General features: G+C 36.1%; 2 protein-coding genes across 5 annotated transcripts; one reads left to right on the forward strand and one right to left on the reverse strand.

Annotated features, from left to right (window-relative positions):
- Positions 1 to 26574: 26574 nt before the first annotated feature.
- On the reverse strand, positions 26575 to 843898 carry LOC145675782 (protein FAM135A). 4 transcript variants are annotated; one of them, XM_081746480.1, is made up of 17 exons: positions 843237 to 843898; positions 792039 to 792175; positions 595785 to 595864; positions 494507 to 494646; positions 414613 to 414857; positions 366674 to 366703; positions 122549 to 122645; positions 97907 to 98113; positions 81891 to 81986; positions 78089 to 78244; positions 72968 to 73235; positions 64580 to 67451; positions 58273 to 58467; positions 47945 to 48146; positions 44922 to 45171; positions 35398 to 35625; positions 26575 to 33577 (listed from the first exon to the last, which is right to left on the reverse strand). In XM_081746480.1, the coding sequence occupies exons 2-17, from the start codon at positions 792113 to 792115 to the stop codon at positions 33372 to 33374; spliced, it is 5349 nt and encodes a 1782-aa protein (XP_081602606.1). In that variant the 5' UTR covers positions 792116 to 792175; positions 843237 to 843898; the 3' UTR covers positions 26575 to 33371. The 4 variants fall into 4 exon arrangements, with proteins under 4 accessions (XP_081602606.1, XP_081602602.1, XP_081602604.1 ...); XM_081746476.1 differs by having other exon boundaries at positions 64382 to 67451; XM_081746478.1 differs by lacking the exon at positions 366674 to 366703 and having other exon boundaries at positions 64382 to 67451.
- LOC145675783 (uncharacterized) lies at positions 241847 to 286170 on the forward strand. The gene is made up of 2 exons (XM_081746481.1): positions 241847 to 242012; positions 278532 to 286170. Exon 2 carries the CDS (start codon positions 278664 to 278666, stop codon positions 280392 to 280394), a length of 1731 nt encoding a protein of 576 aa, XP_081602607.1. The 5' UTR covers positions 241847 to 242012; positions 278532 to 278663; the 3' UTR covers positions 280395 to 286170.
- Positions 843899 to 852718: the final 8820 nt, after the last annotated feature.

Genomic DNA, 852718 nt, shown 5'->3' on the forward strand with positions numbered 1-852718 from the left:
TACAGCTTTTCCATCCACGTACAATGTAAAGAAATTAATGTTTAGATGTTGAAATTCAAATGGATTGGTGGTAATAGTTCCACTGGATGCTTCATTCGATGTAAATCCTACAATAATACGATTTGGCAATGTTCCCATAAACAGGTTATCAATAGTTTTGGATTGTATATCCTTCGGGATGGTAAATGATTTCATTTGAACCCTTGCCAGAGGATACTTTGCCGGTGTAGATTGTAAAATTTTATTGTGTGCCAATTTGACACTAGGGCTAATGTTGACTTTTTTCACCTGCAACGATGCATCTAGAATATTGATTTTTGCATTGACACCACTTTCACCGGCCATGAGACAAAAGTTTGGCTTTGCAGGAATAAGTTTCACACGTAATTCCACTCCATGAATTAAAAATTTATCTTGATTAAAAATGTCACAATGAAGATGTCCAGTCATATCGAATTTCATACTTTGTTTTGTCAGTTCATAGCGTTGTTGAAATCCTTTGTTCTCCCTGGTGGTTGCGTTCATATGACCAGCCGTATCTTGAAACCACATTGCTGTTTGTAAATGTGTATTTTTAGCTCCATCACTATAATTGAGCAGTTTTTCCAGGTACGAACGATATGGATGATTATGTGACGGAAATGAAATCAGTTTATTGTTCAAGTAGATTTGTACTTCACTAAACATAGCATTTAGAAAATCATTGACAGGTGCAATTATTGCTTTATCCGTTTCGGTGAAGGGGGAACCATCTGGTTTCACAATTTGTGCTTGGATGTATAATAAGGTTTGTGGCAAATCAATATATTCATCACTGCTACCACTCACTACAAATTCTATTGGTGAATTTTCAGCTATTGAACTAATTGGTTTGTAGCCAATAATACGATTGTCCAGAACACTGGTTTGCGTGGGTAATGTTGAAAAAATGTCCAATTCACTTTTTACACATTCACAGGATTGATGATGTAAGAAAGCCATCGTTGAATTAATCAAAAATATCTGGTGACGATGCCAATGATCTCTTCTTCTTCTTATGTGATAATTTACGTCTCTTCGTAGGATTGATGGTGTTGTTGATCGTTGGAAGGTCAACCTCAAACTGAGAGCAGTCATCCCATTTTCGTTTATGATATCCACTTCCCAGCATAGTTTTCAACTTATTTTTAGCTTTTTCTTGTAAATTTGATTTTGCCTCTTGCATCCGTTGATGAAACGATTCTTCCAGCGGTTGATTCGAGATCACAACATCATTAATCATATTGGCACCTGATTTTAATAATTCTTTTCCCACAGTTTTAGCGCCTTGCTTCACAAGTGGTAACACTGAACGAAATAAGCCACCAAGGAAACTTCCAATGCCATGTCCTGCTTGATAGGGACTTCCCACATAGACGTTGCCGATACCGGATAACGCTTGTTTTTGGTAGTATTGCAAATACGGATCAGTCATGACGACGACGACGGAAATGTAGTTTTGTAGACACCGTTCCAAAGGTGAATGGCATAGGATGACCTGTACTGTCCCTTATATCGATTTGTATTTGCTCAAAATTCATTTTTTCCACCGGAACATAATGTGCAGGATTAAAGATTTGTACTGCATGACTTCCAAAAGTATGATTCACAGGATCCATGTTGACAATTCGTAGCAAGGGTACCATTGTATCTCCAACAATGACAGATTCAATAATGTCACAATAGACGTACATTTGTGATGGTAAACCTAATCGTACATCCGGTGTATATTGTCCCTTTTGCATATCTTTTAAATCACTTTTTGGTTCAAATCCAAGCATTAAACTAACACTTGGTGAGATTTGTACAGAAGTATGGATTTCCTTATTGGGATGTCTTATGAGGCATATATTATTAGTTGCATCATGAGATATAAATAAATTGGTTTCTTTATGATGTATATTAATTGCATGAATAAGATCCCGTATATTGTTATAATAGCGAACAGGGATCGTTACAACCTTCCACGGTTCCTGATCATTACTACTTGATGATTTGTAATATATTTTATTGTTTTCACTGTTAATGTTCAGCAAAGAATGTGGATAATGAATCTCTACAATTGCCACATCCCATTTCTGGCGAAACTCTACACGTCGTTGTAATTTCGTAATATATGAAGTCAATGTATTTTCTGGAAAATAATCCATGGAACTATTACTGGGAAGTGTAACGTAAAAATCTTGATCAGGTTCCATTCTTCTTCTTCTTCAATGAAGTTGCAGGGATCCACGAATTGAATGAGAAAGGATATCCTTTCCACTGGACGAGATACTCCTTTCTGCGACCTTTTGTTCTTGTACGTAATATTTTATCGATGAGGAACGTCGAAGGGAGCGGCACTGGTTGTAATTCTTCTCTGTAGAAAACACCATCGATGAGTTGATGATTTAAATCCTCTAGTCGATACACTGGTGGGTTTCTTGGTACAATGGCTTTTACTCTGAATATTTCCCAAGTCCAGTTCTCGAGGTAACCCTTGTCAAAGATACGTTTTGTTTTACTTATACGAACAGTATCACCAACAGATAAATCCGTATCTTGTTTTGAACGTTGTAGCTTTTTGTCGTATAAGTTATGCCACACCTCCAGTAAATTGTCCTGAGAAACGTTTGCAGGTGCCATTTTAATACTGGAATGCCGACTTTCATTGTATGCTTTTACAAGTAAAGGCAATACTTTGATGTAATTGTATGTTTGATATTTGGTAAAGTATTTCCACATACGATGTTTCAATGTCTGATTAAATCTTTCTGCGATGCTGGCTTTAATATCTGGATCCTTTGTTGTAACATGTTGCACGTTGTGTTTCCTGAAAAACTTTTGTACTGTCTTGTTGGTAAATTCAGTTCCTTGATCACTACGTAGCACAATTGGTTTCCTTGACTGGAAAATCATTTCAAATGCATTCACTATATCCTTGGCACTTTTTGATTTTAGTGGTACAGCCCACCCGTACCGACTAAACACATCAATCACTGTAAGAATATAGCGGTAATTGTCATTATAGTTTTGAAGTGATTGTAAATCATTTAAATCACATTCCCATTGATCATCAATATTGTTGACAAGATAAAAATCTCTACGGAAACGACGACGTACAGGACGATGTAACGTGTAGGTAGGTTGTTTGTTTAACCAAAGTTTTATTTTGGCTAGAGGTATAGATTTTCCTGTGGCTTGCCATAATTTCTTTGCAGTAGAAAATGATGCAGGGTGTGCTGGATTGTAATAAATGGATTTCAACTTTTTGTTCATGGTTTGTACGTTGACCATTGTGGAATGATACGTTTTCTTTTTGGTCGGACTTCTAAAACATCATCATCATCATCTTCTTCTTCTTCTTCTTCTCCGGAAGAAAATAATTCAGGTGCCGGTTTTGGTGGTGCAGATCCTTCAGATGCTGTTGTACTATTATGCATGACAATATAGTTTAATCTTCGTGGATTACCAATCAATTCTTGAGGTGTGTTTGACGATGCAAGGTAGTTGCAAAACAATTCCCAGCCTTGAGGATTAGAATGTTTCCTCGGTCGAGTCACATCACACATTAAATCTACAATATTGGATCCATGTAGTTTATTGTCGTTGATGTACACTGTTCCTTTATGATCCCATGTAATTGCGTCATCTTGTTTTAAACGACGGAATAGTAGTTCGGCTTTCTTACGATACATTTGTGGTATTGCGGCTAAAATTTCTTGTTTCGTGCTATCGTCAACATTCGGAACGTCACCATCAGGTTTCATTGATGTAATTGTAAGTGGTATTGGTTCTTCTTGTTTACGTATCACATAAAGATATTTCTGTAATATTCTATTGTACTGATTCCATTTTTCTTCATCACTTGGATACGATGTGTTCAATATAGATTGCATTTCACGATCGAAATTAGATTCTCGATTTTCACTCACACGGGATGATGATGCATGCATTCGTTGAAGCATTTCTGGTGGCACTAAAACCATCTTCTTGCTATGTTCCATGATGTTTATTGTTTAAACAAAATACTGGATAACACACTTCCTACAATAGGTGCAAGTAATGCAGGTAAGAATCCTCCTTGTTGTACGGCTAAATGTTTCTTCTTTTTATCCAATGATTTTGTATTGTCTACGAGATAGCGGAGCGTGTTCTTGTAACGCTTTAATCTTGACTTCTGCGCACTTGTCAGTGGAACATTGCCTTTTAAGACATTATAACAACATTCACAAATACTATGAATTAATGAAGCGTCTGCATTGGCAATAATAGCTTTACGCAATCTTGGTTTAGCTTTGTGCAGAGCACGTAGCAAATCAGCGTGTTTCACTGTAGGAGACATCGTGACAGACTAAGTCATTCTTTTAACATGCACAATAATTTAAACATGTTTTGTTGGTACGTAAACATAATGATGCAGATCGTCGGGAAAAATATTTGTACGAAATCGCATTTCATCGGGTGTATCTTGTTTAAGATCCATCAGTAAATAGCCATGTGGATTTCTTGTTGCGTCTGCATAACTTTCTTGTAGAAACAGTGGATGCTCAGGCATGATTTGATAACTCATATGCTTGATTTGTGACTTGTCACGTGGATTTTTAAACAACACCAAATACGAACAATTTAAACTCATATTTCTATTTGCTTTACTTTGATGAAATACATTTTGTGTTATAAAAATCACACTAATATTTCGATGATGTGATCCTTTTGTGAACATATCAACAGTATCACTATTCACTTCTCGCATATGGTCATCAATAATAATCAAATGTGGTCCATCTTGAGGCTGAAAATCTTTCATTCGTGGAAGTCCTTCGTGAAATTCCACTGGAACCGGCATTGTTGCATACACATCTTGCCATTCTGCATAATACCAGTATATCTTACGAAATTTTGCATTGATCATGGTTGGGAGATGTGACAGTAATCGCTTCACAAAATACGTTTTTCCACACCCACTAGGCCCTGCGAGAATACAGGTAAATGGATGTTTCCACTGTGTATCCATGATGAACACTAACACCTTGTTTCAAAAATGATGCGTATTTAAAGCGAGTACAAATTTTTTTTTGTTTTAGTTTGTAAATTCTTGCACTCACTGGTGTGAAAAGGAAAAATCCGTTCATCTGTTTATTGAATAGTTGAAAACCGTTTATTTGTTAATCGAATAGTTGAAAACCGTTTATTTGTTAATCGAATAGTTAAAACCCGGATAAAGTTTAACGGTTAACCGTGAAAGTTGATCATTGTTTGATTTAAATTCTAATTGAAAATTTTTCGTTTGAAATTTGTTTTGAAATTTTCGTTTCAAAAATTTTGTTTGAAAATTGTTTGTTTCAAAATTTTTTCGTTTCAAAAAAATATTGCTTCAAACTTTTTTTGTTTTCAAAATTCTTTAGTTTGAAAAAAAATTTTTCGTTTCAAAATTTTTGGTTGAAAATTTTTTCGTTTGAAAATTTTTGTTTGAAAACTTTTAGTTTGAAATTTTTTTTTGTTTGAAAATTTTTGAAAATTTTTCGTTTCAAATTTTTGTTTTGAAAATTTTTTAGTTTCAAGATTTTCGTTTAAAAGTTTTCGTTTCAATTTTTGTTTTGAAAAACTTTGGTTTGATTTTTTTTTTAGTTTGAAAGTTGACAAAAAAAATTTAAATGCCATGAATCTTTCCTATCAAAGTTTCCACCTAATTCCTAGAGAACATTGACCAGGGACCTCGTCGCGCATCAAAACCAAATCATCGATTACGTGACTGTACTACACCCGAGGGGTTATACCAAATTGAAAGGGGATACCCGTCCATACCTTATCAAATAGGATACATTGAGTCAATAACCAAACACGTGGTTGTACTAAAAAAAATTTGGCAATAGGACCACCGAAACATATTGAGGTCCTGTACTATGCTTAAATTGGACAATTTCAGTGTACCCCTTGCCAAATTTTAAGAAGGGTGCAACAATATACCCATGTCTTATGATAGGAAATAGATCCCTGTAATCATAGGATCTCATCCAAGGGGATAAAATGGACCAAAAAACCAAACACGTGGTACAACATATTTCTTACATTTATATTTTTGGCAATTTTGTACCCCTAAAAGGGAACGAGGTGAACCATCCAAATTTATCATGATACATATTGAGGTCCTGTACTATAATACCAAATGTTTAAATTGGGCAATTTCCAAAATTTAAGGGGTGGGCCAAGGTACTCCTCCCAAAATTTTAAAGGGGTGCACCAATGTACCCATGTCTTATGATAGGTAATGGACCCCTATACATGACCATATAACTATATAAGGTAATAGGATCTCATCAAAGGGGGATAAAATGGACCAAAAACCAAACACGTGGTACAACGTATTGCTTACGTTTATATTTTTGGCAATTTTGTACCCCTAAAAGGGAACGAGGTGGACCACCCAAATTTATCATAATACATATTAGGGTCCTATACTATAATACCCAATGTTTAAATTGGTCAATTTCCAAAATTTAAGGGGTGGGCCAAGGTACCCCTCCCAAATTTTTCAAGGGGTGCATTAATATACCCATGTCTTATGATAGGTAATGAACCCCTGTATACGCCCATATAATCATATAGGGTAATAACACCTCATCCAAGGGGATAAATTAGGTCAAAAACCCCCCAAATTTGACTTTTTGGCAATTTTTTACCCATGAAAGGGAACGAGGTGGACCACCCAAATTTATCATAATACATATTAGGGTCCTGTACTATAATACCAAATGTTTAAATTGGTCAATTTCCAAAATTTAAGGGGTGGGCCAAGGTACCCCTCCCAAATTTTTCAAGGGTTGCATCAATATACCCATGTCTTATGAAAGGGAATGGACCCTTGTATACGCCCATATAACCATATAGGGTAATAACACCTCATCCAAGGGGATAAATTAGGTCAAAAACCTCCGAAATTTGAATTTTTGGCAATTTTTTACCCATGAAAGGGAACGATATAGACACCCAATACTGATAGAGGTACATACTATGGTCCTAGGCTACCATACCAAATTTTTAGATTTGGCAATTTCCAAAATTTAAGGGGGGTGGTCCTATGTACCCCTGCCAAAATTTAGGGGGTGGGCCAAGGTACCCCTGCCAAAATTTAGAGGGGGTGGTCCTAAGTACCCCTAGGTCATTGACCCCTGGCCTTGGGGCCCCTCATTGAGGATAATCAAAAGTTAGGCAGAGTGGGGCAATTACTACTAATAACCTCTTCAAGCTGTTTGACGAAGCCACGCCTGGGATCCAAAGAATTTCGACAGATGACGCCAGCTTATTAGGAGCAGCATTATCTAATGAGGCAAGACGAACAATATTAAAAGACAAAATTTCTAAATTAGAATTTTTCTTTACACGCCTTTCTTTGATTTCAGCTCACTCTGCCTTTTACCTACTACGTGCCTCATTGTCCATGCCAAGGTTGCTATACTTTCTTCGCTGTGCTCCTTCTTGGCGGGATGCTGATCTTCTGGAATGCTGTGACAACACCTTGAAAACCGGTCTGGAATCTATCCTGAATTGTTCACTCAACAATAACTCTTGGTTGCAGGCGTCCCTCCCTGTTAATCACAGAGGTCTCGACGTTCGCCGCGCCATGGACCTGGCTATTTCATCCTTTCTGCCTTCATTCTATGGCGATAAGCCATTGATCGAGACCATTCTCCAACAAGATCTTAGTCTAGTATCGGATTCGGATGTCAACGATAGCATTGCTAGGTGGTCATCTATAGTGGGATCAGATCCCCCTGATCTTGATAAGAGAGGACTACAATCCTCTTGGGATGATCCTCTTATAAATCATCACTTTTCAGCTCTACTTCAGTCATCCGATAACCCAGAAGATAAGGCCAGACTCCTAGCTACATCATCTCCAGAAGCAGGCGCTTGGCTCCATGCTATCCCGTCAACTTCTTTAGGATTACATCTTCCCAATGACAGTTTTCGAATTGCCAGTGCACTGCGTTTGGGAACAGATGTTTGCGAACAACCACAGATGTCCTGCCTGTAGAAGCGTCGTAAACAAGAAGGGTCTTCATGGAATCTCCTGTGCCAATAGTGCGGGCAGACATTCACGCCACTCCAGCGTCAACGACATTATCATAAGAGCACTAATTTCAGCAAGCATTCCTTCTATACGCGAACCGTTGGGATGCAGTCGTGCAGACGGCAAGAGGCCAGATGGTATGACCCTAATACCGTGAAAGAAAGGAAAAGCACTTTTATGGGATTTTACTTGTTCCGACACCTTCGTCCCTTCAAATCTACATTCTTTCTCAGCACAAGCTGGCAACGTGAAACAGAAAAACGCAAGAAGTACAGCGATTTACTCGACAAATATAATTTTGTCGCTATAGCTATCGAATCAGGTTGTTCATGTGGTCCCGAAGCAGGGGCGTCATTTCAGACTTCGCTTGGGGGGGGGCAAGAGCACCACCGACATAAGACTTTCACGTTTTGTACTAGTATATTAGTAGGCAATCTATTAAAGTATATGTATTCCTCAAACTCTTGAGGGGGCAATTGCCCCCTCCTGCCCCCCTAAATGACGCCCCTGTCCCGAAGGCCTTAACTTTATAAAAGAAGGTCGATCACCGCATTTATTTATCGTCAGGAGACGCTAGAGCAATCTCTTTTCTACTACAACGCATCAGTATGGCAGTACAAAGAGAGAACGTTGCATCAGTTTTGGGAACGGTACCCTCTGGTAAGGAACTGGAGGAGATTTTTTTCTGTAATCATCTCGGCGAAAGTTTGAAAGTGCTGTTGCAAAGCTTATCACTAGAGAGCGGATTTTAAGGTGCAGCACCTTTATTAGAAATGTAGTTGTTATAACAACCAAAGTTTAAAATATGTATTTCCAGGCATAAAACAACTGAAATGAACGCACTTTCTGGTACCTTTTTCGTGAATGTTGCACTTTTTTTTTTTTTTTTTTTTTGTAAATTAATACAATTTCCCCTTTTTTTACTTCTTTTAACCTTCGGCACCTTTAATGTCCCATTTTTCTTTCTTTTTTAAAAACTTGGAAAGAGCGATAGGTTTTATTTTCAATCTGTATTCTATAAATATTATATCAATTTAGACGCAATCTTGGGAGACATGACAACAATGACGGCGCAAATGGTTAATAAATAATGTTCTGTATATACGACAAAGAACGGCAATGTCCTTTCGTCTTTCAAAACTCCGCAATAGAAGAAAAAAAGGCTGTTTTCCCTCCCACCATTGTTGCGCATGCCACTGAGGTTTCGTGTAGAAAGAACGTTTAGAAAAAAGTCTTGAGCTTCATTCGCACTTTGGAGTTTGAAGCCTACGCAATCAGTTTTCGTAAAAATGAAAGAAGTGGTCGGCAAACGTGAAGTGGGTTTCATGTTAAACGAAACAACTGACGAACTGCAAAGGTATGTACTGGATGTATTGGTGTTTCCATTATCTGGTAAGTGGGTGAAACCGATGTTGTTCAAGATGTACCAACTCGAGAAGACAAATGCCTGCACAGTAATGCAAGCGTTCAATAATTCATGCATGAAGCTGTGGCCAGAAGGCATAGAATACGATAAAGTCAGACTGGTTGTAACTGATCAAGCACGTTACATGCTTTCGGCTTCTCCACAACTAAAGGGCATGTACCCCAACCTTAATCATGCTACATGTATTGCACATGGTCTGCATAGTGTTTGTGAAAGTATAAGGGAAGAATACAGCAAGATAAATGACTTCATTGCTGCTCTAAAGATTTTTGTAAAGGCGCCTAGTAGTCAAGCTTTGTACCGAGAAATCACTGTCCCACAATTTCATGTCATCACCATTTGAGGTACATGGATAAGATGTGCAGTTTTCTTGTGTGAAAACTGACAAGTTCAAACAGTTTATATGTCTTAAATGCAACAGATGCAACAGCCATCAAACATGCCCAGCAAATGCTCAACGATCAAGACCGCCAGGTGGAACTTTTCAGTGTGTGGCTACAAATTTTTACCAGATGTGATTCAGAATTTGGAAGAGAAGGTATGGAGAAGGAGAAACAGTGGAATAAATTATCAAGTGTAAGGGTCAACCTCGACGGATTTGCTAGGGACAAATTTGAACTGAATTTGCAAATTTGAACTGCATGACGTAGAAACCTTTGCAACGTCAACTCAACTTCCTTTCCGTGTACTTACAAGATATGAGCCACTGGTTTCCGTTGATGTTGAGCGAAGTTTCTCCGCATACAAGGATATCCTGAGCTCCAAGCGACAGAAACTAACATTCGAAAACATAGAAATCTTGTGCATAATCAAGTATGATCAGTTTCTGAAAACGCAGTAGATGTAGCGGTTTCTCAAGCCACATTATTGCTAAATTAGTGTTTATTTTTTTTAAATACGGACTTGGTTTTAACCACAATTTTATTATAAGAATATTGAATGTTGTACAAATTTATGAGATTAAATAAAACAAATTTTGCAATTTATGTCAAATGTTTAATGCCAAGATTTTAATATTTGCTGGTGTAATGAATAAAGAATGTTCATGCCACTGTATACTATAGCACTTAATAAAGATTAGCACCTTTTTGAATGATTTTTCAGCACCTTTTTTTCCCTTTCTCCTACTACATTTTTTGCAGCTTAAAATCCGGTAACTACTTATCACAATAATGTATATTATTTGATAATTATATTTTTGTTAAAGTGCGTGTGTGTGTGTGTGTGTATGTACAGATACTAACTAGTGTACTGCATGTATGATGCAAAATGTGTGTGACCAGAGGACCAGAGTAAGTTATTATGCATGACATGACGGTACCTAATTAGTGGGATGCAATCTGAGGTATTACATTAATGCAACTAGCTTTCCAAACAAGATACTCTGAAATGGATATATTAATAATATTGAGATGTTCAATATTCTTATTATGTATATGTGGCGATAGACATGTAATGTTACGCCTGTTTGGAATATTACATGATATACGTCTTATATATTTATAATTAATTTCAAAATAAATGGTACTGTTTAGTCGTGCTATAATTATGGAAGTTATGTGTCATAATCATGCAGATTTCTACCATATTTGAAATAAACATTAGTAATTTTTAACAACATTACAATTTAGGAGGGATATAGCCTTTTCTTTCGCATGAAAACCTAAATAGAACAATATAGAATATTGTATAATATGATGGCAATTAAATGTGACGGATGTAAACACTAACATATTAGGCCTAATTCTGATATGTTTAATATGTAAAAATTTTAGTCATTCACGGCGGTAAAGCAGCGATTCTAAGAAATAACGGGCATAATAAAGTTTTATTGTATTTTACATGAATTACAAAAGTAAACTCAATAGGTTTTGTAGTATTTTGAAAGTGTTCTCTTAAAAATCACCCTTTGGTTCATTGTTCATAACCAGTACAACCCCATAAATCATCGTGCCCTCTCGGGAACAGACTAATGTTTACATCTATAAACAAATTTTGGGGTACATTAATCCCATTAACTTTAATACTTAAATTCTTTTCTCATTGAAAGAAAACTACCCTCTATATATTCGTTTCTAATTACACGATTTTCATTTTGTAAAATTAATTATTCTTTACACTCACGTAGTCCATTTTGTTATCTGATTATAAACATGACTTCTTTTATTGAGGTTATGAACTGGGGTTGTACGATCTGAAGATTTGAAGGAATTGGTGTCCTGCAAATAAGTGTCAGGAAAAATAATTGAAATTGTAGCAGAAGAATATATAATTGAATTGTAAAGTGGTAAAAGGTAGTTGCAGAAAATATATATACTGCGTTTTAGATGTACATAATAAGGAGAACACAGGTAACGAGATTGACACTTCAAATAATTATCATCTAAATTCGAACATAATAAAGGAGCCATATAGTAAATCCTGCTTCACCTGGTCGATTATTATTCCTCAATGAACTAAATTAGATTTCTTTATAATTGAATTTCAGTATATCCGTTCTGATTAAATTGATGTTATAATGCATTATCATGAATAAGTAATTTGTCTTCGTCCTGTCACACAAACACAGACAAGCTATGAGAGGGCGTGTCCTAAGTTGTTTTCCTTCAAATGTTAGGTCTATGGATTATTCGAATATGGTAGTTGGTTTAGAATGAATTATTTATTCATTCTATTGCAACTGATTATTTATTGCAAAATAATGATATGAATCTACGGTGAAAATTCTAATATAACATAATAACGTCTGAAAATATTCAAAGAGATATAGTTGGTCTGCATTAGCTACTGAAGACTGATAGCGTTTAAGCAATTAATAAAAACAATTTTAGACAGTTGTAATTAGCTGGAAGCTAATAATAATAATAATACAATCAGTTAAATTAAATACGGAATTGAAAATAATAATAGTTCATTTGCTACCCACGTGGATTCAGTGATATATTCTTTAAGTGGTTCAAGCGGTTACCGTACGCGCCTTTGGCGTGAGAGACCCCGGTTCGATTCCCGGAGGGAGCTCATGTGGTTAATCCACGTTAATCAGTAGGTCCACGTCTCATATAGCCTCGCTACTGAACGGGACGTTAAACTCAAAATCAACTCAACTCTTTAAGTGGTTCCTCCACTTCATGGAAAAAGTAAAATTGTCAACTGAATCGTCTGTTCACTTGGTTCTGGATAGTCATTATAGCTACTCCAAAAATATAGACTTCACTAACCTAGCTCTAGAGAATTATGTGTGCAGTTTGTCCTTCCCTTGTGCCACTCAGCACTCACAACATGCACCATTTGGACAGAAGCTCATGAGTCCACTCGAGTCCTACGCCTACTATAGCGAGGACGTGCAGACATGGCTGAAGCTTGATGCTAGGCCATTGACTATCATGGATATCGCTGCTTGGGTATCATTGGCAAGAGCGCCGATCCTGGGGGGACGGGCGGCCCTGACCCCCCAGAGCTCATGTGGTTCCTCATGTATTTTTATAAATATGTTTTTTTATTGTTATATGTATTGTTATAAATATACAATATTTTGCATGATTTGAATTTAATTAGTCTTAAAATCCTCACATATGTCTTCTTAGTCCCTTGTCTGCAACCAAACACACATCTGGATGCCCCCCAGGTTACAGAGAAATCAACGCCCTGGATCTTTGGTAAGACATTGAGTCGTCCAGTTCCAAAACGGCTCTTGTCAATTTACAGAAAATCCCAGAAAACTTAGAAAACATGTAGAGTAGGATCTGGTTGTTTTGTAGGACTGGAAATACTTCAGCGTGTTCGTATAAAAAACTTCAATATCCTCAAGTATTTCCAGTTCTACAAAACGCATCGATCCTATAGTGTTTTTTTTTCGGATCTCTGGAACTTTTTGGACGAGAGCCATTTTGGAACTGGACGACTCATATCTCAAATTCCAGACTAGTGAGATCGCTGTGTCTGGCTTTCGAATGACAGAACTCTACCCAGTAAATTGGAATGTTTTCACGGATGCAGATTTCACTGCATATAGTACAACAACCAACAACACCAGTAGAGGTGAGCAGAATGAAAGTAGACCTAGTAATGGAAATTGTTCTTCCCTATGTGTGACGATGGAAAACCGTCTATCAGTGGCAAAGTGACCACTCCGTGGGACATATTGCTTGTGGACAATATAGGGAAGACACGGGGAAGCAGGGAACAAAAATCATACACTACCAATATCTTGACTTCATCACTATATATAAGGCGTCCATTGAAATGTTTCTGGCAGCAGAAAATCAGTGTGTCAAAGGAAATAAGCAGACTAAGAAAAAAAATACGACGAACACCAAGAAACTGTAAAACGTCCAACTCTGCGAGTGACAGTGACAGTTCATTTAGTTTGAAATACTTTTCTGATCTCGACATCGGTGAAGGAGGAACACCATGTAGCAACGAAGCTGAATGTATCTTTTGCTCGGATAAATTTTCTTGTGAAAAGGAAGAGGGAGAATAGGTTGTGTGTCAGATGTGCATCATGTGGACTCATACTACTTGTGAAGGTTATGAACATGGTAGTATGTTTGTGGTTTTTGTAAGTCAATTGTTTCCTCCCGCATTCTCATTTCACTAATTCTGTCACCATTCACTTTCTTTAATCATCAGTGTCCCTTAGCTTAAAGGGCATAATCGTAGGACGTTAAACTGAAAGATTTTGTCATATGACTCATAAAAACTTAGATAGACTTCTAGGAAGGATGTCTTCCCTACGTGGAAGTTAACACAGTTTGCTGCTATATCTCTATCTATATTGGTAGGGAGGTGTTCTCTCCCTCAAAATTACCACAGACATTTTCCACTTTCCCGCAGCAGTTCGTTTTATTAACTGGAGAAAAGACTGAGAAGTGAACTTCTCTTTGGTATCCATCAATTGAACTCAGAATACACGTAAATTGTAAAAATAAAACGAAATCTTTAAGATTTACGTCTCATGTTTATGTCCTTCAGGCTGAGAGAGACGATGATTATGGCAGTGAATAATGATGGTAGAATGTGTGGAATGATAATGTGGGGGGAAACCGGAGTACCCCGAGGAAACCCACGAACACGATGTTGTCCATCACAAAGTTACTTTCCCTGGGATCGAAGCAGGGACCCCACGCACCGAAGGTAAACGCTCTACCACTGAGCCATCGTACCCCCGACACGTAAATTGTGATCGGGTAAATCCATGTCAAGTGGTCCAGGAAAAGGAATAAATCGTTGCTTGACATTTTTTTAAAAAAATGAGTTTTTATGTGCAGATACCTTACAATGTTGTTAGTGTAAAACAACCATTAATTTTAGTGACTTTAGATTTCGAGTAGCAGCCATATTTGTTTTCGAAGATGGGCCATTTAGTGGTGTTGTAAGTGGTTGCCGAATCTTAAGTGTCTCAGCCCCTAATTGTTTTATGGATGTGGAACAAAAACCAAAATGGCTAGCAAATTGTAAGCTACAAGAATATGTATTAGCCACTATCGTCTATGAAGTATAGCAGGGTGAAAAGTAGGTTTAAGAAAGTAACTCATTGACGTAAAAAGTTCCAAGTTGAGCAGATGATTTTTGCTAGAAGGCAAATGATCAGGAAAGTGAGCTTTTTTTTAAATAAAAAGATCTCACATAGAAGTGTTCATTCACCAAGTTTCAACATTTAGACGTGTCCACCTTTTTTGATAAAAATTGTTAAATATTCAGAAAAGTGTTTGTGACTTCATAACTCCTGAACCACCCAACCGATCTCCATCAAATTTTCAACATAGATGAGGTTCGGGCCTGGGATGACTTTTATCATTTCACTTTGACGGTAGAACGTAGAGTTGGGAGAGGGAATGGGGAGGGTCTTCCAAAAATCCTGCAAAAAACTAAATAGCTGTAACTTTATAAGCACTTATTGTATTTGTACAAAACTTTTAGTGGACTTGTAAGAAAGTCTGAAATTTTGTTTCCAAGGACTTTTTCAACGCCAAACCTCCAGCTGAGCATCATTTACGTCCAAACATTGCTGAAGTCTTTTCGGGAATCCAAGAACGGCATTTCGACGTGCTTCATCCGTAATACTCCCAATCACATCACGTATCTTCTTCCGGAGGTCCTGAACATCTTTCGGTTTCTGCTTGTCAACAAACGATATTGTGTAGAGTTGTCATTGGCACTCGCAGCTCCAAGGATTTGTGTTTCAACGATTTCTTTGACTTCGCAACACGCTTTCCTGCACGGACTGAATCACATCAACGTTGGTTGTTGGCCTTCCGTTACGAGGTAAGTCCAAGATACTTCCGGCAACTAGGAACTTATCGTACCATCTCTTGATACTTGAACCTGCAGATGGTTGTTTCTGATATTTTTGTCGGAATTTTCTTCTCACCAAAACACTAGATTTTAACTCACAAAACTACGCCACACACTGCGCTTTCTCTTGAGTAGACGGCATCTTTGTCAGGTGATTTGCAGTTATGACGTCAACGTTTACATCCACTCATTGTTGCCAACAAAATGTTAACATTTCCACTAAACATTACAAACAAAATACAAAATTGTAAGTAGTACTTTCAAAGTTACAGCTTTTAACTTTTTTGCAGGACTTTTGGAAGACACTGTATATATAAAATAAGTAAAACTTAATAACTCTTGAGCTGCGTGACCGATCTCGATCAAGTTTACTACATACATGAGGCTCGGGCCTGTGATGGTTTTTATTATTTCACTTTGACGGTGACAACTTACAGGAGAGAAATGCGAAATTCAATTAAAATATATCATTCCAGTGGTAGGTGATCTGTATAATGTACCACAAGCTTTTCGTATGTAAATTAAGAAAGAACTTCACAAATGGGTGGAGTTAAGGATCACGGAGGAACGTGCCTTGCCTTATCGGAATCCTATCCATTGCATACGAAATCACCGGGAGGAGTACGCCTAGTCCTTGACTTACGTCAGACTAATAGTAAGCTTATATCACTAAAGATTCAAGTAAAACCTATTTCTGATATCTTAAATAGAGTCTTTGGATGTAAATATTTTAGCTCGATTGACTGAACAGCCAGCTATCATTTTATTGCCCTACATCTCTCATCCGAATAGCGTACGGCATTTATTTATTTAGGACCTAAGCACGTAATGGAAACGCCTCCCCACGAATTTTTGGAATTTTTGAAAGAGCCATTTTTCTCTAAATTTTTCACAAATGTAATTTTCTCCAAATTGAATTTAAATTCTTGAAACATGTGGTTAGCGGTTCATTTATCAAATCTGATGCTAAAGTTAATGAGGCAATTCGTTGTTTTCCGGTACCAAGAACGAACAAACACCTCTTAGCTTAATTCAATGGTGACATCAAATTTTGGATACTTTTTTCAAAACTCGCTGCTCTTCTTTTCGATCTTCAAACCGGGGCACAAGTTGGTAATGTCATCGGAAGCAGTTGATAATTTTAATCAGTTGAGGATATTAGCAGGTATCCCCCGACATTAACTCAGCCACATTTCTCCTCACAGTTCCACTTCTTCAAAGACGCAATCTATGAAAATTTAGTCGGATATGGGCCCAGTATCATCGAGGAGAAACCACTCCTCATCATCGTGTACACTAATCGACGTATCAAGACTTATGAATTATTTTCGTCAGTTTTTTAAACTTGAATTGATGCCATCCTTCTTCTTCTTTGAATTATTTGCTTGTTATATTCTAAATCATCTTATTGTTGTTCACTGTAATAACACAACTACTCATGCCTTCACTTTAAAAAAATCTAGATCCTCAAACAACGAAAATCCTTCTGAAGCTACAGAAATTCTACTCTATCTTCTAACATGTTGGCCTTGAGAACAAAATTGCTGACACATTTAGTCGATATCCTCCTGAAATGGAAAAAACACCTGAACATCATAAAATAAATTTTCTAACTAGAGAAGATACCCATCTCTTCGATATAGATTCTATTCGTCAAGAGATATTCAAGATTCTTATTGTATTCAGGAACCAAATAAATTAAAATGATTGTTGATCATCCCACAAAAGTTAGTTTTAGAAGTCGTTCAGAAGGTTCACTCGAAAGACAATTTTGGCGTGTAAAATTGCTTGACTTTTGGTCGTTCAACTTTCCATTGGAACAGACCCAAGATTGATACTGCTAAGCATTTTTAAGGATTGTTTACGGCGAGTAGAGACAAAATTCAGCAATAGCAATCTTCACATAAAATCTCCATATTAAGGTCGAACATACACATGACAATTATGGAAAACTTCATTGTAGTGAAAGGTACTATTATAGTGTCTATTACAGATGTCTATTCTCGATTTGTCAGCTATTTTTTCTTGTGTACTGCACACGTTAAGATTATCGTCGTTCTTCAGAAATTATATTTTCATATAATTCCACATCCGCTTGTCATAATGTCAGACAGAGGTACTCAGTTCGTATCTTGATTGTGAGAAGATTTCTGTAAAGCTCATAACATTTATCATATTCTTATTTTTGTTTGTTCATCTCAATCGAATGGCATATGTGAATGTAATCCTATTCCTAAGTTAAACCTATTCATTAGACTTGAATATCAAAGTAACCATGACCAATAGAGAAATCTTCTGAAATCTGCTTAGGACCCACTCAACCATTTGGTATGCAGTGGCATAGGTATCACGCCTTCAGAATTGTTTCAAACTTTTGCAGAAGTACAAAGCTTTAAGTAGAGTTTTCCTTGGCAAAAGGGGCTTAATTCTATCGAAATGGAAGACCGTCATCTTCACTTGAACTCAGAAGTACCTACTAACAAAGAAACGAAAAAGCAGAAAAGACAAGAAATCATTTTTAAATTAGTTGATTGGGTTATGGTTAGAACTCGTCCCCAATCACCATGTCAAAAGCATATTTTCCATGAGCATATAAATTGGTATGTGGTTCTGTATATCACCACTCGCATTCTTCGAAATACTGCTTTGCTACTAAACCTTAAAGGGGAAGCTTTTGGAGCACATACTTTTAGAAATTTAAAATTATTTGCTTTCTCACCTGAGAAACGTGAGGAGCTGTTAGCAAAATGCAAAAGTAACTTTCAGTAAGAGGTATATTGACCGAAGAAGTATTTCCTCAGTATGAGTAAAACTTTGGTGCTTCTAAGTACGTTAGTTTTATTTTTTCTGAGGAGGTGATGGATGTAAACAAGTAATTTGCCTTCCACTCTCTTTCGAGTCTGGAATAACAACTTCCAAGCTGATGTGTCATCTCGTTTGAGAAGCAATAGTCTCATCTTTCCCGAATAATCTTTGTTATCAGCTGTATTCTTTTGTACTTTCATAAATATAGTATTTTGTTATTTTTGTTAATACTGCGTTTTTTTAGCAGGATATTAGCAGGTATCCCCCGACATTAACTCAGCCACATTTCTCCTCACAGTTCCACTTCTTCAATGACGCAATCTATGAAAATTTAGTCGGATATGGGCCCAGTATCATCGAGGAGAAACCACTCCTCATCATCGTGTACACTAATCGACGTATCAAGACTTATGAATTATTTTCGTCAGTTTTTTAAACTTGCATTGATGCCATCCTTCTTCTTCTTTGAATTATTTGCTTGTTATATTCTAAATCATCTTATTGTTGTTCACTGTAATAACACAACTACTCATGCCTTCACTTTAAAAAAATCTAGATCCTCAAACAACGAAAATCCTTCTGAAGCTACAGAAATTCTACTCTATCTTCTAACATGTTGGCCTTGAGAACAAAATTGCTGACACATTTAGTCGATATCCTCCTGAAATGGAAAAAACACCTGAACATCATAAAATAAATTTTCTAACTAGAGAAGATACCCATCTCTTCGATATAGATTCTATTCGTCAAGAGATATTCAAGATTCTTATTGTATTCAGGAACCAAATAAATTAAAATGATTGTTGATCATCCCACAAAAGTTAGTTTTAGAAGTCGTTCAGAAGGTTCACTCGAAAGACAATTTTGGCGTGTAAAATTGCTTGACTTTTGGTCGTTCAACTTTCCATTGGAACAGACCCAAGATTGATACTGCTAAGCATTTTTAAGGATTGTTTACGGCGAGTAGAGACAAAATTCAGCAATAGCAATCTTCACATAAAATCTCCATATTAAGGTCGAACATACACATGACAATTATGGAAAACTTCATTGTAGTGAAAGGTACTATTATAGTGTCTATTACAGATGTCTATTCTCGATTTGTCAGCTATTTTTTCTTGTGTACTGCACACGTTAAGATTATCGTCGTTCTTCAGAAATTATATTTTCATATAATTCCACATCCGCTTGTCATAATGTCAGACAGAGGTACTCAGTTCGTATCTTGATTGTGAGAAGATTTCTGTAAAGCTCATAACATTTATCATATTCTTATTTTTGTTTGTTCATCTCAATCGAATGGCATATGTGAATGTAATCCTATTCCTAAGTTAAACCTATTCATTAGACTTGAATATCAAAGTAACCATGACCAATAGAGAAATCTTCTGAAATCTGCTTAGGACCCACTCAACCATTTGGTATGCAGTGGCATAGGTATCACGCCTTCAGAATTGTTTCAAACTTTTGCAGAAGTACAAAGCTTTAAGTAGAGTTTTCCTTGGCAAAAGGGGCTTAATTCTATCGAAATGGAAGACCGTCATCTTCACTTGAACTCAGAAGTACCTACTAACAAAGAAACGAAAAAGCAGAAAAGACAAGAAATCATTTTTAAATTAGTTGATTGGGTTATGGTTAGAACTCGTCCCCAATCACCATGTCAAAAGCATATTTTCCATGAGCATATAAATTGGTATGTGGTTCTGTATATCACCACTCGCATTCTTCGAAATACTGCTTTGCTACTAAACCTTAAAGGGGAAGCTTTTGGAGCACATACTTTTAGAAATTTAAAATTATTTGCTTTCTCACCTGAGAAACGTGAGGAGCTGTTAGCAAAATGCAAAAGTAACTTTCAGTAAGAGGTATATTGACCGAAGAAGTATTTCCTCAGTATGAGTAAAACTTTGGTGCTTCTAAGTACGTTAGTTTTATTTTTTCTGAGGAGGTGATGGATGTAAACAAGTAATTTGCCTTCCACTCTCTTTCGAGTCTGGAATAACAACTTCCAAGCTGATGTGTCATCTCGTTTGAGAAGCAATAGTCTCATCTTTCCCGAATAATCTTTGTTATCAGCTGTATTCTTTTGTACTTTCATAAATATAGTATTTTGTTATTTTTGTTAATACTGCGTTTTTTTAGCAGGATATTAGCAGGTATCCCCCGACATTAACTCAGCCACATTTCTCCTCACAGTTCCACTTCTTCAATGACGCAATCTATGAAAATTTAGTCGGATATGGGCCCAGTATCATCGAGGAGAAACCACTCCTCATCATCGTGTACACTAATCGACGTATCAAGACTTATGAATTATTTTCGTCAGTTTTTTAAACTTGCATTGATGCCATCCTTCTTCTTCTTTGAATTATTTGCTTGTTATATTCTAAATCATCTTATTGTTGTTCACTGTAATAACACAACTACTCATGCCTTCACTTTAAAAAAATCTAGATCCTCAAACAACGAAAATCCTTCTGAAGCTACAGAAATTCTACTCTATCTTCTAACATGTTGGCCTTGAGAACAAAATTGCTGACACATTTAGTCGATATCCTCCTGAAATGGAAAAAACACCTGAACATCATAAAATAAATTTTCTAACTAGAGAAGATACCCATCTCTTCGATATAGATTCTATTCGTCAAGAGATATTCAAGATTCTTATTGTATTCAGGAACCAAATAAATTAAAATGATTGTTGATCATCCCACAAAAGTTAGTTTTAGAAGTCGTTCAGAAGGTTCACTCGAAAGACAATTTTGGCGTGTAAAATTGCTTGACTTTTGGTCGTTCAACTTTCCATTGGAACAGACCCAAGATTGATACTGCTAAGCATTTTTAAGGATTGTTTACGGCGAGTAGAGACAAAATTCAGCAATAGCAATCTTCACATAAAATCTCCATATTAAGGTCGAACATACACATGACAATTATGGAAAACTTCATTGTAGTGAAAGGTACTATTATAGTGTCTATTACAGATGTCTATTCTCGATTTGTCAGCTATTTTTTCTTGTGTACTGCACACGTTAAGATTATCGTCGTTCTTCAGAAATTATATTTTCATATAATTCCACATCCGCTTGTCATAATGTCAGACAGAGGTACTCAGTTCGTATCTTGATTGTGAGAAGATTTCTGTAAAGCTCATAACATTTATCATATTCTTATTTTTGTTTGTTCATCTCAATCGAATGGCATATGTGAATGTAATCCTATTCCTAAGTTAAACCTATTCATTAGACTTGAATATCAAAGTAACCATGACCAATAGAGAAATCTTCTGAAATCTGCTTAGGACCCACTCAACCATTTGGTATGCAGTGGCATAGGTATCACGCCTTCAGAATTGTTTCAAACTTTTGCAGAAGTACAAAGCTTTAAGTAGAGTTTTCCTTGGCAAAAGGGGCTTAATTCTATCGAAATGGAAGACCGTCATCTTCACTTGAACTCAGAAGTACCTACTAACAAAGAAACGAAAAAGCAGAAAAGACAAGAAATCATTTTTAAATTAGTTGATTGGGTTATGGTTAGAACTCGTCCCCAATCACCATGTCAAAAGCATATTTTCCATGAGCATATAAATTGGTATGTGGTTCTGTATATCACCACTCGCATTCTTCGAAATACTGCTTTGCTACTAAACCTTAAAGGGGAAGCTTTTGGAGCACATACTTTTAGAAATTTAAAATTATTTGCTTTCTCACCTGAGAAACGTGAGGAGCTGTTAGCAAAATGCAAAAGTAACTTTCAGTAAGAGGTATATTGACCGAAGAAGTATTTCCTCAGTATGAGTAAAACTTTGGTGCTTCTAAGTACGTTAGTTTTATTTTTTCTGAGGAGGTGATGGATGTAAACAAGTAATTTGCCTTCCACTCTCTTTCGAGTCTGGAATAACAACTTCCAAGCTGATGTGTGATCTCGTTTGAGAAGCAATAGTCTCATCTTTCCCGAATAATCTTTGTTATCAGCTGTATTCTTTTGTACTTTCATAAATATAGTATTTTGTTATTTTTGTTAATACTGCGTTTTTTCTTTATATTTGATTAGGAATTTTAATTTGTTTGTAGTTATGTTTAGTATATATTTACATCTTAACGGAATTTCTAGAGCGTGAGAATTCTTTAATGCAAGAATAATTCAGATTTGCCCATTGGGTAACTTGTAAACCCTAGTTTTACGTTCTTAACGTGGATTGGCTACGAGAGGCTAGTCGCTGTTTTCTTTGTCAGATTCTCTTTGTCGCTTGCGAATTTCACATCGAATCAGAATCAACAAGATTACAACCATCAACCTACGCCGCACGCACTTCTAGCGCTCACACCACCCAAGACGTCATTCGGAAGCAATTCAACTGGAAGATCTTGCGACAATGAATAAACTTCTTCAGCTTCTAAGGGCTCTACAGCTTTCCAAGATCTTCCACATAATTCCAGCCTACATACGGTAACTAATACCAGCTCCTGATCTCTTCAGTAAATTCACCATCGTCATGGACCTCTTCACGGGAATTTTGCCATCAAGATCAACAGTACGTTCTCAGGTCCTATAGTAGACAAAGACTTCTCCCACTGCATGGCAACTCATGCTTGGTCGTGATCCACAATTTCATCTGCTATCAACAAAACAGCAGCAGCTCAACAAAGAACTCTGTAAACATCTATCGTTACAGCAAGTGACTACATAGAAGGTTGCCTACAACATCATTTATTCGAGAGAGAGGCTGTGACAGTCGCATCTGTCACTTAATATAATCATATTCCTTTCATATGCCACTACATTTTACATGTGAGGCATGGGCTCTAATGTTGAACCCGCTACTGAAATTTCTAAAACTGTCAGATACTGATTGGATTGGTTGGAACATGGCTGAGGAGTGCTCCGTTTTATGAACTATCAGAAAATGGAAGATACAACAATTACTGTTGTAATACTGATTATCAACTAACAGGTCGATAGTTATGTAGCAATGTAGAAAGGCAGAGCAGACATTATTATTTTCGAATTCGCAATAATAGAACAGTTTGTTATATGCGATTTTATGTTTAATGTGATCTCAGTTTAAGATTTAATATCAAGTTCTTCGAACCAAGTAGCTACACTATGAAAAAAATAGTATCCACAATTATTACAACATACATGGAGCCCTTTGTAGTTTAGTTTACAAAATTTTACTTTGGTACTATTACCTTGTTGACAAAATTTTAACCTCAGTTATTTTGGACTTTGTACAATGTCTACGTTTATTCCACTGGAAGTTGGTCCGATGCTTTATGTTGGTGTGCGTTCCTGAACCAAGCCAACTTATATGGACTTTTGAATTACCAAACTTGACAACAAACAAAGGTCGTTAATTTTTCGTGGGAGATGTTAACATTAAAATTTGTAAATTAATATTATGTCCTAATTTCCTCCTGTCCGCTCTTGGTTTGCAATAATATGTTTTAAACTTTGTATTATTTTTGATCCGCAGTTTCCAGGCGACAGTTGCTTTGAAAGATTTGTATTTGTAAATTTCTACTTATGCACAGATATATTTTGGTTACGAAATTGTATATTAGTTCGGTTGCAGTCTAACGCGTGAACGTTTCTCTCGCATTGGTTATTCCTAAAAATAGTGTTCCATGATTGATTAGGATTACCTATTACCAAGTTTTCAGAAGTCGTAATTTACGTGTGTAATAATATTGAGAAATTGCCAGAATATATATACACAGAATGTTCATTTATTATGTAGCCAAAATCTACTGGTGAAATCCTCACACCTAAACAGTTAAAAAAAAAAAAAAAAAAGTCCATATGAACATAGGGCGGAAACCACGTTATTTCAAAGTTATGAGATGCCAAAATCGAGAAAATTGTAATTTTGAAGCTATCTAGCTAGAAAACTATGAGAGATACCAAAGGTAGTTAAAGAAATATTAGAGAAACTAGTACACTATCTATCTAAATAACCATGTTTCAGAGTTGGATAGTACCAGCGCACTTGTTTTTAGAGAGAGATGTGGAAGAGCGAACGCAGCTCCCTCTATAAAATCCGTGGCATCGATATATATATATATAGTGTGTCAGTAAAGTTGCGCAACCCAAAGTTTAATTGTGTATATTTTTTAATCTAAGAATGATAAAGAACTGAGACTTGAAACAAATGTAACAATGTTCTGTGTAGATATTTTCGAGATCATGACCAATGTTGGAATTGGAATGTTTTTGTGTAGTAACGAAATAAATTACCGTAAATGTAAAATAAAAAATCTGTAAAATGAAGAAAATCAATATTCAGTTGTAGAAAACTTATTTCCTGCGGGTGAATTCCTGTGTATATGTGCAGTATGCATCAACATTTATCCATTGGTGCGAAAATGTGACAAGGTTGATGCAGTGTTGCCATACAAAAAAGGCTATTTAATACAAGTCCGTAAAATGGGTATTTTTGGCAGAAACGCGGCCCCTGGCACCACTGTTGTCGTAAAATTACTCCAACAGGTGTGTTTTAAGTTGATTAATGATAAGCAATGAGAATTTGCTCATAATTGATACCGTGAAATTTTATGTAAAAATTTGCGATAAATGAATTACTCACCTACAGTTACCAACCCTGGAATCCTCGTGGAAAGAGAAGGCCATTTTACAGAAAATACTCACAAAGTGGCTGCTGCGTTCATGTAGACACCAATTTCCACGCTTCACCATGCTCTTTGACATCTTTTTCAGAGTGTTCCTGGTGATTGAATTTCTGTTTCAATGTTCGGCTTCAGTTTCTCAATGGTGCTGGGGTTATTTTTGTACACACATATTGTAGGTAACTCCATAAGAAAAAGTCAGGTAATGTTAAGTTTGGAGAACGGGAGGGCCATAAATTTTTGGAAATAATGTGGTCACTAAAAATTCCCCTGACATTTGCTTTAAAGCGCCCTTCTCTTTCTACGAGGATTCCATGGTTGCCAACTGTAGGTGAGTAATTGTTTTATCGCAAATTAGCGAAAAGTCAGAAATGACCAAAAAGTTTACCATCCTTATGTGTGTGTGTGTGATTTTTCGACATGACAATTATTAGCCCACCCTTTAGTGTGTTTCTGTCACACCTCAGGCACTCAGGTACTAATAGGTTTACGCTTTTAATTTTAACAGTATCGGAGATGCAACTCTTTTATTTTGTGTTATAATGCTTTATTACTTTCACTACTTCTAGTTGAGTACAAGATTTGGTGATACTACAGACTCTAATTGTGGGGAAATACCAAAGAAACACTCAACCATTTAAGACAACCATTTTATTATAATAAACAGTAAAAAGTACATTCTATCACAGCACTAAACATACCTCTTTCTTTTAACATGTATTGAGCTGACCTAATGTTTTCTTTTTTAATTCTCCTTCAAACAGTATTAAAATATTACAGGTATACTTTTCGTCCGTTTTGAGCTGTTGACACCAACTTTTTTGTCCTTTTTTTGTTTTCTTGTTTCTTAAAAAAAAGTTTTACATCGAGAAGAAAACAACATTGAAACTCCACAAAAACAAGTTTAAAATTCATTAACAAAAGAAACTGATTAAAAAAGATCAAACAAAGAATTTATGAGGGTTTAGTTTTTAGGATATTTTATTTCTTACAGATGTCTTTGTTATGTATGGATATATATTTATTTATATGTATATATCTATGTGTATTTATAGTAATACGCATATAACGATGTCTTTGTTGCATGAGATGGTGAATTTTTGGAACACAGGAAGGAAAAAGGAATGACTTATTTTTGGAAGTATATGTACTTTCTTGCATTGTTCATTCACTCCAGTTGTAGGATACACACAGGCAGACGAAAAAAAGTTTATTTATTTTTTCACTCGCGAGTAAACAATGATCACATTATGTATATATATATATTTATATAGATACATATATAAAGTTCATGAGCTTCAAGTCACTTAAGCGAGTTTGTCTTTAGTGTTTTTTTTAAATATATATATATATATATATATATATATATATATATATGGAGACAATATTGACAATTATTTATTTCTTGGTGTAATTTCCGAGATCTGCTTGAACCATAGCAGCCTCATGATTAAAAGATTAGTGCATATACATTTTTTATCTTTAAATATTTCTTTATTACTTAGTTTAAAATCTTCCCAACATTTCTTCAATATTATTTTATGTTTTTATATATACGTAAATATATCATATAATATATGTAATACGTATTCTTTTTAAAAAAATAAAAAATACACCTGCAGCTTGGAACAATTCCCTCGTGAGAAAGTTATACATATTCCCTAGCTCCCCCCATTTTTTAAAACTGTTCTTCATTTAACATTGCAAACATTTATTAATAGACAATGAACACAGTTCAACTCTTAATTTTTTTTCTGTCTTTCAACACTCAAATAGTTGAATCTAATACAACAGCAAGGTGCTAAAAATGGACTCCTCAGAAGTATTTGGATGGATGGATTCTTTATAAAAGCTGGTGGTTGGTTAAGAAAGGAGACATAAATATCATTTGTCTCGGAAATGGTGTGTGTGAGCAACAGATAATAGTTTCAAGATATGGAGGGATTGTGCTTAATGCTAGATAAATTTAATTCTTTCTCTTTCATTATTGTTTTCTTGCTTTATTTTCTTGCTCAATTTAATGAAATATTTGTTTTTTTCAGGATCGCCAGATTTCTGAAAAAGTATGGAGTAATTAGTAAGTTCTGGTTAGTATCAAGTCACGATGCAAAATGTCCTTATTTGAGCCAAGAATCGGAAAGTAAGCAACCTCATTGTGTACACTCTGAGTTGAATTGATTTGGAGTTTAACGTCACTTTCAGCAGCGAGGCTATATGAGACGGGACCTACTAATTAACCTGGAATCCGAACCACATGAGCTCCCACCGGGAATCGAATTCGGGTCTCCCACGCCAAAGGCGCGTACGCTAACCGCTTAGTCACGAAGGAGTTATTGCATAAATTTTATTACTGTTCATATTAAATGCATTAGCAAATGGTTTCTTCACTACTGACGGGTGACATAATTTAATAGTGCTACCAAGCGTGTTAAAGTAATAGAACAAGAATTTAAATAAAAAATGGATCAAAAGATTGCGATCTTGGGCAATAATTAGTATTTGGATCAGGGGTCATAAAATTTTTGAACGGCCCCTAAGTTGAGTTTTTGTATTTTCTACGGAATAAGCACATCATACTGAGTTAAGTAATAGTTTGTGTTTGGCTACACTATATGTAGTTCTCCAGATATAAGGCCTACAAGAAAAACTTTGATTGAAATATATTGGATCTTTTGATCCAAAAAAGGAATAAATAAACAAATATTACTTTGCATATACAATTATCACTTTTGTAATGTGTTTCAAATTTGAATTGTGTGATTTTATTTTCAGTGATCTACAATAAATTGTTGCTGTGAGATACAACTATGACTGAAATATCAATCATATAATCGAAAAGTAAAATAGAAATATCTAAAAGAAAGAGCAAATAATCTTTCAGATTCTGTTGAGTTCTATTATTTTTTCTGGAGAATTTTACATTTTTCACCACGAATATCGTCAGAAGAATTAAAGGCAAGGTGTTAAATAGATGAAAATATTACTTAAGGATTTTACTCCTCACATTGCCAAAATTCGGGGATTTAACTTTTTATGATAATTTTGCATACTGTTTAATGTAAAATCTTGTTTTGGTTTGTTAATATATTTTTAAGAGTTCATATTTTTGTGTTAAGATATTCGTTATTATATTCTTTGTTATTGCCTGCATGTAATGGAATACTTTCCTCCCCGAAATTATACTTTTACACAAACAAAAGGGTTCCAACTCACTTTTGAATATTATAGGGTACCTCACTTCTCATGTTGAATGTGTTTTTTATTGTGTGTGTGTTTTTTTTTCTTTTGTAACATAATAAACAAACTAGAGCTTTAGTTTGTCTATTGAGTACTTTAAGAACATGTGAAAATATACTGAATGGAATCATTTATGCACCCCCTACTTTAGTGTGGTTAAGAAATTTGATAAACGCCTTGCAACTGCCAGAAATTTAAGGCCTAGTCTGCCTTAGAAATGTCAAAGGAATTACACATAGTACGAGGGTCATTTAACTCGAAGTGGCAACATAGTGAATTATTCACCTCAAGAAGCTTACAGTCCTTCGATGTACTCTGCCAGCCTGTTGAACCCTTCGCCAGATGTCTGGTAACCGTTGGATACCTGTCAAAGCCCCACTTTGAGAGGGTGTTGACAGTGTGCCCAAAGGCGCGAACAATGCTGGGAATGTCTCTGAAACGTTTGCCCCTCAGAGGTTCTTTCATTTTTGGGAAAAGATCAAAATCGCAGGGGCTCGTATCCGGGGAATATGGCGGGTGCTCCAGTACCTCCGAACCTCATCGTTGTAACAGAGTCTGTGCTTGATTGGCTGTATGGCATCTAGCATTGTCGTTTAAGAGAATTGGTCCAAACTCCAGGAGATGTGGACGTTTGCGCCGCAATGCTGGTCGCAAAAGATGACTGAGGTATGAAGCATAGTATGCAGTATTGACGGTAACGCCCGGTGGAACTTGATTTTACAGGATAACGTTATCACCTTCGTGGTCGTATGACATTATCATCATCACCTTTACGTTTGCTGGCTCTTGCCTAAGCTTTTTCGGTCGTGGAGATTCTCGGTGGCGCCATTCATTCGACTGACGTTTCAATTCAGACTCGTAGGATCTTCCCCACGTTTCGTCACTTACAATAATGCGGTGCAAGAAGTCATCACCTTCCTCATTGTAACGTTGAAGGTGTAGGCGCGCACATTCCCACCTATGCCACATTTGGAGCTCCGTCAGAGCATGGGGTATCCATATGGCTGCAATTTTCCGCATGCCAAGATCTTGTGTTAGAATGCGGAACACTGATGCGAAAGAAATGTTCAGTTCCTACGCCAATTCACTACAAGTCCAGCGCCGATCACTGTCAAGCAGTGTCCGTAGCCTTGCAAAATGAATTTCGTCCGTAGCTGTTCGCGTATGCCCTCCACCGTGCATTTTGTCTGTTTACTGTCGTCCCGCCTGAAATATTTCAACTCATCTCGCCACTGTCCGATCAGTATTTATTTCAGAAATAATGTTCCGGAGGGCACTGCTGATACTATTCTATTTATTATTATATTATAAACGTATTATTTGGGTTTGCTCCGGGTGGCACTCTCAGAGCTCCGGAGGAAGGAGTGCCCCCCAAAAAACAGGTCTGAAAGAAACACTGTGTCCGATATGATAGAGCAGATTCACCACAGGCCTCTACTAATCCTCTGTGAATCGTCCTAGCATTCCGCCCTCGTGCCACCTGGAATTGCATAAACACAAGCTGTTCTGCACGCGTAAACATTGCGTTAGGGCGGTATTTCACACAACAATCACTTTACCAATGTTTACTCGCCACACACACCGCAATATGGGACCGCAGCAGCGTTGAATTGACTCGTACACATCCACGGAACACATTACGTTCGTCATTTGTCTCCTGCCCACACGACACTCTAATCGTAGCAGTGTTGACAGTTAGAGTTAAATGACCCTCGTATGTATGTACGTATATAACTAGTTTGTAGCTTTAAAAAAATCTGAATGGGATCAAGTGAAATACTACTAGTTTTGGATCTGTAAATCCTCTCTAGTAAACTATTTCAATAGCCTCTGATACTTTCTTCAGTAACAACTTCTTGAACTGCTACGAGAGAACAATTGTGGATCCTCTCAACCTAGGATTATATCAGAAGAGGACAAATTATGAAATAACAGAAGTTTTGAAACACTTGTACACATTTCTTGTATTAAAAAAAAAAAAAAAAAAAAGTAATGATTATATATTAAATTACGTAGTACACTCACTATGAACGAAGACAAACATAACAAATACCACACGCTAGAAAAAAAGTAAATCCAACTACAATGCGTCTCATCATTGCTGTGATAGTGATCGTCTTCGTCCATACTAAGAGTACTACTCAATACAATTGTTACTTTTTTTAACAGAAGGTGTGTACAAATGCTTCACACATTTCTGTTATTTCGTAATTTGTTTCCCAAGTGATGAAGTTGTCCTCTTCTGGAATAGTCGTATGATGAGAGGACCCACAATTGTTCTAGTACAGAAGATTAAGAAGTTACTGAAGAAAGTAGAAGAGATCACTGAAATAACTTAATGAAGATTACCGTATTTACGGATACAAGGTTAGTATCCGTAAATACGGATACTACTAAATAAATGTAACGTAAAGAATGGATCCTGAAATGTCACGAGCAGAGTAAAGCGCAAAGAGTGAACGGAATCGAAGGAAGCGTGGTATCTATGTTACGTCACTACTTCCAGATTCGAAATATGCATCAAATCTAGGTACCAAATTCTATTAATACTGCCAATATCCGGATTTAAAGCAGATTTATGTTTATGAATAAAGAACGATAGGCTGGCAACATTGATAGAATTTGGTTACCTACCTTTGATGCATATTTCGAATCTGGAAGTAGTGACGTAACATAGATACCACGCTTCCTTCGATTCCGTTCACTCTGCGCTTTACTCTGCTCGTGACATTTCAGGATCCATTCTTTACGTTACATTTATTTAGTGGTATGTATTCCTTGTTTTACATCTTTTATCTCCTATCCGTTTTTATCCTTGTTACCTTGCCACTGAAGGCGGAACTAGTTTGGCGTTCCGCAACTTATGGAAAATATTCATTGGGAGGATTCATTGGTAAGTAGCCAATTTTTTGTTACTTTGAATCACCCTCTCATGCGCCTGTATAAGTATCATGAGTATGTTATTTTAATTAACAACTGAAAAGTAAACCTGGTTATTTTGTTTTCTTCCTGGTTACTACAAGCACCGTGGCTTTAGTTTTTCACGGTATTACCTTGTTCTTAATTTTGCTGACGATATTAACAGTGAAGTGTAAAATTATTAACAAGAGAAACAAAACTAAAGGAAACTGAATGAACCTGTATATTGGTCCTATTAGCCTCTTCGATCTGATTAATTCTTAAGAGAAATTAATCCATGGCTGCAGAAATCACCAAATTTCAACAATTTAAACACTGATTTTATTGTGTAACTGCATTTGACTATAGTTAGCAATATAGGGTAAAGAATTAGCCCATATAAAATGTTTTCATATTGAGGATATTTAGTTTGTTTCCTGATAAACCAATTGATAAAACATAGTTAGTTTGCTTTCTTATAAAGAAACTGCGTATAATAATTAAAATATGTAAAATACAAGATGAGACTTTCTTCTAGTGAATGACCAATATAAAAACAATAAGTTAGAAAACGATGCCTTGATGAAACTCAAAGTTAGTTGAAGTTTTATAGACTAATTTTATATTTAAGAATGAGGGACTGTTACATTTATGTATGCCAAAACAAATTTGTGCTTCATATTTCCAAACTCAATGCTATATTTTGGCACTGGGATCTGGCAATCCTGATAATTTAGCAAATAAAATATACAGCTCTCATTACAAAACATAGTTAGTACTTTGGTAAATGCATCTTTTTCTTTGCATATATTAATTAAAAACAAACCATTTTTTACACTTTTAGAAATGCTTCATAGAGCACATATACGAATGTCTAAATACAATATATATATACATATTAATTTCTTTTTATATTATGTATATATTTATTTATTTATTTGTGTATAGGTCTACGAATATTTATGTGTATTGTATCATGTGTATGTAATTAAATTTCTTGCTTATGCATAACGTATCTTAAGAACATTCACGTGATATCCTTACAACTCAAGCATTTTTGGACACTAGAAGTGAAATGTTACTTAAGATAATTTTCAGATATATACCTTGTAATAGGTTAATATATATATGTGTGTGTTTGTGTCCGTGTATGTGTATGTATATGTGTGTGTGTATGTGTATGTGTGTGATATACATAAATCTATTTGGTTTTCATTTACATTACCTATAGGCTTTTGAACAATTTGTAGTTATCCCTTAAAGAGAACTGAGGTAATTTTTTTTTCACATAATAATGTCATCCATGTACAGTAAGCGCCTCTTACTTTTCTCATTCTTTTATCTCAAAAAACGTTAACAGTCCAAATATTACTATTTTCATGTTAAAAACACATAATATCTCGCAAGAAAAGGGTGATTTTTTTTAAAGATACGAGAATATATATTACTATGTACTTCTTATATTTCTTTTGTTATTATCATTACCATTATCATCATTATTATTATTTGTTGAAATTGTGCTACTTTTTCATATCCCTGTACAGGTCACAAAAAATATTTTTGATTTTCGACATCATTCTTCTTGTTCTCCTTTCCTTGATTTTTTTCAAATTTCGTGCCACTAAACATTATTACGTCACTGAAAACAGAAAAACGTTTGGAATGATCAGTTGGATTTTCACATTTTCTGTTAATTCTTTTTCTTTAAAAAGGAAATATGTACATTATGTTTACACTCATTTTTTATTTATTTATTTATTTATATATGTATATTTATACAAACAATCGAATAATACATATGGCACTACTTACTGGTTTGTCCGTTTGATATAACGAAGAAGAGTTCTCACGATTTCTTTTTTTTAAACATGAAAATAATCTTGACGTGATCGACCAACTTGCACCGCAAGAAGGAAACAGTTTTTGATTTTGTTGTTTTTTCGAGCTGCCATTAGAAAGAGGATTACGATGCGAAGGGGGTGAGAAGTATTAAAAGGATGACAGTTACGTACGTTCACCTGAAATATTTGAGGCCCGTAACTACAAGGAACTTCTCGATGAAAAGCTCGGAGTCGAGAACAGCGATGTGAGCAGCGCGCCCAATCAGAGAGTTTGCAGTGTTTGGTAGTGCGTGATGAACATCGTAGCGAACAAACGTAATCTCGGGCTTTGTTATGATTGGATGAAGAATGTTGTGTACCATTTCTCGATATGCAGCACCTAGAACATAAAAAAATATAATTGATTTAGATATAAAAGTTTGTAATTGCTTAACGATTTGACAGGATGCATATTAAATAATAACTAAATAATAATAAAACTTACCAAAAGCAACCAAATTACAAATCTTACCATGAAGGTTTCAGCAAAGGCCTTTCTCAGCACTGATCCTTGATAGCAAAACTATATCATTGTTGATTAACCTTTTGTGTAGAGAAAAACTTCTGCATGTTTTAAGAGGTACAAGGAGAATTTCGTTAAAACATTACTATTAGAGTACAAAAGCTTTTGCGTACAGTAAAGGTTAATAATCAGTGATGAAATTGTCTAGCAACCTTAGTTTTCTGAAAGAAACCGTTTTAAGGAAGACAATAACTCCGCTGAAACATTCACGGTGAAAAATTATACTCCAGTGTTTTTGGTAAGATAGTACACCTTCAGTTAGTATAAACGTTTGTACTACTACTACTACTACTACTACTACTACTACTACTACTACTACTACTACTACTACTACTAATAATAATAATAATAATAATAATAATAATAATAATAATAATAAAGTGCTAAACATTCCCGTAAAGCATCCGTTTGAACTTACTATATCTGTGTACAGTTTTGGTTATATTCTTTCGGCTATGCCATTCAGGACTAAGTAGTGCAGTGTTAGTTGTACAGGAGGGAAATATTTTTTGCAACTTTCCCCCCGCAAAATCAAGCCCCAGCTTATGCTTCATGACTTTTTAAATAATTTTGTGACATATTCTATGGGATTGCACGACATACCGATTTGAAAACCACTCATTTATCCAATGTGAAATTTCATAACAGAGAATCGCAATACTGTATAAATCTCCGATCAGTCTAAGACGAAAGATACCTGTTGCTCGCTGGGAAATGGATGTAAAACAGTTAGGAGTTCTAGTTGGGAGACGTGGGAGAAAGACCTTTGGCTAGATCGCACGAAGAAGAGGACAATATATAAATGTATCTTAAGAAGGTGAGTGATTATTACAATCCTGACTGAATTGATTTGGTACAGGATGAGAAAAGTCTTTATTTCTGTGTCGATGAATCTTTGCGTTCTTTAAGCCAAAGACTTAATTTAGTTCATATAAAATTCTTTAGTACAGCGTTTCTCAAATTATTTTCCAAGTGAAGACCACTTCTATTAGACATTGTTCTACAATCACTCCACTTGTCCCCTTCAAAGTAAATTTACCTTTTCTTTATGTTTTGAGCATTGTTACTACCAATTTATTTATATTTCAAAAATAATATTAATTAAAATTTCCTTAATTTTATATTGGTGTTAATAGAAGATAAGACAAATTAGTTTCCTCCTTAATAATTGAAGGTTATCAAGAATATTTTATAATAATACATCTATGTAAGATACTAGAATTTTCATATTTATTTTATTGAATTGAATAATCTATAAATTTTATAATCTACACCTATGTGAGATTTTCAACTATAGATATGCAATTCATTTTTTAAACTAAGTTCAATCTAAGAGGAACAGAAGAGCAGGGCCGGCCCTAGGCAATTTGCTGCCCCGTGCAATGGCACCATTTTTCGCCCCACTTTCTCCAGAAAGAACATATTTTAAAAGCCACGATTTTAAGCATGCTACACCATCATGAACGACGAAGGAGAGGGGAATTTGAATATAATATGAATTATTGTTATTCATACTTGTTGATGAAAATCCTATATCCTAAATGAGTAAAATTCCTATATTCGTTTATATATATATATATATATATATATATATATATATATATATATATATATATATATATATATATTGTGAGTACCTTGAATGGAAGTATCTTTGACAGCAGCCTTACAGAGCTCGATGCGAGCCGAATGCAAAGGGACATAACGATCCTGTGAGGAACCACAGAACAGAAGGTGACGAAAGTGATGAAGATTTGAGCGTTGGCTCAGCCGATAAAGGAATGTCTGACGGACGTCAGGTGCATCTCGCAGAGCCAGCTGCAGGAGGGAACCTGACTTCTTCCACTTCTGCATGAACCACATTCCTATAATACAAAGATAAATATATTTATCACAAATATTGCAATCTATATGTACAAAATCATCACATTTTCCTCGTAAAGAAGACAAAGATATACTTGATACTACAAATGAAATGTATATCTAAACATAACAACTTACACATATACATATATGTTTAAAACTTCGAATTCCGTATATTTTATTTAGGTTTCAGACAGTTGCATAAGTCAGTTCATTTGAATCACCTAACCTGCCTGCAAGAATTGACAGATGATTCATATCAGAACAATTAATTACTATACGAAACAAATGCTTTTAAAAAGCAAATTGGTTAAGAAACGAGGTATGTCTAAAAGATATTCGGATTTGATCTGTTATGTGAACTAAGGGCGAAATAGGAGTAGTTTGATTATTTAATCATGTAATATTATGTCCTGTTAATGTATAGCTGAAATCTCAGCTGTCCACAATCATGCAATGAAATGAAATCTTTCAGTTTAACGTCTCACAATTTTGCACTTTGGGCAAACGGAGACGGATGATTAAGGCAAGTGAACGATGGTGGAAGAATCGGTTGAATGAGAGTGTAAAAGGAAACGAGAGTACTCCGAGAAAATACACAGACACGATGTTATCCACCACAATCTTACTTGGATCTAGATCGAACCAGGGACCCCACGCGTCAGAGATAAGCGTTCTACCATTGAGCCACCGTGCTGCCTGTCTGCAACCATTAGTGTCTTTCTAAACATGCTTTTGTTTAAATTTTGTCTTTTCAGGTTGTTCAGTGTGCTGACCTGAAGAGCAACGAGTCAACCTGAAATTTCTAGTACGGTTGGGTAAAACTATCAAAAGCACTTCAAATGCTTCGTCAAGGGTATGAAAGATCGTCATGTCACACAAATATTTTTGAGTGGCACAAGCGGTTCAAAGAGGGGCGTGTGGAAATAGAAGATGGTTACAGAAGTGGGAGACTTTCAACAGGCAAGACTGACGATAATGTGAAACAAGATGAGAGACAAGACAAGTGGTGGTAAGACAAGTGTTTTGTGGGTGATTATCGTTTGACTGTTCGAATGATCGCTAGTCCGCTGGGCATAAAAAATGGCAGTGTTTTGAGGATCATTACCGAAGACTCAGGTATGTAACAACTAACCAAGTTACAATGTCCCCAGCATTTGGCAGTTCGTGGTAGAGAGAAGCATCACCTTCATGGATTAATCCTCATATTCATCAGATCTTGTCATCTGTGATTTTTTAAAAAAATTCCCAAGCTGAAGGGGATTTATTTCGAAAGCGTAGAGGCCATCAAGAAGACATAATGACGGAGCTTCGAAATATTCGAACAAAAATCTTCCAGCAGTGCATAGAGACGTGACAGTGGGGCCGGAATTAAGTTGATTCCCCGCGTAGAGTTTAATCTCTTGCCTTGTCAAATACACGCAAGAACACACACCAATATACGATTTTCTTGACAATTCCAGTGGCGGCAGCATTTGGAGAAAGGAGTTTTTCCAAGTTAAAACTGATCAAAACTTAGTTGAGATTATCAATTCAGCAAAGAACGTTTCAACAATTTGGCCATTTAGTCCATTGAATCTAAAATTAGCAGGAGTTTGAACTTAGACAAAATTCTAAAACACTTTACAGAGAAAGAAAGCAAGAAAAATAAATTTCTCATAATGAAAAAAATAATAAAATGACTCATTTATAGTTTATGAGTGAACTGAATTTTAGAAGTTTAAAATATATAATTTATTTCTAACAGTGCCCTTAAATTTTATTTTTTTCTGAACAAAAGTAAATATATATATTAAGAAAGGAAATCATTTCAGTCACTAAAACAAGTGGTACAAGACTTTGTAGTTTTCAGAGGCGATATACAAGATTATTACTTGTATGATTATACGTATGCAATTTTATATTAAAATGGAGATTATATAGTTTAGAGTATTAATTTCCATGCATTTTCCAAGCGAACATTTTGGTTGCTTTCCATTCTATCGCAGAGTTATATCTATCTATCTATCTACATACAGGGTGCTTCAAAACAACACTAACAACGTTTGGGAGGTGATTCCTGACACCAAGATAAGACAAAAAGTATAGACCAACCTAGGTGCACAAATGCTTCCTTTCGAAGTTATAGGCTGCAGAAAATATGTCTTATCTTGGTGTCAGGAATCACCTCCCAAGCGTTGTCGGTGTTGTTTCCTAACACCATATATATATAGGGTGTTAATGAACTATACCGACAAACTGTAAGAAGTAATTCCTCACATCAAAATTAGAGAAAAAGTTCATATGGACCTATTGCGGAAAGTGCATAGTTTCAGAGCTAGGGCTGCCCAAAATCGCGAAAAACCTATATTTCAACAGTCCCTATTTCGAATTCCAGAAACTGTGGATGGTGGTCCTTATTAGCGTAAAGGAAGTCACGCATACACAATCCAAAATTCCATATTACCTCAATTTTCAATGGGTTTGCAGGGTATTCTATACAGAATTTAATTCTCAAATATTCCCTCAATAGAGTTTTTAGATATACCCTGATTTCAAGGAGGGCCCAAAGTAGGCAGGAGGTAAGCCTTGACAACAATTGACATCCAGTGCTTCGGAGGGAAGTCGGAAGTGCTGCGACATGCAGCTCACTGTTTCTTTGCGTTCGGAATAACGTGTGATGCGATGTATTTTGTCATGGTGTATTTCACGTTTTCTTCACTTATAAACGTGAGAGAAAACATCGCAGCATACTTTTTCCGGAGTACGAGAGACTGTGCTGTTGGCGATCCTTAACACTTCCGACATCGCGACAAAGGATTTCGTGTTCACTGCTGTCAAGGCTTATCGTTTGCCTACTTTAGATCAATCATAAAGTCAGAGCATATCTCAACATTCGGTTGATGACATGTCTGGAAATTTCACCCTGGAGGGAATACATTGCACACCCATTGAACATTAATGAAATATAAATTTTTGGATTGTGTATACGTGACTTCCTTCACACTGATAAGGACCACCACTCCACGATTTCTCGAATTCGAAATAGGGCCTCTTGAAATTTGACGTTTTCGCGATTTTGGACAGCCCTAACTCTGAAACTATGCACTTTTCCCTACAGGTCAATATGACCTTTTTGACTTATTTTGATGTGAGGAATCACCTCTTACAGTTTGCCAATATAGTTCATTAACACCACGGTTATGTCGGTTAGGCTAAAGGAGACGGTGAGGGTGAGTAATGAATGAAATGGTGGAATGAAGAAAGTGGGAGGAAACGGGAGAACCCCGAGGAAACCCACGCAAACGGTGTTTGTCCACCACAAAATTCACTTGGCGAGGACTGGGATCGAACCCAGGAACCCAAACACCAGAGGCGAACGCTCTACCACTGAGCCACTGTGGCCCCATATTATTTATATATACAGACTGTTCCATAATTGTGTTATTTTGTACAGCGCTGGGAGAAGATGAAGTTTATACACCATTAATGTAAAATTTGGCACTCTTATTGAGAAATATCTGAATTTTTCGAACTTTTAAAGAAAATAAGAGAAAATTGCTGTTTAGCCCCCCTTTTAGGGGTGTAAACACGGAAGTTCATTTTCCTTATGGGAGATTCAATGTTAAATTTTAGAAGCAGTTTTCTGCAATAATTATTCGTGAAGATTTTGGAGCAAATGAGTTGTATTTGTTACAAAATGCAAAAACACTCATTCACAAAGCTAGTAAAGCCGTCTCAAACATTATTTTGCGAAGGTCCCCCTTTTCGGGGGCAAGGGGTGTAAAAAGGTGGTGGGTGATATGTTACCAAAATCCCAAAATTTATTTTCGGAATGCCAGTAAGCGAGAGATTAATCACAAATATCACAGAATTAATACTCCAATGTCCTTACATGTAAGAGTGACTGATAATGGAGCTACAGCCCCCTTTCAAAAATAAAAAAAAAAAAAAAAAATCACCATAAATATCCTTAGTAGTGACATACGAGAAGAAGGTATTTTTGTTAATTAATGTGAAATTTGACGTCATTGTATCAAATGAGTATGCGTTTTTCAAATCTGGAATGTTAGTTTGATAACGCACCGCCTTAGGGGAGCACAGGGGCCGAAGTACTCGATGATGGATCTTTATAAAAATTCAAAATTTTGTTCCGGAAATACCAGTGAGCGTCAGATTTTTCACCACTGTCACAGAATTAATATTCTAATGCTCCTTGCATGTGCTATAGCCCCCTTTCAAAAATAAAAAAATCACCATAAATATCCTTAGTAGGGACATACGAGAAGAAGGTATTTTTTTAATTAACGTAAAATTAGACGTCATTGTATCAAAAGAGTATGCGTTTTTCAAATCTGGAATATTATTTTGATAACGCACCGCCTTGGGGAGGCACAGGGGGCGAAGCACTCGATGATGGATCTTTATAAAAATTCAAAATTTTGTTCCGGAAATGCCGTTTCACAATAAACATATATGCTCATGTTGCTGGTTTTTTGCTGCGTACTGTACCAGTGACTGATATTAGGCTACCATCCCCTTTCATAAAACAATAGAAATTCATGATGAATGTCCTTATACGCAAGGATCTATTGGCAGAAGGTAAATATTTTTCATTATAAAGTGAAATTTGGCATTATTGTCGAAAAATGTTTGTTTAGAAAAAGAGCTAAAGCGACAATATGATAATGGCCATGTGTTGATCTCTTTTAGTGTCAACTCAAAATTTGATTGACCTAACTGGAGTTTCAATGTAAAATGCGAAAAGCAGTTTGCTCTATATTTATACGAATTTTGCTGTAAATTAGCAGTTTTAGGTAGAAAATACGATACCATTCCTCTTCTTCCTCCCCTTTCATCTATGATGATACATGCGTTTCTAGTTTTATTACGCCAAACCTCCAAATTGGGGAAGATAGGCAGTAAGAAAAATTCAAACTTTTCGTTATTTCCCGTGAGCGTCAAAATATTTGAAAATATACCAAAATTAATGCTTAGAAGCTACCTCCATGTGCCACTTTAGTGATTCAATTCCCCCTTTCCGGTCCCAAAATCATTTAAAGAACCACACCACTTTGTTTTATTATCTTCCACGCTTCTCTCTGACCTATTCAGAATGCATGCTAAGAGATGTGTGTTTAAGAAGCACTGGAACACGTCCGAATCATTTGTTGGCGTCCCACTGTAAGCTGATTTTAAGCAATGTCAACAAACTTTTGTTTCTAAAACACCCTCTAATTCCTGACTCAACTTCTTGTTCATGTGTGCTGACAACAGTTTCAGGCCTTTTCTTATCGCAATACACCAACGATTTACGAGTTAACGTGTTGACAGTTCAATAGGATTTCGTGTCTGTAATCAACGCCTGGGTTAGATTGACTTCTTCGGAAATGGACATTACATAGTAGGTGAATCTCGGGGATAGACTGGCTTAATCATTTGATAATTACTTGTCGTTTCCAGTATACTTTAAGAGTGCATTCATACTGTAGTGTCCTTCGATCATGCAGTCTTTAACTCAGGATCAGCATGCTAATGTAATTGAGTGGTACATTTTATCAGAAAAATCTGCAAGAGCAACAAGATCCCGTATAGTTAAAGAACTCGGATTAAAAGTACACGATATGCAAATTCACCGTTTGTACAAACAGTTTCGCAGCAATTCTTTTCACACTGCCCATCTTGCATCTAGAAAAAGTGCAACAAGATCTCCAAGTGTATCTACAGAAGAAACAAAAAGACAGGTGTTGTTATCTGTTACTAGTTCACCGCGGAAATCCCTTGCTCGTCGAAGCTTAGGCTTAAATATTAAGAAAACTACACTACAAAGAATTTTAAGAAACTTGAAGGTAAAACCATACAAGGTCCGAATGGTTTCTGAATTGTGTGCAAGTGATTATGGTGATCGTGTTTATTTCTGTAACTGGTTTATCGAGAAGTTAAATGAAAACCCTATGTTCTTATTTCAAGTGATGTTTTCCGATGAAGCAAAATTCTTCTTAAATGATTCTGTGTCCTCATCACATGCAAGATATTGGTCATCGATACAGCCGAACGTGAGATCAGAAGTGTCAATGGACAAACGAGGAATAATGGTTTGGTGTGGTATAACTGCGACTTAGGTGATAGGACCTTTCTTTTTTGATGAAAATGTAACAACATCATCATACCAAAAGCTACTAAGAGAAAAAGTATTTGCTGAACTTAATCGTTTAAATTTAGGTCAAAGTGATGAATTATGGTTTATGCAAGATGGAGCGCCAGCGTATCGCTCAAATACGACTATAAATCTTTTGAGAGAGAAATTTGGGGAACGAATTATTTCTATGGGGTCAAGTGTCGAATGGCCACCAAGAAGTCCGGATCTTACACGATGCGATTTTTTCTTGTGGGGATTCCTAAAACAAATTGTCTACCAAAAATCATGTAACAGTGTAGAGGACTTGAAACAGAGGATTGTCCACAGTATAGAGATGATCACTCCAGATATGTTGGAGAAGGTGTTCACAGTTTCTTTAGTAAATCGCATTAATTTATGTCTTGCTCGTTCAGGAGGGCATGCCGAATAAAAGTAAGTTGATTTTATGGGTTTTACACTTAAGTTAATGATCTTTTTAAACAATTAGTGATAGTAGAGCCAAAAAGAGTAGTTTTCAACAAAGAATAATTTCCAGCAACTGATTCTTGTTCCTCGGGAAACATTTGTTTCTATTACAACCGTGTGTCCGTGCGTATTACGTCTGCAGTACATACGAGTAAGTTGTTATATGGAAAGTTGGATAATACGGTTATTGTGTAAGAAATAATGAAAATGCATGCTTTTTCTTTTTACGAATAAAGCAAACAATATTGAAACTTAAAGCTCACTTTTAATTTTTAAGATCTTACTTTCCATTAAGATTTTTTTTCCTGCTACATTTTCCATTGTCATTTTGTGTCCTATTTTGAGATGGTTCTGTTTAAATGTGTAGAAAATACGTAGGTGATTTGTGTGTGAGATTTTCTGGTATAAAAAGAGCCCTAATTGATTTTTTAAAAAATAAAATTCTTTGATTATATTCCAGTGACACCATAACAACAAAGCTATATGCATAATCAGTTACACTGACAGAAGTTATTCATTCACAGTAATTTCCAGGTTTATTGTATATTTTTTTTATTTTGCAATAATGACAACTTACATATTAATTATGACATATTTAATGTGAATTTTTGTGATTTTTGGAAGGGAGTTGTAGCCCATATAAGTCACTGGGACATGCAAAGAGCATCTGAATATTAATTCTGTGACATTTGTGAATAATCTCACGCTCATTAGCATTTTCAAACTAAAATTTGGAATTTTCATAAAGTTCCACAATCTTATGCTTCGCCCCCTTTGCCGCTAAAGGTGGCGCGTTATCAAAATTATACCGAATTAAAAAAAAAAAACCCAGCGCCAAATTTCACATTACTTGAATTTAAAAAAATAACTTCTTCCGGTGTGTCCCTGTTAAGGATATTTATAGTGATTTGTGGAAGGGGGCTGTAGCCCCACATCAATCACTGGCACATGCAAGGAGCATCGGAATCTTAATTCTGTGTCATTTGTGATTAATCTGACCCTCACTGGCATTTCCGGAAAAAAATTTGGAATTTTTATAAAGGTCTATCATCTGACGCTTCGCCCCCTGTGCCCCCTAAGGCAGTGGTTACTAAAATAACATTTCAGATGTGAAAACCTCATTCCTTTGTGCTACAACGACGCCAAATTACCCATTAATTGACAAAAAGTGCCTTCTTTTCGTATGTCACTACTAAGGATATTTATGGTGATTTTTGCTTATTTTTGAAAGGGGCCTATAGCCCCATATAAGTCACTGGCACATGCAAGGAGCATTAGAATATTAATTCTGTGACAGTCGTGAACAATCTGACGCTCACTGGAATTTCCAGAACAAAATTTTGAATTTTTATAAAGATCCATCATCGATTGCTTCGCCCCCTGTGCCCCCTAAGGCGGCGCGTTATCAAAATAACATTCCAGATTTGAAAAACGCATACTCTTTTGATACAATGACGCCTAATTTTACATTAATTAAAAAAAATACCTTCTTCTCGTATGTCCCTACTAAGGATATTTATGGTGATTTTTTTATTTTTGAAAGGGGGCTATAGCCCCATATAAATCACTGGCACATGCAAGGAGCATTAGAATATTAATTCTGTGACAGTGGTGAAAAATCTGACGCTCACTGGTATTTCCGGAACAAAATTTTGAATTTTTATAAAGATCCATCATCGAGTACTTCGCCCCCTGTGCCCCCCTAAGGCGGTGTGTTATCAAAATAACATTCCAGATTTGAAAAACGCATACTCATTTGATACAATGAGCCAAATTTCACATTAATTAACAAAAATACCTTCTTCTCGTATGTCACTACTAAGGATATTTATGGTGATTTTTTTTTTATTTTTGATAGGGGGCTGTAGCCCCATTGTCAGTCACTCTTACATGTAAGGACATTGGAGTATTAATTCTGTGATATTCGTGATTAATCTCATGCTTACTGGCATTCCGAAAATAAATTTTGGGATTTTGGTAACATATCACCCACCACCTTTTTACGCCCCTTGCCCCCGAAAAGGGGGACCTTCGCAATATAATGTTTGAGTCGGCTTTACTAGCTTTGTGAATGAGTGTTTTTGCATTTTGTAACAAATACAACTCATTTGCTCCAAAATCTTCACGGATACTTATTGCAGAAAACTGCTTCTAAAATTTAACATTGAATCTGCCATAAGGAAAATGAACTTCCGTGTTTACACTCCTAAAAGGGGGGCTAAACAGCAATTTTCTCTTATTTTCTTTAGAAATTCGAAAAATTCAGATATTTCTCAATAAGAGTGCCAAATTTTACATTAATGGTGTATAAATTTCATCTTCTCCCAGCGCTGTAGAAAATAACACGAATTATGGAACAGGCTGTACATATATATATATATATATATATATATATATATTTATTTATTTATATATATGTGTGTGTGTGTGTGTGTGTGTGTGTGTGTCCACCCCTGTTTGTCAGGGACGGATGTCCTTAGAATGAACGGGCAACTACTACTTTAAAAGGAACACTATACAGTTCGTAGTTTGACATATAAACGAAGTGTCAGTGCCACTAGTACGGTTACTTTTCAGACAGGCTTCGTAAATGTCGCAAATTCGAATATTCGACATAAGTACCAATTAAAAAAAAAATAATTTGATTAAAAAAATAAACATGGATTTCCATAATGTCGTGATAGTATGAACAAATATTGTATAGTCTGTACTTACCCATATTAACTAATCCACTATTATTATAAAGAGTACCCAAATGTGGTCCAGACAAAGAGAGAAATGTATGGAGCTTCGGCAGCAAATGCTTCATCTGCGGGCGAGCAATCGCAGATCGAATGATAATGTTGCCTAACGAGTGTCCTATGAAGCTAATCTTCGCAGGATTTAGGCTGTATGCTTCTACGTGATACAGGATTTCGGCTACTAACTTGTCGGTCATTGTATCGAAGTCTGAAAATGTATCACCCTGCGGAAGGACAGAGAAAAAAAATACAAAATGTTAATTACAGAGTGAAAACACCATCAATATCAAGTGAGTTTCACTTCACATTCTGAAACTACGATAGACTTTCAAACTTATTTCAATCCAATACTAAAACCGGAAGTAATAAGTGAGTGATAGTGGTATAGTGTATGCCTAAGTCATTCGAACATTTTTGATCCATGGAGCTCATTTTGTAATGCTGTGTCGCGGAAATGAAATTAGACAAATCAACGGTGAACGGTGCGTTCATTCGCCATTCCTGGCCAAACGCACGTTAATGCTTTCAGCGGCTTGCAGTGCAAAATGTCCCAGTTTGAATTCGTAAAGAATAACCAGTCTTAATTAGTGTGTTCTCCATGGTGCACTTTCCCCTAACTGGCTGGCTACCGTAGCCTCTTGCTGGACATGTACTGAATTCATGATGTTAGATGCATGACCTTCGTCCGTTCCTGTTTTGTTTTGGTGAAGTGAGTTTCCCAACAGACTTCAAACATGGCATTTCACTCGCACCAACCTAATATTTCAGTAAATACGAGGTGCGTTTGGAAAGTAACATCCGATTGCTCACTGTGCGTGAAATAGAGGAGGCAGCGCTACCATCTTTGCATGCGAGGTGCGAGCTGTTATACGTTTTCTTACGGCAAAACAATATTCAGCAGTAGCTATTCATCGGGAACTTCGTGCCGTGTATGGACCAAGTGTGATGAGTGAAGAAGTTGTTCGTGAATGGGTTCGCTGATTTAAAAGTGAACATTCATGACGAAGAGAGGAGTGGCAGGCCATCAGTGGTCACTGATGAACGCATTCAGAAAATTGATGGAAAAGTTCGTGAAAATCGACATTTCACAATCTCAGATGAATTGAAGAAGTGGCTTGGATCTCAGCGCTTTGGTGATGATGAGGATCTGAAAGATGCAGTTACAGGCTGGTTCATGGTAAAGTAAGGAGATTTTTATACTGATGGAATTTCAGATTGTACACAGATATGATAAGTGCTTCAATGTTTATGGAAACTATGTTGAAAAATAGAGCAAAGAAGTAGTTTTCAGATATATATATATATATAATAAATTATTCTTACTTAATTTGGTGTTTCTTTTTTTAACCCATCGTAGGTTACTTTCCGAATGGCCCTCGTATTTGTTAGAATATGATTCTTATTGCGAAACTCAAGTCGACAACTACCGGTAATATGTATTACAAAATTTCACAAGTTGTAAAGATAAATGACTATTTTTTCATTCTACGTAACCTGATAGGCTATCAAAACAAATTCCCCTACTGTCCCTCACCTTCTGTGACACTTCAAAAGGGGAAAGCAAGTCGATGATCATATCAGCGAGGAAATATTTTATAAGATACAGAATCGTGTCAAATCTAAATTTCCATCTAGCCATTGATCTATCACCTTTCAAAGTCACATCTAAAGTTATATGCTTCTGTCGGGAGCCGAACCTGGAACCTTGAACATCAAAGACATGGGCACTATCTAGAAAGAACACTAAATAAAGATTAAGTCATACTGTTATAAAAGAATCACACCATTTAAAAGACGCTTCTAATAAAACTACTTATATTTGTAACTGGCAAAAGTGCTAGCTACGCACAGGAAGAATAATGTTTGCGCACAATATTTGAAAATACAGAACTACGTATGATAAATAACGACGAGTAACGCCTTCGGCATTGTCCCTGTCAGTTCCCACGCCAGCTGACTTGCAGGTACTTCACTAAATTTGGGCTAAAATATTATCGGGTATGTCATCAATCAGTTTAGCAGCCCGAAAACTATGGATTCGACAGTAATATCGATCGTTTACGATTATTTTTAGAGCCTTTTTGTGCCCTTGCTGGCGCTGCTATCGATATATATTTTCCCGTACCTCCCTCGAAAGAAGAGGGACAAGTTGCTGTAGCCGAGAGCCTTCAATAGTAGGATGCAGACACGGTTGCCACATTGAATTATTTCATGGGTTTCGCTGTGCTCTGTCTTGTTAGCCATTTCTAAGTAGCTTACGATCTTCACTCACCAAGACCAAACGACTAAATGACAAATTGACAACACAGCCGAGGTCATTCACTTCTTTCCCAAAAGCAAAGGAAAGATTTCCTCCGTAAAACGGTAGTGAAGATGAGTCCAAAGTATGTTTCACATATTTTACGAGGGTACACTTGAAATAGGAAGACTCTACTGTCACTCCTTCCCATCCCATCAGTACACTTTCCAGATTGCAAGTCATATGTGAATGTCAACTTAATTTTAAAAATGAGTTTACATACTCAGTGTCATCTCCGTAACATAAGGTACTCGTAAGATGTTTGATTTTTGGCATAAAGTTTAAACCACCTCTTCCCTTTTTTTCCTCTTCTCCCCCATCTTAGAATACGGATAAAAAATAAATAGCCTACGATCTCTCCGACAGGTTACTTAGAAATATGCCAAGCCAACGGTGTGAATTTGTATACCCCAAAATTATACAAACATACATTCATTTTTTACATATAAGATAATCTTTTCTACAAAGATCATATTCTTCATACAAATAAATCAGTAAACAAAGAACACCAGCTGTTTAAACTTTATAGGCCTTATGCAGAGTTTTTCAGACGCGTGATTAGTGTCATAAAAAAGAGTTCGACTAACATATGTTTCCTGCAGTAGTCAGGCCTTTAGTATGACGCTAATCACATGTCAAAACTACTCTGCATAAGGTGGTATGTTTTTAAAGAATGTTTATATTAAAGTTGTACGTACTTGATTCCGTTCAGACATAAGAAACTCCAAGTTTGCGCCAGGCAATCCCATTTCGAGGTACGTTTTGACAAGACGAAGATCAGCGGAATTTCCGTCCAGCCCATGAACACAAATGATAAGGTGAAGCCCCTCTGGAGAGAATATCCGATATTCGTCACTTATATGAAAATATGGCAGTGTGGAGGCAAGCGTCGGAAAATCACTGCAATACAAAGACAAAAATTACTTTCAACAAACAACAAATAGAACTAATCAGCAGTTATGGTTTACAATATATTTTATAGTAAATCTGAGCTATATTTTATATGCATGTATACAGCTACTGTCATTGCATTTCAATTTTGGTATATGATTTATATATAATGTGGGAATACTGTTAGTTAGATATGTTTTCTGCATGTTTTCTTACGAAGCCATGACTGAGAACAAAATTAAGGTTTGTGTAAACGGAGAAGTTTTCTTGATATATGTCACTACAGTCTTTGTACCTCCCTCATGTATTTTTTACCTTTCACGAAAATTTACAATTTCTCTTACAAATTTCAACCTAGAGACTTCATACTTTTAGAGAAGGAAGTTCATAGCCTATCGAAGGCAACAATCCGTGTCCATTTTTTATTATGAATTTTCTTCATTTTTGAAACAGTTCCATTGTTAAAAGTTTGGATATCGATTTCAACAATCAAGCCGTTTCAACAATGAAGAAAATTCTAAATAGAAAATCGACACGGATTGTTGCCTTCAAAAGGTCATGAAGTTCCATCTCTAAAAATTTGAAGTCTCTAAATCGAAATTCGTCAGAGAAATCGTGAATTTTCGTGAAAGGTAAAAAAATACATGAGAGAGATACGAAGACTATAGTAACATCGGCAAAACTTGTCCCTTTAAACCAACCTTAAAGTGAAAATGTCCAGATTAAATATTACGTATAATTATTAATGATTAATAGAGCAACCCACATTATGCTTTATTTTTTCCAAATTATGCTTTATTGTTAATTTCAATCATTGTTTTACATTAATTGTGTATAATGTATAATATTTACTATACATTAAATACGGTATTTTAAATATCTTGATCTCTTTATTAATATTTTATGCAACCAGTTTCTTTTATATTTAAAGAACTTTCTACTTAATGACTGTAAAGAGATACGTTTTACTAGATTCAGTTTTTTTTCCTCTTGTGTGCGCCTTAGAGGTGCACATATACAAAAAGGGAAAGAAAAAGATGCCACTAAAAAGTACAGAAAGTGCTTAAGTTCAAGAGGTAAACATAACAATATAGTGAGGAGTTCTTGTGTACTATTCATTGTTGGCGGAAAGTTTTCTTCTTCTTGTTACGTTATCAATGATTTTGCATTGTAAATATTGGTTTTAAATAATATTAATACATTATGTAATACTTGCAGTTAAACATAATTTTCCAAGAATTGTGCTATATATTTTAAATTATGCTTTGTGCTTTATTTTCTAAGTTTATGCTTTATTATGCTTTTAAAATTAGTTTCTTCTGGACCCTTAAGCAACCACAACCATGTTCAAGGTACCAACCATATGTCTGAATTGCTATTATGCTTTTTATGTTTTGGGGTTGCCCTGATGATTAATATCAATAAATCAACAGAAATGTTTTTTTTTTAAAAAAAACGTTACAGGTAACACAATAACAATTCTTTACTTTCATTGAACTTGAGGGGAAAAAAGATCAAAAAATGCACCTTAAAAATAAAATATTAAATTCCCATAAAAATTTACTCAATCATTTTCAAAATTTAGAAAATCTTTTATTAAATTCTAATAAATGTTCATTCACAAGGATTCATTAAATTTAAAATCAAATTTTATCTTAAATATTGACTAGAAAGAAACTTATTTTATTCAATTCTCGAAGGTATTTAGAGAAAACATATCTGTGTTTAGAAACAGCATTAATTAAAGTTCAATAAATACATGCTTAAAAGATTCTTTAAGTTTAGGAATAACTTTCATTACATTTTCATTAAATTTTGGTCTCTACATTTACTCAAATATTATTAGATTCTCATAGGCATTTACTAGAAACGTTCTTCAAATTTAGAAGTACAATATTAAATCCCTATTATTTTACTTTAACCCGGCGGCACTGGCGCCAAGTCTCACAGACTCGTGTCACCTGTTCTCGTAGCCATATTTTTCAGAACTCTTCAATTTTTCCAAAGATACACTAAAATGTAATATTCGTATTGAAATTCGCAATATACCTGTTTAATATGCGTAGTACAAAACAAAATTATCAACAAAAAATTTAAACTAAAATTACTAGGTAAAGATTTACAATGTAACTAATGGGTCTGTGAGACTAGACGCCAGTGCTCAAGTCACATTAACAGGCGTCAGTACCGTCGGGTTAATTTAAGAAATTTTTATACATATTTATCAAAAATCGATACATTGAGAGGTCGGGTTACACAAATTTAAGAGTACCGGGGAGATTCTTTAAATTTCAGGATACATTTTCTTAAATTTGCACAAACATTTATTGAACAATTACTTACTGATCTGATGAGATGCATATTGAAATATAAAATATTGACCTTCAATTCATTTTAACATCCGTGTTTTTAAACCTGTTTGTGTATGTACATACAAACTCGGGGATGGAGAACTAACTTCTAGAATCTGCGTCCATAAATCAAAAGGCTTACCTGAGCCAGAATTTCGGAAGAATAGTATCGTGAGTCCACAAAGCAACGTAAAAATTCCTTAATGGAGGCATACTACACCTCTACTATGCAGCAAATATAATTTTGATTATTCATGTTTTACAACTTCTTCAAATTACCCAAATCAAAAGGAAGCACCACTTGAAGATCACTCTGGCCCTTTGTTTCAAGCATGATACAATTACTAGAATATTCTATTTCCTACAGAGGATCACGAAATCCAAGAAAACCTATCTCATACCACAAAAACTGAAATGTTTGTAAGTAATTACTTGACTGCTGTTTTTATGTAAAGTTGTAGGATAGATCGTCTCTTTTCAGAGAGTAGGGTTTACTCATGAGTCAACCGAGAAACGGAAAATTGTTAACAAAAGTCCATCAAGTTTGTGTTTGGTAATGATTATTTAAAAAAAAAAAAAAAAAAAAAAAAATCTCCTCTGGTGAGGAGTTGGGGGGGGGGGGGCGTACTTAAATGTACAGGAGATGTAAAGTGTTTACAAAATAGTGGTAATTCATATTGTGCATGATCCCGGGATAAATTCCTTAGCTCCGGTGCAAATTCCCAAGGTCTCCCCTGAAATCATCACTGGTGTTTGGAATGGTTATCGTTGTCATCATTTGGTAACCTATTTGCGTAGAAATAAGATTACGATATCTTGTTCAAGCGAACACGTTAAAGAACTTGATCTTTTACTTAAAAATGTACATATTCTTCACACCACACTAAAGCAACAATTCATTTCATATGAAAAGCGCAACACAAACATAAAATATACAGAACTAATTTATTTATTTATTTATTTATTTATTTTGCGTTCAAGAGACCACAGTATTGTACATTTGTACATGCGGTATAGAACATGTCAAATTCTATTATTGTCTATATAATAAACTACTACTATACTACCTTATACATCACATTAGTCTTACAACATGATACATATATGTACATAGAAATACCATACCTTATCTATTCATCTACCTGATTTTATTCATAGTGCGAGAATCTATAGTTTTTTTTTTCTTTACATTATGCTATCTTCATTTAGTATTTAGGAAACACGTATTCAAGATATTTGACTATAATAATATATAAATAAATATGACTATTCATGTAATAATAAAATAGAATACCTTACTATTGATTCATACAACTACAAGTTTCTAGCTTGAGCATGTTCATAGAATTCCGAGACAGTATAAAAGCAGTGCTCTTGTAGGTACTTTGTTAGTCTTTGTTTAAAGAGGTGATCTGATTCTGAGTTTTTTATGTTGATGGGTAAGCTGTTATAAATTTGTATTCCTGTATATTTTGGACCTTTTTGATAAAGTGCTGTATTATGAATGGGAATTGCAAAATCGCTTTTGTTTCTGGTATTGTATGTATGAATGTCACTGTTGCATTTAAGAGACGGTTTCAGGTATTTTCTTATAAAGATTGCCGTTCGTAATATATAAAGGCAAGGCAGTGGGAGAATTTTAAGCTCACGGAATATTCTTTTGCATGATACTCTTGATTTTGTACCTTTCATTGTTCTCAGTACTCTTTTTTGAATCTTAAAAATTGTCTTACTTTCTGCTGCGTTTCCCCAGTGTACTATTCCATACGTAAGTAGACTCTCAAACTGACTATGATAAATTACTTTTAAGGTTGATATGTTGAATGATGTCTTCACACTTTTTAAGGCATAGTGCACTTTACAAAGTTTCTTTTGGAGTACAGATACGTGCCTATCCCACGTTAGTGTATCACTTACCCAGAGTCCTAGAAATTTCGTTGCTTTAACGTTATCTATATATTTATTTTTAATAGATATGATTGGATTATTTACATGTGTATTTCGAGAGTGATGAAAGTTTATTACTGTAGTTTTATCGGTATTTAATTTTAATTTATTATTTTCAAGCCATGAATTTAATTCTTCTATTGTTTGTTCGATACTAACTTTCATTTTACTGTCAGTGTATTCAGTAATGGCTAGACTTGTATCGTCAGCAAACATGGTTGGTTTGGCTGTTTTTATGTAAGCTGGAAAATCATTGATGAAAATTATAAAGAGAGTAGGACCTAAAATAGAGCCTTGTGGCACCCCACATTTTATTGGTTTGATGTCAGAGGTATATTTGAAACTTGTACCCCGCTGATCCGTGTAATCAATTTCTACGGCTTGATTTCTATCTTCTAAATAGCTTTGGAACCATTTATTTACAACTCCTCTTACACCGATATTGTTTAGTTTTTCGAGGAGTATTTGATGCGAAACAAGGTCGAATGCCTTAGTTAAGTCAAGAAAAATGCCAGTACATTTTTTCCTGTCGTCTAATGCATCCCGAATATAATCGAGATAGTTAAATATCGCCGTCTCAGTTGACTTTTTGCGTTGGAAACCATTTTGAGCAATATCTATTATATTATATTTTTCCAAGAAGCTTACTATACGTTTTTGCATACTTGATTCAATGATTTTTGAGAAGGGCGAAAGTAAGGCAATGGGTCTATAGTTTTCTACCTTATACCTATCATCTTTTTTATGAATTGGTTTAATTCGTGCTAATTTTAATTTTTGAGGAAACTGTCCTGATGAAAAGGAAAAATTTATAAGATATGTCAAAGGTTCCTCTATATAAGCGGAACTTTTCTTCACTATTGTCATTGGAATGTTATCAAAACCTACTGACCATTTGTCTTTTTGCTTTGAAATTATTTGAGCAACTTCGTTAGGTATCACTGGCTGAAGGAACATCGTTTTTTGTAGCCTATCTTCCGTAGATTTTTTTTCGAATTTAGTACCCGTTACACTTTTATTTCCGATTTCAGTAAAATAGTTGTTCATAATATTAGCAACTAATACTGGGTCAGTTATTTTAGTATCTACATGATTCAATTCAATGTTTCCTATCTCCCTAGAAGATGCTTTACTGTTTGTTTCACTCTTTACTATTTTCCAAAGTGTTTTTGATTTATTTTTTGAACGCTCAATTTGTTTGTCATATTCCAGTCTTTTAGCCATTTTTATTACACGTCTATATATGCGCTTGTAATTCGCGTAATATCTATTAAGTTCCGGGTTCGATAACTCTTGTTTGACTCTTTGTGTCAACTCTCTAATTTTTTTGCTGGATTTCTTTATTCCTGAAGTTATCCACGACTTTGTCTTATGTGTGTAAATTTTACGAGTGGTAGTCGGGAATGCTGCATTAAAATAGTTACTATATATGTTAAGGAAATATTCCCAGGCTTTATCTACTGTAGTTTGCTTGTAGATATCCTCCCATGTTTCACCGCTTAAGAGATAGTTGAAGTAGACCACATTGTCTGCGCTAAAATTTCTTTTAGTGATAGTTTTCGATATTCTATTAATATTGCTACTGGTTACATTTAGAATAGTAAAAATTTGAGCTTCATGGTCGGAAAATCCGGTATTGAAAACTTTCACGGAATATTCCAAGACATCTTTGTTTAGGAGCATTTGGTCTATTGCGCTTTTTGTTGTCGGTGTTATTCTGGTGGGTTCCCTAACTACTGGCGTTAAGTTGTATGAATCAATAAGAACCTGTACGTTTTTATCGATTTCGCTTGACAAAAAATTAACATTTAGGTCACCTATTACTACTACTTTATTACCTGGGGTAGTTAATTTTTTCAGTATCTCATCTAAATTGTGTGCTAATACTTTAATATTACTATTTGGGGTTCTGTAAATACAAATGATAAATAGTTTTTGTTTTGGTAACTCCATTATACAGGACTCAAAGTCTTTTTCGGTGTTGAGGTAATTAAAATTTTTACATATATTTGTCTCTAATCCTGTTTTAATATATATCGCAACTCCCCCTCTTTGGGTACCCGTTCTACAGTACCACTCTACTAATGTATAGTTATGGATTTTATAATATTCTATTTCATCTAATTTTAACCAATGTTCCGTTATACAGATTACATGTATATTATCTAATTCAGTGGAAAGTAGTACCTCCAGCATGTTAATTTTTACCTTATTGAGACCTTGAACATTTTGATGATAAATATTAATACTACCTATCGATACATGTGTAGTATTTTGTTTCTTTAAGTTTCTTCTGTCATGCGTAAATTTTGTTTTTGAATTTGTTAGCGTTTCACGAGTGTTTGAACATTTAGTAGTATCGGTATCCCCTACCATAAAAAATCACTGGATAATATTTTTCGCGTTCTCTTCCGTCGTTCTACCTTTTGGCCATTTTCTGTAGTTACATCGTTTACTCGATTGTTTTCTGTGCGTGGATACAATAACTTGTTTTCATAATTAAGATTACTAAAACTACTAACTTTACTCAAGTTACTGCTAATTTGGCCTGACCCTATAACGCCATCATAATCTGCTATCATCTTGCTACTATCTTCTGCTTTCTGGTTTAAATCATTTGACCTCTGTACTAAGCTAATTCTATCCAAATAATCTAAACTTACACCAATAGAGCGTGCATTTTCGTTGAATTGAACAAGGCTCTTGTTTTTGGTATTTCTACTGTCAAGTACTACAGGAGCTACACCTTTCGTATTTTCTACCGAGACTTGCCATGCTAATGGTAATTATACCGCCAACACTTGTCTCCCACGATCAAAGTTGCTAATCAAAAGCAGAAACTTAGTAGAGTAACGTGAGAATATTTGCAATGGAAATTAAAAATTAATTGTGCATTACGATTACAATATAACGCAAATCTCACTGTCATCTCCGTAAGGAACATGCTTCAGAATGGCGCTGAACTGGTCATTTCTGTTTTCTTTCTGTTACTGCTCCTAGGTCTTGTACAGACAACTTCAGTTTAGCTCAAAATACATATAGTAGATAATACTGAAATACGTCAGCTTCTATCGAAGGTAAACCGTGGTTCCACGGGATAAGGAAAGATAGGAAAATAAGTGTTTGAACATGCGCATTCTAATCCTAGCAGAAAACTTTTGCCAGAAATTCTGATGTTTGCAGCAGATCTTGGACACTCAAAGAACCTGACGTACGACTAATGGACAAAAGGAAAACATGTATCTGAGCGATGTGCATGTCCAGTGCTTCCGCTTGTAAAAACGAGGCGAAAGACCCTTGCATATGAAAAAGAAAATTTCTATAGAAATAACTGCAATAACTGTAAATAAACAGTTTATATGGATACACAAAATACGTGTCTTTTTCTTGTGGATAGGGGATGCCAGGTATCCAGGTGTTCCCTAACGCTACGCCACTGATGTATGATACGCAATTCACTTGAATGATTTTTTTCTGTCTTTTTTGAACTAATGTTCAATCTAAGAGGATTACATGGACAGACTTCGAAGGCCACTTGTAGTCCGCAGACTACTCAATACTATTTATTAAATGCATATACTACTTATTCTTTGCATTTTCTTAAAATCCAATGCTTCATAGGAATAACTATACAGATCTCTTCTCTGGAGAAAGGTTTCTATCAATTTCAAAATATTTTGAAATGACAGAAAATAATTAAATCCACGATTAAATCCAAGGTTTACCTCGATACATAGAAGCCCTACCTCGAATGTTACCACGAGAAACGAGAGCAAGTTGTTGAGACTAACATGAACAAACTAAAGAGGCACTAAGTTTTCAAAGGTGAATATACAGAGTAGCCCAAAAGTAGGTATACAACCCTGCGTTGATCAAGTATAACATTCTAGCTTATAGGTTTATTTGCTTCGGCTGTTCCAAGCTTAAGATGTAAGTAAAAAGACATTAAGAGCAAATCATAAAGAAACTAAGTCTCCCTGATGGATAACAATAAGAAATAATATAAAAAGCAATGAGTTGATCAGTAAGGGACCGTATACCTACTTTTGGGTCACCCTGGATCTCACAGAGATAGAAATACAAAGTAGAAGCTGGATCCAATTAGCTACGGATAGAAGTCAGTAGAGAGCTTTTGTGAACGCGGCATTGAACCTCCGGGTTCCATAGGCCATAGAGTTAGTGAGTTTTAGTTATCTATCTATCTATCTATCTATATATATATATATATATATATATATATATATATACATATATATATATATATATCAAGTAGTGGTGTAGCCGAGGAAGGAGGTTGAACTGACTCAAGCTCCTCCTCTTAGTGCAGTGATGTTGAAAATGAATTCTACTTGCAGTATGTTCCATTTGTAATCCCGACGTTGCTACTTTTTTTAATGTATCACAAAAATAAATATTGTACAATCATGTTCAAAAATAAATAAATAAAACATTTACTTTCCAAAAGCTCTATATATAAGATATCTCTGGCTAAATTTCAGCAGATTAGTTACCTGCATATGCATCAAAATTAACTATCTGTAGATGCGAATAGAAAGCATTAAGAAAGGAAGTAGATGTTTTAAGCTTTAAAGCTCTAATAACCTCATGCTTAGTGAAATTGTTAACTTGCGCAACTACAGTGTGCAGAACCCTTTACTCCCGGTAGAAGCTCTAAATTTCTCCGGTGTTCACCCAGCATCATGTGGCAATTAAGAAGCTACTTAGATCTAGAGGTCTTGAACTCCGGCCCAAAAAAAGTCAGAGATAATGAACCACGCATTACCCAGTTGAACGAGCGCCATCTAGTCGGTCATAGCCCTTACTTCTTTCTATCTGTTATCTAATATTACCAGTATTTCAATACCGTGCAACTAAAGAAAACCGAAAAGAATGTGACTTTGGCCTGTCATATGGTGCAGATTACTAACGATGATACGTAGCCAATGATTGGCTTCCAACACTGTATTTCTGACCTTTCCAGACCAGTATATGTAGTGAGTAATTATATACAGGACACGAAGTTTCAAGTCCTGAATCCAGCGATAGTTAGATCAGTGTTTGGTCCCCGCTGGTGCCAGCAATCGTTAGATCAGTGTTTTGTCCCCGCTGGTGACCTGGCGATCTAAAATTACGCGCCAGAATGATATGAGGGTACGATCAAAGACATAATTAGAAACTCGAAAAAAAAGTTTTTTGCTATGGGCAATTGTAATTGATAATTTACTGTAACAGAATGCTAAAATGTATTTTCATAATTTACATTATATTCTTACAAAAGTACCAATAGTTTCTTTTTTCGGGCTGTTATACGCAACACACTGAAAAGCTTTGGATTGCTGTATGAAGTAGTAAGAAGTAGACAACTATTTATTAGATGTGCACGGAACGAATTTTATTCTTCCTGCTTTAAAACTCGTTCTCTACAAACAACGATCAGATATTTCTTGATCCTCTGTACATGGGCGAAGTTAAGAATTGTCTGCTAAGGGAGCAGATCTTTTGGTCGGTCTCGGACCTGGAATATTACCTAGACGAGTGTGGAGTTAATATGAATAATTCATTTTTTGTCAAAAAGTTAGGGGGGTGCTATGTCCCTCATAGTCCCCCCATCATAATTTAATTTCAGTTTTTAGAGTTGTAACTCATTAAATGTTCAGGATTGTTATTTCAAGTTAGATTTTACTACACAGTTACTGAATTGTAAGTGGCTATTTTTCACGTTTATTTTTCCGCCTAAACATACAGTTTCTACATATAATCTACAATGTGTTAATTAAAAATTAACGCTTTAAATAAAAAGCAAACACATGAAATCTGTTTATAAACTATGTATTTACCTGTAAATCATTCCAGTGAAATTCATTTGTCGTTTGAATTCTTCTTTGGCCTTAATGAAGCTTAGAGTATCGTCCCCTATCGCTGACACCAATTTTTGTTTAAGTCTCTCGTCTCCATCTTTGTTAGAGTAACAGTCACACGAACCATCTCTTCCAGGTTGCGAATCACTTGAACAACAACACTTTCGTTCTTCCCTGTTCAAGAAGTACGGATTTTATGTTATAAAAGAAATCTATTGCTTTTATACAGTCATAAATCTTACAAAAGTATGCATAAAAATCTAATTATACGCAAAGATATATATGTGTTACGAAAAGTAGTATTCTATAGTAAGTGGGACCAGAAACTTAGATATCAGTATTCAAAATATCTTGAAAAAAAAGAAAAGAAAAAGAAAAAAAAAGCTAAAAATCATGTGCATTCGCTTAATGGTTTAAGCAAAATTAATGGAATAACATATTTAGATGCTGCTGATTTTAAGGATTTTCTTCATGACAAATCTGGCTTTGAAGATCTTACTTAGTTATACCCAGATTCAACATTAGTATTCAAGGAAAAACAAATCTGCAAGATGCGAATGTAGAAGTGGACTTTGAATACGGAGATGAGTCATAGTGACGATAATTAAAACTATCTGCTTGCTAACATAAATTAATCTACTAATTGAATTTAATAATATGATTTACCAATAGAATTATTGATCATCTAGTGTTATAGTTAATTCTCAGGAGTATTAGTATTAGTCTTATTTAAATCTTTTTCATTATTTCTTTTTTCCATAATAAGCTGAAGCATATTGTTGGAAAAAGGTATCATTTGACTGCACGGACACCAGCAGAAAAGTTTCTAGGAGGGATATCTCCATGGTTGCTATATTACGTCTGGCATTTCTGATATTTAATATATGTAATTTGCTACATTACGTATACATTTTGTGAGTCAGGGGATCCCATCCCCCCTTCTTCGGACGCCCATGTTTACCTTGTATTTACGTACCGTAATTACATTGTAAATGCGTGTTATGCAAACTATCTTACATTTAAGATTACGAGCTACCATTTACATATGGATTTTTTTTTTTAGTTCAACCTCCCACAATTATGCCCTTCAGTCTAAAGCACACGAATAATAAATGAAAAGTGAATGTAAAATTTAATTTTTGTGCTCTCTCACCGCGAACTGAACTCGGAACTACGTGCACAAGTCACACGCGCTTGCTACTAGATTATCGGGGAGGGCCATATGAAAACATATCCTCTCTCTCTCTCTCTACATGGTGTTATAAAAATGTGTCACAATATTTTGGGAACAGACTCCCCACACCAAAATTTTAAAAAATCATGTGGATCTGTGATCAGAAGTGGATAGTTTCGGAGTTATATGGTGCCGAAAACGTGAAACAAGTGTTGTTTAAAAGTTCATAGCTCCACTACTATGGGATCTATTGTAGTCGGGTCAAGACATCACTGAGGAACTTGTATGTGAATTATCCAAATATCCATGTTTAAAAATGCTCCAGTACTTGCACACCAATTTTTGGAGAGGTAGGTGGAAAATGATCAAGCACTCCCAAACAGTCTCTCTAAAAATAATTGGGGAAATACCGGTAGTTCTGAAACACGGATATTTGGATAGTTCACATACTAGTTCCTCAGTGATGTCTTGACCCGACTACGATCGCTCCTATAGTAGTGGAACTATGGGTCTTTGAAGTTTATTTTTTCACGTTTCCTGCACCCTATAACAACGAAACTATGCGCTTCCAATCACAGGTCCATATGAACTTTTTTTTTTAAATTTTGGTGTGAGGAATCTATTCTCAATATATTGTGACAAATTTTTGTAACACCCTATATATACACATCGTTTTGATCTCATCACTCCTCTATCTCCATTTGCCCTCCACTACCCCTCTATCTCTATCTCAAAAGTCATATTTACTATTTAAAAAAATACCCTTGGTTCGAAAACCTTCTATACCTTCATAACTATTGTACTAATTGTATTCCAATGAAACTCGACAAATTAATAACTTAAGACATGTAGAATTTTTAGTAGAATCTTTCGTGCAGGTACACGAGACTGGGACCCCACCAAGAGCACTCAAATTTGAAAAAAAAAAAAAAAAGTACCATTCTAGGTAAAAATTTTAATAGTTTTGGATCTGGGACACATGCGTATGATATCACTCGAACGGCTGATTTATTCTAAAAGTAATAATGTATGAAATCATGAATTTAAAGTAATTAGGTTACGAGCAGCAGCTTTCGAAGTGGAAGTCTCTGGAAGTCTACAATTACCGAAAAAAAAAAATCGTTCATTTTAAGAGATTTAAGAAGTAATTTTCCATATTTGATCCCAATACTTATTTGTTATTGATATGATTATCATAGTAATTACTGTTATTTGATCTGATTACACCCGCTATGCATATATATATATATATATATATATATATATATATATATATATATATATATATATATATATATATATAATCTGAATGTGATAGTTTCTTTTACTTTATCACAAGATTATATCTAGTGGAAACAAACAAAATTGCAAGTAGCAACTAAATATTAATTATTCTATAATTACTTCAGTAAGCAAGTAAGAATAACTTGTTAGAAAACACACTGTATTCCAAAAAGAACTGACCAGATTTTGGATGGTAATAATTACAGAACATGGAACGTGCTGGCAAGGAAATGAGCGTTGTCTGAATGGGCGTAGCGTAGAATTTAAGAAAATCGCCATTAGATGTCACTCAATGCGTCTTCTCAGTTTGCAGTCAAGTCAGAAGTACGATGGCGTCCGCTCAAGAGGAGGCGTTTTGTGTGCTGCAGTTTGCAAAGACTGAATCAGTGATTTCTATACAGCGTGCTTTTCGTCGGCATTTTGGCGTTGATCCGCCTGCACCAAAAAACATTCGTTGTTGGTATCGCCAATTTGAAGAAAGAGGATGCTTGTGCAAAGGTAAGAGTCCACGTCGGATACATTGTGTAAAGTTTATGACGAATTTAGCTATCGTCTAGATGTTGTTCGTGCTGCTGCTGGTGGACACATAAAGCATTTTTAATAGCATAGCTAAAACTTGAAGATTTTGTGAATATTTTGCAATTTATCCCATTTTTGAAGTACGTTTTTTATCAATACATATGGTCTTTTAAAATCAGGTCATTCTTTTTGAAACACCCTGTATTAAGACAAAGGATATGCTATGAAAGTATTATATGTCCTGAGAAATATGGCCTTTATAAATTTAAGCGTTTTTGATATTATTTGTTAGCTTTTTTCTCTATTACATATATTTAATTAGGTAATTTATTATATACCCAGAAAAAATTAAACTATACTTTTATTGAAGTAAAAAAGGTAAACTAGATGTGACCTCTCCACCCAACTAAAACATTAAATGAAAGAAATATAATTGCAAAAATTATCGAAAACTTTTTCAATCGCCAATTCACAGCGGAAAAAAAATAGTTTTATTAATTAGTATTTCTAAATATTGTTCCAATATTCTTATATCAATCTAAATATCTACAGAACATGTGGAAGCAACTGTGATCAGAATTCTGATTTTGTTAAACCCCAAAACTGGTCAATCTACGTTGAAAGACAGTATTAATTCAAAATACGTATTGGAAGAATGACAATTTTTAGATTTTATTAGCTTTTAACTTTTTATGCTCAGTTTTCATGTAAAGAAAGCGTTATACAGTAAGATTTCTTGGTGTGAACTGCTCTTGCAGCATAATCGACAATGCACTAGACTACTATCACATAGTAATATAATTATATAGTAATAATATTAATACTTAATCACCTTACTATGTGTCTACTAGTCATAAAACCTGCTGTTAAATAGTATTTATAAAACAGGCTGTTAAACGATTTGAATTACACAACTGTGTGTATGATATATACACTATTTTTTCTTTATAAAATCAAACGAAGCGCGATAAACAAACATGTAAGAATAAACAGACGTAACGGCACTTAAAATGATAAAAAGGAAAACATGTAACAATAAACAAAATATGTGACATTGAAGAAACATATAACAGTAAACAAAATATGTGACATTAAAGAAACATATAACAATAAACAAAATATGTGACATTAAAGAAACATATAACAATAAACAATATATGTGGCATTAAAGAAACATATAACAATAAACAAAATATGTGACATTAAAGAAACATATAACAATAAACAAGTATAGTTCTATCGTAAAATAACATGAAACAATACACAAGTATGAAACAATAAACAAAGAAAACGACATTGTAAATGATAAAGTAACATGTAACAATAAACACAATGCGGTACAAGCGGTCCCGGGTTCGATTCCCAATGAGGACACTCAGTCGAAAAAGTGTAAAAAAGCTTTTTCAGGCCAGCCATTCTGAATAAGGTTTTCCTGGGTTTTCCTCATTCACACCAGGCAAATGCCGGGGTGATATCTAACTTATAGGTCCCAGGCTGCTTCCTTCCTTCCCTTTCCCCGGATAGTGTGCTCGCCGAGGGACTTCATTCCTCAAACGTGACGGCTAGATGCCGAAAGCGCAGAAATCCTTGAATCCCCTGAATAAACACAATGATATTGCAAAACGATAAAGCAATATGTACAAATTAACACAATGATATTGGAAATGATAAAATAACATGTAACAATAAACATTGCAAATGATAAAATAACATGTTACAATAAACATTGCAAATGATAAAATAACATGTAACAATAAATAAAAATTAATGATATTTCAAATGATAGAGTAACATGTAACAATAAACTAACATGTAACAAACAAACAAACAGAGAAAATGTTTTGATATTCTAAAATTCACGGAAATGGAAATACGAGAAGGCAACGCAAAAGAAAGCAAGGCAATTTTCTCCTTTTAAATAAATAAACAAAAAGGGCCTTCAACTGGATTCGAAAGTTGCCCTTGTAATCAGTAACATAAGACTGAAACTTGTATCACAACTTATGTGTGTATATGTACATATATTTATATGTGTAGATTGACCTTTTCAGGGTTTTGGCAAAATAGGAATCTGATTAATTTTAATCTCCATGAAAGCTATTTCAGCCTAAAGATAGGCCATGTTTCTTTCTTATCATTCGTAATAATTAACTTTATGCAAAAGCTAAATATCAAAATCTAACATTCTCCGTGCCAAAAGTGAAACAACATTCCTTCAGTGTTATAAGTTTAGTAATACATATATATATATATTCCACTTTCCAACACTACAGCTTTAACTGTACTTAAATTCTAAATTGTACGTTAATTCCAAATTAAAGTTCGAAGTCTATATATTAAAAAAACCTTTATTGCTATAAGGGACCGCGGTGGCTTGGTGGTAGAGCGTTCATCTCTGATGCATGGGGATCCTGGTTCGATTCCAGCTCGCGTAAGTCACGAAAGAAAGTATTCTTCAGTTGACAAAATTTCTTTCCCTAATAACTCAACAATAAATTAACCTATTGGAGTACGGATTTTGGCAAGTTATCAAATTATAACTATTCTAAGGATAACAACAAAAAGATCCATATTAATTCATTTGTTCCCGAGTTATTGGCAAAATAAAATTTGTCAACTGTCAAATACTTTCTTTTCCTTGTATATAAACACAGTGTGCGTAGGTTTTCTCGGTATTCTCTCATTTCCTTCCACTTTCTTTTTTGCACCATTTCATTCATTTCACATCATCACCATCTCTTTTAGCCTAGCCGGCATAAATGTGGGACGTAAAACTTAAAAGATTACTATATCTATAAGTTTTTGACTATACTGTACAGTAGAATCTAAATTAAATGCTCTTATGTATGCCTAGTTTGTTCGCATTTCGCTCATGTATACGTATTAAATATGTTACTATACAACGCAATTCTTTTGTACAGAAAAGTACATGATTTGCATGTACAACTACACCCTTAGCAAGAATCGGAAATGTTGTAATGGCATGGAAAATGTTAAACTAAGTAAATACTTATGCGATTCTACCAGAGATAACTACAAGCCAGGCTGATTTTGAGATCGTAGATGCTCTACAAATGCGGGCTAATATTTTGAATTCATGCTACTACTTACTGAGGGGAGGGTGGGGTAGGTGGTGGCGGTATAGAGTGAGATCGTTGATGACTGCTAATTGGTTTCTTATCAACGTGTTTTCCATCTATTTCCCCATCGAGCCCTAGCAGGTCCATTACACTGCACTTTGTGTCCAAGAAGTCAAAACTACATGAATGTTCTGGCGGGCAGCTATCTAAAATTTTTCCCTTCACTGACCTTGCACTCCCACTGTCACTGCCAGCCCCATCTTTGCGGCCCAAGGACGATGTCTCTTTCGTAGCCACTGGTGATTGTTTACTGGAAGTCAGAGGAATCGTGTTACTCCCAACGGTTGTTGTTGTAGTTGTTGAGGTTATTGTGCCGCTGGTAGTAGCATTAGCTGTTGACACGGGAGATGACTGTGAGACTTTTCCGTTGACCATTATAGTTTCCTTGGTTGTTGATTCTTTGTTAAGCACCGGAGACTTCTGCACTTTGGCACCAGTTATCACAACATTAGCACCACTTTTGGAAATGCTATTCTTCACAGTTTCTCGTGGACTTGATTGATGGCGGCCACCACGTCCAGTCTCACCATATCCTGACTTGGTGGATTCCTTTTTGTCACTTTTCTCACTAGAAGATTGTTGTTGCAACTGCGGCTTGTTAGAGACGAAATTTGAGCTACTGCTTCGGGAAACCTTTTCTGCAATTATCTTTGCTGCTTTGGCCGGGAGATCAACATCATTGACGCTTTCATACAAATGATAGATATCTTCTATACTAACATCTTTGCTAGGGTGTTTTTGGCTACCTCGTGAAGACGACCTAACGTCAGCACGTGATCCTTTTGGTGTTCTTTTCCCTTCTCGACTGCTGCCACTACCACTACTACGCACATGGTTCACTGGAGGGTCCCGAAACTGTTCAGGCGGTAATTTAGGACCCTGGGGCAACTGCTGTTGTTCTTTATCTTTTTTGCTTTCTCGAGGAAATAATGGTGGATCACGAAACTGTTTTGGTGGTGGAAGAGGGACTTCTTCGTACGGATGTCTAGATTGAAACTGGAGAGCCTCTTTCTTAAGAAGAGATTTCGGAGCTTGATTTGGAGTAGTTTTGGGCGACTTATTTTTGGGGAAAGTATTGGAAGTACTAGTTGATTTTGGCACTACATTTCCTGGCGGAGACTTCTCTAATTCCTTGTGTGGTTTAGACGGTGATGTAACAGGATAGGGAGGATCTAAAGGTTTTACAGGGAAAGTAGTAATGGTACTACTTGCACTGCTAATGGTAGCGTTCAAAGATGTGTTAGTATTCGTGGCATGCGAAGGTGTTGTGGCTGACGTCGTAGGGGTTGTTGCAGGGTGAGTAGAACATGACAAAGGAGCGACCGGATCAGGGATTTGTGACTTAGCATTTCCTAGTTGTTCTAATTTAGCTATTAACTGTTCTTGGTTCAATTCTTTTCTGTCCACTTTCATGCGCAGTCCGTAGTCACTTTCGGGACTAAGCTGCCCACTAGACATATCACCGGAAGTACGCCGACTAGAATTGGATACCCATCCGCTTTGTTCTGACGTAATGTCACTTGCAGATGAGGACAATGAATGAAGCTTATCTCCTTCCTCTTTACCACTAAGTAACATACTCCCTCTAGAACCATGGGCTGATCCTGCCAATTTGGCCACACCTTCCACTATACTCGATTCCACTGAAAGTAGTGTTGGATCAGAAGCACTATAGATACCCACTTCAATATTGCTTAACACTGGTGGTTCACTTTCTTTTGAATCAGAGTCTTGGTGAGTCATCAGATTAGGCATAGATTCACTATTTAAATCTACCATTTCCGGTTGCATTTCCCAGTACATACTGGGCATGGATAGTGTACTTTGTGAATGTTTCATAACGCCAGACGCACTGTCACTCAAATTAAAGGGGACACTTACACTTTGTTCAAGTTTCTTATAGCCTAAAAGAACAACCGAATCTGAACTTGCATTGCCATTGGATTCTGATGATTTACTTGATTTTAAAGATGACTTGCCACTGCCTCGTTTTCCTGTACTCACAGTTCCGTTGGGTATTTTACTTGGTTTACTTTCAAAATGAGGAGGTTGTTTCATAGTCGCTGGGGCAGATGACGTTGTCCCTGGCGCACTTGGCTCAGCAACTGCAAGCTTTAACTCCAATCTCAAATTGTTTTTCAATTTTTCTTTGAGGTTATTCCGAAGAACTTGGGGCACAGGCGGCTTGATGTTGTCAACACTTTTATCTCGACGAATCTGGTCGAGGAATTTTGCAGACGAGGATCTACCTATTTCGTGTTTCGATGGTGATTCCTTTTTCGACGTCGTCGTTGTAGTGGTGGATACATCGACTTTCGAAGAAGGGTCACTGTGGTTCATTTTGGTGACACCAGAAATAGGACTACCTATCGTGGCGGAGCTTGTAGTTGTAGTGAGAGGCACTACTGGTGTGGGGAGGTCAGGAATGGTTGCTGTTCGCTTAGGGGTCGCAGAATGTCTTCCAGAAGAGTCACCGGACCTTGTCACCGGAGCTAGTACTCCATCTAATTCCGCTTTCAAGTGATCCAGTGATTTACTATGAGAAGGAATTGATTTTCGAAGACCATCTCCCTTGAGCAAATCTGTATGTGGACTTTTTCGTTTCGCTGATTCTTTCGTATGGGCTAATAATGCAGCTCTTGAACTCTGAGGCAATGTAATAGTTAAAGTTGCTTTCAACACTTCTCCGATTTCAATCTTTTCTTCATTTACACTCGCCGAGTGTCCCGAAGACCCTTGAGATCCAGTTGAATCTAGGCCATCAGCTGGGCTGGAACTAGTATTCGTAGAGGGAGCTGATTGTTGCTGTGGCGCTGTCTGCTGTTGAGGAAGTGGAAGAGGCTGCCTGGGGCGATTGGGAATCGGTTGCGCTGCCTTGACTGCTTGAGCCTTTTGAGAGCGAGATTCCAAGATGGCAGCAATCCCACAGCTACAGTCCTCTGCAGTTACAGCAGAGTTGGGAATTGCAGCTATCGTTGTAGCACTTTCACTGTCTTTCTTGTCTAGCACAACATCCAATTCCCCTGTGCTGAGGAATGAATCTATAAAGAAATGGAAAATATAATTAATTAATCATTAAAGATAAGAATTACTTAACTACTTAATACTTTATAAATACTTATTTACCCTTACCTAATACTTAATGAAATATAAAACAAACAAAAATACTGTCATTTAATACCATATAATAAATGGTATTATATGGAGCCTTCGGAGGTTACACAAAATATTTACCAGAATATTTTATAATTTAAAATTATATTATCTCTCTGTTTATTCAGACTCTCTTAAACTGGATAATCTTCGAAATAATATTCATTGTTATAATTAAGCGTTAATAGTGACATGAACAACTTAGTTCGAAGATTAAAATTTGAATATTTGACATTGTGCGATTATCAATGAATCGTGATTCGGCAGCTGCTGCAAGCAGACCACCAAATTATTAAAATCCTAAAAGTTAAGATAAAAGATTTTTAAAAAGAAGAAGAAAACGTAATGTATGTAGAAATATAGGAGATTCATAATTACCGGATGTGTATTTTAATTTTGTATTTGGATGTTACAACATCGCATAAGGCAGAATATAAATATTCGCTAGAAAGTAGTCATTCATGCTGTTTTGTTGAGGAAAAATTTTACGCAAAAAAAAAAAAAAAAAAAAAAATAGCGACTGTTCGAATGAATGTAAACGGAGAAAGTACCAATAATACATTTAGATCATAAAAGAGACTTCTAATATCAATTTTTGACTCTTTATTTACTTTATATAAATTATATTTTTAGTTGCTTTCATAAACTATAACATTGCACAGTTCTGAAATATTACAATTTAGTGTAATTCTTAATTATGAATCTATATATTAAAATGCCACGTTTATGTGTTTGTGGTCAAGAAAAGTTTATTTTTTTGTAGCCAATCCTTTCGACAGTGAGTTCTCGGGAACCAGAAGCTCTAGAAAGATGCCGTTCTCCCTGATCGATTGCAAATTTTGTTCAGTTCTAACTGAATATTTAAAAAAAAAAAAAAGTTATTTCTTTATTATAGTTTTAGGGGCACACTGGAAGCATTCAAATTTTAAAAAAGTAAAGCATCATATCCTAGAAGTTATACATTCCAACATCGCACATTTGTATGCGGGGTTAGTATATCTCTCCAAGGTTTGTTTCATGGCCAAATGATAAGGAAAAAGAAAAATAATGATTTCTCCAGTCTAAGGTGAATCTTTATTGTCTGGAGTGTTTTGTCTAATGAACACCATATATCACTGACATTATAATTAATTGTAAATGTAATGTATTTGTTTATTGCATGCAAGAAGAAAGAAAACATTGATCATACATGAATTAGGAACTTCAATCGGAAGTAGGCTCAAATCTTGCGAACGGTGCGAGATATTAAAAAAATCTCTACTTTATGATACCCCTTGCCAATTTTTATCAAGACTTCTTTAACTTGTGTCTGTAAAGGGACATGTACAGATGTTGTGAGGAATGACAAGGAGATTCATGCTCATATGTGAATGATGTGCTGTATAGAGAGCACAGGATCAGTTAGTAATATATGAAAAATTTTGTTCCCTTAATTAATATTATAGCAGCAAAGGAGAAACACAATACCTGATATTGTTCTCTTCCCAAATAACTCATAATTACAAGATAAGACAGAAGAGTTTGATCTACAGAGCAAAGAATTCGGGTTGAAAATGAACATGGAAAAGACTAAATTGACGCTCAAACACCTAGCCAAAAAGCCGAGGATTGAAGTTAAAAATACGAAATTGAAAGAAGTGAATACTTAGGTCTATCTGGTACAGAAAAGATATTCATGGATGGCAACATTAAAGAATAAACAATAGATATATTAAGGTAGGTTGTAACAGCTCCAAAATGCTTCACATTGAAAAGTAAAATGCCAGTGTATTTAAAGTGTAGAATTTTCAATGAATGTATTCTGCCTATTCAATGAATGAATGTGTTCTGACATATGGATCGGTGACGTGGACCCTAACAAAATCAGACATTTACTGTCTGCAGTCTACATAAGGAAGAATAGAAGATTAAAGATGTATGCTAGGAATCACCAGCAAAAATAGGAAAATAATCCCATGGATTAAAATAAATAAATAAATAAAATAAATAAGAGGAGTGACAGATATTACTATGCAGAAAAGGCATTTTGGAACAGTGCACTGGACTACAAGGAGAAATGACTATCGATAGACAGAAGCAGTTCTTCACTCGCTACCAAGGGATGACCAGAAGAGACACGAGAAATGTCGTTAGGTAGGTAGGAAAATAGTATAAAAGTAATCATAACACAATATGCATACACTATGTACATTTTCACTAAATGCTTCATCAGATTGTGAGGGGGGGGGGGGAGAGGAACAAGACACAGGGAGAAAAGAAAAAATACTTGAAACTACAGACAAGGCTGAGAAGCGTCCACGTGTATGCTTCTCAGTTTTTCTCTTCTTCTGCCTCTTCCTGCGTCTTTTCCTCTCTATCTGATTAAACATATCAGCGAAAATACTCATAGTGTATGCTTTAAAAAAAAAAAAAAAAAAAAAAACTATTTTCCGGGAAATACTTCAAACGTTAACGGGTCTGACAAAATTGGTACCAAAAACATACATTTATAATAACTATATTTAAGAATTAATGTTTATAATTGTGATAACTATCTAGATTCAATTCAACAATTAGAATTTTACAACATAATGAAAGTTATTACGAAGTTAGAGAGTGTAATGTAGTAATCTTTACAATAATCAGAGACACGCATGCATATTGCAAGTAAAGGTGACCGCTTATATAACTGGAAACACGAGGGACCTTACTAAAATAAATTAGGACCAAGTAAATGATTTTTTAAAATTATTTTATGCTATACCATAGTAACATTAAATTTGAAAACAAGCTTTTATCCTAAATCCTTTAATTGTAATTTAATCAAGGAGTATTCTTCTTCCTGATGATGGACAAAGATATATTACCCGAAATACTATATCGACATGCTTATTCATGACATATCTTGTAAAGCTGACAATTATATAATTTAAGGTATTAATTTAGGGAAAATGAGATTCATTCTTTAGCCTTGCAGTGACATATAGCTACAGTACTTGGAAGCATACATGCCGGGTTTATTTTTATTTTATTATTTTTTTTTTTTTTTCACGGTGCTCACGCTTTTGTACATTTAAGACAAGTCAAAATGCCTCATATTCAAAATTTTCTTTAACAGATCCAAAAGATAAGAGTTCCTATGAAAGCCATGAAAAACCGTAGAAAGCGCTCAGGCTACTGAAATAAAATGAATTGTGAAATTATTTCTAAACTGCAAATGCGTCATTTTTGAAAAAAAAAAAATAGTTTTATCTTTGTATTGAACAAAACTTAAACTAAATATGATTTTATATATATTAACAAAAGTAGGAAACAATCGATTTAAACTTATTTTTACACACCAGATCCTCTGTAGGTGCGAATTCAATAACATACAAAAAGTGAAAAAGTGAATGACTGGATCGGGACTGGGAATGGATCCCGGGTTCGAATCTCGGTTCAGTCATTCACTTTTTACTCTTTATGTGTTAAATGTATGATTTTGTTTTTCGTTTTTCCATTAAAAACGTTTAACAATATTGGGCAAAGGAAAGAGACAAATAATAATAATAATTATAATTTAGCCTCTAAAATATTTCAGAATAATTTTAGTGAAATAAAAAAAAGGATTTAACTGTCTTGAAAAATTATATAAACTCAATTTATACAAACATATTTTTTTTACATTTAAAATAAATAAATAACGGCATCAAACTCCAAGTTTTGAAACAAATAATCCTACAAACTTATACTGAATATGGTTTAATATTGAAATAATATTAGCTCTCATTAAATGACTTTTTTTTTTTCACAGCATGATAGTGAAATTTCGAAATTAGCTCAAACGCAAAAATACATTAAAAATCTCCGATACGTGCTTGAGCCCCGGAGCACCCATGTTTAATATGTGGCAAAAAAAAAAAAAAAAAAAAAAAAAAGTACTGAAATTCGCGTATGGATTATGTGAAGATGCAATGTGGTATGATCTGTGAGCGACACATGCATGCTTAGTTGTATGTGGACTAGCGTAGTGTACAGTTGGCGCGAAGATAATGTTGCTCACAACACAGGAGAATGTTTATTGTCGAGCTCTATCTCCGCTCATACGGTATGGGGCAGCATCTCACTCAGGAGATGAGCGCGCACGTTTAATGCATTTCTCTGGAGCTATGACACATGAAAATGAAGATTTCTGCCGCAATATTTGGTTTAGTGATGAAAGCCATTTATATCTTGATCACTATATCAATCGACAGTTGATTATTGACCCATTCTTTCATGATTTCCGCGGTTTTTGTTGCACCAAAAATATGTCATTACAACAACAATGGATGCGACCAGATAGAGCTACTGCCCACACTGCAAGTGAGTCACTTGTCATTTTCCCCACAAGAGTTTGGACCTCGCTTGATTTCCTGTGAAATGGATTTTCCAAATCCTTCCCACTCCCCTGACCTCAAGGTCCCAGATGCCTACATTTGGGATATGCTGAAGGAAGCAATTTTTCGAACAGATAACCTCCTACCACTATACCAGAATTAGGAGAGAAGATTCGGGCGTTTGTTATGTTGTTCCAGCAATCCGTGTTCATTAATATGTTCATCGATCTACAGCATCACTATGAAGAATGTGTGCGGCGTAATGATTAACAGTTTGAACACATGGTGTACAGGCGCGATTCCTCTTAAATTTACAATATGTGTTGAGTGACATTTAGTTGTCATCCATTTGACAACATTTCTTATGTTTCGTTATGTTGTACAACAAATAAATAAATAAATGTCAATGAACGTGATTTCAGTACTGTTTGTTTTGCCGCATACTATATTTGACGCCTGTACTCGCAAGTAAATGTTAAAGATAGTTCAATCCCAAGTAACCAAAATAGTTGGCCCAATTGCGTTGTAGCTTAATATTGATTTTTTGAGGGTAAAACAACTTTGAAACAAGCATTTTATGGCAGTCAAAACCGTTGATTTCAACCAACGAATATTCACTTTTAACTCAATTACAATTTATAGAGGCTAATTTCGTTGAATTCAGCCAACCAACATTCATCGTACTGCTTCTCAATGTGATTACTTTTCCGGTGAAAATTGATTGGTTGAAAACTGTTGGAACAAACCGGACACCATCAACGTTGGAAAAATGGTGATTCTACCAAATATCAATCGTTGGCCAACATTCATTTGGTTACTAGGGATATACTAAACAATGAAAACATTACTGATATAAGTATTCAATAATTGGAACTTATTCGTTGACTGTATTTCACAATGAATAAAAAAGCACAAAGGGATCATGATATATTCACTATCGACTGTTATTTCAACTATAGATTCTTTGCTGTGTGCTATATTATTTTTTAATTAAACTTTTGAAATATGAAATTCTGAAATATTATAGAAACTTATACAATCACTAAAGACCACAGACAGAATATTACCACTTCCTGATTTCCTTCCAGCGACACTCCTTCGTCTAGCAAATTCTACTACATCTTGATACTGGTCCTCGAAAATAATAGGTAAAGTACTGACGTCGCCGTCCAATTCCACACATTCAACAGGCAGAGGAGGTAATGATGCCAGGTAGCGTGATCGTCGAACAGTCTCGGACACAGCCAAGTAGTTCTGGTAGTTAGCATCATAGCAACCGGCAGCTGATTGACGGGGATTATCGATCACGAAAAACGCTTCCGCAAACCGCTTCACCTGATAATTAAAAAACATTTTTTTTAAAAAAAAAAATAATATTTATATGAAATGAAATGAAATTTCTAGTTTAATGTCACCTTTAGACTAAGAAAAAAGGATGATTAACGAAGTGAACGATTATGAAAGAATTGGTGGAATGAGAATCTGGAAAGAAACGAGAGAACTCAAAACACGTCGAATCAGGGACCCGTTACACCAGAATTAAAAGCTCTACTATTGAGTCATCATGTCCAGCGCCGTAACTTAGATTTCTTTCGGGGGGGGGGCAAGCATTAATATTTGGGCCCCCTAGAAAAAGTTGTTTTGGGCCCTCCCGCAAAATTCGAAAATAGGCTCCTCCTTTTCATCTTTCTCTTACTCTTTGTGGGGCCCCGGAGCCTGTTGGCCATCCCGCACGCCCCTGGGCCTGTTTCATATGTGACAAATTAATTAAGGGGACAATATTGACAAATCTCAAAGAAACACGAATAAATATTATTTCTAGGGCCACTAATAGTAGACATATTTTACTGAAATGGGCCCACGACTCGTTTTGTTTATGGAATATAGTGAACCTATTTAATGTTTCATTTATAATTTCATGTTCGTATCGTATATAGAGTAAGACAATTTTGTCTTAAAGTGGGCCCCCCTCGAACGACGAGGAGCTTCCCAGGAGGGACAGTTGCTCCCCCTGCCCCCACAAGTTACGGCCCTGATCATGTCTCCTATAATAATAATAATAATAATAATAATAATAATAATAATAATAATAATAATAATAATAATAATAATAATAATAATAATAATAATAACGCATATATCAGGTATGGACTACCTCGTAGCTATATGGTTAGCGTGCGCGTCTTTGACGCGGGAGACCCGGGTTTGATTCCTCGTTTGGATTCCACGTTAAAACTGTAGGTTCATGTCTCATATAGCCTCGATACTGAAAAGTACTTTAAATTCCAATCATAAAGCGTATTCATTTCAGAAGGGGGAAAAACACCGTATATATAACATTAGGTTACGTTGCCAAATCTGCGATTCGTACTGTGAGTAATCATTAAGAAGAAAACAATTGTTATTTCTATTACTAAACAACTTCTTCAGAACTATTGGAAGATTAAGCGACTTTAGTTTTTCAAACACACTTAAGGAATCGAGAGCAGTTCTACAAAACTGTCTGTTGCTTTCTACAAATTTTTAGGAACTACGTTCTTTTTAGCTATATAATATGCGCCCAATAGTACTTTTTAGACATATCATTTTTTCTTTGTTATTTTTAATAGTCTAGTAATTAATGATAAAGAATGGGAAATTAAACAAGTACAAAGATATAAAACGTACGGAATAAGAATAAATGTTTAAATGTTAAGAAATAAACCAGTGCTGATTGAGACGAAGGCAACTGGGTTATCTACAAAAATTGGCCGTAGAAAAATCGAACAGTTAACTAATGTTATAACCTAGATATTATGTGCGAATCCTTCCATAATAAATCACCTGCATTATCACCTACCATCTTTAGTTTGCAAGTCATAACTACTAGATGTTAACTCAAGGATTATTGTTAAATGCGAACTAGGTACACAAATGAGAACAGAATTGGCGAAAAAAGAAGCAAATTTTATTTTGCCAGTCCCTGAATAGAGTTTAAGAAAAGATCCATGTAAAGCAGTCAAATCCAAAACTGGATGCTCTGTAACGTTACCGTTTCATGCTTCCATTCTCATCAAACCACATAGACAGAACAATTAGTAGAAAGTTAACTTAGGGGTTAAAAATATAATGGTGACAGCCAAACAAAAACTTCGATTGTATAGTCGGTGGTTCAGTAATGCACATGTCAAACGAGTGTTTAACATAATAGAATTTATGGCCAGATGATAGATAGATATTAACACAACTTATGATAGCCGAAATTTGTTTCTATACGAACTTTTAAAATGCCTTGTCAAAATTTCCATAAAACAAATCTAGAAAAAAAATACGTCTCTTTATCTTGCAGCAACGAGCTCCAAAAATATAATACGATAAGTGTATATAATCATTAATAGTTTGTGCTATCTGCATTAATTTGATAAAATATATATTAAGTTAGTAATAGTGATTATAAATGTTAGAAGTAACGATGGCAATAACAAGCCGAAATTCAGTTTCAAATTTGGATCCCCAATTACCAAATTCTGATTTCTCCGAACTTGCCTTCAGTTTAATCTACCGACCTGAAGGCAAGTTCGGAGAAATCAGATAATCTACCTGTCACAAGGGCAAAGCCAAGCGGTAATCTCAGTGGTGCTATTCAGCCGGTTCGAACCGGTTGTTAAAATATTTCGAGTTCGCAGAACCGTTTGTTATACCCAGAAGATAATGTAAATTTTAGTTTAACTTTTTTTTTATTTATTTATTTATTTATTTATTTATTTTTTTAAGAAATTTTTACAGCTACAGGTTAAACATATGATTCCGTAGTACAAAGTATAAGCGGTTTATTTCTTAATCTCAAATGCTCAGATATCAAGAATGAGAACTGGGATCACACGTGTGTAGTGGTGAGGATTATTTATATTTGAAACGGACAAATATCATTATCAATAATTGTTGATCCATTACTGGATTAAGGCCTTTGCAATAGTGTTTTGACAACCATGTATCTTGGATGATTCGTTTCCAAGATATTCGCAGTGCTGCCTAATTTCATCACACCACATTGTAATATTAGGATGTTGTGTAGGTTGCTACTTTGTAATGGACCCGTTTGTTTCCATTACAATTTATTTTAATGTTACCTTTTGTGAGTCTTTATTTTGTGTTTACAGGTAATAATTCTATTATCATATGTTGCTGTTATTTAACTCGTTCATCCACTAACAGTAGGTTACTGTTTAGTTAGAATCGGGACATTCTGAATCTGCGCCCTACAATGTACTGGCGCTAACGGCTCGGAATTTACAGCCTGTTTTCTTCGTTTTCTTCGACATGATAGGTATAACCAGTGTATATACGAACCTTGGGTATAACGATTTTAGATCAAGATAAAAAGTTTCAATATGTAACATCTACAAATATATTCGATATAAATTAGGTAGTCAACATGTAACTTCAATATCATAATTTGGTGAAATATTAGAAGTTCAAATATTGGTTTTGGGTGTGTGAAATGTAATTGTAGATATGATGAACTAATCATTATAATCCAAAATCCATGATAATTCTGCGACTGGATCTATATTCTTTCTTCCTCTAGATCTATAATAGGCATGTCAGGATACGATGGCTTAATATATTAAAAATAATACTCGTTATAAATATTTGCATTTATATGTCCAGACAAATGGTGCATACTTTAATATGCTTTTAACCATATTTGTAATATGATTCTGTACTGCTGACTAATGATATCCCAGCGAAATAGTGTACGACAAAACAGAGAATATATGAAATACTGTTATATAAAAATAATTGAGTTATGAAATTCTAGAATTAGTGTTGTATTAATTATGAGTACTATTATATGCTTGGGAATCGGTGTCTTATGGAAGCAGAGCTCTAGATGATGAATTGGCCTCAGAATGTATATAATGATAATATGTATGTTAATATATGAAGTACGTTACCTAATTGTCTGTGGAGTTGCAGATGTGAACTGACCAATGTCAATATTTGGAATAAATATGTAAAATAGCCACGAATAATAAACGAAAGTGTGAATTAAATTGTTATATTTAATTCTGTTTATAACACATTGTGCTCCATCATTCCTGATGTCATATGGCTATCTTCACTTTTCATTCCTTCGATGGTTTTCTTACGTCATGCACCTTACCAGCAATCTGTAGTCCGATGATCATCCCTCTGCGTAGCATCACGTGTTTGTGTAATACGAGAATGGCAACATGTGATTCAGCGTATGCAAAAGAGGAGCAATACAACTTGTCACTTGTGGTATCCAGTAAAAAATGCTTTTGTCTACCTTGTATGGTTTGCTTTCTAAGAGAGTTATATCTATCTTTCTACCTACCCATATCCATCTACTATCTCCCTATATACAGTATATTAACAATATAGGGATTGAGTATAGCCCGCTCCCCCCAGTGATTTTTACCGAATCATAATGATTCTAACGTTTCATACTAGTTCATAATGAATCGGAACAGCATGTTATAAAGATTTAAGATGTAAATCCTGTGGTAAGGAAGTTTTAGTATAAGTAGTAGTAGTAGTAGTAGTAGTAGTAGTAGTACTAGTAGTAGCGGTAGTAGTAGCAGCAGTAGTAGTAGTAGTAGTAGTAGTAGTAATTAGTAGCAATAGTAGTAGTAGTAGTAGGAACGGGTTAGAAGCCCCGCAGGGGTTGGTTGGGTTCTGTTCTCAATATAAGTAGTAGTAGTGACTCTTCCAGTTCCGGTGACAAAGAACTGGGGGGAGCGGGCTATACACAAGCCCAATATAGAACCGGTTGTTAAAAAATTAGAATAACACCACTGGGTAACTTCAATACAAAATTAGATAATTTTTAAACATGTACAAAGTGAAACAAAAATATTTAGATACTCTTTTATTTTGAGACCTGAAGGGAAAATTGTGAAACCTGTTAATGGAAAATGACAGTAGAGAGGAAGTTCCAACATATAGAGTATATGGCGACTATAGCCACCATTTTGAATGCAAGTTCGAAATTTCAAGTGATAAGGGGACATGCCGGATATCAAGTAACACCGGCATGAACTCATGAAAGCCTATATAAATAATTTTTCGGAATTCCTTTGTGTATATATACTCATGCTTATTTTTAATAAATCAGAAAGATATAGATCATTTATTTAATCCATTTTAAGATAATATTGTAAATGAATGCAAAATATTTTTACCCTTAATTGGTGATGTTGTCGTGCTAGATGCTGGTGAACGGGATCCTTTGATGTAAATGCCTCCAGAAACTGCTGCCATAAAAGGATATTTTCTGCACAAAGTTGAGCAATGTCACTGTTGGCTAATGCCACAAACTCCTCTTCTACTTCAATTAACTACAAAAGAACAATTATACATTACTTAAATTTTCGTTAGATATATATATATATATATATATATATATATATATATATATATATAAATAGCAATTCAACATTGTAGGTATATTTTCTTATAAAGTGCTGTTAATATAATAATACTAGGGTCTTGTATGAAAAGTGAGAGATTTTATGGGACCTTTACTGAGTTTGTAAGATCTTTCCATAAAATTGCAATTATATCGTACAGGTATATGGTCATAAGATGGGAAATAGAAAATTCAAACTGCGTTACTATAACCGCTCACCTTACTGTAACTCTCAGAAGTTTATAGTGAGAAACCCGAAAATAGAAATTAACGAATTGTCCTACTATGGCTACACATACTAAACTAATCTCATACAAATTAACAAAATATTGGTTACTTATCAATATATCCTCCCATGGAAAAACTAGTTATTCTCCAAATGTTTCGGAACAAGCTAGTTCCGTTTTTAGTGCTAATGTAACAAGGATAAAAATGGATGAAAGAAATATGGCATGGGAAAAGGAGTTGATTTTGAGTTTAACGTCCCGTTCAGCAGCGAGGCTATATGAGACGTGGACCTACTGATTAACGTGGAATCCGAACCACATGAGCTCCCGCCGGGAATCGAACCCGGGTCTTCCACGCCAAATGCGCGTACGCTAACCGCTTAGCCACGAGGAGCTCAGGCATGGGAAAAGGAATACATACCACCAAAATAAATATAAAGTAAGAGATGGGTACTAAAAACAACGAGCAAAGCACAGTGGATAGAGAATGATTGTTTAATCTTCCGTTGTTTTCCTTCTTTCTTTTTCCCTGAAACCTATCACATTAACCTGTCTTATATTATGTGTAAGGGTTTGCATGGGAAGTAGTAGGATTGAATTTTTCCTGTGAAAACGTGGTGAAGGAGGGGGATGTTACTGCGCTGGTTGGGTAGTGGTGGATCCTAGCTACCACGCACCAGTCGTCTCCAAGCCTTCATGGAGTGTAGATCGAGTTTAAGTTAAACCCCTTTCAAGGTGCCTTGTCATTTCCATAATGAATCTCCACAATGAGTGGTTCACAGAGACTTTGTACCGCCTGGTCAGAATGTGAATGCTACATTCTACGTGGAAGTACTTGAAAGACTCAGAAAACGAGTCGCCCGCGTTCGTCCAGCAATCGTTGGATCATAGAGGCTTCATCACGACAATGCACCGAGAAACATCACCTTTGCTGTCGTGAACTTCCTGACCAAACATGGCATCACACAGCTTCCTCAGCCACCCTACAGCCCAGGTGTCGCTCATGTAGACTTCCTCTTCCCTCGATTGAAAAGGGTCATGAAAGGACGGCACCACGACTCGGTCCAGGCCATTCAAGAGACCGTAACGAGGGAACTGAAGAGCATTCCAATTTCTGCGTTCCAGGAGCCTTCAGTGATTGGCAGAGTTGCTGATGCAGAAGGAGCATATTTTGAAAACTATTAAGTCGATATGTCAAAATCGTGAATAATTTTTTTTGAAAAAAAAAAAAAAAAATCAGTCCTACTACTTTCCGGATAAACCTTGTATGTTGTTTTAGGTGAAGTGACAATTCACCTAAACAGCATACACTTAATATAAAATAGGTTAATGTGATAGGTTCAGGAAAATAAGAAGAAAAAAAAAAATACAATGGGAAATTATAGAATCATTCTTTATTCATAAATATAAACCGGCTTTAAACCTGGATTCTGGCAACACTGATAAAATCTGGTTCCTAGTTTTGATGTGTACTTTGGATCTGGCAACAGTGACTGAACATAAATACTGTGCTTCTTTCAACTTATTTCTTTCTTTCTTTTGTTCACTATGCTTTGCTCATTGTTTGTAGTACCCATCTGTTACGTTATATTTATTATGGTATAATATATTTCTCTAACCTAATTTTTATCCTTGTTGCTTACCACTGAAAAAGGAACTAGTTTGTTGTTCCGATACGTTTGGAGAATATTTAGTTTTCCCACGGAAGAATATACTGGCAAGTAACCAATTTTTTGTTAATTTGAATCATCCTTTCATGCGCCTACATAATTTTAATCTCATACAAGTTTTGGTGGATAATATGGGAAATAGATTTTACATAAATATTAAAGACATTGCAAAAATTTTACATATCTGATGTTTACTTATAATGGATCGAAATACATGCACAAGGAATTTTACAGAAATTAGCATATATTGACTTTATTTTACACTTGCGTAATATACTTTATGTGATTCGCATTAATTTGTTTCAATTTGTTGAATTTTTATTATTTTAAATCTACAGATAGATTTTATATTAGTAGTTATGGTTTTTGTCAAATTTCGCAAATGTTGTTTGCTTATGGACAGACGCGATTGTCAATTAATCTAAACAATTATAAATCATATATTAACTTGGCCTAACTTTGGTATAACTTATTATTTAATAAATGTTGTTTTTAACGAGTCTTCCTATCTTCCACATTGAAAATTTCGGCAATTCTTAAGTGATTGACATATATGATTGAAGTTAGTTTGTTGACATTTTATTGTTTTAAATCTGGAGATGGATTTTAAATTAATGTAAACAAATTTCGCAATGTTGTTTTCTTATGGACAGATGTAATTGCCAATTAAACTAAACAATTGAAAACATATATTAACTTGGACTAACCATAATTTAGTCAAACATTTAATAATTGTCGAGATTTTTAATGAGTGTTACGATGTTCCGCGGCATTGAACATTTGGGCAATTATTAAATTATTGACATTTATGATTGAAGCTATAGCACGTCAACAAGAGATGGTCTCTGACGTTTCTTATCACATGCGGTGGGACCTTGCAGCCCCTACTTTGATACCAGTGTTACCAATCACGATCACTCTGTCTTATACCATTAATTAAATTGCCAGTACAGTCGCACCGAAAAAAAACCTTGACACGCGAGTAGTGGCAATGTCACTGCGAGCTGTCAGAGACGTTCTCTTACTGGACGCACTATAGTCCAAGTTAAAGTTTGTAATCATGCAGCAGTTTAGTTTCTTAAGTAATTATAAATCATGTTTGTAATAGGATAATTCAATAATGCTTTATCTATAAATATTCAAAGAAGCATCAACCAATAAGATATCTACTCTATTAAGAAACAATCTAAACATTTATATATGATACGCAAGGACCATTTTTTTTAAAGTATAGACCAATACTAATTTCGTTTTGTATTGAATAAATACAACTTACTAACATAGGAACGCAAAACGAAATTAGCATCTGCCTATCTTGATACTTAGTTTATTGCCATTTTCATGTTAAATGTAACACATGCTTGAGCTAAACTAAAATTGTAATTGTAGCTAATTTGCATCTAAAAATATACAGACTTATAACTAACGCTTATCTAGACATGATTTTGTTTTATCTATTATCGTAAATACTAGCAGCTAAAGGTGAAAACATTGAAACTACCAACTACACATGTGCGCAACCAAAAACCTAGATAAATGTATATATTTTTTTAAAAAGAAAATCTAGAATACAATGAAATCTGGCATTAATTAAGCAGTGGATAAAAAAGGAAATAAACGGAAAAGAAATATAGGTAATTCAGCCATCAAAGAAGAGAAATGAAAGCCGTTTTTTTACCCTCAGTTTATCCCAGTGTGAATCTAAGTAGCCAGGCTTTTGGTTGAGGTTAGATGTACGATGATTAACTGTGGCCAACAGGTTTCTGTGACATTCCTTGGGGAATTGAAAGAAAGAAGTAGAATGTAGCATCAGATTCCTTTTGACAGAATATCTTCCTTTGCGTTTACAGATATTACCAGAAATAACAGAGCAGAAATCACAATAAGATACCAGACAAGTTTATTGTGGATCACATTCATTTATGACTGCTGTACAGTTTAAGTATAGAGGAACTGTATATTATTTTAGTATTATTACAGTATATAATTCTTTTTGAAAGATTATAAAGATAGATGGATGACACATAACGTAAGAAATAAAAGAGGTAAAGGGAATCTAGAATGGAAATGTAGAAATCTGTATCCATTACTGAAAAGGAAAACGATATTTATTTATTAAGTTTACCTCTATATACATTAAAAAAAAAAAAAAAGTATTTCCTGTTTACATTTTCTCATAGTTGACTAAATCAGTTACACACTATCAATAAGTTTAGAAGGGATTCACCTTGCTTTTCTTCTATTTTCTGTAGTTAAGTTTATGCAAACAAGTTAAATATAAAATTTTTCACTGATCAGCGGTCAGCAAAAATTCGACCTTTATAACATGATTGTTTAAACTTAAGTACAAGAGTGGTTACTCTTAAGGGAAGTTACTGTTAAGCGCAAGCTTAACAGAGATATTTTTATTTATTTTTATTTTTATTATTCATAAAATTTGCATATGCAATCTAAATTTTAAATTCAGATCTAATCAATATATATATATATATGATTAGTTTAGTTATTTTTCTTATACATTATATTTCAAGCTAATCATTCTGATATTATTTTATTTTATTTTCAATTTCATTAAGTTTAGTTGCAGAACAGAATACTGTTTTTTCTTTTGTATATTTGTCGGAAAGTTCAGTATTATTTTAGAAACTTCAGGGAGACAGAGGATAGTGACCTCTACAGCATCAAAGATTGTCAACTATAGTATCTAGGAAATACTGTAAACAAGATTCTTTTAGTGTATTATAGCTATTGTAGCAATATATTGTAAGAATAAGGAAAAAAATTCTAAGGATGGACAAAACAAAATTGGCGACAGAAAGTCGCTGAGCAATCTTTTGTTTAACACTACACACCTAGATACGAATTTTCAAATACAATACGTAAGAAATTGTTTCACTGACCACGATATTCACACTTTTAATGGAACCGCTACCTCTCTGGTGGGGGTGGTTCAACGGTTCTGGCTGTCCAGTCAGCGAATCTTCACTAATTCAATTTTCATGTTGTTCCAGGGTTACCAGAAGATTGTGGTATATGAAATGTATTTTTAAATGTAAATTCTAACATATAAACAATTCTTGGACATATCCGATATAGTTATATTAGTATATAGAATCGCAATCCTTACCCGTATATTCTTTATAGAATAGCTATTTTGGCAGTTTGCTATTCTTTATTTTAAACTCAGTATGTTGAGTCAGGCGCTCCCGGTATGCCTTGGAGTGCGACAAAGGGTAGCAGAAGACAACTGTCAACCACTAACAAGTTATTTTGTACTTTTTCTTTCTTTTTGACAATGACAACTCCATCCAAGTGTATAAATGTAAAATAGGATATTGAAATATTGGTTTTCAATCTTTGTTACATGTCAATTGTAATTCCTTAATCTGTAATATCATTAATTATAAATGTAAACAGAAAAGGATATCGGTCACTCAGAAAGGTTGTTTACATTCGAGAAAGAAACAGTAACCGCTAGAGGGATACACCAGTCAGGCCTCTCGGAAACAACTCCTATTGTGAAAAGAACAGTACCGCTACCTTCTGACAATGAAAAAAAAAAAAAAAACACTTTTGAAGCCCCGCGAAGGAGGCGAGCTTTGGTAAAACCTAGCGTTAGCGTGTTTAACAAAAGCAAATGATGATAGAACATTCAGTTAGTTAAAGCTTCACTGTTATCAAAAACGACATACCGCCGTGACAAACCATAGCTATAACACCAAGTTCGTTAAGTGATTATAACTATAGTGAGTCTGCAATAGAAGAAGTTACGCTATTATTAAGACTATTATTCTTGATCACTATTAATCTTCACGAACATGTATTGATAAAATCTGATAACTATTGCAGAATCTATAAAATATATTTCACTGAAAAGTTTCAAACTACATTTTTATAGTGCTTTGCATTTTTACATTTAGTAAAATTAAGTGATACCAAAAAACAACTAAAAAAAGTGAAATAATACTAATTTAGTTACCTAAAGTGAAGAAACTATATTTTAATTGGTGCTATTCCAATATAGTGGATCGTCATGTTATGACATGGAAGATGTAGCAGGACTATTATAAATATGCTAAACTATTTATACCAGAAAATTCATCATTAACATTCAAGAAGATATCAACCAACGGCAGAGGGACTATAGGAAGAAGGATCCCTGATTATGCAAGGAAGCTTCAAGTTTGTTGTGATGTGTAATTACAATGTCCGAGAAATGAAATATCTTGTTTAAACGGTTTAGTGACAGTGAACATTCGAATTTGAGAAAGACCTCTATTCTATTTTATTATTATTATTATTATTATTATTTTTACAAAGTTTATTTAAGGCATATTGCCATCATCAAAAAATGCAGCATTCACATCTCGGAACCATTGTCCTACCTCATCAATATGTCCTTTCAGACAGGTATCTTTCCTGAGAAATTAAAATATGCCAAAGTTAAACCGCTATATAAGAAGCGGGGACAATACAAAAATCGAAAATTACACACCAATTTCCTTGTTGTCTTCTTTTTCAAAAATTATAGAGAAAGCATTTCTCAACCAAATTATACCATTCCTATCTAAGCATGTAATTTCACCTTCGCAGTTCGGGTTTCAAAAATGCAAATCAACTCAAATTGCTATCTATATCAATGAGGTTACGGATGCCTTGGACAAAGGCAAAAACTGTGTGGGATTGTTTCTAGATTTATCCAAAGCTTTCGATTCTGTCCCTCATAACATTCTTATCCATAAACTTAACAGTTGCGGCCTAAAAGGAGTCGTTAACTCATGGATTAAATCTTATTTGCAAAATCGCACACAAGCTGTTGAAATATCTTTTTCGTCAGACACAGCCGAATCAGCAACTTATAAATCTCAATTTAGAAGCATCTCTACCGGCGTCCCTCAGGGTTCGATACTAGGACCCATATTATTTTTATGCGTAAATGATTTGCCACATGACGTATCATTAGCAAATACAACTATGTACGCAGATGACACAAGCCTAACAATAACAGATACAAGCTGTGATATTGTCTGCGATAAGATTGACGAGACAACTCGTAGTTTAGAAAACTGGTTTGCCCAAAACAAACTAAAATTAAACACAGACAAATCTAAAAATAAACACACTGCTGAACAAGACTGCACTTATTTAATATAAAAAACACATTTACACGTGACGTTTCGATCTTCTAGCCAAGATCCTCATCAGACGTACACTCTATGTCTGATGAGGATCTTGGCTAGAAGATCGAAACGTCACGTGTAAATGTGTTTTTTATATTAAATAAGTGCAGTCTTGTTCAGCAGTGTGTTTATTTTTCTGATTTTATTCGCAAGACGTTGACTATGAGTGTGTGTCAGAGACAAATCTACAGCTCTAAATTTCCATCACATTCAAAATAAGCAGTGCGTAGAAATTGATATAATGTTAAATAATCATAAAATCATGTATTCAAACTCAACCAAATTTTTGGGACTCTGGCTAAATCACAATCTCTCCTGGGAAACTCACATATTTTCACTGGCCCAAAAACTCAATAAAATGCTCCATGCATTAAAATCAATCAAACATGTTTTACAACTAGACACGATTCGTAACTTATATTTCGGGCTCTTTCAGTCTTTACTTACATATGGCATAATCTTCTGGGGAAATTCTCGAAAAAGTAATATGTTGTTTGTAATTCAAAAAAGTCTTTTAGGAACTACAGCAGGGACTAAAATAAACGACACATGTAGGCCAATATTTAAGGAATTTAAAATTTTGCCTTTACCCTCTCTTTACATATTTCGACTGCTGCTCTTTGTCAAAAACAACATTGACTTATTTAACACACCATCAACATATAAATATGATACCAGGCGTAAGGATAAAATCCCCAGCAAACAGTACTGCACTAAGTTATATGAAAGGAATCCTATGTTTATGGGTACCATATTGTACAATGAACTTCATCAGTATATGCGAAGGGCAGAACAAAACGGAGAGTTCAAGAGGTTAATGAAAACATAGCACTGCTTTTATTCTGTAAATGATTTTTTAGATATGTAAGGGAATTTGTCTATTGATAGTTTTGGAAATATATATTGTTTTGTACTGCTTTTATATCGTAGATGTAGCATAGTAGTTTAATTCAATTGTCTATTGATAATTTTGGAAATATATATTGTTTTGTACTGCTTTTATATCGTAGATGTGGCATAGTAATTTAATTCAATAGGTATGTATTTGTCATTATTACGTATTTTATATATTTGTACCTTTGACGAGTCTTATTCATACGCACGTAATCGTGCAATATGTATGACTAAAAAGACGAAATAAATGAATGAATGAATGAATTAAAAAAATATCTATCGAATATCTAATGTGTGTATATAAATTGCGTGTGGTGTTGTTGTGTTCATTAGTGAGATTAGAAATAAATATGTGTTCATTTTCTAGTAAGTGTGTGGAGTTTTCATTGAATATACTTAGCGGCAGTATAAGTACGAAATAACTTATTATTATTTTATTTTTTATTTATTTTATTTATTTATTTATTTATTTACTTTTCAGGCATTCCAGGACTTGTTGTCTGCCGGATTTACCTAATTCAATTTCATGATAAATTCACATTTTCGTAATACTAACATAATATCTGACAGCAAGTCAGAGCTTCAAGCAGCATTACTGTTCCTAACGGGGCAATGGGACGTTAAAATAGAACCCATGTTGCAGGAATGTAAATTCTAAATTTATTTGTAATTTTGGCTCTACCGACACGAAATTAATTTTTTTTTTATTTTTCTTATTTTGGCTAATCAAAATTTTGTTAATTATTTACATTTACATATGATTTGCATATGTCTTACATTCCTGTAGTGAGAGGGTGAGATGGGTATTTGGAAGACCTCCCACCTATCTCAAGCTCTTCACATGACATGGGTAAAAATTAAGCCTTTATCGCTTCAAATTAAGAGAAGAAAACTCAATAATGTACAAATTATCGTATATAACAATTAGTACATTATGCAACTTTTAATTTTTATCTATTTGACTTCCCTTAAGAGCCACCACTGACTACAGAAACTGAAAAGATCGTTCTTCAGTATTACATTGTAACACTTACGGACTAGATTAAGTTTAATGGTAGGTGTACAGGGTGAGTCGAAAGTCTTATTATTCTCAACGAGTTTGAGGTATAAGTATTCATCCTGTACGTGTTGCACTGCAGACAATGATCTAATTATTGCGTGTTTCATTGCAGGTGACTCTCATTGTATTGTATTGTTTGTGTTTACTGCATTTTATTGTTTCTACAGATAGTGGGAGATTCCTAGTATAGCCGATAAGTCACTTCTTACCGTACAGTAGCGGATTGTACAGAGCACCGGAGCTTATAAGCACCCTCACACAGGTAAATCAATGGCAAACACCCAAACGAGTTTAGCTACAAGGTTAAAATCCTCTCCCACTTAAACAAATGATATTGCGATGTTCTTTTTTTTAAAGTTGCAATGCAGCGAAAAATTTCACATTATACCCGCAAGTGAATCATTCATTCTCTGTTATAAAATGATGGAGTACACACAGACACTCTGGCACAAAATATTGCCTATAGCCTCCTCAGGTATCTATCTATCTATCTATCTATCTATCTATCTATCTATCTATATATATATATATATATATATATATATATATATATATATATATATATATATATATATACAGAGGTGTATATATATATATGTATGTATGTATGTATGTATAGGGTGTTACAAAAAGTATAGACCAACTTGGGTGCACAAACGCTTCCCTTCAGAATTAAAGACTGTCGAAAACATGAAAAAAATGAACTTTAAAGGTCCATAGCTCCAATACTATGGCACGTACGCTAGTCGGGTCAAGACTTGATTTAGGAACTAGTATGTGCTCTATCCAATTATCCATGTTTCAAAATCCTGCAGTGCTTCCGGAACAATTTTTGTAGAGGTAGTTGGTAAGTACATCAAGTTATATGCCCGTAGTCAAACTGCCTCTACAAAAATTATTGTGTGAGTACTTTAGGATTCTGAAACATGTATTTTTTAATAGTGTACATATTAATTCCTAAGTGAAGTTTTGATCCGACTACAGTAAATCCAATAGTTTTGGAGCTATGGACCTTTAAATTTCATTTTTTCATGCTTTTGGCAGCCTTTAACTCCGAAAGGAAGCTTTTGTGCACCCAGGCTGGTCTATACTTTTTATCTTACCTTGGTGTCAGGAGTCACTTCTCAAACGTTGTCGGTATTGTTTTGAAACACCCTATCTATCTATCTATCTATCTATCTATCTATCTATCTATCTATCTATCTATCTATCTATCTATCTATCTATCTATCTATCTATCTATCTATCTATCTATCTATCTATCTATCTATATATATCTATCTATCTATCTATCTATCTATCTATCTATCTATATATATATATATATATATATATATATATATATATATATATATATATATATATAGGGTGTATATATAATTTAAAATACAGTTCTGACCAGAACAAAATGAATTATATTAATAACTATACGTGCAGTTTCAAGGACCTAACGTCCTCTTCATCAGACATTTAGAAAAGACAGATGACAGCCAATCTTATATCTTCCTCAGCCGTTAGTTAGCATATTCACTTATATTGTTGTTTTTATATATAAATTTAAATATATGTATAAGATTGGCTGTCATCTGTCTTTTCTAAATGTCTGATGAAGAGGACGTTAAGTCCTTGAAACTGTACGTATAGTTAGTTATTAATATAATTCATTTTGTTCTGGTCAGAACTGTTTTAAATGTTATTATGATTATCCAGAACCATGGAGCATGTTTAATATATATATGTTCTGTTATCATACTATGGTGACTTTTAGTTCCATCAATATTCATATTCGTTGCATTAACACAAGGATAATGGGACTTTTGGGTCATCCTGTACATAAAATTGTAACTAATTAATTAGTACGAACGCTTGAAACATCAAGCACGGCTATGAATACAAGAATCTCCTTCAGTATAAAGCTACTCTGACTTCTAATATTATAAAATTATTCCCTTCACTATAAAGGTACTGTAACTTCCAAGTCATTATTTCCTTCAGTATAAAGTATAAAAAGCGCTCTTTAATAGCATAAGTGTTTCCTTCAGTATGAAGTATAAAGGCACTCTGACTTCTAACAGCATTAGTGTCTGTTTCCCTCAGTATAAAATCACCATGACGTCTAATAGCATAAGTGGCTATTTCCTTCTGTATAAAGACATTTTGATTTCTAATAACATAAATTACAATTTCCTTCAGTATAATGGAACTCTGACTTCTAATAGTACCAAACATTCACATTCTTGACACCAGATTATGTAACAATGAGGAATGAAAATTGTGTTACATTGGTTGAAGCTTGAAAATAAGTACACAATATGGACCTTCCATTTATCCCTCAGCATGATAACACTTCTGCACATAGGCGGCGCCAGAGTTTTGGTAATGTGGGTGCAGGCTAGGAAGGAACAACACATTGTAGAACGCTCTGTACTATTGAGCCTTAAGATTTCAAAATAACTTTTACTTAAAACAAACAAACAAAAAACAAACAAAAAAAAAAACTAGAAAAAACTGTATGATAGCAAGTATGTTTATGAGAGACTTAAGAAGTCACTCAAATATATCTAAACATAGGAAACAAGAAACATACAAAATAAAAAGGGTTATTGTAGGAAATCTGAAAATCAAAGTTAATGTGGTTGCAGCTGCATCCACTGCACCCACTGTAGCACCGCCTATGCTTCTGCATTCTTGTCGTAATTACCTCTTTTTAACTTGTTCGTTTATAGAAAATCAAAATATACACACGGTGTAGGAATCACATTTTTAATTTTTCCTACAGTTGTTAATTTTTTAATAATATTATCATATTTTGTTCAATTTTGTATATTAATAATATTTATTTAATGTTTCCGAGTCTTCGTTTATGTCAATTAGGTAGTAATGTCTTATTTAACTAGCTTACATGTGGGCGTAGTGATCGTAATGATCACATTTGCTATCCGAAGTGCATATATTTAGGAAAATTCTTCTAAATTCTGTGAATGTATATTATTTTAATATTGTCGTGTTCTAATTATTCGATTTTGTTAATTATGATAATATTTTCAAGACTATTCATTCAAAAACTTCGACGATTATTAAAAATAGGCGGATTATATTCATAGTCTTGTATATGTTTATTTTCCCATTATTGTATTGTAACGTTGAAATAGAAACATGCATGTGAACACCGATTACTCTGATGAACCACTCCCTATATTCCTAATGGAAATTAAAATCGTTCCCACAATGCAACAAAAGTGACTCTGCGACACTACCGGCTTGAGTTGTAACTAACTGCATCGTCTGCTCCTGGCAGTAGCTAAGTGTATCATTGGCTAATTCTACCAGACTCACGCGCTCTGAATGGTTTGATTCGTTCTTGCTTTTAGTAATTCGTAGTACCCAACTTCCTTGAGTGGCGGCGCCACAGTCTCCACAGTTTCAGCGGGAAGAGCAGCTGAAACCTCTATGTGAACCCCTGATTTGCTGAACGTCTAGAGTTGAGACTAGGTACTTGGTGATTTTAAATGGAAATCAGTCGTACGTAATTTTCATCCATGAGGCATTTTTTAATTTTACTAATTCTAGCAGAAGTAAGGTACATTATATACCTGAAGTTTAATTAGTAAAGTCCAAGGAAGCATTCAACCGAAATTGTGGAAGAAAATCCAATAAACAAAACAATTCAAGTACAAAAGTACCTCTAAATTATTGGAAGCAGATAAGATATTGTTTCATCAGTGACTTAACTTGTTTCATCTATTAGCTGATTAGTAAATCTTGGGCAGTAGCGTAAGCTGAAATAGATTTTTGGTTGAGAGTTTTTTTTCAAAATTAAGGTAAAACTATATATATAATGTTTTGTAGGTTTTGATAGTGCAATTCAAATTACTTTTACAAGGCAGAAATTGAATTTTAAGGTCATGGTAAAGGCAACGAACATGATTAGAGACTAGTTTCATTTTAGTTCCTCCTTCCACAGAGTAAAATGGCTGTATTTCCGAGCATTGCACAATATTTTACTACATATCTAAAGTCCAGAATGTATAACGTCGTTGGTTTCCCGCGCTTGGACTTGCTCGTCACTGAGGGTGTGGCAAGAGGGTAGCCAATCACTACCAACCGTCTACTGCGCTCAGCGAGCGACGAGTAACCAAGCTGGTCACTCGCTATAAACGTCACTACAACTTTTCGCGGGAAGACAACGTTATACCTTCCGTAGTATAAATTATTAATATTTTGGCAGAATGGAGAAGTCTTGGTGAATAAAAATGTAATTTTGTTTTTTTAATTCAATGACCTCGAATTTATAAAATAACAAAATTCTTCAAAGCAGTTTTATTCCGTAGAATAATACTTTTATTATACATATCTTCATAACAGATAAACATCAATGGATACTTTTACTTCGAATTGTTCTTTGCTGGTGTTTACAAAAATAATTCCCATAAATATTTAGATTTGATTATTTTCTTATTTTGATTCTGGTACAGATGCATGCTTAGTGACCCAGACACGATGGTTAGCTTGTGGTTATAAGAAATTTCTATTTATGTATGGGCTAATATTAGAGTTAAGCAGTGATGTATGTTATAATATGTGTAGAAAGCACGAAAAGCTATTACCGCATTTTTGATTTGATATGTATATTAACATCGTATGCACCGAAGATAATAATTTAATATTTCAGAAACTATTTCTATAAACACTAAGCACAACTTTGTATGAAAACGTAAAAGGTATTTTATTTAAAATTTGAGAATTCCATATCTATGGAAAACTGATTACAATGACAACTATTAAGAAAATTATGATTTAATTCAGATTAGAAGTCACTAAAAGTTCATTGCCAATTTTCTTTTTTTTTAAAATGTCCATATATAATTTGCTGTAAGTAAAGATTAATCTAATTACTACACAGTTTTATTTATGTATTTAGCTAAACATTTTCTTTTGCATTTTGGTAGTTATTTCGTAAGAATTTTTCATTGTGTTTTCAATTATGAAAATTAGTTTTTACTAGTAACAGCAATAGGATTCTTATGTGTACAAAGACGAACATATCTTCTGAATTATAAGTTGACAGGTTTATAATAAGTAAGATTTGCAGTTGCGAAAGAACAATAAATATTGATTTTTATTTTAAGTAAAATTTTCTATTTTTAGCATTTGTAGGAACATATTTCCTAACAGCTGCTAAAATCGCAGCAGCAAGGTTCTAGATTACTGGTCCCCTTTCCCATTGAGCTGTAATCACAGAAAACAGTATGCCCTGCGGAGCTCTAATTCGACTTCACTTGCTAACGCTCGCTCGGCAATACTGTGTGAATTAAGTATACATAAACTTTAACGCAGAAAGAAACCAAACCAGCTATTAACCTACATGGGGGACCAGTAATCTAGAACCTTCCCATTGGGAGCTCTATATTAAATATACAATTTACATAATTTATTACACATTTATGATTATCAGCACATGTATAATTTAAGTAAGTGCTGGATAAAATGTAATGGCAACATTGTTATAATTCGTACCTAGCTTTATGCACAGAAGAACACATGCTACATTCGTTCAATGTAGTTGCCTTTCATCTCTATCACCTTCTGCCACATGTGTGGGAGTCGTCGTACACCGTCAGGCCCTCAATCTTTGTCGATGTCCCGCACGGATCGCCGTATGGTACGGATGACGGCTTCCTTTGTATCGTAATGCTTCCTGCGTAAAGTGATTCCTTCATTCTGACTCAAAGATCGTCACGAAGACCCTGAAAACCTTGTCGTGCACTGCACGCACGTGCTACTTCAATCTTGATCCACGAAAGTTGCTCGACTTTCCAAAACATATTGTTATTGTGCTTCCACTTTCCTCATCTACTTGACGGCACTGCTCTTTTTGATTGAATAGCACACAGTCATTACTATTCGCCACACATCATTGCCTCACATTCTCTTATTAGATACGAAAATCTTGTAATGTTGAGACACAATTCTCTGACACTACATTTTTATCAAGATATACAGGTTGAAAACTTCGTCTACTGCGCTCAGCGAGCGACGAGTAACCAAGCTGGTCACTCGCTATAAACGTCACTACAACTTTTCGCGGGAAGACAACGTTATACCTTCCGTAGTATAAATTATTAATATTTTGGCAGAATGGAGAAGTCTTGGTGAATAAAAATGTAATTTTGTTTTTTTAATTCAATGACCTCGAATTTATAAAATAACAAAATTCTTCAAAGCAGTTTTATTCCGTAGAATAATACTTTTATTATACATATCTTCATAACAGATAAACATCAATGGATACTTTTACTTCGAATTGTTCTTTGCTGGTGTTTACAAAAATAATTCCCATAAATATTTAGATTTGATTATTTTCTTATTTTGATTCTGGTACAGATGCATGCTTAGTGACCCAGACACGATGGTTAGCTTGTGGTTATAAGAAATTTCTATTTATGTATGGGCTAATATTAGAGTTAAGCAGTGATGTATGTTATAATATGTGTAGAAAGCACGAAAAGCTATTACCGCATTTTTGATTTGATATGTATATTAACATCGTATGCACCGAAGATAATAATTTAATATTTCAGAAACTATTTCTATAAACACTAAGCACAACTTTGTATGAAAACGTAAAAGGTATTTTATTTAAAATTTGAGAATTCCATATCTATGGAAAACTGATTACAATGACAACTATTAAGAAAATTATGATTTAATTCAGATTAGAAGTCACTAAAAGTTCATTGCCAATTTTCTTTTTTTTTAAAATGTCCATATATAATTTGCTGTAAGTAAAGATTAATCTAATTACTACACAGTTTTATTTATGTATTTAGCTAAACATTTTCTTTTGCATTTTGGTAGTTATTTCGTAAGAATTTTTCATTGTGTTTTCAATTATGAAAATTAGTTTTTACTAGTAACAGCAATAGGATTCTTATGTGTACAAAGACGAACATATCTTCTGAATTATAAGTTGACAGGTTTATAATAAGTAAGATTTGCAGTTGCGAAAGAACAATAAATATTGATTTTTATTTTAAGTAAAATTTTCTATTTTTAGCATTTGTAGGAACATATTTCCTAACAGCTGCTAAAATCGCAGCAGCAAGGTTCTAGATTACTGGTCCCCTTTCCCATTGAGCTGTAATCACAGAAAACAGTATGCCCTGCGGAGCTCTAATTCGACTTCACTTGCTAACGCTCGCTCGGCAATACTGTGTGAATTAAGTATACATAAACTTTAACGCAGAAAGAAACCAAACCAGCTATTAACCTACATGGGGGACCAGTAATCTAGAACCTTCCCATTGGGAGCTCTATATTAAATATACAATTTACATAATTTATTACACATTTATGATTATCAGCACATGTATAATTTAAGTAAGTGCTGGATAAAATGTAATGGCAACATTGTTATAATTCGTACCTAGCTTTATGCACAGAAGAACACATGCTACATTCGTTCAATGTAGTTGCCTTTCATCTCTATCACCTTCTGCCACATGTGTGGGAGTCGTCGTACACCGTCAGGCCCTCAATCTTTGTCGATGTCCCGCACGGATCGCCGTATGGTACGGATGACGGCTTCCTTTGTATCGTAATGCTTCCTGCGTAAAGTGATTCCTTCATTCTGACTCAAAGATCGTCACGAAGACCCTGAAAACCTTGTCGTGCACTGCACGCACGTGCTACTTCAATCTTGATCCACGAAAGTTGCTCGACTTTCCAAAACATATTGTTATTGTGCTTCCACTTTCCTCATCTACTTGACGGCACTGCTCTTTTTGATTGAATAGCACACAGTCATTACTATTCGCCACACATCATTGCCTCACATTCTCTTATTAGATACGAAAATCTTGTAATGTTGAGACACAATTCTCTGACACTACATTTTTATCAAGATATACAGGTTGAAAACTTCAGCAATATTTATCATATATCCGGAATGGTTTGAGATATCAAAGTGCTGTAAACAGCAAAATAATTTACACATCCAATACAAATCACACAAGTAACTAGATATGATACTTATCTAAGCATTTTTTTTTCGAAATAAAGCCTTTTTTAAAAAATCAAATTTTCAAGGCCTGATAACTTCGTTCCTATTCATTCGAAACAAATCATACAATGACCATGGTATTCAACGCTACGGTACTTTCGATGTGCATTGTTCTGTGCATCTTCGTTGTGCAATATATGTGTTAGAGGCTTCCAAACTTTGAATGTTTGTGATACTATAACATCCTTAGTTTGCAACACTGAATAATAAATGTGATATTTTAAGTATTCGCTTACCATACCACTTTATACTGTTTTGGCAACAATATTTGTTCGGTGTTTCTGTATAATACATGCAAACATTTCCCGTTTCCTATAGTTGCTTCGTGCAAAGTTTCGCCTTTCTCTCTCTTTTGGTTTCTTCGTTATCGCAGTTGGACAGTACAAATGGTACACCCTGTATATTCTCAATCGAAAGTTGATTGGCAACAGGTTAGCGAAAAAAAAGAAGGTCCTTAATGTAGAAATTATAGTGTAAATATGTATTTTTTCTAAATCTATCTTAAATTATATTAGCAATGTTAGTGGTTCACAAAATCAGCATGTTTTATAGTTAAATCAAGAAGAAATAAAACAGAATAGAATAAAGTAGTGTGTAAAAAAAAATCGTTTTGAAGAATCGGCCCGAAGAAGTTAGAAGTGCTTATTGTCTAACAAAATTATAGCTGAAATAAAACAGGAATCACAGTATTAAGTTATATATATATATATATATATATATATATATATATATATATATATATATATATATATATATATATATATATATATATATATATATATATAACTTATATACAACTTAAATATACCGTATTTTTAAAATTGGAAATGTCTTTCAAGTGGCAAATATCTTGCATTTTACAGACTTACAAAAACCAACTATGACAGAATTTAGCTACAATCAATAGTCTTAAATGCTCAAAAACATGTAAACAAATGCGCGTGAAACACGCCGTGGCAATGTAACTTTATGGTACAGTTTTTCCGGCGATCGTTCCCCACACATAATCGATCACTGATATCCTTGTAATGAATTACCACTATTAGTGTGCAAAATTTGGTGATTACGAATGTAGTCGTTTTTTAGCTATAAGTGGAAAACAAAATGGAAATGAAATTCATAACAGTTCCTCAAATGTTTTCAATAATAATAATAATAATAATAATAATAATAATAATAATAATAATAATAATAATAATAATAATAATAATAATAATAATAATAGCATAGGAGTTCATTCAAAAGAGTGCGGCCAAGTTTAGCCCCAATTTCATCTCACCATGAATCTGCCCGAACGTGATTGGAATCGATAGCTTCCGATACGTAGAACACGTCTGTGAAGGAACCAGAGTAGTCAGATGCACCGTTCCTGAGATATCACATTCCAAAGGTGTGGGATGCCACGAGATGGCGTCAGCATTACGATCGACGTAGTACTTTAGTTTATGAAACTCAATCAGAAACATCCTCATCATTGGAAGTATTTTCAATGTAAAGAGAAACGTTGGTCAGTCGATGACCGAACACAACAAACTCATGGTTGTAGTCGTAAGAGAGGTACCAAATAATGGTGGCCACCTGTGAACAACATCCTACTGTACGTGCTCCAGACTCGCACATACAATAGTAGGCAATGATTGCCGCTCTATCTGCCTTCGTCTTGTCCGACAGCACAAATATGTAGTGCTCGGTTCGATTCCGATATCTCGATTTCATTTTTGCCTTAACCAGAAAGGGCTCCGCAATGTCGAAGTCACTGAAATCAATTTGAACGCCAAACAATGAGCTTGATCAACCATTTTAATACGATATGGAGTTATGTCTGTGGCCACTATAACGTGTTAGCTTTACTCTTTATACAAATACTCTCGGGGCGAGAAGAGGCGATCTCGCAGCTGCACCGCGATACTGGCAACATCTCGTGCATTCCACATCTTTGGAACGCGATATCGAGGGAACGATGCATCTGATCACTCTGGTTCCTTCACAGGCGTGTTCTACACATGGGAATCTATCGCTTGCACTCAAGTTCGGGCAAATTCATGGGGAGATGAAATTGGGGCTCCAGGCTAACGCTTCGTTAGCCGAACACTTTGAAACGTAAAGTAAATCTGTAAGTTCGATCAAAAAATTTACAATATTTGAAGTAAATGATATTATATATATACAAGAATTGAGACATTGGCAAGTTTTCTTTCCTTAGTATGTAGCTATAACATTGTAACATCGATGTCACTTCCCTTAAGAGTCGCCATTGCTATTGTAACCTTTTAAAATATGTTCTTTGTATTATTGTTACGCAAAAAAATAATTCGACTCCATCTTAAAATATGACTCTTTCGTCTGCAAACTTCACTAAGGGAAATACAAATCATCTAAAATTTATCAATCACAATACTTTTATATATTTTATATTTAACCATAACCAAACATATAAGAAAAGTTTTTCAACAAAATCATAATTAAAACATAAGAATGAGATACGCAATGTTACTAACCTTTGCGAGGTCACTGAGATTGTTAAAACGTTGAAAACAATCAGCTGTCTCTATTTTGAGTTGCTGCCATGACGGTAGGAGCTTCATGTACTCGTACAGCCGTGATTGTAGAGATTCGTATGCTGCCAGAAGAATGCTACACACTTCTTGGTGAACGTGTCTCGCGTGAGCCAATCGTGTGCTTGAACTTACGCATTTTGTACTGTTCTAGAAAAAAATATAATTAAAAAAACATGGTAATATACAGCGAACAAATTATCAACATATTTGTATTTCAACTAAATAAACTGTATATGTCAAGAAAATTTAATATTAAATCAAAATTCAATCTACATATTAAAATGCTGGGTTTGTATATATTTTTGGTTCAGAAAAGTTTATATGTTTGTGGCCATCTGGCCAATACTTTTGATAATGATATCTTGGAAACCACAAGCTCTACAAAGATGCCGTTTTCACTAATCGATTGCAAATTTTGTGTAGATTGTTCAGTTCTAATTGAATATTAAAAATGGCCGTTATTTCTTTATTACATTTTTAGGGGTACACTGGAAGTATTGAAATTTTTAAAAGTAAATCACCATATTCTACAAGTTATACATCGCAACACCGCACATTTGTATATAGGGTTAGTATATCTCCCCGGCGTTTGTTTCATGACCAAATGATAATAAAAAATGAAGGGTAACCATTTCTTCAGTCAAAGATGAATCATTATTCTTTGGAGTGGTTTGTCCAATGAATACCATATAATCACTGAAATTATAACATATTGTGTGTGTAATGTATTTCTTATTACCAGGCAACTAAGAAAGTTCGTGCGGTTTTTACACCTGCCGCTATTTTTCGTGGGGTAGTAATCATTTCTGCCACCAGAGGTACCTGCATATGACAGTTTCTAAAAGCTGAGTCATCGGCACGTCGGCTAACGTAGATAACAGGTCGCATTCGACAGTTCGAGTCAAGTATTCGCAGTGAACCATGTCTGTGTCGAACGCAGTAATCAAGGCATGTTTACTGTATGAATTCAAGTTGGGCACAAAAGGTGCGGAAGCAGCAAGAAAAATATGTGCAGCGTTTGGAGAAGGTGCAATTAGTGAACGATACCTCAAAAGTAGTTTCAGACCCTTCCGACCGGCGATGAGACACTTCAAGACAAACCTCGATCGGGCAGACCAAAATTTCTCGATTTGGACCAACCCGAAGCAGCAATTGAAGAGAATTCAAGTCAAATGTGTCAAGAACTCGCTCAACGATTTGGGGTAAGGATGAAACCATTCGTGTGCACTTGCATGAGCTTTGAAAATCGTGGAAACTTAGTAAATGGGTCCCTCACGTGCTGACTGCTCCGAACCGTCTTCAACAACTGAACATGTGCTCTTCCTTGCTGACTAGGAACAACAACTGTCCAATTTTTGACCGCATTTTGACGTGTGATGAAAAGTGGGTAAAAAACGCTCGTACCATTGGCTATCGTCAAATGACTCTATGCCTTTAAGTGCAAAACCTCCTCTTCATCGACGGAAGGTGATGCTGTATGTATGGTGGACTGCTGCTAGGATTGTGCATTTTGAGTTCTTGAAAAGTGGTAAAGCCATAACTAAAGAGTTGTACTCAGCACAATTGCAAAGAGTAGACGAACAGCTTGCAAAAAAACAAACAAAAAAAAAACTGCACTTAGTGAATAGGGTGTTTTTGTCCACCGAGACAACGCTAGACCTCATACAGCAAAGATGACCCTGGAGGTGATTTTTTCTCTCGGCTGGTAACTTCTGCCACATCCAGCGTATTCACCAGGCATTGCTCTATCAGACTACTATCTTTCTTTTTCTATGGATAACCATACCCGGCATTGACAATTCAAAACTCAAGAAGAGGTTGAAAACGCGGTGACGCAGTTTTTTTGTCCCAACACAAAGATTTCTTCAAAAATGGCATCTACAGGCTTGTAAAACGATGGAAGAAGGTTGTAGAAGCGGATGGTGGATATTTTGCGGAATAAACATAAGGTAAACGCATTTTTTGGAACTTCTTTTTTGTACTGAAACCGCACGAACTTTCTTGGTTATCTGGTACATACTGCATGCAAGAAGATTGAAAACACTGATCATACATGAATTAGAAATTCCAACCGGAAGTAGGCTCAAGTCTTGCAAACGTGCGAGATATTGAAAAAATAATCGAAAAAATCTCTCCTTTATGGTACCCCTTGCCGATTTTTATCAAGATGTCCTTCACTTGTGTCTGTAAAGGGGCATGTACATATGTTGTGAGAAATGACAAGGAAATTTATGCTCATATGTAAATGATGCGCTGTGTAGAGAACGCAGGTTCAGCTATTAATACATTAAAAAAAAAAAAAAAAAAAAAAAAAAACAATGTCGTACAAGGAAAATGAAAACTTAAAAAAATAGTTTCTTCCTTTTTAATGCCGAATTCGCAATCTTGTGTAAGTGGCAGTGGCCAAATTTGGCTTGTATGAGCCGATGTGGCATACCGGTAGTGAATGCAGATGTCAAAAAACATACCAACTATAAAATGTTAAATTCTACAACATTATTAGCATTTAACACACACACACACACACACGCAATGTCCAGACATGCGACATATACCAATAGATCCCATTTGGATGAACCAAATGATATGAGTGAGCGTGAGGATAAAAGCACATGCGTAGGATTTTTGAGACAATCAAGAAAAACTAATTTATTTGTAAATCTAAAAATTGATGCTGTACAAGAGCCGCGCCATGTATTAAAATCTAACTTATGCTGTGATATACCATGGTTAAGCTCTTCATTATGACTTCAGTAAGATAACAGTAGACAGTATGGTTAATGAAATATCGTTCAGAATTATCGTTTACTCTTAAACCTTAATTTCTATTTAATTCAAATAATGTTCAAAGCTGATACATGCATGTATCAGTCAATAGATGACATTAAGCTGAGCAAAATTTCTGTTTAACTAATACAATGTTCAAAGCTGATACATATATCAGTCAATAGATGGCATCAACCTGAGCAAAATTTCTGTTTAACTAATATAATGTTCAAAGCTGATACATATATCAGTCAATATATCAAGCTGAGCAAAATTTCTGTTTATCTAATATAATGTTTAAAGCTGATACATATATATATATATATATATATATATATATATATATATATATATATACAGTGGCGTAACAAGACGGGGGGCAAGGGGGCATTGCCCCTCCCAAAGTTCTGGTAAAAGTTATTGGGGGCGCCGAAGACGCCTAATGATTACTTTGCCTTTTTAAAGCCGATTGAAGAATGAAAAGTCTACGTACAAAAGCAGTGTTTTGTATGCACTGCCAAATCTTCGACAAAATATAAAGTGCAGTGCTTTTTATTATTATAACTAATGGACACTTTTTGTGTTCCTTTTGTGATGATTGTCTAGGGCAACTTTGATCCAGTAAAATAAAAAATAAAAAATATCTATATGACAGTCAAGCAGCGATATAAACTTTTTCTTAATCCTTTCTTGTCCCTCATTATGCACGGGCAATTTAACGCTTCAATAGAATAAAAAAGAAAATAATGTTATAATGACGGAGCATTGTAAATATATTAATTATTGCTATCGTCGCCCCTGATTGTATAGTGGTCCTTCGATAGAATAAAAAAGAAATAATATTGCACCAAGGGGCGCTGTAAATATATTAATTATTCCTTTTTTCGCCCCTGATTGTATAGGGGCGCCTTCGATAGAACAAACAAGTTTATAATATTGCACCAAAGGGCGCCGTAGATATATTAATTATTCCTTTTGTCGCCCTTGATTGTACAGGGGCGCCTTCGATAGAACAAAGAAGGATGTAATATTGCACCAAGGGCGCTGTAGATATATTAATTATTCCTTTTGTCGCCCCTGATTGTATAGGGGCACGTTCGATAGAACAAACAAGTTTATAATATTGCACCAAAGGGCGCCGTAGATATATTAATTATTCCTTTTGTCGCCCTTGATTGTAAGGGCGCCTTCGATAGAACATCCAAGGATATAATATTGCACCAAGGGCGCTGTAGATATATTAATTATTCTTTTTGTCGCCCTCATTGTATAGGGGCGTCTTCGATAGAACAAAAAAGGATGTAATATTGCACCAAGGGTGCTATTAATTATTCCTTTTGCCGCCCCTGATTGTATAGGAGCGTCTTCAATAGAACAAAAAAAGATGTAATATTGCGCCACGGGCGCTGTAGATATATTAATTATTCCTTCTGTGGCTCTTGATTGTATAGGGGCGCCTTCGATAGAACAAAGAAGGCTGTAATATTGCACCAAAGGGCGCTGTAGATATATTAATTATTCCTTTTGTCGCCCCTCATTGTATAGGGGCGCCTTCGATAGAACAAAAAAGGATGTAATATTGCACCAAAGGGCGCTGTAGATATATTAATTATTCCTTTTGTCGCCCTTGATTGTAAGGGCGCCTTCGATAGAACAAAAGGGGATATAATATTTTACCAAGGGCGCTGTAGATATATTAATTATTCTTTTTGTCCCCCTGATTGTATAGGGGCGTCTTCAATAGAACAAAAAAGGATGTAATATTGCGCCACGGGCGCCGCAGATATATTAATTATTTCTTTTGTCGCCCCTGATTGTATAGAGGCGCCTTCGATAGAACAAATAAGTTTATAACATTGCACCAAGGGGCGCCGTAGATATATTAATTATTCCTTTTGTCGCCCCTGATTGTATAGGGGCGCCTTCGACAAAACAAAGATGTAATACGGTATTTCACCAAGGGCGTGTAGACATATTAATTATTCCTTTTGCCGCCCCTGATTGTATAGGTGCACCTTCGATAAAACAAAAAAGGATGTAATATTGCGCCAAGGGCGATGTAGATATATTAATTATTTCTTTCTTGGTTCTTGATTGTATAGGGGCGCCTTCGATAGAACAAAGAAGATGTAATATTGCACCAAGGGCGCTGTAGATATATTAATTATTCCTTTTGTCGCCCCTGATTGCATAGGGGCGCCTTCGACAGAACAAACAAGGATGTAATGTTGCACCAAGGGCGCTTTAGATATATTAATTATTTCTTTTGTCTCCCTTGACTGTTCTCGTGGGTTTTCTCGGGGTTCTCCCGTTTCTTCCCACTTTCTTCATTATACCATTTCACTCGTCTCTCATTATCACCGTCTCCTTTAGCCTAACCGGCATAACCGTGGGACGTAAAACTTAAAGATTTCATTTTTTCCCTTGATTGTATAGGGGCGCCTTCGATAGAGCAAACAAGGATGTAATATTGCACCAAGGGGGCTGTAGATGTATTAATTATTCCTTTTTTTGACCCTGCTTGTATAGGGGGGTCTTCGATAGAACAAACAAGGATCTCCTCAGCTACCACGCAGGAAACAGACCCTGAAAAGACTAGAACACTCGTAGACATCCGCGAAAAATTACCAATTCAACACCGCAGAAGAGAAATTACGCGCAACCTATTATGAATGTTTGGACAATATCATTTGCAAAATGTAGTCGATTCCATCAGCCTGAACTGAAGAAATATCGTGCAATAAAGGATGTAGTTTTGGAGGGTAACTTTTCTCAAGACTTTAGTGACATTTTAAAAGAATACCACGTCAATCCGGACCGACTACAACTACAAATGCAACAGTTGCTCACCACTATTCCTACTTCAAAAAATCTGAAATACCTACTTGACAAATTCAAAAAACTCTGTAAACAAACAAGAGAGTTGTTTCCTGAAGTGTTGAAACTCCTTCGTCTCCTGCTTATCATCCCGGCGACATCTGCAACAATCGAGAGAAGTTTCTCAATGTTGCGGCGTCTCAAAACTTATCTGAGATCCACAATGACCCAAGCAAGACTGAACCATTTTACAGTTCTTAATGCATACCCAGACAGGCTTGACTCACTGGACGTGAAGGAACTGTGTAGAGAATTCACAAATAGCTCCTACCATGCAACTGTCTTCCGAAAAGTGTGAATTCTGCTCTTTGAAATATGCAGTTTTTGTGTCGAAATGAGCTATAGGATCACAGCGGGTCGTTATTTTTTACATTGAACATTTAATCAAATTGAAACTATATTATTCCATTCTTGTTAAATATATTGAAAGTTGGATATACGTATGCAAAGGATCAAGAAACGGCTTTTAAAAAAGTTTCTTTATGCTTGTCAAATTTTGAAGTTTATATATATATATATATATATATATATATATATATATATATATATATATATATATATATATATAGAGAGAGAGAGAGAGAGAGAGAGAGAGAGAGAGAGAGAGAGAGATGGTGATTAAAAAAATGGAAACACCTGAACGAAATTGCAACTTACCAGATTAATAAGGTGTCGGGCCAACTTTCGCCTTCAGAACAGCCTTGATGCGACGTGGGATGGAGGCATAGAGATCGTGAATGGTAGCAAGTGGAATTTTACACCATTCCTCGTGCAGGGCATCGACCAGTTCTGTGAGAGAGGATGAAGGTGGAAATCGTCGGCGGAGTCGTGTTTCCAAGACGGACCATAGATGTTCAATTATGTTGAGATCTGGGGATTGGGCGCGCCAGGGGAAGTGTTGAACTTCATCCCGATGTTCCTCAAACCACGCTGGAACAACGCTAGCTGTGTGAATAGGTGCATTATCATCCTGGAAGATGGCGTCATTGTCCGGGAACAACATCCGGACCATAGGATGCAAGTGGTCTCCTAAAATTGCGACATAATCGTTGGCAGTGATTCGTCCGCTAAGTGTGACCACAGGTCCCAATGAAAACCATGGTATGGCGGCCCACAGCATCACCGAGCCGCCGCCATGTTTCACAGTTGGGCGGAAACGCTCCATATCATAAGCTTCTTTGGGCATTCTCCACACATAAACACGGCCCGTGGTTGGGAATAGGGTGAAGGATGACTCATCCAACCATATCGCACGTTTCCAGTCCTCAACGGTCCAAGTTGCATGGTCGCGGTACCATTTGCGGCGTGCGAAAGCGTTATGGTCCGTGATGAGCGGTTTGGCCCGTGCAACACGACCCCGTAAGTTCATGTTATGTAATTCGCGGCGGACTGTAATTGTCGAAACAGGGTGGGGGAAGTGCTGATTGAGTTCCTCCATCACTTGCTCCGCAGTGGCACGACGGTTCTGCGTGACAATGCGCTTTAATACCCGGCGTGACCTGTCACTCATGATTTTTTTTCCGCCCACTGTTCCGCTTTCCCGATGTGGTTTTCCTGTGTGTTGTGTAGGCCGTCATCACCTTCGACACTGTCCCACGCGACACACCTAATACAGTAGCCACTGCCGTCATACTCACTCCACATAACCGCGCACCAACAATTTGCCCTTTTTGAAAATCTGAGAGGTCTCCCATTTTACACCACCACCGTCTGCTGCAGCCACTGGACACTTCTGTTCCACTGCGCCTGACGTAGTATGGAGACCGACCTAACACACCACTACCAGCGGTCCGGCGCTGCAGGCGCCACGACACCACTGCCAACCCATACATCTGACGTGTTGCCAACTACAGGTGTTTCCATTTTTCTGATCACCATATATATATTTCAACTTTAATGAAGAAAGCACTTTCCACCTTTGTTTCCCATTATAAGAAGTAAAAGAGACTTAATTACTGCATTTTGAAGAAAAATAAATATGAGAAGTTCAACAATCAAGAATAATCGATCACTCATAAGAAGAAAAAAAAGAGCAAATATATTAACCCTTTGGGGACTTTTGGTACAGATCTGAACCATGGCGTCGACCTTCGGAATTTGCTTTATAAATCTCTAGTAAAGCTTTACCCCAATATCATGGTTCATACCTCGTTTTGTTTGGAGTGAAGCAAAGTTTTTTTTTTTTTTAACATTCGCATGTCCATGTTGTGTACCGGAGGGAAGAAATTCGCAGGAAATGGGGACTTTTTTTTTAAAAAAAAAATCCTTTTTTCCCCAATTTGGGCAGGAATTTTATTGCTTTAGGTACATATTAGTAAAATTTACAAATTAGGAAAACACTGTTTCATTCCGAATAAAACGGGGTATGAACCATGATTCTACGATAAATAGTCTCGACGTAATAGCTGCTTGACTGAAAGTCTAAAATTCACCTAAAAAAGTGGAAATCTCAAAAGGGTTAATATATAGGGTGTTCTAGTTGGAACGAATTGTTTGTACAGTTCTTCGAATAATGTTTAACGACAAAAAAGTTTTAGTGAAAAGTTAGTGGTGGGAACAATAACTGTTTTAAATAGTGGTTTAAGGTCTCGAAAAAGACTTTTAAAAGAAACGAATATCTTTTCCATGTTTTTTGGCTTGGATTTTTCTTTTAATATTTCATATTTAGTGAAGAAACAACAGTGTGTTCCAGCTTTCTTTTCCCATCATAGTCTAATTTTAAAAAAAATACTGTATTCTGAAGAAAAATAAAAGGTAAGAGCCACCGCAGTAAGCTTTGTTGCTCCAGTTCCTTAAACTAAATCATATTATTAGTGAAACATTTTCTTCTGGAATATGAACAAAATTATGAAGTCTTTTCAGCTCTGATATTAGGTACTGAAGAGTATCTGAAATAATAGTGTTTCTGGAATGGCGGTGATACTTTTTTCTTGTCTGCCAGTTTGACTTTGGGCAACCCAAACAATACGTTTCAAGACGTATAAATTTCAAGAACTTGATATCATGGTTAGACAACCAACATGGGACTTATGAGATGCTAATAGTTGTGTCAAACGAGCGAAAATTTTCGTTTTCTTTCCAAAAGGCGATTTAAAAAAATGAAAATAAAGACCGTCTCAAAAATCCGGTTATTTTGCTTCTCTAGCCCGGTATATCAATACAAAGTGAAGTTCAACCTATGTACTGAAACATTTGAAGATTAATGTGGTGTGAAAGTAAAATAAAAAAAGTGTGCAGATAGGTGTATTGTGAGAATCTGTTGATCACTTTAGAAAGCAAATTTGTGGTTGTGATATGTCTTCAGTCTATGAGTTCTGGAGAGTGAGAATGTGACTTTAGTGCCAAAACGTATACGGAACAATCATGTCGTACTAGTGATTAATTAATAGTAAACTGTACTTTATACGTATCCCGACGCAAATCAAATGAGGTTTACTAGTTTTATTAATGTACGATTCTTGTGTTGAATGAATACATTGGGTAGGTGAAGAAACTGTCTTTACTTCAAGTAAATCTAATATTTTAATTTTTCAAATATATAGCTGTTTTCGTAAATTACAATTTTTTTCCCACACACACGAAAAAAATACATAACAGTAATACTGTAAAGATTAGTGGAAATTACACACTGTGATGGGGAGTGGGGGGCGCTGTTGAGAGAGGGGCGCAACAAAAAGACTTGCCCCCTTCTATATTTGAAACGTTGTTACGCGGATGTATGTATATATATATATATATATATATATATATATATATATATATATATATATATATATATATATATATATATATATATATATATATATATATATATATATATGTATCAGCTTTAAACATTATATGCAGTTCCTCTACATTATATGCATATATATCAGCCAATAGATGGCATCAAGTTGAGCAAAATTTCTGTTTAACTAACATAATGTTCAAAGCTGATACTGTAGCGGTCAATAGATGACATCAAGCTGAGCAAAATTTAACTAATATAATGTTCAAAGCTGATACATGTATCAGTCAATGGATGGCATCAAGCTTAGCAAAATTTCTGTTAAACTAATATAATGTTCAAAGCTGATACATATATCTGTCAATAGATGTCATCAAGCTGAGCAAAATTTTTGTTTAACTAATATAATGTTCAAAGCTGATACATATATCGGTTGATAGCTGGCATCAAGCTGAGCAAAATAACGTATCAGAGGTTCACTCCGCGTACGTAGTTTTCGAGAAAAACTAATTTTTGTGGCGTTAAAATATGTCATTCGTTGCCAATCTTAATTAGATGTTTTTATTCTGCTAAAATATTATTTATTTATTTATTTATGTGCTGCATATGACTGGCTCTGAAAAAATATAATCGAGAAGAATAGAACTGGATGAAGGTGAGGTAGTAATGAAGAGGAAGCTTATTAATCTTAGGATCAATGCTGGAAGAAAATGCAGGAATAGATGAAGAGGAACAGCAGAATTAGCAGACAAAATGGAGGGAAGTGGCAGAAGTATTGTGTGATCGTAGGGTACCCTTCGCCTTAAAGGAAAATTTTTACAAAACAGTAGTGAGATCTGCCACATTATATGGAGAGAAATGTTGGACGACGGAAAAGAGAGAGGTAGGCCTACAAAAGCTGCATATTGTGGAGATGAAGATGCTACAGTGGATGTGTAGAGTGACGCGAAAGAACAAAATTAAGAATGAAGTGATCCGGAGAATAGTAAAGGTGAGAGAAAAAATAGAAAAACTAAGAAAGTAGACTGAGATGGTTTGGGCACGTAAGAAGAAGACCTTTAGAATACGTAGCTCACCGAGTGGATGCTATAGAACTGAATAGGAAACGAGGTCGAGGCCAGTTAAAAGAGAAGTAGGGAGATTGTGTTAAGAACGGAGTGTGGTAGCACAAGATAGGAACAGATGGAGGACAGTGATCCGAAAAACCGATCCCACCAAACTGGGAAAAATGGATTATAAACATTATTAAATATCTTCAGGAACAATAAACAGTGCACAATATATGATGGTTCACGTGCGCTTGTGAACTGCATAAGGGGACGCAACTGTAGACTAAAAACGTATTTTTTTTTCCTGGACATCCACTAAATTCTTTAATGATTTTTAGTTATTGAACTAAACAGAGATGTGAATAAGTTCAAGACAGCAGCAAGAAAACGTTTATTAAACTGTGCATTTTATCTGTCGAAGAGCTTCTTAATGAAGAACATAAATAATAGTTCCAAGACAACAATTGCAATTATTACTTGTTTTACGTAATCTTTCATATAAATAGCATGTTAAACATAATATGTATTAACCGGTTAATGCTTTCCTAAATACATTCTACCAACATGCAATTTGCACACGTATTTGGTACACTCAACGCAATGAATACAATACAACACAAATGCAATTTGACCCATCTCTTGATATTAAGGGGTAAATCATTTGGGATATTTGAAATAATAAAGATTTTGAGAGATGCAATAATTCCCTTGTGAAGTTTTAGCCACCAGAAATATATATTATATGAGTAATAATCTTCTACGGTAATGGTATCTTTTTTTTTTTGAGTCAATTTAAGTGTTTCCTTGATTTTTGCAATATTTACAAAAAACGTTAAAATATGGACTGAGAACTGATGAAACTTCGTTTGATGATTTAAAAAACTGTCGTGGTATTCTATGAACCGTCGTCCAATCATGTAGCAGCACGAGTCTAAAGCAGAAGATTGCGTCAAACAGCGCGCTTGTCGTTGGCTGCTGATTGATGACTTCACGTCCTTGAAAGGACGGCTATTGCCACGTCACGACAATAGGCAAAAATCATACAATTGGGGAAGTTCAGGGGTATGCACAGTGCCGTAACTTAGATTTTTGCTGAGGGGGGGGGGACAAGCATTAATACGCGTATTTTGTCCCCATAGAAAAAGTTCTTTTTCTAATGCTTGAGCCCCTTCTTTTTCTTACTTTTTATGGGCCCCCGGAGCCCTCCCGCACGGTAAGGTCTGCAGGGCCGTTAATTACGCCCCTGGGCCAGTTCCATACATGATTAATTAATTAAGGGAACAATATTGACAAATCTCAAAGCCATACTCATAAATATTATTTCTAGGGCCCGTAATAGTAGACATTTTTTACTGAAATGGGCGCACGACTCATTTTTGTTTTATTTAGCTTTTGTGTGTTTGTTTGTTTATGTAATGTAGTGAACTTGTTTGATCCTTCATTTATAATTTCATGTTCATATCGTCTATGGAGTAAAAAAATTTTGTATTAAAGTGGGTCCTCCTCGAACGGCGCGAAGCTTCCCTGGGGGGAGGGGGAGTTGACCCCCACAAGTCACAGTCCTGGGTTTGCGGTAAATTGCAACACATCATTAACTCCACGTGCTTCAAGGTTTAGCGAGGGCAAAACAAGTGAGTTGAGCTAGGAGGGGAGTAGCAGCGGTGGAAGAATAGTAATACAGTGAAACATGTGAACAACGGATACAGGAGGGATAACATTATTTGCCTGTAAATGAGAAGTGTCAGTTACAAATTTAGAATACTCACACTTCATGCTGTAATTGTATACAGTAAATACAGGGCGATATTTTTTAAAACTCACGGATTTCATTTGGATCTAGAATTTATAAGTGAAGTCCGATTTTCAAGCGGTTTGTGGCTAATAATCAGGGGAAGGGGGGATTTATGGAACTATGTTTACTGGTTTAAATTCATCCGGGATAATATCGACCACACCTCAAGAAAAACAGCAAATATTCCCCAGTGTACCTGAGACCGCATTGCCACGTTACACGACTCTTGTAGCTATCATAAAAAAATCTTGAAACTCTACCATATTTCACCATGTAAACATAGTCTTGAAAGGGATATACAACATTTTTTTCCATCTTGCAAGGAGTTGAACCATGTGCATCTTTCTGGGACGTCTTGCTTGCTACCTGCTATCGCCCTCCCGCTGACATAAAGGTAAAAACCAGTTTCGCCGCTTCCAAAACAACGGATTCTTTTGGACAGGGAGGGGAAGTGCGCCAAAATACACGTTTTTAACGAGGAGGTTCACTGTTTGTCCACTAGAGTGCAGTGCTGCAGGTGTGGAGATACCTTTCTTGCTTTCAAGAAGTTGTAACATCTAAACAGTAAATAGATCGGGTTGCAATTTTATTATTATTATTATTATTATTATTATTATTATTATTATTATTATTATTATTATTATTATTATTATTATTATTATTATGACAGCTACAAGATTCATGTAAAATGGAAACATGGACTAACAACTGGAATAAAGTTTTGGATTTTTGAAGTGAAATTGCAGAATGCAAATTAAGTATTATTAGAATACACGTTAAGTGTTAGTGGTAACACCCATAAATCACATGATGAATAGCTATAGCCGGTTTCTTACGACAAACGACGGATAGATCTCTTTGGCGACCTAAGGAGTCGGTAATTGACATCTCCACAACACTCGCCTGCAGGTCTGATGCTTCCCTGTCTCATTCAGAAGCAATCCTGTTTCTTCCAATTTATTCACTAGCGACCACATTATGTTCCTGTCTGAGGGGAAATGTGAGGCAAATTTGTTTCTAAATGCCCTTTCCGTAGCAACAACAGATTCCGTTCTCCAAAAACTTTTAACGATAAACTCGTGTTGCTCCAAAGAGTACACTATTCTCACTATGTCCTGATAATACTCACACAGTAGCACAGAACTGTACAGGACAATTCTCAATACAACAGCCCAGTTTCCTGTTTCTTATTGACCTTGGCAAGGTTGCCTTCTAATGAACCAATTTCCACATCGCACCGCACCTCATTAAAATTGTAAGGTACATTGGCGAATATTTGCTGTTTTTCTTAAGGCGTGGCCGATATTATCCCGAATGAATTTGAACCAGTAAACATAGTTCCATAAATCTCCCATCCTTACTTGATCATTTTGCCACAAACCGCATGAAAATCGAATTTCATTTAGAAATTCTAGACCTAAATGAAAATGAGCTTTTTTTTTAAAAAAAAAATCACCCTGTACATTAGTTATAAATGTTAATATAGGCTAATACTGAAGTACCGTACGTACTCAGTGCGAAATTACTGGGAGCAATGACGATTTCAGCGTGTGCTCCTGGAGAATTTTCCCGGGGCCACGAAATTCCCCTCCAGCGCCACAATCCTATCATGCTTAATGTAGATTTCCAGTATTTTCATAATTCCCTTTTTCTCTTTTTTTTAAATCATCAATGTATTGAAATTCCCCTCTGAGAAAAACTCTTGAAATCATCACTGACTCTGAAGGGTAAGAGGGAAGCACTCTTAAATAAAGAAACAAAATGTGAGATGCGTTTATATTGAAAGTGTAATGATAAATATATTGCATATGTGGTAATTGTCTTCTCAAGTAGACCCTGTTAATAACCCTTAATTCGTATACTAATTATACTCAAATCAAAGTAACTTATTAAAAATTTCGTAGGATTCCTACCAGAGAGTAGACAGAGAAAAGGGAATTTTCAAGTTCAGCTTGCAACTTTCTCATTGTGATATTTCATCTGACCATTGAATTCTGACAAATACATTTATAGAGAAAGACTCTCTGCCTATTGCACTGTATCGTAGATTTATTTTCAAATTGTAGAAAGGAGGTCATCGGGTTCAGTGGTAGATTACCTCTGGTGTGTCGGGTTCCTGGTTCGATCCCCAGCGAAGTAAATTTGTGCTGGACAACATTGTATCTGTGGGTTTTCTCGGGGTACTCCCGTTTCATTCAACATTCTCATTTCACCAATTTTTCAATAATCATTTATTAATCATTCGTCTCTTTTGGTCTAAAGGGCATAATCGTGGGGCGTTAAACTAAAGGATTTCATTATTATTTTACTAGTAGACAAAGTGATGGTGGCTGTCTGGTGCAGTATGGTCGAATCGACCGTAGTACAGCAGGAGCATGACCCATGTGGTCGATTCGACCACAATAGACCCGAAAGCCTGAAGAATGTAATTCTTACCAACTTCTGCTTCAGTGTGGGAAGAAACTGGCTGCAAACTAGATGTTTGCTGTGTCGAGAGGACCCATATTGAACACTTGCAACTTCTGACAAAAAAGAAACTGAGTTTCTATTGTTAAGCGCCGTTTCTGTATTGTATATGTAACAAAAGATACACTTAATCCTTTTAGGATTTCCACTTTTTGAGGTAAATTTTAGACTTTCACTCAAACAGCTACTGCTTCTTTACTATTTATTGTACGATCATGGTTTATACCTCGTTTTTGATAGATCATACTTTCCAATAGTACCACTCTCTTATCCGTATTATACACCAGAAACAAGAAAATTAAAAAAAAAATCGAAAAAAAAATCGAAAAAAATGAGCCTGAGTTCACATACGGGTCTGATTTTTTTTTAAATATTTTGTTATGTATATAATACGTGTGCAAAATTTCTTTCTTGTATCGAAAACTGAGGTCGGGAGAAATTTTTGAAAGTCTGAAGGTGACCCACTTTTTCATACATGTATATACATAAATAATAAAACTACTTCAAAAATGTACTGTGTCATTCTTATTTAACCTAGAGTCATGGTTCAAACGCCATTTTCTTCAGTATAATAAGCCCTTTGCAACGGTATCACTCACATCTCTGTATCATACACCTGAACCGAAAAATAAGGGAAAAACAAGGATGTATTTTTGAAAATCCAACCAAAACATTTTGCCCCTCTGGCCTAGGTCTGGGTTGACGTAGGGATCTTATTCTTTTTTTCTAAAGATACGCTGTTATGTACATAATACGTGTGCAAAATTTCAATCTTGTATCTTGAAAACAAAGGGCGGAAAAATGATGTTGAAAGTCTGAAATTAGTCTCTCTCTCGCTATATATATCAGAGTGGCCAAAACAATTCAAATTTATCCTACACTCCTGGGCCCCATCTCATTTTTTACTGCAGCTAATAATAGTCAACTGCCAAAATTTCAATGTCCTAGGTGAAATAGAGGGCAGTGCTCAACGTCTTACAAATTTGAAAAATTGCATTATTTTGCTCATTTTTGAAATATAAATTTCTAATTATGTATTTATTTTTCCAGATGCTGGTTTTGTGAAGTAAAAAAATAGAACTGTCAATGTTTGGTCGTGAGGACTGTTGTGTTGCATGTGACTGTTATGGAATATGGTCTGTGTGAAAATATGTCTTTGCCATTAACTTCAACACGTCAAGCGGACAGTGTATTTTTGATAGATATCAGAGGCGTAGAACCAATATCTAGATTTAATCAGTTACCAATTTTAAGGCAAGTTCTTTTCAGATTCCATTTTTTTTCTACATGAAAAAAAATCTGTGAGAAATGCAAGTCACAGCACAATAAACGAATTAATTTCAGTATGGCAAAAGGCCGCTATACCTACTAGACTTACAAAACATTGTGTTGATAAGCTTGTTGAAAAAAAATAAAGGAAGAATGTCTGATACCCAAAAGAAACGTGAAATATCATTTCAAGAGCAGCTTGGTAAGATGTTTCACATTGCTCACAATGAAGCACTTACTATGTGCAAAGTAGATGAAGACAGGATCCTTTAATTGATCAAAGGACAGAATGAAATACGTATGTTTATTTCATGAGAAGACAAGAAATACAGCAACAAACAAATAAGGATTCTTGAAAGAAGATTAAAAGAACAAAAGAGACTTGAAAAAGGTGCAGATCAAAGTTTCTCGTCCCTGGCATCCTCAACTGTGACAATTTCAAATTTAGAAGACGATTCATCAGAAAATTTTGATCCGGTCAAAGATAAATCAGAAGAAGAGCTGTATAGTACATATAGGCCACCATCATCTTTGAAAAAAAAAAAAAAAAAAAAAAAAAAGGAATCACGTACAGATTTGCAGTCTGATCCAATTGCAAAGAAATCTTTATTTTCTACACATGTCACTAGTGCATTAGATCGCAATAAAGCTTCCGATAGGGAAGCCTTAAGATTAATGGTCCCTATTTCAGCAGCACTAGGTCATGATCCAAACTTATTGCCATTATCACGAAGCACTATTCAACGCAAAAGGAAAGCAGCAAGAAAAAATGTGTTTGAAGGAATAAAAGAATCTGTTTCGTTTGACGATCCGGTCATTATTTACTGGAATGAGAAGATTTTTCCTGAAATTTTAGGCACTGATAAAGTATATCATTTACCCGTCTTAGTATCTGTAGATGGTAAAGATAAATTGCTTGGTGTGCCAAAACTTGTAAGTGGTACTGGCGCAAATGCAGTTTATAATAAACTAACTGAATGGGGTTTGCGTAACAAGATAGTAGACATGTGTTTGACACTACATCAGTTAACACAGGATTGAAAAATGAAGCTTGTGTTTTGCTGGAACACAAAGTTGAAAAAGAATTATTATGGCCACCATGCAGACACCACATGTTAGAAATTGTTCCAGTAAAGTATTTACTTTCTGCTTTGGAGCTTTCAGTTCTCCTGATATACCTTTATTCAAAAAATTCAAGGCAGCAAGGCATTATATATACCAAGAAAATCATCAGTCTTTGGGAGATATTCCTGACAGTGATGATTTTAAACTCTCTGCAGTCAGTGTTTTATTAGTTGCCTTAGGAAGCAAGAACCAACCCAGAGATGACTATATGAAGTTAATAGAGCTCTCTTTACTTGCTCTAGGCCATCATCCAGCCAAAGTTCATTGGAGAGCTCCAGGTGCAGTACACCACACGCGTTGGATGGCGAAGTTGTTATACGCTATCAAAATATACTTGTTTCGTGATGAACACTGTTTAAAAACCACACAAAAGAAAAAATCACAGTTAGAACGCTTTGTGAAATTTGGAGCTCTTTTTTGTACGTCAAATACTGGATTGAAGCACCTGTGGCTACAAATGCTCCTTGATCAGATCTTCCCTGTGGAATGACATGTCAAAATACCATGACATTGATCCTGAAAAAAGTGAGGTTGCGAAAAATGCCTTCATACCTAATCTTTTTTTACCTTTCGGATGAACTAGTTGGTTTGAGTTTATTCTCAAATAACGTATTTAGTGAGGACAAGGTGGCAATTGTCAATAAGATGAAATGTGAGATTCCAGACCGAAAGGTAAGAGGAGACTGAGCTCTCTAAACTAACCAAGCTGTTGTGGCTGATTTTGCCTCAAAAAGATTAGTCCAGTTGTTTGATAAGTTAAAAATAAATGCAAGCTTTTTGACCACACACCCGGATAAATGGAGCAGCAATCAACATTACATTAGAGAGGAAAATTAATCAAAAACCTCAAAGTTGTAAATGAGATAGCTGAGCGTGGAGTCAAACTATTTGAAGACTTCAATAAGCTTGTGACAAACAATGAAGAAGAAAAGCAGTTGCTCCTGCAAGTGGTCGAAGCTAACAGACAGTTGGTTCCGACCCAGATAACAAAAGAAGCAGTTGTCGACAGTTTGAAGTCGTCATCTTCAAAGGATAAATCCATGTTTCCTTCTACTACATTCCCATTTAAGATTTTTGTACTTTTGCTTTATTTGTTGATATTCTACTAGGAAATACACGTAATTTATTACTTCCCAGCTGGTTGTACTTCATTGAAACTAACCTAAAAATCCCTATTTTTGGATTTCATTCGTAATGTAATATGCCTTTGAGCACTGTCTTTCAATTGGAATATGGTCTTCTAATTTTGCCAGCAGAGTTGTTTTATTACTAGTAAAAATAACTAGGGGGTGCATATATATATATATATATATATATATATATATATATATATATATATATATATATATATATATATATATATATATATATATATATATATAATTACTGCGTCATTACTATTTGACCTAGAGTCATGGTTCAAACGTTATTTTCTTTAGTATAACAAGCCATTTCCAACGGTATCACTCACATGTATGTATCATATATCTGAACCGAAAAAATCGGAGAAAGCGGAAATTTTTCCTCGGTCCCGGACCCGGTTTCACGTAGGGATCTAAGAAAAAAAAAGAGAAATATCCGATGGTACATACAATCCGTATGCAATGTTCGAATCTGATATCGTGAAAACTAAAGGCGTGAAAAATTTTTGAAATTTCCCTTAAGGGAAAAAAATTAAAAATCACGCCCCTCCGCCCCCACTTGGTGCCGCCAAATTGACCATCCGGTTCCAAAATGCATCTGGGGTGTTCTTTGCTCCATCCTTGACTAATAAGCTTTAATACCTGTTATATAACCTAAATAAGCGGTCAAAGACGATACTACGCCATGGTAAGAAAAGTTACCAAAAATCCTAAAAGGGTTAATTAAAATTCGTTATTCAATTTGGAACACCCTGTACCTATTAACGGGAGCTTCATGGATTAGTTTTAGTACTCGAAGATAAAGGAAAAGAAAAATCTACCTGTTAACACAATTGCGATGTTATCAATGTCAGTCATCCTTTAATGTCACACCAAAGAAGTGAATTAGGTCAAAAAGAACAAAAAGAAAGATTACGGAGTTATGTCAGTTAATGTGTTTTGGAATTCAATTGTAATTCCACACACACATACGCATTCACATCCAGGTGATAAACTCACCATACACCCGACAATTTCCTCCTGACTCTGAAATTATACAAAACATACAAATAAAATACACACAGCAAAAACGCCTTTAAGTTAAACAAAAAAAAAAAAAAAAAAAGTAACATGTTAAACTAAAATTGGTCGTCTAGTCTACAGTGATAGTCTTCTTTAAAGGTATTCAGCGATTTACCAAGGAATTTTAAGACGGGGCTGTAGGACTCATATATTCGGATTCAATCATAGAGTGATCATATGATGCAACTAAATTGCAAGGTCAATAATGCTTTCGGTGGCTTTTTCTCTACGGAAGACTTTTACAATATACGCGCCAAAATCGTAGGATGAAGAGGTTGTACAAACATGGTTGTAAGTAGTACTGGAAAGGACATGTATATATACTGTTATACTTCTACTGGAGGGGTTGCAAATGATCAGTGGTAGAGTGGCGGTGTGTGGGATTTCAGTTCCTGCCAAGTGAGTTTTATCGTGGACAAACACCGCGCGCGCAGATTTTCTCGGGATTCTTTTGTTTCTTCCCACTTTCGTCATTCCATCATTATCATTCATCTCATCATCACCGCTTCCCTTAACTTCGATGCATAACCGTGGAATGTTAATATAAAACTTCTACTGACCTGCCATGTTTGCTTACCCCCGCTATTTATGAAATACACAACGGAAACTAACATTATTAATAAATGAGGTAATGAGTACACATAATATGCATTTAAAATAATAATAATAATAATGTCTTAAAATTACATAACATTTTGCTTGTCGCTTCTCAGCAATATTCAGTGTGTTTACCTGCCAACTTAAGCAAATAACAAGAGTCACAGCTGGCTAGTACCTAGAGGTTGGCCAGAGGGGCTGAGCCAAGGGCGCCGATTTCTCTGTAAATTTGGGGGGGGAGGCACTCAGACGCAGAAGGTAAATATATATGAGGATCTTAAGACAAATTGCACTCAAATTATGCCAAATATTGCATATTTATAAATACACTAGGGAGCCCACATGACCTTTGGGGTCCCGGGCACCCCGGCCCCCAGGATCGGCGCCCTTGGGCTGAGCCCTCCCGGAACCACCTTCAGCTGCCTGCAACTTTCATTTATTTATTTACGAAGTTCTTCGGAAGGTAAGTTCCCTTTGGTAATAAAAAAAAATCGAGTACAGATAAAGAAAGCAATTTATTGCACAAAATTCAATAACACACTACTTTTCCACGTAGCTCCCGTATGTTTTCAGGCATTTTTCATATCATGGTATAAGTTTATGTATTTCTGTGTCATAGAATGTTACCGCCTGTGTTGTCAACCACGTGGTAACATATTCTCTTACCTCTTCATCGTTGTTGAAGCGCTTACCACCAAGGAAAGACTTCAGATGCAGAAACAGATGGAAGTCGCTGGAAGCGAGGTCGGGACTGAACGGAGGATGGCCAAAAATGTCCCAGCCAAATCTTTCAGAGAGTTGTTTGGTCACATTCACAGTGTATGGTCGGACGTTGTCGTGAATGAAAATCTCAAAGCCACGCCTTTTGAGAGCATTTCTCAGCGCTTGTTCTGTGTTGCACGACGCAGTTTCTTAAGCATCTCGCAATAAACATCTTTATTGCTGCACCTCTGGGTAAAAATTCAATCAGTAAAATGGCTTGTCTGTCCCAAAACACTGTGCGCATGACTTTTCGAGGTGTTAAGAATTGCTTTAGTTTAAGTTTTGTTGGAGCGAAGTGTGCCTCCATTCCATGGATTGCCTTTTCGTTTCAGGGGTGTCATAAGCGACCCAAGTTTCATCCCCCGTGACTATCTACGATAAAAAGTTCTCGCCATTTTCATGATAACATGTCAGAAAATCAAGTGCGCTGCCCATCCGTTGTTTTGTGTGTGTGTGTGTATTCTTTAGTAAGAAGTTTAGGCACCCAACGTGTGCAAATTTTACGAAAACCCACTTTTTCAGTAACAATCTCTTAAAGTACTGTTCGTGAAATTTGTGAGAATTCAAGACTATGGGTATTAATCGTAAACTTACGGTTGTTTTTAATCCTTTCTTCGACTGCACCCACCAGTTCATCAGAAACCACAGACGGACGCCACATCGTTCTTTGTCATGCACTTGATCACGCCTTTCCTTAAATTGTCGGACCCTTCTCACCATTGAATTACTCATTACATTTTCCCCGTAAACCTCGCAGATTTGTCGATAAATGTAATTTGGTTTTACGTTCTTCGCATTCAGAAAACGAATCACATATCTAATTTCACAAGCGACGCGATTTTTTATCAACGCTGCCATTATAAAGAATCACTACGAACGACATGCAACACAGAGCGATCTCAAAATGGCGTCATTTCGTTCTGTTTGCAGAGTAACTAGTGTGCATGAACGAAACTGCGATTATAGCGCTGCCGTGAAGAAAAATCGAAACAAAATTTATTTTACGAACTTCCTACTGTATTTATTTAGTTTGTTTGTTTAGATATGTGTTCAAAAAGTAAGCAGTCAAGAGTGTAAGCTGAACTCAAGTAAGCTCCCGCCAAATTATCTCAGCGTCTTTTAGTGTTCTGGCTACGGTCATATAGTTATGTACTTGCTTATTGCTGAATATCAGAATTAATAAAATAAAGGCCAACACTCACCAAAAGAGAGTGACAGAGAATAAATCATTTCTATTAGTCGAGTAACGATGACTAATAAAAGTGAATTTTTAAATATCGTACGAATGATTTTTACTTATGTTTTAGAGAAAAAGTGAAACATTTGGAGAGTTTTGAACTATTTTGCAAATCCGAGACTACTTAGGCTAAACCCGTGGGCGTCTGGGAGTCCTAGTCTAATATCATAACGTGCTTTGATGTATGTGATTTGGAGTTTGGTGTTTACAGAAGGAAATACATTCATTAATAAAGGAAAACAGTAGATTGCAAACTGGGGTGGGCCGGCCCACCTGACAAATGCCTAGTATGCCCTTTCTCTTATGACGCCTCACATTTAAAAAAATAATTTAATAACGAAAACAAAACGAACAAATTTTCCGTAATTATTTATATTATTTTTCTGGAATAATACATAAAATAATTCGGTTGTGTTATAAATTCTTGTTGATACAATTTTTCAAAGACCGTGTAATGTTGGTTAACCTGAAGTTATTTTGTAGACTTCAGGTCTTCTGGGATATTTCTAAGAAAACTTTATTACCGGGACGCCGCTGCTGTCTTCTGTAATCAAACATCAAACGGAAATAGCAGTTTTCTTAGAAATATTTTTTACGATCTCGCATTTCAAACCTGTGTTATGTTATATAAAAAATTAAAATCATATGTGGTTCGAGATATAATACGGGATGTTTATAGCAACAGTCTATAAACGACGTATTATCCTCCCTTCCGTCTCTGACTAATTAATATGACGCCCTGCCAATATGTATAGGGTGGTCCAAAAGTAGGTATACAGTACCGTACTGATCAGCTCACTGTATCCTATATCATTCCTTATTGTTATCAATCAGGTAGGCCTAGTTTCTTTATTATTTGTTCTTAACGTCTTTCTACTTATAACTTAAGCCCGGAACAGTCGAAGCAAATAAATCCATAAACTAGAGTGTTATACTGATCAATGTAGGGGTGTATACCTACTTTTGCGCCACCCTGTATATTACCGCTCTTTTCAAAGCGCCTTGCTAACATTTATAACATCGCCCTTTTCACGAAGCCAGTCCATGGGGTTGTATATCTTCAAAACTCAAGATTTGCTGATTTCCCAATATTTGATGCCTCTTTGGGTACCCATTAATGTGTGTCAATTTACGAATCACTGACTTACAGAGACTGGAAAAATATTTCATGTGGGTATAGATATTTAAGTTGTTGAAGGGTAACGCCTTTCCAAAGATACTAAAGCATGATTGAAATACCGATATTTCACATTTCTCCAAGGTAAACAAAATATATCTTGCCGTTCGCGGTCGTCAGAAACAAACATACAGCGCGTGGTAGTCAGCGTTAGGTATCGTAATCTCCATCAGCATCCAGCACCAGTATTTCTTTCAGAAACAATGTTCCAGGGGGCACACTTAGAATTCCGGGGGGCACTGCTGGTACTATTCTATTCTATTCTATTTATTATTATATTATAGAGGTATTATTTTGGTCTTCTCCGGGTGGGCACTCTCAGAGCTCAGGGGGGCAGTGCCTCCCAAAAGCACTTCTGGAAGAAACACTGTTCAGCACTCTTTTGCTAACTTTCCTAAGTTACATCTCCTCAAGGCTCTGACTATAAAACTTGGGGGTCTTGGTCACAAAGAAGTCCGTGAGTGCGTGTCACAAATCTGCTTCATTGTCGAAAGATTTGCTATGGGTTGATAATCCAGAGAATAGAGCAGACGGCGAATATTGTCGATATCCAGTCAAGTCTCTGAATAGTACTCCTGGTCGTTCTTGCCACGTGTGGTCTCGCATTGCGTTAACCAACGCTCGTTCCTACACCCGTTGCGTGTGCAGGTCAGCAGTGATGGTATCGCCTGGTAGAAGGAGTTCGTAATACACCACTTTGCGATTACCCAGTCCACCAGACACAGAACATGATCTTGCTTGGATGTAGAGACGCTCTTGAGGTATGAGGGGTAGAGTCATATGATGACAACCAATGTTTGGTACCCTAATGTTAAACTGGATCCACTTTTCGTTACTCATGATCACTCGACCAAATATGGGTGTGTTGCACTGTCGGTACAACAACTAAAAACACGCTGTTAGTCGTTGCTCAACTTGTACCCTCATGCAGTGCAGGTGTTTTTTTTTTTTCTCAGAAACCTGGAAGCGGTTAGCAATTTCATCACAAATTTGACTGTTGTCTTCCGTTATGGCTGCCTTCAGGGGCTCATCATCCGACATCTGTGGTCGTCCACTGCGTGGTTCATCACAAAGCTAAGATCTTCGAACCTAAATTTCTGGCGGTGCGTTTGTTCACAACATCCTTTCCAAAACGTCTGACGCATTCAACTACTGATCCGCCTGACAGACAGACCTACCTTGAATTAATGCCGTAAATAATCGCCAGTTGCTTCGATCCTCCATTTCTATTCGATACTGGATGAGCTGTGATTGTTGTGTGTGTGCGCAACATACCTGTCCCTGTATTGGAAGTCAATAGTCAGACTAACCCCCGTCACTTTTCCGGCGCAGAAGTTTCTTACAAGGTCATCAAATGGAACATCAAAAACAGGAGGATTTTTTTTTGGTTACCCTGGATCGCTAATTTGCACATAACTAAACCAGAGGTTACATAATATAGTTTTGTATCTAAAATCTTCTTTTGAGAGTTGCCTATCCATCTTGCTCACTGGAAATACTATAAACTTAGAATATTAATAGAATAGTAACTTACAAGATTTCCAAAGAACACAGTCTCCATAGTTGATTGGGGCTGCCGAGTGTTAAGTCTCTGGGAGCTGCCGATCCACGGCTTTCCACTCCTTGGTGTACTGAAAAGAAAAACAAAAGAATACGAATTAATTTTACTTATAATAAAAGGCATCAATAATAATGCAAATTAATTGTCATACAGGGGTGCCCACAAGGGGGGGCTATGACGCAAACTGCGTCATTGAAATATTAGGGGGGGGTTAAAAATCTATATAAATATGTTTGATGGGGGGGGGTAAAATTAATCGAAAAGAAGATTTTTTCATGGAAGAACACCTACGGATAGACAATTGGGGGGGGTGCGTCATGGACATAAGGGGGGGTGGGCACCACTGACTGTCATATATACTGAAATCGTATCAGAGATCATCAGCTTTGGTATTCCTGACAATTACTAGCGTTAACATCATTAAGTAGTCCTAGGGGACGCGCTTGCTTTTTTATTCTGCTGTTACATCTAAATTATATGTTACCGTTTTGTGAATTTAGAATCTCCTCTTCTTCAAGCTTTGACTTTTTTTTTTTTTTTTTTTTTTTTGCTGAAAGGATCCAATTTTGGAAAACTGTTGTGGTCCTAGATGGTGCTATTGCTAAACTTTTCCCCTATACTTTTTGAGTCACGGGCTATTTGACTATACACTTATACAATAAAAACTCCGCTCTCTTCTGTCATGTTTTTCAATAAAATGTAACATTTTGGGAAATTATGATGATCTGAGGGGTTGCCACTATAATATATAGGGTGTTCTAACAGGGTGTACGCAGAATTTAATCAAAGGGGCGTTTAAAAGCCAAGCACCGAATTTAATTTCTTTTCAGTACTCACAGATTATTTGTATACACGGGGGGCCATTTATCTCAAAACGCCGTTGTGAATTTTAAACTAATAGATAAAATTGAATAAAATTTTGTAACATGCAAATATCGGCAGAGACGTTGTTTGTCATACTCAGCAACAACACTCGATTAGCAGGTTACCAACCCAACATAAAGTTATATATTGTTTAAAGGCATAAATTACGTATTTCAAATATACCTGAAGAAAACTTATAATACCATTTATTATTCAGTCCCACACTGCACAAGACATCTACTAGATATTGGGCTAGATTATGCCTATATCTAATTGTAATATCTTAATAGATATTGAAGGTACAAATTTTTATTCGTTACCGCTGACTCCATGTAGACGGCGATATCTATGGAATATCTAATAGGTACAGACCCTATATTATACATATAAGTCATTCATTTCTAACTACGGTGACTCGAAAAAGTATTCGTATAGTTACTATTTTTTAAGAATGAACGCCTGTTTACGATTGTTTAACTAGTGTATTAACTCGTATCATATCTCAACTTGTATCATTAAGTTGAGATATGTCATATGTATGAACCATATGCATTTACGTCCACGCTATCTTGCACCATTAATTCACCAGCTGCGTCACCTATTCAGTGTAGTTTGCTGGTTTGACGTCTTACTCTATTCGAAAAAGTATTTGTACGCCGTAGTTTTGTTCAAGTTTATACTAAAGATAAATGCCAAGCACTGTTACTGTGAGAAGGTTGCTGACAGAAGTATCAACCTACTTCTCGATCTCCGTTCACCACAAACATTTAGAAAACGGTAAGATGGGGCATAAAGGAAAAGAAACAATGGAGGATGAAAGGAAAATTATTATGAGGGTTCACAATCAGACTAAATCAGTGTCTCAAATATCTAAAATCATAGAACGACTTTCATCAATGGTGCAGTTGATATTAGATTCAGCGTTACGAAGTCAATTGAAAACGAACGTAGAAACGGTCGCTCAGAAGAACCATCAATTAGATACAAAAACATAATAGTGCATACTTTGAAAATTAATCCGAAGATACGTGCTCCTCAGCCTGAAAATAAGCTCCAGAGATGACGATTAAGGGTATGATTGGTACAGTGAGGAATGTGTTGAAAACAGCATTGCCGTATCTCAAGAAACAAAACTTGGGCGACTAACAGTAATCGCAAGAAGCGCCTAGAATTCGCTCTGAACGGCGTAAATAAGCCCTTTGACATTCGAAACAGTTATTTTCATCGACAAGTGGTAAGTACAACTTGTTTGGACCAAATAGTAGAAAAAAACTATGCGAAGAATGAAGAGAATAGAGATCGATCCAAAAATCGTACTCCCAAAGTAAAACATGCTGGTGGAAGATCTATGTTTGATTGGCGGTCAATGAGTGCTGTGGACATGGGCGGCGATTAGGGGGGGCAAAGGGGGGCAGTTGCCCCCCCACTTTTTTGAAATGACCCATTAATGTATATAATTTCATTTGGAAATATAAAGTTTTGTATGTTTTAATGGTTCATAGAATAAAAATGGTGCCATAAAATATTTGCCGTTCCGTGAGTACGTATTGGTTGTCTTCCCGTACAGTGAAGAAAGCTCCATGATTTGCGTTTTAATTGCCACGAAAGATGGCCCAAAAATTAACCTATTGGAGTGCCACAATTCGAGTGTACTTTCATTTCTTCTTACAAGGGCTCGATATGTTAGTCAGTCGCTTTAGAACTAATTGAGATAACATTTCGCAAAAAAAGAAGTTCTTCAATGGCAGTGTTTCTTTCGGAAACAATGTTCCGGGGCACACACTTAGTACTCCGGGGGGAGCACTGCACGTACTATTCTATTTATTATTATATTATAGACGTATTATTTTTGTCTCCTGCGGGGAGTAGGATACTCTCTGAGCTTCGGGAGCTAGTGCCTCCCAAAAGCATGATTAGAAGAAACACTGTTCACAAATTATTCTTTAATTGCACAAAAATCGACAGTTCCTAAAATGTCTTTTCTTCTTTCTAATGGTAAGGAATATTTTGATTTGATTTTTTTGAGTTTAACATCCCGTTCAGCAGTGAGGCTATATGAGATGTGGATCTACTGATTAACGTGGAATACAAACCACATGAGCTCCCCCCAGTAATCGAACCCGGGTCTCCCACGCGCGGCATTGTTTTGCAGTGTAATATATGAATTTAGGGGTATACATACTGTATACAATTTTGTATATACAATTAAATTTAGTGAATTCAACATAATTCTAGGTTTTAGGATTATTTTGCATAACTGGAGTCTGGAGTGATTCTAAGTATTGTTGAGTTTTGATGTACTCCAAGAAAGTAAAAACCGTACCTAATGGCAACGAACATTTTTCGGGACGCTGCAAAAGTATTTCTTTAAATGTCGTAGCATATACTTGTAGTATTTACTGTTTTTCTAAGAGTAATAACATATAATAACATGCATGGAATTAAAGATATAAGTTGTTCATTAATTTCCAGTTTCAATATAACTTGCCTCATTTTTCATTACTATTCGATTAATATTATCCTTTCTGTTTGTTTTGCGAATTTGTTATCAAATAAACTCAACCACACAAATCTGACCACACAATTTTCCAGACAGAATTTTCAGATGTTCATGAGCAAGGAATCGAATCTCTTCTTACACCTTCGTTGTTTAAGAGTAAAAAAGGGCTAGTATCTACTTGCGTTGCTCTTGTCAATTTACTTAGTAAAATATGAAACACGGTATAATATACGGTATTTTAACTGGAAAATACAGTATCCTAATAGTTATAAAACTTTTCGTCAAACAAAAAACTAACATTGATATACAAATATTGAGATCGTGTCTTGCCCCCCCACTTTTGACGCCCAACCGCCGCCACTGGCTGTGGATGTCGGGAATTTGTTTTGTAGAAGTAACGATGAACCAAAGGAATTATATCAATATTTTAAATAGCAACATTCGACAAAGAACTACAAAAATGGGCCCCAATAATGACTTCGGATTTTTGCACGATAAGGGACTAAAACATACCACACATAACACTCGGATGTGGTACTAATAATGTACCCAAACAGGTTCACACACACACATAGTGACATCAATCCCATAGAATATTATGGGATTGGGAAGCTTTATGGGAAGTTTTAGACCAAAAACTAAAATACAGGGTTATTTCTAACAAAGCTGTTCTCCAAAATGGTTTATTGGAAGAATGTGACAATATTTCAACTAAAATACAGCAAACTTAATCGTTCACATTTACAGAAGACTTCAGGCAATTATAACTGCTAAACGGAACCTACAAAGTATTAATCAATCGAAAAGTATTGTTATTATAATACTATTATTTTCTTGAATTGCCAGGTGTACGAATACATTTTCCACGTACAATTTTAGTATAATTTATTTATTTATTTACTACAAAGAGAAAATAGCATTTATTTGAAAGTCGCTTAGTTAATATATTTATAGATGTATACACTAATACACGTAATTTTATCACCCTCTTTACATCTTTGATATGAACAGAACCATTGAACTTGTACGAAACCTGGGACTATACGAATACTTTTTTCGAGTCACTACAAACGGCATTAGTTTTTTGTTCTAGTAAACTGGAGAAATCATCCCACGTCTAGATTCTAAAAATTGGTAAAACTGCGGAACCCAGATGAAGCTTTGACATCAAAGGCAGATCACCAATTACCCTACTGCAGATAATACACTCAGGATCTGAGATGGGCCTACTACGAGACAATATGAGATTGGTTCTGAACTCTAGAGCGGGTTAGAACCACAAAATGAGTTGCGTACTTTTACTCTTAATTCCTGCTGTAAAGACTGACCATGAACAAAATAGTAAAGTGTGCTATTGGAACTTATTTGGAAACAAGGTTTCTTCAGAGGTTATCTCTATTGCCACGTTACTCTGATTTCACGTCATATCTTCATTTAGTTTATTTGTTCCTGATTCCTGGATTAATAAAAATAGCTTGATTATCTAAGAGTAGTGGCAATTTACTACTGAATCAATCCACGTAAATTATCCACGTTGTTTCACGCATTTACGAGAACGTGTGTTGGTAGCCTAGCATGTGCACGCCTTCGGTGCTCGTAGTTCCGGATTTGATTCTTGATAAGAATGACGATTCGGATTCCATCTTATACTCAAAGTCCGCGTCTCATATAACCTCGGTCCTGACAAGGGACGCTTCAACCAACAAGAATGTCTATGTCCTGGTAATATCGAAAATCGCCTGTTAAAATTCATAAGAGGAAAAAAGCAAATATAGGTTAGGTAAATTACTTTCTAATACCACGAAATACCAAATTTACCCTGTTTCAGGAAATCTAAAGGAATAAAACGTTCGTTTCCTTAGCGCACAAGGTTCCAGGTTTGATTCCTGTTCTAAGAGCATCGAATACGCTACATATCTAGGTCTACCTTTACACTGTAGGTCAGTGGCGGATCTAGAAGGTAAAAACTGGGGGAATCAGCTAGAATCCAGACTGTGATAGACATATCATGAAAACAAACTATAAACTTTCAAAAATATATAAATAATGGTTTAAATTATTTTTATCACTGAAAAATTGGTTGCTTAGGACCCTGGTCCCCGGCTAGGTCCGTCACTGCTGTCGGTCTATATAGCCTCAGTGCTGAAAAACAAACTCTGTACATGTCCAGCAAATAGGCTGCGAGATCTAGCCAGGAGCAATGTTGAACGGGGTCGTATGAAAGTGCACAGTGAAGAATACAATTCCGAGTGGTTATCCTTTATGAATTCCAACTGGGATATTCCGTACAGCACGTAAATATATATATATATATATATATATATATATATATATATATATATATATATATATATATATATATATATATATATATATATATATATTACCACAACGCATTTAGGCCAGGAATGGCGAATGAACGCACCATTCTCCGTTGCTCTGTCAAATTTCGTTCTAGTAACACGGCATTGCAAAATAACCCCCGTGGGTACTGACTAACATCATGTTCGGAAGAACTCTTCAGGAACACTGTGGTAGCAGACCCTCAAAAATAATGTTCATGCCGTTGTAGACCAGATAGGCATTAGCAATAACACTGTTGTTTGGCGGCTCCGTGCAGTAGGTAAGCTGAAAAGGTCGAATTCATGGGTGCCACATAGCACCGGCCTTCGGTCTACAAGAATTGTTTCCTGAAGGTATGCAAGTGTAAGGAATAACCGAGAAAATTTCCCGCATCGGAATGTAACTTTTGATGAAAAATATATCTGCAACGACAAACATAAACAGTAAGGATAGGATTGGATCTTAATCGAAGCCCAGGTAAGTTTCCAAAACCTCTAGACGGAGTTGGTGGTATGGTGATATATGGGGAGATAGAGCCATCATGTTTTTCTCTGTCGCGACAGAACCACCATTGCGGATCTTTATAGTGCTGAACTCCGTAAAATCACCTCAACTTTGCCCAGCATTCAGGAACGTTCAACAAACATGGTGTCCTCATGTTACACTACAATGCACCCACAAACGTCTCTGAAAGAACGTTGCACATTCTCTATGCAGAGCCGACTTTGCCATATGTGCAACACGTGCATTTGTACGGGGCGACAAGTTTCGAGGAGCCGTAAAATCTGTCATAACTATACAGTATTATTTAAAATAAATATTTCTTGTTGGAAACAGATTTCATGATGATGGTAGTTAAATTTACTACGTTGATCTTATATTTAAACACTACATTCATAAATGAGTGTTCGTAGCACGTTTAGGTCGTATTAGTTTAAGGTCACATGGACAGTGCTATAGCAAATAGTTAAACAAATCCCAACACGAATTGCTTGATTGTTGTCAAATACAAGAACTCAATTCTCGAACAGTAACGAACACCTGTTCCATTTAGTTAGTTATCACAGTTTTGATACGAAAACTAGTCTTGTCTTAGTCACAAACAAGTTCCTTATCATTGAAGGTGGAAATAAGTTTTTTAATTTTTTTTTTTAATAAATGTAGAAGGAAAATCAAAAAATAAAGAGCTAGTTGCACTGAAATTGCAAACTGATATACTGAGATTGAAGTTCTGTATTGAATTCTATTAAAAGCGTTACTATCTCTTCTCCGCAAATGAGTTTGTTTATCTTTCACTAAAATAATAGATTATTATTTAAAGAAACGAAAACAGACAGAACGAGACTGTATTTGTACGTTTAGGCCTTTCTGAGTGTGAGTGCACTTTCTCTAACCTTCGTTGTTCATGATGGGGTAGCATACTTAAAATCGTAGCTTTTAAGATTTGTTCTTTCTGGAGAAAGGGGGCGGCATACGGTGTATAATGCCGTTGCACGGGGGCGGCAAATTGCCTAAGGCCGGCCCTGTCTCTATGAGTTACGGCATGAAAACCTTTCTCATCCACCGCATTTTCCTGGTGTCTTTGTCACCAAGTGCTATCTTTTCCGTCGTCTCGGTCACTTCTTGTAGGAAGGAGGGACGAGAAAACCTTATATGTTGATCGGGCTTTGCAATGTACGGTTAAGGACTCCTTCGCAACGCATACTCCATACCTGTTTCCCCACGGAACAGGGGCGTCATTTAGGTGGGTCAGGGAGGGACATTTCCTTTTCCGCAGCGTTTGAGATTTATATAGATTTTATCAATAGAATAGTAGTAAGTCAGTAAAAAAACGCGAAATTTTACTTATATCAAGGGGTCTTGCCCCCCTCAAGCCAAATCTGAAATGACGCTACTGCCACGGAACCCCATTGTCTGAGCGATGGTTAAATATTTTTGGTTGCAGACAAAAACAATACTGATTAACCAGCTATTGTAGTTTTTCGTTTCTTTCCCTTTTGGATATGACGGGCTTGTGCCGCAATTTTCATTCGTATCAATACTCATACACTTTGCTTCACCTTCAATGCTGAGTCCACTTGAATGTAAATGTAATAATGAGCATCGGCGTCTCTGGCAAGTTAAAATTGTGGGAGGAGGGGAAAGACTAGAATGCTAACAGACCCCAACTGAATTTACGTCAAAATTATGAGTAAATGGTAATTTACTTGAATTATGAGCTAACTGGATCCTCGTACTTCTTTTATCGATATAATCGATAGGTTCAGCATGATATATTTCCGCCAGTATTTGTTGTTCATTTGGTTCCACGAGCTGCGTATGGAACTTACAATGATTATTATATTTCATATTGACTTATAAATATTGTAATCAAAGAATTATTATTATTATTATTATTATTATTATTATTATTATTATTATTATTATTATTATTATTATTATTATTATTATTACGTTTGTGAAAGAGGGAACTTTGAAATCCAAATAGATCAAAGAGAGAAACATATTTGCATGAAAATAAAGTGAAACATCCACTAGCCTATGCTTTCTGTACGTACAAGACACATTGTTTGGAACCGAAAATGTGAGTTTCTAGATCTTTGCACTTTAGTGCAGTAGTGATGAAATAACTTAACTCACCCATTCACCATAATTTTCTTTCATTACTACTACAAATTTAAGTTTGCATACAATATGGTTTTTAGGTAACACCTTCGCCTTGATATAGGAATTATAGCTACTCTTATTACTATCAATTAATTTATTCTTTCTCTACCTTTCTTGTTTTCCTTCTACCATTCCCCCTACACGTCATTCAGAATATAATTTATTCTCCAACAGTGGCTTAGCATCTTCTTAATTACTTCTATTTGTATTGTTTTTACTCATTATTCCCAATGTATCTCATTGGTTGGTTCATTGTTCCAAATTTTACGTTCACTTATAAGTACATACAGGGTGACCCAAAAGTAGGTATACACCCTACATTGATCAAGTATAACATTCTCGTTTATGGGTTTATTTGTTTCGGCTCTTCCGAGCTTAAGGTGTAAGTAAAAAGACATTAAGAACAAATAATAAAGAAACTAAGTCTACCTGAAGGATAACAATAAGAAATGATAGATAGATAACAGTCTACCTGATAGATAACAATAACAATAAAATGCAATGAGCTGATTAGTACGGTACTGTATACCTACTTTTGGACCACCCTATATTTACAAGACTTGGGTACCTTGTATTGTCTTCTAGTAATGCAATGTTTCTGTTTCTTACAATGCAATACTCTTCACCCCAATCCTTTCTGCAACTGTTCATTTAGTGACTCACACAGTATGCTTTTCATCATAATAATCACAATCTTTTTAAAGAGTTTTTCACCATTTTCTCCGTTGTTTCTATTTAAAGTTTACATTTTATAACTACGTTAATAGTACTATGTAGGTATCTAATCTACTGCCTTGCTCAAATGTCTATCATAGCCTCAATCATCTACCCATTACTGCTTTATTTTTTCATATTTATTTTCATCTTGTATTATTTTCAGAGCCTTTCCTTGTGTTCTCTGGCATCATGTTAATTTTCGATTCACATTCTGTGGTAACGACCTTGTCATCATTAGTCCTTCTACCTCCTTCTATTTCCCAATCAAACTCTTATTCGATACTCTTCTAGACAGAACTCGTAAATGATGTTACTGGAAGATGCAATTTTCATCAAATACCTCTTCCCATTTTGTTATCCTATATCAATTGTATTATTCTAACTTTTAAAAAACTTGGTTCATATGTGTTTCTTTTTTTCGAATCTTTGATCTTTTATCCTGAGCTTCTTTAATACCTGTATTCGAGTCACTTGCTGGAATTCTATGTTCTGGGATATGTCGGAGAGACTGCAGTGGCATGGGAGATGAAATATTATTATATATTTAGTGATGAGGGTAGTTTTTGTTTTGAACACAGTGATGGATCTGTGCTTGTATGTAAACTTGCAGGTGAACGAAAAAATCCAGCGTGTATCCACTTGTCATATAGGATCTACACTAGACTTTCTGATAATATTAGTATCTAAGAGAGGAGATGATAAAGAAGCTACACATCCGCTTTTCTTAAGGGAAATGTCACTAGTATGTTGTGCCTTCGTTCTATTGTCAAACTTATCTGGATACTTGTCTTTATTAGCACAACGCGCTTTCCATGCCGACAAGTGAACCCTTGACCCTCCACCCGGAACACTTCTCCCTTGGCCTGCTAGATATCCGGATTTAAGCCTTATATTGTGGGATATTATGGGATGGCATCTGACCGCCCGTCGAGCTCACAATGACAATTTCCTAGACAGACATACATCATCTGTACGACTAGCTACGCATCTGAGGTGTTCCTTGCGTGGCTGCTCGGTGTAGGCACATGTGGTATTAAGACGACTGCTGTACGTTTCTGAACAGTCTGTACAACATGTTTAGAATGTCTCATTGATGCCTGTTGGGAATAGTATCATCTTCAATCAATTTCTTCTTGTGTACAATTTTGAGCTAGTTTTCTTAAGCGCATTTGCTGCAGTATAGTTCTATAGTCCTCACACAAAATCTTGACTCTCTGAAAGAAGTTTTATGGCGACACTCTTAATTTGATTACACATTTCGAATATTTCTTCTTCCTTCGTCCTTAATTTCAGTATATGTTTTTGAACTTGTCAATTAGCATCCCAATTCCTTTGCCATTCTCATTCTCTTTGTTTTTCGTTTTAATACCTTAGATATACAATTTGTTCTTGCTATTATCCGGTTCCTCAATGTATTTTTTCCATCTTTCTCAAGCTGCAATTCTCTCACTAAAATTAATTTCTATCTTTAGTTTCTATATTATCATAGTAGTTTTCCCTTGATACCTTCTACTTCCATGAAATTTACCTTCATACACATTAATCTATCATTCATATACATTAATCTATCAGACCCAGTCTTTTTAATTTCTTTTGTTACATTTACTTCTATTGTATATTCCTTTGTCTTTGTAGATTTCCTTTTTTAAATTCGTAGATCAACTTTCTATACATTTTTCCCCTTCTCTGGTCTTCATTTGACATGAAATCCAATCGTTGCTAGTTAAGCAACGACAAAACTGTGTGACTGAAGCCGAGATCAGCATTAGACAATTCTGAACAAAATATTGGGGGGGGACACGTTCCCCTGTCGCTCCCGCCAGAGACGCCCGTGATAATGAGTAGAATATAATCATCATATACAAAACAAAATTCATTGGAACAGTTCACTAGTTACTGGATTTCTTTTTTAAAAAAAGGCAACAACTCTTGATATTAGAAGAAACATTAAAAAATCAGACTCTTCACATTTGCTCTAACATGTTCCAGATTTTTTTTTTTTTTTTAACATCTTGGTTTCAAAGACAGGTTATATATTTCTAAGTTCACTCATCCACCTGTTCGGTTTTCTTCCATATTTTAATAAATTCACTTTTCACTTTGAACGTAATACTGACTGTCGGGCAAGTTACCAATTCTGCGTTCAGGAAATTGAGTCTCGGCTTAAGGGGATTTTTTAAAAAAAATGTGAGAAGGTATTTATAGAAAAAGAGAAGTGGTCTATGCCAAAATTTCATTCGGGAATAATCAAGGAAAAGTTGAGGTGCGTTGAATGAACTAGCAGGCACTCCTACACTTATAAGTCCAAGGTCAGTAACGCACGTTCATGTGACGATGGAGCAGAGACAATACGAGAAACAAAGACTATTCGACAACTATGCAGGCACTTTACATGCAAGGCAGATTATCTTTACATTCATATGCTGTATTAAGTGACTATTCTGCTAGTAGGCAGATTCTTGCTAATTTATACAGTAAAACTTGTTAATTTGGCTTCAATGGCAGCTCTTAAGGTAAATATTTCAGTTTAACGTCCCATGATTATGCCCTTTAGGATAAGAGAGACGATGATTAAAGCAAATGAATGATGATGGAAGAATTGGTGGAATAAGAAAGTGGGAGGAAACGGGAGTACCCGGCGAAACCCCACGTACACGATGCTGTCCATCACAAACTAACTTGGCTGGGGATGGAACCAGGGACGCCATGCACCAACGGTAAACGATCTACCACTGAACTACCGCGTCCCTCAGCTGAATATAACTTTAAATTTTTTATTGGTATAAGCTAAGGAAAGAGAAGTTGATACAGCTTCAGAAACCTTTAAACAATTAATACATTAGATAGGTTGTTTTCACTTGTAAGTAGTAGTGACAAAATTTAATGTGTTCCCGACCTAACTTTCCCCAAAAGCCGGCACTGCTTGGCCTAATTTTTAAAGGATTTTGCATTTTCCTATTTGCTTATTATTCAATAAATTGAATGGGGCGGGCCGTCGTGAAGTAATATTATTCCTATATTGTTAATGATAAATATATCTCTGTATCGTTAGACACCTACGTGGTATTAAGTGCTTAGAAATCCTTGCAGAACAAATTTTAGTGTTCGGCAGGTTAATAAACCCAATGAAAAAGGGGACCACTTGTTCACTGAAATTAACTTCTTCAAAAATAAAGAAGGCAGTGGTATTGTTTATTGCTGTTTGTCCATAGTTGATGAGATTAGGCCCATTGTGTATTACAAAGTGTATGACGGTTCAGTTTAGACGGATTTAGGAGATTTTGATGTCCTGTTAATGTAGATGTTAATGAAAAAAGAGACTATATAATGAAGACTGCATTTCGGTAGGAGGTAAATGATTAGGTATACACGGTTTGCACATGATATGGTGCTTGTTGTGGAATCTGCAAGATGTTAGAAACCTTGAGAAAGGACTGTGAAGGTGAAGAATATGAGATACAAATAAGTGTTAGGAATGTTAGAAAGACAAAAGCCATGGCGACTAGACGAAGCGGTCGGAATCAAACACAGAAGTACGAGAGAAAATAGAATAGGTGACTAGTTTTCTATACCTGGGTAGTAGTTATTATTAGTGATGATATGAAGTACGAACGTGAAATAAAAGCAATGATAGGATTGGCGAAAGAATCCTATAAGAAGAAGAAAAGTCTATTTTGTAGGACTTTGAATAAATAGTTTAGAAAAAGATTCATATTGGAGTATTGTACTGTCTTGGGTAGAAATACAGATGGTGATCAGAAAAATGGAAACACCTGAACGAAATTGCAACTTACTAGATTAATATGTTGTCGGGCCACCTTTCGCCTTCAGAACAGCCTTGATGCGACGTGGAATGGAGGCATAGAGGTCGTGAATGGTAGCAAGTGGAATTTTACACCATTCTTCGTGCAGGGCATCGGCGAGTTCTGTGAGAGAGGATGGAGGTGGAAATCGTCGCCGAAGTCGTGTTTCCAAGACGGACCACAGATGTTCAATTATATTTAGATCTTAGGATTGGGCGGGCCAAGGGAGGTGTTGAACTTCATCCCGATGTTCCTCAAACCACGCTGCAACAACGCCAGCTGTGTGAATGGGTGCATTATCATCCTGGAAGATGGCGTCATTGTCCGGGAACAACATCCGGACCATAGGATGCAAGTGGTCTTCTAAAATTGCGACATAATCGTTGGCAGTGATTCGTTCGCTAAGTGTGACCACAGGACCCAATGAAAACCATGATATGGCGGCCCACAGCATCACCGAGCCGCCGCCATGTTTCACGGTTGGGCGGAGACACTGCAGATCAGAAGCTTCTTTGGGCGTTCTCCACACATAAGCACGGCCCGTGGTTGGGAATAGGGTGAAGGATGACTCATCCGACCATATCACACATTTCCAGTCCTCAACGCTCCAAGTTGCATGGTCGCGGCACCATTTGCGGCGTGCGAAAGCGTTATGGTCCCTGATGAGCGGTTTGGCCCGTGCAACACGATCCCGTAAGTTCATGTCATGTAATTCGCGGCGAACTGTGATTGTCGAAACAGGGTGGGGGAGGTGCTGATTGAGTTCCTCCGTCACTTGCTCCGCATTGGCACGACGGTTCTGCGTGACAATGCGCTTTAATACCCGGCGTGACCTGTCACTCATGATTTTCTTCCGCCCACTGTTCCGCTTCCCCGATGTGGTTTTCCCGTGTGTTGTGTAGGCCGTCATCACCTTCGACACTGTCCCACGCGACACACCTAACACAGTAGCCACTGCCGTCACACTCACTCCACATAACCGGGCACCAACAATTTGCCCTCTTTGAAAATCTGAGAGGTCTCCCATTTTACACTACCTCCGCCTGCTGCAGCCACTGGACACTGCTATTCCACTGCGCCTGACGTAGTATGGAGACCGACCTACTCACACCACCACCAGCGGTCCGGCTCTGCGGGCGCCACGACACCACTGCCAACCCATACATCTGACGTGTTGCCAACTACAGGTGTTTCCATTTTTCTGATCACCATCTGTATACACATTATACAAAAGTGATAAGAACTGACTGGAAGCCTTGGAAATGTGGAAGTGGAAAAGAATGGAGAAAATGTACTGGGTCGAGTGGAAAACGAATGAGAGGGTGTTAGAAATGGTGGGTAGAAAAAAAGCGATTTTAGATATTATTGAGAAGAGAAAAAAACTGGTTGGTACATTGGCTAAGAAGGAACTGTATCATGAACTGAAGGAACAGTGTGAGATTATAATGGCAGGAAAGAGAAGGACGGGGTGAATGAAGGAGACTGCAATTGATGGGCGGTATCAGAGAAAAATCGTACGACAAAGAGGTTAGCTGAAAACCGTGGAGCATGGAAGCTTCTCAGTTCAGGCAAGTGACTTGCCAATAATGGCAGAACACCTATGATTATGGCATTGATATTGGAAGTACGTCATGCTAAGAGTTTCTTCCAGACATATTTTCGGGGTTATGTAGGAATCTTATTTTTAATTTTCCTACAGAGTTAATTTTTAAAATAATATTATTACGAGGGTAAGTCGAAAATTATCCGTAATTTTGACATAACTCTTCTTACCTTGTTCATATTGACCTCTGTCCTCGTTCATTTTATTGTTATGTTGTTGTGGTCATGCTATGAAAGTTTGATCCTAATTCTTCTATTTGTCTTCCTTTTGTTGCAGATTGATCATGGCCGCTCCATTAGAAGTTTGCACCAAAGAGGAACAACAAGGAGTTTATCCGGTTCTTGTCCTTCAATATCTATAACTTATCCGCAAAAGGTCCCGTTCGAGTCATTTTTCTTGTTGTAAATAATAAAGTAGCCATTTGTAACTACAAGTAAAATATTTATTCATCATGGGTTTATAATGCATACAACAATAAAAATGTTTAAATCAGTTGTATCCGTAAATATATTGACAGTGGCGTAATTAGATGGGTGGCTATCGGGCTCAAACCCCTACAAATAAATTTCGTAAATACACAATTTCATTAAAATTTGTCGCCACCCAAAAGGAAAAACGTAGGTGCTAATTCACGTGTTGTGCATGGCCCCTCCTTGAAACAAAATCCTAAATAAGCCACTACTACAAGAGGAGCACGACAGCTCAATAGTACACCGTTCACTTCTGATGCATAGGATCTCTGATTCGATCCCATGCAATATGAGTTAATGGTGGACAAAATCGTGTCTGTGGATTTTCTTGCAGTTTTCCCATTTCTTCTTTCCACCAATTCTTTGGCAATTATTCGCTTTCATAATCATCCATCTCCTTTAGCCTAAAGGACATAATTGTGGAACGTTAGTAACACAAACCTTAAAACTACTGCAGTAGTGGCACCTTGTGTTAGAAATCAAATTTTTGTCTCCGTGTAGATTAAAGAGCCAATTTATATATATATATATATATATATATATATATATATATATATATATATATATATATATATATATATTTAAAAAATACTTTTAAAAACAATACCCTAATTCATTTTAGAGTGTTATTTTCTAGACGTAAGCCTCAATATTTGATAGGTTGATAATATGCATGTACACTGATATGCCATAAAAGCAATTATTCATGGCGGGAAACACGCACCAACCTGTACTAACTAGTTGGTACAATCAAGAATTGTATATATTCCGGTTCAGGGCAAGGTGAAGCTGATGGGCACGCGTAGAGTACGTCCATAAGATTTTGTTCTGTTAACCACGATTGATGTGTGCATAAAATAAGATTTTCTTAGTAACTACATTTACTACAGATATTGGGGGACACTCTAAACAAGGTTTTAATGTAATCCTTATGTGCACTGAGAAATAATCATAACATTAAAACAAAATTTGGAAAACAATTCTATCAATAGTTTTTTTCCCGCTCTATACAAGGTAGCTGCAATTTTCGATCAAGCTATTGCTGGAATTTTAATACATTATCAATATCGGTCATATTTTTGTTCTCGTGTTCTTTACACCACAACAAAATATTTTCCAGTGTAAACCCACAAGACACTTTTGGAAATCTTAATTTCAAATGGAATTAACATGGAACTCGGACACTTTGATTCAAGAGGTAAATACAATGATAATTCGTTTGCCAATATAGTTACCTTTGAAAGGAAAATATTACATGTTTTTATTACTTGGATATTTTGGGGCTGTACTTCCTACAAACATTTTAAATATGCCACACAGATATGTTTTGTTATCATAATTAATATATACGAGTATAAGTGCCGATTTCTCTTCGTTATAACACATGGGCTGAAAAGTCCCGGGCCTAACACATAGATGGCGCTAGTTGTATTGCAGTCACCTTGTTTTCAGTGAATACGAACCTTCACAAGACAGCTGTGAGAATTTCATGATATTCTATTCATTCGTCTGTGAGTTATTGTGCTAAGAGTGACCCTACTTGTGTTAGTTTCAAAACAATGGATCAAAAACAATTTCGTGTTTTAATTTTACACTGCTTCTTGATGGGAAAAAATACCGTTCAAGCGAAGCAATGGCTTGAAAAGTGTTATGGGGACTCCGCTCCATCAGAAACAACAATAAAACGTTGGTTTGCTGACTTCAAACGTGGTCGTAGAGACACCGATGATGCAGAACGCAGTGGACGTCCAAATGAGGCAGTAACATCAGAAAACATAAAAAAAATCCACAAACTTGTTTTGAATGATCGAAAAGTGAAGGTGCGTGAGTTAGCTGACATCGTAAAGATATCAAAAGAACGTGTTGGCTTTATATTGCATGAGCATTTGACTATGAGAAAGCTCTGTTCAAAGTGGGTGCCGCGTTTGCTCACTGTTGACCAAAAACAAGAACGTGTTGATGCTTCTGAGCAGTGTTTGGCCATGTTTAAACGTAACAAACCGGAATTTTTGCGTCGATATGTGACAATCGATGAAACATGGATCCATCACTTCACTCCGGAATCAAAACGATCGGCATCTGAGTGGACAGCAACTGGTGAACCGCGTCCAAAGCGCCCGAAAGCACAACAATCGGCTGGCAAGGTTATGGCCTCGGTATTTTGGGATGTGCGTGGTGTAATCTTCATCGACTATCTTGAGAAAGGACATACCATTAACAGTGACTATTATATAGCGTTATTGGAGCGTTTGAAGGCCGAAATTGCAAAGAAACGACCGCATATGGCAAAGAAAAAACTTTTGTATCATCAAGACAACGCACCGTGTCACAAGTCAATCAAAACAATGGCAAAACTACATGAATTGAACTTCGAATTGCTCCCACATCCACCGTATTCGCCAGATTTGGCTCCCAGCGACTACTGGCTGTTCGCAGACCTGAAAAAAAATGCTCGCCGGTAAGAAATTTCGCACGAATGAAGAGGTTATCGCTGCAACTGAGGCCTATTTTGAGGCAAAAGATAAATCGTTCTACAAAAGTGGTATTGAAATGTTAGAGCGGCGCTGGACTGATTGCGTTGCTCTTCATGGAGATTACGTTGATGAATAAAGCTAATTTTGAACCAAAAAAACGGTGTTTTCTTTGTTAGGCCCGGGACTTTTCAGCCCATGTGTTATTACTAAATATACATACATTTATTGTGTTGTTTGCATACGTTATAGTACAATATCATGGTAATCGAATGAAAAGATATAGGTGGTGAAAAGTGCCCTTACACGAATTGCTGTGATGTTTATACCAAAGATACTTCATATCCAAAGATAACTTTGGCCAGGAAATCAACTTCAAATTCCTTCGAATTTCGAAGTTATTGTTGAAAATTCGAAAGTCAAAAATTGTTAATATATCTCGGAAATGACTTAAGTTACCAGGGTGAAACAAAATATGAATATACTGTGTTTGAAGGACCTTACCGTAAACAAGAAACAGTGTATTTCGTTCTTCACATTTCTAACGAAAAGAGAGTCGAAAATATTCGAATTCAAATATTTTTGCTTTTTGTTTGAGTGACCACCTTCCGTTTTCCATCATAGAAGCAGCACCAACCCATCTATATTTAGACCATGGTTTGATATTCACGATGCAATAGTGTAAAATGAGGAAAACCAAAGTCTGACACGCCTGTAAGATCGTTACGCCATAAATGTTTTGGCCGGCACGAATACTATTGGAAGTCAAACATGGTCGAGTTTGAGTTCCTGACTCGTCATGGATGATTCTATCTGGTAATATAACTCTCATTATCATAGCTCTTCGAGGAACCGCGTGAGAGCACTAATGCCATTGATTTTCAGTCTGCCTTAGTAGAATACCAATATTTTAAATCGTGATTAACAGAAAACGTTTTTTGATTATCCCTACATATAATGTATACCCATACGTATATTATGTACAAAATATTATAATGCACAAGATGATGATAGCATAAAAATATTCAAAATGTTTTTGTAATGTCTTCCCTGTATTAGAAAACATTATAAGGAAAATGAAGGACACAGTATGTGGAACATTCAATCTTCATCATTATGTGCGTTTATTACTGGAGTGACAAGACCGGCAACACACAATTTACTTAAAATCTCTGTAGGCCGAACAATCTTAGCAAAGTATCGAGCAAGTGAATGGTAATAAATGTTTGTAGCGACATATGAACAACTTCAAACTGTTGAATTCCCATGTGCACATGCACAATAACACGGCTTTAGTTCCGCATACCGTATCGTATTTAGAACAAAATTAATATATTGGCTGCTGTATGTCTTCCTACTAATATGTCGAGATCGTACCTCGAATTTAATGGTGTGGATATTTTCTTTCAGAAAATCGAGATTAATGCTGTTATCTTCGTTCTTCATCTCATGAGTTGAGTTGATTTTGAGTTTAACGTTCCTTTCAGCAGCGAGGCTATATGAGAAGTGGACCTACTGATTAACGTGGGATCCGAAACACGAGCTAGCGCCGAAAATCGAACCTGTGTCTCCCACGCCAAAGGCGCGTACGCTAACCGCTTAGCCACGAAGAGAGCTCTCGTTAATTATATCATCCAAGTAAGGAACTGTCTGAGACAACTGATAGGAACCTGTAAAAATAATTTTTAGGTCTCTTTCTGTCAACAACTCAGGGAAGTCCAGGATGTTCACAGATATGACTTTTGCGAAAGAGCGTGTACACCTGAACCGTGCTCTTCTACTTCTAATCTTAATGTGTTCTCTGCGATGTGCTGTCATTCCATTTGCTGAACTTCCTTGTCGAGGTTATCGACAGAATTAAGACGATTACCAAAAGCATTATGTAAAAAAGAAAAAGAAAAAAAGAAAAAAAGAAACTTTTCGGCATAACGATCCAACTTGAGGAAGCAACTGTTCAATTGGTGACGTAAAAGACAATACTTGTCCAAGTATACCATGTACGGCCTCAACAACTCAGCGAATTTTTGAAACATTCCTAGGAGTTCGCCTCAGCTGTAGTCAATTTCCTGCGCTTTGATTCAGTATAGGCATTAAAGCTAAATCCTCTTTCTTACAAATATTCAGTTGCATCCCAACAGCTGCGATTCACACAATAAATATCACCTTGTACCATGAGAATCGGTAGCCCGTTTGGATCTTAAAATACACATTTTACTATTGCTGTGTCATTTGTGATTGCAGTTTATGGAACCAGCATATCTACAATATAAACATTCGTAGTATAAATTGAGGGGTAAATTTGGATAAGGGCATAACTAGCAATTCTTCAATTTTTCAGGAGAGCAGAAAAACAAACGCCCTTATCCAATTAACCAACGTATTCACACACTATTTTTGGAGACAGGCGTCCGCTACGGAGCAGAGATATTACCTTAACACCACCTAGACACATGCGGATATACTCAAATTTGTAGAAAATAGGTACATCTCATTTTACCGGAAATAGGTCGATACGCCCTTAACCAAATTACCCTTTGTAAATGGCTTATATAGGGGCAACTTTTCTTCTGTCCAGGGTATGTTTTTCGTTCATACTCATTATTCGACCTCATGTTGAATGTATCTTCCATCAAAGATTAGTACTAAATGGTCAACAGTATTGTGAAGTTTAGTTGCCACGCTTTTTCAATTATTATGAGCACTTCTCACGAACAGGCCGCGACTCTGAACTCAGTTTTTTTTTTTTTTTTTGAAGTACGTCATGATAGATGCACACATATCCGAAACCTCGTTTAGAATTGCAGCACTAACGCTATTCGAATTGCCAGTGTTTAGTTTAAACAAAAACGTAACAGTAGTTAAATGACAGTTCGATTATCAACGGCAGTAGCGCTCTCACGCGGTTTCTCAAAGAGTACGATTATGAGAGTCACACTGTCGTGTAGAGCCATTCATGGCGAGTCAGAAATTAAACGTCGACCATCTTTGACTTCTGACAATATTCGTGCCGGTCAAATCAGTTATGGCGTAACGCGGGTTACATATCTTCCAGGCGCATCCGACTTCGGTTTTCCTCATTTTACAACAAGTTGCACTGTGAGTATCAAACCACGGTCAAAATATATTATAGGCGAGCTGGTGCTGCTTCTATGGTGAAAAACAGAAGGTGGCCACTCAAGCATAAAGCAAAAATATTAGAATTCAAATATTTTCAACGCTCTTTTCGTTAGAAATGTGAAGGACGAAATACATTGTTTCTTATTTTCGGTAAGGCCCTTCAAACAAAGTATATTCATATTTTGTTTCACCTTGATAACTTAAGTCGTTTCCGAAATATGATCAATTTTTGATTTTCGAATTTTCAACAATAACTTCGAAATTCGAAGGAATTTGAAGTTGATTTCCTGGCCAAAGTTATCTTTGCATATGAGGTACCTTTGCTATAAATACCACAGCAATCCGTGTTACGGCATTTTTCACTACCTCATCTGGCTATACCCTTTGCAGCGCAAATTACTTGTGTGTATATATATGAATTCCACATTTTATCTGTAAACTTTCCAAAAATTAGTCTCCATATTCTTAATCTGAAACGAACATCCGTAATCATGAACAATTCCTTTTAGCAACAATTGTATTTACGTCTTAGATCTATAATTTTGGCGCAATTAATGTAAAGAGCATTAATATAAAAGATGTAGGTTTCTAACAATCTAACTCTATGGCCTATGGAACTCGGAGGTTTAATGCTGCGTCAGAAAAGCTCCTCATTGACTGCTGTTCTTAGCCAACTGCATCCAGTTTCTACTTTGTATTCGTACTCAGGCCGGTAGCCAGCCCAAAAATGCAGGGGGGGGGAGCGATCCCAACGTATTATAATTCATCACCATATTATACTTCATTTGCAAGCCTATCGCGAACATTTTAGGGGGGAGGGGAGGTAAAAACAGGGTGGGCCGTTCCCTCTAGACCCTCCTTGGATACGGGCCTGTTCGTACTTCTGAGAAAAAAACATATTAATGTTGTCCTCCCATATACGTCCAAGTCTTCCTAATGGTCTTTTTCCGACTGGGTTTCCAGTTAACCCTTTATTTGGCAGTGTTGTTCTCAAGCAACATCACATTCTATTTCGTTATTCGCATGAATTGTAACTTCAGTGATCATTTAATTGGCATTATTGCTTTCATACAATATTCATGATTTGCGGGTCGCTTCTTTAGATACTTCTAATCTTCGTCAACAGGGGACAGTCAAAGTTAGTATTGTAGAAGCTTTATCTCCTACGTTCCGCGAAAGTTCTTTTTTATTTATTTATTTATTTATTTATTTTATTTGTGGTTTCTTGCTCTGTAGGAAAATATTTCAACGAATTTGCGTTAGTAATTACTGAGAGTATTCGTATGATATTTTACCATAATAGGGCAATGCTGCTTAGTAGCTACCGTAAGATGTATTTTATTGAAATGTTCCTTTGAAATAAACATCCTGTATTTTGTAACCAAAGTACAAAAGTACTTTTTAAAAATTAGGAAATTATGATCAGGAAGAGATGGTTCAACCATAAAAGCAAACTAATATTTTAATGGGTTAAAATTTTGAAAGCGTTCCTACTTTCATTCATTCTGGTTACATGGCCTGCCCGCATTAGCCACTTAACTGACCCTATCTATGTTTGGGAAATGGTATAAATTATACAGTTCTTCGTTATGAAGTTTCCGTCATTCCCCACTTCCGTCTCTCTTGGATCCGAATATTCGCCTCAGGATTCTATTCTCAAATGTTTTCAGTCTGCTCGTAAAAATAAAATAAAATAAAATAAAATAAAATAAAAAGATTGTAAATTTTGAGCCGAACTGGCATAGAATTGGCAAAATGAATAAAATTGCGTACAACAAAATACAATAAACTTCCTTCAAACGTGTGAATGGCTATAAAACAGCTAGTTATTCATTTCTGTTAACGTAAACAACAAAAAAGAAGCGCCTAGCGGGAACTTATTTTAAGAAGCTATAAATTGTGGGAACGGCATAAGAATCAAGTTATCCAATCTGCGACAAACCGTAACCATTTTGTACACTTAATTACCAGCGTAACAATCGTCGTGGTAAGCAAAACATTTTTTGTGTGTTAATACTGTCATTGTTGTTAGGTCAAAGGAAAAAAATCATTTCTTGACTTATTTAGTACAGCACTTTTTGACACGAGTGAAGACCTTAATCGCACACCTACTGGGAAAATAACCCATTAGATTCCCGTGTTGCGGTGCTTTTTTAACCCTTCCTTTGTCAAGAGTGAACTGAGTTATTAAGACAACATTGTTTTCTAGGTTATACATTCATATAGTACGTAGGTCTATTCATCAGAGCATGTCCGTAAAGAATGGCGACTGCTGTAAAAAGATGTTTTATGTACAGACATTTCGGAGATGTCTAAAGACGTTTTTCCCAGGAGCATTTTCGGGAACAGTCGTTCCAGTCCTTTTATCACACTTGTAAGTATTAGAGGTCCACACGTTGTTAAGTATAGTAGTATACAGGCTTTCTTACAGAAAACTTTTTCCGGACAGAATTAAAATGTGAGATCAGTGGTAGAGCGTTCACCTCTGGTGCATGGGGTCCCGGGTTCAAACCCTGCTCCCGCCAAGTGAACTTTGTGGTGGACAAACACCGTGTGCATGGGTTTTCTCGGAGTTCTCCCGTTTCCTCCCACTTTCTTCATTCCACCATTTCACTCATTTCTCATAATCACCGTCTCCTTTAGCCTAACCGGCATACCCGTGGGACGTAAAACTCAAAGATTTTTAAAATGTGAGAGAGGAGTACATTAGAACACTTATTTGGTACAGAACGTGTCCTGCACAAGTTTCTTGTAATCGTAATTTATTTTAGTGCCGGAATGATATTAGTCAGTTTTGTGGGCGGAGGGAGAAGGGAGCGAATTCCCCTAAAATGAACTTGAGTAGAGGTATGCATTTGGATGTGTACCAAGGTTTGAAGTTCGATTCGAACCGTTAATTTGAAATCTTAGGCTTGACTTTTATATATATTAAATGACTAGTATTGATTGCCCAATTATCAACATTTAACACAATCTGTTTTTCCATTAACTCTACATTCCCTCTATTATTACTAACGGAAAGGAACTGGCCAATCTTTCCCCTTAATTCTTGGTTAAGCGCCTCTGACTGCGTTCAAGTAACTTGGACTCCAAGTCCAGGATTCCAATAGGGAACCAAACCAACATTCGAGTTCCTAATAAAGATCATATACAGGGGATACGGACAAAATCTCGCGGCCGAAACATCGCCGCCCAAAATCTCGCCGGCCAAAACCTCGCGGGACAAAATCTCGCCGTGCCAAAACCTCGTGTGGCCAAAACCTCGCCGCCCAAAACCTCGCGTGGCCAAAACCTCGCCGCCCAAAACCTCGCGGGACAAAATCTCGCCGGGCCAAAACCTCGCGTGGCCAAAACCTCGCCGCCCAAAATCCCGCCGGGCCAAAACCTCGCCGCTAATGAAACTTTTCTTTAAAATTTACCCAATGTGTTTCTTAATATGCAATTCAACATTACAAATAAATAATAATAATAATAATAATAATAATAATAATAATAATAATAATAATAATAATAAGCTAAGAAACATCGTGTGCGTGGGCTTTCTCGGGTTATTCCCGTTTCCTCCCACTTTCTTTATTCGATCATTTCCTTCATCCTGGTCATCTACGTCTCCTTTAACCTATAGGACATAATCAAGGGACGTCGTAAAAACTCATATATTATTTCATACTTTCATAAATATTATTAGATCTTTGTTAAAATTTTAAGTTTCTGGATGTTCCAAAGTTCACGAAACTAACCTCGTTAGTTGTCATTACTTTCCTTATGCAGACTTTCTTTCCCTATAACCAGTTTAAAAACATCCTGTCGCCCTACCTTCACATTGAAATCATCTAATACAGAAATAGAATTTTCATATGGTATTGCGGGACTTGGTCAAATACCCGTGATACTTCTTCTGAAACAGCGTCTTTTATACCGTCATCCTTATCATCTGTTGGAACATTTACATTTTGGTCAGGCGAGATTTTGGGTATGGCGATATTTTGGGGCGCGAGGTTTTGGCCCGGCGAGATTTTGGCCCGCGAGGTTTTGGCCCCGCGAGATTTTGGCCCGCGACGTTTTGGGCGGCGAGGTTTTGGCCAGGCGGGATTTTGGCCCGGCGAGATTTTGTCCCGCGAGGTTTTGGGCGGCGAGGTTTTGGCCAGGCGAGGTTTCGGCCTGGCGAGATTTTGGGCCGCGAGGTTTTGGGAGGCGAGGTTTTGGTCCGCGAGGTTGTCGCCGCGAGGTTCTGGCCGCGAGGTTTTGTACCCAGTGTCATTTAGAAGGGCAGAGAACAATCATCGCCCCGAATTTTCGAAATACATACATTTTAATCAATTGCACACTAACATACTCATAAAAAAATGTGATAGTTTTATATGAACATCTAAATCCCCCGCGTTCCCCCTCACTTCTATCCCCGAGTACAGGGTACTATTATCGCCCAACCTTGTTTTAGACGTTGGAACATGCAAAAATATATTATAATAGTTATATGCAATCAATTTGACTGTTTATTTTATACAGAAAAGGTAAATCATTAACATACCTACTTTGCTCTAATGTCAGCATATTCAAGTTGTTTGTTAATTCTAGGTGTGATACGTATGTAATGCACGGTCCAGTTTTTCTATACATGAATAATTTCAAAAACTTGCACTGTACTCTTTCAATCATTTGGACATATTTTGCATTATGAGTAATCCAAATCAGGGGTAAAAGTGAGGGGGAGCGCGAGGGACGCCGTCCTCCCACCTCCAAAAATATGTATGGCGTCCCCCAGTTCCTAAAAAATTACAATGGGCAAAGAGAGCAGGGGGACGTCATGATGTCATGCCGCTACCTACCGTTCCCCTACCTTTTGAGACCCACTTTTACTCCTGGTCCAAATAATACATGCGCATTCCAATTGGAGTCTGATATAGGAATAACATAATTTCAAAGCTGTCGTGTAGTTACAGAAGTCTTTACTTATACGATGAACAAAGTCAAGATTCTTATATACATTGTTTGCAATACTTTCAATGTTATTTCCAAAGATCAGTTTAGAATCGAAGTGACACCAAGGTTTTCGACAGTTTTCGGTCTACAAAGATTTACCCCATCATTAGTGTAGTCATAAGTTATATATATATTTTACTTTTCTAGTAAATATGATAGTTTTGAACTTAGTTATGTTCAGTCTAAATTTGTTCAAGTGACACCAGTGTCCTACATTTTCCAAATTTCCCTGGAGGTTTTTACAGTCTTTAACATTTTAATTTGAGCATATAATTTTAAGTCATCTGCAAAGAGTAAGGTACGCGAATTCTTAATGTGCTTAGTTATGCCATTATACTCATGCAATATAAAAAAGAAAAAAAGTCCAAGGACTGATCCTTGCGGAACTCCCCATGTAGCATTAAAATAGTTGAAAATATGATCTTTGTAAGCTATCTACAGCTTGTTTACGATTGCGTAAGTATGATGTGAAAAGTACTAATACTTGTTTATAGAGGTTCGTAAGGGCTAGGTTTTCAAGTAAGATGTCATGGTTAATTAAATTGAACGCCTTCTGAAAATCAGTGTAGATTACATCCACCTCCCTTCCTTTGTCGAGTTCTGAGGCTATGAAGTTTGTTATAATCACCAAATTAGTTAAGATGGATCCATTCTTGAGATATCCGTGCTGGTATACAGAGTTGCTGGACCTAACGTGATTAAGTCGGCCATTATATATTATGTATTCATAAATTTTTGTGAATGTAGATATAATTGCAATTGGTCTAAAGCTTTCTATATATTCAGCATTGCTTGCTTCTGGAATAGAACATATCAAACTTTCCTTCCACTATCTGGAAAAACATTATATTTTACGGACATATTTAAAAGAATATGAATTGGATGTTTTATGATATCAATAGTTCCCTTTATTATATATAGGGTGGGATACCATCAAGGTCACATGCTACGCGAGATATCAACCTTTTCATGTCATTTTCGTTTTCAGGCATTGTTATTTCAGTAAACTGGAAAGTGTTGATTGATGTACTTGTACATTCGTATGACATTAAATCTTCAGTGTTATAACACGCAGGTTCATAATTGTAAACAGACTTAAAATAATGTGCAAAAGCCTCTACAATATGCCGGTTACGCTGCAGACTTTCGACATTATATGTAAGGGGGGCCACTGGTCAAATGTCTTCTTTTCCAATATAATTCCAAAAGTTTGGGTCATTTGCTATGCAATTCTCTGAGTTAACCCTTTGGGGAACTTTTGGTACAATTTGTACCATATGCGTTTTTCATGGTACATTGCGTTATTTCTCTTCTATTTGAGCTTTTTCGTCCGTTTTTTTTTTTTTTTTTCAAGTCCAGAGGCATTGTAGAAGACATTACGTGTGGTTTTGGACCTTTCTGCGTCGAGACATAGGAGGTGATGACGTCATAAGTCTAAAATTTGTATTTTCGTGTAATACTTTTTTTTGGACGGGGAATATGTAAAGTATTTTTGGCGGGCTTATTTTTGCACGTAGAAGATTGAAATTTTGCACAAACATGCAGTCCACCGAGTAGTATTTACCAGATTTGTTTTTCAGATTTCTGCGTTAAAACAGGGGGGGTATCCAGAGGGTCAAAAACTTGAAAAAAGGGATATTTTTACCCCAAAATCCCGTTTTTCCTCATTTTCCCGCCGTAGATACATGATGGAGACAAGTGAATGGTACCGCCTGAAAAGCAGTTCTATTCTGAAGAGAATGATGTGCGACACATGGCCCTAGGGTAATTAGGGAAGTATTAGGGAATTTTTTATCAAAATATACTTCTGTATAGGGGAATTTTGGACATTTTCGGTATTATTTTTTGCGGGCTTATTTTTGCACCTAGAAGATTGAAATTGTGCACAAACATTCAGTCCACCGAGTAGTATTTACCAGATTTTTTTTAGATTTCTGCGTTAAAACAGAGGGGTACAGAGGAGCTAAACGTTGAAAAAGGGAAATTTTACCAAAAAATCCCTTTTACGGGATTTTCCTGCCTTAGATACAGATGCGGACAAGTGAATGGTACGGCCTGAAAGGCAGTTCTACTCTGAATGATGGGTGAAACATGACCCTAGGGGGATTAGGGATGTCGCAGGAAATGTTTAAAAATTTCCCTCTGTATACGGGAATATGGGACTAACTAACTAACTCTATGGCCTATGGAACCCGGAGGTTCAGTGCCGCGTTCAGAAAAGCTCTCCAATGACTTCTATCCTTAGCTAATTGCATCCAGTTTCTACTTTGTATTCTTATCTCTGCGAGATCCATCTTAATATTGTCCTCCCATCTGCGCCTAGGTCTTCCTAATTGTCGTTTTCCTATGGGTCTACCAGTCAAGACTTTGAAAGCGTTTCTACTTTCTTCCATTCTAGCTACATGACCTGTCCACCTAAGCCTCCTAAACTTGACGACCCTAACAATGTTGGGTAAACCGTATAAACTATGTAGTTCCTCGTTATGAAGCTTCCACCATTCCCCATTCTCGTTCCTCTTGGGTCCGAATATTCTTCTCAGGATCCTGTTCTCAAATACTTTCAGTCTATGTTCTTCCCTCAGAGTAAGCGACCATGTTTCACAACCATACAGAACAACAGGCATGATTATCGTTTTATATATTTTAAGCTTCATAATATGGGACATTGTCGGTATATATATATATATATATATTTTTTTGGCGGGCTTACTTTTGCACCTGGAAAATTGGAATTGTGCATAAACATTCAGCCCACCGAGTAGTATTTACCAGATTTTTTTTTCAGATCTCTGCGTTAAAACAGGGGGGTCCAGGGGGCTAAAAGTTGAAAAAAGGATATTTAGACCCCCCCCAAAAATCCCGTTTTTCATCATTTTCCCGCCTTAGATACATGATGGAGACACGCGAGTCATACCGCCTGAAAGGCAGTTCTATTTTGAAGAGAATGATGGGCGAAAGATGACCCTAGGGTAATTAGGGATGTCTCAGGAAATTTTTTACCTGAGATCATGGTGTTTTACGGTAATTTGGGGCATGGTGGGAATTCCTGATAAAATTTCTCCCGCCCTTGGTATTCAAGATAGAAACTTGAAATTTGGCACATACATTCAGTATACCAAGTACTATTTATCAGGGTTTTTTTAGATGGCTACGTTCACACAGGGCCGCTCCAGATGGGCCCAAAGTGCGAGAAAAAAATTTTCCCTCCGAAAATTTCCCTTTGACATCATTTTTCCCGCTCCTGATATATGGTATGAGCATGCAAGTGGTATCATTTAAAAGCCAGCTCCATTCTGAAGAGAATAAGGTATAAACCATGATCCTAGGATAAATAGTGACGATGCAGTAGCTGCTTGACTGAAAGTCTAAAAAATAGCCCAAAAACCCAAGATCTCTTAAGGGTTAAGTATCAATTCTTTGTATACTTTCGCAACTTGGACTTTACCTTCCTCCTTAAACTGTAGAATTTATCGCGGTAATATGAAGTATTGTCTATTGTCTTTAGTTAGGTGATATGATAAAAACGTGCTTGAAGTAGATACAGGGTGGTCCGAAAGTGAGCGTAGCCCCCTTTAGTTTCAACAGTATAGTGTTAGTTATGGTAGAATGTCTGTACACAGTTACCTTGAAGTCTTAAGAGTCATAAACATCGGTATGATCACCATTCATGTCGTAACACAACTGAATTCTGAACCAACTTATCGCAGATGTTTTGTGAAGATACTCCGGAGTCACGAGGATGAAGGCATGTTCCACAGCTGCTCGTAATTCCTGTGTTGTGTGATATCGAGGTTTTTTTTTTTTTTTTTTTTTTTTTTTTTTTTTTTTTTACTTATTGCTGTATGAAACCCCAGAGAGCATTGTGTGGTGTCGTTAGATCGGGACTTCTTGGAGGCCTGGCAAAGGGAGCTAGTGAAGATGCACAACCTCTTCCAATCCAGCGGCCAGGAAACATCTGATTTAGGTCATTGCGCACGTGAATCGCGAAGTGTGCTGGTGCTCTATCCTGCTGTATCACAACAGTGTCTTTGATACCATTTTCTTCCAGTTGAGGCACCAACTACTCATTAAGCATCTCCAGGTAAGAATGTCCATTAACATTGTCTTCGAAGAAGTAAGGCCCAAAAATGTGTGTTGCACTTATTCCAGCCCACACCATCACACGTGGTGGATTTCTCTCCATTTCTTTGTAAAATCGGGGGTTTTCCTACACCACATTACAACGTTCCGAGAATGCATACTCCGGTAGATAGCATACTCGTCTGTGAAGAGGACTGCACCACAGGATCGTTTGGAAGGAAACGCCTTAAGGAGAGTTCTGCATGCCTCTTTCCGCGCATCCATGTCGGCGTCACTCAGTTCATTCACGTGCACTGGACGGCAAACCAATTTTAGATCTTTTATGTGCCTCATCGTGGTGGTCCGAGGAATACCAAGCTCCGAAGACCTTCTACGTGTTGATTTTGAAGGCGACTGCTGCACTGATACTTCCACTTCATGTCACGTTTCCCTTCGTTTTATAGGTCGATCGCCTCGGAGAAAGTCTTTCACACTGCCCGTAGCAAATGCCCATTTTTCCCACCCCAAAATTGTTGCTTTTCTTGGTAGATTAATACCAAAGCGGTCTGTAAATTTCGCTTTAACACCTTCCATGGTGTCACCTGTGTAACGCCTTTCATGAAGCCAAACAGCAACAACTAATCTTTGTTCAATGCTATATGGACTTTGACCACACATTGTTCATTACTCCAACTTCTGCTTCTTCTTCTTCTGCGGTTGCAACTTGCCTTAGCGAAGATCGCTCTCCCGCAATTATAGACGGTGTTCTCAAAAGAAACAGATGATGACTTGAGATGAATCTTTAAAGATGCTTATAAGATGCTAAATAACGTAGATCTTTGTAAATAAAGATAATAGGCAGTAAGAACAGGTGGTGATAAGGTGAAAATGAGCGAATCTACATTACTCCAACTTCACTGCAAATAACTGTTACCAAGCAGAAAACAAATGAACATGGATAGCAATGTTGCCAGACAATGCCAAGCAATGTTACCAAACAAATGTGGGTAAAACCTAAAACCGTCAGAAAACACCAATTAGGGGTACGCCCACTTCTGGACCATGCTGTACAACTATCCAAAATTCATTTTAAACGGGTAAGCTGGCTTCCGTGATGCGAAAACAAAGAACAGATTGTAGGAATTTCATTTCTTTTTAGTTTTTACTATAGTGTTAAATGTTTTTTTTAATATTATCATATTTTGTTGTAAATTTCGTATATTAATAAAATTTATTTATTTATTTTTTAAATTTTAGTTTACGGCAATTAGTCACGTCGTTATTTATTAATGATAAAGTTCCTTACCCATCAAAGTGCATATATTTAGGAACATTCTAGTAAATTACGTGAATTTATATTATTTTATTATTGTCGTATTCTAAGTGCTTCTGGAACGAAGGTTCCTTCAGGCCACCTAACAGAACGGCAACCGCCAGTGCAACCAGAACTACCATGCGACATTAATATGGCCAAGGATATTTCGAACGTTTTGATCAATGCAGTATTAGATTGCAAACGACATTTCATGAGGAAGCAAAGTTACAGGATGCAAAGTTTACGAAACCATCAGAAATATGGCAGCATCAAGAAATATTTTGGAGCTTTAAGACTTTTGAATACCTATATCTTTTTCATATTTAGCCCATTGGTTTACATGGGCAAGTATTGTCTCTTTTCTATGAAGTGAATTGAGTTTCTAGTGATTTGATTTTATAAATAGTTACTGTATCTCTTCTTCAAATCTGTTTATTTTATTTTATTTTATTTTGAAAACGAAGTTCTGAGGGGAATAATTTTAATATTTTTGAATGAAATCTAATTTAAGTAACATTAAGTGAATGTAAAGATCTAATGTAAAAGCAAGGGACATTTTACTAAAAATTGAAGAAGAAAGCAACAAAATTAAACATTTATTGCAAAGCAAGAAGAAAACTTCTCAATGTAAATCAATAGGCATAAAAACAAAGATGGCACAGATATTCAACATCCTTTCAGTAGGTTAGAAACAAAGATGGCGCATGTATTTAACATCCTTTCAATTGATTAAAAACAAAGATCGCCAGGTATTCTACACCCTTTCAATGGATTAAAAACAAAGATGGCACAGGTACTCAATACCCTATCAATGGATAAAAGAGATAGCGCATTTACTCAACACTCTTTCAATGGATTAAAAACAAAGATGGCGTAGGTATTCAACATCCTTTCAAGGACTTCAAAACAAGATTGCACAAATATTCAACACCCTTTCACTGAATTAAAAACGAAGATGCCGCAGGTATTCAATAAAGATAGCACAGATATTCAACACAAGGATGGCGCAGGTACTCAATACAATTTCAATGGATGAAAAACAAAGATGACACAAGTATGCAATACCCTTTCAATGGATTGTAAACAAAGATGGTGTAGGTATTCAACTTCCTTTCAGTAGGCTAGAAACAAAGATGATGCAGGTACTCTTATGTCCTTTCAATGGATTAAAAACAAAGGTGTCGTAGGTATTCAACATGCTTTCATTGAATTAAAAAAAAAAAAAAAGATAACGCATGTAGTCAATACCCTTTCAATGGATTCTAAACAAAGATGGTGCAAATATTCAATATTCATTCAGTAGGTTAGAATCAAAGATGGCACAGGTATTCTACATCCTTTCAATGGATTCAAAACAAAGATCGTGCAGGTACTCAATACGCTTAAGCACAAATTACATCGTAAAAACACATCGTTTCCATATCATCAAAAAACACACCGTTTCTATATCATCAAACAAGTTCTCATAGTTCCACATGATGAAACACTGTCTAGTTTTAAAGAAATATGTGAACAATATGTACATACTCCATTTTTGAAGGATGCTACTCGTGACAAATTTATTTGTAATGTGCTTAGCGAGGTTGCGCGAAGGATGGATACTCCAAAAGCAGCTGGAATTGTTGAAACGAGAAATTCGTGTATTTTATCAAGATAGTACCATATGTTAAATGAATTACGAACACAATGCAGTTGACAGCAGGAAAAGAACATCGAACTCTTCCAGTAAATAGAAGCATTGTGCTTACAGATATAATAATATTCTAGAGAGCAACAATGATATTAGGCTTATCGTATCTCTGTCGTGGAACCGAGGACCAAGCGTCCTAGTAACACAGACAGTTAGCCCAACAGTGGGAAACAGTAGGCTAACCAACTGTCAACGTTGGGGGTATTTTGCAGCTGTCCGCTTACTGGGTATTTACCAATTAAATCAACTGCCAACGGAAAAGTGACGACCATTTGTTGTTTGGCCAACATCAACTTTAAGCTATGTTGGGCGAATGCATTTTTCAAGTTTATTTTTTCACTTACTAATTTCCAACTATACAACCATTAGGCTATGTATTGCCTATCAAGGGTGCTGCTAGCACCTTAGCCATTTGACTACGAAGGAGCAACATCTTGTACGTAGGTTTTCTCAGGGTTCTCCCGCTTCCTACCACTTTCTTAACCTCATCATTTCACTCATCTTATCATAAGTAGTTCTCAATCTTATTTGACTGACGACACATTTTACTGAACGTTGACTACATCGCCACACATTTGTTTGAGACGTCCCACATTAATCATGCGCTCTCATAGAGAGGACACGAAATGGTGCACGTACCAGCTAAGCGATCGCAAGTGAGTCTGGCCATCGACTTCAGTAATAGAGGCATGTTGCGTACACATAACAATCATAGCTCGTTCAGAGTCGAAGAGTATTGAAGTAGCTTGTTCGCGTGTGTTTGTTTTATGACTTTAAAGTGGACCTGTCAGCTGCCCCATATACCAGGCATTTGGAGAGAATGCCGTGAACGAACACACCGCTAGCCATTGGTTTCAGATGATTCGTTCGGGAGGTATGAGGTTTCCAGATGAACCTTGAAGTGGACGACCAGATGTGTTGAATGACGTGGCCCTAGAAGCAGCCATACGGAGGACAGTGGTCTAACGTGTCATGAATTTGCAGAAAGGTTCCAGGTTTCAGCTGAAACAGTCAGACTGAACCTGGGTGGGATAGGGAAATCATACGTGTTAAGCAAGTAGGTACCCCATACATTGTCGGCAGCCAACAAGGAACAACGAAAGACAGCCTGTTTGTCCTTGCTCATTCGGCACCTGAGCACATCCATCTTTGATCGCTTGCTCACTGGTGACGTAATGTGGGTCCTCTATAACATCCCAAGCGTACCAACATTGGTTGTCGCCACGTGACCCTGTTCCTCATACCTCAAGACCATCTCTGCACCCACGAAATGTTATGCTCCCTGTACGGGTGAATTGTCAGTAAGTGGTACATCACGAGCTCTTTCCACCTGGTCAGACCATCACTGCTGGCTTCTACTCTTAACAGATGCAAAGGGCGCACCATGCATTGAGGCATAAGGAGCCAGCATTGGTCAACCGTTAAGTGTGTGCTTTTCCTGCTTGACAATGCCAAGCCACATGTGGCAAAGATAACACGGTAGATCCTTCAACAAGTTGGCTGAAAGATATTTTGCTAAGCACCATATTCACTGCACCTTCCTCCAACATATTATCTTCGTTCATTCCTCGACAATCACCTCCGTGGGAGATCCTTCGCAAATAAGGAAGACCTGTGTGCATATGTGTGCATATGTGTGTTCTAGCATAACTTTGGAATACATGAAGCAATTTCAGCCAAACTTGGTACACATATGACTTATATTGTCAGGAAAGTATATTGTAGGTAGTAAGACCCTCTAGCATCCTCGCCGGTTTAGGTCTAAGTTTCGCTCCCATCGGCATGGGGTATGAATGGAAAGGAGTGGCAAGTAAAAGCAATAAAGAATGATCGATATTAAAATCCAATCCATAGTTTTCGGGCTCCATTCATTCACCTCAGGAACAATGTCCACTAATTGTAAAATAGCTAAAGTGCTTCGAGTTCATAAAAACGGAAACGTTGAAGAAGTAAATAACTATAGACCTATATCAATTTTGCCTGTGCTCTCAAAAATAATTGAAAAAAGCGTAAAATTTAGATTAGAAAATTACTTAAAATCTGTCAATTTCTTTTACGAACACCAGTATGGGTTTAGGGAATCTTCCTCAACACAATAAGCAGTTTTAGACATAGTGTTAAGATAGAAGAGGCTTTAGATAAAGGACAGGCATCAGCAGGATTGTTTATTGACCTTCGCAAAGCCTTTGATACAGTTAACCATGATATTCCGCTTAACAAACTTAGTAATTTAGGAATTAGAGGACTTGCATTGCAATGGTTTAAAAATTATTTAAATGGACGAAAGCAATATGTTGAGGTAAACAGTTTCACAAGTGAAGAACAGACAATTACATGTGGGGTACCACAAGGTTCCTGTTTGGGGCCTCTCCTATTTTTAATATATATATATATATATATAAATGATATAGCAAATATTGAACTAAATGGTACGTTAGTATTATTCGCTGACGATATGTATGTATCATACACAGCGAAAAATAAAAATACATTAGAAAATAAAATACAGCAGGATCTAAATCTACTACAGGATTTGTTGAATTGCAATAAAGTTTCACTAAATGTAGAAAAAACCGTATATACAAGTTTCCATAATAAAACAGATATCCATGTAGACCATAATATAAATATTTATTTGCAAACTCAACAAATAAGAAGAGTCACTGAAACTAAATACCTAGGAATAATAATTAATCAGCATCTTGAATGGGGACCATACATAGCATTTTTGTGTAAAAAAAAAAAAAAAAAATCTTACCAATAATGGGGGTACTTAATAGATTTAGAAATATATTATCGCCGAACCTTAAAAAAAATATCTACTATGCTTATGTACACTCTCATCTAACTTACATGAACATATTATGGGGACGTTCGAACAAAAGTGCACTGCATCCACTACAAATTTTGAAGAATAGGACATTACGTACCCTCTACAATCTCCACACTTAAACCCAAATGTAAATACCTATAGCACGTCTAAAGTATTACCAATAGGTTATTTAGCTAAAGAATCAGCTATGTATTATATGTTTAATGTTATGAATAATAATATACATCATACTATAATAGTAAATAAAATAGTCTCTTTCATAATTATGAAACAAGACATAAAGAACAAATACATGCGGAATCTTATTCTTCAAAAACATACGGAACAGGAGGGGTTAAAAACTATCTCATAAAATCCTTTAATGAAATTCCAACTAAATACAAACAGTTGAAATCAAAATCTTTATTCACAAAACGGATAAGAAAACCCATGAACACGATGTCCACTACAAAGTCCACTTAGTGCGAGCCTGGATCGAACCGGGAACCCACGCACCAGAGGTGAACGCTCTACCACTGAGCCACCACGTCCCACCTAGAATTGACCCCGGGACCACGCATACCAAAATAACACGCGTTATCCTTTAGACCAGTAGGGAGGACATGTCTGACATTTTGTCTGTCATGGAACGAAGGGAGCGTGAAATATGTAAGATTTACGAAGGAAACGTGGCGCTAGATAAATATTTCTAAGGTTGGAAACCATTGTTCTATAAAATAATATGAATACTTTCCGGACCAAGCGGTGAAGCATTCAATTTTACTGGTTTAGATTTCGGGCATTACTTTGAGTAAAATCAAAACTATTGTTATCCAGCGGCAGTGGCGAAGATATAGTGGCTTTAAGGGGTCGGGAAAGAATATTCTAATAGTTTCCCCCTCTTTTTAGTAGTTATCACGTTTGCTACTAATTAAGACATTGAAAAGCGAAGTATAAGTCGACAAATATTTTTACTTTGTCTAAATGAAGTAAAGACAATAATCGTTTCAGATTTTACATTTTAAGAAAGTAAAATCTGACTATATACTGTTATAATGGAACTCCATCTGAAACCCCTGGGAAAAATGCAATCAGAATGATGGCTGGGTTTCGAACCCAGAATTTCTTCCCTAGTGTCACTACGATGTATTAATGTGAAGTTATTTTCATTTTTGTCAAAGCATAATGGACAAGAATGATCCTACACTGCATTCCCCTAAAACTCATAGCTTCACTATTGACCAGCAGAAAACAAAACTATGGTATTCTGAAGGACGCATCTTATTTCTTATTATTTTTATATTACGGGGTGCCGCGGTGGCTCGTGGTAGAGCGTTCACCTCTGGTGCATGGGAGCCTTGGTTCGATCCAAGCTCGCGCCAAGTAACATTTGCGGTGGACAAACACCGTGAGAGTGGGTTTTCTCGGGGGTTCTCTCGTTTTCTCCCACTTTCTCTATTCCACCATTTCATTCATTTCTCATCATCATCGTCTCCTTTTAGTCTAGCCTGCATAATCGTAGGACATAAAACTTAAAGATTTCATTCTTTTAAAGTTGTGGAACTTAGGGATCCTGAAAGTAGAATTTAGGAAACATCTTTCAGTTTTACGTCCCATGGTTATACCGTATAGGCTAAATGAGACGGTGATGATGAAAATGAATGAAATGGAAGAATGAAGAAAGTGGGAGAAAATGGGAAAACCTCGAGAAAACTTACGCACACGGTATTTGTCCACCACAAAGCCCATTTGGCGAGAGGTTCTCGAACCAGGAACCCTAAGCATGAAAGGCGAAAACTCTACCATTGAGTCACAGAGGTCCCAGTTGAGAAAACGTATTTATAAACTTAAGCTGACATCGATTTGCCATTTAGTTGAAAACCTAAAATGAAAATTGGCCAGCTTTCCTTTTGTCTTTCTTTTTTAGTTTTATTTCATTTCATTTCATTCTTTTTAAAGATGAACTTTTGATCTGGTTAAGGTGTTAGTTGTTACATAACATGTATTACATTTTGTTTCCCATGAATATAAAATTTTGTGAGAAAATTTTCCATGATTTTCGCTCACGTTCTTAACACATTGAAATATTTTCTCCTTCACCCCCTCCACAGTGACATAAGGACAAAGGTTCACTAACTTCTCAGAAACAAAAAGAAAGAGAACAAGTTACATTGTCAACTCGATTTCTCACACTGATTTAACACCATTCATAAAAATCACAAGTGTCATCCGTAATTTCACAGACTTTTCTCACTATAATTGAATATATATATACACTTAATTACCATGTGAGGTTTCTTAAAAATGTATATTGCGTTAAATTCTTAGAATGTTACACCATATGATATTGTAAATCAAGCGCGGAGATAAAGGCAAGAGAATACGTACTGGTACATCAGTCCAAAGGTGGTTAATTGGGGATTTCACAATGTTTACGTGTCTTCCATAAAGCGGGCGCAAGTGAACTGTCAACGTTTTTGATACATAAACGACAGAACGCCATTCAAATTCTGCGACTGTCTTACTCTTATTTATCTTTTAAACACACTAGGCAAACGATGGTATGGTACCTTCAAGTGACTATAAAGGAGTAACAATTGCCTTCAGATGTCAGCGCTTTCCCCTTTGTCTTCTCCCCTTTTTTTGGAGGAAAAACAGAGTCGGTCGTGGTTATAAGGTTAGCATATGCGTTTTCGGCACGGGAGACCTGGGTTCGATTCTTGGCAGGAGCTCATGTGGTTCCTAGTACACATTAAGCTGTAGGTCCAAGTCTCATATAGCTTGGGTGCTGACAGGAACGCTAAACTCTACACTGAGAAAAATGATTGGGTTGAAACGTGACCACGCGGCGTGGTTAAAATTTTGAAACCAAATTGGGTTGTTTGGGAACAATGGGTGGTAACTTGCAATCCAACTGCATTAATCGTTGGGTCCACAAAATGACTATATGTCACTGTAGAATATTTTAAACCAACACTTGGGTCATACTTGGTTAACGGAAAGTGATATGATGCGTGAAATATATAGTCTAAAGGAAATTGATTTACGTGGACAACTTAGTACTACAAAAATTACAACACATGTTTGTTATTTACTGTCTACTTAGTTGAAATTATGCAGAGTTATTTCTTGACAGAGCACAATTACTATAGCAACGACAGAGCCTTTCTATTTGAACTGTGCCCCTTCTGGCGCTACTGTCGATGTGTGTTTTTCCATACCTCTCTCGAAAGAGGAGGGACAAGTTGCTGCGACCGAGATCTTTCAATTGTTTCATGCGGCACCGTTGCCATAATGGATTATTTCTTGGACTTGGCTGTGGTCTGTCTTGTTAATCATTCTAAGTAGCCTACAATCTTCACTCGTCAAGACCAAACGACTGAATGGCAAATTGGCAACACAGCTGAGGTCATTTCACTTCTTTCCCCTAAGCAAAGGGAGGGTTTCTTCCGTAAGAGGGTGGCAGGGGTGGGGCCAAATTATAGTTGGCATATTTTCCGAGGGCACACCTGAGATAGATAGGCTCTAGCTCCGGCTCAAACGGAAGGCTACAGAGGAAGAAAATAGCGCCGAAAAAACATTGTATCGAAGGCACAATGCATGAATAGCCGTGCTGTCATTTTTTACTCATACGTTATTCTTATGTACTAGCACATAAGAACAACAGATGGCACAACTGCTACTGGTGTAACTGCTGTCAGACTATTCACAAGTTAAAAAAAATATTATTGTTAACAATTACAGAAAACATAGAGTGCTATTTGTTAGTTGTCAGAAATACCAAATATATTGCGGAAAGCTTTGAAATAGCTATTACTGGCTGTGAGCAATGCAAATATTCGCAGACAGTAAGTAGTTATTTCTGATATGCTCAGAGGGCGACATTCTTTGGTAGAGAACTGGCCACCTGGAATCTCTAACCAGGTAAAAAAAAATAGGGTATCCGTAGCTGGCGGAGAAAAATAAACAAGTCATTTAGGTTTTCATCCCCCTTGGTTGAATTTTATTCGCGAACATCTTGCATACGGTTGGATTACTTACCTCATCGAGGTAAAGGAAACAACCGTCGAATTGTTTTGTGCCTCTACGGAGGCGGACACACTAAATTGATCATATCTTTAGACGACCTTGCTATTCCTCTTGGCTTAACGATTTATTTTGGTACTCTCCTCTTCGGAGGAAGAGACAAGCGAAATTAGTTGACGACTTAGGCAACTCTACTGGTTACCGACTACTCTTTGTGCTTTCTCTTCGGAGGAAGCAGATTACTAACCTTCAAACTTAGAGCACTACTCTAAGAACAACCCATTTAAGAGGTACATCGCTACCCTCCTTTCTAGTAAGCTGGCGCCATCTCCTACTTTAAGTATAAAGATGGTCTCTCAGAAGACACCCGTCAAATCTGAGAAAAAGGCCCAATCATCCAAAATTCCTAATACCAGGGGCAAAATAATACGATCAACATATAAACCAGAAGACTTCCTTGTGCCTTTAGGTAAACACAAGCAAACGACCGCTCCAGCGAAGACAAAATTGAAAACACCTGCAGTTAAACAGACAAGTACTTCGCAGCCATCAACATCGAATAACACGGAAGACATGGATTTCACAGTAGTGGGAACACTTAAGCGGCGTAGGTCTTCTTTGAAAAATCTCAACAACGCTGAAAAACTATTTAATAGCACTCAAGAATATCCACCTCTTCCCACTAGCAATAAGTTCGCTGTTTTGTCATCCGAACAAACAGACAATACTCGTGCCAGTAACAACACTGCGCCGAATAACAAGCCCTCTAGTTCCAAGCCTCCTCCAATTTTCATATACGGAATTACTAACACCTATACCTTTATTAAGACCTTATCACGAGCACTGAAGGAGCCCCCTCTAGCTCAGCCCAATAAAGAGCGCATCCGTATTCAAGCAGCTAACAGAGATGATTATAATTTAATCAAGGCTTATTGCGAGCAAACAAAAACTGAGTATGCTACAGGCGTGGCGAGAAATGAAAGGCCAATTAAGGTAGTTGTCCGAAAACTGCCTATAGACACTGATATAAACGATCTGAAGGAAGAACTATTGCGTCTCGGTTACAAACCAATAAACGTCCACCAAATGTCTCGCAAAAGCAAGACGGATGACAAGAAAATTATGATGCCACTGTTTTTGGTTGCTTTGGAACGAACTGCAGCAGTTAAAGAAATATATGCTATAAACAACTTGCTTCACTACCGGGTTCAAATTGAACCTTACAAGCCTCCCTCAGTCTTACAATGTTACAGATGTCAACGCTTGGGGCATTCGCAAGACACCTGCCAAGCCCATCCGAGGTGTCTCAAATGTGGGCAATCACATTTCACCCAGTCATGTAACAAACCAGACACATCCACACCCGCCACCTGCGCAAACTGTCAGGGAGATCACCCAGCAAATTACCGTGGCTGTCCAGTATTTAAATCCTACTCAGAAGCTCTCAAACTGCCGGTGCAACAACCGAACAAACACCCAGGTATACCTAAGAAAAATGACCACACACCATCCTCAGAGATAACTTCCATTCCCACTGCTGATAATATACAATCCGTGACTAGGGATACCAATGATGTTGACGCTCCCACTTCTTTTCACACCCAACCAGTTCCTGCCGTCCAACAAGAGAACTCTAACGAAGATGTTGACTTAAAATCAGTTCTTTCATTTCTCAAGGGCTTACATTTCCGTAAAATACTTACACACATTAAACGTGGTATCACACGTTTTCGACAAGCTGCAGACTCAGCTTCCAAGGCTGCAGCAGTAATCGAAACAATAGCGGAAATGGTTGACGATGGCTGTTTCTAAATCCGGCGCCCTACACCACACACTTATACTTGCTACGTGGAATGCAGATGGTCTTGAGGGGCAGAAACAAACGCTTCTTCGCTTTCTAATAAAGCATAGAGTTGATGTCATGTTCATCCAAGAAACACATTTTACTGCTCGCATCACTTCTTGGCGCCTATCTAATTACATTGTATACAGACAGGACAGAGTGGGTAGACAGAAAGGAGGATTGCTGCTCATCATCAAAAAGTCATTACCAGTAAGGTCGCTTACAATACCACCACTACTTACTTTACAGGCACTTGCTGTTGAGCTAATAACTCCAGGAGTTCCCTTAGTACTGGTCACTGGTTATAGGTCTCCGGCCACACACTTAGAATCGACTGACTTCGACATCATCGCAAATTTAGGGCCCAAAGTTATCTTAGCTGGTGACCTTAACGCAAAGCATGGAGAATGGAACTCCATTACTCCAAACACTGCTGGAGACGCTTTACATGACTATCTCCTCACGTCCAACTTTATCATCAGTGCCCCACCAGATCCAACTCATCATCCAAAATTCGGCGGACAACCCGACGTGCTTGACGTTGCTCTTTGCAAAAACGTATCCTTTAGTATTCATCCATATGTCCTCTCGGACCTAGACTCAGATCATGATCCAGTCATTTTTCATGTCTCCCACCGTAGCATCGCCCACACTGCTCATATTCTTAAACACATAGAAACTGATTGGGATTTGTTTAAACAAGAATTAAACACACTAATCGACCTAAGAGATCGGCCCGCAACCATTCAGGATATCGATCAGGCAGTTTCTCATATCACAGTAGCACTTCGCACAGCAGAGGCAGGAAGCTCCACTACTACAATCTCTCCAACGCAAACAGGTCAATGCGACAGTCTACATCTGCAACTCTATGTTCATTTAAAACGTTGGGCTAGACGTCGCTGGCAGCTCACACTTCATCCAGTCTACAAGACACTGTGGAATAAACTACGTGCAAAGATCAAGATGCTGAGTCAGCGACAAAACCAACAGTACTGGGAAGACACTTTTCGTAACCTCACAGTAAATGATCGTAAAATCTGGACATACTCTAAATCCTTCCAACGGGCTACTAATGCTTCCAGAGCTAGAGTCCTCCAAGGACCACAAGGACTGACTCAAGACCCTCAGTTGCAAGCAGCTACTTTCGCTGACTCTCTGCAAGCACAGTTCCAGCCCAATAGAGGTCAACTCGATCCTTATTTCCACCAGCACATTAGAACTACCTTATATAGTATACGAACTCAAAACCCTACACATGGCATCAACCCAGTTACACCTCGGGAAATAGAAAGACACATCAAACGTCTACCAACAAAGACAGCACCTGGGCCTGATGGTATTCGACCTGAGATACTGAAACATCCAACTCGAAAATTACTGGTCTTTTTGGCTTATTTATTTAATGCCATCTTTCAAATATGCTACTTCCCAAAGACCTGGAAGGAAGCTCGTATCATCACCATCCCTAAACCCGGAAAGAATCCGCTGCTTCCGGAAAACTATAGGCCGATAAGTCTTCTGTCACACTTAAGTAAATTATTTGAACGTGTGTTCCTCTGGAGGTTGAAACAACATGTCGCCAATAGTGATCTTCTACCCTTCCATCAGTTTGGGTTTCGTGCTCAACATAGCACTACTACCCAACTCGTACGAGTAGTTGATCACTTAACAGTGGCTTTCAATAGAAAATACCACACCCTTGGAGTATACCTGGATGTGTCAAAAGCATTTGACAAAGTCTGGTTAGCTGGATTATTATATAAGCTATACACCCAAGGTTTTCCGGATCGTTTTCTGCATTTACTACGTTCTTATCTTATTGGCAGAACCTTTCATGTGTCGGTTGATGGTGTCAAATCCTCGACTAGGCCAATTAAAGCAGGTGTCCCACAAGGCGCTGTACTTTCACCGCTTCTATATAATCTCTATACAGCAGATCTACCGACTTTACCAAACTGCTTTCTCGCAACGTATGCCGATGATACCGCCTTTTTCACAACAAGTAGTTCACTTCCACAGTGCTACATCTATATGCAACGACAACTAGACAGTTTTCAGGAATGGGCCAGGCGCTGGAGAATTAAAGTAAATGAAGACAAAAGTTGCGCTGTCATCCACAGTAGAAGACGCATCCGCGCCCCTCGAAATTTAATATATGAGAACGCACACATTCCTCACGCCACGCATGCGAAATATTTGGGTGTGATATTAGATCATGGGCTCACGTTCGCCCCACACATCAAAGATATAAAGCAACGAGCATTACGGAAAATCTCGGCATTGTACCTCATTTTTCGATGCAGTTCTCTCTCTCATGAGGTCCGCGTGCACATATTCAAGATGATAGTCCTGTCCACACTTTCTTATGCATGTCCTGCCTGGCAACATGCTTCTAATAGCCATCTTCAAACACTCGAAAGTGTACAAACGAGAGCCGGTCGCATCATCACTGGTCACGACAGATATACGCGCAACAGACAAATTCTGGAAGATCTAGAGCTGCCTCCTGTTAGAGAAGTTCTACGGCATCTCCATCATAAGTTCTGGCATACTTTACCAAGACATGTTAATCCCGCTATAGCCACCATCGGAACCGAATACGCTCTACGGAATGTTCATCGCACGCCACGCATTTAATATCTTTCCATAGCTTGTAATAACATTATCAGCTACTCTGCGACAGTTGCAGATGTAGACCACCAGACATAATAAAACAATAGTAATACCCAACTAGCCACCTGCACACCTATATATATTCTTTATGTCATCTTATTCATGGAGTCAGGGGCTTCGGCCCGATACTCTTCACAAAACTTCACCATTACCGTGACCGTGACCGTACCGTTTGGTAGACATTTTGTGTTGTGTAGTGTCGGGTCACCTTTGTAACCAACTGACGGTTCAACATTAACCATATGTTGTGCTAAGTCCCGTAACAGTTAACGTGACCTTAGCTTTTTAACTCATTAGTTCATCAGGTTTTAACTCCACCATGGTCAATTTTACCTCATTATTGGGTTATTTGCACTCCCTCCCTTCAATCGATCCCGCAATTTGGTCATCTCTTACCCCACGCTTGTTCACTTTCAGCTATACGTTTGGTCGAACGCATAACCGGGTAAATGAAATTTACACTTTGTTGGGTCATATTGTACACCAAGTTTGGTTAAACGTATTAACCGGTTATGCGATTTCATACCAACTGGGTCGTTGGGTTGGACTCCTGCATTTAAAGACAAGTTGGATTGAACTTGTTTCACTTGGGTCGGAGCAGTTTTAGCCACCAGGTTGGGTTAAAATTTCAACAAAATGATTTTTCTCAGTGTAAATGTCAATCAAACAATAATACTGAACAACAATAAACAATTTTCATGGATAAAAAAGGATGTTCCTAACGGACTTCGACCACTAAAAATAGTTTTAAAAAGAACATGTTTTTCCTCTGTACAATAATAATAATTCTGGGTATTACAAAAACTGACTGCTTCTTAAGAAACAGTAGAATTTATAGCTACAACAGTAGAATCTATCTATAGCATAATCAGGAGCAGCGACTATGGGAGTCCTCAAAAGTTTTTGAGAAAGTGCTCAGTATCCCCACACACATACACATATACACACAAAATAGAAAAAAGAGAAAAAAGAATAAACACGAAGAAGAAAAAGAAAGAAAAATGGAAAAGTCTAATATTTCTCAGTATTCCTTGAAGTATAGTGCATTTGGTGTAAGAAACCCGGGTTCGGTTCCCGGGGGAGCTCATATGGTTCGTATTCTACGCTAAGCTGCAGGTTTACGTCTCAAATATATTCTTGCTGCTGAAAGGAACACAAAACTGGAAATCAAACCAAGTCAAATCTTAAATGAATATAGGGACCGATATTTTCATAGAATGGAGGGGATATAAAGTTTGGGCAGACTTTATCAGGAAGGAAAAGTAAAATTCCGGAATTTTGGCGCTGAGGATTGATTAAAGTAATAAATTGGATATGCGTTTCTCCGTGTTATTCTCAGTTAAAATTTTTCACACTTGTTATATCCAGTGATGTTACTCAAATTTATATATATATATATATATATATATATATATATATATATATATATATATATATATATATATATATATATATATATATATATATATATATATATAGAGAGAGAGAGAGAGAGAGAGAGAGAGAGAGAGAGAGAGAGAGAGAGTATATTGATAGTCACAACTCTTACGAAAAAATGTTCAAGGTAGACAAAAAGCAGATTTTTTTTTTACTGAATAGCACAAGTGACAAGTAGAGACCTACACAACATCCTAATACAAGGCCTTGTGACTAATGATGTCAACCGGCTCGGCTCCAGCTCTGAGCCATCGGCTCAGCTTGAGCTTCGGCTCGGTTCAGCTGAGCCATTGGCTTGAGCCGGCTCGGTTCGGGTCGGCGTAGGTAATCCATCGGCTCGGCTCAAGTGAGTCATCGGCTCTCTCAGGCGAGTCATCGGCTCGGCTCAGGTGAGTCACCGGCTAGGCTCAGGTGAGCCATCGGCTGGAGCTGGCTCGGTTGCGATGAGCCATCGGTTAGATTTGGCTCGGTAGTGACTGAGCCGTGAGTCAAGCCGCTTGAGCTGTTGACATCATATAGATTAAAGTTACTAGCTACGTGCTACGAAATGTTAAAACAAAAGCCCAATTTTCTTAGTTGGATTATTGAAGACAAACAAAATGTTTTATATTTGAGTATGTAGTAACTGATTTGTTAAGCAATCTCTTACATCAGTGGGCACTAGTTGGATCTTTGTTGTAAATATCATTCAAGAACTAATTAAATAATAGTACAAATATGTAAAAGTTCGAGTACGCCTACAATTATTATTGTTAAGGTCGTGTAACAGCACCTATGTAGTTTTTTTTAAAGGCATCCTTTGTGTTTATCTAGACTTGTTTTGTTTTATTACTTCCATCTATTTATCAATAACTGAAAAAAATATTTCTAAGCGAACTTGTATTTTTTTTTTTTTTTTGTTATTAATCAGGACGATGTTGCACCCAACCGACTCGGCTCAGCTCGGTTCACCTGAGTCATCGGCTCGAGCCGGCTCAGTTGCGATGAGCCACCGGCTCGGCTCAGCTCAGTTGAGTCATTGGCTCGAGCCGGCTCAGTTGGGGTGTGACATCGGCTCGGCTCGGTTCGGCCCAAATGAGCCAAGTGCCCGAGCCAGCTGGGTTCGGTGAGCTGTTCGCTCGGCTTACCTCTCGGCTCGGCTCGGTGGTGACTGAGCCGTGAGCCGAGCTGTTGACAACACTAGTTATGACGAAATTCGGTAGCACTGTGAATATCTTGGAAACGAATTGTCCAACATGGATAGTTGTCAAAAATTATCATAAAGACCTTAATCCAGTGGTCGAAGTGAGACGGTATGTGGTGGTATGCCATACCGCCTCTGGTTCTTCAGTAATGAAGGCATACCGCCTCTGGTTTTTTAGTGATCAGGACATACCGTCACAGGAGAGTAGATGCTAAATACCTTTAATAAATCCATTTTTATACACAGCAATTGAAAATAGCTTTGAACGTAAAAATATATTATTTCTTATGTACAAATAACACCGACATATTTATCTTTTTCTTTACTTTTCTTTTTAAAATGAGGTGTCTTCAAAGAAGTTTATCTAACTTTTTTTATGTGCTACATTGAATTGTTTCTTTCGTATGTGTGTGTGTGTGTGTCTTCTTGTCTTAATTCATATAAATGTCGTGTTTTGAGTATGAGCGGAAGGGGTTGCCTGCTGTGGGACGATTCTTTCTGGAGTTTTGGAATACCCCTCAGTCGAGTGGAGCCCGGGAGCTTTCCCGCAGGAAATTGTTATTATAAAAACTAGGTTTTACAACATTTTCGTGTATAACATACGGGGTTGGTTTAATTATCTTTTTCAGAAGGTTGTTGGCGAGGAATTAAAGTCTCTTAATGCCCCCTCCCCGTAACTAAAAAGAAGCTTTCCAGTGGTTTTCAGTCATTATGTAAATAAGAAATGCGATCTTTTACGCAACATACCTTCACTGTATTTCAACATTTAGATAGCGGGTATGTTACTTAAAATCGTAATAAAACATACCGTCTCTGCTTTTTTTCCACTTCGAACACTGCCTTAATCCAGTCATGGATCGATAATTGTTGATAATGGTAAGTATGCGTTTCAAATATAAATAACTCTCACCACTACACTCATGTGATCCCAGTTCTTATTCTTAATATCTGGGCATTTGAGATTCAGAAATAAACTCTTATACCTTGTTTTGAGAGGTCATCTGCCTTATGCAGAGTTGTTTTGACGGATGATTAGCGTCATACTAAAGACCTGACTACTGAAGAAAACATATGTTAGTCGAACTCTTTAGTATGGCACTAATCACGCATCAGAACGACTCTGCATAAGGCCCCATATATTTAACTCTGTAGCAGTAAGAATTTCTAAAAACAACAACAAAATATTTAAGTTAAAATTTATTGTTCCTGGATACAACTGGGTAATATTTACTGTTACGTCGTGATATAACAAACGGTTCTGCGAACTCGAAATATTTTAACAACCGGTTCTGGTAAACCGGTGCGAACAGGCCGAATAGTACCATTGATTATATCACAAATGGTTAGCGTTCAGAATGATTGGTGGTGGAGAATGGATGATATGATTACGCTGCCATACTCTCATTCAAGAATACGTATTTTCCATTGTAGAAAGAAAAAGAGAAAAGAAAAGAAACACGAAAAAATCTATTTTTATTCAAAAATACGTAAAACTGCACTTTCAAGAAGGCCAATTTTCAAAATTTTCCAGGAGAGGCCCCCGGATCCACGTTAATCCTGCATAGTATTCCATACTCCTAGATCCCTCCGATCGTGAACCGTGAGAACACCCACACTGATTTGCAAAATTCAGCACCCTTGGATATAAATATGCTTATTCAGGTCTCCTGTCTTTTGCAATATTTTCTAAGGAGCATGAGAGTGGTAACGCTTGGAGATGAAATGGCAACATCCTTTTGAAGTCCGTGACGTAAATAAAGACTTTGTAAGGTTGCAGAATACAGATTCACATAACCTAATTCATACATATTTAGAGCAAGTTTTATGACTCCGTGTGTATATATAGTATACTGCTCTTAACTTGTAAAAATAGAATACTTACGTATATGAGTTTCGTAAGTACATAAGTTTAAAATACTTAAACACCAGAAATTACCAGATTTGGAATTATAAAATCATGTTTGTGCAAACTGGTGTAACGAAAACTTGTCACTACAAAAGGAAGCCAGATAAATTGGGTTGGTAACGAAAATGATAGAGCATGGACTAGCGCAATAATACACTCTTGGCGTCATTTTAGCACAGTACGTGACTGAAGGAAGAGAATAAAAGTGTGCATATTTTTTATATATGTTCAACGGAGTACGGTAGCTCCGTAGCACTGATAAAAATCTTTCTAGTGTTAAGAGTTCGTGATTTTTTTTTTTTTTTTTTTTTTTTTTTTTTAGTTCAAGGCGGTCCTATGACTTTTCACTCGACATCATATCCCTGAGTTTTCAATTTGTCTCGGGCACGATGGCTCAGCTGAAAAAAAGTCACCTCTGGTGTGAACGGTTGCTAGCTCGATCCCGGGTCTTGTGAGTTTTGATGAACAACATTATGTCCGTGAATTTTCTTGGAACTTTCCCTTTCCTACCACATTCCCATTCCACCAATTCTTTTATAATCATTCAGTTTCATTAACCATTACTGTAGATCAAGGTTTCGGTCACTGTAGGTCAAGGTTTCATACAACCTCGATGCTAAGAGGAACATTATCTGAGCTTCAGCCAAATGGATATTGTGATGGACAAATACCGTTTGCGTGGATTTTCCCGTGGTTTCTTCCAATTCCTGCCACGTTTTCCATTACACCAATTCGTCCCCTTAGCCTTGGGGCAGAGATGGAGTGGGCCTGTGAGTCGCGGGTCAACAGAACGTGATATATGGTGATGGGTTTTAGTGGGTAGTGGTCAGAGTTGTGGTGGATCGGAATGGGTCAGAGTGGGTCACGGTGGATGGTGGGTCATTGTTGGTTTGGATCAGAGTGGGTCACAGTGAATGATGGGTCAGTGAGTCATTGGCCAAGTTTTCATTGACCCACGCTATTTCTGCCTCGGAGTATAAATATGGAACGTTAAACTAAATAAAGAGGACATTGATTTCAGGTCAAGTAAGCGTTCCCCAATGGTTAAGTGGCTAGCGCTCATGTTTTTGGTGAGCGGGGTCCCGGGCTCGACGGGAGAACATTTGAATACATTATGGTGATTCGAACCTGACCTTAAATTGTAGGCCCACGTCTCATGTAGCCTCGGTGTTGCCAAGGGAGGCTAAACTTCAAGAAGAAGAAGATGACACTGATGATAAACAACTACATCAAACCAATCACATTGCAAATTGGAGCTGAGAAATGATGTTAACACGATAGAATCTAGACCGTATCTTTGCATAAACACCTGTTTAATGCGAATTTGGAAATTCCATAGAATTCTATATACAACTATACAGTAAAATATTTTTTTAGAAGTTTAAGTTTTTGTTAATATATGTGTTTTAATATTAAAGAAAAAGCAGTGCTTAGGCATTGGGGGTATGTACAGAAAAAAGTCATATGTGAAGGCCACAGAATGTAGTATACGTGCGTCACACACAAATACAGGGAACTAAGCCCCCGCTGACATTTTAAGCAATTCTTATCTCAAAGTCATCAAGCTCTAAAGGAAGAGGCATCATCTGTATACGCATGTAAATAATCACAGAGAACTTTGTGCACAAGTATTCCCCATGGTTCAGTGTTATACCTATGCAGATGTCGTACAATATAAAACTATAGATAGACATAGATACAAGGTCAAATACTGGGCGTTAGCGACGAAGACAGTGCTTGTGTGACTTAAATATGCGGATGATAATTCTCACATACGCATAAACTTCACGCAATCGGGAAAGATTTCCCGCTGTGAAACCGTAAATAGCCTAGTATTATAATAAATCGCGTTCTCAAAGTTTTATTTCCGACCAATACCGCCCAGTATTTTCATTCATGGCGGCTTTCTTTAGCGCTGCTAAGCCTTCTATAATTGTGGTAGTTCACAACAAATCTTTTCAAGTTCTTATAAAAAATGGAAGAGAGATTAATGGCAAGAGAGCCATGTACGACACTGTTATTTCTGGCTTTTTAGAATTAATTTGTTGCCTCTTAATTCAGATAACCCGCACTGCCTCACTGCCTAAGAGTACACACATGTCGAAGAAAACCTCGCGGTCGAGGTCGAGGTTTCAGTCGCGGTCGCGGTGGATGAAGAGTGCACATAGCGAAGAAAAAGTGTTCTCGCTATAAGGTCTCAGTTTGGGGAGAAACATTGCTGTGACGCGTGTTGTGAGGATTTATTTTTTCGTGTTGATTTTAAAAGTTTTCGTTGACCTATGATATTGCTTCACATCATAAAAATCCTTGCAAAACTACATTTTGAAACTGAAACGAGCAAACATTTTATAAACAGGTATGGATGTGAGACGAGTAATGAGAAATGCCAAAGTTCTCGTCTTGTGTTATGCAAAAATATTTGAGTCTCATCTGGTGTTGATCCCTATCAATAAATCAAAAACTTTTACCTTTTTCTTCTCAATTTTCCGTGAAGAGGTGCCCTCTTTCAGCACCCGAGCGAGAAAATCATTTTCCAATAAAATAAAAAAACAGGTATGGTTTTAGGTTTCGGGATGGAGAGGGTATTTACTTCACAAAGTGAGATTTCGTCACTGCAATTTCATTATTCGACTATGCCTCCCTATGGATACATGCCTGTTTTTACAGCTATTTATTTACTTTATATCAGTAACGATTTTAGAAGGAATTATTTTTTATTAATCTCGGAATTTGCGGAAAAGGACTTGAAGTTTTTAAGCATAGATGTGATTTACAATTGCTTCTTTGTATATCTTATATCTTATATTATAGACTGCCTTAAGCTACAGTATAATTCTTAAATAAATATGAATATCGTACCTCACATTCCTATTTGAATTGCTATTTTCTTCTATTCTCTACTTAAAACGCCTATTAGCTATGATGTTTCTGCTTCTTTTCCCATATTGCTGGAAAATTCCTCATTAGTTCTATCTTTCATAATCAAATTTAATAGTTGAGCAAAACCTCTAGGGCATAGACACACAATCTTCTGCAGACGAAATTCTGAACAAATGAAGATTTTATTCCGTGTAGCGCTTTGAGATCTAGGGAAAACCAATGAGAACACGAGCCACCAGGTCTGTACCATTTTGGCAGATACCTCTATTAAACAAATATTCGTTGGGAGGGTAATATGTGGCTCAATGTATTGCAAAACAAATTAAGTTTAGAAGTATTGCCTTCGGGGAAGCGGTCGCTTCCCTACGTGGACCCGCCACTGTCTTGAACTACCATGCGTTAGAGGTCTGCATGGGTTGGAATTTTTAGCCCGAGCCGGGCCCGGCCCGTGAATTTACAATGTGAAGCCCGACCCGAGTCCAAAGTATGTTTTACATTTAGGTCCGAGCCCGGCGTGACAATCAAATGAGCCCGAAATAAGCCCGAATTACAGAAACTTAATACTCGTAATCAGTGGCGGCGGTTGGACGTTAAAAGTGAGGGGGCAAGACATGATCTGAATATTTGTATATAAATGTTAGTTTTCCTTGTTGTTTCTAACATTTTGTTTAACGAAAGGTTGTATAACTAATAGGATACTATATTTTCAGTTAAAATACCGTATATCGTATATAATAGTTTATTAAGTAAATTGAGAAGAACAACGCAAGTAGATACTAGCCCTTTGTACTCTTAAACAACGAAAGTGTAAGAAGAGATTTGATTCCTTGCTCATGAACATCTTAAAATTCTGTCTGGAAAATTGTGTGATCAGATTATTTAATAAATTTGCAAAACAAATAAATAGAAAGGATAATATTAATCATAGTAATGAATAATGATGCTTGTTTTGCAAAAGTTATATTGAAACTGAGGATTAATGAAAAACTTAATATTTAATTCCACACATGCTATTAATTGTATGTTATTACTTTTAGAAAATGAAAGACAGTAAATACTACAAGCATATGCTACGACATTTAAAGAAATATTTGCTTTTGCAACTTCTTGAAATATGTTCGTTGCCATTAGGTGCAGATTTCACTTTCTTGGAACACATCAAAACACAACAATACTTACAATCCACACTTCAGTTATACAAAATAAACTTAAAACCTAGAATTATGTTCAATTTACTAAATTTTATTGTATATACACTCGTACATCCTTAAACACAACACTTCACTCGTATATTACACTACAAAACAATGGAAAAGGTAGAAGTTGTTTCTTATCACGCTCTTTTTAATCGATATTCCTTACTTTAGAAAGAAGAAAAGACATTTTAGGAACTGTCAATTTTTGTGCAATTAAAGAATAACTTGTGAAATAGGCCCTACTTTTTTGCATAATGTTCTTTCGATTAGCTTCAAAGCGGCTCACTAACATATCGAGCCCTTGTAAGAAGAAATGAAAGTATACTGAAATTGTGCTCCAATAGGTTATTTTTTGGGGTTATTTTCTGTGGCGATTAAAACGCAATTACTGTAGCTTTCTTTACTCCACGGGAAGACAACCAATACGTATTCACGCAACAGCAAATATTATATGGCAGCATTTTTTCCTATTAATCAGTAACACATACAAAATCGTTACATTTCCAAATGAAACTATATACATTAATTGGTTACTTAAAAAAAGTGCGGGGGCAACTGCCCCCCTTTGCCCCCCCTAATCGCCGCCCATGCTCGTAATGAAGGCAAAATTGTATTTTTATTTGACAGCAATTAGAAGTTTAATTTTAAAGTTATGCTTTAAAAGTTCTCCAGAAAGAACGGTGCAATATATATCGTTGTACAGTATATTAACAAAGTGAGGCCCGAAAAGGCCCAAGAAATATGGTTGTATATTAAAAAATTTGCGGCCCGAGCCCATGCAGACCTGTACCATGCGTGTGCAAGGACATTGGGCTGATTCCTCCATGTTTGTTTCCCCGAATACCTCTATGTGTCACAATTTAGGGCTACTTTTAAATATAAGATTGGAAAGATAAAAGTAAACAATTCAACTCCTAATGAGAGAAAATCTTGTATTGCTCTTCAGAACACAATTCCACTTCAGAATCTAATGGCGATTAACAGAACTTAAAAAAAGCAAAGTAAAGATTAAAGAAGCAAGGCATTATTTCACCAAAATGTGATCAGCATAAAATGTGTATAAAAAGAAAGACAAAAAAGAGCGGTTTACGCAAAGATAAAGTAGTTACATTGTATGGTTACTTCAAAACTTTGGAATCTGTTTTAGATCGGACGTCGAGCATATGAGACATTTATTGCTTCAAGCTCATGAAATAAGAGGTTATCTGTGGGACACTTAAAACAAAAGAAAAGGAAAAGTAGGAATAAATGGTAACAAAAAGTGTAACAAAAGTTATGTAGACATGACCATTCTCAACATTAAGTTAGCACGACCTCGAAGTTCAAGGTTAAACGCCCACCTATTTAGAGACAAGATTTTGTGTTTTCTTTCAGCATCGCTGAACAGAAAACGTAGTATGAACAATGTTGCCAACAGATGCCTTCAGAAAGTAGCTTAATGACGTACTGAAACTGGTATAAAATGGCTGAACCTACCTAAAATTTTAAGGTAACACAATTTAACAATAAATGAAGCTAACCATTTCTTCTTTATATTCTCAAATGAAGTATAAGTTTCTTTATATCACTTTCATCCTTAATTCATGCTTAAAATATTATGTTTCACTCCCTCATTAGCGACAGGTATTGACAATGCTTTGATTTAAAAAAAATAATACTATACAGCGCATCATTCACATTATGAATATGAATCTCCTTATCACTCATCACATGTGTACATGTTCCTTTACAGATACACATGAAAGACGGCTTGATAAATATCGGCAAGGGGTACCATAAAGGGAAGAGCTTTTAGATTAGTTTTTCAATATCTCGCACCGTTTGCAAGATTTGAGCCTACTTGCTGTTGGAGTTTCTAATTCATGTATGATCACTGTTTTCTTTCTTCTTGCATGCAGTATGTAATAAGCAAATATAAATAGCCCACATTACACACACAATTAATTATAATGTCAGTGATATATGGTGTTCATTGGGCAAAACACTCCGAACAATAAAGATTCATCTTAGACTGGAGAAATAGTTATTTTTCGTTTCATTATCAATTGGCCATGAAACAAACACCTGAGAGATATGCAACTCTTGCACACAATTGTGTTGTGTTGGAATGTATAACTCATAAGATACGATGCTTTGCCTTTTTTTAAAAAATTATAACACTTCCAGTGTACCCTTAAAAATATAATAAAGAAATAACGGCTATTTTTGTAATATTCAATTAGAACTGCGCAATCTACACAAAATTTGGAATCGATCAGCGAAAACGGTACGTTCCTCGCACTTGTGGTTTTCGAAATCTCATTGTCGAAATGATTGGAGACAAACATATAATCGTCCACAAACATAAACTTTTCTAGCATTTTTTATATAGCTTCTAATTCTTACCATAGTGCTGGCAATGTTTTGGTTTATTTGTTGATAGTAAAACAAATTAAAATACACAACCTCAAGCCGAAAATGGATTCGAAATACATCATATGCAAATTAACTACGCGTTGAACTCATTGCCGTATCTACGATATTTTGCTAGGGGAAGTTATGATCCCTTACTTCAAGGACTTTGAAAGAACCTTTTAATTTGAGCCTGTGGTCCAACAGTATTCTAGAGGAGGACACAGTATTCTAAGGTGGTGTGACTTTAAGGAATCTCGATATGCCGTGAAATATGTAGACAAGGAAAAACATAGTCAAGATACTTATTCTGGTATACCTATATGAGTCTGTTTCACACATACTTACTAAAAGATATCAAGCAATTTTGTTTCGATTCCAAGAAGTTTCTAATTATTTATTTATTTGTTTTTTTTTTTTTATTGGAAAAGAAATTCAACTACTGCCAAAAAGAAATGGTTAGAAACTGACAATTATGAATATAGAATTGACAAGAATTATTGGTAAAGCCATAGTTTTGTTAGTTAATCAGCATATGAAATTATTACTGCTACAACCTAGAGATGTCAAAACAAGAACAAGCAATTGAAACTCTTCTAAGGATACTCATTGGACACAATGGAAGTCACAAATAAAATTAATGTAATACTTTTGAAAAGAGATTAACCTTAATTTCAACTTATAACAAATAAAGGGTAATAGAGGACTTAGCTAATAGGGCTATCTCTTGCCAATAATAATTTTAAAATCCATGTAAGGGTTCAAGATAAAATAAAGATCAAATGACTAGATTTAGCCATAAAATAGCTAAATTAGCAACATTGACATATAAACCAGGCAATGTAAAGACAGTACGGAATTGCTACACAGCAGGAAAACTATAGGAAAAAACGAAAAAAACAGGATAAATAATAAAAAAATAAGCATGAAGGAAAAGAATTATAGGCCAAACGCTGTTGCTTGTCACCTCATATGTACTGTACACTTAAGACAACTGCCCATTTAAGTTTTCTATTACATGGAAAGACAACAGCAAGCGGGTTGAAAATTTTATCGTGACATTGTGGAAACAAGTCGATTTCGTCTGGATAGCGTGTTTTATGTACACGGTCATTTTCGTTTCCATACTGTAAACTAACGCTAATGGATAATTTCAATCCATCAAACATAGAACACACGTTTTCCTACGGTTCTATTCTGGTGTTATATGCGTAATATAGTCAGTGGCAGATTTGAGATTCCGCTCACCTAAAAAAAATTAGCTGCTGTGCTATCACAGTTTGTTCTTGTATGTTGTCCGTGGGATTACCAGTAGACGTATCTTAAATTTGCGTTGTGACGTTAACACCGGTACTTTACCTGATCTTACTAGAGCTACTGATAGCTGTAGGAATCATAAGAGATGGAAACTTCAATCCTGAGTTTGATAAGAAGGCGAAAACAGATCTCGTAAACATCACATAAAGTAACAGTGTTGACTCAAAATTGCAATTTTTTATGTACACTCACGTCCAAAATTATTGTCGCATGTCTATAAATATGTTGTAGGAATATAATTTGGTAACGAATTCGCCCGGTATTTCTTATGTTAGTACGTGTATAATCGGCAAAGATATGTATGTGGAATATTTCATGTCAAAAGAGCAGTAAATAAGAACAATAAAACGAAAATAAAATTTTCTTGTCTATTTAGCAACATATTATTTTACTCATTCTAATTTTCGTATTTATAATTCTTTTCCTATGAAATTTACCGAAAATATACATTTCCCGATTATACACACAGTATCAGTATTAAAAGTACCCAGCAAAATTATTATCAAATTATATTCTTACAAGAAGACAGTTATAGATATGCGACAATAATTTTGGACATGAGTGTACTTTTACTGGTTATTTCAACGATGACATAGACTGTCTAATCAATTATGCCAACCTCTAACATTACCCAATCCCATCCCGAGAGCAAAATTCCATTTTTCCTTTAGATTTCCCACTTAATACTCATCATTATCATAAGTATTCTGCCATTATTGAAACGTCACTTGCTGCAGTTGAGAAGCTTCCATGCTCCACGGTCTTCCGTTAACCTCTTCGCCTTCACGTACGATTTTTTTCTGTTTTGATATCGTCCATCAATTGTAGTCTCCTTCGCTTCCTTCCTCTCTTCCTTGTCACCATATCCTCTAGCACGTCTCTCATGATAAAGTTTCTTTCTTAGGCAATGCCCCAACCAATTTCTCTTCCTCTTCTCAATAATATGTAAAACTGTTCTTTTTTCCTCTGCCATTTCTAACGCCCTCTCATTCGTTTTTCGCTAAACCAAGCTAATTCTCTGTATTCTTCACCACACTCACATTTCGAAAGTTTCCAATCGTTTTTCAGCGTAATGTCCATGTTTCTGATCCATACAGTACAGTATTCCACATGAAGCATTTTATGAGTCCTTTTCTCAACTCTTTATTCAAGGTCCAACAAAACAGACTTTTCTTTCTCCTAAATTCTTCTTTCGTCATTCCTATGCTTGCTTTTATTTCACGTTCGCATCTGTAACAACTCTATGTATGGTCATGGGGAATACACTGTAACAAACATTAAAATCAGTGTTGTTAACCATTGTATTCCCTTAAACTCTTCATGTACGAGTATTATCAGGAAAAATAGGTTATCTTCAGGCTTATCAAAGAGGGTGTTTCGAAAAAAAAAAGTCGCCTCTGAAATTGGTCGTTATCCGAGAGGACTTCCCTAATGCGGATGGTTTTACGTCTTTAAGTTTTACGTTCCACGATTATGCCGGCTAGGCTAAAGGAGACGGTGATGAGAAATGAAGGCAATGATGGAATGATTAAATGGGAAGAAACGGGAAAATCCCCGAGAAAACCCACGCACACGGTGTTTGTCCATCACAAAGCCCACTTGGCGCTAGTTGGGATCAAACCAATGATCTCGCGCACAAGAGATGAACGCTTTACACAGAGCCACTGCGGCCCCTCCTTGGATTTGAGTGCAACGTACTTTTCAGTAACAAGGTTATATTGAGACGTAATCCTAACCCTAGTATTCAGTGTGGGATCCAATCCATATGAGCTCCCACCGGTAATCGAACCCGGATCTCCACTGCCGACGGCACGCACGCTAACCATATAGTCACGAGAGCTTTTAAAAACGTACAGGTGTTTCCCCTTAAAAACTAAGTTACGATCTTCATTTTTTTTGTAAAAGACAGAGTGCAAACAACGAAAAATAATATGTCAACAGCGCAATTCAAATAGTTATGAACATCATACATGTGAAGACATGTGAGGTACATCGGAAAGGGATTCTTTCTTTAAAAAATATATTTATTTTAATTGAAGTTTTTTTGGAAATTCTACACTATTATTGATGCATAACAAAATAAGTATGCAAATATGAATCGAATATTGAGCAATAAATATCATTAACCTGAACAAACTCATATAGGTGAGTGTAGATTTTCATGCGTAGTTTTCGAAAAATATAAAGAAACTTTTTAGACTTCCAAACTATGCTATGCGTAAGTACCGGAAGTCTTATACAGGGTGTTTCAAAACAAAAAATGAAAATGAAATCTTTGAGTTTTACGTCCCACGATTATGCCGGTTAGGCTAAAGGAGACGGTGATGATGAGTGAAATGGTGGAATGAAGAAAGTGGGAGGAAACGGGAGAACCCCGAGAAAACCCACGCACACGGTGTTTGTCCACCACAAACTTCACTTGGCGGGGACTGGGATCGAACCCGTGACCGCAAGCACCAGAGGTGAACGCTCTACCACTGAGCCACCGCGGCTCCCTTGTTTCAATACAACACCGACAACGTTGAGAGGATTTTCTTGACACCAAAGTAAGACAAAAAAAAAAAAAAAAAAAAAAAGTATAGACCAACCTGGGTCCACAGATGCCTTCTTTTGGAGTTATAAACTGCTGAAAACAAACAAACAAACAAACAAAAAAAATAACTTTAAAGGTCGAAAGCTCCAAGAGTATAGGATCTATCGTAGTCGAGTTAGACTTCACTTAGGATATGTGCTCTATCCAAAAATACATGTTTCAGAAACCTAAGGTACTAAGCGACAATTTTTAGAGAGGGAGTTTGGCTACGGGCATATAATTTGAATTGCTCATCAACTACCTCTATAAAAATTGTTGCGGAAGTATCGTAGGATTCTGAATATTTAGTTAAGCCACATACCAGTTCCTAAATGAAGTCTTGACCCGACTACGATAGATTCCATAGTTTTGGAGCTATGGACCTTTAAAGTTCATTTTTTCATATTTTCGGTAGCTTATAACTTCGAAAGGAAGCATTTGTGCACCCATGTTGGTCTATACTTTTTGTCGTGGTGTCAGGAATCACCTCCCAAACGTTGTCGGTATTGTTTTGAAACACCCTGTAGAACGATGACTGTCTATCTGTTGACAGGTATCAGAGCAAACATGGTAACAATTTTCGAGAAGCAATTTTCTGCAAATTGATTCAGCGTCCCAAGAATATATTCCATCTCCTCCGTTAACCTCTTATTCAAACTAGAAGTAGTTGAAATGAACCATTTTTCGGTTTCAATGTTTCTCGCTGTAAAGCAAAAACAGTAAAAGATAGCGATAATCGGTTTAGCGTCTCTAGAGAATATATCATCAGCACCTGCAACACTTTATCGAAAGCGGAATTGGTTGAAATTTATTAATAATTTCGGTTGCAATGTTGATTTTCACAGAGCAACAACGGTAAAAGATATCTCGAGAAGCTGTTTCTTGCAATCGATTCAGGGTTCCCATAATAGATTTCATCTCCTCCGTTAAACTCTTATTCAAGCTGGACGTGGTTGAAATTAGCTATTTTTAGTTTCAATGTTTCTCGCCTTAGAACATAAACGGTAAAAAAAAAAAAAAAAAAAAAAAAAAAAAAAAGCAGTTTTTTGCAAGCGAATCAGCGTCTCAAGATCAGTGCTTAAAGTGAACCCGTATGAGCCGGTGATGCATCCGAAAGTTCGAAAATCGGGCGGTATGGCATACCGGTAAAAAAAAAAAAAACATTAAATTGTAATTTGCACAAAAAAAAAAAAAAAAAGAAAGAAAGAAGAAAGACGTTAGCATTGACTCAACAAATATGTTTGTACTATCAGAGGGTTCGTTGCTTTGGTTTCGAAAGTAAATAACAGTTCCATATCCCCATATTCAATGGCAGAATTTGTGCTCTAGATTTTTTTCAACATTTGTGCAAGCAATTCCATCCCCCCTCAAAAACATTCAAATTACCGTACCGCCCGCCCCGCCTCCTCCGTTAACGCTCTTTTCAAACAGGTAATGGTAGAAATTAACTATGTCCTGTTTGAACGTTTATTGGCATTGATTAAAGACGGTAACAGATAGCCACAAGCGTTTCTTTTTTCTGGCAGTCGATTAAGTTTTTTTTTTAATCAGAATATACCATCACCGCCTGTAACAGTTTACGGAAACCAGGAGTGGTTGAAATTTACTAGTACTTCCGGTTTTAATAGTAATTTTCACAAAGAAAGAACGGTAAGGGAAATCAAAAAATGGTTTTTGACACAGATTTAGCGTCCCGAGATTGGAATTTGTCTCGAAGGGGGTAACATCAATTTTGAGGAATAAACTTGTATTTTTACTTTTGTGAATGTATTCCGGGAACTTTTTGATCAAGGTAGTACTTCTAACGGTGGCACAATACTTTTAGCAGCGACACAACACTTCTAAAAGCCACAATAATTCTAATAGGGACACAATACTTCTAACAGAAAAATGAAAATGAAATCTTTGAGTTTTACGTCCCACGGTTATGCCGGTTAGACTAAAGGAGACGGTGATGATGAGTAATGAGTGAAATGGTGGAATGAAGAAAATTGGAAGAAACGGGAGAACCCCGAGAAAACCCACGCACACGGTGTTTGTCCACCACAAACTTCACTTGGCGGGGACTGGGATCGAACCCGGGACCCCAAGCACCAGAGGTGAACGCTCTACCACTGAGCCACCGCGGCCCCCATACTTCAAACAGAGACACAATACTTTGAACAGACACAATACTTCGAACAGAGACATGCATACTTCTAACAGTGCAGAGTTGTACCCAGCTAATTCTTCCTGGGGTTGAAGCTTAAGACTTTTTTAGGTGGGACAGTTTTTTACGTACTAAAAGCGAATCGAAAGTTCTGTTTCAGAATGTGAAAGGTTAATAATTCATCATATATAGACTACATATATATTACACGTATTATTATTTGCAGTTGAAACATGGGTTTTGACACAGTGCAAAATTAGAATCACAGGTTGTAGGGGAAAATGAAATCTTTGAGTTTAACTCCCCACGATTATGCCCTTTAAGCTAAGGGAAAGGATGATGAAAACAAATGAATGATGATGAAAGAATTGGTGGAATGATAACGTGGGAGGAAACAGGAGTACCCGAGGAGACTCAGGGACACGATGTTGTCCACTATAAACTTACTTGGTCGGGGTTCGAACCAGGGACCCCACGTGTCAGAAACACTTATTCTACCACTAAGCCACCGTGCCCTCAAACAGGTTGTAGAAAATGTGCGAATAAACTAGTTATAGGAAAAGAAGAAAATATTTTAGGAACTCCATTTGTTTCACTTTGCCTTTATCTGTAAATATGAAAAAAAAAAAGACCCTCGCTCTGACTTCTTAAGCGAAATCATTTTATGCTGCAGTTATTACTGAAACATTTATTTACGAACTGAGTACAAAATTGAGTTCGTAAAATTCTATTCGAAGATAACTCAGCCTCAAAAGTAAAATATTAGTTATTTATGAATTTTTTTCTATATTGACAAAGCACATGAATCGTATTTAATGAAGTAGTAAATAATAATAATAATAATAATAATAATAATAATAATAATAATAATAATAATAATAATAATAATAATAATAATAATAATAATAATAATAATAATAATAATAATACTCTTGTAAATACTTTTCGTGACAAGAGCTCCTCCGTGGCTAAGCGGTTAGCGTACGCGCCTTTGGCGTGGGAGACCCGGGTTCGATTCCCGGCGGGAGCTCATGTGGTTCGGATTCCATGTTAATCAGTAGGTCCACGTCTCATATAGCCTCGCTGCTGAAAGGGACGTTAAACTAAAATCAACTCAACTTTTCGTGACAAATGATTTGCGCAACTTTATAGAGTTATTCAGTGGCGTATTTAGGGGGAGAGCCATCGGTCTCAAGCCCCTACCCCCCGAAATAAATTTGTTAGTTTTTCGCATTCCACTTACGACAATAATCCATCTTACCATTTCTAAGAATTTCATTGACTTTCCAGTTTCTTATGCTCTTTGTTCAGAAATAATAGTGTATTTGTCAAATTTCATTCCACGTAAGAACTGTGTTCTTTTTCTCTTTCTTTCGTCCATTCTACTCTTCTGTTTCTTTTTCTTAGTTGTTACTTACTTTCGTTTCTCCTATCATACTTTCGACCCTTGTTAGTTGTGATTCAAGTCGGCCGTCGTCAGTAACACCAAAACTAAGAGAAGCTGATAAGCGAAACCTGGTGTTCCACATCAACTTGCACGGATATCAACATAGCGGTTTTTAGTTATTATAGCAAAGGAATATTTACATCGTTTAGTTATAAAGAAAGGTAAATATTTGAATTAAAGAAAATCAAGAGGGGGGGGGGGTATAAGTAGCCCGGGAAATCAGATAGGACAAGAGGATGCTTCCTTTTTCTTCTATGAATAGAATGAAAGGTTAGATTCATGGCTAAATTTTTGTGTGTATCATATCACATAAGATTCACCAGTCTAAAATTCTTGCCATTAAAACGGCAATCAGTATATTTCAACTTCAACATTTTCTTTCAAGAAGAAACGTACACAGACAAAACTGAATATTTCCATTAAAAAAAATGAAATAGTTAATTTGAAAAGAGATTATAAATATTCAACGTATTTTTGCAGAAGCGTCATTTCAGAGTGCCTGGGGGAGGACTGTAAGATCCTCTACCAAAATACGAGTTTCACATTTTTTTCTAGTATATTGGTAGACAATGGATTAAAATATATTTAATTCTTAAGTTCAGGTGAGCGATTGTCCCTCCTGCTTCCTCGTGTTGTGGACAGTCCCCGAAACAAAATCCTAAATACCCCACTGGAATTTATGAACAAAATCATCTGAGTATTAAAAAAACTTCGAGAATAAACTACGCCTTGTGATTTTTTCAGGGCTAATGAGTTACGCCATATTGTTAGGTTATTAAGTAACATTTATTAGTGAAATCGCCTGAATCGTTTTTGAAAATCGTCTGGGAAAAGGTCACCCCTAAGGATAACTTCCATAACCCTTGTGGATTATTTCGAGAAAAATGAGTTATATTATATTGTCATGTTATTAAAGAAATATTAATTTGCGAAATATGAAGAATTCATCTATGTCGTTTTTGAAAAAAAAAAAAAAAAAAGGTACGGAAAACTCACCCCCCAACAATACATTAGCCCTTCTGAATATTTCCTAGAAAAACGACTTATGTCGCGTTATAGGTTTGTTAGTGGAACATTGTTTTACGAAATATGAACGAAATTGTTAGAGCCGTTTTTGAGAAAGTTGAAAATTTTAACATTCACCCTACCTTTAAATTTTAAATTTGGTCTCAATACGTTGAATGGTATGGTATTTAGACAAGTGAACATCGGGGTGAACGGACATGCGAATGAACAGATAGACGGACAGATATTTAAAAAATCGTTTCTCGGGATGTAAAGGCTACAAAATGTGTAAATCCGCTGAAATCTCGAATTCGTTTTTTTTTTCACGGTCATCATCCAGTGATACCATACTCTTAAGAGTGACACAATGTTTTTAACAGTGATACAGCATTTCTCATAGTGACGCACATCCTGCTTGTATTGAATCTTTTTTTAAACTATCAATAAGAAAACATCCGAAGAAGTGCTAGTAAATAATATTTTTTCTTTCTACCTGATGATTATCTATCCAAAGATAGATTCTCTAACATTTAACATTTTCTACTTTGAAATCAGCGCCTTTCCTGTAACGTAATTACATTTGTGTCTTTATTTTTTGGACAAATGATAAATGTGCTAACACGAGAAAGTGATTTGTTATTGTCAAAAAATTGACACTAAAAGTTAAAACACTTGTGTACATGGATTGGAAACGGATCTTGAATATAAATAGACCACGCTTTTCTATTAAACAATAGAGTCATGAATTCAAATCCCACCATTTTCTTTTTTTTTTAATGATGGGAAAAAAAGAAGTTCATCTTACTAAATTGATTGAAAAAAAACGATAGTATATCAATATCCTTCCTAAAAAAGGAATGACACCAAGATCTGATAAATCCGTGTGTAATATGTTTAAAAGAAATATACATACATATTAGAAAAAAGATACTTGATCAAAACCATATAGAGTAGGAACTAGTCAAGTGTTACATACAAGGAAAGCGTAAGATTTATTATTAGCAATGACACGGTTACTAGGGAGTAGAGTCTGGTATAGATGTTAAAAAAAAAAAAAAAAAAAAAGAATCTTTCTTACGCAATATGACCACCATTCCAGAGTTTTAACACTCATTAGTTCTGGTTTAAGTTTATTTCATGCAATTAATAAAGCACATATTCCCAGTGGTAGCACTAGCGTTCGCTTCCACCTACGAGTATCAAAAATAGGCCTACACTTAAATTAGATTCTTCTTCTTCTTCTTCTTCTTCTTCTTCTTCTTATTTTTAATACAACAAAACACGTACTTATTTCAGTTGGTTTGAGTTTAACATTTCTTTCTAACAGCGAGATACATTACGACCCAAAAGTCTCCAAATTCTAAACAGAAATTCTTCAAAGAATGCAGTGATGCACAACATACATTATATAAAATCAAGATGAAATACAGTACATATTTCCTACGCTTTAACAAGAAAAATCTTATATTATAAATACTTCTACAAAATGTTGAATATTCCCTTCATTAACGTTAAGAGACAAATCGACACGATGACATGTTTTTCAATATGTTACCTAAAATGCCCCTTACGACTCTCATTTTGTTGAACCGTAAATTTTGGACCGTTGAATATTCTGGAACTCCGTGTTCTTCAGATTAGCCCGTGAACAAAAAATCTGAAGGATCCGAATTAGGTGAGCAAGGGGACCACAAATCTTTCCGTATCTTGGAAAATTTAGCGAAGCATCTTGATACTTTTGCCTGATAGGCCTATATGGCTATCCCATCACGTTGGAACCAACAACACCGTTCAAGAATAGTTCATAAATTTAGTGAACTGAACATTCCAAACATAGCCCGGAAATTGCAATAGGTGGCAAGTATTGTCTCGTTTTACTATCCTTCCACCGCTGTTATTTCCACTATTTTACCGTCGCTGACTTGGAAGTATGCGATGTTTAATATTGTGTGTAATTTAGCGCACATCTCTGAACTTCCCAAATCAGTTACGGCTTTTGCTTATTGGTGTGACGTGACGTGGTGTGATTATATCTATTGTTATTCGTCTTCTCCTAACAGTGACACACTAGATCTGCTTCTAAACAGTGATAATTTCTGCGAAGTGGCCGGGAAAAATTCGCTTTTCCTCTGGAACTACAAAATTCCCCAGCGGGGACATTTTTTGGACAGTCCTCAACCTGAATTAATCAGTATTTTACGCAGTATTACGTTTGTTCATCGTTTATTCAAATTCTCCTTCGAAGGAATTTTTTTGAAATTACCACTACACCTAACATTGACACACATACTATTCGTAATATAAAATTTACTAGTGGAGGGCTTAAAACAGGTTTTTCGGTTTCTAAGGGGAGACAAAGAGGAAACTGGCTTTTTTATTTTTTTAAAAAAATTAAAACCGGTTTGATTTTCTATCAAAACGTTTTTGTTTTCTCGTTAACTTGTTTGAGGATGAAGATTACAAGAAGAGGAGCAGATATAGACTTCGGCGAAAATTCCACTAATTTCAGTAAAAATCCAAAATTCTTATGTAGTAAACTGAAAATTTAGCAAGTTTCTGAAAACACTTACGGAAATCGCGGTCAACTGGGGAGACAGACAAGTTATTCGCAACCGGTATATAGGACAACGAGTGAAGTTGCGCTTGAATGAAGGAGAACCAATAGTGTGGAGATTGGAAAAGGAATCATGTAAGGATGTAGTAGGCTATGTCGCTCCAATTACTCAACATTTACGATGAATGTTTAACGACAGAAGCATTAATGCAAACTGGAGATTTCAAGATTACAGGACAGATCATTCACAAGATCAGGTAACCAAAGAATGATTTTAGGAGGTGACTGGCAAAATAGTTGACACTGGGAAATTATATGGAATGGAAATTAACATCGAAAAATCCCATGAAAACGCGCACTTACGGGTAAGAGTACAAGAAAAAGTACTTGAAAAGTTCGATCATTTCATTGCTTGGGAAATATTTTGACGACAAATGCTTATTGCACCAAAGAGATCAGGTCAAAAAATTGCCACAGCCAAAGAATCATTCAACAAGAATAGACCACTTTTAACTAGCAGGCTTAATGTTGGTCGAATCCTATGTATGGAGTATTAGACTGTATGGTTCAGACTTGGACATTACGGAAGTTAGAGAAGAAATATTTAGAGAACTTTGAAATGTGGTGTTGGAGAAAGATGGAGAAGATAAAATGGATACACGGAGAAAAATGCATAATCCAGTCGGCATGTAAATGCTGTTTTTACCAGGTTACGCACGTCACCACATTATAAGTAATGTTGTTTCATCCGTAGTACGATCTACACCACCGTCCAGCGAAAATTTTGTATTGTGAGACCACCATTTCAAATCTAGAATTAACGCCATACCCATTCCGACGGTGGTAACTTAGGTATATAATGTTGTTACTACCTTCCTACGAGCGTCCCCTCTTGGTTCTTTCTAAATCTGTGGCTCCCTACCTTACGAGAGTAATAGTTTTTAATACGAAATCAATCATGTAAATAAAATTATCCAATCACAGCGAGTCTAGTTCGACGCCGAACTCCAGACTTGGCATAGTGTTCCTACCTGTTGTACTTTTATACATGAAATTACATTACTTAAGAAGCGTACCCGCGTAAATACGATGTATCCACAAGGAAATCTTAGTCCTTTTTTTTCTCTCAGTGTAGTGAGAGTGACAAACCAAGATGTTTTAAAACGGATAGGAGAGAAGAAGACTTTTTAAGTCAGCACTCGTTGTAGGAAGGTCAATTAGATTGGACACATCTTGCAAAGAAATTGTCTTCTTCATACCAAAATAGAAGGAAAGACGGAAGGAAAGCGGGAAGTAGGAAGAAAACTGATCAATGATGAAATTCGATCAATGAATGAAAACTGATCAAATAGAAGAAAATAGTGAGAGTTAAAACATGAAGCTGGAGGTCGAGAAACGTAGAAGAAACATTTACAGGCCCAAACGTAAAATAATAATAATAATAAAACTCATTAGTCCCAGGGCATACCAAAAGGCAGAATACATAATAGTGAACTGAAAAAGGTTTTTGTGAGAATTCGAACCGATTTTGGAGAAAATCGAATTGTCAGTTTTTTGGGTTTTATGGAAACCAGTTTCTATTAAAAAAACTAGTTTTGCCCATCCCTATCATTTACATTTAAAAAGAATCATATTAAGAAGCAATGAAGATTTGACGAGGAAATCAATCAAATTAAATAATAAAAATCCTCGGTCATTTCAAAGAAAAACTAGGAATACTGCCCTATATAAATCAACAGGCGTGAGAGAAATTAAGGTGCCAGAGATATTTAACAACTTTTTAAAGTATAACAACAGTTGTATCTGGTAACTTTGTAAGTTGGTATAAGAGTATGTTGAAAGCATTGTAGTGCCACAATACTGAGAAAAGTTGCACGTTAACCAAAGAACAGAATTTAGTTACGAAAAAAGCAAACAAGATGATGTAAATTTTTTTTATCATTATTACCCTTGGTGAAATCAAGTTCAGAAACCTCTTTTCTCTCCTTCCTGATTATTTCAGTTCAAAGAATTGCTATGTCATCTATGTTAGTACATGGGTTCAAAGCGTGACTTCTGCAATGTCAGGGAAGATTACAACTGAAGGCTTTTTATTTTATGAAATGTAATTCCCATGATTTGTGAAGAGAACAAGCACCACGTGGAAATGATTTCATGGATTGTTGCAGCAGAACTTCAGTGGTCTGAAGTCTTTTTCTCCCCTTTTCTTCTTTCTTTCATTCAGTAGTCTATATCAGGGTTTCTCAACCTGGGAGTCGAGAGAGGGTTTCATGGTGGTCGCGAAGATAAGCGGAAGAGATAAACATAATTAGAATCTAATACTGGTATATTTTTAAATATTATTTTGAATTTTGTTTTGATAGGCATATTTTTATTTATACATATTGTTAAGAACCAAGAAATAGGTCTACTAAAGACTTTCAACAGGTGTAGAATTGTTTAAAAATCAATTTAAATGAAAGAGGTACAACATGATATTAATCAATACTGGATATTGAAATACCAGAAAAATATAAATACAACAAAAGCTGTATATTGAAATCAATTAAAATTCAAAGTTAATGAGATACCTGAGCATGGTGATTTCACTAGTGCGGCAACTTCCAGTTCAATTTTCATGATGCACATTATCAAGTCATTTAAAATACTCAATAACTTTTTTAACAACTGTCCAAGTTTTTTTTTAATTAACCAAGATTAGAAATCACTTTTTCTGTCATATGATCTAAAATTAAGAGAGTTATGAAGTTTTAAAATTTTCAAACAGCCTCCATTTTGGAACAGCGTAAGGGATCGGATTCGACATTCTAATATGAATGAACTGACCAAATTTGGTTTTAATCCATTCGCATTTAAGGAAGTTACTGTATCCACTCTATACAAGAACTGGATTCTTCTATTATAGAAATAGATGGATATCGTGAGATTTCCGCAATAGGTATATTAAAAATCCCACACAAGCTTACTACAAATAAGAAATTTTAAGGGGGTTGCTGGCAAGAGGATGTGATAAAATGGGGCCATGATAGGAATTCGGTTGAGAACCACTGGTCTATATCAACGACTGTACTGTGGAGAAATGTAATAGAGCATCGTACCTCATCAGAACGTTTTTTTTCTCCGTGTTGCCTTCTTGAATAAAAATGCAAATAGTTTATATTAAAAATTGCAGTGAATAAACAAGTTTACATTTGTTACTTATTTACAATTTACAAGAAGTAGCAGTGTCACGTGTGCACCACGTGAATAACTTTGGTTCGTATGATGTGATACTTTTATCAATTAATACTGAAACCGGGAGTAATAAATAGATTTCTATTTCTCCCGTATTTAGTAGAGACTTGAGGATGGAGATGAAATATTCTTGAGGCTTTTAATTGATTAGAAAATACAGCTTTTTGCTATCTAGTACCGTCTTTACTCTATAGCGATCCCAATTTGATTTCTGCCAGTTGCAGTTTCCGTTTTATCTGTTATGCGATCAGTATTGTAAACCGGAAATAAAAAATTTCATAACTGTCAGAGAGAACATATGCACAAAAGTCGAGACAAAGCTCGTTCTCGCGTCGCTGGATCTGTGTTAATAAAACTGCTTTTCGACATCTCTTACCGTTTTCGCTCTACGGAAGTAAGTATTGAAACCAAAAATACTGGTAAATTTTAACCACTTCTGATTTTAGTAGAGTGCTGTAGGTGGTGATGTTGAAACCCAAGTCGATTGCCAGAAACCTTTTTATCGCCCTCTCGTATTACCATTTTTGTTCTATGGTGATCGTTCAAAGGGAAATGGTTAATTTCTACCACTTCTGGTTTGAAGAGAGAATTAGCGAAGGAGATCGAACATATTCTTGAAACGCTGAATCGATTGCAAAATTCTGCTTCTCGATGTTTCCTACCGTTTTTGCTCGACGGAAATCAATATTGAAAATCCAAAGTAATAGTAAATTTCAAACACTTCCGTTTTCCTTAGAATATTGCGGGTGGTGAGAAGCATCGAAAGTCCATTGCAGGAAATCGGTTATCGTTACCTGTTAACGTTTTTAATCTATGGCCATAAACGTTGAAATGGCTAACTTATGTCACTCCTGGTTTGAATAGAAGTCAACGGAGGAGCAGAACCCATTTCTGGGACACTGAATCAATTACAAAACAGCTTCTCGATATTTCTATTTTCGTTTTATTAAAATTAGTACTGAAACCGGAAATATTAGTAAATTTGGATCACTTCTGGCTTCGGTAGAGTTTCGCAGGTACTGAGGGTATGTTCTCTTGAGACACTGAATTGATTTAAGAAGAAAAAACACTTGCCGCTCTTACCATTTGTGATCTGTGATCAATGCTGAAACCGGAAATGATTGATTTCTATCACTTCCGAATCGAATAGAGGGTTAGCAGAGGAGATGGAACATTTTCTTCCGATACTGAATCGATTGAACGAAACCGCTCCTTAATATCTCCTACCGTTTTTGCTCTATGAAAATCAAAATTGACACTGGAAGTAGTAGTATATTTCAATCATTTTCAGTTTTAGTAGAGTGTTGTAGAGTGTCTATGACGCGTTCTCTTTAGAAGCTGAATCGATTGTAAAAACAGCTTGTCATTATTTAATACTGTTTTTGTTCTATGGCGATTAACCTTGAAATCGGAAATGATTGATATCTACCACTTCTTCTGGTTTGAATAGGAGTCAACGGAGAAGATGAAACCTATTCTCGGGACATTGAATCGATTGCCGAAAATAGCTTCTTGATATATATATATATATATATTTACCATTTTCGCTCTATAGAAATGAGTATAGAATAGATAGTAGTGAATTTGAACGAAAATACGAAAATACTAGTGAATTTGAACCATTTCCAGTTATTGAACCACCCAATTTCAATAGAGTGTTATGGATAGTGGTGGTATGTTTTCTTGAGACGCTGAATCGATTGCAAAATACCGCTTGCCTCTATCTATTACCGTTTTTGATCTATGGTGATAAATGTTGAAACTAGAATTGGTTGATTATTTCCAGTTTGAATAGGAGGTTAAGGGAGGAACTGGAACCTATTCTTGGGACGCTGAATTGATTTGCAAGAAAACACTTCTCGATCTCTCTTACAGTTTTTACTATATCTCGATATATTTTTTATATCTCTCGTCGACAGATAGATAGACGAACGGACGGACACAGCCCTTCTATAAGACTTGCGAAACTTATTCATAGCATAGTTTGGAAATCTAAAAAGGGGAGAATTTTGAACAAATGTTGTTTGTGACATATTTTTCCTTCAACTTTATTTTCTATCTTAGATATTATGCTACATGTTATGTATTTCCAGTTACACAAACACATCTGTATCAATTTTACAATGCTATTATTATTCAAGCTACTTCTCTCTTCTGTCCACTGAACATTTATGTCAATTCTATAGGTATTTTTGAGCCTGCACTTACCATTCAGATAGGCTATAGTTACAACCAATGCTCGAACATTTTTTTCTCTCACTTAGACACTAGTTCTGAACAGCAACAAGTCATAATAGTATAAATCTAATTTGATATGCTGACCTACATGTTCTGGTCGTAAATTACCAAGGTGGTAGACTCGTATTTCCGATCGCCATGACAGCCTGGCACCCTGAATTTTTCGAGCCGCAGTTATAATCTTCATATGCGAAAACAAACACTAAGAACATTTCGTTAATGCACAAGCGACGACAGTTTATTCTACTCTTACTAAAATATATACTATATTTGTAGTACAAATGTAATGTAGCAGAAGTAGCGACTACAGTCGTATTGCAGAACTGAAGAAACAACAATTTATATCACGCAGTAAATTGCAGATTAAGTAGAATATTCAATCATACTGGGGAGAACACAATAAGCAAAACAACTAGAGGGGGTCTACCTATTTTTTCCTTGGATATTCAATGAGCTTCGAAATAGTAGTAGCATTATCGTGTTGTATCTAGTCCACAGATCAATTTTTTATTTAAAAAATGGACAACATTTTTTGATAATCGTGACCAGACGAGAATTTTTGATGATATTTCTCGTCTCGAATCTCAAAATGCATTTCTCGTTTCGACTCTCGACTGGTGGGTAACACTATCAACATGGGATACAGATCACATGTATCCTACCGCGAATCAAATCGAGCGGCGCAAATTTGTCTTCAACATTAGGCGCAGCGACGTTCAAAATATTTATGAAGTTGAAAAACAATGATGTGGAGGATCAGGGTTGTTTTCAACATTGGGAAGCGGGCAGAATTGAGGCTTATTCTAGGGGAACATCAATTTCATTTCACTTTCCTTTGTGGCAATCGGATACAAATCATCACATTTCTCCCCCCAAAAAACACATTTCAAATCGGATTATTGGGAGGACAGTCCCCCAGTTCGAAGATTGAAGAGGATATGCCCCCTCATCCCCCCAGGATCTGCGCCAGTTATCAAATACGTCTCTCTTCGCCAATTGAAGTAAATACTACAGCTTAACATGGGATACGAACTGCATGTATTCTACTGCGAATCCAATCCGTACCTCTTCGAAAATGGAAGTAAATCGTACAGCTTAATATGGTACACAAATCACATGTATCTTACCGCGAATCAAACCCATCTCTCTTCACCAATGGAAGTAAACCCTACAGCTTAACATGATATCGAATCACATGTATCCTACTACGAATCAAAGCCGTCTCTCTTTATCAATGGAAGCAAATCTTACAGTGTGACATGGAATACGAATCAAATATATATCTTACTGCGAATCAAGTCTGTCTCTCCTCACCAATAGAAGTAAACCTTACAGTTTAACATGGGATACGATTCGCATGTGCCCCACCGTGACACCAAATCCGTCTCTCCTCACCAATGAAAATAAATCCTGACAATTTAGCAACGAGAAAGAACAAGCGATGCTACTTCTGTATAAGGGTTAGTTGCAGAGAAAACAATGAACAAATAACTCTGAGTATTATCTGTTTATTTCAGACAAGAAAAGAAAGCTTGTTTTCTTTCTTTTTTTATTTGGATTAGTTTGGATAGTAAAAGAATACCAAGGGAAAATCACCGAACGCAAGCATAATTTCTAAATTTGGAAGAACAAAGAAAATAAAACACGCAGCTATATTTAGGTATGACTTGAAAGATAAAAGATAGAGTACTTCGAACTAGTACATACTTACTTAGGTATATTTTCTTGTTTTAAAAGCTGAATAAGAAAAGTAAGCTGTGAGTGCCGCCCTGGGTAAGGAAGGAGAAACCAGACGGAATAGCTAAGGATGATGATTTACAGGTGTATTTGTTCTTTCATTATGATAACGCTGCCGAGGCTATGTACACATTGTCGAGTTTGTACTATACAACAGCTTCAACTGGTAACAATAATATTGAAATGCAACACATTGCATGTTGCATTGTGCAAAAGTAGAATCAACAAAAAATTTTGAAATGTCATTGAAGCCTTCTTGTCCTAAAAATTTTCATTATCATAATTCATAAGTTTTCTTCTCCCCAAAAATAATGATTATCATAATTCATAAGTTTTCTTCTCCCCAAAAATGGTCATTATCATAATTCATAAGTTTTCTTCTCCCCAAAAATGGTCATTATCATAATTCATAAGTTTTCTTCTCCCCAAAAATAGTCATTATCATAATTCATAAGTTTTCTTCTCCCCCAAAATAGTCATTATCATAATTCATAAGTTTTCTTCTCCCCAAAAATGGTCATTATCATAATTCATAAGTTTTCTTCTCCCCCAAAATGGTCATTATCATAATTCATAAGTTTTCTTCCCCCCCCAAAATGGTCATTATCACAATTAAAAATTTTATTGTCTCCAAAATTATCTTTAACATAATTCCTAAATTTTTTCGTCTCCAAAATTATTATTATCATAGTTTATGAGCTTTCTTGTTTCTTATCATTATCATAATTCATAAGCTTTCTTGTCCCAAAAATATCATCATCATATCATAAGCTTTATTCTCCCCCAAAATTATCAAAAATCATAAAAACTTTCTTGTGCCAAAAATTAACAATATATCATAATTAATAAGCCTTATTGTTTCCAGAACGGTCATTATCATAATTCATCAACTTTTTCTATTCCCAACCCAAACATTCATTATTACAACTGCTAAGATCTCAAAGTTATCATTATAATAATTCATATGCTTTCTTCTACCTAAAATTTTCACTTTCATATTCAAGGTCCCTTGTCAGAAAATTTTGATCATACGTAATTAATAAGTTTTCTTGCCCCCAAAATTATCAATAACATGTATGTAATTCATACGTTTTTGGCCCCAAAAGTATTATTATCATAATTCATAAGTTTTCGTTCCCAAAATTACCATTATTATAATTTGTAGCCTATCTTGTCTTCAAATAAATATCATTTTCCTAATTCATAAGCTTTCTTGTCCGAAAAATTATCATGATCTTAATTCATAATCATCATGATCTTTATTTCCCCAAAATTTATTATCATAATTCATAAGTTTTCCCCAAAAAATATTATAATCATAATTCGTACATAAGCTTTGTTGTTTTCCAAAATTATTATTATACATAAGCTTTCTTGACTCCAAAATTATCATTACCATTTTTCATAAGCTCTACTGACTCAAAATTATAATAATTCATAAACTTTCTTGTCCCAAAATTGTCATTATCATTATTCACAATTTTCTTACCCCAAATTAATTATCACAATTCATAAGTATTCTGCGATTAATGGAAGGTCACTTGCCGCAAATTATGCGCAATTTTGCTACTCTCTATATTTTGACGCAAGATTTACCTCTTTCATATCGTCCACTAATGAAAATCTACCTCTTTCGCTTCCTATTTCGCATTGTCCACCCCAAAGTCCACTCAAGGCGGAGAGTGGGATATCGAACCAAATATCCCACGCACCAGCAAGCCACCGCGGGTCCCCTCTTGGACTTTTTAGTACATTTCAAGTAATATGTAAATTATTAATAAGTTAGTTTAATAAAATCAGGGAGCGAAATATTGAAATAAAATGTTCTGACGATCGTTTGACATGTGCCGATGAGAATGTCTGAAAGGGGGTATGCCTAATTTTAAGATTGATCACATTACCGATCATGTTTCGTTATTTTTTTTCTAACTTGCCCTCAGAAAAGCATCATACACAACGTTTTATGCATTGAATATGGAAGAATTAAAAATGTAGTCATACATTTGAATTACCTACATCACTTAAAATGTACTTATTGGTAAAAGTATACAACAATTACATCTTTCAGTTTTAGGTCCCACGATTATACCATGTATGCTAAAGGAGGTTGTGATGAAAAGAATGAATGAAATGATGGAATAAAACAAGTCAGAAGAAACAAGAGAGGCCCAAGAAAACCTAGCCATACGGTGTTTGTTTACCATAAAGTTCACTTGGTGTGACCTGGGAGCCAGAGGTGAACTCTCTACCGCTGAGTCACTGCGGTCCCACATATAGCAACTATGGATAGACAAAGGTTCCTTGAGGAGCATAATAGGGAACAAATCACTTGAAGGGGGCCTTAAAGTCGAGGGCTTTGCACTGAAAGCTCTAGGGGTCGTTATCACTGACACTGACGATGACGATGATACTTATATGACAAATAGATTGCAAAAGTGTCATATTTATTTAACAGAAGCTGGTTATACGTCAGAATTGAATCTGAAAGTACTATGACACTACTCAATGTCAAATTGTATTGAAATTGGTAGAGGTTCACATAAGTTCAGCTAAAAGTAAAAATAAGATAGGGCTACCTACTAGGGATGGACATGAGTCGAGCTAAAACTCGACTCGACTCGAAACTCGAAGCGAATTCGAGTCGAATCAAAGGTAATTTTCTCGAGTCGAGTTCCGAGCAGAGTCATTGTTTTCAGGTCGAGTTTCTAGTCGAGTCGAGTTTGAAAAAATGGCTCGCTCGCTTAGCTCGTTTTGAAATCATTGCCTGATTAGACTGGAAAGCGAAAGCTGTGAGGAATGTAAGCAGTAATGTGAAATATTTTTAGTGTTGCTCACGAGATGAGAAACTGCTCGCATCTCGCCTCGCCTCGATTAACAAGACGACAATGGATTTTTATAACGAGACAGCCTCAAATGCCGTGAGCACTAACATAAGTATTTACTGTAGCTCTCACCACCAAGGCTGAGATCTGCACGGTAAAAGTTTTGAGGCGAAGCAGAAGCCCAATCCGTGTGAGGATGTTAACCGGATTAGCTCGGTTCTACTAAGCGAACAGCTCGAGCCGGCTTGGTTGAGATGAGGCACTGACTCAGCTCAGGTGAGCCATCGTCTCGAGCCGGCTCGGTTAGGGTGAGTCATCAGCTCGTTTTCTTTCGGCTCGTGTCGGTTTGGGTGGATGAGCTGTTGGGTCAACTCGATAGGGAATGAGCTGAGCTGTAAGCCAAGCCGCTCGAGCCGTTGAGGACCCTAAACCCGGACCAAGCGGTTTTGAACATGTGTGGCCGGCGCCCTCTTAACTTCTAACGATTTTTGGTTCGAGCCCGGATGCCGGTCCGAGCCCGGTTAAGCTCCTCCGGAACTCAAACCCAGAATCTCGCGAACCCATGTCCTTGCCTCCTAGACTTCACGACTACCGAGGTCACCAGTCAATTAGTTTTTAGTATTCAGATACAAACCCCCTATCTTTCATGTTTATACACGGTGTTATAATAATAATAGGTCTAATAATAATAATAATAATAATAATAATAATAATAATAATAATAATAATAATAATAATAATAAAAATGTTATAGTAGTAGTAGTATCATTGGTAATAATTATATTATCTATGTAGGATACTTGAAGAAAGAACTTGAAACTACACACAGCATTTGGCTCGTTTTGGCTCGACTCGACTCGAAACTCGAGTCAAATTCGAGTCGAGTATCGAGTAGAGTTGGATGAAATTTTTCGAGCCGAGTTCTCGAGTCGAGCTCAAAGATGTCTCTTTCGAGTCGAGTCGAGTCGAGTTTCAATGAAAACTCGCTCGAACTCGCTTGTGCCCGTCCCTACTACCTACATCTTATACTAGGTATCTTGACGTCATGAGCTCTTCGCTTATGACAAATTTCGGATTACCAAATTGGATGCCCAATTTTAGCGAGAAAAATAAAAATAATGATTAAAAAAAAAAAAAAAAACTTGACAACCTTGCGAAGAAACATTGCTCGAGAGTATTTTCAGTGTTCCATTATCAACCTCTCCAACTGGCTCTCTCATGAATGACGTCAACAAGCGTATTATAAACGTCATTGGACATTCATTTGGTTTCGCAGATTCTACTCCAGACAAATGAAACTTCTTTTAGGACAGTCTTCGCTACTAGTTCTTTAAAAAGCAAAGAGATAATTAATCATTGGACACATTAACATGTGAAAAAAAAAAAGGAAAAACTTGTTCGTTTAAAACATTCTGCTAATGACAGTGAATGTTACTGCAATATTTCAGAAATGTCTCCTCTCTAAATATACATGAGTATGAATGAACCTAACACACACACAAACCAGAGTGCGATGGTAATATAGTAACACGTAAGAACAAGTAACTCACGGTCAACAGATTATTAAGGAACTTCTTTGGGATCTTCTTTTCTTAAATAGAGGGAAAAGAGACAACAGAAAATAATAATTGGGAAACGTATTGTCAGTCCCTTGCTGGTGAATTAGGTATGTGTTTAGGAGGAATATAGTTGATATTAAAATATGTAAATGCAGAAATCGCTATTTTAATAACAATCACGATTCTATTAATATTAACCTTGTTCTTTGTTTACAATCACTGTAATTTAACAGTAATTAAATGGGAGTTTGTTCATTATAGTAATTTTACAAGTAATATGTACTCCCATGCGCAAAAAATATTGCGCGTATACTGTAACTCACGATTTTTCGCAATTATTCCATTTTCCTTATGTTTATGGGTAAAATTCAGTTATTAGTATGTGGAGATAATAGAAAGCAATCCATCTAAGGAGATATTTCCAAAAAATATAATAAAATAATAAAAATATAAGCAAAAAACAAAATTATGTTCGGTTTTGTGTATACTGGCAATAATGTTTTCGAGGGATTTTTTGCAGTAGCACAGCACGATTGCAGAGGGAATAACTTTAGTTGAATCAAGGAACTGGAAAGTGGACTAATATATTGCATTTATTGGCTTAAATCTAGGGTGTAAATTGTCTACCAAATATAAATTAGCTTCTGTAACCAAGATGTTATACGGAAGTATAGAAACAAAGAGAAAAACTGTTGTCTTAAGTTTGGAAGTGACATGCTCTATAGCCATGACCATTTATTTGTTAAGAAAAAGACAGGCAACAAAAGGTAGTCTGTGTGGTCAAGTGGGTAGAGTGGCGGACTAGTAATTCTTATATTGTTTTGACACCAGATCGAATCCCATGTGATCCCATCCAATTTTTTCTTTAAAAACATTGTAGAAAGTGTATAATTTTTATGTTAATAAGAACCGAAACAATATAATAATGAAATAACTTTTTGTTTTTTCTGATGACGTATTTATTTAGAATTAGTGTATTATTACTAATAGCGATTGTTTTCAGTTTATGGTATGATATGCTTAATTCATTCCCTCTCCGTCAGCAGAAGTAACTTCAACTCACTGCGAGTGTCTGTGAGTCAGGAACAGTAAAAAAAACAAAACATGCGCGACCTGCTGCCTTACACACAGCGTGGCGAACACAGTCACAGCGATAGCTCGTTGTCATGAAGAAAAAAAAAGCTGATGTTAAATTACTGTTCTAGTGTTTCAGTGTGTGTGTTTCTTTTTAGAGTATTGACTCTCTCTCTCCTTTTGTTTCATATCCACAAGTGCAACAAATGCAATCATAAGTCTGTGTAAGGAAATAAAGGATGCTTTCTTTAAACAAAACTAAATTAACAGCTCTATTTGTGAGGAACACGAATGCTTCCAAAAGATGCCATGGGTATTAATTATAATCATACCGAATTATACAGTAGCGTGAAAAACTGATAATGAAATGATGTAACATGCATAAGCTTTTTTTTTCTAGCGTGACAACACATTAAACATAACAAATTAAATTTTGGGGATTACAAATTATCACCTTACGTGTCGGTATAGGCCTATTCGTTTTCACAGTCGAGCGACGAAAGAAGAAAGTGTGGTGATAGTTATAAAAACCGAATACCAGATTTCAATGAATTCAAGCTACAATGCTCCTACATATCGAAAAAAATATTTTTCGATGTCTGTCCATCTATTCGTCTCTCGGTTCGTCACGCTTTTACATGCACTCAAATAGAGGCCATACTGTTCAACGTATCTGGACCGAATTCTAGACATAACGTTTTAATAACATACTATCTTTCGAATTTTATATCCTTCGACACCTAAAAGTAAGGGTAATTTACTGAAGGATTAAAATTTAAAATAATTCAATTTTCTCAAGAAAAAAAGCTGTGACGATTTTATTTACTTTTTATAAATATATATTTTATTAACAAATATCCACCGTATATGAATATTTTTTCTGAGAAAATATATATGGTGTAATTTACTGTATGGTATGCGTTCTTTTTCCACAATTTTACAACCACATTTCATAAATAAACGTATTATTAATAACCTAACAATATGACAACTCGTTCGAAGGAGTAGTTTACTCTTAGGGTGAGCTTTCCCCCGATGGTTTTCCCATTAATGCCTCAGGCAATTTTGTTCATATCTCGTAAAGAAATGTTTCATTAATAAACTAAGATACAGCATAAATCGTTTATTCCGTTAACATACAGAAGAAGTGGTTTTCTCAAGGGTTGAATTTTTTTTTTGACAATTTTCTCAGTAATAACTGAGACAAATTTCTTCTAATTTCAGTAAAAATATTGTCTGTAACACTCTTACAATATGCATAACTCGCTTGTTCCGAAAAGAAAAATCCAAAAGAGAGAGTTTACTTTGACAATGAAATTTTTCCTGACGGTTTGCTTAAAAATTATTCGATATACTGTCAAAATTACAGATAGAAGAGTTTACCTTTGGGGGTAAGCTTTTAACGATGACCTTCCTAAAAACAACTCAGGAGATGTTTGTTGTTCATATTTTACAAATACATGTTACATAAATAACCTAGCTATATGATATAATTCCCTCATCCGGAAAAATTAAGAAGTGGTATAATACTTTTGACAGTAAGTTTTACCCTGCGATTTTCTCAAGAACGACTCAGGCGATTGTGTTCGTATTTCATAAATAAATGTTTTATGAAAACACTAACAATATAGCATAGCTTGTTTGTCGTGAAAAGATCCACAAAGGATAATTTATTCTTGGGGTGACTTTTTTCATGATTTTCTCAGAAATTACTCAGACGCTTTTGCTTATAGTTCGCATACAATTATATCCTTAATAATTCTAATATATGGATCAAGTTATTTCTAACAAAAATATGACCAATGGGTACTTTACTTTTGGGCCTGAAGTTTCTTTTAGCAAAGTTTTCCAAAATATTATTTTATTCGCAATTTCCCAAATAAATGTTTCAATAATAGTTGCAGCCTAACACGAGTCAGTGTAAGAAATTCAAGCGAGAAAACACAGTGCGTTTGCTCCGTATCCTTTCTTAAATGTATTTTTAATGTTACACCTAATCACAATTTTCCGAACAAAATGTGAAACCTCTTTTTAAATGTGCCTTGTTGTGGTCAAATGGTTCAAGTGCATTGGTTCTGGATTTGATTTCCAGTGAGAGCTAGTGTATTTTCGTCCAAGAGATGTTACACGTCGGTGCAAAGAAAAAAAGTGTTTAAATAAGCCTAACCAAGCTAATCAACAAAGAAATAATACAATGTTACGAAATTATCGTAGAAACATTGTTAATATTAGGTAGGTGCGACTGAAATGTCCAAACGATGATTGTCAATTCCAAAGGTAAAAAAGTGAAAAATACAATGCCAGGTTAATCAGTGGCCTCTAGGTAAAGCTATCCTACTAACATAAGAAGTGATTGAGACGCCAAAAAATGTTGTAATCGCTGGGAGACATGTTAGGAGAATACAGAGGTGAGAGAGAGTTTAATACTGCGAATCATGGATAGTCTTCACTTTCGTTTGAGGGCGAATATTGAAGTCCGTAGGCCTACATAGGTTTGCATTGAAATGAACATTCTTTGTTTTCGGCCGGCGGGAGCTCAGGTGGTTCAGATTCCACTTTAATCAGTAGGTCCACGTCTCATATAGCCTCGCTGCTGAAAGAGACGATAAACTCAAAATCACATCACACATCTTTGTTTTCGCCTTTGTTTTAGCCCATAAATGTCTCTGTTCATGAGCTCCTTAGTGGATATGCGGTTAGCGCATGCGCCTTTGGCGTGGAAGACACGGCTTCGATTCCCGGCGAGAGCTCACGTGGTTTAGAGTCCACGTTAATCAGTAGGCCGAAGTCTCATATAGCTTCGTTGCTGAACGAGACGATAAACTGAAACTCAATGTCTTTGTTCATAAATTTCTTTGTGTATGGTTTTGCATATACGTGGCATGGATATTAAATTTTGATTTCTACGCCATATGTATCTAATTACATACACACCTATAAAACGAACACAACAAACTTGGAATATCTACATTGTTTGCGTATGGAAAATCATCACGTTCTGCTGCACAGGAGAGCCGTGTGTATGGAATTCCATACACGTGGCAATCAACCTATTAAGAAATGTATAATAATAATAATAATAATAATAATAATAATAATAATAATAATAATAATAATAATAATAATAATAATAATAATAATAATAATAAAAACAGAAAACGATATTATCATTTACATAATTTATAAACATAAGTTAACATTTAATAAGCATATAACTGCAATGGAATTAAGTTGTTTCTCTCTCTCCCTTAACGCAACAGCCCTTATTGTGCTAAGGCGTAGAAGAGAACTTGTAGCACTCACGATTTGGGGCGGTGTGCGGTCAGAACATCGGATCCCTTTGTTGTTAGTCCTAGCTTTCTAGACGGATGCAGTTATTCCCGATAGAATATACAAGCAAATAGACTTTTGCATTATCCGTCAATGTGATACTTGTGGTTGCTTAACCGTATACAGACAGCTGTCCATGGAAGAATCGTTGATAATAATAATAATAATAATAATAATAATAATAATAATAATAATAATAATAATAATAATAATAATAATAATAATAATAATAATAATAATAAATAACAGAAACTCGACAAATATTCTTGCAAATAATAGGAAACAGTTTGCGTCACACTGTTCACTTTGCTAGACACACCAGTGTGCCGCGTTATACCAATTGTGCCACACTGGAATATAGGGTATGGCTTTTTAATTTTTTCCAACTATTCCAACTGCTTCAATTGAAATGGATCTATAACAATAAGAGAGTGAATTTAGTCTTCTTACCCTTCGATTTAGAAATAAGGTTCGCGAGAATTTCATAAAAGAATAATATACTCAGAATTGTATATAGTAGTTTGTTTTATTCGAAATTACATACTTCCTACAACTGTTTTTTGATTGAAATGATTTGAAATGAAACCTTTAAGTTTTACGTCCCACGTTATGCCGGCTAGGCTAAAGGAGACAGTGATGATAAGAAATGAATGAAATGGTCGAATGAAGAAAGTGGGATAAGACGGGAGAACCCCGAGAAAACTCACGCACACAGTGTCCAGCACAAGGTTCACTTGGCGCGAGCATAGATCGAACCAAGGACTCCATGCACAAGAGGAGAACGCTCTACCACTGAAACACCGTGGCCTCTGAAATTGCTTAAAGGAGAAAGGGACTACTTTATGAAAACTTGATGACAAACACATTTGTTAAAAAATACATGCTTTTCGTGAAATATTGCTTATAGACATGGGCGGATTAAGGCTTTTGGGGACCTAGAGCCGACTATTTTAAGGGGGCCCTATGTTAAGAATAGTTCCAGTGCATAAATTTTCTTTGCTGCCTTCCACAGCCTCATAGGTTTATGGAACTACCGAGAACTATGCTGTAATATTTGAATGTGCTCCAAGTTTACAATAATTAGTTTAGTTAAATCCATTATTAACAATTAAATAATTGCATTCATTATTAACAGTTAAATGCTGCTGATGGAAAGACTTAAATCTAGCGATACCGCGAGCGTAACGAGCGGAAAAAAATTAGCATCGGTCTGGAGCCTATAATATAAGTTGATTACTATATTTTACTGTTAAACAGAGGGATTTTAAGAGCCCTCTGAGCTTGGGGTCCCGAAGCCTGGGCTCCATTGGCTCCGCCCTTAATCCGCTAATGCCTATAGATTATAAATTAAAGGGGACGGGCAGGGTCCGTTCTAAAAATTCCGGCCCGTGCAGACCGCTAGCCCCTGTGTATATGCTATCTTTGGAAATACAGTAGAGTTTCGTTTATCCGACATAAAACAGACAGGCAGAATGCCGGATAATATGGGTGTGTTAAGGAAAGACCTATTAAAAGTCAAACTATGATATAATTTTACATATTACTCATCTAATAATCATGTTTTGCAAGAAACAAATATAATGCATTGACTCAGGGACGTATCCAGCGTGAGGTCCTGGAAGCTGTCCCTTTCCAAACCTCAAACACTTTTTAATAAACCTACTTTTTTCCTTTTGAGGTTCTTTTATATCAGATTACTTTGAGTCAGTGTTCAAACTGTGGGCAATGCGTTGTTGTTATAATTCTAACAAGTAACACTTCCCCAGTGTAACACTCCGATTTTGATAAAATTTGGCAGGTAGATACTACACATAAAGTAAACAAATAAGTGCTTTTTTATTTTTTGCGGAAAAACGGTTTTAGGGGGCAAAAGCCCTCACCCAAAATTTTGAAAGTTGACGCCCGAAAGGCAAAAACAAGTGGACCAAAGTGAACGAAATTGTGCACAGATATTGCAGACGTAAAATTAGGGAATACGTCTTTTGTATTTTCCTGGAAAAAACGGTTAGGTGGGGCACAGACACCTCCAAACCTTTGATCATGAAATATCAAAAGTGCTAGTAACATGTAAGATGTGTGTAAAGGACATGAAGAATTGCAACGACACTTTGTGTATGAACAATACGCAAAAAATAAACGAATACGGTTTTTGTTTATTTTCTGCGGAAAAACGGTTCTAGGGAAAAAAAAGCCCCCACCCAAAATTTTGAAAGTTGACACCTGAAAGGTAAGAAAAAGTGAACCGAAGTGAATGAAATTGTGCATAGATATTTTAGACGAAAAGTGAGGGAATACGGGTTTCGTATTTTCCTGGAAAAAACGGTTAGGTGGGGCACAGACTCCTCCAAACCTTTGATCATGAAATAACAAAAGTGCTAATAACAGTATGTCAGAAGTGCCCAAATTTACATGAAGAATTGGAACAAAACTTTGTGTTAGGACAATAAGCAAAAAATAAACAAATAAGGCTTTTTTTATTTCCTGTGAAAAAAAACGGTCTTAGGGGGCAAAAGGTCCTACCCAGAATTTTGAAATTTGACGCCCGAAAGGGAAGAAGAAATCGACCGAACTGAATGAAATTGTTCACAAATGTAGAGGTAAGATGAGGGAATACGTGTTTCGTATTTTCCTGAAAAGAAAAATACTGTTGAGTGGACCGTGGTGTTGAGTGTCGGAAGGAGTGGACCGAAGCCAATGAAATTGTCTATAGATATTGGATATGATAAATAAAGCCTCTCCTGTTTCACAAGTGTCTCCATCAGATTTATTCAAATTTGGCAGATCAACAACAATCACAAACAGTATAGCGTATTTTATAGTATTTCACGAGGCAACTTTAACCCTTACAATGATTTTCCGCATAAACAAAAACACGTGCCGATTAATTTCCTGTTTGCTGTTGATGTGCCAAAATTGATAGGGACATCTTAAAAACACGAAAGTCCTTATTTTACATACAGTCTATACAATATCTACACACAATTTCATTTGCTTCTGTCCACTCCTTCCTGCACTTTTACGGTAATTTTTTTTTTTCGGAGTGGCTCTAGGCTCCAACACTGTTTTTCCGTACAAATTAAAACACATTTCATTTATTGTTTTGCAAATTGTCCCTATACGAAGTTTCGTTGCAATTCTCCATACTTTTAGGAACTTCTGACGTATACTTATTTGCACTTTTGATATTTCGTAATAACCAACTAAGAAGATCCGTGCCCCACTCAACCGTTTTTTATTTTTTTTTCAGGAAAACACGAAACACAATTACCTCAATTTACGTCTAGAATATGTGTGCACGATTTCATCCAATTCGGTGCACTTCTTGTTGCCTTTTTGGCCTTAAATTTCAAAATTTTGGGTGGGGAATTCTTCCCTCTAAAACCATTTTTTCGCAGAAAAAAAACCGTATTCGTTTGTTTTTTGTGTATTGTCCCTACACAATGTGTCGTTCCAATTCTTCATGTAAATTTGGGCACTTCTGACATACTGTTATTAGCACTTTTGATATTTCACGATCAAAGTTTTGGAGGGGTCTGTGTCCCACCCAAACGTTTTTCTTTTCTTTTTTCCAGGAAAATACAAAACCCGTATTCCCTCATTTTACGTCTACAATATTTGGGCACAATTTCTTTCATTTAGATTCACTTTTTCTTGCCTTTCGGGCATCAACATTCAAAATTTTGGATGGGGGCTTTTGCCCCCAAAAGCCATTTTTTCGCCAGAAAATAAGAAAAACAGGTATTCGTTTAGTTTTTGCGTATCGTATATACACAAAGTGTCGTTGGAATTCTTCGTCCTTTACACACATCTGACATATTGTTACTAGCACTTTTGATATTTCGTGATCAAAGGTTTGGAGGAGTCTGTGCCCCACCTAACCGTTTTTTCCAGGAAAATACAAAACACGTATTCCTTCATTTTACGTCTGCCATATCTGTGCACAATTTCGTTCACTTTGGTCCACTTGTTTTTGCCTTTCGGGCGTCAATTTTCAAAATTTTGGGTGGGGGCTTTTGCCCCCTAAAATCGTTTTTCCGCAGAAAAAAAGAAACATGTATTCGTTTATTTTATGTGTAGTATCTACCTGCCAAATTTTATCAAAATCGGAGTGTTACTTGTAAGAATATACCGTAATGCCATTGAAACCAGGTGGAATTAAAGCACACTTTTAAATGGGATTATAATTTCGTTTCCGTTTTGTTTATAACATTACTGTATTAGAACGATACACTCATAGCCATTTGCTATTTTTTTATGTGATATACGTAGCAGACAGTTTTCCTTATATGTCTCTAGAAAATATTTTTTGATTTCGTTTGTGTTACAATGCAGTTTGGCCGGTTCATAAATGAAAAGTAAGAAACGTTTAAGAGAAATACAGAACTGTTGCATTATTATTATTATTATTATTATTATTATTATTATTATTATTATTATTATTATTATTACTATTACTATTATTATTATTATTGATATTTTAATTTTTTGAACATTTTTTTGAAACATTAGAATTACATGCTTACGAGAATTCGTGTTGGGCCCCCTCCGAAAAGAAAAGCTGGATACGTGCCTGCACTGAATGATAGACGTATGAGTCATGGTATAGACGGGCGTGCTAGGCGATCGAGTCCGGAGCATCGAAAACAGACCACAACTTGCAGTTCTTCTTGCCAATTGATGCTGCTTTTTACCTGCTATGATATGTCGGATAATAATGTGGAATAAACGAAGGTCGAGACCATGGCGTATTGGTGTTTCATGCACCTAAACCTGTAAAATATTTGTGCCGAAAACATCTTTCACTCACTAGCTAAATTTGTGGGTATGATCGCACATCTTCCCTTATAAAGTATAGTCTTATAAAGAATATATATAGCATGCTAAAAACCTAAAGACCAAATTCAATAATTTTCTATAGTTTTCTTTTTTAACAACGGGAAACTTGTTTAATTCATCACGATTAATCACGTTTGATACTAAGATGTCTGTTTCTGTCTATATATATTTTTCATACTTTATTGGAGACAATTTTTTTCAAGAAAAGAGGATGATAAAAGAAGCTATACAACAGCATACACTAATTCTAAATAAATACGTCATCAGAAAAAACAAAAAGTTATTTCATTATTATATTGTTTCGGTTCTTATTAACATAAAAATTATACACTTTCTACAATGTTTTTTAAAGAAAAAATTGGATGGGATCGCATGGGATTCGATCTGGTGTCAAAACAATGTAAGAATTACTAGTCCGCCACTCTACCCACTTGACCACACAGACTACCTTTTGTTGCCTGTTTTTTTTTCTTAACAAATAAATGGTCATGGCTATAGAGCATGTCACTTCCAAACTTAAGACAACAGTTTTTCTCTTTGTTTCTATACTTCCGTATAACATCTTGGTTACAGAAGCTAATTTATATTTGGTAGACAATTTACACCCTAGATTTAAGCCAATAAATGCAATATATTAGTCCACTTTCCAGTTCCTTGATTCAACTAAAGTTATTCCCTCTGCAATCGTGCTGTGCTACTGCAAAAAATCCCTCGAAAACATTATTGCCAGTATACACAAAACCGAACATAATTTTGTTTTTTGCTTATATTTTTATTATTTTATTATATTTTTTGGAAATATCTCCTTAGATGGATTGCTTTCTATTATCTCCACATACTAATAACTGAATTTTACCCATAAACATAAGGAAAATGGAATAATTGCGAAAAATCGTGAGTTACAGTATACGCGCAATATTTTTTGCGCATGGGAGTACATCACTATAAGGAGTATGTATGTCGCTGTTGACATAACGCAATATATATATAATCTGCTAATTTTTTTTTTACATATACAGTACAGTGCATAAATAAACAAAACATCTGTTCCAGCAGAACAAAAGCTATCAATTACTATTGGCAAGGAATGATATGCATATTAGCGACAACAAAATTCGGTTTTCTCGAAAAGTACGCATGGCACTTTACCCTCGAATATGTTATCTTGGTGGGACTAGCAACCCTGTCAGTAGTATACGTGGAGCAGTGAGGAATACATAGGTGCAGAGCAACCTTGAACCTTCGAGAAGACATACAGGGTCTGTCCTGAATGAAACCAGACTAAGGCTGTGGAACTGGATGTATTGAAAGTAACATAAAATACAACTAATAATCTTCAAAATAACACCCACCGGCATCTACAAGGCGCTTCCAGCGATTCTGCCACTGTAGATAAGCTCCTTGGAACTCCTCTTATGAAATGCTGTTGAGGGTCCTTGTAACGGCAGCTTGAACAGCTTCGATAGACTCGAATCGACGTTCTTTGAGGTCTCGTTTTAGCCGGGGGAAGAGGAAAAAGGCACACGGGGACAGATCAGGGCTGTAGGGAGGTTGTGGAAGCGTAGAAATATTTTTCTTGTTCAAAAACTCCTGCACAATCCTTGCCGTGTGACTGAGCGCGTTGTCGTGGTGCAGGGTCCAGTTGTTGGCGAGGTCTCTTCGAACGCGGGCGACCCGTCTGCGGAGTCTTTCAAGGACCTGGAGGTAGAAAGTTGCGTTCACCGTCGTTCCTTGTGGGACGAATTCCTCGTGGATGACGCCCTGAGCGTCGTGGAAAATGATGGGCACTCGCACAACGTCTCGCTCAACACTCGATTCATACCGAACCACTGCTCACAGCAGACTGAACACTTGTGCGAGGTGTTGCTACGGCCCCCCACTACCTCTCCCGGTAGTTAGTTTCACTGCGCGACGAGAGAGGGCACCACACCAGAGCTAGTTTGGTTTCATGCAGGACTGGACCTGTATATATGAGTTGTAGGTCTCAGTCGGGTTTAATCTCTGAGTAGCGATTGAAGGTGTATAATCGTGTTGCCGGAAAAATTACAAATGTGAAAAGTGAGCAGCACATTAACTTGAAATTCCTTGGAAAATTAAAGAGATCACCGAGTGAGTGTGTGAAACTATTGGAGGATAAATTAAACATAACTTTCTAACAAGGCTGTCTATATTCTTTATTATAAATTAACGAGAAATGTTACAGTTTCGGAAGTATATCACTTCCTTCTTCAGACTACTATTCCAACTGAAATCATAGATAACGTAACATAATTTGTTATCTCTACCAATCAAGAATCATTTTTTTCATTAATATTCAAAATATATGTCCATTGTTGTGACAATTTTAAACTCTTAACAGAAATAATACATTGTTAATTAATCTTTATATTTCTTTTAACATATATTAACTAAATTAAATACTAATTAACTATCTAAATATGATGAAACAGGCCACGAAGTAAACTGGGAAGGAGCGAAAATATTGGAATATGAAGGGAGACAACTGGTTAGGAAGTGGAAAGAAGCGAAGAGGATAAAAGAAGTGTACGTTAAAGCTATGAACTTGAATAGTGGTTTGAGTATTAATGAAGAATGGGAGGACATTTTGAAAAGGGAAGAAAGAAGAAAGAAGAAAAGTAGAATATAAGGACAATATAGGGTTAAAAATTTTATTTATATGTTTTTCAATATTCACGTAGTTAATTAGTAATTAATATTCAGGTAGAAAATTTAGTATTCAATATTAGGTAGAAAATTTCAATATTTAGATAGTTAATTAGTATTTAATTTAGTTAATATTTGTTAAAAGAAATATAAAGATTAATTAACAATGTATTATTTCTGTTAAGAGTTTAAAATTGTCACAACAATGGACATGTATTTTGAATATTAATGAAAAAAATGATTCTTGATTGCTAGAGATAACAAATTATGTTACGTTATCTACGATTTCAGTTGGAATAGTAGTCTGAAGAAGGAAGTGATATACTTCCGAAACTGTAACATTTCTCGTTAATTTATAATAAAGAATATAGACAGCCTTGTTAGAAAGTTATGTTTAATTTATGTTTAAGATGGACACAAGGCCTTTTTATAAAAATATCTATATTGGAGGATATGTATGGTGATAATACGATGTCACGTGCGTGAGTGTTTGAGTGCACAAACGCTTCAGCGAATGACTTCAGAATGTTGATGATTATGTAAGACCGAGTCGTCTTGCCACAGCAACAACGGAGGAAAATGTGGCAAAAGTGATTGGCATTGAACGGAAAGATCGCAAGCTCAGCATTCGAATGATAACAGATGTGGTGGGTGGGCGTCTGTCCGTGCAATTCCGCATGACAATTTCAATAGGTGTACTGTTTGTACTAAAATGGTACCAAAAATCTCACGTAACAGCAGAACTTCCGGAAGCACGTTTGCAGTGACACAATGGAACGCGTGGAAACAAAACTGGACTTATTAACTAGTGATGAGACGTTGATATTTCAGTAGGATCCTGAAATGAAAAGACAATCCATGCACTGGAAAACTCCCTCATCACCGCGAATGAAAAAGACACGCAAGAGCAAATTGAAAATGAACGTCAAGCAAATTGTGTTCTTTGATAGAACGGTTTACTTGCACCTGATTTAATAGGTACAGTGCAGTATTATCAGCAGGTTTTGGTGAAGCTCCGAGAACGCATGAGAAAGGAAAGCTTCCTCTTGTGGAAGAACAATGAATGGATTGTGCATCACGACAATGCTCCTTCGCATACTGCTTTGATTGTGTTAAGCAATTTCTGGCAGCTAAGAAGACTCCAATGTTGGAATATCCAACTTATTCGCTGGATTTGGCAACGTGATATATATATATATATATATATATATATATATATATATATATATATATATATATATATATATATCGGGTGTTGCAAAATAAGTGTTACAACTCTTGGGAGGTGACTCCTGTCACTGAGACAAGAAAAAAAGTTCTCTTCAATTTTCTGCTATCGGACATAGTTTCAGATCTACAAGGTGCCGAAAGCGTGGGAAAATGACTTTCGGACGCCAATAGTTCGGAAACTATCCAACATAAAGAGGGCGGGTAAAAAATTCACTGAAGAAGTCATACCTGCTCTATTAAATTTTGCATGTTTCACAATCCTACCGTGCACGCGCAAGGGATTCCCCAAAGGAACGTAGGGAGTCCCGGATAATCTGCCAAATGAAACTTGGTTAAATGGATATGAATTGATAGGCTTTCTACCAGGTAACAATAATTCGTTTGTCTTAAGTCGTTATCTGGAACGAATACAAAATGGCGGACACCTCTATGCCCGTTGTGTGTGGTTGCATAATCACCAGGAACGGATGCTGGCCAACAGTGACGTTCTGAGTATTAATTGTAGCGAATTTGTACTCAAATGCTCTAGAAAGACAACTGGAGTGTCGGTAGAGCATAAGAGATGAAGCAGGGTGATTCACATGTGTGGAAACACTTAACGAAAAATGCCCAGAAATGCACTCATACTCAATAAACGTGAGTTCAAAGCGTCGGAAATGTAAGGATTAGCGTCAAGAACATGAAAGCCATTGCCAATTCACCAATAATATTCCCTCAAACCGATGCAATATGATGTGCATGGTTGCATACCAATAAGGATGAGGCCAAGTTCAAATTGTGCAATGGACTCACAAAGAAACTGGGTAAACTAAAGGAATGTCACTAGTGGGATCGCATGATCGATATTGAAATGTGGCCAATGTGTGTATTGATATCAACATGTAGCTAATGGACAAATGTCAACATGTCGCACTACTGCTGGGACACCATCTCACATGCGAAAACTAGGAAAATAACGTTGTACATTCTGCTATTACATCTGGTGCACCTTTTGGTAGAACGTAACTAGAACACGATTGTATCAATGTCCCTCTTTGTTTGGGACATTGTCCCATAGTCGACACATATGGAAAGAAATCTCATAATGCATGGTTCAAATTCTGATAGAGCGTGAAAATAACAAACTTGTATCATGTCCCACGTCTTCTGAGACATATGACGTACTCGAAATATAGGAAAATACCTCCAGAAATTCGTATCTTACACACAGTGCACATGCCAAGACAAAGACAAAATGAACCGATTTGGCACATTTAACACTACAGCTGAAACACCATACATATGGAAAATAAAACGACATGAGAAATAGGAAGACACGTTTTAAAGCTCTGATTGTTTACAACTGTGCAGTAGAAGTAACAAAATGGAACACACAAGTATGTCGGGAGGCTGCACAAGAGAGCTTGCCAAACAAAGTGGGTACTCTTCAAAGAAATGAATACAGAGAAAGTGAGGCTCCTTCGAACCTCAGGGCTAGAGCGCTCGCTTTTGCTCGCGTGGTCGCAGTTTCCAATCCTACTGGGAGCCCACGGCCTCAGATTCAAGACCCGAGTAGTTATTTTCCTATTTTTCGCACGTGGGACGATGTCCCGGCAGTAGTGCGACATGTTGGCATTTGTCCATTAGCTACATGTTGATATCAACACACACATTGGTCACATTTCAATATCGATCATGCGATCCCACTAGTGACATTCCTTTAGTTTACCCAGTTTCTTTGTGAGTCCATTGCACAATTTGAACTTGGCATCATCCTTATTGGTATGCAACCATCCACGTCATATTGCATCGGTTTGAGGGAATATTATTGGTGAATTGGCAATGGCTTTCATGTTCTTGACGCTAATCCTTACAATTCCGACGCTTTGAACTCACGTTTATTGAGTATGAGTGCATTTCTGGGCATTTTTCGTTAAGTGTTTCCACACATGTGAATCACCCTGCTTCATCTCTTATGCTCTACCGACACTCCAGTTGTCTTTCTAGAGCATTTGAGTACAAATTCGCTACAATTAATACTCAGAACGTCACTGTTGGCCAGCATCCGTTCCTGGCGATTATGCAACCACACACAACGGGCATAGAGGTGTCCGCCATTTTGTATTCGTTCCAGATAACGACTTAAGACAAACGAATTATTGTTACCTGGTAGAAAGCCTATCAATTCATATCCATTTAACCAAGTTTCATTTGGCAGATTATCCGGGACTCCCTACGTTCCTTTGGGGAATCCCTTGCGCGTGCACGGTAGGATTGTGAAACATGCAAAATTTAATAGAGCAGGTATGACTTCTTCAGTGAATTTTTTACCCGCCCTCTTTATGTTGGATAGTTTCCGAACTATTGGCGTCCGAAAGTCATTTTCCCACGCTTTCGGCACCTTGTAGATCTGAAACTATGTCCGATAGCAGAAAATTGAAGAGAACTTTTTTTCTTGTCTCAGTGACAGGAGTCACCTCCCAAGAGTTGTAACACTTATTTTGCAACACCCGATATATATATATATATATATATATATATATATATATATATATATATATATATATATATATATATATATATATATATATATATATATATATATATATATATATTTCCGAAAATAACAATGTTCTGTACTATCGTCTTGCTCGCGTCATAACCAAAAGCTTGATGAGAGTATACGTCAGTATCAGTTTCATCTTTATAGGTGTCGAAAACTACGCATCGGGATTTTTACACTCGCCCAGATCATTTTATTCACTGAATGAAATCTATCAATTTGTAAATGTGTCATTTTTTGAGGGGTTAAACACTATTGCAGAATTTGAAAGTGTAGTCTTCTGTTGTACCGGTGCACACAAGCTAAGTTAAACTCCAAATCAAGCGATCAATACACTCAGTTTCGGGGCAATTACCTTGAATATATATTTGAAGTCAAAAATTATTTAGTGTGATATCCCGGACATTAATAGGATTATTAATTGAGTTTTAGATCAAATCACAATGGAGAAAGGAATTACGTGTACGTCATGGTGTAATTTAGAAGAAGTTACAGATTCTTTCATGAATAAGATGGCTTCACGAATTTGCAAGAATATCGTAATGGAATTCTCCACGAGAGTGAAGATACTCCAAGAACCAAATAGTGGGACAACACCATTATTCTTTTCTGCAGGATGACGCATTTATGTGTATTTTCACCCGAGAAGAAAGGGCGCGTGGAAAATCTGTTGATTGTTTTGAGAGCGTTGAAGGACAAAACGTATTCCAAGAAAAGAGTAATTCAATTCAAAATAGTTTTCTATTCTTTGGAGTAGAGGGGGGGGGGGGAGCGGGAGGAACGCCTGTTCAAAACTGTAAACAGGTCACTGGAATATGGTACAGAATTAATACTGAAATTAACTCTCCAGTGTTACAGTCACGAAAGACTATAGACTGAAAGTGGAACACAATCAGCAGAATAATGTGTGGTCAGTACACATTACTTCAAGTTTTCTAGATCAATTGTTGCTTCAAATAGCTCTCCATTTACCACACAATAGCTATCAACACAGCACATTATATGCATAGTCGTGACTAATGCGGGGTCACGAAGGACAGGCCTCCCAGAACACAGTTGCCCCCAATCCCAGAATACCTTGGACCACAGTCTGAAACTGTAGTCATTGAAAGGTTCTTTTATTCTCAGAAGTAAAGGTCCATGCTCTCCCTAACAAAATATCCTACTTATGCCAATGATTATTATTGGGAATACCATCGAATACATAACCATACTTGAAGGTGTTTTGCCATTATTGGCAGGTCACTTGCTACAACTGAGAAGCTTCCATACACGTTCCTCAGCTACCCCCTTCAGGTTGACATAGCGTTTTTCAATTTTAATACCTCCATCAATTGTAGCCCCTTTTGTCCCTTCCTCTTCTTTCTTCCACTGTATCTTCCATCACGCTTCTTATAATACAGTTTCTTCTCAGTCAGTTTCTCTTCCTGTCTTTAATTACACCTAAAAGTTTTTTTCTTTCCTACTATTTCTAACATTTTCTTAGTTATTTTCTGTTATATCCAACTAATTACCTCCATTTTTCTCCACACATACATTTCGAAAGTCTCCAGAATTTTAAATCTACTTTGTATCGTTTCCATGGGTATTTTCTTAACTCTTTATCGAAAGATACACTAAATAGACTTTTCTTCTTCCTACACGCTTCTTTCGCCAGACCTATCCTTGCTTTTGTTTCAAGGCAACATTTAAGTATCGTACTTCATGTCTTCACTCATAATAGTACCCACGTAACGAACACTGATCTTTTCTAAGTTATTTCCCCTATTTGCATATTTGATGCCAACCGCTTCGTTCCAAACATCACTGCTTTCGTCTTTCTAATGTTTATTTTTATCTCATATTTTGCATCTTCGCCTTCAGTTTATTAACTTGCAAAAGCACCATATAATCTGCAAATTGTAGATGCAAACTGTATACATCTAATCATTCTGCTTTTTATTGAAATACTGTCTTCATGATGCAAGTCTTTCTTCAATAAATCTTTCATATAGATATTAAATAAGATTGGTGAGAGATATCATCTCTGTGGCACTTCCCTTTCATGCTCTCTTTTTTTCATTTGTTCCCCTATTCTTACTCGCTGGTTCATATATGAGTCTCCAATCTTTTCATTTCAACCCAACTTTCTTTAAAACTATCATCAATAGTTCCCAGTTCAGCCGGTTAAAAGTCTTTTTTGGAAAAGCAAAGAGATAAGCTAAACTATTATCGTTACATCTTAAAGACAAATAAATAAATAAATAAATAAATAAAAGAAAGCTACCGATATTTCGAAGTATGCACGTAATGACCAATTTAACAATATTTATCACACCTTATTTTTTTTAAACAATGAGGTTCTACTTACGTAATTCGAGCTTTGAATTTACATCTATGGACGACAAATACTTACCTGAAAAGAACAAAAAGAAAATAAATTATTTTTCTACACAAAAAAAACTTAATAAAATTTGAACAAACTATGACAATTTGCCTATGTAAAGCAGGCTTTTCCAAACTGTGAGCTGCGGCGCTCTGGTGTGCCTTGACTGACTTGTAGGGGTCAGTCACACTGAAATTACATTTAGCGTAAGCGTCACAAACAATGGCGTCTCTTGAGGGAAGTCACATTGGTAAAAGTTTCACATTTTATCGCTACAAATGGGAAGAAATCTTATCTTTGTTCTAATTGTTAATAAACTTTCTGAAGCTTTCTTCTCTTAGCATATAGCGATGACTTCCCTCAAAAGCCACCTTTGTCGCAAGTATGATGACAATTATTTTGGTTTTGGCTTTACATCAACAGTTGTCAAAGTCTTGACATTGAGAATCGTTTATGAAGTTCAAGTATGTGTTTCCTTTTTATGTATGTGCACACCATTTAAGTATTTGTAAATAAGTTTTAGGTACGCTTATGCTCAGATTTGAAGCGAAGTCAGTCACATTACACTAAAGAGAACATGAATTGAAAAAGTATAGAAAGCACTAACATTCAGAACAGTACACTCATGAGCATTTGAATTCGAGATAGCTGCCGTTCTGGAGACATGGCGCTATGCCCAGCTCGGCGAATATAATAGGAGGGCGTGGCATGTAACAGAGATGAGGTCAGACCTCGTACGGGCTGAATTAATAAAAAATGACTATATGATTGGTAAGACACCAGACCTCATCTCATTTGATGGCGACCAGACTACAGACTACTCTATCTCTGAACACATCGTATCAAGAATGTACTGTGAGTATATGGATTCGGGCAAAACCGCCGCCGCCAAACTCAATTATCATAGTGTACGGCGCGTTTATGACAGGAGTCGCACTCGACTAGCCCGAAGGCAAGAGCAAATAAATTGTCACAGTGTAGTAGATCATTCGTCAATTCATTGCTGTTCAACAACGACCTGCGAGCAACAATACCATCCAGAACTATCTCCTCGCCATGAGGTACAGAAGCAACCGTCCCTCGAGGGTACCTCTGCTTAACACCCGTTACAAGGCACAACCACTGGCATGAGTAAAGGAACACCGCCATTGAACGCTCGAAGCAAAGGAAAAGGTCGCCGGACAGATTAGTCGAGGTACCAGTTGGTACACCTCTAATGGCCGGATACGAGTGCATGGACAATCACATGAGGCAATGGATCCCCTTTGCTAGAAAGGTACAGTTCAGGCCAGTTGTGGTGGTATCTTCGTATGAGTACTGTTCACGTTCGACCAAATGAAACCTCTGGTAAATCTGACAACATCCCTAATCGGCGAACGTTACATGAACGTCCTAGTAGATCTTATTCATCCATTTGTTCGCCTCCAATGTCCTGCAGGCATTGGCAAGATAATGGTACGTACAGCAAGATAATGGTCAAGCCAATCGCTCCCGAATTGTGGCTGACTGTTTCGATTAGCACTGCACGGATGTAAAGATGCTTGCCTGGACTACGAGAAGCCCCGATCTCAATCTCATTGAGCAAATATGGATGCTGTTAAGAGAGATGCACGAGCCTTGCAACCTTCCTTTGTGGAATATGGGAGGCTATGCAGCGATCATGGATCAGTATGGCTCCCCAACGCTTCTGGTGTCTTGTGGAATTCATGCATCACTGCATCAAGACCGTCACCGAGGCAAAACAGGGTGCTATATCACTAATTTAGTTGATCCTGAGTGTATACACCGTACGTGATCCAGGAGTGTATCCAGGACAGACTTCTGGGGAGCGATGGGTTGTAATACTGCTACTTAAAGCTACTTTTAAGAGCTCCAAACTCTGTTATGGGTTTTATTTATATATAAAATAAGAAAGTTTCCTCTTCTGGGGGGGGCAATTGCCCTGATCACCCCCCCCCCTTCCCCCGATGCGCACCTGGCGGATCTACAGAACAGAACTCATCCAATCTTGACTGAACTAGGCATGAAGATTGATCTTGACTAGCTTAGTAAACATGTGAAATACTTCCCAGTGCACACATTTGATCCCGGAATTATTCTATTTAGAACAAGAATTAGAGGAAAATACGTAGAACAAATCTTCTAAATGTTAATCTGAGATTAAATGTTAACCTGTTAAAATACTGCATACATTCAGTATGTTCTTACATACAGTACCTACGTAATGAAAACTTCCTAAAATCAATGAAAGATGACTTCTTTTCACAATGGGGAAACATTACTAGTTTACGTTCTTCAATGTCCTAAAGTTATTCTGTAAAATTTAGAATTAAAAAAGTAGAAGGGAAAGGTTATCGTAGCGAAGATCCTGAAGTTAAGTGAAACAAACAAACGTAGAAGCTCGATAGCCTAAAATTTGTGTTAAGTCGGAAAGAAGTCAGCAAATTATGTATTTTGAACAGAAGAGAAAAAAATCTAATCAAATGCATATGCGACTTTTTTCTACGTTACAAGATAAAAAAAAAATCTAATTTAAATAAAATAAAGAATGTAGCTGGATTTAATACGACAAAAGGTGGTAAAATACCTGTAAATATCTAGTTATTGATAAGAAGACGAAATATTGCAGTATAATTTATAGTAAGAGCTTATATGTAAATAGTGAGGCGATTGTCTATTTCTTTAATTCTGCCACTGAAATGCTAATAGCTTTTCATTTTTATTTCAAGACAGATCTTCTCATTGGTATCGTTTAGATAACATCTAATTGTAGTTAGAAACGCTAGCTTTCATTAGGGCACAAAATTGATTTTTTTCTTCATAATTTTCGTGGCGAGATAGAGCTTTTCGAACTAGAAACAGATACACTTTTGGAGACGAGACATCACTTTCATGATGTCTTTTCGAGACGCAACAGCCTCGACACTTGTTTTATAGGCAACACAAGAGAAAAAAGCAAACAAATATCTTTCAGTTTTACGTCTACGAGTGTGTCCCGTAGGCTAAGGGAGATGAATGATTTATGAAATATTTGGGGGAAATGAGAATTGCGAGGCAAAAGGAAAACTCCGAGAAAAATCATGGACACAATATTGTTCACCACAAACTCATGTCCTGGAACAACCATAGGAATGAAAATAAACACTAGAAAAGCAAAACTAGTGATGATTGGAACGAAGCAGTCAGTATCGAATATAGAAGTAGAATAGGAGCAAGTAGAATAGGGAATCAGCGTTCTGTATTTGGTAAGTGAAGATAAAGTGCGAACGTGACATAAAAGCAAAGATAGGAATGGCGAAAGAAGCATTTAAAAAGATGAAAAGCATTTTGTGAGCCTTTAAATAAATAGATACAGGAAAGACTCGTAAAATGTTCTGTATAGAGTATTTAACCTTATGGAGCAGAAACATGAACACGACCGAAAGCGATGGAAATAAACTGGAGGCTTTCAAAATGTAGATGTGGAGAGGAATGGAGAGAATTAGCTGCTTCGAATGAAAAACTAATAAGAAATGTTAAGAATAGTACGGCAGAAAAGAACTTTAATTAGAAAGAAGAAGAGGAAATGGTTGGGACATTGATTGTGAAGGAACTGATTCATGAAAGATGTACGAGAAGGTACGATGGAACATAAAAAGAAGAGGATTGAAAGAGAGAAAGAGAAATTTGTTATATCATGAGAAAGGATTTAGCCGATGTGCGTAGTGTGTGGAAGCTTTTCAGTTTACGGCAAGTGACCTGCCAATAATGGAAGATACCTTATTATTTTTAACTTTGTCTTGTAGGAAATAACACGTGCTCTTTCTTTCATTGCAAACTTGCACTCAGGAATGCACAATTTTCATTTAAGTTTCCAAGCACCAGCATATTAAAATATTTAAAAAAAAGGAAACATGGAGATCTCCATGACAACAAACACGATGTGACGTCACATTATTCTATGTCAGAAAATTTCATGCACCAAGATTGTATTAACACGCACTCATCCAGCTTGGTTTTTGAAATGTATTTATGTGTAGCTCTGTGTTCAAAATTGGAGAATATTTCCTATGCAGTCGGACCAATATTGCTCTTTATGAGCTCTCAATGTGGTTCATTTTTGTCATGTGACGGCTACTACTGAAATATAGGTTATTATGGTTACTTGAAGTTATAAATCTAACTATTATTATGCTTCCAAACTATGCTATGAATAAGTGTTCTGGAGGCGGGGCCAAGGGGACCAGGCCCCCAAAGCTCATGTGGGCCCCCTCATTGTATTTGAAAATTTACAATATTTGGCATAATTTGAATGCAATTTGTCTTAAAATCCTCATATATGTTTTCTGCATCTGAATGGGCCCCCCGAAATTCTCAGAGAAATCGGCGCCCTTGCTTATAGCACGGCTATCCGTCCGTCCGTCAGTCGACAGTTATCAGCGTAAAAACGGTAAAAGATATCGAGATACGATGTTTTGCAATAGATTCAGCGTCCTAAGAATAGATTCTCATCTCCTCCATTAGCTCTCTATTCAAAAGCGGAAGTGGTTCAAATTATTCATTTCCGGTTTCAACGTTTATCGCTATAGAACGAAAACGGTAATAATTAGGAACAAGCGGTTTTCTGCAATAGATTCATAGTCTCAAGAGTACATATGTATCAACCATCTCCAAGTTCGTTTGTAAACAGTATGTTATAATAAAACATTAAAATACAAATTGTTGCACCTTATTCTCGCTTATTTTACGACCGAAGGAGGATAATAGACTGTAAAAAGAATATAAGGTAAGTAATCTGACATTTTTTAAAAAAAAAAGTATAAAACCGGTCCAGGGTCCTAGAACCTTCCCTGAAAGACATCACAACACATTATTAATAATTTTAACTCACAATAGTACGGTATCTATCATTTATAGCTAGAACGTCCCAGGATGAGGAGTAAAAGTGAGAGGGAACGCGGGGGGATGATGTCCACCCACTTCAATAAAATATCTATTACGTTCCCCCACTTCCTAAAAAAACTTACAATGGGCAAAAATAGGCAAGGGGCGATGTGACTTCACGTGTCCCCCTACCTTTTCAGATCCACTTTTAACTTTGCACAGGATAAATGTTCAACAGCGCTTTTTAAGGGTCCAACACACAGTATGAGTAACATGAGATGTAGAAAAGTGTTACTGACACTTTTGAAAATGTGACAAGTATTTGTTAAGTGGTGCTGAATTGGGTAGAATTGTACCAATTGTTTTTTACAAAAGGAGCTGAAAATGCCAGCGTGGTACCAACGGGCCGATGAATGACAAAAAACGGCTGAATTTGGTACAACTGTACCAAGTGTGGCAATATTGGTGTTATTCTACACGCGAAAGACGATAAGTAGTTGTTAAGTACTGTCACCTATAATCTCAGAAAAAAAAAAAAACAGATGGTACTAGATTGTTTTGATAGGAAAAGAAAGAGATGAACTGTAAGATCAAATCTTTATACTGTATTAATCATTTCCCTGCTAAACAAGTATAGTCCTATTAAGAGGCCCCATCACGGCGAAATTAAAATACCGCTAATTTTACAGTAATTACGTATGTGATATCTTCAAATAGATAAAAAAAATCGAAATGTGGAACAAGAGCGCTCTAGTCAATATTATTTTACATGAAATACCATTTTCACGACTCACTTTTACATGAAATACCATTTTTACATGAAATACCATTTCCAGCCATTTAGAAAATCGGCATTTATTTTCGCGTTTCTAAATGACTGCAAACGGAAAGCTACTAGGTGACTCGTGATAATGGGGCCTCATACAAAATAATATTATCTAGGGCGCTCTTGTTGCACATTTCGATCATCTTTTATCTATTTAAAGATATCACATAATTACTGTAAAATTGGCGGTATTTTAATTTCGCAGTGATTTGGCCTCTTAAGGAAGTGTGTACATGTATGCAGGGGTAGAAGTGAGGGGGAACGCAGTGGGACGCCGTCTCTTCACCTCCAAAAAATACGCACAGAGTCCCCGCTGTTCCTAAAATATTTAATAATGGGCAAAGATAGGCAGGAGGACGGCGTGACGTCATGCCGCTACCTACCGTCCCCCTACCTTTTCAGATCCAATTTTACCCCTGCATATATGTCGAATTATGAAGTTTTGGAAGGGTATCCGGCCCCAGTGAACCCTCCACGTATGTACGCATCTGGCCTTAAGAGGCCTCATCCCGGCGAAATTAAAATACCGCTAATTTTACAGTAATTATATGATATCTTCCAATAGATAAAATATCATCGAAATGTGGAACAAGAGCGCTCTAGACAATATTATTTTGCGTGAGGTACCGTTATCTCAAATCACCTAGTGGCTTTCTGTTTTCAGCTGTTTAGAAACGCGAAAATAAATGCCGATTTTCATAATGGCTCGAAATCGAAAGCAGATAAGTGAGTCGTGATAACGGTATCTCATGTAAAATGATATTGTCTACGGCACTCTTGTTCCACATTTCGATTATCTTTTGTCTATTGGGAGATATCATTTAATTACTGTAAAATTAGCGGTATATTAATTTCGCCGGGATGAGGCCTCTTAACGTCGAGCTTTTACTTGTTTATGACCAGAATAAGTTAGCCAATGCGTCATGCAGTCTGGTTGTTCGTGTTCAATTAACATTCCAGTCCTCCAGTCGCATCCTTAGTATTACTTTTAAAGGGTAAAACAATTGAATGAAGTCACAAGCTTTGATGTATCAGATATAATGGTGGTAATAAATCCGTTAAAATTTGACCACAGTAGCAAATTGCAAACAAATATTATTAGGTCATAATTTATAAAATATATAAATTCATAACTTTCCGTTATCTTCCCTTACAATCCATTTACGTAAGCATTTAATTTAGTTAACCTTATTTCGAAGGTTAAACAGACAACTATCGGCTTTTGGTAATGGAAAGACGTAAAACATCGTTGACAGTATAATAATTGGTACTATCTCTTCTCGAACGGTTAGCTTTTCAATGCTTCCTATTTGCTACCGTTTAACAGATTTATTCTGTTGAATTATCATATTTAGTAGGTTAACAAGCCTCGAAAGGCAGCGGCACTGAAGAACACCTGCGCTCACTACAGCCGTTCATTTTCCTTGTTCTGACATGCACCTATGCACTTTGAAGGCTGCATACACAAAATAACAAAGATGTAAGTTGCAGTTGCATTAAATGTACAAGGTTTACTTAGATAACCTAATAAAGCGATTTAAAAAAAAACAGACTTGGAAGGCGTGTCTCATAAAAGCTGTTCTTATTGGACTATGGCAGTATTATTTCAAACTAGCTAAACTGTATTATCTGAAAGCTATATTACTATTTTATAATTATATCCTGAAAGCTATACCGTCACGCTATAATTTTAACATGCTTTCATGAAGCATTGGGTTAAAAGCGCTGGCTTTTGACGTATGTGTTTGCAGATGATATATGCTGCTGAAAGTATGAACTAGCCTACACCTTAGATGCAAATAGGAGTAGTAGTTTCATCCTGTTTTTGAACATAAGATCCAGTTCTCTATTGCTTCACTATTAAAGAGGACAAACCACAATTACTATAATTTTACCTTTCAAGATATACGACCGTACTATAATTTATTAAGATCTTGCAGTACTATTGTATTTTATTGTATTGAAAAGTCCGTCGTACATATGTTGTACACTATTAGTTAGTTGATTAGAGTTTAGCGTCCAGTTTAGCACCGAGACTATATGAGACATGGGCCTACAGCTTAACGTGGTATCCGAACCACATGAGCTCCCACCGGGAATCGAACCAGAGTCTCCCATGCCATAGACGGATACACTAACCATAAAGTCATGAGGAAACTCTGTACGTTAGTAGTAATCCCTTCATACTGGACATGTTTCATGGTTGGATAGTGAGATGCGCTAGTAAGGATGACTCAAATTCCGTATCGTGCACAAATAACATGGAATTGATGTAACATATAATTGGCTTTAAAATTCTCCTTTGGTCTCCTTAGATGCCTGATCTGAACCCCAATTGCGTGGTATTTTTCTCAAAAAGTTCAATAACTCCTACATTTCGTAGAACTCATGAAATGTTTAGCAGCAGCTAATTTTTACATGCAGGTAATAACAAGTTGATCTCTTATATTCTGCCATTGCAATTCTACACCACGGAAGTTTGCAATGAACAACAAATTTAAATGACACCATACCAGACTCAGCTGCTCTAAACCATCACAGAGAATGACAAATGTCTGCTTGAAAATTTTACTGTGATATGCTTCACCGTATTAAGAATAATTTCGTCACCAATTTATATTTTGTGAGGGATTACAGTACTTTTTAACTGAATTTTGCAGTGCACCGTCACAGGTATACATAGGTGGATTGACAAAGGTGAATGTGGTTTGTCCTTTGTCAATGGAAGAAATGTATGAACACTTCTTTACAAAATCTACTGTCAATAGACAGTGGTTCAGATTTTACTCACGCCACAATCACAAAAGGACAGCAATAATATCAATTATTATCTACACGCTGGTGCACCACTACACTCGCCACGATTTACATACGTCAATCGAAACGGTGCTGGTACAGCGATGGATCAGTCGCGCGTCATCTAGCAATCTGATCACCAGACTTCATCCTGTGATGAATTCCTGTCACTTCAACAAATATATGGTTATTTGGGGCAATACCGACACCCTAAGGACATTTGCACTAGTACAAGATTGTAACGAATTATTAAAGAAACGAATTATAGCCCATGGTTAAGTATACTATTTCAACTACTTGACAGATACAATACATGTTACACAAAGGGAATGTGTGGCTGTAGAGCCACAATTGAAATGAACGATGAAGAAGTGTCGGAATTCCTCAACTCTATGGGGAAGACCAACAGCTTGTTGGGGTAATACCGACATCAACACTAAAACCTTCCGTACTATTGTGGTGGGCTAAAGTGAACGTGTTGGGCATAGCCAGATTTCAAAATTAAAATACTTAAATATTCGCACCACAAAGGTGGAGTGCCCTGAATGGACAGTCCCAAGAAGTATTTAAATTAAGTAATTAACAGAAGTTATGTAAATGAATTATATGAATTACTTGTGATTACTTAAATATTAAAGATATAAATGAAATATTCGGTAGAGCTTTTTTTAAAAAAAATTAAGTGATTTGAAATATACAAAATACTCTTTAACTCAGGTAATCAGTGGCTTTACTTCAGTACAGATGCTCCATTGAAATGGTCAGATAACAACCATACACCCTTCTCTGTTCATGTTCTTGCCATGCTGTAAAAGAAAAACATATGCGAAATTTTCCACATACCTTATTTGATGTCTGGAATCCGTGCAAGAAAGACTTCCGTGTAATTTTGTTGAATATTTAATGGTGATAAAGTAAACACTCCACTCCTCCACAGAAATCATACAGATTTTAAACACTGATATTCACACACACACATAAAAAAAATATTTTATATTCACACGAATATTAAATTGAAGTGACCGGTCGATAAAAAAAATAATGATTATTATTTTTTTTATGAAAATTTGGCCACTATACATTTCTGTTCATAGTTCGTGCACGTATAGTTTTGATGTGTTCTTCATTGTCTTCTTCCTTCTGTCCTCTCTCTTCTCACTGAAGTTCGCTCGGCATCCTGGAACCTCCTAGATGATATCAATTGCTGCTACTGGGCGCTGCTCTGGTTGTTTCTCTGCTGCTCTGGTGTCTCTCTCTTAGTATCTCTGGATCCATTTGAAGACATCTGGTTTATGCAGTGTTACTGGATAATTATCATCTAGATTGCCTCAAAGTCTCTGAAAATGTTCTGATTCTATGATCCAGTTCCAAAGTTCTCACTACATCGGCCACATATGACGCACTTAAAATTTTACTTTTAAGATTTTATACATATATCACACGGCAAACTACATACGAGAGTTATATGCTAGTATTCATTGTCCTAGCTGCAGATTCAAAACTCAGTCTCTGCTTTTTTTAAAAAAAATATTCAAACTCTCCTCTTTATAACATCTCGTCTCGCAACATGTGTTGCCCGTAAAGCATACACCGAGATTACGTTAAGTTCTGAGACAGTCAGATCGAGACGAAAGAAGAAAAAAAAAACTCAATCTCGAGTAACACCGCGATTCTACTATTTAAATGTGCCTATCTCACAAAACAGACCATTGTCACGATGAGTCTTGCACTAACTGTCACAGAGGATGACCTTTGTATATCGCGTCTTAACACCAACTAACTTGCTCCTTCCCTGTCAAACAGTTTTCTTTCAGAGGAAACAACACGATTTTCAAAGGCTCGCTCCTGACCTACCCAAAATTCAATGTATAGTCCCTTTTCGCGGACCCTAATGGTTTTGTCGCCAAAATGTCTGGGTAGTACACTTTCATGTAATCTTTCATTTATTCTTAGATTATTATTGCTTGTCATCTGTATTGAGTTTGACCACTGGATAGAGGAAATACTAAGCTTTAAAACGGTGTATCATACACTTTGTTATTCAAATGTTGAATACTTGTTTTCGTATTGTTTTCCCCGGCGTCACTGTACATTTTCTTTGTAAACAATCTTCCTTGCCGAACCAGTCCATGTGCGTTTGTTTACATCGCCAGAGTACTCTAGCGGTGATCTCTCGCAACCTCCACACACACATTTGTTCATGGTTTTTCACTTTTTTTCACAATAATTATCATGAATCAACAATATATTCTATATTACATTGTACCTAATATTCCTCTGATTATATTTACAAAGGATTCCAGCAGTGACATTCAATTTAGAATTAATAATCAATAAAGATACACATATCGGCTGCTATGACATTCACGGTACTGCGTATCGCTGTCGTCTCAATTACAGCAATGTCAACACCAAGCACAGTAAAGTAATAAGCTTTTGTTTTAAAGTTAAGGTAACAACGAAAAATCTTTTCTGACCAAAATTACATCTTATCTTACATTTCTACAATTCTAAATATGTAATAATGCTAAGATATGACTGCATTCATAATTTTCAATGGGGGGAAAACCCACTCGCAGGAAGAGCAGAAGCTCTTCCTTGTCGAAACCGCGCTTTAAAGAAAAAAAATATAGGATAGTTTTCTGGCGGGATCCAACCCACGCTTTCGAAGTTTCTAGTGTCAAAAATGGTCACTTTACGAAAAAGTAACACCTTATTGTTCCCAAGAATTCAAACCCACTTGCTAAAATATCTGAGCAGAAATATACAAAGGTAATGGGATAGGATCTATGTCGCCAGGCCACTATCTGCAGCAACATTAGCAACTCTGCTCACTTCTACCTAACTAAGTTAGTAGTATGATTTAAATATATGACCTAGATAAAATTTCTCTCATACCACAATTCTTCTTTAACCTTAGATAGCAATCCTGGGTGCATGTACACAGCTTTTAACTGCTACGGAACATTTTCTTCTTTCTTTCTTTCTTTCTTTTTTTTTTTTTAAACTCAGTGGAGCTTTTCCAAGTTAGGTTTTCTTTCCTACATATATTTTTATATTCCAAATAAAAATGTTTAATTCACCTATTTTATATACTAATTAACCTAACTAACATATATTCTTAATTAACCTATAGATATGCAAATTATTCTAATATTATGCAAAAATTTCGGGTGAAATTAACATAAAAATTTTAAATAGAAAATAGCTATATGTGTGCCTCTTATACTATGATAATGTCACTAATAATTCCACAACGCAAATTACTGTTTGTAAAGTTGTTCATGAGTTTTAAACAAACACGGGAATCTTTAAGTTTAGGAGTGTAGAATGTATTTACTTACAGCAACAGAAATTATTTAAAAAATGTCACTGAGTTACAAATGAGGGAAAGAATAATAGCAAATTTTGTTCAGTTACAAGAAATATATGAAACAAGAATTTCTTTTAAAAAATAATATGCTAAATGTGAGCTAGTGCAGAGAGCACAAAAATTCTGTACTTATGAAAAAGTATTTGTTAATTTATGTTAATCATATGTTATTAAAAGTATGGTTATAGATTAAAATATCAGTGTTAGTTTCATATATAGGAAAGAGCAAATATTATGCTCATATATGTCTGAGATTTAACATGACTGACATACAAAGAAGGGATCGTCTGGATGAAGAACACAGTCCTTGTTAAACTGCTGAAAATATTTTGTACATTGAACCCAATCAGCGGAATTGTTTTCGCCGTAAAAAAAAAACAAAAAGAAAAAAAAACTCGACAGATAGCACAATAATTTTCTTTTTGTTTTTTCTCATTTTTGTTACTGTGTTTTGCAACATTTTTATATATCTGTACCTTCTTTTATGTGTCACTACCTTTTGATTTTTCTATTTTATTATTTTTCTGTGCAGATGTTAAAATTTTGACCCTATTATCCTTCGCTTTACATTACCATATCTTATGTTCTTGAGTGAACCCATACGTGTCTAATATAATTAACTTTTCTTCTAGTGTGTGTTCGTCTTCTTCAGCAAATGTTGTATGTTCACCAAATGTTTCTTGCAGTTAACTTTGAATAACCTGTCACTTAACGTATCCGAGGAACTTCGAAAGCTCTTGAAGCAAGTAGCACTGCATTCTTTACGGCCTCTATAGCTACTGACATTTTGTTCAAATTCCAGGAGCATCTCATGCAATGGAAAAAGGATGCAGACATTCTATTATCTGTATGTTAATACTAATGTAGTATTTTTGATATATTATTATTAAAAATCACAACAAAAGGGGAAAAAAAGCATCTGCCGAAAGTGCCCCAAATGTGAGTGTCGGAAGTACCCCGAATGCATATGTTGCACTTAACTATATTTTATGCAAGTTAGAAACACTGCACACTGATGAGCCTACTACCTGTATTGCACAACTTTCAGCTGTAGGCTTTCCATCATTAGTACTGAACAATACAACTTTTACTTCCAAACAAGAGCTTAACAAAATATACTCAAATTTTAAGATGACCCTTCACTTCCCACATATTTCTCACACCTTACCTCATAAACTTAGACCTTTCTCGTCAAATTATCCTACTTATTTTTAAACTTTTACAGATATACATTCCATGCATCCCGGTTTCACTTAGTACTGATTACGCCAACTCCTTCACTTCCAGGAAAAATTGACAGCGCTTTAAGCTTAGAAGTGTCGGTATTCCTCAACTGTCGGTCATCCCCTGAATGACTATATATGCATTGAAAGGATATATCTGGCTACCTGTGGTACAAATTGATGCAGACATGCTCGCGCGAAAGTGACAAGAATGGGATATACGATGGATATTCGTCGGGGGACGTGTAGTTCACACATACAAAGCACTTGTGAAAGTGTCAAATAAAACTAAGTTATTCCTTCATTCCACCTACGCACGTATGTGCAGTATGTCGTTATAAGTTTTCTTCACGACAAGCTTAACATTGTTATTATGGAAGTGTCAGTTTCCTTTTGAACAACCCTAGATTATTTATTCTAGGATCATAACAGGAAGATTACTTTCAAGATAATTGCCAATTTTCATATTTGATCTTAATTGATCTCATTCTAATTTTGCAGGTCAGCTAAATAATCACTAATTAATTACCTTTGAGCTAAATTTGGCCCAAATCGATAAACCTGTTGTTTGAGAAAGACGTGATGTTTTATTTTTCTTCTTGTCTAGAATCATGAACAGAAATGCCGACAGGCGAGTTTTACGACGCAGATTGAGTACATGAATGTTGAGGGACATCATTTCTAATTGAAAACGATCCAATGGAATATTTTTTGGGAGGGGAGAATGGTAAATTTGAGGGACAGAATAGTAATTTAAGGGAAGAACAGTAATTTTCAGAAAAAATGGTGAATTGTTGGGGATAAATGGTAAATTTGAGGGACAGGATGGTAATTTTGGTGAAGAATGGTAATTTTGAGGAAAGAATGGTGAATTGTTGGGGATAAATGGTAAATTTGAGGGATAGAATGGTAATATTGGGGGAGAACGGTAAGTTTGAGGGGGAGAATGGTAAATTGTTGAGGCAAATGGAAATTTTGGTAGTGGAAAACGATAAATTTGGGGGGTTGCGCCAAAGCCTTTGGTGGGGGGACGGGTGCCTTTGATCATATCTGGGCGTTACTTTTAGGAGTTTTTCGCCTTTGGTTTTTAGCCAAGAATCGACCTCAATAAAATTGACAAAGGCCCTTATTGGTGTTCAGTACATCATTTTCTAAAAAAACTATTGATTTGTGTCAGAAATTACTTTTGAGTTTCCTTTGAAATGAAGTGTAATTTTAATGACGTAATTTTATTCAAATTATCTTCTAACTTAGTTAACTGTCTCTTGGCTTTTCGAGCTCCTCCGTGGCTAAGCGGTTAGCGTACGCGCCTTTGGCGTGGGAGACCCGGGTTCGATTCCCGGCGGGAGCTCATGTGGTTCGGATTCCACGTTAATCAGTAGGTCTACGTCTTATATAGCCTCGCTGCTGAAAGGGGCGCTAAGCTAAAATCAACTCAACTCAACTCTCTTGGCTTTTCAAAATAAATTTGCATTATAATACAGTATGTATGAATTCAATAATACTTAGACCGAATTAAATTATTAGGTCTAATAGGTGATTTCTCACATCAAAATAAGAGAAAAAGTTCCTATGGACCTGTCGAAAAAAAGTAAATAATTTCAGAACAAGGGTTGTCTAAAATCGCGAAAAAGCTAAATTTGAATATGCCCTATTTAGAATTCGAGAAACTGTGAATGGTGATCCTTATCAGCTTAAAGGAAGTCATACATACGCATTCAAAAATGGATATTTCATCAATGTGCAATGGGTGTGCAGGAGATTCCCTAAACGGTATAATTCCCAGTTATTTTCTGATTTTAAGGTGGGTCCAAAGTAGTCCAAAACGGCAAGCTTTGACAGCAGTGGACACGGAATACTCCGGCGGGAGATCGGAACTGTTGGGAACCGCCAGCTTCATGGTTTCTTGTGGTTGGAATAACGCGTGCTTTGATGTATTTCGTCACGGTATGTTTAACGTATTTTCACTTATAAGTGTGAAACAAAACATCGCAGCACGCGTTTTCTCAAACACGAGAGACCATGGTGCTAACAGTCCTTAACACTTCCGACATCCCGCAGAAGCATTCCGTGTTCTCTGTTGTCAAGGCTTATCGTTTGCCTACTTCGGACCAATCATAAAGTCAGAGTATATCTGAAAATTCGGTTGAGAGCATGTCTGGGAGTTATACCCTTCACGCCAATTCCTCAATGATGAAAAAGGATTTTTTGGGTTGCGTATGTATGCTTTCCTTTACGCTGATAAGGACCATCCACAGTTTCTCGAATTCAAAATAGGGCGTGTTGAAATTTAGCTTTTTCTCGATTTTGGACAGCCCTAGTTCTGAAAATATACACTTTTTCCCACGGGTTCATAGGAACTTTTCCCTTTATTTTGAAGTGAGGACTCATCTCTTACAGTTTGTCGGTATAGTTTATTAACATTAACACCCTGTATATATAAAACCAAGCCCGTGGCTAGGAGGTGACCAGGGGACCCTCAGCTTCCCAGCGCAACCCCTTGAAACTTTAAGATTGTTTAGATAAATTAAAGTTTTAAAAAATGAGTGTCAAGAATGTGAGCCGAATCCAGATTAACCCCCATAAAATACCTTGGGCTGCCCTATCTTAGTGTTCGGTTACGAGCCTGTATATAATGTAATTTAATTTTTACGAGGTAATGGACATTTAAATGGATTTGACGAAGAAATCAGTAAAACCAAATTAATAATATTCCGTAACATTTCAAAGAAAAGAAGAATATTATAAGGAAAAAGACACACATAGCGTAGATATTTATCACCGTTAAGCAAGCCTCCATGATAAGTTTGGTCGAAGCCAAATCAACCGTACCTAAGAGAAGAGTTCACAGACAATTTCACGAACAAAAAGCTGCTGAATGAATGTTCTGATTATGCTGGAAATGAGGGAATTACCACTATCAATGTATTTCATGTTACAATAGATTAAATCAGGCTTGTAGCCAGCCCAAAAATGTACGGGGAGCCATTAGAAGTTAGGGGGAAGGACGAATCCAACCATATTATAGTTCATTTGCAAGTCTACGGTGAAAATTTTAGGGGGCCAGTAAAAAGTTAGGGAAGCCCGGCCCCCTAGGCTCCCCCGTGGATACGGACCTGGATTGAATGTGGTTTTAATACTAATAATAATTTTAATTACGAATTATATACTAATAATTTGACAGTAGTTCGCTGTAATTTCACTGAAAATTCTTCTTTTAAATAATACACTCAACTGCAATAATTACATCATATTTTGAATAACGGATATTTTTTTTAAAAAATTAAAAAACTCTCTGCTTTTTTTCTTTCTTCTTCACGATAAATGAATGAAAGAAGATACAGGCAAATATTAACTGACGACTGTAACTGGTTTGTAACAAATCAGCTGCATGTGATGTAAAAAGTTAATTAAAAGACTACCTTTTAAAGAAAGTTGTCGCAAGTAGGCTTACGTATGTTGCAAGAAGAAAAAAAAATGCGCTATTGCCTATAGATAAACCCTTCAGCCTTCATCCTAAATTACCACTTTGAATTACTTGTATACATATATACTGTATATGTGTGTCTGTGTTTACAAGGTCTGCGAACTCTGTGAAACTAAAGGTACTGGTGTCTGTATTATTAATGGTGAGAAAGATCTATTACTACATTATTGTTGGACACCTTGAGGTAGTATTTGCCTTCCGACCTTAACTGTACGATACACTTAAAGGAGAAAGTATTCCCAGCACGCGACACTTGATTGATGGAACATAGCTATTTTATACATGTATTTTTCTATGCAAAATAATATCAGGCGACTTTCCCGTCTTCAATGATGTAATATATGTAATTAAAATTAATAATTGTTTCGTTTTTTTTTTTAACTATCACAAGGTTAAATTAATTTCGAAATCTGGTAACGGGTCACTATATGTATCTCCATGTGTAAATGTGCCACACTGTTTAAGAGTACGCGTAATATCTTATCTTAATCTTAATCTTTATATATAAAACTACATGAGCTGACATAAATTATTGAGCACTTCCTGTAGGGCTACAATGATTAAATTTGTCATGATTGTAGTTTTCCGGAACTAACCCACAGGAAAATTGTCAAAAGTGAATAGTAAATATTTTTAATTTTTAGGGGGTCTAAAGAGAAGATGAAAAAATTCCCCATGTTATTTAAATGGGCCTTTTTCTGGACCTATAATCTCATGTTTTAGCTACTTAGAATTGGAATAAAAACTTGAAAATCGGTATACTTGGACGTTTTCATTAGCATTACCTAAGTAAATCAGTAAAAATAAAAAAATCCAACTTTAGAGTAGTTTTATGGGGAACTGAAAAATCTTTTCCATGTTATTTATATGGAACACCTTTTACACCACCAAATTACTGAGCACTTCCTGTAGGGTTACAATGATTAAATTTGTCATGATTGTAGCTTTCCGAGACAAACCAGAGGAAAATTGCCAAAAGTGAAAATTTTTAACTTTGGGGGGGGGGGGGGATCTAAAAAGGGGATGAATAATTTCCTCATGTTATTTAAATGTTCTTTTTTTTTTTACCTATAGTCTCATGTTTTAGGTACTTAGAATTGGAATAAAAACTTGAAATTCGGTATGCTTGTACGTTTTCGTTAGCGTTACCTAAGTGAATCATCAAAAATAAAAATTTCGAACCGTACAGTGGATTTATGAGGAACTAAAAAATCTTTCCCATGTTATTTATATGAGAGGTCTTCTACACCCCAAAATGTTTAGGCATTTCCGGCAGGATTAGAAAAATGAAATTTGGCATGATTGTAGCCTTCCAGGACTAACCGGCAGGAAAATTGCCAAAAATGAATATTTTTAATTTTTTAGAGGTTTAGAGGGGGATGAAGAAATTCCCATGTTATTTGAATGGGCGTTTTCTTGGGATAAAAAATCTTATCTTTTAGATAGTTGAAACAGAAAAAAAACAAACAAAAAAAAAAAAACGATAGACTTGTGGGTTGAAGGGTGCGAGGCCGTAGGCGAGCAAAGACAGTGTGTGGGGCGAAACCTCCGGATGGACAGATTCAGGAAATATGAAGAGCAAATTCACGAAATTCACTGTCTGTTGATCCAAAGGCCGATATATAAGAAATGCGAGGACGTAGGCCGAGTAGGTTCGGGGGTCTGGGGGCGGAGCCCCCAGCTAGCCAGAGGCTAGTCACACTATAAAATTGAAATTATAATCTTGTTCAAAAAGATCCTAGCCATCTACTTCTCTTTAACTGTACGTAGGAGAATATATATAGAGCCGGATTTAGAGGGGGTGCAAAGGTGCACGTGCACCCCCCTTCGTTGTAAATATACACTAAAGTGAGAAGCTAGCAGTGAGTTTTGCAAAATCAATAGTTTTTGTAAGTCCATTTTTTGAAGTTTGAACGAAAAGGATTCATCGAGAGCAGACATTTAGCACTTCCAGGGCAATTCCTCATTCATACCAAAGGCATTCAAAAACCTCTTTAATTCATATGTACTGGCAGTTATTTTAATCAGAAAATCTTGGATCCGGCCCTAATATATATATATATGACGTCCTGAGTGACTGACTGATCAACGCCCAAGCTAAACTGCTTAAGCAACAAATCTGAAATTTGGATAGTTCGTACGATTTGAAATGAAATCTTTCAGTTTTACATCCCACGGTTATGTCGGTTAGGCTAAATTAGACGGCGATGATGAGAAATGAGTGTAATGGTGGAATGAATAAAGTGGGAGAAAACAGGATCCCCGCCCGAGAAAACCCACGAACACTGTGTTTGTCCACCCCAAAGCTCACTTGGCTCGAGCTGGGATCGAACGAGGTACCCCACGCAGCAGAAGTGAACGCTCTACCACTAGCCACCGTTAACCTCAGGTCGTAGCATTTGTGACGTGATATAACACACAGGAAGTTTTGAAAATTCGACGTGGAAAGAGGTGAAATTGGGGTTTGTTATTATTATTTTTTAAAAGAATGCCAATATCTAAAAACACCGTAAGATTAGACATGTTGAATTTTGTATTTGAGAAAGTTTCCTCGTGGCTAAAGGTTAGTGTACCCGCCTTTGGCGTGGAAGACCCGGGTTTGATTCCTGACGGCAGCTCTGTGACTCGGATCAAACGTTAAGCTGTAGGTCAACGTCTTATACAACCTCGATGCTGAAAGGGACGCTAAACTAAAAAATCGCATCATATCTTGGTAATATTTGGACTTTTCATATCAAGTTTCATAGGTGCCTAAGGAACCAGAAATACCTTAGAGTTTGACGTGGGTATGTGGATAGCGTAGCGTTTTCGCTGCGTTTAATTTCTGGTGGGAACTTATGTAGTTCGGATCCTACGTTACGCTGTAGGCCTCGGTTCTAAAAGGGACCCGAAACGACAACTTCAAATAAACATGTATCAATAAAAATTCCTTAGGTTTAGAAAAATGAAATTTGGTATTTAGACTTGTCACTTAAACGTAGTTAAACACATGTTTCTGCGTTTCTTGGTATTTGACCTAAAAAGAGAGGCAGAGAAAGAAAGAAAGAGGAAGAGAGAGAGAGAGAGAGAGAGAGAGAAAGAGAGAGAAAGTGGTGGAGGGCCAATTTCTAGCAGAATACTCGCTCAGCCCTGCAGAATTTTGCCGATAATGCACGAAGTGTGTCACGAATATTCATACACGTGAGGTGAGGGTATAAATGTAGTACTCATTAAATCTTATTTTCTCCATGCGAAGTACGGGGACTTCTGCTATACTCGGATCAAAATAAGAAACGAGTTACCCTGTCTCTGCTCCATGAGAATTCCACTAAGATGTCCATTATACTTCCTCCACTTCCTCCACTACCACCACGACGTTTATGATTAGCGCCTCTCTCGTTGATCTTAATAACCTCGTAACTCAACACATGATTTTTATCTGGTTTCGAATTGTCAATTCGTTTCTAATTTTGATCGGCGTATAGTTTAGCACATTAGCCGTGAAATATGAATTCATATTTGTTTCGTTTACTTGCATTAATAGAGAAGAGTACACCCCTTTTTGAAAAACAGCCAGACGGATAGCCAGAATTTCTAAACAAGGTCTGTTCAATGTACAATATTTTTTAAAAAAATACTGACACTCATCTCCCTTTCAAAGGTCATATTCTTGCAACCATATGGGAAGTTTAAATGCGTTTACAAAACACAGTCATTGAAAGCACATTAACAGTTGATTGATTTCTTTTTTATGTTCTTTTTAAATGAGTTTGGTTTACTAAGCAAAAGTCCTTTATATATTTACATGTCTGTCAGTCCGTCCGGGAGACAAGAAATTTCAAGCATTACTTGATGGATTATCATCAATTTTGTCCTCGATTTAGACGATCAAAAGTTTTGAATCTAGTGTGTTGATGGAGGTGATACATCCAGTTAATCCGAAGATATAACCCCCCCCCCCCCATGGAGTGACGTCTGCAGCATTTTTCCAGGTTGGAATGAGGGACCAAACACCAACATACTAGTACAATGGCGAATACACACATACTTCGATACACCCGTGCACATAATACACATAAATATATTAAGTAAATATATTACATACAGAGTGTCTCGAAAGTCATTAACAGTTACAGCAAAATATAAGAAGGGAAACCGTCTCGAAATATGATGTTTTCAATCTAAAGTGAAGGATTTTTTTTTTTTTTTTTAATCGGACAAGCCGTTTGAGCTGTACACTCTTTATGCGCCCAATGTTAAATGAAAATGCAACGTTGCCATAATAGAAGGGTTGGGGAGGACACGCGCGGCGGGATGTGGATAAATATTTTAAGAGTGTGGTGAATGGAGACATGTTTGAAATGGGAGCTGGCCATCGAGACGTTAGCGTAAAAGACAGTAACTTCATTTACTTATGTTGTGGGTCCAGGTAAATGTCAACATTGCATTTTCATTTAACATTGGGCACATAAAGAAGGTACAGTCCAAACGGCTCATCCGATTAAAAAAAAATCCTCCACTTTAGATTGAAAATATCATATTTGAAGACAGTATCCCCTTTTATAATTTGCTGTAACTCTGATAGTAACAGAGTTACCCTATGTCAAGGAACTTTTGAGAAACCCTGTATATTAATACCCTGTATATGTTTGAGCAAATTAGTATGTAATACCTGATCACCCTTCGAAAATCCTAGGGAACAATTGTGCCCCCTTGCCTCAGGCTGCAGGCGGTCAGATCCCTCGCATTCCCACAGGAGGTTTATTATTAATATTGTCTATGAGACGAGAAGTAGCTTTTATTTTTAAATTCCAGATAGGAGAAGAAATTTCACCAATCTTGTGGGGCAAAACTAATTTATCCAAATATTTGATCTTAAACGCTGTTTTCGTGTTACATAATTCATAGTTATACAAACAATAAATGCTAAAATAATAGTACGAACACAATGAAGGGCATTTATCAACGTTTAAAGATACGCAAGCCATTACATCATCCTACTTCAATAATAAATAGGCCTGTGGCTTGAATGTTGCTATATTACATCCTTTGTGGGGCTCTTGCCACGTGAAGGGATTCTGATAATTTCTAGGTGAAAATTAAGAGAATAAATTAGGACATAAATTTTGTACTACATAAATTTGTAAAAACGAGACGGGACGAGAAATACTTTTCAAGAGTCGAGATGAGACTAGACTTTTACAAAATTTACGACACGAGAAAATTTTATTTTTCGTCGTGCGCAACATTAGTTACACTTACTAATAAAGATGGATTGGTCCTTGGACGTATGCAACCCAACTGTACCCGAAGATCAAGTTGGTTGCATATACCGAGCATTTACTTTCAATATTTCTAGCTAAACTCTTCCACATGGTATACATGTGACCCTGATACTTAAAAAAAAAAAAAAAAAAAGTAATGGGATTTGTGGTTACCGGCAAGACAATAGTTATGACTCGTGCATGTGATGTCTTGTGACGGAAAGTGTCTATTTCTATTGGAAGAGTTCTGTCTCGTCTCGTGTTTTGTAACGGAAAATGTCCTCACGTCACGTTTCGTGGGCAACAATAATTGAATTTTTCCCTTTTAAAAAAAATGGACGAGCATTAGAAAGTTACGAACTTTTTGGAATATGCGATTTATACATATCTAGAATTTTTTTCCTCAAGAATCAATTTGATTAGCTTCCAACAAAATATATCTACGATCCAATAATTCTTTCCACGTAGCGTAGTCGCTAACGTTCTCGCCCTTGGTGCGAGGGGTCCCGGGTTCGATTTACAGTGGGGACACTCGATCGAAAAGGTGTAACAGCTTTTTCAGGCCAGCCATCCTGAGTGAGGTTTTCCCGAGGTTTTTCTCATTAACACCAGGCAAATGGCAAGGTGGTACCTAACCTAATGTTCCCAGGCCGATTCCTTTTTTCCTCTCCAATTCCCTGGGCAGTGTAATCGCTGAGGGACGTCATCCCTCATATATATGTGTGTGAGAGGCTAACATGGTCATAGATGCCGAAAGCCCAGAAAATCTAATCCTTAATCTCCCCATAATAATTATTTTCATTTCTTTCAGTTTTCTGCAGATGGTTATGCTGTCTCTTCTTTGATATTTCTGTATTTGGCTATAATTTTGGATAGTCTATGCCAGTATACAACGCAACAGGGCGCTTTTGCAAGCTGAGAGATCAGAGAGTGGAACACAGTAGGGAAACGAGGGTAGAGACAAAGTGTTGACAGTGTACGTGCAATAAAACCATCTACTACGCTATCGATATTTTTGTTTGCCTGTCAACCCTGTCTTTTATCAACGCCAAGTTACCTGACAGCTCCTTTCTCCCTGTGTGTACTTTACTGACAAGGGGAACAACAAATTGTGATGTCACAGAAAATTCGATTAAAAAAAAAAAAAAAAAAGCGAGTCTAATGTCATGCATATTATCTACTTTTTCATGTGTTTCCGGGTTCAATTTCCAATCGGGAAATATTTTTTGGTATTGACCCAGATCACGAATTAAAAGACAGCGACTTCCAGTTTCAAATACCGCGAGTAAGAGATCAGAAGCTGATGACTTTAATGAGCTACAACGCAATGTCCAGTTAAACACAAGCGATCTGCTTACCTTGCCCTTCTTGGAATGTACGTGGAATGTCCTTCTTGGAATGCAATTGGAAAATTAATATCCACTTATATTATTAAAATACTGATCTACCCTGACTTTTATAATACCCATTATTTGAGAAGAAAAGATCTGAATTCTACATTGACTGGGATTCGAACGCGAAAATCAGTTTTGATTATTACCAGACTACATAAAACGTTTATGCGCGTCTATTGTTTTCATTTGCAAACACGCAGTATAAAGATTGTCAGAAGCAAATGAATTTGATACTCTCTTCAGTGGAGAAAAGGAACTTGCTTGGACCAGCTGTAAAGTGGCGAGAAAAAGAGCGACCTGCATCCCCACGGCATCCGAGTGGAGAATCCAGCCTTCCAGTCTGTGTGGAGCAAGGGGCGTGGAAGCTGACGTTCATTGGCCAGCTCCCAGGATGTTGTTCACTTGAGGAAGAGTTGCTACGAGCAGTTTTTCTCGAACGGTGCGCGCGAAAAGGTTTCCGCCGTGATTCAACCTTCATACACACACACACACATACGGATACGAACTCAAGAGAAAATATCGTAAATTATTATTAATAATAACCAGAGTAATAAGTGTTGTCTTTAGCAAGGAAACAATATATAAATATATTACACAACTTCCAGGTAGGAACAAATATGTTTATTAACAAACTTTTAATTTAATATGTAAATTATTATGTACGATTGTTTTCTTACTTTTTAACATTTTTGTTTAGTTCACGTGCGGTTTTAAGATGCTTTCGTACTCAAGACAAGTTGGATTTACATCTTAATTGCAAACTCAGACATCACCAGGGCGCGAATTACCTAAGGGTAGGAAAAGAGGATTTTGCCTCTCATTCACATTTCGATCCATTTCAAAGAAACTAAGTATTTTTGCCGGGGATGCTAGTCACTCTCTCCGCAGCAATGTTTACTGATAAAAGTTTAGAGTATATTGTGAGATTTCACTGATGTTTTCTCCTTTCAGGTAACTTAATCTGTTAGATGTAGTACGAAATGAAAGATGTAAACTATTTACTTTCGTCGTCTTCTAATTTTAACTCGTAGCTATCCGGCGGCGACTTTAGCAGGTAGGCCGGGTAGGCACGGGCCTACCCAAAAATTTTTGAAAAATATATACACGTTGAAAGATACAATAACGAGTAAATATATTTTCCACTATTTATATTAATGGTAGATAATTATTTAACAAAGAGCATCACCCACTACCGTAAAAGTAATTTCCTACTGTCATTAATCAATCAAATGTATATATGTATCCATAAGCGAGGGAGTGGGCCTACCCAAAATTAAAATCCAAAAGCCGCCCCTGCAGCTATCGCAATATGCTAATTCTTTTTCTTGTTTCCACCGTCACCCAGTTTAAATATTTATAATGTTTATAGCTATTCTTCAGTTTCTCGTCCGAGTTGAATTTAAATGACGAAACTACATATAAAGAAGTGGGGCCTAATGTATGGAATTTGGGAACGTTGATTGATTGATTGATTTTGAGTTTTACGTCCCGTTTAGCAGCGAGGCTATATGAGACGTGGACCTACTGATTAACGTGGAATCCGAACCACATGAGCTCCCGCAGGGAATCGAACCCGGGTCTCCCGCGCCAAAGACGCGTACGCTAACCACTTAGCCACGGAGGAGCTCTACGAATTTGGGAACGTCTTGCATTGTACATATACAGTGTAAGATACTATGAATGGGTACTCAAACAGATTCGGAAAGGTTGCATACAGCAGGAAAAATATACGTAGTTAATTTATTTATTTATTGTTACTATCATTTAATAAAATTTCTTCTTAATTACCTTTGTTAGATAATCATATTTATGTGTTGAGGAGGAGGGGCGTCATTTTAAATTATTATGCCGGTACCTCTGTGTTCTGTTGAGCATCATTTTATTCCTCCAATAACAATAGCCAAATTCACACATTTGATATCACTGTAAGCAATGAAAATACATCTTAAAACCAAAATCCTATATCATTTCTCAAATATAAAGTGTCGTTCCCTTTGCTCCATTTTCGATAACAAGTTCAATATTATGTTCCCGAACATTTTTGAATGTACACCGACCTTCGCAGTTATTATTAGAACAGGATCGATAATATCTGTGTTCACTGTTAAAAGAATTAAATAAAGTTTTGTTTACGGAAGATATATTTTGTTTACTAACATTTATGTGTAGACAACAGACTAGTGCATGCGATTTCGTCTCGTCTCGTCTCAACTCTCGTATCAATTTTTTTTCGTCTCGTTTGCAAATTTAAAGTTTATGCTCTGATTTTCTTCTTAATTTCTCGTAGAAGTTAATATGAATCCTTCCGTGCCATGAAGGGTGTCATATAACAGGATTTAAACCATATTTATTATTGAAATATATATTGTGTAATGACTTCCATATCTTCAAACGTTGAAAAAAAGCTCTTCATTGTGTTCGCATAATCACTTTATCAATTTAGAGTTGTTATACTATCAACCACGTCAGGGATGTACGCAGGGGATGGGTCGTGGGGGTCCGAACCCCCCTCCCCCGAAATTTCTACTTTTGTGTAAATTTAGCCTGATTTTAGGGACAATTTTAAGGAATTTTACTGTAAAACACCCTCATATTGAGTTCGAACCCCCTCCAAAATGAATTCCTGAGTACGTTACTGAATAGAGGTGCGCACGAGACGAGTCGAGACAGGAATTTCCTGACAAAATTCAAGTCGAGACACGGCTCTTCCAATAGAGAAATATACATTTATTGAATCGAGACATCACTTTTACAGCACACTTTCGAGACGAGACAGCCACAAATCTTGTCTCGTGCGCATCCCTATTACTGAATCACGTAACACTAAATCAATGTTTGAGATCTAAAACTAGAGTGAACTAGTGCTGCCCACGAGATTCCAGAAATGTTTCGTCTCGTCTCGTCTCGAAAGGGAAACGAGGACTGTCTCATTTCTCGTCTCACCTCGAACTTAATAATGCACTTGTTGTCTCGTGGTCAACACCATTCCGAAATTAATCGAATTAATAAACAGCGAATTTCGATCTAGAAAGCTGATAATAATTCCGCTAGGAATGGATGTGCTGCCTACGTACCAGTATCATTTAGTTGAACTTGCCGCTTTTCCTACACGATGAAAGCAAATTTTCTTTTGTATTCTATCATGAATAGTATACGAAAGCTGAGTTTGAAAACTTTTGGTTCACTACAAATAATTAAAAAAAAAAACACACCATTGTGCATTCTTCTCAATAGCTACGTAAGATAAATGCAAATTTGTGAGAATACGTCCTTGAAATGCTTCTGTACTTACGAATGTAACTTGGAATTAGCTACTCCACGCGCTCCGCAATCAAGTTTCATCTGCAAAGGTGGAAAAAGTTCCCCAACCTTCCTCTTCTTTTTTTACCAATACGCTATTGGTTGCGAATTTACTATGTATTACCTATTAGCTGTATTATTATTATTATTATTATTATTATTATTATTATTATTATTATTATTACTATTTGTTGCTAGTACTAGCTAAGCATCCCTTATTTCCGTGTCTTTATTCAGTACCTGGATAAAAGACATGAAATCCTTAAGTTTTGTGTCCCACGATTATGTCGACTAGACTAAAGGAGACGGTGATGATGAGAAATAAATGAAATAATGGAATGAAGAAAGTAGGAGGAAACGGGAAAACCCCGAGAAAACCCACGCACACGGTGTTTGACCACCACAAAAGTTCACTTGACGCGAGCTGGAATCTAACCCAGGACCCTATGCACCAAATGTGAACGCTTTACAACTGGGCCACCGCGGCCCCCATCTGGATAAAAAGGAAGAAAGTCCATTTGTTGAGTATATATCTTTTACTGTTAGTAAACTCGCATAACCAAGATGTAATGTTGGTTACACAAGACAAGACGATTTTTAGAAACTGCGAGAAACATGCATACATTTCCACATACATTTTTACACACTCGATAAATAACCTCACGAGCTAAAAATAATAAATTACAAAAAAAAAAAAAAAAAAAAGCTTCACATGAGATTAATCCTACTGTAGGGTGTTTATATGTGACAAAGTCTGATGGTTCTAGGTGTCAACTTTCTATGCGAAATGCCATTGACACACACACACATTATTATTATTATTATTATTATTATTATTATTATTATTATTATTATTATTATTATTATTATTATTATTATTATTATTATTATTATTATTATTAAATCAAAAATTCAGATGTGAATTTTTAAGGAAATCTAATCGGTAAAAAAATAATTTTTATCGCGAGAAGCAAACAGAAGGAAACAAGTTTCATATAGTTTCAGTCAGAAAACTGAATACAAGAATTCATATGTTAGGTAAGCTTTCCTTCCAAAACCTGTAGCGATAAAAGGCATTTTGATATATTGAGAAATATATATAATGTCCCCCATTTATCTCGTTAAAAGCGGAATTTCAGGAAGTACTGTGGCATATTCCTACTTGTTTTGAATATGGAGTTTATATATTAAGTTTCATACCCTTAACATGACTCTAATCTTAAGGGATTTTGAGATATGACCACTTTAATATAACAATTGTAACCCCCGTCCATATATACGCTTAAACACGCCCTTTATATTTTTTTATATGAAGAGTGTAATTACCAAATTTCAGATCTCTAACTTTAAAGGATTTCAAGATATGGACATCCTATTAAAACAATAACCCTACCGCTTTTCCTTTCCGACTTCTAGGGAAAATAATAATAATAAAAAAAAAACAGTGAAACACTTGTGTAATTATTTTAAATAGGAATATATACATCAGATTTAATGTTTCCACCGTACAGAGATTCGGAGATATTGAAATTTCACTATAATAATTGGCACCCCGTTTTTTCCCCATCCCCATCGATTTTTTTAAAAAATCCGTCCTTAGTGGTACCTTACGTCACACATCTTATGCCCTGTTCAAATTTGAAGTTCCTAGCTTAAGCAGTTTGGCCTAGGCATTGGTCAGTCAGTCACTCAAATGTCCGCCATGAATGAATCGGTCTAGAGAAATTTTTATTTGGGTAAGGTGCTCATCATGCGCATCATGTAAGGAGGACAGGGCTTGATTCACGGTAAGGGAACATTTATTTATTTATTTATGACGAAGCTAAGGCCCTGTATCCTTCTCTAAACACTTCTGTTGCTCTTTAAAATACACTTAGTACATACAGAATACAAACAACTACGAACCACATGGATTTTAAGACACAAGAAAAGTAAATAAATACTACGAAAAAAAGATCTGATCGTTGATTAACACGACAATCTTCACTATTGTTTCGACATTGTGAGATAAATAGAAGCTATTCGAATTTAGAGTCAAGGAACTCCGGTGGTCCAGAATTAACCGTTACGGGAGCCAAAGTGCTGACTAGAGGTCACACAAGACTTCTGGTTAGCTATCGTTATTCATGCGCTTAAAGTAGTAAGAGTGACGCCAAAAATTTTACTTCTGCTTTTTCGTTTGATTGGATAAAAGTTTCGAGTCCCTTTGCAGAGCCGAGGCTATTTGAGACGTGTATCTACATACAATGTAATTAAATTGGAATCTGAACTACTGTAATGCGTTCAGATTTTAGTTTCTGCACCGAGAATCGAACCCAGAGCCTGCGCACCAAAGTTGCGTACACTAGACAGTAGACCAGAGGTGAGAGCTACTTTTTTCTGGTTGGTTCATTTAGAGTTTAACGTTCTTTTCAGCACCGAAGGTATATGAGGCATGAACTTATAGCTTAAAGTGGGATCTGAAACAGACGAATTTCCACCGGGTATCCAACCCAGGTCTCCTTCACTAGTCATATAGCCACGAGGGAACTCTTGCTCATTTACGTATAGAGATTATTTCAAACCAGGAAGTAAACCGTATTGATCTACCAATGACGTATTAATTATAATACTAAGCCAAAACGTGGCATCTTCTGAGTGTGTTTTCTTTTCGGACTCCAGAATAAGATGACGAAACAGTATAGGATTATCTTGGACAAAGTAGGACACAGATTCATGATGAATAATCTATACAAAAGCAAATATGCTATCAAGACATATCATCGCAATAGCCTGTTTCATTGAACAAAGGATTACTCGGCCCAATACGCACATGTACGGTACGTATTTGCTGTACAAATTGATACGTCATTTTCGGAAAGTCAGGTCGTTCGGTAGATAATCTACGTTTGTTATATTCATTTCATATCTAGCGCTAATTCTCTTTGTATTGAAAAGATTAATCATTCAAGATCAAGGTTAGGTAGTCGTTAAGACGGTCAAGTATTAGCCACACTGAGTAACTTTATTTTTAAAAAATCCAAGGAGAGTAATAAAGAAATAAGTACGAAGACGGGCATTAATAGTGCAATTACGTTCCTATCTGGTTTAATAATAAATCCTGGACATATTGCAAGACTTTTTTTTTTTCAGTAAAGTTACAATGAATCGCCTACGATTCAATCCTAATTATAAAAGGGGAACATGACATTCTAAACGACACGATATGTTGGAATCGCTTATACAGTAAAACCTGTCTTCAACGGACCCTTTATTAAACGGAAACTTGTGTTAAACGGAAATATTTCACGGTCCCATTAATTTAGTGGCAAAAATCGTGTTGAAATCTCTTCATTAAACGAAAACTGTATTGCGCGGTCAACAGAAATTAAAATAAGTCTCTTAACGGAAAATTTCAAGTTTCGGAGTCCAGCATTTAGAAAGTTTTTCGACGTCCTGTGAGAAGTTAGATATATATTTTTAAGAAAACAGACAGTGACGTTCAAACTGAAGCAAACACGACAGATATACAAACTTCAATTGACAATTATACGGAAAGTCCGAAAGAAGAAGAGGAGGTGGAGAACGAAAAGAAATATGGCGTTGAGTTGGAAGAAGAGTGTAGGCTACAGACTTATCAAGATTCTTTCGAAACTATAACATTTGCTTTATGTCGAAATGACACTGATATGTTTGGTGTGGTTTCTCAGGCCAAAGTCTTTAAAGTTGAGCAGACAAGCAGCGATGTATACAGAAAATCCTCCTTGACTTTTGGAAAAATTAAGTTAATGTGTATACAGTACTTGTAAGTTTTGCGTGTATTAATTCGTAGTAGAAATAAATACTGTAAATTGACTAAGGTACGTACAGCATCATATTATATCTAAGTATATTCATTTCTTTTTGCATAGGTTTACCTTCGCTAGCCGGAACCCAAGCTTTAACGGAAAATTTTGCGACTCCCGTTCGATTCCGCTAAAGACATGTTTTACTGTGTATCCTTGCTCAAGAGATTTATAATGTTGGTTGTCGAATGACACGGGACACAATGAGAGCAAACGTGTTAATGCGTATATCTGTAATTCGTATTATAGTAAACAGTCACGCTACTAGATGTCGCCATCTGCGGCAAAGTCATTGAATAACTGCATAAAATATATAGTATGGTGTTTGGGGTGGTTGGTGGGGAAACTAGAAACAATAAACACGTTCTTCTTTCTCTCCGCCTTTTCTCATATTTAAGCGGGGTCGTCGTTTCTTCTTGAATTATTTTCCCAACCTTTCTTCTATCCTGAGCGTCCTCTAATTTTAGGGTTGCCATATGACCGTATTTTGTACGGACTGTTTGTATTTTTGGGCCCGTGTTCGTGTCCGTATCGTACAAAGCATGAAATAAGAAAATGTCCGTATTTGACAGTTTTTGGAGCTGCCCGAAAATTTCAGAGTAGGGAATCGCTAAAATCTTGGTCGAAAAGAAATGTGTTTTCAGATAACTTATATTTCAGTCACTAATAATAAAGTAGGTTATGTTTTTTTAAAAAGTGTCTCATTTTTCCATTCTAGGCTTCTTTTGGTTAGATTTAATAGGACCTATATGTAATTTAATTGCATGATTTATTATATATGTGTTAATAATAATAAAAAAAGAAACATGTTAGTTTCCAATAGTGTTTTAAGTATTACAGTAAACAATTGTGTGATAACCTATAAAGGTGATTTTTAGGTAAGAAATTTCAAAATATTTATTCTGTGTTTAGGGACCGTATCTTTGATGGGTCGTCATTTTAAGGCTTGTTCGTATTTTGGATCAAAAAATTATGGCAACCCTATCTATTTTCCATTCCCTCTCCCTTAAATTATCTTGTACTTTTGTCCGTCTATTTTATATTGGGTCGTCCTCTGTTTCTTTTACCAGATACGGTATTGCCAGCTTTCCACAAGCACAAACACACATCTGACGTTATTTCTTAACTTATATCAAAACATTTAATATTAATACACTTCATTATATATGTTTATTAACTTGTCTTTCCAAACTAACAAGGTACAGGCCGGTAGCCAGCCCAAAAATGTACGGCGGGGGGGGGGGGGTGGAAGTTAGGGGGGCCCGACTCAACCATAGTTCATCACCATATTATAGTTCATTTGCAAGCCTACCGTGAAAATTTAGGGGGGCTCTAGCCCTCCGTGGATACGGGCCTGACAAGATACGTTTAACTCATGTTGTATATTGTAATTGAATTCAAAACTTGAGATTGCTTAGCCTCAGTATTATTCAATTAGGCTAATATTTCTAATGGGTTACTCTGGAATAATTTAAAAAAAGCATTCCAGGGGATGAGACTTAAAAAAAACATATATATATATATATATATATATATATATATATATATATATATATATATATATAGCGATGGGAGATTTTTATAAAACATTCATAGCTTCGTTTCGGTATAACATTTGATTATGCCTCCTTAGATTTTTCTTACAACTACTTGTTACAGTAAGATTCTAAATTAAGATGCATTAGCACCGTAATTAACACCTTTCTTTTTTTTAAAAAAAAAAAGAAATCAAGGAAAGACGTTATTACCACGTTATCAACTTTTCTATCTACATCTTGATGTGAGCTATATTACATAACAGTAACGGCTCTATCGTTTTAGAGCCTAATTCTTCATTCTCACTTACTTGATTAAAATTAAAAAAAAAAAAAATCTTCAATAACTGTCATTATGTGTTACTGTATGTGCGTATGAGTGTCCGGTCATATCCCACGACGCAATTTAATTGCACATGTAAACATCGGTGTATTATGTACACGACGCGAGACGGTAATTTCAGGAGTGCAAACTGAAGAGGGAGAGGGAGAAGGAGGGAGGAGAGAGACAGGATTACATCTATGGGCATAACCTTTGGCGCGGAAAGCGTTCGTATTCTGTTATTTGCTTAGCAGCAGGAAGCTCCATTAACGTTTTTAAGATAAGGGTGGTGAAGAAAAAAAATATCCATTATATCAAATAGCTATTCTTGTCACACACTGATTCTATTTCAAGCGTACTATTTTGTGTTTTCGAAGGCCACTTGATATAGCACATTTGCAGATTTAAAAAAAAAAAAAACAAGAAGTTATTTGAAATTTAATGCGGTCACTTCTGCAGTAATTTTATTTATTTTTTAATGATAAGTTGTCAAAGGAAGCAGACATGTCCTTAATAAAAGGTTCTATCTCGATATTTACTTCCGCTACTAAAATGAAAAATAGTGTATGCATTTTTAGTGCATGTAAAGGAGCGAATCAGGGACTTCATGAAAATAATGATTTAGGATTTAGGTTTCTGGGCTTTCGACACATATGGCCATTTAGCCCGTAAGGTTATGAGGAATGACGTCCCTCCGCGAGCACACAATCCGAAGAAAGGGAAGGAAAGAAGCGGCGTGGGACCTATACCCGTTAGATACCACCCCGGCATTTGCCTACTGTTAATGAGAGAAATCCAGGAAAACCTCATTCAAGATGGCTGGCCTGGAAAACCTCTTTACACTTTTTCGACCGAGTACCCCCCACCATTGAAATTAGTGAGATGAATCCAGGAGCAAGTGTGCCTTGTGTCTTACAATTTTCAAATTTTCTATGTTATACCTTTATTAAACAAACAAGCCGAAAGAATACATTTTCGGAGCAATTGGCTAAAATTCATTTCGATATTTAATAAATGTAAAAATCTTTAATAATAATAATAATAATAATAATAATAATAATAATAATAATAATAATAATAATAATAATAATAATAATAATAATAATAATAATAATAATAATAATAATAATATTATTATTATTATTATTATTATTATTATTATTATTATTATTATTATTATTATTATTATTATTATTATTATTATTATTATTTGAAAGTGTTTCCTTAATACATTCTGCAAATATTTACCTTGGTTTTTATCTGGACTTTAAGCAGAAGACTCTGTACGAACTGATCTGTATGCAATCTAGAGTACAGTAAAGCCGTTTAGGTTGTCTAACTTGAAGGGGTTCTGATACACACTACATTTTGAACTAAACTTCTCCCGTGGTCTACGCATTTTAAAAACTAAAATAGCTGCGTCTCTTCTCTACAATTACTTAAATGTATGCTAAATTAGAAGTATGTCAAACCAACGATATGGATTCATATAAAGGAGAGACATACATACAAACAAACAAACAAACAAAAACGTTCAGCTAGACGTATAAGAACATTTTTTAAACCTGTGAAAATAAATGTTAAGAATCACTTTTTGTTGACAATGTCTACTGTACGGAGGTGAAACTTTTATTTGACATTAAGATATATCTTTCTACTATGTTGTTCTTTCGAGTGTCAGGAAAAGAATGACGGTTCAAAATCTGTTGAGCTTCATACGGTAGTACATACCAGATTCTCGAGAATTAGGAAATTTTAGTCTTTCATATATCTAAGTCTTAAAAGTAATGAGATCCCTAAAAATATATACTGTTGTTTTACTTTTAAAATAGCAATAGGGTATGATATAAAGATAAGCAAAATTTGGAAACGTTTTCATTTCTTTTCTTTTCATCCTTTTAATACGGCTTCTTCTAAATCTTGATTATACTATTAGTATATTTTAAATAGAACTCTTTCATGACTATCTAACTTCGATGCCATGATGTTAGAATTTCAAATACTTACATGTATTTATAGAAAATTATAAATTAAAGAAATGGCACGGAAGTCGTACCTTTACGAAATATATTTCATTTGTTTAGGTTTCTTTTATGGGAACAATGATTTTCAGTCTTCGGGGACATTGGGAGCCACAGCCCCTTCCAAAATAAAACTGCAATTAAATTCCTAATTTTACGTCTTATGGTAATGTCCTCTGGGGTTGTAAAGGTTAAGATCGAACCAGAGACCCCTCGCACTCTACCACTGAGCCACCGTGTCCCCCCCATAGCCTCCTTCAAGTACAATATAGCATACAGGGAGGTCACCTTTGATAGATTGCTCACTTCTAGATCGACTGAATCTCGCTAGTTCGATCTCAGGGCATGGGAGTTTGAGATAGACAACATCGTGTCCGTAAGTTTTATAGGAGTTTTCCTGTTTTCTTCCAAATTTTTACCCTATCAATTATTTAATAATCATTCAGTTTGAATAATACCGTCCGTTTCCTTTAGCCTAAAGGGCATAAGCGTGGAACGTTAAAGATTTTATTTCATTATTTTCTCTTTAAAACTAAGATCTTAATTCAATTATCTCAAACTTCTACACGGTTGACACGCATATTGCAGCTAAGTGATTTTAGTCAAGTGTTTCCTTATGTAAAAAACGCTTTTTATACACACATTATTAGATAGGTAGAACAAGGAAAAAAACTTGAAAGTAAGTGTAAACTTGTATCATTGTGTAACGTATGAGACAGTAGCACGCTATGTATACGTGAAGAAACAAGAGGGGAGATGAGGGAAAATTCAATAGGTAAATATAACCAAACCACCAGAGACATTAGTGAAACCTGTTCTTATCTTTATGCATGTCAACATACATACTCTCTCTCTTCCCCTGCCTCCGTGAGATATAAAGAAAGAAGAAAAAGACCCATAGCATCGTTTGACGCAAGAGAAGAGAAAACACATTTGAACGATTTTCACATGCAAAAGATGTAGCGCGTCTTATTTCTTCACAGGGCAATAAGCTACAGGTTATATTACTAACTGTTGACTTTCTACAGCTCCCAAAGTCTTTTTTTTTATTTGAGACGAGTGATAAATGTCAGCTGAAATGAAAAGACTTTAAACTATTTATAAACAAATGTTCGTCAGCACTTCGGCAATTATGAGAGAAACAGCTTCTCTTATGCTTTCTTTTTAAGTCGTCTGCTATTTTGCTTCTTGCAAATGCTATGAAAAGAAAGTGACTGTGAAATTGTGTGATATTTTATTTGAAACTTTTTTTTTTTTTAAATGAGCGTTTGTGTACGGTTTTCATTATTCACTGGTTTCATCAAAACGAAAATTGGCCTAGTAACAACTTAACGTAAAGAAGCACTGCACTGCATTCAAGAAAATGTCAGCTTAGCCTCAATAACCTTACAAGATAGAACAAAATAAACTCCGCTACGATAGTAAAGAGTATAACGCATTTCATATCCTTTTTTATTATAGGCAACCATCATTTCTTTGCTACTGTGCAGGTTGCATAGAAATTAGGGATATTTGTGAGTGAATTAGAAAATGTAATGAAATGAAATCTAAGTTTTACGTCCCATGCTTATGTCGACTAGACTAAAGGAGAAGGTGATGATGATAAATGAATGAAATGGTGGAGTGAAGAAAGTGGAAGGAAACGGAAGAACACCTAGGAAACTCACGAACACTCACGAACACTCACGAACACAAAGCCCACTTGGGGCGAGCTGGGATCATACTCAGGATCCCATGCACCAAAGGTGAACGCTTTATCACTGAGCCACCATGCCCTCGTGAGTAGATTAGAATTCAGTGTGCCTTTCAGCAGCGAGGTTATATGAGACGTAGACCTACAGCGTAAAGCGGTAACCGAACTACATGAGGTCCAGTCCGGAATGCTTTAATTTTTAAATGGGATGGACAGCCATTGTTAAAAGTTATCGCTGTTACCCGTGAAGATTTAACGCTGTAACTCCCTTAACGTACTCGGTTGAGATAATCACTCTACCTACCTATTGCAAAAATAAATAAATAAATAAATAAAAATCGTTTTCATATGTACGGACGTACTAAAAGTATAATCTCATACGAGTAAAATCCCACTTTCTGATGCTAATAAGATGTTAGTAAAAAATGTGTATATAGGAAGATCAAATATGAGTATTTTACACTTGTTTTGTACCAACGTGGGCCACCCGCACCCATCACTCTCATTCATTGTGAGTGTAAGTGAGAGTAACTGAATTTTTTTTTACTAAGGTGAGAGCGAGTGGTAATGTGGACGATACTTCTTTTTGATTGTTAAGGGCAAGTGAGCGTAAGGACATCTATATTATTTGAAGGAAAGGGCCAGGTTAAAGTTGAATTACAATGAGATTCTATGAGCATGAGGGCAAATAAGAGCAAGAAAGAAAATTGATTTGAGGGGAATGATAAAAGTGCGGGGGAACTCGGGGTAACATCGTTCCCCCACTTCCAAAAAATATCTATGGCGTCTCCCACTTCCTAAAAAAAATTACAATAGGCAAAGATAGGCACGGGAGATGGCATGACATCATGCGATTCCCTACTTTTTCAGATCCACTTATACCCTGTTTGGGAGTATATATAAATTGCTGTATTTGAGAGGGAGGGACTTGCGTGAGTAGTAGAGGAATGCCTAATTTTATATTTAGAATTTTATTTTGGAGGGGGGAAGATTACTTATTTTCTAACGTATAGTCATAACAAAACAAGTATACAGAAAAAAATTTAGGGATTTCGCTTGCGATTCATAAACAGTGAACACAGTATTGGAGTTGGCGACATCCAATTAGAACATTGGTTCCTAACTTGGGGCCATGCCCTCTGATTAGGTATGAGGACAGAAATAAACTATAAGAGGCGTTAAACTAAATACCACACAAACACAAAGTAAAAAGTCAGTAAGAACTATGGATTCATTAAGAAAGAAGTGATAAAAAATAACACTGTACTACAAGGGTATGCAGAAGTTTTAATGAAAATAAATATAAATTAGAGAGATTATTACTATTATTATTGATGATTAGAGAATTCAATTCTGTTCTGAAATCCCAGAAGAGGTCACACAAAAAGCACGTATGATCAACAAGTGCGAGGGACGGGACGTGAGTTGTACAGGGTTTATGAAAGCAGACGCCAGGTAAACAAGGTTGAGAACCACTGAATTAGAAAGACGGACTCTTACTGCAAAGATATTTCTTTTTAAGCCAAATCACTCATTTAGTCTACGAACATCTTTCAATTGAATCTTCCCTCACAGGTTTTGGCTGACGCTACTGACAAACAGGATTCTGGATCTAAAGTCCACATTTTTCTCTTTGCAATAAATCTTTTCGTCCTCAAGATATAATGGAATACTCCCTCCCCTCAACAAAAATCTGATGACGTCTTATAATAGACAAGTCATGGCGTTTCAATTCAAAGGTACTGATTTTGATGAACTCGAAAGTGTTCGCTTTTATAAACTTGTCGGTGCTAATTTTGATGAATTCGAGGACGACGTTTCCATATATTCGAGTCATGACTTTGAGGTGTTAATTTTGGTGAATTCGAGATTACAGATTTTGATTAATTCGAGGATATTGATTTTGATGAATTTGAGGGAGCTTATATTGATGAATTAGAGGGTATTGATTTTGTTTAATTCGTAGATGTTAATTTTGATGAATTCGAGGTGCTGAAAGTAGGGGAAAGAAAAATGGTAGAAATAATTAAAAAGAAGAAAATAAACTGGTTCCGACATTATTGTAGGAAAGTATTAGAGTAAGTAAAAGGTAAATGAGAAAAAGTACGAAGATCATAATTATTGGACGGCATAGAAGACAATTCCTACGTGAAAACTAAAGTATTAAAAGGATTGTAGTACAGGAAAGCAACTTAACTTGCAAAAGTTGACCTGCAAGTTACTCATTTTTTCTTATCATGTAATTGTAATTCATCTACGTATGAATGAATGCTCTTGTGTACCTCTTAACCCCGATATTGTTTGAATAGCGAGTGAATGTAGCAACCCAACTGCTTAAAATGACGGAGCATTTTTTATCAGCATTTGCTAAGCGATGCCACAGAAGATAATATCTTTAGGTAACATTGTTTTCCAATGTATAGACTAGCAGAAAACTATTGAATCATTTGCACCTATTCTAACCGTGTCTTTACCTATCTAAAAAATACACAATATTGTGTTCACCAACAATTTATTACGCATTACTTTTTGTTCTTTACTACATAATATTTGTAAGACAAGCTTTGTACGCTATTTGCCCAAATTGCCTTAAATAAGATTTCTCAAAGTAGGGGACTTCGTAAATCGCTACTCACACCCCAAAAGAGTACACTCACCATTTTTAATCAAACTTGATACATTCCGTGATTTAATTTTTCTAATGCTAAGACCTAGTTAAGTCTTTTCCTATCTAACAAAAGTAGATTTACTTAGTTTCGTAAAAATCATTAGCCTCCTTAAATGATTTTTTTTTTTTTTTTTTTTAACAAAATTGGCACGAAATGAGTTTTCCCAAAGTTACTTTTTCGCATCCGAAAGCAGTACGATTTCTTCCATTTCATCAAAATCATTATCGACTTCCTAAACAAGTTTCCCAATGTCGCTTTCTCACACCCCAAAACAGTAAGATTTCTTCTATTTTTATCGAAATCGTTACACACTCCCTAAATTGGGATTTCTCAAGTTAATTTCTCACACTTGAAAACAGTTAATTTTCTCCGTTTCATCGAAGTCGTTATAGACTTTCTATTTGGGGTTCTCCAAAATCACTTTCTCAAAACGATATATGTATACAGGGTATTTCAATATAACACCGACAACGTTTGGGAGGTGATTCCTGACACCAAGACAAGACAAAAAGTATAGATCAATCTGGGTGCACAAATACTTCCTTGCGGAGTTATAGGCTGCCGGAAACATGAAAAAAAATGAACTTTAAAGGTCCGTAGCTACAAAACTATGGGGACTACCGTAGTAGGTTCAAGACTACACTTAGGAACTAGTATGTGACCTATCCAAATATCCATATTTCAGAATTCTGCAGTGCTTCCACAACAATTTCTATAGAGGTAGTTGGTGAGCACTTCAAATTATATGCCGCTAACCGAATTCCTTCTATAAAAATTGTTGCGGAAGCATTGCAGGATTCTGAAACATGATATTTGGAAAGAGCACATACTAGTTCCTAAGTAAAATCTTGACCCGACTACGGTTGTACCAATAGTATTGGAGCTGTGGACCTTTAAAGTTCATTTTTTCATGTTTTCGGCAGCCTATAACTCTGAAAGGATGTGTTTGTGCACCCAAGTTGGTCTATACTTTTCGTCTTATCTTGGTGTCAGGAATCACCTCCCAAACATTGTCGGTATTGTTTTGAAACACCCTGTATATAAATTTCATCCACTTCATCAAAAACCTAGATTGAGGTTTTCTAAGTTGCTTCTTCCAAAGTAAGTCCGGAAACAGTAAGATTTTCTCTATTCCATCAAAGTCGTTACAGGCTCCATAAATGGGGGTTTTCCAAGTTGCATCACGAGTATTATTGAAATCTAAATCTGTCTACTAAAACACTTTTTAGATGTCAGAAACAGTAAGTTCACACTCTTTCCATAAAATAATTTATGTCTTATAAGTATAATTCAGAAGAGTATTACTAATTGAATTTTCCTAAAATCGCAACCTAGTTAAATCGCTTTCTCTCACCTAAAAAATGTAAACTTTTACCCCCTTTTAAGAAAATCGTTTGGTACCTTTATAAAAATACAATTCACAACCAAAGAGCTGCTAGGTTTAGCGTAAATATAGATTGTGCGATGTTTAAAGCCACTGATGCCGGGGATATGAAGATGGACAACCGGATAGTGACTACATCTCGAATATAATTTTCAGGATTCTCAGTTTTAAAGTATTGCTCCAAAAATCTAGATTCCCTAGATTTAATGGGAAATTCCACACCCTAATATACACTGAGAAAAATCCATTCTCCGGACAGCGGTATATTGCACAAATATACGGAATCCTCTTGCGTACTACAGAAATCAGTACGAAGCATACGTTATCCGTATGTTACAAAGGCACTGTCCTTAGATGTTATATCATGCCGTTGCAGGATGTCTGATATCTAACAGTCTTCCTTATATTACATACATATATGTATGTTACCTTCGTTAGCTTACATGTTATATACGTCCATTTGTAAGAGATCCTGACCGTCTATATTGTTTCATACGGAAAGTACGTAAAGATGGAACACTTATACAGAAAGTATTATAAGACATGCTTTTTCAGTTATACGTTTCCTGTACGTTAAGTCCAAAAAACTACAGGATTTACAAATGTAACATACGATTTTAAGTACGCCTCATAGAATTTTTTCTCAGTGTAGATGTAGAGTATTAGCTGAATGCCTATTCTTCGCATGGGGAGATATGATTTATGAGAAATATTTCAAAGGTGTATATAAGCCCATCTCCTCCTCCTTAGAATAAAAAAACGCAACATTTCCAGTTCAGTAAACTATTCGAACGAAACGTGAGCGCACGCAAAAATGACACGAGGGCGTACATATTGTTCTGTGAGGGAAGCTCAAACACTTCGAATTTGTATACTGTGAGGGTCGAACGAAATCCGTCCTGAACTGACAACATTGTTTTTTTTTTTTTTTTTTTTCCATTTAACACAGGCTGCCTCATCAGTGTGGAGCTCAAATGACTGGTGCAACCGACAAATCCACCATTTTGGATTGAAAAACAACATATTTCTAACTACCTTTCTCTCTTCCCAAATTTTTCGTAACTTCATTCACATTGGAATTGGTCAATGTCCCCAGACTTTTGATACACTCTGTATATCCCCAGTTTAACTTATCTGTTGAAGTACCATCTATTGTCCCACCTTACAAACAAACACCTCGTTCGGAAACAGAGCAAATAATAAGTTAAGTGTAATGTAATTAGAAGTAAAGAGTATTAACAATAAAAAAAAGACAGAACGTGGTGGTTCGTTGCCCTCTGTGACCGTTGTTTTAGCTGAGTATACTGTAGTCGTTTGCAAGATAGGAAGCGTCGGTGTAAGAATTGGGTCAATAACTCTTAGCTCACACATTTGTCGGAAGTGATGCTGCAGAAAGGACAATCAACGGACGCTTCGGCTTATATATATATATATATATATATATATATATATATATATATATATATATATATATATATATATATATATATATATATATATATATATATATATATATATATTGTATATACACACAAATTCCATACACAGAGAATACAGCTCAGTCTAATCTTCCACAATGCAGCAGCACAGATAGAGCTTACATCTGGTGCTTTTTCTTTTTAACTTCAGGAAGAACGTAGATAAAGGATCGTATTATTTTTCTCCGCTTTATTCTTTTAGAGCAACAAGCAAGTTGAAATAAGAGAAACAATATCGGAAGTCGGAAACTTTTTGTTCTAAGAACCACCAAAAATCATTATAAACAGAACTGTAATATGATATTGACTTTTTTGATTTTGCGCTCCTATCATCACAGGAGTAGGACCTAAAGCTTTTTTTATTTTTATTTATTTATTTATTTATTTATTGTAATTTCTTTCCCCTCTTTCAGACATGCCAGTGGTGTCTCTTGAGGGAAGTCACATCGGTAAAAATAAATAAACTGGTGTACAACACAATTTCATAAAGCGGAGGAGTTCAAGTTTTCATATCATTTCATGATTTATTTAGATTTTTAACTATAGCGTCCCTTTCAGCAGCAAGACCAGTTTGAGACGTGGACTTACAGCTTAATATGGCATCCAATTTCATACGTATTTTAATACGGCAACTGTGTATATTTCATGTAGGAGTTAAAACCCAACCCCTTTTACATACGCCACTGAATTTTGAAGCTATATGAAATTTTCTTTCCCTCTTCGCTTGTAGCAAAAAATTCATATAGTTTTGGAGCTATGAACCTTTTAAGCTCAATTTTTCATGTTTTCGGCAGCCTATAACTCCGAAAGGAAATATTTGTGCACCCAGATTGGTTTATACTTTTTGTCTTATCTTGGTGTCAGGAATCACCTCCCAAACGTTGTCGGTGTTGTTTTGAAATACCCTGTATATTCTGCTTCAGAACAAAATCGGAACTATTTTTCTTTTCTGCTTACAATGAAATAAACCATAATATCTTCTTCACTGCTTATTGTTTTTGACATATATTTACCTAAACAAGTAACTGAAAATTTAAAGGTAGCAAACGAACTGAAGGTGGTTGCAAGAGATCCTGACCAACCCCTAGCTATGGTCCTCCTCTGAATGTACGGACATGGTAAATTCTTAAACTGTCTGCAAATAACAGCTCTTGTGACTTTAATATACTGTATACGAATGAGTACTTTAATAGTCGAGTGCGAACTTCAATAATAACGATTTCATCATCCCGTACGAAATAAAACAAATGAACGTAGACAGAAATAGGAGGCGGCGGGGAAATTAAAAAAAAAAAAACATAGACGTGAATAATGTAAATAAACAAGGAAAAGGACTTGGGGGAACTGACGTCTGCGAAGAAGTGTGAAGAAATAACAAATGCATTGTGTGACGTTTACAGTCCTGGCATCTAATATTCAACGTCATACTCTGTAGAACAATCCTTTACCAGTGCACTCGGGACGCTAAGACAAAATTAGGAACATCATTTCCATTCATGGGTTCCAACGAAATTAAGAACTGAAAAAAAAAAAGAATCGAGATGACGAAACACCACGAGAGTGAAATGGTTTATTTCTTTTCTTTAAAAATAAGTCTCTGAGAAGATTAAAACAATGAAAAGATAACGTTAAATCCGCACTTCTGAAAGCCAGGTCAAGAACTAGCATTAAAGTACCCACATGTCCATTACCGCAGAAATAATAAGTTCGTCAGTAATCTTAATTTATGCCAGGCTAGTATGATCAGTAACTGTTATTACTGATCTAAAAAAAAAAAAAAAAAAAACACCGCATCTTTGATACAGAATTATTTCATTCGATTCCTGGTGCAATATATTTCGTTAACGTAGGCGTAGCTGTGGAGTCAATTCAGTGATTTTTTAAATACACTTAAAACCTAATAAAATAAACTCGTCAGAATGTTATAATGAGAGAGTGGGTAAGCTATAATTACCATCGTGTACACACATACATGAAAAGTTCTGCTTTAATTGTGTATGGAAATTTGTGGCTACGCCTAACCCTATATCTATGAAGTGATTTTTCTTGGGAAAATCCACAAGGATAGTTCACTTTAAGAGGAATGAATTCTTTTCCGAACGATTTTCTCATACAGGCACTTGCGATTTTATTCACATCTCATTACATAAATGTGTCATTAGCAACCCTGCTACACAGCATAAGTAATTTCTCATTTTGAAAAAATCACAAGGGGTAGTTTACTCTTGAGCTCTTCGCTCAATTTTGAAGTTTCTCAAGTTTCTTCGCTCAATTTTCTTAGAAAGCACTCAAGCAGTTTTATTCATATTTCATAAATAAATATTTGAACAACTCTATAGTCTGGCGTAAGTCATTTCTTACTTAATACTCTGCAAAGAGTAGTTATTCTTATAGCCCCTTCTCCCCCCCCCCCACAATGTTTGAACGACCACTTTCATATAAGATTTTGATTGTGCCTCGTAAATAAATATTCTATGAGTCTTACAAATATGGAATATCTAATTTTCCTTGACCTCTTCAAAGGATTCTTTTCAAAGACCCATCAAGAATTATGTATGTAACCTCCGACATAGTGGTAGTTGGTGAGTCCTTCAGATTATATGCCTGTAGCCAAACTCTTCCTATAAAAATGTTGTGTGGGTACCTTAGGATTCTGAAAAAAGTATTTTTGGATAGCGCACATAGAAATCTTGACCCGACAACGGTAGGTCCCATAGTTTTGGAACTTTGGACCTTTAAATATAATTTTTTCATGTTTCCGGCAGACTGTAACTCCGAAAAGAAGCATTTGTGCACCCAGGTTGGTTTATATTTTTTGTTTTTTGTTTTATCTTGGTATCAGGAATCACCTCCCAAACTTTGTCGGTGTTGTTTTGAAACACCCTATATTTTATATATATACAGGGGTAGACAAAAAATCTAAAAACACCTCATACAGGACACGTAAGTTTGGCCCTCCACTGTACAACACGTGTTGCGGTTGCCGATCGTTTTTTTTTCAATGTGCCATGTGGACCTTCCTCTTCCGTCAGCAGTAACCAGTTCACCTGTGAGGTCGTGGTGTGAAAGTGGAGCGGTAAAATGGGCGACCTGACATACTTCCAAAGAGGCATGATCGTTGGTGCCCATCTGGTTAGAGCTTCAGTGGCCACAGTGGCAAACATTGTGGGGATATCGAAAGGCACTGTGTCCAGTGTCACGAGGGCATACACAATTCATGGGCAAACGACGTCTGCAAAGCACAGCAGTGATCGAAAGACAATCCTGTCAGCTAGGGACCGGAGGGCATTAAAACGAATTGTAACAGCTAAAAAGAAGACCACTGCAATGAAAATTACCTCTAAACTCAATTCCGGCCTACAGAACCCGGTTTCATCGAAAGCAGTGCGACGGGAACTTCATAAAATGAAAATTCATCGCAGGGCCGCTATCGCCAAACCCCTCGTCACAGCAGTAAATGCGAAGAGGCGTATCCAGTGGTGCAAGGACCACAAACCGTGGACTCATGAGCAGTGGGAACACGTAATGTGGTCCGATGAATCGGCCTTCACCTTGTTTCCAACAATCGGTCGTGTTTACGTATGGAGAACACCGTCGCAGACCTATGATACAGACTGTCTGCTCCCAACTGTAAAGCATGGGGGTGATTTTGTTACAGTATGGGCAGTGATATCGTGGTTTTTTTGCAGGTCCCATCATAGCCCTGCATAGAATAATGAATGTTAAGGCGTATGAGGCCATTTTTGGGAACCAGGTTCTACACATGGCCTAAATATTGTTCCATGATGGTGATGGCATCTACCAAGATGATTTGGCACCCTGTTACGCTGCAAAACAGTGAAATCATGGTTTGAGGAGCATGACCAGGAGCTATCACACCTTCCGTGACTCCCACAATCACCAGATCTGAACATCATTGAGCCATTGTGGTCTGAGTTAGAAAGGCGTGTTCGGTCTCATTACCGTCCAACAGTATCCCTTACGGAACTGGAGCACGTTTTGGAGGAACAATGGTACAAAATTCCACACACCACGATTCAGGAGCTGTATACGTCCATTCCACATCGGATCCAAGCTGTTTTGGACACATAAGGAGGTTCCACACCATACTAGGTATGATATTCACACTTTTGCAAACGTTTTAGATTTTTTGTTCATCCCCTATATATATATAGTGGTACTGGACCTTTTTTTTACTTCCAAGTTCTCACCCGCTAAAATAGGTTCATATCAGACCAGAAAAAAAAAAAAACTCAATTGTTATATTAAATTGTGTCCCAAGCAATCTCAAGTTTTAAATGCACTTTAGATTATGAGGCAAAAGTATAGATTATGAGGGGAAGAAATATAAAAATAAACTTAATAACTCTTGAAGCACGAGACCGATCTCGATCTAATTTTTCACATTAATGATGATCGCAGCTGGGATATTTTTTGTCATTTCACTTTGACGGTGCAACTTAGGACAGGGGAGGGAGAGATATTTAAAAATTATCGAAAATGACCTATATTAATGCCGAATTCATAATTTTCGGGTCGCTGAGGTGAACAGTGACACTTCCTACACCTTTTAAATACAAGTTCAGCCCCGCCATTTGGGGGAGAGGAAGAGAGAGATATATAAAAATGATTCGAAAATGACCGGTATTAGTGTCGAATCCATGGTTTTCGTGATCGCTGAGACGAACAGTGACATTTTCTATGCCGTTTAAATCCAAATTCACTCCTTTATGTCCAAAATGAAACGTATTCTTCCCGTGCGAAGAACGGGTATTCTGCTAGTATTGAAATAAAAATCTGAACATTAACATGATAAATCAATTAAGTTATTTAAGGAGTCAAGTATTTAGGTTGAAACAAATAGTAATAGTATGTAATGTTTTATATATGATAGAAGTATGGATAACCTTACGTATAAAAGACCTTAAGTGGTTTGTTCATCTTTTATAGCTTGTTGTATCAATATTTTTTTCATTCATCTACTTATTAACATAACCCACATACATGTTGACGCACATTCTGTAAGAAATATTATTCGCTAACGGATAATAAAAGCAAACTTTCCCCACTAGATGTCACTACCTGCATGCGATGTATGACTATGTCAGATCAAGGAACTTTACCGTAAATGTCAAAACAAATACTAAAATTCTGTAATAAATTTATCAACTTTATTACATTGTATACTACTTTTTTTTTTTTTTTTTTTTTTACATGGACGTGAGTAGATTTAAAAATATATTACAAATTCGTAAGAGTGATTAAAGAAAGATATTTTAAAAACTTATATACAAGTATATTAATATTACGTACTTGTAAATTAATAAAATTTAAGGCCTATGTTTAGCAGAAGGGGTCCAGCTCTTTTCTCTAAAAAATGTTCCTATTTTGGTAATTTCTGTTCACATTCGGTTAGTTTAGGGTAGAGTTGGTTAGTTAAGTTAGGTTAGGCTAGTTTAGGTTAAGTTAGGTTAGTTTAGTTTATGTTATATTAGTGTAGGAGTCCCGCATAATTTTCCAAAAAATGATAGAATTTCGCTTATTTCTACTAATATTACGTTAGTTTAGGTTAGTTCAGGTTAGCTTACGTTAGTTTATGTTAGGTTAGCTTAGATTTGGTTACGTTATGTTACGTCTAAGTACTTGCATCACTCATCTCTCCTGTAAATTTTGTGTTTTTTACGTGCTCTTGGACCCCTTGTACTAAACATACCCCAAATTTAACACTTAACTCTTTTCTGCCTGGATTTAAGAAGTTTAAAAATTACTAGTCAAATAAACAGGAAATTTCTGTGTAGCGAATTAACTAGGCTAGTTGTGCCCGGGGCAAGAACTCGCATTAATACCCCCTGACCAACTAAACCAAAACGTTTCCTCAAATATTTGCCCATTTTTGCGCCTTCCCAATCCGGCGCTCGGGACACAAGCCTCGTTTGTCCCACCCTAGTTACGCTACTGCTTCTGTGCTCCCATGCGGAATCGAAGTAGAGACCACTCTGACAGAGGGCGTGCTCCCCCTTTTCCCATCTCGCGATTTTTTTTTTTAAAAAATATATACGTTTCACGATAACTTTCGTTTTAAAAAAATCAACTTTAGTAGAATATGACATAATTTTCTAATGCTTCGCAATCATTCCCACTGCCTTGGTTGAAAGTCAGTCGAGAATGGGAGAGTGAATTTAACAGTTCCCCTTCGCGATTTAGGAAATATATATTCGCGACAGCTATGTGATTATGACAGAATATATAATCTTTATGTTTTTTATGAGGTTATCTCACAATCTCTGTTGAATTCAGTCAATAATTGGGGGAGTGAATTTATTTTCAGTACTCTCAACCCGATACAAAAAATAGTGAAGTTGCTGAAGAGTTAGGCAATGAAAATCTCCAATAATAATAATAATAATAATAATAATAATAATAATAATAATAATAATAATAATAATAATAATAATAATAATAATAATAATAATAATAATAATAACACTCATCCTTAATCTAGTGGTTAGCGCGTGTGCCTTTCGAACATGGCCTCGGGTTCGATTGCTGGTGGAAAAGCACAAAACATTAATTTCACAACCATTCATTTCCATTAATAATTCGTCTCCCTTAGCCTAAAGGACATAACCGTTGGAGTTAAAACTAAAATAAATGATTATATTTCAATAACAATTAAAATAAAACATTTCAATCCCTTTTATAATGCATAACTATTACGTTTGAGATCAAAGCCTCTGCCAAACCAAATTGAGGATATTCATTAAAATGCTAAATGGCTAAAATGTCGTTTCCTAAATGCTATTGTTTTTAGAAATGCTTCTATCACAGTTTGTGAAATCCCTTCTTGTCACCTTAAAGTGAGTTAATACTCAATACTCTTGATAGATTACAGTAAAAATGAAACACAGAACTATGCACACTGAATAAGTATGCATACCCAGGGCTTCAAATTAAATATAGGCCTAGTTATAAAATAGAAACTTTTACGTAACTTTTGGTAAATACTTCTACTTTAATGCAACCATCCGAAAGTGATATTCCTTGTGCGTGTTGTTTCATTATTGTAAATACAGAGAGACGGGAAAATGCAGAGATACTAAAAACACGCAGAGGAAGAAACGTACCCAATGATCCTCATTCAGCAATGGATCTTCTCATTACATTTAACCATGCACTCTCCTCAATGTAAGTCTCCCTACCACTATCACTCTCTGGTGGTCCAATCAAACGTCTCGATTTCTTTTTCTCTCTCTTTGTTCAGAATACGAAAGAAAGAAGAACTAACTCATCCTTCCTGACTTAAAAGAAACTGAATCTCTTTAATATATATATATATATATATATATATATATATATATATATATATATATATACGCGATCACAAGGTTCGACAAAACGACATAACCCTTAAGCTAGTTCACAGGGAGTGAGTCTTCCTGTAATTAAGATGTCTGCACTTCATTCGACGTAAGAAAGACGTCAAGCAAAGTAAGTATACTCAATGAAGGAGATCCTCGCGAAATGAATGAAAAATTGCAACTTGTCTCTCTGTAATTTTATATAAAAAGAATTTTTTTTATTGTTTTGCTACAAAAAAGGCACAAATGTGACGTCACGAAATTATTATATACATGATTCTCCATTCACTTTCTTTTTTGGTTCAAATATAATATCCTGAAAGTATGAAAACTTAATTTCAGATAGTGTTTGCAAATTGCCTGCAATTCAGGATATTGTTTTCCTAGAAATCAAAATGCAAAACAATATTTGGATTAGTTGGGGCTGTTTTATATCATTGAAGTATATAAAGAACTTACATAGCAAAAAACTGTCTGAGTTGGTCACTCTTGATTATACAGATAATAGCTAATTTAAGCACGTATTATGATATAATTTTAAGATACTACATTATATAATGTAAGTTTAAATAAAACAAACTTATTTTAAAAATTGGAACTTCTAGAAGAATCTTTCACAATCTGAAAAGTTCAAAATCATTGGAGCAAATTTCCTTACTTTCGAAAAATTATTTCGAGTTTTTAAAGTATATAACTGTCATAATAAACAACCGGTCAAAAAACTACACCTTACAAATACTGAAATCTAATGGATAAATATCTGAGGGAGAAAATCTTCAGCGATGTTCAAAGAAATTGAACACTTATTAAAATACCTCTGTTTACACCATATGATACATGATACATAGAACTGATTGATTAGTGTTTCATTGCATTTTTGCAGCATCGAAGTTATTAGGAAACAGGACTCACTGTTGACAGATGATGTTCATCTCATCCACATCTATACTATATATATATATATATATATATATATATATATATATATATATATATATATATATATATATATATATATATATATATATATATATATATATATATATATATATATATATATATATATATATGTGTGTGTGTGTGTGTGTGTGTGTGTAGTATATTTTTTTCTCAGAGGAATGCCCCCTCACTATTCTCCTCTAAAAATCTCAGCTACACTACTGAAAAGTAGACACAAATGCCATTCCATTAATTTACCCATTCCGTTTAACAAAAACACTTCTGGAGCAATTTCTTCAATTGATATACAGAAACGAAAAAGGGATTTAATAATTCTTATCTCTAATGGGAATTTAATGTTTCCCTCACATCAACAATCTTGATTTCTCTAAGAATTAGTTTGCTTTTTTATTGAATTCTATTTTAAGGTGATAAATGATATTGTTTGTTATTGCATGTACCACAATAGATTATCATTAAAACAACCACATCAGAAAAGGACCAAACCCAACAATTGTTTTTAAAAGATTAAATTTGAACAGAATAATCAAAGAAGCAGAAAATGTAAGCACAGAAAAGTACTTAAAAGTCTCGATTTCATTTGATAAATGCTTCACAGTTTGTTTAACAGAGTAGTGTGTTAGTTCTAAGTGAGCGTCTGCTGACTCTAGAACACAGCATGGCACCTTTCTTGATTTTTTTCATACCGTTATTTTGATCTCAGTTTCGTTCTTTTTTACAGATTAAAAATAGTTCTCTTTTCTGCTGGTAGCAGTGGCATCTCCACGCAATGTGACTAATACAAAATGACCTTGAGGACTTTCAAGTTCCATTATTATTTTTTTTTTTTAAAAAGAGAGAATCATTGAAAATTATTACCACAAAATAGCTTTATATCCTGTGTTATTACTCACTTATTTTGCCACAAGAGGCGCCAGCGTCGTCGCGCCTGTGACATTTTACACTAATTTTATATGGGCTTTTAAAATTTAAGAGAAGGTATTTGCTGTTTCTTTCACTTTTACGTTAGATGTTTTATTTATTTTGTTGTTTATTTATATATGTTGTTATATATATTACAAAGATTTATTTACAAAATTTAAAATAAGAGGAGGCAAATCTTTCGAAATTGGTTATGTAGACTAAGTGGTTTCCAACTGGTGTGTCGCGCAGTCCCATAGGATGTCTCGGAAATTTTAGAGATTAAAAAATCATGAAGCTTTTCAAGGCCTCTAGTGGCAGCAACAATAGTCAGTATTACCTAGGTACACAATCTCTACTTCATAAAAACTAATGGTCTTACACTGTTATAGTTTATATTGTAATTACTAAAAAAATAAACAAAATAAAAAAACAAATGTGTCGCATTGTCGTGAGTGTTCTGTAAAGTGTGTCGTCAGTCAAAAAAGGTTGGGAACCACTGATGTAGCCAAATAACCGATGTAACCTATGTTGACTAAATTTATTTATTTTAATTTCTTTTCTGATTTTATTGCTTTCTTCATAATGTTATTCAAACATTAACAAACACATTAATCCCGTGCTTTTAAGCTCTCCCTGCTGCTCTAATAGTTATAGTAGGAGACCCTTAGTGCATTGGGTCCTGGGTTCGATATCCAAGTGGGACACCATTGAAATTTGAACGCATTACGGTGCTTCGGATTTCACATACGTCCACGTCTCATATAGTCTCGGTGCCGAAAGAGATACTAAATCTCCAATTCCATCAACCAATTTTGTTTTACTCGTTAGTTATGATAATTGCCACAGAAACCAAAGCCCGCTATCTTGTGTCAAGTCTGGATTGTTTTAATTCATTTAACTAAGATTAGTGGCTAAGGTACAGACATTCACGCCAAAGATCTATAAAAGCAGGGGAAGGGAAAGTGGGATCTGCGAGAATCAATTTGAGAAGTATGGAGCGTAATGAGGTTGTAGAGAGAGACCGGGAAAAGTGAGGCCTTAACTGGATTCTCTTTAAAAAGAAAAATCAAATAATCACATGAAAGAAGAAAATGTAGAAAGTCAGTACGACAGTATTCACAAAATGGTAACATTTGACCTAATAAATCTTTTTAGGTCTTTTCTTGTAGCTCAGATATTCAGAAACGTAGACTAAAAGAGCACAATTGTCAGGCACTCAAATTTCTGCACCATATTAAAGATTTTGAAAACTACTATTAGCTTATTTAATATCACTTTATAACTATTAAATGGCCTATTTTCGAAATTAGCACTTTGTAAGAATTAAATGCTCTACTGTCGAAAATAGCATATTTTAAGTATTAAATATCCAAGTTTCCAAAATAGCATTTAGTAAATATGAAACACCCCATTTCCAAAATAGTATCTTGGAAGTATCAATTAAATGTTGTACTTTTCAAACGTTGTACTCGTAAGTAATAATGTTGTACTCGTAAGTAATAAATACACTACTTTCCAAAATGGAATCTTCTAAGTATTAAATATCCTACATTCCAAAAGAGCATTTAGTAAGTATTATATCTCCTAGTTTCCAATATACTATCTTCTAAGTATTAAACGCCTTTGTTTCCAAAATAGCATCTTGTAATAATAGATAGCCCACTTTCCAAAATTTCATCCTCTAAGTATTAAATGCCTTACTTTTCAAAATAGCATTTTCTAAGTATTAAATTCCCAACTTTCCAAAATAGGATTTTCTAAGTATTAAAAAGCGTACTTTCCATAAAAAGCATGTTCTAGGTATTAATTGCCCTATTTTTTACAATAGCATTTAATAAATATTAAATTATCCATTTTCCAAAATAACATGTTCTAAATATTAAATGTCTTACTTTCCAAAACAACATCTAGTAAGTAATAAATAGTCTACTTTCCCAAATAGCATCTTGTAAGTATTAAATGCTCTACTTTGCAAAATAGCATTTACTGTATAGTAAGTATTCCATTCCAGACCCGAACTTCATCTATGTTGAAAATTTGATTGAGATCGGTCGGTTGGTTCAAGAGTTATTAAGTCACAAACACAGACATTTTCATTTATATATATATATACACACTTACTTACAGTAAATGCTATTTTATGTTGTAATTTTATAAAAACATATAAGATATGTTTTTATACTGTATATATCCGATTGTTAGAAGTTCCTACGAGGACGTCAGAAGTTATCCTACTCACGAGTGTATTGAACTGTAAATGAAAAGTTTGCTTGTGAAGTGTGTGTAACAGGTTTCAGCCATAAAGAAATTAATAATTTGACAGTTGACTCAACAATCCAATCCCAGCTGTAGTGCAAATAAATAACTGTAGATTCGCATAAAGTTTACTCCTAAGAGGAGAGTAGGATGTACTACGCGAATACATTATAAATATACGTGCAGGCATCCACTCCCGTGTCTGTCATAACAGGATGTTATATATTTCGTTTCTAAATGGGTTAGCCATGTGGAAGGAACAGTCGCTCTGTTCTCTCGTAATCTGAAAAAAAAAAAAAAAAAAAAAAAAACACCTGGGTGAAATGGAATGTCGAGAAAATGCGTAAGGTATAGGTTATTTTGCACATCAGCAGTCTTTCTACGTCATGCTGTCTGGATTCAGCCTAGAATGACTTCCTCACCAAATTTTATTTTTCGAAAAAAAAAAAAAAAAAGCGCGCACGGTTTTAGCGTGTTGTTCGATTTGTGACGCCTATACAAAATTTTCTTTATTGCACAAGTGTATAATGAGAATATTAGGGATTTATGTGTGCTAACAAGCGCAATAGGTGAGTTCGCCACGAGAGTCGAACTATTTAGTGTATTCGATAGAGTTAATGAAACTTGTATAATCGGGAGCGCGTTGGCTCAGTGGTAAAGCGTTCACCTCTGGTGCGTGGGGTCCCTGATTTGATTCCAGCTCGCAGCAAGTGAACTTTGTGGTGGACGAACACCGTGTACGTGGGTTTCCTCGGGGGTCTTCCATTTCCTCGCACTTTCTCCATTTCACCACTTCATTTATTTCTCGTCATCACCGTCTCCCTTAGAGACGGGGGCGTTAAACTGAAACTTGTATAACATATTGTAAAAGAAAAACTAATCTCGATTGGGTTTTTGAGAAAAAAAAAACTTTCAAACATTGTTCGTAACTATGAAGGAACACTTGACTATATTCCGTTCGAATCACCTGTTAACTTCACATGTAATTTGGGTATAAAAACCAGGGGTGCCCACAAGGGGGGAGCTATGACGCAAACTGCGTCATTGAAATATTTGGGGGGGATAAAAATCTATATAAATATGTTTGAGAGTTTGTAAAAATTAATCGAAAAGATTTTTTTTCATGGAAGAAAACTTATGGATAGACAATGGGGGGTGCGTCATGGACATAAGGGGGACTGGGCACCACTGTAAAAACTATATTAACTGTAATATCTTTGCGTTCATCAATGTTTTTGGTGCAAAGACAGATCTTGAAACATTTTCCCCATATCTTGAAAACTAAATTTTGAAGACATTTCAAACATTGCATAATTAAACTTTTTGCTGTTGCTAATCACAGCAAATTTCACAAGCAGCTGGCTGACGGTTAATGTAATAAATGGACTTAGGGTGTATGTAGACACTATGCTTTCGCAGTAATGCAAACCGTGCTCTACTGGTTAAAAAAAAAATGGAGGGGAAACTAAACTGATCTTTTTGCACCACGAACTTGAATAAATATCATGGTATTACAGTTATGTACAGTTTTCATAGCCAAAATTAAATCTGAAGTTAACAGATGATTTGAATAAACTATAGCCACGTGCCCTATCACACTTGCGGAGAATGTTTGAGAGGGGCTTTCTTTTTCTTTCTTTTTTTTTTAAGTTATACAGTTTCATTAGCTGTACAGTATTAAACGGATTAATTAATTCGATTCACCAGAGTAAACTCACCTATTGTTCTTCTAAGAAGTTAACTTTGGTAGTTTTTTTTTTTTTGAAAAATTCGAGAAATAAAATTGTGGCACTAAAAATTATGACGTTTGTTGCCAATAATTGATACTTTTTACTTCGCTGCTCCGATTAAATAGCTAGAACCCCTAGGGGGGGGGGTGCAAAGGTGCTCAATTTAATTCAAATGTACTGGCAGTTATTTGGTGCAACCCCCCTCAGAAAATCCTGGATCCGGCCCTGTATGTAGATATGTATATAAGTAAACCAGCTCACTCTTAACTAACATATTTTTATTTATTGTTGATATGCTTCTAACGTTCACACACATACCTCTAACAGTGATACATATGTTTCTAACAATGAAACATAAAACTTACTCCTAAAAGTGTTTCAAGTAATCCTAACAATGATGCCCATACTTCTTGTAATTGTTTTGAAGACATGGCCGGTAGCTGAGCCTGGGGGCAATTGCCTCCTTCTCCCACAGATTTCCCTCTTCCATGTCCGGGTTTCGAAATACATGTCAAAACATGTTAGATTTGCTTATTCACATACACTGACACTATAGTATTTCACCTAGGTTATTTACTGTAGTTAATGTAAGTATGCAATGTGCATTAATGTTCGTTTTACACGAAGTATTTATGTGCATCATGGTGTGTGTATTCACGACTTTGCTTGTATGTAAGTCTTTCCCTCCTTCTCACCCTCTTGGATAAAATTCTGCAGACGTATCTGTTTGAAGATTTTTCATATAGTGTATTACGGATGGCCAAAATTTTCCGGAATCTGAACTTTCATTTATCGGACTTCGGACAAATTCCAGATTTCGGAAGAATCCCAGAATTTTTGTAAATTCCGTAATTTTTCCAAATTCCGATTTTTTTTCCGAATTCCGTATTTTGCGAAAACCGGATATTTTCCGAATTCCGGAATCTTTTGCGATTGTACTTTCTGGATTCCGAAAAGTAAAACTTCCGGAATTGGCCATCCCTATAATGTATATATTTGGAGGACCAAAACTTATGGTGTGTGAAATTGCGCAAGTGTGTCAGGAAAGATTTGGAAGCGGTTTTCAGTTTATTTAATTGCGTTTTGTGGATACAACATGTCTCACTATCTACATCTTTGGTATCTTTAATTGTCTTTTTTTCTTTTTCAATTTAAATTGAGGTGAGAAAAGGGTTGGAGGTTGACTTTAACGAAGAGTTTTAAACAGTGACGAATCTAACACGGGCCCAGGAGGCCTAAGTATACATTTTTTTAATGTAAAAAATACTTTAAGCTATTATTTATATATTTTTTGAAAGTTTATAGTAAAGTTAATGATATATACCTACTCATTATTGTCAGGGTTCTGGTTGCCCTCACCCCTCGGCTTTAAGGTTCTCGATCCGCCACTGGCTTTAAGCAGTAGAGTTAGTAATCATTTTTTTGAAATGACTTTCTGAAAGTTATAATCTTAAAAGGCACATTGTTAAGTATAATATTAATCAAATAGTCCTGAAAAATCATTTCACCGCAGGGGCGTCATTTATCCCCCTCCCTCCCGAGTTTGAGATTTCTATAGATTTTATCAATAAAATAGTAGTAAATCAGTGAAATACGCGAAATTTTACTTATATCAAGGGGTCTTGCCCACAAAAGCAAAATCTGAAATGACGCTCCTGTTTCACTGTCCGCTATTTAAGTACAAAATTCCATGTCCCTTTAAGAAGTTAATTGATAAATAAAATGGTTTTAATATATACAGTAGAACCATTATCATACCCAACGATGAACCTAGGGAAATGAATCACTTTAGCATAATATATTTGTTTGAAAAGGTCCTTCCTTCCGGCTCCACCATCCCCTTCCCTCCCCCACCCCAAAGTCGAGTAATCTAAAACGCTTCTTGGAATGTCATATAGGTTTTTCACACTATTTCACGGCTCAGTTACATCTCACTACGTACAGATAAAAAATAATCATAATTTAAAACCAACTCAGCATAAACATGAGCGGTTTATAGAAAGAAACAAATTAAACTAAAAGTAAATCACCGTATCTCCTAAAGACTTGAAGATCCTACTAAAATAACACAGCCGTCATTTTGAAAGGGGAAAGAAATTAAAAAAATACACAACCTTTTTTTTTTCTAACAAGTTGCCAAAAAAGAAAAGGAAACGTCACACCACACATCAAACACCAGCGCCACTTTTAAAGCAAAGCGACCGCTGAAGAGTTATGCGCGAAATGTCGACAGCTCGAAAGAATCTTTGGATAAGTTACTGACAAACGTCTTAAGCACGATTCTTTTTTTCGCCTTTCTATATTTTTCCTTCTTCTGTTGATTTCTTTGATTGCGAAATTGGTGAGATTACGGTACAATCAGAATTTAAAACCTTTAGTATTCACAAAAATTCTTCTCTGAACTTTTTCACATATTGATTGGTTAAATTTTAATGAGAATGTCAGCACCAAGACTATTTGCTACATATTGATTGGTTAATTTATTATGGTATAACATGGAAATAAGCAACCAGGGGCGTATCCACGACAGACTTCTGAGGGGGCGGGGGGTTGTGATACTGCTACTTAGAACTACTTTTAAGAGCCCTAAAATCTCTGGGATGGGTTTTATTTATATATAAAATAAGAAAATTTCCTTTTCTGAGGGGGGGCAATTGCCCCCTGGATCCGCCCCTGTAAGCAACAGGGCAATTTGTTCCCATCACAATAAAGGCCAATAGTCTGAATATCTCTCGTTAAAACTAACAAGGAGAAGACAGACTTTGGTAAGTGAACTTCAGGGCCATTTTTTGCGAGGCGGTAGCCATTTGTAACTATAAGTAAAATATTAATTCACCATACGTTCATAATGTATTAAAACAATAGAAATTTTCAATCACTTGCAAGATCTTTCAATGTTCCATGTTAACTAGGAACAAAATTTAATCTCTTCCGTACAAATATTATTGTTACCGCAGTCGTTGTGTAAAAATGTTCTTGAAGCTTCGTGTCTACATCTGTTGACAGTGTGCGAATTACAAGGGGGATGAGGGGGAAATCTCCTTTGGTTATAGCAACATCCAGTATTAGCAAAGGGGATTTCCCCTTCAACTCCTTTGTAATTCGCGCACTGTCAACGGATGTGGACATGAAGCGTCAAGAACATTTATTACACAACGACTGTCATAACCATAATATAACTCGTGATATCAGTATATTTAAGGAATAGATTAAATTTTCTTGCTAGTTAACATGTAATATTGAAAGATTTTCCGAGTGATTGAAAATTTCTATTGTTTTAATACATTATAAACATATGGTGTATTAATATTTTACTTATAGTTACAAATGGCTACTTTATTGGTTGAAGCAAAAAAAAACGAAAATAAAAGTTTGACTCAACGGGAATCGAACAATGGACCCTTTGCACTTAAATCTCGGGTTCTTCTCACTCTGCCACGCCGTCACTTCATAAGTTTACGCGTCTTACGATACGATATATGCATCAAGCAGAAAACTTTAAGAAGGTTTTTCTAGGTTATTTTGGGCCATTGCGCCCTCCCAGTTTGTAATATTAACTCTTTAAGTGTGCACTACCACCTCGCAAAAATGGTCCCGAAGTTCACTTACCAAAGTCTGCCTTCTCCTTGTAAGTATAAAACCTAAAAGCATAAACGATATGTTAAAGAAGACGGATGATTAATGACTGAATGATTAGAAATAATTGGTGGAGTAAGAACGTGAAGAAAGAACGGGAGAACCACGAGAAAACCCACTAATACGATGTTATCCACCATACAATTACTTGGTCTGAAATAGAACCATGGATCCCTAGTATTAGAGATCAGCGCTCTACCGCAGAGTCACCGTGCCCACTCTTTAAGAGACCTAATCAATGCGAAATTAAAATACCGCTAATTTTACAGCAATTATGTGATAATCTTCAAATATATAAAAGATAATCGAAATGTGGAACAAGAGCGCCCTAGACAATATTATTTTGCATGAGGTACCGTTATCACGAGTCACCTATTGTGCTGCCAAAATGACTTGAACCGTGGCAAAAATGCGAACTAACGCTCACACCCTCACATACCCACGCGTTGAGCCAATAAGGGTTCAGCTGTTGCTAAGCGAGAGAAAGCGAGTGGATTTCCTTCAGCCGATAGCAGCGCTTGCAACGGAAGACTAGGGATCAAGTCAATGTGGCATATCAATAGTAGCTTTCCGTTTGCAACCAGTTATAAACGCAAAAATAAATGCCGATTTTCTAAATGGCTGGAAATTGAAAGCAGATAAGTGGGTTGTGATAACGACATCTCATGTAAAATAATATTGTCTAGCGAGCTCTTGTTCCATTTTTGAATTATCTTTTATCTATTTTAAGATATCACATAATTACTATAAAATTAGCGGTATTTTAATTTCGCTGTAATGGGTTTCTTATACAATATTACAAAATTGACGAGACAGAGATAGTTGGTTTGTTGAATTTTAGTGTCTCTTTTCAGCACCGAGACTATATAAGACGTAGACCCACAATTTAAGATAGAATCCGAACAATCGTAATGCGTTCAATATACTTTTCCACAAGGATCGAACCCGAGCCTCTTTGAGGATAACTGGTTAGCGTGCGCGCCTTTGGCGTGGGAGATCCGGGTTCGATTCGCGGCGAGAGCTCATATGGTTCGGATTCCATGTTAAGCTGTGGGTCCATGTCTCACATAGCCTCGCTGTTGAAAAGGACGCTAAACCCAAAATGAAATCAAACCAAGATTGAACGCGTGACCACGTGCACCAAGACACCGCGCTAGCCACTAGACCAGCGGGTCTCGTGATAGAACTGCAGTTTGAGCTCCGCACTATTTACTAACAAAATTCTTCTTTGGACTTTCACAGATCGATTAATTGGGATTCAACAGGGACGTCAGAAGCGAGGAAATTTGTTTCTATAACAAGAGAGGCCAATAGCCTAACTTCCTCTTATTTAAGGACTGTCAAGTTAAAACGAATCATAAAACTTAAAACCATAACCAGTAACGGGTAAAAGCATAAGCATAAGAGATAGCAAAGAAAATAAAAAGCTTGATAAAACGTAACGTAACGAAGACTTAGTTGTACAGCGCTCACCTCTAGTGCCATGGTTCAATCCCAGGTCATGCAAGTTTGTGGTAGACAATGTTGTGTCCGTGAGTTTTCTCGGGGTTCTCCCGTTCCCTTCCACGTCCTCATTGTACCAATTCATTTCACTATCATTCACTGTTATTAACCATCCATCTCTTGTAGCCAATAGCGCACAACGGTGAGAAGTAAAAATTTAAAACATTTTATTTCATTTTCAAATTAAAGCGCCTATCAAGAGAACAGGCTGGGGCTTCATCCCTGCTCAACCCAGTAAAATGGTGAGAAATAGACTTTGATCTTCTGGGGTATATTCCCTGATTAAGATATTTGAGTCGTAGTGTGTTACTGTAAGAAAAATCTACAATTACTTTGTACAACCCAAATATAAAATACAGTAAAATATTATTTGGATCTTTTTCGAGAAAGACTCCAAGACTCAACTATTGCTGATGAAGCTCAAAGAAAATTGAAAAACAAATATTTGTAAATTTCTGTGTTACTATTTTAGACGTAAACTACGTAATACTATGTTTCACTGTGTTAGTTCAGGAAAATACTAATTAATTGAATTTTTTCTTTTCGTTTCAGATTCATGAATAATACTTCAGGCATGCAAGTCTCTTTGTGCCACTTTAGCGAACACCATCAACAGTGATGTGATCAGAAGAACAAATTAATGGTACCATAAGAAATAAACCAAGAGACAGGTAATGACGACTCATGGGGATTGACTGGAAGTTTGAAACTGGTAGCACAAGCTTCCAGAAACCATCAATGACTAGCAACGCTTCATTTAAAGGAAACCAACACCACACACAGATATCCAGCGATGACATTAACTCCACTTACATGCTCTTCTATAAGCCAGATTCTTACTCGGACATTGAGGTCATGTGGGGGATGTTTCTGGTGGTGGCTATTTTTCTCCTCAATATTAGTGTCCTAGTGTTAGTGTCGTTATCTCGAGAACTATGGAAGCCTCGGCACCTTTGGATGGCAGCGTTATGCAGCACCGACCTTTTTGTAGGCATTCACAAGATACTTGAACTGATAAACCTCTGGTATCCCCAAAGAGTGTTGTGTATTGTGAACAAATCAACAATGGGAATACCATATGTTATCAACATGACAATTCTTACTTTACTATCTTTAGATCGATTCGTTGCAGTTCGTTATCCCTTTTTCTACTCTAGTACCATTAATAACAAACACGTGTTTTTTGCATTTGCCATTGTTGTGATGTCTGGTATGGCTTTGGGATCTGCATCCATTATCCTTGGCCTGCAAGACGGAAAATGTCGTGCACAACCCATCCAATTAGTGTATCTGACAATTGCGCTGACAGTGTGCTCGTTTCTTAGTCTGTTGTTCAACAGCAGTGTTCTTCGCACAGCTAAAAAGCAACTGAACGCCATTTACGCACAAGAGCAACATGCAAACAAGCGAAGAGTGTCCGTGGTATGCTCTAAGTGTGGATATCGCAACCAAACTTTTGTGAATACTCTGTTGCCATTGCCAGACATAACAGATACGTTAAAAATGACGACCACTTTGCCCAGCAAACTTTGTGACCAGATGGATTCATCCACCGCATCACGACAAGAAATAACACTCTTAGACTCTCGCCACGAGCTCCCCGATTTTGTGACCAATTTCTCATCCATCGACGATAAACCAGGATTAGTCGACGCTTCGACAATATTAACGAAACCTGGTGTAAGTTTTGCTCCACAATCTGCTTCAAGAACTTCCATCTTCAACGACAGCAGCGCCTTTGAACATGGAGGAGTTCTTCCAGTTGTATCAACAGCAATGCCTCCGTTGGTAGAGCTAGACAATTGTGCAGAAGCATTAGCAGCTGTTGAAGCATCAGCCAACAGTACAATTATCCGAACATTTTCGTTACCTCACATTCCAGATCCACTAGAATTCCAGCCATTGAAAGAGGAACAAGAGCTTCAACCAGCCCAAATATTAGACTCTTGTGACAAAGTGCCTAGTGTTAACGACATAAACGTTATTCCAGAAGTTATACCACATGTGGTATCATCTCTTGGGCTCAAGAGGAGCAAGTCAATGATGACGTATCGACCAAAGAAATTTTATCACGGAAACAATTTGTTCCGAAATCTAAACTTTAGCAAAGCCCACATGTTTGTCCACGTCGGACGATTGTTCCCAAGTGTCCGATTTGCTAAAACAGTTCTTGTGATGATGATCCCGATGTGGGTGTTTATTTTACCGATTGTTACAATCATTCCATTGCACCAACAATGCGAGGACATTGACACTAAAATAGACTGTGAACTTGTGAGTACTCTGTGGTCCTATTTGCTTATTCATATGCGCAGTATTTTACCGCTTCAGGCGGTTATTGATACTTTTATCTACGCCTGCGGCAGCAAAGAGTTCAAAATAGCCGTCCGAAGAAAGTTCAAAAAAGCTTGTTAAATTGATTTTTATTATGTGGTGTTAAATGGACGAAATGTTCAAAAAAAATTTTTTTGTACTCTAAATAAGATTAAAACTAGGATATTTACAAATACTGATATGTGGGGGAAAATAAGTTCAAAAAAGATTGACTATTATAAATTGTATTCACTACCTACCTATTATGTATGCACTTCATTTGAGTACAAATACGAGTGCATCCAAAATTCATTGTAATCTTCTAAAATCAGAATATTTTTATAACTATATTATATTAAATTATTCATATTGTAATGATGTATAAATAGGACAAAAACTAACCTTAATTTTCACGGAAATTTTCAGACGTTATCTTTTTCAGAACCTCTGTCATATTATCTCTAGTTAAAATTACAACAAAACAAAGTCATATATTCTATACTCCTTTGAAATTTAACCTACAAGTTGAATAAATCAAAATATTCAACCTTTATTGTAATAATGATCAGTAATATTATAACGAAGGACTGTCAGAGTAATATAATGAATATGGTTGCAGATCAACAATAATTTATCATTATTTGAAATATTAAACCTTTAACGCGCCATTTTTTCGATCAAACTGATTTTGTTTAATTTGAAGTGGTTTTTGTGTAGGAAACACGGGATATTTTTTAAAAAATAAGGCAAATAATATGTGGTCTATGGGATATTTTATGGTGTTTGCATATATGCAAAGTTGCGCGTTGACATCTGCAAAGTCCACTAAAACCAGATAGAACCAATAAAACGTGAGAAATGTCAGCGTACTTGCACTTTTGCACTCATTACACTTCTGTCTAACACACACAAAAAAATCAACAGTTCAAAACGTGTCCACCTAAACGAGCAAAGAAAGCTCAAATATGACAAGATGGCAACTCCGCGTGCAGCAAGTAATACAAAGAGACCAACGCTGGCTTACTATGACATCTAGCGGGAAATTCAGAACTTCATTAGTGAAAGGGCATCTTAGCTGATACGCAGAGCCGAACTAGAAACTACGTGGTCCAATACAATTTCAAAGTAAACTTTGCATATATGCAAAACTGCGCGCTAAAGGGTTAAGCATATTATTTTTGTTACCTGGGAGTGTAATCTAACGGCATTGAGTACCTACATCCATTTCTTTTGGTCCATTTATTATTTATATCGCGAATTACTTTATGTATTCTGTGAAATGAAGTGAATTTTTTTAATGCTTTGTTTTCACTGATTCACAACAAATGTGCATTATATTTTGATATATAAATTTGACGTAACTTATATGAAATTTAATTATTAAATAATAAAACAATATAAGCAAATTTTTTTACGAGGATAATTCAGAAAGTAATGCCACCAAGGTGATACTTTTATTTGTGTTTGAAAGATAGCACCGATACAGATATCAATGGAAAGCTTGCAATGTTGGCTACAAATGGTGGCATCATTTTTTAAACATAGTCCCTATTACGGGCAACACATTTGCGCCAACGCAAAACAAGTTTTGATGCCGTCGACGAAGAATTGTGGTGTCTGCTGGCGATATCATTGCCGATTAGCTGCTTCTACCTCCGCATTACAACTATAGCGTTGACCCTTAAGATGATTCTTAAGTTTGGGGAAAAGTCAAACGTTGCAGGGCGCAAGATTCGGACTATAGGCAGGATGAGGCAGATTGTCAAGAACACTTTCCAGCAGACGGCACAACTTGGACTTTTTGGCTGAGGAGAGAACGTGAGGTGGTACTCCTCCATCGACTGACGCCTCGTTTCCTAGTCGTAATGGTGTATCCACGACTCGTCGCCCGCGATGAATGTTCCTGTGCGCACAACCTTCTGCAGTCAAAAATCCAATGACAGTGCGCTGTTTCAACCGGACGTCACCACTAGAGATGCCATGGATTGCTCCATTACTCTGGAGTGAGAAAAGATAGGAAGGTAAAACAAATAACATTCTATAGCTTAAACATCAGTACACCAATGAAAAACAGTGAGAATATTCGCAGTACTATTGGCCAAATAGTGGGCTTGGAGGCATTACTTTGTGAATCACCTCGTACTTTTCAGGAAGTAAGGGACATCTAAATATAGATATTTGATTATAAAATTCAGTAAAATCAAACAATTAAAATTCAAGCTCATTTCAAAGAACAAAGAAAACTAATTCATTGTGTAATTCAATTGACTTTAAAAAGCAGGCAGATATTCAACACTGTTTACAATAATATTATGTAAGTGTATTTGCCTGTAATTTGTTGTAATTTTACGATGTTCAGTCTTGTTTTAAAAATCATGATTGTTTTTTTTTAAAAATTGTATTCATATTCATAGCCAAAATTGAATCAAGTAAAGGTGTATCTTATTGACTTCATTAAGATTTTTATCGTTTGTCTGTTAAATAATTCTACCATTTATGAAACTAGAATTTGAAAAAGACATATGGGTGGCCATTTTTAAAAACTATATTGTACCCACAAAATTAAAATGTACTCGAGAGGAAGGTGATTGTATTATTATTTTTCTGATCGTAAATGCACAAACACAAATTTCTCATAACAAAACTTAATTTATTATCATTCTTCAAGGTGTTTCATTAAAAGTATCATCATTATTATTAAATGATTATAGTGTATAAGTTTAATAGAAAAACTAATCTGTGTAAATTTCGCACAAATCATGTAATAAGAATTATATCATTTAAAGAAAACACTAAAATGTAAGAACTGTGTTAATAGTGTTCCTTTATATATTTAATAGCATTCGAAAGAAACGGAAACATGAAAATATGTGAAAGGTTGATAAATATGACTGTAGAAGAATAGTAATAGGAGAGAAAAGTTCATTAGAAACATATATAGAAAGTAAGATTATTGTACGCCATGCCGAACAGGTATTTTAAAATCACAATACGACTCCACTGAGTTCTATACTAATACAGTTCCTTTCAAATCGTTCAATTTATTTCTGTACAAGTCAAAGATGGAAGGTTTGAAGTCGTAAAATACAGGATGGCAACGCATTATAATGACTCATCATATTATATATATAACCTTTAAACTGATAGTCGCATGTTGGTTTATAGTAATCAGCAACTCAAATAATTTCTCATAACTTTCTTTCGCGGATGATAGATTAAACTAAGCCTATTCCTTCTTGTGCATTCATTAATTCTCAGTGAAGTGTTTGCAACAGACTTTCTCAAAATTTCAACAAGTATGTACGAGAATGTTTCTGGGTTTATGCATCTTTTAAAAACGCGTTTAAAAATTAAATAAATAAATTAAGGAGGTGCCAGATTAACGCATTCACCACGTGAAAATTCCGCTTACGTTTTTCATGTAAGCAAACACTGTAGCCAAATACTGTTTGAAACTTTTTTATTCAGTTGCTGATCTTTGTAAACCACTTTTTTTTTTAGTCACTACATACTACTACACCAAAGTTTTTTTATTTTTCTTTGGGTCACTACAATGTGTATATACTACGGGATGGCTTGAAGGATAGGTCTCAGTGGGCAATGGTGGTGAAACCTGACGGTATAATTTAAGAATATCTCATTGAATTGTGGCTACATTTCTATGATTATTATACGTTCATATTGTGTCCAATATAATTTATATCAAACTAAATGCATGATGTATTCTGAGGATATTCTACCTAGGTATTATTGAGACAAGTGTTCTATTCTTTTCCTTAAAAAGAAGAAATTGTAATACCCACCGTTGATCGAGGAAGAATGGTAACGATAAATAATATAAGGTGACCTGGTTAAAGAGTTTAAAAACCCACGATATTCATTTTTTTAGTTTAACGTCCCACAGTTATACACTAAAGCCAAGGAAGATGGTGATAATGAAATGGATGATAACAGTGGAATGAAGTAAGTAAGACGAAACGGGAGAACCCCATGAAAACCCAAGCACATGATGTTTGTCTACCACGCAGTTTACTTGCCACGGGCTGGGATTGAACCAAAGAACTCCCGCACCAGAGGCGAACGCTCCAACATTGAGACATTACAGCTCTACACGGTATTCATTTATATAATTCAATTAATATATGCCTTCTTAAACCGTAAGTTATTACTCTAATGGAATTTTAAGATTTTATATCGATGAACAATCTTGCCACCTCCGCCTCCAATCGAAATGACACTACTGGTGAGAACAATCAGTAAATTAGCTTCTTTTTTTTGCATAGTAAAAAATAACTTGGATTAATCCAGTTTTTTGGGAGTTTGTACGGCTTAGATCTTGTTACTGATCATTCTGTCACAACTACAGTGTGGAGTGTTCATTTTCCAAAATTAAAATATTAATAATAATAATAATAACAAAAATTGAGCAGCACCATGGGACATGAAAGACTGAAACCTTGGCGCTTCTTTCCATCGATGAGTACTTGGCTAGAGAGCTGGATTTTGAAGAGGCAATATTAAGAAGGGAGGAATTTTAAGGTATGATAAATGTTATTCAAACTGAGTATTTCTGATATGCAGAGTATAAAGATAAGCCGGTTATTCTAAAATTTATAAGGATGTAAATTCTCAGTTGTAAAAACCAGATGAGATGGGGACAGAGAGGAAAAGGGGAGCAACGGAGAAATGACAGGGATCTGCACGCCTGTACTTACTCCCATGGACCTACGGGGGGAGTCTGGTGCAATCCTTATTTGTCATCCTATGTGCGGTAGAGTACTATAAGTTTTTAAAACTGTCTAAGACGGCGGCTGCTGTTGCTGCTACTACTATTACTACTACTACTACTCAAGGGTATGGCTTCTTGACGCTGTAAGAAGTAAGAATGTTATTATTATATGTCGGAGAAGCATCAATTAATGTATGTATTTGAATATCTGTTATGAGGTCATAGTTAATCAGATCTTCTACAAATAGTACCACTGATTCTTACTTGGGGGCACAGTATAGCAGTAGAGCGCTTACTTCTGGTATGTGGGGTCGCTGGTTCGATCCCCGGCGAAGTAAGTTTGTAGTGGATAACACTGTGTTTGTGAGTTTTCTCGGGGTACTTCCGTTTCCTCCCAATTTCTTGCCTTAATCATCGTCTCTCTTAGCCTAACGGGCATAAACGTGGAACGTTAAACTGATTTTTTTTTTCATTTTTTCTATTCCTCTACTCCAGTTTATTAATTTTCAGTACTCGCCGCTTTGAACTAAAGGGGAAAGAGACTGACTACTCTAATCCTGCTACACTGGCCCAACTACCTATGCTAGGTAAATGGTCTAGAGCCAGATTTCGAATAGAAAACTCAGATAAATTAAGATTCACAGGTACAAATCAATTGACATGAGACTTTAAATTTAAATTAACAAATTCTGAACATCCTCTTTGTAATCCTTGAAAGTTTGTAAGTGACTACGTTTTGAATATTTGATATCTATAATTCCACAGCTTACTACGCTGACTTAACTTGTATAGAAATACAGATCTTATTCGTGAACTCATTACTATTACAGTGAAGAGTGTTAATAATTGTATTTATTTGTTACTAAATATATTGTGAAATACTTGTACTAAACATGTGTTTAGTATTTCCCAAGAATGAACAAAGTATTTTATGAAGAATTTCTAAGAACAAAGAAAGAAAAATAGAAAGGTGTGCGTGTGTGTGTATTTTTTAAATGAGTATTTTATGGTATGTGTATTTTTATTGGAGCGGTATTTTAATAATATAATGTACTGATTTGGATGTGCAGCTCTTTTATGTATTAGATTGTATGAATAAGACTTTCTTTTTCCAAGTTGTTGAAGCAATAAACTATTTATTGACTCAAACTCAGTAACTGGTTTTAATAAATAACACACTTTAAATAGAGAAAATTCACGATTATGCGTGGAACTATGTGATGCAACAACCGCGGATAATCCGCAAAATGAGCGGAAAAGGACACAAACCAATACGAAAACGCGTTTAAACATTTTTTCTTTACACCTGGGAGCCTACAGATTCATTTATGAGTTAATAAACAACAGTTTTCAGTACTTACAGGCACTGGAGGATCTGCGGGGAGAACGGTGGAAGTGATTGGCCCCCAAAGGCTAGGAGTAAACGCCTATATATACATTTTAATCAAATATGTCCTTGTTATAGAAGTATATATATACAAAATATTGCACTACTTTCTTCTGATTTGATGTAAACATCCATATTTCAAGCCTACATTAATCGTCCAGGAGGCGATCCGCCCTCTCCAAACGATGTTTCGATGGGATTCGTGAGATGCACTATTGTTGATGAAAAGAAGAATGAGTTTCCCTTTTACTCCCTTAGCATATATATATATATTTCCAAAAAATATTTCCTTATCATTTGCTATCGTAACTAAAAGAGTATTCCACGGGCAGTGATGAGCTAGTCATTTCTTCTCTTTTATATAATAGCATTGATTAATATATTATATTTGCTCTAAGGAGAGAAAGAAAGTCATACAAGTTAGGACTACATTACTAGTGCAGCATGGAAGACACGTTGTTCTGCGTGTGCGACGACTTCACATAACTCTTCAGTTCTGCAAAGTTCATGGGGTCTGTTTGGGGTCACTAGATCCTCCGGGTCATGAGTCACGAATTTAATGATTCTATCCAACACTTTGAATGGCAATAGTTCTTCTTAAACCTTCAATAATTTATCACTTACTGAGATATTCTTCTAGCTTACGACTTTTAAAATCTATTTACAAAGAACTAAATGATGTTTTGATCTCGTCTTTAAATTTCTTTGTAAGTATTAGATTGTTTCTCTCCTGTGTGTTTGAAATGGAATACCTAACATATGATTATGACTTAGCAATCCGAAACTCAATACCACCCCAATCTCAATACATATTTGTGCTGGGGTGGCACGGTGGGTCAGTGGTAGAGCGCTTACCTTTGGTGTGTGGGATCCCTGCTTCGATCCTCAACCAAGTAAGTTCGTTGTGAACAATATCGTGTACGTGCTCTAGTAGCAGACAACTTGCAAACCGCTTGCTGTAAGCTTGAGTTGCAAGTTGGCCGGGCTTGCAACCAGATTGATTGGAAAACGTGTAAGCATGCCGCAAACTGAATTCCAGTAACGAAATTACATGGGGACAACCTTGCATTCAGTGTTAAATTTAAGCAAGCGTTTTACAAGTCAAGTCAAGTCAATAGCCAATGAATGGCCAGTGGTGCTTTGACGCTCTGCGAAGGATCTAAAGCATCGCTTGCAAGTACAACAAAAGGCAGATTGTATGAAAGCATGAGTTTCAAATGCAAGCGTAGAAAGCCAAAAGCCAAGCATGCGCCAACTGGCAGAAAGCCTTCTTGCTACTAGGGTGTGTTTTCTCGGGGTACTATTGTTTCCTCCCACATTCTCATTCCACCAAGTCTTCCATTATCATTCATCTGCCTTAGCATCATCATCTCCCTTAGCTTAAAGGGCATAATCGTAGGAAGTTTAACTAAAAGATTTTTTCATATTTGTGCAAGCAGTTTACTATACCAGTATACAGGTAATGACATCTACCGGCATTGTTGTAGACGATAGTGCATATAGTGACATCTATTAACGTGACCGTTTATTATTAAAAATTAGTGTGACGTTTACTATGTACTATTAGGATATTATGTAAATCCTATTTGACATATCTTAAGAGGAAATAACTTTAATGTGTTGTAGGTCTAAAGAAGAAGAACAGACTGAAATACAAATTATATTTATATTTTTACATTGTTGCTCATAGCATTTGAGTACGAGTATCATCCAACCACAGTAACTCGAAGAGGCATAAAATAGGCTGTAGCATTGACCTGTGGAACAGAATAAATAAATAAATGAGAGTTTGTATGACAACAGCAAAGCTCTTCTCTATGTACACCGTACGATCGTTCGTGTCACCAATTTTTTTTAGCTCGTTCTTTTTACGGTAGTGATACCGTGCAATGTTTAACTAAGGGCGGAAACCAGCAATGTGTTAGCTTCGCTGTCATGAAAATTTATAAAGGGGAGAGTGATGGAGAACCATTACGCAGGAAAAACGTTTTTTTTTTCTTTTTCACGAATACAGCAAAAAAAAGAAAAGTGATTTTATTTTCATTGTTCTACAAAACTAACGCAAAAAGTTCAAATAATAATAATTTGCTGCATTTTGAATGTGCATTTTTGCAAAAATGCTAAAGGGTTCTTCTGCCTCATTTCCAACTATTATTATTATTATTATTATTATTATTATTATTATTATTATTATTATTATTATTATTATTAATAATAATAATAATAATAATAATAATAATAATAATAATATTATTATTGAAATATTACAGAAACAGAAGACATCTGTAAGATTTCTCGTACTTATGCATAGCACAGTTATTTCTTGACAGTCGGATAGTAGAGTTCTTTAAGACTTCCTATACTTAATGTACTTTCTAAAAATACTGGAGAGGTTTGAGAAAACCCTTCGGGTCTCATCCTAAACGAAGGGAAAATCCCAACCTACACCTTCTCACGGGATATAGCGGGCAACGTCTTTGGCGGCTAACGTAGGTGGGGACCGACCGACTCCCGGGATAAGGAGTCAGCTTCTACCAAGTGCCAACGGCCTTCTCGGAGGGCGGATGAGCGGGTGGAGGTCAGGGCACCTTCTTGTATTTAGGGGGAAACTGTCCTAAAAGCCGGATGAACCACTAGGTGGTCAACGGCATGGAGATGTGAAAAGGAAATGGGAGCACTACCACATTATCTTTTTCCCAGAAGGGACGAAGGAGGAGAATAAATAAATATGATGGTTCTTTCTGAGGTAAAAAATTTCGGAGGTAAAATAGTTTCCCGTTCGGATCTCCGGGTGGGGACTACTCCGGGAAGAATCATCAGAGGAGAAAATAATAACTTTCATTTCAGCATGGGAACCTGGAACGTACGAACTCTACGACGTGAGGGAAAACTTGAAAATTTCAAAGTGGAAATGGACAAATGTGAAGTGGACATAGTGGGTTTGAATGAATGGCCAGGGAAACATGAGGTAGTATTTAGAAATTACAGAATTTACTATTCGGGTGGCGATAAGGCCGAGAATGGTGTCGCGATAGCAATGAAGATCGAAGTAGCAAGAAGTGTAACCAAAGTGGAGTACTGCAGTGACCGCTTGATGTTTGTAAAACTATATGCAAAACCAGTGGATATCGTGATAACACAAGTGTAATGGCCAACAACCGACCATGATGAAGTAGAAGTAATGTATGATCAAATCAGTGACATATTGCATCAGGAAGGAAGAGGTAAGGTCAACGCCATAGTAATGGGAGACTTCAACACCGTAGTAGGAGAAGGAGCTGCGAATAAGGTAGTGGACCATTTGGACTATGTGGAAGAAACGAACGAGGTCAAATGCTTATCGATTTCTGTAGGCAACATGATCTGGTGGTGATGAACACGTGGTTTAAGAAAAGAAAAAACAAGCTGTTTGTGAAGCAACGTTTCAGGAACAGTGTACGAGACGTAAAGACATTGCCAGGAGCAGACATTGATTCGGATCACAATCTACTGGTGGTGGAAGTGCAAACCTGGTTAAAATCGATCAAGAAAAATGGGAGGAGAAATCGAAAATTGAACTTAGAGCGACTAAAAAATATCGACGATAATGTGAAAGAAAAGATTGAAGAAAAATTCTGTGCAATGGGAGATATGGCTGACAATATAAAGAATACTTGGGAAAAGTTAAACAGATTCTACTTGACACACTCCACAATAACATTGGTAGGATGGAAAAAGCACCGAGAAAACCATGGATAACTGAAACAATGCTTAAGAATATGAAGGACGCAGAAGGGCAAAAAACACGGACATCAATGAATACAGAAGGCTGAATAATGAATTGAGAAGAGAAACGGACAAAGCCAAAGAAATGTACATGGAGCAGATATATGAAGAAATAATGAGACTTCAACGGCGCGGCAGATATGATCTGATGTACCAGAAAGCACAAGAATTAGGAGAGAGAGCTAACAAAAGTATATGAACGTTCGACATCGAAGAACAACAAGATAATGTACCACTGACCATCAAAGAATCTTTAGAATTTGGGAGGAATACATAAAAGATCTGTATGATCAGAAGAACCGCCCCAAAGATATTGCGATCGAAGCAGAAGAAGAGGTGGATGATGATGAAAAAGGACCCAGTATATTGAAAAGTGAATTACTGGTAGTACAAGCAATCAAAGACATGCGAAGGAGAAAGGCCACTGGAGACGACGACATACCAGTAAATTTGCTCAAGGGATTAAGAGACAACGCAATGAAAGTACTGACTTCACTTATTAACAAGATCTACCTGAGTGGAGAATGGCCAAAGAATTTTCTTGATGTTACAATGATTGCATTGTTCAAGAAAAACCAAGCAAAGAAGTGCAGCGATCACAGAACCATTAGCCTGATTCCCCACACTGGAAAGATCATTGCCCGCATACTGAATAGGCGGCTGGAAAGTAAGATAGATGAATTGTTAGAATAAGATCGATTTGGATTCCGGAAAGGAAAAAGCACTAGAGATGCTATTGGATTGATGAGAATTACATTAGAAAGAATTCTTGATGTAAAGGAAGAGTTGTGTTTGTGCTTCATCGACTGGCGAAAAGCTTTCGAGCGAGTCAATTGGACGAAACTTCTGAAAATACTTAAAGAAATCGGAGTCAACTGGAGAGATCTACAACTCATTCAAAACCTGTACATAGGACAATGAGTAAAGATGCGCTTAAATGAAGGAGAAACCAATAGTGTGGAGATTGGACGAGGAGTCAGACAAGGATATAGTTTGTCGCCCAAATTATTCAACATTTACAGTGAATGTTTAATGAAGGAAGCATTAATAGGAACTGGAAACTTCAAGATTGGAGGACAGATCATTAACAAGATCAGGTACGCAGATGATATGGTTATAATAGCTAAAACCGAAGGAGGACTATAGGAGATGATAGACAAAATAATTGACACTGGAAAACTGTATGGAATGGAAATTAACATCGAAAAGTCGAAAGTCATGAGAATATCCCGTAGAAACACACCCTTACGAATCAAAGTAGAACAAAGAGAACTTGAAGAGATCGATAATTTCTAGTATCTGGGAAGTATTTTGACGAGAGACGCTTACTGCATCAAAGAGATCAGGTCAAGAATTCCCATAGCTAAAGAAGCATTCAACAAGAAAAGATCACTCTTAACTAGCAGGCTCAATATTGGACTTAAGAAGAAGTTGGTCAAATGGTATATATGGAGTGTTGGACTGTATGGTTCAGAGACGTGGACATTACGCAAGTTAGAGAAGAAATATTTGGAGAGCTTCGAAATGTGGTGTTGGAGGAAGATGGAGAAAATAAAATGGACAGAGAGAGCAACAAACAAAGATGTTTTAAAACGGATAGAAGAAAAAGAGGACACTTCTAGTCACCATCCTTCGTAGAAAGGCCAATTGGATTGGACACATCTTGAGAAGAAATTGTCTTTCTCACACCGCCATAGAAGGAAAGATGGAAGGGAAGCGAGGAATAGGAAGAAGAACACAGCTGATCGATGATTTGAAAGATAGGAGAAAATAATGGGAGTTAAAAGAGGAAACTGAAGATCGACAAAAGTGGAAGAAACATTTCCAGCCCCAAATCTAAAATTGAAAAAAAAAAAAATCCTCATTAGTCCCAGGACCTGTCGAAAGGCAGAATACCTAATAATAATAATAATAATAATAATAATAATAATAATAATAATAATAATAATAATAATAATAATAATAATACTTAATGTGTAAAATAGTTATCTGTTTACAGACGAACAGGAGACTTCTGTAAGATTTCTTGTACTTATGCATAGCACAGTTATCTTTGACAGACGGACAGTAGAGTTCTTTAAGATCCCCATACTTAATATGCAAAAGAGTTATCTGTTCACAGACGAACAGGAGACTTCTGTAAGATTTCTTGTACTTATGCATAGCACAGTTATCTTTGACAGACGGACAGTAGAGTTCTTTAAGATCCCCATACTTAATATGCAAAAGAGTTATCTGTTCACAGACGAACAGAAGACTTCTGTAAGATTTCTTGTACTTATGCATAGCACAGTTATCTTTGACAGACGGACAGTAGAGTTCTTTAAGATCCCCATACTTAATATGCAAAAGAGTTATCTGTTCACAGACGAACAGGAGACTTCTGTAAGATTTCTTGTACTTATGCATAGCACAGTTATCTTTGACAGACGGACAGTAGAGTTCTTTAAGATCCCCATACTTAATATGCAAAAGAGTTATCTGTTCACAGACGAACAGGAGACTTCTGTAAGATTTCTTGTACTTATGCATAGCACAGTTATCTTTGACAGACGGACAGTAGAGTTCTTTAAGATCCCCATACTTAATATGCAAAAGAGTTATCTGTTCACAGACGAACAGGAGACTTCTGTAAGATTTCTTGTACTTATGCATAGCACAGTTATCTTTGACAGACGGACAGTAGAGTTCTTTAAGATCCCCATACTTAATATGCAAAAGAGTTATCTGTTCACAGACGAACAGGAGACTTCTGTAAGATTTCTTGTACTTATGCATAGCACAGTTATCTTTGACAGACGGACAGTAGAGTTCTTTAAGATCCCCATACTTAATATGCAAAAGAGTTATCTGTTCACAGACGAACAGGAGACTTCTGTAAGATTTCTTGTACTTATGCATAGCACAGTTATCTTTGACAGACGGACAGTAGAGTTCTTTAAGATCCCCATACTTAATATGCAAAAGAGTTATCTGTTGACAGACGAACAGAAGACTTCTGTAAGATTTCTCGTACTTATGCATAGCACAGTTATCTCTTGGCAGACGAACAATAGAATTATTTAAGACTTCGCATACTTAATGTGTATCTGTCAAGTTATCTATCCACAGACGTACAGAGGAGTTCCATCAAACTTCTCACAATGACGCATAACATAGTTATCTGTCGACAGACCGACAGAGGAGTTCTAAAAGACTTCCTGTACTTACGCATAGCACAGTTATCTGTCGACAGGTGTGCAGAAGAGTTCTATGAGACTTCTCACACTAACACATGGCATAGTTATCTGTCGACAGACGGACAAAGGAGTTCTATAGGACTTCATCTACTTAAGCATAACATAGTTTGCCAGTCTAAACTTATGTGTATAAGTGAATGCCATTTTATAAAATAAATGAGGCAGCAGGTGCGAAAGCTGAGCATGACAGAATAATTGCTCTTAGTAACATATCGAACATACGAGTAAGTATTCTCTTATGCTTTCACTCTTTAGGATTTGACACATGTACATTTCTCTCTTTCTATATGTGAGTATGTTTACATATGAAAATCAAGTGGCATTAAAACAAACATGTTATACAAAACACAGGAAAAAGGATGTATAATTTTTAAGATTGGCACTTCAGTAAATATTTATTAATTGACATCAAGGTAAGGATTAAGTGAAATTCCGTTGCTGAAAAAAAAAGCATGTCAATCAAATACCGAGGTTGGAAGCTATATATATTGAGAAGAAAGATTAGTTGAACTTTATTATATACCAGCTTTGATAGCAGATCATTGTATGTCAAAGACAAATAAATAATATGAAAGTACTTCAGTCTAGCTAAACTGTGACATTTATTATCGAATTCAATTAGATTGATAATGATTGGCGACTGCTTTCTTTGCTAAATGTTTACAACTTCTGCTTTTGGTATTGAGGATCAAGGTTCAATTTCCGGTGCGAAATTATGTGGTTTAATTCCCACGTTAAGCCGCAGATCCACCTCTCATCTAACCCATTGCTCAAACGAGCAAACTCCTATACTCATTAACTCCTAGAGCAAACTACTACTACATAAACATACAAAATCATAAACAAACAACAAAATCATAATGGTTGGCGTTTAATGTTCCTTTCAACACATGAGAACTTGACTGTAAATTTGTTATTAACTAACCTGCTTATACATGTGTAACAGATTTCGTTAACATTGTGCTCTTCGAGATACGTGTCCTTGACTGGTAGAGTTAGGCATGCGCACGAGACGAGACAGAATTTTGCTGACAAAATTCGAGTCGAGATACAGCTTTTCCAATAGAGAAATATACATTTTTCGAGTCGAGACATCACTTTTGCAGCACATTTTAGAGACGAAACAGCCTCAAATCTTGTCTCGTGCGCATCCCTAGGTAGAGTGGTCTTGAAATTAAGTTTTCTTGCAGGCGAGATAGTGTCGTGGGGTAGGTCTATATTGTAAGGACAAAACCTTGCATGATGGTCTATATATCCATCGAACTACACTGGATTCAAAGTCCGGTTAGTTTCAAAGTCAATGGCGTCATTAAGGGGGAGGGCAGGGGGTAACTACCCCTTGAGTTTGAGAAACACATGTTTTATAATAAATTGTACATTAATATACTAATAAAAAACGCGAAAGTCGTATGTCGGTGGACAAACTTGTCCCCTTCCCCTGACAAAACCTGAAATGATTCTACTGTTCGAAGTCCATGTTAATTGTAGCTCTTGTCCTTCATAACTTCAGCGTTGCAAGGATGTAAAGCACAAACATTTACTCATTCCAAGATACCCAGTGTTTATAATTAGACAAATACATACTGATATATTGTATGGTCAAAAATATCATTCAGATATGAAGTATGAATAAACATTAGATTTTTTTTTTTTTTTTTGGATGATAGAAGAGCAATAGAAAGAAATGCAGAGGTATTATTAAACCTTGCAGCGACATAGGTTCAGAAGTAAATGCAGAGGAAACTAAATACGTGGAAGTTTGTCGGGATCGTAATACTGCAAGTAATGGATGCATTGAAATATCAAATAATACTTTCGACGAAGTGAATACTTTCAAATATCTAGGATCATTAGGGTCTATTAACAGACCAAAATCATATTGAGGAAGAAATTAAATGTAGACTAAAAGCAGGGAATTCGTGTTATTACTAAGTTCAAAATCTTTTGTCGTCGCGAATTCTGTGGAGGAGTTTGAAGCTTAAAATACATAAAACAATGGCCGCTTACTCTGAGGAAAGAACGTAGACTGAAAGTATTTGAGAAAAAGATCCTGAGACGAATATCGGACCAAAAACGGACGGGAATGGGGAATGGCGGAAATTTCATAATGAGGAACTACATAATTTATACGGTTTACCCAACATTGTTAGGGCAATCAAGTCTAAGGAGGCTCAGGTGGGTAGGTCATGTAGCCAGAATGGAAGAAAGTAGCAACCCTTTCAAAGTTTTAATTGGAAATCCAATCGGAAAACGACCATTAGGAAGACTTAGGCGCAGATGGGAGACAACATTAAGAGGACCCATCACAGCGAAATTAAAATACCACTAATTTTATAGTAATTCTGTGATATCTTCAAATAGATAAAAGATAATCAAAAAGTAGTAGAAGACCTCCCTAGTCAATATTATTTTACATGAGATACCGTTATCACCACTTACTTATCTATTTTCGATTTGCAGCCATTTAGAAACCCGGTATTTATTTTCGCGTTTCTAAATGGCTGCAAACGGAAAGCTACTAGGTGACTCGTGATAGCGGTATCTCATGCAAATTAATATTGTCTAGGGCGCTCTTTTATCTATTTGTATTACGGTATCCGGGCTCGATCCGTGTACCTTCCTGATTGAGACTTTTGTCCCTGTGAAGGGCTTAGCCATTCTATTACGGTTCTGGGTTCGAGCAGCATAATGCTGCGTGCTGCACACCGTCCTCAACCGGCCTCCGCAGAGAACTCCCTATTCCTCGCCCTGAAATAATACAGCTTTACACCATTTTATTTGTGGGTTCGGAAAGTTTGTTCACGCGACGACTGTTCGAGGAAGACGCGACACACCTCACCGTTACGGTCCAGATTCGGACGGATCACCTGGGTGAAGACCTAAGGCGTATTACGAAAATAGACGAGAGCATCACCTACTTTCATGTATCGAACACAAGTTATCCAACAACCACGTTCTCGTTACGTCATGCAATCTGTGAAAGAAAAACTGACAAAATTACATTTTATTGTGCCATTTATTGGAGATAAACAAACGTACCTGAGATAAACAAACTTTTCTTACACTTGTCGCCCCATTTGTGTAACGAATTCGTAAGTATACTTTTTACCACTCACTTCGACATTTTCTGTCCACCATGGCTTATAGATTGGTGTGATCACATTTTAGTTGAGACACTATATATCCGTCGAATCCACTCACAAAAATCGTCCTTTCTTTCGATATTGAGAATTTAACAGACAGTCATTCCAAGTGAACGCAGTGACAACATTATGTTCTTATTTCTGATAAAGAATTGATTTATTTTTACCAAATTTTATGTTAGTCGCTGATTGTCTGACCATTGTCTTCGGGTACCACCCGCCAAGTCCTTCTTTTTTTTTACATGTAATCTCGAACACGCCCCCCTTGTTATAAAGTACTACTTGGGGCTGATTTACTTTAATAATGACTTACACAACACCTGCGAAAAACACTAGTATCTGCATTATTATTCTCACATATCATTTATGGAATTTCGAAGACAGTTCTAGTTTTTCTAAAACATAACGTAATTTAAATCATTAAAAAAGCACTTTGGCGTCAAGATAATACTATGATCAGCAAAACTTGCTGAATCATAGTTCACACACACACTTACACTAACATTGGTTTTCAAATCAGCAGTTCTCTCTGTTTTCTTCTTCCTCTTCCTCTACTCCCTTTCCTTCGGTACCACCAGGTGGTAGCACAATCAACGGGGAACATACACCACACAAAGTGTACAAATTCAGATAAACGTCACATAATGCTCTAACGCAGAATTTGCGTTTATACGAAAAATATTTTAAGCAGAATTTTGGTACAGTTACATTGGCGGTCGAAAGGAATGTACGTGCACCATTGGATAATGGTAAACGTTCAAGAACCCTGACTGTAGTTCCACTTCAACAATCATCACTGTTTCAAAGTGAAGACGAGCACTAGTTCACAAGGAAGCTTATAAGAACTTTCGTCGAATTACACCTCATCAGATGAAAAGTTTCATTAAGTTTCATTTAACGTAGAAAAATGACAAACGCATGGGGCATTTATACGCTTACATAAAAGTTTCATGGGGCTTTTACATGTAAAGTCTTTAAAGTTTTTTTTTTTTTTTTTTTTGCATTCGGCACTGTCACTAAGTTAAACATTTATATATGCATGACTCACAATTAATATACAAAAATTCTCATGATATACTTTTGATATTTGAATTACAATGTTGCTATATGCGCTCTTATTGTTAAAATAACTCAAACATTATACGTAATCATGGCATCATTTAGACATAATATATTCACATTACTTACTTTACGATATTATATGAAAAACTATAGAACATGAACAAATCATTATCATGAATAACTCAACTTTTCAACAAATAGATAAAACAAACATTATTTGAATAATATATTTCAATATTCCACAAAAGGAAATGAACAAGCTTATTCTACACACATTATACTTAAATTGCATAAAGGACAAAACATACTCGCACTTCTCACTCTATTCTGACAAAGAAGTTACGAAAACAAAATTGTTATTCACAAACACAAAGATTACACATCACTTAAGCATAATAATTACATGAAATAAGTTTATTACCACTCTTTTGTACTGTTACAATAAGAGTGAGGCCGGATAGAAGTAAGTCTGCCGCACTTTTACGCTAATAAGCGCCTATCCACTTAAATTTTTAAGTCTCCCTTCCCCATTTTACATTTATATTATCATCCCACCCCTTTGGAATGGCAACAAGACCTTCTAGTGAGGCAGGAATATAAAACAACATAGAAAAATGAACCCAAAGGTTAAAAATAAATGAGGGGGGGGGGGGGAGTTGCCATTCATAATTCAATACTCGTGTCACAGTGTTCCACTGACACATAAAAACTTACTCTCACTCTGGTTACATCAGAGCATATCATCGTTTACATTCTTAATAATACATGAATGCTATACAATTCACCTCGTACATTTGGTGGTTTAAGATCTTAGAGTCAGTCTCGATAAGTTATCGCAAAACATCAACAAGACAATACAATAATTCATGTAAACGAGAGTTTTTAACTCATATTTCTTTTACATCTGAATACTAATAAGCAACAGTTTCATATATATTAGCATTTAGAAAACAATCATGTCCGTGACTTTTTTTTTTTTTTTTTTTTACACGTCACGTCTGTTTAGCTTAGGATTCAGCAAATGATTTAAAGCTAACATAAGAGTGCGATACCGACAATCTAGCTTATCGTTTAAATATTGCAAATATGTATCACATTTCAATAGCTCTTTCAACAACAACTGAACATTGAACTTATTACTTTCGCTCTCGTTGAAAACAGACAAACTAACTTTCGTTATATTCAAAGAATTTACATTTACTAAAGTTTCTGGTTCACAAGAATCGGTTTTTTCACTATTTTCTTTTACAGAATCAAATTCTCTTTCATGTATATGTTTCTTAGCTAATTCTAACCAGATGTTCCTAGTTTTTTGAGTGGGTCTCCACACTCTCATACGATCGATAGAGTGTACGCCACAAGATTCTCCAGTTAAAGGATCTACAAGTTCAAAGACTTTATCTGAAATTTTATTTTTACAAAATAGTGGACCTTTGTAAAGCATGAAAAACTTGCGGATTTTTTTGTCTACTGCTGAACTCAAATGCGATTGCAACAGAAATACCAAATCATTTTCTTTTATTTTGTATTTTCTTTCTTGGGATGCATTATATTTCTCGTTTCTTTTTCTAACTTTTTCATTTCTACGGTAGTCAGCCATTATGAGTTTATTTTCCCAATTTACAGGTTCACTTTCATCATAGCTTTCGTTTGTTACAATGCCAAAATGCTTCAACACAGAATAATTTGCTTTTACATTTAAATGAAGACTAGCAGGGCTGACACCTAAACTACTACACACAGAATAATTTAACAAAATGACAATCTGAGGTATGTATCTCTAAACGACGATGATTACAAAAATAATTTTAAATTTTCTACAATTCCAAAATCATCGCAAATATCACATATTCCAAACAATCAATCTAGCGGAAGGTAATAATTTACTTAACCTACGCCTACTTTCGGTTTCTCTAACTCAGGAGTAATTTTGTACGGCTTCATTTGCCAAAACATCATGAACGTAAAATTACAAATGATTAAGTGGTTTCTAATTACAGCTTTACTTTTAGAACACACCACATTTATACATGCACTTTGTTTTTCAACACTGCAGACGGCAACACTGCATAAAATATTGCTCTTTCTTTTACATTTTAACGCACTAAACAGCTTGATTTTCTCTTTATTAGCATGAAATTTCGCATCTTTTAATTTTTTATTCATTATGGCAACACTGCGTCGATACTTGGATCGCATACCAAGTTGTGAAGTAAAACACTGATTCATGCTAGAAGATTGATTCACTAACTTTTGAACTGTACCACAATCTTCACAATTTTTTCTATTTTTTCGAAGACTTTCAACACGCTTCACTAGCATTTTTCGAAATTTTGATCGATCACTAGTTTTGCTTTTCATTTTAGATCGGTTTTTTGACGCACCTGCATGTTTGGGTTTTTTCATTGTACTGACGCGATTAACATACCGTTTTTCATTGACAAGCATTTTTGACGTACATTTCGTTTTGCATTTATTCTTACTTTTGGTTTTTACCAGTGCGTGTGATTTACTGAATAGCCTGATGGACATTTTCTGAAAAACTTTACAATTCTTACCGTTTACAAATGTTCTGCGGTTTGCAACTAATTCAACAGCTGATTCAATACTTAATGATCTACTATGATCGCTAGATCTCAAATTACTGTCATTCGTACCACAACTTTCGGAACACAATTCAGAAACATAAGCAGAATCATTTTTGCGTGTACCATGTTCTATCATTACACTACGATGGTATTCAAATCTACTTTTAAGATTGGAACATAGGACCTTGTTTGAAAATTTATGAAAGTTATGCAATAAGCGGAATAATTTTTTCACTTTCTTACGGACTTTATGCAACTTTCGTTTGTTTTTCTTACTCTTTTTACTGTAAGCTAATAAATGAGTGCGCTTTTCGACAAGTTTACTGCACATATGCTTTACGCTACTGAAAATTTCACAACAAACTAGGCTTTTTTCTTTCCATGAGACAAAATTGTTACTACAATTGGGAAGCTTACTGAACTCAGAACTATTATCTTTGATTTTTGAATGTACAGACATCATGCATACGAGTACAAAGAAAGTTATTCGTTTAAGTGGCTTAACTTGTACTTGACTGACTACTAACTCACAACAGTGCAGATTACTTTCAACATGACCTAGTTTGACCATCGTTACATTAACAAAGTAAAAGCAACTAGTACGGGCGGGGATACATTCTAACTCTTTAAGCGGTACACTACCTAACACACTTTCAAGTGTTTGCGACAACAAGCTACCAACGCGCATTGAGGTTTCTTTGCCTCGAACATTATTACAATAAACGACGGCATTAGTGCTGTTCTTCGCCAAACGGTATGCACACAGCTCGTGAATGTTATTCAACCCTTCACACAATACACAATTTTCTCTTACCTGTCGCTTTTCAACTATTTTCAGACTAGGTGTGTCTGCTACAGCAATCTGACAACAAGAACTTTCGTCAATAGCTAGACTAGGAGTGTTCGCATATTCTTTACCTGTGCAAGTACTAGTAACTTCAACACTATTTACTTGATTACTTTCTTTCTCTTGTGACTCAAACTTATCATTTAACTGCGTCGAGAGTCGTTTTACACTATCAGACCCTGCACGATTAATTTTGTCTACACTTCTTTCTAAGCTCTTTTTCAATTCAACAGAGGATTCCCGTAATGTTGATACTCCAATTGTAATACCGTCAAAACATTTTTCTAACTGTTGGTTAATTTTGTTATGACATTTTTCTACTTGTTGGTGGATTTCACTGTTTGTCTTATTAAGTTGCTGTTTGATATCATTATAAACACCATTAAAAGATTGCATTTGTTCTTTAGTATCGTTCACACTACCATTAAGTGATTGTATTTGTTCTTTAGTATCGTTCACACTACCATTAAGTGATTGTATTTGTTCTTTAGTATCGTTAACAGCAGCGTTAATTTTATTAATAGCTTCAAGCAAAGTTAGCAAACTCAAATTTTCACTTTCTGCCATGATTACTAGTTACAAATATACAAACACAACAAACACCAATAATATCTTCGAGTTAACGTGTAATGCCACTGCTCTTCAGCTTGACCAGAATTCAACTTTCAATTCGGAAAATAGCCTGGGTCGCCACCACGCTGATATAAACGTGGACAAGTTCGAATCTGACTATAGATTACACGATCAGAAGAATCAGATAAGTGCATAGGTAATAAAAGCAAGCACAGCTTGATTACGGTCACATCGCACGGGACATCAGACACCGTGACTTATTAATTTATATGGAACCTCTCATATTGACTGCGTTATTATTATTAATCTGTTTTGTGTACAAATACAAAAGTTTAAAGCAAATAGAAACATATTTATAGAATGTTTTCCCAAATCGTCCAAATTTGTGTTTTAAATACGGTATATTGAAAGTTTACTGTATTTATTATTAGCAGTACAACAAATAATCCTCTCTCTACATTCAGCTAGTTAACAAAATTATACAGTTTGCTAACGATCTTCTATTATGAAGAAAACAGCATATCGACTAGGTACCTAACAGTTAATCATTATTGTTATTTAACTTTCCACAAGGTTCAAAATTCATTTCATATAAATAATTACTCCATTACATTAAAGTTTCATTGTATAACTACATAATCATTTTCATTCAAATTCGTAATATTCATATTCATTAAAAGTAACCATTTTCATTCAAATTCATAATATTCATATTCATTAACATAACCTTGTGTCTTTCATATCATTATTTTAGTATTCAATATTAGGTGTTTGGTACCTTCTTTACAACGTTGAATATGCTGATATCCCAAAATATAACATTGAAAGAAGAATAATATTACGAGAATTATGGTGTGATGTACTTAGCGATTACACAAGATAATCGTTGAATATATGTTGCTACTGCTAAGATACTCAAATATAGAATTTTGTTTATATTCAAAATTTACTAGCACAGGAATTTTGATATTACTTAGGAATCAGATTATATATAGCCTACATTTTAAGCTATTATTCGGTGGCTGACGACAGAAAGAAGGGCTTAAGCCCCTAGAATAAACTTTCTAGCTTGACATATTAATTAGTGTCATTTCAACGTCAAAATTCAACCTTAATTCGTAAAATAGTTATATTATTATTAATAACTACGTGGTACTTCTCAGATTTACTTATTTTTAATATCTTTTCAGATATTTAGAAATTTTGTTAAATATTTTCCTTTTTTAAAAAATTAACTTCAAGTATTACATCTTTCTCGTTTACAATATGTAAATTAAATACTTTCTTCTTTTTATTCGAATTTGTTCTTCTTCTTCTAATAACGTAATTACTTTTCTTTCTAAATCGGAAGTTTAAATAATTAATAAAAAATTAGGTACAGATCAATAATAACCTAACCAGTTAATATAATAAAGTTAGAACTTGAGGAATTAAATAAACATTAAATATAATGAATAATTAAACATATTAACATGTTAAATATCATAAATAAGTAACTACATAATTACAGTTTACAAATTCGAGAGACACTGTTAGACCCAATGCTGGGGCATAACAGCTTTCCCTCCTGCCGCCAAAAAAAATTTTTGGTAAAACAATTTTTTTTACACTTCACGTTCTTTAACTTTCTCTGATTGCTTTGGAGGTGCTAAATAATCCTTGTTGTATTTTCTTAAAAGATTTCTTCTCTCTTCGGAAGAGCAATTGTAATACTTTAAATTACGAATATTGTGCGCACCTATAGCCTTATTATCAAGAGTAGTTAATAATGCACAATTTCGCAATACCTTGGTAACAATGTAAGGTCCTATGTAGCAATGTAAATATTTTGCTGCTTCACTTTTAAAAGCTGACGATAGGTAATGGGTTTTCTTCATCACTAAATCTCCAGCTTTTAAGTCTACTTCTTTAGCTTTATATGTCGTAGAATTGTCCATTGTCAGAACAGGGTTACGCAACATTAGAATTCTATCATGCAAATCAAGAGGATATAGTTCTTCCGGCCAGTTATATCTTCTTTTGTAGTTGTCCACTGCCGAATATCCAAGGAATATTTCCGCTGGTATTTGTCTGGTGGTGGTGTTTATGGAGTGGTTCAAAAGATCTTGGATTAATTTAAGCATCTCACTCCATTTAGTTTGATTTTCAGCGCAATATGTTCGTAATATTCGATTCAAATCTCTATGTTTTCTTTCAATGATACCGTTTCCTCTTGGATTATAAGGTGACGTCTTACAATGTTTAATATTCCGTTCCTGACAGAATCGTTTCCATTGGCTAGAGTTGATCTGTGGTCCTTGATCGCTTACTATGAATATAGGATATGGGAAAACAGAAATAATATCTTTCCAATATTCGTATTATTTCGGCTGTATTAGCTTTTCTCAGTGGATAAAAACAAACAAAGCGAGAATAAACATCAACTATTGACAGAATATATTGAAAACCATGGCTAATCGGAAGCTTCCCTTCTAAGTCCAGACAAATCTTTTCATGTAGGAAATTTGCATTAATGTGATACTTTTCAAGTTTTATACGCTGGTTCGTGGGTTTAGATTTCGCACAAACTAAACAATTTTGAATATAGCTTATCATATCCCTTTTCAATCTTTTCCAGTAGAATAACGATCGACAGAAAGCAAGACATTTCTTTTGTCCAAAATGACCTTTTTGGTGTATTCGTTGAACTATTTTATTGGCCATAACTTGGGGTACCACTAAAAGCCAACTTCCCCTTTTAACATTCTTTACAAATAGTAACGAATTATATAGCTTAATGTATTCAGACGAATTTCCAGCTATTTTCTGTTTCAAATTTTGACAATAACTATCTTGCAATTGTTTTTCCATCATTTCCTTTGGATCGTAAAGGTTAGGATCTTCTTTAAAGATAAAATTACCGTATAGTTGATAAATATCTTTCACCTGTTGTCTCGAACTTGAATCAATACTGTGTGCATGCTTTGCGTTCGGGGATATTTTCCGGTCGCAGGTCCCTACCCTTGATTCCGTATACTGTGGTGTTTCTATTTCACTCGGTTCCCTTGATTCCGTATACTGCGGTGTTTCTATTTCAGGCGGGTATCTACTGAGGACATCCGCTACGAAGTTATCTTTTCCAGAAACATGTTCAAATTTCAAATCATATTTCTGCAGCTTGAGTATTATGCGTGTTGTTCTTGAATCAAGATTTTTTATAGAAAATGCATAAGTAACAGCACGATTGTCGCAATGAACGATGGTCGTTCTTCCTAGTATATAGGCTGAAAATCTCTCACACAAAAATAGAACAGATAAAAGTTCAATTTGGAAAATTGACATAGACATTTCGTGTAATTTTAAACGTCGACTAGCATACGCTATTACATTGATATCGTTTCCTTCCTTTGGGTATTGTCCAAGATATCCAGCTAGATTTTCGGTGCAGGCATCACTGTAAAGATGGAATTGTAATTCGAAATTTGGTTGACTTAATGCGGGAGGTGTACTAGCTAATATTCTCAATTTATTAAATTTCTCCAAAAGATCTTCAGTTAACTTAAACGGTACATCTTTCTTTAACAATTGATAGAAAGGAGCAGTAACTTCCGCATAATTTGGTATATGGCGGTGTATCCATCCTAGGATTCCTAAGAAAGATTTTAGATGCTTTCTATTTCGTGGAATGGGAAAACAACGTATTGCCTCCGTATTCTTAGGATCTACTTTTATTTCGACACCATTTACCACATGACCCAGAAATTTAATTTCTTTTAATATCCAATTACATTTACGGAAGTTTAAAGAAAAATTTCCTGCGTCGAATATTTTCATGATCTTCTCTAGATGATGAAAATGGGTGTCTAAATCTTTCGAAAAACACAAAATGTCGTCGAGGTAGACAGTAACATAGGAGGCAGTGTCCATTCCGAAAAAATTGTTCATCATACTCTGGAAAATAGCTGGCGATGACTTCAAGCCCATGGGAAGAACTTTCATACAATATTGACGCCCAAGATATACAAAACTGGTATATTTGTAGGAATCTTGATGCAAAGGTAAACCATAATAGCCGGAAGCACAATCAAAAGAAGAAAAAAAAGTTGCTCCAGATAACTTGGCTAATATATCAAAGATGGGTTCTAACTGTACTTTCGGAGATATTACTTTTGTATTCAAACCGCGTAGATCCAGCACTGGCCGTACTCCTCCTGACGACTTCCGAACACAGTGCATAGGATTTCGATACGGTGACGGTCTTTCCTCAACGATTTCATGCTTTACCCACTGATTTAATTCCTTTTCAAATTCAGTTCTCATTAAGTGCGGTATACTATATAGTTTTCCCACTACTGGTTCTTCGTCTGTCAATTGAATTTGATAAGGATCTGTTTTAATTTTCCTCGGGTATTCCGTAAACAGGTATCTATAACGTTTTAATAAACTTAATAATTGAGATTTTGTCTCATTATTTAGATCATTTCTAGAATTTACCATCTTCTCAAGTTCTTCCTCTGTTACATTTATATTCGGATTGTTTTCTTTGAATTCAGATTCTTCATTTATTTCATTTATACCCATCATATTTTCAACATCAATCGAATCCACAGACGGAAGAGAGAGTTGTATTACATTTGGTTTTGAGATATCAATTTGTACTCTGATATTATTATCCGTCAACACAATTTTCTGTTTATCATTGTCAATAACACATCGAAATTTTCTTAGAAACGGGGATCCTAACAATAGATCAGGCTTTACATTTTTCACCACAAATAAAGGGGTTTCAAATAGGTTATTCTTTAGTCTGAGATTTATTATTTGGAGTCCTTTCACTTGGAAACGTTCCGAACCAGCAAATGCTCCTAAGGTCATAGAAGAATAAGGGCGTAACTTTGCATTTGGAAACTTTTCTACTATTTGATTCCAGATTCTATCACTCAAAATGTTCACCTCAGCTCCGGAATCAATAACGCATGTAAGAGAAATATCACCAATTTTACCTTGTATCATGGGAGACGGATAACAGTAGGATTCCAGAGGAGGATCAGAATTTTCCACCTCCTCTTCAATAACAAAAGTCACTTGATATTGTAGGCTTTCTGCAGAGGATTGAGATAACTGTGGATTGGTTTCGTACAAAACGTTGTAATTAGATTTTGATGCAGGAGAACATTTTCCATCGCAGTCTTCTACCCCTGATTCTGCAGACTGCGGTATTAGTTTACCGATTCAGGAGTCTGGGTGGAATCTTGCACCACCGTCGCGTTTACTGTAGGACTATTATTCTCCGTTTCAGAGTGTTTCGTTGTTTTATTACTGGATCTGGCAGAGTTGTTTCCACGACCTCGATAATCTTGACGTTTATTCCACCAGGGTGGTGGAGGACCATATGGACGCTGGTACCATCCTCGGTAATTTGTTCCAGTATTATAATATCGGTTATTCCAACTAGGTTTCCTGAATTGATTTCCTCTCGGAAAAGTTTCAGACGGTTGTTCCTTATTCTCATTTTCCTCCGTTTGGGAGGACGAATCTATTTTTATGCGTTTAGCATAATTCACTCTAGGCGGTCTTGGAAATGTACGGCGATGTCCGTAATTCTTCCAATGAGATGAGTCAGTATTGTTCCAAGGCTCATGGAAATCTTGCATATCCGTTATACGAAGCAGAAGATCATCGACATTTCGGCTCGGATTTGCACGGAATATTTTGGCGTCCTCTGTCGGAATGCTATCTAATATTATGTCCATAAGTTCCTGTTCATCGTGTTCCGTTGTTACGGACTGGTACCGTTCCACTAATGCCCATACGAAATCAGTGAGCGATGGATATTTGTCTCTGTCAAATTTCATGAAATGGATACGTCGCTTCTGTGCCCGTTCTAGTCTTTGAGATAGATATTGACGCTTGAAACTCTTAATGAAGTCTTGAAATGTACGTAGCTCAGGTAATACACTTCGAAACCATGCGCCAGCTCCTTTCATCATACATCTTTGGGCGATGACCAGTTTTTCTTTGTCCGTTAAACTAAAGAGATCAATGGTTTGGATAAGTTCTTCAAGAAACGTCTTCGCTGAACCGTTTAACTGTCCATCAAATCTAGGAAAATGACTTAAATCATTTAATGTGATGCGACCTATAGTTCCCAAAGAAGTATTTATCGGCTTTTCGTCAACCGGGCATAGAGATTTATGCACTGGTAGCTCATTAGTGTTTCCCCAATTATTATCATGAGAGATATTTCCATTATGATTCAGGGCAACTTCCACTCCACAGGATGAATCGACACTTGATCTGCTTGTCATTAACGTGTCACTCGTTTGATAGTTTGGACGATTTCTAGTAACGGTTGTTACAGTAGTACTGCACACGGTTGCAGAGCTCAAGGCTATCGGTACTATCGGGGAATTACTCTGTCCGCTTCCTATCCTATTGCCGTCCTTAGGAATAGGATCCGGTACCCAAATTCTTATTTCCTGCTCTAACTTCTTTACTTGATTCTTCAGATCATCTTCCAGATTTTCTATTCTGCGGCTATTCTTTTCTATTTTCTGTTCGTTCTCTTCTTGTTCACTCCGAATAGTGACGATGTTTATATTCATCTCATCACAGGCCTTCACTACAGATTCCACGGAGTTTTCAATTTTGTCCAGTCGATTTTCTGTTTCTTCTTCCCGCTTGTGTATTCTTTCAACTTCTCTTTTCATGTCTTCAGCAAACATATTCAGATCTTGTCTTATTTCCGCCTTAAATTCTTTCGCAAAATTATCCATACGATTTGATAGGGCGTTCATATTATTATTAACCTCTAATTTAAATTGTGACAATTGCTGCATTATCATTATCAGCATTTCTCGGTTGTTTATTTCAATTGGTATATTAGATTCCGTCATGATATTTGTAGCTTCTTCAGAATCCTGGGTTACCACTGATTCCATTAATATACATACGTCTTCTGTTTTTGCCTTATCCGGACTGTTTGGTCTCATAAATAACAGTTCTCCGCGAGTTGCACTTGCTTCTTCTTTTCTCCCACCCTTTTCATCATGGGTTTTTGTTTCCACTGTTTGTTCTTCCTCATCACTTTTGTTACTTTCGTTCTCATTCAGTTCATTTATGGGTTCAATACATTCACCTACTCTTTGTTTGGGCGCTTTCGAGGAACACTCGTCACATGTCCATTTACCATCATCATCACTCATACTTTCACACTGTTCCTCGTCACGGTTCAGGCACCGGTAATGGAAAATATTTTTACATTCATCGCAAATAATTGTCTTGTCGCGAGAGTTCAATTTTCGTTTACCACTTTTCTTCATGGCAACTACTAGTTCATTACAACATTTAAAGAGTTCCTTTTCCTTATTCTCCATTTCTTTTACAGTTTCTAGAGACTTCAGCACCTCTCTTTTCACCATCGCAGCACACCAATATTTTCCCACTAAATTAATAAGGTTTCAATATATAGCTTATTTACACAATTCTTCGTAGTTTTTTAGTATCGATTTAATACACAGAAGAGATTTATATATTTTTCTTCGCTGCACTTACTTCGTATAACCTCATACATAAATCCTGGCTGGGTCGCCAAATTTTGTAATGCCACTGCTCTTCAGCTTGACCAGAATTCAACTTTCAATTCGGAAAATAGCCTGGGTCGCCACCACGCTGATATAAACGTGGACAAGTTCGAATCTGACTATAGATTACACGATCAGAAGAATCAGATAAGTGCATAGGTAATAAAAGCAAGCACAGCTTGATTACGGTCACATCGCACGGGACATCAGACACCGTGACTTATTAATTTATATGGAACCTCTCATATTGACTGCGTTATTATTATTAATCTGTTTTGTGTACAAATACAAAAGTTTAAAGCAAATAGAAACATATTTATAGAATGTTTTCCCAAATCGTCCAAATTTGTGTTTTAAATACGGTATATTGAAAGTTTACTGTATTTATTATTAGCAGTACAACAAATAATCCTCTCTCTACATTCAGCTAGTTAACAAAATTATACAGTTTGCTAACGATCTTCTATTATGAAGAAAACAGCATATCGACTAGGTACCTAACAGTTAATCATTATTGTTATTTAACTTTCCACAAGGTTCAAAATTCATTTCATATAAATAATTACTCCATTACATTAAAGTTTCATTGTATAACTACATAATCATTTTCATTCAAATTCGTAATATTCATATTCATTAAAAGTAACCATTTTCATTCAAATTCATAATATTCATATTCATTAACATAACCTTGTGTCTTTCATATCATTATTTTAGTATTCAATATTAGGTGTTTGGTACCTTCTTTACAACGTTGAATATGCTGATATCCCAAAATATAACATTGAAAGAAGAATAATATTACGAGAATTATGGTGTGATGTATTTAGCGATTACACAAGATAATCGTTGAATATATGTTGCTACTGCTAAGATACTCAAATATAGAATTTTGTTTATATTCAAAATTTACTAGCACAGGAATTTTGATATTACTTAGGAATCAGATTATATATAGCCTACATTTTAAGCTATTATTCGGTGGCTGACGACAGAAAGAAGGGCTTAAGCCCCTAGAATAAACTTTCTAGCTTGACATATTAATTAGTGTCATTTCAACGTCAAAATTCAACCTTAATTCGTAAAATAGTTATATTATTATTAATAACTACGTGGTACTTCTCAGATTTACTTATTTTTAATATCTTTTCAGATATTTAGAAATTTTGTTAAATATTTTCCTTTTTTAAAAAATTAACTTCAAGTATTACATCTTTCTCGTTTACAATATGTAAATTAAATACTTTCTTCTTTTTATTCGAATTTGTTCTTCTTCTTCTAATAACGTAATTACTTTTCTTTCTAAATCGGAAGTTTAAATAATTAATAAAAAATTAGGTACAGATCAATAATAACCTAACCAGTTAATATAATAAAGTTAGAACTTGAGGAATTAAATAAACATTAAATATAATGAATAATTAAACATATTAACATGTTAAATATCATAAATAAGTAACTACATAATTACAGTTTACAAATTCGAGAGACACTGTTAGACCCAATGCTGGGGCATAACAAGCGCATATAGCATATCATGAGAAATGAAACCTATCGAATATTACACCTAGATCTTCTTCCAGATGTCACATCCGTTACGAATCAATTAATAAAAACGTGAATTATTATTAATTGATCCGTCCCTGTTCGGGCGCCATTCTATTACGGTATCCGGGCTCGATCCGTGTACCTTCCTGATTGAGACTTTTGTCCCTGTGAAGGGCTTAGCCATTCTATTACGGTTCTGGGTTCGAGCAGCATAATGCTGCGTGCTGCACACCGTCCTCAACCGGCCTCCCCAGAGAACTCCCTATTCCTCGCCCTGAAATAATACAGCTTTACACCATTTTATTTGTGGGTTCGGAAAGTTTGTTCACGCGACGACTGTTCGAGGAAGACGCGACACACCTCACCGTTACGGTCCAGATTCGGACGAATCACCTGGGTGAAGACCTAAGGCGTATTACGAAAATAGACGAGAGCATCACCTACTTTCATGTATCGAACACAAGTTATCCAACAACCACGTTCTCGTTACGTCATGCAATCTGTGAAAGAAAAACTGACAAAATTACATTTTATTGTGCCATTTATTGGAGATAAACAAACGTACCTGAGATAAACAAACTTTTCTTACACTTGTCGCCCCATTTGTGTAACGAATTCGTAAGTATACTTTTTACCACTCACTTCGACATTTTCTGTCCACCATGGCTTATAGATTGGTGTGATCACATTTTAGTTGAGACACTATATATCCGTCGAATCCACTCACAAAAATCGTCCTTTCTTTCGATATTGAGAATTTAACAGACAGTCATTCCAAGTGAACGCAGTGACAACATTATGTTCTTATTTCTGATAAAGAATTGATTTATTTTTACCAAATTTTATGTTAGTCGCTGATTGTCTGACCATTGTCTTCGGGTACCACCCGCCAAGTCCTTCTTTTTTTTTACATGTAATCTCGAACACGCCCCCCTTGTTATAAAGTACTACTTGGGGCTGATTTACTTTAATAATGACTTACACAACACCTGCGAAAAACACTAGTATCTGCATTATTATTCTCACATATCATTTATGGAATTTCGAAGACAGTTCTAGTTTTTCTAAAACATAACGTAATTTAAATCATTAAAAAACCACTTTGGCGTCAAGATAATACTATGATCAGCAAAACTTGCTGAATCATAGTTCACACACACACTTACACTAACATTGGTTTTCAAATCAGCAGTTCTCTCTGTTTTCTTCTTCCTCTTCCTCTACTCCCTTTCCTTCGGTACCACCAGGTGGTAGCACAATCAACGGGGAACATACACCACACAAAGTGTACAAATTCAGATAAACGTCACATAATGCTCTAACGCAGAATTTGCGTTTATACGAAAAATATTTTAAGCAGAATTTTGGTACAGTTACATTTGAAGGTATCACGGAATTACTGTAAAATTAGCGGTATTTTAATTTCGCAGTGATAAGGCCTCTTAAGATGGAACTCGCAGAAATAGGAATAGAAAGTAGAAACTGGATCCAGTTGCCTAAGGATAGAAATCAATGGAAAGCTTTTGTGAATGCGGCATTGAACCTTTGGGCCTCATAGACCATACAGTCATTTAGTTACATTTTTTATGTAACCACAAATTTTAAGTTTTGGTAAACAGTAAACTATAACCATATTTGAGAGAATAGAAATTTTTAAGCGTATAAATCCCTAAGAAAAAAAAAAGTTGACAATATGGAACATGCCACAGTGAGGTACCATAATGACTTTAGAGACGTTTGGCCTAGGTGAGACATTGTCCAAAAAAATAAGTTTGAAACCAATGATCTAGACAATTGTTTTTACGGTTTTCACAAGCTCTGAAACTCACCAAACACTCCACAGATGCTAATACAATAAGAAAAATTACTTAAAGAGAAGAATAAAATACCCATCTTGAGAGAAAGATGGTCACCAATGTTGAACCTATTTATAGAAACACGTCAATCAGTTTCTGAGAAATTCTAGAATTCTATTTTCATTTCCCCGCTGATACACACTGCATTTCTAACGAAAAGAAGCTTTCCTGTCAAAAGCAGGGTAAGTGGTCTTGAGATGTCACTTAAGAACATTGCATTAAAACTTCCACGCTTGAACGAACGCATGTCTCTTTTCCCAACCCAATGGGATATCAAATATTAAGGAATTTGGTTTACGAAATCTTATATATATATATGTGAAGTATATATATGAAGAGGGTCGTAAGGAATCGCGTTCGTTAATACAAGTAGAGACGTTATTGGAAATGTAAGTGACAGGAATCCCTTCTGGTTTTAACATTGATTGATATTTATAAAATAAAAGCGGTAACAAAGAGTGAGAAGCGATTATCTACAATTAATTATGGGTGGGAATGGTGGCTAAGTAGTAAAGCTCTTACCTCTGGTGCGTGTGGGTCCCTGGTTGATCCCAGCTAAGTAAGTTTTTGGTGGATAACATCGTGTCTTTGGGGTACTCCCAATTCCTCCCATATTTTCATTCCACCATTTTTTCCATCATTAATAACCCCATCTCCCTTATCCTAACGGGCATAATCGTGAGACGTAAACTCAATAATTCGTTTAATTTCATACAATCAATTAGGCCTATACATTCCAAGAATATATTTTCACCTTCACTCTATTCTTTCTAGCCATTCGGTCGGAAATGTGTAAAAAGCTTTTCCAGGTCAGCCATTTTGAAAGAGGTTTTCCTCATTCATACTAGCCAAATGCCAGGGTGGTACCTAACTTATAGGCCCCTTCCTTCCCTTTCCCCGGATAGTGTGCTTGCCGAGGGACTTCATCCCTCATATGTGACGGGCTAAATGGTCATTGATGCCGAAAGCCCAGAAATCTAAATCCTAAATCTATTCTTTCTACTCAAACCGGAAGTGGTAGAAATTTACAACCACTTTCGGTTTCAATATTAATTGAGAAAATACCGCGCCATAACCAAACTCTTTCACTTGATGTACACACTGAGAAAAAATGTAGGTGGCGTACTTAAAAAGGTAGGTTACATGCGTAATTCCTGTAGTTTTTGGACTTAACGTGGAGCAAACGTATAACTGAAAACGCATGTTTTATAATACTTTCCGTATAAGTGTTACATCTATACGTATTTTCCGTATGAAACAATATAGGCGGCCAGGATCTCATATACAAATGGACGTATGTAACATATAGCTGAAGAATGTATCATAAGTATATGGATGTGATATACGGAAGACTGTTAGATGTCAGACAAACTGCAACGGCATGATGCAACATTTAAGGGCAGTGCCTATGTAGCATATGGATAACGTATGCTCCGTACTGTTTCCGTAGTAAGCAAGAGGTGTCCGTATATTTGTACAATATACCGCTGTCCGGAGAACGGATTTTTCTCAGTGCACGTGTCACTGCTACTTGTATTTATATTAAAACCGGAAGTTGTAAAATCCACTACCATGATTTCAACAAAAACGCTAATAGATAGCGAGAATTTCGATCTTTCTTTTCATTTGGTATGAATTCAGCGTCCCTACAGTAGGTTTAATATCGACAATGTTTCTCCATTCAAACCGGAAGTGGTAGTAATTCAATTTTAAGTTTCGATACTAATTGCTATAGAGCAAAAACTCTTGACAGATTACAGGAAAGATTTTTATTATTCAGTGTTCACAAAAAATCCCACTTCCGCCCTTATATCACTACTAAAACCAGAAACAGCATAAATCTGCTATTAGCTCCGTGTTCAATGTTGATTCTGGTATAGCGAAAACGGTAATAAGTAACGAGAAACGGTTTTCTTTATATTTAAATTCGGAATTTTAACAACAGATTCCATCAGCTCTTATTATTTTTTTTATTGAAACCGGGAGTGGTAAATTGGATTGATTCGAGTTTAGCGTCCCCGTCAGCAGCGAAGCTATATGAGACATGCGCCTACAGCTTAACGTGGGATCCGAACCACATGAGCTCCTGCCGGGAAACGAACCCAAGTCTTCCATGACAACGGCGCGTACGCTATCCACATAGGTACAAGTAATAGAAATAGAGTTCCGGACTTGAGTTTGTAGTAATAGAGTTCCGGAAATAATAGAAATAGAGCACAACTTTCAGTTTTACAATTACAATTTTTCACTTTTTAAAAATCCATTTATAAACCTACTTTATTTGGAGGTAAACAGAAAAAATCTGTTTTAGGATTAGGATTAGGAATTAGATTTCTGGGCTTTCGGCATCTATGGACATTTTAGCCCGTCACGTTTGAGGAATAATGTCCCTCGGCGATCACACTATCTGTGGAGAGGGAAGGAAATAAACGGCCTGGGACCTGTGTATTAGGTACCTCCGGCATTTCCTTGGTGTGAATGAGGAAAAGCCAGGAAAACCTCACACAGGATGGCTGGCCTGAAAATGCTTTCACACTTTTCCGACCGAGTATACCCACTGGGGATCGAACCAGGGACCGCTCACACCAAAGATGAAAGCGTTAGCGACTACGCTACGCTAGATCACACAAAAACTCTTTTGAGAAATCGTTTAAGAAGCTTAACTTTAATAAGTACACTACGTGAAGAAGTTTGATTCGTGGTGTAATATGTTCTTAATTAATATTGAAACTGGGACTGAAGTGAAGATGGAACATATTCTTGAGACAGGTAATGGACTGTAGAAAACTACTTCTTGCTACCTATTATCGTTTTTACTCTATAGCGATAAACCTGAAGTAGTTAATTTCTGTATCTTCCAGTGTGAACAGGGGGTTGAGAGAAGATATTAGGTATTCTTAGAGCGCAAAATTAATTTGAAAACCGTTTCTCGCTCTCATTTTTTGTCATTTTGTTGATAAATATTAAATCCTGAGTTTCTCGTGGATTTCTGTCGCTTATGTTTTTAATAGAATAGAGAGTTAGGGATAGAGATGACATGTATTCTTAGAACCAGGGGTAAAAGTGTATCTGAAGAGATAGAGGGATGAATGACGTCACGCTGTCCCCCGTGCCTATCTTGGCTCATTGTAATTTTTTATCTCCCAGAAGATGAAACTTCCTTATTTTATGCATATAAATAAAACCCATCCCAAAGTTTGGAGCCCTTAAAAGTAGCAGTATGACAACCCACCGCCCCCCCCCCAGAAATCGGTCCTGGATCTGCCCCTGGGAAGTGGAGGGACGTCATAGATATTGTTTGGAAGTGGCGCAACGACGTTCTCAAGCGTTCCCCCTCACTTTTACCCCCTGCTTAGGACGCTTAATCGATAGCAGCAAACCGCTTCCCACTATCTATTATCATGTTTTCTATAGTAATCAACTTTAAAACGGGAAATGCTTGATATACTACTTCTGTTTCGAATATCATATCCATTAACGAACTTCATTCCTAATCTTTAACTCGCCATATCCTGAACAAATTTGATGCGATCCATAAATAATTCTTGAGATTTTTTTTTGTCTCAGACAGACGGACTCACAGACACACAGGGTAAAAATATAAAGGAGTTTTTGATTAACCAAATCCCTTAAGAGTCTTCATCCCGGCGAAATTAAAATACCGCTAATTTTACAGTAATTATGTGATATCTTCAAATAGATAAAAGATAATTGAAATATGGAAAAAGAGCGCCCTAGACAATATTATTTTGCGTGAAGTACCGTTATCACAAGTCACCTAGTGGCTTTCCGTTTTCAGGTGTTTAGGAACGCGAAAATAAATGCCGATTTTCAAAGTGGCTCGAAATCGAAAGCAGATAAGTGAGTCGTGAGAACGGTTTCTCATATAAAATAATATTGTCTAGGGCGCTCTTGTTCCACATTTCGATTATCATTTATCTATTTGAAGATATCACATAATTACTGTAAAATTAGCGGTATTTTAATTTCGCCGGGATGAAGACTCTTAACAACTTGCTGGAACTACTAGGCTATTGCACATATATATAACGGATATCTACAAATAACTTTCTCGGCATGTAGGTGGTCATAAACTACACACATATCAATTTCCATTTTTTTTTTTTTTTTTTTTTTGACAATTAGAATATTTTATTTCTGTAGCTGCTTGAAAGTTATACTTACTAACTGGTTTGATTAATAATCTGAAAATGAAAGACGGTAATCAAAGAACTAACTATGCATAACACAAATACGTCCTAACACCCACACAAAATAACACAATTTATCATTGTTTCTACATGTATTGATTTTTCGCCCACATCGTAAGATGACTGCATCGTTTCACACAGTTAAACGCATTGTTCAACACTTCAATTTGTAATATATAAATGTATTATGAACACACCTAAATAAAAAGGAAAAGAAGTGACAAAGTATACAAAAAAGAAGATAAAATTCCTTCGAAAATAATATCACTTCCCTAATGACTTCCTGCTAAACGCCCTAGTGCATGAAAAGTGAAACCACGTGAAACATAGGAAAGAAATTAATTGTTAAGATATTTCATCCGAAGGAAGATATTCCTGCTAAAAAAAATCTATGAAAAATAACAGTTACTGATTTATATATATATATATATATATATATATATATATATATATATATATATATATATATATATATATAACCGACTTCTCAGTAGTGCACTAATGAGCGTCGTATTTATAATGATTTTCTCAGAATCCAGGAGTTTCTAAGCCTACTAAAAATGACATTATGAGAAACTGCAAAGAACATTGAGGTCTGCAAGGAAGTATGTGAATTGTGAAGACAGACAAACATAGGAAAAACAACCTTTGAACTCTATTAAAAGTTTGATACGATAAAGACTAAAAGCACAATCTAAGGTATAAAAGAAGGCTACCTACACATAATGCAACTGAGAAAACAAATTTACATGATAATGTTCCCTAAAATTATAAATCACATGTTTTCAGTGAAATATAGGTTTATTATTATTATTATTATCATTACAAAGAAAAGAAAACCAGACTGCCACAGCTACATTTAATAAAAATTAAAAATCTATTTTTCCTCCAAGAGCACTTTCTTGTATCCAAAGGCAGTAAGTATACTCTAATACTTAGAACTTCCTAATGACTATGTGGTTGGTGTATTCGCCGGTGGGAAATCATGTAATTTGGAATTCTCCTTAAGCTGTACCTTCACGTCTCATCTGGCCTCGAAGCTGAAAGGAACGCTAAATTCCAATCCAAGCAACAAATCTAACATATAGGTTGAAACAAAAACTACAAAGAAATCAGTAATATATGCGGACTTGCCTTATGATTGCTATAATGCAGGAATTTTAAACGGTGTGCTACAACTTCCGGAGATATGCCACGAAAACTCACAATACTTATTTCTACATATATAAAAATTATAATGCATAAGTATGTGTAGCGTATACAAAACAGAAGCACGTACTAGATATTTTGATAATGTTATTAATTTATTGTGCCCATAGAGAATTAAAGTAGTTCAGCAGTACTAAACATTTTGTAATCAGTAGGTGCAACCTTTCTAACAACTCAATGACAAGTAACGCATATGCGATTAGTAAAGCCCGGAATTAATGGTGAAATAAAAGCCCGAAAATGGCTGGCAAAATTGCAAAATAAATACCCAAAAAGTGGCAGGTAAAAATTGCAAAATAAAATAAACAAGCAATCACGAACTTTGGGGGGTGGGGGGTGAAATAGATACTAAAATATGTAAAAGCTACAATAGGCTATAATTCGTTTACTAATCGAATAAAATGTTTCATTTTGCACTTTGTACTTACCACTTAAAATTCTGAAACTTGCGCAACCCTGAAGGGACGACATCTAACAATTAATTCGCCATTCTTCAGTAGTAACAATGAAATAATACCTTAAAAACACTATCACATTTTATTCACATGCGGTTACTTTAGCACAAACATTCAAAGCACAAGAAATACTAAAGTGAAGTCATTTTACATTACACTAACAGTTTATATTCACTTACGAAAGGTTTTTCATATTTTTGTTCTCTGAAATTATTAACAACTTTTTAAGATTTTCAAAGGAGTTACATGTCAATGGGCCCCCCAAATTTTCAGATAAATCGGCGCCCTTGCCCTCTGTTTATACGTGACGGGCAAAATGGCCTTAGATGCCGAAAGCCCAGAAATCTCACATCCTAATCCTAATCCTGAAAGATACAGAAATTAACTACTTCAGGCTTATCGCTATAGAGTAAAAACGATAATAGATAGCGAGAAGCAGTTTTCTACAGTCCATTACCTGTCTCAATAATATGTTCCATCTTCACTTCAGTCCCAGTTTCAATATTAATTAAGAACATATTACACCACGAATCAAACTTCTTCACGTGGTGTACTTATTAAAGTTAGCGTAGCGTTGTCGCTAACGCTCTCATCTTTGGTGTGAGCGGTCCCTGGTTCGATTCCCAGTGGGTATACTTGGTCGGAAAAGTGTGAAAGCTTTTTCAGGCCAGCCCTCCTGTGTGAAGTTTTCCTGGTTTTTCCTCATTCACACCAAGGAAATGCCGGTGGTACCTAATACACAGGTCCCAAGCCGTTTCCTTCCTTCCCTTTCCCCGGATAGTGTGATCGCCGAGGGACGTCATCCCTCAAACATGATGGGCTAAAATGTCCATAGATGCCGAAAGCCCAGAAATCTAATTCCTAATCCTAATCCTAAAACAGATTTTTTCTGTTTACCTCCGAATAAAGTAGGTTTATAGATGGATTTTTTTTTAAGTGAAAAAATGTAATTGTAAAACTGAAAGTTGTGCACTATTTCTATTACTTCCGGAACTCCCTTGTGCCTATGTGGATTTGTATATGAGATCCTGACCGCCTATATTGTTTCATACGGAAAGTACGTATAGATGGAACACTTATACGGAAAGTATTATAAAACAGTTCAGTTATACGTTTGCTCTACGTTAAGTCCAAAAACTACAGGAATTACGCATGTAACCTACCTTTTTAAGTACGCCACCTACATTTTTTCTCAGTGTGTACATCACGTGAAAGAGTTTGATTTGTATGGCGCGGTATTTTCTCAATTAATATTGAAACCGAAAGTGGTTGTAAATTTCTACCACTTCCGGTTTGAGTAGAAAGAATAGATTAAGGATGTAGATTTCTGGGCTTTCGGCATCAATGACCATTTAGCTCGTCACATATATGAGGGATGAAGTCCCTCGGCAAGCACACTATCCAGGGAAAGGGAAGGAAGGGACCTACAAGTTACGTACCACCCCGGCATTTGCCTGGTGTGAATGAGGAAAACCTCTTTCAAAATGGCTGACCTGGAAAAGCTTTTTACACGTTTTCGACCGAATGGCTAGAAAGAATAGAAGTGAAGGTGAAAATATATTCTTGGAATGTATAGGCCTAATTGACTGTATGAAATTAAGCGAATTATTTGAGTTTACGTCTCACGATTATGCCCGTTAGGATAAGGGAGATTGGGTTATTAATGATGGAAAAAATGGTGGAATGAAAATATGGGAGGAATCGGGAGTACCCCAAGGACACGATGTTGCCCACCAAAAACTTACTTGGCTGGGGATCGAACCAGAGACCCCCACGCACCAGAGGTAAGAGCTTTACTACTTAGCCACCATTCCCACCCATAATTAATTGTAGAAAATCGCTTCTCACTCTGTGTTAAACCAAAAGGGATTCCTGCCACTTACATTTCCAATAACGTCTCTACTTGTATTAACGATCGCGATTCCTTACGACCCTCTTCATTTTGGCCAAAATTAATGGTGAACTATTAAATAGTGCGTTTTTTTTTTCTCCCGGAGGAACACACACGGACAGATAGCGCATATATATATAGAAACAGATGGTGATCAGAAAAATGGAACCACCTGTAGTTGGCAACACGTCAGATGTATGAGTGGTGTGTTAGGTCGGTCTCCATACTACATCAGGCGCAGTGGAACAGCAGTGTCCAGTGGCTGCAGCAGACGGAGGTAGTGTAAAATTGGAGACCTCTCAGATTTTCAAAGAGGGCAAATTGTTGGTGCGCGGTTATGTGGAGTGAGTGTGACGGCAGTGGCTACTGTGTTAGGTGTGTCGCGTGGGATAGTGTCGAAGGTGATAACGGCCTACACAACACACGGGAAAACCACATCGGAAGCGGAACAGTGGGCGGAAGAAAATCATGAGTGACAGGTAACGCCGGGTATTAAAGCGCATTGTCACGCAGAACCATCGTGCCACTACGGAGCAAGTGACGGAGGAACTCAATCAGCACTCCCCTTCCCTGCTTCGACAATCACAGTCCGCCGCGAATTACATGACATGAACTTACGGGGTGTTGCACGGGCCAAACCGCTCATCAGGGACCATAACGCTTTCGCACGCCGCAAATGGTGCCGCGACCATGCAACTTGGACCGTTGAGGACTGGAAACGTGTGATATGGTCGGATGAGTCATCCTTCACCCTATTCCCAACCACGGGCCGTGTTTATGTGTGGAGAACGCCCAAAGAAGCTTATGATCTGCAGTGTCTCCGCCCAACTGCGAAACATGGCTGCAAACATGGCTGCGGCTCGGTGATGCTGTGGGCCGCCATATCATGGTTTTCATTGGATCCTGTGGTCACACTTAGCGGACGAATCACTGCCTACGATTATGTCGCAATTTTAGGAGAGCACTTGCATCCTATGGTCCGGATGTAGTTCCCGGACAATGACGCCATCTTCCAGGATGATAATGCACCCATTCACACAGCTGTAGTTGTTGCAGCGTGGTTTGAGGAACATCAGGATGAAGTTCAATACCTCCCCTGGCCCGCCCAATCCCCAGATCTCAACATAATTGAACATCTGTGGTCCGTCTTGGAAACACGACTCCGGCGACGATTTCCACCTCCATCCTCTCTCACAGAACTGGCCGATGTCCTGCACGAGGAATTGTGTAAAATTCCACTTGCTACCATTCACGACCTCTATGTCTCCACCCCACGTCGCATCAAGGCTGTTTTGAAGGCGAAAGGTGGCCCGACACCATATTAATCTGGTAAGTTGCAATTTCGTTCAGGTGTTTCCATTTTTTTGATCACCATCTATATCTATCTATCTATCTATCTATCTATCTATCTATCTATCTATCTATCTATAAGATTTCGTAAACCAAATTCCTTAATATTTGATATCCCATTGGGTTGGGAAAAGAGACATGCGTTCGTTCAAGCGTGGAAGTTTTAATGCAATGTTCTTAAGTGACATCTCAAGACCACTTACCCTGCTTTTGACAGGAAAGCTTCTTTCGTTAGAAATGAAGTGTGTATCAGCGGGAAAATGAAAATAGAATTCTAGAATTTCTCAGAAACTGATTGACGTGTTTCTATAAATAGGTTCAACATTGGTGACCATCTTTCTCTCAAGATGGGTATTTTATTCTTCTCTTTAAGTAATTTTTCTTATTGTAATAGCATCTGTAGAGTGTTTGGTGAGTTTCAGAGCTTGTGAAAACCGTAAAAACAATTGTCTAGATCATTGGTTTCAAACTTATTTTTTTGGACAATGTCTCACCTAGACCAAACGTCTCTAAAATCATGATGGTACCTCACTGTGGCATGTCCCATATTGTCAACTTTTTTTTTTTTTTTTAATGGCTTTATACGCTTAAAAATTTCTATTCTCTCAAATATGGAATATAGTTTACTGTTTACCAAAACTTAAAATGTGTGGTTATTTCAAAAAATGTACCGGTAACTAAATGACTGTATGGTCTATAAGATCCGGAGGTTCAATGCCGCGTTCACAAAAGCTTTCCATTGATTTCTATCCTTAGCCAACTGGATCAAGTTTCTACTTTGTATTCCTATTTCTGCGAGATCCATCTTAATGTCCTCCCATCTGCGTCTAAGTCTTCCTAATGGTCGTTTTCCGATTGGATTTCCAGTTAAAACTTTGAAAGTGTTCCCACTTTCTTCCATTCTGGCTACATAACCTGCCCACCTGAGCCTCCTTGACTTGATGACCTTAACAACGCTTGGTGAGCGGTATAAATTGTGCAGTTCCTCGTATTGAAATTTCCGCCATTCCTCATTCCCGTCCATTTTTGGTCCGATATTCGTCTCAGGATATTTTTCTCAAATACTTTCAGTCTACGTTATTTCCTCAGAGTAAGCGGTCATTGTTTTATGTATTTTAAGCTTCAAATTCCTCCACAGAATTCGCGACGACAAAAGATTTTGAACTGAATAATAACATGAATTCCCTGCTTTTAGTCTGCATTTAATTTCTTCCTCAATATGATTTTGGTCTGTTAATAGACCCTAATGATCCTAGATATTTGAAAGTATTCACTTCGTCGAAAGTATTATTTGATATTTTAATGCATTCATTATTTGCAGTATTACGATCCCGACAAACTTCCACGTATTTAGTTTCCTCTGCATTTACTTCTGAACCTATGTCGCTGCAAGATTTAATAAGACTTCTCCATTTCTTTCTATTGCTCTTCTATCATCCCAAGAAAATATTCTAATGTTTATTCATGCTTCATTCATACTTAATTTCACCTAGAAATTGTCAGAATCTCTCGGCATCATGAGAGATTCACGAAGACTGTGATATAACAACTTTTAAACCATATTTATTATTGGAGTATACTGTGTAATGACTTGCATATCTTTAAACGTTGATACGACATTCTTCATGGTGCTCGTATTATCTCGTTATATGCCTGGTTCCAGTGAATAACCGGCTAAGTCGAGGAAAGTAAGTTTTACAGGAGAACAGTTTAAAGTTAAATTTTACAACAGTTACCATGCTAATTTTGACATAACATATAACTTCCTCAATTTTATGAATTCTCCTTAGCCGCTTCTACACAATGTAGAACTCACCAAAAGAAGCTTATAAATGTAAAATCTCAATTTTCAAAAGAAAAAAAAAGAAAAAAAAGAGAAAAAAGTCGACTTAGCCTGTTATTCACTTGAACAGCCATATATTTTTATACTATGAATCGCCTAACACTGAATCAGTGTTTGAGACTTGAATGAACTAATATTCCGCATGAGGGCAACGTATCGTCTCGTCTCGAAAGAGACCAGAGGAGACGGTGACTCATTCATAGAGCACTTACCTCTGATGTGTGGGAAACCTGGTTCGATCCCTGGTCAGTTAAATTTGTCATGAACAGCATCGTATCCGTGCGTTTCTCGGAGTACTCACTTTTCTTGCACATATTCTTATTCCACTAATTATTCCATCATTCATTAACTTGCGCTAATTATCCATCTCCCTTAGCCTAAGGGGCATAATCATGGAAAGTTAGACTGAAACATTTCATTTCATTTTCTCAAAAACGAGACGGGAATTGTCATGTTGTTAATCTCGTCTCGAATTTAAAGAAATAGTTCAAGTCTCGTTTTTGACACACAATGTGTGGTTGTTTATTTATTTATTTATTTATTTATTATTTTTTGCACAATTTGTCCATCACGAAGAGGAATCGAAGGCAATACACGATCCTAAATGCTGGTCCACATAAAGAAGTCACTCTCGTTTCTTACTACAATAGAGGGACGTTATGAATTTAAAAAGGTGTAAAAAAAACGTATTCCAGTTTTCAACAGGATTACACGTTCTAGAACCTCAATATGCCACAAAAAGTTCTATTTAATTTCTCATATATATATATACACAGGGTGTTAATGAACTATACTGACAAATTATAAGATGTGAGTCCTCACATCAAAATAAGAGAAAAAAGTTCATATGGACCTATGGCGAAAAGTACATAGTTTCAGAGCTAGGGCTATCCAAAATCACGAGAAAGCTAAATGTTAACAGGCCATATTTCGAATTCCAGAAACTGTGGATAGTGGTCCTTATCAGCGTAAAGGAAGCCACGCATACACAATCCAAAAGTGCATATTTCATCAATTTTCAGTAAGTGTACAGGGTATTCCCTACACGGTGTAGTTCTCAGATATGCTCTCAATAGAATTTTCAGATATACTCTAATTTCAAGGATAGTCCAAAGTAGGCAGAAAGTAAGCCTTGACAACATTGGACATCCAGTGCTTCGGAGGGAAGTCGGAAGTATTAGAAACTGGTAGCTCCATGTTTTTTGTGTGTTCGGCATAACGTGTGATGCGATATATTTCGTCATGGTATATTTAACGTTTTCTTCACTTATATGTGAAAAAAACATCGCAGCATGCGTTTTTCCGAGTACGAGAGACCGTGCTGCTGACGATCCTTAACACTTTCGATATTGTACCAAATGATTCCGTGTCCACTGCTATCAAGGCTTATCATTTGCCTACTTTGGGCCAATCATAAATTCAGAGCATATCTCAAAATTCGGTTGATGTCATGTCTTGGAATTACTCCCTGCAGGGAATACTCTGTACACCAATTCAACATTAATGAAATATGCATTTTTGGAATGCGTGTTCGTGACTTCCTTTACGCTGATAAGGACCACCATCCACAGTCTCGCAATTTCGAAATAGGACCTCTTGAAATTTGGCTTTATCGCGATTTTGGACAGCCCTAGCTCTGAAACTATGCATTTTTCCCCACAGGTCCATATGAACTTTTTCTCTTATTTTGATGTAAGGAATCACCTCTTACAGTTTGTCGGTATAGTTCATTAACACCCTATATATATATATATATATATATATATATATATATATATATATATATATATATATATATAGAGAGAGAGAGAGAGAGAGAGAGAGAGAGAGGGTGTTTCAAAACAATACCGACAACGTTTGGGAGGTGATTCCTGATACCAAAATTAAGACAAAAAGTATAGACCAACCTGGGTCATAAATGCTTCCTTTCGGAGTTATAGGCTGCCGAAAACATGCAAAAATTAACTTTAAAGGTCCATAGTTCCAAACTATGGGACGTACCCTAGTCAGGTCAAGATTTCACTTAGGAACTAGTATGTGCGCTATCCAAAAATACATGTTTCAGAAAACTAATATACTTCCGCAACAATTTTCATAGAGGTAGTTGATTAGTACTTCAAATTATGTGTCCGTAGCCATATTCCCTCCATAAAAAATGTTGCGTGAGAACGTTAGAACACTGAAACAGTACTTTTGCATAGGGCACATATTAGTTCCTAAGTGAAGTCTTGACCCCATTACGTTAGGCCTCATAGTTTTGGAACTATGGACCTTCAAAGTTCATTCTTTCATGTTTTCGGCAGCCTATAACTCCGAAAGGAAGCATTTGTGCACCCAGGTTGGTCTACACTTTTTGTCTTATCTTGGTGTCAGGAATCACCTCCAAAACGTTGTCGGTGTTGTTTTGAAACACCCTGTATATATACATGTCTGTGAATTCGTTCATTCGTCTGTATTTGTAAACCCATAAAGACATGCCATTCAATGTATTAAGATGCCTAATCACTGCGAAATTAAAATAAAGCTAATTTTACAGTAATTATGTGATATCTTCAAATAGATAAAAGATCATCGAAATGTGGAACAAGAGCGCGCTAGACATTATTTTCCATGAGGTACCGTTATCACGAGCCACCTTGTAGTTTTCCGTTTGCAGCCATTTGGAAACGCGAAAATAAATTCCGATTTTTTTTAAATAGCTGGAAATCGAAAGCAGATAAGTGAGTTTTTATAACGGTATCTCATGTAAAATAATATTATCTAAAGAGCTCTTGCTCCACTTTTCTATTATCTTTTATCTATTTGAAGATATCACATAATTACTGTAAAATTAGCGGTATTTTAATTTCGCCGTGATGGGACCTCTTAACCCTGAATTTCGAACTGAAGATTTTATTTTCTTGATTTTGCCCTCATTTCATACATAAATAGGTTTGACAAAGAAAGAAACTCAAACAAACATTTCAGGTGTGCTCAATAAGGTTTTTGAAAGATAACATCGTATCTAGACATCTATAAACTAATAATCTGTTCTACTTTCGCCCCTTCAAATGCTATACTAATTTTTACATTTTTCTTCATCCCAATTAATACTACTCTGGCATATATTCATCCTGTAGGATTCACAGTTTCAGCTCAAAAGTTTTCTCATAGTATGTTAATTTTCCATTAAAAAAAAAAAAAAAAAACAATCCTCTAACGACAGATAGAGACAAATCACGTGTTGCTCTCACGTGTGTCAGCGACGAGTAGGTGTGTTTATGACAGAGAAATGAGTAAATGGATATAGCAAAGCATGTAGGTAACACATTTTGTAGGCACGGCGGGCAGTTTGTTTATTGATTGAAATAAAGTTTAGTTAACCGGAGTTAAGTATACTGCTGATATGTTTGCGTTTAACAAAAAAAAAAAAAAAAAAAAAAAAAAAAAAGAATATGCTAGAGAGAATCCTGCAGATGGCAATAATGTTTGTTAAAGATATTTCTGTGGGAGTTTCCGACATGTTCAAAAAGGAGATGTATTCAAAACATGAGTGCATCATCTTTAAGCAGAGATTTCATGAATAACTCTGGTCTTAAAAAAAAGAAAAGAAACTTGGAAACTCATCCAATCTAAAGTGAAATGAAATTTTTGAGTTTTACGTCCCAGGGTTATGCTGGCTAGGCTAAAGGAGACGGTGATGATGAGAAATGAATGAAAATGGTGGAACGAAGAAAGTGGGAGGAAACGAGACAACCCTGAGGAAACCTACGTACATGGTGTTTGTCAACCACAAAGTTCACTTGGTGCGAGCTGGGATCGAACCAGGGACTCCATGCACCAGAAGTGAACGCTCTACCACTGAGCCACTGCGGACCTTCAATCTAAAAAAAAAGCCCAATATCAATAAATGAAATCATTAATTTCACGTCTTATGGTTATGCGCTGTAGGCTAAAGTAGGTTGATGATTAATCAAAGTAAGTGCCTGAAAGAATTGGTAAAATGAAAAAGAGGGAAGAAATGGAAGAAACCCTACAAAATCACGGACACGATCGCTCTGTCCACTACAAACTCACATGCCCCGGGATCGATCATGTTGCAATATTTGATTTCCATAGAGAGAAAATATTAATAACTAACTTACTTACTTTATGGTCTATGGAACCATGGACCGAAATGTTCCATACGAAATGTCTCAAGAATCTATATATTAAAATGCTATAGTGCTGCCAAAATGCCTTGAGCCGTGGCAAAAATGTGAACTAAAGCTCACAACCGCTACACACCCACGAGTTGAGCCAATGAAGGTTCAGCTGTTACTAAGTGAGACAGTCTTAGCGAAAGGGAATGGAATTCCTTCAGCCGATAGCAGTGCTTGGAATGGAAGACTAGGTGTCAAGTCAATGCGGTATATCTATAGATTTTTATATTTGTCTCCAATCCTTCCGACAATGAGATTTCGAAAACCACAAGTGCTAGAAACGTGCTGTTTACACTGATTGATTCCAAATTTTGTGTAGATTGTCCATTTCTCAATCAAATTAAAAAAAAAAAAAAAAACATGCCGTTATTGTTCTATTCAACATTTTAGGGGCCGTTTTGAACCCATAAGATTAACATTGTTGCAGGCCTAAACTACGGTGTTAGGCAATCAGTAGAGAAGTTACGTACGATTTGTTGACGGACATTGCAGGCGTTTTGCCTAAATCTGAATGGCAAAACCTATTGCATGCTGGCAACTTCAAAGGCCTCAAGAGACGCAGAGAAGCGCACTCGGACGGATATGGATTTATAATATATATATTTCCACTTGTTACTTTGACAAATTTGCTACAACCTCACTCCAACATCTATACATGAAAATTCACTTCCTTTGTGAGTCTCCTATCCTTTATTTGTGTGAGTAAGGGGACATGCACAGTGGGAAGGAGATTCATGGTCATAATAGAACGATGCGCTGAGTACACAGCGCAGGTTCAGCTAGTAAAATTTTAATTGTTTTACTACGATCAGTAGAAGATCATGGCACAAAAGCATGATGGAAATATTAAACTCGAAACAAAATGCACTTAGTTTCATCAGCATTTTCAATATTGTCTCTTTCAGTTATAAGCTGCCAGATAAACGTAGACGATCGGAATTTTTAGATCACTCAATCATATATTGAAGACAATGACTGATATACACTAATTTCACTGTTCTAAGTTATTCTAAAAAAAAAAAAAAAAACTGTTATTAGTATAGCATGGGAAATTCAAGACCAACATGGAAATTTCTGCTCTCGAGATGGGATTTTATAACTTTTCAGGTTGGCAACACAGGTCAATACCAAAAATTCAATTTCCCATATTTCACGAAACAATGAATATCAAAGATATCCGCACAAGCGATTTGATTACACGTAAACATAATTATCTTACACAAATTTCCAACCCGAGATTTCAACCATCCAAATTTAATTGTGCAAACCAAAATGTTTGTACAATGGTTGATCCCAGATCTCTGCGTGTGAAGAAGCAATAGTTAAGTCAACTGCGGATAGAGTCTAAAGCTTTTACTAATTGAAAGTGACAGGAACCCGGAAGGTCTTTCATTGGGAAGTGGCGGGGAAAAAAAAGACAGACAATTGATTAACGCACGGAGAATCCCTTAGATTTCGTGCAGGATTACTACAGTATACAGTAGTGAGTAAGAAACCACGGTTGAAAGAATCAGGATTCAACTGGAATTAAACACTGGCCATATCAACTTCGACCACGTGAAAGAATAACTTCTTTACTCCAAAATACCGATGTGACGTTAAGACAAGCGGAGACGAGGTAAAATAAAAAAGTAAAATTGCTTATTTTTTTGTTTCTTTATACAGCACATAAAACACCGGAAGTGCTTTTAGCAGTTTTCCGCAGACAATTTCTTTGTCTTCGAAGCAGGGATTTATACAGCAATCAGGTTTATAGGATGATTGAATAGGCATTCACTAGTGGCGGATCTAGAAGTTGAAAGCTAGGGAGGACCAGAACCCAGGCTATGATAGGTATATCATAGGTTTACTATAAACTTTCAAAAATATATAAATAATAGTTTAAATTAGGGAGCATAGGCCTATGATATAGTTAATTTTTTTTGTATATCATTTACTATATACAAAGATGTACTATATACAAGATTTAAACTATGTACGCATATTTAGACTATGTACGAGAAGCCCCAGGCTAGACCCACTATTGGCATTCTCGTACATAGTCTAAATAGAACAACATGCAAGATGAATTGTACGTGCAACTTTATTGAAATTAAGAATTATTACATTATACAGCAGATGGGGTCAATACGAGTGTACCTAATTACCTATACACTACAGTACCGTTTAATAGTATCACAGAGCATTGGCTTTGCATTCGTGAGGTCTTGGGTTCGATTTTCAGTAACGACCATCCTGATTGGGGTTTTCCAAGATTTTCCTCAGTCTTACCAGGCAAGTGTCGGGATGGTACCTACTAAATAGGCCCTGGCCGATACCTTCCCAAATCCTTTCCATTATTATTGATATTGTTAGCTATCCAATATAAAATGGCCTCTGAACTATATCTGGTGATTGTTAAAGAAATAAATAACCGAATCACGATTAACCGGATTTCCGGGTTAACAGAATCGATAAAAAAACTTTAGCCAAAAGAAAATTGCGCTTAATTATAATACACCCATAGCTTTGGTTTACCAATGTTCAGTTTGAAGGCATCATATGTTGCCAACAGCATCTTTACACGCTGAAAATATATCAAAATATATCAGTACATAGTACTGTAAATCAATAATCCTTTATTCCACTTGAACCAAATTTTCGTTCAACCGAAGCATTATCAGTTCCATCAAATTCCGTTAAATGGGATTCTAATGTATTGCTTTAACCTTTAACCTTTTTCGTCCTACAACACAGGCCCGTATCCACGGGGGGTCTAGGGGGGCCAGGCCCCCTCTAATTTTCACTGGCCCCCCTAAAGTGTTCACAATATGCTTGCAAATGAACTATAATATGGTGATGAACTATAATATAGTTGGATCGCCCCCCCTAACTTCTACCGGCCCCCCCTACATTTTTGGGCTGGCTACCGGCCTGCTACCACAAAGTTGATAACTTCTGGTTTTGTGTATAATCTCCAAGCAGCGAATTACAACTGCGTAGCGTTGCAAAATTTAAACTATCATGAGAATTTAAATTCAGAATTTCAATAATCCATTCTGGTTGCCATATGACATTATGTGACGTTACAACCAAGGACTGTCAAATTATGCACCGATAAAGAGTATTTCAGAGACAGTAACTACTAGACTATCAAGAAGTCCAGATTTTCTCCTATGCTTCTATTTAAAAAAAAAAAAAATCAACAGCTGAGCAGTACTACATGAGCGGTTAGCATTCCCTTCGTAATCAGGTTGTCATTGACACAAATTCCAAATTCGGCCATTTTCACTACGAAGTTTCTAGTTTTATTTTAATTTTTCCAACAGAGACAGGAACTTTTATTTATTTTGCCCACATAAGGGTAATCCTGATCCTCATTTTTCTACAGTCCGCAGAGAAAAAAAAACTCTAACATGAGCTGGTAAGTTTATTGTGAAACGACGAAGTCTTTTGCTACAAAATAAGTGTGCAGGGGAGGACACGGAGGTCTTTCCTGGCGTGATTCGTGCCACTTAGACGTTATGTTGTTAGGCGTAGTTTCACAATAAACTTTTTTTTTTGTTGTTGTTGTTGCTGCGGACTGTACATGATGGTGAAGGCTTTGCTGTTATTTAGGGATAAGGACGAGTAAGTGTGAGGGAGTTGAGTTAGATAAAGCTGAGGTTATCGATATTATTTGGTGATGAGTGTAAGGGAGTTGATTGGTTGATTTGGAGTTCAATTTCTCTTTCAGCATCGAGGCTACATGAGACGTGGACCTACAGCTTAACGTAGACTCTGAACCATATAAGCTCCCATCGGGAATTGAACCCGGTCTTTCGCACCAAAGTCGCGTACGCTAACTATACAGCCATGAGGGAGCTTGTGAGGGAGTTAAGTGAGGTAAGGGTAAGGGCAAAGAAGTGTGCCTGTGCACACTGTAATAAAATGGTTTGATTTTAAAATTGTTATGCATTTTGTTATACGAGGTATGTAATTTTTATGCAGGGCTTATTGAAATAGGCCCTAATATTCCATCTGATGTTTAATACACTGGGATCACGGTGACTCAGTAGTAGAGCATTGTTTGCCCCTGGTGCGTGGGGTCCCTCGTTCTATCCCCAGCCAAGTAACTTTGTGGTGGATAACATGGTGTTCGTGGATTTTGTCAGAGTATTCCCGTTTCCTCCCACTTTATCATTCCATCAATTCATCCATCATCATTCACTTGCTTTAATTCCTTAGTAAGACGTTAAAATAAAAAAGTTCATTTCATTTCATTTAATACGCTTAACCCAACAAAAATAATCATGTAAGAATGTTATAATTAAAAAGGTTTACTTAACTTTGTCTACACGCATACGAAGAGTTCTGCTTTAATTATCTTTGTGCACCCCCATCTGAGAAGTTCTGGCTACATCCATGGTAAAGGTATCAATATTATTTGAGAGTGACAGTGAGTGAGTGAGTGAATATAAGAAATTTGAGTGAAGACGAGTTTGAGTAGGGTGAGGACAGAACATATTATTTGAGGGTGAGAACATCAATATTATTTCTGGGCGAAGACGAGTGAGTATGATGGAGTTAAGTAATGGGAAGAGTAAGTGTCAGTGTTAAGAAAAATATCTATCTTTATTTTTAAATATAGCCATGATCGGGTTCTTTCCAAAACACCTTTTCATCTTTCACAGTTAGTTGTTTCCCACATAAAATGGTTTCAGAAAAGTAGGCAACCTGGATATCTAATTTAATCTAATATAAATAAAATAAAGAGTTTCTTTTGTCTGTGTGCCTGTCTGTGTGCCTGTCTGTCTACCTGTGTGCGGACCAGGCAAGTGGACCGAGAGTTACCAAATTTGGGTCACGGGTATCTTGGTCCAAGCCCTTGACCAAGACGAAGCATTTTTTTCTTTCAAATTTCGAAGCAGGGGGGTCTCAGGGGTGGACATGTAAAAGTAGTAGAAAATGACCGTTATTAGTGTCGAATTCGTAGTTTTCGCGGTCGCTAAGATCAGTGGTGAAACTCCGATCGCATTAATTTCCAAATTTTCCCCATTCGGCTGCGGGTCGGGGGTCACAGTCAATTGATTTGAGTGTGAGGCAAGTAAGTGAAAGTGATTGATGGAGTTATGTGAGGTCAAGAAAGAAAATTGATTTGTAAAAATAATCCAAAATGAGCGATATTAGTGTGAAATCCATTGTTTTCGCGGTCGCTGAGATGAATGGTGTTACTCCTACATGCGTTGACTTCCAAATACAGCCCCCATGCGAAGTATGGGTATTTCAGCTAGTATTAAATAAATGAAATGGTGAATCTACGAAGATTTCGCACTTTTGGAAAACAAATTCCCCCCACACACACACACTCACAAAAATTCACCAGTTTTTTTATTACTGTTGTCACAAGGGGAGAATTACTTCCATTCGTTTCTCTATCTACACTAGCAAGCATCTTAAATGACAGTAGAATAAGAATGAAGAACAAAAGGTAGTTTGTCAATGTAAAGGGTACTTGCAATGTCATAATTTTTATTTGTGAGTGAGGGTGAGTTATATGGAGGACAAGTGATTTGAGTGTGAGTTGAGTAAGTATAAGAAAGAGGAAGTTAAGTGAGGGCAAGGAAGAAATAATAATTTAAGTGTGAGGTAAGTAAATGAAAGTGAGTGATGGAGTTATGTGAGGTCAAGAAAAAAATATTGATCTGAATGTGAGGTAAGTGAAAGTAAGTGATGGAGTTATGTGAGGTCAAGAAAGAAATATTGATTTGAGTATAAGGTAAGTAAGTGAAAGTGAGAATCGGAGTTATGTGAGGGCGAGAAAGAAATATTGATTTGAGTACGAGGTAAGTAAATGAAAGTGAGTGATGGAGTTAAATGAGGTCAAGAAAGAAATGTTGATTTGAGTGTGAGGTAAGTAAATGAAAGTGATCGATGGAGTTATGTGAGGTCAAGAAAAAATTGATTTGAGTGTGAGGTAAGTAAGTAAAAGTGAGTGATGGAGTTACATGAGGACGAGAAATATTGATTTGAGTGTGAGGTAAGTAAGTCAAAGTGAGTGATGGAGTTATGTGAAGACGAGAAAGAAATATTGATTTGAGTGTGAGGTAAGTTAAGTCAAAGTGAGTGATGGAGTTATGTGAGGTCAAGAAATATTGATTTGAGTGTGAGGCAAGTAAGTGAAAGTGATTGATGGAGTTACGTGAGGTCAAGAAAGAAAATTGATTTGAGTGTGAGGTAAGTAAGTGAAAGTAAGTGATGGAGTTATGTTAGCGCGAGAAAGAAATGTTGATTTGAGAGTGAGGTAAGTAAATGAAAGTGAGTGATGGAGTTGTGTGAGGTCAAGAAAAAATTGATTTGAGTGTGAGGTAAGTAAGTGAAAGTGAGTGATGCAGTTATGTGAGGGCGAGAAAGGAATAGATTTGAGTGTGAGGTAAGCGAAAGTGAGTGATGGTGTTATGTGAAGGTGAGAAAGAATTATTGATTTGAGTGTGAGGTAAGTAAGTGCAAGAGTGAGGGAGTATTGATTTAGGCAAGGAGGGCAAGGAAGGAGTATTGATTTAAGTGTGGAGGGTGAGGAGGAAATATTGGTGTGAGTGTGAGTAAGTGGAAGAATAAGGGAGTAATGTGAGGGTGAAGAAGATGTATTGATTTGAGTGTGAGTGTAAGTATAAAAGACAGTGAGGTGAGTGAGGGCGAGGAAGAAATATTAATTTAAGCGTAAGTGTGAGTACATGTGAGTGTAAGGGAGTTAAATGAAATTAGAGCATCGATATAATTTGAAGGTGAGGGGAAACAGAGTGTGAAGGAATTGAATGATTGCATCAATATTATTTGGGATTTAGAGTAAGGGGGAGTGAGTGTAAAGATTATGAAAATGTACATTTCTATTTTTAAAAGTAGATTCTGACCTATTTCTTTCCAAAATTCATTCCAATTTTTACACCATTAACTGTGTCCGACATAAAATGACTTCAGAATAGTAGATTACCTGGAAATTTTAAATAAATGAAACGACGAATCCACAGAGACATTCGCTTTAGAAAGAATACAAAGAAAATCTGAAAAGAAGTTCGTTCACATCACTTACTTAACAGAGATTGACGTGATTAAATCAAAAAGAAAGACAGATGCCTTCGTACTTTTGGAAACAAATCCACAAAAATCCAACCAACTCCTTCATTACTGTTGTCACGAGAAGGGAATTGGTTTGATTCGCTTCTATTCCCTTGTAAGCATTTTAAGTGACAAAAGAAGACTAAGGGATGAAGAACAAAAGGGTGTTTGTCGACGTAGAAGAGGGTTCTTTTACTGTCACTTCCGAAGAACAAGTGTCTCTGCCTTTTAAGTGTGCGCGTATCTGTTACCACGACAACGATCAATACTATACCACAGAAGAGGAGAGAAGAAGAAAAAAAGAACAGTTGCTAAATGATGTTTTTATGCTTACGGAGACAAAACTCTTTCTTAACGTTTAAAGTTCTTTCGTAAACTTGTAGAAACACCTAAAAACGTTTCTTGTATAGAAAATAAAAGTCACTATAGCAACCAATACTATATTGTATACAAGAAATACCTAGTAGTTTCAATAACTATTTGGAAAATTGAAGAATGTTGGAAACACATTTCCAACAAGACATTCAGTCAAACAATTTATATATACAGTGTTTGTCTGTTCAGATGCGGATCTAAAAGGTAAAAACTGGGAGAGCCAGTCAAAACCCAAACTATAATTGTCTTCTTGTAAGAATATAATTTGATAATGATTTTGCAGTGTACATTTAATACTGATACTACGTGTATAATCGAGAAATGTATATTTGTGGTAAATTTTATAGGAAAAGAATTATAAATACGAAAATTAGAATGAGTAAAACAAAGTGTTGCTAAATGGATAAGAAAGATTTATTTTCGTTTTATTGTTCTTATTTACTGCTCTTTTGACATGAAATTTGCCACATACATGTCTTTGCCGATTATACACATACTAACATTATAAAAAATACCGGGAGAATTAGTTATCAACAGGGCCCGGATCTTGTTGACCTAAAAAATTTTAAAAAGTGACCTATAAAATGACACTAAAATTCCTGTAAAATTACCCTAAAATCACAAAAAATTGACCTTAAAACTTACGTTTTCTCAAACTTTTATTTCATTAAACATTGACATTTTTTAATATCCATTGGATTTTTAATTAACATTTCTCACTCATATTCAAAAAGTTTTGTTTCAGTTAGTTGCAGTCCATTTATCACTTATGACCATTGATCAGTCCATTGTACGGCACGCCTTCTAATGAATTTTTAGTTATTCACGTGATAACATTCATTGTGGTCAATAACCCAAAACTATCTGTTTGGCCACCTACCAACCCCCGCCTTTCGTTAACCAGCTACAGTTTAGTTTTAATTAGCTTGTTAAGAATGCAGTTTTTCCACTCCAATAATCAGGAAGTAAGAAAAGAGATTATTCAACTTTGTCTTTTCCACATCCGTAAACCGTGTTCATTTAAAGATTTCCTTATGTAGAAAAAAAGAATAAAAAGACCATAAGTGACCTAAAAGTTACCTTAAAATATTAAAAAAATGACCTGAAATTTCAAAAGAGCAAAAAGAGACCAAAAGTTGATCCTAAAAAACTATATTTTTAGAACCTAGAGTTGATGGATAACGTTTTTACTTGAACTTGCCTTCTCCTATGCGGAACAGAAGAAAGTTGACTTGTCAACAAGATCCGGGCCCTGGTTATCAAATTATATTCCTACAACAACATATTTATAGACATGCGACAATAATTTTGGCCATGAGTTTACTATGAATTTTCAAAAATATATCAATAATAGCTTAAATTATTTTTTTCACTCAGAAAACTGGGAGTGCTAGACCCCGGGTTAGATCCGCTACCGTGTCTGTTGTTTGTAAATAAAGGGTGAATTTGTACCCAAACTGTTTACGGATTCCGAAAATAGCTAGGAATCATGTCACGTTTCCTCACAATTTATGAATATGACCATGGACGCCGATTTCTCTGTAACTTTGACGGCAGGGGCATTCAAATGTGTGTTTGGTTGCAGACAAGAGTCTAAGAAGGCATAAATGAGGATTTTAAAGACATATTGAATTCAAATTGTGACAAATATTGTAAATTGATAAAAAAAAATACATATAAAACTACATATTCACAAAAATACATGGAGGGTCACCATGAGCATTGGGGGGTCTGGGTACCCCCCGGATCGGCGCCCTTGAATATCACAAATGAATGTTAAAATGGTGGCATATATGCCAGGAAAATATAAAATATAGGAATTTAGTAATGATCTCTGATGAGAAGCAAGAACTTGTTATAAAAGACGTAGAGTAACATAACAATTTTGGAAGAAAGTGAAAGTAATCCTACATTATACACATGTTTCCTCGCCTCTTGAAAATTTCTTATTTTTATTGAGTTTCTCTATTGACCAAGCGCGCATTCTCACTTTTTTTTTTTTTTTTGAATTTTAACAAGCAGTAATTTTGTTCAGGTTAATCAGATCTATTGATTTGTATAACCTTATATGATCTTCGAACAATTTATTCTCAGTCACTATTGGAGAAAATATAGTACTCTATTTTCCTTAAAATTAACGGTGATTGTAATGGTTCGATTTTACTGATATATTCCTCAGATCACTGTCATTTCGTTTCTAAATTCTGTATTTAATATTTATATTCATTATTTATGAAATCTAATTTAAATATTAAATTTATTTAAAATACAATAGTGTTTACTCACAAGACGATGCGAGAAATAAAGATGCTCTCGTCTTACCTTGTAGTTTTTTTCGGTCAAATTCTCGTCTCGTCTCGATTTTCAAAGAATTCTTTCTCGTCTCGATTCTCAGAAAGTTTTTTTCTTGTCTCGCTTCGAAATTTTTTCTCATATCGCCTCGTTTTGTAAACTTATGTATGTACAAAATATTTGCGGTGATTTTCTTTTTAATTTCCTCCACAGGTTATCAAAATCCTTCCGCGTCACAAAAGATACACACACGAAAGTTGTATTATAACAACACTTGATTTGATTTTGAGTTTAGCGTCTCTTTCAGCAGCGAGACTATATGAGACGTGGATCTACAGCTTGTTGTGCGAACCAAACTACGTGCACTCCCGCCGGGTATGTAACTCGGGTCTCCCACGCCAAAGACATGTACGCTAACCACTATTGAGTTGATTTGATTTTGAGTTTAACGTCCCTTCCAGCATCGAGGCTATGTGAGACGGAAGCTACTGATTTAACGTGGAATCCGAACCACATGGGCTCCCATCGGGAATCAAACCCGGGTCTCCCACGCCAAAGCCCAACCACTATTACAACATTTGAAAACATGTTTATTATTGAAGTATATTGTGTAGTGACTTGTATATCTTGAAACGTTAATAAATGCCCTTCATTGTGTCCGTACAATCACCTTATACTATGAATCATGTGACGCTACAACAATGTTTGAGATCTGTTTGAATGAATTAGTGTTGGCTACGAGATTCGAGAAATTTCTCGTCTCGTCAAACTTTTCCCTTGAAAATGAGACGAGAACGCTTATGATTCCCGTCTCGTTTCGAATTTTAAAAGCCGCTTCTTTAGGGATGCGCATGAGACAAGGTTTGAGACTATCTCGTGTCGAAAGTGTGCTGTGAAAGTGATGTCTCGACTCGAAAAGTGTATATTTCTCTATTGGAAGAGTTGTGTCTCTATTCGAATTTTGTCAAGAAAAATTCTGTCTCGACTCGTCTCGTGCGCATTAGGGATGGTCAGAACCGGTTCCTGGTGGAACCGGTTTTCGGGTCTGAAGGGATCTGGTTCTAGAAAATCCGGTTCCGGAACCGGTTTTTCGGATCCAGGTTTGAAACCGGTTCTTCGGATACAGTTCTGGAACCGGTTCATTAGATCCAGGTGTGGAACCGGTTCTTCGGATCCAGGTCTGGAACCGGTTCTGCTGGAACCGAAACTTTGTGACCATCCCTACGCTAAATCCGAGCTGCTGGCAAGCTGTGAACAGTACGCTAGATGACATTGTGGAAGCGACAGGCAGTCACCTTAACTTATGGGTCCCAGACTAGGGATGGCCAGAACCGGTTTCTGGTGGAACCGGTTTTCGTGTCTGAAGGGATCCGGTTTTAGAAGATCCGGTTCCGGAACCGGTTTTTCGGATCCAGGTATGGAAAAGGTTCCTAAGATCCGGTTCTGGAACCGGGTTTTCGGATCCAGGTCCGAAACCGGTTCTAGAACAGGTTCTGAAAACCGGATCTCCGAGAACCGGTTCCTCGCGGAACCGGAGCTTTGTGGCCATCCCTAGTGCGCATCCCTACACTTCTTGTCTCGTGAGCAATATAGTAATTGGAGAACAACTCCTCTTTTCTCGACTTAGGCTTTCGTTTATCCGGATACCCATCCGAGATATCTGAATAGTTCTAAAACCAAATTTAACATGGTGATTCGAGAGAGCACTGAGTGTCATAAGGGATCGCATGTCCAAATCGGGCATATCATTCAGGAATAATCACCTAAAAAGGGGATACCCATACAATTAACCTTGGAAAAGTATGGCGCGTGAATTCTCGTTGTAAACAATGGAAAATAGACTTTTCAGCATTAGAAATAGGGCGAAGCCTTTTTCGTTTTGTTCTGCGAACACAATTTTTCAAAGTCATTACGCTTTTCACTGATATGCCAAATTCAACTACAGTGAAACCTGTCTATGTTGGCCACCATCGGTTCCATCAAAAAGTGGCCAACTTAGACAGGTAACCAACTTACAGAAAACAAGTGTGATTGGTGTATTTTTAGAATAGGATTTCTAGTATTACTTGATTGTAAAATTTTAATAAGCAGTGGCACGACAGCTACTTATGAATAACGTATATAGAGTAATCATAAAAATATACAGCACTATAAAATAATACTATAGTATATTTAATATATGTGCATACGTTTCTCTTCCTGAAAACTAGTCTGGTACATTGGATTATTCGGATTGAAAACACAATAACACAAACAACCATGAAATACAAGCATATGTACGCAGTTCATATAAATTGATATTATAGCACACTGAATTATTCAGATTGAAAACAAGAAAAGCTAAGTTATAAATTGAGAAATTCATATGCAATTTATATGACTTCTTTTCAGTTGTTACTGAATGGTGGTTCATTCTAGACGTATTTGTTTTATTCTTTTTGGCAGATATGGACATTCTAATATTGTAGTTAACTACCTCTTGTTAATGAGCTAGAAATGTTTTCCTCGGAGCAAAAGATGTTTTGAGAAAATCTTGAGGGAATTCATATCTCAAAAACTCAGCTATCTTTTGACAAGTCGACATGTGCCAATAGTTGACAATTGAGATGGTCAGTTTTAACCTTGAGAATTTTCCGGAATTACTAAAGCTCCCCACTGATGTGAGGAGCTGATGTAGCTAATGGTTTTACCAAAACAGGGTAAACAAATACGTACAACCACTTCTTAAATTCCTGTACGTGATTTTTCTTATTCATATCTTCCTTTACCACCCCTTTAACAGGGTAGTCTTCTGGCCATTGACCTCCAAGAGCAAATCGCGCGAATCCTTGCTTCTTTTCTCCAGTCACAAATATAGAATATCTGCCTTTCATATGGGAATAAGAAAGAGTTAAGAAAAATAACAAAACGGTATTTTGCTTGGCCAAGATACACAGGTAAATTTATCATTATCATCATAGGATAAACATTGCTTCAGTGTGGCCAACTTCCAAGATAAACAGGTGGTCAACTTATAGAGTAGTAGTAAGTAACGAATGTCTTATGGGAAAATGTAGGTTCAAGACGAACTAGGCCAAGATAAGCAGGTGGCCAACTTAGAGAGGTAGCCAAGTTGACAGGTTTCACTGTATTTCCATATCGTGTTTGTTCATGAAAACAATTGACACACTAAAAAAAAAACTATGAATAATAAAAAAAGGTCGATCGCTTTCGCTTCAAATTTTGCAATTAATGCATACTTAGTAATAAATAATAATTTTAACAAGAAAAAGTAACACTTAAATTCTACAATATTATTAGAGTTTAATGAAAAAAAATGGTCCAAAGATTAGACAGATTAGGCACACACCAATCACCAGATCTTAATGGGCTGGACAAAATGATATTGAAGGGGGGCGCAGTGGCTCAGTGGTAGATCGTTCACCTCCGGTGCTTGGGGATCCTGGTACGATCCCAGCTCGCGCCGTGTGGACCTTATGGTGGACAAACACCGTACTCGTGGGTTTTCTTCCGCTTCCTTCCACTTTCTTCATTCCATAATTTCATTCATCTCTCATCATCAGCGTCTCCTTTAACCTAACCGGCATAACCGTGGGACGTAAAACTTAAAAATTTCATTTCATTTTCAAAATGATATTGGTGAATGCAAAAACTCATGCGTAGTTTCCGAGAAAATGCAAGAAAAGAAAAAACACTTGGTTTGTAAACTTAAAAATTGATGTTATAAGAAAAAAAATACCACTTATTGAGGTCACACTGACTACGAAATATACACCCTCATAGGGTGATACTAGAATGACACCAGCATATAATATAATTAAGGAGATAGAGCCTAAAATCTACATAAATTAAAATAAAAGTGTCTATTCTTGTGACTTAAAGGGTCTGCCTTACTAAAAATAATACAAAATTTACCATTTCTCTTTTGCTTGTTTATTCATAAGTGAAAGGAGATAATGAAATGCAACATACCACAATCATAGATAATGATGTTGTACAACAGAAAATATGAACCTGAATAATTGTCAATGTTGCCATCCATAGAAAGTACAGTGTTGCCAGAATAAGAACACCCCTAAAATCTAAGTTAAGGCAGCGACTAGAGGTATGAACTCAACTGCATTTGATTACGTATCATGTTGTTTTGGTTTCCTGTGAACTACTTTTTAAATAATAGTTATATTTAGTTTGTAATAAACAAAACAGTTTTAACATACAGATATTAAAACTATATAATAATGTTATTTAAAAAATAGTTCACAATAAACCAAAACAGCTTGATACGTAACCAAATGTAGTTGAGATCGTTCCTCTAGTTGCTGCTTTAGCTTAGAGTTCCAGATCATAATAGCATATTCCAGTTTTGATCGGGCATACGAGTGTTTTCTTTTAATCCTTTAGAAAGGGTAGAAGGTAACCCTTGAGTAGAAATAGACAGAGAGAGGGGGAAGTATAATCCAAAAAGGGGCCAAGAAATTATATTTAATTTATTCATTAAAGGACACTCACAGAAAAGAAATGAAGGACACTCACAGCTTAGGATTAACCATTTTATGAATAGAAAATACACTCGCTGAGATTTGCGAACGGTATCATGTTCGCACCCAGTGAAAGAGAGAGAGAGAGAAAAAAAAGTAGATCTAAGGCCTACCGCTCACTGGCAACGTTTTGTCGGGCAACTATCTTGTTGCTCTGGCTAAATGCATTGAGTCTTATGGGAGTCCGCTCACTGAGGCGACGGCGACAGAAAAGTTGCCGAGGTGTCGCCAAGCAGGGCGACAGCAGGGCAACAGCTCGGCGACGGAACAGTTGCGCAACATCTAAAAATGCATTGAGTCTTATGGGAGTCCGCTCACTGAGGCGACGGCGACAGAAAAGTTGCCGAGGTACCGCTAAGTAGAAAGGTAAAAAAAAAAAAAAAAAAAAAAAATGTTTTCTACAAGTTTTTTCACGTAACAGTTCGTTCCGTGTGTAGCGCGTGAAAAAGAAGTGTTCGCAAAGGAAACTAACACATTCTTTGATTAGTAACTACATGTCTTTAATTAGTGATAAAGACTATGAAAAATTAATTGAGGAAATAGAGAAACGCCCAGCGTTAAAGAAGGAATATATATAAATAAGAAATTGTTGAAGGAAGTGTGTTTTACTGTTGTGAGAAACTAGAATGACCTTTCCAGCCAAGAAATAACACAGGTAGGTACATTCATGTCCAAAAATTATTGTCGCATGTCTATAAATATGTTTTTGTGTAGGAATATAATTTGATAACGAATTCGCCCGGTATTTCTTATAATGTTAGTATGTGTATAATCAGCAAAGACATATATGTGCAAAATTTCATGTGAAAAGAGTGAGAACAATAAAACGAAAATAAAACTTTCTTGTCCATTTAGCAGCATTTTGTTTTACTCATTCTAATTTTCGTATTTATTATTCCTTTCCTATGAAATTTACCACAAATATACATTTCCCGATTATACACATAGTATCAGTATTAGAAGTACCTGTAAAATCATTATCAAATTATATTCTTACAAGAAGACAGTTATAGATATGCGACAATCATTTTCGACATGAGTGTACATTATTTGATAATGACATATCGCTGTCATTATCATTACACACTACTACTTCCGTTAATTTCCAACACCTAGAAGAAATAAAGTTAAAATTATTCTCAAGTTTTTTTCCATTTCAAATATGAAAATGTTAAAAAAAAACTGTACAGTATAAAAATGGCCGGTTTGAAAACGTGAAGAATACGCGGGAAGAACAAAGAAAGTAAATTTTTATTTTATGGCTATACGTAGAACATCTGAGAGTACAGTTACGGTACAGTGTTGTCGGATTGCCGCTTTTGTTAGTTTCGTTCTGTTAGTTATTTCCAGTCGTTTTATATTTTCTTTATTATTATTATTATCTTTTGATTCGAATAATTGTTTCCGTTCGTATTAGCTTACATAATGCTGTCATTTTTGTCACTCATTGACGCTCAGGGACTTCATTTAGGGGGGAAGGAGGGGGCAATTTCCCCCAAGAATTATATATATATATATATATATATATATATATATATATATATATATATATATATATATATATATATATATATATATATATATATATATATATATATATATATATATATATATATACATACATACATACTCTAATCTATTGTCTATTAATATACTAGTACAAAACGTGAAAGTCTTATGTCGGTAGTACTCTTGTCCCCCTCAAGCGAAGTTTGAAATGACATCCCTGTTGACGCTACCTTCCAAAATTTGATAGCATTGGTGTAATTAGGACAATTTGCTGGAGAGCCATGGCCCCTTACTTCTAAAAATTGCAAGAACATTTTAGAAGATCTTGTTATAATAATGTTATGTCGTCTGAGTCCATCCCCCGTCCTCATTGTTAATTTTTTCAAATTATTTAGTGCCGCATTGTTAGTTCTACTCATGACTTTTTTGAACTTGTACACCTTTAACACGCCCGAATACCTGTGCACGCTAATTCCGAGTGTGAATTGATTAGAAAAAAAAAAAAAACTCATGTAAATGGTAAGGATGCCCACGATAGGGTACATGTCTAATAGACCTTTCGTACTAATTTAAGGACGCTCAATCCACCCAATTTTGAGATTATTTTTCCCGAGACCCCATAGAGGGACATGTTAAGAATATAGTTCTATTGGATTGAACGTCTTGAAATTAGTAGAAAAGGAAGATTTTGAAATTTATCCAAGCAGGTCTTATTTCATTTGTTTAAATTTGTTTATTTAACCATTCTAATGGGCTGTAGTTTTTCTAAATGCCCGAAAGCAGCGATTATGTGAACTGTTCCGGTTGCCGATTATCTAAATTGTGATACCAAATGCTCGGCAACTTTTCTGTTGCCGTCGCCAGTGAGCGAGGGTATGGCAACAAAACTGTTTTGTCTCCGTAAAGTTGCTCACTGCAGGCGACAGCGACGAGATAGTTGCGCAACTGTTTTGTCGCCAGTGAGCGGTAGGCCTAAATGAAGTACAACAGGTGCTTCTTAGCAGCAAATTCAATATGAAGATCAACAAAAGGAAAACAAAAGTTTGAGATGCGCAAGAAAAACACGAAAGAGGTGAAGAAATTCTCTCTTCTAAGGAGTAAAATAACAAGCAATAATAGGTGCAATCAGATTTAAAAATTCAGAATAGTAGGTGAAGAAGGCATTCGAAGAGAAAAAAGAAAGCTTCTAACCGAAAATATTGAGATAGAACTGAAGGAAGGATTTATGAAAGCATATGTATTGAGTGTGAATACGAATTGTATGAGTATGGGGCATGCTCTGTAGGAGATAAAAGAAAGTGAAGAACGATGCCCTTCGAAATGAGTCGTAGAACAAGTTCAGTATTAGATGTTCAGTATTTGACGATGCATCAAAAGAAACAATATTAGAAATGGTAAAAGAGGAGTATATTACAGTTAAAAAAAAAAAAATAGGACGGGAGAACATTAAGGAAACACGCTAGAACTTATGGAGGTAATGGCAGAATAGCCAGGCCGTGAGAAAAAAAATGTATAGGAAAGGAAAAGTACATGGAAATGAAAACACGGGATCAGGATAGGGAAGAGTAGAAATCAGCGTCAAAGGAATCAAAAGATTGCTGACTCGGAAAGAATGAGTTGAGCTGATTTTGAGTTTAACGTCCCTTTCAGCAGCGAGGCTATATGAGACGGGACCTACTAATTAACATGGAATTCGAACCATATGAGCTCCTGCCGGGAATCGAACCCGGATCTCCCACGCCACAGGCGCGTACGCTAACCGCTTAGCCACGAAGGAGCTTCACTCGGAAAGAACAATACTGTTACTAGCTGTGGTCAGACTTGAACACTATCCTCTTTAAAACGTTTAACAACGTTCAGCAGGAACTAGCATTATGGGAGAGTCCAAGAGTCAAATGTTAGGATAGAAAACTTATTTCAAACATCCTCCACATCCCCATTTTCCGTACTAATAAACTAGACAAAAAAATCTGGCTTTTAAATAAAATTAAAACTAGTATTTTGATATCTTTCAAAGAATATGTAGGTTTCTATGTGCTTGAAACTCAGTTCTTCTACCAAACGACAGGAAATTATTAAATAAAGGAAAATAAAAGAAAAATAAAATGAAAATAACAAAAATGGTAAAGCAAAGGAACCTGCATAAAATAACCAACATTCTTTTTTATTACTGAAATGAAAGCCATTCTCTTCCCTCTCAAGAGAAAGAGAATAGCATAAGTAAATTATTAAACGGAACACGGTCTCTCTTAAAGCTCAGCATCAGGCGGAGTCAGAGAGCAGTGAAGCTGGAGATATCTACAACAAAAATAGAAGTGTAGTAAATTTCACGAAGCGAAGGACACAAGTGGAAAAATGAAGACACAGTCGAAATAGTAGGGAAGATGAAGAAATGAAGATTTTTTTTTTGAATGCATAAAAAGCTCTTTGAAAAGAAGAATCAGAGGAAGAATATATTCATGACGTTATAAGCGGAAACTCGTATAGATTATGTGGTGCTTTACAGAAATTGAACACGAAAAGAAAAAAAAAAATGCTTCTTGGCACGCTGCTCCTGTATATGAATATGTCTCTCTCTTTTTATCTTTATTCGCCAATTTAATCTGAAGCAGGGGCGGCTTTAAAAGTAGATCACTCAGGACATGTGTATCCACGAAAATTACTTGTGTTCCCATTCAGCTCACCTTTACATTAACAAGATATTTAACATCTTAACGTTCCTACCTGTCAAATACAAGTTATTAGAGACTGGTACTGATATCCGGACGCACTACTTTTACCCTCTAAACCTTTTCTTTCTCTATATTTTTTTAAAAATTAAATATAAAACTAATAGAATAGTTTTACGAGGGCGTGCTAAAAAGTAATGCCTAGTATTATTTTATGTGACGATGGTTAAAACTGTCGGCATAAAACAAACGCATGTACACTCATGTCCAAAATTATTGTCGCATGTCTATAAATATGTTTTTCTAGGTATATAATTTGATAACGAATTCGCCCGGTATTTTGTATAATGTTAGTATGTGTATAATCGGCAAAGACATGTATGTGGCAAATTTCATGTCAAAAGAGCAGTAAATAAGAACAAGAAAACGAAAATAAAACTTTCTTGTTTATTTAGCAACATTTTATGTTACTCATTATAATTTTCGTATTTATAATTCTTTTAATATTAAATTTACCACAAATATACATTTCCCGATTATACACATAGTATCAGTGTTAAAAGTACCCAGCAAAATCATTATCAAATTATATTCTTACGAGAAGACAGTTATAGATGTGCGACAATAATTTTGGACATGAGTGTACAGTCAGAAACAATATTAACTGTAGGTTGCAGCTATCATTTCTTATACTTCCAATCTATACTTAATATTGTTTCTGACTGTACAGTACTACGATTTTGATCTACAGAGCACAATAACTACTTTCCCACATAATCGCCTAAGCGAACAACACATTTCTGCCAACATGCGACTGGTTTCATTACTCAGTGTCATTGTACAATTTTCATCTTCATGATGAAACTACAGCCAGACTTCCTGTTTCACTGCATCATCGCAATCAACAGATCTGAACTGTATGGAGGGTGGAATATGACAGTGAAATCAAGACACTGAATCTCCGTTGTAGACGAGCCAACTAGAGAAGTTCTTAGCTCACAGTGACATTGATACTACTCACGTGTGATGGATTTTTTCGGTGCTTCTATAATGACAATTTAATTAATGATGTAAGGCAGAGTGACTATGGTTGGTAACACTAGCAAGAAAGTAGGGCCTGCATTTTCCCTTCGCATGTAGTAAGAAAATTCAGAGACCATCTCTTGTTGATCCTGCTATAATATAAAGACGAACATTGTAGAGCATTTCTATTTCAAGCTTCCCCCGCTGGCGCTGCTGTCAATGTATGTTTTCCCACATTTCCCTTGCAAGAAGAGGGACAAGATGCTTTGTCCGAGATCCTTCAGTAGTTGGATGCGGAGAGGATTGCCACACTGAAATATTCCGAATATGCACTTCGCTGTGCATTGTCTTGTTAACATTTCTAAGTAGCTTACGATCTTCACTCGCTAAAACCAAATGACTGAGCAACAAATTGACAACACAGTCGAGGTCATTCACTTCTTTCCTCAAAACACAGGGAAGGTTTCCTTCGTAGGAGGTTGGCGGGAATGGGGCCTAAGTATGTTTCACACATTTTCCGAGAGAACACTTGAAAAAGAAAGGCTCTGGTAGTAGTACTTGGAGACGTACTGCTGAGTCAAAAAAAAAAAAAAAAAAAGCAACGATGCCGGTTACAGTACCAATCACATCTATCAGTGAGTGCAAATAATAATAGTAATAATAATAATAAACGAAAATGTTCAAACTGAAAATTTAAAACGATTTTTAAAATAAAAATTATCAAATTTAAAATTTTTTTCAAATAAAAAAGTAAAAATTTTGAAACCAAAAAATTGAAAACAAAACTTTCAAACTAAGAAACTTTTAAACAAATCATCGATATCCAATAACAACTTTTTTAAATACTACATTTGAAATCAAGAGTTAGTGTTCATCATGGATACACTGTGAAAACACCCATTTATATGAATTCCCGCTAGACCTAGTGGGTGAAGCAGAACGTATTTTGTGAAATGATTACTGTCTAATCTCTTAAGAATGATAAATACGGAATTCTATAAGATATATTGGTACTATGCAGAATGGCAAAACGTAAATGCCACGATGCTGATTCAAGTACAATTTCACGGACTTCCACGGATGAAAGATTTTCAACCACAAGAGATCCCCCCCACCCATCTGGTTATTATTGATGATCATATGCCAGATGTGAATAATGTTGATTTGTTCGCTAAAGAATTGCATAATCGAAACATTAGTGTGTTTTTCATTACACAAAATGCATTTCATCAAAGTAAAGTAAAGAAAATTAAGGACAAATTCTCACCACACAAGAATAAAGAAATCAATAGGTATAACCAATGAAGATTCATCTCTTTCTATTCTACTATATGAAAAAAAAAAAACAATAGGTAAAACCAATGAAGATCCATCTTACTCAAATCTATTAAAGACATTAATTAATAGGGAAAGTCAATGAAGCTTCATCTCTCTGTATTCTATTTTACTAAATAGAAAAAAAATCATATGTAAAGCTAGTGAAGCTTCATTTGTCTCTTTTTGACTAAATAAATAAAAATTAATAGATAAAGCCAACGAAGCTTCATCTTTCTGTACGCTACTAAATACATTAATTAATAGGGAAAGTAAATGAAGCTTCATCTTTCTCTATTCTACTAAATAAAGAAATTCATATGTAAAGCCAATGAAGCTTCATCTGTCTCTTTTCTATTAAATACATTCTTATTAAATACATTAGGTTGAATCCATATACATATAAATAAATAAGTAGATAAATAAAAGTTAATAGATAAAGCGAATGCAGCTTCATATTTCTTTATTCTATTAAATACATTAATTAATAGGGAAAGTCAATGAAGCTTCATCTCTCTGTATTCTACTAAATTATTAATAGGTGACGACACTAAATGAAGTTTCCTCTCTCTCCACTCTACAAAATAAAGGAATTAATAGGTAAACCCAATACGTTTTGTTTCACATTGAGAAACTACAGTAACTTGCGACGTATATAATTAATTCTGAAACTGGAAGTAGAAAATTCATCCCTTTCGGCTGCAAGAAAGGAACGAAGATGGAACCGATTGAAACGGTTGAATATATATATAAACAGTTTCTCGCTATCAGTTTCTCCTTAGAAATCAGTATTCAAACCACAAGTTGTATTAGGTTTCATTGCTTCCGGTCTCAATGTTTGTCGCCTTCTATTACTGTTTTCATTCTATGAGAACAAATACTGAAACTGGAAATTAGTACATTTCTACCACTTCCGGTTTTGAGAATCTACCGAAAATAAAACTTGAAGATTTACGTCCCACGATTAAGCCAGTAAGGATAAATGAAACCGGGGAGGTGAGAAATAAACAAAATGGTGGAATGAAGAAAGTGGAAGCAAACGGGACAACCCCGACAAACACCCACGCACACGGAGTTCGTCCACCACAAAGCTCACTTTACCCGATTCTGGATCGAACCAAGGATCCCATGCGCCAGAGGTGAATGCTATACTACTGAGCCATCGTGGCCTTAGAACCTATTGTTTAGACACTGAATCTATATATTAAAAACTGTTTCTCGATATCTATTACTGTCTTTTATTCTTAATGGCGAGCTGTATTGAAACCGAAAATCGTAAATTCCACTATTTTCTGTTTGAATGAAAGGGAACTCGGTTTGAAAAAAATCAAAATAGTTTAAATAAAACTCATGCTTGAAATCCGTATCAAAAACTAATTCTATCTGTCTGTTACCGTTTTTTTGTTCTATGCAAATTAATATTTAAACCGGAAATGGTAGTAGATTTGTCATTTCCGGTTTTAGTTAAGAGATAAGGGTGGGAACTAAACCTATTGATCAGACGTTAAATCCATGTCAGGAAAGCGCTTCTCGGTTTCAAAGTTTTTGCTATACGGTGATCAACGTTGAAGTTGGAAATCATATATTCTTACTATTTCCGGTGTGAATAGAGAATTAATGGGAAAGGAGATGAAACCTGTTCTTCTTAGAATGCCAAATCCATACCAAAAAAACTGTTTCTAGTCTATCTCTCACAGATTTTCCTCTGATACTCGTCAACAGACAGACAGACCGACGGAAGGGCATAGACGTTCTATAAGGCTTCATATCTCTTTATTCTACTCAATCAAGAAATAAAGGTTGATGTAAAGGGACAAGCTTTGCCGGTAGATGCCACTAAAGTCTTCGTATCTCTCTTATGTATGTTTTACCTTTCACGAAAATTCACGATTTCTCTTACAAATTTCAGCCTAGAGACTTCAAAGTTTTACAGAAGGAACTTCATAACCTATTGAAGACAACAATCCGAGAATAGAATTTTCTTCATTGTTGAAACAGTTATATTGTTAAAGGTTTGAATATCCATTTCAACAATCAAGCTATTCCAACAATGAAGAAAATCTATATATATAAAAGAGAACGTACAAATCCTTTGTGAACTCATCACGCTAATACGGCTGAACCGATTTCTTTCATTTTTGGGGGGTTGTTAGGATTTGGACCCTAGATGGTTTTTATCATATCACTTTAATTTTTAATTACCAGTGTCTTGAGATAATGGACCATTCAAGTCTCCATAGTTCATCATAGGTAAAAATAAACGTATGTATATGCAACCCGCATGAGCACGTGACTCGGCGGGTTAACATAAATGACAGGCGCTTGCAATTTGAAAGCGAAAAAGTAAAAATTATCTAAGTAACAAAGTTTATTGCGTTCCGGGGTGACCGCAGCGAAGCGGGGTGAACGCTGCTAGTTCTAAATAAAAAATCGGCACGGATTGTTGCCTTCGCTAGGTTATGAAGTTTCTTCTCTAAAAATTTGAAGTCTCTAGCTTGAAATATGTAAGAGAAATCGTGAATTTTCGTGAAAGGTATAAAATACCTGAGATACGAAGACTGTAGTGACATCTAAGGGCAAAACTTGTCCCTTTAAACCAACCTAGGTAAAGACAATGAAGCTTCGTATATCTCTATTCCACTAAATAAATTAATTAATAGAGAAAGCCAATGAAGCTTCATCTCTATTCTATTAAATAACTAAATTAATAGGAATTAATGTTATGCATAGTATAGTGAACTTGAAAACCTTGATGTCTGTTTCTAGCTTGCTGATACTACAAAATATTTTAGTGAAAAAGAAAACAAGCTTCAAGATACCTTAACAACTGCGTAGTTACCTGAAATCACGTGTTATTCGAAATGATCTCCAATTTCTTTCTTCTACTTTGATAGACACATGTGCGATTCTGTGACTACAATTGCTCGGCATTTAATTGGAAGTTCTGCGGGAAGTGGCAGAAAACCGGTGTTATCCGGTTGTCTTTCTCGATTTCCTTATGACCTTCTCTTTTCTCAACTCTCCCATCTTTTCGGTATCCGGTCTGTAGTTCGACCATTAAAAGCGTAATTTTAATGAGATAGTTCCGCGAAAGAACGGTGCTCTCAAAGGAAATAAAAAAGGAGATGACATAAAAATTGTTGCTAGGGAGTCTGATCGCTTTTGTTGATAACGCAATTTCGAAGAGAGAACTGTAAAACGAAAGTTCCTTGCTGCCATTTTGAAGTTTATTGACTTCCACTCTGTATGAAAGACAAGGAAGGAAGGTGAGAGACCTTGACATCTAGAAGTCTTATAATTTGGAAGAAATATTCAAATGTTAAGGAGAGATCATATTACACATAGATGCTATTCTGCTCAGGGTGATGGACGAAAACAATTGTAACCATTGGAAATCATTTCATTTTGAAGTATACATATATACACAAAGCAAAACCTTTCAATGACATTCCCCCTTCCCCCAAGCATTTATGAAATACTTACTTTCCCTTGGATTTTGTTTGTTCCAGAAACTTTCGGAATAGTTTGTTCGATTTAAATTAAGGAGCATTTTTTTTTAAACTATAGTTCAGGAGACACGATGACGCATTCGCAAGGGTGTGGAAGTTCTAACAGTGAACAGTGGAAGGGCGGACGGCAATTTAGGAAGAATTTTCTGCTAATTAGAAGAAATACGGTGCGTATACATCTCCGTGGATTTCGCTATTCGTGGCGTTTCCCCATTCTGAATTTCGTTGCCTTTACCCTCAAGAAGAACGACGTCGTGGCTTTTTCCCATTCAAGATCATGCTCTAACACATAAAATGAATCATATGTGAATGGAATAGGCATATTACCTAATGCAAGACAAAATTAATCTTTTACATTTTCAATATTGAATAAGAGTTAAAAGTTACACTCCTATTCTACAGTATTTGCGTTCAACGAACAAAATAAGTCCAAATGTGAGAGATATGAAGCGATAGAACATATTCAGCTGAACAAAAAGATATGAGTGAGTGTAAAAGTTCATGTGCAGTTTTTGAGAAAACGGAGCGGAACTAATTTCTTTGTAAACTTAAAAAATGGTGCTGTACAAGAACTATGCTGCTTATTAATGTAAAAGTGTGATAATGAAATATGCTCGTATTAAGATTTTCGTTATGGCACTAGCAGAGTAACAGTACATAATATGATAATGAGATTTACCTCAGAAAATTATGTCGTTCCCTGTCAATAATAATTGGTATATTATTTTTTTTATTTTATTTTACTGGAAGACATTTTTGTTTATTTGCGTACTCCACTTGCAGCAAAAAAAAAAAAAAAAAAAAAACTATTAACTAGCAAATTGTATCTATTCTTATTTCTTTTTTCCCCCAACGGTGAAATATACAGGGTGGACAGAAGTTCCTTTAACCCTGTACGTATTTAACTCCTACATTAATAATACTTACACTAAAAATACTACAAATACACTAAAATATGGAAAACTAAGCTACAAATTAAATCTTTTCAATAACCCACCCCACTGTTTTCCACTGGACCAGGGAGGGACATGGATTTGATGTGTTTCGTTTCATTTTTGTCAACTTTTGTTATGATTGGCTAAATCTGTTTTGATCAGCCAATCAGTTCAGAACCATTTTCTGGGATTCTGTTATATTTAGATGCAACTCTCTCTTGTTTTTACAGTGTCTGCTGAAGCCAGTAGCGTAGCCAGGATGTGTGTTTGGGGGGGGGGGGCAAGTGCTGTTACAGGCACATATAGAAAAATTACAAACAAAAAAATATATAAACATGAAAATATATAAAAAATTACAAACATCAAAGTACCAAAGTACATTGTCAGACCTCTTTGGGGGAGGGCGGCCCCTCCGGCCCCCCTTCCCTACGCCACTGGCTGAAACCAATATGTTCAGTTAGTTAGAGAAACTGTTACATGTTTATTATTTTTAAAATAAACGTTGCTTTGCCCAGCGATTTGTACTGTTAGCAGGGTTGGCAAAAACCATGGTTTTATTGAAAAAAAAAAACTTTTTTTTTGTTTAAACCCGGTCTTTTTTGGTTTAAACCAGTTTTTTTAAATTTAAATAATTTACTCTATGTATTTATATTAGATATGAATAAAAATTAGTTTATTTCGCCTTGGTGCACTGAGAAAAAATTTGTAGGTGGCGTACTTAAAAAGATAGGTTACATGCGTAATTCCTGTAGTTTTTGGACTAAACGTACAGCAGACGTATAACTGAAAAAGCATGTTTTATAATATTTTCTGTATAAGTGTTCCATCTATACGTCCTTTCCGTATGAAACAATATAGGCGGTCAGGATCTCACATACAAATGGACGTATATAACATATAGCCGACGAAGGTAACATAAGTATATATATGTGATATACGGAATACTGTTAGATGTCAGACATCCTGCAACGGCAAGATGTAACATCTAAGGGCAGTGCCTATGTAGCATACGGATAACGTATGCTCCGTACTGATTTCTATAGTAAGCAAGAGGATACCGTATATTTGTACAATATACTGCTGTCCGGAGAACGGATTTTTCTCTGTGTGTTATTATGCAACAACAAGGTTATGCTAGAAGGGGTCACATAAGCTTAAAGCGGAATCCAAACCACTTCTCGGCTTACATCCAAGAGAAACTGTCCATTTGGATACGAAACCGGAACTAATTGGTCACAAATGCGATTGCTGACTCACTCACGAAGGACTCCTGATAAAAAGACGTTGTACTGATCGTTACATACGTCTACTTGTTAATATAATTTTCAAGAGTCATTTCAGAAGGACAAAAAGATAAACAGTGACACAAGTAAAAACATTCAATAAAATTAAAACAAAGTCAAATTCAAGCTGATGTTGGAAGCTACGTAGGCAGTTGATAAATTTGGCAATTTCTATCAATATATTTAAGCAACCTTGGCTTCTTTATAAAACAACAGGCATTAATTCAAGTAGAAATATATAATTTGGTTTCATTTCGTATGTTTAGGCTTAACATTCTTATGAAATACCAAGGTTATCACGGAGAAAACTTTCGCTTAAAGGGACATCTCGAATCGCTACTTGGTTTACACTTGAAACATGGGTTGTGGTTCGACCGAGAATTGTACACGGGACCCCATCATTAAAAGGTGAAAAACTGGATGCTTTGGTATGTGGAAACGTCATCATGAAGTTCACACGATTTAAAGCATTTTTCGTTCTTTTTTGGACGGAGGGGGGGGGGAGGGTTAAACCACCTTGGTTTAAACCAGCGAACCCTGATTGTTAGTGTAAGTTATTTTAGATTTAGATCAAACAGTTAGTTAATGATAATGCTTACTAGTCGACTTGCAGGGTGAACGCATCACTGACGCACTAACTTCTGCACGCGTTTCCTTTCGGGTTGATGGACAACCAGAACGAGAGGCATATCAAAACAAATCCCAAGTGAAGAGTTTTCTTCTCGCACGTAATCAAAGTCTGACGAATATTCTCCTTAAGAGTCTTCATCCCGGCGAAATTAAAATACCGCTAATTATACAGTAATTATGTGATATCTTCAAATAGATAAAAGATAATTGAAATATGGAACAAGAGCGCCTTAGACAATATTATTTTGCGTGAGGTACCGTTATCACAAGTCACCTAGCGGCTCTCCGTTTTCAGCCGTTTAGAAAAGCGAAAATAAATGCCGATTTTCAAAATGGTTCTAAATTTGAAAGCAGATAAGTGAGTCGTGATAACGGTTTCTCATGTAAAATAATATTGTCTAGGGCGCTCTTGTTCCACATTTCGATTATCTTTTATCTATTTGAAGATATCACATAATTACTGTAAAATTAGCGGTATTTTAATTTCGCCGGGATGAAGACTCTACCTATCTATCATCACATGCGGCATATTTTCGTTGTTGTGTTTCCGTTCACGGGTTCACACACTTGCCACTAAAGCGCTTCTCCAAAGTGAAGTCACTTGTATCGGCCATTGTTGTTAATCAAATACGGAAAGATGAGACCACGAACTGGTCAACGCATAGACTTTATTCTCCTCCATGTGCGGGCAGTCGCGTGTTAGTTATGCGGCAATTCACGTGAGAAGCACTGCTACCATATCAATGATCAAGATGGAAGGTTCAAATTTTCAATATCTTAACATCTTACATTGTTACACGCATTTAGTTCGGGTGTAAAATGGACTTTGTGGTCATCCCGTATTTAGGGCTTTGAAATTTTCAGACATAAAAACCAGGACACCCTATAAAAATTTAAAGTATATTTATAATTACAAACTTGCTTTTTATTTAAGTATTAGCATTTATTAAATAACCAGGGGCGTCATTTCGGACTTCGCTTGGGGGGGGGGGCAAGAGCACCACCGATGTAAAAGTTTCGTGTTTTGTACTAGTATATTAGTAGACAATCGATTAAAGCATATGTATTCCTCAAACTCTTGGGGGGGAGCAATTGCCCCCTCATGCCCCCCCTAAATGACGCCCCTGATTTTAACACTCAACAAAATTGAGAGAACAAATGTTGAGTATCGATGACGGAATATTTTACATACCGCGGAATGATATTAGTTATGTTTTGGAGAAAAACTGGAAATTTTTGAATTTTGAACATTTTTTGCTACAGGTGGTATGAATCCGAGATTGTTTAAACTAAACCGGCACGTCTGGAAGCCCCATGTATATATTCTTTTAGGCATGTACTACTTGTAAACACGTAAATAAATAAATAAATAAATAAATAAATAAAAATGGAAACTGTGTCGGGGTCATTTTGACCTGGTCTTGATGTTGTAAAGGTTAGGCCAACATAAAAAAAAACAAAAAAAAAAAAAAAAAAAACAAGGTTAGGTGTTTGCTTAGACCATGAAACAAAGAGCACGCACCGATTTTACGACGAGATTTTAAGGTTCTTGACACTCTAGCTTAAGAGAAACGACGCAGAACATGGTGGAAATGAGACAAAAATTCCACTACACAAAAATTTCCACGAATAAGGAAAAAAATTGGATATTATCAGTGTTTTCTGCCTAAGACGAGGGAAATATCTATCATCTCTACATACTTTTTCGTTGGGTCAGCACATCTTCATTTCCCCCCCTCCCCCTCCCTACAGAGCGACGTCTTATCTTTCCCTTCAAATAATGAAATGGCTGTTTCGACATATAGGATTTCGTTAATTTTTTCCCTTCCTTGTTTCCTGCCGCCATCAAACTATTCCGTCTCCGATTCACTCCGTCCGAAGTATTATGTGTCTCCAGATTTCTAAGAATGATCAAACTCGACGCAGAGAAAACGACTGAGCAGGGATTGAATTGGATCTCACAATATTTCAAACTAAAGACGATGTGTCCATCTTTAGTTCTCTCTCATGAAACGGTCCATACAAAACCGAAATTATGAAGGAACAGGCGAATCTTATATCCCGGTCGCTCTGTTTAGAAAGGCCACCGAAAGAAGGAGTGAGATGTATTAAATGGCAAAACATTCACGAAATTTATTATATTGCAAGTATCGAAAATTAATTAAATTAAGTAACTTTATGGCCTATGGAGTCCAGAGGTTCAATGCTGCATTTAGAAAAGCACTTCCTTAGCCAACTGGATCCAATTTCTACTTTGTACTCCTATTTCTATTAGAATTTGTCTATTTATCTATTTATATAGCAATTATATAATTCTAATTCTATATAGCTACGGCCTCTTCCCTACAGTTACCGAGAAGTATGCCAAGTTAACGGTATCTTTATATAAAGGGCAAACAAACAAATTATTCAGCTTTACAAATGAGATTTGCTTCAGCAGGATACGTACACTTCATATTATGATACACAAAACCTCTTATGTCCTCATATTACAACGATTAACTAATCTGAACTTCCTGGCACTGGCACAACTCCCTCAAGGAATGAAGTCGACACGCAAGCGCTTTGAACATGGGGATGTGTATTAGCATACTGCTAAACACCATAGTCATTTTCTCGACCAGGAACCGCCCTGCTATCTGTTCCTTTTAGGAAGCTATCCAATTGTCCTCACGACACTAATTAAAGGCGCAAAGCCAATACTGGATGATGTTCATAAGTTCTAAAAATTGCAGTACAAGTCCCAGATTGTACTTCTGCATTTCGGATCTTAGGCAGTTAGGACTTAAGCATGAGGTTGCAGACTTTTCTTTTCTTTTCCTTTTTTTTTTTTTTTTTTTAGAAATTTCCCTTAAGAGTCTTCATCCCGGCGAAATTAAAATACCGCTAATTTTACAGTAATTATGTGATATCTCCAAATAGATAAAAGATAATTGAAATATTGAACAAGAGTGCCCTAGACAATATTATTTTGTGTGAGGTACCGTTATCACAAGTCACCTAGTGGCTTTCCGTTTTCAGCTGTTTAGAAACGCGAAAATAAATGCCGATTTTCAAAATGGCTCGAAATCGAAAGCAGATAAGTGAGTCGTGATAATGGTTTCTCATGTAAAATAATATTGTCTAGGGCGCTCTTGTTCCATATTTCGATTATCTTTTATCTATTTGAAGATATCACATAATTACTGTAAAATTAGCGGTATTTTAATTTCGCCGGGATGAAGACTCTTAAGCTTTGCATTTTCTCCTGCAACTTCAAAGATAAAGAAACATACATCTGTTTTGAGGACTCCTCTTACCCGATTGTTTCGAAAATTCCCCAAGTAATTCGAACACTGGACACAGTATTTGACGTATAAATTGTGAGAAATCTAAATTTGTACGTATAACCTCTCTGTAGCGATCCTCATTTACGGACAAATAATCATGTTCTATCGGTGTCCGTTATTCAAATTTTACTGTATATTAATCAAGTTCGATAACGAAACAGGTTAATAATAATTTTCAGGCGTTAATAGGTACAGCCATTTTTTATTTCGTCCTGGTGTTACACATACTGCATCTAAAAATTGTGTATTGAGACTGAAATCCATTGTTTGTTGACCTTTCAACAGGACAGGTCACTGTCGACAGGAAATCATTAGACGGAAATGAACATTGCTGGAGGAGGGAACTAAAATCAAGTTTCACGCTAGATGGTTCACCAGGGCATTGAAATGGAATAGAACTCAATTACGTATTAAACGTAAAAGAAGAGCAAAACCCGAATAAACAAAAGGGGAGTAAAAGCACTTAAATTGTTTCCCCCTCTATAGTTAAGAGGAAATTAAATTCTGCTCCGCCAAAAGGGACGAGGATCTCTGTTACATGCATTGTTTTCGAGCTCAATCATATCCACGTTAAATTCCAAGACCGGTGATAATTTAATATTCGATAATTGTTACATCGTCTTCTGTGCCCATAGATGGCATTGTGATCGTTGTTAGAACGAAACAACTCTGCTCTATCGTGTAAGCAGTTTTAGTACGAGGATTGATCAAGGAAGATATACTGGCAGTGTCGTATTTACGATTTTGTTTCGGGAGGGGCTTTGCTATCTTTCGGGGGAGGCTTTGCCTGTAAATGTGAAAATTCTGCAAGATATTTCATTTACTTTACTATACTAAGTAAGATTTCGGGGAGGGCTTAAGTCCGGAAGCCACCCCCCTAAATACGCCACTGTATACTGGAGTTTATTTTCCCAACTGTTTATTATTTTGGTACAATGCTAACATAATATATTTCGAAACGCTATATTTATTACACATTCGACACATCTCAATGCATTTATTAAAATGTTGTGCTCAGCCCTCAAGCACGTGTCATAAGGCATTGTTAGTAATGTCTTTTAGTATTTCATTAACTCTGCCTTGAGATCTCAACATGATGGGGACGCATTTTTTTTTTTTTTTTTCACTGATGGTAGGGGAAAGAAACTTCGGGGGGCTTGATCAGAGCTGTAGAGAGAGATGTGGTGCACAACTTAGGTCACATTCATATCTTTAGTGAAGTACCGGTATTTCGTCGCCAGATAAGGTCTCGCGTTGCCATGTTCAATCATCCATTCATTCCGATGAAGTTCTGACCGTTCCTTGCCAATATGCTTCCTCAGATTCTCCACAACCAACTTGTAATATTGTTCTTTAACTGTAGTATGTGACGGAACTTCATGTTGGTAGATCATCCCTTCGCAGTTAAAGAAAGTAATCATCGATAGCTTCCCAGCTGATCAAACTTTTTTAAAAGAGTGTCAGAAATAATGATTATTGACATACATTATCCTGTTTTCTTCGTCCTCCGGGTCGTAATGGTGTAGGAGTGTTACGTAGTTAAATTACGTTGAAATACAACATATAAATATTGTGGAGGGTTTAGTAACCTATTTTATTTTCTGCTGCTTTCTGTTTCGATTTCCTGGCTATTTAAATATCTTGCGAAATTTGGTTTGTGAGGAGATTAACCGATTCAGAGAATAAGACAAGTGGTGTTTACATGAAAGAGTCAAGAACAGAAATGTGGAGGTAGAGAACATCTTAAACCCGACCAGGAGGCCAGTCTCGGGAGTTAGTACATGTAGAATTCAGTCAAGGGTTTGTACTCTGTAGTAGAGTTTTCTTCGAAAGCCAAAGTGACCACTCCGAGAGTACGATACAACCATCCATCTGTATAAACCGCCTGGCCTACTCGAGCCTATGTGAGATAGGATTGACATTAACTAAAAACTCGAGCGACATTGAACGTCAGGAAGTCAATTCAAAACAATGTAAGGTACTATGCTTAAGTCATCTTAGAAATCCTCAATCTTCTTCTTTCCCTAACTTATCTTCCACTTTTAAGTCTTATCTACTTGAAGACGTTTATTTTACTTCGTACGCTAGTTATAAGTCCTGGCATAAGGAATACCAACTCACCATGCCTATACATCCCATAAGAATTTAATCCAGACCGAGCCAGTATTGCTTCTATGAAAATATTCTAATACAAGTTTTCTCTAATTTGACACTTAAGAATTAAACGGAAAACAACTGAAATTTCAGGAGAGACTAAATTTCTTTCATTTCCTTTCTTTTCTTTTTTATATTTTTAACGCGAAGATTAACCCGTTTCCGCATTTTAGCTTATTGACTGCGTCTATCCAGTCCTAACATCTATATGATCAATAGATTTACCCCCACATATTATGCTTAAGAAACCTTAGAGTAGTTCTTACTTTTCGACTTCCAAGCCATTTTTTTCTTTTGAGCCTCAACCCATAAAAAGGATCCATAACAAACCAAAGTAACCATGAGAAAAATTAGCTCAACTGAATAATATTAAGTGGTAACCCAAGTCATCTCAAGTCTAAATGCCTGTACAGTATACAATATAAGACAAAGGTACCTTGTAAGTTTGGAAAGACAATTGTAAGTTAATAAGCAGATGTTATTAAGCTAATAATTAAGGAAATTAGAGGAGAACCAGGCGAGAGGAGAATATAAAATTGAAGTGTCAAATAAGTTCACGGTTTTATAAGATTCAAAATGTATTGTGTTGAGGATATGTGGATTGAAATTGGGGATAGAATTAAAGTTTCACTAGAAGAAAAATTGGGGTACGCGGAAATACATAAGAACAAACCATAGTTCGATCTGGGATGTACTAAACTAGCAGATAAGAGAAAACTGCGGTGTCTACAAAATTCGCATGATATAACTACAAAAAATATAGTTGATATCATGCGGTAAAGTTCCAACACTTTTAGAACAAAGTAATGCGACTTTTTGAAAGCTAAAATTAAGAAACTTGAAGATAATAGTAAAAACAAAAACATGTGGGACATGTATACGGACATCAAAGAATTTAAGAAAGGGTATCACTCTCGTTATTGCATATTAAAGAAAGCCGACGGAACAATTGTCACTGATACTTATAGCATTTTGAATAGATGGAAATATTTCTTTGACGATTTGCTTAACATGCAGTCGAAAACTAATGTTCGCGGAGAAAGGGAAGTGCGCACAACAGAACCGTGTATTCCAAAGAGATAATAAAACAAAAAAACTACAAATCTCCAGATGAAGACGAAATTCCGGCTCAGCTAATTTTAGCTAAAGGGATAAAATTGTGCAACTACGTAGACAAACTCATTTTCCTTATCTGGAACAAAGAGCAATTGCCACAAGAGTAGGAAGAATCAATCATTGTTCCAATACACAATAAAGGCAATAAAACTAATGTATTATCGAGGCATCTCTACTCTGTCAACATTCTATAAGATCCTCTCAAACATTCTGTTAGCAAGATTGACCCCCTACGCAGATGAAATTACTGAAGATTATTATTGCGGATTTAGGCGAAATCGATCAACTATCGACCAGATATTTAAGATTCGACAAATACTCGAAAACATTCGAAATATAATACTCTTGCACATCAACCGTTTATTAATTTTAGAAGGGCCTACGACTCGGTTAAGAGGGAAACGATTTTACAGAATTTGAAACACCAATAAAGCGAGTTAGATTAGTTTAGGTGTGTGAATTCCAAAACAAAATAAACTCTAACCAACCAAAAACTCACATGGCTTGGGATCGAAACAAGGACGCCATACACGAGATGTGAGCACTCTACCACTAAGTCACCTTGTCCCTCTTCTCTGTATAAAGGGTAGAACGATAGCCCCCTAGAGAGGATGGAAATATTCGTAAAGCAATTTCTGGAACGATGAAAATGTTTTTAAAAGAACTCCTAATGAGAGGGCAGGTTGATAGGTAGCTGTTCTCCAGTAAGACATTGAAACTGGAACATAATCGACGCATTTAATTGTCTATTTCTTTCATAGAGATTGTGTTCACATAAACTTTATGGTTTTACACATGGCAATTACGGTATATTCAGGTTTGCAGGGTTATTCATGGTAAAATAGTTACTTGTCTATTGAATTACTATTGTACTGAAATATACTTGTACGAACGGAAATAATAACAATATAGAATTATGTGCCAGTACATACTAAGCAAACGATGGATAAGGTCCCGAAGACGATTATCCTACTGACAGAACATTACTTTCGTTCAAAGATTACATTAAAAGGGCTTATTACGATGTGTACTTACGATTTTTGCGTTCTCTTTTAACAGTTTGTGCACTTGTTCTCATGGATGCATCGTTAGTTTAGGTTAGATTCAGTTTTATGTCTTTCATGTGATTCTCTGGACAATCAATCGTCTTCTGAACTTAACATTTATTTTTCTTCAGCATTGGCTGAACTGACCATATTTATTTTGTTTTTAATTTTAATTAGAATAAAACGGACTTGAATCATTTTTCGATAACATTTTCTGTTCTTATTCAATTTTAAAGTGTACTAAACATTACAAATTTCAGTTTGACTGAGGGAGGCCATGGGTGTTCAGTGATAGAGCGCTTATCTCTGGTGCGCGGGGTCTCTGGTTAGATCCTCAACCAAGTAAGTTTGTGGTGGAAAACATCGTGTCTGTCGGTTTTCTCGAGAAATTCCGTTTTCTATCACATGCTCATCCTACCGATTCTTCCATTATATATATATATCTTGCTTTAGTCATCCGTCGTCATTGGCCTAAAGAGCATAATCGCTGATGTTAAACTGAAAGGTTCCATTCAATTTGGCTAATGAGCTATAGATATTAGCTGCAGGGACAAATATGGTGGCAATAGGTGACACAAAGTTTTGGCATCAGACTTTAAGATTTCGCTTGATAAGTTCATAAAAATATAGTTTAAGATTCTTGATATAAATGTGATCACATCTATTTGGCGACCGTGACAGGACGATTAGCATATATATTCCTGTCACGGACCAGATATTAACTAGATCGGATATGCATAAGCGATGCTGAAAACAGATGGAAGTATTTCATTATCTTATTCTGGAAAGCTAGACAAAGGTCAATTAGGTATACGTATGTTGTACAGCCTTAATTCAACAAAAATTTGGAACTGCTACATTATTATGTTTAACATGTCAATTAGCAAGGCTATCAAGGGTATATTCTTTAACAGAAGATATGGTTCTGAATAATGTTACTAACCAGTAACGGTGAAAAGAATCACACTTACAGAAAGAACTTGGAACTATTGTTCAACCAACAATCACTTGATCGGCAAATACAGAAAATATTAGATAGAGATGATTTACTCTGGAAAACTGTTGTAAATAGATTTCAGTACAAATGTGCCTTAGCTTATAAATTACAGTTATTTAAGTAAAATCATTGTAGACGGGTATATCCATTCTAATTGTGTTTGAATCTCCAAACTTCAGACATGTACAGAGTCTATCAGTGTTTATCGTTTTGGCTTTCATTTTTTGCTTCAAGAAACTATCACTTTTGGGACTCATAGACAACGCACGTGTTACTGATTTGAGATATTCTTTGTTCGATTCCAGATGAAATGCACTTCATATTCACGAGTTTTAGCAGCATTTCTTTGTTTATTTCTATCGTTTTAACTTTACTAAGTCATCCTCATTCGTTTCCTTTAAGCTACAAGATTTAATCCCTGTACGTTAAATGTTTATGTTGAATAAATGTAATAAATGTTTATTCAAATCACTGCTCTACGTAGTACTTCCTGCTTTTACTTTACTAACCTATACGTATTTCTTGCTACCGCAATATGCTTATTTATTTGATCATTAGTAACAAATGCACATATCTAGGGGTAGGAAAAAATGAAATGAAATCTTTCAGTTTACGTCCCACGATGCCTGTTAGACTAAAGGAGACGGTGATGATGAAAAACGAATGAAATGGTGGAATGAAGGAAGTTGGAGGAAACGGGAGTACCCCGAGAAAACCCACCATCACGGTGTTTGTTCACCACAAAGTCCACACGGCGAGAGCTGGGATCGAACCAGAGACTCCAAGCACCGAAGGTGAACACTCTACCACTGAGCCACCGCACCCCCTTCTAGGGATAGGATTGGGCGGTATGAAGCGGTATGGCATACCGTTAGTAAATTAAGATGCCAAAAAATTATATTAGCTACAAAAAATTGAAATAAGTGTTACTATATTGAAATACTAGCAGCGTTCACCCCGCTTCGCTGCGGTCACCCCGGAACGCAATAAACTTTGTTACTTAGATAATTTTTACTTTTTCGCTTTCAAGTGATATGATAAAAACCATAGAAGATTGCACTAATGTTAACATTATATCGCCTGTCATTTATGTTAACCCGCCCCGCTTCGCTGCGGTCACCCCAACCCGCCCCGCTTCGCTGCGGTCATCCCGGAACGCAATAAACTTTGTTACTTAGATAATTTTTACTTTTTCGCTTTCAAGTGATTTATAGCGCCTGTCAGTTATGTTAACCCGCCGAGTCACAGGGTCATGCGGGTTGCATATAAATACGTTTATTTTTATACCTATGATGAACTAATAACAAAGGATTTGTACGTATGGACACCTGAATGGTCAATTATCTCAAGACACTGGTAATTGAAAATTAAAGTGATATGATAAAAAACATCTAGGGTCCACATCCTAACAACCCCCCAAAAATGAAAGAAATCGGTTCAGCCGTATTAGCGTGATGAGCGGACAAAGGATTTTTTGTACGTATTGACACCTGATTGGTCAATTATCTCAAGACACTGGTAATTGAAAATTAAAGTGATATGATAAAAACCATCTAGGGTCCAAATCCTAACAACCCCCCAAAAATGAAAGAAATCGGTTCAGCCGTATTAGCGTGATGAGCGGACAAAGGATTTTGTGCGTTCTCTTTTATATATATAGATTGCCCAAGTGCACACTCATTTATTTATTATTTCTCTCTTGTAACTTCAATATGTATATATTGAATGCCATTTGTTATTCAACAGCTCGTTTTGTCTGTATCTGTCTGTGATTTTGTCTGTGATTTTATTTCATGTTTTGGTGTTCCCCGAATGCATTTGTGATTCAAATGGTCAAATGGTACAGATTTTGACTAAGTAAATTGTTACGATAAACAGGAAAATGCTGCACTATTACGTATTACACAGTATTGATACAGTGCAAACCAATTTGCCCCACTTTACAAACTAGAGACGTCAACTACGACAATGATTTAACACTCATTATGCGTTAGTGATAAATACTTTTGATTATATCTTTGCAATAGTGGGATTCTAGCTATATTTTGAAATTGACATGTCTTCTGGTGGAATTATTGCGTTTTGTACACAAATCTGGATCTCATTGGTAATATTGCCATAATTTTTTGATCCAAAATACGGACAAGCCTTAAAATGACGACCCATCAAATATACGGTGAACAGACACAGAACAAATACTTTGAAATTTCTTACCTAAAAATCAACTTTATAGGTTATCACACAATTGTTTAGTGTAATACTTAAAACACTATTGGAAACTAACATGTTTTGTAATTTCTTTCATTACTACAAATATAACAAATCATGCCATTAAATTACGTATATTAAATCTAACCAAAAGAACAATGAAATGGAAAAATGATACTTTTTTTAAAAACAAAACCTACTTTACTAATAGTAACGGAAATATAAGTTATATACCCTATGATGAAAAAACAGTTCTTTTCGCCCGAGATTTTAGCGATTCTCGACTAGGAAATTTTCGGGCAGCTCCAAAAACTTTCAAATATACGGACACTTTCCTAATTCATGCCTTGTACGATACAGACACGGACACGGACCCAAAAGTACAAACAGTCCATATAAAATACGGACGTATGGCAACTCTACTCATTGGCAACGCAGCGTCTCAGTAATAATTTACTTGCATTTAAATCAATCTGGTCTAACTTAATTATTTTATTTCAAATGTATCATTACTAAAACTTTCAACTGAGATCAAACTATCTCACAGTTACGTTACGCAGTTGTGAGAATCGTTCATAAACACAAACACCACACATAACTATAACATTTACTAAATAACAATAGGGAAGCGTACTTACAACAAGAATGAATTTTGAACAATGAAGGACAGAAAATAAAGCATATTGAAGCAAATGACAGTTTGGAAACATGTCATGCAAGATTTACAACCACACTAATAAATACCAATCAACTTTAGTAAACATGAAAAAGAATCAATACATTTTGAAAGAGAAACTTAAAAAGCGATAATTGTCCAAAGAGTGACTGAGAAAGCGAAAGGAAGAAATAGAGAGAAAGAGAGAGGGAGAATTAGATATAGAGAATAAGAGAAAGAAAGGATAATAATAATAATAACAATAAAGATAAGTATATGAACTCACCAACTTTGCACATAGTGCAGGATACTTTTCCTGTTGTGCATGCACGGAAGAGAAACAATATTTTATGTGAGTGAATCACAAAATGTTGTAAAAAAAGTACTACACAAAACCACTGCTTCAGTTAACAAAGCCCATTGAAAGTAACAGAGTTACAACAGATTTAGGATTTAAAGGGTTAATTATTTTGTTGTTATATACACACACAAAATTTGTATACACATATATAGGAAGTTGTTTCTTACAATTTGCGGTTTAAATATAAACATACAGGATGAACCAGAAAGCTACTTTTTCTAAACGGTCTACCCAACACAAGAAAACGGAAAATGGGTCAGGACGTAGTCACATAAATACGAATAATTTCTGAGAAATTCTATATAATTCAAAAATCTCTGTTTGGTTTTTTCAATTGAATAAATTAGATTATCAAATAGCGTCACTAAAAATATTCAAGATAAAACTGATCATACGATTTCACCAGAAAATTCACTACAAAATTATTTGAGTACAATAATAATAATAATAATAATAATAATAATAATAATAATAATAATAATAATAATAATAATAATAATAATAATAAGTCCAAAGATAACACATACTTCAATCGATAGATCTCACTGAGCTGAACAAAAAGGGTGAACCCTCAAGCATAGATTTCGACAAAATTGACAAAAAAGAGTACCACGTTTTCCATCAAGGTGAAACTGCCAGTAAAGTATACGGACTTCAATCCTTTCATTATGACACTAAGAAGACGATTGCAAACATTATCGTTACTGAGGTATAACAAAATTATCACTATATGCGTGCAATAATAGTTTCTGAAATTTGTTCAGCACTGAATGTATATTGCACAAGTGTTTCATAACTCTTATTTGTACTTGCCTTATACAAGGTTTAAATTTGAAATGGATGACCAACGAAATCGTTATATATATATATCATTTTGTCAAACGCACATATTCAGAATAATGACATTATATGTTAATTGAGCATCTTTTCCATCACATTGTTTAGATGAAAATGGAAACTTCAAATTTGTCAACTTTACATATTATGATTAGTAACAAACAGAAACGTGAACGTTTTGAAGAAAAGTCCAGAAATTTCGTGGCGATTAAAATTGACTACCGAAATCATGCGAGTGTTACGAGATGTTTTACATTTACGCCTACAAAACAACTTTCTTCAGGTGAAAGAGAATATTGGATTGCGGACTTTGAGCCAACTTCTGCGAAAATATAACCCGAAAACTTCACCAAAACAGCAAGGGTGTGCCAGCACAGAAAGCATGATTATTTATCAAAGACTGTTTCCACACTCAATCATAATGTTTAAAATTAACGCATCAGCACCAAATCTCGTCTTCTCTTTTAAAATACTCAACATATAGATTGCAACTAAGGCTCTTTAAAATTTTGGATCAAATTACTAACATGCGTTGCATAATTGTGGCAGACGAAGAGAGTAGCTAGTATGGATAATAAATAAAGCTTTAAACTACTAACAGGGTTCGAACCTGCAATTAACATATCCACCCTTGTAACATATAGCTTCATTATGCCAAAAATCTTTAATGTTTCTTAGTATACTTTGTATGTACTAGCTCTAAAAATAACAACAATTAGAATATTTCATTAACTTACATGGCAGTTACAAGAACAGATATTGTCAACAGTAGAGAAAAACTTTTTGCTTGTGACAGTACTTGTAATATACATGTGCAATGTCAGTTTCTTTAATTTGTTTAGCAGTGAAGTATTCTGCACAAGCGTTTCAGGCCCTATTTATGGTTACCTTATAGTCTTATTGCTTTATAGTCCTATTTATGGCAGCATGATCTGAAATGCATGCCCAATGAAAACCAAAATTCCCATTCTCATTGTATAGAATACAAAGGTATTTGATAATTTTTCGTTTGAGTTGTGTTTCTAGCGTTTACTTCTTATACAATTGCAATTGGAAATCAATAAAATTTTCCATTTACATTTATATGCATTCTTTACTTTTCCCCTTCTTACAAGTAATCCCATATAATGTTTCGATATAACTCATTTCTCCCCATATTTTCTCACTACCTTTCCATTCCAAGCACATAATTTCCTTTATATTTCTTCATATTCACTTTCCGAACACTTCTGCTAATTTTAATCCAATTTATTTATTTTACGAACCTCCAGCTACAGACTGCGCGAGGCCAGTTTCTTTAGAATTATTAACGATTTATAAATATAACAATGGGAAAGGAAACCAGCTAAGGCCTATATTTCAAGGAATAACCCTTACATTTACTTGGTAGAACTGAGGACAATTCCTGAGAATATCTGTTAGGAAGGTCGACTAACAGTTTAGAACCCGCGGTCTCCGGTTTGAGAGGCAAAAATGCTAATTACTAATCTACTATCACTCAATTTACGGTATGTTCACATACCAGTTCCGTACAGCACAATCTTAAACAGTACGAACATTTAGATCAATAAATGGTGCTAACTGTATTTTACTAGAAAAAATAGTATATGAGGGATAGATCATATAGTCACATAGTTACGTCGCTAACCAATTAAGAAGAAAAAAATAAACGAACAGTTATGGGCATCTATTATTGTATACAAATGAGGAACGACCCAACACAAATTTTGGTTATTCTAATATGGATCATACAATCTTGATTGATGTCCATGAGAGACATGGCAAGATAGCGTAAGTTACAGTGCTTGATATTACTCTTAGTCACGTGTTTTGGTTTGGTTCTTTCTAGCTCCCGCTATTGTCATAGAACAGCTCTTTAAACAGCTGGCCTTAATGTTTAACGTAACCACACGCTTTTCGTGATTGCAAAGTTTTTCGTTTTCTGTGTCCTTGTGGAGAAAGGAGGAAATAGGGCGGAGCCAGCTTGTTAATAGTAGACGTATCTTCTGCATGGGGTACTAGGATTTAATTCCCGGTAGGAACATGTGCGATGCAGATTCTACGTTAAACAGTAGATTTACGTCTTACAAGGTACATTAGCGAAGTGTTTCCTTGGGATTCGTGTAAAATTGATTCAAATGCAACGTACTCCGCGGCCTAACGTGTATTTTATTAATTTTAGCGGCCCATATGGGTAATTTGCATATTTATGGGACTTCATATATATATATATATATATATATATATCTCCAGAAATCAATCATACACTGCTATAACGCTCGGACACAAAATTGCTTTTAGTTTCTTTAGATGTAACTGAACATGAATGCGGGCATATGCAAAACAAATTGGATCAAATACCGCTTCTCTGACACATGTTATCCAGTCCGGCTGCCATCTTGAATCCGCCATATTGGATTTAACTTTCGATTTTGCAAATGGGAGTAGGTGCATGTGATACACCAAATGCATGTACAATTCTCTCAAAAATTCACTGGTGTAGTGAATTTTATCGTACTTTGTACCGTTTGCAAGGTATTGCATGTTAAATGTCAAGCATTTTACGAATAATGAACCAAATACAAAGTTGTTCAGGGTCCCATGTGTATATGTAATCTTTTACGTGATTTATCGTTGACGAAATATTCTCTGAACGTACATACATAACAGATATACAGACGTCAATACGGAAGTCGTAGGTCTTTACCCAAATCTGGTCGTATCTGGATTTGCATTAGACATTTTGAAAGTAATACAATACTTGCTTGTTATAGTATCACATGGAAGTAACAACAATCACTCACAGAAATGTAATAAGATTATGACACGCAATGTTATAACGAGTTTGTTTATACCTACAATATTTTTCCAGTTAGAAACTGTTTTGGTTTGCCAACATCAAAAACGTAAGCATAATTGATATTACTCTGCAATATCTATTCGCAAAGTGCCTGGAGGGATTTAAAATGTAATACCTTCCAAACGGTACAAACTACGGTAAAATTCACTACACCAGTGAATTTCCTAGAAAACTGTACATGAATTTGATGTGTCACATGCACCTACTCCCATTTAAAAAAATCGAAAGTTGAATCTAATATGGAAGATCCAAAATGGCAACCAGGGTGGGTAACATGTGTCAGTGAAGCAGTACTTGATCCAATTTGTTTTGCATATGCTCACATTCATGTCCAGTTACATCTAAAGAGACTAAAAGCAATTTTGTGTCCGAGTGTTATAGTAGTGTATGATTGAATTCCGGATTCCCATAAGTATGCAAATTACCAGTATGGGCCGCTAAAATTAGTACAATACACATTGGGCCACGGAGTACCTCTCATTTGTATTAATTTTACACGAATTCCGAGGGGAAACTTCGCGAATGTACCTTGTTAGTGCAGAAAACGAATAGTCAATAGAAATTTATTGCATACTTGAATTTCAATGCATCATGAAAGTATTATAATGGTCTTACTTTAGAAATTAATAAATATTGTAAGTATACGAGAAACAGAGCTAGTTAAATTTTAACTATTACTTAGTTTTTTGAATCCGTTTCAAATAACACTCCATGTATGTTATTGAGTATGTAACTGTATATTTTTTTCTCTTATAGAACTCTGGAGCCGCCACTGATGTAAATTAACTGTAGAAATGTTTTGACTGGATTCTAAGCCAACTAACCTCGGATGCATTCACCACAAATGACTTTGCTACGAATGTAATAAAAACAAAAACTTTTTCAAACGCCATTGAGTAGCCAATATGAAACGCTGTCAAGTACAGATTCCAAAACAAAGAAGCTTTTCACAACGTCAATTTTATTAAACGGATAAACAATCTCCGTAGCAGACCCTTTAAGCTTTTATATTTTATTTTGTAAAATGGATCACGCACTACGAACGTGAAGAATTGCTGCATATTTTATAAGCACAGAAAATAAATTCAAACAGAAGAAAGAACTAACATTACAAGTTCAATAGGCTTTCTTGTCATCTTTAGGTTCTACTACCACGAGATAGGCGAATGTTCGAGCAAACAATAAGGCTAGAAACTTTTTTATGTTCAATGAGAAAGACAAACAACTCCAACCATTCATAATAGCAAAATGAAAACACAAATTTCTATTGATGTCAATCCTGAACATATGTTCTTTAACCTTTACACCACTAACAAGTATTTTGTAAGAAAATAAATAAACGAATTAATAAAAAATAAAGTAAGGCCTAAGTTTGATTGAAATTGCAATTTCTACCTCTCGTAATAAGTTACACGAACAAACTTTTCTTCAAGGTTATAAATATATATATAGTACTTACATCTGTAGTGCTTTGTGGTCTGTAAAAGCAGCGGTTGCAAAAGCAAAGACAAATATACTTCCTGTTTCCAGATGTTACTTCAAGATTTAGAAAAGTCGAACAGGAAAACATCTTCGTATCTATTTTCATATTTATTATTACGTTTATGTTTGATATTATTACAATCAGTAATATTCGGTTATATTCACTTTCAAACGTAAATGAACAATTATTGTTAAAAAAAAAGTTAAAAGAAATAGTTCTACACAAAAATCTTACACATCGGTCTTCTTAAACACAAATTACATGAAACATATAATACACTGTAAAGTATAAAACATATTTTAATAATTATTTATGTTACATTTCAATTTACGAAATTAAAACAAAAATACAACTAAATTCTACCGATATATTTGTAATAAAATAAGGCAAAACAAATGGAACTTAACATTTTTTTAGAATGAAAAACAGGCTCAGGACATTTTAAACAACGCTTCCTTTACACTCGTGAAAATACACATATTCTCATTTGTGAGGCAGGTTTTTCCTTTTATGAACCATTCCTCTTTCTTTCTTTCCACTCATCACTTACCCACAAACAATAAGAGAAGTTGAATCGAACGTTACTAAAATTTGAGAACTTCGTAATTTTCATGGAGCTACAATGACTGGTGGTTGTCAAATGACTGTAACCATTTGATAGCACTAAAATATAGAAGCGATGCAGAAGCAGTGCTTGCAGTTTGAGGGAAATTTTCCTAATCTAGGAAATTTCGTAGGTAATTTTATCAAAAAGAAAGAAACAGAATTTTTCGATAAAATGTGAAAATGCAGGGAAATTTTCGCGCTGACTAATTGACCAATATAAATGCTTAAATTTTTCTTTGTTCTTCAGAAATAAACCAATACAAATAGCAAGAGTTTTTTTGTGTGTGTGTGTGTTGAAAAAATGAAATCTGTGAGTTTTACGTCCCACGGTTATGCCGGTTAGGCTAAAGGAGACGGTGATGATGAGAGATGAGTGAAATGGTGGAATGAAGAAAGTGGGAGGAAACGGGAGAACCCCGAGAAAACCCACGAGCGCGGTGTTTGTCCACCACAAAGTTCACTTGGCGGGAGCTGGGATCGAACCCGGGACCCCAAGCACCAGAGGTGAACGCTCTACCACTGAGCCACCGCGCCCCCCTTGTATGTGTGTTGAAATTGGCATAATTTGCACCCACTCTTGGCTGTGTATATTTGTATTTTTTTTTTTTGTAAAGAAAAACGCGACGGAAATATAAAGAAAAAAAAATCAAATCAAATCTTTCAGTTTTACGTCCTACGATTATGCCAGCTAGACTAAAGGACACGGTATTGATGAAAAATGAATGAAATGGTGGAATGAAGAAAGTGGGAGAAACGGGAGAACACCGAGAAACCCACGCACATGGTGTCTGTCCACCACAAAGTTCACTGGGCGCGAGCTGGGATCGAACCAGGGATCCCATGCACCAGAGGTGAACGTTCTACCACTGAGTAAACGCGGCCCCAGCAAAAACCAAATGAATAAAACAAATGTGGTTGGTGCTTCCTTTACTATAGCAAAATTAATCTGATAACATAACTTCTCTCAAAGGAATGGGATATTCAAGAAAATAGGAAAAATTTGATGAGGAAAGGGAAAATTTTGAGTCAGTTGAGGGAAATTTTCTTAAGGAAACCTACGAAGAGTGATGAAAATTTTCCGATTCATAAAAACATACTCCACTTATTCCTACATCGCTGTATAGCCGTGATATGAGGTGGAAAATTTTCTTCTATACTTTTCCGGAAAATTTTCCGTTCTTAACAAATATCAGTTATCAAATAACAATTCCTCAGTATTCATAAATTGATTAAATTCATGTATAGAAATGTTAAAAATTGAAAGATTGTTTAAAGAATCTGAAAATTTTCATGGCTCAGACAATTTTCAGCACTATGTGGGAACAAGTGAAACAATATTTCATAAATCGAAATATTTTGTGTCTTGTATGGAAAAATTGAAGAACTTTTTATGTCTGAAAATTTTCATCATTTTGAAGTAAAAAGTAAAACAACTTTTCGTGAATCGGAAAGTTTTATTGCTCTGTAGAAACAAATGTAAGGAATTTTCATGAATCGGAAAATTTTCATCACGATGTAGAAACAAGTGAAAACACTTTTCATAATCCGGACAGTTTTGGATATTATGTATAGTGATGTTAGGTAGAAAATTTTCCACTATATTTAACTGCACATTGAAATATACAATTCCTGTAGAGGAAAATTAGACAGCAGCAAATTATAATTTTTCAATTAGATTTCGGGAACCAAAAAATTTCCTAATATTTCAAGTTAGAAAGTAAAAATTTACTTAGCGTTTCTCTTTTCTCTCTCTCTCCCCCTCTCTCTATCTACTTATTTATAAATGTTGCAGAATGTAAATCTATAAAAGTAGTAAAGCTATGAGAAAGTCTTTTGCGTATTAAACTGATGAAATCTGATATTGTAAGATCAAAGGTGGATTCAGAGAGAAGAACGCATTGCAGTTTTTGAAACATTCTTGAAATGAAGAATCGTTAGATTTTCACTTCATGAAACTTTTTAAGACAATATTTATTACCAATAAATTCTACGGCTAAACAACGATGTAGGTATAAGTGAAGTATGTTTTTATGAATCGGAAAACATTCATGACTTTTAATAAATTAACATTTTAAATAATAGAATTGGATATTTGTACTCTACGAATTCATGTTCTCTGCACTTTGCATACACACACACACACAAACACACACACACACACACACACACACACAAGAGAGAGAGAGAGAGAGAGAGGAGTTGAATGAGTTGATTTTGAGTTTAACGTCCCTTTCAGCAGCGAGACTATATAAGACGGGACCAACTGATTAACGTGAAATCCGAACTACATGAGCTCCCGCTGGGAATCGAAGCCAGGTCTTCCATGCCAAAGGCGCGTATGCTAACCGCTTAGCAACGAAGGAGCTCGCAGTTGAAGAGAGAGAGAGAGAAACACTGTGTAAAAGTTTACTTCCCAACTTGAAATATTAGAAAATTTTCCGGTTTCCGAAAGCTAATTGGAAAATTATAATTTGTTGCTGACTAACTTTCCTCTACCGAAATTCAGTTTTGTAGCTGAATGTGCAGTTAAATATAGTGGAATTTTTTTCACCTACCATCACTATACATAATATCCAAAATTGTCCGGCTTATGAAAAGTTTTTTCCACTTGTTTCTACATCGTGATGAAAATTTTAAGATCTATGGAAATTCCTTTCACTTGTTTCTACAGAGCAATAAAACTTTCTGATTCACAAAAAGTTGTTTTACTTTTTACTTCAAAATGATGAAAATTTTCCGACTCATAAAAAGTTCTTCCGTTTTTCCATACCTATAAGACAGAAAATATTTCGATTCATGAAAAATTGTTTAACTTGTTCCTAACATACTACTGAAAATTGTCTGAGCCATGACAATTTTCAGATTCTTTAAACGAACGATCTTTCACTTTTTTACATTTCTGTACATGAATTCAACCAATTTTATGATTGCTGAGGAATTGTTACTTAACTACTAAGATTTTTTAGAACGGAAAATTTTCCGGAAAAATGTAGCGGAAAATTTTCCACCTCACATCACTACCTACGAACACTGTGCGGAAGTGCCCTTCCATGTTAAAGTGTGAGTGAAGACTCTACAATCGCCAACAGATGGCAGCATGCATACCCTATGTTTTGAGTGTATGTTGTAAGATGTGACAATATTCAAAATAATTGAATCAACTTCAAGATATAAAAATATTTAAACTTTTCCCACTTTCCAATAAAAAAATGAATTAATAAGTGAAAAAATATTCGGTAAGCTTTTATATCTTGATTATTTCGTTGTTGACTGATTTTTATTATTATAAAGCTGTTTTTTGGACATTAAAATTAAGAGGCCTAATCACTGCGAAATTAAAATACCGCTAATTTTACAGTAATATGTGATATCTTCTAATAGATAAAAGATAATCGAAATGTGGAACAAGAGCGCGTTAAACTATATTATTTTGCATGAGGAACCGTTATCACGAGTCACCTAAACCCTGTTCGGCCTAAGCTCCAAACTGCGATAAACAAAGCCACGTGAAACTAAATCTCGCTGATTTGCTGTTGACGTGCCGACGCTTGTACTAATCCGCAAAATAGTTCATATGATTTGATTATTACTTTTACTATGAAGCTCTATATAAAACTGCTACATTATAATAAATGACATAAATATAATACGGATTGTCTAAAAATACTGCAATCAAGTGTGGTTAATGAAACAATAGAAATAAACACTAAGCATGCGCAGTAATTATGGGGCCAATTCAACTGTGGAGGCGTGTTCTGCTTTTTAAGTCTGAAAGATATCTCACATGGATTCCGGTTCCGCAAGTGTTGTGGTGAGACATCATAAGGTAAACCTTTACTCACTAAGCAACAATTGCTTACCAGCGAAATTCAAATATTTTTTTTAATCTTTCGAGCTTTTCTTCTTTCTTTTCTGCTGCTGCTGTAAGTATCTGGACAACACGAGACAGTATTGTCAAAATGCACGTGTATAATTTGCTCCTCCCCGTGGGGAGTGGGAGTGATAAATCACTAGCCAGCCAATCGTATTTGAGACAAGCCGAATGATACAAATACTGTTTATCGGAGTTTAGAGCTTACGCTGAACAGGGAATAGGAGCAATCCATTTGCAGCCATTTAAAAACGCGAAAATAAATGTCCATTTTCTAAATGGCTGGAAATGGAAAGCAGATCAGTGAGTCGTGATAACGGTATCTTATGTAAAACAATATTATCTAGCGAGCTCTTGTTCCACTTTTCGATTATCTTTAACCTATTTGAAGATATGACATAATTAGGTCTACTGTAGAATTAGCGGTATTTTAACTTTGCTGTGGTGGGACCTCTTAAGTACACGTTCATGAGGTGCCTAAAAAGTGATTTTAAATTTTGGATATAGATAAATACCTCTATCTCAATTTTGTGGTAATTTTTTCGTGTCTCCATGGACGGTGTCGTGTCTCTCATTGGATTCAGTATCCTCAAATTTATATAATAAGCGTGATTAGAAATTTATTCTTGCGAGGACACTTTCTACTAATGATATGGTCATTAGTTCTTTCAGAGGTGCATTTTCACTGTGATTAATAGACATCGACATTCATGGCAAAATAAAACTCAGAAAACGGAAGGAAAATATATTTTTTTAAATGGCAGTTTATATTGCAAAAGTGAATATATTCAATGTATTTTTTATGTTATGAATTTGGCAAAGGCTTGCATTAAATGCGTTAATCTACATTAATGAATATCGAAGCATTAATTAATAACCGAATCAGAAACCAAAGGACATCAAGACAGTGAAAAGTAACGAAAATTACAAATAGAAATATTCGCAGCATAAACATAAGACTACAAAGAAAATATGCTAATGAATATTGTAATTAAAAACTACGTAAAAATATTCATATTAGATAAACTCTAGCTTGGCCCTTGAAAAAGTAGTCACGCCATACAGCACATACTATAGTTCACTTTTGATTGTACGCTATCGAGTATTATTTTCAAGTTATCTACACTAGCTATTGTTATTTATCGTTGAGATACGTTGAAGACTTCAAAACGATCAACGCCTACTCCTATGACAGGAGCGTATGAGATATCAAATTGCGGACTTGAGATATCAAATTGCTCTAAACGGCATTATGATCTTTATGTCTACTGGAAACCATGTACGTAATTCGATGTGATACTAATCGAAACACTTTTTCAAAATAAAGTCCTTCGAAAAAAAGTCAAATTTTCAATTCCATGTAACTTTCTGCTTGCTCAAAACATATCACACGATGACCGTAATATTCGATATTAAGGTACTCTGGATGTGTATTATTATTACTGTTCGTGTCACTTGGATTATTACTGTTCTACAAGCCTCCAAAATTTGGTTGTTTTTCGTTGTTTGTGGTACTGTCGCATACATAGTTTGGAGGACTGCATAATAATTGTGATATTATATATTTCCTTTTTATATGTAGATTTGAAATATTCAATAACTTTACGTAGTGCTATTTGTGAGAAAATACAACTTTATGTTGAATTAGCAGGACTGTTAACCTTGTGATTGACAAGATATTTCAAACAATGTCCCCGGCTGATATTTGCATCATGGTTCAAAATTTCAGCATATTTTGTCCATTAGTTTAAAAGTTACAAGAGCGTTTCAATATATATATATATATATATATATCAATGAGCTTAACCAAAATTAAAAGGTGTCCCAGCAAAAGCAACGGATTAAAATGTTTAATACGTAGAATGCCTTACATTATTATGGAACGTGTAAATGTAGGGCTGTGCGATATGTCGATATATCGATATCATCGATATCGATATCATCTTATATCGATAATCGATATCGCAAAAATATCGACGTCGATATATCGATATCCGATATTGTCGATATTCGATATTGTCGATATTCGATATCGTCGATATTCGATATCGATATCCGATATCGTCGATATTCGATATCGATATTCGATATCGATATCCGATATAGTCGATATTCGATATCGATATCCGATATCGTCAATATCGATATTCGATATTGGTGTTTCACACTTCCTCGAAAAAATTGCGGCGGGTTTTGCTTTATATATATATAACCAGGGGCGCCGGAACCGGGGGGCAAGGGGACAGTTGCTTCTCCTGAAATTTTCAAAGGGGGCAAGATACTCGTTTTGCCCCTTCACTTTCAAACTGTAAAAACATCACACAACACTCATTATATGAAGTAAATTTTGCCTTTTATAGTAATGTGAAAAAAAAAATCTCTATTCCAGATTCATCTTTCTCTTTGAAACAAGGGACCGGGTGCTTTTTCTGCCCCCATGTTAAAAAGAATTAGGAAAAAGAATTGAAAATTCTCTTTATTTCCATTGGTGTACATTCTCAAAACACTGTAAATTCTTTCAAAATTGTTGTGTAAGTAATCGTAAGTCTGCAATATGAAACGAGTCATCGAGAGAATTTAAACAGATAGAAAAATATAACAGTTTAAATGAGTAACAGGACATTTAGGGTCTAAATACATTTCCCATAAAGTTAAATTAATGTTCTTACAAACAATATGCAGAGTGCAGTACGTTTTATAGTGAGGAGGAAAAATGTATATGGTAGGATTAATAGTTCAGAGCATATGAAAAATGCGAACTCTATTGTCGTTCCGTTCGTTTAATCGTTTCACCATTTTTTTCGGAGTGAGAAACATTAATATATGGCTATTTTAAGTTGTTTTCAAACGTATAAATATATATTTAAAAAAAAATTCTACCGTTTCGTTTTTCGACGTGGGAAGGGTGGGATATTATGTATCCCTCTGATATTTTTACGTGGGACCTATATGTCCCAGTGGTATTGACATGAATGATCATCTTGTATTTTGTTATGGAACGTATATTGTCAGAAAAACAATTGGATCGTATTTATGATTACAAATATTTTACATTTCGGCATCCTTTTCCAAATTACAGTACATGCAACCACTGCTTTATCACTAGCACATTGTTCCTCACTTTCATCTGTTCCATTATCACTTTCATTGTTTACGTTCACTTCCACTACTGTCTATTTGATAATGTTAATAAGAATTCTGTGAACCATTAGCAGGATTCTCTTTACCAGTGGAACATCGATTTATAGCAATAAAATGTGGTAAATTACCAGGAGTCCTGTGAGAATGTATCGTGGGACACAAATGTCCCAGTGGTAGTGAAAGGATTAAGATGTGTGTGCAGAAATAGAACACCTGTTTCAGCTCTCCTTTCAGACCAAGTTTGTAAACAAGAATAAGGAAGACAGTCACTGCGTATAATAACTAGTAGTGTTAGATATTTAGCTCGCATTGGTCAAGCAATCAGTGGACATTTGCATAGTACGGGTAATTTGATGTCACTCCTGGATAAAAGAAAAATGGATGTGCCTGTTCTCAGCCAATGGATTAATCGACAGGATAACTGGCTTAGTGCTGATTGAAAGAATGAAATTTTAAAGATTATGGGACATGCAATGTAGAGAGACTTGGTAGCAGAAGTTAAAGAGTCTCCATTTTATGCAATCATAGCCGATATTTAAAAGAACAGTTGTCTCTGTGTGCGCTGTATTGACTCTGATTCATTAAACCCAACAAAATATTTATGGAAATGATCACCCCACATGGCACAAAATCGGAAACAGAATTCACAATCAAAGATATTCTAACGAAACCTAACCTAATACAAAAAATATAAACGAGCAGTGTCATGATGATGCAGCTATTATGTCAGGACGAGTGAATGCTGTGCAGAAGATAACTTCGACTCAACATCCGAAAGCTGTATACATTCATTGCAATAATCATGCAGCCGACATTGTTCTTGAACCCTGTAAAACTATCAACGAAAGTAATCCTAAATATTTGCTGCCTGTTTGTCCTACTCGCTGGTGTGTTAGGCGAAAATCTCTGAACACATTTCAATCTACTACAAACGAATTCAAATCACGTTGGAAAAAAAAAATCATCAGTAATACAAGTGGTCCAAATGATGTTCAAAAAGTAATTCTAAAAGGGTATTTGAGAAGAATGAACAAATTCGGAATAATATTTTTTCTGATAGTCAGTATACGTGTTTTTGTACCTTGAGGACAACTGGCGCAAAAGTGCTTCAAAATTCTGAAGCTTCTGCTTCTGGAGCTAAAAGAGCAGCAGCGATTCTATCTAGAGGACACTCTGAGAAACCTACGAACGGACAGTGCATTTGGAAACATCTATAAGGAAGCAAAGGAAGATACAGATAGACTACATTTGAAACTGCCCACTTCATCAAGATCAAAAGAGAACACCAATTAGGTTGGAGGAGACTGATAATCCTTGTATAGCAGCTACCCTAGAACTTGTATCAGATCTTCCAAAATTGTACTTCGAAATCATTGACTATTTGTTGAATGAAGTGCAGCGTCGTTTCAAACCGCCAGGCCTCAAACAACTCATAAAACTCTAGAAGATACTTTCTGATGGAGCTATATGTGCTGGTGGGCCTCTCTCAAGAGAATATTTGAAGCAGGAATTGGGAGTTCACTCGTCGGATTTTAACCTGGATAGATTATAAGGTCAGCTGAGGCTGCTTCCACCTACCTTGATGACGACTGAGTCGCTGACGATCATCAGAATATTAAAAACTATTAGTGATGAAACTTCAATTGTTCGCAGCCTTCTCGACCAAGTTGTTCTTCTAGGGACTTTCGTTCTCACTATACCAACTTCTTGAGCATTTGCGAAAGATCATTCAGCTATTTGCGTCGTCTAAAGACTTATTTGAGGACGTCTATGACGTAGGAAAGATTGGCTCATCTGCTCTTGTTGCATATGTGTAGCGGCCAGACTTAAACATCATTGCAAGAGAATTCATATCAAAGACAAGCGAAAGAAAATATACTATTGGTAAATTTTGAAAAAAATGAATGTAGAATTACGTATGTGAAAATATTATGCGAATTATAATCAGTTAATTAAATTACAAAATAGCACTTAAAATTCAATATAAACTTGAATTATTTCTTATTAATTGTGTCGTACTTTATTAGTGTGAAGTGAAGTGAACATAATGGGATTAGGAGGAGAGGTGACTGTAATAACAAACTGGATATACTGAAGTAAGTGTAGTAAAAAATACAAATAACTCTGGATAATTAGTGTAATTGAATTTTCTATATAAATTTTATGAAGTTTTTAGTGAAAATTCCATTTTTCCATTTCTGGTACGAAATCAAGTAGGTAGAAAAAAATATATTTTCTTATATTTTACTTAATTATGTAGCCTGTTTTATAATGTACAAGTTACTGGCTACTACAAAGTGCTACAAAGTTTGTAGTTCTAAATAGCAATTTCTATTATTACAGTGTACTGGAACACCAGAACTGGATTTTTAAAAATATAATTTTAATTTCCTCTCTTTAATCGTGTCCGTGTGACCATGCTAAATGCAGTTAAAAATATGTACCAGTATATAAAATGGTAAAATTTGTACTTACAGTCATTGTGAGCAGTACAAATTTTACAATTTTATATGTTTTTAATTCTGATTTCAGTGGTTGAGAATTTCTGCACCAGACCAAAATCCAGCACAAAACTGACACGGGATTAATTAATCTAAAGATGTAAACTAAGATGCCTGTAATAGATGGAAATTTCACTCTCACGAAACTGTTTACAGCTTCATTTATTATTATTATTATTATTATTATTATTATTATTAACAAATCAAATCAAATTATTGTTATATTACAAACATATATTCGTATTATCTTACCTATGTTACATTCCTGTGTCTATTTTTAAGACAGCAGTTTGCCCCCCAGCTGAAAAATACTTCCGACGCCACTGTATATAACGCTTTTTGGCTCGCGATAATAGCTGCATTTGCATTTCTTAACCGAATGAAACCAAACTGCACGATACTCGTATGAGGCAGAAAAACGCCCCGTTTCATGAGTCAAATTAATGTAGGGCTTGGGGACTGCTTCCCAACATTCCATGTTAATATTTAATTTTCTTTTTTGACTTCATTTCTTAACAGAATGAAGCCAAATTTACAGAGGATTTGTATGGGTTAAAAATTTGGTTCCTTTTGAAGATAGTCCAAATCGGCGGCGGTGGGGTAGGGATGTTTCTACGTCTACTTAATCCACCTAAATATTGTGTATTTAACTTATATTATCGGCTACACTTCTTCACCGAATCAAACTAAACTTTGTGCAAAAATTGTATTAGGCAGAAATGATGTTCCTTTCGAAGATAAAGCCAAAACCAGTGCAGAGCCGGGGAGCTATGTCCTCCAAAATATTTCTCATCATTAACATGGCTGCATTCCTTAACCGAGTCAACTTGATATCCTCACTACAATTAATGTTTGTGTTGTATTACCATTGCGAGTGAAAAATCAAATGCCTGTGCTAAAATTTGCTTAAATCTAAACACAGGGAAACAAGAATTTACTAGTTTTAAAAATAGCTTATACCTTATTCTGAGAGATCATATATCTAACCCTGTAGCTGTATTTTTTGAAATGATTTTGAGTTTAACGTCCCGTTCAACAGCGAGGCTATATGAGACGTGGTCCTACTGATTAACGTGGAATCCGAACCACATGAGCTCCCGCCGGGAATAGAACCCGGGTCTCCCACGCCAAAGGCGCGTATGCTAACCGCTTAGCCACGGAGGAGATCCCCTGTAGCTGCAAGAATTTCTAAGAACAAAGCTAAACAAACTGAAACTTCCTCGTTCTTGGGTATAACTGAATAAAATTTACTGTTATACCTGGGCATAACAAACGGTTTAGCAAACTCGAAATATATTAACAACCGGCTCTAGCGAAGCGGTGCAAACCGGCTGAATAGCACCACTGTCTGTAGGTGGCACTGAAAGATATGCATCGATTTCCTGTTGCAGTGAGGCATCAAATGATTAGCACAAAAGAGAAACGGGGATTTCCCGATTTTGCTTTTGTTGATCGGGTACGCCATTCGTCCATATCTGAAATGGAATGCAATTTTTGAGTTTTACGTCCCACGGTTATGCCGGTTAGGCTAAAGGAGATGGTGATTATGAGAAATGAATGAAATGGTGGAATGAAAAAATTGGGAGGAAACGGGAGAACCCCGAGAAAACCCACGCACACGGTGTTTGTCCACCACAAAATTCACTTGGCGGGGGCTCGGATCGAACCCGGAACCCCAAGCACCAGAGGTAAACGCTCTACCACCGAGCCACCGCGGCCCCTATCAACATGAATATTCAAGACCAATCAACATGTTGAATATCCATATTTGATGTTGTCGATATCAATATTGGATCTTGTCGATATCGATATTCGATATTATCGATATCAATATTCGATATTATCGATATTCGATATTGTCGATATCGATATTCGATATCCGATATCGATATTGTCGATATCGATATTCGATATCCGATATCATCGATATTCGATATTGTCGATATCGATATCCGATATTGTCGATATCGATATCGATATATCTATTCGATATCGATATCAGAAAAAATATCGAATGTCGATATCGAAATTTCGATATCGCACAGCCCTATGTAAATGTTCCGATTTAAAAGTCATAAGTTTGTTTTACTCAACATGTCTCGTGATTGGTTATTAACACAGTTTTCACAAGTAACAATGCAATGTGAATTCTGGCTTGGTGGAGTAATGAAATCCTGCTTCTTTTCAAGACGAGGATATGACTGTCATTACAATTAATGGAGAATAGTACTTCAATATAATTATCTTTTTGTGGATTTGAACGAAATTGGTATGAAACCCAAACGGTTTCAACAAGATGATGCCACTTTGACTTATTGCGTGAGATTGACGATTGACTTATTGCGTGAGAAATTACCAAGTTCTCTTTAGAAGTAATGACCAGAACTGACCACCTAAGTCATGTGACCTTACACCTTGCTACTACTTTCAGTTGGGGTGTCTGAAATTTCAAAGGTCTACGGAAACCACCCTCGGACAGTGCGAAAAGTTAAGAAGAAAATTGAACGTGTTATCAGTAGGGACGTGAAGTTTTCGTTTTAACGATAACCTCTAAAACCTGAAAAGAGCAAAGTATATAGATATACCTAAATGTATGATAGAAGGCCGTTTTTGGTGCCTTTAAATTGGGAAATAATGCGAATTTGGTACTTTTTTCAAAATAACACCGAAATGCACTGCACAAAGCGATAGATTCGTGAAATCAACATGTTTGGCCGGTAATACTAATAAATAACACAAGTTTCCTTTGCAACAAATTGGGATTCACAGAAGACCATCAGATCTGTTATTTTTAGACCGATTGGTTAGTGAAAGTTTACCTCTGAGCTTTTGCTTCTTATGCTCTTGAAGCAATATCTTTGTCAGTTTCCAACGTCGATCCTGAAAGATAATTTTCGGAACTCCGTAGTTACGGTCAGGAGGCTAAACCTTAAAGAAGAAAATGTGGAAGTATTGACAATTTTGTCCTTTGAAAAATAAGAAACATTGAAGACATTATAAATTCGCCATTATGTGAAAATGTGTGTTGATAATGATATAAATTGCGTTTTAAATACGTATATTGTGAATTGATTTTTTTGAAGTGAAGAGAATGTTAAGAAATGCTGCAGTGTGGCTTCTAGTTGATATGATCAAATCATACATTAAATAAATCCAAGTTTAGGAGGGATATCGAGCCACTTTTTTCTTAGATAGTAAGCTAAAAAATCTAATTTATTCTTTTAAATTTAAGATGTCAAAATTTAAAAATATGCGTTTAATTCTAAAATTATACTGTATTTTCTTTTAATTAGCTTTCACAAATCACTTTCTCTGTTTACGATAGACTTGCTTTTCAAAACTATTACAGAATAAAGCAAATAACCCCTATTTGCTTGTATTAAATCGCAAAAATAACATGGATTTTGAGCACAAGATAACACAAATTTGAAGGATAAAACAAGAATTTTAGGAATGATCCAAAAAATGGATCGAATAGATTGCGATATTGGCCAATAATTAGATGTTGGGTCAAGAGCCACAAAAATTTTGAACGGCCTCTAGATAAATCGAGTTTCCGTATATTTTACGGAATAAGCACATCAAACTGAGTTAAGTGATATTTTTGGTTTGGCTACAGTAGTATATATGTAGTTATCAAAATATAAGGCGTACAAGAAGATTTGTAATTGAATGAAATATATTGGATTTTTTTGATCAGGGACCACAAAAATTTTAAATGGCCCCTAAATCAAGATTTCGTATTTTTTACGGAAAAAGGACATCATACTGAGTTAAGTGATAGTTTTGGTTTGGCTGCACTATATGTAGTTCTCGAGATATAAGGTGTACAAGAAAATGTTTGATTGAATGAAATATATTGGATTTTTTTTGATCATAGACCACAAACTTTTTGAATGGCTTCTAAATCAAGATTTCGTATTTTTTACAGAATAAGGACATCATACTGAGTTACGTGGTAGTTTTGGTTTTGCTACACTACATGTAGTTCTCCAGATATAATGCGTACAAGAAAATATTTGATTGAAATATATTGGATTTTTTGGAAGAGAGACCTCAAAATTTTGAATGGTTTCTAAACCGAGATTTCATATTTTTTACGGAATAAGCACATCATACTGAGTTAAGTGGTAGTTTTGCTTTGGTTACAGTATATGTAGTTATCAAGATATAAGGCGTACAAGAAGATTTGTAATTGAATGAAATATATTGGATTTTTTTGATCAGAGACCACAAAAATTTTAAATGGCCCCTAAATCAAGATTTCGTATTTTTTAAGAAATAAGGACATCATACTGAGTTAAGTGATAGTTTTGGTTTGGCTGCACTATATGTAGTTCTCGAGATAGAAGGCGTACAAGAAAATATTTGATTGAATGAAATATATTGGATTTTTTGGATGAGGGACCACAAAAATTTTGAATGGATCATAAATCGAGATTTTATATTTTTTACGGAATAAGCACATTTACTGAGTTAAGTGGTAGTTTTGGATTGGCTACAGTATAAGTAGTTCTCGAGATATAAGGCCTAAAAGAAAATTTCTGTCTGAAATATATTGAATCGTTTGATCCAATAAAACGAAAACTTCACGTCCCTAGCTATCAGCCACACCGATGAAAAAGAATGTGTAAGCGTAATTATAAATTTAATCGATAGAACAAAGTCCTGGTGAAGAGGGACACATATGCTGGATATCATCTTTCATTCTTAAATGGAAATATTTATTCGTTCTAATTATATAAAATTATTTACTTGCCATTTTGTAAATATATAATGTTTTATTGATCAAAAGACCCAATATATTTCAATCAAAAATTTCCTTGTACACTACATATAGTGTAGCCAAACCCAAACTATCACTTAACTCAGTATGATGTGCTTATTTGGTAAAAAAATAGGAAAACTCGATTTAGTGACCGTTCAAAAATTGTGTGGCCTCTGATCCAAGATCCAATATATTTCAATTTTAAAAAAATCTTGTATGCCTTATATCTGGAGAACTGTATATAGTGTAGCCAAAATCAAACTATCACTTAACTCAGTATGATGTGCTTGTTCCGTAGAAAATAGAAAATTCGATTTGCGGACCGTTCAAAAATTTTATCGCAATTTTTTAATGTATTTTTTGAATCATTCCTAAAATTCTTGTTATGCATATTAAACCCGTTGGTTTTAATGGCACACTCTTTAGTATAATTTACTGAAAAACAAATAAATTAAAAAAGTAGATTCACTATATGGTATATAGAGCAACTACAACAGATCAAAGTGCAAAAGATTGTTACAACGAGGATCCCCCGGTAACAAAGCTGAATGTTTCAAGGCTGAATACACCCTACTCAGGTAACCTAATGTAAACACAGAAAACACATACAAATGATTGTTTATTATTACCTTCCGTTCTGTGATAAAAAGTTTATTTAGCTGTTTGTGAAGTGTTACAATATGCGTTATCGGTTGCTTTAGTTAAATGTTTTGACGTCAATAAAATGCTTTCTCGAGCTTTAATTTATTCTGATTTGTAAGGGTTCCATGAAACCTTGTAAATTCAAATAGTTTAGCTACATTTGTTTCTTTTCTTTTTTTTGTGTTCCAGCTACGTTGTGGTTTTCCCTTCTCTATTGTTTCATCTCTTATATCTCTGTGCGTATTTGTGTGTTTGTTTTTATGTTTCAATAATGCTTTACCACTTCCACGAATAATTTATTTTTCTCTTCTGATATTTCCATCGGCGCAAACCTATCTTCAACATCGGTGGGGATGGGTAAGACTGTTACCATAATCTTTTTTTTTTTTAAATCAATGTCCAAAATATTTATGAAGTTAAAAAAAAAAAAAAAACAATGTTGTGGAGGATCATGGGAGCAAAGTTGTCTTCAATATTGGGAGGCGGGCAGATTTGAGGCTCATTCTGCGGGGAAGGTGAAGATGAGACTCATATTACGGAAGATGAATCTGATTTCTGAGATGAACCTGTTGTATTTATACAGCAAGGGACATCAATTTTATCTCACTTTCCTTTGTAGCAGTGGAACGCAAATCATCACATTTCTCCGCCCCCCCCAAAAAAACACATTTCAAATCGGATTATTGGGGGGACAGTCCCCCAGTTCCAAGATTAGGGGACATGTCCCCTGATGTCCTCCGAGATTTGCGCCAGTGAATATTTCTCTAGAGTTATATGGTCAATTCGTCGACCGTGGTTTACTAGTCGACTGTGTTACAGGGGAAGTTGCTCATTCCAGAGACAGGGTGAATCAGGTAACGTGACACCTACAGCTCTTCTCAATTTCCTAGGCACTTCTTTCTTCCTTCCAGTGAAGGAATTTTTCCAACAGTAATACGTGTACCATGAAATAATTGCATACGGCAACGAAATAAGTTAGCAAGAAGGCCATTTATATTTTTCGTGGATAAAAGTAATTTTTTCATCCACATTAGGAACTATTTTTATTGCTGCATGTAAATGAAGGTAACAAGCAACTACTGCAGTATATTTAAAATGTCTACTAACAAACCAGTTTGGTAATCGTCGTAAGTAGTAGTTTATCTTTGACCAAAAGTTAACATGACATCTCCCATAAATTTTCCATCTTGTTTGTTTAATTTATTGATTTTCTAATTCTGTTAATCTGTGTTATTAATTATTCCTAGCTATTATATTATTGCTTAAGTTACTTTAATATTAATTTATTGTCAATGATTGTAAATATATTACAAATGTGCTATTTAATTAATATAACTTTATTTGCATGCTAAAACTTGTTTTTTGTAATAATAATAATAATAATAATAATAATAATAATAATAATAATAATAATAATAATAATAATAATAATAATAATAAAGCGTGCTTCCAAATATATTCATTTTAAAAGTAGATTACTTCGTAAAATAGTAATTCATATTAGTTATCTAACATAATATACAGCGAAATAAGGCTATAACAATAATTCTGAAAAATATATATCCAATTGAAATCTCAATTTGGAATTTTTGGTGACATGTACACCTTTTCAACTTAACACTCTGTACATACATTGCGCTGCTCTAAACTTGAGCCTGCTTAGGACAAAGAATGATGTTAAAACTATACAATGAATTTTGACACTGTTAAACTAAAAAAAAAAAAAAAAAAAAAAATGATACATTTTTGCAGTAATATTTTGAAATTTTTGTAAACGAAAGGCCTCCTAGTCTCGATCTCGATCCCAATTGGTAATCGAACTTAATCGTGTTGACCTAAAATCATGAAACATTTCAAAAATTATTTGAATAGGGAATTCTGGCCAGGCACGTACGTAGGGGTGGATCCTGAGGGGTCCGGCTCCCCGAAAATTCCGACTTTTCTGTAAATTTAGTCTAATCTTAGGGTTCATTTTACAAATTTTAATATAATTTATCCTCATATTAAATCTGGACCGCTGAAAAACTTCGGAGCCCCCGAAATAAATTTGTGTGTACGTGCCTGATTCTGGAATAGGAAGCAAGAAACAATGGTGAAAGGCAGTGATGATTTTAGGAGGTGGCCCAGCAACGAAATTTCCTCGGGGCAAATCTCTGATCTTGATCAACGCAGGTTACAAGTACTTTTACAGTACTACTTTCCCTCCTTGTATATAGAAAATATCCCTGGCTAAATTTTCTGAAATCATCACTGTGATGGAAATCGATGTGCTGACCACACATCACATCTATGTTGGCTACACTATAACGTTTTCATTCCATTATAATGATAACTTGGAAGTCTAATATTCTCGGACGGGAGACGTGACAAAGACGTTAAGTTCAAAGAATAGCGCAGACTAGGTAAATATTCAATAGGAAAAGAGGATCGCTAACATCAAGAAATGTGTTATTGGACGTTCGAAAACGATTTAATAAGACTCTGATATGGGGCGTGACGCTTTACAGATCAGAGACGTGGACATTGAGATATCTGAAATATCCAAGCTGGAAGCATTTGAAATGTGACGTTAGCGCAGAATGCTGTGTATATCATGGACCGAAAGGAAAAGGAATGAAGTCGTCCTAAAGGAAGCTAATGAAGGACGACAGAGCATGAAGATAATAGGAAAAAGAAGAAAACAGAATGCTTGGTCGTCATATTCGGCAGTCTGATTGGATTACCATGTTGATAGAGGGAAAGGCAGAAGGAAAACCATTAAGAGAATCAAGGATGCAGTTACGAAGAGGAGACCTTATCAAAGTAAAAAACAGCTCTCCCAAGGAGACATAAGTTGTAAAATTTGCATGTTGCTCACTAACCTATGGTTGAGGAGAGAAGGAAAAAGAAGATGAACTTGAGACAAACGCAACATTGTAATATTTATTTTGTACGTTATAATTGGATGTAAGTCCGCTAGACTCGTAAGAGAAATAAACATTCTGAAACGGTTGAAACGGGATTCGAAACTGAGACTATTTTTGTCTTATTAGGAAAGTACCATTAATACTGTTTATACAACACACAGAGAGAAAATAACAACAACATTTTTGTTCTGTTAATTTTCTATTCAACGAAAGATTGTTTCTGCGTGCTGGCAAAATAATAGCTGTTTCCGCGTAATTCCTAATTGGATTTCCAATACAATGAATAAAGCATTGTGTCTTAATTTGTGTCAACACTTTAAGCTAAATTATTCATAGCTAATCTGTCTGTAGCTCAGAGCTATTAATAGAATACAGATCGATCTTGCAGCAACAACAGACTGCTTAAACATGGTCATGCATGGACGCCGTACTCTACTTTCCCTATTGTGGATCCAGCTGGACTAACCTAGTAAGAAGGAAATAGAATCGAGCGCCACATCAATATGGTTGGATTGAAACTGTGATGCATCTCAAAACTGAATTTCCCATCAAAAAGTCTGTTTTCCTTAAGTAAATCTTTAAATTATTGTACACTCACGTATCAAGACTATTGGCGCTTTATTCTATTTTATCATCACTTTCCTAGGTGCCTTAACATGTTTGTTTGTTATACTGAGACAAATCCAACCCAACTAACTGGTGAGATGGACCTTACGTTCAACACCTCTGTGGAAAGTATTAGCATCTTTTATGATGTTTCGAATTACTAACACGTGAGTACACATATTTAAAGAAAAAAGTGTGTTTTGATGATTCTGGTAACTATGAGTCCGCAGAGTCCTAGCTAGGGAGAGGGCGACTGGAAATGTTGCCCCGGGCGCTGATAGCAAGACGGCGACGAACGAGCAAAAAGAAAGAAAATATTGAAAAAGAGTAAACGACGCGGCGTCCTGTAAGTGTATTCGCGCCCTATCAAATGAATATTGTCGATTTGCATAGAAATAGATTTGTTAAAAATTTTCTTGTTCGCTCCGCTCGCAATCCAAATATTTCAATAAGAGTCACAACAAATTTTTACATATTACTTTAAAAAACTATTATATATTACTTTTTATGATGATGTGATATACAAGGTGCCAGGTAATAACTTGTAGTGTACGCAGGAGCGTTTTCAAAATCAGAAAAGGAGCTCATCCGTGGCTAAGCGGTTAGCGTACGCGCCTTTGGCGTGGGAGACCCGGGTTCGAGCTCATGTGGTTCGGATTACACGTTAATCAGTAGGTCCACGTCTCATATAGCCTCGCTGCTGAAAGGGACGCTAAACTAAAATCAACTGAACTCAAAATCAGAAAGGATCAAAGTTTCAAATACGTGTTCGGTGATTTGATGGTGATAAGTTTGGTTAGTTAATCGTGCTTTTCTGCCCAATCGGATTAATCATGAATGTGAGAATGAAGGTTTGAAAAATTAGAGGAATGAAGAGACACATGCAAGCTTCAGTTTGCGCGGGAATATTAAAAATGAAGGCAAACCAAGGAAATACACGCATTTTCGTATTTAAAGCAGATGCAGAGTAGAGGCTTACGGGGTCAAAACGTAACTGAATGAATTTCGTCTTTTTCAAAGACTGATCACTACCAGTGATCTTTTCTTTATTCCATTGACATATGAAACGTTTCCAATCTGATGGATTTTTTTGGGGGGATTATTAGCCCATCAACTACTTGTATCACCAGGATATCTTTTTTGTGCATTCGTATCTAGTTGGGTAATATTTTTATCTATAGGTCTATACGAAGACACACACACACACACACACACTGAAATATTTAATTTTACGTCCTACGACGGTGTTTGTCCACCACAAAGTCCACACGGCGCGAGCTGGGATCGAACCAGGAACCCCAAGTACCAGAGGTAAACGCTATACGCGCCACACGCACGCACACACACACACACACACACACATATATATATATATATATATATATATATATATATATATATATATATATATATATATATATATATATATATAGATAGATAGATAGATAGATAGATAGATAGATAGATATAGATATATAGGGTGTTTCAAAACAACACCGACAACATTTGGGAGGTGATTCCTAACACCAATATAAGACGAAAAGTATAGACCAGCCTCGGCGCATAAATGCTTCCCTTCAGAGTTACAGGCTGCAGAAAACATGAAAAAATGAAGTTTAAAGGTCCATAGCTCCAAAACTATGGGACCTATCGCAGTCGGGTCAAGACTTTACTTAGAAACTAGGATGTGCCCTATCCAAATATCCATGTATCCGAACCCTGTGGTACTTCTGCAACAATTTTTATAGAGGTAGTTGGTGAGTACTTCAAATTATATGCTCGTAGCCAAACTGCCTCCGTAAATATTATTGCGTGAGTACAGCAGAATTCTGAAACATGTATTTTTGGATAGTGTACATATTGGTTCCTAAGTGAAGTCTTGACCCAACTACGGTAAGTTCCATAGTTTTGGAGCTATGGACCTTTAAAGTTCATTTTGTCATGTTTTTGGCAACCTGTAACTCCGAAGGGAAGCATTTGTACACCAAGGTTGGTCTATAATTTTCGTCTTATCTTGGTGTCAGGAATTACCTCCCAAAACGTTGTCGGTGTTGTTTTGAAACACCCTATATATATATATATATATATATATATATATATATATATATATATATATATATATATATATATATATATATATATATATATATGTGTGTGTGTGTGTGTGTGTGTGTGTGTGTTGATTCACAACTTTGATTCATTAAGAAATTTAGTCATTATTGTACTTTCAAAGATATGTAGTAGCCAAACTAAATTTTGGTTTTTAAACACAAACATTAAACATATTCTTCAGCTCCATCGACCAATATTGAGAAATTCTCAAAGAAGGCTTTTTCGAATTTCCGTTACATTTCACAAAATATTTTTTAACAAAAAGAAAATCGAAATTAAAATGCTATTTGCGTGGTCACATACAGAATAAAATTTCAAAAGTTTACAAAACGATATACTCAGTGATGTAAATGCTCGAATTTCCGGTAGGCATACGCTCAATCGTCTTCAGAAGTGTAGCGTATACGCAAGACTGCTCGCCATATACGCACCCCCAATATAGGCTCATTCTTTCATAAATTTAAGGTGAGTATAATACGCTGAAGTATAAAAAAATTTAGGTGGGTATACGGCGTATAGTCTCGTATACGCCCCATTACATCCCTGGATATACTTCAGAATAAATTCGGATGCATAGTTTTTGAGAAAAATCGAGGGAAAATTTCATATTATATCCACACGAAGCATTCAGAGGAAAACAAACTCGTAATCTTATTTAATATTAGTAGGAAATGAATATGGCTCTTACAGTTCACAGCCCTTTTATCTTTTTAGTGGCCTCGTAACAAACAATATCTTCAAAACTCACAATTTTACCGCATATTGGAGACACTAACATTTTACACCAGTTAGTAGAAACGAAATCGAATTAAATATCTTATTTTGATTTTATACGGTTATCTCTGTAGGATATAGGAAACGAATCCTTACATCAAGTGAGTGATGAAGAAAGAATTAGTGGAATAAAGATAGTGGAAGGAAGAGATAATCCAATAACACTCATAGATATGACGTTGTCTACGAGGAGCCTACATGGCTCAGCATCGAACCAGAAGTTTGGGGGGAGCGGCGGGAATTCATTCCTTATCATTATCACTGTCTCTTTTAGCCTCGGTGCACAAAAAAATCGTGGAACCTCAAATTAGAAATTTCATCTCATTATTTGGGGCTGGGCGGCGATTAGGGGGGGCAAAGGGGGGCAGTTGCCCCCGCACTTTTTTGAAGTAACCCATAAATGTATATACTTTCATTTAGAAAAGTAAAGTTTTTGTATGTATTTACTGGTTCATAGAAAAAATGGTGCCATATATTTGCTGTTCCGTGAGTATGTATTGGTTATCTTCCCGTGGAGTAAAGAAAACTACAGGAATTGTGTTTTAATTGCTACAGAAAATAACCCCAAAATTAACCTATAAGAACACAACAATTTCAGCATACTTTTACTTATTACAAGGATTCGATATATTAGGCAGCCGCTTTGAAACTAATTCAGAGAGCATTTCGCGGAAGAAAAAAAGAAGTCTTTCACAAGTTATGTTTTAATTGCACAAAAATTGACAGTTCCTAAAATGTTTTTCTTCTTTCTAAAGTAAGGGAAAAAAGCGTAATAAGAAACAACTTCTATCTTTTCCATTGTTTTGTAGTGTAATATATTAGTGAAGTGTTGTATTAGGAAAGTATGAGTGTATATACAATGAAATTTAGTGAATTCAACATAATTCTAGGTTTTAGTGTTATTTTGTATAACTGGAGTATGGAGTGATTCTAAGTATTGTTGTGTTTTGATGTGCTCCAAGAAAGTGAAAACTGCACCTAATGCCAACGAACATGTTTCGGAAAGTTGCAAAAGCAAATATTTCTTTAAATGTCGTAGCATATGCTTGTAGTATTTGCTGTCTTTCATTTTTTAAGAGTAATAACATACATTTAATAGCATGTGTGGAATTAAAAATTAAGTTGTTCATTAATCCCTGTTTCAATATGACTTTTGCAAAACAAGCATCATTATTTATTACTATGACTAATATTATCCTTTCTATTTATTTGTTTTGCAAATTTGTTATTCAATAATCTTATCACACAGTTTTCCAGACAGAATTTTAAGATGTTCATGAGCAAGGAATCAAATCTCTTCTTACAATTTTGTCGGAAAGTTGCAAAAGCAAATATTTCTTTAAATGTCGTAGCATATGCTTGTAGTATTTGCTGTCTTTCATTTTTTAAGAGTAATAACATACATTTAATAGCATGTGTGGAATTAAAAATTAAGTTGTTCATTAATCCCTGTTTCAATATGACTTTTGCAAAACAAGCATCATTATTTATTACTATGACTAATATTATCCTTTCTATTTATTTGTTTTGCAAATTTGTTATTCAATAATCTTATCACACAGTTTTCCAGACAGAATTTTAAGATGTTCATGAGCAAGGAATCAAATCTCTTCTTACAATTTTGTCTTCTTACAATTTATATATGAAATAGTATATACGGTATTTTAACTGAAAAATATAGTATCCTATTAGTTATACAGCCTTTCGTCAAACAAAATATTAGAAACAAGCAGGAAAACTAACATTTATATGCAAATATTCAAATCATGTCTTGCCCCCCCCACTTTTAACGTCCAACCGCCGTCACTGGTTCAGAGAATAAAGGAATCAACACAACCACGCACACACACACACACACACATAAATAAAAGTTCTATACAGGGAATCCCAGGGCATGAATTCGATGCATTTTGTTACACACAATCTAACTTTCGAAATTTGTTACAATTGACCGTGTCATTTTTTATGGGCAAAAAAAAAATGAGCGATTTTGGATACGGACGACACATGTTTCTCGCCCATGAAACAAAACTGACACCTAGAGTTTCAATCGTCCTAGGGTTTCAAAATTTGGATTCTGTGTAACAAAATACACCCTGGGATCGGGCTATACAGAACTCTTTCATTCTTGTATAGCTGTGTTATGTGTATCCTCCCTATCCAAAAGCGCTTAAGGTTATCGCCCATAACAAAAAATTAACGCGGTCGATCGTCCTGGGGTTTCAAAATTTGGATTCTGTGTAACAAAATACACCCTGGGATCGGGCTTTACAGAACTCTTTCATTCTTGTATAGCTGTGTTATGTGTATCCTCCCTATCCAAAAGCGCTTAAGGTTATCGCCCATAACAAAAAATTAACGTGGTCAATCGTCCTGGGGTTTCAAAATTTGGATTTTGTGTAACAAAATGCATAAATTCCATTCAATAGGGTCCACTACACAGAACTTTTGTGTTTGTGTGGCTGTGTTACCAAAGTTGTGAGAAAAACGAGACATACAATTTATACTGTACGCTGAAGCACATGGTATACATAACATTATTATTTTACATTATAAGATTTATTTACAATATCTGGACATTAATCTTTTAGTTTCTGAAAGCAACTTTACACAGAAATCTTAAAAAGATAAAATATGTCCAAAATACCCCCCTCCCCCCCCAAAAAAAAGAAGTTGATTCTCTTTTGCACTGAACACACCAATTTTAGAAGTGTGTGCTACACCACAGATTAACAGTGTCCTCTACAGAAATGTTCTTTGACATCTTGATGCTTTACTCAGGATAATGAGGGAAGGTTCTGTACACACGGTTCGTCCCTGTCTCGACGGAGTAAGTTGGGTTGCATATATAGTAGGGAAACAACAAATTTCACGTTAATACACACTTGAGGGTCATGGTATGAAGGGTGACAAAAAGTTGTCGTGTTGTGAAATACTGGCTGGGATAATATCACGTTAGAAGTAGTATGGGATAGGTGTTAGGAGAAATCAAACAATAATATATATAGACAATCTACTTCTTTACAGTGTATATTTTTCATATACAATATATAAATTCTACATTAGCGTTTCAAAACACCCATAAATTCTACTATATTATTAGCGTTTTTAAAAAAAAATATATAAATTCTACAGCGTTCTAAAAAAATAATAAATTCTACAATATTTTTAGCGTTTTAAAAATCCATAAATTCTACAATATTATTAGAGTTTTTAAAACTCCATAAATTCTATAATATTATTAGCTGTTTTAAAAAATCCATAAATTCTACAATATTATAGCGTTTAAAAATCCATAAATTCTACAATATTATTAGAGTTTTCAAAACTCCATAAATTCTACAATATTATTAGCGTTTTAAAAACCCATAAATTCTACAATATTATTAGTGTTTTAAAAAATCCATAAATTCTACAATATTATTAGCGTTTTAAAAAACTCATAAACTCTACAATATTATTAGCGTTTTAAAAAATTCATAAACTCTACAATATTATTAGCGTTATAAAAATCCATAAATTCTACAATATTATTAGCGTTTTAAAAGATCCATAAATTCTACAATATTATTAGCGTTTTAAAAGATCCATAAATTCTACAATATTATTAGTTTTAAAAATCCATAAATTCTACAATATTATTAGCGTTTTAAAAATCCATAAATTCTACAATATTATTAGAGTTTTCAAAACTCCATAAATTCTACAATATTATTAGCGTTTTAAAAGATCCATAAATTTTACAATATTATTAGCGTTTTTGAAAGATCCATAAATTCTACAATATTATTAGTTTTAAAAATCCATAAATTCTACAATATTATTAGTGTTTTAAAAAATCCATAAATTCTACAATATTATTAGGTGTTAAAACCCATAAATTCTACAATATTATTAGCATTTTAAAAAATCCATAAATTCTACAATATTATTAGGTTTTAAAAAATCTATAAATTCTACAATATTATTAGCGTTTTAAAAAATCCATAAATTCTACAATATTATTAGTGTTACAAAAATCCATAAATTCTACATTATTAGCGTTTTAAAGATTCAAAAATCAGACACACACAATACATCTGATCACAATTTAAGGTTTTAGAGCTTAGGTTAGATTAGTTAAATTCCGTTCAGTACTTTATGCAGGAAACAACAAAAACAATGGAAAATGGGAGAATAAGACCATATATCACGAAGTATGGATTGGGAGTTAGGATAACAAATTTTGAAATAACTTTTCTATTAAAGACTTACCGAACCACCTCTCAACGATAACAATATATGAAATTACAGAAGTAGTCTACTTATTATTAATAATTCAAACTGTCGGCAAGTTCTTGGGACAAATGTGGTTCTTTTTCTGTTTTAGGATCGGATTTGGAAATGCATCTTAAACGTTTCTCGACTTTTAACTCCCAATATTTTCTTCTATTTTTCAAATAATTGATCAGATGTGTTCCTCCTCTTCCTACTCCTCGATTTCCTTCCATTTCCCTCCTCTGTGGAAGTATAAAGAACATAATTTCTTCGCAAGATGTGTCCAATTTAAGTGGTCTTAATACGAAGAATTCTTGTTAAAAGCGGCTCTTGTCTGCTATCCGTTTAAAAACGTCTTTGTTTGTTACTCTTTCTGTCCATTTTACCTTCGTTAACTTCCTCCAATATCACATTTTTTGGAAAGTCGCTACGTATTTCATCTCTAACTTCCGTAATGTCCAAATCCCCAAACATACAGGTCCAATACTCCATACATAGCACTTGACATAGAGATATTTTAAACTGCTCCCATTTGTAGTGGATATGCGAGACCCATACAATAAAAAACTTGACTGATACTACAGAATCTGTATTGATAAGTTACGTTCCTCCACTAACGACACACAGTTGCCGATATCTCTTCTATGAGTGGACTGTCCCTAAAACGGGTTTATTGGAATCATCTACAGTTGCCTCAACGCATTTTCATATTGTCTGTTGATGCCCATTCCCTTATCAACTTCTTTGAGAGTTAGGCGACGATTTTCACAGACCAGAGCACGATTTGTATGGATTAGCGTCTTGTAAATAGGTTCCATTTCCACCATTATCTCTCTATTGAAACCGGAAGACGATAGATTTAACCACTTCCGGTTTCAATACTGAGCCACGTAGAGATTTAAAAAAATAAGAAATAGCTAAAAAATAGCCTTCTGATATTAATATAGCTATTTTTTATTTTTTGAACACATCTGTATCTATAGTCTGTGACGAAAGATTACAGCATATTTCATAATAATTTATATATAAAATATGTTAGTTTAAATATATTATATGATAACTTCTTTTCCGACGACACTTCATCTAAATATATTTTAGCAAGCAGTAATGTCAAGCGTACACCACGTGTCGGAGTTTGGTTGCTATGGCATGGTATTTTCTCAATATTGAAACTGGAAGTGGTTGTCGATTGCTACCACTTCTGGTTTTAGTACAGAGGCTAGAATGAAGATGAAATATATTCTTGGGGCACTTAACTGATTGCAGAAAACAGTTTCTCACTATCTATGACAATTTTTACTCTATAGAAAATTAACGTTAAAACCGGAAGTGGTTGATGTCTGTCATTTCTGCTTTGAGTAATGGATTGAGAGAGAATGTCGTAATTACTCTTACAATGCTAAATCAATTTAAGAACAGCTTCTCACTTGCTCTTATCGCTTATGCTGTATGTAAATCACTACTGAAACCGGAAGTTGAAGTGGATTTCTATCACTTCCGGTTTTAGTGGAGGGATAAGGGTGGAGGTGAAGTTTATTCTTGGAACGGTTGATCGATTGCAGGAAACATCTTCCCGCTGTCGATTACCAATTTACTCTATATGGTGATTAACGTAAAAACTGGAAATGGTTGATTTGTATAAATACTGGTTTGAATTTCATTTTCACTGACGAAATCGATTCCAAACTTCTGACCCTCTTCATCGTGGCCAAAATTGATAGAAATCCATGAAGTGATTCTTGAGACTTTTGGTCTCCCGGACAAATGGGCGGACATACGGACAAATAGGGTAAATACATAAAAGATTTTTGATAAGCAAACTTCTTTAAAAATGTCCAATGATGTAGTTTTTTTGAAACAGAACTTTTCAGTGACCGAAACCTTTTATAAATCAATACGATAGTGAAATTCAAGTACAAGGCCTGGAAAACGTTATTATATGTAGGTGTATGTGTGTGTGTGTGTGTCGGAACGTGGCGCGGAAAGGACAACAGGGATAGGAGAGTACATGTGTAGCAAACAAATTAGATGTATGGCGGGTGGTTCACGGGCAGGAGTAACATCGATAGGCAGGGAGGGGACAGAGAGAGAGAGAGAGAGAGAAAGAAGAGATGCTGAACCTCTGACTCTTGTGGTTGCAACAAGATGAGCTTGTGGTTTAATTTGCTCCCTTTGACGCAGGACATGACTCCCTGGTAACCAATTTGCATCTGTTTACATCTTTCTCGCGCTCTCTTTTTTTTTATTTTCTGTTTGGCAAAACGAAATTCTTTTTGTCTCTTTGGATGAAGGACTCTCTTCATTACATGCATGTTGACTCTGTCTCTTCATATGAAGTACCTACAACACCCACTACATATCACGCATATTTTTTGCTCTCTCTCTCTCTCTCTCGTCTACTTAAAAAATAGCCAGGAAAGATTTATGGTCATTTCATTTCCACAGGGTATTTTGTTCCTTCATTACACTGCAAATATGTTTGTGAATATTTTCGCCCCATTCACATTTATTAATAGGAATTTAATTGTGAGTTTGGATCTCTTGCTAACTAACCGTAAACAACAACCATCTGACAGCTAGCCCTTTGATGATTAATGGACGAAGTGTTTTGAGTGCATAGGACACAGTAGAAAGTGTTCTACACATTCAGAATCTAATCATAAATCTTACGAGGCAGCTAAACTATTTCTCGAACACGTACATCTATGACGTATGTACGTCACAGGAACTACATATCGTTGGTAAAACGTCGTAGGCCTCATTTCCAACTTTTTTCCAGGAGAGCAAATAAACAACCTCTAACTTCCATTTACATCCTTGCAAGACACAAGTATAAAAAGTGGTTTATTTACCTTAATAATACACACAAGCTTACAATATTTTTCCACCTATGGCCTGACCTATAATGAGCTGAATAAGATAAAAATCCACATTTTCATTTTTTTGAGGGTTACGACCTTTTAACTTAACCTTAGCAAGAAACTTTTTAAACGGATTCAGCGTTCCGGGAATATGTTGTATTTCCATCCTTATCACTCTACTAATACCAAGAGGAGGGAGAGAAATGTACTATTTCCGGTTTCATTATTAGATCTCCATATAGTAAAAGCCGTAAGTGTCCCAAGGATATCTTCTACCACCATCCTTATCGCTGTTTAAACCGGAAGTGGTAGAAATCTGCCATTTCTGGTTTCAATGTTAGTTTTCCATACAACGAAAATATTAAGAGATAGCGAAAAACTGTTTTCTAATTTGAAATCAGCGTCCCAAGAATAAAATAATACTCATATCTATTTTCTTATTACACTCTACTAAAACCGGAAGAGGTAGAAATTTGCCATTTCCAATTTCACTTTTGGATCTCCACACAACAGAAACCGTGAGAAATGGCGAGCAATAGTTTTCTGATATGGATTGAGTTTCTCAAAAAATATCTTCCATTAGTCTCCTGATTACTTTGATTAAACCGGAAGATGTTAAAATCTGCCGTTTCCGGTTTCAATATTGCATCTCCATACAAAAGAAACCGTGAAAATGGCGAGAAAGGTTTTCTTGATATGGATTGAGTTTTCCAAGTAGCCCTGTATCTTCTATTAACGTCTTTTTCACTTTTATTAAACCGGAAGAGATAGGAATATACCATTTCCGGTTTCACTATGGGATCTCTATACAACAGAAATCGTAAAAAAGGGCGAGAAATGATTTTCTAATCAGGCCCGTATGCAAGAAGGGTCTAAGGGGGCCGGTCCCCCTAAAGTTTTACTGGCTCCCTTAAAATTTCCACGGTAGGCTTGCAAAGGAACTATAATATAGTGATGAACTATAATATGGTTGGATCGGGCCCCTCTAACTTCTACCGCCCCCCCCCCTACATTTTTGGGCTGGCTACCGGCCTGTTTCTAATATGGATTGGGCACTCCAAAATTATTTTTCACTACTATTCTTATTGCTTTGATTAAACCGGAAGAGGTAGAAATCAGTCTTTTCCGGTTTCAATATTCGTCTCTAATTTAGAAATTAAAGGAACGAGTAAATCTATAACTCAATATCAAACATATTACAGAGCTCCGAAGATCTATAATGAACTCCCATTCCGAATCAAAGAGGAAAGTAATTTCAAAGTATATAACCCCTTGGGGATCCCATGGTACAATTTATACCATACGGGTGTTTCATGGTACATTGCGTTATAACTCTCCTATTTGAGCTTTTTCGTCCGGTTTTTTTTTTTTTTATTTTTCAAATCCAGAGGCATTGTAGGAGACATTACGTATGGTTTCACACCTTCCTGCGTCGAGACATAGGAGGTGATGACGTCATAAGTCTAAAATTTACATTTTCGTGTAATACCTTTTGGGGGGGTTTATGTAAAGTATTTTTGGCGAGCTTATTTTTGCACGTAGAATATTGAAATTTTGCACAAACATGCAGTCTACCGAGTAGTATTTACCAGATTTTTTTTTCAGATTTCTGCGTTAAAACAGGGGGGGATCCAGAGGGTCAAAAAGTTGAAAAAAGGGATATTTTTACCAAAAAATCCCGTTTTTCCTCATTTTCCCGCCTTAGATACACGATGGAGACAAGTGAATGGTACCGTCTGAAAGACAGTTCTATTCTGAAGAGAATGATGTCCGACACATGGCCCTAGGGTAATTAGGGAAGTGTCAGGGAATTTTTATCAAAATATACGTCTGTATAGGGGAATTTTGGACATTTTCGGTATTATTTTTTTGCTGGGTTATTTTTGCACCTAGAAGATTGAAATTGTGCACAAACATTCAGTCCACCGAGTAGTATTTTCCAGATTTTTTGATCAGACTTCTGTGTTAAAACAGGGGGGTACAAAGGGGCTAAACGTTAAAAAGGGAAATTTTTACCAAAAATTCCTTTGACGGGATTTTCCCACCTTAGATACATGATGGGGGCAAGTGAGTGGTACCGCCTGAAAGGCAGTTCTCTTCTGAAGAGAATGATGGGCGAAACAAGACCCTAGGGTAATTAGGGATGTCTCAGGGAATGTTTAAAAATTTCCCTCTGTATACGGGAATATGGGACATTGTCGGTATTTTTTTTTTTTTTGACGGGCTTACTTTCGCACCTGGAAAATTGGAATTGTGCATAAACATTCAGCCCACCGAGTAGTATTTACCAGATTTTTTTCCAGATCTCTGCGTTAAAACAGGGGGTCTAGGGGGGCTAAAAATTGAAAAAAGGATATTTAGACCCAAAAATCCCGTTTTTCCTCATTTTCCCGCCTTAGATACATGATGGAGAAACGTGAGTCATACCGTCTGAAAGGCAGTTCTATTCTGAAGATAATGATGGGCGAAACATGACCCTAGGGTAATTTCGGATGTCTCAGGAAATTTTTTACCTGAGATCATGGTGTTTTACGGTAATTTGGGGCATGGTGGGAATTCCTGATAAAATTTCTCCCGCCCTTGATGTTCAAGATAGAAACTTGAAATTTGGCACACACATTCAATATACCAAGTACTATTTATCAGATTTTTTTTAGATGGCTACGTTCACACAGGGCCGCTCCAGAGGGGCCCAAATTGCGAGAAAAAAAATTTCCCTCCGAAATTTTCCCTTTGACATCATTTTCTCCGCTCCTGGTATATGGTATGAGCATGCAAGTGGTATCATTTGAAAGCCAGCTCCATTCTGAAGAGAATGAGGTATGAACCATGATCCTAGGATAAATAGTGACGATGCAGTAGCTGCTTGACTGAAAGTCTAAAAAAATAGCCCAAAAACCCCGGATCCGGAAATGGTAGAGGAAAGTAATTTCAAAGTATATAAAAGATTAATTTTACAATGGATAAAAGAATCATTTTTTTTTTGGAAAACTATTGATAACTAAAACTAAGAATTACAAACCTTATATGGTACAGTAAGAAAACAAATACGTAAATAAAATACGAGGATCAGACTCCCACACAAGCATTTGCTTATGTGATCCATTTTCTATCTTTTCTTTATTCTTTGCATAAGAAATACAAAAAACTTCGCAATTTAGGAATAAGTGCATTGAATTAACCTGCCCGACACCGGAAGATAGACATGACTTCCGGAAGTCCGAAGTCCTGTCATTTCTGAATACCGGGTACGTTAAACTCTATTAATATAGGGAATCTAGGAAGTCCGATTTCCTTTGGAGAAGTAATAGCACTTATAGTCTGGAGGATCCGTAACAAAATCTCAAAGAATCGTGCAATTTATGATACAAGCGTCAAATTTTACACACGGTTTATAGACATCATAAGAAACAATTCTAGGGGTGGAGCCAAAAAATATCACGTGATTTCGTCGAGATAGCCGCCATATTAAAAATGGCCGCTCAGTACATATAAAATAACATTTAATTGTATTGTTTAACATGTTAATGCATTTTAATTTTTAAATTATAATCTATTTTTCACTTTTATGCTTTTGGTAAAGGTCATTTGACACTTGGCCTGGTAAAATGTTCAATTTAAATGTTTAATTTTGATTGATTGATTGATTTTTATTAGTTGTTTTACAGTTATTTTGCCTGCTATTTCTTTCGTCTTTCAGTGTAACTCAAATTTTGTTTTCGATTTATTTCCGAACTGAACTGCAGTTAAAATGAAACGAAATTTCAAACTAATAGACAATACTGAGGTTTCCAAACCACGTGATGAAATCACAAACAGGTACCTTTGTCTTTTTTCCCAAGAAGTAACAAAGGAGAGGCTGACCTGCCCTGGTGATTTTGCTGGTAAATCATGAAATGAAGCTGCTGGCTATTCAACTATAACGGAAAATTTAGTAAAATTTTAAGAAATAGAGTCACTACCTTCTGGGTTTAAAATAAGAAGGCTGGATAGACAAGGTATTAAGCAAACATTTATGGATAAAAAAGGCAAAATATCATAAAAGCTGCTCTTTGAAATTCAATAAAACTAAATTGAACAGGGCAATTGAAAGAAAAAAAGAAGAAGAAAAGTGGAAGTCAAGATAAGTCAGACATATCTGCATCAAGTGAGTAAAATACCACATCAAAGGACTCACTTTCAGTCAGTCAAGGTGGGTGTACATTGTGCTTCTTTTGTGACGAAACAGTGGATGAAAAATCACAGTTATTTCGAAAATCACGAACACTTAAAATTGATAAACGTGTGAGATCATGTGCTTTTACTCTTCAAGACCACAAATTAATTGCAAAGCTAAGTGCTGGTGATATGTTTGCTCAAGATGCAGTGTATCATGCAAGATGTCTTGTAGCCCTATATAATCGGGAAGGAGATTTAAAATTAAGATCAGAAGAAGAATACGCTCATACATATGAAAAAAAGCATTAGCAGAACTTTTAATGTACATTGAAAATATTCTTGATGACTACGAAATTTTGCCTGTGCTGCAGTTGAGCCATCTCAAGAAACTCTATTGTCAGAGAATGTAGCAACTGGGTGGTGAGCCAAGTACAGTGCATTCAACGCGGCTAAAAGAGAAAATACTTAGTCATTTTCCAGAACTTGAATCCCATGGCTCTGGTCAATAAGTTTTGCTTGTGAGAAAAAGTGATATAGGAAAAAGCCTCAAGAAAGCCTGTTCTCATGATTCTGAGTTAGATGCCATTCTTTTATCTCATACTGCAAACATAGTAAGACGAGATATTTTTAAACATCTCCAGTTTCAATTTAAAGAGTCATTTGAGGATAAGTGCCAACAAAACAGTGTACCAACGACATTGTTAACTCTTATTGGAATGATATTATATGGTCCTAACATTGAAAACAAAGCGGATTATATGTCCCAAGTTTGTCTCTCTCTTTCACAGCTTTTGTCCTTTGTTTTGAAAAACGTAGAAAAGTTTCACAGCATTTAGTCCATTCTCTAAATAGCGAAATAGGTCTCAGGGCCAGAAATAACAAGGGTAGTGGAGGAATTCTTAAAAATTATTAGCCTGTCAAGTTCCTCAGATTCAACTATTCATCATGAACAAGTGTCATCAAATCAGATTCGATTTATCAAGGATATTAGAAACCTGGCTGAAACAATAAAAGAAATGGGAGATCCTTTTCTGGACAGTCAACAAGATTTAGTTACCTTGGATTCACGTGTGGTTGCTGACGAAAATGTTACAAAATCATATAGAAACATGGAAGCACTTGGAAGAGAACAGAGCACACAATTCTTCATTGATCGTCTATTAAACTGTGAAGTTAAGATAAATGAAACTCTGACAAAGAATAAATTTAAGCTTTTCAGTTCTCAAATTAGGTCGAAAAGTACAACCATCCACCAAATTGTAGCCGTTAAACAAGACCGCAATCTTTTCCTTAGAATGTACATAGGATGTCAAGTGCGAGATAGTGATCTTTATCAGTTTTTCAGTCATGAGCATCAATCATTTCCTCCGTCACTGGCAGAGTGCAATGGAAGCATTCGGTATGGAGGTAAATCAGACATAGTACCCTGCCTGGAAAAATTATTTCTTGCAGTGAAGAAGATAGTGACGAACCTCATCAAGCTGGACCTGATGTTGAAATGATTATTCTTGATAGTGCAGTCATTGTGCACTTTCTGACACCCGAAGCTACAGATTCGTTTGCTGACTATGCCGGAAAGTTCATAAACATGATTAGAAATCGATTTAAAGGACAAGCGAAACGTGTTGACGTAGTGTTTGATATCTATAAACCAGATAGCTTGAAGAGTTGTGTTCGTGAGAAGACAGGAACAGGCATTCGACGAAAAGTTGAAGCGGATAAAAAGATGCCTAAAAACTGGAAGGATTTTCTTAAAGTTGATGAAAACAAAACAGATTTTTTTCTTTTATTGGCAAAATTGGTAAGTTTAGCAGAATATCCAGGAAAAGTTGTTGTCACTCAAGGAAACAGTGCCGTTAGTTCACAGTGCCGTTAGGGTATCGAATTATACAATTTGTACGGTTGACTCGGATGTGGTTGTGTTGGCAGTCAACCATGCAGCTAAGTTGGAATGTGATTGTTTGTGGGTATTATATGGATCAGGAAAACATATGCCTTACATCAATGCTACAGCAATATCAAAGGTACTGGGAAGTGAGAAAAGCTATGCAATACTTGCTTTTCATGCTTTGACGGGAAGTGACACTACATCTAACTTTGAGAGTAAAGGTAAAATATTAGCTTGGACAGCCTGGAAAGCTTATGATGAGGTTACGTCGGCATTTCAAGCATTATCAAGCGCTCCAGATGTAGAAGCCGTGAAGATAGTGTTTCCAATTGTTGAAAAATTTTGTTGTATCGCTATATGACCGTTGCAGCATAGAAAATGACATAAATGTAGTAAGGCAAAAGATGTTTACACGAAACAATCGTGAGCTTGAGCGTATACCTCCAACTCAATATGCTTTGCTACAGCATTTACTTCGAACAGCTTATCAAGCAGGACAGATTTGTGGAACAGCACTTGAAAAAGAACCTGAACTTCCCTCTCCGAGTATTTACGGATGGACACAAACCGAGGAAGAAAGATGGATACCTCGTTGGATAATAACTTCACTAGTCAGTGAGTCTTCAAGAGAGATATTGAAATGTAATTGTTCCAAAGTGTGTTTTGGAAAGTGTAGGTGTTTCAAAGCTGACTTACCATGTACAGCTCTTTGTAGATGTGAACGCTGAATGTAGGTACACGAAGAAAGACTGTAAATTAAAATTTTACTCTCCTTCATGTTTTAACATGAAGTAAAACTCTCAATTTTCTTGCTATGTGATATGTTTTATTGTACAGTTTTGGCATTGCAGAAATCTTATATTCAAACTTCAATTTCCACAAGCTTGACGTGTAAAGTTAGAAAGATAAACTTAAAATACTTAATAGTACTATGAATTCCATTCTCTTAAATCAAGAGCAGACCGTCTGATAGTATTTCTAAGCATATATTTGCAATTAGTGACCTCAAGAACATATATTTTGATACCCATCACTCTATAGTTATGGTATTATGTTAAATCTGGTCACATTGGGCGCCATGTTGAAAAATAGCAAACTAAATAAACTAAATAACAAACTAAAATATACAAATGTGTAAATTGTTCATTATTTGGTCAATAGTTATTAAAATAATATTATCACTTGCACATAAAGAAAAAAGTATAAGCTATTTTCAAGAAAAAACACCTTTACGAGATTAATTTTTCAATATGGCCGCTATTATGAGAAGAGCGTCAATTTCGATTGGCTCCACCCCTAATATTATTGTTTACACATCAATTATTGTGTACTGTAAATTTCATACTTGTATCAAAAAGTGCACGATCATATGACCGATTCTCCAGACTATTACAAGTAGGAAATTTGACTTGTTAATTTCTGTAGCAGTTAATTTTTCCTTATTCGTTTATTTTATTCCATTAATATTTTGTATATTGTTATTTCATAATTTAGTATGTTTACGTATTTTTTTAATGTATATTCTTTAATATATTGGATACACCCAATACATTAAATTTTCTTCTTTCTTTAAATAAATAAATAAATAAATAAATAACAGGAGCAGAAATTATAACAGATAGTGAGTGAGAAACGTTTTTTTTTTTTTTTTTTTTTTTAATAGAAATTCAACGTTCATCGAACTTATTCTAATCTTCGGTCTTATAATCAAGTGTATAGTAGTTCGCAACGTGTCACTTCAAATCACGTAGTTTCAAGGATGTGTTGCAAAATTCAGAATTTGAAAATCATGAACTAGTTTTTAATAATCAGTTAAAAATCAATTTTGAGGCAGACTGTACCATTAAGTGCTTCCAGCGACAGCAACAATGCTCATTATTACATAGAATCAGGCCCGTATCCAGGGGGGTCTAGGGGGGGGGCGGGTCTCCCCTAAATTTTTAATGGCCCCTCCTAAAATTTTCACGGTAGACTTACAAGTGAGCTATTATATGGTGATGAATTATAATGTTGTTGGATCGGGTCTCTCCAAATTTCGACCGGGCCCCCCCTAAATTTTTGGGCTGGCTACGGGCCTGCATAGAATCACTATTTTTTAAAGAAACTTATTGTCTTACATTATTATAATTTACATTATTTAAAAAAAAAAACTCAAGTAAGTGTGTTGCGATGTTTAGGGTGCTCAGTAACGTATGTTATCATTTAAAAAAATATATTGGGAACCATTGATCTATTAAACATAAAATGGAAAAGTTCAACCATTTCCGTTTTCAATAACGGTTCTCCACAGATCAGAAATCCTTTATATCGAGAAACTATTTTAAATAGAGATTCAGCATCCCAATAAAATTTTCTACTCAGATCTTCGTCTTTCTTGCTCTATTAAAACTGGAAGAGGGGGGAAAATCTCACATTTCTGGTTTCACGATTGAATGGCTGTACAACAGAGATCACACGAGGTGGTTAGAAGTGGTTTCCTGGTATGGATTGAGTTCGCAAAAAATATATTCTATCACCATCATTATCACTTATTAAAACCAAAAGAAGTAGAAATCGTCCTTTCCGAGTTTCAATATTTCAAAAATGGTAATAGATAGAAACTGATTTTTAATATTGTAAGGATCCCTACATCACGACAGACGTATGTGTCAACTCAACACGTGCTATTGGTTATAAACAACCTAGCAGACAAGAAGCCGACACGAAAGACACCGAAGAACGCCTAAAGAATACGGACCTCATGGAAGGACCCGAAGAGGACAAATAAAAGGAGGACCACCGAGGGACCCAGCATCAATCGTCCAACTGATCAAATCACCTACACCGCCCTGAGGTCGCACTGGACTACGGGTCCTTTCTACAACCAAGCCTCGCGAAGCTGCCTTGAGCTAAGGGAGCTATCCTTCAAGACTCACCGGAACCGGCAGGTGCCTTGGAGACTGCCTTGAGAGAAGGGGCACCGTGCAAAACACCTATTGTCCTCTTATTTGGACATTATCAAGATAGACACTATTTTGCTTTTTGTAAATCAAAGACGTTTTGTATTTATCAAATTTTATAATAAATTGGTGTAGGGGATAAAATCTCGGACCATTATTGACTCTACCAAAGTCATTACAATATGGATAAAAAAGTGAACTATTTGTTTATTTATTTATTATCAATTGTTTCAATATACTCGAATATATAAGGACAAGGTTTTAATGTATTAACTTGGAAAATTATACAACAAAGTATCTAACCTATATTACTCAGTAATAAACTCCATGTATTGAATTCACTAAACTTCTTAAATATGAAACTAATGCTACTTTCTTCAGCAGTACAACATAATCAGTGTCTATGAACATATGTACTCATCCAAGTTTTGCAGTTCTTTTAATAGCTATAATGTATGCCACAGTTGTGATAGCACGAATTACCATCGCTCGCCCTTAAGTATAAAATAATTAAACTGTGTAAACTATAAATATACATGACCAAATTACAATGCATTTCTTATTTCAGGTATAAACAATGACGTTACTGCACAAATGATTGTATCATTGAAGAACGCATGCTTACAAGGTTTACGAGAGGCCCTGAACAGGGAAAACTTAAGAACAGGTGCATGGATTTCCAGATACGATTCGGACGAGAGCCCCCTCCAAAGAGAACATTTTTTGCATTAGTAACAGAAATGTTTTCTATCGGCAATGTTAAGGATAAACCACAAAATGGTACACCACCAAAGAAAGCAAAATACAAAGAAGTTGCGGAATCAGTGGAAAGATGACCAATGAAGTCAACTCGCAAACAGTCTGCGGAACTTGGTATTACCCAAACACATGAAACATGACTTAAAATTACACCCATATCGACCCGCAATTTGTTCAAGAATTATTTGACAATAATTTAAACCGAAGGAAGGAGGCGTGTAACGCACTTCTTCAGGTGTTTGACACTATTCCGAAACGTGGAAAAGTTCTTTTCCATGATGAATGTGCAATACGAGGGCCACTATTTATATTTTGAGCCTAACAATGAAAAAACAGTAAATTGTCATTGAAAATTGATTTATTGTTTTTCGAAATATTCTCTTTTTATGATCAATACACTTTTGCATTCGTTCGAACCATTTGTCAAAGCATTTTTTCCAATCTTCTTGAGACACCTCCATATTAATATGGTTTTTGAACGCATCAACGGCTTCTTCCGCTGACGAAAATCGTTGTCCACGCAATTTATTCCCGACATTCGGGAAAAAGAAGAAGTCACTGGATGCTAAATCAGGACTGTACGGCGGATGATCCATCAATTCGATTTTCTGAGTGTTCATATAGTCGGTTTGTTAGACGAGATGTGTGAGAGTTCGCATTGTATTGATGAAGAATGATCCGACGGCGCTTGTTTGATTTCCGTATTTGACCGAAGACCTCTGGCAAACAAATTATTGTGTAGCATTCAGAGTTGATCGTTCTACGTTCCTCTAAAGGCACAGTTGCAACATGACCAGTTCTCTCGAAACAACAACCCCCATTTGTTTCGAAATGCTTCGAGTGCGAACAACTTTTGTTGGATTTGGTTCATCTTGAAACACCCATATAGTCGACTGCTGTTTACGTTCCGGCTCGTATGCATATATCCATGATTCGTTACCTCTTACAATCTTATATACGTCTTTTGAAGCACCGCCATTGTGGTCATTTGTGTGCACCAATCGACGCGAGTTTCTTTTTGAATTTTTGTCAAAATGATGTGGGATCCAACGACAAGAAACCTTTCTCACAGCTAAATGATCATGTAATATTTTATATATGCTGGTGGAACTAATGCCTAGGGTTGCCTCAATCTCACAGTATGTCACATGATGATTTGCAGTATTAAGTTTTGCACAGCATCAATGTTTTCTTGAATAACAAACGATTTTGGATGACCTTCGCGAATTTCGCCAGTGAGCGAATGGCGGTCACACCTAAAATTGTTATACCAGCGTTTCACAGTGGCAAATGATAGGGTTTCATCGCCAAATGTGGAAGTAAGTTGATCGATCAGGGACATACACAGGTGGTGGGTCCTGGGGATTTGGACCCCCCGAAATTTCGACTTTTGTGTGAGTTAAGCCTAATTTTAGGAATTTTAATATAAAACACTTTCATATTAAGTTTTGGGCCCATCCCCAAATAAATTCTTGAGTACACTACTGTGATCGATGTACTCTTGTCTTGATAATTCACGTCGAAAAACGTAATAAATCATCGCACGAAAATTTTCACGAGTTGGGGGCGCGGTGGCTCAGTGATAGAGCATTCACCTCCGGTGCTTGGGGTCCCTGGTTCGATCCCAGTTCGCACCGTGTGGACTTTGTGGTGGATAAACACTGTGCTCATTGGTTTTCTTGGGGTTCTCCCGTTTCCTCCCACCTACTTCATTCCACCATTTCACTCATCTCTCATCATCACCGTCTCCTTTGGCCTAACCGGCATTACCTGGGACGTAAAACTTAAAGATTTCATTTAATTTCATTTTCACGAGTTAATTCTATTTTTTCTGTTGTCACGCAATCTTCAAGTCAACGTAAACAACACATATAAAGCTATTGACAAAATATTTGAAGTACGTTACGGTCAACAATGTCAAACGTTTCTATGCAAACAAAAAAAGGCACCTAACTACAATCAGTGTTGCCAAGGCTCAAAATGTAAATAGTGGTCCTCGTATACCGAAGCTTCCGAGCAAGAAATGCTATCTTCTGTCAAAGAAAACCCCTTACTTTTATGAGGAGATTGAGAATAACCTTTCCCCATCTCAGGATATGGGTTGGCATCTACAGTAAACATATTTACGGTCAATATTTTTTTCATGGTCTTGTTAATCAACATCGATATCTTGATATGCTAAGAAACTGGTTCATTTCCCTTTTGGAAACCCGAGAGATCAAGGGGACATGTTAGTTTCAGTCAGATGGAGCGCCTCCTCATTTTCCATTTCGAATCGAGAGTATTTCAATGAAGTGTTTCCAGGAATCAGGATTGGCCGCGGATCGTCTTCATTGTCCGCTCCACTTGACTGGTCACATCAGAGTCCTGACTTAACGATCTATGACAACTCGCTCTGGGAGTTCATCAAGAATATTGTTGCAGCACAACGTTACGTTACGATATATGGGGGAAGCTGTAAGACTTGCTTAGGGACGAGTTACTCCAGCAGTGTTGAGAAGCAGGCCCGTAGCCAGCCCAAAAAATTAGGGGGGCCCGGTAGAAGTTAGGGGGGGGGCGACTGAATCATATTATACTTCATCACCATATTATAGCTCATTTGCAAGCCTACCGTGAAATTTTATGGGGGCCAGCCAAAGTTTAGGGGGGGCCGGCCCCCCTTGCCCCCCCCGTGGATACGGGCCTGTTGAGAAGAACGTCCCACAGAGCCTCGGACGTATTATTTTGTGTTCGAAGCACGATGAAGCTCATACTGATGTGTTAGACATTTAGACATTAAAGCAACAGGTGTCCATTACACACAAAACTCAATCAATAGTGTGTACATCTATAGTTATAATTAAAGTTTGCATACTTTAAATATTTAGTACTTCAAAGAAGAGGTTAACAGCGGGTGCTCACCTTGTCGATCAAGTAAAATAAAATTATTATTTTCAGTATACAAAAAAAAAAGCTGCCCCCCCAAAGCGTCTCTGCTACTCCGTTTGCCGCCCCTCCCTCAAAAAATTAAAGCTAAGTTGTCAATGGTAATTGGTTTAGTGACTGTCGTATCTATCTCTGGTGCACGAGGTCGAGGGTTAAATGTCCTGTGTGTATGCATCAAATGCACTACAGTGGTTCAAATACCACTTTCAAGTGTAGATCTCTCCCTATATAGACCAGCTGTTAGCAAATGAAGTAATCAATCCCGTTGTTCCGATTACTCTAAAGCAGTTGTTCCCACGTAACACGAGCGGTCCCGGATTCGATTCCCAGTGGGGACACTCGGTCCAAAAAATTGGGACAGCCTTTGCAGACCAGCCATCTTGAGTGAGGTATTTTCTACATTTTCTTCATTTACATCAGGCAAATGTCGCGACGGTATGTAACATACAGGTCTCAGAGCGCTACCTTTCTTCCTCCCCTTCCTCGAATAATGTCCTCGCAGAGAGATCATCCCTCATATATGACGGACTTAATTCCATAGATGCTGGTAACGCCTAGAAATATATATAAATAGGCTAAATAAATAAAAGATAAGAAAGAGCAAGGGGGAAAACGCTAATTACTGACGGAGGGCATAAAAAGGCATTCTGTGCCATGATGCTAATAAAAATAAATCAGGAAATTATGCTAAAAATCTTTTAAATAAATATGGTGATGGATATTTTAGGCTTGCAAGAAGAGAAAACAGTACAATCTGGCAATCCTAATTGGTAGTAAAATTCGATTAAAATGAGAATAATTTCATTTTTACGTAGTCCAAGAATACATTCCCAATATTATTCTATAGCTTATTTTAATACTCGTAAAATAAGAATTAGTCAGGTGACTTCATTAACTCTACAGCACTTTTATACTATAATCAACTGTCACATTTCTGTCAGTTGCTAACAATAAATAAAATCGAACTTACTTGATGTAAGGTTGGTGTAGCGCCACTAGGCTGGCGTGGAGAGTTATCGTGACGGCCGCTAGATGGAAGTAGTCGAAGAGGACGGGTAAATGATAGTGCAGCCCTCTTGTGGGAGAAAAGTGAAGCTGTAGCATTCTCGACGAGACGCATATTATGGAGCTATGTTGATCGGGGCCAAACGTTTGATCGGTGAACCAGAGTTCGACTACCAGCTGGAAATCTGCTCGCTCCAGCGTTTCTTCTATCTGTTAAAAAGAAAAGGAAAAGAGTAAAGATCGTGTTAGAATATTTTACCTCAGCATATTTATAAAAATAGGCAATAGGATTTGAAAATTAATTCATATATGTTTAATTTCATATTTATTACTATTATTATTATCCAATTATCAGCTGCAGTTCACTTAGCTCGAACTGATAAGCTTCTACACAGTTCTTTTTTTTATCTTCAGTTCTTCTCTTCATCCTGACGTAGAAGTTACTACATTATTACTATTTATCAATTATAGTAACTTCCTCTCACTGTTTTATCTTCCACCACACTTTCCATCACATCCCTTGGAAGCTACAGTAACCTTTTCCTACTGTCTTAGACAGCATCCCTTCTTTATTTCTTTTCGATTTGACAGTATGATTAGTGCAGAAATTTCTTCACAATAAATAAATAAATAAATTCAACAGTATTATTAGTGTTTAACTAAAAGAAACATATACAAAGATGAAACGTATAACAATTAACAGATACCGTAAGACGGGGTTACTTTGCACAAAATATGAAAACAGTTGCACAATCCTCTGTCGGTAAAACAATGAACTGTAAAGAGAAACTTTGAACTGGGGCCGCGGTGGCTCAGTGGTAGATCGTTCACCTCTGGTGCTTGGGGTCCTGGGTTCGATCCCAGCCACCGCCAAGTGAACTTTGTGGTGGACAAACACCGTGTGCGTGGGTTTTCTCGGGGTTCTCCCGTTTCCTCCCACTTTCTTCATTCCACCATTTCATTCATTAGTCATCATCACCGTCTCCTTTAGTCTAACCGGCATAACCGTGGGACGTAAAACAAAGATTTCATTTCATTTCAAAGTTTGAACTGCCACCGTAAGACAGAACATCTAACTGTATTTTTGGCTATAATATTGACGGTTAACTTCGGTTCTAATTACCGGGAGGATTTGTTGTTTTAGAGGTATGGAAAGCAGTCATTGTAAAGGCAGACAAAATTTGAAATATATCACCTACAAGCAGTGGTGTATTTAGGGGAAGCTTCCGGGCTTAAGCTCCCCCCGAAATCTTACTTACTATAGTAAAGTATATGAAATATCTTGCAGAATTTTCACATTTTCAGGCAAAGTCCTCCCGAAAGTTAGCAAAGCCCCCCCGAAACAAAATCGTAAATACGCCACTGCCTACCAGAATTGCCGTCAAAGTTAAGTCAGTTTCGTAGAATACCTCTATGTATAATGGGATTTTGAATCAATAGTTTAAATTGAAGTGTGAAACGTTTTAAAGTCATAAAAGAAATAAAACTGGGAGAAGGCAGTTTCAGCCTGTAATTGGGTTTACTTTGCACCGGTCCAAAGTAACCCCTTAGAAAGGAAATTACTCTTTCTGGTATCTCCCGCCTTCTAATTTTAGGTAAATTTCCTATTTAGGTAGATGCCGGAATGAATTTCTTGTTGGAAAATAAATTACGAACAGTGGCGGGTCCAGAAAATTAGTTTGACAGGGGCTTCATTCAGAAAAGCTTAGTGTTTTTAGAAATCACTAGACTTTTGGGGGGGGGGGTCTTGATGTTTATAGGCATAGGAATGACTAACATTAGATTTTTTGAAGAAAAAAACTAATCATGTAATTTGGGAGGGCTCCAGCCTGAACGTCCCAAACCCCGTAAAAATATTCTACTGATTACGCTCGGGATGACATTCTCGGACATAGAGAGCAACCAAGGCAAATCAGTTCACGGGTATTTTTTTCTGTTCCTGAGTTGACATTTTTGTGGGGCATATGCTAAACTATCAGAATGTGGTTCCTGTGCCTGTACCAGAAAATACATAAATTTATTCACAAATATCGATAATTCATACTAAGAACTAGTACCAGTACCCTCCTTCGTTGTAAAAATTCGCTATCTAAAATGAGAAGCTAGCAGTGAAAATAGTAACACTTTCCGAAACTTTCTGCCTTCATGTTTCCGTTTACGGCTTAAAAGAAGGCAGAGATTTGCAAAAGCGATTTTCTAAAAATGACGGAAAAGGATTCACCAAACTAAACAGTATAACATTTGTCAAGTAGGGAAGAAAACAGAAGCCAGGAGCAGAGAAGAACATTTTTTCCTGCATAACACTTGCGACCCTCTTTAAAATACTTCCCTCCATTCTATGCAGTGCAATCACGAAGAGTTTCAGTGTGATTGGTTATTTTGGTAGTTATTGGTGTACCCCCCCCCCTCAGACAATCTTGGATCTGGCCCTGTGTATAAATACTCAAGGGAAAACATTGCATGGAAAGATTATGTTCGAATGTTTTAGTTATATATATAGTAAGGTGGGCAGAATTTTTTTTCTTTGTTTGAAACGCTATTCTGCGGAAAACTTGCCTCTGTGGTAGATGAATGAAATACAAAAGAAATATATATATATTTTGTTTACGTCTGGAGGTAGCACAACGACCGTAACTTTGAGAAAATATACGATTTTTATAACTTTTTCAATACATTGAGAAAATTCAAATAATTTCTATAACAAGTAACTATAAGCATATTTCAATAGAAAAAATCATAGAAAAGATAAATAAATGGAAAAGGAATACAATTTACAATACAATAGTAGCGTATTACACTTATAAAACACTTTTAAAAAAAAGACACAAATTTCCATTGAAACAAACATTTTAGTTTGTGATGAAATACAATCTTTTACTTGTCTTTAGGTTATTTTGGTAGTTTGAAAAATGATTTGCTTCAAAAACTTGGCATTGAAGATCTTGACAAAAGTGTAGTTCTTATAAAACAATCCCTGGAATTGAGACAGACGACTTTTTGCGACGCCTCAGTTACCAGCTTCAGGCATTGTTCTAATGCTTGGGTGTGACATGGGAATTTGTCAAAGTTCCACTCAGCCGCTGTTTAACCTGATTGGACCCTAGACCAAATCTCGTGATCGGTAAATCTCCGCAGCAAAGGCTGAGGTGAAACTGTAACAGTGTTTTAGTGGATCATTTTGGGTGTAGTCTGTAGCTGGGAAATTGATCTCAGCTCAGGTCGGAAACTCCTTATTGACTTCCTCTTAGAAGTTAAGTTTCTAGCCTTTATATTTTTTTCTGAATCCTAACTCTCTTATATGATCCCTTGCATCTACCATCGTACTTAAAAGCAAGTTTTCCGAATGAGCAAAATATGCGTTTCTCTCAATTACTGGGCCAATGACATTTAGCAAGTTTTCTGGCAGAAAATCTTGACGATTCTATAACTTCAAATACATGTTTTGGTCCATCTGTGAAGTACTTACTTTTTATACATGAAACCATACTGGCATATAAGACTTTGGGATAAAATAAATTAAGTTCTTGTGTTCATCTGTTGGGTTTACAATTCTTAAATACAATCGGAGAACTCTGTTCGTCGTTGTTAACCACCTTGAATGGGAAAGTGGGCCAGGTTCACGAACAGCTAACTCTTAAGAAGAGCTTCCTGATTTTACAGCGGAACTTATATCCAGCAGGTACTGTTGATCTTTACTTAAATTTTTTCGGTGAATTTCTGGAATATCTCAACGCTGTCAAAATTTAGCATTGGTAGTTTCTAACATTTACTGAGCAGTGTGCTAATCGGCCTAGTTGTTTCAACATCTAAATGTAAAAACAAATGCCGGAATGGCAATTCATTAAAGTGTAAGAGGCACTCACTTCACTGTAGTGGCCTTTTTCGATTTGGCAAATAAGACCCGTTTTCCACCCTGTATTGACAAATGTTCCATCACATTCAATTACGTCGAGTTCATGAAATGAAAATCCAGCTTCAGTCAAAGAAGAAAGAATGCTATTGGCAATGCTTTTAGCAGAACCAGAAGAGGGTGAAACATGACCAACGAACACAGAATTAGGTTCTTGTAAAATTGAGTAATGTTCCTCTTTTATAATTCTTCGAAACTACTTTGAGTTTACTTTCTTAAATCACGAGAGTGTCATCCTTTCTTCCATCAAAATATAGACCTTGAAGTGGGTTATGCTTGTCCTTATTTTGCATTTGGAGTTCTGAGAGGTTAACACTTTTTTCTCTTCTAAGTTAATTTTTGTCAATAACATGGATGTGGTCATCATCAGTATGACACCAAAATCTTGCAACACACTTGAAACGATAGCTGCCGTTGCTTTATCTGATACTAGAAAACAATCACTAGTCAGAGCATTATTTTTCAATTTAATGTGCATCTGCAATGGTAACTTACTCTCAGGCTTAAATTCTTTGAAATCTTCATCGTTGCTATCTTCTATCTCTGCAGACGAATCACTGCCTACCTCATTTGACAGGAGAGTTTCTGTATCTGTATATTTTGAACAAGATGGCTGTGATAATAAATTAACATTGGACTGAGTTCTTTCATGTTCAACCAACTTCCTTTCATGTCTTTGGATAATCTTTTTTGTTTCCTTTACGTCCATAATTCCAATTTTACCTATGCCAAACTTTGGGAGTACAGGAATTTCAGTTCAATGATGGGTATCTTTTTTGATTTTTCACAGTTACAGATAATAGACACATGACACACACAGATCTCACTATCAGTGGCCTTTTGGCAATTGCAGTCTAATGTTATTTTGCACTTACATGCAGAGACATCAAACAGTAACAAAGATTTTCTTTTGAAATCTTCAACTTTATTTTTGATTTTTTTTCCTTTTCCTTATTCTACATAAAGGACTTCGAAAGATTACGATTACCGACATTGTATGCATTTATTAACTGAATAATTCTGTAAGGCGTTACTGTGTATTGAAGCTTTATCAAACACAGATTTAACTTGTCGTGACACAATATTCGAAACTTGAAAAAAAAAATAACTGACCTGTTGTTTGTTTCACTGCTAAGTTGTAATGTTCATATATATATATATATATATATATATATATATATATATATATATATATATATATATATATATATATATATATATATATATATATAGATAGTCTTCATAAGATAGAAGCTTATTCAATGATAACTCTTTTGGGTTGACAAATAACGGGCAATTAAACTGGCTGCGAGCAGGGATTTATTTGTAGCCAGGGAAGCCTGGGAATTTCCCCCTTCTAAATTTTGACTTCCCTGTCTCTAGGTTTAATTCAGCCTTCCCAGCCTGGGAAGACATGTTCTCCGTTTCTTAAGCTATAAACGCTTTTGAAGTACAATGATTCAACTTCATGTTTTAGTAGCGATTCTTTATTTTTTTCTGTATGTTTATTGTCGCGAGCTATGTTGGTCTTGTTTTGCTTTCAGTTTCTTCTGCAGAGTGTAAAAGAGGCTTTTCCAACTTAAACTTACAGCATACTGACGCTAGAAACCATTTATCTGTAAAAACCCTCAAATCTCTTCTTTCCATAAACGTTAATGGACCAGACATTACTTCTTTCAATGCAGAAAAGTATGCCTTCAGCTGGATAAAAAATGGACATCATATTGCTACCGACAAACCAACTGAAAAAGACGGTATCCGATGTAAACCAACCTCCTATTGCTTCACTATTCTAAAGTGAGGTACGCTGTGAAAATATTGTTAAGTTCTAAAGACAGTGTTAGATAACACGCCGTAAGTCATGCTTCAGCTTGACTCAAGGTGAAATCGGCAGTCAATCCTTTCTCGTTATTTTTTGTAAAAACTCTAAATATTGTAGGCTACAATGGCTGTTTCAATTTCGAGAGTAAAAGTGAAAGAAAGGTATGTTTTTTTTTTCCTAGGTAGCATCATATTGGTAATTGTTTAATACATGCTCATGATTCTTCGGAGACCAGATTACCGTCTTCGTTTTGGATTCGTTTTAATACCAGTATGTTTTGTTGACCAGAAGTTTACTTTCAGCAGAACAATGCAATTCACACTCTCCTGAATCTAATTTTATTAAGTAGAAGGAGCAAGTGCAAAAACTCATTTATGATATGACGAATGACATTTAATACTGTCTTTCCCCTTCTATTTAGTAAAATCAGGTTCAAGTGTATGTGCACCTATCACTGTTCTGCCCAAAGTAAACTCTTACCTTTTACCATATTTATTGTTCGGGCGAGGAATTTGGTTTTCAAAGACCAAATTAGAACGGACTAAAGAATTATTTGTCATAACAAAACTGTTTTACGTAGGAGTGTGACACTTTTACGACAAGTTGTGCAGATTGCAATGTAACTATAGGGCTTTTACTGGATGCTGCACACTTGTCTTCAGCAGTAGGACGAAAAGTAGCAAGGTAACACATGTAAACTAATTTACCTTACCAAATCTTATCTAACATACCTACCCGTATTTATCATAAAATTGTTTTTAAAAAGGTGAAAAATAAAGAACATGGGGACCGCCTATCAAACTAGTACCATAATTTTGAAGTAGATACGTTCAAAAATAACGTTGTCCCAACCCGACTGTATAAAGTTGTTCTGTTATACGGGACACAATCTTGCATAAACATTCCCCCCTTCTACAAAATCCATAAATAAATCACTGGCTGCGAGTAATTTTCTTGGAAACAGCCATGACACAGTGGTTAATATAATCAAATCACTAAACAGTTTGTAGGTTTCAATTAGTCATACCTCCCACTTTCTTCATTCCACCATTTCACTCATATCTCATATCACCGTCTCCTTTAGCCTAACCGGCATAACCGTGGGACGCAAAACTTAAATATTTCATTTCATTTTTTTCAATTAGTCATATATTTCCATATATCAATTTTTGTAAAAAAAGAAAGTGTTTTTATAAGTGTAATACGCTACTAATAAATTGTAAAATGTATTCCTTTTCTATTTATTTATCTTTCCTATAATTTTCTCTATTGAAATATGCCTATAGCTACTTCTTATAAAAGTTATTTTAATTTTCTCCATGTATTGTAAAAGTTGTCGTCGCGAATTCTGTCGAGGAATTTGAAGTTTAAAATATACAAAACGGTAATCATGCCTGTTGTTTTGTATGGCTGCGAAACATGGACACTTACTCTGAAGGAAGAGCATAGACTGAAAGTATTTGAGAACAAGATCCTGAGACGAATATTCGGACCCAAGAGGAACGGGAATGGGGAATGGCGGAAACTTCATAACGAGGAACTACATAATTTATATGGTTTACCCAACATTGTCAGGGTCGTGAAGTCTAGGAGGCTTAGGTGGGCGGGTCATGTAGCTAGAATGGAAGAAAGTAGAAACGCTTTCGAAGTCTTGACTGGAAGACCAATCGGAAAACGACCATTAAGAAAACCTAGGCGCAGATGGGAGGACAATATTAAGATAGATCTCGCAGAGATAGGAATACAAAGTAGAAACTGGATGCAGTTAGCTAAGGATAGAAGTCAGTGGAGAGCTTTTGTGAACGCAGCATTGAACCTCCGGGTTCCATAGGCCATAGAGTTAGTTAGTTATTGTAAAAGTTATGAAAATCGTATATTTTCTCAAAGTTTAGGGTCGTTGCGCTACCGCCAGACGTAAACAAAAATATATTTCTTTTGCATTTCACTTATCTACCATAGAGGCAAGTTTTCCGCAGTATAGCGTTTCAATGAAAGAAATCTTTTTTCGGCCCACCCTAATATAGGCCTATAGCTATTAATGTTTAAAATATAGTGTTTTAAATCATTACGTTTGTAAGTTGCATGCGATTTCCTTCAAAATTTATTAATTCTGGTGCAAAGTAACCCTGTCTTACGCTGTCATTAAGTGGAACATGATGATATGGGTCAGTGTAAAAGCTCAGGCATAGTTTCTGAGAAAATGGATTTGAACAGAAAGTGTGTGTGTTTCACTCACTTGTTATTGATAACCATTCTTACGGTTGCTGCTGGTTGTATGTTGGTTGGATTCTATGGCATCTATGCATGTTTGATTTGATTTTGAGTTTAGCGTCCCTTCCAGCAGGAGGCCTATACGAGACGCGTGGACCTGCAGCTTAACAGATTAAATGCCACTTATATCGCAGCAAAAACTTTCCCCTCTAGGGTTGCCAGACGTCCCGGTTTTCAGGAAAAGTCCCGGTTTTCAATGAAAGAATTAACTGTCCCGAAAAAGGCTTTTGGGACACCTGTCCCGGTTTTCGTTCTTCAGGCTGAAAAGAATTCAACCCGCAAGAACTAGTATGTCTCAACTGAAAACGGAAGGCAGTATTTCTGACTCAAATGATGACGCAAAAAAAAAAAAAAAAAAAAAAAAAGTATCTCTTCAATCATAAATGGGAGACTGTGTCGTAATTGACGCAATATCTAGGCCCTGTTAAACACAAAAAATAATCGGAATTTGGAATGAGACAGCAGGCGGCTCTCCTTATGTTATCTTTTCACATTCTTTATACATCCTTTGTGGGACTTCATTTGTGTTAACTACATATAGAATGAACTGGAAAGTTGTCAGTACTAATCTGGAAAAGACAGGTAATTAATTGATTCTGTCCAAATGAGTAGGAACCGTGATCTTATATATAGCCTGAGATTGGTGTCCCGGTTTTTCGTTTACAAAGTCTGACAACCCTACCTATGGCCAAAATGTGTTTTCTTCATTTTTGGTTTCAGTCTGCCCTTCTAAGTAATAACTTACTCAGGTAATTCTGTAGAATCGATACCATGTAGTATTGATACGTTCTTGTGGTGACACGTTGGTCTTACGCGGCCTCAAATAGACAGCCGCCCTGAATAGGCTTCGTGGCCGAGTGAGACCAACATGCCACCACGCAAATTTTAGCCGATTGTGTCCGGAATATTCCGGGAAAACGCGAATGCTTAAGTCAGTAACTAGTTTAGTATAGCGGCAACTTCTGCACACGCTGTTGTACTTTTACTCCACGTTATTATTGTCTCGTCTAAGTTTTGAGTGACTTGAATAATATTTAGGCCTTTGGATAATGTGACTTGTAAAATAATAGTGCAAATAAGCTACTGTGCTATAACTTTTACTTTTCTTTAAAATATTGGATGTTTTTGAAGGAGAAGAAACGTGAATACGTGAACTCTAACAGGAAATGTTATTTGATAAAGATGACAATAATAAAAACAAGTAATTGTACTGTGATGTGTATACTTCCGATGAGTATCATCCTTCAAGAGAGGGTAGTGATAAAGACATACAGCCAGGTAAGAAGAGATCTAACAAGGGACATCACCCAATTGTCCGGCTCCGATTTTAATGAAATTTTTGTTGCTGATAGAGGACATGTATTCATTACTTGTGATGACAGAAATTTTTGCCATCGTGCATGTTTTCTATTTTTTAATAATTTTTAAAAGGTTGTGATGTGGTTAATAGAGATTACTGCAGAAGTCCCTTACTACCCTTTGTAAATGGAGTGTTAATGAAAGAACAACCATGTAGATACGTATAGGGCCTAGGGGGAAGTCGTATGGTACGTATGACCTTGACGGCAGCCATCTTGAAATCCGCCATTTTGAATTAAGGTCGAGTTTTTTAAATGGGAATAAGGTAATATGATACATAATTTCGGGCTAGAATTTAATCAGAAAGACAATGGTGAAGTTGGTTTTAAGATCCGCTCATTTGGTGAAAAGTTACAGGCATATTAATTGTTTATACTTACTATGTGCGTAAGTCCCTTATCTCCGCTTCTAACCCGCGTATTAATGATAATAAGTGGATAAAGGTTTCGGTAATACATATTATGCCTAGAGGAAAGTGGTACCATAAGGGTATCATTGACGGCAGCCATCTTGAAATCCGCAATTTTGAATTAAAGTGAAGTTTTGGAAACTGAAAACCATAGCATGTGGCACCAAATTTTAATAGTTAATTTTCCCCAAAAGCCAATGGTATGCTTATTTTTGTTTTATAGTTAACCAGTATGAATTTATGACTCTTCTAATGTGCACGAAACGTCCATTATTCGATCTTCCAAATTGGCAACACTCCTAATTTTCATTGCATGTTTTAAGATTCGAACTGGCACTTTGCAATTGTTTCCATGTCTCATGTTTTCTAAATTTATTACATTTTTTTAAGAGTTGCGATTTGTCAGTTCATGAATAGTGTTGGGATAAGCATCCAGCAATCTTTCTGAATTTTGAAGACTTGCCATGTAATTATTAATTTCCTAGGCAGTGTAATTATTTATTTTATCCCAGAGTACATGAGGAACCTATGGACCTATGTGATGTGAAGAAATACAAATGAAATTATAAGAAATTTGTGTAACACGAACTCACAATTATCATGAAATATAGCCTACATGTTGCGCAAACGACAAACAGTATTTTTTTAAAAAATAAATACAACTTTACAACTTTAAAGGAACAGCAGCAAAGATAGAAAATATCAAACAGGCATAATATTACTGTTCCCAACATACTGTTTGTACCATGAACAAAATGTGAAAACTGGTAACTTGTTTACAAAAAGGTGTAACTTAATCGAGTTCCCGATCAATACTGATTATAAATCTTACAAACATGAACCATCGACAACAATCACTAGAAAACGAATGACTTTTTTGTCTGACTAGCTAAAATATTGCCATAGAAAATAAATAAATAAATAAATAAATATACAATAAACAAATAAATATAAAACAAAACAAAAGACCATTGATTTACACAACAATCATATTTCGTTTCCTTTTTTGAAGTGAATTTTCAACTTATTTCTCGTCTCATCTACTATCCATTATAAGCTACGTCTCCGGTATTACCTGAATGCAAAGTTGGAGTTCTTTCGTTCTGCGATGATTTATGTCAGTAAACGAGTTTTTGAATTGCAGGTAAAGGAAATAAATAATTACATTGCCTATGAAATTAATAATTACATGGTAAGTCTTCAAAATTCAGAAAGATTGCTGCATGCTTATCCCAACACTATTCATGAGCTGACAAATCGCAACTCTTAAAAAAATGTAATAAATTTAGAAAACATGAGCCATGGAAACAATTGCAAAGTGCCAGTTCGAATCTTAAAACATGCGGTGAAAATTAGGAGTGTTGCCAGTTTGAAAGATTGAATAATGGACGTTTCGTGCACATTAGAAGAGTCATAAATTCATACTGGTTAACTTAGAACAAAAATAAGCATACCATTGGCTTTTGGGGAAAATTTACTATTAAAATTTGGTGCCACATGCTATGGTTTTCAGTTTCCAAAACTTCACTTTAATTCAAAATGGCGGATTTCAAGATGGCTACCGTCAATGATATCCTTATGGTACCACTTTCCTCTAGGCATAATATGTATTACCGAAACCTTTATACACTTATTATCATTAATACGCGGGTTAGAAGCGGAGATAAGGGACTTACGCACATAGTAAGTATAAACAATTAATATGCCTGTAACTTTTCACCAAATGAGCGCATCTTAAAACTAACTTCATCATTGTCTTTCTGATTAAATTCTAGCCCGAAATTATGTATCATATTACCTTATTCCCATTTAAAAAACTTGACCTTAATTCAAAATGGCGGATTTCAAGATGGCTGCCGTCAAGGTCATACGTACCATACGACTTCCCCCTAGGCCCTATACGTATCTACATGGTTGTTCTTTCATTGATAATCCGTTTACAAAGGGTAGTAAGGGACTTCTGCAGTAATCTCTATTAACCACATCACAACCTTTTAAAAATTATTAAAAAATAGAAAACATGCACGATGGCAAAAATTTCTGTTATCACAAGTAATGAATACATGTCCTCTATCAGCAATAAAAATTTCATTGAAATTGGAGCCGGACAATTGGGTGATGTCCCTTGTAAGCACACTACTCGTACTAACAAGGAAAGCTATCCAACCCCTCGACGAGTACCCCATTGAAACTTGCATAAGTGGAAGGACATATTGAAACATGGAAATACGCTTACTCTTACGATTCGCAACCTTCTGGAACAGAAAGTAGAATGATCTACCCACATAGTCCCTGAAAGTTATATACTCTGGTCATACATGCCAGAATGTGATACACTGAAACCTGTTTTCTCACGAAGACAAATATTGCTAACTCAAGATGATAACAGTTGATGGTGATTGGGATCTCTAATACGTCATTAATGTGAATCGATGTCAAATGGAACATGATACGCGATCGTAAGTTTCAATTGAACACGTTTACCCGGTGGAAAAAAGGGACACCATGAAAGCACAACGCAAAAATGGGTTTCTATTATTTTTATTGTTATTAATATGACTATTATTATTATTAGTAGTAGTAGTAGTAGTAATAGTATGATTAGCATTATTAATGTGAGTAAAAATAATAATAATGAGAAGAAGAAGACAACAAATGTATTGTTGGGCCAATGCTATAAAATTTTTAGAATCCACAAACAACCATACCCCAGCCGGGATTCGAAGTCGGGAACTTTGAGTCGCTGGCTTGACGCCTCAGCCAACACGAACATGAGGTCGGCATTAAGACGAAAAGATGACAAAGAAATACTAATACTAATACTACTACTACTACTACTACTACTACTACTACTACTACTACTACTACTACTACTACTACTACTACTAATAATAATAATAATAATAATAATAATAATAATAATAATAATAATAATAAGCTAGTGGGTGGCAATGGGTTTCCAGCCAAATATAAACGGGCCCGGAGAGCTATCTACAACTTCGTTCGATGTAATTGGAATTGATTTCTGAGCAGCAGAAAGAGATCGAAGAGGTGGCCAAATAATATACAGTGGACTCTTTTTAATTGGAAGTCCAAGGGGACACGAAAAAACTTCGAATTATCCAAAATTTGAATTATTCAACCACATTTATTTTCATATATATAACAACAAACAAATCAAAGTGCTGTGTATCAAAAACATATTCAAATGGTGTAGACTTTACCTTTAAAGCAGTTTATTATTTGCGTGATCGAATACCGCAAACTAGCAAACGACATTGACTCCGCATAATTCAAACTACGTGTACAATGGAAAATATATTTACGTACAACACTACAACATACACTGAATAGTCCAAACAATTAAACACCAGTAACAATTTGAATATTCTGTTCTCACTTTTAAGAAGTCGTAAACCTCATTTGCTTAAATTTAATTGTTTTTGTACGGTCAATAAATCGAATTTCATGTATTGCGTGGAATACAATATTAATAACATTTGGTTGACTTTATCAATAATTCATCTTAAATTTTCAACCAATTCTGAAACAAGATGAGATTGGCACAAGTTCTCTATCTTTACTTCTTCCCCAACTCACCTTCATCTTTATCAATACATAGATTATCTATTTATCTTTTGTATTACTCTTCCCTATGACTGCATCTGGATAACTGAAAACACGTTAAAACTGTATTTCTCTGTTTACATCTGTCCAACATTAAAAATTTTCAACTGTATTTACGTCGAATTATCCAAAACATAGGTTCAAAAATTCGATTTATCCACGATATTTTACTATTGTTTTCAATACACTTTTCAAGGGGAATGGACTTCTGTTCGAATTATCCAATATTTCGAATTATCCAAGTTCGAATTAACGAGACTCCACTGTATTCGGAGATGTCAGGCCATTATGAGCACGAATATATGCAGGTTGATTTCACTTCCGGTTGGAAATCTCGGACCGGAAGTGGTCGCAGAGCAGCCGGATTCACATATTCTGGGTCCTCAGGCTGTAAGGAGTAAGAGGATATATAATTTGACCCATCGTCAGAGTGGTCACTTCCAACCGGAAATGGTCAACATATATCCCCTGTTAATCTCCGGAACCTGAAGTAAGATCGGAAAATGGATTCCATATATGAAATCCTGATTGGACAGAGACAACAACGAATATATTTTGACCTCGATTTGAATCAAAATGGGGATGAACGAGGGGGAGAGGTTCTTCCAAATATGCAATCTGTTTAACGAACTCATGTCCGGTTCCAGGGATGAACGAGGGGGAGTGGTTACGCACCAGGTGAATACAATAGCGGACTATTACTCACATTCGTCGAGCCCTTAGCGGTCAAACAGGCCCAAGCTGTATCACGCTACTTCCAACAACAATCACTACCATACATGAACGCCATCTACCAGGTATATGCCCTACCACCCATGAACCTCGTTGCATCAAGAGGCCCGAAACTTGATCACTTCGAATGGAGAGTAGGCTATGGCCTATACAAAATACTGTACTTCGCAGCGAATTACAGTACTACTACTCCTACTCCGACTACTACTACTACTACTACTACTACTACTACTACTACTAATAATAATAATAATAATAATAAAATTCCTATACCAGTGGTCCTCAACTTAATTTCGATCACGACAACCATATTATGACATCCTCTTGCCAGCGACCCCCTTATAATTTCTGGCTTGTTATAAGCTTGTGTGGGATATTTAATACCGATACCTATTGCGGATATCTCACTATATACATCTATTTCTATAATAATAGAATCCATTTCTGGTATATAGTGGATACAGTAACTTTCCTAAAGCGAATGGATTAAAATTAAATTTGGTCAGTTCATTCATATTACAAATATTGAATCCGATCCGACATACTGTTTCAAAATGGAGGCCATTTGAAAATTTTAAAACTTCATAACTCCCTTAATTTTGAGTCATATGAAAAAAAAGTAAGGTGCATTTGCATTCTTCTGGTTTTTCAATATGCAGTTCCCATTAGTTTCATATCGTACATCTTTCATTTAAATTAATTTTAAACCAACTCTGCACTTGTTGAAAATGTTTAGTAGACCAATTTTTTGTTGTTCTTGAGAGTATGTATATATTGTTTTTCAGAACAAAATTCAAAATACTGTAATATTTAAAAAAATATTTTCCAGTATTAGATTCCAATTTTATTTATCTCTTTCGCTTATCTTCGCGACCCCCAGGTTGAGAAACCCTGTGCTATACTATTTCTTCTTCTTGCCGACCTCGTGTTCCTGTGGGTTGAGGCGTCAGGCCAGCGACTCAAGGGTCTCGACTTCGAATTCCGGCTTGGGTATGGTTGTTTGTGGATTCTAAAAACTTTATAGCAGTGCTAGAGGACACTCAAGATGCGCTAAAGTCCTTCATTACTGAACGGGCCCAACAACACATTTGCTGTCTTCTTCTTCTCATTATTATTATTTTTACTCATCACAATGCTCATATTAATAATACTAATCATACAACAACAACAACAACAATAATAATAATAATAACAAAAACAACTACTACTACTATTACCACTAATAATAATAATAATAATAATAATAATAATAATAATAATAATAATAATAATAATAATAATAATAATAATAATAGTTATACTACTACTACTAATAATAATAATAGAAACCAATTTTTGTGTTGTACTTTCAGCGTGTCCCTTCTCTTCACCGGGTAAACGCGTTCGTTTGGAACTTACGATCGCGTATCGTGTTCCATTTGACATCGATTCGCATCAATGACGTATTAGAGATCCCAATCACCACCAACTGTTATCATCTTGAGTTAGCAATATTTGTCTTCGTGAGAAAACAAGTTCCAATGTATCACATATTCTGGCATGTATGACCAGAGTATATAACTTTCAGGGGCTATGGAGGAATATTATTCTACTTCCTCGCCCATCCAAATATCCAAGTATCAGTATCCTGAGATGCTTCCACAACAATTTTACTGAGGTAGTTTGACTACGGACATATAATGTGAAGTACTCTACAACTACTTCCAAAAAATTGTTGCGGAAGTACCGCAGGATTCTGAATCTTCGATATTTGGATAGGGCACATAATAGTTCCTAAGTGAAGTCTTGAACCGACTACGGTACGTCCCATCGTTTTGGAGCTATGGACCTTTAAAATTCATTTTTTTCATGTTTTCGCCAACCTATAACTCCGAAAGGAAGAATTTGTGCACCCAAGATGGTCCGTACTTTTTATCTTATCTTTGTGCCAGGAATCACCTCCCAAACGTTGTCGGTGTTGTTTTGAAACACCCTGTATATTCATTCTTGCTTGCTAAATTAAACAACAGCAACAACAAAATTACTATGTATATATGCACATAATTTCAACTCTAAACAGTGTTAGAAATGCAGCTAAGAAAGTTCTTTAAAATAAATAGATTTGGTAGTTTAAAAAAAAAAACTCAATAAGGAAAATAGAATTCTGACTGTAATTTTAAACATTTGTGTTATTAGCTTGTCGGGCCTACCCTACTTGTGGGATTACGCTTCGCCACTGGTTGTATCAATGTAAAATTCACTTGATACAGTTAAAGGCATGAAGAAATTATTCTAATACTTTTTTTCATACAAGACCAATAATTAATAAACAGTAAAATTAAAATATCATAAAAAATCTTGTCTTCTCTTCTTTACCTTTATTGGTGTTTTGAATATTCTCGCACCACAGACGACTCTGCTATCTTGATCCTCCAGAACATTGTTTTTGAACTTCATAAAAATTTTGAACATCACTTTAAAAAAAAGTGGGAACGGTCTTACCCCCCCCCCCCGTGTTGAAAACAGATTTGCGCCGCTGTTTAAATATCACAAATATAACATGTTGTTTGCTTATTTTATTATTTCTTTTCAAACTTGTACAAATTGAAGAATGAAAAGAAAAAAACTCAGAAGTTATGGTTAGACTGTTTTCGTGCTCTTTCAAGTGCGTCTGAAGGGACATTATACACTAGAAGAGAGATTTTTTAAAAAAAAATATATTATGAGCAATGGCTCTTTCAGGTATACACTAAGAATGGCTTACCTTCCTGCATCTTAAATAAATTACATCGCATAATATTAAAATCACCAAGAGTGTTCCAGATTCCAGTGCAATTTTTGTACACCCCTATTTGAAAACTATTTCATGAATCTGAAAGCTTTTTTTTTTTTTTTTTTTTTTTTTTGGGAACGTTCTATGATTATGCTCTAAAGCTAAGGGAATGGCAATGTTGATATTGAACGAAATGCTGGAGTGAAGAAAGTGGGAGGCAACGGCGCCGACTATCAAAAATTTATGCGGGTGCACATCAATGGTGGGATGCGTTAGCCTATACGTTTTCAGGGAAGTCTCGAAATTTGATTGATTTATTTTTAGTTAAAATCTTTTAGGAACACTGTCATAAAGGACTGTGCCGTGATAAAGTAAAATATACCAGTACTATAAGGATAAATTGAGGCTGCCCTAGCTCAGTCGGTAACACAGCTGACCTAAACGCAAGAGAATCGGGTTCAAACCCGGGTCCAAACTAAAAATTATTATTTGTGTGGGTGCCGGAGCCCCGGAGTACCCACGTAGTCGGCGCGCATGGTGGGAGTAAACAGGAAAACTCCAAGAAAACATACGCACATGGTGTTTGCCCACCACAAAAGGTTACTTGGCGCGAATTGGGATTGATATTTTAGGTCAGGATTGGACCAAAAATAAAACGCGAAAAATTTTAAATTTAAAGAAAAAAGTCATGCATAAGTAGGTCTTAGGAGAGAACTGAGGCAACACGCATACACTAAAAACACATAAAAATTTGAAATTAAAGTAAATGATATGTATAAGTACGTTTTAGGACACACAGTAAGTAATTTATAAGGTGCAATATAAGGTGCATTTTGTTAACCCTCTCCGGGCTAATGATTCCAAATGGCATCATAATTTATTACAATTTTCTGTGGAGATACTGAACGCCCAATGCAAACGCTTGGGATCAGTAATGTTTCTTTAAGCTTTCAATTGTGTGTTGGTAACAATGGTTGGAGCAAACAAAATAATATCGGGCAGCGTTATCTGATTAGTTTATGCAAGACTGCATCGTACACACGTGCCCTCATGCACGGGAGTTTTGTTATTGTTCTTGAAGGTAAGTGTCAGCTTATATTTGTTGTTTTGTACAGTGATATATATTTTAAGATAACGTTTGTTATTTTAATATTAGAAATGAATGATTAAAAACTCATTTATAATATATAATATGAGTGTAAATATTGATGATTCCATTTGGCATCATCGGTCATATTATAGGGATTAAAAAGTCTATAATAAAACAAAAACGATACGTATTTTTTCTGCCAATATTTAGGAAACGAATTCCATAAGAAATGTTTGCTTAGAAACGAGGTGTTAATTTCTCTGTTCACTGTAGTTCCAGGCCCGTATCCACGGGGGGTCTAGGGGGACCGGGCCCCCCTAAATTTTTGCTGGCCCCTTCTTAAAATGTTCGCAGTAGGCTAGCAAATGAACTATAATATGGTGATGGACTATAATATGGTTGGATCGCCCCCCCTAACTTCTACCGCCCCCTCCCCTAAATTTTGGGGCTGGCTACTGGGCTGTAGTTCTATTAAATTTCTCTCACGAAAGATCTAAAACAAAGTCAGTTTGGTCTTCTGTAAGGTATTTTGAAACTTCTTTGAGTACGTTTCGTAAAGTATACTCTTTTGTTCTAATTGAACTGTGAAATTTAGTTGAGTTGATTTTATTTTAGCGTCCCGTTCAGCAGCTAGGCTATATGAGACGTGGACCTACTGATTAACGTGGAATCCGAACCACACGAGCTCCCCCAGGGAATCTGTGAAATTTAGCCTGCAGATACTTAATGCAGAGCCCTATGAAGTAATATATAGATATTTTAGGTTTTGCAATTTCGATTTTCACCCTGTAATTTGGTTGTGAGTAACAGGGGCGTATTTAGTAGGTGACCCTGGTGGTCTGGTCACTTCATAAATTTAGCGTTATGCAAATAAGTATAATGTTATATTTAATTGTAGGTACTTAAGATATAATTCATACTCAAACGCAGCTTGCATGTCCTTTCGCGAAATCCCGTGGGTCTAAGCCAAAGTTGCTAAAGGCTTTAAAATTCAATTTTTAAATAGAAATAGTTATTTGGAATAATGATATTCTTGCAATAGAACAATTGTAAAGTTTGTAGTAGCTCTCATTTGTCACTGGTTTCTGTCACTTTCTTCATGCAAGTTGGCCAAGATATTGATGTAAAACTTGTTACTGCTTTGCATATATTTGTGTGTTCAGTTTTCTGAAACATATTTGCCATATATTTATGACGTTTACTTTTCATTGCAGATGATTCGCGGGCACCAGTTACTGGGAGATAATCAGATAATAGTTCTGTTGGAAGGTGATGTATCTGATGCAGAACTTGAAGACCCATCTGATGAAGAGGCCACCGTAGAGAAAGAAGTACGACAACCTGATTCAAGTTCCTCTTTAGCCATACCAGGAATAGAAGTAAAGATACCAAACATTGAAGAGGATGACGTTGATGACATTCCTTTAGCAACAAGATTGAGATCGGAAGGCAACGGTAGTTCGTCAGAAATATCTCATATTGACGTGCACACTCCAGACACACCAAATGATACCAGAAGATACGTTCGGTAGCGAGTGAAAGACATTGATGAGGTCGACTCACATTGTAATGTAACTTTTTCGGATCCTCCTGAAAATTTAACGCCGTTCGAATATTTCAAGATGATGCTAAGTGACGATATCGTAGAAAATTTTGTAGAACAGTCAAATTTATACTCTACTCAAAAAACTGGTAGCTCATTTAACACAAACACTGCCGAAATGGAGCAGTATTTAGGTATTCACATAATGGCGGGTATTGTGAAGATGCCAAGTTACCGTATGTATTGGGCAGGTGGCACAAGATTTCCTCCTATTGCTAATGTTATGTCGCGAAATAATTTTGACAAACTTCGAAATTATTTATTGACCAAAACTATAAAATATTTACTGACAATTGGTTTACGTCATATGAGTTGATTTCCACTCTAAAGAGTATGGGAATATTAGCTGTGGGAACTGTAGAGTTTCCAGGCTTCCAGGATTCGTGCTGAAAACAGATGCGGAGTTGAAAAGAGTGGGCCGTGGGTCAGATGACTATAGAACTGAAATTGAAAGAAATATAATTGCGCTCAAATGGTACAACAACAAATCTGTTCATCTAGCGTCTTCTTACGTGGGAAGAAATCCATAAGATACTGTGAAACAATGGTCAGTAGCACAAAACCAACACATTCAAGTCTCCAGGCCAGCCATTGTACGAGAATACAACTGTTTCATGGGAGGAGTAGACTTACATGATATGTTGGTTGCGCTTTATCGAAGTAATATAGGTGCGAAGCGATTCTATTGCAAATAGTGTTTCATCTCATTGATATGTGCGTAGTAAACGCTTGGCTACTCTATCGTCGACACTGTAATCAGCAGAAAATTACAAAGTATAATATGTCACTCCTAAAATTTCGTTCAGAAATTGCACATGGTCTCCCTCAAGCAGGCAAGTCAGTGCTGCGTAAAAGAGGTCGACCATCAGAGGACAGCCCAGAGTCAGTTCCAAGAAGGAGAGGGATCACGTCGCCAACGCCCACGGATTGTGTTAGATATGATGAAGTGAGTCACTGGCCAGTTCACAAAGAAAAAGCAGCGATGTAAGCTTTGAATAAAAGCATATTCCAGGATAAAGTGCATGAAGTGTGACAAAGCATTCTGTCACACAAAAGACAAAAACTGCTTTTATAACTACCATGTAAAATAATCTAGGATGCTTTTGTCAAAAGCAGTAACACGCTCACAATAGTCATACTTAGGGATAGCTTTGTCAGTTAAATGTTCAAATATGTTATGGCTTCTAAAATGATTTGATGTACCATGTTACATGCAATAATGTAGTCTCCTATATTTTCTTATTCCACATACAATAATATAGTCTGCTGTGTTTTCTGTAGTTCATTTATGATTTATGATTTTGTTTCTGTAAAGTCAATACTTTCAACTTGTGTTATTGTTCATAATATCTAATTTTAATAACAGTATGATCGTTTACTAATATCATATGTAGTAAAGTAATTAACATCTTTTACATTTCGAATCTAAAAATAAAAAATATCACTTTTCAAAAAGATCTAGATCAGCCCAATGATGCCATATGTTATCATCACGTAGATTGTAAGCGTAACATGAGTTGTGCCCAATGATGCCATATGTACTCACAACGTATTTTGATAGTAAAGTCTGAAAAAAAATTGAAATGGGTATTTTTGTAACCAACAGCCTCATTTTGAACAGAATTGAGATAAAAATATTTTTTCTAGGACATAGATTTAATTTGGGCCGGAAAGGGTTAAAAGGCAAAACTCAAGCTCAAAACGCAAAATAATATTGGATTTCAGGAGAATTGTGCTGCCATCTCGCGAGGCAATAATAAACTACAGTATTCCGACCACATTAGAGAGTGCTTCCATCTCCAGGTTTCAGTGAGAAACATCTCTCCTCCCACAACACGTCCTTTATTCTTAAGCGAAATATGTTACTAAATTCGCGAAATCTAAGTGTAATAGGAAAAGAGTGCAAAAGAGTGCAATAATTGTAGTCTCACAGCTTTATTCAAGGGGTCGGAAATATCGATGCAATAATTAACAGTTCAGAATGTGAATAGAATTCAGAGAGACTAATACGTAAAGAGATGCATTGTACAGCTCCTTTGTACAGAAGAGTTTTATACCGATATCTTTGGTAACATCTGTATGATGTCTATAGTTAAATAAATAAAGGCTGGTAAAATTACAATCCAGTAACAAGAAGGCGTGATTCAAGATCAAAAAAGAAAGAAAACATTTTTAATAAAAAACTACTACTACTACTACTACTACTACTACTACTACTACTACTAGTACTACTACTACTACTACTACTACTACTACTACTACTACTACTACTACTAATAATAATAATAATAATAATAATAATAATAATAATAATAATAATCCAATGTGGTCTCCTCCGCAGATATTTCCGAGAGGAGACCAATGATTTCCTCTACAACATAACTCGAGACTAAATACGAAAGAAAAAGCCGGCCCCGCTAGTGAAGTAGATACCGCGCGCGCCATCTTTGGTGCACGCAGGCCTGAGTCTGATTCCAAATGGAAGAGTACTAAATGCATTGGAGTAGTTCGGATTCCACTTTCAACTTCTAGACCTTTACATAAGAGTGTATTTATGTAGTGTACAAATGTATTTTAACACCTGTTTTACTGTGTTTCATACTCCCAGCGGGAGCTCATGTCTCATATAGCCCCCCTGCTGAACGGGGTACTAACAAGGGCGCCGATTTATCTGTAAATTTGGGGGGGCCTATTCAGATGCAGAAGGCATATATATGAGGATTTTAAGACAAATCGCATTCAAATAAATTCATTAGTGCTGTTGAATTTTTGTGACATTTGCGGTTTTCGGTTTTTGAGAAAACCGGTTTTCTAAAAACCGAAAACAGCAAATTCGGTTTTCGAAACCGAAACCGCAAATGCGGTTTTTCAAACTGAAACCGCAAAAGCTCTTTTCGTAAGCGAAAGCCGCCCGAAACCGTGTTTGCGGTTTTATAAGGGATTGTCCTTTTCAAAGCAGAAACAATGTTTGCTGTTTTTAATTACACCTTTTAAGAATTGTGAAAGCATCTATCGATCGAGACAAATGTATTGATTTATATGTGTTTTAACTTTTTTTTTATTTGCTCCAAGATTATTATGGTAATATGTGCAGCACAGTGCGAAAGGGATAGTTCGATGGTTGTACAAGTCACAGCTAAATTAGGGTTGCCATATTTTAAAATCAGAAAAGTAAGGGGATCTAAACCGTCACTATTGATGTGAACTTCTGTGTTACAAATACTGACCTGCGATTCTTAGCACTTTTTTTTTTTAGTTATTTCTTTGATGACACTTCTAATGTACTTTTCGGCTGCAGGGAAGCAAACTGGACCCCACCTGATTTTCATATATGTTATAAATTAGACGACAAGGAACACGAATCTGAAGGAATTTTGACATTTCGAATGTCGGAACTCGAGATATTCGAACATAAATTGACCATGGAAACAAACTGGACCCCACCTGATTTTTATATATTTTGTAAACTGGACCAAAATGAGCAATAATCTGAAGGAATTTTGACATTCCGAATTTCGGAACTCGAGATGAACATAAACTGACCAGGAAGCAAAAAGGACCCCATTTGATTTTTATATATTTTGTAAACTGGACCAAAATGAGCAATAATCTGAACGAATTTTGACATTCCGACTTCCCGAACTCGAGATACTAGAACTTATACAGTAGTTTTATGTAATATATATAAAAGTAACGAAGAAAGTTCTGTCGCTTTATGACCTATCACTTAGAGCATCGATATGTCACCTAAGACGTACCTGAAAGATAAAAGATAGTATCCAAGAGTATCAAGGACCTTCTGCCAACGTTCGGGATGGGCATGGGTTCCTTCGCGTTAGAACTTGGTTTGACGTGAAGCGAAGAAGGTATCAAGTGCATTTTGCACCTCTACTACGGAGTTGAACTGGAGTTCTCTAAGGTGAGTGTCCAAGGAATGGAACAGGTGATAATCGGAGGTGCAATGTCCGGGGAGTATGCGGATGCAATAGTGTTTCCCATCCAAGGCGTAGGATGGTGTCCCGGCTCATTCTAGCTATGTGGGGCATAGCGTTGTTTCGTAACGGGGGAACCCCTTACTGATTGAGAAGTGTTGGCTCCAGGGTTTTGAGTTTTTCTTGAACACGGCTCAACTGCTGACAGTGGACAGTTGCATTGATGTTCTTCTCTGACCACCCGGTAGCAGTTCCCGATGCACGATGTCGTGAGCAGTCCACCAAACACACAGGAGGACTTTCTGTTGCATTGCTGATTTCAGCTGTTTTGGAACCGGTTCATGGGATTTTAACCAATGACGACGACGCCGTGGAGCTTCGTACAGGACCCACTTCTCATCACATGTCAACATCCTGTCCAGAAATGGCTCCTTCCTCAGACGAGACAGCAAAGAATTACAGGTGTCTGCACGCGTAGCCTTCTGGCCCGGAGACAAATCTGGGATACATAGACCCAACTTGTAGTGCTTCCCAAATTGATGGAGGTGCTGGCGAATGGTTTCTCCACTAACATCGAATATTAGCCCCAGTTCCTCACATGTCTGTCCGCTGTTCGGCTCAATTGCTACCTGAAGATCCTCATTTTGTACATGTGTTGGTCTTCCGGCACGTGTGGTGCGTCTTTCGTGAGTGTTTCGTCACCCTTGCTAAGCCACCCTTGCACTGTCTGCGTAATCATGACACCCTCACGAAAGGCCTGAGGTATTTGCAGCCCTGCTGCAGTGGCGTTTGATCCAAGTTTGAACTCGTACAGCATACACGCCCTTATGACGCTCTGTGGAGGTTCCATATTCACTCCGTCCTTACACAAGTTCACGGTGTAACTGAACTGCCACAACCAGGTAGAATGTTGGATATACCCACACCAACAACTAACCTTCGCCTTATCTCCATTCGCATTCAACTCATGGTATGAGGGTCAATTGAACACAGACCTCCACAGAAAGCAACAGAACTTTCTTGGTTACCTTTATATCTCACAGGACATAATGTTTCGTATAGAGAATATTGTGTTTTTTCATATAGATAGATAACGTCTACATTAAGCTTTAAGTTTTAATATCTCGAGTTCCGGAGGTCGGAATGTCAAAGATTCGTGTTCCTCGTGATCTAGTTTACAAAATATATAAAAATCAGGTCGAGTCCGGTTTACTTCCGTGGTCACTTTATGTTCGAATATCTCGAGTTCCGAAGCTCGGAATGTCAAATTTCCTTCAGATTCGTATTCCTCGTCGTCTAATTTACAAAATATATAAAAATCAGGGGAGGTCCAATTTGCTTCCCTGCATCCTACTTTTCAAACGAAACTGTTTTCCAGAGTGTACATTTTGCTTCAAACTGAGCTCTGCCCTGGCTAAGAAACGTAAATTCGCTTCTATAAGAATCTTTAAAGTTACACTTGAAATTGTCGTTCGGCATTCTTTGTAGCTTGTGAAAGCATGAATAATTCAAGTATGTTTGTTACAACATCTACAAACGAATATTCATTCGTATAGAACCTCCAATACATTACATTAAAAACTTATTAACTACACAAAGGAAACCATTGTGCATTAGAGCAGATCTCTTATTAGCAAATGATTCTGCACACGCGCACTGCTCAGATAGCCCACAGCCTGAGCCTGAGCCTGAGCCTGAGCGCGAGTCCAAATTTAACTCAATCGCGATTGAGATTGTCAGAGGTGTAGCGGTCTACGTTGAATATACCAACACTTTATCAACTAAGACCTCTTAGATTTTTCTCCAATCCCAAAAAGCGGGTGGTTTTTCGTGATTAAGATATGTTTAAGCGGGAGACGAATATAGAACCTGAAAATCGGGTGGTACCCGCTAAAATAGGGTAATAAGCCAACACTAAGCTCAATAGAAATAAGGTATATCCCTATTTAAGATCACTACACATGCAACTCATGAAATTCAGTTTGAAATATCATCCACTTAGTCTGACATCTTTTATATTATTATTGCTCTTTCCCCTTGTTTTTAAAAATAGTACTGCCACTCTTTCTTTTGTTAACAAAAAGGCACCACCTCCCTTTCTTAATAAAAAAGGAAGAGAAAAGAAAGACAATCTCTATCGCAATATACAATTTTATTGTTGATTTGTTGTCACTCCGATAAATGTGAATGTTGTGGTTTTGCATGTGTTGACTGGCTTCTTATCGCAAGTCCCAGACACCTGCAATAGTTTATACGTGAAGGAAACACCGATCATATTTTATTCTGTATCTATTTACTTCCCAATAACGATAGCCGTGCCTCTTTGAGAAATTGCAACTTTTTTTTTATTCTGCCAATTGTAAAAGTATATTCACCAAGAATTTTCCTACACTTTAAGACATTTTAAGAAAAAAAATACCTTCTGCAAATGTTGATAATTTTTTCCCTACGCCGAGGGAAATTTCCCTCCACCTGGCAACTGTGAGCCGGAGTGGGGAAAGATTCTTTGCTGTTTTCTCGTCGTTACTTTATATTAGTGCTGCCGAATTTTTGTGACATTTGCGGTTTTCAAAACCGAAACCACAAAAGCGGTTTTCAAAACCGACATTTCGGTTTTATGAAATTTCACTTTTTTCAAAAACCGGTTTTCGGTTTTTCCAAAAACCGATTTCGACAACACTAATATTCATAAATACAATGAGGGGGCTCATATGAGCTTTGGGGGGCCCGGTCCCCCCAGGATCGATACCCTTGAGTACTAAAATCAAAAACAATAGAATGTAGATGTGTTTGATGTTTTACTGATTCTCACAGTCTCTTCTCCTCTCTGTACGTAGTTACCCTGCAGAGTACTTTTGTAAAACTATAGTTACGTAGTGAGAATCAGATTTTTAAGAAGCTTGGTTTACAAAAATATTTTATATGTTTACTCTCACTGTGTTTGTTCATCTGTCCGCAGGACAAAAAATCTCAATCGAGTTCGTAAATGGATGTGATATTCAACCATTTTTGGTTTTCACGTTGATCACTATGGAATAAAAATGGTAATAGACGACGGGAAGAGGTTTCCTCCACCCGATTAAGTGTCCTAAGAACACATTTCACCTTCATCTTTAACACTATACTAAAATTGGAAGTGATAGACTACAACTTCCGGTTTTAATATTAATCTACATACAGCAAAATCGGTAAGAGACAGGAAAAAGAGTTTGTATATATATGTTATAAATTTGGGACGTGATTCTGCACACCAAAACATGATAAAAATGTTCATACGAACATGTCCTAAATCGGATAGTTTCCATGTGACAGGCTACCGAAAACGGGAGAAAATTAAACATGCTCATCAACTATTGCGCAAAGGATTCTTCCAAAAGATGTAAATGCAACGAATACTGTAGATAGAGTTTATTTATAAGCTACGGTACAATTTCAAGGATTGTTAAGTACTTGTGGCGTATGTCCGTCATATGATGGAGGTTATGACATCACCAAGAAACACACTTCTAAAGTTTTCGTTCTCCCATTTTTGGTACCCTCTCGCTCGGAAACTTTTGAGTTAGGACATACAGGATACACCTATATTTATATGAACTTTTTTTTTTTTTTTTTTTTTTTTGTAGTTTGCTGTGCAAAATCACTTTCCAAATTTATGACACAGAATTCATTAATATCCTATATATTGACATCTTTATCCGTGGTGTATTAGGTACTAGGTAGGTTCCCTCCTTACAGGTTGATGCTTTTATCAATTTATACCTGTTCATGGTTGTTATCCTATAAAGTTCCAATTACTTTTTTCCCTACATAACTCTTCCATGAAGGGTAATGCGATAGATGCAGAAACTCAATGAACTGAAATACATCTGCCAGTTTTGCCAACTACTGGAGAAGGAAAAGCAATAGAAGTCTATCAGCATATCTAATGTAGACACTTGAGCGTTAGGCAGCGTTTCTAATTTTTTTTCTCAAATAATGAACATTTTTTGTTAATCATAATGTTTTATCGACTATCCAACTATTGTCCCCTTCGGAAGCAAATTTATCATTTTGTGTTGTTCATATACCACTATACTTACATTATAAAAACAATATTCATTAAAATTCCCTTAATTAGGATTTAATGTGTTTGGTTTATCAATCAATCGATCAATATATATATATATATATATATAGGGTATCTCCGAAGTCCCTTGACGTAGGGTAAAATGCAATATGATGTTTTCAATCTCAAGTGAAGGTTTTTTTTTAAATCGGACGAGCCATTTGGATTGTACACTCTTTATGCGCCCAATGTTAAATGAAAATGGAACTTTGACTTTTACTGGATAGATAACATAAGTGAATGAAAGTACTGTCTTTTATGCTAACGTGTCGATGGCCAGCCCCCATTTCAAACAGTAACTTCATGGGTCCAGGTAAATGGCAACATTGCATTTCCATTTAACATTGGACGCATAAAGAGTGTATAGCCCAAACGGCTCGTCCATTAAAAAAAAAAAAAAAATCATCACTATATATATATATATATATATATATATATATATATATATACAGTGGCGGATCTAAGGGGGGGGCTATAGGGGCTATAGCCCCCCCCTTGACGCTCGGGTATACACTGGATAAAATGGACTTCAATCCTGCTTTACACTGGATAAAACGGAAAAATATGGTTTAGCCCCTCCCTTGATCATATCCTGGATCCGCCCCTGTATATATATATATATATATAATGTGTGTCCGGGACACACAAAATCCCAAGAACTACTTGATGTATAATTATCAATTTTGGACAGAATTTAGAAGGTCAGGAGTTAGAAATCGAAATCGTTGATGGAGGTGGTAGAGATCGACCTTTTCCGGTTTTAACATTGATCACTATAGAGAAAAATCGATAATAGTGAGAAGCGGTTTCCTGCAATCGATTAATCGTCCCAAGAATACATTTCGTCTCCACTCGTACGTCTCTACTAAACTGGATGTGATAGAAGTTTACTTCCACTTCCGGTTTCAATATTCATTGAGAAATGATCACGCCATACAAACCCAGCTCCTTCACGTGGGATTGCTACTTGTTTTATATTATTACTAGCCTTCGGGTAGCTGAGGACTTCGCCCCCCTACGCGCTTGCACTTCTCATATCCCTAACATAGCTCTACTCTTTGGTATTTCGAGATATGGCTATCATCTATACTGGGTTATTCAAAAAGAAAAAAACAAATTTCAAACATTTATTTCTTCCAAACTACAAAAGATAGAAACATAATTCGAACGTTACTTGGTTAAGAAAGGTTTACAATTTATTGTTAGGAATTATAGCGTGCATTCAATATGAACACCGTGTGTTACACGACAAATGTCAAAACGGTGCTAATGCAAAATTCGTACCTTTTGTTGTGGTTGTCAGGATGCAGTGCTTACAATAACTGCAGTTTGTATGGCTTCATGTGCAGACGATGTTTTAGAACTCGCCATACCGTTGGTTGAGGAATGTTAAGTTCTTTGCTTGCTTGTGGATTTCTTTGGACTCCTTTCGTAAAGTGTACGAATTATGATGCGGCGGTTGTTTATTAAAGTGACGACGAAATGCTCGCTGAACTGCAACAATGGACTCAAGTTTTGCCAATTGTAGCACATAAAAAGACTTCTCCTGTGGTGACGCCGCCATTTCACTAAAGACAAACAAGAACAAACAACAGCGCCAATGCGGCCGTGGTTGGAACTTCTATCCGGGCTGTTTAAATTGTAAACTTTTCTTAATCAAGTAACGTTCGAATCATGTTTCTATCTTTTGTAGTTTGGAAGAAATAAATGTTTGAAATCTGTTCTTTCTTTTTGAATAACCCTGTATTATAACAATTGCAACCTCAACCCTTTTTTCATTCCTTGCAACGAAAATATACAAGAAAAAAATGTTGAAAACATGTCTTCAATTAACATGTCTCTACTCTCGAAGAGTTTCGAGATGTGGCCATGTTATTTTAAGAATTACATGTACAACCCCCTTTTTTAAAATCCGGTTTCTTTTCTCACCTTCAGAGAGTAAAACCTAAAAACGCGGAAACACGGCTTTAATTATTTTAAATCAATAGTTTAAATACCAACTTTCATGCTAGTAACCTTAAGAGATTTCGAGAAATGTCCAGATTATTTTAACAATTGGAACCCTGATTCTTTTTTCTCCTTTGTAAGGGAAATATCAAACTAGTGAGTATCGCTTTACAGTCTAAAACTAAATTACTATGCGCATTCAATATTCAGACTTGAAGTAGTGCATGTAAAAGTACTGATTGCAATAGATGGGAAGCGCAGTGGCTCAGTGGTAGAGCATTCACCTCTGGTGCTTCGGGTCCCGGGTTCGATCCCAGCCCCCGCCAAATGAACTTTATGGTGGACAAACACCGTGTGCGTGGGTTTCCTTGGGGTTCTCCTGTTTCCTACCACTTTCTTCATTCCTCCATTTCATTCATTACTCATCATCACTGTCCCTTTTAGCCTAACTGGCATAACCGTGGGACGTAAAACTCAAAAGATTTCATTTAATTTATTTTTGATTGCAATAGAGTAATAAGATCGAAGATAGAATCTGTGCTTCGCACGCTAAATCCATATGGAAAAGCCATTACTCGCTGCCCTTGCTGTTTTTGTTCAATGGCGATAAAGATTGAAACCAAAAATCATTTATTTCAACCACTTCCGGTTTAAAACGAGGGCTAAGGGGGAGAAGTAGCTTCTTGATATCTTTAACCTTCTTGATATATCTACAAAAATAAATATTAAAACCGGAAATAATATATTTGGACTACTCTTTTGGTAGAGTGTTGTGGATAGCATAATATGCTGTCTTGAGACAGTGAATCGTTTGCATAAGACGCTTATTGCCATCTATTAACGTGTTTGTTATGTGGCGATAAACGTTGAAATTGGAAATGGCTAATTTTAACCACTTCTGGAGTCAATAGAACTTCAACGGAGGAGATGAAACTTATTCTTGGGACATTGAATCAACTTTTTAAAAAACGAATCTTGAGAGCATTTACCGTTTTTGCTCTACGGAAATTAGTATTAAAATCGGAAGTAACAGTGAATTTAAACCAATTTCCGGTTTCAGTATGTTGTGGATAGTCATGATACATTGTCTCGAGACGCTGAATCGTTTGAAAAAAAAAAAAACTTCTCGCTATCTGTTACCATTTCAGTTCTATGGAGATAAATGTTGACAATGGTATTGAAACCGGAAGTAATAGTACATTTGAACCATTTTTGGTATCAGTAGAGTGTTGTGGATAGCTATGGTCCGTTGTCTTGAGACGCTGAATTGTTAAAAAAAAAAACGTTTGTAGCTATTTGCTACTGTTTTCATTCTATGGCGATAAACGTTGAAACCGGAAATGAATACTTCAATCACTTCTAGTTTGAATAGAGAGTTAACGGAGGAGACAAGAATCTATCCTTAGGACGCTGAATGAATTGCAAAGAAATGCATCTCGATATCTCCTACCGTTTTCGCTTTGACAGTGCAACGATATTGCGCAAATTTTTCTAAAGATTAGGTCGTTGCCAATCTCTGTAATCTATGACTTATTAACAAGGAGCAGAAAGTACTGAAATTGCGCAAATTTCCAGCGCAACGTTGCCAGCAACAGGATGCAGCAAATTGTGTGAAATTTTGCACCGAAATAAAATACATAAATTCAATTCTTTTGGAGATATACTTGTATTACATTCTAATATTTACAAAGCAGAATATATATATTTACAGAACATTTCATATTTACAGCTTGAACCCTGGAATTTAAATCCTACAGCTTTTAAAAATATTATATGTGCCTTCTCATGGTTTATGTGTGAATTCCTAAACTCTGCGAACTCGTTCCTTTTGACTTCTGCTGGCTTTTTGGACCCTTGGAATTCCTTTCACTTCGACGTAATTTTCATGGTAGTTTCCATTTGGATCTCTAGCAAAATAGAAATCACCGTATGAACTTCAGGAGCAGGGAAGTGAAATTGACTATTGTAGTGTCTACGAAAATTTTCTGGTCCATTTGTTGTTCGACGCAGCGCAAATGGTGAAAGGACAGTTACTAAGACACATGGTAGACACACCTGTAATATATAAACAAATACTTGTTTGTGATTGGCCAAAATTGAAAACTGTAAACAAATCCTTATCTCTGATTGGTCGAGCGCCTGTCCATGATATTTAAATGAACTTCTAGAAATATATTTTTTGTCTATTTTATATAACTTTGTTTTCCTTACAGTTTTCCAATAACTATTTACTTCTAATAAGAATTTTCTTACAGTTTTAATCTTACAGGCAATCTTACAGTTAGAAATGATACAGAAAAATTATTGACTGGGACATGTTCCCCCTGTCCCCCTCTCTAACGACGCCCGTGCACACATATAATAGCGATAACTGAAAGTGCTATTCTCTTCCATTATTTTGTATTTTTTCCCCTTAAAACGACTTGCGTTTTGGTGCCTGTTTTTATTAGTCGAAATGCTCATGGAATGATGACAATTTTGCACTTTTTTTTGCTCAATTTCCAATTTTGTTGCTTGCTCATTAAGACTTTATTTGTGTCAATAGATAAGGGGGTGAAAGTCTGCGCAATTTCAGTGTACCCTGCTCTGATACGTGTCGACAGACGGACGGACAAAGCCGTTGTATAAGACTTCCGATACTTACACGTATGCATAGCCAACTTTGGAAGTCTAAAAACGCTGAAACATTTATTTAATCTTTCTAAATGCAAAGTGTAAATACCAAATTTCGTCTCTAATCTTAACGAATTTTAAGATACGGCCATCTTATTTTAACAACTGCAACCCCGACTCTTTTTTCCTCCCCGTCTATTTCTTCCTTTCTAGGAAGCATGTATATCTAAACAGTGAAACTCGTCTTAATTACTTAAAGGAAAAGTCTAAATACGAAATTAAATGTCTCTGATTTTAACGAATCTGGCCATGGCCATTCAATTGTATTGTAATCCCTCCTTTGTCCTTCCCGTCTTTTATCCTTTCTTTCTAGGGAAAATATCAAAAGACGGTGAGACACATAGATCTAATTATTTTAAATGAGAAGTCCATATATCACATTTCATATTCTTAACCTTCCAAGATACGGCCATTTTAAGATAATAATTGCCATCTCTCTTTGCCCCTCCTCCGTCGAATTTCCAAAAAAATCCTTCCTTAGAGGGACTTTACAGAACAAATCCCATGCTGTGTCCAAATTTCAAGTTTCTTGCTTAAGTAGTTTGGCCTAGGAGTTGATCAATCAGTCAGTCAGAACTTCTTGTATATAGAGAGATTAATAGAAAAAAAAATACGGTACATTTTAAATTAAAGGTACGAAGAAGATTTTGTAATTTCTATAATATTTACACTGGAAAAAAATTCTGTAGTTTACATTACTAAATATGAATGTAAAATCATTGACCCTTTATTTTGTAAGTTGACATACATTTTTTAAGATTAAATTACAAAACTTGCTTTATCTTGCAAATTTACAATAAATTTATAAAAAAGATATATGTAGTGATAAAAATGTAATTGTACACCATTTCATATTAGTAATTTTACTTTATAGGTGTAAATTAATTTACATAGAGGCTTGGCAAACACATTGCCAACGTTTTTTATAAATTTACCTATGAAATTTTTTACATTGTATCCAGTGATTTATTTACATCCCCCTAACACCCCCCTAAAATTTTCGGACACCCTTCTGGAAATAAATTCCCTACACCCCCCAACTAAGGGGTGCAATATTAAAAAGATTTATTCTTGTTCTGCTTAAAGGCCCTCCAGGACTTTGTAGAAAATATTTTAAATAATCTTATCGTTAGAAAGAAGGGGAATTCCCGATCTGCCTAATCTTTGGAGATAGGGAATTCTATATGAGAAGGAAATTTTTAGGGAAATGCAGCACCGAAAAGCTTGCCTCCTACCGGGTTTGTATGCAGATCGTAACTCATGTATAAAATGGCTGTAGTATCTAGGGCGGGCGCTAAACCCAAGCGGTCAAAATGCAAGGAAAATTCTCACGAGGATAAAATCCAAGGGACAAAATCACAGGCGTATATATTGGATGTACCAGTGCACATCCTATATGATTGATTTTTATCCTTCAATTGTCATCTGTATTTTTTTTTAATTGAAATAACATTTTCTTTCTTTTAAAATGCTGAAACCCCAACAAAACGTAAACATATTATAATAAAAGGGAAAAATAGCTTTAATTACCGTTCTGCCTAAAGATAAGATCATTTAAAATATTTTCTACAAAGTGCTGGAGGACCTTTAAGCAGAACGGGAAGACACCATTAAAAATCTTGCGATTTTGGTTTTTAAAAGATTGTGAATTCTTGTATTTAAGTGCCAATAGAATAAAAACAACTTACTTTCGCCAAGATAAATTTTCAAGCAAAGCATGCAACGCAAGATTGAATGGAAATCAATCTTTAAATGCCTGTGATCGTCACATTTGATCAATCGATTGCCAACGATTTCATCTCGCCGTCACACCAAGCATGAGAAAGTCGACGCTAATTGGCTCTGAGGAAGGAAATCCTAAGCAATAGTTCGTTGCATCCCAGATTTTTTGAATATCGGCACCCTCCTAAGTTCAAGATTCTGTTTAAATCTCTGATTGTATCTTACTAAATAGTATAATCTACATATGTTTGAGATTCTTAACTAGAGTCTGTAATTCGCAAGTTACTTGAGTTTTATTTATTTATTTTCTTTTTCACACTAAAGTTCAATCTAAGACTGCCAGAAGCAGACCTCGCAAATTGGACTACAATTTGAGAAACGCTGCGTTGAGGCAAGCATATATTTCCCTTTTGGTCGCAGATGACGTCTCAACACCTTAAGGTACGTGTCCCACGGTTTAGAGTTCAGTTCAGTCCAGGAAACTTCCTAGTATAGTGCGACACAGATGACAAATTCGACGGAAAATATGCGAACTAAAAACAGTGTTGCAAATTTATGAACTCTAGTAGTTACTGTTGTTATAAGAACTATATTGTGCTATTAATGCAGAAAGAAAAAAAATGTTCAATTTTGTTGTTCATGTTATTCCCTTCCGCTTCATTGTCGAGTCGTACTCGAGAAATATATCCTTTTACTTTTCGGTTGAACGATCTTCAGGCCCATATGTCATATAAGAAGTATAAATAGAGCGAGTTATGAATAAAATTAATTCCTTGTCTATTTAAAATCTCTTGATGTATTAATCGCTTTTTTTTTAAATTTCGCTTAGTACGTTTGAACAAGATTTGATTCGTAACTCAGTTGCTAGAGAGGGGACTGAGCGAGCGTTGGCGACGTAAGGCAGTTTAACTTAGAAGTAGAAAACATAAGCTCCCACTGGAAATCGAACCCAGGCCTCATAAAAAAATGTGAGAAGACAGAACTATATAACCATGATGGAGTATGTTACTTCTCTGAAAGAATTATTTCAGTTACCGCATCTCTCGTATGTGGAGTTCCTAGTTCGATTCCAACTCACACCAAGTATGTTTTGTGTAGGACGCATACAAAACACCGTATGCGGGGTTTCCTCATGGTTCTTCTGCTTCCTCCCGCTTTCTTTATTTGATCGTTTTCTTAATTTTTATCAATGTCTTCCTTAGTCTCAGACCATAACGTGGAACGTTAAACTAAAAAATAAAAAAAATACTTATGCAGCTAAATAGATATAACCTGTTTATTATAATGATTTTTCTGAGTAGAGTAATATATTATTTTTAGCCTTTTGTCAGGAGGGGCACGGTGGATGTGTGGTAGAGCGTTTACCTCTGAATCATGGGGTCCCTTTTCCGATCCCCGGCCAAGTAAGTTTGTGGTGGACAACATCGTGTCCGTGGGTTTTGTCGGAGTACTTCCGTTTCCTCCCAGATTCTCATTCCACCAATTCTTCTATCGTTATTCATTTGCCTAAACCACCGTTTCGTGTATATATATATATATTAGCATTCTTGGTTCTTTATCTGATGATCCCATGTTCAAGTCCGTTTATCGTGTCTGAGGTTTTTCAAGATGTTTTCTTCAAGCTTTATTAGGCGAATGAAACTTTTCAGTAAGTAGTGATGACCAACTTTCTTCCACGTCGTTTTATGCTGTTGATTGTTGCTTTTTTTCCAGCATAAATGACCGTCTCAGAATGTATCAGGAACTTATACCAGTTGTCAATGAGGGACTACGCCCTCTACCGGTAAACTATTACAACAGATGGCACTAGTGGTACTATTTGTTTTCAAAAGTTCGGTTTCTTTTGGAATGGAGGGTGTATAAATAAACATTACTGTCCGATATAAGCTCAATGTATGCAAAAAGATATGTGTTATGGTCAACTCAACAAAAATTTACTTTGGTAAAAGCGTATTTTAAAATGTCTTCGTAAGGGCATATTCAACAAAATGTTCAGCTATCAATTAGTTATTATTATTGGTGGTGATTTGAGTTTAGCATCCTTTTCAGCACCAAAGTTAAGTGAAACGTGAACCTACAATTTAGCATAGGATCAATATTACATGAGCTTACACGGAAATCGAATCCTGATCTACCGCGCCAAATAGCTAATAGTATTGTTTAAGTTCTGTTTTTATTAATTCTTTAAGTAAATAAGAAGGGCACGGTCGCTCAGTGGTAGAGCGCTTACCTATAGTGTGTGAGGTCCCTGGTTCGATGCTCGGGCAAGTAAGCTTGTGGTGAACAACATCGTGCTCTTGGGTTTTCTCGGGTACTCCCGTTTCCTCCTACTTTCTCATTCAACCAATTCTTCCATTATTCATTTCCTTTAATCATAGTCTCCCTTAGCTTAACAGACATAACCGAGGGACGTTAAACTCAAGATTTTATTTCATTTCATTTTGAGTAAATAAAAAAGCAGACCCAATGTTGTTTGCCCTTACTACCCGAAACACATTATAAGTACAAAAGTTGTTTGAAATTAAAATAGGCCTATATTGAAAATAATAGTCCTTTTTCGATTTCATAAAGATTATATGTGTAAATAAGAAGTTTTGTTAAAATACCGATCAATGCTTAAATGTACTATGAAATTCATCGTAAACTTAGCAGCTATGCCAGCATCACTCTATATCGGATCGGAGTAGTGAAATGTTCTCAGTTATTGCAACGCTCTTCTTCAAGACGACAAGAAAGTTTCAACCAATAGGGGTTGTAAACACATTACACACCCCCAGAGCGATTGTCAACAGAGCTGAGTTGCCATACTTAACATATCTGTCACTCGCGCTCTTCTCAACAGATGAAAAGAAAAGAGAGAGAGAGAAAAAAAATGGGCAGAGAGGCGGAAAAGTACTCCGTAACCATAAATACCAGGCCCACAACTAGAGGGGGGCTAAGAAACCTTCCCCCAAACTTTTCGTGGCCCCCCTAGACCTTAACACCAAATGCTATTATTAATACAAAGAACACAATTTAGTTATGTGTAAGAGATTTTTTAATGACTTGGCCCCCCTACCATATTCATGCCCCTACCCCAAACCTCTGAGGCTGCTTGGGGGCCTGTGTTGCGCACGAGACGAGTGCATTTTCAAATTAGAGAGGAGACGAGAAACATACAAGTAATGATCCTTGTATCGTTATCAAGATCTTTCAAATCTAATGGGGAAACTAGTTCACCCAAGGCTTAGATCGCAAAAATCGTTTCAGTGTTGCATGATTTATAGTACAAAAACTATACATTTTTAAAGTGACTAGGGATGCGCTCGAGTCGAGACATGTCTCGAATCTCGACTCGACTCGACTCGAATTCGAGTCGAGATTCGAGTCGAGACACACTTTTTAAAATTCGAGACGAGTCGAGACAGACATATTTCTCGACTCGAATTTTCGAGTCGAGACTCGAGTCGAGTCGAGACGGCTCATAATAATCTCGACTCGACTCGAATGTCTCGAAAATTTTTAACATTATTTTGAAAAAAGTATTCACTCAGAAACAGCCTTGGGTACCATAAACACATATTTCTCAATGGCTTTTATTCCCCTGTTTTCCAAAAGGATAACTTTTGTTGTACTGCAGAAACAAGCGTCTGGGGCGGTTTTCTTTTGGGAGAACCGTTACTGCCAGATGAGATACTGCCTCTCTATGCACCGCAACTGAAATTGAGAAGAAGGGGAACGGTACAAGAGTATTGTATTTTATTCTATTTTCTTCAAGAGTCACTTTATTCATGTATTATAGATGTTAAAAGTACGAATGAAGTGAACACATCATATAAATAGATACAATAGTAATGAGAAGGGAATTTAAAGATTTTTTGTTACAATGTAATTATTGTTGTACCTATAAAGCTATTCAATTTTATGCGTGATAAACGTACCCACACAATGTTTCTTTCCTTTTTTTTTTTTTTTCAAAGTACGTGTTTGTTTGATTGAAGTTTAATATTCTTTTCAGGACAGAGATGTAATGCTACGCTGAGACGAGATTTCGAGCTGTCTCGTCTCGAAAACGTGTACTTAAAGACAGAGACTGCCTTAGATTTTGTGGGTCCCCGAAAAGCTTTTTGCTGGTAGCATGACACAATCTCAAAAATAAAGGTATCGATGACAGAATCAAAATATCGGCAACCTAATATAGTTATTCTCGATAGAATGGTATCTTTGTTCAGAAATCGCAATATTACAGAGAGCTCTTTAACAGAAACTATAGCCTGTGTAAATCAAGAATAGCACTTACAAATAAATAAATAAGTAAAATAATTTTTGCATTTGCTTGCCATGAAAAGTTTAAATTAATTTTGAATACCTTTTCCAAGGTGGCTTCTGAATGATAAATTTTATGAAACTATTTGTTTATTAAGACATATTTCTGGGTATTACCGGCACCTATGGCTCGTCACATATGAGGGATGACATCCCTCGACGAATACATTATCCCGGGAAGCGGCCTGGGGATTGTATGCTAATGGGTGTCATCCCGGCATTTGTCTGCTGTGAATGAGGAGAGACTAGGAGAAACCTCACTAAGAATTGCTGGCTTGAAAAAGCCGTTACACAATTTGGATCGAGTATCTCCAGTGGGAATCGAATCGTGGACCGCTCGTACCTGTTAGCCACCACGCTACACAGGGTAACCTATTTATGATACTAAAAAGTGAATAGTTGCTAATAAATAGCCTCTCTAGAATATATTTCCAACGATTTTGTTCTGCTCAAATTTGAATCTGGGATATCCAATCGGTGTGTTTTCAAGCTTTAGTTTTTTTTTTTTTTTTTTTTTTTTTTTTTTTTTTTTTTTTTAAGATCAAATCAACATTCTTTGTTACACTTGCTGGCTAGCGTTTGCGTCTTTGACCCTAGACACGACTCCCAGTGCGACAATATTACAATTTGAATACATTATGCTGGCTTGAATTCTGGCTGAAACTATAGGTCCACGTCTCACATAGCCTTAGAGCTGAAAAGGGATGCTAAACTTCAACAAACGAACAAACAAAGAAACAACTGACATTCATCGTCCGCAGACTTAGAACGAAGCATGGATAGATGTACGCTGAAAACCACTCACAAATATAGGAAAATAATCTCTTGGATCAGAGAGAGGTGAAGAGAGTGACAGATATTATGATGAAAACAAAGACATTCCAGCGTCAGTGGGTCGATCTTGTGCAAGGAGGAATGTTGATAGGTGGACAAAACTAATTCTTTATTAGACATCAAGGTACTAAAGAAATCTAAGAAACATCTTTATACAGGGTCTGTTCAATTATGTTATATCTGGAGACGGCCCTAAGAATTTACTGCTTTGAATACTGCTTATGTATTTTTTGTCGTATTTTCTATATTTTGAACTAATCAAAATGATCAATATTACGAATGTCCAGCCACCTATTTATGAATTTGATTACTCTTGTAGATTTTTATCCCTGATTTTGTCACTTTGAAAAAGATAAACAGACATTGGTGAAATCGAATTAACAGAATCAAATGTTGCAAAATATTAAAATAGTATGTTTGTAAGTGTTAGAAGTATCTGTGCCACTGATAGGAGTTCTATATCACTACTGTTAGGAAAAGACACCATCTGATATTTAAAAAATATTTAATATACAACATATAAATAAAACTAAATACAATCACATCCAGCAGAACTATGTATTATTATTGGTAAGGAACAATATACATTTTAGTGCCACACAAGTTCGTTTCTGTCAATTTTCTTCAAAATTAAGCATCATAATTTATCCTTAAGGGTCTTCACTACAGCGAAATTAAACTACCGCTAATTTTAGTGTTTTTCTGTAATATCTTCAAAACAAATAAAAATATTCGAAAAGCAGAAACGTAGTGAACTCAACTACACGATTTTGCATGTGATACCACTATCAACTCTTCTATCTGCTTTCGATTTACAACTGTAGATAAATTTAGCTTTTTTTTTTCGGATTCTGTAAATAGCAGCATAGCAAAAGCAGATAGGTGAATTGTGGTAAAGGTATCAAATGCAAAATCGTATTGTCTAGTTCACTACGTTTCTGCTTTTCGAATATTTCTGTTTGTTTTGAAGGTATTGCAGAAAAACGCTAAAATTAGCGGTAGTTTAATTTCGCTTTTGTGAAGATCCTTAAGTATGTCATTTTGTTAAACTCATTGCGATCTATCAACTGATATAGTCTATCTTTGGAGAATTTTTCAGTTAAATTGAAAATAACTTTAAGAGTTCATGATAAGTTTATGCTATATTTAATTAACTATGAATTTTCATCTTTCTAGTGCTCATAATGAAACGCTTGATTGTATACTTCAGCATTAGTTTAATCTTAATAAGTAGCGTGGTTGTCGTCCAGCATCAATTTTTAGCTTACAAAAATAAATAAATAAATAAAGTTTTTCTCACGTTTGTGAAGAACTTGGCCTGAGTTTTTATACTGATGCACGTCACTTTGATCTACTCAGCAAGATATATCGAATGGTTTATGTCTGATCCTTGGGGACATTTTTGTGTTAAAGGTTAGTAATAATAATAATAATAATAATAATAATAATAATAATAATAATAATAATAATAATAATAATAATAATAATAATAATAATAATAATAATAATAGTTCCAGAAAATAAGTAGTTTTCCAACTGATAAATAAACAAGGGGGTATTAATAATTGCTCCATGTGTCACGCTTAATATTTGGAGCGTACCATCCACAGCAGACGACCCATCCATGTGCGAATGTTAACCAGAGCCGTAGCTACGTTGGGCAAGCGGGGCGGTTGTCCCGGGCGCTGATAGCAAGGGGGCGCCGAACGAGCAAGCAGAAAAAAAGGTGTTGGAAAAGAATAAACGACGCGGGGCCGCGTGAAAGCAATGGCGCCCTATTTAATCAATATTGTTGTCAGTTTGCAAAAAAGTACGTTTGTTAAAAAATTTCTTGCTCGCTCCGCTCGCCCAAAATTTTCAGTCACAACAAGTTCTTACTTATTACTTAAAAAAAAAAAAGTTATTATATACGATTTGTTAATGACGATATGACATACAAGGTGTCCAATAATGGCTTACAGTGTACATAGGAGCGTTTTCAAAATTGGACACGGTCAAAGTCTGAAATATGTGTTGAGCGTTGTAATGGTGGTGAATTTACTTAATTAATCACGCTTTTCTACCCAACCGGATTAATCACGATGGTGAGAATGAAGGTATGAAAATGAGAGGAGTTAAGAGACACACTTGAGCTGCTGTTTGCGCATGAATATTAAAATGAAGATAAACAAGGAGAATAATAACATATTCGAAACCGTATAATAGGGGTTAAAAGAATCTGAACTTGACCCAACGAATTTCGTTTTTTTGAAAGACTAATCAACACCTGTGATTTTTTTTATTCTATTGACATATGAAATACTTCCAATTTCAAGAAATTTATTGAGATCATTTCTCCATCAACTACTTTTATCGCCAGAATATGTTTTCTGTGTATACGTATAAGTTGTGCTCTGTTTTATCTCTACATACAGACAAAACATAAACCTTCTGAATTTCCGTTTTATTTCACAAAATATTTTTTACCGTAAAAGTCCTAACTAGCTTTGTGGCCTTTACTTCTGTCCTTACCCAACTGAATCCACTTTCTACTTTGTATTCATATTTCTGCGATATTCATCTTAATATTGTCCTTCCATCTGCGTCTAGGTCTTCCTAACAGACGTTTTCCGATTAGATTTGCAGTCAAAACTTTGAAAGCGTTCCTACCGCTACCTTCTTCCATTCTGGCTACATAACCTGCCCACCTGAGCCTCCTAGATTTGATGATCCAAACAATATTTGGTAAACAGTATAAACTATGTAGTTCCTCCTTCCTCGTTATGAAATTTCCATCATTCCCCATTCCCGTTCCTCTTGGGTCCGAATATTCGCCTCAGGATTTTATTCTCAAATACTTTAAGTCTGCGTTTTTCCCTTAAAATAAGCGACTATGTTTCGCAACAATACAGAACAACAGGTATGATTATCGTTCTATATATTTTGAGCTTCAAATTCCTCGACAGAATCCGCAACGACAAAAGATTTTGAAATGAATAATAACACGAATTCCTTGCTTTCAGTCGACATTTAATTTCTTCTTAGATATGATTTTGGTCTGATAATATTGATCCTAGATACTTGAAAGAATTAATTAGTATTTTGAAGCATCCATAACTTGCAGTACAGTAAAACTTCCCTTAACGGACACCTCTATAATAGAAACAGATTTTTTTTTCGGCAAAAATATGTTCTCTTACGGAACAAACCCTCCCTTTTACAGACACTCTCAGACACGGACGCGAATAGTCCTTTTTTATCCTAAATGTTTCAATAACCTCTTCATAACGGACAGGAGTTATTCTCAGTTCTGCGATACATTACAGTAGACAGAAAAGTCATTTCCCATGAATCTAAACCCTGTGAACCATCAAACAGAACAACTTCAGGCTGAACTTGAATTTTTATTATTATTATTATTATTATTATTATTATTATTATTATTATTATTATTATTATTATTATTATTATTATTATTATTATTATTATTATTATTATTATTATTTCCTGCCCGCAATAAACTGCTTTCTGGTGGAAATCCTAGAAAACCTTCAATAAGCAATAGCACTTATGCAGGGTCAGTCGTATAGTCAAGAATTCTATGCAAACTATCTTCCTTTTTCTAACAAATTTAGTCCTTTTTCCTCTCAGTCTTGCATCTTTCCCGACAATTTCATAGACAACAAAACAAACATTGTTTGTTTTGCAATAACATTTTCAAGGACCAATGTTTCCTTTCTTACTTTTTTGAAAGGAAAAAAAAAATCTTTTATTTATGATACTGGAACAAGTTTGGCTTGGAATTTTCTCGGTTTCCTTTTTCACTTTCTCTGAGAGGATATTCTTTGTGATTGAGACTGGGTCAATAAACATATGCACTCCCAATAACTTGCCTCTTTATCCATTCCTCCAACTAAGAAGATACCGCTCCAATACACAAACACATGCATACACACACACACACACACACACACACACACACACATGTTTCTTCCGCAACCCTTCTGAGGATTCTCAGAGGACACTTGCTAATGACTTTTATTACCCTAGAGGAAAAGCATGCCTTTTTCGCTAAACAAAAGAGCTTAGCCGGTTAGTTGATTCCTAAGAGCATCTTTTGAGAAAATTCTGAGAATTTGAAATAAATAATAATATTGCATACTCTTATTAATATTGTATACTGTTACTAAGCTATTTTTACTATTAGTATAGGCGATATGTGAATTAATGGATTTTTTTTTTTTTTTTTTTACATGCATGACATTTAAGGGTGATGACATGGATAAAAATTACCATACGCGCATTATCTTTTGCAGTATACGAATATATTAACACATCTTCTAGCAATACTAGACTCTAACAGAAATGAATTTCTCCTTTATCCCTCCCAGTAATTCAAATACGTACTAAATAGAGTATTTTCGTGTTGAATTTTACGTATTTACGTTCATGTTTAATGTATTTACTGTATATTACTGCATACAATTCCCGTTGTGAGAAATTAAATGTCTGTAACCTCCCTGTAGCGGACACCTCTCAGTAACGGACAAAAATTCAGGTCCCATTGGTGTCTGTTATTCAGAGGTTTCACTGGATTACGATCCCAGTGAACTTCCATGTATTTAGTTTCTTCTAAACTGCAAAATCTGCAAGCATTTAATAATGTCTCTGCATTTCTTTCTACTGTTCTTCTATCATCTCCTATCAGATTTGCATCATCAGCATATGCCATATCCTGGTAAATACCATTCAGGTCTAGGCCCTGGTTGCTATCTTTGATTTTCCTTATAGCGTACTCCAGAATAAAGTTGAATAATAATGTCGACAAAGCATCTCCTTGTTTCAAACCATTCTCGACGAGGAAGCTCGTGGACGAGTTTTCCTACTCGGACTTTAGTTTGGGATTCGTTTAAACACATCTTAAAGAATCTAACTAGCTTCTTCGTATTCCAAATTCTGCAAGAATGTTGTATAATATTTATCTTCTAATAGAATCATAAGCCTTTCTAAAATCAATAAATAATTTATGAACACTGAGAAAAAAGTGTAGGTGGCGTACTTAAAATGGTACGTTACATGCATAATTCCTGTAGTTTTTGGACTTAACGTACAGCAGACGTATAACTGAAAACGCATGTTTTATAATACTTTCTGTATATGTGTTCCATCTATACGTACTTTCTGTATGAAACAATGTAGGCTTTCAGGATCTCACATGCAAATGGACGTATATAACATATAGCTGAGGAATGTAACATAAGTATATGCATGCGATATACGGAAAACTGTTAGATGTCAGACATCCTGCAACGGCATGATGTAACATCTAAGGGCAGTGTGCATGTAGCATATGGATAACGTATACTCCATACTGATTTCTGTAGTAAACAAGAGGATTCGGTATATTTGTACAATATACCGCTGTCCGGAGAACGGATTTTTCTCAGTGTACCGGGGTATTTTATTACCATTTCTTTTCGAGTATTTGTCGAATGGTAAATATCTGGTCCATAGTTGATTGATTTCGTCTAAATCCACACTGATAATCTAAAATAATTCCATCCGTGTATGGGATCAATCTTGATAATAAAATATTTGAGAGGATTTTATATGATGTTGACACAAGAGAAATGCTTCAATAATTATTACAATTTGCTTTGACGCCTTTTTTGTGAATTGGAACAACGATTCATTCTTTCCACTCTTTTGGTAATTCCTCTTTATTGCAGATAAGGAGAATGAGTTTACGTATCTTGTTCCGTAATTTCCCCCTCTAGCTAAAATTAACTCAGCCGAAATTTCGTCTACACCTGGAGATTTGTGTTTCTTTAATTTCTTTATAGCAATTTCTACTTTTGCTCGGCTAGGCTCTCAAATGTATTGTTCTGTTGTGCATTTCCCTTTCCCCACGAACATTAGCTTCTTTCTGTGTGTTAAGTAAATTACTAAAGAAATCTTTCCGTCTATTCAAGATGTTATCTGTATCAGTAAGAATTGTTCCGTCATCTCTCTTTAATATATACGCGCGAGGTTGATATCCTTCCTTAAATTCGTTGGTGCCCTTGAACATGTATCGATTTTTTTTCTTTTACTATTATCTTCTAGTTCATTAGTTTAAGCTTTCAAAAAATCGCGTTTCTCTCTTCTAAACATTTTGGAAGTTTCCCGTCTGATGTCAGCTAAATTTAGTGTAGTTATATCGTTCGGATTTTGTAGCCAACGTAGTTTCGCCTATTTCCCCATCTCCGTTAGTTTGATGCATTCTTGGTTTGTTTTATGGTTTGTTCCTACATATTTCCGCGTGCCTCAATTTTTCTCCTGCTGAAATTTTAATGCTATCCCAAGTATCCTCAACATTAGTGCTCTCAAAACCTTCCGAAAAAGGAGAATCTATTACACTTTAATCTGGTATTTCCCTCTCACCTGGTTCTCTCTAATTTCTTTAAACTAAACCTCTCCGTTTTCAGATGTTGAATATTCTCTTTATTCAACAAGTCTCTCTTGTTATCTCTCTTATTATCGCTGCTACCAGATAGTGATCAGTGTCACAGTCGGGTCCTCTAAACGTGCGAACATCAATTATGCTACATTTCTTCTATCTACTAAAACGTGATCAATTTGATTGTGTGTTCTTCCATCTGGCGAGGTCCATGTGTATTTATTAACGCCGCGATGTGGGAATTTTGTACGATTCAGGATAAGGTTTTTGGATGTTCGAAAGTTCACGAAACTAACGCCGTTATCATAACTTTGCTTATTCGGACTGAATCCTCTAATAGAATTTTCATATGATATCGCGGAACTTTGTCGAATATCCGTGATACTTCTTAAAAATTGTCTTTTATATCGTCATCCTTCATTTCTGTTGGAGCATGTACATTAAAAATAAATAAATAAATAAATAAATAAAAATAATAATAATAATAATAATATCACACCACCGACCCTTAAGAGTAATAAAAGGAAGTCTATCATTAACAAATTCAACCCGTTTAATTGCTCATATTAAAAGAATCGAAATTAAAATGTTATTTGTGTGATCACATACAGAATAAAATTACAAAAGTTTATTAATTATTACTGAAAATTAATGCTGTCACCCATTTCGAATATTTTAAAAGCACATAGTTTCTAATGTATTGAAATTTCATCGATAGTATCGATAGTATGAAACGTTACAAATAGTTGTACTGTAAATTTCCATAACTGATTTCCAAGTGGATCTGTATACCAACCAAAGGTAGTTTTGTCAAGTTTATCAAAAAGTCCAAAATACGCCTCTTGAAAACAGCTCTTACTTGTAAAAAATAAATAAATAAATAAATAAATAAATAAATAAATAAAATAATACATAATGATCGCTTTTGGCTGTTGCAATGGTCTGTCCAAGCAGCTTGATAAAAAAAAAAAAATCAACATACCTAGGTAGTATAACAAAAAAAAAAAAAGTTGCTTCTCTTTACGCAAGAAACAAAAAGAAAAAAAGAAGGAAAAGTTTGGTGTGATGAGTGTAGGGGGAGCCGCATTCTACTTCGCCCCGGGCGTCGAAATTAGCTACAGCTCTGATGTTAACACTACGACATCAGCAACTACGACTCAAATGAACACGTGACCATCGCCACTGGACCTTTGCGCAGTTGCAGAGCGTTGCATTGTCTGATGAATCCCGATACCTTCTTCATCATGACTATAAAAGGGTGCGATTCGTAGTGTTCCAAGGGAACAGATCCTCGATACCTGTACTGGGGGACGGAGACAAGCTGGCGGCGGATTAATTGTGCTCTGGGTAACAGGTATATCACACACTGCTTGCAGACTACGTACACCCCTTCATGACGATCATGTTTCCCAACGGTAGTGGCATTTTTTGACAAGATAATGCACCATGTCACAAGGCCAGGAGTGTGATTGAGTGGTTCGAGGAACACAGGGCGACTTCCAACTATGTGCTGGCCCCTCAACTCGCCGGATTTGAACCCATTCGAATACATCCGGGATGTGATTGAACGTAACGTCAGAGCGCATCGCCCCCTCCCCGGAATCTACAGGAATTAGGTGACCTGTGTGTGCACATGTGTGCCAACTCTCTCCAGCAACCAACCAAGGATCATTGCGTTCATACCAAGACGCGTCATCGTTGTTATCCGTGCCAAAGGTGGACATACTGACGATTTGGTAGGTAGTCATAATGTTCTGACTGATGTGTGCGTATATTTTAACTCGTATATTTTGTCTCGACTCGAATTCGAGTCGAGTCGAGACAAAGACTGTCGAGTCGAGACACGAGTCGAGACAGAAACATATTTTCGAGTCGAGACACGAGTCGAGACAGCATTTTCTCGAGACGAGTCGAGACAGGCTTAAATCTCGACTCGACTCGACTCGAATGCATCCCTAAAAGTGACTGTGCGAATATAGTGAAGAATATTTACCAACGTTCAAATATATACAAATCATTATATTAAAATAAGAAATGTTGTTATATCACACTCTTTGTTGACCTCTTGTAACGCGCGTATTTTGAAAGTTGAAACTATTTAAGTTTGGACGTCGTTAAAGAAATTCTGTGTACGTCACTGGTCCCACATGATAAGGACCGAATTATGTCTAAAACCAATGATAAAATCATTGAAACATTTTTCCTAGAGCAAGATAAGGTATTTCATGTATGTATGTATTATTTCTTCCGTATTATTAATTCCAGTGTTCAAAATTTAGTCCAGAACTTTGCTTCCACAGAGAAAATTCCTCAGGAGTTCCCCCCTTGAATTTTGATCTAGACAGACCAGTGTGTAAATTGAGGTTAGAAAAGTTAGAAGTGTTTTCGTAATATTTGTTGTTTTCGTGGGGGAGTAATATTATAACATTTGTTTTCCGTATGTAACTACTACTACTTTTTTCGAAAACAAAACTTTTTTTTTTTTACAAAAACATTGGTCCACTTCATTTTTCTTGTAACACGTTAATATTAATAAAAATCAAGGCGTGCGATGATATTATATTATATGAAGCAAATCGACATCCATATTGTGTTGCCCTAAAGTAACCATTTCTCCATTCTTTCCTCAGATCGATTCTTTATCACCACTACATAAACTAAACAAATAGGGCTATGCCTTTTGAAGGTTATTTTGCAAACATAATTCATTTTTCTTTATATCATAAATTATTCTTTCCCGCTGGTCTAGTGGTTAGCGCGTATGGCTTTGGTGTACGTAGCCCCTGGTTCCATTTCCGGTGGGACAGCAAAAAATAATTTGTCAAATATTTATTTTAATCAATCATCTGTTTCTTTTAGCCTAAAGGGCATATGTGTGGGACGTTAAACTAAAAAACTCATCCTTTTTTCGCAATAAATTGTCCACTTTGTCCCTTGGGGGGTTTCTCAACTTGGGATCGCGAAGGGAAATGAAAACGATACCTGTAATTAGGACCTAGTAGCAGAAAAATATGCATTTAAAAAAATATATTTTAAACTTCTTATTTTGATAGACATATTTTTATTTCTATACTTTGTTTACCAAATACAACAAAGAATATTAAACAAATAAAGATTAGTTTTTAAAAAAATATATTTGGAATAAAAGAAGGAGAAACTGGTGAGAAACTGCAAATTGAAACACCAGAAGCAAAAAAAAAAAAAAAAAAAAAAAAAAAATACAACTTACAACTGTAAGCGATTGGCAGCAATAATGAAAAACTTATTGGAAACCGGAAATTAATTATGGGGATTACAGGCAACAGGATGTGATAAAAGGGGTCGTGATATAAAATGAGGTGAGAAAGCCCAGTTTATTGTATCGTTAGTAAGTCTTTCGTAGTATTTTATCTTCAGTGATTATTGTGTTAAGGAATCAAAGTGCACGAGAATTTAAATTAATTATTATAATAAGAGAATAGCAGAATATATACCTAAACGTGCCGGTATATATACTTAACGTGCAAAAAATCTCGTACAGATTCTAAATACTAACAGACACATGTAATTTGCAAACAGTTTTACAAAACAAACTTAAATTAAATTTTGTATCCACTACAAACACAATATCAAATGATCCTGAGTGAACAGAATCTTTCGCCCTTCTAATTTTTGGCGTTTGGGTAAAAGGAAGAGCGAAGGTTGGAGAGGGAGGGTAGGATGAGAACATGGCAACACGGCCTTGTCAGAGAGAAAGTGGAGAGTGTTCAGAGTGCCTAACTGACCCTAGCGCCACGCAGAAATTGGTGTTCAGAGCTAGGGATGGCCAATTCCGGAATTTTTACTTTCCGGAATCCGGAAAGTAAAATCGGAAAATTCCGGAATTCGGAAAAATTCCGGAATTCGGAAAAATTCCGGAATTCGGAAAAATTCCGGATTTCGGAAAAATTCCTGAATTCGGAAAAATTCCGGATTTCGGAAAAATTCCGGAATTCAGAAAAATTCCGGATTTCGGAAAATTTCCGGAATTCAGAAAAAATCCGGAATTCAGAAAAATTCCGGATTTTAGAAAAAATCCGGAATTCGGAAAAATTCCGGAATTCGGAAAAATCCGGATTTCGGAAAAATTCCGGAATTCAGAAAAATTCCGGAATTCGGAAAAATTATTTTTTCTTTTTGTAATCCTAAGAATTTTGTTCAAATGCAAACGAACAAATTTCCTTTTTGTAATCCTAAGAATGTATGATGCAAGTTAAGCTGAAACTTACATCCTAAAGTATACACTACTCAATCTTCCCATGGTTAATGAGATGTAGTCCAAAAGTACGATGCACTCCTAATATTTAATTTTTGTTTTACTGTGATATTGTCCAGAGGTAATACATATATCACACTGAAATAAACAACTTGACAGAATGAAGATATCATACGTAGTTTTCCAGAAAATCGTGAGAAACGAATTTTTATGAAGTTAAAATATGCGTCGCTTGTTGCCAGTGTGATGCAATTGATAACTTTTATGCTGGAATAGTCTTATTATTATTATTATTATTATTATTATTATTATTATTATTATTATTATTATTATTATTATTATTATTATTATTAATCGTTTGTGTACTGTAAAAGAAAAATATGAACCGTTAAGTAGTAGATTTTATCCGTTGTTTTTTGATATCTTCTAACAGTAATAACAAACTGCTTGTAAATACGCAATGATTATCAAGGACAATGGCATATTAATGTAAGGACTACTCTGCAGACTAGCAATAAACAATAAACAATAACAGATAGACAATAAAAAAAAAAAGTAACTAACTTGGGCACGTCAGAATGTTCGCGAGAATATAGGGACCCATTGAGACTATACGTGGTGTAATTATTACTCAAAGGGCCGTACAATAGAGGCATTAACGTTAATGTTAATGGTACTAATGAGCACTTACTTGCTCTAACGGTTAACCTCATTTTTGAGATGATTCTTAGAAGTGGGCGTGTTGGCATGCAGTTAGAAGACATATCCATTATTTAAAAAGCACACGTTATCTGTGGACTGCTAACGATTTGCGTCACTATCGAACACTAACATAGCACTAGCGACGTTTAAAGTCGAAATTGGAGTCTGACATAAGTGGCTTGTCAACTTCACGGACATTATATTTCCCTTGAATGCGAGAATTTTGCGCCCAGGAAATTTGCGCCCTACCACAAAAATAGGAAAAAATGCGCTCGCAATATATTTGCATTGGGATGTTTGCGCCCTACCGCAAAAAGAAGGGAAAATGCGCCGGCTATATATTTGCACTGGGATGTTAGCGCCCTACAATTCAACTTATTTTTGTATTGTGTAAAGTAACTTCCACTCACACTTGAACTAGGCTTGCCTCTCATCGTCTCAGTGAGTTACTCCATCCGTTATAATATTCCGAACAAATGAAAAAAAAAATAAATTTAAGTTCACTAAAGGGCAATCCATACAAATACAATTTTTCATTATACTACAAAATTTACAATAAAAGTATAAATGACTGATATATAATTATTTATTAATATAATCAAAGAGTATAATTTAATCTACAAAAGGCTGTTTGGCTCTACCCAGATATCTCTGTTCACAATCCTTGCGAGTTGTTTGGCTTTTTAGGACACAAAATATAGAAAAGAAAATGTAAAGTGAATGTAAAATCAGTTCAGTAATATTATCAAGAAAACTATGTACAGTGTGTTTACTTGCTGGAATTACACTTTAAACACACAATTGCGTTCAGTCGTTCTTTCAGAAAAAATGTTCCGGGGGGCACACTTAGTATTCCGGAGGGGGTCACTGCTGGTACTATTCTATTTATTATTATATTATAGACGTATTATTTTGGTCTCCTCCGAGGGGGCACTCTGAGAGCTCTGGGGAGGCCAGTGTTCCCCCAAAATCATCTCTGGAAGAAGCAGTGATTGCGTTGATCCGTTGTGTTCTTTTGGCTTATATTGAAGTTTATTCTCCCCTTATATAGCCACAATGAAAATGAATCACAAATTGCATGGTTGTGGGGGGAGAATTGTTTATGCTGTAATGTCAGCCCCTCCGAGCAAATGCGTAAGCTCCAATAGGTTCTTTTATTTCGCAGGGCTCAAACTTCCCGGTGGAGGTACATTGCAGGCGCAATTTTCCCTGTTCTTGAGGTAGGGCGCAAATTTCCCAGACGCAAAATTCTCGACACCGTTCGAATGACCTCGGAAGACTATATCTTTTTCAATACTTTTTTATAATTTTTTACTCGAGATATCTTCATAGCTTCTTATTAAAATACTTACTAATATATCCTCATTTTATTGTCCTAACCAATCAATATGGGTATGTTGTCAGTAAAATATTTAGATTGATCGAGCCTCTGGTGTGTAACCACAGTATTTCATATCATCCCTCCATTAGAAATCTTGGCTAAACGAACCAATATATGTTGCCAATAAAATAGTTTAGAATGATTGAGCCCCTGGTAAATAACCACAGTATTTCGTGACAGACCCCCCCTTCCTATTACCATATTCTAGCTACGTGCCTGACTCAGCTAATTCTCTACATTCTTTACCAAGCACACATTTTCTAAAGCGGAAAATGCTCTCTAAATACCTAAGCTCATTATTTTCAGCAGATGCACAAATTGGGTAACATTCTATCTACATGAATGTTATATATGTCGATTACTGGAAACCGTTTCTCGCTATCTATTACCATATTTACTATATAATGATTAACGTTAAAACCGGAAATGGTTGATTTGTACCGCTTCCGGTTTGAATATTACATTCATCAGGGAACTCGATTCTTAACTATTGACTGTACATCGTGGCCAAAATTGATGGTAATCCATCAGATAGTACTTGAGACTGTTTGTTTCACTGACGGACAGAATGAATATATGGCTATAGAGTTTTGATAAACTAAATTCGTTAATGAGTGATGATGGAACAAATATAAGAAAGGGAACCAAGAGTAGGCCTACCACCGGAAAAATTTTCGAACACAAAATTAGCCATCGAAAACCCACATGTCCTGGGTTAGAATACCATAGATGAAAACTCTACCACTGAGTCATCAATCACCCGCTTATTAGTTTTATTAATTATTATATTAATATAAATTAATGAATGCCTGCTTATGTTAATTATTGAACAATTACATTGTATACTTCGTAAAGTCAAAAATTATAAATTTGTATTTACTGTACATACAGTGAGCGCAGAAAGTGTTCGTACACCTATGCTATTGAAACGAGAATGCCTGCGAAAAAGAAACAGAAAATTTAAGAAGTGTAATAACACACACAATATGAATAATGAAAACTAAGCTTTATGAATATATCAATAAAGAACCACGAAGACAAGTTTAATGGTCAGAAAGTAAATAAATTCCGTAGAAAGTGTATAGAGTAGACGCAAAAAGAGATCGTACACCTGACGTACGAATACGAAACAAAGATACCACAACTGGGGTTCACTAGTATTCACCTGATTATACACCTCTGTTTATAGCATGACGAATAACAGAATGAGTTTAGTTGTGAATAGGAGTGAAAAAACTGCACGGTGGGCTGTAAAAATGGGAAGCAACCGAACAGAAACAAATGAGGAGACAAGAAAAGTAATTATTAAATTGCATAAGAAGGGTAAATCTTTGAGAAAGATAGCAAACCTTGCAGACAGACCTCGTTCAACAGTACAAACAATAATTGCGATGTATAATGTTTCTATCACTGTGCGAAAAAAAAAAAAAAAAAAAAACTGGAAGACCAAGAGTGTTGAGTGAACAAGATAAACATTACATTATTAGGGAAAGAAAAAAGGTTCCGAAAAGTAGTGCTGTGCAATTGGCAACGAATCTGGAAACACGCGGTGTTAAAGTATCAGCCAGTACAGTGCGGAATATTTGCAGGGTATCATGGTCGGATAGCCAGGAAAATGCTATGGGTGAACAAGACAAATCGTATAAAGAGACTAAAGTTTGAAAAAGAGTATAAAGATAAGGGATCAGGATTCTTTCTGGAATAGGGTCATATTTTCGGACGAAAGTAAATTTAATCTTATCGAATCCAATGGAAGCGTATGGTATGACGCAAGGTGAATACAGAGATGAATCCTCAAAATCTCGTCCCTAAAGTAAGACACGGAGGAGGGTCCGTGCTCGTCTGGGGTTGTATGAGTGCCTCAGGAGTGGGTTGTCTCCACTTTATCGATGGAGTGATGATCCACAAAGTGTATATTAACATATTAAAAGAAAATCTCCATACTAGTGCGCAGAAAATAATTTATTGTTCAGCAAGGCAACAACTCCAAACATACAGTGGAAAATACTCGATTGTGGCTACTCTATAATACCTTGAAACAGCTTCGCACACCTCCCCAATCCCCAGACATGAACCCCATAGAACATCTATGGTCTGTTCTGGTGACAAGAATCAGAAGGCACAGCTTCTCTACTAAAGAAGGCCTGAGAAAAGCTATTCAAGAAGAATGGGACATAATCAGTCCCGAAGCTACTAACTAACTAACTAACTCTATGGCCTATGGAACCCGGAGGTTCAATGCCGCGTTCACAAAAGCAACCACTGACTTCTATAGTCCCGAAGCTACAGAACTACGAACTACTACAGGTGAAATCAATGCCACGAAGACTACAGACAATCATTAACGCACAGGGTAATCCCACAAAATATTAAATAACGTAATATACTTTATAAGCATTAATTCAATCATAAGTGTACGGTGACTTTTTGCGTTTACAAAAAAGGAATTCTCTCTTTTCTTCTGAGCAAAACAGTGATTGTCTTTGTTTGGCCTTTCTCTTGTATATAGAAATAAAATGTATGAATGTGTAGTCTTAATTCTGGTTATATATATATTTTCCACCTCCCGTTCTCATGCTAGCTGTTTTCAATATAAAGTATGCATGGTGTACGAGCACTTTCTGCGCTCACTGTAGGTATGTTGACAATAAGCGAATGTTAGAATATTTGTTGAGATTTCTTTTCCTTCATTGCCTTTCGCCTGATTAAAAAGTGGTTTGCAGTGCTCTGGAGCAGCTGCAGGTGGGAACGCGATAATGTTTCAGACATACCGGCGACTTTTTTGTGTGTGAAAATAAGACCTTCTCATAAAGCAGTAAATAACTGCAGTAGCAATTGTCTACGTAAGTGATAAAGACATATCCAACTACAAGAAACTAATACAGTATATATATTCATTATTGTGTTTCTCTTTTAACAGCTACTAGTTAGGGATGGCCAATTCCAGAATTTTTACTTTCCGGAATCCGGAGAGTAAAATCGGAAAAATTCCGAATTTTTTCTAAATTCCGGATTTTTCCCGAATGTCGGAATTTATCTGAATTCTGGATTTTTTCTGAAATCCGGAATTTTTCCGAATTCCGGAATTTTTCCGAATTCCGGATTTTTCTGAATTTCGGAATTTTTCCGAAATCCGGAATTTTTCCGAATTCCGGATTTTTTCCGAAATCCGGAATTTTTCCGAAATCCGGAATTTTTCTGAATTCCGGAATTTTTCCGAATTCCGGATTTTTTCCGAATTCCGGAAAGTAAATTTTCCGATTCCGGAAAACAAAATTTCCGGAATCCGGATTGCGGAAAATTTTGGCCATCCCTAGTTCAGACATAACGTCATTTGTGTCGCACTATATATACTACTGTCTGTTTCCTCTTACTTGTAAACAAGAATAAACAAATCCATTTATATGCTTCCGTTGTTTAATAATTTATTGTTTACTGATAGCGCCGTAACTTAGAATTTTTCTGGAGGGGCAAGCATTAATACGCGTATTTGGGTCAATAGAAAAGTTGTCTTTCTAATTCTTGGGCCCCGTCTTTCCATCTTTCTCTTAATTTTTATGGGCCCCTCGGACCCTGTGGGCCTTTCCGCACGGCAAATTCTGTGGGGCCGTTAGCTACGCCCCCTTCCATACATGACAAATTTATTAAGGGTAGATATTGACAAATCTCAAAGCCATATGAATAAATATTATTTCTAGGGAACCTAATAGTAAACATTTTTGTTAAGAGGGGGTACACGACTCATTTTTGTTTTATTTATCTTTTGTGTGCTGTTTTGTTTATGTAATGTAGTGAACCTGTTTAATACTTCATTTATAATTTCATGTTCGTCTCGTATATGGAGTAAGAAAATTTTGTCTTAAAGTGGGCCCCACTCGAACGACGGGAAGCTTCCCTGGTGGGGGGCAGTTGATCCCTTCCCCCACAAGATACGTCCCTGGATAGTGATACGAAATCTGACTCCTACACTCTCACGAGGAGGAGGAAATAATAGATGTGCTTAGACGCTAGTTTGGGCTATGTAGCATCTACTTTTATTATATCATTAAGTATATTTGATTGTAGTTTATCATCTAATCTCTATGTTGTTTTTGTATCTCATTATAATGTCTTAATTTTACGAAAGATTGTTTTATATTAAAATTATACTTTAGTTGATGAACTAGTTTACGTAACAAGAAATGAGTAAGTATCTCATCATCTAGCTACATGTGGTTTTGTTTATGGCAATGGCAGTTTAGAAGTAAGACAGAACAGATAACACTGTTCAATATTTTTATTTATTTATTTTTACAGAAACGAAAGTAACTGTTCTTTATTGATTTTTGGTTGCTGAACACGAAAATCACACTTAATTCCCTCCTGGCTTAGGTTTCTAAGTATCAGTGTGTAACTGTCGTAGTGTTATATGCAGAATGTAAAACGTTAATTTACTCAGAAATTTGAGCTAGGCGAGAATTTTTGTGTTCAGTGGCCAAAAATCAATAAAGAGTGGCTACTTTCGTTTCTGTAAAAATTTCACTGTTGAACAGTGTAATATGAATGAGTGGGTAGGTGGAATGTCAATACATAACACACAAGCCATGAGATTGAAATTAGAGACAAATAGATAATCGAATTGCTAGCTTAATGTCTTCATTTGACGGGGAAGTGAAATTCATGTAAATCTAAGAATGACAATAAAAAAGTCATTGTATAAGAGAGATAGTAGCCGAGTATGTGATTTTGAAGAGCATAGCTTTACCCACATAGTAATGAATGATTTCCCAGTTGATGTAACGTTAATCCAATCAAAATGTCTATTCAACGGATCGCAGAGATTGCTTGAATGACTGAGGGAAGGAAAGCAGGGAGAATCGAGGGCATTTAACACAAAGCCTAAGTCCTTTGTCACATTTAATTATTGTATGCTCTAGTAAATAATCGATCACTCCAAGATCCTTCATTATTTATGCTCGTTTGCGGGCCTCTCAACGAGTTGGTTGATTTGTCACTTGCCTGCTCGCTTACAAACCACGTGCACTTCAGTCAATGAAACCCACCAGAGGATCGGGTGGCTAATGTATATTAGAAGGTTAATTTCACATAAATATTGGTTATTAAAAAGGAAAAAGATATGTATAAATACTAAGATATTGTATAGCATCTATAATTCTAATAGTACTGTCATGCTCACCAGAAGCAAACCAATTTTATTGATGTTCACTAGCCTTCTGAATTCAGTACTCTACTGTTAAATATTTTATGCAACTTATTTTATAAAATTTTATATACAAAAATATCTTTGCATAACGCAATTTCGAACAATGTTTTTTTTTTATTACACATACTTGTGAATTTTCAAAAACTCTGTAATATCCACCACCACACGCAGTAAATAGCACATATGCACGTATGGCTGGAAAATCGGATCAAATATTGGTTTGCGATATAACAATATTACTATAATTATAATTAAAAAATGAATGTATGTTTAAGATTCGCAGATGTCCCGGATTCACATAATCTTCCTGGGAATTGTTCGAAATTCCAGATGTTCCAGTTTCCCTCCAAACACCCCACTTTTGTAAGTCATCGACACCCAACTAATAGGAATAATCTACCTTTTGACACTCACTTTTGGTGAGCCTCGATCTGTTTTATTTATATTTTCGCCGGTGTTACTCGCATCCTGGCCCAATCTACTTGATTGCCCTTGCTGACGTGCAAGCACGTGGAGTGGTTAATGCCGTTCTGCCAGCATTTTCAGGCCTTCCAGCATTTTATACATTTTCAGTGATCTTGTCTTTAGGCAGAGCGGGATTTCCTTTCTGCCTAAACTTTCGAGACAGGGAATTTTATGTAGGAAGGGATTTTTTAAAGGGAAATGCAGCTCCGAACTGAACTCCTTCTAGCGTGTTTTATTACAGATCGGAACACACACACACACACACACACACACACACACTCACACACACACACACACACACACACACACACACACATATATATATATATATATATATATATATATATATATATATATATATATATATATATATATATCTGTAATAAGCTGTTTAGTAATTCTAAGAGATTCTGTAAGAGAATAACCATTACTTCAAATTTCATAGTAAATTTTGGATGTTGTTCCACTTGTTCTTCCTGGAAAAATGACTAAGATACTGTTCTGTTATTTGCAGTATTTCACATGTAAATTTGTAAAGATTAATGTGATTTTTAAAAATATTTGCATATAAATGAAAGATTGATTGACTCAGTTGCAAGAAACCGACATTTGCAACTTAAACGAACACAAGACAAACTCATTTCGGCCTAATATCAAGTTATTTCACAGCAAAATTTTATTCAGATTTGCAGCAGTTTATTTCCAGCATGTTAAGGCTCGCAATACTTAAAAGTGCCACAGTTCATGTCCTCAAGACATGTTTGGTAATACTTTAAACAAACAATGCAAGGGATGTAATAAAAAAATAACCTTTGTTTTCTACATCAATCTCCTTTCTCGGCATCACCTTATTAAGTGATTTGTCTTCTATGCATGATTCTACGCTGCATGCAATTACTTTCTTATATTGTCTCTATCTTATTGTCTAATGTCTCAATTACTATCTATTTCTCATACATACTTATATTGTCAATGTAGCAATACAAAATATCACATATCTTCAATGTAACTAATCTTCCATAGAGGTAGCTGAATCAGAAGAATAAATTTTAAATAAGTTTACTTTTCTAAAATTGAATTTCTATTTATGACAATTTGATACGAAATGCTTGTATGTTTTTTGTAGAGTTTCAGTTGAATTTAGAGCATGTTGATCAAAACATCAGATCGAAGAGGGAAAGGGATTTTGTAGAATTTTATTTCAGCTTGGTACTTTTGAAGGTGATTTGGATGCTTTGCCAACATTTGGAGAAATTAAACATATTCTGCAAACTCGTCGAAGCACAGAAAGCCTGTACTACTCATGATACAAGAGTCCATTATTTTAGAGGGCTGGTAGAGAAAGATATTAACGCGAGAATGGTTTCTATTAATTTATTATAGTTTAGTTTTGATCGATTGTTGGTAAGTAATTGTCTATTATTACTATTATTTTCATTCTAGTTAGAATAACTTTCGTACCAATACTTAATTTTAGCATCGTTAACTTTTCAGGTTAATAATATCAACTAGTTTGAAATTACTAAGAAGGATCTCCAAAGTTTAGTTTGGGAGCCGGAGATGTAGTAATAAAATTATCTTATTCAAATTAAGGATTTTAGTTGTACTCTATGGGAGATGGGGGTGTATTTGAACAAGAAAGCGGGTTAACGTGAATAAAGTGCGAAATAAAATAGAAATTTCAAGCGTATAAGCTTGAAACAAACTTTAAAATTCAAATCTATAAGCTAGAATCCAGCTAGGATCATGTGTAATTGCCACATGTCAAGCTTGCAGCATGTTTGTAAAGTCAAGATTGAATGTGTATTTTGTTTAAATTTAATCAATTATAAATATATAGAGAAATAAATATACTAATTTTATGTTCTGCAGTACTTTGGAACAATTGGAAACTTACAGAAACTTGTAACCGCGAACACACTTTGGATTAAAAGTACCTTCGAAGTGTAATGGTATTGTGTAATTTTTATATAATAACTTTTATTTACGGGCAAAATGTGCTTTTAAAATATGCACAAGCTGTTCAAAAGGAAGAAGAAGAAAATATAAAGAGAAATAGATATAATTTCTTTTCTGTTATTGATGTTCTGTTGTGATAGTGATATGACATTCTTTGTAAGTCGTCATATAATATATAGATAATCCATCTTGTGATATGTACATGTACAATATTTAAAAGTGTGTAAATGTTTAATTTATTACGTATTACAATAGAAAAAAGGTAATACCTAAATGAAGTGTTTAGATGGATTTTGATAAAACAGTAACCTAGATTATATAAATATACGGACCGAGGGCTATAAGGACATATAAAATATGCAAAACAGCATTAAGCTAATTACAAATTAGTGTTTTTCATTGTAATACACATTTAGTGGTCGTTATAGAAGCAGTTCCCTGTATATTTCAGAAGCTTTGCACTTTACATGGGACTTATTTGGGGCAGACCTTTCCGTTTGTATTTTAGTACAGTCAAATTAGGGTTAACCTTGAAGTTATTTATGTAAAGCTGAAACTTTTTGTGGGTGTTCATTGGTCGATCCTCATCTCTCCCTGAAAAGTCCCTAAAAATCCTATGACAGATTTCGGAGTTATGACATCATCAATACGATCGCCGCCGAAAGTTGCAGCGTTATCTTTAAACATACGTAATTTCTTAAAAAAGAAAAAAAGAAAAGAAAAACAAAAATAGAGATAGACTCTTCGTTTTTGCACTAAAATGTGTAGAATTCATTGTGAAACACATAAAATAAAAGATATTGTATGTACCTCACTGATCATGGGTGAAATTATTGAGTGAAAAATGTGGTTGCGTTATTACACTCATGTGTTAGCACTGATTCCGTTCCGTTAAATTAATAAATCACAGAGGAAAATCATATAAAGTTGAAATTTTGTGATTGTTCAGTGGTTTGTCCTTATCTCTCCACGAAAAGTCTCCACCAATCCGGAGGCAAGTTTGGGCGCCATATTGGAAAATGGCAGCAACCGTAAATATGAAAATAAGGTGTCATTTTGTCCGCAAAGAGATTATCTTTCAAGATTGTAATATTGTGTGGACGCCATCCTAAAAAAAATGGGTGTGGACATGGGAAAGTTAGTATCACTGATTAGATTCTCAAAATTCGAAGTAGGCCACAACAGTTTTGTCATCATTATACTGTATTTTTCATTCCCTTCGCCTCCAGCAATATCTTCAATAGATACTACAATGGCAGTTAGAGGAGATGAAGTGTCAATTAACTCCCAACAGCTATTCTGTAGAAGTTTGTGTATCATAAAGGAAAGGTCAGATTTCTGTAAGTATCTGGAATGTGAACTTGCACCCGAACCACCTTCTCTATTCACTGGATCAACGATAAGTAAAACTCAGAAATCAATGTTCTCTAATCTTCTAGCTACACTAACACCATGAAATAAGGTAATGTTTCTTTCATCAGTGTTCTTATTATACGGTGGATTCCTCTTCCATAAAATTGTTTGGACAAAGCCAGCTACATATATCCAATCATATGTGACATACGTTTTAACTCATTTCCCATCTGAGGTTACTGTGATTTTTGACGGATATCAGCGTCTTACCACGAAGTCAGAAGAGATAAAGCCAAGAAGCAATCTGAAGCGTTCTGCAAATAGATTCAGTTCACACCCATGGTGCATACTACTGTCTCCCAGAAAGCTTTTCTTTACAACGACGCCAACAAATCTCGCATAATAGGTTTTCTTTCCGACCGATTACAGAACGCACGAGTAAAGGTAATTCAAGCTTATGATGATGCAGATGAAGTTATTGTGTCTACAGCGTTATGTACGTGTGAAAATGATGTAAACATAAAAGTGACAGTTGTAACAAATGATACAAATATACTGATCATGCTTATTACTAGATCGTGCCCAGGAGTACCCATAACCATGCTATGCCTGGATATGCATTTAACCAAGATTGTATTATTGATATAGCAAAATTACGACTGACTTTGGGAGAGATGGCTGATGTCTTACTTTTCTATCACGCTGTTTCCGGCTGCGACACCACCTCAGCTATATACAGAAAAGGGAAGAAAACACATTACAGTTTGCTTTAAAAAAAAGTTTGAGACGCAGTGTGAGTGTTTTTTTAGCACACTCATGCAATGGCAGATGAGATTGCTGCAGCTACAGGGTCATTTTTCTTGACACTCTATGGTAGAGGAGAATAACCAAACTTGAATGAATTAAGGTACTGTATTTGTACTAAAGTTGTAGCACATCAGACTCTTGGTGACAAGTTTGAAATTGCTTCTCTTTCGCCAATCAGAGACGCAGCACGCCAGTATGCATTCAGAGCTTATTATCAGGTACAATAATGGCTTGGTAAGAAGTTAAATCTTAGAGACTGGGGATGGGTACATGTTGGGAATACTTTATTGCCAAATACTACGACTGTACCTCTTGCTAAATAGGATTTGCTTAACCTACTCAGTTCCGGTTGTAAAAGTGGTTGTAGTAGATGTGGATGTATGCAGGCAGGTCTCAAACGTTCACTAATGTGTCTTCATTGCAAGGGTACAGCATGCGAGAATATGCTATTCATTCCTGATTATGATGAAGACTAAACTGTAAAATTCATAAGTAAATACAGTGTCTTTGTTTATAAACCTAATTACCATGACCGTAATGGTATCACATTTCGTAAAATATTACATTGACAAACAGTACAGATTTCTGCCAAAATCAGCCTAATGTAATTCGTAACTTGTCAGCTTTTAGCATTAATGATGCATAACTTACTACTTGATTCTACCAGGAATTTGGAATATTATAACCCTACTTCAAATATACACAACTTAGATATACACAGATTCTCATTCATAAGAGCCACAGGACGTAGAAAAACTAAAAAAAAAAAAAAAATACTTAAATCTTTATTATATGTTAAATATTTGTCAACATTTCTTCCGAAATTGTATCACATGAAGTACAATACATATTAATCATGGACGAGAATACGTTTCCAGACAAATTGACACCTTATTTTCATATTTACACCGAATGGTTTACATTTTACTCTGTATATAGGGTAACTAGCATAGAAATAAAGGTTGCTGCCATTTTTCAATATGGCGGCCAAACTTGCCTCCGGATTGTTGTAGACTTTTCGAGGAGAGGTGAGGTCAAACCAATGAACAATGACACAAAGTTTCAACTTTATATGATTTTCTTTTGTGATTTATTAATTTAACGGAACGGAATCAGTGCTAGCACATGAGTGTAATGACACAACCACATTTTTCACTCAATAATTTCACCCATGATCAGTGAGGTACATACAATATCTTTTATTTTATGTGTTTTGCAATCAATTCTCCACATTTTAGTGCAAAGGTGAAGAGTCTATTTATGTTCTTTGTGAAATTACGTATGTTCAAAGATAACGCTGAAATTTCCGGCGGCGTCCATATTGATGACGTCATAGCTCCGAAACCCGTCATCGGATTTTTGGGGACTTCTCAGGGAAAGATGAGGATCGACCAATGAACAACCACACAAAGTTTTAGCTTTATATAAATGACTTCAAGGTTTTGTCAAAATTTGAGCTAATTTGACTGGGCTATTTGGTATGTAGCAAGAAAGAGGACTATTGTAGGATGCTGCTTCTGATTAAAGAGACGCCAATTGCAAATGGTTTCAACCTTAATCCTACTAAAGTAATTGTGGATTTCGAAAGAGCTGCTACCAATGTCGATAGTTACATTCAGTAAGTAATTAAAGTAACCTTGTCAAACTATTAATTGAAAACAATATCTAATTATTGTAGTTAACTAATTTGATAAAGAAAACATACCACTTAACGATAAATTCACTTTATTAAAGTATTAACTAAATTCATGTACGTTATATGACGACCGTTAATTTGATAATACAAACATCGTCAAGTAGATCAAAAAAGGGCGTAGGCCAAACTAGTCTAGGAAACTGTTTTATATTGTCACTTGTTTATGTATTAGAACCGGGGAAAGTAATGTAGACCGACGTCACTGAAAGTAAAATACAAAGGGGAGTAAAATGGGGAACGGAATAGACGTATACAACACCAACACACACAAAGAAAAAATATGTCTGCAGAAACGGTGAAGGTCATGACCTTTCTTTGCTTTTCCCTATCCAAAAAAAAAAAAAAAAAAAAAAAAAAGATCTGTTCAACTTCTATTAAAGCACATTGTCGTCAGAGTATGACGTGAACATACAACGTCAGCTCGTTTTACACACGTATACAGAGATCGAGAGCAGAGCGCAGGAGAAGAGAGAGAGAGGGAAGGAAGACAGGGTTGAAAATTAAAAAAAAAAAAAAAAAAAAGTGCTCCATCAGCGAAAATTGCATTCGCAGTCACAGGACAAAGAATCGTTAAGGTGTTACGGTACACAGTAGTAGGACAGAAACAGTAGAACATATTTTCTCTTCCTCACCTACATGCATATATACATATATAGCCTATATATATAATATGTATTTAAGTATGTGTGTGTGTGTATGTGTGTGCAATTTACTTCAAAAATTAGTGTACTAAAATAGTAATAAAAAGAACTGTCGTTTGTACAAAATACCAGGCAAGGAAGTCACTGTTGTTATCCCTGTGTAGAAAAGATATTATAAAAGAAGTCCTAATTAATCATGGGCGGATCCAGGGGGCGATCGGGGAGATCGCTCCCCCACAGAAGAAGAATATTTCTTATTTTAAATAGAAATAAAACAGAACCCAGAGTTTGGAGCTCTTAAAAGTAGCTCTAAGTAGCAGTATTACAACCCACCGCCCCCCAGAAGTCCGTCCTGGGTCCGCCCCTGTAATTAACTCACTGACTGATCAACGCCCAGGCCAAACCGCTTAAGCCAGGAACTTGAAATTTGAACATGGCATAGAATTTGTAACGTAAAATACCACTCAGGAAGAAATTTTTAGAAATTTGACGAGAAAGGGGTGTGTGTCAATCATTATATTAAAATGTCCATATCTTCGGATCTCTGAAGATTAGAAACATTAAATTTGACGTATGAAGTTATCATTTAAAACAATTAGACATTATTTCAACGTTTTTAAAAAAAAAAATATCTAGAAGGGAAGAAAATGTGTGGGAAGAAAAAGGACTTAAGATTACATTTATTACAATAAAATGTGTACATCTCGGAATCTCTTAAGGTTAGAAACACAAAATTTGGTATTTGGACTCTCACTTAAAATCATTAAAATTGTGTTTCAGCATGTCCTTAACATTCGACCTATAAGAGAAGAAAAGGGGTTGAATAAGAAAAGAAAGGGGATTACAATTATTATAATATAATGTTCATAGGTCAGAATATCTTAAGACTAGTTATATAAATAGTTTAAAAGATTATTCTCTTTCAGTATTCCTTTTTATAAAACATGATTTTATTTAAATACCTTTTCTACATATAAGTTTCATATATAATACATTTTCATACACATAAAGTATTTAAAAAAATATAATTTCTCATTAAGCAAATGTAGCTACAAATATTAACAGAACATAAAGGCATTAAAACGTATTTCCGTCTTTTGTGTAGATACAATGTGATTGAGGGTCTTTTCGTCCAAAGGTAACATCTCAATCTATAGCACCTTGCTATGGCTTCGCTCGTTACTACTTAAAGCAATTAAACATAGAAAGTAGTCAAGTTTGTTGATCCCTGACATAGACAATTCTTTAAGTATGAAGCAGGTGTTCATTGATGTAGATTACGCCATTATGATTTTTTTTCGATATACAACCGATCTTGGGCTTTACAGTTTTGCACGCAGTTTACTATTACGACTATTTTATTAGTAACTGTTTTCTTTCCTTGCTAGTTCATGCAGAAGAATAAAGGACCGGATTGAAATGTGCAATTCGTGTTTTCCTAAAGCTATTTTCAAAGGTTTGCTCCATATATAAGCAAATCCATGTTATTATATTATTACAATACTCCAGATAAATCACTCTTTATGCCAGAAAATAGCAGAATGTTGTATATTATTCTTACTGTTTCCTTGCTGATTTCGATGGTGTTTTCATAAGTCATTCCGTAGTTTTCGTTCCAAGAAGGATAACCGGATAAAAGTATGTTTCGGTGGGAAAAGATTGTTTTTAAATGAAATGAAATCTTTGAGTTTTACGTCCCACGGTTATGCCGGTTAGGTTAAAGGAGACGGTGAGTATGAGAAATGAATGAAATGGTGGAATGAAGAAAGTGGGAGGAAACGGGAGAACCCCGAGAAAACCCACGCACACGGAGTTTGTCCACCACAAAGTTCACTTGGCGGGAGCAGGGTTTAAGATTCAGTTTTCTCTCTCACCAGGCTTGTGACTGTGCCGCTGGGACTCTTCACCACTCCCGGATCCACCTACGTACATTAAAACGCTAGATCAGCGTTTCCCAACCTTTTTCAACTTGCGGCACACTACGGGTGTTACTTGGATTCTCGCGGCACACTTATAAATATTCTTTGTAAATATACAACACAAGTTTTTTCTGTGATTATTGATCTCCTTCTCACAGAGAAGAAAGCTCTATCACTGGGTTTTCCCCGTGGTAAATCATTATGCTTATTTTTCATTCTAATTTAAAAGTAGAAAACAATTGCAATGAAATATTGGACTCAAGTTTTTAAAAATACGCTTTCTTTTTAAAAACTGTATCCAACCTTTTACTAAGAAGGAAGATCACTAAATAACGAATGAACAAACAAATCTCCTTTACTTTTAAAACACAAATGTAGGTAATTTGTCGAAAGGATTGAATGATATTTTAAATTTTCAAGTTGCGAAATAGTCTGCAACAATAAAGAAGCAATAATGGTCATATCAATGACAACAAATACTTTTTTCAACATTAGAAATGTACAGAACAGTAACACGGTATGAAACTTAAAATTGTAGATTCATAGTAGAGGTTGATAGTAATGTGAAATACAAATATGCATTTTTCCCTACGCTTTACAATTTGATTGCTATACAATTAATAACTTTGTTTCGATTCCTCGCGGCACACCGGTTGGGAAACACTGCGCTAGATGTTTGCTTTGGGATATTTCTTTTTTCTTTTTCAAGGACCACCTCGGTTATACTGGAATTCGGTTAGCCGGAGCTTTACTGTATTACTGAAAGCTAAAGTATCACACACAAGTCGAGTCAAAGCGAGTCTGTCCCTGGTCGCCAAATATAGAGATCTTCATTTCTTAAACGACTGACTACTTGCCCATAAACTTTTGTACAGATCCGGCCAGTAGTTATCAAGAAACAAAGGTATCATATAGAAGTCAAGCCAAGCCGAATCGAGCAAAGTCTGTCTCTGACCAAGCCTGTCTCTAATTGTTAAAAATCTCTGTAATAAAATTAGCAACATTTATGTAAAACAATCTACTAGATTTTTAACCCCTTGATAAAAACGCGATATTACCAAGGAGAAGCAATTATTAATCAACAACTTTTTCAAGCACTAAAAACTGTAAATTTTAAATATTTTTTCCCTTAGGCCTATCTTTTTATTTGTGTGTTAACATCTATCAGTGAGCATTAAAATAAGTTTAAACTATTATTTTAAGAATTAGACCTATGTTTCACGCTGTTTGGTTTATTTTAAAATTGTTTGTGTATACAATCTACATCATTTATTGTTCTTTGCAATTAAGTTAGACATCATAAAATTTATCTTAAAATGACTACAATATTTTCAACGAACTTAAAAAGTTCGTTACTGAATTCTGTATGTCTATGTGTCTGTCTGTCTGTCCGTCTGTCTGTTACTTGCATTTTTTTCAATTTTGAACCATCTATTGGATAGAGAATTAAAAATTATCTGAGAATGTGATGGAACTTTTCACGCTACTCTTACCGTTCCCGATATGTTGGCCAAAAATGGCCAATTTCTGGAGATTTAAGGACCCATATCTCTGGAACCATAAGTTATAGAGAGATGATATTGGTGTTGATCAATACCTAAGAGGATGGTGAATATTTTGGTACCAAACAGCAACCGGTGGCCAATGGCCATCAGTTAATATCGGTAACAAAATATTTACCACCCTCTTGGTAATGATCAACACCAACATCATCTCTCTATGACTTACCGTTCCCGACATATTGGCCAAAACATAGTTCCGATTTCGGGAGATTTAAGGAGCCATATCTCGGAACCGTAAGTCAGAGAGATCATATTGGTGTTGATTAACACCTAACAGGATGGTGAACATTTTGGTATCAAATAGTAACCGGTGGCCACTGGACAACTGGCTACTGACCAACTGGCCACCGTTCCATAGATATTGGACAAAAAAGTTCGAATTTCGGGATATTTAAGGAGCCATGTCTCGGGAACCGTAAGTCATAGAGAGATGATATTTTGCGATTTTTTGCGAGAAACAGAAGGAGGTGCGGATAAAAAGATTTACTTTTACATGTAGAAACAATCATAGTTATCCTTCCCTCTCCATTCTTTTTAAGATTCGTTCTGGCAATGCTCTTGGAGCATTCTCAACTGGTTATTCTTGACCTTTCTTTTTTTATAATAAATTTTTAAAACCTACTTGCTGCATATAACCATCATTTATAGACACTGACCTAAGATGTCTGAAAATATGAATATGAGCGGGTTTGGGTTGGTATCAATAGAGTGTTTTTAATGGTATGAGTGGGAAATAAGAACTACAAAACTCCAGCCTATCTGGCTTCGTTCTTGAACTCTTTGAAGGGCAGTGGTCACTTACACCAACAACTTTTTTCATATCTCTCCTACGCTTTGGTGCTGATGGTTAGAAACACAAACCACTTAAGTTTTTTTCCATATTTTCCAACAGATGGTATAAGCATTAACTCGGAATAGCAGATTGTTTTTTGAAAAGCATAATAAATAAACTCAAAATATCGCGCTCAAAATGTCAGTCTTCTTTTTCTACTTCTCAAAGAGTGGCTCAGTGGTAAAGCGTTCACCCATGGTGCATGGGGTCCTTTGTTCGATTTCAGTTCGCACCAAGCGAGCTTTGTGGTGGACAAACACCGTGTACATGGGTTTCCTCGGGGTTCTCCCGCTTTCATCATTCCGCCATTTCATTCATTTCTCAGCATCACTGTCTTCTTTAGCCTAGCCGGCATAACCGTCGGATTTAAAACTTAAAGATTTCATTTTATTTAATTTTTTATTGTTATACAGCCTATCCTTTTGCTACATTAGACCGAAGAAGCGGAAGTCTACTGTATATACACGTGGATATAAACTTAGACGAAAAAACTGCTTTCGAACAGAGGCGTCTGTGGAAAACTAAAGGAAAAAAACCATTATAAATTTGTGTTAGTTTCTGTTAGTTCTAAATGAAAGCCAGTTATATATATATATATATATATATATATATATATATATATATATATATATATATATATATATATATATATATATATATATATACTGAAGATTAATTTTGTATTTACCAGAAAAGTTCTAATTCGTTTTGTAATATCGAAATTGTCAGAAATACAACAGTAGAAATTTATTGAAGAAAAAATAGAAAAATACACAAAGGTTGCTAGTGGAGAAAAACTATATAAGCAGTTCTGTTTCCATAGCAACGGAGCCCTGACATTTCCATAGGCTGTCCTCTCCCCCACCCTCTGGAAAATTCCAACATCGTCTCAGACTTCCCAATCAAGATGAATTGATTTATTTTCTCTCTTTTTCCCTCCGCCTAAACCTCCTCAGGTGATTTCCTTCTTCCTTTCCTGCTGTAATTCAGAATCCTCACCCCCTCCCCAACAATAAAAAAAAAAAACTTTCTTTAGTAGAGAATTCTTGAGGCTCTTCGCCCGCACACTGCTTCAGGAGATGGAATGCATCCTTCCCCTTAATCCCAATTGCCAATTCCTAGGCTTTTGTCTCGTGCGGAAGGAAGTCTTTACCAAACTTCCAACAGATTACGTGAAGTGTACAGTAGTGTTCAAAATAAATTATGGATTTTAGACTTCTAAACTATGCTATGCATAGGTATGAGAAATCTTACAGAACGATTGTATCCGTTCGTTTGTCTGTCGATAAGTATAAAGCAGAACGTTTTTTTCGGAATCGATTTAGTGTCCCAACAATACATCTTATCTCGTCCTTTAATCCTATTCAGAAATCTATCATTGCCGGTTTTAACACTATCACCATAGTGAAGGAACGATAACAGCGAGGAGAGATTTTATGGGATCGATTCAGCATTCGAAGAATATATTCCATCTCTGCCCTTAACCTTCTATTCAGAAATCTACGAATGCCCGTTTCAACACTATCACCATAGTGAAGAAACGATAACAGCGAGAAGCGGTTTTATGGGATCGATTTAGCATTCGAAGAATATATTCCATCTCTACCCTTAACCTTCTATTCAGAAATCTACGAATGCCCGTTTCAAGACTATCACCATAGTGAAGAGACGATAACAGCGAGAAGCGGTTTTATGGGATCGATTCAGCATTCGAAGAATATATTCCATCTCTGCCCTTAATCTTCTATTCAGAAACCAACGAGTGCCCGTTTCAACACTATCACTATAGTGAAGAAACGATAACAGCAAGAAGCGGTTTTATGGAATCGATTCAGTGTTCCAAGAATATATTCCGTCTATACCTTATCTCTCTACTCAAACCGGAAGTGGTAGAAATGTACTACTAAGTCCTGTCTCAATATTGGTAATCACAAAGTAAACCTCTGAGGGACAGCGAGAAAGGGCTTTCTGATATCGATTCAGCGTTCTAAGAATAAGCATCGTATAGACTTTTAACCTTCTAATCAGACCAAAACTGGTGAAAATCCACCGTTTCGGATTTCAGTCTTGATCACTCGTAATAGATGTCGAGAATAGATTGTCTGGTATGGATTCAGTACCCCAAGAATAGGCTCCTTCGACTTTTTCTTACCAATGCAACCGAAAGTGGTAGAAATCTACCACAACTTCCGCTTCTAATATTGATTCTCATACAACGAAAAGAGTAATAGCCAGGGCTCGGATGTTGTTGACCTAAAATTTTCTAAAAAGTGACCTATAAAATGACACTAAAATTTCTGTAAAATGACCGTAAAATTCACAAAAATTGACCTTAAAACTTGCGTTGTTTTAATCGCTTTTTTCGTTTTTTTTTAATATCTATTGGATTTTAATTACCATTTCTGACTCATTTTCAAAATTTTTCATTCAGTTACAGTTCATTGATCATTTGTATGTACTGAAAGCGTCAATTCACTCCCAAGTTTAAACTAGGAAGCACACTTCAAGAATAGAAATTCGCAAGTGTGAATTGTACACACGAGAATAATAGATAAAAACCCTGTTTAAAATCTTTATATGTTTTGTAATCTATTTTTAGTTATACTCACGTGATCACGTCCGTTGTGGTTAACAACCCAAAACCACATGCTTTGGCCACCTACTAACTCCCACCCCTCGTCCACCAGCTACAGCTTAGTGTTCATTAGCTTGTTAGAAATGCAGTTTTTCCACCCCAATAGTCAGAAAGCAGGAAAAGATAATTTAATTTCGTGTTTTTCAAATCCGTAAAAAGTATTCATTTTAAGATTTCCTTATGTAGAAGAAAAAGAATAAAAAGATCATAAGTGACCTAAAAGTTAACTTAAAGTATTAAAAAATGACCTGAAACTTCAAAACGGCAAAAAGTGACCAAAAGTTGACCCTAAGAAAAAATATTTTTAGAACCTAGAGTTGATGGATACCGTTTTTATTTGAACTTGCCTTGTCCTATGCGTAACAGAGAAAAGTTGACTTGTCAACAAGATCCGGGCCCTGGTAATAGCGAGAAACTGTTTTGATATGGATTTCAAGTCTGAAGAACACGTTTTCTTCAGTGACTCTATCCCTTTATTAGAACTGGAACAGATGGATCTACTACTTCCAATTTTAGTATTAAATCCACATAATTTGGAAATCTACCGGCAGTTCATAATGTGAGATAAAATTGATTTGTTTATATTTCAGTATGTTTGGAGCAGTAAAGTTGTCTTTATTTCGATTATTAATGCTATCAGGCATAAATAGTCTGAACTTAAGTTGTGAGCGACGCAGAAACACTTCTTCTTTGCTATCAAGTATAACTGATGAGGGATTCATTCCTTATTACCAAGTTTAACCGGTTAGTTGTTAAAAAAAAAAAACTCATTGTTGTCAAATTTAACCAGTAAGCGATGCGGAAATACTTCGTTACTAAGAGCCTGACACACTAAAAGTAATACAAAATTTAATAATTTTCTTTTGCCTGTTTTTCATAAGTGAAAGGAGATAATGAAGTGCAACTTACCACAATCATAAATAATGTTATTCTACGTCAGAAAATATGAACCTGAAGAATTTTCAGTGTTGTCAACCATAGAAATTACAATGTTGTCAGAATAACATCTCCCCGAAAATCTAAGTTACGGCAGCGACTAGAGGAACGAACTTAACTGCATTTAATTACGTATCATGTTGTCTTGGTATCCTATGAACTGCTTTTTAAGTAATATTTGAGTTTAGTTTGTAATAAACAAAATAGTTTTAACATGCAGTTATAAAAATTAAATAATAATGTAAGTGTAAATGCTAATAATAATAAATAATAATTGAAATTCTTCAGATTCATATTTTCTGTTGTAGAATAACATAATCTATAATTATGGTAAGTTTGCATTTCATTATCTCCTTTCACTTATGAAAAACAAGCAAAAGAAAAATGGCAATTTTTAAAATTTTTTTTACTATGTCAGGCTAAGTTTAACCGGTGAATATTTCATTGTTGCCCGCTTAACCGGTGAGCCATGCAAAAAAATTTCCTTGCTGTCGAGTTTAACCGTGAGCGATGCAAAAATACTTTCATGATGTCAAGTTTAATCAGTAAGTAATGCGAAATATTTCCTTGTTGTTGAGTAATCGGTGGACATTGGAAATGAATCCCTTGTTCTCAAGATTATCGAGCACTCAAATCACCATAGTTGGTAGCTCACTGTAATTTTTAAAAAAATAATGTTTCATCGATATTGAAGTAAATAGAACCTGTACTAGTAGTCACATAGTATGCTTTTCTTTTTCTTTTTCAAAGGAATTTTATTTGCCCTTCCTTGTGGTAGGTTTCCATTTTAAATGAATCTTGTAGCTGCCATATATATAAAAAAATTGCAACCCGATCTTTCTATTTATTGTTTAGATGTTACAACTTCTTGAAAGCAAGAAATGTATCTCCACATATGCAGCACTGCACTCTAGTGGACAAACAGTGAACCTCCTCGTTAAAAACGTGTATATTAGCGCACTTCCCCTTCCTGTCCAAAAGAATCCGTTTCGGAAGCGGCGAAACTGTTTTTTTCCTTTATGTCAGCGGTAGAGCGATACCAGGTAGCAAGCAAGACGTCCCAGAAAGTTGCACATGGTTCAACTCCTTGCAAGATGAAAAAAAATGTTGTATATCCCTTTCAAGACTATGTTTACATGGTGAAATATGGTAGGGTTTCAAAATGACAGCCACAAGATTAATTTAACGTGGCAACCACGCTTTAAACTGAGTAGCCTATAGGTGATTAGATCTCTCTTTAGTCACCAATTTGTTGGTAACAAAAGTCTTCGTTGGATCACTAGATAGTAACGAAGTGAACATTTCTCCTAGAAAAGAGTAAAGTTATTTACACACATTTCATGGTGCCTTCATGCCAAAAGCATGATTTTTGGATATATCTCCTATGTTCATCTCGATGTATAGCCGGCTAGAGGGCATACCATTCAACACATTCTAACCGACTTTTAAACATAAGGATTTTTATAAGATTTTCCAAGGAAGGAAAGTTTATATTTTCTGTCTATCCCCCTCTTCCCAATAAGAATAGTTTACTATTAAGGTGAAAAATCGAAAATTGTAAAATTTCTCGAAAATATGTCTAACAATTTTGAGTATGTTGCATAAATTAACGAGTTCGTTTCCCCCAAGCCTTAGACTCGCCTACAAATTGCCTTCACGCTAGCGATATCTCTTGGCGTCAGGTAGGAGGTAATGCAGCTAGCGACAACTATTAGTCTGATTGTGAACTATTAGGTGCGTGACTGACAGACTAAGACATCTTGGTTTTGTAATCAGGATATTTCATAAGGATACTGCCAACTCTATAATATTTTATAAGCCGTTTCTTCAGAAAAAATCCATATATGGCAGTTTACTCTAGGGGAGATTTTCTAACAGTTTTTTTTTTTCAAATACGAGTCGAGCTTATTCATTTATCATAAATAATATTTCATTGACGACTGTGAGAAGTGTTAAACAATATGCTATGGCATCGAAAATGCTATACCATTTGTTGTTTTACTGGCAGCCAGTGGCGTATTTAGGATTTTGTTTCGGTGGGGCTATGCACAACACGGGGATGCAGGGGGCAATTGCCCACCTGAGTTTGAGAGTTAAGTTTATTTTAATTTATGCATAAATTGAAGTTTCAATGGCAAGAATTGATAACTGATGAATGTTATGTAATATGATACAGACAAAAATTTAGTAGTGAATCTAACCTTTTATTCTATTCATAGAAGAAAAACGAAGCATCCTCTTGGCCTACCTAATTTTTTAGGCTACTTATTCCCCTCTCTTGATTTTCTTTAATTCAAACATTTACCTTTCTTTAATAACTAAACGATGTAAATACTCCTTTGCAGAGTTGGCGTGGGTCAATGAAAACTTGACCCACCACCCACCGTGACCCACGACCGACTGACCCACCACCCACCGTGACCCACTCTGACCCACCACCCACCATGACCCACTGTGACCTACCACCCACGGTGACACACTCTGACCCACAACCCACGGTGGCCCACTCTGACCCACCACCCACCGTGACCCACTCTGACCCACCACACAACATGAACCACTCTCATCCACTTTGACCTACTCTGACTCACCAAAATCCATCGTCATCAACTCTGAACACGATCCACGGCCTGTTCTAAACTGACTAAAGCTTTTACAGTTGTAATAAAACAAGACTGTGAAATTGTCATTAATCGGAGTTTAAATTTCTAGTCAATCGCTCAAGCACCACTGTTACAATAACTGTGGATCTGACCTTTACGATATAAACTGGTAAAGTGTTTGTCAGTGAGGAAATTGAAACAGTTCGAGGAGGGGGGAAATTAGTGTGTGCCTAAAATATACTTGTACTAAGAGAGTATTCTTTCAAGTGTTAATTTCTGAACGCATTCCACAAGAAACTTCTATTCGCAGGAAAATACCCCTGTACAATATGGAAATGGTTATGGTTTCTCAGTTCACAGTATTTTTCTCACAAAAGACTTGAAAAATCAGTTGTTCATAGGGTATAAAGGTGCTCGGGTACCCTCTGTGAGAGTGTCTCCATAAAGTATGCTCATAATTGTAATTTGTATACCACGTTCTGTACCACATTAAATTCAAGTTACAAATATGCATAATTGCAATTATTATGAATATTTATTCAAAGTAGTTTACCTAAAGCAAAGAAGAGACTTACTAAAAATTAGGTATAAAGTTGAATGACACAAATAAGCCATTAGTAATACAAGTAAACATTCTCCGTAACTGGTAATTTTCCACCTTAAAACAAATCTGAAATCGGATTTATTTCCTGTTGGTAACTTTTTGGCGGTAAATCATCCGCAGTGGAATGATGTCCATCCTTCAGCCAAGAAATAACTAGCTCGTCTACCTTGAGCTTGTCTAGCGGTGGGCCATTAACCTTGATGAGCAACAAGTTAGACAATGTTTGAGCACTTAGTCTATTTTTAATATCAGTCATCTGTAAATTCATAAGGGGAAATCCCCGTTCGCACTCTGTCGTGGAAATTGATAATATTTCTACCCGATTTCTGCAACTTCTCATCGACAATCTGCTTGTTAGACTTAAGTCTGATAACGATTTTTCTTGGTCAGGTTTGAAATACTCAGCAAGAAATATCGTCTCTCTATCACCATACAACATCTTTTCCATATCGACCATGTTAGTTGGCAATGTCGACCCATGTAGAACAGAAACTTCATCTACCACGCCTTTGATAGGGAATCTTGTGAATAAATTATCAATTAAAGCCTGGTAAACTGATGATTTCTTATTTGTTCATAAATTTAATTTTTGTAATTACACATGAAGGTTTGATACCATTACCAAGTTCCCTCCCCCGTCTAGAAAACGAAAGGAAACGAGGTTCCTGGAAAGGGTTCAGAGGTGAATTGGAATTTCCCTCCTTCTTCAACTTCAATTATCACACTGCTGTTTGCCATGTGCCAAATTACGATGAATTTCAATTAAATTATCATAGTATGATCATTTCCTTGTTGAATTATCAATACTTTTCAGTGGAAAAAAGGATGAAATTTTAAAGTTCCAAATCAAAGGAAGTAGACCAACGTAAAGGGAACAAAAAATTAAAATTTTCAATACAATTATGCATACAATCCAAACTTCAAATTTCCGTGTAATTAAGCTTACTGTACAAATTTTATGCCTATTTTTCTCACAACTTTATGGGTTGATTGCCCAGTGCTGTAAGCGCTCCATATAATAAACATGAGCTTCAGCAATTATTATAGGGGAAAGCAATGGATATATGAAGCCAAGCATTGTATTTTTTGTTTCTTTTTTTTCCTTAAATAACATCGATCGTTTTCGATCATTTTTACAAACCAACTCACTACCAATTTTCCATATATAGAAAGTGCCCCCCCCCCCCCACATAAAGGAGAATTTTTAAAATGCTAGGACACACACTGTTTATTTTCAATAAAGAGTTAATACACTGAATTTCATCTCCGTAAGTTTAACGGTTTTCGAGATACTCATTTTTTTTTTCGCAAAAATTTGGATCCTCACCACCTCCTTAGGATGTTATGCATTATAATAAAAGCAATATAACATCCCAATTTGGATTAAGGCCTAACTATATACCAAAAGTAATTTCATTTCACTTTGCAATTTGACCGTGATGATCAGGCACACATAGTTACATTCAATTTTTTTTATATAATAATTTATATATTACAGTGATTCAAAAATGTATTTTTTCCAGTACTTAGCTCTAAAAACTCACAGGTCTCGAAAGCCAAGTAGTAGTGTAAGTCCTATTGCTATTATTACTATTAAAAATATCAATATCCAAAAGTGCCTGAAGTTCTTTTTTCACTTGGTTAGATATATTCACCTCAGGTAAGTAGACAGAAACAAGTGAAAAAGAAAGGGAAATGAAGGTCTTGAAAGTAAAACGGAGACAAATTTACCAGTCCTCAGAAGATCTGTCTACAATGCAGTGAGCAGAGAGGGTCGGTGGATCATAATGAGTCGGTGGGTCGCAGTGGGTCACGGTGGGTCACAGTGGGTCATGGTGGGTGGTGGGTCGCAGTGGGTCACGGTGGGTGGTGGGTCACATGCTGCTGACCCACGACCCACTGACCCACCTAGAAAACTTGACCCACTTGCCCCACTGACCCACTCCATCTCTGCTCCTTTGCTATAATAACTACAATTCCGTTATGTTGATATCCGTGCAAGTTGGTATGAAACACCAGTTTCGCTTATCAGCTCCTCTTAGTTTTGGTGTTACTGACGACAGCTGACTTGAATCATAACTAACAACGGTCGAAAGTATGATAGGAGAAACAAAAGAAAGTAACAAGTAAGAAAAAGAAACAGAAGAGTAGAATGGACGAAAAAAGAGAAAAATAATGCAGTTCTTACATGGAATGAAATTTGACAAATACAGTATTTTTTCTGAACAAAGAGCATAAGAAAATGGAAAGTCAATGAAATTCTTAGCAATGATAAGATGGATTATTGTTGTACGTGGAATGCGAAAAACCAACAAAATTTATTTCGGGAAGGGGGAGTTGAGTCCGATAGCCCCCTAAACACGCCACTGCTGGTAGCATAACGATGACAGGATTTTTGCTACGAGAAATCGTACTATAAATTCTTCCGTGCCAAAATTATGATCATCTCGATACGATCGTACGATTGATAAGGAAGTCGTTCGATAAATATTTCTGAAATATTTTGTAATTCATCTCTTCAGAAAGAATAACATTTCTTCCTTTTTTCTCCTCTCGTTCTCATGACTTTCTGTTTTATTGTGTTACTTGTAAATGCATATCCGGTTAATTCTTTGTGACTTTTATGTACAAGGCTACTACATCACATGTGACAGTGGCAACACGCGTGCTTTTTCTTTCATGAATTTACTTTTTTTTTAAGCTACATTTTGCTATTTTTCATTCTTCTAAGTAGCTACATAGATAGAAGAGAAACATAGATGTAAAATTTTGAGAAAAGAAAAGTTCCGACAAGATTTAAAGCATAGAGCAGGAAGCTGTGTACCAAATCATATAGATTCAGAACAATGCCACCAGAAGTAGACGATGACTTTTACCATTGCGTATAATTTATCATCATATAAGTCACTTGAAATAGGAAGATATGTATGTTTCAGTTGTAGAGGTATTATTTATACGCCTAATCTGAAAATTTTGCTTAAAGCAGAGGCACGGAGCTCACGGAGCCGTTGTCACAAAACTTTCGTCCAGCATATACTCGCCACATCCTATCATATTAACGAAGTATACTAGAATTTACACATGGAACGGATTAATTTTTTTTTTTTAGAGGAAAGCGCCGCCTCCCGTGGCGGATATATATTTAAAAAAAATATACATACCACAATGTAAGAGAGGAATGAAAATAATCTTCTAATTGTATTTCTTTTAAAGGAAAACTACACTGTTAAAGATAATTTCTTAAATTTGAGAAACCGCTTCTTATCTGTGCACCGAGACTATATTTTCTTAGAAATGAGATTTGACAATTCTCATTCATAAGGAAAGTAACAATATATTTTCTCGTTTCGCTTTATACAACCTCATCTACTTTTCTTCATTTCTCATTAATGAGAGTTTCAAACTCCTATTTCTAAGAAAAGATATTCTTGGTGCACAGACAAGAAACGGTTTCTCAGATTTAAGGAAGTATTTTTAACAGTGTGACAACCCACACTGTTTGAACCGATGTTGACTAGCTTGAAAAATCCAAAATGCTAGGAAATGGGAGAACAACTCATTTTGTTCTAAATGTACCTTGGATACGTTGTCTATACAAGAAAATTAACAAGAAAATCATTGACTGGAAAGAGACTGGAGGCAAAATTGATGAAATATATTATATTCTCTTCGGAGATACGGACATAATCGAAATGTGAAGAAAATCAGATCGGTAGAAGTGGCAATATAAAATTATTTGCAAACCTTCACCCAAACAGACAAAGAAAATAATGCCTATATAAGAAAACGAAAAAGTAAGCCATTAAGTCGCTGGAAATAGGGTCAAAATTGATGAAACATATATATTCTCATCCGAGATAAGAACACAAACTAAGCGTAAAGAAATTCAAATCAATGGAAGTGGGAAAACATTATTTGGAAAACTTCAACCAAACAGGCAAAGAAAACTGTCTATATAAGAAAACGAAAAAGTAACTAATTAGCTCGCAAGAGACAGGGTCACAAATGATGAAACACATTACTGCCCATCCGAGATAAGAACACAAATTAAGTGCAAAGAAATTCAAATCAATAGAAGTGGCAAAACATTATTTGGAGAACTTCAACCAAACAGGCAAAGAAAATTCTATATAGGAAAACGAAAAAGTAAATCGATAACTCGCAAAAGACAGGGTCACAATTGATGAGATATATATATAAATTCTCATTGGAGGTAAGAGCACAAACTAAGTGTAAAGAACTTTTAAATCGATAGAAGTGGCAAATAGTTATATGTAAATCTTCACTCAAACAGGCAAAGAAGATAAATTGAAAGAACTTTGTAACAGAAATCTCCTTCCTCGTCTATCCTCAAACTGTGTGTAAAAGCACTTACAATTGGCTAATATCGTATTACCAGCACAAGTGTCCGTTCTTCGCACAGGAAAAATACGGTTTAATTCACAAACATATGATATAAACTTCATAAACGTAGTTTATAATTTTAGCTGTCTGTCCTCTTTGAAATAGAAAAGTTCCGTTTCTTTATTATTTTTGTACACTGAGAATTATTTTCTCTTGAACATAATAGAAAAGTGTCATTACAGGCTTAATATTTAAATATGATTATAACTACATGAAAATTTAAACTTTCCCTTTTTCGGAGGGATTAATGAATGTAATTACATAACATTTCTTAGGCTTAGGGCAGTTCGAATCCCATGAACCCTTGGCTAAGGCACTGAATTATCATACTGGAGTCTCAAAGACACTTACTTATATAAAATACTTAACACAGTACAAGAGTGATGATTACTTAGAATGATAGACTACCTACCTTATGGCTATCGACGAGGATATGTGCTCTAAAAATAACGACGTCATCCAGAAGGACTTCTTCATTACGGTAAAGAATCTGGAACGTCTTACTTACGCCTGCCCCGTTCACTACGCACGCAGGGAACACTAATTCGTTTCCTGCAATGAGAGTAACACAAAACAGAAATTAATTGAAGATGCCTACTTAATATAAAAAGTCAAACACACCATTTTACAAATTAGCATGTATATCATTGTTAGGAGTATATATCAGTATTAGTGTTGCCTATAAGACAAAAAATACCTTCTTAAATTCGACACGAGACAATTCTCGGGCTCGTTTTTAGGGATGGTATCGAGACGAGACGAGACGAGACTTTGCACAGTCTCGGTCTCGTCTCGGTTGATAAATAATGGTCTCGGTCTCGGTCTCGTCTCGAGTAAAAAATCACCGTCTCGGTCTCGGTCTCGTCTCGGTCAACAGATGCTTGTCTCGATCTCGGTCTCGGTCTCGAGTACCAAATCTCGGTCTCGTCTCGAAAGTCTCGAAAGTCTCGAAATAAATACTGTGAAATTAAAATACTGAAAGTATTATTTCTCGTACAGTCTGTCGTTTCCGCTTATTTTTTCCTTTCATTTTGACTTAGAATTATGGTATGGTGAACCTCTTCGTAGCTAATTTGCTAATGCTAATGCTTTCCATGCGCGTATTCCAGGTTCAATGATCAGTGGGTATATCAAGCTCAAACCCTAATAGAACCCATATTTCACTTTCAGCAATAGACTTTGTCTCATGTAGCCTCAGAACTGCGTATACAATTAAACTCTATTAAATTAACTCCAGTACTATACAGTAGTTTATTTCCTTCCTTTGAATCAGAATTGTTCAATACCTCCTAACGGATAACCCAACACATAAGCACGAATGTATTTAATCGTAACGAAATTGAAACTTTACAATTTCTCATTTATTATTCAATACATAGTGCTTTGACTATCATTTTAAAAACAAAATATAACGTTCCTTATCTTAACAAATAGGGTAAATTATTACTACAATATACGCATTTTGTTTGAAATTGATGAAATGCTATATTACCGTTTCACATCTCCCTGTTTAATTGACATTTTATAATACGAACGTCCTGAATCTTGTGGTGGGAGCTACTACACTCATCTTTGCTATGTGAGGTCTCGAGTTGGATCACAAAACAAGTTAGATTCAAAGTCCGATGTTTCGCATAGTTCGCGTCTCATTTTAAGTGCATCTTTTTCTTATACAAGTTCATAAGGTCGTAATGCATTACGTAAGCACATATCCAGTGCCGTAACATAGATTAATCTTATTCCTGAGCTCTCAACGGTGCATGCAATCTTTATTCGAGAAAACTAATCTTACGTTCATTACGTTGTAATTTTATATTGACTAAAAATTACTTGCGAAACATGGACATACATATTATATAAGTATAGGTAATTCGAGTTATCTGTATCTATTTTTCTCACTCGCCAAAACAAGTCATTCTTAACTTTCTAGTTTTCTTTTGTATTAATTTTCGTAGTTTTGCTGCAACATGATGGATTGAATAGTCAAAAATATTTTTTTTTCGCTCTGATTTTCATTAAATTTTGGATCAATTTTTACCCTACCTTATCTAGTAAAAGTTATATATTTAGTCTTAGTTGAGGAATCGATTTTTCGCTTCTGTAAAATTACGAAATTATGACTTGGTTTGGTTTACCTCCGAGGTCCAGATATAATAAAATCATCACCATCATCATAATCAATCATTATCAATCCATTGCTAGATGAAGGTATTTCCAAGTCTTCTCCACAACTATCTAACTTGGGCAATCCTTTTCCAGGTTACTCCTCAGTGGTTTTTGATTTCGTCACACCTTCTTGTATGTGGAGGTTTCCTAGGCTGTTTTTGTCTCGTGGTATCCAGTCTACAATTGTTTTCGTCCGTCGATCATAATTTCTTCTTGCAATACGTCCAGCACACTTTTCAGCTCATATTAAATTATTTCATTAGCACCATCAGTTTTCATTTTTATACATTTGGGCTACAAATAGTTCGAATTTGCTACTTTTGGAGTACAGACACACTACTTTTTAATCTTCAGATCTGGCAACAGACTGAATAATTTAAATCAACACAATGTGAGGACCTAGCACTCTTGATTTCGGTTCGCGTGGTCCCGAGTTCGATTTCCGGAAGGGGTAAAGTTGAACGACTGAAGTGGTTCGAATTCCACTATAATCATTAGCTCCATGTCTCCTTTAGCCGCCCTAGCATAACTGTGGGACGTTAAACTAAAACAAATCAAAACGAAAGTGAACACTGTGTATTACTAACTGTAAGTCCTTGAATAATTGCATATAGCTATATGGTATGGATCGAGTTTGAGTTGGTCGGTGGTCAAACTAAAGCAAGTGAAATGTAATCAGGGTGTAATTAGAACTTTTAATTAAGCACGGTCTTAATCTAAAGCGTACACCAGGCCTAAGGCTTAGGGGGAACAACTAGTGTTACTGAAAATGTATGAGATACATTTAATTTCAGTTACAATTTGCATTTACATGTATTGCTGGAACGAAGACTTAAACATTAACATCATAAGTATGAAAAACGTCGTCTCTTGAAAGCATTCTTGCACCATGAAACAAATTACGAGTAATTTTAAAATATTTTGCAGTTTATCTACGTTATTTGCACATACCGGTATTTAGAATAATATTTAGCAATTTATTTAAGTAGGCAGCACTGCTTAAAATAATGTAACTGCGACTTCTTGTAATTAAAACCACCACAAACTATTGTTGTAATGTTATAGAAGCAAAGGAAAGCAATTATCATAAAAATTTAACACAAATACGTCATTTTAAGCAGTATAACAATCACTACCAATGTGTTTGGTATCTCTGAAACGATTTGAAATAACAATTATTGTAAATGGCGTTATAAGCATTTAACTCTTTTGGAAGCATCTGCATGATGAGACGTGATATGTCAGCGCGTTTTCGAAGTAAAGTCTTTAGAAACATTTAAATTTTCCGATTCTTGTAACTTTGTTCCTTCATTCATTCGAAATATATTATACCATGATCACAGTATTTGACGCTAAGGTACAGTTGATGCGCATTGCACCGTCCATGCCATTTGCGTTATTAGAGATTTCCAAGCTACACTAAATAACGTATGGGCTATTGTGGTTTTGTTAAATAACTAAATAGAAATATGTAATACTTTACATAGCGCAATTTGAGAAAATGCAACTTTATTTTGCTTTAGCAACATTGCTTGTTTATCTAGTGATATTGCAGAGTATCAAGAAGAATTTCCCAACTTCGTACAAAATTTCAGCATTTTAAATATATATATATATATATATATATATATATATATATATATATATATATATATATATATATATATATATATATATATATATCGCAGATCCTAGGGGAGGGCTATAGGGACTATAGCCCCCCTGAACGCTCAGGTATGCACTGGATAAAATGGGCTTCAATCCTACTTTCTTTACACTGGATAAAGCGGCAAACCATGGTTTAGCCCCTCCCTTTATCATATACTGGTCCGTGGCTATACAGTATGACGCGTGTTTCAGAATCTGAGGTGCTTCCACAACAATTTTTATAGAGGGAGTTTGACTACGTGCCTATCATATAAAGTACTCTCCAACTATCTCCATAAAAATTGTTGGATGAGTACCTTAGGATTCTAAAACATTTATTTTTGGATAGAGCACATTCTAGTTCCTAAGTGAAGTCTTGACCCGACTACGGTTGGTCCTATAGTTTTGGAGTTATGAACCTTTAAAATTCATTTTTTCCTGTTTTTGGCAGCCTATAACACGTAAACGATGGGGTTTTCGCCCTATGTTTATTGGAACTTTTTTGTTTGTTTTACTCTCAGGAATCACTCCTCTGCTTTTGTACAACGAATTTAGCGCCATACTATACAATATATATATATATATATATATATATATATATATATATATATATATATATATATATATATATATATACAGTATAACCTCGTTAACACGAACTCGCTTAAGCCGAACACTCGGTTAGGACGAACAAAATTTCGGTCCCGGCATCGCTGTACGTTATCTTATAGGAAGTTTTATCGGTTAACACGAATTTCGGTTAGCACGAATTACGAACTAATTTTTAGTCCCTCGAATCAGTAAAGGTTTTCATTTAACACTAACTTTCAATCCTTTTTTTAAGATCATTTTTCTTATTTCAGATTTCACTCCAGATCAGTTTTTGGCATACACTATTTATACAGACGAAAATTGCCTTGTAAATAAGAGAAAAACCAGAAACAGGTATCTTTCCTCTCTTATGAGGTGTTGATTCTGTTTTCCGTCAAGCGCTGAACATGCAGGTGCTTGGCAGACGAGCTGGCGACAGCTCGAGACAAAACTTCTTCTCTCCCCTGTAACTCCAAACTGGTGACAGCAATCATAAATACCTTTCCGTTACTAGCGGTACTCACCCTGCTAGCGGAGTTATCAATTTTATAACTTGACCTGGATTTTCTGCGTGGAAACTTTTCTTTTTAATCTTCGAAGATGGGATAATAAACTTACTGTAGTGTTTTCACTTTTCAGAGGATGGTACCGAGACTGAAACTAGTCTCGATCTCGATCTTAACTCGAATTTGAGACCGAGAAGTGCTTTTCGAAATCGAGACGAGACCGAAACAATTCTTTGGATGGTATCAAGACAGAGAATAGTCTTGGTCTCGTCTCGAATTTGAAACCGAGACGAGACCGAGGCTACTCAGTCTCGTCTCGATACCATCTCTAGTGTTTTCTATGACATACATAATATACTGTAGTGTGAATGTATGGAGAAAATGTATTCGAATAATAAAATTTGGGACCCCGGTTAACACGAATTCTTTTAACACGAACTCCTGATTTTTCAGTCCGTTGGAATTCGTGTTAACGAGGGTTTACTGTATATATATATATATATATATATATATATATATATATATATATATATATATATATATATATATATATATATCCAGGATGACCCATTTTAATCTTTCCACGGAGATATCTCGAAAACGGTTGAACATAAATGAACCGAACAAAAACTCAAATAGGAAATGCCATGGGGCACACTTAATGGTGTTGTCGCGGCGCCTCCCGGGGCCGCCTTTCATGGGGTACCAGGGCCAAACTTTGAAATTTTAAATGGAAACATGGGGCGAGTGATACCTCGTTCCATAGATCTTTAAAAAGTAAAAAGCGTTGTGGCAAAAGATTTTTCATATCGGTCACCGTATTCAAGATGGCCGCCAAGACATGGTGCCTGTATCTGATAAAACGTCCAGTACCACTAATATGAAAACAGTTGGAGATAAACGAACAGTTAGAAAGTGAAACAGGAAAGGCATGGGACGCGTCGAGTAATGTTCTCGCAGTGCTCCCAGGGCTGCCTTTCAAGGGGGCCAAACTTAGAAATTTTAAACCGAAATATGGGTCAAGTGATACGTCGTTGGATAAATCTTGAAACACTAAACAGTGTTGTAGCAAAAGATTTTTCATATGGTCACCGTTTTCAAAATGGCCGCCAAGATAAAACGTCCAGTACAACTAGACTCCTAATATGAAAATAGTTGGAGATAAATGAACAGAATAAAACTCGTATAGGAAAGCACAGAGGGTATTTATCATTCTACAGCTCGAGTATAATGCAACGGAGAAAAAGATTATTAAAGTATAATTGACATGATGCAAAAGAGGAAATGATAGAAAATTATCTTTCCGATCTCTGTCCGTAAGTAGGTGAAGAAGGGATGAATGGTAAAATCTCAAATGAGAACCTCACTTTTATTTGCAAAAGATATGGTTTGTCTGAAACATTTGTGTGTAAAAATGACTGGTACTATAATGAATAAAAATAAGGTGAAATAAGGTGAAATTCAAGTTTAACAACATTTTACCCGCCTCTTCGCCCCTGATAATTTAACGTATTGCGTGCAAGATTTTTGGGACATATCTGCATCAGTATGTACCGTTTCGTTACTAAGGATCACAACAAAATTACCGTTGAAAGTTATTCGGAATGTAACTGTGGACATCTCAGTGAAACTCATATTCTATCACATGCAAGAAGACATAGAAGGAAAAGAAGCGAACCAATATCATGCAGACGACTGTTGAACAAAACCAACGTTTGTAAACATTGTTCTAAAATTGCATTGTTCAACAAATTGGTTTCGCATTTCAGTTGATTCATTTTTGCATCAAACCATTGCCCGCAATCAAAATGGAAGGTACCATTTAACAAGAATCTTACATACTTTATCCCATTACAGAGACATTTATCTCTTATAAAAACACATTTCAAATAACTTTGTTTCGTAGATACAATTTGCAAAAAACTAAGGCTCTCACTTGCAATTTCACCGATCCTTCCCGCTTCACTCACGTACGGAGTGAGGTTGGAGCGATAATTTTCTAGGAGTTAGATTTCTTCCTTTCCATTATGGCACTATTACTCTAATCATCTTTTCGACTCTTGCAACATTCCAAAGCTATAGAATGATAAATACCCTCTGTGATTTCCTATTCGAATATTTGTTCTAGTGTTTTCACATTAGTGATACTGGACGTTTTAACTGATGCAGATACCATGTATTGGTGGTCATTTTGAAAACGGTGACCCATATGAACAATCTTTTGCAACAGCACTCTTTAGTTTTTAAAGATATATCGAACGAGGTATCACTCACCCCATGTTTCCATTTACAATTTTGAAGTTACGCCCTGGACCCCCATGAAGGGTGACCCTGGGAGTCTTCGCGACAATATCAATCGATGTGCCACATGACATTTTCTATTTGAGTTTTTGTTCAGTTCATTTATGTTCAACCGTTTTCATATTAGTGGTGCACGTTTAACTGTATCTGATAGAGGCAACATGTCTTGACGGCCATTTTGAATACAGTGCCTGATATGAAAGATCTTTTGCCACAATACTTTTTAGTTTTTCAAGATATATCGAACGAGGTACCACTCACACCTTGCTTCCATTTAAAATTAAAGTTGGGCCCCGGGAACCCATACAGGGCGGACCTGGGTGGCACCGCGACCATATATATATATATATATATATATATATATATATATATATATATATATAGAGAGAGAGAGAGAGAGAGAGAGAGAGAGAGAGAGAGAATTGTATTTGCATCAGCAGTGGATTTTGTTTCGGGAGAGGCTTGAGGAACGAGTAAGAAACATTTGCGTTGTACGTGCAATGCAAACAATTATCACAAATTTATTTCAGGAGGGCTTTGAGCCCGATAACCACCCCCTAAATACGCCACTGTACATCAGTCAACCGTTCTCATATTATCTAACACAGCAATGATACAAATTTGGAGTGAAGGCAATTTTAGTATCTATCAATATCAATATTCGAGACGAGACCGAGACTTTCGAGACTGACCTCAGTCTCGTCTCGGTCTCGTCTCGATTTATAGAGGTCTGTCTCGGTCTCGGTCTCGTCTCGGTATTTAAAAGTTCGTCTCGGTCTCGTCTCGGTATATAAAAGTCCGTCTCGGTCTCGGTCTCGGTACTATCCCTACTCGTTTTCGAGGCAAGAATTAAGACAAGACGAGAAATTTCTCGAATCTCACGAGGAACCTTAATCCACTTAAATCTTAGATCTCAAGCATTGTTTTAGTGTTAGATAAGCCACGTACAGCAGTCGACTCCCGGTCCATTGAATCCTTTCATCCGCTCCGCCTGACTCGTTAGTGAAAATGTATTTTCTTACGTAATGTCTTAAACTGAATTGAAACATTTTCCTGAATAACTGATGTTCACCTTGAAACTATCCTCCACGTTGGAACATCCAGTGTACCACCGAATATTGAAAGGCTACTCCAAAACGTAAAGGGTCAAGTTTCCCAATAAAATGGTAAATAAATTTTTCTGCTTTTTCTTACGTTAGTAAGTTACCGTTACCGTTATGATAGATTTTGCGTCGCTGTGGTATTAGAGTACGATAAGCAAGTCTCTCCACTGAATACATAAGGCTTTCCATCCCATTAAGTCGTCTGTGATTTGCCTACTCTTTGGTCCAACTTACAGATGCATGTGTTAGATGATTCATAGCATAAAAATTATAAATTAATAAAGTGATTATACGAACACAATGAAGATAATTTATCAACGTTTAAAGATACGAAAGTCGTTACATAATATACGTACTTTAATAATACATATGGTTTAAATGTTGTTTTATCACACATTTTGGGGACCTCCGGTGGCGCGTAACGATTGTGATAACTTCTAGATGAAATTAAGAAACAGAAACAAGACATATGTTTTATATATAGATTTACTAAACGAGACGAGACAAGAAGTACTTTTCGAAAATCGAGACGAGACGAGAAAAACCTTATTTCTCGTCACGTCTCGTAGACAACATTAATCTAAAGAGGATTTGAGTTCGAGATTTAAAAAAATTGAGCAAGAGTTCTTAAGGTTGCGGGGAACTCATTTAGTAACAAATTCGATGCCTTAAGAAATATCGCATTTCATCGTCATACAAATGAACACTTTATTGACAGCCAAAATGCAATTAAATACTCGGAATGCAGATTTAGATAGCCTTTTTCAAGTTGTAACCCATTCGAATGTTGTGGCAACCTGTAATGGACCTGTTTGTTTTCCATTACAATATAAGATTATCTTTTCTTTTTATGCATCCTTATTGTTTAAATTTGCCGATAGTAAATATATATATATATATATATATATATATATATATATATTACTTATTGTCAGTTTTGTATTTATACCATTATTGACGTTAATTAGATGCATAAGTTAACATCGGGCTATAATGTATCTGCGCTATCCTTGTACTGGCGCTAATGACCGGGAAATTATAGACTTTTTTCTGACAGGATCTAGCTTTCTGTTGTTCTACATTAATTATTGAAAACTTCGACATTGTATAATTTTGAAATTAAATACTATTTTGAATAACTGTTTAAATTCAATTCTTATTAAGTTTGTGAAGTATCTTCCGACACTTATACTCTATTCTACAGGGTGGCCCAAAAGTAGGCTCATTGCATTTTATATAATTTCTTATTGTTATCCATCAGCTAGACTCATTTTCTTTATAATTTGTTGTTAATGTTTTTTTTTTTTTTTACTTACATCTTAAGCTCGGAAGGGCCGAAGTAAATAAACCCATAAATTAGAATGTTATACTTGATCAATACAATGGTGTATATCTACTTTTGGGCCACCCTGTATATAAATATTTGTGTTTATGTAGTGTCTTCTACGAGAGGAGAGAACATGAATATGTCGTACTTGACTCAATAGTCCTGGATCTGTGTGGATTACAATAAAATATCTTAACTAAGTTCATCACGAATAACAAATCAGATGCCTATACATATGCGATAAGGCACCCGTTTAAAGCATTATCGTGTTTGTCATGTCAAGTCATCATTTTTGCTTCCTGTGACTAAATGATCATCCTTCTGCTATTACGGGCCTAAGTGCCAGTTTCCGTTTCCCGGTATGGTTTCATATACAATATATAAATAATGAAATACGACGATTTAAAGGATTGGAATATGATGATGATAAATATAAGTTATTTGCATAGATGTATGATTCATATTTAGAACAGGAAAGCTATTAAGTAACTCAGACATTAATGTGAACAGATGTGGAAACAATGTATTAATGTTTACACTATTATAATCGTACTAGCATAACCGTCTTGACTGTAACCTATGTGATAGGACAACTGTTTGTGTGCTATGTGCTATATACAGTAATAATAATAATAACAGCACATCCGCATTCTACAGCTGCATTTGATTTTATTGTCATCTTATGGAACGCATTGCATATTCCTGATGTGCTATACTCAATTCTTGTTTTCTTTCCTTCTTAAGTTGTCCTATGTTGGCAACATACCAACGGTCGGGAGTCCGATGCATTAATTATTAATGTTAACCGAGAAAATCTCGGTGTATTTCTAGCTGATCCTTTACGTAACGTCTATTTGCCGATGTAGGTGGAAAGTAGAGAGGTTAACACAGAGTTGATTTCGCCACATTTCCCTTTTTCCTTTAATATTACTATTAAATACTGAGTAACTTTATTTTTCATGCTAGGAGTTAGATAATCCGACTTTGGACGCTTACAAGCTCAGCTCAACGTGACATGATAAAACAAACCTTACTACAACTTTCATTGTGGAATTACCTGCGCTGTACCAGAACGGCAACACAGGGAGCACCAAGACGTATACCGCCTTATGCAGAGTCGTTCTGACGGGTGATTAGTGCCATACTAGAGAGTTCGACTAACATATGTTTCCTGTAGTAGTCAGACGCTAATCATACGTCAAAATGACTCTTCGTAAGGCCCATTGTCTTTTGAAGTTTTGTTTTCTTTTTCTTCTTCATTTGGCATTTTCCTCACTTGATTATGTCCTTCTTTATATCCATTTGACCCATTGTTCTTTTCCTCTTTTCCGTCATTTCTTGTTTCTGGGTTGCTTTATTTTCTTTTCCCTCGGAATCATTGTCTTCTTCACTGTCTCTTAGTAAATGTAAACTTTTATAGTGGAATCCCAACGGTTTCACTTCCACGTAAGTGCACTTTCACCCGATTCCACTTCATCAGGACGTTTTCATTTCAGTTGCTTGCTTGATGTTTATGTCTTGTTCGCTTTGTTTTGACACATCGTTATCACCCGATTCTTTAGAATCTTTCTACTTTTTAAATTATTCCTTTCTATGTTCAGGGGCGTCTTCTTCCAATTGAGCTTCATTATTTCTTTCAGATTCTTCCACAACATTTACTTCCACAAGTTCATCGGCATCACCAACATTTGAGACAATCCTCGCTGTGCTATCCTTATCATTCTCAACCGTTTGTGTTTCATCCAAAGTACTGGCTTCGTATGGTTCATCATTATCACTCTCCTTTACAGCAGCATATACAGTTTCAAACTTCGATGTGCTTGCATTTTTCTGTGACTCGTTTACTTTATCTACTTCTTGTTCATCTTTATTTTCTATTTGTGTTTCGTCAGTACTTTGTATCTTTGATCCACCAGCACACTTCACCTGTGACTTGTCAACTGTCTATCTTTGATTCGTCATCAACATCTTCATCTTTAGAATCTTCATCCAATTGCAGTTCTTCAGATTCATCTACATTATTTCCCATCAAAGCATCAGCTTGTCTGGACATAATTTTCTCAACAATCGTGTCAAACCATTAGTGTTGCTCCACATCGTTGTCCCACTACTGCTGACAGGACAACTTCGTGTCATAGTGCAACTGGTAACCATTGTGATTTTATAACTGGAACACGTCGCTGAACTAGTAACTGTTGGCACTTGTACAGATTAATCTTCTTGGATGTTATTGTTTTGCTTATATCAGGGATAAAAGTGACGGGGAACGCGGGAGAATGCCGTATCTCCACTTCCAAAAAGTTTCTATGGCGTCCTTCCACTTCCTAAAAAAGTACAATGGGCTTAGATAGACATCGGGGACGGCGTAATATCATCCGTTCCCCTACCTTTTTAAAACCACTTTTACCCCTGGCCTAGATTTCGTTTTACTGAACCCATTCTTCAACCCGAGTCTAAAATTTATTTATTTGCCATCAACACAACAGGCACAAGCCCAATTATAGTGTTGGTGTATTACATAATACATTTACAACAGTTTTCTTAAACATAGAGTTCATGTCTTGCTTCATCTCCTGAAAAGGTGCATTAAATTCAAAATTCAGGTGACTAAAACCTTATATCACCATTAGCATAATATGTTCCAATCGGATTGGTTTCGTCTGCAATTTAATTATAAGATTCATCTTACTATCATAACTTTTCTATATTTGCAGGTTTTTCAGGATCTCTTGACTGGTTTTCGGTCAATTTCTCCATCGAAATTCTCAGCTCCATATCAACTATCACAGACACTGTTTCCTTTCCGTTCTTTCCCTAACATCTTCTTCCGGTACTTTCAGCTATGCATTTATCACATAATCATTTCTACTTTTTTCTACTCTTTCCCTCATAATTTTTCGTCAGAAACCGCCACACACTTAAAAGGTGTCCACAAGTAACAACGGTTACACGCCGTTCACGGGACGGGTTCAATACTTCCGTTTCATCGAAGACAATGACTACATTTTACAATGCTTTGCTCACATTTACGGTTCGATACTTTCAAGCACTTTCGTGGTATCACTTTTAAACAATATTTTATTGGACCCGTCGGCTTCCAATATTCACTTTCACTGATGTCCACATAATGTCTATGCTTATATTGTTGAGTTCCTAAGAATTTCTTCTCTCCAGCTTACAGATTTTAACTCCTTGATTCAGTTAGACGTTGATATGTTCCCATAATCATAATCTTAACTTTTGGGTCAAGCCATATTGAACTAGCCCCTTTTACCTCACCATGGCGACAAGCGAATCTCCTACGATGTCTGCAGTCCGCCGCGATGCGACGTCCGTATACTATAATGGATGGGAAATGATTGCACAACAAGTTATTGTTTATTTCGTGACACTTTGCATAATCGACGTCAAGTAGCAGAGTAGACGCGAGGTGACATTGAATAAAATCAGTTCATTGTTCACCCTTAAAATGGTGAGAAAAGATGTAATAGCTTTAGCAATAACGCACTGCAAGTTTGTTGAATCCAAGAATTGTTACGTACGAGCCAGAAGAACCCTCCCTTACAGAAGTCACGGAAACATCGAGACGTTCTTTCTCCGAAATAAATTTGGATTTCCGTTTACATACACAGAACACTGTTCAAAATACGTATATCAGAAAAACAGAAAACAATAGTCTGCACTAAAGTACTATTAATAAAAATAGTAGATAAAACCGTTACAGTTGCAATAATAATTGATTTTCCTTTATAACAACAACGGGTCCGTATCCAGGGGGTCTAGGGGGGCGGACCCCCTAAATTTTGGCTGCCCCCTAAAATTTTCACGGTAGACTGGCAAATGAACTATAATATGGTTGCATCGGCTCCCCTAGCTTCAGCCGCCCCTCCTACATTTTTGGGCTGGCTACAGGCCTGAACAACAACAATACTAATATTTGTTTCTCTTTTATTTCAGTTACGCATTGACGCCATCTACTCACCAGGATTGCAGAAGAAAGACCTTATCATCAGAATATCAACAAGTAAGCAATTCCATTTGTTTTCTTTTAGGTGTAAGGTTAGGTAAAGTTCTTCTTAGTTATAAACAGAAAATGTCCCACTAGTCTGTATGGCATTAACGTTTATATAATCATACTCAGAATACATATAAGTCCATTTTCTTGAGCGTGAATGTTTCTAGTATAGCATTAATTATTGCTTATTAGCATTGTTTTTTTTAATATATTGCTTTATATTTATTATTTATTTAATCTTTTATTTTATATAATAATTATGTACGTAGTTTACTTTTATCTATTTATTTTTCTTAATAATTTTATTCAATACTTCTTGTAATATTATTTATAATTCATGCAATTTCCTTCTTATAGATTAAGTGTAAGCATTGGCGCAAATCTGTCTTCAACATGGGGGGAGGGCAACGAGTAAGAGCGTTCCCATATTTTTTTAAAGCGATGTTCAAAATTATTATGATATTGAAAAACAATGTCGTAGAGGATCAGGGGAGCAGCTGTCTTCAATATTGGGAGGCGGGCAGATTTGAGACTTATTCTGGGGGTGGGGTGGAGGGGTGGGGTAGAGATGAGACCCATATTACGGTAGACGAAACTGATATCTGAGGTGAACCTATTGTATAGTATTACAGAGCAAGGGACACCAATTTCATCTCACTTTCATTTGTGGCAGCCAGACACAAATCATCACATTTCTCTACCCAAACAAAAAAAAACACATTTCAAATTGGAGGGACAGTCCCCCTCAGTTCCAAGATTGGAGAGACATGTCCCTCTCAACCACCCGAGATTTGCGCCGGTGCGTGTAAGTATACTAAAATTAACTTCTGTTATGTTTTTTCAGAATCAAAGTATATGCATTCTTCTTGTAATGTACTTCTAAATAAATATATACTTTTTAAAATTAAAGCTTTACCGGTATATTATATTTTCAAATTATTTCAATCTTCATTAACAAAGACAAAATTTTTCTTCCGTATATTTCAACCAATATTTTTTCTTCGTTACATATAAAAAATGGCATAAATTGTAAGTAAATTTTCTCCAATTGTTTTCAAAATGCTAACAAAACTATTAACCAACTAGAATAATAAACTGATTGGGTCATTGAAGCAATTAATTAAAATTAAAATTATGAATCTTTTGGAATATCAGCTTGAAATAAACTCTTTGTAACAAAGTGTTATGCGCTTCATTACAAATTAAGTGTGAAGAATCTTGTCCTTCTCCTTCCTAAACACAACCCTCAATGACGCCACTGCTTTCCACGTCTTATACCAGATGTCTTCGGCCATCAAACAAACAGCAACGAGCAAACCCTTTCAGTGACAATATTGTACTATTACGCATTATTATACACACATATTACAAGTTATTGCTAGTTGTTGATTGCTAAGAGATCTCAAAACATTTCCTAAACCAGGATTCTACAAGTTTAACACTCATAGTTTTAGGTAAATAAATCTGGAGTGGTAAGTACCCGTAACAAGTACCACACAGTATTTCCCAAATGTTTAAGCATAGCAAATTGGTACACACAAAATCAGTTCACCGTGAAATATTTTTATTTTCTCTCCGGCATTTGCTCAACATAATTGTGTACAACCCATGAGGCTTCTAACACCTGTATTGAATGGAACACAATTTACTCTCTCGCCCCACTCTCTATATATTTGTGTGTGTGTGTGTGTGTGTGTGTGTGTGTGAATCTAACTAATACATACAACAACACCACCGAACTCAATAATGACTACAACAATGAGTTCCTGGTAATGAATCTAGCAAGGACAACAGACATTTAATTTGCTGTGACGGTTTTAGTGATACACAATCAAAGTTCTCCCTCTCCTTCTGAGCCATTCTCTTCCCATACTTGTCTGCGATGTCCAGTATCACATTTTTTTAAATGTATATCTCGTTTTTGGCTATATCTAAACTAACGATCGATCGTTGTAATTAGTGTACTAGCTAAAGGCACCCTGTAAAATAGCAATCTATAACACTTCCATGCACAGGAGTAAACAAACCATAATACCCTGCCTACCTTCTGCTTGTATGTACCTAAAATATATATAGGTACATACAGACCTCGTATCTGTTTCTGTACTTATTGTTTGTGTGTATATCTCAAGCTGAATTGTCTCCAAGAATAGTTACGAGGTCTTCTGTTATTATAAAGATCTTACTAATGAAAAAATATAAAATATTTACGAAGCAGGAGATGTATAAGAGAGAAGATAAATAAAATGAACAAACGTAAACTGCATATGAACAGAATTTGGGACACGGACGACGTACGGATGGACAATTCTGGAATTTTTACGTTCCGGAATGTGAAAAGTAAAATCGAAAATATTCCGGAACTCGGAAAAATCAGAATTCCGGAAAAAATTTGGAATTTGGAAAAATCCGGATTTCGGAAAAATTCAAGATTTCGGAAAAATATCCGTAAATTTTCCTATTTTTCGATTTTTCAAAATTCAGGAATTTTTCCAACATCGGAATTTTTCCGAAATCCGGAAGGTGAACCCAGATAATTTTGGCCATCCTTAGCACAGTGGAACAGCGGTTATGTCTTGTATGGGGGATTCTTGGTTCAATCCCCGCCCAAGTGAGTTTGTGGTATTCACCAATGTATTTGTCGGTTAAATCAAGGTTCTCTCGTTTCCTCTCACATTATCATTCCACCAGTTCTTTTATAATAATTCGCTTTTAATCAGGTGGGTAATTTAAAGGGTCAGGAGGCAATCTGCCCCAGTTGGAGACACATTTTAGTACTATACTTTTTTTTAAAAAAAAAAGAAAAACTGGAACCACTTATATCGGAGGAGAGTTTTTCCCTCTCCGCAAGTAAAATCTGAAATAGCTTTTCTGCTTTGAATAATTATAGTTTCTTTTAACCAACAGAGCATAGGCTCTACTCGTGGAACGTAAAACCGTGAGATTTAATTTTTTATGAATTGAATATGACGTGGCGTCTGTAAGTAATTATTACAACTATAGTTTGTGGGTTATTTAACAATCCCGGGATTTATGTATTTCATCATCCTATTCAATGGCCATTACGATGGTCATGACCAACTACCTCAACTTGCAGATAGTTGATTTATCAAAATGAAATTTTAAAAGGAAAAACACACACAACACATGTGTATGTCTTTTAGGCGCCCTCCCAGCCACGCACCCGGGGCATGTACCTCGCTTGCTTTCCTAGTTGCAATCCTGTCGATAATTAGTATTAAAATTGTTAAATTTTTCTAATAGAAGTTACTTTTCACCTATATCTCACTTCTAGTCATTACTCGACTTCACTATATTAAAAATACTACACAGAGATAGAGTTTTCAACTCGATTCATGAATTTAAAGCCTGACGACCGCCCGGAGCCTACCTGCGTTAAATCAACGTTCAATTGGCGCAAAATTTCAGAAATGTGATTTAAGTGTCTCTGTCTTCTTCCTTCCTGAAGTGACAAATTTCGTTGTGGTGCAAAAGTCAGCTACAAGGGTATTTCCGAAAATGTCAGGCCTGACATTGAAATATTGCGTCATTGGTAATAATAAACCGTCTATGACATATAGTGCCACCTGTGGAAGAACTAATGCACCAGTTTTAACTGTCTATAGATACGTTAGTTCGTCGGAGGGAGTCATTAGAATCAATTGCTGTGCGCTGAGATCGGATACTGCATGATAACGCTCCGATTCACACGTCTGTGTTGCTGCAAACGATGCAGCAAAAGGCTGTGGACTCATGGAAATTCAGCATTCGCTCTACATTCGACTTGGTACTCTAGACTTGGTGACAATAGCCGTATGGATTGAAGCATTATTACGTATTATATATTATATTGAACATCGTATATACGAGGGCTGTCTAAAAAGTATCCGACCTTTGGCCAGAAAAATAGTTGCGAATACCTGACAGATTTGGGACCCTAATCCCCTTGTGCTTCCACACACTTAGCCCACCGATCCTTCCACTGCTGGAAACACCGCTGGAAGTCTTCTTTAGGAATGTTGTTCAGCTCCGTCGTCGTGTTCCGCATTATGTCTTCTCTACTCTCAAAACGGGATCCCTTCAGAGGCGTCTTCAATTTTGGAAACAATCAGAAGTCACAAGGAGCCAGGTCTGGAGAGTAGGGAGGTTGGCGAACGGTTGTAATTCCATGTTTGGCTAAGAACGTGTGGATCAATTGGGATGAATGTGCTGGGGCGTTGTCATGATGGACGTGCCAGTTCTTCGCTGTCCACATGTCTGGTCTTTTGCGCTGGACTGCGTCACGGAGTCGCCTGAGAACATCTTGATAGTACTCCTTTGTCACTGTTTGTCCTTCCGGTGCGTACTCGTGATGCACAATTCCACGGGCATCGAAGAAAACAGTCAGCAACACCTTGATTTTGCTTCGCACCTGCCGCGCTTTCTTCGGCCTTGGAGAATCGGGATGCTTCCATTGAGACGATTGTTGTTTTGTTTTTGGGTCGTACCCGTACACCCATGACTCATCTCCAGTTATCACGGAATTCAGATACCCAGGATCAGTGTTGGTGGTGTCCAGAAGGTCCTGTGCAACGTCAAAACGGGTGTCTTTTTGTTCCTGAGACAACAACTTGGGTACAAATTTAGCAGCCACTCGTTTCATGTTCAAATCGTCACGCAAAATTGCATGTGCAGAATCTTTACTCACTCCAACATCTTCTGCAATCTCCCGCACTGTCAAACGGCGATCTGCCATCACCAAATTTCGCACCCGCTCAACAACAGCTGCATTCCGAGCAGTTTGAGGCCTGCCGCTACGCTGCTCACTCTCGACTGATGTGCGGCCATCTTTGAATCGGTTGAACCATTGTTTAATTTGTGTTACACCCATCGCATCTTCTCCAAACACCTGCTGAATTTTACGAATTGTTTGGCTTTGAGAATCACCCAGCCTTTGACAGAATTTCATGCAGTATCTTTGCTCAATTCGTTCAGTCATCTTGCGAGAAACACTAAATCCGACGAACACTACCAATAGCACCTCACTTCGCGACCACCAGCTCACGACTGGCACACGCGAACGCGGTGAAAAAATTCAAGCATGCGCATTAAGGTTCCTCCTTCCACCGTGCACGGTGGTGCCACCTGAGAATCACTACTTTGCGTGGAAAAAATTAAGGTCGGATACTTTTTAGACAGGCCTCGTATTCTACTTACGACAAAGTGGAAACTTCCAAATATCTAGGATCAATATTAACAGACCAAATCATATCAACGTAATAAATTAATTATTGACTAAAACCAGGAAATTCATGTTATTATTCAGTTCAGAAATCTTTTGTTATCGCGAGTTCTGTCGAGGAATTTGAAGTTAAAAACATATAAAACGTTAGTCACATCTGTTGTGCTATATCCTATTTCTGTATGTATGGTCGCTTACTCTAAGGAAAGAACGTAGACTGGAAGTATTTGAGAACAAGATCCTGAGACGAATATTCGAACCCAAGAGGAACAGGAATGAGGAATGGTGGAAACTTCATAACGAGGAACTGCATAATTTACCGTTTACCAAACATTGTTAGGATTAAACTTTGGTCATGTAGTCAGAATGGAAGAAAATAGGAACGCTTTAAAAGTTTTTGCTAGAAATGCAATCGGAAAACGTCCATTAGGAAGACCTAGGTGCAGACAGGAGGTAATATTAAGATGGATCTCACAGAAACAGGAATACAAAATAGAAACTCGGTCCAGTTGGCTAAGGACAGAAGTGAATGGAGAGATCTTATGAACGCACATTGAACCTCCGGGTTCCATAGGCCACAGAGTTAGTTAGTTAGTTAGCATCCTTAATTAAATTCATAACATTCTTTTATTTTAAAGATTTAGAAAATAGAAATAGGGTACACAAAACGTTATGAGTTAAATTTAAAAAATTAAAAAAAAATCTTTTCGAACTCCTAAAACCAATTAGTACTTCAAAAGTTAGTACTTCTATCTTAATATAACTTTCAATTTCTTTTCACAATATATAGACAGAATACTACTTTTGTAAACATCTCCGGATATTTACTTTCTTTTTCCTAATTAGAGTTTACCTTGTTCTAAAAGTCTTTTAAGTGCACAAGTCATTCAGATTGTTCTGAAACTTTGCTTAACATTATATAATAGAACTTTGAATAAAGTGTTTAACTGTGATCAATTCGCATATTGTTTACGTATTCCTGGAAATATGTAATTACCTCTGCTCTTTCACTTTCTTTACCTACGCTCTATAATTATATTGACTTTTTTTCTTGAAAAGAAGTCTTCCATTTTGTTTCAACGAAAATAAAAAGATTTCTTAATAAATTTGTCCTGAAGTAAACAATGCAATGATGACTGCTAATGTTCATGAACTAATTATTATATTCGTTAAATCATTCTTCCTGATAAATTATACGACATTATTAGCGTATTAAAAAAATAAAATTAAAAAATAATAAACGTGCTTTCTTTGTTTAAAAAAACTTTTAACAAAAGTAAAAATTCGTACTAGAAATTAGAAAGGGTAATTCTGTTTCCAAGTGGTACAATAAGTGACCATATACGAGTAGTGATATATTATGCCAGCATTATTGACCAAATATTGCAGGAATTCCGTATCATTGAAAGAAACAGAAGCTGAGAAACGAAACACTTGCAAAGCACTATAGAATGATGGCATGAAATGTCAGTAGCATGAATACAGAGAATTTGGAGCAATTCTGTAAGGTATTGCAAATCTGTATGACCTCGGGTACCAATGCATGCTGCGCAAGTTTGCCATGTTGGGCAGGAGACAGTTTATGAATTCCAGTGGTATGTTGTCCCATTTTTCCTTGACGGCATTTTCAGGTCCTGAAGAATCAAAGGTGATGGATTCCACTCGGCAACCAGTCTTCCAAGAGCATTCCAGGCTTGCTCGATGAGATTCATACTGAAGGAAAACGGTGACCAGTCAATGCGGTAAATATTCTCACACTCCAGAGTCTGTTCAAATTGGTCGGTTCTGTGTGGACGTGCATTGTCGTCCATGAACACAAAGTTTGCACCCACTATATCATGGAAAAGACGTATACATCCTGTCAGAATTTCGTGATAATACCGTTCTTTGATTAGTGAGCCGGCTGCGAAGATCTGCAGTGGTGTTTGTCCATTTTTCTTTATTCCCACCCATACCACAACTAGGATGAAGAGAACTGAATCAATCTCGTTTTCATATGAGCCATGGTTCTGTATGTCCAGTGATTTTGGGCATCAGTTGGTGTGACAAGAACGAAGAACACGTTTCCATTCACCAAAAATTCGTGAATGTTACAGGTATGGTGGTCCTTGTGTTACGGATAGAGGAACATAACGAAAAATGGCTGAACACCACTGCATGTATTTGCAGCCAGATTGTCACAGGGGAACGGTATTGTAATGAGATTCTGACAGGATGCGTGCACCGATTCCGCCGTGAAGTGGGTTCAGACTTCACGGGTGGCAATACACGTCTACACAGAACTACCTAACCTGAAGAGACTCTGGAACGAGAGAATATATGTACTAGCCACCATATTCCTTCGACCTGAATCCCATTGAACAAGCCTGGGATGCTGTTGAACGATGGGTTGCATAGCAGAATATCACCTTTGACTCTTCAGGGCCTGAAAACTGCCCTGAGGAAGGAATGAGACAACACATCACTGAAACTCATAAACTGTCTCGTGGTCAACATGCCCCTCGAGGAGGTCACTGACTGATTTGCTCCAAATTCTATGTATTCATGACAATCGACAATTCATGTCATCACTCCATAGTGCTCTTCATGTGTTTGATTCATTTCTCACGCCCTGTTTCTTTCAATTATGGGAAATTCCTGCCAAATTTCATCAATAAAGCTAGCATAATATATCGATACTCATATATTGGTCAGTTACTGTTCCTTGACTGTGTTAAGGTATATATGAGAAACTGGACATTAAAGAGCTATAGTGACAGGTATAAGTTAGAAGTTATGGCAAGGACAGCATGTATGACTATAGTTATGGCTTCATTACAAAGGTAGTTTGCATTTTTCTACTAATATTCGTCCGGTAGAGGGTGCATTGTTTATATATATATATATATATATATATATATATATATATATATATATATATATATATATATATATATATATATATATATATATATCAGGAGGTTCTCTCTTCTGATGGCTCTTATTAAATCTCTCCTACATATGTATTCCTATTCAGGCCAAAAATTAACATTTAGCAATTAGCTTTTTACATTTAATATTCCCCACTAAAATTAAAGATAATATTATTATCATTTAACAGAAAAATGTCTAAAGATGATACGTATACCAATCGATAGACATAATTGATCTAAATAAAATATGGATGAGAATAAATCCTCATGAGCAGTTTTCGAGAAAAACAAGTTTATAAAGGTTAAAATTAATGATGTACGATAACCTGTTAGGTTATGTCAGTTAGTTGGGGCAAGATGTTTGCTATTGAATAATCGGACAAGGTGTTAGGAAATTGTGAAAACAAATGAATGGCGTAACTGGTGTAAATATGTAATATAAATAATGTGTAAATGTGTTTAGGTTGAAATGGAGCCATAAGTGGCTGAAGTTATTTGTAGATTGGATATGAGTCTTAGGTGGCTGAGTTTGTTGTATAATTATCAAAGTTAGTTGAAGTGTAGTTATCTCTGAACCTTAGTGGTTGTAAAGTGTATGTTAATTACCCAGAGATATACAGGTGCATTAAAAAGTTGAAGTAATCAGGAAGTTGCTTTGACATTATTGGGAATTACAGTAGTTTAGAAGGTTAATTAAAAATAAATACCTTACACTAATTTTTTACTATCTAACATAACCATGTAAGGGCCGTAACTTGTGGGGGGCAGGAGGGGCAACGGCCCTCAGGGAAGCTCCCAGCTGTTCGAGGGGGGGCTACTTTAAGACAAAATGTTCTTACTCCATATGCGATACGAACATGAAATTATAAATGAAGCATCAAACAGGTTCACTACATTACATAAACAAAACATCACACAAAAGGTCAATAAAACGAAAATGAGTCGTGGGCCCATTTCACTAAAAAACGTCTTTCATTAGGGGCCCTAGAAATAATACTTGAGATTTGAGATTTGTTAATATTGTCCCCTTAATTAATTTGTCATGTATGGAACGGGCCCAATTTGTCATGTATAGACGTTACTAACGGCCCCGCAGACTTTACCGTACGGAAAGGCCCAGAGGCTCCGGGGGCCCATAAAGAGTCAGAGAAAAATGGAAAGAGGGGCCCAAGAATTAGAAAAACAACTTTTTCTAGGGGCCCAAATACGTGCATTAATGATTGCCCCCAGAAAAAAAATCTAAGTTACGGCGCTAAACACGTCACCTATTATGATGAGAGTGATATTGAAGTATACACTCTTCAATCTCTTCATTACGGTACTAGCAAGGTAACATTATATACAGGGTCAGTGAGAATAATTATAAAACAGATTTCACAACTTTTCCGCCTTACTCAGCTTACATGAGTTTTGAAAGCTCTTAACCTAGGCAGCAGTTTATAGTGCTAATAGAGTAACAATTTGCTGCCAAGTAAGTTGATAAATAAATGTCAAATTTGTCTGTCTCAATTTCCTTCCAAAAGGGTAATTATGAGACACTGGGTGGGTAATTATAAGACACTTGTTGTAATCAGCTTTCTATAATTTTTGTGATAATGAGGTATCAAAGACTCCAATTGTGAGACAAAGAAGCCTTCGTTATTTTGTGTTTATTACATAAAGATATACAAATATTTGACTGAGTTACAAGAAAATAACTAAAGAAAGTGGAAATAGCTATTGATGTTATTCTAATATTTTTGTGAGTTGACTATAATGGGTCTGGTAGCATAATAGGCTATATTAGATAGTTTCAGCTTAAACAGGCTTGTGAAACAAATTTAGACCAAGTTCTACGCTGTTTACTAAAAAAACAACTTAGGCTACTTCTATGTCTTTATGTTCTAGTAGGGTATATTGATATGTAGCCTATGCTATTTTGAACAAAATAATGCAGGTCTACACTTTGAAAGTTAGTAAGAAACAAGATTATAGGACTACCTAAACTACAGAACACAGCTTTTTTGAAACTTAACATAGTAAGATACAGAGACAGATTCCAACATGTGTCTGAAACAAAAGCCCAAGGGACAAATTCAACTTTACCTATAACTGCTGACCTACCAGGCTTCCACCAACACCGATTGGTTTTACAACAGTGATATTACTCCATAATGATAGGATTTCAAATTTCAAAACATATTTTTTTAATGAGTTTGTTTAAAAAGTTGGTACATCCAAAATTTTGTAAACTGAAACTTTAAAATGTACACAGAGCATGGTGCAGGATGTTACTAAACGGCTATACTCTTAATTTGTATTTATCCAACAGAGGTTGAAGATCAGTGAGGGACGTCTCATAATTACCCTCCATAGGCAGTGTCTCATAATTACCCTCACTGACTCTAGTATAAATAATGAGACAAGTCCATTATTATTATTAATTCGTAAACTTTAAGTTTTGTCTAACTGTAATATTATCCAAAGATAAGATTGTGAAGATATCGTGGCACAAAAAATGATGAGAAATAATAATAATAATAATAATAATAATAATAATAATAATAATAATAATAATAATAATAATAATAATAATAATAATAATAAAGTTTTGGATATGCGATTTTGGACTGAAATCTGTTATGATGAGACACATTATTTATTTGAAATCATGGACAGTGAACTTTCATTATGAGATTAATGTTTAAAATTATATTTCTCCCAGTACAACTTACAGTTCAATTACCCATTTTGTGTTGACTCTTTACTTTTATGTGTTTCTTAATGAATAGCGCGGGATACCATTGTACGCCTTGGATGGGAAACACTATTGCAACCGCCACACTCCTCGGGCATTGCACCATCCGATTATCACTTGTTCCATTCCTTGGACAATCACCTTAGAGGAAGCCAGTTCAAATCCCTAGTAGAGGTGCAAAATGCACTTGATACCTTCTTCGCTTCACAGCCCACCAAGTTCTACAGCGATGGAATCGATGGCCTTCCAGAACGTTGGCAGAAGATCATCGATGTTGATGGGAACTATTTTTGATCTTCCAGGTACATCTTAGGTGACATATCGATGTTCAAAGGTGGTGAGTGAAAAAGCGACAGAACTTTCGTGGTTGCCTTTATACATGCCTTGCATTTTATCAGCCTGCTGTTGATTCATTGAATTGGAAATTCAATAACCGACAGCTTTCAACAAAACCGAAAACGACATGGGGTGGAGAGAGTAGATGAAGTTAATCAACAAGGACGGTGTAGCACAGAAATCTCCACAATTGTTAAATTTGGAATCAAAACATTACCCATACTCCTCAGGGTAACGCACGTATTTGCGTATTCTTGTATGAAAGATAGGTATGACTTTATTAATTGGAAGCGTCCGTACTTCGAGACATTCTAAGTTTTCTAATTTCATTGCTTCCCGCGCCGAGCTTTTGTTCGAACCGTCTGGTCGTCCATATCCCAATATCTATGTGCCTGGAGGGAGACAACAACACTTCGAGAGAAAAACCAATGGAAGATCGCTGAATGTTTCAGGTAAGTGTTGTAAAGAATTCTACCTATCCTAAATTCATCACATTTTCTTTCATTGCTTTCCCCCCCCCCCCTCTTACGCCACAAACTGTTCCAATTGAAAAGTATTCAATTTCATTTTGTTACGCAACCCAGGTCCAGAACCCATTACCTCTGCTTTAAAGCTTTTAATTCACAAAATGCTGGGATAGCTTTTCAGTTCTAAATCCCCAACTTCTTAATTGTATTTTTGTTACGTCGAGCTACAAGAGCTGACGAGACCGTACTGCACAAGACAATATTCGAAGTTCTATTACGTATTGTTAAACAAACTTTCAGAACAATCTGAAAAACTTCTATGCTTAAAAGGCTTTTCTCTATTTTCGATTCTTCTTAAATAAATCCTAATTAGAAAAACAAAAGTAAATTAATATCCAAAGGTATTTACAAAAGTATATATATATATATGGCGTTTCAAAACAACACCGACAACGTTTGGGAGGTGATTCCGTACAGAAGTAGCACAGAATTCGGAAACATGGATATTTGGATAGGGTACATCCCAGTTCTTAAACAAAGTCTTGACCCGAGTACGGTAAGTAGCATAGTTTTGGAGCTATGTACTTTTAAAGTTCATATTTTCTCATGTTTTCGGCAGCCTATAAGCCCGAAAGGAAGCATTCCAATTGACCCAGTATGGTCTATACTTTTTGTCTTTTGGTGAAAAGGAAGAGTACATATATAGCCAGTAAGAGTGTAAAGAAAATGTTGGGAATCTGGAGGTTACCGATTTCTCCTTAATTTATCATCAAATAAGGGAAATTTAAATATCCACACTGAGAAAAAAATGTAGGTGGTGTACTTAAAAAGGTAGGTTACATGCGTAATTCCTGCAGTTTTTGGACTTAACATACAGCAAACGTATAACTGAAAACGCATGTTTTATAATAGTTTATGTATAAGTGTTCCATCTGTACTTACTTTCTGTATGAAACAATATAGGCGGTCAGGATCTCACATACAAATGGACGTATATAACATATAGCTGACGAAAGTAACATACATATACGTATGTAATATAAGGAAGACTGTTAGATATCAGACATCCTGCAACGGCATGATGTAACATGTAAAGACAGTGCCTATGTAGCATACGGATAACGTATGCTCCGTTCTGATTTCTGTAGTAAGCAAGAGGATTCTGTATATTTGTACAATATACCGCTGACCGGAGAACGGATTTTTCTCAGTGCAATATGAGCACTTTCGCATCTTTATTTTTTCACTCTTTCTTTTTGACTATTACTTTGTTGTAACTTAAGAACGTATGAAATGTTGTGTTATAATATTTGTGGATTTTCACCGGTTGTTGAATGCATTTTATGCAACTGGAAGGATCGGCGTAAATCTTCAACATTGGAAGGAGGAAGACAAATAAGACCGCTTCCATAATATTATTTTTAAAGCGATGTTCAAAATATTTATGAAGTTGAAATAAATGTGATTTCTGAGGTGAACCTGTTGTATATTATACAGCAGGGAACATAAATTTTATCTCATGTTCCTTTGTGGCAGTCGGACACAAATCATCACATTTCTTCCTAAACAAAAAAAAAAAAAAAAAATCAAATCAGATTATTAGGGGGGACAGTCCCCCTCAGTTCCAAAATTGGGGGGACAAACCCCTCATTCCACGTGATTTGCACCAGTGACTGGAAGTCCAGTATAATAATATAGGTTATCGTATATTCCTTCTTTAATAATAATAATAATAATAATAATAATAATAATAATAATAATAATAATAATAATAATAATGATAATAAATCTGAACTTTGATGGTCCAACGAAGGAACTAGAGGTCTACACAGAAAAATATTTTACTAAACAAGACAAGGTCAATCTCCATACCAAGTTTGATCAAGATCAGAAGAGTTATCTGATCGCGTACGACATATATTGTACTGATACATCGCATATCGACGGCTTAGTGTCAAAGGAACGTATCTACAAAGAAAAATGTTTATTTGAGAAACAGGCATTTCTGACATTATCAGAACTCGAATGTTTCTTTCTGTCAAATGATTATAAGTCAAACTTCCTTGTGAAAAATGGTTCAACAAATAAAAAGCATTTTGGATTATCAAAAACTAAAATCAAATACGAAAAAAAAAACAATTTCTTTTCGTGATTCTGAAAAAAAAAACTTATTTTTTTGTCGATACGTTCCTATGACACTAAGCCGTCGATATATTGTACTTGTCTTTTAATTTTCATTTTTTTTTAAAAAAAAAAAAAGCACATAGCTATCTAATGAAGGACGAAAGCAGTTGGCCTGACATGATAATAAGTTCCGATGCACTACATTAATAATGTGAATGTGTAGAAAAAGAAAGTATCAAATATAAACAATCTTCTATTTAAGCTGCCTAAACATGCTGTCGTTGTTCTTCGCATGGAAGTTAACTCTATACATTGTTCGAAAAGAGAAGAAAGACGGAAAAGTGATATCAAGAATAATAATCAAAGCGGCCAACTGACGTATCAGATAAACTGCTCCAATTGCGTGTAACAAGGGTATAAATGACACAAACAACAGCAGATACAATCAATGGCGGTGCAATGAACTTGAGTTTGCTGTGAACACACATCACAAACAATGTAGAGGTAGCACTAACTCGAAACTGTAGAGTTGTTGTGTGATTATTAGAGACCGGATGTTTAAGCACTAAAAATGTAAAAAATAGGCAGTAAAATGGGCACTAAAATGTAACTCGAAATAATGAAGATAAATACTCAATACCATTAAAAAATAGATTCAAGTCATAGATAATGTTCAAAGAATATAGAAACTTACTTGTTTGTTAATATCTTTTATTGTATATATAAAAACGAAACTTATTATGCATTCCATATAAACTGGGTGAAGCTGAAAGATGTGCACATAACTTACTTCGGGAGGTGATTCGTGACATCAAGAAGAAGACAAAAAGTCCTCTTGCATGTTGTGAAACTCCGCGTCGTGTACGAGTGACAGGAGGCCAACTTGGAATCGAAAATCGAATCCTGACAATTGGAACGAGACATAAAAGTGTGCACATACTTCGGGAGGTGATTCGTGACATTCAAGAGGACTTTTTGTCTTCTTTTGATATCATTAATCACCTCTCAGAGTATGTGCACATCTTTGAAGTTCACCCTATATATATTGTAACGTACCACGTCCTTGTGTTTACAAACACCTAATATGCATATACATATTATATATATATATATATATATATATATATATATATATATATATATACAGGGTGGGTCATTTTAATTAATCCACGGAAATATCTGAAAAATGATAAAACATAGAAGAAATATTTCAAGTACACGTTATATATTGCTAAGGGGGAAACCCAATTCCGCCAAAAGTACCCCTCCCCGCCCCCCTAAATGGGGGTAACGGGGGGTAACTTTGAAATGTCAAATGGGAACATGAGTCGAGTAATACCTCGTTCGAAAGGTCTTGGAAAACTAAGTAACGCTGTACCAAAAGATGTTCCATATTGTGCACCGGTTTCAAAATGGCCGCCATAATATGGTTCGGAAACTCCAGTACCCGTAGTGTGAAAACCATGGAAGGTAAATGAATGGAACAAAATTGAAATACGTAAATATCATAGGGCATATCGAACGGTGTGGTCCCTGTGATCCCAGTGGCCTCCCTAAAGGGGTCTTGGGGGCTAACTTCAAAATTTCAAATAGTAACATGAGTCGAGTGGTACCTCGTTCGATAAATCTTGCAAAATCAAACATCTTGCAGGAGAAAACGATTGATGTGAAATGGCAGTGTTCTCAAAAGGTCGCCGAAACATAGTATCCGTGTCAGAGAAAAGGTTTAGTACCCGTAGTATGAAAGCGATTGGAGATAAATCAACAAAAGAAAAACTGGAGTAGCTAACTGACGTAAGGCACATCGAGAGGTGTTGTCGGGGTGACTCCAAGGGTCAACTGAAAGGTATCCGGGGCCAACTTGAAAATTTCAAATAGCAGCTTGAAGCGAGTAACATCACGTTACATAGACAAATTAATATCAAACAGCTTCTGTAAGAAAATTTTCGACATGAGACACCGTTTTCAGAATGATCGCAAAGACTGTGTCTAAGAAAACGTCTAGTGCCCATAGTATGAATACGGTTAGACATAAATGAAAATAACGAAAATTAAATAGGAAAACCACGGAGGCGTTCCAAGGCTCGAGAATAATACAACAGAGATAAAAATATTGGAGTAAAATTGCCATAGTGTATAGAGAGAAATCCAAGTCCCGCAAAATAATCTCTCCCTGCGCTCTGTACGTGAGTGGGGTGGAAAGTAAAGTGAAAGTTCAAACGAGAACTCTACTTTAATTCGTAAATTAAGGCTAACCTTACAAATAAGTATGGTGTGGTTGAAACATTTGTTTGTAAGGATGACGCTGTAGTGACTAAAAAAGAGAAACTTTTATGCAATGCGTGCTGGTTATTCAGAAAGCATTTCGGGGATATACGTACACACCGTTTCGTCCCTCAAGCTCACAATATGACATAATGCTAATAGTTAATCAAAATGTAACTGTGGCCATCTGCGTTAACTTAGTGCACCAATTCTCTATGCATAAAGTCTGCCTTCCAAACAGCATTGGGTAGGTGAAGCGTGCGCCCGAACCGTTGTCCGGTCAGACATTGAAATTTTGAAGTTAGCCCACAAGACCACTTCAGGGAGGCCACTGGGATCACAGGGATTACATCATTCGATATGCCCTATGATATTTACGTATTTCAATTTTGTTCCATTCATTTACCTTCCATGGTTTTCACACTACGGGTACTGGAGTTTCCGAACCATATCATGGCGGCCATTTTGAAACTGGTGCACAATATGGAACATCTTTTGGTACAGCGTTGCTTAGTTTTTCAAGACCTTTCGAACGAGGTATTACTCGACCCATGTTCCCATTTGACATTTCAAAGTTACCCCCCGTTACCCCCATTTACGGGGGGCGGGGAGGGGTACTTTTGGCGGAATTGGTTTTCCCCCTTAGCAATATATAACGTGTGCTTCAAAAATTTCTTCTAGGTTTTATCATTTTTCAGGTATTTCCGTGGATTAATTAAAATGGCCCACCCTATATATATATATATATATATGTGTGTGTGTGTGTGTTATTTATGTTATATAAATTATATATTTTCCCAATGAAGGCTTATTTTGAAGAAAATGCGTAGAATAGGCAACATTAGGCACTAAAGCAATTATTTAGGCAGTAAAAATCGAAATAGGCAAAATAGGCAAAATAAAATTGGCTTAAATGGAAACTATAACCCCCTATATAAACTTTAAAACGTTCTTTTTGATCATATCTTTAATATTAAAGAATAGGCATTTTGCCTAACATCCGGTCTCTAGTGATTACATGTAGTGAGTGGTTCGTTTCAAAAATATATTTTACCTTTCTTTCTTTCTTTTTGGATCAAAAGATCCATTATATTTCAACCAAAAAATTTCATCCTACAAGCCCTATATCTGGAGAACTACATATAGTGTAGCCAAATCCAAACAATCACTTAACTCAGTACGATCTGCTTATTCCATTAAAAAAAAAAACAACGAAAAAACGCGATTTTGAGGCCGTTCAAAAATTTTGTGGCCCCTGATCCAAAGATGCTTCAGAAGATCTAATATATTTCAATCAAAAATTTTCTTGCAGGCCTTATATCTGGAGAACTACATATAGTGTTGCCAAATCCAAACTATCACTTAACTCAGTGTGATGTGCTTATTCCGTAAAAAATACGAAAACTCGATTTGGGGACGGTTCAAAAATTTTGTGGCCTGTTGATCCGAAAACTAATTATTGGCCACGATCGCAATCTTTTGATGCATTTTTTTTTATCATTCCTAAAAGGTAAAGACACTTCTTCACCGCTTGGAACATAATAACATTTCTTTTCCTACTGGGAATGGATATGTATCAAGTGGAGGCTATTTTTGAATAACTTTCTTTGGAGGGAAGGGAGGTCTATAGGTATGCGTGTTTCGTTATTAGATATCCAAGCAAAGAAACTAGTAGTATATCTAATAAGGCCCAAGCAAACTTTGGAAAATAGGCTCCCTCGCCCCCTGAGGATCAGCGTCCATGTTAATATCTTACCTTAAAAGTTAGCTATTTATCTAAAAAGAAAGTATGGGAACTGAAGAATTTATGAAATGACTGTGTATCGGTTTCCCCATACATTTTTTAGTCATGCGTAAATAGATTTACGCTATTAAATTTAGGCTATTAGGCTATTAAAAGTAAATTTCTTGAAAACATATTATATATATACTTTCAGTATAATTTGTTTTATTTTGCTTGTTAGTTTTTAAAAACTAAACCATACTCTTTTAACAATATTTTTTATTTTATTTTTTCTCCCTTCCCTATTGCTGCTGTATATAAGTGATGTTCAAAACGGGAAGGTATTGGTGGTAAATATTGGAGCATCCACTGATGCAATTAAATACGATTTGCAGTACAATATAAGTAATAAGATAGGAGTAGAAATAATGAATACCTGCACGTTGATTATATTTTAATATTAAATTATACAGAGCTAATCAGGCAATTCTGTCAATTATGGATTCCACTAACGATCATTCAATAACGTTATCCTTCGTGTTATGCTGACCCGGAAGACTTAGCAATTTCCCTGGGTTGCATACCACGCAGGAAATGGAACACACGAAGATCCAACAAATTTTTCTGTGCAATGTACTCGTATTTTCTTTTCATGTATTTATTTATTTATTTATGTATAACGTCCCACGAATATGCTTCGTGGCTAAGGAGAGGGTAACAATGATAATGGATGAAGAAAGTAGGAGAATCCCGAGAAAACTGACGCGCACGAGAGCCTACTTGGCGCGAGTTGGCAACGAACCATGGACATCACGGAATATTTTAATCTATAATTATTATACAATGTATAATATGTAAACTAGCTGTTACCTCCTAAGCCTTAGGCTTGTCTAGAAATCGCATGCACACTAGCGACATTTCTTTGAGCCAGGTAGAAGGTAATAAAGCTAGCGACAACTATAACCCTAACTGTGAACTATTAGTAATTAGTGTTACTGACAGACAGGTGTCTTGGTTTTATAATAAAGATTAAGAAAATTTATCATAGATATGTCTAGTTTTTAATGTAACTCTTAAATGTTTCCAAGAGTGCATATTACTGATACTTAAAGACTAGTATGTCTTTGCTCTGTAATAAGAATTATACTACAAATAAATAGTAGTGTTAGGGTTCTAATTGGTATGATGGCAATATTAAGATCAACTACCTCAAACTCTAATTCTAACATGATTTTTTCGTGTCAATCCCTCTTTTCGCAAGCAAATATTAACCTCCTGCTGGTACAGCAAAATTCTATGCTATCCACTCACCTCATAATCGTCTCATGACACCAACTTTCAAACGTATGGATCAACGTGTGGTCTCCAGTAAGTTACAGTGCATTACGATCTCTCTATGCAAAAGGTATCTGACCTTAAACTCAAATATCTGTATATATTACACTTAAAGCTACTATCACGAATAGTGTAGCAAAAGTACTGAAGAAATCTGATAGCTTGAGTGGTGTAAACTCGAACCGTGATCTCTGCATAACGAACAATAGGTTGCGAAATTGAACTGAAGGCAAACCCAGACATCACTAACATTTTTGTAATGGGTTAGGAACACAAATTTGTAATTGGAGTTTTCTCCATTATAAATTACTAGTGGTGAGCACAAAAACTTTTCCTTTTTTCGGAATTTAGAAAAAATGAAATCTCTTTATGAATTTACTATAAAAAAAAGGGGGGGTTTGCAAAACCGGTTCAATTGTCTATGAAAAACAATTTCAGTTTTCAACTCGGTTCGATTTTTGCAACTTTGTTAACTTGTTTGGAGGTGAATACTACAAGATTAGGAAAGGATACTGACTTCGGTACCAGTAAAACCCCAACAGTGTGGGTTAGAACTAAAAACAGTTTCGGTGAGAAGCCCAGCCAGTTTTCGAAGAAAGCCGAAACCGATTTCGGTGAAAATCCACACAGGTTTTTGAAGGAAACTGAATCAGTTTTCGGTGAAAATCTGGACAGATTTTGGAGAAAACCAAAATATTGGTTTCTCAGTTTTTTAAAAACTGGTTTCTAGTTTTTATAAAAACCGGCTTTTCCCCATCTCTATTTATTACAAAATGAAATCCTTAAGTTTTATGTTCGACAGTTATGCAGGCTAGGCTACAAAAGACGGTGTTGATGAGAAATCAATGAAATGGTGGAATGAAGAAAGTGAGGGATCCCCGAGAAAACCCACGCATATCGTGTTTGTCCACCACAAAGCTCACTTGGCGCGAGCTGGGATACAATCAAGGACCCCATGCACCAGAGGTGAACGCTCTACCACTGAGCCACCGCAGGCCCTTTAGTTACTACAATCGTTACTTCTAACACTTATAATTACCATCACTAATACTACCATTAGTACTAAGCAAACATATCTTGTACCAAACTAAATGAAACTAATACAAAACATTAGTGATTTGAGAAGCCTATCTTATTACTAATGTTTTTTGGATCTCCTTGCTTTTACTTTCCATAACTAGTAGAAATTTTGCCAAGTCATTCTCAAGTTCTTCACAAATTTCGCTCACCACAAGTTCTGTTGATCTTTTATCATCTGACCATTGCTGCTGGAGTGACTCTGTGGTAGAGCATGCACGTCTGATATGTGGGGTGCTTAATTCGATCCCAGCTCCCGCCAAATTAATTTTATGGTGGACAAACACCATGTATGTGTGTGTGAATTTTCTCAGGGTTCTTCCACTTCATCCCACTTCCGTTATTCCACAATTATCATTCATCTAATCATCACTGTGTTCCTCAGCTTTGATGCATAATCGCAGTACGTTAAAATAAAATAAATCATAAAGCTTTCATTACATTAAACACTCGTTCGGCATGTGCATTACTGACTAGAATAACGAGAATATTCTGTATTATTTTGAACAGGTTTAGTGAGTCTGCTTTCTCGGAAAATGCGCTCCACAATTTTACAGCTATTATCATCATCCCTCCCGTCAAGTGTTGATATTGTACATTTTGAAACAGAAAAAAAGTCATTGTAAAGTTCATTTCCAGAGAAATCCATTTCAAGCTACTAATTTTTCGGCAATCAAATCACTAAATTGAAACAGCGTTGATGCCACGCGATTATACAGGCGCAACCATAAAAAGAATTTGAACCTAGTGTTTTATTACAATAAATATTCTTGTAAATAATAATAATAATAATAATAATAATAATAATAATAATAATAATAATAATAATAATAATAATAATAATAATAATAATAATAATAATAATAAGAAGAAGAAGAAGAAGAAGAAGAAGAAGAAACATCAGTTAAATACAACATATATTATAAGGCTTAAATGGCAGAGCTATTTAATTATAGGTAATATAATATGTAAGTCCGTAGGTTTAGTTCATTGTCCCATAGACCTGCAGAATGTATTTACCGGACTTCCCGGGGAAACCCTACCGAGCGGATGCTGTACAGGAGATTAAGTTTCAAATCACCTGGTGTCTAGCGACAAATTGTAGTTTTTTTTCCTTTTTGAGTATTCCAACATTGTTCCATATACACATATATTAATCGCAAACAGTGACGTACGCAAGGGGTGTTTCGAGGTTTTAACTTCTCCAGCGAGCAAGATATTATGGAAAAATAAATATTTACTTTATATATATATATACAGGGGCCGCGGTGGCTCAGTGGTAGAACGTCCATCTCTGGTATATGGGGTCCCTGGTTCGATCCCAGTTCGCGCCAAGTGGACTTTGTGCTCGACAAACACCGTAAGCATGGGTTTTTAGAGGTTTTCCTGTTTCCTCCAACTTTATTCATTCCACCATTTCATTCATTTCTCATCCTCACCGTCTCATTTAGCCTAGCCGACAAAACCGTGGGATAAAATTAATATGATTATATATATATATATATATATATATATATATATATATATATATATATATATATATATATATATATATATATATATATATGCAAAAGGTGATTAACAAAGAACAGGAAATACTTTGGGTGCTGATAGTATGAACGATTCTAAGGGAAAACGTTCTCATGTATTTTTTACTCGGCATGTAATTGCCGTTCTGGGAAGTGCTATAGCGCGTTGGAAAGGTAAGATAGTCATTTTGTGAATGATCTATAGTATGGTACTCCAACGCACATGATACGGGAAATATAAAGAGAAATTTCGAAAATTTTCCCTTTTTTCAAAAAATAATTTGTGGGAATTAGATGGCAACATTGTCGCCGAGGCAGGCAAAAAAAACTTAGCTCAACTTAATCCATTGTATGCCAAAGATCGATGAAAATTGAATGAGATAAAAAAAAAAATATCGTTTATGACTTGTAATAAAACATTGTCCAACAGAAAATCTGGACACCAATTGAAGTACGAGGAACAAATATGGGATTGAATAATCATAATAAAATCGAAGACAGAAGGAAAGCTTATAAAAGAGTAGAAATAAGAAAATGTAATGTAATCCGAACGTAATTAAAATATATAATCGATTACTAACACTAATAATAACTACGACAATTGTTTTTGATTATTCGGAACGACCTAAGTATACTTTACAAACGAAGGAACATCTGTAGTTCACAGTAGAATTAATTTTTACCTAATTCAAATGGCAACGAAATGAACTTTCAGATGCTAATGCTGACGAGAGGAAAGTAGAAGTTTTTTTAAGAATTACTTTTAAAATCTCCCTCTTTTTCCGTGCTGAGTGGTTGAAACACTGGGGCAATACAAAAAGCGGGCAAAGTGTGGCCATAGGTACGAGGATGCAGTATCTCGTTCACGCTGTAGTAGGTTACAACAGGTTCGGATAGCGCTGACTCATACGGTAAGTGGTGACAGAGGGCAGTAGCCATTCTGAGTGTGAAGAAAAGTTGCTGAGTTGTGCGAAGAAAATGTAAGGATAATACCGCACACATTTAACACGAAGAATATGCGGACATGGTTTTCGTGTATGCCCATATAAACACAGCTGCTTAGGAATACAGAAGACGATATCCACAGCACAGATCACCAGGCGGAAAATTTTTTGTAAACGTGTTTCGTAACTGACGTGAAAAAGGTTCATTTCGCAGTGTGATGATGTCATCAGATCACGGTGTGATGCAATCAGTTGAAGTACAAGAGATTATAGTCATGAGTACAAGAGGTTATAGTCATGTAGTGTAGAACGAAATCCGACCTCCACACGTATTCATGTTTCACAAAGTAGTTTCTGGCGAACATTACATTTGGATGGACCACCGTCTACTGTCAACCAGCCCAACATCTTCAACTGGGGGATAAATAACAAAGAATGAAACTTTGTCATTGGTTATTCCATCATAGAGATTTACTGCATTACATTTTGTTTAACGACGAGTTCCTACTCGAGACAGTATCAACAATAGCTGTAACATTCATCATTGGTCAGAGAATAACCTGCATTCTACTGTCGACCATTTTCCAACAACGTTTCACTGTTAAGATGTGTAGTTTGATAAAAAAAAAAAAGTTGTATGTCCCTGGCGATTTCGCAGAACGAATGATAGGCACCCGTTATCTATATTTCTTAGAAAATGACCTATCTGTACAAGTTGAGTACATACAGCATGACAGCGCACCAATCCATACCACTAGGATTGTCACAGACAATCTCAATCACGTCTACCCAACTGGTGGATTGGGCGAAGTCTCGTTCACTGGCCTGCACGTTTCCCTGACCTCACACTTTGGATTTTTGTGTATTGGGACTTTTTAAGTGGGATGTATAAGAAACCAAAGTTAATACAAGGGATAAGATTATCGCTGGTATCAAGAATGCCTGTACCCGCTTGAAGAACAACTGCAAAGAATAAAGACGTTCCAAAGTATCCTGAACAGAGTTGTCAAATGCATTGAGGTTGATGGTGGTATCGTTGAACATTGCGTATGAGATGTGAGATACGTCAAGAAGAAAGAGAAATTTTCGAAATTGTTTATCGTCCTTACGAAACTGAATGGTGTATATTTTGTAGTTACCGTTTAGATGAAACACGTACTTTTTTCAAAGAATTTTCGTTTTTATTAATTTTTTTTCATTAATTTTCATGCCACCTATCATATTTCTTTCATAAAGGTTTCCTTCTGTCTTCGATTTTATTATGATTATTCATATTGCGCACTTGTTCCTCTCATTATCAGTTAGTTTCCAGGATTTCTAGTGGACGATTTTTTTATTACTGCTTATCAATGTTAATATTTTTTCCTTATTCACTCTAAAAGCTAACGATTTGAAACTTTCATCGATGTTTGGCGTACGACGGGTTACACTGTGCGGATCCTTTTTTTTTAGGGGGGGAGGGTTCGGTGATAGTGTTGCCATTCAATTCGCACAAACTATTCGATAAAAGAGGATTTTTCCCCCGAGAGTTTTGAAAATTTTCCTTTATAATTTCCCTATCATGTACAATAGAGCACTATACTATACACCAGTCGAAAAGTCACTCTCTTACCTTGTAACACTTGTCAGTACGGAAATTAAAGAATACTTTCTCTGTAGAGAGGTATCCAAAATGGCTAACAACCTATGACTCGCAAATCGTTGAGAATCGGACCTATGTTCATGGGAGCGTTTTTGCTTAGAATCACTCATACTTCACCACCTAAATGAAAATGAAATCTTTAAGTTTAACGTCCCACTTTTATGCCGGTTAGGCTAAATATCACCACCTAAAGTATTTCCACTTCCTTGTGAATCACCCTGTATATATATATATATATATATATATATATATATATATCACCCTGTATAAATATATATATATATATTTAAAACACGTATGTCCTGAAAAGATATGAGATTGAGTGTTTGAACCTTCCCTTCATGAAATTCTGCGTACGCCACTGATTGCAAATATATTATACAGGAGAAGGTATTCAAGAAATGGCTGTATCCCTAGTTGAGTATCACAGAGAGCAATGTCAGTGTAACTGCTTTTAGTTGTTGTGTTGGTAACTGCTTCCATGGTGACAGACAACATTGTCTGTTAGCTGCTTTCAATCTCTGTCTGGTACCCCCTGCATTCAAGGTTACGTGGACCATTTCAGTTGTAAAGTCATGGCTGATGCGATTGGTTGGAGCTCAGAAGACACGGTTATCCAACATCAGTATCTTCATTGAAATAGTCCGCAGGAAACCCTACCCTTACAACACCAGCAACTCGTTGTGGGGAATAATAAAGCCACACATGTCTCATCATCGGTACAGGACAGGTTGAAGAATTATGCGGAAGAGTGGATGGTATCTTTCAAGGATAACTCCTCAGATTCCGCGACTGCAACATGTCAAGGAGTACATGGAGACATATAAATCAGTGTGTACCGCAAGTTGGAGCACATACAGATCCACTGGATACACAGTTATATATGTAAGTATTCAACTATAATATGAACTATATAAATAAACTACGTACGGAGACTGTTTGGATACTACATTTATCTTTAAACTTTCTGAATTAAAATATCGAGCGTAACAGATTGCATCCACAATATTTCCCTGGTTTCTTAAAATGGTACATATTCCAAGTATAATGCTACATCAGGGAGGAAAATTTCAATCAGATGTACTCGGTAATCCGAAAATGATGGTCGCTAGTATTTGTCACGTACAAATTATAAGAGGTCTTTCTCCCTCCCCCTGACGGCCTTTGGTTTGGCAAAGGAAGAGATTACATCAGGGCATAAAATTTCAAAACCAGACAATTAGATCCAGGACAATCAATTTTGAATTCGATAATTCATATACATGTTTAAAAATATCTTACCTCAAGACTTCACGTTTGTGTAACGCTCTCTCTCTGCATTGAAATATCAGTTGTCGATTGCAGTTTTCGGATCAAAGTCCTAAACTGAGTTTAGGCAGAAACCACTCTGAACACTGGTCGGCAGTTCTAAATTTCTAGTCGCCAATGGCAACCTGGCGACTGTAAATTTTGCGCCCTGTGCTACATTGATATTGTATAAGCCTATCGCTGCAGCTTGTTTTTGCTATTGGTTAGTACACTTTTACCTATTAATATAGTATTTTGTGTTCGATATTTGAGTACAAAACTGATATTTCGTTATGTGGACTTATTCACAATAAACAGTCTTTACATCTTTACGTCAAGTGAAAATGAAAATGATATGAAATCTTTCAGTTTAACGTCGCACCATTATGTCCTTTAGGCTAAAGGAGACGATTATTAAGGCAAGGTAAATGCTCTATTACTGAGCCAACGTGCCCTCTTCTTTACCTCAAGTTTCCCATGTAGTTGACAAACTAAACTAAGTGACCAACCTAAAATATATTTCCATAGTGTTCTAGTACTGGGCAAAAACTCATACACATAGCTATCGTTTCGTTTGTATATAATAGGAGTTGTCGAGGAATTAGTACAATAGACGATAGATCAATACAAGGCGAATGTGAGTGTTCATTTATATTTATAGAATTTATAAGTCAATTGGATGCAACGTAGCAATCGTATATTTTCGTTGCAAATACGTACAGTATATATATAACACCCAGCCCTCACGATACTCAGGACAGGAGCATACAACTCAACAGGGGAAACAGAAAGAGCGATGTGTCCCTTTCAATCGAATTATTGGACGTGCTAACATGTGATAGGAACACAAGAGGACATAAATAATGCTCGCATATATGTAATTCACACATATATTGCATAATAGACGTAGTGACAGGCACCCATACGAATGATAGAAGAGGGAATAAAAAGGAGGGAGAGTGTGAGACTTTTTTTTTTTTTTTACGTTTCACGCCATTTTATTTCCTCAGATCAAAAACGCGGCGAAACGAATAAGTCAATGAAATGAAATTATTACAGATAACTAACTATACGCATGTTCTGTTGATTTACACACATGTATTTAGTACTTTCGGAAGGATTTATTAGACACACTCTCTTTTTTTTCCCTAGCTCCCACCGTAGAATGATAGGTATGATATGTTATCGAATGCTTTTAATAAGGAGAGGGTAAAATTTCCCATTGGGCGAGAGTCGCCTGAATTGAAATTTAAATATTTTATATTTTATATATTTGTTAAATGGAACTGTCTCAATCTAAATGAACATGATCATTTAAATAAATCATAGCAACTATGTTACAGCCGCCAAAGAAAGACGTAGCAAGAGAAATCTATTACACGAGGGCATTCCTAAAACTTTCTTGCCTGATACTGAAATATTGCGCCACTAGTACTAAGCCGTTCATGTAATATATTGCCATCTATGCCAGAAATAATGTATTAATTTCAACTGTCTGACTCCGTCAGCTTGTTGGAGACAATCATTTGATTCAGTATCCACCGTAAAGTCCAAATTTAGCACCTTGACTTTAAAACCGAATTCTCTTCGATGATTAATGAACCTTAGACTACTGGATGACTTTTAAAAGGCCAGATATCGCCACGTAAAAGGGCAATCATCCAATTACACGTCGACCAACTGAATATTCACAATCAGCCTACTGGAAAGTACCCATCCCAGGCTTTTGACACTACACTTTATATCAATCTATAGTAAGTTATAGCTGATATTTCAACGCAGTTTCATGACCTCTTTCTCTACACACCAAATCAATTTAATAAAAGAAATAAATATGTCTTATTATCTCCATTCTGTATGAACTACACTTGACACCAACAACCTTGCTTTGACGGCAACCTAGCCGTATTTACTCTTGAAACACAAACACAGTAATCTTATGGAAAACTTAACAATTCGCATAGAACACACACACACACACACACACACACACACACACACACACACACACACACACACACATCTATATAAGCGGTCAGACAACCATAGATAGAGTGGATGAGAAAGGGTTTATATTAGCTCCAGTTGGGGAAGATTAGGTCTTAATTCCGGGCGAAAGAATGTGGGATTAGTGGCAGTGATATCACAAACGTTACAGGAAATGAAATGATAACAGACAAATAAAGTTGGTTGGAGCTTAACACGTCGCACCAAATGAGGCTTCAAGTGTAATTTTGTCCTCTCTGCTGTAACACAGTCATCAGCAGATAGACATGGTCACGCTTTGTCCGCGTGTGCAAGCTTCAGAGAGAGATTTCGATATTCAAATGAAACTAAGTGTTAGGTGATATTTTTATAGTCTTCTCTGAGTTGCAAATGTACTAGGATGTTGAAATAATTGTGATTTTCCGAAAATGGAAAAATAAATTTCCCTAACACTTGAGATTATTATGTCCGTGTCTTTCATGTTATTACAAAGTTTTTCTGTTTGTTTGCTTGTTAGAGTAGAATCTTATAACTCAAATTTCACTCACTTTCATATTAGCTAGAGCTCTCCGATTTTGTACAGATACATAAACCAAATGACAATACAATATTTTTAAATATAATTTTCGCTCTAACTTATCGTTTCACTTTACATTGCACTTTGTAAAAAGTTCGAACGAACTACTGAGTTGAGTTGATTGAGTGATTTTGAGTTTAACGTTCCGTTTAGCAGCGAGGTTATATGTGATGTGAACGTACTGATTAACGTGGAATCCGAACAACATGAGCTCCCGCCGGAAATCGAACCCGGGTCTTCGAATAAATTATTGTAAATCTTGTAAACTGTTGCTAGAAAAAAAAAACACATAAGCTCACACATTGAAATCATGTTGTATTTTCAAGTCAGAGAAATTAGATATAAAGAACTGATTGCAGGATTTTGAATAAATATTTAAAAATAGATAATAACAGTTTAAAAAATTAAAACGATGATTTTATAAAATACACTAAATTGGTTTGATATGTTATAATGACGAAATTGGGTTAAGACTAAAAGCATTTGAACGGATGTAATGTTTTATCCATAAAAACTTTAGTACTCATCCTTAGGATCAGTGCCCAGTGCAATTAGTCTTAGTCCAATTTCTTCATTTTATTTAGCTCTCAATGTTAGGAAGAAGAGCAATCTATATGCCGTTGTTAACCACCGTGATTGAAAAAGTGGTCCAGGCTTTTTCGTCGCTGGACTTCGTAGACAAACACCGTTCCAAACAGCTGAATACATATCCAAAAGATATTGTTGGTCCGTGCTTAAATCTGTTATAAGAAATCCAGTCGCGGTGGTTACAGGATGCTAAGTTCTGCGGTTGTATGTAAGCACGCCTCGCCCCTCTGAATAACTGCAGCTTATTGCAACGTACATAATGAAGATGTACGCATCGGTGTGGTTTATGATCAAGGAGGACCCATCGATAACTGACGGAGCCTGACACTTCTAGAATATGATCCACTTGTCTCGATTTCATCACACCACTTGAGAGACTAGATTGATAGTGTCATTCAACAAAACACATTCTTCGCCCATCCTAAAACTCTGCTGGCTTTAATCACCGACCAAAACTCAAACGTAAGAAAGGTTGGTCGGCAAGGAATTAAGAAAGCAAGAGGATTGAAAAAAAAAAAAAAAGGAAAAAGACTTCGCACTTTTGTTTTACCAACCATCAATTTTAATGTAGAAATACCATGACCTCCTTCATGCTTCTTTCACGAATCTCCGTTGACCAATAATATTACAAATGAAGAAGTAGATGACTATATGTTTTTTTAAAGCGCAAATTGAAGACTTCCCTTGCCATATCCAAGGCGTAGAACAACTTGTAAAAATCATCACAGAGGCTGTTTCTTCTTTTATGGCGTCAGTGCACATGACGGCTACATCAAAGCGAAATTAGAATGTAGATGAACAACACATTTTGAACAAGAAGTGACTATAAAATCCAAGGAGAAAGCTAGAAGTAGGGATGCGCACGAGACGAGTCGAGACATTACTTTACAACACATTTTCGAGACGAGACAGCCTCAAATCTTGTCTCGTGCGCATCCCTAGCTAGAAGAAAATCTGGACCTGCCCTTTAGTAAAATCATATTTGCCAAATAACTTAGGGTGAATGGATTCATGAACCTCTCAATCCAGCCATCTCCTCGTGGTGGGCTTAGGATTATTTTCAAATCATAATACGTTATGTGAAAATAAGTGAAGCACTGGGCAGTAATTGAGGGCCTGTTAGCAATTAGAAAGCCAAATCTTTCATTTAGTCATTTATATCGGAGCACTTTCGAATAACACTCATAGTCAAAAACAATTGGGAAACATCAATAGAAAAGACGCACTTATGCCTAAAATTGACATTTAAAAAAAAGCATAAGTAAACGGCATAAGAAACGACCCTTGGGGCACGAATTTAACATATTTGTTATAAACAAAACAATAAATAAACATAGTGCAGAAAAATACATAAATGGTCAAATAATGTTTTTGTGAATTTATTGTGTGGGTTGCATATCCAAATCATTATCAAAAATTCAAGGTCGAGGCACGCCACCTAACCGACCTCCAAAAACTATGAAAAAAATCAGGCGTCCTTTTGGTCACAAACGACCACTTTTCCACACTACCCATCTTAATATTTAGGAAAAAATTCGATATACTCTACTGTACGGATTACGGGCCATTCATGCTGAATTTTCCTGGCCTTCCAATCAAAGAATTCCACAAAGCACTTAAGGTGACATTTTTGTTGCTGTACCTCGAACGGGTCCCTTTCTTTGGCCAACGTTTTTGCATGCGCCGCTATTTATGTTATAACCTGGCCACGAAATCTTTAACTAGGCCCGCAATGGTTCAGCGGTAAATCGCTCACCTCTAGTGCGTGATTTCCCTGGCTCGATTACAGAACCCGACAAGTGGGGGGTTTTGGTGCACAAACACTATGAACGTGGGGTGATCCTATTTCTCTCACTTCATACATTTCACCATTATCATCCATCTCATTGTGACGGCTCCCCTTACCCGACGTCCCCCATAATCGTAGGACGTTAAACTGAAAACAAAACATCTTCAGCTGTAGTCACTCCGATAATTAAACATTTTCACGACATTGTTTTACTATCCGATTGTATGGAAAAATGTACATGAAACAGAGCCATAATGTACTCTTCCCAATAATAATTCACTTTCACTACTACCAACACGATACTCCGGCACCTTCAAGATGAGACATCACACTGATAATGATGTCAGTTTTAAGTTTCTGGCGCAACGACAGACGTGACAATAGTGTTGCCAAATCGGTCGGATACAAACCAAAAATCTGAAATGAAATCTTTCAGTTATACGTCTCACGATTATACAGGCTAGGTTAAAGGAAACGGCGATGGCGAGAAATGAATAAAAAATGGTGAAATTAATAAAGTGGGAGGAAACGGGAGAACTCCGAGAAAATCCACGAACACGGCGTTTGTTCACCACAAAGCCGACCTGCTGCGAGCTGGAATCGAACCAAGGACTCCACGCACCACAGGTGAACGCTCTACCACTGAGCCACCGCGCCCCCAGGATATAAATCTATAAACCAATCAAGCTTCTATGTTAACTCACAGAATTAATTTTAATGATTTTTGGAACGGAAGTGTGGATTATACAATCTTAACAGGGTTTTATTATTATTATTATTATTATTATTATTATTATTATTATTATTATTATTATTAAGAAACAGAAAGTGATTTTTTTTTTTCATTTCGAAAAGTCCTCAAGTTAGGATTTCAGCAGGTTTTATTTTATGTATGTGTTGGTCATTGTGATTTTAGTGATGGCCTAGTTTCACCCAGGAATATGTACATTTTTTTTCTTTTTTTAACAAAGATGGTACTATCAAACATGGAATATGAGGGTTAATTCGCAATAAATCCGTATATATAAACCCTAATTACGGATGAAGTTACAGGCACGATATTCACCCCTTTACACACCACACCACAGAGGGGAAAAAGTACCTTTGTTAGCTATTTTATACAGTATTTTTTTATTTTGTAAATTACATTTTTTTCGCCATCATTCTAGTGAGTCGTCCTTCCAATGGTTGAAGCCAACAGCCCTCTGGTGGTAATCGATGAATACAAAAAGCACAAATCTCGTATGTCAAGCAGGAAAAATTATTTGACCCCCTCCCTCAAAAAAGGAGGGGTAACAAGCCCATTTTATCTGTCAATCTATATTTTTTCTCTTTCCTTCAACGGACGCACACATATATCCATCCGCCACACACACACACACACACACACACACACACACACACACACACACACATACGGAGAAAAACAGATAGAGATGCAATATACATCAATACTGAATCAAAGATTTATTTGTGAAGGCGCCATTTATCTTGTGCAGAGACACAACAAAATATTTCGCCCACCGATGTGGTGTTTTCTTTTCAGCAAAGAGAATGTTGCAATTAAGTAATCTGTTTTCAAAATGAATTGAAATAAAATTTTTGAGTTTTACGTCCCACAGTTATGCCGGTTATGCTAAAGGAGACGGTGATGATGAGAGATGAATGAAATGGTGGAATGAAGAAAGTGGGAGGAAACGGGAGAACCCCGAGAAAACCCACGCATACGGTGTTTGTCCACCACAAAGTTTACTTGGCGGGAGCAGGGTTTGAACCCGGAACCCCAAGCACCAGAGGTGAACGCTCTACCACTGAGCCACCGCGGCTCCTACAGTTTTTAAAGGAGTTTGTTCTATTAAAACTCCTTTAAATATTTACTGTCTGCCCGTGTATCTGTTTGTCCGGGAGAAAAACAATGTGTCCGTCCATCCAGGCAAAAAAATCCCAAGAACTACAGTGTGTCCGTAAAGTTGCGCAACCCAAAGTTTGATTGTGTATATGTCTTTCGAACCAAGAACAATAAATACCTGAGGCTTGAAACAAATGTAAGCGTGTTCTATGTAGATATTTTCGAGATCATGACCGATGTTGGAATTTGTAACGTTTTTGTGTAGTAACAAAGGAAAGTACCGAAAGTGTAAAATAAAAAAAATGTACAAGAGAAAATCAGTATTCAGTGTGTGAGAGAAAATCAGTATTCAGTTGCAGAAAACTGTGGGTGAATCTCTGCATATGTGCAGTATGCATCAACGTTTATCCATTGGTGCGAAAATGTGACAAAGTTGATGCAGTGTTGACATGTAAAAAGGCTATTTAATGCAAGTCCGTATTTTTTTTTTTTTTTTTTTTTTTTACAGAAACGCGGTCCCTGCAAACACTGTTGTTGTAAAATTACTGCAACAGGTGTGTTTTAGGTTAATTAATGATAAGCAATGAGAATTTACACATAATTGATAACCTGAGAGTTTATGCAAAAATTTGCGATAAAACAATTACTCATCTACAGCTGGCAACTATGGAATCCTCGTAGAAAGAGAAGGGCGCTTTACAGCAAATGTTAGGGGAATTTTTTAGCGATAGATAACTAATGATATTTGAGAGACAAATGATAGATAACAGTGACATAAATACTTCTAACAGTGACAAACATTCTTACAAGTGAAGCGCGTATTACTTCTACGTATAAATCTGTTTCGTCTTCGCTGGAAAATTAAAAGACAAGAACACTATATTCTTACGAGTTCAACCGAAATCATCCGATGTGAATCAAACTTGGCATTGTGATAGACCCTGACCTGCAATACAGTCAACAACAAAAATTTTCTCCTAACTGTCCATTCCATTCCATTACACCGAGTCAAGTAATTTTGCTGGTATCACAAACACCTAGTCAGATGCAACCCAATTTGCGATTAACATCTCAACTAAGACACGACAGTTGGTGACCCTGTGGAGCACTGAAAAAAGCTTTTGCTATGCAGTTGATGCACGGGTAATATCTCCAATTGAAGATTAATCTCTATTGTTTAGAGTATGCTGTCCACTAACTGCCATATATCAATTACATTATAATTCATTGTATGTATAAAGTATTATTTCACTACATACTACATGTGAGGAAAAAAACACATTATAAATGAGTTAGAAAACGGTTAAAATTCGTTAAAGTTAGTTAAAAGTGACTGACAAGAGAATAGCTAATTCCTATTAGTAGAACATCGAGCGGTATTTTTTAAAATATCATAAGGATGATATTACCTATATTTTATGGGGTGACAGTGACATTTTGAGTTTTTAACAATTTGAGGAAGGGCCAGATTATGTACTTTTGGGACCGTCCCGGCTAAACCAGGAGAGGAGGTCTGGCAGTCCTAGATATATAACGTATATAAGTCTAAACAAGAACTTGTCCAAACACTTAACAAGAATTTCCTGCTTTCGCTCTCTTTTTCTTGAGGTCTATATTGTTTCAGAAGAAGAGGAAGAAACTGTTTTTGATGAAATACTGATTTAATTAAGCAAAAGACAATCGTAATTAAAGTTGGTTGCATAATAAAAAGGGGATTCCTTTATATCTCCTTTCCTCCACTTCTCTGGTTCTTAACGAATAACGATTGCAGCGCCACCGTAATGAAACAATTTTACAAGCACCAAGAGAAAGAGAGAGAGAGAAAAAATGCAGATTCAGTCGAAAAATCGCTGGAAGTTGCACAATTAACGTATGTTTTTAAATATGAATAAAGAAGAAGATAAGACTTTTTTTTTAATGCTTTCTGTTCCTTTTTTAACAAAAAAACTTAATAAACACCTTATTTGCATTTGTATTACGGATTTGATGAGCACTACCTCATTATAATTTATAACTTCTATTAAGAAATATTGAACACTGTTTAGGGAAAATTTTAAGAAATAGAGGCTGATAATGTGCGTAGCATTCAGTAATGAATTTTGAGTAATGAAAGTTCTTGTTTCTTCTTCTTCTTCTTCTTCTTCTTGAAGATAGCTTGAAGGGTGCTTGGGGAAGAAATGTTTGTCAGGAGAATAGAATGAAGTAACGATAATTTCATGTTCTCTCAGTTTTTCCTTGATTGTGGGAGAACGTAGGATTCTCCACCAACACAAGTAGAATTTCATGTTTTTCATTAGAATACTAGTCAGGGGCAGATCTAGAAGGTAAAAACTAGGGGGGGGGGTAGCCAGAACCCAGACTGATAAGTATATTATGAGTTTACTATATACTTTCAAAAATATATACAGTAAATAATGAATTAAATTATTTTTGTCACTTAGAAACTAGGGGCCTAGACCCCCCCAGTCCCGGGCTAGATCTGCCACTAATACTAGTGTACTATTTGTTAGAATACAAGGCACATCCAGAAAGTAAGTTCCGATGAACTGTAAAATGAAAGACGAATATCACAAGAAAATAGTTTTATTACTGTGGAGTTAGTGATACAACTTTCCAACATATGCACCATTCTTGTTGACCGTATTTGTCGTAACGCAGCATGAGCTTCTGTATTTGTCTGTGTGAAAGAATTATTTCGCCAAGGACTGCAGCCACGATATCACTTTCTACAGTTTCGCACTTTCTGCAACTCAGAGCTGTGCTGTCGAAATGTTGCCCGGCCAGAAATAGCTCCAGGCTGAGGAACAAGTGGAAGTGGTTAGGCGCGAGACCGGAATTGTAGAAAAACGGTGAAAAATATTTCAAGTAACTGTGGTTACCTACTGCGATGTTCGCCGTTCACATTGGTGCGGCGTGCTGAGAATTGTATATCTCACTTTCTGATTGTACCTTCGCTTAGGACATTCGTTCTATACACTTTATGGATCCCTAATGCTGACAACATTTTAACAGGGAGAAATCTGATTACCGCTCGTACCTCGCACTAAGTGCACTGAGGAAAATCCGTTCTCCGGACAGCGGTATACTGTACAAATATACGGAATCCTCTTGCTTACTATGGAAATCAGTACGGAGCATAGGTTATCCATATGTTACATACGCACTTCCCTTAGATGTTACATCATGCAATTACAGGATGTCTGACATCTAACAGTTTTCCGTATATCACATGCATATACTTATGTTACATTCCGGAGCTATATTTTATATATGTCCATTGATATGTGAGATCCTGACCGCCTAAATTGTTTCATACGGAAAGTATACAACGGTATATTGTACTAGGGTTGTATTGTTGTATTATTATTTACCTGTACCGGTCTTAGAAAGGTGATCAGAGGTGCGACAACGGAGCATATTTGGTAAAGAAGAAGAAAAATTGTATTAAAAAAGATTATTAGTGCTCCTTAGTTACCAAAAATTAGAAAATATAAAACAAGTAAGATTGCTGAGTAATTGATTGCAGGATTATCAGACGAATTGATATCCAAGAAGTTAATCGTTTGTAATAGGATTATTAAACGAAATTATAAATAAATGATATTTACGTTTCAAAGTTCTGTTTTAGATATTGTGGCTCAAGAAATATTTAATTAAGAACCAGTGGTGTTACATAATTAAATGGTGCCTTCATACCGGGAGTTAGTGTATCGTTCTGAAGTACAGTAACAACGGACACAATTGAGCCTAATATTTATGTTACTATATTAAGAAGCGGTAAACGAATAAACCGAGGTATGTCGGAAACTGAAGGTATACAAGACCGACCTATGCAAAGTGGTAGTCATGCTCCTGATACCGTGACAGACCTTTTAAAACAGATATCATGCCAAATGAACCAACTTCAGCAAAATATGGTTGCTCAACAACAATTTGAGGAGTTCCAACAAAATATGGTTACTCAACAACAATTTGAGGAGTTCCAACAAAATATGGTTACCCAACAACAATTTGAGGAGTTCCAACAAAAAATGGTTACTCAACAACAATTTGAGGAATTCCAGAATGTAACCCATCAACAATTGGAGGGCTCTCTAAAGCAATTACAACTTAAAATTGAGGAACGACTGGAAGATAAAATGGATCAATTACAATGTAAAATAGAAGGTCAATTGGAGGAACAGATTTCCACGAGATGTAAGCAGTATGACCAAAAATGGAACGAATATCCCAAAATTACACTGAGATGCAGGATGTGGTCAAAGCCATGGAATCGGTAATTAACGAACACACCTTTCACATCCGAGAACTCAGGGAGGATATGAATTGTTGCCAAGAGTGGTACCATACTACTAAGGAAGAGCACGACGGTGGACATAGACATCAGTCTCACAGTGGACATAGAAATCAGGCTATGTATAATGGATTAGAACCAGTAATCTCTCATGATGGTGGTTATAGAAATCAGTCTCCTTTTAAGGAACCAGAACCAGCAACACCTCATCGAGTTTTGGAGGATAGTGAGTCTTCGGGATACAGTGAAGGAAGTACCGAACTTGGAAGAAGAAAGAAATATTCATCCCGTAGGAATTCAAAATGTTACGGTAAATATTCAAAATCTCATAATAATGACAAACCTTTGCAATTTAGCGAGGTAAAGTCATTGACCAAATTTAGCGGTGGACCTGATGATATTCCTGCACGGGTATTTATCGAGAAGTTCGAGGACGAATGCGACTTGATAGGAATCAAAGAATCAAAATTCCTGAAGATACTTCCACACGTCCTACAACCTCCATGTTTAACGTGGTTCAAAGCCATTCGAGAAAATCTCCATGCTTACTCAGATTTTAAAGCGGCCCTACTATCCAATTATGAAAACGACTTTATGCTTGCTAACAGGGATGCTTTATTGCGTACCAAAGTTTTCGATCCCCGAAGCCACAAAAATGTTACGGAATTTGTAGTATCGACATACAACGAATTAAAAGCTCTAAATCCTAATCATCCGGAGTCACGTATAATTGCTTCAATTCGCATACTATTGCCGTTTAGATTACAACAAATGTTAATGTCTGCACAATGTGTCAATTTCAGTCATATGGTCATGCTAGTGCAGAACTTCGAGAGTCAATATTTGATGCAGAAAAATAATAAAAATCCCAATAGAGGTCAGGGTAATGTTAGCCGCAATCCTATTAATTATGCTCATGTTCGCAATCTAAGTGTACAAAATGGAAATAACTCACACACACAAGGAAATGGCAATCATCGTTTTAATGATCGAGCGTGTAATCCAAATAATACCGGTAACTCAACTCAACCTAATGGAAGAAATAATAATAGGAATTTCAGAAATAATCACCGAAATTATAATCGAAGTAACAACAATTATCGTGATTATGCACAAAATCGATTCATAGGTGGTAGCAATTATAATAATAGAAATCCAAATTCTGTGTATGCATACAATCGATCCGATTCTACTCAAGAATGCGGAATACAATGTTCCTTAATTGCGCCCTTTGAACGAATAACTTGAACCAGTAAAAAGGCGTCCGACAGATGTGTTTTAGACCGACTTTGCTTATGTCTATGGTTAATGTGTTCTTTATTCAGTTTATTATTTTGGCAACCTACCGAAAATACTAAAAAGAAATGGATGGACTTAGTTAAAAATGTAGTCCCTCCTGAGATCATAAGTAAAATTAATATAAATAATGTATAATAGAGGGAACTCAATCTCAAAAGGAGATAAACGTCGTATTTCATAATTATATAACTTATTTTATTGTATTTTTCTTCATGTTATTTTATCTTCAACTATTTTTCTAGTGTAACAATTATTTTCTTCAATGTTAAAGTATGCTATATTGTTTTATTGTGTTCACAACACTATAATTACTCATTAAGCCCTTTATGCGATCTACATGTATATTCACGTAGAATGTTTATTCCGTGTTTACATCTGGATCAATTCTATTAGAGAGCATATTTATATTTAATTCAGTGCAATTATATTTAACTTGAATTAAACTATGCACATTATGGTAAAAAATATTCTAGTGAATCTAAAAATAATTGTGGACCGTATTATTATAGTTATTTTCTGTTGATGCACCTTGTTATTTATATTATAATGTAAGGCCAAAGAATATGCTTAATTATGTGATTGATTTTATGATACTGATGTAAAATATAATTTTATGTATATACAAGGGCTGATCAAAATGTGTATACTTGTACGGTCCAGGATTCTTTTCATTTATTGTTAATGAATAAATGAAATCCATGTTCGTGACGCCAGATACAACGGTATATTGTACTAGGGTTGTATTGTTGTATTATTATTTACCTGTACCGGTCTTAGAAAGGTGATCAGAGGTGCGACAACGGAGCATATTTGGTAAAGAAGAAGAAAAATTGTATTAAAAAAGATTATTAGTGCTCCTTAGTTACCAAAAATTAGAAAATATAAAACAAGTAAGATTGTTGAATATAGATTGCAGGGTTATCAGGAGAATTGATATCCAAGAAGTTAATCGTTTGTAATAGGATTATTAAACGAAATTATAAATAAATGATATTTACGTTTCAAAGTTCTGTTTTAGATATTGTGGCTCAAGAAATATTTAATTAAGAACCAGTGGTGTTACAAGTACGTACAGATGGAAAACTTATACAGAAAGTATTATAAAACATGCCTTTTCAGTTATACGTTTGCTGTACGTTAAGTCCAAAAACTACAGGAATTACGCATGTAACCTACCTTTTTAAGTACGCTACCTACATTTTTTTTTCTCAGTGTGAGAGAGTGTAGCGCGCAGCCATATTTACCGTACCACATTTCTCTTACTCCTCACTCCACACAACTCTGCTCGTGCTAGGTTATGGCTGCCTGTTTCTTCTCCAATTCTGCACAAGCGCGTAACGCTCTGATCACTCGTGCTGTCTTCGGGCACTTTTGGAATTTACTTTCAGGATGTGCCTCGTACATACATTGTTGAAACATTTTTCTTCCTACTGAATTCAAGCTACTTAAAAAGGACTCAATCGGTAACGAACAGCAATCCATATCCGGTGCGCCTTTAAAGACAGTTACAATGTTGTAAATCCTAACAGCAATGGATAGTTATGTACAGTCACGAACATTAATAAATGAAGGTTGAAGCCATAAGAATTTCAGCCTCCATTTATTAATGTTCGTGACTGTACGTATTATAGTGACTCAAAGACGCTTCATTTTTTTCTGACCGGTCTAGTAAAATTATCAATAATTGTAAGATATCTTCAAAGTACAAACTAACTAACAGTTTTCGTGCTGGCGGTTAGGTTTCTATCTCTGGTACACATTTATCGGACAAGCGGTTCGTGACACGGATTTAAAGTGCATGCATAATTCTGATAGCTCAACTGCTGAATGAAATGTGAAAGAAACACAGTGACTAAATTTTACATAATCATTAACGTTTAGAGATGATATATGAGATGAGATATACAGGGTGTTAATGAACCATACCGACAAACTGTAAGAGATGATTCCTCACATCAAAATAACAGAAAAAGTTCATATGGACCTATGGCGAAAAGTGCATAGTTTCAGAGCTAGGGCTGTCCAAAATCGCGAAAAAGTCAAATTTCAACAGGCCCTATTTCGCATTCGAGAGACTGTGGATGGTGGTCCTTATCAGCGTAAAGGAAGTCACGCATACATAATCCAAAAGTGCATATTTCGTCAATTTTCAATAGGCATACAGGATATTCCCTACAGAGTTTAATTCTCAGATATGTTCTCAATAGAGTTTTCAGATACATTCTGATTTCAAGAAGGGTTCAAACTAGGCAGAAGGCAAACCTTGACCACAATGGACATCCAATCCTTCGGAGGGAAGTCGGAAGTGTTAGCAACCGGCAGCTCCATGTTTTTCTGTGACTAAAACCGTGCTTCTGACGATCCTTAATACTTCCGACATCGCGCCAAAGGATTCTGTGTTCACTGCTATCAAGGCTTATCGTTTGCGCACTTTGGACCAATCATAAAGTTAGAGCATATCTCAAAATTCGGTTGATGGCATGTCAAGGAATTTCACCCTGTATGGAATACTCTGTACACCCACTGAAAATTAATGAAATATGCATTTTTGGATTGCGTATGCGTGACTTCCTTTACGCTGATAAGGACCGCCATCCACAGTCTCTCGAATTCGAAACAGGAAACTATGAACTTTTTTTTTTTTTTTTTGCCATGGATCCATATGAACTTTTTCTCTTATTTTGATGTGAGAATCAGCTCTTACAGTTTGTCGGTATAGTTCATTAATACCCTATATATATATATATATATATATATATATATATATATATATATATATATATATATATATATATATATATATATATATATATATATCATTGAGCTACATAAAATGATATAGGGGTGGGGAGTAAATCCTTATGCGTAGTATTTAAGAAAGTAAAAAGGTATTTCTTTAGTAAACGTGGATTGATGACGTAAGATAACCACGGCATCTATGAACATGAAACGCACACTGAAGCATACAGTAATCAAGCTTTCACTATAACACTAGAAGATGACAGTATATAATATGATTAATGGAATAGCTCAAAACTATGACTAACTTTAAAAATTTAATTTTTGTTTAATTATAATACTGAGTAAAGATGAGACATGTATATCAATCGATACGTCACATTGAGCTGAACAAAATGACATGCATGGGCAGTGACGTATTTACGATTTTGTTTCAGGGGGTTTTGCTAACTTTCGGGGGGGGCTTTGCCTGAAAATGTGAAAATTCTGCAATATATTTCATATACTTTACTATAGTAAGATTTCGGGGGGGCTTAAGTCTGGAAACCCCCCTAAATACGCCACTGCACATGGGGGTAAATTCTAATTCAGTTTTCGAGAAAAACAAAAAAGACGAATTTTTATGGCACTAAAAACATCTCGTTCGTTTCGTTGTTAATTTGATTCAGTTGATATATTTTATTCTGCTGGAATACAGGGGTAAAAGTGAGGGGGAACGCGGGAGGGCTAGGGATGCATTCGAGTCGAGTCGAGTCGAGATTTAAGCCTGTCTCGACTCGTCTCGAGAAAATGTTGTCTCGACTCGTGTCTCGACTCGAAAATATGTTTCTGTCTCGACTCGTGTCTCGACTCGACAGTCTCTGTCTCGACTCGACTCGAATTCGAGTCGAGACGTCTCGAAATTCGAGTCGAGACAAAATGTACGAGTTAAAATATACGCACACATCAGCCAGACCATCATGACTACCTACCTAATTTTCAGTATGTCGACTTTTGGCATGGATAAAAACGGCGACACGTCTTGGCATACACGCAATGATCCTTGATAGGTCGCTGGAGAGAGCTGGCACCACATGTGCTCACTCAGCTCACCTAATTCCCGTGAATTCCGGTAAGGGAGGCGATGTGTTCTGACGTGACGTTCAATCACATCCCGCAAGGGACATCACTCAAATGTCCGCCGGCTCCAATTTCAATGAAACTTTTTTTGCTGATAGAAGGCATGTATGCGTCATTACTTGTGATGAGAAATTTTTGCCATGGTGCACGTTTTCTATTTTTTTAAAAATAACTTTTAAGAGTTGTGATGTGGTTATTAGAGATTACTACAGAAATCCCTTACTACCCTTTGTAAACGGAGCGTTAATGAAGAAAAGTGAAGAAAAACCATGTGGATACATATAAGTCCTGGGGGGAAGTCGTATGGTAGATATGACCTTGATGGCAGCCATCTTGAAATCCGCCATTTTGAATTAAGGTCAAGTTTTCAAAATGGGAACAGGGTAATATGACACATAATTTCAGGCTAGAATTTAATTAGAAAAATAATGGTGAGGTTAGTTTTAAGATACACCCATTTGGGGGAAAGTTACAGGCATATTAATTGTTTTTACTTACTGTGTGCGTAAGTCCCTTCTTACTTTCGTCTCAAGACCTGTAAATCGATCGCAATGGCAAGTCCGGTTTCGCACTAGTGTTTAGAAATCTTTAAACTCACTTGAGGCAATATTTGAGGATTATTGTATTGTATTTTGCTTTTAATTAAATTTGAACGCACTTCATGATCTTGTGTAAAGTATCACTAAAAGAGAATTTCTGTTTTTATGGAGAACGTAAGCATAGCAATTATAAAAGGTGAGTAAGGTGCGTATGTATTTATAAGAAAGTTTATTTTACGAGTCTTTTGTGGTTCCGCCAATCTATTCTTTAGTTGTTGTTTTTTTCAAAATACTCATATCCCATAAATAAAAGAGCTATTATAAAATCACTTACCACTATTCTTTAATACTTATAAAATTTTATTTATTGTAAAAGCACTGGCGAGATATTTCTTATAGCCCACTAAAATTATGGTGGAGCTCCTTCGTGGCTAACGGTTAGCATACTTGCCTTTGGCGTGGGAAACCTGGGCTTGATTCCCGGTGGGAGTTCGTGTGGTTCGGATTCCACGTTAATCAGTAGGTCCACGTCCCACATAGCCTCGCTGCTGAACGGGACGTTAAACTCAGAATCAATTCAACTCAAAATTATGGTTTTGACTTTATTATGATGTCATTAGTTTAAACGCCCAACTGCATTTTTTTCTGATGCAGACAAATGAGAAGGAAATGGTTCTTAAATAAAAGGAAGAAGTATATTGCACTTCAAAACAAATGTAGAAACCTTAAATTATTTTTTCTTTTCCCTCTGACTGAATGAAACCCCTGCTGTGTAACGACTTTAGGTAAACAACGGCTATCTTTGGTCCGCTACCTCCTTTTGTTAGCCGACATGAGATGGGTTACTTTTTTTTTCTGGAAGAAAGTGAAGAAATAATTATCCAGTACTTTTACGTTTTGTCAGGCACAGAGGCGCAGTCTGTACTTGTTTCTCTGCAAGGAAACATGAATACTATCCGCCACTGTTTGTTACATTACACAAAATAGATTTATATATATATATATATTGAGTTTTAGTCAGGGTTTTCATTCTGCAGGAGAGGGGAAGATAGTAATATCTGACGAACATTTTCTATTCTCAGAGTGTTGCAATGATAGCATTTCCTCCATTATAACTTGGCCAAGCTAGTTGCATTATATGTAAGGATTAAGTTAGCCTAAAAAGCTTAAATTTCTTTGGCTGTTTTACTCTGTAGCCATGTTTCTCATTTTCGGTCTACGGGACTCTGTGTCCGGAAATTTTCGATGGCTTCCGAGTCGGAAAATAAGTGTATCAAAGGCATATATATTATATCTATGGTTATATGAGGCATGGATCTACAGTTTACCGGTGACCGTGGGATACCGGTAACAACTTCATGAGCTTCCACCGTAAATCGAACCAGTCTCTCCCCGATCAAGGCGTATGTGTTAACCATACAGCCACGAGGAAATTCACACAAGCACACACACATATATATTGTTGATTTGATTTTGACTTTACCGTCTCTTTCAGCAGCGAGGATATATGAAATGTAGACCTACTGATTAACGTGGAATCCGAACTACATGAGCTCGCGCCGGGAATTGAACCCGAGTCTTCCACGGCAAAGACGCGTACACTAGTCGCGGAGTTCACACACACACACAGAATCAGAGTCTTCACACACCAAGGGTGAGAGCTGTGCCACTGAGTCACAGCGGCCACGGGGCTAGGTCGAGTCCACTTTACGTTCATAGTTTCTTAGTACATAAATGTTACGATTATGAAATAGATTTTCCTTAATGAGCTGCATAAAACAAAAGGTTTCGAAATGCATTAAACAATTAGCTCGATTTGAGTGTGAACTTATATCAGAGTGTAAATACGGATACGCACGAAAGCTCGAAAACTTAATACACTATTTCTCCTATATAGTCAGCATGTATCAAGCAATCGTTCAGCTTTCATTTGAGAGGATGTAAATCCAAGGCCCCTGAACAACTATGTTACTAATGTGCGGAATGTATTTATCTTACAGTGAACTGCTTTGATGCCAAGTGGCCTAACTCCAAAATTGAAATTTTCCAGGAGTGAAAGTTGAAGTTCAATATCTCATGAACAATCCATATTTCTTTTATGTTGGGAACCAAAACCATAACTACTGTATGTAGTTAATTGTTTTATAACTTAGTGTTTACAAAAATCCTTTTAAAAAATACCTATTCATAGAAGTAAATGGTACTTATCTGTACTAGTTCTTGGCATCGAAGCAGTCCATTTATTGTAATACTAGCTTAATATACCCATTCTTCGCATGGGGGCTGTATTTGAAAGTCAACACCTGTGGAAGTATCACCATTCATTTCAGTGACCGCGAAAACTATGGATTTGACACTAGTATCAATCAATTTGGATTACTTTTACTACATGTCTCGCTAAACGCCACCCTGAGACCCCCTGGTTCCAATTTTGACAAAAACGCTTCGCCTTAGACTGGGACCTGGACCAAGGTATCCGTGACCAAAATTTGGTAACTCTCGGTCAACTTGTCTGGTCCCCAGGTCGGTCCCAGTAAACGTCCCCCCGAGACCCCCTGGTTCGAAATTAAAAAAAAAAACGCTTCGTCTTGATCTGGGGCCTGGACTAAGGTACCCGTGACCAAATTTTGGGAACTCTCGGTCCACTCGTCTGGTCTCCAGGTCGCACACAGACAGATAGACAAACACACAAACAAACTCTTTATTTTATTTATATTAGATAAGATATACTATGTAAAATAGTCTCGTATCATAATATGTGATGGGCAACAAATGTTACATTATATATTATCCGTAGCTCGTGATATGCTGCAACATATTAAAGCCTCAGAATAGTTGGGCAAGCGAATAATCCAGAAGTTACGTAACCCTATTGCGTTCATGGGAACGAAAACACAATAATTATAACTATGCTAAATTACTATAGACTACCAACTGCTCATTCAGAGAATTTATGAAGTTCACTTTATCGCAATAGTTTTATACAAACTAGATTTAGACTACGGATAATAGTTTTATACGAACTAGATAATCAATTATTATTATTATTATCATTATATTTGCAGTACAACCAAATACAACGACATTAACTATTAGTTCTAATTAACTGAATTGAGGTGAAAATTAAATCTTGATCTTTAAAGATTAACTATTAATTTTATGCGTTCTGTACCTTTCTGAAGGAATAAAAGCTGGAATTGGTTTCAACGCTGTTTCTGAGTGAATACTTTCTTCAAAATAATATTAAAATTATAGAAAGATTTTCGAGACATTCGAGTCGAGTCGAGATTTTTAAGAGCCGTCTCGACTCGACTCGTGTCTCGACTCGAAAATTCGAGTCGAGAAATACGTTTGTCTCGACTCGTCTCGAATTTTACAAAGTGTGTCTCGACTCGAATTCGAGTCGAGTCGAGTCGAGATTCGAGACATGTCTCGACTCGAGCGCATCCCTAGGGAGGGCGCTGTTCCACCACTTCCAGAATATATCTATGGCGTCCATCCACTTCCTAAAAAAATACAATGAGCAAAGATAGCCACGGGTTGACGTCATACGTTCCCCTACCTTTTCAGATTTACCTTTACCCCTGCTGGAATATACAGTATTATAAATTTATGTAATGTATGCGAAAAATATACACTGTTACGTAGCAGATTGTATGTATTGTTGTTTGATTTCTCCTAACAGTGACATGCTTCTTCTAACAATCACGTATGTAATTTTAACAACAGGGCACATACTGCTTCTAAAACTAAACATTATCCGCTGTTCCTTAAATCATAACATGTTTCAAGGAAGTACAATAATGAAAATTAATGGAAACACTGAAAAAATGAAACTTTCACCCTCGAATCATAGCAGTCATAAACGATAGCAAATGAAATATTACATTATCACTCAGTTCCATAAGAGAGGATAGAGGGGGGGGGGAATCTGCACCGGACAGCATTTGTTCAATTATGTTCAGGTCCGGGGATTTGGTTGGCCAGAGCAGATATTTAACTTCATCCTGACGTTCCTTGAAACACGCCGCAACAGCCCCCAATTCTGTGAATGGGCTCACTATCATCCTACAATATGACGTCGTTGTCAAAAACAATATCTGGGTCATAGAATGAACATGGTCCCCTGAAATGGCAGCATAATCACGAGCTTTGACGCGGCCGGTAAGCATAAGCACAAAAATCACTGAAAGCCAGGATATTACGCCCACAGCATCACAAAGACACCTCTACATTTCACGGTTGGGCGGAGATATTGCGGATCATATGCTTCTTTGTGTGTCCGCCACACATAAACACGGTTCTTGCTTTGAAATTATTGATGACTTGGTGAATGATGGAAATGGTTTGGTGAATGATGACTGATCATATCACACATTTCCAGTCATTAGTAGTCCATGTTGTATGTTTGCGACACTAATGGTGTCGTGCTAAAGCACTAAAATCCGTTATCAGCGGTTTTGACCGTACAACCCGACCCAGTATGTCATTGTCATGTCATTCGTGGTGGGTTGTGAGAAGTGTTGCTTGAGCTCCTCTCTCATCTTTAAAGCAATCGCGCGACGGTTCTCAATGACAATCCGCTTTAATTCTAGGCGAACTCATCACTGAGGTTTTATTGCGACCACTGTTCCTCTTCGCTAATGTGGTTTCATTGTGAGCTTTGTAGACCGTCATCATCTTGGACACTATCCTTCACGACAATACGAACACACTTCCCACTTTCTTCACGCTGGCACTAAATAACCAACAATTTGTTCTCTTTGGAATGAAATGAAATGAAATCTTTCAGTTTAATGCCACACGGTTATGCCTTTAGGTTAAGGAAAACTGATGATTAAGGCAAGTAAGTGATTATGGAAAAATTGATGGAATGAGAATGTGGGAGGAAACGGGAATGCCCCGAGAAAACCAATGGACACGATTTTTATCCACTACAAGCTTACTTGAGCGGGGATCGAACCAGGGACCCTAAATACGAGAGGTACATGCTCTACCACTGAGCCACCGTGCCCCCTTGTCCTCTTTGGAAATAAGAGAGGTTGCCCATTTTACATTATTACCGTATGCTCAATTTACTGTACACTGCCGCTCTACCACTCCTCAGTTAGTATGGAGTTTGGCCTAAGGAATTAGCACCGACAGCTCGCTGCGGCGGTCGTCACCTACCTTCTGCCAGTTCAGGCATCTGATATGTTTCTCACTACAGTCGTTCCCAATTAAATTGATAAGTAATTGTATTTTGACAATACTGCTCATATTACTCTTTGGCACAAGACAAACTCCGCGTGCGTGGATTTTCTCGGGGTTCTTCCGTTTCCTCCCACTTTCTTTGTTCATTCATTTCTCACCATCACTGTCTCCTTTAGTCTAGCCGGCATAACCATGGGACGTTAAACTTAAAGATTTCATTTAATTTTTTTCTTTGACACAAGCCGAACACGTACCAGAGTTGTTTCCATCATAGAACGGTCCTCTTTTTTCTGACTGAGAAAACATTTGCGTTGAGTTGGAGATTACACAAACAAGTCTTCTCCATTTTTAAAATAGTTTCAGAATCTAGGAATATCTTATAGTTTCCGTGTTTGTGAATCTCTTTCTTTTATAGAAGTGGATTCTCATATTTCTACGTCGGCTTTCTGTCTTTTTCAAAAGGTAGGAACAAAACACATTCGGAATCACATGCTGACCATACACTTGTTATACGCTCATCATTCATTCTACAGTCATACTGACACTCACTCACGTAAGTTGTATTCAAGTCACGGAAGCCATTTTTCATCTAGGCAGAGCCAGAATGATAACCATAATTGTAAAGATACATTACTACGTCTTTACTTTACAGTCACTCACAAAGATCTTACAAATTGATTTACATGAATAAATCTTCTATTATGCCTATTAACTTCATTCTTTTAATTAATCACCTACTAACTGTATACTGTATGTCTTACCATAAATTAGCATTGAGTTATGAACCACACATTAAACTTCTAGTTTACAGCATTGTGTGTTAATATACAATACTATATTCTTATTCAACTAAATATGAATATTAAGAAAGTGCTCTTTTATTTTTGCAGGCACGAATACAGAAGATGGAAATTCTGTTCGTGGAAACGTATCTGTCAAAAGGGAAGAGTATGCAAGAACATGTTATTGACTTCAGAAGATCCTTAGTGTCTAACCCTTTGACGTTCCACAAATTCCATAGATATTCTATCCCCCTTACCCCCGCCAAGCCGTCTCCTTTTACGAGCTCTTAAATGCCTCTTAAAACTTAGTTATAGTTCCACACAATGATTTAAGGGGGAGAAAGTATGACTGGAATTGTTAGATTCCAAAAGTGACATTGTTATATTTTTACGCATTGTATATCAATGCAAATATTGAAAGGTTTATTTATGGTCTGCAGGTAAACAACAAATTCTATGACGTAGAGAACCATAACGTTAATCACCACAGAAACAAATTCTCGGTGGTATATTCCATAGTTTTTCTGCGGCACCTAGACTCGGTTTCGATTCCCAATAAGAACTCATATGGATTGAATCCTAAGTTAAACTTGATTTTCACGTCTCATATAGCCTCGCTACTGAAAGGGATTCTAAATTAATATCCAACCAACCAATTTATTTACCTGAACATTGATTACTACATATAGTAAGAGTACGATGGTGTTAATTCAACTCAATTTCAACACAGGCTAGTGAATCCAGCATGACTACCACTTTGGCGTGTTATTTCAACACTAGAGATACGGTGTTGTGGTTAACATAGGGTCGATGTTACCTATTTCATACAGAGCCGGTGTTGAGCGAAGTTAAAAGACTACGTCAATGAAGGAAAAGAGTGTTGAAATTAGAACTGTGTCACGATCTTCTTTCAATATATATAGCCAAGCTCGCTTGGTCAACGCAAGCCATTAACGTACGTACTAATATTGATAATTATAGTATTCATAAATGATGAGTTAATCTTTCATTCGTTAAGAACAATGACTTAGCAAAGGTACCACACCAAACTCAAAATACTGTGCATCGTACACGGAGGAAAATGCATAATCCAGTCGGCATGTAAATGTTGTTTTTACCAGGTTACGCGCGTCACCACATTAAGTAATGTTGTTTCATCCGTAGTACGATCTACACCACCGTCCAGCGAAAATTTTGTATTGTGGGACCACCATTTCAAATCTAGAATTGACGCCATACCCATTCCGACGGTGGTAACTTAGGTATATAATGTTGTTACTACCTTCCTACGAGTGTCCCCTCTTGGTTCTTTCTAAATCTGTGACTCCCTACCTTACGAGAGTAATAGTTTTTAACACGAAATCAATCATGTGAATAAAATTATCCAATCACAGCGAGTCTAGTTCGACGCCGTACTCCAGACTTGGCATGGTGTTCCCACCTGCTGTACTTCTATACATGAAATTACGTTACTTAAGGAGCGCACCCGCGTAAATACGATGTATCCACACTGAAATCCTAGTCCTTTTTTTCTCAGTGTATAGATACAGAAATACTGTAATTTTTAGTGTGCATTTATATTTGTGTGTTTGTTTGTTTTCTTTTCCCTTTCTTTTATTCAATGAAGTACATTCTTTCTTGGGAAAGAAAAATGGATAGAAAAATTGGGACAAAAGAAAAAGTCATTTATGGACTATAGTTTAGTGTGCTTCTTTTCCTCTTAAAATATTAGCCGAAGGCTAGCTCCCTTTGTATACTTACTGAATGTGGATGGGCTAAAAAAACATATTAAAATATTATTTTCATGATTAGCCGAAGTACCTGGATTAGACAATGACATCATTATGCTAACCAGTATGAACAGAACAAACGAAGAAGAATACCACAATACATGCCACTAAATGAATTAAATAAATGAGGTTCACTTTGTGTCCAATAATTCCTATCGACAAGATTGAAATCACTGGAATCCTATACACATAACGGTTACAGTGCGTGAAATGAAGGCGCTATGTAGGTAGGAATCAAACAGAAATGTCCGGTATTAAAAAGGGGTAAATATCGGTGATTTCAGGATGATCGGGTGGAAGAATATAGCGATACAATGTAAAGAGATTCGACGTAGGGTTCTCGAAGTAATGATATGACGTGCACATTGCCTTTCATTAACATCACAAATATCTAAGTAACTGACATTAAGAATTTGTATTAGTCTTTACTTGTAGCTATGTAAAGAGCTTTATGCAGTGTATTTGATATTTATACCACATAACGAAAAATGTATGTATTTTCTGCAATTCAGAAAATAGAATGCGGTGCGCATTGTATTTCCAGTAGATTTAAAAAGAAATTAAATGCACCTAGGGCAACACAGAGACAATGTGTTGTCCTACTATTTTAACAATTTGCTCCAAATCTGATGGAGCTGAAGCAGCATCAGGCATATGCCAAAATTTAATGCAACTAGTGCAGCACACAAACATTGTGCTGTCTTAATTTTTTTTAACAATTTGCTCCAAACTCTGATAACGTTGAAAGAGCACCATGCATATGTCAAAATTTAATGTAACTGGGGCAGTATAGAAACATTGTGTTGTCCAATTGTTTTAACAATTTGCGGCGGTAAAGTAATCGCGAGCACATTAATTTGTGCATTTCCGCAGGCACAAGTACGTGGGAGACAGGACAACAAAGAGAACTCACATTGTATAAGATATTTGTTTTCTAAATTACAAGCAGTGACATACTCAAGAGGGAGTTTCCAAGTTTAATTCCTGTTTGTAAAAGATATTATGAAAAAATCCTTCATGGGACATAAAAGACAACATTATGCTGATAAGGAGGATCCACCAGGAGGGGACTCAAGGGAATTACGGGAGGTAACTCCAAAATTTTAAATAGCAACCTTCATCGTGTAGTACTTTGTTTGAAAGGTAATTATGTGTAGAGACCAGTTCTGGAAACTGCATGTCGCTATCGTGTCCCTAGCCAACATGGCCATCCGTAAAGTACGGTCGAAGTGTGTTCCACCCATAACATTAAGGCCCGTTACCTGAAGAAACCAAGGCAGAGAGAAACATGAAACCTTTTGTAACCTTCAAGGAACATAAAAAACCCAACAGGGATTAAACTCCGAAACTCCTTTGAGTACTGTATATATCCGGCCATCCGCAAAGTACGATCGAAGCAGCGTTGCCATTCCTAGCATAATTATGCCAAACCTAGCATCTTTTCGAACGCTCTAGCACCTAGCATCTTGCTATTAGCATAATTTTAAAATCTAGCATATTTCAGCTACCATTGTTATTTCCTTGCGCTGGAGCGTTGATAGTTGAATGACCGAAGGCGAATTACTCTAGTGTCAAAGCTTCCTACAGTAGAAGAAACTTTAAAAATTATTTTGCGGAAAGGAAGCAATAAAACGATAAAAGAGAACAAACGCATCTTTCTTATTGCAACCAGAAGGGTCCCCACTCTACGAGCTTCTAAGGGCTGCTTGCGAAAAAAAAAAAAAATCTTCCTCATTCTATGTGACGGTCACTTTCTATGAGACTCCCTGACGCCTCCCAAGTCGTGTTGTTTGAGAGGAATCTTGTTAGCTCCTTACTTTTCAATTGGGCCTTTACAGTTAAATGAAAGACATGGTTACAGTCTTATTGAGGCCACATCCTGTTGATGGTTGAAATATCTCCTACCCCAATCCCACTTTTAGTTTTGGGATGCGGTACTCTTTTTAAAATTCCTCTTAACTGAAATGAACAAAGTTGTTGTTTATTTCCATCTTCCTCCTCCCTCCCACTCTTTCTCTTTTATTACTATTGAGGTCTTATATTCAATGTCTTCAATTTCAAAGTTAGTTTGTGTTAGGTTAGTGCTGGCTGAAAGAAGTTGTTCGTGTGCTCTTTGCGGTTGTTATTTCATCGTGTGTTAGTTTTTCGTGTGTTAATTATCATATTCTCACGTTCACAGTTTGTGAGTTAACGTTACGACACAATGAGTGATGAACGGAAAAGGAAAGCGTGTGATGGTACTCCTGAGAAGCGAAAAAAAGCGCGAGGAGATTCAAACCGAAAGTGGGAAACATTCGATTAAAAATATAGATCGGAGTGGGAAAGTGACTTAAAATTTAAGGGGTGGTTACGTCCTGTAAAGGAAAACCCGGGGAAAGCATTCTGTGTTGCCTGTAATGCGGAGTTAGCAGCAAAACGTAGTGTGCTTGAAAAACATTCTGAATCTGCAAAACACACAAATCGTGTTAAAACAGTAGGGCATAAACAGAAATCTATAACCCAATGTTTTGCAAGTGCGGAATCAAATCCCGACGCAAAAGTAAAGAGAGCAGAAATATTGTGGGCAGCTTTCATGGCAGAACACAATATTCCTATGCGGGTTGGAGAGCATCTCGTAAAAGTGGCAGCGGCTGCATGTAAATGTAAGACAGCCGAATCCGTAAAGTTTGGAAGAACAAAAGCCACTAATATAATTAAAAACGTCATTGGGAAATGCCACTTTGATGACATAGCACAACAACTACGGAAATCGAAGTTTAGTGTAATAATTGATGAATCTACGGACATTGGTAGCATTAAAACGTTAGCGGTGTGCGTAAGGTTCTTTGACGAGGAGCTAAAACGGGTGGATACAAAGTTCTGGAAACTTGTCCAGGTTTTCACTGGAAGTGATCCCGCTTCTGCAGTCGTAGGAGCAACGGCTGACCGTCTATTTGAAGAGCTCATGCAAACCTTTATTGATGCTCAGATCCCGGAAGAGAACATAGTTGGATTTGCGAGTGATGGCTGCAACGTAATGTTTGGTAGGGGAAATTCCGTTGCAAGCAAACTCAAAGAACGTCTTCCAGGACTGATCACAATGAAGTGTATTTGCCATTCTTTGCATTTGTGCGCGAACGAAGCTACTAAAAAACTGCCATTTTCTTGTGAACAGTTAGGTCGTGACGTTTACAATTATTTTAAGCATAGTAGTAAACGGCAAGCCCAACTTCAAGAATTTCAAGAATTTTTAAACTTAGACCCGCACAAAATGTTAAGGCCATCTCAAACAAGATGGCTATCTCTGATTCAAGTGATAGAAAGACTTTTGGAGCAGTGGGAAGCACTTCGGTCATTTTTTATTGAACGCTCATTCGAAGGAGATGAAAAGGCGGACTTTATTCTACATCAAATGAACTCTCCTGAAACAAAACTCTTTCTGTTGTTTTTGAAATTTACATTGCCCAAGTTTACAAATGCTAACAAGCTCTTTCAAAGCGAAAAAGTTGTTGTGAGTGCTCTTCACACTAAAATGTCCGATTTATATTTATCGATACTTTCGATGTATATGGATCCCATTAAATTGAAGCGACTTGATCTTCAGCAAATTGATCCTATGGATGAAAGACTTTTTCAACCCTTAATGAACGTTTATGTTGGGGTGGAAGTACACAATCAACTAGGGACAGTGCTCAAAAGCCATGAAAATATTAATGATTTCAAGCGAAGGTGCAGGGATTTCTACATTGCAGCCTGCTTAGAAATTAAAAAGAGATTCGATTTTGGGGACGAAATTCTTTCAAAATTATCATGGCTAACTCCCGGTATCGCGCTGAAGATAGATCAGTCACGACCATTATCTATTACGCCTCTTCTATCTAAACTTCCTCGTATAGTTGATGCTAATGATCTTGATCTGCAGCAAAAACTAGACGATCAATGGCGAAAGCTGCCGTATTCTAATCTTCCCGAAGACATGATTTCTTCTGATGTGGATAATTTTTGGCTAACCATTCGAAATAGTGAGGATTTGCTTGGAGAGCGTGAATTTGAAGAATTAGGAAAATTTGCTCTTGACGTACTTATATTTCCTCATTCCAGTGCTTCATGTGAACGGATTTTTTCGAAAATAAATTTGATGAAGACAAAAACAAGAAACAAACTAATCACGTCGACAATAAACGGTCTTCTTTTGACATCGGAGTGCGTAAAACAAACTGGTTGTAATAAATTCCAACCAACAGAACGAATGCTGGCCTCAATGACAAAAGCTTCATTGTATGCCCCTTCGACTTCATCTGCAATTCCGGAGGAGGAAGTGGAAGATATTGAATTTGAAGTCGAGTTTTGAAAATATGAACAGTTGTGTAAATATTTGTGTAGATATGTGAACGTGTGTGTATATATACTGTATATATATATATGCCTATGTTATGTGTTGTATAGACTATAGACTAAACAAGTTTTCATATTTGGTTTTCATCATATATCGAGGACTCCAATCAAGGTTCTTATTTTTAGGTAAGTAAACTATTTTGTTTAAGTACGTTAAATCAATTTACTTTACAAAATAAATTTTTCACAGTAATAATAATAATAATAATAATAATAATAATAATAATAATAATAATAATAATAATAATAATTATAATTATAATAATAAATTTCACATTATTATTATTATTATTATTATTATTATTATTATTATTATTATTATTATTATTATTATTATTATTATTATTATTATTATTATTATTATTATTTAAAATATTAAGCCTAGCATAATTTTCTAGTAAATAGCATAATTCTGAGCAACAACTAGCATAATATTCCGTGAAATAGTTGGCAACGCTGGATCGAAGTATATTCCACGTATAACAAAGTCAGAGAGAAACCTTTTGTAACCTTCAAGGAACATACAAGACAAGATTATGCTGATAAGGAAATTTCCCCCATGAGGGAGTTCACGGGGTTACGAAGGGTAACTCCAAAATTTTAAATAGCAATCCCCATCGTGTGGTACCTCGTTTGAAAGATAATCACGTGTAGAGGTCAGTTCTGGAAACTGCGTGCCGCTAACATGTATATAGATATATATAAATCACGCTAGTTCTGAAAAGATATGAATTTAAATGGTTGAACCCTCTTGATAAAATTCTGCATATGCCACAAGTTACAAGTACAGTAGCATATGCGTAAAATAGTGTGAGTTACGGTTAGCGAAAAGTTAAAAACAACAGACGCAATTGGCTAGTTAAAAGTTTCTTTCACTATATATACGGTGCATAAATAATAATTTCTTTCAGCAAAAATAAAAGCTGTCAATTTTATCGACAACTAGATTTACCGTCACAAAAATTAGTTTTCTTTTCATTCTTTTCAAAACTCACGCATGAGATTTTTACCCGTATCTTATTTCGATCAGCTCCGCCTGATCTACCGACTGATATATATTACTCATCTTTGGAAAGTATTTCAGTTAAACAGAAATTAAAATCTAACTGTTAATGATAATTTTAGGCTACATCTCATTAACCAAACTAAAAATTGTCGCCTTGCTAACATCAAAATGAAGAGATTAATACGAAGTGCATTCATGTTATAACACCACCTTTTTCTCTCAGGACTAGTAACAGATAGAAATGTTTTGTTTGTTTTAAAATACACGAGCGCTCGTTTCAGTGCGTAACACAAATGACAACACCGTACGGCACACAGAACTCTAGCAACAGCGATGAGAGTGATGACTGTTTATGATACGATACTCCTAAAGTAGCGACGTTTTCACATCAAGAACAATCACATCTTTCGTTTTCTCCATTTGCGTGCCGTGATACTGCTTTGAATTCGTTGCCAGATGAATGAGATATGTGATGATGGTGTAATGGATGTATCTAATGTGCGTTCGTGGGTGCGACACTTCAAAGAAGGCAGAACGTCGTGTGACAACAAACAAAGACAATCTCAGCCTCACACAAGTCGATCTGACGACAGTGTCACAGATCTTACTGAAATGTTAACTTTGGAGGCGAAGCGTTTTACACTCATTCGATGATCCTCCAAAACAACTTTTCCCACTCGTTCGTTCATATCATGTATAAACATACGAGTAGGTTCTAAATCGCTAGTTCGAGCACGAGGCTACCGAAAATAAGAGGACAGCAACTTTAAAGCTGTGATTCTTAGGTATGTCATACCTCTGCATTATGACGGGCACACGATACAAATACCTAACAATCCTTGCAATTGTACCGTGGCACACAAATAGTCTCTATCTGCGAAATTAATTGGATATCTACGATAGCGTGCGACTTCCTGTCCGGGTGTACACGGCGGTAGGACAAAACTGACCAGGGCCTGTACTTAATTGGATATCTACGATAGCGTGCGACTTCCTGTCCGGGTGTACGCGGCGGTAGGACAAAACTGACCAGGGCCTGTACTAAGTGCTTCGAGTGGGCCCTGGACCTCAAGCCGATACATCACGGTCCCATAAATGTGCTTTAAACTCAACCGAGAACACTGATCAATACAGCGACATTAAAAATTACAGTTATAACTACAAACAATAATTAGTGAATGAAGTAATGTGAAGGACACACAGGTGAATTATAGTGAAGTGTTTTGTGTAAGTGTAGTGTTTGGTGTAAATATAGTGAATATAGTAATTATTAACCACACCGGGGAAACCATATCACAGGAGAGAAACATACGCACATATAGGTGAAAAACCAAGAAGATGAAGAAGGATCCAGCTGTAAGGAATCATACTAAGTTGTCAAAATGGAGTTAGAGCTCAACAGTGCAGATATAAATGCAAAGTTATTGATTTCATTTATATAAAATAGGATAATGAGTTTATAGAGTAGGATTAGAAGTAGTTTATGAATTAAAATTACCTAATGAACATGCTTGCTTTAAAAGATATTATTTAGATAACTCAAGTCTGCTGCTCTTTCCTCTTTCTGTTTTATATTGTTTTTGTTTGGTTGGTTTTGTTTCTGCTGTGTTGTGGTTTTATCCCTCCCCTCCTGTGTCCTTGTTCGTTTTTCTTTCTTTTCTTTTCTCAGAAAAAAATAAGAATAATGAAAAAAGGATGAAGAAAATACAATTGCGATGATGATAGCTCGTTTCGGTTAAATTCTTCAGGTGCCGAAACTAAGAAGGCGCGTCTGAGAGCAAAAAAGTCAGCTCTCCCCTGTTGTTATGCGACCACGCACAACATTTAAAACTTCCGCTATGTTGAATCTGATTGCAATATTCCTTGCATCCAAAGAATTCCTGTTTTCTAACAATGACCACTTCCCGCCGTAGTTATTTTGACCCTCTTTACTTCAGAGACTTTTGGGGAACCTTTGCGCAATTTGATTTTCGGAAGCCTTCCATTCAGAAACTATATGATTTAGGACATATGTTTATATGAACATTTTCTTCGTATTATGGTGTACAGAATCATCTCGCATCGTATACACCCTGTATATGTACAAAGACTGGGTGAATCTTTGGACAGCATTGAAACAACGTAGAGCGAGAAAAAAAAATCCTACTTCCACTGGAGAATAAACTCGAACCACACAGCCAGTAGATAGACGCTTTATCGTTTTCACGATCGCAATTCTAATATAATATAATAGTTATGTAAATATGTTAAAATTATAAACAAAGAACCAGCTTAATCTTCTTTAAGCCTTAAGATTTGTCAAGGTGGAGGTAGTTTTTATTTACTTTTCTTTTTTAAACATATTATTTGTTTTAAATTCATTACATTGTATAATGCACAAAAAGGATGTTTCATCTTATATATATATATATATATATATATATATATATATATATATATATATATATATATATATATATATATATATATATATACCTATTTGCATCACCGGATGCTACATTGCTTACGTCATTACAGCATAAATATTTCTGGACTTTATTACGGTATCTTAAAAATAACTAAGATCAATAAGATGACACCATTATAGCTTTCAGTTTTTTCTCTTTCACAGCAATCCATTATTCATAAAATATTACTATTATTGATTTAAAATATACATATCAAAGCCTATATTTCTTCAAGATGTAGAATTTCAAAGCAATAGTGGTCACTATTTTGCAAAAGTAATTTTTCATAACGAAAATATTGGTGCGATTGAAATGTCTATTTGAGATGTGCCAGTGTCAAGGTAAAAAAAAAAAAAAATGAAAACTACAATATATAATTTTGATTTACACTACTCGTTAAGCAAAACAATACGTTTATTGTAAAAATATTAACGTCTAACAGTTTCGCCAGCTATGCACTTTTTCTTCATCAGACACTATCTACTTGAAGCCAAAGTGTATAGTTGGCGAAACTGTTACACGTTGATGTTTTTACAACAAACGTATTATTTTGCTCAGCAAGTACAGTAGGAAGTGGAAAATCCGAACTACTTGGGATCACAGGTGGTTTGCATTTTCGAAAATGACCAAGAAAATGCCACATAGGCTTAAATGTACTGTACGGTGCTCATTTATTGATGCAGTGTTTATACACTAACTAACTAACCAACCAACTAACTCACTCACTCTATGGCCTATGGAGCCCGGAGGTTCAATGCCGCGTTCACAAAAGCTCTCCACTGACTTCTATCCTTAGCTAACTGCATCCAGTTTCTACTTTGTATTCCAATCTCTGCGAGATCCATCTTAATATTGTCCTCCCATCTGCGCCTAGGTCTTCCTAATGGTCGTTTTCCGATTGGTCTTCCAGTCAAGACTTTGAAAGCGTTTCTACTTTCTTCCATTCTAGCTACGTGACCTGCCCACCTAAGCTTCCTAGACTTGACGACCCTAACAATGTTGGGTAAACCGTACACATTATGTAGTTCCTCGTTACAAAGTTTCCGCCATTCCCCATTCTCGTTCCTTTTGGGTCCGAATATTCGTCTCAGGATCTTGTTCTCAAATACTTTCAGTCTATGTTCTTCCCTCAGAGTAAGCGACCATGTTTCGCAGCCATACAGAACAACAGGCATGATTATAGTTTTGTATATTTTAAGCTTCAAATTCCTCGACAGAATTCGCGACGACAAGAGATTTTGAACCGAGTAGTAACACGAATTCCCTGCTTTTATCGACATTTAATTTCTTCGTGAATATGATTTTCCTCTGTTAATATTGATCCTAGATATTTGAAACTATCCACTTTATCAAAAGTATTATTTAATATTTTAACGCATCCATAATTTGCTGTATTACGGTCCCGATGCACTTCCATGTATTTAGTTTTCTCTGTATTTACTTCTAAACTCATGTCCCTGCAAACATTTAATAAGATCTCTGCATTTCGTTCTATTGTTCTCATATCATCCCCTATTAAGTTTACATCATCAGCATATGCCATAACCTGGTGAATACCGTTCAACTCTAGGCCCTGGTTGCTATCTTTGATTTTCCTTATGGCGTATTCCAGAACAAAGTTAAATAATAATGGCGACAGCGCATCTCCTTGTTTCAGGCTATTTTCGACGTGAAAGCTCGTGGACAAAAATTTTCCTACCTGGACTTTACTTTGAGATGCATTTAAACATATCTTAATTAATCTAATTAGCTGTCTCGGTATTCCAAGTTCTGTAAGAACGGTGTATAATGTTTCTCTCCTAACCGATTCGTACGCCTTCCTAAAATCAATAAATAGTTGATGTAGCGGGGTATTGTATTCCCGCTTTTTTCGAGTATTTGGCGAATGGTAAATATTTGATCGATTTCGTTTAAATCCGCACTGATAATCTCCAATAATTTCATCTGCGTATGGGGTCAATCTTGCTAATAAAATATTTGGAAGGATTTTATAGGATGTTGACAGAAGAGAAATGCCTTGATAATTATTACAGTCAGTTTTGTCGCCTTTCTTGTGAATTGGAACAATGATTGATTGTATCCACTCTTGTGGTAATTCTTCCTTGTTCCAGATAAGGAGAATGAGTTTGTGTATCTTGTTCCACAATTTACAGTAATTACAATACCGTACGTAAAGCTACTTACATTTAATGTTTCTGAAGAACCTGTTTGTACACTAAACTTACACTGTTTTTGTAACTCATACTTAAAACTTAATTGTATAGGCCTAAGGGAAAATAAAAATAAGAATATGTATGGCAAACAATTACATATGAATGAGCTTTCGTACAAAAAACAACGCCTATGGACAACCCTATCGTTTGTTTATCGCTAGCGCTAAGACAAAATGTGAAATGCTTCTAGGGACCGCGTTCGGATTTTTGACGTTTGGATTATCGACATCCTACTGTAGTTTCAATCAGATTTAAGTCTGTTAAAAGCAAAGCTTGTACAAAATTAAAATATTTGGTAATTTCTTGCTGCCGCCACACTCTTTTACCATCGCTGCGCCTGCGATGAAAGAAACAGCACGTTCCACCGTATGTGGATCAGAAAAGTTCTTTCCTGTCAGCAAGTGATCAAAATGCCGAAAGATCTGATAGTCAGGAGAACACCGGTAGATAAGGAAGGATTTGATACTGCAACTCAGAACCTCCACCGTCCTTTCACTAACATGCGGGCGTGTAAATTCGTACAACACGAAGACAACATATTCGTTGACGATCGCTGGATGCTTGCTGCAAGTTTGCGATGCATTTCATGAAGTTCAGTGCTGTAACGATTCGCAGTGATGACTTCTCGACGCAGATAGATATGATAAATCACCCTAATCAATTCTACCATATCAGCAACGGGTTTAGGAATGGTTTTGGAAATCATCATTGGTGTTGATCATGATCTAACTATTGTCCTAACCGTCTACGATTCCCGTAGAAGATCCATTTTTAATCAGGCATAACAATTCGACGCAGGAAATGTTTCCGGTTATTTCAAATAACCAAAGAACTGTACATCTCCAGATGGCGACACTAGTCGGTGGTCTCAACTTATGTGATACCGACGTCTTAACTTTTCCACCTTAGCGACTGCGCGGAACTGCCGAACGAAAGTGGTATGTTGTATGCATCACTAGTCTGTACTTGCATAAACACTATTCTTCGTAGATGTATTCATAATCAATTGATTATGCATAGAAACAAAATCACTTCGATCATTTTTGACAAAATCATCCGAAACAAACTGAGCTCCTCAACTTGATCTTAGTAAACTAGCTTTTGTGAATGATTTCATAATGTAGAGTTGTTAATGCAATGTTTATATAGAAATACGAACAAAATAACTTGAGTCGTTTTTCAGTAAATTGTTCAAAGAGAACTCACCTGAAGGGTAGACTACTACTAATAATTTTTTCCCAAGAAAAAAGCCTTATGATATTTTATAGAGTTGTCAATGACATAGTGATTTTATGAAAAACACAAAATTGTCAGAGCGGTTTATATATATATATATATATATATATATATATATATATATATATATATATATATATATATATATATATATATATATATATATATTGTACAAGGGATGGATAAAAATTAATGGCACAATTGTTATAATTTACAAATGACTGTATTAGAAGGGAAAATACGTTCTACATTCCTTCAATGTAATCACCCCCCCCCCATGTCCACAACCTTCTGCCACACGTATGGAAGGCGCCGTACTCCGTCAGCATGTTGTTCTCTGGCTATGTCTCGCAGCGACCGCCCTATGGCATTGAGGATGGCCTGTCTGGTGTTGTATCGTTGTCCGCAAAGTGATTGCTTCATCTTGGAAAACAGGTCATAATCGCACGGATTCATATCCGGCGAATACGGTGGATGTTCCAGAATCTCCCAGTTCCAGGCACGTAAAAGGTCCGTCACGGCGGTAGCTGTGTGACAGCGTGCATTGTCGTGCAAAATGATTGGGGTCCGTGCCAAAAGATCAGGTCGCTTTCTCCGAAGTGCGGGACGGAGATGGTGTTGCAAGATCGCGCAGTAATATGGCGCATTCACAGTCTGCCCTGCTGGTAACCCCTTGGACATCATACACCACTATCAACATCACCTTCACTCCTCCCTGACTAGGGCGCACAGTCTTTGGCCGAGGGGAACCGGGATGCTTCCATTCGTTGGATTGGCGCTTCAAACATGGTTCGTAGGATCGAACCAAGGTTTCATCAATGGTAACGATCCTGCCCAAGAAATTGTCACCCTCCCTCTGGTGGCGGTCCAGCAATTCTTGTGCCAGTGCATATCGGTACCATTTCTGCACCTCGATAATGACATGTGGAACCCAACGTGCTGCAATTTTGCGAAAACCCAGGATGTCGTTCAAAATGTGAAGCACAGTTTTATGGCACACCCCAACCTCTGCCGATAACTCACGCGCAGTCCACCGTCTATCCACGTCCAGCAAGGATGCAAGGAGCTGAATTGTCATGTTGTCCACTGGAGGTCGTCCAGAACGTTGGCGGTCTTCCATGTTCTGTCTGCCTTCACAAAACACTTTAACCCATCGAGCTACGGTGCGGTATGGCAACGCTGCATCACCACAGGCTTCCCGCAGTCCCTGAAAACATTCTCGTGTACTACGACCACGTGCCACTTCAATTTTGATCCACGAACGCTGTTCATGTTTAGTGAACATTGTGTTTAGAGCGCTTCTACTCGCGATACCAATTTGACGCCACTGCTCTCGTTGACTGACTGACTCAACAGCGTTCCCACTCACCTAAGTTCCTCAACTGAGATTGTCTTCTCCGGTGCTGCCACCTCGCGGTTCTCCGTCACTAGACTGGCGCGTGCCGGCAGGGTTGCCAGTACTTTTTATCCAACCTATGTAATATCCCATGTGATGTCGTAAACAAGCAATTCCACGCATCAATGTTTACAAACACCACCACATGGTTCGGCAAAAGGATCTCCCACCAGAGGGACCTATAATCACATGCAGACGACGGTTTCTGGCTCCTCCCACGGAGCAGAAGACGACATCGGAGCAGCAGCGCCACCGCCACCCAAAGGACCCTATAAAATGGATGGACGAAGGCACCTCGATACCAGTTTTCTGGTGACCCTCCTTTAGTCTGCTACGGGACTCTTGGAGTAACCAACCCCAGGCCTCTAGTCTTCTACGGGACTACGCCTATCCTACCTCTTGGCTTAGCCTGCTATGGGGCTCTGTCTGGGAATCCTAACCTCAGCCGCTTAGCCTGCTACGGGGCTCTGTTGGAGATCCTGTCTGCGACCTTACGGTCAAACACCACCTATAACTCACCTCGATTCTAGAGAGATCATTTTGCATAGTATTTTGTGAAAATACTTTTATAGAGGAAACTTTTTATAATAAAACTGGTAGTGGGAGTCGATTCCGGACGCTCTTTTTATTAACTGCTCTATCCAAAGATCCTATATGAGACAAAGTTTACAATATATATATTAAAATTTTCACCTTCCAGTAAATCATTCTTATTTTTGGAAGCAGAAAGAAAATTCGACCCTCCCTACTAGGAAATCTTACAAAATCATAAGTTTAAAATTTGGTCTGGATACATGCAACAGTATGGAACTCTAGGTCAGTGAGTCTCAACCTTTTTCGACTGACAACACATTTTACTGCACGCCCAGGAGAGAACGCGGTGGCTCAGTGGTATAGCGTTCACCTCCGGTGCTTGGGGTCCCTGGTTCGATCCCAGTTCGCGCAGTGTAAACTTTGTGGTGGACAAACACCGTGCTCGTGGGTTTTCTCGGGGTTCTCCCGTTTCCTCCCACTTTCTTCATTCCACCATTTCACTCATTTCTCATTATCACCGTCTCCTTTAGCCTAACCGGCATAACCGTGGGACGTTAAACTTAAAGATTTCATTTCATTTTTTGCACGTTCAGGACATCGCGATACATTGGTTTCATTTTGATTATAAATATTAATAATATCTATTATGATAGTGAAACCTGTTAGTTTTTATAATGACTCTATGCAGCACTAATCATTATTGCTGCCATTGGAGGTGTTGACTTGTACAGTCTGTCTCGATTTTCACTAATTATTATTAGATTCTTCATGATTTTTAAAATTAGCGGACTGCGTGACACATCAGTGTGTCGCGACACATCAGTTGAGAAAAGAACCACTGAGGTAAATATGCGTTCATTCTATTTCGAAACGAACGAATATCCAACAACACCTTTTTCGATTTATTGAGGCCATGAAACATGTAAACCAATTGAAATCTTGAATTCGATTCCCCGCCTCCCCGACGATTATCATACTTTCCTTTTTCCTATCGTCGCTGGAAAGGGAAAAAATAATATACCACCATCTGGTTTAGCCTTCTTATTTAAAAATAGCGCCAAGTAATTAAACTTGTTCACATTGTTCTTGCTATACTGAACCCTTTAATTCTATAGATACGTATTAATTAAGAAGTTATTTTAAATTTGTTTCCAACAGCAAATTATCGTAAATCTAAGTTATCACATTTCAATAATTTACACGTTAATTGGAACATTTTATTCGGATTCCGAGTAAAGTTATCGACTCGTGAATGTTAATTATATCGTACATTGAAATTTGTAATTGAGTAACTTTTCCCAATTGACTCCTGCGTCCAGAGTTATGCCACTTACCACCTAACGTACTAATAGGTAAAGCTGTTTTCAATCTCTATTAGAAACGAAAGATGATGTATATATATACGTAGCTCATTGTTGCAAGGAGTGATGTGCTAATTAAGGATACAATTTTCACCGTTTATGATCTAACAGACATTGAAACTTAGGATAAAAATTAATAAAAAACAAGTTAGTTTACTAGATATGTTAAGACAGAAATTTACATATTTAAAGCTTGCGCTAATATTTAGTGTATCTCTGCGTTATACATTTATTTTAAAACAAAATTCATTTTTCCACCTATGGAAGATGACAAGAAGCCCCCTTAACTGAACATGGAATAACAGATAGATATTCCTTAATCGGAAGACCTTTGAAAGATAAGAAACTATCGGTCAAGATATATATATATATATATATATATATATATATATATATATATGTATGTATGTATGTATGTATATATTAAAGTAACTGTGTTTTATATTAATGTTTGTGACTTACGAATTCTTGAACCACCAAACTGATCTCGATCAAGTTTTCAATATAGATGACGTTCGGGCCTGGGACGGTTTTCAGCATTTCACTTTGACGGTGCAACTTAGGGAAGGGGAAGGGATATTATATATATATATATATATATATATATATATATATATATATAAAGGATCAAAAATGACCGATATTAGTGCCGAATCCATAGTTTTCGGGGTCCCTGAGATGAACAGTGACAATTCCACTGCATTTTAAATCAGAATTCAGCCACGCGACTTGGAGGAGGGGCAGGAAGATATATATACAAAAATGATCGAAAATGACTGAGATTATGCCGAATCCATAGTTTTCGGGGTCGCTGAGATGAATAGTAACAATTCAGATACCGTTTAAATTGAAATTCAGCCAAGCAAATTGGAGTAGGAGTAGATATATACATAAAAATGATCGAAAATTATCGATATCATAAAGTGCTTCAGTAATAGTAAAAAGGGACTGACTAAAAGAACATATTACTAATTTTTCTTATTTATCCCAGCGAAGTGGGCAATTGACACTAGTCTAATATATGAAAGAAAAAGTGGTCTTGTGTATGGGCGAATCACGGAACGGTTTGAAACGATTTTTTGAATATACCATAGTTATCGCCTCAAACTTGATTTTTATCGTTATTTTGATTAAAATTCATATTCTAAGGGGAAGAGTGGGTTCATGATTTATGCAAGAAGTTTGTCAAGTTAAAAAGATGAAACTCCGTAAAAAAAATTCCTTATTAATACAAAGGAGACACATGGCCCAGCATTTCTGAAAATTTCCGTTTTTAGGAGGAAAGAACTAGATTTTTTATATAAATAAAAATGAAAAGTATGAATGTTTGATTGTCAACCCCTTCTAGACGCAGCACCGAAATTGATGACCTTTTTGTAGATAAGTTCACCATATATCGTTAGATTTTTATTACATTATCGGTATGGGTGGTGAAAAGGGCTGAAGCGTAGGGTAGGAAGGGGTGGCATATAAAAGTAACCGAAAACGACGGATACTAGTGTCTAATCCAAAGTTTTCGAGTTCGCTGAGATGAATAGTGGCACTCTCGATGCTCTTAAAGTCGCTCCAAATGGTATTTAAGTCCAAGTACACCGGATGAGGGTGGAAAGGTGTGAAGGTAGGGATTTTTTTTCATTACACTCTTATTAAAATGCGTATCCAGAGGGGAAAAAGAGGATCAAAACTCTCATTAGTCCCACGACATGCAAAAAGGCAGAATACTTAATAATAATAATATATTAATATATTTCGCATAGACACAAAACATCAACAGATTTCGCTTAGACCCACTTATATTATTTCTTCATTTTATTAAGATTAACCGTGCATCTGAAATTAAATCTGAATAGCTTATTTTAATGTGCAGGTAGAACGTGTATCATTAGCATCTGTACCCTGAGTTCATGTGCATAGCTTTATTTACTGTACTTTCAGATAGCTGTCCCGAGTGAATCTTATAAAAACTAGGAAAATATTGCATTATTTCACGCTCCGAAAATATGGTGCTCACTTAATCCATTAGTAATGTGCTTTTAAGTAATTTATATATATATTTAAGTGAGTTCTAGTCAGAAATATTTTTTCGATCTTCACTTGATAACATATCACATACACATTGAAACAAATAGCAGGCGACTGCTTTTTGCCATACAAATGGAAAACAAATTATTGTTCAATTGGCAACGCGCTAGTATAGCTGGCATCCATATATTTTAATCACGTTCGACCCTAGCCATAGGAGATAAATACACGGTTCTGATTGGTTGAAGTTATTCGTTTCTTGCCACGTAGCATACATATAGCACAAATCAATCGCTGACTGTTGTGGGTCTTCATGGCCGATCATGCTAGCACACGGGCTAGTAATGAAAATCGCTTTTGGCGTAAGTTCAAACCCGGCCCAAAGAATATTTTTAAATATATTTTTTAAATTTTAATAACATTTTTATCATTAAAATAAGACAACAATAATAATCATTTGCCATTGTACGTAATATGTAATGCATAATAAGTGATTTACTTATGTTACAAAATAGCTGAGCGAGCGTCAGCGAGCGAAGGGGGATATAAGACCCGCAGGGCCCGTTTTGTTCCACCTTGACCCCCATAATAATACCACGTGACATTACGTCATACTCGGGTGGTGCAAATTCGATGTAAATCTACCCTAACTCGCTTCCTTGTGACCAACTTAAAACAATTGACTAGGGTAAGTTAGAGCGTCAAAAAAACTATATAGTTGGAATCATATAGATAGTGGTGCCGATTGTGCCTCTAGTGGTATGTTTATATGAAAATTTACAATATTCACTTGCTTCTTGCTGAAAGATTAGAATTAACGCTCAGGAATAGTAAGTGACAGAGAGAAGGTATTCCTGTTAATTGAGTGATTATAACTAACAAAAGCAGTATTATTATTATTATTTTTTTTTTTTTACAAAAAATGTCGTACTATGATATTAACTTGGAAACCGGGACATTTGAGAGTTTTGAATTTTCCCTGGAGTATAGATAATGTAAATCCAGGACTATCTCGACTAAACTGGAACATCTGAGAGACCAATATGTGATACATATGAGAGACCAATATGTCTTTGAGCATTAGAATGTTTTCATATGATCCGTTTAAATGATACAATTTTCATGATCTACTTAGCATTTCACATTTCGAATTTCATGGAAACCGTGTCAGTTGGTTTCTTATTCTATATTTCTTACTACTACTACTACTACTACTACTACTATGAGGGATGATCGAAAAAAGGTTACAAAAAAAAAACTATTATGTTATTCAATATAACTTAACGAAAATTTATTTGTAGATTAATAACATGTTTGTCTTAGTGCAGGTTTGAAGACTTCGGATTCTGATTATGTATAACCGAGAAGCGGATATTAAAAATGACGACTCTTCTGGAAAACTGGTCAAAAGAAGAAGTGGTGTTAGTGGTTCGGTTCCTGTGGGCCAAAAATACTACACCTGCTAGCCTTCATAGGAGGTGTAAGGGGAGGGTTAAATTTCAAAGCAACATGTAGGGAAGTAGTGCCGTGCCTTTAAAGAAAGAGGGACCAATATGGTTAGTGGCAATCCTGGACACAGTGGTAGACCCAGTACTTCAACCACTGACGTTACCGTTGAAACGACTAGGCACCTCTTCTATAACCCTAACCTAGCCCCTCTGCCCCTTTCGTTGTTCTAAAGCGAAAAAATGCTTTGTCACCATTCACTGGCATGTGATTATATCAAAACCGCCGCCTCACGGTGGCTACGAGAACTTGACGCGATTTTTATGCAAATGATATCAAAAACTTTATCTGCCGTTGTGATAAGCGGTTGAACAAAAACTGTCACCGAGACACGGTTCGATTCCCCGTGGCAGCTCATGTGGTTCAGATTCCACGTTAGTTCCGTCTCATATAGCCTCGCTGGTAAAAGCGACGTTAAACTCAAAATCAAATCAACTCAAAAACTGTGATTATATTAAGGACTATTGTTGAGTGCCCTCTATCATCAAGTGTGTTGATCTTCCAGATACATCTCACACATAAGTCATATTAAACTTTGTAACACTTTTTCGACCACCCTTCGTACTACTACTTATAGTAGTAGTAGAAATAATTTCCTCTTTATAACTTGTTATGATACTAAAATAACACGGAAAAGCTCAACGAAACAAAATTTTTTTTTTTTTTTTTTTTGCTGTAATACAAGGATGCTGAAAGAGAAAAGGATGTTCAATGCATTACTACTTTGGACACGACTGTACTAACAGTATAGGCCTATTTTTTTAAAAAATGAGTCATGCATTGTTGCTTTCATCTGGTGAAGATTGCCTATGACAAATGCACCTGTCTATGTCACAAGAAAAAAGAAGCAAAAAAAGGGTAAGAAAGAAAAAAAAAAGAGTTATTTTGGAATGGTTTAGCCTTTGGGCGTGACAGCGTGAGCCACCCTGAAAAGCCATCGATCGATCCCAGTCACCTCTTTCCTTTCGTCTCACGTGAATCTAGTTTTGTCAATTTAATTAAAGAGTGATACCAGAAACAGGAAGAGAAAAAAAAGAACCTTCTCTATTTTTTCTTAAAGAAAAAAATACTTTCTCTTTTTTCCCCCTAAGTATTAATAAAAGAGGCTAACAGAAACCAATTTCTCGATTTCTAATATCGGAATTTCGTCTCCGATATATTTAACAAGAACAGGTCCTATGGTCTCTATTATTGAAGGGAGAATGCTCGATACTTTCGAATTATTCTTATGTGATCCAGTTATTCAGCAATATTCGGCAAGAAAATGAAATGTTTAGAGTGTGTTGCATGAGTAGTATTTATGTTACTATAGTACACAATTGTTGTCATTAATTTTGACCGTGTTCTCTGTGTATAAGGAGAACAAAGTCTTCAAAACACACAGTATGAGTAAAATTAGAGTCGTGTTTTATATTTATATGCGGATAGAAAATAAAAGGAATGACATGAAATGTCTAGTTTTACGTCCAACGTTAATGCAATTTAGTCTGAAGAAGAAAAATGATTAATCTAAAGTGAATGGTAACGAAGTAAATTGTGGAAAAGAGAATGCAAGGAGGAAATGGAAGAACCCGGAAAAACCTTCGGACACGATGATACCCACATGACTTGGGATCGAACAAGTGACTCCTCGTGCCAGAGATGAGTAAGCCACCGTGCCCCACAGGAAAATATACGTATGTTCACACTTGGCGGGCGCTTCGATTGCACTCGATAAAATGTTTTTACGTCATCTACTCCATAATGATTGAATGGCAGACTTTGTCTATTTGTGTGGGGTTCACCCTTAGAGGACGCTTCGATTCAACCGATATCTTTTCAAGTCATCTACTCCTCAATCATTGAATGGCAGAGTCTGTCTATTGGTGTAGGGGTTTACACTTGGAGGACGCTTCGATTGCAATCATTATGTTTTCACGCCATCTACTCCATAATGATTGAATGCCAGGGTCTGTCTATTGGTGTGGGGGGGTTCACACTTGGAGGACGCTTCGACTGCACTCGATATGTTTTCACGTCCTCTGCTTCACAGTAATTGAACGACAGAGTCTGTCTATTGGTGTAGGAAATGCTCAACGTCCAATAAACAGTTTAGGTATATCCTCGTTTCGTCATCTCGTGTGGCTCTCCCCTGGTGGTTTAACGGTGGTAGAACAAAATAATCCTTCTATTTTGATTTCTCTTTATCACTCAACCACACTTACCTATAATAAAGATGCGTGTGATTGAAGTTAGAGCCCTATTGTGCACCACTGTTGCATAAATAGCAGCATCGGTGTCTATTTCAAATCAACAATTAAGTATTTTTTAATAATGACCTGGTCTCTACCGCAAAGTCTCCGATAAAAATTCAAGTAATGGTTTTGGCTCCATTTTAAATAGTAGATTCCGTTTCATATAGCCTCAATGCTAGAAAGGAATAATAATCACTTATCAAACAATCAAAAATCTGATACATTTTTTCCATTATGATAAAAAGACCTTGTGTCCATCTTAAACACAAACTTAACACACTTTCTTACAAGGCTGTCTATAATCTTTATTATAAATTAACTAGAAATGTTCAGTTTCGGAAGTATATCACTTCCTTCTTCAGACTACTACTCCCTTAGTCTGAAGTAGTAGTATCTGAAGAAGGAAGTGATATACTTCCGAAACTGAACATTTCTAGTTAATTTATAATAAAGATTATAGACAGCCTTGTAAGAAAGTGTGTTTAGTTTGTATTTTTTCCATAAATAGTTCTAGATCTGCGCATGGATACGACCTCAAAGCCAAAAGGAAAAAAAATCATCTGACAAATAACCAGTCAAGCAAATAATCTACCTTGGTATTCCCTTTTTCAATACGCCACCTATCGACATCATTACTTATAATTGGTTGATTCTAGAGCCTTCTTCTAGAGCCTTCTAACATTATATATATATATATATATATATATATATATATATATATATATATATATATATATATGTGTGTGTGTGTGTGTGTGTGTGCATTTATATCCCATTCACATTCTACCGTATATTTTCCCTAGTTTTGTCACACTGTGCTATTTACAGAATAATGATCAGGAACATACTTTTACAGTCTCAAAATATAGATTTTTAGCTTTAGAATTTTCTCAATTATTTTTATATGCTCTGAAATCGCTTTTGGTTAAATCCCTGGGTCACAGAGCACTATAATTATTGGTAGTTTGCATATATATATATATATATATATATATATATATATATATATATGCATAAGATGAATGGCATCGTGTGCGGCAGTCGAAATGACGTCTAGCATTCACCGTAGCTCTTACTTTTACCAATCTGCTTACACCAACCTTGTTACGTCGTGACAGGGATGTCTAATTCGATTGAAACTACTATGCATAAAACGAAATGCTGATCTAGTCCAGTAACTGAAGTTTGTAGGATCTTCTTTCTAAATATTATGGTAAAAAAAATGTAATTCTAGCTTTATTCGTTCGCATATTACAGACACTTAATTTTATCGTGATATCCAGTTGTGGCTATTACTACATTATGAAAACTGAGAAATGAAATGAAATGAAATCTTTAAGTTTTACGTCCCACGATTATGCCGATTAGGCTAAAGGAGACGGTGATGATGAGAAATATATGAAATGGTGTAATTAAGAAAGTAGGGGGAACGGGAGAATCCGGAAGAAACCCACGCACACGGTTTTTGTCCCTCACAAAGTTCACTTGGTGCCAGCTGGGATCGAATCAGGAACCCGATGCACCAGAGATGAACGCTCTACCACTGAGCCACCGCGGCCCTTATGAAAACAGATGAATCAGTACAAATGTAGGTCTTTCGGGCAAACAGCGAATAAGTACAAATGCACTGAAGAATCACGTGGTGTGTATAGTACGTGTAATTTTTCATTGAATAGTCAAAGGTAATTTCAACTATCGTGATGTGATCGTGTAAATTTCCAGTCAACATCTGGAATCAATCCATCAGGTAAATGTTCATTTTGGTCTATACACAGACTAATCTTTTTTCACATGTTAAGTTTCTTTTTCTTCTTCTTTTAAATACTACCCTTTAAATGGACTGAATGTGTGTTTTTGTTCATTAAACCCAACACTCAACTTGGCACAAAGGACCTCTTGGGTTTATCTATAGTTAAATCTGCGCATTATATGCGTGTGTTTGCAAGAGGTGAGGAAAGGGGAGGGGAAAAGGGGTGTTGCACCTTTTTGTTTTGTTTTCCATATGTATTAATGTCTCCCTTTATCACTGTCGGTGTCCTTCGCGTGTTAAAAATACGAAATCTGATTACAAATGTTCTATTTTATTTTCTTGTGTCATGCAAATCACCTCTGTGTAGAAAGTATTATCAACTAAGGACATTCTCACTATATTACACTTTTTTTTTTAGGATTGAGCAAAAATTAACATAAAATATTTTATAATAATTAAGAACGAAAAATGCTAATATTCGTAATATCTTTTAAGGACAAATATTAGTTTTTCCTTTAATTATCATATCTGCCCTCTCAATATTAATAAAAAGTTTTATTTGGAATGAATTTTTCTCGTCTATCATGAAATGCACTGAAGACAGTCTAACAGCAAATACCCATATCATTACTGCTTTTGATTTTAGAGGAAGGTGGGGTTCTGAAAAATGTATAAAAAATATTAAAAAATTAAAAGTAATAAAAACTATGCAAAAAAAATGATTCAGACATATACTCGTAAACTATAGACAATGGAGAGTAAAATGCTTTATGTTTCATGTATTTATGTTAATTAGGAGTTAAGTTATTTTTTACCTTATGATCAACTATCAGAAAGTTATGTAAATCGCTTCAGGTTAAAAGAGCTGGAATGTTCAAAGGTTCCGCGTCTTTAGGGATTTTTTAATTAACAGGCGACATAGAAAGACTAATTTCCCAAATTTCTGTAACGTTAAACTTGCGTTGTTCGTAATGTACATCAGCACGAAAAAAAAGTTATATTAAAATATCTAGATAAAAGATCCGGAAGTTTTTCAACTATCGCTATATCATGTAATTCTGAAGTCACTGAACACTGCAGACCAAGTCTAATTGCAGCATAGTATTGCAAAGGAGACTAAACTCAAACAAGGGGGAAGCGGCGGCTAAGTGGTACAGTCTTACCTCTGGTGTGTGGGGTTCCTAGTTCGATCCTCGACCAAGTAAGTGCTCACAGGCATGTTTTAAGGAAAGTAAGATAAATTTGAGGGGAAGTAAGATAAATTTGACCTCAGAATGGCAAATTTGGAAGGAAAAAGATAAACTGGAGCCAATATAGTACTTTTTGAGGAACAGAATGGTAGATTTGGGAAGAAAAAGGTAAACTAGGACCAAAATAGTACTTTTGAGGAGCAGAATTGTAAATTTTGAGCTAAAAACTTAAATTTATGACGTTTGCATCCAAGACCTCCCAACTCCCAAGGGGTATCCCTGATTACAGCGCAGATGCAGTTTTATCTTTGGAAACAACACACAGCCAAATATAGTGAACAAATGAAACAATACCTATCGTTTATGCAACCCAATTTACACAGCTGATAAACGGGTTGCATACAGAGAAGAGAAAGTTGGTAAGAAGTTTGACAAAAATGAACAAATGAAATATTTTAGTTTAACGTCCCACCTTTATGCCCTTTAGATGATGGAAGAACTGGTGGAATGAGAATGTATGAGGAAACGGAAGTATCCGAGAAAACCCACAGACACGATGTTGTCTACCACAAACTTACTTGCGAAAGGATTTTGACATTTGAGCACAATTAATTGAAACGAGCGTTACCGAACCTTCTACTATTCGACTCGATTGGCATTTTTGTGTCTGTCCGTCTATTTCATGGTAACTTTCACAATGGCTGAATGGAATCATTATTTATTATTTCAATTGTTAATATCACAATACACAGTATACGGAGCCACTGAGTCGATCCCAGTTTCTCCCAAATGAGCTTTGTAGTGGAGAAACACTACGTATGTTGGTTTCCTCGCGCATTCCCCTTTTCTCTCACTTTCGTAATTCCATCATTATCATCCATTTCATCAACGTCCCCGTTAGCTTCGGTACATAATCGTGGACAGGTTGATATCGAACCATAGACTTCTCGTGCCAAAGATCAATACTCTACTACTGAGCTGTATTATTTTAAAAGTTCTGTTAGTTATTATAATATGTGGTGATTGATTGATATCATTATTTGTTATTTTAATATTTAATAGTTGATATTATAAATATTGTGATTTATCTGTATCATTATATTAATAGTTAATAGTTGATATTGTAACTCAGAGTGATTGTTTGGTATCTTCATTTATTATTTTAGTATGTAATAGTTTATATTCCAATACATAGTGGTTGATCTGTGTCATTATTTATTATTTTAATAAGTAATCATTGATACTATATACATGCAGTGGTTTATCTGCAGTGGATCATTATTTATTATTTTAAAATATATTTTAAAATATACTTTTTTAGTTTAGCGTTCCACTATGCTCAGAGGCTAAGAGAGACGGCAATGATACGATCGATGATAATGGTGGAATGAAGGAAATGGAAGGAAAGGAAAATCCTAAGAAAATTCATGCAAACGGTGGTTTTCCATCGCAATGCCCACTTGGCGCGGGTAAGATCAAACTAAGAACACTATGGATCAGAGGTAAGCACTAATACTGTTAAAATTATGCTAATGATTATTCGAATATTCGAACAATTATTGAAATACCTAAGGGCCACGGTGGCTCAGTGGTAGAGCGTTCACTTTTGGTGCATGGTATCCTTGGTTTGATCCCAGCTGGCGCCACGTAAATTTTGTGGTGGACAAACATCGTGTGAATAGATATTCTTGTTTCCTCCTACTTTTTTCATTAAACTATTTCCTTCAAATTTCATTATGACCGTCTCCTTTAGCCTAGCCGGCATAACTGAGAGACGTAAAACTTAAAGATTTTACTTCATTTTTTCCGAATACTATTCGTTATTTAAATAATTGTTCAAAAGTTATTAATTACCTAATTATTTATTTTAAACAAATATTCGTAAATGAGCATTATTCGAACTGTAACAGCAGCAGCGAGCACTCTACCACTGAAACTTAATATTTTAAAGTCTTATTAGTTGATATAATATGTAGTGGTTGATTGATTATTTATTTATTATTTATTATTAAAATAGTTATCAGTTAATATTATAATACACAGTGGTTGATTAGTATCATTATTTTGTTATTTTAATAGTTAACAGTTAATATGATACTACACAGAGGTTTATGTGTATCATTATTTATTATTTTAGTAGTTAATAGTTGATATTATAATACACAGTGGTTAGTTATATCATTATTTATTATTTCAAAAATTATTAGTTGATATTATAAAACATTAAAGTAGATCTTTATCATTATTTGTCATTTTAATAGTTTATACTTGATATAATACACGATGATTGATTGGTATCATTGTTTATTTTATTAGTTAACAGTTAATATTATAATACACAGAGATTTATGTGTACTACTATCTATTATTTTAGTAGTTAATGGTTGATATCATAATACGCAATGGTTGATTTGTATCATTTTTTATTATTTGAAAAGTTATTAGTTGATATAATAAAACATTGATCTTCATCATTATTTGTCATTTTAATACTTTATAGTTGATATTATAATACACAATGATTGATTGGTATCATTATTTAATATTTTAATAGTTAATATTGTACAAAGTAACTGATTAGTAGCATAGTTTGTTATTTTAATAGTGATGAGCTGGTAGTAAGGTATAGTGCACGGTGGTTAACTTGTATCATTAATAGTTAGTAATACTAAAATCAACAGTATTTCCAGTATTATATTGCTGAAATTAAGCTGCAGTGGCATAACATCATTTGGGAAGTGATTCGCTATAATTTCACTGGAAATATTACAATATACACCACTAAAGTGGTATATGGAGACGTAGCGTCTAAAATACTATTACAAAACACAATACTCCTGTATATTCATTCGTCTATTTGTCCTTATTTTCCGCGAGAAATTTTCCACCTCTACAGGTGATTGAACCCTGGGCTCTTATATATAAGGTAATATAAAATATAAGGCACAAAAGTATACGTACACAGAGTCTCTTAAGGCGTATCTCACTTTTGTGTATGCTGAAATTAATGGTAAAGATGAAGGTATCGTTTACTATTAAATGAATGTCTCAAGGGTTATTGTTTCGTATTCCGGCATCAAGTATTCGTCTCTCGTCTTTGTTCCGTTGAAGATTCTTGATGAGATGCGATTCAAGTAAAAGACCAACTCTTGGCTGTTTCTCTGTGTGTCTGGAGAGGAGCAGAATGTTGCATAAGGTCTCTATTTCTCCAGCCGGTGCACAGAGGTTGGGTCGATTCCCGGCCTGGAGCTTCCAGCTGCCGCCTCCCTGCTGGATGAACTCTTGTTCTTTCTTCTCCGTTCTTTCCTTCTCATTCTCTTCGTCTCCTTCTATATCGATCGTTCTGGAGGAAAAGTCGGTCAGGAAGAGAGAGTGAAAGAAGAGGCCACTAGAAATTGCTGAGCCGGGGCCTCTCCTACTTGTGTTTTTGGTAGGTAGTGGTGGTGGTAGTAGTAATAGTAGCAGCAGTAGTACTAACAGTGGTAGCAGCAGCATAGATGCCTTCGACCTTTTCACATACCTTTCAAACTCTTTTTCTATTGCTTCTTCTTTCCGCTTAGGAAAAGGAAATAGAGAACCCCTTTGGCACATAAAACTGTTTGATGCTGCAAGCGAACGAGAGGAATATGTACGTACGTACTATATACACCGGAGAAGAGAATACTGCTTGTGCAGAATAATTTAGCACTTCAGAATTTTGTCTTTGGGTCTCCGCAAGCAACAAACACACATATACATAGTAAGAAAGTTTATTCATTTATTTCTACATATTTCTGGGCATTATCACTATCCGCAGTAGCAGGGAAGGAAGGAAGCGGCCTTGGATCTTTATGTTAGGTATCATCCCGGCATTTTTCTACTGTGAATGAGAGATAACTTCACTCAAGGTGGCTGGCATGAAAACGCTACTATACCTGTTCGATCGAATGTTCCCACCGAGGATCGAACCTGAGAAAAAAGAAAATACAACGTGGGCTTATCCAAGTAGATTTCCTTTTTAAAAGGTTGTAAAATAAGGACAAACAGACAAATTAATGTAGTATCATTCCTTGTAGTAGTATTTGAGACGCTACTTCCTTATGTGCCATATTCTTGATGTATTCTGTAATATTTAAAGCGGAATTACAATGAGTTTCTGGCAAAATGCTGCTTATCAACCATCCTTAACTGAAAAATAGATTAGATATGATCAATTTCCCTATGCAATTTTCGATTATTAATACAATAGATTTAAACTTTAATATGCACCATGCAGCTTCCATCGTAACAGCTGTGAAAATAATGAAACAATGTCCATGGCCCGTGTTAAATCGAAGCTCTCTTAATCTACAGTAACTGTATCCAGTACGGCTCTTTCTTATGGAATAAATCCGTGTTTTAAATTAACCTTAACAGTTTCCAAAGTAGAATTTATTTATTCTATTTTTTTATATACCTCACCATACGATGGCGAGTCAAAAAACAACGAAGTCGTAACTACATACGCTGAAGGGAAAAATAATATATTAAGCATTCGAGTACGTGAGAACACTGAAAGTTATATCAAACTAATTCCAATTGCAGTATGATGCCTCATCGTCGATGGCGGATCTAGTCCGGGGCCGGGGCCGGAGGGGGGGACCGTGGCTCCGTAGTTTGTTGTGTGACAAAAATAATTTAAGCTATTATTTATATATATATTTTTTTAAAGTTTATAGTAAACTCTTGACATACCTATCATGGTCTGGCTTCTGGCAGGGGCCCCTCAGTTTTTACCTTCTAGATCCGACACTGCTCATTGTGAAACCTAAACATTCAATTTAGAGAATTACTGTAAAGATTCTGAAGCCAATTTTTAATATAATTAAGAAGCTTGGTCTACCAAAACTCTTTATACATTTACTCTGTCCGGAGAAAAATTCAAAAAACTACTTGATGGATCACTATCAATTTTGGCCACGATTAAAGGATCAAAAGTTAGAAATCGAGTTCGTTGATAGAGGTGATATTAAAACCGGAACTGAGGAATAGAGTTCGTTGATAGAGGTGATATTAAAACCGGAACTGAGGAATAGAGTTCGTTGATGGTGGTGATATTCAAATCAGAACTGATGAATTGAGATCGTTGATAGAGATGATACCGGAACTGAGGAATCGAGTTCGCTGATTCAGATGATATTAAAACCGGAACTCAGAAATCGAGTTTGTTGATAGAGGTTATATTAAAACCAGAACTGAGGAACAGAGTTCGTTGATGATGGTGATATTCAGACCAGAACTGATGAATCAAGTTCGTTGATAGAGGTGATACCGGAACTGAGGAATCGAGCTCGTTGATTGAGGTGATATTAAAACCAGAACTGAGGAACAGAGTTCGTTGATGATGGTGATATTCAGACCAGAACTGATGAATCAAGTTCGTTGATAGAGGTGATACCGGAACTGAGGAATCGAGCTCGTTGATTGAGGTGATATTAAAACCAGAACTGAGGAACAGAGTTCGTTGATGATGGTGATATTCAGACCAGAACTGATGAATCAAGTTCGTTGATAGAGGTGATACCGGAACTGAGGAATCGAACTCGTTGATTGAGGTGATATTAAAACCAGAACTGAAGAATAGAGTTCGTTGATAGAGGTGATGTTAAAACCGGAACTGAAGAATAGAGTTCGTTGATAGAGGTGATATTAAAACCGGAACTGAGGAATCGAGCTCGTTGATTGAGGTGATATTAAAACCAGAACTGAGGAATAGAGTTCGTTGATGGTGGTGATATTCAAACCAGAACTGATGAATCAAGTTCGTTGATAAAGGTGATATCGGAACTGAGGAATCGAGTTCGTTGATGGAGGTGATATTCAAATGGAAAGTAGTAGAAATCAATCATTTTTGGTTTTCACGCTGATCATTATAGAGCAAAAATGAAGAATTGGTTTCCTTCTATCGATTAAACTTCCCTCGTTTCATCTCGATCCTTACTAAAATCGGATCCATTACGAATCTCGGCTTCAATATTGATCTACGTAGACCAAAAACTATAAGAGATAGCGATGGGTATAGAATCGATTTAGTATTCTAATAATTGGAGGACCCACTTTCTGTCTTAACCCTCTATTCAAACTGGAAGTGGCAGAAATCAGACTTCGGTTTTAACGTTGATGAATATATAGAAAAAAAACTGTAGTAGATAACAAGAAGGTGTTTTCTGCAATTAATTAAGGGCCCAAAGAATAAATTTCATTTCCACTCAAATATCTCTTATAAAACTGGAAGTGATAGAAAACTACTACCATTTCCAGCTTCAATATTCACAAACTTTTACGCTATGTAAACCAAATTCCTTCATGTGATGTACAAGCAGTGGCGTATTTAAGGGGTGGGCTTCCGGGCTTAAGCCATCCCCGAAGTCTTACTTACTATAGTAAAGTATATGAAATATCTTGCAGAATTTTCACATTTTCAGGCAAAGCCCCTCCCGAAACAAAATCGTAAATACGCCACTGTATACAAGTAACACTACTAACTGTTTGTTTGCTTTTTAATTTGATGGTAAGGCTTGACCAAAGGTTTTATTCTGTTATTGCTATTCATTCGTCCAGTTTTATAACACCCTGTCCATTTACAGAAAATCCCAGAAAACCAAGAAAATCTGTAGGATCGATGCATGTTGTAGAACTGGAAATATTTGACGATGTTCAAGTTTCTCACATGAACACACTGAAGTATTTCCAGTTCTACGAAACATGCAAATCCAACATTTTAAAAAGTTTTCTGGGATTTTCTGTAAATGGGCAAGAGCAGTTTTGGAACAGGACGACTCAATTCTGATTTTAAATGACAGTATTTCCATTTTAAATTCTAATCTAAACTCAAAGAAAGTAAGCATAAGAACACAAGTTGAAAATTTACCCTTTGGCTTTAAGGGGTTACAAGGTTGAAGTAGTAATTTCTCTCCCGAGAGATTCACTTCCCTCACATCATTAAGTGGAATGGCAGGGTGTCGCTTGGTCAATTACGAAATATAATTAACAACATCAATGTTCGTACTCACCCTAATCCTGGTTCTATCCCCCTTGCTAATTTTCATACTCTGTGATTTAGTTTACGGCGTAAGGCTTCATTAAAAAGGAAAAAAAGTTTTTTTTTCCCTGATTGCTTGAATTAGTCTTCCTGTTCATTTGTTTCTCCCCCTCTATATCCTGATTATTGGGGGCGCACATACATGCCGTGTACACAAGCAACAAGAGAAGAGATGTGACCAGAGTTTAAGTTTTAGTTAAGGTAAATGTAAAAAAGTGCTACTTGCCAAGTTATAGCACAGGGTTTTCTTTGTATGTCAAATATATATGTCTCGACAAAATTTTCAACATAGATGAGGTTGGTTGAACGGACGGACAACAACGGACCTAGGATAGTTTTTATAATTTCACTTGGCGGTACAAAGTAGGGAGGGGGAGGAGGAGATAGATACAAAAAAATTAAATTTAGTAACTCTTGAACCACGGGACCGATTTGGATGAGGTTCGGACCTGGGATGATTTTTATCATTTCACTTGACGGTGCAACTTAGGGGAGGAGGTTCAGCCCTACAACTTGTGGGAGGGGAGGGAGAGATAAAAATGATCGAAAATGACCATGATATTAATGTCGAATCTATAGTTCAAGCTCGCTGAGATTAACAGTGACACTTCCGATGCCTTTAAATCAAAATTCAGCCCTTTATGTTCAAAATGAAGCGTATTCTCTCCGTAGGAATACCATAGGTAGGGTTCTGCTGGCACCTATATATAAATATATGTATGTTTCAGTATAACTCTGGAACGCCTACAGTAAATATATGTATGTTTCAGTATAACTCTGGAACGCCTACAGTAACTTCAACTAAACTTAGTACAGATATTACTTACAATCTTAAAAAAATACTGTAAGGGTAAGACACTCCCCGTGACCCTACGGATGAGAATGGGACTGATGTTATGTTTAACAACAGCCCCTAACATATTTGGCAACACTTTGTAACTTAGAACAATGTTGGTTGCCTACATGACAGGGGTAACAATAATTGAAATGAAATTTATACATAGCAGGGAACCTAAAATAATTTACACTGTACATAGAAAATTTTGAAATAAACTCAACATTAAAATGAAACGTAGACCTAATTTTGTAGAAACAAATGATTTAAACTTATTTTATTCTTCATTGATACGTGTTTACACAAACGTGAAAAAGTAGACTTAGAAAAAGAGTATTTACAATTTCTAGTTTTTGAAAAAAAAAATCCTTGCTAGATACTGATTCTAGTTTACAAAGTCGCATTTTAACGAACGTGTAAAAAATTACTCTTCATTTCATTACGGGCATCTTTTCGGAACTAGATCGAATAGCAGAGAGAATGGACAGTCGCGTAAAGGATAGTTGAAAGAGTACTATTCTATATATGGCCAAGCTACTTAGTTTCCCTTTATGCCCTGAGTAACAGAGCAAAGCTTAAATAAAAAAAAAAAACTTATCTCGTATAAGTTAACAAGAAAATTGGTTTGAAAGTTTGGCATACACGTGCAGACATCTAAACCAACTTGCAACACTAATTTATGGATAACAAATTAAACTTGCGTCATGTATGTTGACTGATTATGCTGAATTGGCTCTTAAAGTTAAAAATCCAGCTGTCAGAAGGTTGAAATTCAAAATTGCGTGTCGCTATATTTTGCAATGTCCATAGTCTAACGCCGCTGTCATAAATTCTCACTTACTTTGAATTATAGAAGGGAGGAAGTGTGTTCAGTATTATAGGGAAGTAGCTTGTTTACCAGCGGGGGATGAGGTGGAGGGGGAAAATTTGCAACATTTTTTCTGCTTGACTCTTGCGACACTCCCTTACCCTCCTTCTATATGTCAGCGTTGCCAGGGGTAGAAAACTGTCACGTGAATGTCATTCTGAAGAGTTAGTGTGAGTCGGTTATTTGTTGAGTGCTGTTGTGGTTGCGGTTTTGTTGCTTATTATTCATTTGAGAATGGCTTCATAGCGTAAGAGAGTGCAAACTATACACAGCGAAGCTAGAGAAGTAATGCTAGACTGCTCCGCCACGCGTGTGGTTATAAAATATAGAAGGTCAGTAATATGCAAGATGTACCCAAATACGGTAACTACTTATGGAAATTTGTAAATGAGTTTTTTTTTTAAATCTTTCTAAAGGGATTGCATAATTTGCACAAACTTTTTGAATTAATTGAGTATTAGGTGAATTTTTTGACAACGCATTGGCAACCCTACCCAGGACCGTCGAGTGACCGCTTCTTGGTGACGGAGGTGGGGCACCTGTCAATCAAATCTGAATTCCTCAACCTCGCATTAAAGCCAGCTCTCTATAATATTTCTTACCATATTTAACGCCCATAAAGATAACTTGTGATATTTTCCGATCTTGTGACTGAAGATAAGGGTTGGGTATAGTAGTACAATTCCCAGAATAAAAAACACGAAGTACGGAGGAGCTACATAGAAACACACCTAGGTCCTAAAAGCTTAAAAGTCAGAATCCGCCATTAAGGTCATAATTCTTGTCTTCAGGAATGGCAAAGGAGTTGCCTGCTCGATTTTCTAAAGCAAGACTCAACAGTGAACACTATATTGAATCCTTGAAGAAAATCCAACAAACCATCCGACGAAAATGACCTAGGAAATATGATGATGCCATCAAACTGCATTGTGATAAACCAGACCGTACTCATCTCTCGCCACAAAGTAATATCTTGTCAAAATGTGCTGAACAGTGGAACCCCATTTTACGGGTGCTAATTTCGTACTTCTGATTTCCACCTTTTTGGTGCACTCAAGGATGGTCTTATTGACCGAAGATTCCTTAATATTACATGTGAAAGAGATAGTTAGGAACTGGTAAAAACAGTGTCCCACAGAGATTTTTCAGCCTTGGGTTCAAAAGGTGAACCAAACATGTTCAGTGTAATGGAGATTATTTTGAATAATATCATTCTGTACGCAATGGACCATTGTATATATCTATGTGGTTTGACTGTTCCATTCCTGTTAATAAAAACATTATAAACTAACAGGAATGTCTCTCAGTACAACTCTCGTAGATAGTTGCATTAAAATTTCTTTAGGTTTGAATAATTAGATTTGCATTCACTTCATTACAGAGTTTATCTCTTGTTAGGAGTTTAATTGAGATTCTATGCACATGATGTAATTATCAGACATGGTTTCTTGTGAAGTTAGTTAATCTTTGTTGTTTAGTATATCCATGTTATGTTGGATGGATTACTTGGACTTATTGAAGTTCATGCTTATTTATGAAGATGAATCATTTTCAATAATACGGTTGCTGCACAGAATTTGAAACAATTGTGATTCTTGCATGTGTTGTAAACAAATAGCCAAAGGGTTCTATTATAATTTATGACACACATGGTTCTTTCGTTCGATTTATAGTTCTTTCACAGCCAGCGGCGCAAATCTGTCTTCAACATTGGGGGGACGGGTAAGACTGTTCCCATAATCTTTTTTTATTTTCTTTTTTACGATGTTCAAAATATTTATGAAATTGAAAAACAATGTTGTGGAGGATCAGAGTTGTGGGGGATCGTTTTTGGCAATCGTACAAAAATCATCTAATTTCTTCCCTAAAACACATTTCAAGTCGGATTATTTGGGGAACAGTCTCCCTCAGTTCTAAGATTGGAGGGGACATGCTCCCCTCATCCCCTCGAGATTTGCGCGAGTATTCACAGCTCTTTCTGGGTTCAAACAGTTACGGTTCTAGTTATCATGTAAGATCCTTTATAATTCGTTAATCCGTTCCATTGCTTCTCCTCTATATAATGTAGATATTCCAAGATGATAGGTCTTTAGTAATATTTAATAGTAATCTTTATTAGTGTTTCTATCACAACGAGCGAAATAAATCATCATAATTAAACGTATTGACGTAACATTGTCCCTTAATTGTTTTTCTCGATGTATTCCACGAAGTATATCGACTTATCAAGGAAAATTGATATGATGAAAGTACCTTACGTAGAGGTAACTGCACATTTATTCGTGAAAAAGGAGATCCAAATCATGGATTTTTATAATGTTGTGAAGGAATAGATTTGCATTAGGTTGGTTAGATTTCAGTTTAGCGTCCCTTTCAGCAGCGAGGCTATATCAAACGTGGACCTACAACTTAACATGAAATTGGAACAACATGAGCTCTCGCCGAGAATCGAACCCGGGTCTCTCACATCAAAGGCATGTACCCAATCCACATAGCTACGAGAGAAGTTAGATTTGCAGTAGGCATGATGCTTCCATGTTGGTATTAAAATATATAATAAATAAATGATGGATTAGAATTTTTATTTAAGATATATTCGTTAACTTGTATTATTAATGAGCAAAAAATAATGTACTATAGTTCTCATTACAATAAATGTATTTTTTGTAATCGTTAATTAATAACACTGGTGTACAAAATTTTGCTTATTATTATTTCTTGATGATTTTTTATGTATTTTGACCCCTGGCATTTATTTTTATGTAGTGTCAATATTTTCAGTGATATAAGCATGTTTTATCTTTCTCCTATACTGATTTATGCAGAGCAATTTGCGTGCATTTATTTCGATACTCGCTAGGTGGTATCGCATTTGTTGTTAAAGATAATTGTTCGGAGCAGCAAACAGAGAATATAGATTCTAAAGATTCAGAGCAGAATTGTAAATTGATTAAATAGAGTTATTCAAGTGTGAAGGTGATGTTGGAGAAAATTAAATATGAGGAACATCAATGGGACGTGTGTGGGGATTTCAAAATTATTGGTTTTCTTCTTGGGTTGCAAAGTGGTTGTACTAAATATTCCTGCTTTCTATGTCTGTGGGACAGTCGGGCAACTAACCAGCATTATGATCAAACCGTCTGACCTGAAAGAACGGAGCTTATTCCAGGAACACATAATGTGATAAATGAAGCATTAGTGCTCAGCGAGAAGAGTCTCATGCCAACAGTACATATTAAGTTGGGATTGTAAAACAATTTGTGAAAGCTCGGGATTGCAATTCACCTGCCCTACAATGTATCAAACAAATGTTTCCAGCTTTATCAGAGGCAAAAGTAGAGGAACGCTTGGGAGGCATTTCATAAGTTGGTGACGGAATTTCTTCTGCACAACCGAAGTGAAGCGTTTGATCACCAAGTTATGACCCTCATTGATCAACATCGAACATTGGGATGTAGAATGTCTTTAAAATTGCATATGCTTCATTCACACTTGGATTTCTTTAGGGAGAATTTAGGAGGTTAGCGAAGAGCACGGGGAGCGTTTCCATAAGGATATTCAGGTAATGGAAAGCAGATACCAAGGAAGGTGGGACTATGCAATGGTGGGTGATTATATTTGGGGATTAGTCCGTGACGAAATGAACGTTTCCCACAAAAGAAAAAGAATCACTAACCTTCACTTTTGACTACGGAATTCCAGTACTTGATGAACACTTTTCTCCAATTTCAAGTACTTTTGTATATTTTTTATAAGAAATGTAATATTCATATATTTTAGTATTTATGTATTGTTATGTAGATTTTTGTTACCCAGAAAGTTGATGTCCAAAATGTATGTGTTATGCTTGTAGTTCAATGTTCTTATAAGACACAATTGTATAATATATTACTGTTTGAGTACAATCTAATATGCTTATATCATTACGAATTTTGACATTACGGGAAAATAACTGCCACACTCGTGTTCAGCGGGTGCAAATCATTAAGAAGCCGACGAAAAACTAACATAAGCTCGACCTTGATCAAAATTTGTATACCATTGCAATCGTTAATTAAGTTATTACAATATATGCTCATCCTATGGATATTAGAATGATTTTGGGAACATTAGCTTTCAGTATCAACGTTAAGGATAGGTTTGAATTTGTTTATTTTTGTTTTCCAAAACTATATTCGTCTTCTTACCATTCATTGCTCCGATCACTGTGATTTATTTACGTGATTATTCACGTACTAAAATCACATGTGACCGGAGCAGTGAATCCGTATGAGCAATAAACTGTAATTGTTCCAGCATAAGTTTTAAATGATATAAAATATCGTTGTGATATGGCAATAGTAATGTTTTTCTGTTTTCTATGTTACTATCTCAGCAACTGGTTTGTTGGATCATAATTATGAAACTTAGATAGTTTTTAAAACAAAGCTTAATAATTATATAAGTAATTACTCTGAGACAAGTTTATGACTTTCTTTTTATCACATTTCTTGCTAGCGTCCCCCATAAGCAATTTCAGGTTTGAAACAAGATTTTTGATTATTGATCCAGATCCGTATCCACGGGGGATCTAGGGGGCCGGGCTCCCCCTAAATTTTTACTAGACCCTTAAAATTTTCACGGTAGGCTTGCAAATGAACAATAATATGGTAGTGAATTATAAAATGGTTAGATCGGGCCCCCTAACTTCTACTAGGCCCCCCGTACATTTTGGGGCTGGCTATCGGCCTGTATTGATCTTATCATTTACACTTGTAAATGTGCCTAAGCCTTACAACACATACACAACTCGTAAAGAATAACAAAGGACCCCCCCACGAAACCAATCTCTTTCCATTTTAAACAATTCTTTATATTTGGTTAATATTCCTTGCTGTGTTTAACAATAAGCATGGGAATAAAAATATGTGTACGAAAATTTTTTAAAAAAAGTAAAAATTATCTTTAAAAATATTTTTCCGCTACTAGATTCAAACTATATTTATCTTTTTCACCCCATTTAACGAGCCCCTGTCTATTCTTTTCCTGGGGCACAACTCCCAGGTTGAGAAACCTTGGTCTGAGATATTGCACAAATTAAGAACTAAGATCTGGGACCTCTCTCGCTTGGACCTCTTTAGTAGTAACTAATTAAATGAGGAAATCGGTATTATCGAGATCCTCGACAAAGTTGACACAAGGGGGCTCAGGTGGCTCAGTGGTAGAGTGTTTACTTCTGGTTTGTGGGATCCCTGCTTCGAACCTACCTAGCTCTACGTGGACTTTTGTGATTGACAAATATCCTGTGTATTGGTTTCCTCGGGGTTCTCCTGTTTCCTCCCACTTTCTTCGTTCTACCCCTTGATTCACTCTTATAATCACAGTCTTATTTAGCCTACACAGCATACTGTGGGAGGCAAAACTGAAAGATTTCATTAAATTTCCAAGCTGACACAAGATGATGTCAAATTCATATTATCTCTATTCCTTAGTTATCAGATCTCCGTCATTTATATGATTAGGACTAGAATTAGAAATGAAATTTCTGTTTTCGGCTTCTATGACCATGTTAGACCGTCACGTATGAGGGATGACATCTCTCGGTGATCACACTATCTGGAGAATTGGGGAGGAAGAAATGAATGGGAAGGAAGGAAGCGGCCTGGAACCATTATACTAGGTACTATCCCAGGATTTGCCTGTTGTGAATGAGGAAAATGTCACTCAGGAAAAAAACTTTAACACTTTTTCGAAGCCGAGGCCGTTTGCACGAAAGGCAAAAGCGTTAGCGACTATGCAACGTGAGGCCACTTTTATATGAACATTATGAAATGAATATTAGCAACTGAAGATAGAAAATAAATAAATGTAAATACTTACTTTGATTACGAGGCAGACTAACTTCTATTTTCACGGGAAGTTTAGGCGAAACCCGTAACGCAGTACGCACTTGATAAAACCTGAAATAAACCAAAGAATAAAAAACGCACCATTAATAAATGCAGATTCAGATTTTAAAGAAAAAATATCAAACACCATTATACAATAGAAAATAAACACAGTGTTGCAGTGTCAAAAATAGTAAAGCCTGAATTGTATTACGAATGCGCATTTTCTTAACCGAAATTTAGTCTTTATTTCAATAAATAAATATTTATAAATTTGGGATTATACTTAATATTGTAAAATTTTGTTCCTTACAGTTTATAGGTAGAGCTAGGTAGAAATAATTGAGTGTTTGGAATTGATCCCCACTACCGGTTTATTTACATTTCTTTAAATCGGTTACAACAGTATTTACAAATACTAATATCATATACAGTGGCGTATTTAGGGGGCTTCCGGGCTTAAGCCTACAACGACTCACCAAAGGTAGTCGTTAACCCTGGTTCAGTTATATCTTCAGTGGCAATAATCGTTTTCACCTTAAAATATCTTCTGAAGTTATATTCACTAATACGCTCACCTTTTCTACTGAAATTACAAGTCTATGATGAATGTTAAATAATTTATTCTTTGACTCCTTTTTAATGTATATTCACACAAACCGACTTGCAATCCAACATGTTAACTGAGTATCTATCAACAACGACATAGCAACCAACTAAACGATAATGTATATTTCTTATATATTAAAACATTCTTCTTTTATTATTTTTAATTAACATTATAACAGGTATAGTGCTTGTGTAAAAGCACTTTCTGCCCGAGATATATGTAGTTATGAGCCGATACAAAGTATCTCGTTATATAAAATGTCGCCCGATAAAGGGACTACATATAAAAGTTACAATGGAGCTTGACTTTTATATTTAAGAACCACTGGTCCGTTTATAATAATGACATAAGAATAGTGCTATTCTTTACATTTTGATCGCCCTTCATATATAACTTCATTAAGTTTCCTTCATATAAATACATTTATAATAAAACTTTTATTCCATTATTATTATTTTTATCATTAAAAATGTCGTCGCTTACTAATACGATCAACGAAGGATGCGAAATCAAAAGTGTAAGAGATAATTATATTTTAAAACACAAATTACAATGATCAACGATTTCATTCATCATTAAAAACGGTCATGGGAAAAAAAGATGTTTGCTCCTTCCAGGGCGCATTATATAACAATTACGTAAGATGGTATTTTAAAGTATACATCATATCAACAAGGCGTCATGATACAAAAGAATCTTATCCAAATATCATATAAGGTTACACATGAGTACAGTCGTCGGATACTTAGCTTAATAGAATGAACCTCCTACTGAATATAATCTTTGACAATACAGTTTTAACATAAATCAACATAATATAAATAACCTTTGTTTTTAATCAATAACAACATTAACATCTTCCCGTATGGTAGATATAATAACCTGTGTTCAAGTGAACGAAAAGAAGAAATTAAATTTATTTTCACACATAAATATTCATAAGAATCAATAGCTGACACGGGTCTAACCCCTACCACGTCAACTGCAATCAGTTTAGATTCGTACTTGTATATGGTTCTAATAAAGTACATTGTACCGCACAATCAAGATTATGTCTCGCATTATTATTCTGTACAGGAATTGTGTCATTATTTTGATTTTGATACGAAGTGCCATCTCTTGAACTACGGTTTCGTCTATCAATGTAGTTTACAGTATTTCTAGAATTTCGCCATGTATTTCGTCTGTTTTTGAATCTACTTTGGTTAAATGGTCTGACATAATTATGGTCACGATTAGTTAGGTTAGGTGTGTTCCCATCATATCTTTGCCTACTCTGATTGTTCTGATTGTTTAAATTTACTCGATTTAGGTTATGTTCCGTATCGTCTACATTACGGATATTTAGATTCCTGACTGGTACTGATCTAAAGTTATCTGAATTGTTTTTAATTTTGCCTACTCCCGCTTGATGATTCTGTGCCTGATATTGAGTTTCATAACATTGAACAAGCATCAATAGATGATTAAAACTCATGCATTGCGTAGAAAACAGGATTTGTTGTAATTTAAACGGTAGTAGATTTCGAATAGATGCGATCACTCTAAATTCAGATTGTAGCGGATTTACGGTTTTTAATTCATTATACGTATTCACAACAAAATCAACAACAGATTTATGCAAGCGAGGATTAAAAGGTTGATTTCTAATCGTAGCGTCTCTGTTTGCAAGTAGAAAGTCATTCTCATAATTGGCAATCAGCGCTGCCTTGAATTCCTCATATGTGTTGACGTGTTCACGTACTGCCTTAAACCATAAAGAACACGGTGGAAGTAATAAATGAGGGATTAATTTCATATATTGAGATTTATCTATACACATTATACTGCATTCGTCCTGAAATTTTTCTAGAAAAGAAGTAGCATTTTCATTACATCTACCACTAAACTTACTCATAGCCTGTATTTCGCTCATTTTTACACTTAACTTTACATTTCTTTCACCTTTTCGTGTTCGTGTTGAGTGAAAATTTCTACCTACTGCGTTATGTGTGGTTCCACCATCTCTTTTCCGCCCATCTGTATTTCTTGGTTGAATTCTTTCCAAAATAATATCCTCATCGGATAAATTACTTGAAAAAGAGATAGCGTAAGGTCCTTGTCGATCTGCTTCGGGTGAATGCGAGGTCATCTCTTGTGAATGAGGGAACCCCAAACGATCATTAACCATGTTGTTGTCATATGCATTGTCTTTAATCTGTAACGTCCTAATTTCTTCCTGTAAGGTAGATATCAATTGTGCATTTGCACGTATTTGGTTAGAATTATCTGTCACCTGAATCTTTTGCTGACGAACAGAAGATTCTATTACTTCAAAATCTTTTTTTACAATATTAACTTCTTGGATTACATGATTGTAATTATCCTTGCAATCTTCAGATAGTCTTTTTAACTTCTCGTCGAATTGTAACGTGATGTCTGTCACAGCTTGTATTACAGATTGTTTCGCTTCTTCGGACTTTTGATCGATTTGTTCTAACTGTCTACCCAATTCTTCATGTTGTCTCACTAATCGTCCATTCAATTCTTCATACTGTGTTTCTAATCGTCCATTCAACTCTTCGGATTTTTGCTGTACCAATTGTTTTAATTCTTTGGACATCTGAGTTAAATTTTGTTCCTGTCGCTGTAATGCTATTAGAATTCTGTCCTCTAGTGTCGACATTCCAGGTGTAATGGGAGCTATATCTTGCCCGATGTTAGCATCATCAACAGTTTCATTCTCTACTGTCTCACCAATCATGATTTTTCTTGTAATTACTCTACCACTTCTAAGAATAGTTGAGTTCGTATTCATGAACCTTCTTACTAAGGTAAATTCACCCTTACTTATACTTCGGGATATGAATTTACAAGAATCCCGGGTGAGGTAAACCAAAAATTTTACAACGGCTCACCAAAGGTAGCCGTTAACCCTGGTTCCGTTATAACTTCAGTGGCAATAATCGTTTTCACCTTAAAATATCTTCTGAAGTTATATTCACTAATACGCTCACCTTTTCTACTGAAATTACAAGTCTATGATGAATGTTAAATAATTTATTCTTTGACTCCTTTTTAATGTATATTCACACAAACCGACTTGCAATCCAACATGTTAACTGAGTATCTATCAACAACGACATAGCAACCAACTAAACGATAATGTATATTTCTTATATATTAAAACATTCTTCTTTTATTATTTTTAATTAACATTATAACAGGTATAGTGCTTGTGTAAAAGCACTTTCTGCCCGAGATATATGTAGTTATGAGCCGATACAAAGTATCTCGTTATAAGCCCCCCCGAAATCTTACTATAGTAAAGTATATGAAATATCTTGCACAATTTTCACATTTTCAGGCAAAGCCCCCCCCCGAAAGTTATCAACCCCCCGAAACAAAATCGTAAATACGCCACTGACCATATATAATTTTTAATATAAGGTTTTGGGTAAATAGGGTGTTTTTTGACCTGGCGGCCTCAAGAAGAAGTTCTTAGTAGCAAGCTACGTAAGGGGTTGTAGGACACACTATACTTCACTACATGTAGAGGGTATTAAAGTTTTTGTGAAGGCTCTGCTACAAGTCCAGGCTGGGTTGTAATTAGGATTTTCCCGCTGCTCCACTGCAAGCAGCAAAGAGCTGCAAGCCAAGGCTTTGAGGTAGAGTAGGTGCCTTTCAGACTTCACCGTAAAGAGGAGACAAAAAATTAGTGAAGATTTGCCAGCTGCGTCCCATTATATAGGCATCCTGGCGGCGGTGGCGCTGCTGTTGTTTTCTTGTTGTGTGCTTCGTAGGAGGAGCCAGTGGTTCGACGTTTGCATTTTATAGTAAATTTACGTGGTGCGTACTACTTTGTTGTAAATTCATGTAATGATGTTTAAACAAGAGCGTAAAGTAATGTTTGTATACAGTAGCACGTAGAATATTACAATATACTTTAAACTTGGTAACTAATTGTTGTGAACAGAATGTAATAAAATTACTTCATGAAGCATACACATAAGGCTATGGCGGATCTTGAGTAAAGTCAATTAAAAAAAAAGTAATTAGTATAAGATAAGGAAGAAATTTTGATACAACTTCAGAATGATGTATATAAGCATTAATGTACTAGGGAAACTTTCTTTCCGTTGTTTGTAGCGATAAATTTAAATTATGTACGAATACGACTTCTTTGACGAGTTGCCATTGGTATAAGCAGACTTTTATTTGTGAAAGAGGAAGCCAAGAAATTTCACACACATTTTTTCCTCCGTGTCTTTACGATAAATCCTGTCATTGAAGCCTCGAAAAATCTTTCCCTCTGTCTTATACCATTAATGAAACTACTTTTAACTTTACGTGTCATTTCTTAGGTTTCCTAATTCAAATCGCTAATTAGTATTTTCTCCCCGCTTTTTCTGCATATTAGCAGAAATTTGATGCTAGTAGATAGCTTCTAGCACATTTCATCGACCTGTAAGTATACTTAAAATACAAAATTTCGTTGAAATAGTATAACTTCTTTGGTGAAGGTGATTTTGTAAAATCATTCTTCTCTAGAAAACTCATAAATACATAAATAATATTTCTGACTTTTGTAGGACTTTCTGTCTCTAGTGAACTCCCAAATAAAACAAAGTATATAAGCCACATAGTCTACAATACATTAATAACGTAATGCAATTAAAAGTCTAGGAACAAAGAAGGTAGTCAACGTCACAATAACTTTACAAACTATGAAACAATCAAATATTAAAAGAGGAAGTAGTAGATCCACCATTTTCAGTTTCAAAACAGGGATAAGGATGAAGATAAAACCCTTCCTTGGGAGCTTGAATCCAGTGGCATATTTATGATTTTGTTTAGGTGGGGGCTTTGCTAACTTTATTAACAGAAATGTGAAAATTCTGCAAGATATTTCATTTACTTTAAAATAGTAAATAAAATTGCGGGAGGACTTAAGCACAGAAGCCCCCTCTTAAATACGCCACTGGCTGAATCCACGTGCAAAAACAATTCTCGCTATCTCTTAACACGATTGCTCTACAGTGATAAAACATTAAAATCTTAAGTCTAGATCTACTCCTCGCTACTTCTCAACGTGTTTGCACTACAGAGATACAAAATTAAACTCCTCAGTATGGATCTATTCTTCCTATCTTTCGCCGTGTTTCCTCTACTCGGATCCAACTTTAAAATCCTGAGGATATATCTATTACCCGCATTTTTTAACCTCACCGAGTTTCCTCTACTCGGATTCAACATTAAAATACTGAGTATAATAGATCTATCTATCTTTTTTTTAATTTCGCCGTATCTCCTCTGGAGAGATATAACATTTAAACCGTCAGTATAGATCTATTTCAGGCTTCTCTCACCGTGTTTGCACTACAGGGATACAAAACTAAACTCCTGAATATGGATCTATTTCTCCCTATCTCTCGTCGTATTTGCTCTCAGGAATCCAACATTAAAATCATGTGTATAGATCTTTCCTCGCTATCTCTTACCGTGTTTCCTCCACACGGATGTAACATTAAAATCCTGCGTATAGATCTATTTCTTGCTTTTTAAAATCTCATCGTGTTTCCTCTACAGGAAAATAACATTCAAACAGTAAGTATAGATCTATTTCTTGTTTCTCTCATCATATTTGCTTTATAGGCATCCACCGCTAAAACTTTGAGAATAGATCCATTTCTCGCTATCTCTCACCGTGTTCGTTCTACAGGATTCCAACATTAAAATCTTGAATATACATCTACTTTTTCGCTGTGTCTCACCGTGTTTACTCTACACGGACCCAACATTAAAATTCTGAGTATAGATCTATTTCTCGCTTTTTTTCACCGTGTTTCCTCTATACGAATTTAACTTAAAATCCTGAGTATGGATCTATTTCTCGCTATCTTTCACCGTGTTTGCTCTACAGGGATACAACATTAAAACCTTGAGAATGGATCTATTTCTCGCTGTTTCTCTCCATGTTCACTATACGCGGATCCAACATTAAGAGACTGAGTATAGATCCCTTCCTTAGGTGGTTGATATTCCTTGCATTCACTCGCCGTGTTTCCTCTAAAGAGATCCAACGTAGAAATCCTGAGTATAGATCTATTTTTCGCTATGTCTCACCGTGTTTCATCTACTAGGAATCCAACATTAAAATCCTGAGTATATATCTATTTCTCGCTATCTCTCACCGTGTTTGCTCTACACGGATATAGCATTAAAGTAACGAGTATAGACCTATTATTAACTTTTTGAAATCTCACCGTGTTTGCTCTTCAGTGATACAACATTAAAATCACGAGTATAGATCTGCTTCTTGCTTCTCTTATCGTGTCGACTCAACAGGGACGCAACATTAAACCCGAGGAGACACATCTATTTCTCAGTATCTCTCACTGTGTTTGCTCTACAGCGATCCAATATTGAAGTCGGAGTATAGATCTATTTCTCTCTATTTCTTACCGAGTTTGATCTACAGTGATACAACATTAAAGTATGAACATAAATATACTTACACGATACCTCTCACCTTTTTGCTCTACATTAAACAACACTGTGAGGATCCAACGTTAAAAACCTGAATATAGATCTATTTTTAGCTATCTCTTACATGTTTGCTCTTCAGGATCCAATATCAAAACTCTGAGTATGGGTCTATTTTTCGCTATCTGTTACCATGTTTAGATCCAACATTAAAATCGTAAGCTTGGATATATTTCTCGCTATATCTCACAGTATTTCCTCTATACGGATATAACATTAAAAACTTGAATATAGATCTATTTCTGTATATCTCTTACCATGTTTGCTCTACAGGAATCCAACATTAAAATCGTAAGCATAGATATATTTCTTGCTATCCCTCACCGTGTTTCCTCTATACGGATATAACATTAAAAACTTGAATATAGATCTATTTCGGTATATCTCTTACCATGTTTGCTCTACAGAGATCCAATATTAAAATCGTAAGCATAGATATATTTCTCGCTATCTCTCACCGTATTTCTTCTATACGGATATAACATTAAAAACTTGAATATAGATCTATTTCTGTTTATCTCTTATCATGTTTTCTCATCAGGGATCCAATATCAAAACCTTGAGAATAGGTCTATTTTTCACTATTTGTAACCATGTTTGCTCTACAGAGATCCAACATTAAAATCGTAAGCATAGATATATTTCTCGCTATCTCTCACCGTGTTTCCTCTATACAGATATAACATTAAAAACTTGAATATAGATCTATTTCTGTATATCTCTTACCATGTTTGCTCTACAGGGATCCAACATTAAAATCGTAAGCATAGATATATTTCTTGCTATCCCTCACCGTGTTTCCTCTATACGCATATAACATTAAAAACTTGAATATAGATCTATTTCTGTCTATCTCTTACCAAGTTTGCTCTACAGAGATCCAACATTAAAATCGTAAGCATAGATATATTTCTCGCTATCTCTCACCGTGTTTCCTCTATACAGATATAACATTAAAAATTTGAATATAGATCTATTTCTGTATATCTCTTACCATGTTTGCTCTACAGGGATCCAATATCAAAACCTTGAGTATATATATATATATATATATCGCTATTTGTTACTATGTTTGCTCTACAGGGATCCAACATTAAAATCGTAAGCATGGATATATTTCTCGCTATCTCTCACCGTGTTTCCTCTATACGGATATAACATTAAAAACTTGAATATAGATCTATTTCGGTATATCTCTTACCATGTTTGCTCTATAGGATCCAACATTAAAATCGTAAGCATAGATATATTTCTCGCTATTTCTCACCGTATTTCCTCTATACGGACATTACATTATAAACGTGAATATAGATCTATTTCTAGCTATTTCTTACCATGTTTGCTCTTCAGGGATCCAATATCAAACCCTGGAGAATAGATTTTATTTTTCACTATTTGTTACCATGTTTGTTCTACAGGGATCCAACATTAGCACTTAGAGTATATCTATTTCTCGCTATCTCTCATTGTGTTTCCTCTATAGTGATTCAACATTAACACCCTGAGTATAGACCTATTTCTCGCTATCCTATCTTTTAGGATTTTTGCTCTATAGAGATCCAATATTAAAACTGTGAGTAGAGATCTGTATCCTGCTATCTCTTAACGTTTTTGGTCCATGTGGATTCAACATTAAAACCATGAGTATAAATCTTTTTGTCTATATCTTATTGTTTCCACGGATTTTACACTAAAACCATGAGTATAGGATAGATCTATTTCTCGCTATCTCTTATGGTGTTTGCTGTACAGAAATCCAATATATAAGCTGTGAGTGTTAATCTACGAGATCTCGCATTTCTCGCCATCTTTGTTCTTCAGGAATACAACATTGAAACGGTGAGTACACAGATCTATTTCTCCCTATCTCTTACAGTATTTGCTCTCAATATCAACATGCTTTCAGTAGGCAATGTACGATAGTCCAGTATAATATAAGGACGGAATTTATTAGATACGATAGGCAATGTACCAGGTACAGTAGACAGTGTATTCTATAGGTTTGTAATGTGTTAGATAGGGTACACAATCTATTAAATATGGCAGACAATATACTAAATACGATAGCATTTTATTAGATGCAGCAGGTAATGTCTTAGACACAGTAGTTAATATACTAAATACGATAGGTAATATGTTATATACGACATAATAGACAATGTATTATGTAGATACGGTAAGCAATGTGTTACTTAACAAGATACTTATTTTAAAGTTGTTTTAATACTAAATTAGATCAACGATGTATTTCTAATTTTAATTTTCTATGAGGCTTACTTATAAGCGTATATTATGAAGAAGTTATGTAAGTACATGCAGATAGTTCTCCGTTTACAGCGATTGATGAAAAATATATTATTTATATGTAAATAGAGCAAGACAGAACATTCAAAATATCAATTAAATTGAAAGGGAAGTTAAATCCATATGTTCAGTTTCATCAGTACAACGGTGGATTGACATTTATGGAAGTACATATTGATTTAATTGCGGTGTAACATCTCTCTCTCTCTCTCTCTCTCTCTCTCTCTCTCTTTTATTTTGTGTGTACATACGTACAGCTATGGCTCTCTTTAACATAAAAACATTTTTTTTGCTAACTTAACATGCACTATTTCTGCCAGTAATGTTATATACTCCCACAACCGCTTGTTCAAATACTAATATTATAAAGTTCAATTAAGCTATGTATACTTATGGCTCTGTACAGTACTCATGCAGTACGCATATACACCCATACAAAGCAAGGCAACTGAACTACAGATTTTCCTTCTCTCTCTCTCTCTCTCTCTCTCTCTCTCTCTCTATCTATCTATCTATCTATCTATCTATCTATCTATATATATATATATATATATATATATATATATATATATAATTATAACATTCCAAAAATGATCTAGCAAGTTGACTTGGATGGTAAGGGATCAGTGACGACGCCAGCTGTAAGTTCCTAGGGGGGCAAAGGAGGGGCAGATACATTTTCGGGGGGGCGGCTATTTTCCACACCAAAAGCCATTTATTATGTTTGACTTACTTTACATTGTGTATTTCGATGTTGTTTTTATATTAGGCCTATAGATAAACTTATTTCAAGTAAAATTTCTAACTAACAAATAAGTAACGTCTGCATATGAAATATTTTTCAATGTAACTTTTGAAACCTAAATTGAATTACTTTCGCGTTTGCTACAAGTAACAAATTCGTCTAGTTCTATATGCTACGTATATATATATATAATTTACTAGGGGCTTCTGAAAATCTCGTAATCCAACCAAGAAGGGGTGTAGGTAGTAGGTAGAAAGATGAAACTGTAGTTTTGAAAAACATGTTTTCAACAAATTTTCATATTAATAATGAAAACAAATTTTCATATTAATAATGAAATTCTTATTGCTTTCTCAGGCCTCTGAAGTGATTATGTGTGTCCAAACAGCGAATTTCACGAACATCCAGATCACAACTATTATAACATTTTTGTTCCACCAAGGATAGTCACCAAAGTAAATTAATGAGAAAATCAGTAAAACACTACGGGACTCTCCTCCATTATATACAGTGGTGAAGAAGTGATGGCTTAGTTCAAACGTGGCTGTTTCTCAACAAATTATGCTTTACATCCAGGATGACTTTACATCGAGTGACTGTTCCCGTAATCATGGATGCAATTTGTGACATTTTTCTTGAAAATTGCAGCATTTCAGCTAGTGGTAGATATAACCTGGGGCCGGGTTTCCTACGCCACCCCAGTTTTTGACTGACAAAAAGAATTTAAGCTATTACGTATTTATACACTTTTTAAAGTGTATAATAAACTCACGATATACTTATTATAGTCTGAGATCTGGCTACAAACCCCGTCCCCAGTTTTTACCGTCTCAGTAAAACTTGTGTCAGAGATTGTGGGCATTTCTTTGGAACGCGTCGGTAGTATAATTCAGAATGGCTTGAGTATGCGCAAGTTCTTGACACAATGGGTTCCCAAAAAATCTGTCAGGAGAATAAAAGAGTGACGACATTAAGAGAAGTTTTCTTCCAATTTGAATGTAATGCTGATCATTTCGCTCACGAATAGTAACCATGAAAGAAATATGGTTGTACCATTATGATCCTGAAACGAAACAACAGTCAATGGAGTAGTAGCACTCATTTCTCCCTCGCCCCAAGAAGTTCAAGACACAGAAGTAGGTTGAAAAACTGTTTGCAACATTCTTCTGGGATAAGTATGGAGTCGTACTCATAGACTACCTCCGCAAGAGTCAGATATTTAATCCAGAATCTCTACATTACTCACAAAACTGAAAGAAAAATTCAAAGTTCAACACCGCGGAAAATGAAAAGAAAGGAATTGCGTTCCTTTAAGAAAATACACCTGTCCATCGAACCCCTGCGAACACAATTAGCATTGCATAATCTAGGATTTCAATGTCTAGATCATCATCCTTATTCCCCAGATTTAGCTCCATCTAACTATTGCCTGTATTTATTTCCCAAACTTGATCTGATTGAACTTTAGATCTGATAAGGGTAGTGTTACGAACAGTGGTGCAAGGAAGTCTCCAGATCTATTTAACTTCTGCAAAACTGGAGCACTGTACAAGGTAGTATATTGACTCTCGGGGGAAGTGTAGAAGAAGTAAAACTTCACCATTCCACGTGCACTCCTGGGTTGGGCTACGAATTTTTCAGCAGCTCCACGTACATTTCTAGTCAATATGGTAGACGTCATGTCAGTACTTTGAAACAAAATAAGTAACGGAGCACTAGTGCATACCAATTACTAACTAAGGATCAACACTCTGACAATACGTTTTATTGGGAGCTAAATAAATAACGATTTAATTCCATACATTTATTATTATTATCATTTGCAGGAAGGGAAAACACAACTTTTTTCCTTCAAAAAATTAAGCCCTGGTAGTCGCAAATTAAGCTGTTATAAGACCATCCTCCGAATATTGAAAGCCGAGAATAATGTTTCAGGAAATAGAAGTATAGATCCTTTAAATAAAACAAAATATGAAACTGAAAACTTCAAAACTGGATAAATACAAACAAGTTATGTAATTGGTTTTACCTTTCTTTTGTTTCTAATCGAAGTTGATCCAATGAGAAGAAAACAAGTCGACCAAATCTACTATTGTTCGCTAGGCACAGTAATTAAAATTCATAAGAAAGAACTGTAACTAAAATTTACCGGAAAAGGCGCTAAATTAAAAAACAGAAATATGCCTATATACCCAGACGCTCAAAGAAGAAAGCTTGAGGACTAATCTGCCACATAATAAATGTATAGTATAGATAGTACGATCTGACAATAAGATTGGTTATGATACTGATATAAAATACTATATGTAGAATGTTTTATGATTGTAGGAGTCTGGGGGGGCAGTCTGGATGGCAGTCAGGGGGGCAGAAGTAGCCACCAGGGGGGCGCTCGCCCCCCTTGCCCCCCCTCTGGCGTCGTCACTGTAAGGGATGCTTTTTAACAGTTGCTTGGTTGGATGGATTAGAGCAGGCGTTTGCAGCCTATTTCATATCACAAATCCCTTTTTAGTACAAGTAGTAAACCTTTAGATTATTGCAGTTTTTGTGTTTTTCTTGTATTTCAATACATAATTTTTCAACAATTTTATTCCTCTTTATTTGTTTAAAATTTTAGCATTCTATGTTGTATTTGACAAGTGTGAAATGAAAAAATGAGTATGAAAATGATAAATTTAAAATAATCTTTTTAAAAAAAATGTTTTGGTACTAGATCATAATTACATTTACCTTTTTCATCTTCGTCGTGATATCCATGTATTCTTCTTCGCAACTCACAGGTTGAGAAACGCCATATTAGAGTTTAGTGTTCCTTTTCAGCATGGAGGCTATATGAGACGTGGATTTTTACAAGCTTTACGTGGGATTCGAAGCACACGCGCTCCCACTAGGAATCGAATCCAGGTCTCCCACGGTAGAGATTCATGGTTAACCATTTAGCCATGATGGAGCTCCCCTTAACAGTAGCGTACACAGAATTTTATAAAGGAAGAAATTTCAAACACCAAAACTCAAATGTCGTTTCAGAGCACGAATGATTTACATATATCTATATCTATATCTATATCTATATCTATATCTATATCTATATCTATATCTATATCTATATCTATATCTATATATCTATATCTATCTATCTATATACCTATATGTATAATCTATATCTATATATATTAATAAGGTAAATGGTTATTTTTTTTATAATATTTCGCTGAAGGGTTACAATTCGGAAGCCCCCTTTTCGTACGCCAAGCTCGTAAAAACTATTAATTACAATCCTTAGGCGTAGTTACATGTATTTGTCCTGCTGTATATTTAAACATATTCTTAAAAAGAAGGCAAAGCTGGGTTTGGAATCTGATTTGAAATATATTCTGTTAACAGAGTTGAGCACATACACAATCTTGATGCTATACAATAACCGCGCCATGTGTAGAGTTAAAGTGATACTAAAGCATACGCCAATCAAGTTTCTCATTATGGCATTACTAACGACACAATGTGGTTAATAAGATATAGTTAATAAAATTGCAATTACCTCTTAACTTAAGTTTTTGTTTAACTGAAATATTGTCTACTATCGAATATGTTAACCAATAGATCACATTGATAAGGAAAGTTCGGGAAAAAGCGCCTACCTGCAGAGAAACTAAGCATGCCATTTGGAGGAGTAATTAATGCTGATTACAAGCTAATAAAATTCCTGTACGGTTCAGAACTGTTCGAGAGATTTAACTCGAAAGTTTATGTGAAAAAGTGATTATACGCGCATTTAAACACGTTCCGCCTTATGCAGAGTCGTTTTCACGTATGATTAGCGTCATACTAAAGGTCTGACTACTGCATGAAACATATGTTAATCAAACTCTTTAGTATGGCACTAATCACGCGTCAGAATAATTCTGCATAAGGCCCGTTAAGTACAACATTAATAGCAATGAATATTGACATACGAATTGAAATCTATCGGAGGTAACAGGAAAAAAAATATTTTGCAATAACTAATGGGTTTGCAAATTGATCACTATTGTTCTTCTGTTCTATGAAGAAATGAAATGAAATTAAATTAAATCTTTAAGTTTTACGTCCCACGGTTATGCCAAAGGAGACGGTGATAATGAGAAATGAATTAAATGGTGGAATGAAGAAAGTGGGAGGAAACGGGAGAACCCCGAGAAAACCTGTGCTATGAACAGGGTGCTATGAAGAAATGACATAGGCTAAAGACTTCCTTGTACCATGAACATTTTATGTGTGCAATTGCGTTGCATCCATCAAGGAACAGTTCGCATAACCAAAGCGAAAAGCAAGTTCGACAGATGATTCAAAAGGCACAAAATTTGTTCGGTAACCTGCCTTGTGAAACGCAAACTGAAACAATCCAATGTATAGTGGTGATCGGAACTGATTCATTGGCATGGATACGAATATTATTTGATTGTTTCGTTGGTACATCATAACGTCTTAATGAAGAAGTATCATACTATGTACAAACATCCTGCCATAATCTTTGGTTGGATGGAAAACACATCAAATAGCTGTACAAATCGTGTGCAAATCATGCATTTAACGTTAAATCTCTCGCAGTTCTCCACTGTACAGGAATGTTACTAGTTTGTTATAATCAGCATAAATTAGTCCTTCAAATGGCATGCTTAGTTTCTCTGCAGGCAAGTGCTTTCTCCCGAACTTCCCTCGTAAGCTGTACAAAATGAGATGCTTGAGAATAAATTCTGATGTGTGGTTTCCGGGGAAACATTAACAAGAACCGCAATTGTATGGCTTTAAAAAGTATGTCATTCGTTGTTAATGTCAATAGTTTATTATGTTTATACTGTTTATAATGTTTATAGTGTTTATAATGTTTGTTATGCTGAATTTATTTATTTATTTATTTATTTACGTACTGTCGGGCGCGTACCCTGAAATTTTGGTTGGGGACTCCAAGATATTTTTTTGGGGGGCGGGTCCAAGCTTTGGGGGAGTCCAAAACTACAAGCCACTACATGATGTAGTATTGAACAGTTATTATTCTGTACCAGATAAGTAATTGTCAAATAGTTTCACTCATATTTTCAGGGAAATAATGATAAAACTTAGATTGTTTTTATAAGAGAAAGAGTACGCATGAAGTGTAAGATCAAATGTTCATGCTATATCAATCATTTCCCTGTTAAACAAGTATAGTTTTATTAAGAAAGTGTGAAAATGTATGTTCAGTTAGAAAATTTTGGGCGGGGGGATCCCGATCTGGTGGCCTCCTCCGTGGGTGAACCCTTGTGTAGTGCACATGTAATACAATGTGTTTCAAAACAACACTGACAGCGTTTGGAACGTGATTCCTGACACCAAGATAAACAAAAAATATAGACCAACCTGGGTGCACAAATGCTTCCTTTCGGAGTTATCGGCTGCCGAAAAATGAAAAAATGAAGTTTAAAGGTCTATAGCTCATAACTATGGGACCTACCGTAGTCATGCCAAGACTTCACTAAGAAGATAGTATGTGCCCTATCCGATTATCCCAGTTTCACAATCCTACGCTACTTTGCAAATATTTTATAGAGGTAGTTGGTGAGTACTTCAAATTAAATGTCCATAGCCAAACTCCCTCTATAAAAATTATTCTGTGAGTACGGCAGGATTCGGAAAGCTAAATTTTTGGATAGCGCACATATTAGTTCCTAAGTGAAATCTTGACTTGACTACGGTAGGTCCCATAGTTTTGGAGCTATGTACCTTTAAAGTTCTTTTTTTCGTCATTTCGGTAGGCTATAACTCCGAAAGGAAGCATCTGTGCACCCAGGTTGATCTATACTTTTTGTCTTATCTTTGTTTCAGGAATCACCTCCCAAACGTTGTCGGTGTTGTTTTGAAACACCCTGTATATACACTGTCAGGTAACAGGTTGTATCTATTTCTGTTTAATAACTCCTTAACAGTGACACTTCAAAGAATGTGACGCACATGCTACTTTTAATCCTTTAAAAATTAGAGTGTTCAAAATATGCTGTTGCGCAAATTATGGGAGGATATATGGCATTTGTGCAAGTCCCTATGAAAGAACTCCAAGAATGAATACATAAAAAAATTCTATCAAGAAGTAAGAAGCCGCAGAGACCAATAAAATTGTTTTAAAAATAATAAATTTGAAGTTTCATTCTTTTCTTCCTTCTGCTAAAGTTGCTTTTTTAATAAAGGTATTACGCTAGCACAGTTTCCTAATTTGCAAGCGTTATACTCCCTTTAGGACATAAAAGGTACCACACTAACCCATTTTCCGCTCCGTTTTCTTGTCTTTCGAAAAATTAATAGTTATTGTTCATCCGTTTCATTTTCTTTCCGCTCTTCGTTCTTGGTTGAAGGAGAGGGGGGATTGGAGGGAGGGTGTTGTAGAAGCGGCAATCCATAAAAGCTCGCTCTCTGTCTGTCCCTCTTGTTCTTTCTTCCTTTTTTTTCGTTCGTACGAGAGTGATGACTCAATGTCATGTCAGCTGAAGACGCCTGCTTGGACTTAATCTCTTCTTGTGGTTCGTTGCATCTCCTGAGCGCTTGTGTCGAAGCGAAGAGAACTTCTGCATCTGACAGCTAAGGCAGGAAATTCTCCAATCTCATCACGCCTGTTCCCCTCTCTCTCTCTCGCTCCACTTCGCCTTTGCCTTTTCAGCAAGTATGTCGCTTGATTACACGAAAGTATTTTCACATTTATAACATCGTGGTCCAGTAAAAGAAAGAAAGAAAAAAGGTTAAGTGATCCTTGTCAAATATATATATACGAGGATAAGTCAAAAATTATCCGCAATATAGCTATAACATTTTTACATTGCTCATATTGACCTCTGTCTTCGTATATATATATATTAGTGTTATGCTGTTGTGGTCATGCTAGTATGAAAGTTTGATCCTAGTTCCTTCGTTTGTCTTCCTTTTGTTGCAGACAGATCATGGCCACTCCATTAGAAGTTTGCACTTAAGAGACTCACTAGACTAAAGAAAATTCTACTCACAGAAACAAAGCTACTACTCGTAAAATCTCTAATATTCCCTCACCTTGAATATTGTAATGTAACTCTATCAGACTTAAATGAAGAATTAGCGTACCGTTTGCAACGTATCCAAAATGCCTGTAAACGGTATGCCTATAATCTCAAACGATCAAATTCCTCATAGCAGAACATGCCGCTATCTGCGATGTGATCGCAAAAAATTTGACACACCTGTGCAGAATAATTGCCAGAGTAAAAAAAATAGCTAACAGAAAAGTATAAAAACATGCCTGCTATGTGTAGATGTCTTAGATACACGGACGACTCGCATAAATATAGTTTGAACTATTTTTATGTAGCGTAAAGCGTATTTTTAACAATCACAAGTGTTTCATCTTCAGAAATTTTTTTGCAGAATTCTTGCAGAAAATTTTTGACGTGCAAAAGCTCATCGCAGAAAGACAAAAAAAGTTCTGCCATCGGGATCAAGTAATTAACTCCATACTACAGAAAGCTGGGCCTTTTGAAACTTGCCGATAGACATGATTTGCATCGACTCACACTTCTCTTTAAGACTTTGTCCTTTCAACAACCTTCCTACTTATTTCAGCGTTTGCAACCACTAAATGCTCACCACGATCACAATATAAGATCAAGTGTAAATTACTACTTTCTCTTCTCCCACATTCGTCAAAACTCTACTCGAATGCGTTCTTTGCATGCACTATCCGTGCGTGGAATGACCTTCCATCCAACACGAGACAATCTCAGTCAATCAACCTATTAAAAAAGTTGAGCAGATCCTCCATAAGTCTACTAAGCAGAGACTTACTAATATCTGAAAAAAAAAAAATGCTGGTTTTTATACTTCCTACCTTTTATTACTTTTGTTCACTACATGTATGCGACTATATTATGTGGTTATTTGTAGTAATCTATGTAATCTATATGTACATGTGATGTGATGCGCACGCGTGTGTGTGTGTGAGTGTGTATGTACGTATGTTTGAGAGTGTTTTATATATTTTATAGATATTTTATTATTATTATTATTGTATTACTAATCATGATACTATTGTATTGCATGGTCAAGTGGGAGACAAGGCAAGAGCCTTAACCTCGCGATGTAAAATAAGACTAAATAAATAAATAAATAAAAATAAACAAAAAGGAACAACGAGCAGTAATCCGGTTTTTGTGGTCGGAAGGTTATCAGGCAACCCATCAAAAACTTTCGACACAATACGGGAACATTGTCTTGCCGCAACAGAATGTCTACGAATGAACTGAAAAATTTAAAAAATGGTTGCACAAATGTTACGCACGAGGAAGGAGCCGTAGATCGTCATCCAGCTCCTTCCTCGTACGTTACACTTCTACGACCATTTTTGAATTTTTCATTGATTTTATGAATGGATTGCGGCCCCTGACATGAGTACACCTTTCGACCAAACAATCGGATCACTGCTCGTTGTTCCTCTGTAATGCAAATTTCTAATGGAACGGCCATGATCTATCTGCAAAAGGGAAGACAAATGGAGGAATTAGGATCAAACTTTCATAGCATGACCACAACAGCATAACAAAAAAATACACTAGGACAAAGATCAGTATGAACCATGTAAAAAAAAAAAAAAAAAAGTTATGTCAAAATTGCGGATACTTTTTGACTTACCCTAACCCTCATATCTATCTATCTTATATATATATATATATATATATATATATATATATATATATCACCCTGTAGGTCTATACATATACAGGGTGTTTCAAAAGAACACTGACAACGTTTGGGAGGTGATTCCTGACATCAAGATAAGATGAAAAGTATAGACTAACCTGGGTGCACAACTGCTTCCTTTCAGAGTTATAGGCTGCCGATAACATGAAAAAAATAAAGTTTAAAGGCACATAGCTCCGAAATTATGGAACCTACCGTAATCGGGTCAAGACTTCACTTAGGAACTAATATGTGGGCTATCAAAAAATACTTTTCAGGATCCTAAGATACTCACACAACAAATTTTGGAGAGGGAGTTTGGTTACGGTCTTATAATTTGAAGTACTCACAAACCACCTCTATAAAAATGGTTACGAAAGTACCGCAGGATTCTGAAACATGGATATTTGAATACGGCACATACTAGTTGCTAAATAAAGTCTTGACCCGACTACTGTCGGTGTTGTTTTGAAACACCCTATCTATATATATATATATATATATATATATATATATATATATATATATATATATATATATATATATATATATATATATATATATATATATATATATATATATATATATATATATATATTAGGGTGTCCCTTATTTCGGGTAATTTTGTGTTGCGATACGCACACCCTTCAAATGTATTCTATGTGACCGTAAACAAACATTAGTGAAATATCAGCTTTCTTCGAGAACGTTAACCCGTGTCGACTTGACGACAGTCATGAAATGACGTTTCCACATTATAATATAATGTAGAATTTCCAACCGTGATAACGGAGAAACTAAAAGAGAATGAGAAACGAAACTTTGCACGAAGCAACTAGAGAAAAGACGGCATTTGCCCGTGTATTGACGAACATCACCGGTTGAACAGTGTTGCCAACCCAAGAGCAAGTTATGTTTTTTGTAAATCGAATGACCTAAATTGGATATCATCATTGGAAGTAACAATAAAAATAAAGACAAATGAGATGATAAACGCAGAACAGCGTTGCAAACTTTTCAAGAAATAACATGAAACATGTGTTAAATGCAAACACCGTTGGCGCACACAGAGAGTGAGGTACATGTACTAACATAGTGACAAGACCTGTTTCCGCTGACTCTAAGTCTAGAAGGATCCGCTGAACAGTGTTGCCATCAACAGAACAGAAAAGTTGAGTTTGGAAAAGGTACACTAACTCGGAAAAGGTCATTAGTGCTGTATGGTTTGAAACCTATAATGCAAGGCGGTAGAGCATGAGGAGTAGTACCGTGGTTATGTGAGATCGATAAGTCACGTATTGACCGAGATATTCGGTATCTTCTTAAAGCTGAGAAGTAAGGTTCCTAAAACATGGCAACACTGCACTTTCTTACTATTGACGTCATCATCGTTATCAGCGATCTCAAAAACCCACGAGTACATAAAACCATGCAAATTGCACGCTGTTGTCATATTTTAACCAGGTTGTTAGGATTCTAACCCGTTGTGCAACATTTCCACCTTTTACAAACCTTACTTCTCATCTTTAACAAGATACCAAATATCTCGGCCAGTATGTGACTTATTGGTCTCACATAACCACGATACTACTCCTCATGCTCTACCGCTTTGTACTATAGGTTTTAAACCACATGTTATATAACCTACATAGAATACGTATCAAGACGTGTTAATTTCAGATCAAATTTCTCCGTGAGGGAAGAAATAACAAACAGAGAAGGGTGATATTTCCAGTTTGTCCTGTGATTATTTCCTATGCTAAAGAGAACAGATTGTGAATGATTATTGAAGATTTCGTTGAATAGAGACAGTGAGAGTAAGCGGGAGAATACCCTAATATATGATAGCCAATCCAAAGACGGGATGCTTTCCGTGGCATTCAACCTGAAATCGGACCAGGAATTATATGTGCTAGAGGTTAATTTTCTTAACATAATCTTATATATATTAAGGCATACTCTAAGGGATATATCTCATCTCAATCTGGAACTCATTTTTATATACTGAGAAAAAATAAAAATTGCTCCTCTTCTCTTGTTAAAAGTGGAGTTTCCTGAAATGCTCTGGCGTAATCTCCGGAAACTTTGTAGAATATGTTCATTTGCTTTGGATAACGAGTTTATACATTAAGTTTCGTATCACTAACGTGCCTCTAATTTTAACAGATTTTAAGACATAGCTATCTTATTACAACAATTGAAACCCTTTTTGGATCAGAAGATCCAATATATTTCAGGCAAAAAAAATTTTGTAGGCCTTATATCTGAAGAACTACATATAGTGTAGCTAAACTCAAACTATCACTTACCTCACAATGAACGGACATGAACCTGTCATCCAGACATCCGAATTTTTAAACCTGCTCCATTCGATAAACATAACAAAGATATGTTCATGCACAAAAAATTAGATGCCATTTACAACGGAGTAAGTTCCCCGGGGCCCATTAACCTTGTTATATGAAGAAAATCGTAGACTCGCAGTGAAATAGCTATTGCATCAACACTGTTCATTGGAAAGTCATGGTTTATAGTTCATTCTCTTCATAATGAAACAAGCTTTCCAGAAATGCTATGTATTGGGATCCATAACGTACCTGAACAGGGAAAATTAGGAGAATGTGGGGAAAATTCCTTCCATAAATCCCTCCCATCAACATGGACCCCTCTGGAGTGGTCTCGGCTAGAAGCACACAAACTAAATGTATCTCGAAGAATACTATAGGAGATAAGAAATGTGAGTACCAAGTTCTGTATTGATAGACGGAATAGATATGAAGGAAAAGCTTGTATACAAATATACGCTCTCCACTCACACCTATTCTGTGTATCAATAAAAAACACATTTCTTATCCCCTATAGTATTTTCCGAGATACATTCGGATTGCGTGCTTTTATCCGGAGTCTTTCCAGAGGGGCCCAAAGTTGATGGGAGGGATTTCTGGAGGGAATTTTCCCGACATTATCACAATTGTCCCTGTTGAAGTTCGTTATGGGCGCCAATACATAGCACCTCTCGAAAGGTTGTTTCATGCTCAAGAGAATGAACTATAAACCATGACTTTCCAATGAACAGTATTGATGCAATAACTTTTTTACTGCGAGTCTACGATTTTTTTATACTAACAGGGTTAATGGACTCCAGGGACTTACTCCGTTGTCCATGGCACCTAATTTGTTGTACATGGACATACTCTTGCTATGTTTATCGCATGGAGTAGGTTTAATTTGGATGCCCGAATGACACGTTCATGTCCGTTCCTTGTCAGTATGATGTGCTTATTCCGAAAAAAAAAAAAAAAAACAACGAAAACTCGATTTAGGGCCGTTCAAAATTTTTGTGGACCCTGATCCAAAAACTAATTATTGACGAAGATCGCAATCTTTTGATACATTGTTTTGGATCATTACTAAAATTCTTGTTTTTCCTTTCTATGGGGAACATCAAAAACGCTGAAACGTCGTTTAAAATTTTTTTTTCAATACTAATTTTCATGTATTTGAATTTAAGCGATTTTGAAATATGAGCATCTCATTACAACAATTTTATTACCATTTTCTTTTCTTCCCTGCTAGGGGAAATACAAATGATCCAGAAAAAACTGTGAAACACGTATTTAACTATTTTGAAGGGGAAAGCCACATATCAAATTTTATGTCTTTACCCTTCAAAATTTCGGAGATAAGGATATTTTACTATAATAACTGTCACTCTTATTCTCCTCTCTCTTCATCGTCGAATTTTCAAAACTATCCTTCCTTTACTCTTTTCACAAACCCTATACATTGTCAAAATGTCTAGCTTACGCTATTTGATCTGGCGTTGATCAGTTAGTTACTCACTCACTCAAGGCTTCTCTTTTATAAAGGATAGCATAGTATACATTGTAGTATATTTTGTATAGTATATATAGTATATATAGCAATTGACGATGAATATCGACTTGTTTTTCACAACATGTTTAAAAATATATTAGGTACCTATAAAGTGAAATCCATCATTTCAGGTCAGTATGAAATAAGACTTTTTTTCAGGGGTGAATATATTAGAAATGAACACAGTTTACAAGCTTAAATTTTTCACAGATATGTTTTAGAGTCTAAAGCATATTCTTATGTAATTACACAGAAAGAAAAACGTATGTGGCGTACGTTTGTGTAAATCCTGTAGTTTTTGGACTTAATATACAGCAAACGTATAATTGAAAAAGTATATTTTATACGTACTTTCAGTATAAGTGTTCCCAATAAACGTACTTTCCGTACGAACGAAAGAACTGTATATAGCTGCGCAATGGCGTATTTTGAATCTTGTTTCGCGAGGGGGGGTTTGATAACCTGTAAGAAGCATTGGTGTTGAACGCATAATGCCAAAAAATAATAATGAAATTATTTCGGGGGGACTTGAGCCCGATATCCACCCCTAAATACGCCACTGATAGCTGGTAAGGATCTCGTACACAAATGGACATATATATAGTATATAGTTGACATATGAAACATACGTATACGTAAGTAATATACGGAAGACTCTTAGATATGAGACATTCTGCAGCGAAACGATGTAATATGTAAGCCAAAAAAGGGAGTACGTATGTAGCATATGGATAACGTATGCTCCGTACAGATTTCCGTAGTAAACATATGGAATCCGTATACTTGTACAATATATATATATTGCTGTCAGGATGGATTTTTTCAGTGTATATTAATCTACTTCTTTTATTTCTTCAACTACGGCAAAACGGTATTTACCTTTGTAATTTTGGTATGCACCTCATATACATATTTACTACGACTATGATACATACTTACTCGGGATGGCCACAAAATTCCGGTTCCATCGGAACCGGTTCCGCAACGAACCGGTTCTCGGAGGTCTGGTTTTCAGATCCGGTTCTGGAACCGGTTCCGGAGCTGGATCCGAAAACACGGTTCCATACCTGGATCCGAAAACCCGGTTCCAGAACCGGATCTTAGGAACCGGTTCCAGATCTGGATTTGAAAACCCGGTTCCAGAACTGGATCTTAGGAACCGGTTCCAGACCTGCCCCCCTTCCCCAAAGACACGTAAAGGAGGCACAAAGTTCAGCTTTTAAAAAAATGCAAAGAGGACCATGCGCTTGTGCCTTCCCCGCCCAGACCCGCTTGTGCCCCCAGAAAAAATTTTGGTCCACCAGTGGGTGTTTAGCCAAATGAGTTGGCCAGTTTGCCTGTTTATCCAATGAGTTTGCCAGTAACCCAGTTTATTTAGCCAAATGAGACAAGCGGCCGCCGCCTCGGCGCCTGCCTGTCGCTTCCACCATTTCATCTAGCACACTGTTCACAGCCTGCCAGTAGCTCGGGTTTAGCGTAGGGATGCCACAAAGTTTCGGTTCCAGCGGAGATCCGTTTTCAGAACCGGTTCCGGAACCGGTTCCAGACCTGTATCCGAAGAACCGGTTCCAGACCTGGATCCGAAGAACCGGTTTCAGACCTGGGTCCGAAAAACGGTTCCGGAACCGGATCTTCTAGAACCGGACCCGTTCAGACCCGAAAACCGGTTCCACCAGGAACCGGTTCTGGCCATTCCTAATACTCACTCTGACCACGAAAGCCAGTGGCAAGGGCAATGAGAGTTAAGAGATGCTGACCAAACATTTTCCCATATAAAAATCATTGGTAGTTTGGACCAATTCTTTCGGAGTTTCATGCCAAGGGATATGTGTAAAACAAACAAGAAATTTAGGGGGGGAATGAATCAAAAGATGGATCAAAATGGATCTTGGTCAATAATTAGTTTTTCGATCATGAGCTACAAAATATTTGAACGGCCGTAAATCGAGTTTTCGTATTTTCTACGGAATAAGCACACCATACTGAGTTAACTGATACTTTGGGTTCGGCCACACTATATGTAATTCTTCAGATATAAGGACTACAAGAAAATTTTTGACTGAAATATAAAGAATCTCTTGATCCAGAAATAGCTAATTCGTACAAATATTGTCCTGTTTATCCTTAGTTTACTTAGAAAGCAAATTTGTACAGCATTTAAGTAAATTTTAAGAATTACGACACTTCCATATGTCTAGCTGAAAAAGTGTTCTACTAAGTAAAATGCTTTAATTTTTTTTAACACTACGCTTACTTTTTTCTTCAAATAATCGGCTCAAAATACCAGATTTTGCGAGGCGAACGAAGAAATGTTGTTCCAATTACCAAGGGGATTTTAGTTTCCACCATTAAATGCGTTTCAAGCAAAAGGCAACTTAACTACAACAAGAAACAAAAATTCATTTTATCCCCCCCCCCTCCAACTCTACAACATCTAGAACAAGAATGCTGGGACAGAAAGAAAGAAAGAAAGTAAAAAAAAGGTAGCAACCGTACAAATTTCGCTTATATAACCGATTTAGTTCATCTAGCACCTATTTCCGTTTCCCGGCATGCTTTTTTGCGAGAATAAAGAAAAAGGAGAGAGAGAGAGAGAAAGAGAAGCAAAGGGATATATTAAAGAAAATATAAAAACTAAAAAACGAGAATTTTTCCCGCTTTGCGTATAGTGAAAAAAGAAAAAAGAGACAAATTCTATAAAAAGCTGATAATTTGGAGAGAATTTTCTCATCTGGAAGGATTTTTGGGAAGAATATTTCTGCATCTCTATTCAGGGAATTACCTTTGATACGATATTAATATGTGGGAGCCAACGTATCGAATAAAGACAAAAAGAGATTCATCAAATTACAATAAAAATGATATTCAATTGTACGTATTTTTTTTAGGAGAAATTTTATTTTATTTCTAGCTCTTGTGTGCTTTGATAACGAAGATAGATTAATATATTTTTTTTCTTAAATTTACTTAAAACGTATCTGAAAATAGATTTTGTATAGGTTTCGAGAAGGTATCGATAGAAAAATAATATAATGCTCTCTGACGTTACAGCTTTTGGAAGTAGAATGGTATATCAGTATTAGGAATATGTACGTCACTAATAAGAGTATGTTTGTCAGTATTAAGAGTATGTGTGTCACTATTTGGAGTATGTGTGTCACTTTTAGGAGTGTGTGTGTCACTTTTAGGAGTATTGTGTCACTGTTATGAGTATTTCTATCACTGTTAAGAATATATGTCACTGTTACGAGTATACGTGTCACTATTAAGAGTATAATTGTCACCGATAGGAGTATGTGTGTCAATGTTATGAGTATTTGTGTCACTGTTAGGAGTGTGTGTCACTGTTACGAGTATACGTGTCACTATTAAGAGTATGCCTGTTATTGATAGGAGTATTTATGTCATTATTAGGAATATGTATTACTGCTAGGAGTATGTGTGTCACTATTAGGAGTATATTTGTCACTATTAGGAGTAGTACGTGTGTCACTGTTAGGAGTATGTGCGTCACTGTTATGAGTATTTGAGTCACAGTAAGGAGTATGTGTCACTGTTATGAGTATTTCTATCACTGTTAAAAGTGTATGACACTGTTACGAGTATACGTGTCACTATTAAGAGTGTGCCTGTTACTGATAGGAGTATTTATGTCATTATTAGGAATATGTATTACTGCTAGGAGTATGTGTGTCATTGTCACTATTATTAGTACATGTCACTGTTACAAGTATACGAGTCATTATTTCGAGCATGCCTGTCACTGATAGGTGTATGTGTGTCACTGGAAGAGTATGTGTGTCACTGCTAGGAGTATTTGTGTCACTGATAAAGTTTGTGTCGCTGATAGAAGTATGTGTGACATAATAGGAGTATGTAGTCACTATTAATAGTGTATCTGCCACTGATAGAAGTATGTGATTCACTGTTAGCAGTATATGTGTCACTATTCGGAGTATGTGTGTCACTATTAGGAGTATGTTTGTCACTGTTAGAAGTACGTGTTTCACCATTAAGATAAATTAAGCAACAATAAATGATACAATCTGCTTCTTAACAGTGTATATTTTCATTTTGTCTATGTGGCGTCCAAAGCTGTGTGTACCCATCCTCCGCAAGAGCTAGGGCGCAACCATCCCAAATTTATCATTCTTCTTCACAAATATACCATTCTCACCCCCCAAACATACCTTTCTCCCCCCTCCAAGTATACCATTCTCCAGTTTGATTATACTATTTTTAGTGTAAAATGATATCTTCATATATACTCATAGGTGCAACTTTCGCCCTAAAACCCTCCTGTGGGCGTCCTCTAAGACATGCAGTAAGTTATTTTTTTTTCCCTTAATGGCATAAATCTGGAAAATTTTGCACTGGTTTTATATGGAAGACTCGAAAGATTTGAGGAACAATTTGGAAGCCAACCTTTGTATCAACCTCATTAACGTTCAATCTTAACCTGAACATTTCTTCGATCACACTCAAATTCAAAGTCATAAACTGAAATTGAAGATGAATTAGATTGAGATCAGGTAACATGGTGTAACGAGATTGTCCATTTCAGCAATGTTTTAACGAAATCAATTCATGTTTGACACAGAGTAATGTATCACTGAAACAAAAACTAAAAGCAAATAAAAGAAAAAAAGAAAAAGTATGCTCCCTGTATAACTTTATTGATATCAGTATTTTATTAAAACACAGTTAATATCCCAGCGGACACAACTATCTACTATAACGTGTAGGTTTCCGATTGCTGGTAACCATACACTCTATTACAGTATTATAGAGTAAAGGAAAAGAAAAGGGTAATCTTCTTAATTGAAATGGAAAAGGGAGTGACCACGTGGCATGTCAGGAAAAAAGACGACTGTTGCGTGTCCAGTGTCCTTTGGCAAGAAGCCATCCACTCCACATACTGCAATGTTGAGGATTCCTAGACTGGCAGAAGAACGAGGGAGGGATCACGTGTAGTTGTGGAGTTTCTTGGCACCACACGCAAGCAAGGACATCGTCCGTACCAAGCACAGACAGCAAACAAGATTTTATTTATTTATACGTATGTGTGTGTGTGTTTGTTTCAAAGCAAACTACTGAGGTCACTCAGCTCACAAGTATTCAGCACAAAGAAAATACTTTTGCATAGAGAAAGTATTTTTAGGGCTAAACAATAAATATAGTGTTAAAAGTGAAACACTGACGTACAAAATTAACTGTGAGCTTAAGATATTTTAAGGTTCCTCTATCATTCTCACAAAATTTCATAGTTTTTGTTGTGTGTATCCCTTCAGAAAATATATACTTCACTCAAATCAACGAGATAAGCAAATTAAAGAAACAGAATTTATTTGTTCTTGCAAATATATTAAGATATACTGTATATAAATAAATAAATATTATTATGTAGGAGGGAGGGATGTATATAAATAAATAGTTGTTTATAAACAGTGTACTAATCTGTACCGTGAAGAAAAGCAAACTTGGGATGCGTTACTGATGCCTCGGAGCTTCCTCCAATGTTCCAGGTTCACAAGAATGTGTGAGTGCTGCTCAACTGTACTCTACAGTGGTCGTGATAATGACGATGAAAACCTTTTTGTTCTGTCCATTCTGTTCGCCGGATTTGAACCCTGTAATCGCTTTCGTTTCTTCCTTCATTTATTTTTTTCTAAAAAGGCAAATCAGTAGGACAATATGTATCATACAAAATCGATTAAATTCATCCTATTTTGACCAAAACTGGGACGGTGATAGAACTTCACGAGCTTAGTACACATATGAAAAACAGTATTTTGATGTGCCGGCCTTTGGTTCCTGAGCCATTGACCATCAAATTTGCAGTTGACTTAGTGAAAGGTTATAATAAATGTGGTACGCTATGGATGATTTCAATCTGATCCAGACGAAATCTGGTATGACAGTAGATTTCGTCTAGCTCAGTACAGTACGTATATGAAATACATATTAAGGTATACTGATCATTGGTTCTCTAATTATTGACCTCCGAATTTGGGTTTGGACTTATGAAATGAAGAAATTTCACTGAATCACGATCGATAAAACTCATCTCATCTTGACCAATCTTGATATGATGGTAAAAGTTGACAAGCTTTGTAAATATTCTAGAATAGTATAAACTATTACGGTGTGCAGATCTTCAGTTTAAGAGTTATTGGCCATTGAAGTTTGGTTTGAACTCAGGGAAATCAAGAAATTTCACTGAAACGTGGTTGATGGAATACATCCAATATTCGGCCAAATTTGGTATGCTGGTAGATCTTCATAAATTTACTACGCGTAATAAATATAAAATAATTAGTATAGAAAAAAATGACCTCAAGGTGGATCGAACCCAAACTTTGTCCTGTAACTTCGCTGAACACTAACTACAGACTTTTTACACGAAATTTGAAAACACAAAATACTCTTCTGTCTTGGTTTCCTACCATCTTGATTTACTGTTGCCCTAGCAACAGATAACTAAACATCAGCTTTGCCAGCCGCTAAAACTTTTTAAGTTTTTCTCTCACTAACATAAGTTGCATATTATTGTAAATATATAAACGTCAGTTACAGTATTACGCTCTGATATCGGGAGGATTATTTACAATAGCCCTGTACAGATTCAACGCTTAGGTTTGCAAAGGAAATTAGTTTTTTTTTTTTTATCAATTTTCCTGGAAAATTGGAGGATTTACATGACGATTTACGCTAACCCATAACATTTTGTTCACAACGCTAATAATATGTAGAATGTTATTAATTAATCTAAATTTCTTGCGTGCGAAAAAACATCTTCAATTTGTTTCTTTCTGTACAAGTGCATTCGGAAATAAAAATGCAACCAAGAGCTTATCAGTGAGAGCATAAACGTTTCTCCGTTTCCCACGTAACGAAAGCATTGCCAGGCCTAGAGGTCACATTTGCATGAAACTCCCAGAGCTCTATTATCCAGATCAATGAGTGCCTCAGTTGGGAATTCTACAGTTCCAATGTTGCCGCGCAGTGGGATTGTAATCATGTTTCTTCCCAGATATACGAAAGGTCACAAAGGAGAGAGAATTCTACAAGGAGGTAAAATTCGTAGTTCGCAACATTTCCAGTACACAGTATGAGAAAGTCCAATAGTTCGAGATTTCCAAGTTCTAATATTGGAGAAATGTTACAATGACTATGAAGTCGGAAAAACTTGTTTGTGAAATTTTCGAAAATTTCTTCTGTTTTCTCTCACTTTGCAATTAGTTCTTTTATTATCAATATTATTTATTAGACTTCCAAACTATGCTATGAATAAGTGTCGGAAATCTTATAGAACAGCTATGTCCATTCGTCTGTAAATAGGTATTAAAGCAAAACTGGTACGAGATAGCGAGACTGGTGGTTTCTTGAAATCGATCTAGCTTCTCAACAATACGTTCCCTTAAATCTCTACTAAAAATGGAAGTGATGGAAATCCACTATACTTTCCGCTTTTAATATTGATCTACGTAGTGAAAAAAAATATATATATAAGAGATAGCGAGAAGCGTTTTTTTTTTCGAGATTAGGTTCCACTTCCTTCTTTAAGCCTCTACTCAAATTGGAGGTGATAGAAACGTTGATCGGTTTCTAACGTTGATTGTCATTGAGCAAATGTGGTAATAGCAACAGTGTGAAGTCAGTGCCGCAAGAACATGTTCGATCTACGTCTTTATTCCTCTATCGCCACCAGACGTGGTAGAAATCTATTACCCCTTCGGACTGCGAGAAATAACTTTTTGATGTGGTTTCAGAGTACCAAGTTATAGATATAACTTGTGGTTTCAGGGTTGAATTTTCATAATTTAGAAGTCTGTCGTACTTTCATAATGCGAAATAAAACTCACTTGTCTCCCTCTGGCATTCGTCTGCTCTAGCACTTGATTTCATTTACTAGAAACGTTTCAAACGTGTTTGTCAAACGCCCCAGTCATAGCTCTTGAAAGAAGTCACTTCGGTAAACATTTTAATGTTATTCACTACAAGCTAAGGGAAGAAAGCTAGAATTAGTATGTTAGCTAATCTTTCTTCCCTTAGCCAACAGTGAAAAAACTTAGAATTTTACCAAAGTGACTTCATTCAAATACCGACACTGCAACTGCCCTATAAAGCCCTCTTGTAACCAAATTGCTAGTGGGGTTACTTTCAGTGCTCGTAATCCCGGATTCTATTTTCTGATACGAGTACAAACTGGAGTAAAAGATTTGGGTCCTAATTTAGGCAGAGCAATTGTACGTGTTAGCGTACGTGCTTGTGGAGCGGGAGACTCGAGCTCGATTCCAGGTGACAGCTCACATAGTTTTGATTAGGGTTACGTACGATACAAAACAGAATTTTCCGTGTCCTTCTCATTTCCGTACGTTCCATGTTCCACTTCTAATTCTTCGTCAGTTGTATTGTCTTTCCTATATTGTTATTCAATCCACTAGTTTTAACTATATTTTTTTTTCAAATAGGTTATCCCAAAACCTCTACCTTCCGAATATCCTATATAGAGAAGACATTCTGCATTCATGCCCTGCGATAGACCATTGTAATATTTTAATTTTTAATTTGTCCGAACATTCTGTGGCTGGAATACTGTGGTAGTTTCCCGTTGTTCTCCATACCACACTACTCCAGCCATGAAAGTCACGCATTAAGACTAATGTCAAAGTTGCTGTACTATTGTTTCCACTAACTTACTGTAAGTTATGGAAGGTTTCTCTATTACGGTTAATTCAGCAAGAGAAGTGACCCTGATAGCAATTTCCCGTTGATAGCTCAAAAGTTGCCTATAATTTCACTATAGCCACCAGCAGCGTTTTCTGTATAGCTTTGAAGCGCAATTCAGGTATGTGCGCTTCGTTGTCAGATATGGTCTAACAACACTTCAATAATGAATTTCATACAAATACTGGAGCCCAAGTAAATTTCTAGGAGCCCGGAACCCCTTCCCCTCTCAGAATCGTAGCACATAATCTTCCTCACTTGACACCTAAAGTGGCTTCTAGCACGGAGGACTTGTATACTAGGTTCATCAAAATAGGCGGGATAAATATATGGTGTTTACAACTCCCTTCTGAAATTCTGAAATTTATACTTGAAGAGACCCATCTTTCTTTATCAGTGGAAGCTTATCTGGTTGGATCTCAAACTGTCTACTCACGTCTCATGTAACCTGGGTGCTGAAAGGGACGTTAAACTCGAAACGAGCCAACAAGCCATCAAATTTTCACTAGATAAAATACATTTTTAATCCATATTCAAGTTCGTTTAACAATGGTTCTTGTTTTTGTAAAGGCTTATTATTCATTCCCATATCCAAAAAATTCTCAGGGTATAATTGTATTAGAGTATGTGCTACCAACAAGTTGAAGTTATACAGAGATTAAAAAGAAAGTTCATATATAGTATAAACGCTTGTTCTTACCTTACATTATTATCTTGTTTCTGTTTTCGCGGACATTAGCTTCTCGACTTACAGCGTGATAGCTCACGTTGCTATGCGTAGCCAAAGCAACTTCGAAAAGTCAGGATACAAGTTAACAAGCTCTTTTCAACATTTTCTGTCTAAAAACAGTGTCATTACAGCATATTTTTTGCTCTACCAAGTCCACGAAACTCTTCCAATAATAAACTTTTATACACAGGGTGGATTGATACGACCTTGTAATTTCTAAGCTAATATATACGGAAAACTAATATTTCGTTCCATACAAATATGGACAGAGGGACATTGTTTGCCATACTCTGCAATACAACCAGATGAACAGTGTTGCAAACTCAACATAAAGTTGTATGTTTTTTTTCAAATGACAGTACGTCAGGTTATGACAAATTTTAAACCTACATGTCAAAAATAGCACACTTGTTATGTACTGTTATATTAGAAAGACAAAAGTTCATGGTGATTGGAACGAAGTGGTCAGTGTTAAATATAGACGTAGGAGGGGGAAATAGAATAGGTGACTAGTTTTCGATACCTGGGTAGTACTATCAGTGACGATATGAAATGTGAAAGTGAAATAAAAGCAATGATAGAAATGGTGAAAGAAGCCTTTAGGACGAAGAAAATATTATTTGGTGGGACCTTGAATAAAGAGTTAAGAAAAAGACTCATAAAATACTTCGTGCGGAGTATTGTGCTGTATGAGGCAAAAACATGAACATTACGCAAAAAATGATAAAAAAAACAACTGGAAGCTTTGGAAATGTGGTTGTGGAGAAGAATGGAGAGAATTAGCTGGGTCGAATGGAAAACGGAAGAAAGGGTGTTAGAAATGGTGAGGAAGAAAAGGACAATTTTAAGTATTATTACGAAAAGGAGTAGAAACTGGTTGAGACATTGGTTAAGAAGGAACTGTATCATGAGGGACGTGCTAGAGGCTCTAGTGGCAGGAAAGAGATGGAGGGGCGAAGGACAGCACAATCAATGGACGATATCAAAACATAAAAAATGTATGTGAAGAGGAAGAGGTTAGCGCAAGGCCATGCAGCATGGAAGCTTCTCAGTTGCAGTGAGCGACTTGTCAAAAATGGCAGAATACCTATTATTATTATTATTATTATTATTATTATTATTATTATTATTATTATTATTATTATTATTATTATTATTATTATTATTATTAATGTGCAGTGTTGCAGATTAAGAATGCTACAGTATTACAAAATCTTTAAAAAAAATGTAGTGTTATGCAACAATAATAACGCAAGGAAGACAGATGAGGTAATGTAAAATGAAATGAAATGAAATCTTTGAGTTTTACGTCCCACGGTTATGCCGGTTAGGCTAAAGGAGACGGTGATGATGAGAGGTGAGTGAAGTGGTGGAATGAAGAAAGTGGAAGGAAACGGAAGAACCCCGACAAAACCCACGAGCACGGTGTTTGTCCACCACAAAGTCCACACGGCGCGAGCTGGGATCGAACATGAGGCAATGTAATCCGAAGTACGTTCATGTCGAATACTACGATCATCATATGACGTATTTCGATCAAGAGAAACAAAGTTACAAGGAATTGAAAATTTGACTTTCTTCAAAGGATTTTATTTCGAAAAAGTGTTAAAATAGGTATCACGTCCTATTACATAGATGGTTTTCAATGGACATAAATATCGTAATGCTATTTATAACAAGTTGAAATCTTAAACCACTCCGGAGATATGAGGAAAATTTTAAAATGGCGTATTTGTGGGAGCTTTTCAAAACAATTTTTGATTTTATTTTCTTCTATAGCATTACAATACTTTCTGGTAGGTAAAATTACCACAGTTCTAGAAATTACATAGTTTTAAACAGTGTTGAAAACTTTGACAGTTTTCATACCTCAAGAATGGTTTGATATATCAAATTGCTTTAAACGGCATTGTAGTATCATTTGAAAAATATAACTTTAAATTGGGCTGCAAATATTGTTGATTTAGTTGTATCACGGAATATGTTAAATCACGCCACCCTGCTGATATATGGATAGTACAAAATTTCAGCGTTTTATATTTATTAGTTTAAAAGACACAAGGGCGTATCAACATAAATAGTCCATCCTGTATATATAAAAATGTATGTATGTTTATATGTTTCAGTATAAGTCTGGAACGCCTGAAGTAATTTTAACCATACTTGGTATAAATGTTACCTACAGTTTGGATAAGAGTGCTGTGGGGGTAAGACCCCTTACTACATCTGGCAGAAAATGGGAGAAGGTAACATAGCAAGAGCGAGCGCACTGAGGTTAGTGAGAGCGAGATCGAGCTAACTTAAATCTTCATTGAGGATAAAAAACCCGAATCCAATAAGAGGGGCCGCGGTGGCTCAGTGGTAAAGCGTTCACCTCTGGTGCGTGGGGTTCCGGGTTCAACCGCAGCTCCCGCCAAGTGAACTTTGTGGTGGAAAAACATCGTGTGCGTGGGTTTCCTTGGGGTTCTCCGCTTTCCTCCCACTTTCTTCATTCCACCATTTCATTCAATTCTCATCATCATCGTCTCCTTTATCCTAGCTGGTATAACCGTGGGACTTAAAACTTAAATATTTTCATTTCCGAGTCCAATAAGGTCATACAAACGCGAGTCTCCTTGAGAATACAGAATCACAGAGTGCAAGCCTGACGTATCGTGAGCATCATTTTTAAGAAGTGTGACTAACCAAATCTCTTTTATGTATTTACCTTATCTGTCCGTGTGTCCGTCTGTCCGGTAGACAAAAAAAAAATAAAAAACAAGAAGTACCACATGGATCACTATCAATTTTGGACAGCATGTAGATAATTAAAAGTTAGGATTAGATTCTGTTGATGGAGGGGCTATTCAAACCGGAAGTGGTAGAAATCATCAATTTCCGGGTTTAATGTTGAGCACTATAAAGCAAAAGCACTGATACATAGTGAGAAGCTGTTAGTGTAGTCGATTAGAGTTTTAACAATACATTTCATCTTCATCCTTAACTCTTTACTAAAACCGTAAGTGATTGAAATCCATAACCTCTGGTTTCAATATTGACCTACATAGACCAAAAACAATAAGAGGTACCAAAAAACTTTTTTTTTTGTAATTAATTTAGCGTTCAAAGAATAATTTTGCGTCCACTTTCTCACTCAACCCCCTATTCAAGCTAGAAATAGCAGAAATTAACCACTTCCTGTTTTACTGTTGATTACTATACAGAATAAACGGTAATACATAGCGAGAAGTGGTTTTGTGCAATAAATGAAGCGTCTCAAGAATATATTCAATTTGCACACTAATCTCTATACTAAAACTAGAAGTATTAGAAATTTACTATCATTTCCTGTCTCATTATTAAGTGAGAAAATAGCACGCTGTAGAAACCAAATTCCTTCACGTGGTGTACATGTGACACTGTTACTTGTTTTAGTCAGTAAGCGTGAGTACGATTGAGTGCGAACCGAATGAAGATAATGAATCCGAGTCATTAGCAAAAATGAAAAATGAAATAAAATTTTTGAGTTTTACGTCTCTCGATTATGCCGACTAGGCTAAAGAGACGGTGATGATGAGAAATGAATAAAATGGTGGAATGAACAAAGTAGAAGAAAACAGAAGAACTCCCAAGGAAACCCACGCACACGGTATTTGTCCACCACAAAGTTCACTTGGCGGGGGCTGAGATCGAACCCGGAACCCCTAGCACCAGAGGTAGACGCTCTACCACAGAGCCACCTCGGCCCCCGAGTCATTAGCAAGTATAAGCGTAGTAAGGTTAGTGAGCACGATATCAAACGACTGCGATCTTCATTGAGAATAGTGAGCCTAAGGTACTGTGAGTATCTTTGAGAATAGTGAGCCTAAGGTATTGAGAGTATCTTTGAGAAAAGTGAGCCTAAGGTAGGGCGCAAAATTTTCTGTTGCGAGGTCACTATTGGCGACTAGAAATTTAGAGCTAGCGACCAATGTTCAGTAGGTATGTTTTCTGCCTAAACTTACAGGGCTGCCCAGTTTTTGTTTCGCACGAAAATAATTGTCACTAAGTGAGAGCAAACACAGAATGTGAAGTCTTCACAACGTTGTAATTCGTCACTCCTTTCTTTAAGAACTTAAGAATTTTAATCCGAAAACTGAAATCAACAACTAGTCTTAAGTGCAGAGAGCGTATACAAACGCGAAGTCTTAAGGTAAGATATTTTTTTAGTATGCATATGAATTATCCAATTCAAAATTGATTATGCTGAATCTAATTGTCTGGTTTTGAAATTTTATGCCCTGATGTAATATCTTTATTTGTCAAACCAAAGGCCGAGGGGGAAGGGTGCACCTCTCGTAAGTACGTAAGTGATACTAGCGACCATCATTTTTGGATTGGCGAGTGTGTCTGACTTTGAAATTTTGCGCCCTAGCCTAAGGTACTGTGAGTATCTTTTAGAATAGTGAGCATAAGGTACTGTGAGTATCTTTTAGAATAGTGAGCATAAGGTACAGTAAGTATCTTTAAGAATAATGACCCTAAGGTACTGTGAGTATCTTTGAGAATAGTAAGCCTAAGGTACTGTGAGTATATTTTGTGATTAGTGAGCGCCGACTTGAAAACACAGTATTGAGTGCTATCTTCTGAACTGTTGGTTGGATTGTATGACTTTTTTTTTATTTTTTAATCTTACACGTGCTGCTAGTCCATTTCATCTTGATGGGGACCGAGACAGACGCTGATTGTTAGTCATAGAACGTGAGATGGAAACCTCAGTTCTTTCCAATTCAACTCATGACGTTCTTTGAAATCAGCAGAAGCAAAGAAAAGAAAAGACGAAGAAAATATGCGTCAACTTTTTATCCTTAAGGGAATATTTTCTCTATATTTCGTTCACCCTTCTTCGTTCCACGCTGCAGTTGATGCTCAAGTGCTCGTAGGAAATGGATGACTCCAGAATGAAAAGTAGCGCACGCTTTCGATCATCCAAAAAATATGAGTAGAGAGAGAGAGAGGAACGAAAACTACCAACATAAAAACAAAATGACGAAATGTTTTCTCCTACCCATATTATATATATATATATATATATATATATATATATATATATATATATATATATATATATATATATATATATACTATGTGATCAAAAGTATCCGGATACCCCACAAAACATATGTTCTTCATATTACGTGCATTGTGCCTACTACTGTCAGGTACTCATTATCAGCGACATCAGTAGTCATTAAACACCGTGAGAAAGCAGAATGGGGCGCTTCGCAAAACTCACGGACTTCGAACGTGGTCAGGTGATTGGGTGTCACTTGTGTCAGAAGTCTGTACGCGAGATTTCCACACTCCTAAACATCCCTAGGTCCACTGTGTCTGATGTGATAGTGAAGTGGAAACGTGAAGGGACACGTACAGCACAAAAGCGTACAGGCCGACCTCGTCTATTGACTGACAGAGACCGCCGACAGTTGAAGAGGGTCGTAAAGTGTAATAGGCAGATATCTATCCAGACTATCACACAGGAATTCCGAACTGTATCAGGATCCACTCCAAGTACTATGACAGTTAGTCATGAGGTGAGAAAACTTGAATTTCATGGTCGAGCGGCTGCTCATAAGCCATACATCACGCAGATAAATTCCAAACGACGCCTCGCTTGGTGTAAGGAGCGTGAAGTGACGAATCACGGTACACAATGTAGCGATTCGAAGGCAGGATGTGGGTATGGCGAATGCCCGGTGAACGTCATCTGTCAGCATGTGTAGTGCCAACAGTAAAATTCGGAGGTGGTGGTGTTATGGAGTAGTCGTGTTTTTCTTGGAGGGGGCTTGCACCACTTGTTGTTTTGCGTGACACTCTCACAGCACAGGCCTACATTGTTGTTTTAAGCACATTCTTGCTTCCCACTGTTGAAGAGCAATTCGGGGATGGCGATTGCATCTTTCAACACGACCGAGCACCTGTGGGCCTGTGGCGGAGTGGTTACACGACCATACATCCCTGTGATGGACTGGCCTGCACAGTGTCCTGACTTGAATCCTATAGAACACCTTTGGTATGTTTTGGAATGCCGACTTCGTGCCAGACCTCACCGACCTACATCGATACCTCACCTTAGTTCAGCACTCCGTGAAGAATGGGCTGCCATTTCCCAAGAAACCTTCCTGGGTTCAAACTATCTAATTGAAAGTATACTTGCGAGAGTGGAAGCTGTCATCAACGCTAAGGGTGGGCCAACACCATCTTGAATTCCAGCAGTACCGATGGAGGGCGCCACGAACTTGTAAGTCATTTTCAGCCAGGTGTCCGGATGCTTTTGATCACATACTGTATATATATATATATATATATATATATATATATATATATATATATATATATAATTTCAAAACAACATCGAAAACGTTTAGGAGGCGATTCGTGACACCAAGATAAGACGAAAAGTATAGACCAACTTGGGTGTTCAAATGCTTCCTTTCGGAGTTATAGGGCCGAAAACATGAAAAAATGAACTTTAAAGGTCCATAGCTCCAAAACTATGGGACCTACCGTAGTCGGGTCAAGACTTTACTTAGAAACTAGTATCTGCCCTATCCAAAAATTCATGTTTCAGAATCCTGCAATACTTCCACAATAACTTTTACAGAGGGAGTTTGGCTACGGGCATATAATATGAAGTAGTCACCAACTACCACTATAAAAAGTGTTACGGATGTACCGCAGGATTCTGAATCACATATATTTGGATAGGGCACATACTAGCTACTAAATGAACTCTTGATCCGACTACGGTTCCATAGTTTTGGAGCCATGGACCTTAAACTTCATTTTTTTTCATTATTTCGGCAGCCTATAACTCCGAAAGGAAACATGTGTGCACCCAGGTTGGTCTATACTTTTTGTCTTATCTTGGTGTCAGGAATTATCTCCCAAACGTTGTTCGTGTTGTTTCGAAACACCCTGTATATATATATATATATATATATATATATATATATATATATATATATATATATATATATATATATATATATATATATATATATATATATATATATATATATATATATATATATATGTTAATTCATATCAAGTCAGATTATTGAAAATAAAACTACTGGACCGGATCTTAAGCAAAAGGAAGAATTCTTAATATTGGAGATACTGTATGATAATAATGAACGTGCTGAAGTTCATTTGGAGAGCCTTTGCTTCAATCTCAGCAAAATTTATTTTGCTTATTTCACTCTATATATTGCCTATATCAGGGATGGTCAACGCAATTCGTGAGAGGTAGCCCGCTTTAGCCCGAGTCATACTATCTGTATTGGCCACCGTTATTGTTCTGTAGTTGCTTCAAGCGGGCTAGGAAACAGATAAGTATACCGCCACTGTTTGCTGAAAAGAAAAGCAGCTCTCAAACTTAGGCCATCTCTGGCTTATGTATGTATTATTGCTTAAGTCCCTAGTACTACCCATTTTTTCATTTTCTTCAAGATCAGTACTTAATTTTCTTATTCCTTTTGAAGAAAAATTTGTCAGCTCCAAGAAACTTTATAATAATAGAAAGTAGTTAATATACAGGTCAATGTCAAACTTTATCCTTAAACATAGCAATAATGTTACAGCGAGAAATATGGACAAGTTGTTGTGACTAACAAGAATAAACTAAAGACGAGCAAAGTTATCCAAGAATGGCACTATTTATGGTGAATTTGATTTGTATGTGTATTTGTAAAATTAATTCATTTCGCGATTTTAAGTAAACTGCTGGTGCTCTAAGTCATATATATATATATATATATATATATATATATATATATATATATATATATTGATGTTTCAAAACAACACCGGCAACGTTTGGGAGATGATTCCTGACACCAAGATAAGACAAAAAGTATAGACCAAGCAGGGTGCACAAATGCTTCCTTTCGGAGTTGTAGGCTGCCGGAAACATAAAAATGAACTTTAAAAATTCATAGCTCCAAAACTACAGAATCTATCGTAGTCGTGCGAAAACTTCAATTAGGAACTTCAGCTTCACAATCTTACGCTACTTTGCAAATATTTTTATAGATGTAGTTGGTGAGTACTTCAAATTATGTGCCTGTAGCCAAACTCCCTGTATAAAAATTATTGTGTGTATGGCAGGATTCTGAAACATATATTTTTGGATAGCACACATATTAGTTCCTAAGTGAAGTCTTGACCTGACTTGACCTGACTGTCAGGAATCACCTCCCAAACGTTGTTGGTGTTGATTTGAAACATCCTATATATATAGGGTTGGATTTAGGGGGGTGCAAAGGTGCACGTGCACCCTCCTTCGTTCTAAATATACAGTACCTAAAGTGAGAAGCTAGCAGTGAGTTTTGGAAAATCAATAGTTTAAGTCAATTTTCTGAAGGTTGAAGAAAAAGAATTCATCAAGAGCAGACATTTAGCATTTCCAAAGGAATTCCTCATTCACGTCACAGATGCCTAAAGGCTTTTTTGAAACTCAAATTTCATTCAAATGTACTGGTAGTTATTGGTGCAACCCCTCAGAGAATCCTGGATCCGGCCCTGTATATATATTCGGAGTGCACTAGTGTTCAAGATACTTGCATTGAAATTAGAGATAGCAATAAAATTTCAGCAAAAGAGAAATTGGGACACGCGGAAATACGTAGGAACATATCACGGTTCGACCGGGAATGCATAAAACTAGCAGAGAAGAGAAAACAGGCAAAATTACGCTGGCTACAAAATCCGAATGAAATAACTACACAAAATTTCGCAGATATCAGGCGGGAAACTTCCAAAACTTTTAGAACAAAGAAACGCAATTTTTTGAAAGCTAAAATTAAGCAACTTGAAGATAATAGTAAAAATAAAAACATTTGGGACATGTATAAGGGGATCACCGACGGTACAGTTCTCACTGATACTGATAGCATCTTAAATAGATGGAAAGATTTCTTTGACGATTTGCTGAACACGCAGCCAAAAACTAATGTGCGTGGAGAAAAAGAGATACACACCGCAGAACCGTATATTCCAGAACCCAACCGAATAGAAGTAAAAACGGCTATAAAGAAATTAAAGAAACACAAATCTCCGGGTGTAGATGAAATTCCGGCTGAGTTAATTTTAGCTGGTGGCGAGAAATTGTGGAACAAGATACACAAACTCATTCTCCTTACCTGGAACAAGGCAGAATTGCCACAAGAGTGGAAAGAATCAATCATTGTTCCAATCTATAAGAAAGGCGACAAAACTAACTGTAATAATTATCGAGGCATTTCTCTTCTGTCAACATCCTATAAAATCCTTTCAAATATTCTATTAGCAAGATTGACCCCATACGCAGATGAAATTATTGGAGATTATCAGTGCGGATTTAGACGAAATCGATCAACTATCGATCAAATATTTACCATTCGCCAAATACTCGAAAAAAGCGGGAATACAATACTCCGCTACATCAACTATTTATTGATTTTAGAAAGGTGTACGAATCGGTTAGGAGAGAAACATTATACAACGTTCTTAAAGAACTTGGAATACCGAGACAGCTAATTAGAATAATTAATATATGTTTAAATGAATCCCAAAGTAAAGTCCGGGTAGGAAAATTTTTGTCCACGAGCTTTCACGTCGAAAATGGCCTGAAACAAGGAGATGCGTTGTAGCCATTATTATTTATCTTTGTTCTGGAATACGCTATAAGGAAAATCAAAGATAGCAACCAGGGCCTAGAGTTGAACGGTATTCACCAGGTTATGGCATATGCTGATGATGTAAATTTAATAGGGGGATGATAGGAGAACAATAGAAAGAAATGCAGAGATCTTATTAAAGGCTTGCAGGGACATGGGATTAGAAGTAAATGCAGAGAAAACTAAATACATGGAAGTACGTCGGGACCGTAATACGGCAAATTGTGGATGCGTTAAAATATTAAATAATACTTTTAATAAAGTGGATAGTTTCAAATATCTAGGATCAATATTAACAGACGAAAATCATATTCACGAAGAAATTAAATGTCGACTAAAAGCAGGGAATTCGTGTTACTATTCGGTTCAAAATCTCTTGTCGTCGCGAATTATCTCGAGAAATTTGAAGCTTAAAATATATAAAACGATAATCATACCTGTTGTTCTGTATGGTTGCGAAACATGGTCGCTTACTCTGAGGGAAGAACATAGACTAAAAGTATTTGAGAACAAGATCCTGAGACGAATATTCGGACCCCCCTCTCTCTCTCTCTCTCTCTCTCTCTCTCTCTCTCTCTATATATATATATATATATATATATATATATATATATATATATATATATATATATATATATAGATAGATAGATAGATAGATAGATAAATGGTGTGAACCATTTGTCTTGATACGCTCTTATACATTTTAAGCTAATAGCAAGGGTGCCCATCAAGGGGGGCAAGGTGGGGCGCTCGCTCCCCCTACAAGAAAGTGTACTTCGGAATATCGAAAACTCAATAGAGGTTTTAGAATAGTTACAACAAAATTTGAAACTATATTTGAAATGTCGCCTATTTTGCCCCTTCTTGGAAACCACAACATGGGCGCCCTTGGCTAATAGGTATATAACGCTGAAATTTCATACCATGCCAACTAGGGATGCGCACGAGACGAGTCGAGACACGGCTCTTCCAAATGAAAAATATATTTATTTCGAGTCGAGACAGCCATAAATCTTGTCTCGTGCGCATCCCTAATGCCAACATCAACAGAAGGACGCTAGTTGATTGACACACTCTATAGTACATCAGGAGTGTTGTCAACCCAACAAAAAGTGATATATAATCTTTTTTTTCAAAATGGCACTACGTCAGGTTATTATATACTTCAAATCTACATTTAAAACGGAAGCTTGAAGTACTACACTTCTTATGAAGTGTTGCACACTATAGACGCTACAGAATCGCAAACATTGAAAACAAAATTTTGGAGAGCACTACAACAGTTAACGCAAGTGAGACGCCCATGGTAATGCATGTCTATAGTATCTTTGGTTTTTGCTCTAGACCCGGGTGAATTTTCAGAGAATTCAAACATGGCATGTGGAATTAGGTGCTGTCTGCGATGGTAATTCGTCCACAGTGATCTTCTACGCCATCTATGACGAGTCGAGAAATGTTTAATACAAAAATTTGTACTGTACATCGCACATCTATTTTGTCATTAAATGTGGTGGCTCCCAATTGAAGAAACCTTAGTGAAACTAATTTTCAATTATTAGAGCACCACCTATCACGAATCGAGAAAACTGTTTCAAATAAAATGTACTTACTTCTTTCCGTAGAATCCAAATGCGCAACTAAAAGTGGGGGTACCCATTTAATTTTTAAAAGTTGCTCCTGTTCCATCCCAAGGGAAAGTTAATTTTATCACTATTTCTCCAAATTATTAAGTTTTATTTTTACCTTTTTTCGTCCGATGCTTATATCTCTTAGTATTTTGAGTCTCAAGTTAAAAGACTCATCCTATACATAGTGATTCCTTTCAGTCTAGGTTCCATCTCTTCATTTTACGCCACCAAAAATATTTTCCACTTTTTAGTATTTTCTAAACTTTAGTTAATAAGGCGATAACACTGAATTAGCCCAGAAAAAATTCTTTTTAATGCATTTTATAAAAGCATTATTTTTAAGAACAAATATGATTATATTTTTTACTCTGTTAATCTTTGTTGATTTTTTTAAAAAAAACTTCATTATGATGGAATGAAATCTCTTCTACGAAAGAAAAATGCTACGCCTACTACGAGGGGCATACTGAAAGTCGTGAGCAACATTTTTTTACAACCGTAATCTTTATTTGTAAATGAAACGAAATATATCATCTCAATCTACAGACCTTTCTCCACATAGTCTCTGTTTTTTGCACGCATTTTCCTCATCGTTCTACAAGTTTGAAAATACTCTTGCGATAGAGTTCCGTTCCAGCTGCCGCCGGTAGATACTGACGCATTGCTTGCCGAATATCATCCAGTGTCACATTATCTTGTTGAAGGATGATGATCTTCCCAGGACGTTTATCACACAAGGAATGACGGAGCATCAGAAGTGTCTGTATGTTGCGGGCAGAATTTATGGTTTGTCCAGGCTCAATAAAGATAACCAGAATGCAATCCGGTACATCCCAGAAGACGTTCCCCATAACTTTCCCTACCGATTGCACTGTCTTCGCTTTCTTCTTCGATGGCGAATGAAAGTGGTGCCATTCCATCCTTTGTCGTTTTGTTTCTGGTTCATAATGATGGAACCAGCTTCATCTCCAGTCACAATACTCGTTAAAAAAGTTACCACCTTCATGTCGAAATCTCAGAAGGGTTTAGGGACTAGTTAGTCTTTGACGTTTGTGGTCCTCGGTTAATAAACGTGGGACCCAACTGGCACAAAAACTTCCGGTAACCTAAGCTGTGAATCATTTCTTGCACCGCACTATGTCCAACACCAAATATTGCAGCTATTTCTTTCACAGTGATACGCGTATGTCCCCTAATCAGCTTATCAACCCTTACCTTGTTGCGTTCTGTGGAGGCAGTTCAAGGACGCCCGCTGCAAGGCTCATCTTCAATACTCGTGTTTCCATCCTTAAAATGTTTCACCCATCTCCAAACACTGCTGGCACCCATGCACACATTTCCATATGCACGCTGCAGACTGCGGTGAATTTTAGAAGCAGATTGGTCCTCTTTAACAAGAAATCACAGCACGCTGTCCAAACGAAATATCGCTGCCCGCCATTTTGGAAATCCTGCTTGTGGTCACGTACTAGCAACAAACAGCGTCAACGTTTGGAAAGAAAGAAAGAAAGATCTGTAGATTGAAATGATATACTTGGTTTCACTTCCAACTAAAGATTTGGATTAGTCCGGCCGTCAAACCCCTGATTTTGGGTGTACCGTGCATTCACGTCCGCATAAAATATTTTCACGTTTTCATAATATTTTAACCCTACCAAGTAATATTAGAAAGGGTGTCGACCTAACACCCTTGGGCAATTTGTATAAAACACATTAATATGATATGGCTGCCGACATTAACGGAATTTCTAGTTTCATTAATCTCTCTTCAACTTTTTGTTCTATCATATGAATATAGATGTAAATACCTATGTTGTAATGGTCAAAAAATACTTTGAGCAGTTTACCATTGTTGTTGAGTCCATATTTAATAATGTAAAATTTATGTATGTACAAAAAGCTACCGCCATTAACGAAATTTCTATTTTCATTTATATCTCTCCAAGATCTTGTTCTATCCTAGAAATATAGGTGTCTACACCTATGTTTTAATGGTCAAAAAATACTTTGAGCAGTTTATCATTGTTGTTGAGTCCATATTTAATAATTTAAAATTTATGTATGTACAAAAAGCTACCGCCATTAACGAAATTTCTATTTTCATTTATATCTCTCCAAGATCTTGTTCTATCCTAGAAATATAGGTGTCTACACCTATGTTTTAATGGTCAAAGAATACTTTGAGCAGTTTATCATTGTTGTTGAGTCCATATTTAATAATTTAAAATTTATGTATGTACAAAAAGCTACCGCCATTAACGAAATTTCTATTTTCATTTATATCTCTCCAAGATCTTGTTCTATCCTAGAAATATAGGTGTCTACACCTATATTTTAATGGTCAAAGAATACTTTGAGCAGTTTACCATTGTTGTTGAGTCCATATTTAATAATGTAAAATTTATGTATATACAGAAAATTCAAAATGAAGTTATATTAACCATAGGAAATGCAGTATGCGTGGGACGAGAAAACATTGATTTGCCAGTAAGAAAAAATATTTCTATAGACAATCATTTTAGGGTACACTCTTATGTAGATGTAGAGACTTTGATTTCCAATTTATAAAACGGATAGTAACTGAGCACGATACCCCAGAATTTGCTGGATTTAATACATAATTTTGCCGCCAGCAAGGACAAGACTCTCTAACAGCCATAAGGGCCATATATACCCAGAGTTAATTATCCTTAGTAGACATGGATCCTGCAGACCTCGACACCAAGTTCACACCAATGGTTGAGGCCATACAATTTACCAATATGTGTGGAAAAATGTGACTATATTCACATACAACCAGCAACTGTACAAGTTGGCTGTGCACATCAGCTGGTTTTACACCAAACGATTTTCAACTTTCATTCCAAAACTTGGGGGAATGTACAGACTAATGATCTTTATTGGTTGCGTTGGATGTCTGATGACATGAAATGGTCTTGAAGATATTTTGAAGGCAGCATCTGGAAGTGTTCCAAAAATGCTGTCTGGTAATATGTTCACATAGAATTTCAGAGCTCTTCAATTGGTTGTTGAAGAAGTTTAGAGACTTATTTTTCTTGCGGTAAATTCAAAGGAAGAGCTTATATTTAAAAAAAAGCATCAAGCAGCTTTACATCCAAACTATGGTGTGGAAAATTTAGTAAAGCCTGTTTTATTATTATTATTATTATGGTGTTTGTGAGAGCTGAACGTGAAAGTGAATGACCACTACACCTGTGAGCAGTAAAGCAAATGCTGCCGTATTTCTTTCCTACTGGTCATCACAATTATACAGGATACGGTTTGAATTATTTGTAGTCAATGCAAAAATGTCATGGTGATGTACTAAAGAAATTCATGGAAGGGGAGCACGTCATGCACCACAAGGAAGGGCTGTGGAACGGCATCTGGTCTGACATGTATATCGAAACGACATTTACGAGATATGGTAAAGGATCCCGTGGAATCATCGGACTGACAATGAAACCAGAAAGTATGAAGACGTGGGTATACAGCATGCGCACTTTAGCCGTATTTTGCAAGATCTATCCGACTTGACCAACGACAGTCAGAGTGATGAAGTCACTACTCACAAAGAAGAGAAACCAGCAAGGATTCGAGCAGATAGAATTGACAGAGAGAAACTCAGGATTAAACTAGAAACGTGTATTGATCCGTTTGACATGAATGACCATTCCCAATCTCTTACTAACATAGTCACTGGCAGAATCGCGTCAGAAAAAGTGAATGTTCACAATGCGTTGAATATTGGAATGGATCAAATGGTTAAATATTCAGCTTTTTGGCAGGCAGGTTTCTTCATACCAAAGAAATTTATAACGATGACTATTAACAGGAAATCCAAATGCTTTGGAACTACAGATGTATGTGATGCCACGTTGATCTGCTCTCGTGTTCCTGGATTACAAGGGCCAAGAGACATCAATTTTCAACCTGTCCTTAAACATGAACTTGCCCCGGTACCAATTGCCATGTTTGATGACTACCGGGAGATGAGAATAACAAAGGCGAAATCACTCATGATGAATCAGCTAAAAGTTGATGCATCTGCAAGAGTAATCCTCAGACCAGAAGATACAGCGATTGATGGAAGTGCTATACTGTGGGTAGTAGACTGTCCGAACAATGGAACTGTTCATGGCTATTCCAGTAACGTATGTGAATACGTGTTTCAGAAGACAAGGTTCTCTAATGTGTATTTGCTATTCGACAGACACTGCAATTACAGCATTAAGAGTGGCACAAGATTGGCCCAAGCTGGCCAGTTTGGTAGCAGGAGGCAAAAGCCGAGTTTCAAAACATCACTTTCATCCCGGAAAATGTACTTACTGTCACTGAAAACAAGATACAACTGACAGAGTTAATTATCCAGCAACTTCTAACTGATGTTCATATCAGAAATCTGGACTATAAATTGGTCATAACTGGAAAGGACTCCACTCCAAAGAGATAGCACATAGAACTGATTTGCGGACAATATACGAAGAAGCAGGTGTGATCATAGTGTAGCAAGTAGTGAGGATTATCCAAAAGGGAGTGAAGAGTATCACTGCTACGTGCGACGATACCGATGTTTTCATACTTCTCATGTACTTTTTTTAATCACGCTTAAACTGTCGCGAGTGTTAACTATAGAAAGCAGTGGGACTATCAGGACCGTTGTCGACGTTGGTCCAAGCGTAGAAAAAGACAAGGCATTTCTTCCAGATCTTCCAGGTACACGTGCTCTCTCAGGTGGGACACGGTTGCCCAGTGTTTTGGCATCAAAAAGGGAGTGCACTGCGGCAACAAACTCAAGCTACTTGGAAAATTTCATGCAAATAGCGGCGATCTTGTAAAAGAAACCAAGTATTTCATGTTCGTTGCTACGAAAGCAAAAGAGGAGAAAATATGTGTGATGCACTAGTCGATGCGTGGATGGCAAAGATGTCAAGGCGAAAAGTTACGTCATCTCCTGATTTGAAAAGTCTCTCATCTACAACGGAAGTGTTCGAGTTAAATGTGCGTAGAGCACACATTCAAACTGTCATATGGATGTCAGGGTGCGAATTTTAGCCTCCCAAGTTTGATCCCCCTTTGTAAGGCTGGAAACGTGAAGATGCGACGAAATCTCTTGTTCTTGTGCTACTGCTATCAAATACTGCATAGGCACCTCCAGAAGTGTTTTATATGATTCATTGTCGTTGTTCATCTGATAAACCATCCTTAACAGCTTATTGTCGTTGCAATGCATCTAAACTGTCATGCACTGTTTTGTCTCTGTCATGACAACGCACGGTGTAATAACGAAAATAAATAAATAAAACAATCGCCGCTGTAAATACAAACGTAGACGAAGAGGAGACCGAATATTTTATTCATGACTTGTAGACTCTATTTGCTCGCAGTGACTGTGAAAATGAAAGTGTTGTTTAGTTTCATACACAAATATTCAGGTCAGTGCTAAAGACCACATAATTCGTTCAATGCTTTCAAGAAGCCAAGAATATTTTTTTACAGAAACTATATATAAATATATATATATATACTTACTTTTAAAACATATTCTTCAACACTTTTAAGATGTTTAAAGTCACTTGTGATCGATAAAAAAAAAAACCTTGAGGGTACACAACGGGAAGTTTCTGGTAGGATAATAACTTTGAGGTGTATGCACAAAATTTGATTTATCAGTAATAGCAGCACTTAGTTTCCATAGTAACCCTTTCGAATCCAATGACGACAAGACAACGTCGTGAAGTATTACAGGCAATTAGTATCAAGCATTAGCTGCTTACTTGTACCAAAGCCTGTAGTTTGCATCAAAACCTAACCTGCGCACTAGTGAAATCTGTTTTTTCTTTTTCTTTTTCTTTTTTTTTATACTTGCACAGAGAATTGAGAAACATTTTATAACGACGTCATTATATATCAAAATAATAACTGGCATGAACTTTACCAATATCTCAATGTATATTGGGGTACCGTGCTTCCACCCAGGGCCCCAAACGTCGAAAAAGGAATTTTTTTTAGAGAAATTTTCCGATTATTTCTAAATTTTCCTTTTCACGTACGTTGTAAGGGTATGATCTTTATAGCATTTGAAAGACTGCATCATTTTAAAGAGAATGACATATGAACCATAAATTTCTGATGAATTGTGTTGAAGCAGTAGATATTTGAAAAAAGAAGTCCTAGAGATTGCTTAACGTCATTGGACTCGAAAGGGTTAATGGGTATTATGCAAAATGCCCAAGGGTGTAAGAGCGACACCCTTCCTAATATTGTTTAGGAGGATGTAAAGGACATGAAAATGCAAAAATATTTTATGCGGACGCACATGAACGGTACCATGGACTGACTGCCGGACTAATTGCTAAAACACGTTGTTCACGACTTTCAATATGCCACTCGTAGTATGAAACCAGCCAAACTTCGTTGTGTCGTACGGTTGTATAAGCAGAAGGCGCTAGATAATTATTTCTAAAATACTTATAGGCTATTTAATTTTAAAGCAAAACAGACGAAAACGAAAATTATGTGAAAAATATTATACTGTTATCGGTTTTGCGTACCTGTTCGAAATTTCATAGCATTAGTTAAAATGGAAGTCGTGATATTTAAATTCCAAGATTTGACACTAATAAAAGTACTTTAATGATAAAATAGGAAATTAAAAAGTGTGAATAATATGGAAGAAAGGTACGAATAGCAAGAAAAAACACGGAAAATACAACTAATTGTTACCATTGGAAGAGGTCATGAGATAATTAATTGAAATCTGTAGTGTGATTAACGTCGAACATTGACTAGACCTCCGTCAAGTGAACAGTAATTTCATTTTGACTGATTAATATGGTAACTGCAAACATAGACTACAGCATCAGTCTTGGAAATACCAGCAAATCTAATATACAATGTTTCAGTTGTATAGTTAAACTTGATCTGTACAAATTTCCTATGTTAGATAAGATTTCTTATGTGATTTTAAAGAATCTATAGTACATGTGGTCCTACACCTGTAAACATTTCACTACTTATTACCAAATTCTAACAAAAGTACAAGTTGACCACATAACAGTATGACTGGCTTTTAAAGCTAGCTACCTGCCAATAACGGAAATGAACTACAGTGCTGTGGGTTTTTGTTAAGCAAAGTTTTATTGTAATTCGATGTAGGAAACTTAAACAAGTGTCCACACCAGTATTATTCCCAGGATCTCAGGAACACAGAGTCCTTTCATCTTCCAAACATAACTGAGAACTGAGGCTAGTGTAGCGAGCTTCTACCATCCAAGTCAACCAGTATTTGTGTGTCTTGTATGTTTCACGTGAAGACTCACAAAATTTATTCGATTTTAGTGAGCCTTACTATGTGATTTCGTACAACTTTCTGAAGTAATCTATTGTTTTGGTTGTAATTCATGAAGAGGGTAAACTGGGATAAAATCCATCCCTTGTTGTAAGTGTGTACACATATGTACAAACGAAATAATTTCCAGTATACACTACATAAAAATTATTCGATTTTGTTCAAACTTCGTGTATATTTTCTTTAGGACATCTTGCTCATCTCCACTGATGGCGGTTAAGGACAACGGGATCCCGAACTTCAAAGTTCTCTTATTTGAATAGTATGATAAGAAAATAATTTTCCTCGATAACTTTAACCAAAATTAGTGTGATTTGATGCGATATGACGTATATATCCGTTGAGGCTTCCCAAATGTCTCCAGGCTTAAGATAAAATCTGTCAAGAATGAAAAGGTAAACCAATTTTCGCCCCTATTAAAAGATATGCTTGATTCTTAAGCAATATGGTATATATTTCTTTGAAATTTCTTAATGATATCTAGTGTATAGAGTTAAAGTCGGTGGGGAAAAAAGGGTGTTTTTTCCTCAGGCTAAATCTGGATGAATTTATCAAAAAAAAATTTTTTTGGCTGCTGAATTATTTTTAATTTTTAAATTTGTTTTACATACTATTCTCATATATTTACAGCACAAAACTGGTCCCTAGAAAATTTAATCCCAGACCGTTTGTGACTGGCGGCCATATTTGTTGTACCAGTTAGTGCATTTGCAGACGTTAGCGTGAACTTGTATATCTTAGGACTGGCTTATTCAAAAACACTGCAACAAACATAATTTTCTTCAACACTTACTCTTCGTTAATTTTGTCTCCTAGCATGAGAAGCCTTAATTGAAATCTAATAGGTGAAAATTGCTCATCAAGTTTAGTATCGAAATGATAACGAAATTCCACTTTTTACAGTTGAAGTTTATAATAATGGGCTGAAATATCAAAATTGGCGTTGTTTAATTATAAATGCATACGGTATTGTACTCACTACAGCTAGAGCAACAACATTGATAAATGGTTCCTATAATTTTTAACGTTTTTTTTTTATTTAAAATTTTGTAATTTTTGCAAAGTGTGAAGTAGGATATCTCTGTTAAGACATGGCACATATTTTTTTCAAGAATATACATCTGTATATGAGAAAACTATAGTAAAAATTTCAACCATGGTTTCTACAATGTGAACGAAGTTTTGAACTTTCAAAAAATGGATAATCATTATGAATTTGCACCTTAATTATTTTTTTTAAAAAAGTCCTTAACTTTCACAATAGACATATTTTAATTGCTATTTCTAATTTATACATATACAGGATATGATCAAGGATACAGGATACAGGATATGATCAAGGGAAGGGCTAAACTAGAGTTTGCCACTTTATCCAGTGTAAAGAATGTAGGATTGAAGCCCATTTTATCCAGTATATATCTAAGCGTTAAAGGAGGGAGGGGAGAGCTGTAGCGCCTATAGCCCTCTTGGATCCGCGCATATATATATATATATATATATATATATATATATATATATATATATATATATATATATATATATATATAAGAAATATTAATCTATTAATTTTACTTGTAAAATTGAGAAAAAGTTGTTTGACATTATTTCTAATCTGAATAACTGTTAAAAAAAACACGTTTATTTCTTTAGAGAAGCTTTGTGGAATTCTACGTAATATGCTTGTTGCCGCTGTAAGAGGTGATATTTTTTTCTTTTTTTAAAGAATATTTCTAATAGGTGTCCACACACAATCACTAGCAGACTTCTTAAATGATGTGTATGCACGATTTTATCATCATGCAGGATAATAAAATTGTGCATACACATCATTCTTCTTAAAACTGAGTCGTTCATCCGCACTGTCCACGACTATCCATCATAGACACACATAACTATGTCACATGTGTGTAAAGTCAAAGGCAAGGATTGAAAATCACAATGTCTCTGTAAATGTCCATTTTCGATATCACATAGCACCTAATAAAGTTTTCTGAAATGCCATGAAATGTATATTTACTTGTTCTTTTGACTCGTATACAATTTTCATTTCTGGTTTTCAGTGCTTCAATATTTGTAACATTTTTTTCTTGTGTGACGAGTAAATAGGTAATAGCTTTAAAAATTTCCTTATAAAAATCGTACAGCTTTTCTACATTAATGATTAGATCTCCTTTTGTTCCGTGTAAGCTGGCTTTACTTACTTAATGTTTTGTTGTTCTTGCTCCTATTCCATCTCAGGCATTCTTGCTATAGCAAGAAGTTAAAAAAATAAAAAAAAGCCACTCATCTTCTAGTCCAAAATCTGTTTGGTGGTTGTAGATGTTTGGAATTTTGTTTCTATTCTTATATTGATTGCCAGTACCATTCAAAAAGTAAATAATCATTTCGACTTAAGGCGAATTTCCTTTACTTAATTTATGACATAATTTCGAAATATTTGAACAACTTTGTGCCATGTTATAAATATTCATTTAGGATACAAATTGAGTAACTTGGTTCTTCATCTGTTGTACTTATTCTCAATTCAATCACAACAATTGCTTTGTGTTTACCAATCCTTTTTTTTTAAAAAAAACTTTTTATTATTTTTAATACTTTATTTTATTTTTGTCACTGAATATCAATTTTATTTAATTTTCAAATGTTGTCAGCTTATTCTAAAGGTGTAAGTCATCCAACATTAAAACAGAAATAACGAATTAACACAAAGTCTTCTATGACACAAGTTTGTAAAATGTATAATTCAGAAAATGGTTGAGAGTAGTGTAAAGAATCGTTTTCCATGCATTTTTTCCTTTGTTCACAGTCGTATATCAAAGTTTAGATTTTTAATAGTTTTCCTGTATATAGATATATATTCTGTGGCAAAATGATTCTTATTCCATTTCCGATAAGAACTTTGGAAAAATTATAAAATTTCAAATTTTAAAAAAGTCATAAAAATTGTAGAAATTACTTCTCAGTGTTGTTACTCTGCTATGAACTTTGATATTTCACCCCACCATTATAAACTTTAGTTGTAAAAGTGTAATTTGTTCACTTTCGACACTAAATTTAATGAGTAATTTTCACTTATTAGAATTCAATTAAGGTTTCTCATGATAAGAAACAAAATTAAAGAAGAAAATGGTGTTTGTTGCAAAATTTTTAATAATCCAGTCCTAAGACATACAAATTTACGCTAACGTCTCCAAGATCATTAACTGGCAAGCACTGCTCAACAAAAATGATTGCCACACTCACAAAGGACTTAATAGAAACCAAGATAAGATTCCTTTCCACCCCTATTTCTCGACAAAGGACACTATCGGCTTCATAATAATAATAATAGCCCTGATACTGGGCTGGGATTAAAATTTTTCAAGGCAAGCTTTGGGCTGCCAATATATATGATAATAGTATACAAAATAATAATATACCTAATAATAATAATAATAATAATAATAATAATAATAATAATAATAATAATAATAATAATAATAATAATAATAATAATAATAATAATAATAATAATGGTCAAGCAACCCGCATTGGATAACTTCGTATGCACTGACCCAGAATTACTTAAATAAAAAAATATTAGATTCATTGAAATACGGCATATTTTCTTAGAGGCTTTTCAATCAAAGTTATTGCTTTTTTTTAAGTCAGTCGAGAATAAGGCAATTTAACTTCCCTCCCTCACACGATTTAGGAAATATATTTCAAGTTAGTTTACTCTAATATTATTTAATTATGATAGATTATGGTCTATTTGTTCTATAAGGCTTACCCACATATACATATATTCAATGAGGCTCTATGATTTTGGGTTAAAATCAGTCAAGAACAAGGGATTAAATTTACCAGTTCCTCGATTAAAAAATATATTTCGTGAAGATTTCGTAAAAAGTCATATAACAGTGAAATTAGTAATGTATAAGGCGATCAAAAAGTTCACAATACATAGTATCATTAACACTGTATAGTCCATACTAATTAAAGTAAATTTAAAGGAGTTCTCTTGTCAGGTTCCGCCCCAACAACATAGGTCCTGGCTACACCACCGTGCCAAGATAAATTAAACTGAAAATACCTTTATTGACCCCATGAACTGCTCTTTTATTTAAAACGGCCAACTTAAAACAGGTTTAACTGCGTTCATGTTAACACAATAATTTTCGTCCAAAATTTGGGTAGAAGGCAAATAGGAAAACTTATATAACTATATGGAAATTTGTGAGGGCGCCATATGCAGTATGCATAAAGTATCTAAAGACTTATCGTTATACCACCACCGTCTAACTTTTCTTTGTGAAATCTGCCCACACACAAATTCCAACACACACACACACACACACATACAGGCGCCTGCCCACGTACACGTACTCAGAGGAAAAGGGAGAGGTTGTGTGGAGGAACCTTCTCTCGCCAATAAACGACAAAATCTTCTCCCTATTACAAACAGACTTTGACTTCCCAATAACACATAGTTCACTGCACACACTCTCCAATCCTCTCTCTCTTAACTCCCGAAAAAGTCTCGAAAGGAATCTTTCCGGATATATATGTATTCACAAACTCTTCAGTCTCTCTTATGGTTCGAAGCATCACACGGGATAAGAACAGAATACAGGATGAAGGAAGAAAGCTCCACCCCTCCCTCGGAAAAGAAAGAATCCCACGAACGAAAATGATGAAAGTGAAATTGAAATGTGAACTTTAAACTTTTTGGTAACAGATAAACTATTGCGATGTTACAGAAAAAAAAAAAAAGAAAAAAGAGAGGACTATATCAGAGGAAGTTTGAAGATCAACCAACCCACGCCTGACATAATATTTCCCCCATCTCCATTTCTCTTTCTGCTTTGCATAAGACCAAACCGATATATGCAGGAAGTTTTGGAGTACGTACGAGGAGGAATTCACATCTTTTAGATCACTTACAAAAACAGAAAACAGGAAATACTTATTGGTACAGTTCCTCGTTCAGTATGTTTTTACAAGAAAATATAATCCTGCTCTATGACCTGTTAGACTAGAGAAGTTGGTTACATTACGGAATGACTAGACGTAACTTCTATTTCAATTGAAGTTACAGGCTACTTCAGTGGATTGTTATGAGAACCAAAATCCATATTTTATTTTATTGTTTAGTAGATCCTCCTCTATTATTTGGTGTAGAGGCTTTACGAATAGAATTTTCCACTTGGGGCGATCTTTGGACAGGGTTTTCGCTAGAGATGGGCAAAACTGTTCATATATATTATTTACTAGCAGCGTTCACCCCGCTTCGCTGCGGTCACCCCGGAACGCAATAAACTTTGTTACTTAGATAATTTTTACTTTTTCGCTTTCAAGTGATATGATAAAAACCATAGAAGATTGCAGTAAATCTTAACATTATATCGCCTGTCATTTATGTTAACCCGCCCCGCTTCGCTGCGGTCATCCCGGTGCTGGCATATTGTAAAAGTGTCTGTAAAAATAAGCAAATCAATTAAAAAATTTTAAACAGAAGATTCAAGCTATTTTCCGCTGTATATCGCCTGTCATTTATGTTAACCCGCCGAGTGACACGGTCATGCGGGTTGCATATAAATACGTTTATTTTTACCTATGATGAACTAATAACAAAGGATTTGTACGTTATGGACACTTGAATGGTCAATTATCTCAAGACACTGGTAATTAAAAATTAAAGTGATATGATAAAACCCATCTAGGGTCCAAATCCTAATAACCCCCCAAAAATGAAAGAAATTGGTTCAGCCGTATTAGCGTGATGAGCGGACAAAGGATTTTGTACGTTCTCTTTTATATATATAGATTTCAAAAATCCATTTTCGATAGAAAACCGAATTTTTTTTACATATATAGAAATCGGAATCATTTTGAAAAAGTCTGTTTCTTGAAAGTTTTCGGAAATCGATTTTAGTCTTTGTGCTCACAATTAGTCTTTGTTTTGTTCATCCCAATTCTTCTTCCTTTCAGAATTTTCAAAAATTGCTTATAAAAAGACCTCTTCAATTTTCAAAAAATTGGTTAAGATGAAACCTCTTCAGTCAATTGGTTATCATAAAAACTTTAATTTTCAATAATTGGTTATGATAAAGACTTCTTCAGTTTTCAACAACTGGTTACGATAAGAAAAAAAAACAAATTCTAAAAAATTTGGTTATAATAAAAGCCTCTTCAGTTTCAATAATTGGTTATGACAAAAGCTCTTCAATTTTCAGTAATTGGTTGAGATAAAAACCTATCAATTTTCAAAAATAAATGGTTATGATAAAAGATGTCTTCAGTTTTGATAATTGGTTATGATAAAAATCCTCTTCAATTTCCAGTACTTGGTTATAATTTTTTTTAAAAACCTCTTCCGTTTTCAAAAATTCGTTCGAATAAAAAATTCAATTTTCAAAAATTCTTAAACTTTCAAAAATTGATTATGATGAAAAATTATTCAATTTATTTTACTCATTCGGTCTTCGGTCTCGGTTCTCGGTACTCATTCCCATCCCAGTTTTCCTACTACCATATCTTCTAGCATATCCCTCATGATACAGTTCCTTCTCAGCCAAAGTCCCAACCAGTTTCTCTTTCCATTTTAATTACATCTACAATTATACTTTTCTTCCCTACTATTTCTAATACTTCCTCAATCGGTTTCCGTTAGATCCAGCTAATTCTGTGCATTGTACTACACACTCGTATTTTGGAAGACAACAATCTTTCTTCTTCGCTTTCATAATGTCTACGTTTCCGCCCCTAGAGTATAATACTCTACAAGAAACAGTTTATGGGTCCCTCCCTTAACTTCATTCAAGAACCCACAAAATAGACTTTTCTTCTTCCTAGATGCTTCTTTCGTCATTCTTATCCTTGGCTTTATTTCACGTTCGCACTTCATGTCCTCGCTAATACGAGGGGAGTTGAAAAGTTCCTGGCTTTGTTCCCTTTAAATTGAAGTAGGCAAATAAAATTATTGGCATATGAAAGCCTCATATCTTAATAAATGTTAAAATCAATTCAATTCTAATTGCACAGCATCTGTCATTGCATGTAGAAGGTGAGATAGAAGAAGCACGAGAAAATTTCACGTCGTCGGAACTGAGGACAGTTATGAGGTTCTTATAGCTCCAGGGAAAGTCTGCAAAAGAAATTCATATGGAAATGTTCTAAACAGTGGGGGAGAATTGTCCTTCATACATTTGTGTAAAACCCTGGATATCATGTTTTAGGACTGGTCATTTCATGGTGGAAGATGAGACTCGCAGCGGACGCCCGTCAATTTCAACAGACCAGCAAACATGCGATGCTGTCAATGCGCTGATTCTTGAGGACCGTCGAATATCCGCCAAAAAGATTGCCCAGATACTGGACATCTCCAGGGAGCGAGTTGGTTATATTATTACTACAGTACTAAACATGCGCAAGCTTTCAGCGAAATGGGTGCCGAAACTTTACAGTACGGATAAAAAAAAAAAAAAAAGAACGTGTCCAAGCATCCAAAGCCACCTTGGCTCATTTTGAAAAGATAAATGACTTTTTGGCTAGAATAGTGACAAAGGATGAAAAATGACTTCATATTTAGGATCCCAAAACCAAGAAACAGTCAAATGAATGGCGCCATAGTGTTTCCCCTCGCCTCAAAATGTTCCGTACTCAGAAATCGACCCAAAAAGTTTTGGCGTCCGTTTTCTGGGACAAAGATGGCATTATAATGGTGGACTACCTACCGAATGGCGCCTCTATCACGGGAGAGTATTAGATATGTTAATCTTCTAAACTAGCTGAAAGAGGTAATTAAGAGGAAACACCGTGGAAATCTTACAAATTGGATCATGATGTTGCACGATAAGGCACCCGTACGTAAGTCCAATATTGTTGCTACCAAGTTGGCCACCCTGGGATGCCAATTAGTCCACCATCCACCTTACTCCCCTTCTGACTATTTTCCATCTCTCAACATGAAAGAAACACCCGAAGGCCACCGTTTTGATGACACTTCTGACGTCACACAGACTCCTGAGAGCTGGTTTGAGGAACAATCATTATATATATATATATATATGCATGCATTTGTATGGGCAAGAAAAGCTTCAACAACGCTGTCAAAAGTACATTGATCTCAGCGAACCTTTGACACTTGTTCTTCTTAGCAGTCAGGAACTTTTCAGCATCCCCTCGTAACACTACCTAGTTATCGAAAACTAGTCATTTGTTTCACTTTTTTCCCTCTTATTTTTATATTTTTGATACCGATTGCTTCATTCTCAATCTCTATTGCTTTTGATTTTCTAACGTTTATTTTCATCCGATAAGCTTTTCCACAAATTTTTTCGACATCTCATTAATATTCTCCTCAGATTCCGAAACAAGCGCCATATCATATGCAAACTGTATACACCTAATCATCTACCTCCTACCGAAAAACCACCTTCTTAATGCAGGACCTTTTTCTCTATCTCTTCGAGTTAGATACTGTATTAAATAATGTGCGTGAGGCAATATCTCTGTCGGACTCACCTCTCACTTGCACTCTCCTTTGGCATTTCTTCTCCTATTTTAACACTTACTTGTTAGTTCATATATGAGTTTCGTATAAGTCTTCGATCCTTCCATTCCAACTCATCTTTCTTTAGAACTCCTATTAAGAACAGTCCACACTCCACAGTCCACTTTACTCAGTCAAAAGCCTTTTCTAGACCAATAAATACAAATATTGGTCTTCCCTTTTTCTATAAACTTTCAGCGATTACTCTTAAGAAGCTAACTGCGTCTCGTGTCCTTACAGCCTCCTAAACCCAAACTGTATCTTCTAAACTTCTTTATTTATTATTACAAATAGCATTCTGTTCAGTATACGAACTATATATTTTTGTGTGTGTGTGATTATGAGACTAATACTGTAATTCTGCAGTACAAATTCACATCTCTCTGGGTTCGATTTCATAAGCAATAGCATCATTATTGTCTTAAGAAAATCTTTTGGCCACCCTCCTGTTCTATATATTTCATCATAGAGTCGAAACAATTCATTCTTGTCCTTATCCCACATATTCTGTATTATCTATTTTGGCTGCCTTCCCATTCCTTATCTTGGATTTTTCGAAGTCGTCCCAAATATTAAACCTTTATATATATATCCTCACCTACTACATCTTCAGCTTCAACATCTAGGCTACACGGTCTATCCCTACTCTCATACAAGTCCTCAACATCTTATTTTAATTTTTCTAACGCTTCACTTCCCTCGATGACTACCTTCTCATTTTTATTTTCTACTACAATTGTAATATTCCCTTGTTTCCTTTGAATTTCCCTAAATTTCATATTCTTGTACATTTCCTCATATACTTTAACTCTCTTTTTAATTCTTCTATATCTTCACATTTTGTTTTGTAAAACTCTTCCGTTGCTCTGTTATCCTTCGTAATTCATGTTTAACTTCCTGTAGTGGCTAACGTGCGTGCTCTTCCTGCAAACCCAGTGACAAGGCCTTGAAATTTGAGTGTTTACGGTGGCTAAACTTTAACCAACTACACCAAATAAAAAAAATAAAAAAAATAAAGATGGCGTAAAAACTCTCCATCGTCAATTTAATTTTAAAAAAAATAGAATATTTTATGAAATGAAATGATTTTTTTTAGTTTAACGCCCCACGATTATGCCCTTTAGGCTAAGGGAGATGATAATTGAGGCACGCGAATGATGAATGGAAGAATTAGAGGAATGAGAATGTGGGAGGAAACGAGAGTTCCCTGTGAAAACCCACGGAGACGATATAGTTTACTTCAAGCTTACTTGGCTGAAGATCAAACCAGGAACTTCACGCATCAAAGATATGCGCTCTACCACTGAGCCACCATCCTCCCGAATATTTCTTGCATATGCTTGTCAAAATATTATGGAATTTACACAATTAACTTTTTTTTAAAAAAAAAAAATGAAATGAATCAGTTTGTTCCTTAAAAGACGATCCCTTGAATATATTAGGGAGCACAGTGGATTAAGGGGACTCCCCTCTTGTGCGAGGGTTTCTTGGGTCAATTCCACGCTATGTAAGTTTGTGGTGAATAACATTGTATCCGTAGGTCCTTCCGCTTCCTCTCACACTCTTATTAAAATCTTAATCTTAATACACAAGCTGAGACTTCCACTTGTTTCGTTCAGTAACTCATTTAAGCCAATAACCCAATTGCGTAGTTTGATCCGCTTATTCTCTATCTGTACAATTACTATAATCACTGATCATTAAATCAATCGTGTTCCATAAATTTACATTCGAATCTTTTATCTAACTTCATATTTTGATATCTTAATTGTATTCTTGTTTGATCAATATAAAAGGGGCGATCAACTGAAACCCGTTCGTTCCATGTGTTATTGGTATAGTCAGTCGTTCTTTCAGAAAAAAATGTTCCGGGGGGGCACACTTAGTATTCGGAGGGCTCTGCTGATATTATTCTATATATTATTATATTTTAGACGTATTATTTGTCTCCTCCGAGGGGGCACTATGAGAGCTCCGGGGGGCAGTGCCCCCCCCCCCCTAAGTCATGTCTGGAAGAAACACTGGATATAGTGTGTAGGACGACATTGTTTGTTTAATAGTGAGTAATGGCTAATGTCCCTCTGTGTTGAATGTAGGAATGTTGTTGATACAGCTTCCGTTTTGCAGGTATAACGAGTGAAAGATGGTTTTCCAAGATCTCCAATCCGTCCAAACAGGACCAGCGTGCCATCATCCAATTTCTGAGTGCCGAAGGTTGTCAACCAGCTTAACCCCTTTCTGCATGATTTTTTTCTTTTAGCAAAAAAAAAAAAAAAATAATAATAATAATCAGTATTGGAAATCCTCACATGGGAACTTGAAAAATGAATTAAAACTTGAATTTTAGATTTTTCACTTAATTCCGACGAGTGCCATATATGACACACTTACAACTCACAAAGAACATGCCAGATGACACCAAAATCTCTTATTCATACATGTCAATATCTCACACAGCAGACAAAAGAGTCATTTAATGCCTTAGATAAATCAGAAAAAAAGCTAAAGTGAAAAAAGGGTATGTGCCATATATGGCACGGCATGAGGTAAGGGGTTAAGTGTTCCGGCGTATGAAAGACGTGTATGGTGATGCATGCGTCTCCAAAACAACAGTAGTGGACTGGGCCAGAATGTTTCGGATGGGGCGTGAACAAACCACTGATTATCCCCGTCCTGGTCAAGCCCATGTTGTTGCCATAGAAGACACGCGTGAAAAGGTGAATGCGGCTATAGCTGCAGATAGCCGCATTAGTATTCAATCCATAGCTTGTGACTTTCACGTCTTTGGGCCTCTAAAGAAGGCATTGAAAGGTCAGAGATTTCAGTCTAACGCTTTGAGGTTCAGGACGCTCTGCGTGATTGGTTTAATAGTCAGCCGTCTAAATTTTACATGGACGACATTTGTAAGTTAGTGACACAGTGGGACAAGTGTTTCAACACTCATGGTGACTTCTTCTGAACAATATTTTTACTGCACGCTAACCATAGACGCCTCTAGATAGTGTACAAGTTGCCGCTCGAAATAAAATTTATTTCATGAATTATGACCACTGAACGAGTTCCAGTTGATCAACCCTTATATATCGTATTTATTACCTCCATAATCTTCCTGTAACCTTGTCTTAATAAATCAATTTATATCTTAGTAATCCTAACAAATCAATCTATATTCAAAACCAAGGATCTTATAAAATAGAGGATCTGCCCTTACCACAAAATCTTGAAGCCATACGTCACAGTTTCGCCACCCTTACTCTGTCCACTCCGCCCAATAAGATCGCAATGTTTTGAGCCAACAAACATGGCGGAAACTAAAGTAACCAATCAGATGATGGCAGAAACGAGAGTAGCCAATCAGACGTGCCGATGCTCGGTTGTTTTTTGGCTTCATCGATTTAATAGGATGAAGATACACATGGACAGATCCTCTATTTATAACATCCTTGTTCAAAACTGAATCTTATTTCTGTCTTATGTGCACATACTATCTCCTATTTACTTAGCAACTGTCAGTGTCACATTAATAAGCACTTTGTGCCATTCTTAAATCCTAACAATTCTCATTACAACAATTCCTTCCGCCATTCATTTTCGTTAATCACCTGTCTCCTTTAGCCTAAGGGGCATAAGAGTGGGGTGTAAAACTGAAAAATTTAATTTCGTTTTACTTGAAATAGACTAGATTAGCTCACTATTAAAAAAAAATGAAACTAATAGTAGCCAATATAAACCGGTTTCACTTATTAGTTTACTTTGTAAGATGGCCACCTATTAAGTTATAGTGTCGTTTGTGTGTGAAATTAAACATGGCTACTATAAAGACGGGGAAAAATAAGGAAAGTGCACATTAGAATGATTAAGACCAACATAGAAGACGCACAAAGTATTAGTTCTAATGCATTTTTCAACTAAAACGAGACATTTTATTCCACTCCACCTCGTAGTATCAGTCATATTATCTGATGTACTGCTTGTTCTGACCTGACCTCGCTCGTTAAATCCATAAAACGACCTTTGAGAATCAATATAAAGCCACTACTTGTGAAGGAACAGGAACGACACCTTTCGTTACGGTTTTAGGGAACTTTTTTCCTTTCTTTTCCTCTTTTTTGTATGAAAGGTGCAGGCACGTGTGGAGGACTATTTCATGCGGGGGTCCAACGCTTTCCAGGGGGACTCAAATTCAATCTGAGGATAAATTATATTACATAAATTTTGTAAAAGTACCCCTAAAATTTAACTTAATTTACAGAAAGTCGCCATTTCGGACCCACCCTTGCGTACGTTGCGTATTTTCTTTATCAGGGATGATCGTTCAGTTCGCACGGTGGGTATTCCTTTTAGTATATGAAGAAAATTCCCATGATGCAATGTTTCACATAGGTCTATCGTTTATATACTTGTTACAGTGCGTAGTCTAACAGAAAAAGGCGCTGTAAAAGATTTATATGCTATTTTTGTAGTGCGAACAGTATTGGGTTCAATTCCCGGTGGAAACACTCGGTCGAAACAATGTAAAAGTTTTTTCAGACTAGACGTCCTGAGTGAGGTTTTCTTGGGTTTTCCTCATTCACACTAGGCAAATGCCGGGATGGTACCTAACACACAGGTCTCAGGCCACTTCCTTCCTTCCCTTTCCTTGGATAGTGTGATCGCAGAGTAACGTCATCGTCATACGTGATGGGCTAATATGGCGATAAATACCGAAAGCTCAGAAATCTAATTTCTAATCCTAATCCTAATCCTATTTTTGGATATCGTACAATTTTGTAGATAAAAAACACCAGTATTCCTGTGAATTTGTCGTAAATTTGTAAAACACTGAAAATCGAAAATTAACGTAATGAAAGAAGATACACCAACTTACAAAGTGAAAGGTAAGATTTTTTTTTTAACCTACGGATTTATTTCTGTATTTGAAAATTCCGTACACTATGAAACGGGTATTTTATTCGATCCTTTTAGCTAGTGAAAATTAGTTACGATACATCGCAACATTGCAAACATATTACCACACTATTCTGGAAATTCACGCGCGATATTTAATAATTAAAGACAATGAATCGGTAACTTACATATTGTTACTAAACACTACAATTTCCACTACCTATAGATATTAACTTAATCTCTTTAATACCTTGTTACCCGAAAATAAGACTTAAGCCAAAAAAAAAAAAGCCCTATCATAATTTTTCAGATTGCTCCTTATAAGCTCTACCCTCAAAATCTCAATGAGTAGTCGCAGAGGTCGAAACGGGTTACTTTATAGTGACTCAGCAATGGGCAAAAAATAGTATAAGACCCAGTTTTATTTTCGGGAAAACAGATATGTACGTTACTAGAAACTAAGTCTTGACGGAAATATTTGAATAGGGTTGTCCACAAATTGAAACGAATTTTCGACAAAAGATACGAAACGAGACAAAGCTCTTGTAATATTTTTTGCGGCGATAAACACTGCAAGTTTTCAAGGTCAAGTTAATTAGTTTTACTGCCGACTCATCTGGTGTATTACAGTTTCTTGATGAAGAGACAGCAAGAAGGGCATCTACAATTTGAGTTATTAATAATTTTATTAATTTTCATTTATTCTTTTGTCTGGTAAGTGTTGTAACGTAATCATAGTAGCGAAAATGTCATGAGAATTTTACTGACTTCTTGTAAAGTAACAGAAAATACGATTTGCTCTACTATTTCATATTTAGGTACAATATTTTTACAGGACCACGTAATCCCTTACAACACCAACAAACTTTCATGTGATCATGTAATTCGTTAGCGCAAGGTTACAAAGTAAGAAGTAGCACGCAAACGCATGACAAGTTTCTTTGTGAATCTACATACAACTCCCATTTTATTTAAGGGAGATGTTATGATAATTTTGTATTGCAGAGCTCTTAGCTAACTAACTATGATTTGATCCCGGTTGTCCTTTTTACTATCACGCAACTAGTGATATAAAGATTTTTGTGTTATTACATGGAATTACATCAATAAAGGACAGCATCATGACAAGCCTTGACACTACATTCTTTTTCTTGTTGGGCATTTTCAAAATATGTTATGTGACAGGATTGAGACAACATATTTTTTCCTGTTAGACAACATTTTCATATTATGTGATGTGAAAGAGTCGAACAAAATGATTGACACAACATATTTTTTTCAAGTTAGACAACGTTTTCAAATCATGTGAAAGAATCGAACAAAATGTTTGACACAACATATATTTCCCCGTTAGACAATATTTTCAAATCATGTGATGTGAAAGAATCGAATAAAATGATTGACACAACGTACTTTTTTCCATTAGACAGCATGCACAAATTATGTGATGTGAAAAAGTCGAACAAAATGACTGAGACAACATATTTTTTCTCGTTAGACAACACTTTCAAAATATGTTATGTGAAATAGTGGAACAAAATTATTGAGACAACATATTTTTTCTTTTCAGTAAATAACATTTACGGGTCATTCTATGTCAAATCACCTAATTTTAAAATATGACCGTGCTTCAATGTCTCAGATTCTCTTCAAAATTTTTTCATGCATTAATACCAATAAAATTATGCTAAATTATTTTTTTCCGATTTTTGGATGAGAAATCGGCAGGGCAGAAATTTTTGAAAAATGTGAATTTTGCTTCAACTTTACTTTTTGGCACTCAGCATCATGGAACTAAATTACCATAACTTCCTTATTTTTGAAGTTATTGGACTCATCCAGGTGTCAAATGAAAGCTTTATCTTTGCTCTTTCAGTAGATCTTAAGTAACCTTACAAAATGCTACACTGTCAAGCATTAATGGCGATACAAAGCAAATTTTAGAGTTTTTCACAAATTGTGCCGTTGCTAAAAAGTTACAACTATGAAACTTCCGAAACTTTTTTTGTACATTCATCTTAACAATTACATAGTATGGTTAAAAATAAAGAGGGTGTTTTTTGTAATTTTGTAATTATTATTTTTTAGGTACGGAAATATACGTTTTAAATTTTGTTATAAATTGTGTTATTGCTCGTAAGTTACAACTATGAAACTTTTGAAACTTTTTAACAGAATCATCTTAGCACATACCGGTACATGATATGGTTAAAAATTAAAAAGGGTGTTTTTGGTATTTTTATACTTATTATTTTTTGGTATCTTACATGTATGGAAATATACAGTTTTAAGTTTTGTTACAAATTGTGTCATTGCTCGTAAATTACAACTATGAAACTTTTGAAACTTATTAGTAGAATTATCTTAGCACATACATGATATGATTAAAAATAAAAAATGTGCTTTTGGTATTTTTGTATTTTTTTTTTTATTTTACGTATACGGAAATATACAGTTCTAAATTTTGTTACAAATTGTGTCATTGTTCATAAGTTACAACTATGACACTCTTGAAGCTTCTTTTTATAGATCATTTTATCACATACATGCTATGGTTAAAAATAAAAAGGGTGCTTTTGATATTTTTGCTATTATTATTCCGGAATTTTTACTTTCCGGATTACGGAAAGTAAATTCGTAAGAATTTCGGAATTCGGAAAAATTCCGATTTCGAAAAAATCTGGAATTCGGAAATGATCCGGAAAGTGAAATTTCCGATTTCGGAAAATTTTGTCCATCCCTACTCTGAAGTGACAACTGTCACACTTTGAAACTTTTTCAAATAATCATGCTAGTAAATGTTAGGTATGCTTAAAAATAGAACTGGTGTAATGTGTAGTTTAGTATTACCATAATATTATATTTTTGTACTTTAACTATGACTCAACTTTTTTCCCAATTGTACCATCGCTTACAACTATCAAACTTTTGAGACTTTTTATAGGATTAGTTTGCATTTACTAGGTATGATTAAATAACAGAAAGGGATACCTTTTTTGTAATAATATTACGCTGTTGTGAATGGAAAACATAGGCCTAGCAATGTAAGGAGTTGAATGATTATTACAAACCCTATCAACAGAAATAAGATATAAGACTAATGTACATAGACGAAAACAATAAACATATATACCAGTAATACTTCTTAGAATTACATAGATTTACATACAAAATGTTGTGTCCTATATTTCACAGCTCATTCTTTTCCTTGATGATATGATGTCTTCTTTTAATTTTGCTTTCACTTGCGTAAGTCCGGGCTAATTGGCTTGTAAGAGATGGAACAGGAACTTCCCAGATGATATTTTCGAAAGGTATCCAACAGAAGTTTTCATTTTCTGGCCAGTTGAATATAGAAGGCCCAGAGCGATTCATGAATTGCAGTCTGATGTACAAAAATAATAATTACAAAAATACCAAAAGCACACTTTTTATTTATTTTTAACCATATCATGTATGTGCTAAAATGATCCTATAAAAAAGGTTTCAAGAGTTTCACAGTTGTAATTTACGAGCAATGACATAATTTGTAACAAAATTTAAAACTGTATATTTCCGTACACATAAAATACCAAAAAAATAATAATTACAAAAATACCAAAAGCACCCTTTTTATTTTTAACCATATCATGTATTGTATGTGCTAAGATGATTCTATTTAAAAGATTTCAAAAGTTTCATAGTTGTAACTTACGAGCAATGACACAATTTGTAACAAAACCTAAAACTGTATATTTCCATACAAGTACAATACCAAAAAAATAATAATTACAAAAATACCAAAAGCACCCTTTTTATTTTTTAACCATATCATGTATGTGCTAAGATGATTCTATTAAAAGTTTCAACAGTTTCAGAGTTGTAACTTACGAGCAATGACACAATTTATAACAAAACTTAAAACTGTATATTTCCGTACCTAAAAAAATAATAATTACAAAATTACAAAAAACACCCTCTTTATTTTTAACCATACTTGTAATTGTTAAGATGAATGTACAAAAAAAGTTTCGGAAGTTTCATAGTTGTTACTTTTTAGCAACGGCACAATTTGTGAAAAACTCTAAAATTTGCTTTGTATCGCCATTAATGTTTGACAGTGTAGCAGTTTGTAAGGTTACTTAAGATCTACTGAAAGAGCAAAGACAAAGCTTTCATTTGACACCTGGATGAGTCCAATAACTTCAAAAATAAGGAAGTTATGGTAATTTAGTTCCATGATACTGAGTGCCAAAAAGTGAAATTGAAGCAAAATTCACATTTTTCAAGAAATTCTGCCCGGCCCATTTCTCATCCAAAAAATTATTTTGCATAAGTTCATTGGTATTTATTTGTGAAAAAAAAATTGAAAAGAATCTGAGATTTTGAAGCATAGTGCTCTAGGTGATTTGACATGGAATGACCCTTATATGTTATATGATGTGCAAGAGTGGAACAAAATGATTGACACAGCATATTTTTTCTCGTCATATAAATTTACAAATTATGCGATGCAAAAGGGAGGAGTTAAACGTGACACAACATATCTTTTGATGGTTGGATAACATTAACAAATTATGTACTGTGAAAGAGTCGAATAAAGTAATAGGTGCAGAAAGGGTATACGATCATTAGTGTCACCGAATAAGAATAATAACAACGATATTTCTAAGATTGAGCCAACACACTATTCGTTTAGGAAAACACGAGAAAGAAAATCTTTTGTAGTAGTACAGTGCAACCTGTCTAATTAGACACTATCGGTGCCATTGAAGTAGCCAATTTACATAAAATAAGTTACTGCAAGCAAATATTTTTATAGGTTGGATCATATGCATTGCAGATGCAGTGACTAATTACTATCTACGTATTGATTTGTATCTTGTAAAAGTACCTCTGTAATATAAAGCATTGCATGTAAAGGATGTTTATTTTTAGAAGCGGAGAATTTTATGTTGAAATAAAACACAGAAAAATGTTTTTAATATCCATAAAATTGACTTTATTTGACAAATCATTTTATGGCATTAATGTTTGAATATGATTTCGGGCATGTGTCCACCGCGTATATGGCGTAATCTAGAGGTCCAATTTTCACACAAACGTCGGAGTAAATGAGGCTGTATTTCGGCAATAACGCGTCCAATGAAGGCTTCCAAGTGCTCAATCGTTTCTGGTTTCTCGGCGTAGATGTACGACTTTACGACTTTACATATACCCAGAGAAAATAATTAATGGTGTCAAATTGCACAAACGATGCGGCCAGTTAACAGGCCCATTTTGTGAAATTAATCGTTCGTCAAATGTTTCTTTCAGTAAATTAATTGTGGCTCGCGCCATGTGGCATGTGGCACCATCCTACTGAAACCACATGATTGCAACATTAATGTCTTTCAGTTGAGGCACGACAAAGCTAGTAACCATGTCTGTGCACCGCTTAACGTTGACTGTAACGTTCTGACCAGCATCATTTTTGAAGACATCAATAGCTTCTTGTGTCTGCACTGTACGACGTCTTACGGGATGCGTATTACCATTTAGAGTAAACGTATCGCAAAAACGATCCGTAGTTTCTCGAATTAATCGCTCTGATGGACGATTATGAATACAGTAAAAACCACGTAATGCCCGATGAGTTTGTCGAATTGAACCATAGTTTTCAAAATTAAATTTCTCAATTTGCATGTTGCTCCGACTTGAATTTATTTATGATGAATTGCCAAACCAAACTAACCTCAAAACAACCGAGAACTGTAATATTAGCTGTCATCGAAAACAGTGCTGCCAGTTTAAATTTATTCGCCTCTAAAAGAACACCATTTAGTATGGTTAGCAAACGTGCTTTTGGTGCAGGAGATCCTCGTTACTATATGTCCCTCCCAAAATGTCTCTACGCTCCGCTTGCCCCCAAGAAATTAAAGCTGGTGTCGTTACTGGAGTGTGCGCTAGTAAATAAATAAATAAATAAATAAATTTTAAAAAATGGAAACGTGATTTACGAATAAAATAGGTGAGCTCCAGTTTCTTTGACACAAACAACATTTCTTTGTTCGCTTCCCCTCCCCGCCCCTGAGCTCTTCTCCCCGAATACATATAACATAACATTCATTAAAACTTACAGAAAGTAGATTTAAGGATCGAACCACAGAGGTCATACATACGAAGAAACGACTAAAGTTCATTCCTTAAAAAGAAAAAGAAAGAAAGACAGAAAGAAAGAAAGAACAAACGAAGAAAGGAAAACCGAAAAACTTTTTGACGAACCATTCATTCTCTGATGACATTCTGCTCAGCTAACACTGAAGGAAACGCGAACACAAAACACACACACATACAACAAAAAAAGTATCTTATTAAACTTTCTTTTTGTTTCTTTCTCTCTTTCTTTTCCTCGTAATATTATCTTCTCTTTGGTCCATTTTCTTTCTCTTTTTCTCGGAAAGAGCCATTGAATCATAAGACCAGAGGCTATTTATTCCCTGTTTCTGCTTCTGCAGTAATGTTCCCTTTTCCTCTCCTCTCTTTCCTTACTACTGAAAGAATAATGTCCTCCATTCTGCTCCACTAAGCACAATTTCTGCATTGGCTCAAAAAATGACAAAAAGATTAGTTTCTTTTACTTTAGAAAAAAAGAGAGAAAATACATTACGAATAATAATACTTCATTGTTCTTATTATTCTTCTCTTTCTGAACATATTTAATGGACACATAAGAGTGTCCAATAAAAATATTATATAGCATCATGTTCTAGACAAACTTCGATATATATTCACACAAGTACACACACACAAAAAAAAAAGCTGTGTCAATTCAACACAATGTCCGTGTGTTACCTAGGTTATGTTAAAAGGGTATAACCGGATAAGGCGGTGAAAGTGCCCTTACACGGATTGCTGTGATTCTTATACCAAAGGTACCTCATATTCAAAGATAACTTTGGTCAGAAATTCAACTTCAAATTCCTTCGAATTTCGAAGTTATTGATCAAACTTCGAAAATTAAAGTGTGTTCATATCTTGAAAACGACTTATGAGTATGAGTAAGGGGGATTAATGGGGACGTCAGCAACGAGGCTATATGTCGCTGGAAAATCAAATAAAACTTTATTTAAAGGGCCTTACCGAAAACAAGAAACAATAAATTTCCTCCTTCAAATTTCTAGTGAAAAGCGCGTTGGAAATATTCGAATTCAAATATTTTTGGTTTATGTTTGAGTAACCACATTCTATTTTCTACCAACAGCAAGCAGCACCAACCCACCTATAATACATTTTGGCCATGGTTTAATACTCGCGGTGCAACTTGGTGTAAAATGAGGAACATCAAAGTAGGACATGTTCGGATGATATGCAATCCGCGTTACGCCATAAATATTTTGGCTGGCACGAATACTGTTAGAAGTTTGAATTTCTGACTCGTCATGAATGGTTCTATGTGGGAATATAACTCTAATAATCTTACCTCTTCCTGAAACAGCGTGAAACAGTAGTGCCATTGATTTTCAGTCTGCCTTAGTAGGATACCAATATTTTAAATCGTGATTAACAGAAAACAACGTTTTTGATTATCTCTATACATGAGGCGTTCAGAAACCGAACCGATTAACTCCATTTTTTGTTCTTTTTAGCTCTATATATTTTTGACTTGGAAAATATACATTTTTTAAGAGGGGTCAATCCATATGAAGTAGTCCAAAGATGGGGAAAATGGTTGCTCGACCATCTGCTTTTTTTTTTTTTTTTTTTTTTTTTTAATGAGTGTAACGAGTGTATGAGAAGGTCAATAACACTATTCACGTTATCGTATGTGCAAGTGTTCCTGAATGGCTGCCATCTTTGTTGTCGGTGGAGTGCCATTTTTTTGCACTTGCAAGAGATTACGAAAACTACAGTTGTTCCGGACGTACGTATCAGACGAACTCCAAACAATAACGAATATTTAGAGGAGAGACTGAGGTACACGAAGAACATACACTCCTGCTTCTAATTAAATATGCAGGTTTGAAAACCAATACATGAAATCACTAGAAAAAGTACAGAAAATTACATTTAAAAAGGGGGGCTGTAATTTGGAATGGCATAAAATGGGGGGTTATAAATTTTGTACTGAATACTATTGCTTGTAAAGAGTCTGTAGAAATATCCACACCTATGATACTACTGGCACCATAGATTTATAGGGGTCCGAAAGTTGAAGTTTGTGATTTTGATGCCATGTTTGGGACATAATATCTGAGGAGGGCAAGATGCTAAAAATTTCTTCTTAAGCCACAAAGTAATGCTGTATGTGAATAAAGTATTGCAAAAAAAAATCATGACTGATATTACATGGAGAAAAAAGTGAGGGCATAGTAAAAACGCGAAGAAAGCACGCGCGTGACGATGGTCGTAGCCTGGAAAAAATCAAATGTTTTGATATATTTCATGCTAGATCTCAAAAACTACGTATGGTTCAGCAATTAGTTCCGTTTTTGTTTGTGTTCAGTGGTGTAAAAGCTTGCGAGTGGCGTTTGTTCCATCTTTCTAGCTCCATGATCATTGCAACGTCAATATCGTAAGGGGGTTAGCTTCCCTTCCACCCACGACACCCATCGTCGAACTGGACCGCGGTATTAAAGCACTTAATGTATCAGCAAAGTATCATTGAAATCCAATCCCAGTTACGGAAGTTAATGTGTTCACAAGGTTGCACTACACCAATCTATCCTATCCTGCTGAAAATGGCGTATTTGTGGAAAATATTTAAAATGATTGTTGTTTCCTTCTCTTCTATAGCATTACAGCAATGGCTTTTAGTAGCTGTAATTACAAGTTCTCGCAATTACACGATTTAAGCAGAGTTGCAAACTTTAGCAATGTTTATCATATCTCTGGAACGGTTTGAGATATCAAAGTGCTGTAAACGGGAAAATAATTTACATATTCATTACAAACCATACAAGTAACTACATATGATACTTATCTCAGCATTTTATCAAAATAAAGGCTTTAAAAATTTTTAATTTTTTAAGCCCTAGTAACTTCTTTCCTATTCATTCGAAACACGTCATACCATGACCATGGTACCCAACACTAAAGTACTTTCATTATGCATTATCCTGTGCATCTCCGTTGCGCTGTATTTTCGTTAAAGGCTTCCGAACTTTGGATGTTTGTGAAACTATAACACCTAAGTTTGCAACACTGAATAATAAATGTGGTATTTTAAGGTTACGCTGACATGTTGATTTGAAATATGTAATAATCTGACGTACCGTAGTGCCTTTTGAAAAAAAAAAATATAATTTGATATTGGGTTGGCAACACTGTTTATCGAGTCTGTTTAATACATACAAAAATGTCCCCCTTCTTATAGTTGCTCGCTTGAGCCCTAATCAATTGCCTGTGCTTACCTTTCAGTGTAGGCATTAAAACTTAAATCCTCTTTCTTCCAAATATTCAGTTGTAACCCGAAAGCCGCGATTCACACAATAAATATCACCTTGTGCCAAGAGAAACGCTAGCCCGTTTGGATCATGAAACACACATTTTACTATTGCTGCGTAATATGTGACCCCAGCATATCTAAAATATAACCAGTCGTAATATAAATAGTAAATGGCTACATAGAGGCTTTTTTTGTCCAGGGTACGATTTTCGTTCGTACTCATTATTAGACCTCTTGCCGTGTCGAATATATTTTCCATCAAAGATTAACACCAAATGGTCAACAGTGTTGTGAAGTTTTTCAATTGTTATGAGCTCTTCTCGCGAACAGGCCGTGACTCCGAACTTATAGAATAAAATGATTTTTTTTTTTTTTTTTTCAAAGGACGTCATGACAGAAGCACACATATCCGAAACTTGCTGTTCCCTTTCCAGCCTTAGAATTGCAGCACTGACACTATTCAATTGCCAGCGCAAGTAACAAAAACGTAACAGTAGTTAAATAACAGTTCGTTATCAGCGGAATTGGCGCTCTCACGCGGATTCCCGAAGAGATACGGTTATGAGAGTATACTGTCATGTAGAGCCATTCATGATGAGTCAAAAATTCAAACTTGACCCTCTTTGACTTCTGACAGTATTCTTGCCGGCCAAAACATTTATGGCGTAACGCGAGTTGCATATCATCCGAACATGTCCTACTTTAGTGTTCCTCATTTTACACCAAGTTGCACCGCGAGTATCTAACCATGGTCAAAATATATTATAGCCGAGTTGGTACTGCTTCTATGGTGGAAAATAAAAGGTGGTCACTCAAACATGAACCAAAAATATTTGAATTCGAATATTTTCGACGCTTTTTCCACTAGAAATTTGAAGGACGAAATACATTGAAATACATTGTTTCCTGTTTTCGGTAAGGCCCTTTAAACAAAGCATATTGATATTTTGTTTCATATTCTAACTTAAGTCATTTCCGAGATATGAACACTTTTTTTTTTATTTTCGAATCTTCAACAATAACTTCGAAATTCGAAGGAATTTGAAGTTGAATTTCTGACCAAAGTTATCTTTGGATATGAGATGCCTTTTGTATAAATATCACAGCAACTTGTGTAAGGGCACTTTTCAGCGCTTTATTGGGCCATACCCTTTAACACATACCTGGTGCTACTTCAGCTTCTTTGCACTTTGAAGTAAAGTGTTAAAATATCATTCGTTAAATGAATTACCTACCATCATTAGGAGTCATTTTAGTAGCACACAATTGATGTTATTTTATATACAGTTATCAAACAACTAGTATGCAATACATTTTCTTTCTTATTGAAAGGACATGATTCTTATGAGGGATACTAAAATATGGCATAAATTATTTATAAAAGGATGAAATATACTCGGTGACAAAAAAAGAACATAATGAACGTAGGAACAACAGATTGCACCATTTCTACTCATATAAATGACAGAAAATTCATACGTTCACAACACTATTTTCATGAAACTGTACAGCAAATATAATACATTGTTCGTTACTTGGTACGAACGTCAAATATACGCGTACGTACTTTTGAACATAACAAAAACTAAAACCTAACACAAGTTCTAAATGTCAGTAGATATTTATGGTGACCTTGGAAGTAAAACTTATTTAAAATTAGAGTATAGATATAATTATCTGATACACAACATTGTCGTAGTAGTTCTCCCTTGCTACCTTTTTATTTTCATTGAATTTACCTTCATATACATTACTTAAAATTTATCCATCTTGTTGTCTTTATCAATTTCCCTTCTCAATTCACGATTCAATTTTCTATACATTATTTTACATTCATCAGAGCAAATTTGTTTCGATATTTTTCTTTCCCTAGTTGCTCAAAGTTTCTTCTTAACCCACACTTCTTAGTTGTACTTCCTTAAATAACTAGTTAATCCCTGTGTCTACTTCCTCTAAACTCATATTTTTAAATTCGAAATTTCAAACAAAAAATGTTTTTACTTCCTTATCTTTGAACTTTCTAAGCTCTAACTTGTTGTGTCCCCTTTGCTTCCTGGCTATACGTCTTAGTGGGATTGCACTTCAATCACCACAATACTGTGATCCGTCAACTTTCGCGCTTTTTTCTTACCATTGATGTTCATAATTATTTTCTATTATATTAGTATATTACAAATGGATATGTTTCCATCACAAAGGCCATTAGCTAACTTTAATAGCTTCTTTGTCTTGACATAGCAATTACATATTGTATGCTTCAATAATATTCATTAATTGTAGTCTTTCTCTACCTGTCTTGTTTTAGACTACTTCCATCATACCTAGCCTTCAGAAGACAATTTCATATGCATAGATACACAAGGTAATACTACGACTACTTAACAACAGATATACTATATAACATTTTTTTGCCTTTCTTTTTTCCTTATTTCTTCCATATAAGTACTTTAAGACTTCATCTATTGCCTCTGCTACACAATTTTTTTTTGGGGGAGACCGTCCTCCTGTCCACTTGTCAGAGAAGTCCGTGATTATCACATTCAAAATAAAGAAAAAGGGAAACAGAGAACGGAGGAACAAAGAGAAAGGGAAAAGAGAGACAGAGTAAAACGAATTTCAATTGAGAAAAGTTTTGCATTGGGAAAAGGCACAAAAAAGAAAATGTGCGTTAAAGTATGCATTTTCCATTCTCTCCTCTCTCTCTCTCTCTCTTTCTTCTTTTACTCTCTCTCTTGTGTTTCTCTTTCTTTCTTTCTTTCTCTCTATTTCTGTGTGTCTTTGTTATTCTATTGGAAGTGTTCAAAGAGATCGTTAGGATTCAGCTTATACACCCACGGCATAAAATATTTACGAATGTCTTGAATTATTCACAGCCAACTCTCTCTTCAGCGATGCAAGGCAGAGCGATAGGGAAATTTCTTCTCTCGGGAGAAAGGAAAGTATATAGCAGCAGGAGTACAGAGGTAGAAAATAAAGTGAAAAGAAAAACAGGGGAGAAAAATATTAAATGGTGCGTGCGATTTAAGAATAGATAGCGAAAATAGGTAGTGAATACAGGATCGTTTATATTTTTAGAAAAGAAAAAATAACCTATTATTGATAAGCGTTTTCTAAATATAACACACAAGAAAAATAACCAACACATACTTGGTACTAAAAATAAACTAAAACAGGCACAACATTATTTATTTACCGATGAAGAATATCAGAGTACAACCGAAAATGGACATTTTGTACTGAACATAGTAATCAAGTGAATAAATCATGACAAATATTCTTGGTTTGTGAAAGTGAGGGTCAAGGATTCAAATATGGTACTGAGGTAAATCGTCTTGACTGATATTTTCCTAGGGTATTACTCAATCTTGTCCCGGATTCGATTCCTGGTGGGAACACTCGGTCGAAAAGGTGTAACATCTTTTTGAGACCAACCATCCTGAATGAGGTTTTTCCTGGCTTTTCCTCATTCATACCAGGCAAATGACCGTATAGTACCTAAGATAATTGTCCCAGGTCCTACCCCAATCCTTTCTTCCTTCCCTTTCATCAGATAGGGTGCTCACGGGCCGCGGTGGCTCTGTGGTAGAGCGTTCACCTCTGGTGCATGGGATCCCGGGTTCAAACCCTGCTCCCACCAAGTGAACTTTGTCGTGGACAAACACCGTGTGCGTGGTTTTCTCGGGGTTCTCCCGTTTCCTCCCACTTTCTTCATTCCACCATTTCATTTATTTCTCATAATCACCGTCTCCTTTAGCCTAACCGGCATAACTGTGGGACGTAAAACTCAAAGATTTCATTTCATTTTTCGGATAGTGTGCTCGCCGAGGGACGTCATCCCTCATATACATGACGGACTAAATGCCCTTAGATGCCGACAGCTCAGAAATCTAATTCCTAATTCAAATTCCTAATCAATCTCGTCAAACGATGCACCTTAAAATATCTTCCATATTCTTTCCGAAACTCACTTTCTATCTTCCAATGTTAGTTCTTGCAGTGCACGGATGAATGTGAAAATTGGCAATCAACACACATAGAAACCAAGAGGTTGACAGTTTACAATAAAAAACAATTGAAGAAGATGTTTAATCCAACAATAGACGAACAATCGAATGAAGATAGTTACAGACCGTGGAACTTTAGAATAGGCGTCACTCAATATCATACTTGTAAATAGTTACATAAAGTGAGCTTAATAGGCACACGTAACTCAATAACATAAATAAGGTAGTTGCAGGCAAATATGCCATCTTAAGGGTGTTAGATTTTATTATGGTCTTAATCTTCATGAAACAGAAAGAACAAGACATGTGAGTTGCAGAGTTGTCTTTTCCGTGTGTAGAAAAAAAAATGTGGCAATGATGCGACTCACTTCTATTTCATACCCAAGGTAAAAGAAAAAGTGTTACAAAATGGCGTATTTACCAACACGTGCGGGTAATTACGCCAACTCTGGGATACTACTAGAAACCTGTAATAAATTTTGCAACTGTTTTACATTGTCTATATTATACGAACTCAAATATTGCTACACAACATGGCTGAAGCAAAAAATAAAATAACCAAAGTGCAAGATGAAGATAAAATGATAAAATGTAAAAACGATTATCTCCAAAGTTGAAATGAAGTTCTAAACTGTTAAGTTTTAGTCCATAAGAAAATTTAAAAAAAAGGAAAAAACGGTGTCACTGTACTGTGACTCCATAACACTACTCCGATATTACATGGAACATGTGGAATAATTGAAAACATCTTTGTCTTCTGCAGTCAGACTTGCACAAGTCCTGGCGTATTTTGCTGTACCGTGCTTGGTATTGATTTAGTAGCCATGGAATCACATTGCTTCCAAAACAAAGTGTTCCTAGACGGACACGAAATATATAATCTTCGCTTTGGTCCATTAAGACGTACATTGCTGTGAACAATCAGCAATGTTCTGAGTTAGTATGGTACTAATAACCGATTCTTACCTATATTGAAATAATAACGTCCTTCCACGGAACCTTCCCGAAGCAAACAACATTGCACGGCGTGGCGGTCTCAGCGCTGTCTTCCTGAGTATTCGTCAAATCGGACTGTCCAAGACCGTGGCACATATTGGAGGCGCATTCTAGCGGATTTCGTCGGAAATGCCCCAGCACTGAACACTTGGCGTATTTAGCCGCACTGGCATATATACCTGCAGTTACCTTAGTTGAAAACAAGTGTGTTTCGTTTCACAGTATGAAACTACGGTAGACTTACAAATTTGCGAATTCAATACTCAAACTTGAAGTAGTACATCTATAATTACTGGTATCAACAGATTAATAAAATCAAAGATAAAACCTGTTCCATGAACGCTGAATCCATATTAAAAAGCAATTACTCGCTATGCCTTATTATTTTTGTTCTATGGCGATAAAGGTCGAAACCAGAAATTATTAATTTGAACCAATTATGGATTGAATAGGTAGTTAAGGGAGGAGATAGAGAACCTAATCTTGAGATACTGAATTGATTGCAAAAAATTGCATCTCTATATCTCTTGCCGTTTATGGCCTACGGAAATCAGTATTGAAACTAGAAGTAGTAGCAAATTTCATACACTTTCAGTTTTGGTAAAGTGTTGTGGGTATCTTGATATGCACTCTTAAAACTCTAAATCCATAGCAGTAAACCTCATGTCGCTATATATTACAATCTTTGTTCTATGGCAATAAGTGTTGAGAAACCGGAAATGGTTTATTTTAACCACTTCTGGAACTAATAGAAGGTTAAGAGACGAGGTAGAACCTACCCATGGAAAGCTGAATGGATTGCCCCAAAAAAAAAAAAAAAAAAAAATCGATATCTCTACGGCCATTGCTCTGTGGAAATCAATAATGAAACCAGAAATAGTAGTAAATTTCAATTACTTCCGGTTTGGTAAAGTGTTGCGTATTGTGATGGTATTTTCTCTTAACACCTTGAATCGATCGTAGTAAATTGCTTGTCGCTATATATTACCATTTATGTTCTACGGCAATAAATGTCGAAACCAAAAATTGTTAATTTTAACCACTTCCGAATTGAATAAATGGTTACGAAGAAGATGGAACCTACTTTTGGGAAGCGCGGAGCGTACAGTTGGGAATGTTTATATCCGGATATAGGTACACAGCGCACATGCGGGATGCCGACCGCAACGCTACAGCAGCCGATTTTCAAAACGGTACTTACCTTTAACAAAAAACATGCCAAGTACTATGCTTGAACTTACGGGCAATGTTATGAACTGACAATTTAATCACTCGACCAGCGTCAGATTTCCGACTATACGAAAAGGTAAACTGCCTAGAGCCGCAAAAGGAAGAAAAAAAGAAAAAAAACACATTTGGAACACTTTGTTCTTATTATTGTAACGTTATGTTTGGTTTGGCACATTTCATAATTCACACACAACACTGGTCAGATATTTAGGCATACCATCATTTACTAAACTGCTGACCCAAACGCTCACTCCAGTTGATAGGTAAGTGCACACACGTTCAGTTAGGAGTTAAAACAACATCCTATTTTTATTATCGTAATGTTATTTCCGTACAAACCATGTAAAACCAATGAATTATAATTGTTTTAAGACTTTAATATTGCTATGAAAATGATATATTTTACACACAGAGACACACCTACCTAAATAATTAGATAGATCGACAGGTATATAGATACAGATATACAGGGTGTTTCAAAACAACAAGGACAACGTATGGGAAGTGATTCCTGACACCAAGATAAGACACAAAGTATAGACCAACCTGAGTGCACAAATGCTTCCTTTCGGAGATATAGGCTGACGAAAACATGAAAAAATGAACTTTAAAGGCCCATAGTTCCAAAACTTTGGAACATACCATCGTCGGGTCAAGACTTCACGTAGGAACTAGTACGTGTCCTTCCAAATATCCAAGTTTCAGAATTCTGCGGTACTTCCGCAACAATTTTTATAGAGGTAGTTGGTGACTACTTTAAATTATATGCTTTTAGCCAAACTCCCTCTATAAAAATTTGTGTGTGAGTACCTTAAGATTCTGAAACGCATCTTTTTTTTTTTCAATAGGGCATATACTAATTTCTTAGTGAAGTCTTGACCCGACTATGGTAGGTCCCATAGTTTTAGAGTTATAAACTTTTAAAGTTCATATTTTCATGTTTTCCGCAGCCTATAACTCCGAAACGAAGCACTTGTGCACCCAGGTCACCCTTTATTTTTTGTCTTATCTTGATGTCAGGAATCACCTCCTAAATGTTATCGGAGTTGTTTTGAAACATCCTGTATAAAGCGAAGGAGGAGCCTTCGAGCAGCAATTGCTTAGGGGCGCAAGATTCCGAAATCCGCCATTGCAATGGACAACAGATTTTTGTTAGAGTTCTCAAATCATTGTAATTGTAATCGTTTTCGTTCTCCTTGCGTATTTTGACGCACAAAAATCAAACAATAGAAGTAGTTTGAGATAGCGTACCGTCCCACTACTCACATACTCATCTTTTGTCAATTTTACTGTTTGACGTACAGTTTTGTTCAAAAAGTCTTGAGACCATCTATGTCTCTTTAAAAGGTATTTATTAGCAATAGTACGACTGAACATTTTGTCTTAAAAATATATTATGTCATTATAAGCACCTTTCTTGAATTTTTGTTTTATGTTTTGGGAAAAAAAATCTCTACAGTAGTAATCACATACACATTTAAAATATCTGTAAACGGTAGCGTATGCAGAATTTCATCATAGAGGAGGAGCTACAAACTTCCAAGTATATATAATTTCAGGTGTTTGTATATATATCTTAATGAAATGAAATGAAATCTGTAAGTTTTACGTCCCACGATTATGTTGGCTAGCTAAAGGTGACGGTGAGGATGAAAAAAGAATGAAAAGGTGGAATGAAGAAAGTGGGAGGAAACGGGAGAACCTCAAGAAACCCCACCCACATGGTGTTTGTCCACCACAAAGCTCACTTGGAACGAGCTGGGATCGAACCTAGAATCCCATGCACCAGAGATGAACGCTCTACCACTGAGCCACCGCGGCCCCTACATATCTAAATATTTGGTTTTTAAATAATATCGTGCTCAATAAGGGGATTAAAGCCCGGAAATCCCCCTTTGCATACGCCACTGCCTGTAAACATTTGTGTACTGTACATACAACAAGCCTCACAAGCGTGATTTTATTCTGCCTTGTTCGTATAAACTAGTAAACCCGCCTGTCTCCGTGTCATTTTAGCCAGCCACGCACTGATTCTAGTCCAGCCCAAGCCCTCTGACGTGTAGAAGCAATTACTTGGAGATAACTGGGAGACTTGTTCAACAAATACTCTCTCTAAGTTAAACAAGTGTTTCCTTCCTATGAAATAAGAGGGAGTAGAACCAAGGGAGAAAAGGCAACTCTAAATGTGTAATTTGTCACTATTTTCTCACGCACAAAGAGAATTTTCCAAGCTTAAAAATTTCTCCCCCATCAGTTAAGTCTCTTTCTCTACATCTCTCCTAAGTAAGAACAAACGAAGATTAACTTTTTTCTTTAAAAAAAACCGGGACGAAATACACTTACTCGTAAATTCTCTTTATCCAATAATCCCTTGCGCGAAAAGGTCATCTATTTATGTAAAAATTTACGCAGTTACGAAAGTCATTTACCTAACACACTTTTACCAGGTCCTCTTGAAGTATAAATAATGAATTAATCAGGATGTTCTTGGCAAAATCTATCCAAGAAAATAGAAGTGACTCTTTTTTTCCCCTAGCTACAGAGGGAATACAAACACTGAAAGATTTATTGAAAACGCATATTTGCATAAAGATATTTACATTAGTTTCCAGGTTTTGTAATATATTTGCTTTCCCGAAGTCACACTTATACGCACACACATATATATATGTATACACGCAATAATTCTTTGTTTTTTTAAATATCTCCCAAAAAGTTTGATTAGGATTCTTTAAAAAAAAAGAAGTCTCCTTTAATGAAACCTTGTGGCGTCATGCATATTAAAAGCAGAAAAAAATATATTCTTTAAATTGAGGATGAATTAATAATCGCCTTATTCTTTACCGTTTTCACTTCAAAGCAACAGAGATAATTCTTAACTCACAGAACAAAGCGCAAACGCATTATACAGGGTGGCCCAAAAGTAGGTATACAGTACCGTACTGATCAACTGATTGCTTTTAATATCATTTCTTCTCAGGTAGACTTAGTTTCTGTATTATTTGTTCTTAATGTCTTTTTACTTATATCTTAAGCTCGGAACAGCCGAAGGAAATAAACCTATAAGCTAGAATGTTATACTTGATCAGTGCAGGAGAGTATACCTACTTTTGGGCCACCCTGTACTATGAATCAAGGAAAAATGGGGTAAAAAATGTCCACTGAAAACATACTGAAAACATTTTTTTTTTTTTTAATGGTGAAGTTTATTTCAATTAAGAAGAACATATTTTCAGGGCTAAGAGAATTCAACGGACTGCAATTTTATTATATCTTTCAATCTTCAACAAGAAAGCAGAAATGGGTGGTGCGATAGCTCAGTGGTAGAGTGCTTACTCCTGGTGCGTGAGGTCCCTGGTTCGATCCCCAATCAAGTAAGTTTCTGGAATCATTTGGTAGCCCTAGCAGCTTCAAAAAAAGAAAACTTTTATCTACTCGTTTGATTCTGATTTGATTTTGAGTTAAGCGTCCCTTTCAGCAGCGAGGCAATATGAGACATGGACCTACTGATTAATGTGAAATCCAAATCACATGAGCTCCCGCCGGGAATCGATCCCGGGTCCTCCACGCCAAAGTTGCATACGTTAACTGCTTAGCAACGAGGGAGCTCTTTTATCTACTCGTATCCCGTATACAAAAAAATTAAATCGATATTGTGAATTGCCTTTTCACGACAAAACAGACGAATCGTTTGAAATGAATTTTTAAACATAGTCAGCATGGCTTGAGTATGGTTTTCATATCGTTTTATTAAAATGAGCGTCCTAAAGCGGAAAGGAGGAGAGATTCAAAAATTAAAATTTTAAGTCCCACGGTTATATCGGCTGGGCTAAAGGAGGGGCCGGTGATGATGAGAAATGAATTAAATGGTGGAATGAAGAAAGTGGGAGGAAACGGGAGAGCCACGAGAAAAAGCAACGCATACGGTGTTTGTTCACCACAAAGCTCCTTGGTGCGCGCAAGAGGGATTCAAATTGTTTTCCATAAACAGAGTATCTCACAAGCCTCTCAGGTTAGGAAGCTGAAACTCGGCATATGGACTCCTCAAGTAACTAAAAACGTAACCCAACGTTTTCAAAATTCCGCTTCTAAAGTAGAAAAGGAATGCAACTTGTTTTCCGATTTTGTATTCATAAAATGCCCAAAACAAGTAAATGGATAAACTGTTTCAAATGTTTTTTTTTTTTTTTTTTTTTTTTTTTGCGAATAACTGTGCAATATGAAATTTATACTTTGCTTAAAAATAGGTTTTTCTAATGTATTTTTTTGCAAAGAAAACACAAATCTGCTATTGGTTTCTTCTCATCACTTACAATTTTCCCGAAAAAAAAAAAAACACCTCCTTTATACATTACGTGTATTACGTAAGAAACCCATTGTAAATTCTTTTAAGGATTTCTCTCCAGCGCTTGATAAGAGTAATATCGTTATCAGTTTATCATTGTTATAAAAAGAAACGTTAAGCTGAATTATATACTGATAACTTTATTATATAACCATTAACGTGTTACATAAGCATTAAAATGCTGCCATCTGTTTTGTGCTATACAACATGAAGGTTGTGTTTTGCATGTTTTAAATTTTCTGTTGGTTTTCTGGCAGAAAGGTATGTATGAAGAGGAAACAGTGTTTAGCAGTGTCGTATCCTAAAAATCAGGACGTATTTACCACACTTTACATAGGATAAAACGTGTACAATTGCAACAGCATTTCTCGGCAGTATATATATTGACCCTTCATAACCTTGCATAACACTGTCTCCGCAATATTCATATATCTGCTATAAGTTGTAAATTAAGCATTTTCCCTTATAAATTCTGATTGGATGTATGCTATTTATTAAAAATAATAATAATAATAAAACTTGAAACTGACTTAGCAGTTTAATACAGTGGAAATATGAGATATTTTTATACGAGTATGGTTCCTCTTGCAACATCGATCTTAGATAGGGTTTGGATACTCAACCCTTTTTTCTCCATCTTCTGAATAACATATCAGAATTAACAATACATTTTGAAGAGCCACACTGACGCTAAAGGCTTTAATTTGGCATTGAAAACTGAACATATTAATAAAAAGGAGCTTTAAACCACAATGCACAATGAACACAAGGTTACAGTCACAAATTCTTCTGTACATTGTATTTTAATTTATTTATTTATTTATTTAGTATTTTTCTTAGTCTAGCGCACAGAGCGCGTGCTCGGGTCTTGGATCGAACGCACTACAGTTGTCACATCCCATTTTAAACGTCTGTCTTATACAGAGGGTGATTAATTTATATTGATAGGGATTTGAATGTGCCACTTATCTAGGAAATGCGGTGTTTCCGCGACTGGTTGTGTTCGATCTGCAAGCCACCTTTACTGACTGTTGCCCGGTATCGGAGATTCCATTGCAGGAGACTGCGTTGCAACTGGACCATGAGTATTGCATCCAACTCCTCTTTGCAGGGCCCAGCGTTGCCAGAGTGTACGATAATTATCAAAATATACCATAAATTTTGTGCTCAGGTTGATATAAAATAATAACTATAAAATGTACGATAATTTTAGGATATGATAGAGTATATTTTTTGCACTGGTATTTTCTTTGTGCATAAAGAACAGCTGTTTGTGCGGAGATGGGACAGGGACAAAAATAAATCGACTGTAAAACGAAAGAGCAAACAAAATGACACTTTTCTTCTTGAATCCCTAACCGCTTCACCGGACAAACCTCAGATTAGGAAGATGACCATAAAATCACAATGAATCTCAGTTCTCTTTCTAGGGGTACAAGTGTAGCATTGTTCTTCTCTGCCTGCGCCTCTGCACAAGGAACAGAGAGAGGCTTTCTGGCAAATCCAAGAGAATAGCGGTACATCAAATATTGCGAATTAACGATTCGATTTTTTTTTTTTTTTACTTTTATCTCCATATATAATTTAGGTGTATACGCTTTGTGTATATACGAGAAAGATGATAATTTCTTCCGATATTCGATAATTTCTACTTGTTGTGACGATAAATTTGTTTCTGTATTCTGGCAACGCTGTTGCAGGCTTTCTACAGGCCTCAAACGGTGTGCGCTCAAAGATGGGACAGGCGCCGCTTGAAAAATCCGAAAAACAGTAGTCTGTTGGGTTGGCATCTAGACTCTTAAGAGGAATGTGAGAGAAGGGAATTACCGCAATTCCACTTTCCTGTTCCATACGGCGACAGAATTCTAGTGATGTTTTCGCCGTGTGGATGAATGCCTTGTATTCATGCAGTTCAACCTGTTCACGTCTTGTCTGTACAATGCTGGGGTTTAGTGGTGGTACTTTCAGTCAGAATATGAGTCTCGGATTTTGAAGTTTCACAGCATTTGTCGGAGACGCAGTTTGCCCCTGTACGAGAAACCGGCCACGATCATGAACCCTTTTGGGAAACTCTGCATGCTGGCGGAAGAACGTGCTTCGACCGTTGGTGTCAATAGATCTGTATGTAACGACACGAACTTTAGCACGGTCTGTGAGGTAAATCAACGCCTTATCAAGAGTAACAACAAACTTCCACCGATCACCTATGAGAAGACGTTAATACAGGCTCCTTCAGTTCGTTTTTCGCTCAGCTACATGGCACGGTTTTAGGACGTGCACACCGCTGTTGCGAACGACCGTGAGGCGTAAATCCCTGAGAATGGGGAAGGTTTTCTCGTTTCGTCTCGTAAAATTCTGTGGAAGTCTCATCCTGTCACTATTTTTGAAGAATTCTTTCTCGTCTTGTTTTGATTCTTGAAAAACTCTTCTAGTTTCGTCTCGAAAAATTTCTAGACTAATTTTGTAAATTTATACCCTTATTTTTTTCTTAATTTCATTTAGTTACAGAATTCTTCCGCGTCACGGGAAACCCACCAAAGAAGTGAAATAACAACAGTAAAATTATACAGAAAGTCGTTTCATCCTTATGATAGTAAATTGCACCCACCTGTCCTGGAATGTAAAACCCCTTTTCCACTAGCGATCATGTTCAACATGTGTGCCCTGGCAAATTGCACCAGAGTTTCTATTGAAGGAGTTTTCTATTCAGCACACAGCTTCCTCCAATTTAATCACTCGTCCTTGCATATTTTCCAGAGTTCATCAAGCGCTGTGACATGACGTTTTGTGATGATCCGTTTTAATAAATTAAAGGCACAAAAGTCCATGAGTGATGCATTTGGTGATTTAACAGGTATATGTGTCTACATGAGATAGCCTTGATACCTGTCTCCTCTTCCATACGAGCCATGTAGGCTACCGTTGTTTTTGTGGTCTGACTGCTAACCTTGTAATGGTGAATGTGGATTTGAAAGACCTCATTGTCATACAACGCAGGGATATGTTGGCGGCGGTGTATCTAATTTAAGACTGCTGTATACAGTCAGCACCATTTATCTTTATCTTAGATACCACTCTAAGTATAGGAAGATACCACTATATTACTTTATTTAATAAACTTTCTTAAATTAAAAAAGAAAAAAAACTTAGAGAAAACTTTTCAGACATGTGCGAGTCCACTTTGCATACCTCTTTTCATCGATAGGACAGTAGTGAATCGCACGGAACTGCTTTGCCCTGATCAAACAGACCCACATCTAATCTAGAATGATAACATACACAACGCTTTTATAATCGAACAGAGGTTTGCATACCATCCTCTGTTGGACGACGTACGTTCGTTTTAAAGAGCATTGACTTAGGGTTTGTGCGTCGTTTTCAGGCCTAACTCCTGTCGGATGATCCGATTAATGGTAGCTGGTGACCGTTGGGCACATACTATAATTTCACTTCGGTCACATATTACGTACTTTAGCAATGAGACATCGAGTGCGTTTCGGAGCTGGTTGCTTCTGCGGCTTTTGACCTGCCATTACTTCCTTCGAGGGTAGATGAATATTATAATGGATTGTTCCATATACACCCTAATCAGACAATGAGATATCTTTAAATCCTCTCTCTCTCTTTTTTAAACAATTTGGCTATTATATTATTATGTAGTCTTCCCGAAACAAATTTATTTTTGGAGGTATAATATCGCAAAGAATCTTAACTTTCCCTAGATTGAAGATATCAATCTGCTTCAAGCGTGACGTGTACGATATGATATTGAGACAAAAGCAGCTCCCCTTGTCAACGCCTGTAGTTCACTACCATAATGATGAAACGACCTTATACAGTACTTATTATTGAAATATATTTTGTAATGACTTGCGTATCTTTAAAATATTGGTAAATATTCTTCATTGTGTTCGTATTACTACTTTACCGATTTATAGTTTTTACATTATGAATCACGTAACAGTAAAACAGTGCTTGAGATCTAAAACTTGGGTGAATTAGTGTTGCCCACAGGACTAGTGAAATTCTTAATCTCGTCTCGTTGTCACGTTTCTAGTCTTGTCTCGAATTTGAAAAGTAAATCTCGTCTCGTTTTCGAGGCGAGACCAGAAATTTCTCGTCTTGTGAGCAACACTAGCTCTCAGTAAGGGCTCGGGTTCGCGCTCAGTAACCCTATTGGGGCTCTGTGCAGTAGAGACCTGCACGGGCCGGGCTTGCGCGGGCCGACTCTGTTATTTCTTTGGGGCGGGCCGACACTGATTTCTCTTCAGGTCGGGCCGGGCTGGGGCCGATTAATTGCAATTCTTTAATAATTATTGACATTCGTTAAACGACAATTAGAATAAAGGCAAACGTTGAAGAAGTGTGTCCGTGAAAAATGTTACAAAATGAAACTTCTAAAATTTATCGGGTCCGGGCTGGGCTTGGGCCAAGAATTTTAAAAACTTATCGGGCCGGGCTCGGGCCGAAACTCTCCGAAACTTTTCGGACCCGGGCCGGGCCTACGTACATTCGGGCTGGATTAGGCTCGGGCCGAAACATGCGGCCCATGCAGGTCTCTACCGTGCAGCAACCTCACGAGTATGGATATCTGACCAAAAACTCTCTACCTCTATTTGAATAGGATCCGAGATCACACACATCAAACGTACATATTAACTAGTGGGAAAGGCCATGGATTAAGAGAAATAATACAATAAATATTACAACTCAGATCATTCGGGTTTCTGAGTAATACTGTTTTTCTTTCTAAGAATTTTTTTTCTCTCTCTAGAGGCACGTGTAACTCACGAGACGAAGAAATTGGGAAAAAGGACACTGTAACCTTTAGTAAATGTCAAAGTATAGCATTTCATTCCTTTTCGTAAAAAGTTAAAAGTGTGGGAGGAACGTTGTTTGAACATGATAATTAACCAACTTATACACGAATCCTAAAACGCCTACAGGATTTTTTTTCAGGGTTAGGAGAAAACCGACAGACAAGCAAAATCACGAATACATAAATACATCTTAATCCACATTCCCGCCTCCATGTAAGTAAAAAATTATTTTCGCACACTATCAACGGTAACTTCATTAACAATAGTAAATTTATTAAATATTTAACGTTTAAGTAAGCAAATCTATTACTTTTGACATGAATTTCGAAGAACAGAACCTTTTTCGAAAGCTTGGGGGGGTACAATTGCCCCCCTCTACGGACGACTATGTATGAATCCATGAGAATCAAAATGCCTTTTAAAAAAGGCTTATTTTTGAAAATATAGGAACAAGAGTATTAAAAAAAACAAGATTTTATGAGAGAGATAAAACAGCGTTGTTACGAGAAAAAATTCTTAATCTACAAGAAGAATTTAGCCCCATTTACTGAGCGTAACTACGGGACCTACTAAGCAAGTACAGCAGAGTTTATCACTCAGTCTTTTCCACTAGCATGCCACCATAAGTCGTACGTATTACCCAGCAAGGTCTTGTGTACCACCAACGGTTCGCGTACCATAGTTGAGAAACCATGCATTAGAGCAAGACTAAAGTAGCAGCTACTCCTTTGTATTGAACAATAGAAAATCAAAGACTGGTTTAGAGAAATACATACATTAAGTGCACGGATATTCAATGCGTTCGCAACGCGTTTTTATGACTCATACGTACACTTGGAGTAAGCTGACCATGTATTTAAATGTGGATGGGTAATCACAATGCGCTGCAAACGCGAAAGTAATAAAAACGTGCAGAGAACGTCGGCTAGAGCGTATTTGGTGTGTTTCGGAACAATAGGCCGCCTGCTGTTTCGGAATCAGTAAAAGATGTCTGAAGGAAAGGAAAAAAGGAAAGACGTGTTGCCAGGCAAGATAATTTTATCAAGACACAGCTGTTTGGAAGATGCTTTGTGCAGAATATTGGAACTCTGCTATTATAAAGTATGTGCGTGTATAACAAAAGAAAAATCACAAAAATACATGAAAATTCCGAAAAATTAACTAATCACAAAAAAATCTATGTAACACAATAGGGTTATTTCTCGTGATTCGCGTGAATGAAAATAAAGGTGCAGCAGTAAGGCCTGGAAGCCCTGACTGGCTCACAGTATGATTTATTACTCTAGCGAAAGTGACCTAGGTCGCGTTCGCTGTATGCATCGGAAACGCATCCTTATATAGCCATACACTAAGAATTAGGATTAAGGATGCTACACTTAGAAGAATTAATAGTTATTGAGGCCGCTGAGATGAATAATAACACTTTCGATGCCCGTTAAGTCCAAACTCATTTCCCATCGACATGAGGGTAAGAGATGGCTGAAGGAGGGAAGTGAGTGATATGTAAAAAAAAAATCGAAAACAACTGATATGTGTTACGAGTCATAGGTTTCGAGCTCGTTGAGATGAATAATCACACGCCCAATGCAATTTAAGTACGCGTTCAAGTTCAGCTCCATCGGCATGGAAGTGAAGGGTGGGATGGAAAGGGATGACATTATGGATTCTTTTTTATCATTACACTTCCATTGAAATATGTATTCTAAGGGGAGAAAGATGGTTAAAATACTTTCTACGAGCCTATTCTCCCCGTGCGAAGAACGGACGGCTAGCAGAAGCAAATTTACAGAACGCAGGTTTACTATAAAGAAGCCACCAAAAGAAAGTCTCTGACATCTCGCAGCGGCGTTGCCACTACTCACGTGTCAAGGATTTTTTCGGTGAATCTATAATGGCATTTTTCTTCATGGTGTAACACAGAGTAACCGTGGTTGGGATTGACATCAGGAACCATCTCTTGATGGTTCCTCTGTAACCTTTGCAGAATACATTACTCACAGCGCACGGAATACAGTCCCTCAACATATAGTCGCGTTTATAATAGGCGTATTATTACTTTTCGAACATACTGTATTAGCCACATGCATTTTGGTGCCCAATACTTGTTCTTTTTGTGTGTGTGTTTGAGTCGATCGCGGCAGAGGTTTGTATGTCGAACTGTACTGGTAAACAGTTCTTTTATTTATGAAGAAACTCAAACCATTTTTTGTGAATACTCTGTATTTTTACATTTTACAGGATGTCTGAAAAGTCCCCTGGCATAGAGTAACTCTATTATTATCGGAGTTACAACAAAATGTAAGAGTTGAAACCGTCTCCAAACATAATGTTTTCATCTAAAGTGAAGGATTTTTTTTTTTTTTTTTTTTAAATCGGACGAGCCGTTTGGGCTGTATACTCTATGCACCCAATATTAAATGAAAATAAAGCTTTGCCATTTACCTGAACATAGAGCATAAGTGAATGAAGTGACTGTTTTTTACGCTAGCGTGTCAATGGCCAGGTCCCATTTCAAACAGTAACTTCATACACTTATGTTATGGGCCCAGCTAAATGGCAACGTTGCATTTTCACTTAATATTGGGTGCATAAGGAGTGTACAGCCCAAACGGCTCGTCCGATTAAAAAAAAAAAAATTCCTTGACTTTAGATTGAAAACATTATATTTGGAAACGGTTTTCCCTCTTAATTTTGCTGTAACTCTGATAATAACAGAGTTACCCTATGTTAAGGGACTTTTGAGACACTCTGTATGTTTTATCTGCACGAAGAAGCAAAAATTCTGTTGTTCATTCATTGCTGCACTTTCTCGTCATTCTTTTTACGGTTGAATGAAACGTAAAAAAAAACCGAAATAGAAAGAGAAAGAAAAGCAATAAGACAAGGGGATGAAAAAAACGCATCGCAAACCCCTCTCCGGAAAGGTTTCTTGCTTTCTTCATTCGTTCCAAAGCAGACAGCTCCATTGAATTTCAGCTCTATTGATTCATTTTCATTAGAGAACGCTACTGGAAAGATGGGGGGAAGGGGTAAACGTGGGGGTAGTACCAGATGTTTCTTTCCCTTTGAACATCCAGCAAATAACACACCGAGAGAAAGAGGGAAGAAACGGATTTTGTATCTCTCTCTCTCTGTTTCTACAAAAGTTGTAACAATTGTGGGAGGTGGATGGTTGTTGCAGAGGGACCAAAATAAGCGATCGACCAAAACGAGCGACCTCTAGCGCTAATATTCTTTAGAAGGGAGGGGGAGTATTTGGGAAGGGGACGAGAGGAAGCCTGCAGTTACATGTTAAGAGGATTTCAAGTGCTCTTTGTAATTAAAGTGATAATAACAGCAATATAACTTCTGTTAAGCCTTTTCAGACTGGCGAGGAATCGTATTCCCGCTCAAGTCTCAACAAACTCCTTTTTACCACATATAATATACAATATATTCATAAAATATACACGGAAGAACTTAGAAAGGAAAAAGGTGAAACTTTTGAAAAACAAAACAAAACAATAATTATATCGTACAGGAAAAGTGAAAAGAATTACAGAAACACTCAGAAGGTATTCGCTTTACGCTCCTTCTTGATTTCTTCTTCTTCTTCTTCTTTTTTAAAAATAGATTTTCATTTTTGGAATATTGGTAAAAATGTTATTGCATGAACCATTACGAGGGGCGTTCAGTATGCTCTAATACTGAATCCCTTCCCCTCATGTAGGATCATGATTTTAACACGTGTAGAAACTAAACATCTTATGATGGCTTTATGCCGCAGTGCAAGTTATTTGACCACATACTTTCTTCTTTGCAGGTGTTTACAGTAGAGCATCTGTAAGAACTCTGTGAAAATGGAAAATAGTGAAGTTCGAGCGGTCATCTTCGCATGATTGTCTGCCACATCTGAACTCACGGCACCATCTCGCAACTGTAGGATATGATGGAGCAGACTGTCCTAATGTTTGTACCAAGTCGTCATGAAGTTCCCTTGACTGTAAGATTTTCAATTGCAGGTACTTCATGACCGCACGAACCTCCCTATTTTTCATTTTCACAGAGTTCTTACAGATGCTCTACTGCAAACACCTGCAAAGAAGAAAGTACATGGTCAAATAACTTGCACTGCGGCATAAAGTCATCATAAGATATCTACTTTCTACACATGTTAAAATCATGATCCTACATGAGGGGGAAGGGGGTCAGTATTAAAGCTCCTCGTATATTAACTGATTGTATAGATTTTATCATCGCCGAAGCACAATGATGCAAATGCTTCTCATTCTGCCGTATACCGACCCAGCAGATTCTTCTGAAAGTAGGGATTGTAGGATACGAACAGTCAGCGACGGAAGTTCTTTTTTCGATTTGATTAAATTAGTTTCATAAATAACTTCAGAATGGAAGAACAATTTGAGTAGTTTTCACTAAATTAGAAAGAACGTAATTTTTCTGTACGTTCTAGCCATACCACCGTGATTCCCAAAATAAAATTTACCGAATGGAAAGAAGTTTTGTCGCTGTCTGTACAAGGAAATCATTGAGAAGATCAAAAAATAATTTAACTAGTCTCAAAATCACTCATTCACGGAGAACAATGTACAACTGAGCTGCGCTTATCAGTTTCAGTTACATATATTTTCTGAAGATTTCGAATAAACCATATGGCATCGTGTCAACGTTCAAATGCAGTTTGAGGGATTCCAGAGGCCATCATGCAAGGTCATCTTGCACAGAGAAGGCCGCTACCAACCACATTATTTCAGCTCCAAAATAGCTGCATTAACAAGGCTGCGCCATAGATTTTCCTGGAATACCCTTTTAGTCAGGTAGCTCTCCAATTATCTCATGATGCCAAGTGTACATACTGAAAATTCTGTTCTCTCCGTGTATCAAACCAGAAATTGTGTACTGTTAGGATTGTAATCAATCACTTATGTGAAAGTACCCGTCATTTACAAAGTGTATTCTTCTAAATTCTCCAATATTATTAGTGTCTAACGGAAAAAAAATGTCTAAAGATGGAACCAATACAAATCAATATATCTCATTCAGCTGAACTTACTGGCATGTATAAGTGTAATTTCTCATGCGTAGTTTTCGAAAAAATAATATAAACGACTTTTAGATAAATAAAAAATGATATTACTGTATAACGACCATATCACCTATAAAGATGAAACTGATCCTGAATTATAAAATCTCATTTAGCATTTCATTATGACACTACTAAGACGAAAGTACAGGGTATGGTTGATCGGATATAGTGCAAACCTACCACTAACTCTTGTTTTAACTATAACATTGTGCAAATAAGATATATACATGCATCGATACATAACATCGGGCTCAACAAAATAACATGCTTCAGGGCCAGGAGTAGATTTCGAGAAAATAAAAAAAATGATAGCGCTACATTGAAGAACTTAAACAATAACATAATATGTGTCTCTCTGTGGGTTGTGTGTGTGTTATTAGATTTTCGCGTAAAAGTGAGTCATCCAGAGCCACCAAATTTTGTTCACAAAACGATATTCACCAGATCTAATCGTGTACAAAGACGTTTTTAAATTTTGACTCAGTAGGATTGGCAGGAAGGCCAAAATGTATACACGTTTCTGGTTTTAAGACCGCCTTCCGTGTATACAACTTGCACTATACATTTGTTGTGCAGGGTTACATAACAGCACAGGATAAATACCAGGACAATGAAACGGTTGTGGTGATGTTTATTTAAGAATACCTTCTTCCTCTCTTTTTATCCAGGTTCTGAGTTAAGGCCCAGCAATGACAAGTGCTTGCAGCTAATAATTAATAATTTTTATTTTGCTGGAATCTGAGTATTTACTTATTTGTCTACTTTATATTTTAATAAATACTCGCACATTGCTTAGTAGCAGATTGTAGGCCTATGCATTGATGTCTGTCTTTTCCTGACGATGATCAGAATTGGAATGGGTCAGAAGTTCGTAGGCAAACACTTCGTGACCCACTCTAACCCATGAACCATCGTAACCCACTTCGACACATTATGACCCACTCTGATCCACCATCTATTGTAACCCACTCCGATACACCATGACTCACTCTGATCAACAGATGTATCATTCATCATGACCCACTCGGACCCGCCATCCATTGTAACCCACTCAGACATATAATGACCCACTCTGACCATCGAATCATCATTTATCATGATCCACTGTCTTTAGTTTGTTACTGAAAAAGCCAGCACAATACTGACACAAATGCTCGGTCGTGAAGTTGTTTGTGTGTAATTTTAAAACAAAGAATTCCTTAATTTATTAGCACTGAATTTTTCTCGCATTCGTGTTTCGTATTTCTTTCTAAGTAGAACCATAACTAAGCGGAGAAGAAGCTGGAATATTTTACCCCTGACGCCGAGTTGGTCAAGGCATCAATAAAAAAAATGTAATTAATTAAAAGCAGACGTTAAATACCACGGAACGTAAGGAAAATCATATAACACAATTTTGTGAAGGATTTTGTTAATGACACCATAAGTACTCAGAGTTCCGTATATCAAGGAATATCGACTGATGTCTGCAGTGATTATTATTTGTATAATGACACTGTGATTACAAAGTTCTCGTATACGTAGCATTTTTAATCCTAATCCCCAACTTATCCCTCCACTCCAGTTCCTAAATTTTCAGTCTTCTATATGACTATATTCTTTGACCGTAGACAAAAAATTGATTATCCTACTCCTACGTTACAGGTTTAGTAGGTAAATTAATAAGCCTGTAACTAATTTACAGCTTTAGTAAATTAATTAAAACTATTTAAAAATTGGCACACTGTAAACATCAAATTAAAGTTTTCCCCTTATACTGGGTACTAAAAGTAACCCACATTTCTTAATTTGTATATTTTATATAGCAATGTTTATAGAGAATGAAAGTGAAGTAAAGAAAATAGGAAAAACTGAATAAAACTGAAGAAGAAAATATTTAACACTTAATGAGCAGGGAAAATATACTGATAACAATCAGGCCGGTAGCCAGCCCAAAAATGTAGGGGGTCCGGTAGAAGTTAGGGACGGCCGATCTAACAATATTAGAGTTCATCACCATATTATAGCTCATTTGCAATCATACGTTGAAAATTTTAGGGGGAGGCCAGTAAATATTTAGGAACACCCCCTGGATAGGGCCTGATAACAATGTCTAACTTGAACTCGAGGTTTTGTTTATCATGTCTTTTCCTTCGCGTACTTTATATTATTTTGAGACTCAAATTTCAACCTATTTCCCACTGAAAAGCATTTGTAATTTAGACAGGAAATAATTTTATATGATAATTTAATTCAAATTCATCGTAATGTGGACTACAGCGAACATTTCATACTGTTCATATGGTAAAAATTAGACATTAGCATTACAACGGATTGGCCTTTGAACAATTTATTAGTTGTAGAGATTCTAAGGCCGAAAATGAAAAACTTCAGATGTTCTTGACTTCTTTTTTGCACGAAGTAAAATTTTATGGAGTGATAAATTAACATGCTTAATATCTATCTAGAAGAGCTAGTGAAAAAGAAGTGATGGCATTTTAGTAGGAGGTAGAATGATTAAATGTATACGATTTGCAGATAATATGGCACTTGTTGCAGAATCTGAAAAGAAAATCATTAAGACGTTAGAAAACATGAGGAAGGGCTGTGAAGAATATGGGATGAAAATAAATGTTAGAAAGACAAAAACCATGAAGACTAGAACGAAGCGGTCGGTATCAAACATAGAAGTAGGGAGGGAGAATAGGAAGCCTTTAGGAAGAAGAAAATACTATTTTGTGGAACCCTAAATAAAGAGTTGAGAAAAAGACCTCATAAAATGCTTCGTGTGGAGTATTGTGCTGTATAGGACGGAAACATGAACAATACGCACAAATGATGGGAAAAGATTGGAAGCTTTCGAAATGTGGGTGTGGAAAAGAATGGAGAGAAATAGCTGGGTCAAGCGGAAAATGAATGAGATGGTGTTAGAAATGGTGTGGAAGAAAAGAACAATTTTAGATATTATTAAGAAAAGGAAGAGAAAGGTTAGGACATTGGTTAAGGAGAAACTGTATTATGAGGAACGTTTTAGAGGGTATGGTCGCAGGAAAGAGAGAGGAAGGGGACGAAGGAGACTACAATTAATGGACGATATCAAAACAGGAAAATCTGCGTGAAGATGGAGAGGTCAGCGGAAGACCGTGGGGCATGGAAGCTTCTCAGTTGCAGCAAGTGACTTTCCAATAATGGCAGAATATCTATGATGTTGATGATGTTTTATTACAAGTATACACTTTTAATCAGTGTCTCGAGAAGACCGTGAGTCTTGCGCCAAGAGTGGCTGAAGTTGGTGGTCTGTCAGATTGGGTCGTGATGGGTGGTGGATCAGAATAGGTCACGGTGGATGGTGAGTCAGAGTGGGTCATGTTGGGTGATGGGTCAGAGTTGGTCAGCAAATTATGAGTCAAGTTTTCATTGACCCACGCCATCTCAGAGGGTGACTCATTTACATCTAACTGTGACACACGCAATTCTAACAGTGTCTCCATGCGACTTATAAGAATGCACATATGAAAAATAGTCAAAGAAGAAATAAAGTACACACTAGCATACTTTGTTGGACTTTTTCATATTCAGTTGGCAGCTGTGTTAGGACAACATCTTTAAATTTATTTTTTGCCAGAAAAAGTAAAAAGGAAACAACAAGAAAAATATATAGGAAACTGAAAAAGTTCAACAGAACTTTCGGGCCATTGCACTGACTGTAAAGTTATCTGAACTTTTTCTCTTGTGCAACACGAGAGAAAGAAAGTAAAAATAAGGAGAAAGAAAAGGAAAGAGGCAATAGCTTTCCCAAAAGACGAAATTTATGAATCACATTTCTCTTCCTTCAAACCCTGTCTCTGGTTAGGCTAATATATAATTGTTTTCTCTGCCTTTTCTTCATCTTGAGGTTTCTGTTTCCTCGCTTTTTTGCATTTACCCACTATATGACAACATATATATATATGGAGAGAGAGAGAGAGAGAGAGCTTTATTCTTTCTTTATTTCTGTATATGTGTGTTTCTAAATTGTTTCTGTGATTGCGTTTTGTTTCCAATGATGAATTGTTCTGTCACATTGAAAAATAGAGGTAACACACGGTATGCTTAATTGGAAGAAATGTTGGCTTTTTGAATTTTACAGAACACTGCTACATGTACATAGTCAAGGGTGTCCATAAGGGGAGGCGAAGAGGTGAAAGACAGTGTCTTGGCCACTTGGCTATACAGAAGTTTTAGTAAAAATGATACCGCGACTCCAATACTCTTTTCGTAATTTGTGCATGCTAAGTATTCACAGAAATGAAATCTTTAAGTTTTACGTCCCATGGTTATGCCGGCTAGGCTAAAGGAGACGGTAATGATGAGAAATGAAAGAAATGGTGGAATGAATAAAGTGGGAGGAAACGGGAGAACCCGATAAAACCCACGCACACGGTGTTTGTTCACAACAAAGTTAACTTAGCTCGACCTAGGATCGAACCAAAGACCCTATGCACCAGAGGTGAAGAAGTATCCACAGAAAAAAGATAAAGAGTCAATAGGTTAGTGCAAGAAAGTGATTTATAAGTTTAAACGGGAAAAGAGAAATCTCCGACTTCTGTTCAAAGAAAACTGAAAATCCCTTTTAGGTAAGTGTGGAAAATTGAAACGTAGTTACGTACCGTATTTAAGTAAAAGTAACTTCCGCCAATGCAATATTTAAAATGACAATCCTGCATATAGAGAGCCTGTAAATTGCTCTCCCCTGGAATCAACCATTTGGACGCCTTTGTATATGGCCTCAATGTTGAAATGGGATCTTTCAGGATTTAAATTAAGATCTGTGTATCCGAACCAGACATGTTCAAACTTACAAACCCAATCGGCCTCAAACTCAATAACTGGGCGCGAACACTATTGGTGAGTGCGAGGCGTGTGTGTACTAGCACTATTAGTTGATAATGAGCCAGAGTCTAAATCCGAGCTGACCAGATTATCAATAAGGTTAGTGAGCGCGAGCCTTACTGAGGATAGCAAGTTTGAGCTCGAATATGTGCAAGCCTGAGCCTTACTGGGATTAGTGAGCGCGATTTCTTTGGTGATTGCGAACCGTCCCAATGTGGTAATGGGCCCGAGATCGAGCTATCGGAAGCCTCATTAAGAATGACAAGTCTTAGCGCAATTCTCATTGAAAATGCCGAGTCAGAGTTAGCGTGAGCTACATAAGATTAGTCAGCGCGAGCCTCTTGACAATACCGAGTCTGAACTCGAACGTATGCAAGTCTGAGCTATCGCAACTCTCACTGAGATTAGTGAACGCGAGTCCCTTGAGGATAGAGAGCCTCAGCATAATAAGGTAAATGCATACAAGACCGAGCTAGCACGAGCCTCATTGCAAATGGTGAGTCTGAGTTAGTGTGAGCCTTCCTGAAATTAGTAATCATGAGCCCCTTGAGGATAACAAGTCTGAGATCAACGAGATAAATGAGCACAAGATGAAGATAGCTCATATCTCATTGATAATAGTGACGCTGAGCTCTAGCGAATGCGACTCAGAGTTAGCGTGAGACTCTCTGAGATTAGTGAGCGTGAGCCTGACCTGAATGAGATAAATGGGCATGAGAACGAGTTAGTGCGAGCCTCAATGAAGATAGCGAATACAAATCTGAGCTAGTGTGAGACTCATTGATATTAATGAGCTTGAGCATCCTGAGGACATTGAGCCTCAGCCCAATGAAGTGAATAGGCATAAGGTCGAGATAGCGTGAGCTTCATTGACGATAGTGAAGCTGAGCTCCATCGCAAACTTTACTGAGATAAGTGGACGCATGTCCCTTGAAGTTAACGAGCCTAAGCTTGAGCAAATCTGATTGCAAAATGGCCGTCTCTGAGCATAACGCTACAGCATTGTTTTGAGAAAGGCAAATGAAATAGTACTCTATTCCAGAGAAGATTTGTAATCTGAAAGCCAGTGATTAGTAGCACAATTATGGAAAGGAAATCATACAACACTTTGCGAGCATTGGTATGTATCAATCAGTAGAAAGACGTACTGAAACAAGAAGTGTCACCTGTATGCCACAGAAGAAAGTTGATTTATATAGTATCATATTTTTTTCAATATTGAAACCGAAAGTGGAAATAGATTTCTGCCGCTTCCGATTCTAGAAGAGAGATTACAGTGGAGACGGAATTCTTGAGATGCTTAATTGATTAGAGAAAACAGACTTAGCGACCAACATTAAAACCGGAAATGTATTATTTCTGCAACTTCATGTTCTAACAGAGGATTAAGAGAGAATGTTGTACTAATTAATAGAAACGCTTCTCGCTATCCCATCATTTTTGCTCTATGTATTGGGTAGGCCCATAAGTGTTTGCGTTTTTTTTCAGTGAAAAGTTTGCGTGAAAAATAAAATGTTGTGGCAATATGTATTATGTTATTCGATAGGGCATTATGTGCTATACAAAATAGCGTGTTCAGATTTTTTATGCTGATATATTTTCTGTTCTCTTCAGGTCATTGAAATGGAGTGTCAGGTTGACAGAAAAGAGCATTTTCGACACCTGCTGCTGTTTAGGTTTAATCAAGGTGTCAAATCTACAGAAGTTATCCGAGAGATTTGTGCCTCTTAGGACGGCTCAATATTGGTTTAAACGATTCAAAGACGACAATTTCGACCTGAAAGACGTGCATCGCACCGGACGCCCCGTTCAGTTCTATGAGGAACGACTGAATCAGCTTACTCATAAAGATCCACGCCAAACAACAAGGGAATTGGCAGAGATAATGGAGTGCTCCCACAGTACTATAGAGCATCGCGTCACCTTCGCTCGATGGGAAAGGTTCAAAAATTGGGCGCAGGGTTTCGCATGCTTTAACAGACAATAATAAAAATTAACGCCCCACAATCATCGCCAGTTTGCTTGCCCATCATCGGTCAACATGTGGACACAAGCAGCGATTGCTCTACCGAATTGTTACCGGTGGTGACTTAAAAATGGTGCCTGTACGCCAACATGAAGAACCGTAAAGGATGGCTTAGTTCAATACTGGCGTGGTATTGAAGGCTTTGCTGGATGCTTTCTTTGAGTCGAAACCATGTGATTTCTAATGTTGAGGCATTGAAAAGCTTGTTGAACGTTGGGAAGAAATTGTAAAGAACAACGGAGAATACATTACTGAATGACTTGTTGTTCACTTCTTGTTTATTTCTGTGGAAATCTAAACCTACACCGTAACGCAAAAACTTATTGACCAACCCAATAGATCAATACTGAAATAGAAAAATGCAGTGTATTTCTATCACTTCCAGTTTTATTAGAGTGTTAATTAAGGTTGGAGATAAAATGTATTTTTAGGATGCATAATCTATTGCAAGAAATCGCTTCTCGCTATCTATTACCGTTTTTGATATATAGCGATCAACGTTAAACTCGAAAATGGTTGATTTGTATCCGGTTTGAATATCACTTGCATCACGAACGCGATTCCTAACTTTTAATCTCTCTACATTCTGGCCAACATTTATGGTGATCCATCAAGTACCTGTTGAGATTTTCTTGTCTCCGGACAGATGGGCAGATAAGGTAAATACATAAAGGAGTTTCGGTTGGTAAACCCAAGTCTTTAATGAGCCCAATGTCATCGAAAGATGGAGTTATCATTCTTGGTTCGCAATTAAGTAGTCACGGGGTCCGAATCTGTTCAGTAATTGTTGACCTCTGTCACATAATCTGAACATTCTTTCTGAAACTTTATACGGTGTAATGTAGGCTTTAATATTAATAATAGCTATTCTATTTAGTTAATACAAAGCATAAAGTTTCGTGGAATAATAATAATAATATACCTAAGTATAAAGAAAGCTGTTTGTATTTGGCTAGTTATATTTATAGATAAGGATACTCCTAGGCAACTGTGGGGAAGAGATCGTATGTTATTTATATTTTTAAAAATATTGTAGGCCTATATATCCAAATTGCGCAAGGAGTTCAAAATGTGTTTCAGAAATAGATTATTTGAGGATACCCTTTAATGAAATGAAATCTTTGAGTTTTACGTCCCTCGGTTATGCCGGTTAGGCTAAAGGAGACTGTGATGATGAGAAATGAATGAAATGCTGGAATGAAGAAAATAGAAGGAAACGGGAGAACCGTTAGGAAACCCACGCACACGGTGTTTGTCCACCACAAAGTTCACTTGGCGTGACTTGGGATCGAACTAGGGACCCCAAGCAGCAGAGGTGAACGCTCTACCATTGAGCCACCGCGGCTTCAGGAAGCCCTTTAATTTAAGAATATGAAACTCGACATAAAGATTTTTATCATTAAAAATTGTTGGAAACGTGTTCCAGAATTTTAAAGAATTCCACTTCTCAAGGGGTTCATAGGGGGAGGCAATTTCTATATTTTACTTTATCATTTTTTTTAAAAGGCTGAAATGATAAAACGGTTTAGACCGTTTGAAACCAACATTTTTGAACACCAACAAACTATTTGCTAAGCAAAACAATATATTCACATTTAAAAACTACATACATGGAATCGTTTCGCCAACTAATGCTTTGGCTTCATCAGACACTTAAAACTCAGACGCCCACCAGAAGCCAAATCTATATTAGTTGGCGAAACTGTCACACGTATGTAGTTTTTTAACGTAAATATATTGTTTTGCTCAGCAAATAGTTTGTTTGGGTTTAATTATATACCAAGCAAAGCTTCTACTTATGGAAAATATTGCAACACTTTTTATTATTTTTTTAGACATGCATTTGGCTGGTGACGAGGTTTTATCATGTCACTTTCATCACAATACGTGATTTCAAAGGAGAAAGGAGGCTTAATACATATTTCAAATATTTTTACATAAATCTATTCTTCTCGTGCGAAGAATGGGCATTTCAGATAATAATAATAATAATAATAATAATAATAATAATAATAATAATAATAATAATAATAATAATAATAATAATAGGAAAATACGATTGACTTACAAAATATGAGAATTCAATACTGAAACCAGAAACAGTAGATCTGTAACTTCTGGTTGCAATAGAGAAGTAATGACAAAGATGGAATCTGTTTCTCGGACACTGAAATCATACCAGAAAACAGTTGTTCGCTGTCTCTTACAATTATTACTAAACAGGAATCAATTTGAAACGGAAGTTTCCGGTTTCAGTGGAAGAATATGAACTAGACCACCAGTTCATTTCCAAAATTGGTATCCTCATATTACCGTTCTCGCTCTCTAGCAATCAATACCAGAACCAGAAGTAATAGTATATTCTCTCACTCTTCTGGTTGCAATAATAAAATACGAGGTAGAACCTATTCTTATATTACTGAATCCATATACAAATTGATTCTCACTATATATTTACTGTTTTTTTCAATATTATGATCGATGGTCAAACCACTTCCGGTTTGAATAAAGTTTTAAAAGAGGAGGGAAAAAACTTTCTCTCTCTCTCCCTATATATATATATACAGATATACAGTGGTACAAGTGGCTCTGAAAAGGTAGGCGTCACGCCAATTCCCGTGCCTATCTTTGCCCATTGTATGTTTAGGAAGTGGAGGGACGCCATAAATATTTTTGGAAGTGGGGAAACGTCTCATCGCGTTCCCCATTACTTTTACCCATATATATATATATATATATATATATATATATATATATATATATATATATATATATATATATATATATATATATATATATATATATATATATATATATAAAGATTTCTCTCTTTTGTCGTTTTGCTCTCTAGAGGTCAATGCTGAAACCGGAAGTAGTACTAAATTCCTAACACCTCCGGTTTTAGTGGAGAAATACAGATGGAGATTGTTCTCTCTCCTACGAGCGCTTAATCAATTTCAAGAAAACACTTCTCGGTATAACTTGACCATTTCTGCTCTGACATCTGTCGTCAAGCGGACAGAAATATATAGTCATCTACAAGACCTACCATACTAATGCCTATAGTAATCGCGAGTAGTCGTGAAGCTTGCCCTAGATTTACCAATTTTACCACCCAATAGAACGTGGGGATATGTCTCGGTCGTCAACCCTCAACCATGAAATTTTCCAGTATCATCTCTCGCGCTATACGGAGAACATCTCCCGAGGACATTTTTTAAAAAAAAATTGCCGCTATTTCGTTTTGTTAATTTTTGTTGTTGTCGTTGCTTTATAGTTGTGCTATTATTATTGTTACCGTTTCGTGTTCTTGTTCTAGTTTTATATGTGTTGTTGTTTCGTTTTTCGCTCGTTCACTACGTCCTCTAAGTTTGGCAACATTGTTGGTATACTTCTGCTCAAGTGTTTATTTCACTTTTTCTCAAGTGTGTGTTCAGAAAGCAGGTCCACGAATCGTACCGAACTCTACCGATCCATCAGGTGTGAGGGAAAGTAGTTCTATGATTCGTGGAGAGCTTCACGAGTCATTGCGATCACTATAGCACAGCTTGGAAGTCTAACAATAACAATAAAACTGAGCTAAATGGCTGAGTTGAAAAACTAACTCTTTTTCTGTTGTGCTCCATTGAGATTATTATTGGCGCTTAAGCTGAATGTAGTAGTGACCTTTCATGATAGAAGAAAATACACCAGAATTATATATTAGGAATGATCTTTAATGAAACAAGAAAAGACGACAAAAATGATCAAAGCGAAAGGGTGAAAGAAAGAGAGAGAGAGAGAGAGAGAAAGAGAGGAAGAGAGAATGAGAAAATTATCTTGTACAAACAGTATCATCATCATTTCATGTTTACACAGCTAAAAGCAAGCAAAGAATTAATTTCGTTAAAACGGTTGTTCAGTTTAACATTGAGTGGTTATTAGTAACAGGCAACAAACAGGAAAACCAAAAGATTGTTTTTTCTATCTACACGTACTTCGATCACAAGAGAAACAAATGTTCTGCAAATACAAATTTGTAATTAATTAGTTTGTTACCAGGAAAGTTAGCAGAGTAGTCATTGCAGTTCCTAGAATTTAGATGAGTTTTGTATGTTTTCTCGATACAAATATAAATACTTACTTCCTCGCGGTGCCGGATTTACGTATACGATAAACAAGCTATAGCGTAGGGGCCCCACTATCTTGGGGGTCCAAAAAAATTAAAGGAAAAAAGAACTGGATGTAAATTCCAAAATATACTGTAAGATAAAAAAAAATACCCACAGACAGCAACAGTAATTTGTGCTGTGTAGGCTCCTATGATGTAAGTAATGGGGGCCCCCTTCTGCTAGCCTGTTCCTTAAAATATCACTCATTTGTTCATTTCTGTATATAGAGTCCCTACGTTCTGCATGGACTGGTTGCACAGCTGGACATGCAAAGGGTCCCATTACCTTTAATAGCTTAGTGCCTCATCAAACTTAATTCCGTATCTGCTTCCTCCTGATGTTGGTCCGAAAATAAACAGGCTTCTTTATCCTAATTTAAACTGTAATTAGTTAAGTAAAGTATCCTTATCGCGGGGAAAAGAAATTCGTCCTTTATTGGCTTTCTAAAAGCAAATCTTTATTATAAATGCACACTGCTATTTACAACACAATATACAAGAAATTCAAAAATTTGATTTTCGAAAATGTTGTCTTTCCAACTAAGGAAATTACTAATAAGTAAACGTCACGTTTGGGTGAACCGAGTTGCTGCCCGAGACGTATGTGATAGAGTAGTACTAAGTGTGTTCAATATGTCAGGGAAGTTTTAGGTGCAAAGCTCAAAGGGTTTAGGAGATACAGCCACTAGAATATCACATGGAGGTACATGTTATAGTCGTAATACATACTCCAAAACATAAGAGAGAAGTCTTATACATATTATTTTCTCTAAACTAGTTTGTGTTCGTGTTTCCAGCATATTCAAGTGTTGAAACACGAGAGAAAGTTGTTTGTTTTGCTAATCCGTAGTAGTTTTGTGATAGATAAGTTATCAAGTACTACAATCAATATGCAGTTCAGAAAAGAATGCATACCTCGAACAAAAACTCTGCTAACAGTGAACAAACCTGACAAACGCAATCAAGTCGCACTTGAAATATTTGTCCTTCAGAATTCTGTCAAAGTAGTAATCGTAAGGAACGATCCAACTTTCATGTTCCTTATTCAATTATGCAGCCTTATGGAAAGCAAATCGAATCATGTTGGGAAAACGAGGAACACTGAATTGGTAAATTGTGAACGACTAAAGTTGTATGAACCTGTAACGATGCCAAATGTTCACTTTACTTCCTGTTGTTGCTGTATTAGTGATGAAACGAACAAAGGCTTTGTATGGACGGAAGAAGTGATCATTCAGAGGCTGAATCATGCTACTACATGCACCAGGTATCTGCCGTTTGATCAATGCAAAGCCTTCTGGCTCACACTGTGTCGAAAGACTGTCGTCTTTGTTTGCAGACCATGAATCAAGTAACAGGAGGACTTTTTTCCTATCACTTGGAATGCTTTTCTACATGACGTCCGAATAGGAAGTCTTAAGATCCTGCTTGTTTATGTTCGCTGTTTTACCAGCAAATGAGTTTAGGATAACATTAGCCGGATCGGCTGGCTTTACTGCGGGGAACTTACCGTTTGATTCAACCACCATAACATATATGGGACGCAGAATTTCTCTTTCCATGAGCACAACTGGCATTAACATGTAATAATGAGATGCTGCACTCACATATCCCACTGTTGTTCTGATGTTTACTGATCCTGTCTCCCTCAAGGTCCGAAACGAATGCAATTCCTTCTCGAAGTGACTTTGATCCGCATTGAAAACATTGGCAGATAGAATATCATCAGTGATCATGAGATCAGGTACTGAAATGGACTATAACATGTACCTCCATGTGTCCTTCTAGTGGTTGTATCTCCTAAACTCTTCGAGCTTTGCACCTAAAACTTCCCTGGCATATTGAACTCACTTAGTACTACTCTATCACATATATCTTCAGCAGCAAGTCGATTCACGCAAACGTGACCTTTACTTCTAAGAGTCGAGAAATGTTTGGTAAAATTCAACCCTGGAAACAGGGAGTAGTGTAACTGTAGGAAGCGAACTTTACAGGAAAGTGAGAACAAAAAAAAGCACTTATATTTGGTCTAGGAATTAATTCGTGCGGTTAGACAAGAGATGGCGCAACGAACGGAGCGTCCCACAGTTCCGTGTATCCACACATGTGTTGCAAACCCCTGTCATCGCGTATCGTTCGTAGTATAGGGCAGTGGATTAAAGCGTCAACAACACCAGTTTGTAGTTAAGTGAACATGGCGCAATTTGTGCCTGATAAAGTGTTTTTGCGGGGTGTCCTGCTGCATTACTTTAACATGCAGAAAAGTGCGATTGAAAGTCATCGTATTTTGTTGGAAGTGTATGGTGACCATGCTCTAGCTGAGCGAACGTGTCAGAAGTGGTTTGCACGGTTTAGAAGTGGTGATTTCGGCTTGGCAGACCAAGAGCGAGCTGGACAGCCAAAAAAATTTCAAGACGAAGAATTGACAGCATTGCTCGAGCAGGATTCGTGTCAAACGTAGGAACAACTTGCAGCAGCATTAGGCGTTGATCAAACAACAGTCTCCAAACGCTTGAAAGCCATGGGAATGATTCAAAAGATGTCACATTGGGTTCCACATGAATTGAAAGACAGAGACGTTGAAAGACGAAAAACCATTTGCGAATTGCTGCTTCAACGACAGAGCAGAAAGGGGTTTCTGCATCGAATTATTACGGGTGATGAGAAGTGGATCCATTACGAGAACCCTAAACGAAAAAAGGCCTGGGTGAAACCAGGTGAACCAGGTCCATCACAACCAAAACGAGATATTCACTGTGCAAAGGTTATGCTGTGCATATGGTGGGATATGAAAGGTGTGGTGTACTATGAGCTGCTGCAACCGGGTGAAACTATGAATGGAGAACGTTATCGACGACAATTAATGTGTTTGAAGCAAGCTCTGGCCAGAACACGACCAGAATGGGAGAACAGACATGATAAACTTATTGTTCAACATGATAACGCTCGCCCACATGTCGCAAAACCGGTCAAAACCTATTTAGAAAATGTCGGATGGGAAGTTTTACCCCACCCGCCGTATTCACCAGACGTTGCTCCTTCGGACTACTACTTGTTCGATTGCATGAACAACGATTTGATTGGACAGCGGTTTACTTCTTCAGAAGATATCGAAACATGGGTCTCTGACTGGATCGCTTCCAAGGATGAGGACTTCTTTCGCCACGGAATCCGTACATTGCCTGACAGATGGGCGAAAGTGGTGGCTAGCGATGGACAATATTTTTCTTAAGGTATTTATGTATTTTGTGTTTGTACTACAGCTTCAATGTGTGCGTACCAACCGCACGAATTAATTCCTAGACCAAATATTTAAACCTTAGTTATTCACAAAATAAAATGTCTTATATCTCAGAAACAATTAGGAATTCAATTACGCCACTTCGTGATCTTATGAACCACGTTTCAGGCATGCCTGTAGCCAGCATATTTCAAAATTGTATTTTTTTTCAGTTACGTCACTCTGTTGGGGGGAGGGTGTCAAACTGATTGGAATCTGGACAGAGAGAACATAATTTGAATCTTATATATAGTATACGCATACTTCTGAAAAAAATTCTCAAGATTCAGCAAAATCGAAAATAAATTCGGCTGTAGCACCATTAAAAGATTTCAGGATACACTCATTTTGACCCTGAAAGTAATAAACATACCTAAAATTCTTACGCTTACTGAAAGTAAGGAATGAAACTACTCGACTCTGAAAGTAATAAACATACCTAAAATTCTTACTTCTAAAAGTAAGGAAGAAACTAGTTGACTATGTAAGTAATAAACATACCTAAAATTCTTACACTTACTAGAAGTAAGAAATGAAACTACTCGACTATGAAAGTAATAAACATACCTAAAATTCTTATGCTCACTAAAAGTAAGGAATGAAACTACTCACGAAATTTTATAGTAATATTTTGAAGCAAAAATCGATCGACAAATTTGATATAGGCTACGCTTACCTGAAAAGAAAGAAAAAACAATGAGTTAATAAACTAGGGACAAAGGGAGCATAATTTTATTTTGGTACTAAATAACAATAGCATGAATACTACCTAGTAGAATAATGAATCTGTGAAGTAAACAATTTAAATATTTTTTTGCTAATGGAAAGAACTGTATTTTCTTTTTTAAAAAATCGTACACGCACGCAGAATTAGAACAATTCCGGATGAGATGGTCATACGGGTGAGATGACCAATCTCTCTCATTTGCACAGTAGTAGTCCGATTTGTGTGTAACTCGTTAGGCGGAAAGCTTTTAACACAATAGCGAATTGATGTGCACAAACGGTGCTCACTGTCTAAAAAATACTCAAAATTGTTAGCGTTATTGCTTTCAATATTGTCAATTGTTTTGTGATTGAACCTAAATGCGACTTTCTTTGCGAAGCGATTATTGGAAATGCGTTGTTTGAGGTAAGACACTGTTATGTTTTATATATACTATGAAACATTTTTTTTTCTAACTCTCTCTTACTTTTGTTACATGTTATGAGAATGTGACCTTTGCATTTGGGAGAGGTGGTCCATAATTTTCCGGAAGGGTTGGCCGATATATTTTAAAGGCAAAAAAGGGAGAAGTAGGCTTCTGGTGCTAGGTGTCCGTACAGGCGCTGATCCGGGGGGGGGGGGGGCTGAAAGGGGTCCCCTCGATGTTCGCTTAGACCTACATAACAAACCTGAACAGACCCTCCTCCCAAAAAAGTTATACAGAAATCGTCACCACTACGTATCCGTGGTTCGATTCGAGGCTATATGAGATTTTGGTGGGCAACATCATGTCAGTAGATTGTTTTTAAAAGGTTGTCAAACAATTCTGTTCCATCAATTAGTTCATAATCATTCACCTTCATTAACCATCTGTCACTTTCAGCCTAAAGGGCATAACCGTGGGTCCTAAAACTGCAGATTTAATTTCGTTTCATTCTACCGCCAATGTTTCTGATACTCTTAGCCCTAGATTCTATTCCCAGTGGAAGCACATAGTTAAGTTACTTTAACTAGACTCTATCCGCCTTATGCAGAGTCGTTTTGACATATGATTAGTGTCATACTAAAAGCCTGACTACTGCAGGAAACATACGTTAGTCGAACTCTTTAGCATGTCACTAATCACACGTCAAAACGACTCCGCATAAGGCCCTATTTTTTTTTTTTTTTTTTAAAGGAGAAAATTAGTTTACTGTATCAAAAAATCCATAATACATGTTGGCTTTGGAAATCAAAGAAACCGACCACGTATCATCGGGGACGCGGCAGAAGTCCTAAACGGCAGAAGTCCTAAAAGGCACAAGACCTAAACGGCATTAGACCTAAAATGCACAAGTCCTAAAAGTTATTTCGCGGCACAAGTCGTAAATGGCAGAAGTCCTAAAAGGCAGAAGTCCTAAACGCCAGAAGTCCTAAAAATCATATCGCGGCAGAAGTCCTAAACTGCAGAAGTCCTAAACGGCAGAAGTCCTAAACTGCAGAATTCCTAAAATTTTAGGACTAGTGTCTATATTTTTAGGACTTCTGTCGTTTAGGACTTCTGGATGTCACCCGTATCATCGAGTTCAATATGCGGCATCTTACTGACCAAAGACTGTAACATTTTATTATTATTATTATTATTATTATTATTATTATTATTATTATTATTATTATTATTATTATTATTATTATTATGCATTCAAAAGGTATTAGATAGCATTTATGAATGGGCGTGTGATAACGGTATGAGCATAAATAGCAGTAGCAGTAAATGCAAACATGTAACGTACACAAAGAATATTCAGTACTTGGTAACAAAATATAGTATAAACAGTAAAACTAGAAACTAATTTGTCAGGGACCTTGGAGAAACTTTTGATCATCAACTCGCATTCAACCTCCATGTGAATAACGTTATCAAACATGCAAACATTACAACAGGTAATTTACTTAGAAACTGATTGAATTTCAGGAACCACAGCATGTATATAAGACTATATAAAACTATTGTCGAACCTAAACTTGAATTCGGAAGTGCGATTTGGTCAAACATTAACAGAACAAATAATGATAAAATAGAAACGGTCCAATAAAGGTTTAAAAAATATGTATATCTCAATTTACATTTGTACCAATACTATTGTGACTATGAGAGATTATTAGAAGTATTTAATCTAAACCTTTTATCACAAAGAAGAGAACAACAAGCGTTAAGATATTTTAGAGTCCATTCTAGAAAATAAATTATACAGTCAGTACCTTGTAAATAATATCTCATACAGAGTACCAACTCACAGAGTAAGGAAATCAAATTTATTGTGTAAGAACGGCACAAAGAACTCTGTCTTATGCGTCTTACTTACTATATTTAATGAGAGAAAGCAGGACTCTTATAAATAAGGGCTATGTTAGGTTTTAGTATTCTTATAATGTTTTATTCTGTTATAACAACAATTCATACATGACTCTCTTTAGACAAGCTAATCATTAAAATTAGGGTTATTTTAGTGGTTTTACTTTGTTATATTTTACTTTATATGACTCAGTTTTAAACTATGAAATATTACAATTTACTCTTACAGTATATCATACTAACATTAAATTCTAAGCCTTTAAATCGTATTATGCATAAAATATCCAAGTACAGTTCTATACTTGGATAACGCTGTTCTTACAATTTTAAACATGTTATTAAATTAAATTATTAAATTTAACATCTCTTGCGCTCCTAACGTGGGGAACAAAAGTGTTTAACTGAAAGCATATTTGAATAAATTCAAGAAATACTTGTAGATTGCCTAAAATAAGTGTTGAAACACATCTTCATTTTCATTTGACAAAGTTTATTTATACTTCAATCGTCAAGCTTCCTGTCTCACAGGAACGAAGTTGTCTATATATTTTTTTCTTTTGAAATTAAGAAAAAAAAATTAAAATTTCTCGCACTCGCCGTCCTAACAAAAATAAATTTAACAAAAACAAATTCAAACAGATGTCTTTCCCTACCAAACATGGATTTCCCGTTGTTTTGAAGGATTCAGTGTTTCCAACTGTTTAAATCAATGTTTTGAATATAAATTTCAAGGTTTAATTTCTCTTTTTTCCTTCAGTGTGTGTGTGTGTGTGTGTGTGTATGTAAAATCTAAAATTTTAAATAAGATTCATATAATCATCATCATCATCATAACCTTGCAGCAAATTTAGAAATTTTAACGCATTATGACCAATAATGTAATGAAGGGTACCCGGAAGTATAAAGCGTATACCAACCTGATAACTTTGTAGTCCAACATATACTCAGTTTATGTGTACAAAGTATGCGGATATATGCTTAAAAATTGAGTTTATACTTTCCTTTCCTTGATTTGTGACCAATGCTTACTTAAAAATAAATCCTTAGCGACGCCTTTGAAGTGAAATTTGATTAAAATTTGAAGTTTGTATATAATTTTCAGATCTGAAAACGTAATGAGGGGAGATTATCTTCTTCCGTACTTGCACTTTACATAATCAAGAGAAGTGTCTAAATCATTCTTCTGTTTCTTTTACCCAACTAATGTTCACGATCGTCAGGTGATCTTCAGCCTCTCAGTGCAGCAAGTGCAGCTATCATCAAGTGAGTTTTAGCCTTTTAATACATTAAGTACACCTATCACCAGGTTTTTATCCTCTTAACCCACCAAGTACAGCTATCGCCAGTGATCTTTCACTTCTTACCTAGTATTCCTTATCTTTAGATTATATTTCGCCTCTTAACTCAAGCATTCGCTATCGTCAAGTTATCTTTCATTTCTTACTCCAGTTATTACGCACTATCGTCAGGTCATATTTCCCCTCTTAATCCAGCAAATATTCACTATCATCTAGTAATATGATATTCCGCCTCTTAATTCAGCCAGTAGTCACTTTAGACAGATGATCTTTCGTCTCTTAACCTAATAAGCATTTACTATCATCAGCGATTGTCGCCTCTTAACTCAGTAAGTACACAGTATCATCAGTGATCATTCACGTCTTACCGCCAGTTAATATACACTATCATCAGGTGATAATTTACGTTATTCTTTATCATTAAGTGATAAGCGTCTCTTAGATCAGCCTTTATTTATTACTATAGAGTGATATTTCGCCTCTTAATCCATCCATTTGTCATTTTAGACAGATTCTTTATCGCCTCTTAACCCAAGAAGTGTTCATTTTCGTCAAATGAGTTTGCGCTTCTTGCTCGTATTAGTAGTTATTATCGTCAGGTAACCTCTTACCTCTTACTCCATCCAGCATTCACTTTTCGTCATGTGATTTTTCGTCTCTTACACCAGTTAGTACTTACGATCGTCAGATGATCTTTCACCTCTTAACCCAAGAAGTACGGCTATCGTCTGAAATCTTCCACCTCTTATTTCACATAATATTAACATCTTACTATCATCAGCAATCTTTCGTCTCTTACTACATTTGTACTTACCATCATCAGATGATCCTTTACCTATTAACGCAACAAGCCTTGACTACCACCTGTGATCTTGCGCCTCTAAACCTAACAAGTACTCATTATCATCAGTGATTCTCGCCTCTAAACTCAGCAAATCAGTGATTTTTAGCTTCTAAACCCAGTAAGTATTCACTCTTATCAATGATCTTTCGCCTCTTAACCCGGTAATTGTTCATTAAAATCAGGAATTCTCACCTCTTAACCCAGCAAGTATTCATTATCATCAGTGGTCTTTCACTTGTAAACTCAGTGAATATTCATTATCATCAATGATTTATTTTATCTTAACCCAACAAGTACTCACTAATCGCCTCTTAATTCAGAAAGTATTCACTATCATCAGTTCATTTTTAATCTCTTATTCCCACCTAGTATGTTCAGGATAGTCAGGAAATGGGAGTACCACCCTTTAGTTTTAACAGTATAATGTTAGTTATGGTAGAATATCTGTACACAGTTACCTTGAAGTCTTAAGAGTCTTAAACATCGGTATGATCACCTTTCATGTTAAAACACAGCTGAATTCTGAGCAAGTTCCCGCAGATGTTTTGCGGAGATACTCCGGAGTCACGAGGGTGAAAGCGTGTTCCACAGCTGCTCGTAATTCCTGCGTTGTGTGATATCGAGTGTTTCTTACTTGTTGCTTTATGAAACCCCAGAAAGCATTGTCTGGTGTCGTCAGATCGGTACTTCTTGGAGGCCAGGGAAAGGGAGCTGGTGAAGATGCACAACCTCTTCCAATCTAGCGGCAAGGAAACGTCTGATTCAGGTAATTGCGCACATGAATCACGAAGTACGCTGGTGCTCCATACTGCTGTATCACAACAGTGTTTTTGATACCATTTTCTTCCAGTTGAGGCACCTACCACTCATTAAGCATTTCCAGGTAAGAATGTCCATTAACACCAATTAGGGGTACTCCCATTTCCGGACCACTCTGTACTATTGACAGGGAATCTTTTGCATGGCACTTTCAACATAGGCATTGATCACATTTCTACCACATCCTTCCCATTGTTGTTACTAAAGCTGATCATTAATGGTTAATAACGTAAACTGGCTTCACAGACTGTACCTGGCAGTTTGAACAAATAAATAAATAAAGTCCGAAGGATTTACACAATATACTTTTGAAGTACCTATATATGCCAGATAATGAAAATTTGCAGAAAAAAGTGGCATGCCGCTATCTTCTACAAAGGTAACTAAATAAGTAATACATTTACTATCTTGTTTAACAAACTCGATACGTTAAATTTAGTTTTTAAAAAAATTCTATTTAAGTGAACAAAGTACGACAGCAAGAAGAATTTCAACATTTAAACCAGTACATCCACACTTTTAGAGCATTCCTTCCATACGCACCATTCAGACACGCATACATACAAATTAACAAGAGTTAAATGTTCCCATCTATCCAACAGGAATCTTCCCCTTTCACCGATGTTAATTAAAGTCAGTCACTATTCGTGCTACATTATGCGCTATGCGGTGGTGGCATTAGTCTTGTTAAAGAGTCATGAAACGAGAAAGAAAGACAGGGAGAGAAAAAATGGAATCTCTTGCATGTATTTGCTTCCCTGTTCTTCTCATTCCATTAGATCTCTGGCATACAAGCTTCCTACAAAGGTAAAGGGCAAATGGAAAAAAAGGAGCTTTGTTTCTTTAATAATGTGGAAGAAAGAAACCCACTACTTCATTTATCAAGTATTACTGAACTATGCACGACGTGTCTCCTATTTATATAAGAATGAATCTGCTATAACAATAATGTTGATTAAATATTACAATATCACTCCATATGAAAGATGTCCTGACGAATAAATCAGCGTCTAGGACAAAACTGATTCAGCTAGACAGTTTAAATTTTGTCAGTACGCAGGATTTGTGACGTAAGGTGCCACTGAAAAAAGACATTTTGGAAATACGAAGTGGGAGGGAAGTAAAATATAAGTTGCAATTATTATTATTATTATTATTATTATTATTATTATTATTATTATTATTATTATTATAAGATGGTCAAAGCCCGGAATCCCTTAAGTTTAGAAACACGAAATTTGGTATTTGGGGTTTCCATTTAAAATAAAACTGATACTAAGTGGCCTATATCTGGAGTTTAGAGAAATGTAATTTGAAATTCAGACTTGCCAATCAAAAATTTTCTTGTAGGCCTTATATCTGGAGAACTACATATAGTGCAGCCAAAACCGAACTTAACTCTGTATGATGTGCTTACACCGTAAAAAAAATACGAAAACTCGATTTAGGGTCCGTTCAAAAATTTTGTGGCCCATGATCCAAAACTAATTATTGGCTAAGATCGCAATCTTTTAATGTATTTTTTGGACCATTCCTAAAAAGAAGGGAAGAAAAAGGTGTGGGGGTGGTTCAATAAGATACCTATATCTGGGTATTATTTAGGTTTCGAGAAATGAGATTTAGAATTTAGAGTTTTCATTTAAAATAATTAAAACATATGTTTCACCATTTCTTGATATTTGACTCACAAGGGAAGAAAAAGATATGGAGTGGTTCACTTAAGATCCTCATATCTCGGAATATTCTAGGTGTAAAGAAATTGAATTTGTTATTCAGACTTTTCGTTTAAAATAATTAAACTTGTCTTTCAGCGTTTACTTAAATTAATTTAACATGTACTTAAGCCTTTTTTGATACTTGATCTACGAGGTGTTCGAATTTCGTGCGATACTTCGAGTTCAGACTAGTTCTATGTGAAAGACGCACAAAGTGAAAGGGAAAATACTGATCGCCTCAATATGTGAGTGGTGCTTCCCAAGAATGATATAAACGGGATAACTACGACTCCTGACAAGAAATGGTGTTCAACATATTCTTGTATGTTTTTACGGTTACAGTTCAAATCTTTAGTTTTGATTGAGAGATTATATTACACAAATACAAAATTAAATTGATTAAATTTTGTCTGAGCTAATAGTTCTGAAAAGTCAATAATCAATGACACATTGTTTCTGATTAGACTACATCCCTCTGATGCTACCGTTGCGTACTAGTAACACTGAGAATTTGTACCAGTTCTCTTTCAATATTTTACCAATAATACCTTAGAGTCAAATATTTTGAACTGCATAGTGTGAACGTCTTTCAAATTTTCTTACACTTTTCCAGTAGTATGTAAAGTGCGTGATGTCCTGCATTTTTTTTTTACAGTGTTTTAAGTATTATAATCAGGGTCGGCTGGTTTACACGTTGTTTACTAATTGGTTTAAACCAAACAAATAAATGAAACAAGAGAGCTCCCTCGTGGCTAAGCGGTTAGCATGTGCGCCTTTGGCGTATGATACTCTAGTTCGATTCCTGGCAGAAGTTCATGTGGTTCGGATTCCACAATTATCAGTAGATCCGTCTCATATAGCCTCGCTGCTGAAAGAGACAAACATAAATCAAATGATAAAAGCAAGAATGTCACAAACAATGTAAACTTAATGATGAAATTCTCTCATCTCTCTCAAGCCATCTAGAGAATCTTTCTAGATATGTATATGTTTGGTTCAAAGCCAGAGTAAACTTAAATGATTCGTATCTTTGTTAACTTCTTTTATTGATATGTAAATTGAATTAGGTCGTTGTATTTCTGACTCATTGAACTAACTTGGACTAAATTAAGACTTAAGTACCCTGTAGTCTTTTGAAATTGTCCATTTGTTTTAATGATATGTGAAACTCTGAGCACCGATTTCTCTTATGCAGCTGTGTATATTTTTGTCCTTCCGAAGTGATTCCAGATTTTTTTCATTCATTTTGTAAAACTACTTCTTTCGCAATTTTAATAAATGGTTAGCAAAGAAAAATATGAGACCTACTCGTAAAGTGGGATCCGAACCACACTTGGTTTATTTTATCCGATGCAAGTATTGAACCGAAAATTGAATCCCGAATCATACATAGAGAAAGAAAAATTGTTAACAAACTTAGACATGAATGGGTACAACACTTCTTCTGTATCATGTAATATGTGTTCTCATCGACAGAAGCAATAGTGCACTTCTTGTGCTTGCGCTTTTTGTTTTGTTAAATGCTTGATTTTGTTTTGTTGATGACTTAAAACGCTTAAGTATGTTTTTCTTATCACTCTAGTAATATCTAGTAACACAGCTCTAACATGAAGTTGAAATTTACTAATAAATGTCTCCTTAAAGATCGAAGGTTTCCCTTTAGGCGTCATTTAGATTCTTGATAATACAAAGCAACTCAGTACGCATTATGCACTACATACCATATTACTGAAGACTGGCCGGCCGTTGGTCAACGATAGAGACCACATAGCCTACACTTTGACCATCTGGATATAAAGCTACTTGATAGGATTTCGAAATGCAAGACCATAGCGTATCATACTTTTCGAAAACTAGATTAATAGCAAAAAACATGGGAGTTGAGTAGTATCCCTTTTCTACTCTTCTATCTTTCCATGATTCTTTCAAGCATCAGAAAGAAGTCCATAAATGACGCATCAAATTGCTTCAAAGTATTGTCCCAGAAATATTCTCTGGACCCTGGCACTTTACGGATCAGAGACGTGGACATTGAGGAAAGCTTAAATATCCAAACTGGAAGCACTTAAAATTTGGTGTTGGCGCTGAATGCTGCGCATATCATGCACCGAAAGAAAAAGAAACGAAAACGTACTAAATTAAGCTAATCAAGAACGACAGATCATAAAGATATGAGGAAAAAGAAGAAACAGTATGCTTGGCCATCTTATTCGGCACTTCGATTGGATCACCGTGTTGTTAGAGGGAAAAGTAGAGGGAAAATTAGGAAGAGTAAGACCAAAGATAGAATATCTACATGCAATTAGAAAGAAGAGATCTTATCAGAGCATAAAACAGCTCTCCCAAGAGAGAGAAAAGTTTTAAAATTTCCATGTTGCCTACAAACCCGTGGTTAAGGTGAGAAAGAAGAAGACACTTCAAAGGGCAAAGTTGTCATGAACATTTTGCAGTCTTTAGTCCAGAAACTCAAGTGGACCCATACACATAAACATGCACACACCAAAAAATCCGGTATCTAGAGATTTTACTTTCCGAAGACGGATTTTTTCTTAACTTTTTGGATTTCGGAGAAAATCTGGATTTGGAGGAATCAGATTTCGAGTAAAATCCGGATTTCGGGTCGGAGCAGTTTTCGTTACTTTTCTTTCTTTTTAACACATCTATGTGTGTAAGAACAAATTACATTAGTTCTTAATATATATAGTTCTTAATATATATAGTCGTTAATTACAATTTAAGTACTAACTTTATCATTTTACAGACTGCCTAAGATAGTAGTTGACTTTGAATGTATTCATGTGAAACTTTGATGTAAATGTGTCACTTACTGATTTCTTACTAGAGTTTCAATCAACAGAAGGGCAGAAAATGGCCCGTTTTGCTGGTTTCGTGTTTTCGCTAACTATCTAATTTATCTAGTGCTAAACATTCGGTGATAGAGTCGATAAAGCGCTACGGCCGGCAACCTGGCATACGTTCAAGGAAGTGATACGTAGTCATGGCATCGGTTTCCAAGTATCTATGTTCCTGTCTCTCTGGAAAGGAGTTCGCTACCTCTTTATTGCCTCATGATGCTGGGTTAACTCTGAAGAAAAAAAATCAGTACTCCTACTGAGAATGCAACAAGGACCAAGAAAACAGAAGCCATGCCCACTTAAAATTCGGCTAAGCTGGAGATAAGCAATATTAAAATAATTCTTGAACATCCATTGGTAAACTTTGATGCATATGCTGACGGGAAAGAGCTCTAGAAAATAAGGAGTTCAGTATGTATACCGGTAACTAATTTGCTGAAATCTTAAACAGAGTTAAAGCACTGGCGGCTCCAGAGTTCTACAAGAGGAAAGTCACATCGGCAGTGGCACTAAAACTGGCTTTCCATCTCCACTTTTGTGACCTGTAGTGATTTTTCACTGTAAAAGTATATATTTTTTTTTTAATTATAATGTGAGGGGAACATATTATATAGGAAAAATGGCATCGAATTTACCATTGCATATTCATATATTCAGTTTATGTCTTACATACGAAATTCTTTCAAATTCCTTACTCAGCAAAAAGAATTTAAAATATTCAACAAGTGGAAAATAATTTATATTACCAACACGGCTTAACTTATATCTTCATATTGGTTTCTCTATGGATTCTTTAAAAATCATTTGGTTGTATACCCATTAACATACATACTTATTAACAGTATAATTTAAAACGAATACTAAAACCTAAAGAGATTGTGAAAATTTAATTAGTTTCTTCTTCATATACTTAATTTATTGGGGAAAGGGATACATTTTATTATTATTATTATTAGTAATAATAATAATAATAATAATAATAAGTAATAATTGTTTCTCACAATGTTAATCGTAATAAACAAACATGAAGTCAGTTTAATAAACTTTTAATTTATTAATATTCATTAGAATCTGTTGGGCAAAAAGTGCTTATAAATGTGATACTTGCGGTTAGCAACTAAATGAGAGTTAACCTGTGCAAATAAGTTATAGATATGATATAGATTTATGACAGTTGGTTGAAGATGAATTATGATTTAAGATTATCTATATATATAAAAGAGAACGTACAAAATCCTTTGTCCGCTCATCACGCTAATACGGCTGAACCAATTTCTTTCATTTTTGGGGGGTTATTAGGATTTGGACCCTAGATGGTTTTTATCATATCACTTTAATTTTTAATTACCAGTGTCTTGAGATAATTGACCATTCAAGTGTCCATAACGTACAAATCCTTTGTTATTAGTTCATCATAGGTAAAAATAAACGTATTTATATGCAACCCGCATGACCGTGTCACTCGGCGGGTTAACATAAATGACAGGCGATATACAGCGGAAAATAGCTTGAATCTTCTGTTTAAAATTTTTTAATTGATTTGCTTATTTTTACAGACACTTTTACAATATGCCAGCACCGGGATGACCGCAGCGAAGCGGGGCGGGTTAACATAAATGACAGGCGATATAATGTTAAGATTTACTGCAATCTTCTATGGTTTTTATCATATCACTTGAAAGCGAAAAAGTAAAAATTATCTAAGTAACAAAGTTTATTGCGTTCCGGGGTGACCGCAGCGAAGCGGGGTGAACGCTGCTAGTAAAGATATAAAGAAGTATTTGTTAAAATAATGATATGAAATATAAATGTGAGTTCAAGGAAGATTATAGATGTAATAGAATTAGAAGAATGATACGGTGAGGATTAAGAATAAAAGGATATATAAGATATTGAGTTTCTTTAAAATTGTAGAAGGCTGGCTTAGTAATAGTTGCATCCTTTCTGGTATTACGATTTTTAGAAGCTAACAGAATTAAATTACAAACTGAAACAATAGGCTATATGTACACATCAGTAACAAATGAAACTCAGAATTTTCAAATTAATTTTGACTGGTGCATTGATAAGAGAATTGCTTATACACTGTCTGTCTTCTAACAACTACCGTTACTAATATTACTACTACTACTCTTCTACCTTTTGGCATATACTCTTGAAATTTTAAGCTTCAAAGCTGGTCAAAACTGCAATTCTTGTGCTTAATTCTTGAAATGAATTGTGCTTACTTCCAGAAGGTAGATTTATGAACTGGAAGAATTAGAAAATAAAACAAAACATATTCCTTTATAACAGAAGGTGGAAACGAGCGATGCTGCTAATAAATTGGGATATAGACTGGCACTGGATAGTCTCATATAATAATACTCTCATCACAGTGTCAGCGCCCTCGTTAGTCCATTGCAGCAATCCTTGTGATAAGGCTAACATCAGCCTTTATTAAGTTTAGCCTTACGTGTTTGCCCTTTAATCTTTCTAAAGCTGTTATTTAAATTTTGCCTTCAAACTGCCATATATGATCTCCATTATACAATTTGCCATTTATTAATCAGCACGGAATGTTTAGTTACTTAATGGCAAACGCTCGCTGCGCTTCAAATACGGTATAAGGCAAATATGCCATGTTATTGATTTCTCTTCTTTTCTTCAGAATTATAAAATTGTTTTACATAAACATATACAGTTGTCTTTGAGATTCATCAACACCATGTGATCCGACACTGAAAAATATCTTCGAAATCTTTTCCTCAGCTATCTTCAACAAGGAGGAAAACATTCTCTTATCAAGAATCGACGCCGATGTCCATTCAAAGACAAATTAAAACTGCTTTCTAAACACATTGAAACTTGTTTTTCTTCAGTATTGTTTTTCTGTTTTCAGAGGTATTCGACGCTTCATTATCTTCAACAAAGTTGTCCTGTTCTTAAATATCTTTGGTTTGTTTGCTAAGCCACATTTTACCAATTTCTTGGTTCTAAAGTTGAAAATAAGGATAACAGCTGTCTCATGACAAATATAGTCTGACTCTCTAGTTATAGGATGTATCTTAAGTCCCAATAGATGGTTGGACATAGTGCACTGAATGAAAGAGAACAATGTAACTGGACCATACTTTAGGATGCTGCAACTTACCACCACTCTATGATCTATAGCTATAGGAAGAGGCGTTGTTCCTCTCCAGTCACTCCCAAGAACAATGACATCATTGTTGGGTGCGTCTACTAAAATATGAATCTGATCAGAATAAATATAAGGCAGTCCCTGATCGTTAAACTGTTACTCTGAAAAGGATGGTAAGACGGAAAGCTGACCTAATCCATATAACAATGTATCTGCTCTTATGATAAACAGTGTATGAATGGAAAAGACATATCTGAAAGTAAATGTCCATCCCATGATGTCAATTATTTTACGAAAGAGACGTTTTCTTCTTCTGCTCATGAGCAGACTTTTCGATATATCATTCAGTTGAGATGACATTTCTTCTGATTGGATGGTTAAATCAGCTCGAGGTACAAGTAGTTTTCGGCATCTATATGTCCATTTTCTCCATTGAGGAAACAATTCTCTGACACAAAATCGACTCTGACGCTTACTGACAGATAAATCAGATTTGCTCCTCAAATACTTAGAACCAACATCATCATTAATCTTAAATGTCCTCTATTCAGATGTCTGCGATGATTTATATTCAGACATCAGATGTATCCAATTTCTAAATATTTCTGACTTCTTGACTGAACCACATCTCAGTAAGCTTTTGGTTCTCATGTTAAGAATTATAACTACAGCAGTATAGTGGCAAATCTCATCAGAGTCTCTCTCGATTCCCGGCGGGAGCTCATGTGGTTCGGATTCCACGTTAATCAGTAGGTCCACGTCTCACATAGCCTCGCTGCTGAAAGGGACGCTAAACTGAAATTCAACTCAACTCATCAGAGTTTCTGGTGATCAGGCGTATTTTAATTCCAAACGGATAATTAGATATAGACCACTCCATGAAAGTATAGAGCGCAGCTGGCCCATAGTTGACGATTGTGCACCCAACAGTAACTTTGAAGTCCTGAACAGTGAAAAGGGAGACTGTACCACGCCAGTCGGTGCCAATTATTCCTACACAGTGTTCACCATCATAAAATACATGCAGCTGATCAGAGAAGGTATACGGAAGACTTTGGTCTTCAAACTGATCTGATGAAAATGTAGGCAAGACAGACAGCATTCCCATTCCATCCAATAATGTTTCACCACGTATAATCATCAAGTGCTGAATTGCTGACAAATATTTATAAAGAAAAGAATATCGAAAATGCTAGACAACTTGCTTGGAGAGTCTTCTTCTTCGTGTTATGAAATTGTTGTTCAGTGAATGATGGTGCTGTGCTGACGTGGAAGCTACCACCTTTTCATGGTCACATACTGTCGTATTAGTACGTTCACCAATTGTTCTTGGATTGAAAATTAACCTTCTTACCCATGTTGTGAACCGTGGTAGCCAGCGAAGAGAAGAGAAAAATCGTGTTCTGTGTTCAGTTCTGATTGTATTTAATAGCTGAGCAGAGTCGATAGTTTCTTCGTATTTAGATTGATTTGATGGCAAACACGTAGCAGCTGATCTGGAAGAGACCAATAGGGTCTTCGATGGTCTTAATTTTACCGAAGTGAATAAAGTAGATGTACTTGAAGTCATGTTAGTTCACGCTCAATAAATTTTCACGTTCACATCCTGAGACTTCTAAACGCTCATCTGTTGCTTGGAGATTTTTATTGGCAAGTTGTAATGCATAAATTATTGTTGGAATAAACAAGTAAAAATATTTTTATTCTAATTGTTAGTGAATAAGTGCTTTTGTAGAAATACAATTCATTTTTATGCAGTTTGGTTTACCAAAGTTCATTTATATATTTACAATGTCTGTAGGTGTGTCCGTTCGTCCAGGAGGCAAAACCATGTTAGTCTGTGTGTCTATCTGTCCGGAAGACAAAAACTCTCAAGAACTACTTGATACGTCACCATCAGTTTTGCAGAGGGTCAAAAGTTAGCTATCGGGTTCGTTGCTGGAGGTGATACTAAAAACCGGAAGTGGTAGAATCAACCATTTCCGGTTTTTACATTCATCGCTATGGAGCAGAAACGATAATTGATAGGGATAAGCGGTTTTCTGCAACCGATTAAGTGTCCCAAGAATACATCCATCTTCATTCTTAACTCTATACTAAAACTAGAAGTGATAAAAATTCACTACAACTTCCGGTTTCGATATTGAGAGCGAAAATTATAAGAAACGCTCAAAACGAGAGACGTTTCTTGTTGCAATCAATTCGGTATTCTAAGAACAGATAGCATCTTCTCTCTTAACCATTTATTCAAACCGGAAGTGACAGAAATCAACCAATTCCGGTTTTAACGTTGATCGCTATATAGTTAAAAAAAAGGTAATAGACTGCGAAAAGCAGTTTTCTGGAATTAATTAAGTGTCCCAAGAATATATTTAATCTCCACTCTAATCTCTCTACTAATACCGGAAGTGGTAAAAATCTATAATCTCTTTCCGTTTCAATATTTATTGAGAAAATAACACGCCATTGAAACCAAAATCCTTTACGTGGTATACAGGTAACATTGCTAGTTTTTTTTTTTTTTTTTTTTTTTTTTTGTCGATTCTACTTAGGGATATGTAAAAAAGATACATAGTATTTTCAAAACTGAGATACTTGTCGTTAATGACAAGCAAGCGAGACCGTCGATGTCAGACTCGATAGTTTTGCAGATACACTACTCGTAGGTGCATGACTGACTCGTTCACTCTAACAATTCTCTACTTTATCGATTCTTAATTTATGGTTCCCACCTCACTGATGAGCCCTAAGTAAATGTTTGGTGGTTGTGAAATTCTTGGATTAGATTACATGTAACAGTTTGGTCGGTTGGTTAACCATTTTGGGGGATCTATCTACAGGATGAACATTGTGAAATTTCGAATGAAGAATTAAGTAGTTCGTGTCATTCTTCATTATACGTATAATTAGGTTAAACCAGATCCTGTTCTTGGATTCTAATCAGAATTAAATACAGGAGACTCAGTAGTAGAGCGCTAACTTCTAACATACGGGGTTCCTAGTTGGATCTTAGGTTGTGCCAAGTAAACTTTCTGGTGGACAAGTACAGTTTTTTCGGATTTCTTCCGTTTCCTCCCACTTCCTTGATTTCATTCTTTCTCATCATCACCCAAAGGAAAAAAGTCACTGCTGTTCAGTTCCAGATGAACCTGATAAAGGTATGGCTATGGCAACTGAACATATTTAGATGAATGTCTGTTGTGAAGCATGCAGTAAGCACTGTACCAGACGTTATATTGCCTGTGTTACTGGACGCATATAGTCCAATAGTATGACAGGAAGGTGCTTACCAACCAATCTGGCTCAAGTACTGGATAAGTTTAGCTAAATACATTTAACAAAATATGTTTAGTTGCCATCGCCATACGTTTGTTAGGTTCATCTGGAATTGAACAGAGCTCCTCCGTGGCTAAGTGGTTAGCGCACGCGCCTTTGGCGTGGGAGACCCGGGTTCGATTCCCGGCGGGAGCTCATGTGGTTCGGATTCCACGTTAATCAGTAGGTCCACGTCTCATATAGCCTCGCTGCTGAACGGGACGTTAAACCAAAATCAACTCAACTCAATGGAATTGAACAGCTACTTTTGAGCAGTTACGCTACTTCATGCTTTTTCTCTGTGCACCATTTCTGTTAGAATCGATGCATAATCGTGGGACATTAAACTAGAAATTCCATTTCATTTAAAGGGAACAGTTCAATGCATATTTAGAATTACGCCATCAGTTAACCACCATTGAGTACAACCTCCCGGACGTACGAAAGACAAGTACCGCCAAGTAAACGATGGCTGCTGTTACAGTAATGAAGCGGTATGAGATATTCGACTGATAGTCGTAAAGCGAAAAAAACCATGCGTTCGAGTCGCGCTGAAGAATATGGGCGTTTTGGTTGTACTCAATGTGTTGGTTGGTTGATTTTTCAGTTTAGCATCCCGTTCAACATTGAGGCTACATGCGACGTGGACCTACATCTTAACGTGGAATCCGAACCACACGATCTTCCACCAGGAATTGAAGCTGGGTCTCCCGCGTCAAAAGCGCGTGCGGTAACCATATAGCCACAACGGAGTTCTCGAGTGTTCGTCTTTGATTATTAGCAAAAGACTAAAAACTCAGAATGAAGAAACACAAATGATAAGGAAGCTTTTATCGGTTGATCAATTAATTTTTAAAGAAAAAAAGGCTCAGTGGTTAAGCCTTCATCTCTGGTGTAAGAGGTCCCTGTTCTAAACCCAGACCATATGAGCCTGTGGTGGACAAAATCGTGCCAATAGTTATTTTCGGATTTCTTCCGTTTCCTTCCATATTCCTTGAGGTATGATCCTAGGGGAGGGAATTTTCCTCGGGCTACCGGCTCTATGGTTATTTCCTTTCGTAGCAATTCTCTTTTCGTTAATTTCGTCTTAATTTTGTGTGCGCTTTTAATTTTAAGTCCAATGTCATGCCTTTTAGGCTAAAGAAGATCGGTGAATAATGAAAGCAAATAATTCTGAAACAATTCTGGTCGAAGGACAGGACACAGAGACGATTTTGTACATCACAAGCCCACAGGATCTAGGATCTGTTACAACTGGTTGTACATAAGGAAGAACCCTTGCCGTAGAGTATTTATGAATTCAACACTCTAACAATTACCAGCATAAAGTACAGTAATTACCTCTCCTAAAGATTTACATTGGTACAAATATGAACAACAGAGCGAGGTTAGTGGGAAGGTGGCAAGCCTCCTTACGATATACCTTGACACATCACTGCCAAAGCATTATGAAGAAATAGGAATCACCTCCTTCATACATGAACAGTGCAGATGGTCGGGGAGGAACAGGAAATTACAGTTTTATATATACACACCCTTTGATTCTCAGAATCCTCTCAGATAATCATAGGTTCAACATTATCTACAATCGGCACAAGTTTGTATCACATCTGGTTACAATACAGAACTCCATTGAGCAAAAACTGCAAAATATAGTGAGATTTTTTTTTATTATTTGGATTCAGAACCGAGTCAATTTTCCATGTTAATTCTTGATTGAAATCGAAAGTGATTAGTAAACCATTTTCGGTTTCAATATTGAATTCCCCATAGTTTGGAACTCTACCGCTAATACATGTGAAACAAAACTAATTTATTTCAAAACAGTTTACTTTCAGCTTCCTGTAATTTTAATGAAAAACAAACATGGAAAAAGTAAAATAAGGTTTTCTTATTTTGTGTTATAAAATTTTGTCGAATTCTCGTCTCATCTCGATTTTCAAAGAATCCCTTTTCGCTTCGTTTCAATTCTCGGAACAAAAAAAATTCGTCTCGTTTTGTAAATTGATGTACAAAGTTTATGTAGTGATTTCCCACTTCATTTCATCTATAAGTTATAAACATCTTTACACATCACGATAGGTCTATGAGGGATCTGATATAGCAACATTTAAACCATATTTATTATTGAAGAATATGGGGTAGTAACTTCGTATTTTTCATCATCGTAGGTATTCTGCCATTATTGGCAGTCAATTGGTACAACTGAGAAGCTTCCATGCTTCACGATCTTCCACCAATCTCTTCGCCTTCTCGTACGATTTTTCTGTTTTGATATCGTCCATTAATTGCAATTTCCTTCGTCCGTTTCCTCTCTTTCCTGTCACCATACCCCCTAGCACGTCCCTCATGATACAGTTCCTTCTTAAACAATGTCCCAACATTTTTTTCTTCATCCTCTTAATAATATTTAAAATTGTTATTCTTTCCTCCAACATTTCTAACACTCTCTCATTCGTTTTCCCCTCGACTCAGCTAATTCTCTCCATTCTTCTCCACACCTACATTTTAAAAAGCTTTTTTCATCATTTTTGCGTAATATCCATGTTTCATTACCCATACAGCACAATACTCCAAACGAATCCTTTTATAAGTCTTGTTCTCAAATCCTTATTCAAGAAACCCACAAAATAGTCTTTCCTTTCTCCTAAAGGCTTCTTTCGCCATTTCTATCATTGCTTTTATTTCACGTTTACACTTCATATCATCACTAATAATACTACCCAGGAATCGAAAACTAGCTACCTTTAACTTTCTCCCCCTCTTACTTTTATATTTGACGCCGACATCTTCGTTCCAATCACCATGGCTTTTATCTTTCGAACTTTTATTTTCATCCCATATTCTTCAAAGCCCTTTCTCAAGTTTTCTAAATCTTATTGATTTTCTCTTTAGATTCCGCAATAAGCACCATATTATCTGCAAACTGTAGACACCTAATCCTTCTACCTCTACTGAAATAACGTCTTCATTTTGTAGATTCTTTTTCGCCATCTTTTCTAGATAGATATTAAATATTATTGGTGAGAGACAACATCCCTGTCGAACTCCTCTTTCAATTGTAGTCTCTTCTGTCATTTCCTCCCTATTGTAACATTTACTTGTTGGTTCTTATATAACTAACTTCGTATCCTTAAACGTTGAAAAATGCTCTTCACTATGTTTGTACTCTCACTTCAACAATTTATAGTGTTTCAGTACGAATCATGCAACACTAAAACAGTGTTTGAGGTGTAATACTTGGGTGAACTAGTGTTGCCCAGGAGACTCGATAAATTTCTTATCTCGTCTCGATTTTGTCTCCAAACTAAAACACGAGAATCGTCATGTTTCTCGACTTCCCTCGAATTTAGAAATGCATTTCTTGTCTCGACTGTCGTTTCGTTTTCGAGACGAGACGAGACGATAAATTTCTCGTCTCATGGATAACACTAGGAAGAATATGTCTTGTTTATTGGATTTTTGTAAACCCAAGAGCCTAAATGCTGCATTAGACATCAGTTGACTGTAGGCTATCTGTCAGGCCATAAATACAGGAAACTTAATGATTAAGTAGAAAGTTTTGAGTATCAGCTGAATAAATACGTGGGTCGTTCAACACATAAATTTCCCTAAACTGTAAAAAAAAAAATATTTTTAACATACATTTGTAAACTATATATACGCTTGTAGATTGGTAGTTCCTCACTTGTCCACATAATCCCCATTGAAATCCAGTCATTTGTCTCACCGTTGTACCAATTTGCCCAAACTCTTTGCAAAAAAAAAAAAAATCAAGGTTCTGGCTATTTAGGACTCTCCTCACATTTCGTTTCACTTCTTCACCACCAACTGACAGGAGACCAGGTCGCTTATGTCGAACCTCAACTCTTCTTCAGGGAAATACAACTCGACATAAGCAATCTAGGGTCTTCTTGACAATAAAGCTCCCACTCAGCATGCAAACAAGATACAAAATTGAATTATGGTGGGAAAGGCTAGCCCACTCTCCATACAACCTCAATTTAGCGCCGAGTTACTTTTACCTTTTTTCCGGTGTTAAAGTCTGATTGCAAGGTGAACGTTTCGAAAGAGATGAAGTAGTGAAGCTGAATGGCCAGAGATCTAATTTTTTGCAAAGGGTTTGGACAAATTGGTGCAGCCAGCGGTGAGACAAATGCCTGAATCTCAATGAGAATGATGTGGAGAGGTGAGAAAGGACTCACCTACACATTTATGTATATATTACAAATGTATTTTCAAAATACATATTTTACAGTTTAGAGAAGCTTATATATTGAACGACCCACGTATTACACTTGCAACCTTTCAATTAATTTCAGTAAAGGATTAAAACATTGAACTTAAGTACAGAACATAATTTTGAATGGCAATACGGAGCATTAATCCAAGAATCTGAAAGAGAAAACGTGGATGATGTAAAAGTACCTCAGAAACGTGTGTATGATTTTTTTTTTTCATTACTGTCAAATGTTAGGAGGCGTGAAATTACACGAAAATAAAAGAAGCCAAAATGAAGATAAATAAATCAGCCCAGAATATAGAGTCGATGGCTCTACTGCATTGCGTATACCAAACTCAAACGACTAATCTTTGGCCACAACCCAAATAAGTGACATCATATAGATAACGTTCTAACGGACTCCTTAACTTAAACGCCCACATGTTTTAACTCCCTTTATTACGTTCACCTACTCAAGCACAACCCAATGAATTCTTACGCTGACTCAACAGTGTGAATATGTCAACTAATATAGACCACAGAAACAGCGACTATACAGAAATATGCAACTCTGTTGGTTTTATATGAGCAAAAGAAAAAAAAGTATTTATCTTGTTAAATTGCTTCAAGTTTTGAGCTAAGGAAGTGAGAAATTAACACATTTGGAATTAAAAACTTTGAAAAACCAAAGGAATAAACCGAGTTTGTTGCGGTTTCTAAGTCAAATATATATAAAAGTGCAGAAAAAGTGCAGAGTTAGGACTGCCAAAACCGTGGGAAACTGAAATTTGGGTGCGAATATCTCCAAAACTATTAGCTATTGAGCTGAGGCGGCATATTATTGTCTTAGACTTGCAATCTGCTATCTCTAAAAATGCATGATTCTGAATCGTTCAGTGGCGGCACAAGGGAGTCCCCCACAAGAAGTGGAGGGTGTCGAATATTCCGTTAGGACAAATGGGTCTGATTCATAACAGATAAAACAACGTATCACCAAGAAAAAAATCGTTGAAAGACCATCAATATTTTGAACGAAATCAAGTTGACGTAGGATTTTTGATGTGTTGAGTGTGGTTGCATAACTACAGTTGGGACTGAATGTACTGTTTAAAAGGAAATTAAATAATATCATTACATCTACAAGTTCATGGCCCACAGTCATGATCTGTATGCTAAAGGAGACAGACATGAATAATGATTTTGGAAGAATTGATCCAGTGAGGATTTGCGAGAAAACGGGAGTAACCACCACAAAACAAAACAAAAAGAAAACGAAAATGAAAACAATAGATGGAATGTTCTTCACCACAAACTTACTTGGTCGTAGAACTAAAGTGGAACCCCTTGCCATATAGGTGCACACTAACACTGAGTTACCATGTACTCCTTTTCCCCTCCCACGTAGCGAACAACAGATTGTTTACAACATATGGAAGCTGTTGACACACAAAAGCTACAATACGGGTTATGTAACAAAAACAGGGAAAAGTCGTGTTAAGAAGGTAGATATATCGAGAAGAGTTAGCAACTTATCCTTTCAGATTTGTTTGAAACAAATTAACAAAGAATTATGAAAAGAGCTGAGGGAATGAAAATATGCCATACAATGAGAGAACCACGAGAAAACCCATGGACACTTCTGGAAAGACGCCTGCTCATTGCGATGATCAGCATGGAAAGTTTCTTGGCCATGTGGGGTCACGGTGCAGTTGGTATATACGAAATATGACACACGATATTTCCAGGCAATAACAATGATGAGAGTTTCATTGAACCAATCATGACCACACGGACATGTCTGGGAACAATAGCACAATCTACACTGAAAGTAATCCCCCTCCCTTCACCTTCCCTTTCCTCTTTCATGTATGAACATATGAGATTATCACAGGGACAGCGTAAACAAATTGCAGATACATTGAAAACTCATTGTTTAGAGATGCACACATTGGCCACAATGGTTGAGTAATATCACGCGCCGCCTTGTAATCAAGGGATCCCGGGTTCGATTCCTAGGGGTTACAAAAGGTTCAAAGCCAAAGGTAGGTCATGACCTGATTGGTAGTGGTATAGGTTCTGAAAAAGGTCATAAGACTCTAAGATAGCCAGTGCAGTAAGAAACCTACCTATAACGAGGGCAGGCCCTAAAACGGTGAAAACGGCCTTAAACGAGGGTTAAATCAAATGATACAAGATAGTTTTATATAAACTATTTGTACATTAAAAAAATTAAAATATTTTAATTTTTAAACGTACACTAAGTAGGTAAATTCTTTATGCAATATCTTGAAATATTTGAACATTTAGTAATCAAATTATTTACTTTAGTTCAAATATGTATATTTTAATATTCCTCCTAGTTGATACATTTTGTGAATAGGTATAACCAGAGCGGCTCGAGAGGGAAGTCACATTGATAAAATTAAATTTTTATTGGTGCAATTAAGGGAACAAAAGTTGCCTAATGTCTTATCTCCTATATATAAGAATTATGAGTACGGCTTCTTTGTAACTCTGTGGTTAGCACACTTGCCTACCGCGTCGGAGTCGAGTTCCGGTTTCGATTCTCAGTGGGAGCTCATCTGGTTGGAATCACACATTAAGCTGTAGGTCTACGTCTTACCTGGCCTCAGTGTTTAAAAGGGACGCTAAACTAAAATTAAATTAATCAACAGGAATTACGATAGTAGATAATTCTTTCTCCTGAGCTTGTAGCGATATTATATATATATATATATATATATATATATATATATATATATATATATATATATATATATATATATATATATATATATATACCGATGTATTGTAACTTCTCCATGAGCCACTTCTGAATTTTGTCACTATGCAAAGTGCAATCCTATATCAAAACAAACTGATGTTTTCTATTTCAGTAATTTTAACTTTCTTCCAAATTCAGCAAAATACCATTCTTCTCAGACTTATCGAAACATATTTTACTCTCTTAGTTTGAAACAGAAGATGATTGGCTCAAGAACTTAAATATGTAGGTGAGTTATCCATACGTAGTGGAATTCGGCAATTTGTCACGTGCTGGAAAAAAAGCCAGAAATTTTATTTCTAAGCCACTGTCAGAAGATGACATTGGAGTGCATATCGACGTCCGCAGCAACTAACAATATCGAGAAAGCCATACAGAACAGCTTTTTAATTTCCCCTGGGGATATGAGAACAAAGTTATACGTTTCTCACAGTCAAATACAATTTTCAAACCTTCAAGGGCTTATAACTTTCTACACAAAAAGTTCGTCTCTCCCTCTCTCTCTCTCTTTTTGCGATTTTAAACTTTTTTTTCATGGCTTCTAGTTCGTGATGGCACCGTCCTATATAAGAGATAAACTTCCTGTTTCGGTTCTCAGCAGAGCCTTTTGGATTACCCCATCCTCTCTCTGGTCGTCTTCTGAGGGACCAACCGAGTGACTTTAACTGGTAAAAGCAGCGTCTCACAGGGGGATCATAAGAGGACGAGGGAATCATGATTTAGGTGTCCCCCAAGAGTTGAATTTCACTATTAGCTTCTGATAGTCTTTTTTTTTCTTTTATCAGGAAATAAAAGGAAACGCAGCACAGGGGTAGGAAGGTATTTCGAAACGAACAATGAAAGAACAGTCTGAAAGCGGACGAGTGTGTATAGGATGGAACAAAAAATTTGAGCATCGCTCCTGCACATAATTTTTGAATGATCTGTAGAGAATGTAGGAGAAAATTCAAGTTGTCACAAATAGCAGTGACACAGTGTACGGTACATCATAAAAGGAGTTTGGTTGCATCCTGAATGGTATGTAATCAGCCTGACATGTAGGTACAGTTGGGTTGCATACTCGAAGGGAATAAATATACATAATACAGTACATGGGAAACCGATTTTTGATCAACTGAACAGGAACACCTATCAACGAACTCGGTTCTGAACTTTTGACCGTCTAAATTTTGGCCAAAATTGATGGTGGTCCATCAAATAATTCTTGGGATTTTGTGCATCCCGGACGGACAGACAGACAGACAGACAAAGTTAATATATAAACGAGTTTTGATAAACCGTACTCCTAGCACAACAGCCCTTAGGGAGCCAAACCTTACCAGCTGACCAGTGGCAGTCATGACTCTGGGATTATGTGTGATCAGCTCATCGGCATCTGCTTTCTAGACCGGAGATCGCTGCTTCTTTCTTTCAAATAGCTTCTCAATTTTCCTCACTATGCTGGGCGGACGCTGCAATGCTAACATCTTCTGGTGAATACGAACGGTCGGTCACGCATCTTTCCTCTGACGAAAGCCGGCAATGCTTGACTTTGGTGATCTCACAAGAAGTGGTATTGCAGAGGGAACTAGCAGACTGTTGGTAAAATTCATTTTGATCAAGTCTTTTCAATTACAACGGTAAGTATTCCCTCACCAATTGTCCCATGTGGAATAAGTATAATAGTGACACTCATAACGTTTTGAATCGGTGAACTTTGTTAATAGTTTGAAGAAGTTGCCGCAAGTATAGTAGATGGGTAGGCCAGTTTTCATAATGGTTATTGGTGGTAACCTATCATAGCCCCGCTCATAACGTTTCCAGTTGGCAAGCTGTTACTATAGATTATACCATACTGACTTGACACCTAATCTTCCGTTCCAAGCGCTGCTACCGGCTGAAGAAATTACACTCCGTTTCGTTATCCACTCTCTCGCTTAGCAACAGTTAACGCGTGGGTGTGAGCTTTAGTTCGCATTTTTGCCACGGCTCAAGACATTTTGGCAGCACTATATCTTTGGTAATAGTTTAAAGAAAAAATAGTAAGTATAGTAGCCTGGCTCTTGACATTTCCAGGCGGCGATTTTAGATAACAGTTAAATGAAATAATGGTAAGTATATGCAGTAGCTGTGCTCATGGCATTTTGATAATAGTTTAAAGAAATAAGTAGTGGGTAGGCTATAGCAGCCGCGCTCATAACGCTACCAGTCGGTGAACTTTGTTAATAATTTCAAGAAATAGTGATGAGAACTATGGTCATACTATGTCTCAACAACAGCTAAGGATATGGTGTCTACGAGACGAGACAGAACTATCACGACGAAATACGTGACGTTCTTTTTATGACACCATTTCGAGACGAGATACCCTCAACTGCCTTCTAGGCAACCCTAGTTAAAGATCAGTTTATTGCCTGAGAAGTATTTTTTTTTAAAAAATCAACTTTGGAAGTGAAAAAGAAATATCTGAAAAAAATTTCAGAGCATTTACTGCATTGACCGACAGTTGGAGGAAGTATATAAGCCTCAAAGGAGACTTCGTTGAAAAATAAAGTTCTACCGAAAACATGCAGTAGTTTTCATTTTTGCACAGACTTTTCAAACCGCCCTCGTACGTGATAAGTATAGAGTTCTCTTCCCACCAAATACTCTTATAAATATATTGTAAAGATTTATTTCCAAACAGAGGTAGAATTATTTTTACAAGGAAACCAAAACCAATTGCTTTGTCTTCAACTAATACCTTTGAATCAATGAAATCGGTAGACCCTATTTCCGGTTTGGTATGTCTATCTTTAAGATTAAAAAGAAAAGAAGAGCAAAGAAAAAGAAAATAAATTTTCCTGAAGAAGAAGAAAGGGAAGAAGGAGGATAGAGAAGGATACTTGATGTGAGGGAGGAAGTGTCCGCACCTATCCTAGAGATCCATTCTTCCCACGCTGCAGCTACCCTACCGTCTGCTTTTGATCGATACTCGTCGGACATTCATTCCTTCGTTGCCACATCTCCCCCACACATTACAACACAAAGGCACAAATTAGTTTCTACTGTGTTTCTTTATCTTTTTTCTAGAAAAAAAATCCTTTTCAATTAAAATAACTAGAGTGACAGAAGGAGACAAGCGTAAGTAGTTTCCCAACTGCGGAGAAAAGTTGACCTTCATTTTGATTTAAAAAAAAAATCTTTATTAAAACGAATTTGACTATCCATAACTAGGGAACCAAATGCCTGCATATCATACTATATACGAAAGAGAGTCCGAAAATAAGTTTCCCCTCTCGTTTTCTCCAGGAAAACGATAGCAAGGGGGTGAAACAAGACTGTGGTTACAGACGCAACACATCCAGACAGAAGTTCACATCGATGGAGTGGAAACATCCGTCATCACCTGTCCACAAGAAGTTAAAAACAATGCCCTCTGCACGGAAAGTGCTACTCACAGTGTTTTGGGACGCCCAAGGAGCGTTGTTGCTGGATTTTTTTGGAGGTTGGAACCATCACTACTAGCGGTACTGTCACACCCTGTCGAACTTGAAGGGCGGGCGATTCTGAAAAAGCGGCCTGGCCTTCTCACATCTGGTATTCTGTTGTTGGATTACAATGCGAGGCCACACACAGCGACGGCAACGCAAAATCATATTGCAACTCTTGGATGGAAGCGCATTACCCATTCCCATCCAGCATACAACCCTGATCTCGCACCCACTGACTTCCATCTGTTTTCGGCTTTGAAGAAGACTCTCTCTGGCAGGCGCTTTGGAAGCAATACTGAAGTCACATAATCTGTTCGATGCTTCTTCCGTATGCAGAATCCTCAAATTTTTCCAGGAAGGGTTTTTGAAGCTTATAGGCCGGTATCAGAAATGTCTCAATGTATGTGGTACTTATGTAGAAAAATAAAGGCTCGTCTAATCTTGAATGCTACATGCTATTTTTCGTCTTGCACCCGCACCTCTGTCCACAGTCGCCTGGGGAAACTTATTTTCGGACTCCCCCTCGTAGCAGGTCAATGTCTACAATAACATTTAATTTTGATCGAAATCGGATGAATTTGGTTGAACTCAGTTTTACTTTTTTTTTTCTCGGAAAAATGTGAAACCTTCGCTTTTGACGGCCTGTAACTCTGGAACCAAAAGAATGAAGACCATAATATTTCCCAACCTCGTATAGCAGATCAAGATGTTCCACTATGCTATTGCCAAGTTTGATCCAGACCGGATGAGTTCTGTTGATTTTTTTTTTCGAAAATAGACCCGAAATTCGATGGCTCATAATTCGAGAATCAAAAGACAGGCACACCATAATACAGTGATGGGCTGCGTGGACCAAATACGGCCCTCTGAAATGAACTATCCGGCCCGCGACATGATTCCCAATATGATAAATAAAAAGAATATAGAACAGAATAAAAAGAAAAGTACCAGATACAAGTCGAGCCTGTCCCTGACCGAGCTAAGCCACTAAATATAGTGAATTTTATTCCTTGAACTAGTGATGAAGAAACTACGGCCCTCGGATCCGATGCGGCCCCCTAAAAAATCCTATTCAGCCACAACATGATAGTTAGACTGGCGAATGAAAATAATAATAGGGTGACTTTTGAAAGAGTTGTATTAGAAACAAGCCAACAGATGACAGATTCAAATTCCATTTCCGAGAATCAGTGCATCTCAGTTCGAACCAGATTATGAAACACTTCAATCATTAATAGAGCTTAGTATTGCAAGATTTTTTTTTTAAAGTACTGTTGTTATTTCAATAAATTATATTGTCTACCTAAAAGTTGTTTTATTTTTTATTTGGCCCTCTCTCCAAAAAAGTTTGCCCATCACTATCATAATATTCTACACGCTTGTATAGCAGGTCAAGGTTATCACTATGCCAAGTTTGATCCATATTTGCTCCTTGATAGCCTTGATTTTTTCCTCCTCCTAAAATTTCAGATAGGAGACCAATTCCTTGATTTTTTTTTTCAAGAAAAGATCGATGAATCGAACGTACTCATACATCTGCACTTTCTTCATATAGTCTATCCGTAGGGGTCTAAGTCCCGTTTCCAACAGCTTATTGAATTAGACCAACCTAATTTATATAAGTGATAAGGCTACGAAATCCTGAGAAGGAAAGTATTCATTAATTTAATATTTTGGGAACGAAAGTCTCTCCACTAATAAGTTTACTGCAGAATGAGTAAAGGAAGACTATTATCAAAAGTGTGCAAATTAATAACAGTAATCTATATATAATTAATATATATTTCATATGGAATTAACGAGTGAAACAATAGTATAGGAGGAAGACACGGAAAACAACTACAGCTAATTAGGAACTGAGAACTTCGTGAACAAAGTAGAAGTGAAAGCGAAGTATCATGTTTTGTGTCATTTTTTTTATTTTTTTACTCTTGGGGGAAATGGTGGCTCAGTGGTAGAACGCATACCTCTGGTGCGTGGTGTCCCTGGTTCAATACCCGGTCAAGTAAGCTTGTGGGTAGGCAAAATCGTGTCTGTGGGTTTTCTCGGATTATTCCCGTTTCTTCATATATTCTCATTCCACCAATTCTTCCATCATTATTCCTTTGCCTTAATTACCGTCTCCCTTAGTCAAAAGGGCATAATCGTGGGACGTTAAACTGAAAGATTTCATTTCATTTTTTAACCTTTTCTTGGCAAGGAGACTTGTGTTGCTCAGAAAAAATACTGGATGCGACTTCCATGCCATTATAAAATAATAGATAATTGCATATTTTAGTTGCGTGTTTTATTTAGACAAGGTTGAGATGTAATGTATCCCATAGGATACATTGCCAAAATAGGTAGTCAAAGAACGAAAAATGTTCAAAAAAATTATGTATCCCAAAGGATACATTGTCAAGAAAAGGGTTAAACACTCTTGTTTTCTCTCCTTCTCTTCACACACACAGACATTTCGACTGTGATGATTTTCGCGCCATGCACTTAACATGTATGTTATATTGTACTTAGGATATAACGAAAAGATAGGTAATAATTGTAGACTACGCGGGAGAAAGAGTATAAATTAGAAATTGGTCAAAACGAGACAAATCAAAATTGGAGATCTATGTGTCATGCTCAACCTTCGGTTAACTTGGTATAAGTCAATTCTAAACGTGAGTTGAATGATCGCATCCTGATAGTGTTAGCATAAGTTATTCATACTTACGCTTGATAAAATAAAATAAAAACACACCTCCTGCGTTTTTAGACATACTGTTTCTCCCGTGCAATCTAGAATTATTTATCAGACGATAAATCATGCATTACCAATTGATAATTTTTCCAATGAAACAATTTCAAATCCCATTTTTAAAACAAAATGAAATATTCCATATTTAGGAAATTCATAAGCTGTAGTTTTAGATTGTACTATTTTCATAATGTGTCTGATGAAGTCAGTTCCGAGTTGAGTTGATTTTGAGTTTAACGTTCCTTTCACCAGTGAGGCTATACGAGACGGGACTACTGATTAACGCGGAATCCGAGCCACATGAGCTCCCGCCGGGAATCGAACACGGGTCTCCCACGCCAAAGGTGCGTACGCGAACCGTTTAGCCACGAAGGAGCTCAGGGAAGCCAGTTCCCAAACTATACCACTAGAGTTGTCAGATCTTATGTGTTCCCCGTAAGTTTTACGTTTTTCCTGTCATGTTTTACGTTATACAATTTTATTTTCTCCGCGAAACTATTTCTTTCTTTCTTTAAAAAAATAAATACAAGAAATTATAATATTGGACACGTTTAAAATCCATATACAATAAAGAAAAATGAAAGATATTATTAGAGCAACCCACATTATGCTTTATTTCCAAATTATGCTTTATTATGCTTTATTCTTAATTTCAATCATTGTTTTACATTAATCGTGTATAATGTATAATATTTACTATACATTAAATATTCTAAATATCTTGATATATTTATTATTATTTTATTCAACCAGTTTCTTTCATATTTAATGCACTGTAAAGAGATATGCTTTACTTGAGTCAGTTTTTTCTATCATTTGTGTGCGCCTTAAAGGTGCATATATACAGAAAGGGAAAGTAAAGGATGCCACTCAAATGTACAGAAAGTGCTCAAGTTCAAGAGGTATACATAACAATACTAGTGTGGAGTTCTTGTGTACTATTCATTGTTGCCAGAATGTTTTCTTCATCTTTTCCTTTTTCCTTTTCTCCACATCAAAGAATTACACCGAAAAGGTTAGAGAAATAAAAATAAACTTTTCATTGTTGCATTGTTACGTTCTCAATGACATAAGGTGCATTGTAAATATTGGTTTTAAAAAAATATTAATACAGTATGTTAAACTTGTAGCTAAAGAGAATTTTTCAAGAATTATGCTATATATTTTAAATTATGCTTTATGCTTTATTTTCTAAAATTATGCTTTATTATGCTTTTAAAATTAGTTTCTTCTGAACCCTTAGACAGCCACAACCATTTTCAAGGTACCAACCATACATATGTGTAAAATGCTATTATGCTTTTTAAGCTTTTTATGCTTTTGGGTTGTCCTCTAGTGATTATGTTTTCGACTCAATAACTCTTGACCCACGGACCGATTTCAATCAAATATTCAAGATAGATGAGGTTTCAGCCTGGTATGGTTTTCGCCTTTCACTTTGACAATGCAACTTAAGAAAAGGGAGGAGGGTATATATAAAAATGATCGAAAATGACCGATATTAGTGTCGAATCCATAGTTTTCGGGGTCGCTGAGATGAACAGTGACACTTCCGATGTCGTTTACATCCAAATTTAGCCCAACAACTTAAGGGAGGGGAGGGGAAAGATATGTAAAAATGATCGAAAATGACCGATATCAGAGAACGCTTTGGTTAATAGTAAAAAGTGACTGATTAACAGAACATATCACTAATTTTTCTTATTTTAATCCAGTGAAGCGGGTAACTGACGCTAGTGTTTTTATAAGTTATTGTGAAAAAACACATAGAGGAACTGATTTATCACCAAGGGCGCCCATCAGGGGGGCAAGGTGGGGCGCTTGCCCCTCCTAAGAGAAAATCGCACTTGGGAATATCGAAAGCCCAATATAATTTTTACATTAGTTATAGCAAAATTTGAAACTATATTTGAAACCTCGCTTATATTTGCCCCCCCCCTTGGAAACCACAACATGGGCGACCTTGTTTATCACATATTGTTAAGAACGTCACCCAACAATATAACTTAGTATTCAGAAAGAAAATCCAACAGGTTGCATTTTTAACTCCTATCTAACTGGCGCGCCGCCCCAACCTTATATTTTAAGAATAATTTGGTTTTTTAGAGTCTCAGCCTTCGTCTATGAACACTACCTCGATCATGTCGCAGTTTCGATCCATATACAGATGTCAGGATTCTATGCGAGAGGAGCGCACCCACAGGGGGTTCACCAAATCCGAACCCCTCCTAAAACTTCCTAACTGAACAAACATTTCTACTCTTTCTCAATAAAAATAAACTTGTGTAACAGGGAAATGATTGACGTAGCATGAAAATTTGATCTTAAGGCTCCATTTTACAATTACTTATTGTTTCTTTTTCGGGTGCAGAAATATACCATACTCGAGTGCTACTACATAAACGTAGTGGCTTGTAGTATTGGACCGCCCGCCAAACCTTGCACTCCTCAACAAAAATTTCTGGGTGCGCGCCTGCTCTGTGGTTTGCAATAAGCAAATTCTATGTACTGTCCACGGACTCAGGAGCAGAAAAGTGTCCTCAACCGATTCCCATAGTAATGTAAGTCACCCGACTGCAAAATTTACAATTAGAACAACAATTTTGAAAATTGTACAAAAGAGTGAGGCACGTTTCAGGGAGTTAAAGATCAAGAATACGAGAAACGATATTAAGATCAGAGCACCTCCTTGGAATTTTCGAGTTTATACAGGATAAAATGCCGGACGTTTCTCTAACAATGCTTTTCCCCCCCTTGGCCCAGTTTTTAATGCAGCCTTTACAATAGCTGAGCAACTAAGGGTATAGAGATCCAACACCAGTTGTGAAACAATCGTCCTTCCAATCAGTTATCAGTCTTTACACCTAATTTTCAAACATTTCCCGTTCAGTTTGATGGTTTTTGAAGCAACAAAGCCCTAGATCTCGTATAAACGTAGTCATAACTTATTTTCTTCACAAAATTACAATAATAAAGAGACTATTTTGAAAAAGAGGTGATTTTCAAAAGATTAATGGGTGTTAGAGATTTCAAGATTGGGGAACAAATCATTAACAAGGTGAGATATGCGGATGATATAGTTACTGTATGATAGCTAGAATGGTGGTAGAACTACAGAAGGTAGATAGAATAGTTGACAATGGGAAAATGGAAATCAACATCGGAAAATCAAAAGCCATGAGTATACAACGTGGAAACATGCTCTTACGGATCAAAGTAGAACACAGAGACCTTGAAGGAATCAATCATTTACAATATCTGGGAACTATTATGACAAGACGCTTAGTCTTCCAAACAAATCAGGCCAAAAATTGGCATAGCAAAAGAGACATTCAACAAGAAAAGATTACTTCTAAATTCTACCTAGGAAGCTTAAGATCGGACTAAGAAGAAGCTGCTCAAGTTCTATATATGGAACATAGGATTGTATGATTCAGAGAGAATATCACGGAAGTTAGAGAAGGAATATTTAGAGAACTTCGAGTTTAGTGTTCGAAGAAACATTTCCAGACCATTTCGACCTAGGGCAAACAATCTCCTATTATTCCCAGAACCTGTCACCGACAGGTAGAATATTTAGTAATAATAATAATAATAATAATAATAATAATAATAATAATAATAATAATAATAATAATAATAATAATAATAATAATAATAATAATAAGCTAACTCTGGACTCAAAAGTCAAAAATAATAGCGATGGAAGTCCACATACCAACGAATCATCTATTGTCAGCCATAGCCCTTTGTGAGCTCTATCGCTAGATTAGTGAATACATGGTAAGGTCCACGGTTGATGCTGTTCTAGTACTATAAACATCGTAAAGGAACTGCCGCAAACAAAGAAATAAAAATAGTTTTTCCGAGTATAAAAATATCCTGCAAAAACTAAATTCTTTCTTTAGACTGCAATCATCTATACTTCGAACAACAGATTTCCTATGAATGTTTGCCAACTTTTTTTTTTTTTTTTTTAGTTACTCAGCAGTTCGGATTGTATCGTTTCTTTATGACTTTCAAGTTCAAAGTTTATTCATTTATTTATTTAAACTGTATATCCACGTCCCATATAAACTCGGTGCTCAGAATAGAACACGCTTCAAAGATACACAAAATTAAAGTAAGATACACAAGTTCACAATACCATGACATTAACAAAGCACAACGTGAATCAGAAGCGTCTGAATTAAGACTAATTTTCTGAACATTGTTATTGTTCTATTTAGGGTACTAATAAAGAAGCAATTAATATAAAATATATATATCAGTTTACATTTATATTATCATCTTCATTAATTCTTGCATTAGTTATTAATTTTAGTTTTACCTATGTGTTTTCACGTGAGTTTTTTGATGGTTTAAAAACCAGTGGTTTCCAAACTTTCGATAATTGTAAACCAGCAATAGACATGGACAAATATCGGAGACCGGCAAAGTAGAAAACACCACACTCCACTTACTTAGAAGTTTAATTCTCTGATAGTATTTATTATTGAAATAATAAACGAAAAGTTACAAATTTTAGAGCCACAACTGCATTTTATTTTTGGGTTAGAGATTATACCATTACAACTATCATATTTAATACATTTTCTTTGAAAAGTTAATCTGGTTCCACCCTAGCTCGTACCAAGTGGGTTTTGTGGCAAACAAACATCGTGTTCGTGAGTTTTTTCGGGATTCTCCCGTTTTGCCCCTACTTTCTTCAATATATCATGCCATTCATTCTTACTACCACCGTATCCTTTAACCTACACGGCACAATCGTGGGAGACGTAAAACAAACAGCTTCTAAAAAAGTTATTTTTATGGGCTCAACGAGACATTTGCTGATGTTTATTGGCCCAAATCTTCTCGATTCGTGTAAACAATGTTGAAAATTCAAGGCATAAAACAGCATCAATGCCTAGACGTTTTCTGTATTTTGTTTTAATTGCACAAACACCAGAGAAAGTTATTTAACACAAATTCATAGTTTTAAAAAAATCATTGAAGATAGAGCTTTTTCTGCTCAGATCGGGATATTCTTTACTCACAGATAACCTAAACTGATTTTCAAACTTATTTCTTATACCTGGAGTTGAGAGATAAGTCATACGAAAGTTCCATGGAAGACATGACACCACATCATAGTGCTAAAAATAACCAGGTGTTAATGCGGCCGTTCCAGAGATCACTGATTTGTCTTGTTTGTTTAAAATTTTAAATTGTAATTAGATGTTTTAATTAGTACTAGCTGAACCTGCGCCGTCTACTCAGCGCATCGTTCTATTGTTGACCATGAATCTCCTTCCCACTGTGCATGTCTCCTTACTCACACAAGTAAAGGATAGGAGACTCACAAAGGAAGTGAATTGCTATGTATAGATATTGGAGTGAGTTTGTAGCAAATTTGTAGAAGTAACACGATATCAAGTGGAAAAATGTTTTCTAATAAATCCACATCCGTCAGAGTACGCCTCATTGCGTCTCTTGAGGCCTTTGAAGTTTCCAGCATGCAATAGGTTTTGCCATTCACTTAAGCAAAGCGCCTGCAATGTCCCGTCTGCCCGTCATACGTAATTTCTCTACTATAGTGCTGCCAAAATGTCTTGAGCGGTGGCAAAAATGCGAACTAAAGTTCACACGAAAAATTGCTAAACGAACAATTGACCTGAACAAAATGGTATCGCTGAGTATAAATTTTCATGTGTAGTTTTCCAGAAAAGCAAGAAAGTATGTCATTCGCTTTCAATCTGATGCAATTGAGTTTTATTCTGCTGAGACAGTTTATTTATTTATTTATATCTTGTATATGAAAATTATACACTGTTAAGTAACAAATTGTATCTATTAGTGTTTGAAATGAAAATGAAATGAAATCTTTAAGTTTTACGTCCCATGGTTATGCCGGTTAGACTAAAGGAGACGGTGATGATGAGAGATGAGTGAAATGGTGGAATGAAAAAAGTGGGAGGAAACGGGAGAACCCCGAGAAAACCCACGAGCACGGTGTTTGTCCACCACAAAGTCCACACGGCGCGAGCTGGGATCGAACCAGGGACCCCAATCTATTAGTGTTTGATTTAAATCGAATTGTTAGTGTTAAAACCGGTTCGTAAGCGTGGGCACTCTGTCCATCAGATCAGCACATGGTTCTTGTTTGGCTCTGTAGAAACGAAGAATGTTTTTCCTTTAGATTGGCGTCATGATGAATTGCTGGAAATGGGCAGCGTTCACCTTCATATTTTTAACCACCTTACGTACTTCCCTTCGTAACCGTATCAGTTGACAATCACGATCCAATGCCAGACATTTTCTCTGCATTGGCGGTAAAATTGGTACGTTTCATCCTAGAGTTGTCATTGTAGGTAATTTTCCAATAGTGAGGTAAATGTAGAGTTCATCCAATGAGAAACAACTATCTTCTAATCTGATCCTTTTGAAAATGGTTTTCGTGCCATTGGTAGCAGTCTGTCTTACATTCAGCAATGTTGCGCACAATTTTGTTCGTGAATATTTCTGCATGGGCACAAGTTTTGTTTAAATTACCACGAGATCTTTAGCTGTGGTCAGTGTTCAAAGTGGAACAAAAACAGAGGCTGTATTTTTTTATCACGACTTTGACTCGACATACCGCCTATCTAAATGTTGAAATACAAAGAGGGTATGTTGCCTAAAAGATTGCATGAATGACTGAATACCACTGGAGAACTTCTCTTTTAGTTATGGAGGTGGGAACATGAAGAGATTTTGATCCCTCGCCAACAACTTTCTGAAGAAAAATTATATTGTATTATAGAGAATTTTACACGATAATACTCAAAAACCGACTTCCTGCGGGAAAACTCTCGGATCTCCACCAACTGAGGGGTATTCCAAACCCCTCCCCCACAGCAGATAGTCTCTAAGTTCGCCCATGCTCAAAACATGACATTTATATAAATTAAGACAAGACGACACACACATACATACGAAAGAAACTATTCAATATGGCACATCAAAATATAAACTAGACGAACTTCTTTGAAGACACCTCATTTTAAAAACAAAAAAGTAAGAAAACGATAACAAAAATGTCGGTGTTGTCAACTCAGAAATTAATTCTACATAAACATTAAAATCTTTTTACGTGAAAAGCTATTCGTCAATTACTGTGTATAAAAATGGATTTATTAAAGGTATTTTAGCATCTACTCTCCAGTGACGGTATGTCTTTATCACTGAAAAACCAGAGGCGGGATACCTTCATCATTGAAGAACCAGACGTGGTATGGCATACCACTTCATACCGTCTCACTTCAACCACTGGCTGTGGTCATTTCCTGACACTGTTACAGTATTCAGTTATACGAAAAATCTGAGTTGAAAGGAGCTATTATGTACCCTTCTGAACAACGGTTCATTTTCAGCAGCATTTTCACTATCACCAACAAGACACTCTTGACATCTGAAGGCTAAGATATCACACTAATAACGACTGGTTTCATGTTTCTGGAGCAACTACAGGGATGAGAACAGTGTTGTGAAATCGGTCAGAAGGGAACGGATCAACGTTCTGTATTGAGAAAAGTTCAAAAGATCTTCATCCAGCAGTAGATGGACAATGGCTGATATTTATACAGTGCGTTTAAAAGGTCGCACCGCAGCGGATTGTGGCAAAGACTTACACAACACTCAACTACTGTAGATGTTTGTCTTAGCATAAAGGAACAGGTCAATCATTTCACACATGTCTCCGAACACTCGAAGTAAAGATTGGTGATCGATAAATTATATGTACCTCATATGTGATACCGTTCCTCAGTACTTTAATAATTTTATGTTAATCCTAATACTGCTCAACGAGTACTATTATAAATAGTGTTTCAGATGTTTTCTATACTTGTCACTCGCACGAAAATGTTCAACCAAAACAACAGTCGTTGCTCCATTATCATTGTATAACATACCTGTATTACTCAATACTCAACAGAACTCAACTGACCATCCTTTGAGCACAAAAATTGGTTACAATGTAACTCTGTCTTTATTGTACAGTATACGTCTCTACTGAGTTGAAAGTTAAAGTGTACCTTCGCTTCGTTCCTATCTGCATCGCACATTTGCCTAATATACACATACCACATACACACGGTGCCATTCCGTGGGAGGGGAGCAGGGCGACGGTCTTGGGCACCGAAGTAAGGGGGCGCAAAAATTAGAGAGGAATAAAGAAAAGACATACCTAGGTATATAAAAAATGGAAGGAAAAAGTAATAGAAAGTGCTCAAAATCAAGGAAAAGCATAGTTTATTTTTCGAAATTTTCATACGCTTCGCGCTAATCAGGATGGCGGGCGCTTCGCGGCTGGTCTGTCGACCTCACTCATTATGTAGGGGGCGCCACCATGTATTCTCGTCCCGGGCGCTGATTTTCCACGGCACGGCACTACATGCACAAGGAAAAAAGCGAATCTTTCAATCATTTTCTCACAATAACAAATATCTACATCCATTGTGAAGCGACTTTGTACTAAATCCTCCGCGCAACGTTGACATTTCATTTTCTTCCAGTTTACCTGTCCATAGCGTGGACTTAAGGTGAAACTAATCTAATTTGGCCCAGTGTTCTTAGTCGCCACCGCAGCAATCGCTACGGAAAATTAAAAATATGTTGTCCGGGAACGTAGTCGCGAAGATAAATGCCGACAGTGAACATATTTGGATTACTTTATACAGATAAACTTATCATATGTTATTTATTAGCTAATTAATTCAAAAGTAAACAGAAACATACAATTACTATTAAAATAATATATGACTGTGAATTTTATGAAATTTTATATTGCTTTCGATTATTCATGAACATACTAAAACATGAAACACACAAGATTAATATCATATCTAACGAAGTAAGTATTGCAGTAAGTAGCAGGTAATTGACAACAGTAATTTATATATATATAAATATGGCTAAATAGGACAGATTGTGGGCTTATTGCACGCAGTAGCATTTTTCTTTATTTAATGTGCTTAGATTTAGCTATAGTATGTTAACGCATATTTGCACAGTAGCGTAGGATATTAAGTATATAGTAATGCTAGATGCTTCAGGTAGTTTATGTACAATTAGTAGTAAATATAGTATCTTCTGTCGAATATTATATATTTGTAACCACATTTGTTATGTCTCATCATCGTTTCAGGTATCCCATCCTCAAAATACTATGCTGTTTAACCACGACTTGTAAGTATTCTTTTTATTTATTTACCATTTATATCCTTTCTTTTATTTATATTCTATTATTTTACTTTTATCAACTCATTTATTATTATCAATTGTATTTTATATATCTTCGCCGTACTTAATTACATATATGTATATATTCCTTTATTTATTTATTTATTTATTTATATCTCGCCGTATCCTTTTATTAATTGAATTTCTTAATGTCGTGTTACAGGTTAACGCAGCTAACTCAGGTGATACGCTGAAGTAAGAATGATGTAACTACAGAAGACAGAAGTAAGGAGTCGACAGAAATGTACATAAGAAGCAGATATATTGATTATTATCGCTCTAATGCGTATTTACATTGCAATTGCTACGTGCATATTATAGTAATCAAACAACAGAAATTAGCTAAATTTGTATGCCACAATCTTTGTCAGTGCCATCATTTTTTTTAACTGCAGATTATACTAAACAGTAAGAATCAAATAAATGTGAATAAGTAACAGGATTGAACGAGGTATTCAGTCACAGCAAATTTAGTTGATCTGTTGATCGAGATAAGTATATAATTTACCTCATTTTACGAGTGGATAGCAGATAAGAGGAGGGAATGAAGATTCCACTCCCCGAACCGGTGACTTCTTCAATGATACATAATTTTTGTTATCGTCATCTCACTAAATATATGAATAACAATGAGTAACATTGAATATACCTTGAAGCTGATTTTACTTTCAACAGCTGTCTAATGTTTAGCCCTCTGGATATACATATACAAATTCAAACAATAGTAGACTGTCTGACTGCAAAATACATGTAAATTCCTCAGAATTTTGGTTAAATTCTTACCTTCACTTTTTACGTTTTTCGTTTTATATTTTTTAAATTCAAATTCAAGATGGTTTATATTTTCGATGCTATATTATTTTTCTTCTTCTTCTTGTGTCGCAATTTATTACCATAGCGCCATTCGCTTTTCAGTTCATGAAATCTTAATAAATAATGAAAAATATTGAAATAATCACATATAAACATTGAATAAATTGAATAAAAATGAAGAATTAACATTTTAGTAAGATACATTATATTAGAAAATTTTAGTTGTAGTGTCGACAATGACGGATCACTACAACTTTTTCAACGCATTGTATGTTTATGCTTGCGTTTTCGAGTTTTGCCATCTTATACAATACCAACATTCTGAAGAAAAGGAAGTAGTATTAACATGGGTTCTTAATAACCGATGATCTACACAGATGCCGTTCCCTACCACAATATCTCGCTTTCAAGTGAGCTCAATAACAGGACAGCGCCAATGGCCCCTGTATAAAGATTCGAAATCATTACGACAATTGCGATTTAAATATCTAGGCCAAGTTAGTATTTCTAAATACCAAAATATTCAATCCAAGTTCAGCACTGTAAATCTTCTTGGTAAATGGCCAACAGAAGGGAAAAAAAAAAAGCCAATTCCTCAAATGACAATCAACTAGAATGGTGGGCCAGAGGAAATGAAATTATCAGGTTTGGAGTCATTGCACTCTCTTTAATTCCCCAGCGGATAAAGTACATTTGAACCGATACTAACACAAAGACAGGTAACGAATTTGAATCCTGCCCAAGACAATTAAAGAAACATGAAGATCTAGTGAGGCAAGAGACTGAGTGACAAATGACACACAGCCACTAATGATTAAAACAAACAGAAGTGGAAAAAGGAATTTTGCCAACCGTACGGTGTGGTATGCAATGTGGCTTCTCTCGCTGGCTACTGTATATTCTTGCTGAGCTCAAGGCCCTGGGCAAGCAGCCCAAGTTTGGTGTGAATGCGGTGTCTGTGTCTGCATGTGAGGTGGGAGACAGGGGAGGAATCATCAGGAAGATAACTTTAGGGGACATTGCCCGGTCCAATTACCTTTGACCCTATCTTCCGTGCTCAAGTTCTCAACTAGAGTTAACTCACATCAGAGAGAGATAGAGAAAAAGTCAGAGACTTACCCTTGACGAAAGCTAAAAGCCCCCTGAGACACACAAGAAAACTTTCAACACCGTTCTTGTAATCACTGATGTTCAACCTAACTTTCTGATCAAGGCACAAAGAACGCGTCTTTCAACTGAAATAAATACGTTATTTTCCAGTGTTGTACGAGCAAAATTCTATAAAATGGAAGACCCAAGTTTTTTTTCTTTGTTTGTTTTTTAATAAGAAATTATTGAATTGTGTAATATGGTTCAATTAAGAAAATTTTACTTTATTTTGATTCAGTTCAAAGAAAATTTAATTGTTTGTGTTGTTATGTAATCCTTGTATTTGGCCTTGTGTTGTAGTAGTGTGTAATTGTCTCGTTTTGTTTCTTTATTGTATTGTGATTGTATTAATTAATTACATTTATATTTCAGCTTTAAAAAATAATAATAAAAATACATAAAGAGACCTGAGATAAGAAATTAGAATTCAGGTCAAGAAAAATCTCATCTCCAGCGTTTGCGTTGCAAACAACGAAAGAGAGAAGAGAAAAAAAAAGAGAGAGAGATTGAACAGAGTTAGAGGCAGAAGCGTCTGCCAATAAGTCCATAAGTAAATTGCCAAAGCGGGACGCGGTGGCTCAGTGGTACAGCGTTCACCTCTGGTGCATGGGGTTCCGGATTCAAACCCTGCTCCCGCCAAGTGAACTTTGTGGTGGACAGACACCGTGTGTGTGGGTTTCCTCGGGGTTCTTCCGTTTCCTCCTACTTTCTTCATTCCACCATTTCATTCATTGCTCATCATCATCGTCTCCTTTAGCCTAGCCGGCATAATCGTGGGACGTAAAACTCAAAACTTTCATTTCATTTTCATTTCAAATGGCCAAGGCAGGGGTAGCGGTGGAGGAAATTTAAAAAAAAAAAAGACCCAAGGTACAGTCAGAACAAAAGTATAGATTGGAGGTATAAGATTAGGATTTTATATAGGATTTAGATTTCCGGGCGTTCAGCATCTATGGCCATTTACTCCGTCACGTATGAGGGATGACGCCCCTCGGCGAGCACACTATCCGAAGAAAGGAAGGAAAGACGTGGCCTGGGACCTATATGTTAGGTACCACCATGGCATTTGCCTGGTGTGAATGAGAAGAACCATGCAAAACCTCATTCAAGATGAATGACATACAGCTTTTGACAGTTTTTCGTCCGAGTGCCCCCACCGGGAATCGAACTCCGAACCGCTCGCACCGAAGGCGAGAGCGTGGAAGTATAAGAAATGATAGCTCCAACCTATACTTAATATTGTTTCTGATGAACAAGTTCTAAAAAATTTGCAATATTATTAGGATTAACGAAAACAAGTATCAGTCTCACACGTAAACCATGTAAAGACATTTTGCTAACTAAATGAGCAGTATGCAACCAACTTGACGTTTACGCACAGTTGGGTTGTATACTACAAGGGGGTCGTTTTAATATACAAGGCTTAATCATAAGTCTTGCAATATTTCCACAACGTAAACAGCAGGCGCGTGTATACGCCGTGAGCTCCTTCGTGGCTAAGTGGTTATCATACGAGCTTTGGCGTGAGAGACCCACGCTCGATCCCCGGCGGAGCTCATGTGGTTCGGATTCCACGTTAATCAGTAGGTCCACGTCTCATATAGCCTCGTTGCTGAAAGGGACGTTAAACTCAAAATCAACTCAACTCAACGTGTATAAGCCGTGATTGAGAGTGAGCACAAAGCCAAACTGACCCAAAAGGTAGGTGGCAAGCGGACTAACACCTACCGGCGGTGGCTGCCACTCCGTTAGTATCTTCAGGCAGTTTTAGTGACAGTGATAATGAGTAGTCAACAACATCTGATACGTCAACTGTCATTTTATGACTTCGAACTCGGGCATAACGCTGCGGCAGCAACTCAAAACGTGATCAAGTACTTTAGTACTGATTGGATATAAAGTTCTTTGGATGTGCATTGCCCTGTCCGTCTTACTTGCGTTCTTACTGCACACGACGATTGTCAACATAACTTGGAATCTTCCCGTCCACTGTAATGCGTTACCTTCACAAGCTTGGGAAAGCCATGCTGGAGCGGAATGCGGGAAAGGAATGCTGGAAAGGAATGCGGGAGCTACCGCATTGTGCTACCGAGAGGAGAATTGATGTGTGCCGATAACTGCTTCAAAATCTGCGTGATGTGTGTTTCCTGAAACGGATTGAAACACGCAATGAAAATTGAGTGCTTTTCCGAAGTCTGAATGTGTGCAAACAGTGGCCCTAGTTGAGCTAGGGCCAATTTGCAGAACTGGTCATAAAACAGGGACATTACAAACATAAAGTCTTGTTTTGTCTGTGGTGGAACTGCGAGGGGGAAATTCATCTCGAGTTCGTTCCCAACGGTCATATCAATACCGACCTTTATTCCGACTTATGTTTTGATTGGAATATATCCTCGGAAATATTTTTTTAAAAAATAGTTATGTCAAATATTGTTTCTCAATTTAATATGTGAAGCATGCAATGCACAAATGACGCTGTCAAATATAATCTCTCAATTTAATTTGTGACGCATTCAATGGGCCTACCATGGTATTTCCAAAAGAACTGAAAATAATATAAGGTGCTATTGCTGTCTTATCATCAACAAAATATATTTTCGTAAACACAAATGTAATCTGTGTAATCTGTGTACTTCAGTAAAACACCAACTGAAGCCCCTAGAAGTATTTAAAAAAAAAAATTGTTATTAAGGTTTCAGTTTCTACGAGAACCAAAATTTCGTGTTTCATATTTTTCTAGAGGGGGTACATGCAGTACCAAAGCTTGCCCTCCCCGGAAAAGTTCCAAGTTACAGCCTTGTAGTAGAGAAAGTAATAACACTCATAGAGAAGTCGAGAAGATAGAAAGTCTAGTTTTCCTGGCAGAAGTCGCCATTATTATCCTGTATTTTAGGATAACATAATAAACTAGTTGTCTTGTTTGTTTCTCTAACAAAGCCACTCTTGAAGACAAAACTTTCTGAAGAGCTTTCTATCTCTTTCTCTCTCTCTTTCTGTGTCTTCTTTCTTTCACATATGTATTGTGAGCAGCAAAGTAACTGTCGACGACGAACATTTTTTTTTTTTTCGTTCTTTTCGTCGTATAAGAGTAATGTCGCAAGAAAATGGATCCAGCTCCCTTCTCAATTCACGTTCACTCACTCACTCACTCATTGTCTTCTTATTGTCGCCACTGGAAAACGAAAAAAACAAACAACGCAAAACATTTTTCCTTTTTCTTGTGTGTATATTGAAGAAAAGATTATACATACACAAACAAGTACCAACATCGTTCCAGTTAGTTCCACAAAATGTCAACATCTTTTATCTTTCTGGCTTTAAGAAAACAAACTCAAAAAATCGAGTCATGATCTAACTCTAGTGCGATTGGCCTCAAAATAACGGGAATAACAAATATATTTAAGGGTTCGTAGTATGACGTAGAAGCAAGCTTTTACAATCAGAGAAATACCAGATATAAGCACTAGAGATGAAAGAAGGGGAAAGGATATGATTAGAGCAGCCATGTGCAACAGCCGGCTCTTGGGCCGCCCCTGGCCCACTGAGGCCTTTAATCTGGCCCACCTGACTCGTCATTGAAAATTAATTCCTTACGTAATCTCTTAAACTGACCTGAAAGTTTTTTCTTAGATAACTTATGCCCGCCTTGAAAATATCCACTGCGTTGGAACATCCAGTGTAGAGTGTAGCACCGAACATTGGCAGACTGGTCAAGTGTTCCACTAAAATAGTAAAGAAATGGATTTTTCTGCCTTTCTTCAATAAGTAAATATTTCGGTTACCATCACTGGCGCAAATCTCAGGAGAAAGAGGGCGACATGTCCCCTCTAATCTTGCAACTGAGGTTGACTGTCCCCCCAATAATCCGATTTGAAATGTTTTTTTGGGGGCGGAAAGAAATGTGATGATTTGTGTCCGATTGCCACAAAGTACAGTGAGATGAAATTGGTCCCCCTAGAATAAGCCTTAAATCTGCCCGCCTCCCAATGTTGAACACAACTCTGCTCCCCTGATCCTCCACAGCAATGTTTTTCAACTTCATAAATATTTTGAATATCGCTTTAAAAAATATGGAAACGGTCTTTCTGTCCCCCCAATGTTGAAGATAAATTTGAGGCGCTGGTTACCATTATATGATAACAGTTTTTATATTCTTGTGATATTAGTTTACGACGAACGATTTTATGATCTGAAGATGGCTATTCAATTCTTGTGAAAACGTTGCACGTTGCCTCGTACGGCCCACTTCCTTCTATATTCGCACATGCTTGAATTAGAGAATAAAATAAGCATTGCTAAACACAGTAAAGAGGATCGCACTTAGAAGTTTCAATTTCGTCCGCTAGATGTCAACCGTTGGAGATTGTTTGCTGCCATCTAACGGCGCAATATGTAACTTCTAGCATTCATTATACATTTCTAGCAACAATTATACATTTTTGTTTCAATAGTAGAAAATGGAATATGCATAGCCACAGTGGCGGATCTAGAAGGAAATAAACTGGAAGGGCCAACCAGAACCCAGACAATGATAAGTATACCATAAGTTTACATAAACTTTTGAAAAATATAAATAATAGCTTAAATTATTTTTGTCATTGAAAAAACTGGGGGCCTTGCCCCTCCGGCCCCAGGCTAGAACCGCCACTGCATAGCCACTATTAGTCAACGTTGCCCGTGATGGTGTTAACGGATTGATTGACTCTATTAGCGAACAAGGGCGGGATAATGGCATGAGCCATTTATTGCAAAAAAAGGAACAAAAGGAAAAAGTTCTCACGCCCTTACTGGTAAACTCTTTATTACAAAACAATTATTAATAAATTTTTCTCTCTCTCTCTCCATATATATATATATATATATATATATATATATATATATATATATATATATATATATATATATATGAACCAACAAGTAAGTGTTAGGGTAGGAGAATAAGATTTATGACGTAAGGTACCATTAAGGAAGAATTTTTGGAAATTCGATTAGGACAGGGGCAGGGAATATACATAGCAATTATTATACTAAAATGTTCATATATCAGAATCTCTGCAAGCACAAACATGAAATTTGGTATATGGACTTCTAATTTAAAATAATTAGGCAGATGTTTAATCGTTTCTCGATATTCCTTCTAGAATGAAAAAAAGGCAGGAAGAAAAAGGGGTGGGATTCCAATTGTTATAACAGGATGACCATATCTCGAAATCTTTTAAGGTTAGAGAAATGAAATTTGGTATTTAGATTTTTTCATTTAAAATAATAAAGGATGTGTTTGAGTGTTTTTCGATATTTCCCCTAAAAGAATCAAAAAAAGGTAAGAAGAAAAAGATAAAAGTTATAATTGCTGTAAATAACAACCATATCTCGAAATCTGTTAAGATTAGAGATACAATAATTGGTATTTAGGCTTTTACTTTAAAGAAATTAAATACGTTTCAGCTTTTTTCGATGTTTGCCTAAAAAGTTAGAAAGAAAGCAGGATTTTTTTTTTTTTTTTTTTTTTAATGGGAGTTGCAATTGTTATATTAAGATGTTCATATCTCGATATCCCTTAAGATTTACAGGCATGTTGGGAATATGAAACTTGCTATACAAACTCCTTGTTCAAAACAAATGGGCATATACCACAGCGTTTTCCGAAATTCCTCTTTTAACGGCAGAAGGGGGTACGTAATTTCTAATTATTTTTCTCAATATACAATATAATAATGACTTCCAAGTTATCAGTCTTACTATCAGGGAAAACGGGTGAATCGCCTGAAATGAATTTTGGAACACAGCGGAAATTTGGAAGTCGACATACATTTCATGATTTCACTTTGACTGGAATGTGTATTCCCACGGGGAAAATAAGATTTAAATTGTTTGCAAACAATAGTGTGCAGTCGCCCCTTGTCGGTCTGAGAACTCAGATGATGTGTTAATAAATGACGTGTTTGGGGATGTCAGATCCGACAAGTTGCGCCCAGGATTTCGTAAATATAGAACTTAACAAAACATGAGGTACGGGATCCAACCTGGGTTGCATTTAAATGAAATCCAACACGTACAAAAGAAACAGACTGTGATGTAAAAGGGGATGAAAAGGGGTAAGAAGGGAGTAACTTTCAGGATAGGTTAACCTACTTGCACTTACTTGCAGGTCTGATTGTTGCCTTCTCGACGATTCCTCCAGCGGGCTGATGTCCCTCCATCTCTGTTTGGCTGGCCGTCCCTTCCAAAAGTCTCTCAATTGATTTTGTATGGCCTTCTTTCCGGGTTCATGTCCTGGGTTATTCACTCTGATTTGCGTCTCGATTAAGAAAGTGCATGCTTGTAGATTAACCAAGGAAAGGTGATGATAGGAATGCGGGCGGGTAAGCAATCTGTTATTTTATTAATTGAGAAAGTACAAACGTAAGAAGTAAATGACAGACAGCAAAGGCAAATGAACTTAGAAAAAAAAAAAGTCGAAAGGTGATTTAACTTAAAATGAATAGTTATTCTTTTCACTGTAATGTTCTTTTAAAATCAAATGTCCCGTTGTTCAAAATAAGAAACTTTGCCATGTATCCAAATACACATATGTTCACAATAGTGCAAAAACGTATTCTTGCAGTGCAAAAAACGAAAGCAAAGACTGAAATATGAGGAGGAGACCGTATGCCGAGGAAATACAGGGATCGGGGGGCCAAGTCTCTACCTAGCCGGAGGCTATTTCTTAATTATAATGGTAACTGGGACCTAAGTCTGTACTTAATGATATTTAAAAATCTTAATTAAGGTAGTGAAAGAAAACATTATACCAGGTTTTAAAAAGAATAGAAGAAAGCAAAAAATCCTAAGTAAAACCAAATTTGCGTCTATCTTGACCTGTGGCTTCACCTGCTTCAGAGTCGAACGCAGCAAAAGAAAATTCCGTTGATTTATTCATTTGTGATACGGAAGTAAAGGACTCGTAATCACGCTATTTTGCGTGCTATAAGATTAAGTGTAAAATAACGATCGCATTTACTATTAGTTCTAGTGGTCACTTCGTTTTCCTAAAAATAAACGTCTTAATAATATCAGCACATTATCTAAGTTTCATTTATTTGTCCATTTTAACGTATTTTGGAACTACATAACCGTAATTAAATATTTTATCGTTTATTTCTGTGACAAGACTAATGCTTTAATAATAAAATGCAGTAAAGAGGAATAATATATAGGATGTTTCAAAACAACACCGACAATGTTTGGGAGCTCATTCATAACACCAAGATAAGACAAAAGTATAGATCAACCTGGGTGCAGAAATCCGTAAATTGGAGTTATAGGCTGTCGAAAACATGAAAAAATAAACTTTAAAGGTCCATAGCTCCAATATTATGGAATCAAAAGGAATCGGGTCAAGACTTCACTTAGGAACTAGCAGTGGCGTTTTTACGATTTTGTTTCGGAGGGGGGGGGTTTTCCAACTTTAGTCCTGGAAATGTAATAATTGTGCAAGATATTTCATTTACTTTAATATAGTAAATGAAATTTCAGGGGGGCTTAAGCCCGGTACGCCACTGGGAACTAGTATGTGCACTATCCAAATATCCATGTTTCAAAATCCTGCAGTACTTCCGCAACAATTTTTATAGAGGTAGTTGGTGAGTACTTCAAATTTATATGCCCATAGCCGAATTCCCTCTATAAAAATTGTTGCGTGAGTTCTTTAGGATTCTGGAACATGTATTTTTGGATAGCGCATATATTAGTTCCTAAGTAAAGTATTTACCTGACTACGGTAGGTCTCATAGTATTGGATCTATGGAACTTTAAAGTTCAGTTTTTCATGTTTTCGGCAGCCTATAACTCCGAAAGGAAGCATTTGTGCACCCAGGTTGATCTATATTCTTTGTCCTCTCTTGGTGTCAAGAATCACCTAAACGTTGTCAATGTTGCTTTGAAACACCGTGTATATATATACAGGATGATACAGGGTGGACCAATTATCTTTATACGCCCTTGTAACTTTTAAACTAACACGCAAAATACGCTGACCTGTTTTTTCATGCAAATATCGGTAGGAACACATTGTTCGACAATATTTCGAGATACCACCAGGTTAACAGTGTTGCCAACCCAACATACAGTTGTATTTTTTCAAATGGCACTACGTCAAGTTATTGCTTATTTCAAGTCTACATGTTAAACGAAAACCTACAATATCAGACTTATTATTCTGTGTTGCAAACTAAGAACGCTATATCAAAAGCATCCCAATTTTGGTGGCCTCTACGACAGTAACAAGACAAGTGAGACGCACAGGGCAATGCATATTCAAAGTATTTATATCTAGTCAGTACTAAGGTACTACAATCATGTTTTGGGTTGCTGCTGCAGCGTTATCCTCGAGTTTGAATTCATGCAGTAACAGTTCACGCAACAGATGTTCTTGACTTCTTATCGTCGTTGTCACTAAAAACTGGCTGATGATACTGACGGAGTGGCGGCCTCAGTATTAAATAGTCCGCTTGCTACACTATTCCTTGAGTCAGTTTGAGACTTTGTACTTAGGTCGATCACGGCGTATGCGTGCGCCTACTGTTTGGATTGCGGACATATTGTAAGACTTATTGCCAATCCTTGTAACTGCAGGAAACGCTTCTCGCTTTTATCGTTTGTAATGTGTGTTAAGATATCTAAATAACATTTAGAATACCTAACCCGCCGTTTTCCGGCAGGGTGTAACTATATAACACACCCCACATTTAATTCCGCTTAAGAAGGTCGTTTTATGATCGAGTAATAATGAAATTGAAAATAGATCGATACTGTACAAATATCTCATATACGTTTCCTGAAAATAACCTCAAAAAATCAACCAACTCAGGTCTAGAAAAGACAGTGAAGCCGATGTGCTGTCCCCTACATATCACCCTAAAGGTAGTGCCATAAGCCTGCTGGTTGGCACTGGCCTCCTAAAGACTGTTGTGCCAGGAGTTTAGATTTTAGTTTAGTGTTTAAAAAAGATATTAGACTAAATATTTTATTTGATTTCACAAACTTAACATAATTTAATAGTAAACAAAAGAATAAGAGGGAAGTAAAGCTGTACAAACAATAACAAATGAAAATTAGTGTTTCATGGTGATGCACTTAATCAACATTCAAAGTTCATAAAAGCTTTTTGTGTTTACATTAAAGAATTGCTTTTGTATACAAAATTCTTCCTCTAACTGTTAAGAAACATATCAACATCTATTTATGTTTTTAAAAATATTTTTCTGATTTGGCATCATTCCACACAAAAAAGTTGGGTTTTTCAAGGAATCATACAAAAACAATTGGATATATAAGTTTCATTGCGACAATACTTCCGTAACTACAAAGGAATTATTTTTTTAAAAAAATCTATTGAATTTCAGTTGTTTTGTTTTGCTTTTCAAACACTCATAACATGCAGTCAGAATTGGTAATTGTTTTCTGACTCTGACGAGAAATTTAATGTTGACATTTAATTTGTTTACCATTCTATTGTATGTTACGACAATCTATACGCATATCTGTGGTATTCAGATCAAAGCTAGAATTTAACTGCTCGGTTTTACGTTCGTGACTCTGAAAATACTTCAAGTTAGTTTTGTTTACGTAATACAGGTTGAAACCACATCACAATGAACAAAATACGACCAGGAAACAAGTAAGTTTCATTTCGCATTGTCAAACGATGGATTTCCAACATTCTATATAGATCCTATAGTCTAACCAGAAAGGGTTGAGTTGATTTTGAGTTTAACGTCCCGTTCAGCAGCGAGGCTATATGAGACGCGGACCTATTGATTAACGTGGAATCCGAACCACATGAGCTCCCGCCGGGAATCGAACCCGAGCCTCCCACGCCAAAGGCTCTAACCAGAGAGAATATACCGTATATACAGTGTGTATCAGAACTTCGGGGCCATAAGCCAACTCCGGTCAGTAAAGATAACCTGTTGTAAAGATAAAGATGATGTTTCCTTTGGTGCTTATCATATCAACAATACAGAGTTGCTGGAAAATGGATTCGAAAAGTTCCTTGTCATTTTTGCATGCCCTGTGGTTCTGTTCGAACAGCTACTGAACTGGAAAAGCTGCTTCTTCACCACTACTTAACATTGGTCTTCGTCGTTCTTACACAAATTATTAAACAGTAAAATTGACTATCCAGTATTAGTTTCAGAAGCGTTATTACGTGTCCCAACAGGTAGGACTAGAACAGCAAACACTGGGACATTCTATTATATAAAAGCAAGAAAACTAACATTTTACATAAGTCTCCTCTGTGGAGAATGTGTGCTTCAATAACGAAATTATTAGATTTTATGTAGTAGATGTAGATGTAGTAGATATGTCCGAGAACAAGTTCAAAATAATTGTCATGCAATAATTTCTGCATAATTAAACGACGTATGTATGTAAAATAATGTATGTTAGATAATTATGTACACGACGTTATAACTAGGCATTAAGCCTGTTGTGTTGTCCTTATGAAACAAATAAATAAATACTTAACATTGAAAAGTACCTGTTTCCAACAACTTCTCTTTTTCCTTTTTTTTTTTTTTTTTTGTTCCTTTTGTCATAATGGAGTTTGACCATATTATCAAAATATTTGTAGTGAAATTACGGATTCAGTGCATTATCAGGTACCTATGTGAGAACGAATAACACTGATTCAACAAGACGGCAATAAGCTATAGACCTACCACTGGAGTTGACGTATTGTATGCTAAAGCTATGTGAGAAGATCTATTGTGTAAAGTGGGATGTAGATCACCATTCAGGTTATTATAACCAAGGCCTGATACATCCACTGAGGGTTGAACCCGCCAACACACACATAGAAAGCACGGGCGTTAGCCGTTTAGCAATTAAGGGATACGTAAGCTAGACTAATTTTCAGGTCAAGAATGACGTGAAAGAATAAAAAGACCAAACGAAAGCTATAAAATGATAATACTTATACATTGTTAACTCACACAGTTTATTTCGAGACTATTGAGGCAAGATCGATATTTAGCTCTCGAGACGGAGACTGAGATCGTTATTTGTCAACCGAGACAAGGCAGAGACTATATAAAGTTTCGTCTCAATACCACCCACTAATTTTAATGAAATTCACAGCAAGTCTTGGCCAAACTTAGTATAGCGGTAAACACTTACGAGCTTAGTATGCATATAAAATGCCATGATGTGCTGACTTCTGGTTCTCGAGTTATAGGCTATCGAATTCCAGGTTTCGACTTAGTCAAATTTTTGCACAAAAAAATCTATATTTGCTATTTAGATCCAAAAACAAAATATGGAATGAACTTTATTAATAAACGTTGTTTTGAGAAATAAGGAAATACGATGGTTGATTATCTATGTTGTAAATCCAATGTATACTTACGTACAAAATGATTAGCTAAGATCACTGAAGATTTGCTAAGATTAATAAAGGAAGATTAGCTAAGATCAATAAAGATTTGCTAAGATCAATACAGATTAGCTAAGATCACTAAAGATTAGCTAAGATCAATAAAGATTTGCTAAGATCAATAAAGATTTGCTAAGATCAATAACGATTTGCTAAGATCAACACAGATTAGCTAAGATCAATAAATATTAGCTAAGATCAATGAAGATTAGCTATGATGAATGAAGGACAATCATTTTCCGCAGCAAAGGGAATTACTACTATAAAGTAGACTACCGTATTGTGCTGCCTTCCATTAAACAATTCTTGTATATTTCTATTTCATTTGTCTTAAATCTTGTATTTTTAAGGGCACCAAAATTCCTTTATACATTTACCCTCTCTGTCAATATGTCCGTCTGTCCGGGAGACAAAAAAAGTGTCAAGAACAAGTTGATTGATCACACCATCAACTTTGGTCAGAATATAGAGGCCCAAAACTTAAGAGTCTAGTTTGTTGATATTCAAACTGAAAGTGATATAAATCAAACATTTCCGGTTTTAACGTTGATCACTATAGGAAGGGAAACGATAATTGGTAGCGAAAATCGGTTTCTTGAAATCGATTAACACTCCCAATAATGCATTTTATCTTTATCCTTAATTTTCTACTAAAACCGAAAGTGATACAAATCTACTACAACTTCCAGTTTCAATATTGATCTACAAAGAGCAAACACGATAAGAGATAGTTAGATCGGTTTAGTGTACTGAGAATAGATACCATTTTAATCCTTAACTGTCTACTCAAACTGGAATTGGTAACAATCAATTACTTTCGGTCTTATGTTGATTGCTATAGAGTAAAAATCGTAATAGATAGCGAGTAGTTAGTTGTCTTTGCAATCAGTTAAGAATTCCAAGAATGTATTCCATCTCCACCCTAATTCCTTTAATAAAACCGGAAGTGGTTGAAATCTACTATCACTTCCGGTTTCAATGTTAAAAATACCGTGCCATACAAACAAAAACCCCTTCAAATAGTGTATCGTGACACTGCTCTTGTTTATATCTAAGTTCTATGCAAAAAAAAAAAAAAAAAAAAAAAAACTCACCTTGCTATTTATAACTTTCGCAGACAGGAACCTGAGTTTGAGCTTACTCACAACGAATATTATACTCGAATGTTTATCCTATTTGCAACCTTGCAAATGTCAATGTAGTTTTAAAACTTCCAGCTATAAAACTAAAAGGGGGTTGTCACGTTAGAAGAACTTGTAGCTGTCATTAAAAAAAATCTTGAAACCCTACCATATTTCACTGTGTACACAGTCTTGAAAGGGTCATAAAACATTTTTTTCCATCTTGCAAGCAGTTAAACGGTGCGCAACTTTCTGGGACGTCTTGCTTGCTACCTGCTTTCGCCCTCCCGCTGACATAAAAGAAAAAACAGTTTCGCCGCTTCCGAAACAACGGATTATTTTAGACAGGGAGGGGAAGTGCGCCAAAATACACGTTTTTAATGAGGAGATTCACTGTTTGTCCACTAGAGTGCAGTGCTGCATGTGTGGAGAAACCTTTTTTGCTGTCAAGAAGTTGTAACATGTAAAGAGTAAATAGAAAGATCGGGTTGCAAGTTTTTCTCTTTTTTTTTATGACAACTACAAGATTCATTTAACGTGGCAATGTGGCTTAATACTTTTGTGACCGAAAATCCGGTTTGTTCAATGATTATTTCTTTCCTTCACTGTTACTATGTGTTTATTCTAGTACATCAGATAGTAGCTACCTTCTCTTCATAAACACTAAGCTCCTTTGTGGTTAAGCGGTTAGTGTACGCGCCTTTGGCGTGGGTGACCCGGGTTCGATTTCCGGAGGGAGCTCAAATATGGTTCGGATTTCATGTTAATCAGTAAGTCTCGTCTCATATAGCGTCGCTGCTGAAAGGGACGTTGAACTCAAAATCAATTCAACTCTTTATAAACACTTCCGTTTCTGTTGGTTGCTGGGAGACTCAACAGAAAAGTGAATATTTACATTTTAAAAAACTGATGATTGATATGAACCTGGAATAATTATCAAAAACACATAAATGACACTAACTTTACATTACAGACGAAATCAACTTTAGAAATTAAACATGTAAGATTTCTTGGGGGATGAATATTTCTTGTACTTTTTTGTTAGCAAATTACAATAAGTACTGAAAGTTATACACATTTAACAATATTGAATAATAACGAAAACTTTAGAACATATATATTATACGCGGTTTACTATTACCTCTTTATTTTTTAACTTTCACCTTTTTTTATTTTTTAATTGCCTTTGCTAGCTAAGTCTGCATTACGTGGCTATTGACGTTTACAAAGCCAGTTGCAAGCTTATTCGTTTCTGCATAATACTCTTGAAGCAGATTCAATATTTATGTCAGGGGCGGATCCAGGGGAAGCGATCGGGGCGATTGCCCCTCCCAAAATAGGATATTTATTTAAAAATAAAGCCTATCCTAAAAATTTTCACCTTTGTATTATAAATGTAAAATAAAACCTGATGACTTCGAACGACCGCTTCCCCCCCAAACATTCAGCCCTTGATTCCGCCCCTGATTTATGTACACTATACGTTATGACTAACTTGTAGAGCGAACAATATTTCACTGATAGAGAGCTCAACTCTGATCGGAGGGTTCCCTGGTTCGATCACAGCATATGTTAGTTTGAAGTGGACAATATCGTATCGGTGAGTTTCTAATTTTCCTCCCACATTATCATTCACCAATTCTTTTATATTAATTCACTTTCATTAATAATCCTTCTTTTCTAACCTAAAACGCATAATCGTAGGATGTCAAAGTAGAAAATTCACTTTCACCTTCCTTTCGGTAAATTGTGTGATTGAAAAGAAACAATGCGTAGATAGAGTGTATTCGGCTCTATTTCCTTTCTATGTGAGTAACTCAAATTAGATTGCACGTTAAAATTTTGAGTAAATATTACTTATATGAATATAATAAATTAAGAGTTCTAGAGCTTTGTTTTATGATATTAATTTCTGAAATTTTTGAAAGTAAATTTTTCATAAGTAAAATATATGAAAAGAAAAATAAGAAGTACCTATACAATGCATTTGTGTTCGTTTCGTTGTAGGAAGTAAGTTCTCATCATATTGTATACGTTCTGTAGTTCTATCATAGAAAGGAAGAATATAGGCAGTTCATGTCAGCTGTTACACCTCTATCTACCGCAACAGATACCCTATACATTGTTATGCATGCAGAGAAAGAATATAAGAAAGTAACAGATAGGAAAATATACCGATAGACAAAAAAAGAAAAAGAAAGAAAGAAAGAAAAAGGCATATCAAAGTATGCAACTTGGAACTGGTTTAATAACTGAACGTGAGCTCAATTCTTACAGAACCCAAGTGTGCACAAGCCTCAGTGAGGTTCCTGAGGGGTATCTCCACTGAGAATAGTGACTTCAAGCTCAAATGAGAGAGAGACAGTAATAAAAGTAATGAATGCAAGTCCGAGTGAGAGCAAGCCCAATTTGAGAGAAGTGGGATCGCTAGCTCCATTGAGATTAGTGTGTGTGAGAGAAGCCGCAATAAAGTTAGTGAGAGCGCACTCCACTAAGGGTAGGATCTGGAGTCCAAATTAGCTCGACCGCGAGCTTCATTGTGGTTAGCGAGCGTGAGTGAGGACAAGCTCCCAATAAAGTTAGTGAGAGCGAACCGCACTAAGGGTGGGATCCCGAGTTCAAATGAGCCCGACCGCGACTTTCACTGAGGTTAATGAGTTCAAACCTTAACGAGGATGGTGAGCGTGATTCTCACTAAACGCACTGAGCCCGAGTTTAATTGAAGATAGTGATCCCAAGTTCAAATGAGTGCGAGCTCGTGTGAAATTAGTGAGTGAGAGTCCAATCGAGGGAAGTGAGCCCTCAATGCAAATGACAATCTCTGATCTACACTACGTGTAGTAAAAATACTGCATTAAAAAAAAACATTACTATACTTAAATATTCAGTGAAGCTAGCAACATATAAAGCAAGCAGCAGTATTACAGTGTACGTAACGTGAAAATTGAAGTTGGAATAATTTTTGCGTTTCCTCTCACACTTCATTCCCTACTCAAAAATTTAAGATGAACTAGTATTTGAATACAGAAAATATTTAACTCTTCAAATTTGTTAAATAAAAATGCCATTTAACATCATTATACTTTTTCATAGACAGATTAGTATCTTTCATCCTAAGAACTATACTAACCCGCTAATCTCAAGAGCACTACGAATCATCTATCAAGCAAGGATTATATCCACAATTACTTCCATAGAAATACAAGCAAAACTAACGTTTAATTGTCCATATTTTGAGATCAACTGGATGGATCACGTTTACCAACGAACACGATTCCTAACTTCTGTACTCTGTACACTCTGGTCAAAATAGATAGTGATTCATCAAGTAATTTTTTATGTTCTTCGTCTTCCGGACGAACGGACACACGAACTGGTAAATATATAAAGGAGGTTTTGGTAAATCAAATTCCTTAACAAGATGCTAAGTGAGAACTAATATACTTCTTTCACGATGAAATAATAATAATAATAATAATAATAATAATAATAATAATAATAATAATAATATCAGTGACTTGAGTTAAGAAAGGATAACTATTTAACATTCCAATTTATACTGTTGAGAAATGATAAGCATAACTATTGCAGTGCCTTTTAAACGATCAATTCTCATGCAATATGCACAATCAACTCCACAATCTGACATAGAAATAAACAGACTGAAGACTGGCATCTTTCCTCACTTTACCAGCCGGTTATTAAGCCATTCATTTCTGTAAAACTCATTTTGTAACGAAAGAAGGCTAAGGAAGCAGTGATGTAGATAAATTATTCATCACTCATCATTACGTGTGTGTTTCGAATATGCTACGGTACTTGTTCGTTTTCATATATAAAGGTCAAATGATAGCTGGTTTCTCTTTTAACAAAAACAGAACGATCGCAGAAAGTCAAGCAAATCATCACCAATAATAATAACAATGGTATGAAGCAATTTACGTCTCACACTTGGACTTTATAGGCTTTAAAAAGACAACTAACAAATGTAAAGCGAATGAAGACAGAAAAAATATTGTGATCGCGAGGACTCGTAAAGCCCGGGCTTTACACCAATCCTACAACTACTTTGGCTCACGTGTGATACATCGGAAGAATTCGGCACGATTCGTAGAGTTGCCTTCCGAACGCACACTTCAGAAAACATGAAACAACAGAAGTGCACCAACAATGTTGTCAAATTTAGAAGACACGGGACGAACGGTCGACCAAAAAAAAAAAAAAAAATAAATAAATAAATAAATAAATAAATAAAAAACTTCTAGAACTATAACATGAACACTAACAATTATTCGAACTAAACGGTAACAATAATACTAGCAAAAATATAAAACAACAACAATAACAATAAACAAAACGAAACTTAGCGGCAATCCGACAACACTTTACCCTTGGGAGATGTTCTCCGTGTAGCGCGAGAGACAACATTGTCAAAATTTCGTGGATGGGGAGTTGATGACCGAAACACACCCTTGCGTTCTATTCGATACAGAAATTGATAAATCTAGGTCAAGTTTCACGACACTGTACGATTACTACAGAGGAATAAGAGTGTGAGACGAAACGGAAGATCCAGAAAAAACTAGCAGACACGATGCTCTTGACTCAAAAACTATTACCGGTATGCATTCATCTGAAGTCGAACCACAAACCCATCGTATCACTGGTGAACGCTCCAATATCGTGCCCAATATCATAAATTATGTACGATGTTGATACTAGGGGGACATTGGGCTATTTGAGTCAAGGGGAAACGCAACACTTGACTTATTCAAAAATTTACGACACATTTGTGATATCGCAAATTTTTTGCATAAAAATTCATGTTATCAATTATGTGCAAATTCTCACTCCTTATCATTAATTAACCTAAAACACACCTGTTGCAGTAATTTTACGACAACTTTGTTGCCACGGGCCGCGTTTCTCTAAAAAAAAACACCTATTTTACGGACTTGTATTAAATAGCCTTTTTACATGGCGACACTGTATCAATCTTGTCACATTTTCATACCAATGGATACCATGATGTTGATGTACATATACACAGGAATTCACCCGCAGGAAATCAGTTTTCTGCAATTGAATATTGATTTTCTTCATTTTGCATATTTTTCTTTCGTTACTACACAAAAACGTTACAAGTTCCAGCATTGATCATAGGGCATAAATTCAGACTTTCAACAATTTTTCCGCAATTTCTTTTCAAGATACAAGATTGAAATATTTGGGACAGAGGGGCAATGTATTTTGAAAGGATTTTTATAAAAAATTCCGGGTCCTTCCCGAATTTTCCGGTTCAGGTGCACGACATGGACATGTGAGTGGTACTATTGGAAAGGTCTCGTTATACTGAAGAAAATGCAGTTTGAACCACGACTCTCCTATGAAAAAATGGGTCACTTTCAGACTTTGAAAAATTTCTCCCGACCTCAGTTTTCAAGATACAAGATTGAAATTTGGCATACGTATTATGCACATAACAGCGTCTTTTCCTAAAAAAAAAAAAAGTAAAAAAAAAAAAAATCAGATTCCTATGTGAACCCAGGCTGAGCAGAGGGGCACAAAAATTTCGATTTTTTTCCCAAAATATCTGCTGGTTTTCCCCAATTTTTCCCGTTTCTAGTGTATAATACGGACAAGCGAATGGTACCATTGGAACGTATGCTCTATCCTGAAAGAAACAACGTATGAACCACGACCCTACGATAAATTTTAAGGAAGCAGTAGCTATTTGAGTGCAAGTCTAAAATTTACATCAAAAAGTGGAAATCCTAAAAGGGTTACGTTATGAAATTAGTTTTTCAGAGAGTTTGTTCTTTTAGTTATGCGGAAGAACACAAAAGCCAATTTCTCTGCTACTGGGTAAACCCAATTCTACAATATCGTGATATTCTGTAATGATATTGTTAATGTTTAACAACAACAACAAAAAGCAAAGATAAGGCATTGGCAATCGATATTTCTTATGGAGCTACAGTATTAAGTTCTTCATTATGACAACACTAGGTAAACATGTGGTATGTGGTATGGTTAATGAGGTATTGCCTAAAATTAACAATAACTCTTAAAATTTAATTTCTGTTTATCTAAAGTACTGTTCAAACGAAAGATTTATCAGTCGACAAATAAAATCGAGTTGAACAAGAAACATACTTAAGAGTATATTCTTATGGGTATTTTTTGACAAAATAAAAAAAAGCACTATTGTGGAACTAAAAAATATGTAATTCGTTATCATTAACACATACTCTTCACGCACGAAGGATCAGGGGGGGGTACAGTTGTCTTCAACATTAGGAGGCAGGCAGATTTGAGGCAGGTGGAGATGAGAATCATATTACCATAGATGAATCTGATTTCTGAGATGAACCTATTGTATATTATTGACAGTAAGGAATATTCATTTCATCTCACTTTCCTTTGTGGCAGTCGGACACAAATCATCACAGTTTTCCCAAAAAGAACACATTTCAAATCGGATTATTGCGGGGACAGTCCTCCCAGTTACAAGATTGGAGGGAACATGTCCCCCTAACTCCCCGGGATTTACGCCAGTCCATATGAGTACGCTCGTACTATCTGTAAAGCTTATCAACCTTAGCTTAATTACTAACTGATGTTTGTCCGATTAGTATGAATTCGTTACAGTTGTCTCTAAAACTCATTGAGACAGATTATTGAGAGTAGTCCAAAGCCTATTTTGTCGTCATCAAAAGATAGCACATGTAACTTACACAGGAAGAAAACACCTAAGGTAACAGAACATTTCACTACGAGAGGCATGCCCAACGTTTCCATCTCACCTACCGTAGAACTGTGCAAACTTACAGCTTTAGTCCGCCTTTAAAAATTATTCATATTATATATATATATATATATATATATATATATATATATATATATATATATATATATATATATATATATGTGTGTGTGTGTGTGTGTGTGTGTATGTGTATGTATGTGGGAAATTTTGGAGTTTTCTTGTAATATTTTCAAATTTTAATGAAGAAGTAAGCATACATTCTACTTTCCTTTCCTTTTGAAACATTTAATTACTGCCTTCTGAAGCAAAAATATAAGAAGTTCAATAATAGAAGATAATCGATCACTCGATAGCAAGCAAAAGGAACAAATCGATGGACGCAACAGGTTTTCTACTTAGACCGAATTGTTTGTAGAGCCTAACTACAGTAATGTTCTACCAAAAAAAAAAAAAAAAAAGTTTTAGTGAAATTTTAATAACGGTTCTCGAAATGTACCGGTTAAGACTTAGTAGAATAAAATTATAATTTAGAATTTATGTATAAGCTAAAAATCCAGATTCTTTTTTTTTAAACCTTAAGACATCTTTTATGTAAGAGGTTACGCGGAGCAAGTGTATCTATCTATATACCTAGAATTTATTGAAGCCTTTAAAATTCAATCGGAATAAGGTTAAAAACGTTATACTCAAGTTTCCTATTTTAAATAACTTATATTGACACGATACAAAGAAAGAAAGAATAAATACAGTAAATAATAAACTTTTACTACCGTTAAACTGACATCATATCTAATGTGGTCGTTTATGTCCTTAATTTTACAAACTGAACCTATAGGTTCCAATAGAAAATCTGAAGCTCACAATAAAGTGTTTCCCGAACGGAGAATGAGATATAAAGCAAATTATTCTATACCAAAACATAAACAAATTTGTATCTGTTTCTTGGTTTATGGTACTTTTATCTTGTCTGAATGTTTGAATTGAGGCAACCTGTACTTTCAGAGATTTGATACGGTGGTTACACTGTTAAAAATAATTTCTTAAATTTGAGAAACCGTTTCTTATCTGTGCACCGAGACAATATTTTCTTAGAAATGAGATTTGGCAATTCTGATTCATAAGGAAAGTAACAGTATATTTTCTCGTTTCGCTTTATACAACCTCATCTACTTTTCTTCATTTCTCATTAATGAGAGTTTCAAACTCTCATTTCTAAGAAAAGATATTCTCGGTGCACAGATAAGAAAGGGTTTCTCAGATTTAAGAAAGTATTTTTAACAGTGTAGTCAACTAACATTACCCTTGTGACATGTTGGATTGCATAACTCACGATTGGTGGCTACCATGAAATGCCAATTCGATTAGGATTAGGAATTAGTTTTCTGAGTTTTCGGCATCTATGACTCGTCCTGTATGAGCGATGACGTCCCTTGGCGATCGCATTGCCCTCGGGATTAGGGAGGAAGAAACGAACGGGAAGGAGGGAAGCGATTTGGGACCATTATGTGAGGTACTATCATGACATTTGCCTTGTATTACACTTTTTTTTTTTGACCAAGTGTCGCCACTGGAAATCAAACCCGAGACCGTTTGCACTAAAGGGAATATGCCAGTTCTGAAACCAATCAAAATAACCAATCCCAAATTGGATATAATTAATATTCAAAAGTAGTGATTGTTGTAAAGCTAAAAACAAAGGTTGTACTTGAATAAGAAAGTCATAAAGAATTTAAAAATGTAAAATTTTCTCGGTTACTCTCCCCCCCCAAAAAAACTCGTCTTTTTATGAGGTAAACCCTTTAGAAAGAGACATCTTCGCATCTCTAGTCCATATTGGCTACTAAGGAAACACAAACATAAGTTTCTCTGGATAGTTTCTACTCTGTTAGTTTGTTAATCCACTTCTACTTTTTCTATTAGAACTGAACAAAAACATTTGTCTTATCTGTTACTCATACGTGGTCTTCCACTTTCAGCTACCGTACGGAAAACTCTTGCTTTGATTAAATTCCTTTCAACGTAATTAGGTTGTTCTCGCCTCATTAGTCCTTTCCTCCTTTGCCCTAGTTTCTCGCTCAAGTTCCGTAGAGTCGTAGTTGCCGTAGAGTTCGGAGAGCAGAGAAGATATTACGAAGACTGGCAGTCACGGGTTCGGGTCTTGGGCTGATCGAAAAGTCATAATAATTATAGAACGACAACATAACGCAAAAAATACACTTTCGAGAAGAACATTTTAGATGTTTGATTTCACACAATATAGATATTTGCATATCAATAACTAATAAGTGGCAGTGTGAAACTGTAGACCTCGCGAAGGAATTTGGTTTGTTATAATATTCACCACGTGAAAATTTAAAAATGGAATGAAATCTTTAAGTTTTACGTCCCATGGTTATGTCGGCTAGGCTAAGAGAAAGAATGATGATGAGAAATGAATGAAATGGTGTAATGAAGAAAGTGAGAGTAAACAAGAGAATCCCGAGAAAACCCACGAACACGGTGTTTGTCCACCACAAAGCCCACTTGGCGCGAGTTGGGATCGAACCAAAGACGCCATGCGCCAGTTGAAGTTGAAAATTGAAGTTTGAATTTTTTAACGATTTAATAACTTTTTATCCTCACCTTCCATTCCCCACTTAGAAAACTGCGATGACAACACATTTTTACCTGTATTATATTTAAGATTTAATGGAATAATATATGCAATTAGTATTGAAACCGGAAGTAGTAGATATTCTACCTTTTCCGGTTTTAGTAGAGAGATTAAAATGGAATTGAAATATATTCTTGGGATGCTTAATTGATTACAGAAAATCGCTTCTCGCTATGCATTACCGTTTTTACTCTATAGCGATCAACGTTAAAACCGGAAGTAGTTGATTTCTGTCACTTCCGTTTTCAATAGAGAGTTACGATGGATGATGATACCTATTCTTAGAACGCTAAATCGTTGCAAAAAATCGGCTTCTTGCTATCTATTATCGTTTTTGCTCTATGTAGATCAATATTGAAATCGGGAATTGTACTGGATTTCTATCACTTCCCGTTTTAGTAGAGAGATAAATGTGGAGATAAAATGTATCCTTAAGACGCTTAATCGATTGCAGGTACCCGCTTCTCGCTTTTTATAATGATGAACGTTAAAACCGGAAATGATTAACTTCTACTACTTCCGGTGAATGGATGAACTCGATTTCTAACGTTTGATCCTCTACATCCCGGTCAAAATTGATGTTGATTCATCAAGTACTTCTTCAGATTCTTTGTCTCTTGGACGAACGGACAATTTATGCAAATTTACGTAAATTTCTGACAGAAAACTAAATACATGTTACGAACTGTGTCTGCAGCACTGACGAATCCATGGTGAGGACGATGGGTCTGATTTGATTAAAGAATCCCTATTTCAAGCCTACATTAACCGTCCAGCAGAGGATCGCTCCTTCTAAATCACGTTTCTGGATCCGATAGTAGTCCGCTCATCGGCGGGATTACATTTCCACTGATGAGAAGCCGTGGAAAGTTAAATTGTCATGTCTAACTGCAGCATATCTTAATTGTCTCTTTAAATAAATAAATAAATAAATATATATATATATATATATATATATATATATATATATATATATATATATATATATATATATATATATATGTATACAGTGAAACCTCTCTAAAGCGGACAGCCATTGGGAATCAAAAATTGTCCGCTATAGAGAGGTGTCCGCCTTAGAGAGGTATCAATATTTTCTTACGTAAATTAATAAACAAGGTAATATGCAATTAGAAAATAAAATTGCATGAATCACGTATTTATGAATATTACCAAAATATCATTGTACCTGCATTATCTTGCGCCATGCGATTCGAGGCACGACATGGGAATAAGATGTTATAGTTCTCTGCCCTTTACACTTATCGCTACTTACTACGTTTTCGGTGTGTTGCTTTAATTTGTGAGTTAATTGCAGTCCAGCAATGACTTTTTTAAAAAGACAATATGCGTACCCGTGGTCAAAAATACCAAACTTGTCTTCTGTTTGGTTAGAGATTCCAGCGGGACAGTAGAATGATGTGTCATTCCAAACAGTGGGCAAGTGTCAATCACTTTTGTTTCTGAAGCGGGTTGGGTGGGAGTGAAATGCAAGCAAAGGATATAATGGTGTTGTGAAACAGAGACCCTTCCTTTGGGTTGTTGAACAGACAGTAGAGGAGGCAAAATGTTGTCACACCCACATGTTCTTCCTTGGTGACATACATATGAATTACTAAAAGTGTATTTTTACTGCACTTTCCAACTTGTTTCTAGAGAAAGTGTCCGTAATAGGAGGTAAATAATACCTATAAAAGACAAGAAAGACTGTCCGTGTCCGTACTAGAGAGTGTCCGCTTTAGAGAGGTTTGCCAATATGTTTTTTCCTATTACAGTGTTTGGGGATTACAAAATATGTCCGTTATGGGAGGTGTCCGCTTTATAGAGGTGTCCGTTAGTAGAGGTTTCACTGTATATATATATATATATATATATATATATATATATATATATATATATATATATATATATATATATATATATATATATATATATATATATATATTAGATTTTCAGAAATAGTAATAGAGAATTAAACCTTTATTTGCAAATATTGTAAAAATGAAATCGTTAAGTTTTACGTCCCGCGTTTATGTCGCGTAGGCTAAAGGAAACGGTGATGATGAGTGTTAGGTAGTTAAAAATTGAACTATGCCAATGAAGATTTGCTCCATTTATGATGTGATAGGGCATAACAAACACTACTTAATAAACCATGTGAATGTATCTAAAATATAATGTATAATCAAAATATCTATCTACGAGGGCTATCCAGAAAGTAGATTACGTTTTCGTCTGTGTCCGCTAGGGGCGGGGCTAGCGCGGCCATCTTGGGGTCAGAGCGTTGCGCAGCTCAGTCGGCATCTAGCCGTGCTAGTGAGAGGTTCGTGCTGTGCTCCGTTAAGATACTGTGACGGTTTGAAATGTCTGCGTTAATTGAAAATCCCGCGAGCTGCGAGGTGCGTGCAGTAATAAGGTTTCTGACAGCAAAAAACTGTAAACCGATAGAAATCTATCGGCAGCTGTGTGAAGTGTATGGGGACAACATTATCACTGAAGGTGGAGTGCGACAGTGGGTCATAAGATTTAAAAATGGCCGAACCAATGTTCACGACGAAGATCGAAGTGGGAGACCCAGCAAAGTGACTGCCGAACTTGTCGAAAAAGTCGATGTTAAAGTCCGTGAAAATCGAAAGTTCACAATAACGGAACTTTCTTTGAGTTTTCCACAAATTTCGCGAAGTTTGTTGCACGAAATCATCAGCGAAAAGCTTGGTTACCACAAGTTTTGTGCAAGATGGATTCCAAAAATCTTGACAGAGGACCACAAAAATCAGCGAATGGCTGCAGCGTTGCACTTTTTGCACGCCTACAATAAGGATGGTGACTCTTTACTCGATCGCATCGTTACTGGTGACGAAACATGGGTGAAACACGTGAACTGTGAAACGAAATTGCAATCAATGCAGTGGGGGCACACAGGTTCTCCCCAAAAACCCAAGAAATGCATGCAAACAATGTCGGCAAGGAAGATGATGGCGACTGTTTTTTGGGACAGAAAAGGTGTGATTTTGGTGGACTTCCTGGAAAGAGGCACTACAATAAACGCTCAAAGGTATTGCCAAACTCTGCAAAACCTCAGAAGAGCAATTCAAAACAAGCGCAGAGGAATGTTGAGCTCTAAGATCTTGTTGATTCACGACAACGCCCGGCCCCACACGGCAAATGTCACGCGTGAAGTTCTTGAATCTTTTCAGTGGGAGTTGTTTCCTCATCCGCCGTACAGTCCCGACCTGGCACCGAGCGACTTCCACCTATTCCCAGCAATGAAGAAGTGGCTGGGTATGCAGCGTTTTGATGACGACGAACAGCTGCAAGAAGAGGTAACGAAGTGGTTGAAGTCGCAGGCGGCCGAATTTTTCGAAGAAGGAATTTCCAAGCTCGTACATCGCTACGATAAATGCCTTAATTTGAATGGTGACTATGTCGAAAAGTAGTATTTGTGTGTGGCTTTCATCTGTATATAATAAAATTTGTTTCCTATACTTTGTTGATTTTTTATTCCAAAACGTAATCTACTTTCTGGATAGCCCTCGTATTAAAATGCTACAAAAGCTATAAGAACGCCTTTTTTTTTTTTAACAATGCTAGCCAAAGCTAGCTACCTTTTACAGGGTTACGCCCTGTTGCATCCATGTAAGATGAGTAACAAAAGTGATGCATAAGTAACTTACTGTTCTCGTAGCTTGTAACGGAACCTGATCCACATGGAGAGAAAGACAACGTCTATTTCTGCGTACTTTAGATGTATTCCTCTTCGAGAGCAATATGATGGATTGTGTTAATTGTAAGTTTCCAGTGTCTACACTAGCGCCAGAAGTCATCTATGGCGAATTGCAAGATACGGTTGATATGTTGAATAGATGTGCCAAAAGCAAGAAAAGCAGTGTCGTACTGAAAGGCGTGGACGTGATCTGGGAGGCGTGGCATGTCAGCTACAAATAGAATGTATAGGAGAGGTGAAAGGGTGGAACCTTGCGGGACTCCTGATAATAAGAAAATCGGATGAGACAGGCTATTGCGAATGGCAACATACGTAAGGCGGCCAGAGAGAAAGTTAAAGATGAGACGTATGTATTCGGCTGGTAGCTGAAGTCTAATGAGTTTATTAATTAGTCCTAGATGCCACACTTTGTCAAAAGCTTTTTCCAAATCGAAGAGAACCAAACATGATGGATTCATTGAATTATAGTGTGAGCTGATTAGGCTGGTAAAGCGTAAAACCTGATCATTTATAGAAAACGAAGGGCGGAATGCTGCTTGGGCGAGAGGTAGGATGTTTCTGCGAGTGAAGTAACTATGGAGACGTTTTACGAGAATACGTTTAAGTATCTTGCTGAATGTTGTTGTTAGTTGAATAGGTCTGTAGGAAGAGATTTCGTGAGGTGGTTTATGCGGCTTTGGGAACGTAAAAGTTTTTGAAGTCTTTCAAGACACAGGAAAGTATCCAGTACGCAGGATGAAGGTGAAAATATTTGCAAGAAGAAGTAGCAAGGTAGAATAGGGATGCCCACGAGACAAGATTTGAGGCTGTCTCGTCTCGAAAATGTGCTGTAAAAGTGATGTCTCGACTCGAAAAACGTATATCTTTCTATTGGAAGAGCTGTGTCTCGACTCGTGCGCATCCCTAAGGTAGAAGAACCCTGTCGGATTTGGTGGTATTATAAGAACACCTGAACTCCAACCTCTAACTTTGGATTTCAAACCTTTGACTTACGGTTATTTGTGATTTCACGTTTAACAAAGACAATATTTTAAAGTATATGTACTTTAAATAAATTATTATTTAAATACATCTTTTTTATATAAAGTTTATGGTTTAAAGCTATTGTTCAAAGCATTTGTATTTTAATAAGCCTTCTCTGAAATCAATGCAATTGAATTGTGCTGAGATCTCGGAAGCTACAGGCTCTAGAAAGATAACGTTTTTACTGATCGATTGCAAATTTTGTGTAAATTGTCCAGTTCTAATTGAATATTTTTTAAAAAATGGTCATTATTTCTTTATTATATTTTTACGGGTACACTGGAAATGTTGAAATTAAAAAAAAAAAAAAAAACTGAAGCATCACATCCTACGCATTATACATTTCAACACCATATTGTTGTATATATCTCAGGCGTTTGTATCATGGCCAAATAATAATGAAAAAGGAAGGATAACCATTCATTTCTCCAGTCTAAGATGAATCTTTATTTTTTGAGTGTTTTGCCCAATGAACACCATATATAACTGACATTATAATTAATTGTGTATCTAATGTATTTGCTTATTACATACTGCATGCAAGAAGAAAGAAAACACTGGTAATACATGAATTAGAAACTCCAACCGGAAGTAGGCTCAAATCTTGCAAACAGTGCGAGATATTGAGAAAAAATAATCGAAAATATCTCCCCTTTATGATACCCCTTGTCGATTTTTATCAAGGTGTCTTTCACTTGTATCTGTAAAGGGACATGTACAGATGTTGTGAGGAATGACAAAGAGATTCATGCTCATATGTCAATGATGTGCTGTGTAGAGAGCACAGGTTCATCTAGTAATTTATATAAAATATTACGTATTCTTGTCACAATATAATTCTTGTATTTTAAAAGTAAAAACTATATACAAACAAACACATGCATATAAATGATGACATTTACTTCACAAATAACAACTGCTCATTCTAGCGAAGGTATAACCACATCGTGTTTGTTTAACCTCCTCTTCTAATGTTAACCATCACAGACATGATCCTTACGTCAGGGAAGGATCCAGGGGGGCGAGATCGCCCCCCAGAAGAGGAAACTTCCTTATTTTATATATAAATAAAACCCATCCCAGAGTTTGGAGCTCTTAAAAGTAGCTCTAAGTAACAGTATTACAACCCACCGTCCCCCACCAGAAGTTCGTCCTGGATTCGCCCCTGCCTTACGTATGAAACATTTCTGATCAACCAATTATGTATTCATTTTATCCTAACAATGAGAAAGGAAGAAAGTGGAAAGAAACGGAAGAATCCGAGAAAACCCACGCATACGGTGTTTGTCCACCACAAAGCCCATTTGGAGCTAGCTGGAATCTAACCAGAGAGATCCCACGCACCACTGAACGCTCTACTACTGAGACACTGCGGCCCTGCAAGTATTGGATTTAGAGGTGAAGAAAGAATTTTAACAACCGATTCTGGCAACGGAGAAATTTTAACAACCGGTTTCGGGCGAACCGAGTGAATGACACCACTGTGAATAACACAGCATTATACCTAGGTATGGAAGAGAACAGACTGACAAAGACATAGAGAGAGAGAATGCAGCGAGCTATTTCTTAAAAGGAAGTTATCTATCTTGTCTGAGAGTTCCCTCTAGTCTAGACATCGCTCTGCTCCCAAGTGCCATTAGATTTTCTTCCCTCTCACTTCGAAAGGGGAGAACAGCTAGCAATCTGGTAACTCAATATTCTTAAGGCAAGTAATCCAGTAAACATCGTAAGCAACCAGTCGTAGGGTCTTTCCCCTTCTTTGATCAATGATAGCGCTCAAGTTTATGGTGCCAGGTGGTGAGAATTACACAGAAGAAAAGAGGTATATGTACAACATATAATTACTTAGGTATAATTGTTTTACCACGAAAAACTATTGTTTACAAGTAATATATGTATCACTATTAGAACTGTGCATATCACTGTTAGACGTACGTGTATTACTGACACGAGACAAGCAATAATAGTACAATCTGCTACCCAACTTTATTTACATACTCAGCATATAAATAGATATACAATTTATTACAGCAGCATAAAAATTGCACAGCCCCCCCCCCCACACACACAATATGAATTTGAGTATTTTTTACTAAGAATCCAAATTTCAAAATTACAGAATGATCCACCGTGTCCATTTTTTTATTGGCGAAAACCTTACGCAATTTTAGATAGGAAGAACACACGTAACACAGCCATTAAAAAAAAAAAAAAATGAGCAGCGGACCCCACGATATGGATTCGATGAATTTTGTTACTAGGGATGGGCAAAATCGGTTTTTATAAAAGCCGGAAACCGGTTTCTAGAAAAATCGAAACCCGAAAAACCGACATTTCGGTTTTCTCGAAAACTGGTTCGGTTTCCACCGAAACCGGTTTCAGTTTTCTCCAAAACTGGTTCGGTTTTCACTGAAACTGGTTTCGGTGGAAACTTTTGGAAAGCATATAAAACTATTTCTGTGGAAACAGATTCGGTTTCCGGAGAACAACGAAACACTATTCTGGTCAGAAATAGAACAAATTTTGAAAAAAAAAAAAAAGAACGGAACCAGTTTTGAAGAAAACCAAAACCAAATCCGGTTAAAAATCGAACCGGTTTTGGAGAAAACTAATAACCGGTTTCAGTAAAACTGAACCGGTTTTGAGAGCTCCCTCGTGGCTAAGCGGTTAGCGTACGCGCCTTTGGCTTGGGAGACCCGGGTTCTATTCCCGGCGGGAGCTCATGTGGTTCGGATTCCACGTTAATCAGTAGGTCCACGTCTCATATAGCCTCGCTGCTGAAAGGGACGCTAAACTAAAATCAACTCAACTCAACTGAAGCGGTTTTGAAGAAAACCAAAACCGGTTTCGGTGAAAAACTGAATCGGTTTTTGGAGAAAACCGTTTTTGTGCCCACCACTATTTGTTACACAGAATCCGAATTTCGTAACCCCAGGAGATCGACCGTGTCAATTTTTTTATGGACGAAAAACGAGCGATTTTGAATAGAGAGGAGACACGTTTTTCGCCCCTAAAAACAATATTAACATGATTAATCGTCTTACGGTTTCGAAATTTTGATTCTGTGTAACAAAATACATCAACTCCATACCTTGGAGTCCTGTACACAGAACTGTTATTTTATTTATTTATTTATTTATTTATTTATTTATTTGTATGTGTGTGTGTGGCTGTGTTATGAACTATTACTGGCAACAAACGACGTACTTTTTAGAAGTGGTAAAGTGTATCATCAAAAATTGGGAAGGGTGCAAAAGTAGGTACACAGTTCATTATTATTATTATTTTACATAATCATGGCTGATAATTTAACCAAATAATACTGGAAGACAGAGAATGCTGAAAAAAATAGACGGAAAGTGCTACAGAATTTGATACATCTTCATCAAGTACACTAACAATTTATAGGTTACACAATAAATTTGATGAAACTGGCTCTATTTGTAGTACGTCAACCGGATAGTATTACTACCCAGAACAATAAAATGGTAATTCCGCAGGCATTTATCCAAAGCCCAAAAGAATCAAACTGGATAGCTTCTCGTGAGTTAGATATTTCCAGTAGATCTTTTAGATGTATGAGGCGACGTTTAGGATTTGAAAACGTATCGGCCAATATTACTTCATTGAGTAAGGATAATCCAGATCACCGATTACAATTCTACGAAGTAAAGTTGAATGCAAAAAGAGAAGGTAATGGCGTCATTCGAAAAGTATGTCACTGATCAAACGAAGCTAATATTAAACAGCTAATAGGTATAACTGTATTACGCAACAGAAAAAAAAAGAACATGTAACACCTGAATAATAATTGAATTAATCTGGGGTTACAGTTTGGAAAAACCTTTCATGTGAATAGGTCAATGAGCCTATCTTTCTTTCTTTTTAAGACTGTCACTCATAATATGTATCTAAACATGCTACCGGAAACTGTTATTCTACAATTATGGCAATAACATGATAATCACAAGTTCGAGTTTACAAGATGAAGCTTCTCCTAACTACGCTGTAACAGTGCGCATGTTTCTTGACAACGAATTACCCATTGTTTGACATATTCTGTAATGCCAAACAAAAATTTAACGGCCAGGTCAACTGTTCGGGTTGACAGTGGACAGGTTTCGGGTGTCGATCATAGCGCAGGACTGTTGATGTGGTGTATTAGGGCGAACTCCGTATTACTTTAGAAGAAATACAACAGTAGTGTGCAGTGAACTAGACAGACGATGATAGTGTAAAATGAGGACCTCTCTCATTTACAAGGAATGCAAATTGTTTTCGTTCAATTATGTTGTGCGAGCAAGACTAAAGTGGCAAGTGTGTTGGGCGTGTCGTGAGAGACAGTCTCCAAGGTGATGATTGCATACAGCCTCACAGCAAAACCACACCGGAGAAGACGAACAGTAGTCGAAAGAAAAGCATCAGTGACAGGTCCCACCGAGCATTAAAACGGATTTTGTCACTCAAAACCATCGCGCAACTGTGGAGCAAGTGACAACGAAACTCAAGCAACACCTCTCATATTCTGTGTCGACAATCATAATCCGTCGCGAGTTACGTAACATGAACATACGTGAGCACGGGTGAAATCGTTGATAAGGGATCATAAGGTCTTAGCACGATTCCAATGTTGCCTCGAAGACACAACTTGGACAAATGATGACTGAAAACGTGTGATATGGTTGGATAAGATATCGTTTACTTTATTTTAAACAACGGGCCGTGATTATCTGTGGAAGATGTCTAAAGAAGGGTATGATCCGTAGTGTCTCCATCCGACCATCAAACATGTTTGCGGCTCTGTAATGCTGTGGGCCGCAGTATCCTAGTTGTCAGCGGGTTCGGTGTTGATGTTTACCGATCGAGTCACTGATCGTGATTATGTAGCCATTTTAGGGGACCATGCACATCCTATGGTCCAGATATTGTTTCCGGGCAATGAAGCCACATTCCAGGATTAGAATGCGTCCATTCAACACAGCTAGAGTTCTTGTGATGTGATTTGAGGAACACCGAGATAAAGCTGAACCCCTCCTCTAGCCTGCACAATCCTCGAGTGTGAACCTAATTGAATATGTCTGATCTGTTTTGGAGACAAGAATCCTGCTCAAATTTTCACCTCCATCATCTCTCACGAAACTGAGTGCTGCACTGCACGCGGTGTATACTATTCCACTTGTTGCCATTCGCGGTATCTAGGACTCCATTCCACGTCGCGTTAGAGCTGTTCTGAGCAGGGTTGCCAACCGTTCCGATTCTGTCAGGACTGTACCGATTTCTGACGTATTTGTCCCGTGTCCTGAGCAGACACAAGTCGGGACGCATATTGTCGCGATTTATCAATTTTCAAAGTTAATTAATATTATACTGGGCCATTTTTACAAAGGAATAACTTACTCTTTTACACGCACAGTTTTATGTATAGGATCAATTTAACAAATTTGTGTTTTAATTTGACTGATAAAAAAATAGTTAGCAGCTCATCTTTAATTTATAGTTATTCCCTAAATTGTTTTGGGTTGATAATCCAGCCGATTATGATAATTTATTTCATGCAGAGCTAAAAATATTGTTTTTGCAACCTTTGCATAAAAGCGACTGCTACCGCAGTGGCAGTAACACTAGCCATCAAGTCCGTTATTTAACTTTACCAAAGGAAATAGCCAAAGAAAAGACTTGCTCAGTTAATAGTCTGTTTCAGTCAATCTTTAAAGGAACTCATTTGTTTGTGATAAAAAAACCAATATATAGTTTTCTTTTTAAATGTTGTTTATGTTAAATAAATTACAGTTGTTTTGGTTTGAATTTGTTGTATGATGATAGCCAGGGCCGGATTTTCCAATAGGCCCGGTAGGCCCGGGCCTATGGGCGCAAGCTCCCATGGGGCGCACGGCCGAGAGAAAAAAATAAAAAAAAATATCTAGAAATAAAAATAAATAGCCATAACTTAACATATTTTTTGAATTGATTTTAAAAAATCAGGCTAATAAAGCATTCTGATTTTGAAGTTCATTGGAACAAATAATTGTTGGTAAAGTTCACCAATCTTTAGTTAATACATTAACGGTATTTTGTTAAGCCCAGAACCAAGTAAATTCCTCAAAAAAACTTGCAATGATAAAATTGCATCGTGGAGTGGTGTTTAAGCAATTAACATATAGGCCTGATATAATTTTTTTAATAAAGGTTTTTAGGAAAGTAACTTTAACCAGATTAGGGGGCGGAAAAAATTATTGGGCCTAGGGGCGCCAAAATGCTAAATCGGCCCTGATGATAGCCAAAGAAAAAGTTTTGATGTTAGTAATTCTTTTGTCAGTGATTCCTTAACAACGTTGTGCATTCATTTGTAATTTTTAAAAAAATCTATATAGTTTTCTCTCTAAACTTCTTTTATATTAAATAAATTGCAGTTGTTTCGGTTTGAATTTGTTGTAAATATGGTAGGACTTATATCTAGTGATGAGCAATGGGGGGGGGGGAGGAGGGATAAAAGAACAAGATGTCGCATTCATTGAGGTTTGTGTTATTCAGCTGATTATTTACATTGTTTTCAACGACTCGCCGTACGTGTAGTCATCCGAGGAGGGGAAAAAAGAAGGGATCTCCAACACCGGTCTCGATTTTTTCTTAAGAAGAGTTGGTAACCCTGGTTCTGAGGGCGAAAGGTGATCCAATACTATATGTTGCTGGTATGCTGGTAGGTTGCACTTTTTTTTTTTTTTTTAAAGATGTTTCCGTTAAATTGATAAGGCTCTATATTTCATACACGTACTAAGTTCGTCAAGTTCTGCCACCGTGCAAAGTTTGGTCAAGATCGAATGCGTTTAATCGAAATTAGAGATTTAAAAAAAAAGAAAAGAAAAGAAAGAAAGGACCCATGCCCCATCTTTCATCATCACCCATCATTTTCAACAATTTTTATTTGAATTTATAACGCCAAAAATAATTATTAATAACGCTACCTAATGATACAAGTAACTTGGATCTAGGTCCGCACATAAATATATGAAATCCTCAATTCAGGCTACGAAAAATCAAGTGAGTTTCATTTCAGAGTGTAAAACTACGGTATACAGTAGGCTACCGAGAACCCGGTTCGCGACTATCCGGCCTAGTTTTCTTTTATCGTAATTAAATGAGGAATGCAGAGCGTTGCACTGGTGACGTTGCCAAGGCATTGGAAGCCGGCGTCTGCTACGATACTCCTACTCCTTATCCATTGTTTCGTCAGTGTGTAACAGATCTCAATACCGTACGCCTGCCGCTGTTCCTGATTATGACTGTATAGTAAGTACAATACTGTATTCATAAATTGTTATTGGGTATGCTTAATGTTTTTTTTTTTTTTTTTTTTTTTAAGTGTACTACAGTGAAGATTTGAAAATGGGTGATAAACGAAAAAAGTTGTAGTGATTATGGAGGAGAAATTACGCAAAGAAATGAGTTCATAGAACTCCGGCATATCCGACTTTTTTGTTATCCGGCTTGTCCTTCCGCCAAATTAGGACGTATATTCGGGAGTCTACTGTATTTACAAATTACGCGAATTCAATACTCAAACTGATATTACATTTATAACTCCTGGTGGAATCTAATCTAATATAAATAAAATAAAAAGTTTGGGGACCAGACGAGTGGACCGAGAGTTACCAAATTTTGGTCACGGGTACCTTGGTCCAGGCCGCAGATCAAGACGAAGCTTTCTTTTTAATTTCGAACTAGGAGGGTCTTAGGAAGGCCGTTTGGTAGTGAAATTCATAGTTTTCGCGGTTGCTGAAATGAATTGTGATACTCCCACAAGCGTTGACTTCCAAATACAGCAACCATGAGAAGAATGGGTATATTCAGCTAGTAGAAGACTAAGATGAAATATATATATAACATGTTCCTCGGACGATGAATCCACATCAAAAAGCCTTTATTCACTATGTTTTAATTTAATTGTTGTAAACCTAGGTAGAGATTAACATTAATACAGCAAGTGGTAATTGATATCTATCACTTCCAGTTGCAATAAAGGGATACAATCAGAGGTGAAATTTACTCCTGATGCTGAATTTATATCAAAAAATTGCTTCTCGCTAAATATTTTCGTTTCATCCATTACCAGTGATCAGTTTTGTAACCAAAAAATTGGAGGTTTTTCAATATATTTCCGGTTTCAACAGATAGATAAAGGTCAACATAAAGGAGTTTTGGTAAACCAAACTTCTCAATAAAAACACTCTTTTATCTACATATTAATAAAACAATTGACAATCTTTCTATATAGGAAACGAAACAGAAAAATAAAATGCTTCGTTAATCACATACAGATAATTTTCCGGCTGTTGAAACAAAATCTATGTATTATTAAAGCACAATCTCATTAATTTGCTTTGTGGATAAAACATCTATTTGTGATAGGTACAGATTTTAACCCCTTCCCTCTCCAATTTTCTCTTGCCCCTATCTTGTGTATTAGAGATTGATTAATAAACTGACAAAAAAAAAAAAAAAAAATAAAAAAAAATAAAATAAAGTAAACAACGCTACGAGGGATGTTTTGTTCTACCTACACAAACCCCGTTCTGTCAATTTAACAGTTTTAATTCAGAAGCCCTTTCAATCCGTTTTAATCTACGTGACATGCATATTATGATGTAAATATCCATTTGGTTGAATAGTTGCCCACAGTTTATATCTAGAATAATTATCATTATTTTACTGATATTTTGCTATTCTTTCTCATTTGCCTGAGAATATAATTAGATCTGTATGTATAGATATATTCAAACAAATTGTACATATAATCTCCTTTAGTAAGATTTCTACTCACACCCATAGGTAGTATCAATCTCCTTTAATAAGATTTCTACTCACACCTGTAGGTAGTATCGATCTTCTTTAGTAACATTTCTACTTACACCCGTAAGTAGTATCAATCTTGTTCAGTAATATTTCTGCTCATACTCGTAGGTAGCATCAATCTCCTTTAGTAAGATTTCTACTTCTACCTGTAAGTAGTATCAGCCTCCTTTAGTAATATTTCTACTCACACTAGCAGATAGTATCAATCTAATTTAGTAATATTACTACTCATATCCTTAGGTAGAATTAATTTGTTTTAGTAAGATTTCTACTCATACCCGTAGGTAGCATCAATCTTCTTTAGTAAGATTTCTACTCACACTCGTAGGTAATATCAACCTAATTTAGTAATATTTCTACTCTTATCCGTAGGCAGAATTAATCTCCTTTAGTAAGATTTCTACTTACACCCGTAGGTAGCATCAATCTCCTTTAGTAAGATTTCTACTCACACTCGTAGGTAGTATCAATCTTCTTTACACTCGTAGGTAGTATCAATCTCCTTTTGTAAGATTTCTGATCATACCCGTTAGCAGTATTGATCTCTTATACTCAGCATTTTACCCACTGGCCTATTTAGAAAGTGTCCGATCTTATATTTCCCGCGAAAATAAATATATTGAATAATTGGATTTATCGCCCTTTTCGGTACCGGGAGTATATGAATCGAAACAATGCTGTAGTCCTAAAATTTTCAGAGGGTACACGCTGATTTGTGATCATCTATCATTGTCATAAGAGACATTGAAGGCTTTTTTTAATGAACAAATGTAAATCGTATGTATTAATAATATAAAGAATCCATGACTGTTTTATAGTCTAAAAGCATTCATACTATTATCATTGGAGTCATGGCCCGATTAAATAAATATAACCAAAACTATAGACTTTGATGCAGAAGGTACACTTTCATGACTATGATTAAGCAAGAGTATACGGAGTGTACCGCTGTGTACCGTCGACTACAGCCCTGAATCGAAATTTAGGCTACTGCTTAAAACAGAATCCGAGTTGATATTTGGACTTTTATCCGAGACAAGCATTCAGCTCGACAGGGTGTGCACATATTGAAAAGTCCTTCAACGAATATGTGGAGCAGTGTGTCTAGGAATTTACTTCTAGGAGATTTAGGATTCAGATTGTTCTACAGGGTATTCGAGAAACCCCCTTAAGCCTACTCTTAGGTTTGAGAAAAATTTTAGTATTGGTATTGGTATTACTGATTTTCTGGTCACAAACAGCCCTGTCTGATATGCCTGGCGTCAATTTTGCTCTTCAGGCGTGTGATTTCAATACATGAATAATTTTTTCAAGCCGCTGCATTGGACGTGGCTCTCCCAACATCTACAATCCCATTAAAGCAACTCCGCGTAGCCACGACCTTAAAGCACCAAAAAACTCATTAGTAGGGAATAATCAAGTCACATGCCTATCATCGTCGTACAGGACAGATGAAAAATTGAGCGGCAAAAGGTGTAGAGGAAGCCTTTCGAACGATAACTTCTCAGATGCTTCGCAACGTGTCAAAGACATAGAGAAGCAAATATCTGTATGTACATTACGATTAGGATTAGGATTAAAAATTAGATTTCTAGGTTTGCGGCATCTATGGCCATGTTAGCCCGTCAAGTATATAGGGGATGATGTCCGTCGGCGATTACATTATCCGGGGAACTGGAGAGGAAGAAAGGAATGGGGAACTGGAGAGGAAGAAAGGAATAAGAACTGGAGAGGAAGAAAGGAATGGGGAACTGGAGAGGAAGAAAGGAATGGGGAACTGGTGAGGAAGAAAGGAATAAGAACTGGAGAGGAAGAAAGGAATGGGGAACTGGAGAGGAAGAAAGGAATGGGGAACTGGAGAGGAAGAAAAGAATGGGGAACTGGAGAGGAAGAAAAGAATGGGGAACTGGAGAGGAAGAAAGGAATGGGGAACTGGAGAGGAAGAAAGGAATGGGGAACTGGAGAGGAATAAATGAATGGGGAACTGGAGAAGAAGGAAGGAAGCAGCCTGAGACTATTATGTTAGGTACCAACCCGGCATTTGCCTGCTGTGAATGAGGAAAACTCAAGAAAAACCTCACTCAGGATGACTGGCCTAAATAAGCTATTACACCTCTTAGACCGAGTGTCCCCATCGGCAATCGAACCTGGAACCGCTTTACAGCACGATAGAGCATACAGATCCATGAATACATAGCTCTTATATGTAAGTACTCAATTATAGTACGTACTAAATAAATGAACTGAATTACACTGGCACTGCAAATTGGGGAGGAGGCTTTAACTGGTAAATAGAATCAATTTCCATTAGTTCGATTTCTACTTACACCTGAAGTAGTATCAATCTCCATTAATGAGATTTCTACTCACACCCGAGATAGTATCAATCTCCGTTAGTAAGATTTCTACTTACACAAGAGGTAGTATCAATCTCCATTAAGATCTCTACTTATACCCGATGTAATATAATATCAATCTCCATTAGTAAGATTTCTTTCACCCCCTAGGTAGTATCAATCTCCTATAGTAAGATTTCTACTCATACCCATATTAGTATCTATCTCCATTAATAAGATGTTTACTTACACCCGTAATAATATTACTCTCCTATAGTAAAATTTCTACTCACACCTGTAAGTAGTATCAATTCATTTTAGTAAGATCTCTACTGATTGCACAAAAGAATAGACCATATACTATTTGCAAAGTTTAATTTCATTCCACACAGCACAATTTTTGAAATTCTGAAGCGTTACAATGTACACTCATGTCCAAAATTATTGTCGCATGTCTATAAATATGTTATTGTAGGACTATAATTTGATAACGAATTCGCCCAGTATTTCTTGTAATGTTAGTATGTATATAATCGGCAAAGACATGTATGTGACAAACTTCATGTCAAAAGAGCAGTAAGTAAGAACAATAAAATGAAAATAAAACTTTCTTGTCCATTTAGCATCATTTTGTTTTACTCATTCTAATTTCTGTATTTATAATCCCTTTCCTATGAAATTTACCACAAATATACAATTCCCGATTATACACATAGTGTCAGTATTAAAAGTACCCTGCAAAATCTTTATCAAATTATATTCTTACAAGAAGACAGTTGTAGATATGCGTCAATCATTTTGGACATGAGTGTACACCTGACAAGGCGTCTTCATTTTTAATTGGAACATAGACAGCAGCGTCACAGTGTACACCACGTAAAAGAATTTGGTTCGTCACAGAGTACACAATGTAAAAATTAAAATTTAAATTTATGCATTTTCCTCACCCTTCATTCCTCACTTAAGGTTGGTTTAAAGGGACAGGTTTTATCGATAGATGTCACTACAGTCCTCGTATATCTCATGTATTTTTTACCTTTTACGAAAATTTACAATTTCTCTTACAAATTTCAACCTAGGAACCTCAAATTTTTAGCGACGGAACTTCATAACCTATCTAAGGCAACAATCCGGGCCGATTTTTTATTTAAAATTTTCTTCATTGTTGAAATGGATATCCAAACCTTTAACAATGGAACTGTTTCAACAATAAAGAAAATTCTAAATTAAAAAAAAATCGGCACGGATTGTTGCTTTCGATAGGTTATGAAGTTCCTTCTCTAAAAGTTTCAAGTCTCTAGGTTGAAATTTGTAAGAGAAATTGTAAAGTTTCCTGAAAGATTATATATAAAAATCCAACCTTAAAAATTGTAGTACAATAAATAAATATTGAACAATGGAAAATGTTTAAATGTTTAGATTTGTCGTATAGATTCATTGTTTAGATTTGTAATTTAGCTTCATCTTAGCGTTGTATTTCATAGGTAGATTAATATTTTGTATCCTGAGCATTATACTAAACCGCTAACCTTAATAGCACTGCGGGTAGTCTATCAAGCAAGGATGATATCCATAATTACTCCCATAGGAATATATGGGGAACCGATTATTGAATGTGCACATCTTGAGATCAAGTAGATGGATCATGAACGAACTCGATTCCAAACTTCTTCAGTGAACGATCTTCTTCATCGTACGGGCACATTACGTAAAGATTTGCGTCAAAGCAACGCAAATTTTGCGCTTTAGATTGCAACAATCGGGATAGCAGTTATAATGACTTTCTCTATATATATCTACATGCATCTTAGGAAAGTGGAAGTTGGGGCGGGGGATATGCATAAAATGATTGAAAATGTCCGACATTAGTGTCGAATCCAAAGTTTTTGGGATCGCTGAGATGAACCAGGGGCGGATGCAGGACGGACTTTTTGGGGGGGCGGTCGGTAGTAATACTGATACTTAGAGCTACTTTTAAGAGCTCCAAACTTTTTATGGATTGGTTTATTTATATATAAAATAAGAAAGTCACCTCTTCTGGAGGTGGCGATCGCTCCCACTGGATCCGCCCCTGAGATGAACAGTGACATTTCCGATGCCGTTTAAATCCACATTCAGCCCCGCAGCTGGGGATATATATATATATATATATATATATATATATATATATATATATATATATATATATATATATATATATATATACTTCATGTATTGCTGTACGCACAATTTTGCAAAGACAAGCACGGAATGATCCTCCTTGTCACGATTGATAGTGATCCATCATATCCGGTATTTCTTCAAACTTCATATCTCTCGGACACAGGCCCGTAGCCAGCCGAAAAATTTAGGGGGGCCCGGTAGAATTTAGGGGGGGCCCGACCCAATCATATTATACTTCATCACCATATTATAGTTCATTTGCAAACCTACCGTGAAACGTTTAGGGGGCCAGCCAAAGTTTAGGGGGAGCCGGTCCCCCTAGCCCCCCCCCGTGGATACGGGCCTACTCGGACAGACAGAGTAAATACATATATAAAGAAGTTTTTAGTAAGCCATACTTCTTAAAAATCAAGTTTACTTTGCCAATAGTAACGGTTTTAGGTTTAATGAAGAAAACAAACATATCAGTTTTTTATCTGTAGCTAATTACTGTAAAAAAAATCATTCACACACATTGATTCTTTTCTTCCGTAAAAACGAATTGTTATAGCTATCCGATCGTTTTCTTTTTCTTCTTTTAACAATGGTATGAAAACGGTGAAACCTGGCGGAGGAGGAGAAGCGAGGGAGTGAATCGCTCATGGAACAATTCCAGAAAAGTTTGTGAAGAGTAGCCGTAGTAGCCACTTTGAGTCATGAGGGAAATGTCAGATCACGTCTGGTTTTTAAATTGAATTTTTGTGGCTTTCCGAAACTCCATGTTGAATCAATTGAGTATTAAAACGAAAAAAAAAAAAAAGAAAAAAGAACCTAAATTTAGGCGTTACAATTGCTTCCGTCAAGCTTTTTTTTTTAACCTATTCAATAATTTAATGCCTTAGAAATATTACATGACTATTTCTTTTTAAAAATACTCTTTACAAATGCCTTAGGGTGTACGTCACTATTGCGAAAAGTTAAATAACAATAGGTACAACCTTCTAGTTAATAATTTAAATTTTCTACATACGATACATAAATAAATAATTTATTCCAAAAGAATTTTTTTTTAAAAAAAAACTAAATTTAGATTAGCAACGAACGACATATTTTGTAGCGCCATAAAATGTCGTTTTTCTCAATTTTCTCGAAATCTATGCATGAGAGGTTATATTCAAACTTGCCACTGTGTGCATCTCGGCCACCTATCAGAAATGGAGAATTTTTTTGAATAAAATTTACTTATTTTTTGTAGAATCCGAATCTGCAATAAAAAAATTTGGCACTGGTTTAAGTTTTCAAAATTGCCCCCGCCCCATCCCCAGGGATGAATTTTCCCATATAAAATACTCATTTCGAACATTTTTTGTCCGATGCTTATTCCTCCAGATATTTTGCTATCTAAAGTTTAAAAAACTCTCTCTCTATCTCTCTTTCTTTCTCTCTGTCTCTCTTTCTTTCTCTCTCTCTCTCTTTATGTCTATCTATCTATCTATCTATCTATCTAATCAAGCTAATTATACACTGAAAATTATACTGATACAAAGTGGCCGTAGCTCAGTTGGTAAAGCGTTGGCTTTGCATTCGGAAAGTCGTGGGTTCGATTCCCAAAACCAGACACTGCGCATTTTCAAGGCAATTCTCATTCATAGCACAGGTGCCTAAAAGCATTAAAAATCAGATTTAATTTAAATGTACGGTAGTTATTGGCGCACATATACAGGGTGTTTCAAAACAACACCGACAACGTTTGGGAGGGGATTCCTGACACCAAGATAAGACAAAAAGTATAGACCAACCTGGTGCACAAATGCTTCCTTTCGGAGTTGTAGGCTGCCGAAAACATGAAAAAATGAACTTTCAAGGTCCATAGCAACAAAATTATGGGACCTACCATAGTAGGGTCAAGACTTCACTTAGGAACTAATATATGCCTTATCCAAAAATCCATGTTTCAGAATCCTGCGGTACTTCCGCAACATTTTTTATAGAGGGAGTTCGGCTACGGGCAAATAATTTGAAGTAGTTAACAACTACCAACTTGTAGTGATCAGATTCCACTCCACCACGGCTGGATGCAAACTGATCTACTGCGCATGTCTGTGCATAGATGTAGCGCTGCCCGCACACTACTTCACACTCAGTGAGCAATCGGAGTTTATTTTCTGAAAGCGCCTCGTAGATTTTCCGTGAGTTTAATTGGGTTAAATCTCCGTTTGTTTGTTTGTTTGTCAATGTCAAATCTTGGAATTTATTTCACGCTCTTCCATATTAATTAGAGCTCTGAAATTTTGTATAGACACGTAAACCTGATGATAACACAGTGTTTTCACACAAGTCTCGCTCTACGTAGCTTATTGTTTCACTATAAAGTTATCATAATTGTAGATTGCCTGAGGATATGCAATGTGAGTTACTAAGTATTACTTCAATGGTCCAGTGCTGATTCAAGACCTTTATATAGCGCCTTTAACGAAAAAAATTGGAACTACTGCCTTCTGCAAGCTCAAATATTAAAAGCATGTGATATTTTCACTTTAAATCGGTTAGAAGTAAATAATAGATGCAAGGTATTAAATTAAGACTAAAAGATAAATAATAGCCGTAGGGAGGAAACTTTTAATGCACTAAAATGAAAACTTTTCGATGGGTTAAAATAAATAAATGGGATTAAAACTAAAATTATTGAGCAGGGGCGCCCACAGAAAATTTTCTAGAAGGGGGCCATCTCCATGGTTGCTATATTACATCTGGTATTTCTGGTATTTAATATACGTGGTTTGCTATATTACGTATATATTTTCGGGAGCCAGAGGGGCCTGGGATCCACCCTGCCCTCCCCCTTCGGGCCCCATGTCATTGAGCGTTCTTCCATGGGTTGAGTTCTTTTTTTTTTCCTTTTTTGGATCAAACAGTAAATCGTGCCCAATGATTTTAGCCTCAGTCGCATTTCTTCATTTTACCTCCCTCCCTCACAAAAATCCATTTAAGCGCATTTTATAAAAGTATTTTTATAATTTTTTAACGGTTATTTACAATCAAGAAGTTGAGACTAGCTCCGTACTAGAAAAGAAAAAAATGTTGCACAATTATAAAGGCAGTAATAACAGAATATAACTGACAGAAAGAAGTTTTATTATGTTTATTATTTACAGCATGCTCTGATATTGTAATTTCAATATTAAGTCTCGTGTCATTCAGAGAATGGTTCTTTGAACAATTCAAATACCATAAACATTGCATGTGTGTGTGTGTATTACCACGTCAAAAAGAATTACGTGAAGAATGCGACAATTATACGGCCCCTGCATAAACTACACGTTTATGTGATTTACGCGAATGTTACATACCCCTAACTCTCCCTCCCCTTTTGAAATAGAACACGCAAGGTCATCCGCGAAACAAAGAAAATGTTCGAAGATATTGGAGTCACGAGAACAAAGGAATAAAACGACATTAATAGGTTTGCACAGACTGTTGAAAAGAGTTCCAGCTCATTACCTTCAACTAACTTAAAATCCAATACTGTCCTGACCTGTCTGTCAAAAATTTTCATTTCATATACATGTATCCTGTAAACTCTATTATGTGCCACATGTGGACATTTTGGTTGCATATGATTTAGGATAAACGCCAAAATCAATTAGTTTTAATTCTTAAATGAAAAACGAAGAAAATATCTATCTTAATCATGTTTTGCTTCAACCATCACAGCTTTCAATGTAAGGGAAAGAATGTTTTAATTATGTTATTTCATGGTCAATAAGTATTGCTAATATTAGTACAGTCCATCCAATGATTTGGAGTTTTCTTTAACTCCATTCGAACAACTGTTCGTAGCTCAAAGGATTATAAGAACAATCTTGGTCATTACTTATATACGTATTCAATTCACCAACATAATGATTTTGCATCGTTGGGATGCCTTGTCCAGCAAATTAAGGAATTTCCACGAACAACTTTGTTCTTTCAACATTTTCGTTCTGATGTGGCTTTATCAACTTTACTGCGATCTTTTCTCCTCTTCCCATTTTACCTTATCTACATCTTCTACCACCTCATTCAGAATACAGTTTTTTCTGAACTAAAGTCATAATCATTTCCTTTTCTTGTTCCTCATTTTAAAAATAATATTTCCAATGTTCTTCTTCTTCTTCTTCCTTTATTTCACTAATACTTCATCATTCACTTTCATTTTCCACCAGTACATTTTCTGATTGGTTGGTTTGTATTTTCTTGCTATGTCCGTAGTGAGACTATATGGTTCAAGGCACGGACATACGCAGGAAGTGTGTCCTTGAAGTCCGGACACCCTCCCCCCCGAAATCCCGACTTTTCTGTAAATTTAGTCTAATTTTAAGATGATTTTATAAATTTTAATATAATTTATACTCACATTGAATATGCAGCACACCCAAAAAAGCTTCGGAAGACCTCCCGAAATAAATTCTTGTGTATGTGTCTGGTTTAACGCCTATAGTAATACAGCTGAACTAAAGAATCTCTCTTTTACATTGAAATATTGTTGAATTTTTTACAAGAATTTTATAGATCTGATATCTGTCTATAGTATAGTATAAAATAAGCAGTCCTCACTGACTAATTGATCAACGCCCAGGCCAAACAGCTTAAGCTAGAAACTCGAAATTTGGACATGGCATAGGATTTGTGATGTAAGGTTCCACTACGGAACGATTTTTGGAAATTCGACGAGAAAGGGGAGAAATAGCGGTGGCAATTATTGCCTTAAAATGTCCATATCTCGGAAAATTTTGAATGTTAGACATATTAAATTTGGTATATGGACTTGTCATTTAAAATAATTAGGCATGTCTTTCAGCGTTTTTTGATATTTGAAGGGAAGAAAAGGGGGTAAGAAGGAAGAAAAGGGTGGGCATTACAATTTTTATAATAAGAAGTCCATATCTCGAAATCTCTTAAAGATAAGAGACATAAAATTCGGTATTTAGACTTCTCCTTTAAAATAATTGGACACATGTTTCACCGTTTTTTATATTTGCTCTAGAAGGAAACAAGGTCTGAAAGGAAAAAGGTGGGATGATGGTTAAGCAATTAGCGTACGCGCCTTGGCGTAGGAGATCCGGGTGGTTATATTCCCGATAGTAGCTCATGTGATCCTGTACGTTATGCTGTAGGTCCATATTTCAGTCTCGCTGCTAAAAGAGATGTTAACATAAAATCAAATTGAATCAGATAAAAAAAAAGTGGAATTACATTTGTTATAAGAGATGGTTATATCTCGAAATTCGTTAAGGTTAGGGACATAAAATTTGGTATTTACAATTTTCATTTAAGATAATTAAAGACATGTTTCAGTGTTTTTTGATGGGTCCCTTAGAAGGGAAAGAAAAAGCCAGGAAGAGAAAAAGGTAGAGGTTGTAATTGTTAAAATAATATGGTCATATCTCGAAATCCCTTGAAATTAGAGATATGTTTAGGGATATGAGATGTACGAGGCTGTAGGCGGGGATCTATATAAGGATTACTGGACTGAAAAGGAGACTTCGTAGCGGCATTGTATCTAACCGAAGTGAGGAAATATGTTTGCGTGGTGTGATTTTGCAGTTTGCATATCTGCAGTGAACGACGTCGCCTGCTGTTTACTTCGTTGGGGAAAGTTATTTAGTGTGGCCTAGTGCATGATGGATTCCTCCAGATCAGCACAACGAGCTGGGATGAAATAGTTAACACTTGAACAGTCGTGCAACACGTTGTGAGGGATTAAACAAGACATTAAAAACAAGTGCAGAGCAAAGTTCTCGAACAGTATACTGCTTCCTCAGGATAACGCTAGTACACATGTAGTCAAGAAGATTCTCGAGCTGCTGAAAACATTTCAATGGGAAGTTCTCAAACATCATTCGAACAGCCCCGCATATCACTCTCACGCACACCTTCAGTTTCTTGAAAACGTCGCTGAAAAGTCAACAGTTCACCTGTGACAAGGAACTGCAGATCACCGTGGAACAATGGATTTGTCAGCAACCCAGGAGTTTCTACACTGAAGCCATCCACTCCTCTCATACGCGCTGGGAGCAGTGTTTCAATATCAATGACAGTTACCTGTATTAACCTTAACTATTTTTTAGGTATAACCTTAGTCTTCTTTTGATTTGAGCAAACCTTATATAATGAAAAGTGTTTGTGGGCCATGCTTAATCGAGGCTTTTCATCTATATTTGCTGCATCCACTTCTGCTTCCTCTTAATAGGGTACAAATGCAAAGTATTATATTGTAATATAAATAAATCATTATAATACTTACCCTCTTTGAAACAGATCCACGTTGTAGAACTTGTGAAGTTCTACGGAGAACTCCACAGTGGCTTGAAGTTCACTCATCTTGGCGCGGAACTGCCTCTTACGGCGTAGTACTCCATCACTACTCACAGACTGATTTTCCTGAATAAGAAAAGGAAAAAAAAAATGTATTTATCTAATAATCAGTTGTACAAGTATAATATACAGTATATTCTGAATTTCGAAACATTACCAAAAAATGTTCTTTAATGTGTATTAAAGCTTTAAGCCTTGGCTTTCGTTGTACTCACACAGAAGATAGAAGTAAGACAGGATAGTTCATACGTCAAACCACGGGTGTCTCTGGCGGAGGGGGACGCGTTCCCCCAATATTTTGAAGTATAAAATATTCCATATTTTATTCTAATTTAATTTATTTACTAACGACAAAATATCATATAAATAATAATTATTATATTTATTTGGAATATAATACTCAGGCTGTGAAACGATTGTAATCGAGTTCTTGATATACCTTAGGGGGTTCGTGAAGGTAAACAGAAAGGTAACAAATGGAATCAAAGTTAATAAGCAGGTTCGGGCTAGGTAGTACCATTTAAATCACTTTCTTTGATGTCCCCTCCCCCAAATTTTACATGCCAGAGACGCCAGTGCGTCAAACTAATGCATTATGTTCATTGGACTGTCTAATTTTACTTTCTCTTCTAGGGCTATTAAGATTCATTGATGAAACTTTTCCTCAAACTTAGCAAGTTGGCACGTTTCTGTATTTAAAATTGAGACAGGACAAGGGTTCCCTTTGGTGCTAAGGGTCCCGGGTTCGATCCCAGGCCCCACCAAGAGAACTTTGTGGTGGACAAACACCGTGTACTTGGGTTTCCTCGGGGTTGTCCCGTTTCCTCCCACTTTCTTCATTCCACCATTTTATTCATTTCTCATCATCACCGTCTCCTTTAGCCTAACCGGCATAATCGTGGGACGAAAAACTTTAAAAAAAAGGGGACAAGGGTTGATAAGAGTCATTTGCGACTCATAGTCAAAAATATGTATGCTAATAGTGCAATTATTATTATTATTATTATTATTATTATTATTATTTTGTTTCTCGTTTTTGAGTATATATTAAGCGATGTTTTTACACTTTCCTCTATTTTTCAACTAATTGTACAGCAGAATTTTTCAAAATACGTGCGTTAATCTCCTAAAACGTACATTAAAACAGTCTTTAATAATATAAAAGCCTACATGAATAAATGTTTGCAAAATAAATCTTTACGAGACGAAAATTGAAGCGAAACGACAATTTTTTTGTTTCGTGAGCAATACTAACGGGAATCGAAGTCAGGACCTCGTGCACCAACTCTTTAGGAGTGGAACTGACAAAACTTTTAAATTGTAAAAATCTACCGTAATGCCCTTTTCACACGTAGACACTGAGTTGCGCTACCGAGTTGCGCCACTAGGATGAACGGAAATATATAAACCAAGCAACTGATAACAGACACCGACAATATTCTTTTGTTTTTGTTTTTTTATCTTTCAACACCCACGTATTTTTTCTGTAATGGAATGGGGTTGCCAGTACACAAGAAATATATAGCACCAAGGTATTAGTAGACTATATTAGACGTAAATCCGTGGCTTTAATTCAAACTAGGGATGACCAGAACCGGTTCCTAGTGGAACCGGTTCTAGAAGATCCGGTTCCGGAACCGGTATTTCGGAACCAGGTCTGGAACCGATTCTTCGTATCCAGGTCTGGAACCGGTTCTGAAAACCTGTTCAGCTGGAACCGAAACTTTGTGGCCATCCCTACGCTAAACCCGAGCTGCTGGCTGGCTGTGAACAGTGTGCTAGATAAAATGGTGGAAGCGACAGGCAGGCGCCCAGGCGGCGGCCGCTTGTCTCATTTGGCTAAATAAACTGGGTAACTGGCAAACTGGCCAACTCATTTGGCTAAACACCCAGTGGTGGACCAAAATTTTTTGGGGGGGCACAAGCGGGTCTGGGCGGGGAGGGCACAAGTGCATTGTCCTCTTTGCATTTTTTTGAAGGTGAACTTTGTGCCTCCTTTACGGGTCTCTGGGGACTTTCGGATCCAGGTCTGGAACCGGTTCCTAAGATACGGTTCTGGAACCGCGTTTTCAGATCCAGATCTGGAACCGGTTCCTAAGATCCTGTTCTAGAACCGGGTTTCCGGATCCAGGTCTGGAACCGGTTCTGAAAATCGGATCTTCGAGAACCGGTTCCTCGCGGAACCGGTACCGCTGGAACCGGAACTTTGTGGTGATCCCTAATTCAAACCACAGTAGGAAGGCACGATGGCTCAGTAGTAGAGCGTCTACCTCTGGTGCGTGGCGTCCCTGGTTCGATCCCCGACCAAGTAAGTTTGTGGTGTCCGTGTGTTTCCTCGGGGTACTCCGTTTTCTCGCACATTCTTATTCTACCCAGTCTTTCATCATCATTCATTCGCTTTAATCACCGTCTCCCTTAGCCTAACGGACGTACTTGTAGCACGTTAAACTGAAAAATTTCATTTCATTTTTGGAACCACAGTACCTACTATCGGGATTCAAACCAGGCCTCCTGTATAGGCAACACAGTTCTAGCGACTTAAGGGTCTTCACTACGGCGAAATTAAACTACCGCTTATTTTAGAGTTTTTCTGTAATACCTTCGAAACAAATAAAACATATTCAAAAAACAGAAACGTAGTGAACTAGATAATGCGATTTTGTATGTGATACCGTTATCACAACTCATCTATCTGCATTCGATTTGCAACTGTAGATAGATTTAGCATTTTTGGCGGGTTCTGTATATAGCGGCATACGAAAAACAGATAGGTAAATTGTGGTAAAAGCAGTGGCGTATTTAGGGGGGACTTCCGGGCTTAAGCCCCCCCCCGAAATCTTACTTACTATAGTAAAGTATATGGAATATATTGCAAAATTTTCACATTTTCAGGCAAAGCCCCCTCCCGAAAGTTAGCAAAGCCCCCAGAAACAAAATCGTAAATACGCCACTGGGTAAAGGTATCGCATTCGAAATCGTATTGTCTAGTTCACTACGTTTCTGCTTTTCGAATATTTTTATTTGTTTCGAAGATATTACCGAAAAACTAGAAAATTAGCGGTAGTTTAATTTCGCTGTAGTGAAGACCCTTAACTACGAGGAATCCTCTCGATGCATATTTGGTTTTATCAGCAACAAACATATTTCCCTTCTTTACTTCTTTCCTTAGTGATTTAATAATAATAATAATAATAATAATAATAATAATAATAATAATAATAATAATAATAATATCTGGAAATGCTTCATTTGGGAAATAGAGATGGTCGGAAGTCAGATTATTAATGTACAAAAACAAAACGTAATAGACGACTAGTTAGCTCCCACGGGACACGTTTCACGTTACAGAAAGACCAGGGTTTTAAAGGTAATTTGGAACATGGTAGTAATATAAAGAAGTAGGCAACAATTTGTTCCTGGAATCTTATGCGTTCATCACAGAGACTATACAGCATTTTAACACAAAATATAGGAACAGTCTATAGTTGTTTTAAGACAGTCGAGAACTCCAGTATATGGTGTAAATTAAGGTAAATTTAAAGCAACAAACAAATTTGTATTTTCCGAGACCCGGAAGAGTTCAATGGCTTTTAAAAGTTCAAATTCAGTTTGTTTTATCGACTCTTATACTTCCCTTGGTTTGCATGTTTATTTATATTCTTTTCAGAAATAAAACAAGAACAAAATAAACTAGGGCCAGAACCAGGAAATAGAACTTTAGTTATGGAAACAACACATATATTATAAATTACCTTTAAAAAAATCAGTATTTCCGTCTCTGAAATTTCTTTATCAGTATTTTTTAGAAATAAATTGTTATACGTCATAACGTTTTATGTTCTTCCATTTATAACTTTTAAAAAAACATTCCTTACCGTTATCAATCTTTTCTCTTTCGTTTTGCATGTTAGCAATCAGCGCATGCAACGCTGCTTCCAAGAAAATATCCGTTGTATCTACGATCGGCAACTACATTTTCCGCTGACAACCAAAGATATTATGCCTTTATTTCTTCTTCGACTCTTCTCCCCGCCCCCTCCTTTTCACAATCATCCATTTTTATTCTTTTTAAAACATACATTAAAACTTCAATTTACGGTTCTTTAATGTTTCAAATGAACGAGAGAAACGTGTATAATTTTGCATCTTTTCGCTCTTTATCGAAGTTCTCCATATCTTAGAAATCTGAGAGCTAGTTTCTCAACCGATGAATAAAACATTCTACTGCTAAAGCAATGTTTTCCAACTGGTACTGTGTGGATCAGAACCTCCTTCAAAAAATATTTAACCAATCTGAGGAATGATTTAATATAATGTTTTACATTGTTACTGTTTTTCGTGGCTAGATGTGCAAAATATCTAAGTTTGAGCTATTAGAGGAAAATCTCGCAATTGAGGGGTCTAGCGAGAGAGGAAGCTATGCCACAAATCTTGAACTTTTAGTTCTAGTCTTCTACTGTCATATGTTATCTATCATGTGAATTACAATCATATGGCATAGCTCTTGCATTTTCTATAGCAGATATTGTGAGTTTATGAGTGCGTCCTCAGCACCATTTTGAATGAAAGAAGGAGCTATGCCACTTACCGATGATGTCTAGTATGGCAGTATCAATAGTTAATCAATAAAATAGTAGAGAGTGATGTTGCAATATCCGGTGCTAGCTGTCATATCACGAAAATAACTGCTGTGAAATTTGATACAACATTACTAGGCATACTCTTCTTCAAATACACCTATTTTGACATAGAACTCTTCAAAAAGACGCTCCAAAACCAGAAGAGATATCGTGGTTGTTTATCCTTACGTGACTACACTTCTTGAAGAAATACCACTACTCTATTCACATGGACGACCCGCGTTATACTCGTCCAGTTTTTCATGGCGTTTACCAAAAACTAACATCCACAGAAACAATGAGATACTCCAGAAGACATGCTGTCTTGCTGTAGTTCATACAGTATGTAAACCTATGAACATGATTTACACTCAGGCAAAGGTATTTAGGTCATGTTAAAACTGATCTACTATATTGATTTTTTCACATGTGTATACTACAAACAGTATTCATGAATTTCATAATAAATGTTATTTACATTTAAATTCATATTTTTTTCCTTTTGCATAATTTGCCTAACAATACATTAAGAACTAACAAGTTGACCCTTTGTTATACAAATTATGACGCATGACGCAACATGATGCTTTATAAAGCTCAATTTATTTCTATTTCTTGTCGAAGTGGCAGACCTCCCCCTTTCACTAGACCTCTGACTTGTATCTTCCCAGCTTCAGTCAACTGGGTCTTATGATGAACAAATACTTTCTGTGTGAATTTTCTCAAAGTTCTCCTGTCTCCTCCTACTCTCGTCATTCCACTATAATCCATTTCATCAACATTATCTCCCTTAGCCTTGGTTCATAAACGTGGGATGTTAAACTAAAAAAATCCCAAATAAGCGACGGTGAGCTTTGAGAAAATACCTAACGCTTAATCCGAACTACATAAGCTCTCACTTGGAGTTCAACTAAGGCATCCCCTGCCAAAGGTGCAAATGTTAATGATGTAACATTGTAAAATATTCATTTTCAATTGAATATGTATTGTCTGGCTGTAATACTATAATTTATTATTATTATTGCTGTATATCGGTTTAAACCGGTTTCAGCTTAACAACCTAACGGTCATCTCAATCAAGTGCAGATTATTTGAAGAATTCTTCTCCAAAGAACTTCCTGACCATATGACAGGTGTCTAATATTACTGATTTTTGCTGTTTTGCGTTTATCTGCTCAAGATGCGTCACAGTACTTTTAGGGACAATTGCAGTAGCTGAGATAATGATTGGTCTTACTGTAACTTTCTGACATTTCCATAGCTTCTTGATTTTATTATTATATTTGCTTATTTTTGTACTGAATGTTGTACGTATGTTATGAGTCAGTTGTACTGCTTCATCTAGGAAAGTTACTAGGTCAGTTTTATTGATAACAGTAATGTCAAGTCTGTTTACAGGTATCGTGACATCCATTATTATTTCTCGATCCGAGTAGAATTTGTATTTGTCATTTTCAAGTACTAGACTTCGTTGGTATTTGTAGTATGGCTTGGTATCGGGAATTAATTCCATGTTATGTACCAAAAACTGGTGTAAGCTTTTTGCAACACTGTTCTATCTTTTTAGATAGTCTGTGGGAGCCATTATACGGCATGAGCCTGTGGTGTGTTCAATACTTTCTAATGTCTCCGCATTTTTCGTCCAGTATTTCTCGCTTCAGTATGTATTTACAGTAATTTCGGGTTGGTATTACTCAGCCCTGGATGGCAATCATAAATCCTACTGTTTCAGAAAAAAAGTCCAGTTTTCTTGATTGTCGTTCATCTGTGTTAATCCCTTCTAAATGATTCTTAAATATTCCGTTGAGTTCTTTTGATTTCCATTTGTTATGCTTTTGTTCGTCTGATTTCTAGTTTGTGGTGGTGTCTGCATCGTATATTACATGAAACGTATGATTTGTTTATTTTCTGTTGGTGAAATATTGGCGAAGGTCTTCAATCTGTTCGCGGTGGAGTTTTAGTATAACTGCGATACCAATGCCACCTTCTTCCGTGAAAAGTATCATGCGCTCTATTGCAGCTTTTGAGTGTTTCATTCTGAATTCTGTCATTAGAGTCCGGATCATTCGTGTTAAGTTAACTAAATCAGTCTCAATCCATTTGGGTAACCCAAATGAATATGTAATGAGGAGTATTGCAAAAGTGATCATGGCTTTAACTTTGTTAGTATTGGTAAGCTGTGTTCTGAGTATCGCCTTAATTCTTGACTATAAATCTTTCTGCAATATGCGTTTCATTCTGTTTTGTTCAATGCCTCGAAGCTGCAATATTCCTAGGTATTTGTAGTTGTACTGTTCGTCAATTGAGAATTCTTCAGTGTTTGCTACTTTCCTTCTTTGGAGGTGCACTGTCTTAACATTTGTTAATTCCTAAATTCATACAGATATCAGAGCTAAAAGCTATTCTATTTCCAGTAATCTGTGTAGTTGGTTTGGAGAGTTGGCGTAGAGCTTTAGGTCATTCATTTATAACAGATAGTTGATTTTACAAGATTTGTTGCGTGATTTTATTTTAAAGCCGTAAGACATATTTGCTAATGATTTACTGAGAGGGTTGAGAGATACGTAGAACCATAGGGCACTGACGGAGTTGCTTTGGAATATGCCTCTGTTTATTTCTTGGGATACTACTCTGTTCTGTTCATGGGAAAGATAGAGTTTTGTGAACCATTGTTTCATAGCTGTTACCAAAAATTTAATGATCGTAGAATGTATTTTATACATTTGCCGTACTCCTATTAGATATGGCTGTGGGATTGAATCAAAGGCTTTTTGGTAGTCTAAAAACGTTACACTTAGATTTATTTTCTGGATTTAGCTTGTTCAGAAAGTACTTTATCTATTTATTATGATGTAGTCCTTGCACCCATTGCTGGCACTGTATCATCCTTTCTGTTCTGTTATATTTCTACTCTTTTGCAGATGAGAATATATTTTTTTAGTTAGTATTGATGTCATGTATTTGTACATTGTAGGAAGGCATGTGATCGGCCTGTAATTTGCAGTGTTTCTAGTGTCTCCATTTTCTTTATGCAAGAGAAACGTCTTTTCGGTTGTCAGAAAGCTAGGAATGCCCTCTGTATTTTGCAGAATGCGGTTATAGTACATAGCGATGCTACTGTATAGTGTTGTAAATTGCTTGTACCGTGCCAGAAATTTTGAATATGATCAGGACTTGGAGATTTAGAGTTTGCTGATTTTCTAATTGCCTGTTTGACATCTGTTTCTGTTGTATAAAATGGTCCCGTATCTTGAATTGGCTGAGATCTGATTATTTCTTCTTTAAAAGTATTGGTTTTAATGGCATGTGTTCGAGTTTGTTCTCAAATCTGAGACCAGTAACTAGTGATTTCATTGGTCGTTGGCAGTTCTGTTTGATCAGTTTTCTTCTTCTTGAATTTCCGGTAGAACTGTTTAGGGTTTTGTTAAAAACCGATATTCTGCTTCTTTCAAGCAGTAGTTTTCTTTGTATCTGCTAAGCCTTCCTGCGTATACAGCTAGCTGTTGTGTGAGTCTACCAGGACTTCCGTAATAGTGGAATCACTTATGTTCTCTATTTCTAATGATTTAATTGTGTTCAACCCTTTTTTTCAGCTTGGTTGATTTATTTCCCTTTTTGTATTGTGTCCATTACAATAATAATAATAATAATAATAATAATAATAATAATAATAATAATAATAATAATAATAATAATCATTATTATTATTATTATTATTATTATTAGTAGTAGTAGTAGTAGTAGTAGTAGTAGTAGTAGTAGTAGCAGCAGCAGTAGTAGTAGTAGTAGTAATGCTAGCAACAGTAGGAGGAGGAGCAGGATTTTATTATCACTAACTCGGTTTAGCTTAATAACCAGACAGTCGTCTCTAATAAAAGTTTTTCTTCTAAGCTAAACTAACTGACCGTGAGACAAGTATTGGCAAATACTGATTTTTGTAGGTTTTATTTCTTAGAAGATATTTTGCATTTATCTATTCCAATTGTGTCACAGTACTTTTACGGTCAATATTTAGATGAGATAATAATTAGTCTTACAATAATTTTCTGACATTTCCATATATTTTTTATTTCGTCTGCCAAGTCTTTATATTTGCTAATTTTTGTACTGAATGTTATACCTATACTAACATATATTACTCGCTTCGCTGGGTTGAAATAATTAATTTAAATGCACATTTTGTATCTCATGTATTTTATTGCCATTTTTCTTACCTTTTTAACTTTTATATCGTATGATACAAACCATGTAGCTTGTCACCAATTTCCGAAGGTCATATTGACCTAGCGAAGTAGCTCAAGTGGTAGAGCGTTGGCTTCGCATTTGGGAGGTCGTGGGTTCGATTCCCACTGCCGACCATCCTGACTGGGGTTTTCCCAGGGTTTTCCTCAGTCCTTCCAAGCAAATGCCGGAATGGTACCTACTAAACAGGCCCTGGCCGATACCTTCCCAAATCCTTTCCATTGTTATTGCTGTTGTTGGTACATATCCAGTGTAAAATGGCCTCTGGGCTGTATCTGTTGATTGTTAAATAAATAAATAAATAATACGATGTTGTAGATTGAAAATAACTTACATTTTATGCTGAAGTATGATGTCCACCTTCTCCAATCTCCCAAGTTGTATGGCTGAATTTGAATCTATGCTGCATCGTAAGTATCAGTGTTCATCTCGGCGACCGCACGAACTATAGATTCAACACTAATATCGGCCATTTTCGAACATATATATATATATATATATATATATATATATATATATATATATATATATATATATATCCCCTTCCACCATGTTGCGGGCCATGGCATCGGAAGTGTCACCGTTCATCTCAACAACCCCAAAAAAATGTGGATTCAGCACTATTATCGGTCATTTTCGATAATTTTTAAATATTTCTTCCTTCCCTCCCCCAAGTTGCGGGTTTGAATTTGGATTTAAACGGAATCGAAGGTATCACTGTTTATGTAAGGAACCCAGAAAACTATAAATTCGACATTGATAGTGGCCATTTTCAATCACATATATCCCCCTCCCCGAGTAGCGGGGCTGATTTTCGATTTAAACGGGATCGTAAGTATCAATGTTCATCAAAGGGACCCAGAAAATTATAAATTCGACACGATAGTGGCCATTTTCGATCATTTATATATTTATATATATATATATATATATATATATATATATATATATATATATATATATATATATATATATATATATATATATATATATATATATCTTTTACCCCTCTCCCAAGTGGCGGGGCTGATTTTGGATTTAAACCAGATCGGAAATGTCACTGTTCATCGGAATGATCCCGAAAACTATGGATTAGACACTAATATTAGTCATTTTCGATCATTATTTTATATAGCTCCACCTCCTCCATGCTGCGGCACATGGCATCAGAATTGTCACTGTTAATCTCAGCTACTCCTAAAAGTATGGATTCGACACTAATATTAGTCATTTTCGACCATTTTAAAATGTTTATCCCCCTCCCCTACATTGTACGCTCCCCCTCCCAACGATTAGGGCTGAACTTGGATTAAAACAGCATAAGAGGTGTCACTGTTTCTCTCGTCGACCCCGCAAACTATTGATTCAACACTAATATCGGTCATTTTTGATTATTTTAAAATTTCTCTCCCCTTCCCTCCCCCTATGTTGCATCGTCAAAGTGAATAGCCTAAAGTAATCACTGCTCCTAAACCCATGTATGTTGAAAATTTAATTGAGATCGGTCAGGTGGTTCAAGAGTGATGAAGTTTCAAAGGCAGTCATTTTAATTTTTTTACATATATATCTCCCCCTCCTCTCCCCTACGTTGACTCACCAAAGTAAAACGATAAAAAACACCCGAGGCCCGACTCTCATATATGTTGAAAATTTGATCGAGATTGGTTGGGTGGTTCAAAATTTATTAGTTTTTTTATATATACACCCCTTCCCCTCCCTCCTCCCCCAGAATCTACCGTTAAAGTGAAATTACAGAAAATGTTTCCAGATCCGAACCTCATGTATCTTGAAAATTTGATTGAGATCGGTAGGAAAGTTCAAGAGTTATTAAGTTACAAACATAGTCACTTTTAGTCTTATATAAATTGATTTTTATATATCTCCCCCTTCTTCTCCTCCCCTACGTTGCTCCGTCAAATTTAAATCATAAAAACGATCCCAGGCCTGGACCTCATCTATGGTGAAAATTTGATCAAGATCGGTCGAGTAGTTCAGGAGATGTAGGGTCACAAACATAGTGATTTTCAATTTTATATATATAGATTGTGAGTCGGTGACATCTTCGAGAGTTACTTCTTTGTCAGTTTCATTGGTGATAGTGATGTCCGTTCTGATGGTTCCCTTTCTGATTTCTCAATCCCAGCATAGTTTGTATTTATAATTTTCATGTACTGGATTTAGATGAAATTTGTAGTATGATTTGGTATCGCTGGTTAGTCCCAGTATTATGTGCTAGAAACTGGTGAGTGGTTTTTGGAACATTAATGTCTTTTTAGATAGTTTGTGGAACCCATTTTGTGGCATGAACCTGAGAAGTGTTAAATTGTTCCTAATGTGTCTTCACATTTTCTGCATATTTTACGGTAGTGTCGGATTGGTATCACTCTGTCCTGGATGACCATCATACATCCCACTGTTTTGGAAAAGATTCCAGTTTTCTTGAGCTATGCCTTTAATTGTCGTTTATCTGTACTACTGTCTTCTAGGTGACTCTTGAAGGTTCCGTGAAATTCTTTTGCTCTCCATTTGCTGTCCTCTGTTCACCTGATTGCTAGTTTGTGGTAAACAAAATCATGGCTGCATGGAGTGGGGTACCTTTCCGTCTGTACCATGATGATTTCTTCTATTTGATGAAATATTGGAGAAGGTCTTCAATCTGTTCTTGGTGGATTTTTGGTACATCTGAGACAGTAGCGTACCCAGGAATTTATTTCGGGGGGAGTCCAAACTAAATATGAAGGTATTTTATATTAAAATTCCTAAAATTGCCCCTAAAATTAGGCTAAATTTTAAAAAAAAGTCGAAATTTCGGGGGGGGGGCAGGACCCCCAGGTCCCCCCCTTGCGTACGTCCCTCTGAGACACCAATGCCTCCTTCTTCTGTGAGGAGTGTCACTCGTTCTATTACAGTTCTTGGATATTTCATTCTGAATTCTGTCATTAATGTCCGGATCGTTCATTTAAAATTATTTAAATCAGTCTGTTCATTAGGCGAATGAAGGAAACTGGAAATGTGTTCGTGGCTTTAACGTTGTTACCGTTGATAAATTGAGTTCTGAGTATCGCCTTAATTCTTGACTGTAAATCTTTCTGTAATGTTCTTGATGTTTGATTTGACTTAGTTTAACGTCCCACGATTATACCAGGTAGGCTAAAGGAGACATGGACTTACTAATTATAGTGGAATCCGAACCACTTTGGTCGTTCAATGCTCTCACACCGAGAATCTAACCCAGGACTCCAAGCGCCAAAGGCTCCCGTTCTAGCCACTAGACTAGCGGGGAGGGCTTTCTGTAATGTTCTGTTCAATGCTCCAGGCTTCATTATTCCTAGATATTTGTAGTGTTATATTATTATTATTATTATTATTATTATTATTATTATTATTATTATTATTATTATTATTATTATTATTACGTTGCATTAATTTATTATGGAAGCAAGAACTCTACCAATAGAGCTCTTCTATACATACAGGGCCGGATCCAGTATTTTCTGATGGGGGTGTACCAATAACTACCAGTACATTTGAATTAAATTTGAATTTTTTAAATGCCTTTAGGCATCTGTGGTGTGAATGAGGAATTGCCCTGGAAATGCTCAGTGTCTGGTTTTGGGAATCGAACCCATAACTTTAAAATGCAAAGTCAACGCTTTACGAACTGAACCATGACCGCTTAGTAGCAGTATAATTTTCAGTTTCGAAAGTGTTCCTATTTTTACTGCTATCTTCTCATTTTAGATAGTACATATTTACAACAAAGGGGATGCACCCCCTAAATCCGTCCCCATATAAGAGTATCATTTGAGGAGTCCTAGGAAACGAGGACTACTTCACCACCCCCTTTTTACGCCACTTATACGAATAAATATAATTATGAAGCCCAATCATTCATTAAAAACCTAATTCTTTAATAGAAACACAAGCAAAATACATCGATATGTAATGATGAGTTTAGAAATTAGACTAGATTTCCGCCTTCCCTACACATCAACATAACACTGCTATTGTGTTTGTGTGTGTGCTGGGGAGGGGAAGGGGGTTGTTGAGGGTTGACAGACAAGAAAGTATCGCGCGAGAATAATCCAATATAAGAAGCTATTTTCATTTTAAATATAATTTTTGCTGTGCGCCTCAATGGAAAATTCAATTGGCGTCTAGTTTTTTTTCAGACGCGAAAATAATAGAGAATAAAAAAGAGCGAAGGAATGATGGTTATTTCAAACTGAGTTAGTGTACTCAAGAACCTCCTGAGGTCATATGATACAAAAAGGAAAGAATGGAAAAAATAAAAAGAGGTACGGAAATATCAATCTTTCCTTTCAGTGTTCTATTTAATTACGTTCTTTTATTTTTATATAAAAAAAAAATGTTATCTCTAGCAAACGAGAAAAGACATGTAGTTATACGTCATCCAAAAGAATGACTCAAAATTTGTTTATTTAATTTCGAGTCTCAATTTTTATGTGTAACTGGGGGCTCGGTGTCTCAGAGATAGAGCGCTCATCTACAGTGCGAGGATCACAGGTTTTATCCTATAGCTCATGTGAGTTGGTTGTCTCAGAGATAGAGCACTCATGTATGGTGTGAGGGTCACTGGTTTTATCCTATAGCTCACATGAGTTTGTGGTGGACAAGTTCTCCCAGAGGCTCGGTGTCTCAGAGATAGAGCGCTCATCTATGGTGCGAGGGTCATTGCTTTCATCCTGTAGCTCATGTAAGCTTGTGGTGTACATGTGAGCTTTTAGTGGTAAGTGTCCGTGAGTTTTGCCGGGGTCATTCCGTTTACTCCCATATTCTCATTCCGTCAATTTCATAATCATACACTTTCATTAGAAACCTGTCTTCTTTAACCTAAAGAGTATTACCGTGAAAAACAAAATTAGAAATTTCATTTTTTTTTTATTTCTGCAATTTAAAATAGGATCCGAACTACTAGAATGCATTGAAATTCCAATGCTCTTTCATCGAAAATCGAACCCAGGATCTGGTGCAGAAACCCGCCACTAGATCAACTGGGAAACCTCACATTCATTCACTTTCATTGATTATACTCGTCCCTGTGTTTTTTTTTTTAATGTAATTTCCTCTATTTTTTGAGCAGTGTTTCTTCCAGACGTGTTTTTAGGGGGGCACTGCCCACCCGGAGGAGACCAAATTAATACGTCTATAACATAATAATAAATAGAATAGTACCAGCAGTGCCCCCTGGAATATCAAGTGTGCCCCCCGGAACATAGTTTCTAAAAGAAACACTCTTTTTGTGGATGCTGAATTCAAATATGACAGCCAAATTGCTCCATCACCCACCAATTTTGAAGGAAAACACGTTTTAGAAAATCTTTCCTTCGACCAGTCTGCACGGGGATTCGAATGTAGTCAATAGATGGCCCTGCACGTAAATGAGGAAATAATTTCGTTTTATTCCGTTTCATATGTTAGTGAATGAAAGTTTGCATTGTGTTTAAAATAATACTTTACATAATAATAACTTCAGTACTACAGTTTTGAAAACCATTGAAAATAGAAGATAAATAAGAGCAATTTCTGTACTTCTTGCTGGTTTTAGTGACATACACATTTATATATAACATGTTTTCTGTTACCAACCTCCAAATGAAACTTCAAATAAAGAAATACACGTGGCGCAAGAGAAGGCGTTACCTCCTGAGGCCTGCATATTTTCAGATCGGAGTGAAATTGCACTTTTAAAAATATAGTATTTTTGTTCTGAACGAACAGAAGCAATAAATTCAGTTAGTGTTGGGTTTGTTAATTTCAATAATGTCTCATACGTACTGTAACAAACCAGAGTTTTTGTTATATCTGTGGCGAATGGACACTTAAAGCTCCAAGGAAGATGTTGTCACCACTCGTGAAGAAAGCATATGTGCTGTATTTTGGATGTAAAGTGAGTGATCAGGACAAAGTTTCATCACCTAAAATTATCTGCAGTTCCTGTTCAAGGCCTTGTTAGGCCGGTTAAAGGGTACGCATAAAACAATGCCTAAGGAAATGAAGGGAACCCAGCAATCGCCTTCACGACCGTTATTTTTGTTTAGTGAACGTAAGTGGTTTTTCTGGTAAATCAAAGAAGAAACTGAAGTACCCAAACATACCTTCAGCGTTGAGACCTTTCCCTCACGGGTTACATGCGTAGGATCGACACTGCGTAGCATCGACACTGCGCAGCATCGACACTGCGTACGATCGAAACTGCGTACGATCAAAACTGCGTACGATCGAAACTAAAACCGGCGTAGGATCGAAAATAGATAAGGTCATATGATTGAACAATAAAAAAACAATTATTTTATAATCACAGAATATTAAGTAATAGTATTTTTTTTTTGAATTATATAGGGAAAAACCGGAGTAGGATCAAAACTGTATACGACCGAAACTGCGTAGCGTCGAAACTGCGTAGGCTCGAAACTGCGTACGGTCGAAACTGCGTACGGTCGAAACTGCGTACGATCGAAACTGCATAGAAACGAAACTGACAAATAAAATAGTGACAAATATAATTAAATAATCATACAGGGGTGTACCCAGGAAGTTTTTCTTGGGGGACTATGACTTATTCAGGAGGACCAAAAAAGCTAAGTCTTGTCCCAGCAGGGAGAAAGGAGAAGCCTCCCCCCAAAAGCCACTACTTCTGATCAAGTTGGCAAATTCCTTGTTCAGAAGATTGCCGTTAAGTTTAATTGACTTAGCTTAACATTTTCTTAGTTACCTAGTTGCTGTGAATTGTCACTTCTTTTATAGACTTTGCAGGTGGCACAATCGAAGGTTCATGTAATTAGTTCAAGTTTTTGCTAGTTTGGGCTTCGTCGCAAATTTACTAACTTCCAGGGTTGTTTTGTTTAAAACAAAATATTTAAAACAAATGATTAAAACTTTTTTTAATTGTAATTTAATGTTAATTGTAATTGTTTGTGAAAATTTTGGGAAATTTATCCTTTCCCTCCTATTATTTCAGTGTCCTTGGCTATATTCAAACCAACGTACAACTGTCTGGAATCACTCTTGGCCTACAAAACGCACCATAGAGGAGCACGATTGGATAATTAGGGAAGCCGGTGAACCACCATGTATTACCATGTATGCTGATTTTTGCTTCTGACGCGTAAGAAGTGCCAAAATTTCATGTGTATTATGAGAGAGTTTTTTTTTTCTTTCTCTCTTTGTATGGCAGCCAGCGACTTCAGGTTTTTACTGTACCTTGTCAACATACCAGAAAATTCTTTTTAGGTGACTTGAATCCATGTGGCTTCGGTGTTGCCAGCTAGAAAAAATCATGAAATTCGGCTAGGGATTTTTTTTAAAAAAAATTCACTCCTACATTTTTTCAATAATCCCTCCCGTTAGCAACACTGCAATCTAACTTACACCAAAAAATAGCCATGTCCCTCTTCTAAAATACAAGACGTAAACGATATCAATTGTGCTAACAGTGTTTGGGCAATAAATCATTAACTGAAAGTCTACGAAAACCCCAAAATCGATTTTGTCCCGAAAGGGTTAATGAGATATGCGCGCCAAAGATTTCGGGCTCTAATTTAACGTGAGCCCCCCCCCCTACAAGTTTCTGGGCTGGTCCATAGAATGAATGGCCTACTTAGTACTGTCTACGGGCTGGATGGGCTAACAAATTTCAGCTTTCGTTCTCCCATAGTTAATGTGATATAGGCACCGAAAATTTGGGGGCTAACTTCACCAGAGCCTCCCAACTTTCTGGGCTAGTAGAGATAACAAATTTCATCTTTTGGGCCAATATAGTTAATAAGGTGTGAAAACCAAAGTTTTGGGGCGTTAACTTAACGTGAGCCCTTAACTTTTTGGTCAAGTTGAGATAATGGGTGTACCAGGTACTAAACTTCATGGGCCTTCCAACCCATTATTATTTAGCATTTGGGGCACTCAAGGAACCCAGATACAGGGTCTCCAAATGTGAAAATGAAAATGCAATCTTTAAGTTTTATGTCCGACTGTCATCCTGGGTAGACTAAAGGAGACGCAGATGATGAGAATAAATGGAATGGTGAAATGAATTTATTTGGGAGGGAAGCAAAGTATAATACACTAGCAGCGTTCACCCCGCTTCGCTGCGGTCACCCCGGAACGCAATAAACTTTGTTACTTAGATAATTTTTACTTTTTCGCTTTCAAGTGATATGATAAAAACCATAGAAGATTGCAGTAAATCTTAACATTATATCGCCTGTCATTTATCTTAACCCGCCCCGCTTCGCTGCGGTCATCCCGGTGCTGGCATATTGTAAAAGTGTCTGTAAAAATAAGCAAATCAATTAAAAAATTTTAAACAGAAGATTCAAGCTATTTTCCGCTGTATATCGCCTGTCATTTATGTTAACCCGCCGAGTGACACGGTCATGCGGGTTGCATATAAATACGTTTATTTTTACCTATGATGAACTAATAACAAAGGATTTGTACGTTATGGACACTTGAATGGTCAATTATCTCAAGACACTGGTAATTAAAAATTAAAGTGATATGATAAAAACCATCTAGGGTCCAAATCCTAATAACCCCCCAAAAATGAAAGAAATTGGTTCAGCCGTATTAGCGTGATGAGCGGACAAAGGATTTTGTACGTTCTCTTTTATATATATAGATTTCAGTCATTACACATGCAAATAGATGTTTTATGGTAATTGTTTTTTGCTGAAATATAACTTCGGTATCTTTTATACGTGTTTAGGAGCTGAGATTATTATCTAATAATTATAAGGAAGATACAATTTTTTTTTTTTTTTTTTTTTTTTTTTTTTTTTAGGAAGACAAGTTTTTCACCTTCGTAAAACAATTCATGTTTAATAGGCGTATAGAAGGGGCTCATGCCCAAAACATTGGGACTCCATTTCTGGGACCCGATGGTGGGGACCCGGTTCCTGACCACCACTGTGCTGAGGGGAATCGGATCTTTCCAACGTCACCATCTGTATGCAACAACTCCATGCTTAAACGAGAAATAGAGTGGACTCGAGCCCAACATTTCGGAACCACATTTTCTGGAGCTTTGAGGCCAGGGCCCAATTTCTGACATTACCGCTTTCGTTAATCGACCCCGACGTTTCAAACGCTAACACTATAGTACAACACCATGTTAAATAGGCAAATAAAAGAGACCTGAACCCAAACTTTTGGGATCTCATTTCTGGAGTCTCAGGTCCCGGAGCTTTCCAACACCACAATATGTATCCAATAACTCCATGCTTAAAAGAAAAATATAATGAAGCCAAGCTCAAAATTTCCGGACACCATTTTTGGACATTTGAGACAAGGGCCCAATTTCTGACGTTAACACTGTGCTCAGACGACCCGAACATTTCCAACTTCACCACCCACATACAATTCCATGTTTAATAGGCGTATAGAAAGAACCCGCACCCAAAACTTCGGCACCCCATTTTTCTGGAGCCTCATGGCTGGGGCCCGGTTTCTGATATCAAGACTGTGCTCGGGAGACCCGGACTTTTCCAATGCCACCATCTGCATCCACTAACTCCATGTCTAACACGGCTTCCCCATTGTAGGAGGCTTTTGATGAATTTTCTCCAGGTTCTTTACAACTATTTACAACGTTTCAAACTATTCGTAAGAAATGAAATTTCAATACATTAAAAACTATGTTCTTTTAAAATGTTCAAAATGGATGACAGCATTCATTTCCAGTAATAATTGTAAACTTTCGTAATTGTATTCTCTATTTGAATAGTAGTTTAATTTCGAATGTTTTACGGTTAAAAATATTTTTGTGAAATGTAACGGAATACATTGAAATGCTCCTACTCCCACGGGTACGTGTTCCAATTATAAATCGATTTGAGGTTCAGTGTACAAATGAGAAACTCCCAAAGCGAAGTACAATATTGTAACGTTGTTGACATACATATGAATAACTGGTGATTAGGTCGTTAAGCTGTACATAAAATCATATAAATTTTCATTCATATTACGCAGACAAGTACACACAGAACAGCATATGAATCTTTATCTGACTTTTGTTTCTCTAACTTTCTGACAGCCTTTACGAAATAATAGAGATGCAAGGGCTCGAAAAAAAACGGCTTTTTTGAAAAAAAAAAGACTCGTTTTTTTCTGCTTCGCTTTTTTGCTTGGGAAATTTTGGGCTTTTTAAAAAAATCTGCTTTAAATTGATAAACCAGATTTTGTTTCGCTTCTCTACAACACAAAAAGTCATTTAATTAGTGGTTGATGCCGATAATAATATAAAACCTCGAAAATAAACCATGAATTTCGAAAAGATATTTCAAACAGTTTTACTTCTCAACATATTTACATTATGAATTCCAAAGGATTAACCAATGTATATAATAAGATTTTTTTAACCTCCTACATACAAAAGTAAGCAGGGTTGGCAAGAGCCATGGTTGTTTTTGAAAATGCCAAAAACCCGTTTTTTGGGGGGAGTTTAAACTAGGCTTTTTTGGTTTAAACCAGGTTTTTTGGGGTTTAGATATTTTGCTTTATGTATTTATATTACATATTGACAGAAATAAGTTTGTTTCGCCTTGGTGTTATTATGCAACAACGGGGTTATGCTGGAAGAGGTCACATAAGCTTAAAGAAGTCCGGTCAGTAAATTTCTTAAATTGAGAAATTCCCTCCCTAGCCATCGGGAAAATCCCGTCATTACTCTAAATGTAAAACAATAACGGAAAAAATCCTGTTATTGCTTTGCATGTAAAATTTAAAGGTCAACGTATCATAATCAGTACGCTAAAACTGAGGTATTAAATTGCAAATTTAGTGCGTACATATCATTGAAAGTACAATCCAAGCTAATGTTGGAAGCTACCTAGGCAATCGATAAATTTTGTCAATTTATATCAGTATATTTAAGCAACCTTGGCTTCTTTATAAAACAACAGGCATTCAGGCATGCAGAAATATACAATTTAGTTTCGTTTTGTATGTTCAGGCTTAACATCCTTACGTAATACCGAGGTTATCAAGGAGAAGATTTCGCTTAAAATTACATCCGAACCGCTACTTTGTTTACGCATGAAAGAAGCAGGGCCTAAAATTCAACGAAATCACAGCTCCACACTGGTAAAAATTTTATATAGTATAGAAAAATTATTTTAGTCAGCATTTGTTTAGACATATAATCAGTGTTCTGTCCAGTATATCATATTTACCTGCGACCAAAATTTATTATTATTATTATTATTATTATTATTATTATTATTATTATTATTATTATTATTATTATTATTATTATTATTTAGACAAATTTTGGCATCCAGAGCAAACAAAATTAAAGGCACATTAGGATACATATTTAATTGTATTGTATTAAACCATAAAATACAGGTAACAAACCGGTAAGAAAAATAGTTACACTGGAAGAAAAAAGTCACTTTTTCTTACATAAGAATTTTAATGTCATTTTTCCGTGATTATCACGCTGTCTGTCTGTTTTCTGCCAAGGCAAATACACCGTTATACCAGGGCTGTTCCTTTGACTTCCTACCAACTTCAAAACGCCTTTCCTTTCTGGCCAGCCATTTCATAACAGCAGGAGTTGGGCTAAAATCTTCCAACGGACCCATATTTATATTAACGTGAAGGTAATTTTTCACAGTTGTGGGAGCCAAAGAAAGTCTGTTATCTATTTTCAATATGTTGTAGTCACTTATAAGTCTTTCAACATCGAAAGAAGATGGTTTTGAAGCAACAACTCAGGCCTGCTTGTTGACAGAGCATGAAATGACTGATTTCCACAGATTTTCATGAGAAGGCTTTTAGCGTCCAGATCTTTCAACATATTGCACGATGATGCCTCTCTATATTGCATTGCGAACTGCAAAAGATCTGTATCAAGACAAATAACTTTGTGGCATTCTCTTAGAGCATCATCAGTTACATATTCTTGCAAAACACGCAAAGGCTCCAAAGCAACAATACTGTCTTCATACATCAAACGCTGACTAACAAAGTTAATTATGGAATCCAGGACTCCGTAGCGTACTACAGTAAAATCTCTTTTCCCACTGACATATTTGTTATGGGATTTATTGCGACGTGTGTTACGATGAAGTTGAATACCATGTAATGAGTACTGTATTTCTCCGTTGACGTTCTCTTGCACACGTTCATTTAAAAACGTTTTTTTATCACCCGCCTAACAGATGTTTCTCTTTCATACATACTCTCCAATTGTGCTATAGTTCTATTTTTATTTGTTATTATGTCCAAACGAAACATTTCATCACTCTCAAACTTCTGCTGGCAGTTCTTGAAAACCCATAGAGCGTCTGTCACAAGACACAGACGATGAAGGCGATCTACTTCTATCCATTTACGCAGACGACCATTGACTTCATTACATACATGGCTTTCCGTTTACAAGTAAAAGCAGCTTGGATACCAATTTTTTCGGTGAGTAGTGAGCATACTGAATGAAAATTTTGTCCACCTGACGTCAAAATATTCTGGGTAGAGCAAAACTTCTAAGTTATTTTCTGAAGCTACCATCGTTAAACCTTCGTTCGCTGCCCTGAAGAGTGATAGAAAACACAGTCCAGATGCTGCTTGTATGAGAGATGAAACTTCCTGGACATTTTTGGTGACATCTCTCCATGGTAAATTAATGCGATGGGCAGAACGCCAAATTTTCAACAGAGGCAACGTTTCACCTGAAGCAACTCTTTCATCAGTTAACAATTTCCACATTCCTTTGTGTTCTCCTGTATTCATGTTTTCACTATCAGTAACTATCGAAGTCACCCTGGGAAATATTACTCTTTCTACTGATTTTCGTAACGCTGCCCTTCGGCGCGGCCCTAAATTATTGATGTATATTATCTCTGGTAGTACATATTTTTATAACGGGTTCAAAGGATCGTGTAATTTTTATCTACAAAACAACACATTTCATTATATCGGAAAAACTATAATGTCCTATTCAAACAACAGATAAACGTGCAGTTAGTTGCATATTTTAAAACTATATGAATGCAACCGAAAACGTTTGAAAACTAAATATAGTTAAAAAGTTCCTTCACCTCAAAATTGGCAATGCTTTTCCCTGCCATCTAGGAGACACCTATACGTATTAACTCTGGCTTAATGTCATATACTGGCAGTTATATGGAATTGAGTAACCCCCCATTGCATAATGAATGTATTGAATCAGTAAGACTTAGTTTGACACACTAAATGCGTTTAAATGCATAATGCGAGAAAAGTAAGGTACTCATATTAATACCACTCCACACTTTAAGAATTATAGTTCCACACTCCTTTACTACAGTTCCACAAAGTGTGGAGTACTCCACTCCATTTTAGGCCCTGGAAAGAAGGGTTGTGGTTCGACCGAGAATTGAACATGGGACACCTTGATTAAAAGGTGAAAAGGAAATAAAACTAATGCAGATGGTTTGATGTATGGAAACGTCACCATGAAGTTCACACGATTCGCATTTTTCGTACCTTTTATTTTTTTTTTTTCCGGTTTAAACCAGTTGTTTATTTAAAAAAGAAGAAAAGCAGCTGGTGTAAACCAGCCAACCCTAAAAGTAAATACTTCTTTTTAAAAAAATACTCAAATAAGTAGCAAAATTCTATGTAGTATTTTTACTTCAAAATATTCCATACCCTCTTTTTGGAACAAAATAAAATTAAAATTAAACATAAAAAAAATACTTAGATTTATATGATACACTTAAAGGCTGCACACCTAGAGCTTTTGGCTTTGTATATTCTTGAAATTCTACAGTTTTATATAAGCACCATCACGCTTTATTCAGTCCTCAAGTTTTCTGTATTTTTAACAAGAGGGATTGAACATGAAGGGTGTGAGATAAGAACATGGTAACCCATAATTTTACTATTTTAAGAAATTAGAAATTTTCTGCTGCACAATCCATTTTGAAAGTCGGAAAGCTGATTTTTCACATAAGTCTATACATGAGGGATTAAACGAAGCGGTATGTGTTGCTGCCTATCTGATGCTGCGTAACTCAGCAAATGAAAATTTGTTAGTTACCATGTTCTTGGCTCACACCCTTCATATCATTAGGGAACTCTCCCCACCCCACCAACACACACAAAAAAAGGACTACGGAATATATTTAAGATAAATACAACTGCACAACAAACTTGATTGACTGGAGCTTTTGCGCTTCTATCGAGAAGTTCGGAATTCAACTCACAAGGGAACCTTCCGAAAATGATAGTTGCAGTGAAAGATGTGGCCTATGCCAATTGAAAGAGCTGTAACAGAGATGAGCATTCCCAAAAAATTAGCTGCCCATAGCAATAGGTTCAAGAAATATAAGGGGTGGAAGTTTGGGAAACAGCAAGTTTGGACAAGGGAGAAAAGTGCAAATTCCGCCAAAAAGGGGGGCACGGCAAAATACAATGCTGACAAGTGATGTATAGAAAGAGACTTGCCACAATAGGGAACAAATGAAGGCCACCAGTGGGGTTAACCGTGTTGCCAACTGCAATGAAAAGTATATGTTTTGCAAAGAACACTATATGAAGTGAGTGCAATATTCAGTGTCAACCTGTCATGTAGAACATAAGATATGGCCGGGCTGTGCATATTAGAATGAACAAAACAAGAAGCACCGACTATGCAGGAAACCGACGTCCCTAGAGTCGAAAAGAAAAACGAGTTCCAAAGTTGGTAACATTGGCCATGAACATCCAGACAAGTCTAATATAGTTAGGCCACTCGCTTCACAAAAAGAAAATTCCGGCAACAGGCATCACTCGGAATGCATCAATGCTAGAGTGATTGAGGCAATGTCAAGTCGGGGAACATGAAATGGTTGGGTTGAGCCAAAAACCGATAATAGAAGTAGTGAGCATTATGCCATGTGGGAATATACAGGGTGTCCCACCAAACTTTGTGACCTGGAAGATTTGCGAAACGAACAAAAATGTGACGGATCCAGTTGTGCAGGAATGTATCAATGTCAGGGGGTGATAAAAGTCTGTGAGAGGCAAGTGCCCCCCGGATCCCCATAATAGGGCCCCAGGAGCCAACTTCAAACTTTCAAATGGCAACAGGGACCGAGTGGTAACTTTCTTGATATATCATGGAATGTGCAACAACACCTATAGGAAACATTTGTTATATGAAACATGTTTTTCAAAATAGCCGATACAAATATATGTTGTGTCTTAACATGGCATCGAACATTGTGATCTCAAATTGCTGGGAAGCGAAAAGAATTGTTGCAAATCCAGTTGCACAGGAATGTACTCATGTCGAGGGCCAAGAAAACTTTGTAAGAAGCAAGTCCCCCAGGGCCCCCATTATAAGGCTCGAGGGGTCAACCGCAACATTTCAAATGGGAACAGGGGGCGGATGATATTTCTCTGGATAGATACAACACCGCCTATAAGAAACATTTGTTTTATGAAGCACGGGTTTCAAAATGGCCGCCAAAAATGCGCGTTGTTCTTGTCACCGAGCAGATATTTTTGGCGGTCATTTTGAAATCCCATATAGTAAATATTTCTGATATGCGTTGTGGCATATTCCAAGATTTATCGAAAGAAATATAACTCGACCGATGGTGCTATTTGAAATTTTGAAGTTGGCCCCTGGGACCCTATGATGGGGACTTGGGGGCACTTGCGTCTCAAAGAAGTTTGTCGCCCGCTGACATGGGTACATTCCTGCACAACTGGATGTGTCACATTTTTTTCGCTTTAAAAGTATTTCAGTCGCAGAGTTAGGTGGGACACTCTGGATATATCTTATAGGCGGTGATAGTACTGCAGACAGCAACACACAGTAGATCAAGCCTTTGATTATGTTTGCTTTCTACAGGTGTGGATATGTGATAGAAAGACCGAAGGTTCCGACACCTCTAGAGTACTGTTTCGAGACATTCACAGGCGATCATTGTACCATGTGTGACGGATTGGCAGTATTCCGCTGTGCTCACTGCAAATGTATCTTCGGTTTGGACCATTGTCTCATCGAACAATTGCACGTACAATGTGGACGAGCATGTACAAATGATGCGGAGGCTAATGCCTGTTGCCGAAATTTTCTTTGTGTGAAGCGAGTGGCCTAACTATATTAGAATTGTCTGGATTTTCATGGCCAGTGCTGCCAACTTTGGAACTCGTTTTTTTTCGACTTTTTTCGACGTCGGTTTCCTGCATAGTTGGTGCTTCTTGTTTTGTTCATTCTAATATGCACAGCTCGTGATCAAATGTGGCGCATTATGGCCAACTCCGCCTTTCCCGTATTTTTCATACTTCTGTTTTTTCTATTCTCTTTTGTTAGATTGTACCACTGATTATACACTCATATCTTATGTTCTACATGACAGATTGACACTGAATATTGCACTCACTTCATATAGTGCTCTTTGCAAAATATGTACTTTTCATCGCAACTGGCAACACTGTTAACCCCACTGGTGGCCTTCATTTGTTCCCTATTGTGGCAAGCCTCTTTCTATACATCACTTGTCAGCATTGTATTTTGCCGTGTCCCCCTTTTTTGCGGAATTTGCACTTTCCCCCTCTTGTCCAACTTTGCTGTTTCCCGAACTTCCACCCCTTATATTTCTTGAACCTATTGCTATGGGCAGCTAATTTTTTGGGAATGACCATCTCTGTTACAGCTCTTTCAATTGGAATAGGGCACATGTTTCACTGCAACTATCATTTTCGGAAGGTTCCCTTGTCAGCATTCGACCATTCTGACAAAACGTTTCTTCATTCCATCTATGAAGTAGAAATAGTGCGCGTACTGTGAGTTGGCTGACTTCATTTCTTATTGTTTTTAAATCGTTATTATTACTAATTACCAGCAGTAACGGTTTTGCGAGGGTTAGGGGGGGCGGTCTTTCGGACTGAAGCCTGTTCCCCAAAATTACGGAATGTCTAAAACAAACGAAATATCTATTAGTTATGCCTTTACTCATAAACTTTAAGCTGCCGTCAAATAAAGATTACGAATGTTTAGAAAAACTAAACATTAGTAAGAAAAAAAGCCCTCCCAAAATACTTTTCTAAATCCGCCACTGATTCTCAGTATAAAATGATCTTCAAGGTTGTATCCGGAAGATTATCGCTAAATATATAAACGAAACGAAATACAGTATTAGTTATGCCTGTACTCATAAACTTCAAGCTCCTCCCAAATAAAATTAGGAGATTTTAGAAAATGAAACAATCAGAGAAACCCGTCCCAAAGTACGTTTCTAAATCTACTGATTATTTGTATAAATTAGTATTCAAGGTTGTATCCGGAAAATTATTGCTAAATCGCTGCACAGCTACAGTATAACAGAAATGTGGAAGTACGGTTAGACGGGTATATTGAAAAACGTACGCTTTGACGGATATATAGAAAAACGTAAGTTTAACTTCTGCGTTAGAAGCTAGAGTACTAAGCTCTTAGAAATGAAACAGACGACAAACTGAAATGATATCGAGAAGAAAAATATCGATAACTCAAAAGTTAAAATAAAGTTAAATAGCCTCTAAAATTGCCCTCAAATACTACATTCTTCATGTTAGCTTTAATTCGTAAAACATGTGCTCCATCCATCTTGATGATGAATTTTAGAGCGAAATATGGCATTTAGGTCATGGAATTCTTATCTAAGTATAGAATATACTATAAGAAAGCTATTTAGATAGAAAAATCATGAAAATGAAAAAAGCCAAAATTTCTAAAATTCTCGTTCTTTTTTTTTCAAAAAAGCCGGCTTTTTATGTGAAAAAAAACATCGATTCAAAAAAGCCGGCTTTTTTGCATCTCTACGAAATAATATCTTTACAATCGAAATATTCGTTAAACATTATTATTATTCTTATCCTTCAATATTCATCATACATCATATTCTTCATTACTTTAAATTCTTCATATTACATAACTATTTTACATTATATTCCGTCGAAGCTGTTTCAAAGTTAGTATTACACTTCTGACATAGTTATCATTACAAATCATAATTGATTCTCAATCCATACGCTTGTAACTTGTCCATCCTACCTGCAGTGTGGATCCTACGCAGTTTAGATTCTACGCAGTTTCGACGCTACGCAGTTTCGATCCTACGCAGTTTCGACGCTACGCAGTTTCAACCGTACGCAGTTTCGATCCTACGCAGTTTAGGTCGTGTGGAGTCCATGAATATAATCCTAATTTATAGCTGCACAGGTTAAACAAATTAAAGAGAGAGAGAAAAATATATATTTTTTGAGAGCATGATTAAAACTTAAATTATTTCAGGGCAACTGCGTAGGATCGAAACTGCGTACGGTCGAAACTGCGTACGATCGAAACTGCGTAGGATCGAAACTGCGTAGGATCGAAACAGGTTTTGAGCTGAATTTTTCGATCGTACGCAGTGTCGATGCTACGCAGTGTCGATCCTACGCCGCATTCCCTCCCTCACGACGACTCGATGCCCGTGACAGTGCCTTCGGAGCAGTACACTGTAGACTTAAAGGTGAAAAAAAAAAAGACGATGACGAAGATGACTTTCCTTCACAAGAGACTTCCACACCACATCTGATAACATGAGCTGAGTTAAACGACTTAGTACGGGACTTGGATCTACCCAAAACGAAGGCGCAATTGCTCGGCTCAAGATTTCAACAATGGAAGTGGTGTAAGTGTCACACTACAGGAAGAGGGAATCGACTATTGCAAAGTGGTATGATATGGATGGTGATTCGTAACTAACAGTGTTCGAGAGTTGTTTAATGAACTGAAGCTACCACATGACCCTGCTAAGTGGAGTCTTTTTTATTGATGCATCTAAAATTAGCTTAAAGGCCGTTCTATTTCACAACGAGAACAAGCTGCCGTCGATACCCAATGCCTATAAATTTCATACGAAAGAAACTTATGGATGCATAAGTATGATACATAAAGTATGTTACAATGAACAAGAGTGAAGCATATGTGCGGACCTAAAATTTGTGGCCTTATTGACAGGATTGCAAACAGGTTACCAAAATTTTGTTGTTTCATTTATGAATGAAATAGTCGAGCAAAAGATACGCACTACGTTGTAAAAGAATGGCCAGTTTGTGGAGAAAACATTCCTGGACAGAAGAATGTACCACAGCCAACTTTGGTTGAGAAATCTAAAGTAATATTACCTTGACCTGATGAAATTGTTTGTTGAGGCAATCGATAAAGAAGGACAGGGATTTGCTTACCCGATAGAAAAGTTTCCAAGCATCACTGACGCAAAAATAAAGGAAAACGTCTTCTCCGTTGGTACTCATATAAGGCAGCTGTTTAAAGATCCTACTTTCAAGCAGTCATTAAATATCGTGGAGCGAAGACCATGGAATGCGTTTGAAAATGTATGCAAGAATTTTCTAGGAAACAAAAAATCGTAAAACTGCGTAGAAACAGTGGAAGAATTTATTTCCTCTTACAGGATTTTGGGGTGCAAGATGTCGTTACAGCTTCATTTTCTGCACTCCCATTTGGATATTTTTCAGAAAACATGAGAGTTGCATCTAACAAACTTGGTGAGGAGTTTCGTCAAGATGTAGCCCAAATGGAGACGCGATATAGAGGTAAATGTACTTAGAATATGTTAGCCGACTACTGTTGGTCTATCCTGCGTGATACACCTCCCCCAGCAATACAAGAGACAGAAGACAACAACATAAGAATTAAGCAAGGGCGCCGATCCTGGGGGAAGAAGGGCCCCTCCAACAGTCGTTCTTTCAGAAAAAAGTGTTCCGGGGGGCACTGCTGGCAATATTCTATATATTATTATATTATAGACGTATTATTTTGGTGTCCTCCGGGGAGGCACTCTCAGAGTTCCGGGAGGGCAGTGCCCCCAAAAAGACGTCTGGATGAAACACTGCCCCCCAAAGCTCATGGGGCCCCCATGTATTTTTATGAATATGTATTATATGTATTTTCTATGAATATACAAACCCACATCTGATTGCCCAAAAAAAAAAGTTACAGAGAAATCGGCGCCCTTGGAATTAAGTATTACTTTCTAAGCTTTTGGACATCCTTATTGAACCACAGCATTCCAATTAATCAATATGATGCTATTGGGAATTACCAAATTTATAATTACTTATAAATTTCATCTTTAAATGTGCCCTATTTCCTTCTAGAGGTGCAGGCTTTTTAAATTTAGCTTTCACAAAGTAACAGAGTTCTAAATTTCTTTTACTTTTACTATGAAATCTTTGAGTTTTACGTCCCACGATTATGCCGGTTAGGCTAAAGGAGACGGTGATTATGAGAAATGAATGAAATGGTGGAATGAAGAAAGTGAGAGGAAACGGAAGAAACCCAAGAAAACCCACGCACACGATGTTTATCCCTCACAAAGTTCACTTGGCGGGAGCAGGGTTTGAACCCGGGACCCCATGCACCAGAGGTGAACGCTCTACCACTGAGCCACCGCGGCCCCCCTTTACTTTTACTAGTTCTGATACAGAGACATCTATTGAACGTATATAAATCTCATGGGGCGATAAATAAACGATTCTCTCTCGAAATTGGTGAGTGATGGAGCAAAACGGATTTCGGCTTCTACGTTAAGGGCTCGAAATCTATAGGAATCGCCCAAAACTTTTCCAGGGAGGAAAAGAAAATCAAATTTGCAGAATGGTGTTATCCGTTTTTTTTTTTTTTTTTTTTTTTTTTTTTTTTTTTTTTTTTTTTTGACTACAAGTAGTGATGAGCAAATGCAAGACTAAGACCAAGACCAGGGTAATGGTCTTGGTCTTGGTCTTGCACATCCAGTCTTGGTCTTGGTCTTGCACTAGAACCTTTGGTCTTGGTTTTGGTATTGGTCTTGCACACCCAGTCTTGGTCTTGGTCTTGCTGCAAGAGTCTTGCAAGTCTTGCTTTTAAGAAATCTTATACCTTTCATAGGTAAATTTTACTCTGGATAAATTCTACAATGCGCCAATAGTAACGGAAATACAATGTATGTTTCTAAATGAACTTCGTGTAAGTATGATGATAGTATACAACATAGGTGATAACCTTTATTTTTTTTCAATGGTTTCCACGCTTCACTACTTATAAGATAAATTACAACGTTTCGTAATTGTTCATGTCTTTTGTGTAAACTCAACTTATACAAACACTTTTGACCTATATTAGAAATACAAAAACACACAGCATCAAACTCCAGGTTATTTGAAATAACTATACAAAATCACTCTCACTTGTGAATATTGATTATTTATTGTTGTATAATGTTATATCGTTCAATCCTCGTGTACCATATACCTGAGAAGGCTAAAAGTTAAATTGATAAACAATTATTCAACGTATAAGTATCCGCCCATGAAATCAAACTTGCGGTCACATTCACAAGTTTTATTTTTCAATGTCATGAAAATGTTATTTCGATATTATTTTTTTTTGAGCACACATTAAAAATTTCTAACGGATGCTTGATCTTTGGAGCCAAGGCCATACCCATGTAGTCCGCACCTATGGTGTACGGAATTACCGATGTTCAATACTACATTTCTCTTTAGTTTTAGAAGAACACCACTAATATGTTTTGATGTAATATTTAGTTTTACGTGCCACGGAGGCTGAGAGATGGTGATGATGAGGAATGAATGAAATGGTGCAATGAAGAAAGTAGGAGAAAACGGGAAAGCCCAGAGAAAACCTACCCATACGTCTCTATCCACCAAAAAAGCTCACATGGTGCAAGCTGGGATCGAACCAGGAACCCCAACACCAAAGATGAAAGCTCTACCACTGAGCTGGTATTTGTGCAAGACTCTTGGTCTTGGTCTTGCATCGGTATTCCGGGTCTTGCATCGGAAGACTTCCAAAAACTGCAAGAGCAAGACTCTTGTGCTCTCTACAAGACAGAATTGTTCGACATAAAACTGCAAGATTCCATTATTATTATTATTATTATTATTATTATTATTATTATTATTATTATTATTATTATTATTATTAATTAATTAATTTATTTATTTATTTATTTATTTACTTATTTCGTGAACAACTGATTATTTAGTGCTGTTTTCTGATGGTTTGGATACCGAAAGTAGCCCAGCCATTCCACTTTGATTTGCCATTGTGAGCTAATAGGGGTAATGAAGTCCTTGAAAAGGCGACCACAGTAACCTATCAGTTTTGTTTTTGCTTTAGTTTTTCATTTTCCTTTACTCTGACACAAAGTTTTGTGTAATTTTATTCCAAACTTATCTACACACACAAATAGAGATAAACCTATAGACCTAAATGTAACTGTGTACTACGTTTGTGATATGTTACTGCCTTAATATGCAGAATGGTTAGTATTATATTTACGTAATGTAATTCGTTAAAAGAGTGCTAGGAGGAGAGCAGTAGCGTCGCCAGAGGAGGGCCTTTTCTTCCAGACATGTGTTATAATGTGGGTGAAGTAGTAAAAAAACTAACCTTACCAGCGGAGCGGGAACATGAGTGGTTTTCTGCATTACTTTACAGCAGTGCATACCAAGCTTTACTTATGGTGACACCCTATTAGAACACACAATTTTAATTTTACACATCATACACTTATTGATATTAATTATAAACCAGTTTATATCATAACAAAGCAGTACGAACAGAGACATCTAGTGCCATCATTTAATGTTATTCGCAGAAAATTGTATAAATTAATATTTCGATCACGCAGTTAATATGTAAACAAAAAGAAATAGACTTGGTATTATTTTATTACATTTTTCCATTCTTTTTATGTTCTGAATTTATTAAAAAAAAAAAAAAAAAAAAAAAAAACTGGCGACACACTTCATGGTACCGCGCGACACCCAAGTTGGAAAGTTCCGCTTTGTAAGGTTGCCAGAACTCAAGAGGAGTAAAATAGTACATTTCTCGTTTTATATTGTTATTGTATACGACTATTGTAATGATTCATGAAGGGAAATGGAAACATCAGGAAATTATTACACAAAGAAATTTGGTCTGATACTTGGAAAACTAAGTATTGATATTTAATTAAGAACAAACAAAATTACAGTGTAGATCTTATCCCAGCTATGGGTTCAACCATTCGGGGACAAATATTTGATGATAAGCTTGTGCATCGAGAAGCATACCAGTTACCACACACATTTCAATATATATATATATATATATATATATATATATATATATATATACCAGGGAGTAGACAAAAATCTAATAACATTTCATACAGGACACGTAAGTTTGGCCTTCCACTGTACAACATGTGTTGCGGTTGCCGATCGTTTTTTGTTTTCAATGTGTCATGTGGACCTTCCTCTTCCGTCAGCAGTAACCAGTTTACCTGTGAGTGTCATGGTGTGAAAGTGGTGCCGCAAAATAGACGACCTAACAGACTTCCAAAGAGACATGATCTTTGGTACCCGTCTGGAGATTCAGTGGCAACAGTGGCGAACATTCTGGGAGTATCGAAAGGCACTGTGTCCAATGTCATGAGGGCATACACAATTCATGGGCAAACGACGTCTGCAAAGCACAACAGTGGTCGAAAGACAATCCTGTCAAATAGGGACCGGAGGGCATTCAAACGGATTGTAGCAGCTAAAAAGAAGACCACTGCAATGAAAATTACGTCTGAATTCAATTCCGGCCTACAGAACCCGGTTTCATCGAAAACAGTGCGACGGGAACTTCATAAAATGAAAATTCACCGCAGGGCCGCTATCGCCAAACCCCTGGTCACAGCAGTAAATGCGAAGAGGCGTATCCAGTGGTGCAAGGACCAAAAGGCGTGGACTCATGAGCAGTGAAAACACGTAATGTGGTCCGATGAATCGACCTTCATCTTGTTTCCAACATCCGGTCGTGTTTACATATGGGGAACACAATTGCAGACCTATGATACAGACTGTCTGCTCCCAACTGTAAAGCATGGGGGTGGTTCTGTTACAGTATGGGCAGTGATATCGTGGTTTTCTGCAGATTCCATCATAGCCCTACATGCAATGATGAATGCTAAGACGTATGAGGCCATTTGGGGTGACCAGGTTCTACCCATGGCCCAAATATTGTTCCCTGACGATGATGGGATCTACCAAGATGATTTGGCACCCTGTCACGCTGCAAAAACGGTGAAATCATGGTTTCAGGAGCATGACCAAGAGCTATCACACCTCCCCTGGGTCCCACAGTCACCAGATATGAACCTCATTGAGCCATTGTGCTCTGAGTTAGAAAGGCGTGTTTGGTCTCATTACTCTCCACCAGCATCCCTTAAGGAACTGGAGCATGTTTTGGAGGAACAATGGTACAAAATTCCACACACCACGATTCAGGAGCTGTATACGTCCATTCCACGTCGGGTCCAAGCTGTTTTGGACGCAAAAGGAGTCCCCACACCATCCTAGGTATGATTTTCACACTTTTGCTAACGTTCTAGATTTTTTTGTCCAACCCCTGTATATATACAGGGTGTCAATATACTACACCGACAAACTGTAAGAGGTGATTCCTCAGATCAAAATAAGAGAAAAAGTTTATATGACCTATTGCCAAAAGGGCATAGTTTCAGAGCTGAGGCTGTCCAAAATCGCGAAAATGCCAAATTTCAACAGGTCCTATTTCGAATTCCACAAACTCGATGGTGGTCATTGTCAGCGTAAACGATGCCACACATGCACAATCCAGAAATGCATTATACAGCAATTTTCAATAAGTGTGAGGAGTATTCTGTATAGGGTATAATTCTCAAATATGCTCTTAATAGAGTCTTCAGATATACCCTGATTTCAAGGAGGGTCCAAAGTGGGCAAAAGGTAAGCCTTGAGAACACTCAACATCCAGTGCTTCGGAGGGAAGTCGGAAGTGTTAGAAACAAGCACCTCTTTTGTGTGTGTGTGTGTGTTCGAAATAGCATGTGATACGATGTATTTCGTCACGGTATATATCACGTTTTCTTGACATACGCATGAAAGGAAACATCGCAGCATGCGTTTTCCCGAGTACGAGTGACCGTGCTGTTGACGATCATTAACAGTTCCGATAACTCGCCAAAGGATTCCATGTTCACTGCTTTTAAGGCTTTATCATTTGCCTACTTTGGACCAATCATGAAGTCAGAGCATATCTCAAAATTCAGTTGATGGCATGTCTGGAAATTTTACCCTCAGAGAATACTCTGCACGCCCATTGAACATTAATGAAATATGCATTCTTGGCTTGTGTATGCGTGACTTCCTTTACGCTGATAAGGACTACCACTCCACAATTTCTCGAATTCGAAATAGGGACTCTTGAAATTTGGATTTTTTTGCGATTTTGGACAGCCCTAGCTCTGAAACTATGTACTTTTCTCAACAGGTCCATAAGAACTTTATGACTTATTTTGATGTGAGGAATGACCTATAAAAGTTTGTCGGTATACTTCATTAACATATATATGTAAGTTGTTTCAAAACAACACCGACAACGTTTGGGAGGTGATTTCTGACACCAAGAGAAGACAAAAACTATAGACCAACTTGGGTGCACAAATGCTTCCTTTCGGAGTTATAGGCTGCCAAAAACATGAAAAAATGAATTTTAAAAGTCCATAGCTCCAAAACTATGAAAACTACTGTAGTCGGGTCAGGACTTTACTTAGGAATTAATATGTGTGCTACCCAATAATACGTGTTTCAGAATCCTAAGGTACTCATGCAACAATTTTTTATAGAGGGAGCTTGGCTGCGGGCATATAATTTGAAGTACTCGCCAACTATCTTTATAAAAATTGTAGCAGAAGTACCGCAGGGTTCTGAAACTTGGATATTTGGATACAGCACATACTAATTCCTCAGTGAAGTCTTGACCCGACTACGGCAGGTTCCATAATTTTGGAGCTACGGACTTTAAAAGGTCATCTTTTCATGTTTTCGGCAGCCTATAACTCCGAAAGGAGGCATTTCTGCACCCAGGTTGATCTATACTTTTTTGTCTTATCTTGGTGTCAGGAATCACCTCCCAAACGTTGTTGGTGTTGTTTTGAAACACCCCATACATATAAAGAGAGAGATTATATATGCGTTGCTAAAATAACATTCCAGATTTCAAAATCTTACCTTTGCACTACAATAACAACAAATTTCACATTAATTGACAAAAACATTTTTCCCCCGTATGTCCGTGCAAAAAATAGTTACGCTGATTTTTTAATGTGATGTGACTTTTGGATGGGGGGACTGTAGCCATACCACCATAAGTTACTGGCACATGCAAGGAGTTGGTTCTGTGGCATTTTTTTATGGATCTTACGCTTACTGGCATTCCTAAAATAAAAATTGGGATTTTAGTAACACTCCACCCACCACTTTTTTATGCCCCTTGCCCCCCAAAGGGGGAGCCTTACCCAAAATAATGTTTGAAACGACTCCACTAGGATTGCGAATGAGTGTCATTGCATTTTGTATCAAATGACGTTCATTTGTAGCAAAATCCTTAGCAATAGTTATTGGAGAAAACTGCCTCCAAAATTTAACATTAAATCTCCCATAAGAAAAATGAACTTTTGTGTTTACGTCCCCAAAAGAGAGGCTAAACAGTAATTTTCTCTAATTTACTTTTGAAATTTGAAAAATTCGAACATTTTCCAATAAGAATGCCAAATTTCACGTTAATAGTATAAAAACTTCATATTCTGCCAGTGCTCTAGAAAATTACACGAATTATGGAACAGTCTGTATATCTAGGGCCGGATTTAGGGTGGTGCACCGGAGCACATGCACTCCCCTTCATTGTAAACATACACTATCTAAAATGAGAAACTATCAGTGAAAAAAGCAACATTTTCCGAAACTTTCTGCTGTCATATGTCCGTTTGAGGCTTAAAAGAATGCTTAGTTTTGCAAAACCAATAGTTTAAGTCGATTTTCTGAAGATTGAAGGAAAAGGATTCACTAAACAAAGTAATATTCCTCAATCACACCACAGATGCCTAAATGCATTTAAAAACTTAAAAAAATTAATTCAAATGTAATGGTAGTTATTGGTGCACCCTTCAAGAAATCCTGACCCTTAGAGCCGGGAGCTGAGAGAGGCGGTAATTTTAAATCACCAAAACAGCAACCTTAGCATAATGTCATAAAATTGAACATATCTTAAAAACCATTTGCTCAATTACAATAAAACTTTCAGGACTCGTAAACAAAACTTCACACTACATAAAAATGTATAAATAATTACATTTGTGTTATAGTAACAAAAATAATAATGAAAATAAAAAAACTTGAATGTTGCGCTTAAAAAGTACTCCTTCTGTGTTGTGTTCTTGTTAGTTCAAAAGTCCAACTTTGTATGGTACAGTTTGGAAAAAGTACCAAATATCAGCACATTGCAGTTTACTCTTGAGTGTCATGTGTTTCAGTTCGTATGGGAAAACAACAGATGGCAGAATATTCATAATTTCGTTAGTGCTACATGGGATGTATACGTGTACGTCGAACCACCTCTAAAAGCACCCGTACCGTGTACGTCGAACCGGCTTGAAGAGTTAAATCATAAAGCTAGATGTCTAAATATTACATAATTACAATTGCTACTGATATTTATGTCGCTTAAAAATTTATAATTTCCATTTTTGTGACTTTCAGGTTTGTGATTTCCATTTTTACAGAATAACTGCACGAGACACATACACGGGAAAGACAGGATCACCAACTGTTTTTCTTACTTAATCAACCGCAACTGGGAAAATCAATTGTCGTTACCCCAGCTGAAATTTTGAATTGGTATTTTCTCTGAGAACATTTAGACTTCAATAAACATTACGACTGTGATAGTTGCAAAGTTGCATTTTATTTACCTATTATGGTGACCAAAATACCGTATGTTCATTACTTAAAAGACATCAGACTGAACTCCTGGATTTTGATCATCCCGGCGAACGAAACAATTCTTTCTATCAGGACAAAATGTAGAATTTCTGGTTAATCCCGCCCAAACCAGGACAATTGGACATTCTAGCATATATCTACGTGAAATGAAACTAAATTTTAGCTTAACGTCCCACGATTATGCGCTTCACCTGAAGGAAATGGATGATTAATGATTGTGAAATTAATGTTTTATGCTCTTCTACTGGGAATTGAACCCGGTGAAACGTACACCGAGTTATGCTTTATCGCTAGGTCAGCAGGTGGGGCTGTGTAGAGGACAAATTAAATTAACAGCTGTTTGATTTTATGTTAAAAACTTTCAAATATCCGTAGCAAGTAATATATCTTAAGACAGTGGCGTAGCACACTTTTGCCCCCCCCCCCGCAAAGTATAGAGAAGGGGCCCTCGTTGTAAAGCCGATAGAAGTAAGATTGAAGTTCTAGTTCTTTAAATCTTTAATCATCGGAAGACTTCGGGGCCCCTTATACGTCGCGGCCCCCCCGCACTGCGGGGGTTGCGGGGGCAGCTGCTACGCCACTGTCTTAAGATGATCTGGATCCAGTTAATGTTAACTCCTTCCGTAAGAAACATTTTTTAAGGTACTAAGACTGAATTCCCTTACCAAAGAAACAAGTATGCAATTAACTTAAGTATACGGACCTAAAAATAGGACAGCACACACTCCTGCTCACTCTTAGTGGATGAATAATATAACTTCTAGGGTTGCGCGCGAGACAAGATAGAGCTCTTGCAATATAAAACTATTTTTCAGGACGAGACAGCCATAGTTCTTATCTCATGCATATCTCTAGGTACTTCAAATAGTTAATAATTAACAGCACGTAGCAAATATTTCTCCCAATCTTTTGTCCTTGGTTTTCTGAATTTTCAACAATCTTAACAATCTTACGATTCTTCGTAGAACTATTGAAAATATTCCAGATAGTCCTAATATTTAGTGAAAATGTACAACATAACCCACTCAGTGTCGTTATGCCACATGAACAAACTGCTATAAATTTAGTATGTTTTCTTCTCATGTTTAGAAACATTTTTTTAAAAATATTTATCGTACTATGTAATATCATTACTTTCAACTATGTTGCTATTTAATTACAATTGTCTTATCCGGTTTCATAATGTTTGCAAGTTAACATTATAAGTACTATCATCGCTAGAACATCTTTCTCATGGGAATACTTCTTTTATGCACGTTGAAACAAGCTACTAAAATGTAAAATAATATGTAAAAATTTACTAAGAATATAAACTATATATAATAAAGGAAGTTCTTATTGTTTGCAGAGAGAATGTAAGCACAACATTTGCTATCTTTTATCTTAGCATAATTGCATTTTGTTTCAACACTTGTTCTTAAAATTAAAAGACATGAAAGTTTCTTACTGAAAGTAATACTATTTTGTTAATCTTCAACAAATTAATTATAAATATTTGTTCCAACGTTTGGTAGAAATACTAAATTGATGCGAATGAAATGTATGGTTTTCACTGACGTCTGGCGGGAACACAACACAACACAAGAATGGACTAGGGTTTATGTACCTAACGTCACAAACTCTGTACACGTCCAGGAAAGAGGGTACGATACTCAGACAGTCTGCAGGCAATATGTTGTTGAAAAGGGTCATATCAAAGTGCACTATGAAGAATATACAATTAAGTGTCTCCACTACAGCGAAATTAAACTACCGCTAATTTTAGAGTTTTTCTGTAATATCTTGAAAACAAATAAAAATATTCGTAAAGCAGAAACGTAGTGAACTAGACAATGCGATTTTGCATGTGATACCGTTGTCGCAACTCATCTATCTGCTTTTGATATGCAACTGTAGATAGATTTAGCATTTTTTTTGCGGGTTCTGTAAATAGCGGCATACCAAAAGCAGATAAGTGAATTGTGGTAAAGGTATCATATGCAAAATCGCATTGTCTAGTTCACTACGTTTCTGCTTTTCGAATATTTTTATTTGTTTTCAAGATATTACAGAAAAACTCTAAAATTAGCGGTAGTTTAATTTCGCCATAGTGAAGACCCTTAAGAATGACTATCCTTTGTGAATTCAAGCTGCAAAATTCTGCACAGTAACCTGCCTATAATGTTAACAGTGCATTTGGACCAAGAATGGCAAATGGATGCATCATTAGCCATTGGTTTTTCATATTTCCTTCCGGTGACACAATATTACAAAATGAGCCCCCGACCAGTATCTTTGCGAATGAGCTCCCCAGGTGCAACTTTAGAATCATATGAGACAGGAAAATAGGTGACTAGTTTTGAGTTCCAAGGAGGTATTATTGATAGAGATAAGAAGTGAGAAATAAAAGCAATAGCAGATTTAAACGTTTTCTGACGCGCTATACGTTTTTATTTTCTCGTAAGACGATTTTCTCCGCTTTTAAAATAAATTTTAAAAAATCAGTCCTGAACATTTTAAAAATTGTTTCATAGGATTTTGTTGGTCCGAGTTTGGTCCGAAGGGAAACTGATAACACACATTGTTAACAACGCAATCCAATGACGTAACTTACAGTAGTGTTCAGAGAGAAAATACAAAAGGTTGCGTTTTTACTTTCTATCTACCCAGCCCTATGATTAAGAATTATTTGGTTTTAACATTTATCAATATTCATCTCCATCATATCGCAGTTTTGATTGATTGTGATATAATGTCAGGAACAGAAGATACTGTAAGCTAATGAAAGTAAATCACCTTGATTACAAAGACGAGTCTATCAACTCATCCACGGAGGAAGCCTGATAGAAATACGTTATATTGATGCTGCATATTTATGAATATTTCACGAGTTACTTTAGAAGGACAAAAGGCACAAGTGAAATCACTGCATAGAGTTATACACGTTATTAAAATAAATAAACAATTTCTAAAGACTACAGACTACAAAAGTTCAATGATTCAGAAATACAATGACAATTGAATTTGGGTATCAATAAAAGAAGTAAATAAAAATACGAATAATTTGAGTTCACCCTCAAATATATATATATATATATATATATATATATATATATATATATATATATATATATATAACTAACTAACTCTATGGCCTATGGAACCCGGAGGTTCAGTGCCGCGTTCACAAAAGCTCTCCACTGACTTCTATCCTTAGCTAATTGCATCCAGTTTCTACTTTGTATTCCTATCTCTGCGAGATCCATCTTAACATTGTCCTCCCATCTGCGCCTAGGTCTTCCTAATGGTCGTTTTCCTATGGGTCTACCAGTCAAGACTTTGAAAGCGTTTCTACTTTCTTCCATTCTAGCTACATGACCTGCCCACCTAAGCCTCCTAGACTTGACGACCCTAACAATGTTGGGTAAACCGTATAAACTATGTAGTTCCTCGTTATGAAGCTTCCGCCATTCCCCATTCTCGTTCCTCTCGGGTCCGAATATTCTTCTCAGGATCCTGTTCTCAAATACTTTCAGTCTATGTTCTTCCCTCAGAGTAAGCGACCATGTTTCGCAACCATACAGAACAACAGGCATGATTATCGTTTTATATATTTTAAGCTTCAAATTCCTCGACAGAATTCGCGACGACAAGAGATTTTGAACCGAGTAGTAACATGAATTCCCTGCTTTTAGTCGACATTTAATTTCTTCGTGAATATGATTTTCGTCTGTTAATATTGATCCTAAATATTTGAAAGTATCCACTTTATCAAAAGCATTATTTAATATTTTAACGCCTCCACAATTTGCCGTATTACGGTCCCGACGCACTTCCATGTATTTAGTTTTCTCTGCATTTACTTCTAAACCCACGTCCCTGCAAGCGTTTAATAAGATCTCTGCATTTATTTCTACTGTTCTCCTATCCTCCCCTATTAAATTTACATCATCAGCATATGCCATAACCTGGTGAATGCCGTTCAACTCTAGGCCCCCTGGTGAATGCCGATATATATATAGGCAGTGGTGCCCACCCCCCCTTATGTCCATGACGCACCCCCCCAATTGTCTATCCGTAGGTGTTCTTCCATGAAAAAATCTTCTTTTCGATTAATTTTACCCCCCCCCCCATCAAACATATTTATATAGATTTTTAACCCCCCCCTAATATTTCAATGACGCAGTTTGCGTCATAGCCCCCCCTTGTGGGCACCCCTGATATAGGATCGGATTTAAGGGGTGCACGTACACCTTTGCACCCCCTCTTCCTTGTAAATATGCACTACCTAAATTGAGAAATTAGCAAACAGTTAAAAATAGCTTTTATCAAATGTTGTATACATTGTTCTAAAATAATGCAATTGCCCTAAAATAACCGTTCTGGTAAAAGACCAGTAAGCTTACCGGTGATTTTTCTGCGAAACCACTTGAATTTTTATGAATGTGTGCCATAAGATTTACACTTACGCACGTGTGTGAAATTACCTCCCCTCTCACATACACACATTTTCAAATTTTCATTAAAAATTGAAACCAATCATTTGTCTTTTCGGTTGTTAGTAATTGTTTTGAAGAAAAAGGGGTTTGTCTTGAAAAACATAAAAAGATAATTACAAAATAAAGTTGGGGGCCAACTTAACATTAGTCCCTTTGCCTTTCAAATTTTGATTCAGAACTGAAGCCATTTTTTTTTATTATTTTTTCGTTTCTTATGAATTGTTTTGAAGAAAATATCGTCTTTTTGGAAAAACTCAAGAGCTATTTAGAAATTTAAGATGGGGTGTGGCTAACATCACACTGGTTCCTCAAATTTGAAATTTCAATCGAAAACCAAAATGAGTCGTTTGTTTCTTGTTTGTTATTGATTGTTTTGATTTAAAAGTAATTGGTTTTGAAACACGAAACGAAGCTATTTACAAAATAACGTTGGAAGAGCCAACTTTACACTGGCCTCTCATTTCAAATTTTGATTAAAAGCCCACCCAGTCATCTATTATTGTTTATTTTAAAGAAAAAATCATTTGTTTAAAAAAAAAGCGTAAAGAGATGTTTAAAAATAAAGTTGGAGTACTCAACTTTACATAGTCCCCACTTCCAAATTTTGATTCAAAACCGAAGCCAATTGTTTGTTCTTAATTTGTTATTGATCGGTTTGAAGAGAAGATCGTTTCTTTCGACACACAAAAAGAGGTATTTAGAAAATAAAGTTTTGGGTCAGTCAATAACAAACGATTGGGTTTTGAATGGAAATTTGAAATTGGAGACCCGATGTGAAGTTGGTCACTCCAACATTCGAAATATTCCTCTACGTTTTTTAAAAAAAACTATGTTTTCTTTTTAAAAAAATCAACAAGACATAAAAATACTGGGTTTAGTTTTAACCTAATTTTGCAATTGGAGAACCAATTTGATGTTGGCCAAACCCCAACTTAAATTTGTAAATATCTTTTTTGTTTTTATATTTGTTTCGTTTTGTTTCTCAAAACAGACGCCTTTTTCTTCTTAATGATCAATTACATTCGGAAAATAAAACATTATTTTGGTTTTGAATCTAAATCTGGGATTTGAGGGACCACTTGTGAGATTGGTCACATCCAACTTAATTTTCTAAACATTTATTTACATTTTCCGAAATAAAAGATTTTTTCCTTCAAAACAATCAATAACAAACTATTGGCTTCTGTTTTCATGTGAAATTTGAAGATAGGGAGTTAACATGTAGCTGGTCTCTAACTTTATTTTGTAAATATCTCTATTTTATGTTTTTCGAAACAAACGTTTTCTCTGCAATACACGCAGTAACAAACAATGGGTTTGTATTTGGATTCAAATTTGAAAGTTGAAAGGTCAGTTTGAAGTTTGCCATCCTTACCAATACTTTCTAAATATTTCTTTACGTTTTTCAAAACAAAGGAGTTTTTCTTCAAAACAGTTAATAACACAAGAAAAACTAAAATTTGGTTTTAGTTTTGATTCGAAATTTGAATTTGAATAAAGCTGTTCCCCAAAGTTTATTTGTAAATAACCCTGTTGAATACCCAATTGAAATTTGAGGGACCAGTATGAAGTTGGTCACATCACTATTTCATTTTGTAACTATATCTATACTGTTTCGAAACATATTTAAATTATCAATAACAAAGAAAAACAAACTCTTGATTGGGTAATGAAACGGAATTTAAAAATGGATGGAACAATGTGAAGTTACCCCCACCTCTAACATTATTTTGTAAATATCTCTTAGCATTTTCCAAAACAAACAATTTTTAATTTAAAACAATCAATAACGAAGGTCTGACTTGGTTTTTGAATTGAAATTTGAAATTAGGGATCAGTGTGAAATTGGTCCCCTAATTTTATTTCGGAAATATCTTTTCACGTTTTTCGAAGTAAACGATTTTTTCTTCAAAAGAATTACTAGCAAACGACTGGAGAGGAATTTTAATCAAAATTTGAAATGGGGGGACAATATAAAGTTGGCTTTACCAACTTTATTTTGTAAATATCTCGTTTTATTTTTCAAAATAAATTAATTTATTCCATAAAAACAATCACTTTGTAATAAATAGAATACAAACGATTGATTTTGATTTTGAATCGAAATTGAAATCTGAGGAATTAATGTGAAGTTGGTCACATCTCAACTTCATTTTCGAAATATTTATTGTTTTTCAAAATAGGCGATTTTTTTTTCTTTTAAACAATCATTAAAAAACGAAAGATAAAATGACTGGTTTCTGTTTTGAATCGAAATTTGAAGGTGGCGGGGCTAATTTGAAGTCAGTCCTCCAACATTATTTTGTAAAAAAGTCTTTAAATTTCTTTCGAAAGAAATGATTCTTATTTAAAAAAAAAAATCAATAACAAACGATTGGCTTCAGTTTTAATCGAAAATTGAAAGTAAGGGGGCGGCAACTTCACTCCCGCGTATAATTTTGTTCAGTTCAATAGGATATATCGATTAATGTAGGCCTTGTTATGATGACCAGTTATTAACAGGCAGGTTATAGACGTAACAAACTTTGAAAAAATCAATTATGAAGGGGTATCAAACTTTACTTCATCTTAATCGCTACGTAAACGACGAAATTTGTTATATGGAAGTTTTAGATTCAGAAAATACACTTTTTACACGAATTAAATATGGTGGACTCAGAAGAAGGATATTTTTGAACAGCTCCTAGAGAAAAATAATAATAATAATAATAATAATAATAATAATAATAATAATAATAATAATAATAATAATAATAATAATAATAATAATAATAATAATAATAATAATAATATTTTGGGACTTTTTGACACAAATATCGCAAAAGAAGTAGCAGTATCAAGTGTACATCACGTGAAGAAGTTTGATTTGTATGGAGTTGATATTTTCTAAATTAATATTGAAACCGGTAATAGTAGTAGATTTTTTTTACCACTTCCCGTTTTAATAGAACGATTAGAGTGGAGATAGAATATATTCCTGGGATGCTAAATTGATTACACAAAATCGCTGCTTGCAATCTATTACGGCTTTTATTCTACGGCGATCAACGTTAAAACCGGAAGTGGTTGATTTCTACCACTTTCAGTTTGAAATAGAGAGTTAAAAAGAAAAATGGTAGCAATTCTTAGAATGTTAAATTGATTTCTTAAAGAAAAACTTCTCACTATTTCTTATCATTCTTGCTCTATGTAGATCAGTATTGAATCCGGAAGTTGTACTGGAATTCTATCACTTCCGGTTTTGGTAGAGAGTTAGGGATAGAGATGAAAAGTATTCTTGGAACGCTTAAACGATTGCAGAAAACCATTTCTTACTATCTATTTCCATTTTTACTCTATAGTGATTACGTTAAAACCGGAAATGGTTTATTTCTATCACTTTTGATCTCAATAGCACCTCGATCATTAAATTCGATTCCTAATTAAGGATGGGCCCCTCTATATTCTGGCCAAAATCAATGCTGATCGATCAAGTAGCTCTTGGGAGATTTATTGTCGCTCGGACGGACGGACGGACGGGCACAGCAGAGTTTGTAACCAAACTCATTAATAGAAATTCAAATAATCTTGTTTTGATCACATCAAATGAAAACATTTAAACTGTTTGAAATGAAATGAAACGAAATCTTTAAAGTTTTACATCCCACGGTTATGGAGGTTAGGCTAAAGGAGACGGCGATGATGAGAAATGAATGAAATGGTGGAATGAAAAAGTGGGAGGAGACGGGAAAACCTCAAGAAAACCCACACACACTGTGTTAAGCCATCACAAAGGTCACTTGGCGCAAGCTAGGATCGAACCAAGACCCCATGCATCCGAGGTGAACGCTCTACTACTCAGCCATCGCCGCTCCTCGTTTGAACTGTTTGAATGAATTTCTAATCATATTGTTAGGACGTACCTCAATTTTTCTTTTCTTTTTATTTTTTATCACATAACTTTAAATAAAATGTTTATCTGTAGGAAGGAAGGAGTTTCAAAATGTACACTAAAAATATAATATCTGAAAAGTTATGCAAGTTAGAAAGTCAAAAATGAGTATATAAACCCTTCATTAAAAATAAGCGGACATGTATCACAGTTTTCGAAAATTCAGCTTTTGATGGGGGGAAGCATTTTCAATAGTTGTTTTTCCGCATTCAAATTGGCGTAGTTTTTCTCATTGTCAAGGAATCAACACCTATCTCAACCTCTTTTTTTCTTCTTTTTTATCAAGTTACTTTATTTAAAATGCATGTATTGAGGTGGGGAGTGAGGATTAGAAATTTATACCATAAATAGAATATCTCACAAGCTCCTCATGTTAGGAAGATGAAGCTATATATATCGTAACGTTTTCTCGAAAATTTCTCTTCCAACGGAAAAAGGAGTCAATTTTTATACTTTAATTTGCCACTTTGTACCAACAAAATGGTGAAAGTTAAGTTGCAATGAATTTTTTCCCAACATAGTCAGCACTTGGGTTGACCTGGGTTCTATCGTTTTGATTCAAATACACATCCTAAGGAAGGGGAGGGGAGAGTTCAAATATTTTCCATAAAACTATTCCTCCCATGCGAAAAACAAGCATTTCAGTTAGTTAACAATAGCTTATTCAATTGCGATAATTTGTGAAGGTGGGGGAGAAGAGGGAAATTAAAAAAAGGATCACTTCAGGATCTTCAACTGTTAGACACATGAAATATTAATACTGAACCGACTCGACTGTATATGCAAAACCGTGCATTTGCACAGAGTGGAAAAATCTAGTATAACGTTTACAAAGTTCAAAAAAAAAAAAAAAATATATATATATATATATATATATATATATATATATATATATATATATATATATATATATATATATATATATATATATATATATATATATAAAATAAACCATTTTCTTGTGGGAACTGACTTCCTGATATTACTAATCAGACCCGTCTATTTCCCTATTATAGTCATAAATTATTTACGCTGCATTTGTTTATGGTCGTCTTGACAATGTTAATATCATACAACGCGATGCGATAAAACGAGTCAGTTGTGAACTTGAGTAATTGCATTTCCAATTCCATTTGTTGACGTCAACTACTCAGTTAAATTAAAAAAAACAAACATATTATAGGCGAAGGTGGTAGTTCCAACTCAATTCCTGACAAACATATGGTAACATTATACATTCTTACCGATGCTACAATTCTTCTTATTAGTGGATTTATTATTATTATTATTGCTACTACTTGTTCCCCAAACCTTCGGATCGTCCGCTAGATGTCTGCACACAAGTTATATCTATTGGCGTCAGGTAGAAGCCAGCGCACGTAGCGACAACTATTAGCCTGATTGTACATTGCTGCGAATTAGCGTGACTGGCCGTTTATAATAAGTATTATGTATATCTACATTTTTCGTCCAGATGTGTATGCAACCCGTAATTCTGGAATGTTTTGAAGGTTGCATATTAGCATTACGCACAGATGAACATGTTTTTCCTTTATAATAAGGATTACTCAGTGAAGTGTATATTTTTTTAATGTTTCTTAAGTAATCGAGGCTGGTATGATTTCTCTAGGGAAAGGGTGGCAAATGATACTAAATGGGGCGGTAAATTGGCCTCTATCAGTAAAGGTATGAAATTTGGCGTATGGTAAAATTTTGTTTCAGGAAATACTAATAGAGTAGAGTCATGATTATTCGAGCTAATGTGGACTCTGGCTAACCCTCAATAATACAGACTTTCTGCAAAATGAAGGGCACTACTGTAGGCTATGTACAGTAATAAAGCCGTGAGATACATTATAATCAGTAAACAGGTCTATTAATTGGTGTACATTCAATCGTCCAGGCTCTCGGATAATTATGGATCTACTGTATATCATTCATTCTCTTCCATAATTTACACAGAAGAGATATAATATTGTCCGCGGAATAAAAAGAAAATGTGTCAGTATTAGAAACGTAATGTAATTAAACAATCCTTGTACTCAAGTGAGTGATGTTGGCAGATTCATAACCACGTCCTTCTCTAGGAAGATTTTCTTATAAGTTGTGTTAAGTATTGTCAGGTTCGTGTTTATTCTTCAACTTCCTTCTTGACGCATTCCATCTTCTGTAGGCTGTATATGCACTCCTCTCATGCATAAACAATCAAATAAAAACAACTCCACGAACCCAGTAGATGTGTTTTTCACGTTTCATCACAACACTGGAGCATAGACTGGAGTATAGATAGTGTTTTAGCAGTAGTATTGAATGATAAAGTACATTTAACTAGTAAGATTCCCTATTACGAAAAAAAAATCGTCGTTCATTGATCTCTTTACATCAACCTTCACTCTGCACTCTGTGATGATCACATGAAGAGACCCCCAGAGCTTCGAAATTATCTTTTCCCTTCCGAAGTAATATCTAATCGTGGGTAATGTGTATTACCAGTATTTTCGCAGTACCCTGGCGTATTATCTTCCCCTCTCGCCAAGGGGAGAAATTCGACTGTATTGATCAACCATCTTCTCATTTGCTTTGTTATACCTCAAATAACGTTTAATAACAAGTTTGTTCCATACATTTTTTTTATAAACAGCATTTATGTTGTTGTTTTTTTAACTTTATTTATTGAAGGCACAGTGTCTCAGTATACCTTTCCAGCTGGTCTAGTAGCTAGCACGTGTGGCTTTGGTGTACGGGCTGCAGGGTTCGATTTAAGGTGGGCAGCTTTTGGAGTTGTAACTATCCTCGATTTTGTGTGTTCGTGTCCCAATCATTATTAATTATTGGATAAATGAGTTAAATGAGGTAATAAGGTAATTAAGGTAATTAAGTTACTGAAACACGTTCGGTAAATCAGTTACTTTTTTTAAAAAAAAGGTAGAGCGCTTACCTCTGGTGCTTGCGGTCTCTGATTCGATCCTCAGCCAAGTAAGTTTGTGCTTAACATCTTTCCATGGGTTTTGTCGAGGTACTCCCGTTTTCCTTCCACATTCTCACTCTACCAATTCTTCCATAGTCGTGGGGCCGCGGTTGCTCAGTGGTAGAGCGTTCATCTCTGGTGCATGGCGTTCATGGTTCGATACCAGCTCACGCCAAGTGAGCTTTGTGGTAGAGAAACGCCGTGTAAATAGATTTTCTCGGGGTCTTCCCGTTTATTCCCACTTTTTTTCATTCTACCATATCATTCATTTCTCATGATCCCCGTCTTCTTTACCTAGCCGGCATAACCGTGGGACGTAAAATTTAAAGATTTCATTTTTCTTCAATTATCGTGTCCCTTAACCTAAAGGGCATAATCGTGGGACGTTCAATTCAAAAATTTCATTTTCCATTTCATTTATTAATTTATTTATGTATTTTGGAATATTTGTCCAAACCCATAACTCGGGAACCAGTGGCCTGTAGACCACTGGAATATTTCGTATGTATACTAAGCTCGTCTAACGAGTTTGGTCAAGATCGAATAAGTATCATCTGATAGTGTACGATATTTCGTGATTGTGTTTGGTTTTCCTTCTGGTCCTTTCTCTTTTTAAAGGAGTTTGATTTACAAGAAACTCTTTTATATGTTCGTCTGCCTGTGTGTTGCCGTTCGGAAGACACATAATCTCAAGAACTACATTATAGACCACCATTCAGGTGTAGCCAGAATGTAGAGGGTATACAGTGAGAAGTCGGGTCCGTTGATACAGGTGATCGATCCATCTAGTTGATACCAAGATACGATTAGAGTAATATTGTATATCATCCTTGCTTGATAGGCTATTAAATTTGGCCGGTTTTCATAACGCTAAGGATATAAAATACTAATATGTCCGTGGCACACAACGCTAAAATGAAGTTAAATCACTTTCCACTTGAGAGATCTAAGGACTTAAATATTTTTCTATTTTCAAATATTCATTGATATTGAAGTATACTTCATTTTATTTGAGGTAAAATGTTATATTTAAGCCTATAGCTTGTTAAGAGTTTGGTTTATCAAAAACTAAACCAAATTCCTTCACGTGGTGTACGCTGTGATACTGCTACCGTTGTACTACACAGACAAATTAGTATTTGTGTATCCTGAGCATTATACTAACCCACTAATCTCAACAGCACTGCGGGCAGTCTATCAAGCGAGGATGATATCCGTGATTACTCCCAGAAGAATACATGGGTAATCGATTTTAAATTGTTTATGTCTTAAGATCAACTAGATGGAGTACCTTCATTAATGAACGTAAAGGTCTCGATTCTTTGACCCTCTAGATTCTAAACAAAATTGGCAGCGAACCATCTGAGATTTTGTCTCAAATGAAATGAAATCTTTCAGTTTAACGTCCCACGATTATGCCCTTTTGACTAAGGGAGACGAATGATTAAGGCAAATGAAGGATGATGGAAGAATTGGTAAAATGATAATGTAGAAGGAAACGGAAGTGCCTTGAGAAAACCCTCGAACACGATGTATTTTGTCTCCCGGATGAACAGAGTAAATATATGAAGGAGCTCTGATAAACCGATCTCTCTAAAAAATTAAAATTGCTCACGACACAAAAGGAGATAATTTTCCGTAACGAGAAACAAGAGAAGACACTGTTCTTCCAACAGAGACAGACACACCTTCCGACACATTATTTTCAAGCTTTTTTGAGATGTCACAGCCTCTAGTTTTATGTATCTCGTAGGTAATCTTATTCAAAATATTGGGCATTTACTGAAAAAAAAATCAGAACAAATTTCTGATGCGAAACCGCGCGATTACATTGTTTTGACTAAAACAGATGAATGGTTGGCGGAAGTTGATGATTGTTGAAGACAACTACTGGAACGAGAATGTGGGAGGAGAGGGGAGAATCTTGAGAAAATCCACGATGTTATTCACCATAAGCTCATGTGATCTAGAATCAAACCAGGAGCACCACTCATAATTGCAGAAGTAAGCACTCTACCGCTGTGTCAATATGCCATCCTGAGGTCCTTCGTGGCTAAGCGGTTAGCGTATGCGCCTTTGGCGTGGGAGACCCCGGCGGAAGCTCATATGGTTCTGATTCTACGTTAATCAGTAGATCTCGATTCATATAGCCTCACTGCTGAAAGCGACGTTACATTCCAAAATTATCAACAACAACAACATGACATCCTACATATTGAGTGATCACACCAGTTTTAGAGGGTGGGGATCCACCCAGCGGTGATTTCCTCCAGAGGAACTTTTTAATACTCGGGGGGTCGGGATGATGCTGTGACAATGCTGGTAACTTACATTGATTACGAAGAGAGATATGGTTCCGGAGGGAACTATCCTACCACACCATCTCCTGAAATTATCAATCGGCTCACCACCACCTAATTGTCCCAATATCCCAATACAAGTTGACAAACACGGAATGAAAATGCCTTCATAATTGCTGGCCACAGAAAAAGATATATTTCCTGTAATATATTACTAGTTGTTACAGACTTGGCACGGAGATAAGCGAAGCTATGAATATTGTAAAGACTATTATGCCCCCCCCCCTTCCCTTCCCAACCCAGCTACACTTAAACTCACTATACAAATCTTCCGTCATTAGGGCCCAAGAAGAGCTATAGCCGACCAAATGCATTTTTTTGTTTTATGGGAAGAGAACAATACGCCGTTTCTTATTGTGAATATTTATAACATTCTAGTAAGTAATTAGACACCTGTTAATTACCGCCATCGGAATGTGTCGCTTTTCCCACCGGGAAAGCACGTCAATACCTAATATAGAGCTATGTACTCCCTACCGAGATTCGAGATCATGGCCACGCACAATCAAGTCAAGCACGGTGACCCCTTGGTTATACCTGAGCTTTGAACACAGAATCTCTAGGTTTCGATTTTGAACCTGTACCGCTGTGTCATTTTCTTATTCTGGGAGGCTTTGGAATAATTGTCCCTTAAAATTGATTTTTTTAATAAATAAATAAATAAATAAAAGTATAGGAATTCTACTTACCTAGTTCACGCTGCAAGATAATTTTATAATCCACCTGCTTCCTGCACATATTACGTGAACACACTTCGCACAATTTTATACATATATTTAAAAAAAAAATAAAAATAATAATACTAATACCAAACACCGGCAATATAAAAAAGTGAATACGAATATTGTAAACAAACACTTTTTTTTTACCACTCCCGAAACATTAAATCACAAACACTTTTTTTTATTTATTTAAGTTTTGCACCAACTAAAAACAATGTACGACACAGAACACAAAATTACGCATGGCAAAATAACAACACCATACAAACATTGATATTTTCGGGGAAGAAAAAAAAAAAAAAAAGCGGCGGAAAGATTATCTATCCTAGCTGCACCCTTTGTCGAGCAAAAGGCAAGTCTGCTTCGCTAGCTAGCTTGCTTTGAATGATCCTCAGAGCCTGTACTACGAATACCAGACGGTGTACTTATTGATTTTTTACTACAAAACCGTTATTACATTTTAGTACTAACATTCAATATTTTAACACATACTAGACGCGATATTATGAGACGTTACATCATGTGTTCCACGTTTCAATAATCGCTTCTAGCAGAAAACAATTATGAGATTCGTGACTGTCAAAGACCGCACTGCCGCCATCTTCACTACTAGTATGGTGCTGCCACCTACCAACAGCAGAGGAGAACTAGCAGAACTAATTCAATCGAACAGCTGTGATGGTGCCTGGGCGTAGACAGCAAAGCGAAGCAAGTGTATTCAACTCAATGAATGAACAGCAGTCTTTACACCTGCCCCTCACTCTAATTTTAGTTGTAAATTCCAGTGCTTAAGTACGGATTATATTGAGCTTTTTTAATGGTCACAAGCCATCTAGTTTCTTTCAGATGAAAACCATGTAACTCGGTTGCTTGTAAAGGAAGAAAAACATGATGTTTTCAACAAGTTTAGTTTAATTTTCAGAGACAAATCTCCAATACAGAGCTAGGTTACACCTGCAGTTGGTGGGTTAACCTTCTCCTTGTTGAACTGAAGGTGTAGCATTTGTACTGCCAATACTTCAGAGAACAAAGATTTAATAACAAATTTGACTGAAAACGAATGCATGTTACCCGTTTAACTTAAGAACATCTGGGTTCGATTAGCGAATCAGGTATTGCGAACAGTGGCCAAGGAAGAATATTTTGTTAAGGTTCGTAAGTGTTTTTAGACTTTCGAACTACGGCATGTGTAAGTACTGGAAAGCTTACAGAATGGTTATTGCTGTTTGTCAGTCTGCCTGTAAGGTAAGTGGGCATGATGGCTCAGTGGTAGACTGCTTACCTCTGGTACGTGCGGTCCCTGCTTCGATCCTCGGCCAAGTAAATTTATGGTGATAACATCGTGTCTGTGGGTTTCTAGAGGTCGTTTCTTCCTATTTTCTCATTCCACCAATTCTTCCATTATCATTCATTTTCCTGAGGCTATGGCTAACGAGGTTCGTTTCCGTTACGTTATCCCCGCAGCGAACGCGACCTAGATAGCTACTGGCAATTATTATTTTCGCCAGAGTTATAAATCATACTGAGCCAGTCAGGGTTTCCAGGTCTTGTTTTTTTATTTTTCTTTCTTTTTTTATTATTATTTCCCGCGCCGGAAGGGTAGAATCAGAATGGCCTACTTCAGTTGGTTTCTTGTGAGAGGACATGAAGATCTTGCTAAAATCCCCTTGCCTGTCAACATGTCTTCCTTTTTCCCCTTCGTTTAGACATGTTTTACTCCTTCCGAAACACCAGGTGGTTCAATGTTCCGAAACGTACCAAATACCCTCGAGCCGACGTATTCTGCGCGTTTTTATTGCTTTCGTGTTTGCAGTTAGGGATGCGCACGAGACGAGTCGAGACAGGATTTTCCTGACAAAATTCGAGTCGAGACATGGCTCTTCCAATAGAAAAATATACATTTTTCGATTCGAGACATCATTTTTACAGCACATTTTCGAGACGAGAAAGCCACAAATCTTGTCTCGTGCCCATTTCTATTTGCAGCGCATTGTGATTAACCATCCATATTTAAATATGATGAGCGTATTCCAAGCATACGCATGGCCATAGAAACGCGTTCTGAACGCATTGAGTAGCCGTGCACTTAAGTATCGTTTCCCTTAGCATAATCGTGGGCGTTAAACTGAAATATTTCATGTCACTTCATTTGTCTGTTAGGTAAAAGACCAAAAATGGTAAGAGGTAGAAAGAAGTGATTTCTTGGAAACGATTCAGTGTCCCATGAATAGATTCCATCTCTTTCATTAACCATCTATTCAAGTCTGAAGTGGTACAAATAAGCAATTTCCGGTTTCAACTTGACAACTGTAAAACAAAACGGTGACAGATAGCGAGGAGCTGTTTTTTTTGGGGGGGGGGGAATCAGTTCAGCGTCACAAAAATCGATTCCATCTCCACTATTGTTTCCTTACTAAAGCTGGAAGTAACAGAAATTCAATATCACTTCTGATTTCGACATTGATCTCCAAGCAAAAAACGGTAAGAGATAGGGAGAACTGTTTTTTATTTATTTATTTATTTATAGTCAGCGTCCAGGTAATAAGCTTCTTCATCTCTACAATTCGACACTTCAATCTGGAAATGGTGGAAACAGTGGCGTATTTACAATTTTGTTTCGGGGGGTAGGGCTTCGTTAACTTTAGTCCTGGAAATTGAAAATTCTGCAAGATATTTCATTTACTTTAATATAATAAAATAAAATTTCCGGGGGGCTTAATCCCGAAAGCCTCCCTTAAATACGCCACTGGGTGGGAAAATGACAATAGCGATAGAAACATACTTTCTTTGTATGGATTCAGTACTGTAAAGATATGTTCTACGTCCTACTTTAGTCTCCTATTCCAAACGAAAGTGGTAAAAATCGGACCTAAGATAAACGGGAATGTGGAATGGCGGAAACTTCATAACGAGGAACGAAGATACATAATTTATACCGTTTACCAAACATTGTTAGGGTCATCAAATCTAAGAGGCTCAGGAGGGCAGGTCATTTTACCAGGATGGAAGAAACTAGAAACGCTTTCAAAGTGTTAACTGCAAATCCAATCGGAAAACGACCATTAGGAAGACTTATGAGCAGATTGGAGGAAAATAATAAGATGTATTTCGCATAAATTATGGATCCAATTGGCTAAGAACAGAAGTCAATGGAGAGCTTTTGTGACCGCGGTATTGAACCTCCGGATTCCATAGGCCATAGAAGGGGTAAAAATCTACGTGCACTTCCAATTCCAATATCAATTTCTATACAGTCAAAATGGTAACCGGAAACGATTAACTTTTTTTTATATATATATATATATGGATTCAAGATCCCATTACTACAAATCTCTTCTACTGAAACCGGTACTAACAAAAAACTAGCAGAGTTTCCGGTTTCGATCTTGATTTCTATTCAGTGATATTCTCATTATAAGGAGACAGTGTCCAAAGGAAATTTTATCTCTGACTTCATCCCTATTTATTATTTCTGGTTTCAGGATATAATTTACACAGTTTGGAAATCAATCGTAGCTTCACAAGGTGAAACGAAAGACGTTTGTTTCTTCTTTTCGAGACACTAGAAGCTATCTTTTTTCATGGTTAAGTTTGAAGAAGAGGTGCTAGAAAAGAAGATTAAGCAAGAAATGAATGTATGGCCTAATACTTCATTTTTTATCATGTTTTGTAATATTTACACACACACACACACACACACACACATATATATATATATATATATATATATATATATATATATATATATATATATATATATATATATATAATTATTATTATTAATTAATTAACTATATATAAAACTACATGAGCTGACATAACTTAAAGGTGTACTTTCGGTTGACATGGAAAGTTGAAATTTGGCATGATTGTAGCTTTCCGAGACTAACCGGCAAAAAAATTGCCAAAAGTGAATATTTTTAATTTTTAGGGGGTCTAAAGGAGCGATGAAGAATTTCCCCATGTTATTTAAATGGATGTTTTTTCGGACTTATAATCTCATATTTTAGGTACTTAGAATTGGAATAAACACTTGAAATTCTGTATGCTTATATGTTTTCGTTAGCGTTAACTAAGTAATTAGCTAAAAATAAAAATTTCCAACTCTAGAGTGGTTTTATGGGGAACTGAAAAATCTTTCCCATGTTATTTATATGGGACATCTTCTACATCCCAAAATGTTTAGGCACTTCCGGGAGGAGTAGAATGATGAAATTTGGCATGATTGTAGCCTGCCGGGACTAACCTACAGGAAAATTGCCAAAAGTGAATATTTTTAGTTTTTTAAGGGATTTAAAGCTGGGCTGAAGAAATGTTATTTAAAGTTTTCTTGGGATACAAAATCTTATCTTTTAGATAGTTGAAATAGGAAAAGAACTTGAAATTTGGTAGAAATTCGGATTTAACAGGTGCAAGGCCGTAGGCCGAGTAAACGTGAGGGTCATGGGGAGAACCCCCAGCTGTGTTAAATTCAGGAAGTGTAATTAAAGAGCAAATGCACAATATTCACTCTTGATTCAAAGGCTGATAACTAAGAAGTGCGAGGTCGTAGGCAGAGCAAACGCGGGGGGCCAAAGGCTAGTAGTAACTACATATAAAACTACATGAGTTCACATAAATTATTGAGTACTTCCTGTAGGGCTATAATGATTAAATTTGCCATGATTCTAGCTTTTCGGGACAAACCCACAGGAGAATTGCCAAAAGTGAATATTTTTAATTTTTAGGGGGTCTAAAGAGGGGATGAAGAAATTCCCCATGTTATTTAAATGGGCCTCTTTTTCTACCTATAATCTCATATTTTAGGTACTTAGAATTGGAATAAAAACTTAAAATTCGGCATGCTTGTACGTTTTCATTAGCGTTACCTAAGTGAATCATCAGAAATAAAAATTTCCAACCGTAGAGTGGTTTTATGGGGTACTTAAAATCTTTCCCATGTTATTTATATGGAACATCTTCTACACCCCAAAATGTTTAGGCACTTCCGGCAGGATTAGAATGATGAAATTTGACATGATTGTAGCCTTCCGGGACTAACCTACAGGAAAATTGCCAAAAGTGAATATTTTTAATTTTTTAGGAGTCTAAAGACGATGAAGAAATTCCCATGCTATTTAAATGGGCGTTTTCTTGGGATACAAAATCTTATATTTTAGATAGTTGAAATAGGAAAAGATACGATAGAATTGTGGGTTCAAGAGGTGTGAGGCCGTAGGCTGAACAAAGACAGTGTGTAGGGGCGAACCCCTGGATAGGCAGATTCAGGAAACATGAAGAGCAAGTTCACAAAATTTACTATTGATGCAAAGGCCGTTTATAGGGTGTTTCAAAACAACACTGGCAACGTTTGGGAGATGATTCCTGACACCAAGATAAGACGAAAAGTATAGACCAACCTGGATGCACAAATGTTTCCTTTGTTTTTCATACATATTTTAGAATTCTAAGAAACTCACGCAACAATTTGTATAGAGGCTGTTTGGCTACGGGCATATAATTTGAAGTAATTACCATCTACACTGAGAAAAATCCATTATCCGGACAGCGGTATATTGTACAAATACAAGGATTCGTTATGTTTACTAAGGAAATCTGTACGGAGCGTACTTTATCCATATACTACATAGGTACTGCCTTTTACCCGCTTAGATATTACATCATGTCTCTGCAGGATGTCTGATATCTAACAATCTTCTGTATTTTACATACGTATACGTATGTTAAATACTTCAGCTATACGTTATATACGTCCATCTGTGTGTAAGATCCAGACCGCCTATAGACACTCTTTCTTTCGCCATGGCTGACGTCATTGAACTACCGTCTTTTGCTTGCGAAACGAGGTTGTTTACAAACGGAACAGAAGAGAGGAAGGAAACCTGGGAAGCCTGGGTAAGTACAATAGTTAACTATTACTTTAGTTAAATATTCCCATTAATTATATATTCTTTTAGTGTAACTAGCTTTAATATAGTACTAAGTAAGTAATGTAGTTTATGACTACAATTCTTACTATTGTAACTCGTAAATGATTGAGGAGAATGGAATGGGTGAATCTGAATTTTGAAAAAACTTTGAATATTAATGTTTTGAAACATATTATGTTTCAAGGTAGCAAAATGAATGTTATGTGTTTATTCATTCCATTTTATATGTGACGATTTATTACTTGGTGCAGATTTACTACAGGACTGCTTAACATAATTGCTAATAAACCGTTTTCAGCGCGGAAATTTCCTTGTGTAGTGAAGATTTAGGATTTAGATTTCTGGGCTTTCGGCATCAATGGCCTTGTTACCCCATATGAGGGATGACTTTCCTCGGCGAGTACACTATCCGGGGAAAGGAAGGGAAGAAAGGATTGGGGAAGGAAGAAAACGGCCTGGGACCTATATGTTAGGTACCACTCCGGCATTTGCCTGCTGTGAATGAGGAAAACCCAAGGAAACCTCATTCAGGATGGCTGGACTTAAAATCTTTTGATACTTTTTCGACCGAGTTCTCCCCCGGGATCGAACCCGGAACCGTTCGCACCGAAGGCGAGAGCGCTAGCGACTACCCTACGCGGGGCCACTTGTGTAGTCTAGAAAACTCATTTTTACTAGGATATTTGCAAATATTTTTTTTTTTTTTTTTTTTTTTTTTTGCTTTTAGTTTAACGCCCCATGATTGTACATCAATGTAAGAGAGAAGGTGACAATGAGATACATGATAATGGTGGAATCAAGAAAATGTAAGGAAACTGGAAAGTCTTAAGAATAACCACACCTACAGTGTTCACCAAAAGGCTATTTGTCGGGAGCAGGAATCGAACCAGGGACCTAACGCGTCAGAGGTAAGCGCTCTACTACAAAGCTTTCTTTTGTTTAAAGAACTTGTTTACATTGAAATATATATATTTTACGAAGATACTAACATATTTTACAGCCTCACTGAAATTAAAAAAAAAAAAAAAAAGTAGTCAGGGAGAGTTTACTTGTCAGATTTTTATTTTTTAATTTAATTTATTTTTATTTTTATTTATTTTTGCTTTGTTATGTTCCCTAGTTAATTAATGTTTGGGTTACTGAAAATTAAAACCTTTTTAGTATTATTGTTATGTCATCACTTTGGAACCAAAAAAGTTAGATTTTTTTTCTTGTGTTTTCATATAGGAAGTTGGTAAGTTTGTGCCTTAGCATTGGTTTGGTTTCTAGAACGTAATTGAAGGTCATGTTGAGTTGAGTCTTGGCGGGTTTAGAGTTCGTGAAGTGTCAGGCACTGCTTGTGCCCCTGTCTTCTGTCTGTGATGTTTCCTGGCTTTGGGCTGTGAGGTATTTATGTTGAGGAGTACCAACGCAGGCCGCGTGATATACAGGTAGCTTCAACAGCTACGAGTGCCAGACGTTCATCTTTCGTTACGGCGTGACTAATGCAGTATAGTACTAGGTTCAAATTCTATGGGTGGTAAAAATGGTCGTGGTGTGGTAAGAAATACAACGTAATTGTTATTAGTTTATTAGTGTTTCTTCATAGTATAGTTTCACTATTTCTAGAAGGAATTAAGTATTAACGAAGTAATAAATAAGCAAAAGCACACTTTGATTGGCGTTAACTATTTCTCATACTCCATTGAGAATGTTTTGATCCTCAGTTGCGCAAACATCCAGTGTGCGTTTTTTTGTTTGCTTACACTGCCTTATAGATGAGCTCCCTCGTGGCTAAGTGGTTAGTGAACACGCCTTTGGCGTGGGACACCCGGGTTCGATTCCCGGCCGGGGGCCGCGGTGGCTCAGTGGTAGAAGGTTCACCTCTGGTGCTTGGGGTCCCGGGTTCGATCCCAGCCCCGCCAAGTGAACCTTGTGGTGGACAAACACCGTGTGCGTGGGTTTTCTCGGGGTTCTCCCGTTTCCTCCCACTTTCTTCATTCCACTATTTAATTCATTACTCATCACCGTCTCCATTAGCCTAACCATCATAACCGTAGGACATAAAACTCAAAGATTTCATTTCATTTTTTCGATTCCCGGCCGGAGCTTATGTGGTTCGGATTCCACGTTAATCTGTAGGTCCACGTCTCATACAGCCTTGCTGCTGAAAGGAACGTTAAAATCAAATCAGCACTGTTTTACAGATGCAATTGTTCGATTCCGAGTTCGAATGAAGCTTTTTACGGGCAGGGGGCGACTTTTATATATACAATCCAAGGATTTTAGTTATTAGTCAGTGATGCAATATATAGACCTATATATATTACAAAATTGAAAGTGACTATGTTTGTGACTCTTAATCTCTTAAGAGCTGCGGTGGCTCAGTGGTAGAGCGTTCACCTCCGGTACTTGGGGTCCCGGGTTCGATCCCAGCCCCCGTCAAATGAACTTTGTGATGGACAAACACCTTGTGCGTGGGTTTCCTCGGGGTTCTCCCGTTTCCTTCCACTTTCTTCATTCCACCTTTCATTCATTGCTTATCATCAGCGTCTCCTTTAGCCTAACCGGCATAACTGTGGGACGTAAAACTCAAAGGTTTCATTTCATTTTTTCTTAATCTCTTTGGAATCTTGTACTTAGGTTCACAGCGGAAGCGACGAAATAACTCGACTCATCCATTGTAGCTCTCTCCCCGCAACCAGTTTCCAAAATGTTGGCAATAAGTTTGCGAAACGGGATATGACGACTCCAATTTTGGGTGAAAAGTCGCTATAAAAAATAATAGAGAAAATCATTGTCTATAAGCATTGTTTTAAAGTTGTAGATGTAAACTAAACAATATGTTCTACTCACTGGCGCAAATCCGTGGGGGGGGGGGATGACGGATACATGTCCCCTCCAATCTTGGAACTGAGGGGGACTTCTCCCCAATAATCCGATTTGAAATGTGTTTTTTGGGAGAAATTTGATTATTTTTGTCCGATTGCTACAAAGGAACGTGAGATAAAATAGATGTCCCCCAGATAAGCCTCAAATCTGCAGCCTCCCAACGCTGAAAACAACTCTGATCCTCCACAACATTGTTTTTCAACTTCATAAGTATTTTGGACATCGTCAAAAAAAAGTATGGTAACGGTCTTACCCCCCCCTCCCAATGTTGAAGACAGATTTGCGCCGCTGGTTCTACTCACATCTTTGTAAATAGGGCGCAACCAATCCTTTAATTCAGGGATCATTTTTTTGTAAAATAAAAAGTGCAGAATAATTAAAAGACCCCAAAGGACAAATATAACAAACATCTTCTTCGCCTTTATTCACGCAATCTATAGCTAATCTTGTTGCTATCGGTAATGATGTATTACGTGTGTTTCTCAACGGAAACTCTGCGAACTAAAGGACATCAAGTTTGTAGTTGTTCTTCGTTAGAGGGCAAGGGTAACATAACAATGCAGGATTGTGGGGCAGTGAGTATGCTGTATTTCCAAACTCTTCATCAGTTGCGCTGATTAAAACAAACAAACAGAAAAAAAGAACGTA

This window comes from Thermobia domestica, chromosome 18 (assembly GCF_964235325.1).
Source record: "Thermobia domestica chromosome 18, izTheDome1.hap1.1, whole genome shotgun sequence".
Taxonomy (NCBI): Eukaryota; Metazoa; Arthropoda; class Insecta; order Zygentoma; family Lepismatidae; genus Thermobia; species Thermobia domestica.

Bases quoted from the DNA above. Each gene is read 5' to 3' on its own strand.
- LOC145675783 (XM_081746481.1), top strand. From the start codon at position 278,664: ATGGGGATTGACTGGAAGTTTGAAACTGGTAGCACAAGCTTCCAGAAA.
- LOC145675782 (XM_081746476.1), bottom strand. From the start codon at position 792,115: ATGAGTGAACTTCAAGCCACTGTGGAGTTCTCCGTAGAACTTCACAAG. The intron at 122,646-366,673 runs GTGAGTTCATAT...TTTTCTTTTCAG, and splicing joins CTGCACTATGTGCAAAGTTG to TACACCAAGGAGTGGAAAGC. The intron at 81,987-97,906 runs GTTAGTAACATT...CAATTCCCCAAG, and splicing joins ATCTCAGTGACCTCGCAAAG to GAATGTCACAGAAACCTGTT.